Source organism: Phasianus colchicus, chromosome 4, assembly GCF_987193195.1.
Source record: "Phasianus colchicus chromosome 4, bPhaCol1.hap1.1, whole genome shotgun sequence".
NCBI lineage: Eukaryota > Metazoa > Chordata > Aves > Galliformes > Phasianidae > Phasianus > Phasianus colchicus.
Genome location: NC_143439.1, coordinates 32,030,914 through 33,184,346, shown reverse-complemented (window position 1 = coordinate 33,184,346; position 1,153,433 = coordinate 32,030,914). Strand labels below are relative to the sequence as shown.

Sequence of the window (1,153,433 nt, the reverse complement as noted above, 5' to 3'; positions counted from 1 at the left end):
TGGGTTCGTCTTCTCCAAGAAGACCTTTCCCTTTCTGTCACCATACAGAGTTTGAAATACAGTTTCCTTAATCTATATACTTAAAACTTCTGTTCTAGCCTATTACAGCACAGGGAGTGACACAAAGTCTATAAAAGAGACCTTTCAGTTAAATGGACATTGAACCTTGTCTAGAATTATCCATGTTCAAACAGATAACAAATGAACAGCAAGCACAAGGGCATCTAGTCTGCTGCTCTCCAGTCTCTTCCTCTGTTTTCAGCAAACACCTCTACCTTCCAGACTAGCCTTTTTTCCATTAGTTGAACTTTTCTACCATGTAAGACAGTTTCACACTACAATTTAGGTATTGACACTTTTATATCACTCTAGTAGTAATGCAGGTGTCATTTTCACTCTTGTAATTTTATAGCTGAGTCATTGCCCTCTACTTTAGAAAAAAATAACATAGAAAAAAAAATACCACCACCATTTTATTTCTTTCTAATGCTGATCAAGTAGTATAAGATGCTCTATGGGCAACTTTCCTCCTGCTTATTTTGCTTGGATACTATTTGCATTAGATTGACCTTGGAAGATCATTTAACACTTTTAACCCTTTTCCACTTTGTGGGGAAAATACCACAGAGAACTTGCAAGATGTGCCTAAGAATATGTATTTTCCAAATGGGAAGCTATAAAAGAGTTCCCCTCTTCCCCTCAACTCCCACCCCCCTTTTTTTTTCTCCTGCAGATGAATTTCTAAAGACGTTTTGCCTAAAACAGTCTTCCAGAAGCTACATTTTGGGCCATTTTTTCTCTATACATTTCAGCAGAAGTTTTCCCAGTCCCCAGCAAACTCAGCTAAGTGTACCTGTTTGTTTTTTTTTCACTGTAGTCTGAGCAGCCACAGACTACAGTGACATCATTTGAAAAATACAACAGAACTTAGTTAAAAAATTTCTTCTTTCCTGACCTCTGATCATCACTTTGTGATTTAATCTTATGTGGCCATAAGTTTTCTGTGACCGTTTTCTTCCTCCAAATGGCATTTTATTACAAACATAAGTAATTACATTTTTCAGCAGTACAAGAAATGCACAGAAATTAAATGCTTCCCAACTTGCTCATATACATTTATCCCGAAGGTTCAGAATGGTTTTAAACATACTTTTGCTTTGTTCGTGGCAACTTCAGAAGACTGAAGAGGGACAGGACAAGGAATAGCTCTAGATTTGTCCAGGTTTTCTCTTCCTGCCCAGTTTGACAGAATACACTGACTGGGAGTACCAAAATACAAAGGTAGGGCTAGTATTTTGCAATCTACTGCAAACAAGATTATACTCGTGATTGTTGTAAATGCCTTGTACCTTGCCCACAGGAAGGCCCACAACCCTGTGTGAGACGATGGGGAAAGCAGAGATATGGCTAATCAGAACATACTGGGATTTTGAATTTCCTCGCCCTTTCCTGCCCAACTTTGAGTTCGTTGGAGGACTTCACTGCCAGCCTGCAAAGCCACTGCCAAAGGTATTCTGACTTTGTTCTGCCATTGGCTGGTTATCTACAAAATCTATTTTCATCCCTGATAAGCCATGTCATGAGAAAGCTCATTCTCAAAACAGATGTTCTGCTGCTGGTGGGAGCAGGAGGGAGCTATTTAGCAATCTGCCCAGGCTTGTACAAACTGAGGGCTGGGTTTGCAGCTCGCTGTCAAAAGACGATAGGTGAGTCAGCAGGAACAAATATGGGTATTTGTTTTAGGAGAAGCAGGTGTTACCTCAGAGCAGCAAAGTGTAAAATTTAATTCTAAGACACTGAAAGAGAACACTAAAATACCTGATGCAGCAGGACACTTTGACAAGAAACACTCTTTAGACAAAATGGAGCCAAGACTTGCAGGAAGAGAACAGTGCTGCACACTTGTTCTATTGGTGCTTATTTTAAGACATCTTAAAGGGAGTAAAATACTCTGCATTTCCAGGCTGCTATGACTGGCAATTTTCAGGTGGAATTTGAAACTCCTGGATATTGATGATGATGAAGACATAACAAGCTCTGGTCTAGATTATTACCCCTGCAGGAGCCTCTTAGGAGGCAGGATATTTTGCAGTATAAATTGTCTACTGAAAAACAAAAAACAAAAACAAGCTTTCTTGACTTTTAACTGTTACAACTCTTAACTGCTACAAGGGTTGAGTTGAGAGAGAGGTATAGCCATTCCCTTTTGGATACTATTACTTCATTTCACATGACACTACCTAAAAGAAGGAACAGGAAGATCATAGAATCATAGAATGGCAGGGTTTAAGTCTGGTTATACTACAGAAATGCAGAACTGGCTAACAAAGTGACAGCAGTGACTTGACTACTCAGGATGCTGCAATAAGCTGTCAGTTTTCAGCAATGTATCCCCCTGAAGGTCTGCATATCATGACAAACTATGCCAGGGAGGATGCCTGAGTAGCCTTCTCACTCCAGTGCCAGGATCCATTCCTGCTGGTCATGCTCTGAAAGAAATGTTTCCTGAAACTTCCTGACTTGCATTCAAAGAGATTAGGCTTCTTCTGCTTGTCTTGCTCTTTCTCAGGGAGAAGCTGCCTGTTCTGCCAAGGGCAATGTGTATCTTTGTAATAGCCTTCTGTCAGCAGAGGTGCTTTTAACACCACGATCATCTTCTTGATAAACTAAATAAATTATACTCTCTCTTCATATAATCTGTGTAATATGCATTGTATGATTACTGTTAGTATGCCTTCTATCTCCTAGGAAATTGAAGAATTTGTTCAGAGTTCAGGGGAACATGGCATTGTGGTATTTTCTCTCGGGTCAATGGTCTACAACCTAACCGATGAAAGAAGTAATGTGATTGCCAAAGCACTCAGCCAGCTTCCACAAAACGTGAGTTTACTTTCAAGTATAAAACAACCTGCCTTATTTTTTGTCACTAACGCTTCCTTTAGCAAACCTACCTTTGATTGGCCTGATTTTTATCTGCATCTCTGCTGGATATCCCATGGCTAGAAGCTGGGCTTTGCAGAGGCAGAGCGCTGAGCCATCCCAGGTAGAATTAAAGTATTTTTCTTCCCCATTCCCAACCCAAATGGTATGGGGACGTGTCATAGGCCAAAATAACTAACCAAAGATCTAATCTAGAGCCAAAGCTGTTTGAATTACTGACAAAGGATATGTGAGTTTGAGATAATGCTCAGTTTTACGTGTAATAACACAGAAGATAATTCTGCAATCATAGTGTTTATCTCGGTGTTCCTTTGTTCAAGGTCCTCTGGCGATACAAAGGTAAAAAACCAGAAACTCTGGGCTCCAACACCAGGATTTATGACTGGATACCCCAAAATGACCTGCTCGGTGAGACTGATTCTATCTGGGATGAATTATACCCTTGGAAAACCTATTTCCTTTATTTTTCTGCTAAAATGGCTTATTTGGGTAAAGAACCCCAACACTTAATGGCTACAGTTACTTTTGTACCTCAAGCAGCAGAGGTTAGCTCTTGAAGCCATAATTTCATAGTTTGTTTTTGACTTTATGGTGAGTGGGCTATACAAGAACTATGGAAGATACAGCCATACCCTAAAGGGAGTAGAGATCAGTGGCTCAGAAAGAGCAATTTGAGCTTAGCTATACAGATGGATCTCTTAAGGAAAAGTCTTAGTCTTACGGAGTCTGGTGGCATCAGTCTGCAAGGACTAAGAACCACGTGTCAGTAAGAAAGAAGGTATGTGCTCTGGACTTCACCCCTGCAGTTCATTTCCGGGGCACATCCTTCAAAATACATCAAGCATCTTAGATCAACAAGAAGGCTGCAGAAGAGGCTATTATGAACCTGAGCCAGTGTGAAAACTAGAACAGCATGACTGAGGTAACTTTACGGTAGTCTGGAGGAATATACCGGTTCATATACTGCATTCAAACATGAACGTGTGGAAGTTGTGGAAGTTAAGCTAAGAGTGCATGCTCTGGTGCCAATCCAGAAGTCAGGGTGCATTTGCTCTAGTAGTTGACAGCTCTGATACTCCTGTGAACGTGGCCTGCTGCTGCTACATGTGTCTCACCTTCCCTGTTGCAGGCCATCCCTTGACGAAGGCCTTCATTACTCATGGTGGGACCAATGGGATCTATGAAGCTATTTACCATGGAATCCCAATCGTTGGGATTCCCATGTTTGCTGACCAGCATGACAACGTTGCTCACATGAGGGCAAAAGGAGCTGCAGTTGAGCTGGATTTCAGCACACTGACAACGCAGGATCTAGTTGATGCAGTGAATACAGTCATTAACAATTCTACGTGAGTTTTATTCTTCCATCAGAGTGATGTTATTTAAACTTTGGGCTGCTGATGCGAGACAGCTGGCTTTTCTGGGAACTCAGAATATTGTGTAGCTGGCACTTGGGTCTTAGAGAAAAAAACTAACCTTTACTAAGAATCAGCATCTTCACAGAAAAGAGAGTCCAGCAATCCTATTTTGTATTGCATTTTAAGATTCCTTTGAGAAAGATAGCTCTGGAGCAATCCTGAATCATCCTGAGATGATTCTCTGTTCACTGCTAGCATAAATTTTTTGGATACATTGCATGAGAATGCAAAGTTGTTTTATCTGTTCTCTGTATGGAGCTGTCACAGTCCTCTTATCTGAGTCTCCAGTATCCTTAGGTTATTGTAGGAACATACCTGAACAGATGTAATAAAGTTTACGTTGCTTTTTTACAGAGTAACTGGAATCATTTCACATAATTTTTCTTTGCAAAAGACTGACTTTCTCTATTAAAGTTCGTATCTCAAGTTCTGTGCAGATAGGAATAAACTGGGCTGGTTTCAAATATTTTTATATAATGTTGATGAAAGTAAAAGCAGAACTTTCTACCTTCCTCAAGACAACAGCCAGTGGTGGAATGGGTTGTTTCAGAAATGAGTAACAAACCTCTTTTCTTTTTTCAGCTACAAGGAAAGTGCTTTAAAGTTATCCAAGATACATCATGACCAGCCAATTAAGCCTCTGGACAGAGCTGTCTTCTGGATTGAATTTGTCATGCGTCACAAAGGAGCAAAGCACTTGAGACCAGCTGCTCACCATCTTACCTGGTACCAGTACCACTGCCTGGATGTTCTGGCATTCTTGTTCACCTGTGCAGCCGTTGCTGGCTTCATTCTTGTCAAGTGCTGCATGTTTTGCTGTAGAAAATGTAGTAGGGTCACAAAAAAAAAGAAAGAATAGATATGTTGATCCCATCAGCAGTCTTTCTTCTCATACACTGCTTCAGTAAAACGTTTCTGCATACTCCTTGGTAAATACAATTATAAGGATATGCTTTAAGTTATGCATATCATGAAGCACCTCATTCAACTGGGTTGTACTAAAAAAGCAGTTAGAGAGCTGCTTGCTAAGCCAGCAAATTACTGTTGGCCTCTATAACATTGAATTATAGCTGTCTAATCCCTTGGGAAGCTGCAAGCTGATCACACAGTATTCCTAAAATGATAATTGCTGCTCTAACTTTTCAAATTTAGTTTGGCGATCTTTTTTAAATTCAGCCCTTCTGTGTGTCATGCAGTGGTCCTGCAATTGGTTTTCTTAGCCTAGCTCCGTCCTCCCCCATAAAGTCACCTATGCTTGGTGATTCAAAACCAAAACACCTTTCCTGCCTGTATACCTCTTTCCAGATTGAACAGTGAAGCTCTTAAAAAACACCCAACTGAAGGGCTAACATCATGAAAGACAGGGAGCTGCCGAAGTCTGGTTAAGCTTCTGTCACCTCTTTCTACAAATGCACTACTTAGTGGTATATGAAAGATCAGAGCTTATCTGAGTCTGAAACCAGTAGAGAAACTGCTTCCTTTCCTCAGGGAACCATTCCCTTCTCCCATCCAGTATGCTTGGATTCCTACTGCACACATTATCATTCCAATTACACCACCACAAGTATGTGAAAATAACCTATATGTAACATGCTTGCGTTAACCCCCAAATCCTCTGAGCCATAGTAACTGATAAATCCAGAAAAACCTTGAGGTAGAACTTACAAAGTAATCGTGTCACACACGGGAACACCACAATACTTACTTGTCTTGCCTGAAGTATTGGTGGGAAAATAATGCTGTCCATGGCTCAGACAGCGATGTTAAATGTTGCACTACTGAAACTATTTAAAGAGACCTTACTGATGAAAACTGATGCTAGTTCAGGCCTCCTGCTCAAGGTAAGGCTATTCGACTATTATGCCAGCATACTTAAAGAATCTGCCTTGATTTTAACTAATTTGTTGTATTCTGGATGTTGCATATTTGTTTTCAAGCAGATTAAGAAAACATTATCTTTGTTTACATAATAAAATTCCCCTCAATATGTTAACTTTTTAATTGACTCCTTTGTTAGCAGCTTCAGTTCCACTGAAATATCTTCATACAAAAACCTCCACAAAAGTGTAAGTGAATGGTTTCCAATCTAGAGTGATTAGAACAAGCTTACTAGTGTTTCACATGGTAACTAGGAATCCAGCATGGTCGTGACCGCATGTGCAGAAACATGTTAACAATGAACACACAACAATCGGGTCCTAGAGCAGAAAGATTTCACAAAACCTCTTCATACAGCTGACTCCTGAAACTCAGCTTCACCATACTTCATCACGGAGTCCTCATCATCCAGCTTTGAAAGTAGAAAACTGGCTAAGGATTCTAGTTCTGTTGACGGTAAGGTCAGTAAGATTTCTAACATATATTTGGTACATTTTGGCATTGGTGAGACAGAGCTAACAAAGGATACAGGAAATACAGTGTTCTGCACTTTGAAGATTTGAGAAGGTAGTTCAATCACAAGGGTTGGAAGGGACCTCAAGAGATCGAGTCCAACCACCCTGCTAAAGCATGTTCCCTACAGTAAGTCACACAGGCACACATCTAGATGTGTCTTGAGTATCTTCATAGAAGGAGATTCTGCAACCCTCTCTGGGCAACCTGTACAGGAAGCTGACAGAGCACTGGGAAAGTTCTTCTGCATGTTTGTATGGAACTCCCTACATTCAAATTTTAAGCCATTGCTCCTTGTACTATCGCTACACAACACTGAGAATAGCCTGACCTCATCAGTTTGCTTCTCCCCTCCCTTTAGATATTTATAAACACTAATCAGATCCCACTTCAGTTTTCCCCAGGCTGAGCAGATTACTCAGCCTTTCCTCATATGGGAGATGCTCCAGGCCCTTTATTATCTTTGCGGCCCTTCGCCAGACTCCTACTTACTCAGAGCAATTTGGCTTATCAAGCACTGAATTAAAGTCAAGCTTAAAAACAAAGCAATACAAAAAAAAAAAAAAACAAACAACAAACCTGCAACAGCTATTATTTCCAAATGAAGCAGTGAAATATCTCAGAGAATGTAGGTGGTCTGTGGTGCACATCTCAAACTGGCCACAATAAGCATGCTCAATTTGACAGACCAATCTAATCCTGCTTCACACCTCTCAGTTCATAGTTTTGAGGGAGCTTAACCTGTTAAACTTCTTGAGGCATTTAAAGAACATTTCTACATGAAGGTCACGCTTTTTGCTCATGTTTACTATACAAGCATAAACTGAAATACACAAAGCCTAAAAGACTGTCAGTTCCAAAAAAATCATGTTTCCACAATTGCGATACTGGCAAATCCTATATTGCAGTTTGTTAATACAGCTAAAGCATACAGTGCTGCAGAGCTGAAAGACTACAAAGAATGTGCTATAACTTGACTTAATTAAATCAGAAGACAAAAAATAAAGGTTATTAATAAGTCCACAAAGGCAGTGCTACAAATGCAGGTTTTGAGAACTAGGAAACTGCAGAAACTGAGAAATGTCCTCTACAACTTTTATCTTTCTTCACAGTTCTATACCATTAGCATTTAGTTTGAAATAGTTTCTATTTACAAGAAATAACAAGTACAGATTACTGCATCACAAGGAAGATATGAGAGAGGTACGATTGTGGCTGAGAACAGCCTATTAATAGCATGAAGATCATTTTAAGTTAAAAGTGTCGAACCTTAACTTTGATTAGCTGCATGAGCCGTGTTAGTCAACTATTTCATTGAGGAAACAGAAAAATCAGTTACCTTTTTGTTTCATGTTTCTTGATCAATTTCACCAATTGCAATTACCTTTAAACAATTTTCTCAATACTTTCTCAATACTTTCCTAGAACAGCCCTAAGAAAGCAGGCAAGCTTAGAAGATCAAGAAACTCAGTCTGGAGCATCAACCATTTCAACAGTTACCAATTTATTTTTATATAAAAAAAAGAAATGGTAGCAATGTAGAATACAGCAATATTTCCTGTTCCACACACGCAGGTTGTGAACATTCCAAGCAATGTGTACATTTTGGAAGGAGACTAGACAAGATAATTGACCAAAACGTTACTGAACACGGGAAGATTTTTTTTCTTTAAAAAGGTTAAAAATTAGGTATCAATATTGTCTTTTTAATATTGCTTTCATTACTGAAGACTGAAAAAACACTTGACTTTACAGACAGTTAAAAACAAGAAGAAAAGAAGAAAGCTGCTATGGCACCGCCAGTCAGTCAAAAATCATACTTAATATTTGCATACTTGATAGCAGCATTCTCCCACAGAACCATGTGAAACTACAGGAGGAAAACATCAAAGCAAAAAAAATGTATATATATGGCAGTTTTCCATCAGTATTCAAAAACCTAGAATGAAGTTACTAAGTAGATGAACACTCACTGAGAATCAGTATGTACATTCTTGACTGTTTTCCATTCTGCTCCAATAGAATTGTCAAGTGTCAGCTCTGTGTATTCTATTTTTGGCCAAACTCAGTTTTTCCAGTTCACAGTTCACTGCATGCTTGGAATAAAGAGGGTCATTATAAATCCTTCTACACAACGAACTTTAAGTAGACAGCTGAAAATAAAATGTACTACTTGTAAACACACAAAAAAATACAAGCTCTTTTTGTTTCAAGTGAGCACTGGTTCTAAACAGATTATCTTCGGTATCTACCTCTTTCTCCTCTGTCTCTGTCCCGGTCACAAATTCTCTCTCTCTCCCTTTCCCTATCACGGCCTCTGTCACGTTCTCTGTCTCTTCTATTATCTCTAGGCCGGTCCCGTTCCCGCTCTCGATCCCTCTCTCGAGGCCTGCTTCTCCGACCGCTGACAACTGCTTGTGTGCGGCGAAGAAAGTCGTCTACCCTCATGTCATAGTCGTGCTGTGATGAAAGGACAGCTGTTTATTTTCTTTGCCAGATGAAAATTCCCTCCCTGTCCTTATCCACAGGACTGGCTGTAACTCTTGGGAAAGCCCAATATAAAAGTAATAATTAAAAACAAAACAACAACCAAAAAAAATCAACTGAAAACATGCATCCAACAGTACAAGTTTCTTCTCTCATCCTCAGGGCAGCACCATACGTCTGTATTTCTAGTGTGCATGGAGTAAGATGAGGTTCAGATGTCAGATATCAGCAAGAGACCTGAAAGCTAAACAACTTTTGAGGACAGCTGAAAATTTTTCAACAATCTACTCTAGTTTTTGATGTGCCTTTAAGAGTTATAGAGCTCTTCATTAACAGAAACATTTCTTTTTGTGCATGGCTGCATGCAATTATAGAAGGCCACATCCTTATTCAAACTGAGCCTCAACAAGGAAGTTCACAACTTGACAACTGTATGCCAATTTTAAGCAGACAGGTCAGTTTAAGACCACATTCTGATAATGTTTCACTTCTACATGACCTGGAAGAGAAGCTTTTCAACAGTACTGAAAATAACTCATAGTTTGACTAGATATCTTTCAAAGGAAAACTGTATTGTTAAGATCTGTATGGCCCAAGTCAACATGTTTCAGGTTAGGCTACCTACATCTGTACCCCAAATTCCTCCCATTTCTAATCTAGCCTGCAGACTTGCCTTCCCTTGTCTTTTTGGACACTTACTACTCGTTTGTCTCTATATCTTGCTTCATGTGGTACAGGATGATGTCCTGAGTATGGAGGGTGAGCTTGAGGTGGAGGTGCATGGTGCTGATAGTAAGGATGGTGTGGTGGCTGCTCCATACCTGGATACGGTGGCTACAAGAAAGTTAAAGGCAGTCTGTTTAATGTTCCAAAACAAAGGTATGTACATATAATGTAGCGCAGGGAATACACAGCAGAGGTTACTTTCATTCCAGTGGAAATACAAACACCCAAATACACAATTACTAGGCTGTGATCAGATATAAAAGGTTATTTCTCATAAAGCACGCATGCTTTATTGCTGCTCTACCACTTATTTTTCAGAAGTTCAGGGAATATCCTGCCTAGACCCAACCTCTTCCCATATCTACCTTAAGATGATACTGTAAGTAAACTTTTGTTACTTGATTCTGTTAACTATAATTTTTTTTTTTTTATAACAATCCATAAAATTTTTGTCCAAACTAGTAAATTCTCAGATTCTTTTCAGAGCCATGGCTACCCATACATACTGTTTTACATGAATAAGCTTACTCCGCAAGGAAAACTATTCAACAAAATGCTAGTTGATTATATTATATTATTATTAATATTTAAAACAAGGCACCTATTTGCTGTTCTACTCCACTTTAAATGATCAAGCCATTTCTTTCATATATTACTGAAGCATCTTGGCTTGCATTCCTGTTCACAAAAGAAATAGGTGGAAGCACTGGCTTTTAGGATATTTATGCAAGCATGCTTAATGGAGAGGAAAAAATGACAGGAAAATCTGGAGGTTTAGCTGTGCTTGATAAACCACTCCCAGTCTAACAACTTTGAACTTGTTCATTTCCTTCAGTTATAAGAAGTCAGAGCTCTGTCTCAACTGAGCAAAAATGAGACATGTCTCCACATCCCGCAAATCCTTTTGCTTTCACAATACACGCAAGAGCCAGAAGACTTGTTACAGCTACCCAAATCATGACCCTCACTCTAGATCATAACAAAGTAACTTGTTACAATGACTTTTCCCTCACTGGATGAAGAAGCTGAAGCTGAATTTAAGTACTTAAGTAATTAATTTCAATGTACATAACTGCAAGTACATGAATTCACATATATGCTCACCTGGACAGGGAAAGAAATGCATTTCAGTGAAGAATGCTATATAGCATGTCTTATTTTCATCATGCCATTCAGTATGCTCGGCTATTTTTCCACATGCTTCACTGCCCTACCCAAAAGCAAGCCACTGCGTAACACCTCAACATGCCATGATCCTATGCAGCAAGTCCAGTTCTGAAACATCTACTGTCTGAAAGAAAGCCCATTACTACAAATCTTTAGTTGAAGACAAAATTTTGTCACATCCTCTTGTGTGGTTTAAAAGTGAGGACCTATAGTCTCCTCTGAGCTCCCTGCAGGTTCAAGATTAGTCATATTCTCACTGCTGTACTACTAACTAGAATGACAGACTATTACTGAGAGTAAAGTAAAAATACAAATAGCTGATATAAATTACAGCAATTACAGCAGAGATACATTTTAGGAAAAGGGAAGGGTTGAGCACAGATCAGATGCACTAGGCTTCTATAGCAGGGTACAGAAAAGCCATGCTTTGCAGAAAAAGGCAAAGTTGAATAAGACACAAACCATTCCTTGCCATGGTGGTGGTGGTCCCATGTTGTGGAATTCCCTCACGTAATCATTGTAGGACTAAAATGAAAGACAGGGATATTAATATTCGACAGGAGTTCTTCAGAAGAGCTGAAAGCTGAATATAGGAAGTTCCCCCGAAATCAGCATGCACAAACTTACCCCATTTAAAAATACATCTCGTCGAACTCCTGAAAATCGTCTGTTGGGAATAAAAATTTGCAGAACTAAATACACGTTATCCATTTGGACAGGTTACCAGGACATAAAAAGAACAGCATGAACACACCTTACCTGTCTACTTCAGGATACCTGGGATCCTTTATATACCCTGTTCAAACATCAAGCAGTATTAATTTACCATTTCATGACAATCATCTTTAAATACATACTAATTAGAATCTATTCTCCAGCTATCAAATTCTAACATATTATAGGGTAACACCCATTGTATTCAGTTTCGACATAACTATAGAGAACTTACAATTTCTCATAGACAATACAAAGTAGTATAATATAGTAACAAAAATTATATTTTACATATATAATATATACACACTCATAGGAACTTGCACACAGTACAACTACGTAAAGGAATGCCTATGCAAACAAAGACTTGGAATTTTATTCAAATAAATTGGGAATGCCCACAAGCTTGAGGAATACTGTCCCCAGACAGTCACCACATGGCCATAGCTACTTAACAACTAGTAGCACTCAGTAGAATCCTACTATTCCCAGCAATTCTTAAGACCAATTTCCTAATAGGTCTTGAACAAACAGTTATACAGAACATTAAAACAAACAAGGTAAAATCACCTGGAAAAGCCTCACAGGATAAAGAACTATTACAAGTTTAGAATGTAAACTTTTTACAGCTATGCAAAATAGTGCAAAACACCAGGCATGCTTATATTACTAATAAAATAATGCCTTTGAGTTTTATTAGATTTTACATTTTTGTTCTGTACTCTAAATAAAAATAATGGTCTTGAAAAGCCAGGAAGCAGCAACACTTTTTTTTTTTTTTTCTTCAAAGAACACTAAATTTGCAGTCAAACTGGACAGATAAAAGCAGATTCTTAAGGAAGATTTAGATATCTACTACTGAAATAGTGGGATATATATTCCCAGTAACAGTAAAGCAAGATTATGCAATTACAACTGACCATTTTTTTAATATTTGCTTTCTGAAAAATAAAATCTGCAATATTACCAATGCATATATAATATATTATTGTTCTACTACCACTGCAACCACTTTCCTGGAAAGTAACAAAGTTGTTTTCCCACATTCATGATTAGACCCTCTCATAAAAGGCAGTAAAAGTTTATTTTCCCTTCCTCATGTCAAGCTTGTAAAAAATAATAATAATAGTAATAATAATAATTCTATCTGAAAATACAATTGAACATGCAACCTAAATAAACCTGATACTCAGGCAACCTCAGCTCATTTTTTCAGCTGGAAATTTCTCAAAGATTTTAATTTGACAATTACTGCATTGACAAGTAGCTTAAACTAATTCTAATGATGGATAGGCATTTCAACTAACCATATTTAAAAGTTTAAGAGAATCATGCATAAAAATTTACACAATTGTGAGATTCTTAAAAGGGCACAGTACAGAACAACTTATTTTTCACTCAAACCAGTAAAGTTAGTGCCACAGGAATTCTGCAAGAGGTGGGTTAAACCCCAAAAGCACTTAGGACAAATCCTTAGTTGTTTTTTTGTTTTGTTTTGTTTTTAAAAAGTTTTTTTTTTTTTTTTCTTTTTTATCCCAGCCACATTAGAAGGTCACATTTAGAATTTATAAGGATGCACTAGGAAACACTCGTGAACTGGCGCACAGAAATCTTCACAGTAAGATATTAACCTGGTCTTTGGTGAAACTCAGGGGGATAGTCAATCCTTGGTTTCTTCCTGCTGTTATGAATATCATAATCTTCTGGTCGACGCCTACACAAATTAGATATCAGAGATTAAACAAGGCTGTTTGGAGCACTCAGAACAGCAGAATACCTCAAAGGAATATCTTGAGCTGCCCAGAATCTCCATTTAACCATTCTGAATTCCATCTGATTCAAAACATTCCACAGCTTTAAGTATGAACTCAAGTAATACAGAACAACAATCAAATTAAATACCCCTTCCTATTTTACTTTCTGGCTACAGGTGCTTCAGTAGTTAGGAAAGGAACTCTACCCACTGGTACCTTTGTAACAAACAAAAGGTAACAATTTCATCTAAAAACAGAACTTAAGACTCATGCCTGAGCATACCTTCCACTCTACATTCTCAACTAGTCTGTTGAACAACAGAATTTACACTTCTAAGTCTAGTTAAAATAAATGGTAAAGCATATAATTACAGTCAAAAGGCACAAATGTTACTGTATTTACCAGCTATGGGGTGAAAAGGCTTATTTTTGTACATTTTAAATAAAACTGTACATTATTTATGAAATGGCTTCTTTCACTAGAGCTTGTTTAGCTAGGTAGGCCAATAATATTTCTAACAACTTATGACCTAAGCAGTTTACCAGTAACGCATTAGTGCCATTAGAACAGGAAGCTCAAGAACACTTAAGCTCCCTAATTAAAATAATTAGGGCTCTCTTCTACACAAGCCACCTTTTCTGAATGAGAACTGTTATCTGGGAATCTTATTCTCAGGGAAGAAGTTTGTTTATGAAACAGTTAAATTCCAGTCACTGTTTAATACAGAACCAAAAAACTGCCTGCTAAGGCTGCTTTGTCAAGGAACATAAACGCTAATGGGAGACTCCAATGCTAACACAGAAGTGTTTCTAAACACAAATCAGCTACACACCCGTCTCTCCCCTCCCCCAATGAACAATAAAATCACTTATGACAAAGACAAGAAATTGATATTTTCTTGTAATGCTTAACTACTGTGCAACTTGCTTGCTGGGTAACAAGCCTTCCTTTTATGAAGAGCCATTTTTCCTCCCCCTTCCCAATTTCAGTTCTTAAAGCCCACGATACCCAGTTACTAAGCTCTTTAAAATGAAAGCAGATTCTTTTCTACGAGCAAAAAACCCAAAAACCAAAACAGTTGCATCTACAGTAAAATCAGATCAAGAAAAACAAAAGCTGGTGTAAAGAATAAACATACCGCTTTCTTGTAGTTTTGAGAGTGCATTTACGACCGGTATAAAATATGATAGAAACAGTTCATATAGTAGTCCAACTACTGACTTTTAGCTGTAAGCCACATACATAAATGGAGGCCCTGGCAGGCATGAGAAGGTGTGGTGCTGTTATATGTATAGTTTGCAGTCCATTGCAAAACCTTCACTTGTATATACTTTATTGCACTGGAAACCTCTTAGCTTAACTTCACAAGCCATCTTGGTGTTCAGTCCTTTAAAGCCAAAAATAAGGGGACGCTGCCAGGTTTCCTCCTACCTACTCGTTACAGTGTCCTTTTTTTTTTTTTGTTTTGTTTGTTTTTAAGATCAAGGAAATGGGGACTCTTGTTGGGTATCTGTACCTACCACAGGATGTTTCCACAAACAGGAAACTTAACCAAAGGTTTCAGCCCAAATCATACATCAGTCTGTATGCAAAGTGGCTACACAGGGAAAAGGTGTTTGGCAGAAGGGCTAATATCAGTTCTTTGCAAAGACTTCTCCAATTCTGTAACAAGTTACACCCCCTTTTATCCTGGAAAATGATGTTAAGTTCATATAGCAGTGATCAATAACCATGTCGATCCTCTAAAAATACTTTAAGTCCACAGGTACTGCCAGCATCTGGAAAGGTTGTATATACAGACACAGCAACAGCCTGTTGGTTTGTTGCCGGGTCTCCAAGGGCCACTCGATCCCTTTTGGAAAGAACCTATTGTTTTCAGAAGCTCAGCAAGATGTGTGAATTCAGTGGTTACATGTTAGAGAATATCTGGCAATGGGGTTAACACAGCACGGTGACACAATTTGAAACAGTCCCAATAATGCTCCTCCTCTTGAATATCAAAATAAATTAAATATTTTATCCTCAAAATGAGGCGGCATCTTCTGAAAAATTATCAGTGATCCTTATAAAAGTCCCATATTTGATAAGGCTTATCCAGAGACATACCTGAAAGAAAAGGCTTTTACAAGATATTAACACATTTTTGGCATATAAATATATCCTTCTCTCCATCTAGCCTCCTCATAATAAAGCCAAGCTTACCTACAGCTAGTGTTACACATTGCATTATCTCAGTAAATTATCTAGTCTAAACTAGATGGCACTTTAAGAGCTTTTTTTTTTTTTCTGCAAAAGCAAAGATCCCCATTTTCCTCTTGAATAATGACAGACCGGGAAATCATGTGAAATCCTCAATGAAGCCACAAACTTGTCCATGCAGCTTGATTTGAGGATTTTCTCTCTTCTTTATCGCAGGGAAAGCTTTGACGAATCACATTCCTCCATCACGTTATTCTGATACATGTGCCTATTATCAGTCCAAAGAACGTTTCTAACCTTCCCACGTCCCGAACGGGGTCTCGACGAGATGGTCGTCCTCTTGATCGGGGCTGTGAGTGCATTCTTCTCTTGTGCCTCATTTTATGAATGAGTTGATACAAGTCAATACTTTCATCAGGAGGGAACAGAAGACAAAGCTGGGTTCCACATTCCGGCTCAATTTCCTACAATTAGTTAGAAGTTCAGTAGCGGTTTATAAACCAAGATAAGAAACTCTCCTCAATTACATTAACAATACATATTTAAACCAAAAAATCCCCTAAAAACAAAACAAACTTAGATCTCAGCATCACCAGAGACAAAGCAACATTCACTTACATTACCTTCCACTCTTTAAAAATGAACTACTTAAAATTTTCATAAAATAGTCCAACTCTCAGGGCAACCATATCTTCCCATAAGGCATCCAGGCCACATCACTGTTTTACTACAATATCAGAGGACTGTATTTCACCATAAAGAAAATGATCACCTATTACAGACAGAAAAGCAACACATGTAGAAGGAAAAAAATCCATCCTAGCTTCACATAAAAATCCACGGCCTGATAAAATTGACTATTACCACTCAAAAAAGAGTTAGTCAGTCAGTGATTGACAGATCCATGAAAGTACTAGATCAACACATGGCAGCAGTCAGAACAAGCAAATCACACATCAGGATTATTAGGGAAGAAAAAGAGAACAAGAAAATCATTAAAATCATTATACCACACTGAAAGTTCTGGTGTAGTTCTGATCCCTTCATCTTTACAAAAAGAAAAATAAAGGCAGGGGTACAGGGACAGTAGAGCTGGGAAAATATCAAAGGATGTGATGTGGATAACTGCACAAGTAGAACAATCCTTATACTGAATGACTGAACAGGTTGTGACTGTTCAGACTAAGAAAAAAGGAGAAATCTTTGGGGTATGGAGGACAATAGCTACAAGAGGAGAGTGACACTGAGTTGCCTGGAGGAGAGGGACAGGAACTTGTTGACCACCTCTTCTGGTACAAAAACCTGGGACTATTAAATGAAGATAGCAGGAAACAGCTGTAAAACAATTGAAGAAAGTGTTTTCTTCAGCCTGGTGACTAGCAGGCCTGAGGAGCGTCCTGGGAAGTATGCTGTAGATATAAAAATCTCACATGAGTTCTAAGGGTAAGAGTACACATCCTCAGAGTAGAGATCCACTGGGGGTTACACAAAACGTAGATGGATAAATGACAATCACTTCAAGAAATAACCCAAGTTGAAAAGCTAGAAAAGCAAACATCAGACAATGCTTGTCCAGTACCTAACAGTATAGCAATATTATGAAAAACTAAAAACTCACATCTAGATTGCAACTCTGTAGCAAAGTGCACAAAACATAAAATAGATATATATTTTACCTTGATCATTTAAGAAAAACAAATACTTTTTTTTGTTGTTTTTTAAAGATCCCACTGAATTTGAACAAGACAGAAGATACTATTTTACTTCTACTACCCCCCAAAGTAAACATGCCTATGAGCAAAAAAAAAAAAACAAAAAAACCACACAACACATGAAGTATACATTTTTCCCTTCAGTATGAGTGACTATGCAACTTCCATCTTGCCTCTGGAAAGCAGAATCCATTATTTTAAATCAAGGTTGGGTTTCTCAATTTCAGCAGCAACATGCCTGCACTCTTATGTCTGACAAGACAAAAAGCCAACCCACTAACCATTTACTAGCATATGTTTTATTACGCTAGAGACTATGCCCTAAGATAAACAGGAGAAAGGAAAAACACAGTGAAGAACACAGCTGGAAATACCAGAACTGGTTCTTAAAAAAACTGATGCTATACAGGTTTGCACACCATACAATCCATGACATATTACATTTCAATCTCAAAATATCAGTTCTGAAGCAAACATTGTTTACCACAAAGAAGAACATGGGCACGCTTTGGTCTTCTTTTTCCTTCTTCCCTAACAGCATCAGAAATAAGATGAATGCCTTTGTCACAGTACTCTAACAATGAGTAAGTGATCTAAAGAGATTCCAGATCTTCTATACGTACAAACTAAGCAAGCACTAGAAGAAGCAAATTATTAAACAAAAAACAAGCCAAAACAAAAAACAGCATTAACAAACCTGTCCATCACGTCCAATCTTGACTGGCTTATGTTCATTCCAAGGATTGGTCAGATGAGCAGACTTAGTGAACGGCAATTCACGCCTAAATATGCAAGTAGTATTATTTGCAGTTTTGCCCTCATATTTTTACTTTTAAATAATAACTCGTACAATACGACACAGCATAATGAATAATTCTGTTAATCTTCATACTGGTAGGTCTCTGAATGAATGTATTAGTACCAGAAGAATTGAAGATTTCACATAGTATAGTCCATCCCATGACAGCCTATTTAATACTGGAATAAGTCCATCTCATTAAATAAATCCTTGTCTTTGTAAAATATTGAGGTTGTGCAATAATAAACAAGTACAATCTGAATATGCTGACCAGTCTCTATGAGACACGGTATCTTCATATAACAATGTCACTGAAATAAAATCCAGGATGCCCCATCCTTGGAGGCATTCAAAGCCAGGCTGGATGTGGCTCTGGGTAGCCTGGGCTGGTGGTTGGCAACCCTGCAGATAGCAGTGGGGGTGAAACCAGAGGATCATTGTGGTCCTTTTCAACACAGGCCATTCTATGATTCTATCATCTTACTGTCAAGCTAAAATATCTTTGACATTAGAGTAGATAACTTCCCAAGGTTCTTTCCAACTTCAATTTTCCTATAATTACAAGTGAAAACTCCTCCACGTTTATTCTTTCTGCCTGTACCAAAGCTCATGCAACTGTGCACTAAAACTTATGGGACCAATACAGCTTGTTTTCTTCAGACTTGTAACTTTTTCAGTTTTACTCAATTATAGAAATGAACATACTGCTCACACCCTATATATAATGCAAGTGTCTCTACTTATATTATTTTAGAACACTAGCATTTCCCTTCTTCAGCCAGATGACGTACATCAGATGAACACAGAAAAAACCATTCTGCAAGGATGGCTGTTTGCCACAGCTGTCTACCAAGCAATCAGTTGCTTCTCATCAAGAACTTCAGAATATACTTTCCTAGTTTCAGGGTTAGAGTTCAGTGAAAGTGAACTCAAGTGTTAAAAATCTCTAAGCTAATTAATGGACAACAAAAAATATTTGTATATCAGGTACAGATCTGAGTACCACACTCAATAACATAGGGCATGGGTACATGAAGGATGAAAAATAGATCTATTTATTATCATAAATAAATGATATAACAACCTATTTGTTAATAAACAGAAACATAAATGAACAATTATTTACCTACAAATCCAGTCAATTTTAAAGACACCTCCCAACATTTTTGCATTCATTCCTGCAGGCAACACCCAGTGTATAGGTGATCCTCCATGATGGGATTCTGAAGACAGTCTTGCAAATCCTAGGGATTTCACATCAGTTGTAACAACAGAAAAGCTATTACACAAAATGTCACTTTCACTTACCTTACTAAAGCTTATCTCCCTTACCTTGGAATTTGCCACTCTCTCTTACAGAAAATATCAAAATGACACTCCTTGCTGATCTAAATGCAGCATTAAGTTTCTTTTCGTTCACTGGAAGGGTTGACCATACTCCCTAAAACAAAACAATTCCCAACCCATCACCAGAAGAGTTAATGTGAAGTAGTTCCGCTGACAGAAGATTTCAAGTACATAGCTTAGGTGAAGAAAACAAGACCAAGCTAGTGTTCAGGGATAAAAGGGTAATCAAAAGAGAACAGTATTTTTAACATTAATTCTTTCGGAAAACACTTTTAGCCTGTCTCATGATAAAACTTTTGGAACAATGTAGATGCATTGACAACTTATAAGGTTTCATTTGTAATTACAACAGATTGATGATTACATCTGTCTTCAGGATTTTTAAGTTGTGTTTTAAGTAATCTTGGGAGTTGATGGGTTTTTTTTTTGGTTTTTTTTTTTTAAGAAAACACATATTAGGGGGAAAAAAAGCAGCATCTATGAAGAATGCTCCAAAAGTAATGCCTCCTATTTTATGATGTTGACCCACAACATCAGAGGCAGCAGAGACTGAACGTTCCCACCAATATCCCATTATATTTTGTTGCTGTGCAACACACAGCAGCAGAGGGACAGTCTGACAAAATGCTGTCTGACAGAACAGCATAGGAAGCTAAGGTTTGTTATAAATTTCTCCATGCACAAAAAATGGTGCTCTTTGACATTCATCAACGCTTGCTGAACATTGATGGAGACCAAACAGTAGCCGTGAGCACACTGAGATGCTGGGTGATGCATTTCAGAAGTGGCAACAGTAGGTCACCTCTGCTGGCACAGATCTGGATGAGAACAGCATGCAGGCTTCTGTTCATTGGTGGCAAAAATGCATAGCTAATGGCTGTGACTGTGTTGAAAAAAAACAGATTTTTCAGCTGAGCATTTGCTCTATTAAATAGTACTATTGTGCTCTGAGGTAGTTTCCATAGAAATAAACAGGAGGCATTAATTTCAGAAAGACCTCTATAAACAAAAGGTGGACAGGCAGACTTGAATGACCCTGTTGGCATGATAGCGTAGCAGAGGCTATCTTGCAGGCTTTGAAGTTCTTTTACCAAACGGACAGATATCAAAGACACCAGATCAACATTTCAAACTAGCAACACGACTCAAAATAGTTTGTTCAGCATCCCACATCTTCACTGGCTAATTCCTACTTTTTACCTTCCACCAGACACGTGTGCAGCCATGTGCAGAAAAACCCTCAACCTGCTTTTAGGCAACTGAGCTGTAAAATAGCCAGTTCGCTGCACTAATTTTTCAGCAACACCAGCTCCCCATTTCATTCCTCAGAACGAGTTCAGAAGAGAAGCTTATGCTTGCTTAATATGCTCAAGCGTCAGCCTCAGAATATTTTCTAGTAGATAAAGAAACTGGTCTTCAACAAAAACAAAGGACAGGAAGTAATACATTTTTAGGTACTACACTGTGCTCAATTACTGCTCATCTGACCTTATGACAAGCCAATTCATTGGAATAGTCACCAGAAAACTATTTGTTTTCTTAATCACTTTTAGTCAGATGCTCATTGTTTCTTCTTACATTGGCTACACAAAAGTCAACTTAAAAATACTGTGAATCACACAACATTAAATACTTACGCATCCTTTCTGTTCTGCTTCTGTAACACAACTAAGCATTGCCTTTACGGCAACTGATGGATACAGACAGAACAGCAGGTAATATCACACTGCCAAGATTTCACAGAGGAAATCCAGAGAAACAAGAAACCCTACACTCCAATAAGGAACACATGTACAATTCCACTCAATGAACTTCTGCCCTTAAGAAAGCAGCAGCCAGGGTGGCAGATCACCCATCCAAACTATTTCTACTAGCAGCTTCTCAACAGTGCTGTGCCCAGGCAAAAAAAAAAAAAAAAAAAATCTGCACACTACAGATTCCAAAAGCCCAGCATCACCAAAGATCCCACGTTCTCACGAATTATCCTGTACCATGTATAAGACTTATCTGATCACAGAGAAAGATCTAACACAAAGTGAAAATCGCAAAGTAGCATAACAGCAAAAATGGAAAGCTCCCTCAAAATTAACAGAACCAGGAGACCCACAGTGCTGGATTTATTCCAGAACCACTTGCCCTAAACCATATTCTAGTAACAGCTACTACAATAACTTTATTTTTTTTAAATAAAAACAGCTTTTCAAAAAAGACAAAATCATTTTCCAGAACATCCGAAACAAATTCAATGTACTGATTACAAGGACTGTTCTAAATTCTTTTCAATAACTAGAACTTAGCATCTAGTATGGAAAAATAACAACACCGTATATATTCACTGTATTTCACAATTGGTCACCTTAAAGTGATCAGACTTACAGAAGAATATTGTAGATTCACTCAGAACATACCATAAGGCTAAAGTACCTCAGCGAGGCATCGAGCAAAGGAGACTAGCTTTCAAAACTTTCTCGAACCAGCTATCCACTGGTTACCATTCCCTCAACATTTTCAGAGTCAGATTAAACTCCAGTCTTCATTCACTCATGGCTTAAGGCCCCTTTTTAATTTTATCAAGAACAGTGACAGATGGCCTAGAAACTTCTCTGGGTTACCGTGGAAGCAAAGTTTGCTAACCCTAAAGAATCAGGGAGCAATACATTTCATCATCACCTCTACCAAGATCTGAGTAATTAAAAAAAGCATGCAGATACCAGTATGTTTTTTTTTTTTCTTTTTTATCAGTAAGCTCTATCTGAATATACTCAACGTGATCAGTTTCAAGAAAAATTAACATACCTTAGCTTTAGCAAGTGAAACGTTTTCATGGTTATTACTCTTGATGAGAAAAAATCTTGCATCTTGGAGAATGTATTTAAGTTTACTTGTTTGGTCTGAAAAAAAAAGTGTAAAGTAAGTTCAACTGTAAAAATTCAGTTTTCAAAAATGTTGCTGTAAGTGTAGATAGTTATTTGCCTCCTTTGAAATAGACTGTATCCCACCCAATTCCTACCTACGTATCAAAACAGTCAACCACCCAACTTCAAATTTGAAATCTAAGCTGTATAGTACAAAACGCCAAGGGAAATCAAACTAAATCTTAAGATATTCAAATAAAGAAAAAACTAAAATTAGCAGGATTCAGTGATGTTCCGATATATAGAACTTATTTCCTTCCTTGAGACTCCAAGAATGAATATCAGGAAACATACATATCAACATTAATCTTCCAACAAATATTACTGATACAGTCCTCTTTTTACATGGAAGCACTTTCTTGCTTTGATGCTTCTGTGAGGAGGAAAAAAGGCTGAAATTTTTGCATTACATTCTCAACACATGCAAAATTAGCTCAAGATTTGCTCGCTATGCTCACCGTTATGGGCTCAAAATGCTTTATATCGGAACATTACTATTTACACATAATTTAATGAACAGAGACAATGGCTTGCTGTGGGGCATGCATTAAAAAATTCAAATTTAAATGATACCTTTTTGGACAGCACGAACGGAAGATGATAATTTCTCATGCTTCTTTTCTGAACCTGTGTTTAGCCAAAGTACATTTTGTTCAGATTGAGCCTTAATAGAGATAATATACAATTTCTACAGCCTTGTCACATACAATTTTCATTCATGACAAATTATGCTTTCTGGCGCGCACCCACACACACAAAAAGATACTGTTCCATGTGCACGAGTGTTTGTTTGTTTGTTTTAATTGTTTGGTTGGTTTTGGGTTGTTTGGTTTGGGTTTGTTTTTTAAAATAGTATTTGAACAGTTTCCTACTCAGAAAACTAGTCACTGAATCATCATCTTCCAAGTTTTAAAAAAAAGTGAAAATTCCACTTAAGCAACAGAATAGCATTAAAGTAACAAGAAAGCCCACATTCCCCCCCCCACCTCCCTGAAAGGTACCCACACACAACATGCCAGAAGTCAATATTAAATTATACAAAGCTACATACCCCATAAATCTCTACAGCCAGTTATATTTATTTCAGACTACTCATTAAGATTTGATGCAAGTCAGGACAACAAGCAATAAAAGGAAAGAATACCTGCATAGGATTCGGACGCAGAACTTCCACTTCTATCAAAAACAATTGGAGAGATACCTCTAGCTCTCTTCCTTTCCTTCTTTTTCTCATCTGAAGAAAAAGATACCAAATAATAGCAACATTTTAATCATTATGCAACAGGCAAAGTTCAGATGCAAAGTACTGAAATAAGCAAACCACTCATAACGGTGAAGTTAGCACTTAGCTTACACATTAAAATCCTAATTGCTGCATCCAAAGCAGCATTTGCTTCTTTTGCACATGCAAAAGCTTTTAATTCACAAAAAAGACAAATGCCACAAACCTAAAAATTGCATACAAAGTTGAAAGACAGAATTGATCTCCTAGGTGTTCTAGTAAGGGTGGTTTAATTCTTCTCTTCAGCCTTCAGCAAAACTTACAGAGCACAAACTCTGACAGTGACATGGGCTTGCTTGCTCAAAGCTTAACAAAATGTCAAGTATGAAAACAAAACACTGTAGCACTCTAGAAAAAGGTTATACTACAAACCTTTTCAGAACAACTATTACATATTTACTTGTCTTTAGGTTACACACTTCTGTTCAATAATTCCAAATAACAAAGCTGAATCAAAACACAGATGTTAAGCAGGAAGACTGCCTATGAAGACTTTAGATCAGGAAGCTAAACAAGAGGAAACTCAACAATACAGTAAGCTTCTTTCTTCTAAGAAAAATTTAAACTGTACTGAAGTTTCTCCACTCTACAGCAATTACAATAGAGATAACCTTTCTCAAGGCTTACTCGATAAAAATCCTTGATGTCTGCAAATATAAAATCAACTAAGGGAAAGAATGTTCAGAGAATACTCAGAAAGTAAGTTTGCTCCTGCTTCCCAGGACGTAAATCCTCCAAACAATGCAGGATTTATGTCATTAACATTTCCTATCTGTAACTCAGCACCAGTTACACTAAACAACTGAGAAGCATTTGTTTCTAGTTTTTGCTCAAAACTTCTCTTATTCTAAGTTTGTCTTAATAGCTAATAATTTCAACTCACATTCAAACTTGCTGTACAGAAGGCAGACATTGCTCAACTACCTAACATCATACCTTCTCTGGTGAAGACAGTGCTTCAACTGCACCAGTTTACCTGGTACTCATCTACATGAATATATAACAGCTTATCTCCAGTAAGACGAATTGCATGGGAAATTAAGCCATAACGAAGATATTAACTAAGAAACTACTAACTATGAAAAAACACTAACATCTCAAAGCACTAAACAACAAGGTCCAAGCAATCAAGAATATGAATCTTCAGCATGAAAATCCTGGTATCTGCAAGTACTAGTATAATGAGAAATCACTTCCTAGTAGGATTCTTCTTTCCCTACAATATTTCAATATTAAGATCTTATTGACTCATGTTGCTGAAGATTACTTTACACACATTCATTAAACTGTATCCTACAGTTAGCTACACTCTCAATGGCGAGGTGTTTCAGATCAGGATGTTAAATGTCACCTACCTGATTCATCTGAACCAGAAGCAGATCTGACTGACCCGTCTGTGAAAGAGGCAGATTCAGAATCAGAATCGCTGGCTTCACTTCGCGTGTCATAGTCATTTCCTTCCTTCTGATCTCTCTCATCCTGTTCATACTCTTCTTCATCCTCTTCCCCATCTTCTTCCACTTCTTCATCCTCCTCCCCTTCATCATCATCTTCTTCTTCCATTCCTTCCTCCTCGTTTTCTGTATTGCCTTGTTCAGAAGAGCCACTGCTACCAGTCTCATGGTCTGAACAATATTCCTCAGAGTTAACCTCTTCTTTAGAAGAATGGCTGGATCTGCTTGGTCTTCTATCCACATCATGTCTGATTCTCTGATGTTTAAAGAAAAAGCGAATCAGTGGTCACATAACATTGTTAGGATGCACACACAGTCCTAAGAGAACGTGCCTTATAAAAGTCTCAGTCGCTTTATTTATAAGGCAGCAAGAACATTTAATACCTCTGAACCATCTGGTGTGGAAGACTTTGCCCTTCTGTCAATATCCCTCTTCCTCAGACAAGTCTTTTCTGGTTGTCCTTTATAAGGATCCCTGGAACTGCTTGACACGCGTGTTTTTCGATCACCATCTGGGCGTCTGTTTCTATCAGACCTCTGGTACTCCTCATTCTTGTATTCTGATACTGGCTTTCCTTTTGTAGTCACTATTCTCTTGTTATTGCTAACTGATGAACTAGGAGGCTTTGGCATCATCTGCCTCGATGAATGCACAGAAGGTTTTTGTCTCTTGCTTTCAACGTTTTCCAACCTGTCACTTTTCCTTTTTGATCCTTAAATAAGAAGAGATAACAAGCTCACTGTTATTTTGTATAACAAACGTGAACCTCTACAGATACTCCTGCTTTCTCTACTTTTGGAAAATGCCCTGTTGTAAGGGCACGCACTCAGTTGTAAGTTCAGTAACAACATTCAGAAAGGTTTGTTCAGAACAGCTGATGCTGTAAAACTTGAATAACACTTTAAAAGAGCAACTAATCCCTTAGGTTTTGGTAGGTGTTTTCTAAACATCATATATAGGAACATTAAGCAAATGCTTATGACATTGCCCTAAAGCCGTATTAACAACTGAGCTAGAACAAGACTTGTGGACCCTTGCTCCATTTCACTTCATTAAAGCAAATAGTACAGACTTTTCTAACTGCAAATACACTCACGACACTGCAGATTCCACAATTACTTCTGAGGCAAAAGGTAACAGAGTTAAATCTTGTTTGGAAGGCCAAGTGAAAGAGCAAATCCCCTCGGAAGACTTTTTGGACTCCTTAGCTCTTTGAATCAGGTTCTAACCTGTTACTCAAAGACTTCATCCTAGTAAGACAGACAATTTTTTTTCTTTTTACATCTTTTACGTAAGACATCCACTACAAAAGTCACCTACCCTTTTTCTCACTTTTATCTTGCTCACTGTCTGGGTTATATAACTCATCATCTTGGTCAGGAGCATCAGTTAAAATGTCATCCAGAACATTTAGTTCACCATCTGAAAACAAAAAAGTTAAGAACAACTATAAAAAGTCTGAAGACACAAACTACAGTAAAACTACTATTTAGAAAACAGAACATTTCCTTTACAGATCTGCCACATAGCAAAAATTAAAGTTCTCTCGATTTTGTTCTTTCCAAAATTTTGCTTAGATTGAGTAAAACCAATAGAAGAATTAAAGCATGCCACGGGATGCATTTAGGTCTCTGAATAAGGTCCAGCTTGGCTCCTCACACCACACTTTGCAGGAAAGCTGACCTATAAATGGAAGCTTAATAAATAAGCCTGTACAAAATTTGAAAAATAAAACAAAAAACAGCAAGAGACTGGAATATAGTCTGAGTGCCATCAGCAAAGTGGAGGGACCTTTCTACTCCAAATTCTGAAGATCTTGCACCTTAAATTATTCCCACTGTTCTGTACTAATATTTTTGTTCTCACTGCTGTGTTAGGAAGGGAATTTTGTGATATACCTCCAAGGAAGAAGCCAAAAAAGGACAAGATAATTTAACAGAAAGAGCGTAAGCTAGGTCATCCCACTGAAGAAGTGGAAAGACAAATTTGCTGCAAAATTAATTCTGAATTGCTCTAAAAAAACTCTATAACTAATTCACTTTCAGGGCAAAAAAAAAAAAAAAAAAAAAAAGGAAAGTCCATGCTAGAAGCAGCAGATGACCACACTTTTCACACAACTTTTAAAACTTGTCACTGCTTCCAGCTGTTTCACTTTGAGTGAAACTAGAGGGATATGTGGTGATTCTGGTAAAAGGATTCATGGGATGTGAGACAGCAAATCAGTATTCTAATAACATTCGAAATAAGGCTGGACTAAGCCTTAGCACAAAAAAGGAAAATAATAGAGAAAGTATTAACTTTACTGTCTCATATTATTTCTCCTAATTTCTAAAATTTTGAGCTCTTTAACTCTTCGTTACTATCAGTGATTTTATTTTCTGCTTTAGAAAACAAAAGCAGACAAATGGCCAGGATTCTTGTGCAGGACTAAACTGGGATAAAGCAGTAAAGAAAGTCACTCCAAGTTGGACAACTTCCTTATACCAAAACCTTGAGCTGTAACACAAGATAACTTTTACAGCTCGGTATTAGAAAAAGATAACCCACATCAGAAAGAAAATTGACTTTTGTAAGCTCCTCTCTTCTATATACAACGGAATCACCATATGCTAGCTTCCCTCCTAGCACTTCTGTGCCAAGGGAATGTAGAAGTGGTCATTGAACTGCACAGCTGCTGTTGATGTTGCAAAGGAAGTGGTGCACAGAGAAGGTTACGTTTTTCAGCAGCAGCAGCATGCAAAGGACATTCAAAGGTAATGCAAAGTTACATCATAATTCTCTCAGGAGCAGACCTTTATGCTTGCAGATACTATACATCCACATACAATATTCTTGCTGTTAACAGTCAGAAATTTAAGGGACAGACTGATGGCTGTGCATGTGCTAAACAAGGGTTGCAATTTCCTGGATTGCATCATGTTCCTCCACAAAAGGCTAGGCATGTTCACAATATAAGATTTTATTACTAGAGACTGGTGAAAAATAGGTGTACTAGAATTAAACGTATCACCCATCGCAGATCACAAATACTGAAACTCAGCCTCATTTCTGTTTTAGGGAGGCAATAGCATACCTGCGTAAAAGATATTTAACCTCACTACTGAAGTTGCATTCAAAAATGTTAAAAAATTTGCCTATCAGCTGCTTCCAAAACAAATGAAAAAATAACAAAAATGTACGCAAGTCTGATGCAGACTCTCTGATAAATGCTTTCAGGATTAGGTAGGCCTGATTTACAGTCAGAACTGTAAAAAAGTACCCCAAGGAGAGAAGGAAAGGTTTCCCCACCCTTTCTGTGATGCATTTGACTCCTAAGAAATTTCCAGATGTATTTAGCAGCCTGCTGATGCAAAAAGGGCAGTGCGACCACACAGCTCCTACCCGCCACCTACGTCAGGTATACTGCCCAAATGCCTTTCATAACACAATTCCACTCACTCCACTGTCACTGTCAGCGTTCAATCAGATCAGCTAAATTATCTCAGAGAGATCAAGATAAGCATCAGGAAAAGCACAAAAAAAGAAACAGAAAAACAATAGAGGGACAGATTTCTTACAGTTCATCTCTGCTGAAGGGGGAAGGTCCACATGGGTCCATTTCACTACAGACACTCCCAACTGGGCTCTCCTGCAACTCATCTTATGTTGACTCCGGGATGTGTTGGATCCCTCCATGAACAAATTTAACTCACCTGAAACAGCAGGAAAGTAACCTGGGGAGAGTGTTTTTCCTCTGCTGGCCAAAAGAGTTAGATCTATTCAAGGAAGGGTCCAAACAAGAATCTGAATCGGCAAACAGAGGGGATAAGACCAGGCAATTTAAAACTGAAAGGGTCAGTGATGTTTATTTCCACTTTCCCTAAGCAGTGAAACAGCATTTTTCTCTTGAAAAGAGTATAAAAATAATATCACATTTATAGAAGAAACAAATTCAGTTACAAACAAATGTGCATTAACATCCACTATTAAGTTAGAATCAGCCCTTTCAGAGGGCAGAAAACTGAAAAGCAAATTAAAACACAAAACAAAAAAGCTTCTTGTCTGTTACTCATGATTTTATCACTATCAGTGATTTAAAAAAATAAAGAAAGAAAGAAAAAACATCCTAACAACAGCAACAGAAAAAGGGCAAGCCTGGCTGGAAAACATGGTTATAGGAGTTGAAATTTAGAAAGTCAATAGTAAATACTTCAATTTCACTGCTTTACTACAATGACAGCTCAAGTCTGTTTCAAAATGGATCAATTGTATCTAACCTCACTAGTTTTACAATAACAAAGGTAAGAATCAAATATCAGAAATACTTTTAGTCGTCAGCTCTAACAAAATCTAGTAGGAATTTTAAATATGATCTGTTTCATAGTAAAAGTTAAATGTAGCAAACTTTTGCCATACTGAGATATGGCCAAAGACATTTGACAGCCTGCAAGAAGGTTTATGGGAAATGTATATTCCACAGAAATCCAAAATGATGCAAACCACCCCATACCCACCAGTGATCCTTTTTCAGAAAACTGCTATAATCTGTGCTAGCCACCAGCCAGCAATCTCCTACATCTGAATTATGCTTTAATTTCTTTAAGGCCAATTTAGTGAGGAACGATGTATGTAACAGATAACATCTCAGGCACCATGCAGGTCACTTAAGTTTCCGCACAGTAAGTTTAAGACGTTCAGAATATACATTGCCCTGGAAAAAAACGCTGATTTCAAGCGTATTTACCCACAGGGCCTAGTAACCTTCAGCAGCTCCATAAAGCAGTAAAACCATTGGAAAGCACCAAAGGAATGCAATGAAAAGCACCTAATATCAATTTCTGCTTGTTGAAACGACCACAGCCCTCGACAGAAACCCCCCCAGAAAAGAACCGTGGATGTAGTTCCCAGTATAACTGCAGCAAACCAGATGCCTCCAGCTCGGAAGCGCCCACCCTAACGAGCAAGGCTCAGCTCTCTGCCCTACGCCCCACTCCCTCCCCCCACTCCCCAGTCACCTTGCCCCGGTTGGGCCCCGTCACCTCCAGCGCCTCGGTGCCCCCCGAAGCGCCCGCCCGCATGGAGGGGCCGCGCCACGTCCTCAAGTCGCCCCCAACGAGCACCTCCTGCCCCCTCCCCGCTCTTCACACGGACGCTCCCAGGGCGAAGGCCCAACACCACCAACCGAGCAGGCCCAGCGAAGGGCGGACGGCTCGGGCAGAGGACAAGCTCCCGAACCGCCCCCCGAACCCGGCGCCTAGCCGCCACCCGCAGCCCCAGGCACCTTTCTCCTCCCGGCTGTCCGCCGCCATCCCGCTCCCGCTGCTGCCGCCGCCGCGACGCGCTCAGCGCTTAAGATGGAGGCGCCCTCTCCCAGCGCGTAACAATTCCCGCTCCCCAGCATGCACCGCTTTGTTTACGCACTGAGCGGCGGCCGCCGCAGGGGGGCGGGAAGAAAGCAGCGCTCGGTTGCGCATGCGCTGTGGGAGGAAGACAGCGAGCGCGGCGCGTGCGTGCGTAGGGCCTTCCTGCGCAGAGCGTGTGCGCATGCGTAGTTCTGGCATTTAAGGGGAGTTCGATGGAGTGGTTGGGTGTGCCTTAGTTGTGTTTGTGGCTTTAGTGCTTTTTTTTTCTGTTGGTAAGCGAGCTGTAGAGAAGGAAAAAAAGAGTAGAAAAGGGGTATAGGTGTGGAAGAGAGGGCCTTGCTTTTTCAGTCTGAGGGGAAGCCCACGTGTGGTGTTTCTGCGGCGGCTGCCTGTGGTGGTGGAGCTCCGGTGGCTCCTTAGTGGGGCACGGCAGCTGTGGCTTTCCTTACTGCTGGGAATTGGGCTTCCCCAGATTTCTCTCAGATGTGTGAATGGTTTGTGGGTCTGAAGGAAGTCTGTCTGTGGTTTTGTTGTTTCTTTTCTCAAGCTGGACTAGTTGTTTTTTGGCGCTTTTTTTTTTTCTTATAGTAGCGTTCAGCTTGTTTTGTAATAACTATGACACAAACTGAGTGATGGAGTTAATACATTGGAAAGAAGGGAAAACAGTCAGAGGGACCTGGACAGGCTGGAGAAGTGGGCCCATGAAAATCCAGTGAGGTTCAATAAGGCTAAAGGCAAGCTGTTGCACTTGGGTCAGAGCAATCCCAGGTATTGATACAAACTGAGGGAAGATCTCATTGAGAGCAGCCCTGCAGAGTTGGCCTTGAGGGTTCTGGTGGATGAGAATCTGGATATGAGCCAGCAGCATGTGTAGTTGCAGCCCAGAAGGCCAACTATGTTCTGGCCTGTATTAAAAAGCAGGTGGCCAGCAGGGAGAGGGAGGTGATTGTCCCCCTCTACTCAGCTCTTGTGAGGCCCCATTTGGAGTACTATGACCAGGCCTGGGGCCCCCAGTACAAGAAGGATGTGGAGGTGTTGGAGCAGGTTCAGAAGAGAGCCACTAAGATAATCAGAGGGCTGGAGCACCTCTCCTGTGAGGAAAGGCTGAAGGAACTGGGATTGTTTAGCTTGGAGAAGGGAAGGCTCCAGGGAGACCTCATAATGGTCTTCCAGTACTTGAAGGGAGTCTATAAACAGAAGGCAGTATGGCTGTTTGCAAGAGTGGATGTTTATAGGATAAGGGGGAATGGTTTTAAACTGAAACAGGAGAGGTTCTGGTTAGGTATTAGGAGCAAGTTTTTCACACAGGGTGATGACATACTGGTAAAGGTTGCCCAAGGAAGTTGTGGATGCCCCATCCCTGGAGACTTTAAAGGCCAGGCTGGATGCGGCTCTGAGCCGTTTGGTCTGGTGGTTGGTGACCCTGCACATAGCAGGGGGGTTGAAACCAGATGACCATTATCATTGTGGTCTTTTTCAACCCAGGCCATTCTATGATTCTATGTATAAAATAAGCATGTGTTATCAAGCCATGTTGTCTTTTAAAGAAACTTAGAATTGGCATGTGTTTTCCTGACATAACCTGGGTGAAAACAGTTAGTGCCTAAATTTCAATTACCTTTCTAGGTAGCTTGTGAGGTGATGAAGGCACCTGAGTATTTTATTAGGGTTATATGTAACTCTCAATTATCCGAGAGCTCATCTTGTGCACTGTGGTATTGTAAATCCTATTAGCTATCTTGTTCCTGTTACAAAAGTTCTACCAGACTATTCTGCTCCTTGGGAGAGGTTGTACTACATGGTGACAGCTGCTATAGACTGAGTGGTAATTCTTATTCTCAGACTGTAGGTCTTTGCTAGTGTCATCTGATGCACACAGCAGTCATCTTGGTGCCATGACTTCCTCCTACAAGAGCAGTATAGTTTCAGGGTGCTTTGCTTGGGATCTCTGATGTGCGTGCTTGCCCTCACAGAGTGGCTGGTTTAGTAAGAACATCTGGTCAGCCCAGCACCATTTGGTTAGCTGACATAGAATGTTGTGAGGGAGCACATTTCCATTCTAGTGATGAAGCTTAGAGTACAAAATGTGCAATGACGTTGGTCAGTATTGTCCAACTTGTTTCAAAGGTATCAAAGCAAAGCCCAAAAGGAGGATAAAAACATCACTGTAAAGGTATAATACTTCTTCAGTGAGATGTTATAAACTAGAATGAGGTGAAGAAGAAAAAAGAAAAAACAACTGGGATAACCTGATTCTTAAAGGAGATAGGAAGGTAAGCGTTCTTCAACTTTGTAGTGGCTTCCTTATCTGAATAAAGACTGTTAGTGCTTTGGTGATCTAACTGGTTCAACATTTTCTCATCTGTGAGTCTTTATCCTTCCTGTGAAATTACACTTCCTGATATATTCAGGATTTACCCTAGCATGTTTTTTTGACACTAAACTCTCGATTCTTCAATCATAGACTGAAAAGCAATTTTGGTAGGCACATGTTCCTATCACCTCAGTTGGGTAAGCAGCTTTTGGAGTACCTTTCAGCAGCTGGAATGCACACAACAGGTTTACTTGGCCTGTGTTATTCCTGAGCAATGCTTGCCTTCTCATTTACCAGTAGTTACCTTGCGTTATTGATTTATTGCTTCCTTTAGGTTAGATTTATGGAAAGAAGTTTGGGAGAACCAACCAAAAAACCTGTCAAACTTTGTGCCTTCCACTAGATGGTACCATTGATGTGAGTTAACTGGAAGCTTAGTCAGAAAGCTGCAGTTTGTGACAGTGTACTTTTCTTTGAATCTTGCAGATGCTCTGAGGCAACCTTGGAGAAGGCCATGCTTGACAGCCAGGTGTAGCCTCTTGCTGGGTTTCATCCCTTTAGTGTGGCACAAAGTTCAATTACAGTTAGTGAGTGTCTACCACCTTCACTACTTTGTAAGTAGTATGTTTAGAAAAAAAGTAAAAATCTACAGATGAGGACAGCTGCTGAAACCTTACTTGAGGTTGAAATCATTTCTTCTGAGTCTCACTTTTGAGTGGGAGGGCAAGATCAAACCATCTCCAGATATTCCTTCCAGCCTTAGCCATTTTGCAGTTCTATTATTGGTAGGCATTTCTGCAAGAATTGTATGGTAAGAACTGCTCCTTGATGCAGTGAAGCAGTTTGTAACCTGTGTGGAAAGCCACAGCTACAATATACCAAATCCAGAAGGAGATGGGAGGAAAAAAGGGATACTAAGCTTGGTAGTGGGATTCTTTTAGTTCTCACTGTGCCAGAGATTTGGTGCACAGCCTTTTAGTTTAAGGGGCAGTTAATTGCTTTGCCCAAACCTGTTCTAGAAGGAATGTAGATTTCCCTTAGTGTCTGCACAGAGTGCTTCAGAATTGAATTAAGAGAGAGACATTCATTAGGAAGGGCATTTAAAGGGAGAACTTCTAAAACCTCTGTATTAGTCTGTTCTTGTCTTTTTGCAAGTAATGGTTGATGGGCATTCTCTTAAAATTGTTCATTAAAGATGGGCTGCTTGTGAGGAGTGTCAGTGGTGACTGAGAATAGTCTATGTTCTAGCTCAGATGTGAGATCTCGGTGTGCTTTTGTGTGCAGGCCTTTTGCTGCCTGTGAGGAGCTTGAGTAGAGATTGTTGCTGACTGTTCAATAAGTAGATTTTGGAAAATGACTTGGTTGTAGGCTTGTTGTAGCCTGTGTAACTTGAAACATCTCCATTTATATATGAAACAGTGTGCTATATCAAGCTAAATTGTCTTTTAAAGAAATTTAGGATTGGTACATGCTTTCCTAGCATAATCTAGGTGAAAATAGTGCCTGTGCTTTGATTACCTTTCCGGGCTGCTTGTGAGGTGATCTGGGCAATGTACAGAACTGAGATGATGGAATACCACCTTTTTAAGGTAAGTTAATTGATCTGAGTTGGATTAAGATGAAAAAGCCATTGATTCAGAATTTCTCTTCCAAATTACAGGACAAGATTTAACTCTGTTGCTCTTCTCAAAAGGCACGTTTGTACAGGTGTGAGGCAGATCAGCAGAGAGCTATTCATGTAGCTGAATTATGGTATTTGTGTGTTCTGCTGATCTGCCTGTGCATTTGGAATTTGGATAATGTCACTATGTGTATCATTCTCGTAAAGGCTCACAAACTTTCAAATTGTGTGATTGTTAATCCTTGTCCTTTACCTAGAGTCCTGCAGAAGTCAGGTGTAGGTTATAACCACTTTTCTCTACTGTACTCTAATCTGGTTATGCCAGAAGTCCTTTCTAGGTTTACTTTGTGATGCTTGACATAATTTTGGCTACGTCAGTCCGTGGAATATGTTTTCTATTGAAAGGAAGATGTAAATTTTCTGGAAGAAAACAAGAGTTCTGGAAAACACTTGTTGGCATGGATAGAGAAGTGTTGTTCGTATTTGGTTTGATTTCTGGTTTGAACCTTAAGTAGACTGCAGGAACTGCAGAAATGTGGTTTGTGTGCCTTTTGTTCCTTGGCCTGAGTGCACTGACAGTAGCGTGCTTCCTGTTTATGAGATAATTGCTGTACTCTGGACTGAGTGTATGCCAAGTCCAAGTACTTCAGATCACTGAGTTTATTGGCTCACTGTGTTATTGCAGTGTAAACAGGAAACTCCCTGAAAATATTATTCCAAAAATGTATTTAATTAGTAAGCTAATGATAGAAGACTGGGGGGAGGCATGGGGGACAGAGAGAGGGGGCAGGGTGGGGGGGTGACAGCACGGTATTGGAATTATAAGGGGTAGAGAAATTAGAGTTCTTGGAAGCCAACAAGTTGTTTTCCTATCTCCCAAGATCTGTTTGGCTGCTTTTCCCAATTGTTGTTTATATTTGTGTGTTTGTTGCTTGTTCTGTGCTGTTTTCTTCACCTCCTCTTCCATTCTCTTCTTTGCCTTTTACCTCTGCCCTCTGATAATAAAGTTTCAGGCCTGTCGTGGTGAAAGTGATACTTGCACTGGATTTAAAGGAAGGTTAACTTCTTTCTAAGTAAATTCACTCAATAAATGCTTTTGTAAGTGCTTTGTTGCAAGGCAGTGACACTAGAGAATTGAATAGTTAGTTTCCATGACATGCAAGTCATAGGTGAAAGCTGATTGTGTTGGGTGTTCTCCTCTGTGTTTTTGTTTTGTTGTTATTTGAAAAACCTCCATTTCATTGGCTTTGCTGCAATTTTCCCTTCTTTGAGCACTTCCACTTGAAATATCAGACCTTGCGTATGGCTGAGGACATCCAGTGCTTTTCTGTTGTGGGGTGATCCTTTTTTTTTTATCTCTCCCATTCCTTTTGTTCAGTTGTGCTGTCCTCAGTTCTTACAGAGTCTTTTCTGAACTGATACAAGTCGCTGATCTGAAAGGAAACTATGTTTTTCAGGATGACTTGTCAAGGAGCTGAATAGTCACAAAGAGAACTGTCCTGTTGCAGCAGCAGTAAGTGTATCCTGCCCTGAGTCCAGCTGTCACCTGGTATGTCTCTGCGAATTTTTAGGTCAATCTCCTACTGAGTCAGGAGGTGGCAGCATGTCGCATTTGGTGCACACTTTGATACGAGACTATTTTGAATTACATTGTTGCTGAAATGTGATCCATAGTGATTATGCTCAGAGGGAAGAAAACCCAGGGCTTGCTCTAGATCACTAGTATGCAAGTGCTTCTCGACCTAGCTAGACCGTGTCTGGAGATAGCAGGGTTTGTTGTGGGTGGTATTTGTAAGTGGTAAGTTTCTTCTTCTTTTGCTGTTTCCCCAAGGAACAGGAGAAGGGTGTAAGACTGCAGTTAAGGTCATCACTGAGATGTCATAATCACATCTGAGAAATATATTTGCATTGACCTGAATTCAGCAGAGTATTTACAGAATTATTAGAGCTCTTGAACAAATATTATGGAAGCTGTGAGTTCCTAATCAGAGACTTGAAATTAAACATGTCCTTTTGCTCCTTGCTGAATCATGTTACAGTTAGCTTTTTTTTACTGCCCATAAGCTCTGTAGCAGGAGCCCAGTGTACATACTATGCTGCACCAAAGAGGTGAAGAGTGTTTTTTGGTATTCCTTTCTTGCTCCCCTCTGTCTGCAGTGGTTTATAGTTGTTGAAAAATACAGAAGTACAGCTCTCTTCTCAATTGTTAACTCACTGGAAGTGTATGAACAATTATTTTGTGTGGTACAAACTGTCTAGCCCATTTAGACAAAGGATTAAAGAACAGGCTTGACAAGTCCAGATGTCTTCATGGTACTGTGATAACCCTATCATTAGTTAGATAGCCCTACCTTAACTTAGACTGAAATAGATAAATGGCATCTTCGTGGTAACCAAGGAATTTTTTTGGTCGCAAAAATAGTATCCAGTGCTCTACAAAAGTATTCACACCCATTGGCAGCTGTACAATTCAAAATTGTGCATGACAGACAGAAATCTTTCAGTAACATATAATGGGGAGAACATATGTCAAGCTTAATTGTCTTGTGCCTGTTTTATTTTTCCACTCTTCTCTCCTGTCTAAGGGAAAAAAGAGTTCTCCTTTATGGACAGATTTTCAGACTAGATTTTAAAGGAAGATAGCACTGTGTGCTGATTAGGTGAAGACTGTAAATGTCACCTTCTCCAGAAAGCTGAGCGCATGCTGTTGCAGCTGAATGCGGTGAGGGCTTTTCATGCTGATGTTTCTGGCTCTGAAGAGCTGTTCAGAGTTGGAAGTCTGATTTAAGGCTGTGTATATTCATTGTGATAATGTTGCTGAAAAGTCACATTTAGAGAATGAAGTTTATGTGTGGCAAGGTTGTAGAGATTTTTCTATTAAGTAGGTCTCTGGCAAGCCTAACCAAAATGAAACCCAGTTTTCCATCTGTTTAGTGGAACTTCAGGTGTTGAACAAGGTGTGTACATAAAGGTCTTCCTTCCTCTCAACAGAAGCAGTAGCCTCTTTTCTTCTATGTCTCTTCCTCTTCTGCCCTGGACTGCAAGAGACAGTATCTGGGAGAAATTGAAGGGCACGAAGTAAGATATTTTGTGCATATGTTTAGGCTTAAAAGTTATAATGCATTCAGTTTTTGGCCACTATAACATGAACCCCAGCAGAATGGAACAAAGTGCTGTGTTGTTGGTGAAAGAGGGGCACTACTTAAAAAGCTAATAGACAGCAGTTACGTAAACGTTAAATATCTCGTTCTGTGCATATAGGCATGTGGATAACAGACAAAGTTGAGACATTCTACAGTGGCAGGATATTGCTTTGTTACCAATACTGTTCCTCCATACCTCTCAGTGGTCCAGCTCTGGTGAGAATAAATGTGTCAGTTCAAATTATTAAAGCTGTTTTGATTTACACTGTCTTACTGTATTTGTTTGTGAATGGCTGTAACGTGCATCATCAGTAGATTAACTGGTAATGGCTATTTGGTGGTTTCTTTGATGGATATAGTTTTTCCCATGAGTTGTTCCGATGAAAACCACATTGCCCTGTTCTTAACCTTTCCTTCCAGCATGAGAGGAGTTGTTAAGGCTATGACGCCATTTATTCTCATTGCAGTGCAGGTTTTAGCTCGTCTCTAGCTTTTGTATTCCTTGTCTTCCAGGTGAATCACTGCTGTTATCTCATGTCACACCCTCTTTTTAAGCCATAGTACTTTTCATTTTTGAGGGCCAATTAAATATTGATGTTTAATTAAAAAATGTGCTGTGTCCTATTTCAATTACTGTACATTTTTCTTCTGTGCAAGTTTGCTTATCAAGGTCTTAACAGTGTAATCTTCAGTAGATAGTTAAAATCTTAAGTTAGCAGTGAAGCTGTGGGGTTTTGTGGATGAATAGTGGAGCTCTACACATCAGGGCTGAAAGGATGGTTCATCTGATTAGTTCCCCACCACAGCTGTGATCAGCATGTTTGACTACTCCTGATTATTTATAGAAGCTCTAGAATATCAGCAATTAAAACTTGAAAGAACAGGCTGGACTATTTTAAGTGCTTAAATAACATGATGGTATTTCATTGCTTTCAAGTTTTAGAATGTTCAGAGTTGATATTTAATGTTTTACCTTGCAATATGTGTTAAAGAAATAAAGCTAAACTTACCAGACAGTAATTCCACTTCAATAGTTGAAGTGGTAGAAGATGTTGATCTCTGGATTTGATATCAGAATTAAAGTATTAGCAGATCTGTGTTTGAAATGTTGATCTCATGGAAACTCCATGTAGTGTTGGCAGAGGTGAAACTAAGAAATTGTTTACCATTCTTGGGAAACTGTCCATGAATTGGTATCAAGAAGGTCTCTCTTATTTGAGAGAACACATCAACCTGTGGATGTATTTCTCTAGAATATTAAAACTAATACTTTAAATAATGTGTCCAACCAGAGTACCATGGTCATCATCTCCTCTCCTCATGTGGTGTGTAGCTGAGAGAGTCTGAGCTGGACAGTGTGAGCTAATGCTTAGTGTCTGAGTCCTGATAATGGAAACCATGGTGGACAGTTGTGTGGCAAGGCTTCCTATGGGAAGCCTTGTTTTCAGAGTGAGGGCACAACACCTCCCAGGGGGAAGAGCCTAATGGGACTACTTGGGCCCTAACAAAGCTCATACCAGAAAAGGAGGTATTGTGGAGGTGGTACTGAAGTGCAGTAAAAAGATATGAAATTGAGGCAATGGTGATTCACTCCAAGAAAGCTTTAAAAACCTGTCTCAGTAGCTTTTTGGGAGCTCCCACCAGTCAAACATCTTAATACAGCTCTCTATTGATGCAGTTTAAAAAGTGCTGGTCTTTTTCTCTCAGCCTCACTTTTTGGACTAAGCTGCTTTGTCAACTCATTCCAGTTGTACTGTGAACTGTAACTTGTCCCTTTTGCTCTTCCTTTGCCACCTTGGCTTTGCAAAGCACTGACAAGGTCTGCAGCAAAGTAAATCAGTGAAATACAGCTCACCTTCTCTGACCTGGGTGTAGAAATTCTTGCATGCTGAGGTGTTTTTTTTCCAGGCACAGCTTGCTAGGCAATTATTTAGATGAGTCATAATACATAGGTCTAATTTAATCTGCAGTGTGTTCTTTGAATTTGTTAGCACCACTGGGAGATGAGCTCCATTAGTCTACTTGTTTCTGACAGGATTTAATGTTTCTTGTTTTAGGATATATCTGCAGGTCTTGGGTACCTCAGATACGTGCTATGGGACCTGCATGAGTTTGGGCTTTTTTTTTTTTTGTGGCACTTTTGAGTTTTGGCTTCTTTCTTCAGGAGTACTTTGCGTTTTTCTAGAAACAATTAATACAATCCTGAGGATCTTCTGTTCTTAATGTCGTAAAGTCTGAGCGGATGCAAAGATTTGTAAGCTTGCTGCAATGGGTTTATTTGCTTTATATTTGTCCTGGTAGTTTAGGAAGCTTTCAGCTAGCTGGTTTTTGATGTGGTAGAGCTAACTGCTCTTTATGTTCTTTGTTTGAAATCCCTATTATAAGAAATTTTCAATTCACTGTAGTTATTCCTGTACTGTAAATACTCCTAAACTTATTTCTAAATTGGCCTGAATGATCACCAGTACCTTGCTTTGTCAGGGGTAACATTTGTCTTGCAGGGGGGGATGAATCTGTCGAGCAGCTAAGCTCACATCAGGTGCTTGCTTGCTCCATCCACAGCGGTATGACTGAGAGGATCAGAGGAGAAATGAGCAAAACTTGTGGGTCATGATAAAACTCTCCCCCTGCAGCAGCAGGAGAGAATAACAGAGAGCAAAAGCACGAAAAACTCATGGATAGAGACAGTATAAATGTAGGAAAGGAGAAAATGAGGGCAAGCAATACAAAGGTTATCACTTTACCACCTTCTACAAGCAGGGGGATTCCTGGCCAGTCTCTGAGCAACAAACATTTCAATAAAGCCATAGCCTTTTATATCAAGCATATTGTGTGGCATGCAATGTCCCTTTGATCAGTTTGGGTCTGCTATCCTGGCTGTGATTCCTCCCTACCTTTTGCCCACCCTTAGCCTACTTACTGTTTTAGGGAGTGGAAGAGCAGAACGAGACACAGAAAGCCTTGATGCTGTTCAAGCACAGCTCAGCAATAGCTAAAACATTGGTGTGATATCAATACTGTTGATATTGGTGTGGTACTGTTTTGATAGCACATCCAAAACATGGCACTGTATGAAGAAAATAAATCTCATCCCAACCAAGCCAAGTACTCTTCTATGGTAATCATCAATTACCATAGAAAGTATCATCAATGAGTTAAATTGTTTTAATTGCCTCATTTTATTTTATAGCCTACTAACTGCTGTTTTTGAGGTTCTCTTTAAACTTGCATCATGTAACAACACGTTAGTTTTAGGCTCTTCCTCAGAGTATTGAAGTTGATATATTAATTATATGTATTTGATAGGTTAATTACTTTAATTATGGCCTCCTTAAATGTTAAAGCTTCTTTGTATGTAGGTATATTAGATAAAATCTTGGCAGTGTATCTTAATAAAAACTGCAAAAAGCAACTGGGAGAAAAATGTATTTGCTTGAGGTCTTTCTGACAATGCTAGATTACTTTAATATTAAAGCTTCTTTACTTAAATGATTTTCTTGTCAAGCTCTTAAAGGCAGAAACATTACAAAAGAATTCACAAGTGCTCAAGCTGTGCAGTTCAACTATCAGTTCCACCTGTTATGCTTCTAATGGTTGTATTTTTGAGATGTGCCCACAATAAGTTGTGTTTGGCTTAAGTAGCTATATCATGGTCTTGAGTTTTATGAGGAGTGTGACATTGAGGTGGCTAAAAACGATCAGGGTTGCTTGCTGAGCGGTGTTGTCACCTCATCTTGGAAGGCTGGGTGATGGCTGTCCCTCCCCAAGAGGCATTCCTAGCTTTTGGTGACTCCTTGGTTTTCAGCCCTCCTTTTGTGAGGGAGAGCATGGGCGTTATTCTATGTCTCAGTCATCTAGCATTGCTTATGGGACTGTTCGTAAGAGTTAGTGATCTCAATTCCTCCATTACCAAGCAGATAATATCACAACTAGTTACATTAATTTGAACGCTTAATTAAAAAACTCCTAACTAGATGGCACTGAATTATATGTGTAAGGGTTGAATGTTACTGAGGTAACCTAGGGAACATTGAGTTTGGTTTCCCTAAAAGAAAGGGGAACAGTAGAAGATCATGATCTAATGCTCGGATCACACTCTCTACTTCACTGATAAGTAGCAAAAGATTCCTGAGTCCTGGGAGCCTGCCAGTGAAGAACAGAGGCTATGGAATTGGGCAGCAGGTGGCCAGACTGCTCATGACAGAAAGAGCAATGGAAAGTGTAACTTTCCTAGGAAGAGACTATAAAGGATTGCTGTAATCCAGAACCCTATTAGAATGACATGAATAAAATCTGGAAAAGAGGTGATCTCACTTAGAAGAGACCAGTCAGTAAATATGTTGTATTGGTACATTGCTTTGCACAGATTTTTTTTTTCTGCTGAAAAAGTGAATTTAGATTCTAGTAGAAACTGATTTTTTTTTTTTATTGTTGTTTAAAAGCCTGGTCAGTTTTTGGAGAGCTCAGGGTGTCTAGACAGATGTAGTTAGGGAAGCCATCTCTCCAGGTGGAACCTGTCACTGATGGCAGCAGGCAGCACACGGGTGTGGTGCTTGGCTTCCTCAGCCTGGGGTGCTGGCTAGACACTGGCTTCTTGAGAATAGTGCACTGTGGTGGTCTTCCTCTCTGCTGTTCTATGGGAGAGTCAGACTTGGCTTTTATCCTAATTATAAGCTAGGTGTTACTAGTGGATTAACAGTTTGAGGACTTCAGATTAATTCTTGAATCAGAGACTTTAGCAGTTGGTAAGGAATACCTCACCTGCCATCCCTGTCCTAGCTCATACTCTGCATGGTCAGACAGCTAGCACTGCTTACGGGCAGTCAAGGTTGGTGTTTTTTGCTTGTTTTGCAAAATATCATCTGTGCACAATGAGACTGAGGCAGTTGAGTGTGGATTTTCATCTAGGTGGCTTTTGGTTTGGGCTGTTGGTCATGCTGTTGATCAACTCACTCGAGTGAGTATTCCCTGGTGTCTAGAAAAGTTGATTTCAAACTCCAGCTTTCTGGAAGGATGTAAATATCATCTCCCTTTCATTAATGTTTTGTGGTGAGATCAACCTATTGAAGATACCTATAGGAAAAAGTATGGTTGCCTAAGTCTCCTGCCCATAAGAAACCATTCTGTGATTTATTTTTTTTTTCCCACTATCCCATGTGGGATATTATGGTGCAGAGCCATAAACAGATCTGCTACCTTCTAATTGAAAACTGAAAGGGAAATACTAGAAACGCGTACAGTTCAGTGATCAAATCACTTCTGAAATAATGCTGCAGGAAAAACTATAAGGATATACTTGTTGCTTGTTTTTTTACTTCTCTGCAACTCATAATGGTCATTTGAGTGCAAGCTGGGTAGAACGGAATGGTTGTACAATCCAAATTTGTCTTGCATGGTAGCTTGTCTTTTAGTGACCTATTCTGTTGTGTAGGGGGCTGTGTCATTCCTTGGGAGATTCTTTCATGTTTTGCTTGCTGATCCATTTGGAACATCTTAAATGAGAGTTTCTGCAATGTAATTGCAGCCTGAATCAAATTCTCTCCTGTTAGCCCAGGATGTCAGCCCAGAACTGTCCTGTTATTTAAAGCTGGATAGTCAACTGCCTTATATCTCCAACACTAAGAAGTTGTTTGTCTTCATATCCTATATGGTGGTAGAAATTGTATAGTACAGTCAAGTCCACTGTAAACTCGTTACTTCTAAATTCAATAAAATCCTGTTAGTGTGGGCATAATTCTATACCCTTCCAAATGCTGGAACTTAAACCACTTTAAGTAATATTTCTTACTCATTCATGGATACAAAGGAGAAAGCTTTATATTTTAAATAAAAGTATTTTACGATTTTGTGTTGTAAATGTCTACATTCAGTTGCTTGCTATCTGGATCTTTGTGACTTATTTTCTTGTCTGTTCTTTTATCTAAAAAGGGATATGTGTGAAGTACATTTATCTAAGCAGTTCCATCATTTAAAGCCAGAGAAAGTGCTTCTGTCACACTGCAGCTCTGTAATTGCCCTCTAGAAAAGATTGAAGTACATTAACAGGAAATCTGGTTTTACTTTTTCAACACAGCTAGTGTTACAGTGAGGTTTTTATATTGTCTCTGTTCTTTTGGGGGCACAAATTGAAAATACAAATGATGAGAATAATCCTTTAGTCATTACTAGCTCTTCTGAATGATGCTAGGGATAAGATTTTTGACCGCATTTAAAATTAGAACTTTTCTTAAGCTGACCATATTCTGACTCAGTGTCCAGATGGGAATCCCAGCCCTACTCTGGATGTAGCCGGTCTGTAGCTGCATAAGCTGAACCAGCTCATCAGTGGTCTGGGGAAAAGCCAGATACCATAGAGTTATCTAGATCCAACCTAGTAGAATGAGTGTGGTTTTCCTCCCAGATTCTCCCCAGTGTGATAACTGCATGTATGTCACTTCCATCTTAAGGAAGAAAATTTGTGAAAAGTTGCTTCTATTTTTCTTGAGGAAGAAGGAAGAGTAAGGTCCAGCTTGTTCTGTGGCTGCTTAAAAACATAGTTGACAGATAATACAAAACGATTAAAACTATCACCCTCCTTGATCCCTGGCTTGTTTGGAGGCATGTTTGGTCACTTACTAACTTGGTAGGTGGATTCGTGAGGTTTCCAGGCCTTTGGTTTTTTCATCTCCTTCCTCTGAGTTTAGCCAAGAACCCTGGCAGGAATTTTGATGCTTGTCCCATTCCCGCTCCTGAGTTTATTACCATGTCTAATCATCTGTTTAATTTACTGGCTATCTTATAAGCATAGAAATAGCTGAAGTTTTAATCTAGCAATTTTTCCTCCTAGCTGCCTTCTTAAGCTTCAGTCTTCAGGAGAGGAAGCTTCTGTTCTCTCCTCCCTGTTGATCCCCTTTGAAGAAATTCTCTTTGTGTGTGAATGTTGTCTGACAGTAATGAATGTTGCAGAGTATGAACTTCTCCAAGCTGGCATGAAAAACTTCCTTAAGTTTTTGTTCTGCTTGCATTTCAGTAGTCTTATTTGTAGATCCAGTTGGCTTTCTGTTCTGACATGTTGGTAGAAGGTGCATTGTTTTGTCTTGATTTTATTTTTTTTTCTTTGGCACTTTACCTCAGCCTCTGTTGTTTCTATTTGATAGACCGGAGTTTGTTCTTTATCGTCTGTAGATGGATACATCTCTAGCTTCTTGAAGGGTATTGTCTTAATAGTCTTCCTTCCCATGTTCTTTCTCCTTTGTTTCTGAAGTCTGTTTTTTGTTAAGAAGAATAAACTCATTCCAATCCTCTGGCATGGGAACCTGAAAACAAATTTGTGTTTTGTTCTAAATGTTTAACTCATTTAACAGTTAGCCTGCTGGGAGATGCTAGGAATTCATCCAGTGTGCTCACCTTAATGCATTTCACAGAATCTGATGTGTGGAACACAACATGCAGGTAGCATTAAATTTGCTAAGCTGCATCCTGGAAGATCTCTGATCTACTTAAGCTTAGTAGAGGCTGTCAGAACTGCCTGAGAGGTGAGGGGAATAAAACGAGCTATTAACTTGAAGTGCTACAAGTATCTACTTGTCTTCTTAGGCAGCTTGAACTGATGTAATGTGTTGTAGGCTTGTGTTTAGTTTAGACTGAAGTAACTGCTTAGAGGAAAGTTCAGCGTGCTGTGAGTACGAGGTGCATCTGTACAGTCACAGTCTCATGTTTGGTGAAGTGTTCATATGGATAAGGGGAGCTGCTTCCAACACTATTTTTGTTGCTTCTTTTTTGTTTTTCTTTTCCAGAAGGAATCGAAGGTTGACTTATGTTTCAAAACTGTTTGAAAGTCTCCTTGTTACAGAAGGCCAGTGCAAAAGGTGGTTGTGGACATCCTTGGTTACTTCATAAAGGTGTGGTGGGAATTACTGGTGGTAACGCATGTGTGAGACAAGGGTGGCTCTTGAAGGAAATAGGAAGACTGTATGGCTAGTTAAGCACTAGAGAATTTGGACATTATCTAATCCAACCAATCATTCCATCCCCACCATGCCCACTAATTGCATCCCTTGGTGCCATATCTCCATGTTTCTTGAACACTTTCAGGGACAGTGACTCCCCTGGGCAGCATGTTCCAATGAATGTGTCACCACTCTTTAGGAAAAATTTATTCTCCAAATATCCAACTTGAACTTCCCCTGGCACAACTTGAGGCCTCTTGTCACTGTTACCTGGAAGAAGAGACTGACTCTTACCTTGCTCCAGTTTCCTTTCAGCAGAATGTAGAGAGTGATAAGGTCTCCCCTGAGCCTCTTCCAGACTGAACAAACCCAGTTCCCTCTGCTGCTCACTATATTTCTTGTGCTCCACACTCTTAAAAGCCTTGTTGCCCTTCTCTGGACACACTCCAGGGCCTCACTGTCTTTCTTGTAGTGAGGAACGCAAAACTGAGCATGGTACTTGAGGTGTGGCATCACCAGTGCTGAGTGCAGGGCTATGATCACTTCCTTCTTCAGGAAATGAAGATATGGGTGGGTGCCTTTGAATTTCCTGATGTACTAAATCTCCAAGCTTTGTGAAAACAAAAAGGGAAAAAAAATAAGTTAAAACCTAGTGGTTTTTTTTTTTGGGGGGGGGGGGGGAGGGGGAGGTAGGTTTTTTGGTGGGGGCTTTTTTATTTTTTGCATGGTTAAATGGTATTTTTGGAGCTCTTAAATATTGTAATGCTGAAGTAGAAAATTTTCTACTGTAATAAAACACTACAAAATTTCTTCTCTTGAAGTGCTATAAATGTCCTCATTCTGCAAACAGAAATGTTTTCCATGTTATTGGCAGTTGTCACAGTTAGAGACCCCCACCTGGAATACATGTCTGGTTCTGAAGCTCCCAGCACAAGTAGGACATGGAGTTGTTAAGTAGGTCTGGAGGAGGGCCTTGCAGATGATCAGAAGGCTGGAGCATCTCCCTTTCAAGGACAGGCTGAGGGATCTGGGGCTCTTCAGTCTGGAGAAGAGAAGGCTCAAAGAAGAGCTTATAGCAGCTATCTAGGACCTGAACAGGGCCTACAAGAAAGTTGGGGAAGGGCTTTTATAAGAGCATGTATTGACAAGACAAGGGGAAATGGTTTTAAACTAGAAGAGTAGATTCCAAGTGTAGATTTTAGGATGAAATTCTTAACTGGGAGAGTGGTGAGGCACTAGAACAGGTTGTCCAGATAGGTTCTTAATGCCCCCTACTTGGAAGCATTCAAGGCAAGACTAGATGTGGCTTTGAGCAACCTGGTCTAGATGTAGAGGGGTTGGAACTACATAATTTTAAGGGTCCCTTCCAACCCAAACTATTTTATGATTAGTGTATGGTTCTGTTAACTGGTTGTACTTAGGTTTTTGTCAGAATTTTGTAGTTTGTGTGGGAAAATTCTACCTGTTAGGTTTTTATCTCAAGTCTTGTGGCTAGTGACTGACAGCCTCTTGCTGTTACAACAGCTGCTCCACCTCTTTCCAACATCAATTAAGGGAAGTTGCATACAATTTAGGAAAACTAGTCCTGGGGCTATTGATGAGGATGTCCATTAAGATAAAGGCCATGGAGGTGAGCAGGGGAGAGGAAAATGTGCATGGTTAACATGTTTCCTAGGTTACTTTCTGATTTTTGTGTGCTTTTTTTTTTCCAAGAGGGAGGGAGGGTAAGAGTGAAATACTGATAATGCTACAAAGGTGCCACACCCTAGTGCTACAGCAAGAATTATTGAGTGTGCTGGGAAAAGAGATCACCTTTGGATCCTTTTTGCTCAATACAGTACAGTTCAACTGAGTCATGTTGACTATATGCCTGCTGATATTCCATCACAGCTCAAAGCAAAAATTATATTTGCTTAACATGTTATTACAAATCAACTGGAAGTAAGTTCAAATTATTCTGCAGTTGGCTAGCTAATACAGTGTAGTACATAACTGGTAGCTCGCTAATGTGTGTTGACTGTTTGCCATCCTTTCACCCTAGCCTCAGTTTCTTTTAGGATCACTTTGTAACAGTGTATAGGGTGAAGATGAGCAGTCTTTGAAAGATTAGCTGGCATGTTCAAATGTAGGACTCTCAAAGTTACTTGATACAGGGCTGGCTTGGCTGTTTCTTTCAAAGACCACTGGAATTTTTCATGCAGATAAATAGAAATGTGTACTTAAATGCTAGGCAAAAGCTTTTGAGTATACTTCTGATAATTTTTACCATGATCATGTCACTGTTTTAAGTGTGGCTAACAGAGGGTTTCTGCCTCCCTTCCTGGCTAGAGATGTTGGAAATTCCATTTTGCCTTTTCAAGATCATTAGGATTTGCGCTGATCTTGCTGGTGGCAGATACAATTTGAGCTAAGACATCTTTGAAGTCATACTTATAATTGGTGGCTAATTTTATTTCATGACTTATTTTCTCTAGAAGCCACATCTTGCTCATTCCTGTAGAAATGTCATGGATGACTGAGAATCTTTAACATATTCTTAAATTCCAGAGCAAAGGCTTAGGGTTGCCAAACCCTTCCCAAGGGTTTGTCTTGGGAAAGTTCTTGAATATATGGACTAAACACTGACTACAGTGAACGAGGACTGGTACATGTCAAGCCAAACCCTTGTAAGAGGCAATCACAGTTGTTGCAGAGTGTTTCTGTGGACTGTGTCAGTTTGCATGTCCTATGGACTTCTTGCATAAAAAAAATCATGTAGATTTCTAGACTCTTGTATTCTGCAAGGGCTAACACCTGTTAGATGAACTCTGGATTGAGTACTTTAAAGCTGTAACTATCTTTTAGTTTTTCTAAGAATCATCCAGTGTGAAGGGAGAAATTTTTCATTTGTTTGCAAGTCACAAATGTGTATGGCTTGAGCCTGTCTTGTAACACTTGTTCTTCCAACTTTCCTCTTCTATAATGGGTTCAAAAATACTTTTGAGGGAATTGAGCACTGACCCTGGTAAATCCTTTATTTACTTTGAGACTGTAGCTCTGTGTCTAAAATATTGCTGTTGATCAGTTGACCGTGAGACAATGGGCTGGACTGAGCCTGTGTTGCAGCCAATCTGACTTGTTCTGTGTGCATTCCTGCAGGGAAGCCAGCTGTTTGGAGAGGTACCCTATTAACAGAAGGTAAAAAAAAGTCACCCTTTGTATCTGCTGTTGTCTCTGAGATCATACTGGTTAGACTACCAAAGCTCAGAGACCATACTCTGTGGCCCAGCAATTAAAGCTGCAGCATGAGTTGAGATGAGCTTGTGTGATGTGATTTCTTTCTGTCCTGTGTCTTCAAGCTACTAGCCGCGTGCTGGAAGATTGTCTATGTAATTAGAAGCTGACTGCCTAAGGATGAGCTCTCATCCATGTGAATCAGTAAGAAACTTTCTTCTTTCTAATACCCTTATACCAGTGGGTTTTTTTCCCTGCCATGGAAGACTTGCATCTTTCAGAGTTCCACAAGTAAGTAATGCCACACAAAAGAGGACTTAATGGTTACAGAAATAGGGGTTGTAGAGGGATTTTTGGAGATCATCTAGTTCAGCCCCTCAGCTACAGCAGGTACCTTGCAGTAGGTTGCACAAGGAAGTGTCCCAGTGGGTTTTGAATATCTCTAGAGAAGGAAACTTCACAGCCTCCCTACTCCAACAGGGTAGCCTGTTTCAATGCTCAATAACCTTCAAAGCTATGATTTTTTTTCTCATATTCAGATGGGATTTGTATTCCCATTTATGCCTTATCTCCTTGTCCTGTCACTGGGCACCACTGAAAAGAGCCTGGCACCATCCATCTACCTTTTAGGTATTTATAGGCATTGATAAGATTCCCCCCTCATCCTTCTGTTCTCCAAGCCGAACAGCCCCAGGTCTCTCAGCCTCTCTTTATTTATAAAGGCAATGCTCCAGGCCTCTGTCCTCTCTGTGGCCCTCCACTGACCTCTTTCTAGAAGTCCCCTATATTTTTTGAACTGGAAAGCCCAACAGTGAACATGGAACTCGAGATGTGGTCTCACCAGAGCAGAGGGATTACTTCCCTTGACCTGCTGGCCACACTTTTTTTTTTTTTAATGCATCCCAGTACCTCACTGGCCTTCTCATGGCTGTTCCACTGCATAGCTTAGAATTTTACAACACTGCAGGAGCTGCTAATTTTTGTCAAGCCTTGTATCAGGAAAGCAGGTAAAGATTTTGATTCTGTCTAGCTCTTATCTGCATGTGCTTTTAAAGTGGACTCCAAGTGGACTATCCTGCCTTTTTTGTTAATCTCCATCCTTCCTGTTGTAAGAATAGCTTTCCATTGTTTTAATTCTTTTGGCAGCCCTCTTTCTGTCTGATCTAGGTGTAGTTCTGTAGTTCATCTGTGACAGTAGAATTTTATGTTCCAGGTGAGTCCATTGCTGTGCATAGTGTATCACTTCAACTTTCAGAAGATCATTTGTAGTACTTACTAGGTTTGCATTTTCCATTTTTGATGGTTGAATCAGTCCTGGCTTCAAGCCGTTTCTGCGTTGTCTGTGGGATGGTTAAGTATTTCTCATTTTCCAGTGAATGATCATTCAGCGTTTGTTATGAATTCTTGTTGAACCAACAAGTATTTGATCTCATGCTTCATCACACTGAATACTACTGTATTTATTTGATTTCTTAACAATTTAAATTTTGATTTGTTTTTTTTTCAGTGTCCACGTACTGTGCATGCTGGTTTTGCTTAATGATCCATGAGAGAATGTGGATTAATGACTGCAGCAACAGACCTTGCAGCAAGCCTTCAACTGTCCACTGGGTCTAGCTCTTCACCCTTGGAGTGAGCAAGTGAGAGGTGATTTATGCCCACTTGACTCAGAGCTTATGCCCCTGCATCCTTTGCAAATATCAGAGTACTGTTTCACTGAGGCCCCAAACCTTTCCTAGGCATACTCAAATGATCTTGCTGACTTATCTTTGCTCAGGTGCGATACAAGAGTTGGTTTATCACTGTCAAGCTTCTCCTCTTGTAGTGCACTGACCAGAGTCATTAGGCTCATGCCATGTGGCAGTATCTGTGCTTAGCAGATCTGATTCAGAGAGACTGAGACTCTTTCCACCTAAGTCTTTTCTCCACAAATGAGGGAGGTACCCAAACTGTTTATAGTTATGCAGACAGCCTGAGAAACTCAGCTGTCACCAGCAGTGTTTGATCCTGTCTCCCCACCCAAATGCAGTGTAAGCCTGGTTCCCTGAGCCAGCCTTTTTATGTTTTTAGCAACCCAAATCAGGGTCTGGCCTACCCAGTTTTAGCAAGCAGGAAGGGTGGAACATCCTGAGATCACTTGCCTGCTCAGCGCAAAGAGATCTTCCATGCATTTACTGCAGCTCTTTTATAGCTCAGCATTCCATGTTTGTGTTCTATTTGTGTAAATATGTGAAAGTACTGGCACCAGGGTGACACTGGTCTTTCTATTTTATAAGAAGTCCTTAAAATGCTGTGTTATGGCTAATAAAAATTCTGAAGCACAGTGACTCAAAGTTTGCAGTAAAAAATTGCTTGTTATAGAAAGATAGTCTGCCCTTTCATGGGGAGCAGTCTGTCTTACAGTGGTCAGTGTAACAAAGCACCCTGAGCATGATCTGTTTCCTGCAGGGGATGAGACTCAGGCTTACTGGAAAAGTCTTTCATAGTTGTTGGTAGTCTTCACTGCTCGGACACTTTGGTTTTCAAGAATAAGTCCTTTTTGAATATATGAGCTGTGAAATACCAGAGGTGGAACTGAGTTGTGCATGCATTTGTACGCAGCCCTGTGTTCTTACAAGTGGCAGTCTAGTGCAGCTCTCTGCAGGATGGACAAGAGTGAGAAAATGCACCATGATCTCTTTGCTCTGTATTTCCTGAAAATGGTATTTATCTAGTGGCACTGTGACATTCTCCTTGGTGTGGCAGGAAGGGTTCTGGATGCACGAGGCTGCAGGGTCTGCTGGTCTTGTATTGCATGTCCAGCAGTTCAAGTAGTGACATAATTCTATTTGTTGCTCTGAGCCCCGAATTTATCTGACATCAACTTCTGGACACTAAAACTGGGTGTGAAAATGACACTAATTTCTTATATTTTTTTTATAAGAAACTTATACTTTTCTGAATTTAAATGCTTCCTATTCATGGCAAACATAATAAATAAATGTTCCAAGTTCTGCTTTACCATATCTCTAGATTCTCATCTGCTCTATTCTCTGCCATCACCTTTACTTTCCTTTTTAAAAAACTTGAGCTGTGCTCAAGATCATGACCCCTTCATGATATTTCTTTCAATCTCTTTTTTTCATACAGACTCACAGTAACACATAGGTACTTTGTTATGATATGCATGTTCTTGATTTCATCCTTCCCAATACGAATAAGTTAATTACATTTGTCTTCTAGTAGAAAAATTATGTTAAACAGAGAACAATATATTTTTAAGTCCTGTTTTCATCACTAGAGATGAACTTGAATCCAGAAGTTATAAGGAGAGATTTTTTTCTTAATCCCTCTGCTCTCCTTTTCCACTCTTGTTACTTTGCCTTTAACAAACCTTGTGTTTTAGTCTTCCAAGCATGTGCATCATTTCATGTTCCTCAATTGCCCTCCTACAGTTATGGGCAGCAATCTTCAGCTAGTGGGCGTTAACAAAATTATGATGACTTGAATCAGCTGTAGACTGCCTGCATATCTGTTTCTAATTCTGCACTAATTTCTACCTGGACAACTCATTATGAGGATGATTGTTTCTGCTTTTCTGCTGCTAAAGATTTGCCCAAGGAGAGGCTAAACACTATAGCAATAGGCATGTATATGTCTCAATCTTATTTAAAGAAGAAAATGGGAACAGTCATGGCAAACGCGATGGGGAAAAGCTTCAACAACCCTTGTGACAATTACGATGACACATTAGTATAGCAAGATCTTGTTAATGGCTTAGTGTTTAAGACAATTCTTCAGCTTTCTGCAAGTCGGGGCAGTTCATGATAATGTGTGTTTCTCAATTAGGGAAGAGATTGACAAGGCAGAAGGAGTCTCCAACCAGAAAATTACTTCATGATAATGCAGAAGAATTTTTTTTTTTAAATGGCTTAAGTGAGAGATTGAGTAAATGCAGCTTGACTCAGTCCTAGGTGAATCTATACAATTTGTTTTTAAAAGAGCAGGAAGTAAAACTAGATTTGGGGAAAATAAAAGGTTGAGTCACCAGTCTTAAAATAAATAAATAAAAATTTATGTGCCTTTGTCTTTGGATCTCTCCCCCATTTGCTTTTAATATGTGTGAGTTGAGTTTTGTTGGTAGCACAGCAATTTACAGGTAATACTGAGGATTTCTAAAAACCCATTGGTTCAGTTTGCTTGTTCAGTAATCTCTGCTGTAAGCAATCTGCAGCTTGTACACAAGCTATTTAGGCTGTTCATGTTGAACAGGGCATATCCAGTGGCTTGTGCTGATACCACTGTAGCAGAGTGGCCTAATCCTGCTAGTATTATTACTGACCAATCAAAAAACTGCTAAGAGGAGTTATATCTAATGAACACCTTTCAAAAGGTTGATACAGGATTTAGCTTTGGTCATAGCTTTCTTCTTGTCTCCTCTGTGCAAAGAATGAAATTGAAGTTGTGGGATGTTTGGTTTTTTTGAGTTATGGTAAGGATACCAGAGCACTTATGAAACAGGCAGAGTACTGAGACCTTTCTGGGAAACTTGGCTCTGTGTGAATCATATAGAAAAGAATCACATAGAAAACTTTGGTGCTTATGGAAGCTATCTCTACATGAGGGCTGAAGCTGTGAACCATTCTGGGAGTCAGCTGCATATTTACCCCTTCAAGAATTTTAATCCTCAGTAGCAGAATTAGGTTTAAGTAATACATATGTTTTACTGTTGTAGAGTCTCTGTTTAGAGACTTTTTAAGAAAAAAAATCTAGCTTTTTGTAATGTTTCTTCCACCTTCTGTTCTCAGAGTTACTGTGGTTGAGCATTACTTTGATTCTCATGTTCAGAGTTTGCCTTTTTTGGAGACCTGACATGAGCAAGATGATCTGATTTGAATGATCTGTGGCTGGGTGAGGCTAGAGAAAGCTGTAGTGTTGGACCTTGACTTCTTGAAGAGGGAACTGGGATCCAAATCAAAGTAGTGGAATCTTTGTAAATGCAGATATCTTCTCAGGAATTTTCTGTCCTATTATGAATTTATGATTGTTGTGAATGAAGTGGTCCGTGTCTTCTTGGCAGGTGATTATTACCTCACTTATTTCTTTTTTTCCATACTACTTATGAATACAATGAGTAGAAGAGATTCCAATGAGATGTGACTTGGCTTCACTAAAAATCATTATCGTTTTCCTCTCTTTCCTCTATTTTAATTTGTTTTTCTATCTTTAGCCTTTGTATCTCGTGGCAGCTCAGGCCTTTTAAGAAGCCCTTTGTAAGACATCTTGTTTAAGTCAGATTTGCCTTATTCACTGGCTTGCTCAGGAATTGATGTAGGTTTTCAAAGCAGAACTTGGATTCACAAAATCTATTATGGTTCTACCCCATATAACATATTGATGGGAATACTTGTTATTTTTATTACTTAGTTGCTTGTGCTAATTTAGCTCTTTTTGTGGATCTTAACTAAACTGTCAGAAGTGTTTGGGTTTTTTTGTGGATTTTTTTTTCCAATTTTCCCCAGTCATCTGGCAGTAAAGTGGTATTGGGTGAGAGGCTGCGTACCATCAGCAAGTCTAGTTTTTTCATCCTTTAACAGATTGAATGTTGTCTGTTCTCAAGGGCTATCTTCTTGCTGTTAGCTTTTCACTCCACTCTCTTCTAGTGATAATTTGTTTCTAAGACAAATCATCTAGTTGGTTCTGACATGCCTCTCCCTGGCTGTATTTATGCAATTTATGTGCCTAAATGTATAACCGTTTCCATTTATCACCTGTTCTGGGATATGCTTTTTTTGTTCCCCAGTATTAGTTTTGTTTTTTCCTTATGTGTATCTTTGAGATTTCTGAAGGCTTTTTTATTTGACAAGCAGGATGTGTTTATTCTAACATGATGTCTTCAAATAGTCTGTATGTCTCCAGAGAACATGCAGATTCTCCCTTTAGGTGCATTGATTTTTCTGTATGTATATGGTTGCTATCTTTAAAATTGAACATGGCAGTAGCTGGTCTTCTGGCTTTGGTCTCCCTGTAGAAGTGTTGACTTAGATGCTGATACTGTTCAGGTACAGGGTAGAAATATTACAAAGCAACTCTTGATTCAGACCTGACTGGTACATAAAATTGCTTCCCATCTTGTGAGTTTCCTCACAGCATGCAGAAATCTAGTATTACCTGACTGCTCAGAGTAAGGATTTCAGATTTTATTTGAAAGTAATTGAAATAATTGTTCCCTGGCATTTTCCTTGTCTTCTCGTTACCACATTTCCTTTAGGCCACCTATGTAACTGTGTTTATGTCCTTGTTTAAGGTAAAGTATTCAGGGCCTGTGATACCACTGTTTTCTCAGATAATTCTGTTAAACATGGGAAGCATTGCTTTGGCTTTCTGTCTCTGCATCCTCTTCACAATGGACTTTTTTTTTTAACTTCTTTTTTTTTTGTCAACATGATGTATTTTTTACTTGAGGATGCAGCGTCTACCATAGCATTCAGAACAATGTATCCTCTGTGCATCAAAATGCTTTCTGCTAGTCAATTTGTAATGCTTGTATGCTATTCCTGTTAGGATGTACAGGTGTTGTTTTCCTAATCATCCTTTGCTAGGCTCCATCTATCCCCTAAGCTTCCCCAGTCCCTGATGATTCTGCACCTCTCTTTCTTTTTCTGTTGCTTTAGCCATGCACTGAGACTGCTTTCCTACTGGCTGTTAGGGGCATTCTGGTCTTTGGCTTCCCACTTGGCATCCTACATTCTGCGTGCAGACTCTCTCTCCTTCCTTTACTTGTAGTAGTACCTATGCAGATCACAATCTCAGCTAATTCCTCAGCATTTCCCAGTTTGTCAAGGCTTCTCTTCGCACCAACAGGCACAATCTCTCTGCAGTCATGCACTAAACCTGTTAGGTACTTGGTGATGGTGGCTATTTATCTGAGTTGGAAGGGACACTTAAAGGTGTCATAATCCAACTCCCCTCTATTGAACAGGGACATCTGCAACTAGGTTGCATAGAGCCCTTCCAGCCTGACCTTGAATGTCTTTAGGAATGGGGCATTCACCACCTCTCTGAACAATCTGTCCCAGTGCCTTACCACCCTTACTGTAAAAAAAAAAAAAAAAAAAAAAAAAAAAAAACCTTCTTCCTTGTATCAAATCTAAATCTCCCCTCCTTTAGTTTGAAACTATTTCCTTTTGTCCTGCCATAGCAGACTCTGCCAAAGAATTTGTTTCCTTCCTACTTATAGCCTCCCTTTAGATACTAGAAGGCTACTATCGGATCTCCCCAAAACCTTCTCTTCTCCAGGTTGAACAGCCCCAATTTTCTCTGCCTGTCCTCAAAGGGTATATTCTATCTATTAAGTCACTTTTGTGGCCTTCTTCTGGACATGCTGTAACAGGTGGACATCCCTCCTGTACTGAGGACTTCACAAGACTTTACTGTCCTTTTATTCTGGCTGGAGTTTCTGCTGCAAAGAAGTATGGTCTATACAAGAGTGTACAGGAGATAGGGGGCCATTAGTCAGGGTTACTACATCCTTTACCAGTTTTGGTTCCTTCTTGACATTAAACTAGACCTGAAAAAAGCTTTTCCAATGGGTTGTTTTGCCTGCAGGTGAGAGTGTTCAGAGATCGCTGTGACACCTCCATGTCATGCATTCTTCCATCTGTGCCATAATAGCCATCAGAAGGAGCTCTGTCTCTGAGTACTTGGGAGTGCCAGAAATATTCACACCACCTGGGTCAGGTAATCATATGACATTTGATTCTTTACCCTCAGAAATTCTCACCCTCTAGCTAGGCTTTTGTCTACACTTCTCTTGCATATCTAGACTGACTCAATAAAAGTTTGCCAGTATGGAATGGAAATGCAGCTTGCAGTTAAAGTATTGAGAAACAATAACATGATGTATTATTAGTAACTGTACTTATTGAATTTCATAATAAATTAGATTCAGTCAGGGTATCTTCATAAATTATGAGAAGCTAAAGCCTGTTGTTAGACTTTGTTTCGTACAAAAGAAGCTGACCTTCCTAAGAAGGCAGTACTGCAGTTATTTGCCTATGGACTTGGTGTAAGGTGGAAGCGAAAGCTCCAGCCATGTAAGAAGTACTTGGAGCAGCATGTTTCTTAGCTGGTGATTCCTGAGTTAGAGGAGTCAAATGAAGGCCATTCAGGAGTAGGGAAAGAATCCTTAGATGTTACAAAATCTATTGCAGCGAAGCAAAGAAAGTATCTGCCACATACATAAACCTCTTAGCCTGATGTTCTGTCCTCTAAATTGGCTTTCTGGAACAAATCTGTGTATAAGGTTGTGTAGGCATATATGTTTTTGAGTAAATTTAGTAAAGTTAAAATTGAGTGCAGATTGAGAAATGCTACCTTAGGTTAGTTTGTGCTTGTGATAATTGACTTCCCAATTAATTTGCCATTATAGCACAAGTAGAAATGCCTATGTAGACACAAATACCACATGTAACCTAGAAGATTTTTTCCAGGATGGACATGTCTGTGGCTAGGAGGTCTCAATCAAAATCAGCATCTAAGAAGCTAGGGAAGAATCACAGACTTGTCCTCATAATAACAACTACACACAAGTTCTTATCTGGCTAAACAGTACCTTTCAAGGCAGCTGGGGCAAATGCAACTGAGACTTCATCGGTACTCATCAGCTCTTTATCCGACTTCAGATTAAACACTGTCTCTCTAACACAAGCAATTTTTTCATACTGGTTCTGACTATAATTTCTGTTTTTGGTGTGTTTTTTTTAATTATACCAAAAAAGGGAATAAGCTTTGTATCCTCACAAAATTTTCATGTCTCTTCTGATTTGGGGTGTTGCAGGGCGTGTAGTTAATGCTCTGAAAAGGCTTTGGGATTCCTGGATGAAAGGTGTGATGAAAGAAGTGTACTGTTATTGTTTTAGGGGAGGAATCATGCTACGGGGTAAGCCTCTGTCACTGAGACTTGCTGGACTCGTTTGTTCTGACTTGCCTATGACTCCTTTCTTTCCTAATTCAAGCGATAAAGCCTCAAGTCTATGCTGAGATGCTGCACAGTGTGTTCTGGAGTTCAGGACGGTACATCTCTCAGACAAAAGACCCTCTTCCTGACCTCTCATTGGTACTCAAAGGTGAGTGCTACAGCCATCTAACTTGCTACTTGGTGGTTTGTGCAGCATGGCTTTATAGCATATGGATTTTTGGGGCAATTTCTGGGCTTTGACCAAGGTGGGGGTTGGAGAATGAATGGCTCTAGTTCTGAGCTAATGTCTGATTTGGGCTGCCTTCTATGCATCAGTAATCCTTATACTTCCCCCTTTCTCCTCACCCAAAAAGCATTTGTTTTCCAAGAACTCCTTCGCTCCTCTACAATGTGGTACTGTGATAAGGCAAGGTGGTCCATGGCCACAGGGGGCTGTGGGGGCAAGTGAGAATTCTCTCACTACACTCTAACTCTGATCTACACTTATTGCTGCTGCAGTTAATGTGTTGAAGTCACAATTGCTGGCAGCATGGTATGAGATGGTAAGTAGGTTGAAGTCGTAAAAGTAGCTTCTTGTGTTTCTGTTTACTTTAGTGGACTTTTTTGCAGTCAGTGAAGTGTTAATATGTGCAGAATCCTCTTGGAAGTGTACCAAATCTTGTACCACACTTTTTCACCACCCCATCTTGGAATGAAAGTCGAGCAGAAAAAAAATATGGATACTATAACTACTTGTCTAGTATTTCACTACCGAAGAAATGTGAAAAGGGGAGGAATGGCAGACAGAGTTCTTTCAAAAGCTGAAAACCGGAGGCCTACTGCTATATTCTGAAACTGATGAACTAATAGAATAAGGTAGTAGCCTATGGCCAAAGTATAAAATGATGTAGAAGTTGTAGAACCATATTGTAAACTGATTGTGTAGCCAAGTACTTAGTTTCCCTTACACTATAGTGACCTCTTATACCTTCATGCAAGCTGTAAAGTCCTTAAGGATGTACCTTCTTAATTCTCCTAAAACTTGTTACAGAATAGGGGAGTATTTCCCAAGATGTTGGCTGTGACAGTCAATTACAGAAAAATGTGTTATTAATGAAGTTCATTTCAGTTAGCCTTGTAATCCGTAGTCCCACGGATTGCTGTACAAGTATGGTAGGCAGGCTCTATCCCAACAATTGAAGAACTTACAATCTCCTAAAAGCTATGCACAAAATGGATGAGAGAAAGAAACAACAGAAATGTTTTGTGCTGATTGCAAAGTTGATTGAATAATCGGGGAAGACTGTATGAGCAGCATTTTTTGTTGTCTTAGATTTTTTTGCCAGAGGCTAACTGCTGCTCTTGAATCTTGCTGCAAGGACAAGCTGTTGTCTTTGCCTAGCTGTAAAGAGTTCCTGAGAAGCAACAAGACCTTAGCAGAGTTGTGCTGTTAAGGGGAGAAATAGAAGAAAAGCACTAGATTGATGTGATTGCTTATGGCAGAGGTGGGAGTAGAATTAGTATTGTTAGCGTGGCCATGTGCTTGTGCTACTGGTCTCCTGGGGTTAACCAGACATACTCCAATTGCTGCTGTTCTCAATCATCCTGCCAGAGAAGATTGCTTCAGGGATATAGTTTAATGTTGCACTTACTGAGCCAGCAGCTAAGTTTGTTCAGTTGTCTTTTGAAACGCCCCCATTTCTATGAAGACTTATTGGAGTGGTTGTGGGACTGTGCCTGAATCCTAGAATGAAAAACTGGGCGTGACTTAAGTATGAAGAGACCCTCATCAGCATGTTTGCAGACCACATTCTTTTCTGAGAGTACTCCAATATCATTGAGCAGGGATTGAACTAAACATGTTACAGGAAGACAATAGCAGATCGGATGGCATCTATTCTATGCCAAACTTGGCAGAACATTTTGAATAAATAGATGTTGCTTAAAAAAATTAAAAATATTGGACCCATTTGAAAGCAAATATAGGTAAGAAGTGCTATGAAGGCTTAGGTTAAGAGTTGAGGAAAAAATCAAGGGCAGATTCCTAAAACATAGTAAGGCAACCTTCCCTGTTTACCCAGTACTTAGACCCTTTTCCAAGGACATACATGGCAGTTTGACTTCCTTTCTTTGTCTGAACTGTTTTCCATTTAACAATGATCAGTTTTTTGAAATTGATGTCATTAAGGCTTTCGGTAAAACATAGTAGTTCAACAAGAAGAGATGGCAACTTGAAGTCCTATCCATTCTCTCATTTACTTTGCAAGGAAGATCAGACTTGTACTCCAGTAAAATTTCAGTACAAGTGTTTTATGATGTGTCAGTAACTATTAATGTAGCTTTTTCTTGCTACATTTCACTTATTTTTAAAATATCCTATATTAAAGCTTGTTATATACGTACAAACACCTGTGTTTATATAGAACTAAGTTATTTCTGAAGTTCATTTGGATGGCTTTTTTTCCATATGTAATAACTTTTTAGCCATCAAAATGCTTTCTTTGGTGCAGAACAAAGATGTGTAAAGTGTGAGAATAATAGTTCACATTTCCAGACCTAAATGAACCATGACAAGAGCTTGTCAGATGCTACAGTCACTGGATTATTGTGGTCTTCTTGGAAATGAAGTGGTTTTTAAATGAACACTGACTGCTAGAGGAGGTCTGGTGTTTGTTCATAGTCTCACTAAGAGTTTTGATCTGAAATTTTCTACTGTATAGTACAGACCAAAAGCCTCCTGATATAGACTGTGAAGAGGTAATTTTCAGAGCAGGGAGGACTCAGTCTTCCAAGTGGAGATCTCTTAAGGATTTCTTTTGGGGAATTAAGGTTATTTTCATGCTCTCACTAAAGTGGCTGCTGTGCTGGAGAACAAGTATATTGGTGTTTCCTAAATTCTCTTGAATTTCTCTCCTGAGAAGGAAATGGCAGGTTGCTGTAGTTTGGACAGTAAAATAATAACATACATCAATATATATTTTTATTATTATAAGGATAAGATGCACCTGTAAGTGAAGGTGATCAGATCATCTTTGCCTCTGCATTCTTCAGCACCACAGAAGAGTCACTGTTTCTTTAGCCATGGGTGTGTAGTAGGGTGGAGCAGAGTTTTCTTGGTGACTGAAGCATAGAGAAGATCATGCAGAATTTTGATCCCTGAACATAGGGGTCCACCTGCCACTGAATTATTTAACTGTAGTGACAGCAATCTAAGGCACAGGAATCCCTGCCAGGTGGTTATTCTTGTAAAGCATGAGAATCCTGCACTTCATGATATAATAGCAAAAAGGCTCGAGGAGTGAAGGAGCTAGTTGGTGATGTAATACATGATTACTGACTGAATGTGCGGAGTGGACGTAATCTGAACAAGAACTGGCTCTTCCTAACATCATAGTCAGCCTTGGCATGTGCTGCTCCAGTGCAAGCAGTACATACTTAGTGCTGCCTGTACTCAAGCTTTTCTTCAAAGACTATAGCTGCTTTTGGGTCAAATAAGTCTTTCCTCTGCTGTCTGATTCCTGGAATGGGTGGCTAAAGATTAAGTATTTTTTATAAAGCTCTAAACAGAGAGCTTTTTCTTCCCAGTGCCTTTGCACAGCTGGTGACTAGCAGGTCTGCTGCTGGAGTGAACAGAACTGATAGATGCTGCTTACTTATCTAGGTCCTGCACTTGAGCAGCACAGCTGAAGGATGTATACTGGCAGCTGTAAACATGAGGAGGTGGTGGGAAAACTCACAAGTGATTTTTCTTGTCCCAGTTCTTTCTTTAGCAAGGTGGAGATGAGGGCATCCTTCTAAAGAGAGGAAACTGGGATTTGGGAAGGTGTTTCTGCTTTAGTTTGTATGTAACAAACAAAGTAACAACCTATATGAATATAGAAATATATTAAGTGCTTCCTTTAAATTATTTTCTTAGGACTGAATACTATGTGCCTCTGCAACTCAGAGATTCCATGGAAAGCAATCTTGACTAGCTCAGACTTTGAGGCAGCTCTCACGTGCTGTACAATCTGCTTTGCACAGACCTTCCTACAGAAACTAAGTCTGTCTAGTGAAAAGAAAGGTAGATTTGCAGAAAACTTTTGCAACAAAACTTAGCAGTGAACACCACCTGTTTGAGAGCATAAAAATTTTTCTGCTTCCCTTCTTAAGAAACACTCTGGGATATGTACCAACACTCTCTAGCTAAAACCAAACTTTTGGGTGAGGAGATTACTGTGTGAGTTGTTTTCAGCTACCCCTGCTCTTGCTGAACACCTCTGTGTGTAGACATCTCAGCTTCTTTTGTGGCTCTACCTTTTTTTTTCTTTTCCCACCTTGCCTTCCTCATAGCTTTGCTCAACTTTCTCATCCTTAAGGCGGAACGTAGAACTCCATTCACACTCCCCTGACTTCACTATTCTTTGCTGTCATAGGTTTGTGTGTTGTGCCTTTTCCTTCACTGCTGATCTGTTCTCTGAGCGCACATCTTAAGCTACTGGCAGGTTTTGCTGTTATCCTGTTCTGCTGGCTCATTTTCGCTTTCACTGTGCTGCCTTGTTACCCCATGGTGAGAAAACGTGAACCTTCCATCTCTCTGCCTGTCTGCTCATTACTGCTCCTTTCTTTTCGGGTGTTATTCAGAAATGACTATGCCAAACGCCTGAAAAGGGGGACTATAACATCAAGTGTGTCTGACCCACAGCAAATGCAAACCCGGTTTAGTGGTAATAAAACAGTATGGTGACTAGTCAGCTAAGTGCCTCCTCAGAGCTTGCTATTGCTGTGTTTCACTTCAGTCATTTTGAGGAATTATTTCACATGTTCTTCTAACAACTTGTACTAATGCCAACCACAATGTAGAGACTCAATGCATGGCTTGACAACAAGTACATAGCACACTGTAGAATTACTAGGGTTCTGAAATAATTGCAGTTAAGGCTTTGCATCATTATACAGCAACATGTGCAAAGATGCAGTTTTCCTAGTGTTCTCTTGCCTAGTGCAGCACAAGAGGAAATAAATGGAAGAAAAAGGCTCATTCTTCCTTTATCCACATGTGAGTCGGGTTCCCAACCTTTTCACAGGTCTCTTGTTGACTTTTAGTGCGTCACTAAGACTGGGTCTTGTTGCCATGTGTTGACACGTTAGTAGATATTTCTCTCTTTTCTGTCAGATTGTCTAGCAGGAGCCACAACACTGTCTCTTGCAATGTATGCATGCTTTTGGTGAGAAGAAACCCAAACCTGGTAGGAGACCAATACATGTTACTACTCATAGCAGAGGAAAATAACTAAAAACTGTTTTATGGCATCTCTTATATTTCAGAGTGCAGAAGTTATCACATCAGTCTGGAATTATTACAGTCAAGTTCAGTTTAAGCACCTGTCTGGACAGCCAACTGCACTTGAAATCTGTGTAATATTTCTTGATGGGAAATAGGTATCTCTAGAGACTGTACTATACTTGAGGCTTTTCTCAGATGTGGATTAGAGGTAATGAAGGCAAGTTGGAACACAGGAAATTCTTACTAAATATAAGGAAAAAAGCTTTTGCTGTGGGGAGGGTGATCACAGGCTGAAAGAGGATCCTGAGAGGCTATGGGATCTCTGTCCTTGGAGATACTAAAAACCTGATAAAGCTTGGAGAAACCTGCTCTAACGGGAGTTTGTTTGAGAAGTTCAGACCCCTAGCATTCAGGAGCCTTTTCAACCTACTTGCTTTTGTGAGTCTGTCAGTGAGCTGAGTTAAATTGGGCCAGGTACAGTTTTGCTCAAGGTGTGCTATTGTGTTACTAACAGAGTTGAATTTTTACATATTTTCTTTTCCAATGCAGATATTGCCTGAGATGGACTCAGGAGGGAGGAATGTGAAGCCATGGAAGATAGCTGTCATCGTTGTGTCAGTGATAACCGGTCTGGCCATCATCATTGGCTTGATTTCTTATTTTTTGTGCCATTGTAAGTGCATTGTTTTGTTGTCTTGAGTATCTACTGTGTTTTGCTTGCTGTTGTAGTCCTGCCCAGTAATTTAATTATGAAATCCACTGCAGGTTTATAATCTGCATGAGAATTTATTAGATCCTGTTAAAGTCCTGTATTGACTGGAAATTCTTCAAGAATACTTAAAATGTCACTTACTTGAATGAGGATTTAAAGTTTGTCCATTCTTCAGTTTGTCTTGCCCTGCTACCTCTACTGTTATCCATGGTTAGGCAATAACTGTGTTGTGTGGAAGCCCAGAAGTATGTCTTAACACTCAGGTAATGTATGCATAGTAATTTTGGTCCTGAACAAGGTTTTTGCAGAAAAAATCTGGTACACTATTACAAAAATAGAGAGGTTTGGGTCTTCTGGAGTCCTGATTGCCAAGGACTCTGTTTTAGTAGTAATTGAGTGATGCCACTCTGTTCCTAGTCTACTGCTGGGAGGTGAGGGGTTTTGAAATTAATTCCTGCCATGAGAGAACTAGCTGTATTGCTGTCTTTGCTCACCAAGATTCAGTGAGGCCATGGATAATCAGAGGATGTTAGACAATAGAGTGGCAAAGCTGTAGCTTATTTTTGCAAATAGCTTTTTGCTAATTCTGTATTGTAAGTGCCATCAGCCTTCCCCTGAGAGACAGATTTTAAACTTAACCCAGCTGCTGAATGAATGTGAACAGCTCTGGGAAGGCCACCTGCCTCTGAGGGGCAGGAATGTGCCAGAAGGAATCTAGTCTGGTCCTCAGAAAAGATTTGTAGTGAATGTAATTCAGAGCTGCTTGGGATGGTTGGAAGGGTGGAAGTAAGTCCTTAGCTGTGTGGTGTGGCAAGATGTCTCAGATTCCCCTTGTCTCACTGTACTGTCCAGAGCTTGGCCACAGCTGATAATGTTGCAACCAGAGCCTGGGAATCTTGTGCCATGCCCTGCACAGAAACTATGCATGTCTGATTTGTACTGAAGGAATGAAGCAACTTGTCCTCTTCCTCTCTTATGTAGATCAGGACCGATATTACAATGCAACTTTCCTTATCACCAATGTCCCATATGACCTTCAGTATGGAAGGCAAACGACAGAGGAGTTCAGATACCTGAGCCAAGAGATTGAAACTATGGTAAACTAAGTTGTTTCTCTGTCTCTATCTGGTCTATGGTGAAGAGTCCTATGATTGTGTGGTTGGAAATAAGAGTCAGGGGTGATTGTGCTTCATGCTCATGTATCTAGATTAAATAGACTATATTAGGCTATTCCAAGGGCAAAAGGTAGGAGAAAGTAAGTGCTGTCTCTTCTCTGGCTCTGCCATTCATCTGTGCTTAGTGGTTTAGACTACTCAGTTTGCTACTGCCAACAGAGAAACTGTCAATGACAAGGTTAAATTTTAAATGCTTGGGAAACAGGGGAGATTGCTGGGGTGGAAGAACTCTGTTGAAAGTCTGTCATGCATATGGCTCTCAGCATCATGATGTCTGCATGCCTTGCAATTTTTCTATGGTACCTATCTTTCCAAATCTTGTAGAGGTAGCTTGGTGGTGGTTTTGCTGCTTAGGGTGGATGGGAAAAACAGCACAATATGATCAAGGCTGAGCTTATTGGTATAAAATGTTTAGTTCTCTTAGAAATAAGCTTAGGGGTTTTGCCACAGTTGCACAGGACTTGCACAGAGAGCAGTGAATGATCCTGTACACCCTTACACCAAGTCAAGGAGGACTTTGAAGCAGTCATGGACATAATCAGTGCAGGAATAGCACTGATTGGTGGAGGATGTTCTTTGCTGGCTGGTGATGTGGATTGTACCCAGCAATTTCAGTGCTATTACTTATTGTACTTAGAGATCTGGGCACTAAAATTGCAGGTAACCCCTATTAAATAAGGACTATACTGTGGAAATCAGTAACTAAAAGCTCAACTGTCCAGCAGAGGAAGAGTTTCAACTCTGTGATGCAATGTTCCAGTTGAGCCTATATAGGATATAGAACTAGAGCTGTAAGAGGTTGTTTGCCCTGCACATGCATACTGGCAGCTGTACTGTTGCTTAGCATAGCTTTCTTTTCCTTTCAGCAGAGACACCAGAAAACTAGGGTGGTACAGAAAAGAGACAAAAATTACTTCTAGGGTGCACAAAGTATAGTAAGAAAGGCATATACGGACAAAATAGCAAAAGAAGTCCTGGTAACTTATTTAAAGCAGAAAGTTGGGACGGCATGTCTTTCTGGGAGCTGTTATGTGATTTGGCTCAGGACAAATTCACCCTAGATTGTAGAATCATAGCCTCAGACAGTTCATCCCCATTGCTTCTTGTCCTGCCACTGGACATTACTGAAAAGAATCTGACTCAGTCTTCTATACAACCTTCTTAGTCATCTTCCAGTCATCTTTATATCCTCCCCAGTCATCTTCTGACTCTAGCTTTCAACAGGGAGTATTAAATTCCTTGTTGCTGTCTCTGCACTCAGGAAGGAGGAATTATACAAGCAGTTCTTCTCTGCTCCACTGTAAATTTGTCAGCTTTGTCTTTTAAATATTACTATAGTGGTAGAGACCTTGCTGTGTGCAAGCAGATAGTAAGCATGTGTGCTGTCTGTTCCAGAAGCCCTGTAATTGAAAAGATACCCAGAGAGTAGAACAGAGAGCAGAATTTGCTAATTCAACTGTTTATTTTGATTCTGCAATTTCCAATGGAAGTTCAGCAGTAGCTCTGATGTAGAAATAGGGCTCTAAAGGCAGTTTTTGTGTATTAGGGGTTAACAAGACTGTTCCAGTTTGAGAGGATGCATGTATTACGGGTGTATTTTATATACTCTTTTCCTTTAACAGATGTCTAAAGTATTTAAGGGGTCCTTTCTGAGCCGCAAGTACATTAGATCCCATGTCATCACTCTAAGGTAAGTAACATGAAGGTCAGGAACAAGCAGAAATGTGATAAATATAATTCCTTTCTACCCCTTGACCACAGGGAATGTACATGGTTGCTTATGCTTGGATCATGCTAGCTGGATATCTCAAGTCTAGGCTTGTTGTCACTTTCCTTCAGAACTTTCAACATTTTTGAGGACTTAGGCTACTTCAGAAATGAGCAAGGAAGAGAAAATTGTCCATATACTTCTGCAGATTGATTACATGAACACTAGTTCTTTGTGGCTGTGATGCAGTAAATTAATTGTTAGGTGATCCCAGCCTTCGCTGCTAATTAAGCGCCTGAGTGATCCAGTCTGCTCTTTATTCCACATTGTATTTTCTGTAGAAACTCAAGCTGGTATTTACCACCCTGTGTGGTGTATAGCAGGAGGTGACTATTCTCCCCCCTGAAGAGGGGAGAAGGAATAAATTCCAGTGTGAGATAATTGCAGACCGAGGAAAGCAGGCAAGTGATACATACGGATATGGAGGTTTCTGTGAGACTTTTTAAGTCTCCATTCTCCACGCATGTATTTCTGTCAGTAAGACAGATGGTAAGAACCATCACTTCTCTCTTTGTCACGTGATTTGGGTTTGGAGTAGTTGCATTTCTGTAAGATGCAAATCTGCTGTGGAATATTTTTCCCTGGACAGCAAAGAATGCCATGCTTCCTGCGAATGTCCTTTTCCACAGCACTCTGGGACTCTTTTACAATCATAGAAAGGCTTGGATTAGAAGGTACCTTAAAGACCATTCAGTCCCAGCCTCCTAATGTGGGCAGATTTACCACCCACTGGAGCAGGCTGTCCATTGTCCCATCCAACCTGGCTTTGAACACCTCTGGGATGGGACATCCACAGCTTCTCTGGGCAACATGTTCCATTGCCTCAACACCCTCTGTGTAGAGAATTTCCTCTTGTTATCTAGCCTAAGTCTCTCTTCATTTTTTTTAAAAACTGTTCCTCCTTGTCCTATCACTAGTAAATCATATAGAAAGTCTCTCTTGCTTTGACCTGTGTCTATGTGGTTATTTCTTTAAGCTGTTTGACATTCTTTTTTCCACTGCTGGTTTCTTCTGTAAGCCTTCCATACTCCGTATTAACTGGAATTATAAAATTTCAGTAGACTTCAAGCAACCTCTTTACTTTTTAGGCTGACTGAACAGTGCACTGCCTCTAAACTTTCACTAGAGACACCTTATCTCATGCAACTGAGCACTGAGTCAGCTCACCTGCATCTCTGCTGTTTTTGCCTCTAGGTTTCTTTTGGTTTTCTTTTGGACTGTTTGTCTAAAGTATTGGGCTTCATATTTTATACTGATATTAAGTGATCATGCCTTGTTTTGTTAAAACAAACTATTAAGATTTTTCTCTGGATCCAAAGGAACTTTCTCATAAACTGACAAGTAATTTAAATGTAAAGAAATATCAGAAGACATTTTTAATTTCTGTAGGACTAGACTAAGCTGCATAGATGCTAAAGGGAGTGATCTTCCCTCTCCTCCCAGAAGATTACATCTGATCACTGTTATAGTATAAACCAGGCCTTTTGCTGCCTGCTGACATATGTCATCCTACCTTGCTTGTGTACTGCTATGCTATTCATTCTGTACATCAGTGCAGACCAGACTTGTTCCCATATAAGGAAGGCAGACATCACGAAGCAGGACACAGAGGCTTAGTGGGCAAAGAGATGACACCACTTTGTTTATGTTGGTTTGCAGCCCAGATCCTGGTGGAGTGCTTGTATCTGTTGCTCTGGTATTTAAATTTCCCTCAGCTGACAGTAAGGCAACAAGCTGGAGTCATGTCAACAGTGTGTTGCGTAGAAGGCTTGAAACAAGCTCAACGTTCTTGAATGTTGACCAGTCTACTATTAAACTCACAGGCAAGTGGCTTAGGTTTTTGTTTATAGCTTGGAATTTGTTCCTCATACTTTCCTAGTTCAGCATAATGAGTTTCACTTAACTGTGCAAATATGTGCAATTTGTTTTGTTTTCTTTTTTCAGACCTGTGGTATGGGCAAGCCGTATTGCCTTACTGGATGGCAGCCCAGGAACCTGAAAGAAGTAGTAGCCTTAAGAGAGCTAAAGCATACTGATACCTAGTTTATATACATGAGAACTCCGCTCTGTGCATCAGAAGTTCTGTGTTTAACCTGGCTTTGATACAACAGGCCAATATAATTCATTGAAAAAAAAAACCCAACTTTGTAACCCAGGTTCACAGATTACTTTGCTAAGGCAGACAGTGAATTGGAGAGGAAGCTGTATCACCAGGTTCTTAAATGTGAAGTCCTCAAGCTGTTTAAAAAATGCAAGGCTGAGATGGTTCCTTTCTCCATCATCTGTCATTTCCTTTGCATATTTGCCAGATTGCTGTAGCAAGTATGAATAACTAAACATTCCTTGTACACTAATCTTCTCACAAGAGTCTGCCATTGTTTACCACCAGAATCTGTCAGCAGGTTATTTTGTAGGGAAGAAATCAATGACATTACAGTTTAGCTCCAGTCAAGCCCAGTACTGAGGATCTGTGACCACCTTGCCATAATGAATGTCAACATATGCATACAGGCTTAGTATTGCATAGTCTCCAGCACATGCAGATGTTGTTTGAGCCTTTTTAGTCAACTACTGCTTTTTTTTTAGCTTTGAGTTAAAGACAAGAAAAATGCATCCTTTGGCCTTGCACTTTGAGTGAGGAACAGAAGCATAGCAGAACTTATTCAGTAGAGCAAATTACTCTTTTTACCATACTGTTAATACAAGCAGCAATAAAGTAATTTCATTTGTTTGCTGCATACAAGGAGTCTGTCTTAAATCTCATATAGATTTCATATAGCATTTTGAAATATCATCAGTGTATTTTTTGTTTTTCATTTCAGAATTGAATAAGGAGAATGGAGATAACCTTATAAACAACTGTAAGTACAAATGTTTTATAGAAATCAAAGGACTTAGTACCATCAGCAGTGTTTATAAGATTTTTACGCTTGAGATGCAAGTTGAAAAGGTTTTTTTAAGCTACTAGAACAATAGGTAATTCATGAGCCAGAGAAGATTTTAGCTTTTTTTTTTCTCTTTGGAGTTTTACTTGCTCTGCAGTGTTTACAGTTAGGCATTCCAATTTGATGGTGGTGAGCTTTAGTTTTCGCTATGGTAAGTAGACAAGTTGCTCTCAGTGAGCTTTGCATGAAGACTGCAGCTGTTGTGAGCTGAAAATCTTTTTGGATCAGAGCCTGTTACCCAATAAAACTAGCAAGACTGAAAAATCAGAGCATTAAAATGTTGTCCAAGTTGTGTCTTTCAAACATTCCGTACATGTAGTGCTAAGGAAAGTCCTAGCTTTCTCTGAAGATGGTCATGCCAGATCTTTTTTTCTACAAGACAATCTGCTGTCTGCAAAGCCCTTGTTTAGAACTTTGCTTTGTTGTATATGCATCCATTCCTGCCTGTGCCCTAAGCTGGTAAGCCATTTTCTCTACAGCCTTCCATTGCCATGGAAGTTCACTGCTTTGTGTATCTGACAACTAGTAATGTTTTTACCAATCTTCATTTACATCATATCTATTCTGAAACCCTTGTGACCACAGCACCTAATTTCTCTGCTCTTGAAGGCACTGTTTTAGGTGGAGGCTGTCTCTTGGCAGCTCTGCCCTGTTGTGCTTTTATCAGTAGCCATATGGGTCTGCCCAATAGGCAGACCCTGGGTTTCCTCAATCAGCTAACACAGCTGCCTTTGTTTTGTTTGTTTTGTGTTTTTTGACAGTCTGTGGAATACGAAAGGAGGCATTCTCCTTCTCAGGAGTGGAAAGAATAACTGATGGACAACGTGCACGGGATGGAGAATGGCCATGGCAAGCTAGTATTCAGCTTGATGGGACACATTACTGTGGTGCATCAGTGATCAGTAATACATGGCTAGTGACTGCAGCCCATTGTTTTAAGGCGTAAGTTATCAGCACCTTTCTGATCTTGTAAGCCGTACAACTTATGGGTGCTCTGATAAATCTACTCTGACTTTTCATGAACCACTAATGTCTTTATCTGATGGAAGAGGATGAAGTTTTGCTCTTTTCTGTTCTGTAGACCAAGCTGACCATGTTGTATTTTTCTTAAATAGAAAGCTGTTTTTCTATGGAAATCTTTTTTTGTGACATAATTGCCTATGTTTTTCAGAGGAAGAGAACCTCGGAGATGGACTGCCAGTTTTGGAATTCTGTTGAGGCCTCCAAAACAGAGAAAATATGTCCGAAGAATTATCATTCATGAAAAATACAATGGCCTTTTCCCTGATCATGAGTATGATATAGCTCTTGTGGAACTTGCCTCATCTATTGAGTTCACAAGTGATGTGCACAGTGTCTGTCTTCCTGAAGCATCTTACATATTACGAGATAATACTTCCTGTTTTGTCACAGGTTGGGGAGCTTTGAAGAATGATGGTGAGTGTCTCTTTACTCCCTGTGGAGGCTTCCTTGCCTCTCAGACATGTCTAAGAAGACTGTTGTTGATTTTATGATTTTGATTTATTTTGCTCTGGTGGACTTAGTTTGTTGGTGTTGTTTTAATCAATGGCTTGGAATATAGGAAAAAAAAAAACTCCTGCAGGATAGCTTTATAGGATTAAGAGCAGCTTTTTTGTTGCTGCATGCATTGAAGTGGTCAAATGCATTCCGTTGTCCATTCTCACTGGTCTAGTCCTCTGACATGAGCTAAGACAAACCTTTCAGTTATGTCTGTCACAGATCTATCAAATTTTTGTCAGTTAATCTTCCTTTGATCCTAATTCAGGCTTCAGTTCATCAAATAGCTCAAATGAGCTTCATTCAAATTGGCCAATGTCACTGAGATTAGAGATGATGAGACTAATTGTGTTAGTAGAAGAGCAATTTGAGCTATAAGCTGTATTTCATGATAGACTCTTGAGATGTACAATAATGGTCTAAAGTTGCTTTGCAGTTAATCAAACTGTTGGGTCTTTCTGTTGGCATCAAAGATACACAATAAAGCCAATGGTTGAACTGCACGCTGAAATGTACAAAAATCCCTTTGCCTTTTATGTTAAAGACCAGCTATTGAGAGTGAAAGATGGGGAAAAGTTGTGTTTGGAATGAGCGGGTGAAAGATTTCAGGCAAAAATAACTTTCTTTAGACATTCTTCGGGCAATGGCAGGAAGGCTGTAGGAAAGCCTGGCTACTCCTAATCCTCGCATATCTTAGATTGTGTACGCTGCAAAGTCTAATGCCACTTTTTCTTCTAGGCCCTAGTGTTAATCAGCTTCGACAAGCAGAAGTAAAAATTATTAGCACTGCAGTTTGTAATAGACCACAAGTGTATGCTGGAGTGATAACACCGGGAATGTTGTGTGCTGGATACTTAGAGGGACGGGTGGATGCCTGCCAGGTAAGTTTCATCTTAAGAAAGAAGTAGTAGGTGGGATGGAAAGTTCCTTTTCCTAGAAATAGGAAATAATTAAGACTCTCCCGAGGTATCTTTTGTTTATGGGGTTCAAGATCTTCAGAAATGTAAATTGAGAGCTTCATTGCTTCTAGATTGTGATCTGCACTTAGGTGCTTATTGGTTTTTTTATGGCATACTTCTGAGAGTAGACAGATGTAATGGTCTAGAATAGGAGAGACTGTATTAGATACAGGCTGTCAGCCTCTGTCCTCTCAATAAACCATGCAGAGGTAAACTTTAAAGCTGTGATCTAGAGAAAAGTTTCTGTCTGTTGTAACACAACAATATGATGCTCCCTGCATTGGCGAAGTGAATGTTATTTGCTTTTTGTTCTTGTCTGCTGACATTTTTTCTCCTTAGGGTGACTCTGGTGGGCCACTGGTGAAGGCAAACTCCAGAGGAATCTGGTATCTCGTGGGAATAGTGAGCTGGGGTGATGAATGTGGCAAGGCAGATAAACCAGGAGTGTACACGCGAGTGACTTCTTATCGAGACTGGATCGCTTCCAAAACAGGCATCTGAAACCTTCAGTTGTTTAAGTTTTGTGGGCTGTGTGAAGGGCTATTCCTTTAACACGTTCTGCTCTGTGGTTACCCTCTGAACAGCTGCTGCCTTGGCACGTGATGATGTATCAAGTGCTGGCAAGCTTGGAGTAGTCTAGGACTTGAAATTGGTTTGGCCTACAACCAGAAAGGAATGAACTCAATCATGTGACACAGCAGTTTGTTCAGGAAGTACTCTATCAAAGGGACAAAGACTTTGGTTTCTGTGCAACATAGAGACCCTCTTCTCTGTGTCCAAATTTTCTGGCTGCTACTCTGTGGGCCAAGCATGAGCCCACAGATCCGTTTATCAGGATCTAAAAACAGTTGTAACTAAAATGTGACCCATCCATTTGCTGTGTGCTTCTAAGGCCCTGCCTGTCTGTAGACCAGCCACCATTGAGGCCCTGACTCTAAGACTGCTGCACTTCTGAATTCTCCTCGAGTTTTTTTTCCTGCATTGTTCCATGGAGCATGTGCTGATAATGAACAGAAGTTTGCTTAGAGAAATTTCATTTCCTAGAATCATGTCATACAATTACCTAAGTGAACTCAGAAGTATTTTTTGCTGTGTTGTCCTGAAAAAGTGATTGCTGAAAAAAGCCAGTTTCTATCCACCGCCTTTGAATGTGTCTACTTCCTGCTTCTTATGAACAGCCCCTACCACAGCATTTGCCATGAAAGTGATTTCTGGACTTGAGATCAAGTAGTACTTTGTGTTCACACTAGTCTATTTGCTATACATAAATATCTGGTTGAATGAAATTCCATTTTAAAACTTTCCAGATTGTATTGTTTTTAATAAAAGTCCTAAGCTCTTTTGTGCAGGTTTGTAACAACCTCAGTATGAACATTGCCAAAAACTATCTCCAAACCTGCTTATTCTCATGAATGGTGTTCTCAAATCTTATTAATATAGAAAAGTTCGTCTGTATCTCTTCAGTTACGTTAAAAAAAAAAAAAAAAGAGTTGTGGTGGAAATATCTATCTGCATGTCTACTTCAGAACAAAGAATGAGCCATAAGTCAAAGTAAAGATCTTTTTCCTGTCAGGAATTAATGACTGTGTTTTATTGATAGACCATAGATAACTCATCTGGTCTCACAAACTTCATAGTCTCTCTACCTTCATTTTCAGGAGATGATGTTTCTCAAACTTTCTATACCCTAGAAGTGGAATGTGCCTACTCTTGATGAAGATGCCTTCCTTAATGTATCTGCAGAGTATCTCCAATGTTTTATTCTGGTTGCTAATATGGACAACAGTGAGTGATCTTAACTGCTAGATACAGGAGTTACTCACTTGCTTCTGATAGTCAGAAGAGGAAGAACTCAGCAAAGGAAATACTAGCCACACTGCCAACAACCAAAGCTGATGCAGTGTGGCAGACAAGCTAGGCCAGAAAAGACAAGCAAAGAAACATCTTCATAGTTAAAAGTTTTTGGCATCTTCATAGTTAAAAGATCTGAGAATAAAGGGCCCTCACTAATTTTACTCTTAGGATTTAAGTGTTGTCCAAATTCAGTACAGGTCAGTTAACATCATCAATGTTAATACTAGGGATCTTTGCAGCTTGCTTTAAGCCCTGCCCAACAGAGCTGCAACCCCTCAACTTTGTGGAATTACTTTTACACATCCCGTGATTTAGGTGCCTGGAAGCACAGTGAACCATGCTTTGTCTTTACTGGAGGTGTGGGGTGTTTGGACTCTCAAAAAAGATTTGCATGAAGGAGAAGGGTCTGAGGCGGTGGTTCTGTGCTTGTGTATGTTGTGAACACCCAGCATTTAAAATGTCCTCTTAGGGAGCTTTTTGTATGGAATACTGTATGATCCAAAAATAAAATCTGGGTGGCCTAAGTTTTAGGCAGGGAATAAGAAGTACCAAAGTGGTTCCATAGGTTTGAGGCAGAGAAATCTCATTTTAGTGCCTTAAGCAGAACTTGAATTTGAATTATATTGCCTTTATATTATGCATGACAAATGTAAGAATTTTTTTTTTTTGGCTGGTAACTATACCCAGACAGTGAGTCACCCTGAAGAAAAGCATTATTACAAGACTCCAGGACTTTACAGTTCCCAAAGCATTTCAGATTTGGGTTTTCAAAGGACAAACTTCATTGTAATTCAGGAACATAATATTGTTAGACCTGCAAATCTCAGCTATTTCACTGTTTTCCAAAAAACAGGTAAGTAGATGTCCAAAATATTTCTTTTGAATTTTTTTGAACTTTCTAGTTGTGCTTGAACAAAATGAGAAAGTGTTAAGCATTTTTCTCTGTGCAGAGGGCTTCTATGAATGTAATCCTTCCAAGTAGTGCACACAAAGCTGAAAAAGTGAACTTGATGTTTGCTTTGATTTTTCTGGTTCTGGGAATCCAGCTGGAGAGATCTAGTACATGATTCACCTTAATGCTGAGCGCCAGTGCAGGGTAGCCAGGAGGGGGGCTGTAGAGGAACAGACACCTACACAGTGTGTGTTTTGGGAGCCTTTTTTTGGATTCCAGTTTTCATCATGGCAGCTGGAACAAGTTTTCCTGTCTGGTTTCTCCTGGAAGCAGTGTGGTTTGCATGTTCTTGACTATGTTAAGTAGTATAAATGAAAATGCAATAAAGTCACTTCAAAGAATGGCCCTCATCCACAGGAATGTTGGTGCAGATGGACCTGATGGATCCGGATCCTTTTTGTATGGCAAAACCACGATGACATCAGCATTGTCGAGCTTTCCCTGAGAGCAACTGTGGAAACCTGAAATAATATGGGCAGCAAAAATTGTTTGCTTTAGGTCGTCTAGCAGATACGTATTTTTTCTAATCTGAAGTCTTAATTTTTTATGAAATCACAAGATTTATCTGTTTTCCACTATGTTTTTGTTTGGAATTATCATCAAGGTGGAATGAGATGCATCTAACTATATAATCAGACATGACACACTGGAACATGTGTTAATTTAATAAAAACAGTTAAAAATAATGTCTTATCTCCATGTATTTGTTAATTTCTTGTGTCATGGCAAACAACTGTGAGCTAGGGACTGATCTGTTTTACAGCAGTGTGTGTTTGCAGTGATTCTGTACCATGTACTTATGTACTGGCTTTTATGTGGTCCTTGACCATCTGTCTTCATTGGTGTGTTTGAGGAGTGTTGCTGTGCTCATATGTATAGGACTTAACCCACCTGCCTTAAGGTTACCTAGTTTTGCATGCATTCAGGCAAAAGCAAGGTCATGTGTCAGCCACTAGAGGGTGAATCGTCTTGTCTAAGAGCCTTAATCTCTTAGCTACTCGTGTTGCTCTGTTTCAGCTCAGCGGAGGGAATCAGGAGTGCAGGGTACCATGTCAGTGCTGCCTTGATGATGCAGAGATGCTCCATGATTGTCTTGCACAGTTTGAGAAGACTACCGATGTTCAGCTTTTAGAGTAGGCATCTGCAGCACTGGGTGAGTTTTGATCCCTTCCTTTCCCTTCCCTCCTACATAAGGAAGTTGGCATCAAGTGCTCCCCTTTACATATATATAGAGAGAGCATGCTATGGATATGAGCAGAGGGCCAAGTAGATTTCTCCTGCTTCTCTGCTGCACCAGAGCCAAACCATAGTGTTGTGGAAAAACCAACTGGAAATGCACAATGTCGAGTAGCATTGGCATCTTCGGTCAGTTTTCTCAGTTTGTCAGCTTTCCTGCAAAAAGGGTAACAAAGAGCAGCAGCAATTTTGAGTTTGGCATAAAGCAGCTGTTTACTTTGATTTCTCCTTTTTGAAAACTGATGATTCTTGTGCATCAAAGATGTCAGTTTTATTCTTGTCCTTTTTACATAAGGATGGGAAACTTGGTACATTCTCAGCTAGAAAAGCAAGGCTGATATGGATGTGAGGCTGGCTGTTCATTGTGAAGAACAGTAGCCCTTCTGTCACGTATCTCTGGACCAAGTGCAATAAAACAATAAAGGGAGTCTTAAATCAATAGACAAGCTTCTTAAAGGACATCTTTGTAACTAAGCTGTTTTGTGGTAGTGTTTTTTTTTTTAAATGTCTGAATCACATAATTGTAAATGTTGGAAGGGACTTCTTGATGTTGTAGAGTCCAACCTCCCTCCTAAATAGACCTCCACCCTACAGTCAGATGCGTGGGCAGATGCCTAGGTGGGTCTTGAATATTTCCAAAGGAGGAGACTCTACAACTTATCTGGGCAGCCGGTTCCAGTGCTCCATCACTCTCTCACAGTAAAAAAGTTCTTCCTTGTATTAGTATGGAACTTCCCATGTTCCAGTTTTTGCACATTGCCCCTTGTTTTATTGCTTCTTGCCAATGAAAAGAGTGCTTCCATTGACCCATTGACTTGACTCCCATGCTTTAGATATTTATAAACATATATATCTTATAACATAGTTATAAGATCACCTCTCAGCCATCTCCAGGGCTGAACGGTCCCAGGTCTCTCAGCCTTTCCTTACAGGGAAGATGCTCCAGGTCTCTAATCATCGTGGCTTAAAGGAAAACTGCTTTTTGCTGATTTCTGACAGAGCACATGCTGCGTATGTGACGCTTCTTAAATCTAAGCATTTGGTAGATAGCAACAGTACCGTGATCCAAAGATGTGTTCAGCTGATGGCTCCCTGTGCCAGACAGGGCCACATGTGTGCAGAGTTTCTGCTGAAGGAACAGAAATGAAGAACTGAATAGGGGAGCAACTCCTGCTGTTTTGTATGTGTGGTGGAACTAGGCTCTTTATTTAAAATCTATCAGTCAGTATCAGTTTTCTTGGGCTCTTCGATATGTTACTGCTGCAAAGAAAACCTCTCAGAACTCATTTGGTTAGAAGAGTTAGGCAAATATTACAAATGGTTCCTATACTGCTTTACTTTAAAGTTTGCTTTTTAATTGAATGCATTCTTAAATGACACTTCCTTCGAATGTTGTTTGCAAGCCTCGTTCGTTGCTAGTGGTTTTTACTCAGATGCAAATTAGTTTCCCTAAAGACAGAAAAGAGACTTGTGAAACATTTAAATAAAAGTATGATGAATTTGTTTTCTGTAAGCTTGGATAGGTCAAGAAATAATGGATCGTCTCTGATTTACTTGATTACTGGAAAAGGGAAGGAATTAAATAGATATATCTGAAAGGTTGTGCTATGCTGCTTGATGGTTATCCCCTCAGCTCTTGTGTTTTTAACCTTCTGGTTCTGGGCAAGTTCTTGAGGAAGGACGTGCCATCAGCTTGATGTATCCAGAGCTCTTTTAATCACAGATGGTTCTTTGTAAGTCAAAAGCAATCAGCTGCCTGTGATTGTCACACATCTCTGACCTTCCCTAGACTCTCAGGATCATCTTCAGTCTGCAACCTTTGAGTGACCCAGACAGTCTGGCACTCCACACCAGATGACCTGCATACCAAAGGTACCTGTTATTGAGATCATCCTTGCCCAGTGGACAGACCTTCACCCAAATGACAGACTGGTACTAAGAAACCATCCATCCTGCACTAGAGGATAATAGGAAGATAAGAAATATTTTTTTTCACCACTATAATAGATGGCCAGAAGAGGTTATAGACTCTCCATCTTTGAAGATATTGATTAACCTAGTTGGACATAATCCTGAACAACCTGATCTGGCTTGATTTGAGCCAAGGAACTTGGGTTAGCCCAGTTGTAGTACTGTCTCAGGCAAGCTGTCTGTCCCTGATGGTTCCAATGGCAGGTAAGTGCTCTAGCAAACAACCTGTGCACAACTGGCACCTGGCCATCTTCACGCTGATGGCCGGTACTTTCTTTGGATGCAGTAACCAGGGCTGTTGTCTGCAGCTTATCTGGCACTATTACCATTAAAACAGTAACCAATGAAAGTAGTAGAGCATGGAGAGGAAAACAAGCTATCCTGTGCTGAATAGGTAGAGAGAGGGTTACCCAAGTGTGAGCTCTCACTTAAAGGCACCAAACCTACAGTACTCCAAACTGGGACCCAAATTTTGCTACAGAGCAGTCCTGCTTGAAAGCATGCTGAGCTTTTCTTCATAGTTACTCAGTCTGACTGGGAGGGCAGCCAGAATTGAAAAGGCCATAAGATGGAGGTCTTGGGCTTGATGCTCATTATGTCCAGCACAGTATGAAAAGCCTCAAAGACTATTACAGCATACAATACATCAAGTGGCTGTTCACAAGAACCACACTTCAAGTCTTGCATGATGCTGCAAAGTAAATTGGGACAGAAAATAACTGTGACAGAAGGAGATTCAAAAAGGCAAGTTGCAGCTTGGCTTTCAGGGGGCAAGTTAGCTGCTAAGAACTAATATGAAATCGTATCATTATATCATGTCATAGAATGGCTTGGGTTGAAAACGGTCCTCAAAGATCATCTAGTTTCAACTTCTCTGCTACGGACAGGGTCACCAACCACTAGACCGGGCTGCCCAGAGCCGCATCCAGCCACCAAATGAATGCCTCCAGGGATTGAGTATCCACAACCTCTATTGGCAACCTGTTCCAGTGTGTCACCACACTCTGGAAAAATTTCCTTCTAATATCTAACCTAAACCTCCCCTGTCTTATTTTAAGCTCATCCATCTTGTCCTATCACTATCAACCCATGTAAACAGTCATTCCCCCTCCTGTTTATATACTTTCGTCAAGTACTGGAAAGCCATTATGAGGTCTCCCCAGAGCCTTCAAATCTAAGCTAGCCATTTTCTAGAAACATAGAGCCATAAAAAAGTCTTGTTTGGGGCATTTTGTCTCCTGCAGAGAAGACATAAAATAGAATGGGTTAGCCGGAAGGGACCTTCAGAGATCATCTAGTCCAACTGCCTGGCCACTTCAGGGTTAGCCAAAAGTTAAAGCATGTTATTGAGGGCATCATCCAAATGCTTCTTTAATATTGACAGGTATGGGGCATCTGGCTGCATCGGTGGTCCCAGTAAGTCTTTCTGCTGTGTGAAATGATAGTGTTCATTTAATTTGTGCAGTACCTGTAAGGTGATAGTGAATTTATTTTTATCTTAATGTACTGCATTTCTTTTTTGCCCTGATCCAACATATAAAGACCTCACATTTCTTTGGGGATGCTCTGCATCTTGACTATGAGCAAAGGATTTGTGCAGTGACTAGACATTGTGGATTCTTAGCCCAATTGCCACGTAACCCTGGGAACAAAATGTGGGCTGGCCTGTTTCGTTGTACCAAGTAGCAGCTCTGGCTGAGCAGCTGCAGAAGACAGGTAGGCATGTGTTACCTTTTTGTCTTGAACGGGGTGACAGGCTATGAATTCTTTCTTAATGATAATGGAAGTGGGGGACTTCTGTTGTCTAAGGGCGTTGTCGGTATTCTGGGCTGGCCTTTCTGGCTGCAATGCAGACGGGTGTAGCAGTTTCTGTTATAGGGCACGGAAAGAGGGACTATTTGGAAACCAACCAGGGCAGGATCTAGCATACCTGAGAGCTTGAGGCCATTGCTATAACATCTTAGAGCTTCTGCACACTTAGTATCTCAAAGCTGTATGGGCATGTAATAAAATTTGGCCTCAAGTGACTTTTCATGGCTCAAGATAAAGTACTTGGCTTATCTCCCAGCCCTGACACTTGCTCTAGAGAATCATTCCATCCCTCTAATGGAAATTACGTGTTTGTTTTTCTACTTATCAGTTACTAAAAGCCTTGGCTGGGAATTTCAGGTGCCAACAAAAGGATGGGACAATAAGTTGTTTTTATCTGTCAGAACAGGAGAGGAATATAGCATGTCTCTAGCTGAAGTTAAGAAGTATAAAGAAATTTTGAAAGCCAGATGTAAAATGCCTTTGTATTTTCAGGAGAGGGACCTGAAGCTACAGCTGAGCTGTTAAGGTGAGCTGGTGGAAAATGAGTTGACATCTCCTAAGGAAGAATTTTAGTGAAGCAGGTCTGTGTGTTCTTACCAGGTACTTACAAAAAAAATGTAGTAATTTAAGTTGGAAGAGACATTCAAAGGTAATTGTCCAACCCTCTGCTTGAAGCAGGTCTAACTATTTCAAGTTGATCGGTGCCGTGTTCTTTAACAGTGTTTCTTCAGTTCTGTTATTGCTGGCAGGAATATTCACTTCTCATTTTGAGAATAATGCCTGACATAGTCTGTGATCTAAAATTCATGGCCTGAGCTGAATAACTGGTAGACAATTATGTAAAATATCTTTGCTTATGAATTCCAAAGATGTTATTGCTTTGGGACTGGCCAATAGCCTTCTCTTAAGGCGTTTTCCATCTCAGCAGTCATGTAGCCTATGTGAGTATGCAAACATAAACCAAGACAGCTTATTATTAGCATTCTTAGGCAAGCAGACTGTCTGACTGGCTAGGCTGACTTTGCAGGGTTAAATGGAAGGTATTGTTATTACATCTTTTTGCACTTTCATTCACCAAATCCTGTGCGCCCACGTTTTCTCATTCCCACCCTATACTTTGATAGCTAGTTTCTCTATTACTTCCGTAGTATCAACCAAAAAACTACTGCCTGTGTTTGCTGAATAACTCTCTAATACCAAGCACTTTGTAATTTGCTAATTTATTATGAAGAAATTTGTTCCTTAATGATTGTCTTTTCTTGGCCTGTGTCCTGTTGTTCTCGTGGGACAAGTATGTGTAAACAGCTTCTGTATGTTCTGACATAGGCAAGTATATTTCTTTATTTTTCACTGTTTAAGTTTAAAAAAAAAAAAGCCATCTATTTTAATAATTAGGCAGATCACAAAATATTCATTGATCTTAAGGAAACCAAATCACATTTCTGGAATATCTCTGTTCATGCTCTGGAGTAAAAACAGGAAAGTCTGTCCTTTTGAGGTGAGCTTTAAAAAATTAACAGAAGTACGTGTATTTGTTGTCTAAGTCCTTTGCTATAGTTCTACCTCTTGAAACCGTTGTCAACTTGATTCTGATGAATCTTCTAATGAATACTCTCTTTCTCCAAGAAATCTCACTGCAAAATCTAAGATCTCAAGTAACTTTTCAGCTCTAGGTATTTGCTAAAATAAAACTCTGCTGGGATTTGTTTTTTTTTACCTGACCCAGGTAGGTAGAGTTGGCCTTTGCTCTTCTGGAAACATCAAGGAAATTTCTATGCATCATACACTGTCAATACTTCAAGGCTGTGCTTGGCCTAGGTACACAGGGCACATTATTAGTGGTCTTGAAATACTAATTGCCCTGGTTGCAGCTGAAACAGAGGCAATTTTCTTCTAGCATCTGGTATGATGCTATGTTTTGGTTTAGGAGAAAAACAATGTTGATAACACACGGATATTTTAGTTGCTGCTGAGCAGCAATGTACAGAGCCAAAGATGTTTTAACTTCTTGTCTTGCTCTGCCAGCAAGGGGCCTGGGGGGAGCACAAAGAGCTGGTAAGGGAACAGAATCAGGACAACTGGCCCAGACTGGCCAAAGGGATGTTCCACACCATATGACATCATGTGAAAAAACTATAATATTGTGGGAAGTTGGCCAGAGGAGCAGCCAGCTTGGGAACTGTTTGGGCATCAGCTGGTGGGTGGTGTGCATCATGCATCACTTCTTTTGTAAATAAAAATATAAATACACACACATAAAAGTATAATTACTACTATTTCTCTTTCTTTTCCATCTTGGTAAATAGTTTTTATCTGAAACCATGAGTTCTACTTTTTTTTTCTGGTTCTCCTCCTTGTCCCAGTGGGAAAGGGGGGAGTAAGCAAAAGGCTGTGTGATGTTCAGTTGCCTGCCAAGTAAAACCACAACACTAATGAAAAAGTTAATGTTACTAACCCACTAACAGTGCTTCTTTTATCTTTGTGTGCGGACCATTGTGCACAGCCTCAGCTTGACCATTCTGGGAAGCAATAGCTACATGCTTCTTTGGCTTACATCCCAAGCTTAATTAAGCCTTTTATATGTTACAAGGACGTGTTTTGTAAGTATGAAATAATTTGTGATCTTAAGGTTAAAAAAAAAAAATAAGCAAAAGGATTTAAACATATTTTGAATATCCTCTGGATTCAATTGGTTGGTAAGGATGGAATGCTGGAGTTCCTGTGGATGTGCATGTGTGTTCTGGGTGGAGCAAGAAGTTCCTTTAACAAAGGACTTTTCTTCGTAAGCTTTCTTTGGATTTTATTGCTCTTAAAGAAAACTATGGCACTGGGTGGGAAGTAGAAGGGAAGGTCAAGAGGAAAATATTAGTACTTGAGACAGCTGTGTGTTTAGTCACTAAAGTCTGATGTAAGGTAGGTAACTGCAGCAGTGTTTTTTCTACGGGGAACCAAGAAGTCAAAAAAAAAAAAAAAAAAAGCAATTTTGATCCAAGCAATGGAAAAAATCAGAAAAACAGGAGATACTGTGCAGCAGTGTACAGCTTTTACCACTATCCTAGAAGTAGACTGTCTGAACATATGTTCCTCAAATTGCGTTGAAGTTCCTGTGAGTGGATGTTTTTGGGGAGAGAGGGCAGTAGGTAGAGCGAGGTGGAAATTTACTCCTACTGTTTTTTACCCCAGTGTTACTCAGGTTTTTGTAAGATAATAAGCATTCCCACCAAAATGACTGAAATCTTGATAGGTTATTGGAAAGCCAAACACTTCAAACTTTATAGCAAAAAATCCAAGTGCATCAGTGGCTGGAAACAAGGAGTTTGGTCTTTGATCATTTTCCTTTTTAGTCTAGGCGTTTAGATGTAAGAGCAGAATCCCTCAACAGGGGATATCTATTTTTCTCCCTTCCAGCTGGCTCTGAAGAGCCATGTTTGTGCTGGAAGAAGGGAATTCCAAGGAGATTGGTGGCCCTTTTCACAGAGTAAGCATTTTCCACAGGCGGGGTTATGCCAACCATTAAATGACTAATGTATAATTAGGAGGCTGGATACTTATAGTTGTCATGTCCCTGGTGCCAGGGGAGTCCAGGACGACTGTGAAGGAGTGAGCATCAAGGGAGGTTAGGCTTGGTCAACCAAGCCATTTATGTCTGTATTTGTTTTTCTGTTCAGCTTCTGTGTTGGCAATCTCAGGAGGCAAGTGATTTAGCAGTGTAGACAGTGCGTTGGTGGCTCTGTCTTATGGCTTTTACAGTGAGTGTATGGTAGAAGGTGCTGCCAGCCAGAAGGCCTGCTGTAAGGACACAAGTTGGACAGAAAGGGAGTGCTAAGAAAGGGAAATTTAACACACTTCCTGTTCTGCTGTGGTGAAGAACAAGTCTTCTTGCCTGGGCCGGTTTATCTGCTCTGTCCATCTCTGCCTGGGGAATTCTTTGATGCTGAGCTGATCAGAAGGTTAGAGTCTCCTTATCGACTCCATGCTTACCTCTGTTTGTTTTTATTCCGAAGTTTGCTCTCTTATTTTGCAATAACCCACAGGGTGCTGGGTGTTGCGCCAGCCGTGCCTCAATGAAGGATCTTCATTCAACACCTTTCCCTTCTCGTCACACCAGTCAATGCGACTCCTGCATTTTCCAGCAGCATTCACTAAGCAGTCCAGACTTTAGTCAAGCTCTGGTTGGAGGACAGAAAGGCTACCAGACCTACCGGGATCTACCATGGGATCTTCAAAAGTAGGTGATGTGTTTTAACTCAGTAAGTTTGATTTAGAGGTGCAATGGAAGAGGGATGTTGCTTATGGGAAAACTTAAGGAAGTGAAGGACGTAAACAGATCTAAAGAAGACATTGTTTGCTCTCTTGTCTGCTTTTAAACTTCCGTGGATCTCTGCCCAACTTCATTCTTTTAGAAGTAAAGGGCATCATGGATCTATCCAAGATGTACAACCTAGAAAGGTGTGATAGAGGGAGGCTAAACAGTAAGCTGCTGACTGTAGGGAAGACTTTGGAGACTGTTTTGCATGAAAAGAATAATGTATGGCTGGGGTGAGGAATGCAGAGGTAAATCCTTTCTTAGCGTGGCCAGGAGCACAAAGATTTGCTTTCTGTTTAGAAGGGTGATGTGACAGCTTAGGTTGACACTTATTTTTCCCCTCCCTGTAATTGTCTTCTCCTGCCCCCAGCGGGATTTTACTGAATCGATGAATTCAGTAAGCTCTTTTGTGTCAAAATCAAATTTTAATAATATGATTTGGGATAACCATACCTTTTGGTCAGGTCTACTTGCAATATTATTCTCCTGACCATATAAAGGGTCCATGTTAAATCAGCAAAGGCAGCATAGCTACATAAGGAGAGGGTATCTTGAAGGTTTTTGTTCTGCCAGGTTGTCTTTACAGTTTTTAAGGAAGAAGCCATGATTTCTGGATATAGTGACCAGGTGTTTTGTATTTGAAAGGATTTTAAGCAGACATGCTGGATGTTCTTAGTCTTGTTTTACTGTAACTCAAAGACACTTCTGGAAAGTTCTGCGTACTTAAAAAAAAAAAAAAAAAAAAAAAAATTATAGCTGCAATACTATCTTCAAACAGAGAATGCATCCAATCATGTATGTTTACTAGGCCACCTGAAATTTGTTCTTTCTGCTTAATGCTCTGGCTCCTGGATTCAAGCAGCAATAGGAGATACTCAACTTCTCTTGAATTGGCCAGTTCCCCAAGAAAACGTGGTTCTTTTTTCAGCACCCTCATGATTTGTCTGGATAGCTGAATTTTTCTGTATGATTGCTTAAGACCACGATATTCTCTCTGCCTTTATGTTGAGCAAAAGGCTGTGGACAATTGCAAGATACTTTTTATTTTTCCAACCTCAATATTTAAAAAAAAAAAAAACAACACAAAAAAAGACAATTTCTGAATTGAAATAGCAACATTATTTCTGGACTGACAAAAGTTATTCATTCTGTCCATTTAAATGTTTTGGTGTTTTTTGTTTGTTTGGGTTTTTTTCCTATGAACAACAATGTTATAGTGTTGACTTTACTAGGAGGAGGCTGAGTTCAGCTTTTGACTCTGATCCTTAGTGGGACCCTGATGACCCAAAGACCTTGCATCTGGCTCAACATCCATGCCTTTAAAACTGTGCTGCCTGACAGTGAGGAGGAATCCCCATCAGTTGTGAATACCTGTTTGTGCATGTTACCTAAAGAATAAGTGAGAATCCTCTACCTAGCAGAAATGAAAAACTGTTCTTTTTTCTAGTTGGATGGAAGTCTAGTTGCTATATCTTTTCTGTATCAACAGTGGTGTAAATAATTAATACTAGTTTGTTAAAGGATAGTTAAACAAGATTTAAGTCCATTTTGGTTGTTTCTTAGTGAGAAAAGGATTTAGTTGTTTAAATAGTTCTTTAAATTATTGTAAAATCTTAAGTATATGGGGGAAATGTGGTGGATAGCTGTATATTTACATATTTGGAGAAGGAATAAGACTGCCTGGTTTTAATCAGAGACCTAGTGTAGCCTGTTAGATGTCCAGATCTTTGTTGGCCAGGGATATAGATGTGTGTGTACAGTTGTGAAACTTGCTCTTTGAGTGCATCACACTGTATCCTAGTCTCTTACAAGAGACTAGCTTTATCCAATTTCAGGATGCCTCTTTTTACAGCAGTTTGAGCTAAGCTGGAACATGTGCTCTGTAAGATCCTTCAGGAAGCAAAGCTACTAAGGAAACAGGATGGAGTGGACAGCCTTGTCGGTCTTGTCCATCCTCTGCTGTGCTGTGCCCTGTGGTCTGAGGAGCAGTGACCTACCTCAACTTCCTTGTGAAGATCTTGTGGACGGGCAGGATGAGGTGCACAGTAGCTACTGTTGTCTATGTTAGTCTAAAAGTGAATATGTAGGTGGAAATGCAGTGCCACTTGCACCAATTTGTCATTTAGTAGGTGGGCAAAATAAGTATTAAATTACAGACTGCTGAGGTGTAGCAGGAAATGAATACCAGCCTTGGTGCAAGGACAGTCATGGTGCATTGGCATTTATGGGAGTTAAACTTGATTACTGCAGGAGGCAGATATTCCTGCATGGTGTCAAACAGAAACTTCTTCATTTGTCTGCCCCAGTCTAGTTTTGGATTCCAGAAAATCATGGTAAAATTGTGATACGCAGCACCTGATTTGATACCAGTAGAATTATTACTGTTTGTTTTTTCCTTGCCACACACTCATTTTCTGAGCTTTTCAGATAGAAAAACAGAATGACAAAGAAGTTATTCCTGAGTCTTAAAATCTTATCATCTTCATTAACTGAGCAAGCCTCAATGTAGTATCAAATGTGTTTCTGATCTCTGCTGTTCCTACTAGAGAGTGCTGCAAAAGTGCATCACTACTAACTTTTTAATAGTTTATGATGGTGCATTTTGGGTCAGCTGAAACCTTTAAATTAAGGCATTCAATTTCCATCACATACTCTGTCCATTTCTGTATTTCCGATTACAGCGATCTTTGTTCTGAATGAAGTCTTGTTATCACAAAGCTTGGGATGGCTTAGTTTGATATCTTTCTGATACCACAGTCTGACAACTTCATGCGGTCTGTGGACAGATTTGATGATAACAGGAAGAGATTTCATACAGAAATGAATGTAGGAGTTGCTGAATTCCGCTGTCATTGGAGGATTGCCCTTCGCTCATCTGCACCTCTTGGCTATGAAACCTTCTCTGATTTCAGCAGCTGCGAAGAAATTTGTCCATATCTATTCAGTGAAAGAAATGTTGCTAGATCATAACATCTCATTCTTTATCTACTCAGCCCATCAGTTGTTGATAAACTATAAAGTGGACAAATTTATTATTCAGCATGAAATTATTCAGCAAACCATAGGAAAATCTGAATGCTTTGGGCCAAACTCTCAGTGGATATAAGTTGTCACATGCACACAAACTGTCACAAAGGAGGAAGGCTGGTCTGTTATATCAGACTTGCAGAATTCTTCAGGAGCCATGTATGTATAGTTCTTCTACTGTGGTATTCTGTACACCCAGTAAACAGATTAGTATACTGTCACTGTCCTATTATGTGTATATTTATATAGTACCATTATTGCTAATGCTGATGAAATACTTTTTATAAGTTTTTCTCATAGCACCTTAAATAAGAATGAAATACTGCACATTTTAAAACCATGGGGATCTGCTTAAGCTGTCTTTTATAGCATAAAAACCAAAGGACATTTGATAACTCACAAGAAAACATCTCTCATTGGTAACAAGTTCTCCCAAAACTGCCTCACCTATTAAGTGGTTATCTTAAGATGTATTTATCAAACATCTGCTTATCTGAGGAAATTCAGCTTAGAGGTTTCATGAATTAAGTGAAAGTCATGTAGATGAGGAAGATTACGTAGTGAGTAACTGCTGCAGATGAGGATTTCTGTTTGCTAAATGGAACATGGAACTTTGAAAGAAATAAATTAAGAATAAGGGTTTTAAAAAAAACTATTTGCAAAAGAATTCTGAAAGTTTATAATACATTACATGGTGTTGTCTATATAACTGCATCCCAGCCAAGTAACTTCTGGTCTGATACCATTCTTTCACTGATACAATAGGCCGTTACTTCTTTACACTCATCTGCGGTGTGAAGCTGGCATTCAGCCTCTTAAATGGGTTTCTCAAACCCAGCATTTTGGTTTGGGGCTATGCCAGTATGATTATAGCTGAAAGACCTTCTGAGTGCTTTTCCTTCTGTTCAGCTTAAGGAAGAAAATTTCTTTTTTAAATGAAACTGTCTAAGATAAGATAATGAATCTGAGTTGGTTGTGTCAAGTTAGTTGTGGGGTTACAGGTAGGTTTGGGGTTTTTTCAACCTAGTCTCGCTTCAAACATGGCAGAAACATTTGCAAAGCATATTGTTGTAAATGCAGAGGAAGAAATATGTTAGTTTGGACTGCTTGGTGGAGCAACAGGGGAAAAATAAAACACAATAAACTAAAAGTGAACTCACCGCTGACTTAATGATTCAACCTAAGAGCTACTGCTAACCCTACTAGAGCTTTGAGACTTCTCATATAATAAGCTGAGTCCTAATAGATACTGAATTAATGTGACCTATCCATAAAGGTTGCCTTGGTCAATGAATGTGCCCCGTGGAAATCAGACTCCAAGCAGTGAGCAAGCATTAGAAGCTTGGTTAAGTAACTTTGGCATTACATTTTAAATAAGCACGGGTAGTAAAAATAATAGTATTAGAGATGGGAAGATATGGGTCTTAGACTTTTTTTTGATCAATATTCTGACCAAAATGCTTACAAACTCTCTTTTCAAATTATTTAAATTATCCTATTTCCTATTTACTTTCTAATAATCAAGATTATTGTCTGCTAGAAAGGAAAGCCAGTTTATAGGAAACTGCCCCTAACTTCTTCATAATTTCTTGTATCTGAGTCTGAACGCTTGTGAGTTGATCTGTCTAGGAATGTGTGGCTTAATAAAAAAGGTAACATGAGACATGAGGAAAAAATGCCAGAGGAGATTGATCAGCCAAAGCCTCAGTGATTATCAAAGCAAATTAGTATATTGAAATGTTTCTTAAATATTCTTGTTAATGAGCTGAAGCCCTAACCATTTATATGTACATGTTTCTCATATCTGCGGTTGGTGTAAAGGAAGTTTCCTTTTGGTAGGCTCAGAAATAAAATTGGAGCTGCTTATCACCAAATTCTTAATAGAACTGTTTACTTTTGGTCTTTTTTTCTGCTGTGTATTCACAAATGCATTTTAAAGAAAGCCAGACAAGATGAGAGTTTAATTAATAAGCTATCCTAGAGGGTAGGAGGAGTGAAGGGAACGCTAGATAGGAAAGCCAGGGAAAGTCACAAGTGATATGAGCGACAAATGAGAACTTCCATTTTTCACTCAAGCAAATATCACGTTTAGTCTGAATCAGATGTTTTCCAAGCAACATTAAAGTAGTTAGGGCTTTAAAATGAAATTACAATGGAGTGCCAGAACCTACTTCTGATGCACAGTTCACAACATGCCTGCTGACTTAGTCAGGATGCCGCTGCAGCAGATCCTCGCAATGATTTTCAACTTTAGTGCATTTAAACTTAAGGTTCATGGATGTTCCAGAGGCGAGCTGAATTTACTTGGTTATGAATGTGAGAACTTGCTGAAATACCCTCAGGATTGTGTCCCCACAGCCTTGTTTCCCAGATGTACTCTGAGCTGAAGGTATAAACATTATCGCATGAGGTGGCTGGCTCTAGCAGCAATGACTCTTAGCCAAAAACCCTTCCTTCCTGTTCTGTATTTTGTAATGGCTGATAACATCATAGAAAATATGGCTTAAGATGTCTCTGGGTTCATGGCTGTAGGCAAAATTTGCTCTGATAATCTTTTGGGGGCAGTCAGTTTGTCTAAATATCATATTGACCTACTGACTATTGACTTGCTATGTATTAATTTGGATTAACACCTATGTAATTAAGAGCACAGCAGAGAAAAGTACCTGGCAAGGCTTCCTACATGCGTTCCGTTGTCCACTCACCTATCTCTGCCCTTCCCTGTCATTTCATCCATTCAGGTGAATGTACTTGGAACTGTGCTGGTCTTTGCTTTTAGATTTAGCCAGAGTAAAATAGGAAGGACAAGCAATCCCTCCAAAATCTATTTCTTTTTGTTGTTGTTACTGTTGTCCAGTCCTACTTTGCAGGAAAAAAAAATAGACTGAACAGTTTGGATAATGCATATATACATACTATACAAATAATGGGATGCTTTTTACTGACTTTGTTGTATGAAGGACTTCTGGGAGCAAAGGTGCTGTAATAGCCAGCTTGTTTAACTTACCGAAAGCTGCTTACATTGCTCTACAAGTATTCACTTAGCTGAAAAATGAACATAGCAGTTTATTCTTAGAAATTTCCAGTCAGAGATCACATAAGAAGATTCTTACTGGGACTCATATGTAAGTGAGCCCTAAAAAAAGAAAAAGAAAAAGAAAAGTAAAAAATCAAAGTCTACACCAGGATTCTGTGACTGGCAAATCTCAGCATCTACTTCAAAATAGTCTTGAGTGTGGTTTCATTTTTAAAGATGTTGGATAAGAACTCAATACTGCCGGGAAGAATCAACTGATGTTAAGGGAGGAAACTTCATCATCTTTTTTTTTTTTTTTTAATTAAAAATACCTCTTAGAAATCTTTTTTTTTCCTTCTTTCTTTTTTTTTCTTTTTTTTTTTTTTTCAGAATACATCAACCAGCCATCAAAATAAGACATCTCGAACCATGGAAAATTGCTCTAATTGTTATTGGAACAGCATTGGCAGCAGCCATCACCATTGGTCTCCTAGTTTATTTTCTGGCATATGGTAAGTTTTACAGAACTTACCACTGTTCTATTCCTGCCTTTAGTGCATCTCCTTTGTGCTCATGGCACAATGCTGAGATTTTGTTTTTCATCAGTCCACTGGATTCTCTGGAGCTCTTTCCATCCTCATTTAGCATCTTTGCAGATCTCTTTTCAGGAGCATTTCCTGCTATGCAGTGTGCTTAGGGCTGTGGTTTCTGTTGCCTTTCACTTGCTTTCACTCCTTTTACATCTTCCTCTTGATCTACTTCTGGATGAGGTCAACACATGAGCCTTCTGGCCTTTGTTAAGCAAGTGACAGCTGAACCTTCCACTCAATTCTACCTGTGTTGTTTCCCCATTCTCCTGCTTTGATCTCCAGCAACTGCATCCCACTGTTCAGTGTTGTGTGAACATGCTGGCCAGGAAGGAATGTAGCTGACCAGTAGGATGCTACTTGTGATCTTGTGCGCATTGAGCCCAACATGCTGCTCAATGGCCACAAAAGTAACTGCTGGAGAAACTGGTTTTTCTTATTTGTCACTGCTTGGCATAGATCGCCCAGCAGAACTGAGTTCTTGTTCCTGGGTTCCTAGCTTTTAGAAGTTTTATTTGAATGGGTTGAGTACAAGTGAAGGATTATCCACTCCCCAGACATCTACTTAGTCACCCCCAGACCTTCTAAGTTCGTGGCTCTTGGTGCATTGTGAGTATTGCCTGTTCCTCTTCTCTCTACAGATCAGAAGCTCTTCTATTACAGTGGCAACATAAAAATCACCAACATCCAGTACAGTAATGAACTGTCCAGACAGACCTCAGGAAGGTTTAGAGACCTGAGCGAGAGGGTTGAGAGACTGGTAAGTTGGTACTGTCAAGCCTTTCCTTTATTAAGGACTGTGTGATGATAGAAAAGGCTTTAATGTGAACAGCCATCATTTAGACCACAAGTCTCCAGTATGCCCTAAAACCCTGGGTAGCAGACATGAGCAATAAGTAGCATTAAATTTGTGGTCATAGTAGGCAGACTAAACAGTCCCTAAATAACTTGTTTTAGCACATCACCTCTCTTTGTCACTGCAGTGGTGAGGTAGGTATTGATAATATTCTCAGTGTCCTCTTACATCAATGATAATTTGTCTGTGCCTTCTCTCTTCCTGCCTTGAGAATGACTTCTGTATGCCCTTACACATATGTGTACAGCACCAGGCACACAAGAGTCCAACCACTCGTGACAGAATTCACCAGACACCAAATTATTTCCCTTCTCCCTCCTCTTATAGCTAGCTACCTGGCACTGCTTTCTGGCTTTTCTGCTGCCCCACTATCTTGAAGGGAAGCATGCTTTTACACCCTCTCCTTAATTGGGGGTGGGGAACTCTATCTGTCAGACTGCTACTGGTGTTGAGAAAACAATACGCAAGCCTTTCTCCTGCTTCTTTGGTATGTTTTGTTGGGAAACCTTCCTACAAAAAACAGAGGGTGCTCATATGGAAATAAATAGATTGCAATTTCCTTTCTTGTTTTCTCCTTGAGACACTTCCTTACAGATGATAATTACAGAGTTTAGCTCTTTACAGCAATAAACATGTGATTGTGCTTGTATCTTTTTGTATTTCAGTCATTAGAGTCTGATACATATCTCTTACCCCCTGTTTAGCAACCTTGCTCAGATACTCAGTTAATAAGACAATCAATGTTTTGCTCCCCACTATCATTTAATGTAGGGACATATTTGTTCACAACACACTGTGAACACTGTATTGGAGAAGTAGGATTTGACAGTGCTAGCATCTCTTCCTAGCTCTATTGCTGAGAGCCTTGGAGATCTTAGTCAAGTTGTCCTCTTTTTTTTGTACTTATTTCCTTTCTGCCCCTTTTTACTACTAGTTACTATACCATATTTCACAAGATCTGCTTCTGGTGCATGTCTGTATGTACAGTCTTACATAAGCTGCGTTTATGCTTGACAGCTATTACCTAATAATTGCAGGCTTTTAACCTTCTGATAGGACCATGGAGAGGGAATGTTCTCCCTGAGCAAGGAAACATTGTGCATTGCTGAGTTAGGAGGAAGGAAGGGGCTGAGAAGTCTTTGAGGAACAACACTTGAGTGAAGTTGAATCTCTTTCTCCTGCCTCATTGTCACCTTTTTTCCCCTTTTTTTTAATGTGACTCCTTCAGCAAAGAATCACCAATTCTAGATAAGAAGTTCTTTCAGACACTGTTCCATACAGCCAGAATGTCCACTGAACCTGGCTATTAATTCAAGTACTTGAAAGAAGGTCAGTGCTTCAGAAACTGTCTCTTCTGTGTGCACTGGGAACTTCTGACTGTAGTGACGATAAATACCAGTGCTGGTTGAGCAGTGAGAAACATGATTTCAGAGTACATTAATTCTACCAGATAAGCAATATTGTAACTATCATACAGGAGACAGTTGCCTTTCGTTAATTCCTGTGACTTTTTTTTTTTACAAGTTGACTGTAATTCGGGCTTTAACTTTCACCTTGCTCTCTCAAAGTTGGTGAGTTCTTTGCTTGATGAGACTGAGAATTGTCCATAAGGTTTTTTTGTTTGTTTTTTTTTTTTGTTTTTTTTAGCGACTCCACACACTAATCAATAACAGTATGGTCACCATGAGTCTGTCTGTCAAAGGAAAAACTCAGTTAGTAGTGATAAAAATCAAAGCAATCTTCCTAGAAACAGAAATATATTCTTGATTTCTTAGCAGACAGCTGCCTCAAAACATGTATGTCTTCATCATCATTGTTTTCACACCATCTTTCTAATAGGAGTGTAGATAGATGAGTTTGGATTTACCAAAACCCTCTGTAGCCCTACCCCAACTAAGTTCAGAGTTTTAGATGCCCAAGCCTTCCAGTCATCGTTAGTAGTAACGATACTTTAAGCTCATGTTGTGAAATAATGAGTCAATGCAGATAAATGTAGCATCTTTCACAATACTTCGTGTGCAGAGTGAACAGAAGTGAATCATCTCTGATAATCAAAAGCATTCAAATTACCGGAGTTAGTGCAACTCCCTGCTAGTGTTCCCTTCTCTGATCCCTCCCTTATGAAGCCTCCTTTGTTCCCAGAATAACCCTGAAAGGAACTCTTCTGAGTGTTGAAATTTCTCCATGAAAAAGGTTTTTCATCCCATTGATAGGTCATCCCGTGCCTTCCTTGGTACCTGCAGAAAACATCCTGGTGTTTGCTTTGATTTCCACAGCTGAATAGTAACACCCATTGTGTGACATTCCCAACTCTCTTATCTCATTGAAGGCGGGAGGGAGTGCGGGGAGATCATGCCAGAGAGCTGATGAAGCCAGTGTACCAGTCAACATCTCAGGGCTGACTGGAAAGTCTGGAAAATGGATTGTGGGGTGGAGCTGGGGGGGGACTGAGGAACAGATGATGAAAGCTGTCTGCTTCTTGCTTGGCTTCATTTGAGTGGCTGTAAGGGTTCCCTTTGTGCTCTCTTTCAAGAGCAAACCTGACTGAATGCTGCTGTGGAAAGAGATGTTTCAGTCTGCCAGTCTCCTTGTTCTTCTGGCTGGACCAGTCATTCTTCCCTTCCTAGCCTAAAATGCATTGTACCAGACCTTTTGCTCTTGAACTGAACACAAAGGGCATATTTGCAGCCACTGTTTTGTAGTAGGTCCACTTATTGCTTGAATGATCTGTGCACATATTAGATGCCACTGTTTTCCAGCACTGTTGTACCCTCTGGTTTTCTCTAGTCCATGTACCAGCTTGTTTTTTTCTTCTCCCACAAAATCTATTCATTCTCTTTTAGATTTCCCAAGTATTTCATCAGAAGGTCCTAACCACCCTATTAGTAACAGCATCCCAAGGGAGATATCCAAAGCCCTGCTCTAAACTTTGCTGCTTTAATTAAGGATCCCCTGGCACCCCAAATTGCAGCCAGAGCTGAGACAGCCAGCTCTATATGGATCCAAGTGACAGGGATGATTTTGGACAGCAGTGCCAACTGCCTTGTATGCAGGGAGAAAGATAGAGGTTCCTTGTCTTTGTGCAGTGTGGAAAGCTGTCTTTGATACTAATGGAAGGAGTTGTGTGTTGAAGAGAACTTGAAATGAGCACTTCATCAAGACCTTCTTAAAGACAATTGCTTCAGACAAAGGCTGGCAAATGTTTGACTGTGAGAGACTAATGGATACTAAGCAACTATGGCTTGTGTCCCCTTCAATACATGGCTGGTTGCTCAACAGAGTAAATACCAGCCTTTACTCTGCTCACCAATGACTTGCAAATGTACCTATCTGCCCTTCTCGTAACAACAATAACTTTTTGATTCTTCTTCCTAGATATTGTAGGAGAAAGAGAGATGTCTATTTGTCTTTCAGACAGACTTTCCTCTCTGAGTACAGTCTACACCACCTTTTTCATTTCCTGGGCACCTAGTATCCCCCTGCTGCCTACTTTTCTGGCCAACCTTACTGTCCGGCTGCTTCTCTCTCCCCTAATCCATATGTCTGACTCCCTTTGTGGACTCTTGCATTAGGCACTGTACTCTCCCCTGCTTTTGGAGATCTGCCCTGACCACTGTCCCATATTCTCTCCTGCTCTTTTGTAAGCCAGGCTGTGGGCTGGGTGGCTAGATCCTCCTCAGGAAGGAGTGTAGCGTGGCTCCCTCCTTGACTAATTGGACTGCTGGGGGAGAGGCAAGGTGTTTGTTTTCCCTCCATGTGTACCTTAAGCCACAGAGTGGACTAACATGGGCTTCCCTGCCATCTCATCCTCCACAAGGTACCTGGGCTCTCCCTCTTCCCACCATCATCAAAAACCAACATAAAAATTGTCTGGATCTGGGCAGAGGGGTTGGAGCTGAGTAGTCCTTTGCATCCTCAGTGACACAGTGCAGATTCTCAGCTGTTTTGGCGCAAAATCACAGTATTGTAGGGGTTGGAAGGAACCTCCAGAGATCATAGAGTCCTACCCCTCTGCAAAGCAGGCTCCCTACAGCAGTCTGCACAGTAGGCATCCAGACAGGTCTTGAATATCCATGAAGAAAGAGAATCCACAACCTCCCTGGACAGCCTGTTCCAGTGCTCTGCCCCTTTACTGTGAAGAAGCTCCTTGCATATTGATGCAGAACTTCCTGTGTTTATGGCACATTTCAATTACGACTGAAGTACACTTCAGTTTTCCAGTGTCTGTGCTGTACACATGGGGAGCTGGGGAGTTGGAAGGCAAAATCCATAAAGCTGCTTCAAAACCTAAGAAGAGGTCCTATAGGGACAGAAAAGAATTTTTCAAGTGTTTAGAGATGATCAGGAAATGACCCACCTGGTCACTTTTTCCCACTGAGGTTTCACACATTACAATGTGTGAGTTTGTGTGGCCTTCTCTCTCAACTGTCACGTAAATACTTAACACCTCTGTGCTTTAACACCCAATAGCCTTATTTGGCAATTAGATTAGCCTTCAACGGGACAGTTCCCCTAACCAAAAGACTAGCTGTCTGCTTTATATTCAATTATAAACTTGATATAGTCCTGATTTGTGTTGTGAATAGCTTTCTTTCACATCTGCATAGCCAAAGCTAGACATACTAGCTATGCTTTCGATCTGAGAGAAATTCAGATAGAGCCTAACTTAGAAGTCTAGCAGGGGGAGAGGGTATATGAGACTCCTCTTGTACAAGACTTGGCTTTTTTTTTTTTTTAGCAGTCATACATGAGACAGGTCTTCCTGAGGAGTGAAACGTGTCTGAGAGAAAGGTGAAACAGATGCTTCATAGACACGAACTATCTGCAGAGTTGGTTGGAACTGTATACAAGGTGTTTCTGTCACACCTTCCATGTACGTGTTAAGGTACATATAAAAACAAGACTCTACAGACATGCACCAAAAGCAAGTGGTTTGTTTGACCTTGTGTTCCTTGGTTCTTGAGGTCAACTCGCTAAGAGTAGATATCTAAGCCAGCAGGTTTTTGAAACAGTCCTTAAGACTGTATTTGCTCTGGGGGGCCAGGCTGTGATGTCTGTAATGGCTAACATGCTGAACATGCCCTGAGAAGTAGAGTGTGCTCAAGTTCAAGGGAGCCTAACTGGACTTTTCTTTTTAACAGCAAATTGAAGCAGTGGTCACTAAAGGTACCATGTAGCTCCATTTCCTTCTCATACTGTTTCCCTGCTTACTCCCTCTGTCTTTGTAAATCATATGTTTTTCCCTCTCAGCCACTGAAACACAGATGGAAAATGAAGATAGATTAGTTAGATCAGAGAATAAGAAATTATGGTAGCTTCAGCAGCTAAATCTTTCCAAAGATTTTTCAGAGGAAGTGTTCTGTGGCATCAAAGTGAATTAAGTAAGAATGTTACTGTTTGTAATAAGTTTCAAAAGAGATTCGGTAGTGTTTTCAAATATAACCCCAATGTCTTTATTTAAAATGAAGCATTCCTAGCACAGAATATGCTCACTAAAGTATCTGCTTAGTACTGATAAAAAGTGCAAATGTCAGAATTTCAACTGACAGTTTTCCTTGTTATTTAGAAGTATGGCTGTTGTAGTAAAGACAGAAAAATGAAGCTTTCTAATGAGAGTATTATAAGAAAATCTCTAATATTATTCGTTTTTTTCTTTTTCTCCAAAATAATGTATGTTGAAAAAAAAATCATCCTTTTTTTTTCATATGAAATATCTTTAAGGAGTACTGTGAGGAGCAGTCCTAAAATAAATGTAGAATATTTCACAATTTCTGTTTGAAAAGCTCATTTTAAGGGACTGCTTTCTCAAAAACGAAGTATTGTCCTTGGTCTGGCAGGATACAATAAGGGTGCCCTCTATGGGTGACCAAGGTTGGAAACAAAGCAGAAAGCAGCTTTCCTCATTAATTCTGCCAAGTGGGAAACATGGCAGTGTGCCAGTAGGCAAGGTGACAGTTTGACAGCTTGTTTGTTTAGCTCTGGAATTAGAGGTTGAGGCTGAGCGCTGCAGGTGTGGTCTTAAAGACATAAGTGGAATGCTGTTGTGCTGAGAGAGGAAATAAACCTTCTCCTTTGGAAATTCCCATTGAAATCAAAAGAAGATGATGACTGCCAGTAGAAGCATACACTATGTTGCTTTTGAAACTGAGAAGCTTTCTTTTTGTTGACTTGTTTTCAGTTCTTGTTTTCACAGGAAAAGGAAAAAAAAAAAAAAGGAAAATAGGATGTACCTTGAGATGTTAGCGGGAGTTGATGCAGTGTAGTATGTGAAGCTGCAGCTGAATGGTCTTCATCACCAGTAAGATTTCTGTCAGTTTGAAATCTGTCTACCTCGGTGGTAAGAATTTGCAAGATGAAGTGGTTACAGTCATCAACGAACTGCCTAATATTTCTTAAATTTAATGCAGTGATACTTTAACTTCTTCATGCAATGTGATTTTCCTAAGCTATACACATACAAACTAATTTTTCTTTCTTTTGCCCCCTCTCCCTATGTTGGTTAATCAAGGTAGAACATCTAATAAGCATGTAACTGGGTTGCAAAATCATTACACTCTCCACTCTCCCCAAAAGCAACTCAAATTCAGATCCAGTATGTAGCAAGAAAAAAGTTATAAAGTGAGCACAAGGAAAATGAATGTGAACGTGAGCTGGAAAAAAGAATTCAAAATGAAATAAAGGGCAATTATTGATAGTGTGTGTGACTAAGGGTAGAATCTTATCTTAATTATAGACCCGTGATCCAGAATTACTGCATTGTTTGCTGATAATTAAATCAGTGAAGTGATTAAAGATGTGAGCTGATATCACTGAGATCAAAATCTGACTGGTCAAGAAAGAGGTTGTTTAAAACACAGTGTTGTCAAGAGGGAGAATCCAATTTCAGTGCTATACTTGTGTGATCAGTATCATTTGGGCAGTTGTAACTTGACTGCATGGCTATTGAAATACTCTAGATTTTCTAAAAGTTATCTTATCCTAAAATCTGTTTGCTCTTATATTTCTACTTCTTACATATTACTGCAGCTTAAAATACAAAGGGAACAGAGTAATTTTCCTGGGAAAAGCCTACCTTTTGAGGGGCTGAAAAAAAAGCCCTTCTCTATATTTATGCCTAGGTGAATTTCTCTCCAAATTTGGGTTTTTCTGGAAAATCTCTTCTCCTAGTGGACAAAATTTCTGTTGCAGTGTGAAAGTTTTGAGAAGATAATTATGGACAATTGAAAGCTGTGAGTACAGATGGGAATGCTTACATGACCTTAATTCCAGTTGTTGCTATTACATGGCTGTAATGAAACTACTGCCATGGCATTCCTTTTAAATTGGTTACACTAGAGATGAGTATGATCCTTTAAATCCTGATGTTATAGCAGGTATTAGCTCTCTTAATATTAGCTCTCTTAATTTCTTCCATCCCAGTTATTTCTCTGGCACCTGTTGCCCTTAAGAACTGTTCAGCTGAGCTCATTTAAGTGCAAAGTCAGTGCTTGCTTCTTAGCTTTAGCAGCTGGCTAATTTAAACTCTGTGAAGAGTTTATGATGATGTTTCTAGGTGCATGGGATCACACTGTTCTTGCCTGTCATGCTGGGTATGACACACACTGTCTTTGTATATGTGGTTTCTGAGAGGAAAGTTTCAGATCTTCTGGTTTGCCAGAGGCCTGCGGATTAGTACACTCACTCTCCTTCAGGTCTGTTTTCTTCACCTCAGGCAAGCAATGTGGCTGTAGGGTTGCCACTGCTGTGAGTAATAGGTATCTCTGTTTCTAAAGGGATTGTAATGTCTACATCTTGGTTGAGGACAGTGCCAGGTTCACCTTCTCCTGCAATCCCTTTTCATCTTTTTCCTGCACTCTCTTCCTCTCAACTCTGGTTGGGCTCTTCACTAACCACTCAGCTGAAACCTGTGTAGAAGATATGTCAGGCTTCCAAGGAAGCTGCTGCTTCTTGATGGTCAGATGGCTGCTTGGACTCTCAGGGGGCTGGGCTGCACACTGGATGCAAATTGGCCAGTGAGTTAGATGCTAGGTACAGAATTAATACAACTGATAAGTTTAATTTGCACTGTATCATTACTATCAAATACTGAAGAGAGTCACCGAACTTGGCAGCACATTCTAGTTTGAAAAACTGTTAAATCACTGATAATAATTTTTACATCCTAAAGAGCTAGCAAGACAGAGGGTAAAAATGTAGTCTGAAGGTAGGTATAGAAGGACTAAACTGGCAGCATGCAGAAGAATGGTAACACAGAGCAGCAAGAAGATTCACTCCCAAACATCCCAGTAGCACAGTTCAGTCGGTTCAGCAAATATATCAGAAGAAAGTTCTGTCAAACTGATTTTAAGTTAACATTTTTGGGGTCCTTTTGTCTTGTGTGAGGCAACAGGGCATTGTGTGGTGGAAGAAAGCAAGGCTGCCGCACCAATCTTGCTGGGTCAATTCTAGACCCAGCTACACATTTGGACAATCACAGCCCAAGTCAGCCTTATCTCATAGTGAACAATCTGATTGCTGTCACACATGACCTACTTCCAGAGCTTGCTTTTCTTTCGGGTCCCAGGGAGGCAGGGTGTATCTGCTGACTCTGACATCACAGAAAACTCTCTGGGTTCAGAGGGTTGGCCCTGCTGACATGGTGTGACATGGGAAGAAGAGGATGATGAGATCCAGAGTTACTCAAGGTAGAATAGAAGAACAAGGCTTGTTCATCAAGGTGTAAAACAACTTCTGGCTGTACAGAACAAAGAAGAGACTCCTCTGTGGCTGGATTTGTGGAAGAGTGGGAATGTTTTGCCCTTTTCTTCTGTTTTTGTTACTAGCTGCTGTAGTAGCATGGAAAGGTCAAGGTTCAAGAGTGAAGTCCAGTTTGAAAAAATTTGACTGCGTAGAGAAAAGTTTTGATTAAAAAAAAAAAAAAGAGGATTTGAAATTGAATTAGCAAAATACTAGGTTACATTACATTAAACTAATCATCAAACATCTTGTTTGAACAAATGCTAAAATAAAATCTGTCACAAAAATGCTGTTCACTTGAAAGAAGCAGTACTTTGCACTTCAAGAATGATTATAGACTTTGTCTACAACAGTGGCTGTCACCATTCACCAGCTGCTAGACAAGAGCCAGGAAAACAGGCAAGATGCACTAAATCAGAGGTGAAATTAAGGGATCTGAACACAACAGCATCTCCTTTGAATGGCTGCAATCAAAACAAAATGCTTAAAATGACTGTAGATGCTTCACCCATTCAGGCCCGGGTCCTACCTAGTTACTGAATGAAGTTCTAGTTGCTTTTGCTTCCAAAGTTATTACTCAGACTGAAAAGAAAGCTGTAAGCACGCTGCAGAAAAAATGTTTATAGTTGGATATGGGCGTGAAAGGTTTTACTGGGAGATGTATGGTAGAAATATGAGCTTGGCAATTTTCTTTGAGTTATTATTGGCACATATCTTTCTAATTTTTTTCCTCTTATATAAGTTCTACATGAATATAAAGATAACTGCTAATGATTCAGGTTTCCAAAATCACTGTTGAAGGACAGAGTATGTCTGGGATAGATTCATATTTGTCAGAAATCAGTTCATCAGCAGAGTGAGAGTTAGGGGCCACAGCACAGAGATTTGACAAGCATGCCTGCCTGTCTTGGTAAAATATAGCAGCTTACAAAAATGAAAAAAATACCAGATTAGGTTTGAAGATGTTAAAGACTCTGTGAGGATCACTAGAAAAGAAAAAAATAAAAAAAAAAATGGTGATGTAGTACTAAGGCAAATGTGAATATGGGGGAAATTAATGACAGATTTCTTCTAACATAATAATCAGGGAAGCATTTAAATTTGTGATATGAAATATAAGTAAAAATAATATTTTGTCTGAGGGTAAATACTTCCAATAACCAAAGGCCATGGCTGGGGGAAGCTGGCTTTAGAATTGAAGGAAACAAAATACTTTATTCTTTATTTTTAAATATATGTCTCATGGAGGGCAGTGATAGTAGTGAGTAATCAGCACATTGGCAGTATAAATTCCATTTTAATATACAGTAGCTTGTTGCAGTTGATATCTGTCCACTGCATTTTTTTCTATGTAACAGTCCTCCCAAATGCTGAAGTAATTTTAGATAACTGTCAGTAACAGCAAGATTTCAATTCAGTGTATGACTATGAAGTACTTTTATTTTTTTCTGTCTGCTGTATCCTTTTCAACTTAGTATCACTCAAAAATAGGCAGTTTTAATATTGAAATTATTCTGTATGTATCAATGTCTGGCTTCATCTTAGAACGACCAGGGTTGGGAAAAGGGGTTTATGTTCTCTGGAAGGAATCATCCCCAGATTTCTGATTTATTTGCTTTTTTCAGTATCGAGACTTCATCAGAACTTTGAGAACTCTGAAGACTTGGTTCTGAATCAAACTGCCTGAATGGACTCAATTCTACAAAAAATTAAACTTGCATGATTTTGTTAAGCATTCTTAAGTTGTTTTTTTCTGTAACGCATTTGACACTTGTAGGGTGTATACATTTGATTTGCTGGGTCTTCCTGGTACAAGGAACTGCATAACTCAGTTGTGACTTCGTTGTTTCTCAATACTTCAGTGATCCTGAAGTATTCCTGGCAGAATTTCATGCTCTGTTATATCACACTGCATTGTCTCACACCAATCATGCAATCTTGAGACAACATTCAACCTTAAACAGGATGTGGTTAAGCTGGTACCAGCAAAGATGTCATTTGGGGATTCATTCCTTATGCTCAGAAGTTATAAAAACAAGTTCTAAACTTCCTCTTTCTGATGGTAAATCACAACAGTGATTGGAGGTGTGTAGAATTTGATATCACTGGTATTCTTGGTCCTGTAGAAATCTATAGTAGAACTAAACATTCTATCAAAAAAGATGTCTACAAGAGAGGTTTGATGCAGTGCGCAGCACAGCATGCTGTATCCTTTCTGTAAGCAGCATTTTGGATGCTTCATTTGGAAGGATTGCTGTAGTGTGTTTCCAGAATGCTTATAAATATCCCATTGTGCCTAGGAGTAAATGGAAGAGTAATCTAGTGGCATAATAATGTAGTGTGCCTTAGGTTAAATGGGGAACAGCTGAGGGAAGTCTGGCATTGTATTAAGAGGTTGATCTAGATTGTGTTTCTGTGGCTCTGCAATTTGTGAATTTGTAACTGAATGTTTTTTTCTGAATGCTCCTTCCAGCAAAACGTTACCTGTTTGTTTTTTTGTTATTAATTTATATATATTTTTTTTTCAACAGATGGACAAGACATTTCACAATTCCATTTTAAGAAAAAAGTACATCCGCTCACGCTTAGTCAGAGTGAGGTATGTAAGATTCTAAAAAACACATACAGATGAGATGTAACAAAATGCTCACCAGGCGCAGCTAGAGAGCTGTTGATATGATTCAGTGTGGGGAGTCTTATGTATGTCCAGAACACAATCTCTAACTGAGCATAAACTTAATATTTGGATCTTGGTGCAGAAGATATATTTCAGTCTGTCCAAACTCTGTATTAGGTTTGCTTGAATCTTCAATAAGCATTAGCTAATAAAACAGATATAACTTGAGCTATCTTGAGCTATATAACTTGAGGTTTTTTTTTTTTTAAAGCATTTTCAAAACTTTCCTTCACAATAATGCAGATGTCATATTACTTTTACAATTGTTACTCTGCTAATATTGTCAAGTAAAACATCAATATTGCTGTGCTGGTTAGGAAGGACCCTCTTGTCTACTATTGGATCTCTCAGAGCAAGCATAAGCAGGTGCCTAGGGAGCAGCACCAGCACAGGTTAACTACTGCAGAGGACGATTGCTCCTCCATATGATATCTATTTCCAGCTATTTACTACTTGGGATTTCCTGAAGTGGTTGTGGTCTATCTGCTTGACAACCCTCAGTAGAGGTCTTTTCTGAGGACTTGTCCAATCCCAAACTCCTTGCGCCTCCATCCTTTAATAGGAAGTTTCTTGTGAAAGCACCACCTCCTTTGGATCATTTGATGGCCTGTAATTCTCATGCTGAAGGAAGTGGTGAAAGTCAATTTCCATCCCTCCTCTCTGAGCACCTACTGGTATCAGACACTTCCCTTTTTGCTTCTGAATTCCATGAGTTCTGCTCTTTTTTGAAAACTCCAGTATGCTCAGCAGTTCCTTGCAGGAGCTGTTTCTTCTTGCCTTGCTCTGAATCTCTGCTCTGCCGCTTTTTGCGATGAAGAGATTAGGGATTATGGTGGTGAAATGATGTTCTTGTTTTGCTTTATTCTCTTTTCCTTTGCTACTAATACCTAGCGTTTGATTGCTCCTTGTAGTTCTTTTGTCTGTGAAATCCTAGCTTCCACTTTATCTTAGCTTAATTCCCAGCTAAGCATATCACACGAGTCATTATTTGAATACTTCAGTGTAGCTTTGGGAATGTTTTCAGATACTGGCTGCAGTGTTGTAAATGTAGACAAGATGGTTTAAGGATCTGGGAGGCCAATATGCAAGGAGAAGTAATACCTTTCACTACTCTTTGTTCCCAAGGACAGGCTGAGGTGCTTGCTGTGAAGTTTGTGATGCTGGGTGCATGACCAGTGCGCACCAAAGATTATTTGCTTCTTCAAATAATATCACTTGGCCTAATAAAACTATTATTTCTTTCTGCAAACTTCACATCTCTCTAAGAGATGACTGCAAGCTTTCCTAATCAGAGTCATTCTTGTGAACTTGCTTGGAAAGAATGATTTTTGGTTCAGAAGAAGTAGTGCATTAGTAAGACTATCCACCATTTACCAGTGAAGACAGAATATGTTTTGATAGGTGTCTTTGGCTCTGGATCTTTGCTATATAGAGAATGATTCAAGGCAGATTGTACTTACCTGAAGGTTTCAAGAGGTGTGGTGTACTTGCAAGAGTTGATACAGTAATTCCAGTGTGGCAGAGCACAGGAAGAGGAGTGGGGGGGAGAGGTTAAGGAACACCTTAGAAATGCAAAGCAACACCCACATTTGGATCAGATAATATCTGGAAAATAAACAAAGTAGCAGTCATGCTGAAATTGGCACTAAGGGAAAAAAACGCCTGTTAGGAAGTTCACGTATAGCTAGCTAGTAGGTCTCAGTTACAAGATCCTTGAGGCAAGGTGTGTGCTGTCTGCTCAGTTATGAAGCACTCAGTGTACCATGGTGGGCTAATAATACCTGGCCTTTTCATTACCCTTCATTGGCAATAGCAGAACTATCTGTTTTGTTTTGGTGCATGTTCTTTTCTACTATCATAAGCTGATTACATTATTTGTGCATAAGCTACTCACTTTCTGCTAATTTTATTTTTCCTTTATATAATTACAACTGCTCCAAGCAGTGAGATATAACTGGAGGACCTTCTCTTTCACTTCACTGTCTTCACCCAGCAATGTCCATGCAGCTACTCTGACTTTGAGTGAGGCTGCAGTGGTGAAAATTAGGTTGACTACTCTGTCTTCTTTTCTTAGCTACCTTTTTAATGGCAGTTGGAGATTTTTTTCTGTGTACATACAGGGCACTGGAAAGGTCTCTCTAGATAATGATAATTGTCTGTCTGATGTTTCAGAAGTACTGTGTATCCAGCTTTTCATTGCAAGCAAATTCCATTCCCTCCTGTTCTTGCATCGCAAATGTGTGCTCAGTGACTGCTCTCTCGACCCCAAGACTGTAACACTGGTCTGGCCATTTATTCACAGAAAACATCATGCCTTGTATTAGTCTAAGATACATTGGACAATTCAGCACTTCTTAGATTTCTTTTAATAGTCAGCTCTCTAAATTGTACAAAACATTCAAGCATGTATTTAATCCTCTGTTACATTGCTGTTGCTAAGATGAAAACTAACAAATGTAAAATGAGCTGAAGGTAACCAGACTGTGTTTTGTTGGTTTGTAGCCCAGATGCTGATGGTGTGGTGACAGAAGCTTTGCTCACATTCTGGTTCTCTGCCACGGATTGCAAAGAAGCATTGCGCAAAAGAGTTGAAAGGATCTTGTGGAGGGGCCTGAAAAAATATACTGGGCCCCTGCGAATAGATGTCAGATCTTCTACCATCTCAAGTAAGGATATTACTTCTCTCTTAAATCTAGTTATTGTTCTCTTCTGATTGATTTAACTTGATTTTGCCTTCTGATGATGTGTACCCATCAGGGTAAAGAGTGAAAGCCTCACCACAGTGTTTTGGTACACAGCGGTGCAAACAAACATGCTCCTTAGGTCTTTACAGCCCCAGGGAGCCTGAAAGTGCAAAAACTATGCCTGGATGTCAGTCCTTGTGAGGAAACAGCACACGCTTTGGAAAAATTCTTTTTTACTGTGGGGATCAAAATTCCTTTCAGATTCCTAGGTTAAAGGAAAAGACAGGAAGAGTGTTCCTATCAGTGTGACCTCTCAGGTGAGGATCTGGCCCTTTTTTTACTTATGAAATTGGCATCTGACTGATGTGGAGAGTAACAGCACTGTTAATGATTGATTTAGTGATTTACTGAACAGATAGCGACAGGTGAGTTTTCTCCTCCATGCTTCTACAATTCTGATCTGTTAGGGAGTTTTTCTGTAGGCTTAGACTCTTGTCTCTGCACAAGGCTAAGCTTTGTTTATTAGTTAGCATTTTTTCTGTGAGTCAGACTTTTCAAGAATGAGTTGCTGGTCAAAAGGAAGGGGCAGATACTTGCTTCACTCGTTTTTGCAGTTCTTCTGCTTACTCCTAACATAACAGTGACAGTACAGTATATGGATACGTATACTTCCTGATTGCTTGTTCATGCTTGAGTACTTAAGCCAGCAATGGTGCAAGGAGGCCAGACAGCTTTGTTGAATGAACAGGAATCTTGGGCTAAATCCCTTGCTGGATTGATCCAGGCTTCCTCCCACTCAAAAATGATTGAGAGCTACCATTTGTTCTGTCTCTTGGTGCTTGAGGTGGGAAGATGCATTGCAACAATGTAGGGAAATTCAAATATGAGTGTCATATGCCCACTGTTTCTTGATGGGCCAATCAGTCCTCATCACTGGGATGGCTCACGATGGTAAACGTCATCCCTGTGGACAAAGAAGCACCACTTATCTTATTCCTTTCAGGTAGAAACAGTATGTAGCCATAAACCAAAGAGACTGAAAGAGTGCTGTTGTTGTTTTTTTTGTTTGTTTGTTTGTTTGTTTTTTTAAAGGTGGTTGTATCATAAAGGTGGTTACTAAATCTTAAAACTCTAGTTCAGTTTGGCTTGCTTAAGGGATAAAATTGGAAAGAGTGCAAAGGTGATTGTTAGAAAATAAATGTGATCTTCTCATCAAGTTACTAGCTATTTATATTTAATCCGGTAAATGAGAGAAGTGGTTCAAAACTCTGTTTTGTTGACCTTGAACTGCACCAGCGCTACTACAGTAATACATAAGTGGCTAGTTAAAAGAAATTAGCTGGTACAATTTAATCATCGGTGTTTTCATTAAATACTTGGTTTCAGATAAAGATGGCATCTCAATGTTGCTTTGATAAAATTGTATGATAAACCTCCTGTTGCTTTAATTGGCTGTCCCATCTTATCCATAAACTGACTACATAGGTCTGTTACTCAGGACAGGAGTAGCATTGTGCAACTGTTACACATGATACAAAGGTACATAAACAATACCCTGCCATTTCTAGAAGACAAGAATAAACTTTGGATCTTTCTTTGCTTAAGCGTATTTCGACTATATTATGAGTCTTAAGCAAGCTATATTTGGCAGTGCCGTTTAAGAAAATGAGGTTGACTCAAGTGGAGAATACAGGAGCTCTCCTGTACTTTCTGAGGAAATGAATGTCTCAGATACGAACTTCATCCTCCTTTCCCACTCCTGGACGAAGTGACACTTTACAACAGATCCCAGAAGTCCAGAGAGGTTTTGCATTTTCAATTTCTCTCTGTCCAACTCTAGTATTTAAATCAAGGACGGTTGAGAAGCCCTATAAGGGTCCATGCTCTGTATTACTTTTCTAACTTTTGTTTCATTGTAGCTTTGATGGTTTTGCCAGCTGGAATCCGGAATCCTTGCTTATCTTGAGGCAGTTCTAGAACTTTTCCATAACAGTTTCTAAAAAAAATCATTAGACCTTTCAGTGTAATCATCTTATGAAAATATTCTAATTTGGGGGTCATGATATAGCATAGCTTAGGTAAGCATAGCTAACTAGTTGAAGAAATCCAGGTCAGGCACTTATTTAAATGGCATGCTAGGAGGGTCTGATAAGCAGAATGAGTAAGTCTTCCTCCCAGCATCTGATCTAATCTTGTTATTCAACAGTGTCTCAACTTGCACTTCACTCAAAAGTATTTGCTTTTTGGGGATCAGATCCAGCAAACTGCTTGCAGATTGGGTGCAGGTTTCAAATCTTCAGCTGCAGTCTGGGGCAAAAGCACAGAATTAGTCTGCCAGCCAAGGATCTTGCTTTCCCTCTTTATTTCAGTGGATGCGGAATAAATAGCTTTGGGGAGATAAAATCTAAACTGATGATGTTTAGAGGTTTTTTGTTGGTTTTGTTTTGTTTTTGAAAAACACAGAAGATGGATAGCATTGAAAATACAGCAAGTATGTAAAACAAACAAAAAAAAGGCAAAATAATATCATTTCTATTTTGTATCATCAGTAAACAGTTAATGGTCTTTATGTAGGGCTGGAAAAAAAAAAGTTCTTGATGTCTTCACATGTGTTATTACTGGAGTCTTTGTTCTTTTTTCTTGTCCAATTTACAGTTCCTAGACTCCTAGGCAATTATGGTGGTATTTCCAGATATCAGCTATAGGTCTAAGAGGAAATGGGAGGTGACAGAGATTTATGCACTTGCATCCAATGGAGTTGATCTGTCTAAATATTTTTCAGTGAAGAATCAAAGTAAGTCCTAACCTCTCTGAAAGTCCTAACTTCTCTAGAAAGACAGCAGAATGAGATGTCAGATCATGACTGATATAGGAAAAACCCAAATTAGGACTTGCTCTTCCACTGGCACTGAAAAAAGGTGTTACAGTTTGGTGCCAGAACTATATAGAGGACAAATAGATAAGGCTGTTCTGTTTTTTTTTCCCCAGGATTTCCTGGTTAGAAGTAGAGTCACCTCACAGCCTGCATCCCTGTTAGGCAAAGTATAGAGCAGCTTGCCAGCCTATTTCCCTTTGCCAGGTAGGTTGGAAGTCTCTCAAAAAGTGTTTTTGGGAATATACTCTTGACGTCAGAAAGAAACTGGTTGCAAGATCACTGGCACTGTTCAAAGTGAGTAGGAAGTATTCCCATCTATCACTCAGCCAAGGGTTTTGACCATGAACAATGAGTCATTAATTGGTTTTGATCAACAAGTCAACTGTTATTATTTCTATTTATCTGGCATCAGGTATTTACTAAAGCTCCTTGCAGAGTACAGAGCCTAGGAAATAGATTCTTTTTTCTTTATCAAGTCTTATTTGGGAGACATGCAGATAAGTGTCTGACCTGAATTACTGAATAATGTTTAATCAAGTTGTAGCTCAAAGAATATATCTGGCAATCTTTGCTTTTCTTGTACTTGATATCTGTACAACCCACAACAGCATCCTGGGGTAGTAGAACAGGATGTGCATCAACACATTGACTAATACAACAGAGATCCAACATTCCCCCCACTTTGATGATGTTACCTTGGCACAAGGTGGTATATTTCAGTGTTTGCAGCAGTTTACAGAGCCTGACTGAAATGGGAGACACTGAAATGTATTTTAAAATGAGTATTTTTGCAGAAACTGAGCCATGCATTAAAAAGACTTAGGGAATAAAACAGTTCTCAACTTCATGAATGGCAGGTTCTCCTGTATGCCTAAGGGAAGGAGACTGAACTTGAGATAGAGCAGGTAAGTCAGCAGCAGCTGTTAGCCCTTGCTGGATAGTGGCAGTGTAGCTCACAGTCTTGCTCCAGTAATGTGACTTTGCATTGTCTGTTCGTGCCAGGCTTACACCTCACCCTTCACAGTGACAGATAGGACTACAAAGCCATTGCTGACACCAGAATTTGAATTTAAAGTAGAATTTTAAACACTCTGATACTCCTTTCTTTTAACTGGAACTGAAGTTCCTATGGCTTCATGGCTCAATGTAGCTAACTGAAAAACATACAAAAAAATGTATTTTCCTTGGTAGCGATGATGTTGTTACTTTAGTTTGGATGGGATGAAAGGAAAGTGAATATATGCTGTACTGGAGATGCCATAGGGCATGATTGTAAATGAGGATTCCAGCATATGTTATTGGCTAATGAATGCTCTAGTCCAAAAGCACATATGTATTGTCATGCATGTGGCTTCAGTGAATGTCTGACAACACATGGCACGTTATTTTCACACGGGGATGTTTATGAACTAAAGAATCATTCATCCTTTGTAAGGAGAAGGTTATTACCAATTTTGGACCTATAAATGTCAGTGAAAGACGGGCTATTCTCTTCATCAGAAAATGGAGAATAATTAAGATGGAGTTCAAGGCAGCGATGAGGGGAAGTCACAGATATTAGGACAGGCCTTGTGGACAGGAGCAGGGAGGGAAGGGTGACAGGGACAATTAGAGGTACAAAGCTTTTGTCTTGTCCCTACCAGGTTAACTCTCCCCTGCTGAAGGAATGAGAATTGCATCACTTGTCTCTAAATTATGCTTGCTACTTCCACAAAGGGTGCTTAACGCTAAGGAAATTACTCCCTAGTGTCTCAATAGGAATTATAGCAATGCTAGTAGGAGTATGTTTTAGGTTGTCTGCAGTAGGTATCCACAGAAGAGCAAGTTATTACTCATGAGCCCAGAGCGCTCGTGTTTTGATACATGTCAGGAAACTGCTGCCTTTCATTTATGGTTTTTGGAACATGGTTGAATCTGCCAGTCTGAAGGAGTGATCTAATTCCTATCTTATTCCAGTACTGGGACCTTCATGGTCTTTGAAATAATTGAATAGCATTATGGTAGAGATATTAGAATCATAGAATCACCAAGGTTGGAAAAGACCTCTGAGATCATCCAGTCCAACCATTCACCTATCACCAATATTTCCCCACTAAATCATGACTCTTAGTACAATATCTGAACATTTCTTGAATGCCTCCATTGACTCCCCCACCTGCCTGGACAGCCCATTTCCTGCGCCTGACTGCTCTTTCAGAGAAGAAATTTTTCCTAACATCCAGTGTGAATTTTCCCCTGTGCAACTTCTGAAACTAGTGGTTACATTATGGCGCATAGAAAACTGCAGTTGGAAACCTTAATTTAATTCTTGTGGAAATTAGCATTTGTGAAAATTAAGTAATTGTCCTGGTATTGGATTCTTGAAACAGCTTTCTTATCTCTTTAATTTCGCAGGCCTCTCAGACCATTTCCACACTGAAAACACATGATGTCCTCTAGTAATGCATTTGCTTTTCTTGTTTAAACCTCTTCAGTGTAATGTCTCCTCCATTTGGTTCACTCAGTGTTCTGGTTGTTATTTCCCCTTTGATGTAAATGCTGGTCTCCATGACTAAAATTAAGTGAGGCAGTGGACACAAGGTGTACTTTTCTAATGCTATAATGCTAATGTTACTTAAGACATAACAAAGAAAGCACATCTTATTTTCTGAAGGAATCTCTGAATCTCTTTGAGAGGAGTGGTCACATTCACTCTGCAGTTAAGTATGAACCTGTGAACATTTAGATGGTTTTGAAATAGGTCCACAGGCTTTGGACACTGAACTCCTTCAGAAATCCTTGCCTTAAGTGGCTGTTGTTTATAGGCAATTACCAAAATCAAGCTGCTTTCCAACTTCTGCTTACTCCCCTTTCTCTTCCATGCTTGCTCAAATGTGTATTCAGGAGAAAAATAGGATATTAACTGATAATAATCTTAAATAACTGTACCAGATCACTTTTCTTATTCGTATGAAACTGAGACCAATAACTTCCGTGTGTCCAAAGATTGAGTTAACTATATACACAAAATGACTATATTAACTGATCATCCAGTTGGAGAACAGGGCCCTCTTTTGAAAGATGGTTTCTCTAAGCCGTATTTCAGTAGGTTGCTGTGATTTTAATTTAAACATGAGTTTTCTCTTATAAGTTGAGCAAGCTTTAATTTAATAGTGAGTTCCACTTGGCAAGTAAGTAATGCATATTCAAGTTGAACTTGTTCTTGTTTACAGTGGAAACCTGAACACTGTTTTCCTAAATGCAGTACAAATAACTATTTTTTCAGCTGTATGTGGTTGGGATGAGATATGAGGTTTTAATTGTTACTAATTGGTGCTTTTTCTTGGTAGTACAAACAACTAGGGACAACTAGTAAATGAGCAGGGCAGAGAAAATCATCTCGTGCCTCGCAAGGCATGGCTTGCAACATGCTGGCTGGCACAGACTGAACTGGTGTGCTATTGGCTAGGTTTGACAAAAACGTCAAGTAACAAATGAAGGCAAGCCCCCCATGAGGTGAGACAGCAAGCAGCCTGTTTTTTTCAGAAGTGTCATGCAACTCAAAGTGTTTCTGCTTTTGATGGTAACTGCTGTGGGTTCAGCTTATCTGAAAGTTACGACAAAGGTGCTACATATGCTCTGAGCTTGGAATCGTGGTTTTAAGCCTGGAGTCTTTGAGTCTTTAGTTTAATCTCTGTGATGCGTTCCCAGATTTTGTTGTTACCTGCTTTTGCCTCTTAAGGACTCCCTTTATTTTGTGGAGGTTTTTTGGTTTGTTTTTGTTTGTTTTGTTTTTATTTTCTGTGGTGTTTTCTTTGGTACCCCTGTTCCAGCCCCCGGTGTGAAATAGGCAGTCAGGATGCTGTATCTGACAGATCTCTATAGCAAAGCATTGACCCTACACTGATGAACACAACATTAAATTTATGGGCAGATGTCAGTGCACTTTAGTGTTGGGTGGAAAAGAGAATACATGAAGTGTGTAGTCTTGGTAAAATATGCTAAAATTCAGAGCTGTACAGGCATTCTGTTTTAAGATTCACAGTATGTAGAAATGTATTTGTAGAAACAACATCTGGGATAGTCTGTCTAGAAGCAATGGATAGGTCTCAGAGCAGAATTTTGCCCACGTGAGGTTTGTAAGTTTTTTCAGGTGCCTCATAAAAAAAAGCAAATAGAGATGTAGATGGATGCCTTGCCAAACAGCTGTGTGACTCATAGCAAAACTCGGTGTAGTGAGAACATGCCAACTGAATTGCTTTTGGCACTGTGCTTGAACAAGCTCATTGCTTCTTTTGTCTTCTTGATTAGCTTTGCAACATAATATAAGTATTAATAATTGACTTCAGGCTTGATAATCAGGCATTATGAGTTAAATGTCTCTCCACCCAGAGAGGAGTTAGAAAAAATAATAATAATTTTTAAAAGTCAATATTGCACTTGAAGGCAAAAGATGTGCTTTCACTGTTTATTGCACTTGGTTTATTTCCATTTTCCAGCGTTACAATATTAGAATGACCCAAATGCTGAATAGTACTGAAAATAGTATGAATTTCCAGGAAAATACTGGATGCTTATCAGAGTTGAAAGAAATTAATAGGGCCAGATTTTTTTGAAGAACTTCTTGCCAGTATCACCACATAGATTAATCAGCCAGATCTTCAGTGTGGCTCTCCACCCATTTCTTCCTCACTTTTTAGCTTATTAAAATTTGCAACACTGCTAGAGCTCTCTGCTGGTATAACTTTTACTATCAGGTTCTATTATCAGATTTAAGATTTAAGGAATCTTGGCAACAAACAACAATATTATCCAAGGAAATTAATGGACTATAGTGAGCATTTCCAAAGCCCAGAAGTACCTGTACTTGAGTGTTGTCTCCTTTCTCTGTCACAGCACTTGTAAGCACTTGTACTGACAGGAGACCTCACAAGTTTTTGCTTGCTTGCTGGTAAACCTTATCTGGCTTTATTACATGAATGGTGAATAAAACTGTGTCACTATACAAACTTTCAATTACAACTCAACTCCCATTTCTATAAAATAAAGCAGTGGTTGCATGCATATATGTTTGCCCTGCCACTGGCTTTGTTCTGTAATGTTCCCTGTAGTCAAGCTGTATGCTCACTTGCAGTCCTTTGGTTTCCTTTTTGAATCTGCTTAATGTTATGTAAAGATTGAGTAGTGGATTGCAAACATGCATACCAGAAAGACTGTCAAATGCACAAGCAAAATGTGGTAAGAGCGCCGTAGCCAACAGGCAGAGCCCTTTGCATTCAAAAGAAATTCTTTGTCCTGGTTGGCATGGTTTAGGATCAAAGCTAGAATATAATTCTATGTAGCTGCAAACAGAAAATAAAAAAGAAGGAAGTGGATAAGGTCAGAGATCTGCTGAGACTATCTGCAGACTGTGAAGTTGTGGATACTGTACAAGAGCCTCTAGACAATTTAACAATAGTTTTAAAAGTGTGATTATCCTCAAAATTGCCAGCACCTGGAATGGTAGCTCTCATGAAAAAGAGAGCACTGTGTAAGCAGGTGGGCAGACTGATACCTTGAGCCAGTGCTCATTAGTGACAGACAAGGGGTATTGTATTGTCACATACTCAGAGCAGCCCTTTGGCCTGGACCTCCGAGGACATTGACTGCCTGGAATACAGCAAACTGCACTGCAGAGCAGGGGTGTGACAACCAGTGCAAGGACATAACCATATATGAGCTTTGCTGGCTTCTATTGCAGCCTACCTCTGCCTCTTGGGCCATGCAGCACTCAAGTAGCCACAGGAACTGGATGACCATGGAAATGATAAGCCTTGTCTATGCTTTCCTGGCTCTACTCTGACTTTTTTTTTTTTTTTCAGCTGTGGAGAGGAGAAGAGCAGAAGCAATCTTCAATGACAGTAAGTGAGGGCTTTCTAAGCTTGAGAAACTTCTGATTATTGTAATTATCGTTAAGACTTTCCAAGCACTTTTCCTCTCTCTTCAAAGCCTTTTCTCTTCCCTCTTGTCAAATGAATGTGTCCTTGTGCTTTACACATATGAGAAAATCCTGCTTAGATAAGAAGTCTTAGTCATAGAGAAGCCTTTTGTTAGTGCCTTCTGGGATACTTAGGAAAGCTCTAACTACTGACAAAAACAATCAGTATAAATGGGGTGAGACTTCTTTCTAGGAAAAGTCCCCACCCACCCCTGAGTTCCATCAGTTTTTCTGTAACGAGATGATCCTCCTGTTAATATAACAGCAGTTTAGAGAGAGCCTTTAGAAATCCCCAGGTTTGTGCAGAGAGAAGACATGCAGGTCCTGCTGCATCACTCTACGGATGACAGATGGCCATAGCACAATCCTGTCTTCAGCAGCATCAGTGTGGTAGGTGGAAGGTGCAACTTAAATGTAAAACCTGGTATCTAGGAAATGGATGACTTAGCAAAGAAGGGCTGAGCACTATGGTGTTCAGGACACTTGCTTATTTTGTGTCATTGGACATGCAGACAATAAGCCATATTTTTATGTGAAGGCTAAAAAATTTGGATAATTCTAGGCTTACAAAATTTAGGTAACTCCTAAGTGTAGGCAGTAAAAAAAACAAGTGAACAATGAGGACTTCCAATAAAGAAAAACTTAATTGCTTGGTCTAACTGGCTACTTTAACATCAAGCACAGCAGCTATCTGAAAGTTTAAGGAGAATGTGATGAAGGTAAGAGAGTCCTTATCAGGGATTTGAGCAGGTTACATTTAAAAGCAATCTCTATTAAAAATGGATTAAAATGTGTACTTAGTCACATCTAATCATGTGTGCATAGGGCTGACATCCAGTCCTCTCTTCGTCTTGGAGAGACTGCAGACTGTGTTTCATATATGCTTGTCTTTGATGCTGTAGCATAACAATTCATCTCCTATTGTTTTTCCATATATGCACTAAGTGATGAGGTTTACACCTGATGCTTCAAGGAGAGCAACCAGGCAGAGGCTTATAATACATCCTGTGAATGTAAGGTGGCACAAAATCTAGTAGGAATGGGCACTTGCAGAGGAGTTTGAAATAGTCGCTTTCAGTGTGCTCTTAGAAACTGGAAGATTGGAATTTTTTTTGTGTGTATTGGAAGTAAGGGAGGACAATGGGAAAATGTACAAAAGTTTTGTCAGTTATTATGAAAATATTATGACTTTGGAATGGCTGTGTGATCAGTCTTCTAAAGATACGTTTGTAGGGGTCAAGTTGAGGTAGTCTGTTTTAAAGATGTTTAAACTTTCAGGGACGAAGTTTATTTAGTGATTGAAAAGTTGTAAAAAAAAAAAAACCCATCTTCAAATGGGTTCCAAGTAATGGAAGATGAAATTTCTTTTTGGGTTCATTTTAAGTTCCGGCGTTCCTGGGTTTCTGAGGGAACTGTGAGTTTTCCCTTGTGTTTTGAGCACAACAGGTAGTTGATAGCATTGTGCAGATCTAGGTCCAGTAATTGAAGGTTACCAATAGTTTTCAGGAGGACAGGAGGAAATCATGCTAGAATAGACAATCTCATCAGCTATGGTATACTCTCCCATTTTCCTTTCACATGGGAAGTTTTGTACAAATAGCTGTATCTTTACATGCCACTGATTTCCTTCATTGCAGTTTTAAATTTCATCACAGTGCAGACACTACACTGACCCTGTGAGTTTCTGGATATTGTGTGATATTTTCCAAATTTATGAACAGCTTTCAATCTGCTGATTGTTGCTGCTGCTTTTACTATGAGGTACTGTTAACATCACCTTGTGCAGATCCTAGCAGGAAGGGGCAGAGGTTACACTCTGCGTGGCTCCAGTGTTTGCCTTCTGAGGACTTCAAGGGTCTGGGTCTGGCAGCTCTTCAGTGAGGTATTGCGGATTTCCACGTTGTCCCTCCTCTGGGTCACTGTCTGAGGGAGACAGACAGTGCAATAGTTCTTTTGATATTGTCACTATGCAAATAATTCTTAGCTCTGTCTCTTTTTCAAACAATCGGGATAGTTCTATATCTCTACTTTCCTAATCTCTAGCTGAAATCAGGGCCTGGATGAAAGCTAGTGAGTCTTGGTCCAGGTAAGATGAATTTGATGCTGAAACAGTTCCCTCATCTGAGGAAGTTTCTAAAGCTACTGGGGAGCTTCAGCTGTTCCTGAATGTCTGTTTTGTGGCTGAAACCGTAGATATTTTCATTTCTCTTCAAGTTTGGAGGATAATACTTCATGGATGTGCACCATGCTGAAGGTATCCATGTTTATTTTTTGATCTCTGGCTTGGATTGGCATGTTGCTCTTTGCCTGAAGCAACTCTCAAGGTTTGTTTGCAAATTGCCACTTGTGCAGTGTGTACGATTGCCTGGTTCCAACCAGCAACTTATGTTCTCTGCATGCGTGCTTAGTAAAAACCCATGGCTTGGACCACTGCCATCATTCATGTTTTATCCTTGTGACAAATCACCTGAAATGTTTGAGTTGGCGATCCCAGACTTGGGAATTGTCCTGTTTGTATGGTGAAGGGTTTTGATTTTGGATTTGGGCTGTTGGTGCACCTCAGCCTGAATCATTGACCATCGTGGTTTACCATGATAGTCAGTTGTTCATTCAGGCTTCTAACAGAATGGGTTGTGCATGAGGATCTCTGTTCTGGGGACTGGTGGAAGGTATGTTTTCATATGGATGGTATACTGTTGGAGAACCTAGTGGTGTGTGATTTTTTGATGTCTATTTTCCACAGTACCTACAGCCATTGGAAGGCATGTTTACTGAACAGACGAGTAACTAATACATATTTTTTTCTTTTCTGACAGTCTGTGGGTTACGACAGAATAGATCAGTCAAGTCAATAGCAAAAGCAACATCCTTGCGAATAGTTGGAGGTCTGTCTTCTGCAGAGACTGGAGACTGGCCGTGGCAAGCTAGTTTGCAGTACAATAATGTCCATCGCTGTGGTGCAACGCTCATCAGCAATACGTGGCTTGTATCTGCTGCTCACTGCTTCAGAGAGTAAGTTCCCAGCTTAGAGAGAATCTGCAGTAAAATGTGCCCTGTTTGGATCAAGCTGTGGGGCTTTCCAGATTTACAACACACCCCTAAGTCTTTCCAGGAGAACAATTTTCTGCCTTGGAGGAAAAAAAAAATCAGGTTTGGGGCGAGCCCATCGGTTGTTTCTAAAGGTGCTCTTTCACAGTGCAATTAGGTTGCTGCTGCTGCAGGCTGCTCCCAGAAGTTCTAAGCCCAGATTTCTACCTTTTCATTCAACCATGCACACTCAGAACTTTTTGTTTCAAGTGCAGCCATTGTGAAGCTCCAGGACATGTAAGATGAAACAGCTGTTTGAGTGAATTATTAACATCCAGAAAGAGTAAGGACGATTTTTCTAGCAGAAGAGCTTTTTGGGCTGATTACATACACCCTGTGGCTAAACAGTGGCTAGATCAGGAATGACAAGTTGAAGGGAGTAGGAAACCATGGTTGAGAAGGGAGTGCAAGATTGCCCTCTTCTAGCAGCAGCCCACAATTACATGGGGCACAGTGTTATGGGAAGTGATGGATGCCTTAAGAATCGAGTAGGGAACTGGCTTGAAGTGGTTGTAAGATAAAGATTCTTGAGAAGTTTAAACACCTGAGTACTTGTATTTACAGTCAAATATTTATAGCGCTCTTACCTTTTTCAGAATGAGTCACCCTCACAAGTGGACTGCTACTTTTGGAGCTCTTTTGAAGCCACCAACCTTGAAACGATCAATCAAGACTATAATTATTCACGAAATGTACCGCTACCCAGAACATGATTATGACATTGCACTTGTGAAGCTCTCTAAACAAGTTGAGTTTACGAGTAACATACACCGTGTTTGTCTGCCTGAGCCATCTCAGACTTTTCCATATAATATTTATGCTGTCATCACAGGCTGGGGAGCACTTACCAATGACGGTGAGTCCCAAGTCTGCCAGGCAACCCATGTATTGCATGAACCATAGTGCTTATTTACTACTGAGTAGGTATCACTTGTAGCGGTTATGTTATATGGCAGCAAGCCTAATTTTTTGTCTATAAGCAATAGATCTGTTCAACAGTGAGCAGCAGTTTCTTGCTCTAAAATTAGATTTGACAAAGAGAGAGGTACTATCCACTTAAGCAGAAAATAGCATAAATGTCCTCTTTTTTCCAGCCTTTCCATCTTATATTGTAGATACGTGAGACAGGTGGTCATGCCACACATGTGTTAATGGAGGACCTAAGAAAATATTCTCTTAGGTCGAGCCAGAAGCCTACAGAGAGCTGTGCAGGCTTTCAAGAAAATTTCCACACTGAGCTACATATGATCACTTGTCTAGACTCACACATATCAGGCCAAGCTGTGAGTACATTTAGCAATAGAACCAAGATGCCTTGATGCCATACCATGTGCCCAAATGGATAGGTAATTTGTGTTCTATTAGATGGAACTTTGTACAATACAGTGTTACACTTGGGGCACTGTGTATCATGCAATCATTAGTTCTGTCTTAACATTACAGTTTCTAAATGAAACTATGAGTATGTACATTTCCTTAAGGGCCCAGCCTATAGAGAGAGTAAGAAGTAACACCAAATTAATCTGGTGCTTCATAAGAGAGCATTAAATGCAGTTCTGTTAATGCCTGTACTACTCTTTCCCTCAGGTCCCACTCCTAATGCTCTTCAGGAAGCAACAGTGAAACTTATCGACTCAAACACTTGCAACAAAAAAGAAGTGTATGATGGGGACATAACACCCAGAATGTTGTGTGCTGGGTACTTGGAAGGAGGAGTAGATGCTTGTCAGGTAACAAGCTAACTGAAAATTAGAAAGGAAAACTCTTTTAATGCTGATTCCAGTATTTAGCTGACCAAATATTCACTAACAGTATATTAGTCCTTTAAATAGGCTCTGTTCAAACAGGAATTAAGATATGAAGTAGCATTTCTTAAAATTATTTAGCAGATAAAATCCATACTGAAGAAGCTATATATAATAAAATATAATACTCAGAACTTAAACCTTTCATGGCATGAGATGAAATTTTCAATTTGTAACTCAAAATAGCTGCTATAAGCCCAATTGCTTCTCATAATATCTTCTATGAAATCTAACTGTTTTTCAAAAATGTATCCTGTATATTGATGCTTTATTCCTCCTTTGCTGTTGCCATTCTACACCAGACCCTTATTTGCTGGACAGCAATCACTAGCAGGTGCTTATATTTTTGCAGGTGTTCGAACAAAAATATTACCACCTGCAAAAATATTTTCATAGGGATAACTTTTTAAAAGGCAGCCACTATTAATGTTACTTATAAAAAATATATATACTTGTAAGTACTGGTTCAAAACAGACCCCTTCCAGAATCCCAGTCCTATGGATTTAAACAGAACTGCTTGCAGGTAAGTACTGGAGACCTAATTCCTCTGTTCCTGTCCCACTCTGCATTGAAGAGACCTGAACAGAAGGGTGCAGCTGCTGTGTATTTCAGTAATGCATTTTGCTGGATGATGGTGTATTTGTTCTGTTGTGTGACAATTGCCTTTAAGCCTGCAAGATTTCCACTGAACTATTATTACCACGTCATGCTATTAACAGTATCTGAATTCAGCCTTTGAGAGTGACTAATGTCTTAAGGAGATGTTATCTAATTAGAAGACCAATTTTCTGATGAAATCCTTTCTGAAATGTTATTGCTGCAAGTGTCTAAAAGAGTTTGCTGAAAGGATAGTGGTTGCTGTAAAAACAAATAAGAAAACGACTTTGTATGAGGAGAAGACAAAGCAGTATGAGGAATGCTTCACAAAATGAGAAGGGTCACAAAATGAGAAGGGGATTTTTTGTTTGCTTGATTTTTAATGGAAGGATACTGTACAATCACAGGCGGGTCAAGAGACTTCATGGCAAACAGGAAATAGCCACTGACTGCAGACTTAAATTTCATACACAGTCTGGATTCCGCACAAATGGCAGCTCTTAAAATACTGCTTGCTTTTCTGTCTTATTGGATGCACCAGACCTTCTTGTCTATGATAAGACTTACATTTTCCCTTCTGAACAATTAAATCTTTTTTTTTCCCCCTCCTCTTTCTCCAGGGAGACTCTGGGGGACCACTGGTTACTCCAGATTCTAGACTGATGTGGTACCTCGTGGGAATAGTGAGCTGGGGAGATGAATGTGCCAAGCCAAACAAACCTGGAGTTTACACACGAGTGACTTATTTCCGTGACTGGATTACCTCAAAAACTGGCATCTAATTCTAAAATCAAAAATGGATATAATTACATAGGTTACATGTAGCTCATAATGTCTGTACTCGTGAAAGGTTATTTTTTTTTTTAATATATGTATTCCTATTAGTTTTGGTCAAAGCAAGTTTTGCCTGCAGCAAGCACTATCTTTGCTGTCAGAGATCCTAAGCTCTTGTGAATTTATACTAAACATATGAGATTGCCTTCCTCATCTTCAAGCTTTGAAGTGTTCTCATTTTTATCAGAAATTATAAAGAGGTGTTATTAAACTAACATTTAAAAGCTAGCAATTTACCTCCTTAATAAACACAAACATTTTTTTCAGGAAATAAGAAATTTTTTTCAGCTATGGCTGAGGTCTGAAGATGTCCACACTCTAAGCATAGAGGAAGCTGAACCTTCTTCCTCCAGTGAAGCAAATATTGTCACAGTGTGTTTCTAGGAAAGTAAACCCTTGATTATTATTCTTGTTAGAGATCATCATCTGCACAGACTGCATCTGAGACCCTGGATACTCACCCTGCTCAGTGGTCTTCATAGCTAACAGTGTATCCGCCAGGACTGAGGGTAGGTCCAAACTAAGGAAGAGGAGGATTTCTGTGCTTGCAGTTAGTTCAATGGGACAAGACAAGAAGTTTGATGTTCTTGTTATATAAAGCACGCTTTTAAACAGATTTTTTTGGTAGATTTTATGAAGTTCAAGTTACTCAAAAATGCTACTGTAGAAGTGCTTTGTTGCGATGCTGTGCTGCTACTTCTGGAGCAATGCCCTTCTCTACAGACTGTTCAACTCACATCATGCTAATGATGCAGAAACACTAGCTCTACCAAACTTTATTTGTAATGTGTGACCCCACAAACAAGCTCACTGGAATGCAACCCAGCATTTAAATTTATGCTAAAGGAAAAATAAGTACTTGCCACAAATAATCTGGGAACTACCTTTTTACTTCAAGTCAAGAAACAGTGTGCCTTCCAAGGGCATGCCAGCCAGCAGAAGTCATCTCACTGCAAAGAAAATAAATAGTGATAAACCATCTTGTTTCATTGATGATTGTGCCATGGATAAATATGATCTTGTCTTTCGAGTCTGAAGAGCAATTTCATATTGAAGAACAGTCCAAATGGAAACTTCAGAGTAAACGCTATCTTCATATGCAGATTTTCCTACCTCTGTGCATGACATCTACTAGATTTTTGGTGGAAGGGAGTCCAGTGACATGACTATTGCTGTTCCCTACAGCCCAGGCCTTCAATATATGGAACCAAAATGTCAATCCAGTACTGTCTCCTTCTGCTGTCTTTGAATGACCACAGGACTGCTTTTAGGCTGTGAATACAGGACTCACAGGAGTCTGTACGAGACGTGAAAGAAGCTGCAAACCCCACAGCTAAATTTAAAACAACTGAAAATCTCTCCAGAGCATCTCACCTCCTCTTCTGCTCAGGATTGGGTCTCTCCTCAGCCTTTCTACTGTGCAAGCTCTGTAATAATCAGAATCCATGGGAACAGGATGCTTATCATTTCCTGAAAAGTCAAACCCTGAATGAAAATGTACACATGGATGGAAAATCCTATGTTGAAGCCTTAAAGGGGTGGGAGAGAGATCGTCTTATTTTTCAGCTCCTTCCAGTCTTTTTTCCATATCTTTTGAATTTTAGCTTAAAAAAAAAAAAAAAAAACAACAAAACAAGCAACCATCAAAAATGAAGATGCCTTGTCTCAGAAAGAATTGAAGATTTTAGTTCAGCTTTGCTTTTGAAATAATAGTATCTTTCTTCTGATTTTCCATGTTCATTTAAAAATGAAAAGGATCTTGGGACAGTTAGGAGGATAGTTGGATGCAGCAAATCTGTTTCCTTAATTTATTGATGAACTTTGTAATTTATGCACTTTTGAGTTGCTGCTATTTTTAAACTAAGAATTTACTCTGGGCTAAATGCAAACTGTAGAGTTTGGGATTAGGTCACTTGGGAACACTACAAGAATGTAGTGTTCAGGTCCCACTTCTGTAGGAGAATGGGGAAAAGAAATTACACCTAGTTTTTTGTGCCTCTTATTGTTTTAAAGCTGAATGCCCTTCCTTATAATCAGCGGATGAATTGCAATTGAAAGTAAACTGTAGTTCACTTTCAGAGGGATGTAAGGCTTTGTTTTTCACTTAAATCTATCTTTTTGTCTACCAAATGGAGGGGCAGCAATAAGGGATCAAGGCCCAGGTTATCTATAATCCATATAAACTGGTTCCTACCTCACACTGAAAGTAACATGTATGTAATAATACCTTTAAAATGAGAAAGGCAGCCTTTATTTCAGATTTTATTGTGAGAGGCCAAACAGCCGAGAGGCATGTGGGAGAATGTCTACCTTACTCAGGGAGTCCTGAGCCAGCCAGATGCACTTTTCTTCACAAACTTTTAACAAACTGTCTGGCCTGGGTTTGTCTTATACTCCATGTCAGTGTTTTATTTATGAAGACTCTGTTTTCTGCAGTAGAATTAAAAAAAGAGAGAGACTATTGTGTGATTAAGGAAAAAAATTTTTAAAAACCTTTTATTATTGTTAAGATTTAGTAAGGATTTGAATGATATAAAAGTAATATATTTCATAATATTAAATGTATTTAGAAACAATTGCTCTTTTTTTGTCCTTTTTTCTTTAATAGTAACTCTGTTGAAATGTGTGATTGATTCAGAATAGACTAGTCTTTAGTTTGTTATAAGACTATTCTGAAACTTCAGTTCTTTCTGTTCATTCCTGATCCCAGGAATTTTGGTTCTAACAGTGGCTGGAGCTTTACAGACATTTCTGCAGCAACAGAAGTGAGACATTAATTTTCAAAACACTAAAATACTCCAATGGGAATTTCAATACAGATAGTGCTGTGTAAATTTGAGAGTAAATCTGAACTTTCATCCAGGAAACAACCACCATGCTTCTTGCCTTGCGAAATCCTATCCTTGTAACGTGACGTTCTTGGCTCTTGGCAGTAGGGACTTCTATGCAGCTGACATACCAATTCTCCTGAGATTAGCCAGGCAGATTTACAGCTTCCAGAAGCATGTTCCAAACTTCTGGTTATCCAAATCAAGTTGGTTGAGGCTTGCCCAATGCTAACATGCAACCTGAAGCACAAATAGGAAGGAAATAAGAGCCTGATTGCACAAGGCCTAATCGCCTGAGGAGGTCTGGTTGAGTGACATCAAGCAGTCATTGGGATATCTTATGTAAGTAAAGCTTGTAGAAACTCCAATTCCACGTCTAGTGTTCCTGTTAACAAATTAGAAGAACTGAGAGCCAAAAGGTATTATGTACCCCAATTAATACTTATCTGGCAACTTGCAGCTTGTGTTAGAGTTACATGTGCATGGAAAAGCTGGCTTTTGCTTTTGGAAATGCTTTCAAGTGTGTTAGCTTGGAATCACCTTGGGTAATTGGTACCTTTTGTTTATCTGCATCAGGATTTTAAGAACACTGTTAATGTGGTTTCTAGGAAGGTGTCACAGTGTGAGTGAGAAGACTCTTCAGCCCATCACATTGTGAAAGTGGGGGCCTTTTAAATGTGCCAGCAAAGCACTTCCACATTGCATGTCCTGTCAAAAAGAGTAGATAAAAGCCTTACCAGACAGCACCTCATTGCTTTAAGAGCCCATTGCCAGCTATAGCCTATGGCAAGGAGTTTGGAAATCTACTAAAGTAATGCTGCTGATGTGGATTTATGGATATTTATGCACAGGCCTGTGTGCTAAAGAGAATTGTGTAACGCATTTCTAGTGAGAAAATGATACAGAGATTTGTGGCTAATTTATTAATTGAATTGAATTGAACTTGCTCCAAAATCTCCCCTAGGGAGTTCTTATCAAGAATTAGAAATTGCACCTGAAATTCAGAAAATTAAGACTTAAAAAGTGTTAGTGGCTGGGATTTTCATAGCAGATGGAAGGAAGCTTTACAGCTATCTGCTGTAGTTCCTTTTGCAAACATTGGTTTAAAGAAGTATTCAATACCTGTACACAGAATGAATCTACAGTAACGCACTGGCCCAAACACAGAAAGTTTTTTCCAATAGAAAGGTACCAATGATTGGCCTTAGAATGCCAGAAAGCTGAAAGCCTTGTGTTGGTACCTTTTGCCAATCTCAAAAACTATAGCTTACTTTAATCTGGTACAACTACAGAGGATTATTTTGTTTTCCGATTAATTATTTTTATTTTTTATAACTAAGGGCTTAGATTTATATGTATTGATTTATATGTATTTATAATGAGGTTGTGCGTGAAAAGAAAGAAGTGGCTCCAGATGTTTCAACTTTTGCAATGTTGGAAAATAAGCACTAAACCTTTATGCTTTTTATTTGTACCATCAAAAAAAAGAGAGCTCCTGAGTATACTTGCTGTCTGGGAAACAGTTTCTTTGGCTTCTATGGTAAACAGAACCTGTTGGTTTTATTTGGCAGTTGGGTTTAGAATGCCTGTATTTATGGTTTCATTGACAGTGAGTCTTTGCTTTATTCCTGCTGAACTGATGGACAAGAATTAACTGGTTGCTATCTCTCCATTTAGGCAAAGGGCTTTTCAGTGTTCAATGTTACTACACAAAATCTGGTTTGTGTGGAATGACTGCATATTGAGGTGATATGCATCTCAAGAGTGCAATAACCAGGACAGAAACAGGGTATGTAGCAGATTTTTTTTTAAATTTTTCATAACACATTTGATTGATACATTCTTAAAAATAATAAGTGTTAGTTTAACATTAAATATATATGGAGACAGAGAAACATGCTCATTTTTAAGGAAAGAAACCACAAACTAAAGGTAAAAATCACTGAGAAAAAATAACAAAGTGGCAAAACTAAAGCTGATATTTTTTTTGGCATCTTCAAACTTTTCTTCACTCTTTTTTCACTCGGTAGAGCTGGAACTCCATGTAATTCCTTTCATGAGGTATGTGCGTGGCTCTTTAAGTCATTGAAATAATGTAACTGATTTTATGTTTATTTGTATACTTTGATTTCGGGTCTTTTGCAAAAAAGAAAAAAAAAAAAAAAGATGAAAAGCAAATACCAGCCTTAAATATCAGTTGCCTTACTAGTATGAATTGCATTCTTCCTGCATTGCTTTCTTGATTATTCCTGGCTTGCAGTCCACCATTTTAGACTTCTAGTGGCCTCTAGTGGTCCTAGGAAGTTTGTCTATATCTTCTCTCTGTGTTGTAAGAAACCCACATTTAGTGGGCAAGTACTTTCAGTGTGATCCTGTCACAGCAAGGCCTGTGTTTGAATGATGAGTGTTGTCCAGCCACTCTTAGTCTTATTTAATAATTCAGCACAAAAGCTGCTCCCATAATTGGGGAAGACTTGGAAGGATCAAGTCAGTCATATGCCGGTCAGTCATGTAGCAGTTACATGAGATAGAAATTCTAATATAATTGAAAATAATGCAGCAGATGTGAATGCACAAAGAGCGTCAAAACTTGGGATTTGAAGGAAGGGGAACTTGAAGGTAGATATCACCAGCCTGGTAGGAGGGCTCTTAGCACTGAGGTCTTAACCAGAACTGGGAAATGGGAAGAGGAGAGGTAGTGGAAAAAGTGATGTGAATGGAAGGTGATGTGGAATTAGTGGTACCAAAGCTCTGTGGAGACTGCAATAGTTACCACAGCTTGCTTTAGTTATCTGCACTGGCTGAATACCACTATTGTCTCCCTGTACTCAGCCCTGGTGAGGCTGCACCTTGAGTACTGTGTTCAGTTTTGGGCCCCTCGCTACAAAAAAGACACTGAGGCCCTGGACTGTGTCCAGAGAAGGGCAGTAGAACTGTGAGGGGTTTGGAGCACAAGTCTTACGGGGAGTGGTTGGGGGAGCTGGGGTTGTTCAGTCTGGAGAATATGAGGCTCAGGGAAGACCTAATGGTTCTATACAACTGCCTGAAAGGAAGTTGTAGCAAGATGAGGTCAGCCTCTTCTCCCAAGTAACAGCGACAGGATGAGAGGGAATGGCCTGGGGGAAGTTCAGGCTGAGTATTAGGAAATATTTATTCTCAGAAAGAGCGGCAAGGCAGTGGCACAGGATGCCCAGGGGGGTGGTGAGGTGTTTGAGCAGTGGGTAGATGTGGCACAGAGGGACATGGTCAGTGGGCATGGTGAGGATGGGTTGATGGTTGAACTGATGTTCTTAGAGGCCTTTTCCAACTTTAATGACCGTGATTCTATGAAAAACAAAAAACAAAAAACCAACCCACAGAGGTTTCCATGAACTGTTTGGGCTTGCACTGTTGTTTGTATGTTGTATGCATTTGTACCTTTAGATGCCGGGCAGCATACAGTAGGGATGCCGAATTTCTCTACCAACCCCCCTCTTCAATAAATTTGGTCTACATTTGAGATAAGGCCACATCTTGCTGGCTTTGGTCCTACACTGCATGGAGACAGCCTCTGGAGAGCAGCGCTCAGAAATAACCTGTCACTTAAATTGGTAACTCTTGAACATAATGTTTGTTTTTTAATTTCTATTTATTAGCAGCACGGTGCTTGCAGAATTTAAAAAAAAAAAAAAAAAGCAATAAAAAAAAGCTTTCAGTTGCAAATCACCCCGTGAGAGCAGAAGCCGGAGGACAACACAGCAACCCCGTGTCGCGGCCGCCATGTCGCGGCGGGGCGGAGCAGGAGGCGGGCCGACCGGCGCGGCCATAGCCCGGCCCCTCATGCCGGCGCAGGCGGAGCGGCCCCGGCTTCCTGCCTTTCCTCCTCGGCGCGCCGGCAGCACGCAGGCCTGCTCGCAGTGCCAGGCCGCCGCGGTGAGGGCGGGCTGCGGGTCGGGGTGTGTGGGGCCCTGGGGCGGGAAGGCGGGCGGGCGGCCTGAGCCGAGGGAATGTCCCGGCGCCCCGGGGGTTTCGGCAGCGACCCCTCGAGGAGAGGGGCGGCCGCGGGGATGCCCGCAGACCGGAGGGCCGCGGGTGGGACGGGTTTGTTTTAATGCCTTTTGGCTTTGCGTCGGTACCCTTAAGCGGCGGTGTTGCCCCGCGGGGTTGGTAATAGCGGGTGTGAGCGTCCTCTCTCTCCGCTGATCAAACAGGGAGTCTGCCTCCACCGGGATCTGCCTCCGGAAGCCCTGGGTAGGTGGGATGCGGCCAGGCCTCCCTGCTGTCCCGGCCTGCTGAGCGGCGAGTAGTTAGCTGAGCTGTGATAACTTCGAGGTAAGGAGCACCGTGAAACCAAACCAAAAGCCACGACTCGTGAGCTTTTGCCTTTCTTCAGAGCATCTCAATCCTCCTTTCCCAGACGTAGCTTCTTAGTTTGTCCCTGGTCTGTGTTCTGCAAGCAGCTGAGGGTGAGAAGAAATGGAAATATATGTATATAGTGTTGAGCGCTTGGTAAGGACCCGTAAGCAGGACCTTCTTTGAGAGAGGTTCAAATGGGCTGAGATAAAACGAGGAATACGGCTTGGATGCTGAAATACGTGAGCAGAGTTTTGTCCTAGAGCTGCTTGACCAAAGTACTACTAAGTTCTTTTTTGGAATAACTAAGTCTGTTTTGCCAAACGCAGTTGGCATGCAGGTAGCAGCTCTGTGCTGTAACAAAGAATGCAGGAATAGAACTGATGGTAGGTAAATATGTATTGGAAATGCTTTTCTCAGATGTATTTTTGTAATTCAGATGGCAAACCTTGTGTGTTCATCACACATCATTATTTACAAGTGGCTGCTGGGGAGGCAGGCGCAAGCATGCTGCTGCAGCAGAAGCAGCTGGAAGGCTGTGAGGGAGGAAGATGGGTGTTTTACTTTGGGGTGGGTCAGCTTCCCCACCTTCGTACCAAAACCATTTTGTTTTGGGCAGTCCCAAAGTGAAAGTGCTGTGGAGGAGCTGAGCAGCTCAGAGGTGGTTGCATTGGGCCATTTTGAGATGGGGTTGGTGTAACCTGAGGAGACTTTCAGTCTGGATTTCCAGACAGAGAGGAAAAGTTAAGGCTTTTAGCTGAGCAGAGACTCAAGTACTGGACTCTCAGATGTGGTCTGATACTTTCTGTATTGAGAGCTGCTTTCTAAGATAATCTATTAAGATTGGTATTGCTTATATTCAGTGCTTGCTGTGGAAGTGGGTAATGATGGAAAGTGCTACATGCTGATTACCTTCTGTGTTGGCTAATGTGTTAGATCTAGTATCCCCACTGTGGAGCAACTTAACTGGTCAGATTTATGGCCTACTCTCCAACATACCTCTGTCTCCTCTCTTAGGAGAAGAAATTGTAAGCTATGTCTAAAAATCTATTGTTTTCTGGGGCTGTTTGTGGGGATCTTATATATGTTCTTTTTTAACTGTGATAGATGCTGATGCTCTGGGTCAAATTTGGAAGTTGTTTTGCTTTTCCTGTATTTGGTGGCAGATCCTGCCAGATCTAGAGGGGATAAATTCTAGCCTGCATCACAAAAGAATCATAGAATGGCTTGGGTTGGAAGGGACCTCAGAGAACCCACGGGCAGAGTTGCCAGCCACTAAATGAGAAACTAGATCTGATTGCACAGGGCACTGTCCAACCTCATCATAAAAAAAAAAAAAAAGAATGCTTCATGAATTTGCATGTCAACCTGTCCAGTGGCAGAGCTTCTTCATTTTCCCGGTGCCTACTGATTACTTTAAAATGAGAAGGTCTTAATAGCATGTATACTCTGTTCTTATAACTCTTTTGAACTGTTTAATTTGATTTCTTAGTTAAATGCTTTCACATCTTAATGTGACTTTTTTGCTCAGTTTTCCAACAGAATAACTGGAAATGGCAGGAAAGATGGCAAGTTGAAATCTATTTTAACTATATTCTTTATTTTGTAACCAGTTTAGTGCAAATCAATCGCACTGCGTCATGGCAGCAGACTCTATGGAAATCGACGATGCTTTGTATAGGTGAGAGTATCTGATTTGTAAGTGTTGTTCTTGATGTTTCAGCAACTCTTAGCTCTACAGATTAATGTGAAAGACAGGGCTTGAAAGCAGTACCTACTGCCTGTTAGTCAAGGTATGCCTACTTGTGCTGCTCCCTCCTTTGGTTTGAAGGTGGAAGGAAAAAACATCCAGCTTATCAAAATGAATCCACTTCCTGCTAAGCTTCTTAACCAGTTCTTAAAACAAACTATAGTTTGAAAATATAACCCATTTTCCTGTGAAACTGTTCATTTTTCCAGTATCGTAACATCTGTTTTCTGTCCAGATGTCAGGTGGTTGAATTTTGCCTGGATTTTAGGTTTGGCTTTGTTTTCTTTGTTTCTGTTTCTGTTCGTTTTAATTTTTTAATTTGTTAGCTGCGAGTAACTTGAGATCATTTGGCATGACAAAAGTTTACAGTATTTGGAACAAACAGTATCTCTAGAAGAACATGGTGAAATGAGAAGCTGCTTAAAAAAAAAAAAGCAACAAAAAACCCAATCAAGTAAACAAAACCACAAGAATCTTATCTTTTGCGTGCTGAATAAATGAAACACCAACCAAGCTGCTTGCCTTTGACACAAGTTTCACAAAAATCATTTTTCATCAGGAGATGGTGCTTAAAATAGTTTTAATTTAGTTGTGCAGTTGGAAGCAACCAGTGTTTCAGAGTTCTGAGTTTGATCACAAAAGCTGCTGCGCTCCCTGATGTGAAGATTTCTGATAGAGAAGGAATTCTTTAGTTTGCTTGTATCTTTAAGAATTAGTTCTGAAATGATTTTATACTGTCCTTACAGTTTATACTGTCTTTACAAAAAAAATTGCACTGATTTAAAACAAGAAATATTTTTTTCTCTAAAACATGGAATTGAAAAGCACTCTACTAAATGCGTTTTGCTATTTGTATTGTGGGCTCAAATACTGCGTTTGATAAGCATTTATTTCCTAAGCCATTGTACAGTTCAGGCTATGCATGTTGCATTCTTAGTTCTTGTTGATTGGAAAACTGGTAAATATAGCTGTGCACCTGTCACTGCTGATGCATGTTCATCTGCAGAAGGTAGAACTGTGGATTGAAAGCTGATTGGGACACTAGGAGGAAAAGAATAGCTATAGAAACTGAAAGCATTTTAGCTTGCTCTTGATTTTTGTTTGTGTCTTGCTTTAATTTGAATTTATCTTTGATGTAGTCGGCAGAGGTATGTTCTTGGAGACACAGCAATGCAGAAGATGGCTCAGTCTCATGTGTTCCTGAGTGGTGTAGGTGGTCTTGGTGTGGAGATCGGTAAGTTTGGGTATCATTTGTGTAAGCAGACACAAGCATACGTAAACATACTGTCCCAGCTTGCTTCTAAAGCTTATTTTAGATGTAATAAGAATGTCTGAGCTATCTGAGTGAATATATGTTCAACAAGTGTAAGTAGCATAGATGATGGAGAGCTTGAGGGCTTCTACCTGAAAAGCTTCCCAGTAGAACAAAGTTCTAAATTTTACTTGAAAATGTGCTTGTAGTGCAGGTAGCTTTACCCAAAATCTCATGTCTGGCTGAAAATTGAGAGTGTGTAATCTGGATTATTTCTTCAAGTTTCATTGTCAGTAAACCTAATATAGGAACAACTATAGACTGAATTATTGCTTTACAGAAAATGGGGACGTAAGGGGAAGGGGAACAGATAGAATTTGGTTAAAATTGTATAATTGCCGCAGTGCAAGAGGGCCCATAACCATTCATTTACTCTTTAAAAAACAGCCATGACAAGTCTTGTCCATACCTAGATTATTACCCTTTCAGTTGCCTTCAGTGGAACTCTGCACCAAATGCCAGAATGTGTATGTGAGGTTTTGCTGTTTATTATCATTAGCATCTCTGTAATCACATTTGTGGGATGAACAGCTGATGAATGACAAATTTAGAAGAGTCTTTTTAACTTTGCTCTTGTTCTGATTTCAGTGGTGGTATAGAGTGCTTAAACTAAACATGAAAGAAAACAAACCCTTAATCTGTGAAGTTCTTAGGAATGACATACTGTTACTGTCCACCCACGTAACTTTTCACTTAGAGCTTTGTGAGAGATCTGTAACAGCCTCTTTTTTATTTTTTTTACTTTTTTAGCCAAAAATATAATTCTGGCTGGTGTAAAGGTATGTAAAATAGTTCTGTTCTTCAGTGAGCGGGAGGTAACAGGGCAGCACCATGAAGCTAGCTAATCCTAAGTTTCTGAAACTGCCTTTCTGTGGGAAAACTGCAAAACATGAGGATCTGGCTACAAAAACTTCAGAATGTCATAGTAGTATGGTGTGAGTCTTGCATTACTGCGAAATCTGAGTTTTCATGCCTTCTTAGATCCTCAGTAGAAGCATTCTGAAATAGTTCACATGAAATATTTCAGACAACTGCTGATCAGGTATTGAATGGCTTTTTTTAAAGCCATCTCTCATAAATGGCAAGTGGGATAAATGCAAAAGCCAAACTCTTCAAAATGTTACCCTATTCTGTCACTTGTCAGAATCCATTTATATAGAATCTAAAACGATTGCATGTTTTGATCTGACAACTGCTTTTGTGTTGCTGAGATTAATGTTATTAGAAAAGCCTTTTAACATTGTTTTTTTCAGTCACTAAAAAACTGTAATAAGTTTGGGAGCTTGTTCAATTATAGATTGCAGTTTTGCATTTTAATTGCAGTATGGCAGAAATCATCCTCAGTATTTAAATGTTCTCACCTCTGCAAGCTGGGAGGAAAATGTGTAATGAAATTTGTCTTCTGGATCCATTCCTCTCTCTCAAACAGGAAGAGCTCTCTTGGCAAAGAGACTGGAGGAACTCATTCCTCTATACATTATAACCAGACCTTCTGTGATGCTAGTCTTTACAGCAATTTACACGGGGCTTAATCCATTCTTCTGTGTGCTAACGCAATAGATGTGTTGTTTTTTTTTAATTCTTTCTTAGGCTCTTACGGTTCATGACACCAAGCAGTGCACAAAGTGGGATTTAGGGACCAACTTCTTTATCCACGAAGATGACATAATCAGTCAAAGGAACAGGTTGGTCAAGTCTCTGGGGTGAATGTAAATTGCATATCTCACTTCTTAAATTTAGTAGTGAGGGCCAGAGTGCGTTTCTTCCTTAGATTTTCTCATCCATCTTTGCAAGACTAGAAGATGGCCGTGACTTCAGAACATCAGCACGTACTACTGTCTGTTGGATACAGCTTTTTTCCTCAGACCTACTAGGAATTTAAATGTAAAGAAATAAGATTGTCACTAGGAACTCTTGTAGGGCATGTGTAGTATGAAGTCCAGTTTAGAAAATTCATTTTGTTAATGCAGAAAAAAACCTGTTTTTGTTCTTTTAGGGCTGAGGCCACTCTTCATCACATTGCAGAACTTAATCCATATGTGCATGTAGCAGCATCAACTGTGCCACTAGATGAAAGCACAGATCTGTCTTTCCTAAAGCAATATCAGGTATGTCACTCTTCAACAGAGCAAACAACTTGATCTTTTTTATGTAAGTAAGTGAAATTGAAACAAATTTTCAAGTACATTCTGAGATGATTGAAGGAAAGATGTGTTTGGACTAATTAAATGATCCTGCTTGTTTTTTCAAGACTGAAACTGTTTCTGTTCCTAGCAGTTCACATCAATTATGGAATTTTCTGCGACAATAAGTAGTTACTTGAGACTTGAGATAGAATGTTTTTCTTATTTACAAGATAAAACTGTGACTTTTTTTTCAGTTATATTGCAGTATGTTCTGCCTGTATTTTGTACATTGTATTTTGTGCAGCAGAAATTCTTTCTGTTCAATTAGGTTATTTATGTATGTATGTACCTAATTAGCAGAATGTGAGCTACTCTGTAGTGGAATGAGGATTTTTTCAGTTGTTCAGCCAACTGTCTCCTGCCTGTGTGCTTGACTCAGAATGAGTTGGGATCTCATACTTTTTGGCTGTTGATTATACCCAAGCTAAGCAAATTTCTGAGTGTCTCAGCTATGCAAAGGAGTATAGGACTGAATGGGACACAGGGCATACACTTTGTAACCTAAGATTTTCCCAAACTTCAGAAGTGTTTGTCAAAATGGTCTGCAATTTAAAGAACACTGTTAGATGAATCTTATGCAGGCTTCATGGTATGCACTGGTTAGTGTTAGTATATATCAGTGCTATTATTTGCTAATTCTAATCTTAAAAATCAGGAGCTACATTTTTTTCAGAAATGATGTATAATTTTCTAGACTGCTGTAATTAAGTTTTGTTTCACAGCTGCAGTAAAAAAGTGAAAATTTGCTGTTCCTGGCCCTGTTCACCTTATTTCTCCAACTAGTGGAGTGGTAACTCACCTGTTCTAATGAGAAAACTTGATGTGAGACCTCTCTCTCTGCTAAGCAAGAGGAGGAAGAAAGGAGTCTTAGAGGTTCAGAATTCCTGAGTAACATACTGTTACTGTAACTTTTTCCACCCTTAAAGCATCGATTGTTTTTGGTGTTTTAGCTTTATTTGTATTCTTGCTCACAGTGTGTCATATTGACTGAAGTAAGCCTATCACTGCAGAAGAAGATTAATGACTTCTGTCATGCTCAGCAGCCACCCATTAAGGTAATAGAAAAATTAAACAGGTGATTAATCCATACAGTGATCATTCTGCAACATGCTCTTTCCAGAAATGGAGAAAGCATGTTGTGAGGTATATAGTTTTCTGCAGATACTGTGTTGATGGAGCAGTGTGATTTGGGGGAGTTTGCTGCTACTGTTCTGTGCATATGTTTGATTTTATTTGGGTAACCATAGGCTTGTTCCTTAGAAATTAAAAAAGAAAAGAAAAGAAAAAAAAACTTGTAGTAAAGAAATAGTTGTCACCATTAGCTCATAATTCTTGTTGAGAGAGAACAGGGTGAGACTAAATGTGACTGTAGTAAAAATGGCAGTACTTCACTTCTTATCGCTGTGACTCCTGTTTTCTGTGCAGAGGTTCTGAAATGCTAATGAGTATTCCAAGTCTGTCTCTAATGCTGTGATGTGTAGTCAATGACCTGGGTGTTTGTGACAGATTTTCACCAGATTTTCTGCTAGCTTAGGACAAGGCTGGTTGTGAGAATTCATTCCTTTGGCATAAGCTGTTTCTGAGATGCTCACAATATTTGCTTTGTTTTGTAGTTCATCAGTGCAGATGTATATGGCATATGTTCACGTTTGTTTTGTGACTTTGGTGATGAATTTGAAGTGTTGGATACAACAGGAGAGGAGCCAAAGGAGATCTTCATTTCAAATATTACGCAAGTAAGGGATAGATGTAATTGTGCTACCATAACCTTGCTTTATTATAAGTCATTACTGGCTTCCTGGCCAACAGTGTATTCCAATGTGAATATTTTCATTTATTTTTCTTACAATTCCTAATCTGTTATTTGAGCTTAGTTGCACCCTATTTCCACACTCTGGAGTGGAAAAATTGTCATAGATGACCCCCTTGGTACAGCAGAACTGAGGAGCTGGAAGTATTAGTAACTGCATTTTCACTTGTCAAAAAAACTTCTTGATAATGTGTGGCATCTGTAAATGAAACTCTTTTCTCCTTGCTAACTTTGTTGCATTTGCTTTCAGTCAAATCCTGGTATTGTCACTTGCCTTGAAAATCATCCACACAGGCTTGAAACAGGACAGTTCTTAACCTTTCGGGAAGTTAATGGAATGTCGTGTTTAAATGGCTCCACACACCAGATAACAGGTAGAGTGTTGCTGACTGGTTGCAGTGTACATCTTGGGCTTTTTGTGAGCTCATTATGCTGTTATAGCCAGAAGAGTGCTGGACTGTGCAGACTCTACAGTAAGCTCACAAGAAAAATTATCTTCTGATATGGAGGTCCTGTGTTGTCTTAAGTTCTTTTCTATTTAGAAAAGCTTTTCTAAACTTATCTTGCTGTTTAAGGAGCAGTAGAAACTCCCAGCTAGTGGAAGGTAGCTGACAGCTTCTTAGGTTACTGTCACCAGTTTGATGACACTACTGTTCTTTGTTTTGGGAATCGTGTAAAGCCTGTGCTTCTGTCACTGTTTGGACTACATTAATGCTGCTGTGTATGTCACTGTTAGCCTTGTAGTTCCTTGTGTTACAATTTAAGGGTGGAGGGATACATTGTTATCACTCTGTTTCTGAGCATGCCTTTGAATCAATTCTCATGAATTGCATGTACCCTGCTTTTGTTTCTGTCGTGGAGGTCTCTAGGCTTGCTACTGAGTTCTCTTTGGATGCTGGGGAGCCATCTAATTGAGGGGAGTGGGGAGAAGAAGGGAGAACAGACATAGGAGTCTTTCAGTTGTTTTTAATTACTTTGTGGTCTGAAATAAAAGCTGTCTCTTTGAGAGGTGGTTGAGTCTGTTTTCTCTGGACTTATTTGTTTAGCCAATTCTGGTGCTATATTCAGTTCTTTCCTGTTAATTATGACCCAGTTTTTGATTTCAGTCTTCATGTCCCATGAATTACCAAAATGTTTTGGTCAGCTTCCTTTATCTGAATAATGCTCCAGGTGGTCGGAGGGGAAAGATTTAATTTGCTTTACTTGGCAGCTGGAGCTTGTTTCTTTATTATTTGTTGTTCTAGTCTTCTCTAAAATCTTACTCTGAGTAGTATAGTGGATAGTTATAGTTGTACTGAGTAGTATACTGCTGCTGTGCACAGTCCAAATAGAAGTGAGAGTGATTTCTTTTTTGTTACAGAGCTGTGGCCATCAGAATTCTCATTAAAACTACTCTAAAAGGCTTATTTCATAATAGATCATGTGAGACTAATACTTTGGCAGAGAGGGACAATCCCGTTAGTTAAGGAGCCTGTGTAGAATTGTAGCATGTGTTGTCTGTCATTGCCACAGTGTTCTTTCCTCTTTTCAGTGGTGTCACCATACTCCTTCAGCATTGGAAATACGTCAGACATGGAGCCTTACCTGCATGGTGGCATAGCTGTCCAAGTGAAGACACCCAAGATGTTTTACTTTGTAAGTGTGTTTGTCAAAGCCGGTTTCTTTAGTGTTAACAGTGGAAGCATTGGAAGCAGAGTTTAGGAGGTGATTTGGTTACACGTGATTCGTGTTTACATTTAACTTGGGAAGGATGGTGACAATAAATCACAGAGAGTAAGAAATACTTTAAACTCAAAGTTAACTAGTATAGGAGAAAAATACATGGGCAGACCATTTTTATATGGTAGGGAGCCCATAAAAGCCTACAGATATATGGTTTCTTGGCAGCCTTCTGAGAAAAAGCGATGAGTTTGTGTGAAAAGGATTGGAAGCTGTGTGGTGCTGTGTGCCATTTTGGGCCCACAGAAAGTTGAAGCTGGTTGCGCTTAAATGTCCTGCAAGGGAGCTGGAAGTGAGGACCAGCTGCAGCTGATATGAAAATGACCGGCTTAGGGGCTGTATCCTGTCTCTGCAAAGCAGTGGCTTTCTGGTTTTGGTGAATTGCAAAGATATATGTGCACACAACCAGTTCCTTGTAAAATATCCAGTAGGTGACCTCAGAGCAATTGGAGAAATGGATCTTGCCACTGTGATGTGAAACATCCATTATACTTTTGACTGACAAAACTTTAAGTTTTATTTTATGCATCTTTTCTAGTTGTAGTTATGAAGGGAGTATTATAAATGCTAGCAAGAAAAGATAATCACTTCTTACTCTCTTCGGGGAGTGTATTGGTTTTCTCAGGAAGCAGTAACTGTTGTGTTAAGTGACTGTGTTACTTTAATTATGTTTTTCCAGGAACAGTTGGAGAAGCAGCTAACAAATCCAACGTGCCTAGTTGCAGATTTTATCAAGCCTGAGGTAATTAATGTGTGGGGATTTGAGTGTCAGTGTTGTAACCTTGAAACTACATAGAATATAATCTGCAGCTCCATATCTGTAGCAGTAAACATTTCTAACTTCTACAGTTGTTAAATGTGAGTTTAGAGGATGAAATGGGAGTAGGACATCAGATTGTATGCTGACACAACATGCATTGTGAGTTAGGTTTCTGGAGAAACTTATCCATTAATTGCACAAATTATATTGCAAATTCATAGCTCAACCATCTCTCTGTAAATCTGCTGTGTAAAATATCAGTTTTCGATAACTCTTTAATGGATGACAGTATAAATGCTTAAAAGAAACAGTGTTTTTTCTTTAATTAGTTTTGTTTGATTAAAAAAAAAAAATGCTGTGGGTTCAAAGCCAGGGCAGTATAGAAAAAAAATAACTGCAGTTAAGTGTGAGAACAATTTCTTTTTCCTCTGTAAAAAGATTCAGTGGTATTTAAAATCCAAGAGGAAGCTACCTGTGTCTACCTCCAACACAATTTAATTGAAATATTATTAATATTAAAAAAGTCAGCCATGTACTCATTAAGATGAGTAACTAAAAAAAATGTTGATCTAGTGATTTGTTTGTTTGATAATGTAAGATCTAACTTGTCTGCTCAGATTTTCTGATGTTGGCCACTAATGCTGGGTTTTGGTACTGAGACTTGGCATAATGCAGTGCATTCTAGTGTCTAATTAAAAGAAAATGGCTGTTTTTGATGATTTCAGCACTAAATTCTTTTTGGGGACTCTAGTTGGACTTGGGTGAAGTGGGTGTTGAACATATACGAGGGGTATCGCAGTACTCCTGAGTAGTATTTCATAAACAGAAACCCATTTTGTAAATCCAATAGCAGAAGATGTTTCATATTGGCTTCTTAATGCTACTGTAGCATTTTTGGAGCTGAGCAGTTCATATTAACTGTTGGTTTTGTCTCCTTCAGTTTGAGCATGTAATACATCAACAGCTGTTGTTGTCTTAACAGGCACCTTTGCAAATCCATGTTGCCATGCTTGCACTGAACCACTTTGAGGAGAACTTTGGTCGCATGCCAAACATTGGGTAATACAGCAGTGTTGTGTTTCCTAAGCCTTGAAACAGGGAGATCTCTACTGTGGCTTGATGTGCAGTGGGGTTCCTTGTCTATCTGGTACTTAGATGACATAGAAATTAAAAGCTGAAATCTAGGTGAAAAATGTTACCTAATACCCACCTAGTTTTGTAACTGGGCTTTCCCAGTGTAGCAGTGGCAAGTTCTGGGCCTAGGTTTACAGAAAGTGCAAACACTTCCTTCTGAAGGCAGTTCTTCTCTATTACAGTTTCTTCACATTGAGAGGTTAAACAGGAGAGGTTGTTCAACGATTCCTGAATTTTCTGTCAGGTTTCATGGCTTTAAAAAAGCAAAAAAGATCAAAAAATGCAAAACATAGGAAGGCTCTGTTTTTTTCTTTACTAGAAATTTGCTTCAGTTATGTGGATACTTCTGAATCCAATGAAGTGAAACTGCTTACAAAGTGTAAATCACCTGACTTGCACGTGAGCTTCTCCACTGAGACTCTTATTGTTGAGCTATCCTCGACATTTAGAGAGCTTCTTTAATGCTCGATATTGAAGCCAAAGCAAATTTCCAAAATCTTCCTCCTGTATCCAGTGATTCTTTCTCAGTTGATTATATTTTTAGAGGGAGTCAAGAATGCTTAAGTGACCATCATTGTTTTCACCCTCGTGTCTAGATGCCATCAAGATGCTGAGGAAATGCTGAAAATAGCCATGTCAATAAGTGAAACCCTGGAAAACAAAGTGAGTAGCAAATGAGTAATTTCTAATATACTCAGTTGTCTGAAGGTCATGCTTTAGTTCTTGGCCCTTGTTCTGATCTCTGTATGCATCTTTAGATGAATTTGGTGATTTTCTGAAGGCCGTGCAAGAAGTTATTGTGGTATATCAGCACTAGTCCAACCACGTGGTTGTCTAAAATGAAAGATGAATTCATGTGGCTGTGTGTATTTAGTTTTTAGATAGCTGCTTGTTAGAAGATCAGGATATGTAGTGGGTCTGCCTTTGCTGGAAACCATAGTCAGAGTGAGGTAATTTCTTTGTTTTGCTATAGATTAATAGTTTTGACACTGAAGTGGTGACTTGATCAGTTGAAGGGATATGTGTACATTATTGTTTTGTTCTATTTTTAAGCCTCAAGTAAATGGAGATTTAGTGAAATGGCTGTCCAGAACTGCTCAGGGATTTCTGGCTCCTCTGGCGGCAGCAGTGGGTGGTGTTGCTAGCCAGGAGGTTCTGAAAGCAGTAACAGGAAAATTTTCTCCATTGCAGCAATGGGTAAGGCCTTTTTCCTTCGGTACCTTTATTTTACAGTGATGTGACAAACATGGGGTTGTGTTGCGAGTGTTGAACAACTTCTTTAATGGGGGAAAAAGACTTGAGGCTGAACTTAGGATAAATATGGTGGTTTTGTGCATACTATAGAAGAACAGGCAGTTTTAACTAAAACTTTTTTATTTAGGATTCAGACATCATACTCAGTGTGACATTGCCAAATGCCATCTTAAGCTACTGTGTATGAGAGCAGTGCTTTCAGGACTCATAAGGCAAATGGCAGAATAAAGTTAAAAGCATCACGGTCCCATTCAGAGGATCACACAATCCTATGATTACAGAGATCATAGTCCAAGTGAAAAGGCTGTGGTTCAGATTTCAGTGACTTCCAGGCATTCCTGTCTGCAAAAGTTGTGTGGTGAACTATAATAAACTATAACAAAATTTCTAGACTCAACTGTACACTGAAATGCTTACTTCTTAACAAACTAAAGTTTTTCATGGTTCATAATTTATTTTTTGTTTTTACAGTTGTATATAGATATGCTAGACATTGTTACTCCTCTAGAAAAGATGGGCTCTGAAGAATTTCTTCCACGGTAAATATAAATACAGTCTGCTTTTTTTATGTACTGTTCTCAAGTAAACACAGATGTCTTTTAAAGTTAGTTTAGTGCTACTTTATGGAGGGAGAGAAGTTTGGGCTTAAAAGTGTGTCTCTCCTATTTGAGAATGGGAGGAATAAGGATTGTAGGGGACTTCGTCTCTTTATTTGCATCAAAGCAGAATTTCATAATGATGATACTCCATAGAAAAAAATAACTTGCTACTTTTCTGTTTTTGCTTCCTGCCTCTCTTTAGGGGAGATAGGTATGATGCCTTGAGAGCTTGTATTGGAGAATCTCTATGCCAGAAGCTGCATGATTTGAATGTTTTCTTGGTAAGAACAGCTGACACTTTTAAGGGTCTTGCTAATACTCCACTAACACAACTGACATCACCTGTCTTGAAGACAGGAGGTCAGACTTGATTATGTATGTTAAAACAGAGTAAGTGGTCTAAAATTGTCATAAACATTCATGCAATAGACAAGTCCTAAGCTGCATGGCTCATATGTTCAATGTAATGCTTGACTTCTAGAGCTAGCCTCATAGCTGAGAATCCACTTGAGTCTTGAAAATCTGTAAGTACAAAGGTTGTCCATCGTCTCTGGACAAGCAGTTCAATGCCTATTTAGTCTTACAAAGGAAAGTATTTCTTTATGCCAGGTTAGAACTTTGTCTGTCTCAATTTTTGTCCATTATCTATCATTCTACTGCTGTACACCTCTAAAAAGAAACTGGCTTTGCCTTGGCAGGAACCTTTGCCTAGAAATCAGCTACTAATATGTCCTTCTCAAACTTTCTCTGATGAACCTATAGATCCTTATCCTCTTTTTGTAGGGCAGGTGTTCCAGACCCCTAATTAGACATACCTAATCTTTTTTTTTCTTTTTGTGTTGAAGGGCACAGAACTGAATCGTCTATTCTAGATATAGTCTAGTGGCTGCTGAGGAGGGGAGACTAATCACTTCCTCAGTCTAGTGGCTGTACTCTTTTTTTAATATTATTCGGTATGAAGTTTGACTTAATTACTGAGGCTATGCTATTGTCTCGTGTTTACTGTTCATCAAGAGCCCATCTCAACAGCAATACTACCTCCACAGTCCGTGCTGTGCTTACACGTGCTCCAGCTGAGGAGTCTGTGCTTATCTGTGTTGAATTTCATAGAGTTCAAGTCATTCATAATAACCTCCAGAAGATTCCTGAATTGTCTGTGTTACTTTTATTTACCAATCTCACTTACAAAGACTTCTCTGAAAATTTCACTCTCTTCAGGTTGGCTGTGGAGCAATAGGCTGTGAAATGCTAAAAAACTTCGCACTTCTTGGTGTTGGTACTGGGCAAGATAAAGGATTGGTAAGTCACACGCATCTGTTAATTTCACATTGCTTATGTATAAGTAATATAACAAGGAAGAATTAAATACTTTGGCTACTTAAAAAGTGTTAAGTCAAAGCCTTGTTTCAGGTCAATCTCTGGCATGGAGACAAATGGCTTCAGTGTGGAGTGAAATTAGACAATTAGAGGCAGAACACACTTGGAGTGGCTTTGCTGTATTTTGTTTTTAAAAGAAAATGTATGAGAATGGACATTATGAGTATGGACAGAGCTATGGGCCATAGGAGAAGTGTTTTGTTTTTACTTATTTTTTACAGTTTGCTTCAAGAGTATCTCTTAGTGCTACACTTAAATAAACTTCAGCTATTGCTTTTGCCCCTTCTGACTTAGGTTACAATTACAGATCCTGACTTGATAGAGAAATCCAACCTGAACAGACAGTTTCTTTTTCGACCTCATCACATACAGGTAGGCTTTTTTGTTCGATAAACTTCTTGGACTGTTGTTTTGTTTCACTGTTCTGTGTCACCACTGGGAGCTCAACCTCTGAATGTGTGGATCTGTGTCTAGAGAACAGCTGTAATGGAGTCCAGTATATTTTTAAATGATAGCTATGCTATGTTGGCATTATCACTGGTATCAGTTGAGTAAACCTAACTCATCTGACCTTCATTTGTATTGGTGTCTTTGACTGATGAAATCTCTCAAATGTTCAGAGAGAGAACCAGATTACAAATGCTGTGGTGCATCAGAAAGTACCATGAATTAATATGCCAGAAATGCCTATTATACCATTGAAATTCAGGGAGAATAAATGAAATAGACAGCAGTGGTAAAAGTTTTCTTGAGGTACTACTACTAAAATAATCTAATTTGACTTAAGTGTTAGCTAGATGCTATGGTTTGTCTTAATTTAGTCTTTATTAAGCAAGTAAATAGCCTGCAAAAAAAATACGTATGTTCAGTATCAGGCACAAATGTTTTTTACGCCTTAGAAGCAGAGAGAGTATCCCTTTACTTGCAAACATGACACAAAATTAAAAAAGATGGTCAAACCTTGACAGCAGTGGGGAAAAAGGATTCCTCTGCCCAAAACCTAGTGGATGGATTTTTTGCCTCCTGTCTGTTAGGCAAATCTGGGAATGAATTATGTTTTGGATGGTTGGCTAAAAGGAAAGTGAACTCTGCAAGCTTTCAGAAGCCACGCTGTCCTGATTTCTGGTGGTGGTCTTTAGTGGTGATCTGTAGATAATTGAATACAGTATTTTGAAGTCATAGACCTGTCAGGTAGGTTGAGAACTCTATTCCAGTTTGGCTTTTGAAACTGGTTTTGTGTGGGACACCTGACTGTAGTGAGATTGTTCATATATATTTGATATCTGTGCTGCATAGTCAAAGTAGCAGTAACGATTTACCCATTGAAAGTCATGAATTGCACCTTTCTTGCAACGCTTTGAGAGTAAGAAAGACAGTATGCAGCATCTGTTTCAGTTACTGGATACATTTATGCTGTACCATTTATGCACTACTTTAAATTAAAAAAAAAAGCCTAAGAGAAATACTTGCAAAGGAGATACATAAGTAAATAGTTTCTTTTATTGTATATTTTGCATACTAGCATTTTTATTCAAGTGAATTGTCTGATTAGCAAGTGAAAGCGATGTTTTTGTGACCAGGTGTTCTTTATCAGAATATTAATAATATATATGCATGTATGTGTATATATTTCAGAAACCTAAAAGCTATACTGCAGCAGAAGCAACTCTGAACATCAATCCTTGCTTAAAAATTGACTCATACATTAATAAAGTTTGTCCAGCCACTGAAAACACTTACAGTGATGAATTCTACACCAGGCAAGATGTGATTGTGACTGCTTTGGACAATGTGGAAGCGAGGAGATACATTGATAGGTAGGTGAACCTCTGTTTTTATATTTTTAATCTCTCTGGATTGCAACTACTTAAAAGATTTGATAGCATTTCACTCAGATTTATTCTGCTGCTTTGACAAGATTGCTGGCTGGGAGGAGGAAGGGATTTGTATTCAGGATGTAAACAACAGGCTCTGAGCAACCTGATCTAGCTGTAGGTGTCCCTGTTCATTGCAAGTGTAGCTGTCTTCAGATTGAATTACTTATACATGGGAATATGTACTTAAATTTCAATGTAAAAATCCCTACTTATAAAACGAATTGTAGATTGGCTCTGGTTTATGGTGACCTGATGTAACTTGGAGTAGCTCTTATTTAACCTGTTCTTTTCTTGAGTTTAAGCTTTCTGTTGATCTGAAAGGTGCTAGTCACTGTTTGGGTTGTGCTCTGGTAATGTCTGCAAAGCAGGTGTGGAGATAACTCTGTATCCTGATTGTCTGTTTCTTTTCATATCAGTCGTTGTGTGGCAAACCTGCGTCCTCTGATAGACTCTGGAACCATGGGAACAAAAGGACACACAGAAGTTGTTGTGCCTCATCTGACAGAGTCATATAATAGCCACGTAAGTTGTTTATGACATCAACTTCTGCTGTAGTCCAGTGGTACAGTATGATTCTTTAATTGTTTATGTATCTGTCTGAAATAAGTGGCTTATTTGACTTGTTCAGATTCAGTCCTATTAGGAAGTAATTATTTCCTTGGATTCTGAAGAAAAGCTTCATGAGAAATTAAATTTGAGCAGACTGGAGGTACTATGCCCTCTACCTGCCTGGTGATTGATTACATCTAGGCCAATAATTAAAAGCTCTGTGAATGATGAAAGAAACCTTATCCCCTATTTTGAACAGGTATTTGTGTTGGGGGGGAGAAGTTCTGTAATATAACTCACAGTCTTGAAGCAATGCCTTGGACAAATTTGAGTTCATTCCAATAAGGTCTGAATACCACATAAGGCCAAAGAAGGACTTCCTTTTTGCATGACTTAAGTGCTTGACAAGAAATTGACTGTACTTTTTCCCCCAAAGCTCCCTTCAGAGTAAGAATGCAAGCTGTTTTTTTGCTTGTGGTTTTCTTTCTTTGAGCTATTTTCTGACTGTTTGTTTTGTTCTTGGTGATACTATCTCCAAAGGTAGGCAGGAGAAACACAAGTCTCAGTAGTAGACATTAGTCTGCATGTTTGTACAAAGATGCATATCAGTTCTTTGTAAATGGAGAGGGAGGAAGTTACCCTCCAACCCTTGCGGTTTTCCACAACTTAAGTTCCTATGAAAGTGCTACATTTGCCATGTAGCACTGATGTTGATAATCCTTACAGCTTTACTGTAGGTGATGGGGAAAAAAAAATGTTTCAGGCTTTGCGAGACAGGGTGGTTTTTACCTTGCAAGTGTATGTGAACGTGAGCTGCACACCTTGCATAAATTGGCTGGTAATTACTGTTTCTGTATTAGGATTGAGTTTTACTTCCTGTGTTGTTCAGATGCTTCTTCATAAAACAAAATGTGTTTTATCCTTCTTTGTTCGGGCATAAATAAGCTACCATGTATTTTATAATAGTGGTTGGAAACTTGCGTTGTCTTCAAGTTCTTGGTCCTATCATTGGTAATAAATTTTATTAAGCCTTCCCTCACAAACAATTTCCCTTAAATATAGCGGGATCCACCTGAAGAGGAAATACCTTTTTGCACCTTGAAGTCTTTCCCAGCTGCCATTGAACATACAATACAGTGGGCAAGAGATAAGGTAAGGAAATAAGTTCCCAGGCTTTTGAAGTGATTGTGTATTTGAGAAGGTGAGGTATTTGAGGTACTTAGTGTTAAATGCTGTATTGTTCTTTTTTATTTTCTAGTTTGAAAGTTTATTTTCTCACAAGCCTTCATTGTTTAACAAGTTTTGGCAGACCTATCCATCTGCAGAAGAAGTTTTACAGGTAGGAGAATGTTGCCTGAATAAAATCCGGAGTTTGAACTAATGCTTTTAACATTTTGTTTCCATTTGTGTTAAGTACAATTTTTTTTCTGACTTTGTTCAGATTTTCTGAAGACTTATTTGGCCAAGGCGTTTGTTGATGTTTCATAGGATTTTTCTGTTGTCACTAAGAGCTAGAGTCTCGAGTGTGGCCTGTTTCTCTAGCTTGGGGATTCTGTACATAATACAGAAATTAAAAACTGAGGGGTTGTTAGCAAGAACAGTGAGTATCTTACAGGTGTGCAGTCAGCTGGGGAAAAATGAAGGGAAGATGTACTTTTGAATGAACTTGAACTACCTAATAAATCACACTTAAACACTTATCTGTTTTTGTCTGTAATGGCTAATGGTCATTTGGACAAGGTGGAAGCAGAACAAGTAGACAGCAGCTCTGTGGAAAAACCAGAGGGAAGGGATCACATGAAGGTTAATGTTCACAAAGCGACCTTCCTTTCCTTTTATACCCGCGACTCAATAAGACTGTACTTGCTGTTTGACTTTTGTGACTAATCTTTTAAAATATTTATTTCCTTCTGTATCTAGAGAATAAAATCAGGGGAGAGTTTAGAAGGCTGTTTTCATGTTATTAAAACACTCAGTAGAAGACCCCGAAATTGGACTCAGTGTGTGGAACTAGCAAGAGTAAAGTTTGAGAAGTATTTTAGCCACAAGGTAGGTAACTAGGGTGTGGAAATGGGGCACCTGTGGACTGACAGGACGTGGTATCTTTAAATAAATAATTCAAATCTTTGCATGTGTTTCCTTCTCTTCTTCATTAATAACAAGCTTTGCTTGAAATCTAAAACTGCTGCATCCCTACCTCTTTTTACTGTAGAGTTTTTTTGGGGGGGATTTTTTTTTTCTTAGACTTTTCTATTAACTATTTCCTAATCCTATTTAGGATTCTCCATGCAGTTGGCATTTTTCCCAATTGACTAGGTATCTTTTATTAAAGTACAATACCTTTTGTTATCTCCCACTAAACTTTGTGTTACTCAACTCTTTGTATTTGTATACTTGATTTTTCTTAAAGCTATCAAAGAAAGGTTGGCTGAAATATGAGCCAGTTTTTCTTCAAGTGTGATCCACAATTTTGCTTCAAGTGTGTTTGGGGGAGGATGGGGGGAATTCTGTAGTAAAGAAGTGTATATTAATAAACGTACATCTGTGTCGTGATGACAGTTGCTAGATTTTGAAAATGTTGCTTTCCCAGTTATGAATTTGTATGCCAGAATCCTATAGGTGTGATAAGGCTGGGGAAACACCTGGGACTGGTGAGGTGGTAGGTGGGATTTTCCATTGGGTGACATTGTCATCTTCATCCTGTGGATGATTAAGTCATTCTGTCTACATGTACTTGTGTCTCTAAGCTCTCTTGAGAGAGCACTTACCTGTCTCGATACAGGTATCTTAGATTTTCTTAACTCTTTAAATGACTTGTGGTATATATTGGAGAGCCTCAAAAGATGTGTAAAGGTTTCACATTATTACTAAAAAGGAGATTTTGATTTTGTGATGTTGCATCAGCCTGACAAACTGCTAAAGCCACTCTGTCTTTCCTTCTAGGCTCTTCAGCTTCTTCATTCATTTCCCCTTGATACACGATTAAAAGATGGAAGTAAGTACACACACCTCCGTGTGCCTCCTGTGAATTCATGGCACATGTCATGTGTTGCTGTTCTAGGACTTCATCTTAAGTCTGTCTTCTAACCAGGTTTGTTCTGGCAGTCACCAAAGAGGCCGCCTTTTCCAGTGAAGTTTGATTTTAATGATCCTTTGTAAGTATTGCTCTGCATTTTAAAATACCCTGTGAAGCTCACCCCATAGTAGAGCAGTGGCATTATGGCACTGCAAGTTGGACTGATATTTGTTGGGTACTGGTGCAGAGTTTTATATAGTGGCAGACTGAGTGAACCATCTTAACCAGTGCAGGTAATTTAACTCTGACATGAGATCAGAGGGTGCTATGAGAAGTTCTGACAATGTCTATCTAGCATGAAAAGGCTTAGAACAACACATTTTGTTTACTGTGTGACTAAAGAAATACTCCTCATTCTCTGTGTGGGTGAAAATTAAGATCATTCCTAAGTATTTCTGAGGTGAAGATTTTTATTAATGCATTAGTGTTGTGTAAGATTTTGTAGTTGCTCTCTTGACTATAGGGGTTAAGAAAATACAGTTAATCCTAGCGTTAAATAACTTCACACTCATAAAATGTCACTTAATTTTGGGGAAGACTTCTGAGGACCTCAAGATCTTTATTTTAGACAATGTGTTCTGAAGGTTAGAAATTCTTTATGTATATTTTCAAGATCTCCGTGAATATAGTTGCAAATGTGCACATGGGTAATTAAAACTTAAAAAAAAAGAAAATAATAATAATCTTCTGCTTTAGGCACTATGATTTCATTGTGAGCGCAGCAAAACTCTTCGCTACAGTGTACTGTGTTCCTTTCACAGAACAGGTAATCAATACTGCAGTAGTGTTCTTATTTCATAACCTGAGTATATAAACATAGAGTTCTGATCCAGCATCCAGTTACCTGTCCTTTCCAGGAACTAATTAAAGTGATTCTTAATCTGTCCTTCAGCATGGGTTATTCAGCAGCTGTTTTATATACATATTTGTCTTGATTTGAATTACAAACCAGAAAAATGCATGTGTAGTTTAGGTATTTTCAGTAAGCACTGAAGTCGTAAATCCTTATTTTGATGGACCATTTCCTATGTAATATAATAACTGCATTGAAAAATTTTTTTCAGGCATTTTTAAAGTATATTAGGAATCTTGCTGAGGAGTTACTATTTTAGTTATTATTTTTACTACTTACAGCCTCTTTGTTGCTTGCTTATCCTTTGTTTTCCATGTTAGTCTTTGTCTTTCTAACTGGATCTTCTTGCAAGTCATGTGTTTACATTTTGCTTCTTATGCCCTTAACTACTTCAGGTATTGTGCACATGCTCCCTTATGTGCAATTAGGAGACCCTGGACAGAGCTATGCCATGCAGGTGCTGTGCAGTAAGGCTGATGCCAGGCCAGTCAGACTTGCTGTGCATTGCAGAGCAAAATTCCCAGGAAAATTATCCTGCCATCTGTGCTGCAAACAGCAAAAATCAAAATATAACAAGTGTTTATGCTGTCTTGGAGCGTCCCAATTGTTTTCAGTACTGTGTGAACACAGTATATATGTGACATTTTAGCGTCATATAAAATTTATTGTGTTTTTTTAACACTTAGACTTAATTTTTTAATACCTATTTTTACATGCATCTCTATCAGTGCAGCTAACGTGCTGTATTTCATATATATCTTACATTTTGTACAAATAAATTTTGCCTCTTCATATTGATATGGCCATAGGAGTAATCTTATTTCCCAGAGGTATAAATTCAGCTCAGTTTGCTAAGTGCTAGGCACTTCATTCCTCTGCAGGTCTTGTGCATTGTAAACCTCATCTGAAGTTTCAGCAATGATGTTTCAGTGAAACACCACTGTCTGCTTCTGGGATTTTTTTCGTATTTGCTATTCTTTTAAATGATCCTGCATACAAAGTCTCTTTGCAGAGGGCTTTTTCAGTTGATATAAATTGAAATTGTTTTTCTTACAATAATAGGATTTGTCAGAAGAAACTATTTTGAAGATAACTTCATCTGTGAAGGTACCAGAGTTCAGACCTTCAAACAAAGTAAGTATGATTTTAAGTTTCTAGAAAACATAATCCACACACAGCGTTGCTTATCTCCCACTGCTCTGTGCTTTAATGCTGGTTCGAAATAAACATGAATGAAAATGAATTTTGGGGAAACAAGTATGGGACATAAAGGACTGCTTCAGCTTGATAGATCTAGGGTGTCTGTGCGCCAGATGCTAACTGCAGGGTGGATTTTGGGGGGGGGATTGTGCAAATGACTTTCAGCTTTTTCAGTGCACGCGTGATACTAAGTGAATAAGGTTTTTAAGTTTATACAAGGCTATATTTATGTAATAAAAGTAGAAAAATGTGACTCGTGAGCAACTTTCAAGCAATCCTTGGTTAGAGAAAATTTGTAATTTCTCTCTAGGTAGTTCTATGGAAGTATCTTTACTTTTATGTTTGTTTTTTAAGCGTTAACTTCAAAATACCTGAAGTGTTATTGTGCAGTGGCTAGCATTTGTTACCACTCAGAAGTCATAGATAACATTTCCCAAGTAGTTTCATGTTTTCTTGTCCAGTGTAAATACTTGTCTTGTGAATGCCTGCCTCATGAAACAAAAAACTGTTTTGACATAGAACCACAAAGTGGCTAATGTATGGAAAGATCTCTGGCAGCTGTCTATTCCAATGCAAACATTATGCTTCTCGTTGAATTTTGAGTGCTTCAGTTTGTTCCTTTATCCCCATGTCCTGTCGCTGGGCACCAATTAAAAGAGTCTGGCTCTGTACTTCCTTGCTACCAGATACTTATATACTTTGATCCTGCTGAGCCTTCTCTTCTCTAGGCTGAACAGCACCAGTTCTCTCAACTTTTCCTGATATGAGAGATGCTCAACTGTCCTAATGATCTTTATGCCTCTTGGCTGGACTTGCACTAGTAAGTCCATGTCTCTCATACCTGGGAGGGGAAGACTGCAGGGAACATAGAAAATTTAGTAGACTTATTTTGTACAAAGTGCATGTATTTTATTTCTTTAAACACTACACACTTGCAGGTCGTACAGACTGATGAAACTGCAAGAAAACCTGATCATATTCCAGTCAGCAGTGAGGATGAAAGAAATGCTATTTTCCAGCTGGAGAAGTCTATACTGTCCAATGAAGCTCTGCAAAGTGAGTAGTGCATACTAGCTTTCTAGCTTAGTGACATCTTGCAATTGCACTACATTCAGGTCTTTGGATAAAGCATTTGTTTAATTCTGTAAGAAGTAGGTAGCTGATTGCTAAGCTTTCTGAAGTACTGTGCAGGTAATTGTCCTAATTGCTTGACCTGAAAATTTGCAGGTATCTCATAATTCAGTGGTATATGATTCTCTGCTATGTTACCGTGTCAGGACAGCTGTCCTAACTGTGTGCAGGTACTGGCACATTAAACTTGAAGGAAGGGAGAGATCCTGAGTAGATTACAGCTGGATGTTTTAGTCCATCATGAGAAGACTGAGAGTTACTTCTTGCAGGAATCAATCCAAAATTGTCCTAAATTGCAAAGGCTGATAATTTTCATCAGTATCTTTTAGATATATTAAAATGTGAATTTTTGAATCTTGTTGTGTTTGGTAATATGAAGAAGTCATTGGGCAAGAACTGCATTTGTGCATCTGAAGGCCATGAGGGCTAAAATCTCCACAGCGGAGAGATTACTTTTAGCTGTGGCCCATCCCATGGAGAGTCTGCCCTAGCCTCTGTCTACCATGCTACTGAGTTCATACCAGTATGGTTGCAGATAAACAAAGCTCATAGAGGGAATTCGAATAAGAGAAGAGCTATATGAGTAGAGTTTAATAAGAAACATCCACAGGACCACCCAAAATTCATTCATGTTGTTGAAAGAAAAACAGTATTCTGGACCTCTTGGTAATTCTTGTGTTGCTTCTAACAATAGCCATGATAGGTACTGGTATGGGAATTTCCCCTTCTAGCATGGAAAAGCAAGTACAATTATAAGTTGAGTACTAAGTTCCAGAATATGAAAAATATCTGTTGGAAGTTTTAATTGCCTGTAACTTAAGCTTAGGATGCCTTTGTTTTTCTAATAATCATTTTTGCTTTTTGCCCACGTACAGATGACTTAGAAATGAAACCCATTGCCTTTGAAAAAGATGATGATAGTAATGGACATGTAGATTTCATAACAGCAGCATCAAATTTGCGAGCCAAGATGTACAACATTGAACCAGCAGATAGATTCAAAACAAAGCGCATTGCTGGCAAGATTATTCCTGCAATTGCAACAGCTACTGCTGCAGTTTCAGGGCTGGTGAGTATGCTTCTAAAAATAGTGAATGTAGTATTTCTTTCAGTTACTGTTCCTTGCCTAAAACCACTGCAATCTGGATATTCGTTAACGCTGTGCTGACAGAACCTCATTTAAGAAGCAGGCTTAAAAATCAATATGAATACATCATTGCGATCTCTACTCTAATGGTAGTTATTAGTCTAATATGTAATAAATACTTTTATCTCAAACTTGGATTTTGTTGTGATTTAACCTGGCAGAGCAGGCAGCTGAGCATCACACACCCATTTGCACATTCCCCTGCGATAGGATGGCTGAGTGATTTAGGGGAAAAAAGGTAAAACTCTTGGGTTGTGGTAAGGGTTGAATAAGAACGGTTGTACATCACTTCCCTTTTTCTCCCCACGCTCCTAATTACCACCTGCCAACCAGTGCTCAGCCAGTCTCTCAACTCTCCCCAGTATTATTGTTCAGCATGACACCATACAGTATGAAATATCTCTTTGGCCAGTTTGGGTTAGCTGTCCTGGTTCTGTTCCCACCCATCTCCTTGTGCACCCTGGCAGGATGGTACAAGAGGCTGAAATGTCCTTGACTTAGCGTAAGCGCTGCTCAGTAACAACTCAAACTTCAGTGTAGTATCTGCACTATTTTCCTCCTTAATTTAAATAACAGCACTACATCTGCTTCTACCGTAGTCAAAACTGGGACATATTCTTCAATTTTTCTTGTGTAGCAGTACAAAAGGTCAGTCTGGTTTTAGCTGTAGTTAACCCTCATTGCTTTCCTTTCTGATCCTTTCTGATTTCCTTTCTGATTATCCAGAAAGAGGAATTGAATATCAGTGTTTTGGTTTGTTTTCTGCAATTAACTTTCTAACTTCCATCAGAGGAAATTAGAGAGTAGTGTCAAGAGTAGTAAGGATCTGTTCTATAGTCGTTAACATCCAAGCACCTCAACAGAACTACATGCTTTGTTGGGAGTGTCTAGAATTGGAAAAATTTGGAGGAGTTCCTGCATAAGGAGCAATTTCTCAACAGTTTAAGTAATTTCAGCAAAGTTGGTTTCTATGGCATATTTGTGTTGCATCCTCATATATGATTGAATATGTGGGTTGTACAAAGGCTCATCTCAGCAACACATATTGCTGTTTTGTGGTCTGTTAACTGAATTAGTGTTGTTGACCAAACCTGTGTTTGGTCTTAGGAAACACGTGATTCTTATTTACTGCAGGTTGCTCTGGAACTCATCAAAGTTGTGGGTGGCTACCCAGCTGATGCATACAAGAACTGTTTTCTGAACCTAGCCATTCCCATAATGGTTTTTACGGAAACTGCTAAAGTAAGAAGAACTGAAATCAGGTAGGAAGGATGATGGTAGAAGGGTAGTATTCTGGAAACATGCTATTTCTCACTTAAAACAAGTGCAAGATATGTACAGTTATTAAATTCACAATCAGATCAATACTGTATGTGCACATGTAGCAGAAATATGGTGGAATCAAAGTTCACATTCGAATTCTGATCAAATGTTACAGATATTCGAGGTTGAAGATTGGTCACTTAGTGCTTGTTATCAAGCTCCATTAGCCATTTACTACTAACTGTAACTGAAATTCTCAGTACTGCCAAGGATGTCCCATAATGCATCTCTTGAGAACTGCTTGTTTGGAAATGCAGCTGATACACTCTTCTGTCCTAATTTTAAAACTAGTGGTTTTAAAGGTTAGTTTTGTTTTCAGTGGAAGCTGTTGGTAGCTAGGCTCTAAAAATCTAGATGAGATAAATGTGTCACCTGCTTATTAATAAACATCCTGCATGCTCAGACTGGAACATGTGGTCAGTACAAAACCTGTTTTTCAACAGGCCTGAAAACAGTAAATTAATTACCCAGTACTGTGTTCACTTGGAGTTAGGTTTTGTCTTGTGCTTAGGCAGGTGAAAGAGCTGGAGAAGTGGCAGCAGGGAGGGAAGAGATTAAGATAAAACTGCAAATCATGGGAAAAGGTAGCAATTCTTTGATATATATTTAAAGGAAATGCCCAAGTTCTAAAGTAACAAAGAATCATTCTTTTTTTAAAACAGAAATGGGATATCATTTACCATCTGGGACAGGTGGACAATTTATGGAAAGGAGGATTTTACACTTTTGGACTTCATAAATGCTGTCAGAGTAAGATACCTATTGCACTGGGTTAATGCAAGATGAGAAGATAGAGTTTTCTTGTTTGGGTTATTGGCTTTTTTGCATTTGTCAAATTATTATTTAAACCAGAATAACTCTAGAAAAAAATTATGTTAATGGGAGGTTGAGTCTAAGTAAAATATGTCCCAACCTATTTTCAAGTTCTTTGTTAATCCACTTGTTCAATTGTATATTAATAACACATCAGTGTCCATGCATTAGCATATCTTCTGCCTGAGATCTATGGTTGTCAGTAATTAGTTGTAGTATGAGCATCAGTTGAATCTGCTGGTCTGTGCAGTCATCACGGTCCTTTAATGTGTTTTGTGAATTCCAGGAGAAATACGGAATTGAGCCAACTATGGTTGTACAGGGTGTCAAAATGCTGTATGTTCCTGTGATGCCAGGTCACATTAAAAGATTAAAGTTGACGTAAGTATACCTGGAAAATGGATCTAGATATGTGAGTGCACCTACAAATCATGTTGACTGGTATAACACAAGATTGTGGGTCTGACAGCAGTGTTTTCTCCCTAAGCATTTGCTAGTCATTTATATTTGGGAATTGAAAGTGGGGAATTACTTTGGTGTCTGGGGTAGAAGGTAAATTAACTTAGGTGTTGAGGACAGGAGATTTGCAAAATGCTGCTCTAATTGATGGACGCTAGCATGAGAAACCAAAGAAGTCTGACAATTCTGGGGAGAAATAATATGCTTTGGTTTTAACAAAACAAGACAAACTGATCCTTTTTAATCAGGCTTTAGAACTCATGGTGATATTTATCAACTTAGTTCAGAAAGCAGGAGAAGACATTCAGGAAGGAATAAATGTGTTGGTTGCAGATTGAGATTTATGGTAGTCTCTTTAAGTTGGTGATAATTCCTTCAGGTTGTAGCTCACTTTAGCCCTTTTAAAACTGAAAAGTTTGCAAGGCTTTGCAGTGATGTGTCCTGATAGGAAATCAGATATGAGAGCAGGGTATTATTTTTTTATTGCTAGGCCTTAGCAAAAGGGTAGCTAGATCTGACCCAACATGCCTTATATGTTGATTGAACTTTGCTAGCTCAAAATTTGTCCATCATAGCTCTGCTGGAGTGTATGCTGGTCAGTGCTCACAGACATTGCTGCAGTAAATAGTTGCACTGATCAGTTGTCTGCTAGTCATCTACTTGAGAGAAAGTAGTACACAAATGAGCAAAGGGTTGACTTTGAAGGGGAGAAGAGTCCGAAGTTGATGCTATCTTCAGGGTGCCTGGCATACAGCCTACTTCAGAATAAATTGTTTATATTCCTTCTTATATGGCTGTAATTTTGATTGACTGGAGTCTATAATAAAGTCAGAGGCATGGTTTGAAGCTGCCTTTTTTCAGAATATTAAGAATTTCTGTTAACCCCCACACATTATTCAAGCTTTCTGTGTAGTTACAGCTTTTTTGGGATGCTGTTACAAACAGTCCCAAAAACATTGTAAGATGTATGCAGCAAACTCTGGTCTTGTTTATGTGTTGTTTTTTGTTGTTGTTTTTAAGATGCCTAAAATCTTTCTTCTTGGGTGGCTTATCCCTTGACATAAATTTGAAGTCAGGTTGGGTGAGGCTTAGAGCAACTTGATCTAGTGAAATATGTCCTTGCCGTTTGAGGAGTAGTTGGCTTAGATGGTCTTTAAAGGTCCCTTTCAACAAAAATGATCCTCTGATTCTGTAATATGACAGCAGGCATTGCTAGACCATCTCATTTCAGAATTTCAGCTTCCACTGGTAGCATACGCCTCAGAAACAGGTTTTAGAGATGTAGTTATCACCTTGCTCTGTAACCTGAAATTTCCTCGTGCATATGTATGTGACGTTAATATCTCTGCTGAAAAGAGGCTGAGTTTGTGTTCTTACAAGAGAACAAGTACTTCAGGGATAGCAGCTTTCTGTCCTGCATTCTGAACTATAGCAAGAAGTGAATGCTTCTCTCGTATCCTACAAGGAATCAAAATGAATGTGTTCTTCGAGCCTGCTGCCATTTGAGCTGGCCTTGTGAACTAGTGTTCCAAGGTAGCGAGAAAGTAGTTATGAGACATCTAAAGATAGGTAATGAAAGTGAGATTGAAGTATTTATTGTGCAACTTCATAGTGCTAGCTGTATTTTTTGAGGCTTGTGTTGCAATAATAAGACTATAGAGAGCTAAGAGGGGAAGCAGCTCTGAAACATCTCATGCTTACCTTTAATGACCTCACTTTGTGGTCATTAAAGAAGATGCTTTTCCCCCCTCCTACCTCTTCACGTTCAGAATTCAAGGACTTGAAAAGTCTTAATTTCAGCAGAATCACTTTCCATGAGAACAACACATCTGATATTTGCATTGGAGTGGGTCTCCCTAATAAAGTGCTAAAAGCTGCCATTGTGGATGGACCGAGAGTTTGATCTTACTTCCCAACCAGAATTCTGCACAGAAAACTAATTTTGTCTTGTATCTCAGTAGGATGTCATTCAGAAATCATGTGGGTGAGGATCCCATCTGAAACTGCCCATCTTCTGTTGTTATTTGTACTTGGTACATTTGTACTGAGCACTTGTTAGTGAGCAATCTAGCAGCTCACTAGCAGGCTGAAAAGTTTGTCAGAAGTAGTAGAATGCCATTTGCTGTAGCTGAAAGGGAGGAACAACTTTTGTGTCGACATTAAAAGAAGGCTTGTGTTCCGTTATTGTGGTTTCTGGTAATGAAATTAGTCCTTATTTGGCTCTGAATTCACACTGCAATTCCTTCTTTTATCTTAAACTCTGTTATTCATTTCCTTGTAGGATGCAAAAGCTTGTGAAGCCATCAGCTGACAAGAAGTATGTGGACTTAACGGTATCATTTGCTCCAGAGACTGATGGAGATGAAGACTTGCCAGGGCCACCAGTGAGATATTACTTTGTTCAGGAAGACAATTGATGGTAGAGATACAGAAGTCACTCCAGGACCATGTGTTTTGAAAGGAGTGTGCTAGTTTTCAGCTATTAAAGATGGTACTATCTATTCTCTTTTTTTTGTGAAGCCTTAATTAAAACAAATGATGAAAGTCGGTGGCTTTGCGCTGAAGACAAACTGGATTTGTTTCATCTGTTCCCATTATCTTCAAACTAGTTTGCTCAAAGGAGAATTGGTCACACCACAAGATGGAATGTCCAGTACAGTCCTTACCTTAAAGACAAGATTTATGTTCATTAGTGGGGAGCTGAAGAAAGCAAGAACAGTGGTGAACCTAATGAATTGTCCTTGTGTATAAATTGAGCACTGCTCAGAGAAGAATGCAAAGACTGGAGAAACAGCTATCTTATGATACTCCTGGTGTTCTAAGAACATGTCACATCCATTTCATGTGTTACTTCATTCTCAAATGAGAATTCAGTCTTGGCATCCACATGAGAGATAATCCATTCAGAATGTTTAAACATCCACTTAAAAGCAAATGCATTTTTCTGTTTTGTTGGTGGTGCTCTCTTCTGAACTGTAAGTGATGCCGCGTGTCTTAGTGGCTACTCTGTCAGTCTCCACATGGAAACGTAGGGAGGCAGGTCTTTGAATAGGTGTAAATTGTCATAGCTTCCCTGAAGTCAAGACAGCTGGAGTTGTTCATTATCTGCACTAAGACTATTCCTCGGGGAAAACTGCAGTGTGGGGAAAGTGGAACCCTATCGGAGAGCTGAGTTAAAACTTTGGACAATAAAACTTTGTCTTCAAGAAAGAGAAAATAGTCGGTGTGGTTGAGCCTTTCTGCCCTTACCTAATTAAGAGTACTGAGGCAAGAAATGACTTCGAAAGGAGGTAAAGGCAAACAGCCCTGGATGATTGTCACAGCAAATGCTGTTTCCTTGGCTGCTCTTTCTGGTACCATTTCTTTATAGTGAATGGTTATGCTGTACACCTGTCCACAGCATGAGTCTGAGTTGCAGTGCACTGAATTAGCATCATCTCAGTCTGTTACTAGGATATCTCAGTATAAAGAATATGCTTAAATAATTAAAAACTAATTTTACATTGCAGTGAGGCAGAGGTGCATTACAGAAGCATCTGTAACAATACATTATCTTTTAAACATGAGATAATAAAGCTGATAGTTTGGGTGGGATTGAGGATGGCTTTTTTATTATTATTCCCCAGTGATGAGAGTGAAGTGGGGTTAGGATAAAAACTAGAAAACCTTGCGATGTTTTTAAGTTTTAGAGATGGAGAATGCTCATCTCTGATTCCTCCAGATGTTGCAAAAGGGTGTTGACTACTTAGCCATTTATCCTTGAGCATCTCTTATTAAGATTTAGAGGTATTGTCACATTTAACGAACGTTATTGCTTAGGAATTTTACCTGTTTTTCCTTTCACAGACAGTTATAGCCAGAAACAACGGATATTATGCTGGTCACTTGAACAACAAGATATATGGAACTGAATATCTGGAATCAACACAATTATTTGGGATTTAGTCTCACATGTGGAATATACTTTTGAAGGAATATATAGTTTTACAGTCAATAGAGTTTATAGATCTCATTTTCTAGATAAGTAATAGTGTGTTTTAAAGTAGCCTATTTCTTTAAATAAAAAAACTTGGATTTTTTTTTTAAAACAGGACAAAAGATTACTACATCTGGAGCACAAAGAAGGCACATGCAGACAATAAGTTTCCACTTTAAATAACAACTGCAATATGTTTGCCTGTGACAATATTAGAGCCTAAACTAAAATTGCTGATTATTACTAAGGATCACTTACTTAAATGGTCAGGTTAAAACAAAAGCACTGTCACCTCTCACAACTATGAGCTGGGGAAAAAAATGAATTTCTGAGTAGGTACACAGTCTGGTGCATTGTTGTGGTGCTTAATGTGCTCCTACTTTTGAGGTATGCATCAAAGCAAAATAGTATTAGTCTCACTGTTTTGCTTGAAGGCCTCCTTAAGGTCCTCAGATAAAGTTAACAGAATGACTCTTACTGATGACAGTGCATACAGCTTTGTGAGACCCTTGCTGAAAATTCCACGTGTAGGCTGGAGCAGAACTGACAGATACTGCTCTTATTGAGTGTATGTAGGATATGTGTCCATTCTGCAGATGGGTTCTTCGCAATTTAAGATAAAACTGAAAAAGCAAATCTCCAGATACTTCTAGCGGACCTTTAAAATCTTCTGAATGTAAGTTAACTCAGATAACTTCTTAACAAGATATTACCTAAGGGAACTTCATACAGAAGTGTGCACGTCAAGTGGCTCTTAAAAAGGTTTTTCATGTTTCGAACTGAATAGCTTTCTGAATAGCTGATAGCTGTGTTGTAAATGCATTCACTCATGTGAAGTGAGCTGATTCAGTGAGGATTTGTTTGATGCAGCCCATTTCTCAATCAAGTACTACTTTCTGCCTGCATTTCCAGCAAGTGTTCAGTGGGCTCAAACTGGGCAAGTGAGCTGTGGGCTTGGGGGATTTGTTCTTTCCAGATCTGCACTGTTGTCACTACTGGTGTAGTGCTGCCAGTGCAGAGGTGCACTACATCACCTGGATCTCAGAACTGCTTTTTGTCTTTGTAGTGAAGGCTTGTGAGTGTCTAGGACTGATGCTGTATTCTTATGCAGCAGCTGGAACAAGGGATCTCCCTGTTACAGTGAGATAGTAACTACCTTTGTGCTCAAGTACACTGAGTAATCCTTCAAAATATTATTCTTTGCAAGAGCAGTTGATTTACAAAGATTAAATTTAATATCTGCATTAAAGATCTTTCTCATTCAAATGCCTTTTTACGCTGGTTTTCCCATAATAAAGAGCACTGGTTTTCCCCGTAAAGAGCGTATTTTCGTTCTCCCTTTTCCAAATACATGTGGTGAATTTGTGAACATGCTACAGTTCTAGCAAATACAGAGGCACCTGTGACACCATGTCACAATCTCACATCCTGAAATAATACAAGGTTTGTATATAAATCTAAGTTGCATCAAATAGAAGCGAGGGTCTTGGGTAAATTGACATTCATAGTCTTTCCTTCTGTCTTTAGAAATGTTTTGTCTGTATAATAGTCATTTGAAGAAAAGAACTGTATTTCAACCAAATGCAACAGGCTTAATTCTACCTGAAAGGTCTGTCCATCCCTGTTAATTATCACGTTCTATAATTACAGAAAATAGGCTTTGCTTCAGTACAGGACAGCAATCTGAACGTCCATCTAAAGCGTGATTTGACCAGATAGCTTTTGGAAGTTTATTTTAATAAATGTGTCGTCTGATGAAATAGCTAGAGCAGGTGTTTATCCATTGTGTGGAATTCTTATTTAGGTTCAGTGTTAAACCTGTCATGAGTTACAGCAGTGATAACCACACCAGCAAAAATGTCTTCTAAGTAAGTGAATCATCTTGCATGGCAATAGTCAGATACAGTGCGTGGCATGCTTTAGAGGCTTAAAATACTAAATTTTGGTCCTGCTGCTGACTATTTCAGGCACTTGTTTTGAAGGCTGAATCTCCAGTTTCCCAGAGGATGGATAGTGGCTCCTTTTTGTACTTCTGTATTTCATCAGGATTTTTCTTGTGTTTTGCTTTCAGAACTCTGGTCCATTTGCAGAGCCTCGTTGCATGTCTGCGTGATGAAAGGCTTCAGGTTCCCATGGGTTTGGATCACAAAGTAACTGATAACATCCTGAAGGCTTTTAACTGTCACCTGTTTCAAAAACAATAACAACAAAATAAACACCACCAAACAAAACATACTGCATGTGTTACAGTGAGAAGGCATTTTTGAAAACATGCTGGCAGTGTCTAGCAGTGTTTTTCAAACAACAACGCTGAATTTACATCTAGCATTTACATACTGTGAGATCTAGGACAGCTCTCCACAACCAATGGTAACAACTTGAGCTTTGAATACTCAACTCTTTCCATCAAATGATGGAAAGGTATAGATAAAGAGGTTTAGTTCTGTGTGCCCTTCTGCTCTTCAGTGATATGGCTGATGGTGTTTCAGCAGGTAGTTTAATTGCAGATGGATGTTTCTGAGGACATTGGTAAAACAGTCTCAGGGAAAGGGATGGGGAAAAAAACACTTTCATAAACCACACAATGGGGTCCAGGCACCCTTGACTACACCTCAGTTAAGATATACTTTCATCTTTCAGAAAGTTTCAAGAAGTCAGCCATCACAGGAAAGCTGTGCTTTGCCTTTCTCAGAGAGAAAGTGGCAGTTTTATTCAGTGATGCTTTCTGGATCTCTGCATTTTGAACTTCCTCTAGCTGCCACGAGAGCTCTGCTTTTTAGATTTAATATTGAAGACTGAGTTGAGAAAACGTGAAGCAATCTTGTTTTGTGGGTGGTGGTTTGATTTTATTGTTGGTAGAAGGAGGAAGAGGTGTAACATGGGTGTTTTTTTTTTCCTACTATCCTAGTTCTTAAGCTTATTCTTAATGATTAGGTTCGTTACATTAACGAGAGGCAAAATATCTGTATACTTTATTATTTTTTTTTCCAATTATAGTTAGGAGTTGACTGTAGCTTTTTTAATGTTCTGTGAAGAAGCAATTTTTACACCTGCTTAAGAATCTCCAGCAAGGAAATAGTACATTTACCTGTCTTTCCAATTCAATAATGTAACTTCTTTCTCTGGGTATCACTCTGTAGTGCTTTATGCATGGAGCACTGAAAGGAAATGAAATGTAAGTCAACAGTCTGCTAGAAATGAAATACCTTATGATGTACTGTTGTTGTCATTATGAATTCTTCTGCCCCTGCAGTTTGTGTGCTTTGCAATATCCCCAGAGCCTACTGAAGTGTGTGTGTGGCAAGGTGAGGCTTTTGCTCTCCTAGGAGAGGAACACTGGGATTTGCAAATATCATTCCTGGTGTTTCAGAAGACTTGTTCTGAAGCTCTGCAAAGCTGGAATGTGGCAATCCAGTTAAAATAAGGTGATTTTAGATCAAGTTACTGTTAGAAAATATTTGTCTCATTTTCTTTTGCTCATTTTAGAAAGAGATATGGCCTGTTCATTTTTATTCTCCGTGAAGATTTCTTAAATTGAGCAGCCGTTTCAAGGGTAGGCAGCAGGTGGGAACATTGTTCTCCTAAGGAAATAGACTTTTGGTGGCTGATCTGTAGTGCTTTTTTTTTTAATCAAGCTGACTGTGGAGGAGGAGAGGATTAATAGATTGGTCTCAGGCCCGTTCCTGCTCACCCACTATTCTCAAAGTAGTCTGAAGGAGAGGCGCATGCTTCACACGTATTTAGGTGGGTATTATAAGTTCAGCTTTCAATACAGTGCATACTACTTAAGAACGGGGTAACGCGTTATGGAAACAACCTACTTCAGCACATGTCGGACAGTGATTGCATAGTTCTTGCTGTCACTGCCAGGACGTAGGATCAAATTCCCACACAATGGGTTATTTTCTAACATCTCTATTGCTTCTTTCCGAGATACTGCATAGAAGCACCTGCATAGAAAAGGAGAGGAGAAATAGCATGGATGCAAGTTACACCAGCAAGGCCACGTTATTCTCAGCTGTGCAAAGAAATGTTGTCTACCGGGTTAATGCAGTGTCAGGCTTATCCAAGGTAATTAGCCATGGCTGCCAAGGGGCATGACATCTGGAGGATTTTTGGTGATTAATGCTATTACCGGAGAGCAGTGCTTCACTCTTCTCAGAGAGAAAGTGGCACTTTGGTTCAGTGTGATGCTTTCTGGGTCCTTGCAAAGAGTGTGAAGACCTACCTTGAATTTCTCAATGGTAATCAGTATGTTCACAGAAGGGCAGATACACCGGTCCAGCATGTGGCTTTCTAAAAGGTTTATCAAGTGTAGCAATATTCTACATGCAGCCTTTTCAAAACAAAAGGCGTTGTAGAAAAGCTGTAGAAGTAAAATTTCTGTTATGAAATCTCTGTAAAGGCCTTAAGGTAAATTTTGTTCATTGAAAATTTTAAACCTTTGTACAATAGTTGAATTTTGAACCTGTTTATGAAAACAATACTTGGAAAGAAGAAAAGAAGGCTCTCTAGTTGGACTGAGCTTTGCGTATTTCAGTTAGAACTTACGCTGGCATAGTGGTCACTGTACTACTGTAGTCCTTGCTGGGAAGGCTTTCTTTATTCTGGGATGTGCTGGAACAGTCATTAAGCATAATCCTTCTTTTCTTTTCTTTATCTAGCACTTCATGTATTTTTCTAAGTTGTTCAGGTGATAACGACTCATCCAGTGGAACTGACAACTGAAAATGAACAGCATAGTTGAAAATTAAAGACTGGACAAATGTGAGCAACTGTTTTCTGTGTGCAAAACAGAGTGCAGAGTGCAGCTGCCATGTGGTAGTCTTTCTTACCTGCTTGGTTAAAGCAGATACGGTAATTTGGAAGGTTTGTGTATACTTATGTTTTGAGTAAGATGCTGCACATCTGTTTTTGTTAGAATAGCAGAATAGGTACACACCTGTATCCTCATTTACCAGAGATACCCACTAACAAAAGTTGAAACAATTATATTTTGCTGTTGCTACACTGTGAAACTTAACCTGTTTCACTTCAGCTTTTTAAGCGATTCAGCTACACCAATGTAAACTCACCTGTGAACAAACTTTTCTCCTGAACGTTATTAGAGACAGTCTTGCTATTTTTGAAGTGCATTTAATATTTAAGGATGGGTTTACTTGAAATGATTATAATACAGTTATTTCACAGTAATTACTGGTGATCATTTTAAAAACATGGACATGACACCCTGGACTCTCAAGCATTGAGAAAGGGGAGAAAAGTAGTTCAGCAGTCTAAAGAGACTGAGGGGAAATAAATAAAGCCAGAGCTAGAATAATCTAAGTTCTTTATTTCCATTTTTAAACTATTTCAGCTAACGAAACTGCTGCAGGTTTTGACTGCTAGACTAGTAAAAGGTGCCCCAAAGGAAGAACAATGCTAGCTGTTCAGAATAGGGAAACACTGGTTCCATCTCTTCCTAAGTGCCAGCTGGATGCTGATAGGAAATGAAGACTTTTTGTTTTTCCTGGTAGAGTATAAGGTAGGTCTCAGTGGGTTCTCTCAGATGTGCAGTTTAGTCATTCCTTTCTTTATTTCTTCATCCCTTGTTAAGTATTTATAGATGCTGTTTTTCTCAGCACAGGCTCCTTTTCTCACAGGTGCAAGGAGGTGGACTTGTGCAGATGTCTCTCCTTGCTAATAGTGGACTGGGAGCTGTTTGGATACCATGGCAGAGGAGCTGAGGTGAAACAAGCCTGAATTTTGCTGTCTTTGAAGGGAGGGGCAGGCATGTTAGTTTGTGCAAGCACATTGGAAACAAGGCTTTAAGCCAACTTGTTGCATATATGAAGATAAAAAAAAGCCCTTGTGTGCTTTCAGTATTGAGTGAGATACAAAACGGTTCCTTTACCTTTGTTACGGTGAGAATAAAACCTTTCCATTCTTTCCCATATTCACAGTTATCAGCCTAAGGGAACAGAAATTGAATATAAGAATGACTACAGCAAAAAGAAAAACAAATAGTATTTTCATGTAAAAGCTCAGATAACTTTCACGTATTTAGAAATGCTTTGCCTGCAAATAAGCCTCCTGTCAAACTAAATCACACCCTCTGCACTTCTGCTACTCCACATTCAATTATTGAGGGAGGATAGAGGTGGGGAAAATGAAAACTCATGGGCTTTTTGGAGTAAATGGAGTGGGTTGTATTGATCTAATAGGAAGGCCAAGCTAAGGAGATAGATGAGTCTTAGTTGTAAAACCTTGCAGGTAAGTCCCTGAGATCTACAGTCTCTAAGCTTTTGAATGAGGGTGAGGCACTGGTCAGATATATTATTGCCCTTTTTATATTACAGGTGACCTGAGTCTGTCAGAAGGGTACTTTCTGCTTTTTTTTTCTTGCATATTTTCTTGTTCAATTCTTTGCTCACTTTAGGTTTCCAGATGCTCCAGAGAAAACTGTCTAATGCCTGAAGGAGGATTTTCCCTGGTGTTAGGTTCGTTAGTGCTGCCTCCTTCCTTGACTGCCCTTTTGTGCTTGGCTGTGGGCTGTCTCAAGAAGAAAGCTCTACTCCCACCTAGAGCACTGAATATCAAAAGGTGACAAGGTAGAGCACCAAGGGGTTACAAATCACAGGCTTTCTTTTTTTACCTTCACTTCCAGTTTTTCATTCAACAACATCAGGATGAACTGTGCAGAGTCATTTTCATCTGGATAAATATTGGTTACTGAGGTCAAAGCTGATATATCTAGTTTATGTGAGTACTAAGGAAACAAAGAAAAGAAATGGCACAAGTTGAAAAATTCTCCAAAATGTAGCTGTTCTTCAAATAAATTTGTTTAGAAGAAAATACTGGGAGACTCTATTTTTTTGGCAGATGTTGGGTTAAGTTTCATTGAGAGACATTTCAAAGTTCTTTGTTTCTGCTTACAGAAACTTACCACGTACAACATGCTTTCTGGATTTTTTCCTTTCTTCTTAATTACACATTAAAGACAAGAGACCTCCCCAAATACTTGCTTTCTCACTTCAGCAAAACCCGTAGCCACAATCCTCCATTGGTTATACCAAGAACATTTTTCTCTGCTGCACAGAGGACTACACATCAAGATACAGTTTTTACCCTTGTGCACAACAGGAAGGAGTGTGCAATAATGTGCAATAATGGAGCAATATGGATACATTTTTAGCTCAGATATCAAAAAAATCTTCCTTTTTGCTTCGATAAAACAGATTAACAGTATTGTTTGCTTCACTCTGGCTTTAAAAAAAAAAAAATCAGCCTTCCTGTTGCTATGTTGAGTACTGGACTGTGTGGGTGAGGAAGGAAGGGGGGCAGAGAGGTGTCTAGAGTACGTGAGGACTGATTAATGAAAATAACTGAAGTACGTAATCCACTCTACTATTACAAAGACACGTTAGCTACGTGTAGCATGTAGATGTTAAATGCTACTCACCTTTGGTGCCTTCTTATCATTGTAAAAGAAGAGCGTGGTTCCTCTCAGTTCTGTCCAAAATAGTCTAAATTCCTGTTACAGAGGAGGAAGTGTCAGTTCATCAAGACAATCTTTTTCATTTCCATAAAGTGCTGAAAGAACTGCTACGAAAATTGTCATTGTGTGCTTTTAAATCAGTGTTTTAAAGATCATTAAAGAATAAGTAGTTATTTGTTTTCTATGCAGCTTATGCAAAATGAAAAAAAAGTTGACTAGTTTTTTGCAAGGTAGAAAGATGCATATGCTCTATGCTTTGTTGTCTAGTATCCTGGCATCAAACTAGAAAATTTTAATTGTAATGAATTTAAGTGTTTTTAATATTAATCAATTTAAAGATGGTAAGAAAAATATATTCAGTCAAAGTGTCTATTTGTACATAATTTTGATCTCACCAGTTTACTTGCTGGACAAGTAAAGACAAGATAGGGGACAAGATCACGGAGCTTGTGAGTAGTCTGACCTACTAACTACGCTTCCTGTATATGAAGTGATATTTTGCGTGCTTTGTCTTTTGAGTTATGTTCAGTAGCATTCATAAATCAGCATCGTGACCAGGTAAATATAATTGTCTCACTCTTCTTATGGGTTCCGAAATATGTTCATGCTCAAGTGAGGTGAAAGATTTCTGCATTTTTCTCAAATTTTTTGTGACCAGTACCCCAAGAAAAGTAGCTCTTAAGGGACTGGAAACACAAAAGTGTAACACAGTTCTGAATGCTGTTCTAGTGTTCAGTTTCCTTACTTGTCGCTTGTTTGTTTATCTGGGGGATGTTTGGGGATTTTCTTTGGCACAAAGTTGGAGATATTCACAAAAACTGAGAAAGAAATGACTTAGCAGATTTCACAAGTTATAGGAATTACAGTAAACAAATTTCTCCTGGAGTATTCTGCAGGAGATTCTTGCTCCCTGTCCTGCAACACCTAACTAGTCTTTCTGGTGGTTTCTGTCACACTGCTAATGTCAGGTTCTCTACAGCACTCCGCGCACTGCAGTGCACTGCGAAGTTGTGAATGTCCTCATTAAATCATCTGTCCCAAGCAAGTAAGTGAAGTCAGTGAATGCTGTGTCCTGGGGCTGGATGTCATGGCAAGCTTTTGGATTGCGCCTTATAGACTTTGTGCTCTGTGGAGTAGCAGTTGCCCAGGAACATTTCCAATTGTTTCATGCATTCAAAAAAAATGTATTCAGACTTTTATTTTTTCACTTGGATGTCTGGTTTCTCATAAATGATAATACACCTTGCCCATCTCGTGTGAGTTTCCTCAGACTAGTCTGTATTATTGCTATGCCCTGTTACTTTTTGCTATTTCATTATGGTAGTTAACCATATTTCAGAGGGAGGGATTTTTCAGGGAACGAAGAGGTTTTACATAGAAGGATATAAATAAAGGACTGTAACAAGGAGTTTATTTAAACATGAGGGTATTTCCATGCTACACTAAGGCAAGGTATTGAATATTTTTTAGTGCTGCAGAAAAATGAACAGCTTATCAATTGTCTCCTTTTTGTTTCTTGGAGTTTCTGTTTTCTCTGCTACTAGCTTGTTCCTGTATTTGTGAGCCACAGTGTTATTTTGCTTTCTTGATTATAGTGCATAACTAATTTTCTCTACTTTATGCATCTGCTTCCACGGAGGTGTGAGTGTAGGTATGGTCCCTAAATGTTGGAATTGTCATTATCAAGTGCTAAAAAAGGGCAATTAGCTTGATTAAGTCCATGCTCTGAGCATGGTAGCACTGATTAAAAGGATGTGGGCATTTATCAGTTTGGGTTGTAAATAATTATCCTGGCTCAACGAATCACTATTATTATGCTTTGCAGGTAGTCCACCTGTGTGGAATCATCGGTTCATTGCAACAAGAAAAAGGAGGCACAGCAGAGCTAATACATATCATGGTGGTGGGGTGCTGAAGATTTCAGGATGGATACTCTTCTCCAGAAAACAGATCATACGTTGAAGCAATATAACCATCCAAACTGTCTTGGTATTTAAAGTACTACATTAGCTTTTTGCTGTGATGGTAGCTATGAAATTGGTCAAAAGCAATCCATATTTCAGCAAGTATGTGATCATCATAATATTATAATTCAGTAGATAAATTATAATGGGATCCAGGAGATACTAATGGTTACCTTGTGAAACTTGTTTTACTTTTTGTTTCCTCAAGTAATTTGAACAGAGATGAGATGGAAGTGCAAATTAAGCTAGGTATCACTATTTGAGCACAACTATTTGCGTCGGCCAGCACCGAGAAGCATTTCCCACCACTATCAGCAGAGGATTAGCACCTAGCAGTAATTTTTCCGAGGAAATGCCCAAACACGTCAGCTTTGTGGGCTGGTGCAGCTTACCTGGCTCTGTGAGCACCGGACTGACAGGTAACCTTGAAAGTACAAGGGCAGACCTGTGAGCTTCTGTCTCTCCTGGGAGATTCGTCTGGGTGCTGCCTGAGGGGCTTCTGCAGGCTGCTCCATGCTGCTCCTCAGCACCCTCTAGATACCAGTTCTGCTGTTTGGTTGTTGGTTTCTTCTGCCTGTTGTTTGCTTTTAAATTTTTTTTTTAAACCCCCCCCTTCCACTCCTGTGCTTATTTGCTCTGTGTCAGCCTCAGCCAGAGAGCTCATCCTGGTGAGGGGAGGGGGAAAAAGCAACACCTCAAAGAGGAAGTCTCAGTTCTTTGCTTTTAGGTCAGCAGATGTTTCGCTCAGTGCGTAATCCTCAGGGGAACCAGACCAAGTGGATTGAAAGGATCTTTTCTTGGGAGCGTGTTTCTTGGTTTGCTCAAAGGTAAGCATCCAGCTGGTACTGCATAATGGCACAAGCCTGCATCGTTTCTGTCAGCAGTGTCTGCTGGAGGTGGTGGCAGACCAGCCCTGCAGGCAGGGAGACTGGTTTCTAAGTGGCTTTTCAAAGATTTCCTTGGTGAATGTGTTGTAATGTTGAAGATATCAGAGTTGGAATTTCTATAGGATATGGTATGCCAGCAGTAATACTGGTATTAAGCTTACAGTTGTGTATGGCTGCCCAGGATAAATCAACTTTGTAACTTGCATGTGGGAAAAATATTTTTTTCTTTCTGAAAGAGGTGATAAATTAAAGCCTTAAAAAAAAAAAAAAAAAGTGAAAGGAGAGGGTTAGGAGTGAAATGTTGGCCTTGCTGAACTGAGGGGTGATGTTTCCATCATTTTCCCACATTTGTTTCAATTTGTTTCTGACTTTCCCTATAGTATTTAAGAAGGATAGTGATGACTGCACTTGGCATTTCCTGCTTGTTGCTGCTAAAAACAAAGCTTTTCTCCAGCCAAAAGGTCATATGCTGAGTAGGTCAGGTCCCTCATTTGGTTAAAAAAAAAAAAAAATTACAAAAAATCTGCTTTGAAGTTTTTAATTATCTCATCAACCTGTTCTCAACCCTAGCAGGTTTGGTATACCTCCTCACAGCTTGTGGAATGCTGAGACTGCTGTGAGGTTTCAGATGTCCCGGTACAGAGGAATAACAACCTTCTCTAGGCAGAATCTCAGCTGGCTGAAGACTCTGAATTAATTGCCAGGGCTCAAGTGGGGCAGATCAGTGTCTCAGGTTTTGGCTACATGTCAGTGAGCGCATTGCTGTACTCGTGGTTTTGTTTAAAAGGCAGAATGTGATTTAGCCACCGAATGATGCAGGACAAGTAAAGAGGGGCATCCGCACGTTTGAATGCTCGTCGACCAAGAGGAACACCTCGCGCCCCACCCCGTTCCCTCCCCTTAGGGCGCAGAAAGGCGCTGAAGAGGGCAGGAACGCCGCTCTATGGCTTCTGCGCAGGCGCAGCAACGGCCCTCAGGAGGTAGGAGCCGCGCGCGCTCGAAGCAACCGCCCTGGTTGGCGCGAGGCGGACGCCCGCCAATGGGGCGAGGCGGCGGGGCGGGGCGGAGGGCGCCGGCCAATCGAGCGAGGCGGCGGGGCCGCCGAGGTTTGAAAGCGGCAGAGTTGAGGGAGGGGCCGGGGGCGGATGGGTGCCGGGAGCGTTCCGGCGGCGGCGGCGGCCCGGGATGGCGAAGCGCTTGGTGAGAGGGCGGGAGGAGCGCGGCCCGCGCGGCGGCGGCCCCTGGGCTCGTTGGCTGAGGGGAGGGGAGGGCAGCGGGGCCGTCTCTCGGGGCTGGGGTGCACTTTTCTCCTCAGCGCGCTGTCAGGGGCGGGCGGGCCCTTCCGTCCCACCCGCGCGGTGCGGCCGTGGAGCGCAGTGCCACCCCTCAGTGGCAGCGGCCCCGCTCCTCTCGGGCTGCACGCAGCGGGGCCCGCGCTCGGCGCTGAAGCCTTCCGTGGGCGGGTTAGGGTTAGATGGAGGTGCCGGAGCTGCTGCTCCTCTTGCGGCCCTGTCAGAGGAGCGCGGGGGTTACGTTCGGTAAGACCTTTGTAGGTGAACGAGCTGTGAAGAACTCAGTTCTGTGACTGAACAGGAAAGAAGGCGGTTTTGCACTAAGCGTCTCCAAACTGACGGCATCTTGTCGGTTACTAGAGAGACGCAGCGGTTCTGCCTGCTGTGTTAACCGTATGCTGAACGGTGATAGTGGGATATTTCTTACTTTATTAATATTGCTTTGTTTGCTTCTTTGGTTTTTGGTTACCATAAGTAGCATCTAAATCTGCTTGGAAATGTGGCTGGGGGTTTGTCTGATGCTTATAAGATTTGCTGGTACTGACTTCAGGTAAACCAGGAATCTTTGAGACTTGTTTACACATCAACCAGGAGGCTGTCATCGTTTGACAGCAGCATGCTTAGTAACAGCTGATTCTTATTTCTTAACAGGATCACTTAAAACAATACTACCGAGCAAGATTCTGCGGGCAAGAAGGGTAATTTCCCTTTATGATTTTAATCTTGTATACGTTTGATTGGAAAAGTTACATTGGTATCTTTAAGTGTAATACCAAAACTAATGGTGTGTCTTAGGGATGTGGTTAGCAGGAGTGGTGGTGGATGGATGATTGGGCTGAATGGTGGTAGTGTTGGACTGAATGAGCTTAGATGTCTTTTCCAGCCTTAATAATCTGAACTGATTTAATGATGTTTCCCAGCCTTCTTGTATTTCTTAGTGGTGGGAGAGGCAAATTGTTCCAGACTCCAAAGTGCGAAGGATTTCCTTAGTGTTTCTCTGCTGCAGTGGTGGGCTGTGGAGTATGTAAATCTTAAGATACTTCAGCTGAGCTACCTGAGTGCAGCTGCAGCCATCTGCAAGTGCTTTGACTTTCAGGAGGGAGAGAAATGGAGGCCACACAGAATTCCAGCTTGAGGTGTTTGGTCCTCACTGGTAAATGTGGAACGTGAGTTTGAGTATTTGCAGTGCTGCACGGAGCTTTTGAGACATTTCTGAAGTCATCAAGCTTTTTGTTACTGGAATCTATTGCTGGATGTGCATTTCATGAGCTTACCAGATCTACCAAATTACTTGTTTTTATAGATGTTTAATAATTATGAATAATGGAAAATAGCATGTGGTGTTTTTCTTCTTGTTTTAGTTTTGATCTCTGTGGGCCAGCTGTTGGATTGCTTCTGCTATTTTTATTTGTCCTGGGGGGATCTGAAATGGTATCCAAGCATCAAAGCTGTTTTCTAGCTTGCAGATTTGATGCCCTAAGTCAGTTCCTGCTTCCAGAGCTTGTATAGAATGTAGAATAAATGCAGGTAAATGTAGGAGGAGAAGCAAAGGGTGACTCCTTGTCTGAAGGGGTAGACTGCAGACTACACATCTCATTTCTGGGTCTGCTGTGGCTGGATCAGCATGCAGGCAGAATTATGTCAGGATCAGGTGTTTTTTTTAAAATTTATTTATTTTAAGACAGAATCTGTATTCGTAGAATCATTAAGATTGGGAAAGACCTCTCAGCTCACCCAGTCCAACTGTCAGCCCATCCCCACCATGCACTTCCCAGAGCTCTTTTACTTGAAGACTACTGCAATAATTGTATGTTTTATTCTATGGGGGTTATTTCCTCATTCCCAATATGTTTCATGACAGTACTTTTTGTCTCCTGAAATCACAGTGTAAAGTATTAACTAGTAATAAGTTGCTTGCAGGAATTGGTGTATTTAGTATTCTTATTTTAAAAATGTGTTTTGTTTTGTTTTTTTCTTTCTAGAAAGAAGATCAATATACAGCCTGGTGAAAATGTTCTGAAATACATACAGGATTGTTTTGAATGTAAGCTTTTATTTGGTGTTGTGCTTAATCTGCTTGTTCGAGGGTTATTTCTTTCTTATAGTGTATGCAGTGATAAATAAATAGAAATAAAAAAATAAAGTTGATAATACTTCTCTTAGTCTTCAACAGTTCCCCCTTTGCAGCCCCTTGAAACCAGGCCTGAGCTATATGATTCCAAGCATCCCTTATCGCTTTTTCTTTGTAGGTGATGATACTGATGTCATAGTAAGCTCTCCAGATGCAACTTGTTTCTCAACTCCTCATGTCAGAAACCAGGAGAGGACTTCAACACAGAGCCCTAAGGTAAGTTGGACCTACCTTTTACATGATCTAATAGAGACAGGACAAGGGGGAATGGCTTTAAACTAAAAGAGGGGAGATTTAAGTTAGATGTTAGGAAGGAATCTTTGATTCATATAGTGGTGAGGCACTGGAACAGGCTGCTCAGAGAGGTGGTCGATCAAGGCCAGGTTGGATGGGACCTCAGGCAGCCTGATGTAGTGGTTGGCAACCCCTGCCCATGTTGGCAGGGGAAGTTGGAACTGGACAGTCTTTAAGATCCCCTTCCACCTAAGCCATTCTGATTGATTACAGTGCTATCACAGCGTAGTGCTGGGTACAGCTTCACTTGGGTACACATTTGGATCTGTAGGATTGATTTCTGTATGAGTGTTGAGTGAATAAGTTCTGTATGTGAAAAATATTAATGTATAGGCTAAAATGTTCTGTATTATTTGCTGGTAATGCTTTTCCTTAGTTTGTTGTACTGATATAGTAAATAATCTCTTACAAGAATTATTTAATGGCTTTTTTTTCAGATTTTACTAATTTTTTTTCCGACTTTCTGTCTGAGATAGTTACATTTCTTGTGCTCTCATACAGAAGCACACTGTCTTATAATTGATGCTGGGTGTGGTTGTCATGGACTCCGTTGGGGTTGGTTTCAGGCACTTTACCAGATGTATGGACACAGCTCTTTACTGTCAGGTGGAAGGTAATATTGAGAGACAGTTGTCTTATGAAAGGGACTTGTTGGCTCTTGACAAGCTGTCATATCTGAAAAATAACTTTGTAGCTTGATGGAGTGGACAGACTTGTTGATTTATTGTCTAAAAGAATGATGGGAATCTTGTTTTTCTGCAGCCCATTCTACCTAGTTTTGATGCTTTGATTATAGTGTTTATGTGAAAATAGGATATTCTGCAAAAAAAAAATTTTTTGCCCATTGCAAAAAATGGGCAACATTTATACTGGCATTTGTTTATTTCAGTCTGATGTTAGAATACTGAATAATCTCAAGTTTTCCTTGCAAAACTTCAGCCTAAATAATTGTGGGTGAATTAGTTGGTTTAAATTAATTTGTTTTAATGAAAAGAACATAGTTTGCCTGTGGAATAACATCTGTCTATTCAGAACTGTAGATTGATGTTCATGTATGCAGTATTTTAACCTGTTTGAAATATACAGTTAGTTTTAGAAAGTCTTAGTTAACAGAAAACTGAAGTGTTCTATTGAAATAGAACCGAGCTTTAAATTTGTAAGGAAATGATATTGTCTTCTGTAGAAGTTCTTATTCCTGTCAAATATTGTGGCTTTGTGAAACATTTTTCTTCGTCTCATTCTTCATTGAATATGTCAGCCAGATGCAGGGTTAACCAATGTGGTAGGAAATAGAACCTGTCATTCTGCAGTGTCCTTACCTGCAACGCCAGCAGAGACTGTCAGGAGCAAAGGTTGGTAGTGCTATTTTGAATTAAGGCTTACTGGGTAACTTTTCTTTGGGGTTTTATGAACTTCTGAGTACAACTAAGCCTATTTAATATGTGTGGCAGAGGAGCTATATGTGTTCTACCCAGAGCCTGGAAGAAACAGTCGCATAGCTGATTCTGTCAAAACAGACAGTCCTGTGCCTAGAGGAGAAACACAGGTGTTAACATTCAAAGATGTTGAAGTACTGTGTGAAAGTCCTGCCAAGTTATCAGATCCTGAGGATGATCACGGGATCGTGGGATCACCTCTTCTTGTGGAAGAAGCAAAAACTTCTCCTGTGCAAACGTAAGTAGAGGTGAATGTTGTTTTTGACTCTAAGGGTAAATTAGTACAATGGTTTCAGTTGATGTGTTTGTGTTCTGAACAAAAATAATTCCAGATTGGATTAAAAAAAAAAGTCTGTCTGGATTCAGAAGGGAGGCATCATTGTTTTTTATTAAATTTTTATTAAATATTCTGGTGGTAAGGGTTAAGTTCCAGAAATGCAGTACTTAAGACTTCCAGAATGAATTTGAACTCCTTTTTTCCAGGAAAGTTTCTGAGATGGATAATCTGGGCTTTTGCAGTGAATACTATTGGAAGCATTGATCTTAACATAACAAAAACTTTGTTAAAGTAGTGGTGGGCAGTCATCCTTGCCCTTGCTCTGAATATATCATTATTTTATATAAAGTAGGGTAGTTTCAGTTGCAGTCACAATCTCCTTTTCAGAAAATTTCAAGCAGGCTGAGCCTCTGCTGGAGGTCATGAGAGGGAGTGAATGACAGCAGTCTCAGTGACAAGTGATGAAGTGAGACTGGGAAGAGAATGCACCAATGATCTAGGAAATCTGACATGTTGTAAAGCACATTCTCCTAAAATTAGGAATTTGCCTTGTTGAGCTGTACTTGGATCATGAGTCATGGTCTCATCCCATGTTGCATTATTGGTTTGGATGCTTTCTACTACACTACAAAGCAGTACTGCTTACCCACATTCCATTAAACTAATAAATAAAAGTTTATTTGTAAAAACTGAGATGCTGTCAGCAGGAGAAAATGAGAGCATCTGTCCATTCACAAAATGAAATTGAGTGCACATTAAGTGTACCATCATACTTAAATGCTATTTCTCATATCTAGTTTAGATTTTGATAACCAAAATGTGAAGAGCCATATGGAGTGTGAAAATTTGAAAGGACCTCAAATTGTGAGAGAAAATCAGGATATTATACAAAGTACAGAAAGTATTGCTCTATCTCCTGTGTGGAGGGAGAAGCTGTCCATCTCTTCAGTCTTTTTAGCATCTGTAATACAGGAACACTTGAAAAGAGGTTTCTTTTGAGACTTAGCATGGAACAGTCTGCTTGCAAAATAATCCAGTCCTGGGATTCTTTTGGGAAAGGGTTTAACTAGTTAGCGTGTTTTGTGAAGGTAGGTTTTAACAATGCTTTTAGTTTTTAACCTCGCATTTGCATTTGTCTGCAGGTAGAGTTGTATGGAGGCTAAGGAGGCATGCTTCAGATTGATCTTGAGATGTTTTGATAGGTAGATTGGAAGATTCAGGAAAAACTTGTATGGTTCTGAAGCATGGCAGTGATCAAAGGAGACTCTGAGAAAGAGTTAGTGTGAATCAGTGTGTTTTGATAGGAAGCTTACTACTCAGCACCTGAAAATCAATAAGACACACATTTGAGGCCAAAGCAAGAAAACAACAGGGGTGTGATCATTTCAAAAATTAAGGGCAGTGGATAATGGGCTTGTAGAATCATTTGTCTGAGAATGTCCTGTAGAATGTTTTTGTGCTTTATCAGCTGATTTTTCAAGATTGACACTTGAGTTGTTCTCCCAGATAATGTGAGTGCTTTGTCTCTCCTTTCTTTAGGCGTACGGTCTCAATCGCACCATCATCACCTCCTCCTATCAAAGATCAAAATGTAGAAATAGAAAGCGATTGTGAGTTTTTAATTGACGAATCAGATTGTCTGTCTTTTAAGTCTTGGTTTTCAATACCCCGCAAGAACAGAAAGTCAAAAAAAGATGGCTCTGCGACTCCTGTTTTGAAATCTCAGTCCTCTGAAAAGGAAAAGACAGCAGATAAGAAATGCAAGAACATGAAGGTACAGGCTGAAGTACATAGTGAACAGAAAATGAAGAAGGTCGGAGGGCAACATGACTTGAAAAGAATATCAGAATCCCATCCTGTCTCTTCTGACATTGAGGGAAAGGTCTTTAAATCTCAAATGCGAAGCAGTACTCGTGTGGGTAAGTCAGCTAACTCATCTTCAGACTTGCCCTTCCAAGTCATGTTACTGGGTATTTTTCTGGGGGCTGTTTGGAAACTGGGGATTAAGGAGATGAGAGAGATGAATGGAGTCCTAATTGATGTTTCAGGTACAAGTTATGTTTGGGTGTATTTAGGCAGCAAGTCTATATTTTTTTACTTGTGGATTATGTAATGCAAAAGTGCCAGTGCTTCTGTTTAAGGTTTACCAAACTTGAGAAAAGTATGTGGAAGCAAGTTGATATTCACCAGTTTGATAAAGAAGTACTGATGTTATTGGGGTAGCTGACTGGTAGTGTCTCTGCCAAGTCCTTGTTACTGGTGGCGGCTGGCCAGCAAGATGTCCATGCAACTCCCTTAGTACTCTGGTGTGGCCTTTATATATAAAGGCAGGAGACAATAAAGCATGGAATATCTACCCAGAACTTGAGCATTAACAGTTAAACTCCCAGTGCCCCACATGATGTTATGATGTGGAATACCAAAAACCAAAAATCACAAAACCATGACAGTACCCACAAGTTTTTGCTCTTGTATCGCTAGAAAGGATATTAAGATATGTGCTTTAAATGAAGAGGTCAGTTTTTATGAATTATTTGGAAAGAATTTTCTAGCAGGTAGCACTGAAAATTAGAAGCACATACAACGTAACATTTCTGCTCTTTTACTGCTAGGAGATTATATGAATTAGAGAAAGCTTTATTTCAAATGTAAGAGAAAAATAAGTTCTTGTGATATTTAATGTTTGTGTGATTTTTTAACTTATTTTTGTGCTTAGGTGTAAACTTATTTCTTTGGGTTTTTATGGGGAAAAAGTATTCATGTCCACGTGTTTTTTGTATTCCTAGGAAAATCTAAAACAGATCAACTTAAGGGCTCTTCCAAACATAGAAAGATGTCCTATGAATCAGAAGCTGAACAGCTGATGCTGTCTGGATTGGACTCAGAAGCATCTGATGAAGAACAAAAGATAAGAAGGGTGATGGCAAGAGAGGATTTGCCAATGCCCTCAGCTGAGCATCAGCAAGAGCAGATGCTATCTCCAAAAAAGAATCTCACTCCTTGCAAGTACCAGCAGTCTGCTTCAAAAGCTTATCAGCGTTCAGTTCACAAGAAACAAACTAAGCAGAAACTCGCAAATGATAAGGTGTTGAAGAACAAAAGGAAAAAGTTGAAAAAATCTGGAAAGAGAAATGGTAACAAAAATCCTGAGCAACAGAGATGGAAAAGTTCTGACAGTGAACCTGGTGAAGAAGGACTTGAAAGAGAACCCTTAGAATCAAATGAAATGTTTACCTCACCTCCGCATCAGGAATTACAGACTTCTGTGCTTCAGAAGTTGGCTAAGTCTGAAAAAGCTGAGAAAGTATTGCACTCTTTGGAAACAGTTACTGATGTAAATAACAAAACTCCTTTAAAAGCTGCAGAGTTACTGCAGCATCTCATAGGCAGTATGAAGAATTCTGAAAAGAAAAAATCATCAGCTACGTCTTCAGGGAAGACGCTCAAGAAGATTCATCACAGAGCCCATAAAAGAGCTTGCTCAATCACGGGGGACACTGAGCCTCAAAATACAACAGATTCTGACGGCTCTTCTGCACAGGAGGTGACAAGAAAAAAACGCAAGCAATCGGATATGAAAACAAGTAAAAAAAGAAAAAGTAACGGGCACCAGAGACTGCAGTAAGCTATTCATTCAATTCCTTAGAAAATGTAGTGTGACTTGGTATATTCAGTTAAATTTTGAGCATTGATTACAGTGTTGAAATAAGTGACTGTTTCAGGTGGTTAAAATAGCTAATAGAGAAATCAAGTGGTGTAATCACCATTCTGTTATCAATGATGGGTGCCAAGGCTAACGTCTTACACCTAAGGAAACTTGGGGTTTTTGAAGTGTGATTTGGAGATTGAGTAGCAGATCCAGTGTTTGGTGGCTTGGATGTTTGTTTTTGCATTGCTTTTTTTTAAATCTCTCTTAAATGGTTCCCTGCAGTAAGTAAAATTGTTGACTTACAGTAAGCACAGTAATTGTTTCTCTTCTAGACATTCTGCTGCAGCTGAGAAAGCTATGGGTCCTGAAAGGTAATTTCCTGTGTTGTCTGTAAAACTTGCATTTAGTCTTACTCCTTCTGTACTGAGACAGCACAGCTCTTTGGTGCAGTTACTGTGCTCTGTGGTGTTCTAGTATAGCAGCCAGTAGAAATGGATCTCACAGTAACTCACACCTGAGGCATGTAGCTATCCTGCTAACATAGTAAGCTAATCTAAAAGGTGTTGCACTTGGGTTGAGGCAATCCCAGATATGTGTACAAACTGAGGAGGACCCGGGGGTCTTGGGGAATGAAAAGCAGACAAGAAGTGTGCTCTTGCAGCCCAGGAGGTATCCTGGGCTGCCTCAAATGCGGGGAGGCCAGCAGGGTAAGGGAGGTGATTGTCCCCTTCTACTTTAGCCATATAAGGCCTTATTTGGAGTACTTTGTCCAGGCCTGGGGCCATCAGTAGAGGAGGGATGCAGAGCTGTTGAAGTGGGTCAAAAGGAGGGGCATGGAGATGATCAGAGGGCTGCAGCACCTCTCCTACAAAGAAAGATTGAGAGAGCTGGGCTTGTTTATCTTGGAGAAGAGAAGGCTACAGGGAGACCTCGCTGCTGCCTTCCAGTACCTGAAGAGAGCTTTACAAGTGGGAGGGGAACCAACTTTTTACATGATCTGATGGTGACAGGACAAGGGAGAATGGCTTTAAACTGAAAGAGTGGAAGTCTTGGTTAGATGTTAGGAAGAAATTTTTTATTTAGAGGGTGGTGAGGCACTGGAGCAGGTTGTGCAGAAAGGTTGTGGATGTTCCATCTCTGGAAGCATTCAGAGCCAGGTTGCATGGGATCATCGTGGGCAGCCTGATGTGGCTGGCAACCCTGTTCATGGCAGTGGGGGTTGGAACTGGACAGTCTTTAATGTCCTCTCCATCCTAAGCCATTCTATGATTCTAAATTGTACTTTCTGTCATAAGTAAGGAGCCACCAGTAATGTCACACCTGCTGAGTAAGGTATCCAGCATTATCTGCACTCCAAACCCTTGTTTGTGTTTGTAGATATGCAGATACCTTCTCCTTTATGCAATGTGCTCTTTAATGAAATAGAAGAGGTAAATTGTGAATGTAACAAATTTTTACTATAATTCTACTGAAAACTGTAACGCTTTAGTTGAAGTGAGCTTAAGCAGACTTTAGTTTGACAAACTGATACAGCAAAATGTAGACATGAAGATCTAGTACTGAAATGCATCTTTTGGGGATTAGGTGGGACACAGCTGTATTCTTCCCCTGCTGAATTTTATTGGCGTGGTAGTGGAATGCAGTCATGATTACAGAAGGAGGCAAGGTTGGGTCTGTAAAGAACATACTAGGTCTATAAAGAACAGTTTTGTTCTGAGTAATGCTTGGAGAATCTTTCTGGTGGAGGTGCACATGGATGATTATTGTTATTATCAGGCAGATCGTTTTATGACAGGATACATGCAGCTGAAATTCTAAACTTTGTTATTACTCTTTTGCTTATGGCATATAGAACATTTCTTTAAACTACTTCTATAGTGCTGCAGAGGAGAGGAGAATGTCTGTTTCTTCTGGAAAGCAGGAGAAAGGAGAAAGTGTCACCAGAATTTTACGAGGCCTGGTTAGAGAGATGTGAGCACAACTTGTCTGCCTCATAACTCAGTAGAGGAGCAACTGATGAAAAGACCTGTGATTTCTAACAGTGGTCATTTGCTTCAGTGTTGAATCAAGTGCACATAGGTGTTTGGAAGGAAAAAAACCTACACGTTCTCAAAGAAACTTGATTTTGCTGTTTCTGCTATTGCTGTAACATTTCTTTGATATGCAACACATTGAAACAGGTGTATTTTTATTCTTTTCTTTTGAAGCGGGCTTGTTCTAGAACATTCTGAGAAATATACTTCGCCAAGTAAGCATTGTGAAGAGAATAATGAATCTTCAGGTACTATTTGAAGTTGGTATTTTCATGCATTGTATGTACGAGCTACTTAGGCTGTGATTGCGCAGTAATTTCTATTGTATCCTCAGCTCTTGTTCTTCAGAATAAGAAGTGCAGGCTGAATTGGCTGTAATTGCAGTTCTGCCCAAGAACGTGGTACAATACCCACCAGCTTCTTGCTGTGTTAGCTGTGTAAGGACAAGCACTGCATGGTCTGGCATCAAGCCTTTCAGAATACAGTTGTCCTTGCACAATACTCAGAGCAAATTTTGTAGGCTCAGGTTTGTAAGGGAACTATTAGGTCACAGCTTGAACTGGTGATTGAGCACCTGGTGAAGGGGTGTGGCTGGCCTAGGGGGCACAGGCACATTGTTTGCACCTGTGCTCCCCAGATGACCAGAAGGGGTGGACCCAGGGTGGAGCTACACTGGGCTCATGCCCAGCTGCTGAAGGGAGAGCATTTCTTGCACCTAGGCTGCTTTCTCAGAAGGAGTGCTGCATAGCCAGAGAGCCCCTTCAACTCTTCTTTCTGTGTATGACTGCTGGCCTACCTGTGAATGCTTTGCCTGGCATTGCCAAGAACCTCTCAGAAGCAATTTTGCTTCTTTGTGAGCAGAACAAATCTGTACCAGTTTGATGCATTGTCATGTAGAGATGTTGTATTTAATCACTTCAGGCCACTGTGGAGCTAAGTTTCCCACTGTGTGGCCTGTTGACCTAAAAATATCTTTTCTATGTTTTCTATATTAAGTTGCTCTATGCAAGTTAAATGTACTTCTGTAATGCATGTGAACCCTAGAGGTAGAAAGTCCTTTCCTTCCTTTTAAAGCCAGTTACAAGTGTTGTTTAGTTCATGTAATGTTTTTTTTTTTTTTCCAGACCTAGTTTTGTGGCTGTTCTAGTAATAAGTTTGTTTTGAAGTTATACTGGGGGTGTGAAGCTGAATGATCTCACACTTAAGTCAGTAAAATTGTACGTGTAGTTACAGTACTTGATTTTTTTAGAGAGAGATGTCTGAAGAATATTTATTTGAATGCATAGTTTTCCTGTACCTTTCAAGCTTATGCTTTTTAATGCATACATAAATTACATATCGATTTTACTTACATTGGGTTTCATGAATCTTTAAAGAAAAAATGTTAGAGGGAACATTAACGTTGGGAGTTGTGGATCTTGGAGATGGATTGAATAAAAGTCATGAGTAGTAAATAAATGCCTATTGTGATGGCTTTTTAAATGTATTTTCAGATAATTCTGAAGACCTGCATTGTCAAATAAAAAATCTACTGTCAGACGAGATAGGCAGGCAAAAAATAGGTAAGATTATTTTAAAATATCTTAATGTAAATGCATAAATACAAAGACATTTCCAACTTGACGTAAATTTTTGCTGAAGGAAACACAGGGAAACACCTAGAAATCTATGATTTGCTAATCACAAATGAGTGAATTTGTTAATTCACTAAGCATCTTTAATACTTCATGCAATGTAGAGTACTCAAAACCATAATTTTAAGTTGAATGAAATTTGGAAAGCAATCTGGAAAATGCATGGGACATGTTTATAGACAGGACTTGTTAATTCCTCTTTAGAGTACTATGTAGCCCTACTCTATTTTTTTTTAACTTCTGAAAACTTTTTTTTGTATGTTCAACAGTCACCATTTTAATTGTCCCATTTTCAACTTTTTGAGTTAGCACATTGCTTACAGTTCAGTGAGAGGGTTTGAATTAATCTTGCACAGTGTAACTGAGAGTGCAGATAAGCTGCCTTCTGTGGTATGAGTTGGTCCTGCAGGAGAGGATGGCACAGTGGGCATGTGGTGGGTTGTAATCTCACACTAATCTGTTTTTATTATTTCCTCCATTGTAGTTTTTGTAGGTACACAACTATATTGTTGTACACAAAATAATACAGGCAAAGCTTGTTTTTAATTTACCATTTTTATTTTTAGTATTTAAATATTCTTGACTAATTTGTTCTCAACTCTTAAGAGAGCTTTTATTTTTTTTCTTACAAAGTATAAAGTTCTTACTGTATTCATACATTGCAGCTTAGAAAAATTGAAGTTGAGATTCTGTTAAGTCAGAAGATAAACGTCCGAGGGGTCTTGGAAATGCATGGGATTTTCTGTTGGCAAGAGTACTGTTCTTTTTCCAGACCTTGGAGATGGAACTTAACAATTTGGGAGAAGAGAGGTAGCTCAGGCAGCCTCTGTTACTTTTCTCTTGCCATAAGCAAGGTGAAACCTTTTCAGTTTTGCTGATAAAATCCTTTGAATTTGAGGAAGATTCTTAGTCATTGTTGAGGGGTTTGTCTTCATAATTAAAGTATGTTTGCTTCTCTGTATTCCTGAGCTCCTAATGTCTGTATATCAGTGATTGACTAAGGTATAATAGAAAGAAATCCAATGTAAGCTAGCATGGTGACTGCTTAACAAAAAACAGAGTGAAGTAATAATGTATGCGAAAGGAGGCTACTGGCAATACCTCGTTCCCTTTTTTTTTTTGTCATGAAAGCAAAGTGGTATAATTATCAGCTGGGAAGTGCTGACCCCTTGAGATGGAATAACAGCAGATTGCTTAATGCTTCCTAAATATTATTTCTAATAAATTTCTAAGTAATTTTCATACTTACTGTGAACTATTTCATCCTTTAAATTAGTGCTGCCTTCCAACACGCCTAATGTTCGTCGGACAAAAAGGATACGACTTAAACCTCTGGAATATTGGCGAGGAGAGCGAGTAACCTATACATTGAAGCCTTCAGGTACAAGTTTCCAAAATACCCATCTCCTTGTCTCTGACAGAGCTGTAAACGGAAATCTATGGTTTGATCCTGTGCTATCAAAGCCCTGTGATGCTACTATTTGTGAACTTTAAAGAAGTCACTTACTTATGGTCTTCAGCTGATTAGTCTTTCTCCCAGCACTCCTTTTTAAGCTGGAAGTAATTTAAGCAGAACATGTTAAATAAATTTGCATTAACAATTTAGAGAATTTTAAAAAATGATTTATTTGCACTAGTGTGTTTGTTATGTCAGACATTTTGTGATAGCAGGAGCTGCTTATTGGAACATTTTTGGGAGCAATTTTCATTGTGTGGGCATGTGGGCACTGCTTTCTAGAGCAGATACTATAACATTTTATCTAATCTCAGTGTTAAATACCTTGATGATGGAATACATCTTGTACTCAGACTAATTTGGTCTTTTCCTGGTTAATCAGTCTGCTTGGAAATAGTATTTCCTTTTGTGCCTGAAGTCAACACTTTGTCTTAAAACTTAACTCTCATGTTTTGGCTTTCTGAAATGTTCCTTGAACGTATTATGATCATACCCTTTTATTTAAAATCTCAAAAGCATGTTGCACTCTCAGGTACTTGATGTTCTGCAGCTTTTTGATTTCATTCTGGCTTTCTAAAGCTATGTAAAAAGTTGAGCATCAAGAAAATATATACCAAACTGAAATGATTGTAGATTGTGCAAATCTTCGTTTTTGTAAAATAATTAAAATAATTAGTACGTGTTAGAGAGTTTCACTCAACTTTCTTTTCTTTCAGGAAGGCTTTTAATTAGTGGAATAGCAGGTGCAGAAACAGAACCTCACACGAAGAATAAGCTGAAGAGTCATCATAAGCAGAAAAGAACTAGAACAAGTATAAATGCAGACTTTATTCCTCTTCTTTTGACACTTCAGAAACCTTTCTGTAATGAATTTTCTTTTGCTCCAAGTTTTTTCTCCTGTAACAGCTCCAGATTCTCTAACTGAAAATCCTTTTGTAATGGAATGTGTTAGTGATGTGATGCAAAAAAAAAAATGCATTCCTGTTACTGTAGTGCACCAATGTTATATCAACCTGTCTGAAACTTCACTGGGTTGGGAAGGAAGAGAGAAATGACTGATCCTGAGGTGTTGTGGTGCCCTTAAAGCTGAGATGAAAGAAAATAAGCTGTACTTCTGCCCTTAATCAGCTTACTGGTTTATGATGCTCATGTGTTCCATTTTATAATGCATAAATAAGGTATAAAAACTTCTGGTTGTTTTGCTGCTACCAACTGTAATATCACATTTGAATGTGAGTTAAATTCAAACACATTGTGATCTAGGTGAATAGAGATTTACAAACAATCCGTGAAATAGATAAAAGGCAATAAATCGATGCTTAAACATGCAGGAGTGGGAAGCTTTGCTAGACCATTTGCAGTAATAGATGATCAGTGCACAGGTAGTGCTCAGAAGGGAGGCAGGATCAGAGACCAGAAACCTAATTAATTTTTTCTGTGCACGCTCTCTCTCTCTGGTAGAGATTTTGATGCAAAAGAGCCTTTCTGTATGGGGACTCACTGGAGCTTGTTTGTTACTGCTGCATTTCCATGTGAAGTTATAGAGGAAATAAATGCTAACAAGAATGGGGAGGGAGAACACTGTGGTCATCCTGACACAGTTCCAAAACAAAACATGGATGAACAGATCACTGGAGAAAGAATAAGGGAAATAACAGAGAATATTGATGTGAATTTCTGCTGCGTTTTTTTGCTGCACTTGTTTCTTTACCACATAAAGAAAGTTGTAGGAATAGAGGAGGTTCAGAAAAAGCTTTCTGAAGGCATGGAAGAATTTATGTACCAGAAGCAGCTACATAAGTGAAGGCTCCTTGGCCTTGGAAAGCCTGCAGAGGTGTGAGATAAACCTATAAAATCACAAGTGGCATGGAGAAGGGAAATAAACATTTTTTCTTTTATCACAAGAGCTAGAAAGTGTAAAAAGAAGATGGTGCGAGCTGAGTTTTTCACAGAAAATAAGTTCTTTTTGCTGCATCCTTTGTACTCCTTAACACAGAACACTGTGGAGAGAAATATTTTTGTACATTCAATGCAAGAACAGGATAAATTCACAAAAGACTTAACTGTTAATAGCTCTTCAATAAAACCAACTACACGCTAGAGGTGGAGGATATTCTGTGGAAGCTATTGCTCCATTACACTATTCTGGGAGGTAGAAGGTGTGCCTGCTTTTGGCCACCTTTGATCTGAGTACAGCTTTTAAGTTTATTTGCAAGTTCATGGAAGCTTGAGCTGGTAGTGACTATTCATACTGTATGTTACAAAAAATATTGGCTGCTTTATGTTCCTTTGAACTGCCTCTAGAAGTGATGCATTATCTGTTTACCAGATGTTATTCCTGAGTTACTTAAAATTCGAGGGTGTTAACAAAAGAGTAATGTGTACAAGACCCATTAGCTGAATTGAATTTCTAGAATATATTCCTGAATTTTAATGATACAATAAAAATGCTGTGGTTAGGGCTATGGAGTTGCAGCTATCGCTGTCTCTTTTTATAGAAATGTTATTTTGAACAAAACTTTTTCAGTCTCTTAGCCTTGATTGTTTCTGCATAGTGCTCGAGCAGCCACAAGTGCCTATGAAGTGCTACAGCTTGCCTTTGACATCCTTTTTCTGACTACATTTAGAGGGATTTCCTGTGCGCTATGGAATTAAACTTGCCTACTTACAAGAGTTCTCCAAGAGACCTTTGGGATATTTGTTTCATCTTAAAAATTCTCCGGAGTCTCTTTTCCCTTTGAAAACTATATGATTGTCATAAACTCTTAGGCTATTGTCTTCTCTGGAAAAATGCATTATATGATAGAAATTATTCCCTGATTTACAACTTAAGATGAGATTCCTGTAAATAGTGTCTCTCGAGACAAGGAAAAGCGAACATGTACTTGTTCTTTTTGAGCACTTTCTCTCTTTAAGTCTCTTGATGCCCATCAGCAGTTGTAAAAGGAAAAGACTTGCTTTTCTAAGTTAGCATGTATTTTATATCCTTTCTTAATATTCTCTGTTTCCAGAAGAGTTTTTCTCCTAAAATGCAGCTACTTTTGAATACCGTTAATAGCACAAGCAATATCATTGGCATTACTCTGATAATTTCTTTCTGATTTAGACTCCCTTTACCAATTAAAATAATTCTGATGAAAATTGTATCTTCAAAGAACTTTTATGTATTTTTCCTTTTATTTGGAGAAAGTGGGCTTTAATCAAAAGCAAATTTAATAACTTGTCTGAAATCCAAAATTGTGATTAAATTAGTATTTCAGGTGTGGAGTGATAATTCTCCTGTACTTTTTAATTTTGTTTCCTTAGAAAGTGAAGTAGCAAAATGTTTGGATATCCCCCTGGCTGATGCCTCTAAGCCAACCAGCATAGTGGACCCAGTAACAAATCGTGAAGTTCTTCTAGGTAAGATAAAGGGATATAACCAAGGACCTTTCTATATTATGTAGTAAGTTCTTAAGTATGGACTGCAGTAGGAAGAAGACTGCTCATTCATTTTGGGGCATAAAAAGGTGAGCTGTTGAAATAGTCATTGCTTTTCCAGATAACATTTTGAGAGACAGAAAAAGAGGAAATCAAATGTTCTGATTTTTTTTTTCCAGCTGATGATTAAGTGTAACTGGTGGGGTTGTTGCACTGAAACAATACATAGGATATGAAGTTTAAAAAGGGGCAGAACTAAGATGATGTCTGTGTTAATATTAACATTTAATCTTACGACTTTCCTTGCAGAGTGTGTTAACTCTGGAAGCAGTCATTCATGTTTCTTCGAAGATGAATCGATAAAAGTATATAAAAGTTTGAATACATCTGATTTTGCTGCTGGTAAATTGATCTTGAAACCCCTTAAAGAAAAGGGACACCAGTTTGTCCACATGGATACAATAGTAAGTACACTTTTTCCGTACTTTAGTGGTTTATATGTAAACAGAAAATCACAGGATCATTGAATGACTTGGAAGGGACCTCAAAGATCACCTTGTTCCAACCTCCTCCTACTGTGGGCAGGATTGTCAACCACTAAATCAGGCACTAGATTGTGGGGTGCCCAGGATCCCATCCAAACCTGACCTTGAGCATGTACAGGGGAGGAGTGTTCACAGCCTCTCTGGGCATCCTGTGCTAGGGCTTCACCATTCTGACATTTATTCTAAATCCTCCCCCTTTTTAGTTAAAAACCATTTCCCCTTGTCCTATCGCTATCTACCTCTGCAAAAAGTTGATTTCCATCTTGCTTATAAGCTCCCTTTTAAATATTGGATGGCCACTATCAAGTCTCCATGAAGCCTTCTCTTCTCTGGGCTGAACAAGCCTAGTCCCATCAGCCTGTCTTTGTAAGAGATGTGCTCCAGCCCTCTGATTATCTTTGTGACCAAAATATTAGAATAGTTAGAACTATATATATATATATATATTCCTATATATATAGGAAATATAAACAAATTGTAATAGTTGTGAAATTAAACAGTTACAACTAAAGGAAATTACTAGAGGTAATTTTACATGCACATTACTCTTCTTTCTTTCACATTTATCATGCATGTCCATGTGTGCTTACTGAATGGATTGCAAGCAAGATAGAAGTATTAAATAAAAGTTGTCCCCCTGCCATCTTTCAAGTTGTGCATCTTAATTTTCACTGGGGAGGAGGAAAGGAGTTGCACCTTAGCGTATTGTTCTACTTCATTAGAAATTATGAACAAAACATTATTTTTTCTTGGATAACTTTCTTAAATTTTTGCAAAGGAAATGTTGCTGATCTTAGAATCTTTTGGCTTTCTATTAAGGCTTTCTATGTTATCCGTGGCCAGATTATTATCACCTTGCATAAGACATCATATTACCTGACTTCAGGGGATTATTTCTATGTTCCAGCAGGTAAGTGCATGTCTTTAAAAATCAATTTGTTGGGAACGGATTAGACTAAATTACCATGTTAGGAAGGAATACTGAGGAGAATGGTTGGGAGAGTTAAGTTTGAGTAGAGAATGGGGAAGTACCTATTGGGAAGAAGGGAATGTGACCCTACAATGGGCACGGTTGATGAACTAATTTAGGTGTTGTGATACAAACACTGCTTGTTTACCTAAGTTGGCTTCAGGGCAACAGACAGCTTTAAAACTGGTAAAATATACAAAATAAAAATATAATTGTTGAAGTCAGGACAGGATTTCAAAAATTACTGTTGGCTTCTAAAGAAAACCTTTTCTGTTTTTATTTATAGGAAATGGATATAACGTACGTAATCTTCTGAATGAGGAAAGTGTTCTTCATTTCACACAACTCAAAAATGACAGGTGAAGAACTTTCTTCCAAGAAGTTGCTTGAAATATTTTTAAGCTCTTGTATTTTTTGAAATTTTTTTCTTGGCATACAAAGTGTGTTTAAGTGCACCCAGCTTAACTTTACAAACTAAGGGAGAGCTGATGAAATCAACGTAGAGCTACAAAACCAACTCAGACATTTACTCTCAAACTTCAGTGATGCAGCGAAGGGCCTCGCTTTGTGACAGGCAGTCACTTTTCTCATCCAAAGACAGTAAGATATACTTGAAAACTGGTGGGAAAAACATATTTTTCCAAAGTATACTTTTATACCTAATCTCTCAAAAATGCTTAGCACTTAATTTTGACATTGTCAGATAACTCAGCTAACATCTGTTAGATTTATTGTCTGCCTGATATAAATCTCAGAATAATCCCTCTTTGCACGTAGAGCCATACTGTTTGTACTTCAGTAATTGTTGTCTAGGAGATGGACTGATGGAATGCTTGCATGCTAGGGTCCAGCATTCTTCTAATATGTTCATGGCAGCAGTTTCTTCCTTGTCTAGCAGGGTTATGTTTAGTACCTAAAATTTGTATTAGTTCTATTTTTTATATTAAAGCCCTGGATGTTGTGGATAGCTTTATTTGTGTAACTTTGATAGGTCATTGCCAAATGTTATTTTAATATCTTCTTTTGTTTTGATTAACAAATAATAATGATGACCTTTGGGAAAACTGTAATTATACTGCATACTCCAGAAGTCAGGTCTAGACAGCAGATGGTATACATAACATTTGTCTCTGAAGTTCTTCAAGGTTCCTTCTGGCTGAGCATAAGAATAAGCTGCAGCTACTCTGGTGAAGTGTTTTCTAAGTGTGGTCAGTGCAATTCTAGAAGAGGAAGAGAGAAAATTGAATTGGAAACTGTTCAGGGGCTGAATACTTGAGGATTGAGGACTGACCTAGTAAGCGGCCGTGACCATGATCTTGATATTAAATCTAGAGTACCAATTAAAGCAGGAAAGATGAACTGGCTTTAGTGCTTACCATGAAAAAACAAACAAAAACCTTACAGGTGAGAAGTAAACTGTGTGTCTAAAAAGGCTAAGACACTGAGGCTACAATTTCTGTGTGAGAGATGTTTTAGATGGGTGAATTTTCTGCATACGCTTTTTTCATTCTCTTTCAAGCATTCTTTCCAATACTGTATAGAAGGGCTGACTTTGTACATACTTAGAAGTTTGATAGCATCTTTGTAGGTCTCGCTGAATTCCTGAGTAAATGAAACAGGAGTATGGTGATTACCATTTAGTTCATCTTCTTACTAAAAACTATTTGCAGTCAAGGTTAAGTTTGCAGGGAAGCAACTTATTTTTTGCTCAGCCTCAAATTTTATAAGTGATTTACAATAAGGTGTTTTTTTTTCCTTTTAAAGTCAGTTGTAGCTGATGATAACTTGATTTTGGCAGCTCTTCTAACTTATGGACTTGGCTGGCCTCCTCATGGTTAGTGAGATTAAAATGTCTCTTCTGCTTTGGAGCCATGCCAACTACCAAATGGTCACACGCTGTCTCCACTGCTTGAGGGAATCCTATCCGTAAAGCTCTCTGTCTTTATGGCCTTAAACTCTTTAGGTGGGCCCACGGAGATCTGGAAGTTTTCCACTTGGAAAACAGTAGAGGCTAGCACTAGACCTAAAGAACCTCTGCTCCTATCCGAAGCGTGTCTCCCAGCAGTCAGGGTGTAAGTAGAAAAATGGAAAGCAGAAACTTTGTGTTGAAGGCCACCAGGGAGTTCAGAAAGAAGAGAATGCAGAACAAAATTTCCAGAGCATCTGCCTGCTAAGGTTGGATAGCAGAAGGATGTCTTGTGAAGGTGTTGGTGAATGTGTATGGATTGTGGAGGTGGTGGCCTTAAAGGAAAATGTGGGTGTGTATTGTCACAGAACTCAATGTAGCTTGCCACTTTGCAGGAGTGTGCTTTAGTTTTGTAGGTTCTGATGGAGGTGAAGCATTGCCTTGCTGTTGTCTTTTCTCAACTTGGCAGCAAGGTTTTGAGTGGATTTTCTTTGGTTCTTGAGTACGTGATGAGAAATCCATCCTGAATATTTTAAGCAGAAGTGGGTGCAGATGGGTTCTTGCTACAGACTGGAAAGTGGCAGATGTTCAAGTGCAAGTTCAGCATCAGAATGCCACAAGTGCCTGTTTGTTCTTAACTGTGACTGAGAGTGTCAATGGAGTACTGCAGATTTGGAAAAGTAAGTAACTTTTTAGACTAGGTGGTTTGATTGCTTCCTAGCTAGTTGATTTCTTGTGTGAAATGTTCAACATGGTATTTAGAAAACATTTCCGCTGTTGAGCAGCATTGCAAAATGTTTTTTGTTTGAGTAGTAAAATCAGTTATGTCAAGGATGTTGCTTGCAGTTTGCACAGTTTTGAAAAAGTACTTGCTCAAATCAGTTATTTGTTTCATCGGTCCTTTTTCTTCACAGTGTTAGTTTAAATCCCATCTGAAGAAATAGTGACATGTATTTTGCTGCAACTGTTGACTAAGAAGTACCTCTAGGTCTGCAGTGAAAATAGAGCATGATTTCGTAAAGTAGTTTAAGTGGCTTCAATGTTCTATCATTATAGAAAAAAAATATCTTATTTTGGAAAGGGAAGAGAAAATGGAAATTCTCTTTTTTACAAAGTACAACAAGTTTACAAAGTTCTTAATCTTGCCTTTTTTATCTATAGAAACAATTCCACTATTTGCCATTAGATGGTGCTTCAAGCACAGCTGTTTGTCCTTAACTGGTGTCCATACTCGGTAGGGTTTGGCTTTTGTGAATAGGGGAGGAAGAAGAGTGTGTTACAGATATAGGTAAAGTCAGTTGAATTCTGTTGTCAGTTTCCATTAACAATAGAATTTGGCACTGAACCTTGCAAAGTTCATTCTGTTAGCATGCAAGTTGAACTAGTTGCAGACACACCATTGTTTTTAAAAACAGTAGCACACAGCAGGAGCTGAGTTGTGCTAGATTGTTTCCCCATTGTCTGGACTGCATTTTTTTTGTTTTAACTTGACACTTGCTGTCTTGTAGAGCCTGGAAATGCAGGAGAATCTACAGCTTGAGTTGCAAGTTCTGTTTGCATTCCAGGGCTCCTGTGGGTGCTGAGTTGTGCAGTGTGGCAAATGAGAACTGGTCATTGGAAGGAAAAACTTGATGTTTCACCTCTGCTTGTTCTTGCTGTGGCTCCTGCTTCCTACATTGCTGTGTATGTCAGACTACCGGTAACCTTTGGCAGTTCATGTTTTTCCTTTATTGAAAGAGATATTGCAAAGAAATTAGCATGAAAAAACCCTCTGAAATCTGAGAACGTAGCATTTTTCTTTCTGCCAATAAGTGATTCTTTTAATTGGTGTATTTTCTACTTTGTTTAGTAATCCAGTTTCCACAGACTACTGTGATGGTTTCAAACAGATACGTGGCGAAGTCTGGTCTGGGTAAAATGCTAAGGAAATAGCCCATGCAGAGCATGTTGTGGGCTGTAGCTTAAATATATATTTTTAAGGTCTCTCTAATGCTTTTTTTCCATGTTGCAGCTTTTAAAACAGTGCTTAAATTATTTCCTAGGCTTTGCTGGTTTATATATTCAGCTCAGATAGCACAACTTTTTATTTATAGTAGAATACAGAAAATATCTCTAACAGTAGTAGGGATCTGAGTCAGGTTTGTAATTGCTTTGTTATGCTCAAATTGTTAGCTGACATTATGTGCTGTGAACTCAAGTTGGGATGCTCTGCTGCTACTTGGGTACATAGACTGTTTTTTGAGGAAATCTGGTTTAAAATGTTAACTCATTACTTTCTGTCAGCAGTAGTTGAGAGAGCTGAAACTTAGTGTTAGATGGTAAATGTATCCTGTGGTGAGTGTTTTGATAGCAACTAGAAACACATGTTAAGGGAGCTTAACTGGCAATGACTCTCCACAATGGAAAAGTTAGATTTTTCAAGGCTTTGGCTTCCTTTGAGAAAAAAGGACTTGGTAGTTATTAGGTTCTTTTGAACAATCTAATGTTTTCAGGGTTTCATTCTGTTATAAAACTGTTTGTCTTAAAGAACAAAGCTTTACTTTGTAATTTAAAAGAGGATGCAGGAGAACAGTTGCAAAACCATCAGATGTGTGTGCATCCATATTATATTACTTGGTAAACACAAAATAGGAGAATCTGAGCTGAGTAATTACAGAAAAATAAACAGCACTGCATATACAATTCCTTCTATTTTTTCAAGTACGCACCTGAATTAGTTCTCTGTAATTAAATTAACGTCTGAGGAATACAACCTAAAGAGCAATTTCCTCATTTTTGTAATAGCTAAAAATACATTTCATCATGAATGCATTTCTCATAATACATGATGTATATTGTAATACAGCATTTAAGCAGTGGTTGACTCCAGAGAATACATCCATCTGCAGTGTGTGGAACATGGCTCTCTCAGGGCGTTGATGGCTGCAAACGAACACCTTAATATCCTATTGCTTTATGTGGGTGCTCACAGGCTGAGCCAGAAGAGCTCTCAGTGTTGCATTTCTCCAGCCATAGAGGAAAACATTCCTTTAGAATTCACAACCAAACCGATTTCTATGGTCCAGTTTGAAGATCAAAACAAATAGTTGGCACCAGTCAAAACAATTGGCTGCTGAGCATTGCGGAATGAATATGTTATAGAAGTTGCTCAGTGTTCTTGAGCCTGCCGACAAAGCCTATGTTCTTTCTTTTTTCCTTCATTTAAGCTGCTGTACCTAAGCAAAGACACACAAAAGACTGTAAAACTCCATTTGCTTTGCATTTCTGTAGTCTCTTCTTGTTTAGGGCACAAGACAAGCAATAAATGAAATGAGCTGAAGGAAGCCAAGTGTATATTTTCTCAGCCTGTTGAATTGAGATGTAAATCTAAGTGTTCACAGAAAAAGATAAGTAAGATTTTACGCTTCTCTTTGCAGCTTGATAGGTAAGGACTTCTAAATTTGGAAACTGAAGAATTGCAGTGCTCTTGATAGCTGTGTGGGAAGTTTATAAAATGAGTAGGTGCAGTGGGTTGACCTTGGCCAGCAGCCAGCCATGCTCTCTCACTCTCTCTCAGCAGGGCAGGAGGAGAAAGAAAGATGAAAAAGCTCCTGACTTGACATAAGGACAGGGGGATTACTCACCAATTACCATCATAGCCCAGACATACTTAACTTGGGAAGGTTAATTTACTGCAAGTCAAAAATAAGAGTAGGACACTGAAAATTAAAACTAAAAACACCTTTTCCCTTCTCCCCAGAAAGGTGAACTTTGCTCACAATTCCTTCTTCACTCTTACTTGAGTAGAACAGTAGGGTCCATAATGCTTAGTCTCTCCTGTTCCATCCTCTTTGCACCCCCCCCCCCCCTTGCTCCAGTGGGGAGCAGTACCACAGGGTGCAGTCCTTCAGGAATGGACTGCTCCAGCAGAGGTCCCCAAAGACCAAGTTCCTGATGGATCACCTGCTCCATCTTGGGCTCCTCTTCAAGGCCTGCACCTGCAGGAACTCTCCATGGGCTGTGGCCTCTTCCAGGATTTGCCTGCTGCTGCTGCACTGATTGCAGATCTGTTTGTCTCACAGCTTTCTCATTCCTTTCTCAGAGGCTGCTCCTGTAGCACGCTTTCTTTTGTTCCCCCCAAACACTTTCAATTGCCAAAACTTCAAATAAATAATAAACTCATTACAGTAGGATAGCTGATGCACATTGCCTTTTCCTGCATCACTAGCTGAAGTAAGAATGGATCGAGATATCAGAGATAAGGTATAACAATGTGGGTGTTTTTTTGGAATCAACATGGTGTAAAGAGGGAGAGGAGTGGTATGAGAGATGTGAACATAATGAAGAGCTACACTGCTTCTCAAGTAAGTGTTCTAGTGTCCGAAGTTGTTGCAGACTGGCTTGCCTAGGGTTGCACTAAGGGTTTTCCATGAAGTTCAGTAGCAGAACATGACTTTTCTGAAGGGGAGGGAAACCTTTCTGGTGTTTGTGCCATCAGAATGCAGTTGTCTGTGCTGGCAGCTTACACTCTTGGCTTGGGATTCAGTCAGTGCTGTGATCACCTGACTAGAATTGGAAGATTCAACTAGTGAACGTGAAATAGAATCCTCTGGACAAGAGACGTATTAAATGTTAGCCTTTCTTTATCACCACTTTTGTGTTGTATTACAGCAGGGGTAATTACAAGGAAGGAAAGCTAATTATGAAAAAGTTTTTCCACAATCTGAACTTGAAATTTTAATGCTGACAAAGCAGGGGCTCCCATAGGGTACAGCAGGCTATAAGCTGAAGAAACTAAGCACTTCTCTTGTATTTCAGTAAGCGCCAAGTCAGCTCTGAGGCTAATTAATCAAAACAAATTTACAATTAAGTCCAGGAAGGAAGACTAATTAAGTAGCCGGTTAAGAAGAAGTGCTGAAGGAGGGATCAACCTTAAGGGGAAAGTATGAGACTCCCAGTATTGGCCCATGAAGGACAATTAAGTGATAATTGCAGAGGCCTTTCTGCATCCAGCAAATGCTCTCTGATTTTATTATGTCTGATTTTCTTCATATTAGAAGCACACGTTAGCCTCTTAAGCAACTCAGCTTTACTGTGCACTCTTAGGGTAACTTAAAATGCAGAAGTTGGTGCAGGAATTCAAACACAGCTGCCTGACTTGAGCAGAATTCTAGCTGGCAAAAAAAGCCTCAGTATGTTTTGAAGAAAAAGCAGCACTCAACGTTTGATTTTTTTTTTTTTTTTGCCTCTTTGTTCAATAGTGTACCATCTTAGCATCCTATTTAACCTTTCCAAACAAATTACTTTGAGTGGATTATCTCATCAGAATTTAGAACAGCTTCATTTTGTTTGGTTGCTAAGAGCACTTAAGTTCACAGAAGTCATTACCTTGTCATGAAATGGCTTCTGTTGCTTACATCCAACACCCACGCTGCCGCATTGCATGACATACTTGTGTTTCCCACTGGGGGGAAAAAAAGAGAAGGAAGAGGGGCTTATTGCTTATAGTAATACTGTTCTTACTGAAAATAATTTAGCTATTCTTTTGAAGGGTTTTTTAAGCTTGCATTTGTTTTGCTGCAAAGCCCAACTCTCTGGCAAGAAGCTAAGGGCTGCAAATGAGGGCCCAATCTTCCACCTGTCCTTGGCAATTTCCATACAACTATGTGTGCAGACGAAGTACAAATACATTTTTTAATTTATTGAATGTATGCATGGTCTAAGAACTTGCTTAAGTGTCCAGATTTTTCTCTTGACTTTTCTTGAACTCAAATTATTCCTGAAACTGTAATATTAAAAAATATTACGTATATTATGAAAGTGTTGATCGCAACTTCCTTTTCTTTGTGGAAATCTATACATACATGCTGCCATGTGATGTGCTATATCCTGCTATGCAATATCCTGCTATGCAAGCTGGCAGTTGTTACCTTGCCTTATCTGTCCAAGGTATGTCTTTGTGTCTCCTTTTGCTCCTTGTAGTGGCTGTGTAAGGAGGTTTTCATTTGCCACCGTTTCAATTCTCTCACATCCTGTATCAAGTTAGAATATTCTCTTCTTGCATCTTTTGTTTTGCAGCCTAAAGTAACTTGGGGGAGGGGGAGTATTCCAGTGCCCTCTTCAAAGGCCTTTTTTTTTTGTTAGTGCTGTTTGCAGTGACTATTATTTTTCTAATTCAGTTCCAGGTATTTGAATTAATTCAGAGGTGATCCTCTGTCTCCTCTCCTTCAAGTTTTGTTCAAGGCCTGGCAACACTCCCAGTTCTCCTGCTGAGTGAAGTGATGCAGTGCTTCCTTTGGCCTCTGTCCTCTTAAAGACTTGATAGTTTTAATCCCAAGAAGGTTGGCTTAGGACATCACTGGAAAGGTGTTTATCATTGTCATCTGCCTTTTTTCAGACTGCAGAAGCAGAACTGACACCTCTCCAGGCACACATGGTTGTCCTTGAGCCACATCCCTCAAGCATGAGGCTGGCTCTGCACTGCTAAAAGAATCTTTTTCATTGCCATTTCACCTGGCCAAACATAACACAGAGCATCAACATGTGCTTCCTGCACCTCTTGTAGCACTAATTCAGCATGCTGGTGATATCCTTTGCCTTGGCACAATTTTTCTGTGGCTCTGCCATCACTTAGGCACCACACCATGTCCTGATTTTTATATTGGCAGCCTAGACCAGGCATTCACCTGCTCTTACATCTTCATTCCTGTTGCCTGTGGGAATGCTTTTGGCACAGAGGTCTAGCATGAAAGTATGTGCCCACTGCTGCAGATTTGCATGTGCACAAATATCATAGAATCATAGAATTGTTTGAGTTGGAAGGGACCCTTAAAGGTCATCTAGTCCAACTCCCCTGCAATGAACAGGGGTGCCTACAGCTACACCCAGTGCTTAGAGCCCTGTCCAGCCTGACCTTGAATGTCTTCAGAGATGGGGCATCCGCCATCTCTGGGCAACCTGTCCCACTGTTTCACTACCCTTATTGTGAAAAAATTCTTAAATCCAGTCTAACTATTCCCTCTTATAGTTTGAAGCAATTTGCCCTTGTCTTGTCACAGCAGAACCTGCTAAAGAATCTGTCCCCTTCTTTTTTTATAGCCCCACTTTAGGTATTGAAAGGCTGCTATCAGGTCACCTCAAAGCCTTCTCCAGGCTGAACAGGCACAGCTCTCTCAGCCTGTCTTCGTAGGAGAGGTGTTCCATCTCTTGGATCATTTTTGTGGTCCTCCTCTGGAAGTGCTTCAACAGGTCCATGTATTGAGGACTCCACATCTGGATACAGCACTCCAGGTGAGGTCTCACCAGTGCAGAGGAGAGGGGCAAGATCACCTCCTTTGACCTGCTGGCCATGCTTCTTTTGGTGCAGGCCTGGGTACATTTGGCTCTCTGGGCTGTGAGGGCACACTAGTGGCTTGTGTTCAGCTTCCAGTGCACCAGTACCACCACCAGGTTTCTTTTCAGTAGGGCTGTGCTCTATCCTTACAATCCCCAGTTTGTACTGATAGTGGGGGGTTTCATGCTCAGGTGCAAGACTTGCACTTGGATTTGTTGAACTTCTTAAGGTTCACCTGAATCCACTGTTCAAGCCTGTCTAGGTCTCTCTGGATGACATCCTGTCCCTTTGGGCATGTCAACCACACTACATGGGTTGGTTTCATCCGCAGATATTGAGGGTGCGCTCAACTCCACTGTCATTGTCATTGGTGAAGATATACAAATATTGACCCCTGGGGAACACCACTCATCACTGATCTTCATCCAGGCATTGAGCCACTGACCTTCACTCTCTATACAATCTTGCAACAAGTTCCTCGTTCATTGAACAGAGAAGAATGTTATGAGAGACCGTGTCAAAGGCCTTACCGAAGTCCAAATAGATGACATCAGTGGCTCCTGTCCACTGATGCAGTTAAGCCGTCATAAAAAGCAACAAGGTTGGTTAGGCAGAACCTGCCCTTGGGTGAAACCATGCTGGTCCTCCCACATCACTTCCCTCTTCTTCATGTGCCTTAGCATAGCTTCCAGGAGGATCTGCATCATGATCTTCCCTAGCACAGAAGTGCGGCTGACAGGTTGGTAATTCCCTGGTCATCCTTTCCACTGTTCTTAAAAACGTGTGCTATATAATCTTTTTTCCAGTCACCAGGGACCTTCATCTGACTGCCATGACTTTTCAGATATCACTGAGACTGGCTTGGCATCTATATCAACCAGTTCCCTCAGAACTCTGGGGTGCATCTCATCAGGATCCATAGACTTATGGATGTTCAGGTTCCTCAGGTGGTTGTGAACCTGATCACCACTTACAGCAGGAGGAGGGGCATTGCTGCCTCAGCTTCTGCTTTCTGAACTATCTGCTTGAGGGCTGCGTGTCCCCTTCTTGAGAGCAACCGCTAGTGAAGAGTGAGGCAAAAATATTGGTACCTCAGCCTTCTCCTCCTTTTCTGTTGTTACTAGCCTAATTATGTTGCTCATTAAGGGGTGATATGCTGTCTTGGTCTTTCCTTTTCTGGTTGATGTACCTATTGAAGACTTTCTTACCCTTCTTTCCACCCCTTGCCTAGGCCAGTTCTAGTTGGGCCTTGACTTTCCTGAGCCCATCCCTACACAGCCTAGCAGATTCCCTATATCTTCCCGGTACCTGTCACTGCTTCTACTGCCTGTGCATTTTCTTATTGCTCTGCAGTTTGACTAGCAGGTCCTGATTCAGACATGCTGGCCTCTTGCTTTTCTTTCCTGACTTCCTCCACTCGGGGATGAAGAGCTAGTGTGCCCAAAGGAAAACTTTCTTAAAGCTCTGCTGTGCTCCCTTGTCCTTGAGGACCGATTCCTAAGGGGTTTTGTTGACTGACTCCCTGAAGAGCTGAAATTTGGCTTTCCTAAAATTAAGCTTCCTGATTTTACTCTTTGTCTGTGTGATATTCCTCAAGAACATGAACTCCACAATTGTATGGTCAGTACAGCTCAGCAGCCTCCTGTTCTTGTGTCATCAATCAGTTCACTCACACTAATGTGCAAAAGGTCCAGCACTGTTTTATCCCCTGGTAGAGCTACTACATATCTCATGAAGTTATCCTCAGTACAGTCCAGGAGCCTCCTGGATCACCTTTAGCTCGCTGTGCTACTTTTCCAGCAGATATCTGGGTGCTTGAAGTCCCCCAACAAGCTGAGGGCCGGTGAATGTGAACTCTCCTGTAGCTGGAGGAAGGTTTAATTAACAGGCTCTGCTTGATCAGGTGGCCTGTAGTAGATCCCAATCTCAAGGCTCCCTTTGTTGCCACAGTCTCTAACTCTGACTCTTAGGCTTTTGACTTGCCATTCTTCAGGGTCAAGTTCTTCATGTTTTATTCTTTCCTTGATGCACAGGCTGATGCCACCTCCTCCTCTTCCTTGCCTGTCCCTTCTGAAAAAGCTTGTAACCATTAACAGCCACGTTCTGGTCATGGGAATCATGCCACCGGATTTCTGTGATGGCAACTTGCATCATGGTTTTCCAGTAGCACAGTGGCTTCCAACTCCATGTGTTTCCCAATCTGTGTATGTTGGTGTAGAGGGCACTTCAGCTGGGCAGCTGTACTTGTATCCTTCTTGGAGGATAACTCCTTAATTCCTTTGTAGTGTTTACCTTTAGTCTCCCTGTTCCCTTCATCATCAAACCACCTTGTCCTTTTAATTTAGCTATGGTATCCCGTGTTGTGAGCAGGCATGCTATCATCTCCCACCCCCTTCAAACCTAGTTTAAAGCTCTGTCAGTGAGGTCTGACAGCTTCTGGGCCAGAATTCTTTTCCCCCTTTTATCCAAGCAGACCTTCTCAGCAGCCATCAGGCTGATACAGAGTAAGCTGCCCCATGATTGAAAAAGCCAAAATTCCTGTGGTGGCATCTGCTTCTGAACCGGGTATTTATCACAAGGGTTTTCCTGCTCCTCTCAGTATCCCTCACTGCCACATGAAGGGATAGATGAAAACACCACCTGTACTTCTGCACTGTCCCTTAACTGCTCCAGACCCATGAAGTCCTTTTTTGATAGCCCTCAGGCTTCTTTCAGTGATTTCATTTCTGCCAGCCTGAACTATCAGTAAAGGATAATGATCAGAGGGGCAAACCAGACTAGAGAGTCTCTTAGTAATGTCCTTGACCTGGACCCCAGGGAGGCAGTGCACTTCACTACGGGTGGTATCTGGCTGACATGGGGTCATATGCCCTTTCACATCTTGTTGCTGCTTGACTTTTCTGACCAAGAATTCTTCTGTTGTGATTTCTCTGGTGTCTGAAGATGAACCTGGACTGAGTAGGCTGTGAGCTGTGTGTGGCCTTTCAGGATCGCTGGCTGTATGCCCTTACTCACATTGCCAGTGTGTTTTTCTCAATCCCTCTGGCAGCAGAGTGCAAGCCACAGTTGGCTTTCACTTGAAGGAGCATCCAGTACACCTGGAATCAACTACCCCCAGAGGAGGAAACAGCCCTGCCATTTACCATGGGCTGATCCAGGCTACCTGGGAAAAGGGGGAAGCTCCTATATACCTGCAATACATTGATGATATCATCATGTGGGACAGTGAAGCAGAGGAAGTTTTTGAGGAAGGGAAGAAAAGAATCCAAATCCTTCTGGAAGCCAGCTTTGCCATAAAACAAAGGAAAGTCAAGGGAACTACATGGAAATGTGATCCAGTTCTTAGGAATAAAATGGCAGAACAGACATCATCAGATCCTTGTGGATATGATCAACAAAATAACTGCTCTGTCCACAGCAACTAGCAAAAAAATTTCCATGCTTCCTTCGATGTTGTGGGCTCTTGGAGAATGTGTATTCTAGATTACAGTCTGATTGTAAACTCTCTATATCAAGTGACCTTTGGCTTTGAAAAGCAAGTCTTGTGGTGACATGGCACCCCAGTTAGAATTGAGTCAGATAATGGGACTTATTTCTGAAACAACCTTGTAGACACCTGGGCCAAGGAGCATGGTATTGAGTGAGTATATTGTGTCCCTTATCATGCACCAGCCTCTGGAAAATGATAGAATGTTAAGATTACACTGAGAGCAGTGGATGCTTGGATGTTCAAACTTTGGGGCACACAATTAGCAAAAATCCACCTGCTAAGTCAACACTCAGGGGTCTGCCAGTCAAAGCTAATACATACTGTAGAAGTAGATAATGTCCCCATAGTGCACGTGAAAAACATCGTGGTCATGGAAAAACTGTTCCAGCCATGTGTAGCTTTGACAGCTCCAAACTTCGTACAGAGGAACATGTTTTTGTTAGAGACTGTGTTTAATTGAATTAGACTGATGTGCTTTTTTTAAAGTCATAATTGATTTGACACTAATATTCTTATTGATTTGCCACTGGAATATGTGGATGCTCTAAAATCTTTGCTGCTGTGAATAGAATAGAAAGTTGTTACTGACTAGTAAGTAACGCTATGGCACAGAGGTGTTTCACTGTTGTTTTTTAACTGAAGATTGTGTTAATTTGGATGAGCTTATTTCTATTCTTTTTGTTTTTTAGACCAATTGCAGGGAGCATGTTGTCGGAGCCCTCTTCCCCATAGGTTCACCTTCAGACTGAAGATCGTCTAATGGGAGAGAGTTCTAAAGAACACTGTTAACTACCATCCAGGTAGAAATATATCCCAGTACTGGGAGCGTGTACTTTCATTGGTCTTAAGAGATTTTCCTCCTCTGTAAATTGTAAATATATGATTTGTTACAAATTAGTTTTTCTTTCTTGTCAATAAATGTTAAATAATACAAACCCATTTTGATTTCTTTGCCTTTCTAAATCATTTAAAAGTGAATTTTCTGGTAGTTGATGAAAGATTGAAATTGCAAGTAATTGCGTGAAAATGAAGAGCTTGACTTGTAAATATATGTATAATGCATAACACTGAGTGGTTACAAGGACATCACCAGTGAATCTGTTAACTGTTCCAGTGGAGTTGCTCAAACTTTTAGAAGTTTGAAAGTTAAATATGCTAATACAGATTGTCTTTGAAAAACAGTGTTACTGACTGTGTGACTTTGGTTCCAGTGTTACTGCCATAGGTATACAGGAACTCCAGCTTATAATGTTGTAGGATCTTTTAGTTTAGAGGTAAATCATGAACAGAGCTGAACTGCTGCGTTGTCATAATCTTTTAGTGCTCTTGAAATCTGATGTTTGACAATTTGTCCATTAGTTTTTTATTTACCAGGAGTGTCAGATTTTAGTATTTTTTTTCTTTTTTTTTTTTAATCTCCTGGGAATTTCTATCTGCATAGATCTACTATTAATTCTACAGTAACTCACACATTTTCTCAAAAATCTTAATGTCAGTAGCAAAAGTAGGTCTCTCTAGGAAAAGATTTAAAATCCAGATTGGGCTCAAGTATACAGTGCATAATATTGGCAGTTAGTGTGGGGTTTTGTGTTTGTTTGTTTATAATGCACTTTTGCCACAGCTCAACTCACTGTTTTTATTGTAAACTAAGTGTTGTAGGGTTGTCTGACATTTAAAACTTTGGGGTTTGGAACAGTATTAAAACCATTCTGGCATTATAGAAAAAAATTTTGAGGATGGGAGAGTGAATAAATGTTCTCCTGAGCAACAGTGACCTATGCTAAAAATGGTAGCATACTGAAGTATTTAAATGCTACAGAAAAAAAAAAAAAAGAGCAAGAGGGATTTTCCACTCTTGGAATGTTCTGTTAACTCCCATCAACCATGCCCTTACAACACTGGTTAGCATTTTGCCCAGAAGGGCCTCATTGAAGGCCAGACTTTGTACCTGCAGTTCTTGAAGCCCTGTCTCAATTCCAGATAATATTTACAATTAAAGTGATGGAGAATCAGGCTTTAGATTAAGACCCCCAGCCTACATAAAACTCATTCTGTATTCTGCCGCTTTTGCCTGTCTGGAAAGCGTGTGCATGTAGCCACTAGTGTGGGATGTGGGAAGGGGATGCTGTATTTGCACAAAGAGCCTAAAACTGATTCAAGTGCTGCTTTGTTCTTTCGAGCTGCTGATTAGGTTGCTTTGTTGAGTCCCTTGAGCAGGAAATGAATCTCAGGACTCTTCCCTTCCCTCAGATATTCAGTCAGGGTCATGCTCTCCTGTACTTGTGGTCTAACAGGAGGAATCGTTACTGCTTTTCTTTTTCCCAGTGTTGTAAGTAGGGGCGGAGATGCCTCCATCTGAAACAATCCATAACATTGGGTTTTTCTAATTGGGTCAAATCAATGCATCGGACAGAAACAAAGCAGTAACCACGTATAACATTTTGCAAAGCAGGAAGTAATGCACCTTTTTCTTTGACTTGCCTTAAACTTGATGAATCAATCAGAACGTGTCCTTCCTATACCTGTTAGACTCAGTCATAACTACCTAGAAGTTCTAGTGAAATCTGTAAATTGACTCAGCTTTAATTTTTAGGTAGCAACAAGTCTTTGTCTTGTATCTTTGTACTGATTATCTTTTTGGGGGAAGGAAGGATTGTGGGGTGTCTTTTCAGTTTTTCCAGTGACCATAAATGAGATCCATGTCAGTAGAAGGTCCAAAATGTTTCATAAGTTTTAAGGTACGATAAACAGGTAAAGTAGACAATTTGTAGGGTATGAGAGAAGGTGACAGGGTATATTTCTTCTGCATGTAGTAAAATTCAACTTTTTATCTTAGTGCATGGAAACCAAAGTACAAGCTACTTGGAATGCATTTATGGACATAAAGGGAAATCGTTCTTCAATCAGTAACGCATCTTCTTGAGCAACAGTGTACAGATACTAAGGTAACAGTTTAGCTGATGCTAAATATTAAGACTAATTTGTGCCTCAAAGGAGCAACCAACTGTCTCGATTGTTTACACTAAACCCTTTTCATCTACAAGGTTGCAGCACATGAGGCAGGTAAATACTAGATGTGAGAATATTAGGAATTCAGGAATATCCAGAATTTAGCGCTCCCCTGTCACAACAGAAGTGACCTGAGACTGCAGAAAAGCTCAGGGTCACTGTGGCAGTACCATTGTCCAAAATTATCCCAATCTGCTGGCACGCAGAGGAAGGAGACAGGTTATCCAGTGGTCTAGAGTAGTTACGCTGTAGCTCAGTTACAAGGACAGTATATAACTCATTGGTGTCAAACGTGCCACGAGTTATAGAACTGTTGCTCTGTTATTAATGATTCTGAACATTTGTGCCTTGAGATGTGGTGGATATAAAAGCAAATGCTTATATCCAGAGCTCAAGAGTTGCCTCAGAAGTTCTGCATTGTCTGGTGGTGATAGAAGAGGTTATTATAAGTTACACTTATTGCATACTTTTGGCAGCTCAGGGTTGGTTTTGTCATGTTAGTCTTTTGGTATTTTCAGTACCTGGAGGGGTACAAAGATCCTTTTCTCCTGTGGGAAGCAAATTGGTTATGCTGGTATGTGGTCTGCTGGTGTAGAACTAACTGCTTTCTCATGTTATTCAGCTGTTACTAAAATAAGACTCGCTCCTCTGCAGATAAGCAGTTTAAACTCATCTGTTAAGGCTTGTGCAATTTTTTTCTCTTTTCTGTTCCAAGCTGGATATTATCCACACACATATGCTTCAAGATATACATCAGACCAGGGCCAAATGATTTGCAGCCTAAGAAATTAACTGCAGATTGAGTTGCTTTGTAGATTGAGGTACATTGTGCAAGGAAACCCAAAGGACAAGGTATGGAAAGCTGTCTACTTGCCTCTCTGGACACCAGGGAAAACTTTCCTATGTTGCTTTGCTTTGCTTCTGGTGCTACCTCATCCTTGTGAAGCTCCATCACCCACTGGTCCTGCTGCCAGCGTACCTGTTTTGTGGTGCCCTGAGATCCCACTCTGTGGAGCAGGTGGAGAACAGCTCTTTCATTTTAGCTCAGATTAAATGCATTTCTCCTGACTTTTTTCCCCCTCATAAAAGAAACAAACAATTTATAGAGAGTTCATACAGCTCTGAGGATTCAGAGGCTTGAAGTCCTATGTTTGATTATTTTAAACTTGCAACATAAAATTTAGGCTGCTTTAGGTTGCTCTCTACTAAACCTGGGGAGAAAAGGCACTTGAGTCCTCAGTGCAGAGCCAAGGGAACTTGAGCAAAATGGAGCCTGGTACTGCTTTGAGTTTCCCTGCTGCTGGTTACATTTCAGTCTCTCCCTCACATTCATACAAGGTGAGTGTTGGAACTGGCAAAAATATTAACAGGATAGTGGTTGGTATCCATTCCCTTCTCTCCTTGAAGGTAAATGGGGAATGCAAATGATTTGACCAGAATAAACAAGTCAGATATTTCTTTGGATTTGTTCAGTAGCCAGTGACAGATCCTGTTCTGGAAGCACATCTCACTGTACTGCCCTGGGCTCCGGAAGACAGGCACCAGAGGGGAACACCACACCAAGCTGTTGGCAGCGTGCACACAGGTTTGTACTCTGCCAAAGGAGGCCAGCATGTACCAGCAACCTGCCTTCCTTTCCCATGCAGGAGGTATCTGTTCATTTTTTGTTTGCACAGTTCTGCTGGGGGCAGTGTTGGCCTTATAGCTGGTTCTGGTTTTGGAAGCTCCTTGCTCCGTCCAACAGATTATTTGCTCTTTTACATTATTCAGATCTTTGTACTGAGCCTTCTGCTTTCCACTGACTTGCTTGTTCAGAGGTTTGTTCCTGTGATCGTGCTTAGTGCTTTCTTTTGATTATTATTTGTATTTTGAATGGATTGAGGAGACTTGTCTTCTTGTTTATATCCATAGAAACTGGAGCAAAGGGATTTTAGTCACTAAATTTACACCTAGGCAGCGCTGCTTATCACAGTTGCTGTCTTTCATACAGGCATATATTGTGAGCCTGTGTTTACCAATGATAGTGACTAAACTCCTCATTTTAGACTACTTTATAGCCAAGCTGCTGTGCTCATAGTGCTAAAAGGGTTATGTTTCAGTGGAGCACATTCAATGGCTCCAGAACAAATACTGCAAAAGGTAGTGCCTCTGCAAGTGAGATTGTATTTGAATGTATTATGGCAGACAGTTAAAAGGTACACCTAAATGGGAACGGTCACATATATAGAAAAGAGCTAACATTTAACTCAGCATCCTTCCTGAACGTTAGCAATATCAATCTTGTGTATGTAGCTAAGTCGTCCCTTCTTGTTGCCTGCACTGCTTCCTTAATCAAGCATAAATATGAACTCTGTGTGGAGAGTGGTATTTTTTTCCCCTGTGCTCTGTAAATGAAGTTCTGTGATCTCAGGACATAGCTTCTGTTTTCCACTAGAGGCCAATAAAGTGTAAGACAAGACAGCTGCAAGGCTTTAAGCAGAAAATTCCATCATTTTTTTCCCTTCCAGACCTGTTGCTCAGCTGTTGTATTTATCTTAATAATTTCTTCTTTCAAAAATGATTTGCCGTCTAATAAAGAGGAATTCAATTGCTAATTCCTCCTTTCAGTTTTTTGTTCCCAAAACCTTCAAGGCATTGAGTTGTCCTCTTGACTGGTGTTTTCATTCACGTTTTCAGTTCATAGTTAACCCTGGAACAGCCTCCACAGAATAAGTGGGTCATGAAAAAGGCCCTGGAAACAGAATGGCAATGTCAGTGCTTTGGTCTTTTAAGAGTTGCAGGAAATGTTATGACTTTAGCTACTCCATTTTTCTGGGGATCATCCCACACAAGCTGCATCCAAACCAGCAGCATCCATTGCAGCTGAAGGGCAGGGGCCCATCTGTGCTTTGTCATCAGTCAGTCTGGGTGCTGCAGCCTCCTGGCTCCTTGGGTCTTCTCTCAGTCCCTGGTAACAGAAGCACTCTGCTGTTAGGAGGTTCAGGACAGCCAGAAGTCCTCAAACACGAAGAAAGTTGTGCCAGCTCTGATGCAGAAAAGAAGCAGTTTGGGACAGCTCTTGTTGGCCTGGGAACTATCCCATCTTTCCTAAATGGAATAGCTGCCTAACATCAGAAACATTTACAGCATGACAAAAGCACTTATTTGCCCAAAGAAGCCAAGGTTGAAAGGCCTCAGCCTAATTTAGTGGGTGACAACCCTGCTGTAGCAGGGGTTTGGAACTAGGTAATCCTTATTGTTCCTTCCAACCTAAGACGCTGAAATGCTCTGCCCAAGGAGGTGGTGGAATCACTGTCCCTGGACGTGTTCAAGAAACATTTAGATGTTGAACTGAGGGACATGGTTTAGTGGGGAAATATTAGTGGTAGGTGGACAGTTGAACTGGATGATCTTGGAGATCTTTTCCAACCTTGGAGATTCTGTGATTCTTGATACTGAAACGTTTAGGATTTGATTGCTGCTTAGCAAGAATCTCATGTACATGTAACCCCTGTTGTCTTGCTCCTGGGCCTGGTCATAGTACTGTGGATTGGTTGCCTCTCCTAAACCTGTGAAATTGCTCTGAAAATCGTGGTGAAATTGCCTTTAGAAGTAGCTAGGCTTCTCCCTTTTTTTTTTTTTCTTTTTTTCTTTTATTTTTTTCAGGGGATGCTGCCGTGGTAGGATTGCAGCTCAGAAGAACATTACCCTGCCAGCTTTAATCCGAATGTGAACTGCAGGGCACGTATGGTGGCTTGGCTTAACACGTCACTTTTAGCCAGAGCACCCACAAACTCTGGCACACAGCAGGATGGGTGCTGCGAGGCACATACCTCACACTTGTTCTTCAAGAATATGGAGTTTGCAGTATTGGAGCATTTGCCAGGTAAATGCCTCTGCAAACCTACCCTGTGCTGCCAGTGGCTGCAGTGAATGTTGTATGCCTTACCATAAGCTGAAAAAAGTGGATACGTTATTATTGTTTACTCTTCACTAACACTGGTGTAGCATAGCAGGGAGCCTGAAGCAGCAGCAGCAGCTTCCTGGCCATTATCTGCTGCTGCCAGTGGCTGTGTGTGTGCAGTGTGATGGTGTTACACTCATGAAGGACCTGCTATCAGAGAGTGGTACCAGCTGGTAAAAACAGTGAGAAAAATGAAGCAGAGAAAATCTGGCTCAGCTTTATTTATTTCCTCATGTGAGCTGTGTCACAAACACTCCTGTGGTAAATAGCAGAAAATGAAGAAGTAAGAAGTGTGACTGACATCAGCTTTTAATCGAGGAGTATACAGCTATTTTTGCAAAATGAGCAATTTTGTCTATTGCTGGTCACACATGCTGTTTAATTTCTCTCACTTTCCTGCTGTGCATCTTCTTTTTCTCTTGTACGTGGAAATCAAATGAAGTGTCATCAGGAGCCAATTTTTAACATTAAATGTTCCCCTGTATGTGTGTGCATTCGGATTTGCCTGAAAGATTAGGACCTTTTGGTACAAGATGCCGAAGAAGCAAAATGAAATAATATCTGCTCTACAGTGATTATGTTCTAATTGACAAAGGGAAAGTGCCTGTGTGTAATTTTTCTGGTGTTTCTATGATGCTTGAAACAGTGGGGCCAGGGCTTGAAGTGCTGTTATAACTCAAGTCAGTGTTTATAGTTCTCCATTTTCTGGAAGAAGGGTGTTGCAGAGTGACTTTCTTGCTGTAATTTGAGCAGGCTGAAGCAGACTTGTGGCCTGAAATGTGAGCTCCAAGTTCCTTGGCAGAGTTTCAAGAAGAGCACATCTCTCTCTGTGGAGGTTTGCCACGTCGGAAAGGCTCAAATGAGAGAAGGGACTTGGGGTCTTCTCGCTTTAACCCCGAGGGGCTGTTTCACTTGGCAAGTGACAGTCCCTTCCTGCACAGCTGCTTTGCCCACCTGTTTTCTCAGGGCAGGCGTTAATTCTGGAAGTTGATTAGGTCTGGAGAGAATGTTGCCCGTCCTGGTGATGAGATGTTGGAGCAGAGCTGGCAGCCCTGTGGCTGTGCTCAAGTTATGGCTCTGCACTGGGCCCTCAGCTGCCACTCTTCTGCGAACAATTGCATCAGGGCTCATTGCGAGCTGCTCTGCCAGGGGAAACCCGCTCAGCTGGCACCTGTAGTGTTCTGTGCTGAGCCTTTCATGCCATCCCGGTAGTGCAAGGCAGTGGGATGCTCGCAAATGAGCAGGAATGTTTGATCTGGTCCTGTAATTTTGTTAACTGTTTCTCCTTATATTAATTTACATTTGGATGATTCAGTAAGAAATTACAGCAGAATTTAATAACACTAATATTAAAAAATCAATATCAGGTCTGCATAGTTCCATCTGATTAGCAGTTTTTCCTCTTGATTAAATTATGCATTTTTAATACAAGCCCTTCGTTTGTCTGTGATAATGTGGCACTGTAGCCCTCTGTGCAAAGTGAGCATATTTCAGTGCCCCCTTTGCTGCTGCCGGATGCAAATTTCCTTGTTTCTCAGGATTTTTTTCTGTACCTATCACACTGCTTGCCTAGAATAAAAGGTCATTGTAAATCTTGATTATTCTTGGAAATAACAAGCTTATTTCCTAGGCTTGATATGTTTCATCCTTGAGTGCATCAAAAATAGATATAATCAAAAATGAAAATTTGTCTGGGAGAAATTGTTGGTAGTTCTTTCCAATACTTTTTTCCATATAAAGTGGATTTTTTTTTTTTTTTGAGAAACATACAAACTGAATTTAAACTGTTTTTCATTTTGGTTTGGAGACCCGAAGTGGAATAAAGTTATTTTAGGACTTTTTGTGATAATTTTTACCAGGGTGAGAATTGAGAATTAATTCACCCAACTGTAATCTAAGTAAATCATTCTTCAAGACTGCTAGCAGCAAAATGTGGTCAAAATGATGGTAGCAAGATTCAGGATCTCACTGAAGTGCATAGTACGATGTATGTTGAGTTCAGCGTTGCCCCATCCCTGGAGGTGCCCAAGGTCAGGTTGGCTGGGGGCCCTCAGCAGCCTGATCTGGTGGAGCAACCAGTCCATAGCAGCAACCCACTTGGTGGGCCCGTTTTGAAGCCATAAATCCTCCATGGGCAGATGCTGTATTTGTATGATTTCAGAGGAAGAGTTTATTTTGAACATTTTTAATGAAGGAGTTAGTTGAAGATGGGAATAATACTCTGGCCATGATTCTGAGTGCATGCAAGCATTTCTATTGAAGTCCCTTACAACACCGGTACTATACTAAGGCAACTGAAATGATGATAGTGGAGGTGAGCTGACATTGCTGTCTTAGTGCTTCTCCCCTTTTGGGGAGTGTTATGTAATGTGAACGCTGGGCACTGTTCTTCTATGGGCTATCCTTGCTGATGTGTTTCAAAATCCACCTGTGTGGGATGTCTGATAAATTAGCCAATATTAATTACCTTCTTGTCAGACAGAGTTGTGTTTTATTCCTAACTAATGGTGATTTCTGCCTTTTAACTGTGATGGAGCAGCTACAAGGGGGATAAAGTTTAGTTTTGAGGGAGGAAGTGGAGTGGCAGTTAATTTTTGGAAGATGATTCAAAAGCAGAATTCCTGCTATTTAGAACAAGAGTGCTGAGTTATGAATCCTTCCTGTAAATAATGCCATGCATTGAGCACATTGCCCTTCCCATCTCCCTTTCAGTGCTGTGCACACAGAAGCAAGTGTTGCACAATTGCTTGCTGGGATTTTGCAAAAACACACACAGGACATGGTGTCCCAAACCTGAAAAAGAATACTCATGTAGAAAAATTTCCTGAGAGTTCTGATTTGGGTATTTGTTCCCTAAAAGCCATTTTAGTTCTATGCTTGATGCTGATCCTTCTCATGGTCAGAGTCAGAGGCCTGAGGACACACCAGCTAAATACAGACATAACTGAGGTGAGGTGCTCTTGGCACGTGTTCAGGGGCTGGAAGAGCACAACAGGACATATGCAGATTCAAAATGCTGCTGGAAAAGGATTTTGCATCTTGCTGCATCCGCCTCTGTCCTCAAGTAGGCATCACATGGGAAATGCTGGTGTTTTTCTCCAAAACATCAGCCTTTTTTCATCTCAGAACTGTGTAGCTCTGAAGCCACATGGCACTTGCAGTGTTTCTTTGGTATTCAACCCTGGTAGAATGGTGGAGAAAAGATAGGAAAGCACAACATCCTGAGGAGTTCAGTTGAGACAGTATGGCTCTCAGTCGACAAACTCCCATCGCTTTTCAGAGCACATGCTGTGTCTATGTAATATAAGCTTGAAAAATCCTTTAATCTAAAAAAAAAAAAATCCTTATAGGACAAGATTGAAAAGAAGGTATGAAAGCAATGTGCTGGGACAGAAATAAACAAGATATCTGTGAAAGAAATCTTAAGTGCTTTGGAAGGAAGGGTTGATCTCTAGTGGTAAATGTGATCCTGCCCAAAGAGACAGTGCTGGAGGACTCACCTGGGACTCGTACAAAAGTCCTCAGATCATCAGCACCCTTTGTGACAGCAAGCATGAATTGGAGCCATGCAGTAATCAAGAGCTTAGATAAAGAGCATGTTTCTCCACTAGGGAATCTGTGTTGTATAAATCTGTACTTTAACGGGTTCAAGTCTCAGGGGCTGGCATGCTCCCATTGAAATGCTTTTCCTAGGGGTAGATAAAAGCCTCCCATAAATAAAGCTTTGAAATCTTCCAGGAGAGGTTAGCAATACAAATATGGGTGCACAAAGCTCAGTGCAAGCAATCATTCCACAGATTTTTATTAGAAAGTAGATATATAGAAGCAGCTATGCATGATAAATCAACTTATCTGCCTCTTTACTGGGTTTTATGATAGGCATTAGTAGTAGTGACTGTTACAAAGATCATAACTGCTTTATTTCAACTGTCTTTATAAGGCATAGTCAAATACAAGCAGTTGTTGTTATTCTTAAGTATAAACTCTTTTTCCCTACGTTGAATGGATTATATAGTGTTCCTGGTAAACTTCACACTTGCAGGGCCAAAGGAGGGAAGGAAGAAATTCTCATTCTTATATTTTAATTGTTTGCTTGAAGGTGGTTCCAAGCAACACATCTCTGCCAATGGGGCAGTCTGGGGAATCTATGGGAGCATGGGGGTGACCCCGCCTCTCCTTCAGGGTGCTGGAGCAAGTTTTGCTATTGCAGTGCTGATGCCAATGGAAAAACGCAATGTTTAATCATTCTCAAATGTCTCCTTGAATAAATCAGCTTATACGTAATCTGATTATACATATAATATAGACATATAAATTAAGTAGATAATCTGTAAATAATAGCATTGCCAACAAAATTGTTTTAATAAAGGGCTAGTAAGGCAGTTCTGCATTAAAAAAAATGTTTCTGTTGTTCAAGAGTAGGGCTTTCAAAGACATTTAAAGGAGTTTTGTGCCCAATTTTAGACATGTAAATGTCCATACCTGCTGCTGACTTAAATACCTGTAGGGGAGCTTGGCACTCAGCTTGGATTGGGAACTCCCTGGAGATCCTGATAAGCCTTGGGAAGAGAAAGCTTTTATGTTGGTATTGAAGAAATATGTCCATGCACTTTTCTTAAATTCTCACTCAATGCATCCTGTATGGTGCACAACTTGGTGAGTTCTGTACCAAATAGATGTGAAATATGTTGCTTTGGAGTGGCTCTTTGTGGATACCTGTTGTACACAAGACGTCAAACAGTATCACATAAGACAGTAGCAGTATAGAAGAAGGCATCATTAAGGTTGGAAAAGATCTCTAAGATCATCTAGTTCAACCACCAACCCATGCCTACTAACCATGCACAACTCAGTGCCACATCTCTTCTTGGACACCTTCAGGAACAGTGAATCTACGACCTGCCTGGGCAGCCTGTGCCACTGCTTCACCACTTTTTGTGAGAAGAAGATTTTCCTGATCCCAACCTGAACCTCTTCCGTTGCGATGTGAGGCCAATCCCTCTCGTCCTATTACTGTTATGTGGGAAGAGGCCAATTCCATCTCACCACAGCCTCCTCTCAGTTGCAGAGAGCTACAAGGTCTCCCCTGAGCCTTCTCCTCTCCAGACTGAACAATCCCAGTTCCCTCAGCCACTCTCAATAAGACTTGTGCTCCACACCCTTGACAGCTTCATCGCCCTTCTCTGGACACACTCGAGGGCCTCAGTATCCTTCTTGTAGTGAGGGGCCCAAAACACAGTACTCAAGGTGCAGCCTTACCAGTGTTGAGAAGAGAGGAACGATCACCTCCTGCACCTGCTGCTGCACAATTTCTGGTGCAGGTCAGGATGTCGCTGGCCTTCTTTGCCACCTAGGCACACTGCTGGCTCATGTTCAGCCAGATGTTGACACACTCCCGGATCCTTTTCCTATGTGTGGCTTTCCTGCCCCTCTGCTCCCAGCCTGCGGCATTGCTGTAGATGTGAGGTAGGCTTATCCAGCTGCCTTGTCTTTGGTTGGTCATCCTTCTTGGCCACGTTTGTTGCAAATCCACTCCTTTCCAACTCTCCTATCTTCAATAAAATGACTCATAGCTTCCCTAGAGAATAATCAGGGACGTAATTGCAACCTTCCTCCTCTATGGTTAGTCCTGCAAAATAGTGCTTAGTCCATATGGTGCTGCTGACACTATAGAAATGATGCTATGGATTAATTACAGCTGGGGACATTATGAAGGGGGAGCTTTGTGTGCGTTGTTCTCCCATGAGCTGCGCAGTTGCGAAGCAACCTGACACGTCTGCCAGGGCTGTCTAAGAAACTATTAGCCAGTTGCTACCTCCTGTGCTCAAGAGCTGCAGGCAATTTCACAGTAATAGTTTCTCGGTTTCTTTCACGCAGGCAACCGTGGTGCTGAGATACTGACTTAAATATGTATCACAGAATGGCATCCTTAATAGAGGCTTTACAGGAACAAAATGTATAGGGGTAATCCACAAAGGCTGGTTGCAGCTGACAGCTTTGTTATTGCTCTGAGGATGCGTGTCGGGCACTGCAGACCCAGAGCAGGGCAAATCCATAGGAGCGGACAGCTTTGATTCAGGTCCCGGGGATGATTCCTCATCCCACCTGCATGGGCTCAGGTATAAAATCAGAAGCCACTACCCAGGAAGTCCCAAAAAATGTAGTGTTATTGGCACTATAGAGAAGAGCAGGTGAGTCACTGTGAGTCTGGAATGCTCCCCGGCTTGCAGGTAGGCCCATAAGCTGACTTGTCACAGAATCATTTCAATTGGAAGGGACTTTTAAAGGCTATCTGATCCAACTTCTCTGCAAGGAACAGGGACACCTACAGCTACCTCAGGTGTTCAGAGCCCTGTCAAGCCTGATCTTCAGTGCCTCCAGCAATGGTGCATCCACCACCTCTCTTGACAACCTATTCCAGTGCTTCACACACTTACTGTAAAAAGCCTTTTCCTTATATCCAATCTAAGAAAAAAAAAATCTGCAAATCTAAAGAGAAGGAAGGCTTTTATGCAACTGGCCTGAGAGTAGAAGTCACCTAGTGTGGTCTGACATCTAAATGAGTAATTTGCCTTTTCATTTTTTTAGTAAGAGGGAAGCTGAATTTGAAAGCAAAGGCAGTTTGGGCACGTGCGTGTGTAGAAGTAGATTTAAAACTCAAGGTGGGTGAATAAGGTAGGAGATCACTGTGGTAACTGGATTGATAGCATCGTTTAACTCCTTTAGAAAACTACCCAAATCTGCAGAGCTAGGGCAAGATCTCAGTTTTGGCAGTGTCATCAGGTTGAGCACATAGTACCCAGAGACATCTCCTGCTGCACCACTTCCCCTTAGCAGTATTCCCTGCACAAATGAAGAAAAAAATCCACTAAAGGGCTCGGTCCCTCGGAGGGACGCATTAGCTGGCATCATTTTCTCAGTCGTCAAGTTTCAGCAATTCAGAACAAGTAGTGATGTCTCTCCGTATGGCTTTAATGACATTTGCTGTCAGAGACATGAGCTACTGGAAAGGACGGGGCTGTAACTTTATTTTAAGCTGGGTAGGCTGTAGCTAAATCTCCTGAATCCCTTTCAGCTTTGGAAATGGCTTTCCCCTATCTCTACCTTCTACCTGGTGCTTTCACATCGTGCTGAAAGGGGAATGGTAGTTTTAATCTCAAAAATGCCTTTAGGGCTTTGGAGTGGATCATTTTAAAGTTAACAGCGTTTAAAGCACATTAATGAGAGTATTCACCATAAAACAGTTTTATTTCTGTGCGTAACTGATAAACACGAATGTGACAGAACATAAGGAAAAATAGGTGGGGAAACAGTTGTGCTTGGAAAAGCAAACAAATTGTGAATCTGCAGTGAAAAAAGGTAACCTATTTATTTTAACACTAAAACCAGCTGTGAATTTTCCAGTGAAACTTTTTTTTTTCTTTGGGAAAATGCTTGTTTGTCTTGAGTGAAATCACGTGTCTCCATTTTAATTACATTCTGCTGGAAAACAGGTGAGCGTTTTGCTAGAGCAGGACTGAGGGAAAACAAGTTTCTACCAGGAGCTTTGTAGTAACCATTTAGTGGTGAACAACACGTGCTTTCCCCCACCCCAGTATATTTGCCTATCAATTTTAGGTGCTAGTTTCAAACTCAGCATGTTGCCTAGTGTTTGGAAAATGATGAACAGCCAAACTGCACGAGGAGAATAGTGCTAGCTTACTGGATAAGCTCTTAGAACTAAAATGGGAGCTGATGCTCATTCTGATTTTCACTTGTGCAGACACAAGGTAATGCAAAATGGGTGAAGGTAGAAGCAGATGGAACTCTTGCCTGCTATCAGATAGGAAAAAAATAAATAAATAGAAAATGAAACAATTTAAATACTAAGAAAGAAGGAGACGAGGTGGATTCTCAGGCATTGTCCCCTTTGCTTTGCCATCTGCCTCTTTCAGAGCTGAAGACTGAAAGCCGAAACGTGAACTGCATATGTGTTAATGGTTATAGCACTTGTTAAAATTAACTGGGGAAAAAAATCAAGCCAATCATTCAAATGAGGCACTTGTTCAGCTCTTGAGGATGTACAATGTGATGATAAAACAAATCAATAAGCTCTCAGACTCTCTGAATATTGTCACATGTAATTAGGTTGCATGGACGGAGCTAAGCTCACCCCCCTGCCCCAACAAGCCCTATGTATCCTATCTGGAGCCAGCTGGGTGAATCTAGCTCAAAAATTTAGATTGTTGTTACACTCCTGTCCCCCAAGGATGCTTATTAAGTGAAAAAGGGGCTAGAGTTCTAATAGCAATGCAACTATAGTGATACTCTTTTTTTAACATGAGTGGAAATCAGCTTGTAAAAGCTGTTAGGACCCAAAGGAAAATATTAGCTTTACTAGATACCCCAGTGGCTCTGGGGCTCGTGTAAATGGCATTTCCTAACAGGCATGCTGCAAGAGGGGCCATACTGACTTTTTGTAGGTGCTCATCATTCTCACACAGATACTGAGGTTTTGAAGGCAGTAGAGAGTTGCATGACCTGCTGAAAATCAGTCTTCTTGTACATCTGGCATTTCTCATCCCCGTTGCCATTGCCCAGGTCTCCTATCATTATTCAGACTTGTGCAAGGCCAAACAGGACAGGTTTTAGGGAGGAGAAATCCTCCTCACCCTGTCCCACTGTGCTGCAATGCTGAGGGGCTTAAACAGATTGAAATGCAAAGCAGAAAATAATAATAAAAAAAGTCATGTAATAATGCATTTACATTACCACTGTGCTCTGGGCTCCACAACAATTTTAACTTAGTTCCCAAGAGGCCATAGAGTAGTTTTTATTGTGGACGTGTTTACTTTAATATTGTAACAGCTGTGTGTAAAGTAATTGATTTGTAGTCACCATGGCAACTATAACCTTGTATTTTCTAATGCCAGGGCTCAAAATGTTAACCTGTGTTTATTGTGGGTTTGGTTGTTGTTGTTTTGTTTTGTTTTTTTTTGCCACAGAATTCACATTCCATTTCCTTTATTTCTGGTGGGTGTTCTTTGTTTTCTTTAGCAATGTTTTTAAGATAAGAAGTTTTAAAACAACTAGTGCTTCCTGCTATAATGCTGTGTTCCCCAGCACCGGTGGCAGGTTAAATGCATTTCTAATCACAGTAAACCATAATAAATGTTAAATTACAAATAGAGCCAATGTCATTTTTGTCTGATACTTTAGCCCAATCTGCCACAGCTTCAATGTTGAAAAATAGTATCCAAAACAGAAGTAGCTGGCTTAAGAACTACACCCAGTTCATGACAGCTGTATTTTGTTAGCACTAATTTCAGCGGGGCTGGAGCCAGCCTCTAAATCCAGCAGCTTTGGTCTTGGAAGGATTTGGTGTCCAGCAGCCTTGCTACTGATATAAATGGCAGGAGCTGGCTTTTGCTGTTGATTAACTTGCTCTGTGGGTAGCCCTGCTAGGTAAACCCCTAAGAGGTGTGTAATTGTACCTTTTAAAAAAGGGGATTTTTGTTCTCTATCCTCTTCATGATGTTAATCCTCCCTTTCTGCTCTTACTGGACAATAGAATTATTATTTGTTCTTTGCATTTCTTTTGGGGGCTTTCTGAAATGGCCACTTTGTTCTTTGCCGTGTGTTCTCTTTAGCTTTTTCCTCTTCTGTGGACCTGGTATTGAACTGAGAGGTACAATCCACTTCATAGCTTCATGAAATCATTGGAAAAAAAACACGTTGTTTACTAGGGAACTTCTGAAAATAGAAAACAGACCCCTGCCCTCCCCAGCCTTTCCATAGAGTGTAGATTTTGAACTAATTTTCATGTTCTGAGTATGGAAGCTTTGCTCCCTTTTCTTCCTACTAAATACTTTGTTACCAAATTTACTTTAACTCCAACAATGGGGATCTTCAAAACTAATAAGAAATAGTTGAGTGCTCAACAATTGCAATGAAACAAATGAGGCTTGAGGTGGTTAAATGTTTTAATGTGAAGAAAACAGAATCTTCCTCAGTCCTGTAGCAAAGTTGCTTGTGGTGTGGGTTAATGATTGGACTAAATGATCTTAGTGGTCTTCTCCAACCTTAATGGTTTTCTGATTAGCCATGTGAGTAGAAAAGGCAATATGTTTGTTTGCTGCAAAAGTGAGCTTTGGGCTTGTGGTTTATTTGCAAATGTGTGTCTGAACCTTGGAAGCAGTTTAATGTATTTAAGCAATTGAATAGTTCTGGTAAAGTTTAGGCATTTAGATGTTTAGTCCGTGGTTGATGAGAGCTCAAAAGCATTCACTGAGGCATTTGCTGAAGCCCATGTTAGTGTGTTGAGCCAGGGGCTAGGAATTTGTAATCTGTACTGCTTCATCTCTGTGTCACAATGCCTGGCATACAGCAGGATCAGTAGCATGAATATTTTCACATGGATAGTTGATAAGCTGATGCTCTGTTGGTGGATGTAAGACCATTCTGCCTTTATGTCTGTATCTGCCACTGATATGGTTGGTATGTTTGTTCAGATAGCCCAAAGCACTTTTTGCTGATGTTCATAGAATCACAGAATGGTTTTGGTTGGGAGATCGCCTAGTTCCAGCCTTGCTCTAGACCAGGTTGCTCAAAGTCCCATCCAGCCTGGCCTTGAATGCTTCCAGGGAAGAGCATTCACAACCTCACTGGGCAACCTGCTCCGGCGTCTCACCACTTCACAGTAAAGAATTTCTTCCTAATATCTAGTCTAAGTTCCAGTTTAAAGCCATTTCCTTTTGCTATCTGCCCTTATAAAAAGCCCCTCCCCAGCTTTCCTGTAGGCTCCCTTCAGATCCTGAAAGGCTGCTATCTTAACGTCCCCTTGGAGTCTTTTCTTTTCCAAGGCTGAAGAGCCCCAGCTCTCTTAGTCGGTCCCTATAGCAGAGGTAATCTTCTGCATTACCTTCCCTGTGGAGCCAATGACTGAGCTGTTATGGCCCTATCAGCGTTAAGGCTAGCAGGTTCATGGCACAAATAAATCCTTGTTTGTACAGTCTTCCCCGGGGGTTGCAGGTGAGCTGGAGATGCCTGGAAGAAAAGATCCAGGTAAAGGAGAGATCAAGGAACAAAATAAATAAATAGGAAATATTGCTAAGAGTATTTAGTAGGAAGAAATGTACGTGAGTCCTGGAGTGTTGGTAAAAGATCAGTGGGGAAAGATTTACTTTTCTTTTGCTAATTCTTGTCCTTTGCATGACGGTACTGCGGCCAAACTGCAGCTGAGCAGTTCTTCACGTGCTGGAGATGAGGAAGGCTGCTTCCATGGGTCTAATGGGGCCACAGAAAAGCCTTTAGATGCCTTGGCTGAGATGGTATTTCATTTAAAGGAAAAGTCATTCTGGTCAGAAAGGATACGTTCCTCCCTTTGGGCCAGGGTTCAGTGATGGTATCAGGTGCTGTTTAAGAGGTGTGGATGTAAAAGCCATCTGCAGTCCCAGATACATGACCCAGTGGTTAAGTAGTGGAATAACATGCCAACACAGCCGGCTGCTCCCTAAATGTGTAGCCAGTAAGTGTTTGATTCCATTTTCAAATTGCTTTGCGGGTGCTAAGTGGAGCTATTGCATTACTGGCAATTAAGGCGCTTCTCTCCCAGAGGCTGCTCGGGTGCTGCTTGGCCCCAACATGTCAAATGATGCAGGCTCATGTAGCGGGTAGGCTGCCCTGTTACAGAGGATGAAGATAATGGAAAGGTATTCTTTTCCTGCTGAAAAATGAGCCTTTTCAGACCAAGTTGCCATAGAGTCTCTGCACTCTGGGGGCCAGACCCTTTCCAGGCAGCTTTACACAGAGGGTAAGAAGGCGGCCACCTGCATCCACATCTTAGTCTGCCACCCTGGCTGGCTTCAGCTCAGCTTCAGCTACAAGTAGACTTAATTCTGCCAGTTCATAGCAGCTGTAACTCTAATTTTAGTGATGTTTATCATTCTCTTTTTACAGCACTGCCTTTACTCTGGGTGGAGATGGAGATAGAAATAACTTGGGACTCCTGGACCTAGGTGTAATGAATGTGATATTTCATATATGCTCTGGAGGGACTTGGGGGGAGGGAGGGGGGGCTGAGTTGAGAAACCTGGGTGTAAGCAGCTTCTAATAAGGCATATTCATGTGCCAAAATGAATCATTCTGGTTCATTGGGTAAATATGTATTAAAGTAATTTTCAAAATACTTCCATGCAGCCAATGAGCTGGAAAGGGTCAGTCCAACCATGCATTATTTTTTTAATGCATACACTTATTTATTGAAGAGAAGGAGGAACACAAGATCTTTCCGGTTATTTGCCCGGCCAAAGGCATCTTTAATTTCTTCTGGCTCTGCATCTGTTTGGAAGGAGAGTCAGAACTGCTCATGCTGGCCTTGGGAGCGCCCAGTGAAGGGGTCCAGATCCACAACAACAAGGACTATAACTGCATCTTGCCCTCTTACCACATTTTGCCTGAAATCCTGTGAGACAAAGGCCTTGGAACAAGCCCATGAAAAATGGGTAAGACACTCTGCTGTTTTGAAGAATTTTTGAGAATGTTTCTAGGATTAAGCATGAGCAGAAACCCAGTGGTCTAGATTTTTTTTTTATTTTTTTTTTTACAGTATGCAGAGCAGGACTAGAGCAACTGGAAACTTTCTAGCAATGTAGCAGGGAACTCTGTGCTGTGGGTAGGCAGCAGCTGTGAGATGGTTTTTCAGGATCATGGTAGAACTTCCTTGTTTAAATTCCAGCTAGTTATATCTTTAAGAGCCTACATTCAGTTTTGGATGAGGATATGGAAGCCTTGGATGGAAGCCTTATTTTTTGAAGGTTCACTGCAGGAAATTTGGTGTCAGTAGCAGAAATATGATTAAAGTTGGATCATTCATGTGTTTTTAGGTCAGCTTTTTTTTTTTTAATTATTTTCCAGTAAATCATAAAAAACAAAGTCTGTGACATTTTGACAGAGGCATGCAGCTGGCTGCTAGTCCTGCTATCATGTCGCCTGGGGGCTAATGGCAGGGAGAACTTTGGGCCAAGCCCCTGACCATTTATGGGACATTTTATCTTTGAGTGGTCTTAGCATCTAAGAGTAAAGGCAGAACAGCAGAAATGCCCACTTCACACACCTAAACAACAGAAGCAATCAGTAATTAGCTTCCTTTGTAGGAAAAGAGCATTTTAAAAACAAGCAGGAATTTGCATGTGCCATGTTCCATCACTAATACTGCAGCTAGAGTACTTCTTAGGCATACACGGATGATTCATGATCCCGAGTAGAGTTTGCACTTTGCTGGTTTGTATTTTTAAATAAAACTTCAAGTGCTAAATAAAGACAATGTCAGAGCTCTTTAACCATGGAGAAAAGGTCCAGTGCAAAGGCGCAGCTGTAGGACATCATGGGAGCAGAATGTAACAGGAGGCCTTTTAAACCACTATTTTTGCCTTAATAAAGAAAAGTTTCTGTGCCTGATGGTCAGAGGGGCTGCCCGGGCACAGTGGAATACATCACAACAGCTTCCTCCAGTGTGTGCTGGAGGAACAACAGCGGACAGAAGCTGTCATAGAGAGTTGGGACCATGGTGCTGTGGTTTGCAGAGCAGAGATGCTCTATCCTGACAAATCTGCTGATGGTTATTATATCCAGGGATATGTGTGCGTGTGTATATTTACATATACATAGGAAAAATATACTCATCTCCTACAGACGATAATAGATGTTGTTAATGGTTAGAACAATTATGCATCATCTTTTTATCTGCATTTTTCCCCATTTATTGCAGTGGTATTCCAGCCTGTTACTCTTTTTATACCCACAGCTACAAGGGATGCTTCTGTTTTAGTGGTCTTTGAAGCAAAATATTAGGGAATTAGATATTTAAGATAAAGGGTTAAAAACAGAGCTGAAATGAAGCAGTACTTTCAAGTGAATTGAACTTTTTGTATTATGAATGTTAATATTTTTATTAGTACTGGTCTCTTCATAGTGCTGCTATCCATTTGCCTACAGTACAGCAGAACGGAATGTCGTGGGTGCCCTGAGCATGCCAGCAAGTCCTTGCTTACTCTATCACCAAAACACACTCCAGCAGCCTTTAACAATTCTTGTTTTTCTCAGCACCAGTAAAAACAGTGCAAACTAATACTTGACTGTGGAAAATTGCTGCAAGCAAGCACCTGAGAACATTTTTTTTTCTTTAGTGTTGATGTGCTAGTTTTATGTTTTCCTCCCCTCCCCCCCACTGATATAATGTTCCTTCTTTTCTTCCCCATCTTCAACATTTTTTCTCTTTTACACATACTGGGACAGATACACTGATAACAATTCAAGTTTTTTGGTCTGTGTTAATCTCTTTCTTGTGACTGTGTGAGCTACCCTGAATTTGCAGGATGCAAGGAGCAGAGCTGGGGCATAACTGGCATTTTGTGGAGATGGGAGAATGCCTACCTTCTTGCTTTTAGCATGATTATTCATCGAGAAGAATACAGTGCTTTGTAAATATGACAGCCTTTCTAAAGAGGGAGGGCCAGGAGGATAAAGTCTGTATCAAGCCCCATGAAGCTGCCCCTGGAACAACATCTTGCATTTTCTGTTATTGCCCTTCAAAATGAAAGATGTGGAAGCTGCCCAGAAGCTCTGCCTGTTTAGCTTGATAAAGAGCAAACTGAAAAGTGATTTGATCAAAGACTGAACATAGCCATGTTTTCTTTAGCTAAAGAGCTCTTCGGCTGAGCACATAAGGATGCAACAAGATTTGAAGGCAGAAAGCTACAAAACAAAGGGCAGATTTTAACAAGGGAATTAACTGTTGAAACAGTTCACCAGGAGTTGTGGTGCATCTCCTTTTGCCTCAAGTCTTTACAACAAAACTCTCTTGAAAATGTGTTATGAGTCAGACTCAAAGCTTCTAGCCCAGCTGCAGGATAGCTGGGTAGTAAATTCACTGTTCACTGTTTATAGCATTCTGACCCTTAAATGTTTTCTAGATAAGCTTTAGTTTGGGATAAATATGAGGAGAAAATGCAAAATGTCCTTTTTGAACAGGTATCACAAAATAGCTTCAGAAGTCCTTTGAAATCTGCTGCTATTTATTCTAATGTTGTTTCTGGTGGCTTCTCAGAGATCTGAGCAGTCTGGTGCCCCTTTTTTTAGGGGATACCAGAGCTGAAACTCAGATATGCCGGAGTAAGAAACTCCTATTCTGTCTCTGGATTTGCCTCTCTTTAATCTTCTTAATTGGCAGTTGAAAGCAGATACTCAGAATATTCTTGTTCTATTCACTTACATAAATTAACCCTCCAGTTTTTTAACCATGCTCATCAAATGTACTTAAAATCTAAGTTCAAATTCATTTTTGATGTTGAAAATGCTGAGCAATAATTTTCAGGTCACTTAGGTTTTCTTAGTCATAAATAATCTTGTATTTCATGACTCTCAAATATATTTGCTGATTAATTTAAGTAAGCTTTTAAATTATTTGGAGGCTTGAGAATAGAAATGCTGTGGGACAGCAGAGACAGTCCAGTGAGGAATAGCAGCCAGGGTGAAACTAACAATGGAGAGCTTGGTGGGGAGAAGAGAGGACTGGCTGAGTCTTTGTGATGATGTTCAGGAAGGGAGTGAGCAACAAAATAATCTTCCTTCCATCTGCAACTGCATGACCACTGAGGAGGAAGCACCAAAATGAGAGGGAACTGTGCGTGAAGTGCAATTAAAGTAGCAGAACAGTTGACTGCATATGGATAAGGTGAAACTGCAAGGCATAGCGCATGTCACATTATTAAAAGATGTATTTGAGTGCTTCCTGGGATGCCTATTGCACCTTCAAGGGCCTACTCACCTTTTATAACCTTTTAGAGCCAACATGATCAAAGAAGAAAACTTCACGTGTTCCCGTAGGAATTATGCTTGGCTTCTTGCAAAGGACAGGAGGGCTGAAATTTCTGCTAAAGCAACAAAGGAAGTATTGCAGGCCACCCTTGACAAAACCAGCACCAACAGTTGCCTCTGAGCAATATGAGCGAAGAGGTGAGCCTGAGGGATCATAGTTTTGTGAGAAAGTTATTTGTAACTGTGATATATAACACTACTTGCCACAGAGGTCATAATGATGTTTCCTCTCACTCAGCACTGGACTTGCAAGTCAGGGGTATCACCCAGGGAGATGCTGGTGATTGGCAAAAGATTTAATGCTTCTGTTTGGTAGAAAGAGAGATTAAAATCTCGTGCTGCTGCAAGCTGACATACAAGTCCAGAAAACATGTCTCTTCTTTCTATGCTTTTGGCTGCCCAGCAATAAATCTGTTGGCCTGAGATACCCATCCAATAACAAAAATATATTCTTTGTCATCCGAACTATTCATTGCATTTATAGATCATAGAGCTGGGTAGCGTCACGTTTGATTGAGCAATTCTCCATCTCCCCTGATTGCCCGGGACTTGCAGACTAAACAAGGTCACTGACCTGACCCCAATTACAGTGGATCAAAATAAAAAGAGAGGGCGAGTGCTGTCTCTTCTTCCTCAGCCACTGCTCCTCTCAGGTTGGAGGAGAAACAACTCCTGAGCTGCTGAGAGGAATAATGATTTGTATGGTGACTCCTATCTAGCATCATGCAGTGGGATGCTGAGCTGCCAGCTGGTGTAAATCACAGGGAGCCCTTTGGGAGCCATTGAACTTCTGGGGCTACTTCCAGTTTGTGCCCGTGGAGGCACTGGTATCACACGTTTCCTTCTTCCATGGGAGCTTACTCCATGGAGGAGATTAAATGTGGTCCTAGCAGAAGTTGAGCTTCTCCTCCACGCTGCCCGCTTTCAGTGCAGCCCTGTGTGCAGCCGTAGCATGAAGTGCAGTGTGAGGCGGTGGCTGGCTGCGGCAGAGACCCAGCGTTCGCTGATATCTCACTGAAGTCAGATGTCAGGCTGTAAGTTATTCTAATTTATTTCTTTTGTTAAAAACACCAAAATCAAACCAAAAGGATCCCAGCCTTTGGTTTATTTGAAAATAATCTCTTTTTCCTGTGCTTAAATGGATGATTTATAAAAAAGTAATACAAAACAAAATGGCGCCCAGCGCCCAATCCCTGAGGGCAGCCTGGCACTTCTGAAGGCCTGTTGTGCTGGTGTTACCTGTCCCTACAGCTCTGCTTACTCATTCTATTCAGCAACCCCCTACAGAAAGTACCTCTAGAATGCAGTTAGATTTTAATTTTTTTTTTTTTTAATATCTCTAGTAAGTTGGAATTTTTTCCTCATGGAAGAATTCAGTGCCACTCCTTTGCTGCATGTGCACATCAGACGCCATTGTGTCAGACTGCCCTTCTGCTGCCATTTGTCACACAGCAACAGCGTGAAATGGAAGACTGGTGTGAACGTTCAACCTCTGCTGCCACACAGTTTCTCCTCATGCCAGGAAGGCCATGTTCTGTCTTTACCAGTGAGTGGCTCTTTTTTTTTTTTTTTTTTTTTTCCTTCCCTCTGGACACTTCTTGCCAGGTGTAACTTCGGGCTTTCCTTTCCGTGTGCCTATGTTTTACCCGTATTTCTATGAAGTCTGGGAATAATCTTTCTAGACAAAGGGGAGTGATTCTACCCTGTAAAACTATTTGCTCAATTAGAGGTTTTAAATAATAGCCCTACTGTTATGCGTGGCAAAAGGAAGGGAAGCTGCCTTGCGGGCACATTGAATGGGCCATCAGAGCTGAGGCGTGCTCCCTGATGTCAGAATAGCCATCTGAATAACAACCAAACACAGTAATTGTCTGGCCCTGCCTCTCTTTATCCAGTCAACGAGCGGCAGCCACTGGAACAAATACTCAATAGAAGCGCAGTGGGTGACTCATTTTTCTGATCCACATTGCAAGGGGCCCAGGAATCGAGAGTTTTGCTGCAAACGGGATTTCCACTGAATAAAAGCAAGTTGCAGAGAAAGTAGGGCGGTGAAGAGCGCTTTGTTGTTTTGTTTTGCCACCTGATGAACATTGTCTGTTTGTAGGAAGTTGTTGTTAACCATCCACCTAAGCTTTTGCGTGTCTAACATTTATCATGGTTCGTGCGTATGTGTTGAAAACCTTCCCCAACCGTGCCTGGTTTGCATAGTAGCAATATGGCTTTGATTTCCCCCAGGAATCCCCATCTCTCATTTGTCTGTGCTTTTACATTTCATAGTAAGCATTTGTGCTGTGGCTTTACAGTAAGTTAAGTCCATATGTCTATGTTCTGTGCTTGTGTGGCATCCAGTGTGACAAGGCTATGTGTAAGTCATCAATTTAAAAATTCTGGTTCTTAGTTTTGTGGGTTTTGATGAAGATTTTCAGCACCAAGAATCTCCAAACTTTACCTTAAGTTTTGAACAAAATTCTTACTGAAATCTGGGTGGTTATTTATGTACCCGAGTATGAAGTCAGCTTTAAGTACTGAGATGCATTAGTACTTGCTCTCATGCACAGTGCACTGAGCTGCACCCTCTGCTTAATTGCATAATAAATCAGTGCAAATTGCAGTGTTGTGGTGCTTCAAAATGGCCTTAGCAAACCTGTGTCCTCTGCTTGGAAAGCAGCAGCTGCCCTGTGTGAACCCACCATTCTGCTGCTCTTGGGTGCCTCAGCTCAAGTCAGTTACAAGCAGATACGAAGAAACCAACGGAAAAAGTGTATGTGCTGTTTGATTGTTTAATCAAGGATCCCTGGGATTTAAGAGCATGCATTCTTTTGATTCCCCATAACAAGGAAGCATTTTAATTGCTTGAATAATCTTTAAAATGTCCCCCTGAAGAAAGAGCTTGTTTTACCCTTTATGAGGTTTGCTGTCTCGCTTCTTATAAAAGGGATGCTCTGAAAGTAGTGCCTCCTATTTTATGATGTGGGCTGATGATATCAGAGATGGATGGTGGTGATATGGCAGGAGAGGTTGAACCTTCTCATCAATATTCTATTACATTTTGTTGCTATGTAGCAGAGGGGCAGTATGACAAAATGGTGTCTGATGTGGAAGTGCATATGGAGCAAAGATATGTGATTGAATTTCTCCATGCAGAAACAGTGACACCCATTGTCACATTGATGGGGACCAACTAGCGGATGGAGCACAGGTGAGGCACTGGATGGGGCATTTCAGCAGTACTGACAACAACATGGTAGACAAAGCATATTCCAGATGGCACTTGTGTACAAGTGTAGCATGCAGGCTCTTTCTTGTTCATTGCTGGCAAAAATGAAACAGCCAATGGTAGTGACCATGTTGAAAAGTTGCATTTTGTAGCTGAGAATTTACTCTATCAAATAGTGTTATTGTGCTTTTTTGCATCTGTTGTAGTTTCTATGGAAATAAATAGGAGGCATTGCCTTCAGATCAACCTACATATATGGAGCTCTTGGAACTGAGAGGTAAGGAGTGGACTGGACTCTGAGTATAATTGTCCCACATATTACACATACCTCTACCTCTTTCTGTAGTTGGAAAAACCTCTAGCAAATGGTGAAGTACGTTCATACAAACAGAGGCTGCAGTTGTCTAATAGCTTCAGGGCAATGTGTGCCAACCTTATCCTGTACCAGGAGCTGTTGCTATGATGGGGGTGATGGTGTGTTGCAGTGCGCTTGCAATAAGGTTTCATTTGCAAATAATGAAAGCTTTTTTGATTTTCCCAATTTGTTCTTGAAGGGTAATCTGCCCTGCTGGGTTGTCAATCATTGGGCATCTAGGGATGTTTCCATGCTTTGGTGATCATCAGATGAAAAAAAAGGAAAAGGAGGATTGCAGCAATGGTTGTGTGCTGGTCCATGGGAATACTGTTGTTGGTGCGTAAAGTATAGAGGGGTTTTTATGTGGTAAGTCACTGCAGGGACTAAGCATGTCCATCTGAGTCAATGCACATTCCATGAGATGCTGAACAAACAGAAGGCAAACTCCTACCTTCTGTAACTTAAATATTGTCAGTATATCAAGGACTTGAAGTTACTGAAGTGCTCAGATTGTTGTGGGCTTTCTTGATTCAAAATGAAGAAAAATCCCCAAACTGTAAAAACTGCACCAGATCCTGCCTTGCTTGTTCATTCAGTAGTTGAATATTTTTGTGTGCGTCTTATATGTGGACAGGAAAAGTATTTCAGAGGGCAAATTATAAGCAAGCATGATGGAGAGATACTTTTTCTCCATGAGTTTCAAAGTGAAGCATAACTTGATTTATTAGAGTTTTTCCTTATTTGTTACAAATGTTTTCTATTGCCCCTATTAGTTGGTGACACTGTTTTTGCAGTAAATGAACTGACATGTGAAGGTAATGATGACAAGGGGCTGATATTGGAAGGTGAGGGGGAAGGGGGGCTCGTTGCAACAACGTGCCCTACTGAGGTTGATCCAAGGACACCCATCAATCAAAATAGTGACAGCAGCCAGGGAAATTTAATTGGAGATTCATTGAACCTTTAATGATGTGACAAAGAAAAATAAGGAGGCTAAAAAAGGCTTCTGGGCTTTTTTTCCCCCTCATTCTGCCAGTTTTCAGAAGGAGAAGGGGACCGTGGGATTGCCAAAGGCGCCTCTTGTCATTGCATCTGTAAGAGGTAATCGTCGTGCTTTGAAAGGGAGCAAAGTGTTTGGAGATGTATATATATATTTCATTGCTTCACTACAGAAAGGGATTTGACAAAGACCTTTTCTTTAACTCATGTGATGGGCCTACCTGCCTCTTGATCGTAATTGGAAGTATTAAAAGAAATGCTAACAAGGTACACGTGCCCCGCATGAAAATGGGGCAAAACCATATAGTTGCTTGGGCAGTGTTCCCCACAGAAAGCTTTATTCAAACCTTTCTTTCTCCTAATGTTGTTTTATCACCCACAAACGCGTCAAATTACGTTTGGGAGCTTGCAATCTGTTGTAACTCAAGTGCTGAGTTACAGGGCTTGTAAATGACAGGATAGATAAAATGCTACCTTTTTTTTCTGAGCTGCCATTTAAAATTAGCATGGGTGCTTAGTGCAGATGGATAGCTTCTGTTGTTTAGTTTTTGCATACATTTCCATAAATAATACGTTAATATTATTTTTGTGGCAATGCCCACTGTTTGGAGGGGACTCTGCAGATGCAGAGAATCTGTTAATTTTTTTCTACCTGGCAATTCTCTCTTCCTCTGAATATGGCATGTGAGAGCTCGCTCTTTGGTTTCGGAGGGCTCTGTTGGGGAAAAATATTTACTGTGCTTGTGATCTTAATCATCTTTTCCACTGATTAGAAAAGCCACTGTTCCCACTTTCCCCCTCTATTTTGCTTATTTCACTGTTCAGACCAGATTAAAGCGCAGCAAACACTGAGTTTTATCAGGGAATGTTGGAGGCCTACTTTGTCTACATCTTTTAAATTCCCTTTAGAGTCTGGTCCCACCAGAGGGGACTGGGCCATTTTTAAGTGACCTGTCTCTGTCAAAGTCCTGAGATACAACAGCTCCTGCAGACACACAAATATTGATGTATCTGAAGGGTTAAATACTTGTATATGTAGCAATCTAAAGGGCTAAATATTGTTGTAGCCACAACCCTTGCATATACAGGCTTTGGGGTGATGATAAGGTCAAATGCATGAGGATGGGGGCAAAATGAAATATAAAGGGGAATCCTCCTCCTCATTGCAGTGAGCTGAGAAAGGCTGATAGGAACTGATCTGGAGGTAGCATGTATGATAACAGGCACTGTGAGATGGGATTCAATAATCCTCATCTTATCTCTTCTTTTTTCTCAAGCTGGTGATGTGCATCAATAATTAAAGTGAATGGCAAGCTGCAGTGCCACCCTGACCTCTGGGGTACCAGTTGCCATTAATAATAATGCAGACAGACAATACAAGGTTTTAGCACCACATTGATACAGGCAGGGTGAAAAAAGAGGATAAAGCCAAAGGAATAAGGCAAACTCCTCTGTGTCATCTGGGTATCCTTTCATGCTGATCTCTCCCTTCATGCTCTTTGATTCCAATTATTCTCTTTACAAGCAGGAATATTTGTTTAATTATACTGTGGGGCGGGAGGGGGGTAGGAAGAACAGGTTTGAATCTAGCAGCTCTTTTTTGAATCTTCTGTAGCTGTATTTGCTTAAATTTGTATTTGTATCAGTTCTCACCTCGGGAACTCAGAGGTCTGTGACGTGTAATACTAGACAAGTCTGCATTAAGCCCTAGATATTATTCCTAGGTATGAAAATGACGAATGGAGAGACTTCCAAGGACCTTTTCTGCTGCCCAGGCTCTGTTCTTTTTCAAATCAAATGAATCTTTGCCACCAATTTTGGTGACTTGCTGGCCTTAGTGAGAGTCCAAAGTCCCACCCATGCCAACATCCTCTATTGTCCTCCAATTCAACAAGATGCCACAAACCTACTACTACATTTCTACTGCATGAGTAGAAATGAAAAGATTCTGTTGGGTAATAATGAAAGTGCACCAGAAATTATTATTGTCAGATTATAGAGATTTTTGCCTTGCCCTGGAAAAAAAGGGTTTCACAGCTCACACTTCATAAGCACAGCCCACTTTGAGAGGCATTCCTTGGGGTTATGCTTTGCTAGGATATCCTGTGCACCAATGAGACTGCGCAAGCTGTCACCTGTTGGCTGTTCCAATAGCCTTACCATTTGTGCATTGTCTAATGTATCTCTGGAAAACGTGTTCATAGTCAATACAACCTTTGTAAAGGTTGTAAAGATTTAGTCACACTCCCCTTCTCCAAACTGTCATGAATTACAGCAGTGTCTCTTTCATTTGACTTGCAGCCTATCCACGCCCTTCTTGAAATTGTTTTTCCCCTCTCATTCCATTTCCAGTTTGGCAGTGCTTCCTATAGCCAGCACATTCTTTTCCATTTAACAGTTGCCCTTGAAATGGGATTAGGCTTTTATATGCATCTGCCTTCAGATTTGTGAGTGGAGATTTTGGGTATTACAGGGTGTTTTGGGCCACCCAGGTTTGTGCCATGTGTGTGGGAGTCTCTTAGCAAGCAGCTAATGTTAATCTGTTTCTATCAGTTATGTGCACTTCATCTGCTTTTACCACCTTGATTATCTTTCAGAAACTCAGATTATCACTAATCTTAAAACTGTCTTTTCTGTTGTTTTTGAAATGTCATTTGCTCAAGCTCCTTCAGCATCTCTGCAGCTTTGCAGTTGGGTCAGCACAGTCCATTTTTGCTCATGGTTGGTTTTAGGACTACAATGTAGCCATTACAGCTGACACTACAGCCAGCCTCATGTATTACTTGCCCCCTGTATTCATGTTGCAAGAATGTGCACAAAGGAGGAGTGATTTCTGAAGATCACCCCAAACACACTTTTTCCAGAAATGACTTTGCCTCAAAGCTCCATGTCCCACAAGTCCTGCAAATTCTGGAGGAACGAGGATCATCATACCTTCTTTGCCATTTTGCTCAATCTCTAGTTAATTTGATCTCTATCTGAGTGCACCAGGGAGAGAACATCTATTAAACAATAAAATAGACTGATTGTGATGTATTTTCAACCGCTTTGGGGGAATTCTACAAAATTAAGTATCAGAATTGTTTTTCTTATTGGCAACTATTGATCTCTGACTGTGCCAGTTTCTCTCATTAACACTTTTATTACCTTGTCAATCACAGCACAACCTGTGCTAACCAGAGGCTAAAAGGATTTACCGTTATTAACAAAACTGTCTGGTGCCTCAGAGCAATAAAAGCAGCTGAAACCACTTGGGGGAGGGAGAAGTCTGCTGAGATTTCAGTAGCATTTTAGTCTGGAGACTGATTCGGAGGAAAAAAAAATCCATAAAATAGGAGCCAGTTTTTCAGCTGATGCAAATGATTGAAGCATCAGAGACACAGGGACATCTGTCTGCAAGTAAATGTCCAGCCAGAAATTCAGACTTGTATCTAAAAATACAGAGTCTGTGGGACAGAAGCGTGGTAAACGAGGCAGCTTGCAAACACTGAGTCAATGCCTGCTCAAGCAAACATGCAGTCCAAGGGCTACAAGTAGTTTCCATGACCCTGAGGTCCAATTTAGGGTACTGGTAACTTAGTAAATCAGACCCTGTGGGTGAGCATCTCCTTACGGATTGAAAAAGAATCTTTTAAGCTCTTGCAATTCACAAAAATGGGTTGCTGTGAGTAACTGGGGCAGTGGCTGTTGACAGGGATTGGCTGGGCACTGTAATGAAGTCAGGGGCATCTGGTGTGCACATGATAGCATAGAGACAGCAAGCAAGATAGCAAGCTTGCTGCTTGTGCTTTCCAACAGTAAGAATAAAAAGTGCATTTCTTCTCAAAAGCATCCTGAGGTTGGTGTTTTCATGACTTGGTCCTCGGTGTGACAGAAACAGAAATATGCATCTTCAAGGCACACTGAAAGTTGACCTTAAAAAATGCAATGGAACATAGTGACCCTGTCAGGTCTGACCTTCATCATGAGTGCAGGAAACAAACCTGAACAAACACTCTCATGATAACCTCTGGGGGAGGGCTCTCACTAACAGCTTCTTGTAAGAAAGGACATGTTCTTTTCCTAGGTCTTCTTTTACTCTTGAACAGCTTCAAAGTTGTTCTTGTTAAAAATCTCTATTTGTAGTCAGCTATGCTGTAACATTTATAAATAGAAGTCTGCATCCTTATTCTCAGTTTCCAGGTAACAAAATAGAAGTCTTGAGCTCTGGCATGGCTTGTCATCAGGCTTGAGCCTGATGCAGGAAGATGCTCTTTCGTACTGGCGGTGGGAGAGCTCTATATCGCAGAAGAGTGAAAGTGATAGGAATGGAGAGTCCCAAAATGAGAATTTAGCAGCCTTCAATAAGGATGAGGGCACTGCTGGCTTACTTCCTTAGAGTGATATTTCCAATGTCATTTGTGTTAAAGAACCAAAGCACCAGTACAGTTGCAGTGATCCTGGTGTCAATGTTGAAATCTGCAGTGTTGCTACAAGCATTTGATTTACCAGGGCCCATTCTCTCTCCTTGCTGTTGCTTCTAGATAGTCAGAGGTTCAAAGTTTTTGTTGTTGTTGTTGTTGTTTTTAAATGGCAGTTAAGGCCCTCTGTCACTATTTCCTTTTGGCACTGTCATTGGAACCTGTTTTTTTTTTAAAACCATGGTCTAGAATTTTTATCATTTCTTCTCACCTTCAAGGTCACCTAGATGCTTCAGGGATGCAAGGCTGCTCACCAGAGTAAGGAAGCAATTGACAAAAGGCACAAGATGGGTGAAGACAGCCATTAAAATCCAGCTCTCGGTCTAAATATAGCAACTTTTCCATGCCAATCTCCTGTAATTTGCATGTTGAATTAGCATCTCATTAATATCTTATTAGGGACACTGGAAACCTAATGACAAAAACAAACGCAGCATGTGCAAAGAAGAATAATAGGAGGAATGAGCTGAATAAAAGACCTTTTTCTTTTTTTTCTTCCCCTTGTGAGTATTCAAATGAAGACTCAGCTGCACTCTATCAGCTCTGTTGTGGTTTCCGATTGCCTTGGTGGCAGGAGGGAGGCTGGAGGTGCCCTCATCACACAGACAAAGCTAAGGGATAAAACCCCAAAGGATGTCAGCAGACTCTTGATGGCTGGCACACCTGTGCAGCTGCAAAATTCACCTGCAAAGTTCTTTGTAGTGGAAGTTCCTCAGCCCATGCCAGCTTCCCAGGATTTTGAGGTGTAAGGCATTGGGACTACAGGTCTTGAGCTGTGGCTTTCAAGAGTACATCCCTCCCCAAAAGGTGAGGAAAAAAGGTGGAAATGAAGCTGTTCTGGGATCTAAGCTTTATTCAGTAATTTCTTTCTTTCTGAGTTTACGTAATTGTCTCAGAGTTCAGAGCAATGAGCACAGCTACCACAGCTCATATAAACTCTCCCCGAGTGACCAAGTGCTTCAGTGCTCACCACGTTCCTGTCACTGATTTTGCTGTTAAAGTGCTCCAATAATGAGGTACCAATTAGATTACCTCCCCCTAGAAGCATACTGCAGCTGCAAAACGGATATCGTATCATTAGCACCTTTCCTTCGCATCGTCCCAGGGGATGGAAACACCAGACTGTGGGAGCAGCTTACTGCTGACAGCTCCTCAGGGTTTTGTGGGTGAAAAATGTCTTTCTGGATAACAGAAGAGAAGTGGGTATAAAGGATGCTGCCTGTGTTTTCTGCCAACTGCAGCAGGGGATTGCTGCTACTACCTGTAAGGCCAGCACTGGTAAGACTGAAGTCAGAGACTTCCTATTTCTCAAAGGAAAAAAGTCTCTGGAAAATGTGAAACTCAAAAGCAGAAGTTAAGAAAGAGAGACGTGGTAGGAAAACAGAATGTGCATCAGTAAAACACAGTGATCTGTATACCGCAGGTGGGTTATGCTCTAAGGGCAGGATCAGGCCTCACAGCACATGAGGGAGGGGCTACGAGTCCCTGCTGATCAGCAACCAAGTGCCTGGCATATGGGCTGGAACTTGGATTTTGAAAGGTTGCAGTCAGAAATTCAGCGTGTGAAAGAGAACTTAAATACTTATAAATCAGGAAAACACGTGAAAATGATCCTTTGGGGACTTGAGTGAGCTGTTTCCTCATCAGATTTAGCTGTAGCATATTGAATTACATAAAAAACCAAACACAAACCACCGGTAATACAAACCGTGCAGAGCATGGAAATGCTCTTCAGTTCCTCTTTATAAGCATGTTACAAAAAGTAATTTGGGTCTCCATTTATCTGGACTGTTCAGTTCTTGGCTGTTGGCACTGCACAACCAGAAATGAGTTAGTTTAAAACTGTTTTGAATCCCTTTCCTTTGCTGAAAGAAGATCAAGGAAACTGTGGGCTGCATAGCTCCCAGCCTGGTGTCACATGAATGGAGGCCCCCTTGGTACTTATGCTCTGTATCCCCAAGCCATCAGGTAGGTCCAGCTCCAACCGTTACTCTTACCCTAGAAAACTCTCTAGTTCTTTGATAGAGAAGAATTGACAAAAGATGTGTGGTAGTGTGCACAGAAGCTTGTTACCCTGCTATGTTGTGCTGCTTGGTATCTTACTTTGCCCATGTGCTGGTGAATCTTGCCATTGTCTCTTGACTTCACCTCATGCTTCCAAAGCCTTCGAGCTAGACAAGGAATTGTTTGATAATGGGTGATGTCCTGGTGCTCTGGAGCAGTTTTCACCTTCTCTGCTCATTTCCATCGCCTTGATAAGACTCCAGTGGGGTGGGTGGCCACTGCCTTTCTGTGCTGAGCAACCTTGCCCTAACAGGAGTGCTCTTAATTTTCAATTGCCTGACCTTTGGAAAAAAGCCCTCCCTGGCCTCTCCTACAAAGACGACACAATCTAATTATGCTACTCTAAACGTCTTTTTAATTTTTCCCTACCGTGGCCTCTAGCTGTTGGGTCTTTAAGATAGGGCACTCACAACCCATTCTGCTTCCTAGCTGTGGCGATATAATGATGTACAAGGTTGAAATAACAGGAAGTTCCACTTCATTACATCAATATTTTTCACCATTAATACTCAGCAGGGAAAAAAATATATATGTTGCATAACTTTCCAATTGAGTATAAACACAGTAGAGAAATGGAAAGACTTTGCTAAATGAAATGCCCTGACTGGGGCACTACCAGAGTATGCATTTCTCACCTGCATCTTTCACTCTGCTTTGTATTCCTGGAGCACAGAGTTATTTAATGGGAGTTGAATGGCGAGAGCTGCAAGCTTGTGTCTGTCCTGTTCATGGCTTGGCCTCCAGCAACTTGCACAGCACTTGTGAGTGTTTACCCTTGCTCTGTGGCTTGCTCTCTCCCTTGCTGTGTCTTTGAGCAGTATCAGTCAAAGACCACCCTGTCTCCAAATACGCAACACAGTGTGTTTAACTACCAGATATGCCTGGGTGAAAAGAGTTTGGGGGAATATGGGAGACTGCAAGGTGCAGTGTGTCTCTGCTTGAAGCTGTGGGTCTGGGTTTGTGGGGACAGCACAGAGCCAGGCACCATGTATAGGAATGTGAGTGTGTTCTTTTAGCTCCCTGCCTCCTGCTGGGCAAAATGCTTGATCTTCTTTTCTTCAAGCACTTGAACCTTGGTGAGCAGATGTGTGCTGAGGAGTCATTCCCAGCATCAATATCATGCCCTTTAAATATGGAATGGTAGCCGAGGCATTGGCATAGGCTCCTGTCTGGCACTTAACTCCCACCAGCATTAAATCGACCGCTGAGTGAAAATGATTGCTCGATTCCAAAGTAAATGTCAGTAAATCTTAGAAATGAAAAGGAGCATCACGGTGGGAATAATTCTTTTTTTCTTCCAAAAGCCTATGCATGAGAGGGAAAAAGGAATAAAGAGATTGCTCTAGCCACGCTTGCTGCAGTTAATAGCAATGCCATCTTGCCAGGAACATCAAGTGGAGGAACAAAACTACTGGAATTTTGACAGCAAGAGAAAGCACGTGGGCAGCTCTGGGCTTGTCCTAGGGCCAGGAGTCTAGGGAGAACACAGCACTGCATTTTTGGCACTCTTCTGCTAGTTCAGCAGCTGCTAGAGACAGAAACAGGCATGTGTCTCCATGAAAAGAGGATTCCTGACAAAGAAAAAAGAGATCTTGCCTGCCCCCAAGGTTTCTGACCATGACTGTTGCCTCTATGGGTGCTGGCAGTGGAGGAGGACAGGCAAATGGAGAGGAGATGCTCTTCTTTTTCTTTAAATGAGTCTCTACACACAACTAATCAGAGGCTGGAAGAAGAGGTTTCAAATGTAGATACTAAATTTTCATTCATCACGATTCAGACTTATGTTGAGGGATGAAGACTGATGCTTTTGGGGAAGGGATACTCCTGCTTAGTAAAAGTACAGTATGTATTTCCCTGCAATTTATGAGAGGTTGCATCAAATTTAGGTTCCCCAATAAGAAACCTTACATGACTTGTGTCCTGGAGAGAGAGAAAAGTAATGTAACCATGACAGTTCTTTCACAGTTCTGACACACAAGTGGGTGCTATAGTGGGAAACCTCTGCAGTAAGTGTAGTGTATTGCAGGAGGGAGGATGGCAAGGCAAAAATACAGGGTCCAGAATAGACTTGCAATGCTCCCTTGAGGTTAACATGTACTTATATCTCCTGAGATGTTTAAAAAATGTGATGAGAGGTGACGATATTTGTCTTCGGCAAGGGAGTCAGTTTAAGAAATTCTCTTCTCTGCTGCTGTTTGCCAGCCCTTTGACTAAGGGGATACAACTGATACTGCTTTTGAAGCCAGTCATGTAGCTACTTCCTTACAGACTAGAAAAGACAGCTAAACTCAGTGGAAGTACTTAAAGTTCCTGGTATAATTGCAACAATGCATTAGTAATGCGTGATCACCTATCCTTTTATCCTGAAAGGTGTTGCTTGGCAAGTAGTGAATCCAAGGGGCAGCTTTTCTTAAGAGCCTTGCACTTTTCATCCTGATACAAACAAACAAACAAGCAAAAAAGCATGTCCAATACTCATCTCTGAGATTCCTGGAGAACTTTAAGAAAATTTAGGTACTTTTAGGTTCAAAACAAGGAGCAGGACTACCTTGTCTGTAGCCTTTTCTATAAGAAGTATACCATGGATGGCATGCACTGCTTTCATATGGTATGTTGTGGAATGCCTGGATTTGGGGAACAAGGCAGCCAGCCTTAGCCACAGCACCCAAGAGTGCCTCTGAGGCAGGGGATACTTCGGCTTCTTGCTCTAAACACCTTGTAGGCGAGGTCTTCTCTCTGTAAAGACTATAAAACCTAGAGAGACAAGGTTCTTGCACCAAAGGCTCACCTCTATATACACAGACAAGCATTGGAAAGTTGCTTGCTTAAAACTGTGACCTCTATGCAGTAGAAAAAATGGAACACTGGAGGATGTTAGTGACCCTTTGCTGTTCTTGGGCTGAGCTGCTATATTTTTTCATTTGATCAGTAATCCAGCTATAAATCTTGATCTTTTCTGCCCACGTTTTTGAGGCAGCATGACCCACACCTCAACAAGGTCCTGCTGTCACTCACAGCCCTACCTTCCCCCATGCTGACAAATTCCAAAACACATCAACACGTTGGCTGTTGGCATATGTCTCTCCAGGACTCCTGTTTCCAAAGGCAAAGTAATTGATCCTTTAAGCAGGGGTTCACTAATCAAATTCATTTATTCAGGCTCTGCCTTGCTGCATTCTCTGAAAGAGCAGAGCTGCCTTTCCAAACGTATTTTTCAAAGCTCTTTAACAACTTAAGAGCAGAAGAGAGAAGGAGAACAGATCATTCACAAACATGGAGGGAAGAGGAGGGGGTGCAGTTAATTCTGTTGCTGAAGGGGCATCATATGAGTTAAGGGCAAGATGGATGGACTCCAAGCACTATCTTGTATCATGCAGCCGCTTTGCCAGAGGTGGCATAATGTTGGACATTTGGTCTCGGTCCAAAGTGATACTGATATCCCATATTGACAGACAACTGGCCAAATGTCTTCAACAACAAGGGAGGTTATGTCTTTCCAATGTGCAGGGCATTTATTGAGGAAAAATAGTCCAAACCAATGTACACCTCTGCTCCACTGAAATTTTCCATAAGGTCAACATTGCTTGTAGCAAGATGGATGAGCTTGTGGTGCACTCTGAGCTCCCTTCTTTACCAAAAAACGAAGGCAGCCTATCATTTATGGTCCGTAGATTTCTGTCATTGTTGAATCAGTCTTCCCAATTTAGAGGCACCCCTACTAAGGTGCTAGTTACTGATCTCAGCCCTGCTGAAAACCCTTTGGGCTGGCTTTTGCTATCACCTGACCTTGGATGGTGACTAGCATTTAGTCTTTGAGGCTGTCGTTTCCTGCATGATAAGATAATCATAACAGAGCCAGAGCTGACAAGTGGTGTTTTGATGTAAGCAATGAGCAAACAGACAGATCAATAAGTGCTGAGCCAGGCACGCTTCACCTCATATCGTATCGACTTACTGAAAAAATAATGGGACAACAAAATGAAAATGTGTTGTGTTCTATCTGAGTTATGGTCAGTGGTTATATATAATATAACACAATATATTAACTCAGATGGGACTCGCTGTTGAAAAAAATACAAATAGGCAGACACAAAATGTACTGTCTCTAAACGTACATAGCAAGACATCGAGATTAATTACTCTGAATATGGGAGGAAACGAAAGCAACAATAAATTTCTATTATTATGGCCATAGAAAGAACGTGAGAAAGATTTATGGCACTAAGGGCAAAATTTCTGTGTCCTGTTAGGCTGACTGTCTAATGTGTGAAAGATTTATGAGGCCAGTGAGATCAAAAGTATTTATGAAAGTTTACCGTTTGTTAGCTTTTATTTTTGCTCTCATTGAGGCTGTTTACAAGCGGAGGAAGAATGACACTGGCTGACTGGTTTGTGGGACATGTGTTACAGGTTGGTTATAAACATTTCGATCTTAAAAGCTCTGATCTCCAAAAGCCAGGTGACAGTCAGAGTAGAAAGAGGTGCAAGACTCCTGAGGCAGATGTGATGTGTTCAGATAAGCTAGTCTCATGGTGGGGTAAGTTTAGGTGCCTTGAGGTGGAGAGGCACTCTCTTGTGCTAGGGTTGCTTTTTATGCACCAGAGACTTTAGCTCTGCCTTCTCTTGCCTCTGCTGATTAATCATGACGGGCACCCATGGGGGATTGCATCGCTAAGTTGGTGCATGATGCTCACACTTACAAAAATTATGGACAGAAGTATAAATGGGGCTGCTGCCAGAAGGAAGGCAGAATTCCTGTGATAATCAGGTTATGAAGAGAGAAAGGTTATAGGCAACAGTAGACTAGCACACTGTTGGCCATTTGTTGCCTTTGAAGTGGATTGGGTATATATAGAAAATAGAACATTTCTCAGAGCTGTGTGGGCATCTATCTCATCTCGCAGCAGCAGATAACAAACTGCCTACTCAGGGACTTAGCCAGACAGGAGATGATTATGACTGCTTGGTTAATTGAGATATGATATGACAGAGAATATAATTTACTTTGATAATAATTATCATTGACCCAGGTAGTTTTGCAAAGCTCAGACAGAGTTCAGAGGGCTGCTCTGATGGATCAGCTCCTTCCAGGAAAGCTCCTCTCTAGCTTTATGAGTGCTCTATGGGTGTGCTGGAGAATTTTTCCTACGTTCATTGTAGGAATCCACACATTAAAAACAAGAAAAAAACAAAAAACAGGATAATGTTCTCAAAAAAAAAAATCCTTGAAAAGTAAGTCTGTAAATCTGGGATGCATTTGCAGTGGGTCCTGGAGTCGGTATATCCCATAGGTACAGAATCAAGTAGCCACTGGGGACCCAATATTGAATCACAGTGTTCTCTGCTTCAGGACTTCCAGGGGTTTCTGTTCCCTTCTTTTCTTTTTATTGTAAAGCTGGGAAAATCTCAAGTTTTGTCTTGATGAAATGCTGCAGTCATAAGTAACATGTAATAAGGCTTCTAAACACAGACTGGGAAGGGGAGATGTTTTAATTTAGAGTGTGGCATTTTATATAATTAAATAGGTTGTCTCTGGTTGTTGCTTGAGTTCATTAGAAATTTGTGAGATTTTGAATTTTTTGTTGTTGTTGATAACTTTACTCAAATGAAGGGCTTATCTTGAGCAGCTAAAAGCCCAAGGTACAACAAATATGGTAGTAGTGTTGCAGGCCATTAAAAAGAAGTCTGTAATGTGTATATTTAATTGCTTACAAAAAATCCTGGTTTAGAGAAAATACTCCAGCTAGCTCCACTAGCTCTTATTCAAAAGATTAGCCAGTAGCTCTAAACTTACTGAGATAAATGAGGTGACTCCATTATTTCAAGTAGAAATAAGAGCAGAATTTTGTATAGAGAATAGATTCTGAGTATAAAAATGAGCATATTCAAGCAATCTATCATGATGGGTGAATTAAAAAAAAATGACAGAGCTCCTGGCAGTGACTAGTGAAAGGAAGGCCTTTTATTTAGATTTGAGACTTCTATTGCTAAAACCTTTTGTCTTAAAAAGTGTTAAGTATTATGTACTTCAGTGAACTCTGATTGAATTTTCAGACATTTCCATTGCTGTTTGGGGAACTTTGGGAGGAACTTTGTTTTGCAGGCAGTAGAAATCATGTGATTGGTTGCAGTCCTTAACCTGCCTCTGACACATCATGGTACTGTGGCCACAGCTCTGCCTTTTCCTGATGGCTTTTCCTCATGCAGTGCAGTGGCACAGTGCTTGAGACAAATCAGAGACCTTTGTTTGGCCTGAAAACCTTTGGTGTGTTTGTGGGGTCAGTGTATCTTGGGCTTCATTTTGCCTCAAACGGGAGTCTTTTAGCTCATGGAAATTGAATGATGCTTATGGATTTCAGCAGAGTCTGGCAATTTGCACTTTTCAGGATCAGGCATTTTGGCTGCAAAGGTGCTGTGGTTCTTTGTACCTCCTGCAATTCGTCCCAAATCCACGGGTCACAGCACTGGCCAGCAGAGCTCTGTTGCTGTGTCCTCTTCCTGTGGGTTCTTGGTGGGAGCCAACTAGGTTTACAGTTTGTGCCTGCAGTGTTGGCTGCACTCTGATGCTTTTGCTGAGCCCCACCTTTTCTTGGGGATCAAGCTCTCTGCTGCTCTTTCATCTCCACTCCTTTCATCTTGTGCCGCATTTTTGGATGGTGAGGGAAGTACGTGGCAAGAGGAGGCTGCAAGGATCAAAGATGCCTTGGAGACCTTGAAGTTGAGGAACGCCAACTAATGCATGAGACCAGAGGGGTGACAGTAGGAGGTCATGGCCCAAAGGGGAAAAGAGACAAGGCTTTGTTTTTCAGAGGGAGGAGCAATGTTGGAGGGATGCGTTTTCCTTTTGCTGGGGTTCAAGGATGTGAACCCTTTGACCTTCAGCATACCAAGTGCTTGCCCTGCTCTAAAAGTGCTGGAAACAAAAGAGAAACAGAGTGCAAGAGAAGTGAATGGGAATAATTTGAAACATGGAATATCTACATCCTCGTTATTAAAAGAAAAATAAAAGAAATCCTTAAAAAGTCAAAAGAGGTTCATGGGGGAGCATTGCTAGGAGTGCTAGGCAGGCATCTCCAAGCAGAGATTTATTTTTCCTGGTTTCTTGTCAGCCCTCCTGGGCTGGAATCTCAGTCTACAGCCAGCTGAGCCCTGGCTGAAGCCTCACCCATACTTTTTGTCGATTGGGGCACTGCTGGAAAGGAGAAAGAGCTCTGGTGATGATTAAGAGGTAGAATAACCACTTGTATAAATATTAGCACCTGCTAAGGGTAGAATACATCTGATATCTGGGTTTTTTTCTCAGAACTCTGATAAAAATGTTAGGTATTTGGGGAATGGGGCATGGCTTGACTCCCCCAGTTGTGCACAAACCTAATACAATCTTATATATATGTATATCAAATTCCTTCTTAAAACTCATGAGCTACTCCTGGTCTTGCACAAAGCTTAGAGGCACCCAACTTTGTCAGCACCATCTGGCAGTATTGCTGCACCTGCTGTCAAGGCTCAAATGTGAGCTATCTCCCTCATGCTTGGCCTAAAAACACCAGAAGTTTTTGTCCTCGTATCAAATCCAGACCTGATTAGAGATGGAATTTTCTAGAGGATCCATTGATTTTTGCCTCACTGACCGTATCCAACAATTTGCAAGTCACACAGCCATCATTTATTTCTGGTGTTTGGCAGCAAGATATCAGTCTCTGTAGGAAGACTGATGTATTAACTATTGGCTTGGTGATGGATCACATTAATAAGAGCCTTAGATTCACCACAGCCAGATCCTGACCTTCTGTCCCAGCTGTTGTATTTTAGCTCTAAGATGGCAAAGCATATGTCTAGCAAGTTGCTAGAACCTTCTTTGTTTGAAATTTGAAAGCTTTCTGAGATAAGAGATCTTGATTTCTTCTCCAGGATTAAAAACAAGGAAGGCTGTGTTTTTTTTCTGAAGGATCATCTTTCCCAGAGTTCTTTGCCAGTCCTACACAAAGACCATGAGTTTAATAGCGTCAGGAAGATGCATGTGTTCTCCTACCTGATGGTCTACATCATCCATTTGAAGAGAGATCATCTTGCCTTAGGAGGAAAAGGTAGATGTGTTGGGCTTGCAGTGTTCCATCTAGCTCTTTCCTTGTGGTTTTGTGACCTTGTTGAGCTTTTATAAAAACCTAGTCACACTGTTTGAGACATCTACCTGGGTGCTGTCGCTTCTTAAAAACAGAGCTCCCATTCTGGATGTGGGAAGCAGCTGACTGGAAAAATGTGTTCTTGAAGAAGCAGCATCACTGCAACTGAGTAGCTAAAAACCCAGCTGGCACTTCTGTTCCAGTCTGTGGAGACAAAAAGTAGAAGTGAGTAGGAGCTGTGATCTTGACCAATGGCTGAACAGCTTTCACGTCCCCCATGAGAGTTTTGTAGCTTTGTCCTAGAGCTACCCTATGAGGCTGAAGGTTCAAGTGCTGTGCGTGGGAGATTGAGAAGCACTCCAAAGTATAAAATTTGCAAAAATGACAGGAAAAATGTGCTCTGTCTTTCTCTGAGACTTGTGCAAGTGGTCTCTGCCAAATTACTGATCTGATGGTCTTGGGGGCTGACTGGTAATAGTAGCAACAAACATATCAGATCTCCTTTTCTGTATTAAAAGTGTTGTTCCAAAAACACAAAGCCTGTGCAAGTCAAAACCAGCTCAGTGTCGGAGGTTTGAAATGGTGCCTGCTGCATTTGGGTGAAAGCAGCCAATACTAAGGTACATCCCTGCTGTGTGCAGGGCTCTTGCAGGACAAGAGGACAACAAATAGACAAATCCTGCCTGCCCAGCGATGTGGAGAGGTCCAGACAGACTGTTTATTTCACAGCACACAGGGAAGGAGAGAAGCATCTGGCACTTGCCTTAAAGCCCCACTCCAGGCAGCTCAGCACAAGGTTTTTCCCACAGTCTTCCAGCTCTGTCGACTGTACCGTCCTCCCGGCGTCCTGTGGAGAAACGCTGCAACCCTCTTTGCATGCAAATTGTTAATGCATTGTGCATGAGAGCCCTAATTAATACTCTGCTGCAGATAACGATTTTACATTATAGCTATTAACCTTGGCATATTTGCAACTAAATGCTGGCGCATTGGGGAGGATTTTGCGTACGTTGCGTAGTGAAATAATGAGTTAAGGTTTTGCATACTTAATATATAGCTTTTCTTTATTAATTGTATGACTAATGTTAGCGAAAAGAGGCTTGCAGTAGCCTATAGGCTACTCAAGTGGTTAGAGTGTTAGCCAGGGATTTTGGAGCCTCAGGTTGTTCTTGCTTTACCCCAGCTGCCTGCAGGTCATCTGTTCATGTGTGTGCAATGGAGATAGGAGCGCTGCTATCATCACAAGGATGGAGTTGTAAGACCAGATTACATGGAGTGATGATGTTGAAAGCCTGGCCTTGGTAGGGTTTGTCCAAATAACATGACTGTGGGGAGGAGACCTTGCTCATTTGGGAACAGCGAGACTTGGAGCCCAGGTGCCACTCACTGATGGGTGTGAGTAGAGGAGTGCATCTACTTCTGTGGAGGGAATGTCCAAGGGCTTTCCAGTCCCTTTCAGCTCATCCATCATCGCACATTTGGTCCTTCAGCAATTTTTAAATGCAGAGTATCCTGGAGTCCTCAGTTCTGGAAACCTGGCCCTCGCTTATCCAGCAGTTGCTGTGATGTGCAGTGGAAAAAGAATGCTTACAAGGCTGCTTTCTTGAGGAAGAGTTTTGTTTCTGATCCAACTGGCAATAACTCTAACTCTGTGTAAACTATTTTATGGATCTGTATAGTCAACAGATCAATTTTATTATACTTGGCCACTGCAGAAAAACTGTAAACTCCTGCTGTTAGTTGATGTCTGGGAAATATGTTTACAACTTTATTCCTTTCTTTTGGTGGCACCAATTTATTTATTTATTTTTTATCTGATAAAAACTGTGCTGTGCTCTCTCCCATGCTATTCTATCGTGCAGAACTTTTCCACATGGCCAGTTCCAGCACAACATATTGCACTAATGAGAAAGCATTCGCAATTCTAATTAATGACAGCTCTCTTGATTTTCCTGAGCTGGGAAAGGCTCAATTCTCCTTTGTCTTTCCACCGTTAGGTTTTACTGATTTTAAAGGTATTTTATGTAGTGTTCTTGCAAATATCCATTTCCAGTGAAGCCTCCAGAGTGACTAAGAAAGCAAGATTTGCTTCAAAATGAGTTAACACCTTTTAAAATTATATGGGGTGAATTGGAAGGGATAGGAGCAGGTTGCTGTTATTTGCAACTATGGTGGCTGATACTCTGGAGTGATTCCCTTTGCTGTCTGAGCTTCACCTTGTGATAGAATTAGTGTTGGTAGCTTCCCAAAACACGTCCCTCCTGCTATTTAACTGTGTGAGTATTGGATTAGCGACAGTTTTGGATTATTATGCAGGGGGTTGGGCTGTGGCAATGAGCTGCCCAGGACCTGAATGCTACTTGGCTGGGAGCAAGAGCTTCTCTATGGGACATCAAGCTGTTATCCTTTTGCAAGCTGGCACTGACTCTCTGATAGGATATGTTTGAAGGGAATGCTGAATCAATTCACTTTAAAAGTCCTTTTAAAAATAAGCAAGTTTGAAAACATGGTTTGCGTGATCTAAGCTTCATGTCCTGTCTTTGACAAGGATCAGTGCTAGACGTTTCTAAACCAGATATGAAACTTCCACAGTAATAGATAAGGAATAATTTGCCCAAAACAAAAGTCTCACCCCAGACTGGCATACAAAGCAGTGTCGAGGCAGATGTTTTACTGTGAGTACCTGGTGGACAGGGAATGCTCTGGAAACACTCATTATTTACTGGATTATATTAAAATATACAGCTTCGTGACACATGTCAGCTCTTCCATCTTTTAAGGCTTGCTGAACTGACATTTTCTTTCCCAAAAAAACCCAACTGCAGAGTCACAGGCTAGATGAGGTGGAAAGGGATCTCTCGAGTGAGCTTTGGACATGAGCTGCATTTGGGAGCCTTCAAATTGGCAGTGGAGGAAAAATGCAAATCTCCTTTACCTGAGCAGGAATCAGTAAGGAGCACCCCAGTGGGCCTTGGAGTCTCAAAGTCGCTTTTTGGTGTGGATTCGCACCTCAGCTATTGCTGTGACATGTAGGTAACTCTATTATTTCCTAGTTTCTCTTGGTTCCTATGCAATTTGCACATTCAGGGTCAAGCCTTTGCTAATGACAGCTCCTTGCATTTCAAGGTGGCCGAATCAGCAGGATGTATGGCACGTATCCACAGAGCTTTAAAAATATCTCTCTGCGTGACATATGCTGTTTGTCCCTGAACACTGGGTAGGTTAATTGTTAAAGAAACATTAATAACGTTAACTGATGGTATGGCTTCCCACTGTCTCTGCCCTGGCAATCTCACACTGGCAAATGGATTAATAATCCTATCGGAAATGAATGTCATTGCTATGCAAGTAACTCCAAACTAGATAATTTAAGAATAGTTTGGATGATTACTAATTAGATCCACTGACACGGGGGAATTTGAATTATTCATGACTGGCTGAAAACAGCGGGTAATTCATTTGTGCACTTCTCTGCAACTAATGTGAAAGTTGTTTATTCCCCCTCCCCCCAACACACACCCAGATGATCTGCTGAAGATGATCCCTCCTTTCAGTGTTGATCATTTCACCACAGAGGAACACCATGGCTGCAAAGTTAGGAGAAAAAGACTTGAAAAGTTAGTTAGAGAATGAGTTGGTGGACAAGCTGCACTTTGAGATGTGAGCTTTATTCTTTATTCACTGATTTTCTGATGTCTGTCTCATAGCTTCTTCTGGCCCAGTGCTGAGCTAAGAGCCACAGCCAGCAACAATGCCTGAGCAAGCCAATTTTAGGACTCCTTCTTTTTACCTCATTCCCTGAAAGGACTCTAATTAGTTTAAATAGGGGGAAAAAAAAAAAAAAAGTGACGCTAGAAATGGAGGATAAATAGTCTTACACATAAAATTAGCCAGCTCGTTCAATACTGGGCTCTGCAGACACTATTGCTTTTATTCATTTATGAGTTTTATTATCTTGATTTTTCATTAAAATACAATAAGTCAGTCTAACTCATAAAACAGATAAAGCTAAGCATAATAGTTCATTTACTATTGATCCATATATGTAACTCACGTAAGAAGGCAGCTACTGCTGGCACACGTGAAGCCATACTTGATTAAAAAATACCCCACAACCATAAATAGTTAAAGCAGGGAGCTGTGCTCAGTCTTTTCACCCTGGCTCACCAGTGCATTTCTTGCTCTCATATCTACCAGTTTCCAGCACAGGTCATGTTGGTGTCTTGGATGTGTCTGAGACTTTGCCAAATGGGCAGCAAAGAAACAACTTGCCTAACACCACAGACTGGAGCAGTTATTGAACTTGGTCTTGGAAAAAAAACAAGGAAAGTAAAGGACTTGAAAGCCGTTTTTGAGGAGATTAGTATGCAAAAAGTAGAACACATGACATGTGCCATGTGACAGTATACATATTAGAGGCGTGCATCTTGTTTCTGGTCAAATACCAGATTCAGGCATTTCTTCCATCTCAACAAGCCAGGGAGGACCTTTGTTCCTCCACTCTTATGGTGTGTGTGCACTATTTTATATCCATGGCTGGACAGAATGAGGAAAACACCACGGGCCCAACTGTGCCTGCACACCAGTTCACAGACAGATGAATTTCTTAGTGTTTTCCTCTTACACAGTCAAAAATGCATTAGAAATGTGAGATGCTTCAATAGCATGTAGTCCCAAAAGGAGCAACGTTAGTGATGTAACAAAGTCGTGTCTGAAATGGTGCTGGTTTTACACCTGTTGCTGTGGTTGTAGCCAGCTTCCCACTCCTCTGCTGGCTCCATGGCCCTTTCAGCTTTGCCCATCTCATGCCACAGCTTAACCCTGGCAGCCAGCAGCTTGGATCGTCATGAGAGGTGATGCACTGGTGGTAAAAGACAGCGTGAAAACACAAGGAAAAATTCACAAGGAAAAAATTGCTACATGGGTTGTGCTTAATGCACGTTTCTATTTCCTCCTCCTGGCAAGGGGGAAGGCTTAATTGGCTATTTCATGCTTCTGTCCCTTTCTCCTTGACCCCAGACCTTGACTGCTGGCATCTCCCCCGCATCATTCCACAAATGACAGTAAAAACACCTGATGTGGCAAGTGGGTGCTTTATGAAGAGTGATATGGCATCAATCATAATTAACCCCCATGTCCCTGTAATGGGCTAGGGCAGGCCCCATAGCATCTGGTTTCCTGCTTGAAAATACTTTGGTTTATGTAGGTTTAGCAGAAAACAAGCAAAAGACTGATCTCTAGGCAATGGGAGCTGGAAAAAGATGAATTGTCTGTCACTCAGAGAGATGCCCTGGCTGCGGAAACCATCAAGCTCATTCTTAGGGTTTGATTAGTCCTGTTTTCCCCCACCCCACGCTTGTGTGTTTGGTTTTCAAATCATTTAACAGCCTAGCATCTGCTCTCTCAGCCTTTTGGAGAAAACTCTAGAGATGGGAAGCACCTGAGTCCTGCAACCATACGATTTTACAGCTATTCGTAAAAGTGGGGTTGTTCTTTTTGTTTCTCAAATTAAATACTACACATTGAGCATTTCTGACTTGGCGTCTGTATATATATATCTTTGTACATCTGTGAGCACAAATAAATAATTGCAAAATCAGTGCCAAGTGCATTGACACACCACACTAGCACAAGAGGTGCAGTGATTTTATATCACTGGGCTGTAAAGAGCTGGAGATTTGATGCTGTTTATTGGTCCTGGAGGCAGAAAGTGGCTTCCTGAGGCACTGGGGAGCTGGGATTGGGTTCTTCATCCTGCCTGGATAGTGCTGAGTGCTGTTGGTTTCCTTTGCTCCCTGTTTTCCAGCTACACAGCTGTGGTCATGGCGTGGTGGGGGCCACACCATCAAATATGACTCTTCTGGTTAACACTTTTGATGTTAACAGCTGGTGCCTGGTGTGTGCCATGTACACCTGGGCCTGTTTGTGCTGTATTTTTTTCCTTTTGTTCCTTGAGCATTAAATCAACCCCTCCACCTCCTAATTTTCAGCTATAGTCTGTTGTTTAATGATTTTTTTAGCCAGCCTTGTCCCTTACAGAATCCCAGCGTTACTATGGCGATGTGAGGACCTGTCAAAGCACTCACTGGTGCTGTAAGGTGTTTCCAAAAAATGTGCTACAGTACTCTGCTTAATAACTTGCGGAAACAGCAAGGAAACCCTTTGTTTCCTCTTCCCTAGCTCTTGAGATGGACATGGAGACAAGCTGTGGCGGTGAGCAGACCATGCTTCTGGGTGTTACATGATATTTCATAAATTATTAGTGTGAAATTCATGGAAATGGTGGAGTGAGTTATTGCCCAGCAAGAGTTACACATCTTGGACTCTGGACCTTATTTAAACATAACCAGACAGAGCACAGATAAGGGAATGCAGTGCACTTAGGAATTTAGTTCATATTAAATTCAGAGCCTGAGCAACCTTTGAAAACAGCATACATCTCCAAATCACTTAGGGACCTAAACAGTTTTGCTTGCTTTTAAGTCAGAAGCGGGATCTGTAGCCTTATTCTGTTCTCTGGATAGTAACCTTGCTGTGCATAACATATGCAGGTCTCTAAACTGGAATGGTATTTTCTAACCTTGCATCTCCCTCCAAACTATCGAGATAATTGTGTTCTTCTAATGTGCTGTACTGGCTCATTGCAGTCGGAATTGTTCAGGCATTTTATCAAAATTTCTGCCCGCTACAATTGTACGCTTTCTCTCTTCCTCCTTCCAAATTGCACTTTGGCTGTATTAAGAGTTAAACTGGTAGCTCTCTTGGACTTGCCATGATAATAAATCTAATAACGTTCTGCTAACAGAGCTAAATACCTCATTTGAGGAAAAATGAAGCAATGTTTTTCCCTGAGCTGTAAAATATGTTGAGTGATTTCATTTCCTTTGTACGGAACATTAGGGCTTGGCATAATCCTTGCTCGCTCCGAAAGAGCATGAAAGTTGTCTCCTGTGTGAGAGCTCCAGTTGCCTTGCTGCCAGTTACCTGCTGCACACTTGGCGCTGCTTGGCCTGTTTCCAGCAATAGCATGTGTAGTTTTCCCTCTTACTAAGGAGAAAAGAAAACAGGTCTGTTCTGGCATTCAGTTCAGGCTGTAAAATTGAAATTAGCATTCAAGACACAGCCGTCTCTACCTACAAAGGCCACCTGCACCATTGATGCTTTGCTTTTCAGCTGTGTCCCCCAGTCTGCCAAATGGGAGACACGTTATCTGGCCAGGTTCTAAAATGAGGGATGAATGGAATTTGAGTAGAGACTATGAGGTGCCAAAAGATCAATTTTCAAAAATCTGAATGACTGTCCTTATGTCTCTCTCTGGGAGTCTTTACTTTTGATGTAGATAAGCTTTCAGCATGGCAGTGTGGAGAAGAGAGAACTTATTTGGGAAGATTCTCAGTTATTTCATGACTACCATGTCTGAAGTCTCGTAAAAGGAAAATTTGGGGGTTTTTTTGTGAGCTGATGGGGAAGGATGCAAGCAGCATTTTGCACTCCTCAGATATCTTTTTCACCTCCACGATTTCATTCGTCTTAAAAAAAAAAAAAAAAGCAATAAGAAGTTTTTTAGGATTCATCTTCTAGGATTCACTGTGTAGAACACCCCAAATTGAATGTTGGCTCTCATTTGTGCTGCATACAACTCTGTTAGATGGAGCAAACAACTGACCATGACCGTGAGTTTTTACATTGTTTATATAAATATACAGATTAAAAAATAGTGAATATTATATAATATTTATCATAGACATAAATATATCTGTATTATTTCATCCTTCTGCTCATGATTTGCAAATCTGTTATTTGTATAACAAATCTTCTTTATCTCTTTGTTGGATGCTTTGCAATCTTAAATGGATACCTGTTTATATATGGATGCCTGTTTATGTTTTCTAGTCCTTACTTTGGTAGCTTACATCTGATTCCTGCAAAATCAATTCCAGTTTCATGCACTGGACTGCATTCTTTCACTTCTATTGCAAATTGTTACAAGCACAAATATATCCAGACCTCCATATTTGTGGGTACTCATGCATCTGTTAAAGTTCTCCTAGACTGCTATTTTCACTTCATCCTTCACATTTCAAATACAGCTACATCTTTGAGTCAAACAACTTCTGTTCTTCCTGGTTATAATTTACTTTGTCGTTTCCTACACATCATGAACGTTTTTTATTTCTCCAAGATGCATAGAACTTTTTGTATCTCTAAGTCTTTTATACTGGTTATATATGGATTGCTTAAATCTGGAGGACGTAAAATAACAATCTTTAAGCACTGCTAGGCTTTAGCACAGAATGCCTGTAACATGTCCACGGGCAGATGAGCACTAAGGTGTGCCAAAGGAATTGAGAGGTTGAGGTTTTACTGTGTGAGGTACTATGTGTTGCATGTTTCCTTAGAAAAGGCTGAGTGGCAGGAAGGAAAGCTTCCAATTTGTGATGATGATAGCAATTGATGATAATAATAAATTGATTCTAATTAGTGTGGATGCAATCGTTTCCCACATGTAATGAGAGAAGATGCCTAGTTACTTGGATAAACATACTAGAAGCCAAGTTGCTTTGCATGTTCACGTCTTGCTGCCTGAAGCAAGGAGATCTGGAAGATGCTGGCAGGTGACTGAATATGTTACAAGCGTTTTGCGCTTATTCTTTACCCAAAAGCCTATGGAAAAATGTATCTCACTTTAAAATACAGAGTATTTGAAATTCATGATTCCCTTAAAAAGAAAAAATGATAACGTGCTTTTGAAAAATTTGAATAGTTTCCATAATCAGGAAAGAAATCCACTGCATTTTCCCTTGTCTCTTAGCATTGTTTACAACTCTGTGATACCGTTTTTATCACCTTACCATGATCAAACCATTTAATTCTGAATAATTCCATACAAAGCACTGCAGCAAATATAAAAGCGAGGAGATATAAAATTTTTGTAAGAAAAAGCACATACATCTCAAAAAGATTTTTTTTTAATTTTCCCAAGGCACAGGATAAGTAATGATGCTGTTGATAGTTTTTTTTTTCAGAAGATGGATCTCAATAATAACCTCCCCCCAATGTTTATTATTGCAAGAGATGTTATTATTTGCAAGAAATGCATGTATTGGTTCAATTATCACAAATTCTCAGGATGCCTTATTTTCAACATCAATTGCAGTAAGAGAAATATATAGGTTGCTTCAAAAGTAATACCTCCAGGTACAAAGAGCACAATAACACTATTTGATATATCCAATTCTCAGTTACACAACACAGTTTTTCAACACAGTTACCACCATTAGCTCCACATTTTTGCCAGCCTGCATACTGCACTCACAATAATCTGCACCAGGGGAGATGGCCCACTGTTTCACAGATGCTATGATGGCATAATTGCTAGGAAAATGTTGCTCACACAGCCCATCTTTCTTCAGCTCAGACAGAAATCAGAAGGTGCCAAATGCAGACTATACAGTGGGTGTGATAGAACAGTTCAGCTAAGATTGTCAGTGTGCTTCACAGTCTTCAAACTGGTATGGGGCCTGGCATTATCATGTTGCAAGAGAAAAGTTGCCTTTTCTCTGTTGTGACTCTGGAAGTTTGAGCCTTCAGCTTAGCATCATAATGTAGTGGTCAGAATTAATGATTTGTCTAAGTTCCAGGAAATCCAAAAAGTTAACTCCTTTCCTATCCCAAAAAGCAGAGAACATCACTTTAACCACTGAGGGCTGCTTTGTGAACATATTCTTCAGTGGAGAATTCATGTCACCACTCCATGGATTACTATTCTGACTCCAGCCCTTAGCTGTCACACCACATTTCGTCACTGATAATGATGTAATCCGGGGAACTGTCTCTTTCGGCCTCGTATTGGTTCTACAAGTGCCGATAAACTTATATAAGGTGTGCTTTCTGTTCCTGCGTGAGCATTCGTGGGACCCACTTGGCACAAACTGCAATATTCCAACACTGCCAGCATAATTTCTAACGCACTAATGTCACTATTCAGCTCTGTACAGTTTCCTGGTTGTAATCTGCTGGTTGTTGTGGATGAGCTGATGAAGATGCTCTTTATTTCATGGTGACAGCTGTGCATGGCCATCTGGAGCATGACTTCTCTTTTAGATTGCTGTCATCAGCTGAAATACACCACCCACTGCCTCACTGTGCTCACATCCACTGGTTGGTCTCCATCAATGTTCAGCAGGCATCAGTGAAAATCAGTGGGTGCCACTGTTTCTGTTTCCACATTGAGGAAGTCAATGCCACCCCTTTGCTCCATGTACATTTCCATGTCAGATTGCCCCTCTGTTGCCATCAGTCATTCAGCAAGAACATGTAACAGAATACTCATGGGAAGGTTCAACTTCTATGCCATACCAGCAACATCCACCTGGCATTGTGAGCCAGCACATCGGAACAGGAGGCATTACTTTTGGAGCAGCCCTTGCATATATTGAAATTTATGAATTTGCACAAAGCTTATCTCTGTAAGAGCTCTCCAACTTCCTACTTCTTATGCTGGTCCTCTTTAGAGAGCAGGTTCTCTACTGTCCCCCGTGGGACACTATATTTTTTCTTCCCCTGCTACCTGATTGCCTTGCAGTGCCGTTCTGTGGCATCTCAGCACTGACTGTCTCAGATGCAGTTTGTTCTAGTGCAAAAGACAGTGCCAAACTCCAGCTCCCTGCTTTTCTCTATGATACTTTTGAAGTGCCCTGGCCTACCAGGCAATGTGGCAATGGATACAAGAGGGACAAATCTGTTCTGAGGTATTCCTGCAGCTCCCTGTTTCACTTCGTATTTGTCATCCTGATGAGAGCCTGTTTCATAGAGATGGGAAAACACTAATCTACACAACATTTAGGGGTCTCTGATTCCCATTTGAAGTCACTTGGGAGTTAGCTCAGTTCAAGGCCAAAGCAATTTTCCCCCAAAATATGTGGCAAACCAGGGAGCTGTTAATTTCTCTACATCTTTTAAAGGGTACTCTGACCTTGCATGAATATCACCTCTTGCTCCTCAGCTGCAGGTTTAAAGAACAGGGGTTTGCAGGTCGGAAGAGATGGGATGTTGCTCATGTACAGACTGAGAGTTCTGCTGAAGGGAATAGGCTCCAATTGACAGTGAATTTTCACACTATGCAAAAAAACAAAAACAAACAAACAAAAAAAAAAAACAAAAAAAAAACCCATCTGAGATTATTTCCCTTAAAATGTGAAGATGAGGAAGCATAGAAAATCACCAAACCCATTTTTTTTTTTCCTGGAAAAAAATATTTTCCCCTATTTCTTAACTCTCAGGTGTTATTCATTTAACATTTTAAGTATTACTTTGCCGTAATAAGCACTGGCAATTTAAAAGCAAACTGGCTCTGCTGAGTATCAGTATTTTTATACAACTGCATGAACAAAGAGTTCAAGGCTTGTCTTGTGGTATTGTATGCTCCTGTTTCCCTTGTATGCCCTCCAAGGGCTGCAAAGCTCTGCTGTACTGAATGTGTCTAAGTCCTGCAGTGATGTTACCAGCATTCATCAGAAACCACAGTGCTGATATACATTGCCATTTATGTTCTTTCTGGGTAGATCACTAAACTTCAGGCCCATTGATTTTGTCTGGAAGGGTACAGCACGCCACCTACGTTCCCAAATTAAACCATCTTGGCTCCGTCCCACTGCTGTACATTGCTACAATGTCTTTTCTTGTCTTAGGGCTTTTGCTTCTGTTGACAAGCTGTAATTTAAGTTGACATGCCATAATTCTGTGAGTCCTTTGGTGATGAAGTTATTTTTAAAAGTAGTAAGAATCCTTACAAAATATTACAAAAAAGGGCTTTACAGAATTTTTATTACCATGTTCTCAAAATCTTGCCCATTCCTGTCTATTCTGCTCAGTTTGTTTGGACTTCAGCTTCTTGATCACGCGATGAACTTGAAAGGTACTGAGTCTCCTTCCTCATGATGTTCTTTCACTGCAGACCTCAGATGCTCAGAAGCAGACTGAAAAATGATAGATTTGTCAAAACAACCTTTGTTTGTTTTTCAAAATAATGGTTATCTTTGGACCTACTTTTAGTTGTTGCTGTTATTGTTGTGCTTCTATTTGAATTTTGATATTTTGTTCCAGAATCCTAAGAATCTTTAAAAAAAAAAAACAAAACAGCTGAAAAGTTGAGATTCTGATGTCTGTTTTCAGGGCCATAAAAAAGTACCTGTAACGTTTACTTCTGGGAAAATTAAAGGTTGACAGCATATCCTTTCCACTGATGTTTCCATGACTCATATTCCTCTTTTACCAACGCTTTTCTTTAATACAGTCTGTGGATGATACATTGCTTTAAATTATTTATACCGCACACTTCATTCCCCAACACTTGTTAGTTCACTTTGAGGTAGAGCCCAGTGAAAGGTCTGGTAAGCCTTTGTGAAAAATCAATAGCTCTGCCATCCAAACTGTAATAATTAAACAAGGGTAATTAAATGATCAAGCAGCTGCTAACACTCCGTCTTGACAAAGTGCCCTTTTGTCTTGTGGAGGTGAGGTCGTTAACGCGTGCAGTGATTAAAAGTTGTAGCAAGGTGGCTCTTCCTGGAAAGTGCCCTTTGTGGCTGCCGGTGGCTGTGGCCATCTCTGCACATCACATGGCCTTGCTTTATCTGGATTTGGGCCATTTGGCTTGTGTGTGCTCTCCTTTGCTGAGCTGATGCAAATTTGTCTGGTTTGAATGAAAATTATTTCTATGTATCTGCTGTGGCATATAACTGCTTACCATATGAAGACCCTGCTGTGTGCAGGGCCGTGCCCCTTTCCTACAGGCTGCTTTTCTCCATGCGACACCACCGTCACATCCTTCCCACCTGTGGCTGTGACACAGGACACACTACTGACCAAATAGCACACATGGACAGGCAGTGGGCAAGTGTGGGAGCCACATTACCAGTTGGAATGGCAGTGGTACTGAGAAGTGTATTTCTGGGCTGTTGTGCAGGATCCAACCCTCACCAGGGGCTTGTTGCTGGCTTCAGCTGCTCTCCCTAATTGGGATCACACTGATGGATTGCTAAAATGATGCTCCCAATAGGCCAGAAGGAGTTTTCCTAAGAAAAGCCGGAATCACATCTCTCAGCATGGTAGTCAGGCTGATGCAAAATAAAAGGTATGTTTGTCAGTTTGTGTCACGCTTCCTTCCTCACCTCCTGCTGGGGAGCAGGGCTGATATGATTAGAAGCAGCTCAGGCATGCCCTTTGGATTGCCCGCAGCACTATTCGCAGCTTTTTGGTTTCCATTTTTAAAGCTGGGCTTGGTTCCTTCCAGTCCTCCCCTACCGTCACTCTTCTGAAGATTGCTCAGGCTGCCGAATGCATACGGCTCATGGAGAAATGCTTAAAATAACCCCTGATTTCTGGTTTAGGCCACAAATTGTGGAGTGAAAATGTTTAGTGAGAAGCATCTCAGATGTTTAAGCTGCAGATAGCAGTGTTTGCAAATAATTCTTAAAAAAAAAAAAAAAAAGATTTATCTGGAAAGTCAAAATTGAAGGTTTCTGAGGGGTTGGGAACCTGGGAGTCGATGAATAGTTGTGATTGCACTGATGGCCAGGAGAGGTGTGAGTCAGAGAGACAAGCACCACAGTGATGTTTGCAAATGTGATGCAGTGCCTTAGGCCTGCACATGCTGCTTATGCTGCTCACACCTTCGGTATATGGCATGGCAGGTGGGTAACATGATGCAATACTTCCTAGACAGATAATGTCGCTGTCTGTGCGATATGTATAAATGCCAGGGCAGGCAAAAGCCTCAGTATCTTGGGGCTCAATGGAAATGGTGCTCAAGCGCCCTGCTTCTCTGCTTTCATGTTGGGAATGTGTTTTCCATGAAACATTATGCTCTTTTTTTTCTGTTTTGAAGATTAGAAATTGAAGTTTTTTGCTGAAAACAGACCTTTATGTGTGTGGATGTGAACCTGTGGTTAGTTCAATTTGCCTCAAGGAATATCTTATAAGGACATTTTCAACTACCTCCCTTGCCTAATTTGGGAAACACAAGCTCTTAGCTCAAGATTTTTGTTATTTTGTGAGCACTGAACATATTCTGTTACAAAGGCTTGGCTGGGAAAAACATTTCAGATCCAATTTAGTGTGTGTGATCAACAGTCATTCTGGATTGTGCCACAAGCACTTTGCCAGGTGGAAACCCTTTGAGGTATCCCTATGTTTTACCACCAGTGCTGCATCGAAACGTACTCTGCATTAGTTCAAATGCCTTTCTTAAGGCTTTGTGCAGACTGCTCTGGAAATCTCTGCAGTGTCTGGACCACCATTAACTTTCTTTAGTAGAGTCTGTGGCAAAGAGGTAGAATTTGGTTGCCCTATTTCCCTTCACAAGTACACTGCTTTTGCTGGCAAAGTCCCTGGCTGTGCAGCATGCCAACTTTCTTTGGCCCACAATAAACTGCTGCGAGCTCACGGTGCAGTGGGCATCTAGTTTAATGCTATTGGGATTATGATAAATGTTGTGTGATACTAAATTAGGTCTGCCAAGGATTGATATGACTTTTATCCCGTTTTTTAAATACATATAAAAGTGTCTTTGCTGTAGAGCTGCTTTCTTTGACAGATTTATGGGTGCATTTGGGAATAATGGTGCCATATGATGATTATAAAACTATATAAAGCATTCTTTATTGTTCATTACCATTTCTCTTTATTAACTCACGATTATCTCCTGATGCATTGCAGTTGCAAAATCCCAGCCATACCATATGAGAGCCTGAACAATCTGATCTCATTTGAACACCAGACAGTTTGGGGAGCAATAGGCTGTCACTTGTTTTCATGCAGAGACAATGGACTATCTTCTTCCAGCAACTTCCTCACATACTAGAAATGAGTGGTAGGAGGTTTTTCTATTGTAGGTTAGTTGTATGCAATCCATGTTGCAGATATACTGAGGTACTGTCAGACCATTCAGCAGGGCAGTGGATAGCCTGTTGTGCCCAAACTCCCTCAGGGCTCTGAGCATAAGCCAAAAAAATACCCATCCTGCAAATAGGCTGCATTGGTGGCTCGTGTAAACCTAGCATGCTTCAATAACAAACACGGCTGCCGAGTCTTCTTAGCATGTTGCATTTTGACATAAATGCAAATCTGTCAGAATTGCATTAGGTGGAGCTGAGCTTTTTTGGATACCTAGCCTCAGTGGTGAGAATTAAACTGATATAAAATCCAGCATCTTCATTTTTTTTTACACGAGCAAATCCTGGAGATGCACAAATAGGTTTTGTTGCCTTCAGGAGTCTTGGGATACGGTATAAAGCCACTAGTAGCCTAGTCTTCCTCATATTGCTAAGCACATATGTGGAAAACTCACTGAACAATCCAGCACTCATCAGTTAAATATGATGGTGTACTGGGATTACTCTTTTGCTGCTCCTGCCTTTTGTTTGCCTGTCAGACATCTGGCTCTGAATGCAGTATCAATTTGATTTTTTAGCTGCTTATTTCTCTTTGAGTGACATGACCCCCATCTCAAATGCCTTTCCCCAAAGTGCACATTTGAGCCTGTAGCCCTCTATGCAATGGCAGTCCGATTGCATTGTGCGTGGCTAGTCGATGATAACATTTTATTGAATTGGTGCATAGATTAAATCCCTCAGCCATGACAATTAAATAGGAAAAAAATGTGTATGCCATTTATAGGGATAATATTTAATCAGAAATAGACAAGAACATGAGTCACCGGCTCAGTAACAAACCCAGTCTTGATATAAATTCAATTGAACTTGTTCCAGCTGTTTGCAGCAAAAAAGTAGCATTTTTCACAGATGCGACAACAGCAAATGAGCCTAGTTTAATTTGTCCAAAAGCTGAGCCCTCAGGGCATTTTAAGGACCCTATGTCACCATTTATTGAAGGCTGCTGGGGAAAATGAATTGGCAGCAAAGGCCTGTTACTGACTGGGGAGGTGCTGAGCAATGTAGGGCTGGTAAATAGGCACACAGCAGTCACATCTCTCTGAGACTTGGGCTTACAGGTGTGCCTGAAGGACAGCAGTAGCTGCCACACGCTGGTCCTGCAGTCTTGGCCGCAGCCCTGCTCCCCACCATGTGGAGCTGGAACCACTGCAGGGGTCTGGTTCTTCAGGTGGAAGCAAAGCTGGAGCTTGTTGCAACAAATCCATTTTCATACAGCACATTTCCATTAGGGACAGCAGAGAGAGCACTGGGCACTCAGCTGCATTTTTGACAGTCAATTAGTATTAATCAAAGCCAAGATAAATTATTAAGAATGGCCAGGACTGAATATCGGAAGGATGTCTGCTGGGACACCAGGAGTCTGGAGATGTTCCAGTTGTTTTGAAGTTTGCCATAACCTCTTTGGCAGGGGAAACAAGCTGGATGTTTCATGCTGACAGGTTTAGTTGCACAGTACGACACTCCATCCTAGCTGGAGACAAAAGCAGGAGGAAGTTTCTCATTGAATTTTTGCTTTTCTCTTCAAGAATTGCAAATGAGCAAGTGCTGGGACCCAATTAGCAGCATCCTTCAGTCCCCAAGATTTTCCAAAAAAATCAAGGTACATAAATTAATTACTTTTAGATCTCTGTGCTCTGTTGCTTCCAAACTTTTGTGATTAAAGTGCCTTGTGGTCCCAAGAACAAAAGTTTAAGTAGGAGGCAATCCTTGTGGTAGCAACCGTAGGACTTTTCCAGAATTAGTATTACGTTAACTTGACAGGGTCATTTGCCCTCATAATCCCATGTTAAGTGAGGTTAATTATCCCATCCTTTCATTCTTTACTAACCTATTTCCTCTCACCTGCCCAAACTGATTTTGGCTGACAGGCCTGTACGTGCTATTGCATTTCACCATTTTAAGACTTGAGTACTATATTCATCTTATTCTGGCCCTGTGAGACCTGGCTATATTCCAGGCAGTGCTGAAAAAATCAATGCTGATTTTGCTGAGTGCCCCTTGGCCACCTCTTTTTAAAATTCTTGTCTATAAAGTAAGTAGGCTACTGTTCTTAATATGTCTGACTTGAGTAGATGAACTGGTTCATCCTGGCAGGGAAAGAGAAACATTAGTTTCACCTGCCTAGACATTTACCTCAATGAATGGCTCAAGGAAGTTCTAGTGTGGATCAGCTAATGACACCAAAATCAACCACCCTGTTAGAATGATGGGAAAATGAATTTACGTCCTCAAGGAGACCTTGTGCATTCATGTATGGCTCAGTAAAGAAGATACTTACACATTTACTTAGAGGAAATACTCAATCACTGTGTTATACAAGCCAAAGCATGAATGACAATGAACAAACAAGTGATGTGTGTGAGTGTATTGAATACAGCAGCACCGTTCCTGGGGCAGCGACAAAAATGTGCTATTATTTACCAAGCCTTTCAGTCTTCTACTTTGTTGAGATGCTTTTTCAAAAAGTGCAAGAGGAATAAATCTAGGGCAATTTAATTGTTTTGCATCAAAAATTTGGGGCTGGGGAAGAAAAAAAACCTAAGCATTCTTTTAGGAGAGGAAAAAAGAAAAATAATCATCTATCACATGGAGAAGGACCTCAGCTGATGATCTCTCTGAAGGTAAATCTGCACCCCAAGATGGGAATGTAGTCTGGGTGAACGTGCCTGAGATCCTTCTGCAGGTGTAGTTCAGGTTCTGATGGTAACAATGCTGCCGCAGCATAGAGTGAAGTGCTAAATAATCTGTTAGATAACAGTATTTAAGGTCATGGGATTTCTTAGTCTTACTGCCAGTGTTATATTTTGAAAGAGTAAAATCTGAACGTATGATTTATTTGTAATGTTTAGCATGTGCATCAAAATAGAAATGGTCCTTTTTCAGCTTGGACTATTTGCATGCCAGCTAGACTTGCGTCCTGACCTTGAAACCCAGGGAAAATGGGTTTCTATTGTTATCAATCATTCTTCTGCAAATGAACAGGCCCTCCTGAGTGCTAGGACAACAGCCGAAGGGGCAATATTCTCCAGGCTATAGGAGTGACCTGACTTGGCAAGCTAGCATGTCTATTGGGTGGAGACAAAATAAAGGACAGATCAGCAGCTGAATAATGCCTCCAATAAGCAGAATAAGCTACAGACCTACTTTGAGTGCTGGCTCTGGTGAAGATGAAGTTACAAAGTAACCTGGTAACCTAACGTGCAGCAACAAGCTGCCAGTGCTGTTATTGCGAGGACGTGCAGAGCACTAAGTAGGGAGCTGTCTCTTTACCTCAGCCTCATAGGTTGCAGCTTATGGTAAATTTTTCAGTGATGAGATCTGCCTGGCATCATGTTGCCTTCTCTACATTCCTACCATTGGAATCCCTTGGCCCATAACATGCTCAAAGTGGCAACAGTCTGGAAGGTGACACACAGGGGAAAGCAAATTGTGCACTTTTTATTTTGGCCAAGAGGGCCATAAGGGTGTGCCTTTTCTTAATGACTTTTCTTGATGGCTGGCACGTTTTGTTGTTAACCCAAAACTCGGTGAAGTCTCATCTAAAAGTAACGCTGGAAAACTGCCAAATCAGATCCCTTCTACGAAAGAAGTTTCATTACAGGCTCAATCTTAGCCCAGCTAGAGCTTTTCTGCAGCTACTCAAACTATCATAGGCGTAGCTGTAGTAAAAAAGCAGCTCTGATATCAGGCCTTGTTTCAGGGTGAACAATTAATTATTTTCTTCCATAATGCTAGCAGCAGATTTCAGGGAGTGGAGCTGCTTTCTCTAGAAAAAAGGAGAAAAAGCAACACAGAGCAAAGTAGCAGACAGAGCAACGTAGCTTCCCGACTGAGGGCAGATAGGTCACTGTTAAGACGTCAAGGGAACTTGAGAGATTTATGATCAAGCCTTTCTACAAGCAACTCTGCGTGTGTCCATGAACAGGTCCTTTAACCTTCCTGTGTTTCAGTGACCTGTTTGTAAACTGTGGATATGTTTACTTAATTTGGGCTTGCTAGTGGATTTCTTTGATGCGACCTCAGTAGGCATTGCTCACACCCTCAGGCTGTGGATTCTTCAGGAAGTATTAGAGATATATATCTTTGACTTGCATGTATCCTATGAGTATTTGTGCAGCACCTTGGACAACGCAGTCCCAGTGCTACCGTGTGGGCTCTTTAAGTGCTACTGGAGCACACATCTCAGTGAGTAAAAGTGAGAATTAAATAAAAGGTGATAACACCATTCTTTTTATCCTGTACCTCTTTTTTTTTTACTAGTGCTGGAAAGCTGAAGTGTGAATTGGTAGCATGTGTGTCTGCATGCATGTGTGCATGCATATGGAGCATCATGGTGAATAAGCTGGGAGCTGTTAAATTTCTCATGTTAGCTGGACAGCCATTACAAGCCACAGAAATGTTTGTGTTGGGAAGTACCCAGGCATTCCCTAAGAGGCTGTGCTAAATTCCCAAGCAGGGGAATAAAAAAATGTATACTTGCTTGAAAAGTCCATGCATGCTTATGAAATGAACTGTTAGAATAGTATTTTATCCCTACGTGGAAGATAAAAGCTCTGTTCTTGTTGTTGGAGAAGGCCTGGCTGAAAATGAGGTAAGAGCTTTTCTTTTTTTCTCTTTTTCTGCCTCTGTCTGTGTGTGTGAGTGTTGCTATGGTGAACACAAAGGGTAGGAAGAACTCTGATTTTTTCCCACAAAATTGTAATCTCTTTCCTCCTGATAATGCCTGTTTTCTGAGATTTATATATGTATGTATATATATTTAACTGAAATATGTCTATGCATGCTGACACTCACATGCAAGGCTGCTTTGGGAAGAAGGATTTGTAACATTAAGTGACAGTCTTCTAAAGCCATGAAGTTATCTTTTTGTGAATGGCTCAGCCGGTGACATGGCTATGTTTCCAATTTAAGCAAAGCAATCACAGGAGGAATGAATGAATCAAAAAAAGACTTCTGGCTTGTTAGCATTTTAATAGCAAAACAGAAGCTTATTGTCCCCCTCACCCAGCAAGATTCATATGGAGATGCAGGAGAAATGTGTCTGAGGTGCAGGAGCTGTCGTATTAAATAACTTCATCCACTGCAGACGTAAAAAAAAGGGATGCCTCTTCTGTTTAAGATTCTTCATTTTTTGGCTTGTTGTTAAAACATATACAACGAGAACAGTATGATCTCAGTACAGGATATGTCAGTAAGTAAAAAGCAGGTTTTGCCTCATCTAAATACTATCATAACCAAATTTCAAAATTTCCTTTTGAACTGACTTTGTGTATCTTTTCAAACAGTACCATTTGACTAGATACAGTCAGAACTATCTTTGTTTTCTTAGAATAAATTGCCACCAGATATATCAGATAAATTTGGTTACTGTACGGAATTCCTACACACTTTTCTTCAGTGCATGGATTATTCCCTTTATAGATGGGATATAGGTCCAATTTTCCAATTTCTTTTCTGGTCTGATGTCAAGACTCCAGGAAGCATGCTAAAAAAATTTTGGAGTGCTTGGCACTTTTGAACAAAGTATTCAGACATGGATATATCTGATTCTAAATATGTCAGGTGTTTGCTAAAAAAAAAAAAAAAATCACATTCTTCAGAACTTTCAGACCTAGGTATCACTGTTCTGTGTGGAGAACGAGATTGACAAAGTCTCTTGGTCCGTATTATCTTAGTGTGTCTTAATATTCAGTTCAGCAAGGGTAAGTGCTCCCAGTGAGAGTTAAACATTACTGCTGAGATCTTTGTTCTATGGCTTTGTGGCCTTATTATTTTACAAAGATCAGCATTAGTTCAGTAATTTTCTGGCCTTTATGCTCATAAAAACGTGACCATACCTGTTTGTTCCTTGCAGTTTATTGTTTGGAGTCAGTTGTTTGCTATTGGAAGCTTAACGGAGATCTTGAGAAATATGATATCCCTTTGATCTGAGTTTACTCCTTAAAATAGTTTTCTTAGCCTACTTTGCCCATAATTAGAGCTGTGCCATAGCATAACTTGTAGTCAAGGTAAAGCCTTAGGACTTCTGTTTGTATCCTGCTTCCTTTTACAGTTAAGAACAACAGCAGCATGCGTCTCTCTTGCTTCTGCAACATCTCAAATTATATTTCCTCAAATTGCATGTTGTCCATTCAGCCTGGGTCTTTGGACAGGCGCTGGCACTAATCTTGTCTCAGTCTACCTGAGCATACTGGGAACAAATCACTGACTGCCAGATGCTGAGGTGTCCACATGGCAAGGACAGAACCCTTTGGTAAGGTCTGCTGTGGGATAAATGCAGCAGACAGAAAACTGTGATGACAAAGTCCATAGAAGTGCTCAGATAGTGAGGCAGCTTTCTCATCCTCTCTTGGTATGCCAGGCTTTGCTTTGCCACCCTGAGTCTTAGCAGTCTTTTGGAAATTAGCTTTGACCTTCTAGGTGGCTTGCTTCAATCTAATGAGCATGGCAGCTTCTTTAACGAACATCAGAGCCGATTGCCGACTCAGCTAATTTGATTGTGTTTTATGCATTAATCAAAACCCTCACAGTAGTCTGACCTTGACTAGGACATAATGAAGTTGAACACTGGTCTCTGCTTCCATTTGATGATATGGTGGGATGCTGCAGGGAAGAAGGTCCTCTGGGCTGCAGTTCTACCTTCTCTGTGGCCCTGCTTATAACTTGTACTCCTTGTGACCTGTTTGTCCTCCACACTGTTCACAAAGGTACAGTGGCTCTTTCTTCTTCAGTTACTTCATTTCTCATCCCTTTTAGGTAATCAGGTGAAATTCAAACTCTGTGGAATGCAAACATCCCTTGGAAACTGAAAGAGTACATTTATTCAAAGGGAGGGTTGCTTCTTCATTTGTGAAATTAAAAATGGACAAAAATGGGATGAAACTTGCCTATGTACCAGCAAGGCAGCTGGATAACTTTCGTAACGTACAAACTCAAGCAAGTACTTTGGAAGATGATGACAGACAGCAATTAATTTAACAATTAGTGAGGTATCGACTCACAACATCTTAAAATTTTTTGTTGCCGTTAAACCAACCAATTACTTATCTTGACAGAAGTAATGTTTGGTTCAACATTTCCATTAAGCATACAGCCTCTCCCTTCATCTATTGATTATCCAGGCCTGGCCCTCAACCATCTCTCACCTGACAAGAAGTGTACAAGTGCAGGCCTTCAGCCTTCCCACATCCATCCATCCATATGCTGTACATGGATGCCTTTGGTAGCTTTATCATGGTAGCAGTCAATGCGGACAGAGGTGGAAAGCACAGCAGTTTTTTTTACAAGACCTCACCAAGGACAGAGACCACCAGAAATGTAAGGATGCCACATGGACAGCTATGTGTTATTCACATTAAAAGATCCATAAAAAAAGGCCACCATAAAACATGATATTGGGAATGAAGTTTCATATTCAGGTCTGTATCCACATCCATCTAGAAAATACTTTTCTTCTGGTTATATCTGTATGATCTCGCCTTAATCTAAGTGTCTAAAATAGATCAGATGCATTACATCCTGTAAGCAGCTGGTTTTGCTTTCTTGGCTATGAAAGGTTCCCTTAGCCCATCTGTGGCTGTTGGCAATGTGGATCTCTGAAGTTAATTGAAATTCTGTCAGTATCTGTCCTTCTGTCTTGTATGTTTTCATCCATGATACCCAACAGTAGATTTTGGACTTCCAACACTCCTGTAATCATCCATTCTGTAATTCCTAGCTGAGAGGACGAGAGTAAGTTCAGTGACCTGCCTAAGACCTCTCTATGGCTGAAACCTGAACCGCATCCACCTTCCCAGACTGAATAAATAAGGCTGGGCTCAAAAAAGGCTCAGGAAACCTCAAGCTTTGACCTTGGGCAGCTGGATTTGGAGCCCCAAAAGCTCCCCTCCTGAGCCAGGGACCTGGGCTTTATTGGCAGGTTTGTCCTGGAACTGATGAATCACCCTTTGTAAACCATTTCTGTAACCTGTTTGTATTTCCCTCTCCTCGGTCTTTGACTTTCCTGTCTGATACTAGAGGGGAACAGTTCTTTTTCGTGTAGGGCCTTCAGTGTCTGCTGGAGCTGCTAGCTGCTACTGAAATGTAAATATTAATTATGTAAAGCATACATTAAAAATGGGACTAAAGCTGCAGATGGGGCAGACTGAAGGACAAACAAAATGGCTTTGGAATGTCTCTGGGATGGAGACAAAACTTTTAAATACCTTTGAGAAAAGAGATCGTATCAGAAAGTCCATTTTCCTTTTTAAACAAAACAGTTTCTGCTTTAATTCTCTTTGCCCTTTGTTTCTATTTCTGGAGTAGGCAGGTGACTGCCCTGAGACAATTTCACCAAAAAGGAACATTGTGTGTTATGTTTCCCTAGGTGGATAGCTTCTGATACATTTCCAACTGGGGAGCTCTTTTAAATGTTTGTTTGTTTGTGTGTTTGTTTAGTGATGCAGAGCGAATCCTGGTAGTTTTTCCTCAATCTTTTCCAACATGGAAATTGTAAAAGCAGTCCCAGATACCAGATCCCTCCTTCAGACAACATTGCTGTGCTTTCTGTGATCTATGCAAGCTGTTGCAGCTTGTCTTACTGCGGCCATCCCATCATTTCATCTGCTGCTTCTGTCCATCCTGGCTTCTGCCAAGCCCTCCAGCAGCCCCTGTGCCTCTCTCCCTGCTGCCCCCTTCTATCCATTGCTATGCCCTGAATTTTGCAGATGCTCAGGACTCACAGCTGTCAGTACTGCATAATACTGTAGGTTCATGCTGTCTGGCTCCTTTTATGCAAGCAAGGTCCCCACAGTTTGCCTCTGGCCTTGTTTTCTACCCCATTTTCTTCTCATCCTGTAGTTGGAAGCTTTTGCTCCCTTTCTGCTCCCAAACGGCTTTTAACAGCTCAGAAACTACAGCTGCAAAGCAGAAGGGCAGCAGTGATCCTATAGCATGCAATGACACGGCTGGCTTCATAGACTGAGGACAGCTATTGATCTTCGAGCACTCACTGGGTAGCACCACCGAGATCATCAGCACTTCTGCAATTAGCTGATGATCAGGGTGAGCAAAGATTGGCAGAATGAAACCCGTGACTACTTCTGTGCAGATACACAGTTGTTTTTTTTTTCTCCTTCCAGTGCCATGATCTTCTTTCCAGCAGTATAATTCTCTGCTGCCTTTGAAGGTCTGTGTGTTTTTTCTTTTCCGGTTCCTAGTTGGTATTTTGCAGTTGAGCAGTATTCCCAGGGGACAAATTTTGAGGAGGTTTGTGAGAGGAGAAATAGAGATGTCTGAAAACTGACAGAATCCTGGCACACATGGAATTAAAACATTTCGCTTTTGTGGCGGTGCTCTTGTCAACGCAAGACTGACATCCGAGCATAACCTGGAAATTGAGACCTCATTAGGCTTCTCTGAATAGGTGTGATGGGATGTATCTCTTTCAAGCAGAGACGCATATTTCTCTGTTGTGGCTGTACGTGGTTTCTGTGTGCCACTGACTGGTTCATCTACAGGTCTCTCTCTCTATACTTACACACAGGACTGCAGGTGATGTCATGCTGTCATTGCTACTTCACCACGGAGCATTTTCCCCATTGTTCTCACTTTCCTGCTTGAATTAAATTTCAGAATGAATTCCTATTTCAGCCCTGGACCTCTTCAAGAAAGAAGTGAGATTTCTGCACAATAATGACAGCAAAAGACTCTGGTCTGTTTGTTCACAGAATTTTTTTTTTTTTTTAATTTCCCCTTTCAATTTTGAATTTGTTTATTTTCTGATGATTCTGTATGCTTCTCTGACTTAAAAAACAAACAAACAAACAAAAACAGTTTCACGCTCTTGAGATCTTGACCCTCATACTATCTGGACTTAGGCCAAGATGGGGAAAAGCTAAGCTGCAGTGCTATAAGCAGAGAGCAATCAGTGACATTTCTCAAGGTAATAAGGAAAAATAAGCTCAATATTGCACACAGACAAGGTGTGGAAATTAATTTGAGGTTCCTCACATGAAAAGTGTTGCAAGGGAGTGACGCATGCCACATCAGAGGCAGGATGCCCATACATTGCAGAATCTGATAGTTTGTGCAGTTGGGATCCTGCTTGCTTGCTCACATCTGCCTTGAACTTCCTCCACCGCTGGCCATCTTGCTGGGCACAAAGCAGTTCCACTGTGTGCCCTTCAGAAAAAGGTGGATCCTCGTCTGAGGAATTTAGCATCTTAAATCAGCAGAAACTTAGAGGAGAAGAGGTACAGGAAGCGCTGCCATGTCAGCCAGCAGGTCAGCAATGCCACCAGGCATGCAGTTCAGGTCTCATCTCCCCTCCCCTGCTGTCTTCACAGGGCAACAAGGCCACCGATAAAACCAATTTGGAAAATTAAGCTGTTAAATATAAATGTGATTTGGCTTTAACAGCAGTGGAAAGCCAGAGAACAGGTCAGGTCTGAGAGGGCTATGTACAGCTATGTCTGGAAATAAACTGTTTTTCCGTAACGGAAATGATGGGAGATTGCAAATAGCGGGAAAAATATCCTTAAATCTTCCAAAATATTGCAGCAAAATCTTGCATGAGCATACACAAAGCCTGCTGGCTTGTCTTTTCATGCAGGCTGTGCTTTATGCAAATAAAACTAAAAAAAAGAAAATCACCTCAGAGAGAATGGGCAACTAATGCACACTGAATATAAAAATCCACATGAGTTTTTTTCTGTTTTGGAAGTTAGCAAAGGTCGTTGAATCCTTTGAAGATTAATTCCCTTTTTAAAAATCCCAATTCTCTCAGATGCCATCAAACTGGGTCTTCCCAATGACCACAGATACAATCTCAGAGCCAAATGCGGTATTGTACATCTGTCAGAGCTGCAAATCACAGGCCTAGCACCGTGTTTCCAAAGCACAAGCACCTCCTCGCAGCTTGTTCTTGCTCACTGTCTGCACTTGCTGCTTGTGTTTGATGGGGTTGGCTCCTTCCCTCTTATATTTAGTAAGAACGGCTCCGACTGAATAACAGTTTTATTTCCCCTCCAAATAAATGATTGTAAATCCTCCCTCTCTTGCCCCAGCACTTTCTCAGGACCAGGTGGTTCGTTTGTCTGCAGGAGTCCCTGTTCTACAGAATGAACCCCTTTCTGCAGAAACCATAGTGAGGGTCTCTTGCTGCTGGATGGGCACGCAAACTATCTCCCCCCACACATCTTCTCTTTGCCAGGCAAAACTGCCTCACAGTATTTCTTGCAACTCGGACAAATGGTGATTACAAGAAGAGGGTATATCTGGGGGTTAAAAAGTACTCCCCTCAAACCCCAAATCAGATGGTTTCTTTTCTGCTGACTTTTGTTCCCTTTGAGTACGCTGATTTTCAAGCTTTTCTGCATAGGCCAGAGGGCTGATTGCATTAGAGATTCTTGTGTGATCACCTGAGTCCAGGAGCTGGTGTTTTAAGAAAGACAACAAATACTGTGAGAATCATGAGAGCAAGGGCAGACATTGGCTTAGATCTTTTTCCAGTGAAATTGATATAAATTTCCATATGAACAAAGACAAGCTATTACTCAGAGCTTTCTGGGGTGTACGAGATACTGGATTATGCATCTTGTTTCATTGAGCATTGTCACTTACAGAGTAAGTAGATTCTGGTTCTTACCAGGTCTCAATAAACCTAAGTTTCTTCATTTATGTCTCTCTCACTCAGTGACAAGAAAGGATTCCCATGGAGCAAAATCAAAGGCCAAAAGAATGGAAAGGTGTACATGTCAAAAAAAACCACCATTCACTTGAAAGAAGGTGAAGCTACTATCTGTGTCTGCAGGTATGCTACAAAGAAGAGCCACCTCTGTGTTAAATGCTGCATCTCTTATTTTATTCTGAATTTGCCCAGCTTCAGCTAACTCGACCTCAACTTAGGGCACTTTACAAAGGCTTAGCCTGCTTATAAGTCCCTCAAGTTCACTCCGCAAAGATTAAAGACCTAAACATGCCAGTCACTTTGAAATATTATGCCAATATATATAGTCGGGAACTTAACAGTAAAATGAGGGAGTGTCTGCTCACTTTGTTTCTCTTCCTGCTGAATTTTATTTCTACTTGGTTGTGACTTCTAAAAATAATTCCATCACCCCTGTAAATTTTATTCATTCTGTGTCCTTAGCCGTGTTCCCTAGCATTTTTTCATGCTTAGATACCAGGCTGATGATGTGACCTGCATATTTGACATAACATCAATGAAGAAATAATGAATTGAGACCTTCTTTGGTGATAAAGCCCATTTTTTAGGATGGACAATTGGAATGTGTCGGCTCTGATTGCTACATCAGGCGACAGCAGGTGCTTTGTCATTTCTCACTTTTATTTTCAGTAACATTCTCTTCTGCTTTATATGATCGTTTGTCTTATGTTGGTAAATTCCCATCTGCAGCCAAAATGAGTTTTCATTGCTGTATCGATGGATGGATATAGTCAGTCTCTGTCCATTTAGTCTTTGTCTACGTCTGCTCTCATGTTTTTTTGTGTTGCAAATTTAGGAAACGGTCTGTTTACAAAAAATGCCTCTGGCATCATTTTTTACGTATGCCGATTTGTCAATATTTTTTGCTTCTAGAGTGATGTTACATTTGACAAAAGTGAAAGTGTTTTCATCAGAATAAGAAAGGTGTTCATATGTAATCTCTGGATCTCTAGAGAGTTATGGGTTTCTTCAGCCCATTTAAAAAATCTTAAGAAAGAAAATGTTAGTAAGAACATTTTGATGCAAAATCAATTGGATTTTTCTGAAAGTCAATATTTTCAAGTTGTTGAGTTACAATTATGTACCATCATTGGGTCTGATTCTTCAGGTATAGAAGCAAGGAAAACTTAATAAGCTTCTTGGATGCTTTTGGTCCCTGAGTCCAAATCCATATAGCTACCTACAGTAGTATGCAGTGTTTCATGATACTGAGCTCACTGTGAAGAGATGGAATCAGCAGTTACCCATGACTTTCCATTGCTTTTTCAGGTAGAAAGAGCCAGTAAGAGTACTTAGCAGGGAAGAGCGCTTGTGCGCTCAAATGACTGTGTGAGTATGCAATTGCCAGAGGATTTCTGGCACAGCTCCCAGGGTTGTGGATGATTACATAGCAGTTCATGGTGAGCCCAAGAGATCCCTACCTGATATTGGGGTGTTCCATTCCTAAGTTTTATCCCTATAACTTCTTCCAAAATGGCTTTCATCTCGAAGAAATTGCAAAGAACAGGGCTGATGTGCAAGAAAGGGATATGAGAAAGAAAAATACAAGATCTATATTTCCCCTGGAACAGCATAGTAGTTTAACTTTTAGTCTATATCACGTCACAAGTAAATGCCATTTCAGTGTATCAGAGTCAGACTTCTCTTTTGCTTGTTTTTATCACTTTTTGAAAACTTTGCTTTCCATTATGCTTTTAAAACATGGTGTTTTAACAGCATTCCTGTAGACAGCACTACCAGTTGCAGAACTTGAGTGTGTTGCTTGTGCATGCCTCTTACCTCTGTGCCACAAATGCAGACCCTACATCTGCAAGATACGTTAAGCCTCTATCGGGACTAACTCCCAAAACCATTTTCAAGTGCTTTGGTTTTCCTGTGGGTAGGTCTCCTCTGTGAACTCTGCTCCCCTAATACTATTCATGTCCATGCAACTTCTCTTTGCAAGGATCCAATCCAGGCTATGGCTCTCATTCAGTTCTAAGGTATGAAACTTCAGAGTTATCTTCTTTTCTCGCGTATTGATAGTAAACCATGGATAGGGTATCTGGTTACTAACTCTCTAGTAACTGTCTAAGTGCTGTGATATTAAGTGACCATTCTTTAGGATATTTAATTATCCCCTCCAAGGCTCCAGAGTGTTCCTAATGGATCCTCTGGCTCATGATACATATTACTATTACTCCCTTTTGCTTCTGATTCTCATTCCACTAGCATCACAAAATGGCACAGGTCCTGCTAACAAGGGAGTTTTTACAGCATGATCTCAGTCTGTTTCTGTTCCCATATTTCTGTATTTCACTGATCACAAGTTATTCTTAATAGGTCTCTTCTGGGGCTCCCTTTGCAGTTCACCGAAACCACATGTGCCTTTCCATTCTCCTGTGTCATGGCAAATTGGGTTATTGTTTCAAAGCCCTTTTCTCATGTCTGTTTTAGGTGGTTTGACTATTTATCCCAGTGCTTATGCATATTACCACCCTGCTTCCCTCTGTAGGAAGAGAGAAAATTTGTGCCAATGACACGGTACTGATAAAGACTTCTCTCCTTGGAGTGGCCTGTCTCTTAAGCAAGCATGTCCTTAGGCTTTATAAAAAGAAAATACAGAGAAAAGGCTGATTTTAATGGCAGCAGACAGGTGTCAGGAAAAGCTGCTGATGAAAACCACGTGCCTTTTCTGAATGACCTTGGGTGAAGACAGCCACTTGTCTTAAAGCTGTTTGATTTTTATTTCATTTTTACATCTGTATGAATTTTAATTGCTGTAGCTTGAAATACATCTATTCTGATTCCTGGTTACACATTGTGTCTGCTGAAAAATGGGGAAGATAACTTCCTAGGGAATGGACAGTGTTTCAGACCAACTGCTCTGTTAAAGTCTTGGCTGCCAGCTGTATTTCAGAGCTGCACTGTTGCTTTTTATAAGCCGTGGAATACAGTTTGTAAGAGCAATCATCTTCCCAAATTGGTCATTACCAAAGTTAATGACCTGTTTATTAGAACATCAACCTTGGCTTTGCCTCATGCTGTTAATTAACAAATCTGTCATTAACTGCTGCTAGCCATGAAGTTGTGCATGTGTGGGTTTCAGGGGAAGGGGATAGGGTTCCTTTACTAGCTCAGGCACATTTAAGGTGGTATCTCCACATATTGGCAAGATCACATTCTTAGACAGTTCTCACGTGCTGTGTCATTCCCATAGAGTTGTCTGTGAATTTGAAGGATCCCTTTTGGGACCTGCTTTGTTTTCTGTTTTAAACAGATTCTGTACCAGTTTATGCAGGTTTTCATATATTCCCTAGTCTCCATGCAGTGATCTCAGCAAATGGCAGTGTTGTGCTGACTTCATTCGTGGCACCAGGGGGCTGGAGCACCTTTCCTACGAAGACAGGCTGAGGGAGCTGGGCTTGTTCAGCCTGGAGAAAAGAAGGCTGTGGGGTGACCTCATTGCAGCCTTTCAGTACCTAAAGGGAGCCTACAAGCACAAGGGGAGTCAACTCTTTGAAAGGGTAGATAACAGCAGGACAAAGGTAAAATGGTTTTAAATTGAGGGAGGGAAGATTTAGGTTGGCTCTCAGGGGGAAGTTCTTTACAGAGAGAGTGGTGAGGTGCTGGAACAGGCTGCCCAGAGAGGTTGTGGATGCCCTGTCCCTAGAGGTGTTCAAGGCCAGATTGGATGGGGCCCTGGGCAGCCTGGTCTAGTATTAAATGGGAAGGTGGCCTTGCATGTGGCAGGGGGGTTGGAGATTCATGATTCTTGAGGTTCCCATCTGTGATTCTGTGATTCTGTGACATGGGATTTTAACACCTTTCCTCATATCTCTCTCAGGGTTTTAGTTCCTCCAGCTAAAATCCTGCTCCAGTCACACTCCATCCTATTCATTCCCTTATCATCCTTACCTTGCATCCCTCCATTGCTTGTTCTGCCCCTCTTTAGTAGTGGCTGAGCACTAACTCATGTGTCAGTTCTACTCTCACTATTGCTCCACCTGAACCCTACCCAAACTTGAGCCCTAATGCTGTGGTCACACCCAGAGAGGAGGGATGGAGAAACTCCAAGGGAAGATGAGTGCATCTAGAAACTGCACAGGGGCCTCTGCGGCTGTCCAGCATATGCAGGTGCAAACCTGCACAGTGTCTCTTTCCTGTAAAAACTAAGCTTTCATGGAGCATGTCTTAATATTACATTACTAAGAAAAAAACAAATGTTTTTGATACTTTCAAAGTGTGATTTGCAGTTACCATGTATTGGGAAGAACACTCAGAAGGCAGAAGAGCAAACCTCAGATGAAAGAAATTGTTTATGATCAAAACATTGCCCTGCAACAAAATTATCTGTTTTGCAGAAGGTGCCCATAACTAATTAGCTATTTGTTATTTTCAAGAAAAAATGCAATCTATAATGGCAAGGTCTGGCATAACATCTGTCTCCTTAGATAGGTTTTGAAAACCATAATTCAGGTGAGAATTACAGGTTTTATCTGCCTTTGTTGGGGATAAATGTATTTTGCCACTCCTCTCAGCCTTGAGTGCTAATTACACTGTCATAAAATGCCCTGGATTGATGAGGTTTAAAAACACCTACACCCATTTTGGGCCCATCCTCGGCTCTGCAGTAGCTATTCCTGTTTGTTTCACCATGTAGGTGGAAGCACCAACTACGAATAACTTAACTGCAAATAGGCCTTTGGGTAATATTTGGCATAAGCCAAGTGAGTCAGAAACTGTTCTAAGGTGTTTACAGTTCAGGGGCATGTTTTGTTAGGTGACTGAACTGGTCTCATAATCACTTGCCCTACAGAAAGATCACCTCTTTTCCTTAGCCCACTCCAGCTCCTGTCCATACAATTCCCTACTCATCCTAGCATTTATTGCAGGCCCTTCTGATCCAGTGGTCGGTTCACCTCACTGACACACCATGAAAACAGCTGTATTTTCCACTGTTGTTTTTTTGTGTGTAAAGATTAAACAGCACTGATTTGAGGAGAGTCTAGCAAGTGCCCACCCTGAACGCAGAGGATGGAGCAAGTGTGGGTGAGTGCATGGCACAGGAAAGACAGATGGACATGATGGGGATCTGGTGGTGGTGGTGAATTATTGAGGTGGCTTGAGTGCATGATTGACTCCACTTTTCCCCCCAAGAAGGCAGTTTGTGCATTAACAGGAGCTTGTAGCAAAGCCCCCAGTAACAGTGAACTTTCAGAAAAAAATAATGAACTCATAACTTATTAAGCAGATAGATAGCCAATTTTAAACCTGAGAGGAATCTGGTTAACTCTTAACAGGGCTAATTAATGTATCTCAGACAATGAGCCATGCTGGTATCCAAATACATCTGAATTCATATGAAAATGGAGTGCTTCTGAGTACAATTAAAAATCCCCACCTTGGAGCTCTTTTGGCTGAGGGTAGATAGCCTTTTCAAGGTCAGAGAGAAAGGCAAGAGGTAAACCTTCCCCAGTGCTGCTCTGAGCAGGGCATTTCACCTCTCTGTCAGAGATGAAGGGAGGTGACACAGAGGTTACCATACAAGTTGCTGCTATTTACAGATTCTGCCTGTAAGGATCGTCAGTGCTTGGAGCATAATGTTTTCTATATAGAATCACTGAGCAGTTATTTTCCTTCATTAGGTGTTTTCACCTTGCACTGTACTAGCCAGGAATTGAACAGTTTGCTCCCTCACACCAATCCTCTCCTTGGGATCTGCAGACTTTCATTTTCTTTTTTTTTTTTTCCTAGGGGCTTTACTGTTTTAAAATATGCCTATATTTGATCAGTCGACAAAGAAGGGAGAAGAGGAAATGCCTGCTGAGACCAGGGTGTTTCATCCTACTTGGAGGAATATAAGGCACAATAAAATGTAAAGTTTAAGAGTCACACAGGTGAAACCTTGGCTCACTCAGCTGGCAAAAGATAGGCCCTTTGCTCTCCATCAGCTCATGCTCCACTCTCAGTTTATATCTAGAAAAGCAAAATAAATAGGACATTTTGGAACAAATGCTTCAAAGCTATTTTACCTTTGAAATGTACCACTGAACGTACATATTTTAAATAAAAACAACAAAGCACAAAATACCCTATTTGCCAAGTCATCAAAGGAAGAATGTAGTGAAAGACTCAAATTTTGTTCCCATGCCTGACCAACCTCTGGAAAAGAACCTTCTGCTATTATTCAACCTGACGCTCCCCTGACAGTTCCATGCTGTTCTCTTGGGTCCTGTAATTGTCAGAGTCAATCTCAGCTCTGTCCCTCTTCTCTCTATGAGGAGCTGTAGGCTGCCATGAGGTCTTCCCTCAGTTTCCTCTTCTCTGGGCTGAACAAACTGAGGGACCTCAGACACTCCTCGTACATCTTGCCCTCTAGATCCTTCATTGTAGCCCTCCTTTGGAGCTCTCTGGTAGTTTTACGTCCTTTTTATATTCTAATGTCCAAAATCACATACATTGCTCAAGGTGAGGCTGCAGCAGCACAGAAAGGAGTGGGACACCCCTCCCCTCACCCTGTGTGTGTGCTGGGTGTGATACACCCCGGGGTACAGTTGGCTCTTTTGGCTCCAGAGCACAGTGCTGATTCAGCCAGAACCCTCAGATCCCTTTCCATGTGGCTGCTCTCCAGTCTCTCATACGCTAGGTAGTACCTATAGCCAGTGTTACCCAGACTTGGCTCTGGGACTGAGCCAGGATTCTAGCTCCTCTTGCTTGTTCTTCTTAATGCATTGGTATGGAAGCATTTAAAATGTGCTTTGTTGTACCCAGCATCTTGTAGAGCAGACAGAAGGGTCTCACTAGCACACAGTCCCTTGAAGTTTGGTATGCTGTCCCATAGCCTATCACTGGTGAGCTTAGTTTTATCCCTTTTCCCCTTCAAATGCAGTTTAAAGCTCAATCAATCAGCTCTGCTAGCTCCAGTGCAAAACACCTTTTCCTCCTCCTCCGGTGCATCTCATTAGGTGCCAGCAGGCCAGGTGTTATGTAGATGTCTTTGAGAGCGTGAAGTCAGAGATACTTTGTACATTCTTGGTACTCTACTACCTAATCAGAGTCATGGTTTCTTCGGTGTCCCACTGTGATATCTCATATAAATAGCTAAATTAGAGAAACTGTCAAAACTACTTGCAGCTTTGGCTGGCCACTGGAGTCTCTGCATAAATGGGAGGAAAATAATTAGTAAATAAGCAAGTGATTCTTCAATTTGTGGGAAAAACTCCTGCCTTTCATATTCAGTGTTCAATGTGTTGGTTATAATGAGGCTGCTTTCTGAACATGCTCAGAGCAAGAAGGGGCGCAGAATGGAGCTGGAAGTTTTGTGTTTTCGCTAAATCGTTTCTTTAAAACAGCAGTCTCCTTACCAGCTAAAGGCCTTCTCATCTTAAGTGCATCTGGCATTGTCAACAAATTCTGCATCTTTTCACTTGATTGATCATGGACTTTAAAGAAGTGGTTATTTCCTTGATAAATGAGATATCATATGCATTCATCTATTACAGAACTTCTGTGGATAATTAATCACTGCCATCAGCTCATTACAGCTCTTAAGGGTATGTGTGAATATTCTCTAAGTTAACGGAACAAAAACTCCAGGTGAAGGTTAATTGTACTTTTAAGATCAAACTGACATTGCAGAAGAGGTCAGCCACTAGCTTTTAGATTTGGTATCTGTATCATGGGATTTCTTGTGAGATCCTTGCCTGTACTGACAGGCCAAGGTTGCGACCACAGGGAACAGCTGTGCTGAAATCAGAGGAACTATCTCCACCAGAGATGCAAATGTCTGTGGGTACAACCAGCTGAAAAAATGTCCTGGTTTGTCCGTGCAGAACATAGCCCAAGGCTCAGAGCAGATCACACAGTGTGTCAAACACACTGGAACCCACAGGTGAAGTGGCACTGGACCTCAGCAGTCAACAATACAAATCATCATCCTATGCTTCTCTTCATCCCTCCTAGCAGCAGATGACAGCAGACCTGATTGATCATGATAATAAATGCTCACTTTTAGGAGAGGCTGGCATCATTCTACTAGATGCCAGCCAGAGCCCATGTGTTTGCGTTGTTTCCTTCCAAAGGGTGTTTTAAAGTGTAAGATCAGCTTTGGCTTACAGAACTGTTGGTGAAGATTATCAAGAAATTTTCTCTCTCTGCCAGCAGCAGACACATCAGATAGGCTAAAACCTCTCACCTGTGTGTGTAGGTCTCTGGGAAGTCACGGACCTCCCACCTTGCTAACTGATGCTGTTCATCTTGATGTATTACCTCCTACTGAATCTCTCTCTTTCAAAGCCTTTGAGGGAAAAAAAAAAGCAGATAAGTGGTGAAAGATCTGTTTTCTTTTCTCACACAGTTCACTCATTGGTTTGTACAAATACCTGCAGGGTGTCTTGAGTCGTGTTAGGCTTCTGTTTCCCCAGAAGAAAAAGTCTTGGAGGGGCCAATAGAAACAACCAAACATGTTTACAAAGAGAATTTTTCATAATCAACTTTAAGAGGCTTTGCTTGCAGGGTCTGTTTGAGATGTGGTAGTAATAAATGCAAGAGAAAAAGAAGCAACAACATAAAACATTCAGGATAGCATTCCAAGAGGATTGTTTTCAAAAAAGAAACACTCTTGGTTTTGCTGATTCTCTGGATTTCTGAGCTGGATTAGCACAGTATGTGTGGTAGCAGGGCTCTCTGGAGGGTAACAGTCCTGGGGGTGATGTATATTTTTAGAATCATATTCCCAAGTTGAACGAAGATCAAAGCCATCTTATTTTGAAGACAGTGTGTTCAAGTTTTTGGTTTCAGATTATCTCAGCAGAAGGAACAAAAATGTTCTAGACTGGAGGAAAACACCATTGCTCCCCCAGTCTTTTCAGCAAAGACTGTTGAAATTTATGGTTTAAGGCATAGGCAAAGTAAATGACTGAAGAGCAGGACATTCAGGATAACTAGTCGTTGTCCTGTCAATAGTGATAACTCTTACACCAGTGAAACAAGGAAGAGCTCTGAAAGAACTTTGGCTTGTAGCTGCTTCTCAGGAGAGCCCAGTACAGACAGTTTGTCTTGATCAAGTGAAGTATCTCATTCTTAATTTGAAGCTAATGAATAATCACATCTTCAAACAGGAAGCCTGTCCTGCAAGATAGACTTAAAGCACCGAATACTCTTTCTTTGAACTTGTTAAAAAATTCAGACCCATGTATTTTCATAGGGAGCCCATTCATAGAACAAAAAGGGCACCTGGAAGTCTTGAGAGAAAAAGGAAGATTTTGGCATCACTGCAGACAAAGCCAGCAGAGCAAAGCTCAGAGCTGCAAGAAAGAAGAAACAATGCAGGCAGCTCTGTTGGCCAATGGTATACTGAAAGCCCCATAGACTTGGATTTGTCTGAAGGCTGCAAGGGAATATGAACCCCTACACTTGAAAGAAGCTGCCTTTCAAACACAAAACAAAACCCAGGCAGCCCTGTGAAAGGAAGGAATAAAAGCAGCTTGATGTGTTCTGGTGGTGAAATTAAAAAGCAGAAATATATAAAAGCCAATAAGCAAACTGTGCAAGTCAAGAAATATGATGTGCCCTGTATTCTTTTATTAGTTTATTACTTGCAGATTACACAATATTTGACATTGATGCTTGAAAAGCCTCCTGCCGTTTAACAGTACTCTGCAATAAAATGCTATAATCTGTTAGTGCACCACACTGCCACTACAACCCAGAATTTGTAGGGGAATATTTCCCTCCCCTTCAGTCTGTCTGTCACTTTGTTTAAAGAAAGAGAAGAAACCACAATTTCTCTCTGGCCTCTTTTTCTTGATTACAGTCCCCCAGCTCTGATTGCTGCTCCCTGAGAGCTTTCTGGCTGAGTTTTCCTCGTGCTTAGCCTTTCCCAGTGTTCCTCAGAGACTGCAGAGGGGATAGGAAGAATACGCAGGAAACTGCAGCAGAGGAATTCAGGCAGCAGTAGGTGGAGGAAACATTAATATTTTCCACTGTTGGGAAAGCAGTGCTGCAGTAGAGGACAAAGGGCCTCATAGGCAAGAGAAAAGGCTCTGCTGTATGGGACTGGGGTCCAGCTGAAAGGTGCCAAGGGAAAGCAAAGTACTTCAAGCAACAGGCTAGAAAAGGTGATCCCTTGGCAATGTTTTGAGTTAGCAAAAGACAAATGGAACAGATCTAGATCTTAGAAGTGTTACCTAGTGAAAGTCTTGACATAGCTTACTCTGGAGAGAAGGCTACATTCAAAAACAAGAGTCAAATGAAGAAGAAAACTTTCTTGTCTTTTGCTAAATACATGACCTGGATGCAGAACTGCAAGGAATCCTGGATTATGTCAGCTCGTATACAGTGTCAGAGGTAATGGACGACAGCAACTGAACGAGCCACCATGGCAGCAGAGGAACTCTGGCCCCAGTTCTCAGAGTAGCACACTTGTTTTTCTACCACAGCATTGCTATAGGCAAACCCCGACACTGCATTTATTTAATACTTCAATAGTTATAGCAGTAGCTGTTGGAATTAATTATGATTAGTTTAATTATAGGTATAAACCAGGTCTTTTTCAAAGTGAATTATAGTTTCCTTCAACAGTATGTGGTGGTTAAGCACTAGTAATTAAGGGTTTGAATGAGGGCTTGACAGTGCATTTTCCCATAATTGAAATTCCTCTGCAAATACCATAGTGTTTGCAATCCAGCACACATAGCTTTGTCTGTGTTTTTTTCTTTTGTTTGTTTGTTTTTTGTTTTTGTTTTTTGTTTTTTTGGATAGCAATATATATAATGTAGGTTACCATGAAGGGCTGCCTTGTATCAACCTCCTGCTGAATCCCTAAAATTCTAATAACTCATTACTCTGTTCATCTGTATGGTTCAGTATTAATAAGGTAGTTTGAGAGATAACTTGCTGTGGGTTTGACACCCAAACGTTGATTTCGTTTGCAAGAGAAGGGCAGAGGATTCCCATTTAGCTCTAAGTCTCTGGCTCTGACACTCCTGTGGGCTGTGTGCAGAACTTTTGTGAGAGAAACACAATTTTTTTAAACAGAAGGTACATCTATGAGCTGGGCACTGCCTGAATGTGGCTCTTAGGAGCTCCTGCTGGCTTAGCACCTCAAAAGCCCTACATCAGTGTGAAAGTATTCAAAAGCATTTACAGTGGTGGGAGGGGTGATTCTTTTATATATCTCGGCTTTCTTGTGATCTACATTACTTCCCAATGGTTAAAAAGACAAATTTTAAAATACCAGATATTAAAAATACTGGGGAAGCACTAATACTTTCACACTTCTAGCTGAAGTAAACCTCATCTTTCACAACTTCAGAGAGGCCAGCTACCAAAATAAGATCTCATCCACGTCTTCAGAGCAAGAGTGGTGACCCATGAATGCTGCTGCTTTGAGCTGAGCCCAGCCAGGCTGCTCTGGCACTTTTGTCTGGCTGCACAATGGTTTTAATGAGATATTAGCTATTTAATCCCACTAAAAAGAAAATACTGTAGCCAATCACTAGCTCTCCCTGTGGTTTCCATTTGGAGAAATAATAATTTGTTGAAATGCTTTTAGAGTAAACAGAAATAATTTGTCCTGCACTACAGCAGTTCTAAAGCACAGACCCATCTCAGCAGGCAGTGGTGGGAGACTGCCAAGGGCTGGTGGTCACAGATAGCATCAGCTTCTGGGGAATACATCTCCTTCTGGGACTAGCTGTAATTATGTCCATCCATCCAGATGGCTTTCAGTGGCTTTTAAATCCTATGGGAAAACAAGCTGTTTAAGGAGTCAGTAGTTTGCTCAGAGTGAGTCCACATACAATTTCCAGGTATCTCCTGTTACAGGTTTAAGGGTAATCCTCCATGCTAGACCATTTAGGGTATCGCAATGGGAGCTGGGTATCAGTGATAGGACAAGGGGGGAATGGTTTTAAACTGAGACAGGAGAGGTTTAGGTTAGATATCAGAAGGAAGTTTTTCACACAGAGGGTGGTGATGCACTGGAACAGGTTGCCCAAGGAGGCTGTGGATGCCCCATCCCTGAAGGCATTCAAGGCCAGGCTGGATGTGACTCTGGGCAGCCTGGTCTGGTGGTTGGCTACCATGCACATAGCACGGGAGTTGAAACCAGATGATCACTGTGGTTTTTCCAACCCAGGACACTCTATGATCAGTGGGAGCCTCACAGTCAGGGCCTCTGGTTTCTCCTGCTTCCATGCAACTGGATAAGCACACCACAAGCTCAGTGACCCACAAGATGTAGGGGTTTCACACACCCCACTTCTTTGGCTTCATACCAGGCTAAGCAATCTGTTGTGTCAAAATAGGAATTTATTTCCTACCATGGTGTATGAGAACTGTTGAGTCACAGCCTGAACCACTGATTGATCACCTGAGGAAAGAACTGAGTCAGTCCTGGGAGCACAGGTGAAGGCAATTCAGCTGTGTGACCAGAAGGGGTAGAGCCTGGCTGTGCCTCCCTCAGACCTCATTTAAGGGCTGACTGCCACTGGAGAAAGTTCTCTTTCTGGAGATCCCTCCTCTGTGGAGTCCTTCCTGTGAACCTAAATCTTCAGATACAGGTGAGTATTCCTTCCCTGTTTGTTTCTTTTTTTTTCATTTTCATCATGATAATGTTTCCTGCTGTAACACCAACTGTAACACATAGGCTAAAAGGGTACTAGTATAGATGACTGAGCAAGGAAGAGGGATGCTATTCAGCTCCATGAAAAATGTGATGCCATCTAGGTGGAAACAGAAAGGTGTGGTATGATCACAGGTGAAACAGAAAATGCTGGTCTCTTCACATGTTTTTTCCAGGCTTTCCTTTCCTCCACAGAGAAAGGCAAAGTTTTCACATTGGATTTGCAGTCCTTTGTCAGGTTGTCGCAACCTTAACGTTATTTAAATGTAATTTTTTAGTCTATGAATTTGAATTATCCATGGATTCGATTCATTACCAACACATGCCTAGTAGCCAGTTTCTAAATTATGTTGCTGCTGACTTGAATTATTATAAATAAGACTGTGCCAAATGTCGATTGATTATTCAGGAGTAATCAATAAAGAGAAAGAAAAGACAGCTTTGGTTGACTAACAGCAAATGATTTTTATTCCATAGTCCTGAAACTTAGACTAAGGCAATAAGTCAGGCTATACTCCAATCCCCCCTAAAAACAGATGCAAAAGCAGAGCTGGCCTCCTTGCAATTAACAACCAGCAAGCCTGCAGCTAGTGGTGGCACAAGCACAGCTGTCCCTCGTAAAGCACTGCAGCTTGTGAGCCTCTAGGTTTCACCTTGTTCCTATACTAATCCAGAGGAGAGACTGTCCCAGGCTTTGCTCTCCTCACAGACTCTTTCCAAACCCCCACTTCCTTGCTACCTTTAGAACAAGCAATGAGTGAAAATGCAGTCATTGTGTAACTTCCTGGATTTTATACAGTCGGGGAAAGATGTGATATTGCTGTGACAGATCTGTGGTGTTGCTATCTCTCAGTCTTGTGGCATTTACTGCTTTCCTGAAAATCTACTGGAGTCTTGCAGCTGCAGGATTCCCTGTAATTGTGCAGGAATTCAGTACTCAAAACAAGCAAATAAGTAAAATACTTGGTTTTAGATACTGTAGCTTCAAAGGGAATCTTTAAAAAAAGAAAGCTAGAAGGCAAATTTAAAAGAATCCTTGACGAACTCTTTAAAAAAGTAAAATACCTGGCCAGTGTAGTTTTTAAAGGAAGCCTCCCTATGGGGAAATACTAGAGGTTTTTTTAAATTCTTAAAAGGCAAGCACAAAAGTCAGGGTCTGAAGAAGCACTGCCAGTCTCCTGAGACTTTTAACACCATGTATTTTGCCTGTCCTAAATCATATCATTGCCTTGAAGTCAGAGCTAGAAATGTTTTTTGTTTTTTTAAATAAGTCTTGAAAGGTGGTTTGTAAGTTTTTTGGGTTGGATCCACTTGGGGTTGCTGCATGTGGCATTGTCTGCAGGTGCTGTAAATCCCAGTGTCAGGTGGGAGAGGCACTGGGGTGATCAGTGGCAGTGAGTACAGCTGTGTAGCTAAGGCTGTAGTGCTCAGCTCTACAGGAAGCTGGGACAGGGGCTGTGCAGTGGGAGAAGAGATGTTGGCTCTGCTTGAATGTCTGGTGGGGTTGTTCTGGGTGAGGGTGGGAAGGGTGGATGTAATCCTCTTTAATTACTGCAGTTTAGCTGGGGAGGCTGATCTGTTGTTTGGTGTGAAATAGGGCAAGCAGCTGATGTAGTAGCCCATCTTCCCCCTGCTTTGCTCTGCAGAGGGATGTGAGAGGTGGCTCTATGAGTAAGTCTAGAACTGGGTTTTGTTGCTGTGAAGGCCGCCTTAAGATGTGTGAGGCACAGGGAGGTGCAGAGCTGGGATGGGCGTGAAGAAGTTGAAGTTTTACAGGATTGTTTTTCTTTCTGTACCACGGCTCCTATGTTGTGTGGAGTTGTTCTCCCCATGCCCTGAGTGCCAACCTCATTAGAAAGGCTGGCTGGTGTGCTGCCACAACTTTAGGCTGTGCCTCTAAGCACAAAACTGTCATATAAGCATTCCTGGGGAAGTGGGATGTCTAAGCCACAGTCTGACCCAGCAGAAAGAGCCTTTGCACAGCAGAGCTGGGGCAGATGGCATGGCCAGGCTGAATTCCCATAAGAAAGTAATACTTTCTTATGACAGGCTAATCTGGGCTACTTCTGCATTTTCACAAGCTGATATGTTTTCTTTTTTATTCAGTGATGATCATATAATGATGTTCAAGTAACCGACTACTTAGTGAATCCTGTGCAAATGCTGATGAATGTATTAATAGCTGTGCTGATACCAAGACATACATGCAGCCATTGTCACTTTGAGCACTGGGTGTGGTTTTGGGTGCCATAGTTTAAAAAAAAAAAAGACATAAAACTATTAGCATCTAAAGGAGGTTTACAAAGGTGGCATGAATAGCAGCTGAGGTCCCTGGATTTGTTCAACCCAGAGCAGAGGGAGCTGAGGGGAGACCTCATGGTGGCTGCAGCTCCTCACAGGGAACAGGTGGGCAGTGCTGAGCTCAGCTCTCTGTGACTGACAGGGCCTAAGGGAACCACGTGGAGCTCTTTGTCAGGGAAGGATTAGGAAAGGGTTTTTCAACAGAAGGCAGCGGGCATGGAGCAGACTCCCCATGGCAGTGGGCACAGCCCTGAGCTGCTGGAGTTCTGGGAGCATTTGGGCAAGGCACTCAGACATAGGGTTTGGATTCTGGGTGGTCTTATGTGGTTTGTGGTAGGGTTTAGATTCAGTAGTCCTTGTGGATCCCTCCCAATGCCGGATATTTTATGATCCCACAGCAGTGAGGCCTTTGCGCTAGTGAAACCAGGCTGAATGGAGGAAGACTCATTTTTTTTTTTAATGTGCTGTTGTTAATTAGGCATCCAGAGCATGGTATGCGGCCTCAGGAAAAGACTGCGTCTTCAGTACTGCCAGCTCCTTTGGGTGGCTAGCACTGTGTTCTCTGGGTGGTGCTGCACTTACTGCAGGTGTGCTAAAGGTGCTGACCCCCAGAGCAGCTCCTGTTCTTGGCTCAAGGCACCAATCAGTGCTGTAAAGGACTCTTTGCACTTCATATCTTGTGGGAGGAGATGCTGGCTGATGCACCTTTTATTTTGGCAGCAGTCTGAACTCATGTTAACATGGAGGAATTCAGTGACTCCTTTGCTTCATAAACAGTTCCATGTCAGATGCCATTTTGTTAGGCTGCCCATCTGCTGCTGTCACACAGCAACAACATGGAATGGGATATTGGTGGGAAGGTTCAGCTTTTGCTTCCATACTACCAACATCCACCTCTGACATTGTGGGCCAACATAGTAAAATAGGAGGCACTACTTTTGGAGCATTCAAAAAAAATTTATAATATAGTTAATGTATGTAAGTAGCAAAATGTTTTAAATTTTAGGGTTTTTCCTCAAAACATAAAAAGGGGGTCAACAAAACCATAAAAATAGTGGAATATTTGATCAGAGTTTTGTGAAGCTAATGCCTGAGGCTGGTAAATGGCAGTGGCTGCAGTTCTCTGTGAGCTCTGGAGGTATTTGTTAGAGACTCTTTTCATGCAGTTCTACTCTTCCTGTGCTTCATCTTTGAAGACAGTTGTTCACAAATGTCCATGCTGCCAATGGTGTGTGATGTGTGTGATGTGTGATGCCAATGGTGAGTGATGACATGAATAAGGTGTGACTGTGAAGTGAGGGATACTTCTCTCTGGTAAGAGAGGACTTATAAGTCTGTTAGAGAGACATGCTCAGATGTTTCTTTGAGTTGAATGTCTGGTTGCAACTCTGTATGCTCCATTTGAAAGTATACAGATCATGTATTTATGTTGACTGAAAATGGAGTCACAAATATACTGAAATTGATTTTTTTGGCAATCTTGAAACCTGTTCTCAAATTTCTTTATCAAAATGGAAAGCATGGCTACACATTTTTTGTTCACAGGCTGGTGTTTACCCAGTGCATTGAAATGCATGAACTTGTTTGCCATAACTCGAGTTATCACTGCATGGCATCCTCCCTGTGCCCTGGTTCCAGCCCACATGTTTGGTTGTTGCTGAGTGGTGGCTGCTGGAGGGGCAGAGCCACCTCCATGATGGTACAGAGCAGGGCTGCAGTGCAAGTTTTTCTGGGCTGCATGCAGGCTGTGGGTTGGAGGTGCCTGGTCCAACCTTTGTGTTTGTTTAACAGGGAAGAACCTTGCAGGTGGTAAGACTGGCAGGTGTATGGTTGTAGAGAGCTGCAGGTTGCTACTGGGCTAGGAATGTGTGCAGGTTCAGTATTTTAGCTGCTAGAATACATTACCTTGAATTTTTTTTCTGATAAAATTTTAACTAATGGAAAGAATAACACTTCTGTATCCATTTGGCCTTAAAGATGATCTTAGGGCTGGAGCACCTCCCCTATGAAGACAGGCTGAGTTCAGCCTAGAGAAGGAAAGGCTGCAGGGTGACCTCATTGCAGCCTTCCAATATCTAAAGGGAGCCTATAAACAGAGGGGAGCCAACTGTTTGAAAGGGTAGATAACAAGCAGGACAATGGGAAATGGTTTTAAGTTGGAGGGAAGATTTAGGTTGGATGTCAGGGGGGAATTCTCTACAGAGAGAGTGGTGGGGTGCTGGAACAGGCTGCCCAGAGAGGTTGTGGATGCCCTGGAGGTGTTCAAGGCCAGATTGGATGGGGCCCTGGGCAGCCTGGTCTAGTATTAAATGGGGAGGTTGGTGGCCCTGCATGTGGCAGGGGGGTTGGAAATTCATGATCCTTGAGGTCCCTTCCAACCCTGGCCATTCTGTGATTCTATGATCCATGTGGTCAATTAATTAACCTGTTGTTTAATGTGTTATCTCCACATACAAAGAGCTTATATGATGGGTGAATAGGATGTGTTTTATACAGAATGCTGACAGGTGTCTCATGCTAGACACCCCCAGAGTGACAAAACATTCCAGACGTGCTGCACGCGAACGTGTGGTCCAAAGGTTTGCCAACATTGCAGCAGTTCAATCTGTGAAATAAGGTGGAACAGGCATGCTTAGCACTTAAGAGATTCTTTTCTATAGTGTTGTGTACAGCTCCAGAAACTTTCTATGCAGGAGGTAAGTTATTCAAAAAAAAAAAAAAAAAACAACCACAAGAATTAATTGCTTTGCTTGAAGTATGGTGGAATAACTCAAGAGAACCAGGCTTTTAAATGTGACATAAATCAATGGGAGCCCTAAGTTGGGATTTTCTGCAAGCAAGAAACAATCAATGAGCTTGGAAGCCTTGTCTTCAATAAGCACCTTACCTCAAATTCTTAGAATAGCATCTATGGAAAATCTAATGGTTTGGTGTTTTTTAATTATTTATTGTCTCTCTCTCTCTCCCATGCTTTCATTGAGGGCCCTGTGATGTGAATGTTTCCAGAATGACTACCTAGTGATTATTCTGTATTGATGCTTCATGGAGTGTTGGTTTAAAGCAAAAAGATGATGAAATCAACTCTGGCTTGCAGGGAAAACCTGCAGCTCTTTGTTTTATGCTTGCCAGTCCCACAGTGTAAGCAGTGACTTCATTTCAAATGAGTTAGGTGACTGAGAATATGGTCCTAGTGCAGAGTGGGCACCTCTCACAGCAGCATTCTGGGTCCTGCACAAGGTAGTGTCTGGGAATGCACTGATTCCATGGAGAGGATCATTTTGAGACGTATCTGGATGCAACCTGGCAGTGCAAATGTCCTTGTGCTCCTTCGTGGCTGCTTGGGAGGCTCTGGAATACAGAGGCCCCTCTAAAGACTGCAGATTCTGTCTTAAATCTTACATAGAGGCCTCTGCCTACTCCACTTCTTGGCCACAGCTTTTACCTTAAGTAGTGCTTTGCCCATTAAAGCATTTTGGTGTTGGTGGAGAGGGCTGTATGTAAGCCAGACTTGCTGACCCCACTTCCTGTGCTAAGGTGCAGATTGGTGGAATGTTTTCTCTGGGAAGGAACTGCAGCTCTCCAGTACTAGTTTCTTTCCTTTGTTTCTAGTGAACACAAGTAGTGCTGGCAGTCAAAATATATATCCTCTGCTTTGAGCAGCAGAGGAAAATCCTATGTACAAAGGATAAAACTAAAACTGTGCCATCATGGCTATTTGCTGGACACTAACAATGGAGAATTCACCACATCATCCTTGTGCAATCTGACAATGTTTACAGGTAGTCATTACCCATATCGGGAAGCTGGGCTGCCCGGTATTACGGCAATTTGTTAATGGCTTCGTTTGGTTGTCACTGGTGAACTAATTTATGGAGGCTGTAATTAGTGATGATGGATCTGCAGGTGGAAAACAGTAAGTGGTGACATTACTTAGTGACTTCAGGAGGGATTTGGAGTGTCCAGCATCCAGCTGCTACATAAAAGGGAAGAATGAAAACAAACAAGGGGCAAAAAACCCACAAACAAAAATAATGTACAGGTGCACACAGCCTTCTGCTTGTAAGAAAACAAATAATATAGGAAGATGAGTAGAAAATGAGGGCCTTCTGAGCAATGGATGACTGGATTTAGAATATTATTTTCCAAGCAGAGAGATGTGATGTAGATCAAATAACTTCCCAGGGGTGCCTGTATTTGTTTTTCCCTAGGGGCTGCTGCTTGATTTCCACAAAAGCAAGCTCTGCCAGAAAGTGTGTGCCTTGCCAGGCTGAGCCAAAACATCCTGCTGCTATGACCTGGTTTGTATGCCCCAATGAAGAAATGTGTGAGAGCAGAGTCAGAGATTAGTCTGGCTGAAAGTGGGCCTTAATAAAATGATTGCTTGTTTCAGGATTTGGACTTGATGATCCTTATGGATCCTTTCCAACTTGGAGTACTCTATGATTCTGAGGGTCACCATTTTCATTTGATGTGTGCCTGTGCTGTTGTAGCTGTTTTTCTGTATGCTGTGGCTTTTTCATCACAAAATGGCATTCTGGGGGGAGAGGAGGAAATACTCAGCTATTGGCAAAAATAGGGGAAGATGGCCCTGTGCTTGTTGATCTCCACAGAATGCTCCTCATAAGGACAAGTTTACTCCTGTGTGCTGAGTTAGGTCTGTGTGACCCAATGTACAATGGCCACTGCACAGGTCCTGTTATGGGCTATTGGTTATGGCCCTTGCTTGTGCTGCTGTGCAACTGGGAAAAAGCTCAAAGGAAGAAACAGAATGGAAGGAACTGTGATTGCAGCCATTGCCCTCCGGTGCGGAGCTTTTCAGCTTAAAGAAAGCCACTAGGTTGGTCAGGCAGTGAGGCTGTGCTGCTGTCCTGGGGCAGAAAAAGCAAAACAAACATTGAGGTATCTCTATTGGAACTCTAAAGCTTGAGAGGCACATCTATTACCTCCCACTACTGAGCTGGGCTGGAGGATGGTGATGCCTAAGTTGGCCCTGCACTCAACTTGGTGACTTTCCTTTCCCTGCATTTTCTTCCACAAAGCTCCGTTCCCTGGACTAGCATCATTAAGACTGAAATTGCTTTTCTGTTCAATTAAAGAAATACCTTTCAAGTAAAAGCAGTAGAAAGAATAGAATGAAATAACTATGTCAGTCTTTTCAGATTAATCAGGTGGAATTTCTGAGCTACCCCCAAAGTTCAAAATCAATTGAATATGGGAAGTTATCTTTCAACACCTCTTTTGTCCTAGTTGCAGGGTGACACTAATTAAATATTTTTCAATTAAATATTGAAATGAAACTCTCTGATTCCTTAAATCGAATTTCATACTAAGTTTTCTTTCAGAAGTATGAAAAGCCATGTCTTTGATCAGCCACTGTCTATAATGCTGTTCACCACACAAGTCAAACCAAGGAAACTCATTTGTCTGCAGATTTTTCTATGTACAAGTCTTTTTACTTCTATCTTGCAGAAATAATTCAATCTTAAGAAAAGTCCTCAGCTGGTACTATTGTTGTCAGGGTCTGGGATTCAAGTATAAGCGTGGGAATCTAATACTGTCAGTGGACCCAAAACCTGATTTAAACCATGGAAATCATGCTTAGCAAGAACTTGATACATTTAACCATGCATTCACTAATATCACAATTGTGTGTGTGGCTGCCCTGGCTGAGAGCTGCCAGTTCTTGTAAGTCAAGCAATGCATGGAGTAGCCACAAAATGGAGCAAAATCCAAAGTGCTAAGCAAATGTGTGACACTGATCGCTTGCAAAAAGCCACCTGAAGAGGGTGGCTTACACACTGGCATTGCAGCATCTGCTTCCTGTCAGGGAGTGAAAGCGAGCACAGCACAGGCATAATCGGTTTAGTATTCCCCTTGGGTTGTTATAAACAAAATCAATATGTACTAATGACTGCAGCAATAAATTTCATCATACTTCATACAGTAGCATTCTGCACTTACCCAGTTGTTGGTGTGACAGAGTAATAGAGTTTACCATTTTAAAGTTGTAAATTACTATGAAAATGCTGAGGCCTCATGGTAAAATACATTTGTGGATGATTTTAAGCTCAGGAAATATTGGTAATACTTTCACTAAGCATACTATTAAAATAAATAAATAGTATTTATTGCTTGGTTTCCCGGCTGCAGCTGGGTGAAGAAACCTAGCATGCACGTTTATCATGCTACTTGTGGTTTCATAATATTTATCTAAAATTGATTCTCAAAGAAGCTGTCTGAGAAGCTTATTTTTTCACATATCTGTTCAAAAACAATCTTCCTCCAGAATAGATTTCTGAGTAAAATCTTGATTTATTTTTTTTTTTAGTGCTGGTTAGTTTAGGAGCCCCTCTTCTGTTGAGAGGTTTCTTATGTCCTTGCCTCTCCCTGTATTTTTTTCCCCCCTGGTATGCTGGTAGATAAACATTTTGAAGTTGGATTAAACATTTCAGTCCCAAATAAACCACTTGAGATTCTTTGCTCATATTATATTCTAAACTTGAACACTCAGTACTTCTATCTGAATTGAAATGAAACACTGAAATTACAAGTGTCTCTCACAAGTATAAATGAAGATTTTTTTGTTTGCTATGCAGATTTCTTTTCTCTCTTAATCTTCCGAACCCGTGAAGAAACAGAAAATGCAGGTTGTTTGAATTATACCCTTATTATTACAGTTCCTCTACCTAAGAGAACCCCCTGAGGAGTCAATTTTGGATAACTCTTAATTGCATTACAATCACTTTCACAAGTTCTACTAAGCTTTGTGTCATGTGGGTCATCCAAAGGGGCTCTCAATCTGCAGGTGTGGGTAATGGCTCTAGCTAGGTTCTTCATGGCACACAGAAGAAAAGAAAGAATCCTTATTTTTCAAAGCTCAAGATGCATTTTTTTTTTTTCAAAAACACTACAGGCTGTGATCCAGTTACATCTTCGTAGCCATGTTTCACCACTTGACATTCATAGGGCCAGTGGATCCCTCTGGTTGGAGGAATCTTCCTGGAACCTGTTGATTTCCTCATGCAGCACAGTGAGTTGACTGCATGTAAATAGTGGGGGTTTTCTATGCCTGGGAGTAAATAAGAACTGTTCCCCAGGCTTGCTTTTCCATAATAATAATTTCTCATTGATCTGGAAATAAAGCAAGTTGCCAGAAGCCACAGTCTGAGTGTGTATTATAGCTGAAAATAAATCAAACCTGTCATGGTATTGGCAAAGATCAAACCTGCCCTGCTGACTTGATTTCTGTGCAGTATGGCAGCGCAGTGCTTGGTTGAAGAAGGCAGGAATGAGCGCAGATTAATTCTTCAGCAGCTCCATCTTTGTGTAGCAAAGGGTGGGAAAATCTGGCTTGTTGCAGTGCTTCTTGGCCAATCCTGTGTTGGAGTTGGTCTCTGCAAAACCAGGCTTGTGCTACCCAGCTGCTGCTGGCTTGTTCCTGCAGAGAGGTCCTTTGTGCATTTCCTCTGTGCATAATAAAAGGAGAGCTCCTGATGTCCCATGCAGCAAGGACCCCTTTGGTGCCCAGTGATGGTACCTTTTGGGTTGGAGTTCAGTCTGTGCTGGAGATGGGCGGTTATGAGGTTACCAGTGAGCAAAGCTGGCAGCATCATGTTTAGTGGGTCACTGAATGCCATGAGCAGCTGTGCCAGAAGGGCTGGCATCTGGGTTGCAAGACCCAGTTGTGAGGTTTTCAAATTAAGTTCACCCCTGTCTGTAGGGGAGCATCCTGTGGCTGAGCTGCACAACTCAACTGTGTGTCTCATGAAGAAGTACCTCTTTTGGTCTGTTCTTGAACCTTGTGCTTTTTGCTTGCCTTTGCTTGATGTTCTTGAGGTGTTTTTTTTTTTTTTTTTTTTGCATTAGAAAATGCTCAGCTGTTGCTCTTACTCTCTTTTCCATGCTGCTCTTGATTTTATGGATCTCTACAATAACATATTTTCCAGGCTGGAGCCATTTGGTGTTTGTCCCCCTATGCAAAAGCAGTTTCACTCCTTCGGTCATTCTTGCTGTTATTTATACCTTTCCAGCTCTGCTTCAATTTTTTGGTATGTGAGGCCAGTGAGGCTCTGCTTGCAGTATTCAAGGCACCGTGGATTTGTATGGTGATACCAGGATGTTTCCTCCTTTGTTCTCCAGCGCAGCCAAACAGGGAGGACTGTGGGATAAAATAAGATGGTGCTCCTCTGCATTCCAATCTTTTTCCCTTCCAAAATTGCTTGACGAGGTGCGGGTGTTACTGTTGATTGTCTCAAGGCTGTCTGCAAAAACTAGTGTAATATCATAACTCATCTATATATGTGTATAGCATTACATCCTGCAAAACAATAAATTGCATTTGCATTAGGGTATGAAGCTGCTAGCAATGCCTGTGTTAATTTTCCACGGCTTATTAAGGAAATCATAACAATGCATGCTATTTATGCAGGATGTATTCAGAGATTTATCTCCTTAGTAATGTATTAAATTAGAATGGTGACATTAGAGACATAGATTAATGTATTAGCATTTCTACTGTAGCTTAGGATCAGGATTATATCACAAAAGGAATTAGTTCTGTGGTCTCTTCATAGATCCATTTTCAGTGCTGTCCTTCACCGGCTCAGTGTCAATCACAGTCACCCAATAGATTCATGTTTGTGTCGCTTTTCTTCTTGTTATGCTCTTCACTGTAAAAAATGAGATACTGGGAATTCAAATGCTTTGTAGGGTCTCAAAAAAAAAAAACTTGTTTACCGCTTTAGTCTTTGTTTCAAGGAGTTGCATGGGCAGTGGTTCATATTTCTTCCACATCTGTTGCATTAATCCCAGTGGTGACTTTGTAGGATATTGCAAAGGCTGCATCCTCTGTCTGTGACTGTGGTTCACTGAGTACATGTGGGAAGAAAAAATCTTACTATTGGAGCAACTGGCTCGTCATATTTGATCCTTATCTGTGATATCAATAAGTCAGACAATGAACAACTGAACTTTCAAAGAGTGTCCCCTGGTGTTGTAAAATAAAGCTGGGAGGAACTTACCCTGTGTGCTTTTTGGACTAGTTGGAAGATTCTCTGCAGCATAAATACTTTGAGGTTACCTCTTTTCTGACTCGCTGCTAGAAAACCAGGAGACGTTTCCCCCAGCAAAGGTCCTGATAGACATTTTTGCAGTTTTGATGTAAGGAGTGCTTTGGAATGTACTGTGTGAGTGCTGTTTCTGGTGAGAACTGCAGTTTTCATTGTATGTGCCAGGGCTACAGGTGAATTCAGTACTCTTGTGAGAAGCAGCAAGAGAAACTCAGATGTCTCTCTCCAGTCCCCCCTTTGAGGACAGCATCCTCCAAAAATTAGTCTGAGATCAGAAAAATCTCTACAGCTGCTGTTCACTTGGTTACCACATGGGTAAAGTTGTCTGTTTACCGTTGTTGCAAGAAAAACTGAACTTGCTGATTTCCATCACTGAAGTGCTGCTCCTGAGAGAACTGGCTTTTCTTCAGTACCAGCTGAACTCTGCCAAGCGCCCTTCTCCTCTCCTTTGAACGCTCCCCAGAGAGACTGAGTGAGTCTGGTGGGCTGACCTGAGGGCCAGAAAGCTCTCCTAGGCTTTTCTGTCATTTTCTGGATGCTCTGGCTGTCCTGCATACAAAACTATTGAGACAGTGACTGTCCTTTGCAGTGTTTGCCCCATGCTGATACCAGTGCTGCCCACCTGCTACCCACGGAGCCCCCCATAGCAAAGATAGTTCACGTATGTGTGAGATTATAGCTTTTTTCTTCACACAATAAAATGGTGGTAGTGTGGAAGGACCTGATGGGAGCAGGAGATGAATGATTTGGCTTTAAAGCTCTGTGGCATTTTCTGTGCTTTGTAATCCCAAAGCAATTTTTGAATGCTTAAATTACAGGAGCAATGAATGAATATCTGGGGTTTGAGTAGGATTTTTTTCCCCTCTGTCTATTTTCCTGTAGCCAAGTGTGATTAAACTGGATTGATAGTATGGAAAATTTCAGAACCCCTTCTTCATAAGCAGAAATATCTACTAGGAAAAGGTTCTTGATCATCCAGTGTATTATTATACATCATTTAATATTCAAGTGGTGTTTCACTCGCAACAAATTTTTGCTTTCAGTGGAAATCTATAGGGATATGAAAAATGAGTAAGTAATCAGCAAATATTGTTGTGTGTGCTGAAAATTATTAGTATCTATTTCAGATTTCAAGATGGAGCTCCTCCCTGCTTTGTTGCTTTTTAAGAAGGAAAACTGCAAGTTAAAAATGTTAATTCCTGGGCTGACATTCTTCAGTTGTGAATGTACATGTACAGCTTTTTGCTGTCTTTCGAATTTCAGCATCTGTCATTTCTAAAACTGCCATGTCTAAAAAAAAAAAAATCAACAAAGTCCTCCAACACCTCAAGGTTTCCTGGAATTTTTCAGTCCTGCAGAGATGCCAGCCTCATTTCCATAGTAATGCAGTTTAGAGGTTGTGAAATAACAACTCGGTGAGCAAGCTGTGTGTTTGCTTGTGCTAAACTCTTGTTTCTAGGTCTTGATGAAAGCAGTCACTGCACTGCAGACTGTGCTCCAGCACATCCACAAACTTACTGCTGGTGAGGTTGTTGACTGTGTCAGGTACCACGGTTTGGTCTGCCTGGGGAAACCTATTTGTCACTTCCCCAACAGGGGAAGTTGGGCTTGAAGTAAGCAAAATAGCGGCGAATGCTCATTTGTAGAGTTTTAGAGTTCATCTGCCTTGAGCACTCTGCCCTTGTGGTGCCTACAGAAACTTTCAGGAGTCCTTGGGGCTTCTTTGTGCTGCTTTCTTCTCTGCTGTTGTGGAGCAGTGCCATTTTTCGATGTGAATGGGTATCAGTGGCACACAAAGAGATGAAGAGAAGGAAATGAAGCTATCAGACCTTCAGAGGGCTTGCCCCAGGTACTGGGACCTTGATGAGAGAGGGTATACATTGCTGCAGTAATTTTGGCAATGCTGTGAAGCGTTGCTTTTAATATTATTTGGTGTTGCAGGAGACTTTAAACTGGGAGCAGATATTCAGAGCTTTCCCATGGTGCTGCAGTGTTCAGTCTTTGCTCTCTGCCTCAGGCTAATTCTTTGGAAAAGTTAGAGATGAAAATTATTCAACCATTTCTAGAAGCAAAGCTAAGGAAAATAGGTCTGTTTTTTTTCCCCTTTATTTTTCTCCTTTTTGGTGAACCCAAATATATCATGGGAATTTTCTTTTTTTTTTTTTAAATCAGTGAAAACTTTGAACTGTCACTTGTGCCTGTCATTTCATCTCTCTTTGGTAAGATGAGATGGCCTTAAGGTGAGCGTGGATGTTTCTTGTAGTCATTCTGTGTTTCTTCTCACAGGAAGCACTGCCGGTCTCTGTGCAAAGGGATTTTGGACTCAGGGTCTACCGTTTAGAAAAGATGCTGAAAATGAACAAGTAGAAACATGAAAGGGCATTTCTGTGTTAAATGTCCCTGGTGCAGTGATGAACATTGTGTGGCAGTATGTGCTCATCACATTGTAGCTTAGTGTAAGCTATGTTCTTGTCCTCACATGTTACTGTTGTGGGACCCTGTCTCACGTGGTCATCGATATTTGATATAATTCTCACTCGTTTCTAAGTTATGTGATGTGTTTCTGAACACTCAGCAACTACTCAGGTGCTTTCTCCAGCCCCAAGAGGCAGTGAAGGTGCTGCAGGCAACATTGCAAAGCCACGTTTCATCACCCAGAGTGAGCCCAGCATTCTGCCAACTGCAAGAGCAGTTTGTAGGTTGAGTTGTGGCTTCATAGGATCATTTCAGCTTGTGTTTGTAATCACCCAACTTGCAAAGGAGCTGCCTGCTGCTGCCCTGTGAGTTGGGGTATTGCTAGGGGTGGTCAGGCTGCACGCTGACTGACAGCCTGGGACTCTGCAAGCATCCTGCCATGGCTGTGCCCTTTTCTGTTTTCTGTGACTGTGCCCTAGTCAGTTGAGATGACAGTCAGAAGCCAAGCAGCATGTGATTATCTTTTTTCCTTTTTTTTCTTTTTCCTCATGCTTTTTCTGCTTGCCTTGAAAAATATGTGGCTCTGTTCCCGTATGCCTCAAAGTGTTCAAACATGATCGAGACACTCTTCTGGAAGATTTGTCAATCTTACATCTACATACATTACTGCTGGTTTCACTGCTTATCTATTTTGGTTAAATTTCTCAGATTTTTTTAAAAGTATATAATTGACTTGAGTCAGTTTGCAATTTAAATGATACTTGCTCTAATTTGAATATCAGTGCACTCACGTGGATTTATTTAGCACGTGTGAAATGATGATCAAGCCAACATGTGAAGCAGTTCAGCCACTCCCTGCCGAAGGTTTATCTGATCTGCACTCGTTCAAGTTTGTATTTTATTTCTTTTGCATCTGAAAAGTTTGTTGATAAAAAAATGCCAATTCATACTTGTCTGTATTTTTCCTATATTCCAGGAAGACTTCTGGTTCAGTGTAAAGGGTTGGGTTTTTTTGCTTAAATGGAGAGAACTAGGAAAACCTATGCACTTATTTACCGCTGTATTTGATAGTGCAAATAAAGCAAGCTCAGGTTTTTAATGTTAACTCCTGGTTTTTGGATGCCTAACTCAAGATGCCAGAGAAAGGCCTGATCTTTACAACATGAGTCCCTAAATTAGAGTCCTCTGGGTCAGTGTCTGTTTTTGAGGATTCTGCTTTGTTGATTAATTATCATATTTCAGCACTTCATATTCACATATTTCAGGTCTTTCTCAGGTCCCAAGTCCATCTCACAGTGACTGCCTTGGCACTAAACCATATGTTTTGTTGGTTTTGTTTTGTTTTTTCTTTTTGTTTGCCTTGTATAGTTGCATGTATTTCACATGAAGGACCTGCCTTTTGTTTGGAAGCTTCATGAAGTTTCCTTCTGATTTTCCAGCCCACGGAGATCTCTCTGGTAGTTCTGTGTGTTGGCTTACTCACCTCTTCCCCGACTTGATCTTGTCTAAGAGGTTGTTGAGAATTACTTCTGTTCAGAAGGCCAGGTTCAGCATGTGTGCTAAATAGAAGATGCTGGGAGAAGAAGTATTTCCACCGGGAGGAGGACTATAAAATCCTAATGCCTGATGACATAATGTCTCATTGTTGGATTATATGTTGTCTGAGAAGCTGCCAACTCAGCCCATGATTGGGGTGAATACAGAATGAGTCTCTCCATCTACTCTGTTGAAGGTGAATTCAGGCTGTAGCCCTTCCTCTGGAGGGACCGTTCACGGTGTATTATACTAATTTCATGTCCAAAACCTTTAGAAAAAAGCATGCTGGCTGAATTTGATGCACACAAAAAGATGGGAAAAATTAAAATGTAGTTTTACTACTAAAAAGTAGTTTGGACAGTAGCACATGTGAATTAGGAATTTGTGCTTCCAGTTGGGCATCAGTAGAAGCAATGGTTTTTGTTACTTTGAGCAGAGGATGCTTGCAGGCAGGGTAACTCAGTAATACTGGTGAAGGCAGCACAGAAAGATGGTCAAGAATGACAGGAGCACAACAGGCTGAACTGTAATCAAGTTTATGAAGAAATCTTTGTTTTTTTTGCCTATTCAGAAATGGACTGATCTTCCTATGCAGCTTGCATCTTTATTTCATTTCATGTAACAAATGCTGACCTTTGGTGCCACAAAAGGGCACAAACATGGGTCTTGCTCATGAGGCAGGGCAAGCAAGCAAAGCAGATTGATTGACTCCTTAGGCTGCCTGTGTGATCTTCTGAATGGGAAGTTGTTGTCTATTTGAACCCTTGGATAGTGTAAGATCATAAAAACCTCACGCTCAGAGTTTATTTAGGATGGTTTCTGATACAGACATAAACAACATGTGGATCACGCAAGTCAAATCCGTGCAGGCTTGTCTTCCTGAAGAGACTGATGATGAGCTCAGATAATGTCAGGGCTCTTGTGTGTCATGTGCACGAGGGGAGTGATTAAAACCACAGAAAAGCCTGGGAAAGCTTTGATCTAAGGCAGTGTTTCTGTAGCAGCAGGCAGAGAATGCAGTGCGAAGTTTTCATGCCTTGCAGCTTCAAGATACACAAGGAGTTTGCCATGCCTAAGGGACCTCTGAGCATAATGTTTATTTCTGAGGCCTCAGCAGTGCCTGACGCTCATCAGTAGGCAAACTTCCTTGTTAAAGCAAGGAAACTCAGGCTACTGGTTCTGACCTTTTGAATAAGGATGAATAAAAGCCAGTTTAATGGAATGCAGTGCTCCACTAGCAATTCAGGAAACAACTTGTTTGCTGCTCAGAAAAACAATAAATGCCATCAAGATTTATGGAGGACTCTGGTGCAACTCCAGTTGTGTGAGTCCTCTATACATAAGACACCGTGTTTCTGTGGGGAAGACACTGCTTAGCTTTAGTGAAACCCACAACTCCTTCTGTCTCCTGGTAGCAGACAGCATCAGTCATAAAGACTGTGATTTGCTTACTAAGAGATACGGTCCGTTTAGCGTTTCTTCCTAAAGTGTAGCCAGGAAAACTGTATCTGATACGGCATGCTGAAGAACAGCATAAATCTGCAGTGTGAAGCAATGAGACAGTCATCCGTCCACAGAAGAGCACCCAGAAGAGTTGGTTATCTAATGGAAACACCTTGGAGCTGGCATCGAACCCATAATGCACTTGGGGCCCTGTTTGAATTTCCTGGGTTCGTGCAAGTGTTTGTGCTTTAAACCAAACTCTTGCAAGCAGTGATTTTTTTTTTTTTAAAGCTCAGAGTATTCATGTAAAGTGGATATAAAATTGGCAAGGCACTTTAAAGGTAATACTGTACTAAAGATCCAATTTGTTGTTAAGAACGGTTGTTATTTATGGGATTAATTGTTCTGTGCCAGTACTCAGGAACTGGGTCTGCAGCGCTGCAAGGAGCTGCTCTTTGCTCCAGCAGTTACCTATCCCACAGCTGATGGCAGGCCTGTGCTAACCTGAGGGTTTTGGAGTGCTTTCTTGGCCACTTATAGCTCTCTGTTGCTTGTGGGATGAAATCTCCTTAGAGCCATGAAAACTGTCTTACTGGGTTGTGACACCAGTTATTTTCAAGGTGGAATGGAAGGCTCCTGCTTACCAGAGTGTCCCAGTACTTTAGGTTCAGATGGTTTGTGGCTGAGACCAGGAAGTTAACTTCCTTGTCAAGCTTGTGCTCCAGAGAGGCTCTCTCTAATCCAGATAATAAAACTGGCTTCTACTTTTGTAACTCTATGGGATGGTAGGAAGAATTCACGGGTGGAATGTCAGTCTTATTTCACTGTGTGATGTACCATTGCCCTCCTAAATGCAGGGAAAAGAAATGCTAAGGCAAGACTCTCTTTAAAAGCAAATCTGGTAATTTTCTTGCTAATTTCACTTTCTCTGGCCATGTTCAGTTTAAAATAGGCCTCTGGTCCCATTAGAGATGCCTTGGGACTTTCCTTCTGGCTTCTAGTCGCCATCAAGAAAAGCAGCGTTATCCCACAGCTTCTTTGTTGCTTCTGTTGGCCCCAGATGAAAGTTTCATCCCTGCTGCAGCATCTTTAGTGATATGCCTGGACAGCTGCACTGAATCCAACCCTGTGTCTCCCTCCAGCCCCAGCTACTTGGAGAAATCCTGGTGATGAATAAAGCACTGGAGATAAAATTTCATAGTGGATGACTCCTTCTCAGGGCCATTAGTGAGCATGAAAAATCAGACTTTATAATACAAAGCAATCTTCCACCTGAACTGCAGGACAGCTACTCTAGCTCCACAATATGTTATTTAAAGCCTGTTTTATAATAGAATTTGGTATGGCAGTATGTATAATTTATAATATATTAAAACCCATTTCATAATGTATTTTAATCTCCAGTGATGAATAGCTGGGACAGTTTTGCAGGTTCTGTAATATCACTATGGCAACATCCTTTTTAAAAAAAGTAGGACAATTGAGAGATATCAAGGACTGGTCAAGAAAAGAATAATGGCACTTGTCAATTTGCATTCTTTCTGATAGTTTATTTTCTTCTTGGAAATGGTATCTATTCTGATACTTTTGCATGTGTTTTCAGGAAATCACCTGAGACATTACCGAAATGTTGCATCTCCTTTAACCTTTGGGGGCTCAACTTTGAAAAGATTTGGTTTCCATTGCAGAGCTAAATGACTTAGCCTATCTACAAAGATGATTAGAACTCAGCAGCTATTGGTGGACTGGAAAAATAGCTTCCATAAGGTTTCCAATGTCTTTGAAAATCAAAGTATTACTTTGAGTATAACCTTAATTTAGAAAAATGGAGTTTGCATGGTAGGCCATTTTTAAAAATCAGGCTGTTTGCTTCAAAGCCTATAGATTGAGACTAAGCCTCTAAATTACAATTATTCTTTTCCTTAGTGGTAGTCAGTTAAGCTTATCATCACTCACTAAGAAAGAAGCTTCATCTTGCTATCTATTCCAAGTGCTGGTGGGGTCTCTAAAGTGTCAGTACAGTAACTCAGATCAAAAAGCCTTACAACTTGTTGATCACCATTTGCTTATCAGGTGATGTGCAAATGATCTATGGAAAACTTATTTTGGGGCATATTCCCAAACTCGGGAAAACTTCTTCCAGAAGAGCAGACTTTTTGAAGGCTCTATATCTGAAGACCAAACACTGGCAGTACATCAGGTTGCTTGTTGAAATAGATTTCTGTTTTCTGTTATTCCTAGTCTTGTTCTTTCAAGTATGGAGAGAACAGTTTTCAAGGATTAAAGTTTATGACTGTAAATGGTTTATTTTCTGATTTATATTGTTCAGCCACTGAGGGGCTCTTCTGTCAAATACGTATAGCTGCAGGCATGAGTTGCTGGTCAATGAGGGAGACAGTGCTGAACACTGAGCTGTTCAGAAGTTCACTTGCCTCTGTGCTTCCTGCTTGGTTCTCCCAAATACCTCAAGCCTCTGCCATTCTAGTCAATTCAACAAATAATTCCTCGCTCTCTTAAGACACAGCTTCTCTTTTGTGATCCCCGGTGCAACTGATTTCTTTCAGTCTCTGAATTCTTCCTTTCCAACTGGGCCTACCCCTTGCCATTAAAGGTCTAACACTCAGTGCCAACCTCTCCTTTCTATGGGGCAGCTCACTGTTTGACTTTTTCCGCTGAGAGCTAAAGCTCCTCCAGTGAATCCAGCCGTGCTTCAGCTGGTGGCAGATCACACAAAACAAGGTTGCAGAAACCATGGCAGCTGATAAGAGGTGGGACTGAAGGTAAAACTCACCTAAAACATCTATAGGCTGGGGACATCTGGGCATTCATTTTCTTTCCTGTTTGTCCCAAAGCAGAGCACAGGTGTTGACCTTTATCTTATGAAACCATCTGCTTACTCAGGGTTTTGCTTGAGGGGTGACAGCAAATTAATTTCTGCCTATAGGGCAAATTTCAGGATGTATCCATTACTGTGCCATTGACATTTGCCAGCTGATTCTTGTGTTTTCAAAGTAATTTTGTTCATGTGCCCAGGGAAATTAACAGTGAACTGTTAACAGGATTTTAAAAGCATTTCTGGAATAAAATTTCTTTTAACTCATCCTATTTAAGTCATTGCTTGCATGGAACCACTGATTATGGAAGAGCAGGAATCCTCCTGAGAAAGAATAGTAGTGAACTTGATGAATTCCTGTTGTGATTTTTTTTTTAATGTTTTCCTGCTATAGGAAGCTTAGTGCTGTGGGCACCTTATCCGTAACATTGGATCACAGTCTACTAATAAGGGTAGGATTTCATTTTTCGAAGATACATTGCTCTTGCAACATAGTTGTTACATGTGTAGCCCAAATCCATTTAACTGTGAAGATATATATACAGCAAGAATACAGACTTACTCATTTTCTAGTGATGGAAAAGCTTCGGTAGCAGTGGGAGTGGTGGCACATATATCCAGCTTTACATTGGGTCTGGTGCTCATACTGCAGCTACATGTCATTATCTGTAAGATAAGACATTTATTATGAAAGTGCTTGAAAATTGACATATCAGGTCTCTTAATGAGCAAGCTGATGCAGGCATCTCTCCCTTCAGATCCCAAAGTGTTGGTGTTGATGGGCTTTCTTAAATAGGTTTGTTCTCTTCTCACACATACTTATGTTTGAGAATTAAAACCAGCTGAGAGCAGCATCATGTATAGCTGTTTCCTTGTTCAATGTGGAAGATGAGTACTTTTGCATCCCAGGACCACTGGACCCGTTCAAAACTGCAACCTTTAAAGTTTATGAACTGTGAAATTAGGTGACTAATAGACAGGTGAATCATTAGGCAGAATGCCACAAAGGCTGCCTTCAGAGGCCTCCTTCTTCCTGCTTCTTGCATCTCCCTGTAGATAAACACATTAATTTCAGCATAGAGGAAGAAAAACAACTTCAAAAACTGCATGGTACTGAGATCCCACTTAATTGCAGAGGAATGGGATTTTAATATTTCCCAGGATGTAGTGGATACCTACTGTATCTGTCTAGTTACCTTCTCTGCACATCATCCCTTGTGCCACACTGAGGCACAGTAGGAATTTTTACTGTTTTCTTCATTTTTATAATTATTTTTTTACGTGGGAGGAAACCTTTGCAGCCTCTGCCTCTATCTGCTGGAGAATTTTATTTATTTTTTTTGCTATTCCAGATTATGTCCTGTGCAAAGCGGTCAAAGCAAGCAGTGAGCAAGGAACTGATTATTTTTAAATCCTCCTGCTACAGGAATACTATGATAATAAAATCCACCCAGGTGTTTTGAAAAGGTTCAGCATTCTCTTTCAGGGAGATTAACTACCAATCATATGAATAGCACTGTTGCCTGACTTGTTTATGTTGCAGCAATTCCATCAAAACATTGACTTGCTCCACCCATTTGTAGGTAGAAAAGTCTTTAAACAGTTCTGGGAAAAAGAAAAGAGGACAGAAGTGAAACTTGCCCAATTGATGGCACTTAGCTTTCGTTGCAGTAAGAAACTCCATGAGTGTTTTTGGAGTGAAGGCTCAGGGGAATTTGCATTTCAGTTCTGCACGTGTCCTTGCTTTTAGATTTTACATGAGTTAAGATCCAGGAGCACTGAAGTGCTCTCCAACTTTATCAGATCTCCTCTCCAACTTACGTTTTCACTGGTTATATGTTGTCACATGTACAATAGGAGCTATGGCCAAGCTGTACGTCTTGGTTAATTAAAAGGAACACCTATTTAATTTAATATAAAGCATAGTATAAAGGATATTTCCTTTGTACAGTAGGCTGAATGAAATAATATATAGTCTATTGACCTAAGTTCCTATGTGACTATTGAATAACCATCAAAGAGCAGCTTCCTTGATGTTGTACTCATCCTCTTGAGACAACATAAAAAATAAATACTGTAAGCTTGTATGGAAGCAGGTGAATCCAAAAGAGCAGAAGGGGATCTATACGTTCCCAGAGTACAAGCTGTAAGTGGTAACAGATAAATCCAGGCAGTGATTATAAAGCCCAGAGCTGGTTCGTAAGCTACTTAGTCTTAGGATTTGGGTGTAAAACTGTGTCCGATAGGCTTGGTTTCCTGTGCTCACAATAAGAATAACTTCATTTCTTCATAGATTTAGGGAAGATGGATGAAAAAGTACTGATGTTGTCAAGTTGTCTGAATGCCTAATAGGAGTGAAATCAAAATAACACACTTGAATGGTGAAACCATGAGTGAATTAAGTAGATCCTTTTAGCTTCATGCAGTCAAAGCATTCTCATCAGGCTGTCATATATTCTGTTAATTTTCTTTGCATAGCAAATATTTCAGTACTTTTTTTTTTTCCTTATAGAGCCTAAAATCTCATGTAGGCAGCAGTGAGGAAGGTTGGATCCCCTGCTGATACTTCAGGGTTTCCTTGAGCTCCCATGCAATGTCCGGTGGTCTTGAAACATTTTATTCCAGATTCTGAGGCAATCTGTGGCTATCTGAAACAGGGAAGGGAACCTGACAGTTGTTATTATACTAAAAATAAGGATCAGAGGCTTAGCAGCAAAGCGGAGATCAGCTTGAGCAAGACACACAGACTAAAAGCTTTTGGAGTGGACAGCAGAAGTCAGGACTACAGAGAAGTTTATTTGCAAGCCTCTCTGTCGAGATGCTTAATATAATTATTTTCTGTGCTTTTCCTGCTGTACTCAGTGTACAGCTGAGAAGAGTACCTGAGCCATTTTAGACAACACAAGGGAATGCAGGACGCTACGTTGGTAGTCTGCAGTATTTTCTCTTCTGAAGCTGGAAACCATCATCTTTGCTCTTGAAACAAAATGTTTCCAACTGCCTGGCTTTGGGGTTCCACTTTAATCTTACGTGCTAATGTGCTAGTTTATCATATTAAGGCAGATTAGCTGAAAATAACTTGGCGCATCAGGATTTTCCACTCTTCTTAGGCTTTATAATCTCTTTGCTTTGGATGATGTTTATTACATACTGAGATAATAGGTTTAGTGCTTTTATGACCTCTGTAACATGTTCTTTTTGTGCTTCTACTCAGAACTACTCTTGCTTAGCTAACCTTTCAGCCAGTAATCAGTACAGCACAATTACCCTGGGCATACTGGCAGCCATTTCGAGGACTCTCTTGGGCTGAGTCCTGCTTCAAATCTGCTGCAAACAAAACAGGCAGTTGAGCTTATTAATTTTGGCTATTATTTTCTTCCCTTGCAATTGCAACCAGTTGAGAGCCTTGCCCCTGGGTTCCCTCCTAGCTGGGTGCTGCATGTCATGCTTGGGGGCTTTCCAGCTGATGCTGACAGAGAGCCTGCTTGGCTGCTGAGGTGCTTAGGGAATGTGATGCTCTCATAGAAGGCTGTTGAAGGATCTCAACTGAAGTGGGCTGTGCAGGGATTTGTCTTTATTTTGGTTGCTAACGCACTGGATTCTTCAATGCATGTGGCTAAGTTTTGCATAGCTCAGTAATCTCTTAAATTGGCTGGCCAGATGTCCCCAGGGCTCTTGGAAGCTGGAGGTGGTAAACTTCAGAGGTCTGCACACAGTCTGCTCATTTAAATGCTGTGTGTTCACAGATTCCTGGGGCCTTTCTTCTGCTTACGTCTATAGCCTTTCCAGCTCTTTGAGTCTGTTAATGCTGCTGGTGGCTTTGTTGGTTGTTTTTCCTCACTTTTCTCTGTGCCTTCCCCAGGATGTTTCTCACAGCCGGCCTTATCTCCTCCTCCTCTGCATAGGAGACCTGAAGTCAGGCAGTCATAGCCAGCGCTTTTGTTGTTTTTGACAGAGTTTTGCTTGCCCTGTGGGATGGCATTCAGTGGGATCCTAGAGAGACAGCTGTGGATGGTGAGCAGTGCTGCTGTGCCCTGCACTGGGGCTGGCTATGGTTTAGGCCCCATTTCCCTCAATACCTCTTGTGCTAGCCTAGCTAGGGACGATTCCCTCTTGTGAAAGCACTTTTGGAGAGGAAGCTTGACTTTTGTCTTTGATAGAGTGCAGGAGTGAAGAGGAGAGAATCAGTCTTACTCGGGGCAATTAATTCTCCAACTGACAGCGAGTCTGTATGCTTTTTATTCTAACTTTCTCTCCTCTGAAGATGACTTCTGCAAATAGATGGAGATCATCAAAGCCTGTAGCTCCAGATCCAATGCCACCTTTAGCAGTGCAATGAGAGGAGTCTCCACCATCTGTCATCAATGAAAAAACAAACATTACCAATGCCTCTGTCTTCACAGAATTAAAACATGACATCAGAGACAGTCTACATCTTCTCTCTGGTGTTTATGCAAGGATTTTTTCCCCTCTTTTGCAGTTTGCTTCTATGGGAAATAATGAGGCCTTCTGCCTTCCATGTGTCTTTTATCAGGGAACAGTGCTCTTCAGCAGACTCATTAAAATAATGGATTGCCTCAGATGGCTAATTACATCCAAAAATTTCTTGCTGTCCAGCAGGAGGAGAGCTTTCTGACATGTGACATGGATAAGAGATGTAATGGTACAATAATAGTTCTTGTACTGCACCCTTTAGGAAATGAACAGAAATGCTGCTTTGGTGCCACCAAACCAGATGAATATCTATTTTGGTTAGCTGAATGGTACAGCCAGTTTGGCTGTTGGAAGGGGGTGAGTTTTGGATTGGAAGGATGCCAGCAGTTCATTGGTTTTGCAGGAGTCACTGCAGAGCTTGTAAGGCACGTTGCCAGTGGGCTGGATGTAAATGTGGATAAGGGAGGAAAAAAGAAATCTTTCACATAAGTCAGCATGATTGAGGGGGAAAAGAACTTGGGCTCACCAAGCCCTTCAAGCTATGCTGTCAAAGAAATGTATGTTCTGGTTAATCCATCGCTTCTGATGACAGGTTGCATATGGTGAACTGCTTGAAATGTGCTTCCTTTGTCCAAATTCTCACTTCTTAAAGACTGGTTTTGAAAACTGTTTTAGCAACAGGAGACGCTGCTTCTGTTGTTGAAAAATGTATAAAGCACAAGTGTATGAAACACGTGTCTAGCTTAATAGAATTCAGCTTTCTTTTTATAGTCTGGGTCAGAATTGAGAACAAATTTGATGGTTCTGGTTGAGTCTGGCCTTTTGGGAGCTTAGAGCTCAGGCATAGACCAGATACTGGGAACTACTGTACACTCAATCCTATGGACATCCTTGGGGCTGGCGATACTGCTGAGCAGTGTTAGCATGGCTATTTAGTCACCTTACCGAACAAGTATCTTTTGGGCCATGATGTATGCTGTGGATGGCACCCAGCTAAATTATATGATATCCAGTCTAATTAAAATCGAGTCTTGTTTTCAGATAGGAATTAGTAGTAGAGAACCACAGCCAGATGACACAATAAGATGTGCATGAACCAAGTGCTTTGAAAAATTCTATGTGGAGGTTTGAAGGTGTTTTTGAAGGATTTTCAATTTACGTGACTGCTTCAAGTAGCATTGGAGACAAGGTCTTTTGAACTTGCGGAGGTTGGATGATCCTGTGATATATGAGACAAAGTACATTTTGCTACAGGATCTGCAGAGAAAAACCTGTAGCTTGTGGCTCTTGGAGACCTATCCATTCGTCTGTGTATATGTGTAGGTGCCTTATTATGTACCTTCAGCTGAACCACAATCCCTATCTGGAATCTGTGTCTGCTACTTGAATGCAAATAAAAACAGGTGTCCCTTTATAGGTTTTATTTTAAGTTGCTGAAATTACTCACCTGGGTAACATTAGAGATCAAAGCTGTGAGCAAGTGCGTGTATGACCAGGGACCTAGCGTTTGATGGGAGCTTATAAGCTGTAAGGAACATCTGCTCTTGGTAGTAGGCAATTTTTTTTTCTATATTGAATATTGAGTTGGGTTAGCATAGTATGGAATGGTTTTCCTTCTTCCTTTCATCTCCTTGGTATTTTTTCCTGCCTGTTCAGGTTTTGTGTGGATTGAACAGTCATAATGAAAGAATAGTAGGCAAATGTGTACAGAAGCAATTTAGCTTTGTATGGTGGCAGATGCCATTAAGAGAAATTCTGTAGCTTTCTTCCTAAAATATAACCAAAATGCTCTGATGTGCCAAGTCTGGGCAAGTACATAAGGTGCTCTGTCAGAATGCCATTCAGCTGCCCTACCATACACAGCCTGATTGACCTGCTGAATGTGAAAAATGAGTTTTTCTCAGAAATGAGCCTTTGATGTTTCGATAGTGTTAACATGAGTAAGTTCCTGGACTTCAGGGCTGCAAGGTACACCTGTCAGGCATGGACTGAGAGTAGGGGGTGTTTCTCACAGCAAACTCCCTCCTCTGCTCACTGCAGAGCCCAGTGATTATATTTTTAAAATCAGCAAGTTTTGTATACATGATTTTAGCCACCCTCCTGCATTACTTGTAACCTTCCATTTCATCTCCGCTTCACTTGACCCATTCTTCATCCTTGGTGAGCACCACCTGATGCTTGAGTGCCTCAGCCCTGCCAGATATTCCTCTGCACTACACCTGCTCCACATCTTCTTGGGACATTAAGAACTGAGGAGTTGTGGGACAGGTTGCAAAAAAAACATTGAAAGAAGATGAGGCAGGAGAAAGCTGCTTTGAGTTGGTGGATGACGTGCTTCTGCACAGATTATTTCACTGTCTAGTAAGTAAGGATCGAGTATAGCCACAGCTTCCTAATGTGGCCCCAGTGAAAGTGACTGCAGAACAGGAGAGGTATCTAGGTGGCTGTTGGAAGAATTTACTGGGAAATAACCCAACTGCTGCCAGAAGATAAGGTGTGTAAAAAATTCTTCTCCTATGAAGGAAAGCTGAGGAAGCTGGTATTGTTTGGCTTAGAGAAGAGAAGGCTCCGGGAAGACCTCATTGCAGCCTTCTAGTACTTAAAGGGGGGTTATGAACAGGACAGAGACTGATACTTTTTTAATTATTTTTACATGGTCTGATAGTGACAGAACATGGGGGGAATGGCTTTAAACTAAAAAAGGGGAGATTTTAGGTTAGATGTTAAAAGGAAACTCTTAGAGAGCGGTGAGGCTCTGACACAGTCTGCCCAGAACGCTGTGGATGCCCCATCCCTGGAGGCACTCAAGTCCAGGTTGGATGGGGCCCTGGGCAGCCTGAGCTGATGGGTGGCAGCCAGTCACTGGATGGGCTTTTAGGTCCTTCCCAAACTAAGCTATTCTGTGCAAGGAGTAAGAAGCACTTACTCTGACAACTGCATTTAGTTCCCATCCTGCACAGTCCCGTGTGCAAAGATAAGAACCCACTGCTCCACTGTTTTTCAAGACATTGCTGACAGTCCTTGCCAGGAAGAGCTAGATTGATTTGTTACTGGCACCTTAGTATTTTTGATCAATAGCTTCATAAATGGGAGTTAATATTCTGCCAGCTGCTGCTATTTTTTTTCACTTTATTTTAATCAATTATTTTTGTTGTATAAAAAACGATAGTATAAATACTTGAGGATTAAAGTAACTTTCTCAGCCTAGTAATTTGGATTTATGTCACTTCAAAAGCAGTTTGCTTTGAGAAATAGGAACACCAGATTAAAGCTTTATTCCAGACAGGTAATTAAAAGGCTAAATCCCATGTACAGCATTACAACTCTAATATGGATAGAAGAGGATTGCTCATTAGAGTCCATAGGGATTTCTATTATGACTGGGAACAGATAGCCACCCGTCTTGTGAATCCTATTATGGCAAAGACTGAACTGCAAGGCACCATGTCACAGTTCTCACTTGCGTGACTTTGAGCAAATGTTGCTTTGAGCAGAGGAACTGGATTCAGATTTTTCCCTTGCTAGGCAAATGGTTGTATGAATACGTGTGCATAAGCACAAAAGACATTCCTCTCTGCTGCAGGGCCTTTCCTCCTACTTGATCTACAAGTTCGTCACATAGATTTAGCGGAGGAAGGCTATATTACTGTTTGTTATGGCTAATGGAGCAGGGTTGCAATTACCTGATTCCTTATTTTCCAGTATGAGCCAGCAAGGAAAGCTAACTACTGGTGGGCTCTTGCTTGTGGCTAATGCTTTGGAGGTGAGGAGGAGCTGTTCTTCCTCTTTTTGTTTGCTTCATCTTGGGGGGCCTCACTGAATCTGCTTTATAGAATCACCACCATGCCTAGCAAATCATGTCCCTATAAGGCAATGTCTCTTCTGACTTGAGAAATATGGTTTCATCTTTGTTTTGATGGCATGCTGGGTTTTGAAGGTGAAACTAAGTTAGAAGCAGCTTTTTGTTCTCAAGGGAGCTTTTAAAAATGATCTTTTCCTGCTTAGGATAGAGAGCCCTGAAGCTCTGAGCTAACCAAAATACTGGATCAGATCTAATAAAGATGTCATCCCTAAACACTTAGACAATCTTTGGTGTTTTTTTGTTTGTTTAACAATTTAAATAAAACAAAGTTTAAAAGAAAAGACATTAAATATTAGAAAACTAACTTTTGGATATTTATGAAGAAGTCTCTTTTCTCAGAAAGGATTTTGTTCCCAATAAACAGTCCGAAAAGATAAGCAGACTTTTATGTAAAATTTCCAGCGCAAAGGAGTTTTTGACAGTAGCAGCCAGTAGGTACCAGAGGCCTCCCCACCTCTAGTTTGTAATATTCAAACTGTAGTGATATAAGGCCTAAGCACTTATTGTTCTTGCTTTGGTACTGATGAGCCCACCAGCAATAACTTTTTATCGTACAAAGCCCAATTCTGGGGTGTAAATAGAAATTAGCCTGAAGTCCAGGACAAGTTAGGATGCTTTATTATATGTTCACCTAAACTGGAAATGCACCTTTGCGCTTAGGGGAAAAAAAAAATCAGAGAACACAGAAAAACAATAAAAACAGTGCTCAGAGTAAATGCGTTCTGCCCTCATATCATCATCCCTTTGAGCACAACAAACTCTTCTTAATCTTTTCCCTTCTGAAAGGATTCAAGTCCCAGCCTTTCCCACCTAGTCTTGCCAGATCAATTGCAGCTGATCTGCCCCTGCGTACTAATAGTAAGGAAAGACCTGCTGGCTTTCCCCCCAGTGGCAACAGGGGCAGACTGTCTATAATAAATTCTTATAAGAATTAATTTGTTGCATAAAGCACAAGATCATATCATCTATTTATCCAAAGCAACTTTTTAAAAATCAAAACTTGTTTTGACCCATGAGGTTGGTGCTACACATCACTGCAGTATGTGAGTATGGCGGTTCTTACATGGTTTGTTCAAGTTTTGTCAGTCTTGGTGTTGAGAGCTCTGTGGTTTGGGTCTGTCCATAGACATTGGATTTCAAGGCAGGTAAACTTCAGTAATTGTATTTGACCATGTTCTTAAAGACTGTAAATAATGCTTTACAAGTAGTCTCTTTTTTGGAAAAGCTGATTTGATTTATAATTTGAGAAAATCTCACAAGTTTTCTTATTTTCCCCAGTTCTTGGACCAATTAGGCATCCAGACCTTTCTGTAAGTCTCTTTAGACTCCGATCAATAGAAAAGCTACTCTGCATCAGCTTGAACCGATTCAGATTGGACTCTGTCTTGCAGGAGAACAGAGGGTTTCAGTCTGACAAGGCTGGGACAGGATGGCATTGGGTGCCAGTATGTCTGAAGTATATTAGTGCAGGTTATGGATGGCATCAGGATGCAGCTATTTGAGGCTATTGCTGTCTGCTTTTTGTGTTTTTAGGGTGGCTAGTCAGAGAGCTTGTAATAAAAGCCAAATCTGAGCACTCTCAAGCTCTGTTCTCATATATAAAAATCCATCATATATGAAAAAAAAAGCCCAATCTCCTCTCTATTTCTGTGTTATTTATTGCTCCTTGTGCCCTCAATTCCCTGAGAAACCAAGTACAGCTCATGCACAAAATGATAGCACTCCATAAACTTATAAAAATGGAAACATACTGTGTTCCAAGCAAGCATGTTGCAGTAGCAGGTGAAGAGAAAGCTTAAGGAGTGACATTCTGAGTCAAAGCTGCCTTAATGTTCTGAGTTTTTTGTTAATTTGATATTTTACGGAGTAAATTGCTGAATTTTCAAAGTCACAAAGATCTGAAGAGTTTGAAATACTTGCAGCAATGAGGGCTGCTTCTGTCCTGAATAATTACAGCTACAGTTATTGTGGCTTGCATCTGTTGTGCAGCAAAGGTGTCTTGGGTGTAGGTCTGCATTTCAGCAGGAGCAAGGCCTTTGGACGTGCTGTGTATTGCCCACACCTGAGCAACTTGGCTTTGAACACAGAAAGCAACTTTTCAATGCTGATCATCTCAGGTCTGAAAAGGTCCTTAGGAACTCACCATGTGAAATGACTGTAGGAAAAGGTCACGTCAGAATAACCAAGTGACTCTCTAGCTTCCCCTTGTCTTCCTCCTGTGTTTATCAGGTCATTTGAAGCCATCTGTCTACTTAGTTGTCAGTGTATCGACTCATTGCTATTAAGGACCATTAATATTGTAAGAGCCATACGCTGCCTCTGTAGCCTAGGTAATTATAAGAGACAAAACTAGTGCCTTGCATAAGTACTGCACTTTGGGGGGAATAAGCCCCAATGGCTTGCACTGATACTGTAACTTAAAAGTCAAGCAGTGGGAACTGAAATAGTAAAGCATTGGCATGGCTATTGTGGACACAGTCAATTAAATTACCCCCAGAAGAGCTTTGAATTAAAAAACGAGAATAATATATGGTCAAATTTGATTCTGATTCTCTTAGAAACCCCTCTGTGCCCTTTTGGAAGTAGAGGTGGTCCTGCAGATGAGGTCTGGTTGCAGTTACATCCCTTCTTGTTCTCTCCAAGAATTAAAGAGGACTGGGGCCTGCTGGCAGGGGCACTTGCCAGATGCCAGTCCCCGCTGGATGCACAGCCTAAGCCTGAGGAGGTACTCTGAAGACAAAGCGACTGCACTGTTCCAGAGGTGGGCAGGTTGAGTCCCCACAGTCCACTTGTCTTCCAAGAAGCTGGGTCTGCCCTTCAGGCAGGAAGTCAAGGACTGCAGGAAGTGTTGACTGTTTGGTCTGTAATTAAAAGAAAGGTACTTACAAGAACCTATTCATATCCTTTATGATCTCCCCTGGGATCGTTTAACTGACTAATTTGGACAGCCCAGACAACAAATGAGGACTTGGTCTCCTCTCTTTCTACATCTCTGTAAACATAATCCCTGATTGATTGGCCTCTAATACATCAGACCTAAATGAAAAATTAATTAGATTGGCTACAACCCTGAAGTGAGCACTTTACCACTTTGTTGTTTTGTCCATTTGATCCTTTCTTCTTTGATTTATGGGCAAAGGAGAAAGGGGAGAGGAAAAAAAAGGAGGAAAAAGAGGTTTGTACTGGATGTCACGTGGAGTCAGATGGCTTTATTGAAAGCTGAGCTCTGCTCAGCCAAGGAGCACGATGAGCAGCAGCTCTGCAGCATGTGCCATAAAGGTGGAAAGTTCAGAGAGAGCATATGCTTTCCCCCAAATCATGTCTTAAGCAAAGATATAGATCTTAACAATCTAAATGTTCACTGCTCTTGAGATGGGATGGCGTGGGATTTTTCTGCCCTGCTTGCAGGGAGGCCCTGAGGATGTGAGAGGAAGGCTTCCTCTTGTCTGCCCTCCGCTAAAAGAACCAGGTGGGGCCTGAGAAAGCGGGAAATGGGACCAAGATTTGTTCTGAGCTGCCCACTTCTCCTGAGAATGGGTAAATCCATTTATTTCCGGGAGGCTCTCCTCATCCCCCTGTGTTGACTCTTCTGTTGCAGCCAAAGCTCTACTCAGGGAGCAGAGTGCTCTGGGAGATGCCCATGGCTCCAGTCTTTTGGCTTGTACATCAATTCCTTTGGATTCTTTTTTCTTTCTGAAATTACAAGGCTAGTGATAGTGATCTGCTTTTGTAAAGACCAATAAAAGTGTGTGGCAGGGGTCAGGATTGCTGGTTTTCACAAGGAGTGCTGGAGGCTGTGAGAGCTGGCTGATGTGATTTCAGGTTGCTTTGGAAAAATCTTATGAGTTTGTTGAATAGTGCATCATCTGAACAGTAGCCAAAAATGCAATAGCCACCATGCTTAATAATCTCAAAGGGTGAAGTATATACCTCAAGGTGAAAAATAAATAAACTGCTTCCTAGGTTTGTAAAGCATTGTAGCATTCAGAGCAGAGTTGGATGACTTGCTTAAAATAAAAGCCAATGCAGTGAAGACCAGAAATAAAAAAAAAAAATCTGAGCTTCAAGTCCAAGGGTGGAGAGCAAGTGAACAGCTTATTGTTAATCACAGGCGAATTTTGTCAAAGCCCAAGGCCCAGAAAGGCAGTCAAAAAGTAGAAGTATATTAAAAACAAAACAGTCTTTTGGCCTAGAGGAAATAATGGCACGCTAAAGGGAGGCACAGCTGAAATGAGAAACTACTTCTGCAATCTAAAGAGTTATTAAAAGCAAGGGCAGAAATTAAACTGAATTCCAGAGAGCAGTTATATGGTTGTGTATATAAATGGATGCCTTAGTCTGGTTTTATCTTGAAACAGAAAACGCTCAATCCAAGTTTGAAAAATGGATCTTTTCTTTTCTTTTGTAAATAGTTTAGGAAATCCAAGAGAAAATCCTCCTTTGAAAAAGTGTTTTGATAGAGGCAATGATGGCTGATTTTAGGAAAGCTTTTAATCACAAAATTAAGATGCGTATGATGTTTTAAGGCTCTACTACTTCCAGAAAGTACTTCTGACACAGGAGGCTCTTAGCACACTTGGGCTGGATTTTTGGTTTTCTGCTCAGAAGCTGTTTTCTTTACGTGCCACCCCTCCCTCAGTCTTCCTCTCTCCCTACTTGATTTTGCAGGATTCAGCCCTCATGTCAGCACCAAAGCACTGAAAACTCTTGTGCGTGATTTGGAGGCAGAATGCTGTGTGTGTGCGTAGTTTGTGCACAGGTTTTTTGAAATACATTTCAAACAAGGCTTGGTTGTTCTGAGTGCACCTGACTTCATGGGGAGGCGAGGGTGGGGAAATTCAGATTTTTTTCCATTTCCAGGTCAAAACCTCCAGGGGCAGGCCAGGCAGAACAGGACTTCTGCCAGTATTTCCTTAGAATGATTAATTAAGAGGCTGCTGCCAGCCCAGGAGGCTCTGCCTTGCAACCTGTAGCAAAAGCTTTCAAAATGGCTCTTTTTTCATGCTGTAAGAGCGCATTTCGGAAGCGCGGTGTTTTTCACCAAGTGAAGCTGCAGGTTTCTTTGCCAGCTGGAGTGAGCGAATGCCAGCCTCACTCATGAGACAAGCTGGTAAATCCTTAGCAAACTTCAAGTGGCGCTAATGTGTGTGGGGCAGGTCTGTGCATGTGGATTAGGGGTCTGTTTTAACATGCACAAACTGAGTGCAAGTATATCCAGTAGTTTGCTTTAAACATTTTCCTACAAATTCCTAATTTGACAGCTAGATTTGAATGGGAATTGTTTATGGTTTGGTGCAAAGTTAAAGCCTGAGGTTTCCAGTCCTAATAGTTGATTTCCTGACTTCAGCGCAGTCACACAGTGCTGTGTTGAATGGCTCTGCAGTAATCGCACAGGACGTAGCCTTACTTGTATTTCTGCCACTGTTCCTCTTATCCTAGTGAGCTTCTTCCTTCTGCTTGTAGTGAGAACAACTTGCTACAGTCAGGCACTTCAGCTGATTCATTGGAAAGCTTCTCACCTGGGAATTTGTGCCTTACGATGCTGTGGTGAATTTTACTGGGACAATTGCAGGTTTTCTCCCCCACTTTGTTATCCTAATGGCAATCTTCAAGAGTTATAAATCAGACTGGAGTGGGGAAAAAAAAAAGGTGTTTGGCAGAACTTATTTTCACGTTAAACAAAGATGACACCTTACTACATGGTACGTTATCAATGTTGTCCAGGTAGTCACAAGAACACAAGGACAATAGATGGGCATTCCTTTGTTATTTCCTTATTACAGGTTTCAGATTCATATCCATTTGATTTTCTCAAAAGGCCTCCTTTCCCCAGTTCACGTATTCCAGGGAAGACGTACCTGGACAGAACAGTTCTGTGACAGAACTAAGTGATGGCTTCTCTCTTCTTCAAACTGGAAAAGGGTATAAACTATTCAGTTTTTCCTTCCTCTGCATTTCTAATCAGTTTTCTTCTTAAAACTCTCATCAGCTGCTGGCCCAACTATTCATGTCATTTTATGATTAATTCAGCACAGTTGGTCTTTTTCTACCGAAATAACATGGGTGATGCTATTTGGGAGCAGTGCAGAAAGCCCAGCTAGCAGTAGTTGTGATTCCTGCACAGATGGTGCAAGCTCTTAACAACTGTGTGTTGGCTGAGACAATGCAAGCTACTGTGTGAAACTTAAAAAGTGAATAGCTGAGCACCTTTAATTTTCATAGAATCACAGACTATCCTGAGTTGGAAGCCACCAACATTTTAATCTTCCTCAAATTCTTATTTTCTTTAAGTATTCATTTTCTGTGGATTATTTTTGGTGAAAAATATTTTTCCATCATCTTTTTGCTTAGTTTTGAGTGCTTGATCCTATTTCTGGAACCAAGTACAGGTAGGGAGGAGAAACTGTGCTGCAGTATTTAAATAACCTTAAGGGTCTATCACTGAGACCTCTTTATTAGTTTTTGGACAATGTCAAATGAAGCCATTAGCTTCTGAAATAGATTAAAATCAAAAATCTTTGAAGTTAGAAAATTGTCTTGGAGAGCTATCTTCATGAAAATGGAATGGCTTGGGTTCTTTTCTGCCTTTTTACAAACAGCAAAATGATATGTTGAAACTTTAGCCTGTTCAGATCAATGTCTGAGAACACAGGCTGAAATATTATCCCTCTTATTCTCAGTGGCAAAGTCCCCACTGATTTCAGCAGTTATGATAAATCCTTGTGAATTTTTTTTTTTTTTTTTTTTTGTTATATAGCTCCTGTGCCACATAAGCTGTGCTTTCTACCATCTCACAAAATCACTTTTCTTGAGAAGAGCAGGTCTGGTAATCCTTTGTGTTATGTAGTTGTAGTTAAGCTTTTTGAGGTACTTCACTGGGACCAATAGGTCTAGTCAGATGCTGGGAATGAGCAATTTTGGGGTAAGTTAAGGTGTTCCTGGGATGACAGTCAATTATATGAACCCCTCCATCTTGTAAATACTTTTATGACTTTTAGTGCATCTACTAGGCAATACAAGATGCATTAACAATTTCTTCACTGCTGTCTTGGAAATATGTTGGCGTCTGGAGTCTGTGTTCAAATAATAATAATAAAAGGACTGGTTATTCAGCTGGTATTCCTGTTAATGTTATTAAATCCATTTTTGAGCTGATGGTGTGTTGCTTGCTGAATGGAGCGGCTGCTTAGGAAGCCCATACATTTTGGTTAGGGGCATAAACGAAGATAGGATTGCATTAGCAGTGACAACCTTCAGCAGGAATGTTTTTCTTTCCTATTAGCCCCAACACAGCCAAATATATCTGGATGCCTGCCTGTTGCGTAAGTCAGTACTATACCTAAAGAATGGAGGGGTGCTTTTGTAGGGGAGAATGTCTGCAGCCTGCCGATTTGGGCTACTTTGAGTCTTCAGAAGTGCTCAGCAGCCAAGCACTAGAGGCTGTGGGGGCACAGTACCAAAATCCTGCAGTATCCTCTGATGGAAATGAAGCTCATTTAGGAATTCCTCTCTGACTGGTGTGGAGCTGGTTCTAAGATCTGTGCCTTTAACTGCAGAACTTTCTGACTTGCACGTTGATCAGATTATTTCAAGGCTGTAAATAGCTTTTATGGTGCAGCTCGGTCACTTTACTGATTCCAGGTTTCCATCTCACTTCTATCTTAGTTTATTTTATTAAGGAGAATGATACAGCCCAGAGGGTTTTCCTTCATATCAAAGAGGCCAATACTTTGCTCGTAAAATGTAGTCTATATCAGATGGAAATGCATTCAGCCTACAAGAAAAATATTCCAAAAGCAGTATCAACATTGCAGATCTGTCATTGGCCTGGAATTGGGTAGGATCCAATCCGGCAAATATCCTCATGAGCAGTTTACTTCAGGTTACAAAAATCCTTTCAGTATCAATGAAGCTGCTTTAATGTAACACACTTAAGAGTTTTCAGTATGGGATTTTAGGCTTTCATTCATCATAGCACTTGAGCGTATGCTTAAAATTAAGAATGGGCTCATGTTTAAAGTGAAGCACATGGTTTGGCAATGAAAAACGGGATCCCCTTCAGTCACTGTCCTGTATCAGAGGCCTTGTTTCCAGCTCATGCCTTGTGCCTGGGCTCTGCTGCCTGCCTGGAGCATGCCTGCATTTAATGAGGCTGCTGGCAAGTGAGTGCTCCAGCTTGAGTCACAAAAATCAGAATCACAGCTTGTAATTTGCAATTAACAACTGCTGACAGTTACGACAAGGGAACAAATAATAAGTGCTTATTAATAACTTATTAATGTTCGTTTCATGAGTTTCAGTCACTTTGTGCAGTAATGATGGGCTGGCTTTGTGCTGTGTTTCTGGTCAGTGCCTGATCTGCTGCTTTGAAATGGATTAGAGTCTTGTGTCCTGGCTCCCTTACCCTGCTAGGGGGTGGGCAGTCCTGTCTCATATTGCTGAGGATAATTTCTTAATATGAAGAGTTGAATTATGTTGATAAGCCAGTCAGACATTCTGTACTCTCAGGCTAGTGCCCTCTTAGCTCTTTTTTTATTTTTTTTACTTTACTTGAAAAGAAGAAATTGGGGGTACCAGTTTTGTAAAATGAAGTTTTGCTTTCTGCAGAAGCTGACTGTGGGGGGAGAGAAAATAATCAATGAGGGTCTGTGAAGATTTAATCTACACAATGTTCTACTTCATTTTGATATTTTTGCCTGTTCTAAAAATGCTTATGTAATATCCTATCACTTTCAGACAAGACTTTAAGTTTTAAAGAAGTCAATGATCTTAACCTGTTGTTCACTGCTTGCAATTCTCACATGGAAAATTGAATGAATCTCACATGGATAATTTTTGAAATTGTTGCCAAGGTGCCCAAAATGAATACTCTTAATGCTTGCCCTGTTTTGGTGACTTTTGTTCCTGGCTCAGAGTTGCTATTGCACGATTTTCCATTTCTAGGCAGGAAACTCTTTTGGAGTGTAAATGTGTTGTTTAGGGTCTGCTGGAGAAGCAGGGCAGAAATGGGAAGCTGTTCCTCATAGGTTGGCTCATGGATGGTTTATCTTCATTTTTGGTTTTATGCAGGAAAATATACCTCAAATCTGAGAGTACATGATGTCATCAGTAACACTAGCCTCAAACTGCCACCTGTTTTGACTCCAGCACGTCACAGGCTGCCATCAGATGATGCTCAACATCTCGCCATTCTTGATCCTGTTTTTTGGCGTGTGAATTGAAGTAGCACAGCCATCTTACTGATCCTGGTCCCAGATCCTAGTCCCAGACGAGCTGATGCAGCAAGGGGAGATGTGCAATAGTTTGAGTCCACAGCTCAGGATGCTCAAAATGTGGGCAAGGGAAAGAGCAGCCTGTGTGAGCTGGTTGTCAGCTTACTGGCTTACCTGGAAGAACTATCATCCAAACAAATGCAAATCCTGATCACTGATCTGAGATGTCATGCTTGCTCAGTGTCTAGGAAGAAGAGAAGATAGCACTAGCAACAACTGTGATATAGTCATTGAGTACTTCAGCTTGAGAGATTTTTCCAGTGGTAATTAACATATTTAACTTATTTCTAAAGATTTACAAACATGAAATGCCACTAAGCATTCCATTCCATGAATGTCAAAGAGGCTGATATAACTTTGGAAGCATATATTTCATCCATCATAACACTCTTGTCACTTAAATGGCACTCAATCCACTTAAAATTACAGCGATTATGGAAGGAACATCAAGTTTCATCAGCAGTGATTACACTGTGATTATCGCACGCGCGCTTCTCAAGGCATCTTTTGCTCTTACGCAACTGCCAGTTTGCAAATATGTGTTGGGGAATAGCATTTGGGGCTTAGAAGATAAACCTGCCGTTTCCATCCCATCAGAGTCAGTCCTTTCAGCATGTTAATTTGTACTTTGGCAGAGAAAGTTTAACTCTTAAGAGTGATTTGGAGTGGGAAGGAAATGAAAGTGTCAGTGAAGACCTACTCCACCTGCAGGGGGCCACAGTAGTTAAACTAAGTGGAAGGAGGGTTTGGTAGTTGCCTTGAGGTCTTTTCCTGACTTTCTCTTGTCAATTCACTGAGACCAGCCAGAGGTAGCCGACTACCTTCAGCAGGCAAAGGGATGGGGATCTACCAGAGTGTGCAGGTGGCAGAAAACAGGAGGATCAAATCTGTTCTTTTCCATGATAACACCCTTGTTTCTATGCCTGACTTAAATGAGAATGCAGGACTCTATGTTTCCCTGGGATGATAGTAGGAGAGAGAGCTGAAAATAGAAAGCTCCATCCAACTCATTTAGCCATCAGGGGAAAAATTCCTGCTGGTGCCACAGACCATTAGATAATAAGAGAAAGTGGCGGAATTGAAAACAAAAAGATCCAATCTGGTCTAAATGCATTTCCCATGAAATCAGTAATAAAAATAAAGCACACAAAATATGCAGGGATTTGGTTTGTTTATTTCTGTAGCATTAGGAGCAAAATTTCCAAGAGGACTCAGCTCCCTGCAGTTCTTACTGTGCAGAGCAGCTGAGCTCTTTCAAAAATGAGAATTTCAAACAGTATCCTCATTGGACAAATACTATCTTGCCTTCTATTCTCAGACCAATTGAGTTTTCCTTTAGTACTTAGCAAGCACTTGAAGAAGTAGGAATTTTCTCTGAAGAAGGGGGAAAAGAGCACAAAGTATTGGCTTGGCAGCAGCGCTGGTGGAAGACACTGAGGCAGGTAGTAAGTCCCTCTTAGTATTGATCAAGGTTGAACATGGCTGAGCCATTCTAGTGTGGTGAAACAGCATACTCAGGAACAGCATGTCACAAAATCCCAAGTTGTGCCATGAAGAAAAGCCAGTTTCTGCTGGCCATCCTCAAGAATCAGCACCAGCAGTATCTCTGCCCTGTGTATGGCAATGTCATACATTGTCATGAGCCACAAAGCGTGCATGTGTTTTGAATTAGCCCGGGGTGCAACAATTCTGTTGGAATTCAGCATTTATGTCTTCCATTGTACTCTTAGGTGCGTCACAGCTGCTTGCTAAGTGTGTTTGCAGACAGGAAAGGAGAAATGGAGGAAGTGGCGTTTCCCCTCTACCCAGGCATCCCCTTCTTGTTATCTTCTGTGTCCTTTCATTGTAGAGAAGCTCACACTCCAATTTTTTCTGTGCTGTTAATGAAATATATAAACATTTGTATGTGTCTTTGCTTTGTTGCTTACCTTTTTACATGACTTACCAATACTTACCCATTTTTTGAAAATGGATAGCATAGTAAGTAGGATGCATTTAATTCTGTACCTTCGTAGTAGTTAATAGTGGAAATTTCAGTGTTACAAGTTACCAATAATTAATTTTCTTCCTCTAGCTTCTGTCAAGATTTGCATGAAACCCATTGTGAGAGGGGGAGGGGAGTCAGTCAGTGCTTTCCCTTCTCCTCTTGGCCTTCCTTGATTCTGTCCAGATACAAACATATAAAAGGCAAGCAACCCAATTTTCTATTCTTCAGTCTTTTGAAAGCAGAAAGTCCTTAGAATTTATTTAGGAGTATTTTGAGTTAATAGAAATAGCTGTGATCCTGTCAAAAGTGACATTTTCTTGGATGGAAATTTATTTATTTATTTTCTTTAAAACTTCACATTTCCTGAGGATGACTTTTTGAGTCAGAACGTTTTTACCAACTTCTCTGAAGATTTGTTCATGAGGAAACCATCAAAATGTATGGGGGAAGATTTCATAAATGGGAAGAAATGAAGCAACGCCTATGCAATGAAGCAGGAAATGAGTGCTGACATCTGAAGTTTCTGCTGTGCCTTATACATCCAAGGAGGATTATTGCACTGTTTTACTACTGCAAGTTTGAAAGTAGCCCAAACCTTTCCTAAGAGATGAAGTTCAAAACACTAGATTTTTTTCTTGTTGACTGCCTCAGTTCTTTTTGGCTTATCTTAAATTCTGTGTCTGTGTACAGCGTTAGAGGAGTTCACATTCTCTGCAATGGGGAAAAAACCACTTTTTACTGTGAAAGCCTGTCTGAACTACTGAAAATCTGGTAACTGGAACTTCAAAGCTTTTCCTCTGAGTGGTTGTGTGTGTATATGAGGGAATTCCAGCCATATTCTGGATCTTTGTCTGGATAACCATGCAGCTTCTTCAACTTGCATGCCTCTAGAGATAACCTTCTGCAGCCTGAAATCTTGTTGGCAATACTGTCTGATGGTCAAAATGTGCTGGCAGCTAAGCACATCTTTTGTTAAACTGGTTACTGTATTTGAAAAAAAAGTAGAATGTTTTTGGGTGTAAATGCCCTTTATGAAGATAGATTTTGAAGCTAAGAACATTTGCTGAAAGTTCAACTGGATGTATACGAGTATCTTTGAAAGAAAAAAAAAAATATACTAAAAGCAGGTGCCTATAGCATAGTGGAAATGCCTGCAAAGGGACAGGCATTGATAAGCGTCTTATCTGTTGGAGGAAAACGAGAGCCAATTGCTCTGTGGCCCATGAAACCTGGAAAGATTAGCAAGGGGTAGAGATCATATTGTTCCATCAGACTAATATCCTTATTGAGTTTTCTGTTTTCCAGTTCCCAGTAGAGCTATCAGTCTTGTTTTCATGCTCACCGTTGGGCAGAGTTTTGCAGGGCTTGCAGAGTAGCTCAGGACTGAGGGATCAGTGGGGGAGCAATGGCTTCATGAGAGGTTTTCCCCCTCAGATTTGAGCAGTTGTGTGAATAACTGCTGGTGCAGTTTGCCTCAGCCTTAACTGTACATGTTTGTACAGAAAACGGAGTGTCTTTATGCTGATATGTTTCTTCTCTTGGCTTAAATATCCATATGTAATTACAACTGAAAGGCTTTCTCTATCAGCGGGAGCACAAGTTTAAAACAATTGATAATATCTGTGTTTAAATGTGTTAGGAGAAAGTCATGTCACGACTGGACTGTATTTCAGAAATCAGAGGCATTGCTTCTTGTTCCACGGTTTAAGAGAAATGACATACTGCAATGGAGAAGACAGGTGCAATCGTTGCTTTCCCAATCTGCATTTATTATATCCCTATTTATCTCTACTACAGGAGTCTGCTAGAAGTCAGCATCTTTCCTGTTAGAAGCCATCCCGCTTTCTGACTTAACTTACGTATAATGGAGACAGAGCCAGCAATCTTTAAGTTAACACATATTTGAAAAACCATCTTTGGAATTTTCTGTGAGCTGAGGAGAAGTCGTGGACACTCAATTTCTGTTTTTGCTACATATAACATAGGAAGTTAGTTTCTTCTCCTAAACTGAGCTGGCCACAAGCTTTGTCATTCATGTAGCCCTAGTTCGTACCTGTCCCCCTCTCCTGTCTGTTTGTTTTTACCTTCCGTACTGGTTCATCTGTCTCCAGTGGAATCTGTTGCCTTCTGTCTTAGTTCATTTCTTAGCTGCTTTCAGTCCCTCTGGTAGTCCTCATTTGCTGAATTTTGTGTATTTCCCTTGTGGCGTTACAACCAGTGTTTTATTGAAGTTTGAATAGACTCCATTCCTGAATGCCCTTTATCTAAAAAATGACTTTTTAGAGAAAGCTGCCAACTAATTCTTGTATGATCTCTCTTTGGTAAGCTCGTGCTATGGTTCTTATTCTTTTTGTGTTTGTCACCCTTATATTGTTATTCCCTTAAAAAGTTGTTCCTTTGCTGACAAATTAACATTTTGTAATTGCTTCCAATTCACCCTTCTTCCTTACTTTCATACTCTGTCGATTAATATTTTTCACTCTTATGACACTACTGTGACTTACTAGATCTAATAAAAATCCTTTCTGTTAGCACAGTGATCTCATGAGATTTGCGTAAAAAATAAAAGGGTTCCCAAGCTCAGAAACAAATCTCTTGTTTTCCATCTGCTACTGGATGATATCCTTCTTGCTCTTTGGCACTTGAAGTCCATAGGTGAGGATCAGTTAATTCATGCTCATTTCCTTCTTGGGTCTGGAAGGACTTATATTCACTGAGACCATAGAGGACCATTCACTGAGATAGAGGATACATGCTTTGGGGAAGAAAAAAGGATTTCCCTGAGAAAGACCAAGGTGTCTTTGCACCATACTGGGCTCTGCTCCCCAAGTAGGGGAACAAGTTCTTTCTTGCTGCCAGCATGGCCATCATTGGCAAGGTTCACAAGGATGCAGACTTCTAAGTCGGCATGTATTTGTTGGCCTTGAGGAGTGCTCTGTGCTGAAAATTAAAGCTTTTCTGAGTAGGCCTGAGATCTTTGCATTTGATGATGCTTTTGGGAGGAGTTGTGGAACATCACACTGGGTTTTCACTGTTGTTTATAATTATGTTCCACTGTTGTCTAAAGTGGACAAGATACTATTATATTTGGTGCTGTACAATCATACTGGCATGACTACTACTCTGGGGAATTTTTGGTCTGAGAGGAGTTAGTGGAAGATAGGATTTATGACTATTGCACAGTAATGGGGAGCAGAAGGTATCTTGCCAAAGGTAGGCCTGCAATCCTATAAAGGACTTAAATTAAAACAGAGCCCAGTAACCACAACTTTCTGTTCACTACTCAGCTACAGCAAAACTTCAATTTAATTCTGCATTCTTTTATCCTTTTTCACATTCATGATTTTAAATCTCCATAAATTAGCTCATGTCAGTAAAAATTAATGTGACTTAATTTTCTTCCCTGCTTTTGCAAATTGAGTTTGGCCACTGTGAGCATTTTTAAATGATCACATACTGTCTCTCTGACTTGTTCTGTTGGAAACTGAAGTCCAGTGATGCGGGGTCATGTCCAGAAGTGATAATAGGCTTCTAATGTGGAGAAAAGTTTTGAAAATCCATCCTGCAGAAAATGAGTGCACAGGAAGCAGCACAGTTTGAATGTGTCTTAGTTAGTGGCTTGCTTATTCCAGTGTGGGCGTGAGAAGAAAGTTTCAGAAGGTGAATCTGGGATACAGTGATAGGGATTTCAAAGCAGGCAATATTTCATAAGGATTGATCCTAGTACTTGGCTTCTTTATGTTTAGGAAATCATCAGGTCATGTGAGCACAGAAAAATTGCAATTGGATTGATAATATTTACTGGGAATAGGAAATGTAATTTGGTTAAGATGTAAGGCTGAGAGCACAAAAGGTGTAGATGAAGGAGGACTGGGTGCAAAACAATGTTGTGCAGAAACATCAAGCTTAGTGATGGTAGAGGTGCTCATCAAGTAAATGTGCTGTTTTGTTTTTGTTTCTTGCAGGATTCCGGAACGTGATGTGGATTTTGAGACTGGAGTTTGCAGAAGAGGTGAGTATTATAAAGCTCCCAAATTCACAACTGGGCACCTAAATATGTGGCATCCTGCACCACCCCTGAGGGCTTTGATAATACTTGCAGGCATCACCGCCCACCCATTAAAGCCTGCAAAACAGATTACTGCAGACTGGAAAGCACAGAGATGCTTAATTCTTCAGGCTGTTTGGTTTTGTCTTTCTTTTTCGGACATTGCATAGTGTTCTGTTAGCTTTGTGATGATCACTGGAAAACCACATAACATCTTCTCCATCAGTTGATGAGCCATGCCCCTCAGACAACCCAAGAAAACAGCATTATTTTGGCAATAAATAATTTAATAATTTTACCGTATTTTCTTCATCCTCCTTTTAAAAATAACGGAATATTTTTGCCTTGGCAAATGTGGATTTTGTGCTAATTTATGTAAAGGAATGTTTTTGCCAGGTTTGGTTGGAACAAAAAAAGTGTGATATCAAACTTTTTTAAAAACTGAGTAGCTGGCTTTTGCTAATTGTGCTTGGATAGGAGCCTTTTGAGAATTTTTCTTTCACCGCAAAGTAGTGATTTGTCAAAACAACTTTTTTTGCTGAAATGTATTGGTTTGATGCAATGTTTACAGCAAAGGTTCCTCTGGAGGAGGGTGGGTGTCAGATAAAATGAAAACCTGTGACCCCCGTTACCTTCCAGAGCAATCAACAGCCCTGCTTTTGGGGTGTGTGTAGTTCAGACTGCCTGACTGTGGGTACCAAAAAAAGTTTCCTAGATTTAGTGTGCCTCTCTTTTTCTTATCTACACTGTCACTTTTTTAGTTTTCTCTTGTTTTATCTCTTCCTCAAGCCTTGTCTTCTACCCTAGGACACTGGCCTGGGCTCTTCTCCAGAAAAATCCCTTTTCCAAATCCTCCTTTGACCTGTTATTTTTTTAAGCGGATACAAAACTTTAAGACAGGCCATTACTCTTGGTGGAGAAAGAAAGTAGTTGGTTTCTGGTCATTCTTAATGAAAAGTCCTATTCTTGGCAAAAGTCAGTAAGGCTCTTCATAAATTGCCTTTGGTGAGATGCTCAGCAAGTTCTGGGGATTGAACCCACTCAAGAGAAAGCTAAAAGACGTGATCCTGAGGTGTACATACTTCATATTCACTTCATTGGAGAAGGAGCTACCAGATACTAATAGTTTCTGTTGTTTTTCTTTTTTTTTTCTTTCAGTTTTCAGAAACTCTATAACAAAGGCTACAAGCTACAAGCTGAATTTAGAGGAGTTCAACATGAAGACAAGGTATGCTTTTCTTGCATTTTTATTTTTTTTATAGGCATACATTAGTCATTGGAACAGTTTTCCAGAGGATGCAGTGGATCTTTATGGACTTCAAATCTTTAAATGCAGACAAATTATTACTTTGAAAATAGCTGGGCTATGTACGTGCAAGTTTTAAGGCAAAATGAGGGAACTGCTGGATGAGCTCTCCTGTCTGGGATAGAGATGAAATGAGGAGTTAATTTCTAAGTGTCACAGTAGCCCTAAACTGTGAGTCTCTCAGTCTGCTGTTAGATTTAAGTACTACTAATGAAATTTTATGGATGCCTTTTGTACTTGATTGAGTGCTATTTATTTTGTGTGCTGTGCTGAAGAGTCTAAGCTGGCCTTTCTTAAAGTCTACTCATAACCATAAAAACTGTAAAATGAATTCCTACAAGTTAATGCATTTTGCATGGTTAGTTTGCCTTAATTTATCTGATTGATTTTTTTGTTTGTTTCTTTGCTTTTGTTTTGCCTGGATCTGGTTTAAGTGCCAGGTGTTACACTTGTAATTGAAACATTTTGTTCTCATATTTAGACAAGTGCATTGTAGCACAATTATTCTCTGGCCTTGCCTGTATCCTTGTTTACACCGATGTAGTGCTGCTTTCTTGTGTTATTCCATACAATACAAAATGCACCCCGACTGCTCTGACTATAGGGAGAGAGCACCCAGGTGCACTGTCCTATCTTTGCAAAACATGCCGCTGATTTTTGACTGTCATGCTGATGCTCAAGTGAAAATGCTATGAGCAGCATGTGAACTGGTGAAACAAGAATTCATGCCATCCAGTTGAAGTGGATGAGTGTGGGCTTCCCTTACCTGTGGTGGAGCTGTAAGTTGGCACAGTGGTGCCAGCAGTCCAGTCTCTTGCACTCTCTTTGTTGCATAGGAGATCATGATTTGGTGAAAGTAGAAATCAGATTGTTGCTCTCTAAAAGGGTGTCTTTTTTTATTAGCTTTACTTACCTAGAGGTCAGCCTCTAGCAAAACATCTTTCCCATGTGTCTGCTGTTCCCTGTGAAGCTGCCTGTTCCTGTTATCCACCTGAGTCATACAGTGGGGCTATTTCTGACCAATCCCTGCCTGGACTCAACTGCTGCATATAAATCCTGAATGGTTAGCTTTTCTCATCAAGGCTTTGCTCGATTCCCAGTGTGTTACTGTTCACATTCCTCCACTACCCCGAGCACACGAACCATCTTGCTAATCTTGATTTGTGCAGACGGTAGGTGGGCTTTAAAGATGAAGTGAAGCATAATTACTGGAGATATCTGCTTGGAGGGAAGGAGGGCTTGCAAATGGAGGAGCTTTTATGTAAGCTCATCCTAAAATAGGAGCTTTGTGTTAGCAGCAGAAGAGTCCTTTTTGTATCTAGTGGGAAGCCATCCATGCCACAGATAAGGAGAAAAAGTAACTTTAAGAGATGGAACTAAAACCAGCATCTTTAAGTTGCTTCTTAAAGGAAAGTAATTTCTTGTGTCATGCACTTTTTTGTTTTCCTGTCAAAATGTAAGATAAAAGCATAGTAATGCAGTCAGCTTCATGGAGGACTTGGAAGCATCCATCCCCTTCCTCCCCCCACCGTTTGCCTCCAGAGTCAAGAACAACTTTTATTTCTGTCCTCTACTTAATGAGCAAACTAGCACCAGGGAGGTGCAAAAACACAGCAGCTCTTTGCCAATAACTTTTGTCACCGCACCAACTAACAGGATTTGAGCTCTGGCTTACCCCTGAGTCTGGACTTCGTGTTGCATTCATTTGCTGCATGCCTCCTGTTCGCTCAGGGCAACACAGTTGCCCAGGACGATGAGCTACTTGGCCTACTCATGATTTATAGGTTGCAAATCTCAGAAGAAGAAGAGGCAGTTTGATTCAGCCCCACAGGCGTTACAAAAGCTGGTAGTGAATGTTCTGCTCTCATGGGATAATAGCGCCCCTGCTTCTTGGCACTCATACAGCCTCCCTCTCTATCCCTGACTTGCAATCCTGGCCTTGACCCAAATCCAACAAATGCACATCTCCAGCTGCTTTTTAGCTGCCTCATGAGTGGCAGCTCCCATGACAGTCATCCAACAGGAAGGAGTTGCAGGGAGCTGACTTTTCTGGGGTCTTTCAGGCATGTGGCTGAGTTGTGAGCCAGGCTGCTCTCTTGCTTACCAGTCACATGCTGAAAGCAAGGAATAGTATTTTGAAGATCCTCAAGGTCATAGGAAATCACAGCTACTAGGCTGTGATAGTGAAAGGCAGCAAATGGGAGCAATAAAAGAAAAGGAAAGCAAGTATCTCAAATAGGATCAGTGATGACCACAAAGTAGTCTGTGTAGCAAGTTCTCATAAATCTCAAACTCTGATTTTCTCAAAAGGTCATATCTTTGGAAGAAGCAGCTTTACGTAATTACTGAGTGATAATGAAGGTCACAAAGTGTATGAATTCCCCTCTGCAGAGAGGAAATACTAAGTTTCATTTGTTTGTATCCAAAATTAATTGCTTATGTCTTTTTAAATGGAGTTACCCACAAGTAACTTAACCGCTCTGCTGTAAGGACTGCAACTGAATTCAGGGAGAGCAATCTGATAATCTGCACCTCTGAATGTTAAACCAAGTCACTAAAACAAGACAAATTAGGGATTAGGTGTGTAATTTTGGTAAACTGACTTGAATAGTTTGTCCTGTCTGCATGATGTATGACTTGTTTATTTTAATCACACAATTTATAAGAATCTATTATACGGTGATGCAGCATGACTTGATACCATGGCTCAGATTAAATGTTCAGTTGAGCTGTGAAGTATGTAAGATAGGGTAGAAACAAGGTTTTTCACTAGTATATTTCTAGTACATTTTTATTAATAACTTCTGATGAAAGGATAAGTTCAGACAGAGCAGTTAAAGAGGGAAAGAAAAGCAATGATATTGTTTACGCTAGCTATTGCAATGCATATAGAATCAGAAAAGCTAGGATAGCAAGGAACTGGTTGGTGCTGGGTCAGTGTCCCTTTAGTTTCTCATGTATATAACCAGTCAGAAGTTTTTAATAGTTATATGGGATCAAAAGTTACATTTATGTAGCTCCAGCTGGTTCTTTTGTTGCTTTTGATGCTGCTGACAGTTTGCTTCTTGGAATAATGTTTCTATCTACATTTCATTTTGGTCTAAAAATACTCCAAGTTCTGAAGACAAGCCAACTTTTCACATTGCAAGGAACCCTGATGGCAAACTTCTCACTTTTCCAATTTTTGCATTTTGTGCTTTTACCACATACCACAAGCTTTGCTTCAGCTTGTCTGCCTAGTGTCCACTTCCTTGAATTTTGTCCAGAATTTCTTTTGGGTGCAACTAAGTGATTGGATGAGAAGTGCTTTGGAGGCCACTGAATTACCAGAAACATTAACTGGTTCAGGAAATCCCTTTGACTGAAAGCAGGTAGAGACACAGTGTGTGCTTTGGAAGAGATTGTTCAGTACTCATCCTGTTCATCGTGTGTTCTGAGTGTTTGCTTATGGATACCATTGGAGACAAGGTGCAGGGTCAGGTGGGACCCTTGATCGATGTTATGTTCCTACAGTAATAAGCATATACACCAGAAGATTTAGGTCTGTGTAGGGCTGTTCTGCTGGCCACTCCACTCATAGGCATCTGTTGCAGAGTAGTAACATTCCCTTGACGTAATGAGCCTGCTGGATGGCAAGGAGGAGGCATACACCCCCTGAGCATGGGTTTTACCTCATCCCCAGGGCCCTTGGGGTAGATCACTGAAGCGGGATGGAGTAGGCAAGGTACAGCCCTAAAGGGAGAGCCATCATCAGCTGGAGCACTGGTGGCTGAGAGTTCTAGTTTCTGTTCAAAATGTTCTGTTCTGAAACTGTGTTTTCTGCACACCGAGAAAAAGAGGGATGTTTAAATATTCAGATGGTGCAATTTGCTGTATAAAGCAGTTGGCAAATGTGTGTGCTAAACACCATTTTGATTTGATTTTAATTTTAAAATGTCTGTTAAGTAGTCACTGCTATTGTACAAAGAAGATAGTTTTTGTTAACTACAAATTGTCTGTGCTCAGAAAACCAGTTAACTGTCCAGAAAATCTGGATTTAGAGTACGTATCTGTCACTTCTGTGCTGCGACAGATTACTGGTCTGTTGCATTCTTTCTGATTATCTAAGCCACCCTCAAGTACTTTAAAATAAGTAAGAGTTCAGGATTTGCTGACTCCCTCAGAAAAGTTGGCCATTTTCAGTTTTATCCATCAAATAAAAACCTTAATCTAAAATGGCATCTAAGCTGCAGTTGTTTTGAGGCCAATAGTATGATTAAAATAATCATTGTAATTTATGCTGTCACTACAGTTAATGCTATTTCTTCTTGTATTTGCACTTTGCACACTTGGTTTGAATGAAGCTCCGCAAGCTTCTGCACAGGCTTGGTTTTGTGGGTAACCCAACATCTTCGCAATGGAAGCTGTTTTCTTGTCAAATATACTTGGTCTCATGTCATTCTTTTCGTATTATGTGAAAACTCATCTTGTAGGGAGGTTTTAAATTAGAACCAGTTGCTACTAATTTTTATCAGGAAATAGGAGAGAAATCACATCAGAATGGCTGCTGTGAACAGGTCGTAGACAGAAATGTCCATGGCATTTCTCTGTTAATAACATCACTATGGTGCTCTACACTGGCTGGTTTGCTTTTTTTTGCGTGTGCTTGTGTGGTTATTCATATTAATACCTTTTTTTGTATTCCTTTATAATATCATTATTACTTTCCTTGCTATAAATCTTAGAAGAACTTTTGGATTTTGAGAGAGAAGTGAGATTTTCACAAGGTACCTGACTTCCTCTGATCATGTGGACCTAGTGCCATACCATAATTTATCCTTCCCAATCTATCAATGGCAAACATTGATTCCAACTGTGAGGGCATGTGCTACTTATACAAATGTCTGACACTGGATACAAGCCACTTTGTTCCATGTTAATTGAAGACAGATAGCGATGACTTGAGCTCAACAAATGGGTATGTTTGTCATGTTGTTAAAACTCAATCTGTCTGACACTAGAAATGTTTTTCAGCTCCTTAAAATGAAAGGGAAACTGTCAGCTTGAAAATCACATGTCTAACAGAGCTGTCGCCTTTTACTTTTCACAATCCTTCCCAAAACAGAGCTCAAAGACTGTAGCTGGGAGGAAAAAAAAAAAAGTCTAGAAAATGCAGTATCACTTCTTATTGAGGTGTGGTAAGTGTCCAGGTTGAAACAATGGCGGGACATGTTCCTGAGCCATGACCCAGCTCTGCTGTGCAGCATCCCTACGCAGGCAGGTACATTCTCATGTGGTAGCAGTGCCTGCCCATGGCAATCCTTTGGGGAAGGACAAAGGCTGGATTTTCAGGAGCATTGGGAGGAAAGAGAGGCAAGCATGGGCAGGGCTGCTTTCTCTAACCACGGACATGATACATTCATTTGTCTGAGAAAAACAACTCCGCTTTCATTAGTTCCGTGGCTCAGCGCCATTTTGGGACTTTGTTAGCGGTGCTCCCAGGCACTGACATTTCTCAGTCTGAAATTTTTTTTGTGCTACCTGGTATATAAATGTCTATAAAGAGAGAGGATCTACAGGGGAGATACTGCATTCACTGGTGAATTAAGACATGGTCTCAAGGTTGTTTCTCTCTTGTTTACCTGCTATGATAAGCAGCCATTTATTTGTGTGGCCCGGAATGTTAGTAAGTCGTTTCTGGGTTGCTTCTCCTTGCAGTACTATAGAGAAATTCTCTACGACCCGAAGAGGTGCAGGCTCAACATTCACTAGTAACCACCAGTGAGCTATGAAGAGTCAGCAGTTATTTTGAAAATAATTTGTAAAACATTGATCTGTATTTTCCCCGCCTCCTATCTCCATTGGTGCTGATAGAGGAAAATCCCCTGTGCAATCAATGTCAAGCAATAGATTTATGCACAACGTCTGTCTGCTCTTGACTACTTTTGGCCATATCTTCCTTTAGAGGGCACATGAGCCCTTTACAGGCACAACAATTTATGCACTCTGCGCATCCTGATGTATGGGTTCATTTATAGCTTGATAGGAAAAAAACAGCATTATTTCTCTTAAGCTTATCCATCCCTTCCAAGCAGAATGTTTCTTTAAATCAAGTGAACGCATTTAGAAATACCTTAAGGTGTGATATTTTAACGTCCGTATTCATTACTTGTAACGCCATTCAGTAAACGGCGAAGGTGTTCCCAATTCACACCGGAGCTACCCTCTGTCTGTGTTAGGTGAGATGTGAAGTCTGCGGGAGGAGATGCCAAGAGACGTGTCTGAGCCGGTGTGAGTTGCTGTAAGCCTGCTGACTTTGAGAAGGTGCTCTGATTTATGCCAGGCATGGCTCTGCCCTCACTTCCCATTTAGGTTAATGGTATTTGTGCATCCGGCTTCCCAAATGTACCATGAGGAAAATTGGCTGTATGAAGATTAACACTAGCACGATGATAATATCCACTGGTTGTTACAATAGATCTGTTTATCAATACACTCTAGACACATTCAATATCTTTGTGTTTCATAAAGAATTACTGTAAGCTGCCGTTGTTTATCCCCTTATTGCATTTTCACAGTGCATTATAGGAATGATAAAATTCCATGGGCCATAACTCCTAATGGCATAGATGATCAATTTGACTTCTAATTTGGAAGTAAAAGCACATACATGGCATACTCTTTGCCCTAGTTTAGAATAATAGTCCCGCTTATCTTTGTGGTAACGGTGGGACATTAGTGGTAATGATTAGAAGTAATGGCTTTTAACAGTAATTTATTTCTAGGCATGTAAATATCTGATTCATTGGTCTCACAGCTGATGCCAACAATATCATATAGGCACGTAAGAATGTACATCTTTCAAGGCATCTATAATTCAGAGCATCACTGAGATGCTCTTTTTAAAGCATGGAAGTTGTAGACAAAGAGGTGAATTTGCTGTGTTCTGGTCTGCTGTTTGCAAGTGAACTATGGCCGTCTATGGCAGTGATGACTACCTGCACATCTCCCACAGAGAATTTAAGAAATTAACATTCTAAGTTGAGCTTCACTTTCTGTGAGGCCTCCTGCACTGCTCATGACGTTGTCACAGTCCTGGAGTGATAGGAAGTGGATTTTTTTCCATCTTAAAATTTTCATGGAAAAGCTGTTGGGAGGCTGATGGCCTGCTTGGGTGCTGAAATCTCTCTGGAACGAAAGAAGTAGGGTTTGACTTCTCCCTGATAAACTGAGGCAGATGGCACAAGTCGTGCTCAGGCCTTCCAGCAACTCTTTGATAGCACTTAGAAGTAAATCTACCATTTGAAATCTATTGTCTATTTAAATCTATTTAATTTACAATTAACAAGACACCTCTTGCTCTCTCAACTTAATTAAAGAGCTACTGACTTAGTGAGATTGAAATGCAATAAGTAAGATAACCTAGTTAGAGTATAATTAAGAGAATTTACATACGTAATAAACATGATATTGCTGCCTTCTAACATAAAAGTACCCTGAACTGATGCTCATTAAAAAAAAAAAAAAGCCAACCTATATTAAAATTAGTATTCAGAGATTTAATTAGCATAATGTAAAATAACTATGGTGAATTAATTGTATGTAATATCCTTTAAGTAACCATTGAAAGCATAACACACCAAATGGCTTTTGTGTGATCTGTCAGCAAGCCAGGTTTTAACCTCTGCATCTTGGATTAACCCCTTCAGGGCTGCTGCTGCTTTTGTTATAAGGTGATTAAACTCATAAAATAAAAAGAATCTCTGTGTTTAAACATTTGCTTGACCTTGGGTCAAAATCAAAGTGTTAATTTTCCCAGATTCTGGCTGGTTCAGGAAATAGGGGGAAAAAAATTGCTCTTCACTGGTAACAGATACTAATTTCATCCAGAATATTAGAAAACTGGCAAATTTAGCTGTCTTGGTTTATACTAAAATACCTTATTTTTCTTAATTAATAGGGTTTTGATGCTAGTTTTAGCAGGTGTACCTTCCACTTGTGTTACGACATGAGCTATGCATCACTTTGAATTCATTTACTTATTTTTGAGAGAGGAAAACAACATTGATAGAATACTTGATACGGAGGTGAGTCTGCAAGGTGTCTGCTTGTGCCATAGGACAGCATGGTAACTCTGTACGGGCTTTTGGTCTTGCCTCAGGCTGCAGAAATCCCTAAAGCACCATAGCTGGATTTCTTGTAGCTCAGCTTCTCTTCATGCTAGTGATTTCTACCTGGCTGCTTGGTCAGTAGTGTATGAAAGTATGCTCCTGGAGCTCCTTCACCATCTCGAGTGGTAATTCACTCCTAAATAGTATATGTGCTTTCCTAGAGGTAAAGCGCACTCCATTTATTGTGCATAGGAACAACCAACAGAAAGATATTTTGCAGTAAATAAAGTGCTTCTGAAGGCCAGACTTTCAGGATACATTGCAGCTATGAAGGAGAGGATCATATTGTCTGAGCTTAGAATGTTTGCCTTTCTTTGTGTGTACCTAAAAGGTGTATCTTGGAGATGTGTTCCTTTCTGAAAATGGGATTGCTGTTAATAGAAGTATCTGAAATTTGTTTGTATACAACATGGCTATCAGGTCTGTCTAGTGCCACCAATCCAGACATTCTTTGAACGCTTGGTATAACTCTGCTTTTGAGAATTTCCCAAATCTGTTGTCTTTTCAATTTCCCGTCTTCAACACAAAAATTGTTCTGTCATGTATTCTTTTTCAAAGGAATGAGCTTCCTCATGTATAGCTTAAGGTGATGGGTTTGAAACAGGGGTGAGGGTATCCTACAGCCTCTGCTCTTCTTCTATTATTAAGTCAGGGCCAAAGGTAGCACAGCTACACATGCTTGTGACAGTGGCAGCCAGGGCTGTAGCATTGGTAACAGAAAGGCAGACACTTTCTGATGGAAAACAAAAAAGCCTCCTCCGCAAATCATATTAAGCCCTTCTTTGCATTTTGAGAGGCAATATGTGCTTTTTCACCTGCCACGGCTGTCATCTGGTGTGTGCCATCTCTAAGGAAGACAGCGTCTGCAAATTCATCATCTGTGCCTGCTCCCACACAGAGCGTTGCAGCCTGCAGATCCATCTCCATTCTCCAGAAAGCTCCCACCTTGCTTGCTGGCCACATGGCACACGGGCCTAGCCTGCAGGGTTTATGAACTCCTTCCCAAGAAGGTTCTCAGTACGCATCTGCTGGTAGGGATTTCAGAGATGTCCAGTTTTAAAGTTCTTTTTTTTTTTTTTTTGCAGGGGAGCTATTATTTTTACTTAATTTTGAACTAAGTGCATAACATTTCTATTCTAAGCTCTGGTCAGATGGTAATTCATATGTTTCTGTGCATTATCACCTAAAAAAACCTGAAGAACACATGCTTCATTGTTGTATTCAAGCTAATAATCTTGGCTGGCCATTTTATTTTAATTGGAGGTTGAAGTGCCTTTGAATTGAAGCGGGTATTTAGAAACTATCAAGACCAAAGTGCCAGGGCTTCTGCCAAAGCTGTGACACTGCTTCACTGGATGTGGGACTTGGAATGTGTTCGCATGCCTCATAGCGATGTAACGCAAGATGACAGATTAATTAAATATTGGAGTTGGGCCAAGCAGAAGACATGGTGGCCCAGCAGGTGCCCTATTCCCCGTGTGATAAATCATGTTTGTTCATGCACTCACAAACTCATTAGGCTCAACCTGAGTTATTTGGTAGAAAGCAGTATTTGGGTGAGCTCGTGTACAGTAGGCTCTTGCAGGAGGTGGCACTGCAGCCTGGCAGGTCAGGGGCTGCAAAAATGGAAAGGGTTAATCCAACCAGGAGCTTAATAGTGACAAAAACCAGCAAGAGGTGTCCTTGGCTTGCTTGCTTCTGCAAAGCTGTGCCTGTTTGGTTCATGGATGCCACCCAGAAGGAGACATGGGAACTTTTCTTCCATGGTGCTTTTTTCAGAAATGTTTCCATATTTTCAGAAAAGGACTGGAGGTGCTGCTTGAATGCCCTTTCCCCTCTCTGCCATACTGCTGGAGGATTTTGGTATTCCATACTCAAGCTTGGAGTTTGGGCTTGCTTTTCTGCCTCCTCCACTTTTGTCATGGAGACTGCAATGAGCAGTGTCAACAGAAGACACATTACTAGAGGGAGAAGAATAATTTATACATCTAGGAGAAAAAAAGAAAAAGAAAAGAAGAAAGAACATTGTTCCTCCAGTCTTTGATGTTTATTTAGTGACTGAGTATCAATTATCTGTTTGAACAGGTTTCATTACAGAAAGTGCAAAACCCCTGAGCTTGTTTTAAAATATGCTAATCCTTACTCAGGCAGGAAATGGAAAAGACTCATTTACAGTTTAATTTCTAATCCATGTGGCTTGACATGTTGTATGCTGGAACATAAATAGAGAAGCTGGAGAGGACAGCTCTCTCAATAAACAGGTGCTGCAGCTTTGTGTTTGCTGCTTACCCACTCTGATCGTATGTCAAAGCACGAGCTGCAAAATGTCGAGCACAAACTCTGTCGAAATCGTTCATTCTGGGCTTCTCCTTTTGATGGATAACATACGGCCCAGAGCTTGTAAATCAACACTGATGAGGAGGAAATGAGGAAACCAATAAGGAGCTGATGTGGTGAGCACCCACACAAAGAGCTCTTGGAGCCCATGTTTTTGGCTGCAGATAGCACTGGAAGGAGTGGCTGCCCTTGGGCAGCTCCTGCGAGGGGGCTCTCCCCATTTTGATGTGCACAGAAATTTTGAGACATCTGAGACACTGAAGAGCTTAACTCCAGAGAAAAGGTGATACATTGCTCTTGTACAAGGGCAACTTTAATCAAACTGGACCAGCAGGCAGGTCCAGAAACACCTGAAAAATGCACATTTCCCATGCAGCTCCCTCTGGCAGCTGCAAATGTTTGGGATAAAAGAATTCTTCCTTTTTCTTGTTTTTGTTTTCCTTTCTCCACAAAGAGTTGCACACAAGCGTTCCCATCCAACTTTTCCCTTTTAGTAGCAATTTGTGACATTCGTAACTTTAATGGGGCCAACTGATCCCTCTAATGAAATATTTATTGGTGAGAGATAACCAGGGCTCCCATCACAATGTGCAATCCGTTGCAAGATGCTGTTGTTTTCTGGATGAAACAAATTATAATCCTAATACCTTCAGACCTGGGTTGTGGGCTCTTCCCCTTTGAGGCAGCTGGAAGGAAGGTGGAGTTGACAAACCTGAAAAACTTTACAAAAGTGCAAGTGTGGCTCCCTCCTGAAATACCTAGCTCTGAAAACACTTGAAAACCTGGAGGGGAAGCTGTGTTGGAGCCCAGTGAGGAAGACTAGCTGTGGTCCTGGGTCCAAATGGTGCTTAAAAAGGGGCATCATTATTTGAAGGGCTGGTGCCAGCACATCTCCCATGAGGGAACGAGGATATGTGAGGGAATGGGACATGGTATATTTGATGTAGAGCAGCAGAGTTTAATTATGGACAAGAACCAAATTGATATTCATAGGGTGATAAATAAATAATGTGTATGCACTTGCAGGGAAGGACAAGAACATTTTTCTGAAGCGGAAGAAATAAAATCAGCAAAACAGAAATTAAAAACAGATCTATTTAGTAGAGCTCCTGGTTACATGACAAATACATCAGTCTGTGGGCTTAATACTTCTGTTTCTCAAGGAGTCATTTGTGTCTGGCCTGAAAAGGTGTGAGATGGACGGGGTCATGTTTCTCATCCTCTGATCTCTGCTCTGAGATTTCCAGCTAATGTTTTCTCTAGGGAGTGAATTGAGCCTTGGGAGGCTCAGCAGCCACCGAGAGTTAAAAGGACAAGAGGATACCCAAGAAGTTGATTTCATGGTGATGGAGGCAGAGAGAAAAGTGAGGTGGGATTTTTCCTGGTTGGCTGAGCTAGACAGGCAAGCCAGTACACAGCTGTTCAGCAGGAGACAGTTTACATATGAGGATCACTGTAACAGCGCCATAGCTGCTACTGCACATCTCCTAAATAGTTGGTGCTTCTGACAAAGCTCCCCTCTGAAGTGTGCATCTTTCTTTAAGAGAAGTCTCACTTGCATGTACAGCTGGATATTTCTTGTGCATGCTGCTGCAGACGTAAGCTTGAAAATGAGAAGGAAATCATCCCAAATGAGAAAATGAACAGCAGCAGCATGTTGTACACTCAATACAGTTCTTTAAGCTTTACTTTTGGATTTAGGGAGTAGATTTGGGGGGTTGCCTTGTAATAATACATGGTGCTACCAGTGTCGCATTAAATATTGAGAGAACTGGCAAAGACTGACAGAAAAGAGCAGGTGGGATGCAATCAGGGACTCAGGTGACATGTATTTGTCCTCTGAGCGCCTTCCTGTGTTTGAAAACTGCTTATTCACAGCAGTGCCTTAGACAGCATTTTGCTATGAAGCAGAATGCATGTACATAGCAACATGTATTTCTAGAAATAAAATGAGGGAGATCATCCTTGCCCAAATCTGATTATTTTATATATATATGTAAATATAAATGTATATCTGTAAGAGTCTTAGGATAGTGATGCTACATGGAGGTGACAGCAGCAATGAGCTTGGTGTAACTGAAGCCCAACGGGCAGCTCCTTTTGCTTTTCTTGAGCTTTCCTTGGCCGCTGCGCAAAGCCACTGCTGTCCCAGCAACTGTGTGAGGCCGGAAAATGCTGTCTTGGCAGAGAAGGGTTTGACGAGTATGAAAAAATTCACTTTTAATTAATTTTCTTCTTGTTTAGAGAAAGCACAGACAATGTAGCGTGGAAGAACAAAATCCGAAACAAATTGCTAACGGTAGTAATAATTTTTCTCTTGCTTATACACTTTTTTTTTAACCTTGGCTTCTGTATCTACACAAATGTCCTTTAGCAAGAATTAAAAGAATAGGCAAAAGCATGCTACATGCGTTGTTTGAATTTCAAGGGATCTAGGAGGTTTTCTAGTTTTCCAGGAGATGTCACCAGTACTTTAAATCCTTCATTTTCTGTTATGGAGATTTCTGCAAAAACCGTTCTTCAGGAATACGTAAAAGGAAGACTACAATGCTGAGGAGATGAGAAATGTCAAGTTCTGTCCGCCTCTGTTGTGGGTTTGTAACTGGCTAGGTTTGCAAGCCTTTAGGCACTGTGTATTTTGGCAGTCTCCTGCTGCTGGGCTTTTGACTGATGTGTGCTGCACTGTGGTGTTTCCCTTTCTTTGCTGGTGCTAAGTGTTAGGCTCATAGCTGGCTCTGGAGGTCTTGCACGTCATGGGAATTAGCAGCCTCCAAATCCTTGCCCAGTCCTCAGAGAAGCCTTCAAATATGATGCAGCACAAATCAATCAAAAGACAATTTAAAATATTTGAAATATGGTTTTCTTTGTTTTTTTTTTTAAATTAAAAACTTTATGGGGTTGTGTTTTTAGGATTAGAAAAGCTGTTTTTCTGGTTAAGGGGAGAAAAATTGTATTCATACTTCTGTTTCATCATCCATACTTGATTTCTATAGGAGAGGTGGGAAAAATGTGGTCTGGGGCATAAACTGGCAGAGCTCAGTTGGCTTTGCAGTGGCTGTGCCAAGGTACTTGGCTGCAGAAGCCAGGAAAATAATCACAACCACAGATAGAGCACTTTCCACCTGAGGATCAAAACACAAACAGGGAAGCCCATTGAATGATTGTGGCATGTGTCTGCAAGGGAGAGCATCACTGGAGGTGTCAGTTAGTTTTGCTATTGTGCATCTCTTTGTGGTAATAAAGGTAAAAAGAGGGATGTGCAGCCCTCATATGGCACAATTGTGAGAATAGAACGCTGTCCTTTGCATCCTGCTGCTGGTGAAGGCAACAGCATTACTGAAAGATACAGGTGGTAATATGGGGGTGTTGCCAGCCTGGATGTTTTCAGTCTGTTTTTATATGGCTAATTGGTAAAGATAAAGGATAATGAGTGGAGTAAAAGCCTGAAAGCATTTCATTTTGGAGCTCACTGTGAGGAAGCCACAAAAGCAGGCACAGGCACTTTGAAGAGATGGAGCTTCTGTCTTCCAAAATCCAGCAGAGTCCTATAAAAAAAACAGTCAGACAGATTAGCAGAACGAATTAAAGTCAGTTTACTTTTGAAAATGAGTACTGTTGGCTTAGAAGTGGGCGGATCCACTCACAAAGGTCTGCTTTGGGGCTGTCTGATCTAACTCTTCTACGTGGTTGTAGATAACATCATAAAGTATTGAAAGTGCTGGTGCATGATTTTTCACCTTGCAATAATTGAATGCTGGGACACTTGGTAAGTGCTAGGGAGAACTCGGAGCGGTGCACAGCAAGTACTCAGCTAAGAAAGCTGTGATGGTGTAACATGTTTTCACTATCTTTTGTAGTGGCTTCTGGCAGGGCATTTTATTAAATGATCTTTTAAAATAGGTCGGTTGAATAAATACAATCGAAAAGTCTTCTGGTGAGTTAGATCAGCTTAAAAAAAGAACACTGCTAAGTAATGGCTGCGTTGGGCTTGGAGGTGGAAAAGAAGAAAAATCTATTACGTAGGATTGTGTGGGATGGAAGGATCTCCAGAGATTTGCTTATGTCTTTCCCTGTGCTAGCAGGTTACTTGGCTGTGGTTTAGAAGTCTGATCTTAACTGTTTCTTCCCTTGTTTAATTTTAACCATTACAGCACAGATGTTGATGTAGTTGTGTCTAAGTAGATAGGAAGCTGCTCTCGGGAGAGACTTGATCTTCTTTCCTGTCAGTGTAAGATCAGGCAGTGTCATTTTCTAGACCCACTTGTGCTACTAAACTTAAGAAACCTTGTGCTGGAGAGCAAGCTTGTTGCTTGAGATGGTCCCTGGATCTGGTATGAGACTGGAGACTTGATCTTTCCCCTGGAGAGATGATCACTACTCTGTACTGAGGCTCCATCTTGAGTACTGTAATCAGTTGTGGGCCCCTCACTTCAAGAAAGACGTTGAAGACCTGGAGCATGTCCAGAGAAGGGCAATGAAACTGAGTGGTCTGGAACACAAGACTGATGGGGAGCGGCTGAGGGAACTGGGGTTGTTCAGTCTGGAGAAGAAGAGGCTCAGGTGAGACCTTATGACTCTATACAACTGCCTGAAAGGAGGCTGTGGTGAGGTGGGGGTCAGCCTCTACTCCCAGGGAGCAGTGATAGGCCAAGAGGGAATGGCCCCAAGTTGCAGCAGCAGAGGTTCAGGCTGGGTGTTAGAAAACATTTCTTCTCAGAAAGAGTGGTGATGCTTTGGCACAGGCTGCCCAGGGAGGTAGTACAGCCATCATCCGTAGAGGTGTTGAAGAAGAGGGAAGATGTGGCACTGAGGGACATGGTCAGTGGGCATGGTGGGGGGATGGGTTGATGATTGGACTGGATGACCTTAGAGGTGTTTTCTAATCTTTATGATTCTAAATAGGCAGTGGATTTGGAAAAGCTGATTGCATTGGCACAGCGCTAGTAGGAGCCTAGCAAAATCAGATCCAGCTCTCTCCCATGTGGGTTTTGTGGTGTTGTATAAGGAGTGAATGCTTTCTTTCAGCAAGATGTTGGTAAGAACTCTCTTTCCTCCCAGCACTAGTTTACAAAAAGCTTGCAAGATTAGCAGAACAGAAAGGACAAACTGCTTGAAATTAGGCAATGGGCTTAAAACTTTATCATTGTATATGTATAAGCTCACTTTCCCTAAAAACTCATATTCATGAGGCAGCAGCCTCTCTGCTGAGATGGAACCTGAAAGAAGGAAGAGGAAAAGGCAAATAAAACTTAGTGTTAAAACATATGTTGAAGAGTTCATAAGGGCAAGCAGAATAACTGTGAAGGCAGGGGAGCAGCAGGGTTTGAGGAACATGGCAAGAGAGAGCTGAACCAGGTTTCTTGCTGCAGCTGGTGCCCATCTCTTATCCTGGCAGCCTTTAATCCTGCTTGGCCCTGCCACTTGTCTGCGGAATTATAGAAGAGAGAAGGGGCTTCTTTTCTTTTTTTTTCTACTTCTTCTTTTTTTTTTTTTTTTTTTTCCTGTTCTGAGTGTCCTTTCTGGCTGCTGGGCTCCAGCACGCCTGCGTGCTACGCTCCCTGAGCCATGCTTAATGTGTCCCCGGGAAACCCAGCCCTCCGTCCGCTGGGACTGAATTTCAAGGCATATCCCTATTAGCTTATTTTGATGTTTTTATCTTTCCGTGATTGGGAACCATTCTCTGCAGCCAAAACAGACACTTTCCCGACGGCATTGAGTGAATTTTTAGCTCTCCTCTGAGGAGTGGGCTTCAATAAAAGATGAGGCTGCTCACTGCGCTGACTGGCTGCAGCGCTGGAGCATCTCCGGCGGCTTCTGCCTCTTGCTGTAAGTTTACACTCGTATGAACATCAGCTTGGCTGCCCTGTGTTGCTGTAAGTGGAGGTTTGCACGCAAACATGGCCTCCACAAAAGCCACCTCAGGCAAAAGCACTTCCCACGCCAGCAAAAGGCCATGCTCTGCAGGGTCTCCAGTGGGTAACGCTGCTGGCAGTGCGGCCATGCTTCATGTTTTAGTCATGAGGTCTGGGAGTCTCTTCCCTTCCAGCAGGGCTTCTCCATTGCACAGGCAGCAGATCGCTGGTTACTCACAGTTTGCACCAAGGGGCACATTGCACACCCAAGTTTGGTTCAAGTGTGAGTGAGAGTTTGTTGGGGGTGAAGGTGCAAGCCCTGCTCTCTGTGGGAATGCCCAGAAGCCTGGCCAGGCTCCCCAGTGGGCTTAGGTAGAGATAGGTGTGAAAAGGGCATAGCAGAAAAGTGGAGATGAAAAAGCTCACGGCAGCAAAATCAGATGAAGTTAGTGGAAGTACACTCCCAAGTCATTTCAGTACTGATGCACTCAAAATAAGGAGTAATTAAATCTGTGCCTCTCTTACTTTTTCTTATGCATTCTATATCTGCTTTCTGGGAATTTAAAAAAAGAGTTGAGATTCTGACATGCTGGAGCAGGACCAAAGGAGAAATGCAGCAAATTCTGGTGGAGTTGAGACTTGGGAGTTTTAGGAGGATACAGGAGAGAAAAGTGATGCCCGTGGCAAAGAGGATGAAGCCAGTAACTAAGGAGAGATGATTAGTTTTGCACTATATTTGCAGGAGGACTGACTTCGAAAGGCATTTTCTCAGCTGAATATTTCATTTTCCTTCAGCAGCTTATCCTTTCGCGGCTGTCTGCACTGCATCAAAGCATGTGGGGAAATGTTGTTGCTGGAAATGGAAGTTGGTAGAGGGGAAAGTTTTCAAAAGGAACCAGCTTCTTGGGGTCCCAGGACCCACCGAGTTTCAGGGAAGCTGATTCAGATACTTTTGAAACACGTACGAAATTGTCTCCCCCCGTCATTATCGCAGAGTCCCCAGCAAGTAGCTCAGACTTCTGTAATTTATAGATCAAAGATGACAGCTTCTTTTCAGCGTGGGGTTCATTTTCACACTGGTTTCAGGGTTGATATTTCTTTACCCTTGTGTTACCATAGGATTGTTGATAATCGTGTCAGAAGAAATGGCAGATATCACCCGTTGTTGTGCATTGGCGTGCTGCTTAACGCCGCTCACTGCAACCGTGGGTAATTCTGTAGATTAAAACCATGGTGCTTTGTAGGGAAAAGCCAGAGCAGCAGTGAACAGAGCAGTGTTATTTATGACCATGTTTGTTTCTGTTTTCAAAGCTGGCATTAAAAACCATCTAAAGATATCAGAGTGAAGTGTGTAGGAAAAAAACAATAACTTCCAGCAGCACATTTTCATTAACTTGGAACTAAAAAAGCATATTGCAAAATAGTGGAATGTTTCTTTGAAGCTTTTTTTTTTTTTTTTTTTTTTTTTTTAACCTTTCTATCAGTGTTTTCTCAAGCAATTTAATCAGGCAAAAGCTTACTTTATCATTTGTCTTTTTTTGACTCCTACTGTGGTTTCTGACATTTTGGAAAATAGTTCATTTAAAGTGTTGGAAAGAAAGTGGTGTCAGTTATTTATCAAGTTTTATGCCATGGCTTGGGAAAAGTGATCTTGATTCACTTATGCCAGTAGAGACTTCATCACAGGAATGAACGAGCATTTTTCTACAGTGCTTTTAAGTGAAAAGAGCAAAACCTTCCCGTCACTTTTTCCACTTAGCATACTTAAAAAATATTAATTGGATTGTTAATGATATTGGTAAATCCAGAGCTATTTCAAATGCCATAGCCCGGTTAGTTAATATTTGCTCGTAACAGCAGTATTTAAAAAGCACTCCATTATTTTTCATACAGTGCTCTCCAAACTCCGTAACTGCAACAGGAGCCGAGAGCTCCTCAGAGCCCAGTGTTCTGATGGGAAGCGTGGAGGGCAAAGCCACCAAAGAGCAATTATTTCGTTTTGAATGCTTTGCTGAATGAAACCGTCCTGACGGGAAGCTCAGTGGGATGCGAGAAGGATCGACGTTTGGGGTCCGGGAGGACGAGCGCCGCCGCCAAATATTTCTGTGCACCGTTAATCCTTCTGGGAATGCTCATGGGCTTAAAACGAGGTGCCCGCTTGAGTACCTTCCCCTGTCAGAGCCAGAGCCCAGGCGTAATGATGATGTTGGTAGCAAATGCAGCAGGAAATAAGCAGATCAGGAGGGTTTCGGCACCCCGTCGCTCTTGTGTTACCGATATAGGCATGTAATTTTTAAGACTCTTCCTGTTCCCCGCATCCCCCTCTATCAAAGCCTGGGATTTTTTCATTCTGGTGTATGGGGCGATTCTTAAATGCAGGAAGAAATACATCCAGCATCCACTTCTCCTCCATGCTCGCTGATTAGAACTGGAGAGACTTGAGAAGTGCTCACAAAGGGCTGATTAAAAAGTCGGGGAAATGAGTGGTCCTTCAAACAGTGCTCCTCATCTGCTGCTGCCCGCACTGCGCCATTCTCTTCACGCTCTTTTCTGGGGGGTTCACTGAACCCGCTGCTTGTTGTGGGGAGATCCTTGGAGAGAGTAGAGGCATTTTTTCAAGACTCAGTCCGGTCTCTGTGTGTTTAACGTGAACAAATACTTTACAGCTCCGCTTTGACAGCTCTGAATAAATACAGCTCTGGTGTCACCACACAGAACGAGTCAGTGGTGTTTCAGCAGAATAAAAGAAGTGGGCTTTTTTTTTTTTTTTGGTAGATCTTTATAACCAATAACCTCTTTGGGTTTTGTATTTTAAATGGTTTATGTCTTGTATTGTGTGTGGACTGAGGTAAAATGTACACTCACTGTGTTCTGTGGGCATTTCAAATGTAATTTTTTTCTGAGCAGAACAAAACCAGCAAACACTTAAAGTTCACATACTTCCAACTTTCCCAGAGTTTCCACTTCAGAATGAAAACAGCATTATGGGCAGACAACGGGACTGTTTTTTGCAATGGGAAAAGAGAACGAGGAATGTTTTTGTTCGGGCAAAAAGAGGTTAAAAAGTACCAGATTGTGGCGTAATTACCAAATTACGGCATCTAATTTGTAGGTTTAACTTGCTAATTATGTGTGATACATGGGTGGCTAAGGGTGAATACCAAGCGCTAGAAGCCTTCCTTTTGTCTTTGTAAATTTGTTTTGATTAGGGGGAGGAAAAGGGAGAAATCTGGCTTCACCACATGTGGCTGCGCCTCGTTCTCCCATGCCAGGCAGAATGAATGGCAAATGCTCAGCGTTGCGGTGATTTGTTCTTATTAATAGTAACAGAGGGCACGGCAGTCTTGTGCACTTAGGGGGCTGTAGCTGCCTCTAACCTACATACATGCACTTTTTCAAGAAATACTCTGGCAGTGAGGACCGGCACCCTGAAGCTTTCGTTTCCCAGGGCTGTCAGGAGCGCTAGCGCTGATATTTAGGACACGTTCGTGTGTATGCGCCAGCCCTGTCTGCTCGCAGCCACTACACATTTTATTCTCCCCTTTATAAATAACTGTCAGTGTTTGCTAGTCAGTATTAAGCAAGATTATTTTCCTAGTCAAAAATGGATGCTGTTACATTCATCTTAAAATGGGGAGTACACTGTTCTCCTCTGCACAGGATCAGCAGCCTTAATATTCTTGCTGCTGAAATCTGAGGACTGGAGAAAAATGCAAATGGCCACAGAGGAGATGGCTGCTTGTGAACCTGACAGCGAGAAGGAGCGAAATGACCTACATTTTGCTAGAGCAAACCTGGTCACTAATGAACGACAAGAGCACATGGTAATTCCTGCCTCTGTAGGTGTGCATTCATTGTGCCCATGCCTGTAGCCAAACCATCATCTGTCTTGAAATCACCCTGAGGTATTAAACAGCTTTCTAGAAAAGCTGCTTCACCCGTACAGCAGATGTATTGAAGCTGAATCTTCTCGGATTGCAGCAGTGGACTTGCAAAATTCAGCCAATATTGGCAGAAACCAATGAGGCAAATGTAAACATTTCAGTTGTTAAAGGAGATGTTTCTCTGCAGCTCGTAGCTGCGTTTTAGTTTCAAACAAAACCAAAGCAAAACACAAACCAAAACCAACCCAAACCTGGTAACTGTTTTCATTTGAATTTCAGTTTTAAGAACTTGCAGCCATTTGAGGGGGGTTGCAGCTTATGCTGATTAATCATTAGCAGCAGCACAATGCACTCAAATAAAACCTCTTCAAATCAATAGCAATCCTGATGCGACAGATTTAAAGGGCTGTACATTTCACCAGAGAACCATATTTTGCTGTGCAGATAAGGGAAACTGTTATACTAAGCTTAGCTGTATTAATGATAATAATTAAATATGGAATTAAATACATTCTGCCGCGCATAAGTGATACTGCAGCAGCAACACCTTCATTAATATGAGATGTAGGAATGTGTTGCCAGGAGGTTGTGAAGTCAGTATTTCATTTGCTGGGCTGATTCCACTCTTATTCTCCCTCCCATAAATTCATACTCTTAAAGGAAACTGGTTATGACGGTATTTATTGTTGCTACAAACAGGAGCCGCAGGCCATATTGTTGTACCTTGGAAATTAGAGAAGCTTATAGTTTAGAGTACACGTGGGAGGACTGATACTGCAATTATGGGACATTTCAGTCATTCAGAGCAATCTTTATTTCAGGGAACTGTATCTGTCCTCAAAAGCTAGATAAATAAATATGTATCATTTTGGAGAATGTGCGTTCTGAAGCAGAGGAAGAACTGAAATTAAAATGTCATAACTAGACAGGCAAATGCAGGGTTTTTAGCCTTCTCTTGTAATTGCAGATCTGTTCTTATAACAGCAGATGCACTTTTTCAGTTCCGTTTACTTTCTGCATGTGCTGGTAGTTGGAGTTAGAAATCCTTGGGTCATTGATAGCTTCACTGTCATGAAAGCCTGTGGCTGGTGTCCTGTCACAGCAGGCAGATGGGACAAGTATTTAAGAGAAAGGGGATGCATAGAGCCCCAGAAGCAGATAAGCTGCAGTGACCCAATGGAGCAGTCGGGCTCCCTGGGCAATGCAGCTTTCCTTGGCCAGCTGATTTACGCCTGCAAGTGGCATTTGCACGAAGGGGGTGCACCCTTCAGGGACACCTCTCATGTCTTACACAGAGAAATGACAACCATCTCCCAAACATTGTTACTGAAGTGAGGGGAAAAGCTGCACTTCCAACGTACATCGTAATTTATTTTTCCTCACTTTTACCTTGTGTGGCTCAGCGTGAGTGGGACATGTTTGATTCAATCCTAATTATTTTTTTCTATATTTTAAATCTCAGATGTTGAAGCAATTTACATTAATTAAACTTCAGTTGGCTTTAAAATTGTCATGTATCAATTTCAGCAGCATTTATAGAGAACAAGATAGATGATTTAAATTACACGCCATATGGGGCAATGCTAGGGACATTTGCTATCGTGTTAATTGCTTAAAGCTACGTTTTCTATCCCCCTTCTGAGTGAAAGACATTTGCTCTCATGCTTACTGAATTAGGTGAAAGGGTTTCCTGCTCAAATGGAGTATGTACAGATTTCTGCCATTGTTGCTTTTTGGAGGTGCCCCAGTCTGCTGCTGCAAGTACGTTCATTTTTGCAAGCTGCAGATAGCAATGTGCAGATCTGTGACAAGCTTTGCTGAACTGGCACAGACGTGCTGTTGGGGAAGGGATGTGATAGCAACCAATGTGCCCTTAGGTTGACTGTGCAAGTACAGGTGATGGGTACCACACCTTCTCTGGGCTTTCCAGGGTGAGCTGCAAGGCAGCATAAAGTCACCAGTTTCCTAAAGTTTGTGAGCGATATTTTTGAACGGGGCTGCTTATTCTGAGTGCTTTTATTTGGGGAAAACCAGTTTTAAATGCATTCCCTTCACAAGGAGCATGGACTGAATAGCATCTTCCAGAGAAATTTTGGACTGCAGACCCTCTTCAGGTGAAACATCACGCTTTTCCCCGGTTCTCCAAAAACATTCACATCCTTCTAAGGTGCAGAGGAGTGCTTGGTGAGAGGGCAGGTATTCAACCCACTGAGCAGAGCTTTTCTGCTTGGAGATCTCCCCAGGTGAGCGCTCAAAGGCTGAAGGGGCTGAAAGCAGAGCTCTTGGTCTCATTCTCAATCTGTGCTGGGCAGAAGCTGCTGCAAAAAGCCCTCCAAATATCAGCACAAATCAATTTCTCTTGCCAGACCAAAAAGCACTTGAAGGTTCTCCCTCAGCCAGCTTCCAAAAAGTGGGGAAGTAAGACCTCGAAAGATGCCAGGGATGTGCTGCACAGCCACGTATTGTGCTTGGCAATAAATTTCTGCTTCTGTCTGGTGCTTCCCATTTGGCAATATTGCGATGGGATTCTCCCATATTAATATTTTAAATGAATAAATAAATATCTGATGAGGTACTGTGCATCTCTGCTATCTTTCCATAAATCCTGCGGAAGGTAAAAAGAGAATTAAAGAGAAGATTAAAACTGCCTGTGTGATGTATGTCTGCGGTGTGCGGTAAACTCTCGAGGCATTTATGCTGCACCATGTACGTTCCAAGTTATATCCATTTAAAAGAGAGCATGTGTGTGTGTGTATCTTCGTAAATGTAGACGTATCCCTAAAGACCGTGCAAGGAGGGTCCTGATTTTTTACTGTATTTCTAATGGGACACTAACAATGATAGACTATGGCAGCAAGCTGTTTGTAAAGCATTCGTGTTTCATAAAAGATATAGAACCATGTTTTCTCTTGGTTTTGCTCTGAATCTGCATTAGGAAATAAGCCAGGTGTATAGGGGTTGGGAATCTTCTGTTACCTTTCAGGGAAATGTAATGCATTTTTTTTCCCTCTGGCTCTGCATTGCAGAGCCTGGTTCTGGCAGGGGAGGATTCTGAGCCCTTTGGTCACTGCTAGTAAGGAGTGCTGGGCATTGAAAGGCTGTGGAGAGAAGCTGCCTGATCTCCATTAATATAAGTGGAATTCCCAAGAGCTGTGCTGTGCTTCAGTGCGAATATTAATATTATTTGCAGCATTATAACTACCTCATCCTGCTCTTAGCACAGATCACACCTGCCTTGCTAAGTTTGTTCCTACAATCAAGTCCCTGGTTTCTGTGGACTGCACAGGAATATTCCACATTGGCACAAGTCCCCCTAAACCAGGAATGAGGCTTGCACGGGCCGTGCCAGTGCACCTTTCCTTCCCGTTGGGGCATGCTGGAAACAGGGTTTGAGGGCCAGTTCTGCACCATCCAAATTGTTAATTTCTCTGGAGTCCTATGACACTATTTCCACTTCCTAGGGAGGGTCAGGACTTTTGTGGGACAACCTCTGCATGTCAAGACCTTTCCTGATTTAAATTGGCTGCAAAGTAATGAAACTGTGTTTCATCTGAAAATGAAATGCATGGAGAAAAGCCATCTGTCTTTCCCAGTTGTAGAGCACCCCATGAGTTTGGTAAGGAATGATGGCCGATGAAGATCTCTTAAAGGCATAACATTCTTGCATTTGTATACTAATAGGGAAGTGAACACCCCTCTGTACTCAGCATGCTGAGGTTGCATCTTGAGTTCTCTCTTCAGCTGAGGGCCCCTTGCTACAAGAAAAACGTTGAGGCCCTGGAGTGTGTCCAGAGAAGGGCAACAGAACTATGAGGGGTTTGGAGCACAAGTCTTATGGGGAGCGGCTGAGGGAACTGGGGTTGTTCAGTCTGGAGAAGAAGAGGCTCAGGTGAGACCTTATGACTCTATACAACTGCCTGAAAGGAGGCTGTGTTGAGATGGGGGTCTACCTCTGCTTCCAGGTAACAGTGATAGGCCAAGAGGGAATCGTCCCAAGTTGCAGCAGGGGAGGTTCAGGCTGGGTGTTAGAAAACATTTTTTCTCAAAAAGAGTGGTGATGCATTGGCATGGGCTGTTGCCATCCCTGCAGGTGTTGAAGAAGAGGAAAGATGTGGCACTGAGGGACATGGTCAGTGGGCATGGTGGGGATGGGTTGATGATTGAACTGGGTGACCTTAGTGATCATTTCTGGCCTTAACGATGCCACGATTTTATGATTACTGTCACATCAGCTGTGCACACAGCATACCTGAAGTTTCTTCTAGGAAATTCTGTATTTACACATGTTACTTTTTGCATACACCCAATGTGGAACTTTGATCAGTATTTCTGAATAGCAAAGGTTTTTACTGATGGAAAACGTACAGTTGACAAACAAATTGCAGTTGGGAACAGCAGCATTATTTTTACCAGGAAAACTCTTATTAGTGATAAACTGTGACACTGGCTCATTTTTCAAAGTGTTTCTCTCTGAAACTTTATTAACTCCCTGCTGCGTGCTTCAGTCATTTCTCAGCACAAGCTGAGAAGCTTTTCGTCAGACAGGTAGAGGAGCGTGGCCACATTTTGGCCATGTCTTTTCTGTGCCCTTCAGGTTCCAGCTCATAGATTGCTCCTGGCTGAGCCACACAGTCCTGAAGCCAGCAGCTCCCACGCAGACATTGCGAGGAGCTGCAGGAGGAGGTCGTTGCCTTGCAGCTCCCCAAACATTTTTCTTCCCTCTGGTTCCATGTTTAGGTGCTGCATTCCTGGTACCTGCATTCATCAGCTGTGCTGCTTTAATAGGCTATTGCCTGCACGCTAATAACCTCCTGTTCTTTAATGCTCTCTTTCTATTTAATTAATCTATTTATGATAATAGTACGTCTTGTTTTGTGCTTTCACTCTAGAGGGTGTGTTTGTATTATCCCGCTGTATAGCGTTGACTGGCCCTATTATCAATTATCATCAAAGGCAGCGGCCTGGCCTGCCAATAATTTTTCAATTAATTGCTTAGTGGTTGCTTTTTCTCTGCTTCCTTTTTTTTTTTTTTTTTTGCCAGTGAGTATGAGATCTCTAAGCTCTCTGTCTGAAGTTATTTATTTTTTTAACACAGCAGCTGTGTTTGCTGTACACCAGGGGATCACAGCTCACGGTGCAAGGGGTGCAGGGCACCCCAGGTGCTGGCTGTGCTTAGCCCCTTGCAGGCCCTTGTAGAGCACACACTGGTCTACATTATGGGAAACATAAATACTGATAGGATGTCAGCATTTAAAACTGTCACATGTAGTGTCTGAGAAAGGGACTGCCACATTCAGGTCCCTGGAATGAATGTGTAAGCTGCCAATACCCAAATGACAAAAGTCACAGCGTTGTATTAGAAAGGATCTTTTGCTAGGCTCCTGAGTTGAGGTCTCTACAAGACCTCTGAATAGCAGAATAGCAAGCTGTTTTGCATCTCCTTTTGGTGCTCAGCCAGCAGGGCATGACCTGAAGTTGTGTCAGGGGATGTTCAGGTTGGGTGTTAGGAAACATTTCTTCTCAGACAGAGTGGTGATGCGCTGGCACAGGCTGCCCAGGGAGGTGGTGCAGTCGCTGTTCCTGAAGGTGTTCAACAAGCATGAGATGTGGCACTGAGGGACGTGGTCAGTGGGGATGGGTTGATGGTTGGACTGGACGATCTTAGAGATCTTTTCCAGCCTTAATGATTCTATAGGTCCACTCTGTACAGTACGGCAACCCAAAGCCAGGTCAGCTTGTGGGAACCTCACCAGCACCTGAGATTGTTATCCCACTGACTGTGCTGGCTGCCACTGTGCTCTTTAGGACTCCTTGTTAGAACTCTCCTTGCCAGAGGATAGCTGTTTGTACATAGGTTTCCTATAAACACTGGCACCACGGAACAGCAATAGACCACCTAGTATGGATATTGGGAAGGCTTTTGTGAAATAACGAGGTGATGCATAGCAGAAACGTTCAGATGTTTTTACTGCTGTTTATAAGCACTTCATTATAGCTTCACCTGCTTACCTTGAATCATTTTTTCCAGCCGCATGGCTACTTATTTCCTTCCTGATTCTCCCAAGTTTTATTTTTAAGCAGATGCTCTTCGGAATTGTATTCATGCCAAGTTTTGTCTTATGCTCTTTATCAGTACAACAACATGAAATATTTAATAAGAAGTTATCACTGTGGCCAATATGAAAGATTAAATAGGTCTGTCGGCCTCAGTTCCTGAGGAGGAAACCTAGTATTCTGAGTCAAAAGAAACAGCATCAAATACACAGATATAAAGTCAGATGCCAAAGGCAGGGCAGAAGGAACAGAGGTATTTTTGATTCTAAATTTTCTGTGTTTGAATCTAAGTCAGTCTTCCTCTGCAGAAGAGGGGACGCAATAGTGAGCCCTTGGGTGCACGAGCCCTGCAAACTGGTGGTCACCCAGTTGGCATTGCTCTGCTTTTATCCCAGCTCCTTGTATCTCTGCCTTTACCTCTGCCCGTATAACCAGCTGGCTTTTACCCCACACTCCCCTGGGGCTCTGCCCAAGTGATTTAAATCTTTTTGGGTTTTGCCATGATGCAAGGAGTTGCTGAAACCGCCTCCTCCAAAGAGTTTTATCGGGGAAAGCCGCTTCCCGGCATGTCTGCTGGAAGCCCGCAGGGGATGACGGCAGGAGATGGCTCACGTGGTGATGGTACGTCTAGACAGGGGAAAGTTGAGGCTTCCTTCCTGGCAGCCCTGTTGGGGCCAGGTGCCAATGCTTGTCCCTTTTCCTGGGAGTTGTGCTCTCTGGCACAGACACCAGTATTTCCTGGTGGTTTGTGGGGTTTCTGTGCTGGCTGCCCCACTAGAAATGCTGCTGCTTCCCTGAGAAGCTAATGCTGATGCACTCAGTGTGTACTGGGTATTGGTGCTTGTTTCCCTCGTGTGATGGCTCTTAGGAAGCTACAAAACAGTATCTGTGCTATATGGCTGTAATAGTGTTTTAATTCTTGTAAAAATGTGTACGTGACAGGCAGAGGTGATCTCAGAGGGGACAGATAATCCTTGCAGTGTGATAAGACGCATGTAATTTTTTTTTTTCTTCTCATTTTGCTCTCCATGAGAGTCATATAAAGGCTGGAAAAAAAAAAAAAGTTATTTCATTTCTTACACACGTGCTCCAATGTACAGCTTGTACTGGGAAGACCCTTTGATCACCTGCTTAGCTGCTGCCTGTCAGCATCTTTGATATTCTCCTCTGGTGCCAGCAGACCCACAGAGATGGTGGAGTCACTGTCCCTGGAGGTGTTAAAGAACTGTGGAGATGTACTGAAGGACAAGGTCAGTGGGCATGTTGAGCATGAGTTAGAGTTTGGACTGGATGATCTGAGAGATCATTTTCCAACTGTAATGATTCTGTGATTCTATGAACCTATGAAGCATTGTTGCCAACGTGACTTTCTGCAACAAGAAACGAAGGCTGAAGTAAGGCTGATCCAAGTCTGCACAGGAAAGGTGTAGGTTTGGGTTTCTTCTGGTTGCAGTCCCTGCCAGGGAAGAAAGGCCCTGGCACTAATCAGCCCTACACAGCCCAGCCTGACGCACAGCCATCGGCCTGAGATACTGCGAGCAATAGAGACCCTGCAATTATGTCTTCTGCTTTCCAGAGCTGCGAAGTCTCTGAGCAGATAAGAAGCTAAATTCATTGAGTAAATTATTCCACTGTAAATTATTCTCTCAACTCTACTGATTAGTTCTTACCTTGGAGCATACTTCCTGCCTGCCTGCCTGAAGGAAAGATAAAATATTGAATTATACAGTTCACTTCACAGCACTATGCATTCCTAATCTTATAGGGATATAGGGGTAGATCTTCAGATGATGCAAATCAATATGAATAGACAAAATCAAGTTCTCTCTTGAGCACAGCTTTGCTTCTGAACTCCTCAGACCGAAGTCGCTTTATGCCAGCACAGAGGTTAGGCCCTTATCCTCACAGCAGAGATTTGTTATTTTTTTTGCTGTTGTAGGATTTTCAGTAATTACGTTGATTTTACAAAGGAAAACGTCACTGTCCTCTCTAGTGACCTCCAAGTGGAGTTTGGTTTTTGTTTTCAAAGGGTGAACAAACATTAGCTCCTTACAGAAAGTTTTGACTGTCCCCAGGAATATCAGATCTGCTAAAGGTGAGACTCTGCCAGTTTTGATCTGATTTAATAATGCAAAACTTGAATAGTAGCAACAGATGTTATTAGATCCAACCTCATGTTATCTGTCCGTCAAAACATTATGAAGTCCTGAAATGATTAATAATGTCTCTGTAATAGCCAGGAAGCCGTGGCAGTGAGTAGCTGCTACTTCTGGAGCGCTACTGTGGCCACGTGCTGGCAGCGAGCTGCCTGTGTGCAATGGGCAGAGGATGTGTACAGGTCAGCGTGCCATGCTGGTGCTTCTCAGGCTGCAGAACCACTTCCCTGTTGGTTTTTCTTTTGCCACTGGTGTTTGTGTCCCACAAACTCCCTGTGCATCCTCTGACCACAGCTATTCTTGTCTTGGTCTCAATGAATGACTCTGTCTATCTGAAATGCACACATACCCTCCCCACTTCCTTAAATACATGGAGGGGTTTTATTCTCAGATGTGAAGTGACAGCCCCAAAGGAAGCCCACCCCCACAGAGAACATGGGTGCTCCAGCTTTTACTCTGATGAAGCATCAGAGTGGAACAGCAGCACTGAAATGCTGCTGTTTTGGGCTGAACCATTTTTGCTTGATGAGTAGATGTTTCCATTAGGAATATGTTGTGAACCACATTTCAGGTGCTGCCACAGTCAGGATGATACATGCAGTCATATTCAGTGGAAGGAGAGCATCTGTAGCAGTTGTAGTATATGATTACCTGATCCCTCTGCATGGTTTACCCTCTCTGCTTTCCTCAGTGCAGAAAGATAGGTGCCCCAAACTTGCTGCCAGAAGTGATGTTTTATGTATTATTGTGGAGCAAGAGCTGCAGGCTGGAATCAGCTCAGCAGGTGACAGCTGTCTGATGGCAGTGGTCAGTATCTTATGGTGGTGGGCAAATCCAAGATGCTGCTGGTGGGATGCGAAAAGGTATCTGGAATCAATCCCCACGCTGCACTTCTTCAGAGCTCAGTATTTGCTTCAGTCTGCAGAGATCCTTGAGCTCATTCAGTACAAGGTCTCATTCCTCCCACACTAATGGTAATAGAGTTCTCTTGGACTAAAATACAGGGGAAATTGGAAGGTATTTTGGAATCAGTCCCAGCTTTTTTCTCCTGTACGATGAGTGTCTGATTCAGTGGCGGCCAGATGAGACAAATCCTGCTGCTGCTACTGTCCTGGCAATGATTCTGTGTGCAGTGTGCTGAAGCTTCTTATCTACTGGTGGTTAGTGTGAAGCACCTTGAAGGATCATATGTAACTTCAGCAACATGAACAATAGTGAGCTGTAAATAGATAAGCATTTTCCATTACATAAAAACTATGCTTCCTGGGACCGCAACTTTTAGCCTGTGGAGAAAAGCACTGGTTTGGGTTTTGATTTCAGGTGTTCTCAGGTCAGAGATCATTACTCCAGGACAGAGTGTGAGGCTTTATTTTTTTGCTTTTTTTTTTTTTTTTTTTTTTTCCAGTGCATATGTACAGGCATTGCAGGCTCAGAAACTGCTTTCAGCATCTGCACACCTCTCAGGACATTGCACTGCTTGGGCCTGGCACACACGGGGCTTTGCAGCCACACAATCCCTCTGCACTTAGCATGTTGCTGGTCTTCTAGCAGGCTGTTTTTCCTGAAATAAGGAATGCTTTTTATCATCTGCCTTCCTTCAACACACACAGCTGCAGTGTTTGGTATTTGTATTGGCCAGGGAGGCTGCAGTCATGCCATGATGTCCCACCCATGACTCAGACCCCGAGCATTCAGTAATCCTCTTACCAAAGGTAATATCCCCTGTGCTTCCATGATAAGCAAGAGTGAATAGAAATTCTCAGTCTGCTCTATATCTTAAAGTTCAGGAGAGAAATTAACATACATGTATAATAAGCTATATTTAAATAATAACAGCATTGTTTTTAACTAGAAAAACTTCTGTGCTTTTTTTCTGCTATAATGGTATCTCCATTTACCTCTGCTGTACAAACTTTCCATGGAGTCTGACATCCTTTGATGCTAATTCACAAACGCTCCGTAAATTCCCATCAATTCTAATCCCTTAGCCTCCCATTCTCTGTAAATGTCTTAATGCCTTCATCCAGACCTATTAGCACTGGAAACATGGGTCTCTTTGGCCCCTGGCTCTATTAAAAGGAAGCAAGCTGAGGCCTATTTATAGGATAATCTTGCCAGCCACCTAATCCTCTTTCAGTGGGGTTTATTTCCTGTTGGCTTTGTTTTACCTCTTAAATCAGTGCGCTGTGGCACTAGCCATTCAGAGTGCATTTCCCTGCCTTGGCCCTGACACCTGTGCTGCTGACCCCATCACACAGCTCAGGCTTTCTGATCAGACAGGCATCCATCTCGGCAGGGCAGAAGCAGTGCATCTCGGTTGCAGGGGAAAGTGCTCACTCTCCAACACAAATGCAGCCTTTCTTTCTGCTCCCTTCTGTAGTTTCTGTACAGATACTGGCTTTAAGCTTGTGCAGAGGATGCCTAAGTGTTAGGGTTCACACTACAGTTTGTAAGCAGCTCTTGTTTTAGAAGTGGAAAGAAAATGATGCAATGTTAATGTTTTTCATTTGAACAAATGGAAGATCAGCTTTGACACCAATTTAGATGCTGCTGGTTGAAAACAAGTAGTTTCAAATTAACTTTAAGAAGTCAAAGCTGTTCTGTACAAATCAGCCTTCCCTTCTGGATGTAAAGCAAACAAACAGAAAAACCAGGCTGTTGCACTGTGTGCTAAAGAAAATAGCTTTTATTTTGTAAAATATCATTATGCTCAGTCAAGACAGCAATTTGTAAGTGCTTACAGGTTGCAGTGGTGGACTCTTTAACGCCTGGTGCTGATTAGTCAGCACTGATTGCCTCTACTTTTAAGGAAGTAAGTCCTCTCCTACACACGCATTTGGGATAACTCCTTGATTTCAGGGGTGAAAGGGAGAATTGACTTGCTTTTCCTGTCCTTTTAATCACGGACCGTTGTATTTTTCTTATTTGTTACTTTCCTTCACTGTTTTGTGAAATGGTTAATTTTTCTTAACTGAAGAAGCCCTATGTTCTAAGCAGGTATTCTCTGGCTTCAGCATCTAGATATTTCCTATTTCTTTGCTGGTACTCAGTTCTCTTAGAGGTTCTTATGAAACAGTGTCAGACGACTGTATAACAGCCATTGTACCACAATAACGTGGCACTCATTATAAGCACAGTTCGTACCATGTAATTTTTATTGGGTTTCTCTGTTGTTAGGAAAGCTTTGCTTTAGCACAAGTTAGTCAAGATAAACACAGTAGTGCTGACTGTTTAAAGGACACATTGTGGTTAAAGCCACACTGGCTGGTCACTGCCAAATCCCAGTGTATCGAGCTGTAGGTAGCAGTCCGGTTAAACCAAAATGTAGGGAAGAAGCAAGGAAAGGGTGTTATCTGTCCACTCCTTATTTTGCTGGTGATCATCTTGTGTTTACATTGTGTATGGTGGCTTTGGGAATGGGTATGAATTTGGTAACACAACAGCATTTTCTATCTATCAGTCTCCAATGCAGCCTACCCAGATCCCTGCAAAGGCAGAGCTCTCTCTCCCTTCCCTTCATCTAAATCCTTGACCTCTAAAGTTGGTAGAAGAAACCTTAATCCGCAGGCTGTGTCCTGCAACAGTGAGACTTATGATCCAGCAGGATCTGCAATCCCCACATCTAATTCATGGGTTTTGAGTTGATCATGAAGTCAGGTGCCAGGCTTGCTGAAACTGCGGAGTGCTCTGGTTTGATGTATTTGGATGGAACATGGACAGGTTTGGGAATTAAATTTTTCCTGAATTTCAGTGGGGTTTGTGTACTGAATTCTCTGTGGGTCACTGGAAGCATGGCAGTTTGCTGCAAATGAATACATGTGTATCATAAGCAAATCTCTCTTAGGGAATAAGAAGTTGCTGTGATGGGAGTGTTTAACCCTCTGATAAATCAAGCAAGTTTCAAACTTCAGCACTTTACTAGATTGACGTTCATTAACAAATGCACGTTGCCAATGGTTTGTGCTTAATCACTATCAATCATTATCTCTGCAAACAAGTAGTCTTAATCTTTCTCAAAAATTAGTGATGCTCATAGAATGCCATGAGGCTGAAGCTGCTGCTTTTGGAGGTCTGCAGGGCTTGGGTCCTAGTGGTGGGGAGGGAAGATGGAACAGCAGCACGCAGCATTTTTCTGCATTCACCCGTTGGGGCTTTTTTGCTCTTGCCCCTAAAATGAAGGAAAGGGAATCTCACCTCCTCCCAGAAGTAGTTTGTTATTGTTATAATCCAAGTCTCCAGTCTTCTCTTTTGCAGTTCCATATAATTTAATATAATAACTCCTGCTCAGCTGCGTTGCAAAGTCTTACCACATTGCTGGGTGTTACTGGCAGTGGTGATATGGTACAAACTGCAAGCACACAGCCTGGGTTAGACTGTTTCGCTATGTTTATGTTTGGGTTTAAGGCAAACAGATATTGATTGCACTCTCCTTCTTGTATCTGTACTTTGTATATATATATATGTATATGTGTGTATATATATATATCTCCTCGTATACTATACTGCCTTGGCTGCCTTTAGGTGGAATTTGCATGAACAGCCTTTTGTTGACATGTCAGAGTGCGTTCTGCAGTAGATGCATGTTTCCTGTTGGTTACCAAGGGTGGGGAAGTTGACACCTCCCAAAGAAAGGGCAATTCAGCCTACTTGTGTAAAATGATTAGGGCAGGATGTGCCCTGTGCTGAATTCCTCTGCAAATCTAAAGATCTTGTTGATAGAGCCATGTTTCATGCATAAGCATGGCTCAGCGAGATGGGGAGCCTGCACCGCCCTTTGCAGAGCTCAGGCTGCCTGCAGGATGCAATGAAGCTGTCACTGCAGAGCCCACCAAGTTAGGTGAACACACAGCTGCTCTCCTGAAGCGTGACACAATTTTAAATCAAAGCTGATACTTTTGAAGGGTCTTGAATTTTGCCAACTCTGTCAGGCTGCAAACAGCTAACATTTTCACCTTTGTCAAACTAGATTTAATGTATCTGGGAAAATAGGCAATCTGATAATGCATTGCTACTATTGACTTAGAGGAAGGAGAGGGAGGCTCACTCTGCTCACATAGATCTCCCGGGGAACTCAATATTTGACTACAGAAGCCGTGAGTCCTTTTATCCAGGCACACTTGATTTTAGAGGTGATATGCAGAGCACCGGCCTTGCTAACAGTTCGACTTCAGAGAATTTCCCATGGCTGTCACGCCTTGCTTTGCTCTGCCATGTGAGACTGAAGTAAGGCCTGGGTAGCCGGGGACTAAACTGCCCTACCATCCAGCTTCTGTCCCCTCCTTGGAAGTGTCCACTCTGCGGTATTGCAGAGGTACCGGGCTCCTGCCAGCACCTCACACAGTAGTAGTAGCACTTCCTCTGGGGCTCAGACTTCACCAATAAGATTCAAAAAATAAAGAGAGGGCTGACGTGAAATTTAGTGACAAAAATTATTAATCTAGAACTGAAATGATCAGAGCCTGCAATTATTCTCCAGGTATCTTTTTTTACTAGAATACAACACTGATGCTCTTTGTCACGAAGCAGAAACATGCAGCAAGGGCTCTGTCAGTACATTGGATAGGCCTTTGTGAAGTGTTCCCCAGAGAGCTGTTTTCTGAGGAAAAAGTCTGAGCCTGCATGAATAAATGATGTGCTGATAAGTTTGTCCAGCAATACTTGCTCTGCAGTAAAGCAACCTTAGGTGGTTACGGTCCCTCAAGAGTCTGTTGATGCTCAGGGCAGAGCAACAAGTGTTTCTTCCAATCTGCCAGCAGAAGTACACAGTGCTGAAAGCCACAGTGAGAATGAAGTGTGGGCAAGACAGCACACAGATGTCAGGAGGAGTGCATGTTCTTCTTTCAGATGCTACCAGCAGCTGCACTGTGGCACTGCTCCAGTGCAGAGCACTGATGGGGAGATGGCTGCCGGCTGTAGCGTGTCCTCTGCGTACCAAAGCAGAATTGCTTTCCCACAAATGAACTGTGAGTCGTTCAACAGCCTTCTGTGGCACATAGGCCTTGTTAGGCAAAGTTCTGACAAATCATGTCCTCCACCCTGGGCTCTTGAGGAGCTTTTCGCCCATCACTTCAGGGCAATTTGGCTGATCCCAGCACTGTCACTCATTGTGTGGTAGTCTCTGGTGTAATGAGGAGATGCAGTAACCGGGACCTTGAGGCCTGTAGCAAAGCTATTAAGAAAAGCTCAGGCCATCAAACTGCTCTGGACGTGGGCTTTGCCACTATCCTTTCTGAAGTGCAGTCAGATGATCCCATTGGCTGATTCTTCCAAATTGCTACTGCAATACAGTAGTTGAGCACATTTCCCATTAAATGCAGCTACTTTATAGAACAATGTTTAAGTTGCTGGCCTAAATTATCCCTTAATTAGGTCATTTTTCTTAATTGATTAAAAATAGGATTTCAAATTAAAACAGAAAGATTGAGTAACATCACACAAATGATATTATTCAAATGTGAAAGGGAAAAAAAAATCATCAAAAAGAAAGGATCATTATATTGAATTGCAGATCAGCTGTAGATAAGACGTTTGGGATTGTTCTCCAGAAAATCTATTCTTTTCCATCTTTGAAATTAGGGCAAAGATGCAATCAAATGAAAAAAGTTTAAAGCCCAGAAGAAAAAAAAAGCCATTACGACGCAGCTGATCAAATACAAAATTATTATTACACATCATTCATAGTATGATGGCACCTAGAGACCTAGGCTAAGCCCAGCAGGCACTGTGCAGAGACAAATGAGCCCTGCCCCAGAGGACTTGCAACTGAAGTCAACAAGCCAGGTGATGAGACAAAAATTAGAGAGCAGGAGTTAGTTAACTTCCAAAGTCTGCAAGCTGAGTGGAAGGTAGCTCTAGAAATATGGCCAGCACAGGTCTGTGGGCTACCAGAGACAGCTCCAGCACAGACATTTGGTGATGGGAACACAGTAAAATGCAATGCTTAAATATGTATTCTACTCTCATCTTCAGTAATGTCATTCCTGCCAGCATCATAAATAACTAGAGCAACAAAGCTCAGATTTCTGCTGAGGACGTTTGTAGACAGTTTTCAGGGTAGGCTGTTTTTTGTGTGGTTGTTCAATTGTTGGTTTTGTTTTGGATTTGCTTTTTATTTTGGTGAAAGAGAATAAACCCAGACAGACTGTGCACAGTTGGTAAAACCTAACACAGGTATACTGATTTTTTTATTTTATTTATTTATTTATTTATTTTTACAGTAGGCAATTTAGGGATGTCAGCACTAAAGGATATTGACTTCAGTGAAGGTCTGTCAGACACCTGATTCTCTGGCTTCACTCCCACCATTCTGATCTGAATTGAGAAGCTAGTCCCCACTTCAAGTCCATTTCTGACAGTTTCGATAATGTTTCACTGAATAATTTCCTTAGGAGAGCAGAAGCGTAGACTGTGCTCCCATTTTCCATCTCCTCTAAGCAGCTCTCTTCCAGCTCTGTTTTCTGTTCGTACCCAGCAGGGAACCCATGTAGGCGTTTGTTTTCATGTCTGGATGAGCACTCCATCTCTGCCACACTTGTGATTTGGCTTCAGTCTCAAACTGTGTATCAAAATTGGTTGTCCATCTGCTCCCATCCCCTTAAACTTGCTGTCTTCTTTTAGATCTGGATGTTTAATCTCTGTTTTCACCCTAAATGCTGTATGGCACCCTACTGGATGGCTTTCTGCCATCATTTGTGCTTTAACCACAAATACACCCAGTAACACCCCTGAATTTGGCTTGAATTTACCACCCTCAATCTCACATGGGAGCAGTCAGTACCCAGGCAGGGAAGAGGATAAAGACAGAACAAGAGTACGATGACATCATTGCAGCTTCTAGTGAAGCCTCATCTTGGAGGTTTTCCAAGCTGGTCAGAGCATCTTTCTTTACTATCCTAGCCCTTCATCTTTTGTCCCGAATGAGTTGTACAACTACATGTTGCATCCATACAGATTTTTGGTATACACAGCACAGAGTGCCTGTGTGTATACAGCATGTATTCTTGGTCTGTTGTTCCAGTTCTCATGCTGAACATTTAACATGATAGTTTCTGGTTCCTGTATTCTGAGGGTCAGCAAGTTGGAACCGGTTTATTCCTCTACTCTGTGCCATCTGAGAACTTCTTCCATGTAACCCTTTCTGTCATTCCTTTACCACAGTACAGAAGATCTGTCTATAACTTCTCCTGAACAGAAAGCAGTTGTTTCCTTCATTGATAATGAGATCAAGTGGATCTCATTATCCACTTCTGAACCCTTTCAAGTCATTCTTGGATCCTTTCTGAGACCAGGACAGCAGCAGGTATTTAGGGTGCGCTGGCATGTTACATTTTTGCAGTGGCACAGCAATATATCCTGTTCTGCTTTCTTTTTAGCTTTAATTTGTTGACTTTTTAGATCAACTCTGACATGCCTCTTTCTTAGGAAAGTTTATCTGATTACTGTACCACTGAGCATGCACAATTACTGCAATTTTTATCTATGATTTGTTTGGCACTTATTGACCTTGAACATTATCTTCCATTTTATCTGGCAGTTTCTGGCAGATCTTTCTGCAGCTATTTACAGTGAACTTCCAGCTTTAAAACCTTGAGTAACATGGGAATGTAGACAAACTGTTACCTTGTTATGCATGACACCTTATCAGTAAATTTATCTCAACAGGTTGCCCCAAATCTGCTTTGGAGGAACACTAGCAGTAACTGCCCCATTCCTGCTTTTTTTTTTTCTATTATTTATTTTAATCAGTGGTCTATTTTGTTTATTTGCATGATTGCTCAGTTTTTTGAACTGGCTGCTTTGACTCCCCAGGGAGGCCACTTCTACCCACCAATTCTTTCACACTGTGGGGCGTAAGAGTCCTTTTCCAGGTCTGGACTGACAGACCACTTTCACCCAAGACTGAAAACAAGGTATTCCCATAACCAGGCAGGAGCTCAGCTCGGTGCCAGCTTAATGTGGGCTACTGTCTATACCAGGCTTAGCCCTACAGGTGGGAAACAGCTCCATCTGTCTGTGAGTCCTGAATTCCTCTCAGCTCATGTCACTGCTTCCTTCTTGCTGTGCTCTAGCCATCAATCACTTCAGTTCTTTAGGTATTAACAGCTATCTCTAAGTTTGCAAGTCTTAAATGTTCCCTGTATCTCCCAAGCAGCAACCAAGCACTAATCAGAAAAAGGGAGTAAAAGTTCTTGAGGTTCTGTAAGTTGTTCTGTAATCCTTAAGCAATGTTGACATCTTAATAAGATCTTTATTGCAAGTGTCTCTGTTAATTTGGATATTCTTGCGTATTTAACTTTCACTGTGAGCATTATTTGCTGGAAAATTTTTAGTCCAGCTATGAAAGGGGGAGGTTCAGGTTGGGTATTAGGAAAAACTTCTCAGCCAGATGGTGAGGCAGTGGCACAGGCTGCCCAGGGAGGTGGTGGAGTCACTGTCCCTGGGGGTGTTCGAGAACAGTGTGGATGCGGCATTGAGGAGCACGGTGGGGATGGGCTGGTGTTTGGACTGTATGATCTTAGAGTCTTTTCTAACCTTAGTGATGCTACGAAATGTGAGGAAGAAAGTTGTTAAATTGTAGTGCCTTGTAGAAGTAAAGATGGAAAATACAACTGTCAGTTTGCTTGCTGTTGGAGGAGTTAAAAATAGTTTAATTCAGAAACACAGAGAATTACTCAATTCTTGTCGTCTTTTCAGTTTTTCTCTGTGGCAGTTGTACAAAGTTTTGGACTTCTGGGAGTGCAATCAGAGCAGACTTGGAAGTATGACAGTTTCTCATGCAGAAATTTGCTAGAACAATAATTCAGTGATTGTAGTATCTGGGAAGGAGAAAAGCACATGTATCATTCTGCATTTTTGAACAGAAATTCCCAAATGCTGAGTTTTGCAAACTTTGTTACGTGTTTACAGTACTGCCTTCCCAGTATTTGCTGTAAATCAGTTATGAAAACTGTTCATAATGGGATGATACTCCCTTCTTAGTCATTTACGTGTTCAGTATGACTCACACTCTTGTACCAGCAACTGGTTCTCCTTTTCTTTTGCTGCCCAGGCTGTTCTTTCCTGACGCCTTCTATTTAATTCCAATACTCCAACCTATGGTAAAATGTACGTTTTTGCTTTATCACCTGTGGCTTTCTGTTTTGGTAGATGGGTATCAGACACCAGCACACTGATCCTTTTCCTGGCAAAAGTCTGCTTTCTGCCCAGCTGGCTGATCCCACCCACAACAGACTGAAAAAGCCAAGCACTTGGGGGTGCATTGGATCTTTTCTGCCTCTTTTCCCAGAGATAAAATTAATTCTGTAGACATTTTGACTGGCCCGAAATCATGCCACTTAGAAAACTGTTTGAATAAGACTTGTCTGTCACGATTTAATTTTTCAAGCCACTCCAAAAATAATTGATTTATATTTATAGAATTCCTTTCATCACAAAGGACTCCATATGCTTTTCAGAAAGATATTTCCATTCAAGCTATTGCTGAAACGCAACCTCTGCTTAACTGCAATATTAGTTTACAGCATGAGGCAGGAAAAAAAGGTTACCTGAAATACAGCCATTTTCACTCAAAATTATCCCTTTTAGGAGTCAAAAACTATGAAAATCCGCATGATTCTGGTGCATGAAATTGGGCCAATTATATGACATTTAGGAGGAATATTAACATTTCTCATTCTGAGAGCTATAAGTACTTTTCAAATGTCTCCCATGACATCTTTAATTCATTCTCATGCCCTGAGATTTCTGTCACCTGAAATGTATTTTTACTCTATTTGTTGCAGCTATTCAGGAAGTTTTACACTGACTTAAAAGCAGTTTTCTTTATAGCATCAGAAGCCTCTGGGCTGTGGGTAAATGTGAACTTGGTAGGACAGGTTAGGATTTGTTAAATTCTGCACTGGTGAATACTGTGTCTGAACCTACCTATCTTAAAAAGAAAACTGAGTTTTAGTAGGGTTTTTTCAGTATTCATTTTTCACTGTCATTTTCTTAGAATGGATTGGAAATAATAGACTATTAGTGATTGCCAAGATTATTCATTTTAGTTATAGGTTTTTATGTCCATTTACACTGAAAGTAAGCTCAAAGTATGCACAGTGTTAGTTGCTAGTGCAAAATATCATCATGAGATCATTTTTGACAGTGATTCTGTGGGTGCTGACTTACATGATGTCCTCATTTCTGTTTTAACAACCTGATTGGACTGCAAATGAGGGTGGAATCTGGTCTACTGAATCATGTACATTTGCTTTTATTTAGTGCTATCTCTCCAAATCTTTTCCTACCTGCTTGATAATTGGATTGAAATTATCTTTAATTACATTGTCTGGGGCTTTGTTAATATCAGCCCCTAACCAACTGTACTGCATTTTTGGGTGCCCTCTTAAGATTCTATGAGGTGAGCAGGGCTGAAGGGCAAACTCCAGGAAGCTGCATCACTGCAGTCTCGGAGCCATTAATTTTGTGCAATGATAACTTTGTACTCAGAGAGCAATATTCATTATAGGCAAGAAGGGAAGCATGCGAGTCCTTAATTAACAGTAGGATATAATCAGCATAAAGTAATAGTTTAATGTTCTACAGAATCAGTGTTATAGCCTTTAGACTGTTGGTTTTTCCATTTTAGACAAGGCCAACACAAGATTGTAATTGTCTGGATGCCATTACCCAGCTTTCCTTACTCTCCAGGCACTAGCTCACCACCCTGTTTCCTATGATTGACCCACAGATTCTGTTCAAATATGCAAACTGCCCAGGCTCCCCAGAGACCTCCATTTTCATCATGTACATGAATAGCAGCTGACTTTATTTTTTTCCCATAATCCAACCCAACAGACAGATTGTGACTGGGTTTGTAAAAAGAACATATTTTATTTTCATCTTAGGGTATGCTACACTATGGAAGGATTAGCAGAGAGCTATCTAGAATGCCTGGACTTGCCCCCAGTCCTGCTTTGTCACAGGAAACTGAGCATACAGCAACTCCTCTCCACTGTGCCTGCACAGGTAAGAAGCTGAATTTATGTCCATGTCTATCCATGGGGGAAGGAGGTGAAGCAGCAGCTGCTACTCTAACTCATTTGGGGTACCTAGGTACCAGAGTACTGCTTCAATTCAATGGCTGAGTTCTTTCAGGGGGCAAGGATGGGTTTTGACCTCAGCTATGTTAGTTGGGAACACCACATCCTAGAGAAGGGCACAACTTTCTTCAGAGTGGCCAACCCTGGTGGCAGTCCCCCAGACAAAGTAGACAAGCAATCTCCTTGCCAGTATCACCCTAATAATAGCTAGAAGGATTCACTTTTGAAATCTGGTCTATCTAACAAACTTGAGAGCCTAAAAACGAGCCTTAGAAGCTCCAAGACATTGCCAATGACAATAAGTGAGACCTACTTGCTGAGGGAATACACAGGGCATTTTTGTCCTTGCACAATTCACTTAGACTACAGAGCAAGCGGCCACGCAGAGCCTGCCCAAACACCACTTTTGCCCTTAAAGGCAATGCCTTAGAGCCTCTTCTAAGGGCTTTTAAGGAACTGTCCCTCCCTCTGCTCTGTCATAAATACCCGTGCTGCTGCTTCATTCTTTCTTGTATCCTTCTCCGCTTTCTTATTCCACAGGCCAGAACAGAGGCATCTAGAAAATCTGCTTGTCAGCACGAGGAGGGCTATTCTAGTGGCGCATGCCTGTTAAGAGACAAGAGTTGAACATTTATTATTTTTAAAAAATGGCAATTAATATCATACTTCCCAGAAGAGACTGATGACTCTGGCTGTTCCTGCACAGCTGGAGCCTTGCATTAGCCAGGACTGCTGGAATTACTCTATGAAAGCACGACTGTGCAATTGCTAGTTCCTCAGCCTCACAGATAAGGGCTAGGATTGCAAGGCTTAGTTTCAGAGAGGCTTAGGAAAGACAGAAAGATGTTTCAAGGTTAAAATATCTGTTGTGTGTGTCAGTGAGGAAGGGAGATATATAATTCCCAGAAGACTAATTCTGTGTGAAGGGAAGCACTAATTTTGGAAATGCCATACCTCTGCTCTGTGGGAGCATCTAACACTTGCAGTTCTTCAGGTGAGCTCCAGACTGTATTTCAGGAAGTGAAATGACATTGAATCCCTCCTTTCCCTTTAGTCTCCTGAAAGTAATGCCTTCAATAGAGCACTTCATTTTGACTAATGCAAAAGTTCCTGTGAATATAAGCATTACATTGCACATTTCTTCTATTGCGTTCAGGGAAAATTTACAGTAGGGTAATGAGAGTTTGTGTGTCAGACAAGACTAGCTGTGCCTCTTTGTGCTAAACTGCATCTTTTTTTTTTTTTTAAATTTTCCTAGACTGAGAGGGATCTTCAGAAATCTCTCCAGTGGATTTGGCCAACCCGTGTCCCTTCAATTTTTTCACTGAAGCAGACTTAAGGTATGGCTTTTATTCCCATTAATAACAAAAGCCAGATGCTAAAAAAGTAGAATAAGTAGTCTCTTGGTGCAATTTAGTAGACTAAGCCATAGGGAATTGCTTAAAATGGAGCTTTTGTTTCTTATTTAAGTCAAGACAGTCTATTATGTATCCACTGTAGTTCATATAAGCATTTGTGAATGCTTTGATTCAGAGGGTTGGTTGTTTTTTTTTTTTTTCCTGAGACTACTCTGTCTTAAGTAAATCCTTTTTTTTTTTTCCTGAAATAAACCACTAGAGCATATTGATGTAATGAAGTATTGCTTTCAGTCTCTGAGAATACCATGCAAGTACTATCTACCATGGAGAAAACATATTATGATTAGAAAGCATATTTATTCTTGACTCTGCCCAAACGGTTTCTTCGCACACTTGTATAATGAGGACTAGAGAACTAAACATTCTACCTAGAATTAAAACTGTGGAACAGTTATCCTGGCCCTTAGGAAGGACTGAATGTTTTCAAATAAACTGACAGTTAACAAACAAATGTTAGGACCACCTGCAGTGACTCGCACCTGCAGTCTCAGCAGCTGAGGTTTACCTTGTGGGGAAGGCTCCTCTGAAAATATAGCTACCTGCATCCAGAGCCAAATGTGAGCAAAAAGCAGAACCTACCTGTGTCAGGCTTCCTTGAGATCCATCACAAGTAGCTGGATGTAGTCCCAGTGACAATCATTTGGTGTCCAACAGAAAGCAGTAATTCAGCTCCTGTTTAGTGATGTGCTCCAGGTCAATGGCTTTGTCCTGCAAGTAAAAGGTATAGGAGGTAACTTATGCAGAAAAGACATAACGCAAAAACCTACTGAGATAATAAAAAATTTGCATTTTCTCCAGCAGAGTCTGGTTAGACCTGGGATGAACTCCCATCTCATACAGAGCTTGCACTGCAGGGCACAGTTAGCTTTGTCCAAGATTTCACTGCCAGCTTGGCTCGCTTATTTTTGCTGTGTTTTGTTTTAAATCCAAGCTAGAACTCTTACAAAGCTTTGACTGCATGACTGCTTCTTCAGCTCTTTCACCACCATCCTTTTGGTAAAGCTAATTCTGTTTTCCTGGAATTTTAAAAAATGTTTTACCCATCTAACCCCAAAGTAGCTGGTCAGCACTTTGCCCAAGTTCACTTTAACCTGAAGAGTCGATGACCCATGACTGACTTGGCATTTACACTATGCCCACTGCAGTTTGGTGAGTGCTGAAACTGAAATCAGTGACAATATCCCTGATTTGTGGCTTGATAATTCCTTTGTAAAGGTTCTACTTACATTTACTTTACAGCAGTCCTTATTGCAGACCAATTTCATCACAAACCAAAAAAGCATTGGATTTCTTTTTTCATAGGCTAGACACTTAATGAATACATCTGTTATTTGGAATTCAGATGTTTGCAGATATAGGAGTTACAGCTTCAAGACAGAACAAGTTTTAGAAGATACTGAAACCACCTTGTGCAGATCCTGCCTTTATAAATACCCAAACACACACCACTCACTTGGACAAAGGCAATATATCCAAAAGCAAATTGAATGAATTGCACTGTCTGCTTTTAGGAAAATAATGTATTTATTCTTCATATGAAATTGAGATTTTCTCTCTGTCTTGTTATGAAATATCAATTTAAACTTTATAACATTCACATATTTACATACGCAGACCTGTATTGTTTGAATAAATGTGCACCTTTGCTGACATGACTGTGGGCTGCAATGCAGGCCAGAGGAGCCATGTTTAAATTGCAGGAGGGGAAGGAAAAAAAAAAAAAAAAAAAAAGCAATAGATGAAACACTTGGAAATTTTAGTCCCAAGCTGGAATCTGACAGTTCTATAAACAAAGCTGCATCTGTGTCACACTTGGAGGATGACAGAGCACATATACCATCCTACAGTTATTTATCAGCTTACAGAACATTCATTCATTCAGAAATTAATTGGAGAAGAGTCACAGAGTCTTATCCTTGTGACCACCTCCTACAAAACGCCCTGGATAATAGCAGTATCCCCACAGTCACCCAAACATGGCTACACAGTGTGCCTGCTCACGCGTGTTGAAGTGAAGTGAACACGTGCAGGAGGTGGTAAGCTGTATTCTGAAAGCAATGCACCCATGGGCTTGCATCTATCTAACTCCTGCAAATCACTGGCACAACATTTTCATGTTCAAAATGCTCCAAGACATTAGCGAATGAATGAATCAAAAGATGTTCTCAGGAAAAGCAATAAGTATACTCACACAGTCACAATGGGAATTTGATCATAGCCAGTACAGCAGTGTGTCTGAATCAAAGTGGAGAGATTTTCTTTCTGAAGGGGCTCCATTTCTTAACAAAGCAACACCATCACAGACATTTTGTGAATACTCTTACAATAACCGCGATTAATAAATACTGCTGGATGCTAGTGGGGTACTGGTCTAGAAATCAGGACAAGTGGAATCTTACCTTTGTTCCCCTGACACAGTCATGAGACACATCCAGGATTTTTCAGAGCATTTTTCAGCAATTCTGGATAGCCAGCTTGCAAAGTAGTGCATGATCGTGAGGTCTGGAAGGAACAGAAAACAGCTGTGCATAAAGTGAGACACCAAACCACAAGTACCCTAAACCACTGGTCAGTTTTAGCCTATTTAATGTTTGCCAGCCTATATACTTATTTTTTGAATTGTAACGATTTCTTGTAAAGCATTCTGAGGCTGCAAAATGGAGATAGCTATTAGAGACTTTTTTTTTTTTTTTTTTTTTTGACATTTTCTATTTCTGCTGCTCTGGTGTTTGATTACATTTGAGACACAGGAATATAGAAAAGCACACGCTTATTGTGGTGTGTTGTTTACAAGGTTATTCTTGCACGTGCTCACTTGCTTGCTCACTCCCACATACAGCCACACTCCCATTACTGTTACCATTTCCAGGGCAAGGAGATGCTCTGCTTCATGGGCCATCTGTCAGGCAGTGCTGGGGCACTGTATATTGATGCCATGTTTGTAGCTATCTCTTATTTGAAACAAAGTTCAGTTCAAAGCACTTCCAAGTATAGAAAGGGGAGAAAAAAGATGTTAATGTGTTTAGATTACATTAAAATTTTAAGATTAACTAAAAGAAAGGGAGAAAAAAAGTCTGCTAATGGGTAGAGCTCAGTGGAGAGGCATTATTATATTACTACTAATGCACATAAAGCATCTCCTATTAAAAAGGGATGGCAGTTTTACATCCTATTAAATATATCAAAGCTGTACTTCAATTACAAATCCTTTCATATGCACGTTTTAACAAATATGTCTGATAATAGAGTGCAGCAGTAGCTTTTTAAATGCTAAACAAGATCCCTACAATACAGCTCACAGATAGAAAAGTACTAGAAGAAGGAAGGTCTATTTGACAGGGAAGGGAGAGATGTATTTCAATATTTTCATTGCCTTTATAGCTCACAAGACAGAGTTTATAAACCATTCCAGTGAGCGTAGTAGGACATCGATAAAAGAGCAAAACCTGCAACCAGTATACTGAAGGAGTTTGGCAAGCTGCTGTTGTTTTTCCACACTGTTATCTTGGAAGACAAGCTGTGTCCTAATAATGCTAGTAACAACAAAAATAAAAGCAGGCCACGGTTGGCTGAGCCCTGCCTTGGAAAACGTAAAATCTCAACCAGCCCCAAAAAAATATACCTTCCCTAAAGAGAGGAGAATCCCTATGCCCAGAGGGAGCTATGAGGTGACAACACGTGGTCCCGGCCGCATGGACTTACCTAGCGAGTGTCTCTTCAACAAAACAACAAATAAATCCTGATGCTGCCCTGGAAAACCCAGCAAGTGAAATGGTGTTCTGCATGAGCAATCTGCTACTGTGTGACCTAGGGGGAATAAGCATTAGAAAGGTCAAAGCAACCCAAAGAAGGATCCAGCGTGACCCTGAATTCAAGCTAATAGGTAAGTCCCTTCTACCCCCACAAACAGTTGTGAAGGCTGGGTAGAGCACTGCAGAGAGTTTCCAAGGCCCTGTGGTAAAGGACTCTGCTTATTGCATCGTTTTCCCATATCTGGTCCCACTAACAGAGTATTAGCACAGCAAAACTGAGTGTTTGAGACACGGAGTTCAGCTCTGTGTTTCTAATTGTGCCTAGCCCCTAGCCTTAGAATTCTGCAAAACCCAAGCTCGGTTCCTACTCAGGGTGAACTGGAGTCACAATGTTAATCAGATTGGGCAGCAGTCTGCCACAAGCCAGGCTCTATTTGCATGGATCACGTATTTCTGACATCTGGCAAGGGAGTGAATGAGCCCATGCCTATGGAAATGCATATGAACCCACAATTAGCTTTTTCAGTTTTCTGATGAATCAATTAAATAGAGGTTCATAAATCTTAAAGAAAGAGGAAAAAGATTTGATCATAATAAAGAACAACAGTAAATTCTGCTTAGCCTTTTTTCCTTGTGGATTCTTTTTTTCTTGTGGAGATATAAAAGTTGCAGAGATTTAGTGAAATTTAGTCACTTATCCAGGAAATAATGATGAGCAATAGTACTGTAATGTTGTCACTCTAATGTCCACAGTGTTGGGCAGCAGGGTTGTCCCAGTACTCACAGTGCTGGGCCTTGCCTTGCTTTGCCTGTCCCCAGCTACTCTTTGTGGCTATGAGTTGTACTGCCTTGCTTGGGTCTCTGAAAAGCAAGGAGGGTGGTTTGTGATGTCTGTCTCCTCTTTGGTAAGACAGAAGGGAAAGTTGGAGCTAGGTCATCTCCTCCCTTCTCTCAGATCAGCACAGGGGTCTGCACAGAGGAAGTCAGTACATGCAGAGAAACTATACCAGGACTGCAATAAGATCATAATAGCTCAAAATAGAGGGATAGAGCCAGAGAAAGAGGCTGTGGTCCCTGATTGCTACCCTGCTTGAAAGTCCAGGAAAAACAAAATCTCATAGTACTGTGTGGGCCATACACACCACTTCTAAGACAACCAGGCTTTGTGAGACAGATTCTGTCCACCCTGGCCTTCAGGAAAGTTGTCACCCAAAGGGAATGCAACCTTTCTTTGTCTCTCAGCCAACTCCTTTGGGTAATATAGATCAGTATCACACCATACAAGTCAATATTACAGATTCCAGCTGGCTAAATTGGCTTCAATCCACTGAGTCAATGAATCAGATGCTCAGCAGGTGATATACAGTGTTTGACTTGCCTAAGCAATCATTATGTCCAGAGACTCAGAGATCTATTCTGGAGTCTAAGCAAACAAGATAAAATGTGTTCCTCTCCTGGCCTCATATATATCATTTCACATTTAAAAGATTTCTTGAGTTGGAGGCATCAGCATTTACTTCCAGCAGCTCCTGGTTTTGAAAACTGAGAGTACTTAGTAGTTGTGTTTATTTGTGCTGATTTTTTTTCCTTTTTCCAGCTGCCTCTATTAGCACAAAGGCTAAATGAAAATTCAAATCACTATGGTGATTAGCTGCAAATATTGCTTTTTGCAATGGGTTTGGTGTCCCAAGCAAACAAAGGACCATTCTTCAGTGTGCTGCAGACAGCACAATTGTGTACCTCACAGATGTCTCGGGTGCAATCAGCTTCTCATTACTGGACTAAACAGAACTTTTGATGGAGCTGAGAGAATCGAGTGACCTGGGGCAGGAAGCAAAGGTTCCCTTACCTGGCACTCTGTATTTCCTCCCCCGCAGGCATATTGATTACTCAGAGGCTGTTTGCTGAATGAGATCCTACTCAGCATGAATGTAGCTGGAACAAGTCCTATATAATTAAAGAAAGGAAAGGAATAAATGATCTGTCTAACACCTTGCAGTTATTATCCCACAACTTTGTAATCCATAGCCAGGTTCTCTTTCTGCAGATTTTATCTGCAGAGATTGGGAGGATAAATAAAAAAACAAAACAAAACAAAACAACAACAACAACAAAAAAAAAAACCCACAGCTGAAAGCTTACAAATTATAGATGGAAGGAAGGAGTTGTTTCTTGTCCTAAGGAGGTGCTGAGAAAACAATGCTGTCTCCTGAAGTGGGAGGTAAGGCATCTTGCATCAAATATGAAACCTACCTCTGAGATCATTGCAGCTGAGGTAACCACAAGCTCCTTGAGAACTGAAGCAAACCTGCAGAAGAGGGAAGAATCAAAATCTGTGGTGCTTCAGCACATGCTAGGCTGGAGATGGAATTTTTAAGACATGGAGTTGGAATACTGGAAGAAGAAAGAAAACCTGTGTGGAGAACATGAATATTGCACAGCTTCAAGATAAACCAACATAACTAATGGCAAATTATAAGGCAAGGAAGTATTTTAAAAAGTCAGAGCAATAGTAGGGAAATTTCTAAATACATAGCCATGGACTGCAAACACCATGGCTGTAGATAAACTTCTGCTCTAGCATGCCATGAGTAGCCAGAGAACAAAGTGATAGAGATGAAAGGAAGTACGGCAAGACAAATGCACACAAGTACACCACAGCACCTGCTAGTAATATGCCATGCCACTAAAAGCCTAACCAAAGTAAGAGAAGATGATAGAACTTTTCACAGGGATTCCCAGCTGCTCCCAAGAAAAGGACTTGCAGCAGGTCTCTGTTCCCAGAGAAATAATCAAGAAAGGTGGAGCCTGTTCCCAGCATTGTCAGTAGATCGCTGTGTTGCTCTGCATACTATTACTCCTTTCTTGCCTCAGTTTCCCCACAATCTGTCTGTACTAACTGTGTAAAGAAGAATATGATCAAATCAATAAATAAAAAGGATGGGAACAATCAGACAGGACACAGTACAGGATAGCAGACAAGTCTCTGCCTGTGACGGGGCCCGGAGGAGCATTATGAGGGTCCCACTCATAATAAAATTTCTTAATATTAATGCAAATTCTGGCAACAAAACAGATGCTTCGATATCTGAGAAAATGATGGCTACAATAAAGACCTTCTCAATGCTTCAAGGTCTAAGCAGTCTCCCAGACACCTTTTTCTAACACCCCCTTGTCTCAGCCCCAAACAGTAAGGAAGTTAAAAAGAAAAGACATGATCAATAATTAAAAGGCTGGAAATGAACAAATGGAATGAATTGCTCCAAGAAGGGTGAGGAGAGAAACCTGAGAAATATCATCTATCTTTATCTCTCAATCTGGCAGAGGATTTACAAACCATCTTTAAAAAGAGAGATTCTGAGGTTACATATTCACTGGTTCAGGTTTCTGAACGATGCCAGGTTTTTTATTTTATTTTTTTCTTTTTACATTATGCTTCCTCATTTTATGACACTTCTCAGACTTGAATCATTCACAGCAGATGGCTCCATGAATACTGGATATTTCCATAAATAATGACAGATTTCCCTTCAGTCTCCCCACCCTCCCTCCACTCCACATGCCCAAATCTTTTGTGTGCTAGCTGCAGATACACATTCAAATTCTGGTCAGCAAACAAGCCTATCTAGTGCCATTGTCATTCCTGCAAGCCCAGTAGAATCAGTAAAATAATGAACTTATCATCCCATTTGATTCAAGAGCATTTTTTCCAAGCAATCCTTAGATAGAAGGGAAATGCAACACAGCATTTAATGAAATTGAATACTTTTAACACTGGAGAGCCATTGCAGAAAGCATCTGAGTGCTCTGCAGCAGTAGGAAATGCCGGACATAACTGGTGAGCCAGATTAACCACACAGTGATGGCAAGGCAATGCTCAGGTCCTCTGAGCACCTTTGCAACCAAGGAAGCTCTGAGTAGCTACAGCGGGTGAGGAACTGGCCCCAAATTTAGCTACAGAGATCCTGCTTGCACAAGAAGGACTGCTAACAAAACAAGGAGCATCACAAAAAGAAAGGAGTGCAGAAATCCTTGCTGTTGGGTCATGGTATTTGTTTGATCTACCTGCAATAAATGATATGACACTACTGTCTTACAGAGATAAAAGCAAGGTGGCTTTTAATTCTGGATATTAAGAGAAAATATTAAAAACTTCTTATCAGAGCAATAATTTATGGCTAACTTCAAGTGCTCATAATCTGCTATCTATATACATTTCTATCAAATGACCCTGTAAATAATTAATAGATCTAATTCTGTCAGTGTTGCCAGGGCAGGTTTCCCTGCAGAAGGTTAATGCAATGATTTAATTCTTTATTTATGTGATTAGCAGCCCCAATCAGGCTGTTTTAATGAGGTCGCAGGCAGCGGATTATCTCAGCCGACTTGCCTGGCAGGAGCCCGAAGCGCCCCGTTCTTGTGGGATGAGGTACACTTTCTGTCCAGCTGCCCCAAGGCAAACCATTGGCAGCTACTGGGGACAGAACAGGGGCCCCAGCAGGGCACGGAATGCTGTTTACCCCTTTTCTAGTTGCCCGACCCATAGCTGCATAGTCCAAGTAAAACACAGAAACACAGGGATTCTTAAAGCGCATCAGCCTCAAGATTCATCTGTGCCTGTTCAGAGAAGGGGAATATCATGATGAGGAGACATGGGATAATATGTCACTAGCAGTGCCTCAGGCTCATCTGTAAAACTTAGTGTTTGGATTAAATCCAAATGATGATCCTCCCTATGTCAACAAGAGAACCTGGCAGTTATTAGATTCTTCCAGGGAAGGAGTTGATACAAGTGCTGCTTTCTCAAGATCTCATAAATCTGCATTTCTACATACACAAAAGCTTGACACACACAAATAAAACAGAACCAGAATACATTTCTTTCATTCCTTCAGTCATTTTTCTTTCAGTTTTTCACCAAACCCAGCCCACCAGAGAAAAGAGATCTCTCTGCAGGCTGCTTATGGAATTAAGGGCCCAGTTGCAATACTCAGATTCATTGGGCCACCTGGGATCACTGTAACCCCACATATAGTGAGCAGCCTCACTCCTCGTGACGAGGGCCATCAAGCAACTCCCTGGTGTGGGCCACGCTGATATCAGCGGATTTGATAGCAGTAAGGGAGCACCAGGAAGGCCCCACCTGCCTGGCTGGGAAACAGAGAAGTCTCGGTGTTCCTTCATTCACAGCCTCCATTCACACTGGCTGAGAAGGGCAGAGGAAACAGGTTGGATGTTTCTTTTCCTTTCTCTACTCTTTTTCTGTCAAAGGCATCTTTCCATCTTTCCAGCTCTCTACTGACCTGCTTTTTGTTTGTTTTTCTACCTTTTTTTTTTCTTTTTAGTTATTGAATCTTGTTTCCCCTGCCAAACTGCCTACAGCTCCTGTTCTGTTTATTATACTCAGCACAGAAAGGAATGAAAAGGAACGAATCTTGGAAGAGAAACAAAAGCCTGCAATAAGCCGTATTCTCAATTACCCTGTAGCATGCAGGCTGGGAACAAGAGGAGTTGCCACGCTGACACATACAGCTGAAAATTGGGTTTGCTAGGTACAGCAATGTTAAAGGCAGCCTTTCACTGCCTCCCTCCCAGGCTGCCACTGTGCTGTGCCCTTTGTGAGTGTTCCACCACTTATTGGCACAGGTATAAAAGCATCCCTTGGACAAGAGACAGCTCAGGTAAGCTCTAGAGAAATCAAAGCAGGAAAAGCGGATAAAAGGCAGCGGTATTTTTGTCACTAACTCACAGACGGGTTTATTCTCTCTAACAATTTCCACCTTGGCAAGCTCCAGGTCACTAAAACAACATCCAGAACAATGAATTAAAGATACTGAAAAAGACGATACAGAATGCAGCATTCTCACAGAAATGTAGAAACTCCCCACACTTCCCTGCATTGGTTATCCTCAGGCCTCTGTCAGGCTGAGCACTTTGTGCCTCACTCACACTTGCTGATTTTCAGTGCTAAATCCTGCTGAAAACAGATTGTCAGATCCAGGAATCTCTGCAGTCCAGCAATGTGCTTCAGTTGTTCAGGGATAACTGAACAGGGCTGGATAACGCACAGACACGCTCTGAGCACAACAGTTCTCCTGTTACCCTGCCAGGTAACATTACTGCCTTCTGTCATTTTTAAAACTAACTATGGAAGTAACTGCAATATTTTCCCTGAACGTGCAAACAGAGGGAAGCGCCGAGCCCAACAGCACTGCCTGCTCAAGATGTGCGTTATTGCAGGACTCTGCAGAGAGTCTCCTAAATACCGTACTGTGTCTCACACAGAGCCACATCCTCCTTATTCTCGTGCTGCAGCAGCTGCAGGGACCGGGGGAGTAGAAGGAAGGGAGCAGAGCAGCCAGGCAGTGCTCACACACATCCTCACCTGCAGCAGTGGGCAGTGAGCCAGCCTGCCCTTCGGGGGGGTGGGGGGACAGACAGAAGGGACCTGCTCAGTGTGCAGAGGATGGCTTTCTGGGGGTTGGTTTTCCTTTCTTTTTTTCAGGAAGCATTTATCTTCTCACACTTTTTTTTTTTTTTCTTTTCTTTTTAGTTTATAAACAAAACCCCATGGAAGATCCCTTAACCCCTACAGATCTCTTTGATAGTTTTCGTTTGTTTGCTTGCTTTTGCTAGAAGAACTAATCCAAAAAACAGACTGATGAGACCAGCCTTGTCCCATATCTGCCACTAATTCCTAGGGCACATTCCCCTTACCCTCTTGCATTTTTACAAGCATTGTTTGCAAAGCGCTGTTCTCTCTGATAATGCATCTTAAGACATCTGTATCCCTGAAGTTTCCCTCTTCGATTTTGCATCCTGATTCTCTTAAAAACACATCCTCATCTGCCCTGTATTTTCATTTCTGGATCTCTTTTCAGCAGTGAAATTCTGCTGCCTGTCTTTGTAGAGACACATCTCTGCAGAGCAGTGTAGTGTGGAGGACAAAGCAAACAACTCCCAGATCCCCTCCCAGGCTAAACTGTGGACAGGGGCAGGAAAGGGGCTTTGTATTTGGGAGAAACCCTAATTCTCACCTGGAATTTGATGACCCTGGATCCTATGGCACTACAGACATTTCTCAGAGGAGCCACCACAAAAAAAGAAACACCCTAGAAAGCTCAGTGTACCCATGCTGGGCACACAATCACACCTGGTTCTGTAAGCCACCTGGTGTTCATAGAATCACTCAGGTTGGAAAAGACCTTAAAGATCATCAAGTCCAATCCCAACCAAACCATACTACCCTAACAACCCTCCACTACATCATGTCCCTGAGCAACACATCCAGACGGTTTTTAAACACATCCAGGGACTGTGACTCAACCTCCTCCCTGGGGAGCCTATTCCAATGCTTAACCACCCTTTCTGTAAAGAAGTGTTTCCTGATAGCCAACCTGAACTTACCCTGGTGCAATCTGAGGCCATTTCCCCTTGTCCTGTCACCAGTGAGAAGAGACCAACCCCGCTCTCGCCGTAAGCACCTTTCAGATACTGGAAGAGAGCAATAAAGTCTCCCCTCAGCCTCCTTTTCCCAGACTAATCAGGCCCAGTTCCTTCAGTCTCTCCTCGTAGGGCATATTCTCCAAAGCCCTTCACAAACTAGGCAGCCAGAAGCCAGGGGCTCAAATTCAGTGGTGCAGAGGGCTGACCTTGGCAGAGGCAGAGCAACAAGCACCTTTGGCCCAACAAATTAAAACTTCACACCATTACAACATGGACAACACTGTGCTATTCCACGCTTCAAGGAGAAGGTTGGCAATGCCAAGGCAGGACTCTGGTCACCACTGCCCAAAGGATAGGGCCAGATCAGAAGGAAGCTCTTCAGGCACCTTCTTACCTTCCAGCATGTCATCCTGATGGGATCTCTGTGCAATCCCTCCTTCCACTGGCACAACACACTTTCATTCACTATATCTCAGATTTTAGGGGCTAAGGAGGAGGAAAAAGGCTTACACTGAATGTTATTATCCTATTTTCTTCTCTACCAATCTGATTTACCCATCTTGAAGGCAGTAGTGATGGCCTGGTGTCTTAGGGAATGCACAACTCACATACTTGCCATAAATAATGGATAGCACATTATACAGTACTTAATATTTAAGTACCTGAAGAAGTAAAAGAAAATGGAAACAAAATATCATTGAGGGACTGACCTGTTTAAGTACTGCAGAAGGTAAAGAATATTTCAACTTCATTCTACTTCCCATTTGGTCACAGATCCAAAATGATCCCTGAGATGTTTCTCCAGCCACACTTAACACTACTACTTAAAACAAAGCTGCCTCGCCCAGCACCCTGCATCTCATTGTACAGCAAGCAGCACAGGTGCCTGTAATAGTGCATAAAACCAGGATGAGCTTGTGGAAGAATATTCTTCCAGGCTAATTTTTACCTTGGACACTTAACAGACCTAAAGCTGACATCTTTATATTTTAACCATTCTTGATGTATTCTTTTTCATCCCTGAATTTTCGGAGTGCTTTCTGAAGCTGTGCAACTCCTGCTATAACAGTAACATGCCACACAACTTTTTTTGTGACAAGGAAGTCCCCAACCTTGGCATATTTAATTTCTTTTGAATTCATTTCCATCTACCTTTATTTGACATGATTCCTATCAAATCTTTGCCTGCAAAATAGTCTGCAGAACACGCTTTGTTCAGTCACTTTCTCCAGGCTACGTACAGTTTTATAGACTTGTCAAATCTCTTCCTTTCAGCTATCTCTTTTCCAGGGTGACAAGTCCTAATTACTCAGGTGTCCCCGTCACAAAAGCCACTGTGCATCCAGACTGCTTTGGTCATCCTGCTCCATGCCTCCTTCACATCTGACGTGTTTTCTGAGGGGCAGAGGGCAGGGCACCATGTGCTAGTCACAATGGACATACTGCTTGGACTTAGAAAGTGGCATAATTATGGTTTCCACTTAGTCTATTCTGTTCCTAGCATTCAATTTGATGAGTTTGTGACCACTGCTGAAAGCCCTGAACTGACAATCACTTCAACTTATCTACCAATATAAAAAAAAAACAAAAAAAAACCCCAAAACCAACAACAAAAAACAGAAAAAAAATCACTGTTCCTGAGTGATAAAATAGCGGGACACTTTCTTCCTATTTACATTCCTTTCTGTTTATCTGCACTGAATTTCATCTGCACTTTCCTAACCTGGCTCTCAATTTGAGACGATCATTTTGCAAACTGACTCATTTCCCTGAAAAAATTGAGCTCATCATCCAACTTCACCATCTGACTGCAGCCCCGCTTCACCTTGTTTGTGAGCCTATCAGACACCACAGCACAGATCCCTACAGAACCAGACTTGTGACTTTCCTCCACAGTGACAACTTCAACCTTTTATTTCTACCTCCCACTTCCCAATTTTAATCAATTTTCTGAAGCACCTCACTGTCATTTCATGGCACCTGCATTCCTTAACAGCCCTTTGATGCTTTTTGAAAATCCAAGTAAGTTATATCACCAGTTTGGCCCATCCACTTCTCCAGTCCTACCTGACAGATTTGTATATCATGATTTTCATTGCAAACCTCCAGACAGCTCTTTGTCACTGATATTTACCAATGTTCCCACTCATTCAATTATTATTATTACAGCTTTTGCTAATGTATTTATTGCAAATACTAGGTTTACCACTGTGGAGCTCTGGGAACCTCACAGGAAACACTTAAAAAATGATGTTAAAGTGGTGTTTGTCTCCTGGTACCAGGACATAAGCCAGGAGTGCACACTGGAGGTAATGCCCTATTTCATCAACCTGCCAGTAAAAAAAGACATCCCAAAGTGGGAGCCCCCCACGATCTTCCACAGCAAATACCACAAAACATCTCACTTTTCTAAATACTCCTTCTGCATAGTTATTGCTTACTGGTCCCGCAGACTTCAGCAAACTTCCTGCTTCTCATGTGTTTGAAACAGGATTTACTAGGGATTTTTTGGTGCTTTCTGTAAATTTCTCCAATTCTTTTGGCCCTTCTTATTGCATTTTTCCCTATTATCTGCCTGCCTGGGTTTACAAGCCTTTCTACTTTTCTCATTTGTCAGGCCCAAGCTATCTGAAGGATGCATTCTTGCTTTTAGTAATATACTTTTCCTGCTGTTTAGCCATCTTAGTTTCCTTCTTCTTCTTGTTTTTTTCTTTTTTTTTTCCACAAGTTGATAAATAGGATACATTTGCTCTAGGATTCCATCACTATCTTTAAATTGTCTCTGTGTTACACAGTAGGACTTAACTCTTTTAGCTTTTTCTAGCTTCTCCATTTTAAAATCAGGTGTGACAGCAGTGGATGTTTCAGCTTTCCTTGCATCTGCAGGAACGCTTAATCTACCTGCATTACAGTCCCTGCAGCAGAGTGGACCTTTGACAATGATGTTATAAACTAAGCACAGTCCATTGGCCTGGCTCTTAGAAGCTGCTCTTGTGGCTTCCTTGACTGCTGCTCCATGAAGTGGTCACTGATGGTCTCAAAGAACAGACTTGACATTGGGCCTTGATATGACATTTACCCAAGCTACAAAGGGGTCATGGAAATTGTTTATCTTTATTGTGTTTGCTGCCCTCAGAAGCACTCTGATCTCTCTCAAAATGTCACAGTCACCGTCTCACTGTTACCATCCTGGTCAGTCAATGGATAATTTAGTCCTAATGCAGTATTTTTCCTATTTAAGTGTAAAACTTGAGTTGCTGACAGGACTATTCTATTGATCTGATTTGATTTCAAACTTTAACACTAAGCAACATCTACCACCGCTATTTGACTCCATCTTTCATGAACATTGTGTTGTTTGGTCTTACAGTGCCCCATGACCTCCGTATTCCCTCCTGGAATCTTTCAATAGGTCTGGTAAGTCAATACCATGGCTTACAGCTATTTCTTAGGCATTTTTACAGATTCACATGACCCACTGCTCTTGTTTCTGACTTCTCTGCAGCCTGCTTAAATGGCATGTGGTTGGCGCCAACAGTTGTGTTTTTTTTCTTGATTGACTGCTGCTGATTCCTGCCCTAACCTTGAATTTAAAGACACAGAATTGTTACTGCAAGTGTTTCATCTCAGAAGACACCTGCCTTCTGTAAGAAACTAGTTTTGACTTCGATTCTTATGCTAGCTGAGACTTTTTTTGTCTCCATGCTCAGTCCAGTTTTGAGAAAGGCTGTGCAATAATTCCTGGCGACATCAGAGCAGCTGCATCTTGCACGTACCTTACGAGTACAGATCACATCTTAAAATCTTCGCTCACGTCCTCTTCAACAAGAAAAGGTAAAGAGCAGAACTCTTACTAAACCACTCTGTTCCTGTTGAAGATCTCTATATACTCATACATTCTCAGGTGCCCACTGATAATAAACTTATATCACACAGCCAGAACTAAAAGAGCACTATGAAGTGACATTTGTGCTGTGAAGCCTTAATTTAGGCACCACAATGATTAGAGTGTTTTAATATTATAATAACTGATAAATAGACTATGTGTCAGACATTTCATTCCCTTTTAATCAAAACTCCTAGTCTGCTAAATTAATCACCCCCTTGGGGTACAGTAGCAGATTTCCAATTTAGTCATAGAGCATCATTAATAATGAAAAGTTCTGGAGGCAAATTCTTCTATTCATGTTCTTTTGTATGATCGAGCAGGTTTAAAGAGACAAGACGGAGAACACAGAAGACATCAACACCTTCCAGCAATCCAAATAAATAAACATCATTTTTGATGTCAATCCTTTAATCACTGTCCTCCTCCTTGAATATTAAGAATATCATCACAAAGCCTAAAAAGCCAGCCAGAAGAGTTGTGATTTTACTAAATGGTATTAACAAAACCAACGCTAAAAAAGCATGAGAAATGGAGAGGAATGCTGCATTTTGAATAGCTCTTCTATTGTGGCGTTGTACTTTTGGTTTCATTAAACTGGCTACTTTCAGAATGAAAGTCTTTCTGAACAAACTTTCTTTACATGTAAGCTTTCATTTTTTCTTCACTAAAGTAATTCAATAAGTAAACTCCATAAGTTTGCAGGTGACAATAAGTTGGCAGGAAATGTTGATGTGCCTGGGAGTAGAAGGCGTTTCAGAGGTGATCTGGACAGGCTGGACTGAAGCCAAAGGGATGAAGTTCAACAAGACGAAATTCCGGATCCTGCATTTTGGCCACAGGAACCTCAGGCAACTTTACAGGCTTGGGGCAGAGTAGCCACCTCTTCCACAAGACTGTGTGGAAGAAATGGACCTGGGGGTGTTGGTCTGAGCTCAGCTGAACATGAGCCAGCAGTGTGTCCAGGTGGCCAACAAGGCCAATGGTATCCTGGCTTCTATCAAAAATAGTGTTGCCAGCAGGAGCCAGGGAGGTGATCATCTCCCTGTACTCAGCTCTTTTCCAACTTTAATGATACTGTGATTCTAAATTTTTTAGAAAAACATCTTATGTTCTGCTGAGCTTTAAACATATTTCTGTGTAAAGAATAAACTTATTCTCTACCCAATAAGAAATGTACTTCATTTTCTGCTCAAGAGGTCTCCATCTACAAATACAAGTTCTTGACCTACTTGGTGACGGTGGTATTTGGAAAGAATAAAAGGCTTCGATAACGTGAAGTGGCAACACTCATTTTGCACCATTGTAGGGAAGCATGTTTCCTTTCCATCCCTGTTTGAATTCCTTAATGCAAAAAGAATGGCAGGCTGCCTGAGCCAGTGAAACCTTCAGAGGACACAGGCCAGGCTACATTTTCATCTGTCCATTTGCTTCCCCTTATCTGCTCTGCTATGTGCAGCAGGGGCACAGGTACTTGGGAGTAAGTCAGAGTAGGTCTCCTTTCCCATGCTCACCATTCCCCAATACCTTTACCCTCTGGCACTTCTGCCAGAATCAACAGTGAAGGTAGTTTTAGGTAGCCACCAACTACCTTGGATTTACAAGTTGATAATCTGCAAACACTGTAGTACGCAGTATATAGTGGGCTGCCAGAATGCCAAAAAGTAATGCAGTTTCACCTCACATGCTTGGATGTCAACTGAAGTAAATACATTGCTTATTCAGACATACACAGTTACAAATGTTAACACAGCAATTTGTCTCCATATCTCTGTATCTAAGCTGTCTGTTCAGAGATCATCTCATCCTAATGGTGATCTCTAATGATCTCTTCTCAACGTGCGATAGGCAGGCCTGTTCTCCCTAAGAAGGAGAGCTTCAGCTAGAAACAAAGAGCTTAATAGAGGATTTCCTTCTGTTTCGGGGCTCTGAGGAGTTTCTTTAGGCATGAAGCTATCAAATAAAACCCTTTGGCAAATCACTCTGGTGTGCAGGCAGCCCATCCTGCTCCTGTCCCTCCTCCACTTGAAGAGCCATAAAAGTCCAAGGCCAGAGACTGCTGCTGAACCAACAAGCAGGAAGGATTTACAGCCAACAGTAACTCCTGACCTCATCAAACTCCACTCTGGGCCATTTATCACTCCTCTGTTGGAAAGAAAAAGCATCAAAGTGGAGAGGAATCAGGAAAGAAAGAAGGAAGGGAGACTGAATCACAGACACTTTACTTTCACTAAAAGGTACAGAAAACCCCCCAGCAATACAGACACGTGCCTAAATGCCCTTGAGTGCCAGTGCCTGAGGGAAAATCCCCAGTCATTAAGTGAAATGGATTTTAAACAAATGCTGAAATTCATCAAACAGCTGAGAACCTTTTGTCTCCAAAGCTCTACGATCTCATTGCCACGGCAGAGCGATAACCTACGGACACATAGATGAAAAAATAGCTGGAACTATGGTGCTCCAGCATCTGAGCTGCTAGCAAATAGCACAGTCAGTGCTGCGAGGGTGTCTCAGGGTGGGCAGAAAACAGCTGAGTGTCTGCACTGGACTCACTACAGATCTTGCTGGTGCAATGAAAAATTATAAGGATGATCAGTGAGAGAGTTGGACTGCATCCTATGAGAGACAGAACAGAAAGATCTTGAAACAGGAGCTTGGGGGAATTCGAGTATTCTGATCATCTGGGCTTTTACTCAAACAAACTCCAGAGGAACGTTTCTTAGCATCTGCCCCACCTGATGGTGGGCACACCCTGGTTTGTCTTCTTCTACTCTGTATTTTTGAAAATGATACACAGACACAAAAGGTTCTTTTGGGGCAGTAGCAGGAAGTCCGTGAATACAGGGAGTAAAGAAGGAGAACAAAGGCACAATGCCTTTTTTTCTGCCTGTCCTTCTGAATTTCAGGTCCTCCCCAGGATGCATCTAGGTGCCTCAGAAGCAAAGCAACCCAAACTACTCTGAAAATCCTTCCTTTATGTTTTATCAAAACAATCTGAAGCTGAGATGCACCTGCATTTTGCCTGAAGGGAATGGCACTGAGAAGAGGATCACAGGAGCTTTATCAGCCTTTTGAACCACACAGATCTGCCTAATTAAGACAGCTGGGGAAACAGCAGCCATTTATACATCAGGAGATAGAGAGCTGTTCTGCATCTCAGCCACCCTCTTCAGATCAATAATTTCTGGGGAACCAATGGCTGATGCTAAGGTGGGAACCCCCTGACATTAGCTGTGAAATCACAAGTTCTCAAAAGATTCCAAAAGGTTCAGGGCAGGCAACACAATTTCTGTTACTAAACTGAATCATTCAGTGCCATAAGTGAAATAAAGACCAATGCAATGCTGAGACGGCACAGCAAATTCTTGTGTGGCAGCAACAGGCAAGAAACATAAAGATTACAGCATAGAATAAAGAGCAATGTAAAAGAAAGACAAAAATAAGCCACCAAGAGCAAGGAATACTTCCAAAAACACTAACAGAAAGTTGCTGATTTCAGGAGAAATGTAACTTATGTAAGCACATTAAATGTCAAAGAGATTTCTGACATGTATCTATGGAAACATCTACTAAGCACAGGTTCAGTGATGTGTACAGTACTCAAGGTACTGGAAACCTCTTCTGATAACAATATAAAATTTAAGATAATAGGATTTTTTTTATACAAATATGTTAATAAGGTGAAAGCTCTTTCCGTGGACTTGCAGCCTATGGAAACATAACACATTTATTGCTCTGCTATTCCTGCTTAACTTAACAAACTTACTTGACTCAAACTTTGGCTATCCTTATTCACCAAGATTCTACTTAAGATTTCTGCTCATTCCATCCCTTAGTGGTACCATATGCTACTTCCTATCTTATCCTCAGCATTACTTTTAAGTCTAATAAACAATAATTATTAAATGTTCTACGATAGCCAACACCTCATTTGGCCCTCTCAGTCAAAGAACGTATGTGAGTGGGACAAAAAAGCCTTGTTTTTCTGTGTAAAAAGATTATTTGGGCTATGAAAAGTAAGTAGAAACAAAAAATCAGCCCTAATCCTGAAAGCTGACCTGTTGGAAGGAGCAACTTGGGAAATGCAGTTTGTGCTTCTCAGCTGCTGACTCTCAACCGTGGGTTGGGTGAAACCACATCCTCAGTGCCCTGCACAGCCCCAGCTCTGGAGAGGAGAACCCAGCACCAGGCTGGGGCTGAGGGGCACAGTGGGCACAGCTGGGCTTCTTGAGAACCACTTAGATTGTAAAGAAAAGCAAGACCGAGGCTACAGAGCTACAGCATCCAGAAAGCATCAACATTAACCAAATTATCTGAGGAAAAAAACAAAACAAAAAAAGACAAAAAAAACCCCACGCTCTTTCCCTGAAACGTGTTATTTATTTTAAAAAAGATATTTTCCATCAAAAGTCAGCATTGGCTGGCTGCTCAGTAATTCTAGCAACAGACAAATTACAACATTCCTCACTACAGCTTTCCAACCCAGTAATCCTACAAGGAACTGCACAATCAGAATTTTAAATGCCCTGGGAACTGAGTTAATACCAGATGGTATCCAGCTATATTCATCATTATAATTTCCTAATATTATATTAACATTTACTAGTTTAGCACTTGAATCATCTAGCACGACACTGCTAAAATGTATGTCCTGGATTCAGTTCTGTGTGGAACGGTTTTGACTCTCTCTCCTTGGCTGTCATTTCTTCAAGTTTTTAATAATCTTGATCTTTTAACATTTTATGGCCTTACCAAAAGCGCAGGCTTCTACATATAATATTATTTTGTCTTTTCAGTTACAGTCACAGGATTAGATCAATCTGCAGGCGCTTCTGCCTTTTTAATAGCATCTAGGTTTTTAATAATGTCAAGATGAAAATGTTTCTTTCTTTTAAATTGAGTAAAACATGGCGCATGAATAGACTGCGCATCTTCTGCATGGGCAGATGATCAGAGCCTCAAATTTGCTTATGCTGTTATCCTTCCTGACAATGCAATAGAAAATAATTTTGGATATCTCTTCTTTTCCAACTTCAGGCTGTTTTCTACTACAGATGCTTTAAATTATACTTGGCTGTAAAGATTCACAGTGATTGTTCTTACAGGTTTTTTTGTTGTTGTTTGTTTGTTTGTTTTTAAAGTCCCTTAACACTCTTTCAAACTTTGCTGGTGCACATTTGGAAGAATTCTACATTTTATTCAGTTTTGGCAATAAAAAACAAAGCTGTTCAAAGCTTGAACAGCTCTAACCCAACCGCCACTGTCCCAAGGAATGAGCCCTTTTCCAAAGCAGAAAAATGAAATGAAAATGTTTGCCAAGCAGCACGTCTTGGTTTCCCAGTGACTTTGAACAGTGAATCTGTTTCCCTTTCACTGCAATATGAAATAAATAACTTGCAGATAAACATCCCATATGACAGTTCCTGTGAGGGTATGGGTTTGGCAAAGCTATGAGCTGGTCCTGCCAGCCCCAGTTAGAGCATTATAGGATTTCAGTTCTCATTGGAAACACCTCCTTCAATCATCCTTCTGCCTTTCTTTGCCTTCATCCCCTGCACTAACCACAGAGGCACAAAAATGGCACCATTGGAGAAAAAACTGGCACATAAGGAATCTCTGGTCTCAGTCAGCCTGATAACCCACTGGTCAGGTCTTCAGCTGGGACACAGTGCTGTCCTGTTAGGGATGCTGGCTGACTTAGTGCATGGTGTGCCTCCATCATGCTATCTTAAAGGAGAAGCATAATTTAGATGACACCAAGATGACCTCAGGCTGGAGGATACTCCTGTAGTCACTCACTTTCTGATGTCTTACAAATATAATTTCACTCTGTGATACATAGATCATGAGGAAGCAGTGTCCAGAAGATGGCTTTGAAAGCATGCAGCAGTTTCTAAAACACCATTCTCAAAAACACCACTAAATAAAAAGCAAATTGACAAAAAGCATGACATCAGTTTTTTTTTTTTTGTTTGTTTGTTTGTTTTTTGTTTTTTTTTCCTCTGAAATGGGGTTATCAATAACATATCATTTCTTTTAAGGGAACGGCTGCAGAAGTACACAGGTAAATGGCTATGGTAATTTACTGTGACTCCTTATTTCTAGGTAGGCTAAATATACTTCTCAAAATATTTTTTCTGCACACAAGAGTCCTTGCTGCTGTGCCTGCTGTATATCATACTATGGAGTTTGGCTCCATCTCCCACAACACACACAAGTGACCAGCCTGCAGTAAGTACCCTACAACATTACTTTTGCTGTTCTCTGTTGTAATAGTGAGACATAAATAACCACATTCCCCGCTAAGCTTTGTCACCTTACTACCATTTTCAAAATTGAAGTAGATATTTGGGTGCCTCAGGATCGAAAGGATTAAATTGCAAGAGTGCCACCTAGCACAGTTCCCGCTGAAAACAGCAACATCTAAACATTCAACAAATCCCACAGATTTGTCCTGCCTCAGTGCATCCTGAGTCCCATCGAAGTGAGATGTCTATAAGGATCTAAACCCATGATAGCTCTCAAAGTAGCACAGGTAGGCTCAAAAACTCCTCAGTAACTGCAGAAAATATATTCCAGCAACTGCTGCAATGCAGGTCTTAAGCCACACCAGTCTATAGCCTATCTGCCATGGATGGCAATGGCAATAGCTGGGGTCTGATGGTATGTCAGTATTTCACTTCTTTTTTGCATGCATTACATTTTTGGTGTGTTAAAATAGAGAATTTACCTAAACAAACAGCAGCATCGTGAAGACGAACTGTTTACATATACCATAACAATCATGCTTCAAGTTCGCTTATTCAACATCTTCTGCCATCTACAATTTAACTTCCAAAAGCCCCCTGAGATTCTCTACCTGTACATCAAAGTGAAAGGTGACCACCTCTGCTCAGTCAGACACATGCAGCTTGCTCTTGGGACAACACTTGGCCTTGTTCACCGTTATTCCAGGTCCCCAGATTAAAGCTGGTCAAAGTAAAATGTTACCGTTTGCTAAAAAGCAGCAGAAGAAGGTGGGATCTGGCAGCAGACTTGCCACAACGGGGGCAATAACAAATTTCAAGGTCTCTATGCTATGAATCTGTCCTGAGTTTCCCCTCCGTGTTACTACATGCTTCTACAGAGCAAGTCTCTTTCCATTTCTCTTGCAGTCATCCACTCGCATTAAAAAATAAAAACAACACCGGCACCAAAGTGGCTGGAGGGCAAGAGAAAATCTGGCTGAAACCCACTCTTGATGACATTTATTGCTACCTGAGACCAAGGCTTCAGTCCCTATTCTTTCATGCACCAGGAGAGTAACCTGAAGAGATCAGATGAGAGTAGAGTAGAGGGGTTAATTAAGAAGCAGCAATTTGTGTTATACTACCAGCACGATCCACCATCCACTGAAATCAATGGAAAGGATCCCTGCAGTTAATTCAAATTAATTAACCCAACTAGAACTGGCTCTTGAGTGCAATATGCAGCAAGCTAGAAATCAGCAGCAGAATCACATCGTACATTACTTATGCAAGGGATTAAAAGCCAGTATGGTTAGGACAAACGAAAAAGTATCTTCTATGTGTTCTTAGAGTCACATGTGGCCCTTTGAATGCTACATTTCAGTTGAAAAAAAGCCAAACAATTGAAAACAAAAACATAAACTCCCTTTCTTTTAGACATGAAGAAAAGCATAGATTGTTGGAAACGAAATTCTCATCAAGGAAAACCTGCAGCAACAGGAAGAAGAATGCAAAAATAAAACTTGCCACTCAGAAAAATGTTTTTTCCACACACAGCTTAAAAATGGCTCAGCAGTATCTAAAGGTAAGCAGAAGCAAGCCTGACTACTGTGGATTAAAATGTGCCTTTCCTGCTAAGGCACAGCCACCCTGACCTGCAGCTAAATTGCTAGAGGGACACTTGCATTTCCTAACTTGGTGCTGAGAACTCAGAGCATCAGCTGAGCCCTGTCCTCAGCAATTGCTTCCAGGCTGCTTCAGCCCCAGCCCTGCACAGCACCAGTGCTTCTGGAGCCCAGTGCCAAACTGATGCCCAAGCAACAAACATGTCCTTCCCTCCAAGGCAATCAAAACTTCATTCTCAGCATTGAAAAGATGACAAAACTACACCTTTGTATCTTATGAGACAGCATATGAAATCAAATTGTCTAGGTGAGAACAACTGAGACTTCCTTACCTGTGGGTGCTGGTCAGAATTTCCCACTGGACTATCTGGCTGGTCACAGGCACAACGTGTGCCAGGCTGGGCATGAGCCATGTGTTTGAGTGATGTGACTTCAGGGCTGACAGTCCCACACCCAAATTCTTCCTCTATCCTAAGATTTCCAGATCGGTAAATCGATTTTCCAAAGTATAAAATAGCCAGCTACCTAGAGACTTCTCTTTAAGCATCCAGAATGTGCAACTGAAATTAACTTTTGAGAGAAGAACAGACAACAAACCAAATTATCTGGATATTCCTGAAATCTTTTGTTGTTGCTTTAGTTGAAAAAACAGTTTCCCTGATCTCATCCTAACAAGCAAAATTCCATTGAAACTGGCTTTAAGTCCCATGCTTTATGAGGCTGGCTTCAGAGCAGGATTTCAGGGCATACAGCTCAAGTGTTCCTCTCCCAGGGAGCTCCAAAGCAGAAGGAAATTCAGTCTCTGGGAATTTCCAGAGGGTCACACAAACTAACAGACATCCTACATCTCTAAATGACACCCCATGTCTTTTATAGGAGACCATGGAAACGAGCTCCTTTTTTTTTTTTTTTTTTTTTTCCTTTAACAAATATCACACAGTAGGTAAAACGCCATGGAAGCTTTAAATCCAAATCAATGAGCAGTTATTACCTCCCCAAGGTCACTCTGACAGTTTTATTACCAATGACACAGGAGCAAATGTTGCAAAAGCAATGTGGCAAAAGCACTGTGTATTACAGTTCTGTGCATGGCGGGAAGCTAAATTACCTCAGATATTGTGCTGGTGATAGTTCTGATAATACATTTTAAGACCAGTCCCAGGTCATGTCAAGTCCATGGATTATGTATGGAACTGTCAGATTTTCCAGAAAACCTTCTGCTGCTCTGCGCATCCATCTGTGTGCTGGTAGCCACTCCTGCAGTATCACTTATAAAGTGCCAACACGTATAAACGTGGGAAAGCATTTAGAATTTAGTCTTGCACATACAGTACAGCAACATAGATTGACTTCTAGCTGATCGTTGACAGTCCTAAAAAAAATCTATCTACATTATGTCCCAAAAAGCATTATAAAATGAAGACAGAAATACAAGAATATGAATATGACCCATAGAGGAATGCCACAAGGTTCCTCCTACCTAACAGTGTGCTTTCAGTGAGCAGCCTCATAAAGGCTTGAGCAACATCCTTCCTGCAGATGGGAAGAGGCAGTGCTCCTCAGAGGAATGCAGGCAGCCTCTCCAGCCTCAGCCTGGTGCTCCTTCTGCAGAAGGCATGTGCTTTGCTGTCTGGCTCTGGTGTACACACAGAGACACATGCACACACAGTGCCGGCGCTTGCAAACACACCAACACCAAGCAAAAAAGCTTTACGCAGTTTTCTTTTGAGAGACGTGCTCAAGCCAGATGGAAATATGCCCAAAAGCACTGGAAGGAGCTCAATGGAAACACACTGGTGCAGCTTAGCTGGGTCTGTTCTACGCTGTTAGAGGCAGGGTTGGGCAGGTTTTCTCTCTTAGCAAGTACCAGGGAGGTCTGAATCACAGAAAGGAAACCTGGCCTGGGAGCGACTGAAAAACACAGAATTTCTCCAATCTCTTGCCTCTCCGATTTCTCCAAGGAACTTCTGTTGTGTTTCTACAGCTATTCTCTATTGCCAATGAAGGCAGTAAACAAATAGGAAGGTGCTTTTAGCACACGTAAAAACACAAGCTTTGACAGCCCCGCTCTCGAAAACAATAGCTCCCTTCCTTTGCAAATTAATTTTAATAACTGTGGCTAGTTTGCTGTGAGTAGTTTTGCATGAACACACACAATTAAATTAATATGCAAATGTTCCTGCTCCCCTGAGAATACTAAAAGGCATTCTTTACAGCGTGTGAGACAAGGAGGAGGAAAAGAAAAAAACTCCAGCAGTCCCAAAAAGAGGCTTGTTGAGCAGGGTGGGACTTGTCTTTCTTTGGCTAAGCCACTGAAAAGGGTTTCGAGCCTGACTGAGACAATGCTTGTTCATGAGGCAGAAATAAAGGAGGAAGAGGAGCCTTTGGAGACAAAGGGAAAAGACCAGAGCATCCCAAGTTGTTAAAAACCGACCTCAGCAAGTCTAAATCTTCACAAAGGTGGCATTTACTGTGTCAGGCCTCACAAAGGTTCCCATTCTTCCCTCGCCCACGGGGACCCCCTCTTTCTCCATCCATGTTTGAGCAAGGGCCTCAGACAATTAGCACGGCCTCCGGCCCTTCACCCTTCAGCTGTCAGTCAGCTTCCCAGGCAGATGGGCAGCAGGATGAGAAAAGATGGTTTCCAAGCGGCTTTGCCCTCCTGGCTGGGAAGGTGCCGGGCAGGCACTGCGGCATGCAGGCAGCCTCTTTGTAGGGCCCCAGCATGAGAGCCAGAGAATGGCCAGACTTCCCAGGAGCTTCCACCCTCAGCCACAAAAGACCCTCCATGAGCTGGGAGGCAGGGATGGCTCGACAGTCGCTGGAAGTTGTTATGGAAAAAGAGTAACCCCTTCACTCAGGCCCTTGCGTCCTGGCTTTGTGGGTTTAGACAAAAACGTTAGCTGCACGGGCAGCAGACAGATCTGTGTGCCAGAAAGATGGATTAGGAAAAACTGGGTGCATGGCAGCACAGACACTGATGTGGGTCTCCAGTGAGGGGAGGGGGCACGGTGGGACACAACGGTGTTGCTGTGCTGCTGCTCTCAGCATTGCGCCTTTCTCACCCCCTGCTCAGCGGGTCTCAAAAGATAATTAGGATAACTCTGCTCACCATTCTTGACTGGAACTGACGGAGCTGGGAAGCACCCATTATCAGTTATTTGGCATATGGTCCCAACATCCTTGATTTGCACAGGTTTTGGAAGGTCAGGCGGCCAGAGAAAGAACTGGTGAATCTGTGCACCTTTCATGCACCTGCATGGTGTCACACAGCAAGGATGTTGCGGTGTCACCCAACAAGTTTTCACTCTCTCTGTTTTACACAGTTCTTATCTCAGACATGGAGGTGCTGTAAAGGAAAGGAACTGAAGCCACTCCAAAAGAATCTGACATTCTTATTATTAGTTGCATGAATAAGTGTTATGCTAGACACCAATTCCTTAAAATCTCATAAACATAACCATAGGGAGAGGATGGAAGTTATTAACGCCTTCTTCTGTTGCTCGTGTGAACCTGCCATCTTTCATTCTGAGGAGCCTGGTGCTTCTGAGAATGAAAACAAACAACTTCCCTCTCCCCCTGAAATCCTAGCACTAGTGAAAACCTATATGAGATTTCAATATAAAAAATCCAGTTTGTTTTTATTTACTTTCTGGTTTTAAGTCTTTAGACAGAAAATTGCTATGCAGCTTTGATGGCCAAATGATTCTATAAATCATTAAACAAGTCAATCGATAAGTAAAGTAAACAAAAAATAAACAAATAAATCATATTTAAAATACAAACACCGGGCATTTTCACAGTTTCCCATTCCCAGAAGCGAGCATAGTAAGCAACACGCCAGATTGTGTCATGCTCTGAGAAACAATAGCAAATTTTATTAATAGTTTTATGCATTATTGTTGCCTTCCTGCTGTTATTACTGAGCCTACCCTGCCTTTCTCCTTCCTTTCCCTACACATGCCGTCTGCTACTGAGTCTCTGGAAACTGGAAAATAGGAAAAGGGCATTATTATTTGTGGTCGCAAACTAAGACTGCAGCATGTGGTCTGCTATAGAAGCTGAAAAGGTAAAGGCTGTCTGCGCAATTAAAAGGATCAGACGTCAAATAAGCAGTGGGTGGGAGAGCATGCGGAAGCAGTGAAACCATCTCAGGGCCTCGGGGGTCTAGGCCTTGATGGCAGAGGTGATGCCCTTCATTTTAATCTCCATGAGGAGCACAAGGAGAAGAAGGATTTATGACACAAATAAAGAAATTACTATGAATAAAACGTCTGCCCGGGCTGCAGTGAAAAATGTTTGGCCCAGAGTTTTATTGTGTTTTTGTTTAACCTCCTCACACGAGGCACCAGAAGGAGCTGAAGAGAATTGGCTCTCAGCACAGAGAAAGCCTCAGCCAACACCTCTGCACAGACAGCAGCAAACACAGCCACAGCCCAGAGCTCACTTCTCATTTTGAGTGGGCTTTGGAGTCCCAATGGGATTCGCAGACACAAACACATGTTTTTTAATATGAATTTGCAGGTACTAACAATATTACTTCTCAGGCACCACAGTACCTTATGCTCTAAACCAAATATTCCACCAAACCACTGGATCTGAAGTGAACTACTAGGAAGTACTCTTATTTTCTTCTCAAAGTCTAGTTTCTGAGAAGCTTTAGACCAACAGTTGAAAAACAAGAATCTAATTGAAGCAGAACTCTCCTTTCATGCCTGGCAGAGCATGCAGGGAGCTCCAGGCTCTGCTCCCTGGCTGCCCACCTGTGACAGCACCTCTCTGCTTAACGTGGCTGTGGGCAGCCAGACACCTCGGTGCTGTACCAGCCAAAGCAGGAGCTCCTGCTGTTATTGAAAGGAGTTTTAAATACTTTCCAGCCTGTTCGCTTCCTTTTTTGATAACTGCCTGGTTTGCCCTCTGATTTCAGCTGGCTGTGTCTGCGTATCGAACACCTGCTGAGGAACAGTGAGTCAGTTTTGAAAGTTCAGACCTTTGCAGTTCAGCCTGTTACTGAGCTGTGTTTATTTTTCTACTCTGAAAAAGTGAGTATCTTAGAAATTAAAAGCTGTGACCTGAGCCAGGTAAACTGACAGAGAAATAAACCTATAATAATAGGCTAAGAGATCCCTAAAATGGCTTTCTGAAAGCAAGTTCTTCCTGCGAGGGCACTGGTAACACTTTGTGGCGAATAAAAGCACTTAATCAAGTGCTTTTTTATACAAAGTGTGTCTACTTATGAAAAATGACAAAGAGCAGATGAGGATGAAGTCAATTGATTCAAAATTGTTTGCATTCACACAACTGAGAGTATTGAAATCTTGACTTCCCCCTGGCCTGAGTTGGTTGCTCATCCAACCTTATGAATGAGATGAGCAGTGCGATAGCAATACAATGAGAGGGGACAGAAGGGTAATGCAAACACTGTGTGGTGTGGCAAAGAACATAATAAAAAATACCGTACAGAGAATAATCAAGGTACGTTAATTCAACAATGAGGGAGTTTAGACTTGAAATTTCAGCTCTTCTGGAAATGACAGATTGCCTTGATCTAAACACCACTGTTTTCTAGACACAATAAGTCCTATGCCGAAAGTGTTTAATACTAAAATTGCAGTGAATATTCAGGGCAATGCCATGAGTCATAGCAGAACAATATTTCATGCAAAACACACACAAAAAATCCATGTATACACGCTCTCCTTCCAGACTGTTAAATAAGTTGAAAATTTTACATGCTTGAAAATATCGCACGTAAAATATGTGCATGTGCATGTCTAGACCAGACCTTTCTGTATAGAGTCATACATGTATAAACTGCACATGCATGAACACCTGTCAGGCTATATATTGACCACAGACTTGATATTGAAGGTCTTTTCCAACCTAGATGATCCTCTAAGTGACATCTAATTTGGTTTGAACTGCTACGCCTATTTCAGCTAAATTCATATGCCTGATCTTTAGTGCTGTATTTGGTATAGAATTATAGGGAAACATGAGACAGAAATAATAGCTGTACTAAAATAACTCTTTGTCCATGTGGTGAAGTGCCAGCATTACTGAAGCAGGAATAGGTACATTTCAAGCAATTTAAACAAAGTAGTTCTAAAAACAGGTATTTATATAATAGCAAAATAATGTTTCCATGTTTTTCAATTCAAAGTGTCCCTTATTAGATTTGATTGGCTGCTACATAAGAAATCACCGTGATCAATCTTTTAGTTAATCTCCATTGTCCTTCAAGCATCACTGTGACATGGCTGGGACATGCCAGCAGTCGTAGATGCTTCATTAAGTAGTTAATTGGCAATAGCTGTAGGGGTAACTCAACATTTTCCAAAGAGTTCAAATAGCACTTTAGGGCAAAATGCGTACCTCCATTGATATCTTTCTGGGTTGTTATGATTACACTTAATTAGGGTTCACCATCTCTCTTCTAAATAATAAAAACACATTGGAGACTTGTGAATGCCAGAGGGTATCTGGCACATCAAAGCCATATTTTTAACAATAGATGTATGGGAGTATATAGCCTACACCACTGGAATTTAGCATGACTGCTCTGGTCTTGTATTAGAGAAAATTTTCTGTGCTGAAAAGCTCTATGGTGAATATGTTCTGTGTAAGTAGTTCAGAGGACGGATGTGAAAGCAAACACTGATTTACTGAGTAAACGAAAAGTCACCATGTAGTAATATTCTTGGCTCAGATCAAATGCTTATCTAGGGGAGAATCCCTTTATTAACAGCAGCATAAACTTCCAGCAGCTAGAGAACATTTGGTCAGTTGTGCCCAAAAAAGCATGGTTAAAAGCCACCGGAGACAGAGCAATCTTCCAGCAAACTGCATGTGTACAGCAGTCAGAGTATTTCTAACAGCCCCAGCAGCTATCACACTCTCCCCTCACAGGAGCTGTCAGTGAGGCTGGTCAGCCATCTATCATATGTTCAGCCATGAAACGGCACAGAGTTTGCAAAACAATCCTCATTCCTTGGACCATACTCATTTGGTACAAGCCTGAACTACAAAACCAAGTTTCAGATTATAACATGCTTTCCCACTATTTCACTAAACACAAATATTCAGTAAACTAATTACATGACTAATGTTAGAGAAATGGTGTCCAAGAGCTGTACTCCCATCGTCAGTGCACAGAAAGACATCTTGCATCCCCAAAGACAATAAAACATGCTTAGACTGTTGGAAAGACTCGGGGAAGGAAACAAACAGTTTCAGGTATCTTTAGGTGAAGGACAGAAGTGATGCTTTCTGCTCTCAGCCCAAGGACCTTTTGGCCTTGGTATCTGTTTTCATTAGAGTGGCACACTGGGTATATTCAAATACGAGAGACCTCTGAAGAGATACCCAAACAAATCAAAGACTTCAGTCAAAATAGATTCTGTACCAAAGACGTCCAGCTGGCCAAGCTGAGAGGCACTCAGGGGGCTGCTGGAGACACCAGCACTGATGTGAGCCTTAACAAGCATGCAGAGGAAGGACAATGCTCAACCCTATAGGACCACACAGGTAGGGGAAAATACAGTGCTGTCCCACCACGCCTGTATTCTCCTGCTAAACCATGCTGCTGCCATCACTAGCAGTGCTCTCTTTGCCCCTTTCCCTCCATAGAAAGAACAGCCTGGTACTCAGATATGTCTTTGAAGAAGACAAACTATAAAGAAAGAAAGAAAAAAAAAAGCTATGAAATAGAAACTTCTAGCTTTGACGTATCTGCTCTTTTTCAAGGTAAAAGTATGTTTCAGCTTTCTAATGGCAACAATCACATACAAAAACACAACAGGATGTTTTCTCATCTGCTTGCTGGACAAGTGTACTGCACAGAAATGCAGATATGACAACAGGTATGACAACAGTCAGACCTGTCAGAGCCTCACACCTGAGACATGTATGAATTGTTTATCAGTGCAACTGATGCACAGTTAAGGCCTGCACAGTTTGTCAAGCTAAGACAAATATGATAGGTTTTGGTGACTCCTAGAAATGTAGAAGCAATCTCCAGCAGCCAGAACCACCTTACCAGACTGAACCACCAGCAATGGAAAGAGGGAAATGGAAACAGGGAGTCTGACTGTACCTGGCTGTCCCAAAGAACAAAAGGAGAGAGTAAAGGCCAGTCTGTTACTCTCACTTGGTTTCCTTTCCTCACATTGCTTTCTTAGTGATCTGATGTGCAGGAACAGGGTGCTTTCTTCAGCTGGAGAGTGGCAGTAAGAGTCACGGTGTAGCACAAGAGGAAAAGGCTGCTGCAAAGATCAAGGACTCCACTTTCATCCTTTTCTCCTTCCTCTTTGGTTTGAGGCCAGCAAGCATCACCTATATTCACCACAACTCTAAGCCCGTTGTTACAGACAAGCCTTCATTCAGCTCTCAGTACTAAGGAAAAAAAGGCCAGCATCAAACAGTGGCTGTAGAGGTCTGAGTGCTTGTATAAAAGCAGGATAGTGTCATTTAGAAAAAGTATATGGTGTGTAAAACTATCCAAATATGTTTGAATGCTTTGTGTGAAGAGTCATTTTTCTCATTTCTGTCATCACAACTGGCTTGCTTTTCCAAAAGAGGAGGGAACACCTATGGCTGCTCTTCCCTTGCTGCAGCAATTTGAATGCAAGCAAGCCTAACGCTCGTGGCTGTGTACCAACACTTTCATTTCTAGGCATAAAAGCAGAGGTGCATATGCCTAGAAACGCATAGCAGAGGTTATGAGTATAGGGATGCTCACAACAGAGAAGGCTCAGACCTGCTGCACTTGTACTCCAGAAAGATCTGCTCACATTGTACAATGGGATTCCCCTGCAAAATTTCCTCCTGGATGTACAAAGCATCTGTGCAGTGATTGATAGGCAGTGTACACTCAAAAGTGACTCAGAAATGACTGTAAGCAGGGATACATTCTGTGAATCGTTCAGAAAAGTACAGTAGAATGGTTGAACTGGACTTGGTGTGGACTCCCAAAGCACCTTCCCAAAGCTCCTATTCTCAGCCTACCCGCATTTTCAGTTGTTTGGTTTCTTTTCAGCCTGGTTACAAGACTGTAAGACGAAATAACGAGGTTGTTCACAGAGGAGATTATGTCTGTATATGTACTCTGCTCTGTCCTTTCTGAAAGTACAGGCCATCAATTTCAGTCAGATTTCATGGCTTCTTAAAGCTAAGCATTCACTTAAATATTTGGCGATTCAGATCCTTAGCATACAATTGCCTGTTCTCTGCATGTAAAAAGAACATAAATCTGTTACCGTGGAACAGAAAACACAACTCCTGCTCAGTAACCGCATCTAATAAACATCCTGACCACAATAAAGTTTGTTCATTTGAGTGATCTCTGAATATACATATAAACTGGCTTCCTGATCCAACCAGATGCTTCCAACTTCACGTGCTGTTTTCAGAATACAGACCCTTCCTCCATCCAAGATATTTGGAAGGATTTTACTTAAGCACTGAACACATTCTCTACATTCCATCAAAGCTTGAAGCATCATTTATTATCCAAATAGTAGATTGCGAGAGAGTTTTCATATTTCAGGCAGTCTTTAAAGTTTCCCATATATTTTTTCAAGCACACATGCTCTCCTATTGGCAGAATTATAGAGAACAATTTTTTCCTTACCTTCTTTTACAACGTTTTCCACTCCTACTCTGAGAATATGTTCCATGCTTACTGATGTGTAATTCTAATTCCATATCACATGAACATGATTTTCTATGTTACAGAACACATACACTACATTATTTATAGTAAACAGCTAGTGGAATCAAAATAAAATTAAGATTGGATGGAAATTGCTGTGAAACGATCTTGTCCGTTCAATTTATTGTCAAAGCATTATCCCTGGAAAGATCCTGCTGTCCACCAAAATCCGACACAAGTAGCATCTAATTTCATAAGCAGTTCTGCTATCAGCTTCATCAGCCCCATTATATTTTAGTCTAACATAAGTTACACTTTATGATGCTCAGCTGCAGAAAAGGCCTTAGAACTTGATTCACGTTTTAACTAATGCATGTGTATTCTACCACAAAGCATCAAAGCAATTTGTAGAACAAGACTCAAAAAAAGGAAGACTCCCACTCTAAAATTTGGTAAGTTTCACTGTAACCAATGAATTCTTGCAGATGTAGCCTTTCCCACTAAGGGCCACTGAGAGAGACCAAAAAGGATGAAATAGATCAAAAGGATCCTGACTACACGCCTATTAAATACTGCTAAAAGCATGCAAACCACCTTAATGATCATAAGACAGGGAGGTTTCAGTGAGATTCATCACTCTGAGATGCACTCTAACATTCTTCCCCATGGCAAATGGTGCCTTCCTTCTCTTCCAGTCACATCTTCAGTGATGGAGCAGGTAATCTTCGTGTTGTCCTGAAGGGATACTGGCAATATTAGCCAAATCATGCATGGAAAGCAAGGCTTTCATGTGATCTGCTGGCTTTGCAATCAGACATACTTTCTTAGAGTACTGCAACTGGAAAATCTTACTACAAAACCAAGCGAGACACTACTGAAAATATTTAAGTAACATTGACTGTGCTGCAAACTAACTATAATTACTCCGGAACGTTCTGAAGTGTGCGTGCAGTTTTTCTGGTGTTTTATGCCACCAAAACGCTCTCTGTGCCTGTCCAATTAAGGGGCTTGCACCAAACAAACCACCTTTACCTTCTGCTTCACCCTTCTCAGCCTCTGATTTTGTCTGTCTCGCCTGCAGAGAGCCCATGGAGAGAAAAGCAATGCAAGAGACAGTTTGAAGGGAACTGAACATGTTGCCTCTAAGGAGAGATTTTGAAAACAAGTTTACTTGTGAAGCTAGGAGAGAAAAGCATAAAACTTGATGCAATAATCACAGGGTAAAATTCAATAGTCTGTACCACCCGAGAGGTCAGGCCCAATGATAGTAATGCCTTAAGAGTATGAAAATTGAGAGTTGCTTTAAGATTTGTGGACAGGTCAATAAAATTTACACTGTTTATGAAGTGCTCCTGGTAGACACCAAATTAACTCTCTGTAGCTTCTCCTCATTTCTGCCCTTTGTCATTTCTTTTCCAATCCACTATCCCTCTGCCAGTGGCTTGTTGCCATGTCTGCCAATCACGTTTCCATTTGTGTTGGAGATGTCCTTCACCCTGCTTTGCTCCCTTACTCATTTGTTTACTCTCCCATCACCCCACATAACAGCAAACATAAATCTTGCTCTGACACCCAGCTGTTCCATACATACGCTCCCTCTACATTTTATCACTGTCAGCCTCCTCTTTATTTTCTGCCCCAAGGGAGATGCAGGAGAGTTCTCAGGAGGACTGGCAGGAAGGGATTGACAGGGACTATGACATACAGCCACTGGATGTCAGTGCATTCAGAAGTTGGGCTAAACAGATCCCTAATCTCTGTTTTCGAACTTGGTTACTTGAATATTTCACCATTGGCAAAGATAGACAAGGTATAGGCGTATCCTTATCAGATCTTGAAAGTCACGTTACTCAGCTGAGCATCCTGCATTTGAATTGAAGTTTGTGAAATTAATTTGACAAAAAGTTATGGTATAATTGCAATTTTGGAAGGCAAATTTTGGGAAAAGTACACAAGAGACTTGCTCATCAAACTATCATACCACATTTGGAAGAAATTGTGGAAAGGCTAAATCCAAAAATGCTTCATGCTCCATTTGCCACCTGTACACAACAGCAACCAAAACCACTCCACTAACACATAGCAAACTGAACACTTATAGCACAGGAGACCAAAATCTATAAAATTAAAGACCAAACGAAAGTGAGCACAGCAACATATTCCCAAACTCCAGCTGAGGATCGCATCAGGTGATAACGTGTCACACAGTCTCTCCTCAGGCACATGTATTTCAGTACAGAAAAGCATGGCGTTATTTTCATCAGCCAGAGGTTCCAAGGGATGGAACACAGCCTAATGATTACATTCTTTCTTAGAATTCCAGCCTTTTAAGCTGAACACCCTTAGGTGATGGCTTTTCAATCTAAAGATCCAAGCCATAGCTTCAACTAAAGGACTGCAGAAGACCAGCATGCTCAGGACCTGTAAGACATTTCCAGCCTCATTCAGATGTACCCAGTTTTTAGGCTGGCAGCAGCATGGGGCACAGCTTGGAGGTGGCTTCCCAAAGGTAATGAAGTGTCTCACAAATTCTTAATAGCACGTTGACCACCAGTAGGCAGTGCACACAGAAAGGCAATGTGCATGAAGGCATTCTAAGGGGCTTTGACGCATGGCTTTAAGCAACTTGCTGGACTGAGACTTTTAAGCATTAGCTCATTCATTCTGCCAAGCACTTGCTCATTGCTTCAGTTAGGAACAAAGTGGACTAGAAGATCTTAAAGGTCTTTTCCAAACTTAATGATTCTGTAATTCTATGATTCTGTAACTGAAGGTGTGTGTTCTGAGAGTGTACTGAGAGGCACTTAGAGATGTTCAGCTGCCCAGCAGGTTAGTCCTACTCCAGGAGACTAAAAGGAATTTAAATTCAAGGGGGTAAATCAGCCCCCAGGCTTCCGTTTGCCATGCACATGAACTGTGTACTCCACTGTCCTTCATGACTTTGAGAATTTCTCCCAGTATATTTCAGGTCAGAGAGGAGCTGAACAAGAATCGGAGCAAGACAGGAGGTCACTGATCAATTCAGAGTGACAGATTTTAGTTGGAAGCCATCACTTACTTATTTATTCTTGAACTGTTTGCTTGTGATAAGATTTTTCAAGGTTCCAGACAGAAACTGCATCAAATTACTGTATAATTCAGTGTTTCAAATACTTTTTCTGTGGCTTTCTGTGTCTGGTCCAGTCCTGCAGTAAGTATCGAATTTAGAGACTTAGTTATCTGGCTTACAAAAACAGAACTGAAACATTCATGGTCAAAAGAAACCCATTCCTTCTCTCTCTGGTTCCCCTCCTCTCACTCTGGGAGAAAGCATAATACACGTGATTTGTCCAAACATTTCACTCAGCTGAAAACAAAAACCTGTCCTCTATGTGAGCAGATCTTTCTTCCCTTTAAGAAATAGAAGTTAACTTAAGTGAAAGGTTACTTAGATAAAAGAAACTGAAATATTTCAGGCTTTTCCAATTCTTATCAATCTCATCCTCTTTCAGCTGAATAGATTTGACCCAAATTCATAAATGCTTTTGGCTAACATGAAAAAAAATAAAAGAAGGCAAAAAGAAAAGAAGTTTTGTTTGAATGCTTCCTTATTTCTAGCCAGAGGCAAAACTGGTACTGTGTTCAGTGGGAGGAAGGCTGAGTTCCTTTGTCCTCTAAATCTCCTCTAAGGTTCATAATTCACTCATTTTTTCTTCTCTGCTGGGAAACAAAGTGCTTACTTTAATTTCACTGTTGGTTTTTTCCACAGTAAGGGTGGTGATGGACAATTTAAAACACGTGAAAAGCTTTCTTAATGTAAGTATATTGGATAGGGACGCTGAGAATTCATCAACCTGCAAGTAGGTACACAGACAGGGCCATGCACTTTTATGCATTTGTGTTAAGGCCATAAGAAGTGTTTGGGAGAGAAAGGAAGGGGATAACTCCACTAAAGATAGCACCTGCAGTAAGGACATTCAAGAAGGAAGCTGCTGTATGCAACATTGTATGCTCAAAGCAATAAAGACCTTAAAATCAGTTGATAAAATTGGATGCAAAGCTGCTTCAACATTTCACATGGGAAGAGTGAGAAATCAGGTTTTTTGGATCTGATTTTTCATTTCAGGAACACTGTTGAGGAATGTAAGAAAATAAGAACAGGGTCCTCAGTCACAGCTATGCATTTCCCAGGGACAATATGAGTGGGCTGAGAAAGTCTGGCTCCAAGGGGCTATAAAGCTCCAACTGACGTTGTGGTTGCCCTAAAGGGCAATAAATTTCCCTTCAAGTTCAACAGGCAGACAAGGCCAGAAAGGAGAGCAAGCCTTTTGGGTAACAGCTCTTGGTAGAAACTCACAGGTAAGCTTCTGCAAGCTATTCCTCAGGGGGATGCTGTAAGGATCAACTGCTACAGAGCAATATATGCCCAGGTAAACGTATTTATCTAGGTTCCTTCAAGTGCCATTCACCTCTAATAGGAATATACGAGTTGCTACTTTCTTCCACCCATCAAATCTTGTTTCCATAAAATTCTTTCATTTTCTTCATTTTCTTTGACTACAAATCCAAAAGTGATTAGAATTTCCTATGGGAAATTACAAATGCCCTTCATTTAAGGAAATTTGTAACTTTTATTTAGAAATTATCATTTTGATTTGTACTTTAATAGAATGGAATACTGTAAGTGGATTTGCATATTAGATTATAATTATGAAAGTGAAATTAATTACATTTAATACCGTCTGTGTAGGCACTTAATGAAGGAACTAGAAATTCAAATTTGTCAGTTGGAACCCGGTAATTTTTTTTAAATACAAGCTGTACCTGAAGTGCTGAGTTGGGCACAACTGTATTTTGAAGATCTGGTTCCTCACTGAATTCCGTACCCTGCCTCTGCTTTCTAAAGGACAGCATTTTCTTACCCTGCACCCTGAGATACCTGTCAGAGCTGCAACCGTTTATCCGTTTCTGACAAAAGGAAAGGATCTTTGGAGCACAAAAGACTTGGAAATCCATTTCCAGCTGAAGGAGGAATGGGAGCTCAGTTCCATTTACAATCTGGCCCTATAAATCTTGGCTAGAGTACATGTTGGATTTAGCTTTTGTTTTACTATTGTAACTGAAAACTGCAATACAATTCCCTCTGGGATGCTTAAAACGGGGTAGTATGGGCCCTTCAGAAAATTCAAATGCCTAATTCTCACCCAGGAGTAAACTTTCATGGCAGTTTTTAAAGCTTCTGAAAAACAGTTGGTTGCAACTACTGAAGCTGAAGTGATATTCACATCCATTTCCTAATGCCTTAAAAATAACAACAGGAATAATGGCTCTTGCACAATAGAGTTGTAAAAAAATTAGATGTTTCACCAAAAGAGTTATTTAGATGAGAAAATTATAGCTGCACGTTTGCACATCTGCACCTTGACAATCATATCCATGAGAACGCTGTAATTGCCATGAATTATGCAAAATGCTAATTAAGAAGCCTAATTCACTAATCATCTCACAGGGTCATAACTAGAGCTGAATTTTATTAAGGACATACGATTCTGCAGAGTGAATTTGTGCACTATACCTCTCTTCCCAGCGGAAAGAAGGGAGGCTCAGTTGGAGGGAAGAAACTTGGCAGGAAGCTGTCCAGGCAGCACAGCCACTGCTATCCATGGCTCTTGATGAATGTCTTTGGGCCTCAGTTTCCTCAGAACAAGGTCAGGGGACTGCTTTCTTATCCTTACCAGCAATGTGTGAGGTTTACTATGTTCATATTCGTAACACATCACCGGTGTGATGCTACCTAGCCCTTCGAAAAGCTGCCTGCAATTTTCTAAGCTTGCAGATCACAGAATCATTAAGGTTGGAAAAGACCTCTCAGATCATTCATTCCAACCGACAGTCCATCCCCATCACCCACATCCCTCAGTGCCACATCCACACGGTTCCTGAACGCCTCCAGGGATGGTGACTCCATCACCTCCCTGGGCAGCCTGTGACACTGCATTACCACTCTTTCTGAGAAAAAAAGATTCCTAATATCCAACATGCAAAAAAAGCAGGTGAAAAAGCAATGTGGAAAAGCAATACATAAGGATTTGCTGCTGATATGCAACTGATGCATCTTACAAAAGCTCAAGGCAGAGGAAAAAAAACCACAGCCGTGATTACCTCAACGCCAAGGAAGAAAGAAGAAACACAGGGTAGCTCAGGTTACTATTTTGCTATGAACAGGGATCTTCACATGGAAGACCACTATAATTTGATATGGTGTATTTGCAAAATGTCACTGACCCAGAAATGACAGCACTAACCTTCAGAGGTTCTTCTGAGGAAACATTTAACACTAGACAAGTACATGGCTGCATCAGCTTCAGGAAATTGCACCCATGTGGATGGACATAGCATTTTCCTCAGAGGAAAATGACTTTAGAAGAAATCTGCAGGAATTCTGAAAAAGATCTCAGTGCCCCACTTGTATTACGGTTGCTGGGGATGGAGGCTTTCAGATTCATTAGCTAGAGCTAAAGACCTCAGTTACAGTGGATGGATATGACATCTTGGAAACACTGCAGGCAGGCAGGCAGGCAGATGATGGATACAGACACAGACAATAAAATCAACTGCCCTCTGCAGTCCTTGTACGATCAAGTTTCTCAGCTGTCCTGCAGTTACACACTGTGCACACGTGCTGAGATGCACGGGGCTGCTCATGCAATTATATCAATGTCTGTCTGCACCAATATTTCTAGCAGAGACACAGATCTTTCTCTGCCATGCTGATCAACACACATACATTTGACCTAACAATTCACACCAATGTGTTTTGGCAGAGTACAGAAACAGACTTCAGATTAAAGATGGCATAAAGCACCCTCTGTAAAGCAAGCTGCTTTATGTCATCCGTCTAGTGGATAAAGCAGATGTGGAGATCTACCTTTGCCGAAAGAACATATCAACCCTGTTATACCAGTAACAGAATCTGACATCAACTTCACAGCTACCAGGAGAGATTTCACAACGAGCGACAGTCAAACATTCATTCTCCTTTTCTGGAGGTCTGCCTGTTTTCACACTTTAAGTTCTAAATTAGGACAAATTTACAGCCAGAACACAAGAGGACGAACAAAATCTCAGGCTGGTCACGGTGCTGTCACCCAGGAGCACGCAGGCTCCAAGGTAGACCCTGCTGGAGGAGCTCCTCCCATGCAGGAGCCAAGCAGTGCCCCAGAGACAGCAGCATGGGAAGGGCAGCAAGTAGGGCTGCCTTGCACCTGCGTCTTCCTCCTCCTAACCTGAGAAAAGCAAGAGGGGAAGGGACTCAGACACCAAATGGGCTGTATACTTACAGTCCAAATCTTGAGATGGCGCAAAAGAAAAATCCACTAATAAGAGAGGATGTAGCAAAATATTTTCTGGGATGAATGAATCTACTTTTCAGCAGTGGGCAAAGAGAAAGGATATAAAGATTAAGCAGAAAAGCAGATCCAATTAGAAAAAAAAACCCTAATGTTTTATTTTCATCTTTTCTAATTCACATCTCTTCATTAAATAAATTAAACTAATTTCAAAATATAATCAGGTAGTAAGGGAAGACTTGCAGCATCCCCCAAGAAAATAGCTAGAGGATGAAAAGAGGGCAGAAGGAAGGCAAAGAACAGGTAAATAAACAAAGAGAGGAGAATAAGTAATTATTCTTGAAGTGCCTGCACTGGTTTTACTGTCAATTAAGAGGAAGACAAGCAGGGAACTTGATGGCAGTGTTGCAAATGCGACTCATAACGGTTTGCAGTTCTGCTGGCTCTGCTAAAACTGGTCTTTGCTGCCAAGCTGACAGGAGCAGCCAGGTGAGTCCCTGGGTCATAAGATGGGGCTGACAACCAAGAAACGCAGATTCATAGTGTGGATCTGCCCGTGGACCTGCTGCAGGAGCCAAGGGAAAGTTATTTAAGCATCGGGCTGTGAATCTAGGATATCATCTGCGTTTTTTCCACCCTTGTGCTCCAGTTTGTTGAGCTGCAAGCAGCATGACTGACAGGCTCCCACTGCGTGTCTGTATTCCACCCAGCACAGAGAGCCTCCAGCCTAGGAAAAAGCCTCAAGGATAGCAGGAGCCCCTCAGATGATAAAAACTCATTATCCACCTGGGTTTACATCCAAAACATGAGCTTTTGGCATTCTTGGAAAGGTGGCGTGACTGTCAGTTGCTAAATACCTCTACAGTGTATCCAGTTTAGTTTACGATTGCTGTCAGCCAGATGAGGAGTGTGGATATATGATAACACATAACAGAGAGAAACTGCATAGATGCAAACTGGAAAACAAGCAGTGCAGGCAACGGACAAGGCAGGTGCCGCTTTTGCACAGTGTTCGATTCCAGGGCAACTGCTTTCTAGAAGGCAGAAAGAGGAGAGGAAGTCAAAGTGACCGAAAGGAACCATATCATAAGTGATTTACAACCACTATGCAACAGCTGCCTCATAGCTGGTAGCACGGTGGCTCCTACTCTCCCTCGCCACAGCCCCACGCACACCTCCGGCACAACGCCAAGCACTGACAGCAGGAAGAGAATTCAGAGACAGGACCACAGCTACCTTCATGTGTCCAGCAGTTGAAGAAACACAGTCTTGATCTTCAGGAGTGGGAAGGGCTCTGCCGAGCAGAGGCTTCCCCTGGTGGGTGAATGCAATATTAAAAGCATTATGCTGCTGCAGCATTTGCAGCACAGCCGAATGAAGGAAGCAATCAGTTTGTTCTTTAGGAGGAATAATCACAAAGCAGCAAATGGCTAGAAGTCAATATTTATTAAACTACAAGCCAGTTGCATTTTACGAGCGCCAAAAGTGAGAACATTATTATAAGAACTGATAAATCAAAGCGCTGAGAGTAAACACACTGTGTAAGCTACAATTATATGCTTCTGCAAGATCAATAATTCAAGAGGTTTCATCCACATTATGCATGATGGCCTATGGGAAGTTGGCCTCTTGAGAGTGCTTGCTTGGACTGAGAACAGATGCAGGGGCTTTTGAAGAATTCCTGTCTCCAAATTTCAAGCAGTTGACTATTATTACTTTCAGAGATGCAGGAGCAATACAATTAACTATGGTGGGTGGCAGGGCAGCTACTTCACTTGTGCTAATAGCAGGAGACTACAGGGAACTCTGCACACCTGCAGGCTTACAGAGAGCACCCACCTCCTCAGGGAACACTGCGCAGTTGGGATCTGCTCAATGCTAATTAAAACCCTACCCAGTGTGTTAAGGACCACTATTTGTTACTGAACAGCATCCACTCCAGCAAAAGGAGTTTAGGAGAAGTACTCCATTCACACCTCCTCTGGTCACGTCTCAGCACAGCTTCTGAGGAATGTCAGCTTGAAGCAAATGAGCACACTGGCTTCTCTATCACTGAAAACATGCAGATCCATTATTCTACACAGAGCAGAGGGGAAGGGGAAAAACTACCCTTCTTTCTCTTCCAGTAACACCACCTGTAGAGGTAAAGGCACGTCAAGAAGCTTCCAGGCACCAGCCCTAGAGCAGGGCACAGTGTGCTGTGGGAGAGTGGGATGAATCCCACAAAGATTGCCCTCCAGTTCTCCTGCCATTCAACCAAATTTTCTCCCGTTCCATGCCAGCAGCAAAACTCTCAGGAATTTAAGTGTTCATGAGTATATGGATACTCATAAGTGCTCATACCTTTTTTTACAGTACCTAACAAACCCTACATAATCAATATCACTCCTTCTTGTCCTCCCTGAGATTACACGTGGTTGATCCAAGGAATGGTCTCAAATACAAAGACTGCTTGACCTTTGCTGCAACCCAAAGCCTGTTTATTTCTTAGTCCTCTTGTTTAGGAGGGTACCTGCCTTGCTGAGACTCTCAGACTGCTGGAGCAGCCTCCATGCTGAGTCTACCGATTAGCCAAAGATTCATTTATCTGCAGATGAGGTTATGAGGTTGTCTTAGCTACACTCCCCAGCAACCTGCTTGATACTGATTTCATTTGCAGTAATAGTGCCATAAAGTAAACAGCCTTGCCTTTGTTATTTGCTTTAAAATAATCAATGCAGTGTGCAACTCATTCACTCTGTGGCTTAATCAAATTAACTATATTTGTTCCTCAGTTATTGCTATGGATTTCAGTCCTAATTAAGCTCCTAATCCATGAAGTTGTTTTCTTCTTGGGATACTATGGGAAAGGCTGTTCCCACCTCCCCCTTTCTCCCTCTCACAGGGTTATGTCAATTGGAAAGCTGTTTCCTTAAAGAAGATGCAGTTACTTCTGCTACCATGTTGCCAAAACTCAATGCTATCGAGCTTCTAATTAAAAATCTATATAATTTGAAAAAGGCTACATAAATAACTCCAGAAGGGTAGTCAGTGAGCCGAGCTCATCAAAAGTATGTTGGCATATGCCAACGCAGGATCTCATTTTCTAAGGATGGCTTAGTCTTTAGGCAAACTCCATGCAATGTAGTTAATAAAAACAGATTGCTCTAAGAGGCAGTAATTCTGTCTACTTGGGAATTTCCTAAAGAAACTGGAGACTTTGTTTCCTTCCAGCAACCCTCTACCAAAATTTGGGAACATTCGGCATTGCCTGGAGCTCCAGCCATTAAGGGAACAGGTCTCCTTTGCTGAGGTCTTAATGCTTTCTTCACTGCTGTTGCATAAATAGATTCCAAAATAGAGTTCCAATATTTAAAGAGTCTATATATTTTTCTGTGGTTTCTCTAAATCAAATGATTTGACTCCCTCTAACTTGATCATTTGGGTGGTCAAGGGAAGTGCGTTCTGAGAGAAAACATCTAGGTATACAAGTTTAAGTCTGTGCTTGAGGGCATTAAATGGTGTTCAAAACAAAGACAACTAATGACCATTATCACTGTCATAGAGCAGTGATATCAGCAGCAAAAATGGCTTGTTGTGAACTACTGCTCTTCCTGGGAGACCTTCAACAGCTCACAAATCCCATCATCCCAAAGCTACCCAAGTAAATACAAAAGTCTTTTGCAGGTTAATTTCTCAGGGTTGCTCAGCTAAATGTAACCCTTATTAACGGTGTTTTGGCACTTAGCCTAGAAAAAGTATATTAAGATGCTTTAAATAAAATAGCACAAGACTACGAGGAACACCAACCAGATTGGTTTTTCTCTAATCAGATTTTTTTTCCTTTCTCACTCAGCCATTTTTTTGAAAAGCAAGATAAAAGCATTGCAGTGACATCATTCATTGTCACTTGTGTGAAAAAAAAAAAAAAATCACAAAAATATACAGATATTTTGTTTCCTACCCAGGAAATCCCAGTTAACATATATTACGTGCTTCTACATTGGTCTAAATTTCACATAGCAAATCTGGTCAATTACAAATGCTACAGACAGAAATCTGAATACAGTCAGAATCACTGAAGCAACAACAATCCTACTAAGAACTTGGGTAGCTGTGTTATTCAGAGGCTTTTCTGCTCACAATTTAAGCAGGATTAAAATATAACAAATTGTTGTTCTTCAAAGTCACACAAGCAAACAGATACGCACATGCCTTCACTTTTATGACAACACTGGAGCTGGTGAATGAAACTTGAGTGTGCTCACTGAAGATGTCTGGTTAAGCATACATCTAAAAGCTTTCCTGTACAGTGATCGCAGTGCACACAGTTCCCAGATAGCTAGTGACAGGAAGAGATGTAATGGCCTTAAGCTGTATAGGGAGGTTCAGGTTGGATATTAGGAAACATCTCCTCTCAGAAAGAGTGGTAATGCAGTGGCACAGGCTGCCTGGGATGGTGGTGGAGTCACTGTGTCTGGGGGTGTTCAAGAAGAGGGAAGACGTGGCACCAAGGGACATGGCCAGTGGGCATGGTAGGGATGGGTTGGATGACCTTAAAGGTGTTTTCCAATCTACATACATACATTTAAGAGTAGGACAATGGTTCTTTGATTCAATAATTCAATTTACCATAAAACTAACTGTAACTGCCTTTCCCCAGCAGTAATAGCATGGCAGAGAGGCATTTCTGATTTCCATGTAAAAACACTCCAGTCAAAACAGCCAGCTACACTGCTGTCATAGCTCAAGCTATTGTTATTACCTTCTATTCTGATTAATTTTGATTGCAGCTGAATAACATATGCAGTTTGCACGCAGATGGACAGCATGATCTTCTATCTGGCAGCTACAGTCCTGCCTGCAGTGCAAAGGGATGGATCCTGATTGATTTTTAGTGCTTCTGAGTATTCATACGAAACATTACTACCCCAAGTCTAATGTTTTAAAACTTGGATGCTTTAAATTAAGCCATTAAATCCATACTTACTCAGTGCATAAGTGTCCTGAATTCCTGAACAGCTCTCTAAATCAAATCTTACCCAGATCAATCAATCATACTGAGACCTTTTCTTTCTTTCTTTTTTTTTTTTTTTTTAAACCCCAGCAGGTGACACATCAGGGAAACCTGTGGAGCCAAGAGTTTGTATTGCCATCAGGAAGCCCTGATCTGCTCTCAGACCTGCCATATTTATGGATAATCCCTCCCCAATGAGCTTAGAGTAAATAGTGCTCCTGTGTTTCCACGTGCAGAGTCCCCCCTAACCATTAGAGCAGAGCATGCCCCAGGCATCCCCTGTACCTCTCACTTGGTGGTAGATAGAGCACTCTACTACCCTGGAATGGACTTCATAAAGAAAGAGTTATGATATTTTCCTCGTCTGTGCCCTGATCATCACACACAGCCTGGCAGTATTTCACAGTAGTTCAAGAATGAAATGGAGTGCATTTCTGTGAAATGCTCCATTAAGCATCACCAGAAAATTAGCAGGTGCCACAAAGTGATCAGAAGTGACTCACTGTCTCCCGTTGGCTAGAAAAAAGACTAGATTTGGAGAGAAAAAGAGAAGAGGAACTATGAGGCAGGAACAACAACTGCAGAAGGCACAGAAGAAGAAGGCTGGCATCAGTGTAGCCACGTAGAAGCGGACAGCTCTGGACAGACTCCACATGCTGCAACTGAAGCAGCATGCTAATGCATCAAATAATATTGTCAGAATAAAAAAAAAAAAAAAGCCTCTGCAAGCTACTGCAGCAAAACTTCTCAAATCTGATCAGGGTAAATGTGGTTCAAAAGCTATTCCTCATATCAAGGAGAGAGACAAACATCTACTCCGTAAACCCAAACCCAAAAGAGCTTTCAGACATAAGCATCCCACTAAGCCAGCCCTGCTCTATTGCACTGCTATGTGCACAGGACTGCACAGAGATTTCCAACACTGCTGTGCAGACCCCACAGCAACGCATCAGATATGCACAGCAATCTGAAAGCTGTTGACAAAAGCAGCAATCAGCTTATCGGCAAGGCACAGCCAAAGCACCTGGGCTGCGTCACCATCATCCAAAACACTCTGCGTAAAGATTTTATAGCACCTGTCTGAAAACTATTAATTTCTACCTAGGAAATCCTCTCAGTAATACCAGCTCAGCATGTTCTCAGGCACTCCAGGGATAAAAATTACAAGTTGCATTTTTAGACAATTCCACGTACTAGCAGCCATCACTGTGAAAACGCAGCACAGTCCCTCCGTTACCCTGCTGCAGCACAATGGGGACCTGTCACACCAGCACTCACTCACTTCGACAGACCTGCCGTCATTAAGGCTGTGCCAATCTTGGCCAGCTCCTGGAGCTCATCTCAGCCCTATGGCTCAGTCACAGAGGGAGTGTGGAGCAGGAGCAGGAATGGGTCTGAAGATGCTGCTATGTGTCACCACTCAGCATCTGCATGCACATGGGCTCTGCCTTTCTGCACTTTCTTCCCAGCCTTTTTCATATCCGTCAATAATGTGAGTTTATGGCACTCCCTGAAGGGTCTGAGACCATGAATCAATGAATGGATTATAACGAGACACAAATATAGTACTTTCATCTGTGAGAGGATCCTATTCTGCTGTTCATATAATGTAAAGGCAGACTGCCCATTTTCTCCAGACCAGTAATCTGAAATCTCAAACAGGAAAAGGAAATATAAAGAAAGCCTCTCCAGGCACAAATTAAGTAGGCAAATATGCAGGACAACATATTTAGCAGCAGCTTTGGGAACTCTAAATGAGAAAAATAGGTGCCATCTTTTAATTTTTCTGAAACATTATACTGGAATAGTTGGATCCGAACAGAAGTACCTCAAATTGGGAGAGGAAATGAGGGTGCAGCGTAAACATGATTGCTCATTTTTGTGACCCTTTCTGCTTTAAGGTAACCTCCATTGCAGATTTTATCAATTAGAGCTACTGACAGAAGTCGCTGTCCGTCCAGAAAAGATGAGCCTTTCTTCTGCCATATATCTGAATCACCTCACATTACAGCCAGCTTGCTGGAATCTGGCTTACCTGCTCAGCTACATTCCCACTGCCTGCTTGCCTGCTGCTGCTAGTACTGTCAACTACCCTTACTTGGATAGCGTGCTTAATATAGTGATCTTTTGTATCCAAGTTGGTATGTAACCAGCTTCCAGGCAGTCTGCTGCATTCCGGGTCTGAAAAAAAACCTGTCAATCATCCTCCTTTAAAGCAACATTTGGCTAAACCATATGGACTATCCCTGCTCTGAAATCGCACCCATGGAAGGGATTCATTGCACATGCAAAGTCTGCATGGGTTAAACTGAGTGACAGCAGACTGCCAGTAATTACAAGGGCCATCTTCTTGAGTTGTTTGCTTGAAAGGGGAACGCCTTTTCCATAATTCAGAGTGAGAAAAATTCTGACATGATTGTCCTCACTGTGGCCTTATCCCACTGATAACCCCCAATACCTGCATATCACGCTGATGTTGAAGCAAATAAAGTATTGGGTATCCCATGTTTTCTTGCCACTCCATTTGCAAACTGTTGTTTGTAACAACTCCCCAGAGAGGCCAAAAGACTTATTCCCTGCCAGACCAAGCGCGGGCAGCGTTTGCAATAAAAGCACAAAGACATTCTGGATTAGTTCAGCTCCTCTACAGGAGGGGCAAAGCACAAAGATTTGGGGACTTTGCAGGAGGAGGGTGTAAGTAAAGACATGCAGAGGTCAGCAAGGACTAGCCTTCCTGAACTCTGTATCAGTCCCACAGCATGCACCTCTGGAGACTTTTGCTTAAAATAAAGACAAAACACGTGGCACAAGCACATATCTTAAATCAGTGCACTTTGCCTGCACTGTAAGAGTCCTATTAAGCGTACAGCTCAAGCAGTGTGCTGAGCAGAGATCTGAATGCCAACACGTTTCCAAGGCTGACAAAAAAAAAAAAAAAAAAAATCCTTCTTGATGTTCTTCCCAGCTGTTGCTAAGTTTTGCTGTTTTTTCCCCCTGCATTTACCAAGAGACCTTTCTAGAGAATTTGCATGCAGATATTACTCACTTAAAATGGAAGAGAAATCATGGCTCAAGTGAGACGATTCCCTGGCACTGACAAAACTGAAAGAAAACAAGTGGCACCAATGAAAAGGAGTGGCTGAGTTTTACAAAAGCAGGAACGTACAGTGGCTTCTTTTCTCTTTAATGGATGCTGCTAAGAGAGCTGCTGAAAACCAGTCCCCTTATTTTGATATTTCAGACTGATATAATAGGAATTTACAACAGATACAATTAAGAAAAAAAGTTGTCATATGCACTTAATACCTCAGATTTCCCTCTCCAGATAGAAGTTTCCACTTTCTTATAAAATGTTTACATTCACCTTAGAATAGCAAAAACTGAGTTTATTTCCAGCTATCAGTGTTTTCTTCATTTCCCATTAGTTTCCCTTTCAAAATTAATTGAAAACTCTTCTTCTCCCTTATTTTTAAATAAATGCTTGTCTGTAATTGTAGCCTGTGATTCAACAGTAGTCCCCTGCTATCTCAGCAGGGATTTTCAAGTTAGGAATCCAGCTCCTTGGCATATAACTTTCTAAAGCACCATCAAAAGTTCCAGCCCATATGAAAGCACAGCCAGCTCAGCACAAGCAGACTGGTGACCCATCAGAAAGCCAGTACCAGTTTCCTATGCTTTGTGACTAACTAACCCCACGTGTGAGCAGCCCCACTGACTCCAAGGGAACTGCTCATAGCTTGAAGTTAACAATAATTATGCGGATCTTGCAGCACATTTGCTCTCTCAGTCTCAGAGAATTTTATTAAGGTCGATACTTTTATTCCCACTGTACAGATGAGGAAATGGAGGTGATGTGACTGGCCAACCTGAATGTCAGAGCCAGGACAAATACCATGATGAACAAAGGCTACCAGTTACTACTCCACTTGCAAAGTGTTTAATTACTAGAGTCTCTGAAGGAAATACATGAAATAGAATCCATTTCCCTGTTCTCCCTCTTTCCTGAGCACTGATTCCAGCTAATCATTATTCAGCCTTTGTGCCATCACATGAAAAGATAACTACGGAGAGAATAAAAAGAGTATTTATACGGCTAAGGGAGGATTTACATAGCTCGTTCCTTAGGAGCTTTTACTGTGTACTGGATCAAAAATCAATTTTAAAAAATTGCCTAAATAAATACATATTTGCCTGATAGACTCTAATAGCTCATTCAGAGCCCTGATGGTGCGGTGGGAGAACAAAATTCACTCTCAGACATTAACAGGGAATTCCTACTCATCCTGAGATGTGCAGGACCAATCACCACTACACCACAATGCAGAGCCTTCACTTCTTATACATGACCACCTACTGGCAATCTGAGACCCACCCAGGACACCTTGTCATTTGCTATGTCCTCCCCTCGACAAGACAAAAGTTGGTGCTGGCTTTCTGTTCCAACAACTGGTTTGTACTGCATACAGATCGCTCTGAAAGTAATGCCTCCTATTTATTTCCATGGAAAATACAAGATACAAAGAACACAATAATAGCAATTGATAGAGCAAATTCTCAGCTACGAAACGCTCTTTTTCACTACAGTCACCACCATTAGTTGTACATTTTTGCCAGCAATGAACAAGAGAGCCTGCATGCTGCACTTGTAAACATATGCATCAGTAGAGGTGACCCGCTGTTGCTGTCACCACTGCTGAAATGCACCACCCACTGCCTCAAATACCTTGCTCCGTCTGTACCTAAACCACGAGGAATATGCACTAAGGACCAGACTCTTTGTCAGCACCATAGATTTCTTGCTGCCTGCCCCTAAAAGTGTGTCCAATTTTCAGAATCCAACTTCCTTTTCTGTAGCAGAAGGGCAATATTTATATTTGGCTCATCTTATACTTTCACATGACAAGATTTAGTTTAATGTTAAAGATGACGTTGTTTCAGGCCTTCATGCTTCTGGGCACTGAGAAGCAAGTAGGCAGAGCTGTGAATGTGTAATCTTGGCATCACTTTCACTTTCCATTTCCTTTACTGGCCACTAGTGGGACATTACAAATATTATAATTCTGGCAGAACCAATTCTGTAAGAGATTTCTATCTCCTTTTGCCTAATTATTGTTTGGCCAGGAGTTTTTGCTTATTATCTTTAAATTAATTTGGGGGTGGATTTCTTTGGATCTTTTCATCTCCGAAGTACTGAATTTTTTTTTTTCCATTTCTGCCTCCTGCAGACAAATTCAAAAGGTCTATGAGACATTTTACTAAAGTTTCCAAAAATATTTTTCTCTTCTTTGATGTCCTCTAATCATCCATGTCTTCAGTTCTCCTCCAATTTTCATTCCTGAATCAAGACTTTTTGTCACTCTAAGCAAAGTACAGGATTTCTTCAAGATCCACATCAGACATGCAAACCAGAATAAAAGAACAGTAATTGTGCTCACCTTGTGCTGGTTCAGTTACCAATGCAATACTCAGCACTCCACACTAATACTTCACAGTGTTAGAATTCATGTAACTAAGCTTTTGTGTTCTGCTTTAAGTAAACTACCCTCTACCCTGGGCAACTGTTCTATACAGCCATTCCCCACTGGTTTTCCCTTAAACCAACCATAAATGGAGTTTCTTTTCACTTCTAGATTTTAGTTGCTTGCCTGGGGGCCATGAGAGTGTTTCTTATTGTTGATTTGTTTCATTGAACAGTTTTTTCCATAGGCAGCTTTCTGATACGTTGTCGTCCCCAGTGGATCACGACTGTCAATTGGTAAATGCTGCTTGGGGAGAATTTATACACCCACATAATACGTGTGTAAAAACGACACCAAACATTCAGTTATCTATTACATCAGAGTATTGCACAGCCTCTTTTTGTACTCTGTTGACTACAGATGGTGCTTGATAAACCAAATTAAGGGCTCATACAATCTAAAATAAGAGGCATGCACTAAAACAATCACAATAACAAATACAAAGACCAAATGCAGATAAACAGGTTTTTCTGCAGGTCCTTACTCTTTTGCTGCCCTGTACTTCCTAACTAAAACGTTATTTTTAGTATTGTATCTGTGAGATACAATAAGCCTCACACAAATTTCTACAGAAAGTCATGGAAACGCACATTCAAGCTATAATATGCAGCTACAAAACTGGTGTTTTGGGAACCATCTCATAAAATTGTAGTTAGCACCCTTGGGGCTTAGTTTATAGAGGGATTCAAGCTGAATTTTATCTGTTAGAATCAAGTTTCTGCTATGGTTTTTAAGTTTGCTATTTTGGCTTAGGTCTCTCACTAGGCAGCACTCAGCTCTTGCACTGAGCAATACCTAGTAGTGCGTGTAACAGTTGCAAATCCAAATAGCTTTAAAATGCTTACTAAACAATTAGTGGATTCTAATGTTGTAAAACCACTACTAATCTCTTACACAAGAACATAACCTCACAAACAAGATTCTAAAAACTGATTTAATATGATCTTGATTTCATGTTTTACCATACATTTTTTTCCAAAAGGCATTCAAATTTTTGGAGATGATTCATGACAACACAGATTTCACATCAGTAAGATTCTTCTCTTATGTGAGCCTCAATCTCTCAAAATCAGAACACTTCTCAGTCTAGAAGGGCCTTTAACAGAACGTTGCCTTGTGACAGAGGGAAGGACTAACAGCCTCAATAATATACAGATATGCAGGTAAAGTCTGGTGTGGCTAAGTGGCATGGGCACAGCCATTCACAGGCACAGACATGAGCCATCACTTAATGTCCCCAGGACTTCTACTAACTAGGTAGCCACAAGAAGGGCCTCAATGCCAGGCAATCGCAACCTAAACTTCAAAAGGGAATTTAAGAACAACGTAGGATGCTTCATGTAGAGCATCTAATGTATGGTTCTCTGTTAATTTGCAACAATTTAAAAAGGGGAGGTGAAGAGCAGGCAGCTTTGAGAATTAAGGGTACAGAAACAAGGCAAGACACTTCACCTGACACTGCACATTTCAGAATGCCCTCGTTGTGCTTTTCCTGGACCCAAAACTTGCTGAAGGCATGCCACCCAGCTGCTTATGCCTTTCAACCCTCCACTGGTCTGTGCTACTTGTGAGTTAGCATGCATGTCAGCATTTGCTCAGGTATGAAAAGAGAAGGAAATAAGCTAAGGGTAGCAGGCTGGGCTTGCTATTGATTTAGTTGGCATTCATTCTTGGAAAATGCTTGCATGAAGTTCATTACTTTGCTTCTCTGATAAAGGTTTGTCTATTAAGGAGCAGCACTGCAGTTCCAGGGTGCAGATTATCAAGAAATGCTCTCAGCTCCCTGACACCATCGCTATGGTCCCAGAAATGGCTCCCAATGGACAGCAATTCTCAGCAGTGCTGATCTTCCAGGAAGAAGACTACAACAGGTCACTGGCTCAAGCAGACAAAAGAACACTGAAGAAATCTACCTTCACATTACTTCTGTAAGGTTTACATTTTGTTTAATGCCTCTGTTTTTACCAATGGATAAAAACAACAGTTTCCCTCTATCTTGCCTCCAGGCATCCATGGGGCCTTCACACTCTTACTGCTCACTTTGATTTTTACCTGTACCAGGGACATGGTACCAACACTAGTTGCATAAGTGCCCGCACACCTGCAACCTGAGGCAATGCTCTATAGGTCACATGCAAATTCAGGCAGGACCAGCAGATAAATGTCACATGCCTTACTATTTACACTGCTAGAACTCAATTATCTCCTAAAAGCCTTCATGCTATAGGTATCCATCAACTGAGAAAGAAAGATCAGATGCATCTCCAACCACTTTGCTCCTGATTATATTGAGGATACATATTCACACTGTCTCATTTTAAACATTTAATTGAGGTGCCCAAAACCTATCAGATTTCAGTGTGCCCCAGAACACGTCAGTCAGGTTGCCAGTTCCACCTGACAGAAATGTCCCTTTGGACAGTTATGGTACATCAGCCTTTCAGTTTCCAGATATAAATTCTCTCCACATCGTATCCCAGTCTCTAGACTAATTTTGCTACTAGAGACCTTGCACTTTACTCTCTAAATACTCAGTGAAACTCAAGGAGTTGGAAAAAGAAATTTTTAAGTCTGACCCTGGACCCTGAAATATGCAGGAATCCTGTGTCTCATGTTCCTCAGCGCAGTGCTGCACCCATTCTTGTGCCATCAAGGGGCAAGGCATCCAAGTCCCTCCATTCCCACTGCTCTGTGTCCTACAGATTTACTTGGGAAGAGAGAACCTCTGTTGCAAAGACTTTGCAATCCATAAAGAAAAACTACACAAAAAAAAAAAAAAAGCAGAAAAATCTAAATCGAGGCCAGTAATATACAACAGGGTAAGGCTGGTAATAATGTGGAAAAGAATACCTGCAAGCCTTGATTTGGATATTCACTTGAAACATGTGGGCATCTCAAAAACAAAGCCTCAGAGCCAATTACAGACTGCAGTCAGTTTCTATGCCCATTCAGTGGAATTTTATAATAATTCTACCTATTGAGCACATCATCGGTGCACAGCAGAGGATCATTCCTAAGGTTTAGCATCTGGTATCCTACACGTTAAGTAGTTCTCTATGAGCAAAGCTTTGGAAACCCCAGGCTCAGAGGATCTGTATGACATGAGACAAGTAGCTGGTAGGTAGGCAACTGGTTTAAATGAACATGGCAAGTAATCAAGAACCCTACATCTGAGACCTTTTTCCTCATTTCTTTCCTACCCTTATCCAGCATCACTGATCATATGGCAGGATCACGCAAAACATAACAGTCAAACATATAAACATATCCATTTTTATATCAGTACTCAGCTAAATTTTTCAGCAAATTATTCCATACTCCCTTTCAAAGGTACTTTCTGCAAGCCCTGAAGAATTGAGCTATGCTGTCCTGAACACTTAGGGAAGCGATACCATTTTAAACTCCTGCAGGACAGATCCACGTGACCACATGACCACAGAGAAGTTGTTAGATGATGAAGCACTTTTGAGCAATGGGGTCCCAAACTGAACTTGTCCCCGCTTCAAGAGAAGGGATAGGAGAGAAAGCAAAAGGACAAAGAATCATCAGCAAAAATAATTAGCATATGCATTTGAGTAATTAACCCAAGAGTGGAAATTTTTTGCAAGCAGAAAAAGACTTGATTCTTTGAATAAATTATTAATTGCAAATTATTCAGTCAAGTCCAATGAAGACTAATAGCCTCTCTCTGCCTTTTCTGAACAGAAAGATTTGTAATATTACACAAAAAGAAAAAAAAAAAAAAAGGAAATATTAAAGATATTATTTACACCCCAGCAGAATGGATTATTCACAGCAATCTTTTCAACAAAGTGATGAATTGCACAGTCAAGAAGACAAATTTTCAGAAGTGCTCAGCACTCAGCAACTTCTACAAAGAGCAGTAACCTGGAGGAAACCTGATCGCTTCACAGACATCCCTAAGTAAGAGCCAGCAGTTTTGAAAGCCTTCCCCGGCTTCCCTGCTCACACACTATGCACTGTGTGTTACATACACTGGGCCACACAGTGGTACATTCTCTCTTGAACATTATTAGCTGCAGAGTGACAAACTACAGCACCGTCACATACAGCAGAGAAGTCCCAGCATCCTTTTCCAGTTTTTTTCCCAACTCCCCATATGAGGCAGTGCAGCCCTCTCTATACAGACTGAATGGTGGCAAGTAGTAGCAAGACCAGAAGAACTGACTGTAGTTTTAATAAAGCTGTCAGGGCTGACATATAGTATCTACTGCTTTTCAGTTCTCCTCCATCTCAAGCAGGATGCAGGGATTATGCAGATGAGCCGCTGTATTGTGTCTGGCCCAGAAAAATTGTCCTGTATGCTTGGCATAGCCTGAATTCATTTCTATACCCCTGAATGCCCACAGCTATGAACTGTCTTGGTGGGATAAACACTTTAACAAAGCTGTTTAGCAGATCCACTAAATGGTTCTGGCAGGCAAAAACATTTCTAGTGGATGGTAGAATGCGCTCTCATCCCCTTCCCTCACTCTCAAACCTTTGAAGTTTTATTTATGATGTATGCAAAAAGTAAGACACCTAATCAGGGCTCATAGGCTTTTAAAGCTACACTGCTACTTTCATGCAAAGAAAGAAATGCCATTTCAGCTGTAAAATCTCTTCCACTTCCCAGCCACAGAGTGAACCATCATGTCTTTTGCTGCTAACTCATCTCTTCCTACATTCACACCTCAGGAGGGGCAAAAAAAAAAAAAAACAAAACAAAAACCAAACAAAAACAAAAACAAAAACACCCCACAACAAAAAACGGGATGGAGGCTTTTGACACAGCAGCCCCATTCAGCAACACAGAAGCCAGCTGAGGCCCTTCCACTCCTCTCCTCTCCACAACTCACACATTCAGGAAAGTCAGCTTTGTTCCACTATCATTGTGGCAGGTAAATACACACCCACAGCATTCTAAAGAGGTACAGACTGGAAATCACGGAGATTGCATGGCCTCTGCAGGACTGAGCTCACTGCAGCTGGAAACAAGCTCTACCAAAGTTTGTATCGCTGCTTCCCCTTCTGCAAAACTGCAGGCCCAAGAAAGGATTTTCCTTGGTATGTTTACAAGCAGCCCCAGTCCCTCAGTCACACAGAGCCACTGCAGCTTTCCCAGCCAGCCTTTACATCTGGATTTCACTTCCACAGTCACAACACATGCAGCCAGGACAAACATTTTGCATGGTCTGACCTTACCCAAGGCTTCTCCACACACACACACAATCAACAATAATGCGGAAGACCATAATTACACGTTCTCTAACATTATTTCTTTGCTGATTAGGCTGATATATTCTTCTTAAGCCTCTGAAATTATATGCATAGTAACAAATCCGTAACTAAACTTACTGCCTCTCTGGGGAACAGCTGTACTAAAAAATGATTACGCAGATTAACCCACTACAGCACTACTATGAGACCAAATAACTACGAAATTGCAGCCATGAGAATGCACCCCCAACCTTTATAAAGGGTACATCCTACTGTTATCTGAAGTATTAACGAAGCAGAAGCTTGGGCTAGATCAAGCTTACATACAGTAGACTTAAGTTATCTGGAGTTATTTCAATTCCATTCCTGCACTGGGAGTACCGATGTTGATTACAATGAATCATGACTGCGTACACCGCTAAAAGTAGTCATTGTCACCTGATTGTTGATCTGATATCTATTCTTTATCCTCTGTGTGCCTCACAGGGAGAAGAATAAGGAGTAATAACAAATCAAAACAAAGACAGATTTAAATACCAGGCTAGACACATCACCTTGTCTTCCATGTTTCGTTAGCATTTTAAGAATGAATTGGCAGATTTGACAAGATGGGCATTGAAAGAATTCAAAGAAATGCCGCTGTAGGATCTAAACAAGACAGACTGTACAGCCAGTTCCTGGAGAAGAAAGGGCTGTGTGTAGGTGAGCTGCATACTAAAACTCAGAAGGGCAGGCAGCCACTGGAGGGTTTTTCTCTGATTTTTGGGAGACAGATCAGTGTTGTGGATCTCTACAAATCGAAACAAAAACAAATCTGGAAGAACTCCAGTTCCTGTCCTACTTTCCCTTGTTAGACAATCCATCCGGTATTCTACACCTTGGTTAGCGCCATCTACATTGCATGCCCAAAGGTGCAGGTGATAGCAGGTCTTCATGTGAAGCATAATATGCAGGGAAGGCAAAGACTACAATGTATCTGACAAAATGCTATTTTTTCAGCAGCACTTTGTCTCAAGAGGGTAGGTCTGATCAGAATATCTTCCAAGATCAACTTTAATTTAGCTTCTATTTATGACTACTGGGCATAATAAATTAATCTAGTTTACTGTGCAAACAAAGCCACAAGTCTGTGGAGGTGAACAGATTTATAATCCATAAGATGCTTTCTGAAGAGCATACCTTCAACCGCAAGCCGAACAAGAAAGTAATGATTTGGCCTATGACAATCTCATATAATATCTCATTGCTTCTGCTGAAGTCTAGGCTTATTCTTTAATCATTTATTTGCTGAGTGAGGGAAAGGTGACAAATAAACAGTAAATAGACTTAATAGTAGACACAGATAGCAAATAGAACTAGATTAATGGTAAACAGAGAGAGATTAATAGCAAATAGTGATAAATCCAGTAGTCTCATTCCTTCAAAGCAGCAGTACCCTGATTCAAAAAGGCATTTGGGCATTTGCTGGCATAAGCACACATTTAAGTACTCTTTCTTCATATTTCTGCATTTTACTAGGTGGTGTCCTTACAGGCTCTGTCACAATATAGCCCTCCACATTGCCCATCTGTCTCAGGCTATTTTACCCTCAGCAAGAGAGGTTCAGCACCTCTCTGCTTCCTTGGGACATACTCTCTTCAACAGCTGCTCAGCACACGTTCAGATTCATTTCTTCTTCTGCAGTATCTCTGCCTAGGGCATCCTGCGTGAGGGCAGTGCTTGCTCTGCACCAGTCTTCCTGTTCAGAACCCCTGTCACAGCTTTCTCCCCAGCCTCTACACTGCCAGCTTTTAGAGCCAAGAGAAGAATTCACAGTAGCTCCCTTCACTGGATGCCCAGTGTGCAGAGAAAGCACAAAGGATTGAGGAGGACAAGTAGGGTTCCTGGTTGAAATCACCAGGAGAAGAGAATTAGACAACAGCAAGGTGACGTGCATCAAATATACCCCCTTCAATAACCACACCTGCACAAAGACTAAGATGGAAAAACACCCCCAGAAAGACCCCAGCCGGAGCCCTGTGTGCCTATGACATGCTGAACAGAGGCACGGAAGTGCAGAAGCTAAGTAAAGAAGTAACACTTCTCTGGCCTCCCACCACACACCTGACTATCAGTCAAAAGAGAAGTAGAGTTTTAACTCCTCTCACTTGCTTTCCCATTAACAAAACTATTTTTAACACCCTCACAAATCTCCGGCCAAACCACTGCCCACTCTCTCTTTCCTGGGAGGTAGGAGCAGAATCTTCTTCACTTAGTGCAACAAGACCAGGACCAACTACACATGCATATACACTTTTCCTCTTTTCCTTTTTCTTTTTTTTTTTTTTTTTTTGTTTGATTTAAAAGAATTAAAACAGAAATATGATATGGGTATGGTTAACACTGTTATATTTTCCACATGCTAAACATTTACTACAAGAATTTAGGTGTGGACAATTCAGGGCATGCCACCAATGTTTACACATAAGTTAACCCTAAGAGTACAAGAAATATTTATTCCGGTCAATTTGGTTTTCCAATAACTATGTATTTCAGCAAGATTCACTGCACTCCTCTGAAACTGAAGATCCATTAGCTCAACTAATATATACTTGACTATAACCTCAAAGAGGTGGGAGACTTCATCTCATTGTGTTTGCTGTATGAGGTAGGTACAGAACAGTACCTAAAGCTTTGCAACTCCAACCAAAAACTCCAGAGGCTGGAGAAAGTTGCACCTTTTGGTCTAAAATAGCATTTAAACAGTTCTCAAGCACTTTCAGAAATTTGCATTCCTCTCTGTGAAACAGTACAACCCATCTGACACATGCCACGTTCAGAAGAGCTGCAAGGTTTTCATATTAAAAATTATATATATATATATATACCAAAAAAACACAACAGAACAAAACTGAATGGAGGGATATGGCGAAGCAGAAGAAAACATTACATTTCAAAATTTGTCTATGCAAGAAATCTATAGCAGCAAGTGAGAACTTTCATCTCATTTCTTATTTGAAGAACTGATAAATGTTTGCATGTATTGTAGGCATGTGCTTCATTTTGGCACCATTAGTACTGCTTAGTAGGGACATGTCTATTATAAATTAGCCACAATAAGATCATACATTAGAGATGCAAGCCATAGCTGATGGGATTCTACTCAGTCTAGCAAAATTCAGACATTCAGTGGAGTTTCACAGGCTTGATACTACTATAATCAAAACCTGGTGTGGGAATAATTTCTTACTGTACCCCTGCATTCAGACATAGTATTTTTATGCTACAGTGTTCAACTGCCATGTAGAAATGCAAATACTGATCCTCACTTTATCATTTTACATCTGATATACTAATTTATGCCGGTGCAATGCCAGGTTTATCTCAGTAACAAATCAAAGTAGTTATTTTACTCTGTTTTAAATGAACTGAAGAAGCTTGTGGTGATGAAACATTATGTCATCTGCATTTCAGTGGGAGTGCCCAAGCTGTAACCTCTGACTTCAACTTTACAGCAGCTCAGGAGAGGTGATTTGCACACCTCATATTCCAAAGAAGTCATCTTTTTTAACCAATATAAGAAATTAGGACCACAGGTATTATTCAGAAGTGTCATTTGGAAAGTAGTTTTTTATATTTGATTATTTGTATTATCTGCGCAGTTAACATTTGACTGATTATAGTAATATTTGTTTAAACAGTGGCACTGAAATCTGTGCGAGGTATACAGCCCACCTCTTTTCCGAAATGATTTCTAGATCTGCCCCTGGACGTGATGGATCCTGAGGAAAGCTGGCTGAAATATTTTTTGCTACATCAAACATTTTTCCAGAAACTCATTTCAAAAATCACATTGTGTCCAAGATGCCTCTGCAAAACCTTTTTTTTTTTCTTTCTTCTTTTTTTTTTTGACAAGGAAAGGCCACTCAGGTCCAGGGCATTGTTTTCTCTTCTTATTACAATAAGTTGAAGGAGCAGGTGTTGGTACTATGTAACATAATGAAAACATTCAAAAGTATCTGTTTTCAAAACAAGTGCAAATTCCAAGCCATGTTTTGAAATTTCTAAAGGTGTTGTAGAACCAGCCTGTTCAGCTGCAGGAGTCTTTTCAAAATCTTGAACAAGTCTTCCGTTTTCATCTACATTCACGATTGCAAAGAGGATGGAGAAATGCAAAAGAATGCCTCAATATTCTCTTACCCAAAGCAAAAAACAAACAACAACAACAACAAACAACAATTAATTCTGATTTTTTTTCCTAGCAAAAATATGAAATGCCAGTCCTAGAATATAGGCAGCAAACCTATGTTCTTTAGAACTTTTTTAAAAACTACCACTTCTATAAACCCATATATAAACCCAATATGCCATATTGGGTGATGAATGTAGGAGAGAATCTGAGTACACGTTCCAGGAATATTTTTCAATTAATAAATGAATTCAGTATTTAATGCCTGTTAGATGGCATTAAATGGCCCTCTGAGGTGAATTAAAGAAACTTCCAGCCTTCAACAAAAAGCAGACAGCCCAAAATCAGACTGACATTGATAACTGCACTGTCCCCTGTATACTCTTTTTATTGTCCAACAGTGCTACCAGAACATGTGGTAGTTTAAAAGGCCTACTGTATTTTCCATATTAAACTAGAGCCGGTCTGAAGCTAGTCCAGAAATCTGACAAATGAATCACTTCAGCATTTGCACAATATAAAGCAAATCTGGCAATTGAAGGTGGCGGAGTGAAAGCACAGACCCACTGAAAGCACACGCCAAAGCTCCCACTGGTGAGAGAAGCACATATCCACACTACCTATCAACGCAATGCAGAAAGCAATTTTGTAAGATGGGATTTTTCATGGGATCTAAGGTACCACACACCCTACTACCACTGTAATTTAGCTCGGTGGCAATTTCCAGCTGTTTCCAAACATTCTGGTCCCAAAATTTCCATGATGACTTTATGATTTGTTCCAGCAGAGCTCTCAACTTTCTTTAGCACTAGCTGGAGTTCACACTGCACTGTATAACTGCAGTTGTGCTAACAAATATTTGCTCATACCTGCCAATATTTGTTCCTACTGCTTTGTTAGCCTCCTTACTCTAAGCACCCATTTTTTTTTATTATTATTGCTGCACACTTCCCTGATCCCATTGGGCTGATGATTGAAATTAACAATCTGCCCATCATCACCAGGCTTTACATAGATTTTGCACAAAGCACAGAGGAAAAAGCTAAGGCTCCAGCCTTGGTGTTACCACTTAGTTTGAGGAGATTTGCCAATGCAAAATGCCAGCTAAAAACTTCCACCCTTAACTTCCACATCCTCCTTTTCTGACAAACAGGCAGTTAATTGGGTTTCTTCCACTTGTTTGTTCCTCAAACCAGCAAATAACATTTCTCCTTGCCAGTCAGCATCCTTTTTCCCACTTGGCAAACATGGACTTGTTCCTCACTTCATCGCCTTCTGTGCAAGAAGCTGGCTCTGCAACTGTTTGTTTTTGATTACTTCCTTATTTTTATTAGCATAGCCTGCAGCAGCTCAGCTTTGGGAGCCTGGCTCATGTCCTTCCAATAGCCTTGTCCTCCTGACAGATCACATGTCCAGCAATAGCATAAACCTTTTTTTTTTTTTTTTTGTACACAGGCAATTTTTACAATATCAGTTCATTGGAAGGTGGGTGTAACTGGGCATGGGCCAAACGTTCTGGTGGTACTCCAAGGCAGTAACATTTTGGTTGAGAGGAAGCAACCTAGCAATCAAGAAGTCAATTTTTGGCTAGCATACCACAACACCTCTGCAGCATGGCTGCTCCCTTGTGACACTCTTGCCAAACCTCTCAACAGTACGATGGCTGGACTGCAGCTTCTCTTAGGAATGAGTTGGATAGGGGGAAGTAAATCACCTCTGTTTCAGTACAAGCAGGGACTGACCCTCAGTCCATAGTTTCCAAAAGCTTTTGAAAGCAAAAAAGAACAGAAATAGACTCCAGTCTCATATCTTCTTTAAATCCCAAAGGATTATGTCAGAAACAGCAGGTGATCTGCCTGTCCTGCTCTATCCTGTGCACAGAAAGAAAAGGGCTTAAAAGTAAGAAATTGAAATTTCCCCCTCATGCATTCTTTTTCCTCAGCTTTTCAGTTTTTTTTAAAAAATGTAAATTAATAAGATGGAAGAGTGGATCTGACATCCTTCCAGTTTAAGAAACATGAAAACAGAGGGAGGGTTGGCCTTTAAAAAAAAAAAAAAAAAAAAGCAGAATTTGCAAGCAAGAACTAATCTTTCTGTCTTGGCTATTTTCCGATCACATTTAGGAGATAAAAAAGCACAGGAACAGCTTGCCCATAGCAGCTAGGAATATGTCCTTGTGCTGAAAAAAGCCCTGAGCAACCTGGTCTGAATGTGCTGCGCCTGGGCAGGTGACTGGACTAAATGACCTCCGGAGTACATCTGTTACATCTGTAATATGGCCACATTGTCACTACACATTGCATCATTTATTCTGGCAAGATACAAGTCATTACTTTTTTCAACCCCTTCTAGGCAGGCATCTCGCTAATGGAATGTGAGACCTCAAAGAAAATTCTGAACATCTCCACCTCATTCACTGGTGATAAGGGACATCTATACGGAGCTGTGTTACAGATATACCCATACTAGTTTACCCCCAGAATCCAGTCTAGGTTGGACAACTCTTAATTCCTTGAATTGCAAATCACTCACCAAGCTAACAAGCTAGACACATTATAGAGGGTTATTACCTTGCAGACTGTAAGATACTACCCTTTAAGATATCTAAGCAACAAAAGCTTTTGATTTACCTATTCAGAAACTGATTGCACAAATACTTAGCTAAAAGAAATGTTTACGCATATGAGTTTCAGGCTTCACATTTCCTCCAGGGAGGAAAAAACACTGAGCTGCCCTGCAAAGAAGTCAATATATCACTCCAGACAACAAGCAAATGTAGACCACAGTCTCTCCATTTCTCTGCCTTATATTCATTGAGTAAGACGACCAGACACTGCAGATTGGCCAAGACAATAAAACAGCTGACAAATCTGCCAAAAGCCATACAGATTTCCTTTGTTCAGCCAGCACATTACACTGATAGCAAACCCAGTATCAGAAAGGGTGTTCTGACCCCTCCCCCTTGCAGATGAGTCTCAACACCTTTGGATTTGGAAAAACATCACTCTTTCTGTTGGCCAGGTCACCAGGTGTATGTCCATCTCACTTCAGATCAGGGGCAATTTCCTTTCTACCTTTCCCTGAACTCCTCCTTAATTCCAAGAGCATTCCCATCCATCATCTCGTCATCTACAGCCTCTTGTCCTTTTTTTCACATGCAGAGAGAAGAGCTCTGTGAACTATCTTTCCCTGATTACCACCAGACTGCTTCCAGGCTTATGAAACACACCACATGACAAAAGCAATTGTGGATTCAGTAAACTGCTGCTTGCCATGAAAGATTCAGTTAGGTCCCCATTACTTTATACTTCACCCCCAATTTATTCCTTCCACTAACTTTCCCAAAACAAAATCAAATTTCTTGGGCATTTTTAGTCCTGGCTTCTGAAAAGCTCTCAGCAACTATGACTCCAGACAGGAATTCAAACAACTGTATTTCTTCTTCAACCACACGTATGAAAAAGTTTTCAGACATGCTCAACACAGCAGAAAGATCTCAGTAGAAGATAATAGAGGCAGAAATATATTTTTGCAACAGTGGCTAACCAGGAACTGTGGGAGCAGATTTCCGAAAAAAATATTCTTTTAGACACCATCCATGCTTAAATGGCAATATTGACACAAGTGTCTCACGCTCCACTGTAATTGAGTGTTCCATTTATGGTCCTTTATTACTAGTTTCAAGAATAATCTTCTGCCTCATGGGGTAGGGGGAAGAGGGCAGGCAGAAATCAACATTTCTATTCAATGGGAAATTCTAGTAATTCAATCTTTTTCCTTCTGTGTAGAAGAAAATAGAAGTGCTTACAAGAAAGCATTAACTTTTTTTTTTTTTTTCCCAGAATGAAAGAGTTTGGGAAAAAAAAGCTGTTTCAATTTTATTAAACAGTTTCTCAATTGAAATGATTTATTCTGCCTTTCTGCCTGAAGAAGTTGCATTCCATTTTGTTGAGCCAAGCTGACAAGTCATGTTAATCCTGCTCCCTGTTCCAACAGTGTCACTATCAGACTGTATAACAAGTCAGCCCCTCTCCTGCCTATAAGCTCCCCTCAAGTACTGGAAGGCCACAGTGAGGTCCTCTGAAGACTTCTTTTTGTCAGGCTAAACAAGCCCAGCTCCCTCATCCTGTCTCACAGGAGAGGTGCTCCAGCCCTTGGATAATCTTTGTGGCCCTCCTCTGGACCCCCTCCAAAAGCTCCACATCCTTCTTGAGCTAGGAGCCCCACTCCTGGATACTCCAGGTGAAGCCGCATGAAGGCAGAGTAGAGTAACAATCACCTCTCTCACACTGCTGGCCACACAGGATATCATTGGCCTTCCAGGATGCAAGCACACACTGCTGGCTTACATTAAGTTTTTCATCTATCAGGACTCTTAAGTCCTTCTCAGCAGGGCTACTCCCAAGGAGTTCTTTCCCAGTCTGCACATGTATCTGAGATTTTCCCAACCCAAGGGCAACACATTGCACTTGGCCCTGTTTAACCTCATTAGGTTCACATGGAGCCACCTTTTGAGCACAGTCAGGTCCCTTTGGATAGCATCCCCTCCTTCTGCCATATTGACTGCATCACTCAGCTTGTTGTCATCAGCAAACTCGCTGAGGGTGCACTTGATACCACTGTCTATGTCACTGATAAACACGTTGAAGAGCATTGGTCTCAAGACAGACCACTGGGAGACACGACTCACGACTGTCCACATGGACATAGAGCTGTTGACCACAATCTTCTGTGACCATCCAACCAATTCTTTATCCACTGTATAGTCTAGCCTTCAAATCCATATTTCTCCAATTTAGAGATAAAGATGCAGTGTGTGGCCATGTCAAAGGCCCTCTGAATTCCAGGTAGACAACATCAGTTGCCATCCTTCGTCAACCAGTGTGCCTACACTCTATTGTAGAAGGCCACTAGATTGGTCTGGCAAGATCTACCCCTCGTGAAGCCATGCTGTCTGTCTTGGATCATGAGGATCTGCTCCATGACCTTCCTAAGCACAGGAGTGAGGCTCACCAGTCTGTAATTCACTGGTCCTCTCTCCTCCCTTATAAATGGCAGCGATGTTTCCCTTTTTCCAGTCACCAGGGACTTCACCTGACAGCTACAATTTTTCAGATATGATAGAGCAGCTTGGCAATCACATCAGTCAGTTCCTTCAGAATCCTGGGATGCAAGTAATCCATCCCTATAGACTTGTATATATTCAGCCTCATGACACAGTCTTGAACTTGCTCTGCTCTTACAATGGGAAGGATTTTGCTTCCCCAACTTCTACCTAGAGGTTCAGGGACACAAGAGGTGTGGGAAGCCCAACTGCCAGTGAAGAAACAATGTAATGCTTCCTACATTCATCCTACTATGCCACAGAGCAGCTCCCAGCATTACCAACCCTATCAGCCTGCAGAGTGGTCGCTTCCCTACCGAGGCGCTCAGAGAGAAAGGTGTTGATTTTTTTCTTCCCAACCCTAGGACCACAGAGTTGATCTGAAAAAGGAGCAATACTTCAAGTCTGGAGAAACCCTTGAGCTCCTGAGAGCAGACATGGGAAATAAGGAAGAAAAGAGGAATATGTTCTTCTCAGTCATTACACCTGCTGAATACTTCTCTGTTTAGGGTTGAAGATAATAGAATTAACAGAGGCCCATGAGAAGGGTGTTCTTCTGTTTTATGTTTCTGTCCCTTAGCTTCTTTATTTAAGACACATGGCAAAAAACTCAGAAAGCTTTTTTTCTTTTCTGAAGAGGTGGAATACACTGTGCCAAAAAATATTCAAGTGTTTCTCAAGAACCATCTTCACCCTGACTTCATAATTAGTAGAATAATGATGCCAAAACACAAAATTTGCTGCACTTGAATCATAAAGATATTATGTTTTGCATCACCTTGCAACATCTATTAAATCTTTTCTAGGATTCATTTCCTTGACTCCAGGTAACCACAAACTACACTATTTAAGTTGCAAATTACAGCCTTTTACAGTATTTGAAAGCCCAAATCCTGCACACTCTACATTATTTCCATCTAATTGCTGAAGAGATTAAGTATTTAAAAATAAATTTTCTCTAGTACCTTTTCCTTTAGGATTAGCTGGAAATTAACTAGCATCAAGTGAGCAGGTTTCCTCTATCATTATAATGTGAAATCAATAAATGAAAATGAGTATTACTAACATTGAGTCACCTTTTTTGTGTCTGCCTGTTAAACTATTCTGAGCACAAAATGCAAATATTTTCATTGCTTGCTATGTCAGCTCCAACAACCGGAAAACTCCCTGAATGTGGTGAAGAAAATTCCTATGAATACAGTACTCCTTCCTTCCTATCTTTGTGAGACAGATTTTGGAACCTTCCTTACCTTAGACAAACTGGCCCAGGAAAGATGAATAAAAACGGGTGAAATGGATAAAGGTGTGACACCAGATAAGACCACGCTTAAGGGTAAGGAAATAAAATTGATTTTCTACTCTCCTTTTTGGCAAACTAAGAATGATTACTGCATTTTTTAAATTAGGAAAAAAACAATACAGGGGACAAGGAACTGACAAATCAAGAAAGATAACGCATTTTTCCCCTTTCATATTCTGAAGCTTGAGGAAACTAAAAAAAAATTTTTTTCCAGCTCCTGCTTTTTAGAAATTAGCCCATTACTTGATTCATGCTCTCTCACAAACACACTAAGAAACTGCTGAACTTTCTATAGCATAACCACAAAAAAATTGATTAGCAGAGCCTTTTTTTTTAAACTGACCAGGCTCTTTTTAATATAAATTTCACATTATTAAAAAGTGCAAAAAGCACTGGAATGGCCATATGTGGTCAGAGCAAAGGCAAGCCTAGCCTCATCAGCAGTCTCAGACAGAAGCCAGCCACCCATCCCTGACCTATGGCATCCGTCAAGAATATATTAACAAAGAGCAGGTATATTATCTTCCTTATGGTCCTCTTCCAGCCCCCAACCATCTGTGGACTCAAGGACTTTTAGCCAAATGTTGTTTTTTATCTATTTAGCATCTCTCACACAATTTATTTTCGCTAAAGCTTCAGACTATTGCTGTAAGAGTGAGAACTTTTATCCACAATAAACAGCAACCACAATATTCTGCATCAAGGGGCTCCACAGATAGACTTCAATGAAGAACCACCTCCTCTCACTTATTTTATGCTTGCAACCTGCCAGCCCTCTTCAATGCCTCCCTGATTCTTTTAATCAATTTACGCAGATCTACTAATTTAAAGAGGTAATTTTGTGAACTACTACACACATTATCACAGGTGAAATTCAGATTGGGTTCTTTCTTTCACAGAAGGTACATTTTTAAAAATAGGCTACAAGGAATCAGCATGGATATAAATTTCTGCAAGCCAACTAACAGGACCATACAAAGACCTATTCATTGCTGAAAATTTCAGGGTAAAAAGTTTACTGGAACCAGACAGGCACTGTAGATATAAGGAGGGGCCACAATCCCATGAAAGAACATGCAGGAGGCAAGCACAACAAGGCATAGTCAAAGGCTCCATTTCAAGACCTTCCCAGCATTTTTGACATCCTGGTTAGATATGAGGTGGTGCAAAGGAAGGAGTTTACTGGTTTTGGCATACACAGGCAAAAGTGTTTTCCCACAGGAAACAAGATCATTATTTCTTCACAAGCCCTGCTCTGCCAACTGCTTGAGACTAGAGAAAGCATAGCTAAGTACTATATGAACTACATCTATTGCATCCATCCAGAGGAAAAGACGCCAGACATTCCGACAAAACCTCAACTGACACAAAGCAAGCAAAGGTCTATGATCTCTTTTCCTATTTTGAAATCATTCATTACTAGAGAGTGGTATGGAAGAAATCAGTGGTTTGACAAATAAAACAGCAGATTGCTTTAGGTTTTGGCAATTTGTGACTTATCAAGAATAAGAAACATAAAGAAACATTTGCTCTCCAAACACCAGTTTTGCACTTCCAAACTGATTTCATGAATCAATCACCTTTTCTTGCTTTTCTCTTCACTCTGATGAGATCACTACTGTGTTTCTGCTGAGATCCAACACATGGTGAATAAACTAAAGGAAATCCATTCAAATAGTTGTAGTTTGTCATAAGGGCCTTCTATTAATGAATTGACTCTCAAAACATAGAGCTTTCATCTACTGCAGGGTCACTGGTAGGAGAAAGTACTTCCATTTTCTCTAAACACATTCCTTTTTGTACAGAGACACAATGTTAACTGAACTGCCAGAACACTTGGAAAACAGATTGCCTAGGAGCTCAAATGTAATGAGCATCAAGTGAATCCTAGTAGCTCAAAACCTAGGCTGGTTGATTCATTCTGCACCATCATCACCCAAGTAAGCAGTAGTGATTAGTGTATTCACCTATGTTGAGATGACAGCTAAACTCAGCAGCCTGTACCATGGATATATTACAATATCTCATACAGCCCTTTTTAGGCAGGAAGATGAGCTTTCTTTCTAGAACAGATTCCACACAAGAAAGCATAATTAGCAAAGAGGAAAACAAGGCACAAAAACAGGTGTACATTATTCATGGAAGGCTTAAAGCTATGAAGAGAAAACACAAGAGGCTCCTCTCTCTCTTTGAACATTGAAAAGAACAGGGTATATCCTCTTGTATTTTCTCCTTGTTGGTCTGTTATTTAGGTCTAACATATTCAGGCTCAAGACAGAAAGTACTTGTAATAAATGTAGAGCCAGTAGAAGTTTTCTCCAGACCACACTTTCCTGTGCATTGATGTTTGCTGCAGAGCTTTAACTACCTGCGGGGAAAATCCACCTTCCTTTGATCTACTAATGTAAACTGGAACCCCAGATATGAGTCAGGCCAGTGCACACCCTCTTTTAGACCAGGACTAAAATAATTGACCACACTCATGCAAATTTATTCTGTCTAATCAAACTGGATAGGTCCAGGATGTGTTAGCCCTGATGTTTGGGTCATTATCTCTTTTACCATGTAATTTAAACTAAATTCTTTGCTGCTGCCATTGGCCATGAAATCAAATGAGACTGCTTTCTATACCCCAGTCCCCCACCTGAAAATAAAAATTTTGCACTCAACTTACTGCCAGCATGATGTGTATCAGTGATTTTGCACTCGCAGAAATCACGTAGTAACAAGCACTATGTCACCCAGCTCTTTATTCTAGGTCTAACTGGTTTTTCACAATGTCAGGAAGCATCTCTGGGAAACCAGAGAGATCTTAGATGAAAACGATTCCCTGTAGCATCAACGTCAGTAACTGGTCATGATAGCCGAACAAATCAAGCGCCCCCAGCTCCAAGCCCTCACGTTAATAATGGTCCTCTGGGAGTTTTCTACTCGCTTTGCTGTGTGGGTTGTTTTGCTTTGCTTTTTTAATAAGTGCAGACAATTGCATCACATGCTCTTGATGCGATAAAACTGTGCAATGAAATTCAGTGCAATGTGCTCCATACCCAGAGTTAACTAGAATATAATGTGTGTTATTTGCACAAGGGACTGCTTTTCATCTCTCTGACTGCCATCTGCCCCAATGTTCTATTGAGGTTTTTCAAAAACATGCTGCTTTCCTTTTTCATAACATTTCATATTTCACTGATTGCACCATCACTCTAAAAACACTGACTTTGGGACAAACACTAACTACATTAGAAATGCAGAGCAGAGGTTCAGCAGGCGTGATTTCTAATTCCAGCCTTGCCAGTGCTTTACAGTAGAAATCTTGAAAAAATGCTTGAAAAAAATTGTTTCCCTACTGAACGCTGAAAAAAATTTAAGGAAGTATTCTCTCTACTCAGCTGGAGGTCTTTGAAAGCATATATATATATATATTTTTTTTCCTCCAGCTGACACTTGGTCCCAGATTTAAAAATATAGTAGCCTAGAAGGTGTGAGGGAACAGGTGCCACATGAAATAAAGCAGGACTACAATTTTAATCCAGAGTTTCCAAATGCAAAAGCACCAAAATGGCATCAAAACTACTCTTGGAGGGAGAGAAAAAAATACTTTTACTTCTAAACTTTTATTTCCACCTAAAAAACATTCTTCAAATGATTTTCACACTCTATGTAGGTGGCTGAGAAGATATGGCCTTGAAAGCAGCTTCTGTCCTGCAATAACTACTATGCTCATGCTGGAACAAGTTTCTGTTAAGCTTATTGATAAATGAAGAGAAAGAGGTAACACTGTGGTTGAACACTTCAAACTGAGCACTTGATATTAAGCTGATAGATTATTATGATCTAAATATATTAAAGTCCCATTACTTTAATACTAATGACAATGTGAGGGCATGTTTGTTAAACAGTCTTTCTGTCTTCTTAGACACCAGTACTTAGCAGATTACAAGAACGACATTTCAGCAATCAGTCATTTTTGCTAGGTTTCAATAACATGCTATACTTACGAAACAAAAAATGGAAATATCAGCTTTGTTCAACCTGGCCTCAATATTCTTCTAACTGAACAGCTGTGCAATAGGCTTATCTGGGTTCACAAAGTGGGCCTTTCTCATGTCTGTTCAATTAGAGATAATAGTTGAAGGCATTAATCATGTATTTTCAAAAAAATTTTCCTCTGTTAAAGACACCATGCAAAGGATGTGGTCCACATCATTTGGCACATCATGCACATCTACCTATTTATGTTGCTATGGCTTTGTTGTCCTTGCTCTGAAAGAAAGATATAATCAAAACTTAAACAATGAGCAGATTTTCACATTTAATGGGGTGGGCTTTCCGCCTAGCACAGCAATTCAGTGGCAATGATCCCCTTCTAACTCTCATTTTTCCCTCCTGTTGTTGGAGGGGTTAGGAGAAATCATCCTACAAAGCTTGGGAGCATGCCCACCACCAAAATTCAAAACACTATGGAGTTGTTCTTCATCACTCTATTCACCGTAAGTTGTGGGAAACGTTTATAAGTGATGTTCTATCCTCCCAGCCTAACAATTTAACCCCAGCACTGCCCAATATCGCTGAGGTCAGAAAAAGTTTTAATCTGCAGGTCTATCTCTGAGCATTGAAACTGAGGCACTAGAACTCAGGTGTCACCTCAAAGGCAGCCTAAGAAATTGAGATAACAGAATTCAAACAGTTTTGAACAAAATCCAACTCCCTTGAGTTTCTTATAAGTAAGGACTGGAAAACAATAGTAGTTGTGTTTCCACTATTGTGATGACAGAAGATCTGGGTGAGAACATTTTCAGGATGGCCCCTGTTATTAATCTTTTCCTCAGTGCCCAGATTTTTAGAACTACCATTGTCAAAAAACAAACAAACAAACCCAAGTGTTCTTCCTGTTGCAGAAGCTTACACTGAAAGCAAACAAATTCAGATATGGGGTTCTCCACTGCTTCCATTTACCTATTCTACAAGGGACGCCTATTTACTTCTTTTCCCTCTAGGAACAGCAAGTCACATGAGAATGAAAACCCATCACATTTCATGAAAATTGCTTGTGTTAGGACAGTTGAAATACAGTCTGAGTTTGCTTATGGCCTCACTGGTCTCCAGCTGTCTGCCTGCACCTGCTTGGGTCTTTATCTCTAGGTCACTGGCCTCTTGCAGGGATTGCTCAAGGGCTGAAAGGCAAGCCTTGTCACCACTTGTGAGGAAGGAGAACAGAAGCCCCAGTGACAGAAGCATCAGTGGCTTTGTGTTTCTTGCCATCTACCTGGGAGTCATCGTACTCGCAGTCCATGGACCATGTCTTAACTGTGACCCAGAGGACCTATGTTTCTGATCTTTATTTCTGGGAAAAAAATATATATATATATATATCGCAAAGCAAAAAACCAAGCATTCAGTTCTCCCCAAGCCTATGCTTTCTTAGTACCATACAAGAAATGAAGTTATTTACTAGTGCAGGAGATACTCAGACTGCATAATGTAGATTCAGTTGGAGGAAGAGGGCACGCAAGGATAGCAGGTTTTTCTCCCCCATTAGTTCTGCACATGCCACACCAAGCTTCAAATCAAGGAGTGGATGTATGCTTCTGCATCCACACCATGTTGCCTGGAGCTCTGCACTGTCAGATTCACTAAGCAGCCAGATGAGAGCTGCATCTGTTGCCAGTACGCTCCACAGAAGGATTTCTGCTAGCAACAGGGGGCTCTCATGGCACTACACATATTAGCCCCCAGCTCTGTCTTGTGAAAAGTTCTCAAAAATGGTTTTCAGCTGCTGTGGAGATAATCAGTTATGTCTCTGGTAATAACATATTTAACAGCTCCATTTACTACAGAGTATAAAGAAAAGGTCTTATACATCAGCTATTTCTTCAGAGGCTAGGGAAAGTCACCGGAATATCTCCTTTGTGCTGTTTCCTCAGGACAAAGCTGTTCTGTTCAGCACTGAACAGCAGCCAAGGTGAGTTCATGCTAAGTGATGAGCAGAAATCATCCTGAAGAAAAAGCAGCAAAGAAAAGGAGGTGAAAGAGAAGTCCATGAAACTAGGGTTGAAAACATTGGGAACATAGTTGAAGTTTCTCTATAGGGAAAAGAGATCTGGCAGAGTCTCAAAGAAATAGCCCTTTATTCCGAAAGAATTCGTCACAGATTGTCACCCATCATATAAGAAGTTATACACATTGTACCAAACTGAAACACTGGCAGGGCTCACAGCAAGTGTACACACGCATAGCAAATTGCTATGTCCTGAATAACATCACTAAGCAAGAGATTTGTGACTTACATGCAAGTTTCCCCTTCCCCTACAGCAGGTCCACACTGAAGTATGTAAATGCAGGAAAAACATTCTTTCATCCTTTATTTTGAAAAATTATTTTAAGTTTGACTGTGATTCTTGTGATGCTTTGCAGTTTTCTTAAGTCCACTACCTCTGGACTCCTATGATTATGTGAAAAAAATAATTGCCATTCTAAAAACTGAACAAAATTACACAAAGATAGTGAAAACATATTCTTTCAATTAATAATAAAAAAAACCCTATGCTCTTGCAACTTCCTCCTGAATATGTATAGACAGGGAACAGCTGAGGTGTGAACACTGCCATGTGGCAAGGGAAAAGAGCCCAGCTCCAAGACAGCACCATCACAAATGGCTTCTGGAGACAAAGGAAGTAAAATCCTCACTGTGGAGCCAGTTTTACAGCAGTACACAAGAAGATAAAAGACCTCTCTCCCCTAGATTACAAGGCACGCACAGAAATCAGCTACGAAATTTTGAAAATCATTACCTCCACATTTGACTGAACAAACCCAAGAGTAAAATCAAGCTCATGTGTATGGCATGCCCATAAAATCTTTCCTAAAGCACTGCATTACTAGCAACTGAACTATTAGTATTTGCTACTATTCTTTCCCCATCCGTTTCCTCATCTTCTGTTGTTTTGCTACGTACTAGTCCTAGTACAACACGGATGGCACAGAAGCAGAACTACATCTTGTCTGAGCAGCAGTTAAGGATGGCTGCAGCCACAGAGAACGCTTCCCAAGCAGGCAGCCAGCATGGGTGCAGAGGGTGAGCTTCTTTGGCAAAAAGGAGCATCCACACCAACTTCCATGAGCATAACAACCTGAAAGCAGGCTTGCCCAGACAGCTAGGCTCTTTCTCTAGGACTAGGCTATTTCTAAACTGATACTTCCTTTTCAGAAGTCTTTCTTGGCAAGAGTGAAATGACAATACCAGTCACTGGATTCAGGTAGAAAAGAGAAGGGTCCCTGGACAGATTTCTGGTATGGTAATTCTCATTTCACCATAGCATGGTGACTTTGTAAGCTCACGATAGGCACAGAAATAGACTCAATTTTGTCTCTGGTACTACTAGCAAGAGATAACTAGAGAGAGCTGAGCTCCACAAATGTTTTACGAACAGCCAGTGTGCTGCAGAGAACAGGCTTTAATTGGCTCCAACTTACGTCAAAGCCATGGAGTGACTTGTATCTTGATAGAGAATAAGAAGAAAAATTCTTCTACTTTACTGCAGCCTTCTATCTGAGCCCTTTTAGTCCTAACTGACTGAGTTTAACATAGACTTTGGCACACTAAGAGACATAGCATAAAGTTGTTAGAAGACAGATCTGTCAGAATGGAGGCAATTTATCTAAGGACTCTTTTGCATATGCAACTGCTAGACAGAAAGCAGAAGTCACAAGTACTATGAACTGAAAAACAGAGCTCGGTTTAAAAAAAAATAATCATTGTTTTCTTCCAGACTTAGGACAAGTGTTGACATTTTTCTCGGGAGAAGTGAACAAAATTTCATTTTGGTGGTATTCATTTTTAAGCCTCCTTGACATTGAATGGTATTTGGCAGTAAATTCAGTCATGTTTTGATCTCAGTCTTTCCTAGACCAGAGTCTCAGGATAAACAACTACTCAGACAAGACACTCATAGAGATGGATCTCCTGAAACACAGCCCACTGTTACTGAAGGCTACGTGGCATTCAGCAGAATAACCAGACTTTTGCAGAAGAGAGAATACATGTGGCACTCAAGGCACCATAACCCCCTTAAACGCATGAACTTACTGAAAAAATAAACCAAGATAACAGCATTAGGTTATGTACTAAAGGCACGCCTGCAGAAATGCATTTCTGCAGAAACACAGAAATGAAGGCAGATGCAGGATGGCAGGTTGCCAGGTTGCCAAACAACACCCTGCCCCACCCATCACAGTAGTAAGCAGCTTTGTGGAGACCCATCTCCAAGCACACAGCCTGAGAGGCACAAAGACAGGCAGGGGACCCAAAGGGGGGAAAGGATGGGCTGTCCCAGGAGAGCTGCCAGCTCCAGGTGCGGTGCAGTCATTGAAGCAAGTAACTGGTGCACCTCTTGGATGGAGTGGGGTTACTGCATCAGCAGGATGCATGGGAAATGCTTCTAGGGATTGCACAGGACTTATGTAGGTGATGTGGGGAGGAAGAACTGTGGGAAAATGCAAGGATAAGGGGATACACATAAAGGACCAATCTCCTGTTAACAGGGCTGATTTCAAAAGGCACCTTAATACTTTCTGAAGACAAATGCTACCATGCATTTCACATTCTTTGGACCAACAGGAGATGCAAGGGAGCTGTAGATTTTCACTTGTGTTTTGTTATATTAGAAGTTTAAAGTATGTGGGAATACAAGAAAAACTGTTCAGAGCAGAAGCTGTGGAGCAAGATAAACAGCATGAGAACCAAGGACACCTCTAGAAGAAGAAAGAACGTCTCACGGCTCTGACTGGATAAGCGCCTGTGTGAACCGTTGAAGAGTGTTTTGCAGAATGACATGTAAAGGCGGATGGGAAAGTTGTAGGGGTGGATGGGAAAGCTAGAAAAAGAAAATTTGTGAAGGTATATAAGTGATGTGAGAACTTGTAATAAACGATTTGGATCATTCACATCTGAGTCCGTGCATCAGACGCTGCAAAAGTACTTCATTATTTTAAAGGAAACAGGATTCAAATCATGAAGGTAGCTTTCTGATCAGTTTTTCTTACAAAGACATACTAAGAATCTCATGAACTCGTAATCAGATGTGTTCAGATGCTCAGCTTGCCTCCCTTGGGAATAATATGCACAGCTTTCAAATCTGACCATTTATGTGGAAAGAAAATATATGTAGCTAATTGACATTATGAAATAGTCCAATCCAATATGAAATATTTAAATTCCTCTATTTTCCTCACTGGAGACAGTTCAGTCTGGGGAGGGGATAGGGGAAATCTCCTGCAGAAAACTTCCTTCACCCCAGATGCACTGACCTCTGAGACACTGACTATAAATGCAAAAGCCATTAACACACCTATGAGAAGAATATCTCAGTTTGTTTTCTTACTTTTATTAAAAACAAAAAACAAACAAACAAAAAAACCCCACCTGAAATGAAATATCTTATTCCCACAAAATAACACTAGTTTTCCATTTGGATAAAGAGGGGAGTGGGGGAGTCTTACATGTGATCCACTCTAAGCCATTTTTTATTATTGTTGTTATTTTTAGTTTGGCAGCTCAACCTAAAAATCAATTATTTGTACAGCGTTGGATGACAGTTGAAAAAGTAGTTTCTAATCTTGTGTCAGCAAAGGCTGTTGCCATGAGCAGCAAGATCCTTTGATTGACATGTAAACCAGCAGCTTTCAGAATAATTTGACAGCTATTTTTCATTATTTTTGTTGGGTTTCTTTCCTTTTTGTTTTTTAAATAGGGAAGTCTCTTATTATCATTTACACACAGCAGTTCTTCTCAGAAGTATATTAGATGAAAATCCACTTGTTTAATTAAGCTTTAGGCTGTAAGCCTTCTGTTCTTTCACTTTAACACACTCAGACATGAAAGAATGCTCTCTGCTGGTTTTACCTTGTGTATCATCAGGTTGCTGACTTCTGAACCAGATTACTAGATACAAGGCTTTGTAGCAAGGCCCTGTTAACTCTAGTGAAAGGAGAGAAGTCCCAGGCAGCCTACTTCTCAATAATACAGATGGCACCACCGTCCTCCTCATAAGCGAAAGAGAGAAAGGCACTGTGTTTTTATACACAGAAGTGCAAACAACACCAGTTTCGCAAACATACAGCAAAAACCAGTCATGACCCCAAGAAGTTGTTGACTAGACAATCAAGTATAGGGCTAAATACAATTGCCTACAGTTTATCCAGCACATCAGTGAGATCGAAGCAGAGTCAACACAGCACTCACTGGCTCACACCACCCTTTGGGAGAATGTGGCTCTTGACCCTGAACTCACCTACAGGAAGATGAGAGAGCTAAGGACTGAAGATCAGTAGTGCTATCAAATAAAGCAAAGAAAGGGGGCAAGAATATTCTTGTGGGAGGCCTGTTTTGCATTTTTTAATTTAATTTTTAATTTTTATTTATTATTATTATTATTTTTAAGGCTACCTCTTCAAAAGAGTCAGGAATCTGCCAGGACAACAGAGGACTTTTCCTTGTTGGCACTGTCCAGTGGTATCACAATGTTGATGCAGTCACATTCCTCTCTCTAAAGCCCCTTCTTCCACCCACTGTGCATGAGCAACTGCATATGAGTGGAAGCAGGAGCATGCAAAACTGTTCTCCATTCAACACCAAATTCTCAAGAGTTTGACTGATATCCGAATCAGCTTTACTGACAAAAGGCAACAAGCCCTATAAATACAGTGCAGCTTGGAGAAAACAGTCCTGAGAGAAACAAGGCAAAACAAAGGAAAATCTTTCCCATCCCTTCATAATCTAAGCCTTTTCTCCTTTTGGCAGTTTTTCTTTCTGAATTCAAATTCTTTGCGTTCTTTTACTAACTCAGATATAAAACAAACGCAATTATTATGAGGGCATTTTCATTCAGTATGCTGCACATTATAAGTGTTCTTCCTTCACCCTCAATAAATCTCACTTAGGATGAGCAGACATGTTAGGAATTTTCATTGAAATTTAAGCTATAACAAAACAAAATTATACTCAACAAATCATAATGGACAAGATAGTCAAACAGAGATAAGAGCACACAGCAGACCAGTCAACATTGATTAGGTTTGCCAAATATATTTGCAGTAGACAGCAAAACAGAGTGCAAAAATAAGTTGTCTTAGAAGCATTTTACAGTTTTTCATAATCTTAAAAACAGGCAATGTAGCAGCAATACGTTAGCATGTCACGCATGCTTGTATCTGAGCATACAAAGTATATATTTAGTGTGCTGGAGACAAAAGCTCTGATATTCCTTAAACATGTAGTCTGGTACGGAGATTGTAGAAATGTAAAGTGTCACTTCTGCAGCACCAGAGCACTGGGAATTTCAATCCCAGTCTGTAAGGAGAAGTGACCTAACAGCATCCATAAATCCAACAAAGGTTGCTGCAGGAGCTTGTTGCAAAGCAATTACCATCTACCCGTCAAGAGAAGCAGCCTTGGAAAACAGCAAGATGCTCACTTGCAATGATCTTCTTGATTCTCCCCTACCTTGCCCTCATTTCTTAGTATTCAATCCGTATTTTTGCACCAGTATGGCCAAAGAACCATTAGATAACTCTGCTTGCAGGATATGGAAATTGGCCACTTCTGCTCTAATGCTTTCTCCAGGCAATTTTCAGAAGCCTGAATTTGAACTGATAAGAAACAGTAAATAAATATTTGGTGGCAATTAAGTGGGATTACCAAACATGTATTCCTTTCAATAATTTCCTAAGTGTTTATATGCTATTAAAAAAGCCAAGAAAGGTAATCAATGGTTACAGAAAGGCTTCCATGCCAGGGACACACAATCAGAATAGAGACTTCAGTCCAGCAAAGGGGATAGGAGTGCAAAGTAAGAAGTTCAGAGAATGCAATCAAAGATAAATATGGAGCCAAAGTTTGCTCACAGTCTCTTCCAATAAAGACACTAGGGGAACATCGGGGAAACCCAGAGGTGCCAAATCAAAAACAAATGAAGAGCTATGCATAACACAGTCATGGAACTCTCCATCACCTTCTGTTTGTGCGTCAAACAGAAGCTGCTACCCACAGTCAGAGACTCAGTGTTAGGCCATGTGAGCTGTCCATCCTTTTGGTCTCAAATAGCCCCACAGAAAAAAACATAGCAAGTGCAAAGTGTAACAAGTCACCCACCACCCCTCCCAGATTTCTCTGCTTCAAAGCCTGGCTAACAAGGGCTTTAGGAAACCCACAAAGGCCATCAAACAAGCTGGTAGCTGAAGCTGGTTTTTACATTACAGAAGTTGGCCAGATGCTTAACAGCAAAAAAGCAATGTCCTATGCTGGCAGATAGAAACTGAAATGACCTCACCTCCAGGTCATACAGAACAGATCTGATAATTAGGAATAAGCAGTTTGATCGTAAAGATCATGTATACCTAACTTGGAAACACGCAGATGCCCTACCACCTACTGCACGTGTAAGGATGTTACTACACGCGTGCATAACAGCACAAGCATATTAGAATGACTGGCCAGATCACACTCCAGCTGCCTCTTTGGCTTTGGTCAAAAAAAACATTTTCTTCAGTATTTCCGTTGCTTAAGGTTTTCCTCTAACTAAGTCTTCATTCGTGACAAACTCACGCTTTTCATGCTCTATCTTTCCCCCTAGACACAGACTAGGTTTTTAAGCTTCATTTTCTCTCCTTGTTTCTAATCCCACTCATTCCTCTCTGCCTTGTATTTGTACTCTAAATGGCATTCTCAGTCCTTCGGAACGGAACAGAGTCTGTGAAACAATCATGTTTTGTTTACTTTCTCTCATGGGTCATTAATGAAAGCTGAGGAACACCTTACCCCTCAGCAACCTCTATTTCTCCTCCCTTCATCAGACATAATGAATACATTGCTTTTTATTATTTATGCTCTTTCTGACAACCTCCAATCCACCTGACCCCAGTTCAAATTTATCTGAATTCATTTTTCTAGAAGCATTAAGGAAGATATCAAAACAAGTACTTCAGTCATATCTAAGTATATGACAGCATAGCTGACGCCATTGCTCAACCAGTAAAAGAGAGATGATCAAAACTATTCCAACAACCTTTTCCTCACCTACTGCCATTTTCCTTTAAAACAAAACAAGCAAGGCACATGCATATTAAAGATTATATTCACCATACTGTCTCTCTTTACAATTTTGTTATAAATAGTTTTTTGGTGTTCTGTTTTGGTGGAGTGTACTTTCTGTTCTTTTTATTTATTTGTGACATCCTTTCACTGGATAGGACGGATTAGATGAACAGGTTCATAAGGAGGAAGACAGGTATTAATACATTTGAGCATATCAGTAGTGCAGATAGCCTGCCTTTATTCAGTAGGTACTAGTAATGCATTCATAAATGCTTTGCACCTCCCCATAAAAATCCAGGCAATATCCTGGCAACTCCTAGGCTGATAAGCTTGACGTTGATTTAAATGTAGAAGAAACTGGTATGAAAAACTCAGTGAGATAAAGATACAGTCATACGGGTGATATTTTTCTGCAGCCAGTAAGGACTTGAAAAAATTTGATTTAGACTCATATGACAATAGAGGAAAATAGATACTTTTGCAACCTGATGTAAGTTGCTAAGTACTTCAGCAGAAGAGCACAGAAAAATTTTAAGTGGGAAACGTTTAACAGTATCATTTCGCTTCAGGTCATCATTAAGTCCTTGCAAGTAGGCTTCACACAGTACTGAAATTGGAAGATTCATTAATAATGACAACGCGTCTGTTCCACAGACAAACCTGATCCTGGTATGAGATGATTTATTTGAGTGGTAGGGATTTTTAAACAAATCAAATACACAACAAATTATCTTGACTGTAAAGCTGTCTTTGTAAGATAGGGGAGGAACATGAAATCTGGGAATACAGTACCACTGAATGAAGGACCATAAAACAGAACAGGGACCACAAATTCCCTCAGTTATGGCTCAGGATCCATCTGACCTTCCTCAGGTCTTCAAGAAGGAGAATGTGAGACAGGATCAAGAAAGCATTCAGAGTTTTACCTTAGCTCAAAACAGAAAACACAGACAGGATGTCCATAACAAGATATACAACCGTAGGCTCCACAAAAGGAAGGTGGACATTTTTTGATCCTTTTTCAGTAAAATTAGGTTTAAAAAGGAAATTACTCTGTTACTCATAAGCCTGAAACTAAGACAATGTATTATTTTAGTTTATATTAATTCATTTCAGTTAAGTCCCAACCCATCCCTGCTGGCAGCATTACACAACAGAACTGTCACCATAGCAATCTATCATGACATTTAAAACAGAGGTCTCTGCTAAGTTGGCACTCGAGAAAAGCTACAGTGTGGGCATTGAAGGCTCTCCAAGTTAGATGCTGGAAGGAAGAATCTACTATAGAAGAAAAAGTCCCGTATATCATTACTGAAGCTAAGTCATCAAGATAAATGGTCAAAAAACTATGAAGATGATCTCACTTTTTATTGTACTCAATTGTAGCTGAGGCAATCCAACCCTGAAAAGCTTAGCAGGGGTATCAAAGATCAGAATTTTAAGTCCCCAGAGGCTTCTCTGAGTCAGCCCATTCTATGATAAAAAACAGAAAAGAAAAATTATTAAGAAGCTTTCCAAATTTCTCAAAAGCATAGTTTTCCCTTTTGACACAAATGAACACAGTGAAACACATCAATTTCATTCCACAAACTTCCTCCATGCTAAGCCCTTGCTGCAGTTTCAGAGCCTTGATTCCTGAGGCTGCTCCTTGCTGCTGCTGGGCCAAGTTCCTCAAGTACTCATTCCTAAACGTGCCAAGGAAGGTGTGTGATAAAAGCTGACTCCCTCAAGGGGGGGGAAAGAAAAGTGACTGAAAAATAAAATACTGTCCTTCTAGATTTACTTCAGCAACTGATTTTAATGTATCAAGTTACATATGTGTTGTTTTGCCTCGTTTAGGCTGTATTCTTGTATGAAGAATGCTAGCTATGGATAACCAAGCTAAAACAATCCCATGCCAAAGCTTTTCACTTGGCATTGTGCATGCTGGGTAGAGTTCTGCATGCATTTTTGAGCATGACCGCTTGAGAAAAATCAGAGTTTGCAGAAAGGGTTTGTAAACTGAAAACCACTTGATGTTTGCTGCTTTTGCAGCCTGTACCAGACATCTCCTTTGGATCAGCTTCCCGTCTAAGGAGGGAATATTCTAACAATCTTCGCAAACATAACAACTACAGAAAAGACTGTTCAGTTATCTCAACTACATTTCAACACCAAATGTTCACTTTGAGTGTTTTATTTTCACCACTGTTACATTACACATTAATGTCTGATATTGAAAAATATGATGAGCAAACTATGCCATGCTGCCAGTTTTTATTTTGCATTCCCATCTTTGAACACAGTTTTTGAACTTTTATCTCCTTACCTCAGCTGAAGATGAATTTGTTAACTTGGAAATGCAAATTCAATCCTAACTTCACTTGAATTAAGGAAAAAACACAACTGTGCATTTCTTAAGCATTCTCAGTCATACAAACGTGAACCATAAGACTGATTTCCTGGCTCAGCTAAAGGCTCTACGCAGCACTGAACAATGATTATACACTGAGGTAAAGAGTAAGTGGCTTTAGCAATCAAGACTCTTTAGGAAAAGGTACAGTGAAGTTTTGAAAAATTTTCACTCAAAGATGGGAAGTCAGACAGATATAAAGCTCAGAGCCTACCCTTTATTTATTAGGTGTACCTCAGAACCTGCAGCAGTCTTATTTAATATTTTGAGTATTTCAGGAATTCGAGGTCTAATTCCCATAGAGCTCCCTTAGGTAATTTTGAAATTGTCAAGCACATCCTAAGGTCCTAAAGCAGAAAGGCATTACTATTTCAGAACAACATCAATTGCATAAGAACATTAACAGTCGTGATAAACCCTGAAACAGCAGTAGCAAATGGGAAACCACACCTGTATTCAGCTCGTTCAAAATGTTGTCCTACAAAAGATGCCAATGCATGTTTGCATAAGCTACCTCTACAGCAAAAGAACTGGTGTAAGTCGTATGGAAAGGCCTTTCGCTCACCTTAAAAGAACTTTTCAGAGGTCAAGAAAGAAAACATTAGGGACATTCACTGTAAGACAGAATGAGCTCAACTAGAGCTTTCAAATAACACTGCTCAGAAATCACAAAAGAAGCATAGCCTTTTTGCACCCAGCCCAAAACTGGTCACTCTTCACATTCAGCTCTGAAAGACTGTCTAATCACAATTACCTTGGCTTGGGACATCTCAATCTAAACAACACAATCCTAGACCACCACCCTGAGCACAAGCAGGGTGGAGTGCAATGTGCCAAAATTGAACGCAAACCAGCACCGCTTTCTTTAGAGCATCAGAAATGCTGACAACTCATTTTTTGTTATCTCCTGTTCAATTTTATATACTATTTCTTAGAAGAAAAGGGAAGTGTTCCCTAGTGAATGAGCAGGCTGGAAAGGCTAGTGCAGCATCTCAGCTGCAAAAGCCAATCTCTCTGCAGCTCTGCAACCCACAGCAGCTACAGTCTTAGGAAAGGCATTAGAGATACCATCTACTAGTGCAGCAACCAAGGTTGGTGACAACAGTATCCTTTTTTAGCCTATATACAGCTGGGAATTGGCAAGTTCTCATGACTTTGTGCACTTAACTAATGCTAAATGGGCTCACCGCAGAACAACACTTCACAAAGCAGACCTGCAGAGTCAGGGCAGAGCTGTGCCACTTTGCCTGAGCTCAGCGTGGGGCTTATAAAGTCCTGTCAGCCGATGCTGGCAGTAATCAGAGTTAGCTCTGGAGCTAAGAGTCACAGTTAGAGTACCACTGCTCTACTTACAGCTGCAATTTAACCTCAGCCTGTCCAAGAGAAATCACACGGTGCCAGGTGTCAACTACAGGCAGTTCTTAAAATGTCTTTCTTATCAGTTCCCATAGATAGTGTCCTGTCCCCCACAATGAAAAGAACTAAACAAATATTTCAGCTCCCTTTAGCTCTGTCAGAGAAAAAAAACAATCTGAGAGTTGGCTTTAACTGAAAAAAAAAAAAAAAAAGAAAAAAAAATTGTTAGGAAGAAGCAAATATCACCTTCCATTTTACAATCAAAGGCCAGTGTTTCAGCTATGGGCATCAGAGCAAATTCCTAGGACAGCTGTACTTGGCTTTCAGAAAAGGGCATATATAAAAATAATGCATGGGAGATCTAACCACACACCTCAAACATGCATAGATATATAGATAAAACATGCAAAACAGGCAGTGGAGTTAGAACATATTTCGGGTAAAACTAAATGCAAGTTTTCTCCCAAAGGGAGACATAGTACAGCAAGGAGTTAAGATTTATCTAACTGTCTAGAGCTTATTTCACTGTAGAAATACTAGAATCATTTACTTCCCTGAAGGCTGTCTCACTCCCTTTTCCAATACAGATTGAAGAGGATCACTTTCCCACCATGCTTCATCCTGCTTTCCTTCTATCTGAACCTCTGCTGTCATCTTCATACAACAAATTGGATTACAGTTTTCCTCCCTCTCTCAGGGATATGCTACTTAATATTTCTTGATTTAGTGAGCACAGCATGGGTCTGTTCCAATCTAGTAGCTGACCCATGCAAACCCATTTAGAAAACAGGTACTGCACCACTCCAGTGCTTTTATTGAAAAAGCTGTGTCAATAAAACAGGTATGTAAGCCTGGGCTGTGACGTGGTCCATTATGCGGTTTGTGAGCTTTACTCACAGTCTTCAGTAGGCCAGCCAGTTCGAGGCAAGTGAACCACTACTGCAGGACAGAAAGCTTCTGTAGTTACGATCAAATCATCTTTGTAGTAAAGAGGAATTACCAGTAAAGAATCAGAACTGAACTGACTGACGCACTCCAACATCTTAGGAGAAAACTGTGATGGAGTTAGCATCCCACTGAACTGAAATAAGAGCATTTCAGGTAAGTTCTTATGAGCGCAATGTCTCTATCATGCTTCTTCATTCACTAGAAGGGGTTGTTTCCAGTCTTCTCCTTCAGCTTGCACCCCATCAGACATTTTAGGAGCTCTTTATTTACTGTACTTAATAGATTATTTTCACTGGAAATGAATTTTTAAGCTCATATGTGATATGAAAGATGAGAAAAGAGAAACATGTCTGCATTTTCAGCAGGAAACAGTGGTAGATAGACAAGTTTAAGGGAAGCATTGCTAACAGTACTATTGGTTAGCGATAAAGCATCAAAGTTTGCAGTCTGCCCTCCAGCTCCAGAGGAGAACATGAATCATAGCATCCCACTGTAACACAGACTTCTGGTGAAGTGCTTTGATGGATGAATTATGTGGGAAGCTGTACAGGACATGAGCACCATGTTTTCTGAAATGGTTTAAACCTCCAGTAGCATCCTCCATATCTTTGGTGGAAACATTTAAGGCAATCATGAAAGAGGGTAACACCTGCCAAGTTCATACTTCCTTCTGTTTTCTGTGCTGAGGTCATGGTTTTGATTTTTAGATTTTGCTTTACAAACATTCTTCTCTGATTTGGACTCATGACAACTACTCCTTTCTCTACTCATAGCAGTTAGCATCGCTATTGCCAGTGGGGCATTGTTGCCTGTAGTATGGTGGAGCCAATTATTTTCAGCTATGAAACAAGTTTGCACAGTCATACTATTGTATGTCCTCTGTCACCTGCCCAAAATTGGAATTCAGTTGCTTTTTAAGACTTTCCAGTCCCTTTTTCTGTGCTATTAAGCACCACATCAATGCATTTTATTTGGCTGAACTCTTTGTTAGTTCTTGTATAGTCAGAAATCTTAGTTTCACACCTTCCCATTCACTGATATCGCTTGAAGTGATGCATCACTAGGGCTTTCATAAAAGAGAGGCAGATCTGTGCTGAAGAGGTTTATTTTAATCGCACAGCAGTGTCATTTATAAATTAAAAAAATACCCACACATTCTAATTTAAACCATTAGCATGGCCTGTGGTTAGATGACATTATATTGCTAATGGATCCACTGTGGAATATGACACCAGTTGTGCTGTCCACTGGGATTTACAGGCATATAATACACATGTTTATTTCAACTCTAAAAGGCTGTACTAATGGCTCCAGCACTTTCGTGTTAAGTAATCGACATTCTCCCCCTTTGGCAGTGAATGCATATGTAATGCAATCCATGTTTTCCCAAGTTAATTGGTCTTTCTTTCCTCAATCAGAGGTACGATGAAATTCCAGACTAGATGTGTCTTAGAGACAAGTTAGGTTTGCCTGTAGGCTGTCCCAAGATTTTGCTGGTTTTCTATCTTTTAAAAGTCTTCTAGGTATTTTCAAAGCATTTGCACTTTCTACAGTTCCTCTTCCATCCTTCCTATCCCTTCATCTCAGGCCTGCACTCAGCAGAACAAAAATGAAAATCAGTATGCTAGGATTTTGGTCAAAATATTGCTGTGCAGTATTGCATTTAATGTGCAGATTGTTTATCTGAAAATCATGGAAATGTTTCCTTCAGATGCAGGCATTCTAGCACACAACTTCATACTTGCATTAATTAACCAAACAGAAGGTTCTCATCACCAATCAACTCCTTTAACCTCCAAAAAAGCTAGAACACAAGGGACAAACTAGAATAGGTGGTTTTCCAGATGCTGCATTCCATCTTTGGTGACCTTGTGAACAGAACACACTACGGTAATTTTGGTTAGAATTTGAATGCACAACAGCTGATCAGTTGAATTACAGTCAACAGATCCATACAAAAAGGTCGGATACTTTCTTTCTGTTCATATATACTGTATTACAAGAATGTAAAGCTATAGTTGCTGGATGTGGCTTCCAGATGGTTTTGACCCTTTTATGTCAGACCAGAACATTCCCATCTCATCTGCCATGTTATCTAAATGAAAAAAAAAAAAAAAAGATGTACCTAGGTCTGAAACAGATCCATGGAGTGTCATGAGCTCCCTCCAAGCGGCTGACTATAACAAACAGGTCTTGTACCAAAGCTCTTAACAGGTAGCAACCAGTTAAAGAGTCAGATTTTGGAGAAGAAAAAAAATAAATCAATCAATCTCCCTCTTGCTCTTCATTTCTTCCTTTGGATCATGGTTCTGTTTGAATCACATAATACTGAGCCAGTAAAGCACTTTGCTTGTGCTGTTTGTTACCCTTTATAAATACTCAAATCTATATGCTCCTGAAATCCACCGATGGATTTGAGCATTGTAGTTGCACTGAAATCCAAGTGCACCAAAGTTAGTCTGTTTGGATGGGGAAGTTCTTTACAAACGCAAAATTCAACAGCCTGTGTTGAAAACAGGCTAGAAGGTCTGAAACTTTGCTAAGGGGCTTAAGTTATCAGAAAAATAAGTCAAATGCCCACCTTCTCATTTCCTTCCCTGAAAGACATGAGTTCAGGTTGATCAGCTGCTTTGGTAGAGAACTTGATAATCAGTGTGCACCACTCCAGGTGTGTGCTAAAATTCTGAGGGAAAGGAATTGAAATTCTAACCTTTAATTGAACAGCTGTTTCATCACAGTTGTTCTCTGGACCTAACTTCCACTGTGTTTCTGTACCAAATCATGAACAGAGCTAAACTGAGAGAGAAAATATATAGCTATAGCTGAGCAATATTAGATGCTCCACTAAGAAAAACAATTCCTTATTCTGCCAAAGGAACTTAAGACAATATAGCAAAGCATAGTCCTATGAACACATGGAACAAGAAATATTTCTCATGAATCTGGAAAAAATGAAAGAAAAAACTAAACCAGCTCTCTCCAGCTTACACACATGCCACACGCTGGGAGTTAAAACAAAGACAAAAAAAGTCTAGAGGAGTATTTCCCAACATCACACAGATATTCCATTAAAAACAAAAACAAGGAAAATGTTATTTTAATCTCCTCTTTGTGGAACAGAAGCTTTCAGGAAAGGGCTCAACATCACATTAAAGTGCATACTGCTGAGTGTTTAGGATTTGCATATTCCTAGATCCGTTGCAGTAGCATGTATGCCTACAAGGCAGCTAGTGTCTGAAAGTCACCAAGTGACTATTAAATTTCACAAAGGAGGTAAGACTGTAATGCTATACTACTATTAATTAGATTTCAACTCAGATAGCGATTACCAGGGATTTGTCAGATTTGTAAAATTCTAACTAGTATAATTTCAGTGTTATCGAGGGACCAGAGATAGATGTCTTATTTCACATTCAAGTTAACTAAACATAATTTATAAAAATGTAAATCCTCAGTAAAAAGTGAAATCATTTCAATCAAAACCACACAATCTGATCAAATACATGGGGAGGCTGCTTCTTCTAGCTTGCATTTAACAAGAGGGTTCTAATTTGCATAGTTTTTTAGCAGGAGATGATGTGTCCAATTTAAAGTTCTCACATTTTAGTTTCTCTCATAAGTATAAAAACACTGCCACCTGCTTTGGAAACGTCCAGCTGGCCAGTCTGTGTGGACAGCATCATTATTAAATTGTCTTTTGCCTCTTGTTGGCAGTGGACCTAACCCACTACAGCACATATTACTCCCTCAAAGGAGCTCAGCAACCGGAGCACCCATGCTGGACAGACAAGTGTAAAATTGCAACACTTCACAGACTTAAGTTCCAGTCATTCATCAGTTAGCCCAACAGCTGTAAATAATATTCCCAGTCCTCTTTGGATCAGGTACACACTGACAAGGTGATGTTATGAAAATGCAACACCTACAATCCACAGACTTGCAACAATAACTATCCTACATCCAAAGTTGTCCAGTACTAATATATGAGAGCAACTAAATAAGAATATAAATGATTCTCAGTTAAGATCTATGAATATATACACATGCTTTTCAAGATTCCACCTGAGTGGCAACAGTGATGCAAGACAAAAAAAAAAAAAAAAACACAACAAAAAAAAAACCAACCACTAACTTGATAGCACAAGTATCATAATGATATAGCTAATGAAAAACTGAAACCTTTTATTTTCTTAATTGTTAGCATAAAAGACAAAAAAAGAAAAAAAAAAAACAAACCAAAACCAGCAACACAATTTGCCCTTACATATCTCTACAAAACCCCCACACCATGCGATTCATTTCTTGGCCATACATATATGCATCTATTCTAAGACATGCCTTTTAGGCCCACACACCCATGCAGCTTTCCTATCACATTTAAGCTGATATTTACAAAAATCGTGGTGAGAAAACACAAGGATTTTCTTATTTTTTAATATTGTTACTATTATTATTTTAGTTCTGAAACCAAGAAAAATAACCAGCATTAGATAAGCCCGTAGCTTTAATCAAAGCCATTCAAAAAAGAGATGAAAGATTCTAATTCTGAGAAATATGCACCAACATCTGGAAACGCATGTGGAAAAAAAAAAAACGGCAGACTACATTCATAATCAGGATGGAGAAAAAAAATCTGTAGAGAGTTACTTTGTTGCATATTCATGCACTAATAAATTGCTCTAATTGGCTAAAAGAATGAAGAGGCAACCAAGAATGAATATGTTGTGCTGAGTATGCACATCCTAAGAATAACAATAATGTTTCAAAAATCTATTTGAGCAGAAATCCCCACCAACCCAAACACTCTTCTTCTCCATTCTGCATATTCAGACAGGGTCACCCCTGACAGGACTGAAGAACTGTGTATGAAAGATAAAATTACTTTGCAACAGTTGCTGCTTAAAATGTCCACGACAATTTTCTTATTTACCTCCTTCTTTACTCTTGTGTATAGCTATACTTAAAGAAACAAACAAACCAGAACTGAAACCTCATGTTCATTTTCTCTTGAAGGCAAATACATATATGCTGCTGTGGAAAGAGGTAAGGTATGTCTGAGTAGCACAGATATCATAAAAAACTCAAGGCAGAGGTTCATTATTGCACAAAGCCCTACCAATGAAGAGGTTTGGACAGCCTCAAAACTTCAGAACCCAAGTACTATATGCACACCTTAGTTTACAGTTTTTCTTAAAGAGATTGCCAGAAAATGTCAACACTCTGCAAATGCATAAAAAGTAAGGTGAAGATCAGGGAGATGGCAAGAACATGAGGTGCCCCTGCCTTAAAGTGTCCAGCTGCTTATGTGATGTAAGAGCTAAGTATCTGGCAAATTTACATTCCTCTAATGGTTTTAGGTTAAAATCTAGCCCTTACCCTTCCACACTGATAGGCAGGAACATCAACTTAAGGGAATATCAACCTTGCTATCTGAGCACACTGCATCTGCATATTACTTTAGAGAATAGTATCTCTGCTTGATTTCAAATTAGCACTAGTTTTCTCAGCCTGATCAGATTATCGTTCTGAATTTATACTTCTTAGGCTGATCAGATTATAGTTCTCATTTTACCTTTCTATTTCATGTGCAAACAATACTTATAATGAGAGCAGCAATCCTGAGTTAAGATTAGACCATGCAGAACATGAAGGGAAGGGACAAGAAACAAGAGAGAAAGCTCACCCTTTATTCAGGTCCTAGTCCAGAGGGTTTCCCTTCCTCCTTTTAATTATAGACTTCATTAACAAGCCACGTGCATCTTTGAGCACTTATTGATGGGTTCAGATTAGATGGGGACATGGCTATTTCCCTTTGGCATTGTAGTGAATAGTGAAGTAACAAGCTAGCCCAAGAATCAATTTTCACCCAAACTTCCTTCTAATTACCATTCTCATTTAAAAACAATAAAAGGTGATTTCCCCTGACAAATGAAACAGTTTGTTGATATCCCTTTGAAGATCAATTTAAATTAAATTCACCGTATAATTCTAAATAACCTATCTACACACATACACATAATTTGTTTAACCATCAGAGATTCAAGAAGCTTGCATTTTGTCTTCTACTCATCACTATTCAAAGTAGTACTTTTATACCCCAGGATGACACACAGCTACTAGTAACCAGAAGTTCTCCCTTCCTATCAATACTTTCACTCTTCCACTACTTGTTCTGTTGTAGATACCTGAAATGCTGTTCTGGTACCACTGGAAGAAAAAAAGAAAAAATCCACCACCACAACCTAGGCATTTTACATCTGAAGCTCTTCACAGGTTGCTACGTATTCTTCTGGAGGGACAAGTTGTGAACAAGAAAGATCATAGTTACAGTGATCAAACAGTCCTATGGGACAGAACGTATCCGGCTTTTCTAAAAACAGATAACCAGCAGCAGGATCTGACAACATAATCTGTAAACATTTGCCTGATTGTCTTCACTACTGTAAAGACTTCAAGCTTCTGGAGCTCCATCAGTTATATCTATTAAAATCTGAAGAATGTTTCTGGAAAGGAGGAGACCAAATTTGCAGGAGCCATTAACTTTCACTGAGTGTAACCATGTCCTGATTTCAGCTGGGGCAGTGGTGATTTTTTTCATAGCATCTGGTACGATACTATGTTTTGGCTTTAGGAGTAATATAATACTGATAACACACCCATGTTCAGTTGTTGCTGAAGTGCTGTAGAGTTCTATTTCTCTTTCCCAGCTTCTCATACTGCTCTGTAAGCAAGGGAGGCTGAGGGGACACAAGGAACTGGGAGGGGACAGAACTATGCACAATGTGGAGATCACTTGGAAGTCACTCATTGTGTCTAAACAATACACACAAATAACACAGCTGCCGAAAGGTTGAGTCAGAACTCCAGGAATGTTTTACAACACAGCTGATGAAGTCCAGAAGTCCTGCCAGAGTCAAGCACAGCTTAGCTGGAGAAAGCAATTCTGATTTCGGGCTTGCTATCGTAGGCATCCAAACTTGAAAAACACTCATACTGACTCCCACTAAAGAATGCAAGAGTATGGGCTTGGACACCTTGGTATCAAGTACCTAACCCTAACTGCATCTGTTATTATCAACAAACACACCCCCAATCCTCCTAGAGATCAAAGAGAAATAAATCAAACCCAAGCTTATGTGGCTGTTTTGAAATAGCAGCTGTTTGAGAACCCTGAGTAGTAGCGGCTCACAGGCAATAGAGCATTGTTATTGTAAAACACATTTAATGTCATATGTATCATTCTCATATTCAGTTGGATTGATATTAATAGTTGATTATCAGACTTGCCTGCTTGCTTTCTGCATGCAGAAGTGTCTACACAGATGTAAGCCACACACTTGTAGGGACAGAAGTCTCTATTGCTGTAAGCCACTACTTTCCTTGAGCAAATCATCTATGGCTGTGATTTCTGAAAGAGCAATCTTCTTATAGATACACACTTCTGCAAAAATCTTGAAAATCCAGTCAATGCAGCAACCAGATCTGCCCCTGCAGTTCTCCATTGCTGTTAATACAGTCCAGTGGTTTGCCTGTAATACCTGTTTCATTTCAGCATTCTTGCCATTGTGCTTGTATCCACATTTCCTTTTAATGGAAGTACCAGCAGGCTCTCATTCCCATAGGGGTTTGGACAGGTTATTATCCTTTGAAATCTAAAATATAAATCCATAGCTTAGATCAGCAAGTCTACATGCACAGAAAGATACACATCCACCAACTTCACTGGAAACAGAAAAAGCAATAGTTCTGAACCCACACAGTTTGGGCCATCGTCTACCAAATGCACTGTGCAGTGCAGTACCTTATGCAAAGAGACTGAGTCTTCCTTGAAATCCGTTACAAGGACCAAGAACACTGTATCTGGAACTATGACCTAAATAGGCAAGCTATATTTAAAGAAACAAAAAGTTACTGTCCCTAGAGTCTCAATATTACATCTGGAAATTATTTCTGTATTTTACAATATAATTAAATTCATTTCTTGCATAGGTTTTAAATGCTGGCCTGGGAAAAAGCGTGAACATGGATAATGAAATGTGTGTAGTTGTTATTGAACTTGGAGGATTTCTGGTCCTAGCCAAATTTGCAGAACCCATAGTCAAATAAAAGGAAATGAAAACAGGCACTCTGAATATTAAAGAGGATATGCACAACGTCCTTGAAAACATGAAAAGTACCAGGAATCTGGCTCTGAACACTACAACATCGATCAGTATTACTCCAGCATAACAGTGCCTATCACATTTTCTTGTACGCTGACTCCTTTGTGCTTTCATTTATGGACAACAGCAGAACTCCAGCAACTGCTATGACTGAATCACCAAAGGGAAAAAAACGTCTTTAATGGAAGCATTAACTGACATTCTATATGCTCACCCCAAAGAAAATGTCCAATAGGATCAAAGAATGAGCAATCAAACTCATTTTCATAGATTTGTCTTCACTTTGCAAGATATTCTTGTGAGTTTTGGCTACCTAAACTTAACAGGTAGGAAGACATAAAAGAGACAGCCCTGTAACACAGCCTCAGCAACAAAACTATGATTTTATATCGTTTATTTTTTTTTATTTCAAACAAGATTTGAAGTTAAAAATCCAATTATCACAGCATATTTTTAACCTGTCCCATAGTTACAGCCTCCTAGAAAAAGTGAGGTTTTCTCCCTTCAGACTTAAATTGGACACACAAATTTGTACAGAATTCTCTCTTCACAGGCCATGACCAGTTTGGGCTACAATGCATGTTTGGACCAGGCAGCCAAAGAAATTAGTGCAGATGAAAGTATACACGTGCTTTCTAGCTGCTTATATTTTTAAACACTGAAATCAACAGTTAGCAGTTTCAAAATCTCCTGAAGGTTATCACAACACTCTGCATTTGTACTGTACACTACCCAGTGAATAGGCTACTGTTAAGTTGGAAATTTCCTCTCACTGGGTATAGTTGTTCCTCAATTCACAGTCCAGGTTCTCAAGAAAGCCATTAATATGCCCAAAGATTTGTTCACAGTCAAATTCAAAACGAAACCCAAAAAACAGCTTGAGAACTTAACACAGTACTGTTCAGAAACCTGAAATTTGTCATTAATTCTAGAGGCTTCTCAAAGTGACATTTGATTCTGAGTAGGACATGGAGCTTTGAGCCCAGAAATAATAGAAAGTATGAGTAAATTTACACTTCTTTCTTTCTTCTCACTTGGAAGTGTCTCAAAGGACATTAATTACACTCTCCAAAAACTCACAAGCTTGGAGAGTTTGCTGGCAAGCAGTACTTTCCCAGTACCTCGCTGCTATAGATTAAAGAAAAGCATGAAGAGAAATACAAACACAGGATACTGAATTTCTGATGCCTTACAGTTGGTAATGTATGATGTAACCCTCTTATCCTGCCCGATATACATATGCTGAAAATGCTTAGAAGTGGTACCATGCAGCTGTCACTGTTTCACATACACAAATTCAACATTTCCCACAACATAACATGCAGTTACCATGGATATTTCCCTGTTTTTAAGCACACTGGGAAGAAAGGAGAAGAAGAAAAAAATGCCAAGAGCAAAAATCTCCAATGTCCATTGTACAGTAACCTTGAACAGATGTTGGCTCTGTAGCAACAGCCACCATACTGACTAAAACATCCGCATGTTAGTTTGCCCTGCTCACCACAGATGAATTATCTGTGCTCTGCCTGCACTGTGTGCCATACAAGGACTGGTACAGGATAATCAATACCCAAAGGACATTGTGAACTGCAAACAGGCAGTGCAGAGTGAAAGTTGGTTCATGGCCAAGATCCTTCCTGACATCACAAATTCAAAATAAGTTTTCAATTAAGGATAAATAATCCAACAGAAGAGGTACAAAATAAGACTACTAGTATAAAGGAAGGGGGTATGGGAGCAGGAGTGGTTACGATGAGCAATCTCCCTAAAAAGACAGAATACCAAACATGGCTTCTTTATCCTACTATCCAAGGAGGAGAAAAAAATGCTGGTCCCAAAAAAAGCATCAGACCAACCGTCTATTAAATGGAGGTAATAAGAAGGTTCTCAAAGACAACAGGGAAGATGTGGAGCATTCCAGTTGGACGAAAGCGGGAGCTAAAATTTCTTATGTCACTGGCTGGCAAATTTGCATCTGTGCCTGTATGAAATTGTTTTGATTAAGCAAAGATGCCTCTAGGTACTAATGCCTAATAAACCCAGTTTAACTCATTGGGCTGAAGGTTGATGCAACCACTTGCCATTTCTTTATTTTCCACCTGTCCTTCTTAACATAAGAATTCAAACTGGAGCTCTGAAGCCGCAGAGCACATTTTGCTCCACAAAAGTGAGTGAACTATGGGACAGAAAAAACTTTGAAGCCTGCCCCATCTCAAAGAAATCTACAGTAGAAAAAAATCATCATCTCATCTTCTAAGCATGCACTTTAGCACTGCACAACCCTTGCATCTCCTTTGCAGTTTTCAAAACAGTATTAGAAAAAAAAAATAGAAAAAAAAATTTGAGAGCTCCTATACATATCTTCTGTATCTTTTGCACCCAGCATCAAATAAACAGAACTTTCAAAATTAATCCAAACTGTTGCCTTGACATTGCTTGCAATAATGGCAATTAGACATAAACAAGCCAAATTTCTGAGATGGTGGCATGACAGGATTACATCCTTGTATGGAACAGGACACCCTGCTGCCCCTAGTTTTCTCTCTCAGTGCTTATTAGAGTCTCTGGGGTGCACTGATTGCTACTCATCCACATTCCGCATATTGTATGAGCATGATTATTCCCACTAGACCAAGCTTCTTTCTCAAATACTTAGTACAATATTGCTGCAAGGAAGTTGCATGTTACTATTTCCTTTTTTTGCTCCAGTGAGACATACTGCTAAGGTATATTTACTAGTTGATCACAGTGAAGCATTGTCATGAATTATTTAAAGAACAATTGTCAAAGTAAATGAGCAAGGTACTGCTTATTTGAGAATACACATTTGCTTGCTTGCTAATTTGTAATGAATAGTCTTCCCACAGAAGGCTTCATGGCTATTACTATAAAGCAATGTAGTCCCACAACATGATTTATTGTTTTGCTATACTATACCCCTGATAAATACTATAAACATCAGCTTGCTTGTTTGCTTAAATTTCACATCTATAAGCAAATACTGAGCAGATAATCGCCACATAAAGAAAGACCAGAGTATCTAAAAATGCACAAACTCCATTAAGGAATAAATAAATAAATAGTTCAGAGTTTGGTCAGCAGCCCCTGCCACTATTTGGGAAAAAAAAAAAAAAAAATCAATTAAGTGGAGCTGTGAACAGCTAGTCAAAGCAAGGGCTTTAGTGGACCATTCTAGACGGTGCATTAAAGGTTCTAGTGGTCAGAGTCACCGCTGGAGTTCATGGAAGATTTTTCTTTGTGCAAAACATGCAATATTACATTTAATTGCTCAAATATCATCATTTAATTCTCAATATTAGACAAGCCTATGCTCATCTCCTCAAGGTAATACCATTCAGAAATTGCCAGCTGCTGCAGAATTACTGAAAGCTTCTTACACAGCATTAAATATGAAACGCCTCAGAGAAGACAAGAGTGTTACATTTATCAAGACAGAAGTGTTGGTATGCCCCAACTGTCCCCTAATTTTTTGTTTGTTGTTTTAAGATTAAGCAGTGATGTAAATCCAATTTTCCCAATATCTAAGAGAGGACACGCCAAGACAAGAGGACGTGAGAGAAGGCTCTCATTCATTGTTCCTGAAGTTGTTCCACAACATGCACCCAATTATCAACTAAAAAAAAATAATAATAATATATTTACATTGCTGGAAGCAATTCCTGGAGCAAGGAGCATTACAGATCATAGAATGGCTTGGGTTGGAAGGGATCCTAAAGATCATCTAGTTCCAAACCTCCTTGCTTTGGGCAGGACTGCCACCCACTGGACCAGACTGCCTAGGGCCCCAACCAACCTGGCCTTGAACATCTCTAGGTATGGGAGATCCAAAGCTTCTCTAGGCAGCCTGTTCTAGTGCCTCACCATCAACTCATCCCCCAGGAAAGATTCCATCCCCAAAGAATCCTGAAATATGAAAAAATATATATAATAAACCATGCAGTGCAGCTAAGAAGCCAAGTTTCATTCGGTCTAGGTGGTAGCGTGAGAACCAGTTGTAGTCACCTGCCCTCCATTGAATACTGTATCATTCACAAATGAAAGAGCTTCAACAAAAGCTAGTAAGACTACTCCAGAGCACCACACAGACAGCCAAGTAGTTGAAAGACATGGGAAAAAATTGCTTTCAAAATTCCCTAGATGTGTTTAGGAGTTGAAAGTGTCTGACATGCTGAAGAAATAAAGAAAAAATATATTAATCACTGAGCAAGCAAATTAACAGCCACAGCAACACATAGTGAACCTTAACTATCTAGCAGTCAAAAGGTAGGTAACCCAACAGTCAGTGTCATAATATGTAAACATTCTGTCTATATTCAAACTGAGCTGCTAAAAACAAAACAAAAACAACCAACCAACAATAATAAAACACCATAAATTTGCTTTCAATGAAAAATAAAAATCCAGTTCCTCATGCGTATCTTTAAAGAATCGCCTGGATAACTTAAGTCCCATTTTAAGTAGCATACGGGATAGCTAAAGCCATAAATAGCATAAATGTAATACAGAATTCATCAGGCTTTCTAATGACAACTATGGTGGCCTTTGCAATCATGCTCTACTTTCTTTTGAAATACCTGCCCTCATTCCTCATACCCTGGCCCTTGACTATTTACACTTTAAGTCTTTAGGGCAAGAACTGCATCTGACTAGAATTGTGGAGTCTTGAACTCCGGTGGGCCTGCAGGCATTCCTTTGATACAGATCATACTATGCTTACAGAAAGGAAAAAGACAATATTCTTTAGCAGCTAGATTAAGTTTGGATAAGCAGCCACCTATTTCTGGCAGTTAATACACAAGAGAGCGAGCAATACTGTCTTTGATCTACGCTCACCTAACAAAAAGGGACTGTTTTGACAGGTAATTTCTAATCAAGAGGATAATCCAGACAGTGCATTGCAGCTAACACTGGTGAACAACATTTTATTAAATTCATATACTAGTGAATTGTCAGCACTTATTTCAGCCTGTATGTAGTGCAGCTTTCAGCACTATTGATCATGAAATTTTAATATAATGCTTGGAAACATTCACTGATATTTCAAGAACACCACTGGATTGATTTAGAACTTAGCTGCTCTCCAGGGAGAAGTCCTTGTTGTCTGGTATCCTCCTTTTCCTTTTCAGCTCAGCAGGCTACTGCAAAATAAATAAATAAATAAATAAATAAATATTGCTTGAAATTCAGGTTTACTCAGAATCCACAGGCCATGCCATCGCCCTTATGCTATTGCCCATCACTGAAATTCTGTATTTCTCAAGAGCTTTCCATTGCTCTCTCACTTTTATTTCATTTGATGTTATTCTGGGATCTCTTTTTGCCAGCTCTGTGCAACAGTAAAAACTCACATGTAATCAAGTTTCCTTACAATGCACTCAAACTTTAAATTATGATACCATTTTACCCCACTGCCCTCATAATAGCCCACTTCCATTTGCTTTTCAACAGTCAAGTTTGGATAAAAACCTTGCCTTCAAGATCATTTTAGACTGCAACCCATCCTGTGAATTAAATTCAAAATGTGACAAATACGTGCACAAAAACCTCACACCATTTCTCCCTCACATCCTCTGCCAGCCCGTTCTCCATCTCATGAACATTGCCTGACTTTGCCGACATTTGTTTCCTAAGACTCAAGTTCTGCTTTGCACACTGATTTCCCTCCAGCTACTTCATTATCGCAGTTCCTGTTAGTTTGTCTCCCCATTGCATCAAACCGTAATACAGAGAGAGCCAGTCTGCACTGCCCGGCAGGAGACACCCAGCTGCCTCTGGCACTGCTACCCTGGTGCTGTGCCAACAGCCAGCCTGAAAGTAACCAAAAATAAACACAAGCCTCATTACAGCCACTTGAAATAAGACCTGAGTGTGGATCAGGCTCTGGGGGCCAGTTTCACCATAATAAATTGTAGGCATTTCACTCTTACACCTTAGGAAAGCTGGAGATAGCAGGAAAAGTAGGTGCATTTGCAGGGCAACCTAACCCTGTCAGAGCTACAGTTCTCTGAGGAGCACCAGAGCTTTTAAACTACTAAGTACAGTCATTATTTAATAATACATACTGCCTTTTGACATGGTTTACCTTTAAAAAAAAGGAGCTCTCATTTTGCCACAGGAACTCCAGTCAGCCTGCCCTCCTGTTGCCCCTACACATCTCCTATCCAAACGCAAGCCTCTCAGAAAGCTCCAAGAACTTTTTTCCCTTTACATCTGCAAAGATTACAATGCTCTAACTTCAAGTCCCTGCAGCTACTGCTGGTGTCACCACACAGATGCCCAAGACCACAGCTCACCTCAGCTAAGTGCATGCAACGATCGCACCTGCGCAGTTCCTCACACATGCACTCCAACGGCTGCACCTCAGGCCTGCCAGCTCTTCTAACAGTCCTATCTTGCCCCCGGGAGCTTGCCTTGGTTTTCGGAATCAAAAACCTAAGCATTGAGGTGCCTCTGAGGTTTTTAGCAGGGAGATGGCCACTGCTTTGCTGGCAAACGCTCATTTTCCACCAAAATCTAAGCTGTGCTCTGCTGCAAAATGGCTGCCACGCCACAAACGGTCCCATAGCAGTTTTACATGCATCTTTCCAATGCCCTCCTAAAAAGAAGCAGGCGTCTCGTAAGTGAAATGTTATGAAAGCACTTTTAAAGTAAGAGAAAATACAGGGTAAACTGTTAAAAAAAAGAAAAAAAAACAAAAAAAAACATACCCAGCCCTCCCCCTGCTTGCTGTATTGCAGATGTATTTGCCACAGGTCTGCTGTCAGCATACACCCGCTCGCCAAGGAAAGGCCCAGGTGTTGATGAAAGAGTAATTCATTGCACCTGGCTTAGCCACACCATGCTAATGGAGAACAGGCCCAGAGCTTAGAGTCAAGGCATCACTGCTAGAGGGTGCCTTGATTTCTGATGGGAGAGCTCCTCAGAGGAAGCTTCTGTTCACTCCTTCACTGAAATTTGCTCTTGTGTGGCTGCTGTAGCCGTGAAGAGTTTATCTGCAGTATGCTTTGCTAAAGTAGAAGGTACCCCTGCAAGAGTAACCTCTACATATCAGAGAAGTTAATTATGCCCTACTAAATGAGTTGTAGAAAAAGCTTATATGATACCTAGGCTTGGAACTTGCCCTCACAAAGGTTCTGACTCTACCCTGCAGGACTGGAAGGAAAAGCTGAGAGGAAAGTAGAGACCATTTTCTCAGTAAGGCAAAACTATGCAAGAACAGCCATAATTTGCAGAACACCAGACCTCCTCATTTGTTGCCCCTCTATCTCCTTTCAAAACATTATATTATTCAGCAATGATTTCTCAGCTGTGATAATTATCAGCAATCATGGCCTATTATGGGCTTAAATCTAAGAGTAGCGGTACAAATAAGATCTAAGCATAAGACAGACTATATTCAGAATTAATGGTTATTCTCCTAGCCCTATCATTTCCTGCTGTCCATGTTATCAGAGATTCTGTAGGATCACATAAACAGCTGGAGCCAAAGCAAAAACGTAGGGTCAATGGGGAGCTGCAGAGAGGTAAATATCTTATCTTCACATCTCTTGCTCCTAGGGCTGCTCTGAAAGTAATGCCTATTGTTCTGTTATGTTGGCCCACTATGTCAGAGGTGGATGCTGATGGTATGGCAGTAGAGGTTGAACCTTACTACCAATATTCAGTTCCATTTTGCTGCATGATGGCAGCAGGTGGCAGTCTGACAGAATGGTGTCTGATGTGGAAGGGCGTATGAAGCAAAACTATGTCATTGAATTCCTCCATGCAGAAGCAATGGCACCCAATGACATTCATCTACACTTGCTGAATGTTGATGGAGTCCAGACAGTCAATGTGAGCACAGTGAGGTGATGGGTGGTGCATTTCAGCAGCGGTAACAGCAACATAAGAGACGACACATTTTAGACAGCCATGCACAGCTATTACATCATGAAATGAAGAGTGTCTCTAACAACTCATCCACGCAAAGCAACTAATGGCGGTGACTATGCTGAAAAATAGTGTTTTGTAACTTAGAATTTTCTCTATCGAATAGTACTATTGTTCTCTTTGTATCTGCTGTAGTTTCCATGGAAATAAATAGAAGGTATTACTTTAATGGTGACCTATGTATTTATTCAAAGCCAAACTTCCTGCAGGTGCTGTACTCAGCAATCTCTTTTGTCATAGGGATTTCCAAGTCTGAAAGCACCAGCAGTGCTAACTCTCAGAAGGGCGATTACCTTTCATCTGGTCACTCCATCTAAGGAAATACATCCCTACAGTACCAATAGCTTCAGTTTGGGTCTCTGCAAAATCCTTGGGGGAAACTGACATATACATAAGTCTTAAAGGTAGGCTTGGATTCCACAAACTCATCTTTCACTTAGAAAGCCAGAAAGCACACTAGCAAATGAACTACAATTGCTCTTGCTTCAACAATCACAGAACACAATTACTTTGCACATGAGTGTATCATTTCCTCTACACCAAGACAAGACAAAGGGTTAAGTTAAAATGTAGATTATAAAACAACAAATCCCATCTCCCCTATGTCATCCAAGACAAGCAGAACTGTTTTACACACACACACACACACACACAAAAAAAAAAAAAAAAAAAAAAAAAAAAAGGGAGGGGGAAGAAGGGCCCTTAGCATTTCAATGGAACCGAGTCACTACGAGCTGAGTTACTGGGCTTCAGACCGCAGTATATATATTGTAAGCAGAGGAACATCTGGCCCAAAAGTCTGCTTTTTCATGAAAGGGTTGCAAGTCACCCCTACTGGGAAGATAGCTCTGTGAATGCCAGAAGAGAATGTCAGCCAAAAGTTATGCTATTCTTACAATAACTGGACAATTCAGGATGACCAAGACACAGTCTTATAAGACATAAGACTAGAGGACAACTGGAAAGGTTGCTAGATGTCTCGTTAAACTTCTGTAGAAGTTGGTGAGCACTGGTTTACAACTTCAAGCTGCCAGCACTACTTCTGCAGACAGCATGGGCCAATGTATTAGCCACAATGAACAGAATCAACATAGGACCTGATTTGAATGGTGTGTTTTAAACAAAGTTCCTCTAAAAGTTGTTAGGGATGCTTTGTCATCTTCCTTGCACAGAAGCTTCTCCAGAAGAATTAATTCTGTTGTCTTTCCACTTCCACAAACTCAAATGGTCATTAAGAAAGTGGAATTGAAGTGTCATTCTCAACTATTCTCAGGTGACTAAGCTAGCATGGCTAATGATTTTTTAATATCTTCTTATGCCTTCAAGAAAAGTGATGTAAGTAATGCAGTATTTTGTTTTCCAGTTCTATAAACTCATTTGTTTTTGTCTCATTTCAGAGTCCCTCTGGAGCAGCTCTCCAATTGGGCTTATTTTGTATTTGTTGAAATATATATCCGTTTATTGTCCTAGTAACAGAGTTGAAAGGCAGGAAGCATAATATCTTTCAATTTCTGAGAAGTCATTTCTTTCTGGCTAACCTGGTCTCTCTGACCCAGAAGAAAGAGTATCATCATTGAATTAATTTTCTTCCAAAAAAAGAGCCTAAAATGAAATAAGCTACAGGGAACTGTGTGGAATAGGAATAATAGCAGACTGATATGTTCATTTTATGTAACTACTTCTGCTCTTTTATGCGCCAAGTAAATTATCCTATTCTTCCAGTTCTTGTGGCTTGTTAAACATTAGAGGTGTTATTATAGCTGCAGCTAGAAGAATCTTATTCCAGAACTATTTAAAACTGCTTTTAAAAAAAAAAGTAACGCAATGCATCTGTGCTTAGACAGAGATACTATTAGGTATAAAACAAAACCAGCCAAAGATAAACCAAAAAAGAATTAAATAAATTGCAGGAGGTAAACGCATCTCATAGAAAGTAATGCAAGCAGTATTTTTCCAGCTAGTGACTACTTGAGAGAAATTAGAGACAGATTACTACTCATTAGGATTTTTACTTAGACCTTCATAAACATTTAAGCAAGCTTGTCCACAGCATCCTTCTTAGACTGGTTCAGAAGGTAAATACTAGGACACTCAATTATCTAAAATAACTTTTTTTTTTTTCAAGATTATGTTACAGTTGTCTTGCAACTTACAGAGGAATCAAGCTGAAAATTGTAGTGTATTGGCTAATGTTGACTCCTAAGAATTTAGGAGGCCAGCCAAAGAAGGTATCAAGAAAGGAAATCTGCTTTTATGAAACTAAAAAAAAAAGTTGATATTTCACTTCTTCCTTTTCTGCAGGATACATATACTGATCCTACTTACGGCAATAATAGGTGCTTTTATGTCGGGACTTAGCAACCTATTTTCATAAGACAGTACAATAGGGTATTTTTTGGGACTTTTTTTAGTGTGCAGACTTTGTGTTTCCATATACCAGATCACTTCTCCCTGTCTTTCCAAATGTGAGACTTCATGTTCTTTTGTGAGAGGATTGCTTTTCCGAGTTTAGACTGCAGCTGCTAATCCTCCCTTCTTGTCAAGAACCAGAGGCTAGCCTGGTTCTGTGATGCTCCCATCAAGTGTTGCCATATTGCACATGGCTCCATATGGAGCTAAGGTTGTGCCAGCTGAAGGAAAATAGCTCCCATCTCAGATATGTTTTTCAAGCAGCTTGTTCCGTCCTCTGTGTGAACATGCACTGACAGCCTGTCTCTCTCTTGTCTAAGCTTCAGCATCCCAAAGAAGGTTGTTGGACTGCAAGCAGCGACTGTCTGCTGATAGTTCAGACTTTTTTAGTGATGATGTGGAAGAAGTGGTATTACTGATACCCCAGATAAAGGTTGTTCAAAGCATCTCCTACTCTTCCATCACATTACCATTCCAAAAAAATTTCTTGTCACGCTATGGAGAGCAAATCTCAAAATCCAATTGTCTGCTGCTTAGGCTTTCTATAAACAGAAACAAAATAAATGACCCCCATTTCAACACTAGTCTTGGGAAGTCAGTGCTTCTTCTATGGTTTCTCCGTAGTTATTCACATGAAAAGGAAATGATGGCCTTTCCCTCCTCCTATTGTGCTATCTGGTCCTATCAAGCTGAAAATAGTATGCTAAATGCCATTTCAGAACAGCCAAAGCAGGGTAATCCGGTTCCTCTTTCTGCTTGTGCTATCCGCACTAATGCTGACCTAAAGGGGGCTTAAAGATCTGACTGTAGGAGGTTCATATAGAAATTCCCTCCAGATCTCCCATTCTTTTAAGCTCCTATAAGAGAAACCATGTATTGTAGTTCACAGACTCAACTCCTATTTGCCAGCTTTAGCAAGGGCCAGGATTGGCTCACTTCACCACTGGAAAAAGTTCAGCTTGCATACAGCATTGCTTGCCAGCCATCCTGCCAAAGCAGCTTTATTTTCCACTTCAGGCTTCCCGTACAGCCAAAGCAGCATTTCCATGAATTTGTTGCCTATAGATTTATTATTTTTTTTTATGGTGACAAGTGAGAAAGCTTTATACCAAAGGATTTATAAGGCAGGTGAGCCTTAATTGCCCCTGTATCTTTCTCTGGCCTTAACACTCATGCTAAATGTATGTAAAAGCTGTTGCATCAGCAGTTCTTTGTTATATTCCCTTTGTAAACTATCACACAGGAGACAAATTAAGGCAATGTCAAGTTCATCTTCCAGAACTTGCACTTCCCATTGTAAAGTTGGAAGGCAATGGAACCCATGATTGTTGTAGAAAATAATGTCAAATGTAAGCAAAATTAAATTGTTTTGCATTTAAAACATTTCAATTCAAGCACGCTGAAGATAGCTCTATTTGCCTCAATGAATTTTCTGAATAAGTACCCACACTGTGGTTGTGCCCATTTGACTCCAGACCTTGTTTTTATGATGTGGTTGGGTCCTAAGTACACTTATCCTTAAACATATTATAGAAAGATCGATACAAATTAGATCATTCTGTATTAAGATAACCCCTCCCCAAACAATCCCATAATTCTGATTTTGTGATTTAGTGTAATTATGTAATGCTTGTTCAAGGCCGAATACACTGATAGGTTGACATTCAAGGCAACTTTGAGCTATTCTAGTCAGTAATGATCATATATCCAAGTAATAAAATTAATCAGACCTCTTGGCGCTCTACTTTTGTGCTTTGAGAGCTCCTCAGATCACCATGCTCAAGAAATGCCTCCAGAGGAGAAGAGGCTGTAGAATTCCCACCAAAGTTGTGTTTTGCTGTTGTACGCCCTTTCTTCTTTTAAAATACTTCCATCTGCCTCCTGCAGAGCTTGATACAGCATCTCTGTGTGCAAATAGCATGCTCCTCTATAATTAGCTTCCTCCTCTGTGACTTAATCAGTGATATTGTAAACCAGACACTGTGATAATTTGATCAGCTCAGTGGTGGTGAATTGTAGCATGACTAAAAAGTCCGGGCTGGTTGTAACTATAGGAGAAGCATCTGCTTGAGGGGAAGCGCAATTCAGTAGTTAGGGTCAGAGCATATGATTGCATTTAAATCCTATAGCTAATTCCCGTTCCTACTCTCCAGGCAGTGTCCCACTCCCTAAAGCCAGGAGGCATGTTTCCAGTAGGCACATGAACTTTCTCTGCTCCTCTGATACCCAATGAATCTGAGCTATTTCATACACTGCTTACACAGAGGGGGAAGGATAGCTCCATCTTCTACAGAAGAGATCACCATCTCACAATCACATGTTTTCTTATTATGTAAAATTTAGGTTTCAGGGCTATTTAAGCAGAGAAGACAAAATGATATACCTCCTCTAGCCATATAAAAGAATGGGAAGGTATCAGGAGAAGCAAGTTTTTCCTTTTTGTGTCCTGGGGGAAAAAAAGAAAAAAAAATACCAGTAGTATCACAGGTTTTTTTGCAGCACACTCAATACAAGCTGCACCTCACATGTGGCACTGAGGCCAAGGTAGGCAAAGGGGTGGCATACCTGTAGGTCCCAGTGGTGCTAGCTTGCAAGGAAATCTCTTCCCAGCTTTTTTTTTTTTCTTCTGGTGCTTGGTAACCTGCCGGATGAGTGGGCGTATAGAAGAAAACCTCTGCATTTCATCTGTTTTAGTGGAGAGCCATGCCCCCTGAAAAAGAAGATATGCCATTGCTTCAACAAGCTCTTCACTGATTCTGTCATTACTAGTTGCAGGCAGTACACTGTATCTCCATATTACCTTGAAGAATTTCAAACATGTATGAATAAGTAGATTTGTTTAGTCCTCTTCCCTACCCTTTCAAAACCGCAGCAGGTTTCTATATTAGGCAGCTGTACATATTCTGGCTTCAAGCCATCCATAGTAAGATATCATTGAACCAAGAAGTTTCCTTTTGCAGTGTCATTCTCTCTAGGTTTCTTGGGTAACTCCTGGCTGTGTTAGTACATGCAAATTGCACTCTATGATCTGCTAATGAGTTCTCAAGCTGGAATGCACACTCAAATAGCTGAAAGTCACTTACATTATTCATCTTTTTCAGTAAGCCTGGTTTCAGACATACAGATTGCGCATACCATTTGAAGCAATTTGCTCTGCATCGATAAGGAGCCATTGTTTCTATGTGTGTCAGCTCTGGATTTACAGGTATATGCTTGCATGGAGGTAGCATTAGCAAGCTTCCTTGCCTCATGCTGGTAATTACTTCACAGCAGTCAGTGCCAAAGCTCTCACTCCATGCTCTCACTCAATAGCAGATTTCTCTCTTCCCAGTATATCAGCCAGGTGTGAATTTCAGAACATATGATACAATGAAGAAGAAAAAGCAGTGCATTTCTTCCCAAGGAATTCTGCAGAGAATATTTATTGTTAGAGTACTAGGGCAGATCTGGGAGTAGCAAACAATGACCTGCACAAAAGAAAATGACCACACACTGTGAAGAAAATCCATGAACAGGTGAGAAGTCAGGCTATGAGGGGAAGGTGGATTCATGTTACATCTGGGAATTCAGTGCAGAAATTCTTTGGATGCAATCAGAAGAAACAGGTATCAACATCTAACATAAGTGACTGCTTTCTCAGCACACAGGAGAAACGTACTCGGGCTGTGTTTGCACAACACCAAGAGGGAAAAAAATTCATGAATGGAATACCACCTACTCCAGGTCAAATTCTACCCTTTGTGAGCCTAAATGATACATGCCCAGTTTTTTGCCCCATCGGCTACCTAAACTGAAAACACGTCATGCTGCAAACAGAGGGATCATTCTGTTCAAAGATCTATCCTTTTCCTCATGGCAACAAAAAAAAAAATAAGTGGAGACTGTGCAAGCTCTTGGAGATGCCATTGATTAATGGGATAAACATACTGCATCAGTCCCTCTACTGGGACAGGTGAAGGTATTCACAATCCACTTTATTGTAAAGGCCAGAAAGAACTAAATGAACTGTAATAAATACCACCTTAACATCGAAGTCCCTGGAGACTTTCAAGAAACACATGGATATGGCATCAAGGGACATGGCTTAGTGCGCATGGTGGGGATGAGCTAACAGTTTGACTGCACTATCTTAGTGGTCTTTCTAACCTTATCAATTCTAACCTTAATATTCAGATGATCCAGAGATTTAAAATGTTTTATGTAAGAAAAGCTGCAGGGGTGGATTGTGTTTCTTCTCCCCAAAAGGACTGTTCCCAGGGACCCCATTCCGTAACTTTAAGGCGCAACCCAAACCTCACTCCCAAAGACAATGTCAAGCAGAAGTGGAGAGCAGTAGAGACTCTGCAAGCAGTGCTGCAGCATGACTGTGTTGTTCCCTGTGGCTCGCGTAACAGGCCAAAAAAAAAAAAAACACCTTGCCCACTGTGACAAGTCTTTTTCTTTATTTGGGATCATTCAAAAATCCTCAAATTTCTGTGTTTGTTTTGCACAAAGACAAGAGGCTAGATTCTGTCTTGCTTTCAGTGGATTGCTCCTGTGCCATGATGGGAGTGTGCTGTTGCAGAACTCTGAAAAAGCACTCAAAGAAGTTAGCAGCACAAGTGCCGTTGAAAAATTGTTTCCCTGGCACTTCTAAATCCTTTGGCAGCCACTGGGAAAACTGCCCAGTGTTAATACAGACCCTAAATACTCAAAAGACTTTGTCACTGGAAGCAGCATAGTAATGGGAAGTCACATTGGTGCATCTCTGTTATATAAATCACTAGCCAAAGTGACAACAGCCCAATCCACTAAGGGAAAGAAGTAAAGTCTTGCCAAACTTCAAAAAAGAACTAAATTAGTCCTGAAAGCTAAAATAAAGTTAAGTGATGGATACCAGGATGAATTCTGGAAAGATAAAAAAGCAAGAAGGCACCTTCAAAAAAAACTATTTTTCCTGATAAATTCCCTCAGAATACATTCTTAGATCTCACCTTAGCATCCCTTGCTTTTCTGAAACATCCACTTTCTAAGAAAGCTCTCCAAGGCATCCATGTTTTAGTGCTTTTCACAACATATAAAACTCAACCAGAACAAAGTTGTCTTTTCCTGGCCTCTCACTTTGGTTAATACATTAGGAGCCTACAGAGCACTCTCTGCACATTGCAATTTTTGGAAAGGGTAAGGCTTATCCTTGCAGAAAGCCAGTCACAACAACAGCACCCATACAGCAAGTCTGCATATGGGCCACGTGCTGTTGCAAAGCAAGTACTTGAAGGATCCAATTTTGGGTTTTCAAAGGATTCTTGAAATGTGTTTTACATATGCCGTGCCTGAAATTATTTGCCATAAAACTGTTGCATAGTTCTATATCTTGGTATTTGAGAAGAATGTTCACTAGGATGCCTGACATCACTGCTAAAATAGCACACGCAACAAGTTTTTCCTTTTCTGAAAAGGGGCTGGAAAGTTAGAGAGGAAGCAGAATTTCACCATGACCATAGTTTGAGGAAGGAGAAGAAACCCCTGCCTCACAAAACTTAAGTTTGTGCACTCCAATTAAGTTACTAAAGAAAGTTAAGAATGGAGCACAATAGCTTAACATAAAGTTCTGGATTTTGAAGGTACTTTTCCCTATTTTACTAATGGAGAATGATGTAATGAAGTAGCAGCTGAGTGTGGAAGACAGAAAGAAGGTGCAGATTTTAATAGTACTTAACAGGAGCTTAACTATTGCAACAAAATATTGAGGCAGAGGTCAAGTCTCATTAACTACAGAAGTTCTAATCAAAACTCCATGTCTTTATGAGGAGATGCTTCTGTTACCTAGAGACTACTTTCTCAGTAAGAGAAGACACTACCTACTATTTCAACATCTTGTGACATCAGGGGTCACGTGTTCTAATACCAAAATGCCTGCATTGGGGACCATTGCTACACTCAATCAGATCTCATGACATAAAACCAAATATTTTAGGCATATTAAGTCCATAAGTATCCTGTGCTCAAGTTGAATAGCAGCTCATCTCTTTCCTTCCATCTCATAGCCAACTTAAGTGGCACTTCAAAATGGGATCCTTAGAGAGTTTTCCTCTGAGGAATCTTTCAAGCTGACAAACAAAAATCTGATTTTGGCAATCCTGTAGTGACATCTCTACAAGAAGGAAGGTTGGTTTTCTTGTTTGTTTTTATGTAAATGACTACTTCATTTCTCTTGGGGCAAAACCATGTATAATGACTTCACTAAAGGCATTAAGAACAACAATGTAGACATTCATTGAATTTAGAGACATATTTTGTTACCTCACTGCTTCCATTTCCTACAACTCCAACAGATACTAGCCAGAACAAGAGCCCACTGACCAGGCAAATCCTACAGCAAGACACACCCCTAAATTATGCTCTTCCACCAGCAGATTACCCTTCAACATAGCCTCATTTTGCAGTGAGAAACATCTGCTGCAAAGAAGGGGGCTGGTTCCTTACACGGAGATAGTTAAATCTGGCAGGTATCCACTGCTGTTATACATATTCTTTTCCTAAATTTCAGCGTGGAATGACTTTGGAATGACTTAAATACAAGATGAACATACCTAACAGATTCATGCCCTGTTTAGCAGCTATTGCACTGCTTTATGAATTCACCATACTCAGTTAAGTAATATATGCACATGCACTGTGGGATGCCAGTACTTAATGTATCACAACATGTTTTTTAATCACATGCCCCTCACTCTAATCCAGTATCAGCAAAACAAACCTTTTGCAATGCTTTCCCTTGTATTCAACATTTGGATATTGAATTTGGACAAATGGAAGGGATTCCATAAAGACAATCTCTAAATGATAGCAGCAGAAAGCATAATTAGATTCCTCTTTTGGATTAGCATAAAATCATCTGCATGTAGTTAAGAGTTCAGCAAGGCTTAAATACTTTGCTGCTTGAAGATTGATGAATGTGTCAGATCTGCAATGATTTGGAGGCTTTTTTTTATTGCTGCATTCCCAGCACACCAACGTTCTGATTCCAGTCTGAGCATTACTAGCTGCATTCAAGCCCTAGATTTTTTTCCACTGCCTGGATGAATTTTAGTAACACAGAAGCTGCTGAGTAGCTTTACCACAAACTGAAACGCTTGAAGGGAGTTTGGCACCAAAGTTTCCTAAAAAATTCTCCTTACGGCTGTTCTGAAGCATTCTGATAGGTATCCAAGATGCTTCCCAGTAACAAGTAGCATAAGACAAATACACATCAGTCCAATTAATGGTATATACAGATGTGAATCAAGTTTGCCTATAGTAGACATGTCAAGGAAAACAGCCACCCACAGCCAAGTTACCTTAAAAATATAAAATCTTATTTGGTGGTGCTTGCTATTAAAAAATAAAGCAAATGCATCCTATTTCATTTTTTACTCTAAAGGCTTACTACAGAAAAGCAAAGCAAACCTTATCCACTGATTGGGTGAAAATTCAACACCAGATGAGACCTGAGGTGATCATTTACTGCTCTAATTTTCTTGCTCAAATACAATTTTCCTGTAACTACAATTTCACTGTAGTAGCATGGACGTACATCTATTTGCATGAACAAACCTGAGCCCAAATCTTCATTTTACTAAGACCTAGCAGAACAGCCTTGACTTGAGGATCAGTAGACTGCTGCTTCAGGATTCACCACTGCAACTGTGAAGCTTTGAGCAAACCTAACTTCTTATCCTTTTTGCTGCTTAATTGCACAGGAAGTTCTTAGAGAAAGTGGCTCCTCACTCCAGGCCATTTGTACTGTGTGTAGCATGATGCAACTCTGATTTCAGTTAGAGTTTGTATGCAGAACTTAGTATGATAGTGATACAACCATTACACAGTCTGTAACAGATACTGAAATCTGAAACCTGATTCCCTTGAGCTTAGACTCCACTTAATCCCATCACATCCTGTGAAATTTGTCCCTTCTATCAAAATACCAGGAATCCCACAGGAGTTCATTCATTACTCAAGCTTCCCTTATAAGACTTCATAGCACTCACAGCAGGGTGTCTGAGGTGACTGAATTATTTGAACAACTTGGTTATTCTTTGTAATTCTTCATTTCTTCTCAGATTCCTCACGAAGTTCAAAGGCATCAGTTTAAGTCTCTGCAATGAACCACTTCAAATTATTTCTCCATCTCACAATGGGACTCAACTATGAGTTTTTTCATATCTATGTTTTTTTTTTGTTATTTTTAAGATGCTGCAACAGATGAATGACAGATATTTAGCAAAACTCCTGTTGCTTTAATATGGTAGTCAGCTCTCCAGCCAATGCTTATACTGATTTGTCTACTACCTAGTGTTAACAGAACATTTAAAGCTGCGAGTCAGATCCAGAGTCTGTGAATTGGAATGTGTCCTCTGACACCCTGGGCCAGATATTCACCTGCTTCACACCATGATGGGTCACCTTTGAGACATGCAGAAGGTAATTCCACCCAAAGAACAGCTTTGAGGAGAGCACGATTAGGGATCTTGTAGAAAAAACAACAGCTTTTTATTGTGGCAGTGGTCAACCTGTCTCATCCTAGGGAAAACACTGGTATTTACCCTGACATTGGTTTCTTCTCTGGGCTACGAAAACAGTGTTGTGCTTTCTGGCTTCAGTTAAAAGATTTCCTGGGACATATGATTTCTTGGATTTTTTTTTTTTTTAATTTTTACATGTTACATGGACACAAGCCAGGACTCTCCTCAAGCAAAGGAGATTTAGACTACTATATTTGATATAATTTAGTAACTTACATGGCTTTGTATTTTTTCACCTCAGCTATTAGATGAAGTAGTATTCAGGACAGGTATGAGGGAAGACAACTAAGTACAATAATAATGTTATTATTCCAAAAGCAACTGCATTTTTTTTTTTTCCACTAAACTTAAATGTTGAACTTGAAAAAAGTTGTTTCAGTTGACAGTAAGCTTCAGAACTACGGCCCCAAGTTGTCACAGTCTTTATATCATACATTTCTGCTAACCATCTGGCTGCTGTCAGTGCTTTTGCTGCTCAGGGAGAATGTAATTTACAAACAACCTCAACAAATACCACATGCATTAAAGTAGGAAACAAATGATATTCCAGCATTGTAGAGGAGCTTCAAGATCACAAGATTTTTATTTTATTTTTTTTGCCTTTTTTATTGCCTTTTTTGTCTACAGCCCAGCAAGCTCAGAGACTGAGGGCCTGGTCAATAACCCTGCAGGCACCTGCTTGGCTGCACAGGATGAGATGTGCAGAGACTGTAAAGCCACTCTGTGAGCAGTTCAAAGGGACCAACTCCAGAGCACAAGCCACATCCTGCAGCCAAGAACCCAAGCTCCCTTATTCAGACAAGAGTTAGGACTTGAAAGACACATCAACCAACACTAGGGCTTATGGCCTTGGATTCAAGAGTTCTTTTCCACCTACTACAGGTTCACTGACAAAGCACAGGATCTCTTAATACTGAACACATGACAGTTCACTGTAAGTATTCAGAGATTCAGGTGTGAGGGGAGGTTCTTTATAGCCACTCAGGATGTTAAGGAACAAGTACTAAAATATTTATAGTTGTCAGTTAGCAAAGTAGAGACTTCCTTTAAGGAAATCTGAAGGAAAAAAATAAACAAAGTAGAATTCATTAATCTTTTCATGTGCTTGAAAGAGTTCAGATAGTAAATATTTTACCAGTGCTTCTAATTAGTGAACATATAGTCATCTAGTCTTGAAAATAGAATGTATGGAAAATTTCTAATCAAGTTGAATGGTAACAGATGGAACTTTACAAGCAGTCAGCAATAATGTAATCCTTCTTCTATTTAAAGAAATTGGAATTTTACCACTTGCTTCAGGAGAAACAGGTCTGGGCCAGCTTTAAAAATTCCTGTGCTATTAAATACATAATAACTACCAGATTGAGACAAACTTATTCTCATTTCAAGACAGCTAGATAACCAGCTGATAAGAACTGATCATTTTGAACACCAATTGCATCAATTCCATCCTACTATTTTATAAACAGATATTAATCAGGACTGAATTGCTATTCAAGACAGTACAAGGTCTTACAATTGTATCTTTTGAACTCCAGCTCAACAGCAATGTGAATGACACAAAAGGAAGACACAGAATGAGTTCTTCTAGATATAAATTCAACACTTAGGCTCATCCACGTGGCATTATGAGTTGGACCCATAGATCCCTTCCAACTCTGGATATTCTATGATTCCACTTGATCTGAAGGCTCATCTTTAGGTTACAAATGCAGATTCCCTTGTAAGGGTATACTACCTTTGCAAGTGAACAGCAAAATATTATCCTAACTTTAAGTGCTAGTAATTCTATTCCTTTCACATACATGGAGCCTCTTAGCAAAGTGTCTTAGCAACTGAAAAAGCATTTCATACAAGTCGCTTCCATAATCAAAAGATCTTGTGCACAGGACTCACATAACCTGATATTCCTCAACATTCTGAAAAAAAAGAAGATGTATGTCTTTGGATTAATGAGGGAATTGATTCCCCTGCACTACTCATGAGCAATGTAGTTGGCAAGTTACAAATGACACATTATCTGTGGATTTAATTTTTCATGTAAGGCTGTAATCAGTACTCTTATTACAGTGCTGTTATTTCAATGGAAGTGCTGTAGTACAGTTAGGCACTTTGTTCCTGAATATCACTATACATGGGATACACCTGATTTTGTTCCTACAGTGTAGCTTCTAGAATCATCATTGGTTTCAGACATCTCAGAAGTAGGTTCTACAGAATAGATGAATACAAGCATGCAGAGGAAACACTGCACCATTATAGTTAATCTTTAGACACTGGAGTCTGAACTGAGTGCAGCTGCCAGCATTCTTGTCTGTATTACATAGTTTTAATATAGTGTCTTTTTCAAGTATTCATACCAAACTCCAACAAAACTCCAGAGAGATACTGTAAATATAAGTTTCAGAAAATACACCAAAGAATAAAAAATGTTTTTTGTTATAAGAATATTTTAACTATACAGAAGTGTGGTATTCATACAACAGCTACCTCAAGAATAACTGTATGAACTAGCTCCAAGAGTTATTGTTCATGCTGTGAGTAAGACTGGTGGCCTGTGTGAAAATGAAAAATGCCAGATGCAGTGTAGATAAAACTATTTCTCCACTGCTAATCTGCAGAATTCTACCACAAGATTCCAATAGAAGATACCTCAGAAGCATTTGAAAACAGCAGCATTTGTTTCAATATATAGAATACTAGCAGCAGTAAGGAAAAAGATGAAATAAAGTTACTTTCAGAGTTGAATCAACTTTTACTATTTAGACATGGAAGAAAGCTTTCTTTATAGAAAATATACTGCAATGTAGAATGCTTACAGCTCCCCCTGAAACACCTGGTATGATCATCACTGCAGACAGACTTTGCTGGGCTGTGAGGTTGACCCAGTCAGATTGATTCACAGCAGATAATCCAAGAGCCTTATTCAAATATTTAGATTAAACATCTTAGATTCACTTTTATCAACATTAGCTTTGTTTTACGCATCTGTGCCTGTCCTCGATTTATACCTACACACACAAAGCACTCAAGAGTAGACATCTTATTTTTCCTGCCCTCCTTCACAAAAGCAGCCAGTAGTAACTAACCTACTCTCATACTGAAAATGCATTGAGTCAGCTTTAATTAAAATTCACTCTTTGTGCAAAACAAACATTGTGTGAAAAATCAGGTGCCAAACTGCTTATTCTGTTTTTAGTCCAGAGCAATTTAGGCAAGTACTTAACTATACAAACAGCATTTCCCAGCCCACAGAGTGCATGTACAGTTGCTGATCAGCAGTCCATGGAAGGAGTAGAGTACCCCAGTAGCGATGCTTCTGAGGATGACAACAATGGGAGAAGCTGGTAAAGTGAGTAGAAAAATAGTTGGTGAAAGATGTGGAAAAGCAGCACTGAGAAAATGTTGTTATATCTACAGAAATAACTGAAGCAATTCACAGCCCCCATGGGGGTAGCCAAGAGATTGAGATCCTTTCTTTTGTGAGCCTCATCTTTCCAGAGATTCCATCTTACATGTCAGAGCAAGGCATGAAATTAACTCATCCAGAGCACAAGAACCAGATCACTCTCCACAGTTGCTATGTGACAGACTGTGCCAGGGCTACACCAGAGCTTGCAGAACCCAAGCAAGACTCTCCACTGTTCTACAACAGAGCACGGAGCAGGAAGCATGGACTGGCCACTCCACTGTGTGCCTTATAGCTGTGACCATTTTGCATTTTGGTTTACAGCTGTCTCAAGATGGGAGGCATATGCTTGCACTATTCAAAAACATGCTGCGGATGCACTGGGTTTTGCAGAGGAGCAAAACCCACCCTAACTCAAGAACCCAAGTGCCTGGGAAAACAGGGACCTTACAGTACTCACAGGCTCAAGCTAAGTGAAGGATTTCCCCAGAAAAATTTTTCATTTAATTGCCCCTAAAGATGACACAAAAAAAGCCAGAGTTTTGAGTGAGGAACAGGAGTTGAACAATTTAGCAGTTGAACAACAGGAGTTGCTGAATATACATCACACTTTAAATCCAGAAAGCTTCCTGCTTCTGTGCTTCCAGCTGTAAAAGCCCTGGCAGAGAGATCCAGCTAGAGCTGAGCTTCAAGCAACTTGGCAGGGGATGCTGGACACATTGAACAGCACAGACAGAAGGCAAGCAAGCAGGTGGCCCTGGCCTTAAACCCAGTTACCAAGACCCACACAAAGCTGCAAGAATTGTCTTCTACTCCTTCAATGAGACACCAAGGGCAAGCTCTGCCTTCTCTTGGGGTACCACTGTGACAATCAAAACAGTACAGTCCACACGTTCCTGACTTAATCTGATGCTGCTTATCCTCTAATCCATTCTTCCTCAATAAAAGGAAGGAATGCAGAGTCACCCTGAATATTTAGAAGCAATGGGATGAAGGCAAACCATTTTGTCATTTTGGCCAAAATCTATATTCCTGACTCTGAAGAAGGTTCCACCTCCCACCATGCTTCAGCCTCAGAAACAAATCAAACAGATCAAGTTTTTGTTTCAGCTGCTGAAACAACTATCATTTCTTCTCTCACCCCATCCCAGCACTTCTGCTTTGCTCAATGTATTGCAATGACAAAAGCAAATAGTAAAAATCATGGATCTGTATAAGCAAAATGCAGTTTTAGCAACAGCTTGTTTTCCATTTGTTTTTGTCACTACACATTTTTTCCTCCTGTCTCAGGTAAGAGATCAGATCATGAGGACCTAGCTCACCATTCTACTGGTAATCTCTGAACGACTGGAAAAGCAGAGTGGCCTCTGAAGGATAAATTGTTGCAGAAGTGGTCCAGCCCACAACACTGCCCGTTATTTGAGAACTGTTCTTGTGCCTGATGTGTCACACCAGATGCTCAGTGAATTAGAATGGCAAAGTCTTTCTCCTCAATCCTTCTGCATTGTACCTAGAAGTTAGCAGATTCCTTTGCCTTCTCTTAATACTTCACCAGAAAAGCAGCATTTCCGTAGCCCTTAGAAAAGATGAAATATTTCATGCAACCCCAATTCAACAAGCTGAAGAATTTCAGTAAGGAAAGACAAAACCATTAAGAGGAAGTTATGCCAAAAAAATTAAAATTCCTCTCCCACATTTACAGAGTAGAAGGATATCACTGACCAGTGTTTGCTAATGAGTAAATAAAAGAGGAGGAAAAAGCTGGACAAAGTAAAAAGGACCTTCTGTAGGATTTAATGGTCAAGTGTCTAGCCTGCCACTGTCATCTTCCCTGTTCTTTACAAGATCTTGGCTCAGAATCAAGCTAAGCAGTTTGCAAATCTAATTTGAATTCTTAAGCAAGTCTAATTTATCATGCTCCTTTCTAAGGTCAAATCTATTCTGTATTCTTTTTCGAAGTTTTCCAGTGCAAGTACTGTAGCAGCATAATAAAAATGAACTCATTTTATCGAAAACTTCCTTCAAAAAGAAAATAGTTATGAATTTCAGCTTTTATAGTGCACTTTGGTACACTCATTGGCTTTCACAGGAGCTTGTACACCTTGCAACTGCCATTTTTGAAATGTTTATATACATATATTTGTAGTGCTCAGAGAAGATGAGTTAAATCAAAAGACACCTGAGTGCAGCAAACTTGGGAATTGTATCCTCTTAATACAAGTGCTTTGCTAAACCTTAGAGATAAGTAGAACAGTAATTGACAGACTTGACAGGACCAAAGGATAGCTTAGGAATATTAATTGCTAAATATCAGGATAAGTTTTGAGTATGGCTCCTACTCTAATAAATGACAAACTGGAAGGCTTGAAAACGCACCAGAAACAATGGAAGATGAGTTTAGCACATTTGGCTACGCAGTGGAAGCACAAATTTTAGAGTACAAATCTGATTCTCCTCTCTACCAATGATCCAAGCTCACAAGGGATACAAAATTACCTGCAAAAACTTCATATCCTGGGAAACACTGTCAGGTCTCAGACTTTGGCTGCAATTTTCTGAAGAGCCTGAGTGAGCCAGCGCTAAATACCTCTGAAATTAAATGCATACAGAATCTGATTTTCTTGAATAAGCACTTGTGCAGAGCTACTAATAATTCAGGTACCAGCTCAGTACTGCTTGATTCCATCTTGCACCACAGTAGAATAAACAGTTTTATTAAGATGTTACTTATATCCTTTTTCATTGCCCCTTTATTTTTGTTTTGTTTTATTTTTTAAAACTTTTGACATAACACAGGGCTCTCAGGACAATCAATCCAAACCTGAAAAAGGGAGAAAAGAAAAATTTCAGAGTAATTCTCTGAAAATACCAAGCTGCAGTAGCACTGCAGGATGCTGGAGGAGTAAGGACCACAGTTTGTTTTAGTGGGACATGACAGATGTTGCCTCCCAGTGGCAGAGGAATTCTGCTGCTATTTCTGAGAATATCATATTCTGCTTATCCTTTCACCAGGACTCTACACAGCCCAAATCTTAGAGCAGACTATTTTCAAGTGAAATTACAAATTTGAGCTTGGTGACTGGAAGAAGCATAGCCTGACATATGAAGAGCAACACTTTGCCCAATATTGCTTTTATTTTGCAGTATTTAAAGCTGTTTGCAATGTAAGGCTGAATCCTGAGGGAGGTAAGCTAACAAGGAGAGGAGAGATGTTTAAATGCGTACAACATAGAGGTTCACAGCATAAAGTCTCAGCTATAATAAACATGCACACACTACCAGAGCAGCTAGGTGCATGACAAATACTCATTTCACAACGGGCATCAAGTATGCATGTGTAGGTATGTTTCTTTGGCACCTAGTTTAAAAATCAGGGTGTAAGCACAGATCTGATAGGCACAGATGAGGAGGTCTGCAAACATACATAAAAGCATACAGCATTTCAAAGATCTGAGCACAAAAGCTCCAATTTGACAGACTGACTACTGACTTGGAAATTCCCATCTCTAGGTGTTTTTCAAGATCTGAAGTTGGTTTATTCTCTGAGAGTCTGGGTAGCTACAAGTCAGGCAAAAATGTCTTTGTGTCAAAGGCGCAGGACTTCTGCTTTTAGTGGTGAACCATGGCAAACTCAGTCCAGAGGTTAACAGATGAAGCTCAACTTTAATGAAGCCTGTACCAGTTTCTATATCAGCTCTCAAGTTCTTAAATCCATTAAATCTTGAAAGTTATCATTTTTCCCACCTTTAAAAGTTGGGATTGCTTCAGAATTTTTCAGTACTAAAATGTAGTGCTCAAAGAAAAATCCAGCCTCAACTCTTCAATATGCAAGAGACATACTGAAAGCCCTCCAGGCATTGTTTCTACACTAAGTTCCAGTGGTCAACAGCTAAAATTCAGGCAAGCTCACAAGGACAGGTTGCCCAGGTGGCAAACAAAAAAAAAAAACAAGCAAAGGGGAAGAGTTTACTAACCAACAGTGTTCATTAAGCCAACATTTACCCAGCTGTTTAGGGCAGTGTCATATACTCTGCTCCAAATGCAATCAAGCTCTTTGAAAGATTTTCCTCAACTTATTATATCCAAGCTATACAACATGATGAAAACAGGCTCCAATCTCACCCACCCCAGATAAATTACCACAGAGGCTTTTCCTTAATAAAGCATTTGTTAGCACTTACATTGCTCTTTGCTTGGAAGCACATTCACAAGCTTTCCTGAAGAGAGATGATTCCTTTGAATCAGGGAGTCTCATCCTGTTTTCTTTCTTTAGTCACATATCACTTCTGTTATTCTTTTCACAACATTTGACTGTTGTAACATCAGGATGGATATTTTCCCCCACACTGGATAAAGACATGGTTTCCCACAACAGGGCTCCAACCTCACTGTAAAAAAGGTGTACAACAAATGACTGAAATCCAAAATACTCTGAGACCACTTTGGAGATGACATTGAACAAGAGAATTTATCCCTTTCCCTGATATCAAGACTAGTTATTTATCTGAGCAAATTATGAATCACTCATCTTTGCACTGTACCAGTATATAATTTCTCAAAGCAGCTCCCTGCATCTGTTCTTGGACACCTGGACACATTTTGACACTTCTGTCATCTCTTTCTGTCTATTTGCCTTGAGAAGCCTGTTCAATAACATACTGCCTTTCACAATAGTCACGACAAGGGAATTATAGGTTGTTATTCTATTCTTGTCGGCTGGAATGTCTTTTAACTACTTATTGTTTATTTAAAAACAATAATCCTCCATTTTAAAGATTCACAGAGCAAATAAGATGACTTGTTTTTCTGAAAAGAAAATTGCCCCGCAGACATAGATGGTCATGCAACCAGTCTAGGGTGACAGCTGGTATTTAAATGGAAAATTAATTCTTCTCAGTCTGTCAAAGCAGGGACATCATCTTCCAGAAGAAGTGTGAGATTGCTTGAGCCCCTGCATATCATAAAGCCACCGACAGCAAGAAATGAGTAAGAAGAAATTAGAAATCAGAAATCATCCTTTCCCCATGAAATCTGCAGCTCTCTTCCAAACTTTGCTTCCAGATCCCATGGAGTGAGGGGGATTAAGTAGGGTAGCAGAGGCTAGCTTTCATCTAACAATAGTGGCAACCCAACAAATCCTAGGGAGACTGCGCAACTAGAATAAAGGCACACAGGTTTTTTTTGTTGTTGTTTTTTAAGTCTGCTTTTAAGTGCTTGAGACATCAGGAAAGATGAGAGAATAGGGCTGCTCAGAGCCACAATTGCTCCTCACTGTGGGATGCCACCAGTAACTTATTTCACTCTATGGAACAGCTTATCCTCTGCCATATCCCTCCAACCTGCTTTCAGGAGGAGCTGCCCCAATGAGTGTTCCCTGTTGGGTGCCTAGGAAAATCTTTGTGTGCACTGTGCTGTGCAAACTATTTTCAGCTCTACCGCCTTTTCCTTGTCTGCACCCTCTCTGCAAAGACTTTCTCATACATAACCACTGTGTAGCACAGCAGTAGAACCCAAGAATAAAATCCTCAGCAGCAGCTTTTCAGGAGGTCCTTTACGCTGTACATACCAGAGAAAGAAATTCTCAACTGAATTTTCAACCTATGTGTATTTCTGATACTACGTTCAGCTCTCTCACTAAAGAGACTCACTACTTGAGTAGTGTCTTAATGGCTGACAAAAGACCATTAATGCAGACCATTTCTTCTCACAAAAATGACCTCAAAGCTGAAATATTCTAAAAGATGTATTGAAACAACCTTCAGACAAAACATATCCATTTAGTTTCTGATATTTCCAAACAGCGACTCCCACTTAAAGATATGTCTGAATATGCTCATTATCATCTTCAAGTCACAGCCTTTTAATTTCTATTATACAGATAAACCTTTGCTGCTGAAGTACTTTCAATTGTCCCTATCCTCCCACAGCACAATAGTACAGCACAACCAAACCAGAGATGAACATAAGGGAAAGTTGGGGCAAGCCCACAGGCTCACCTTCAGGCAACCTGACTGAAGCAACACAAAACACTTCACAGAGCTAGGAAGTGAGCAAACAGTAGGCACGTATAAGCTGAGGTTTATGTATGCTAGCTCATACTAGCCTTTACTTCAGTAAAACACTTAGTTTAGTTCATCTTAAAGCCATAAGCTTTGCCATTGTGGGTTTTTCAAACAGGAGATAATAAGCATAGAAACACATGTAGGTTGTAAGTGAACACCTGTGATATTACAAACACCATGAGTAGCACATAGCTTTAGCTTGTGAAAGACCTGCCATATACTACACTGCATGCTTCTGCCAAACTGATGATCTGGATGCAGATCATTGGTTCTGACTGCAGATGTTAGGAGTGCACCATTCCTAACAAATGCATAATCTGATTAAATATGAAATGCACTGATATTGTCAAAACCCATTAATCACTTTCAAGACACATTAATGTAGGCTTTACTGACAGCTGTGATGATTGCACCATCTCTGCAGGTAACATCGCTCAAAGTTAGCCCATGGGATCTCAAAAAGGAAAAGATAAAGAGTATGCAGGATATACGTAAGTGCACTTACATATATTTATATCATGGAAAACTTGAGTTACATATATTCATACAGCTTCCTCTGCTATTAAATATCTGTTTAGCCTTCCACATAAGCTGCCTTCTGCAAAAACAGCAATAACCTGCCCAGAATACATGGAGTCAGAAAAAACTGCAAGTATAGCAGGACTGAGTTAAAACAGGCCCATGGCAACACTGTGATTTCCCTGCAGAACTAGGGGGAAACCTATAGATATTTCAAACAAAAACATGCATTGCAAACTGACCCAGCAAACCAGAACCACACACTTACTGAGTACACTGCACAGGAAGGCTTCTATGTGATTAGGGAATAAATATTACAGGTGAAGAATTCCAGAAATAATTGCACATCTAAGGCAATGCTTAGGCAATCTCCTACTCCTATCTTCCATTCACTATATCACATGATTATGGAACTGCATATCACCACAGTCATTTTTCTATAGTTATTTAGTTATTACTCAAATGGCCTCACTTTCTTTTCCATCTCCACTGTTTTAATCCTTCCTTCCACCTCAACCATCTTGCCAATCTAGCTACTTCATTCTGCAATTTACAGGATCAAATAGAGGATAAATGAGAAACCTTACAGCTTCAGAAGTAACAAAGATTAGCACAGCAGACCAGTGTGGATTGCTGATCAAAAGAACAGGATTTATACTGTAAACTTGTCAAAGCAGAGACTTCTACTACACAGTGGCACAGTATTTGTCTCAGCGGGGCCTCATCTTATCTGAGACTCATGGGTGTTACTTAATAAATTGCAAAACAATGTTAGATAGAGACAATTAAGAAAAATAAGGAATACTGAGTTGCAGGCCTACAAGGGTGCTGAAACATGCATTAAGTAGGCATTACACAAGTATATTAGCATATAACAGTAAATGAAAAGTGGTGCTTTCTGCCACATAGGTGGGAGAAAATTACTATAAGGAAGCCATGTTTCTGCTCTGCCTCCTAATGCAGTACCTTGAAAGCCTGAAAAATGCAGTACTGCACAGTAGTGCCAGAAGCAGAATGGAAGACCCTTAAGTAGACACTGATGTAAGTTAAATGGTACAAATGCCAGTCTCATTATCCCTATGAATTTATGAGATAATCACTAGTTTGTGAAACTTGAACATCACTAATTTTTTTTTTTACAAGTACATGTTGTACTGAACTCATTTTTTAACCTCCAATTGCCTTAGCAATCAGAAGAAATATTGGGGACTGTGGTTCAAAAATCACTATAGTAACTGTTACCTGACACTACGGCTGAGGAATTCCTATCATGACCCCCTCAGTAAATGCCTATAATGGTGCTCCATAAGAGCAGACAAATCCACAATCAGAGCAACTCAAAGTATAATAGAATCTTCAACCATAAAGAAATTCTAACAGAAACACAGCACATTAGAAGAACAGAGATCTGTTATTTCAGATAGGACTTATTTTTCTCCTTTGGGAAATACTGGTATCTTCTATCCCAGGCCAGAATCTGAGCTATGACCATATTATCATGAGAACTGTATTTGTAGGTTTTTCATGGTTCCTTCCCTATCTTGCTTCCTTGACAGACATCTCTCCTATTAGGTTTGCTTCTGTATCACCTACACACTCTGCTATTAATAATGCAAAGAAAGCAGGTGAAGCCAAGTCCTAGTGCCTATATCAAATACATTATGTGAAATGCACAACATGCCACATCACTGGCAAGGGAACCTCATTTTCCCAGCACCATACAAAATAAAATGGGCTCTAGTGCCTAGAAGTTTGTTCTGGAAATAATTATATGCCAAAAAAATCGCAAAGGTAAAGCCTACAGCAAAAAAAAAAAAAAAATCAAAGCTCACAATAAAAGACAACTGGTCCACAGAAGAGAATACAGCTTCAGAATCAATACAAGCACACACTCAATGCTGAAATACCTCAAAAGAAAAAGTCAAACTCTGTAATAACTACTTTCCACCAAGATTCTTAGCTGGTTGGGGATTTAAGCAAGGGTTTTTATCACCTTGCTACGAAATAGTAATGATAGAGAATGGTGCAGTTCTTTATAGATAATACATAGAGTTTACCAACAGTGTATACAGTTAGTACAGGCATTCAGCAGCAAGCAGCAGCTATCCCCTTCGGAACTCACATGTTCCTGTTCACTGAGGGCTGGAAAGGATTTCTAATCCTTTCCACAAAGGATTTCTACTTCTTCCTACTACATCTGAATATGCTGCCTTTCTTTTCTTAAATACCTCCTGCTGTAGGTTTGTGTTACTCTGGAACAACGCTGGCAGCTCACAGCATCACTCACAATAGAGCTCAACCTGAAGGTCCCCTAAAGGTGTTCACTGAAAACCACCTATGGAGTGCTAGTCCAGAACTTACCTACTCTTCAGACCATTCCCCCATTAATCTTAGGGTACTGTGAAAAGAAAAGCATGTATTCCTGGAACTACTGGAAGCAATTGAACTACTGGAAAATAACTTCTACTTTTCATAAACATGACATTCATCAATAAATGAAACTCCACTTGTACAGTACAAAGCATGTATTTGACCTGTAAGGCAACAACCTGAAATAAACTTAAGTAATCATTAGTACAGTTCATTGAATATGTTAAAAATTTCAGACAAAATCTGCATTTACACTAATGCTGCAACAGTGCTAAACGACAGCCTAAGCCAGCCTCTCCCATCATAGCATCTAGGAGTCAGTGACTTAATGCAGCACAGAGTCATGCTTGTTTTTACATCCACATCTTTAATAAAAATATCAATTTCCTAAGACCTTATTGCAACAGCACTGAAAATACAAGCTTCTCTGCCAGCTGTCACTCACCCAGTCTACCTCCAAATCACCTCTGCTCCTATCAGCTGACAGTCACTCCTAAACTGTGCTGTAGAGACAGTTTGGACCCTCTCATTTGAGGAATACTGGCTCTCAGAATTCACATGCAGGGCTGGTTAGGCAAGCAATGGGCTCCCCCCGCCTCTCCAGGGCAGAGAGAGGGAACAGCAGAGAATTGCAACACTGGAACCTGCAGCACTGAAAACCAAGACTGATTCACACCACACTGAATGAGCCAATAATTCTCAGCGATAGGATTATCACAACCATACATTTATCTTTGGTTTTCTCCTTTCCAAGTTTATTGCTGTTGCCACCATCAGTAGCAGCCACAGAATACCTCACCCTGGAGTGCTGAAAGCACCACCCTCTAAGCATGGGACAGGTCTCTCCTAATGCTGCTCTGATGCCTCTGCAATTCAGCCACAGGAGCACTGCTGGGGGCAGTGAAAACCAGGCTTAAAATTACAATGAGTCTGCCTGGATTCATCTGACCCAACAAACCACTACAGAGAAACACACATACCCCAAGACAATGCAGGACATTACATGGGAAATCACCTGCCCAGCATGGGGAAAAAGGGAATGACACCCAGATATAAGGTAAATCAGTCTTGGAAGGCAAAGGGATACAACTCCCTCACAGGTCCCAAACTGCAAAGCAAGCATCAGCAGCTGCATCCAGATCAAATACATTTCAAGTTTGTTTGTGGTTTGTTTGTTTTTTTTAAGAAAAACAGCCTGGAGCACACCTCATCATTTCTCATGAAAATATCTAGTTCTTATGTTAAAACAGAAACCTGATGGAGGTGAGAACTTCTACGCACTAAAATTCATTGTGTCATAGTTCAGGATTAAAGGCTGCCACAGGAACTGGAAAAATATTACAGTTTTCAGATCTATTCTGACTTGCACCCCTGCATAAAGCCTTCTCCACAGTAGGAGAGTGCTGCAACCTTCAGCAAGATCAGAGAGCTCCAAGAACAAGGTGATATTTTCTTCCCACCTAGAAAAAATGATGACAGGATCAAGCAAAATATTCTGCAAATCCCTGCATCTCAGAGCAGGGAACAAGAAAATCCAGAAATAGTTTCAGCTACCCTGCTTACATGGCAGATCCCACCGGAAACATTTTATCTCATCATTTTAAATAAAATCTACCCCTGGTATCAACTTGCAACAAGCTGAGGAGAAAGAAAGGTGCAGCCCTAGTTGCCTGGGTACAGAAGACCACAGAACCATTATTTCTCCAACACACCTTACTGAGCCATGGATAGAATCCCACTTTCAGACTGCCTGTCAAATCCTAGGATTTAGTGTAGCTTTTATGAAAACATTTTACTGGCTGGATATGAACTATTTAAATAAAACATATCAGGGAGCCTGTGTAAACCATACTGATGAACAGCATTAGAAAAGCATTCCATTATTATTCACCCCATATCAAGATGAATGCAAGTGAGGTTTATAACAAGAGCTCTATCAAATATCAAAGTCAACACAGAATTGTCACAGAAAAACAAATATCCCACACACCATGATCTCCCATGTGTGATAGTTAAAATGTGCTTAAAAGAGGGGCAAGAGTTGGAGCAAGATCTGTGCCAAGTGTTGGCATTGGCAGAGCACAGTTCCTGGAATAACACAGCATAAGCAGGAGAATTAGTCATAGAAGATAACATGGTCTGAATTTTTATTATTCTGGAGTTTGCTGAAATGCAGCTTGGAGAGAAGAAGCCAAGCTGCTGATGTGTGTGACAATAGTTGAGAATGTTGTCTGTATTTCACAGACAACACACTGTCCCTTTTAATAGCATTAGCTCTATGTCTTCATGTAATCAGTTTAGTTTAAAATTAGAACTGGAGCCTTTGGCCAGAAAGCCTTAACACTTCTGCAGCACTTAAACAGTCAACATTTTGGGGAAAAAATGATCAGGTGATCCACAGTGCATGCACTTTGCTAGCTGTCAGAAGGTTAATGGTGTGCCTCAAGCAGAAGGCTAAATTAGGATGTGAACACCTTAATCTACAGTTGCAAATGCTGACAGCAATGGCACTTCATCAACTATTTTTGCAGTCTTATTTGCTACATATCTCCCTGATTTCTCAAGCCTGTGCAACCAGCCCTCCCTCATCTCCACATAAATTAGCTAAATGACCTCTTGTAGCCTGCTTGAAATGAAAATTGTCATCTGAAAGAGAAAATAGCTGTTCTAAATGTTTGCAGGGAATGGAGAGGGTGTTAAGGATTGCAAGCTTCTCTGCAATACAAAAACTTCAAATTCATGTGTGAGAAATTAGTCTTACCTAATATTTAAAGCCAAGAAATCAATAATCTTCTCTATAAAAAGCAGATTTTTCTCATATTTGCATTTAGTATTTAACATTAACAGGCTACGGATCTTGTTTAAGAAAAATATTGCTGTAGCAGAGCTGAAATTGGTCTATATTCGTTATATGCATTGTATAACAGATTCTGTGCCATGCTTCTAAAGAAAAGTGATGGATAGAGATGTCTGAGTGGTCACCAGATTCAATGACACTATGCTCTTAAAAGCTTTATTGCAAGTACAGATTAAAACCAAAGGCAGAGACAGCTTTAACTTTACACTGGCAGTGTTTGAGAAGAGATACCCAAATTAGAAAACAGAAATTCAAATACTGGCCACAAGTGCAATAAAATACCAGTTCCCCAGTTTGTTGTATGCACCCCAGAAAGGATTAATTTAAGGTCTGCAGCAGAAACAAGTCAGAGGACTGACCTGGGGGTAATTTCCTCCAGGGTTGAGTGCCTCTGGAGCACATATTCATCACAGCAAAATATCAAGTAGTTTTCAAAAAAGAGGGAAGCCCCTAATAACCTCCTCCCAGGAGGTTCCACAGCTCATCAGGCAGGGAGGAGAGGAGGCTGTCAGCTCTTCCCACTTGCTGCCAGTGCTCTTAAACAGCCCAGGATGTCAGCAGCCTCTTTCCACTGCCAGAGCACAAGACTGGATAACACCTAGAACCCTGAGGCCCTTTCTGGCTGCTCCCTTAGAGGTCATGCACTGCTCTTATTATTGCCCTATGAATTTGAGATAATTACTATGAACAACTTGAAACCTTGCTGTACAAAAATCTAGCCATGCTCACATTGTACTGACTCATGCTCTGCTAGACAGGACTTGGCATTCATGCTTGCTGAATTACATAAGGTCCCCAGCAACCAATCCAAAGTGCCTTGGGCCCACTGCATGGCAGCCTTGCGCTTGGGCTTTATTATTCATCCCACCAACTTGAGGTCAAATCTGCTGCCAGCATGTTCCACCCCCTTTTCCAAAGGATAGATAGAGGAGTTCAGCAGCACACGTTCCTGTACAGATTCCCTTGTAGTCCTCTTGTCACCAGTCTCTGGGAAGATTATGACTCACGAACCACAACACATCTCAGCTTTAAGAGTTCAAGAGCAATGTCCAAGGCACAATACACTAACCTTCAAATTTTTCTAGCTGTTTGGAAACAAAAAGCCACTTCTCCCACCACCAACTGTTCAGTGTTTGTCAGAGATTCTAAGAATCCCATTATTCATCAGCTGAGTAGGCAGCCATTTCACCCTCAACAGTGTGGACCAAAGCTCAGTAAGCATGTCTTGTGATCTTGTACCAACACTGCATGTCCATATGTGTAGAAAGCTAAATAGGATGGGACAGAAACAAAGGACAGCAGTGATATGTTCAGTTATGTCTTCATCTCAACTAAGATACTCACCATCCACACATCACACCTGTGACCAAGTCTAAAATGCTATCCCCAGATAAGACTGAAACTCAAAAGAAAATCTAAAATGCTTTAGCTTATGAATCTCTTAAGAGGGGATTTTCTCCAGAAAAACATCCTCAAGAAGAATAGAGACAAGTTATAGAGAATATTATATATCCACTACTGCAGGGCAAACTATTTCTTTTTGTTCTGGGAACTAAACAGGTCTCCAAATTTGACTCTTAAATGAGTGAATGACACTTACGGCAGAATAGCAAGACTACAGTTCACTCATTTGTTAAAAAGCCTAATATAAGACCAAGGTAACAGAGCATTTGCACATCTCCATACAAAATGGCACTTCAAGCACACAATATACACTACCTGAACAGTATGATAGAGGTCCCAGCTGCCCCACCTCTACCTCTGATGCTCAATTGGTCAATTCAGATGCAGGCAAGACTATGATTGGCACACATGACTGCAGCAAGTGGAGCTCAGATACCTGAGGAAAGCCCTGAATTTCTTTCCATGTTACTTGCATAAGCAGAATACTCACAGAAGGTGAAACAATCTGAATCAGAGACAAGAAAATACCCACAGATTCCTAAATAATGACCAAGTATTTGGAAATCAATTACACTGCAAAAACCACTTGCAAGTCACAGCTTTGCCTGCCTATTATTTCTGCTGCATGAACACAGTTTCTCTCCATCCAAAAGATGGATATTTTCTCTGGAGAAAGATAAATAGACACAATCATCCTGAAAACTGTGGGAGAACACACCATACATACCAGAAACACATGCAAATTGTCCAAGCTGATTCTAGAGCCTATTCACCTTCCTCTTTGACAGAGACGCCTGCAGCCATTACACAGAGATAAACACAGCTTCAAAACTGCCAGACAAGTAAATCTTGAAGAAAGGAGTCACAGCATCTATGAGACTCAAAATTCTGTGCTATATTACACATCACATATAACCATACAATTTTGTGTGTATTCTGTCAAGTGCTCCTGAATTCCTTTATGCAGTATTACTAAACTGTATTATAATTTGTCACTGGCTGAGAATCAGACACTGAGGAAAATACATGATGTATTTGGGGGTCATCTCTCTTCATAATGACTATTAACACAATGCTGTTAAGTACTTAAAATTATGCCTGAAAGTTTTTCTTCAAGTAGCAATGCTTTTCAAATAGCAAATGAAAGTAAAGCAGTATTCTTGTTTTGAGATCTTAAGATTAGCATTGCTCTAAGATTAAAATGCTTAGAAGGAAAGGCTTCTAGTGCAAATTTAAAGTACTTACACCCCCAAATAATTCAGTGCTAAAATGCTTTTCCTCTGCACACACTTGCCATAGGGCTATTGCTAAATGACTTCCGCAGCACCTCTGACTTACAAGAACTCTTCTCAGATGGCCCAAGCCTCAGCCTTTATTTGTTTGCAGCAGGGGTTCCTGAGTCCTAAATCCCATGGGGGCTTCTGAAGCAACTACTCTACACACCCAATTGTTCCCCAATTGCAGCCCATGCTTCAGAGAGACCTGTGAAAGAGTACAGACAGACAATTCAGCAACTCCATCGCAGCCCCAGAGTGCCTCAAAGACTGACCAAAACCTCATTAGTTTCATACAGCTACAGTAAAAGGGTAAAGTTCCAGAGAGGCAAAAGATTGAAGTCTGACTAAGCAGCAAGGTGTTATAGCCATTATTTCCCAATGCAATAGCAAAGTGCTTATTTACATTTGTTATCCAGAGTGAAAACTACTGGCAAACACCCCACAGCAGGTTTACTGAGTGTTTTATCTGCAGGAGAAATTCTCATCTCTTTGGTGATTCAAGTCCAGCAAGCACAAGATGTAAAAAGATAACTTTCATTATTACAACAGAATGTTTTTTCATAGCAGTTGTTACCCCATTTGGAAAATATTGCTTGATATCCTGTAATCCCTCTGCATCTGTCATTTCAGTTTATTAGTTCCCTGAGTATATTCAAAGCTGTAAATGGAGAAACTGAGCTGTCTGGATTTCAAATTGAAGATGGGAGCCAACTGACAAAATACCACGTAGCTGTTTCAGTTTAATAATCCCGCGTGGACAGATGATGCATCTACTATTCCCTCCAAAGCTTATTTCCCAAATTCAGTTATTATGCAGATGGTAAAATCTATTCTTTGAGGGTCAGGATTAAAGCCAATGGAAAGTGCCATCTAATTCATTGAGGGAAAAAATAGCTATTACTGCTACCTGGAAGGTAATACCCATCTCCAATACAAAACACTGCATTTTATGACAGCTAATGTTTTCCAAAACCTTCCTAAACACCCAAACCTTAAAAATCACTTAATGCCACACTCTGCAGAGAAGCAAGCAGTTTAATATAACAATGGATGCTTTCCAGACCACATACTCCAAGCCAGCAAATGGCCCACAGGAAGAGCATTCTCTCTCCTTCAAAACTGAGTGCCCTGGTACGCACAGCAGGGCACAGGTGCCCACTCCAACAAAACTCTGGAAGTGACTGAAGAGCTTCTGCACATACCAAAGCTTCCCTGGCAGAAAGTCTTTCCCCTCTCAGCCTTACTTACCAAGGACTCAGTAGAAGTGGAGCAATGCCTTGGTCCTGTGAAGAGTCTTGGCATCCTCACACAGCCTGAGACATAGATGTACCCCTCCTGGGCACAATGAGGTGTAGTATAGATTGAGTGACAGTCCAACAGCTGTAGGCACCTCCATGCCATCTCTGCAGCATAACAAATACATGTAAAAATCATCTAAAGGTCCAAAAGCAGAAAAATATTATGCAAGTGTCTTAGAATAAGTTAATATTTATTACTTTGGAAGTTATTAATTCATATAGCTAGAGCACTTTATTTTTTACTAGAAAGAAAAATAGTTTAATTTAATCCTGGTATTTAAATATACTTGCTGAATGTAGTAGGGCATTGTTGAAGACAAATTAATTTAAACATGAGGCTGACTCTATAAAACATCAGAATTGTCCTTCCAAGACAAAAATACTTGAAGAACATTTAGATCTTTTTTAAAAAAATTAGTCAGTGACTTAAAACAACTCTCAGTCACAACAAATTGCAGTTCTCTGGCTCAGTTGCATTTCCACATTTGGTATACCTGCAAAACAGGCACTGACCAGAGCTCCATTTTTGTATTCTAGGTCCTTCTTCTCATCTACAGAATTGGCTAACATTCAGTTTTACCTGGAGGCATTTGCAGTCTTATTAAGGGGCATAGTGAGCTAAAAAAGGTATGACCTACTCATGGAGGCAAACTGTGATTATCAAAGAGAAAGCCACAGGGTATTCATCATTAAAAACTGAATTAACAAGGCATTCTGCATTTCCTCTATAGAGTTTCCTTTGACAGAGAATTTAAAGGATGCTCTGGATTCAGGAACTTGATGAATACATTAAATGTCATAGCAAGCCTTCCAGTGCACGTCCTGACCCATACTGGCACAGTACCACGCCAACTACAAGGCAAGATCAGGCTTGGAAGTCTTCCTTTAAAAATCTGGACCTTTGTCAGTGAATTCAAGTAGACTAAATGCTGCTTTTAGCACCAAGCATAAGAGCTTCCCCATACTGGCTACCAGATGTACTTCTTTTGGCATCACCCCCAAGGAGCTCTGGTTAGCCAGTACTCTGCCAGTTTCAGAAGGAAGAGGTGGAAAGCATTTATGTTTCAGCACCCATCTGAACATTCATTTTTCTCTAGTTGGTTGTTTAGAGTCTGCCCACTTGTGAGAGTATGTGTGTGTGTAAGATCAATAAGCATACAGACATTGTATAGTATTGTATGATCAATAAGTACACAGAGAAGTTAGGCTGGTAAGATTATCACATTGGAAAAGATAATCAGAGATACATGAGAAGTGCTCACCAGTGATGTAAGCTCACAAAACACTCCATGAGGAGCGATCTCCTGATAGAGATCCTTCCTCAGTGGCAGTCAGCCCTTAAATGGGGTCTAGGAGAGGTGCAGTCAGGCTCCACCCCTTCCGGTCACACAGCTGAATTGCCTTCACCTGTGCTCCCAGGGCTGACTCAGTGCTCACATCAGATGATCAAACAGAGATTCAGGCCATGATTCAACAATTCCCATACAGTGTATGTGTATTTTTATACAATCCTGTTCTTTTCCTCAAGCTAATGCACTCCACACAGATCTTTTTTACTAAAAGGTATTGTGTTTTTAATTTAAGTCCTCTATAGAGGGACAGGAACACACACTACCAATATCTTTGAGCAACTCCCTACTGCAGTCAGCAGGGAATTCTTCTCAGAAAGAATCAATGACACAACGAACGCTATGGTTGTTGGGGCTCTTTTATATATTGTGTTATAGCTTTTAAATGAATCCTGGTGTTGATTCTTATAAAAATAATGAAAAAATAAATGAAAAGAGGGAAAAATATGACAAAATACTTGCCACAGTCAAATGGCTGGTAAGAACAAAGACAGTACCATTGTGCTGCTAGAATATTAGATGTAGAATCCTGATAGTCATAAAATACCTTTGCTGTAAGCCCAGCAGGTATCTGTGGGGATCTGTCTGCATCATTTGATTATTTATTCTAGAAGCAGCTGGAAAAAAGCAAAGCAGAACTATCACTACCATAAGAGCAGGACTGCAAAAACAATGATGTTCAACAACATGCAAAAGTCAAGCACAACTTCACCATTAAGAGCAAAAGGACTAGCTCTCCTATACCATTAGGCACTTGGACAACCTTAACTATTAGACATAAAGTTAGCTAACTGGAGAAGCTCTGCCAGTCCCACTAACTACAAGATTTTTTTATTTTTTTTTTTTTTTTTACTAATTCTCCTCCATCCCTCAGAGTTTTAATGGAGTTGTGATTAATTGCACCAAAGTGGATTTGGCCCAGTCTTTCCAATGCAACACTATTGATTTACTCCCATAGCACAAATAGCCCACCAGATTTTGACATTGAAATATGATCTTATTTAATGACACCCTCTTAGTAATATCTTCCAGATTTCTCTGTTATTCATTCTGGGATTTAGATTTAATTTCGGTGCTGTTATGTTGCATATACTTTTATTGTGCTGTTTACAAAATGATTCTTGCAATTAATTATAGTAATGAGATTATGGCTAAAATACTTAGAGAATGCTGATTAGATAATTAATGATTGGATGTTGATTGTAGCATTTTATTGAACATACACTGTGGGTTGGCCTCCTCTTTCCTTTTTTGGTCTTTCTTGCTCAAGTTCTAATAGGTAATTGAATAAATGATTAGTGAGAAAGTAGATTACATGAATCATATTTAACCCCTTGGCACTTAGACAGAAATCCAGAGTAATATAATGTGAGGAATATAAGGAATCAATTTCTTCGGTATTTTCATTGTAGTAATTACAGGCTGAAAATAGTTTCAAGTCACAGTGCAAAACTGGCAGATCAGCTGGACTTGAACTAAGGAACCTCCATGCAGCAGCACATGATGTTAGAGTAGCTGCCTGTCAGCAAGGACAGGACCAACCAGCAAGCAAAAGGGCTGGCAAGGACACACAAGAGCTTGGCCATGTCATCTGGTGTGACCACACCAGGAGTCAAACAGCGGACCACAGGAAAAATATATCCTTTTAGGGTCTGGGTCTGAAACAAGATATCAGGTCACCCTTTCCCCGCTGTCAAATAAGCTCCTCTGCAAGCCTTCAGCCAAGCCAAAGCTCCATCTCTCCCAAGGTGAAGCCATAACATGGACAACATATTTCCAAGCAGGAGCTGGATGAGCAGCTGGTACAGCCACAAGGAAGTTCAGCTTGACCAAAAGCCACACATCAAAATAATGCAATTGAGGCCATCTGGTGTGCTTTCAGAAAACTAGCAAGATGTATAGAATCACAAAAGCAAGCACTGTGTATGCATATTACGATATAGTCTAATTAAGAGAGCTCCCATTGACTTCAGCCTCAGCTTTGAAAATTCATCACTTCTGAGGGTCAGATCCTCATGTCTCCAGCAGACATATGTCAGGTGGGTAATCTGTATTCAGGCCACTGAAACAAAGGTCCTTGCAGCTGTCTACCCTTGACAAAGGCACAGAGAAAGTTCATTCTGTATCATAACAGAAGTAGGGGCTTATGGCAGAAATCAGATAGTATTTGGATATCTGTTGATGCTTCATATACAAAATTGGCCAAATTAAAGTTGCCAGGCAGCCTTAACTGCAGTCTTCCTGGAAAAGCAAAGCACATCTCCCCAGGTATTTGGCTTCCTTCCCTACTACTTTCAGCTTCTGATGTTGCTCAAAGAGCACTGATGTCTTATCTCTGATGACTGCAATAGGACCCAAGAGAACAGTATGGAGCTGTGACAGCTGGAAGGTCAGGATTTCGATTTCAGGAAAAGGTTCTTCAGAGGATGACTGGGCACTGGAATAGGCTGCCCACATCAGCGGTCACAGCCCCAAGCTGTGAGAGTTCAAGCAGCACTTGAACAACACTCTCAGACATAGGGTTTGAATTTTGGGTGATCTCAGTGACCTTCATGGGTTCCTTTCAACTCAGGTTATTCTATGAAGTTGAGAATAGGACATCATGATTAACTTTTAAGTTACAGGTACTCAAAGATATCAACCCACATCAGAGGATGAGTTATGGTCATTTTCTACCATTCTATAGAAAAAAAACAAGTGATAAAACCTCAAACTTTGCAGGAATTACTCCATGTGATTTCAGCCAATAAGATTATCTATGACCCCAGTAAAATGGAACATGCAGGAACAGATGGAACATTTGAGTCTGGTCAAGACATTTCAGGCAGTTTCAACACTGCTGTGAATCCTGTAGAAGATGCATCTTGACCTGTGAAAAGATGTCATTTTCCTGTCCCTAAGCCTCATATAGGCCCATCTCATGCCTGAAGATGCAACTTTTTAAGCAAAATCCTTAGGAAGGAAAGTCACTATACTGCAAAAGAAAAGATCATCCAGACATCACCTTGTGACCCTTGTTTCCAACTTTCAGCAGTCCTTGAACTTATCATCACTTAGCTTATCATAGAAAAACAGATTTAAGTACTTATAGGATTATTTACCCTCCTTAGGTGCTGCACAGTTTGGTCCAGAAGTGTAGGCTTCCCTAAAATCCCTCTGTAAAGGACAAAACATTTTTGTACTCAGTCTTCTGGTAAAGCCCAGGCTTCCATATACCTGCCTAGCAGGTGAAAGCTTCTGGAAAACCTCAGCCACAGGTGCTGTGTTGTTGCTCACAATTGTTCTGATGTCAGTCTCCACAGGTGAAGTAGAAGCATAAGCTTCACGAGGATGCAAAATTTCTCTGGTGTGCCTTTGACACAGGTCTCTATCTTACCACTTATGTGACAAATTGCTAAATTCACTGAGATAAGTTGCATGCATTAACATCAGAGCCCAGCTGTACTATGATCAACATTATTCCACTACGAGTCAAACCACCCTGAGTACAACAGATGACATGCCAGCCTATTCTGAATACATTCTCACATTGATTTAATGAATGAAGATGAATTATCTTGCCTCAATCTACTACCAAAGATAGTAGATAAATATACATTCCTGCAAGACAGACCTATTCACTCATGAAAGAGCAAATTAAGCTATCATTTGCCTGAGGCACGTAACTTTCACATCCACCTGTATTTCTTCAACTGTCAGTTCAGTAGTTTTTTCCAATGAAGCAGATATGTCAAGATCCAATTTTAGCAGACAAAGGAAACTAGCAGGGAGACAAGTAGGCAAGATTTTTCTCCACCTACAATTAAAAACCCACATTACCAGCTGACGATGATATAGTCATACATTTGAAGGAAATTACGTATTGGGCACAATTTTCCTCTACACAGCATGATCATGGATAATTAATGTGATTGCTAAGAACACTATTACAAGCACCTAGCTAGAACCTGACTTTGCAAGAATTCCATTCAAATTGAGAGGGTCACAATCTGTTCTATCATGTTATCGATACCTCCAATATGTTTAAGACAAGGCACAGGATTGCTACTAATACAACACAAGCTTTCTTATAAGTTTTAGAACCCTGCTGTCTTGCATTAAAACCGGGGTACAGCAGTGCTGCTGGGTTGTATGATCACAGTTAACAAGGAATTCACTTCAAGTGCATCTCATTCTACCTATGTACAGCATCTAACACCTGATTGGTCAGTAACATTTCAAGGGATTAGCATCTATCTTTAAAAGAGGAAGAGCATAGGAAGCATTTCATTTACTTAACAATTATGTCCTGCAGTTGCACTTGCACACCAGCCTGTGGCAGCCACCAGGCTATTGGCAGCTTGCCTGTGCTGTGCAAGCCATTATCCTTGACAACCCACGACACAGCCTTTTAACATACATTTGCAAGGTTTAACTGCCTTCTGCAGTGCTCCACCAAGGGCTAGATCCCTGCACCTTAAATCACCTTCTATGACCAAAGTCTGTACGAACAGCACAGCAAGACAAGATGTTCATTCATATTTTACTTTGGAGTTCCTAAGTTCATTGTATGCAGTATCTGCTTGCAGGCTACTGCTGCTCTGCAAAACAGAGCACAAGATTGAATATTAAGAGCACACTATCTCTAGCCCCTCATCCATATAACCAAGAGGGCCATTGTCAAAAATTCCACATGTTCCTTAATTCATGGCATGGACATCAAAATCAAATACAGTGGAGTCACAAAGCATACTCTGAGCCACGGGTAGTCCAAGTGCTACTGTACCCTCACAACAGGACCAAGAGGTCAGCATCTCCAAAACAGGAGCACTTTCAATTTACACTCCTTCCCTATCACCACACAGGTCAACTCAGCATGTATCACCAGTTATCATCCATCAAGTCAATTCACTAAATAAATTTCAAGCACTTGATTCAAATGCCAATACATTTGACACAACCATTAGAATTTACTACATTAATAATGAACAGACAGTAAGTTGTCTATTTTAAGCATACGATGCTTCATAATAGCAAGAAAAGTTACTAATTTCCCCTGTATTAAAAAACTTTGCAAAAAGAGGCAAGTCCTTCATTGCTTCAAGCAGCAAACAAGATACATCAGAAAAGAAACTGGCAGCTAAACTCTTGCTGAAGATTTCAGAAGAACGAGTACTATTCAAGAAGGCCCTGCATTTGACTCCTTTTCCAGCCTTAACTTTGCACAGCAAACACTTGGAAAATCTAGAACTGTTCTCCAAACAGAAGTATAGACAGGTCAGGAATACAAAACAGCATAATCAAGAGAAACATACGAAATACTTTCATCTTCTCTATCCACCTTCAGTCATCTTCTACTTTTTGGAGTCAAGAACCCCAGATACGTTTGTTTAATTAGTTGCCTTTGCCTTACTAAGTCAAATTTCTCATACTATTTTGCAGTTCAATATTAATGAGATTATCTAAACTTCAGCTCTGAGCTGCAACTTATTTTTCTGTACACTATGGGAGGCCAGCAACCCTTGAATGGTATTGATGGTGCCTCATTTAAATGCTGTCAAGTTTGCATTGAGTTCTTAGCCACATGTTGCTTTTGGGACAAGTATAAGCTATCTTATTTATGCAATAATCGCTAGACAGAAGTTACCTCTTGTTCAAATAGCTCAGAGAAATGAGAATGAAATATTAAAGTTCTAGCCTCTTCTGCAACAGATTAGAGGTGCAAAAATTTCAGTATGGAAGATTGGAAGGGAATGAATTACCAAAGCAACATCTCCCTCAGGCAAACCTCTTAAACCAAGGCCAACAGCTTCTTACTCCACCAAGAAGCATGTTGTGCAGCTACCAGTTTTCCCCAAGATGGAGAATAGTTTGAGGAAAACCCATGAGCATTCACACTATCTGAAATGCAGCGTAATGAATATTTTGCCCTGAGGCCAGACTGCAAAGTGCTATGAAAACAAGAGGAAATCAGAAGCTTAACAGGAGGAAATACTTGCAACTAATTATTTAAGAAAGACCCAATACAGCACAAACACAATGAAGGCAACTTGTATTTCATCTACAAAGCAAACTTGTATCTCATCTGCAAAGCAAAGAACTGAATACCAGCCACATAACAACCCCACTTCCAGAAAGTGGGAACAGCTCTGTCATATGTCACACACACCAACACAACTACCTGATCACTTCTGCCTTGGACTTATGCTACTCTGGTCCCTTGATGGACAGTTAAATATAATATTGGCAGGTAGAGCCAGGCAGGCCTTGAAGTGAGAAGCAGAATCTTGGCTAAAAAAATAACTTTACCATCCCCATATACATATTGCATAGTTTACTTGACAAGTATTACCTGATTTTTTTTTACTAGTCATCTAAAGAGACAGAAATCATACTCTTTTCTAATGGCTTTAATATGCCCAATTCTAAATAGAAGGAGAGAGTTGGTGGTGATCTGCAGCAAGCCTCAGACTTTATGCTCATAAGACACGAGCCATTTTCCAAGGTTTTTACAATATCTGGCATATCATGAGCCAACTCCATTATCTGTATTTCTTAAGAAAAACACAAGTGCAATCTTAACAGTTTGCTATCAGAAGTTAATTCTTAATAATGTCGTTGATAGACAACATTTACTATCAGATACAGCGCAAGTATGAATAAGAAAAACATACAAAATAGAGAAGCCATCGAAATCAACTGGCCATGGCAGTTGTATGTTGAAAGAAAACTATCCCACCAATTACTTTTCCCACTACAGTAGCTTCTACAAATTAGCATAGGACATAGTCCTTTGGAAATAAAAACCATGGAAATATCACCAGCAAGAAAAGTGAAATTGTCAAAGATGAGGTCAGGAATTACATCAAGTTAAACCTGCCAAGGGGAACAAGCATTTCTAGTGAAGATTGTCATACATACTGCACATTACACGGGTTAAAGGCACCAAAAATCACCCATGTAGATCTTACATATTACCTTCAGGTATACACCAATACTACAGCTTTTTGTAAGCATTCCCCAATTTTCTATTGGGACAACTTATACTCTAAACTCAACAGTAAAGGAATTAGCTTTTCAAAAGGGTCTTAGGGGTATTTCCTGTGCCCATCCTCTCCATTGAACATTGACATACAGTTGGGGAGGCAAGTCCATCACTACTGCAATACTACCATATATCCTATTATAGCAATGGAAAGGCTGTCAACCAACTTTGCAAACCCTGGATTTTGCCAAAGACAACTTTTTCCTGCTGAGGTATCACAAACACTCAAAAATTGGAAGGCAGGGATGGCTGCCTGGGCTCTTCAGGCTGGGCTGTCCCATTCTTCCCATGTACATACCACTTGCCCCTCCCCTAGGAATATACAACTCACGAAGGAGGGCATCTTACAGTTACTGTTAACACAGTAAAAGCCCTTAGGGAGCCCAGTAAGAAAGTTCCTGCATAGAAAGAGTAGGATATGAATCTATAGAGGCTTCACAAAGCCAAATATCACAATGCATATTCTAGACTGTGAACCAGGTTAACAGAACAAAGCAAAGTGAAAGAGTTAAACACTATTAACAGACTTCAAAAAGCATACTAGCAGCAAGAGTAAAGCTGTTTAGTACTGTGCAATTGTAAGAGAAGCATCTGCATTCTTATTTAGTAAAGACCATATTTGAAGTCTCATTGGCAGTCCTTGTTTAATACACAAGAATCTTAACCAGGAGAGGAAGTGTTAACATATCATCAAGGATTTAAATAGCCCATTTAGCCTATTAAGTACAAGCACCTACATCTCAGAAGGACTCCTTTAGTAATGCACTCAAACACCAGTTCACAGGTAGAGCACAATTGAAATCCTTAGATCCCAGGGAGGGGGGGAGGAGGTTGGGTGGGGAAAACAGAAAAGAACACACATCATACACAGTTATCACAGCATTAGAGAAACCATCCATTTTCTATTATAGGACCAAGTCATTTTTCCATAGTTCCTTGCGTATGCCTAGTTTTGTGCATCTGAAATTTCTTTACATACATTAGCAAAATTAGCCACAATATTAAGTTCAGCATTTACTTCAGCAGAGAAGCAAAACTAGATCAATGCATGCACAGCTGTGCATGGTGCACTGAATCACACAGAATTTTCACCTGTACCCAGCAGGCAAAGCTTAACTAACCCAGCTGAAACAATCAGGCATTATACTCCCTAGGAAAAGCTTAAAGCTTTAATTTATTTTGGCCCCTCTTCTCAAATAGTTACAAAAGGGAAAAACAGCCGAAGCTCATCTCTCAACAGCTCATTTTTTATGTACCAGAAGCTGAGACCAGCATCTTATAGGAAGAAAATTACAATTCATATGAAACATAGAAGTGAAGGAGAAACTCAAAGAAAAAATTAGTAAATTATTTCTCTGAGAAAACAGAAGAGGTTATTTGTTACCATATTGAAGAAAAGCTTCCTCTACCTCCTAAAGCCTAGACACTCCTTAATAGTTAACATTAAACGTACACGTAACTGAAAACCAGAGTTCACCAACACACCTGAGTAGCTCCAACCTACACTTTGCAGCAACTGCTTAAGAAAAAACACAAAGCGTTACTTACAAGAAAATAAGCTGACGAGCTTAGCAAGCGAAAATGCTTTATAGAAGTCTCTAAACACCCTAAAGCCTACATTTCAATAACAAAAGGCACAACTTGGAAGTTTTCAAGGCGTGTAGCTTGCTACACCTGAAGTCCCTCACAAGAAGCTGAATAACAGCAACCTTACTTACCAAATCAAACAAGCAATCCAAAATAGCCTCTTAAGTTAACAAAGTAAGCACCCCAATTTTCCCAAAGCACACAATGACTCCCCGAGAGCACAGCCCCCTCTTACCACGCTCACAGACGGAATAGTGGGAGCGCTTCCACGTGCCGCCTTTAGAACTCTAATGACTAACTGCAGATTGGACACAGGTGGGGAAGTCTCAAACTATTTATTGCTTCGGTGCAGCCCTAAGGTCTGTGCTTTGTAAAAAAGGGTATTAGTTGTGTTTTACTTTATTGCTATATATTTTTTCTGTTGTTGGTTTGATTGGGATGTGTTTGTTTGTTGTTTTAATGTACTACAAAAGGGTTTCGTTGTTTTTTTGTTTTTTTTGTTGTTTTTTTTTGAGGCCCTGAGGCTTATTAAATTTGCATATGGTGGTTCTTCTCATTTTCCTTTTTTTAAATTTGTTAATTATAGGCTTATTCAAAACGTGGAAGAGTGATTCTGTGGTAGAATAGAAATGTACTATAGAAATGATACTGTAACTTTTGTAGATATGTTATAGAAAAGTATTTGTAACCAATTAAAAAGTAGTTCTCTATTATAGAGTATAACTAGTTAATTTTAGTTATGTTTATAGCATTCTTAATAACTAAACTGTTTTAACTAATAACCCACTGTGTGTGCCTGTAAAAAGATCACAGGTGTTATTGATAATCTATTAGCATCTATGAAGTACAAATAAATGTATTTTCTGACCTTAATAACAAACCTGATGTTTTTGTGCTTAGACTGATCTTTGAGTTTTATCACTTTCTTTACCACTTTATTCTCTTTTTCTTGGTGTTTTTTTTTGTTGTTTAGAATGCTGTAAAAGCTCTTAATTAAGGTTTTCTTTAGAGAGGGCTCATATTTCTTAACAGAGGGAAATAAAGAAAAGGGCAGGCAAATAGACTTCTAAACTTTGCTTAGTTGGTGCAATGTAAGGTTGTTGCTCTGACTATAATTGGAGTTATATTTAAAAATAAAATCTTGATTTTTTTAAAAAAAGTTTTCAGTCGATTTACACTAGATACTGGTACTAACATTTCTTTACATATTGTTATGAATAACACTCTGAGTTGTTCAGATTTTCTAATTATAATTAATGAGGCAGAATTTCAGTGTTCTCCTGACCTTCTGGAAGAGCCTTTCTGAATATCCTTGTATCTTTATAGGTAAGCTGTAAACAGCAACTTGCGTTAAAATCAACCTTAGTTACATTTCTGATGGGAAAAAGTAATGGCAATGCTTTGAGTAACAGCTTCCTGCTCTATAAAAACTTTAGCTTTGTCAGGACAATAGAATAAAAAAAGGATTTAAGTAGCTAATAACAAATAGCTTTTTAGTTAGAGTACTTTTGGTTCTTTATTTTTTCAGTAGCCCTTTGTTTTAGCTCTGAACAGAATCATTTTGGAAGGTAAAAACAAGAAGGACTGAGGCAGTTCTTCTGTTGGCAGTTGGGCAGTTCTTGGTCGACTCTTTTTTACTTGAATGAGTTTCCCACTTATGATCTGGAAGTTATGATCCTTTGCCAAATGCTGCATCTCTAATCTGGCATGCTAGTGTGATGTAATTTCCAGTTTGCTGGCAGCCCATCTTGCTCAGAGTAATTGTAAACAGTGATGCTGGTATTTTTATTGGCTAATTTTACAAGCTTGCATCTGCTGTCAGCAGCTTCATGTAAACACACTCCTGCTACAGCATCTGTTCTGCTGTATATTGCCCTTCCCCTAGAACTTGCATGTGCTGGGGAAAGAGTCATAAAGCTTTCCTCTGAAAGAAGGTGTATTGGAAACTGGGAGCAGAGTAAGACATTCATACCTTTTCCTGGGACTGGATCTCTAGGAATTGAATGTTTGAGTCTATCTGAGAACAGATTTCTAAATGGCCTTCAGATCTCTCTGTAGTGTCCATCCCTGCTCACTGGTTGAGCAAACTGACTTTTTCTTAATGAAAAGTTTGGGAATGTGTGGAGGCGATCAGAACAATGGACTTCTGTGTAAATAAAAGATGAATTTTCTGTGTGAACAAAATTTGACAGACAGCTGACTGGCTGGCTAGCAGGAAAGTTAAAGTTGATCTTGTGGAACCCATATGTAATAGATGAATATGGACATCAGAAAAGATCAGTCTCCAGCCAAGTGGAGACTGGATAAAGAGGTAAGTACACATTTGAAGTTAAACCTTTCTTCTCAATGGAGAAGATGAGAGCTAATCAGTGGCAATACCACAAAGTCTAGCTGCTCTTTTTTTAAAGTCAGATTTGTGAAACAACAGATTTATGCAAAAAAACTTTATTGTATTTTAATAAGTATCTAGTAAACTAGTATTATAAAGTTTCCCTGTGCTCCTTGGTTCATGTCTATCGTACTCATACTTGCTTTGAGTGCCTTACGTATGCAGTATATGTCACCATTACATTTCCTCGAAAAAAAGAGATGACAAAGAAAGCACTGACAGAAATTTGCTTTTTACTGGGAAGTGTAAGTTTTTGGTTTTAGAAGTTCATACAAGGTCTTGAATTTGTGCTTTAAAAAAAAAAAAAGTGAGTTGCAGACTGGAGAGAACTGCATTACTTCATAAATATGGGCTAAGAAGTAGGAGCCTTTACTCCTGTGTTGCACCATGCCCAAGTGAGATTTCATGGCTGTTGCTGCTATCCTGTGAAAATTAGGATTTCTTTCCTACTCGGTATGTTTCTCTGCCTCCAGTGGGAGGAAAAAGTACTGAGAAAGTTGCTGATATAAAAACTGAGCATATTCTGCTTTCCCAGAGGTGTGGGCAGACTGGCAACAGCCTCTTCTCCATGGGTGTGAAGATGTTCCCTTCTTCCAGACCAGGGGCTAACTTAGACCCAGAGGAGCTATCTGATTTGTAGGTATCCGGATCCAGGAGTAGCAACTGTGAAGAGTGTTAATAGGCCCAAGTTTCTTGTCAACTAAATAAAGAGTTTGGTGTGGAGGAAATGGCTTTACAATATCTACCACCAACAAAGCATACTCTGGGTGATGATTACAGTACTTACTGGAATGCTTATCCTTGGTGCAGATAGTTTTCCTGGCCAGGTAATAATATTATGTGTCTTGTGGATGCTGGTCTGCATCTCTGAGATGAGCTCTGCTTATCTTATTTCTAATCCCTTTTGCTTAGGGGACTTCAGAGAGAAGGGATTGTGAATTCTATGCTTCCCTTGAAACACAGAGCTTGCCTTGGAATAATTGCATCTTATTTGGGTGAGAAGGAACAAACGTGAATTCCTGATGAGCTGGCTAGGTGATTGCCAGCAAGACAGAGGTAGATTTGTATCTCCTGATATGATTATTCCCTCCCTTGTAAATGTGTTTTTTTAATCTTTTATTACTTAATCTTTTATTACTATGTGGGAAGAGTTGTATTTGTTGCTTTAAATATGACAAGTGAATTTGCTTGTTTGTGTTGAAGTGGTTATAAGCGTGTGCAGAAACAGTGCAGCCCTACAAAACTGTTTGATATTTAAGGGGCTTGGGTACTGTGAAATATGAAGTGGGAGAGTGTGAAGGCTGTTTGATTTAGCTACACTTATCACTGTATGATGCATTGCTAAGATGGAATACATCTTGTGATGCTTTTTGTTCGGTTTGCTCTGAACTGCAATGATGCATTGACCAGAAGTTGTAGTAAGGATGAGCATTTACAGAGTTTATGTAAAAGGTTTGATAATGACTTCTGTTCAGCCTGCTCATTTAATTATTTGCTGCTGTATGTAGTTTCGCTGTATAAAGGAACTATGCAATCAGTGCATATGTAATGGTTTTATTAAAGTTTAAATGTTTATAACAGGCTCAGTATTTCCTGAAGTTAATGTCTTTGGGTGACTATTGTGCTCTGGGTAAAATGTCTATTTTGTGCCCTGGACCAGAGACCAATTACAAGTTCACATTATGAAATATTCTGCTCTAGGCTACAGCTGTAATCTGATTGCCACTCCTTTTTCTACTTTCTCTGCATGTGCCCCCATGTCTTCCACCTCCTGATTGAATGGAATTGTAATCACTGACTCTTGTGTTTAGCTGTGGGCAGAATTAAAGACAGAAAACAGAAGCCAGGAGTGTCTGGGAGTTTGCATGTAGGAAGGTAGAGTCTACAAGAGGATGAATTGAATGGGGATTAAGCAAAGGTGCCAAAGCCCAGGTGATCTCAGAGACAGAAAGGGGAATGAAATTGAGAGAAGGAGCTATAAAAGGAGAAATAATTTGTAATGAGAAGCCAATTCTTATTTATAGCCATCTCATGATGCAGATGGTGTTTATGCTGCAGTACTGTCCAGTACACTGGGCAATACTTCAGAGAACTGGAAGAAATGCAGAGAAACTGACTCAGGGTTGAGGATAGGAAGCAAAAGTCCAGCTGGAATTGGGTCTCACAAAGGATGTCAAAGATGAAAAGAAGCATTTTATGAAGGAAATGGTCACAAGAGGAAGACCAGGAGAAAATGTGGACCTGCAGCTGAATGAGTCAGGGCATTTGGTGACACAGGACAGAGGCAAGGCTGAGGTACTGAATGCCTCCTCGGGCTCACTCTTTGTTGGTAAGAACGGGCTTCAGGAATCCCAGACCCTAGAGACTAAATGGAAGTGTAGAGCAAGGAGGAAGTGCCCTTGATACAAGAGGATCAGGTCAGGAAGTAGTTAAGAAAACTGAATTTGCATTTAAGTCCATGGGCCAGGATAGGATGCATATATGATTGGTGAGGCTGCTCTGTCTTTTAATGATGATGGTGATCAGCAGTGCCCAAGAACTGGAGAGAAGTGTATGTTACTCTGTCCATCATATCTACAAGGTGGGAATCCAGAAAACTACAGGCTGGTTAGCTTCATCTTGATCTCTGGAAAAGTGATTGAGCAATTAATTCTGAGAATGCTTCCAAGCATGTGAAGGTCATCAGGAGTAGTCAGCATGGACTCACCAAGGGGAAATTATGCTTGACCAACTTGATAAACTTAGGATGAAATGACTGGCTGGGTAGACAAGAAGAGAGGAGTGGATGTTGTCTACTCAGATTTTCAGTGAGACTTTTGTTACTTATTCCCATTAGATCCTCCTAAGAAGCTGTTAGAAGTATGGGCTTTATGAGTTGACAGTGAGATGGATTAAAAGCCAGCTGAATGGTCAGTCCCATAATGTGGGGATCAGCAGCACAAAGTTTTGCTAAGGTGTTCCTGGAGGGTTGTTACTGAGGCTGATTCTGTTTAGTGTCTTCATTAATGAAGGTTTTTCTAGCTGTAAACAGAATGCTGGCTGGAAGGCTTGCCTCTTTATTGCAACTGGACCCTGAAGCTGGGAAGCTTTGTATAAAAGGCTGCTGCTTAAGGCTTTTTGCTTTTTTTTTTCCCCCAAATCTAACACAGATAAGCTGTTTAGTAATATTTTGTTTACAGCTTTCAGATTTTCTCTTTTTCATTCTTAAAGTTGAATGACAATGTATACACATACATTATGTCATTATTTCTGCCAGAATTCCTTGAGAGAGTTTGTCACAGAAAACTGGTCCTAGTCCTACTTTGTCCCTCTGTTATCTAAAACTATTAAAAAATGCACATGTAAATATATTTACACTTGCTAAAGGACTTCTCCATGAGGCGACACTATAGTTTTGCAAGCAAAATATTTCTGAGTTTTTTGGAACACAAGGCTTACTTAATGGCCCAACTTGAACACTGCATAGAAACAAGAGGAAATAAATATGTTCCTGCATTTTAAAAACAGTTGCAATTAGCTGATGGAAGGGACTCAAAGACTATAGCTGTGATCCAGATGCCGTCTCATAAGAACTTAAATGAATGTGTTGGCAGCTGAAATTGCTGAGCATTTGCAAATATTTGAGATATGAAGTGACTGACAATGATGTGATTTATTTGAGAAATCATTAGGGGTAGGTTGAAATAGAGAAGTGAGTATCAAACAGCTCTGCTGAGGAGTGATGCATGATGGAATGGATTTGCTTTCTTCAAATGATCAAAGGATAGATGCAGTTGGCCTTAGTGTGGAATACAGGGCAGTAGCTTGAGCTAACAAAACTGGTCTGCCCATGATCAAAGAAATTCAGAGTAGCCATCCAGATTACCCTTAGAGATTAAAGAAGGTGGCACTGACCTTATGAAATACAGTTCAGGAAGAAACAGAGTTCTGGATAGTGCTGTATGTAGCAGATTAATGTACTTCACTATTAAATGATACATTAATACAGTGATTTTCATCATTATATCCATTATTGTGTTTGTACCTTGAACAAATGTGCATTTAATGAGTGAAGTGCTGAATGTGAACCCTTGAACTATAGTAATGTCTATACCTGCTAGCATAGATCCTGATCCAAAATGACATGCTGGAAAAGGAGAAGTGAGAATGAAGAGCAAATGGATGCTTTAATGGCTTTTGAGCTCAGTTCAGGTCTGTCACACACCTTCTGTATGACCTTGGGTATGTTATTCAAGGGCTAGGTTTTCACAAAACACTCTGGTGCCTGCAAATGTATCCAAGTCACTTGCCCAAGTTTGTGCAGTGACTACTGAAGCTCCTGACCGAGTGTCTCAAGGAGATTAGCCAGTTCTACTTCAGATCTGATGATTCTTATTGATACAAGAAAAAGATCATTTCATTAATATTGTAAGGATGTTGTCCTTGATCTAGAAGAGCAGTAATCAATTCAGTAATCTTTATCTGCATCTTTAACATCTCTTCTGCTTCTACCTATCTGTATAGGAGTGAGTGGTAACACTGCTCTCCCTAACAGGGGTAGGTTGGGAAGATGGATTCAAGAGTGTGAGGTGCTGAGCTATTGCTGTTAGTGAATGCGAATAGCTTATGATGAGAAATGTGGAAGCGAGTCTGTTATTAAATTTATACAGGTCTAACAATGTAATCAAATTAGCCTTTGCACTTTCTCCTGTGCTCCACTCTCTACATTAGAGTATCTTCATAAATCTCTTCAAAGCTATTTCATTTGTTCTTTTTAATGCTCTCCTGGTGTGATGCAAAGAAACACCTAAATACTTGGTAAGTAGTGAGTGGGCTGCAAGCGCTAACAGCTGTATCTGCTGCTGTGCTTGGTGCTCAGGAGTGCAACTTGGATCATTTTGCTGATCAGTCTAATCGAGATTAGCACATGTGATGATACATGCTGAGCCCTCTGGGCCTTTGCTCACAGATGGACGGTATGATTTTAACACCCAGGATCTGGCTCCATGGGGGGTCATTACAGTGCAGTGATAGAAGGGAGCGGTGACACAGCATTTGCAAATGAGTACTGCCAGGTTGAGGGTGTTTTACCAGGACCAAAGGCTGGTGATGAAGCACTCCAAAATAAAATGCCAGGCTGAAATGTCAGGCTTTCTCTAAGCCTCTTCTGTCTGAAGCCAATATTCACATAGTTTTCCCATGGATTTTCACAGCTTTGGATCTAATTTCAGGCTGTAAATGAAATGAACAGATTTTAGGTGCTCAGTTTCCAGTAGCTCCGGTTTGGTTTTTTTTATTTTTTTTTGTGGGGGTGGGAAGAAATTTGGTGTTGGGACCATACAAATGTTGGGGTTTTGAACTTGCATGGGCAATGCTTTATTTACCACTTGCTCATTTTTCTTCATGCAAATACTGGTTTGTTGGTTAACACCTTTCTCGGTGCTGAAATATGAAGATTTCAGCAGTGCCTGAGGGGCACAATCACTGACATACCTCATTTGGCCAAGGGGTGGCCCACCTGCACTTATCCAACATTCCTGTCCCTGCTGATTCCCGGTACTGATCTTTCTATTGTCTGCTGGTGCTAGCTATTGCTTTCTGCATTCCTACACAGGCTGCTGTGGAGTTTCTTGAATACAGCCATTTTGTGTTAAAACTGTACTTGCAGTCGTGTTACAGATCAGAATGCATCTATCTGCGGTGCAAAGCTGCCTACTGCTCCCAGATTCCTTTTGCTTTTAATATGTATGTGTCTGTTTTTTTTTTTTTTTTAATATAAGGCAGACCTTCTATTTCAGGGGGTGGGGGGTTGAACACTAAATACTAAGTTTTGTGAGGGTATTCCTTAAAGGTGTAATCTTCTCTAGCTCATTTGGGGGGGAAAAAGATCTTTCAAAGAAAAGTGGAAATGCTTATATGCCTAATTAAACTATTTATTGTATTACAGTGGGGCTTCTATTCCTTTAATGTAATGAAGACATGGCTTCAGTGGGACTGTTTACATTTATAGTATGAAATTGGACCTATTCTCAGACAGTGGTCCTATTGAATATGGGGATGCACTAAATATGATCCCCCTATGCTTTAGCAAAGATAAAGATACACAGAATGTATTAATTGGCAGCTTTGGGTTCCTGAAATAATCTGAAGGATAAACTCTGCTATTGTTTCAGTGTGTTGTATTGATGATGGGAGAAACAGTACAACAATGAAATGGCAATGCAGAATCAGAAGATGGTCAGAACACGGAAATGATGCACAAGAAATTACATATACAGGAGAGAAATGAAACTGAACTTGTAAAACTGAGCTTTGCATATCTATGGGAAATAATCAGAAATGCACTAACTCAAAAGATGTCTGGTTTAAAAAAATAATTGGTATTACATCTAATAGCTGATGCAAATTAGATACAAAGTGGCAAGGTATGTGGAGCAAAGCTGTCATTTTCTGATACCATAAGCAAAAGCATTTTAGAGTTAGTTCCTTATTACAGCTTTAGTATGATTACATTTCTGGACAAACTATTATGAGATGTTGGGAAAACTGGAGGGGGTTTGGAGTATAACAGTATTACTAACACTAGAAATGACTCATAAGAAAAATTTAAAGGAAATACAAGACCTTAGCTAAGCGGTGATTGAGAGGGTATGCCGTTTGCAGAAGTGAAAAGGCTTAAATGTCAGGGGCAGAAAGGAATTAGCGAGATGCAAAAAGAATAACTTGAACAGATTACAGAATATAGTTGGGGGGGAGGGAGCAAATGGCATGAGCCTGAGATGGCTGAATAGTTTGAGACCCCCTAGATTTTTTAAATAAGAATTCTATTCAAATCCATGATGTACTCTTTGGGAGATGGGAAAGGATCCCAGAAGAATATCCAGCTTCTTTCTGATTACTCACCTTTTCTGATGCATGAGTGCTGGTGAATGCTGGACAACTTCCTACTGATCAGGCACTGCTGAGGAAGATGCTTCTGATCAAGAGATGAGCAGCATTTCAGCGTCTCTCTGCTTGGCTGCTGTGGCTGAGCTAGGCGGATGGGGCATGTGTTCAGTGTGGGATGCCTTTGCTGTTGAGAGAAGCCTACGAGGAATGCTGCAGCACTGTGCTAATTTTTGTCTTCTCTTGAAGGGCCAACTGCATGCATGCAAGATGCAAAAGGCAGGAGAGGGTTGTCTGCTGCAGGTAACAAAAAAGATGTGTAGCAAAACCAGGAGCTGTAGAAGACTGAGCCCCAGTAAACAGAATCCATAAGTACATGTAGTTGCAGAAGGGAGTGAGACGATCATTTTATAATGCTGAATTTATTAATTTTTTAAATGGTACTTAATGACAACTTGGGATATGAGATTGGGACTCTGTTCCTTGCCATGGGAAGAATAGAGAACAAACCAAATTTCTTGGAATTAGAGCTGGTTGTCTCCAAGGGGGGGGGGGGGGGGGGGGGGCAGCTGTGATGCAACCTAGAGCATGGTGGCTGCTGTTAAATAGGTTATGAATCATATGAAGCTCATCTCAGTGTTTCCCAGAAAATTAAGTTGTTGCTAACTTATCATTTGAAATGCCCCTAAATTACAAGCCTGCCAGTCCAAACAGTGGTTTGTCGAATAGCAGCTGAAAAAGGGGAGCAAATGAGTTTGTGACATGATCTTGTGATAACAGACCTGTCTTGCCCCTCAGCTGGCAGAAGCTCCCATAGAGCTTAGCATTTTATTTGTTCTTTGTCATGCTATCCCTCTCAATATGTCAGCAAGGTGCTGTTTCTGGGATCGTTTTTGTGCTTTGCCTTGATTTCTGGAGGACAAAACCTATGGTGCTTAGTGGAAAAGCGTTGGCATGAGTATACCACATGGGGCTATTTCCACTATAAATCTGAAGCAGGGCTGCATCGTAACTGATGTTCTCAGTCACGACAATTTATCTGTTCAAGCAGCTATATGATGGGGATGGTTCTGATGGCAAACCTCATCTCCTTTTGAGCTACAGATGAGTAGGTGATTTGAGTAGTGAAGATCTGACCCACTGCCGTAAACAGATGCGTGTCATGCCTTTCATTTACTTGTGACTTAAGTTATATACTTCGTGCTGTAAAGCAAAGCCCCTTCCTTGTCCTCCTGGTGGCAGTAAAAATGTTGGATTGCTTGTGAGGTATGGCATCCTCTTGCATCGTGAGCAAGTGCTTCTGGAAATGATACAGTTCGGGAGGATGTATATGTTTTGGTGATAGCCCAAATGGTTCATATATGGTACAAGGGTGCAGAGAAACACATTGACTAGCTGGTGTTCGAGTAAACAATCAGTGATGCCACTGTAAAGAGCTCTGTGTAATTAGAAGTTCCTGGTTAAAGACTGAATGAATAGAAAACTGGCCATTTGGGTCTCCTCTTAATAACGGGACTTTATGATGTAACTTGCAGTTTGCTTGAAGCCCGGAACCTGAAACTTGTCCTGTGAAGAGACAGCCTTTCTCTTAATGCATTTGCAATACTCAGTCTTCAGTACTTTTTCTAACATGAACAAATAGGCCAAAATCTTGGCAGTGGGTAAACACAAGGTAAAACTGATAGGGTCAGAATGACCTTTCACAGTGTCATGATTTAGACAATCCTGCAATGTGGCTGTCAGCCTCATCCGGCGCTGAGGAGGCTGAAAGGCCTCCCCACAAAGCAGTAGCATGGAGAGGCACCGCAAGGTCACCCTTCATCTCTGCTGCTGGTGCAACTACATGGCTCAGTTTTGTTATTTAGTCTCCTGAGGCAGACTCCTCCAGGGCTCCGGGCTGCAGGTGAAGAAGAAACCTCCAAAAAGTAAGTTTTGGTATATTTGGGGGTTGTGTATTGTGGTGTTTTTTTTTCCTGTTTGTTTGTTTTCCAGGAAGAAGTACCAATTAGGGCCCTGTCTTGTCCAAAAGTCAGAACTTTCACCAGAGGCTTCAAAACTGTGCCTTGCCCGCAGAAAGGTGGAATATACATGAAAAACAGTATTCTACCTGCCAGAAACGGACCTAATTGTACACCGGTGCTGTTCTAGTGGTATTTTTGTTTTAGTGGATGGCGACCACCCTTTCTCTGAGGTGTGCTGTGAAATCGCGGCTCCGTCAGATGAGGGGCGAGTGAAACCGTGGCTGGGGGCGCGCGCACGGCGCGAGGCTGAGGGCAAACGCGGGACCCTCAGCCCCCGAGGGACCCACAGCCACCCCGCGGGGCCGCCATTTTGGGGCCAGCTGCCGAGGCGCCCCCCGTCGCGGAAAGCTCCGTTCCCGCACGGGGCGGCAGCGGCGGGTCCGCCCCGTCAGGGGCGTCTCCTCGGCGGCGGCACGGGGCCGCCTCCCCCGTCCCCGCCTCCCGGCTCCCCAGTCGCGCCGGCGGCTGGACGGGAGCGGAGCGGAGCCGCGGCGCGCTGCCTTGCCCGCCCCGTCCCGACCCGACCCATGCGCTGAGGGGCGGCGGGATGGGGCTGCGGGGCGGTGGCGGCCGAGCCGGGGGGCCGGCTCCCGGCTGGACGTGCCTGCTGCTATGCGCCGCGCTCCGGAGCCTGCTGGCCAGCCCGGGCAGCGAGGGTGAGCGGAGACGGGGCGGCCGGGGCAGAGCCGCGCGTCGGGCTGGTTTTATTCGATGTCGTAGCGTTTTACGGGGGCGAGCGGGGAAAGCGAGCGAACGCGTTCTGCCGGGCGCGGGCGGCTTGCACAGGTGCGCCTGCAGCCGGGGAGTTGCACAGGTGCGCGGGCTGCGCGCGAGGTGCTCACGCAGCTCGGGGTGCCCGCGGGGCTCCCGCTCCCCGCAGCGCGCTGACTCCGTGCCGCGGAACGCAGCCCCGCTCAGCCCGCAGCGCCGCATCGCCGAGCTGCGCTGCTTTGGGGCGTCTGAAATCGCCGGCAGCCGTAAATACACGTTCAGCTCTGCTGTCCAGCGGAGTACTTCCATGCGCTTTTTCTTATATATATATATATGTATTTTTTTCCCCTCTTTATTATTTTTTGACATCCGTACGCACGCCGTGGTGGGAAAGCAGGGGATGGGGAACTTGAGCATCCCGGAGGGGGTTGCCGGCTGCTTTTGTGATGCGCAGTAACTGCGATTCGCAGTCATTTGCGAAAGTCCTTTAGAGGGAGGAGGGATGCGGGGGGCGGCGGGGAGAGCAATCGCCAGGATGTCAGAGACGCGGCCCGAGGTGACCGGCGAGCTGTAATTTGCTGTGGCAGAGTGCAAATAATGCCAGTCGCGGCTCGAACGAGAAGTACTGAGGGAGGGGGAAACGCTGCTGTTCTAAGTGCAAGGATGTTTCACGTTAAATATTAGGGAAAATCTCAAAGGGCTGCCCAGGGAGGTGGTACAGTCACCGTCCCCGGAGGTGTACAAGAACTGTAGAGATGTGGCACTGACGGACGTGGTCAGTGGGCACGGTGGGATGGGTCGGTGGTTGAGCTGGATGATCTTAGAGATTTTTTCCAGCCTTAGCGGTTCTGTGTTTAGCATCCACGGTACGCGTTGCTTCGGGCATTCTGGAAATGGCTTTGGCTCTCTCCGAATGGGACAGCAGTGGGCCCCATCCTTCAGCCCCACGCTGCTCTGGCCGCTGTCGGCCGGCCGCTGCCGACCAGCCCCGCTCCTAGGAAAGGCTCACCTGCCTGTCCGGATGCGCTCGCACTTGACGTCGATTTGGGTTTGAAAAGTTGGGTTTGGCTGTTACAGGTTCTGCAGAGAGCCCCTCCCTGGGATTGGCTGACCTGCCCAGCTGGCAGAAAGCTTTGCCTTTGCTGGGGTGGAGGTGGCTGTCTCAGAGCCGAGAATGTTTTCTGAAGTTGTGTGCATTGGTTTTTGTGGGTCTTGCTGTTATCCCTCGTTCTGCTCAGCATGGTTAAATAACAACTAGCAGTATTGGTATGTAACATGTATGAGCATTTGCCATCCTTTGTGCAGCTATGTATTTGCTATTTTCACGATTTTTGTTTCTCAAAAGCTTACTGTAATACACAGTGGCACTGTAAGACAAGATACGTGCAGTTGGCAATTCCTTGTGCCCGAGTTCCTGTCTTACCCCATAGCAGACAGAGACTATGGGGAAAGCGCTTTAATAATCTATGCTCAAATTTAGAGGGAGAAAAGAATGAGTTGTTTGGGATCCATAGGCTGAAAATAGCTTTTGGAAAGTGCAGCTGAGTTTCAGTAGCTCCTGACATTTTTTTTTTTTTTTTTGTGTGTGTGTGTGTGGAAGTATTGTAAATGTCCATTAGGTATTTCCAGTTACAGGTTACAGAGTAAACACTGGGGAAACTGAATTAAATTTCTGCCCTGTTTTCCTCTGAAAAGGAAATAAAACCAACTTTGATTTTGATTGTTTTTTTCTCAAACTGTGTATTAAAAGCCAGACGTGCTGGGCTCAATGCTATTTCACATCCCAGGTATTGTTTAGCTGTTAACAGAGTTCATTCATTAGAATTAGAGGTTTCCCTCCTCCTTTTGACTGCTTTTACAAATTCAAAAACCTGTCACAATGCAAATATTCCAAAGAGTTCTGTGAAAATATTACATATAATTTGGGAACTCTGGTATTTCACAAGTAGCTGACTGCTTTCAGATGCGTTGCCTATGAAAATGTGTAGGGAGCTGCTGCCCTCAAGTTACCATTGTGCTTGAATGAACGTAACGCTTTCCACAGAAATAAAATACGTTTGCTATTGTGATAGCAATCAGAAACACATTGCTTCAGCCCGGGAGGGGGGGACACGTTGTTGATACTGTAATTACTTGGTTTATATATTTACGGTAGCCTTGCAGTTTTGAAGCAACAGTGTGTGTGAACCTGAATAGATTTGCTGTGTGGACTGAGTCTTTTTGTTTTTTTTTTTTTCCCCCACTGGCAGCAATTTGTGACCAGTCCCAGGCACCAGAGGCAGCCCTGCAACGGACAGATGGGTTCCCTGCACCTCCTTTAGTTTAGAAATGCGTGTTTTAAATGGTTCTGTTGTTGATACTAGGGTTTGGGAAGTGGCTTTTGTGAATTATTTATGTGAAATATAAAATGAACAAAGGAATTGTCTGGAGATGTGCACCTCACGCCTCCCGTCACCCCAAACTTCAGCGTGGTTTGTTACACATAGTCTATGAGTTTGCATTGGTTTGTGGGTCTTTACCCAGATGACCTCAAAAAGTGCCACGTGGGCAAAGTCCCGAAAGAATGGAGTACCTGGGATCTTTTAAGTGCTTGAAACAAAGTAACTCAACAACTTGCAAGCATTATTGTTGTTAAATAGAAGGTGTATTTCACTTCAAGGGCTTTTCTGCATTATTGAGTGCTGAGGAGGAGGTGCTATCCAACCGGTTGCCTTAAAGGGGATGAGAAGAAACGCAGTCTCAAGTAATGCCACTGACTTAGAGAGAAGGTGAGAAAGGCAGAGTGTCTGTGACTTTGTGGTATGTGTTGCACCAGTTTTAGGGATTTAAGCTAAAGAACAGCCTTTTAGTCCTAAACTCCTGCATTTGATCCTCCTCCTCTGAATTCTTGTGGGGATTTTTGAAGCACAGTTTCTCTTGATGTATCATTTTTAATCTGAATGAATGAATAAGTGAGTGCAATTAAAGGGGCAGGTCTGGTAGAGGCAAAAATAGCGGAAGGTGGTAATTTGCAGATTATTCATGACAGAGCCTGGAATGAGCCTACCTGTTCTAAATGTGTTGCCTTGAGAGTGTTTTGTTCCATGCTGACGTATAATTTCTGTCATGGAGCACTGGATAAATGAATGTTTAGGTATAACATCACAGTGTTTATCATTAACCGTTGAATGCAGTTCTTTTTCAATGAGTTTGTCATGCGTTTTGTAAAAGCAGGTGTGAAAATCCCCTCGCTTTTCTGATCCATCTATTTCTATTAGTTGAATGCTTTGGGTAAAAATAGATACGAGAACTTTTTGTTTTGCTTGTATTGCTCTTAATAACTCAGCTTCATCTGTTGCACATTCACACGGCTGTTGCATTTTTTGCAGTTCTGTAGGTGCAGGTAGCGCATGCACAAGTTGTGTGTGCAGAATGGGCAATCCAGGGCACGTGGCACTCTGCTCTGCAGAGTTCTGAGAGGAATTTATTCTGTTTGTGTATTGGAGCAGTTCCTTATATGCTTTCTGTAACAGCGCTGCGTAGCCTCCATGCTGTACATTTATTTTAGTTATAGGAGCGATCCCATTAACTTTAAAATTTACTGCGGTGGAATTACTGGAATGAGGAGGGACAACTCATGTCTAATGGTCTTTTTGGGATCAGTCTGATGTGATGTATGGCTTTTCAAGAGGTTTAGAATGACTCAGTCATGATTTTATAATGGAAACTGCTATCCTTTTGACAGTAAAATGGCATTTGAAACGCAGCACTTTCAAGTATATGACTAAAAGCATTGCTGCCTAATGACACATGTTTTATTTAATAAAAAAAAAAAAAGAAATAAGCAATAAGTAAAATTGACTACAGTACAATACTTGTTTGCTTTTGAGGTATATTTTAAAAATCGTAATAAATAGTGGAAAACTGGCAAACTATCTTAAACAGAACCGCTGACAGACCGTCAGCTTACCGCGTCATAAATGTTGACACCATAATTTGAAGCATAAAGCAGCTATTTGCAGATCAATTTACAGGTGGGTAAACTGACAGGTGGGGGAGCAGGGACAGTCAGTGGGCTCATCTGGCAGTTTCTGCCTCCTCCCTTCCCACTCCCATGGTTGCCTCGTGTTTTGGCTGCACCACAATGTTCCTCATCCATCTCCTTATCTGCTCTTCTGTTGCTGTGAAATGAGGAAACCAAATCTCACCAAGAAATGTGTGTTTATCCATTGTAGTAAATACAGAAATAAACACTTTGTAGCAAACAATGGGAGGGAAAGTGGGATCAGGATTTCATTGAGTTGTTTCAGAAATCGGAAGGCCAGGACAGTTTATTACATGTTGGCTTATTCTCCAATATCACTGGGTTTATGCTTTATTGTTCTGAGGATTTCTGTGTTGTTCCTGCAGAACACGTTGTTCCTTGTTCCCACCATGCAGAGTTCTCAACCTGAGGAAGAGCAGCTGAGCGATGGTGCTGGGTCCTGCTGTGTTTTGGGTCTCACATAGAAGTGGGCTGGTAGACTCCTAGTATTTCTGACCTGGGCTTGAAAGTAAGTTTTTAGCAGTCCAGTAAGTCCTGCTACGGGTGTATCTTTCTCACTGCCATATGGCTTAGTGAGCTATGGGGCCCGATTTCAACCAGTGTAGTCTTGCAATAGGTATTTTTCCTTACTCAGACAAGGCTAGAAAAATGCATAGAAATACTGTGTTAATGATTGCATCGGAATGAACCATTTTTTAAAAAGCTTAGTCCTTACTAAAGTCATTTTCTTTGATCTGTTCTGTAAAGTTGCTATGTATTTTAAATCAGAAGTCTTTTTTCTTTGAAAATACGTTTTGTATTTGACATGTCTGTGTATTTTTTGGGACAAATGGAACGGAGAGATGAATAGTCCTCTATTCATATGGTGCTTGTTCCTTCACCTTGCTCTCTGGCTGGATGTGGAGATGACAGATTTTGAGTATTTGGTGCCCCAACTGCTCTCGTGGCTGGCTGTATTGACAGACTTGAGCACTGACTCTCAGTAGCTTAGGTCTCTGTAGGGATTTATTACCCTTTTAGTGGTCTTTTTGACCTATTATTATCACTTTCAGTCTCAGTTCTGGTATTTGCTCTGGCTTTGGTCAGTGCAGTATCTGAGTCTCTCCAAAGGTTTAAGGCGCTTATCCTCCTGAGGTAGAAAGCAATTATCCCTATCTTCTGTGGGGAGGCTGATGGGGAAGGGACAGGAGCACTGCCACTCACAGCCTTGCAGCACGTGGCTTCTGGGTTCAGGAGATGTGGGCAGGCTGCCCTGAGCTGTGCATATGGGCACAGCCTTCCTCTCCATACAAATAGCAGTATGATGCTTTGGGCCAGAAGTATCGCAGCATTCAGCATGTACTGTGACAGTCCTGCTTGGGATGTGACAGTGGTGGGAAATGCTACCTTTTTTTCCCTCCCTCTCGGTATTTGAACTGTGCACGAGATATATAAGGAGTCTTTGGCCAGTTTGAGCTTCTCAGGTGGCCATTAGTTGGCTGGATGAGTTGGCAAGATCTCTTGAAGAAGGTGATATAGCATGTACTGTCATGGCAGGTTGGGGAATACTTTTGTGAGAAGGTCTGGCGGCCTGAGGGATGGGGCAGTTCCTGTCCTTTTTCTTTCCCCTGGCAAGCTCCCAGGTAGGGTGTATGTGGAGAGGAAATGGTTTTCCTTCTGGACATTAAAAGCTACCTGCAAGCAGGTATTTTCAGATGTGCTATTTGGAATTCAGGTATGTAAATCCCTTGGGGTTTACTCCGAGTCACCCAGAGAGCATGTAGAAGAGAGAGTAGGACCTTGGAACTCAGGCTTCTATGCCAACTGCTTCATTGTAGCATAGAGGGAAGTGTTTTGAAAATGCATCTGTTCCTTGGTTCTCTAATTTGAATCACTTGTTGTAAGGAAGCACTTGGAGCAACTAGTTTGGACTGTAATTCTCTGAGGGGACAGAGAAACTTCTGGGAGTAGATTAATTATCCAGAATTGATAAGGTGTATTTCATGATGTTTCTGGGTGGATTTGTATCAGTTTCTGTTTCGTTGTCAAAACAGTGAAATTAATTGAAATTAGCTTCTTATGAGCCTTTATGCTAGTTTCTCCAAAATCCAGTCATTCCATTATCCATCTAATGTTCATACACAGTGTCTTCCTAAAATGTGTTGGCAGTCTGCTCTTCCCACCAGTAACTTCCACTTTCTACCTTCTGAAGTAGAAGGGATAAGCTGTCAACCCCCTGAAAAGCCAGTAGATCATCTTAAACACTTTTTTGCTCCCAAATGCTATCTAAGCATTATGTCAGTTCCTTTTTTTCTACTTGAGTGAACTCTGTGGCAGCAGAGTAGTCATTATTGTCAACAGGAAGGCTTTATTGGTGCTGGACAGTGAGGTCTTGCAAGTCCACTGGTAGTGAAAGCTGACAGCCTTGACAGCTCTGGATGTGTCTGGTGAGTTTCTTTCCTCTTGTTGCATCTAGTTATGTGCACAACAGAATTTGATGCCAATGTCTTTGAGGACCTGTTTTCAGAACAGAGATCAAGTTGCTTGTAGTTGGCAATGTTCTGAATTAGGGCAAAATGGGAGATTTCATTTCAACACTGCCAGCAGGTGGTTTGATTGCATTGGGAATCTGTTGGGATTTTAGGGCTTCGCTTTGTGTGTGCTTAATGAGGTGCTTGATTTAAGTAGCATCTCAAAGAAATTGGCTCTGTCCTTCAGCCACTTGCAGAGACCTTGGTAGTGGTTGGAGGCACTGGGTCTGCAGGCAGTGCTGGTGTTTTCTTGCTCTGCTCAGACCTCTGTGATGCTCGCTGGCTGTTCTACCTTCTCAGTGGAAGCTTCTTTCTGGTCGCCAATAGCAGGGTGTTAATAATTTCCCCCAGTCCTGTTTGCCACAACCAGTCTCATTCAGGAGAGATGCTGTTGTGTTGATATGGTATTGTTTCCAGTCAGTCTTACGAGTGGGGCTAGGGAACATTTTACTGACTTTTTCTCCTCCTTTACCCTAAATATGTATATTTTTAAATTAAATAGTGGTTTCAGTGGGAGCAAAAGTTTGCCATAAAAAAAAAAAAAAAAAAAAAGTAAACCATACTGGAAATTAAGTTTCCAGGTGCTTTGATGTCAAGTTAATAAATGTGCAAATGATTGCCTCTTGCCTTGAGTGCAAATCCTTGTAAAGGGAAAAACATGTGGTTTCCTATTTGTTTTTTTCCTATTTGTTTAGTAAAACAGAAGTGAGCTTATTGTCCCAACCCCAAGCGCTGTGGCCAGTGCCTGTAAATAACTTTGACAAAGTATCACACCCCTTGCAAACAGTATGTTCAAACAGCAATTATATGGTATTTTTTGCATTATGTCTGTAACATTTTCTGGCCATTGTTATGACTGCGATTGTCCACCTGCCTTCAAAACTATGAATCCGTGATATAGATTCTAGCTTTTTGGCACTTGCTGTAAAAGGGAATCATTAGAAAGCTAAGAGCAGAACAAAGCCAACGTAATAAAATATGAATCTGTAGTTAATATTAGTTTGCAAGTTCATTAAGTAGTGTATTTTTTTCTTCCTCCAGTGGGCTATAAATAATAGGTACTGCTACAGCTTGCACTCTGCTGTAGCTGGTTTCCACTGCTGGAAATATTTCTGAGGTTCTTTCCTGCTTGTTTTTGTCCAAATTCAGTGTAGCTAATTAATACAGAACATCTGCTCCCCGGTGACTTTGATTTCTTACAGGAGTTTATTTTTTTCATTTGTTTTTGCTATCTTGGATTATTTTTGACTGTCAGTCATTGGAGCGCCTTGGATTTATACTTTTTGAGGAAATATTTGGCAGAACTGGGAAAACAGTTGGAAAACGAATGGCAACAATACTGCAATAAAACAAGCAAAGATTTATGAAGCAGAAAAACTTTGACTCATGATGATGAAGAGTCCTCTGCAGTCAGTGTATCCTGGTGGTTGCTGTGAACTTCAGGCGTGCGGGAGGAAGAACAGGGAGGTATGCAGTGTAAGGGTACACTGCATACATCACCATAAGCTCTACTAATGGTGTTGAGTTTGGCAGCTCTACCCCTGCCTTGGGCTGGGGGGAGGAGGAGGAGAGTGGAGGTGCAAGGTTTGGTGGAGGGCTTGAGATGCTATTCAGGAGACCTCCTGATGAGGTCTTGTCACGCACCTTGACCCCCATCCAACAGAGCATTTCACCTCATGTTTAATTTATGGCGTGTGAATATTCCCATGAGAAGTTTCTCACGATTTTTAAATGGAGTTGCTCCCACAAGCTCAGAGTGTTGGGTCAGAGCTGGGGCTACCTTGATTTAGCTCTGACCTTTCTGTGGATGGCTACATCCCATGGAGTGCAGTGCAGAGGAAGCCAGGAGTTGCTGGAGGAGCCTTGAGGATGTAGGAGCACTTACTAGATTTGCACCTTTTTTCATATGGGAGTTCAGACTTGGGTTACTGAAAACAGTGCTCAGATTCCTGTGGAATTCGTAACGAATGTACTAAAGCAGTGTTTTGTTTCGTTTTTTTTTTAAATCAAAACACTTTCTTTCAAATGCTTTTCTTTTAAAATGTCCTACTTATAAAATTGTGGTGTTTTGAAATATTCATGCAGGCTTTAAGGGGAGGTTTCTTTGCTCTTGCTCATGTTGTGATGGGATATTGATTTGGTCAAAGAGGATATTTTTATTCTCCTGCTTTAGTTATATTTCAGTGAAATAATAAAAGCAGATTGATATGGCTTTACATCTTCATGGTATGAACTGTCACTTCCTGATATCCTGACTGTTTTGCCTGTTCCAGAGTGATTTCTCATTAATAAATTCATTAGGCTGCGCCATATGGTAAGTCTTTTGCCTTCAAGTGGTATGAGTTTGTGGTACCTTGAACACCTCCAAGCAATAACAGGCAATAGGCTCAAAGACTATTGCAGCCCAGAAGAGTCAGGTCTTTCATAGTCTTGTGTGAGCCATGAATGTTCTTCTGGTAGCTCATTGGATTCTAAAATGGCAGGAGGAGATGTGGCTCTCAAGTCGAGAAGCACTCAGTGTTTTATCTTGCTGGTGGGGGATTTTTGTTTTTCAGGTTGCCTTTTCCCTTTTGAAGCTGGAGCAGAGCAATTGAAACTGCTTCAGCTGATCTTGCTCCAGACTAGAGCTAGAGAAGCTATCTCACTTAGGCGGTGTGACTATAGTCGTGACTTGGTGGCTTCAACCCCAGACCTTGTGCTATTGTGGTAGCACTGCCTGCTTTCAGTTGTGCCATCTGATGCTGCCGCACAGCACTGTGTACTAGGTGGCTGCATCAGATGGGATGCTCTGCTGTGTGGGCAGGTGCATTGGCTTAGGTCAGCACTGAATGCTATCAGCTTTGGCATTTCTATGCTTCCTTCTAGCCACAGTCCCAGCGTATTCACGGTGAAGCTGCTAAATGCCTATTGGATGAACATGATGAGGACATCTGAATGAAAAGTCAGATCCGGTCTCCCATTAGAGATTCATGAGTGAAAGGACAGCAGTAATTCACCAGCTAGAGTTCAGGGCAGAGGTTTAGTTCACTTCTGGTTTTGTTCCAACTTGATTGCTCACCCGTAGTAAGCAGTCTATCTGAGAACAAGAGTGTATGCAAATTCCCTCAGCCATTATTCTGTATTAGAAAAAATAGGAAAAAAAGGCTGTGGTATGACTTTAGACTTAATCATCATTTATCCTACCCTGAAGGCATGGAAGTTAATGATGATATAGATCTGTGCGGTTTTGTGTTCCCCTTGACTGAGCATTAGAAATAATTAGGGCTTGTGGGATGGATGCACTGCTGGTGGAGATGAGCAAAACACATTTTTGAATCAATGTATGTGGCTCTTCCAAGTTCTCTGGCAAAGATACAGGTGCTAAGTGTGTACTTATTGGCTCTGAGGTTTCTTGCTTGTTGAGACACATCTAGCTGATGCTGAAAGGAAAGGAAGTGGGAATAAATGAGTTCTGTTCCTTTGGAAGTTTTTAAGGTGATGGGGTAAGCAGAGTTGCTAGCAATTTCTGGAGAGCCTTCTTCAGTGGGATGAGCCCCCCTGCATCCCAAGGGCTGCAGAGTCTGGGTCTGGGTTATGCCCAGGACTCCCAAGCTGTACAGGAGTTGACATTGACCCTCCTGAAGGATGTGAGCCTTCAGCACATCGTTGCAGATTTTCTTGAATTACCACCTCCTGTCAACAGAACATTTGGTAATTAGACAGCAGTGGCCAAATGTCTGCTGCTGGTTGTCACAGGTTTGATGGGGAGGAACTGTTTCCGCTGCTCTGGAGATCTGTAGTCTTTTTTCTTTTTTTAATCCTGTTGTGGGTCAAACCAGAGGGACTTTTGGCTATTTTTATTCAGGTGGAGAAAAGCTTCACATGATGAGTGGTGAAAGCATCTCATTAGGATGGCATCAGCTCTTCGGGGAAAAAACTGTTTTAGCAGAGGATTTACACTCCGTAGCTATGTACTTTACCTGCCATTTGCCCACTGTTTTTCTCCTAGCCTGGCCAATCTGCTTAAAAGCCGTTTCAGCAATCTGCAGTTTCTTAACAAAAGCCATTTCAGCAAAAGAACATTGCTGCCAGGGTTGGGAAGGAGGGGAGGCTGACACCGTCACCCTGTGCGGGATCCTCCCTGGGATGTGGCCGCGGGGCTCTGGCCCGCTCTGGGGCAGGATCAGGGTGCATTTGGGTGCTGGCAGTGGTACAAGTACGTAATGCGTTTCCTGGAAATGACTGGGTGGGTGCTGATGGGGAAAATGCAGAAGCCTTGTGTCTAGGTGGAGCGGTGTAATTTCTCTTTACGTAGGAATTTCTGGGATTCTGAAAGCAAAACATTTCCGTCTTTGCAGGCAATTTAGCGCAACTACTGGCTGAATACATTCCTCAGCAAATCGATACGGTGCAGTATTTTAGAAGATATACTGTGAAGGCAGTTCTGTGCAGAAGCCCATGGGGCACGCTGTGACCGAGAAGGCCCCCTCATGCAGGGAGCTTTTCAAGTCTCTATCCAGAGCAGCCTAGAGCTTAACGTCACTGGTGGCTTTTGTTCTCTTGGCATGAATTTCAGGTTACTGCACTGTGCCTGTCAAAAGGTGCATCTCATCCCTTCCTATTTATTTTGCTCCGTTTAGAATCCTATTGAAAAAAGAGAGGAAATGTCTCTTTTCTAACTGGAGATTTAGTATTCAGCTCTGCTGGCTGATTCACCGATAGAAAAATTCCCACTGACTTGAGTTAGAGTTGAATGGATTGTATTATCTTTTCATATGCAGAAAATTATTTTGAAATTGAAGTTAATAACAGCAATTTAAAAATTGTCATTGTTGGATAATACAATATTTATTTTTATCATGTTCTTTTTATGATCTGATGTTTGAATAAAAGCACTTTTCCTGCTTTTTGCTTAATTAGCATGTCATGAAGAACTTTGTGGCATCAAACACGCCATCTAATTACATTCATTAGTAGCATCTTTGGGACAAGTTTTAATTAAGTTGTATAGTGTAGATCAATACTTGTTTTGCATCTATTGCATTTTACGACAGGAATATACTCTTATGCACAGTTTAATTACAGTGATTGTAATAGGAGGAATTTGGGTAACCTGCCATTTTGTTGGCAGATTTCTCCTCCTTTTTGAAATGGTTTACAGCTATAATATAGGACATGTTTGTTACGTGTCCTATTTTGAGGAATATTTTAAGGTCACCTTTGTGATCTCAGTGAGAAAATGCAGTAGGATTAGGAGCACTTGGGTACTGATCTTTGACTTCAGCTGAAGCAGGGATACAAGATAACCTGTAGACACATCAGGAGGGCAAAAGCTGATCATTACTGGATGGCATCTGTAAAGGTGGATGAAAGCAATACATTTATTTTCCTTAGGCTGTGGTGTGAAAAGCCACCTAATTTTGCTTCCTTATTATGAACGTATTTCAGTAAAATCCCTCAATTTTGTTTCTGATGAATGTCATAGCATTCTGAGTACCCAAGCACGGTTTCTGTTCTAGAAACAATACCCAGACGAGGCAGAAAATCTCTGTGTTCTGTGATAGCATGCTGGATTAATGATTGCATACACTGCAGATATCCACGTAGACAAATCTTTAAGCGTCTGGCACCAGGGCTGAGGACGAATTTCCCTACCTGTTGTATTTTGGCTGTTTTTGTGTACAATGAGCTGCAGTTGTCAGCTTTCAGTGTAATACAATGATTACGAGAAAAATTTGTCACAATACAATGATCAAGACAAAATTGATGCTGAAAATGTTGTTTTTCAAGCTAGATCTGTTGTGTAGCCTTCTTTTTTTTTTTTTTTTAAATATTCCTTAAAATTTCAAAGGAAGATGACTTCTATTTTAGTAAATGTATGTCTAGTTTTATTGTTTGTGCCTCTGTGTACGTAATATGGTTTGCTATTAAGTTCTTGTGCTTCTATACATTTAGGTCATTGACTCTTTAGGGAAAAATAGACACTCTGAAGTGGAATGCCAATTACAGGAACTTGATGAGTCTATTTCTTGTCACAGTGAGCAGGTACTCTCTAAATACCATATTTATGATGTCCGAGGTACTCAGTTGGCAATGTCCTAATTTTGTTGATGGTGCATTGCAGTAGGGTGGCCTGTGCTGATGTGGAGGCCTGCATGCTTTGGCTTTGCACTGGTATTTGTCTGTGCAGAGATGGAAAATGGACTCAGATAAGTACCAGAGTTGAGAATTGATATTCCCATTCTTTCTGCTTGTATGTATATGCTATTTCTTTTCTCTACCAATTTTTAAGTACCTAAATTGCTTGTTTCCAAAGGACTGAGCATGTATCCTCCTTCTCCAGCTTGTTCTTGGGATAGCTCATCTTCAGTTTGAAAGTCTTGAAGTTTGACTTCCTGTGGGATTTCTAAACAATGCATACATTGGAGACCATGAATTGAAGACTTGGAGAAATTGGTTCCTTATTAGGCTGAACGTGGGTGCAAAAATGAGGCTGTGCTATGCAGATAAATATACTGTGGAAAGCAAGAATTACTGTTTGAAGGATTTTTGTGCTTTGCAAAGTAGACTCCTCTTAGACTGAGTTTCTGTCTAACAGCTATTGATTCAGAGGCTAGTTCTTAATTTGGGAGACTGGAAGTCCCGAGTACAGGACATGACGCTGGAAAGCTCAGCACCAAAAGCTACTGTAATTTTTGTCAGCTAAATTAACTCTGTGTAGATATATTTTTTTAATTATTTCATGCTTTGTACTCAATATTTCAGGAAATATGAGGGGAAATATTATAAGCTTGAGGATAATTTTTATTGCTCTTTAATGTTAATTGTTTGTTAATTGCTTCTGACTTAACAAAACCGCTGTATTTTTGGGTGAAGGGGCTGGGGAAGACAATCCCTTGGATGTGTTACAGTGAAGTTGCCGAGTCTTGGAACAACATGCAAGGGAGAAAAAAGAATAGATTCCTGATAACTGTAATACTGTCATACTTAAATGTAAAGTACTTCAAAACTTGAATGCATGATAACCAGGGTACTCTGCATGTTGTTTCTTTTGTTGTGTTTGTCTAAAAGGCTTATTTATGCTAAAGACTGTACCACCATAGAAGAAATACATGTGTATCTGCTGTATGTTTTATATAGAGTTTATGTAGTTACTTCCCTCCCAGAAAGACCAGTCCCAAAGAACTTAACGCAAGAGTCTGGATCTTGCAGAAATTTAGAACATGTGCAACTTCCAGTTGCAGATCTCAAAGGGTATGATCTCATTGTTAGAGGAGTTACTGCATTGTTGTTTTGTCTTACAAAAACCCAGCTTCCTTGGTTAATTATAGACAGCCTATTTGCATAGCCACCCAAATCATGAAGTGTTTACTGAAATTTATAAGACATACACCTTACCAATTTTTTTCTTTCTTTCAGTGAATTTACTGGACTCACGCACAGTAATGGGGGATCTAGGATGGATAGCCTACCCAAAGAATGGGGTAAGTCTCTGTTGTTGTTTGCTTTTTCACTCACAAATTACACTAATTGTTTCCATTCGGAAAGTAGACTACTGGGTTTAAAAACTCCCTGGAGTGATTTGTCTGCAATGGAAGGAAAAATACATAAAACAACGTGCTGGGTCTAGAAAAATGGAGCTGTGTAGCTGGGGGATTGATTTATTTATGCAGTAGATCCAGCCACAGATATTTTAATAAAAAGAAAAAAAAGAAAAAAGTGAGTTTATCCCCTCACTTGTCTCCTCACCAACAAAACCATGAGATTATATAAATTTAAGCCATGAATTCTGGTTCTTTACTTGAGCATGTGGGATAAACGTACAACAGTTTTCTGCAAATTTTCTTTTGAAACATAGGGTTTGGAACATTACTGTTAGCTTTAAATGAAGAGGGCTGTACAGGCTCCAGATAAAATTTTGGCAGCTGATAACTCTGGAACAGGAGGTGAGTTTTAAGCATCTTGAAGGGTCTACGTTTCTTCCATTAACTGTTCTGAGGGCTGAAGGCTTCCTAATTTGATACCAGAAATAGTCATGGAGTCCAGGTACATTAATACTCAGCAATGTGTCCACCTGGCCTGACTGAATCATATGACCAAAATTCACAGGAGTTGGTGTGTCTGGAGCAGCCTTGGTGCTGTACTGTAACAGAGAACTTTGATAGTCTTGCACGCTGTTGAGTATTCCTGTCAATTCCTGTCATACAGAAGCAATGTCTGATGTATCCTGAGATAGAAATGCTGCATAGCTGTGCTCTCCGATAAAGCAGACTTCAAGAATGTGGTATTCCAGAGTTTTAGATACCAGGTGAAATGGGCTCCAGAATTGTCTTGCACTCCACTTCGACTGCCATAAAACATGGTGGCAATGTTTGTACAATGTAGCCAACCCTGTGCATAAATACTATAGACTGAATTACAGTCTGGCTTTCCGTATTTTGTGCAGATAAAAGGTAGCAGTAATGGCAGCCTCACTAAGACAAGGTGGGTGCTTGCAGGCCCTAGTTATGGCAGAAATGTAAAAGCACGTGGGGAGCTTAGTTCATCCTGGAACTAGTTCAACATCACGTTGTTGTCCAAGTCGATAGCAATATATTTTTCCTCTTGATTTAAAGATGAGAACTGAACTTGCTCCCCTTGCTTATGTGGGCATCAGAATAACTAGTTCCAGATGTGCAGGCAGAGTCTTACGTTGGTGCTATGTCAAACTACAAAGATTCTGTTGTCTACTTCTTAATGTCCACTTTTTTCCTTTTGCACGTCTGTCAGTATTCTCCCTAGGCTATAAAGCAGTGGCTGTATAATCTCCTGTCCTTGCAGGAATGTCAGCAGAGAAATATCTAGGCCTGAAGTGTTCAGAATACATCCAGATCTGTATGTGCAGATGAGTAAATGAAAAGCTAAATATTCAATGTATAAGACTCAGTTGCTTTTTCGTTATTTAGAGATTTTTTTTTATATTTAAAAGTTGAGGTTTTGTCCAGCACCTGGAAGTGCACTCATGAATGCCAAGTTAATGGTTACTGACTCAATTGGGATATTTTTTTTTCTTGATTTAACTAATGCAAATAATAAATGAATCAGACAGTCGGTTTTTGAATTTCCAGAAATCTCTTGTTAATCTTCTTTGTTTTCATGGGACCATAAAAATCCATGAGCTTAGCCCAGTTGTCTCCTTTGGCCTAATATATTTGCAATGTTTTATAAATACTGGGGAAAAATAAGGCTTTCCAGACCTAATTCTTTAACCACTTTATCTGCTCTCAGTCAGCTGTTCTGCAGTCATACTCTTATAGGCTTGATTTAGAAACATATAATGTGTATATATATATTTAAGGTCTACCATGTGTAAATATTTTAAGTCTTACTTCACTATTTGAATTTGCAAAGAGGTAGGTAGTTTAGAGATAATGTAGGCAAGTTTGTTTGTTTGTTTGAGATATTCTCATCCTAATTTTTTTCAGGACATCTAAAAATATTTGAAATATCTGCAAAGCTTCCAAGCAAGGAAAGGAGCAGAAATCTGAGAGTATGTAACTCTGTGTTGTACATACTTAAGTCTAGTAACTGTTTGGTTTCAGTGATGATGTAGTTCCAACTACATCTCCTTTTGAAGCAACTTTCAATTTTGTTCTGATAGTTCTTCACTTGATCTTTATTATTAATCTTAAGGAAATTAGGGTTTTTCTTAGAACCACATCTGCTAGAAGTAGAAGATCACTGACAGCAGAGTTCTTCGTGCAAAGAAATTAAGCAACTTAGACTTTGTAGCTTTGTAGGAGTGCCCGGGAGAAGTCATAAGTGCATCACAAGGGATTAAGGGGAGAAGTTTTGAGAACTTCTGCGTTTATTCTTGGGAAAAAAAAAAAAAAAAAAAGACAGCAAAAGATTACAGTGGGGTAAGAGGTTTAGTCATATGAAAAGAACATGCTTCTGGCACACCCTTTATGGTAAGTGTCATATTCTAGATTTGTTTCAGATGTATACCATGGTGGTTTTTGTGTATTGAAGCTGTAAGTCTTTCCTTCCATGCTCCAGAGAGATCAAGCTGGACTCATTTAGCCTGCTGCTCACCTCATTTTTTGCTGAACACAATGGAAAAATGCACTCTGCCTTGGGAAATGAAGGGAGCAATGGGGGCAGGAAGCTGATTGGCCAATTTGGAGACAAATTAGGCTTAGAACTACTTCTGTTTCATAGCTGTAATTCCAAATAAAGCACCTCAGCTGCTTTAGTCCCTGTATGATCAGGGACTGCAAAAAGCTGCAAAATACTGCTGCAAAATTGCATGCACCAGGTAATCTTCGGAATAACAGGCTTTAGGGGAGAGAAGCACTTCAGGGCTGTCTCTGCAGAGCTTTGTCTAGCTAGGTGCTTATTTGGTACAGGTTTTGGCAGTGTCTGGAATTCTTTCATGCTTGCTGGATTTTATTTTGCCTGTGGTTATGGAAGGCAAGAAAAATCTCTATTTATATACATACACACACACACAGGTGTATTTGCAGTGAAAATGCTAAGTCATGCCTTGAAACAGTGATTGGGCACCTGGTGGGAAGGCAGGGCCAACCCAGGGAGCTCAGGTGCATGCAATGTACCTGAGTGACAAGAAGGGGTGGTGCTAGAATCCACCCCTTCCCAGACCTCATTTAAGGGTTGGCAATGGAGGCAAGGCTATATTGTTGGAGGTCCCTGCGTACCTGATGCCTTTTGAAGGTAAGCACCTTCTTTTCTTTATTTCTGTACCCTCAGCTGTTGAATTTGAGCAACCATTGCATTACAATTTGTATATTTATGTATGTGAAGCGTTGAGAAACCAGCAAAAATGAAATGTGATGTGGCCAAATGTACTCAGTGTAAGGAACCAGATGTTGTACAGGAGGAGATGCTTTTTTCTGCTGCTTTGCCCTAAATTAATGAATCCTGATAGCATGGCTTTCTTGCTACCCCAGGAGGGCTTCCCTGGCAGTGTGGTGTTCGGCAACTTGCAGCAGTCATATGTGGTTCTTAAGCCTGTTGTTCTATTTGTTGAAGCATGAGCGAAGCCCTCATGGGGTCTGTATGGTGATGGAGCTCAGAAAGGGGGCCTTCTCACTGCCAGTGGTGCATGATCAGTGTGGAAATGCTATTCTTTTTGTAGCTCATGAGTAGAGAATGTATCATGTTAACTATAGGCCAGAGGGTCAATTTCCACTTTGTTCTGCAGTGTAAGTTTACCTTAATCAGAAGAATGTTGTTGGAATTACTAGAGGTGATATCAGAAATATCACAAGTGTTTGGCTCCCTCTTTATTAAAATATATGCTTCTGTAGCAAGCATCCAGAGCCTCTTTTACCTCCAGACTAACTTGGAGGATTACCAAAACTGGGCATGTCAAGGATTCGTGTGCATTATAGGGGGCTGTGATGCTGACCTACTCTGACCTCCACAAACTGTCTGTATTTGACCATGCTAAGTATACTTTTTTTGTCAAATGGAGACTCCCAGAAGAAGGAACAACAGGAAGTACTGTGAGAAACAGCTGGCTCAGATCAGACAGTGTTTGTAGGCTGTATTGCTGCCTTTCCTCGTTTGACTTAGCAGCAGGCTCTGCAGGATGCATTTTGGCTCCCAACAATGCTGTAGCTGGGGTAGAGGCTACAAAGAGCTCCAGGTAAATCTGTGCTGTTCAGCCTTGGTCTGACTGTGTAAAAACACAACCAGTTTTAACAGTAAGCGTGTAATTGTAAAAGTTACTGATTAAAATCAGTGCTTTTTAGATGGCTTGATTTATTCACCAGTTATGTCTGATTTGTTTCAGTGGCTGTGATAGTGCTGATTTACTTCCTTCAGGTCATCCCTCCCTTCAGGATTTATTTTTAGAAGTTATTTTTTTCTTGCCAAGTTGGAGCACACCTGCTTTACTTATGTGCCTTCCACCTCCCGTTGATTTCCTTGAACTTCCTGTAGCTCGGAACAGGAAGGCGCTGTGGTCCTTGGAGTATTGGCTATGTGTTGTGGATCATTGCACAGCTCTACGTTCTGGGTTTTTTTAGGCTCAGAGAGGAAAATAAACATGCACTAAGGAATCTTATCCTGTGGAGATGTTAGAGGATGCTGGGATCACTCAATTCTTTATTCACTGCAGAAAATGAGAGCGATAGCTGAGTTACTGCAAGAGGAAAAGCAGTTGCCCTGCTTTTGGTGGTCAGTAAGGACAAATACTGAAAGCAGGGGGAGTAAATTCAGCCACACTGATTCTGTGAGTTGCTTGTCGCTTATGTAGGATTTCAGTAGGCTTTATTTTATTATTATATTTATTTTGGAGGGGTGGTGAGCAGCATTTCTGGCTCGTTCTTTTGAGGACAGGTACCCTAGGGTGCCTCTTTGAAGTTAAAAATAACAGCGGTTTAGATTAGTCAGCATGGTTTGTGAATACATTCATGTTTTTCTCTGTCGATCTCAGTTCAGATAGAGATTTTATACGGGAATCCTAGATTGGAAGCAGCGTTTGCCCTTGGGGTTAGAAATAAAATAAAGGGGAGGAATAGGGGGAATGAGAGGAGGAGGAGGATTCTTGGCACCATTGAGCTGTGTCATGTAGCTATGATTACAACTGGCATTTTCAGGGCAGTACTTTTTGGCAGCTCATGTTTTCTCTTGCAAATGCTGCTGCTTGGCTGTGACCAGTACAAAAGAGGAAGCAGAGGGATATGTACTACGGCACATTTCTTACTGCAACAGGGGGTGTGCTGAAGATTGAAGTAATACCTGAGCAGGTGAAAAAATATATTAATGATTCCTGAAAAACCTGGTGTTTGGCTGTTTGTTTGCACATACATGTGCTCATGTAAATGTTAGAAAGAAATATAAACCACATCTGCAAATTATTTGAAGCAAGCTCAAGTAGTCTAAACCAAAGCTGTACTGGACATTTTTCATTATATACAAGATAAACAATTTTTACATGAGGAATTTCTGGGATGATATTGAGAGATAAAATACATGTGAGGGCATTGTTTTCCCCCAAGATTCCTTATGGTAAAATGTAAAATCTATCTATATAGATATCTTAGATTCTGTCCTCTTTCAAAGTTCCCCTTGTTTCTTATGTTTTTATTATAGTCATCTCAAATCCCATAGTAATGTTTTCTTCTTCTTTTAGTGTATCAGTGTGATAGATGTATGTTTGTGTTGTATAGCGTAATTCTAACAAAAGAACTTGAGCTTTGAGTCAGAAAAGACAGCAAGTTAACAATGCAGAACGTTTGTGATAATCAAACTAAATTACGTTTGAGGTCATGTTTCTAACACTGAAAGCTCCCAAGGTTGTTAAAGGGGAGAGGGGACTCTGAGAGCTGAGTTCAGCCAGCTGACTGCTGATTGAATCTGTAGGTTTGCCTGTTGTGTAAGTAGCACTGCCAGTGCTTCTAGAGCTATATTTGTTTCACAGAGCTTGAACCAATCAAAATCTAAAAGATTTGGTAGGAGAAATAAGAGGTTCATATTGTTTGGAGAGGCTGACAGAGGTGGGTGGAGCAGTGAGTGTTGGACTGGCTCATAACAGTCTTGAGGGATGCAGAAAAGAGAATATGCCATTGCTCAGGTTTGCAATGGGAAGGACAAGAAAAGCAGGATTTATTTCAGCTAAGCTGGTTCAGGTGAAATTTGATGGAAAGTACTTTGTCCTGCTCCAGCTTTGAAGCAGATAAGGCATTTCCTTCCCAGGAGGTCTCTGATAGCAGATCAGGCTGCTGTCTGTTACTGTGGATGAGCAGTATTCATCCCTTCTGGAGGAACAGATGGATGATCTGTTTTGACCTCTTCCAGCTCTACATACAAATGGCAGTGGATTGAAAGCATGTGTCTAGAGTGAGATCTGTCTTTCTGATGTTTTTTTCCCCCTTGCCCTGCTTATAAAGCACCTTTACTCATCCAACACCCTGTATTTAAGACCAGCTTTTCTAATGTTTGCAACATCTTGCCAACGGTATGCAACTTCTTTTAGATCAGAGCACCTCTTGCCATAGAACAGCTTTCATTGAACCTCTTTGCTGTTCAATGCATGTCCTTTCCCATGTCTCCTTTCCTATCTGAAGTTAAATCTCCACTTGTGCATGCTCTTAATTTTTTGCTTTGGACTCTTGTCTACCTGCTGTTTGGTTTATATGCTGTTGGCATGAATCAAGCCTTTACTGGATAGCAGCATCTGGCAAGGCATAGGTCTTATTAAAAGAGATCAAAAATGCCTGGAATACCCTGAAATACTGTAAAAATAAATTAATACAAGCAAGATTAAGAATAAAGCAAATCTTTATCTCTGCTAGAGCTGTATTACTAGAATTACACACTATACTCTTTGTCTTGAAAATCCACCACAGAAGAATTGAAGGTTGATCCTTCAGTATATCTTTTTGTAAATACAGTTGTCAGCATTAGGTTCCTCCACACAGGCTCATTGGGCAAACAATAATCTCCTTTCATGCTAAAAAGTCTTTTTTCTCCAGTGTCTAAGAATTACGTTTGGGGATAAAAGAGCTTTGAAGAGCTTTATCTTCTAAAACCATTGTTTTCTCTGTTACTTTTGTGCTGGTTCCAGAAATATTGGTATCCAACAGTTAGGAACTGTACAATTAAAATGTATAAACATAGTGCTGTCATGAAGAGTCTGAAATTTTGCAGAATAAAATATTATCATTATAGTACGTGTGTGCCACAGCCCAGGGTTAATAAAATACGCATTAGGTTTTTACAGTTTATGTTGATGGATTTGTACTACGTTACTTATGCTACTTACTACTTCATATCCTAATATATATATAAATATATATATATAAATCACTGGAGTACTTACAGTATAATCACATAATCCGTTTATATGACTGAAAATGCGTTGGCCTTGGTCTTGCCCCCTTTGACGGCGTATATTTTTATTTGGATTAATAGCTTTTGGGGGTAAATAAATTCAAGGCTGCAGTCTTGTGTTTATTAAGGTTCTTTTTATAATGAGGACAATTGGTTGTCTTTTCATGGTACTCATTCAGGAAAGCCAGATTAGAAAGCATGAAAGAAAGGGAAAAAACAAACAAATGCGGTAAGTTTTAGTCTAGAAGGTGAATATTTTAAAATGTAGAATGCCTGAAAATAGTGTATAAAAACGGAAGCTACTATTTTGTTGTTGCTTTATGTATTGGACAGCAAAATTTGACAGTAAAAAGCTAGGAGGATCTTTTGAAGACCCATTAGCTACCTTACAGCTAATAAAGAAAGCTTTTTGACTGACTTCTGCTCAGTGCAAACTCCTGTTATGTGGCTATACAAGAAATAGTTCAGCATCTATTGTCTAAGGCTGTTCAAGGAAACCTCGATTTATTTTCAAGCTATTTAATGGAAATGATCAGAATTCTCAGAGGTGGAGACAGGTAGCTGTCCTGAGCCCTGCTTTTGCTGGTCCATGTTGCAGAAACAGGGTGTCTTTTCAGTTACTGAAGCGTATGCACACACATACAAAATAGGAGGGTGGGGACTGGGTTTTTAGGCAGCCAAAGAAAATGCTTGTATTTTAGTTAGAATCTTTTTACCTCAAAATATTTTGGTTTCCTATGGTCTAATTTATCTTAGATGTTTTGATAGCGGGGGAACAAGCATGTTGTGGTCTATTATTTAGAGTGATTCGCTAAAGCAGTCAGTATTCATGAGATCTGTCAGTTTTAATGTTGACAGTACTGTGGCAAAACAGATGTGAGATTAAGTACCAGGGTACACGTGGATGTAAGTACATACTTCCAGGGATTGTGTCCTAGCTCTTTTCCAAAGAAAAGTGGTGGATTTCTAACCACCTTTTAGACTCTTCTCAACACAAACGATGAAATGCTGTTAAAGGGAATGTGGGTGACACCCAGCTATCAGTCATCTCTGTTCTACCCCTGTGATGTTGTGCATTGCCTCACTGACATGATCGATGGCTTGCATCCCACAGGCTGAACAGTAAGTATAAAAGAATTGCAGAACACGATCGGATTCTGGAGTTCATTTCACTGCTGCTTCACCTGCCTTGACAGAGGGTTTGGAGAAAAAAGAGGCTTAGTTATCCTATGAGACATTGTGAATGTTTAGGAGAGAGAACAGTTATTTCTCCCATGCATAAGGGGGAACTAATGTTACTGATTTTTATTTTACTTTATCACTGAAATCGCATCAGTGATGTAGTGAAGATTTAGAGTTGGGAATGAGACTTGTATAATATTGGGCTCCATCATTGCCTGTTCAGACCTACCTCTGGACACTGTGCAGGAATTGTAAGGAACAATCTATGAACAAGTTCCCAGATAGCTGCAGGCAGGATCAGGCCTCAGGGTTGCTCAGAAGCCGGCCCTGCGCAAGAGTAGTGGCAGGTGCTCCCTGTGGTTTCAGTGCCCCAGCGGGCAGCCCACTGAGCAGGAATACCTCTGGAGCAGCATTGGTGAGAAGCACACACTATTCATGTTTTTTTTTTTTTGAAAACTGAATATATCAGACTAAGCTGAAAATGGCTCGGTGCAGCTCTGGATTTACCTTCTGATGATTTTCAAGAAGTGAAGTGATAATAGATACCTGGTTCTTGCCAAAACTCTCCTCTCTGATGAGCATTTGACTTGTACTTTCTTGCTTATTTATCTTCTGTGTTGATTATTCCAGCAAATGCCAGGCCACTGCTTTGATTATATTGAGTTCTGATTTAATAAAATGACTCGTAGAGAAAATCAAATTGTCCTCTGTATTATGAGAAGAGATGTTTAATTTGTAAGAGAAACTATCCATTTTTAAAGCTAGTTTCACTTCAGGAGAGTGCATTTTATTGACTTTTGGGGTAAATGAACTACCTATGTGTCGAAACACATCACATAGTGTCCTGTAGATTTGTTACTGTGCTGAAGTAAGATGAACCAGAAGCTTGTGAAGTTGTGTGCTTCCTGAGGATAATTACCCTCCTCGGGATGCTCTTTCACAGCATCAAAGGTAGAACTCTTGGCTTTGAAGCAGGGAAAGGACTGAACCCTTGTGCTGCACAAGTTCTCATCTTACTGCAGCAAAAATTTTGGGGGGTCAGTGACCTGTCCCTCATCTTCCAAGATCTTCCAGTAGTATTATTTACCTGTAGTATTGACAGTCCCATAACACTGTGCAGAAGATCCAGTTGGCAGAAGATAATGCGGTATTTCTTAATATGGTTTGAGACACTGGTGTACACTGTTTATCTGTTTGCAGTCCTGTTCCAGTGGTGAGGAATAGCTGCAGGCTTGGCTGCTCTCCTGCCTTGCCTTTGGCTGTGAGCTAGATGAAGAGTACATGAGTGAGCACCTCATAACAGAAGAGCAGGCGATAACAGAATTTTGTTGTAACTTAAATATCTGTTTATTGAAAGTGATCTTACTGAGTTTATTAATTTTAGGTGTTTGGATTTCTCTAATACATGACAAGGATGAACTGTTCTTAGGGGATGACCCAGCTAAAATGGTGAAGTCCCAGCATCCCAAATATGCCTGTTACTGGAAAAGAAAAGCTGGTCTCACTGTCGTCTTCTAGCTTCCAAAGGCCTAGCACCTCTTTGGTGCTGGCAGCCTTTTTCAGCGGGGCTTTGCTTTTTTTGTTAGCTTTGTGAGTTACCCTTGCATGTTCAGTCTGCGAAGTCTGACACTGTGATTGTCCTGGCTTCTTGCTGGAGCCTTGGAGGTGTTTCCAAAGTTAACCATTGGAATTTTAGAGAGCCATCAAAATAATATGGCTGTGTATGACATCCATTTGGCATCACTTCTTCTTGTTCAATCAAAAGAAATGGACAGCAAAAATGAGGCTCTTGGTGTTCTGTTCAGAAACCTTGGGGTGTTCAGTTTTGTTTCGTTAGCTTTATTTTCCTCCAGAAGTAGAAAGCTGCATGCTTCAGTGTGCTTTGCCTTGGTTTCAAACCTCCCAGCTGTTTATGATTGGGTAGCTGTTGGAACTCTATGCAAGACATAATTTTAAGTGCTGTTAGGTGTTGTGGGGCATGCACTGACTGTTCCAGTTGATTGCAATGCAAATGTATAGTAAGCCTGTAAATCATAGCAAGTGTGATTAAAAATATTACAATAACATAAAATTATTTAGTTTATTGCAAATCCTTCTAGACTACACAATTAAAATCATAACCACAAGTATAATCCTGTGAGATAGTCACTTCATTACAGTCTCCTCCTGGATTACTGTTTGTGTTGTTTTGATGCCAGATTGAATAACCAAATGTTCCTCTGTACTTAACTTTACTGGCAGCCTATTCTGTTTTCTTTTGTATCCCTGCTAATTGTCAAGTATTTTTTTTTTTTTAACATGGTGATTTCAGTTCTAGTGCTGGAAAGATCAACCTGGAATAATAAAAGTTTTAGAAAAGAGTTGCTGGGTTTCATGTCCATCACAATAGATGTTTTGTCAGATGATGAGAAAATAAATGACTTGCAGCCATTGATATCTGGTGTTAGGTGCTCAGGTAGGTGGCTGGGAGCAGGTCAGTGGCTACAGTCATTTTGCTGCAGAATTACAGCATGACTGATTTGAGCTACTGAACAGGAGTGGAACAAATAGGTCACTTGGAAACAGATTTCAGACCAGATCAAGCCTTCTCGTGCACTTTCAGATATTAATCTCCTTTCTGGTGTGCTGCCTTCTATTTTTTCTCCCAGCACGTTACACATCCTGTTTCCTGTGCAAAGAAAGTGTAAATGGGATGAAGAGTAGCTTGAGCCAGTTGAGCGGAGCACGGCTCTGAGTGTTGGAGTGATTCTGATAAATGCCCAGATTGAGATAATCAAAGCCTACCAGGGGATTTGGTTGTTTCCCTACTTATTAATTTTAATGATAATTGAATATCGGTGCGCATTACACAGGCTGTACAGCTCAGCTTCAAGCTTCCCAAGGCCTGTATATTCAATTTCAAAATGCTACTTATTCAGAGCCTGGTCTACTTAATGTAGAGGGGTGGTCTTGGTGCAGCCAGGCTGTACGGATAGGTGGGAGGTACCGTGTCCCTTGGAGTCGCAATAATTCAGTCTGGCAGAGCCTGTTTTTTCAGAGCTGTGCAAGTGTATTGAACTGGCAAATGTCTTTAGCCTCGAGGGGATTTGGTTATGATGCTGCCTGTATAATGTTTGTAAAAGGCTTCTGCTGTGAAGAGTTGGAGAGAAAGTAGGGAATCCTAAGCAGCCCTTGCTTGGTGTTTGCAAAGTTGTTCTGTTGCCTATCCAAGCCCTTTGGGCTTCTCTCATGTCTGCTCCTTTTGAGCTCTCTCCCACTTGTGGGCCCAGCTCTTCCTCTGCTAGCCTGGGACATCTTTCCTCACAGCTCTGCAAGGACAGGGCTCTCTGACGCACAGGGCTCGAGTCCCTGTGCATCTCTGTAGGCATCACATAGTCTTCAGCAGAGACAAGAATCTCCAAGCTGAGCTTTTTGGGTGAGAAGCTTTTCCCTTATGAATTCTGTGGTAGTACACTGCAGTAATACATTTAGTGTCCCTGTTGAGCAACCACGGAGAGAATAACTGAAGGCCCAAGCTGGGTGCTTGTTTCCTGGGTTTTCTTCTTGAGGGGGGGCTTAGGTTGGCAGAGCCTAGAGGGTTTTTTTAAAAAAAGAAAAAAAAAAAAAGCAAGCAAAATGCATGGTCTGCTTCCCGCTTCATAATCTTTGTTTTGCCTGTTCAAAAATAAAGCAGTGAGCAGAAAATAATGAAAACAAATCTTTTTCCACAGACAACGCTGTGACCAAAAAAACTATTGCTTGGCAAATTTCCTTTCTATGTTCTGAACGCAGATTTAAATCAGAGAACTGCACTACTATTCTCCTATCTTACAATCTAAGTACATAAGTAATCAAAATGAAAATAGGAAAGAAAGTTAGGTGACTCCCCGCTGTTCAAGTATGTTAATTGCAAACTATTGACATTCTAGTCATGCTGTTTCTTACTGACTTATAGTTTCCTTGCTTGTGAAGTAAAATGATCAATTAAAAACACTATCATAGTATTAGCTAGTTTTCATTTAGGAATAAGAGATGCATGAATGAGTGAGCTGAAGATAATGGTGGCTTCATTGGATTTAAGGCCACTGGGGTTACTGCAGTTATGTAGGTTGATCTCCTGCGGCATGCACTGTATGGAAACTTGTACAGGGGTCCTTGCAACAGGTCTGCAACTTTGCTTTGACCTACATCGTATCTTTTGGAGATTGATTTCTGCTTTGATTAAAGACTTCTTGTGGGGATTATGCCCTGTGCCTTTGTATCCTGTGCCAACAGCAAGCTGTTCTTGTTGCAAAACAAATATTTTTATTTCTGAGTTAGTAAAATTTCAGTTCTCACTGCCTTCTGCTAATAATTACAAATGCCTACTTGTTGTTTTTCTTCTTCTCTTCCCCTTGCCCTTTTCAGGCAATTAGGGGCCACAAGCAGATCTCTTGTTTGCTTTACAGATTTCTTCAGCTGTAAAAGCAGGTTTTTGATCTCTAGAGTAGTTGTGGACTTTCTTTTCTGGGCCCTTTACAATCTATGGACATCCTTTTTGAAGTGTTGCCATTTGAAGTGAGAGCAGCTTTCCAACAGTGGCCTTAGAAAAGCATTGCATTATCTCCTTGTTTGCTCTGTAAGGCAAATGAATCAAGTGCTGGGGAAAATCAGTCCTGAGCTGGGAGCCAAGTAGAAAGCAAGCAGCATTTCAGTGGTTGTTCAGATGGATGCTGCGACAGAGGAGCTGGAGTATGGTACCATATGTGTCTATGACCAGGAGACACGGGCAGGAGCTGTGCTAAAGCTTCTACTATCAGCTGGACACTTGTTATTTTGGAAGAGGGGTGTAAGGGGGATTGTGCATTGATCCCTGTGTGTCTTGCTTGCACTGTTTCTGGTAAGGTGAGAGGTTCCTGTTACTGGGAAAAATGTAATCCTGCAACCTCCTGAATTTCTAGGAAAGGTAAGGTTTAGCTCATGGCTCAGCACAGCCTTAGTGCTGGTAAAGGCTTTGCTCTTAAAGCCAAACCCTGTGCAGTCTCTTGGGGTGCCACGTTCCTGAACAAAACAACTTTTTGCAGCCCATGCCTATGGTTGGGTGTGAACGTGTACATGGCACTTGCTGTAGAGGGACAGGTGATAGCTTTAAAGTGTGTGTGATAAGGAGACAGTACGGGAGAAGATAGGGAGAAGCTGTAAAGATGGAACAGTAGTTTTTTTGTTTCTTCTAGATTGTGGCAAGGGTGCTTGTTATAAAAAGCTTTAGACATTGTGCAGTATGGGGGCAACTTCTTTACATCTGAGTGCTATTTCTTTAGTGTTATAACTTTCTGTGGAAAGTAAGAATAGTGTCAGTTAACATGTAACCTGGATAAGTGCTGTATCCTATGCTAATTAGTTCTTCCCATGAGAACTGAATTTTTTATTTTTAGAGTGCATTCATTCATCTCTTCCCTTTCAAATTTCAGTGCGTTGTGAAATGCATCCAGCTCTAATCAGAGGAACAAGTCTGAAGCTGAAGAGACAAAGATTGTAAGGGGATTGATTTCATGGTTTAAATAATAATGAAACTGAGTTTATAATTTCATGTTTATGTGAAGTGGTCAATCTGTTCATTCTGTAGTGACAGCAAGCTGTAGAATAGGAATAAATAATCATCTTGTTTGTGTGCTGAGTAGCGCCTTTCCTCCAGGGGACTCCTGAATTTCTGGTGAAACAAACTGTTTTAAATAATCTTCAGGCTACAGATGAGGATTATCTTGCCTGGCAGTAAAATGATGTTGCTGTAGTTCAGCTGTGTTACATCTGCACAGTGCACAAATCTGAGAGCTGCTTGCTTTCAGCAATGTGCTGGCTGCCCAGGTGTCTCTTGCATGTATCCAAGGGAGTCCTTGCTTGCAGTTTTGAGTGGCCCTTGGTGACTCCAAGAGAAGAAGCACTGAAATACAGCTTATCCAGATCCCCCTTTGAAGGTTTCAAGTAAGGATTCAGCTCCTATGGCAAGTTCTCCATGTGGTTGTTTATCCTTGGCACATAAAATGGCTAAGTTCTCCCTTCCCTTCTTCAGAAGTTTTTAACTTCTTGTAAAACAGTTTTCCCTGATTTTGTAATATTGCAGCTGTTTGCTGAAGCAGCATTTATGTTTGAACTGCAGACTTCTCAGCTCAGTATTTAGCAAGTTATTGTATTTGTGTTCCTGGCCGTGGCATGATGATACTCAATTGTTTTCAGTTTCAGAGGATGTCAGAGACCCAGGAAGAGCAGACAGAGTGGTGTCAGGTTGTGGGTCAGGAAAAATAACTGATGAAATATAGAACCTCTTTGGAAATGTATCTCCTCTGAGATGGTTTGGGCATAGAACATCCATCATTTAACAACCCCTTGCCCCCTAAAAACAAACACAGAAACCACCACTACGTCCATTCCTTCTCAGCAACAATGGTGATGCGGTGACACAGGCTGCCCAGGAAAGTGGTGGAGGTGTTCAAGAAATGTGCGGATACGGCACTGAGGGATGTGGTCAGTGGGCATGGTGGGGATGGGTTGGGAGTTGGACTGGATGGTCTTAGAGGCCTTTTTCAACCTTAATGATGCTATGAATTTGTTTCTTCAGTTCTGTGTTTAAGGACACGCTGAAGGCCAGATTGCGTCTCAGTCTTGTATGTTAACATCCCAGTAATTCCAGTTCTGTATTTAAGAAGTAAGAAGTCTGTTGCAGTGGGAATTAAATCCGGTGGAATAAAAAGTAACTAAAAGTTACATTATGTTGTAAAATAAGCATGGCAAGCAACCACATGTATAATTTATTGCCTATAGTGGGTAAGTACTTAACAGTCATAACAAACGCATTCTGTTCATTCATTTTTAGATCTTAGCATGCTGATTCAAACCATAACTAAAAGTGAATATACAATCAATCTGAGGCTTTTTTATGCTGGTTTAATAACATAGAACTGCTGAGGGTCTTTTAATTAAATAATTATTCTTTGTTCAATCAGAATAGATTGCCTCACTATAGGGATTGTAAGGAGGAACGTGCAGAATCCACCCTGAACTGATCATGTTTTAGCTACTTACTGTAATCTGTTGATAGTCTTTGTTGTGCATGTAAGTGAGACCAGCGCAAAAACCTGGAAAAATTATAGTCAGATACTAAAAATACAATGCCTAATTTTGCAGCTGATCAAAGAAAAGCGTGTTAAGACCCAATTTGATGGCGTGGTGAACAAAGTTTAGCTGTCTGACAAATGGGAAAAGCGGATTTTCTACAGGGTTCAGCTTCCAGCAGCTTTCTTTGTTTTTGGTGACAGTTGTAAGGTGCTCGGCACTTAGAGCTGAGCTGCCTTTCTAGGAAACAGCTCTTCAGAAAATCTGGCTTTCAGTTTTCTTACGAGTAGCCTCATGTATTAAGGAGCTGGCAAATGGAGTTGTTAGGAGGAGTTACAATAAATTGCATGGTGTGTTTGCCTGCTGTGCAGGGCAATTCCCATAAGAGGATCTGCACAGACGGACCAGCCTTCACATTTCTTCGGTCTGGGTGTGTTGGAAACACAAAATCTGCTTGGTGTCAGGGATGACTTCAGATGGCCCTGCCACCACGGCACGTCATTAATGCTGCTCACGGTGACCGGACTGAGAGGGCTTCACTGTTTATTAGGGGAATATAATCATTTAAGCCTGAATAAGCTTTAAAGCTCTAATGTGGCTGTTTGGCCAACATAAATGAGATGTAAATTTGTGCTGAATAGCCACTGATGACAGAAAGATGATTAATGCAAAATTTGACATTGATTTATGGGTGCAGTTGTCAGGACCTGAGCCATGAATGTAATATTATCTCTATGAAAAGCTCTGGGTGGATGAGAGACCAGGGAGCAGGGCTAAAACAGTGCATTTGCTGGAGGGCGTGATACGGTGTGAGAGCAGTCTGTAATGTAGACAAATTTGGTGTATGCCTGAGAGGTTGGGCTTTTCCTGCTTAGTGCATGCATAATTGTATCACTTTGAAACACTTCAGAAAAAAATGTTTTACTTCCATTAAATGTACTTCAGTTTTTATTTTACTTGAAAATATTAAAAAAATCCCACTCCTAGGAAATTTTAGGTAGCTGATGGCAATGATAAAGATGAATGATTTAGTAGTATTTTTGCAGAAAGTATTTGTTCCTTCTCTTCCCCCACCGTGTTGCATGCATTAAAAACAGGCCAAATATCTTGCTATGCCAGTTGCAGGCAATGAGAAGCTCCAAGTCAGTTTTTGTTTTTCTAAATGTTAGGACGAAACAGTAAGAGAAGAGAGAAGGCTTCCTGTCTCATCTAATCCTTTTGAAAGTTGTTCCACAAGCCTCTTGGTATTGTCAGATGAGAAGCACTATCCCGAAAGCTTTGAAAATCCAAGCATTTGGCGATAAATCTAAAATGTATGTCATAACTGTGCTGAGCCCTTCTGAAAATCTGCCTCCGTCAGTCTTCCGGTGTTAAACTGTGCTGCCGCTGCTCTTTGCTGCAGCTCTTGTTAAATTGTTCTGCAATGACTGTTACATTAAGCAGTGAAAAATGATTTAATGGTATTGTGTTTCTCCACTGCCACTTTCATGCTCATCTCCATTGTCTTAACGTCAGATGCTGGACAGCAGTGTGAAATGTGCGTCTGATTCAGATGCATGAAGAATTTAAAACCTTAATTAAAAAAAAAAATCAAAAAGGAAAAAGAAGGGGGGGGTTGGTGAGGAGCACAGTGCTTTGTTCTGGGAACAGGTCAGAGCAGCTGCTGATTAGGCATGCTGGAGTGGGGTTGATGCTCCTTTTTATTTCAGCTGCTGTAACCTCCAGCTGGGTTCTCCTTCCATTTGGATTTCAGTCCTGACATCTTTCATTGATCATGCAAATGATCAAAGTCTGAGCAAAACTTCTGTCCCATTTTCATTTTTCTATTACACGTTACAGTGCAGCACTGAAGTGTAGGTGACTTTGTCCTGGTGTTGCGTTAAACAACTTCAGTTGTGCTGGTCTTGAAATAGATAATCTATTTAATCATAAGCATGTCCTGCAGAAAATTTTCTAACATTTTGATTACTCTCCTTCGTTACAGGCTTTTAGGATGGGATTTGCTTTAGCAAATTACCATGTATATTTTGAGATATTATCTCAACTTTTCAAATATCTGCATTGTTATTCATCTTGTAAGCAGTGTGGACCAACCGAAGAGTTACCAAAACCTTAGCACTGTATTACAGTAAGAAGTCTCCTCCAGTACGGGAATTAAAAAAAAAAAAAAGGCGTGGCAGCAGACTGTGTGTGCTACAGATGCAAGGAAACATGGCACGATCATTCAGGTAGCAAGATGAAAGATTTAAACCATAGAGGATGGTGAGACCTGGCATGGGCTGCCCACTGAGGCTGTAGATGCCCCATCCCTGGAGGTGTTCAAGGCTGGGTTGGATGAGGCCCTGGACAGCTTTATCTGGTGGGTGGCAACTGGATAAGCTTTGAGTTCCCTTTCAACCCAAGCTGTTCTATGATATGAAGTTCTCCGCACAACTTCAGGTCACTTGCGCTGTGTCTTCATGTTAAACACTTCCTGTTAGAAACAGTCTTGCTTAATTTCACAGTTTCAGCATGAGTCTTTCCTATTTCTTGCATTTCCTTATTTCTCTGAGCAGCCTGTGTGGAAACTCTTCTTTGTATTACTTTGGGAAGAAGGGGAGCATCTTCATCATTGGAAAAATCTGGGAAAACTGGCTTATCACTTCTAGCATCCATGATTGCACATGGGACCTTAAAATCTTTACCCTGGTTGAGTTAAAAAGATTCGAAATGCCATAAGAGATCAAAGTATCCACCTGGTTACTTAAATCCCAAAATGTGTATTGTTTTTTTTGTTTGCTTAGCAGCAACGGAGTTGGGATGGGCATGATGGTGCTTAACTTTCACCAAAGTCATTTCCAGTCTAGTTCTATTTTATTATGGAACTTTGACATTAATAATTGCCCTGTCTTCATTCTTCTCCTGACCTTGACTATGGTGCAAGCAGTACATAAAACCTATTGAAATTGAGACTTGGCAAATCTGGATGCAATGGTAAATAGCCTGTAGCATGGATTAGGACCTTCTTTTTTTTCCTGTTCTTAACACCTTTGCTGACATGTTAGAAATAATCTGTCAAAAGCTTAGCCTGGCTGTTCCTTTAAAGTGGCTGTAGTGAGAATTTGCCTTTGAGTTTTGTGGGGCAGTGGAAACATGAATTATAGAAGTCTGGTCTCTGCTAGGCAGCTATCACCTGTGGAATAGGGAATATGTGAGTGCTCACTGATTTAAAAAAAAAAAAAAAAAAAAAAAAAGAGGAGAAAGTTTGCTAGTCAAATGGAGCGTGTCTCAAAGACATTTTAGATTTCCAGTTCATAACTTTCCACTTTGCAGTTAGCATCTTCTTCCCAGCTTCTGTTTATGAAAAATGATTCCATAGCTTCTGGCTAGAAAACTGACTGTAGTAAGTGAGGAAACTTGCATTTACTTTGGGTAATATAGATGTACAGAAGTTACCCAGACTGTTCAGTTTAGGGGCCAAAGAAGAGTGGTGCTGAGAGAATGAGAAAACTGCAGTCCAGTAGGTAAGTGTGAAAAATGTAGCTTAAAAGTTTTGGTATTGTTATTTATGCATTTTCTGAGTTGACAAACTGAGGAAAATGTTCCAAATCACTAGAAAATACTCAGTCCCTTCTTTGAGAACTTTGCTTTTTAAATCAATTTACTAGGACAGACTTTTGCTCAAGCAGGGAGATAAATCAGATTTTTTTTTCTATCCTCTGTTCTCTATCAAAATTTTTGCTTGACAAGGAGCTGTTGTCAGTAGAAATAGATATCTGTATATATGTATAAATGCTTTAGTTTAAAAATGCCATCCGAATGAAGTTTGAGGGAATATCGTACTTACGGAAATGCCAGGATTCCTGCTGGTTAGGATTGCTCTTGATATTTAAAAGTTTTAATAAACATTAGGCCAAATATCATTTTCATTGATCTCACTGAAGTCTCCCTTTGATACTGGCTCCTGCCGCTGAAATGAGCTCCAAGCAGCAGAGGCTGTGTAGCAGTCTCTTCATCCTTCATGGTAGGAGGGGATGTTGATGTAAATCAGAAGTCTGTCTGTACAAATAATCTCTCTTTTGTTTTGGAGGATGAAATTTAAAAAGTATATTTGAGGTGAAAGAAATAATTTGGGTTACTCTACAGTAGTCTCTACAACTACTCTACAATTCTACAGTATTCTTTCTGTCTACCATCTACTTTTCTTCTTTTAAACTCAGGCTGAGAAGATGCCAAATACCTGCCAAGTGAGGTTGTCAAATCACTTGTTTTACTGTTTTTTTTTCCCCTCATTTCTCAATTTGCTTTGTGTTCATGAGTGGTTTTGGTCTTCTGATTTTATGTTGTTGTTTGGTATTTATAATTGCCTGGAAAGTCACCTGGCTGTGGTTGGTGTCCTTCCACTGTCTGGCTGGTGGGAGGGATCAGCAGGGTGAGCAGAGACCCTAATTGAGGGCAGTGCCCCAAAGCAGCACTTGGACTTTAAGCCTGAGTCCTCACATTGGCATAAATGCACCAAAATTTTCATCTGACCACTACTTAAAGTGGGACCCAGTGATCCAAAAGTGGTGGAGGGGAGTTGGCAAAGCCATTTAGCTGTGTATATGGAGGTGGTATGCAGTGGCACGCTTGTTCTCTAAGTCTTCAGCTGCTTGCTGCATCTTTGCTTTTCTTTCATTGAAAACTGAAACGCCCTCAGTGAAAACCAGCCTGTCCTTAAATCCTACGGCTCCAAAAAGCTGAAAATCTGCACAGTGGCAATAGATCATAGGACATGAGATAAAACTGGCAATATTGGTGGTAGGCTTTGAAGTGGTTAAAATTTGGGCCAATGTGTCAAAGTGGTGTTTTGTAGCAGGAAGGATGGTGTCATGGTCATTTATAGCTAGCACAATGCTGCTAAACTTCCAGCCTTGCAGAAAATGGTGTGCAGAACTCTGCCTGGCTTTCACTAGAGATTTAGCCTTACTCAACCTTGCTGAAGTCAATAAAGCCATGAGGAGGAGAGCCTGCTCAGGTGCACTTATTTGCTTTAATGCTGGAAAATGATAGCATGGGAAAAGCTGGTAGGCAGATTTAAAAAAAAAAAAAAAAAAAAAAAAGCCCAAACTGTGGGGCTCTGGGATGAGGGAGAGCAACAAATTGATGGCAGGAGCTGGTTCTGGTTGGGAGAAGAAAAAACGCATGTGGGAACTGAGCTGGGGACTGTTGATTGGCAGCCAGGTCTGAACATCAGACTTGTATATAGTCTGTATATAAGTACAGTATATATAGTATATATAGTCTATAGTTTTATAGCATAAAAGGTAATTGAAGAGCCTGCCCAGATATTGCTGGGATGGAAGGCAGAGGGAATGGTACAGAGCTGAGCACTGTGCTGGCCTGCCCTTCTGGCAGGGCTTCCTTGGATAATGCTGTGCTCAAGTTCTTTGCCCAATGTAGGAAGGAGCAGTCAAAGAAAAGGGTAGGAAAAGCAAAGTTACATAACAACAGTGTGGAACTGGTGGCCAAGTGCAGGTGAAAGAGACCAGGGCTGCTATAGAGATGCTGAGAGACAAGAGGCAGAGAGTTGGTTATGTTGGGGAGTGTGAAGGGGAAAAAGAAGATATTGGAGAGGATGACATGCAATAGGAAACTTAATCATTTTTCTCGAGAGGAAAAAGGATGAAAATGTTTAAAACCTCTTTGAATTTTACATCTTTGATTCAGCAGCTTGCAAAGTTATCCTGCATAAGTTGCACAATTCTGTATGGAAGAATGAGAGAGGACTAATGGGGAAGGAAGTAAGGCTTCTTGCACCCAGAAACCTGTGAAGTAGGCAGTGGCAGCAGAAGTAGCTTGCATAGTCCTTGTACAGAATGAAGGAAGTGCTGCTTGGGTTTCTGGGTAGTCCTGGGAACCCCTTTGCTTAATGCTCTTAAGCTTCCCTTCCCTCTTTTGACTCCTAGGATTTGGTTAAATGCCTAATTGCTTTTAGCAGCCCTGAAATGTGTGGAATTGGGCTTGAAATGTGCCTGCCAACTTTGGTGGCTGCTTCAGATGGAGACAAGTAATAAAAATTTCCCTAAAAAAAAAAAAAAAAGCAGAAAAACCCATTAAAGGCCAAATAAAAGCTTTGAAATCTTCATTTCCTATGTCAGTATTTGTTTTTGGGGCAGCAGCTTTTGCTGTGCTGCGGTAGCACATTGCAGTCCTGGAATCCCAGTGATTAGAAACATGCCTGACCAGCAGACAGATAGTGAATGTTTTAGAATTGTCCATTTAACCTAAGGCTGCCCCACTGAATGCTTTTTAGCTCTTATATGTGTATTATTTGAATGTGTGATATCTTTGGCCTTTCCATAGGCAGACGGTGTGCATGAATTACTTGCTTCCTATTGATGAAGCCGAGTGCATCTCGAGAGCCTGTTAACTTGCCTGCAGTGGCGTACTGGAAATTTCTGATTCAGAAATAGGTCTTCTATAAATGATTTAACATCAGGCCATTGAAATGCATTTGTGTTTTCCTTCTTACAGCTATTAAAGACTTAGAGAGAACATTTAGCACCAAATTAATGTTGCATTTTTGTTTTAATCCTGCAGATGGGGTTGATTTATATTTCAAAAATATGTGCTGCAGAGAGGAATTAAAATGTTACACATTTTGTTCAGTTGTACTTAATATTTTTTTGTGCAAATATTTTCAGCTAGATGCTGTCATTTTAATGTGTTGTGTTTTCTTTTTCATTAACCATTACAGTGCAACATTTCATCCTGCACAGTTTGTAGCTAGTTTGTATTCCTTTATTATTTGAAGGAGTTGTCTGAGGTCTGCGATAATTGGGAAGCTGCAACCAGGCGGAAGGTGCCAAGGCTCTCTTCTCTGTCTCCTCCTCAAGGAGGGATGGAAAAGCAGAGCTGTGGCAGGCTGCCTGCAGTCTCCTGGGTGAGGCAGACCCAGCTGTGCTAATTGGAAGAGAAAGAAATGGTGCACTCTCAAATGCAGATAGGAAAGAGTGAGATGGGATTAGATGGCAGAGCAGAGATTTTATACAATAGTGATGGCTCTGATACAATCTACTTGGTTCTCCCTTGAGGATTATGCAGAGGTGAGCAGCCTTAACTCATTGGTAATCCTCTTTTCTCTTGCTCTTTGGTTGCTTGAGATTTGATGGCAGGATTGCCTGGATTTGGGGTTCCCTGCTGGAGGGGCAGCATAGCCAGAAGTCTGAGATGTTAGGTGATGTGGCTTTTGTTGCAACTGAGATGTGACCTCAGCTCAGTACTTGATTCTTCCTCCTCACTGTTAATTGCTCTCAGGAAATGAAAGCAACCATTAGAATCACTGGATTTCATTGTTGAACAAAGGAGCTTTCTTCTACTTTCACTAACAACAATTGGAACTGAGCTTAACTCTTGGAAATATGCTTAATTTTGTGAGTGAAGAGCATAATGGTTGCCTTTGAAAATTGATCTGAATTAAAGAAGTGTTTTTCTGAGGGTATTTGGTATGCTTTCAAGCTAAATCATTAACAAAATGATTGTAACATCACAGTCTCTGCAAACATCAGCTTTCTGGAAGAAATGTCCATTAGATACCCTCTAAATGTTATATAGAGTTGCACTGTATTCTGTGGCCTTCCACATACATCTCCACTTACTGAAACGGTTTGACCTCAGCAGTTTTCATTGCAAACTTTTTTCACTGAGCACTTCCCATACCTGCTGGTTGGCGTACTTGGCGGAGGATCATTCAAACTTTCAGTTGCAAGGAGCAAAAGTTACTGAGGTCATTGCAGCAGGGACCTACACCTCAGGTAGGAGAAGTGGAAAAATGAAACGCTCTTCCTCCTCAAAGGGAATCTCCAGCTAGATAAAAAAGACCTTGCATTTCTATGGTTTCATGTCAAAAGAAACTGCTTCTCCCCAAAGTTAGGCATGAATCCTGCTCAGGTCTGCCTTGCTTTAGCCATAGGCATCTCCCCAGTTTCATCTGTGGTACTGCCAGAGGGATAAATTGACAGCAGGATAGGTCACAGCCTGTTTAAGCACAGAGATGTGTGGAGCATTTTGAAATAAAGATGAGAAAAATTTCCTTAGGTGAGGCTCCTTGCTTAGGAGATGGGTGGTACCTGTGAGCTTTGCACATCACAGCAGGTGCATCTTTGGGTAAAACTGCTCAAGTCCATGCTCTTATCTCTCAGGTCAGGGAGGAAGGGTACATGTGGGAGAAAAAAATATATATTTCTTCTGGTACTTAATTTATTTGGGACTGTAGCATTGCATGAAGCTTTCATGCTACTTGTTGCTGTCATATTCATATAAAATTTAAGAAAAGCATTTCCCTGAAAAAAATGTCATCGTTATGTTCACTCTGAGGGTGTTCTCTGTCAGCTCTGCAGTAATGGGATCTGGATTGAGAAGGCCCTTGACTCCATCTCAGGCACTGTTCCCAATAAAATCTTGGCCTTTGTCCTTGGAAAATGTTCAGCTTGGAATATAGCTATTATCTTGTATCGAAGCACCTTTAAATTACCTTCTGTGTTCACAGCTGTAATTAGAAGCAGGCAGCAGCACTGAGCAGAGGCTTTGGGAATTAAGCCCCTATAGATGAGCAGGTCAGAAGTAGGTGAGAGGAACAGAACTGATATCACTAGTTCTCCTGACTTCTCTACTGCATGTGGGTTAATCTAATCTCTTAATGTGATACTGCACTTGTCAAAAAGCAGAAAGGAAATGTTAATGTTGCATGTTCCTATTGTAGGCATTGTTGCAGTGCTGGACCAGGAAAAAGCATTCTTTCCAAGTGATTCAGTCTAGTGTGTGACCAAAATTAAAACAACAAAGTAGCTGTTACAATTGCCGTAAACAGCTGGGAGAAGTTATATTAAAAACCTGCCTAGCGTGTTCAAAACAGTTCGAGCTTTTCACGTTCCTGTCACCTTTTCTGTTGAAATTATTCTGTTCTTTCCATGAGCAGAAACTCCAGTGACTAGCGCTCTTGGGGAGCAGGGGCACGTTTACTTTGTACACCACTGCTGATTTTTATGACAAATGGTTCAGTGGGAGAGATCAGCTAGAGAAATGTGCTTGTCTTCATTGTGCAGGGCAATGATTCGAGGACATGATAGAAAGGAACCTGGGGAAGCAGGGACAGACGAACTGTAAATGGCTTTTCACCTGTGTGTATGATAGGAAAAGGCCAACCCATGGCCCCATCTGCTTTTGTTTTGTCATTTGGAGTGCTAGTGGGAAGACCTGGTGGTATGTTTTCTCACTTCAAAAAAGTCTGAACTAGAAGGTTTTAATTAGCATCTTTTTATATTTCTAACAGGTGTTTTAACTACACATTTATTATCGAGTATGTATCAAGCTTCCAGTATGGAAAACACTGCCATATAAATCATTTTTTTTTCTCCATTAAGTTTCCTGCATTAAGTATTTCTTCTAGTATAAACTTCTGAATTCCAAAGTGATCTTCCATGGGAAAACTAAGATTTGGGGAAGTTGTAACTTTTAAAAAAGTAATACTTTTTCTCTTTACACAGTGGGAAGAAATTGGTGAGGTGGATGAAAACTATGCTCCGATACACACATACCAAGTATGCAAGGTAATGGAACAGAATCAGAACAACTGGCTTCTGACCAGCTGGATCTCTAATGAAGGGGCATCCCGCATCTTCATTGAACTCAAATTCACCCTGAGGGACTGCAACAGCCTTCCAGGAGGACTTGGGACTTGCAAAGAGACTTTTAACATGTACTACTTTGAGTCAGATGATGAAGATGGGAGGAACATCAGAGAGAATCAGTACATCAAAATAGACACCATTGCTGCTGATGAGAGCTTCACGGAGTTAGACCTCGGCGACAGAGTTATGAAGCTGAACACAGAAGTGAGAGATGTTGGGCCTCTAACAAAAAAAGGATTTTACCTTGCTTTCCAGGATGTGGGTGCCTGCATCGCTCTGGTCTCTGTGCGCGTGTACTACAAGAAATGCCCATCGGTGATCCGCAACCTGGCACGCTTTCCAGATACCATCACAGGAGCAGATTCCTCACAGCTGCTAGAAGTGTCAGGCGTCTGTGTCAACCACTCAGTGACTGATGAGGCACCAAAGATGCACTGCAGCGCTGAGGGAGAATGGCTGGTGCCCATCGGAAAGTGCTTGTGCAAGGCAGGGTATGAGGAGAAGAACAACACCTGCCAAGGTAAGGGTTTGCAGGGGGTCATTGTGCTGAAAGTGGCCAGGATGATGTGCAGACTTGGCTTTTTTCTCTTTCATATCCTTTCATCAGGTTGAGGTGACTGTGGCAGGTTGGGTTTCCTCTTCCACTGAGCTTCTTTGAATGGCTGTGGCAGGTGATGAGGCCTTGGATGGATGTAGTGGGACTTCACACCTATGTACATGTTTCTCCAGTGCTTTGAAATTTATTTCCCATTTTGAAATGTGTTTTGTGTTTGTATTTAAGGGACCTTTTTTTTCCTATTGCTCTTTGAGGTGGGGACAGAGATGGTGGAGTGTGGAAGGTTTGATATTTTCTTCTCTGGTAAATAGTTTAATAAAAAGATGCTTAGAATTATATGTGAAGCCCCACTGGTAAGAATGCTTCCATATATGCTCAATGACATATGCATATTTGCACAGAAGCAGCTGGCTGAGGTTTCTGAGTTTCTGTTCAGTATAGATCTCCTGAATCAGGGGCCTTGAGGAAGTGATCTAGGGTGTCTGAAGTTTAAAACTTGAATACTTTTTGGAAAGTGCAACATACAATGAGGTGGTACAGCAAGTATGGTGTTTTGTATCGAATATTTGTTTGTAGAATTTGTCCTGTTGTAGATGTGTAACTGTTTAAAAGAAAATCTATTTTGGTGAGAAAGAGAAAAGTTTGGCGCAGACTTGCTTTTGCAAAACTTACTACTTCATCATCAGTTGCATCTCCCATCTTCTTACCTTCTTCTGCTTATGGCCATTTAAAGGGAACCTGTGGAGAAGGCAGAAAGATTCTCTTCCAGCTGAAGACAGTGTTGTGTTTTCTGTTCACCTTGGTTCAGAAAGCTATCTTTGGCATTTAGTGTTGGTGCATAGGATGGATCTGTGCCTATCTGAAGTGACCTGTGGCCACGATCCTGTAGTCCCCAGCCTAGTATAAGTCTGTTGTACTTCAAGTCTTCTCAAGAGTTAACTCATTGGTAAACTTTTTTTTTTTGCTAGGGGAGTCTCTTTTTTTCTGCTGTCAGTATTGCAAAATAAGGAATTTTTTTTGCTTTCATGTGCTAATAGAGGTATTTCTCCCATGTGTGGGTGAAGACGTCTGACTTGCTGTTTAACACTGCACAGGGGACCGGAGATGAACACTGGCCAAAGCTGAGGAAACATAGACTGTTGCAGATGAAAGAGATGTGCCAGATATTTCAGCAAGAATCTGCCTCATTATGGCTAAAACTACATGTCTTGAAATAACATGCACTGATTGGGTCTGATGGCTAGACACTGACTTGAGTCACCTGTAAGAATTTTTCTGGAGTAAGAGAGTACATTCATTAATTGCCATTCAAATCCTGGCCTCTCACAGTGTATAAGCAGCATGAGATATTCTGAACTGATCTTAAAGGACTTAAAAGCCAAAAAAAAAAAAAAAAAAAGCCTTGCTATGGTAAGACATACCCACATAAACTACTCTTATACTTCACCCACAGTCTGCATCCTCAGCAAAGATCTCTTATTTTAATTACTTTGGACTGTTAGTCTATAGTTCTTATTTGTAGGAAAGCTTAAATTCCACCACCAGATTAATGAGATATTGGGATCCCTCATCCTTATGGGTGATCTCCATCACCCAGATATCTGTTGTGAAAACAACATGACAAGCTGCAAGTGATCCAGGAGACTCCTACAGTCCATTGACAACGACTTCTTGGTTCAGGTGTTGGGTAGACTGACCAGAGGTGAAGTGCTGTTGGACCTGGTATTCTCCAGTGCGGAGGAGATTGTTAAAGGCATTAAGATTGGAGGCAGTCTGGGCTGCAGTGACCGTGCCCTAGTTGAGTTTGTGCTCTTAAGGAATGTAGGACTGGCAAAGAGTAGAGTTGAGACCCTGAACTTCAGGATAGTGAAGTTCAGGCTGTTTAAGGAATGGTTGGATACGATCTCCTGGGAAGCTGTCCTTAGAGACGAAGAAGCGGAGCAAAGCTACCTACTCCTTAAGTATGCCTATCTGAAGGTGTAAGGGCTCCCCATCCTTCAGAATAAGAAAGCAGGATGAGGAGGCAGGAAACCGGCATGGTTTGGCAAGGACCTGCAGGTCAAACTGAGAGAGAAGGGCATATACAGGCAGTGGAAATAAGGACACATCACCTGGGAAGAATATAGGGATGCTATCTGAACATGCAGGCATGGGATTGGAAAAGCTAAAGCACAGATGGAACAGAACTTGACAAGGGATGTTAAAAACAAGAAGAAGGGCTTCTATAGGTACATTGGTCAGAAGAGACAGGCAAAAGAGAGAGTACTTCCTCTGATAAATGAGAAAGGAAAACTGGCTGCAATAGATATGGAGAGGTTGAGCACTCAATGAGTGCTTTGCCTCAGTCTTCACTGGCAGCCAGGATTTTCATATTTCTCATGTCCCTGAACTTCTTGGTGGGAACTAGGAGGGCAAACTCTTCCTCCACTGCAATGTTAGAGCCAGTCTAAGACCACTTTATGAGACTGAATGTGTACATGCCTATGGGACCAGATGACTTGCATCCTAAGGAATCTGGCTGATGTAATTGTCAAGCTGTTCTCCATCATATTTGAAAACTTATGGCTGTCAGATGAAGCTCCCAGTGACTGGCAAAGTCAGTTTGAGGGCCCCATTTGGATGTCCTTTGTTTAACCTAGGTCATGGTGCCAAATTTCTCCTGCTGGTTGGCACACAAAGGTGTTCAGATGATAGAAGACATCAGCCTTAGGCTGTCCAGAATGTCTACATTCAGTGCATTCAGACTACATGCTGATGTTGTTTGTGAGTAAAATGCTTTCTGGTTGGCGTGTTGCTATATTCACAAGGATGAGCTTTTTTATAGGAGAGTAAAGGAAATTTGCAGCCTGTTAGTAGGGTAAGTCACACTGAGGAAGATGCTATGTAAGTTTTGCTTTGATACTAGTGATTCTTTCACAGCCTGGCTCACATTTAGGCAATGCACACTATGCTGCTGGCTGACATCATGATAGTCTGGGCAGTGTGTTTTGTACATCTGACAAACATCTAAGGAACTGCTTACCTTTGGTATCAATCGCAAGTAGTCTCCCCGTTTGCTTTCTTTTACCATTAAGAAGGTTATTACTGACTATAGGAAACATTTTCAACCTGAAGAGCCTGGCTTTGTTTACTAAAATTTCTCATGCAAAGATGACATTTTCCAAGCGCTAGTGTCATGTCTGGACAAAGCAGACTACAGTGTAATAAGAGTCGATGTAAATCCCAGTCACCCTCACAGACATATGGGAACTATTGAAATCCCTTCTGCCTACAAATCATTAATTGGCAACGATGTTCTGAATTCATCATCTTGTCAGCAGGGTTCCTGTTTGAAGAAGGCACTGACAGTAACAGCTGAGCAATTTCTCTCGCTGGGGACACTGAGGTTGTAAATATGACATGGTCTAATCTTCTTATATAATGTGCTTGCTCTCTCAATTAATAATGGCAACTAGGCAGTATTTACTGTAAAGAACCCAAACTACTTGTATTTTACACCTCCTCTGGCAACTATCAACAACTATGAGACAACTAGAGGTAAATTGTGACTGTTTTGGGACATGTTTATAAAGAACCCAGTTCTAAGGTTCATTATTCACAAGAATAAATGGTGGTACTAGTTAACAATAAAAACTGAAAGCAATTGTTCTGAATTTCTATGCAGTCTTACAGAGCAGTGATTTGGTGCAACTGAAGGACTCGTGGTGATTGGCTTTACCTCAGTTCACCTGGTACTGTCTGAACGGATCCTTTATCAATGCTCCTGAGCATTTTTGCTAGCTTGAAAAAGCCTGGTGGTGATCTCCCCATTAGCAGGCAGTACATTCCCAAAGGCCAGATCCTAAAATGCTGTAAAACCAGTGTGGTGCTACTGAAGTCTGTGAAGTCTTCACCCATTTAGGGTTTTGGACAAAGAAATGTATCAGTCCCACCTTTCGCTCTCCTTCTTTCTGCTTTGTCTGGGGCAAATTTGGTTGTAAATTCAGGTTTAGTTGCTTACCATTTGGGGTTTGTGTTTTCATCCTCACTGAATACCCACAGCCCAGTGTGTTCTTACTGAAAACCAAGAAGTGCTTATTTATATCCCTTTAAAGGCTCTGTAGCCCATCCTCCTGGAAAGAAAGGGATGCTGACCTATTGATCAGGTGAGGCCCAAATACACAGTGTTTGGCGCAGCGGTGAGGTCCCAGTTGTGACATGGAGCCACAGAGTTGTAACTGCAGATGTAATTAGTTAGCAGAGCCTGATATTTTTTCAGCTGCCTTTCAGAGCTGAATCACAAATGAATAAAATATTTGAGTTAAAAACAAACAAAAACACCAGAATACCATGAACAACTGCATTGAAAGAGCCATGCTGAAAAGGCAAGTAATGAGTTCAGGTGATCACCAGGCTATCCTTTCCAAGGATCAGTGCATACTGTTGCTTAAGGAGATGTCAAAGGAGTGCAGCCAGTTTTAGCCAGCTGCAAAATGTGGACGATACTCTACAGATGTTGCAGAGATGGACAAAATAATAAAGAAAAACTTCACCTAAAATTTTCTTAACTGCTTTCTGAGGGAAGAGCTTTGAAACTGTGGAGTGGATAGCGATGGGTCACGGTGTATGGCTTTCTTTTTCTAGAAAGGATCTGCTGCCAGAGGAAATACTTGGATTATTTTTGTAAACGGCTCTAGAAGATTCAAATTCTTCTTTCTTCAGTGTTAATATTTGTTGTTTGATTATTCTTTCTTTAATCAACTTTGCTGAATATCACTATGCTTTTACAACCAATATTTAATTTGATGATTGTTCATTAATTGTGTTGAAGTTCAGCCCAGCTCTTGCCAAGACAAATAAGAATTTCCTACAGGAAACAAAGACTGCAGAAATGAATGCTGCTGGCAGAAATGTTTTACTCTGGATGTAATTAAAATCAGTTGACAGGGATTGCTAACTTATGCAGATCAGAAGTTTCCCTGCCAAATTGATGCGCGAGTCATTTTGTTGGTAACTGGTCAGGAGTGAAACGGAGTTACTCATCTTCCTATTTTGGAGAAAAAACAAACAGTGTTCAGTGTGTGTGTTTTTCCCAGGAGGCACAGTTGCTGCAGTTGACTTTCTCCATCCCCTTACTTCTAGTAGATGGAAATGTGTTGCTGCACAGATAACTTTGTTTTGGAGTCAGGGTTTGGCTCTGAAGCAGCCAGGGTTTCTGGTTTCAAATGATGTAAATGTGGAACATGGGTAACTTTTCTTCTGCCCCCTCCAGTTTTCTTCTCTACCTAGGGTTGGCTGAATTCTCACTCCAGACTCCTTGTTATGGATACCAGAAAGGCAGCGCGTTACTAAATCCTGCCTGTCTTCTCGGGGCCTTTCCCACTGGGACTCAGTGAGCAAGGCGAGCACACTTTCACTCTCATGGTAGAGTAGAATGCAAGCCAAGTCCAGGAATAAAAAAATCTCTTCTTAATTGTCCTACTGGGAGGTGATTACATGGCAAGAAAAACATTGATGGAAATGTTCAGTACATGGAAAATACTGAATTTGGAAATGCTGTTGCCCCTCCAGGGAGTTCTTTGCCCATCATTCATCCTTCTTGTGCGTTTTTCTGATTAAAACAAAATTGGCTGGGAGTTTAGTGTAGTAGGTGTTTATATAATTATGAGCTGAAGCGCCTAGTTAATTTTAATTAGGCACAAAACCAACCAGCATCAGAATAACTGAATTTTTGGCTACACAGCCTGTATTATCTTTTCAAATTTAAAGAAAATCACTTGAATGCTACATTGCAGTAAAAGGTAGTTCTCACTGGAGGGTGAATGGTTTTATTCTGCGGAGGCGTATGCATGTATATATTTAGGTGGTTTTCTTCTACAGCTGACATATTAGAGAGCAAGGGGATGTTTGCCAGAGATCAAAACTTTTGCAACAAGACTGTTTGTATAATATTACTTGTTTTATTTTACATGTTTCTTTGCCTTCATTATAGGAGGCATGGTTTGTAGTTTGAGGCAATATGTTATACCTTGATAATGAGTTTTCACCTTCTGCACTGTCTTGTATGCTTGGAACCCCTTGTGACTCTGAAGATCTTTCTTCATTCTACAGCAGTGCTTTTAGGTTGTTACTTTACTTAGCTTAACCTTCCTATTCCTTCCACTGTGTCTGCTATGCAATAACAGGACAATAAGGAGTGCTTCTCTCCCCATGTAAACTATAGATTGAGCAGTATAAGTAAAATTGAGTTTGGAATTAGGTCGTAAAAACTTCAGATCTAAAGGTCATTCTTGCTTCTTAGCTAAAGGAGATTTTGGGGCATACTTTTGCCTCTGATTCAAAATAATTAACTGGTATTTAGACAAATACTGTTTGTTTGTTTTCTTGTAAATTATTATCGCTTTTTAGCATTCTTGAATGCAAAGCATCCATTGGTAGCTTAAGGAATTTCTTAAAGTATGGCAGGGATGTTGCAGGAGAAAAGACGTAGTGTGCTGTTTGATTTATTTGGTTATCACTTTCAACTTCTGAATAATTTGGATTTAGCTTGCTTATTAATTGTAGTGATCAGAAGCAGAGACTCTGGGGAAATACTAAGCATTAAGTACAAAAGTAATGATTGGCAATGCAGAGGATTTCATTGATAGAAAGCTGCTGGTAGCCTTTAGCAGAAGGGTGGCTGCAGACTCTGATTGTCATAGATCCACCAGTGCTGGTCTGTCAGAACCCTCATACTACAAAATTTCTATTGAGTATTAAAATGAAGATGTACTATTGCAGATTTTCTTCACAGACCAGGTTTTCACTTTTGTTCTATTCATTTTCAATCACTTAGCAGTAGTTAATGATGTGTTGACATTTCAATTATAAGCTTTCTCGATACATGCTTTATTTCTTGACCATTTTAACTTGCTTTGAGTTGACACTGAGGTTGAAATCTAGGTTTCAGAAAAGAAGGGTGCAATTTTGTCTTGTTTGACTGTAGTTGCAATTTACCTTTTTTTATATTTTAAAGCTTCATAGATGTCTCTTGTATAAGGTAAGTGTTTAGTAGAATGCAGCGACAGCAAAGAGACTGCGACGCAGATATCTGCACAAAGAGGTGACTGGTTTTCATCTAAACAGGGATGGTTGTGTATTATTCTGGAAGCTTGCTCCCTTTTATTGTAGGATTTAATCTAGTGTGGATGCTATGGTGTCCACAGACAACGCATGGTTAATGTTGCATTGAGCTCGGTACTGATGTGCCTCCATTTTTTATTTCCCTCAGGATGGTAACACAGTTTTTAATGCTGGAATGAACTCAAAGAACAAGGCTAGGTGTTTTATAAACCCCAAACTGTATATCCAAAACAGATTAAAGAAAGAAAAGGCAAAAGAGAAGATGCTGAGTCTGTGGATGTCCCTTCTTGTTTTCATATACTTATCCTACCTTTACAAATGTAGGCCTTAAACTGTTGTAGTTTGAAGAATTGGGCTTTCAGATGACAACTTTCTTCTCACTGTAAATGACAGCAAATGAGGTTAAGGCCAAGAAAGATGTTTTCCTTGTGAAGTCTAAGCTCTAAAAGCTGCAGCTCACATCCACTGGCTGGGGAGGAAACAAGCTGTCGCTGCTCTTTTCTGCTTCAGATTATATTCCTGAAAGAGACTGATGGGAGAGGATATGTACCTGCTGCTCTGCTGCCTTACTTTCTGGCTTGACATCTTTATGCAGCCCGCATGGTGGAGATGGACTCAAGCTCTGCTCCTGTGCTGGATTCAGCAGCCAAAGCCCCAGTAGCCATGGGGGCACAGGAGGCAACACTGGCTTGGGAGCTGGCCCCTGTCCTAGTGAGGCTCGGTGCTGTGTCCACAGTTTTCACGGTAGCTTCTGAGGAGATTCACAGGCACAGGTTTCTTTACAAGGAAAGTAGTAGTTGATACAGACTGTGGCGATATTTCCAGCTTATACAAAAGGCTTTTTCTCAAGATCTACTTTACAAAGGAGATTGCAGTCACTGTTTCCCCATTTAACAAATGTCTGCTTTGGGGTTGAGGCTGAGGCACTCACTGACAGCCAGAAGTCCCTGGCTTTCTGTGCTGTACTTGATCCCATGTGCTGTTTTTGTGATCCTGGAGAAATGTAACCCTTATAGGATCGCTTGTTTCCAGGTGAATTTGTTGGGAAGTGCTGGACAACAGCATAGAAACTCTGAAGCTGGTATTGGAACAGATGTTGCTCTTTGCAAAATATTTTCGAAGCCTTGGATTTTTTTTGTTTAAATACGTGATGTTGTGTAAGGGCTTTTTTTTTTTTATTGAAAGCTTCTGCTTAAAATTAAGATATTAATAGTGTTACTTTGGGGCCTTAGAAACTTTGTTATCAAAAGCATCAGGCACTTATTAGCATTTGCTGAAGTCAGTGGATGCTCAGCAGTTCTGAACACTAACCAGACTGTTTGCTTTCATACCTCAAAATTAGATACTTCCCTTCGAAAAATGTTTGGCCTGAAGGTACATATTCAGAAGGAGGATCTTGTAGTAACTCAAGCTTCTTCCTAGGATGCAAGCTGTGCCAGGGAGTCCACGTCAGCCTGAAAGTCCATTTTGCTGCCAAAGTTGCGTGGCAACTGGGCACCAGACCCCCCATGTCTAAAGCATCCCTTGCATCAGCAGTTTCATCTGTCTCTCCACATGTGTGACTGGTATCACTTGGACAAAGTGAGCCCGCCTGAGGAGCCAGCATCATCTATATTGAACTCCAAAGTCATGGTTGCTGCCTGCCAAGTGAAACGGCTGCCTCCTGTGTGGTTCGTAAGGGTCATCTTGCTGCAGCACTAATTCCCCAAATCATGCATTAGATGTCTTGCACGTGGTTGGACAGTCTGTCATCCCATTCCAGCAGTGATGGAGGTCACAGCTCTGCCTTGGAAAGCTGTCTGAGAAGGAAGCTTTTTTAATTACTGCAGAGCAAGAGGAGAAGCAGCTCCCTATGAGCATGGGGAATGTGCTAATTTGGTATTCGGTAGAAGCAGCCTGTGGGTTGCAGCTTCCCAGCTCCGAGCTGCTTTGCAGACAGTCTGCTGCCCAGGCAGCAGCACAGCCAGCACCATGGGCTTCATTGCTTCATTGCTATGTCAGTTCAAGAAATGCCAGCAGTGCTGGCATCCTGGGACAGGGCTGTGCTACTACAAATCCAAGACCATTGTTTGTGTTAATTACCAGGATGCTCAGATAAAAGGCTTTCTCCATTTTCTATGGATGAAGCCAGCCAGCATTATCCATTTATTTTTAAAGACATTTTTTAGAAGAGCTTTTACATTATTTTGCTTTGCTCTCACAGTTCAAGCATGATTTAATATGTCAAAACTGGTTTGCTTAGCTCGCCTTGATTGTCTTGCATACTTCCACTAAAGCAAGGCAGTCATTTTTCCAGGCATGCTGCTGCCCAGACAAATGAAGTGTCACAGCATTTAGGACTTGCTCTTGTGTTGTGACAGCAGTTTCTTCCTCTAACATAGCTGGCAATAGGGAATTTAGCCAACAGTAATGCCTATATATGCTTCTTGGGTCAGAGTAGCATGGGCACGCGCGCACACACACGCACGCACACACACACACACACACACACACACACACGCACACACACGCACGCACGCACGCTTATGCTTGAGAGATTTAATCGATCGTTCATGTGAAAATGAATTTTGGTCCAGATTGAGATTCTAGCTAGTACATGAGGAAGAAAGAAAAACTGTTCAGTTGATGCCCATGCTTGTGGAGCCTCAGAAATAGCACAGAGTTCTTCAGAGTAGTGATCATCACTGAACTGATTAATGTGGGTGCAGTTTGCCTGACAGAAGTGAATTGCCATGTGGTGTACTTTCTGTGGGTACTGGGAATTTTATCACTGATTTTGTTGGGAAGGAGATGATAATCCCTTACAATACATTCTTAACAATTAAAATGATTTCCTGGCTTAGATCTTGAGTTCTGCGCTGACTGCCAGAAGAGCACAGCCTACAAAGTAGTAATTAAGCTTGTAATAATAGACATATCAGGATCCCATCATTATTTGATCTCAGCTATCTTCTGAACCTCCTGAGTATTAGAGACATGCTGTCTCTTCCTGATCATCTTCTCATCTCATACAGAGGGACACAGGCTTAAGTTCATCCATAAGCTTGTCTCCGGTGCACTCTAGGTAAGAAGTTTTGAGTCATTCCTCATTCTATTATGCCTTAAGATAACACATCAGCCTTTCAGGTCTAACTGCAGGACTTGGTGCATGGCAGAAAGCCTTCCCTAAGCTGCTGTTGCAATGCTGTGAGCTTATCTCACTTCTGCTCTCTACATGGCATCCTCAATACTGCCAGCTTTGGGCTCCTGCCTCCTGGATGCATTGATGGTAAATCCTCAGCATTCAGGTCAGGCATTTCCTGGTGCTTTTTTACTGGTGTGTTCTGGGTCAGAAGGTTCACTTTCTGATGTATGGGATGGCTGCCAGATGGAAATCTGGTGCTTTAGGACAGGCAAAATGATTGCATGTTACAGTTATCGACTGAACTCTGAGGATGGCTAATGGCATTGACAAGAGCTGTGTCATCCTGGTGGTGAGGGCAGCCAGTCATGCGCTGACTCTGAAATGCAGCGTGTTAAATGCACTGGTGGAAGGGGTGCCAGTGGCCCCTGCCTGGCCTTGTCCTTGAACAATGTTGTGGGATGCTGTTTGCTCTGGTGATCTGAGAAGTGCTTGGAGAAAGCTGAAAAGTCTGTTTTGCTGGTCTCTTGCCAAGGAGAAAAGATGGAGCCAGATCTGACCTTGGCACACGTAGCAGTTGGCCAGTGCTACCTGAAAATCTGATCCTCTGGCTGAAAACTTGAGGTTGAATGTGTGCTGTTAGGTAAGATGTTTACCAGGATTTCCATGTGTGATGCCTTCCATGCGTGTCCTCACTGAAAACTTGGCTTGGTCATGGCTGGGCAAGTCCTTGGCTGTGCAAGCCCTTGTCTGCACTGTGCGTGGTTGGGAACATGCTGGTTCTTACAGCCACCCGTGTCCTTAATGCTTCACTTAGCTCTGGGCTAACAGGAACATCACAGAGAACACAAGGTCAGACAAAACTAACTTGGTGTTTTCAGATGGAGACATTTGCTTTGAGGTCAGAAGTAAAAATGTCTCAGCTTGAAGCTAGTGTTCATTTTCAGTGAGCAGCTGGAAGCTTTTTTTCACTCTGATCGGGAGAAGCCAAGGCCATGCCAGCAGTGCTGCAGGTATGTTGAGTCCTTTGTATTTTGTATGATGTACGCTCATGCAAGCAACATGGGCTACGAGTACATAGAAACAAAAACAATCTCTCTGTTTATTTATTGAGCAAAGGCTTTTGGTTCAACAAATTCATATTTTACATGTTCCAAAGGCTGATTTCCAGATGCCACTGGGAAAAGTGTCGGGCCACATTCAAATTAGCCTTATTGTTCCGTAATATCTTACTGGAGTACAAGGTTAATTAGTACTATAGGCAATATGCATTATTCATCACAGCAATCAGGCTTTTCTTCTGGTGGGCTGTAGTGTGCAGCAAATTGTTTCCCTTCCAATAACTAATCCATGATATATTATTTTCATATTTAATCCTGCCAAATGATTTTTGTGATATATAAATTATGTGGGCATTCTGATGCTGATGGAAAATATTTCAGATGTCAAAAAAGACTATAATTTTTTATGTTTAACTCTGGGCTTGCTTAGCTGGTTTGGGCAACCTCCAGGACAATAGGAAACAGAAGATGATTTTGTTAATGCCTATTATCAGTCTGGCCTGAACTGGAGATAGTGATGTCAGTAGCTCTATGTTGGTTTAAATCAGTAGTGTTTTTGCTGCTGCTGATCAACCATATCTCACTGTAGGCTTGAGCTGCTGAAATTGTTTCTCCTGCACATGGCTGCCTGTAGTACCCCTAGCACAGACTTCTGCTGTGTCTCCCTTTCCTCCCAAGGGTTATACCTGGGAAAAGTGCAGGAAGGAGGATCCTCCAAGTGCAGGGACTGAATATAAGGTGTCTTTGGCTACCAGCCTGTGCCAGGGGTTCTGCCAGCTCCAGCATCCCATATAGGTTGCAGCTATCAGCAAAGGAAATGCTGGCCAACATGCTTGTAGGAAAGCTGTGGCTTTCCTGCACAGCCTGCTTGTTGCTTAGTGGATTTGTCTGCCTGCCCTTCTCGGTCAGGGACAAAAAAAAATTCACCATTACTTCATCCACAGCCAGTAACAAGTCCATCTGAGTTCAAGGCATACAGTAGGAGGAGTCAGTGCTGTGATTAATATGATTCTTCCTTTCCCTAAAGGTAAGATGCTTTCACCTGTGCAATCCTGCTGCCTTCACTTGTCCTGTGGAGGCTGAATCAATCCTACAGCCCGAGACTGTGGTGGTGCAGGTGCCAGGTGCCTACGCTTCCTGGGTCAGCACCTGGAAAACGTGGTGAGCTACACTGGTCCCTCTCTGCTGTAGTGTTTACTCAAAGAATAATGTTGTTTTTAAGTATCTTTGGGAGGCCTTTCAGGTGACTTTTAGGGGTGCACAAGCCCTCCTGACTGCATAGTCAGTAGGCTTTTCCAGCTTATACCACTCTTGCTTCAACAGGTCTCTCAATTCTTCCCATCTCTTGCTTTTGAGAAGGATGTAAGCAGGCACACTCTTGCTTTCCTATATAGTATGGCGCAGCCTCCTTCACAGGCCAGTGTGCCTTGCAGAGCAATGTGGTGCTATTTGTGCCCCTGGGAGGAACTTGCACTGATGTCACTGAAGGATACAAATGGCAGAGTTTGACCTTAAGTAGCCCATGGCAACGAATCCACCTCGTTATGCCAGCCTTGATGATGTGCTGGTGATGAATGCTCAAGATTCCTTTGTATTAGAAATGCAAGTAAATATTTTCCAGCAAATCTGACTCATTTCCTTTCTACCTCTCTTGTTTTGCATGTGCTTTATTTTCTCTTCCTGAGTTTTCCTTGAAAAGAAATAGAGCAGTCGGCTTCAGTGGCTGCTTTCCTGCCTGCCTCCTCTTGGCTAGGAAAGAGGAATTTCAGGGGTGTGATTTTTGCAGTTGGGTGCAGAACATGCATTTTAAAAGTGAGTAGCCTGATGTGTCTGAGGGTTTTCTGGTGCACTTGGGGAAGAGATTCTCAGCAACAGTCTATGGGTGGATAAACTGCCGTATTGCACTTCTGTATGAAACAATGAGCAAATATCTCTGGGCCTTTGATTTAGGTGCTGCCATGGTAGAAACAATCATAGAAATGAAGAGGTGATGATCAGTAATAGTCTTCCCCTGATTATTACACAGCACTTAAAACAATTATTGAGATGCCTTTTAGCTGATCACTGCCTCCAGGATTGCACAAAACTGCATTTGTGAATTAATTTGAATTGCTTCAGGTTAGAATATAAGGATGAGAACGGAGTGTTTGCTTAAAAGTTGATTATAGGCAGCAGAATAATAAGTAAATTATGCTTAAATTATAATTATGTAAATCACCAAAAGTAGAATGGCTTTGTCAGCTTAGTCCTTAAGAGTTTCATCAATAACTTATGAGCTTCAGTAAATGCACAGTGCTTGTATGCTACTTTGTTGCATGGTATTATGACATAAAGGGAAAAAAAAAATAATTTTTCTTAAGTATTCTTAGGGACAAAATAAAAAAAAACTCATAGCAATCAGTGGCATGTAAATTTAGTGTTGTAGATCAGCATGGTTGAAAGCATTAATGAGAGAATCTTCTGCAGATGCTGTGTCCATACATCTCTGAAATAGCTCTTGGGGGCAAAACTAGACTGTGTGGCTAATAAATAATAGAATAGCTTCACTCTCTCTCCTCTTCCTTTTCTTAGTTTTATGTGACATATGAAGCACTACTTGGAAAAAGTAGTGCGTTTTTGTCTATGCCAGAATATAACAACCACCACTGTTATTTTAAAGGAAAGTTGTATTTCTGTTATCATAAGGTTTGGTTTTGAAGTAGTAAGCCTGTGGATCTGTTGAGTCTAAAGGAGAGAAACCACTGGGTCTGGTGAGGCTTTGTCGTTCCTTTTCTGGGAAGACTTTCTCTGTGCCTTTGTGTGCCTGAAGCTGAAACAGCCCAAGGAGAAGTTGTGTGGTACTGGGCTGAGTGGAGAGCAGGCTCCTGCACTCAACACTCTGGATGAGCCTGGCTGGCATCAGGAATGGAGAAAGAGCAATGAAATCAGAGGGGGTATGTGTGTAGGAACAAACTGTGCGGATACAACCAGCAACTTGGGAAACTGTCAGACATGGCCTACAAGTACAAGCACTGCGTGCATCTGATGGCAGCGCTCAAGCAGCGGGAAGTATTCTCCGTTGCCTGGGGCAAAGGAAAGCATGCTGAGGGTGTGTGCTTCTGACTGGCAGGTCTGTCTTAAGAAGAGGCCGCTCAACATAGAGACAGGACTGAGCACAGCAAAGGGAGCAAAATGCTTGGGGAACTCTGTGTTTGGCTTTCTTGATACTTCTATGAAAGTTTTATGTACGCTTACTTAAGAAGGATATGGTGCTAGCTCTGTATGGGGCTGACCTGTGGTTTCCTGGAGAATGATCCCTTAAACTCTGGTTTATTCTTTTTTTTTTCCAGTGCTAAATTTTAGACTATGCTTTGACTTTATCAAAGTGCTAGGAGATCAAAATCACATAGATAGTTAAAAAATCACCGTATTTCTACATATCCCAGATCTTGATTTCTTAGAGAAGAAGAATCAGCTTCTATTTAAATAGCTTGTTTAGGTATATTAAAAAATATGTAATTTCCTGGGCTTTGACACAGCAACAACGAAAAGTCAGAAGGACTAGCAGGTGCCTGATGTGGCCTTTTCAAAGTCATGAAGGTTCTGCAGTGAGAACAAAAAGTTGAGCACTCAGCTACTTTGGTATACTTTGGACTGGAATTCTCAGTATTTTTTTTTTTCATATCATGACTTCTGTAAAATATTCTATCTCCTTACCCTCATTTTAGTGATAAGGAAGCAGTGAAGAAAGGAGTTGCCAAGATCACATACCATCCAGTGGAAACAGACTTCTCAGCCTTGGACGCAAGCTTACTAGGCTGCATGTCCGTGGAGGTACAGTGACTGTTACTGTTCCTGTTAGTGTGCATAGACATGTATCTTCTGCATTTTACAGAATTGCAGAATTTGAAGGGCCTGGAAAGGACCTCAAAAGATCATCAAGTGCCTGCTAAAGCAGGTACACTACAATAGGTGATGCAGGTAGGCATCCAGATGGGTCTTGAATATCTCCACAGAAGGAGATTCAACAACCTCTCTGGGCAACCTGTTCCAGTGCTCTGTCACTTTTACCGTTAGTTCCATACAAGCATGTAGAAGAACTTTCCTCTGTTGAAGTTTTAGGCCATTATTCCTTGCCCTATTGCTATGCACCACAGAGAAGAGCCTGGCCTCATCTATTGCCTCCCACCTCCCTTTACGTATTCATAAACATTAATCATATCCCCCCCTCAGTCTTCCTCCAGGCCCATAATAATTTTTGTGGCTCAATGCTGGACTCCTTCCAGGAGATCCCTGTGTTTTTTAAACTGGGGAGCCCAGAATTGGAAACAATAGTCTGAACTTGGTCTCACCTTGTCAGAATAGAGGGGAGAATCACCCTCCTCAACCTGCTGGCCACACTCTTTTTAATGCATCCCAGGATGCCAGTGGCCTTCTTGGCCACAAGGGCACACAGCTGGCTCATGGCCAACCTGTCCATCAGAACACCCAGGTCTTTCTCTGCAGAGCTCCTCTCCAGCAAGACATCCCCAAACCTGTACTGATGTATGCGATAAATTTTAGCTGCTCTTCAAGTGCAGTGTATAGTGGAGGATTTTGTTTGTTTGTTTTTGCTATTTACCTCGGCCTGGATTTCCACTGTAGCTCAGTCCAAGATATTTTCAATGAGGTTGGGAAAGCTTGAGACGAGAAGAATCTGCATTTATTTTGAGTATTTAATTTCTAATATTTTAAGCTGTGGAGAAATAGGAGTTGTTTAACATTTCATGTAAGTTCCTCTAAAGAGATGTGGTATTACTAAACTATCTGTATCTTCAAGTTTAAGAAGAGGACGGATTAAGTATTTCACTCTATGCTGACTTATAAGAATGATTTGCAGCCTCCTCCCTTTTGCTGAAGCACCAGACTCTAGATATGCTGCAACATTTGCTTTAAAATAGCATTTCACTGAGAATGGTGTTTCCACATATTTAATTATCTCTTTAAAGAGAGTGAAAGCAGATCAGTGCTTTACAAAGCAATATGCTTCTGTTTTACATCCCGTGGCAACGCAAGTAGAACTTTTCTCCTCACATGGAAATGAAAACAATGTCTTTGTTTCCAAGTGGCTTCACACAAAGCTGGCTATCTGCTGTTGAGATGAAATCCCTCAGACTTGCAGCTTTTGCAGTCGAAAGATTAGTGAGCCAAAATATACCACAAGTGCAAAGTTACCAATAAATGATGATTAAATAGTGTTTAGAGGAAAGCCTGCTGTGAGCTTTCAGTACCTTCAGCTGAACCATTTTATAACGCAGTGTTACCAGGATATTTCATTGTACGTGGAAAGGCAGGGGAATAATAAAACGTATGTGCCAGAATTCCCATGCGCTGGTGAATTCCTTGAATTTATCAAGCTTGTTGGTGTGCCTCCAGATATTTTCCTCAAAATGATGACTAGTTCTTTAATTACACTTAAAGCCATGTTGTTGTTGTTTGAAACTACAGATTGAATTTAGCAATGTAAGTGACATTAATCTGGTGAAATAAAAATGTCTAGTTTTTTAATAAGGTCTCAATTTAATGTTTTTAAATACTCTGAAGAGATTTAATGCTAAAACAGCTGATATAAATCTGCTCTACTCCTCTGTAATTCTCTCTCAAGCATGTGCCTCTTTCCAAGGGAACTTGGCTCACACTAATTTCAAAGCTGTTTACTGCCTCCATGAACTTGATAGTCTATAACTTTTATTGTTAAAAGTTGTTAACAGTAGAAGTGACCAGGAAGCTGAAGTGAGGGAGTCTATATATAGTATTAATTGTCCTATATTTTTTTTTTGTGAAGTACTGCAGAAAGGTCCGGTCAGGAGTTATGTTCCAGATACCATACTGAAGTCAAGTCTCTTTGAAAGAGTTTACAGGCTTATATTGTACTGTATCCTTAGCTTGACAGGTGAGTTGCTTGCTCTGGCCTCCATTCTGCTTTTGGTGCTGCAAACTGAGACACATCAGTACCACTATGTTGGTGTTGCTGGTTGCATGAGGGTGGGAGCTAGAGCTCTCTCGAGCCATGTAGCTGCCTCAGCCTGGCACATGAAGGTCTTGAGCAGTGCTAAATGGAGTAGAAATATGCTATTGTTTTCATGATTACACTTGCAATGCTTTATTCCTAAATAAGCTCCTTTTTCTTATTTTCCTTTGGCATTTAACTTTCCCCATTGCTAACTAAACAAATCATCAGATTGGTGCATTTCACATGAGGAATGGAGCGTATTATTTGGATTGTGTTTTTGTTTAGAGACTAAAAAAAACAAAACAGGCACAGGATTGGTATTCCTTCCTATGCAAATCTTTATGGCCTTTTCATTAAGCTTTTGTTCATTCAAGAAAACCTCTTCTGAAGACCTTGTCATCATTTACGCCAGCAAAAAGTGAGTTCAGATTAACTCCCTTCTGCACTGCTTCCTTGTATGAGGCAAGGAATAGCTGAGAAAGTCTTGCTCTGTAGGTTAAAATGGAACTGCCTGCATAGCACTCAGGGTATTTAACTATCCTATTAGTAAGTATTGTAGTTGAGACGTGATAGAGAGTGGGGAGCTGAATCACTGCAGTCACTTCAGAGCAACAATGAGCGGAAACTGTACCAGCCTTAAAGATGAATCGGTGCTGTGGTGATTAAAAGGATATTTGTTTCCCATGCTCCACGTAAGAGTCAGCATTGTTTTCCCTGGGGATTTTGTCAGTCTGTAAATAAAGATGCCTCTGGTTTCCTTGGGGAGCAGCTTAAGGTCTGAGAACATCATTTGCCATCAGATATTCCTCATTAGGCAGCAGCTGGCACAGTGCAAGGAGAGTTTGGTGCTGAGCTTTGGCTCTTCTCCTTCCCTGGCTGAGTCAGCCCTTCCCCTTTTAGGGCTCGGTGTCTCACTGTTTGGCAAGGGGGTTCAGCAGGTATCTCCTCATTTACGGAGTGGGGAAAAGAGGGTTTCTATGGGGTCTGAATGTTGTGTGAGGTTAAGAGAAGGTTGAGAACATACTCTGCCCCTCACTGTGGGGGACAGGGAGGCTGCGTATTTGCTAGCCCAGGGCTGGCAGGGCACAGGGGCTCCTGGGTACTGACATGTGGTTAATGAGCGCTGCTTTTCTCCATCTACATGTGAGCTACTTAGCAAGCAAGCTGGGGAAGGCAAGGGGCACCTCGTGAGCCCAGTATCTGTCCTGCTCTTTAATTATTACTGTTTCCAAATCCCTCTTAGTATTCACAGCTCAATTTATGTGCTAATTGATCCTTTTAATAATCAAAAGATAGAGACTACAAAGGTAGCACGGGGTGTTCTGCTGGCACTGCCACTACACAGCTCTGATAAATTATCTGTGGCAAATGTCTCACTGCCTCATGGCACTTGGCTTCTATCAACTGGGACATCTTCTGCTCATAGCCTCTGTGGTCGAAGCTGCTATAGGAAAGAAGGGCAGGGGGAGAGCAGCTGCAGTGTGCTGTGGTTTTGTTGGAGTTGGGGATGCAGAGGCACAGGGGTGGATGGAGCTGGGGGCTGCAGCACAGAGGATTTCTGCTGCTAGTGACTGTGATGGAGGGAGTGGACGCTGTGCAGCTCCACTGTGGTGTTTGCTGCTTCCCTTGACTTCTCTGTCAGCCTCTTGCTTTGTCCCCAGTGATATCCAAGGCAGAGCAAAATCTCGCTTCCTCAGAGTGTTTGGCTCTTCTCTCTGCCATAGCATACGCCAAGACATTTAGCTGGAGCTGTCTGAAATGCAGCTATAATTATCGAGTACACATCTACTCTCATCCCCTCCCACTCACCCTCTGGTATCTTGTGCTGGATGTTGCTTTCCCTGAAAACCACTCTGCTTGTTGCTGGTGCTTCCTGCCCTCCTCTCTCTCCCATTGCTCCGCAGTGTGGGAGAGCTCACTCCCTCATCCTGCAGACCTGCTCATGCTTTCCCAAGACCGGTTTTAAACTGGTAATCAAGAGAAATGGTTTCTAAACCACTGACTTATTATTTTGGGCCATTTGCACTCAGAGCCTGTAAGTGCTTTTCCATGGAGGTTGTCTATATTATTTAACCTCCTTATCTGGAGCTGAATATCTGTATCTTTGGAAAAGTCCTTGTAATTTTGGAGGAAACTATTTTTGGTGCCTTAGCTTTAGGCAAGATGACTGCGTTACTTGTGAGATGCTAAGAGAAACTTATTCCCTCCAGGGTATTTTGCTGCCTGCTGATACGCGGTCAGTGAGGACAGCCTTTGTAGAGAGAAAGCAGGCTTGCTGTGTGTGTTCTCTTCTTTTTAATCGGTTCTTTCACAGCATTGGCAAGAGACGCTCACCATGGAAGAAATACGCAAATATTTTCTCTCTGTACTATAATAGAATTGGTAAGAGCCTTGAAGTAGAAACTGCTTTCTTAATTTCTTGTTAAGGTTGTGGAAAGCGTAGAGAAGATTATTTGATTTGCTAACAGGGCTTGGAAAGCTCACCTGGGAGATTATGCTATCCATAATGGTTGCATGTCTGTGCAGAAATAAGAGTCGAGCAAAAATAACCAGGTGTGCTTAGTACACTGAAAACAGTCATGATACTGTTTTGAATAATACACAACTGACGGATCTTGCTGGAGGTGAGATAAGATGTAAACATAGGAGAATCAAGATTGAGTCATGAGTGATGCAAACCGGGAGAATCAGCTAGGTGTGACACAATTGTTTACAAATATCTCAATTTATCTTCAGAAGCTGCTGAGAATCAGAATTTTCTGTTCTGGCCTTTTTTGAAAAGGAGCGATTTTCTTTTCCCTTTGTTTTCACGGGAAGTAATGAACTGAGTGCAAGCTGATTTGTTTCAGAAAAGCTTTTACTCTGTTAACTAGGGACATAAAGAATTTATGCGGAAGATGTTATGAGCCAGAGTTGCTTATAGCTCACAGCTTTCCTGTTAACCCATCCTTGGACTCTATCATTTCTGATGGAATGGATGTTGGTGGGAGGGGAAGATGTTGGCATTCCTACAAGTGCTTAATGTGCTGAGTATAACAAAAATAGTTCATTATTTGGAAACGGAATTTGTCAAAAGCAGTTTGTATATGTTTAGTGAGTTCTCCCTGCTCTCTCTGCTGAAGGTTGATGGTATTTGTGGGTGGCTGGATAAGGGCTGGTGTATGGATTGAGCAGCCTGAAGGGGGAGGTGTTCTAGCAACATCCAAGCTTTGGAGAAATGTAACTCAAGCGTACTGCTATCATACAAGCTCATTGGCATAGGCCATATGTTAGTACAGGCACGTTTTGGAATAAAGTGGCTTCATACTACGATATTGCTTAGTTTATTGGAAAAGAAAAAAAAAAAGAAGCTCTGAGATTTAGGAACTTGTGTGGTTTTGTCTCATCTAACCTTTTTGTTTGCTTCACAGAATGGTGTTTATGGAACTGGTTGGTTTTAGGCGATTGAATATTCATTTCCAATTAATAGGTCCCAGTTTGTCTCAAGCCAAGAGTGACCAGATGTAATTACCGTATGGTGACTATAAAAAAGGAAAAATAGTTAAGTGTGGGAAAAGAGGGAGAGGAGAGGAAATGGGTATTGACAGTGTTTTTGCTTCTTGCAGTTGTCAGTATCACAGTATTACAAATGTACGCATGCAGAAATTGTGTGGTTTGCTTAACAGTCATTAATTCTAAATCCAACTTACATGATGAATTTTTTGATTTGCCTCACAGATTTTTGTAAAGACTGCAAACGTAACTGGAAAAAGAATGAAGGTTGTGATTCTAATGGATCATTTAATTAAAAATACCAAATATAATGAAAATAAGAGATCTGGCAAGAGTGGCAACAAAACATAAACGTCTTGCAGCTGACAACCAGTAGCACAACTCTCCAATGGGGAGGTGTACTCCAAGAATAACTGGGATGTTTTTTCTGGCCTGAATTTGCTCATAGGTAAGACTAGATTTGCATAATAAAACCTACTTGGCTTTAACATTTCAGTGCTTGCAGCTAATGTCTTTTTCATGAGAGGCAAACAACTGTACGCATACGAAGATCAACCTTGCTATCCATATCAGTAATAGTCTCTAAGAGGACTTGAAATAATAGAGGTGAGTTTTGGGAATATATGCTGCTATTACCTGAGCTATACGAATTCTTCGTTGAGAAGAATGTTAGTTCTCAGAGCTGCCATTCTGTCACTTTTCTTTCCCAGCAAATTAAGATATTATCTGTGCTCTAGTAAATTATTTAAGATCAATACGCTTGGCAAGTTCTTATCTTGTCCAGCATGTTTAAGATGAAATATTATACAGTGTGTTCCCAAATGAAGTGTTGCATGCATGATAAATAGTCATTATATTGTGCCTCACAGGTGACATCATACCTAGTAATACATTAGTGGGTAGTTGTAGCTGTGCAGCTCCTAGAGTCAATTATTTTGTCAGCCAGTGCTGCCTCATGAAAGCAGCATTTTTTTCACTGGGGCTGGGCAACTAGCCATGAAAGATAAACTGAAGAGGATGTTTTAGTGTGAAATGTGGGATTGCAAAGGATGGTGTAGGCACAGTTGCGCATAAGATGTAGAGAGCTGTGAGAGTGGTGCTTTTTTCTCTTGTCCAGCTTGCTTACAGTAGCAGAAGGCCAAAGTGCAGAAGCAAGTGTTCAGCTTTAAACACAACGGGGAGAAACAGAAGTGTTCTGAACAGGGGCTTGTGCCTCCTTCAGGATGAGTACATGCTTAACGTGTTGTTGAGGAGGAGGTGATATGTTGACTTGCCTAGAAGGAAAATTTTAGCTATTATGATTTATATTTATTAGCTACCAGTTGCTGTGTCTACATGAGATGCAAACTTGGTCCAGGATAGAAGCTTTTTATGAAAAATTGAAGGCTACCTCCTAGTTGTATTATTATATATACATACTGAGTTAGATTTCATATATTTTGAAGATACTGTTGATGTTAATCTGTGAACAGTCAATGTACCTATTTAAATTATAACGTGGCATACATCATTTACACCTTAGCTGGTTTAGCCTTGTTTTAAATGTTCACAGCACTATCATTTTTAGGAAATGGAAAAACATTTCATGAATTTAGGGAAACAATGGACATGTGCACATGATAATGATATTGTATGGCCTTTCTTAGCAACAGTACCAGTAAGCCTTGAGATTGCAAAGAGAAAGTTTGGCAGCTCTGCCACCTGTAGCTATAATGTTTTCTAAAAGTTTAAGCACTTTTCCTCCCTTTTTAAAGAAAAGTTCAGCTTTAAGTTACTGTACTGAGACATTTTATTGGGGTTAAGACAGTCTCTGTTCCCCCTTGTGAAAGGGAATGGCCAACCATAGCTCACTTAGCATATATTTCAAATTGCAGATTGTGCAGGATGTCTGCAGCACAGTCTCTTCCCGCACCATCAGCAGTGCCACTTCTACTGCCGATGAACTGCAGGTACCACATTAGCTTGAAATCTGTCCTTTACCACAGTGTTTTCTTTTGTGATAGTTGTTTGCAAATTTTGCTCAAAAAATTGCACATAAGGTAGTCTTTCATTTATCCTGATCACAAGCGTAAGGCAGTTGTATCTACTGTATCTGTCGAGAAGCTTACTTGAAGTCCGGAAGATGCTGATGCCCAATGGATTTAGTATTAAATTGGAACTGATGAAGATGGGAGGAATAAGAACTTGAAGCAAAGGTTTTGACATTCTTAAGTACTGGTGAATCCTCATTTGCTGCTGTAACACTGTTCATACAAGTCTAAAAGCTTTTGAGGTAGGCAAAATTACTCCAGAGTAGATTATGGCTGGAAAATGTCCGTGTAAGGAACACTTTAAAAAAGAGTTCCCTGTGACAAAGAAACACTTGTCTTGATTAAAGCAAGAATGCTTGTTGGAAATGTTTATGACTTGAGTAACCTTCTTCTATGGACTCTGTTTACCACACAGCACATGCGTTTCAGATGACTAAACTCTTGATGTCATTCTCTAAGGTGGATGTTGGGCCTCCTTTGGCGGCTATCCACATCAGGCTGACCATTTTGAGACTTGGTGCAATGCATACTAGTGAGGTGCCATGTGGTTAAGTTATGTTTCTGATAAAAATCCAGCAGGTTTTGTTTAAGTATCCCACTGGAATGAAGGAGGTGAAATGAGAAGCATGCAGGGTTTGCGGATGTGTGGAAGCAGCCTGAGGCCTGGCATGCTGGTTATTGGCATCAGTCAGTCTGCAGTCGCCTTGCAGATGGCGGTGGGGAAGCCCTGCTCGTGGCATGGGCCATGTGGGGGCTGCAGAACTTGAAGGAATGGGCATGGTCAACCAGCAGATGCTTCTAACTGCTTCTGTGCCATGGGCTTTCCTTCGTCTTCCTTCACTGCTGTGAATTAATTTGGAGCAGTGCTGTACTGTCTGTCGTGATTTTGCTCAAAAGGAGGAGCTGGTAATTGCATTAAATCGATCTTGCAAACAGCAGCGAACTATGGCCATTGTTTTCTACTTTCCCACCCTCACAGTCTTAATCTCCTCCTCAGTGTGGGGACTTCCTAAAAATTAGGCCACCTTTCTGGTACTTGTGTTGACTTCTAAAATATGTAGTTACAAGCTCTTGCAAATCTATCTTTTCTACCAATTACCCCATAAAGTGTTTTTTCATAGATTATCTTCTGTCTAGAAAATTGCCTATGCAGATTCAACAGCGAGAATTATTCCCTCTCCCTGCATCCAAAAGAGCAGGAAGGGAATGTGTTTTCCCCATCAGAAGCCAGGTTTTAGAAACTGTCAGTGGCCTTTAATGCTTATGGAGATGGAGAGCTTTTTTTGGCAGGTGTTGCTCATCCCTTTGAACACCGGCCAGTGGAACATCTTGACCCCCATGATGCTGGGGTGATTGGAGAGCCTTGTCTCATCTGCCACATTGAGTAAAAGTGAGGGTGCTTTCCCCCCTTCAGAAAAGGGGACTTAACCCACCTTGTTCCCTGCCAAGTGATTGGAGCAAGACTTGGTTAATATAGAAAGAAGAGCTTTTTCCTTCTTCTCCCATGGTTCCTTGCACAGTGTTTCCATGTGCTGAAATACAGCCGGTATTCAAAGAAAAACAAAGCAGTACTGCTTCCAGAAAGTAAAAATTCTGTTTTCTCAACATCATGATGAGGAACTGGAGAAATAGTTCAAGTATTCAGGAGGAACTTACATGCAAAACGAGAACAAACTATGAAAAAATAGGTCCTCTGAGTCACCTAACTCTATGCTTGGGCTCCTGTGCAATTATGCTGGCAATCAGGCTTTGAATCAGAGTAGGTAAAAGTTGCCAGAGTACTGAGGTCTTTTTCTAATTAGGTGGTTTCTGTAGGTGTCCAAGTAAGAGTTAAGAATAGTAGTTTTAAGTGAGCCTTTTTAAAAAGGCAGTTTTGGAGGCAGGATTTTATTCTCCCTCTGAAAGTTCAGATGTTTGAGACTTGATGTGTTACTGCAAGTGCATTTTTAGGAAGAAGTACAGCCTGATTTCTGAAAGCTAAATAGGAAATTCAGGGAATTTATCGAAATCTGGGGAAGGCACTGCAGCATGCTGTGAGCATCTCCATCTCTCCATAAATAAAGAGTGGAGCCTAGGATATTTAAAGTACTGCTTCTGACCTTGTGCAAGTCTCTCCTTCTGGCTGTTTTCCGCTTTTTTTTTTTTTTTTTTTCAGATCAGCCTGGTTATACTGTCTTTTGGGGCAACGTACATCGAATGGCACAGATTTTCTAACCTTATATGGGTCATAATTGGTACTACTTCATCACACCTAACTTGAGTGCTTGGCACTTGATTTTTGTGTACCCATCTGTTTGCCCTCAATAATGCTAGGTATCATCTGAGAGTCCAAGAGCCTTCTGCCTTAGCCATTTACATTCACCAAGGAATTAATGCTAAGAAATGGTAAGCAGTAGGAAAATGAGATATTTGTTATTAGCAGTGGGTCAGGTCTATGGGTTCATCTACCAAGCCTGGAATTTGCTGAAGCTCTTGGGGCCAGGCAGATCTGCTTTTGCTGTCACGCGTGTGTTTGCCACACAGCAACACGCAAGCACCAGGGTGCAGCATCGGCAGCCGGATGGCTAATATTTATTGAAAATGAACAGCCTGTGAAATCGCTGTGAAAACACTGCATTGTGGAAAGGCTGCGGAGAGACCTGGGGGCAGCTGTTGGGATGAGACATCATAGAGCTTCTTTGGAAATGAGCGATGTGCTGCTAAAGAGCAGTCAGCTCGTTTGTGGAGTGTGCCCTCGGCGCTACCCAAACAGAAGAATCCACTGTGCTTGTTGCTTGTGTTACAGCAGGATTGAGCTGACAAGTTAAGTGCTTCCCTTGGAGTTTTTACAATAGGACTTTCAAATGCTTCCTAACAATGCTGAACTGGTGAGTTGATAGCTTACTGCATTATAGAAAGTCACGTTTCTGTGCATTAATTCACTGCCTGTCTGGTCTCGATCCTCAATTTTGCTACTGGTTTCAGATTAATGCAGTCCAGAAATTAACACTGGTTCAATAATGTAAAAGTTAAAGATAGACATGGACACAAAAATATTACTTTACAGTGGGGCATATTAACTCTAATAGGACTTGAGCTGGGAATCTAAGGCTTTTTGTAGTAAAAGCAGTTATCCCCTTGAGAGATGCTCAAGTCTGAGATGGCTGACAAGTCCAGCCATCAACTACCATATTTTGAAAGGCACCCACATTCTATTGGGCTCCCTGGAGGCAGCATCTGAAAAGCAGTTCAGGTGGTCTTCTGGAGCTGAAATCCCAGTTGCCTTCCCCACGGACTCTGTGCAGCAGTGTCACACCCAAGTTGGTGCCTCCAACTCAGACAGAAAAAATCCAGTGTCGCTAGAGTTATTCCTGCTTGGAGAAATCTATGTTACATACCAGGGTGCTGCTTTGGGGTACAGTTGAGAGAATTTGCCTTCTCTAATTGTATTTCTCACCTTAATATCCTGGGGTTTCTTACCTCTTTAAACTGGATTGGTAGTGTTAGGTTTGTTCCTTAGATCTTCTCTCTCCTGTGCTGTTGTTGCATTTGAACTAAATGGCAAGTCACCCAAATCATGAGTGTGTGGGAAATGTCAGAACTGTGGATAGTTTTACTATCTTTTAAAGCAAGTCTGCTTTACCAATCTGAACTTTTTTCCTTTGTAATTTTGACATGAGAGAGATTTTTTGGGGGAGAAATTTGTTCAGCTTTTTTACCCTCCGGCAACTCTTCAGGAGGTGTTGAGTGTGTTTCCTTTGATTTTTGCCTGTCCTTGTAAAAAGGCTGTATCAATAAAACAGATTCCAGGTAACTAATACCTTTTGGATATTTGCAGCTCAGTAGCATTAGGATGGAAGAACACTTTTGTTTTGTTCAAGGCATTTTTTACCTTTTTCAAAACTCTCCCTGTTTCTCATTTATTTAGGTCATCTGTTTGGGGGGGGGGGGGGGTGAGGCTCCACGCTATCTTAATTTCAGCTTTATCTTATATATATTAAATATCATGCTGGCATCACACAGGACATTCTCAGTTCTGAATCTGAGATGCTTTGCTCGCTGTTGAGTGGTAATGCCCTATCAACTCCAAATGGCAATTAATGCTGTTTCCCCAAAATGACTTCTGTAAAAATGAAGTGTAATTGGAAAGTAGTTGCCTATTAGAGTGATTTATCTTGTCGCCGACTGATTTGTTATTTAACTCTAAAACATTTTATCGATGTCTTTGGAAAGTAACTGCGTGACCTAAGTAAAAATGTTAAACTTATTAATCATGGTAAGTTTTCTCTGCTGGGTTTATCATATACATGAATTATGTAGCTTGTAAAACAGTTGTTTATTATTCTAAGAAAATACAGTGCTGTGCTACAGGCAGCACATAATTTTCTTTCTAATTTTATTAACGTTAAGTTTAAATTCTTCAATAGATAAAAAGGTTAAATGTAACTTGGTTCATTTTTTAGAGTCCCTTTGAAGATAAAGATGCTGTGTCCGCAGTGAATACGTTTGTTGTTATTAATTTGCAAAATGTTCTTATTAAGTTGCTCCTGAGAAGAGAATCACCTCTTTCCCCTGAGACCCCCCTACTCCCTGGGTGATGGATTGCAATAATTTAGACCTTTCTAAGCCTTATAGATTCCAAAATTTTTACAAATGTGTAATCTTTATTATTAGAAAATAGCCTTTATTATCTATTGGATTCCTTTATGTTTCTGCTGGAAAGCTGTATGACTAATAACACTACTGTCCCTGTTTTCTGTAAGAGTAATAGCTGTGAAGGTGGGTTTTGAAAGCACAACTGCCAGGCTTTGGCAGAGCTCTGGAATTTCTCATGGGAGCAGGAAGAGTTGAAGATGATCTGCAACACTTCTGTAGAAAACAATTTAAAATAACAACAACAACAAATGGAGGGCAGCTCTGGTTGTGATGAATTGCTGACTTGTGTGAGGTTCCAGAAATGAGCCAAACAACACTGCAGATCTCAGGAGAAACAGTGGCCTTGCTGTAGAAGAGGAGTTGAAGGGCATGGCCTTCCCTGTCTCTGCTTGCCAGGGTGGTGTGTGATTCCCAGAAGAAGGTGCTGCACTATGTGCAAACAAGAATATAAATAAATCAGTTTTCCTTTCAGTTGGTGAAGTTTCTGGTACTAACCAGGAAAGATGAGCTCAAACAAATTCATTTTGTACATAGCGATGCTTAGTTTGATTCAGTCCTTTGAGATCTGTCGTCCTCATGAGGACTAAGTCTGTGTTGCAAGTGCACAGCCTGCTTCAAGTGCATCATGTGCTGTCCTGTGAGGGAGATGAACCTCCGTATGGTAGGATATATGGTATCTTACCATACTAGAGTGACATTTCTTTGATTTCCAGGTCTGATAGTTACATTTGAAAACTTTCCTGATTGGTTTTCAGGATCCTTTGGAGTAAGATTGCTCCAGTTTTGTGGGTTTTTGCAGTTTTTGTTTCACACTACCATAGGACAGCGGTAGCTGTGTGTCAGTACCAGAGCCTCTTCTGCTTTCCATCTTTGTGTCTATCAGTCACCTGGTTTTGTGCTCCATCATTGGAGGATCTGAGCGGTTTATTTACAGGATCAGCTGCATCTTCCTTTTTCCTGCCAGTCCTTGTGTCATTGCAAGCGATAAGGTGATGCTTTGATTTGGGATTTGAAGACATATGTGTGTTAATATCCTGTTGAATAAAAAATGCAGCTCTATAGATCTTTTTCTAATTTCCTTCTATCTGTAATGTTCAAGATATTCATTATATGATCTCATTTTATTTTATTACCTTACTCTTTTTAATTTTTATTTTATTCATAACAAAAAACATAGGATAAGCAGAAAAGATGAGGATCAAATACAAGACCAGCAACAGATAAAGAACTTGTGACATGAAAAAGGAAATTTCAGACATTAATATTCAATCACAGTGATAGCGGGAAGGGGAGGTTTTTTATAGGGGGGCAAGGATGGGAGGGAAAAGATGTGGGAAGAGCACTGGGTTTAGAGGAACTATTCTGCCTGAGTAGCCTGGATCATGTGGTTTTTCTCAAAGCAGCAACACAGCTGAGAGTGAGGAACTTGACCAACATTCATCTTCACAATGAAAGTCATTTATCCTATTTCTTAAGTGGGATAACAGATGAATGAGCCTTTTTCTTTTTAAGAAACATGCTTGAAGAATGTGGCCTCTTGGCCTCCTGTCCTGCTGCAGCTCAAAGGGAGCAGGGTTATCTCCAGACAAGGTTCACAGAGGTCTGCGTCTCATCCCTCACCCATAAATACTATCCCAGATGGGTTGCGCTCTGTGCGGCTTGTGTGTGAGGTACAGCTCTTGCATGGTCCAAACAGCTGCTAATTTGTGATACAGCTGTATCAGCTACTACATCCCAGCTTGAATGCCAACACTAGGGTAGGTTTTGGTGCCTCTGAGCAGGGCGTGGCTGCTTCTATGTTCACAAATGCAGGATGAAAGAAGGCAAAACCATTGGGTTTTACAGGTGAATACCCAGCATATTGCGATTTATGAGTTGAATGCTGACGATGTGAAGTAAGAGGCACTGTGGCTGCTGTGGTTTCTGGCCTTTAACATTGGTCAGACTATGGCTGAAGCAGCCTCACTGTGTTTGTCTGTCTATTATGTATCTGAGGGGTTTCCCCCTCGGGCTTACGGGGACTGCTGCTGAGTGCAGTCCCAATGCCAGCAGTGCGTGACCCTGTCCTGGCCAGGCGACCTGCACGGAGCAGAAGGCTGACTGACATTCAGACAGCTGTTCGTCACAGACCGTCTCCCCATGTTACTTGACATGCTGTAATCCACTTTTGTACTTTCCTAGTTCATTTCATTAGCTTGGCACTCCCTGTCTAAATATAAAAATGCACGCTGAAAAATCGATTACTGTCACTTGTCTGTGTGCTTCATTTACCCTGCCTCATAAATGCCTGGGGATAATTGGCAACAATGGAAAAGTTAGCAGCCTGCCTGTGTCAGCAAGGTCGTGAAAGCACAAAATGGGCTCCTACCATCACACTGCAGGCCAGCTTTGAACAGAGGTAGGGTTCTGAGGATCATTTTTGCTGGGAAAAGCCTCTTTTCCATTAACTGATCTCTGACCATCCCTTTTTCACAGCTCTGCAGATGGCTTTCTGTTCAGAGAGCTGGCAGGGAGCAAGTCTTCTTGGGTTTATAGCAGTGAAATAAGTCCAGGAGTGTACATTTTGAATGTTGTTCCTTAGTTTGTATCTGTGTTGAAACTTACAGTCCTGTGAAGAGCCATTGCATAAAGCTTTCCAAAGGGAAATAAGCCTTGGGCTATATTTGCTGTACTGCTGCCTTTTCTAGCCAGAGATATGGCTTCAAGTATAATGTCAGGCAGATTATAAACTCTCTAGGGTGCCTTGTATTGTAGTCTTCCTAATCTGTAATATTCTCAGGCTCTTTTCGTATTGATTGATTTCTTTTTTCATTCTTGATGTTTAAAGTGAGGAAAAATATAATTACTGAAATGCAAACCTTAGTGCTGGACATTTCAGCTGCTTTGATCTGTTTTGTATTTCTGGTTAATCAACTGTGAGTCCCAGGGTGTCAGCGGGTGGTCCTGTATCGCCACTTAATATGGCTCCATGGGCCAAGCCTTGACATCTTGCAATTTAAACTGTATTACTTAATGGGGCAGCTGAGGTTTTGCCCTGTCATCTTGAATAATATCCTACTATATTATTTAATGTGGTGTTAACTTTCAACAAGAGCATGACTAAACATAAAAAATTAATTTTTTTTGACATTTGTCTGTCGTTCATTATGGCTGGTGAGCAGTTTGGCGTCCTTTCTAAGTAACACTGCATCCAGCATGGATAACATGCTTGGAACATAATGAGCTGTTGAAAGATTATAGCAATGAAAGGTCAAATAATCACTTGAACATGGATAAAAATTATTCTTGAAAACTATGTTTGGCTGCTTCATTATTGGATGCTGCTAAAATGTTTTTAAACAGAACAAACAAAAACTCCCATCGTTCTGTTTTCCTAAGATAAGCATCACAGAAAAAGATAACAAAAGAGGAAGAGGAAAAACTTATGTCTTAGAGTTGTTTTAGAGAAATAAAAGGCTCTTACTTTCCAGGGAGACTTTGTGAATGTTTTGTTGAGTGTGTTTTTCTCTCAGTACAAATTAATTACTAATTGCCTGTTATGTGGTGTGTTGAAATTAGTTCTTTCTTTCTCGTCGTATCTTGAGACATCTTTGCCTCCCACTCCTTAAGGAGGTCAGGGCTTCGGCCTCCACTGGAATCCCAAATGAGGTTTGTCAGTCAAGCGTAGCAAAATCTAATCTCATCCAGAGAAAAAGAAGAAAACAGACCAGAAAATGATCTGATTTTCCGATTTCATGGCCAAGGTTACCCTGGGAAGTGCTGAAAGTGGCATTTAAAGCCCGTAACTAAGGTGGCATGCCAAACTAAGCACTAATAACAGAGCAACCGTGCGGAAAGATATCGCTTTAACAATTTTACAGTTGCTAAGTGTGAAAATTGTAGTGTGGGCAAGCTCCTGGAATCTGTGGCAGTTGGTTCAAAGAGCAGGAATTGTTCAGTGCAAAAATGCTCTCGGCCCCTGTAACTCTTAAACACCAATGAGGTCGGCTCCTGCTTTTGGTGTTCAAACATAAGGCTGAACAGCTTCATTAAAGACACGTGTGTTTTTTTCTCTGAAAATAAAAAAAAAGAAAAAAGCAACAGCATTGCATAGAATGGCAGTTGGTGGCTTGATAGGATGATGTTATCAGTGTCAGCCTGTGCTGTACGAGCCTGAAAGAAGAAAATAAATAAGTAGCAATAAGTAGCTGCATTTAAAAGTTGGTGTATTTTTTTGAGCCCCGTCCTATTTCTTGCTTCTCAGACCTATCTGCTCCTTCTGCATCCATGAGCACACTAAAAGTGCCTCCCTAGTGCAAAACGTCAGGCACAGTGCAGACATTTGAGTACATGGGCTGCTAGACAATGCATATCGGGAAGGTGCTCAAGAAGCAGATTTAAAGCAAGCGTGCATTCGTGTTTCAAACTCATCTGCAGGGTGAATTTTGCTAGAAGTAGCAAACTACTTGGGAGAATCATCTATCAAATGAGCTCCATGGTGAGTTTGTATATCAAAGGGTGCCTACTGCAGAAGGTACTTGGTGAGAAGTTGAAATTTGTGTTAGGTAGATAGCTAGAACTAATGTCTGTACTAGCTCCTTCTGTGAGCGCACAGAACCTCAGAATAAGTGTCCTCATGGCTGATCCAGTGTCAGTGCCCTCGCAGCTGAGGTCATTTGTGTGCCCAAATGAGGCTGCTGGGATCAAGCTGTAGGTGGCTGTTAGTTAAGGTCGTAGCATTTGATCAGCTGGTATTACAATGAAGCTGGGGAAATTACCCCCGCTGCTCTTGGACTCGGGGAGGGAATAAAGCCTTATCGATTTGTCAGCATATTTATAACCTTCTGCTGAAAAGTCTGTCCTGGCCTATGTGAAGCACAGATAGGGAACTCCTCAAGGGCAGTGTAATTTTTACGTGGAGATTTTGTTGTCAAGAAATTTTTTTGTGCTGTGTTTCTACCACTGAAAACCTTGCAGGCTTTGTGTATTTTTTCTCCCTGGTAAGTTTTAACTCTCATCTTTTAAAAATGAAGGTTCTTGTGTGATAGCACTAGAGAGGCAAAATGTGTCAGTTGTTGGTTGGACTGCAAAGAGCTATTTCTGCAGAGATTTCTTCTCTCGCCTCATGCTGATGTCAGCGTCATGCCTTCTGAGCCACAACAAGTCTAAAGCAGCTTATATTTAACACTGCCTCCTGGAGCCCAGGGAGGAACAAGCTCTTTTGTTTGAAGGATGATGCAAGCAGATGTCTGTGCCCTGCACTGACTTGTGCTGTGGGCTGCCTGATGTAGGTGAGGAGTATTTGGGTAAGCAAAACCCTTGCTTAGGTGGCTGGGAAGCAAGTGGACGCTTCTGTAATTGCTGCTTAGCTTGGCAGCAAGGACTCAGAGCTGGCTCACTTAGACTAAAGATCAGAGTTGTTCCTTCTGTTTTGCTTTCTGGAGGGAGAAGCTTAGAATGCATCATAAGACAGAGCAAAGTGGACTTTGCTATTCTTGTGCTAGTTCTTATCAACTATAAACACTGACTGTTAACTCATTCATTTACATCTTACTGTGCCACCTGCTCCAAATGAGGTAGAGGTCAGGTTTATCCTCCCACAGCAGAAAAGAAACTAACCCTTATCTTCTTCCATATGGAGGATTCTGGATGGAATGAAAGCAAGCAAGCACAGTGCTGACTTAGCTTCCCCTGTCAATCAGCCTTTCCATTTTGGAAATTATGAACCAGGTATTGCCTCTGCCTGCATGTCAAAAAGCCAAAGAGTTTTACAGAGGAATTCTGCAGGCAGTGCTTACACCTCTGTTCTTAGGGCTTGTGCTACCTGCGTGAAACAGGAAAATAAAGCGGTCCTCCGGGATTTTTTTTGTGTGGTCCATTCCTACTGGCTCCTCCAGACATGCAGAGGATCTGGGAGGGCTGGGACTGACTGCAGAAAGCTACCTTTTTTGGGGAGCTGCCTAAGCAGCTTCTGAATGTGAGAGCAGTAGCATCCTGCTGCCACCAGCTCTGGTGTGGCATGGCATCAGGCCCTGGTTGGGTTGTTTTTTTGTTTTTATTTTATCTTTAGCACCACAAGAAGAATGAATCTATTTGTAATCAGGCAGCATTGTAGTTGTAATCTGTGGCAATTGCAGACATATATTTGTCAGATGTCCACATTTATCTTCTTAAATGAGGAATTTGTCTAGGTCTGGCTCAGTCTAAGGATAGGAGAAAGGCTGTTGTTTCAGCGGGTTTGGCTTCAAAAATATGATGGGCTTGTATGAGTACTTAAAACCACATCCACTGGCATGTACTGCAAGTGTTTTCTGATGCCCAGAGCGTATAATAAGTATTTACCTACATAATTATTTTTAGAATGCATTTTACATACTTTAACCCTTTTATCACTCATTTCACTGCATCGTCTGTGTTTCTTTCTGGGACTCTTTCTGCCTCCTAAATGAGCTGGTGTGACCTCATCAGTTCTCAGTGACATGCGGCAGATGTTTTGGGGTTTATCAGTAACGGAGAGCAAGGATTGCTTCCTTTATATCTAACTTTTTTGAGTGGTGGGGAAGAGGTGAGGCTGTCATCAGGCTGTCTCCACGCTCAGTGACTCAGTCTGTCACATGGCTGAGTCAGAGATGCCACTGCTGGCTGACCGCTGGTATCTCTGCGGGTGGCAGAGACAGCTGTTGGAGGCTAATGTGTGTTAACCTGTGTTTTTGTATCACAGTCCGCTTTCCGAACCCTAGGGAAGGGTGGAACTGGAGCAGACCTTGGGATCAGGAAGAGAGCTGGCTGGGAAGCCTCAGAAGAAAGCATAGTGCTTTGAGTTCAGACCCTGCCTATGCTCACGCAGGATGGAAAAAATAAGCTTATTTTCGTAAGACATGATTTTGCTGCTTTTGTTTTTCTGATAGATGCTTTGAAAAAAGGAAGGAGCCCAGACTGACTGCTTCCTGCTTTTACCTTCTGTTGTGTTCCCTGGCAGCTGTGTGTTGAAGTGGTGAATCTGTGCACCCCTTCTCCCTCAGGGAAGAGCAGTAACCCTTGAATAATGTGCCAGGTTTGCTCTCCACAGTGTAACTGTGCCTTGCATGCCCTGAGTACGTTTCATTGAATTAAGATACTTGGAGCACAGCTGTTTTATATTATTTGACACACACACACAAAAAGGTGTGATTGAGGTGGGGATGACAAGGCTGTTTGTTCTTCCTGGTTGGATAGAGACCCATGTGGTTTCTCTTCTGCTTTGAGTTTCCCATTGCAAACTTGTGATTCATCCCTTTAGCAACAGGGAGCTTATGCTACCAAGTGCCCAGCACTGCTGTATCTTTGCCCTGCAGCAGCCTAGCTACCAGTGCTATACCACTGCATCTCCATGCCACCATTACTAGAGAGAGTTCCTGTAGGAAAGGGTGCAGACACAGGCACAAGGCAAAAGAGGAATTCATAAGTCTGCAAGAAGCACTTAGGGGTGATCTCTCTATCTTGAAGTCTATCTTTCTTTGCATGATGCTGGTGGACAGAGAATTGGAGGCTGTCGATAACAAGGAGAGCCCTTGTGCTGCCTGGACTGACAGTTTTAGCAGATTGCCCAAAATGCAGTAAAGGACAAATTGTATTCCATTGCTACCTGCTGCCTGCCTTCCGTTTTGCATTAAGCACAGCTCCTCCAGAGTCTCTGGACTTTGGTTTACAGCCAGGCAAGTCAGTTCCTCCAGGTTGTCTCTGCTTCTGAACAGGTGGTTAATCCACTAAATAATGAGCCTCTTTAAAAGACAAACAAACAAAAAAAAAACACCACACACACAAAAAAAACCCCTTCAAATGATGAAGCATTAGCTCCTAAACCACCTAGGGAAGCAGCATCTGGTGTATCTATTAAGCCATATGCACTCAAATTCAATATAGCAACAGAAAAAGACAGGGTGAACATTAATTAAGAAGTCCACTGATGATAAAAACTGACTCCTCTGTAAAAATAATCTGTACTTGAAATAGTGTGATTTAAGGGGAAAAAGAGAGAGAGAGAGAGAGAGAGAGAGAGAGCCCCAACTGGCAAAAGCTGAAATTCGAGTATTCTAAAACAAAGGGTATTTTAAGGAGAAAAATTGTATGGTGGGTCCTTTCAAGTGTCCTTTACTGCGCATCCAGTTATTCTTTCCTGGAGATTTTGTTCTGGAAGCAGTTAATCTTACGTTGAGAACAGTACCTGAGCAGTCTGTGCAGGTTAGCTGCGTTGTCTCTTCTCAAATGGATGCAGTGTCTGGGCAAGGGACTGTTTGTTTTTTTTTTAAAAAAAAAACAAAATAAAAATAAACCATTGTATAAAAGACACCTTTTTGGGTTGCAGATGGGTGTGCATTTAGGAGTGTGTGTGTCTGATACACATTTAAGAGATGGCGTTTGAGTAATCTTTCATAAGTAAGGAGGTGAAGGTTAAGTATGTGTATTGGGCTGATAAAGCAGGTCCTGCACACCAGTGGTCTGTTTGCAGAGGCAGGTCAATACTGTGTTCATGGGGGCTTCAGACCTGAGGTCGTGATGTGGTGGATACCTGTACTGCATATGTTCTGATCTCTTGGCTGTGTCTGTAAGCCCATCTGACAGAAAACTTCCCCAGACTAAAACAAAATCTAGCAAGCATAGTTTAGATCACCTTTGTTGCTGCAATTGGATGTCTGATTGTGCCGGAGTTAACTGGAGGATGCTGTGTTGTTTGTGATTTAAAGAGGAAAAAAAAAAGGCTATAATGTAAGCTGTGCTTTTGGTTTGGCTTTGTTTCAGTCTTTACCCTGCTCACCCTTCTGATCTGTTCCTGTGGGGGTTTTTGACTCTAGAGGCTGCTATAAATTAAGTGAAATGAGCAGCAATGGTACTGTGAGAAAAGAATGCAGCTGAACATTTTGAGGGTGTATGAAGTAAGTGAGTCATCAAGAAAGCTCACTGCTATGGACATCATTATGATAGTGGGAACCAAGTGTTTAGCATGAATGCTTGTGAATATAAAAAAAAAAAAAGCTTTATAAAAAAATTCTTCCTGTAACTTTGGCTATGATAATCTCTTTGTGGAGTGAAAGCATTTTGGTTACAGAGAACCGATGGGAATTATTTAAATGCATTAATTATCTAGCAATTCTTAGAGGAAAGATCATTTAGAAAAAGTTTCCAATGAGAAGTTTTGAGCGACCATAATTATAGGTGTGCCTCAGTACTTTGCTCTGACAGAATCCAGATGATGAGTAGCAGGAATGTGTCCGAGTTCCCCCCAGTGCTCAGCACTCTTCCTTCCAACTGAAACTCGCAGATTGTAGTAACTTTTTAATAAAAGCCTCACCATTTTACAGACATACAGACCTTTTATACCCATCTTTTCCCTACCGGGAGATCCCTTCTGTGTTAAGTGGGTCCTTTTTTTTTTTCTTTAGACATATTTCCTTATGAGTAGTTGTGTGTTTGCTGTCCTGCCAAACTGATGTTAGAGAGAAAGCCTTCTTTTCTTAGTGGTGTGACCAGACACCCAAAACTGTGACTAAGACCTTGACAGGAAGGAATGACAGTAAATATATTTTTACATGTGCTCATGTTCTTGTATGTACTCATGCTTATAGGTGTTCTCATACAGGAGTCCTGAGGGTGAACTGAACACTAAAGATAAACAAAACTGTGATTTCTGTGCCTGAGTCCTATACTCCAGAACTCAAGAAATAAAACAATCAAGTATCTTCCATAATCTCCAAATGGAAATGTTTCAGCAGCTCTCCCACAGATCCTGAATATACATGATGCACATTTCTGGTGTTATAAAGGAAGCACTTTTTCTAGTCTGCAGCAGAAAATGATAACTGCTTTCATTCCTTATTCGCATTCATTGGGGCAATCACTAACCTCTTCCCAGATATGAACAGCATCAAAAGAGCCTTGGGGTTATGACAGTAAATGGAGTTTTAGTCCTGAGGCTCAGAGAGACACAGGACATTCATAAGCTCCAGCTTGCCTTGAGACTTGGGCTTGTTTGCTAGCTGTTGAATGGTAAATGTGCTTATCTTGAAGGCAGAGATTTGTTTTAGAATGTTGTGCTGTAATGGCTGGTAGGCCCGGCATTCTCAGTTCAGTTTATATGTGGTACAGAAGGGTCTGCAGAATGATTTTCAAAGTGCAGCTGAGCTATAGAGGCTCTCTCCAGGGTTAAGCCATATAGTGAACACACACTGGCTTGTGGTCAGCTGTCATCAGCAGTGTCTTCTGGCTCGCCCAAGGTTGTTCTGACTCATCCCTCAGATTCCTGTTCGCCTGACTGTCCCCTTCCATTCCACTTGCCAGAAATGAGCAAAAAGGAAAGTTTTGAAGAGTTTTTGTTTCCAGTGCTAAGCTTGGACGATGCACAGTGTAAAACTGAACTTCCTGTGCTGTAGAGAAACATGCAGCCATGTGCCAGAGTCACCAGAGGTAGTTCACTGCACAGCTTGAAGTGGATTTGCATTGAAAACATCTAGCAAATTCAGCTGTTGGTGGTCTTAAAATCCGCCAAGCAAATCTGTGAATCTACAGGAGGACTTTGCTACTTAACTCACCTAGAAGCAAGGTTGGCAGTTATTAAAAAGGGTCAGATACAGATTTGACATTTCTTGGGCAAACACACGCAAATCTCCCCCTTAAGGGAGGCAGGGCCTTCTCTTAATGGGATTTAGGAAGTTTCTCTCCTCTTTAAGACCTTGTTAGGTGATATGATTGCTTTGCCACCTAGAAACAGGCCAATACGAGGGACTTTTGATGGCTGTCAGTCGGCCAGGAAAGTGAATGAAGTTAGATGATGGTGATAAATTGCTTGCCATGTTGGCTGCAGAAGGGGTTAGGACAGGGCAATTGTCTGCCTGGAGCGATGTGGAGCAGGTGCACCTGTGCCTTCACACGGTAATGGGAAGTGCATTATATTACACTTAATCTGTGCACGCATGTGTGAGTGAGTGCTGCAAGGTATTGTGGGTTTATTATTGTACCATAAAATCTTTAGCAGGATTTAAGCAGGAAAAAAAAAACCAGGTAGCAAGGAAAAAAAGTTAATTTCTCTGGCAAGGTCAGTACAACCCCACAGAGAGCAGCACTGTTGTATTAATTCGTGCCAGCAAGTTTCATTTCTTTTCCCTTTAAGTCTTTTTCTCTGGCTTTTTCCATGCAACCTCTGTTTTATGTACCCTTTCCGTCTCAGCCTTCGTTCTCTCAAATGAATTTTGTGCTTTCCTTCTTTGCCTTGCATGTGAGGTGGCACCAAAGCTGACTTTTGCCCTGTCATACCAATGGAGGTGGTGCTGGGCCATGTTACTGTGGCCAGAGTGATGCTGCAGGGAAAAAAAAAAAACAACCACCATCCGAGAAAGACTATGTCTGCAGGGATGCTAAGAGCATGTTAAGCAAAGCTCAGTAGGGGAAAGTCCAGAGCAACACTGCAACACTGTAAGGGAAATAATACCATCTGGAAAGGCCCTCATCGTTGGGGTTGGAGCTGCAGGTTCAACTGAATTTTTGCTGGTTGCATCTTTTTGGTAATTTATTTGCTTCTCTGCTTTTGCTGTTGGTCAAGGCCAAGAAAAAACACTTCCTTTGGTTCCTGATTGCCAAGGTGCATCAGGTGAGTTCACTGGGCTGAATCTATACCAAGCTCTATACGAGCTAAGCAAACACTCTCCCTGCTTAGGGTGGTGTCTGTAATGCTAAGAATGTGAATGCTTTCTTGTTTTTGATGCAGTTTTGAATAATCATTGGTCTAACAAAATTATAGTTCAAAACCTAAACCAGCAAATCCTCTTCCAGTCTTTCATGCTGACTTCTTAGAAATACCCATTCAACTGCGTGTATTGGCATGTAGTTACACAAATCCAGCTAATTTTGGTTTCCTAACTTAAGTCCTTGTTGGTAGTTTCAAATTTTTAGCGTGAGATTTCCGAGAGAAGCAATCTAAACCTGTATGTAGACTTATAAGTGAAATGCATGGATTGAAAGCTCAGTCCTATTGTAGTTAATGGTTGCTCCTGTTTTTCTGTGAGGGTTTAAGTCACTAGGAGAACCTGAGCACTGACATTTATTTTATAAAAATAATTATCTAATTTCTTGTGCAATTATAGAGCTTTTTCAAAGCAACCAATATTGGTGCAAGTGATTTTATCTTACCTTGTCAAATCAATCAAGGTTGGGTTTCTAAATGCATTTATGTGTTTCATGATCAGATATGCAGGATTTCTGAAAGTCTAATTCTACTTTGAAAGTTTTCACCCAAAAGTTGTTGTAAATGAGTGTCTGTAGAGAGTGCTAAGTATGCTAAGCCTTTGTTAAATTGGTGCTTTTCAGTTATTAGAGGCCAAAAGGGAGCATGGTCTGGTAGCGACTCAGAAGCATATTTTTTGCAGAATCCAAAGTCAACTAGAAAAATATGCTGGACTCACTTACGGAAAAAATAAAAGCCTGCTTAAGCGGTATCCTTATTAAATTAGAATTTGTAGCACGGGATGAAAAATGTCTCTTTGCAAGGGGATATGCTTGTAATTATCAATTCTCGGCAGTAGTGGTTGATAAAGGTTTTAGATGGAGTGTATGTCTGGAAATTTAGCTTAGGCACAGATGCTGCAATCAGTCCCGTGGCCAGCAGCAGCAATTTTCCCCACGTCTCTCTTGTAAAATCCTCACAGCAGCATTTACCTGCATTCATATGTCAGCGGCAAGTGCTTGCACAGAAAGGAGATGGCAGAAACAATTCTCCCTTCAGGTTACTCTTCTCTTAAGAAATACTAGTTGCTTGTAAAGCTAAGTAATGGAGACAATGAGAACAGGGGGAGGAGGTCAGTAGGAAGTCTCCTGATCCAAATGCTTGCACAGTATGGGGTTCAGCTGTAGGCACTCTCAGATCAAAACTAATCACACTTTGATGAAATCCAAGTGTAAACACCCTATGTCCCAGTAACAAACAACACTGCATTCACCCTGAAAATGGGTTTTTGTAGGTGTATGCCTGGGAGCCTTGCTTGGATCCTCACTCTGAGTGCCTGTGGATCTTATCCGGGAGCTGGAATGCAGAGACCAAGGCACTGCTGGTGGCTGGGAGTGCGTGTGCCTGTTCAGCTCTCCTTACGTGCTTCAAGATATACCTTGCCAAGAATCAAGTTGCTAAAGTAACGCAATCCAGTAGTCAAGGTTTTAAAAACACTTTGTTTCTGAATTACAAATTGTGGTGCTGTTATAATGTGAGAATAGGTGGCTGAAGTGACAGTGCAAATTCTTCTGGTGCATGTAGACCAGCACAATTTCCCATGCATATGGATGAAAAGAGAGCAACTATTTGTATTTTCCCCAATAGGTTCTACCAGTGTCTGACATATTACCGTACGTCTTCCAGCAGAATAACAAAGAAAACAATAGTTTTCCTCCGTGGTCTCATCGGCTCTCACTAAGAGTTCTGGCTCAGTATTAACAAGTAAACAATGTTTGCTTCTCCTAGATTGCCTTATGCTACAGAGACAAAATAAAATTACCGGGAAGAAGTTTTATAAACGAGTTACTGCTTTTTTCCTTTCTGAAAACAAACCAAACGCTGCCAGCTGAAAGGAACAAGAGAAGAAGTCACTGAAGGAGGAGGTGATTGGATATACATTTATTACATTTGTAAGAGTACATTATTGCTGATTCAATGAAATAAGAAAATTGTTTAGGCTTGCCTGAATGAGCATTACTTTATCTAATCAACCTTTTCTAAATTGGTCTTAATGTACTTCTATAAATACATTAGATCCAAACTCCAGGTTGTGTGGGCAGCATCAATTCTGCTCCTCTGTGGCACCAAATATGCCAAGCCTTTATTGTGTGCTTCAAAACACTATACTTTTTTTTTCCCCTTCTGAAATTAATGGGAATTAGTTGACAAACAAATGTTTTGTGAGAGCTGTTCTTTGATTCTATGTAGTGGGATGCTAGCTTCTCTGAATGCAAGCTTGAGCTGTCATGTGGGTAGGGTTTGTGTTGCTGACCCTCTGGTAGCCATGTTGCATCCTTCAGACCTAAGGATTTGGCTTCCTTACCTCTGTGTGGAGGATGCTGAAGGTACAGAAGCCAAACTGCTTTGGCATTTAAATACTGAGAACACTCTGTGGTTTTGGATGCTACATGCTGCTACCTGTCTTGATTTTGTGGCTGTTATTAAGAGCAATCCACAGTTTCAAAGACAAAATCTGAGATGCACGTGAAGGGGAAAGATGCTAGGAGACACACGTGCTAGCTTTTGTCGGGGCTCTAACAGCAGCATGTGTGAGCTGTGGTTTATGGAGAAGAATTTGTAGCTCTTGGAAGATAACTCCTAGCATGTGACCCAGAGGGCTGGTTTCACTTCACTGGGAAAAGAAGCTCAGTACTTTTGGGAACCTCTGCTGTGGTGGCATTGATCCAGTTGTGGGTAAGGGAGGAACCACAGCTGAACTTGAAAAGAAGCCCTGTGGGCTTTGCCTTGAGAAGCTTGAGTAGGGGCTAACTCTCCTGCTTTGCTGGTGTGCAGGGAAATTTCTGCATAAGCAGATAAATGAGGGACTGAGTGTCTAGGCTGATTGTTTACGCCTTGCTAGCACAGTATGCAACTTCTTGCTTCTTCTGGAAATAAAGCTAGGGCTGTCCCCTTAAACCCATTAAGTGCTTGTAATTGTGTTGTTATTAAGTTGAAATGATATATCTAGAGGTCTTCATGCATGGATCATGAAAAAGTTAAGTAGCATTACAGGGCTGGGAAGCAGTAAGCCATGGATTCATGCAAAAATAAAAACCAAACCAAAACAAAAAAACCCTAAAAAACCCACAGAAACCTTGTCAGTTTTGCCTTTGATAAGCAGTTAATTTAGCTCAGAATTGGCAGAATTCCCTGTAGTTTGTGTAGGGAATTTCTAGGTTATGCTGCGAACATCAGAGTAATATACGTTTATCTGAGACAACTGACAAGTGTTCAAGCATGACAGCTATTGGGAAAGCAAATTCCAGAGACAGGTTGAATCTGAATATATTATCATGTATAGGCTGCTGTATATGTGTGTTATGACAGAACAAAAAGCAGTAGCAGAATAGTTTTAGTTCAGTTAATGACAGTGGAGGCTCTATCAGCATTAGCAAGTGAGATGATGCGTTGGGAATAGGTCTATAGAGTAAAGAAACTGCAGCAGTAGTCTCATGCTTCTTGCAGGGCTCCTGCTTTGGCTCTGGCCTAACACTTTGGAAAACCCTGGAGTTGTTGAACATGGAAGGTGCACTCCCAGGCTACACCCTTGGGTTGCTTCTTCTCCCCCCAAGACTGTTTTGTACAGTATTGTATACTGAAGCATGGTAAAATGAAATAATCAAGAGATTCCATTCAGAAACACACTCCTGAGCCAAACGTGCAATGTAAAATACAGTGCAAATGTGCTCAGGTTTTCCTTTTTTTCAACCCTGTACCTGTAAACAAGGTGTCTTTTGTCTGGCAAGCCATGTCTGACTTCATTTTGCTCTTCTCTGAAATACATCAGTGTTGCAGGAGTGGGCTTTCAAAATAACACTGTTAGTTTACCATTCAGGTAATGGGTCAGTCAAAGGTGACACCTTTAGCAAACAAAAGTATGGACACTGCAAAGAGGCAATAAAAGCAAATGGTGTTTGTCAGGGATTGGTATTGGTACTATTTAACAGCTTTGTTGGCTGCATTTACAGTGGGCTTGAATGCACTCTCAGCATGTCTCTGGACAACACCAAGTTGAGTGGAGCGGTCAGCATTCTGAAGGGAAACAATACCATCCAGGGAGCCTGCATAGGTTTGAGAGGTGGGCCTGTACAAAAGTCATGCCAAACAGCATGTCCAAGCGTAAGGTCCTATATCTGGCTTACGACAACCGCAAGTACAGATGCTGAACAGGCAAAGAATGGGTTGAGAGCAGCCATGAAAAGAAGCACTTGGGGATACTGGTTGATCTGGAACTCATCATAAGCCAGTAAGGTGTGTTTGCAGCTCAGAAAGCCGACCGTATCCTGGACTGCATAGGAAGAAGTGCCACCAACAGGTCCAGGGATGTGTTGGAACAGAACCAGAGGATGCCACAGTGATGATCAGAGGGCTGGAGCACCTCTGCTATGAAGACAGGTTGAGAGAGTTGGAGTTGTTCAGCCTGGACACTCCAGGAAAAACTCATTGTGTTCTTCTAGTACCTCTAGTACGGGAAAACTGGAAAGGGACTCTTTATCAAGGAGCGTAGTGACAGGATAAGGAGTAATGGCTTTAAACTAAAAGAAGGTAAATTTAGATGAGATGCAAGGAAGAAGTTCTTCATTGTGAACATGGAGAGGCACTGGTTCATGCTGCCCAGAGAAGCTGTGGATGTCCCATCCCTGGAGATGTTTAAGGCCAGGCTGGATGGGGCCCTGGCAGCCTGATCCAGTGAAAGATGTCCCTGCCCATGGCAGTGGATCTATAACTAGGTGATCTTTTAGGTCCTTCTAACCTAAGCCATTATCTGATTTCATTTCTCTCATCTGAAAAGGATTTAGGAAGCCTTTATTTTTCCTCTTGATATGGAGGCATTATAATGATGCCAATATGAAGAAGATAAATTGTTTTACATAAATTCAAGTGTTGTTTGAAATGAAGTTTTCTGTGGGAAAGGAGGACTGAAAACAAGTGATGAGGCTAGGCGTGCTGCTTTTTGCTCAGAGCTACGGGGAAAGCTTTATGGACTAACATTCTATTTTTCTGATGATACCTCGGATTTTGGTTCATAACCACCATTCTGACAGGGTGTTTCGCACTTCACTGTAAGACCTCAACAGGTTGTGTCCTAGGGGTGTGCAAGCTGTCATATTTAATACACAGGAGTTAGGGAGCAGACCCAGGTGTGGCTGTAGTTGACAACAAATCTTTCCACACAAAGTCACACCAACTGGGAAACTGAACCACAAGAAACTCAAAGTTAATGCAAAATTAAATAACTTAGAAACTGCAGCAGAGGATCTCATGACTATTCATTTTTGGTGTTAAAATGTCTGTGGGGTTGGGGATTAGAAGGCGAGATGCTTGCAAGGTAAGGTCTCTTGGGGCCAAACCACCATGTAGGGAAGTAGTAGCTACTACATTTGGAGGCTTTGCAGATGAACAGGTTCAAGAAATCTGACAACAAACAGATTATATTTGATCCCTACAAGGAGATATGAGAAGTTTAATGCATAGCCTTCTGCAAAAGCAAAAACGTCACCGTTTATAACCTTTTAAGCGGCAATCTCATTGAAGGGAAATAACAGATAGCAATCTGGTTATTTATTTATTTGACATACTTTAAAAAAGATGAGAGCTAGTTTCTACATTTGTTCATCTTCAGAATGACATACAGCTCTCAGAGTAAGCCACACATAAGTTTCATAGACCGTGGCGGTATATTTTGGCTTTTAAGAGCTATCGGGTAAATCCAGAGACTAGCAGATAATATACTCAGCTTGAAAATGATAAGCATGGAGATATGAAAGCCATTCCTTTTCCTGCTGTTGAAATGGAAAGATTAGTGGAAATGTCATGGCTTAGAATTCATGAAGCAATGTTTCCCTAATCAGCCATCACGCTAAATTGCCTGAATACAGTATACTTGTTTTTATTTCTTTTATATAAGTAGACTATGTCTGTGTGAAGGTAGGCTGTAAAAGGTGTTAAATATAGAAAGAGACTCTTTCATATTGTATTCTGCATTATCAGGCTTAAATACTAATTGTTGTTATGTCTGTGATCATCTAGTGTAAAACAGAATTAAAGAATGTCCTGAGTTAGAAGGGACCTTTACAGTCATTTAATTCCAACCCATCTGCTATAGGCAGGGACACCTCCTGGTAGACCAGGCTGCTCAAAGCCCCATCCAGCCTGGCCTTGAATACCACCAGAGAAGGGTTATCCACAACCTTGGTGGGCAACCTGTTCCAGTGTCTCACCACCTCATGGGAAAGAATTTCTCCCTAATTTCTTGTCTAAATCTACCTTTTTCCAGTTTAAAGCCATTTCCCCTCATCTTGTTGCTGCCTGCCCTTATAAAAAAAATCCCTCCCCAGCTTTTCTGTAGGCCCCCTTCAGGTACTGGAAGACACCTATCAGGCTCTTCTCAAGCCTTCTCTTCTCTTGGCTGAAGTGCCTCAACTCTTTCAGCCTATCCCCGTAAAGGAGTGCTCCAGCCCTCTGATTATCTTTGTGACCCTCCTCTGTACCTGCTCCAATAGCTCGATGTCCTCCTTGTGTTGGGGGCTCCAGAACTGGACACAGTATTGCAGTTGGGGTCTCACGAGAGCAGAGTAGAGGGGCAGAATCACCTCCCTCAGTCTGTTGGTCACACTCCTCTTGATGCAACCCAGGACACAACTGACCTTCTGAGCTGCAGGAGCACACTGCCAGCTCACGTTGAGTCAATCAACATCACCAAATCCTTCTCTTCAGGGTGGAGAACTGCTTGAGAGCAGCCCAACCTGACACTGGAAAACAAGTCATTGTACAATTTGAAAATAGGTTATTGTAAAATTTGTAATCTAAAGGTTATGAAGAGTTGCATATGGGTTCAGCTTTTTAGAAATTGTGAGCCAAACTCTCATGTGCTTATCAAAATGCAGCACTGCTTTCCGTCTATTTCCCTTTGTCCAGGACATGGCCCATGTGTCTGGTTGCTGCCTGCTTTAGCTCCAGAGCAAGTAGGATGTGAAGGTCTGCTTTGCTTTCAAAGAGATTTTGGCAACATGCAAGTAACTTGCTGCTTTCAGACACAAGTGGTGACAGCTGGGAGGACGTGTTCGTAATATTGCTTCTGTTGTTCTCAGGAGATGCGTGTGCATTAGAAAATGCCTGATTTCCAGAAATAGAATTTGCATGATCATGTACTATATATATAAATTTAATTATATACACATCAATCATGTACCCAGATACTTATCTGTGATGCTTTGAATATCATGGTGGTGATGTTTATATAGGATGAGCATTCATATGGCTTTCTTGCTTCAGCATGTTTTTTGAGGCTCTTCTCCAGTGATGTCATGCTGGTCTGTGGATGCTACTGCACAACAAATGCTACTGCATAACAGTGGGTTATTTAATCTTCAGGATTCTAGCTTACAGTAGGCTGTTTTTTGGGTAATTTGCAAACTGATACGTGAAGGATCATGGTGGATTGCTCCCTTCACTTTGCTTTGGGGTCAGTATCTCTCCTGTCCTGCTGCAAGCTGCCACCAGGTCTACTGGGCACTGAGCAAGTGAGCAGAGCTGAGGATGAAAATAACAGGTGAGGAGGGTCAGTACTCTTTGTCGTGTGCACATTAGAGCTAGACATGGAAAAGAAAACATGTACTCTTGACTCTTCCTGGGACTTGAAAGTGATTCCTCTTCCCTATTTGTTAAAGGAAGTAAGCTGAAAAGTAATTCTGCTTACTCCTAAAGGTATGGTGGGAACAGAGAGAGGAATATTACCTGGTAAAGAGAGCTTACAGGCTAAGTAGGTGATGAGGGACATAAAGTGGAAAAGCACAAAAAACTATGAAATGATATGGGATACCTTCCTAGCTAGTGACTTTGTAATGGGAAACCCATGGGCCCAATAAAGTTGCCAAAAAATACAGCATGCTATTTTGAGGTAATATTACCTCTTTTTAATCCAGCGCAGAGAAAATTCATGTTCTCTGGTCTGTGCTGAGATTTATGGCAGAGCAGGATATTAGTACTTTTCCGATTACAGCTCTGTGGCAGTAGGAGACTTAGATGCATGCCTCTTACTGCTAGAAAGCTGACAGCGTATGCTTATGTCTGCATGTGTATTAGCAAGGGTTATTAATTTCTTTTGGATGCAAAACTAAAATTAGTGTCCCTTGGCTTTTTCCTAACTGAAAATGGCTTTTTAAATATGTAAGAATCAGAAATCATTTTCTTGATACCTGGGTCCTTTTCTGAGCCTATCATTCACATGATCATTTGTCATTAGGCACAGTGGGCAGGAGGTTAATTGTAATTGTGCAGTCACCTGGACTATTGTGTGATTTGAAGCAGTGTTTCTCTGCTGTGTCAGGTCCAACAGTATATTATTTGAATGCGTTAGTGCCAGGCTGCTCTTTAAATCTGCCAGGGAACTGAGGAAGAAGTGATTTAAGCGTTCGATTTAGTGCTCTCTTCTTGCTGTCCGCTTCAGGCCACTTTACTACTGATAGCAGAATGTGAGCAGAATTAAAATACAGATGTGTCAGTTTTGAAAAAAATCAAATCAAAAGTAGCGACCAAGAACACAGAGCCCTTCATCTTGGTAACTTAATACTGTGCATCTTTGTTGACAACTCTATATGTAAATCACTAATTATTCTAAACTACTCAGTTTCCCTCCAGGAAATCCAGACTTCAACATTAAAGGCTAGCTATAATGAATGAAAGCCTTACACTGATTCCCCACAGGTTTTATTAAGCTGCAGAGAAAACCCAAGGTTTTTTGCATCATGAATAACAGTGATAGAGGGGTCAGCAATTTACCTACATCAGAGGAGATTACTGGGTTTGGGGCAGTAATTCTAAGCATTTGAAGGCTTAGGCAGTGCATACTTTCTATGGTGCAGTGGTGAAGGAAAGAGGGCATAACTGCCTCTGTTAGGCTGAGGTTCCCTTTCATTGCTTTATGTCAGAGCTGGAGTCTAGAAATATGATGCAGGTGTGCAACTGATCCAGGATGTCCCATCGTCAATCTTTTCTGCACACTTTACCCCAGTTTTCCCAATCTTCCCTTTTTCAGGCCAGCAGCTCATTTGCAAGGCTACCAGGTAGCTAGAATTTGGTTTGGTGACTTAGCTAATGTCTGGTCCTACTCTTGGGCTTGCAGAAAATGTTTCTGGAACCACAGGTCCTCTCTCTCAGGTGGTCCTCAATGTGCTGTACACCAGAGTTGTGGGCTGCAGTATATGAATGGTGGATGAATGGGAGGAATGTCACTCAAGACAGTATAGCTTATTTGGTTATGGAAGAAGTGTCATGACATGGGAGAGCTCAATCTTGGTTCTCAGCTTTGGCAGAGCTCCCACTTGGAGCTGTAGGGTTTCCTGGTCTGCGACTGTACCAGTGTGCGACTGACTCTGTGTGGCCGTGGGAGGGCTGACCCTTGTCCTTCAGCGTGCTGAATGACATCTCAATGGTCCCATGTGAGCTGCAGGGCTGCAGCATGTGAGGAAAGAACTGTGATCTCTCCTCTTGTGTGGTTTGGCCTGCAAAAACTTCATACTGGTCTGTAGGATCTTTGAAAGTAGATGGCAAGAAGAAGATTCAGAGTGGAGTGGTTGTGTGAGCAATAGGAAGGCATGAGCAAGCAACGGGGAGGCATGATTAAACATCATGTGGCCCAGAGAAGGTGAACTTAAGCCTTTGTTTTTCCTGGCCACGTTGCCTGGAGGCAATACTGAGTGACTGATCCTGCATGGAGGCCCCGTAGTGACTTTGCGTATCCTGAAAGGTGAGGTCAGGTTAAAACCCTATTGTTCAACACCTTGCTTCATTTTAAAGTGAGTTATATATTTACTCTTGTTCTTAAATCTATCACACTCTTGCAGAGATGCAGGAATTATTCGGCTATTGGAATTCATTTGATACCTTTATTCACCATCTGGTTATCATAAATCACTAAACTCTTATTACTGTCTTAAATGCTTTATTCATTTTATATTGTTCCATTTTTGCTCATTCTTACTGTATTTTATTATAGCCCAAGTGCTTCTGATACAAAGCAAGCTCTTTGTAGAAGGGAGACAAGCTGAAGGTTTCTAAATTTGGGACTGTAAGTAGAGCAAATTCCTACATTATTTCTTGAGAGGACAGTTTCATTGCCCTCTGAATCCTTTCTGCAGGCTGGAGAAGGGCAGCCCTGGAAAGCAAAATTCCTATTTAGATTTCATTTTAAATCCAATTTCACGGAAGCAAAGGAGAGCTTTCTTTTCTTTTCTTTTTTTCTTCCCTCCTACTCTTTAAAAAGAAAAGAAGTAAGATCAGCCAAAAAATCTTCCTGTGAATGAACGTACAGTGCTCTTGATGTCTTCTCCATTGCTGACCTTTTGTCTTCTCTCCCCTCCACTTTATATTATCCTTGGCCACCTTTCTTGAAGGAGCTATTGATTAAAGAATGCAAACTGCTTCAGATCCTGCATATCAAGCTGCTCTTTTTTTCAAGTTGTTCAGTATGTGAAGAGCATCCATTTCTGCACTGCAGTGCAGTTTTACCCAGAGATACCTGGTCTCTCCAGCAATCATATTTTTTTCCCTTTGCCCTCCCATCCTGCTAAATGGACATCCTGTCAAATACTGTTTGCACAGACTGACAGCTATAGAGGTCTTGGAGTAAAAGCCAGATCCGTGCACATATTCTAACAAACAGAAACAAAATGTCAAAGCACATGTGAGATATATCACTATGCTTCCCTGTCAGATTTTGCTAATATCACCTGGATAAATTGACAGAGGAACACCTGCAGCAAGTTAACCTATTTTTATTAGTGCTTGTTTCACATATTTATATCTGGATAAAAATACAAGGACTGCTGTGGAGAAAGCTTTCAATTATTTGATGACAGGACGGAATGCCCCCTGTTCTTCACGCAGAAAGACAATCAGGTCAGTGAAGTCACTTTCAAATAGCACAGCAATTACTAAAGAAAAAATAATTTCACAGTCTATTGTTAAATTAGCAATTCTTCAGAGTGGCTGTAGTTCCTGGCAGAATTAATATGCACTCTGAAGCCTTGGGCAGTCTTGGTGCATATTATTTACCCAGCAGCTATAGGAGCAAAATGCAGAGGAGAGGTCCTCTATTGCGAGGGAAATAGTGGAATTATCTATCTAGTAATCATTCAGCAGTCTAATTGCTTATAATCAATATGGAAAGAAACAGTTGGATTTGGATTGCATCTCTCTTTCTTTCAAGGCAGAAGTAGCAAAAACAGTGGTTGGAAAACGATGTGTTAAGTAACACAGAGGAAAAAAAATAGGTAGGGAGCAACATACATTTGAGCAGGGAGCAGAAAGTATACAATAAGAGAGCAATATATTTCCCTTGTGTTGAAGGGGAATATTTTATAGCAGCTTTTTGCAAATTAAATGCATCTACATAAATAATGTAGCAGCACATTTAATTGCAACTATTTATTTTTAAATTTGCCTGGTTGACAGGAGAATTTCTTTGCAGAATAATGAACCCTGGGTTTCTGCCACTCTCACAGCTTCTATTAAAAAAAAAAAAAGTGAATACTATTTCAGCAAATTGTCAGAGCCACAGAAATACCTAGCTCCTCTTTAGAGCTTCTGGGGGAAAAAAAAAAAAAATAAAAATCCTACCAACAGCAAAAATAACCACCATATCCAGAAGTACATCTGTATGTAATCATTGTTGGGTGGAGCTCAACAGAAGACAGGAAAACAAAATCTTACCAGTCCTTACTTAGGTCAAGAAATGCCTTCCAGTGCAAAGAGTACCATTTCAATTAAAGGATACATACTGGGCTCCCACTTTTGGTGTTGGTTTTCCAGCTTTCTTCTCAAAAAGCCAAGAAGCCTATTCTCTCTTTTGCACAAGAATGATTCTTCAGATTCTCATGCATTCTCTATGTCTCAGGGCTTCCGAGAGGAGAAGAGACAGTGTCTTCCTATGCCACTCTCACCCACTGACTGATAGGTATCTCAGTATTTGACAAGTCTTGGCAAAAAGATATGGAAGATGACCTGTGGGATGGAAAACTGTTAGGAGTGGTCTTGTATGAAACAAGTTGCAGTCTTCTCTTGCAAGGTATAGGTTTGCGAAGACTCCCAGCTGGCCTCCAGCATGCTGAATCCAGGGCAAAATGTGTGCCAACACTGTCTGCTTGCTTTTCTCCCCTCTTGTTGTCTTCCACTCTTTCCTTGAACAAATCAACTGTAGATGTCTTCTGCAATGCAGACTCCTTGCTTTTTTTTCTTAAGCAGTCTTAGGAAGACTGTTTCAGTTGATAGAATGCAAGACTGAAGGGACAGCACAGGAGTTTCAAATACAGTGATGATTTGCAGAGTAAACAGACTCACACAGGTAGTGCTTATTTCTCTGGTTGTAGCTAGAGAGCCAATTAAGGAACAGTATTTCCTTACAATAATTTAAGAATAAAATCTCCATAAATCAAGCTGTGGAAGCTCAAATTCAGACTGTGAGAATGACCGGTATCACAGCTGCATATTTTACTTCAAGCTAGTGTGTTCGTGTTATGTTGTAATCTGTCAGGGAGAAGTGGGTTTATTGAGGAGAAATTTGAGTAAAGGTACACGTAGCATGCAGGCAGGTAGCATTTGCTTTGATATACTTTTACTTCATATTTAATTTTTGTTGCAGCCATGTATGTCCAACAGCTATCTGGGAGGAAAGAACCAAGACTGTGGGACTGTCAACAGGGACATCCCTTTCCCGAGAGCAAAATGCCTTTATGTGGATGCTTTTTATCAGAATAGTACTGTTTATAGTCTGGAAAAGAAAATACTTTATAAATGCATATTATTTGTCTCGGGAGTTTGGGTCTTTTTCTCTCTGGGCAATGTTCACAGCAGCTCTAGCTAGTTCATGTCAAGAATGATCCAGCTCCAGCATCCAAAAGCCATGAGGCAGCCCATCCAAAGAGTATTACAATTGGCTGCAAAACCAAGAGGTTTGAAGTGTCAAGTTATATTGATTGAACTTGATTCTGAGCCGTTGTGTTCATATGCAGCAAGTTCTCCTCCCGAATGGGAGAGTTCTTAATAAAGTTGGAAATTCTCTTGTTGCTGCAGGACTGGAGCTCAAAGAATTGCTCCAAATATGGATGTGGCCAGAGCTGGCTACGCTTCAGATTGCGCTTCTCAGTGCTTGTTTCTAAGGAGGAGCTTTCCAGCAGAGGTATTTGGCTGGGCAGATGAACTGGGCAGATGAATATTTTTTTCATCTGACCCAGAAGAATACTTTAGTCAACTTAACAAATAGTTTCAGTATTTTGGTGTCCAGTCAATTAAAATGAAGTCACAAAGTGCTGTTTTTTCATGCGATGAGGTTAATGGTTAATGTCTCAGTACTGACTTTGTTGCATATTTAGAATGAAGTGCTTTGTTCAGCTTTCCTATTAAATTTCTCTAAATGTTAATCATAATCACAGAATGGCTTGGGTTGGAAGGGACCATGAAGACCTCCAGCTTTTAAGCTTTCTTTATCTACTGAAAGGCCTCAGTGAGTCTTCCTGGAGCTTTCCCTTCTCCAGGGTGAACAAGCCCAGCAGCCTTGGCCTTTCTTTGTAGGAAAAGCGCTTAAGCCCTCTGATCATCTTGTTGCCCTCTTTTGAACTCACTGCAGGAGCTCCATGCCTTTCCTGTACCTGTGGTTGCAGGCTTGGATGCAATGCTCCGGATGGAGTCTCTTGAGGGCAGAGTAGAGGGGGACAATCACCTCCCTCACCCTACTGCCACCCCTCTATTGATGCAGCTCAGGATACAGTTGGCCTGTCAGGCTGCAAGCACGCACTGCTGGCTCATGTCCAGCTTTTTGCCTACCGATCCCCAAGTTCCATATGGTTGCTCTCAGTGACTCCTTTTCCCAGTTTGTATACGCATACCTGGGACTGCTCCAAATCAAGTGCAACATATTGAACTTTACTTTGTTGAATCTCATTAGATTCTTGTGGGCCCACTTTTCAACCTTGTCCATGTCTCCTTAGATGGCATCCCTTCCTTCTTTTTATATCAGCTGTACTACTCAGCTTGGTGTCATTGGCAAACATGCTGAGAGTGCACTTGATCCCACTGCCTATGTCATTTATAAATGCTAAAGAACATTGGTCTCAAGAGAGGTTAATACTTCTATCCTCCTTACGCATCTCCTTCAATTTGTTGCAGCCTAACCAAAGCATCAGACTTTAGCTTGGTGACACCTCCATCTCTTTAACTCTGTTTTGCATGCTCTAATCCAAAAAACCACCAGCTTCTGAGGTAAGAGAGACAAGTGAGAGGAAACATTCCCCAGGAGACACATCTGCATTTCCTGTGTGACTTTCAGCCTACTGTTCCTCTGACAGCTCTGCTTAGCATCGACTTTGTTTTAGATTTGTAAATACACTTCCCAAGAGCCACTTTTATGTGCATGAACCGATTTAACACACTTAGTTCAGGCAACTCTGGATAAACCCTTCCTGCATTTTGTCATAAGGACTGTAAAAGATCCATCTACCTCGCCCTCTGATGGAATTTGAATAGATGTGTCTGGAGTGACATATGCCCAGACATAAATTTTAGAGAAACAATTTTAAAATAAATCGTCTACAGCCAATCCTACCAAATTTACCTCCTGAGACAGATGATCATAAAGCTAGAAGCAAACAAGCCCTTAAACTTTTGTGACAGGCTCTGAAAAGAGCCTTTATTGAGGTATCGGCATCTCCGTAGATTGGATGCACTGCCCAGTTTAGACTGAAGTGTTAAATGAAGTCACTGGAAGAAAAGGTGACTTTTATACCACCTAAAATTCTTGTCTATGCAAGTGAAGTTGTGCAAGATAGTCATCCGGAAAGAAATACTTAAAGGACTTTAGTTCTTCCTACTGTTTTCACATGTTCAGCTTACTAGTTGAAGCTAAATCCTTTAAATGTTGGTAAATGCAGATGACATAAATCATCAAAATAAATCCTCCCAAATGTCATATTTCTTAACCACAATTGGTTGCAATTGTCCAAACCACAGCATAATTAGAGAATCTTTCTTTCGTTGGCCAGGCTCCAATTCTGTATGGCCAAATGAATCAGAACACTAAAATCCTTTTTGCAGCGTTATGCCAGCAAACATGTGGCTTTGAAGAACCCTATTTTCCGGGAGATTTTACTGATTGGTCTTTGCATTGCTGTCTGTAATACGTGTATACGGATGTACACAGGGAGATTTGGGCTGGATCATTTTCAAGTTTGATCCTGTCCCACTGTTGCCATTAGAGATGATGGTTGTTATTGCTATTCAGTCAGCACTGCTGTTGAACTCAGGGGAGTCCTGCGGCCTGTCCATCAATCCTCCCCTTGCTTAGCACACAATGCAGCTTGCATGTTTAAGTTACCATTCACATAACAAAGGATGCACTAGGCTGTGTCTGTTTGTGTGCAGAGCCCTCAAAACAGACTTGTTCCTCTCGGATTACTCAAGAGCTAGGCGTCTCAAGTTATGTTTACAAGCACGAAGAAACAAATCTGTCTGCCTTCCTCTGTATCTTAAACTGTGTTTTTCCCCTTGGTGCAGCATTGTAAATCATTGCTTCTGTTTAAGTTAGCAAAATGATTTCAGTTTGTCATCATTAAGAAAGAGAGACAGTAATTTAAGCATAATTTAAGTGTATCTTAGTCTCACACCTCAGATAAAAAGAAAAGACGTACAGATTTTATACATGTATAGATTCACGGAGATGGATATTTTATAGCTGTTATAAGCAGGCAGCCTATAGCAAGAGGATGCAGACTGCCTTTCCTTTTTATGAGATAGATAGATGGGGCTTTCTGAGGATGTCCTGGATCGCACTTCCTCACCGGAGGTTTAAGAGCTGCAGACACACCCTGGGCTGCCCAGAGGGCACTGGCACAGCTTAAGGAAGGAGCACGGTGTCTGCAAAGCTGTGATCCAGTTCATACACTGATATGAGAGTATCTGGGGTGAGCCAGTTGGCAGTACCAGCCTGCAGGCCAAAGAGGTGAAGCCACCTGGGGAAACAAGGTAAAGTTGCATATGTTGGAGAGTCCATGTTTTTAAATATTTGTGTCATCATCTGGACCTGCTGTCACCCTTCCAGCCCCATCAAAAATGTAAATAGAGGACAGAAGTGATGTAAAAAGGTGCCTTGCATCAAATCCGCTTGTGCTTCTTATGAGAGTGACAGAGTCCTTGTGTGTGTGGATGGCTTGCAAGAGTGTGTACTTGTTGGTCATAGAAATTCCATTTCTGATTTCTGCCAGGAAACAGTGCTTTCACTTGGAATATACAATTTCTCCTAGTTTATTTTGAACATAAATGGTTTTTGGTGAAAAAAAAAATAATAAAGCATGTAGCATTCCTCTGTTAAGAAGACTTGGGAGCACATGTCCCTGTAGTATAAGGAAAGATGAACATAATTTCAGGGTTTTTTTGGGCAAAACCTGTGTTTGCAGTGAGTGTCAGAAAGTCAAATTGCAAAAAAAGCATTGAATCATAGAATGGCTTGGGTTGGAAGGAACCTAAAGAATCACCAACTTCCAACTTCCCTGCCATGGACAGGGTTACCAACCACTAGATGAAGCACCAGATCAGGCTGCCCGGAACCCCATCCAACCTGGTCTTGAACACCTCCATAGACATCTGCAGTCTATAGTAGGATCCAGTCTCTGGGCAGCCTGTGCCAGTGCCTCACTGCTCTCTCAGTGAAAAACTTCCCCCTTGACATCCAATCAAAATCTTTCCTCCTTTATTTTAAATCCATTCCTTGTTGTCCTATCACTGTCTAACCTGAGTAAAAGTTGCATTTGGATTGCAGAAGTGAGAAGTTTGCAAATTACATGATATTAGCCCAGCTGCCAGCAAAGCCAGGAGGAACACATTCATATAATGCTGAGTGCTTCTGAAAAATACTGTTTCCCCTCAGAGCACTTATTTTCCATAGCTTGCTTTCCTTCTGTGAAATCAAACCCAAATGATAGCATTGTTTTTGTATGTACATGAGGATAAATCTCCTTCCCTGCTCCTTTATCACACTGCTGAGAGTTTAGGCTTGACTCAGGTTTTGTCTTACTAATCATTCCAAAATCTGCTTTGGAGCGAAGTCAAAACATACAGAAATATAGTCCATTAAGGCCTTAACGTAATCACAAACGTTTTCAAATATATTGTGTTCAAGTTATCTTTATGGCTTGCAAATGTAGCTGGCTTGGGAATTTGATGAATTTTTCAGAGTGCTGCCATGTGATGAAGTTTTATACCATTTAGAAGAAGCACATTAATGTCATTAGTGGCAGTTAATTCTTAGTTTTCCAGCAACTATGCTCATGTCATAAATTTCTGTGTGACAATTTAGTGAGTCAAGTGGGGGAAAAAGTGGTGTTTGCTAGGGGAAGAAGTGAAAGTACTAATTTATTTATATTCTAGTTTTTGAGGTTGTTTTGGTATTGAGAGCTGGAGTTCATTTCAATGCATAGTGGCAGCAATGGAGCCTGATTTAGCATAAACTTGGTCAGAACAGTAGCAAAAGATGCAATATATTCATAGAATCGTAGATTCCTTTGAGTTGGAAGGAACCTTTAAAGGTCATCTGGTCTAATTCTCCTGCAAGGAATGGGGACACCTACAGCTACATCAGGTGTTCAGAGCCCAGTCCAGCCTGACCTTGAGCGTCTCCAGGGATGGGGCTTCTGCCACCTCGACGGGCAACCCATGCCAGTCCTTCGCTATCCTGGAACAGATTGCCCACATATGTGGTGATTTTCTTTGAACAAAAAAGTTCAAGACTTTTTCCTGCTTGGGATGTGTGAATCAGCTTTCCTTCAAGGTAAGGTCTTGAGTCTGTCTTCAAGATGTGAAGCCCTCAGAAAACCCGTTTATTCATCCAGCTCCAGAAACCTCTTTTAAAAGACTTTTAGCAAGTCTCATTGTTGCAGCATCGGGTGATGGAGTTGCCGAAGGATGCTGGCAAGTCTGCAGGATTTGGGCAAACTGGCAGCTTTGAATTATGGTGTTTTATTAGTGGATATTTATTTAATTTCCTTCAAATCCCCAAGGCATGCTGCAGGAAGCAACAGAGCGCTATTGCAGATAGAACGACTGACCCTAAAGGAGATATAATCAGGGCATTTTACACATTTTCTATAGCTTTATAGCTTTGGCAGCAATTTCAGCGTCTGCCTGCAGCTCAAGGAGAGCTGTTAGGATGGGCAGGATTAGCTCTTGGGAGCCTGCTTGGAAATTCTGCGGGAAGAAACTCAATTGTGGGCTGTTTCTTTCTTTCTTTCTTTCTTTTTTTTTTTATTTTTTCCCCCCAGCATAATTCCTGATTGCTTTCAAAAAAGCACAGAGATCATCTGTTTATATTCGTTGGGAGACATGAAGATAGTCTGCTGTGTTTTTGTTTTGTTTTGTCTTGTAAGTAAAAGTGCATGTTAGGAGCACAAGCTGAGGGTTGGAGCCTCTCAGCAGTTTAATTGATTCCATATTGTAAAGATTGTACCTCCCTAAACCTTTTTTCTTTAGGTTTTGGGCGCATCTAAGAGGCAGCAGCTCTCTCTTCTTGGTGCAAGCGCTTCAAGGCACGGCAACTCCAGAGACCAGAACAGGGGTTGGTTTATTTGTAGCTTGTTTTTGCTCAAATCCTTCAACTCACAAGGCATATTCCCTGCACTGGAGTGATGTGCTAATGAGGGCAGAGTTGATGAGCTACAGAGCCGCTCTGCTTTCTGCTGAATACACATAACACATCCTACTTGGGTTTCATCCGAGATTCAGCATGGTGTGGATTACAGAGCTCGGATATATCCATGGGGCAGAGTTTTTTGCGTGTTTATGCTGTGGTTGCTCCTAAAAGCTGTGGTAATTTGACAGTCCCTGCCTGAAGAAGTTTGCAGTTTGAAAAGGCTAATCAGTCTAAAGCATGGGAAGGAGAAACAAAAAGAGTTTGTGGTTTGCTCCTGGGCAAGATGTAGTCTGGGAAGGAAACAGGTTTCAGTTGGATAACCTGTGTTCTGTCTAGACTAGATGTTCTTATCCTTGTTAATCTTTGTTAGATTTCATTCTTTAGCTTTATAGATAAGCAACACTGCCTTATGAGTGATATTTGTAATTTCTGATTACTGTGGAGACTAATTTAGTACTCTGCAAGGAAGATGGTATAACTCCTATTTGAGCTTTATTTTCTGGGGTATACAAAAGGTTGCTTTGCTGATACTAAGCATTTAAGTACTCCAGGCTTATCCTCCCGGAATTACAAGAGTTCAAAGGATTGGACCTTTCTCATCTCCCCTGGGCTTTCAAGGCTTTATAAGGTCATGCTTCCTGGCTCTTCTCTCTACAGGGACAAGGCCTAGACTCAGACCAATATTAATTTGATGTCATGATAGCTGAGTGCTTCCTGTGTTGCAGATGATGGATGCTTTTACTGTTGTGGCCATGTATGTGGGTTTGGTTCTTGATCAGGTATGAAGGCTGAGAGGAGGTCCTATTCCCAGCATGTGTGCCTGAGCAGCTTGTTTGGTGCTGCTTGGGCCAGTGTATATCATAGCAAGGGAGGAAAGGAGGTCTGTGCAGTGGATACAGCATTCAGCTGAAGTTCAGGAATGGTTACAGAGCTGTGGCTGCACATCATTTGATGATGAGGCTTGTAGAAAATAACCTCTGTCAAATAGTCCCAGCTGTTTGATGTTATTGGCTTGTTCTGCCTACTTTGTCCTCTCACTGGTGCTCTCTGTCTCTTGTACTGATAGAGCACATGAAAGTTCAGTGTGGCATTTGAAGAGGCCAATTTACATTGTAAGAGTCCCAGTGATTCCTCCTCTGTTTACATGCATTATAAGACCTAATGTCTAGTAGCGTGGCTCTTGGGGGATCCCATCTATAAGATATGAAGCCAGGTTCTAATCTGACTGCCAGCTGGAGGAATCAGCTTGTGCTGGTGTTGTCCCGAGAAGCTCTGGCTGCCATCACTCATCGCAGTGATCTTGTGCCGGCCTGGCCCAAAGCACTGGCATCAAGAGACTGCATGGCTGCTAAAGCTCTGTGCCTGTGACTTTTTGTGGTTGCTACTGAAAATGAAAAAATGAAACTAATTTGCGAGTAATGGATGTGCTGCTAACAGAAACACATCCCCCCCTAACACCACCAGGTTGCTTATGGCATATTTTGTGCAGCTAAAAATATTCCTTTTTTTTCAGCAAGCTAATTTCGTTTAAAGACTGTTTTCACACATCAGTGGCTGTTAATCAGTTAAGGAGTTATCAGTTTTAATATTAGAAAGAAAGAAGTAGGTGTCATTGACAACTTAAAACCATTTCTATTCAGCTGGCTTGCAGCAGATTATGAGGAATCTTAGGCTCATCTTATTTCTCCTCCTTTTCCCACCCTCTTTAAAAAAGAGATAATACCATTAAATGAATGGCTGTACCGTGCTAATTCTACATATCCTTTGAAGAACCATTGAATTAGAATTACTGAGATAAAAATATAAGACTAAAATAAGATTTAATTAGAAATTAAACTCCAGACTCCCATGTAATTTTAAATAAAATCATGTATACTTCATAAGAAGATTTTAAGGTTGACAGTCAGAAGAGGAAAGGTAAGACAACAAACCAAAACCCAAGATATATGCTTATTAGGCACAAGCTGCTTATGGCTCTGTTTTACTGCAAATCCAGATCACAAAATCATAGAATCCTTAAGGGTTGGAAGGGACCTCTGAAGGCCACCTAGTCCAACTCCCCTTCAGTGAACACAAATACCCAACTCTTTGCCAGCAAAGGCAGAAAAATAATATACTAGCCCTTGCTTTTTGGCTGTTGAACTTGTCCAGGACTGTGCTCATCATGCTACCATTATACCTGCTCTGCAGGTGGAGGGTAAGATGTACCTGAGACAGCTCTTATGTCCAAATCAAACCAGGTAAGGGTGCAGAGAAAAATCGTGCAATAGGTACTTGTTGCTCTCCCAAGCTGCCGTTCACCTACGGCTGGGGAACTGCGCTGGGGTAGCTGAGCAAATGCCCTGCTGTCCTCCCCAAAGCATCTGCTGCTGGGCTTTTGACTCTGCACACCTTTCATCTGATTTGTTGTGGCAGTTCTGACATGTTGTATTTTATTTGTTGTCCTTCTGCTTTTTTTTTTTTTTCTTTAATTTGCATAGCTCATCTCCTTTTCCTGAATTCTTTCTTTCTAACTGATATGAAAGTCTTTCACTTAGATTTGACAGCCCACTGTGCTGGGTGTTTGTTGTGAGGATTGATGTTGCAACTTTCAGTATAATGTAATGCCCTTGAATATGCCTTCTTATACTGTTTGGGCAGAGGAGGGACCTGTCTTACCCAGGGGAGTTCAGATTACACAAAAACTGGTCCAGTTTAGTTTCATTTCACATCCCTCATTTAAAAAAAAAAAAAAAAAAAAAAAGGATTATTGGTGTTGTGAATCTGTTGGCAGTGCACTTACTCATGAAAACAAAACATTCCCTTCAAGCTGAGCTATGTATCATACCGTCATTAACAAACTGCACCTTGTTGAAAATATGTTGAGGAAAACTGATTTATGTTGCATTTGCTGCTTTGCACACAATAGAAGCACAGTAAACTCTCATGCCATAATGATTTAATGATTTTCTGTCTGTCTTGATGGGTCATAATGAGATACATTCAAGTCCTTTTCTGAGGGCTAATTACTTCGAGTACACACTAGACGTGGGTTGCACTCTTTATACTTCACATGTGTCTGTGTTTTCATTCTCCCATCTCTTTTGTCTGCATACGCAAGTGAGTTTTGATCTGTCTTTGAAATACAAATTAAAGGCTAGAGCCATGTCATGGTCTCCTCTACCTGAAGACTCTCCAGAGCATTTGTAACTATTCCTGCTGTACAGATAGGGCAGCATCTGAAGATAGCTGTGAGGTAAATAAAGTAAAGAAACTCTGAGTTAGAAACTGAGGAATGTGCCATAAGACATCAGGGCAGCTTGTGGCAAGTCTGTTAGCAATTATCTAGAATAAGCTTGGCTGTAGGTATGTTCACTGCGCCCCGTGCATGGCTACAAGATAAGGACTGTGTGCTCCAGAACTCACATCCTAAATATGGAAAAATAATTGAATGCTGAGCAATTTTGGTAATTGCTTGCATGGTCCAGGCAAAACTGGAGGTGGAGCCTGGGGAGGTGTATGGTTTGCTCCTGGATTGCCATCCCTTTTGCTGCATGGGTGATTTCCATCAGCAAAGACTTGCTTGTTGATTCCAAGGGATTTTCTCCCTGTATTGTAGAGAGGTGATACCAGAATAGCTGCCATACCAAATAAAACACCATGTGTTTTTGATTAGTGTTGATGTGCAACTGTTTCACCTTTGGTGAAAAAGTTTGTGATGAAAGGGGAAGACGTCAAGAGAGTTTCTCTGGTACTACTGGGAGCAGAGTCAACTTTACAGCCAGTTATCCTACTTGGTCCTTCAGAGGAAAAGGGATTAATAACAAAAATTTACACATTATTTGCAGGAAAGTTGAACTCAGTCGTCACATCTTCCGGTTGAATTTTAGCACATGGCCTTTGTGCTGTGTTTGTCTGGGACATTGATGGGGGGGATAGTATGAATGCTTCTGCTGTGAGCTCATTTGCTATTCAACTGGGGACATTTGAGTGCAGATGGAAAGGTTCTGGGATTTCCAGGTAACTCCTGTAAATCTTAATGGCAAGGCCTGTCCATCATTGATACCATACTGGACATAAGAGCATCTTTGAAGGGAAAAATGTGGCAGCTTTTTGAAGTCAGGCAATGTGTTTTTATATCTTTGCTTTTTGAGGTGACCAACGAATCAGATTTTATCTGTGCTTTGTTTTTCTTCATGGTAACTGTGGCCTTGTGATTCTGTATACCAACTATATGATTACAGGTCCACTTGGCTTTTTTCTAAAGACAAGGTGGAAACACACAAACCTATGACTGTCACTGCTTGTGCTGCATGCACACAGAGGTGAATGAATGCAGAGATCATTGCTTAGGTGAAACAGCACTTGTTCCTTGAGCTCAGAAACAAAGTATTACTGTACTGAGTTCAAATTCTGATAAAAGAAAGAAAATTAAAAAAACCCAAGCTATGCTTAGCCAATATATTACATTTGTGAGAACACAAAAATTTCTTATATAGAGGCTTTGTGCTTTATCGTGCATATATATTGGAGCCAGAAGGAGCACCCTGCATGGCAAGCATGCTTGATTCAGGCTATACCCAGAGCAATCTGTCTTATATAGAGTACTTTAAAATTCATCATAGGTTTTCAGAGTAAGAAGCCCTAGGGAAGTAGCCTTATCACAATGTCTTAAAGCTTTCGATCTCAAGATCCCCTCCACCACTGTATTGTTATTGTTTGCCGAGACATTGATTTCTGGGTATAGAACATCTTAAACAAAAACCACGAGATGTATTTTACGTGCTTTTCTAAAACTGAATGAAAAAAAATCCCAAACTCAATAATGTTTTCTAAAGCAGAGAGAAAAGATGTTACCTCATGCATTCAACACAGAAAATAAATACTCAGCAAAGGGAGATGCTAGGGGGGAAATATAGTCAACAGATTCTCATTTTCTTTTCATGCAGATATTTAAGTGTTCGTTGTACACTGGTGGAGTAGACTTGTTTTGAAATATACAAACCGAATAGCTTGCGAGTGTTTGTCTGTTTTCTTTGTAGCTGAAGACATGTTTTTAAAAGGAAATGTGAAGACACTAATTTTATGATGGGAGACCTTAGTCTGTGGTTCTTCTTTTTACAGTATGCAGACCTGGGTTCTTCAAAGCTTCACCCCACAGTCCATCCTGCAGCAAATGTCCCCCTCACAGCTACACGCTTGATGAAGCATCCACATCTTGCCTGTGTGAAGAGCACTATTTTAGGAGGGAATCAGACCCACCTACAATGGCCTGTACAAGTAAGCATGTGCCTATAGGGTTGTTTTTAATCCTTTTGAGCTGTTCCTGTACTGTGACTAGACATTATGATCCTAATGTACTTTTACAGGCTCTGGGCTTCAGTCTGAGCTAGTCTGACACAGTCTTAATGCCACTAGCTTTGTCCACCATACCCCCAGTTACGTGAGGAGACTCAGCCCTTTGGAAAGCACTTTTGGAAAGATGCTGTGAAGCTTGAGGAGCATTTAAGTAACAAACAGATGCTCCATTTCTTGTAGTTTACTCTTCAAGCATCCAGAGATGTTCTCAGCCAGCAGCACTGCACTCGAGTGTGTGCATAGGTACCTGGGTCAGGCACATATGTGGAGGGAACTATGGATAGTGATTATCTGCTCTAGATATAAGTAGAGTATACATGGTCCTGCTTAGCATCATCTCTCAACTCATTTTCAGTAGATAGTGAGGTAGAGAATCTTGCCTTTCCAAGCCACCTGGAGATTGTTATTCTTTAAGGTAGTCTCAAAACTTGCAAGGAGAAAATGCATCTCCAAACTGGTATCAAAAATGTAGAGCTTATGTCCTGGTGTGGGGAAGGGTGGTATAACAAGCGAATTGGGGTTTTAAGAGTTGAATTGGTAAAATCAGAATCACTGGTTTTACCCTTGTCCTGTTATTCTTTTGTCTGTAGCTTGAAGGCTGGTTGTTCTGTTTGTTTTATATTTCAAGTACATAGGCCTCAGTTTCTATACCTTCAGCTAGTATCCCTGTGTGTAGCACAGGCCATGGGTTTTTGTGGGGCCAGATCTGTCAGGGTCCAAATGTAATTTTGCAGGCAAAAGTGATTAAAAGGGACTGAAGAGGAGCTGAACTACGGGGGCAGGAGCAGGCAGAACTTCCAGGGGACGTCAGCAATGGAGAAAAAGCAGGTGTGTAAGTTCAGTCCATATGCTTGCTCAGAGCCACTTGGGAGTGATATAGAGATGACTTCCATCCTGTTTCCTTTCCATAATCCTTTCCAGGAATGGGAAGTTCACAGTTGCTAGATCCCTTTAAAGTTGTGTCAGTGGCATATTAATGTGCATCATGTCACAGGGCTCTTCTCCCGGCTGTCCTCCCTGCAGGGATGAGGAGGAGAGATTTGTAAGCAGAATGGAAAAGAGCAGAGAGCAAAGGACTGCAGGGACAGGCATGAAAACTGGGGTTGGATGTGGCACTTCCTGTGCCTTCATCCTGGTGAATAAAGCTGTCTTTTCTAGTTTCTCAAGTTGGCACTTCAAAAAAGAGAAGGAAAAAGGCTGTTCCAGTTGGAGAGTCTCTTCACATAGGAGGACTACCTGCTCTCAGCAGATCTCCTCCCACCTAGAATAGTCACTTGGCACAGGAAACACAGGAGAAACAAGGCCCTTGATCTCAATATTTACCTTTTACGTCTAGGAATGTGAAGCACATGCTGTTGAAGTTGTGCTACAGGGAAGAATAAGACAGCCTCAGGCAGTGTGACAGTGGCAGTACTATGGCATCAAAGTGATGGCTAGGATGGGCTACAGCATGGGAAGCTATGACAACAGGACTCCCTGATGTCTATTTTACCCTGGGACATGTCTTTAAAAACTTTGATAAATGAGAAAAAGGATGAGTATTGGTGGTATTGGGAAATGGGAAGAGGAGAACTCTGAAAAGGCACACAAAATCAGCTTCTTTTGAGCAGACAAAGCCAAAGCAGAGTAATACCAAACAGTCCTGCTGGTGAGTTAGCACAGAGAAGAAGCAACCAGCTCTGAAGAAGAGATTTATGCAAGCCCATGACCTGAGCATAGGGTTTCTGGCACAGTCTGAATCCTGTAGGTAAAGACCGTAATTTATGATGCCCTGAATAGTGTAGGGTTGGTATTCCTTTTATATACTTTTTTTACTTGGGTTTTATTTTGTTGTTGGTGGTGGTTTGTTTTTTGTTGTAGTTGATGATAATTAGTTAGTTTGGGATTTCTTTGTTTGTTTGTTGCTGTTTGGGAGTTTTAATGTTTGATTTTTGTTTGATTGTTTTGAAAGCTTACTATAAGCTTGTTTAAAGTCCAGACAGTGCACACACCAGTGGTGTGTGAAGCTGTATTTGGATGTGGCTTGGCAGAGTACCGAGTGCTTCTGAGGCAAATGAGAGTTTTAATGTCGACTCAGGCACTGCTTACTTCTCTAGCCCACTGTTTCGGAGGATGCTGCTATATACAGAGCAAATACAGAGCAAACTGGTACAGTAATATAGGGTATTGAAGCATCTCTGGTGAGATTTATACTTACTACTCCCAAAAGCTGAGTGCATCATCTGAGTCCTCTCTGTGCGCTTCAGTGTGCTAAGTCATCCTCCCTTGTCCTACACATCCTTTCTTGGGATTTTGTGCTAATCCAGCTGTGTCTGTGTTAGCGGTGGTAAGGAGAGCCTGTGCTCTCTCCCCAGCTCAGTTGCAGGCAAAGTAAATTTTGGCAGGGATAGTAAAGAGTAGGTGACAACACTAACATTTTGAACTGTAAGATCTGCAGGAGAACATCTTGTCATGAACGAAAACACAAGCTAGACAGACTTGAGTCATGACGGATAGGAAAACACTGTTAAGTTTTGTGAATGTTTCTGTTATTTATTACAGCAGAAGTTAATAATATTCATAGAATTTCCTCAACTTGAAATCTAGTTAATTTTAGAGAATACATCAATGTTTGTTTTCAGCTCTACACCTGTAAGGTCCCTATGCCAGTTGGTGTAGCTATAAAATCACATTTTCCTAATTTAAAGATAATGCCTTTTGCTCTCAAGCTGCCATGAGTCTCCCCACCAGCACCACCATTGCTAAAGAAAACTGCTAAACCACTATCAACTGTTCAGACAAGCATGAGGCAGGGGACACAGCACAAATACATTTTTATTTAATTTTCTCAGTTCCTTAAGCATGTTTTATAAGTAATGCTTGGCAGTTTTTAAATTTATAGTGCTGTGATGCAGTCCAAAAGAGCTATTACCATCAAACAAAAAATATTTGGTTCTGACCGGCAGTTGAGAATTCTTAGTACTGTTACATGCATCTCCCAGGAAGTTTTTGAGCTTGATTTCTTGATTAGTAGTCCTAACTTCAGTTCTTGCAGAACATCAATTTTGAATGAAAACATACTGTTTTGCACTCATTTTTCCCTCTCCCATCTCTGATGATTAATCCTGTTGTAGTTCAAAGTATACAGAGAAAGTATGAGTGAAGGTGAATGGCACAAAAACATAGAAGAAAGAGTGTGATTTATGGGATGCACTGATGTTTTTGTAGTGTTTGGTGTAACATTCTGTTCTCAAAGGATATGGTTACCTCTGTGTACTCACACATTTATATTGTGTCTCAGGGGAAATTTCTCTTTCAATTTATTTTTTAAAAATATGCATATCAGCAAACAACAGGTTAGCTGTCCATGAAGGAAAACATCGATACCTTTATCTTCAGAAATGACTACCCTCTGGTCAGTGAATCATTCTGCAGAAATGGTGAATCTTAGCTTCACTGCCTGCTTAGGGCACAAAGTAACAAATTAAAAAAAAAAAAAAAAAGCAGAAAATGAATATGTTCATCCTTGATGAAGGGAAGCTGTAAATTAAAACAGAGCTGCTTAGCAGTTCTGGAGGTCCCACCTTTTCTGAAGCGAAAACACTGGTTTGTTCTCCCAGCTGAGATTTTTCAAAGCTTTACTCATGTGCAGTGTACTCAGGATTCTTCAAGCAGGTCCTGTTAGATATGTGCAGACAGCTGAAGACCTTTCTCAGAGCCCCTCTGAGAATGCTAATTTTATAGGTTACCCATTCCCACTAGCTTCAAAGCATGTTTTTAAGCCTTCAAGAAGAGCAGCTGACTCTTCTGTGCAAAGCGAGTACAAACCTCTGCTGCCTTTACAAAAGTGATAATTTATCCCCTGTTAAAGGCATGTTGTCCAGTAAATGTTTTTTGTGGGTTGTTTTTTGTGCCTGAGTTCTTTTATTTTTCTCTTAGAATACTGGTAGCAGTGAAAGTGCATTCATCCAGCGGAAGGAAAAATCGGACAATTTAACCAGTAAAACAAAAACCCTGAGTGCAGTAGATGTAATCCCACACAGCTCTTGAGATGGATTTCGTAGCCCCCATTATATCAGTATGAGGATGAGAGGCCAGAAAATAGTTCTGACTGCTGCTGTCCTGTGGTGTCATTAGCTAACCAGCACTGTCCCCCCGTGGTGCTGCTGGTGCTGCTGGCGAGAGGCGGCCTGTAGGAATGCTCAGCCTGGGCACGGTCTGCTCTGCCACCACTATGCATCAGCTCCCTCAGCTGCCTTCTGCCCAGAGAGGGGGTACTTATTCCCATTTATACCAATGTGAAGCTGTTATTGTTGTGGTCCTCTTACAGAGGAACATCCTGGCTTCCCTGGGAGTTGCTGGATGGCTGCTGTACCTCTGACAAAGCTGAGCTGCCGTTTCCTAAACTGACCTAGCTTTTGTCTTTGACTGTTTTTCTCTGAAGAAAAAAAGAATATCAGGAATATTTATTTCCCTCTGGTGTTGAGTTTCTTGTTGAATCAGAATAGCTTGAGTTGAGATCATTGCAATGTTTCATAAGCATTACCAATTTATAGACTTAAAAAGGGGAGTAGGGAGGGAAAATAGTGAAAAACTAAAGGTAGATTCAGTTTTGCAACATTGCCCATTTTAAATAACAAATTGAGTTCAATCATCACAACAGAACTAAAAGACAACAAGCTAAGACAGGCTGTTAAATTTGTACGGGTTTCTAGTTGATAAAGCCAGCTGACAGGCTCTTTTCAAAGAGCTGCTCATGGGTTTTGACAACTTCATTCAAACTGTGTGGAAGTCTGTTGCCTTCTTGGAAAAATCTCAGTCTTTGCTTTATAGCTTCTGGTAATGCTGCCACTAAAATCCATCCCACCTTTCTTTGATCAGTTTCCCCATGTGAGTCTCTTGCATGAGATTCTTGCTGTCCTTTCACATCATCTTCAGCACGTATCGTCAGCTTGCCCTTCATCTCCAAGACAAGTCTATTAAAATGAAAAGTTTCTCAAAGTATCTTCTGGGCACTGTATCCCTTTTCCTCACCAGATGGTTGGATTTTTGTAACTCAAAGCCGTTGAGTGAAGTGTGAGCATTTCAAGTTGGCTGTGGCCTCTGTGCTCAGAGACCTGCCTGGGCTGCCCTGCTTGTCTCACTGGGAGACATCTACAGAGCACTGCCAGGGATTGCAGGAGTTAAGTGGTGATAATGCACACTGTCAGTTGCCTCTGACTTTTGGAAAGGTGCATGCCAGGACCTTCAGCATGTAAATGGTCTTGAGGGTGTCTTCAGATAGGCAGCACAGCCACCTGCTGAATTGGGAGTTGCTTTTGTAAATCGCCACCTGAGCAGCTTTCTTTGCCCAGCCACAGCTTCTCCCAGCAGGATGAAGGAAAACAGACCACATCTGCAGGAACTCTGATAGTTCCACAGCAGCTGTTCCTCCTTAGATAGCATTGCCAGTGCCATACTGACATACCAAGTGCAGAGGCTTGGCAAAATAAGCAAGCACAGTGTGACTAACCAACCATGCTAGTACTGAGAGCTTGGCAGGGACCACGAAGGCTGCTGTTGAGTAGCCAGATATGGCTGTGTTTCCAGTGGCCTATGTAGATTACCATCTGCTTTGGGGTACATAGAGTGTCTCGCTTAGGTATGATTTGGATGCCCAAACTTAGATTTTACTGTTGTCAAAGAGCTAATTGGCAGAGATGGGTGGATGAATAGAATTCAGTGTCTGAATTGGCAGAGTAGTGGAATACACCAGTATGTATCTTTTTTAAGGATCCAAAGCTAGCAATATAGGGGCACTGGGGCAAGAAGGGGAATCTTGCCTCCCAGGTAAGCCAACGTTGGCTGGGACAGAGCAAAGATTTGCAGATCCCTTAGCAGGCAGAACAAAGAGAATACCAGATGCAACATCCCAGTATGAAATGTGCTGCCCTTTTTATTTTTGAGCCAGACCTGTGTCTTGCCCTCACTTAGAGATGGCCGTGTCCCAACACAAACCCCTTAAGGTAAGGTGGGAAGGCTTGAATCCCCATCTTCTGTCTTCTTTGGCTGCTGCTGCAAATTGTCTGTGTGCTTTTTGGCACAAGAGCGACACTTTTCAGCATCTCTTTTCAACCAAAGAGTAGTAGAGAGCAGGATGACTGATAATACTGTTTTTACCATGTGTTTTTCTCACTTTGCAAACCAGGACCCCCCTCTGCTCCTCGGAGTGCCATCTCAAATGTTAACGAGACTAGTGTCTTTCTGGAATGGATTCCCCCTGCTGATACTGGTGGAAGGAAAGATGTGTCTTATTATATTGCATGCAAGAAGTGCAACTCACACTCAGGTCTGTGCGAGGCATGTGGCAGTCATGTCAGGTACCTCCCCCAGCAAACCGGCCTGAAAAACACCTCTGTCATGATGGTGGATCTGCTTGCTCATACAAACTATACCTTTGAAATTGAGGCAGTGAATGGAGTGTCCGACCAGAACCCTGGAGCCCGGCAGTTTGTGTCTGTAAATGTAACCACAAACCAGGCAGGTAAGTGGATCTTCAAGCTGGGAAAATGTCTGGGGTGGGAGCCTGAGCCAGTCAGACCCATTGAAGGCCTCCCTTTGAAATGGGTGGAAATATCTCCCACATGTAGGGCTGGACTGTGGATTTTTTGAATATGTTGGGTGGTGGGGTGGTCGTGTCTCACAGGCTATAATTACTGCAATCTTCAACATGTTTCCTTCCAGCAGGACACACTTAGAATCTGTGGCTTTTTCTTTTGTCTGTTATATTAAATAAGCTACTTGGAGTTCCCCCCACTTCTTTGCAGTTCTGTGTATCTGCTCACTAAAACAGAGGGAATATAATTGCCTCTCCTGTTGGGAAAGGGCGATCCCTGAGAGTTCATTTTGATTCCACGTGTCAGTGGTCTAAAACATCCAAACTTTACAGTTACCCTAAGAAAATAGTCTTGAGCGACTTCAGGAAAATCTGTTCCTCTCCTACGTTGTGACATACAGTGCAGTGTCACTGCATCTCCAACAAGGTAGGACTGAGATGTCATTGCATACTGTGTCATTGGCTTTGTACTGTGCAGACAGATCTCGTATATTGGTTTGTTCCTTTGTTTGGAGCTCAGATTTGTCTGCCAACCCTTTGGAAGCCTAGAGAGAGAAAAAACAACTGTTGTGTTTGGGGCAAGCTGCTTTGGCTCTTCAGAGCCCTGTGCCTTGAACACAGGCAGGTGTGGAGTTGACATTGTCTCTTGTCATTTGGAGGTGTGATGGGAGAGAAAAGCACGATTACTCTTTCTGTGCACATCAACATACCGGGCACATCACGCAACTTCTCTAAGACCCAGAGAACCCACCCACACACACATATTTCCATTCTCTTCTAGTCTCTTGTATGCTCTGTGTTTTAAGTTTTTTCCTATTGCCTACTTAGCTTGCTTTCTGCTGCTTAATTTAAGGCCCCCAGTGGTACCTGTCTGCTGTGGACCCCATCCAGGAACATGAATTAGTGGAATTTGAGACCTTGCAGATTGTGCTGCCTGATCAGAGGAGCCAATGCTTGCCTTCTCCTTACAAAGATTTAGCAGGAAATGTGGTGCGATATGCAGAGTAACAGCTAGATGGAGATTGTCAGATCCTCACTGTGAAGCAGAAACGAGTTAGCTGGAGCAGGACTGCATTTCATTCCTGCTGCCCAGGTGTACATGTGTGGGCTTGGCTGCCAGCAGTGAGAATGTAATTGTATTGGACTTTATCAGATACCTGCCCAGATAATTAGACTGAATTGTCAAAGTGTTGGACAAATTGCTCAGGTATATTTCAAGGAGAGCAAACAAAGGCATGCTGGGGTTACTGCTAATGGATGTAGCAAGGAATCTTCCAGAGGAGCATCAGTGGATGGCAGTATGACACCTGTTGGAGGCACCTGTTCAGTGCAGATCAGTGGGTGTCTTGGTCCTAATGCTGTTTACTGTTGTCTTCCTACTGGGAAGGTTGCTGCCAGTAACTACTGCTGGAAAAAAATGTATTTTCCTGTTAGTGAGCTTGTATTAGCATTTCATTGCTGGCATTACTTTTTCCCTGATATGTAGAATTAAATCCACATAACCCTCTGTAAATGTAGCTTTATGAGAGAAGATGATACATCGCTGATCACTTCTGTCTGTGAGGAAATGGCTCTGTTCTGTGAGTTATGTGCCAAATAGTTGCAGCTGGATTTATCTGCATAGCTGGCTTCTTGTGACTCAAGCCAAGAACACCTCCCTTGCACAGTTATTGCCCACAGCTTTGTGCTGGGAGATCCACTGTAGGAAATTGTAGACCTGTTGGTTTCACATGACAAATACAGCTCCTGTTAAAGACAGTGGGTAAGTTTAGCTTCTGGTTCAGTTTCTGTGTTACCCTGGCAGATGCAATGCAGCCAGGGGAGACATAGGCAAGAGTAGTACTAATGGATCAAGCCACAAGTGTTTAATGCGCTGCGTAGCATTCAAATAGTATCTGTATGCTCTTGTGTTTGAATCAGTTGGAGACGCTTGCAGAGTCCACTCATCATCCAGAGGGATTGTGCAGGGGATTTTGTTGTTGCTGGAGCTGGTCCCACCCAGTTCGTTGAATAAAGAGAGCCAGGCCTGTTTGCTTGAGCTGTACAATTCGTGCATCAAATGTGTTTCTCAGTAATGTTCCTCGCCCTCTGCTCTCTGGGATGACAGTCCCTGGGATGACAATCACTTTGTCCATGACAGAAACAAAGCGACTATAGACAAGGACTGAACAAATTGTATGCAAGCATGGAAAGTGGCTATCTGTTTTATTTAGGTTCCTCTGAAAAATGTCCTTTTGGGTTAGTAATGGAGGTGTGCAGGCAGTGGTCTATGGTTGGCCATACCCAGAGATGCTAGATATCATTGAAAGAGCCTCACCTTCACCTGTTCTCTCAGATCAAAGCAAGCAAAGCACATGGGGCTTCAGCACGGTCTCAGCAGCCTCATCTCCCCAGAAAACCAGCACCAAGAGATGCTGCCCTGGGGACCCATCCTTTCTCTTACACAGATTTTCTGCCTGTGTGATTACATTTCTATGAAGGCTGGTATAATTAAGTAGAGAGTCACTAAAGGCCTGGTAGCATTACAAGGCCAACTGCAGCAATAGGAGAACAAGAACTGTGTGCTGTGGAAAATGAAAAAAAAAACGTGCCATGGATTAGGTCTAGCTGTTTGAGGCCTGCTAGCTGGTAGTCACTAACTCAGTACTGGAGGGAAATGCCAGGATTTATTTTGCTGTTTTGGCTTTGTCTGTCCCCACCAAGAAAAAACATGCTAATTTCAGGACTGCAGAGAATGTGCAAGCAGCAGGATGTTGGCTGTGCCATGTCTTCTATGTATGGGAGCTTTTGGCAGTAGAAACTGTGTCTGGTTTGGGTTCTTGAAAGGATTGCTTCCTGAGGAAAATGTGTTCCTCTCCAAACTAATTTGTTCCCCTTCCTTCTCTCCCCAATTTGAAATAACGATAAAAAGAACTGGCTGGCAATCAGTCTGGCATTCTCAGTCTGATGTAATTTTCCTCTGAACTTTTGAAATGAAGTTTGGAAGTACAGCAAGAGAGAAATAATCTTTATGCACAAATTGAGGCAGATCAGCTCATTTCAGCTGGTGACCCCAGCACACTTCCCCAGGGATGTGATGGTACCTGGAATGGGACCAATCTATGTTGGACACAGTGTCTTCAGACTGAGTACTGATTCCTCTGTCACAACCTACTCTTCCTCAGTGATCCCTAAGCCTCTGTTCTTTCTCTGTGATTTTGCAGGTGTTTTTTACTAGATACTTTCATGGATCTGGAATGGTTGAACGATGCAGCCAGCCAGGAAAGGTGGAAGTTGCACTGACCTCCACCGTGACACCTCAAAGCTGCAGGAGGCAAACAGAGGACCTTACTCTCTCTTATCTTCCCACACCTCTTAAATATCTGGTGCAGCTCCCTCCTCAGGTCCAAGTACTTTGTCCCTATCCACCGTGCAGTTAGACCATCTATTTCTGATAGGGCAAGCAGAGGGCAGTTCTTGGATTCAAGGGTCAAGAAACCTTGTGTTGACTGGCCAAAGCATGGTTGTCCCCATTGGGACAGCTGTAAAATAAGCACACATGGGAATTCTCAGCACAGATGGCAGGGAGCCATCTGTAATGTGGTCTGAATGCATTAGAAAGTGTGCCTCATGCACATGGGGTGGAGCCCAGTGAATAATTCATAACTGGCAACAGTAGGATTAAGTTAGCCATCCTTTTCATGTTGGTGGTTTTACTCAAATTCTTATCTTTTTGAAACTGCCACCTAATGACCATTTCTACACTATTTCCAGAGAGCAGTCTGCTGGTGCTGCTAATACTGAAGTTGGCTTTTCACGTGACAATGTGTGATGATTTTTCTTAGAGATTCCACCAAGCTGGGTGATTAAGTAATGCTATCATTCTAGACAAAGATGTGCATCTCCCCTGAGGTCTTTCATCTTATCTGCCCCATGCACAGAAGGCACCTACCATGAATTCTCGCTCAGGGATGTGTATCTTGTAATGGGCCTGTAGGGAGCAAGTGGTTGTGATTCATGATTGCCTGTTTGCCCATTGTATCATCATCCACACACACAGTGGGAATGCATAGCATTTAAAACCCTTCTGGGCTTAAAACCTGCAAAAGTAATTCAGTTGTAGCCAGCCTAAACAGCTGTGCAGTTTTCCTTGCCTTTCATTTCCAGTGTAGTCCGTGCTGGACACGGGCTAGAGGTGGGGGGTCTAGGAGTGGGGCAGTTCTTTTGCTGATTGCTCACATGCCATGGACTCTCTTTACATTTGAAGACCTTCTTCTCTGTGTGTGTTTTCAAATAAGCCCCTTGCCTGTTTTCTACTTGAAAAGCTGGAAATCAGCATTCGGTCCAACTCTGTGACCTGTATGGTATTTTCACGCCTTATGGGGAAAAGGAGGAAGAAAGGTCTGGATGTGCTTGCTAGCAGAGGAGGAGTTAGTGTGTCTAATGCTTCAAGAAACCTGCATGCCTGAGGCCAAAACAGAGATACAAGTTGTGTCCTGTGGTGCAGCAGTGATCTTTAAGCAAAGATGTTGGAGGACAGGACCTGGCAACCCACGCTGCTGCCTGGGAAGCAGGGCCAGATTCTTTCTTGACCAAAAGAAAACGCTAAATGCTTGAGCAGTTAAGAAGCTGTCAGGAGCAGAGAGGTGCGCTGAGAGCCATGACCCTCACTCTGACTGTGCAGACTGTGACACCATACTTGCAAGGAGCAAAAGAGAAGAGATTTTCCTTAACACTCAGGATGCACCAGTCTTTGAAAAGCAGTCAGGAGCAGTTTGGAAAAGGAAAACTACAGTGTAGGGCTTGTTACAATCTTAGGTCAATAACTGTGTGTTCTTAAAACAGAAAGACTGCAGCTCCACACAGCCTGGGAAGAGCATACCAGAAAATGAGGCAAGAAGGTGGCAGTACTCACTGCACTGGGAAGCTGTGTTCTCTGAGATTGCCTTTGGGAAAGGTTCAGTTCAAGACCTGTAAGGTTCAGGTCTGACAGATCACAAGTCTCACCAGCTTGTTTGGTTTGTCCTGCAGAGGGGAGCAGCTTGCTTATCTTCTTTAGGAAAAACAAAACATTTGCAAGAGGATTTTCCAGTAAGTGCAGCATGTTGCATGTGACTGTCTCACACAGGAAGCAAGACTCATTTTGCAACTCTGCTTTGTAACCAGAACTGCAAACCTAGGGCCTGCAAAAGCTTGAACACATGCTTATTTTTGTGAAAGTTCTTTTCCACAACCAGGCTGCTGAGTAGAGCTTGGCTGTAAATGTCAGTTGTAGCAGTACTCGATCCATTGAGCTACATCATCTTCTGGACAGTGGACACCATAGAAAAGGTGTGAGCATGAGGTACACTGACGTTTCCGTAGTGTGCTCCCAAGCCTCCTGGGAGAACCTCTTTGTACTTTATAGCCCTTAATGGATTTCTCTTCCATGAATTTGTCTAATCATTTTATGAACTCCAAGAAAATCTTAGCAGCTGCAGGCAATTCAATATGAATTTGGTATGTCTGATAGTTTAAGCTATGCTTTAAATTCATGTTGGTCAAAGAGGAGCTATTAGCGGCATAAATAGAGGGTTTAAGACTTGCAATTACACATCTATTTGGAAAGCGCTGTCATTTAGAGATGCTGCAACTAGCTTCCAGTGTATTAACACAGGTATCAAGAACTCACCATTTAACTTAAATTACATACTCCTGAAAGCAAAGCGTTGTCTTACAAACCACTATGGACTGAGACAGGGATATTTTAATAAATAGAAGTATACTGGTACTGCCTTGGAGACCACCTTGTGCCTCGTTGTGAGGGCTTCTGCATTGGAAAACAGGTGTTCAGGCTTTATTCTCTGGGAGGAAGGATCTTCCATCCTTTCATACAGCAGTTAATGGAGAAATTTTGAGTAGTTCTTATTCCAAGCCTTGCTGCATCTCTTGAAATTGCTGGGGTTTTTCCTACTGATAGCAGTGGGATAAAAATGCCCACTATGGCATCAAAGGCTGGGTGTTCTTGAGAAGTCACCTTTAACTTTTATGCTGACTTTTTATCTCCAGCTGAATCTCAAGCCCACTGGAGAGCTTTGCTGTTTTGCTATGTATCAAGATTACAGCAAGTGTTGAATCAATGAGAAGAATTTCATTTGTGGAATCCTATCCTGTATGCTATCCATCAAATATTTTATGTAGGTGGAAACCTAAATAGTGTAACAAGATATGTGCATATAGCACTAGCAGAGACAGACAGTGGCAGTTCTGTCACAATCAGGCTGTCCTTCATTGAATTTATTTTTGAAGTGTGGTTGCTTGTAGTTATAACAATTGTAGGTAGTTAGAGCAAAGTAAGGCTTGAAAAACAGTGATGCACAAAAGGCTCCTGGGTTGTTTTTTGTGTTTTTTGTTTTTGTTTTTTAGTAGCTGCATTTATTCTGAATGCAGAATCTTTTTCAGTCACTATCCTATTCCAGAGTTGCAAGTTCACCCCAGCCCAGATGGTTGGGTGTCTGCTACCAAATGAATTATGGATCAATTGAATATTTTATAGTTTTATGTGTAACTCCCCAGGTGGTAATTGCCACTTTCTCATAGTTTGGTATAAGCATTTTTATTATACTTAGAATATCAGAAATACATACTTGAACATTGAAGGAATTAATGGAAATTAAAAAAAAACAAAACAAAAAACAACCTAATTCTGAGTAATTTCAAAGGTCATTTTTATTCCTAAAGTATATCAACCCTGTTGATATATTAGGACATTAAAAGAGGAAATGAAAACACTTTCTTGCATCTGCAGACAGACATTTCAATTTTGACACTGAACTACGTATAGCTGAAAATAAAAATAGTAAGTAATAGCTGTCCACCTTCTCCCTTAATGAAGGGCAGAAATGCACTGAAGTTCTCAGTCCCCAAATTTGACACTGCTGATAAACTTCAGCCAGTGTCACTTATTGCATGTTGTGTGGTATGTTTTTCATTCATCTCACTGCATATCTTCATAGGAAAACAGGTAGGGTTTCCTTCAAAGCATGCCACTTGTGAGACAGTCACATGAGCTACAAAAAACAAATGCCTGGTTACACATGAGGAAATTTAAACAGTGGGATGCACCCAAATAGTGCCACACAGCTGAGTATAAGGGAAGGAGAGCTGCCCAAAATCATAGAATGGCCTGGGTTGAAAAGGACCACAGCGATCATCTAGTCTCAACCCCCCTGCTATGTGCAGGGTTGCCAACCGTTAGACCAGGTTGCCCAGAGCCACATACCCAACTGGAGGCTCTGCAGCCAGCAGGGCTGACACTATTTCCCACCTAACACTCCAGAGCCATCAGCAGTGTAGCCTTAGACCTGGGCTGCCATAGCAGAGATTGGGCGTCCCCAGTCCGGTTTGTTAGCAGTGTGTCAGGTGCAAATACTGGGATTTTTGAAAGAGCACAGAGCAGTCTGTGCTGAAATTAGATATTCTTTTCCCACACTAAAAGCTGGGCATGAAAGCTTCACAAGGTCAGAGATATATGAAGCTCATGTTTTTGTAGAGCACCCTTGATGTTATATTGCATGAGTGATAAAGCTGTTTTAAAATTTTATTTCCCATTTTGCTGGCACTCTTTTAAAGAATTGCCAAGTAATCTTATATTAATCTAATTCTAATCACCTTAAAAAGCAGTCTTTGGGGCCAAGGAGTTCTTTGTGTTGCGCTGAGCACAGTACTTGGCAGAGAGCAAAAGTAAAGCATCCAAAATGATTTTGCTGCCCAGATGACATCAATGTATAGATTTTTTTTTGAATGCAGCTTCTGAATTTTACTGCTAATAAAATTCTATTCAGCTCTTTAGTCTCCATCTGCATGCTGATAATTCCTTTGTGTGATACTTTAATTCTCTGATTTAGCATTAAAGTAATTTCACAATTTTAGCAGCCTGCATAGACGACATTTGTGAAAGTGCTCTTGTGATACCAAGACTCAAAAATAGCCAAAAAAAAAGACTGTAAAAATATTTTCAGAGCAGCTAAATAAATAGCAGGGGACTAGTAGGCATTTAATAGATGTCCCATTTGCTCTCTGGCTGCAGCTTCTTTAATGTACCACGTAAGCTCTTTATAGTAATCTTCCTCAAAAGTTAAATATGACAGTTCAAAAGTCAGGGTAGTTGGAAGCATATGAGTTTCAGTCATTATGCACTGAGTGAGCTGTGGTACAGGAATGCCATTCAGGGTATAGCAGCTGCACAGTGTGTTTCTTCTTTCCTGTGAAACTGTAGTGCTGATAAGAATGTGAATGAATGTGAAATGTAAGAAAATGCACAGCAGCATGCTAGCAGGTCCTGCATCCAGAGAGGGCTTCCAGTCCTGCATCATGTCTTATCAAGGTGGGTCACTTTAATATGCAGGTTGTAATTTATCTATTTATTTGTTCACGTGACTGGATTTTTCCTCTTGGTTGCTTCCTCTTCTTGCTGATTCATTTAGCATCTGCACTCCCGGAGCAGGCTGGCTTATGTATCTTAGGAAGGATCTCTCTGTATCCAGCCTGAGCTCCAGCTCACAACGTGAATGAATTACAGCTTCCTGCTTAGGATTTTACAGTGTTGCATAGGTCGAAATGCTTTTCTCTCCTGGATTGCTTGTTATTGGAGAAGTGTGATTCAGCAAGGGTGGAAAGATTTTTCCAGATCTTCTTTTGTGGTTGTTAGTACAGTACACTTCAAAAGCTACTGCCCCTTGCTTATTGCTGGGAAGACATCTGAAATGCTACTTCTGGCACTGAAATTTCTTGCAAAGAGTTAATGTAATAGCAGAGCCTAGGCTGGTTGTGCTTTATCCCAACCTGCACTCTCTTCTCTCCTCCTTTGAGGCTGCAGTGCTCTATCAGGAGAGCTGAGAGCAGTGCCAAGGTGACAGGCATCTGAACAATAAACTGTATTTCCCTGAGAGCAGCTGGGCCAAAGTTCAGATACATGCAAATACTGCAAAAAAGCTCAGGGTTTGAAGGCTTTAATTAAAGCAAGCTTCAGATGTACTCATTTGCTGGCATGGTGGAATGCTTTCTGCATCTCCTCATCCTGGAGGAATAGTCCTGATCAAAGCAAGTAACTAATGGGATTTCTGGTTAGATCAGTACAATAGAAATCACAGGAAGGAAAGCAGCATTATTTATTTACTTGCCTTCTTCTTCAGGATTGATAATTTTATAAATAAGGGGTCTGATCAAAAGGCCCTGTCCAAACTGCTGTACGACACCCAATGCTGCAGTGTTACTGGCCCAGTCCTGTAGTGAGCAAGCACCAGGTGAGGGATTTTTGTGCTGCAATGCAGCAAGCCAGGCCGATGTGCTTCTCTGTGAGATGCACAGAGCACACTGGCCCCATAGAGTAAGTGCTTCAGCTTGAACAAGCCTTTTAGAGAGAGCTGCCTCATGACAGTGGATGGGAAGAAAAACACAAAATGTCAAGCATCTGGTAAAATCTACCCTGTGTATTTGCGGTCTGAGGGCAGGTCAAGTGGTTGGAAAGGGCCGTCTGCTCAGGAGCTGAGCTCATACGTGGCCATATTTCCAAGAGCAAACCTGCAAATCCATTGAGTTTGGAGGCATCCCTGGGATGGCAGCCACAGGGTGGACAAGGGCAGAAGCGGTGCTGGGGCTCTGTGTCAGCCATCCTGGAGGGCAGCCAGTGGCTCAGTGCTCCTCTGCTGCCTGCTCTGCCTGCACATCCAAAGCTAAGCAGCTCCATTGTGAGCCTCAAGGACTATGCACCAAGCAGGCTGTGTTTGAATTTCTGCACAGTGTTGAGCACTGCAGGGTGTTTGGCAGAGAGAGCCAAAGGTGCCTCAAATGCAACCTGGCAGAATTAGGTGGAAAATGCCTGCACCTGCTCGCTGCCTTCTAGAGGGCATGCATAGAATTTGCCCACCATGATTCTGCACCCTGCTGTATAAAACTTGGGGTTTTTTTGTGCTTTCTTTGTTGGTTTGTTTCTGCTAGGTTTGTTTGACATGCAGTTACTTAAGTCCTTGTGACTGTACCCTTAAAAAAAAAAAAACATTGGAATTATGACTCCTCCTAAACTGGCATTAGTGGCTGAGGCAAGGTGTGCTTCTTTGCTTTGTGCCCTAAATGAGATGAAAGGAAACAAGGTTGAATCAGATAATAGCAATAACAGTGTGTTTCCCTTCTCTCCTTCACTTTGGAAAGGTTTACGGGACTCTCCGTGCAGCTCGTGGTCTTCAAAGCTTCTTCCCAACTTTTCTGCAGCCTGCCTCCAACTGCAGAAACCATTGCTCAGCCAAGTAGATTATTAATTGCAATATTCCCTGAGTTGACTTTCATACAGCTCTGCGTTAGTGCAGCCTGTTGCTGAATACAGGCCTCTGTGACCATTGTCCTGTCACACCAGGGTTCTGCCCTCCTTGCAGTGGGTTCCTGCCATGAATCATTAAAACACGCACCTCCACGGTTCTGCCTCATTCCAGCAAGAGGTGACACTAAGCATGAAATCACTCACTGACCTTGCCAGAGACTTACAGTGTGAGTCTCTAAATGCCTGGCCATGCAAGGGCAGTTTCCAGAGAGGTGCTCTCACCCAGTTCAGTAAGCTGGAGGGCCATTGCTTCAGAAATTACCAGGTTATTTAATTTACTGTATATCTCTTGGTACCAGGTATGACTCAGTCACTGAAAGGAGGTTGAGAGGAGCTGGAGGATTTCTGGGCAGGATGCACATGAGGGCACAGCCCCATCTTCACCATTTCCAGAATTGCACACAACAACTAGCAGAGCTGGATGTGCGTGAAGGACAAAATGCTCTGTGCTGTCTGTGAAGGTGATGCACTAAGCCCTCTGCTATGTGTTGGCTGAGGCTTCAAGGGGAACTTCTGCCAGTCAGATAGCTTTGTAAGGCCCAAGGTCTATGTGCAACCTCTTCAGAGCACCTCTGAAAACAAAACAAGCTCTGAGAAGTGGTCGAGTAGTTGATAAGTATTTCTTGTGTTCAAATGATGATTGTGCATCTATACTGGCCTCGCGCTGTTTCTGCAGCCTCTGATAGTTGTGATCGACTGATGACTGGTATTTTAAATTCTGCTTGTGCAGTTTCTACTTCTTTATTTGGGACAAAATATGGAAGGAAAATACATGGTCATTATGCAAATGAGTGTAGTAAATAAATTCCATTTGGCTCAGCTTTCTTGTATCCAGACCTGATCCACACAGCACATGCCATTTCTAGCAAAGGCCAGGGGAGGTTTAACACAGCAGGTCTGGCCCAGTGACAGAGTTTGTAGTGGCAGATTCAGATACATTTTTGGGGGATGTCTGTATGTGCCGTGTGCTCATTATGTGTGGGAAGGGATGTCTCTTGTCAGTACACTGCTCTTGTGGTTTTCATTGCCTGCCACTTGCGCATCAGGGAGGCTTGTTGGGCATCATTTTTGCAGATGGAGAAACAGAGGCACAAGGTGTGGTGTGAACAGAAGGCACACGTGGGCTGGAAGCCTGCTGGAGCCCTGAGCTGCACTGAAGGTGCTTCCTGACCAGTTTGCCAGACCAACTTCAAGAGCAGATAAGAGATGCCAGTCACACTTGACTGGAGTTGAGCCGAGGAGCAGTTCAACTGAAAATGGACTCAGTGGTGTTTGCTTGTTTGTTTGTTTTCTGAATTGTTTTCAAGATGATGTGGTTTCAAGATTGCTGCAGCATTTAAAGTGAAAACTTCGTGCAGTTGTAGCAAGAAGCTGATTCCTGGGGAGTGAGGTGAAGGGGGCTGATTCCCAGCTGGCCACTGCCACTGCTTTTCCTCAGCCAAGTTTCTTCTCCCTGCAGCACCATGCGCAGAAGGCTTGAAACATGATTGGAGCTTGGTCTGCCTTTGCAAAAAGATACACAAAGTACCAGTTTTTTCACCTGGAGTGTTTAGTGAGCTAATAGTGCTGAAGAACATGGAGGGAAGAGTGTGGTGTGGCGTGCATTTGCTTCCAAATATTTTCTGCAATAGTGACAGTTCCGTTTTTCCTTCTTGTAGACTGTTGACCAGGAAAGACAATCTTTGATCCAAGTCCAGCTGCCCTTCCTGGCTGAGTGCAGGATATTGACTGGAATATGTTTGGATGGTGAACTGTGCTTTGTCTGCTAAAAACAGAGCCATTTATAATACCTCTGTTCATTGCAAGTGCTTGCAAATTCCTGTACCGTTGCAATTCAGTGTAACTAAAATCCTGATCCATTTGACTTTTTATCCAGGGGGAGAGCAATTGCTACCTCTTCAGTAAATAGGTTCGGTTTTATTTGGCCTTTAGCAGTAATAGTATTTAGAGTATCTTGGCAACTATTCATTGACGAGGGTCCAAAAAAAGCATTTAACAAAATAAAGTGATAGCAGTAATGAAGTGCTAAAGACACTGACACTTTGTTTATCCTCTTGAGATCTTAGAGAAGGTTTCAGCGGCTCCTCCTGTTTTCTCTGCCTCTTTTAACTTTTGAACCCGGCTCCTGGGACAGTCTCTGCGGGGGGCTGGAGATGAGGCTGCCTCCTGCATCTCACACAGGACTGTCGGGATGTCCTCCACTGGGATGCTGCAGCCAGGGGAGCTCACGCCGTTATTGTTCCCCGGCCCCACGTTTGAGGTCAGGCATGTGCTCGAGGGGCTCAGCCAGTGATTTAACAGGAGAGTATCCAAATATCTGAACTGTGAGGCTGTCACATCTGCTCATGTCTGCTGCTACAGCTGCTCTGCTTCATATGAGTAGAGCTGTTCTCATAAGGATGGGATGCACAATGTCACTCCTAAAACATCGGCTCTGTTAGGTCAGTTGCACAGTTGTCACCTTTCTCCTCTGACAAGGGAGAGATTTGGGGCTGTGTCTCCTGTTGCAGTGCTCAGGCTACACACAGCAGCTGCCTTTTCAGTTTGCCGGATGGGTGCTTGAAAACCTCAGAGGTGCCTCAAGTCAGATGTTTTTATGGCAGCCATGCAGCCCAGTTGGGAGTGTTTTCCTTTCCGAGAGAAGCAGCGACTATTTTTCACGGACCAAATGAAGCCACCTGTTCGGTTAACTGGGCTTCATTCGGTCCCTGGGCAGCCCTTCACAACCTTTAGGGCCCAAAGGAGTCTTTGAAGTACCATTGAATTTCATTGTTAATGTCTCAGTCATTTACCCTGAATAGAAGAGGGTATTTTTTCACTGCAGGCATGAATAAACTCTCTGGATTGCAGGAAATAATCCCCCTTAGAGGAGAGTTAAAAGCACCTTCTTTTAATATATAATGTGAGGAGGCAAGAAAAAGGAAGCCTCGTGCCAAGCTCTGCCTAGGACCGCATCAGCTTTTTGTAAAAGCGCTGGATTTTGCTCAGTGATTAGAAACTGAATAAATCAGATGAAAGGAAGGAGCCGATGACAGGGTGATACATGTGTTGGAGAAGGGGAGGGAGTGGCAAAGGAAAAGCATAATGTGGGTGACTTTAATTATGTGGAAGGTGGGAAGATTGGCTTCCCAATCCTGAATGGCGTGTGCAAAGATATGTTAGTCTATATTCTATGAGGGGTTGATGAGGTCTTCTAGAAGATGTTGATAGTTACTTGGAAGAAAAAGGTGCGCTTGCTGGCAGTATTTATGAGAGCTTTAATTACATTTCACAGACTGAGTTCCAATTAGAAGGGAAGAGAAAAAATAGGAAAGAAAAGATGTACAGCTTAAGAGCAAGGTGATAAATCTCTGGCTAAGGATAATGGTAAACAAGGTAGCTGTACATCATAGCATCACTCACGCACTTCTATTTTTAGGTGTTTATTCCTCCTCCCTTCCTCCTCCCACCACAAGCAAAATGCTCATAAAGGGGTCAAACGCAGGCTTCCGTTATTCATCTTCAAAGAAGCAAGGGAAAGATCATTTGCAATTGCTGCACTACAAGGCTATTACTTTTTGCCAAATCATTAACTGTGTCATAAAACAGCACTCCAGAAAGGCAGACAGAGACAGATCGCAACATTTGTCTCTGTGCTTGCATGAACAGTGTGAAAATATTGCTATCATTAGTGCATCCTTTCACATTGTGTTTAATGCTGCAAATTTCCACACTTTGGGATTACCCAGGTTGTAATCTTACCCAGTTGGCTTCTTACTCAGGTGACTGTAATATCTGATTATGTATTTTAATGTCAGGAGGGAGCACTGAAAGAGGATCTCTAAAACTTGCTCAACACTGGCTTAATTCTCTTCCTATTGTAGGTAGCTAGGGATTTTGCTGTTTAGTTGTCTGGAAAGGTAATACCTCTGAGTTTTGATGGCTTTGACATGTCTGTCTTGTGATAGCCCTCTCTTATGCCTCTTTATGTACTTTTTATTTATGGGTGTAAGGTGTTTGCCAGTAACGTGCCAACAGCTAATGTAGGTAGGAGGTTTATTTTATCTGATGAGGTCGTGTTAGATATGGGGAATACCTTGAATCTTGTTAAGTAAAAGTAAGACTGCAAACAGTTCATGCCAAACACTGAAACTCTAGCAGCAGGAGTCAGCTAGTGAGATTGCTTTCACTTCAGATAGCATCAGTCCTCCCACTGATTAATAAGAGGACTAACAATGTTCTTAAGAGTAGTGAAATGGGTGCAATGAATCCCTGTCACTACTTCCCAGTGAATGGGAATTTTTGCTCTTCTGTAATTCCACGATCACACTCGAAGTTAAGCAGATCAAAGGAGAAACTCCATTTTCTCTGGTGCTGTCAAACCATAATCCTTGTTTATTTAAAAGAAACTATGTCAGGAGTAAGGTATGATGGAGTATAATTGCAAAGTTCTTATTTGGTAATTAGTATCTTGGAGCCATCTTAATGCTATTAAGAAACAGGCATAATTGCATGTAGGAGGTGTATATTTATCATGGGAGCTGGCACTTCAAACCATTAGGAAACATCTATAGCTTTGCTGCATTCTGCTCAGAGATTAATCTAGTTTAGAATACTTAAGGACCTGTCAGAGAGACACTCTTGTCATCCAAGCAGTTGTACAGTCAAGTGATAGGAGAGAGCTCAGAAAGGCAACAGATGCTTCCCATAATTCTGGTACAATCATGTTGCAGACCTCTGATATTTATGCCTTTCGGGAAGCTTCCCCATTGCTGGCAGCAGTATTCACCACTGTGTGTTTTGTACAACAGAAGAAAAAAGTGAGGGACAGGAGGGAATAGGTTCATTTCAGCATGAGCTCTGTCATGCAGGTATTTCTGAGTGCCAGCATCGGAGGAGAGATGCTTGGGCTCTGGGGAACAACCTGCAAGAGAAATGCCTAGGAAATAATTCAAGGCACAGGGCTGTGCTGCGTTCAGTGAGAAAAATTGTTGTTAGGATATAAGCATGTTTTCTTGTCAGGCCACCAATGTGTAGTTAGAAGCAGCTTGTTATGGAAATAAGGCTGGAAATCATGGCTAGGAATAAGACGGAAACAGCTTGCCAGAAAGGGAGGCTTTTCAATAAAAGATCGTCATTAGCAGTTCAGCAGCACTGTGGGCTTTTAATTAAATGTTTTTGGGAAGGAATGGACAATGAGAGTCTCAGAGGTGAGATTTTTTCAGTCACAGGCCTAAAGCTACCACCACAGAGGAGGCTGAATGAACTGTGAACGTCACCATACTTGGCGAAGAATGTGAATGCCCTTCCCACAAGTTTTACAGGTGATGAGAGAGAAAGAGAAGGATTTGCCAAGATCTCACAGCAGGACTAGGAAGAAACCAAAAGCCAGCGGAGTCTGGTGGCAGTGCATGCCACTGGAGTCAGGGTTATGCCATGAATTTAACAGTTACTTTGTGTCTTCTTCTTCTTCCCTCTATGTTTCTTGTCTACTTTTTAGTGCTCGGCACACGAATACAGAGTTAGCTGAGTCCTTCCTGACGAAGGCTGCTGAACAGTTCAAGACCATACACAGAATCACAGAATGACCAGGGTTGGAAGGGACCTCAAGGATCATGAATCTCCAAACCCCCTGCCACATGCAGGGCCACCAACCTCCACATTTAATACCAGACCAGTATACATATACAACACATAATCATATACATATACAATACTAGACCAACATACAAGCTATCGCTTCCAAAATAGAATGACTGTACTTTTCTGTGTTAATTTGCAGCTGACCATAGGTTCAAGCAGTTTTCTGGGGCATGTTTCATTCATTACTTTGGCTAGTTCAGTGCCTAGTGGACTATATTATACTATGTTTCCCCATTCCTTGGTGGATCGAATTCAAGCACAGAAGCTACTTCTGAAGACGTTGATGAGAGTAACTTTTTATGTAAAGGAAAGTAAAGTTTGACTGATGACTTGTGTAGGTTTGAGTCTTTTTATTTATTCTTCTGAATGTGTATGCAGCCACAGCTTGCATTTCTGTTTGAGGTCATCCTTGGAATTTCAGCTCTAAAAGTCTTTTTTTGGTTTTCCTTCTTCCAGGATGCTGAGAACATAAGATCTTCAGTGCATGAAAGTGTAATAATTTTGATATTCATTCTTTTAATGTAATGTCTTGCTGACCTTTGCCACAATTTTCTGAGAATCTTTTTGCCAAGTCATTTAGTATGTAGACATAGTATATGATCTGATGTACCTTACTGAGGAAAAGATGAAGTGGAGAGGATCGGGTTTATTATTGGGTCAGTGAGTGAGATATTTTTGGGTTCCTAGAGCTTATCATAGTGACCATCCTGGCTCTTGCCAGTAAGGAGATTATCTTAAGAATTAGATCACTGAGATAATAATATACTGCTGCGTTAGACAAGATTTATGATTAAGAGAAGATATGGGCATTTAATGGCCCTTTTAAATGTCACATCCAAACTTTAAAGGCTATAATCCAAATAAACAAAATAGACAGCAGCTATCTCCAGAAGCTTCTAAATGAAAGCAGCACCCAAATGATGCAGGTAGGAACTTCCAGTCCATATTTATACAGCAGATGCAATCCTTAAGTGGCCACTGGAAACCATGAAAGGTCAATAGCAATATCTTTCTTGAGATACAAGGTAAGATGTGCCTATGCGGTCAGAGAGCCTTTCATTTAGCAGGAGAAAGAGGTAAGCAATATGAAGCTCTTATCAGAGCAGTACACAAGCAGTCTGACAGCCATTAACAGCTTGAGTAATTTTGGTTGGTGTACAATAAATAAAATGATTGCGTACTATATGAGGTAATACATGGCCTTGCAGTCAGATGTTCAGCAGCTGTATGACTGGATGGGATTTTTTTTTGCTGGCTATGTAGCATTTTAAATGAAGGTTAACACTGAAAAAAAAAATACATTTCTAGTTTTCTTTAATAAATTAATCACTAGTAGAAGCAGGCCCATGAGAGGGTAGTCCATAGAGCCTAAGCAGACACCACTATTAGGTATAATTTTTTATTTATTTTTTTTAATTAACAACATAGAGCAAGATGGGCAATACTCACAGTGTGGTGATGTCTGATAATATACCCCAGGGATGAATTGTTATTGATTGAAAGGAAAATGAAAACTCAGTGATGTTTTGTGGAAGGGCTAAATTATTTCTTCTGGCCTTAATATTTAGAGATGTTGATTTAAAATTGATTATCTTCCTTTACCTGCTGCCTATAAGCTTGCTAATTCATTATAAATGAACATAAAACAAGTTCTGGTTGAGAGCAGTTTATCTGTACTGTTTTAACTGAACTGTTTTAAATATTACTCTTTGATAAGCCTGCATAACTATCTTTAGCTCTCTTACGGTAAGGATACTTCTCAGTTTTAAGGGGAAGTTTAACAACATTTGAATATTTCACTGTAATTGAATCCTGATTTAAACCCAAGTCTTTTTATTCTTGCATTCACTGCAGAGACTTTAGTAACTTGAATGTTTTACCCTTGCTACTGCTTGGAAAGCAGTCCTGTAAAAATGGGATCAATTACCTGCATTGTTAGGATCCAATTTTCAATACTGCTGAATTAAGAACAGATAGGACTAGTTAATGATTGTTTTCCCTGTATAAAAGGAGGAGTAAATAAAGGAGAATAGAAGCTGAATTGTGAGAGAAGGTAATCTCTGTTTTGTTTCTGCCATAGCTTAGTGTTAATCAATTATCATATCAGAAGGCAAAGAATTGAATATATCCCAGTATCTACACTTTGTTATTTAATCATCCTGCTGGATGCATAGCATTCATCATTCACATTTTTAATGCCATTTACTGTTACCTCACATTTATAAAGGGCATATTTAAGGAGAAGAAAGTCATACTGATTGGCAGTGTCCTGTGCAATAGAATAGCAATCAAACCAGTAGGGTTCAGTTTCTGGCTCTTCAGTCCGAGTATCTTGAGCTCTGGCCCCATGAAGATAAACTGTTGATGAGTGAATCTTGTGGGTCCCTTCCAACTTGCAATATTCTGTGAACTGGGATGCAGGGAGACTTGACTCTCCTTCGTCTTTTCATACTGAGTTTGTGGCAGTTTTGGAATAACAGAGGTCATCAGAGCCAAAGGTATATTTGGTAGTGCAGCTTCACAAATCATTACTCTGGAGCATTAGATTGCATGTTTCGTGCAAGCTCCTATCTAGCCGTATCTGCAAGTAGTAAGCCAGTACTTGGCATTTCGTAGCTGGGAAGTGAACCAGAATGTGAATTTATGGCATATTTTTTCCCTAATGCTTTTGAGAGCAGCACTATCTGAAATGCAAACCAAAGCAGGCATAAAATCCTTGCTGTGCTATTCCATGTGCAGATATCTTGCTTAATATTTGATCTGCTATATCCAGCAAAGCAGAGAAAAATACTGCAGCAGGAGGACACCAGTTCAAGCCAACAACTAATATAGATCGCATTAAGTGTGTTGCAGGTGGAAACCTGTTTGTTGACCACAGTTTTGCTGACACTGGAGGAAAGTTAAAGATATGTCCATTTATTTTTCACACGCACAGCTACAATTTAAAGCATTTGAAATCTGTTGGGACCGTTTAGCTTGACCACGAGAATCCCATAGTCAGGTGCTTAGACTGTTTTCCTGTTCCTGGAGCATTGCTCTGAACTGCAGAGTCTGTGGTGACTTGGCTGAGTACAGGTATTTAGGACATAACCTGTCAGCAAAAGTGGGAAAAATCCAAGCAGAGATTCCCTGTGCAGTCAGCAACTGGATTTTTACATCAACTGCGTTTTGATTTAAAGCTGTTTCTGGAGCATTCTTGAGTTTGTCTTTAAATCCTTTTCAACGCCTTCAGAAACCAATTGGACTGAAAAAGCCTGCCGTGTTTTGTCAGAAGAAAGCTTGTGTTTGTAACATGCACGGAGCTAATGTCTCTGCATAGTGGTAGAGTCAAGAGCCCTGCTTTCATACACAGCTGCACCTATCCCATTCACAACACTGATGTTCATCCTGTGCTTTGTGTTGCCTGATTGTGATCTCTGCGGTTTCACCTCAGCAAAGCAATTTACACAGCGCTCATCTTTAAGCACACAACTAGTGCTTCTGCTTGGAGACAGAAGTTGGAGAGTTATTAAATTAAGAAAATTAAGCCTTTAACACAAACTGCTCTGTAATTTTACTTTTTGTCACTCATGTAGGGCTTTTGTTCCACGTTTGAGCTCAGCATGGTGTCGCCAAGTTGCTTGTGATTTAAATAGAAGAAGCTGGCTGCCAGGAGTAATGCTTGCAGGTATTCCTTCTTTTCTTTATTTGCCTTAGAGCAGAGCCTGCAGGACAAAGCAAAGATAGTGCTGGCAGCATCTGAATAGTTAGTTCCTGCCCCTCAAGTCAAAATAGATAAAGGAATTATCATTATCTTCATCGCACAGGTAACCGCAGCAAAAGATGAAATGACTTACCCATGGTCATTCTACAAGTCTCTGGCAGTGCCAAAAAGCAGGGTATTATCTGCTCTGGTCTGATGCTTTATCATGGTGCCATCCTTTTGCATGGCTAGCCACTTGCAGCAATTCAGAGTTTTCCCTTATGTCTCCTGGCACAAACATGGAGGCTGGTAAATGACATGAAATGCATGCTTCCCAAATTTCTGCCTTTCAGTATCTGTGCTATTTTTGTCACTCACCTTATGATGTCTATCAATTTGCTTGGAAGGATCTCAGGATATGTTCATCTAATCTACTTTAAAACCTCCAAAGGATGATGCCACAGGTTCATGGAGTGATATTTTTTTTTCTGGTTCTTCATTATTTTTGTCCTTTGAAACTTTTCTTAAATTTAATTCTGTGCTGTCTTGCTCTAGAGAGAGCTGCCTTTTACTTACTTGAGACTAATGTTCTCTTTCAATCCTTTTTCTTTTGGTCTGAGCAGCTTTGCTTCTTTGTCTCTTATCATAGCTCATGCTTTCTCTTCTTGTGCTTGTCCTCTAGTTCCCCCTTGGATTCCCTAAAAATGAAGCATGCTTTTCCTGATGTGGAGCATTCAGAAGGTGGCACAGGAGGGAGCTGCCAAATTCATTGAGCACTTTCCATTTCTCCCTAAGAACCTGATAAATCAATTCTTTCCTCTTGGAAAGCCATAGGTTCAAACTAGAGGTATTGGTCCTTCATTCAAAAGGAGAATTGCAAAATCCCCCATTCTGTGCCCACTGTTCTCAAGCAGCTGTTTCAGTCAGGTCCTTCACATTGGTTGCATTTGAGCATTTTACACATCTGCAATGTGAGGAAATGCCTGCACATGGGTAGCAAGAACCTAGCTAGGTAGCTCTTGCAGAACTCTCACTGGGGATTCATGCCATGGCTATGGCTGCTTATGTGGTGGGGTTGAAGATTGGACACACCTAAGTATAAAGACCTGGGGTGGGTTTCATTCCTTTCATTTTCTTGCAGGCACTGTTAGCTCTTGGGAAGTTGGAGGCACCAAAATTTCCCTTGGTAGTATCGAGGATTGTTTCCCCAGCACCTGTAATGCATTATGATACGCACTGAATTTGGTAGTTAGCTTCATTTCAGTGCTAGGAACATGAGATTTTATGGCAAACAGGTACCCCTGGTCATGTTGACGTGCCAGACATGTGGGCAGCGTGTCAAGGTTGGCAGGAAGAATGAGATGTCAGATTTTGTTCCTTTAAAAAGAGTGATAGACTGGGCAGCTCTTGACCTGACCCAGAAAGCCACCATCAGTCTGAAGCCAAGGCTGGACACAGAGACCTGCTGGGCAAGGGTGGGATGGTTGTGAATTTGTACATCAGAGGTATATAAACCTTCTAACTTCAGCTCTTCAGTCACTTTGGTGCTTTACTATTTAATTACTCTAGTTTTTTGTTCTTACATAACCTATTAATTTCAAGCCTTCTATTCTTCTTTATGGAACTTGTTTATGGAAAATATCTGGTTCATAGCTGTGCAAAGCTGTGGCCAGCTCAGGGTCCTATTGAAGATGTGGAGCTTATGCTTTTTTTGCATTTATATGCAAGACAATAGAAGAAGGATGGTGATAGCAGAGAAAGAGTACTACAGGAAATCCAAAACTATGTTGCTACGGGAGTTAAGGACTTACTCTATTCTTGCCTCTGACCTGCTGCACCTCATCAGTAGCTGTTCTTCAAGTGGAAACACAAGGAATTTATTTGGCTGCCCCTGATTCCACTGGAGTGCTCAGTAATTTGGCTTTAATATTAGAATTCATCAGTAAGACTGATTGGTGTATCATACAGAGTGGCAGGCTTGGCAGAGAAGGAAATTTCCCACGGAGTTTAAAAATGGTCCTTGCCTTTGGTGAATTTACTGCGTTTAGAGTTTCATAGCAGCAGAGAGAAGGATGCAGCAAGACTGTATGAAAAAAGGAGCCAATCTAGGAATTAAGAAGGTGAGTGATGGTAGCAAGCAGGAACATGTACATTTTATGCATTTTATTTAGTAGCTATGGTTTTGTTTTGTTTTTAATGGCCCATGATTTTTAAAAGGAAGCTTTTGCTTAAATGCAAATAAGATATTAGGCTACTAATGATAGGAGAGGGGCTGTTCTGTGTGCGGTAAGCAAACCTGATAAATGCACTCAGTAAATGAGGATTCTGCTGCAAAATGCTGAGCCCTGTGGCTATGATCCAGCGAAGTGCTGACAGCAGTGTTAGTACTCATGCGCTTAAAGTTAAGTGTTTTCCCAAAACACTTTGATGGATCAGAGCTAAAGTCCTTATCACCTTGCTGGGAGTGAATTTATAATAAGTGTTGTGAATCAATAGTATTTATTCTTAGGCTTCACAACTAAACCACTAATGGAATATAGGGAAATTACAGCTATTCTGTGACAGAATAGGGAATCTGATGTTGGTCTTAACCATAAACTGTTCCCCAGCTTTGAGAAGGGCTTAACATCTTGATTTCCAGAGGCTCTAGGGAAAAAAAATAAAAATAAAAAAATAGAGGTATTGCAATTCCCTGTGGATCTGTGCCCTATGGGTAGAGGTTCCCCATGGGATACTCCAGTCCAACATTAGTGTTTCAGCATGGTTTCATTGCAACCTTTCTCTGGGCTAAGTCACTCCACATCGTCATACCAGGCACAAGGTGCTCCACTGGCCTTATGGGGTAACCAGGCCAGTCATGAGCCAGAAATGATCATCACAGTAGGCTTGGCACAGGAAAAGAGGCAAATTACAGTCTGTTTGGAACTGTCTTTGCAGGACTTGACATATATTCATTTGTACTTAGACCAGCATCAGTCCTGAGCCTAGCAGTTGGTAATAAGTTCTCCAAATGGTGAATTCTGGCCTGACTCTGGCTTTGGAAACCCTGCAAAATGTGGATGTTTGCAACCAGTCAGGTTTCAGGGGCAAAAAAAGCCCAACAAACAACTTGGACAGTTGTAGAACATTGTGCTCTTTGTAGCCTTCATTACATAGCCACTCAGTCCTTAAGATTCTCATAAGCTGACATTCCCGATAAGGCCTTGAATGTACTTGTTGAGTGAACAAGCCTGAGTTAATACTTTCCCTCCCTTGAGGTCAGTGTATTCAGTGTTCTAAAACTGTCTATGATATGTCATCTTGGAAGTGACAAAGAAACTGAAAATAACAACAGAATGGAGAATTTCCCATGACAAGTGAAGTGCCAGCAGAGTTCTAACTTCTGAATACTCCAACAATTTCCGGTGCATTTCCGGTGGTGACCGTGCTCCTTAGCTTGTGCTGTCTGGAGATATACTGCTAATACAGCAAGAAAGCTTGTACATTTTTAACTTAAACAAAGTTTGTAAATCAGAGTTTTGTTTTACAGCTTTCACTTTTTGTGTAAGAGTATCTGTGATAGTAAGGGACTGAAAGCATGTGTATTCCGCTCAGTAAACAGATGGCAAAGGGCAAGAATCCAATTCATTTTTTGAACTCTTGTGCTTTCTTAACAGTCTTACCCAAGGTAATTTAGTGTTTGGAGGTGGCAGTGATATATGATAGATTCCATTAAAAATTCTGACTGGTGTGTACATAAGTCTGACCCCAAGAGATCTGTAATTTAGTGTCCAGATCCTGTGATGTCTTAGGCATTGCTAGTAATCCTGTCACAATCGCAGCGTGTTGTAGCTGTGTAGTGATTTAGTTTCATTAAGATAAATGCTTTAGAAATTATTTGCTTCTTTTTTTTCTAGGCAAAAATGATGATTTTGGAAAAATGCATGCAGGCAGCAAAGAGGGTTGGTGTGTGCCCTGGATAAGGAGCCATCTTTGGGCTCTCTAAGGGAGAAGTCAGACTGCCCTCTGTATTGCTGAAAGGGCTTGGTAGGGGTGAGCCTGCTCCCTTGAAGATAGGCTGTTCAGGCACTGTTGTGTCTTCAGTTCTGAAATCAGAGGAGCCCTTGGTCTGTGGGATGTGTGTGTTGTCTCCGGGCGTAAACTTAACCAAGGATGCTAGAGCAGGAAAGCTGTTTTGTTCTGCGTGGGTGCCATGCCCATTACCACTGAGCCGTGAGCCCAGAACGGGTCCCTGAGTGCTCCTTTCATGCCAATCAGTGTAGTAAAATGTTAGCATGGAAAAAGCAGCTGGGCTGTGAGCTCTGCCCTGAATCTGTTCTGCTCCCTCTGACGATAAGGAAAGCTGAACAGCCTGTTACGCTGATGTGAACAGCAAAGCTTGCATTGACTGCAGCCACTGTCCTTTAAAGGGTACCTGTTTGAGCGCTGCTTTTTTATGTTTAGTGCCATATTTTGATTAATAGGAGAAAGCTGCATGCAAATGTTTTGAAGCTGTGTGTTTTACTGTCTTTGCAATCTAAGCACCAATAATCACTAATTAATTTTAATAGCAATACATATTTTATGGATATATTTTTATTACCCAAGTGAATACAATGAGTATTTGAGTAGTGGTTTTGTACATGCAGTATTGCTACTGTCTTGCTGTCTGTTCTTTTAACACAGTTTACTTGCCTGGCTAAATGTCATGGCTAAATGTCCTACACAGATTTGTAGCAAGAAACAAATAGCTCTTTATGAGTAGATAAGTTGATCATAGAATTACAGAATGGCTTGGGATGGAAGACTGTCTAGTTCCAAACCCCTGCTGTGGGCAGAGTTGCCACCCACTAGAGCAGGTTTCTGATCAACTGATGGTTGGGCTTGATGATCTTGAAAGCCTTTACCAAACTAGATTATTCTATGATTCTATAAAGTATATATATATATTTCTGTTTTATTCTAGTCTGTTTTGCTTACTCTCTTAAGAACTTGCATATGCATGTACAAGTTGTTCTAGTGCAAGGGAATTAAAACAAGAAATAAGATATTTGGGCACAAAAAATCTAAAAACCTTAGATAACACTGGCTCATTGCAGTCTCAGTCTCAACTGGGTGTATCTAGTAGGTGTTACACAGATCAGAAGCAAGAGATTAATCTTTATCCCTGTGCTAATGCAAATTGCAGGCAGATTACTTCTGTTATCTCTCTGATGTGATCATGACCTGGAGAATTTTTTTCTGTTCTCTATCATCCAACTATGGACACTTCTCTGTAGTGGGGCTGCTGACAATTAAAGGCATCGAGTTAGTAGTGCCTCCAAAACTATGGTATCCATCCTGCTCTCTTTGCCTGTAATCTTTTGTATACTTTTGTAATACAGGTATTTTTGTAATATCTTAGGTACAAGGACTAGCAGCATAGAGTGAAATCATTTGAGAAAAGCTTTGTCAAAGAGACAACATGATCCCCAAAAAGAGAACTGAGCAGCAATTTGGTTATCACATTGCACAAAGCCAACATTGCATCTAATTGGGAGGCATAGAGGTCTGGGAGCACCTCTGCTCCATGACCAGCTCAGGCTTTAAGTCATGTCTTTCTGTCAAGCCCAAGGAGCTGCATTTAATCTTTTGAGAGCTGGATTGATTTCCACCCCAAAAATTGCCCCTTTTTGTGTAAGGTAAATCTGGTTGCAGGTTACTGTGGAATCACATTACAAAAATGGGGCACTGCCTTTTCCTATGGCCATCCAGGGCTTGAATAGGGTTCACTCCTCCACGTGACACAGTGTGACCTCTGTGATTTCATGGCACACATCAAGGCATCTCAGGTTTTGGTGTTCAGAATGGATTTGGGTAACAGAAAGCTGGCATTTACCTCAGGTGGTGTTCTTGGGAGGCAGAAAATGTGAATAAACACTATATGTTTGTTGCCAAGGAAATCTGAAGGTTGTGAAGGAAATTTGAAGGTTGTGTTCTTGTTTTGATATTTGAAGTGTGAAAAGAAGTTGCATGAATTCCCTATTTAGTCAAGCGGTACCTTGAAAAATCGTTCAGGAGGAAGATTTCCATATTTGAATTGTGTTTCAGGACTGCCTTTGTGTTTTGCAAGGTGTTTGGATTAAACCTATGGCAAAAATGCAGCCCTTGGATGTAGGACCTGTGAAATCCCATGTAAAATCTCTGGTAGGATTATTCAAGGATACAAAGACCTTTCATTTTCTTTACCCTGTTTGCAAAAGTACTTAGAACCAATTGCAAATTGGGATCTGTGCTGTTTGTAAAAGTAGCCACGTGAGTGTTGTTACTGTTTTTCTTCACATGGAAAACTGCGGTTCAGTTTGGATATTAAAAGTTTCAACGTAAAAGGGAAGTTGTGACTTAAATGCCAACTTCTGACCCAAGTCTAATATCCACAGTAAAAGTTCCCCTGGGGAGCCGTTGAGTTTTCAGCTTTTCCAAAAGCATATTGTTTCTATACAGAAATGCAACGAGATGGTACAGTGAAGTCCTCCTTTTTCCCACTTCTTTTCAAAAGAGTATTTGTGTTTTTACAGGTGTGTGTATCTTGAAGCCTTCTGCAATTTCACATGCCTGTAGTGTGGTTCATCGATTAATGCAGGTGTTGCTCCAATCTCCAAAGTCACCAAACGCCTGAGAAAAAATTGAATAATGTCACTAATTATAAACTGAGTGAAAAATTGCAGTAAACCAGGCTTTTGAAGGGAAACCTGAATTACTCTTCTTGTGGTTGCTTTTCTGCTGCATACAGCTTTCATTTTCTTCAATCGAACCGAGCCTTACGTGTGCATTAATGGTAGCATAAATATTTGTTTCTGTGATGACAGATGAAGGTATTGATTTAATCACAGATGTAAATTTGACTTCTACATCTTCTGGCAGAAGAAACGTGGCATCAGATGGAGAAACACCAGGGCTTATTGAGAGGTCTGAAGTGCTAGATCCCAAATGTTTGCATGTAAGGAACTGTAATCAGGTTAAAAGAAACTACAAATGCATGTAAAACAGACGTGAAAAATCCATAGCGTAGCGAGGGTGCTGTGAGCGAGTGGGTTTTGCTTGGTTTTACCCACAAGTTAATGGAAAAGCATGCTCTCTGTGGAGGTAAGGGTGAGATGGGGAGCCATTAGCTGTTGTTTCTGCCAGAGTGAAAAATACCAAGACAAAATAATTGGGCTGGAGAGAGCATTAGATAGACCATGAGATGTAGAAACTGGATTATTTGTTTTATCTTGCTGCAGTGGTCATTCACCTGATAACATTAGTTTCCCTCAAAATATAATTAACATTTTATTCCCATAAGCATCGTTGTATATTAGATGTTAGCAGGACACAGAACAGTATTTTGTAAATACTGAGTTTGGTGCATAGATAGCTAATTCAGTGCTAATGTCATTATCAAAGGTTGTGGAGGAAGAAAGTCCTAAAGGGCCTATTCCTCTTGAAATCATCTCCTGTGATGTGACTACTGGTGCATCTTCTGCAGAGACTTGCATTTATTATTCTCCTTTAGAAATGTTAGAAAAGGAATTTTTAAAAAATGTCAAATCAGTTCTGTGATTTTATTTGCTTCCTGATTAATCCTGGTCTCTGGAAAGCAAAACGTACATTCCCAATTTCACACCTAGTTACATCTTCTGTTTGCTTTCATCACACGCATGGCTGTTCTCAGGAATGGTGAACATAAGCATAAATGATGCAGTATCCCTCTTTGATTTTGAGTGTTTTGCTTTGAAATTAATGGAAATGTGCAGATTATTTGTAATGCAACATGTAAACAATTGCTATGTACATCCACTCTTTGTAGTGTCAAGGCAGAGTTTTGAACAAGACTTCTGTCTGTTTGCATAAAAACATAAGAGAGTACAGCTTTATATATCCTGACTCTTACGTCAGCATGGTTTTTTTTACATGCTATACTCAAATGGAACTACTCTGTGGCTTGCCTTCTTTCTATTAAAAGGAAGCTGCCCTTGCAGAAGCAGTGACCTTTAAAAAGCAAGTTTCGAGTAATCCCTTTATTTTCCTGAGATCATATAGCACAGTATCCAGTTGCAGGCTTTTAAGATGGAATGATTGCAGGCTTTGTCTGCTCACCCAGATTGCATTACGTTTTGTTTGACAAAGAAAACCCTAAAATACTTATACCTTCCTTCCTAGGTTCAGAGCATTGTGCTCTCTCTGTGTTGAGGATGCAGAGTAGTTGCCATATCATCCCAGCACCGCTGGGATTTATTGAATTTACTTAATTGGCCTTTATCTCACAGTTACACTTTAACGCTTCTTTTGAAGGAGATTCAAAAAGGATACAGTTACTCCTTTTCTAATTCACTTTGAGAATTCGGTTACTCATTTCGTTATCTTCCCTTCTTTTCCTGGTAGAATATTCTGCATAGCCACAGCTGAACATTTGAGACTTCTGTAGCGAGAGATTTCAGTCCATGGAGCTGCTAACTAGAAAGGCAAAGGCCTGTGGCAAAGCAGACTGCATTTTAAAGTGGAAGCTGTGTTTTAGGGCAGTATGGAGTCTACCAGCAGCTATAGAAGCCTGTGTGTAGGTGTTACAGATATTCAGGGCATTGGAAAACAGACCTGGAATGGGCAAGCCCATTTCCCTAAGTCCTCTTGTGCCTCCATCACCCACAGCATCCAAGTGACTCATGATAGAAAGCTCTCAGTGTCTTCTGTTGAAGTCGAATGTAGAATTGCCTGTTACTTGGTATCCCCACCCCGAAACAGGACTTTTGATGTGTGTGAAAACCATGTTGCTTCCTTTGCATGAAGTGGGAAGATCATCCTGTTTAACAAGCTCATTGCTTGCTGTGTCTTCAGGGCTAACACATCTGACAGTGCACAGATGCACAACTCAGCTGTTTTTGCACAACACTCATTTAGACACCTGGACTAATTTTTGGAAGGTCCTATATCAGATTAGTGGATTAATTCTAGGTTGATTTTAGCTTTCATATAGTACAAGAAATTGTGGAGGACATTAGCTTGAGGATAAGGTGACTTTCGTGGATGAAAGCACCATGTGGTGCTTACCTAAATAACATGATCATCATTCAAATCAAGGTGGTTTTTACTTGCTCAGTGGAGCAGTTGTCAGCACAGTGGTGTATGCACAGCTAAGAAACTAGCGTGTCGGAGCAGCTGATGCCAGCTCTCCAGCAGAAAACAATATGGAAATGACCAACACCTCTCAGGATCCTCTGAGAGCCAAGTGAGTGAGAGATTAGTAAACAGGAGTGAGAAAAACTGGGATTGAAAAGAGGCTGAGATGCAAGAACTTGCTTAAAACAAGAAAGCTCACTGCTAACCTTCAGGGTTTCCAGGGATAATTGCCTGGAGCTGTTCCCCTACTCTTTTTGGCTGAAGATCAGACTTGGCAAACTTAATTCATTTGTTGTCTTTATTTTACTTAATTGGTTTCGGGCTTTTTTTTTTTTTTTTCCTTGTCTATTTTCTTTCTTTCTTTTTTTTTCCCCCTTATTTATTTATTTATTTATTTTTGAGTATTATGAAAATCAGTCAGTCCAGTCTTCAGGAGAAGTAATTTCCAGATAACTTCTAGGAGATTAAATGTTTTCTTTGCTGCTTATCTCTGCACTCAGTTCTCAGTATTGCCCCAAGGGACTTAGCCATCGGTCCCTGCAGTCCCTGCGCAATCCTTGCTGAGATCTGGCCTGTCCAAAGGGTGATTCAAAGACTCTTGGCCAGGCATGGGCTGATCTTGCTTTGGGGAAGCTGCTTTTTCTTCCTCCCTGAATTTTTCCCAACCCTTTTTTTTTTTTTCTCACTTGACGTTATTTTCCTCATCTCTGGCATGAAGTAATTGGGGTTTTGTGGTTACATTTCCCACAGCTACTTTCACCTACATGGCTGGCAGGGATGATTTAAAAAAAAAAAAAAAAATCCCAAACAGCACAACATGAAAAGTCTCTGCAGTATCAGACTGAAAACAAAGAAGCAAGTCTGTTTCCCATGCACATGTGTGCTGCAAAGGGCAGATAACCTTCCAGGGCTGCATCTTACAATAATAAGCAGAGCTGTATAGCTGTTTGCATTCCTCGGCTTCCCCAAGCTCACTGTGAACTTCTGAACTGTAAGCAGGGATTGCAGCTCGGTGATCACTGTTTAAATACTTATGGTTGCCAATTGCAAGGAATTAGCATCACTATGCAAGCTGCAACACCTCAGTGATATTTATGGAGAGCAATTGAATTCTAAAGATCAGAATGGCCTGCTGTCCTGTTCAGCGCTTCCAGAAGCAGGCGCTGGAAGGTGCCTTGGCTTCAGCGAGTGCACAAGGCAAAGTTAAGGAGCATAACTGAAAGTGTTCTGTGTGTGCTGAAATGCATACCTGCAAAGCAGCTGAAGGATGGCAATGTGTAATCAATATGTAATTCAGTTGTGGTAATATAGGCCCATGACACATTGGAAAAGTGCTTGAATAGACAAGGTGTGGGGTTGATGAATTTACAAATGCTTGAAAAGACAAGGTTGAGGTATAAGCCACTAATATTAGTTCCTGCTTTTATTTTGCTCAAGTGGGCAATGCTGGTCAGATCCTCAGCTGCTGAAAATCTGTGCTAGTCTACTGCTTTTTTGGGATCATGCTGATTTGATTTGCTCAGAACAAGCTCATCCTCTTGAATCTCATTTCTCCTTGCATTTTGCCAGCTGCTGGTTTATCTGAATCAACACGTAGTGGAATCCAAACTTTTCCAGAAATGCCAGCAGTGGCACAAGTTGGTTGCTCAGCATTCATTACGAGCTCTTCATGCGGACTTAGCCCTAACCTGGGGTAAATCATTACTGCTCTAATTGAGGCAGTAGGCAGCATGATTCCCAGCTGTTAAAAATGGCCAAATACCACCAAAGTGAAAACAGGCCCCACTGATTTGCAGTAGCTAAGGATAACATGCTGATGAGTCTTGAGTTCAGAAAGGGCAGACCGTCTTACTAACCATGGTTTTGTCTGTTCTGTTTTTTCTCCTGTCTTGCAGCACCTTCTCCAGTCAGTAGTGTGAAAAAAGGGAAGATAACTAAAAATAGCATCTCCCTTTCCTGGCAGGAGCCAGATCGACCCAACGGCATCATCCTGGAATACGAAATCAAATATTTTGAAAAGGTGTGACGGACTGATTGCCGAGCATCCCAAGTACCTTCTCTTTCCTGTCCTCTTCTTCTGGTTATAATTATCTGAGTCATGGGAAGGAATGGAGCAGTTTTATGCATAAATCAATGTCACATTGATTTTGCAGTAAATGATTAGGAAGATTTGAAATGAGGGTGTTGTTTTCCATTAGCGTGCCGCTTCTCTTGAACAAATACATTAAATCTGTGTCAGATTCCTCCTCAGCCTTATCACATTAAGGTACAACCTGTCCAGTTGTTAAAAATAGGAGGGTTTGGGGATCAAGCTTCTATATCCTCTTGGAAATATCAGGCTATCCTTTGCACTTGGTATTTCAATTCCTCACTTGATTTTGTATCCAGGATATAAGGAAGGGAGGGAGGGTTAAAATGAGACAGTTTCTGTTCTGATGTGAAGAAGGGCATCATGGCTTTTAAAAGCTTGCCTTTTTTTTTATTTTCCCTACTCTAGATCTCTGTGTAACGAGAAACACTTTTCCTACAGAGGTTGACCATCTCTGCCCCTGTTTCAAATGGTGACATCTTTTCTTATTGAAAAATTAGTGAAGTTTAAAACAAAATGCCAATAAATGAAGGCTCCGAGGTGACCTGATAGAGATCTTTTGGTATCTAAAGGGGAGCTACAGGAAAGAAGTGGACAGACTCTTCATCAGGGTCTGTGGTGATAGAATAAGGGGAAATGTTTTCAAACTCAAAGGAGGTAGATTTAGCTTAGATATAAGTAAAAAATCTTCTACAGTGAGGGTGTTGAGGCACTCTCTAAAAAATGGAAGAAAATAGTGAAATTGAGTCACAGTTCTCTCTCTCTCTTTTTTTTTTTTTTGTGTGTGTGTCAAATTTCTGTTTTATAGAAGATCTTTAATTAGTTTTATTGCATAGGTGAGGTCACTCAGCAGCACTGGACCACCTTTCTCTTCATCCTCTTTTTTCTTTCTTTCTGGGAGAGATTCAGTTCAGCAGCCCAAGCAAACCTGGGAAAGATTAAAAAATTTTCAGCATCAGGATAAAATGTTTGTTTTTTTCTTTTCTAACTGAGAGAGCTTGGACAGGGTATGAGTGGCTTAAATAGCGTTGAGCCCCCAGCTTTCTTCCCAGAAACCACCAGTGGTGGAGAACCAGCTGGATTTGTCAGCAGTCCAAATTTTGGGCAAGAAGGTGCTAACCAGCCCAGTGTTTTCTGACCTGTTGTAAGTCCCATGGGGAGCTTTAAGGAGAGGTGATCTGCATTTTGCAACTGAGGAGGAGGAGTGAAACCAGATCCCAGAGCAAAAGTTAGAGAAAGCGTGCAAGGTTTGTGTGCAGAGTGTCTGACGTGTTCATTAGGATGTGTGGGAATGGCACAGAACTGCACCAGGGGATGTTCAGACTGGGCATTAGGAAAAATTTCTTTACCATGAAGGTGATCAAACACTGAACAAACTTCCTGGTGAAGTGGCTGATGTGCTCCGTGCCTATCAGTGTTCAAGAGGCATTTGGATAATGCATTCAATAACATGCTTGAATTTTTGGTTAGCTCTGAAGTGGCCAAGAAGTTGGACTCCCTGATCTTTGATGGTTCCTTCCAGCTGAATTATGATATTTTGAAAAAATCAATTGGATGTCATTTACTGGGGTACTGGAAGCACTGCTATAGCAAAATGGTGGGATTCCAACAAAGCACAAAGAATCAGGATATGACTTTACTGGAACTGGTGAATTTCAGATTTTTAATTGACTTTGAATGAATGCTGTGGTGTTCTGTCTCCTTACCTTGGAGTGGCCAGGGAAGATTAGACTCTAAACTTTAATGATGAGCAAATAAGTAAGGCTGGAAAAGTATATGTTTGTTCTGTTTAGTTTCTTTTCAAACAAATTATAGGGTTTTAGAATCTTGTATTTGTGATCCAGAATTTATTCACAAGTAGCTTCAGTAAATAGTTCTTAAAGTGCAAGTCATTCATGGGAAGGTTGCTACAGTCAGTCTGAGTCTATGCTGTCTTGATTTATTTGTTTCAGGCTAGTAGCAAAGCTTAGTGTCTTCTGTAGGAAAGCTCAAGTGTTTAAATGTTTGCAGAGCCAGCAGTGTATTGAAAATCTAATTGGGCTGACATACAAGCAAATATATGAACTAATATTCACTTAGTGCTTTTTAACTATTCATTCAGTTGTATTTGGGATGTCATCCTTAATCCTTCTTGTTTGCTGTTACTGTCATTTATATTCTCTTGGGTTTGAGCCCTTTATAACAGTGAATTCACACTGTTCATTTCCAGTGGATGAGAATGATCAATTTTAAATGTTTCAGAAAACTGAGATTCATCAAATCACATTCCTTTAAGAGAATTCATTCCTTAACAAGAAAAAAAGGGCAGGTAGATACAAATACCTCCAATACAGTCCTGCTTAGCTATAGGCTTCAGTGAGGAAAAATATGTGATTCTACATTTGGAGATTCACAGGGCCTCAGACAGATGTGTTACTCTCTGTGGAAAGTTGCCTGTTAAGTGGGAAAGAAAAAGAACAATCAGTTCAGGTCCTAATAGAGATGCAGAAATCTTGGTGGAAAATTGTCCCAGACTGCTGTTTACTTCATAATAATTTAGATTTGAGAGGGTATGGTGAATAAAAAGCAGTTTCCTAGTTTGTAGTCCTTAATTTATGAGCTCTTGTCAAGATTATGTGTTACGGTAAATAATTCTAAGAGTAATTACTAAGCATTTGAGTGAAATTTTAATCAAAGAACTGAAACTCTTTCACATTAGAAACTGATTTAAATTAAGATTTATTTCAAGCGAATTTTCTTCAAGTTCATTTCTTCAGAAAAACACTGCAAAATTAGTTATCTTCCTGTAGCTTTAGTTGGCTGTTCCTGGCCAAGATCTAATTCGTGGCTCTAGAAATGCCAGCATAAAGTTGTACAATGTATAATATATTATTCTCTTTTAGACCTAATTACATTACTGTGAAGTAGTTTTTGCTATAAATCAAAATCCCTCTTTAAGGCAAAGGAACTGTTTTCCGCTTTCCAGTGCCTTGGGACTGATTTTTGTTTGTAGTCTGAACCTTTCAGTTGCTCAGGCATCTCTATGCCAACTGCACTGCCTTTTAAGACTTGCACATCCAGTGTGACAGAAAGCTGCCCCCACTACAGTGCCAGTTCTGGTCCTGTGTGTTGTTATTTATGGGTGAAAAATACCTCGCAAACTTCCTGGAGTCAATGCCTATAAAAGCTGCAAGGCAAGGGAAAAACAGATCTATCCTTTTGAGAGTAAGGGCCTTCAGAGGGTTATTTCAAGGGGAAGAGATCCTTAAAAGTGCATATTTCATCAATTCTCTGTAACACTGTTATGGGAGTTGTTAAGAGTCTGTTCCATGAGACCCAGTATTTGTGTGTTTGAACTCGTGTTTTTTGTTGGGGTTGGGAAAAGGATCAGGAGACAAGCTACACCATCATCAAATCCAAAGAGACCACGATTACGGCAGATGGCTTGAAACCAGGCTCAGCATACGTCTTCCAGATCCGTGCCCGGACAGCTGCTGGCTACGGTGGCTTCAGTCGAAGATTTGAGTTTGAAACCAGCCCAGTGTGTAAGTCCTTTTAATTACTGTCAGTTCATGACCCTGAAATGGCTACCAGCAAGAAGTCAGTTGATACCTTTACAGAGAGTTCTGCTGGTCTTGTGCTTTTCTCCTTTCTGGTCTCATCCCTTGAGTTATTATGCATCAGACACACTATGGCTGTACACTGGGTGGGTTAACACATCTGTCCTTGCCTCCTTGTTTCACATGTTGGGGCAAGAGTTGAGGCACCAGGAGATTGTTAGGCTCCAAAAATGCCTTAGAAAAGCTTAGAACTGGCTTAGAAAAGCCCTGTATTTGGGAGAGATATCAGTGTTGAATGGTTGCTATTGGCTTGCCAGTGAGTAAGAGAGGGTGAGCATACTCTCAGCCCCACGCTTGTACTCCTCATAGGCAGAGGGGAACATGCAACACCAGTGTGAGGGAGGACAAGGCCAGGGTGGCAGGAGGAGAGGGGCTGAAACCTTCTCCACACCCTTCGTGGCCATCTGTTCAGAATCTGAGCTCTCTATTCAGAATCTGTTGATTACATCTGGGGAAAAGGATTCTTCTCCTGAAGTGGGGCATCTCTGTGAGGGGAAAAATTTAGCCAGCATTTGCATCTTTTGATGCAAGTTACTGTCAAGTTGAAAGATGGCTTCTGATGGTTGTCAATGCCACAGCCTTGGGGCAAGGAATTTGACTTATAATCAGAAGTAATGAAAATGTGCACTGCAGGATTAGGACTTCGCTTGGCCTGTAAAAAACTTGTGGAGCTTGAATTTATTTGTGTTTTCTTTCAGTGTAATAATCACTCAGGTCTGTGTTCTGGAGCAGATTTGGGGCTGAGAGCATGATGACCCAGCTGCTGAGGGTTGTGTTCAGATGCCCAGCTGTTCTTTCGCATGGGTTCAGGCATGGCTGAACTCTTTTTGTCCCTACTGCCAGATTTTTGCTGAGGTGCCAAAGATGCACTTCCAAAATATGTAGTTTTTATGCCTATTCCAGTTTGTACAACTGTCATCTAATAATCTTTTATACTAATTGTGTAGAAGAGGAAGATATACAGTGAAAATGCTCAATTTATTCCTGTGGAAAAGAACCACTGGTTCTGTGTTTTCCATACAAATTGAAATTCATCAATACTTCAATTGCTGGTATTCCAGTTCATTTAAAATTCTTCAACAGCTCTTTGAGAAAAAAATAGCAAGTTGTCATTTCAATGTATGCCACCTTTGAAGTCATAATAGATGTTTAAAGGAATCACAGTATTTGTACAGATACAGCTGTGGATCCGGTGCTTGAACTAATATAGTGCAAATAGCACCATGATGCAAGTTGTAATGCAATACAAATGGTCCATTTAATGTATTTCCTATTGTGTTAAGCATTAATCCTATAAGTAGCAACAGAATCATGTTAGACTGAAGATTACTCGTGTTTATACTAGGAAAGTTTTGCTAGCAGTTGGAAAGTTCCTAAGTTAGAATAATTCAACCAATAGTATTCCAGAATATTAGTGAAATAACTTATTAAATGCATGCACATTTTATCCAGTGCCATAATCACCTGCAATTCTAGTCCTAAAATAGTGATAGTTCTTCAAAGCTTATTGTGAAATGTAAAATAAGCCTCAGTACCTAGCACAAATGAAGCTCCATTTGACATTTTAGACCTCTCAAAAAGAGTGTTTTTTTCCTCCCCCAAAGCCCTATACAAAGTCAGCCTTGGTGCCAGAAGAGTGAGCAGACTCCCCACTGCTTTCCTGTGTTCCAGCATCCCAGAGAAACAGATGCTTTGAAAGCAAGTGAAGTCTGAAGTCCTAGTGTGATGTCGAAGTTCAGAACTGAACATTTTGGAGAACCCAAGCAATTAATTTTGATTCAGGCGCAAACACAAGCCTTGCGGAGACTGTTGGGGGAATGAAGCATCTGCTCACCTTCCAAAATTGTTTGGACCAAGCAATATATTTTGTTTCCAGTTCACAGTGTTTCTGTAAATTTGTTTGTATACATTTGGAGGAACTATCACAACAGTTGCTAACAGCTGAGTGATCTAAGCATTGAGAAGTGGAGGGGATGAAAAAACCTGTAACTTCATCAGGATTTGTCTCTTTTTCCAATCTTTGGCTTTGTTTTACATACTCTTGCCTGAATGTGCAGTTCTGCAAAGAACTGCGTTGGAGCCAGATCTGCAGTTTTCAGCGGAAGTTCATGTTTAGGTGGATGCTGTAGCTGGGTGTGCCCACTTGATGCTTCCCCCTTTCTGAATGCCACAGAGCTCATTCCTGACCTGGCCACAGACTAAATTGCCCAACGCTATTTTTCTGCTGTATTGGTGAATTAGTCCAGCTGATCACTCAGGAGGGAGCAAGATGTTGTCACAGAGACAAGGTAATGCAAATCCCCTCCTTCACGTGGCAGCAAGGTCCCAGACTGGTTTACAAATTCACGCTCCCCTTCTACCATATATCACAACAGAGTCCACCTTACTTTGCCATCCCTTGAGCTGTGCAAAAAACCTCCAGAGTAATAGCTTAATGTTCTCCTTTAAATGTTTTTCTTTTTAATTATTTTGTCAAGAAAGCAATAAAGCATCATCTTAAGGAGCTTCTATAAATTCGTGAGGCTAATAAAATCTCTGGATGATGGCACAGGTTTGGAGCAGTTAACATTAAATTTTAATGTATTGGGCCAGTCATTCTGAAATCATTTACTGTTCCTGAGCCCACCACTTGCAGTCAAGCACTGGAGAGCTCCCATATGAAGAGCTACTTGAAACCCGTTGCATGCTCAGTGCCTCACCTTTTCTTCTTTCTTTTCTTTTAACAATTAATATGGGGCACTATTCAGTTATTTTATAGCCTCCATAAAATTAATCCTGTGCTAAGGACCCCCTTTATTTCAGTCATTCGGTTAAAGGTCTTCTGCAGCTCAGAAATCAATTTCTGCTTCTCCCTGGAGTGGCTGGAGTTGCATCTGGGACTAAGGCCAGGGAGGCACTTCCTCTCCCCGTCAGCAGCTATAGCGAGGTTTGTCCCGTAAAACAGCCAAATGTGTTCATGGAGGAGGAGGCCAGATCTGTACCCCAGAGCAGGGATGTACAGCTGAGTAGCTGGTGGTGGAGAGAGGAAAGTGAGAAGGCTTAGGTTTCTGCTTGGGAATCACTGTGTGCAAATCTCTGGGGAGAGGTGGAGCCCTTCCCCTGCAGTATTAAACAGATAAGCACAGCATGGGTGTTGTTAGCATTTCCATTTGTCAGGCCTCAAGAATCTACTCACCTGCTTAACATAGTTAACATATGGCAAAACCTAGTTCTTGAACACTGATTTTCTGACCTTTCTGCTTGTGTCTTTATCATGGGACTCATCTACTGCATTTTGTCAGGAGGGAATTTTACAAGGATGGGCTGACACAGTTACACTTTCCTTAGCAGATAAAACGACCAGGCAGTGTGTGTGTCTTAGCAGATTCCTATGTTACAGTAACCACCTTCTGGCTGTATGATATAGATGCTACAAGGAATTGGGGTTTAATTGTTTATAGCTTCTTGAGGCACAGATAATGCTAATTGTCGCAGATCTTGTTCACATCGCCTATTTAGAAACTGCAGCAATATTATTCCATGAATGTTTTCCCTGCCTGTTTTGTTTTTTATCTGTGTGACTTCCAATGCAGCTGACCTGGGAAGGGCGAACTCCAGCTTGCTCTCTCAAAAGCTGAGTTGTTTTAACACTTAATTTCTGAATTCAGTGATGAGATACAATTTAGTTTGGGTTTTGGCTTGGTTTTTTATGTGTTTTGGTTCCTTTCCACCCACTTCCCTTCCAAAGTAGAAACAGACAGCAAAGGGAGAAAGCACAAACCATAAAAGAAGAAATGAACTGGTAAGACTGAAACCTCATTGACAGCCTCACAAGAAAGACCCATGCAAGTGCTGACTATAATTTTAACCTTAATCTCCATTTTCTGTTTTTCATCTCAGCAGTAGCTGCATCCAGTGACCAGAGCCAGATTCCTATAATTGTTGTGTCTGTAACAGTGGGAGTCATTCTGCTGGCTGTTGTTATCGGTTTCCTTCTCAGTGGAAGGTAAGAGAAGAAGCTGTGTATTTACACTTCTCCAAGTTTTGCAATAACTTTTATCTGACCAGCTGATTAGCGCAATTTAGGCGAGAGCAGCATGTGAACAGAGCTGTCAAGCAGTAGTGTTGTAAAGCAGCGTGAGGGTGGGCTGATTGATCTGTTTGGACAGACAGGAATCGCGAATGTGTGCTCACAGATGTAGTTCACTTCCCAATGATTTTCATCTCTGCGTAGACTGGCCCTGATTATTAGATTTGATTTGATTTGATTCTTACTGGAGTGTTTTCCTATTACTTTAAAAATAAGCAGAACTTGTTGTAATAGGTTAAATATTCTAAAGCCCATATGTTTGCACTCAGACCTTGCAGTGGGCTTTTCTCGCAGAGGAAATGTGACTTCAGGAAAACACTTGTGAAGAAAAAGAGAAGAATTCCATCCAAATGGCTAAATGCCCTAAGTTTGGTCAGGTCTGGATTTCATTTTTCATGTGTAGGATGCTAATATTTTCCCCATGCACTAATAAATTATGCAGAGAGATCCTCACGTGGAGGGAATTGCTCAGCTTTAAGCCATCAAACAATCCCATAGACTTCTCATGTGCTTAAACATAGGCAAGTGATAAAAGGCTGGACTATACAATCTTTGACAACTGTAATGGGAGTTGATGGAACTTGTTGGTGAACAAGGAATTGTGGTTATTGGGGGAAAATCTGGCTTATGTCAGGATCAGTTTGTACTGCGTCACTAAACTTATGTAGCAGCCAACACACAAGACAATTTTTCATATACTACACATGTATTCTTTGCAGTCAGTGCAGTACCTATCAAAACATAGTGCGTTTATTTTAATGGCAGCAGTCAAACAGTGCAGCGACATTCATGCATAGCAGTCTGAGGTGCCATGCCAGCATAGCATCTATTGGTGATGCTGAATTTGTTTTCAAAGCAACATAAACACTTTGGCTTAGAAAGTACCTCACAGTCTTGCTTTCTTGAGCTTGGGTCTAGCAAGGTGACTATGCGTTGCAAGACATTGTGTTAGATAGTTAAAAGATACTGGCAGAGGAACTGCACTGATGCTGAACGTATCAGCTGAGAGTCTTGTTTCAAAGAGGAATTGAAAATGTTTGTCAGTGAGCACACCGCAGTGAAATCCAGCCAGGCTGAACAGCTTTGTCCCCAGTCATACAGCATCTGTAGAAAAGCACAGTTATTTCCTGTCCTGACAGGTATGTGGTTGCCAGACTCCTCTCCAGTAAAGGTCAGAAACTGACAAACACTTCCAACTCAGCTATTCAGGCTCCTGTCATCTGCTTTGAGAGACTTGTTGGGCTTAAAAATAGGAAAAATAAATGCTCTGGTTTGCATGAGAAGCAAGCAGCAGCATGGGGCAGAGTATAAGCGGTTATACTAGTGGCTCCAGAAAAGCTGTGGGCAAAAAGACATGACTCTAAACTCTGTGAGCTGGTGTTCAAATCCCTCTTTAAAGGCTGGAGGGTTTGGGTCAGATCCTTGTTCCAGTCAGACAGACAGAGGGATGTGGACTTGACCTCCGTCAGCCTCAATGCATGTTTTTATCAACACAGACAGGAGGGATATTTAGGCATGAATCTCAGGTGGAGGGACACGTGTCCCTTCGTAGCCGTATCCTGTGGCAGCTAGTGGCTGCAGCTCTTCCCACAGGCATTGGACATGATAAGGATCCCTTTGTTGAGGACATACACTTGCACTTGGCCTTTTTTGTTCCTACCCTGCTCAGATCTGAGCAAGCGAGCCATTTATCAGCAGTTTTAGTTAGCTACGGCCTTCTGTCCTTTGCCCTGATGGGCTTTCCAGGATGTGCTTCCTCTTGGCTCTTTATCCCTCGACATATTTATAAAGCCCTTGACTGCTGGAGTTTTATCCTCTCCTCTCCTGCTGCCTTAATCTTCCTGTCCTGTACTCTCACCAATCTACATGAAACTCCAGGCAGCTGTAGGCTCTTGGGAGCTTCTCCATGGTACCACGCTGAGTGTAGAAGCAGCAAGTGCAGGGATTGGAGGAATCTGCTGTTTCACATTCATTCTCTTTGCTATCTGGATGGAGAACCAAGCAAAGCAGGCCTGCCTAGGAACGAGCTGTGAGGAAATGGTTAAGGAAGATAAACTTAAAATTGAAGCAGCTGCCATCCCACTTTGACATGGGCCTTGGCCTGAGACTGCTGTTGCAGACCTACAGGTACTATATCTCCATGGGTTGTATTGTCTCTGGGGAACAAAAGAGGAACTACATCCATTTTCAGATTTTTAATCTTCCTTCTAGACTGGTAAGAACCCAGTCTCTCTGCTGGAGGTGCTAGAGGAGCCTCTAGCGCCAAAGTTTCGTCTGTCATTAGAAAATTATTTTCAACGCTGCAGGAGTTCTTGGCCACTTTGAGTTCCTGTGTATTTTAAAGCCTGTCTACTGTGTGGAGTAACTCTTCAAAGCAGAAAAATAAACCCCAGAAACCGAAAAAGCTGACAGCCGAATTGAAATTAAAGCAAAACAAAAAAATGTCTCCTGTTTGGAAGAAGCAGAAATGCCAATGAAATGTGTCAGTCATGCAGCTTTGCCTTGGATACAGTTTCAAGACAATTCGTGGAGTCACTCTCATGCTGTGACATTGCAGAGATGATAAATGCATTCCAAGTCATAGGATAATCCCTTTCTGAAGCTGTAACCTGCTTCCGTTTCTGGAAGACTTTCCTTTATCTTTAGAGAGGTTATGTGTTCCAGCGCTTAGTACTAGGGAGTTAAATTTTCTTTTCTATTTCTTTCTTATAATTACTTTCAGACATTTTGAACTCCAGGATTTGCTTCAGCTCAAATCACGCTGCTTTCTATGCCGAGCAAGCTGTGCAGAGTCCAAGCACTTTCTCCTCTCTGCATAATGTAGGAGGGCAGGTACTGTCCAACAGCAAAGCTACAAGAAAAACCTCTCAGTCTGCTGCAGTGAGGACAGAGCCCGGCACTGCTGCAAATGAGCATCTCATCTCTGGCTCCGTGCTGTTCCCGGGCACCATGGGAGTTCCTAGGCACCTCAGAATTAGGATATTGCTCTATGAGATGCTCTATAGCATATCTCTTTGTGCTAGCCCTCCCACGTGCTGAGCAAAAGCAAGCATCTCAGGAGGCAGGGCACTGAGAGCACTTGGTGGAACTGGCAGAAGAGTGCAGGGACTTGAGAGCAGCCCTCCTCATGCTCGCAGTTCAGAAAGTAATTTCCTAGCAGTATGCCTCAGAAGTTTGTTGCTCCACAGGCTTTTTATTTTCTGTTGGGGCCCTGGAGGCAGAAGTTTCCACACCTCTTCCCTTTTTGCTTTCAAATATCTCTACAGCTTCTCGCTTCTTTTGAACAAATGTAAATAACAGCTTGGCATTTCCCGTTGGCTGCTGGCCCTAAACCAAAGGTCAACTGAACGTTAGTCACAGTGGCATTTCCACAAGCCAGCGTCCATCTGTGGAAATGAGCTTTGTTTCTGAAGCTGGAGGTTCCTGGGAATTTGAAACTGAATGCGCTTTGCCCTAAACAATTAAACTGCATTTCTGAGCTGATGTACTTGCAGATGCTCAAGAAAACGCTTCCTGTAAATAATGTGTCCTCTGACCAAGGTCATAAATACCGCTAAGCAAAATAGCTGGGAACTGTTGAAGTCTCCTGCTCTGTGCATCAAGGGCGTATTAATTATATAACAATCAGGGTTACAAATCAAAGAGATTCACTAAATCAGACTGTACTTGTCTGGGCAAAAAAAGAAAAGTGGAATGAAAATCTATTATTAAACCAGAAACAAGCATTAAATTAAAGAACATAGAGTTATTATCTTTGTTTTCTTAGGACTGTGTTATTCTCAACAGCAGAATACGTTTTACAGATACAGGAGGGCTAAATTTTGCTTTCTTAGCAATGCTTGAATCAGTTAGCATTTGCATTGTTGTACCTTATTGAAGTATATAGTAATTTAAAATTGTTAGACTTTTGCTTCAGTTGTCAGAAAATGCCAGTAGCCAGGATGTGTGCTACACATTGCAAAGGGAATGAGGTGCTGCATCTGTTGTTGTGGTATCAGCCCTCAAATCCTACAAACCCAGACAGGAGGTGAGGGTACAGCCCAGCCAAAGCAGGTTTCCATCAGCCTGCGAGGGAGATCCACAGCTCCAGAGCAGTTTTCCCTGCATTGTCCCTCGGGCGCTGTTTACAAAACTGAAGGGATATTGGGGTCAGTCTTAAGAACCTGCAGCTCCCTGCAGTCCTCCAGGCAGTAGAGCTTTGCAGTATTAAACAAAGGAATGGACTTTTACAGAGTAAAATGGGAATGCTATTAGGTCAGTGCTAAGCATGTTTGCGAAAGCTGCTCAGAAAAACTAAGAAGTGTACTGTATGTCTGCATTTATAGCCAGCTACCCATATTGACTTTTCAATTTAAAGTGATCTCTTAAAGAACTGGACAGAGATTTTTATAGAACTTAAGAAAAATAAATTTGAGGCAGCAAAAATTGCGCCTCTCCCTATGCTGTGCATACATAGAAAGACACTTCTGGCAGGAAACTAGCTTTGGAAAGACAAAGCAAAGACAAATCTTCCCACCTGGGTGTTGGCAATTAGAAGCTTCTGCACCGGAGTATCCATCCTTGACCTTAGCTGATTTAGACTTTTAAATATCAGCCCCTGTGGTGGCAGAGGGCTAGTTTCTGGACACAAATATGTGCATCTTGTTAAAAAGTGACTTTCATAGAGTAGAGAGGTTGAGAGGACTGTAGTGTGTATCCCAGGTCCCAAGCCAGCATGTGCAGCCTTCTGTGATGTGGAAGGTCAAAATGAATTTTTCCACAGCCCCCTCCTGACCCGCCACATCTTTTTCCAAGATGTGTCAGGGCTTAAAATAGTTCACTTCTTCAATATTTCCATAGGAAACAGGAGGCAGGTCATACATAACATTTTTCATAGAGAGAATTTTTCCGGCATGAGTCACAGTATTTGTTCGTTGTGACTTTAAAGAGGATTTTTATCTCTACATTCCTGCCTATTCTTCCTTCTTCCTACAGGACATTGTCTCCCATGATTTGTAGCCATTTTATTGATAGTGCCTGTTGCCAAATATCGCCTGTAATCCATATGGCAACAGGAAGGATTTTGCTGGAGAAACTATTGCTCTTGCCAATTCAAGATTCCCATCTACCAAGAGGAGGCAGGGTGTAGTGCCACCTGCTTTTGGGTGAGCATTTTTACTATCTCCATCACATTAAGAGCCTCTTTGCTCTTTATTCCTACCTTTTGCAGGAGAGGAGTGTTAACAGTATTGTTGCTCAGGATCCCTTTCCAAAAAAGAAGCACTCTGGTACTCCCCTTTCTCCACAGGTCCGCCATCCCAGAGCTGGTGTGGAAATCTGCTGCCCATAATCTTTACATCTAATGTTTTGCCTGTAGGCCTACATAGATCAGTTTTGCCACTTTGCCTGCTCCAGTACCTCATTTCTTTTTCCTTCTGAACACCTGTGGGCTTAGTACTTCCATACAAACACACAGCAAGCCAGTCTAAGTCACTGCAGTTTAGAGAAGGACTTAGGGACCCAGGCTAATCTGCTTTCTGATGACCTTGGCTTGATCAGAAATTAAGCCCCAAGAATGTATGAATTATTCCAGTAATAGCTGAGGGAATGGACAGAAGAACCACCACAAACAGAAAAGTGATTGGCATAAGCTCCATCTGACTGGGGAAATGTGGGACAGTACAGCAAAAGCTCCTCATCCAGATGATGCATTTGATGGCATTGTGGAAGTACTTTTTCCCCTTGGTCAAGAGAACTGGGATGCCTTTCAAGCTAAAAATGCAATTTGACTTCTGTGGTAGCAGCTCCAAGTTGCTGCCAAGCGCTGATGAAAGCCCCGTATGTACTTGTTTTGAAGTAGAGTTTTACAGTGTCTCTCTTGGCTGCGGAGTGGGTAGAGGACGAAGAAGAAAATCAGGCTGTTGTCCCGCTGCTCCTCTGAATATGTGAATATTCCATTCTTCTTTGGACACTAGATGTAGGAAGTGTGATCTCTCTTGGAGGCGCACCATGTTGCAGCACTTGGGCTCTTATCTGCAGAAAAGGTTATCTGCACTTTCAGTGGCTTCAGAGTGTAATGCAAGGGATGTTTCCAAGTGTGCTTCCTTTCCTTGGAAGTGTCTCTCTTCCCATAATGACTGTGTATATGTTGCCTGCTTGGGCTTCTCATTCTCAGTTACTGTCTGTCACTAAGAGACATGCCTTAACATGTGAACTACACACAGCTCAGTAGGAAGAGGAGGTGACTCCTTAAACATTATATAGGTCTGGGCTGAGTATAAAATATTCCCTGCAGTTGGCAGCGAATAATGGTGCTTCTCTGGTGACTGAAGCAAGCACGTTGAGTCTGGAGGTGCTTGGTGCAGAGCTGACATTCTGACCTGGAGATGCAGGGAGCAATCACGGGCATTGCTCAAGGCTGCAGGAAGGATTACAAAAATCTTCCCAGAAATCCTCAAATATTGCGGTTTCTAATCACAAACCTCTAAAGAACATCCCATTAGAGCAACTCATTAAAAGCAGCGGATGAGGCTTTCATTTATCATGACTCCAAGTCTTCAACTTATAACTTTTATAAGCCTCAGCTCAGTATGGCAGTCTCACTGAGATGCATCTCGCCACTAGAAATTTAGTTTAATTCCAAATGCTGTCTGGGTCATCTGCAGACCTGTGGTAAATTAATTACATTCATTGAAGGCGCAGTCGTGAGGCCTATCTGATATATTTCATTAACAAAACATATAGTTCAGGGTTTGAAACAGTGCCAGGGGTGTTCAGTACTCCTAGCACAAGTTTATTAAAAGTTCACTCTCTGGACACTTGTGTTTGCAAACCACATGAGCGTGAGTGGGGTCACCTTTGCTGGAGCTGGAGAACTGTTAGCTTTGCCTGTCCAAGATCGCTGAAAATGGTAGCTGGGTCGAGCCAAGAAGCTGGGCCATGCTGGCAGACCCAGCTCTCCCAGCGGTGATCTCAGAGGCCATGCTGCAGGCCCCGGTTTCCCAGCCTGGTCTCTGACCATCTGCAGCCATTCCCCAGGACACAAGGCTCCAAGCATTCAAAGCCAGCCTGTCTCCTGTAAACGCTGCTGGTTCTTTCACAGAAAAGGGGTTTTAACTCTGCAGATGTTCTCTCAATAATGTTCCTTGTTATGCAGAAACATCATCTGTTAACCTTCAGCAAATCTGAGGGACTCCAACCATCTGCTGGAGCTGAGGAACAACCCCCACAAGCTCCCCTTGTGGTTTGCTGGCTGGTTCAGTAAGGCTGGAGGAGACAGTGCGTGTGCACAGGTAGTTTTGAGGTCCTCAAGTCCGATCGCTTCCCAGTAAAGGTCTGCTTGCTGGCTAAAGATGTTAAAACCTTGAAGAAGTCCAGACGTGTTTCACTGCATGGTGATCTCTTACCTCGTCACAGTATTTGATCTTGTCTGGAAAACATTTATTTTCAAATCTTCAGTTTCTAAACTAAAAAAATCCTCATGTGGTGTGAGGAGACCAGAAAACTCTGCTCCTCCTGGGGTGACCATCGGGGCATGGTGGATGAGGGGTTTGCTGCAGTTTAATGTGCAGTTCTGTTGCCCTCAGAATTTTCATATCTTTATCTTTGCCAAATCAAGATGTCCTTCTAACATGAGCAATAATGAATACTTTGTGCTCTCAGGTTTAAGTACTCCATTGACTTACCTCTGCAGGTACTCCTGGGACTGGAAAGTGAATTTTGTTGTTCAGTGAACCAGTTTAGTTTGTTTCTAATAGCTTTAGATTTTTCCTCATGCTGTACTTTTGAGTATTTTGACCCAAAGTGACACAGCACAGCACTGTGTGACTGGAGTGCAGGAGTAAGGCTCTATCAAGGCATACCTCCCTTGCACTTGAGCGTTTTTTCTACCTCAAAAGAGCACGGGATTTGAAGTACTCTGGCTTCAGTGCTGGGAGCAGGTTTTATTTCAGAGCAGCTCAGTTTCTGATGAGGTGCTTGAGTAGTTTTCTTTGTTTCAGAAACTATTGAGCTCTTTTAACTGTATGGAAGTCATTGCTTTTAGGTTAATTGAACTGTTGTTTCAAAAACCTTAACTTTCATGCTGAGCAGTGTGGGAACGACTGGTGACAGCAACTGTTAGAAAATGCCTGAGGGGGGAAAAGGACTCTTTGCTAAAATGTAAGCTAACTGGGGAGTGGTTATAGTTACAGCTGCAGTGATCTTTTAGAGATGTGTCTGCCCTCAGATCTTGTGAGGTTGAACCCGCTGAAAAGCAGAGTCAACACAAAACAAATTAATCATTGGTTCCTTTTGGCCTTTTTGGGGCTTTTGAGTCGTGGACATCCAGGGTTAAATTGGATCAAGAGATTTAATGAAAGCTGAGCTTCTCCCGTATTAATGACTCCACAATCTGGGGCATCATGAAAATACCAAATATTGTCAATTATAGCAAATTTTTTTTTTAAAAAAAAGACATTGCTGCTTATAAAATGCTGGTGAGTTGTTGTGTTGATGTGAAAGGAGCTTAGAGAGCCATTCTTCACCAGTTCTAATTTAAGTAAGCACATAATCCAGTATATAATTCTGTAAATCATTGCATGCCTGAAGTTATTTTGCATCATAATTTAGGATGGTGCAGTTGCAGAATGTTAATTTTGTCTAAATAGGTTATTTTAATGTGTTTAGGCATGGTAGGGTGTACTTTAAAACTCAGAATGGCACAATTTTTATTTTTCCAAGAACACACAATGATTTTAGGAGAAATAATGAGAGATCATCATCTGACTTTTGCTGTGGTCTACACTGCTGAGCCTGTGCGTGTGTGTGCTATTCAAGATCTTCCTGTTGTTTCTTCTGCCCTATGTTCTTTTTTTGGATGTATCACTTTAATAGTCTTGCTAACAGAAAATTGTCCATGGCACGTTCTCTGACAAGGCTGAAGGGCAATTGCTGAGGTACAGGCTGATGCCAGGCAAGTACATATTCTGATAAATGTAATGGCTTGGCAGCCTCTGAAAGTGAGCTGTGAGCACATGGTGCCTTTCAGCTCATCACGCTTTGACTTGATGTGGGATGAATGCTCTCACACAACTCATAAGGCTCTGCTCCTGCAGATTCATAACGCACGTGCAAAACACAAGGACTGAGTGAGTACGTGCATAACGGTCTGTAAAAGCAGGGCTTGCAGTCATCCACTGCTTTGTATCTTAAAGGTGATTGTACAAGTACTGCACACATGCTTGTGGAAATAGTCACTTTGCCTGCTCCAAGGTTTAAGTTTAAGCACATGGGTGACCCCATTAACCCTAATGGTGGTTCTTAGGTATGGGAAGCGCATGGTTAATTGTTTTGCAGGACTAGGATCTAACTGATTTTTCTAAGGCATTTTTATCACCAGTAGCCCGTGCCATGAAATCCTTGCAGCCCAGAGTGTTAAGAGCCAAATAATAATTAAAACAGAAGGGAAGAAGGGCGTATAATAATGTTGCTAATGTGTTTGGTCATTGCCAGGACAGTGGGATTATTCCTTATCCTGGGCCTTTTTGTTTGCTTTTCAGTTGCTGCGATCATGGCTGTGGGTGGGCTTCTTCTCTGCGTGCTGTTGCCTATCCGAGCCTAATATGGTCAGTGTTCCCTCCTGCGCTGGCTCCTATTTTGTGTCCCACCTCCATGTTTCTGTGCACAGTCTGCCTCTCCTTTCCTTTCTTGTATTGCCCTGGAAATCACTTTCTCATCTGCCCTCTGCATCCAGCTTGTCTATCTCAACAACTGGAAATAGCATGACCCAAGGCAGAGTGTTCCCCCAGCAAGAGCAGGGTTCCCAGAGGAAAAATCTGATACATTACACCATGATCGATCCAGACAACACACTGGAGATGTTATGTGTCATAACAGAGCTTAACATCATGCGTGCTGGACAATTCATCAAATTCTGCTTTCTGTCACCAAAAGTGGGGTATTGGTCCCCTATAAGGGGTGGAGGGCAGGTGGGTATGTACAGGTTCTGGCTTTTAATGGCGTGTAATGTGCATGTCAGTGGAACGAGCTGTATGTCATTGGTCTGATGACATGGTGCTGTTTGCAGCGATATGTCCTGGCAGCTTTGGGCATATCTCTGCGGGCACTGGGAGCTGGGTGTGTGTGCTGCATGCTGCCATGTTCTGCCACCACCTCTTGCCAGGCTGACTCACCAGTTTCTGCTCTTCTATACTCTCCCCTCTTTTCCGACTCATCAAAGGAAGTGTGTGTTTAATTTCTCTTGGTTTGACTGGACGTGGGTTGAGTTGTTCCCTGGATGGAAAAGTGTTTTAGATCTCTGAATCAGCTGTAACCTCAGCCTGCTAGGAGTCTTGCAAAATCTTCCCTGTTGAATCCCTCCTTGAGATCATAGAAGTGCTGAGATTCCCTTACTTGCTTGTTAAGCTCTGAAGGTTTTGCATAGCTGAGTGAGACATGTGAATCTGCTCTGCTGTGTTTCCTGGGGGATGCTGAGGCTCTGCATGATGTCAGCGGGCTTATGGTCTCTGGTAGTGGAGCACAGCTGTCATGGACCATTTCTGTGTCCTTTAGTGCAATGTTTTGGGGTATCTTTAAATTAGTTTTCATAACTTCTGAGTGCTTAAGAGCAGTATTAGCAAGCTCAACTGCTCAGCTTGAAGTGTTTGACTGCAAAATGCTGTTCTGGTGTGTATTTCTGCTGTACACCTCCTGGTATTTCTGTTTTCTGTCATGCCTGTACCACCAACACACAAGCAATCCCTGTTTGGGATTTGTGCTTCAGATTTCCTCAGCTAGGACCACAAGAAGAGAGGGGCAGCAATGGAAGTATTGGAAATGTCTCCAAGGAACAGAGCATGAACAGAACAGGAATGAAATGAACAATTTTGAAGAGAGAGATGTGCAAGGAGCTGTTGGCCAACTTGGAAAACACTCTCCACAAGTTTCCTCCAAAGCTGCAGAGAGAATGATGTGCAACAAGCTGCTGTTTTGGGAGGGGAAATGGGAGAAGTGACTTCAAGGCACGGTTGTCATCAACTGTGCCATAGGAAGGCATGACAACATTTCTAAAGAGATTTATGGAGATCACTTCCTGCAAGAGAAGGAAACAGTATCTTGTTTATTTTTAATTGTTTCTGTGGTGATTTAGGAAAGCAAAGAGTCAATCAGTGCAAAATCAGTGCAGGGAAAGACTAAAGGCAAAAAATACTGAAATGGAATTTCAAAACTTCCTTTGTAAGGCATCCAAGTTAGTCAGAGTTCAGCTGCAGGACTGCACAGTGGAGGGGGGAGAGCAATTGAAAAGCAGCCCTTAGGAAGGGAACCTGCCCTGGTTCCTCTTGGGCCACTCATCTGGAGTGTCTTTGACCTGAACTGAAGGTCATAGCTTGCTGTCTCACAGTCTTTTACTGCTCTTTCAATCTTGTTCTCTAAATTATAGGTCTTTGAGAGTAGGTAGAGGAGGAGCTGAGCTATTCCCAGCTACATGTCTTGCTGCAAATTACTCATGGTAAAAGCTTGATCCAGTGTAATGGAAGTAACTCATTACAGATACCTCCCTCATCAAAAAAAAAGCAGGAGGAAAGTGGATAGAAAAATAGGAGACAACTCTCAGTATGAAAAAATGTTCATTTTACAGTAGTCCCTTGAACATTCCATGTTTTTATGGTACTAAATACATTTTAGGTTTGCAGGCAACAAAGGTGAATTATGGGCGTGGACCAACATCACTGTAGGAAGGCTTTTTGCCTTTAGCTCTCAATATCAGCATCATTTAATCAGCATAAAACTATCTGTCCTACTAGCTATTGTCTTCACACAAGCAGAGGAGACAGGATCTTGGCCAGATGGACAGAGCCCTGTTTGTTTGTTCCTCTGGATGGAACATTGTCCTGCCCTGCAACACGTATGCAGCCTTATTGCTTTAACATCTTAGAAAAAATTGCCTGAACTGAGCACTAACCCCTTGTAAACAGCAACTTTGTCCTTGCAAAACTCTTGTGAAATGACAGCGTAAGGTGGGTTGGGCGCACTCTTTAAAGTAGACTTACAGTAAAAGAAATGCTTCTGAGTGAAGGTCTGACCCCTGAAAAGCAAGTGGGGGTTCATCTCTGTTTCAGATAAGTGCAGCGCGTTCATTTGTCTCGTCTGTAAGAGACAGAATATGTGTATGAATCTCTGCAGGAACGGGACAGCAGTTTGCATGCCGCTTCAAGACACGGACTGTTTTATGGTATTGGCTGCACCTAACAAAGTGAGGTCCCTCTCCACAATGAAGATTTCTAAATGTTATCCCCATGTTACAGTAATGCTTTGGCCATGTGCTGAAATGCTTTGGCATTTTACTGTAAAATGAAAAAAAAAAAAAAGTCACAAAGACTGTCATATCACCACCCAGGGCTTGAATGTCTGAGATCCAGATGCTTTTAGAGACAGTCTCCTGGCTTTGTGCATGGATTTTGACCAGAGTAGTGGCCTGAGACAGGGACATGGAAACTCCTTCCCTTTGGCATTCTGTGGCTTTTGGGGGTGTACCAGGCAGCTGAGGAGCCACAAACCACCCAGCAAAGGTATTCTGAAGTACTGGGCCAGATGCAAGCATCCCAGTCTGTCCAGGGACAGCAAGCATTCTCCTGCCTTAACACTGGAAGGATTCTTCTCCATTAGTTGGCATCATGCAAGGCAGAGGGCATTGGTTTCCCAGCTGGATTCTTCATCTTTCTACCTGTCCGTTTTATATTTTATAAACCTATATAGGGATCATTTTACAACTTCACTCTAATAATCTGCTCCATAAATATTTTATGAGCTGCCTGCCAATCTGCAAGTAGTTTTTAAATAAGACATGATGCTTGAAGAATATTTGAAGTCTCACTTTTTTCCTCTGATACTTTTATTGAAAAACAGAGCTGTGCAAAGAGGACATCTGTTTTCTAGATACAGAAACTGGGACAAATCCACAACAGGAGTAAATGAGCTGAGATCCAGGTGTGCTGCTCAATTTCGTTAACTCTTTGGCTGAGCGTCTCCAGCACAGTGGGAGGCAGTGTCAGAGTCTTTCTGCTTTCATTGTATGTGATACAGAAAAGATGAAGGAAATCTGTTTTGTATAATGACAGTAAATTGGAGAATGAATCTTCATCAAGAGATTTCAGACTTGCAGTTTTTCCAATAAAAATTACGCATGCAGAAATTGATTATTTTCCCAATCAAATGGGAGCTTTTTCTATCAAAGAAACATATTGCAAAACCAGAATATTTATGTAATTTCATTTACTAGTTAGATTCACTTACTGAATCAGGACTTTTAATATGGAATAGCAGGTTTTTGTGGGATTTAGGTAGAGAAGAAAGTCAGAAAACTTATTTCTGAAGGTCCAGAATGGAAGAAATGAGGTTTAGCCTCAGATAGGATGTGCATAGCCTGGTTCTCTGGGTAGTTCTGTGGAGGGTACAGCCAAAGCCAACTTGTTTACATGGGTCCTTTAAGTGTATCCCTGTGGGGCAGAACAGTGCTTTGCATTATGGTGTGCTTAGAACCCTGTACGTCAAGTGGTCACACATTCCCTGTCTCTCTCTCCTCCTTCTTGATGAGCGAGATACATTTAGTAAAAAGAGTAGTGGTAGAAAAGTATGTTTTAAATGAAGCACTCTAAATCTGAGGAAGAAATAGGACATTTGTTTGAAAAGATGAACAAAATAAACTTTTGCATTTCATATAAGCCAATGTTGGCATATGTGCTTTAGGTGAATAGAACAAGGATGAATTGAGGAATTTTGAGTTTTTGAATATACGCCTCTCCTTTATGTGCACACCCCAGTGCAGAAAGGTAGTTCTGCAGAAAGCTGATTCTGATAGTTGTGGCAACCTGCAGAACTGAAACATTGGGATTGCCAGAAGTGGGAACTGATACCGAGACTTCTGTCTTTAGTTGTTTGGCTTTCAGGGGAAGACAGCATGATAAAGTAGGAGAACCCATTTTCACCCAGGGATCATAAGAACAAAAATACCCTTTAAAATGGCCTTTACTGTGAGGGTTTCGGCATGGGAAATGGCACTGCTGCTGCTAGCGCCAGGAGAAGAGCAGTGCCAAGAGCAAAGTGGGGGTAACCCACAAGCTGTGTTTCTGGGCTGTTCTTTGCCTCTATCATTGGTTTTGCATTTGGAGCACAATGGTCTCTGCTTGGCCGTGGTTCTGTCGCTGCTGCTGAAATTGCACCCTGCATGGATAGCCTGCTTACTCATTACTCTCTGTGTATAGGCCTTGTCATCTTTGTGCCTGTGCCCCCCTGCTTTGCTAGTCACTCCCCCCTTGTTTTTGCACCTTGTAGCAATCCATTGCCCTCTACTCGCCTCTACTGTTTTCCTGTCTCGCCTTGGCACATCTTCCCTTTTGTAGAGGTAAGCCCACATCCCTGCTGTCCTCCTGGCAGTAACCACGTAGCTCGTATTTCTTTGCCCTTCTCAACCCTCTGGGGCCCAGTGCTGCCAGACCGAGCCCAGCAGCCCTGCCTGCATCCCCTTACCAGGCTTTTGTTTTTAATCGTTTCACAGATCTGGTGCCAAAATCCTATAGCCGAAAGGCTGCTTGGCCCCTTGCAACCAGGCAGACAGCAGTTCACAGTAATAGGACTTCACGCTGAGGGCATGTTTCATGCAGATGCCTATTACTGCCTCCTCCTAATTGCAGTTTTGTTTCTGCTAATCATACACTCTTCCTTGCTGTGAGTTATGCTGGAGCGTGTGCATGCCCTGTCCCAAAATCCTGGGTGATGAAAGAGAAGTCTCCCAAGTTTCTCAGTTTCAAGTGGCAAATCGAGGCTTTCTATTGGAGGTATAACACCAGCTGTCCAGCTGTGTGCTGGCTGGCTTGCGAGCGTTGCTTGTAGGTTTTTCACTCTTACAAGGAATGTTCCTATGTCTCATGTCCATGTGGTTTGCTTTCAGGATGATTCAGTTCCTGTATCCAGTTATTATATTGGGTCCTTGAAAACAATGACAGATATATGTGCATCCTACACAGCTCATCCCATACTTTAAAATACATATGTGTGTGTATACAGTGGCTGTCCTTGCCTATGCGGTTACCCTGTAGCTTCCAGAGTGGTTATTGATGTGAAGCAGGTCTCAGAAATGCCACCGAAGCAGCCACTTACTGCTGGTGTGGTGGCATCCACTAGAGAACCAGTGCAAAGGTTGAGTCAGGGCAGGGCAGCCACAGACGGGTAGGGAGGTTCCCTGGGGGAGACGTGACTCCCATATGGTGGTGTTCACAGCTCTGTTGTGGGATCCAGCAGCATCCTTGCACTGCCTGGTGTAATGCAGATGTAAGATAGGTCAGGCAGTGACTGTGTGCCTTCCACCTGTCTTGCTGCTGGTCAGAAGGGATTGCATGAATGGTAGCTCCCCTGGATATAAGGTAGGAGGTGTGTAGGAAACCCAGTCAGAGCCGGGAGTATATAGCAGACCCTGGAAGGCAGTGAACCAACAGACAGTTATTTGTTTTAGCCCTATCATTTTGCATGTTATGTTAGCATAAGGCTATTTTTACAATACCAAAAAACGTTTAGTTCTGTGCAAATGCAGTGGGTAAAGGGACAGTGCAGTACATACAGGATGGTACCTGCAAAAGCTGGGGTTTGAGCTCTGTTGACTAGGAGATCCCATTTCTGCAATTCTAATGTTTCATCCCATTCCCCTTCCATTGTCCTTCCTGCTCTTGCTTTTTTCTTCATAATAATAGCTAAATTAGATGTATGGCAGAATGGAGTTTTCAGAGGCATCTGTGGGATTTAGAAGCACAAGTCCAATTGAAAGTCAGTGGGCCTTGGGCCCTGAATCCCATTAGGGAAATTGCAAGTAGTTTGATGAGCTAAAACTGGGACAGCAGCAGAACGGCCACTTGAGAGGTTGGATTTGTCACTGCTCTGGGTTTTTGTGCTTTGCCCAACTGAGGTAACGAGGGGGGTTCTGCTATTCCAGAGACAAAAGCACTCTTTTTTATTGTTGTTCTTGTTTTTTTTTCCAGGCGGTGCGGCTACAGCAAGGCTAAACAAGACCCAGAAGAAGAAAAGATGCATTTTCATAATGGCCACAGTGAGTAAAGCTCCAACATGGATATATGTGTTTTTTTGCTCTGCCTGGTAATGAGAAATACAACTGAGAGGTTTTTTTCAGAAGTCATTTTGCTGTTAATTCACAAAAGAATCCAGATAATTCTGTTGTTCAGTAAGTCCCCATCTGCCCCTGCTCCAAGCCACACAAAGAACAGAGTGCAGACGTGAGAGTTGGAACAATTCTTATTTGTGCCCACCTATTCAAGCCTGCACATTCTTTTTCCAGGATGGAGCAAACAGAATGCTGTTTGCAGTGGATCAGCCTAGCCAGCCATTTTGTTTTGTTTCATGGTGCTGGGATACGCAGTGTGACTCAAGATGCTTTTAATTTTGCCTGGCCTGGCATGTAACAGCTCTCAGTCTGTGCACTGGGTGCATCTGTACAGATTACCTGTTGTAAACATTTGCTCCACTCCAGCCAGCCCACAGCTGGCTGTGAGGACTGAGCCCACAGCTACCTTTTGCTTTGGATACCTCTGCAAGACATGAGGAATTAATGTTCACTTCTTACTCTTAGGAAGCTTCCAGAAATGCCATATTAATGACTGTAAGGTGGTCTGAATAAAAGAGCCTCTATGGTGATGCTGAAAAGTACATATTACAATTACTGTCAGTCCTTTGGTACCTCCAAAGCCAGCATCTAAAAAGCCTTCCTTAATAAAATGTTGTGGGATCTGTGGATGTGTAACAGTAAAGTGCCTTTTGGGGTGGAAAAGGCAAACGTATCGTGAGCAAAAGTCAGATTTCCATTAGTGCTATGTAATGAAGGCAGCAGGAAGCAAATCAATTAAGAGCCACTGTGTAATGTAGCTGTCTTATTAGACTGATGAGCATTTCTTCATGTGAGTAGCCTTAATGATTGTCAAAACAAACTTATAATAAAGATAATGAAAATACTTTTTTTCCTCTCGAGTCCTGTAGAGAAAGCCTGGTATTGATTACATTTACACTGGTACAACCCACAGGCTTTGTACTGCAAATATTCTGTTCATTTAAATTTCAGTAACTCCATCTGAAATAATGTGGCTGATTGATTAGTTAATATATGAGTGGTAGGGCATAACTTATTGCAGCTCTCCATCAACTGCCATCCATCTGACTTGCTTTGCAAGTTGTTGCTCAGCATTCCTCATTTTGTACTCCTCTTCCTGGAGTCCCCTTCCTGCAGGAGGGCTGCTTGTTTGGGCTATAACCAGCTTACAGGGCTTGTTCCAGTGCTGTCAAACACCTCAAAGCCTTTATTAACCTTTGTGGTGGGGAGAATTACAGATGAGGCACTGCAGTGTGCAAAGGCAGAGCTGCCTGCCCAAGGTCACCCAGGCATTCTCTAACAGTTGCTCGGCATGAAGCTAGGTCTCCCGATGGCACAGGTTTGCACCAAGCCCTGGACCAGCCCATTGCTCAGCACCAAGAGGAACTTTAAGCTGCTTGTCTTCCCAGCTGACCACTGTCATGGGTTTTCCTAAATATGATGAAGATGCACGTGTGTCACATATAAACTAAATGTCATTTTCTGAAAGCTTTCACTTGCACAGTGTTTCAAAGCATGGGGCATCCTCAGAGAGCATTCAAAAAGCATTATCTGTTCATTTTTGCAGTAGAAATAGATTTCCCTGCTGCCGTGTTTTTTGGCAAAGCAGACAGTGCAAGGGATAGGAATGAGCATTATCCTCATCTGCTGTGTCACGTGCTGTTAACACTGTAATTTGTGTTTGCAGTTAAACTGCCTGGTGTAAGAACCTACATTGATCCCCACACCTACGAGGACCCTAATCAAGCTGTCCACGAGTTTGCCAAGGAAATAGAAGCTTCATGCATAACCATTGAAAGAGTTATTGGAGCTGGTATGGAAATGTGTTTTGTGACCCCTAGCAGCATGGAGGGCTGGTGTTTATAACATTAAAAACCAGAAAAGGGCTGTGAAATATTTGTGCAGTTAGGCACTCTGCAAGATATGTGGAGCATACCCTTGTTTCAGTAGAAGCCGGGGACAAACCTGCCATTGTCTGCAATTTTTAATTTCAGTGACTGAGTTAAAAATGGCAGAAAACACACAAGTTTGGACCTAGCTGAGCTACTTCTATGAATGCTAAGGGAAATTAATCACTTAATGTTCAGATTCTTTTGCACTACTTTCATCTTTTTTTCCTTGTTGATTAAAGTCAGTCTTGAAGCAAAAATTAAGACTGAAAGTTCATCTGAGATTTTTTAAAAAGGGAGAAGGGCAAAAACAAGCACAAACCAAAGTCCAAAGCATTTAATTTCCATGGTTAAAAGACTAAGTTTCCATTTCTGCTCAAATTAAGCTGTTTGGATTCACATCCAACAGCAGGAGTATCTGGCATCCTCTGATACTGTGTTTTTAAAGATAATTTACTGTTCACCAGGAAAAATAACCACTTAGGCTACCTCTAGAAAAAGGTAGTTGTAAAATTGGAAAGAGTGCATAGTCCATAAAAATATGTGTTGCTGTAAGAGGGTAACAGCATTCCATCTATTCAACTTAGCAAAGGAAGGTTAAGAAGCAACTGGTTTGTGTTTTACAGCTATCTACACAAAGCATCGATACAGGATATGACAGGAGTCTTTCATCTAGTAGGCAAAAATATCATGAAATGAGAAAAAGCCCAATGGAATTTGGAGCATCGCTCTTTAAATTTAGGAAAATTATGTACTGGAAGAGCTCACATTTAGAGTGGGATCAAATCTGTCATTGGGAATGTTACATTCAGCTCTGGTTATCTTTCTAAAAGACTGAGATTTGCAGCTTCCTAGTTTTCTTGTGTTTATGGCTTGTGCTATGCTGGCTGTTTGTGACGTTTATCGCTGTGATGTTCTACTTTTTATATGCACAAATGTGGGACAGCCCTGGGTATTTTTGATTAGCTTTCTATAGAAGACAGGCAGTATCCTAAACAGATATGTGCTCTGCATTCCTTAGGCATACTGTGATACTTTCTGATATTTTTCTGAAGGTGAATTCGGAGAAGTCTGCAGTGGACGGCTGAAACTGCAGGGAAAACGTGAGTTTCCAGTGGCTATCAAAACCCTGAAGGTGGGCTACACAGAGAAGCAAAGGCGAGATTTCCTGGGAGAAGCGAGCATCATGGGGCAGTTCGACCACCCCAACATCATCCACCTGGAAGGTGTTGTCACAAAAAGTAGGTGCAGACTGCTGCAGACTGCTGTCATTGAACACTGACTGATGGGAGAGATAGGGGACGAAGCACTGGGTAACTCAAGTTGTCAGTGTGCACTTCATCATTTCTCTAAAAGCAGCAAACTCCCCTTGCCTGAAATTTCACATTTGGTAGGTCTGGAAACAGAGATGATGGAAAATATTAACTCCTCAGGTGTAATACACATGAGCTAAGAGAAAATTCCCATTCAAAGATCTAAAGTTAATGAAATGGGAGATTATGTGCCTGGCCATGTGCAGTTGGAGTAGATGGTGAATACAGGAGTAAGGTTAGGATGCCTGAGGGCCAGCGGAGCGTGCTGACTGACTTTTGCCTTCCAAATAATTTGGTTGCATCCTCTGCTTGAAATGAGTCCACATGGGACCATTTTGAATGCTGGGACACTGAGGCTTCCTCGCAGTGCTTACAGCAGATTCACTTCCTAGTCCTGCCCTTTTTTCTTTACTTTTGAAACCATATGAGCTCCAATGAGAGTAAAGAAATGCTGAGACGTAGGAAGTGATTTTCTTGACAGGGAAAGGTAGAGAATTTTGCTGCCAAAAGACTGGGTAGCCAAACCAAATGATTTCCAGCCATCATATTTTGAGAAGCCACCGAAGCAAAGTGCTGGCAGAGGGTCATGGTGGGACCTCGTGATTGCTCACAGGGGATGTGAGCAAGAATGGAAGTTAGCTGAGATGAGAGTGCAGGAAGGGTGCAGAGGTGTCGTTGCTCTTCTGACTGGAAGCTTTAGAGGATCTGGAGGAGTGAGAGTGTGCATGCATGTCCTCCCACAAACAGACCTATGGGTTCTCTCTAGCATTTCACAGTGTGATTTATTTCAGCCCGATATTTGCAAGATAGAAATAAGTGTGGCTGTTATTTGCATCAAAGGTTTTTTTGTGTGTAACAGCTCCTTCGTTTAAAAATATTTTTCAAGTGTTCGGGAAGGTTTTTAGCAAGCCTGAGAGACGCTGGCCTCACAAGTGTGAATGGTGGAAACCCCTTTTGCCTTTATGACTGGTAATGTTGGAACGTAACCACTGCCATTGAAATGCTGATATCTGAGGCACGTGGCTGCTGTTAGTACCAACCATCATTCACTAAGGGCGCCTCCTCCAGATTCAGTTCTTTCTCAGAGCTACAATGAAGAAGATGCAGACACTGGCTGTCCGTGCTGTTAATATCATCATATCGTCCTCTGAATTGATTCTAGTTTGCAGTCAACAGCCTTGTCTTGCTTTTTTCTTTGAAATTGTATTTTCCAAAACTTCTAAGAAAAAAAATTAACAAAAAAAAATTTCTCTTACGAATAAATTTTATAAAGGCAGGGGAGAAAAAGTAGAGGATGAATTTGGCAACAATGTTTGTGCTTTCTCAGAGCCACAGCCTGTGTGACAGTTCTATCCCAGGAGTATGTCCTTATTGTGTGTCCTGATCTGAGGGGCATGTCCACTTGTGAGCCCCCCGGAGCCAAATTAATGGAGAGGTTTGTGTATGGGATGAGGGGTGCTCATCTTAAGGTCTGAAGCTTTTGATGTGTTAGGAGAATATGAAAGGGCAAATGGCTGAGCCTTCACCACATCAGTCTTTTCTGGACAGAAAGTGCTCATTTCTAGCCCTGTAGGGATGAGGGCTATTGGGCAGGAAATGAGTGATGTTCATACAGCCATAAAAGCTGCTGCTGACATGGGTATGAGTCTTTCTGGCTGCCAGGGCCTCTGAAGATGGGTGGGATTCTCACTTAGAGAGAGGATGTGGCTCCCCAGCAAGCAGGTTTTGCTTAAAGCAGCCGTCGTATTCAAAGGCTGTGGTAGTGCTGGGGGCTTTACAGCTTAAGAGCTCCGGATTTGTCCTGGAAACTGAGCTGGGAATAAATGGCAAAGGGGAGCTGAGGAGGGCAGTGAGTGCAACCGTATGATCTGACTGTTGTGTTGAACAACTGGGGCTCTGGATTTCAGATGCTTTTCTCAAAGATGAGGCAAAAAACAGTGCAGAGAAGGAAGGAGTGCTTCGCTTTCCCAGGTTTCCAGAGGTTGAGGTATCCAAGGTAGGGTAGATCCAGTTGTTGGCTCCCTGCAGGGGTCTGAACCCTAGAAACTGAGGGGATGGCTCTGCCAACTCAGTGCCCTGAGTTCTTCTGGCCAGTGCCCTCTCATGTCTGTGCCTATAGGTGTTTTCTTTGCAAAGATATAATCCCAGAACCAGGATGGCTGTTTGGGAGTGCTGTCTCCCTCCTGAGGTCCTAAGCCCTCAGCTTGTATCTCAAGTAGCTCTTCCTCCATTTGTGCTGCTGGAGCTGTTCTCCTTTACACATCACATTTGCTTATTTAATTCAGTCTTTATTGAGCCTGAGGAGAGGAGACTCAGCAGTTACTCAGCCCACCTCTTCTCCAGTCCATCTTCCAAAGTAGACTGAAGTTTTCCATATGAACTGTGGCAGCTTTTCAGGGAGGGGTCACTGGAGCAGAGCAACTTCTAAATTGGACTTGGAACAAATGGAGTTTGATTGTACCAAAACAACTTTATAAATCCCAGACTATGATGCTATCTCTGAGTACTTTTTAACTTCTCTTCCCATTTAGTGATTGAGTCGCTGCCCTATCGTAGATTCAGAATTTTAGTGTAAAACATCTTTGATGCATCATGATTTACTTTGGAAGTAAATTAAGTGAAACTGAATTAGACCGTTCTTAATTCTGAATGAGAATATTCATGCAGAGCCTCAATGCCATTTAACTAATTACTTCAAATGCCCACCTTTAGTTAATTTGGATTAATTGTCTTCATTGTGCCCATGCAGACAAGCCCTTAGCTATTTCTGCTTTACAGAGGCAACAGTCCCGTTTTCATCAGCATTCCATTTCATTGCTCTGACAATGTGTACATGGGTAGGAATGACATCTGCACGCATTTTATGGCCCCGAACCACCAGCGGGAGGGAGCCCTGCTGACAGAGAATCAGACCAGCACATTAAAAGGGCCGGTGTTTACTTTTAATTTACTTTGGTTGAAAGTTATTCTGTTTGTGTCCTTATTTCCACGCTCTTGGATATGGGACTAATTTATTTCACAATTAGTGTCAACCTGCGGCTGTCAGGTAATGAAACATAAGTGCAGAAATCTTCTTTTATTTCCTCAGATGGAAACCCAAGGTGGGATCCTGCAGGAGGTCCCTTGGGGCGGTGGGGTGATGAGATGCCAGTCTCACTGCAGTGCTGCCTTTATGTGTCAGAGATAAGGGCCCCATCCCGCAGTCGCTTTGCAGCAACTCGTTAGACTGGGCACATCAGAAATGGCAGCATGCTCTCAGTGGAGATTGTATGACAGGAGGCTTAAAGAACCCAGGTTTTACCTTAAATCACTCATCAGTGATGCAGAGAAACACCTTGCCAACGCACATACAGTCAAACAGCAGCAGCTTCACTTCACTGCTTTTCTGTTTTTCCCCACTGAAAACCAAACAAATAAAAGAACCCCAGTGACTTTTGAAGACTAACTTAAAGGGTATCTGCACTTTTGAGAGCAGGGGCAAACTTTTTTGGAAGAAGCAGGCGTGCATTTCAAGGTTCACATCCTTGTGGCTTGCTACAACTGTTCTCCTGGCACCAGTGCCAGCGCTTCCCTCTCTGGCTCTGCTATCTGTACACATCACCATGCTGTGTTCATGCGATCCCAGAATGCTTTTTTAGTGTAAAAAGAGAGTATGTACGTGGGATTTTCCTCCACAATCACAGGGTCCATTCTGTGCATTGAGCTCTGCACAGACTCAAGTCTGCCATCCTTGAAGACAAGGCTTGCAGTGTTTGGGACACATGATATTATTATTCCTGGCCCCAGGGTGCAGCTCTCATTTCAAAAATAATACTTCTGGCAAGCTCTGAGCTCAGACAATAGCTGCGATAAGAGCTGAAAGAATGGAAGCAGTGCAAGTCCCTTTTGCTGCATAGGTAGGATTTGCACAACGGCAAGACTTCTGATTGACAAGTTCACAATTATCTTTATTATGTAGATAATTAAACAGTAAATTAGGCAAATGGTTAACATAGTGGGAAAGTGGGAAGATTAAGATCAGTCTTAATGGTAGAATATGAACTGATTTTAAGAGCATTTACCTCCGTGTGTGTGTTATGACATGTGGCAGCTCTCGTTGATCGTTTCAACAAAAGACACTTATAATGCACTTTACAAATAACTGACAGCTCCTCTTTTGTCTGTGCTTCATAGTAGCTAATGCAAATTGATTTAAATAAAAAATAATTTACATGTTCTTATAAGATTTCATTGAATTTACAAGGGCTGGAGCACACCACATTAATTATTGCTATGCTACTGTGGCAAGCTAGCGAGAAATTAGATATAAAAACTGAGCAAAAACTATATATATAATTACCATTAAAATGACTCGGGCATGAAAATTAATCAAATGGATTTCGAAAAACATTATTATTCCTGTCAACAATGGGAGGCCAGGTCTTTTGTTAAGAACTTTTGTTTTGATCCTTTTTTTTTTTTTCTAACCACTTCACTGAATCAATACAGTACACATCTTGGGAAGAGATCTTGTTATTATTTAGGGAAGGCAAAAAGGAATCGGCACAGCAAAGAGTTTCCTGAAATTGTAATTGCAGTCGGGCTGCTGGTGCCTCCCTGCATGCAGACCCGGCACTGGTGTTAACCCAACATCTGCCCCATGGCAGGCTGTGCCCTCCGCTCTGGGCTGTAGCCAAAGGAGGGAGTACGAGCTCCGTGCCGGCGCCAGGGAGCAGTGGGTGTCCCAGCACATCCACCAGGAGTGGGGTGCACAGAGGTCAGTGTGGAGCTGGAGAAAGGGCATCTGATCCCGTGCTGGGGGGCTGATTGCTTTGTTCTTCTTGTACACAGAAACCTCCTAATTTCCACTGCCACTTGCTCTATGCTTATTTGCTTTTGTCCTGCAGCATTAATATTCCTTTTCATATTTCGGATGTACTTACACGGATGGTCACGTGGGATTTCTTGAATTACACAGGATGTAATCCCATCCTTTCCTGGCCTTGATGGTTATCACACTCAGATAGATACGTTAGATCATTCTGGTTGCTCCTGTTGGGAGCAGTGTAGTTACTTCTGAGTGGGGAGGCCATTGCCATGTGCATTTTCGCTCTGCTGGGGGAGCTGTCAGGACTATCAGAGTTCAGCTTGTAACCTCTTTCATAAAAGCCATCTTAACACTCTAGGATTTGCTCCCCATCCATGATTTGGGGTTATCTTTTCTTCCCTTCCTTAATTCCCCTGTCTCTATGTATATGTGGGCAAGAAGTGTGATTATCCTGCGGATCCAGTGGCTGCTCAGTTTAGATTTACTATTGTGTGGCTACATATTCACATTCAGAATCATTATGAAATGACTTTATTTTTGTTGTTGTTGTTGTTGTTTTTAATAAATTGCTACTAATCTTGCACACTTGTTTGTTTTTTTTTTCCAGGCAAACCTGTAATGATAGTAACAGAATACATGGAAAATGGTTCTCTGGATACATTTTTAAAGGTAAGGCTTAGAGACTTGCTCCAGGAGGGCAAGTTTGTATTCTTTGCAGAAGGTTAATATCAACAAAAATGTTTGCTGGGTGCTGGTCCAGCCATTACTGCGGTCTGGAGGCAAAATTAGCTCCGTTATCTGCTTGGTCTGTATTTATGCAGCCTTGTGAAGGACATGGTTCATGCACTGATACAAGCAGATAACAGTAAACTGTAGAATGTTGTGTTTGTTCTAAAGAGCAGAGTGCTGTGTAGAAAGAACTCATTCATCCTGCCAAACTTCTTGACACATCGATACTGCATCATGGCAAAAACCAGGCAATGTCAAAGCTTTTCATGAGACCTCCTTAAGAAGACAGAAGAAATGGCTAGAAATGCAGTGTAGTAGCATGGGGAGAGCTCCTGTCCCAAATATTGACACGTGGACTTTTGCAGGTAGGATTTATAAGCAACTTGGCGCCTCTCCGTCGGCTGATTCAGAGATAGTCCGTCCTGGTGTTTTTATACATGTTCTCTCCCTGAAGCAATCTTTTCATCAGTCACCATTGGAAATAGCTTGCTGCTTGATCTCCAGTTAAAAGAACTACATTTCCTTAGCTTTGTCTCTAGAGATGCTTATCCAAACAATGAAACTTTGAAAAGCTTCATGGTCAGAGCATGAGAGTAATGAATTATTAATTTCCCTGTTTTTCTTCCCTAGAGACTCGCCTTTGCATTTTTATTTGTGCACATGCAATGCTGAGGGTGCAGAGACTTTCATCTGATCAAATGTCTCCTTCCCTTTGCAGAAGAACGATGGGCAGTTCACGGTCATTCAGCTGGTCGGGATGCTGCGAGGCATCGCATCAGGGATGAAGTACCTGTCTGACATGGGTTACGTACACAGAGACCTTGCTGCCAGGAATATCCTCATCAACAGCAACTTAGTCTGCAAGGTGTCCGACTTTGGCCTCTCCAGAGTCCTAGAAGATGATCCGGAAGCAGCGTACACTACCAGGGTGAGTTATATCATAGAATCAGCACAGAACTGAGCAGTGGATGTAGTCTACCTTGATTTCAGCAAGGCATTTGATACTGTCTCCCACGACATCCTTATAACAAAGCTGAGGAAGTGTAGGATAGACAGTGAGGTGGGTTGAGAACTGGCTGACTGGCAGAGCACAGAGGGTCGTCATTGGTGGTGCAGAGTCTGGTTGGAGACCTGTAACCAGCGGTGTTCCTCAGGAGTTGCTGCTGGGTCCAGTCTTGTTCAACATCTTCATCAATGACCTTGATGAGGGGATAGTGGCCACACTCAGCAAGTTTGCTGGTGATACAAAGCTGGGAGGATTGGCTGACACACCTGAAGGCTGTGCTGCCATTCAGCGAGACCTGGACAGGCTGGAGAGCTGAGCAGTAAGAAACCAGATGAAGTTTAACAAAAGCAAGTGTAGAGTCTTGCATCTAGGGAGGAGTAATTGCATGCATTGGTACAGGTTGGGGAATGACCTGCTGGAGAGGAGCTCTGCAGAGAGGGACTTGGGTGTCATGGTGGACAACAGGTTGTCCAGGAGCCAGCAGTGTGGCCTTGTGGCCAAAAAGGCCAATGGCATTCTGGGGTGCATTAAAAAGAGCATGGCCAGCAGGTCAAGGAAGGTGATTTTCCCCCTCTACTCTGCCCTGGTAAGGCCTCATCTGGAGTACTGTGTCCAGTTCTGGGCTCCCCAGTACAAAAAAGACAGGGATCTCTCGGAAAGAGTCCAGCGGAGGGCCACAAAGATGGTGAAGGGCCTGGAGCATCTCCCCTGTGAAGAAAGGCTGAGTGATCTGGGTCTGTTTAGCCTTGAGAAAAGAAGACTGAGAGGGGACCTGATCCAGGTCTATAAATATCTAAGGTGTGGGGGGCAGAGTGGTGAGGCCAGACTCTTTTCAGCAATGTGTGGAGACAGGACAAGGGGAAACAGCCAGAAAGTGCAGCATAGGAAGTTTTGCACAAATGTGTGCAAGAACTTCTTTACAGTGAGGGTGATGGAGCACTGGAACAGGCTGCCCAGGGAAGTTGTGGAGTCTCCTTCTCTGGAGATATTCAAGACCCACCTGGACACCTACTTGTGAGAATGAGTGTAGGGAACTTGATTTGGCAGGGGGGTTGGACTCGATGATCTCTGGAGGTCCCTTCCAACCCCTACAATTCTGTGATTCTGTAATCATAGAATTGCTCAGGTTGGAAAAGACCCTCAAGATCATCAAGTCCAACCACAACCTAACCATACTACCCTAACTCTAAGAACCCCCTGCTAGATCATGTCCCTGAGCACCACATATGGGAATACTGAACAGACTGAGTCCAAGAAAAATGTGCTTCCTGACACATTTTGGTAGTCAGGCTGTTCGGCAAAGAGGTGTCTACAAATCCACCGCCCCTAAACTAGACACGAGTGTTTGACCAGATGTTATCAGCTAATCAGTATTGGATCAGTCTGCACCTTAGAAGTGAGAATCGCCAAATAAAGCAGAACTTAATGGCAGTCTTGTAACTTAGAGGTTTTGTGTTGGGCACCAGAGTCAGATAACGAACTTTGTAAAGCTGCTGCACTCCCAGCTGTATTTTGCCATCTTTGAGTGAATATCTATGGTCAAAAGGACCAAGAGTGGCACTCATGGTGGTCTCCTGGACAGTTTAACTCTTAAAACTGACAAGCACATCATGTCTGTTGCTAATGAGATATGTTTACCACCTTCCTCATCAACTGTAATTTTCCCAAACTTGAGAAAGGACTTCTCCAGCCTGTGGCAGGAACCATCCCTTCTGGGCATCAGTTCACCTGTGTGAGGCCCACGTGGCCCCAGTGCCACAGATAGGGATGGGCAGCACCCATCCCCAGCATCACAGGCCCCGGAGAAAGCCTCCAATGGTGTGTCAGGTTGGCACGCTCCAACATTACCTATTAACACATTTTTCCATGGGTATTGTGATGGGAGTTCCCTGGGTCACATTCCCCGGTCTTGCAAAGATTTTGCTATTTGGGAGAGGCTTTTCAGTCCTTGGCAGTCACAACCCCATGATAGGGCTCGCAGCACTGCTGGACCAGAGCTTCCCTGTGGGCTGAAGGGCTCTCATCCAGCTCTGCTGTGACTGCAACGTGCTGCTGTGTGCTAATTGGCACTGCTGAGAATCTGGCCCTTCACTTAAGGCATGCACTGATAAGCCTGTGAATAAATAATTATTGGAAGAAGGAACTTTTCTAATTTGCTTTTTAAATGTGTTCCAAATTCTACCTTTTTCTAATAACAAACAGCATTAGGGGACATTCAGGGAGATTTTCCAACATGCAGCTCAGCACAGAGAGGAAAGGACTTCACAGTAAGATATATTTTGATATATATCAAGGGAGACAAGTCTTTAAACCCAATGAGAAAAGTATTTCTTAATCCAAACTCCCCTTCCCCCCTTCCTTCTCTCAGAGCTGGTCTGAAGTTTGATTCCTAAAATCAAAAAGGGGAAAAGGAAATACCAAAGCGCATTTGACAGCTCTCCCTATGCTAGAGTAATAGTATTTGTAAAATAAATGCAATAAAAGATAAACCACAGTGATCTGTAGGAGGTGACATCGTTTTCAGTCCTGCTGCCAAGGCCAGGCAGGCAGGTCTTTGCACGCACAGATTTCTGTGCCCACTGTGCAGATCTCTCTGCAGGATTGGGACTGCATTGAGGGGAAAAAAAAGGCATTACTTCCGCAGCAATTTGCATGAAGCTCTCATTAGATCAAAGTCTTCCCCGGCTTCAGAGCTGTCTGTTCCTCCCCCGCTCGCTCTTAGAAATGGAGGAACAGTATTCCCCTACCAACCAGTGCAACATAATTGAGATGTTGATCCTATACATGTCCCAGCATTCAAACAGCATTCAAACAACAAACCTTCAGGACAGCCAATTAGTAGGCAGCCTACAAATGCTTATGGGCTGAGATAATGTGGAAAGGGGCCCCATGCTGTCAAACAGATTTACTTTAAAATTCGATGTCTCTTTCCAGAGAGAAAATAACATCCCTCAGTGCTCTAAGGAGTGCTGTTTTGTCCTCTTTTGCATGCTGTCTGCCCTCTTCTGCAATCTGTATTTTTTTTCTCCCTTCTCATTGCAGGGAGGGAAGATCCCCATCCGATGGACGGCACCTGAAGCAATCGCCTTCCGCAAATTCACATCAGCCAGCGATGTGTGGAGCTACGGCATTGTGATGTGGGAAGTGATGTCCTATGGCGAGAGACCTTACTGGGAAATGACCAACCAAGATGTAAGCATGTGTGGGAGCTGCTGGGTGGGAGGACTTGAGGGCTTAGTCTTCATTCTGCAATCAGAGAGGCGGGATGGGGACAGAGGAGGACAGCCACTGTAAAAATGTCTTTCTCCCCATGGTAGACCTAAGCATTTGATGGGATGCTCTGTTTTTGCAGCAGCCCAGAGCAGGCTGTGTGCAGAGGGAAATGTGTCTGCACAGAGGCAAGCCTGGTTCCCCTGGAAGTCTGCTGGAGCTTCACTAATGCTGTTAGAGCTGGAGCCTGTCCCTGCTCTGCTTAATGACAAAGGTCTGCCAGGGGATAGATGCTGATAACTGGCAGCATTTCAATTGTGCGTTCAAACCCCTGCTGCCATGTAAAGCACAAACTCAGGAGAATCGTGGTCAGGGCTTGTTTTGCTGCACAAAAGCTGTGTGATTTGATCAAGTGATAGCAGTCCAAAATGGCAGCATGGAGAGCTGCATCTCAGTCACCCTTGCAATGCTGATCTAGAGAACATGGTTCTGCACCTTTTTTTTTTTTTTTTTCCCCTCTCATCCTTTGCTTTCTCTAATTGTGAAAGTCTGTAAGTTTGTGTAAATGCAAGCTCTCGTTTTCTTGTGCTCATTTGCTTGTGCTTAAGGTGTGTGACTTTGCTCCTGGGCCCCAGTGCCTCCTCAAGGCTTTGACTTCAGGGTCACTCTCAGATGCACCCCCAAACATTCCTGGGGACACTGCCACCCTCTTTACTCTAGTTCTTGTCTCACACTGTGTAAGGATCTAGTGTTCTTACTGCAAGACTTCTTTGTATCCTGAGTTCACCAAACACATCTGTCTAAAGCTAAATAAATAAATAAATAAATAAAGCCTGAATTTGCAAGATTTTCCTGGGCTGCTTCTTCCTATTCACATCTCTGAGAAGTATGAGATCTGGAAGTCTCTCAGGATGCCATCTAGTGCATGAGGAAGGGGGCACCATGCAGCAGCACACCAGGCCCCAAAGCAACTCCATGATGGAGGAAAATGCAGCCATTCTGCATATGGCAAAGAGCCCTTCCTCATCACTCCTGCTTTGATTTTGCGTCCCAGCCACCTGGGGAAGTGCTGCCACTGGCTGAGTGGACAAATGACCTTGCTCTGCCATGAGCTTCCTCAGTCACAAGTGCAACACCTCATGCTTCATCCTTTTTTTCCTACATATATGTATTTTAATTCATTTTGATCAGTGTCTCTGTCCCTTTGACATTCTGCGGTTTTGCTGGCAGCAGAGGCTCTGGCTGAGCTGTCTGTGTCTCTTCCTCCTCTGTTTTGTCTGTGTGCCTCTGTGTGCCTCTGCCATGGGTGAATGTGACTGCCTGTCATGCTGTCTTGTCTTGACTGCTCACCTCCAGCCCAGGCAAGAAAACAAGTGGTGCCTTTGAGATGGTCACACCACGCTGCTTGCCAGGGGGACAAGTGTTGTTTGGCACAAATGCCCCACCACTTCTACACCACTGAGGTTGTCATGTTTGTAGGGAGTTTGGTAAAGCAACATGTATCTACACAGGGATTTATCTCAATCAAATACAGGGGCTTTCTTCTGTACCCTGGATGGAGAATGCAGCAATTTAGAGCTGAGCTTTTTCAGTCACATTAAGCACTTTAACTATCTAATGCTGATGCACCAGTGTAGTACAGATGTTCAGTAAATGTCAGCTTGAGATTCGGGCTGGTGCCAGATAACGCTCTGTGGCCAGAGGAATCCCTTGTCAGGTTAGTAACACTGTCAGCACCAACAATTTGCAGAACTGTTGAATTAAAATAAATACCACCTTGTCCATCCTCTGGGCATAAGGTGAATTTCGCACCTGGGGAGACTCAACTGGGGAAGTGCTTTCTTTGACAGTAGAAAGCAGAACACTGGTGAGATGTTCACGAGCGTCAGTTCCTGATCAGGCTTTGCTTAGGTTTTCTTTCTCCCTGTAGTATGTGTGGACAGTAAATGCCTCAACAGTGGCAGTCTATTTAATCTATTAATCTAATTTAACTCAGTGCTGTGGCAGAAAAATATTTCTCCTTGTATTTATTCCTCCTTCTTTCATCCCCTAAAGGCCCACTGTCTTTCTTTTTTCCTCCCTGCTTGTGTTGGCAGAAGAATCATCAGTGTTATATGTAGCATTGGTGGAAGTCTGGTGAGCTCTGCTCACGTGAATTTCAGGCTCCATTGCACAAGTTTTTTGTGTGGTTTGTAATTAAAGCATATTACATGCAGGCCCAGTCAGCAATGAGCAAAACGGTTCTCACCATGTTTCAGCTAGGCTGGTTTCCCCTGTGGTAGAGGGGGTGCAGTGCCACAAAGCAGGCAGTGTTGTTACTTCATTGCTACAAACCACGTTTTAAAGTCGTGCTGATGACTGCATGGATTTCTAAAAATAAGTTTTGAACCACAAGAGAAAGCTCAATACAGGAATTGAGAATTTTGTGACCTGTTTTAGGATGGTGAGTTAAATGATCGTAGTGGTTGCTTTTTAGTCTTCCCAGTAGCAATTTTGTGAAAACAGGGAACTATGAATGCTACTTGGTTTACTGGGATAGACTATCTCAGGTTTTCACCTTCCAGAAATCCCTAGTGTCATCACCACATCCTTAAATGCATGCTTCTCCAGAAAAGGTAAAGGACAAACATGTCTCCTCACGTATGCAAGTTTTAGCTCTTCAAGTCTTAAAAAGCAGTACTTACCCATGAACAAAATGGCAAATCTGCCTTTTTTTTTTTTTTTCCTAAGTATTGCAGTTGCTACAAATGACTTAGTCTTTATTGCATCATTCTTTTACTTCTGTTACAGCCAGAGCCTGAAGGCACCTTCAGATGCAAGAGCAGAGTTCAGCTCCTAGCCCTTGCAGTATTTTGATACCATTTACATTGTATCACCAGAATGAATGACATCCTGTAAATTGAGTTAATGCTATTGATTGTGATGTTACTGCCCGGAATATAAAGCATGCATAACCCCATTGCAGATGTAGTTCAGATATTCTGAGCTGGTGCCAGATGGTCTGCTACCTGTCCTGCTACTATTTTCTTTCTGCTACAGCTGGAGGATAATTCATTATTGTTATAAATACAGCAAATAATGTTCTCATGGCTGTGCCACACAGAGATTTTTTATAAGGCAGTTGTAAATCCGTGGCCAGGGACCAGCTGAAATACATGATGTGAAGAATAGACAATGCAGATAGTGCAGTATGGTGGGCCTGGTGTTTGATGCTGTGAGCAAAAGCCAATATAATAGTCCAGCAGTAGACAAGATCACTTTATAGACAAAGGTTGGGTGGAGAGTGGTGCAACTGCTCCACCCACAGATGAAATCTCAGATAAGCCTCTGTCAGAGCACAGAAGGATTGCAGGTGTTGTGGACCAGATATTCAGACTGCTCGGTATCCTTTGAGAAGACTACAAAGCCTCAAAACATTTCTTCTCTGCTACATATGTCCTTAGAGGGTTCCAGGTTTCTGCTAAAGCTGCTCAGCCAGCCCCACTCATGCCTGGGACTATTCCACTTGGCAAAAAGCTCTGTGGTGAAGGATGATTTGAAAATGATGCATGCGGTCCTAAATTTTGGAGCCTCCAGAAGTGCAGTGCTAACCATAGAGCATTTTTTTTTAATCACGAGATGTTTTCAAATTGTGAGAGAGTGCCTAGAATGAATGGTATTTGAGGCAGTCCTTGGAGTCAAGCAGTGAAGCGTTGTGGTTTTCCACACAGTATTCACCATCAGCTGTAGCTGCTTCCAACTTCTGTTGGGCAGTAAGTCCTGGGAGTAGAGGGTGTGAAGATGGGCTGCTAGGACTCTGCTGAATGGTCGCAGACCCTTGTGGCCTGAAATGAGAGCTGTATTCTGAATGCTGTTAAGAGTTCAAAATGGGAACTGTTGGGCTAGGAGCCCTGCTATAAGTCTATCCAGAATGAAGGAAAACAAGTTGCTTTATTCAGTTCTGCCCTCATTTGTTCATTTCTGCCTTTCCAGAGTGCAGGCAGCACACGTGCTTACCACTTGTTTTGAATATAGAACCATAGATGGTTTGTATTTGAAATCAGTGCAACAAACTTCCCCTGTTTTTAATTTACATACTCTTAGGCTGACATTTTAAATTCCTGGCAGAAACATGGACACAGTAAGAAACGACTAAACCCAGACAGTATTGAATGATATATGAGATGGTTCTGCCTCTGCCTCGAATCCATCCATCAATTAGCATTCAAAGTCTCTTTTGAAATACAGTCAGACTTTTATTACTGTAATACAAATCTGTGGTTGAGCACATGCCTTTTCATTTAAAAAGAAGCCAACATCTGAATAAACAAAATCACTGTACTCCAAGACAATGCCAGAAAGCCCCATAGGCTGCTGTTGGCAGACAAGAACAGTCTCTAGTTTTCTGGTGTGACCTACAGACCTCAGCTGAGCTTTGAACAAGTGCAACCTGAGATCTGACCTTCTGGTTACATTGGATTTCTAGACTCAGTTTGCAGTGACTAAAAATCAATTATTCAACCTATGCCATAAAAGCAGTGAAAGATAATGGAGTTTACTTGATTTGTCTCCTATATGCAGAGAGTGGGGGGGGATTGCTTGTATGTGAGCGTATTGCTGGACCCAGAGTTCTCTTATTCGGGGAAAAAGGTAAGAGGAAGAAAAGCAACCCATCAGCCTTGTGTTTTACTTCCCATAGGTGATTAAAGCCGTGGAGGAAGGCTATCGCCTGCCAAGTCCCATGGACTGCCCTGCTGCTCTCTACCAGCTGATGCTTGACTGCTGGCAGAAGGACCGCAACAGCAGGCCCAAGTTTGATGAAATTGTCAGCATGTTGGACAAGCTCATCCGTAACCCAAGCAGCTTGAAGACGTTGGTTAATGCATCGAGCAGGTACAAAATCAGGCCAGAGCAATTTCTCAAAGAAAGATTCTTGTCTGAATACCGATTCCTGGTGTTGAATTTCTCTTTAGCCCACATGCATCTGCAGGTGGATGTTCCTCCAGTTTCATTATGTCCAGGAGAGTTTTCCCAAACCCAACTTCCTCTGTTTAAATTGGCAGGCCAGTCAGCAATTCAGTAACTCTATAAATGTAGCGCTATTGCAGCAAAGAAAATTACTATGGCCTGCCTTTCAGAAACTGCAGTTTCAGCAGTATTTATAGGTCTATGATAAAGCTACCTGCTCTCTACCCCAAGGTGAGTGAGAGCAAGACTGAGTCTGTGAAGTAGATAGTAAACACTGCTCAAATTATCTGCCTGTTGACTTTATCTTTGTAATACGAATGATAAAGTCTCTTGGGAAAACGTTGGATGTGCAAAGCTCATGGATGTCTAAGTGCCTCTTCAAGAAGCATTCCCAGGTGTGTTAGCTGCCACCTCCAGTTCCAACAGTTTTTGTAATTGTGAGGGGATTTCTGTGGTTCCCAAAGAGTTGTACACAAGCAGTTTGCTAAAACCATGTTAAGTGAATGAGGCAGCCAGTCTGCAATTCAGTGTGAATTTCAGCATCTACACAGCTACAAATAAGGGAAGTATGTGTCAAGAAATAAAACTCCACTTTAGAAAAAAAAGTGGAGAGATTTTTTTAGTGAGCTTTAGTAGCCGTCTCTCCACCATACTGGAGTCTTGGAGAGGCTTTTGTAATTTCAGTGTAAGCACACAGGTATTACTTCTGAGCCATCTGTGTTACTAATCACTCAGTCTCTCGCATATTCATGAAGGAGTAATGTATATAAATCATTGCTGCTTCACATGTCCCAGTGCATGACATCTCCATCTCATGCACTGGAAGAGAAGAAACATGAAAACTTTACATAGTTTCATTTTTAAATACAAAATAGATCTGATTGTTCAGGCTGTTTCACGTGCATCATTAGCCATATGAAGACGAAATTGAAGAAAGACTCTTATTAGCAATTAGTTGTAATGTTAGCCCCAGCAAAGTTCCTGCAGGAACATGTTTATGATAGCACAAAATGTGATGGTTTTCTTTAATTTTCAGTTCAGAACAGTCATTTTCAAGGCCTGTTACATGGCAATATGTACTGTTATATCAACCTGTTACGCTAGAAAAGATTAAAATAGGCAGTATACCATCTCCTTGGGCTGTTAAACACTTTGCTGATATTTTATTCCACTGACAGGCCCTTGCAATTCTGAACTTCTCCTTTTTAAAGGTACTGTGGGTATACTCTGTGTGGATGGAGTATGTGAACAGCCAGGCTGTGGGGCTGTGTTTCTATAATCATAGATTTCCATGCCCAGACCATAGTAATTCCAAATGAATCATAATTTCGAAGTGCAGCAGCTGTAAAGGATTTTTTTAATATATGTAATGTATTCTTTATGGAAATTCTCATTAATGCAAATAAGGGAGGAAGTCACTCTCTACATTACAGTGCATGCATATCAGTAGGTGCCTCCTGACATTAGTGTTGAAAATCCACTTCTCATTATGATTACTTAGGAGTTTTGAATTCCTCATGTGTATAAAATGTTATGGGAAGCCATTATGCTCTTGGTACTGCAAGTATTCACATTTTATTGGACCCTTCAGCATTGCTATTAAATAAACAAATAATACTAATGTGATCATAAAATATATGAAGATTCCTGAAGTGTTATAACAATATAAAATCTTAGCTCTCCTTTGAGTTGAAAATCTTTCAAGCGTAATTCTCACAGTCAGAGGCTGACCCAGCAAATGTTTTTACCTGTGGGTAATAATCTTTATGCAAGGCTTATGTTAATTGTGCGTCTTGGTTTACAAAATGGGAGAAATCTGGTTGCTTTCCTGGCTGACCTTGAAGAAGTCTCTTTGTGCTCTGCGCATCATCAGTAACGTGGTGGGCCTGCTCACAACACAGGTTACTTGTGCCAGGTTTTAGAGTGGGGAAGGGTTGTTTTTTGCCTGAATTGCTTCTTCTGTGCATGACATAACCGTTGCTGCACAGAGGTCCGAGCGAGGCTGCAGGAGCCAGGATTCTCACTCTGGTTTCAGGACTAAACGTGAGCCTCGCCAGGAGGCTGAGGCATGGTTGGAGCATTGCTGCTCTCTGCAGGGCTTCCTGGATGCTGCCTGCATACAAAATCCCGGCTTGACTCTGCGGGAGCAGCCCTTGAAGTGTTAACAACAGCCTGCCGCTGATGGCTGCTGCTGGGAAATGTAATTTGGGTTTCGGTTTCCAGTCTCTGGGTTGTTTTAAGTTAATTATGAGCTTTAAAGAAAGAGGAGAAAAACAGAGCAGGAAGAGTGAAACTGAAGACCTTGAAGTAAGAGTGACAGGGAGAGGAAAAGGAGCCTGCTTGTGTGTGAGAGGTAACGGGGATGGACACTAATCTGCTCCTCTGTTGAAGCAGATACTTCCCACTTGCAGCATGCAGCAGCAATGGCAGCAACACAAAAGCAGGTGAGGTTAGAGGTGAAACTGTGTGGTCGATATGTGTGAAGTCTTGCCTAACTAATTCTTCATGATCTTTTCATTCCGCTGACTAAGATGGTTGGTAGTTTTGAAAGCTTTTACGCTACTCTCTCTGAAAACTGAGATAAAACTGAAAACTTCGGTAAACCCCACACAGAGCTCAAAAAGCGTGTGGTTCTCTCCTCCTCATTTAAGTTGCACTGCACTTCCAGGGTAAAGTCAACAACTTCCAATGAGTCAGAAAAATTACAGCTCCACAGGAGGAATTGGGATTCAGCAATTACTCAAAATGCCACAGAAGAGCAATTGTGTCATGTTGGGTACATCTTGATACTGATTCTTTTTGCCTCTCTGTCTTTCCTTTTGTCTTTAGAGTATCAAATTTGTTGGTAGAACACAGTCCAGTGGGGAGCGGTGCCTACAGGTCAGTGGGTGAGTGGCTGGAAGCCATCAAAATGGGCCGATACACCGAGATTTTCATGGAGAATGGATACAGCTCGATGGATTCCGTGGCTCAGGTGACCCTGGAGTGAGTAGTTTCCAGATCATTTTCAGCTCTTGTATTGCAGATGGGGAGGGAAACAAACTTCAAAAACATGTAGAGAGGAGACTGAAGAAAGGAAGCTGTTTCCCTTTGTTTGCAGTCATCAGTTTCTCTTTTAGCATCTGTATTGATGATAATAAGTGCAGACGAGACTAAAACTTACTGTCACTATGCTGGCAAGCCAGTACTTTGGCATCTTTACTCACAGAAATTAATGCTTGAGTTTGAATAATTGACAAGCTGTCCTCTCATCATAGCAGCGGTTTATTACTCAGGGTTATCAACAAATAAAAAAAACTAAGCATACTAGTAAATGTATAGGAGATAGAGGCCCCTCTGAGGGATACTGGCTTTACACTGCATTAGCTGCTTGAAGAGTTGATCCAGATGTGGCTAAATACACAATCACAGTAAAGCATGGAAATAGTTCTCAACATTACTGCAATAGAAATAAGTGTAGGTACAGCCAATGCCAACTGAATACCATCGACAAACTAGTGGCTCTAGGGGACAGGTCCCTGGCCAAGACTCTTCCTCCTGTGTGCGCTGCTGGTTTTTGCACCTGGATATATCTGCAGTCAGGGTGACAGCACTGAAATGATTTGATAAATGCCTCGAGGCTGTTGGTTTGCTGTGCTCCACCTTTAATTGCTGGTCTTCTGTAATTGTCTGTAGTTTCTTCCTGACACTTAATCAAACTTGCCTCAAAGCCTGCTTTTGCAGCTGGATTAACTTGAGTTTAGGTTGTTGCAGACATTGGGGCAGAATGGCAAGGATTATGCTCCATCCTTGGTGCTTCTTTGGAAGAGGTAGTGAGTCTTCTGACCACATGCAGATAGCCAGTGCACTGGCAGAATCAGTGCAGAGGATTAGGAACAACAGGAAAAATCCCAGTGCCCTACAGAACCACAGCATTTTTCCTGTCTGCCACAGGGCTTGCTGTGGAGCTCACCCTTCAGGGTGAGAGTTCCTTTGCACATGTTGCAGGTTGGTACCACCCCCATACAGTTCAGTTTCAGTTTAATCGGACAAGTCACGTATGGATGGAGTGCAAAAACATCTCTCCTCTCCCTGATTTTATTTACTTCCTCCACTTGACCAGTATTTGTCCCTTACTCCTGGGCTAATCCAGCCTAATTTCAGATATTCGCATGAACCCCCAAGTGAGAAACTAAGTCTTTTCTAGTGACTAAGGAACCAGGATCCTTAGATTTCTTTTTAGTTCCTTTTTCGGATTCCTGAGACTGTTACATGCATTTGGTACTCCATTTGGACTCATCTGCACACTTTGACTGAGGAAGAGGTCCATCGCCAAGGCAGACAGGAAGATCTAGCCAGAGGATGGGTGATGAGGATAGGAAGAGGCAGTAACGTAAGAAAAAAGCAAAAGGGGAACATTCCCCTCTTACGTGACACCTTAATCTTAGAATCAAAGGAAGTCCTAGTAGAATCTGCAGAATGTCTGAAATACATCATAGGCTTCTTGCTGTTTGGCTGTATTAGTCATACCAAAGAACAAAATTAAGTTTCACAAAAATTTCCCGTTTGTTCCTTTTTAAAACTTTATGTAATTTCAAGTGTTCTGAAAGAAATGCTTAGATCAAAAGTGAAAGGCTTGGTTTGATCAGAGAAAATGTTGAGTTTTGAAAGCTTTTACGCTACTCTCTCTGAAAACTGAGATAAAACTGAAAACTTCGGTAAACCCCACACAGAGCTCAAAAAGCGTGTGGTTCTCTCCTCCTCATACAACTCCAAATACCACCTATGTAGCTTTATACGGTCTTAGCATCCCTCTTCTTAGCACACTGACAAAACTATTGCTAAGCTCACCTTTCGGAGGAATGACTGCATCTCCCCCAAATTACTCAAAGTGCAGTGCATTGTGATATGACATAAATAAGTATTTCCCGGTTTGCACATCTGTGATTCATAAATAATAGAAGGGAATATTACAGCTGTGCCAGATTTCTACCTTTTTCTTGGATGTAGTAGTTCAGATTGTGAAACGATCTGTTTAATTTGACTGTAAATGTGAACATTCCTCTATATTTACTGTTTGGTGTTTCAAAAATTTCAAAAGTAACCCTCCCCTTAAGTCTTTTCAGGCTGCCCCAAAGGTATTTCAAAATGGTTTTTCAGATTGACAGTGAGTCAAGAAAATAATTTTCTGTATAGTTCTAGCCAAAAAAGGCAAGTTGTTTTAAGTATCATTATAGCTCTCAAAGATGCTGGAATCCTCACCAGCTGCAGACCGTATCTAAACCCCTTCCACAGGATCCCAGGATTTTCTCTGTAGCACAAACGTTATTCTACTCTGGTCCTTTACTGGTCCTCAGTGAAGATGACATGTTCTGAGCTTCAGCTTTATTCCAGCTTTTACAGTAGAGTAGAGTAATACAGAAGAGTTGATGTCTGGGAGCCTTGGGGGATTTTTTTTGAAGATGAAAGTAGACATCTTATTAATCCATCTTGCATTTCACTGACTCACTTCTCTTGAAAATGAAAAAGGCAAGAAGTTGAAAAGCTCCAACCTCATGTATTAGGCGAGGTGCTGCGTGAAGCAGTCTTGTGGGAAACAAAACTGTCCATGAAGGTGTATCCCACAGGTAGCTCTGTTGGCTGTATTCTGGCTAGTTTAATGCTAGGTAATACAAGAAATTATGGGTCCCCAGTGCTTAGCCTGGATTTGTTCATTCTCATAAGGCTGAAAACAAACCCTGAGACTGTTGGTGTGGTCATCGCCAGCTTATCTGATCATACTGTGAAGAACATGCATAAACTACTATTTTGCCTCCTAAAATGGCCTGTGAAGCTCCTTTCATGTGCAGCTGCACCACACTTTATATAAAAAAGCATCACTGCACCACATAACTCCATCAGATTCCTACCTGGCAAATGCAGATAAGTTCTGCTGATTTCAAGGTAATTATATCAACTTTTCAAAATTGGCTCCAGCTAGCTAGTTATCCATGCTAGTGAGTAATACCCCACCCCCAGCTGCCTTGAGATGCATAAGCCAGGCTTGGTACTTGAACACCTCATGCACCTTTGCATTGCAATTATGGCTTAGTGAAGATATCTTGACCCCATTTGACTCTATTTAGGGGAAAACTGTGGAAGGTACATTAAAAGCTAACAAGCCATCCAAATCAAGACCTCTGTGATTACTCACAGACATTTAAAAAAACAAAAGACAGAAGACCTGACTCTCAGCCATTAAAAAAGGAGAAACCACCTTAGACTTCAGGGACATCAGAGGAATGCTATCCTATACTTAAGAGCTGAACTGTGTGCTCTGATGTAAACTGGCAGATTGCCTTTGAAATCAACAAAGAAAGGGAGAGAAATGTTGGTTTCTGTGGGGGCTCAAATGAAAGCTTCACGTGTTCTCCAGAGGTGCTATGGGGAAGAAATAAACATTGGAACAAGCAAAGTTCTTTAAAGGTTAATATATTTGGGGTTTTGTTGTTTCTGGAGGTTTTAATTTTTCTCCCCGTAAGAGGAAACAACAAAACATTTTGTACTCTGCAAATGAGAATTCAGTCTAAATGTTCCTTGCTTGTTTGTTGGTTTTTTTTGTTTTTTTTTTTTTTGTTGTTTTTTTTTTGTTTTAATAGAGGCAACTGTTCAATATATTCCAGAGCTGGGACTTGGGGGGATCAGGTGAAAAGAACATGTGAACATTTGCAACTAGCTTTCTTTCCCCAAATGACATGAGTAAAAGATTCTTTACAATTTAAGAGGTTGCCTTCAAATACCATCCAAAGTGATATTCCCCAAATTGAAACTGCTTAGGAAATACATGGAAATTAGGTGAAGAAGGGAGAACTGGTTAATCACCACCAGAAAACACTGAAAAAATACGATGAATGTAAAGAATTTCTAAAGTCTCCTGGGCAAAGCTACTAGTACTGTAAGAGAGGGGATGGCCATGGCATTCTGACAGAACTGGCGTCTGTAGGCGATCAGCTTGTGTCCTCCTTAGGGGACCTGGTTGAGATGGTAGATGCTCAGCACTCTTTGAAAATCCCACCTAGCATGCAAATCAAAATCCCAGTTACCACCTTGCTTCATTCAAAGTCATGCTTAATGCATTTATTCCAGAAAAGAGTAGTGCTAGTGACAAATTATTGAAGATGAAACTTTTAAAAGCTATAAATTGTGAATAATATCGCCCCAAGTCCTGAGCTCTGCTTGCTTAAGCAAAGACCTGAAAATGTATGTTTTCAAACAAAGAGTGATTTCTACATTTAGCTCTAATTCTTGCAAAGGGATGAATCACCTTGTGAAAAGTGGAGCCTCACCCTCCACCCCCTCTTTCCAACTGGATATCAGACTTGAAGGAAACCTTTCCAGTGGACCAGACCTGCTCTTTAAACTTGTGGACCACCTAGTGACTTTGAGTGTGTCTGGAGCTCTTTCAATCCACTGCAAGATTAACTTTACCAGGACAATACTCAAGAATAGATAGATCCATGACATGAGTTTCAGTCTGATACTTGACTGGACCAATTACTAACAAAATGTGGACTGCATACTTACACCTTTTGAAAGATCTGTGCTCACCGAATCTCAGGACACCCTGTTGTTTGTTATTAGATGAAGAACTCTGAATATTTGTAATAATATGTGATGTGTTGCTTTGCATTGTATTTTTTTCTTATAAAATAAAATAATTTATTTATTAAAAGTTATACTGGATGAAGAACATTTAAGAGTTCACCTGCTCTAGATACTTATTCTTAACCTAAAATCTCAGTTCTGGATAGTGGTACCGCATACACTTGTGAACAAACCCATTCTCATGTCTTAATCAAATAGGATGGGAGTAACAAGTAAGAGCAGATGAACTCTTAAAAGAAAAAAGATCCTAATCTCGTGCAGAGGTCCCTTGCAAGTGGATTCCTCTCTCCCTAGTATCTTCTAAAGGTCTTTGAGGTTATTCTTTCCCCTCTTTCAAACTGGCAGCTAACTCTGTGAGTAGTGTCAGTCTGCATGGGCCAGTGTAGAACTGCACTGTGTGAAGGAGAGTGCTGCGATATGGCTGGGGTGGGAGATGAAATGCAAAGTAATCTCTGGTAGGCTGATGGCTTCCAGCCATGGAGATATTTCAGGAACCTGGCCCTTTTGGTTGCATGAGTAATGGAGTGGTGAGGAGTGTTGTATTTTATGTGGCAATCCAGTCCTAGTCTACACTGTGTTTGACAAATTGGTCCATGGTGTATAAGTAGTTCTATTTGTAAATAAAATGTTTTAAATATATTTCTTACAACGTGGAGACCATGAATTCAACTATTTCAAATGGAGAGTATTGCATTTAAGAGAGTACTGTATTGTCACTGGCACATTGCAGCTGGACTTTCAAGTAAGGCCATGGTAAGAGCATGGCAAGTGTGCAGCAGTTTATAGGCTGTTTGGAATGGGCCGACACCTATTTTCCCCTTTATTTCCTTGGCTTTCTGGTTAACTTAAGTTGCCCTTGTAGTACTGTGTCAGCACGTGATTTGAATTCCTGTGTATTTCCATTTTCCACATTACATGAAAGAAAGAAATGAGAAGGGGGAACTTATTCCTGCAGCAGGACTGAAAGTTGTCTTGTTGCTGCAAGTCAAGTATTTGGAAGCAGGGAGACCTGCTTCATATGACACATGGGACTCCTATCTTCACAGCCTCAAGAAATGCTCATGCAGCTGCCACATCAGCACACACAAACCCAGCACCTGGGGTAGAGTCACTTGCATGGCAAGGTGTAGCCTGGATGCTGACTGCAAGTGCCATTTGCAAGGTCTCAGATGTGCCTTTTCTTGCAGGGAATTGCACTTCTCCTGTCATCCACCAGATATTTGCAGAGCCCATGAAGATATGCTTCCATACATCTCTGGGAAGCTGAGCCCAGTGAAATTGCCAGTTAACTGTGGTAAAATGGAACAACGAGCTCTGGACTGAATTTTTAGGACAGTTGTGTTGCAGCCCTTCAGCAAAGCAATCTTTTTTGTCCCCAAACTGGCTGTTATGTTCCCCCAATTTTGTTTAAAATTGGCTTCTGTCTTCTGCTGCTTTTAGTCCAGTGCTTTGACACTGGATGTTTGGGAGGCTGCAACAGGGTGCAAGTCACACTTGAAAAAGGGAATTAAAGCTCCTGCATTCTAGAAGCTTTCCCCCCCCCACCCCCAAAAAAAAAGTTTTATTGCTGGCTTTGCAAAGTGCAAGGTAGCTTTTGAATAAAGCTGACAATTCTATATTTGGTGAGCATCTGGCTCAGGAGCTGTTTTCTGGATTAGGCTTTTGGTCAGTCTTTGCAGAGCTAAAAGACCATACAGCACTTTTTCCCCTCTCTGAGGAGTCCCCACACTTTTGGCCAGTGGCTCTGCATTCAGGAGTATTCAATAGTCAAAAAAATAGATTAGATCCCCTGGTGAGCAACTAATGGATTGAAACTAGAAACTCGTTTTTCTTCTCTCTGTCTGTGCCTCTCTTAAATCAATGAGGCACTGCTCAAGGATATTGGGTTATGCAGGATGCTATGAGGAAAAAAGACTCTGTAGTGAGTACCCTGAAAACCTGACGGTGGTGCTTGGATCTTTTTGATGAGGAAGCCTGCTACTGCGCCAGAGAGCACAGACCTTTTCTTACTAGCCTGACTGAGCTGTGTATGAAATGCAAATACATACATGCCTTGCTGATAGTTTCAGGCTAGCTTTTCTGCATAACATGCAAGAGCAGAGAGATATTACCAGAAACAGTACATATGTGAAATATGTGTTGCTGGATTTTCAAAAGAGCTCAGTTTGCACTTTTAGATACCTGAAAAAAATAGCTGAACTTTCAAAGAGCACCAGCAGAGCAGCATTCAGCAGGGGGGGAAGATGGATGTTGGCTCTTCTAAAATTCTGGTCCTATACTGTTTTTTTTTTATCTTTGGTGTGAACTTCCAACTGTGCTGTGTACATAAAATAAATTGCATGGAACAATAGTATTACTACATTTTCCTTCATTATTAAGATTGCTTGCTGAACTAGTTTCACAATTCAGTGGAGGTAGAAATGAAAGCATGTCCCCCCGAGAAGTTAGATACCTTTGCCGATGCTGCAGCCTTTTCTTCCAGGTAAGGAGTGTGCTGATGTGTCTCATGGACCTCTGTTACTCCGCACCCATTGCGTTGTGATTTCCAGTATGCATCGGAGAGATGCTTCACTGAAAAAGGGTATGATGATGGAATGTAGTGTTTAGCCTCGAGCAGAAAATCTGGGATTTTCCAAATAAAAAGGCTGAAAAGTGTGACAATCCTATGGAGAACAGATCTAGCTTTTGGCTTCAACTGGTTTTTGTGTTAACACATCAACCTTCACTTGGGATTGCTTTTTATTAGAAACAATGTTTTTCTGAAGTGTTCATCTGTGTAATTTTTGGATGTGGATGGTTGTATTTACACAGGAGTTTCTGTCCAGAATATAAATGTGCTGAGAGACACCTTGATGGGTAGCTCACATGCATTATGTAATAGCATTCTGGTGCTCATTGCACGCGTGCACCTGCAGTCATCTGTGTACCGTAGGCCAGGTTTGCCAGTGTGTCTCAGGTGGCAGCTGGGCTCCTGGGAACAGCAGGAGGGGCCAGGGAGCTGCAATTCTGAGTGTCTGGTGATCTTACATCCCGCTAGTTTTCAATGGAGTGCCTTCTCCTAAATGGCTTGTGTGTTTCTGCATACTCTCCACAAACTAGTGTCAGCAGCACTGGGATTCACACCTTTATTGGCAAAGCAGTAGAGCCCTTCTTTGAAAGCATCTTATATGCAGTCCAGCTGGAAGGTAAAAAACAAGGAGCTCATAATTCTGTGTTGTAAGTCTTCAGATGAAGCATTGTGTCCCCTCTAAGTCAAGTTGCTTCCCTAACAATCTATGTTTCATATTGGAAACACATAGGCACCTGTCTTGATCCTTCTTCCAAATGTCATTCCTACAATTTCTTTGTTATCAATTTTCATTCTTTAATGAAATCAGTATAATTGCACTGCTATAACCCACTGTGTGGGAGGCACCCCACCTGGCTTTTAGCTGTCATTAAAAGTAATCACCCAAGGTCCTACTGTAATATCTCCAGGGAGCATCATCCCACACTTTGAATGGGATAAATCATCTCATGGAGTGCTTCTCTCACAGTTCCCACAGAAACTTGGCGATTAGCTTAATCTAGATACCTACATTTTAGAGGACTAAATTTCTGAGAAGACAACTGTTCTTCCCAGTCATACGTTACACCTTCTTGTAATGGCACCCCTACTAGACAGACTCAACACAAATGCTTTTATCTTTTAGAATTCTCACACGCTAAATAGTCCAGCCTGGGTTTAAAGCAAGATTTGCAAAGGCCCAGAGGGGAGCTGTGTTATGAATTCATATTGACTTTAGGAGGCCGTAATGGTGGTAGCTGTGCTTGAGGCTTTTGCCGTTCAGCTCTCTCTAGGAACAGGCTATAGGATTGTGGTTTGTGTATCTTTGGCTTTGCCTCATCTGAAGAGGAAGGAAGCATGGATTGATCTTACTCCTCGCTGCTCATATCCAAGATCAAATACCAGTCTCTCCCAGGAGAAGAGGAAACTGCAACACACATTTTCTTACGCAGGTTTTCTCTTGGAATAGGACTTCGTACATGCAGTGGAGTCTCTTGCTGAAGCCAGTGCTAACACTTTGCTGTCAAGCTTTTCTCCTTAGTCACCAAGATGAGCTTGGTCAAGCCATGTCACCTCTCTGAGACGTTGTCAGCCATTTAAAAAAACTGGGAAAATTAAATGTGCCTCCTTATTTAAAGGGCTTTGGGAACCACAGGTGGTAAGAGGTAGGCGCTGGCAGCAGCATCGACGCGTGCGGTGCGTAGTGTGTGTGGCAGCATGTGCCTGAACAATCTCTGGAACCAACATCTGCTTTCTCCCACAGGGATTTGAGGCGGCTGGGAGTGACACTTGTTGGTCACCAGAAGAAGATAATGAACAGCCTTCAAGAGATGAAGGTCCAGTTGGTGAATGGGATGGTGCCATTGTAACTCGGTTTTTAAGTCACTTCCTCGAGTGGTCGGTCCTGCACTTTCTATATTAGCTCTGAGATTTATTTTGACTAAAGAAGAAAAAAAGGGAAATTCAGTGGTTTCTGTAACTGAAGGACGCTGGCTTCTGCCACAGCATTTATAAAGCAGTGTTTGACTGAAGTTTTCATTTTCTTCCTATTTGTGTCCTCATTTTCATGAAGTAAATGTAACATGCATGGAACATGGAAATGGATCTACTGTACATGAGGTTAACCAATTTCTTGCGCTTCAGCGATGACAACAGCAAGCCTTCCCACCACGTTGTCTATACATGGGATATATATATATAAAGGTGATATATAGATATATATATATATCTATATATATATATATCACCTTTAAATACTGAGTTACAGCAGCAGCACATGTTAATACTTCCAAGGACTTACTTGACTAGAGAAGTTTTGCAGCCATTTGTGGGCTCACACAAGCTGCGGTTTACTGAAGTTTACTTCAAGTCTTACTTGTCTACAGAAGTGTATTGAAGAGCAATATGATTAGATTATTTCTGGATAGATATTTTGTTTTGTAAATTTAAAAAATGCTGTTACACAGCATTAAGTTATAGAGACTAGTGTATAAACATGTTGCTTGCTCAATGGCAAATACAATACAGGGTGTATATTTTTTCTCTCTGTGTTACAAAGTTCTTTTAGTTTGCTCTTCTGTGAGGATAATACTTTATGATGTATATACTGTACAGTTTGCTAGACATCAGGTACAAGATTGGGGCTTTCTCAATGTTTTGTTCTTTTTCCCTCTTTTGCTTCATTTTGTGTTCTTTTTGTGTTAACCATTATGCTTTGTATTTTTGCTGCTGTTTGGTTTGAGCAACGTATAAAGCTTTCAGGTGTTTTGATTATATATATGAGCTGGAAGGAGTCTGCTTAAATAAAGAACACCTCTGTTGTGGGCTGGGGATGTCCCGAAGAGGAAAAGTAAAATGGGAGTTAAAACATCCAGTTCTCATCATCCCTCAGCAGCATTGCGGCATCTGTTTTCTTTTGTGTTTGATAATTTGCTCCTGGTGTGCCCCTTCCTGGAAAGAGAAGATGCGTGTGGAATCCATCTGCACCAGTGTTTAAACCCAGTACTGTCTCAAGGTAGCCTTTGAGCTGCTCCCTTGCTTTTCTTGCTGTGAACACGCACCCTTCAAGGCCAGGAGAGAAATCACCATGTGTTGTTAGCTAAAGAAAGGGATTTTGCTGTTCTTCTTCTCCTTATGAGAGTCAAGTCCTGAAGGTGCAATGTGGATGCATCTCCATTATCATCCAGCATGGAGATTTCACAGCATTTTCCAAAACTGTGGCCAGGAAAGTGAGGGAGGAAATTATTTTGGGAACTGCACTTTTCCACATTGTTCTGTGGGTATTTTCAGCTTAGACACCCTTCATGTCCCTTGGGAAAGTTGGACAAGTCAGCTGCAAAACACTGATTCATCTTACAAAAATGGGTACAGACCTGGCCGCTGTGGGGCAGAGCACAGAGAGGAGCATAAAAGAGAGCAGCCCAACATGGTCATGGCACTGGCGTTCCATGGTGAAGATGATCTGTCTGAATCTGACGCTGCTTACTTCAGTACTTGGTTGTAAATCTGGGCCAATGTGTACACTGCAATTTGAAGATGATATTTACAGGGGGACCTGAAGGCAGCAGTGAGATGCTGAGTCCTCAAAATCTCACCAAGAAACAACTTGGGGCTGTCCTCCTTTAGCTGTAGATGGGAGTTATCAGCGCAGTTAATTCGGTATTCATAGGTTGTTTTGTGAAGCTTTGGTAAAGATAAGGATTAAAGAATTGCTCGGCAGATGGCAAGTGTTTACTGTAGATATATTGCTTCCTTAGAGGTGTTGGATAGCATCTTCCTTGATAATAACATCGACGTATTGACTTACTGTGTTTCCCCTTGTCCCCTGGCACTGCAGAGTAGAGCCTGAGCACCTCCTCTAATGCCAAAAGGCAGCCATTTTCCTTCTCCCCTGCACAACCATGTTTTGAACACCACTCCAGCTGGTTTTAAAAGTCTTTCTTCAATTTCCTCAAAGCCCTTTGATGAGATTTAATCCAAATAACAGTTTCTAAAGAAAGGGGGTGGGGGAAGGTGTAGGAAGAGAGGGTTTGCTGTGTTTTTCTTTTTCTTTCTCAGCAGCAGGGCTCGCTTTCTTTCAGTGGGGCTTCTTGAAGCAAAATTTGTCCATTTTGAAACAGCCTGCATGCTTAGTGATGTCCAGTTCTCCTCGGAGAACTGCTCTTTTTCTGAGGCACAGGCAAGGTCTAAAAGAGCAGAAGTAGGTATGTGGGAGGGCAGAGCACATGCTTGCCACTCTCACTCTGCTGCCTCGGCACTTGCTGCTCATGGGAACATTGAGCTCGCCTAGCAGCACAAGAAACGGGACGGAGCTGAGTTGCACACAGCCAGGCATTAGGGGAAGGTCTGACAAACCTTGATTGTGTGATTTCTCATCCTGTTGCTTCATTTTGTCAGCCACCAGGCCACAAAAGGTGGGGGAGAGGGAATCAAGACATAACAATTTCGGCACATAGCAGAGATTTGTCAAATAATAAATAACATTATTAGGGCTGTCAGCAGAGCTGTCTTGGGATTATTTGTGCCTCTCTGCCTGTAGCACTTTGTAAAATAACCTGTAGGAAGACAGAAACAACAACTCATTTCTTTGGGAAGTATCGTTCAGTTTCCACACGCATCCATCAGCTGCACCGAGAGAGATTTTAGTAGCAAATTTCAGCACTTAGCCTTTCTGCTCATTTTCTTTGGTCGTTCATTAATTGCTGGCTCTGTGTAAGGATTTGGTTTGTTCTTTTTTCCATATTTCTACAAGAAAATCCCATCGCCGTTTGTGGGGTTTTAAAGGCATACACTGTGCTGCTGGGGTGCACCGCATGGAGGTGAGAATGATGTTCCTGATACACTGTAGTAACTGCCAGATACTGGAGCAGTCTTCAGAATACTCTTCAGAGGGACCTGTGGAAAATGAACTGTTCTTAAAGCAGACTGCATCTGTAATTAGGGTACCTACTCTCAGTTCCCTGAATAAATAAATAAATGGTCTTTTATATTTATTTCAAGAGCTGTTCATGCTACAGATCTCTTTACTATAGGCTCTGAACTGAAAATAAAGACATTTTAACAAATACGGGCCAAAAGTTACAGCTTCTACTTTCACACTCAAATTCCAGAGTTCCAACGACGGAGCTACCAGTGAAGAGAGAACTGCAAGTACTCAGTCTCTGGGGCAACTGGAACATTTGTTCGGGCCTCTTACGCAGATCTAGGGTTATAAAGTAAAGCTCCCTTTTTACCATGGCGTTTTCGAAGGACTCAGGGGGATCTGGCAGCACCTCTTTGAAACTTTCTGCCTGCGAGCTTGGCCAGGCTGCTGCTGTTTTCACCTGCTGAGCCGGGGCACCACGAAGCACAACTAGAAAGAACTTGCCTTCAAAAGGAGTGGCAAATGAAAAATGTATAGCCCGAAATCAGACATTGTGAATGGATGAATGTATATATTGGTGTGCAGTAGGAGATCACAGTAATACTTTTTTGGTTATGCTCTTTGTAAGCACAGGGGGAGATAAGGACAGTAGTTAGCTGACCTTGCCGGTTGTGTGCTGGACTTGGAAACCACGACGAGGCAGTGGTTTTCATTAATCAGTAAAATTGGAGCTGTAGGTGGATTTCCTGCCTACTGTAAGTCAAAGCAGTTTGCTTTTTCAACTCGCCAGTGCTGCTGTTGATACATTGCATACTTTTTTCCAGTACGTTTTGCTGCTAATTGCGGGGAAGTATTTCAAAGGGCTTGCGAGGTGAAGAGGCTCTTTTCAAAACAGTTTTTCATCTTGGGAGAAGGAAGTCTCCCCAAGCATGGCTTGTTTAGACTGACCTCCATTCATTGTTTATTTATCATTTGGCTAAATTACCTAACCTTAAAAAGGAAGATGATTTTTTAAAAGTAATTTTTTTTAAGTTTTTCTTTTTTTTTTTAATTTTCTTCTACATATTAACAGCAAGAAGAACAAAAAGCAAAGGTTAAAGAAAAAAAAAAGTTGTCTATTCAGTATTGAATATAAAAATGTAGAATTCCCAGTTGTCAAGAAATTGTGACTCCTTGGACTGCTGCAGTCTTCAAATTAGTCATTAAGGCGTGTGTGATACATCAGTAGCAGTCTAAGAGTAGCACTTAGTTTCTGATCCTTTATTAATGTTTGTTGCAATTCCTTAGGCCGTGTAGGTCAGGAGTCTGTATATCCAGTGCTGTTGATGCTGCAGCATTTGTCTCAGCTCTTTCAACCGTTTCAACTTATAGGAGACCGTAGTGTTGCTGTATTTATCCCTTCCTTTTTCCCCTCCCTGGATGCTCTCTGTGCATTTTGTTTGTGTACATGTTTTTAGTAGTGTAAGATATGAAAATTTATATATTTTTTCATAAAAATAAAAAATCTTTGAATAATGGCTCCATCCAGTTGTGGATCACACATGCCATTTTGAGCCTCCCATGAAGCGTCGGGTTCTCCTTCCTCTTGCAGCAGTGAAGAATGGCTTGGAAAAGATGTAATGGAGGCAGTGGTGGGCTTGAAGAGGGCCTGGAGAATTGTTGGCTTCAGGCTTCTGCAAGGAAACTGCTGATGTAGGACAAGAGCTGCGTGCTGATTCTCCTGGCCTCATGGGAAATCGCAGCAGACAGTGGATGATGTGGGTGATGCTTTTGTAGCCTGGTGTTCATGGCGAAGAATGGCACAGTAGGCTGGGATGGTAGAGGAGCAACACTTTGTGTACTAAAAGGGGCACAAGGTCAGTTGTGTTAACAAACTGATGCTGTCAGCAACTCAGATAAAATGCCAGTATCGACATGACAGTCCTAATGCAGTATTTTCTTAAGAAGTCCAGCCCACCCAGGCCTTAGCTAAGGGACTGCTAAGAGGAAAGCACAGGAATGGGGGAACTTCTTTAAAGAGGCTGAAAGCAAAATAGCTTTGCAGGTGATGGGGAGGCTTCAAGCAGCCGAGGCTGGGCACTCTTGGGGAAAATAAAACTGCTCATCACCTCTAGCAATTTAAATTTAAAAAGGAAATAAGGCAGGCAGAGATCTTGAGGAACAAGTGTGTTTAACGTGGCTTTGTTTTGATAGGTACCTGATTTCAGCTGCTGTAGAAATAGGGATGGTTCCCTCATGGAGATGCATCCATGCAAACAACTTCCTCTTGTTCCCCCTTCTCAGCCAACATGAGCAGGTGGGAGAAGAAGATTCTCCTAAACAAATGGTGAATGGACAAAACTCACTACTGCTACCAAGCCTTGCTTGTAAGGATGAAAGCTGTCTGCAAAGTCACAGAATCACTAAGGTTGGAAAAGACCTCTAAGATCATCCAGTCTGTCAACCACCTCCACCATGCCCACTAACCATGTCTGTCAGTGCCACATCTCCATGTTTCTTGAACACTTCCAGGGACAGTGATTTCACCACCTTCCTGGGCAGCCCACTCCAGCACTTGACTACTCTTTCACAGAATAAATTTTTCTTAGTACCCAACCTGAACCTCCCATGGCTCAACTTGAGACCATTATCTCTTGTCTTGGAAGAAGCAGCTGACTCTTACCTCACTACAGCCTCTATTCAGGTAGGTTTAGAGCTATAGGGTCCTGGAATGCTCAATTTTCAATGACAGTTAAGGAATTAAGCAATTTCTGCAAGACTTACTTTCTCAGATTTTCTATCCAATAGCCTAAAAGTGGGGCCAGAGGGTTCTCTGCAGGGAGGGTTCCCTCCCTGCAGGCCCAGTAAGATCTGAACCTATAGCACTGGCATGCCCAGAGGGTGCCCCAGCCCCAGGGCAGAGCAGCAGGGAGGCTGCTCCCCATTACCCCGTGAAGCCAAGCCATTGTGCAGAAAGCAATGCAAGATTTATGAGGCCATGGGGAGAGTGAGTGAGGGACTCTTCATGTATTTTTCATGGGCTGAAATGCATAAATAGCATGCAATGCATAAACTGTGACCAGATACTTAAACAAAAAAAAGGGAATAGAGAGCAGGCTGGAATAGGGGAAAAAGTGATGAAGGAATGAGGGAGATTTATTCAAGTCAACAGGGCCTGATGAAAGTCACCCCTGAGTACATTAAGAAGCAGCCAAACAGCACAGCCTGAACTCAAGGTGATTCATCTTCACCGACATGAGGATGAAGCTGGACCCTGAGGACTGGAGAAGGGCACACGTAGTACCTGCTTGTAAAAATGGATGGGTAGGAGGGAAGAGGCTGGCTCATCTGCAATTCCTCAGGTGCAGCATGGTATCTGGGGAGATGCTAGGACAAACTATTGCACAACCGGTTTATCATGCCACTGACAGGCCATGCAGAAAACAAAATAGCATCAAGGGCTCACAGAAATGAAATGGCACACAAATGAGGGGAAACTGGGAGAGCAGGGCTATGCAGGGATGCAGGGTGACTGTCGCAGAGGTGTCAGCTGGCCCCACACTGGGCAACATGAGTTGCAAATGCTGAGTTTTGAATGGTAAATTGAACTGAGGAGGCAGAAAAGGATCCCCACCAGGGCAAGGAAGCTGTCCCCATCTCAACCGCTGCCTGAAAACAGCCTCTGCCGAGGAAGGTGACAGAAGGGCAGGGGCCTACAAAAATAAGGGATGAGAGGTGGCCTCTCAGGTGCATGAATGGCAATTTCTCATGATGGTGGCAAAGAAGAAAGGAATTTACATTGTTTTTCTGTAAGCTGAGGAGGTCATTTTTTGGTGGAGAGGGCACAGTACCTTCCTGCAAGTAGGGAAGAGCAGCAATAGCTCAGTAAACCCAAAGCCATTTCAATAGCATTTCTGTGGTGCATGCCACCCTTCCTGGTGCTTCACACTATGTTGGCATCTGTGACATTCTGCTAATTAGGTGCACGTGTGTTTCCAAGCGTGCATTTTTAATAACACATCCCCAGCCAGAGGTCATATCTCATCTATGTGAAAATGGGAGAGCAATCTGACACCAATATCGGGGAGGAAGCAGGAGCCAGAGCACACAGCTAGAAAAAGTCTTTGCCCTCTCTTGGTGAAAGCTGCTGGTCACTCATTTTGCACCACTGTGAGCAAACCTGAATTGCATCACAGCAGTAAAATGCTGCTTAAAACCTAAGGGAGCTGCTGCATTCAGAGCATGCAAAGGCTCAACGGTGCTTGCTCACGCTGCTAGATCCCAGGAGGCAGCCTGGGCTCCTCTTTGGGTTCAGCTTCATGTAGGAGGCCACCTGGAGGTCTCTTGTTATGAATTGAGATTCTTGGTATGGAAAGGAGCTTTTTTAGTACAAAGACAGAATTTTTTTTGGTGCTTTTTTTCTCCCATTTAAGCCATCACTGTATGTGTATTTCATCCTGTAGTGGCTCTGAGGGAAGCCGTGGGGAAATTAGTGGCATAATGCTCCCCAAAGACACCAATTAGCTCTGTGACAGGACTTGCTGTCGGAGTATTTTGGTCATGTCCCTCACGACCCACGGATTTTGGTGGCTGCAGGCTCAAAGATGTTTCTCTGCAGTTTGAACAGACAGCATGTGAAAGAGTGACCAGCCTGCTCAGTGCAAGCCTCACCTTATGAGTTTCACTCCTACCAGCTTGCCAGGAACCTAGCACCGCACTGATTGATATTCTATTGTTTCTTAAATACAGAAGTGCAATATTTAGAAATAATGAAATCTAAACAGAGATAGCCCTTGAAAGTTTCCACTCTTGAAAACCTGACTCCCCTACCAGCCAAGGTTGGACTACAAGAAGGTTTTTTGGCAGAAGTGGGACTCCGATTCTGTCTGAACAGCATTTCTCTTCTTTGTCCCCCTGATTTTTGTTTTTTCCTCTTCCTCCTTTCAGAAATTCTTTCCCTCGTCCAGCTTGAACTTTCATGATTGCTGAAATAAAATGAAAAAGATGCTTTACTACACTGATGTGACCCTTTTGTAATCTATCCCTACAGAGCTGGCAGGGAATTTGACCACAAAATTCCTTCAGCTTCCCCATAAGTAGGTGCCAGATGCATTTGTGTCCCTGAAGATGACTTATTTCTCTTAGTGACTGTTGTTTAACTATAAAAAGAAGATAGAAAGGGGAACGTTTTTGGGGTAAACCGGGGTGGTTGTATTCAAAGTTGGAAATTTACGTCAGCTGACAATGGGGCTGTTATAGAGATTTTCAGGAGAGGATATAGAAGGCAAAAGCCTGCTTTGTGCCTGCTGAAGGAGCCCACACACCGTTAATGTGACAATCAGGCCGAGAGCAGGTGGGAAGTAACTTTCTAATAAGAGCTTGGCTGCTTTCCTGCCCAGAATAACGGCAGGCGGAGACTGAGATTTGTGACTGAAAATCACTTCTCTGATATATCTGTTGCAAAAGGGAGGGGGAACAAAACTGTGAGATGGGATGCCAGACGTTTTCTTGTTTTGCTACCAATAAAGGCCACATTTATTACAAGAAAATTGAAATCCTATTGATTTTTCTTCTGAGATGATGTGTTCCAAGCTTGACATTTAAACATGAAACTCTGAGCTCCAAAGTTTAATCATTTACTCCTTGAGAAATACAGTGTATGGAGCTGCTGAATGAAAGGGCATGCAAGGTAAAAATGATCCTTCCTTAAAAAAAAAGAAGAAGAAGAAGAAGAAGAAGAAAGGGAACAACCTCTCCCATACATCGGCAGTGAAAAATGATCCTGGTGCCAAAGGGAGGCAGGGGAGGGTAAGGAAACCTGAGAGAGCAAGCAGAAATAGTGGGGAAGACAGGAAAGAAGAAAAAAAAAAAAAGGTTATTCTGAAGAATGTCACAAGACATACCCAAATAAAACCGGTAACATTTGCAGTCTTTGGCTTTAGGGCTAATGGAAAGAACTTCTCCAACAAATTCAGAGCTCACCAACACCATGATGAGAAAGCAGCCACAATGGCAGTAGTGTTCATTAAGGAGCAAAGCCCTCAGGCACTGTTCATGCCTCCCTAATATGCATTGAAATCAGATGGTTTCTTTGTCACTCAGAGGCAAAACGTAGGGATAGCAAATTAGCATTCAGGTGCTGTTGTTAGCATAATTATAGGGGCAAAAGGCTGACAGTTATAGTTGCAAAGCTGGGGCCCGGGTCAGAAATGTAATGGAGAAATAAATTACGGCAAGAGCGTGCATTTAAGAGCCAGAATTTAGACACGGCAGGCACCAGGATGCAAAAGAGCCCTTCCTCCTGCCGGTTCATCATTTGTGCTCTGGTGATCTCCATGGAAATAACCAATGAGCCAGGCTGGATGTGGGCTGGGACCGACATTTCATGCACACCCAGGGTTGGGCCCCACAACTGGCAAGGGCATGGCCACTTTCCCTCACCTTTTGACTAGGCATTTCTTACAGCAAATCTTCAGCTCCAAACCCAAAGGGTACATCCAAAAATATCAGTCCTACATGTAAGAGACTGAGAAGCAGAGGAGTTAATGTCCCAAACACTCAGTAGAAGAGTAAAGGGAGATCACCACAGTAAGGAGGTGAGGAGCAGATGGAAGAGGGAGCCTTGAGAAGTAGCATTCCTCTGAACTAAACTCTTTATCTTGTGAAGACCATGCAGACATGTTGAACAACAGCAGGTGAACTTAGTGGGGCAGGAGGGAGCAAGACCCCCTGACACTGCTCCTACCCACTGACCCATTTCCAGAGTTCTATCTTTATCCATGCTTTATGTCCGCTTGCGTTTATCGAGCTTCTCAGGAAGGTCGGTCATTTTCCCCACTCTAAGTGCCTATGTCTTCACCAGTTGAGTGGTTCCCCCTTTGAGGTATCTACATTTTGCCTGTGAGTGCTGGCACCACAAGCAGCATCCTGGCTTCTCTAGCAACATTACCATCTCTAGGATGAGCTGCCAAGACCATAAGGTACACCCCCAGGGGCCGTGCCAGCATCACAGGGCGTTGCAAGCTGCTGACTGGAAGTGCGCACACCCCTAAGCTGCTAAAAAAGAGAAAGACAAAAAAAAGAGAGATAGAATCCAATGGCTTGCAATGGATTTGCATGTTAAAATAAGATTGAAAAATGTAGATAATCGTCCTGGTGACCTCTCCATTCCTGTAAATTTGAGAGACCTGAGAATAGCTGGGTTTTGGAAGTGTGAGGTCGTGGTCCTTTTCTCACAGCGATGGTGCTGTAGTGGGAGGTGTTGCAAAGTGATGTGGCTCCCTTTGAAACCAGGAGGCAGGACTCTGGCTCCTCTTGAGAGAAAAAAAAAAAAAAAAGGCAAAAAAAAGAAAGCAAGAAGGGCAGAAGTCCAATTTTTTTGCAGACAAAACGCCAGGTGCCCTGGCTGCTTTGGCTGGCAGAGGGGAGCGGTGCTGCCACCCGGTGCCCCCCCTGCGTGGTGTCACAGCTGGCTCTCCAGCTTCATGTGTTGAAAGCAAGTGTGTGCCAAGCCAGAGTTGAATTGAAATGTGTCCATCAGCAGCAGCATTGTATGGGCATCTGCTCTCTGGAGATGGCAGAGGATTGTTATCCCAGTGTAAGCTCATTTTGTGCTGACATTATTTGCCTATTCAAGGGGGGGAAGGAGTCAGTTTTTCTACAAGAAATACGGAAAGGATGGATACAGTAGCTGTGCTATGAGCAGAGCAGTTCCAGGAGGTTATTTTTATGCTGTTCAAACATCCCACTGATCAAGTGGCTGCTCTGTACGAGCCAACAAATCCAGAATTGCATCACAGTTTTGTGGTTACCCTCAGCTTCTGCAGACTGGTAGGTTTGATTTTAGCCCTGTCTGCAACTGACCCTTGGCAAAATCCTAAAGCAATGTGATTATTTTGTGGATGGCTCAAAGCCTTGGGCAGAATGGAAAGAAGCACACCAACTCCTGTACATGGCCAGGCTGGAAGAATGCCTAGGAATGCCTGAGGATGCTTTCTGATATTCAGCATGTCTCACAGGGCTCCCTGGGATTCTACATCATTCCCATGGGTGCTGTGAGCCCAAGCAGCAAGGTGTCCCACACAGCACCCAGCAAAAGGGCGCAGCATGCCCCAGGCTGGAGGGTTTCCCAGCTAACCCCCCCAGCAGCATGTGGGAAACAAATCGCCCCTGCTATGGGGGACACTGGCCCGTGGGAGTCAGTGCAGAGAGAAATCAATCTTAGGGATACAGCGTGGTTTCGTTTGCTCACTGTGGCGTGACGAGTGAAATAAATTCTTTGCAAAGAAAACTCATTTCAGGAAACCTCAGGGCATCTGGCTTTGTTCGTCAGTGCAATGGCCCTATGAATCAACTGTAACCGATCTGATATTTAAAAGACAAGGCAGTAAATATTATATATTGAAACATTATTTTTATAGGGCTGAATTTGTTCCCTTTTTAAATTCCCTGGCAATGTTTACAGTACAGCACCAAAACCTCCCCCCGCAGTGGGGAGGAACAACTGGCAGCGTCGGGAGTGGCTGTAAAAGCACACAACAGAACTGAGATCCTGCACTGAATCAAAGCTGGAACTTCAGAAACACGATCTTGGTCTTCCCTGAGTAACAGAAAGCAACATAATCTTTCCAGGCCTGCCACGCTGAGGACTCTTATCTGTGTAGACTTTTGAGTTTATATATATGTCTGTGTTTGTATATGTATATATGTTTATATGCATATATGTGTGTGTATGCATACTTACACGTATACATGTCAGGGAGTGAGCATGACAGGAGGGTGGTGCACGTGGGCCTTGCTGCAGAGGATTTCAGGAAAGCTGGCACTACTGCTTGCTCATTTCCTTATTGCCTTTTGTCATGGTGTGGGTCAGAGGGCTGCTGGACAGCCACATCCAAATACATTTCAGTTAACTGCCTGCATGGCCATCAGAAAGAAGCGTGATGAAAAATGGATGAATTTTTGCCTTTTTTTAAAAGGGGGAAGGGGAGAAGGGAAATTAATCCCTTCTCCATTTGAACTGGCAGGCCTCATAAGGCTTGGAACACATCTGAGAAAAGCAGAAAGGGATCTGAACTTGCAGTAATAAGCAGATACTCAATATGCCTTGATGAGTGAATGCATTTGCTGTGCAAAGAGCCTATAGAGAGCTAAGTGTTTGCAGCAATGAGAATGGGAGATGATTCCCCTTCTGTGAATTTGCCTAAGTACAGAATAAACATCTATTTTGTTTCTACTTGCCTCTTTTTCTAAAGACCAGCTGTCTGGTAATGCATATAATGATGGTCTCACCAGGGATGAAAGCCTGAATTCCTATTCATATGCAAAATAATAAGTGACAAACTTCAGATTTGGCCCAAATGCTGTTGTTCACTTTTCCAAATGAAGGAAATTCCAGTTTGCCTTATGTCTGCTGCCCAAATGCACGACAGGTGTCTTAAAATTGGATGTTTGTTGTCATTGATTATTCCTCTTGGAGGATATAATCTGGCCATCAGGGAATATTGATATACAGAAAAAATGGAGCAGTGTCCCCCACACCAGCATCACAGGGCAAGGGACAAGCAAGCACTAGCACATGCAGAAATGCTGGCGGGGTAACAGCTGTGCTTCCTCTGGCATCTTACTGAGACTGAGAGAAAAGAGGAAAACAGGATTGAATATGAGAGTAAAGGGCTTGAGGCAACTGGGAAAAAATCAGGTGTTTGTGCAAAACTAGATCCTGCAAAAGTAACTATGCATTTTCAGGCAGACTTCTCAGTGCTTGAAAGCCAGTTACCATTAGCTCTCTGAAGCCCTGCCAAATTCTACAGAAAGTTCATACTAAATAAAATGGAGAATTTTTTGATTGGTTTTGGTTTGTTTATTTTGAGGTGTTACCTATCTGTGAGCTTCTGGTCTTCACAAATCCCTTTCACTTCTAAAGGAGGCCATTGGATTTGGTAGGAGAGCAGGGGCCTGCTCTGAGCAGGAAAGGCTACACTGGCAGTGTGTGCTGGGAGCAGGGCAATAGGGACCTGCTTAAGGAAATGCAACAGCTAATGCAACTGCTGGGGCTCACCCCTGGATGATGGAAGATCTCATTCTACAGAGAAATAGCTATAAACAGTCAAATTTGCTTCTGGATGACCCAGGTTGTTCCTCCTCTGGGGTACAAGCTCACTCAAAAACCACCACAGGGCTGTTTGGAGGAAAGCATGGGTTATGTACCCAGGTGCTGGATAAGTCTTTTTTTCAGATTGGGTACTTGCCTTGGGACTGCATCCTTCAGAGGGAGGAAGTTATTTAAGAGGAAATAAGGAAAATTTGGTGATTTTTTTTTTAATTACATTTTTTCCCAAGGAAGAAGAAGTGCTGGGACAATATTTCTTTCCTGTCATCTCGAGATGAATGTGGGCTTCATGGCAATGAGGCATCTGCGGTCTGTTAAGAGACTTGGGGATTTGGGCTGGCATGGGCTTTATGCTTAGCCTCACAGCTTGTGCAGGTGCATTTCCAGCCATAAGAAGCAATAACATTCCCAGTGGAAACATTCAGCTGTGGTAAAACAGACAGAAATCTATTATCCATGTGAATGCAATGTCAATGTTTACAGAGAGAGGTCAAAGAAGAGAGCTCTGCTCGGTAAATGTCAGCTCTGGAGGAGGAGGAAGCATTACTGGCATTTGCATTCACGTCAAAGCAGTCCCTGCAATGCTCCTGAATATTAAGGAGCCTGTGCAATCTCGAGCCCTCTTTGCCCCCTCTTCTTGCATCACTGCAATGCTTACTGCACAGGCTTCAGTCACCTCTCAATAACCTGGCAGTGACTGTGGCTGTTTCCCCATTCTCTCTTCACTGGGGATGCAGGTGACAGGTAGTTGTGCAGCCACAGCAGCTGGGGGCAGCTCCAACCCAAGAGGTGCCTCAGATCTCTTCCTGCGTATGGGAGGGCAGCCAGGACAGCAGCCTCGACCAATCAGTGCCCTCATTCTACTTGCAACACAAGATGCATCTGACTATTTTGTATGCATCACAGTGTCATGCCAAATTAATTGTTGCATGATTTTCAGCAGAGATTAGGGCATATTGCACACTAATGCATGGAGCATGGGAAGAAGCAAGAAGAGTTACAGGCATGCACATGCCTGAGTGTTTACAGCAGCCAAACAGCTCTGCCAGAGTCCTGCACCTTTTTGTGGGTTTGCAGATAAATTCTTGGGGCTCTTACGCTGGAAACTGTGAGGCTAGGGTCCTGAAGATGGAGGAAGATGCTGACTCACATCTCCCTTACTTCTCTGCTGAAGAACATGGTCATCCCTTTGGCAGAGGCAGCCAGGGCAAGCCAAGAAGTGAAGCTCCTCTTGCTTCTGCAACCTAGAAAAGCTGTCTGTTCGCTGTGTCATGAGGACACCTCCTACCAGCTTCTCTGCAACAGCCAAGCACTGCAGAGAATGGCCACCCAGAAGAACGGCTCTCCTCTGCACATTCTGTGCCTTCAGACACCAGCAATTCAGAATATAAAACAGTGATTGACAAATCAGTGCCCTGCCTGCCATTACCTTGCCCTGCCCTGGGCCAGTGGCACAGATGCAAGCTCCCTTTACCTTGTGGTGCACTGCAGCAGCAATGGCACAAAGTTTGTCTTTGGGGATGAGCATCTGAAGTCTCCCCAAGGTCCCTAGGAGGTAACAGAGGCTCTACAAGAGAAGGAAGAGGATGAACAGGCTAAAGCCACCTAAAGCCACATGGAAAGGAAGGAGCCAATAATGACTGAGCCACGGGAGCCCCTAACTCAAGCTGCCAGTGAGAAGTCCAAACCATCTGCACAGGGCTTCCTCATCACCCTCTCCTTGGGGAAACATAACGAGGGTCTCTCTCCCCTGAACAGATTTCCATTGTGTGGATGCCACAGTCATGCCAGACCCCACACAGTGCCTCACCTCTGTCACCTAGAAGCTATCTCGGACTTCCTGGCATTGCTGAAGGAGCCACAAGAGCTGTTTCCAGGCGCTCCCTTGGTGTTGTGCATTATGCATCATAGCAGCCATTGCTGTGAGGACAGCTTGCTTGTCTTGCAGGGAGAGGGGAAAGGAGAAGCTCTGAGGGCTGAAGAGGCTGTCTGGAGCTCAGTATTCCCCAGTCTGCCCTTCCACAGAGAGGGGTTTCCTTTTTACTTCTGCCCAGTAGGAGAAGGGCTCTCTACAGAGGACAACAAGCATTTCCCTGCACAAGGGGTCTGGCCACTTGTTGGCAAGGAGTCCACAGCCCCTGAGCAGCTGGGAGAGAAGAGTGAGAAAGCTGCAAGAGAAACAGCCCCAGTGCAGAAGGTGCACCCAGCTCTGGGAATAAAGCAGTGCAGATGTGAACTCTCAGGGAGAGCATCTTTAGACCAATGGAGAAATCATCCCATTTTGTGTTATTTCATTTTGTTTAAAAAACAAACCATGCTGTTAAGCTGATCCCCTTAGGATGTAAGGTACTCTGCACAAACTGATGGTTGGGATCCATAGCCCTTGTTTATCAGCAAAGCTCCATTCACACCAAAAGGACTGCACTGCTTTCCATCTGCCGAGGCCCTTATTCAGTATCACATTTCAGTGTTGACCCTGAGGAGCTTCGAATTACAGCTTTGAGCACAGAAATACTGGGAAATGCCAGAGTTTTTGAGTTGTTTTAGGCTTTGGGAGCATGACAAATCTAAGGTAGACCTGGCATGCATAGGCAGAAAGAAATGGGCACATGTTGCTCTTTCTGCCACAAAAAAAAAAAAAAGAAAAAAGGAAAGAAGGGAAGGGAAGGGAAGGGAAGGGAAGGGAAGGGAAGGGAAGGGAAGGGAAGGGAAGGGAAGGGAAGGGAAGGGAAGGGAAGGGAAGGGAAGGGAAGGGAAGGGAAGGGAAGGGAAGGGAAGGGAAGGGAAGGGAAGGGAAGGGAAGGGAAGGGAAGGGAAGGGAAGGGAAGGGAAGGGAAAAAAAAAAGAAAAAGAAAAAGAAAAAGAAAAAGAAAAAGAAAAAGAAAAAGAAAAAGAAAAAGAAAAAGAAAAAGAAAAAGAAAAAGAAAAAGAAAAAGAAAGGAGAACTTTGCTGGCCCCCATCAGCCAGAGGAGTGGAGGAATGGGGACCCTCTACCACTGCAGAACTAAATCCTATTTATCACAGAAAATGTTACCTCTGCTTGCACTGAATCGCTTAATGCTATTTTTTCATGGATCATACACAGTCCATTTGCTATCTAAAAAGCCATTCAATCAATTACGTGTTTTTACATGTTTTCTGGAGCAAGATACCCTCTTGTTTTGGAGTTGCTAGAGCCAACTTCACACAAGGACTAACTTTAGTTTCTTGGCACGCGGCTGACATAGACCTAAAGTAACAGTTGTTTAGCACTACATTCAGAAGCATATATTGCTGTGAACTACAGAGCCAAACAAGGGAAGACTGACCTAAAATTCCCCATGGGTACAAATACCCTTCAGCTCTGATATATATATTAAAAAAAAAAAAAAAAAAAAAAAAAAGACTTCAAACTACAAGTGAATCCATCCTACCAGAGTGCCCATTTCCTAATGTTATTGGAATCTAAGCTCAGCACAGAAAACATTTCATACTTCCCACTGTATGGAGCTTCAATGTTCTCAGTATTCAAGTTCCATTATTTAGTGCAATGTTACACTACTAGAGAGGGCATTACTCCTGCCTTTAACATGAGTCATTGCTATTCAGATGGAGTGTTTTTCCTAATCTGCAAACAGTACAGATTCCTTGTCCAAAAGCCTTTCTTGTTCTCTGGAAAATCAAAGGGATGAAAATGGCTTATACAGTAAAGTGGGAGCCTAGTAAAAGTAATTGTTACATTGGTATGGGGGATCCCAAGACTGGGCGCAGAGAAAAATACTGGTCTTGTGTTGAAGGTAGTGGAGAAGGCTTCAGAAGGCAGAAATGCACTGTATCTGACTTCACATTTAATCCTGCTTGTTACTTCATTGTCATGCTTCTGTACCACGTCTGGGAAAAAAAATCAGCTTATAAGCCTCCCAAGCTCAGAATAGGCTTGCAGTGAAAAAAGTCCTCTTGGCTCTGAAGGTCTCAGACAGTATAGTGATAGAGGTAGATGAAAGGACATACTCAGCCAAATTTTCAAGCTGGTAGCAAAGGGAATGCTCATTGTGGTACCCAAGTGGAGGAGCCAGATGTCAAGTTTAGACAAGTCAATTCATCTAATTCCTGGAATTGTTTTTCAGGAAAATTATTTCTGGGAAATAGTTCTTCAGTACTGTGCAGAACAATATATCTTATTTCTATCTTCTAATTCTTCTAATTCTTTTCTTCTAATTCTTATTGAATATGATTATGTGTTAAAATAACTTTTTATCTTCAGGTTTCACTCTGTTTTGAGGCACCTTCCTTCTCCATTGTCTAGTTACAGAGTTACAATAGAAGGAATCTTTAGAATACATTGAAGTGAAAAACATTCCTTCCCAAATATATTAATGAGGGCTAAAGGGTGTAAGATATTATCACAGAGCTGACCTACAGGAAACATTTACTATAGCTGCAAAGACTGGCAGAAAACAGCTCCTGAGGCTACAATAACTCATGCTCAATACACAGAGACTGAAATGTCATCCCACTGGCATTAAGAGATCTTAATGAATTAATAATAAGAAGTGATAAAAGAAGCTTTGTCCTTGTTTCACCCTAAGGATGGTTCAAAGGAATGCTAGGAATTTACGGGTTATGGTTTTTTTTAATCAAGTTCTCAAGACTATATGTATCACTGCACTGCACAGAAGTGTCTGCAGTGAAATTTCTCTTCAGTCCACAATTGCAAAGCAATATTTAGTGAAACATTCAACACTTATCACCTAGGTCTAGGTATATAAACTGCTCACTTGGATGGGATCAGGAAAGCCAAGGGGCAGATGGAACTAAACTTTGCAAGGGATATGAAAAATAACAAGAAGGCATTTTACAGGCTCATTCTTCAGAAGAGAAAAGCCAAGGAAAACATAACTCCTCTGAAACTTCCCCTCCAATAAATGAGAAGGGAGAAATAGCTACAATGGACATGGAGAAGGCTGGCGTACTCAGCAAGTTCTTTGCCAGAGTCTCAAATGGACTCTGTTAGAAAAGCTAGTCCTGTGATAGATATCTGATTGCAAAAAAAAAGTCAAAATCATTTCCTGATGGCGAGTTTGTTAAGCAGTGTATGGAAAACATGACATTTACAATGTGTCTAGATAAAAAAGATGGACTTTTCTTAAGTCAGTTTGTCTCACCAGTCTACAGCCAGGTGAACTGCAGAAACAGGAACATCTATCAAAAGAAATTTGGAGGGTAAAGCTGCTAATTTGTAATTTTGTGCTTTGGCGATAGATGAAAGTACTGACGTTACAGATACGGCTCAATTTGCCATTTTCGTAGAGGTACTGATAACAAATATAACGTCACTGAAGAAACGGCTTATTTGGTGCCATTGAAAGACACAACTAAATCTCATGATTTGTATGAAGCAGTGAAAAAATGCATTAAAGGGATTTTCTTTAACCTTTTTTTAACATATCTGGTATAGCTACTGACGGTGCCCCAAGTGATGGTTGGCAAAAAAGAAGTACTTAGAAAATTAATAGAAGATGATGCGGTAACCACTGGTGACTCACGCTTGATGAGATATCACCGCATCAGGCAGCAAGAACATTTGTGTGCAAAAGCTTTAAACATGGATAATGTCATGCAAATCATCATCAAAGCTGTGAATTTCATGAAGTCGAAGAGACTGAATCATCACCAATTCCAGGAGCTCCTTAAAAGTATGGATGCTGATGGGGTCATCATTTACTTTTTGGAAGGAAGGTAGATAAGTTGGGGTAAAATCCTGAAAATACTTAATGATTTGTAAAGTGATATCAAGTTCTTTATGGAATCAAAAGGAAAAACTGTGCCAGAATATGAAGATTAAAAATAACTCACAGATTTAGCACTTCTGGTGGATTTGTCTGTTCATTTAAATGAGTTAAACGTGCATCTTCAGGTGAAAATCTGAAGCTATCTGTGCTATGTTTCAGACTGTAACAGTGTTTGAAATGAAACAAATTATGGCAAGCACAAGTTGTGGCAAATAATTTCATGTATTTTGATACGCTGTCTCAATACAGTCCTGTCAACAGTGAAAAATATGCAGTTGTACTTTCCATTTTGATAAATAAATTTGAGAATAGGTTTCAAGATTTAAAAAAAAAAAAAAACGTTTTTTTTTTTTTTGTGTGTACTTGTGACTCTGTTTTCAGTCAGCATAGATATATTACTTGAACATTTTCCCATGGAATTTATAGAATTGCAATCAGACCTTCAATTCAAAGAAAGATTTTGCCATGTCTCTGTACCAGACTCCCTCTTACCAGAGAAAAATATGCCTCACTTCACAGCCACACCTTATTCACATCATCAGTTTTTGGCAGTATGTACATTTGTGAACAATTATTGTCAAGAATGAAGCACGGGAGGAGTAATATTTCATCAAAAATCTCTGATGAACACCTTGAGAACTCACTAAGAATGGCAACCGCTGCTATCGAATCAGACTGATGCATCAGTTTCATAAAAACAAGGTAAAAAAGCCCACTACATTTATGGGTTTTTTTGTTGGTTTTTTTTTGTTTGTTTGCTTTAATTAAAAAATTACATAAAAAATAAACTTCTTACTTAAATACATTAAATTTATTATAGATTTTGTAAGTGACCCAAGGCAATTCCTGTTCACTCAGTGTGGCTCAGGCAAGCCAAAAGGTTGGACAGACATGGATTAGATATTAGGAGGAAGTTCTTTACTCAGAAGGTGGTAAAGCACTAGGATGAGTTGCCCAGAGATGGTGTGGATGTCCCATCCCTAGAGGTGTTCACAGTAAGACTGCATGGGGCCCTGGGCAGCCTGATCCAGTGAGTGGCAACCCTGTGCAAAGCAGGGGTTTGAAACTGGATGAGCTTTAATGTTTCTTCCAACCCAAGCCATTTTATGGCTTTATGACTCTCAAGATTCTTAGTTTCCATAGAAAGCAAGACTAATGAATGCTTGAATCTCACTGGAAATAATGAGTGTAATGAAGAAATGAAACTGCTGAAGAACTCAAGGAGAAATTTTCATTTCATATCCTAACTAGATTCTAGCGATCTACTGAAGATGCCAATTACTGATTTTCCTAATGACTTGGAAGAGTAGTCAGTTTTTGATTGAGCCTTACAATGGCATGCGAGCCTCAGAAAACAAAAGGGTTAATTTCTCTGCAATCCTTTTCTCCAAGTAAACAAAGCACATTTTCCTACGTTCTCCATAGATCAATTGCATCTTCCGCACAGTAGTGCAGGTTAAAAAGGTCAGCCACCTTTAAATAAGCCCTAATTGACATTTACTTCCCAGAATGAGGGTTATCAAAGGTTAAGGTACATTTCCCTAGGCAGTTAGTGACCTAATTCTAAACATCATTAATCCAATTCACTCTGAAAAATAACACTGGCCTTTTGAAAAGCCTACTATGCTGAGGTACATGGCTGCTGCTTTTCTGGAGGTGAACCGTGTTGGATTCCTTTGCCAAGAGCTGAGGTCATCTCTCATTACCACTCTTCAAACAATGCTGATGTTTAGCACCTGTTCTACTGTGCTCTTCTGGTTTTGGTTTCCTGAGTGCTGGGAGCACCTGTATGCTACTGTCACTCTACTTGCAGGTCAGTGACAGCTTATCCAGTTCCCAGTTGCATTCCTCCACCTGTTCTCCACCTCGACCATGGTTAGCAATTACTCACTCAGAGTATACACTAGAGCAGTTCCTGGTTTACCTGTGCTGGAAATGCTTAAGTACAGGTAAGGGTGTCATGGTTTTGTCTAGGGTAGAATTAAGTTTCCTTACTGAAGATTTTGGATCTTTGATGAAAATAATGGTGATAACACACCACACACCAGTGTTTTAGTTGTTACAGAGCAGTGCTTACACACAGCCAAGGGCTTTTCTACTTCTTGTGCTGTCCTGCCAGCAAGGAGCTGGGGGTACACAAGAAGCTGGGAGGGGACAGAGGTGACCCAGACAGACCAAAAAGATGTTACATACCATATGGCACTGGTTATAAAAGCTGGGGTAAAGAAAAAGGAAGAGAGGGATGTTCAGAGTGATGACATTTGTCATTCCAAGAAACTCATGCATGACGTTCCCTGCTTTCCTGGAAGGGGCTGAGCATCTGTCTTTTTAAGGGAAGCAGTGAATTAATTCATAGTTTCACTTTGCTTGTGCGCAATGGCTTTTGCTTTATCTAGTAAACTGTCTTCATCTCAACCCTCGAGTTCTCACACTTTTACCTTTCCAGTTCCCTCCCACATCCCACCTGGGGAGAGTGAACAAGCAGCTGGGTGGTACTGAGCAGCCAGCTAGAGCTAAACCATAATAAAGGGCTATAGGCAATGATCCACTTGACTGTCTAACTGCACAAATTCCACTGTTAAGTAGCTATTTATGAGTTTTCTTGGCAAGCTGACAGAGCAAAAACTCAGCTTCTAGCATAGGTGAGAAATGATCAGAGAACAACCTACAAGTATTTTATTCTTCACTTAATTATGGACATGAGCACCCTACTCAGTTGTGTCTTGAAACTCCATCAAGACAGTATGTGCTACAGAAGGGACTCAGAATCTGCCCACTTGCAGATTGTCCAAAGCTTCCTGTCTGGCAGCATATCATCCCTTCTCACTCTGCTTAAAGGGTGGGTGCTAACTAGCAGTCCAATTGACAGGCACTAAGCAAAGTGGTCCAAAGACAAGTCACAATAAAACAGTGAATCTTTATCTCCTCCTGGTGGTGGAACTATCTGTAGCTATCTGTAAGCACACTGTTGCCTTCTAGCTGGTAAAAAATCCATCCAGCTCTGCTGATGGAAATCCCCTTGGTACAGTATAGAATCATATGACTGATTGAATTGGAAGAGACCCTTAAAGATCATTTAGTCCAACTCTCCTGCAAGTCACAGGGACACCTACAACTACATCAAGTTGATCAGTGCCCCATCCAGCCTTGAGTTTCTCCGGAGATGGGGCTTCTGCCACTTCTTGGGCAATCCATTCCAGTGCTTCACTATCCTTATTGTAAAAATTTTATATCCAAACTAAATCTCCCCTCTTTTAGTGTGAAACTATTTCCCCTTGTGCTATCACAAAAGACCCTGCTGAAGAGTCTGTCTCTTTCTTTCTTATAGCCCGCCCTTTAGACAGTGGAAGGTGCTCTCAAGTCTCCCCAGAGCCATCTCTTCTCGAGTCTGAACTGCCCCAGCTTTCTCAGCCTGTCCTTGTAGGGCAGGTGTTCCATCCCTTGGATCGTTTTTGTGGCCCTCCTCTGGATGTACTCCAACAAGTCCATGTCTCTTCTGCACTGAGGACTCCAGGTGAGGTTTCACCTGCACAAACTAGAGGGGCAGGATCACCTGCTTTGATCTGCTGGCCATACTTCTTTTGAGGCAGCCCAGAAGTAATGTTCAGGGTGAAACTGTGGGGATGGAAAGAGTGAGAACTGTGTCTTTCAGAGCCAGCACCTCATCTGCTGGAGCTGAGCACTTCTTGAGTGCAGGCAGGATCGTGAGGCCGCAGGCTGTAAGTAGGAATAGAATGCAGTGTCCTGGAGGCTCTCCTGCCTGCTTACTGCAGTATAGTCAGACACCACTGAGAACCTAAAAGAACAAGAGGTGGATGACAAGGTGAGCCAAAGAGAAGTCAGGATAATCAGCTTGAAGTAGAAAGCAGCAAAGATGGGAAAGAGAATAGAGTGCTGGGACCTCCCAGAAAGGTACATACACTCCCATCAGTCCTGTAGTACTCCTCCTATTTGCAGCTACAGAGGAGACTTTGAAAGAGCTTTTCCTTTTCTTTTTAAACAAGATTTTAGTAGCACCAATATGATGAGTACCATCTCTCAAGGCAACTCACATCAATTCAGTTCCCGTGGCTTTGAAAAAGAAAGCAGGTCACATTTCTCTCAGGATTACTTTGATCTGGACAGGTGCAAAAATAGATTAAGAGTAAAAATAACCCATACTGCAGACACAATGTATTGAAATAGTCTCCCCAGCAAAGAGTTCAACACTCTGCTTGAAATGCCTGGTTAAATCACAAAATCCATAAAGGACAGCTTGGTATTGAGAGGTTCAAAGGCAAGACAGAGTGTTTATTAGGCAAAGTAATAAGGCATGGCTAGTATCACTGCTCCATAATCTTTTCTAGATGGCATTTATATGTGGCTACTGATAGCCTGGAGCTCAGCAGTGTTTGCAGAAGCTAGTTCTTTATTTTCACCCAACTGATTGTGCGCCATTATGGCTCAACAACAGGGATGTCTGGATGGTGTCTGATCTCAATCATTTCAGTTGATCTGAATAATCAGCATAAAAATTAGTGAAGTCAGAGAGAGAGAACAAGAGAGAGAAGAAGAAGAGGAAAGGAGAAAAGTACTTTTCATTGTATTCTTAATATTCAGCCAAGATCATGTTCTTTTTGGGTTTCTGTCCTGCTCAAGAGAGAAAGAAACTTTTGATGGAAAGAAGGATATGGGTGTCTTAAAAAGCTGAAGAAATAAAATAAACTTCACAAAGTGATTTACCAAAATTGCTTTTTGTCCCAGTTACAAAATTAATTCTCAGGAAAAGGAAATTCCTTGGGCATTAAGTCCATCATGACTAGCTCAGACCAAAGATCTCTTCTCCGACAGGGGTCCCAAGCCCATAGTTAGGGAAAAAACAGAAGTAAGGAAGGTTTAACTGTTTTTTCCCTTTGCATCACTTTTCTCAGGTGACATAAGTTTATCAACTTTCTGAACTGTTGGTTATGTCTGTTCCATCCTATTTAACAGCTACTAAAGCATCCTCTGCTGTCTTTCTAAAGTACCTTTGCACTTCCCATAGCATCCTAAAACAAGAACTTACACTGTACAACAGTGTCTGCATTGCAGCTGACAGGAAAGGTCTGGGTCCTATCAGCCTGATTTTTGCCCTCCCTGGGAAAACACCCAAGGTTACACTTGAGTTTCATGAAGTATTTCAAGCCACAACAATTCCATCAAGAAAATAAGCTACGTGAAAATTTCCAAAGACCTGCATCAACCAGGCTCGTGAAACAGAGATCACAATCTCTATCTCTCGCCACCTACTTGTGTATTAGTGTTTCACAGAACATTGTTGCTTTGGAGAAGGAAGTGTGCACTTTTCTTTGAAACTGAAGAATTGTGTGCTGCCTTAGCAAAGAAAATGAGGTTCACTGCAAAAACTGTAAGGATGGACAAGACGCTGGTTATCAGATGTGATCACAGCACACTGTGTATCAGTGTAAGTCTGGTAAAAATAAGCAGAGGACCCACAAAGATTTTTTTCTAAAGCTGTTAAAACTCTTTATCAATCAGCTTAGTAACAGGCTATAGAATGAGATCCCAGCTGTTTTAGGTTCCTTTTAACTTCTAGTTCAGCCATCAGTTCTGTAATAAACAGAACAGTGGTCACTGTTGAGAAATACAACAGTCCTACTCCTGTGTAAGAAGTAAAGCATCACTGAGGTGCACAAAGGTTCCAAATTTCAATTCAAACGTCTTGTAAATAAGCCTTGGCCTTCTACTGTAAATCAGGGTGATAAAAAAGCAAGTGTTGCAGCTTGATTCCCATGATGGCTATTTCTTTTTTCTTTTAACTTCGGGAAATGCCATCCTACTCTTTACACATTTGAAATATTAGCACTGTAGCCTATAGGACATGTTTCAGGACTTACTAAAAGATAGATGTCGTTTTTCTTTCCCTTTTTTTTCTTAGTCTTTTGTAAACTGTTTGCTAATGACTTTCTATTAATGTTTCAGATTGTATTTTACAAAGCAATGCTATGAGTCATATAACTGAACAGCCAAATAAAAACTGCCTTTCATTCGTATTAGCAATATTTTATCTAAATGAGAAAAAAAATAATTCAAGAAAGATCCTCTTCCCAAGTCTCCCACTATTATTTCACTTCATTCTACTCCATTTTTCTTTGTCACAGTTCACTTCTAAAATAAAAAGCAAGCTTTGGTTATGGCTGAGAAGCCATATTGAGAAGTTTCTCACTTTCTGACCCTTACATTTTTTTTACTGGAATAACTTGGAATAAATCAATTTATGCAGAGAAAGCAAGAATCTCAAATTTAGTTCATTAATATCTTCCTTCCTGCATGTCAAGGCTAGGGAGACCGTAGCAGATCTTTTCATTTAAATGTATTTTATACCAGGGAACTCAATGCCAACACGGAATTTAGGTGGGGAAAGAGCGTGTTGTTGCATTTGCATTGATAAAATTGAGTCAGGTGAATTGACACCTTGCTGCATGTATTACAAAGTAGTAATATTATTCTAGAATTGCTGGAATAATATTTCAACACTTTCAGAGCTACCCCTCTTTTAACTCCAACCATTTGAACCAAATTAGAAGACTGGTTTTCCCCCCAAAGTCTTTTTTTTTAACAGAACTTGCTGAACAGACTGTTGAGGAACTGTTAGGTCATGGCTTGAACCAGTGATTGTGCACCTGGTGAAGAGATGCAGCTATCCTAGGGAACACAGACAAATTGCTTGCACCTGTACACAGGCACAGCTTGTACCAATAGACCATAAGTGGTAAACCCCAGGGTGGAGCTACCCTGGACTCATATAAGGGCCAGCTACAGAAGGGAGAACATCTCTTGAACCTATGGTTTCCTGAGGAGCACTGTATTAACAGAAATCTCCTTCACTGTTTTGGTGAGTTTGGCTCTTCTTTCTATATTATTGACATATCTGTGAAATATTTTGCCTGGTATTGTTGTGAACCTGATAGTAGCAATTTCACTTCTTTGTGAGCAGAACACAGCTGTAGTCTACCTTTAGTTACAGTACATAGTCTCTGTACTTTGCTCTTTCTGGACTTTATGTCTAGTAAAAAAGAATGTTTTATAGAGCTCAAAATAGCATTATACATTACAAGAAGAATGGATATGTTCTATCTCTGGCTGAATAGGCTATATGCATTATTTGAAGAAGGAGGATCTCTCTTAGTACTACTAAGAAAATGCATTAGTTTAATAACCATGTGGCACATTTGTGAGGTGCCAATCATGCTTCCTTTCTGATGTACACAATTGCTCCAAAACTAGATGGAGTAAAAAGAGGCAAGTGTTTTTCTAAATTTGTCTTAGTTCTAATTGTTTCAGGATTTGTCTTTGTTGACCCAGGCTTTAAAAAAGTTGTTACTATTACTGTCAACACCTTGAGCAGCCCTGCTGATTTCACTGAGTCTTCTTCCAGCAGGAAGATACTACCAAACAGAAGTAACAAGCAGAGTCTGGCTCCTAACAAATTCCTTTGCTAGCAGAAGTGTGAGGTGATTTTCAATGGACTGAGCTTAATGTTAGTTCTGCAGCATGAGGCACCAATTCATTGGTACAGGAGGCAGAATCAAAGCCAAACAGCAGCTCATCTTTATATAGGTGCTGGTTATAGCCACGTAGTTCCCTTATCTGTAAATCACTCATGGAGGCTATTGAGCCATCCTAGTGATCCAGGATCACTTACACATCAGGAGATGCATTGGCTCTCTTCTACATCTTCTTAAATTCACAGGGCGTATGTAAAAATTCCAGGTGTTAATTGTTATTAGAATAGAGATGCTCTATTCCTGTAAACCTAAATTACAGTGTATGAATAGAAACATTAAAAATGATTGATCAGCCAAGTCTAGTGCAACTCTAAAATATCTGTCCTTACATTGTCTTTCTCCAGAACTGCTCTTACAAATCTGGATTACATTGTTCATTTTCCTTCCTTTACCTCTCCTTTCTGTGGTTGGACAATATCAGAAAGAACAGGACTGATTACCAAGAACTGCAGTAGTTCACTTCATCCATATTTCAGAAAGAAGAATGCAAGTGAGGATCTAATTTTATAGTGTAAACTACATCCCCAGCTGATGCTGAGAGTATTAATGAAATCTATCCCAGCCATTAACCAAGAGGTTGATGTGGACTACTGACAACAAAAGGAAAAATATATAATGAGAAGGAAACATACTAACAGACTGTCTCTTAATGGTCCTCCAACATCTCCTCAGCTAACAAATACCAACCTATATTATGTCATCTTTAGATGCTGTACTCCTGGAAATCATAGATGTCAGTCAAAACAAAGACTATATCACCTAGCAGAATGTCTTTCAGAAAACCTCTAGAAATTATTTGAAACTATTGGGGAAAAAAAAAAAAAAACATGGTGATGCTTACCGGGAAGACTTCTCTAAGTCTTCCAGAAATTGGCGTGGCTAGAAGATATCCAGCTTAGCACTGAATTGTTTTCTCTCAAGCTTCTAGCAGGTACAGAAAATATAATTTTCTGTTGCCTTTAAAACTTATGGACCTTGCTCTGAACTACACTTTTGTTCTAAGTATTGTACAGACAAATGACAAGTCGAAGCTCTAAATAATGTGAAACTGTATAAGGAGATTTCATCCTGCCTTTTTTTCCCATACCACTTCTTCTATAGGGTAGTGGCAAGCTAATTCCCTTCTAGCTATATTCTGTTCCTAGCTGGAGTGCCATGGTCACTCACCACCTCCTCCTCCAACGAGCTGTCAACTCTTTAATTTGTGATCACTCTCAAAAGTGTCATGCAGCTCATTCTGCAAACTGTGCTGAGCTACTGATGCTTTTAATTGTTGCTTTTGTTCTGCGTCTAGTCAGAGCCTGACCTCAGGGCAGTAACTCCCCTGCATCTGCACACTGAGGAATTCCAGAACATTTGGGAGCCTTTGGTGAGGCTCTCTGGTGGTTGTGCATCTCCTCCCCAGTAAGTTTCTATAAAAGAACATGGGTAGAACAGCTGGCTGCCCTGCTCCCACAGGGCCTGGCCTGCCTCCCCACTTTCTCTCTTGGACCCCAGGTGATGAGTCAAGTTCCCTTGGTCCCTTACACATCTGTGTGTCTGTCTATTTATTTGTCTTCATAAAACACCAACCTTCCAAATGTGGAAGCAGTCAGTAGATTTATTTGCCTCAGCTAAGAATTGTGACATGAGTGATCTTCTCACATTGTCTGCAACATCTCGTGTCCTCTGACCTTCAAGAACAGGAAGACTGTATCTGGAGAGAGCTTATTTCCTACTGTAATTTTCTCAATTGCTTTTTTCTGTTTTCAGACTCAGAATATTTTTCAGTCTTATCTAGTACTACTAATGTCTTCTACAAGATGATACTGACTATAGCAGATAAGGATGACTAGCAATTATTTTCCCTTTCTTTTAGTTAGAGGCATATAATTCCCTGCTGTCTAGTCCTGCAGAGCAGATATATAAGAAGGTAAGGTAAATACAAAATAAATGTGGCTGCTCCAGGGAATGTGCGTATCTTCATCTGTGAACAAGCATCTTCCTATCTCCTTTATGTGCCAGTCAGGGAAAAAAAAGCACAATCCTGTTCCTCACACAACAGTTTATTTTCCTCATCATCCCTATTACAGTTTTGCAAACTGAATTCATTATTTGGCTTTTTTTTTTTAATAGCTCTAACTGCCTTGATCATTCTTTGTTCTGCAGGAAATAACAGAATCAGAGAATCATTTGAGTTGGATCCTTAAAGGCCATCTAGTCCAGCTCCCCTGCAATGAACAGGTACATTGTTGTGGTTTAACCTGGCAGATGGGGGAGAGGAGAGGGGAGTAGAACTTGTGAGTTGAGATAACTCTTATCCTTTTCTCTTAGTTTTATGATGTATGTATGTAACAAGTGATTCACAAGCAATTACTCACCACTCAGCAACCAATGCCCAGCTATTGTCCCCCACCCCAAACAGCAGAAAGGAAGAGATGAACCAGTACCCCTTTCAAGATTCCTTCTGCATGATATGGTATGGAATGTGTTGGCCAATTTAAGTCAGCTGTCCCAGTTTTGTTCCCTCCCACTCCTTGGGTCCTTCACTGCATATAGACTTGGCTTTATACAATGTGCTTAACAAAAACTATAAACATCAGTGTTATCAACACTGCTTTTCTCCTAGAACCAAAGCATAACATCATACTAGACATTCTGAAGAAAACAGTTCCATCCCAACTGAAACTAAGACACAGCTACATCATATTGCTTGGAGCCCTGTTCAGTTTGACATTGAGTGTCTCCAGGGATGGGGCTTCAACTACTTCTTGGGCAACCCATTGCTGTGCTTCACTATCCTGATTGTTAAAAAAAAAAAAAATCCTTATATCCAATCTAAACATCCCCTCCTTTAGTTTGAAACCATTTCCCTTTGTCCTGTCACCACAAAGCCTGTTAAAGAGTCTGTCCCCTTTTTTATTACTTTCTTGTAGTCTTTCTCCTTTAGATAATGGAGGTAGTCCTATGATTTCACTGTACAGAGACAAAGGTCTTGTTGCCCAATTCTAAAAGCCTACAGGTATGCAAAATATTTCCAAAGACAGAGCTTACAGAAGGGGGGGCAGAAATGAAGCTGTTGCATGAGACAGCTTCCTATTAGTCTCCAGGGAAATGAACCTGTATCTCCTTATTTAATATACACAGATGGCAGAACTTGAGCCTAGTCACTGTTTGTTTGGTTTTTTAAGACTTCATAGCAAGATATTGATAACTCAAGCTGCTTGAAGTTTACTTTGGAGTGTGTAACTGTCCTGATAAGATGTGGCCATACCTTGTTTCTACAGGATGCAGCCTGAAAGAAGGGATGTAATTCTTCAGAACTTGACTTAATTCTCACTTAAGCCTAGTTACCTCATTCTCCACAGCTACCACAACGCAGACAGCATATATTGCTTGTTTTATAAATAAACCAGAAATACTACTCTGTAATCCATATTCACCCTGTTTGCCAGTGCTGGGTTGCTCTGAAACGAAAGTGAAATGTTGCTTACAGGTGGTTGGCCTTTCTTTACAAGCTTGAGCATGGACCCATCAAGGAGACAATAACCAGCCCTTCAGTACTAATGCTAGTAAAAATCTGAAACATGGAGATGCCACAGAAGATCTTGCTCAAGTCTGGCACGTGGTGCATGGCACATTGGTGTGAATATCACGCTCCTGCATTGCAAGAATCTTTTAAGCTAAAGGAGATAAATGCTGACTATGACATGAGGGCATAGGAAAAAGGGAAGGTAGTACAAGTGGAGAAAAATCAACAGAATTATGCAGTTGCTTTGAAACTACATTTATAATTTAATAGTACTTTCTGCTTTGGAAAAAAAAGTTATCTCAACAGCCTAGAAAATTTCCTTTTCTGAAACTCAACATTCAGGATTCCCGTCTCAGTTTCACTACTGTGTTTAACACTGGAAGGCAGATACAGTGCTATGACAGATCTCTTGTTTAATATTTCTTTTTGTACCAGTGAATTGCCAAAGGCAGTTTAAAATCAACTAAAAATTGGAGGTCAGATTCTGGTGTAAATAAGTCTAGCATTAAAAATTGCTGAATCTCAGTGATTTACATGAGTTAAGACCATAGCCTGAGATTTTTCTTTGTTTCTTGTCATGAAATAGGCTATGTTTCCAAATGGAGGGCTGGTTTCTGGCAGCGTACAAAATAAATCCTTATGCTGCTAAAACCGATACCAGTGACAGCAGCGTGAGGTATTATATCTTGTGAGTAAAGGAATCAGCACAATGTAAGCTCTAGGCTTAGTTGGTGAATGGCAGAATAGAAGGATGTGATTCTCACTGAGTAATATTATTCTACCATACACATGCTCAAACTAAAAAAAAAAAAAAAAAGTATAAAGGCTACTGCTGGCAGCTGTGACAACAAAGGGTAACTAGTACAGTTGGATTTCTCTAACTTTTCTAGAAACAAACAAAACTTAGACTAGATACTTGAAAGACATGTGGAGGAAAGAACAAGTAAACTAAAACTTTATCCCTTATTATTATGTTATGTTAGGACTAAGAAGAAAAAAAGCATCTGGAAAGTGTATTATTTAAAAATGTCCTGGTCCCTCCTGTTTTTACTCACCTTTGGGTGCACAAGACACAATATTGCTTAAAGCTGATGGGAATTTGATTATAGTTCACAATTATGTCTATATATAATCTCTTTGCTTTAGCTATTATTCTATTAAGTAGCCTCCTAAGGTAGATTACTTCTTCCTGCCTTCTTCTATTCATCTCCACTGTATCCCAACAAGAAGATGAATTGGTTAATCCTAAGGTCCTGACATCATTTGCAGTGTTTTTCTCCCCTACTTTCATGCACCATCTTCATTCCCTTATTGTCATTTACACTTCTATAGTGCTTTCCCTCAAAGGTTGTCCCAAGCCAACCAATGAGCAAAGGAATCTGATGCTTCTGACATGGAGTTTCCTATTCTGATGCATTTTTCTATTTGCTGTTAATGCATTGGAAGCTGTTATTTCTAACCATCCATTTGTTTTCTCTGCTTGTAGAGTGGAGAAACAGGCTCTTGTATCACATTCTTATGGGATACAAATCACACAAAATTCAAACCTTTATTGTGAAGCTGGATGTTTAGGTGGTCTTTGTTTTATTTTCTGATTAAAGAAAGTATGTGGTTTTAGTCTTTTCATTTGTTTTGAAAACTTCAGCTGAAGGAACAAAACAAAGTCTAAGGGTTCCAAATTTTCTTTTATGTATCCAAACTTAACTTACATTTTGAAATAATCCTGCCACATAAAAAGTTGGGATTTCCATTCTGGAAAACATTTTTAAATGTTAAAAAGCTATTTTGAATTAGTTTGAAATATAGAAACTATTCTTGGAACAAAAATTAGAAATCAAAATTATTGTTTTGTCAATGTTTTATCATTTAGAAGTTCACATAATATAATGAATTAAAAAGAAAATAGCAGTTATGTAATTTCATTCCCAAATCTTACTAGAATATATTCCTTCTTAATAACACTTTTTTTTTTTTAGTATATCAGCACTTTCTAAAGACATCTGCCTTCTTAGAAAACCTGTAACACATTTTATTTACTGTTCCATGATTTTCACAAACCTGAAGTAAGATTTTGCATTAGCATCTGCCTTTCTCCTTTAGAGGGGTGGGAAGGGCAAGCAAGAGAAATAAAGTGTACTATGTCCTGAATTGTAAATACATGCAAAATCCGGTCTCTCTAATGTGCCTTGTGGTAACTCTTGCAGGATTTTTTGGCTAAATATGCTACAATCTGTTTCTTTTGTGTATGAGACATCAGCTGAGGTGACAGGAGAACAAAACCTTGCTCTGAGTTTCTAAGTACTAAATATCAAAATAACTTCACCTACAGGAACAAGTGAAAGTGATGTGGGATGAAAGAGGGTTAAACCAGGTGTAAGGGTGAATATTAGGCCTAGAGAAAGGAAGGGTTCTTTCAAATCCACTGACCTCATGGATAATCTATCATATGCATGTCACATACCATCATACTTACCATAGGAGAACAATCTGGAAGGTGTACCATGCAGGTATCTAGTATGTCCCACTACTCCACTGCAAATGAGAGACCTGTCTTGGAATTTTCCACCAAAGGCTGAGTTTCAAACTCCTCTGTGCAAAACAGCTGTAAAATTACTTCTAGACTCAAACTCCAAGTTCTGAATTTCTCTTTTATCTGAGATAATTCCTTCTTTCAGACACACTGTCATAACAATTACGACAATTTGCATTGGAACAGCCAAAGAAAGGCAAATGATGGATCACCAGAGCACAGTAAAAGTGCTGTGGTAATTAGCTCCTTCCATGAAAAATGTGCAATTCCAGGATCAACCTAGAAGCAGCAAATGGAAACATCAGACAGATGGGAATTAGAGGAACCCAAAGAAACAAGAAGACAACTATTGATAAGCAGTAAGTAAGTACACCCTCTAGTGGAATATCATTTGAACAAGATAGTAGTTTGATTTCCTTGCTACCTTGCAGGCTACATAACTAGCACATTGCAGCAACCGTAAACTCAATTTAAAAGTCTTTATGACCTGCTTTATATTTGCTTTGTGCCACTGGGACAATGCTAGTCAGACAGTGCCTGCCTGTGAATCTAACTCTAAGATTTTGGGCCAGGTGGGAAATAAGCTGGAAACGCAGCTGATTCTTAAGAAAGATATGTGAGATTCATTGCTATGCAGGATGAAATCAAAGCAGTCCAAGTCAGGGTCTGGGGTCCCTGGCTGAGTTTTTGTTTCAGAAAGCTGCCACTTCCCCTGGTAAGTGCCACAGCAGTAGATAACCCCACCATGTCTTCAGACATTTTCTCTTTTTTCCGGGATAGAATGAGGAGACCTGAACCCTCATAGAGTCCTCCAGAAGCCAATTAGCTGCTCTCTAAGTTTCCCTGAAATTCCATTCTTTTTTCCTACCAACAACTCACCCATTTCTAAATCACTGTTGTCCCTCTCCTCCATCCCCTGAGCAATAACTGAGAAGAATCATAGAATTACTCAGGTTGGAAGGGACCTCAAGGATTATCAAGTCCAACCGCAGCCTAACCATAGTACCCTAACTCTAACAACCCTCTGCTAAATTATATCTCTGAGCACCACATCCAAACAGCTCTTAAACACATCCAGGGACAGTGACTCAACCACCTCTCTGGGGAGCCTATTCCAATGCTTATCCATCCTTTCTGTAAAGAAATGTTTCCTAATGCCCAACCTAAGCTTACCTTGGCGCAACTTGAGGCCATTTCCCCTTGTCTTGCCACCTGTCACCAGTGAGGAGAGACCTACCTTGCTCTCACTGTGAGCACCTTTCAGGTACTGGAAGAGAGCAATAAGGTCTCCCCTCAGCTGCCTCTTCCCCAGACTAAACAGCCCCAGCTTCCTCAGCCTCTCCTCATAGGGCTGATTTTCCAAGCCCTTCACTAGCCTCGTTGCCCTTCTCTGGACCTGCTCCAGTACCTCCACGTCTTTTTTGTACTGAGGTGCCCGAAACTGAACACAGTACTCAAGGTGAGGCCTCACCAATGCCGAGTACGGGGGCAGGATGACTTCCTTAGTCCTGCTCGCCACACCATTCCTGATACAAGCCAGGATGCCATTGGCCTTCTTGGCCACCAGGGTACGCTGCTGGCTCATGTTCAGCCGACTGTCCAGAACGTGTCCAGAACATCAAGGTCCCTTTCCATCAGGCAGCTTTCCAGCTAAGCCTGTAGGGTTGTTTCAAGCCGTTCCTGGTTTAAGGTGAAGAAAATGTGTTTCCAGACTTTAAGTTCCATATGTGTATCTCTGGGCAGATCCTACAGAAGAAGGTGAAGATGGTCTAAAAGTTACTTTAATAGAGGAAAGTACTCTTCCATGCACAAGACCACGAAGTCCTACAAACGTTCATAAAAGACCAAACTTTCCTCCATTGTGTAGAGAAAACCAACATCACACCGTTCTGACTTTCTTTCTTTTCCCCTGTCTCTGCTTGTGGCTGTGAGGCTCAGGCTGTGGAATGCAAACCCCAGACATCTTTCAGCCTCTTCCAGTGCTGGGTGTCCTTGCATGAATTCCTCAAGACAGAATGCTTCATCTCTTTTGCTGGTATAAAACAAAATAAAACAAACAAACAAAACAAAACAAAAAAAAAAAAAAAAAAAAAGAGGAGGGCGGATGAGGATAGAAGCTAATTTCCCTGTCAGCAGCCTCCCATTAACTGGATGTTTGTGCATGGGTGATTGAGGAGAACACTCTTAGGAAAAAACAGATTTCAGTGTCAGAATTGCAAAGGTTTATTAATATAAACAGATGAGATAAACTATAATGATTGCTGAAAATGATGAAAAATATCTCACCAGAGTCATTTTCATGTTGTTTGCTCACAATTTGAGAGTTTAAAGGACAAAATCATCATGCAGATCAAAGAGGTTTCCTGGAAAGACTCTACCTTCAAGCATACTTCTTATTTTCTTTTCCTCTCCTCAATGTGATACATAATTGGCTTGCTCTGTTTAGCACCTGTGATTATTAAAACAACTTCCTTCTAGTTAGGGAACGTAAGAAATAGTTACCTCAGTCCTGTTCCCACTGAAATTAGGAGTGAGACCTCTGACTTTAGGGAAGGCAAGGTGAAAAACTGAAGAATAATGAATACACAGCCTCCTATATAAAAACTATGGTTGTTCCATTGATCCAAGCATAATTACAGAATGAGATGAAATAAATCCAAGAAAGTTCATTCAGTATGCTGCTGGTGCAAGAAGCGTTACAGAGAAGGTATGGTAGTCCTGTGAATGACCTAATCAGCACTCATCTCTATGCAGAAATGAAATAAATGTCTTGTGCCTGTGTGTGCACATCAACTCCTTGCTCAACAAGCTAGAGAGGCCAGTCTTTGGGACAACAGTAGAACATTACTAGAGACTGGGTTGGCAGCACGAACACAGCATTTCCATTTGTTATCCTGTGGGGTGCTGTAAAAGCAAATAATTCTGAATTGGCTACCCCATTAAAAGAGGGCATAGATTCATTATGCCTTAATTTTATGTTAAGTGGCACTACTATTCAGTTAAGAAGGCTACAAGATTTAGTTAAAAATCGTAACTACAGCATCAATAGATGTTAATTTGACCATCACAGGCTGGTAATGTCAGATACTCTATTCTTAGCAGGTGAAGAACTGAAATATGGGTTGTAAAATATTCATTTAATTCTTTCTTGTTTTGCTCAGTTTTGCACTTTCTTACACAAAGAATGTGAGCCATTATCATTTTAGATATAATCAAGACTAGTTTGATTTGAGAACCAAAGCAATAACCCTTGGCTGTATTTTGCCCATCAGCTTTCTGACATATAGTCCTTTTATCAAGTTAAAGAGTACTTTCACTCCTGTGAGGATGTATAAATATCTCCCAGATGATTTAAATAGTACCATGTAATCAACATGCTATGTAGACCATAAAGCTTTCCCTTCATTGATATGTAGAGTTGGTGGGTTAGCAAGGTTGTCTGTTCACAATTTCAACCTACATTGGAGCTGCTGGTACATCCTCAGTGTGTGTGAGGCAGGGGGAGGATTGTGGGGGGTGGACAAGGGGCTGTGCCTCAATAGATCACAATAAGAGAGCTGCTTTGCTATGTATGAAGCACTGACTCAGAATCGGATAATCTACAAATGATTTAGTACCCCACAATTATGTGGTAAGCAGCACTCAGAACATACTTCAGTTTACATAGTTTGGCAATTTCTGTTACGTAGGCATACAGTTTTATAACTCTTTTTCTGTAACTTCTGAGGGGGAAATCAGTCCCCTTTAGGATTGTTTCTAGTAAATTCAAGAGCCCTCTAGTTTGCACAGTCTGTCCCTGATGAATTTTCTCAACTTGCTTAACTGCTTGGACTACAGATGGCTGACGATTCCCATTCAGAATATCATTGCTCTGTTTCTTTAAATGCAAGTCAGACATACGTAGCCACACTACTGCCTCTGCTTTCCTTACCCTTTTAGGGGGATGTTCCTTCAATAAGGCTATTTTATGTCAGTGCAATTTTACACCTTTAGAGAGTGAAGCTGTTTGTAAAAGTTTATCATGTGCAGCATACACAATTGTGGGTGAGAGAGAGAATTCATTGTTTTCCAAATTCACTATAACTTCAAGAATTCCATCCCTGCCACAGCAGAAATTGGGTATTATGGCACACTGGTAATTTTTGCACTAGAAGAGTTTAATGGCTGTGAAAAGACACATTATAGCTTTTCCATTTGCTTTTTTGCCTCTCATTTGCTTTTTAGATACAATGAGTACATACCTGAAACACCAACTACTAGGAGGCTATTTGGATTTGGGAACTTCTGACAGAATCTATTGCCAAGACAATTCCTCATATCCTTACAGCATTTATACAACAGGTGCATTTCTCATATATATACATTACAGTCTGGTGCTCTCTCAATGCTATACTGTAAGCAAATTCTGCGGCCAGGGCTTATGCGGAAGTTATGCTCTGAGTAGATGCTTAAACAATTCAAACATGAGGCGGATCGAGGATCAGGAACATGACACAAAAACATGGGGATTTGACTCAGTGTGGCTTTTAGGTCTTAGCAAAAACAAGAAACTAGTTTGATTCTTCTGAAGTCCCACAGAGCACCTAGGTCCTAAACAAAGCAGATGGTGACAATGGATTTATTTTACTTCTGGGAGCCAAATCTTTATCTCAATGGCAAACCTGTAAGGTTCCACCTCCAAGGAAGAGAAAAGAAGTCTGATGCTACAGATGAGTGCCTAGGGAAACCAGCTTGATTCAAAGGTCTAGGGAGGCTGCTGTTAGAAAAACAGATATCTATAAACAATATTTTGCCAGCAGATGTGCGCTTGGTGCTGACAGCATGGTATTAAGCTAATAAAACCCGATGAGAGGAAGAGCACACAAGGTAGTCAACAAGAACCCACTGAGGCCATGTTAACATTGTTCATATAGCTTACTTTAAGCCTGGAGCTGGAGACAGTGACTTGCCTACAGCGCACTTCATAAACAGACCCCTGGACAGCTAGGGATGGCGGCTTTAACTGAGATCATAGCAACACAATTTCAAGAACAGTTCCACTATGAAAGGCTGACTCCAGGTTTGTCAGTAAGCAAGTTCCAGCAGCAATACCTGTGACTGACATGGCTAGATTTTCAAAGAAAACCACCATGAGAAAATAAACCCAAATCTGACCTATTTTGGACCATGGTTTCAAAATCCATTGCATTTAGCCACACTTCCCAAAACTACTACATGATGATCTTTGCAAATCTGCCTGTTAATGCCATTAATAAAAAGCAAATTATTCTGGAAATTCTGAGTTCAAAGTGCATTTCTGAAAATCTGGATTTATGTACACACTAATTAAAAAATCAATCTTCCTTTAATTTGCTTCCAAAAGCAGGGCTCCCCAAAACCTGCTGAATTATGTTCTCCCACAAAATAGTAATTCTTCCGTAAAATAGCCCAGGCTCTTATGAATGGGAGAAATACAAATGGAATCATTCACTACACTGTTGATTCTCTCCTTATTTTACTGTTTCGCCAATTAACCAAAGGCTTGAGAGCCTTTTAAGTATCAGCTGTGATGAGCTGTTTGACACTGCTGCCAGCCTTCATCATTCTCAATGTAAAGTGACAGTCCTGAGATTAAAATATTATTTCCTTACAAAGATGAGGAGTCACATTTACTTACAATTAGTATGCAGGCTTTGACAGGCCAGGCATTTGTAACACAATTTCAAATCACCAACACCACAAAAAAAAATGAAAACAAGAAGAAAAAAAAACAACAAAAAAAACCTAGTAGCTATGAATTAATATTTATGTAGTAGATGAATGGCTAAATTTGACTGTCTTCAGTGAGAGATCATTCCTTAAAGGAATAGTGATCTCCTTCTCAGGAAAAGTATTCAAAACAAAACTTCTGCTGACATCTATACACTCTGTTCTAAGTATCTGTTATGCTTTAGCAAATGCAGGGAGAACTTGCATACTGTTGGAAGAATGCTTTGGAAGCTGTTTTCCACAAACTTGTCTCCTATTGTAGTTAATAAACAGAGCACAGAAAAATCTCAAGCAAGCACTAGAGTGAGCAAGTCTGAGAGCACGATTCACTCTTCTATAACAGACTGGAGCTGTTGACAGTAACCACAAGAGGGAGAGCTAATTCCTGAAATAGCTGCATGGGAGTGAGGTCAGTAAATTGCCAATAGTTTATTTAAATTACAGAAATGATATCCAGGTTGTAATAATATTTGCAGAAGCAAGCTTCAAAAATGTACATGTGGCAATAATTAATTCTAGCTCCCTCCTTTGTGCAGACTGACCCAGACAAAGAAAGACTGTTTAAAACATACTATTTTTTCAAAAGTACCACTGATGAGGTAAGCTATATTAGAAGGCACAAATGTTTCTGCTCATTCAGCCCACATATAAGAAACTGGTAATCTCCTCTTCATTACTCTGAACCACATCCAGCATGGTCAGTACTGAATCAGCATTTACAGGAGGAAGGCTGCAATATATGCACATAATTCTTTCAAGGAAAAAACAGGAATTAACGAATTAACAACTGAAAGCAAAGAGATCTTTGCTGAGGTGATGTGAATGTGCATTGAGAAGACAGCAAGATTTAGCAAGCTATGTGTCATTATCACCCATTTTTATTTGTTCATTTATGCAACTGGAATGGTGATATTTCATTAATCAAATGTTTCTACCTCACACAAGTGATTTCCATAGTGGCAGGCAATTCTTTCTATGCTGGATCACATTGTCACCAAGATTCACCTCAAGTTACATTATTCCTTCTTTTCTTCTCTAGAAAGTGCCTCAAAGTTCAGCAGTGAAAAGAAAAGCAGAATATTAGGGAGAGGCCAATTTGAGAGCTATTTGGTCAACCCTTACTTGCTGAGAGCCAGCAGGAGGTTTCCTGCACGTGACTCTGCACATGCAGTGAAGCTCCTCATGTCCCTTGGAGGTGGTAAGATAACTTGCTATGTGCTTAAAAGGCCATGAATGATCCAATGCAAATACTTTGGGACAGGGACATATGTTCTTCTGTGCTTAAGGAGGCAATGATCAAGGCCTCCAACTCTTACCACAACCCACAGAACACTAACAGCAGCAGTAAGTGATAAAGAACAGATGAAGGGCCATAAAATCTCACTTTCCACCATATAACAGCATCTCTTGAAAACACTATAATTGAAAAAGCAGTGGTCAGTAAGCAAGTAGTAAACAGGCATAAGCTACTGAACATTCATTTTATTTAGGAACCTTGTGCCGCTCCCCTTCCTTTAAATTAATTTAATGTAGAAGCCCCATCAATAACCATGCCAGCATCAAAACACCTATAGGCTGAGACTCTGCAAACAGCCATTCCATCATGTCACAGTTTCTTCTCTCTGGAAACTTTAGCTGCTAATTAGCTGCAACGTTTCTGACAGTGGACTATAATTCACCAAAGTCCTTTACAAGCTCCTGTTTTCTCAAAGCTAGTGTATTTTCAAGGCTTAAAATAAACTCGACTCCTTTAGCTGGTTTTCCATCTTGTCAGTAGTTCTACTTATCTTGCAATAGCTACATAGTGCATTTAATATGATACAGTAAAAATGGTAATAAAGAGATGATGGTGTTGATGGAACTGTTTAGGTCAGTATTTCATCTAGGAAACATTTATAACTATAGAAATAAATGAATATCCTAGTATTGATTCTCAGCTGGACTAAAGAAAAGTTAGAGTACTTCCCTTACTTCCCATAAGTTGATTACGCTTCACTAATTTCTGCAACTGTGGCCATGGATTTCAGCAAGAGTAGCCTGATTTGCACTAGCAAAGAATTGGACTTGTTTCACAAAAAGTTGCTGTTGTGCTCCTGGTTTCTTCTGAGTGCCTGATACCTCTTGGACCAACTGAAACTAAAACAACAATTTGCATCAACTTCTGTAGAGCATATATGCTGAAAGGAGAACTGCCATGCTGAATCTGGCAAAACCTAATATTTTATTTTATAAATTAGGGTCCATTTCCCCTTCACCAGTGGAATATCATCTTTTACTAGCACCTGTTCCATCAGTTCCCAAAGGTATCTGGGTGCTATGCAACTCTGATGCTTTTAGAAGTCCTGTTGCTAGAAATTTTACTGACCTCATGGCAGAAATTTAAAATTACTCAAATATGAAGAGTTATGCCACTATAGCAAACCATGATAATCTTCTCCCACAGCACTCCTAAAATGGACCTCACACTTTCAAGCACTCGTAACACTTCAAAATGCTGCCTTTAACCAAGGTAATGAGACGTCCGTTTTGAAATCTTACTCCCTTCAGGATTACTCTAGTAGAAGTTATATGTGCCAGAGAGCAAAAAAAGTTGGGTCACTTCACACAGGAAGGCAAGCTGGGAGCTGAGAGTGATTATGTGAGCAGGAGCAGCGAGCTTACCACAGCCCTGCAGTGTCTGAACTGGGCAGCCCAGGCAGAGCAGTGGCAGCAGGAGCTTCTATCATCTGGCACATTAACAAGTCAGGTCTATGGCCAGCCCAAAAAACCTGAAAAACGATCTGTTAGAAAGATTAGAGCAAGAATACCCTCAACACTGCTCAGGCCAAGACTGAAGGCTCATGAGATTAAACAGGGCTCTTGGCCCACGAGCAGCACGTATGAGTCAAAGGTCTCAGTGAGGTCTGTTAGGGTAATTTTGAGTCCGTTAGTGTACCCTGCACTCTGACTAAATGTGAAGGACTACGTATTTTATTTATAGCGTGACATAGCATGACACAGTATGAACAGCATAAATTGAGTCATGAATTATTTCCTATAGGCTAAAATATAGCTGCAGAAAATACTTGCTTAATAATTTATTATGATGGAAAAAATTCACTGTTGTTTGGAAACAATGCAGTACAAAAGTTTAGAGCCCCTAAATTAATCAAATACATTATTAATTACATTTAACTTATCCACTAATTTTATCATAGTGCCAGGCAACATAGAATCGTAGAAACACCAAGGTTGGAAAACCTCTGAGATCATCCAGTCCAACTGTCCACCTTTCACCAGTAATTCCCACTACACCATGTCCCTCAGTACAACATCTCTCCATGGTTCTTGAACACCTCCAGGGACAGTGACTCCACCACCTGCCTGAGCAACCCATTCCAGCACCTGACCATCAGTGCCTGAATATCACGGTTCTTTGCATAAGTTCCCAAAAGGGCATCCACAAAGTATGAAGGCAGTCCCTGAGGGACAAGGAGACAGAACCTTCTCCAATTGGAAGTCCCACCACTGGTTTGTCAAGGTCAAAATTCCCTTCTTACCTGGCCCTGTAAAAGCATATTTTCTGTATGAGAACATTCATTCAGGAAAAGTGGCTATGAACATTGCTCAGCAAGACACTGCAACCATGAGGTTAGGCGAGTTCTGGAAAGTGGAGTGGGGAGGCAAGGGGAAGAACATCTGGGGCAAGATCTGAACTGAGCCTGTTCATTTCTTCTGTAAAGATCTGAACCACTGAATTGGAGCAGTAAATGGGGGGTAGTGATGCTTTCTCCCCAGAACATGCAGAAAATAACAACAGCATGGAGCTGAATCTGGGGAGATTCAGATTGGATATTAGAAAACGATTCTTTACCAGAGTGTGGTTGGGCATGGTAACAGGCTCCTCGGGGCACTGGTCACAGCCCCATGTTGGCAGAGTTCAAGAAGTATTTGGACAGTGCTCCCAGCCATAGAGTTTGAATTTTGGGTGGTCCTGAGCCAGGAGCTGGACTCAATGATCCTCTTGGGTCCCTTCCAGCTTGGGATATTCTATGATCCTATCAAATCCCTTTCAGAAGAGAGGGAACAAGTGTTTCTCTTCTGAATGGTGAATATAGAGGGTGAGGAGATGTCCCTTGAAAGCAGTAAGTCACCCAAGATGTATGAAAGCTGGATTCACATGTTATTTTGAATTTTGACATCCTTGGCTTTACATAACCAATACATGTAGGCAAGTGATGGGATACTGGATTGTGCCCATGGAAAAAAGGAACACACATCTCAAAGTCAGCACTAGAGGATTCAGCCAGCAGGCACTTATATAGGCAGCTTGGAGTTTCAATGACAGAGCAAAGAGTGTGCAGGCCCCACAAGTCACAGTCTGCTGCCTGATTCACTGGACCACAAACCGGATTGCTTAAAAAAGCCTTAAAACATATACAGCATGAAGCTTTTACCTATTACTCTATCAAGATCAATAGGACAATTCCATTCTGCAGAACTATGTTCTACTAAAACTCAAAAGACTGATTAGAACAAAAGTTTCAATAGTATATTTTTGTGATACCATTTATTATCCCACATCGTTTGACACAGTGTAGTATATTGCACCTATAAATCAGTTGCAGCAAATTATTTAATGATGCATTAACTGTGGAGTTTCACATATATTACAGTTCTTTAGCCAATGTTGAATGGTTTTTCAATAGCGTAATCCATCCCAGAAGTACCAAAACAGGCATATTCATCCATCATCAGAGTGCAGAGTCTTCTCTTTGCTCTTTTTATTTTATTAAAGCCCTCGATCTACAGGCATAGCATTAAATAATTCCCTGGAGTTTTTTTCTGCATCATATTACCACCACCATCCTCACTTTTCTCTCACAAAAGCCTTTTCATACTCTATTATATTTTTGCCATCCTTGCACAACTTAAGCCTGGTTTGGCACTGACTTGGGCACCACTCCTGAGAATTCATAGATGACATTGTATTATCTCTACCATACCATGTATGTGACAGCATTATACTTTCAGATTACATAAATGATGCATTAAAAAGCTTGAAAATAGAAGCAGTAACTCTACCTGGAACAGGACAGATAGTAGAAGGAAAAGATCTAATAGGCATGATTACAGAAGAAAGGTGTTTGTTTTGTTTTTTATTTCAGTGTACACTTTGCTGGAGATTCCTCTGAGGTCTTTGATGGACCCAGATTTGGACCAAAACAGGTTTTTGGAATTGATCTTTAAGAATTTCAGACATCAAAACAAACTTATTATTTTATTCCAGTTATGGTGCTGAATTCAAATAGCATTTTCACAGTGAGAAAATCAGAAGTTTTGCTCTTCAGCACAACATTAGGCAGCTGTGTAAGAGGCAGAGCACACTGGACTTTCATGGAGTTCTAGTTTTGTACCTCAGCAAGGTACTCCATCTGGGGAAAATCAAAGTTCTAGATGTTCCTGAGCTGACTGTTCCCTCAATGTACTCAGTTTGCTGAATTTGCCGAGATTATTATTGGAAACTTAACCATTTGAGTCATCTCTCACTCCGAAAAAAAATGGCTTTAGTTCTGCAAAGGAAGATTTATTTTCCCCTCAAGATAAATATTGATACTTTAGTCAATATTTACTATTTGGTCTTGGAAAGGAGCAAAAAAGCCTATCCTAAAAGTTTAATAGAGTTTTAGAACTGCTTTTTGTCTACTCTACAAACTATATCATACTTCTGTCTTGGCAGACAAAGGGAAGTTAGTTTTTATTCATATTAATGAAACACTATGGAGCTCTTTATGGCAGAAGAGGGATGGGAACCTGTGTTTGGTGCACCAAATAGAGCCACGTTGCCTACAGCCAGCAAAATTCTGTTGTTTTTGTTTTTTGGGGGGGGCATCTACTGAGGTTCAGTCATATCTCCGCAACATGGAGGTTCTCCTCTCACTCTTAAAAAGATAGCTGCTTTACAAGCACCCTAAACACAGCAGTGCTTGCTTAGGTATCCCTTCACTGTGCTGTGTGAAAACGTGCATTAATTTGGCCTGGCATGAATTCGTAGTTCTTGACACTTAGAAAATTAACATATTACCTTATTAAATACTGCTCACTCACAAATGCGCAGACCAGCTGTTGCCTTCCTCCACTACTGAACTGTAGCAAGCACTTTCTAGAAGAAAATTAAAAGTAATGATTACAATCCATTAAAAAAAAATCAATTTAAATTATTCTGCTACAGAGGGTGCCACAGAATATTTCAATAACTTTGCATTTCACTTTGTTAAAAAGTTCCTATTTGTTATGTAGGGCCTCCTGTAGATAAAATATCCTTATTCAAAATCACTGATTTGCTTACTTTGGAGACTATGCATACACCAAGCAGAAAAAGAAAATCAGACCAGAGAAATATGAGACAGTCTTCATCCTAAAACAATTTGAAATTGTGGTGAAATAGAAACACAGACATTTTCTCAGACAGGTAGGTGGATGACAACTAAATTCACTAAAATATGTCTGTAATTCAGGCATCCCCTACACCTGAGGGCTCTGATCAAGTCATAAGGAAAATTCAAGCCATTACAACCAATAGCTGGCAGTCTTTTGCCAATTCCAGTAATTTTGTATGCATTAACATGGAATAATATAAATTTCCCTGCACATAAAGTGCTCTTAAATACTGCTTACACTGAACTGCACTCAAAGAATATTTTCAGTGGAGGCAAGGGATGACTCTCTACTAGGATTATTGATGTAGACAAGCAGCAGGTACCACCTCCCTCCTATTTTATCTGCAATGTAAAGTACTGGTTTTTATTGGTTACCTTTTTCTCGTGTATTTTAGCAGCATTGATTATCAAAAGCAGAAACTGAGCCTTGATCAACATGCATTCTGTAAGAGTGTTTTACACGGTAGAACAAATCGCTGACATTGGAGTGAGCATGCAAATCTTGATTTATAATCACCAGCAATGCTTTTCAAGTGAAGACACTGATGGAGCCAAAACAACCTTTGTTTGCTGTGCTTAGACAAAGCCTTCCTTCATGATGCAACTTTTCATTCACGTGTATGCATAGGAGCAAATGTGCATTCTCTTTGATAGGTGTTCCAATTATTTATTGGGTTTGTATTACATAGTTACTGCTGCTGATCCAAACTGCTGACACTTTCTTCTGGGTGCTATCTTACTACACCATTGACATTAGGTGATCTCAGCTGCAGAGGTATTCAGTCAGTGTCAGAGATGTGCTTGCTTCAGCTGCTTGGGCCTGGCTAAGGAGGTGAGGGAATGACCAATTGAAAAAGAGTTGTTAAGACCACCACAGCAAAACATTTGAAGCAATTATTTTTTCATTATGTACAGTATTGTAATCAGCTTGGATTCTTCTTCCTCTGAGGCACAAATAAAATGCAAATGTTTTTTGAAGGAAAAGCGACGTTCTTTATGAGATACTGTGCTATTCAGAGCAGCGAAACGGCTTGAAGTAAATGGGGATTATGAGGAATGTTTTATGAATCCACCCAGAAGAAATTAATATAAGCTTCACGCAGGGAAAACCACAGGTGAGTTTTCCATCAGATGAACATATTACTGCTCAAGCAAGTGGAAACAAGGAAGAGCTGAAGGCTTTAGGTCTTATTTAATAATACTAATACCTAGCTTTTTTCATGAGATTTCAGTGCTCTTTACAGAGAAGGCTTATTTTACTTTCGGTAAGATGAGTTTAAATTAAGTATCTTCTCCAAGGCTCCAGTTCCTATCTACAGCAAAGTCTGGGAGGTACATCTGCTGTGGCCTTTTTTACCCCATGGCAATACGCTGGATCAGAGTAGCAGCCAGACCCATTCTGAACAAGCTTATTCACACTGCAAAGCATTCAGCCAGACAAAACAGCTGCACTGTACAGTTCTTTCAGAAGCTCGGCCATACAGTCAGTGGGCAAATGTTTTTACTAACAGGAGCACAGCATCTAGAGACTGAGTTACACCTACCCATCAAAGTCAAGTCTCCTGCCTCACAGAGCAGACCAGCTTGGGAATAGGGCAATTATGCCAGTAGCTGATGGTCCCACACCCCAGGTTAGGTGAACTATTTCTTAGCTAGGCCTGCACGTACAAGACTCAGCCCACTAACAACTTTCCAATTCAAGGAGAGAGGAATTTAACTGTGGGAAAAAGTCCCTTTGTTTTTAGCAACAACCCTGAAGGCCCATGCATCTCCTGGTGGTTGCCTAGTACTAATCAGAGGAGGAGTTATGGAGTATGGTGATAGATCTGAAAGCAAAACAAAAACTGCATGTTTCTTCCAAAAGAGAGGGAGATCCTCATCTAAGAAACAGCTTCCCTGTGTTTAACTGCATGTGAATGCAAGCTGATGAGAAAAGAAATGACAAGGAATGCAGTAATGTTGTATTGCTTGCAAAACATAAAACACAAATAAATTTGCTATTGAATGACTTCAGGCTTCTTAGAGACATAAAGTCCAGTGGATGGGATATATGCAGCATTAAAGCCCCTTTACAGAAGAGCTGATCAGAGCTGCAGTTGATCCAAACTTAAGATTAGAAGGCACTCAGCATGTTATGACCAGTCTAACATTAGACTGCTCCTTTTATGTAAGAGGGCACATTATGGGAGTATCTTCATTCAAAAAGCTACTTCGTTGTCAGGCTTCAAATCCTCTTTTCAGGTTTTTTTCCATTACATGAGATAGAGCCCTCAAAGAGGTAACCACAAGAACAAAGGATGCCTTGCTGTCCACACCTGGCTATTGCATCGACTCTTTTCTTGCAGAACACAATACTATACAGTCACTGGTGCCAAGACAAGGGTTTTGCTTTGTTTCATGCAGTCAGTTCACTGTCACATTACCAACACCTTGGCACTGGAACCCTTAACAAATGCTGTCATTGTGTCTCAAGAAGTATGAAATAACTGGCTCCTGTAAACCTTAAGCCAACACGCGTGCTTAATGGAACCCCACTGATTATAGTGAGCCATGTAGCAGGCTAGGGACCATCTTCTCCTTCAGCATTCTAAAAAATAAGTTAGATTATCAGGCTATTAGTTAAAGACTGACAGCTATATGGACCAACAACTCCTGCTGGAGGACCCCGAGCTGTTCAGCTCACATGTAACTTGCAGTGGGTATTCAAGTGTGCAGAACAGCACAAATCAAGAGGTCTGTTCCACTGAAGTCAGTGTTAACTTCATTGTCATAACTCACAGAAGGGCCACACCAAAGTTGACTAGTTTAGAAAATCTCAGCCCAAGGTACAGAACAGTTCCATGAACAATTCCATGCTTTACATTTTAAGGATATGCTCTTTGTTTTTTTCTGTGATGGGGGTTTGTTGTTGTTGTTGTTTTTACAGCGTGCATCAGGTTAAATCTGAGTATTTCACTTTAGGATGATTATGACAAAAGTCAGTTGTTTATCTGAAATCTGATGTTTATGTTTCACAACAGAAAAGGAAACATTTAAATGCATGAATATATATGCTTTGCTTTCCTTGTTGGCATTCTCAGGCCCCGGCAAAAATCTCTGGGTATCAACTGACACCAGTAGCCCCATTTTCCTGAACCTTAATGCTTATTATCAAAATTATAGAATGTTAGAATGACCTGGGTTGAAAAGGACCTCTAAGATCATCTAGTTTCAACCCCCCTGATGTAGGCAGGGTTACCAACCACCAGACCAGGCTGACCAGAGCCACATCCAGCCTGATTACACTTATCATTTGGGATCAGTGTTAGTCCCACACAACTCTTGCTAAAGTTTAAATAACATTTATGAACTGAAATGTATCAAGGACATTTCAGCACAATGCAGCCCTCTTCTGGCTCAGAACTTCAGTCTCCACAGCATAACATATAAAAAAATGTAATTATCTAAGCACAGTATTTCCAAGTTGCTTTTGGCTTACACAGTACACATTTTCTAGCATACTGAAGATGCAACACGTTGAATATTTCAAAACTATTTCACATCCTGTGAAGGATGTATATGGTAAAGTCAGGTCGCTGTTAAAAAAAGATGCATCTATTGCAAAGATCATTGAAAGAAAGAAAATGGACAGTAAGAATCTGGATTGCTTTGTGTTTTCTGCTGCAAGTGAAATCAGTACATGTTCTTCACTATACCCTTGCAGAACATACAGCACTTTGCTAACTGTAAAGAAATTAATGTCCAGGAGAGGATAAAAGATGGTATGAGCCAAATTAAACCATTAATAGTTTAGAAATTGGAAAGACAGACTGTCAGTCAACGTAGGCCAGGTCAGGGCTGTTAAGTGTGACAAAGCTCTACCTCTGCTCTGACAAACCATCAGCCTTTCAGCAAGGCCACTGCCTGTTTCTCCATGGTGTGGTTTCTAATGTGCTGGCTCAATTTTTATTTTTTCTAATCATGTGAACTTTTTCTTCCCTTCACTCTGTCCTCTCCTCCACTTTCCTTTACGTTCTTCCCTCGCCCTTCAAAACTTCATTTTATTATGTTTCTGATCTTAACTACAGAGAACTCTTAGAACAGCTTTTTCTTGATATACTTGTTCATGAAAGTTGAGGCCATCACGGCAGAGAGGATACACTCTGGATATATGAATAATGAATATATGGAACACTGGAAACATTTAATTTGCATGTGGGTTTGATTTTAAGGGAAACACGATGTTACACTGAAAGAAATCAAAATAAACAGCCTGAGCCTGCCACTTGGTAATATCTGTAGATTATATGAAGAATTCCTAACTGACTACATAAATTGATTTGAAGTGTCATGCATGTTTGTTTAGCTTTTGCTTAAAGACCTACCTGCACAGCAAGCATCTGTGAAACTTCTTGCTCTCTAATGCAATACACTGTGCTAGAGAATTGCTCCTGAGAGTGCCAGGAGAATACTTACCTAAGAGGTTAAGGCCAAAGAGAGCTTAGAGCACTGTTTCCCACATATACTCTTCAGTTTGCACCAAGCCAAGACATAAGGCGCTTTGAAAGGGAAGTGGTGATGGGGATTAGTGCTCTTCAGTCGTTTTCAGTTTGTCCTGAATTTATTCAGTCACTTTTTGAAGCCTTGCAAGCTCCTACCATCACCACCACCCTATGGTGACAAGCTCTACAGATCTAACTCATGTTGTACAAGAAGGCATTTCCTTAGACTTGCTTTGAACATGTCTACCTCCCTGATGGCTCCTCTTTACAGAATCTCTTCCACACCCCTGATGAGAACTCTTCCCACATGCTAGATTTCAGAGACTGATACACTATCTTCAGGGCAAGGCCAAGCTCTTGCTACACGCCTGGGCTCCTGATAGTAACATTTATTAGTAGCATTTCAGGGTGGGGGGTTGGTAGATTTGCTCTCAAAAGACTATACACCTACAGATGTGTATGTGTCTTGATCTGAGAGCGTCGGCAGCATAAAGTGTAAAGAAAAAGGACACTGTCTACATGACAGCCAACTGCTGGCAATTTTAGAAGAGTCTGTTTACATTTCTACTTTATTGCTTTTCATGCATTCGTAGCCCTCCAAACCAATAAGAGAAAAATGTCATTATCCATAAATCAACCTTACTAACAAAGAACAGAAAATGAAGGGTTCAAGAGAAGAATTTCTCTTTCCATTCCTACAAAGCAGCCAAGAAGTACTGCTATGACCTTTCCTTAGCCACTTGCTCCTCTCTGCTTCTCCTTTGGATGTGTTTCTATGTCAGTTTTCAGTTGCATAAATAATGTCAAAAGGCCTCAAGTCATGGAAACCTGCAGTGAGCTGTAAGCCATTCCAGCTTCTATCAGGTACACAAACTGCACTCAGCAGTAATGAATCTGGGGTACTAGGAATATCAGAAACACAAGTCCTTCCTTGGTGAGGGTAAAACATTTCAGGAGGCATGAAGAAAAGCTATTATGAAATAATGAAACAGGTTTTGCTCTCACTGCCTCTGTTTCAGTTGACAGATGCCCCACTTTGCTGATACAGACCTGAAGGTTTTCCTTGCTCCCCCATGCTTTTGCCTACCTGCCAGTACTTAAGGCTGAGTTAAAAAAAAACAAACAACACCTGAGACACAAATACGACACAACTATCTGAGCAGCTCAGGCAGTTCTTCCTACATAAGAAATACTTTGGAAAAGTCTCTGGCTTTCAGAGTAATATAGAGCTGGTCCAGGGTTCTTTGAATCCTGAGGCTATATCAGACTAGACAGTAAAGTGCTGAGCTGGGCCCCACTCTGCTCACAATGAGATAGTAAGCTAAATTCATTCATTCCTTTTTCAGTTAGCACAGATGACAGCTATTTTTAAAAACATGACTTTGTAGCATAGCTTTTAAAGGACACCTTGAAGAGTTGAGATTGGAGTTACAAAGTAACTTTGGGTCAGTTGCCCTTCCTGCCAACTGCCTGCTAGGTTGCTAGCCAAAGTGTTTCGGAGACACTCTCTCAAAAAGCAAAAGAAGGTGGCAAAAAGTAGGCTACTGAATCCATTCTCCCCAGCTTCCAGTTTCAACAAGATCAAGATGACCAAACTGCGAAGTCAATACATCTCTCCAGGCTAGCTTGTGGTTTGTCTGCACTTCCAATGAACTCTTCAGATATTCATTCATATGAAACAGGCTCTTTGTTTTGAAAAATCAGTAGCAGCTTAATCAAATTAATTTGGCATCTTGCTGATGATATGCTGCTCCTTAAAGCCTCAAAAGGGTGAGCAGATCAGGTTACCTTCATCTCTTCAGTACATGCAGCCAAGTGTGCTGTTGCTCAGCTTCATTTTTTCCTACCTCAGCATTTATCCATTGTGTTTTACCTTACTGAAGACTGTTATCACGTCTTTGGTACTGGCTTATAATAAGATGCATTAGAGCAAAAAATGTAAATGCTCGAGTGTATTTTCACAAAATAATTTTGAGCTTCTGTAATACTTCCTGTTATTGGACAAACTAAAAGAAAAATGGACTTTTTCAAAGTTGCAGGTGTTTTTCCAGTCCAGAGAAAGAGCACCCATGGAGAGACAGCCTGAACTTCCATGAGATAATTTGAAGCTGGACTCATCTGTAGTAGGAGGGACTGAGAATACAAATGTGTGTTTGTTTCCCAAAAAGTTTATCATCTCAGTGGTTTTAGGATGGAATCAATTTTCATTACGCTTTTGCAGAAGTTGTTTTTTCAAACCTAGGTCTTAATGAAGTCTGACTTTTCTGGTTTTGTTTCTGTTTTCATTAAGAATGTTGATGACAAGAAATCTCTACTATGTAAGTGATGATGTTAGTGAGGGCAATTCAAACACTTTTGTGAAATACTTACTTCTTGAAGTCTACTGATAGCAAAATTGTTTGACAGGTGTGGCCAATACTGACACAACCTAGGTGGCCTCAGCAGAAGCAGCTGAAAAAAATATCCAGAATAATCCTCACCGGCACTTTCATAATTATTAGACAAAATTCACAAGCTGCACATTTTAGAACTCATTAAAGACACAAGGTTTATAGTTTCTACAAAAGCCATAGGCTGATTTTTTAAATCAAAATCTGAAATATGAAAGGAAAAAACTTTTTTCACTGTTCACACAGGCTTAGGTGAAATTAACTGAAACCTCACAACTCACCACAGATGAACTAATGTTTCTTATCCATCAGCCTCACTTCACATTTTGCTTCTGTCGTTTGGCCAGCTGTTCATTCCTGCAGTTGAGAAACACAGGTAATCTTAGATTTTTTTTCCTCTTCATTTTCCTGGTCAGTTTTACTCTCAGTTGTGTGGAATAAAACTTGCTTGTGTACTAAGCTGACTTTTCTGACTAGGTCTGCTCCCCTGAAATTTGTCATGAGTATACAATGATGCATAAAGTAGATGTAAGAAGTGGAATGGGAGTGTAGGTGCACAAAGTAGGAAGGACACTCTATAATTCTTGCTATGCTGTGGATCAGGCCAAAGGAGGCCAGGTTATGGTTTGTTGTTTTTCTTTACAGAGGGGGAATTTTACCACCATGGCATGTAGCATATATTCAGTAATGCGCTGAAGAATACAGTTGCCCAAAAAAGAAGGTTTCACTGAAATGTTGGCTTTGGAAAGATATTCCTGGTGAAACTGCTTGTATAAGAGCAAAAGGAACTAAAGATGTTTTGTTTTGTTTTAAACAAAAGACAAAAAGCTACATGAATTGATTACTTGGAAACACACACAAGTAACATATTTGTTTAGAAGCAACTGTCCCTTCATTAATGCATAAGAATTAAAGGACATCTTGTTTTCCCTTGTAGAAAGGTCACATTTCTCTGAGCTCACTGAGGAGATACACAGTATACCAACTCAGTTTTCTGTATTAAAGGATTGATATTACTAATTGTTCAGTGAAGTCTCAAAGGCAGACCATTTCTTACCTGATCTGGACATATTTCCTGCCAATTCCAACCAGTTTTATATTAAAGGAAATTCTGATTCAACAAGGTAAGTAAAACATTAACTACTAAATAGATGGCAAACATTAACCATTTGTCTAGTTCCAATATGACCAATGCTAAATTAGGGCTTCAGAGTACAACTACTTCCTGTGATCAGCAGGCCTTCTTATTCTTTAGTAGTAGTTCAGCTCAAAAACTGAATATGCATTTGTGCAGAATCAAATATCAGAGCTCATGTTCTAATCTCAGTGAGACAACACACTGACATTAATAAAAAGCATTAGGAGAGAATTTGATTCAGCATTGGCCATGGAAGAGGTGCACTCTAGTGGCACTGAAGCTGAAACACACATTATGGGCTAACTGCTCCACTTCTTAACATCTCTGCCCACAGCTCTGCAGGGATATTTCAGGTGCCTAACAGATTTTGCAGGCCTGTAGGTCACTTAGCATATGCTCCGATCTGAGGTCATCCAAAATGACATTCCTACATGTGATTAAGGGGGAAGTTTGCACAGAAGTTTTACTGTACAGCACTTACCTCACTGGATCAGAAAGTAAAGGCATGTACAAGCTGCACTGCATCCCCACATCTCCATGGAGTGCAACACCATTAAGCCACCAGAAAATTTGGGGCTGTAAAGATTACAGACAGCTTATTTTCATAAAACCATAGAACAGAATTCCCTGACACAGCTCCATGCCGTTCTCTCAGTCCCTGTTGCTGCCACAGAGAGCAGAGCTCAGCACTGTCCCTCCCTCCCTGCGAGGAGCTGTAGCCGCCATGAGGTCTTCCCTCAGCTCCTCTGCTCTGAGCTGAACAGACCAAGGGACCTCAGCCACTCCTCATATGTCTTGCACTCTATACCTTTACCATCTTTGCAGTCCTCCTTCGGAGGTTCTCCAAAAGTTTAATTCCTTCATATATTGTGATGCCCAAACCTATGCCCAGTGTTTGAGATGAGGCTGCACAGCAGAAAGGACAATCCTTCCCTTTGCCTGCTGGCAGTGCTGAACCTGAGGTACCCCAGAATATGGTTGGGCCTTTTGGCTCCAGAACACACTGCTGGCTCAGATTCAACTTGCCGACAGCCAGAGCCCCCAGACTACCCTCCATGAGGCTGTCCTCCAGTTCGTTGTCTTGCAGTCTATACATATCACCAGGGTTGCCCCATCCCAGCTACAGAATCCAGCACTTGCTGTTGTCAAACTTCATGCAGTTGGTGACTGTCCAGCCCTCACATCTGTCAGGACATCCCTGCTCTGCAGGCTCCACATTTTAGTTCTGTATGAAGTGACCACTGGTGACTACTATTATCTAAAATGTTCATAGATACTAACTAGCTAAATCGAAGCTGAGCTCTTCATAATTGCTGTCCAAAAAGCACCTAAACTTCAAGCTAGATAAATCAGCACTGATACACAGAAGTAAAGCAGCAGAGCCACAGTTGCAATTACTGCAATACCTGAGTTAAAAAGGGTGAAGATTAGTCCCTGTATGTGAAAAAACACAAAAAAGTACCTTCGATAAAGCCCAAATCTCCTGATAGAAAAATAATCCAGAAATGAAGGGCTTCTGCTTGCCAAATAGACTAGCCACCAGAACTACTGGTGTATAGTACTACTACAGCTGTATAATAATAGGAACTCATTCATGTTAGCTCACCTTGCTTGTGTCAACTGTATGTTCTGAACCAATGGCAAAGGTGAACTGAGAGCATTGATTCAGAACCAACATATCTGTACAGATAACATAGCAGTTAGCACAGAGCTTTTGAAAAATAAATAAGGGAGCAGATTTGAGGGCTGAACATTATTTAGACTGAAATCTACTTAGCTTTACAAGTACAGGCACTGCTCTAAGTCCTGCTGTCAGAGGACATGATGCCACTGAGGAAGTCTGATCATTTGGATTGCCGTGCCACAGAGCACAGCAAATAATAGGTTAGGAGGCCTGAGGAGCCTTTTCTTCTCAGATTGAGGAAAGGAAATTTTTTGCGCAAATTTCTAAAATGAATGCCAAATTGTATTTGAATTTGGCAAATATTCTTAGCCTGACTGGTTAGTCAGGTCACGCTTGCCTCTCAGATTTACCCTTCGTCTGTGCAGTGCAGAAGGCTTGTTTGAAGCATCAAGCACTGTGGGACTGTGACCTTGCTTGGCTGATCTAGGAATCACATTAGTACTGCTAATAAATAAAGAAACATTTACTGTCTATAACAAGATCACATTTTATGTATAACATTTTAACCTGCACACTGAATTAAAGATTTCATGGAACAAGCAACACTTCAAGATACTTGCTTCAAAAAAGTTTAAAAGCTGTTCACAAATTATTTTCATCAGTCAGTGTGATTCTGTCACTAGCTTTCTTTGCAAAACATCAGAATAACTCTCTTAACAAGGGAAGCATTAGTAATCTTTTAGAAATTGCATCAAGAGAATGCATTCTTCTAAATGCAGTTACCACAGTGAGAAACTGAAGTCAAATTTTTCTGCTCACATTCAAGAACCAAAGTGACCTAATTTATCCTGTTTCAGAGAGGGCTCTCATTTTGCACTTAATATTGTCTTGATCATTAACCTTATTTTTTAAAAAAGTAAATACATACAGACATCTCTTTTTCCTATTACTATACAGCTGTAGATCATACGTGATCAGTCAGGTGCATGAATAAAACATTCTGAAACAAGTCTCCCATGTGCCTTGTCCTGTTTGTGACTGTTGAAGCTGTTGGCTTCAGGCAATAATTTGTTTATGCAGGTGCATCATGTTTTCTTAGGATGGCACAGGCTGGAAAAGTGACTTTGAATAAAGAAGAGCTGAAATTTAAGGATTGTAATGGAAGTGGGCCAAAGATGGAGCTGCAGGCTGATAGGAGACTATCACCTTCCAGCCATGCCTGTAGATTTTGCCTTCAGATAAGTGAGGAGAGTTATCATTTCAGTAATTAATTAATACATAGTAATGTATTCAGTAAAGGCAAAGGTGATAAAATGCAGAGCCTATAGTTTTTTTTGCTGCTTTACTAATCTAAACACAGGCATCTTCCTCTTGCAGGAAGGAAAACTGCTAAAATAAAACAGGAGGATAAAGAGAGGAAGAATAAAAATAAATAAATTCACATTTAAATAAAGCGTATTTTGCAGATGCTAGGGTTACAATGCACAACAATCCATACAATTGACGTGTTTTCCTCTAATTGTTATCCTTGTTGTTCTTTTATATCAAGCCCACATGCTATGAGAAGTAGTGAAGAGAATTTTATATCTGCTAATTATTATCATGATGTTATTAATTTAGACTAAGGATAATAAGATAGGGTGTATGTAGAAAGAATTCATTATGAAATTAATTGCTCTGATTAGGGTCAACACATAAGATAAGGTTTATAAAGCATTTCAAAAACAATTAGTTTTGAGGGCTATTTGGCTTCCTAAGACATGTAAATCTGGCGCTTGTATTTTACATTTCTCCCCCCTTCCCATTCATATGCTAAGTCCTCAGATAAATGCCGCTTGTACAAAAGAAAATTGAAATCAGTGGATTGAAGCAAAGCTGGATAATGAGGTATTATTGATATATTCTGTGAATGCTTCAATTATTCCTGCCTTCGGTTTTGAAATTATTTCACAGAAGCAAAAAATAAAAAATGGCTTTTTACAAAGTCAATTTTAATCTCTCCATTGCATTTGTGGTTGTTATCTTTTCCCCTTAATAGCCATGGAAAGGGCTTGATTATAGTTATCTTTCTGAATATACTGTTGTCTTTGTAATTTCTTTCTCTTGACTCTCAAGGGCTCTCTCAGAATGGTGCCCCTCAGATACGTGAAACACCTGTTTCTAATTCATCTCCATAAATGAAACTTAACATGGCTTTGCAGCCTTTCATCTCAAATGCACTTTGCTTTCTCTCCTATGAAACCTTAAAGGAAAATAACTGACAGAAAGAGCTAGCAAAAACACAATAGAATGTACATTCAGGATGCTCTTTATCGCAAAGGTTTGTAGTGTCTGACTTCATTTCCTAATGCAGTTGAGTTTTGGCCCTTGATTTCCAGGTGATCATATTCAGTCAATCCTGACAGCTTTCATGGAGCTATCCCAAATATGTGCTGCTTACAGCTTAGCTGTAGCGACTGGTTCTGGCCAAGAGCAGCCTGATATTTGTCTGCCACAACACATGGGTTATCAAGGCAGCAGCAGTGTAGTTGCCCATTTGTCACACACTTCCCAACCATCGTCTTTATCCAGTGGCCTGCCTTCCAGCACTATATTAACAGCCTCAAGGAATCAACACTGTGAAGCACACTTGCCACTGCATTTTACCATTTCAGGCCGCAGTTTCTCCCTTTGGGTTTGTCATCTGATGCCACATCCCAGAACCTGGAGTACTCACTTATTCCAGCACTTTGCAACATAAACTGGAGGGGACGAAGCCGCAGTGCCTGGACAGAAAGAAAAAATCACCTTTAATTATGGATTAGCACAGGAGCTGTTGACATTTCCAATGACAAAGCTTTCCAAGTCACTACTTTGCCCTTTGAATTTTGAAGAGCTGCAGTAATGCAGTGCACTGCAGCAGGGGATATACCACTCAAACAATGCCCCATATCACAGCAGACTAGGCTCTTTCACATGACTGGTACAATGACTCAGAAAATATGGCTTGTGCAAGAGCAGGTAGTCCTGCTGCTCAATAGCAAGCAATAAAAATCAACTGAATGATCAATAAGCTTTTCTGTCCGCTGAGGCTTTGAAGATTCTGCTATCATGCTTTCTGCTATAATTAGCACTTGACAAACTTAAAATGTTTAATCACTGTGAAATTGTCTCCTATAGAGACAATGCACATCTGGAATAACAGCATGCAATATGGAAGTCTATGGAGTACCATGCCATTAAGCACAAACTTCAAATCAAGTTTTCTCTGCAAAAATGGAGCTGGCTCTTTGACATGCTTACATCAGTTCAAAGCACTGACAGCAGACAAAATTCAGACTGCTCACAATATGCTTTTAAGCATCTACAGTGTTTGCTTGTTTAGATGTGAACATACTCTTCTGGTGGTAGACAGAGTGCTGGACCACCCTTATCCCAGCTTCATCTTCATACTCAGAATGAAGGCAGACTGAGGTAAATGAGAGACAGAGAAGAAGAACTCAGTGACCAACCAACCACTGAAGGCTACAAGGGCTCTAGTGAAAAGCTGCTTTGTGATATCACATGGAAAAGAGGAAGAAAAGGAAGAAATTCATTGCAAACATAACTATCTCCAACTGACAGCTTTTCAAAGCTGAGAATGAAATGGAGATGTACAGGAAAGTAAATGCTTTCTTCAATATCAGTGTTTTCCACTGGACATATTTCAGCCTTGATAGCTAAATGAAAGCAGAGCTCTTGTCTGAGGTGGGACCACAAACCTAGAAAGGAAAGCTGAAATGGCAAACCAAGACAAAAGGGCAAAGAGAGACTAATGTTTTCTCTCCCAGGCTCAGCATAAGCTTGGCCACGAGTTCAGGTTAGAACTAATACCTTCATAGGGCCAGGAAAACCTGGACTAATGCTTCTATATGAGCTACTTATGACTCATCTTGGCTATCACAAACCCCAGAAATAACCTCTTCTATCAGGCAGCTCTTTCCAAAGAACATACACACAAGATGGATAAGATACCATAATCTTGCTTTAAAGGCTAATGCCAAAAGAAGTTGTACCTGACTTTCAGAAAACATTCACTTTGAGAAACTGGCCATCTCAGAATGAGGACCCGTGATTGCTGAGTGGCAGATGTAACTTGCCTAAGCAGCCTTGCACTCTCTACAAGAGTCTAACAAAGAAAGACCTACAAATAGATTATGTCAGTGCCTAAAATAAGACCCTTTCTAATGGGCATGATATCATACTGGGCAGATATTAAAAGAAACTAAGGCTGAGACCCAACCAGAACCCTCTTTGCCAGCTGTCTCCTCAATCCTTCAATAAAATTCCCTTATCCCCTATTCCACTAGCTCCAGAGTCAAAGGTCACAAAAATAAGCCCAAGTATTTGTAAATATCATTATTTTGCTCTGAAACATGTTTTGGCACAGAAATTCAAAACGGATCATTGTTTTAAATTATGCTCTCTTCATTTTTTGGTAGACTGCTACTGAATACTTGTCATGAATTTATGAAAAAAGAAAAGTGGATGTTAGAACTATATTATCTTTTATTACACGGGCAAGAATGGTAAGCTCTGAGCACTGGACTTAGATCCATATTTCATGTTCTCAATGTTGAAGCAGGCTTGCTTAATGCTAAGTCTGTGCTGATGGTACTAGAATAAGCCAAATCACTCTTGCTTTCTGTCTGTAAGGTCTAGAAGTTAACAGTTCTCTGCCACACACAAACACAATAAAAATAATCTGCTGCTGAAACAAAACTACATGTCATATTTAAAAAAACCTGCAAAACTATGCATGAATGCAGATTGAAAACAAACAAACAAACAAAAAAAAAAAGAGAGAGAGAAAGAGAAGTACCAGTGTGTATTTTCTGTCTGCTTTTGTGAAGTGCATACAGAACATGGTAAAGCTAGGGGTTAAACATTCAACCTTTACTCTGAGCTTTTCCATCTCTGAACTGTTTCTGCAGACTCTTAATATCTAAGACAACCTGACCTTTGAAGAGTATGCTATTGAGTCTTCAAATATTATCTGACTGTAACACTTCATCCCTAACCTGCTCTTGGCTTCTGTTTCTTATTACTATGATGAATCCCAAGTTTTGTCTTTGTTCTGGCAAGATCTTTTTCTGCAAACTTCAGGAGAATAGCACTAAGCCAGGCTTTGCTTTCACCAAACAGAACTATAGTAGCTTTTCCAACCAAGTCTCTACTGCTCTTTGCTCTCATTCCTTTATTTTATTTTTTGTAGAAAAATTGGAGGTGTAATTAGCTTGTTTTCTATTTCAGCTGTGACAGGCAGCAAGATAACCTGAAAATACAGCACAGCTTTGCTTAGTTACCTTTCAATCTTGTTAGTAGGTAGCTGTTTGGGAACTGTTGAGTCACAGCCTGAACCACTGATTGATCACCTGAAGAAAGAAGTGAGTTGTGGGAGCACAGGTGAAGAGATAGCTAGAGCCCGGCTCCACCCCTCATATACCCCATTTCAGGGCTGACTGCCATTAGGGGAAGATCTCTTTCTGAAGATCCCTCCTCTGTGGAGTCTTTTGTGAAAATCTAGATCTTTAGATACAGGTGAGCAAGCATTCCTTCCCTGTTTGTTTCTTTTCCCCTTTTCACCACAATGATCTTTCTAGCTGTAATACCAACTGTAGCAGTGGCAAAGGCTATGCTAAATTCTTAACCTAAGAGCATATCCCAGCTTAAAGATCAGGACCTCAGCTCTAATGGGGCATTAGATCTACTGCATCTGGTTTGTAATATCCATTTAAAGTGTCTGGATTATAGTTTATATTTTAGGGAAACATCCTAAGTTACAAGAGTAGGAAGTGCTGGGCCATTGATCTCAAATGAAGATGCGATAATTTACATCAGCTAGAGCAGCAGGTTGGTACAATGTTACTGATTTAAACCAGTGGAGGATTTTGCCCGTTATCCCTGGAAGTGTTCCACAAAAATACAATGTTCCCTTTAGTCATCATCATCTCAAGCAATTACTGCACTCAATTCCCAAGAATGGATTTAGCAATATATATTTTAATTTTTTATCTCAAGGTGACTTAATGCCTGTTTTTTTTTTTGTTTTTTTTTTTTTTTATAACCAGTGGTGAGTGCTTGACTTCAATAGTTTTTATTATTGATGAAAAAGAGGCAGTGATCAGATGTTGTAATTGAATAGAGGAGGTAATTCACACTGGTAATTCACACATCTTGGAAATGAGACTTTACACTAGAAAAAGGAGCAGGTCTGGAAGTAATAACTAGCTTCTGTGCATTGTGATATATAAGGAAATATAGAGAACAGTGTGGGCTGTCCCTTCCCCATCTGTTTTGTTTGTTTTTGAGTGAAAAACTGAGATATCCCAGCCATACCTCTCTTAGTTGCCTCATTTTCCAGAACATTTGGTTTTTTAGAAGCACTGGTAACTCTAGCAATAGCTCAGGTGCCTGTCTGAAGTAGAAAGTCTCAGTTTTAAATAAAAAGTTTTGTTTTAAATATAGCATCAGGGATTTCATGTATGAGATGAAGTCAGTGGCCCAGAAAGCTATGCTTCTGCATTTGAGAGTGGAACTGTTGATTGCTGGTAGTGTACCCTCAGCAAATTTGCTGATGATACGAAGCTGGGAGGAGTGACTGAGACACCAGAAGGCTGTGCTGCTATTCAGTGACACCAGGATGGGCTGGGGATTTGGGCAGGGAGGAACCTGATGAGATTCATCAAGGGCAAATGCAGAGTCCTACATATGGGGAGGAATAATTGCATGCACCAGCGAAGGGGCTGAACTGCTGGATAGGAACTCTGCAGAGAAGGATCTGGGGGTTCTGGTGGACCACAAGGTGACCATGAGTCAGCAGCATGCTCCTGTGGCCAAGAAGGCAAATGGAGAAAAAGCCAAATTGCAGAAGCAGCTGAAAATAAAGAATCCTTCACAATCAGAAAAAGAGTACTGCTTATCTTCTGATCAATGGTCTGAAGTGATATCTTTCATAGCCTTTAAAAGAACTGAAGTCCTGTTTTCTGACTGTATTTTACTCAATGAGCTGATTTTCTCACTGGTCTTCATGCCACATTTGCAAAAAGAGATTTCACATCAATGGATGAACAACTGAAGAGAGCTCACTGGAACATGAAGATGTGAATGGCTGATCCATTCTTGACAGGAGCTCAAAAGAAAATGACTTCAGTGTGCTTATGTTAAAAGCAAGACTGCAGATTCAATCTTGATTTCAGATTTGAATCTGTCGCAAATGTGGAAGGGTCAGAAGCTGTAGTACTGCAGCAGAAGAAAAAACTTCTTGAGCAACAATTTCACACACAGAACTCTTGGGTCACATCCTCCACTGAGACAGAGTCAGCTTTCTGAGATGAACACAGCCCAGGATGGGGCCATCTGGACTTTGTATTCATATTTTTATAACATGGGAAATTCAATATCAGCATTCCTTGGGTGCATTGGAACAAGAACATCTTAAGCATCATTTCTGAACATATGAAGTTCTACACTTTGAAGTCATCTGAGGGGATCTTCAAGGCAGAAAAGTGTACTGTATATTTTCATAAACTGGTGCATGTTTGGTTTCTTTTTCTACTTTATCTGGCTGCTAAGTTTGACAGGAATAAATGAAGATAGATAACCCAAGGGGAAAATAACTGCATTGCAAAAACACTTAAGCCAACTGAAAAATAAGTTTGGCTGAATAAGAAGTTTCTAAGCTTAATATAACCTAGAATATATATAACCTGCACATTCCCCAGTAATCTCAGAAGCTTAATTAGTGAAAGAAACTGATCATTTTACTACATAACCTTCAAGTCACCTCTCTGAATGCACTTTCTGTCTCTACATCTCACCAGTTTCCCAAGTGTTTCCTTGTCTCATTTTATACAGTTAATGAAACAACTCAATCAAGCAGCAGGTTTTCATATATGTGCAGGTTTTGCCTGAATTCTAAAGAGCTAAAATTTGCAATAAATTACTATCCTTTGCTTTGTTCCTTGAAATAAAATAAATGCCAGTGCTATATTTTCTTTTTGACCCATGAATATTTTAACAGATACTACCTCTTTACTGTAAAGAGTACTTTTGCATCTCAAGAGAAGAGTTTGGGCACGAGAATACAAGATACTATACTAATACTTTTTTATTTTATTTGTACAATTAACTAATCTGTTGTTTGACAAAAATAACTTAGCATTATAGCTTTCCTAAAAATATTCAGGAAAAGCACTAAAACTAAGGTTAAAACACATTAAAAATATATATATTCCTGAAAAAGTTGTGGGTTTTTTTTTGTTGTTTGTTTGTTTGTTTTAAGCTAAAGAACACTGTGCAAAGTTTTGATGAAATGTTTTGATCACCCCCAGCAGACTGATCAAATGAAAGCAAAAAAGAAGAAATAAAAAATGCATAGAAATCTCACTTTAAGTGCCACATGGGTAACTTGCACCAGGACAATTAATCTATGGAAGCCAGCTTCCATAAACATCCAAATTGCATTTTTATAGTGAATGTTTCAGATCCATGTTGAAGTGAATTGCTATCAAGTTACCTGACTTTGTCAACTTCAGGCACATACATGATCTTCGTATTATCCTATGCATTATTATTTCATTTAAAACCTGTTTTTGTCAAAAGCCATTTAGTGATTCATCCAAGCAGGTCAGAAAATTTACGCTGTATTTCAGGAGATGCCTAAATACCTTTGCAGATGGCAATGCACCTTACATTTGTATAAGGCAGCATGAAGGTTCATTACAAATTCATGTTTCTTTGGTTCAAAAGTATATCTGTTGACTCCTTCCAAGAATGTAGAGGTTATTTTTGAGAGCCCAAAGTATATCTGGCAGTTTCCTACTGTAATGTGTCTGCTTGGGATTCAGAAGTTTTCAACATTTTCAAATGCTATGTCAGGACAAAGACATATGCTCGATGACTGAAACATCCCTTAGAAGGAAAAAAAATGTCCAGATTTTGCTTACCCGTACCCTTATTTTGATTTTCCTATGTAAGCTTTTTTTTTTTTTTTGACAAATACCCATCAAATAGAAGGAGACCCAATGGTTCAGAACCAACTGCAATGTCATTCAGCTCACAGCTTGGACAGCTTTTGCTTTCCTCAGTGTTCTTGGAGGAATGTTATTCAGAGAAAGTATAAAGAGTAAATTTACTCCAGGTTGTATTCATCACCTTTTCATATTAACTGTGGACAAACTGAAACTGACACCATCAACAACCTATCCTTGTTGTTCTGTACCATGTCATCTTATTTGCATATCTAAAACCTAAATTGTCTTGAAAAACTAGCTGTATGATGCCGAGCTGACATACCAGATGGTTCATTAATAGACCACATGGTATTTCTGCAGGCCAATAAGCTGTTTAAGGAACTAAGCAACATCTTTCTTCAACATTATTTCAACAAGAGAAAGCTTGTCCTACGGAAATGCTTTCTTATCCCCCAAAATGTAGTACTAAGCATGACCAGTTTGAGGGTGCACAACAACGCAGCTCTGCTTCTTGCTCGTTCTAACTCAAACCAGTTTGGCATTGACCACCTGGCTCACCTCATGCCACCCTGCCCAGGGCTGGAAGCTAGGAGCTGGGCATGCACCCCGGCAGGAAAAGCAGGTCTCAGGATGGTAAGCGGTGTGCACCATCTAGTGATGGCTGCTGGCTGGAACAGCTTCTCTTTCCTGGAGAATCATCAGGGAATCCTGGCTATGGAAGCCATGGTGGGAAAAAGGAAACCAAATAAACCACTTCACATAAATACTGTGACACAGGCTAGTGTTCTCAGTGTTCTCACCTCACTTTTCAACAGACTTTTCCTCTGATGCACTACATAACACCAGGTTAAAGGCATCTGCATCATGTCTGTATGGGTAACAGAATTGTAAGACACTGGTGCTGGCCTGATCTGGAGAAAGCAGGATGCAATAATGCAATAGGGAAGGCCAAGAACAATTCCACATGAAATTTCCAATAGCCTACGAGCTGTTTTTAGGGAAATGGCTTCCCTGCTCCCCATGGCACAAATAGAGAAATGTTAATTTACACAAAACTGCTTTATCTTCCTTCTTTCTCATTTAAATTCTAGTATATTGATTTTTTCTTACAGAACTTAGACTCAAAGATTTCTATGATAAAGCTTTCTCTGAGGAGCAACAGAAGGAATTGGGGCTGTTCAGTCTGGGGAAGAGGAGGCTGAGGAGAGACCTCACTGTTCTCTTTCAATACCTGAAAGGTATTGCAGCAAGAGTGGAGTTGGTCTCTTCTCACTGGTGACAGGTGACAGGACAAGGGGAAATGGCCTCAAGTTGTGCCAGGAGAGGTTTAGGTTGGATATCAGAAAAAACTTCTTTATAGAAAGGGCAGTAAAGCACTGCAGTAGGGTCCCCAGAGAAGTGGTTGAGTCATCATCCCTGGATGTGTTTAAAACCATTTGGATGTGGTGCTCAGGAACATGATTTAGCTGAGGGTTGTTAGAGTAGTGTGGTTAGGTCGTGGTTGGACTCGATCTTTAAGGTCTTTTCCAACCTGAGGAATTCTATGATTCTATGACTCTCTGCCTGTTGCAACATTAGCCAGCACATCACTCCTGTTTTACCCAGCAGAGCCAGACAGTGCAATTCAAGTTAAGTATTAGGTAACTTCTAGCACAGACCCTGAGGCTTGTGGCTACTGTGTCCCACAACTTATTAAAAAGAAGTTACCATCTTATTTAACATACTACTGTTCCTATCAAAGATGCTGGACCAAATTAAGTCTTCTGAAATCTTTTGGAATTTGCTTAAATGGGGACAATATTATCTTCTGGATTCCATACTTTCCCATACATTCCCATGAATTACTATCATCTTTCCTACTTTTTGATACACAGAAATCATTCCCATAGTCTAGAAGCCATCCCTCTGAAGTGACCATGGAGCTCATTTAGTCCATGACTCTGGGCTCCATCTGTCCTAACAGTCCTTTAGGGTTGGCAGGATGATGCATAGTCCTGGACTGTTGCATGCTGAATTCAATTCTGGTTCTATAATAATTAAATCTCCTTTCACCTAGCTCATTTTTACTATAACATAATTGATAAGGCATATAGCAATCATAGTAGCGATCATATGCACTGTTATATAACAACAAGCATAATACAATTCAGATTATTGGCTGTTCTCACCCCAAATCAAATCTTGACGTACACACTGGACTTCCCAATCCTCTCACCCACCAACTGCATCCAAGTCCTTCAGCAAAAGCAACCCCACGGATGGGCTTACTTTGCTCTAGGCAGAAATAATCCAGACTGTCTTGCCCAAGATGCTTTTCACGTGTACTCCAGGGACTTTATCTCCTTCTACAGTACAGTAAGAGATTCAAGTGGGCAGGGCCAGCTAAATTGGCAGATCCCTGAGTGTTGACTAACCAGGTAGCTTCTGCTAAAGGTATGCCAGGGTTCAAATGTCCCAGCACCTATTGTTCTCAGTGTAGTTTTGAATTGTATTAGTCTATTTTCCTGAGCCTGGTGCATGACAAGGGATGTGATATACCTACTTAGTACCATGCTCTTTGGCACAGGTGGTTATGAGATTGTTTTGGAAATGAGTCCCACTGTCTGACTCAGTTCTTTCTGGGGCACAGTGTTGTCATAAAACCTGCTGTTCAAGGTCCAAGACAGTGTTTCAGGCATGGGACACGATATGTTTAAAGCCATCTAGTGGTTGCTTCCACATAGTGCTTGCCACAATGGGTTTGTGGGAGTGTAAGAAGCAAAAAGTCATTTACAGTGGGGGAAGATGAAGCTAATATTATATAAAAATACTAGGAAAGAATCCAGGAACCAAAACAAACAAACAAAATTAGAAACAGATAAAGGAGGAAAAGACAGCAAGGAGTACAATCAGGAAGGAACAGATTTAAGCATAACAGAGCTGGAATGTCTAAATCCTAACCAATGACTGCCTGCTCAAGTGCTGCCTACCACAGGAAGATTCCAGACTCCAGGAAGCCTTACATTTTGAAAGCAAGGTTTTCCAAGAACTGCTTCTGCCCATACAATTGAATTGAATAATGTATCTCAGTATATTTGTACATACAGAGAAACTTTTAAAAATAGAAGCCTGAGGAGAAAGGCAAGGGGGAAAATTAGGGAGAAAATTCTCTCTCACACACACTACGTAGCCGGGAGGTGCTGCAATTAGGATGCTCCCCAGCACTTGGATGTTTCTGAAGATAGCATAGAGCAAATCTGACCAGCCTAACTGAAAGTAAGTTATAAAGAATAAAAACCCAGCTTTAAATTAATGCTCTGGTGAACTCCAAATACAAGAGACTAAATTGGTGCCATGTTAGTTTATGCATGCAGAAGAAAACAAACAAAATTATACTTCTGTGTGAAGGCATGGTTTGGTCCTACTGTCTGTGAGATATTCTTTTTCGACGTTACAATACTGAGACTTGGAAGATGTAAAACAATGTATCAACTCTAAGAATAGGTCTATTTTTCATGTTACTAACCTTAAGGTGCTTGGGAACGTGCTACTAAAGTCTGCATACATTTACAGTGCACAGCTAGGAAAATGAGTCCAGGTCTCAAAAGAGAATCCGACTGAAAATTAAGTACAACGAAAAGAAATACTAGACTGAAACACTCAGTCTGTGCTTTGAAGATGGACCACGAACCACAGAGCAAGTGAGATCACTGAATAAATGGAATGAGAAAGCTCAGCTTCTTAAAGAGCTGCAGATAAAAAGCTTATGAAGTAACAGATATGTCGTTCTCTCCTGAAATAAAACAGAACACGAAGGATTTAAAATTATTTTAAATTATTACCCTAACAGCATACGGAAGAAATGTACAGTGGTGAGCTCTGACAGAACTTCTTTCCTCACGACCCAAGAAGCACCCCAAGAAGCAAGCTACCCGGCGTGCAGGGCGGTTACACTGCTGTCAGAGGAGCTGCTGCAGCTGCAACCGTCGAAGGGCGCGAGACCCCCCACCATCTCCTCGGCCGCGCCAAGCCCGCGCGCCACGCTGAGGGGATCGGAGGGCGCCGCCATCTTGGTCGAGCCGCGAAGAGAGGAGGCGGTGCTCGCTGTGACAGGCCGGAGAGCCCGAGGGGCGGGGCTGCCGGTAAAATTGAAAAACAGAAAGGCTGTGCCTCTGGAGAAGGCGTGTTGGAGCTTGGCGGACTTTACAACCACGTGCTCGGTCGCTGGCTGCCTGCAGTGTTCTGGGGCTGTGCAGTGCTTTTGTGTCAGTGAGCCCGACCATCCGCCTGACGGCCAAATCCACTCCTAAACCGTGTCTCTTAGCGCTGTACGCACGTTTCCTAAACGCTTGCGGGGATGGTGGCTCCCCTGCTTTCCTAGGGAGCCCGTCCCAATGCCTGCTCGTTCTTTCTGTGAAGTTCTTTGTGATCCCCACGTTGCACCTCACCTGGCACTGCCTGATACCGTTTTCCCGAGTCCTATGGCTTGTCGCCTGGGAGAAGAGCCAGCTCCCTGCCATCTCCTCTGAGGGAGACGTACGGCACCTATGCAAATCTCAGGTACGCGGGTGTGGTGGGAAAAGAAAATACAAATGGTTCTGAACAGCAAGTAAGTTATTCAAAGGATGTGTGTATATATATATATGCGTGTGTGTATATGTATATCAAAAAGAGGACATAAGGTGTTAAAGGAAAGTTGAAGGAGAGCAAACTTGATGAAGAACTAAAGGGAAAACAGAACAAAACATACAGTAGTCCTAAAAACTAGTATTGCAAAAAAGGGAATTCTGACAAAAGGTTTTTCTTTTTTTCTTTTTTTCTTTTTTCTTTTTTTTTTTTTTTCCCCCTCAGGCAAGGTGCATGCATATCTGCAAAACTTGGAATTGCTGCTTAGTGTACTAGAAAAGTGATTGTATTATAAGTGTTGATAAAATATATGCCAGTTGTGATTGAAGTACTGCTTTAGTTGAAAAATGCATCTGTTACAAATTGTTTCACAAATATAGTTGAGCACATTCTTATTCATATTCAGTGATGCTAAGCACAACACACAAAACCCAAACACAAGCAAAGTTATCCTTTATATTTTCTACCAATTCATCTTTTAAATCACTTGATCTCCTGCTGTTCACACTCATCATTACAGATGAGGGGAAAAAAAGATGTTCGGCATCCATTAACATGAGATTGAAATCCTTTTTTTTCCTGTCCAGAGTTAACTAGATAGATCCTAGATCCTTTTCATAGAATCACAAGGTTGGAAACGACCTACGAGATCATCTAGTCCAAACGTTTTCACATTACCACTGCTACCACAAGCTACTAAACCAGATCTTGCAGCTCCTCATCCAGACTTTTCAAGTTTAGATAAAAAATATCACAACTTAAAAAAACAAACAAACAAAAAAAAACTTTTGAACCAAACTGCTCATCTCAGCTTTGGCCTTGTTAATCTAATAGTTCATCTTTTACTAACACAGACGTAAGAAAATGCATTGGTTTACACCAAATTAATATGCTGCCTTTGCTTATCATCAACAAAAGAATGTAAAGGTGCACTACTGCTGTAACAACAACATACAGAATTAAGCTTGCAGATCACAGCCTGCAAAAAGAGGCCTCGTTGCTATTGCTCAAGATGTGCTGAATACATTACATAGAATATCTTGTGAAAATACCATGGCAATAAATAGTATGCATATTATTCACACAAATGAACTGATGAAATTGGTACAAAGGATAAAGCTGAAAATGCATAAATTCTAATGGCTAAAGCAAAGCTAGGTGGGGACAGCTGTGGAATAGATGGGTACTCTTAAGAGATAGAACATACCCTGAAACTATTGCATTTCTATGTGTGTGTGATATATGGAGTTTTTAAATACTGCTTTGGACATTAACAGTTCCATCAGCTGTCAATTGTGTGTGGAGTGGAAGTCAAACTTACTTTTGCTAAGAAGCCATATCACTCTTCTCTCATCCGTTATCAGGAAATATTGCTTTACAAAAAAACTGTGAGTCATTTTTTGTTATACCCTGGGGCAATACGTTATCTTTCTGTTCAGGTACTTCACTTTCTTCTTCCCTGTTTCTTTCTTAACAGCTGCTGGGATACATGCATTTGTACGGGGCAAAGGGGCTGAGAAAGGAGGCGTTAACCACCTCACATTTCACATTTTAGTTTGAGAAAAAAGTGAGGATTAGCTTATTTAAAAAAAAAAAAAAAAAAAAAAAAAAAAAAAAAAAGCTACATTATTCCTCTCGGCTAATTTTGCATTTTAAGGATATTTATTTACTTTTAAATTTTATTTCTAATCGCCTTTCCTATCTCCTCTCCTCGCTTCTATTTTTTTTAAATGCCAGTCTTCTGGATGTACCTAGCGCTTTATTTATACAAAGGGATGTTTTCTCCCCTGGTTTTCCCGGTCATTCTGTGAACTAGCCACCAGGAGGCGGTGATATCACGCGTTGGTAGCGCTTCGTACTGTTCCTTCGTGCCGTTGCCTTCATAAATGCAGATTTGGGGCACTGAAAATCATTAGTAGTACTGTTTAATGCGTCTTTTGCGGTGGTCGTTATTCTGAAACGTAAAATCAGAGCGTCTTGTCACTTCGATATTTTAATTTCCCTATGAGCTTGCTCCTAGATGATAGTGGCTGAGAAATGTAGCCATGCAGGAGAAGAGTGGAGGTAATAGTGTTCTACGTAGCTATCTCAGCTGGGTTTAGAAGACACGTAGTAAATTATTCTTTAGCAAATTAAAGATAGTTAGACTCAAAACGGAAGTTCCTATTTAGGATCTGAAAGAGAAATACTGACCTCAAAGCACAGGCAGTCTTTCATAACCCCTTTTCCTACGCTTTTCATGAACCTGCTGGGAGCCTTCAGACTACCAGTCCACTCTGCATGTTTAGAAAAATCTTGGCTCAAGTACACGGTCTTAAGGCATGAACTGAATAAACAAACACATTGTCAAGTCTGATTTAATGAGAATTTTTATCATTTGTTATTTTGGCATACCTTTCTACAGATGCCAAAGCAGTAAGTAAATGCTCTCAGAGGACTCAAATTTATGTACAGATTGACTAATAAACGGCATTTATTTTCTGGCATGGCCTGACACTGAAATGTTCTTTTAAGTGAAAACAGTATTGGAAGCAGTAATGTGAGTTAGATTGTGTTCAGTTACAGTGCATTGTTTCCCAGGAAGGTTGTGGATGTCCCATCCCTGGAGGCATTCAAGGCCAGGTTGGATGTGGCTCTGGGCAGCCAGATCTGGTGGCTGGCAACCCTGCACACAGCAGGGAGGTTGAAACCAGATGATCACTGTGGTCCTTTTCAGCCCAGGCCATTCTATGATTCTGTGGTTCTATGATTGTATTTCTATGGAGGTTCTAAATCTTGAACAGGTTTTTTTTCTCTGCTATGCCAATCTTTCTCTGACATGACTAAAATGAATTATGGTTTTTTTCTTTCCCTTCCTATGCACCCTGTCTTAGTACAGCACTTTAAATAACCTTATATTGGAAACAATACGAAGTATGTTTTTATCTGAAAAGCAAAATTCTATTGTTTAGTGTGGGATCAAATTTTGAGCTGAGGTTCTGCTATTATTTTTTTAAAGTAAACAGAATAGGAATAATTAACCACAACAATGTACATTTATAATGTCTCGGCATCTTTGCATGGAGAAACGAGGAAATTATTTTCATTTGAATTTAAATCATACGTTAGTCTGTCTTACTACAAAATCATTAGTGTTTAGTAATGACTATTATTAATAATAGGTATTTCTAAATACCCCAGATTCATAATGTATTTGCAAAAATATGTGATATTTTGTCTTTTCCATTGTTTTTCCTTATTAGCCAAGGAAACCAAGTAGCCTATTTGAATTGCAAAGAACGTAAAATATGCTATAAATTCAAGCAGATTCTATTTAAACTGTACACCTTCCCAGTGAAGTTTAGATTGGTTAAATTCGTGGCATAGTTGTTCTGCCACATTTTTTTTAGAATATTTTGTCTCTGTCTGTAGAATTCTGTACAAATGAAAACAAGGTGACCAGTTGGTGCTTGGGCTGAGAACAAAGCAGGGAACGTGGATTTTCAAACTTAGGAAACTTCTCTTAAGCTTGATTGGCATATCTTAATTGCATGCGTATTCTTTTAAGTTATTTCCAGATGATCATTGAGAACTATAAACATTGTCAAGACTTAGCAGGTTGTTTAACTACACATTACAGATTGCATCTCATAAGTGTCTTCTCATGGATCTTATGTTACAGGTTATTATCAGTAAAAAATGCACGTGGAAATACATACATCATCAAAACAAGATCAGCATTAAATGTTGATTTTTACTTCAGTATACAGATACAGTTAGCACTGTCACTGAAGTGAACAAATGCTGTTACAAGTTTAAATCAAAGTAAGTTTGCAATAAAGTCCACGGCAAACCGACACTGATTGTCATCATTCTTGTGACTTGCCAAACTGTTATTCACCTGTCTTTGTTTTTGGAGCCATTAGAACTCATCCGGTTTCCAGACAACCAGGAGTTTTTGGTAGAATGCTCCTTTGTCTACAGTCTCAGAAATTAGCTTTATCTCAAGTTTATTCACATCAGTAAAAAAAACAAACAAATTGGAAATCCCAAAGTCAAGTCACAGATTTCAATATGTTTTTCATGTTGAAAAATCAGAAAAATAAGTTAGCATAACTACAGTTACCTGCATGAGATCTCTAAGATCAGGACATTCTCTTTATGGAAATGTATATTGTCCCAAACCTTCCTGAAAAACTGTCATCTACATTTTACAGTTACTATTGCTTTATATACCTCCATAGTTTCACCGTCTTTTATGTGAGGAAGTTAGAGATATGGCAGCAATAATGTGCTAGTTGTGCAAAGTTCCCATCGCTTCTACTTTGTTACTGTTGCTAAGGCACAAAATTTCTGTCTAGATCAGAACTGAAATTTCTTTTTGTTTCACTTTTTTCAAGCAAGAGCAGCTGGTCCCTTCTTAAGTTTTGTCTCTGGGAGCTCAAGAGTTTTTTTGAGTGCGCTGTGGAATATCTGTTGTTCCTGGAAAGCAGGAGATGATGCTCAACATGAAAATGCAATTAAAAGTTAGAAAGATCTGGTATGCTATGTGAATGTAGTTCAACAGGCACTGGAAAAGCAAGCCTATATTCAGTGAGTTTCTTGGAATCTGCATTAATTTGTTTTCTCTGTAGTGTTATGAAACTTCATTGACAGGACTCTCTTATATTTTAATTTGGATTTAATTATAGGCATAAGTTAAATGATGAGGAGAGGACTAGCAAGCTTATTTAAATAAGAAAAAATTGATATGGATTATATTTATTGTCTGGATACTACAAAAGCAATGTTTTTTTGGAAACTGACAGGAGCAGCATGTTATTGAAAGGACACTAAAATAATAGAAGTTATAGAAGAATATATGCAAAGCATCCTAGAAATAGATAATGGAGATGTTGAAGAGGAGCACCAAATGTAGGTATCAAGTCTAGGATCTCAACTGAGATTACATGCTGAGGCTAGATATCAGTAGCGAAGCTGTGCTGCTAGCAGATAAGAGAGTAATGAGGAAATGCAGGGATGGGGTGGAAAAGTCAGATTTAGGCCAACGCACAAGTCAGGAATGATAAGGACAAATTTATTCTTAGTGTAGTTTCTTATATATGTATCCCTAGTATAGTATAGTCAGTAGATGAGCTTTGGTTAAGATGCTGTTTTACATACCAAATGGAGTTATTACATCTTCTCTGTGCAAAGCCATTTCTGCATAGGGCACAAGAACCTGCTTTTTATTTAGCCTGACTCTGGAAAAACCTTTAACTCCAGGGCCAGCACTGAGTACGTGTTCAGCTACTTTAGTGAAATAGTACTGGCAAAACAAAAAACAACAAAACAAAGCCTTTAATAATTGTTGTTAGCTTCTCAATTGAATATCTGAGTGCTATTCAGTTCATCTGGGGAGATGTTTTCTGTGTGGGAGAAGACAGTGAACTGGTATCCATTTAAGATGTTTCACTGTGTCTTTGCTGAAGTAGGTTTTCACAGAATCACAGAAGCACCAAGGTTGGAAAAGACCTACAAGATCATCCAGTTCAACTATCCACTATTAGTTCTCACTAAACCATGTCCCTCAGCATAACATCCAAACGTTCCTTGAATACCTCCAGGGTCAGTGACTCTACCACCTCTCTGGGCAGCCCATTCCAGTGCCTGACCACTCTTTCAGAGTAGTAGTATTTCCTAACGTCCAGCCTGAATCTCCCCTGGCGCAGCTTGAAGCCATTCCTTCTGTTCCTATCATTAGTTACATGAGAGAAGCTGATCCCCAGCTCACTACAACCTCCCTTCAGGTAGTTACAGAGAGCAATAAGGTCTCCCCTGAGCCTCTTCTTCTCCAGACTGAACAATCCAGCTCCTTCAGCTGCTCCTCATAAGGCCTGTGCTCCAGACCCCTCACCAGCTTTGTTGCCCTTCTTTGAACCCAGTCCAGGGTCTCAATGTCTTTCTTGCAGTGAGGGGCCCAAAACTGGACACAGTACTCGAGGGGCAGCCTCATCAGAGCTGAGTACAGGGGGACAATCGCTTCCCTGTCCCTGCTGGCAACACTGTTTCTGATGCAGTGATGATATTTTCAGTCCTGAGATTATATTCTGCACTATATACCTTTCCTGAAGCATTTATTATTCCATGAAAATACTCTTGCTGTTTTCTTTAAAAGTCAGTACAGTACTTCTGAAAATAATCATAATAATTTTCCTCTGCTTTTAAGGCTAAATAGAGCAATCTTTTCAAGAAAATGTCCTGGCTTCCTACACAGAGGGGTCATTGCGAAGAACTGACAAGTTATGACACAGACTTCCTGTTGAGGAAAGAGGGGAAAGTTTCCGAAGAAGTATGGAAGAACAGTTAGGAATTAATTTCATAGCTTAAAAAGGAAAATAAGTTAATTCAAACCACGTGATAGATCTAGCATGCCAAATTCCTCTGAGGCATCTCTAGGGTTGTGACTGAACATCCCATTTTCAGGAAATGAGGCTTAGTTGAGGAACACAGTAGCAAAGACCAACCTCTTACCCCAGCCAAAGCAGTATATAAATGCTATATAGTTGATTTTAATAGAGAGACTAGCAGTGTGCTTAGGTGACCAAGAAGGCCAATGTCATCTTGGCCTGCATGAGAAATAGTGATCAGAACCAAGAAAGTGATTGTCCTCTTGTATGCAGCACTGATGAGACTGCTCTGTGAATATTGTATTCAGTTTTGGGCTCCTCACTGCAAGAAGGATACTGAGTTGCTCAAGTGTGCATAGAAAAGAGCAGCAGCGCTGGTGAAGGGACTGGAAGGCAAGACATATAAGGAGTTGTTGAGAGAAGGAGGCTGAATGGGTACCTCATCAGTCTCTACAGCCACCTGGAAGGAGACAGCAGCAAGATGGATATCGATCCCTTTTACTCAAATGAGAAGTAATAGGCCATGAGGAAATGTGTTGCACCAGGAGATGTTTAGATTGGATATCAAGAAGAATTTATTTTTGGTGAGGGTGGTCAAATACTGGAGCAAGCTACCTAGGGCAGTGGTAGAGGTCCCCAGCCCTGGAGGTGTTTAAGAGATGACAAGCATAGCACCAAGGGGCATGGTTTGGTGGTTGGACTTGGTAGGTCTGATTGAAGTTGATGATCTTGGTGATCTTCAAGGTGTTTTCCAACTTAAACGATTCTAAAATTCTGTGATTTAGATGGTAGTAGTAACCATCTTTGATTATTTCTGTTAAATCCAGTATTAATTTGCAACATTAGGCTTAACGTGACTGTATATTTGACTATCTATAGAAATATGTATGAAGCTTGGAGAGTCAATCTTATCTTTTTCATGCTTAGTGCTTTTAGAATTGCATAGAAAGTCCTAAATACCAAGGAGACTTAAAATTAAAAAAAAAAAAAAAAAGAAAAAAAGGCTTTTGATGCCTATGTCTTTTTATACTGGCATTTATTGTTGTGCAATATGTTCATGTTGAAAATTGGGTGGAAGACAAAAATCCAGAATTGCACAAGAAGATACTTCCATTGCTGTTTTAGTTGATTAACTTGTATATGAAGAAAACATATGACAAAGGATAGACAGGAAGAATTTCAGCAGTCTTGTGCCACAATTAAATGTTATTTATATATCTGTTCCAAAAAGTAAATTATTTCTTTCAGGTCTTCAGGGAAGAAGATTGTTGTTGGTGTTTTATCCCAACTCTTTTATGTATACCAGGCATAGAAAAGTGAACATTTTGGCGTGGAGACTTTGGATTTTGCAGGCATCTGTGGTTCAGGTTGAGTGAAGCCAGTCATAGCTCTATCTGGAATTCCTGTTCTTTCAAAGACAGAAATGCTGCTGCCAGGACAACATGCCAATAGTGATTTCTGATATACACTGTTTTCTCAAGGAAAGCTGTTCCGCATTTACATGCATTTAAGCCTGTTCAGTGGTGGCCAATGTGGGCAGGACTTTCTCAAAGATGTGGAGAGGGAGTGGAAATCTTAGGTCACTTGTGAGTTGCAGAAAGGGAATGGTGTGGTAGAAAGGAGATCATGTTTCATACTATTCATAGGTGTGGATCAGCACTGCCAAGGTTGAGGACAGAGGCTGCTTATCTATGGTAATTCCCCCGTGCCAGTGAAGGAGACTGGGTTTTTTTGTTTGGTTGTTTTTTTTTATATGTAACTTGGTTACTCTCTTCTGGTTTATCAAAAGGCAGAGTGCTCTCTCTGCTCTGCAGAGTTGCAATGCAGTAAGACCTATCCACATGCCCATTTTCCAAAAGAGAGATGAGAAAGGTTGGGAATTAATTCAACTTCTGACTGTGGCAGACTGCAGAGTGAAACACACATTACTTTCCTAAGAATAGCTGCTTTGCATGGGACTGAAGATTCCTCTAGCCCAGCTTTCTCTTCTGGGCGGTAGCTAAAATTTATTTCTAGGAAAGAACATACCAGGCACATGGCAAGGATTTCCCAGAATTGCCCTTGTACTGCCAGCAATTTGTGTTTTACAGACTTCCTGAGCTAGACAAAAGTCTTTAGACTTTTTGGCCATGTCTGCACATTATCCATAGGAGGTAAGTTCCTAATATTTACAATATCCTTGGCTATGACATAGCTACGTGTTATGCAATTAGCCATCTTCCTTTGATTTCCAGCCCATTTGCTGCAATTAGGCAGCTGAACACATCTGTGCAATTCTCAGGCATTAGGACACAAGAGATTAAACGTAGGCTACTTGTTATGGTGGCTTTTCCTAATAAATATCTTCGCATGGTGTTGTTGTAAATAGAGTGCATTTCCTCCTACAGACTCTTGGGAGCATCACAGTGCTCTCTGAGGAGATCCATGTTTGTCTCTATAGCCTGAAATTGCTTTTCTGCCCTTCACACAATAAACCCAGAGGCCCTTCATCCCTCTGGCATGCCCCATAGAGTCCCTAGAAATTCTTTTAACATAATTTATGTTTATTATACCTTAAATATTTCCAAGCAAACTGTTCAAGAGCAGTTGTGAAAATAAATCAAATGAGAACTAATTAAACTGCAGGATACATAAAGAGTAGGAACATGTATCTTATTACATGTTTCTGTATTGCTGTATTTGTCATAACCACATAATACCACATCATGTAAGTGGGACTGATCAAATAATAGTGATGGCACCTATTTTACCCACTGCATAAACTAGTGTATGTGCAGTTGGCCTGACTATGACATCTTCTGAACATTTTGTGCAAGAATCAATCTGCTCTTTAGCAGACAGATGGGACAGAAAATAGAAAACTGAGCTTGTTGATATAATAAAGAAACCCAGCTGCCTCTAATTACTAATCTTTCCAATAATGCTCATATATTCATATGCTGAGGAAACAGGTTCCTCCTTTGTGCTGCTGAAGTGTTTTCGCCTAAGCAGATGCTGTGACAGAAGTAGGCCTAGGTAACTCTTTGTCTGTATATCTCCTCATGCTGATGTGAGGTGTTTGTACTGATGAAGGTCTGATCTTTAATGAACTGTGAAGTAGTTCTGGCTACTCAACATAAGCTTTCCTTAATGCCCATCTCATCCTGTTTTTATCTCCCAAATAGATTCAAAACACAGAGGATCTGTTAAATTTTAAGGAGGGCTTGTCACACCAGCAAAGGTTTGAAATGAGACAGCTGCCTGAATATTAGCTCTCACATTCTTATTCTGGAATTAGCTGATGTGAGCTCATCTCAGTTCTTTGGAAATCACCAGTGTTATTTATACTGATTTTTGTACTGTTGGACTGTACCTCTGTCCTCAGCTTTATGTCCTATCAGCACAGATGGAGTAAAAATGGTAATATGGCTGTGGTTCTGAATATATACCATCACGGTTTCAGCTTAAATTGCTACATAGATCACTCCAAAAGTAATGCTTCCTATTTATTTCCATGGAAACTACAACAGCTATAAATACGAACATAATAACACCATTTGATAGAGTAAATTCTGAGCTACAAAACACAATTTTTCAACACAGCCATCACCATTAGCTGTGCATTTCACTAGCAATGAACAAGAACCTGCATGCCACACTCACAAACATCTGCACTAGCAGAGGTGACCCACTTTCACTGTCAGCACCTCACTGTGCTCACATCCACTGATTGGTCTCCACCAACATTCAGTGAGTGTTGATGAATATTAGTGGGAGCCACTGTTTCTGCATGGAGGAATTCAATGGCACACCTTTGCTTTATATGCACTTTCATGTCAGGCACCATTCTGTCAGACCGTCCCTCTGCTGCCATCTGTCATATAACAACAACATATAATGGAATATTTGTGGGAAGATTTAACCTCTGCTACCATACTGCCAGCATCCACCTCTGACCTTGTGTGCCCACGTGATAAAACAGGAGGCATTACTTTTGGAGCAGCCCTTGTATTTTTTAGTGAATGACAGCTAGGAATCTGGTGATGTTTTTATCAGTGAGCTGCCCTTTAATAGACAACTCATGTTGAAATATGTGAACTGTGTTGTGCTCTTGACTTAACTGCTGCCTCCAGACAAAGAAAGGCTTTTGAGATGATGCATAAAACTTATGAGAGGATGCTTTGTCCTTGATAGAAACTTAGAAAGTGCCAAGGGTAAAGATGGCTGTCAAGGCAGAAATTAGAAGCATAATTCACATTAGGATGTTATGCTTTATATATGTGTGAATTATGGCTTAAAATAGAAAATAGCTTTTTGGAATCTGAATATTTTTTTAATTGGGAGGAAAATTGTCAATGATTTTACAGTATTTGGATTTAAACAGTTATGTGAATATTTTATTGTTTGTAGCAACTGGCTTGGGTGGGCAAAAATTATTCGCTAAACACAGCAGGAAATTTGCTACAGAGACTGCTGAAACTCCTTAACGTCTTTTCTGGCTGTATAAGGAAAAATTATCTGTAGTATCAAGGTCAATCACCTGATATGGCACCACTTGTAGCCTCAAAGTGCTGGGGTTTTCAGAATGAAGGCCCAACTACACTAAGAAATATAAACTGTAATGTCAGTTTCAGGGCAAAGTTATACATTCGGGTAGATTTACTGAATTCAGTGGAAGTTGTAAGGGTTATTGTATTTGCACGTAACATAGTGAACAAGCACTTTCACAGAGGTATGCATTCTCTGTATGGTTTTAAAACGTTGTGTGTATAAAGAAGTGTTCACTATTATGTGTAGAGAGAATAAGAGCCATTTATTTTAATTTCCCCTTGAGAATGAAGTAAAAACTTTCTGAAACAACTGACCTAATTTATACAATTTAACCACAGTGGATATTTCCCAAAAAGAACAGGTATCAGTCACCTCTACCATGTCCAGCTCCAAGCAAGTGTGCCATAAGATAATTGTTTTAAATCATTTCTTTCAGTCTTTCCAATTTTATGGTATAGCACAGGAGTGGGTAACGTCTGCACTTTCTATCACACCCAGTTACAAAATCCTTTCAGTTTGCTCTTGCGAAGGTGAGGGCGGGCACAGCTGCCCCATAAGGATGCTCTATGAGCATAACTATAGAGGCATAAGCTGTAGTATACAGATAACCTTTTAACAAGAGTGCTTTCAGTAAGCGAGTTAGATGTTCTGACAGAAGAAAAATACTCCTAAAAGATTGTGGTCTTTGCTGTGGCTTCTTGCAGCACAGGTCTTCAGGGTAGTCTTCTAGTGGGACGCAAGCACTACAATGTGGGCTCTCTCATGCTCCACTGCACCCCTTCAGGAAGGATGCAACTTTTCCTGACAGCACAGGGTTTTGTGAACACAAAAAATGTTGTTCAGGGAAAAATAATGCTTTTTCAAATATCTGCTTTCACATTACTATTTCTGTAATATAGCTGAGTCAGAGAGCAAGTGTCTTCGGTGTTCCTACATAAATTATCTTTTTCTTCTTTACCCTTCTGAATAAAAATAAAACTAAACATTTGCTGTCATGGAAAGAGTATATTTCTCTTCTTACACAGTTAAAAGTTTGAAAATTTTTTGCCACTCTTTAATATATGTTTCAGAAGTATGAAGGAAACAAACCAGAATTGTAGCTTCTTGAGGTCATGAATATCAAGCAAAAGGGTATAAGCAGCTATAAAGATACAAAAAACATTGATGTGATTTATCCTACTCTCTACAAATTCAGCCAGAAAGGAAATACATTCCATAAGATATAAGAGATAGCCATAAGATATTTAAAATAGGATTTTGTTTATGAATGTGAAACATATGGGCTCTGAAAAGACATCAGGCTTTGGTAACGTATGCCATCAATGCCTGCAATCCTGTTCTGATCATACCCCAATGCATGTGGTGCCATGGTTTTCTCTGGGAGGGAATAAATAAATAAATTGGTTGCTTTTTTTTGTTTGTTTTGTGTTTGAATTCTGAAAATACAGCTGCAGGTTTTTTAATTCTCTGGTAGATACTTGATGAAAAATGATAACTATTTCTTAAACTGTGAGCTATTACATAGAATTTGAATGAATCAGACTCTCTCTGAATGGATAACCATCAACAGAATTATCTAAAGCTTCAGACAGTGATGTCCAATGCTGAATTAACCTAAGGTTTTCCTGGTGCAGTTAGTAAGTATGCTTAAGTTCTAAATAGATGCTAAACTTTAATGTCTACATCTAATAGCACTAGCATTAAAAAAGTGCTGCTTTTGCTTTTCTAAATAGGGAAGCCAAACTAGAGCAGTATAACTGTGATATTACTAACTGTATTTGGATTACTATAGATTTCAACATTGGCTTGTTCTTGTTTATAGAGTGGTAACGGTGTTCCCAGGGGTATAAGACTGTGTGTGTGGTACTTTTACGTTCAGATACAACTTGTCATTGAAAAGATGTGACTAAAACTGTCAAGATAAAAAAGATTCTCCAGAATGAGCATGTGTACAATTTAATCTCAAAATTTTTGTCTAACAACACTGTGAGCCCTGTGGAATTTCAGGACAAATGGCAGCCAAGCTTTATCAGAATGTCCTACCCAGTTCCTGTCCATCGGAGACTTTATGGTCTGTAATGCCTTCCTGCCATTGCAATTACTACTATTTCTGTGCCATGGAAGGAAAGCATTGCAAATGGAAGATGATGACTAGTAAACAGGGTGTGCCTTTGGAAAAACCCTGAAATGAAAAATCGTTACTGCACAGAATTAGAAGAAAATGGTATTCTCCATAGTTCTGTAAGGTATTGTTAGTATATACTAATGAATTCATTCACAGGACAGATATTTAGGTGTCTCGCAATCATGAGAAAAAAGCATCTGCAGTGTAAGATCACCTGCAGTTTAATTCTATTGGAGCGACTTTTAGGTGAAACTTTTCAGTTTACTATCAGTGTAAACAAGAAATGTGAAACTGTTTTCTAGTGATGCAGCAGTATCTTTTCACACCTTGTGACTGAGATATGAGAGTGAAAACCACCATGCACCATGCCTTGATAACCAATAGACATGTGTGCCCTGCTGGAGTAGAACAAAGCACTGAACAGGAGTGGCCCTTCCAACCCCATGGTGCTGATATTCAAAATATCAAAACAGCTACAGAAATTACATTTCTGTAATTTTTTTCTGTTCTGTTTATTTATTTTCTGATTTCAATTCAGTGTGTGACTGAAGAATTACACATTCATAATGTTAATTTTGTACTAAAAGTAAGCTATTTTTATTTAGTATGCCCCAAGCCTCAAAGGTGAGTTTTTAGGGGTATGCTGTTTTTCTTGTGGTGAATCAGTACTTCCCACATAATTTCCTACATCTGGCATTAGAATAGCACCCTTCCTTCTGATATGATGACGTGGATAATAATTTAGAGCACCAATACTAATGCTCTAATGAGTCAGACCAGTGTAGACAGGAGCAGGAAAATTCCACACCCTCTAAGGAGTCTTTGCTGTTTCATTCTTTTCCAAATTTCCTTTTAGTTCCTCATCCTTCTTTCTCTTCCTTTTAGTTTAAACTCGTCTGGCTACTTTGAATCAGTTGTCTTCATTAATCTCCTGTTTGGCTTTTCTAAGAAACTACTGTACCAGCTCTCTCAATGAAATCTGTATTATCTGAGCTGTAAAGTAACATGTAACTGGGAAGTAGAGCACCCTAGAATTAGAGGCCTCACATGAAGTCCATTGAAGGAGCAATTAACTTTGCTGGGATTTCAATCTAAAAATATACGCAAAGACTTTTCTTCTAAAAAATTTGCTTGCATTCTTGTTAACTGGATCCATTTTGGAATACAGACCTCATTCTTCTGCAGACAATTTACTACCTTTTCAGTGATTATATAAGCCTTTTGAATGCAGAAGTCTTCTAATGACCACCTACCTCCTGTTTTTTCATACAGTAATTTCTCACATAATTCACTGAGAAAGAATCATGAAGCAGCTCGTCTTATTATAGCTTCAAAATATCAAAGATGGCACAGAATGCAACACCAATAAGAATGCAGCATCTTCAAACACAGATTTCCACTAATCTAGTTTGAATATGAGCTCAGCCTGGTCTTATGCACCCCTTGGCGTGCTCCCACAGCAGTGCTGAGCGTGATGCCCAGTCTTACGTAAACTTGGAAATAGGGACAGGAACAAGAATGCTGGGAGAAGTGTGAAATTCAGACTCTGCAACTACCTTTCTGTAAAAAGAATTGCAGCAGACATGAATGGTGCCACAGTTCAGGCTCCTAAATGTCCCTTTTGGTATGTGGTATAATGTTCATTTTTATGTTGGCTCTATTTAGTGTCACCATTTAGTAACTGAGTATCTAGGGAGCTCTGACTAATTGCTTTCATTCACCATGCCGATTTACTCAGGACCAAAATTATCTCATAACTTGGATGTGCTTTTTGGTGGTTTCAGCTAAGCAACAACTTTATTACTGAAAATGTGCACATGGAAAAGATGCACTTGAGATGGTGACAGTCTAAATGCAGACAGTTTGTTACTGGTAGGACTCAGTAGGTTGAAGGCGGGACTTGATGATCTTGAAAGTCTTTTTCAGTATAAGTGATTCTATATTCACCAGTGTTTTTTATAACAATGAATCGACAAAATGCTTCCTGAGAGGTTAACATTGTGCCTATAGTTATGTCAAGATGGGTGAAGCTTCCCAGAGAAGATGAAATGTGGTATTGCTGTACTCAGGAAATCCTCCTCCTCCTCCTCCTCTGCATGTAGACAGAGATGACTCTCCTTAAAATTTGATAAACTTGGTCTTTCCCACAAAGATCAAGTTGAAAATATGCAGTTGAATGCAAGAAGGGAATTACTAGTGTTCTAAGGATGTGCTGTGTTAAGAATCTCGAATGCAGAGGCATTAAGTAAATTTACCTCTGTAAGGCAAGGTATCCTCTTCTTGTATTCTGGATCCAGCTGTTTTTTGCTCATCCAGCTTGGAAGAACATTATTCATGTTCTGCATGAATAGTTACGTAGGAAACAGACTTTGGGAGAGTTTTCTGTGCTACTGAGGGTAACATCTCATTTCCTGTAGTTTCTCCTTCCTGATATTTATTCAGAAGATGGCAGAAAACCTATTCCAGAAAAAAAAAAAAAGGTTAGGTAAGGTGTTTCAGGACTGATAATGTGTCTGTCAATCAGATAAATCACACTGAAGTGCATGCTGTTTTCAGGAACAAGGAAAAATCATTTCTAAAATTATATGTTTTCTGTAGTTTACTTGATTTTTTTGATTAATTCAAGGAGAATGTATGTACCAGTCCCAGCATTGTTCCTGTGAATAATAATGGTACAGTCTCTCAGACTTTAGTTTTTCTTCCTCATCATGCTGTGAAATTTCTAAGTCATCCTTCTGCAGTGGAAATTATAGTTTCCTTTTTTTCATGCTGACATGGCTATTCATATGGTCAGTCTAGGATATAAAATGAGCAGTATGAGGTTCATAGGATTGACTCAGCATACTTGATGAAACAAACTGCTCTAGTTTATTGCCTCCCTCATTTCCTTGGGTGTACAGTGGAGACTCTTTGAGCTCTTCACACGCAAGTCAACCAGTATCCTATAAATGTTGTTATACATTTCATAGCCTCAGGAGAGAAGAGCAGCTGAAGCACTGTCTACTTACAACACCATCTTGAGCAGCATCTTGACACTCATAGTGACCAATGAAGCTTATTAGGAAAAGAATAAGGAAAATATGAAGATATTTCATGCTTTTATTCTTCCTCTGTATTTTTCCAGATGCCAAGAATTTGAGGAACTTCTTGAACCAGAGAGAGCACCTTTCTGTTGAATAGGTCTCATGAGATTTTCCCTCATGAATTTGTCTGATCATTGTTGGAACTACTATTAAAATGCAATATCCACAAATAGATGTAGCAAAGAATCCCACAGGCTAACTACTGTAGGGAGAACATGTTCCTTTAGTTTCTGCTGAACCTGCTACTTGCTACCTTAATTTTTTGTTGTAACTGAACAGCCTGGCACATTCTGGTGGCAGAAAGCCAGAGGTGGGAACTCCTACAGGAATGGGTTGGTTTCAGCCACCGTTTGAGCATTTTCCTTAAGTTCTTAAGTTTGTAAGATGCTATGAAGGCAAAATCGTATGTCCTATGCATTGAGGAATATGTTCAAATTTAAACTTAATACCCTCTGCCAAACACACTCTAATTTTATTGAGGACTTTGTTAGCTGGAAAGCAACTGACCCTAAATATTATTTGAAAGACTGCATAGTATTCCTAGTCCAGCTTGCTGAAAAGGAAGATGTTAAGACTTAAAGTCTGCTGGGGGAACACCTCCGAGTGCAGAGTTGTGTTCAGTGGTGTCACTGCAATCCCACCCTGTCTTCCCAGTATTTGGAGACTGTGTGTTTCCTCATTTCAGTTCTATGGCTCAAGGAGGCACCTATTTGATTGCTAGTGTGCTTTTTGGAACAATGAAGCATGATTGAAAATTTTCCACTACAATCTTTTCTAAGATGTAATAATTATGATAACATTTTTTCCTTAATCCAGGCAACAAAAGAAATAATATGGTGTTAGGCAATGGGCATCTCATTCTTTTCAGCTTGGGCAAGGGAAGATGACAAAGCAGACTGATTTATTACTGTGGTGTCTGAAAGCCTGCAAACCTACTCTCTCCTTAATTGCAAAATATTCTTTTAGGAAGAGGGAAGCTGAGAACAAAAAACATTATAAATAACTCTGGGCTTACAATTCATCTGTCAAGTATTTCCTTGTGCAGTGACCATTTGGACTGTATTGCTGCTAATGAGCTGACTTTTCTTCCTCTTGGAGTTTGTGTGAACTCACTGATTTGGTCATTTCAAATTATTGGATTGAAGAAGCATGAAGATACATTTTTTTACTTGGGCTTCTCTACCAGTTCCTTTCCTTACTGCTGTGCATTACAGCTGATGCTCTGTGGCCCTTGATCTGTCAGACTTGTATGCCTTGGGATGCTGAAATATTTCTTCTTTGGCCCCTCTGCAGGAAGTTAAGGAAGTCCTTAACTAAACTAAGCAGGAGGGACAGATCTCAGGAGTGGGGGAATTCATATTTCCCTCCAGAGTATCTGCCTCTCATCATGTTTGGTCTCCTAGGGAGCAAATATCTGGCTTCTACTAGCCTGTAATTCCTACTGCCTTGCTCAGGAGTTTTCTGTAAGAATGACAGGTTCTGGCGCAAGCACCAGCTATCAAACACTAGCCTAGGTGCTAGCTCTTGTTCCACAACACCAAACCTCAGGTATAACCCTACCTGTTATTGTGGAACTATCTTACAAGATGCCCAGGTAAAGAACGACATCTTCATGCTAAGAATGCAAGTCTCTCCAAAACAAAAGTATTCTGATTAGAAACTGAATTGATATACTGAGTGCGCGAGATGCAAAATGGTAATAGAGACTCAGGCTAGTTTTAAAATGTAAGGGATATAGCCTTTATAAACTGTTTTCTACGTTTTTTTCCCCATGTTTCAGGTATTTGGCCCTCAAAACAATTTAAGCTAACATGTCACATTTATAAACATCCACAAGATGGGAAATGATGTGCTGGCTCTTGTTTATTTGGGGAAATCTTCTCATTGTTCTCGAGAAGATGTTTGTTTTTCTTTTTGCAGCAGTGTTCTGTGCAAACAAGTTTTCTTCTTTAGAAAGTGCCAACCCTGTAGCACCTTGGACCTGAGCACAGTCCTTCTGATGGCATTAAGGGCAAAGGTCTCTCGGGCTTCAGTGGAAACATGCTTGTTGGATGCTGTCCTCACTGCACTGATGTCAGTGATAAGATTTACAGTAACTTAGATGAAGTCAGCTTTTCATCGCTGACTTTAGGTCTGTTTTAAATAGATGAGGATTAGAACAATTAAGGCTGGCCAGCATTTTGCTCTTTGAAGAATTTATGATGGCAGCAGTCTCTGAGGTCTTACAAGATCTCTGTGGATGACACATTAAGGACCTATCTCTTAGAAGAAAATAATTTCTGTTAGATTGTGATCAATGTCTTGTGTCATATTTCATTAGAGTAAATACTTCAGTCTCATTTGAATCTCTTAGCAGGAACTTAAGTCCAGGAATAGGCTGAGATAAATGCAATTTAGAGCAGTGTGAATTACTAGTTTGGTTTGGAGTACTAAATATGTGAATAGTAAGGTAGGAATAACAAACTCCCCATGCAGTGAGAATCTCTTCAGTGTGTTTTTTCAAACTATCAGTTCTAGCAACGTGATTGTATGTAATACTACCTTCCTTTGTCTTCTCAAACATCTGAAAAGCTGCTTTCTAGTCTTATTTGTCTCCAATGGGAGATTTCATAAGAAGTAACTGAGAGGGACTTGAAAGAAACAAGCTACCTTCAAGTTAACCTATGCTACTTATGAACTGGGAAGATTCCCGTTTTTTTTTTTCTAATAGAACAGTCATGTCAAAAATCTAGAGGACCGATGTTGATGGGATGTGGAGCTTAACCCACTCAGGGTTCATAAAATCAACTAGACAATTGGTTCTGCTGCTCCTCACACCTTCTCCCTTGTGCTGGTGCAGCTTTTTAAAGCAAGATCTATTATTACTCCTCAGCTAGGAAAATTTCATTTTCATACATTCATTCACCACTGACTGTTCTGGATGTGAATTATAGCATGATTCAGAATGAATTCAGCACGTAAGCTGTTAAGGTACGTTAGTTTTAAAGGGAAATCTGAATGCTGAGCAGCTTTTAACAGTAAAATAATGTCAGAGATATGTTGAGGAAGAAAACACTCATTGCAGAAAGGGGTGCAGAGATGGGTGAAAGAAGCTCTTAGATTGCTTCACAGTGCCAAAAAGGAAATACTCTTCAATCAGCAACTGTGGCTTGTTGACAAATGGATAACATCTGCATTGCTTATGAAGGAGCTTACTTGCTCAGTCATTTTCCTGTGATGTAATTAACCATTTTGTTTGACGTTCATAAAAACATTTTTGATGGGCTAGAATGTCTTAATTCTCTGACATACCAAACTCCTCAAGAGCTGACCTGACCTTTACCCAGCCTAGAGTTCTGGAAAATCCTAATGCAAAAATCTTCTGTACCAGCAGAGTGAGAGGAAACTTGAGTTATATTAAGGTACAAAAAAAGGCTCACACTCAGGAGTACTGCTTGGCCACTGCCCTTTAAGGTGCGCAAGGCTAACCCTACATTCGAAGTGGTATTATCAGGAACCAGTTTCAGAAAAAAAAGGTTGCAAAAAGTTAGGTGAGCACCATTTTCTTTGTCTGTGTGAAAAAACAACACCTTGTGTCTTTTGCCTTAGGATTCAGAATATCCTGCAACTAGTCCTTTGTATGGGAACCAATAAAATAATCTTCAGTGAAGGCTATGACTAGAAGGCAGCTGAAATTATGAATATGGAATCCATCCACTTTCAGATATGCTCTCAAATAAAATAGTTATGAAGAAAATAATTTAATATCATACTTGAGGGAGTGAACGATTATGCCTACATCACTCTGGGCAACTAGCTGCATTTTGCCAGTGGGATCAGCCCAATATCCTGACCAGTTTTTTTCCAGCTACAGGGAGGTTCCCTTACCTTTTCTAATTGAGACAACCAGGTGTCATACTTGATCATTAGTTATTGGTGAGAGAGAAGAGATGCTGGCTGGTCCATTGCCAGTTTGCATGGTGAGAAGCCATAGCTATGTTCGCCTCGTGCCTTCTATAAGCAGGGACAAGGAAGGGAGTATGAATCAGGAAAGCCCAAGGAGGAGTAACTAGAAAAGAATTTATCTGATGAGGTCAGTATGTCAATACCTCTATTTGATGACACAAAGAGAATAAAATAACATGTTATAACGTGAAAATATGTGATTTGCACAGCTCATCCTTCTGCTTTGCACAGAAAATAGGGAAATTTCTTAGGATATTGAAAGAAGGCTCCATAGCACTAAGCTGTCTTTGGCAAGAGCCCTGACCCTCCACTCAATGATTGAGGATTACTGCAATGGTTAATTAAGTTGCCTTGTGCAAACAAGCAGCAGGAGTGATGATGTCTGGTTTTTAGTGGATTTGAGTTTTGGGATTGGATTCTCTGATGTCTAATTATGCACAGAAGCAATCCTGAAAGTTCATCCAGTTAAGGTCTTTGTAACTTCTCTCTCCTTCCCTGCCAAAATTTCTCTACTATGTCATGAAAGCTTAGTTTACTTAAGTTCTGATGAGAATGTGTACCGCTACCCATAGACTTTCAGAAAACATCTAGAAAATACTGTGGAAGTAGCCAACACTCAAAAATCTCCAGGGGAACAGAGAATAGTCAAGGCAGTTTCATCACATGATTGAGTTTATTTACTAAGGAAACTGGGCTGGATGCTGCCAAACAGATGCAGAACTGGATTTCAGTAACATTCTATTCTCAGGTCATCCAAATAAAGCAATCATATTTTCACAGCAAACTAGCTGCACAGATTGAAGATTCTCCCACTGCCCCTGGCAGCTACAGACCTGTAGCAAAGGCAGTGAGGAAAAGACATTCAGCCAACCAGAACCTATTGAAATGTATTAGCATTAAGGGGATGGAACTAAGGATACTTAAAGAAGAACAGAAATGCAGAAATGCTGCTGCCATTCTCAAAGGGAGTTGAGAATTACAGTTGCTGCTTGTGCTGTCCTTCATTAGTCCTTCACAGTCTCCTCTGGCCACCTGGCAGCAACCCTGTAGACAGAAGATGTCCAGCGGGCATGGAGGGAGTGGTTGAAAGCATGGCTCCTTCCTACTCCCCCAGTGAGCCTTGCAAACCTGTTCACTTTTCTCCTCTGGTGCCAGTTTTCTAATATGACCTTTCCTTCACTGACATGTGAAGAAGACAGTGCATATGCATACCAAACAGGAACAGGAGTCCTAGGCACTGTGCAAATGTAAACCATAGGGGTACACATAGGATGCGTTTAAAAACAAAGTGAGAATAGTGTTCTTCCTTTGCAACCGTTTATCAGCAATAAGTTGTACAGCCTGAATGCTGTAAAAGCCCAGGCCATGCATTTCTCTGCAAATGGGACCAAGGGAAAGAGGCTCAGTCCTTGCGCTCCAGTCTAGGGCTGCCATTAAAGTAAAGGAATGATGAGGACTGTAATTTTGGAGCAGTGAAAGATATCGGTGGCTTATCTAAGCCATTTACCGATGAGATTTGATGTCTCTCATTTACGTTAACACACAGAACAGACACTGGGCATACTTGATGTTTATTTTTGAGAAGCAAAACACTATAATTAACAAAGGAATAGGAAACATATGTAGCAATCAACATATAGAAAAAAAGTTTTCCATTTTATTTTTTTTTTTTTTACACTTGTTCTGTTGTGTGCTGATGTTTCTACACAGTAAGTGCACATAAATAACTACAGGACACATCTCTATAGAAATCATGTGGTGGACCCACCTTGATGACAGTTAATGACCAGTATTTAGAAGTGGATTGGATTCCTCTTGTTAAGTTTTCTGCAGAAATATGAAGAGCGGGGGAACTGCATACATACAGTTCCAAAAGGGAATCTGGACTATAATAAAACACTCATCAGTTCAATGGCTGCTACATACATAGTTTCATATAAGTTATGACATTATGCCATATAAGATAACATAACGTGCCTGAGGAGCCCCACCAGTGGCTTGCCGATGCTGGAGGCCAGGCAAAGCTTTTCCACTGAAAGAATTCAGGATAATCTCCATAAGTCTTCTCCTGCACTACACCCTGAAAGCAAGGCTTTCAAAGCAGAAAAGAGGACAAAACTTGAGGGCCGTGCTTTTCAACGTCCAAACTGCAGGCAGTTCTTCCCTGTTGCAGCAGTCAAACTGCGCGCTCAGACCCCCGGGCACGAAGGTGCTCCGTTAGGATGCTCCACAAGGGCCGGCCGCGTCCCGCCAAGCTCAGGTCCGCTTCGCAGCGCTGCAAGCAGAGAGCGGGTGCTCAGCGCTGCGGCCCCGGCCGCCACGGCTCTGGAAGCAGGCGGGGCCCCGCGTTAGATACCTGCTGAGGAACCTGGCGACGAGCAGCTTCACCCACGGTACCGAAGGGCTGAGGCACAGCGTGTGGCCCTGCTTCGTCGTGGCTCTGCGGGGCGAGCGGAGTCAGGCAGGGTCGGGGGAGAGTGGGTCGAGGATAGGGAGAACTCACATGACTTCTGGTACGGCGCAGTGCGGCCCCTCGGGGATGAGCTCCACCTGGACCAAGTGTCGCGGCGGGATGCGCTCGGCTACGGCCCGCACGCAGCGGCAGCGTAGCTCTCCGGCCGGCGGCGCACCTGCGGCGGGGAGGGCGGCTCAGCCTGGCTGCGGGACCCTGCGCCGCGCCCCCCGCCCGTATCCCCGCCTGTGTCCGCGTCCCATCCCCCCGTGCTCTCACCCCAGCAGGACGCGACGACGGCGGATAAGAGCAGCGGGAGGAGGAGACGTGCGCTCATGGCTGGGGCTGTCGGTTGGTCACTCCGGGCGCTGGCTGTGCCGCTCCGCTGTCCCCATTGCTTTTATTCTCTCGGTACCGTAGCTGTGTGGGGATTTCCCGGGTGCGGAGTGGGGCCGGGGCGGGGGGGTTGCTCTGCATTCTCCACCCGCTTTTGCCGTTCTCGGGCAGGTAGGGGTCGGGAGCGCTCGGCACTCGTTCCACCTCGTAGTGCTACTGGACGCTACGGGGCCACCCGGCCCTTCCCTAGCCCTCACAGCATTTGCTTTGCCTGCAAAGAGGAGATGCTCACCCTTCCGTATCTCAACTGCAAGCTTTCTGCTTCACTTCTGTGTACAGGACTGTCTGTATTTGTAACAGTAAACATTTTCCAGTCAATGCATTTTGTGACAAAAAATAATAAGAGTTTTCTGTGAGTCTTTAAAGAAAATTAGACGGAATCTAGATTTATGTTTACATTGATTTACTTTAGGTATAGTAAAAACACTTTCATTTTTAATTATCCTTGATTTGCAGGGTTTTTTTTGTTTGTTTGTTTTTGCTTTTGGGGTGGGAGTGCAGCCGGTCCTTATTCTTTTTTACAGGTATTTGTTAACATCAGTGCAGTTCAGCAAAACAAAGTGAGGCTGCCATGGGTTTTGTTCCTCACCTTGCAGTATTTTTTATTCCACCTGTTGCTTTCATTTAGAATGCATTAATGGCTGTGCAAGAATAAAAGATTTGGAAGTCTGCTTTTGGATCTCCTTCCCCTTGCAACTTTCTAATTTTTATGTAATAAATATTCATTTGCTGTTGAACATATATCTGAAGCTTTAAGCACTAATGCAAAATCAGGTAGAAACTGATTTCAGTGAGATTTGTGGAAATCTGCTCATAAATCATTATTTGAATGACTTAAGATCAAACTTGCTACAGTGACCATTTTGGACTAGCTTGACTTGATTTTCAGCAGAAAATCGATATTGTTTCCTTATAAGAAGATTGTCAGAAGTGGCACAGAGCACAGAGTTAGCTTCCTGCAATTGAACTACACAGGGTATGTTAAATTTTTTTTATGTCACAAACCAAGCAATTGTTGTATTTCAATGACAGCTATAGGATGGAGTGGGAATTAACTTTGGGTAAAACTGTACTGGCAGGGGGACCAACATGGAAAGCAAAATTAAAATTGCGAGGATCACAGTACAATAATCCTAATAGAAGATGTAATGTCCAAAAATAAAAACTCAGCTCAGGACTCAGACCAGGTAAGATGTTGCAGGGGAACAATCCTAGTGAGAGCTAAATGAGATGAGTACCCAGTGGTACTCATGAGTAGCTGAGAAGCTCTCAGTCCTGAGTTTTGTCCTCTTAATGGATCAGGCAGTTCATCCAGCTCCTTGCTTAGTCTCTCATGGAAAACAAGCAGTTCAGAAAGATGGTGATTATCCCTAGCAGTCAGGAAACCCCCACGGCAGGGATATTTTAACTAGACGATCTTTGAGAACCCTTTCAACCCAAGCCATTCTATGATTCTATGAAGTAGCTTATGACTAATTTGCACCCCTTTTCAGTGGTCATTTAGTAATGTCATCCTTCAAGCTGTTGGCTTGTAGCTGAGTCTTAGAAGGAAATTACACAATCAAGCTGCCTTTCTGTCCTCCTCTGTCTTTTCCCCACTTCCCCAGTCTCATCCCTTCCGTAAAGTTTGTATCATGTCCCCAACTGCAGAAAGATCTGACTAAGAGGTGTAGGTCTAAGGGATATCAATCAAGTTAAGACACGTTTGTGTTGAGTCAGTGATGGATGGAGGAAGAGTAAGCCAAAGCAGCCCTGCCTCAGGAGAGAATCTGCAGCATCAGCTGTGCTCTCCACCTTGGCAGCTGGCCAGTCCAGATGTTCTTACCTGGAGCCAGCTTGTTACTTGGAATTAGCTACCTCCTGCACTGTCTCTTGTCCAGCTGTTCAGGTTGGATTAGAAATTGAAAAGAGTTGGGGAAATGTGGCATGGCTTATTCAGACAAGAGGAGAAACTGAGATGTTACAAGAGCAGCAGTGTGGACATGAAGAGGACCTGTAGTCTTCTAGAGGACTTAAAAGTTGTGTGGGGGTCTAGATGGTAATACATTTGGTAGACTGGAAGAAATGATGGCTTTAAATCCAGACTTCATACCTCCTATGAGTCATAAGATGTCATCTGTTTGTTTTTTTTCATTCAACTTACTAGTTTCAGTGAAAACAAATTCTTCCTTGATGTATATATGAAATTCAGCATAAATCTGATGTATCAGATTTTATCAGGAAACACTACTTCTCTGAAAGAGTGGTCAGGCACTGGAATGGGCTGCTGAGTGAGGTGTTCAAGGAACGTTTGGATTTTGTGTTGAGGGACATGGTTTAGTGAGAACTATTTGTGATAGGTGGATGGTTGGACTGGGTGATCTTTTAGGTCTTTTCCAACCTTGGTATTTCTGTGATTCTGTGAACTATGGCTTCAGGCAAGGTGCTCATCCAGGCTGTTTTTGCCAGCTGACTCATTTAAGTAACAATAGTATCAATTGATCTCAGTAAATAGTGTTGTATAGGATTTTGGTTTTGTTTTAAGCCAGTAGAGTGGCAACTGAGGAGTTTGGAGCCTTGCAAAGGTAAAGATTATTTTCTCATAAACTGGAGAGATTGCTAAAGAAAACAATAAGGAACACAGCTGTTGAGTGTGGACAGTCTTAAATGTATTCATGGGGAATCAATGAGGGGAAAATTTAGAAACCTACTCTGGCATCCCTTGAGATCATAGGGTGGAACCACCATTTCCTCCATACTGCAATGCTATGAGGATTGCACTGTGAGCTTCTGATGTGTCTGCCCCAAGGAAGTGCCATGTTCTCTGTGGGGCGACACTAATGGGTGCAGACTTTATTTGCATATGTGCGTGCATTTAAGCCACCTTCATATACAGGAATCAAGGGCCCTTTTCTACCCTTGTGTACCTGTATGTGTCCATAACTAGTTTTCTTCTAAGCTCAGTCTTTGCAATGAACTGAGGTTTATGCTGTATTACCAGGAAGAAGATTTGCCCGGCTGTAGCACACTGAGGCAATATACAGTTAGGGTGATGCACAGGTTGGCCAGCATAGATCATTGACACTTTCATCAGAAGGTCCAGCTCTGTTGAGTAAGAAATTGTCACAGTTACGTTACGTGTTTTCCTTGGACAGGACACATGAGTAAGGACAATTTACGTGACAGTGCTGAGTTTTATGTTTGGATGACTGTTCACAAAATCTGAGCTATCAAGCTCATTCCACAGTGATTACTGCTGGGGAAATTCCAGAAGTCCCCAGGGGTTCGAAACATGAGGCTATTTTGGATGTAGAACTGCAGTGTGTGAAATTTGGCAGTTGGCGCTCCCGGGGAGTCATGTGCTGAAATGTGCAGTAGTCAGAGGTCACGAACGTGCTGAGATGCAGTAGACAACACAAAGCTTGAATCCTCTGAGTCAGTATTCATGCAAAACACACCCTGTGCTTGTGAAGTGGGTATCTCTAGGAGTATTTCAGAAGCCAAGACCATCTGCATGAGCAGTGCTTTGTACTTTTAGATTTCCAGCTCACATTTAGCTACCTTCCATGTGAACATGGGTAGGCTCTTTTCAGTGCAGATAATAGCAGCAAAAGTACTGAACTGCAGATGACCTTTCTTTGATTCTACTTTTCTGTGCTGTTCCCCTCACTACCTTTGGCATACTTCCTTTTGAAAGTGTGGCAAAGACAGGGAAGAGAATCATGTCAGCCAGTATTCAGAAAGCTGAATTCTTGCCTACCTGGTGCCACATCTCTTTCATATAGATCTGTTAGGCTTTGGCTATAGGTGGTGTGAATGTGCTGCAGTGAAGTTTATCTCCCCTTAAGCACTGCATTCAGCTCTTGGGCCCTCAGCACAAGAAGGATATGGAGCTGTTAGAACAGGTCTAGAGGTGGCAACAAGGATGCTCGAAAGGCTGGAACGCCTCTCCAATCAAGGCAGACTGAGGGAAGTGGGGTCATTCAGTGTGGAGAAGAGGAGGTGCCAGGGAGACTATGGTTGCCTTCCAGTACCTAAAGGGGCCTGTAGGAAAGCTGTGGAAAGACACTTTATCAGGGATTGTAGTGACAGGACAAGAGGTAATGGCTTTAAATGAAAAGAGGGCAACTTTAAATTATATGTTAGGAAGAAATTCTTCACAATGAGGATGGTGAGGTAATGGAACATCTTGCCCAGAGTAGCTGTGGGTGCCCCATTGTCTGACCATGGAAAAACAGATACAAAAACAGCCACTTCTCTCTTATGCTGCCAACTTTCTGATTCTTTGTAGGTAACATTTTGTAGTGGTGAGCATAAAAATGTGAGGATCTCCAAGGAACATGATCAAATGACTGATGGAAAAACAGGGTTTTTTTTTCAGTTTGAAAACTTAAATCAGTATTTTCAGTTCAAGCTGAGCAACATATGCACAGTAAAAGGCATGTTTTGTTTCAGAACATTGCTGCCTAAGATAAAGCTTTTACTTCCCAAATTAAAATATAATGTAATAGAATACAAATTGATATAAATATACTTATTCTGTAAGCCAGATAGCAATGATTTCCCTCAGTTAAGTGAGGTGAGTGGACAGTTTCAAAATAAAGAATGAAAATTGTGACATCTGCAAAAAGTTCTAAGTAAAGCTAATGTGAATTTTATTAAAAAAAAAAATGAACTATTCAAGCTCCTTCCCCCCCACTCCCCCCCAAAAAGAAGAAACAAAAGAAAAAAGAAATAAAAGAAGAAGAGGAAAAAAAAAAACATACCATGACCCCAAACCTAGCTTAAAGCAGTTTTAATCCAATTAAGATGTTGGGTTCAGTGGAGTTGAGTAATTCTTGTGGGTGAGCTTTGGATAGTTGTGGTCTTTTGGTTGAAATGATGATGTCAATTGATGTAAAGCTCATTTGAACATAAAAATGGGAAGAGTTGTCAGAATCATCACACAATCTTTGAAGACTTCACTTGTGACATACACACTTTGATAATAATTTATGTTACTTTCATTGGCTGTGTTGCAATTAAGGTTGTATTTTTGCTACATGCTAGAAGATAATGAAGTTGCCATCTGAGCGACTTTCTTAATACACTTTGAGTGCTACAGCATACCTGCAGTCTGTGGTAAAATCAGCTACATTGTTCCAAGCAACAAGTGATGCCTGCTTCTTAGTTGAAAGGATGGAAAATAAGATTGATGAATTTGCCTAATTCTCAGTAAATTATGTAAAATAAAATACAAAACAGAAAGTAGGAAGGGTATTACTTTCAGCTGGTTAAAGGGGGAAAATTTAGAGAAGATATGTTTAGAGGAAAAGCATAAATAATTTTTTTTTTTTTTTTTTTAGAAGTAAGATTACCACCGAGGTTACTTCCCCATTATCTTATCTATCATATATTCCATTTTTCTTTCAGATTCCAGATCTCCCAGCCTTTTCTTGACTTCAAATAGCCTTGCTAAATATAATGTACAGAAGTATGCAAGGTGTGTGTGCAAAAAATTATGTTATTAAATGTGATTATACCATTTTCTCTTTCTTGAAATAGTGAGTACTGGTGTCTGGAGTACACACAGAGGGCAGAAGCGTAAGCAAGCTGGAGGGAGTCTTTGGAAAATATGCTACTGAAAAAAAAGTAACTTCTGCTTTGCTTGAAGTTCAGCATTTTTACCTTTGGCTTTCTCCTAAATAACCAAATTTCCCCTAAAATTGAATTCATCAGGAGCTTCTTTGAATCCTTCTTCATCTAGTGAACCACTGTTCCATTAGCACGCTTTCCACCTGGAGTGCTCTGGCTGTTTGTGGTGCACATTTTTTGAAGAAAACTCTTCTCAATACTTTTTGCTGAACACACTCTTACGGACTTTAATGATCTAACATGATCCATTTGTTACTTTTTCTGTTTCTTTTAATAGCCACTTAAGCATCAGAAGACACTTGCATGTTCTTCACATGCTTTCCTTCAAGTAGAAATAGTATTGTAAGAATTCTTCAGCGAGGAAATTTTTTCTGTAGGACTGGGGCTGCCAGCAGACCAAGTGTGTACAAACTCTGTCTCACATGTCTTATTCCATGTAGTCCTCTGCTGGTTGCAGTGAAAGATTTGGGTATGTAAAAAACACTGGTTTCTGTGATGTTAATGAGGAGTAGGCGGAATTACAATGTTCAATATGAATCAACTACAGTATCATTTTTCTTTCAGTGAAAATTGTGTTCGTACTGGGCATGCTCATGTAAATTGCTTTTCTTTTGTAGACTGAATGTCTTTGCTGTCAGAGATGAAATAGCAGACAAAGCCTTGAGGAGAGGGAGAAAGAGGGAACAGACTTGAGAACTATACTCCTAAGTGCTAGATAAATGTGGTTAATGCAGTGTCCTGCTCTCTGCTTCTCCCAGTCATTGCCTGAAGACACGGGGACTCAGCCTGTCTTAAAATTCTGGAAGACAAATTAGCAGAAAGTGAAGACTTGATAGAATTTTGACAACAAAAATGTAGCGAGTCAGCATTTATTGGTGTCATTACTGGTTCACTGCTGTCAGTGTCTGACTTAGTCATTCACGCACGAGCCCAGATTGCTGCACATTTATTTCTTATTGATAATTCAAACACAAGGCTTTCAGGGTGACAGACTTCTTGACAAGTCACTCACTCTTTGCTATTTGTGTTGGGTAAGTGCCTTTCACAATAAGATCTGACCTCTGCATAGACAACTTAAGAGCATCTGAACTGCTTTAAAGAAGAGTTAGTGCTTAAGAAAAGCAGGATGTTGGTTCAGAACTTATGGGGGAAGTAGAGGCTATGCTTCACATCTGTATGGAGAAGGTGAAAAACTCCTTAAACTGCTTTTAATTAACTTTGACACAGATTTTAGGCAAATCCTTTCACTTCCCTTTATAGTCTAATGTCTTCGGACTTCTCCCAAATTCCACACAGCACAAATAGGTGGAAATTAAATTTTCACTCAGCTGTTCTGTTTACAAATATACTGAACAGTTGTTCTGATATGGCAGGAGTAAGGAAGTGGAAGTATGCAGGTTTTACTCATGTGCAGCCATTTTATACTGGTTTCATTATGCTGTGGTGCTGGGTGAAGCCCAAACTCCAGCTGTCATTCATATCCTCACTGACTGATGTTCAGTAAGCTTTTAAAAGCAGCGGCATGTGCTAGTCCCTGCACTTGTGTTTCATTCTGCAGAGGAAGATGCTTCACTGTCCCTTAGATCTGCTGAGAGTTTCTAGCAGCCTATCAAAGTTAGACATGCAGATATGAGATGCGTTTTATGAAACTAGAACTCATTAAGTTGCTGAAATACTCTTGACAGTTGTTTAGCCGCCTAGATATCCAGGCATGGTTATGCCAGCAATAGAACCTTTCTGAGAATCAGTGCCAGACTGTTTGGTGAAGCAGTTAGCACAGATGGACCAAGTTGCCATCATTCTCATTATTAAACTTGGATTTGTGAATAATATCAAGATTTACAAACATTGTACTTTGTAAATTTTTGGGAGATTGTCCCTGTTTTTTTGATGCAGAAAGGTAGTATTTACCCTGAACGCACTTTTTTTTCCATGCAAAAAGTAACAATAAGTGTAAGTCAATGCTACAAGCTGGACGAGGTTATTCTGTAGAGGAAATGTTAGATTTGAGCTTTGGTTATTGTGTCAATACTATTCCTAACTTTCAACATCAGCATGTATGCAGAAGAAATTCAGAAACATGGGCAATTCAATTAGAGAACTCTTTTGATTGTTGAAAATGCAGAGTAAACATGGTGCTGACCAGCAAAGTACTTCCGTTTTTCTTTCAGCCACTGTCACGGTTTTGCAATAACAATAGCCCCAAAATAAATCTTGCATAACATGAAGAGAAAGTTATCAAACTTCTCCTCTGGCCTTTCATGGTGATTTGATCTTCAAATATCTACTTGTAGTGGAAATACCCTTCTCATTGATGGTTCTTCTGAGGTAAATTAATTTTTTTTAAGTGTTTTTTCTTTAGGTCTAGTTTCAGGCTTGAAGCTGTAGATTTATTCCTAATTACTAGCCTGTAGTAGCACACCAATGGGGTCAAAGAAAGCAGCAGAACTTCTTCAAGTGGGGTAGGTTCCTTCCACAACCCAGAAGCTCTCAAGGAATTGCCACCAGTTCTATCATGCTGTGAAATCCCTTTTCCTCTGTCTTTTAGACCTATTTGCAACTCAGAGCATGGTGAGAAGAGAGGTGGAGGCTGTCATTGTATCTGTCACTGGAGGTGACAAATAAAAAACCTCTCAGATTGTCAGAATAGGTAGGATGTGCCGTTACCTAACATTTGCAATATGCTTGGTCTTGTCACTTCTGTCCTTGTGCTGATGGTTGGGTAACTGCAGATTATGAGCTGTAATATACAATCAGTGAATAGGCTTCCATAATTCTTTAGCTGACATCTAAACTAGTGGGAATGATCCTTGAGCCCCTCAGCTTTGACCCTTTACTTAGGGGTCTCCATCTTTCCTGAGATGGGAGGAATTTTTTCTTTCTTTTTCATCTGCTTCTTGTCCTGTTTTTGCTTTCTAGACCACTCTTGATATTGGCTTGTTTTGTTAAACCTCATGGGTGAAAACATTTCTTAGAATAGCCTCTTCAGTCACAATGTCAGCCTTAGCACAGAGACCAGCTGTTGTCGTATCATAAATGTCCTTCTTTTTTCTAATCACTATAATATTCCAACTGTTTAACAACATTTTACTGTTCCTTACAGTTTTGAGGAGATCAATTTCCTTTTCTCCCCCTTATGTTCTGCACTGCTCTGGTCTGGGAACTCTGAAGCTAGCCTTCTCCCTCAGAGCAAATGTGTACTGTTTGCTGTTCCAAAAATGTTTTCATGTCTAACCACAGATATGTTTTCTTTGGAAGACTTCCAGTCCCTGTTTTAAAATTTTGTGGCTTATTTTGTGCCTACTCTGTCTCTTGGATATCACAGTCTCACTTTTTTCCCCACTTTAGTTTTGTTTTGTTCAGCAGCTGCTAAAAGCCATCATGGCTGTTTTTCTACTGCACTAATTTCATCTTCACTGGGCTTTTTGTTTATGAATTCATAGAGCAGTTTCCTGTCTGCTATCCCTACCTGTTTCACACACATGCTCCCTTTCCCACACCAATGTGCAGCCAGAAAAGTATTCATGCAAAGCCAGGTACTGAGCTGTGCCAGCCTCTCTAGCATGGGGCATGGTGGAGCAGGGTGACCCACAAGGTCCTTACACACAGCTTTAGCAGAATACTGGCAAGCCTCCTGCAAAGTCACAGGAGGATTGTGTGGGCCTGAAACAGTTTTGGTGGAGTTCTTTTTGCTGTTTTTTTTGTGTGGTTTTTTTTTTTTTTTTTTTTTTTTTTCCTTTGGCTTAGTGTTTTGGCCTTAATCTGAACTACAAAACTTGAAGCCTGATTCCAAGCCTTTCTGATCATGTTTTCTGAGCGTATCTATATTCTCATATCCTATACTTGCATTACAAAATGTGTGGGCTAGTAACCATTTGATTACTTGTATAATTACAGCCTTAATCCACATGTAGCCTGAAGGTATTGGCATCTCCCATGCCAAACATGGGGATGGGACTTTTGAACTCCAATTGGTTTGCCTCTAAGGGAGTATGAGCAGTAGCTTCAAGTCACCACTGAAACCTGGCTTTTGTCTGTGTGTTTTCTTTAACAGGCACGTGTTTCCCACCAGTGGGGAGTAACAATTAAACCTAAGCAAAAACCTGAAACGTCTCCAGCCGAACATTTGTTTATTGAATCCCTGCATTTTCTCAGGCAGTCTCTGGAATTACATCAGTCTCTGCATTACATAAAACACACTGTAACTGCAAAGCTATTGGGGTGCAAAGGGACTGGTAAAGAATCACCAGCAGAGCTTTCAGTGCAAAGGGTGGAGTGGCAGGCTGCTATGTGGAAGGGTTGTGTGCCACTATGGCTGCAGTGCAATATTCTCAATATTCTCAGGTACTTTGCAAGTTTGTTTTCTGCAGTCCATTTTCCATTGTGCACTGAGTGTGGAAATACAAACTGTTTTGTCTGCACAGTGTCCCTTGTATAATTATCTAAATGCTAGTAAAGGGTCTTGTGTTGTTTTTAGTTACTCTTTCTTTATTTCACCTACATTTTACTTGAAAATCACATTCCATATTTTTCTTGGATGGCATAAGAGGTTCTTTAGAAGTTAACTTTCAAATATGCAATGTCTTCCAGATTTCATTTCTTGCAAGCATGCTAATAATAGGTTTCCTGAACATACAGAAAATAAAAAAGCTGCCTGTCTCTGCAAAAGTAAGAGCAAGAGTTGGTCTGCCTCCCTGCTTAGTTGATTCTAGTAGGAGGAATGGCACACAGACGTAAAATTCTTAGCTGCAAAATTTTTCTTAATGCATACTGCTAAATACTGCGTGATCTGTCAAGCTTGCTGCAAATAAAAATACTCTCTCAAATCTGCATCTCTAAGATACTGTCAGCTTTCCATGAACTCTGGCTTGCTAGGAAGAATTCTGCTGTGCTCTTGACTGTGAAGAGCTGAGGTGTGGAAAATGAGGAATGGTACTGAAACAAATTAGGGACACGCACAAACAAGCATGGTTGTCAAATACACACACCGGCGTGACAATTACAACAGTATCCCGTTAAATTGAAATCATATGTGTTTTACAGCTTTTCAGAATGAAAGTGACAACTGCAGCTGATGGCATTTTCTAACATACTGGATGAACATCTGTTTCAGATGTTCCCATCTCAGCACTTAAAAATTAGATGCAGGTGATATTAGGCAGAGGATGAAAGGGCACTATCATGTTATAAAGTACTGAAAAAGTTTGCTCATCTTTCTTTCAGATGCAAAACACAGCTGATTGCACTTGTGAGATCTTACCAACCTCAAATATTCTATTTATATATCAGCAGACTGTTCCTTTATACAGTATTTGTTCACCAACAGTGCTGCAAAGTATATTTCATTTCTCAACTGTTCACCCCATATGATCTCAGAAAAACAGAAGATCCATTTTTAAAGGTTTTCTTTTTTTTTTTTTAATGTTTTCAAAATTTCTTTCTTCTGAAGTTCTAAATGTACATCATTACTTATAAAATTGCTTTAACATCTTGTTATCAAGTAGATGGTCAATGTCTGGGGGATTTCTCAGTGTCAGATTCCTAAGTAGTATTTTCATAATATGCCAGATTCTAGGACTTATTCTGAGGTGCGCAGCTCTCCCCTTTCACTGACACTGAGTCTGTGCACTCAGGTTTCTGCTTCCCAGGGCCATATGCACAAGTTAGTTTTTGGATTATCCCACGGAATTTCCCTCCATGGTTCACTGCAGAAATTGTAGTTTACTTACTGGGGGCTGAAAATACCATCACCTTTTTTTGAGATGAATGGCAGACTTAAATTCTGGTTTGGTGTGTAAATTCAGGAAACAAGAGAAAGTCACAGGGAACTCAGGTAATGGTTTGATGAGATAGTACAGTGTTGTTTTTAACAGGGTGCCAAAACTTTGCTTTCACTATTCTTTGCAGACAGTAATTAGCCCAGAGTGACACTAGGATTTCTAAGGACCGTATTTCCAGTGTTTTTCTAGTCTGAATGCCTCTCTTTGGTTATATCCAGCTTTGTCTCGTTTCTGGGAAGGTGATGTTTTTCAGCATGGTGCCTGATTTTGCTTCCTGTGTGTCCAGGTTCATTTTCCATGGAGATCAGAATGTGGCAGGGGATGATGGAAACCCAGATGTCATACTGATAGGGAGGCAGGGTGCAGCTGGATCGTTTACACAGCCTCAGGAGTTGGGAAATGATCTGAAAATATCATTTTAGATGGAGCTGCTGGAAGTGGATATTACTCATCCAAGCTTTCATCAATTAGATGGCCCTTTAGTTGCATATGTTTGTCATATGTCTTTGTTCTGCATGGTGAAATGTGCTTTCAATTCTAACTTGTTCATCTGGAAAATATTTTACTTGTTCATAAATTTATTACTAATGAAGAACAGCAATTATTTCTATTAGTTTCAGTATGATTTCACCTTAACACATGACATTCTGTGTAGTGTTTACTCACTGTCCTTTGACTTCTAACCTAGTATCTCAGAAGCCACACATGTCTATAAATGCATTTAATCCAGAAAAATGCAAATTAAGAATGGACAATTCAGAAAGTAAACATGTTCATATTTTTTGTATGTTTCATATTACTGTAGGAAAATTTTGCAAATTGCTGGAAGGAAGAAGGTTAGATCAGATGCTCAATAGACACATTACCTGCAATATATTTTAGCAGTTGAACAAAATAAGCACGTATGAGCCTGCCTCGTTTTGTTAAGAAAAACTAATGATGCTCCCTTAAAGCAGTGGAAATTAGCAAATTTTAGGAAGATTTCTCCATAGAATGTCTCTATATTTTCTTTTCAATGTTAAAAAAGCTTGTCAATGCATGTACTGTAGAATATAAAATTTTATGGTGATCATCCATATGTAATCCCTATTACTGGAGAATAAATATAAATGGTTGAGCATTATGAAAATGTAAGTTAGTTTGGTAACATAGTATTTTAAATGGCAAATAAAAGGAATTTTGTAAAGGCACTAAAAAGGTTTTCTTACTTGTAAGTGAGGTCTGCTGTGGATCCACCTTGCTGTCTGAATGCCCTCATGAGGAATGGGCTTGGAAGTTCTTTTTCTCTGACACCAGAGCTCACAGCCAAGTCATGCCAAGTCTGACCCGTGAAAGAGAAATGGAATATAAGCCATTACCCAAAGCATCTCTCCAGCTGGACATGGTAAGGCGTGTAGCTGTCAAAATTTTTCTCATGTTGATCAAAGTATTGCCTCTGATCCTTGTTGTAAACGGCATCAATATTTAAAAATGGAAAGGTTTATTTTCAAGAATTGGAACCTGTTATAACCAGTCTGTGTTAAGTTGTGTAGTATTAGATCTTCATTAATGCTTTTGCAGATATCAATCTTTTATTGCTTCAAAGCATGTCTATACATGCTTCATTCATTTGTATAATTCTCTTTTATATGGAATAATTGCTACAGTGGAAAAACAAACATAAACCAAACTGGCTGTCATACTTCTTTCCTTTCCTGAATAAGAATCATATCTTGTCAGCCCAGGTGATTTGCATGAGTACAAGCGTCCCATACATCTCTGTTTGCAAATGGATTCTGGCTGCTCTTCTGAAAATTACCTAAGCATTTAGATACCTTAGTCTCCCCAGTGAATTTTTGTTTTAGTTTTGATTCACCTACAGTTTATGTGGTTTTGATTAGTAGAAAAACCTAAGCTTAACATCAATGGAGGCTGAAATCTCAAGTGCCTAGTCTGAGAATGATTTCACATTGAATCTCTCTTTGTGGGAAGAAGTATAGCAACCTTTGTTAGTTTGCTATATTTGGTGCATGTGCGTATGACTTCTCTTTTAAATCTCTCTGAAGTGGGAAAGATAAGGTACTCATTTAATGCCTATGTAATTAATTACCTCCTAACCCACAGCAGGTAGCTGTGAATTCCCAAATAATCAGCAACAGGTACTGGCTTCCAATTAAAGATCTCCTTTTTGACTGTGACATTTGTTGTTTTCTTGATGCTTCCACTTTGCTTCAAGTCAGTCACTCATTCTCTTGCCATCTCATTCTCTCTAGAAGGTCTGCATCAAGTAAAAAGAAACAGCTATGACCCAACCTTTCACAGGTATGTGCAATCTTATCATCAATCTGTCACTAAATGCTTTAGAATTCAGTTCATGGAACAAGAATGTTTTCTCTTAGTGCTTTGGTGTTGTTAATACTTCTTTGCTACAAAGAGAGGTTTCTGTAAGTGCATTGAAGAGGGCAGTTTGTTTTCACAAAATGCATGTGTTTCTTCTTACTTGGATTCTAAATCATTTACAAGTTTTAATTTCAAAAAGGTGAATTAAGTGAGCAGGCTTATTCATGTAACTCTTGTACATACTATGGTACTTTTATTGGTCCAGAAAATGTTTGCAAGATAAAGCTGGAAATCAGCAGTAGTTCAGTGCAAGTGTTGCTTCAGCTCGTAAAATTTGGTTTTCACATTTTTATGTGTTGCTTTAGCTTGGTCAGAAAATCTGCTTACTTCTCTTCTTTCAATTGCTTTCTCCAAAAACTGAAGGAACTTTGCAGGAATGGCAATTCATTGGGTCCAAATGTGTTTTCAAAACAAGTTGCTTGTCTAATGATCTTCTGCTTTCACAAATTTTCAAGTGTGCATTTATGAAAAATAATGACCTTCAAAGGAAGTGCGTATTAGAGTTTTTCTCGTTTTCCTGTCTTCCAGAAGAGAATAGAATATAATCATAGACTGATACTGGAGATGCCAGTGTGCCTCACAGGAGAGAAAGTCTCATTTTCTCTAGAGTTCTTGTCTGAGTCACTGGAGATACAGGCAAGTGGGACCTGGTCAATCTAGTAGACTTTTCTTACAAAAATAAAATTGATAACTTTCTTAGTGGATTTTAATTCTTAAGCAGTAAGATAGTTGAACCTGTTATAAGTTGATAACTGGTTAAAATGAATATTTATGAACAGAAGAACATGATTGAGCTATACTGAAATCTTCCTCCAAAAAGTTGTAGAAAGAAGTCAGCAGGCTGCCTTTTTCTTTAGAGGGCCGCCGTAACCATATCTGTAAGCCTATTTATGAAGCCTATTTATGCTTATAGTCTAACTGTACCTGTATGCATAGAGAAATTTTATTTTGCCATTGCTGCTGAGGAAATAGATCTGAGTGTCATACATCTGATGTTTCTAGACAACTGTGTATAATGTCTTATGCCAGTCAGAAAAGCCATCTTGAGTTCTGGGAAACATTTAAAAAGAGATTATGAAGAAAAAAAAGAGAAAATAAGAGAAAAATCATACATGTAATGTTGAGGGCAACCAGATGTGTGCAGTTCTACAAGGATTGATTAAATAGTAGGAACTTCAAAATCACAGAATGGCGAGGAAGCAAAAATGATGATGAATTTGAAGAAAAGTCATTGTAAAGATATCATAAGTATTGTAAATATGCGCTTGTATTAGGACAGAGTCTGGACTTGAACTTTGCTAGGCATTTGGCCAGATTAAAGGAAAAGATTATTCCTTTTGTGATTCTCAAGTTACATTTAGATTCTCAGCCTGCATTCTAGAATCTTCTGCTCATAGTATCTTCCTCTCTAGAGTTTCACAGAAATGGTGAAGGTATCTATATGCTCACTGCAACTAAGTAATAGTATTAAAGGTAACTTTATTTAATATTTAAAAAAGAAATATTCGCGATTTTTAACAACAGATGACTTGGGCTTAATTTTACAGGTGACAAAATTCTTATTCCAATTTTGCACGCAGAAATAAAAAAAAAGTCTATTTGCTGACTGAAAAGTCCGTGGAAGATTGATTTCAAACAGAAACTTTTCCAGTGGCATCAGTCATAATTTTTTTCTTACAAAGAAGAATAAATGCAAAATTTGTAACAAGTGTGCAATATCAAGCAGCACTATGTGTAAATTTCCTGGGATTTTCCCTTGTTAAGTGATAACAACATAAAAATGGAAAAAATTCCCAGAATGGGAAGCAATACATTTAAAAAAAAAAAAGTAAAAACAGGGAGAAAGTATCAGTCGCCTGATACATAACCAGGATGTTTGTATTAGGCAATATGCAGCACAGACAGGAAAGAGGAGGCCAGCATGCCAGTATTTGTATTCTCTATTCTTTTAAGGAAGAATTCAGAGTGTGTGTTCAGGGATTTCCCAGTATTTCTTTCAATGACTTCCTCGATGGTTTGCAACATTTAAACATTAGAGAGTAATATGCTTCTGGTATTTTAACAAAATACGTGTGAAATGAAACATGAAACCTGAGAGAGCAAATCCGCTTCATGATGGAGGTATGATACAGAATTGAAAATACAGCAGCCAGCTATGTGAGGGAAGAGTAGGAAGAAAAGGGGAATGATGCAATGTTGTTGTTTGGTTGTTAATGTGGTACTATTGTCACCAGAATGAAATTGTTGGTGAAAGTAGGAAATGAGAGTTGCTATGAAGGAACACGAAGTAATGGAACAGGAAAACAGCTGATGACAGAAAGGACACAAAATTAACTCTGTTGTGTTAAGGATGGAAGGAGAGAAACATTGGAGGGTGATGAATGCAGACAGCTGCTGTAACATTGAATAGCCTTCTGTCAGGGCTGTAGAAGTACAATTTAGATTCAAATTAAGTGGCCAAGGGGAGCTGAAGCTTGCATGCAATTAGCAAAAGGAGAAGATGGACAAAAACGTATTTCTGAGTGCACGGAAATTCCAGGGTCTTTACTTTCATTGCGATGCAAATGTTCTGAATCTTCCTTACCACCTGTTCAGGTTTGCAGTGTATTATATAGATGCACATGCAAATATACACACAAGTGCATACACATACTTAAATAGTCAGCAGATGTTCAAGGGGTGCTGTTTTCTCTCATGGCTGCTGCATGCTGTAATAACTGTAGGGCACACAGTGCATTGCTCAGAGCTGAAGCGGCTGAACAACTCAAAAAGGTGCCAAACTCATACTGATAATATAGGACAGTCAAGCAGGAAACTCAAGCTGGAGTGTTAGAAAGCAGATATTCTTTAATATCAGCTCTGCATGCATGGGGGTAATCCTCCTATTGTGCATAGCTTACGCAAAAGGTCTTCAGTTTATATACATTACTTGTGTTGCACATGCAGAAGTTTTCCAAGAGGTATGTTACCTACGCAGAAATTATTTACTGTGAGGGTGGTGAGACACTGGAACAGGTCACCTAGCAAAGATGTGATTGTGAATGCCTCCTCCCCAGAAGCATTCAAGGCTGGGCTGGATGGGGCTTTGAGCAATCTGATCTAGAGGGAAGTGACCCCCCCAACCCATAGATGGGCTGGAACTAGATGATCTTAAAGGTCCCTTTCAACCCACACCATTCTATGATTCTGTGACATACGAGTTTCCCTTAAGTACATCACACATTCAGTGACCGATTCCAAGCAAGACCTCCTCCTTCCTTGATAAAAATCTCCTTGGTTCAGAGACAGCTCTTTCTGTTATCTGAACAAATTGCAGGGCAGGGATATCCATCAGTGAACAATCATGAGCTTAATAATATTGTTACAACTTGTATCAATATGGGTTGTGTAGAGGACAGAAATCTATCTCACTGAGCAACATCTTCAGGAAGCAAGACAAAGACAATTCTGCTTTATGTTCACAAAGTTACTGGGCAAAATTTTGGGTATTTTTAAAAATATCCAGACCACAGGAAAAGGTGAAGTAAAACGTTGTATTCCTCAAGTGAACAGATAAACACTACTTTAAAATTACAAGGACTGTCATACCACAGTTTTCTCTCTTGCCCATTACTCGAACAGGCAGTTTAATCCAATTTAGACATACTGCAGTTTCGTCATGCTGCTGCTTACTTTCAACCAAAACTGCAAGCTCTTTCAAAGCTATTTCAGCCACAGAGAGTATATAATTTGATAAGGAAAGTGATTTTTGACTACTTCAGAAGGAGCACATACATGATTTGATGAGTAAGGATTCTTTCAACTATTTGTGTGCGTCTTATACCACAGAAATCTAACCATTTTTTGCTGTATCCAGAGGAAAAACTATGTACCTGGATTTACAGCATAGTCAGTCTCTGTTGTATATTCTGTTTCATCTTAGGAAGTTTTAATTTTTTTCTTGCAAATGCTTGAAGAAGTATGTGCAGAGTAGCCTATTAGATCTCCTTCCTAAATAGATCAAATTCCTGTCCCAAATTAAACAGGACCAGACCTTGAATCTTCATGTGATCTCGAGGAACATGAGCCTGTCAAGGAGTGGGATCAGGTCTCTGAACTTTGAGAGTGTGAACTCTATACTGTTTAAAGAATTGTTGGATGAGGTCTACTGGAAAGCTGTCCTGAGAGGTAAAGAAGCGGAGAAAGCTGACTACTCTTTAAGGATGCCTTTAAGGATACTCTTTAAGGATGCGAGTACAAGGGCTCTCCATCCCTCTAAACAAGAAAATGGGCAGAGGAGGCAGGAAACAAGCATGGCTTGTCAAGGACTTGCTGGTCAGACTGAGGGAAAAGAAGGGATTGTACTGGCTGTGAAAACAAGGGCTGTCACCTGGGGAGAATATATGGATGTTCTCCAGATTGCAGAGAGGGAATTAGGGAAGCCAAGGTGCAGATGGAACTGAACTTGGCAAGGGATGTTAAAAACAATGAGAAGAGATTCTATTAACCAGAAGAGGCAGGACAAAGAGAGCATGCTTCCTTTGGTGAATGAGAAAGGAGATCTTGCTACAACACATATGGAGAGAGATGAGGTACTCAATGAGTTTTTTTGGCACAGTTTTCACTGGTTTCCAGGATTCTTGTATTTCTCACGTCCCCTAAGTGAGACCCTCCCACCCCCCCAAGTTGTAAGGACAGAGCAAGTTCATATCGTCTCATGGGTTTGAATGTAAACAAGTCTATGGGGCAGATGACATGCATCCCAGGGTCCTGAAGGAGCTGACTGATGTGGTTGCTGAACTTCTCTCCATTGTATTAGAAAAGTTGTGGCTGTTGGACAAAGTTCCTAGGGACTGGAAAAAACAGAAACATCACTGCCAGTTAGAAGAAGGGGAGGAAGGAGGACCCAGGAACAGGCTGCCAGAGAGGCTGTGGATTCTCCATCCCTGGAGGTGTCTTCAGACCAGGTTGGATGGGGCCCTGGGCAATCTGGTCTAGTGCCAGATCTAGAGTTTGGGCCCTGCCTGTGTCAGGGGGGGTTGAAACTTGATGATCCTTGGGGTCCCTTCCAACCCAAGCCATTCTATAATACTAGATTAAAATTTGCAAAACATCCAATAGCTCTCTTGTAATTTTTCATATCTAGGTAAAATCTCTTGAAATCTTAACACTTTTCCTAACTGAAGAGACAAAACTTAACATCTTTTGGCCCTTTGTTGTGGGATGTGAGAAGTGCAACATTTGCTTTTCCTTTTAGTATCTGAACCTGTGTACCTCCTGCCAGCAGGTCACTATATGCTGTATAAAAATGTACTCTTCTTTCCTGTTTTACACTGACCTGCAAGATTCATCAAGTACCTTAAAAAGTAGGATTCGATGAATCACAGTCATGTCTTCAGTTGCCTATTCTATTTTGTAAACTTTGTTCAAATTCTCACTAGCCTTCTCTCTTAACTGAAACACATTCTGAGTTTTTCCTGCTCCATTCTTTTCACCATTACCAATACTTTTCCAACTCAGGTACCGACTTCTCAACCTGCAGAAATCTCAGCTGCACAGTGAGCACACAGAAATTATATGTACAACAGCAAACCAATGACATCTTTCAGTCATCCTTGGTCCCTTCTTTGATGATGTCCAACATTTTGCTGGTTTTTATTTGTGTATTATTGCACACTGAGGTGATGATTTCAGAGAATTGTAAAGGACTAGGCATCTAAGCTTACTTATAGCAAGGAACCTACAGCCCAGCAGTGCCCAGTGCCTGGGTACAGCCTTAAGAGAGAAGAGTGAGCATTTTATGCTGCTATCTTCCCAGATCTAGGAGCTTGATATTGCATTCAGTAATGTTATGTTACCGTAACAGAGAGTTACAGTACAACAGTTGCCATTTTAGCTCCAGAAATCATGTTGGAATAGCAAAAATGAAGAAAACTATTTCTAAATAAAGCAAATGAAAATAGATTTTTTAAAATAAAATATTTATTAATATATTGTAACAGATAATTACATTCTCACAAGCAAATTCTGTGTATGCATGCTGCAATTTTTTTCCATTAGCTGAATAACTCATGAATTAGACGTAGAACCAAGTCCTTCTGCAGAGTAATGAGTGTGTGAATGTTTCTTGAGTATTCATCATTAAGAATAGCAATTCCCATAGAAATTACAAAAGTTGTCATCTCTTTCTATCTTGTATAGAAACTAGTGAATAAATATATCTATAAATACCATGGAAATCATAATAAATACCAAACCCACAGTCTTACAGATTCTGCAGGATAGATTTTTGAAGTCTTAAATCACAGTCTGCAGTCGGTATGAGCTGACTGTGACTAGGAAACTGTTGTTGACACAACATACTAGAGCACTCCAGGGGAGCAGGAGGAATTACCAGTTTGTTGCTGTAATAGCAAAACAGTAGGTCTTAGTACAAACAAGCTGTGCTGTAAGTGCATTGCACTCAACTGATTGTGTCTGACTGAAGTGGCTTCCAAGGGAGCTTCATTTCCCCTAGTAAGCCACTTTTCCTAATCAGTGTCTTCAGTTTCTATGGACAGTGAGTCCCACAGCACTGACCAATATGAAAGGTTTCCTTAAATAGATGCAGTTAAATAAATAAATAAATAGATACAAGGATCTACAATTAACATGAGACACCGATGTGGAAGGTGGAAGATGGAATGCTGCATGATGCTTTCTCTGGATGTTTCTCCCAGTGGAAATCAGGAGCAGTTCTGAGGTTTTTTCCTGTCTCGAATTTCCTCACAGTGGTGCATCAGAATTGAGCTGAGCCCTGTTATGAGGTGAGGAAAAAGGTGATTTAGAAGGTGGTTCCAAGGACAATTGTTGTGGCTTAGCATTGCATAAACAGTTAAAAGCAAATGATCTGTTTCCAACTCCATCTGCTGTCTCAAGGCACAGAGAGCATAATGTTTCAAAAGCAGTTACTGGAGTGCCAGTGTTTGTATATCCGGTGCTCAGCTAGGAAACTTTTGCACCATTCAGTCATACCAAAGAATTAATTAACTTGGAAATTACTTGGAATTATTTATATAGGATACTGAAAGTAAGGGGAAGATCATTTTTTAAAAGCCCCATTTTTCGTGAGGTGTTCCTTTTCCTTCAAATGGTGTTGCTGGTTATCAAAGGTTTAGCTATGGCATAGTCATTGAACAAGAATGTTGCAGAAGAGCCCACACAAGAGCCCATTTCTATAATTAAGCAACGTTTCTCCATTCTTTACTTCTGAGTAAGAGAAAATGGAAGCTTACACTATGAAACCCGACAAGTTGGCTTTTTTGGGAGGTTTGCAACTTAACTGCCCGATCTGAGAGTGAATGGGACTTACTTGGCCATAAGTGCCTTAACGATCAGCTGCACCCAGGGAGCAGTGGGGTCCAAGCACACCTCTCTTCCATCCTTTAGAGTAGCTCTGCAAAACAAGGAAGAAAGAGAAGTCAGGAAAATAGTACATGGGTTTGTTTTATGCACAGAATATGGTACTGCATGTTTAGAGCTTGTGTGCCTACGCTCACAACACTCACACATTCCTCAAAATTTTCCTCAGTAAATGTAAGCAAGTTCTAAACAAATGCCTATAACAGTAAGGATTCTCAAAACAAGCATGAAACATCCAATGACAAAAGACATTTTGATAGTACATGGATGGCAGCATTTTACTCCCACCTCTGTGCTACTCTAGACCAGACTACTTTCAGTGTTTCCCTACATCTGACTGAGATAACTTACTTTTTCTCTCTGAGATGGGCCATGGATATATTTTACTGGGAGTTTTGCCTGCCTAGTAAATGTAGGATTTAAACTAAATTATTACCTCATGCATTAAGAACTGACTAGTCTTAGTAATCATGTTCTACCATCATAGAACAAATACTGAAAAGATCCAATGGCTTGGATTGGAAGGCATCTTTAAGATCATCAAGTTCTTGATGATCACTTCAGGCATATACAGGCTCAGAGACTATGCGAAAAGCCCACAGCCACAGCATAATGTAGGTTGGGAAGAGAGAGGCCCTTGCAGATGATTTACTTACATGATTTCAACATTCTTGCAGTGGGGGCCACTTGGTGTCAGCTTCACATCTTGAATGGACTTAGGGTGGATGAACTTAGAATGAGTGCTAATGCACTGGCACCGCAGCTCGTTCCCCATCTTTACCAGGGTCCTGCCTATGAGCACAAAAGGAAGATTGCACTTTGAGAGCCAGTTACCATTACTGTATCAGCCAGTGAGCATGGCTGCTCTATTTTAACAACATGCTGAAGTCCTACATTTGTTCTAGGTGCCTAAATCCTCACAGTATAAAAATCTGTTTCTTATTTTTTTCAGAGGAGCTGATGCCCAAGTACATTTAAAATTACATCAACATGTCTTTTTAAAGTAAAACCGTATTTTGTGTTTACTTGTACTGACTGACAACACTGTGCAATTAATTGCATCATTTAGTATCTGGATTGACATACTGGCATGTATAAAGGAGAGCCCTGTTATTTTTCCCTAATTTGAGGCCTGTCTTTGCTATGTTTATATTGTTTGTACTTCACTTGCAGCTGTAGATTGCTTGCCTGAAACAGTATGATCATTAAGTAACAAATAGGAAATACTGAGTGGGAAAATACTGCCCTTTGTAGGAAGGTAGAGCAACTTTCAAACATTTTTAAAGAAGATCCTGTCTCTAGCCACCTTATGCTTTAAATGAAATACATAGACAAAGTTAATTTCATTAGCATCCTTAAAATATTTCCCACAAGATGTCAGTAACTCTTCAGTACAAGAGCTACAGTAGTAAACTTCTGTCTGAAGCAAAACTGTTGAAAACATTTCAAAAGAAATGAACTTGCAGAAACTAGCAGAAAGCCGCCTCTCTGAGGACACACATCTCAGCAAGTGCCAAGATAGTGCTGCAGTCCTTTGGGTACAGGGAGGGATTCACTTACCTTGCGACAGAGCTGCTGAAAGCAGGAGGAGAGCCAGGACTGCTCCAAGCTTGCCGTTCATGGTTAGGAGTGTTTGGCTTGTCTTCTGAGCTGAGGTTTTGTGGAGCTGTGATCTCTCCTGTCAGAAGAGTGCTGATGTCTGAACAGGGAGACCCATTCTGCTTTTATACAGTTTTGTGCCTGTGTGCAGGGCTCTGCTAGCATGTAGATTGCGTTAGAGGAATTTCCCAGATGTAGTAAAAATGAGTCACATGACTGTTGTGAAATAGCCTAGCTGATGATGAATTATTCTGCTGCAAATAATATAACGTATTAATTTATTAAAGCATGTAAATGATACCCATGCAGTCTAATTTCTTCTGTAGGATTTTGTAAATTTTGCTATTTCTGTAATGTACATACTTATTTCACAATATAACTTTATGATGGCTTCGGTTATATTTATGTTGTAATTCTGTTATGTTTTGTTTCTTCATGGTAATAACTGGTTTTGTGTTGCTAATTTTAATTTTTTTATTATTATTATTATTATTATTTTTGGTATTTATATCCATTTAAGTGGAATTGTACAAATTCATCTCCAGTTTTTTTCTGTTCAGTAAAGGAACTGAGGGTGCAGTATTCAAAGCATCCTGATGGATATTTAGTTCTAAAGAACCTTGAAAACCATTCCTGCATTTTTCTTGTCACACATGTTAGAGTTTGAGGAAATTTTATATGCAAATGCAACAGTGAGACTTGCTGAATATATCTGCTTTTGTTTGCTTTATAAATGTCAGTATTGTTAGTAACATGTTTCTCTTTCAGTTACGGTAACCCTAGGTCTTACACAGGGAAATCATAGTAAATTTTATGATACTATTGTAAACATTCTTGTTAAAGAACTTCATTGCATGAAATATTGAGTACTTGCTTGTTCTGGCTGGTAGAAATAATGCTATACAGTGGAGACATTTTAAGGGAAAGCTTGGGTTCAAATGCTCTGTCATATAAATGAAGATTTGTTATTTTTACCCATTTGGAGTGTGTGTGTTAAGGTGAAGACATTCCGTCTGATTCTGTAAAAATACTGCCCTTTTGACCATGATGACTTTTGCTGTTTGTCATCCATATCCTCAAAGTTTCATGTTCTGTGGTCTGTGGACTTACAGAGGCACTTCTCCCCAGCTCCAAAGAGTTAAGAAAAACTCATCTTCAGTGTGTTTACTAGTTTATAATTTCTTATACTTCACTGTTTACTACTGGCCATGAACTCATTTGATAAAAGGAAAATCCATCTGTTTCCCATCGCTATCTCAGCTGACCCAGGAAAAATTATAGCCAAATTTGACTATACAGCCACTTACTGAGTCAACAAAAAATACCACTTCTGGCTGAAAATGGTGCTTCTCCTTAGCTGTATATCTTACAGAGCTTTCCTGAAAAATACATTTTGTTTTCTGAAGGCATGAAAAGGGAAGGAATCATACCAGATACCAAATGTTTGTTTTATTGTTTATGTCAAACTTCTAACAAGCTTATTCTGAACAAAGTTTGGCTGATTCTTTTCTTTAGGGATGTCTTTCTTTGTCTCCACATATGTATGCATACACACACAGAGTAATTAAAACTTGATTTGGGGATACCAATTTCTTTGCAATTATTTGCTGCTTTATCTTAGTGTGCACTGAAATGCCATTCATCCAAGGTGAAAAAAATCCCCCTTGAATTCCCAATTAGATTCAGTGACTTTTTGCCCTCCTTAGTGCTAGAGTAAACTATTTCCTGAGTGTGGCAGTAACAGAACCGCAAAAAATCCCCAGGACAAAAACGGAGCCAAGAGCCTGCTCCACCTATATGATTAACCCTGCCCCGGGGCTAAAAACAAGTATCAGTCTAAAAGAGCAGGATGTTTGTAATGAAATAAAAGCCCACTACATTTTCTAAGAGCTAAAGCATCTCTTCTCACTACAATTTTTTTTCCAGTATGACACAGTTTCATAAAAAATACAAGAGGATACATAATAAAAATGTTGTGGCATAGAAAGTTTGAGATGTGAAATCAAGCCAAATTCCTGGCACACCTAACCTGTGTACCTGGGAGCACTTCACCCAAGTTCTCACTGTATTCCTTCAACACTTTGCCCAGTATTTGATCCCAGTCTCTGCCTCCATGTGGGAACTCCAAATTCTTTATTTGATTTTGTCTGTGTGTGTTTTCCCAAGAACAATCTGAGATGACTTATGCAAATGGAATTGCTTTATCTTTTCAAAGGTAATGTCACTGACTGAGCTGATACTGCCATGAGCAGAGACCTTCCATGCTTAACCATGTTAAAAACATGCCACTATATTGAAGAAGTTAGAAGTTAGGCAATAAGCCAATTACTGAAAGACTACTGAAAAGGGAAGGAAATGCTTCCTTTGCTTGTGTTTAAGGCAGCGTATAGGATGTGTTCTCCGTGCTGCAGGATGTCAAAAACTACTTCTTTTTTTTTACATGACTCAAAGCATTGTGTAATGAACACAAGAGTCAGAAGTCAATTTTTTAGGGTCTTGGCTGGCATCACTTGGAATCTTTGCATGTAGCAGAGGACACACAAACAGAAGGGATGTGGTTGGTGTGGTAGGGATTCCTGAGTACTCTAGTGACCAAGAAAGACCATCATGAGGGATGGGACAGACGTGGACTTCAGTACCTTGCAGTTTCTGGTTGCCTCAATTCAAGGTAGATGCTCTAACCACTGGGCTGATAAAGTTCCTCTCTCTGGTAAAATTAAGAATACATCTTTTTTAATCTTCTGAAGTTGCCTTCATTTCCCTGCAAATGGCTTGCTGGCAGCAGCAATTTCAGTTGACCTGTGGTGCCTTGAAGGGACAAATAGTCACTTCTGTTCAAATACTGGGCACAGTATTGTGCAAACCCTCATGGAACTTTGCTGTGAGGCAACCCGTTGGGAGCAGATACGTAGAGAGCAGACTGTCTCCTGAACATGTTTTTTACTTAGTGTATTGAGGAAGTCATAACAAGGAAAGGGAAAAAGCTTAGGGCAACTTGTGGGGTTTTTTTCACTTATGTGTCTAAATATAAATGATTATGTACCCTTAGTCTGATCACCATTAGTCTTGGACTTTGCTGAATCCCTCTGGAATCACAAGACAACAGGATAGCTTTTTTAAATTGATTTACCTTTTAATTCATAGATTTATAAATGCAGTGGTACACGTATGTATTTATGTGTCTGTGTATAAGTTACAGCTCTGCTTCAAAACAGTCAGTTCTTCATTGTAGTTTCCATTTAAAAGATTGTTGTAGGCTATACAAAATATTTCATTTGGTACAATTCAATATGAAGTCGTTGGCAATGTTATGTATCTAGTAATTAATGATACAACAATATGCATGATAATATTAATGTAGAATATTAACAACTATTAATATATATATATTTGATCTGCCTAATATTAACAGAGGAGATGCTAAATCCTACTAGAGATTGTGCAGGGACCAGCAACTAGAGTTTTATCTTCTGGATGAAAGCTGCATTTATTCCTTCAGTCACATTTTCCTATCATGACTGTGGCAAGAAGCATTTTCTTCCTGCCAAGCAGAATATGGAAGTAAGATAAGGAAGTGATGGGAGGAAACATAAGAAGTTTGAAGAAGTTTGTCCTGGGAATTTTTGATTAAATTAGAAGCGATCAGTAGGCAATATACATCATATATTAATCTCTGGTTCTTGAAATGTCACACTGTTATTTTTCTTTCCCCCTAAACTACAGCCAAAAAGGTTTGCAGATGTCAGCATGAATACTTTCAGGTAGTGCAGGTTGTTTCAGTCTGAGCCTCTCATCAGACAGCACACACAGAAGTGGTATGCTGTGCTTTATCATGCTTCAGCCATGCAGCTCTTCATCCCTCATCTTGCTGTATCTGTCAGTGTCTTATCTCTAATCAGAAACTAAAGCATAATGCATACCACTTTAAAAATAACACAGGCAGTTTAGTAATTTAGTATCACTAATTTAATCTGCTTCTTTCTGAAAACCACTAGTTGGTTGTCATTAGGTTACCCTGAGGCTGACTATGGCTGGCTTAGAACTTCTGATGAGACATAATGAAGCACCTCACAGAACATAGTTTAGTTGCTAGTTTTCTGGCAGTAGTAAAGAATCCACACCTATCCATTGTTTGCAGCTGTGCTGCAAGTGTACTCTGTCAAATATCATTCAGCTGAAGCCACTTCTAAACATACTTCCATCTTCTTTGGTCACTTTTTGACTAGTATCCCCCATTTCAGTGAATGGCATCTCTCAGACATCTAAATCTTTTGTTAAAAGATCAGTTTTAAAGATACATTTCCAAAAATTTATTTTCTTGGCACACATAGAAAATGAAGCCAGCTTTGGTCTTTGTACTACCTATTATTATAACTGTCAGAAACAGCTGTCATAAGGATCTCTGCCTCTTTCTCGAGGACAGATCTTTCTTGGAGAAATGGATATGGATTTACTTCTATCACATTCACCCGGGGATGCCTTGCTTTTTAAAGAAAACTCCTAACATTATATTTATGTGGGTTGGGTTTCTTTTTCTGTTTTAGTTTGGTTCTGAAGTCCTATTCACTGCTGAGCCCTGATCTGCCACTTCTAACACGCAGCTTCATACAATTGTGTGTCCTAATGACCAGACTGGAATGTCTCATTTTTATAGGAGTTTTGGAATTTCTCCTCCTTTCTGAACTGCTTTTGTTATTTCCTGCACTGCCCTTCATCTGGTATTTTACTGCCTAATCTGAATATCCTAAGGTCCTTCAGCAGTTCATCACAGTCGATCTTAGTCTTTCCTACTCTTCAATTAGTGTCATCAGAATACCATATCTCGTAGCTAATTAGCTTCCCAGACCGAAAATGGAAATGCCAAACCAAATTGGACTCCTCACAAGCTGGTGTAGGAATCCCTGGGTCACTTCCCTGTTCCATAAAAAGATGACTTTTTTTTTCTTTTCTTCATTTCTACGTATTCTCCCATTATTTGTCTATATCCAAGTCTTCTTAACACCAGTGGCTCATCTCCACCAGGGCTGTGAAACCCTTTCAAAAAGGCAACTTGACTAGAACTATGGGATTTTCCAATCCACAGGCTAGTTGTCACCTTTTAAGAACTTGTAGTACATGAAAGACTTCCTGCACCAAAATTTCATCACTTGAACAAATTAGATTAATATTATTATGTCCACATGTTCTTTACTACTTTCTGCTCTGATCATCTATTTATCGTTTATTCTCTTCTGTACACCACGTAAATCTTACATCAAGGAAGTATTATCATTACTATCATTACATAACCTACCAACCGAGAATAAAAGTACAAATAGGAGAAAGATGTACAGAAAAGAAAAAATACATGGACACATTAAGAAAAAAAGATCTTGTTCTTGTGCAAACATTTCTTAAAATTTAGGGTTGGGGATACATAAAACATGGCATGAAAGTATAAATATACTAACTTACTGGCAGAGGCATATTTCCCTCCCAGAAACTGGCACACACTGACTTTTAAAAAACTTTTTAATTTTGAAAGATAACGAATTGAAGACTCACATCTCTTGCAAAAAAATCAACATTCACAGTTTTAACGAGCAGTATTACTCTTGCAAAACAGCGTAGCACTACCAACACCTCCCTATGGCCAACCCAAAATAAAATGGCTTTTACTCCTCTCTCTGAATTGAGGACTTCTGTCAAGCTTTCTCCACTTAGTTTAAATGCCTTGCACAAAAACTTGTGCCCAACAGAGTTACTTTGACAATGTTGTGGACTATATTTTGATAGTTATTATTGTGCTCTCTATTTTGATAGTGTCTTATGCAGGCAACTAGTTTCTGCTGTTCTGTGAAAGGACCTTGGCTATCATTTTTAGTTTGGCTGAAGGGTTTTAGATACTTAGTTCTGTACCAGAAGTTTTTCTACTCATTGAGCAAAAAACGGCAAGCTTAAAATGTCTGGTGGATTGTCAGTTAAGTCACTTCAGCTATTCTGAATATTTAATTTGTCTATCTATGATAGGAGGATGTATTTAACAATGTCATAATAAAATTTGGTTCAGATAAGCACAGAGCAAATTCGGTTTTCTCTGTAACATTCTGCAGCTAAAATAATCATAGGTGTTTAAACCAGAAGATGAATAAATGTCCTGAGTGAAATATTTCTTGAGCACAAAGTATGTATTTTTTTGCTCACTGGGATATTAAGATATTCTTATTTTTGTGAGGAGAGAAGGGTGATCTCAAGAAAAGAAACTGGGCCAAAATGTGATCTGATAAAATACAGCATCCATATGAAGTAATTTCAGTAGTTTTATAAAATTAGGAAAAGAATTGGTTTTGAAAAGGGTTCTGCTAAATGAGAGCCTTGATGCTGTGTGGAGGAGAAATTATCATATTTCTTGGACATACATAGTGTCTACCTTTTTGTCATCAGGGAGCAGGACTACACTTGGGATGTTAGCTGAGATCAGTAGCTAACAAGAACCCGGTTCAGTATGTCAACATGAGTTGCTTTGCCTGCGGTGGAGACACGTCACATCACCTGCTTTATTTATAACATAAGCTTGTAAACAGCTCCTTGAGAAATTACTGTATCTTGGCAACATAACATTTTCTTTATGTCCTGTGGTTATTTTCTATTCCTTTATATAGTGTTAATTTACAGAAATTGTGATCAGCCAGAGAAAAGGCATTTTTTGATAGAAAATTCTATGACCTCCAAGAGTTAAACAGTTATCCCCACAGCTTCCTAGGGTGCGGTCATACTGGAGACTGATATGCATTGTCTGCCCAGAGCTTTGTGGAAAGAACACTGGACAGTCACTGTCAGGGCAGAAGAGATCACACACCTCTGCTATTGGAAGAGAACTTTTCAGAGTTATGGATGAAACTGTCATGGTTAGCTGCCCTTCAGATCTTACTTTAGGCCTTTAACCCGATTCCCCATAGCATTTTCATTTATAACTCTATCTTCGTAATAACTTTGTTTCATAAATTTTGAGGGGAATTTACTATATGTAATGAATGCTATGGTTCATTTGCAATACATGCATCCATAATGAAACAAAACAACATTGTCTTTCTACACAATCTTCTTTCAGGATGACTGTAGAAGTCAAACTTCTTTGATGAACAAATTGCTATTTCCATGGGATGTGAAGGAAGGTTCTATTCTTGAACTTGTTAACATCATTTCTAAGGCTTTCAGTCACATGGAAATGTTGCCAATGATTTGACATTTTAAAATCCTGCAATAGCCCTAGGGAAGAAAACTGTATTTTGAATGATAACTAATGCCAGGGAGCAGTGCTGGACACCTTCTCCTTGAAGGATAAGGAGACAAAAGGGTCTCCACAACCAGCAGGGCAGGCTGCCACCAGCCAGGGTTAAACCAGGAAGCGAGCACCCCAGCAGGTGTCTCAGTGATGATGCAGGTCCAAGTCCAAGCCAGAAATGAGGCCTTGAGTCACTGGCTGGATAAGCATGGTCCGCAATTAAGAACAGGCATGACAGTGGCTAAGCTGGAGAGCAATACTCCTAGAACATAGAGAGAGAATGAAAGTCCCATGCCAAGTTTAAATGAGGTTCTTAGGCCTGTGGGCAGGTGAATGGGTGGAGGACCTAGATGAGTGCATTAGGGCTTACAGGTGCCCTCTGGACACTGACAACTCCCAGCTTAACGAACGAATGTCCCGATCTCTGGGACAGTATATTTTCTCTAATTCTTACCATGATAGCACACTAATAAGATTTCTGCATGTCATCTTGCATGCATTTGAAGAAGACCTTAGGATTCAGATATTTAGCAGAAGCCAAGTAAAGAATTTCAGTGTACTCAGGCTGCAGCAATAAAAAGAGAAAAAATGCAAGTGAAATTTAGTAGGATGGAAGCTGGCTGAACAGCAGCATGGTGCATGCACTAGATTTTATCATCCAGTACAGATACTGTTCTGTGTCCCTAACAACATTCTGATTTGAAATGGACTGTGCATGTTTCATGTTTATTTATTTATTTTTTTTATCCTGATAGGCAAAAGGATATAGTTAAAGGAAATTGGCTGAATTTTTAAGTGTCTCAAAAATATTTTGCTAGGAGAATTAGTCCTTTCGTGGCTTCAGAGTTAATATTGGCAAAGCAGAAACAACAAACACAGAAGTACAGGCCAGGTTTGACAAAGGTAATCATCAACTCAGAAGAGCTGTGGTGCTTCTTTTGGTTTGTGGTGGGGATCTGAGAACTGGAACCATGTTTCTAGTGAGAATTGTTATTTATTCCTAAGAAAGGCCTTTTGTAATTGCATGCTGAACAGAAATACATTTCTGTAATATCATTTCTAGCTAGCTTCTGAATCACTTTTCACCTATGGAGAAAGGAAGGATATGGTTCAGCCTGTGCAAATGCTCTACTTGAGGTCCTAAGAGTAAGCTACTGCTGAAATTTTAGACAGAAGTGTTAAGAGAACAGATTCCTTGACCATGATTCAGCTGACAGTAACTTGACTGGAATTTTACTCGCAACAAAGGCTGCGCACATACTGCTTTACCAATGTTTCCAGTAAAACTGGTCCTAAACCCTTAAGATACACACATGCTTTCATGACTGTGTATTTGGAGTCTTTCTTCCTCACCTCTTCTTGCTTCACACTAAGTAATTGAGGGAGGCCAGCTTGTGAAAATCATCCAGAAACCAGAAGTGTTACTGTTGTAAGACAAATTTGCACAGAGCCTCGCCCCATGCGGCGTTCTGTCCTCTTTATATCTTGAAGATGAAGTCTAGAAGTCTGTAATGCACTGGGACAGGGGCGCAGATCTGAACAGAGGCAAAGTATGGTGGGGACAGTTATCACATTGTGCAAGAAGTTGCTCAAACTGTAATAGAAACTCCCTTTTTATCTTCTTGCTCCATGAGCAAACATACATTGTTTGTGCAGAATATGGAGTGGTTCCTTTTAGGAAAGGTCAAAGAAAAATAGATATCTAAACAGTTGCTCAACTTTCCCATTTTCTCTAGCATTTGCTTCTGGTATTCTAGCTTTTTCATTGTAAATCACTGTGTCACAGGGATTCAGTGTAAATCACTGTGTCACAGTATCATGTAGCCTTACAATCGGAGCTCATTCCTTATGATTTCTCCCGGTATAATCCTCCCTTTTCCCTGAAATTTCAGAGAGTGCTCACTGACTCCACTGCAGTTTATCAGATATGCCTGATTACGGTAAGTTAATGAGAAACCTGGTTCTGTGCCAGATCCACTGCTGACATGCTGTTTTACTCTGCTGCTGTAACTGTGACTCATCATTGTTTGCTCGTTTCTTTCTGCCCATGGGTTTTATCACCCAGTTCTCTGAAAAAAATTAAGTCTAGCAAGAAAAGAAGGAAGTTGACCACTTTTGTATTTTTTTCCTACTGAAAATCATCTGCACGTACTGCAAGCAAGAATTCACAGAATCACAGAATTGTAGGGGTTGGAAGGGACCTCCAGAGATCATCGAGTCCAACCCCCCTGCCAAAGTAGGTTCCCTACACCAGATCACACAAGTAGGCATCCAGGCGGGTCTTGAATATCTCCAGAGAAGGAGACTCCACAACCTCCCTGGGCAGCCTGTTCCAGTGCTCCGTCACCCTCACTGTAAAGAAGTTCTTGCGCACATTGGTGTGGAACTTCCTATGCTCCAGCTTCTGGCCATTTCCCCTTGTCCTGTCTCTGCACACTGCTGAAAAGAGTCTGGCCTCGCCACTTTGCCCCCCACACCTTAGATATTTATAGACCTGGATCAGGTCCCCTAATTCCCTGATGTACTTTCAGTCCCCACAACTCAGCCTCCACTTGACTTTGTGAGACACCTTTATGTGATGCTGAAGGAAAATAAACATATCCTCTTAGATCAATAAGGAAATTAATAGCACACAATACTGAAATAAAAACATTTAAATAAGCATTTATTAGGTACCTAAACTAAGACGTTTTCCACAAATAAATAAGTAATAAAAGCATGAACACTTCAATGTTTTCCATAATAAATAAATAATGAAAGCATAAAAACTTCAATGTTTTCCATAAATAAATAAATAATGAAAGCATGAAGACCATCTACATTCTTATGACAAAGTATAAGCTAATTAATATTAGAGATGCAATAAATATTTAATAGAATTCAAGTGAATAAATAAAGTGCCCTTTTTGTAACCAAAAGATGGCATTAAAACATATGTTTATAGCTTCACAGCAATAATTCACAGTAAACAATACCTTGAAAATGATGGCTCCAAAACTGATGGCTCAGACTTGTGGGTTACTGACTCTGAAAGCCCCCTTTTTCTGGTTTGCAGCCTACACAAGAAGCAGTGACCTAGGTACAGCTGATGCTACCTGTCAGCATGTTCCTGAAGAAAAGGAGTTGTTGGGCAGTTTCTAAATTATTAGCAGTAAGGGAAGACATTATTTAAAGAAAGACCTGCATAGAGTGCACCACATTGATCCTGCTGTGGCTAGAGTAATCTCCATCTCCTTTCACAAGCCTTTTTTTTTTTTCCCCCCTACTTTTTCTAATTTCAGTGGTTTTTCTCCTGTATGACACCTCTTTAAAAGACTTAAACTACAGTTGTCAATTAACTACAAAAAGAGGGAGGATGTATCCTCTAGACGATGGTGAAAGTATGAATGTAAGAGGCAGGAGGAAATGAGCTGCCAGAAGCTGAATGGCGGTGTCTCCCACTTTTGTCTTCCTGGAGGAGGTAGGACATCTCTGTTCTTTGCTTTAGGATGCAGTCTTATTCTTGGTGTCTGCCCTATAAAAAAATAAAAAAAGATTAAAACTAATGGAACAACATCACATGCTGGAATTGCATGAAACTGGCCTCAAAGGATTTGTGCTTTGTCCAAGTCCTTTAAAAGCCATTACATAAAAATAAAAAGAGACATTAGTATGCAGTCACCTTTTCATGAGTATTTAGTAACTCAGCGGACCTCAGTAGTTTGATCCTTCGCTTAACCCCCCTTGGGCCTGATTTTCACCCACTCACCTAAATGCTATTCTTTTTGAAAAAGTTATAGTTGTTTTTAACCATTGCAAGAAAGAAAAAAACAGTCACTTAACGCCTGAATTTCCGAAGGACCGAACACTTGAGTTTAAGTTTGCAATATACTTGTGCCTTATGAGAGTTGTAGCTAGCATTCACGTGGGATGTGTGGCACACTAAGGGACTGAACCAAATGATATAATTAAAGTACAAAGCAAACACAGTATTTGCTCCAGTCATTAAACTTCCTGATAGCAACTTCCTTATGAGACAGTATTTTGAACAACTTGTGCAGTGGCTGTTTGCTAGCTTATTCAAAATACTGCTCTTCAATAATTTGTACCCACAGAGAAGAAAATACTCACTTGTCCAGAATTGCCTTGATGATCAGCTTCACCCAGGGAGCAGTGGGATCCAGACACACTTCTCTGCCATCTTTCAGAGTAGCTCTACATCAGAGAAAAAAAAAGGAAGTCAAAAGGTCTATTTAGTGAAACTCCCTTCCGTAGGCAATTCTGTTTTTTTTTTGCAACATCAGAGTTCTCTAGATATACACTGAGATGTTCTCCCTTAATTTAAGCTGCTATCAGTTGAGGCTGTAGCCTAATACATGCTTTCTTTTTTTTTTCATACATTCCTGTATCTTTGTAGATGGATTAACTTATCTGCAGGACTCACTGTTTTCAAAATTGCTTCTTTTTCCGATAGCTTTGTTTGCATTTGTGATGGTGTTTAATTGAGGAGCTAAATGTTTCCGTCTTGATTCAGAAACTCTACTGGCTAGTCCATAAAAATGTCTTCACAGTAAGATTTCTGTGACTTATATGGCAATACTCATTTTTCCATTGACTGCAGTAGAAGTGGGATCATAAAATGCATGTCTTGATAAACTGCTCAGTGCAGCTCAGTGGCTTTAATTCTCTTTCTTTATGTCAGAGGAATTCAGAGTTTTAGATTTATTTGCATGTTTGACGAGTGCAGGTTTATGCTGAAAAATTCCATGTAGTATTTAAGTACAGATTTACAGAAATTATGCATCATATGACATGTATTATGTCATTTGTAGGGGCATCACGCACTGCATTCTGATTAACCTGGCCTGCTGTCTTGTTGCATCTTTTAGAGAACGCTTACATCATCCCTAATGCAAAATCTGTTTCCCTTTTGTTAAGTAGCAGGGAGGATTTTGCAACAGTACTTACATGACTTCCACGTCCTTGCAGTGAGGTCCACTAGGGGTGAGGTTCACATTTTGAATGAACTTGGGATGGATGAACTTGGAATGAGTCTCTATGCACTGGCATCGGAGTTCAATCGCTGAACGTGCCTGAGCCATACCTGTAAAACGAGGAGAAAAAAAAACACAGGTAGTGTATGGACTATTTCACTATTTGCCCGGGAAACATGTTGTTTTTTCTCAGAGTATTAGAAATAATTTTTCTTTTTAGGAGTCAGAAGACTTGAAAAATTTGCCTTCACCCATTCTCTTGGGCTGCCCAATCGCTGTCACTATACAAAAACTGTTTGTATAGCAGGCAGTGCCATAAGGAAACGCAAAATGATAATGACTGAGCACCAGCAGTTTTATCACTCTGCTTTTATTTGGCTAATCTTTGTACCTGGCTACATCAGATGTATTTACATGGATTTACTCTTTTCACCGGGGAGTAAAATCTAGCCCCACACAGAGTTATTTGCTGCACTTTAAGACAGAATAATATCTTCCCCCATCAGCATTCACATTGGCAATTAGTTATAAGGGTTTTAGGAAGGATTTCTTTACCTTTTGCTCCAGCCATTGAGATCAGGAGAAGAGCCATCACAGCAGCCACAGCCTTGCCCATCATCTTTCAAGAGTGTTTCTTCTGTGTGTCACCTGGGTTTGGTTCTGTGGTGAGGGGTTTGCTCCTTCAGCCTCGAAGGTGGTCAGTGGCTGTGCTCAGTATCTGCCTTGATTATATACTGTCCTGAACCCCCTGCATCATGTGTGGGTCACACCACTGGAAACTCCTGAACCTGTAGTGTGCTATTGGAGAATGAGTCATGGTGGTATGGGCAAACCCCTTTCCCTCAACTACCATGAACCTGCTTTTCATAAGCAGGAAGCACTTTATTAATTGAAGAATGATAAAAACATAGAACGTGTACAAAGTAGCCCTTTATTTAGCACTGTGTACTCTGTATTTTCCTGTGTAGCATTCTTGTGACTGTTCTTTTCCATACTTTTAAACTTCTGCAGTTATTATTCTGCTACTCTTTGCAACTTTCCCTTTGCAACTTTTTTGCATATGATCTGTGATTTTCCATGTGTGTCCTTGAACTTTGGGGTGGTTGTTTTTTTGTTTTTTGTTTGTTTGTTTTTTTTCTGTGCACATGAGTTCTTGTTTGTTTGTTTATTTTACATTATTATTGTTGGGAGAACTGTTAGAACTAGGAACTACAGTTTTTAGAAATGGCAGATACTAGAACTGGGTTTTAATAAGCTCTCCTACTCCTTACATACAATGACATTTAAAAAATGTTTATTTTCTGAGATGATTTATGTTACTTTTTAGTATAATGAAGTCTAGCATCACTGAAATAAGCAACAAAATACAGATTGTCTTTGGAGTACTACTGAGCATTTTGAATTTTGAATTTGATTAGAGGAGAATTCCAGAAGGTTCTGTAGGATTCTCACTCTGACATTATTGAGACATTTTTGCAAATCTAAATTTGGCCTGGTAAAAAAGAATGTTCTTGTGGTAAAATTACAGGAAAGATGAAAATGTGGAGGAGAGTTATTCAGATAAAGTCAGGTATGTACAAACATTTGTATTAATGATAGAAAATAATACTGTAACATAAACATAAGATTGTGGGGTTTTAATACATAAAGGAACCCTGTTATTGTTTTTCTGCCTGCTAGTGGAGACAGTTAAAGGAATAAGACATAGGATGAAATAGGAATGAATATATGTTTATTGTTCTCCAACTCATTGTGAATTACACAGAGATTTAAGTATGCAAAGTTGAATTCTGCTTAATATTTTCGTATGTATCGGTGTCTGTATTTATACAAAAATATACAGATAGTGGATGTGTTCTGAATAGTAGCCAAATAACATGTGTTGACATCAAATTAAGCATCTTTTCTTTGTAAACTTTCATCTTACAGTGAACATAGCTGGATTAGGTAACGTAAGCACCTAAGCACTTAATAACAGCCCTTCTTTTACAAACCCGAGTTCCGCCTATTGACTGTCCTCTCTTCGACTTCAACCATGGCCATAGGCATATGTCTGGGACTGTGAAAGAAAAGATCTAGCGTACTTGAGACTTATCCCTATTACACTCCCATGCTATGCCTGGTTTGATGCCTTCTGACTCTTTTCTTAGAAAACAGGAGTTAGCAATTGATCCTTATCACTAATTTCAAACTCTGTAATTCTATAGTCCTATATCTTATTTCCTGCAGATGATCTCTTGTTAAAAAATGCTGTTCTGTTGCCTGTTGCAGCATAGTTTGGGTTATTCTTTCCTATATCTGTTTTTTTTGTTTTTTGGGGTTTTTTTGGTTTTTTTTTTTTGTTTTTTTGACACACTATTTCCGTGAATAGCCAACAGTCTACAGAAATGTAAACTAGGATATCAGTGGAAACATCTTCTGGCCTACAGGTAGAAAGCGGAAGTATGAGCCTGCAGGGTGTAGACCTCTTCTAAATAAACCCAATAAACTGTTCTTTGTCTATCATTTCAGCAAAGCTTTTAATTAACTTAGAGATAAACACCAGATAGTAAGAAAGCAGAAATAATGTTTCCATAAAGCAAAACAAGCAGTAAGTTTTACATAAAGGGCACAAGGTATATCACCTTCATTGCATATGCAGTACAGAAACAGTAAGTTTATCTTCAAGTTAATGAAAAACTTAGATGTCTTACATCTTCCCTGTATAATACTGTGATTACAGTGTAACAACTCTTGAAATGCAGCCATGAGAACAACCAAGAGGAGGATTCTGCAGACTGTGTTTTGAATAATAATTTAAAAATCAAAGACAGAAAAGCAAGAGGTAGTGAGTAAAGACTTGGCTTCAGAAAGTCCTCAGCCAACAAATGGAAAACTTCTTTTGTGGTTACAAGGAGAAGTCAGAAAAGATGAACCATAAATGAAAAGATCACGTGTTTTATTGTAAACTCTTGTGATAAGGGTAAGAAAAAAAAGGTTTTTTTGTGATTAGGGTTAAAAAAAAAAAAGGAGTTATTTCTTCAGTTCATTTCTAACCTTCTACTTTTGGAACTGTGACGCAGCTGAAGACATGACATAAAAGCTACTGAATTTTCAATACATAATGTCTCTGATGGAAAAGAGTAATTCCCAACCCTTACATGTGAGTATTATAAATAAAGTTTACAGTCTCTGGCTGAATAAATGTTTTTTTCTGCCATAGGTTTTATCACTTGTTGGTGATAAAGTTTCTGAGAAGTGTCAGCCCACTGTATGACATGTGCAAATGCAGTCTAGAGACTAATATCCTGCAGCTGACTTCTAACCATGATGTGTGGTGCTGTAGCCCCTGCCCAAATGATGTGACAAAGTGGCATGTTAGATTATTTTGAATCATTCTGCAGGTACTGCTTAAGGTCTAAATTTAGCTAATTTCATTAGTGAAGGCTTCCTTATCTGTTTTGCTATGTCATAGCAAAAGGTAGGAAAGTGCTTGAGTGAAAAAAAATGAGTTCCTCAGATTATTTCCTAGCTTGTTCTCCCCAGCTTTTCTCAACCGCTGAGTGACATGGGACTTCACATTTCCTTATATAACTGTGATCAATGGGGGATTTCTTTCCTGTGATGTTCCTCCAACTCTGCTTTGACCTCATTCCCCTCAGCAGTTCCTCACCACTGTCTTTAGAAATCCTACCTATATGCCTGAAGTTTTAGATCCAGACATCTAAGTATTCTAAGTAGCTGAATAGCTGTGTCAGTGAACATGCTAACTCCTTCCTTCAGAGAATAGTCAGTTCAGCAAGAAAGGCTAGTGCTGCTTCAGCTGTACATTTCCTTCTGGCAAATTCTTCCTCTTATTTTCTCACACTTTTGTAACCCCATATGTAAAATCTATGCATATGTGTGACCTGCAAAGGGAAAATGTGTCAGCTTCTTTGCATCTTTGTCTGTCAGTCCACATTTTTTTTTCTTTTGACTGTGAAACACGCTCTGCTGTGAACCTTCCTTAGGCAATTTGACTGATTTGTGAGGGCCAAATAGAGAATTTCCCTTTAGTTACATATACCAGAGGTATGTGTCTTGTTCCCCTAACTATTTCTTAATTAGGTAGTGACAAAAAAAAAAACAACAAAGAACACCCAACCAAGATGTAAAGTTTGCCAGCTGTCACAAGAATTATTTTTATATGAAAGGTATAGAATAATTGAATGTAAATAGAAATGTACCCATAAGTTATGTGTTGAGTATTCATCTTTCTAATGAGCTTCAGTAGTATCTGAATCAGCACCCTGCAAAAATATTTGCTCATCTTTGATTAGTTAATGTGGAATTCTACAAGCCTAACTCATTTGGCTGAGTCCTCCTTCTCAGAAAAGGCTTGCTGAAATTCTGTTGGTTGGCTGCACACCTCTTCCTGCAGCTGCTTATGCACAATATTTAACACCACAAACAGAACAGAAGTTGCATTCATTTGTTTCTGGGAGGGCTACACATGGAAAAAAGTGTGTTTCCTAAAACAGTCTTCTACTGGGCAGGTGTTACAAAGGTCACTGTGTGAGTGATTTAACAAATAAATATCATTTGGGCATGAAGTTGCACAAAGCCCTATGAGAAGGATGAGAGGCAAAGCTCTGCTGTCCCAAAGTGCTACTTCCTCACTGCACAGGAGGTGATGATCCCTATTCCTGTATTTTCCGTGCAGTCCCGTGATGCTTTCTGCAGAAAAGTACAATTGCAACACCTATTGGTGAATAGTTTTTTCCACCTCCACTGATGATGAAAGCTCTGTTTTGGAGGCAGAGGAAAGCTTTCAAGTTCCATCTTGACAGGGCTTGGCACGTGGATCTCCCTGCAGTACAAAAGAGTGCTCCAACAGTAGACAACACATCTGAAACTACCACTACAGCTTCTTGCTCTGCAATTAAAAATCATCTCTCTTTCTCCCCTTCTAATTTTCTGTTGTTTCTCTTTGTTCATCTTGCTAGCTGTCCTGGATCCTAACGCATTTATTACTCCACCATTCTAAAATCCACTGATGCCAATGTTGAACATTCATTCAGCAAAGTTCCTGAGCCTCAGTCAGAACCTTTATTGTTGACTCGGAACTTTGTTTGTAGTTTTCAAAAGTCTGAAATTGCAGTCCTTTCTGTGCCCTATGGCCTATTCACGATATAATCAAAAGCCATAATCAGGTCAGTTTTGATGGAAAATGTGTCTTTGTATATTCCTGGGGTTTCCCCATGTCTGTAGTAACTGCATAGGAAATGAAGTCACCTCAATAAAGGGAAGCAGAATTGAAACAAAATAAAACAAAACCCACAAAAAATGAACAACAAAACAAAAACTAGCAGACAGAATGCTGCTTAATGAATGATCAGAATATTCACACTACTCAATTTACAGCTACATTTTAGAAAAAAATCACACTAGTTACATTACTTAAAAAAATAAAATTCAGTGGTAGTATTACTCACAGGCTTTCCAGAATGTCAGCCAGTATCACCATATGTTGTATTTCTTATTAGGAATTATTTTTCACAAATATGTTTAAGTAAATGAACACTAATAACAATACATGAGTCAAAGAATTTTTCAAAAAAATATTTTATTTAGTGTAGCAAATTATGACTTCTAGACAGAAGCAGTTCTTGAAAACAAAGATAGAGACTGTAAAATATGTATGAGTGCCATTTGCTTCTATTCTCATGCACACTCACTTACTTCTTTACCTCCCTTTTGAAAGTTTCTATTCTACCAGTTGTGCCAAAACTAGAATTTTTTTTCTAGGTAGCTCTGATCTACTTGAGTGGAAAGGATGAAATAATGATAGTTTTTATCAACTTACTATGTTTTCAAGTCTATTGCTATTCAGACTTGCAAGCAAGGCAGAATTATTAACCTGGCGCCACATGTGTATTGCTGTTCTAATTGTTTGTCTACTGGTATAAATCAGGAATAAGTGAATATCACTGAAGTCATACTTTTGTATTGGATCTAATTACAAAGAGAACAAGGTCCTGAACTCAGATGCAGAAAGATGATGTGAGACAAGACAGCTACTAGACAGACAAAGGTGTGTTGGCCTCAAATTCCAGTGTGTGAATCATTCTGGCATTGTTTATTTCCAAAGTTTCAGCTATGTGGAGAAAAAATTAGTATGAGCAAGAGAAAGAAAGAGCTTATACATATTCTTCTGGCCTGCACCTGAGAGAACAAAGAGTGAAGACAAAGAAATACGAAGAAGAAGGGAATCATATCCTGCATTTTACTCATGAGGGCCCATCCCCATGGTGTGAGAAGCTGGCTCCTTGTGGTTCTGATCTTCATTAAGTGAACTGTATGTATGTTTACATAACGTGAAACCAAAACAGAGGTTTTAGTTCCTCAAACAGGTATCTCTGACACTGGAGCTGAGGGAAAGTGCTCCTGAATAAGAGCCAAATTGGAGACCAGAACAGATAAAGCACATCCTAAGGAATCTGCTCTTTATTTGTATCAGAAATAGCATTGCCATCAGGAGCATGGAAGTGATCATCCCCCTGTACTCAGCCCAGGTGAGGCTGCACCTTGAGTACTGTGTTGAGTTTTGAGTCCTTCACTACAAGAAAGACACTGAGGTCCTGGAGCATGTTCAGAGAAGGACAATGAGGCTGGTGAGGGGTCTGAAGCACAGGCACTATGAGGAACAGCTGAGGGAGCTGTGATTGTCCAGTCTAGAGAAGAGGAGGCTCATGGGTGACCTTATCTCTCTCTACAACTACCTGAAGGGAGGCTGTGGTGAGGTGGGAGTTATCCTCCCATGTAACTAGCAACAGGACTAGAGGAAATTGCCTCAGGTTGCACCAGGGGATATTCAGGTTGGATGTTAGGAAATATTTCTGAGAGAGTGGTCAGGCACTGGAATGGGCTTCCCGGGGAGATGGTGGAGTCACTGTCCCTGGAGGTGTTCAAGAACCATGGAGAGATGACTCTAGCACAGCCCCTGCAGAAACTTTAGCTGAGTCAGGCAGGTAACTCTGCCCCAGGAATCAATTTCTGCTGCTTTAGTTATATGTTCTGCTTAAATATTTGCCTTACTGAGTGCATACAATCCATTTTGGTAGATTAACAATTTATGTTTGTTCTGTTCCATGGTATGTTGATTTCCAGTATTTGCTGAGGAAGAGATTGCTTTCTCCTGTTAACATGTAAAAATAAGAATTTGCATTGCTGTTGCACTTGGGTATTCTAATTGCTTCTGCAGTTGGTACAGACACTGGGCAGGACTCAGGAAAGTCAGCTGGGATGGGAACAGAACCTGGGTCCTGTCTCTTCCCATCCAGTCCTGCTCCTCAAGCAAAAGGAGCAAAGCATGTTCTCTTTTTGTATTTAGTGCAGCTAAAACAGTGCTGGAAGGCTATGTTTTTTCAAGGAAACCAAATTCATTTTCCTTGCCACTGGCTTTACTTCTTTTCTTCATTTTGAGTTGCAATCTTATGCCTACATCAAATTGAAAATTTACATTATTCTGACTTCTTGGCAACTTCTGCTGTAGAGAACTTCTTTTAATGCCAATGAATTCTGTAATACTGATTGAAAATCAGCGATTTTACTGTCTATTATCTCAAAATCAATGATAGATGAGTAACAGTTGAGTATTCCCAATGGCAGACTGAAATAGTGAAACTAGATAGAAAAAGTAAATTTCAGTAGCAGGTTGATCATATGCTTTAGTTATAACCTGTTTTATCTTCTTCCATTGCTCATAGACATGTAATAACAAATTAGAATATTTGTGTGATTTGTGAATTTGTTTCTTTTTTTTTTTCCAAGCACTGACAAATAGTTTTTTAAAGGCCCAATGATATAAAGACAGAATTCACATTTTTAAGCCTCTGTAGGTTGGCTGCAGTATCATAGTGCTTTTGAAAACATCTCTGTTTGCACATAAGACTTTTCAGATTTAGTGAATTTGACATTAAAAAGATAATCGTTTATCAATAAATATATATATCTAACCATCTTGGCTTAGTTATACTTTGAATCATATCTTCTCACATCCTATGAATCTTGTGCACTTACAATTCACCTTTGGGGAAAGTGATGAAATGAAGTGATGTTCTCTAATTCTTCAAGAGAAAGTGACTTAACAATTGCAAGTAGTCATTTTGTATTCTGATCTAAACCCTGCCAACTCAGATCACTTTTAACCTGAGATCCTACTTCTGCATGACTGATTTGTGCAAAGTATGACTGTGGGTTTATTGTTCATCAAACCAGCATCGGCCAAGATCTGACCTACCTTGAACTGTTAGAATGACAACTGTTAGAATGACAACAGAGATTTTATGCCATTTCCTAACCATAAGGTTCATCCTGAACTTCTGAAAGCCATCATCTCCCTCTGCTAGTCTCACCCTGTTCTCTTTCATATTATTCTTCAGTGTTTGTGTGGACTTGGATTCTCGTGCATCTGAGCACAGGATTCCACAGAGCCATAATACTTTGCCACTGAAATAGCAGTAAAATTCAAATACTTCCTTGAGTTACACAGTAATCATATAATCACCTGAGGTGGAGAAGACCTATGAGATCATCCAGCCCAACCTTCTTTAACTGCAATAGTATGAGCAAAGAGCTCTTTGCCAAAGATAGCTACAGCTGTTTTTACTGGTAGAATCAAGTGTCCAGCCTTCATAATGGCTATTTATGAACAAGTAGTTTGAATCAAAGACATTTTTGCCTATTCATTTCAGGAAAAATATGAGATGTGAAAACACTTTTATGTATCATTGTTTCTCTTACTTCTAGCCCAGACCTAATTTACTCACACATAAACTATTTTAACAGGAATGTAAAAATCTGCTGATTTCCAACTAAGGATAAATTGTGTGTCGATGTGGACCATTAGTGGTGTGTGCCAAACTCAAACCAGGAAGAGACTGAATCTTTTGTAAGAGATACAAATGTACAGCCAGGAGTTTCATTTTGCCCAGCACTTCCTTCCTGAAGGTCTACTATTCCTGTTTGTTAAGTCCAACCTGTTGAGATCTTCAGTGCTGGTGCAGTTAACCAGGAAATCATTATGAGTGCAAGGCATGCAATGGAGGTAGTTACTGAGTGGAATGTTTTAACCACCCACACAAAACCATATCTCTTCCACATTTTTCTTAACTGTAATAATAGCTAGAGGGCCTGAAAAGTTTTATGAGTTATTACAAGGTTTTATTCCAACTTTTATCATTTCATTTCTGAAGTGGTATCCATGACTGCACACTCACTGTATCTTCCCTAAGTTTTATTCTTCTAATCACATGTATTCTTCAGAAAACATTTCCATTGCTTCTGCAAAATCTCCATGATTTCTACCATTTTGGAGGACAAAACCTCATTGGATAGAAAGATGACCTCAGGACGAGTTTCTCATAGACTGCCAGAGAGTAAATGGGAAATGCAAGTGATCTAGGGTTAGGGTTAGGGTTAGGAGAAGGCAGATCTACCTGCTGTAAGAAAAGATGAGGTTCGAAATCATCTAAAGAACCTGAAGGTGTACAAGTCCATGGGACCCAATGAGAGCCATCTATGGATTCTGAGGGAATTGGCAGATGAAGATGCTATCCACCATATTTGAAAGGTCATGGCAGTCTGGTGAAGTTCCTACTGATTGGAAAAGGGCACATATAACCTCCATTATCAAGAAGATCCAGGGAACTGCAGACCAATCAGTCTCACCTCTGTGCCTGGCAAGATTGTGGAGCAGATCCTCCTGATGGCCCGACTAAGGCACATGGAAAATAAAGATGAGGTGATTGATGGTAGCCAACATGTCTTCACCAAAGGTAAGTCATGCCTGGCAAACTTGGTGGCCTTATATGATGGAGTTACAGCATCAGTAGGTTAAAGAAGAGCAACTGACTTCATTTACCTGGACTTGTTCAAAGTGTTTGATACTGTCCCACATGACATCCTGGTCACCAAGTTGGAGAAAAATGAATTTGATGGATGAACCACTTGCTGGATAAGGAATTGGCTGCATGGTCACACTCAGAGAGTTGCAGTCAATGGCTCAATGTCCAAGTGGAGACCGGTGATGAGTGGCATTACTCATGGATCAGTGCTGGGACAGATGTTATTTAACATCTATGTAGGTGACACAGACTGTGGGATTGAGTGCACCTTCAGCAAGTTTGCAGATGATATCAAGCGGAGTGGTGCAGTTGACACCAGAGCGAAGAGGGACCTGGACAGGCTTGAGAGGTGGCATGCCAACATCATGAAGTTCAACTCATGATGAGGCCCATGCCAACATCATGAAGTTCAACAAGGCCAAGTGCAAGGTCCTGCATCTGAGCTGGGGCAATCTCAAGCACAGATATGGGTTGGGTAGAGAATAGCTTGAGAATAGCCCTGAAGAGAAGGATTTGAGAATATTTATTGAAGAGAGATTCAGCACGAGCTGGCAATGTGTGCTTGCAGCCGAGAAGGCCAACCATATCCTTGGTTGCATCAAGAGAAGTGTCCTTGAGCAGCAGGTCAAGGGAGGTGATTCTGCCCCTCTACTTTGCTCTTGTGAGATGCCACCTGGAGTATTGTGTCCAGTTCTGGAGCCCTCAACACAAAAAGGACATGGAGTTGTTGGAGTGGGTTCAGAGGAGTGCCACGAACATGGTCAGAGGGCTGGATCGTCTCCCCTGCAAGGACAAGCTGAGATAGCTGGGGCTCTTCAGCCTGAAGAACACTTTATAGTGGCTTTCCAATACCTAAAGGAGATCTACAGAAAAGCTCGGCAGGGACTTTTTATAAAGGCAGGTAGTGACAGGATGAGGGGAAATGGGATAAAACTGGAAGAGGGTAAATTAGACTAGATATCAGGAAGAAATTCTTTACTGTGAGGGTGTTGAGACATTGGAAGAGTTTGCCAAGTGAGGATGTGGATGCCCACTCCCTGGAAGCATTCAAGGCCAGGCTGGATGGGGCTTTGAGCAACCCGGTCTAGAGGGAGGTGTCCCTGCCTATAGCAGGGAATTGGAACAGATCTTAGAGGTCCCTTCCAACCCAAACCATTCTATGATTCTATGATTTGCTGTCCATCATCTCAAAATGTAGTCCAGTTCTGGTCTCCTGAAGTCCATAGCTGTGATTCTGGTTTTTGTCATGCTCTCTACTCTCAGAATCCTGACCTCTACCACTTAGGAAGCTGCAGCCACAATTAGCTGCAGTATGACACGTGATGATAACCCGATCATTTTGACGTGGCAACAGAGTGGTGATAGAGTGACATTTCCCAGATCTATGAGGAGCACCATTACATCTAGTCAAGCTTTTGCCAGAACCTGTCTTCATGATTAGGTTTCATCTGTAACAATGGGTGATTCATTGCTTCTGTCAAAGCAGTTAGGTGACAATGGTTACTTTAACACATATGAAATCTTATGTTACAAGATCAGGATCTTACAGCACATCAGCATGGCTGCTCTAACACACCTCCTGCTGCACAATGGCTTTGGTTTTGAACTCGAGTTTGGTACTGATGTCAGATGAAGCATAGTGAGTGTTTAAAGAGTGACAGAACTCTACATGAGCGTTGAAAGCCTAGCACAATAGCACAGTCAAGAAATAAATATTTTTCAGGTAGTAGCACACTGAAGAGTAATTACTCAGTACAGCACTAAAATCCCTTTCATTATTCCAACTGGAATAAACATGTACATACTAATGTTAAGTTGGAGCCTTCTTTGGTGAAGGCTTTAACTTACATTTCGAGAGCTGCAGAGGTCTGTTAACCACTCTGCAACATCTCAGCTCAATTTCTGCAATTCTGAAATACTCTGTGAAATGAGAGCTGCTTTGGAAAGCATCACACACAGTAAAATCATCCAGTTCCATGTACAGGATCAATGAAAGTGGTTCAAGTGCTTCATCTCTTTTTCTACAATTAGTGGTTAGAAGTAAAACACTACGCAATTAATAATCCATTAGCATTTGTTTGAAATCTAACAATTGAGCTGTATTTTTGACTAGGGTATGGTTACTAAACTTCAGTTTGAAAACAATTTCCTTCCAGCTAACGTTACAAAATGAGCAGGATGTGCACTTGAACGTCATTCTGTTCACCTTTCATCTGACTTTTTAAACCACAATATAGAAGTGTTTGAAAAGGGTTGACTATAGATTATACTTACACTCGTAATCTTTGTTACTATAATGTTTTAATAATAAGGCTTGAACTTCAAGTGATGGAATTGGAGAGGAAGGGAAAAATGACTTCTAGAGCACACTTGTGCAGACTCATACAAATTTTTAGACTTCATGCTGAACATTCCAAGATAAGGATGAATTTATTACAAAGCTTTGAATCATGATGCACCAAAATACACATTCAAAATGAAAAAGCTGATGTATTCTTTGTTGCCCTGACATAAATACTCCTGCAGTGATAGATGAGAAGATACTGTCCAATGAACTTTAGTTCTTATTTTTTAAATTAGTGTTTTGGAAACTTGTTTAGGAAGTTAATAATTAAAAACTGCGTGTCATCTCTTAAATTCAACATAGTGCATTCTGAAAGGAATATTAGTTTTCCGTACCAATCAGTTCACATCCTACTCTTTACTTAACACAATTAGGAAGGAAGTGCCAAACATTATTGCAGTCATTCAACAAAATAAATCTAAAATGAAGTGCATTTATCTGTTGAAGTATGACTAAAAGCAGATATGTTTCTCTATTCGTTTTTTGAGCATATGATCACAGAATCACAGAATATCAGGGATTGGAAGGGACCAGAAAGATCATCTAGTTCAGTCCCCCTGCCAGAGCAGAAGCACCTAGATCAGGTCACACAGGAACACGTCTAGGGGTGTTTTGAATGTCTCCAGAGAAGGAGACCCCACAACCTCTCTGGGCAGCCTGTTCCAGTGTTCTGACCTTTGTGGTGATCCTCACCATAAAGAAGTTTTTTCCCATGTTTGTATGGATCCTCCTGTTGCACCCACTGCCCCTTGTCCTATCATTGGATCATTGGTCACTGAGAAAAGCCAGGCTCTATCTTCCTGATACTCACCCTTTACACATTTATAGACATTAATGAGATACCCCTCAGCCTCCTCTTCCCCAAACTGAAGAGACACAGCTCCCTCAGCCTCTACTCATAAGGGAGATGCTTCACTCCCTAAATCATTTTTGTGGCTCTACTCTCTTTTGTATGATTAAGTGGTGGGAACAAGAAATCTGGGCTGAGGAAGGCATGGTAACAGTTCGGCTTCCCTGAAGGTGCATACCTCAAACTACTATGAGCAGTAGCAACATAGCCTAGAAAATTACTTACTGTAATCTATTGTATGAAGCATTAGACATGCCGTATGGACTGGCAGATAATATCTGAAGGATTAGCAAGGATTGTTCTGAAACTTTAAAGAACTGAAGTGTCATCAAATAAGCTGTGGAATAATAAGACATAATGACATTTATATTGCAGAAGAAAAGGTATCTCTATTAAGCCTTGTAGAATAACATTTAGCTCACCTCATTTCTTGGCAAGTTTAGTCACAATGGCTTGTTCTACTAGCTGCAATGGTCATGAAGTAAGGAAGTGCTGGACATCTCCACAAATATGCCGACTCACTTAACCCCGACACTGACACAAAACAATGCAGATAGCAGGTACTCAATTGCACTCAGCTACTAGATCACACTGTTATTATTTCTAGTTTACAGTGACTGTCGTAACTATTGCATTACAGCTGGAACATTGTGCTGCGTAGTATAAAGAGAAAACAAGCAGGCTGGAGGCAGAAGAGCAGTAAGGCAACAGATGCCTCATGTCTTTCAGGCTGTGAATATGTCTCCCAGCGATGCTTATCTGCAAAAGTTAGAGCTCCAATATTTTACTTCTGCAATTTTGCTGGGCCCTAACTTCAAGCAGACGTGTTAGCATCATTCACGTACAAGTGAATCATGCATTGTGGAAACATCCAGAGGCAATTACCATGTCACTTTTCTTGGAGAGAGGAACTTTGTAATGAGTTCCAGAAAGACAATAAAGCCCTACCACATTATGTTGCAATCTCTTTGTGTTGCACAGTGTCATCCCAGCCATCCTGTGTAAGAAGTCACTTCTGCACTACTGGCACGCAAGCACAATGCTGTCATTTTGAAACAATGGTGGTGGTCCCTCCTTAAGAGCAGCAGGGCAGCTTCCTGCCTAGGAGCCACAAATGCCATTTCAGCATTTCCACTAAGTGAGTGCTATTGCTCTGAGTAGATGGTGTTTTCCACCTAAGAGCCTGGCCCAGTTCATTAGTGAGTTCAGAATAATCATCCAAGAGGTTGCATTAGATCCTCTCTCTAAGCGTAAAGCCAGCAAATACAGAAGCCAGAAATAGCAGAGAATGGACGTATGCAGGGTTTCTGACAGCACTTGCAGTCTTACTAGATGACATCTCAGAGCGTGCAGTGCAGGGCTTACATCAGGTTGTAAAACTCCAACACCTGAGAGCAAATATCTTGTTTTCCTAACTCTTCAAGAGTATTTAGAATAACTGTCACTTAACAAAACAGGGCTTTTTGCACACTGCCACAGCAGAAATGAATACAGCTGACAGTGACTCAGTATGCTCTGCACACTGTCCACTGCTGAGCTGCAGCTATTCCAAGTCTGTGGAACCTCTTGCACAACCAGCAGATAATCACTCTTGTCTTAAGCATCAAAAAGGCCCAAATTGCAAGTCTGAGATCAGAACCTGGACTTAAAGCTCCCATTCCTGTGTGTGTTTGATTGGAAACCCTCCAACGATTTGAAAGCCTTTGTGAAAAGAAAACATAGACTTGTGTATTTTCTGTTTAGAGTGAATGAGATGTTAATGTTCTGCAGGCAAGATAACCCTTGGATGTTTGAAATTTTACACTTGAATCTGTATGTGGATACTTCACATCTGATTTTCACATCCTCTGTGTATTTCTAACTGCTGGTGAGGTTGCTGGATATTTGTAAGAGCAGTACGTAAGACAGTGTAAGTACCTTGCTCGAGGAGTGCCCGTATGAATGCATGGACTATTAGGAATTTCACCTTAATGGTAGTCCTTTAAAAAAGAAAATATAAGAACCACCCAGGACAAAATCAGCACATAAATTAGTTTTATTGGATTTATATTATATGATATATTGGTAATGTCAGCCAAAAGATAATCACGTGCCTGGAGTGTTAACCTGGAATTCAGGGGGTTTCAGTACAGCTCTTGGCTTTGTTGCAGAGTTTTGAGATATGGGATTGTCAGGTCAACTGCAAAGATGCCAAAAATGAGATTGTCATTGTCTGAGGTGATTCCAGAGCAAATTAACTATGTTTAAAATGTTGAATTTATTTTCTTGTGCCTGACTTCCCCACTATAAAATGACCTAACTACAGAGCTAGAAGCCACCTGTCTTCCAGGAGATTAATTTGATGTTACCACAGCTCTTTTCCAGAAGTTCAGAAAAAGATACATTCTGATGATTATAGTACAAAGAAATGTTAGTTTAAGAGCTGTAAGAAATTAGTGAAAAATATTAAAAATATTTTTCTTTTAGTAAAATGTGTATTTGCAAAAAAAAAAAAAAAACCATGGGATTGCAGTGTGTTACGTCATTCAATAAATCATTAACGCAGTTCTTAGACATAACAATACAGACCTCAGACAATGCAAGTTAATCTGAGTTTTGTGAGATTGTCAAGTAGAATTTAAAATGTGGATTTAGAAGACATTTGAAAGACATTATTGATTCTGCCCATTGTGCTTGAACATTTGCAATTAAACAGTACGAGCTTCTCTTTAACACTGTAAGACTTCAAAACATTTTAAAACAGATTCAGAATCCATAATGTAGAAATGCAATAACTTTTTTTCTTCCATTCTAAAATATATTTACTTTCTCATCCTCTAGGAAGGATTCCAGCGCTACATTTTACCCTTGTTGCATTTCACAAACAAGCCAAAACAGCAAAATCAAATATTTATGTTGTATTTTGGCTTTGTCCCACACCTTAGGGCCACTAAATTTAGCTACAGCTAACAGCCTTTTTTGTTGCAAACTGCTCTGTTTTCACAGTAATGCTAGTTACAGACACTAGCTGGAAGCTGAATTTCCTGCCAGAAATCAGTGCAGGTAACACTTCCCCTGAAGGATTTTGATGATTTATATCTCTTCTGCAGTATTTGACCTGATACACTACTGGGGATTACAAGGGTCTTATTCATTCCGCTGAAGTCACTGGAGTGGTTTCCCTGACATACCTTTCACTTGTGAAATCGGAGATTTTTTCCCTGTCTCACATGCCTTAAACAATATTGCTTAAACTAAAACCACCTATTAAGACTTTCTTTAGCTAAGTGACGCAGTGCACATTTCAAGAACTTAAGCATCAAAGACTTTTTATGACTACCCTGTAACTTTTACACAAATGCAATTCAGCGGTCTTCCTGAATTCAGCAGTTTAACTGTTCTGCCTTGGAAGGTCTAAGATAAGCAAACATAACAGAGATCTGATCATTACATGACTACTACACTTCACTGAAATCTTTTACTTCAAAAAGCCTGAGATCAAGCTCTACAGTAGTAGGCACAAGAAAAAAGGTGATGCTTCAGAAAGGTACTGACTGAGGGAAATTATTAGTAACATTGAAATAAATAAACAGAACCCACTTGAGTGCTTCTTTATGGAAACATGGATTGCAAAGAAAAGAATCTTCTCCTTTATGACTTGAATCCCACTATATAAACATCTTTAAGTGCTGATTTCAGTTAATCTCAACCTAATTTATGACATCTAGAGTGAGAGAGCAACCAGAAAATGAACACATTTGTGTAAACAGTCCTTTACTAGTTCCTCTATGAGGATACCTGCCCATGAGGATACCTGCCCAGTAAGATGCCCCATTCAGCAAGATACCGAAGGGATTTTGAATCACATGTACCTGCTATTGGGTTGGTCTTGTGTCTCTCATCTCCAGTGGCAAAATTGCCTCGTGCTGTGTTGCATGGTTCTGTTGTTTGTTGCCTTTGGCTTTTCTTGAAAGCTCAAAAGATTTGTGATTTTCAGAGTGCACCCTCAGTTCTTTCTCTAAGCCAGGTTTATTTAAATTTCAAAGGAGGTACTCAAAACAGTGTCATCATTCAGAAACAAACAAACAAACAAGCAAAAAATTCACCCTCATGGATTTCATCATTCCCTAGGTTTTTACTATAAATATTTTGCCACTGGTGATGAGATTTTACACTAAATTTATTCACATTGCCAAGTGACAGGTGTTATCTTGGGGCAGCTTGCTACTGCTAACAGCCTTTTCTTGATTTTTTTGCCTTTGGCAATTGTTCCTACAGTTGTACCAGGAAAAAAAAAAAAAAAAAAAAAAGAAAGGAAGGAAGAGAGGAAGAAAGAATGCAAAAATATGCCCTCCATGATGTCACACACAGTGAAATCATTTTCCTACACATTTTGGCATTTATTTTTTAATAAGACACAATACATTAGCAAGACATTTTAGTAGCACCAGAAATAGTATCAATGAAATGAATGTGTAAAATGTAGAATAATACTTAATTTATAATCCTACTTCTCCTGTAGATTTTGAACTGCATGTTCAGAAGCCTTGCAGTGTATTTTAGGGTTCTGCTCCAATACATGGACTAAACTGTGTTTTCGAGGATTGCTTTGAAAGGAGTAGAATATTCTGATGCCCATGTGATTTTCAGAACTGTTGGCAAAGAAGTGCTCATATTCTGTTTTACGAGCAATAGCATCATTTATGATACCAGATTGAAAGTAATAAACACTGACAAGTTACTGCATGCATAGATAAACCACTCAGGAAAGCTGTTGGCTGACTCATTGAGAGTTCTCTTTTCCACACAGCTGCTCCATTGTATTGTAAAGCCTGTTCTGGAGTTTGTACTTGCCCTGTTTTGCTGTGGCAGTTTCAGGCACATCCACCTGATTCTGGAAGTTGTCACATTATCCATGAGGGTCATAACTGGTAAGAAGCTTATGTTTTACAAGAAATACATGTCACAAAGCAAACACAAGTGACAAATGTATAATAGGCAGTGATAATCTTATCTCAGGACTCTCAACATCATTCTCTTCTACCACTTGCTCCTGCATCAATCCCTGTATTTCACATAATGGCTTTATTTGCTGCCCCCTCATTGCAAACAGCAGACAAAATGAAAAATAACATCCATGCTTCTCATAGGTGATCCCATGCTGTTGAGCCTCCTGAGGACTGCAGCACACCAATGTCTCAATTATTGCAGGTACTGATAGATCCAGCAGATAAGAGCTCAGAGTTACTTATGTGATTGCAGTGTCTGATGGGAAGAGGATGTTTAACTCTTTGTGGTCCAGCCATTAATTCACTTGACAGCTAAAAGAAAGAATATTTGCCTATTCACAACAATGGCAGAAGCAACTTCTTGCATTTGAGACAGAATAGGCTAGAGTGGACATGTATTTCTTATTTTGTTCAGGGCTCTGCATTTTCAGTCCAGAAATTTTTGCTTTTAATAATACTTGGCCATGCTAGGACTAATGGGATTTCTTTTTCCAAATGTTTCATAGGCTGTGGGTGTCATTTCACCTTTTTTGTCCAGGACCAGTTACCCTTTTAATCACTGAACTGTTGTAAAGCTTGTAACTACAGCTAAACATTGCATGGTATTTCCCTCCTATTATTTCTTGCCTTGGAAGATCTCCCAGTAATCCACATTATGGCTTCATTCTCTCTTTCACGTCTGCTCCCATAGCCTCAGCAGTCACTCCTTTGACAGGGAAGTACTAGGTCTAGTTGCTCAGGTGCAGCTCACTGCCTACTGGTGTACTGTGGAGAGCTATGAAAGTTTCATCCATCTGTCTATCCCATCTCCATCTTTTCTGTCCCAGACACCACAGTAAAATGCAGAAAAATGTAACATTATTACAGCACTTCCTAATGCAACCTAATTAAGAAATCAAGTTTTTCTCCTTGGATTTTTTAGCCAGGAAGTATATGAAAGGTAAGGCAGCAATACTATGAATGAAACCTCTGCTCCCATAAACACTGAGTTTTGTCCATCAATGTTTCTTTGCTCGAATAAAAACAGTGTTAGCAATTTTCAGAGCAGATGGTGTAGTGCAGGCTCTTACACAGGCTCTTTCACAGGCTCGTACAGGAGATTTGTGAGCAGCCCTCTCCGGGATTGCCTCACCCTACCCGTGGGTCCAGATGAGCCTACAGTTCCACCTTGAGGCTGACGCAGAAACTTTTTGTCAGAAACATGAAGAGCTTCCCCTTAATGGTGAGAAATAAAACACCACCACCTCTAAGAACTGTGTGTCAAGGTCTGCACTTCTTATTGAGTTCATTCCATTTGACCATTATTTGTGTGTAAGATTGTTTTGCTCTCACCCTGGAAGCTACAGCTGTGTTATGACATAAGTTGTGCCCTACCATCATCTCTAGTTGTTCACATATTGGTGTTATTAGATACAATCACATATGCCCAAAAAGGTTGGGAGACTTAATTGATACTTACATGTAACTTAGCTTCTGGAACTGGGAATTTTCACTTTCTCAGTTGGCTTCATGCCAAACAGCACAGATTTAAAGTAAATCTGTGGGACTCAAACCACCTCTATTATAAGAAAAGTGTTCTGCCTTTGTTTCCAAACTTTTATTCTTCTACATCACCCATTTTTTCTGTCCTTTATAGAGTAATCCTTGTTGCTGAACATAGATTCCCTCTGGGAGCCCCTATCACTTGAGGCCTCTACCTGCCAACTCACTGATTTGCACAGGCGCCTGAGCAGGTCCTGAGCCACAGCTTCCCCAAGCGAAAGCTGGCTTAACCCTTCCCCAGTATTTTATATTTAGTCTTGAGTGCACTGTCCATTCTTTGTTTGTTTGTTTATTTTTCTCCTAATTTGCCTAATATTCTGGTCTGTAATTTCCCAAACTCTAAGATCTACTCTTCTAAACTGGGCTTCTTGTCGCCAATTTCAAGTCTGGTACCAAGGCATGTTTACATGAGAGTTCTGACTGTGTTGTGTCTACACATTCATCTTTCTTTTATTTTTTCAGTATTTGATGACTCTTCAGACTTCAAAAACTATCTTTAAAAAGGCTTAATAGCCTCCTTGACACTGTTTAATTACAGATTTTTAAAACAACTTTCCAACATAAACATAACTGTTATTTCCCTGCCCACCAAAGAGTCAATAAAACATTCTCAGCAGGCTTTTAACTCTAATACATAGGTGCTGATAGCTCTGACACCCCTTCAACCAGCGGGAGAGTAATTTTATTCCAGCTTTGCAAAATGAAATATAAGATTTTGTCAAGATGAGCTCTCTCAGCAAAAAGCATCCTTCGGGCTACCCCACCTAGTGGTACTTCTACTCTACTGCATCTTTATTATCCTAGGGTTATGGAACAGACACTGCTCTGGAGTTCATAGGTGTTTCCCTGTGTAACTTTGTTTTGACATAAATAAGATAAAATTATTCATATTGATGCTTATATTAGATTTGTGGAGTTTTGTTTCTTTAGAGATCAGGCAAAAGCCTCAAATGCCTAATCAGAAATGTGTATAAAGTCTGAAGAACTAAGAAACAAGCTCAGTGTAATAAGTGGTTAGCATGTCAAATTACTTTCATTAGTGCATACACATCTTTTGAATACAGCATTGTTTTTCTGAGTTAATGTACCAAAGAAGGGTTGCAATAAGATTTTAAGTTTCTTAAAATGGACTTGATGGAAAATAGAGATAAACAAAATCAGAAGACATTGGGGTAGACAACATAAGGGCTGACATAAATAATTTTTACATTCACAAAAATCTCTGACCAAAAAAAAAAAAAAAAAAAAGCATTTTGCTTGTCTTTGGGTTTCTAAATTTAAAATGTATACATTTTACAAGATAAATTTAAAATAAAAGATTCTACTTCCAACATGAATGTTTGAATGTATTCTGCATTCAGTCAAAAAAGGTTTCTCTTCTGAGAACATTTTCACAGCAAACGATCCAAGATATTATAATACTGTAGTGCAGAGGCCTCAGCAGCTTATGAAAGTTAATTGTTGCAGTGGTATGTACAACGTGACCACAGATTTAAGTTCCGGGATACAAAGAACTGGAAACACCAGGATTTTAGTGCTTTACCTCAATTATTTTTAATTACATTGGACTCTATACTTGCATTACTGTGATGAGAAGGTCAAAATCAGTTAAAATAAAGCTCTTTGAGTAAATAAATTGTAGATGTAGTGTCCAGCGCAGCAGCTCCTGGGAGATGGAGCAGAGCATGAGCAATGACCTGTGTAAATCTGTGCACATTTTGCTGCCACAAGATGTCAGTGCAAGCTCACCATATGAAGTTGCCTGCAGCACAAGCCTGGCCAGCAGTAGGAGACTTCCCTGCTCAGCTACTTCCTTGCAGCATTTTGGCCATTCAGCACACCCCTTTCAGCACACCATAAGAGATTATACTTTTTATTTTGCAGCATCGAGTCATGCATGTGTCTGCAGCATGGAATCCATTACACAGGGAAAAAAAACACGTCCTGCTGGTGTGGAATGGGCAAAGCGAAGGATCCAGCCCCAGGAAAAATATCACCTCTGATGACATTTCAGGTAACATAGGTGTCTGACTGTGAACAGCAGAGTCCTATCTCTTTCTTAAAACACTGTTGTTCGTAAAATCATAGAGTCAAAGAATCACAGATTGTCAATATTTGAAGGGACCTTAAAACCCATTCAGACCCAACCCCCCACCAGATCAGGCTGCCTGGGACCCAGTTCAACCTGATCTTAAATGCCTCTAGGGATGGGGCACCCACAGCTTCTCTGGAATCTAATTTAAGAGCAAATTGATTATGTTATATGTCAAGGGAATGATACCAGGTTGAACACTCAGGTCACTTTTGTAGAAAGAGGTAGTGGCCTGAGAATCCTCAATTTCAGGTTATTTTACTAGATATTCCTTAATTTTTCATAAGGGTATCTGAAATTTATTGCTGTAAATCAAAGTATAAAAATTCAGTGCCTGCTCCTGTAGCACTACCAAACTGACTGCTACAGAAGCATGCAGGGATCGTGTAGATACAGGGTGCTTTGGGTGAGGAACATTTGGCTCCCCAACTAAATTCCTCCAGTAATAGCCGGACATTTACTGTTCAGGCTCAGTTCCTGTTTCTGCAATACCTTTAGAATAAAATGTCACACCTGAAATTACTTCCATTCTTTCACCTGTTCAAACCTGTGCTTTCTGCACAAACCTGGGTTGAGCATAACAGGCAACTTACGGTCCTAAAGACACTCTTATTTCTCTACAGCTTTTAAGCTGATTGCACTTCCTTTTCTTGGAGACAGCCTCTGTCACCCAGCAGGCCACGGTTACCTGATGTGAGAGCTGCCTTCTGTAAGTGTGGTATGGTTCCCTAGTGTGGACTGCATAGTGGCATATGGGACAACACCATCTCAGAGGATGAATTCGCATTTCTAGAGAGTTCAGATTCTTCACTTGCAGGAACATGTGTACTGGCTGGAAGCAAGGCATTGCCGGCAGGGCTGAGTGACATTTTCAGGTGGATCAAGTTCCAGACTCAAAGGCACACCCTGTGAACAACTAAATAGGGAAGAATCTTTCCGGAATTTCAATATCTCCTAAACAGCTATTAACTTGTTTATGTTACTTTACACAAGGTGTGTAGTTCACAGTCCTAATCAGGGAGTGATTTTACATACTGCTGTGTTCCATCTGCCTCTGTTCTCATCTAGCTTCATTATTCCAAAGTACTTATCAACTAGAAAGAAATTCAGACATCTTCATCAAGGAGATCAAATTTTAAATTAATTTCCATGAAACCTATCATTTGTAAATGTGTTAAGTAAACACCAAGAGAAGATTTATCACTTCAGATTTCAAGACATTCTGTTCCATGCAATACTACTGAAATGCTACCGCCTCTGCCACAGAGGTGGCACATAATTGCCACCCGTAGCACAGAGCATTCACTGTGCTCTAGGACGCTGCTCAGAAGAATTTGAGTCTTGGATAGCTGAATGAAAAGAAAAAATGTGATCTATAACGTCAAACACAGAGAGAAGAATATGAGATGACAGTAAGTATGTGAATGTATTTACTTTTTGTAATGGGTGCTAGATAGCTGACCTCCTCCTGAAAGGGTTATTTGGTATTGTAATAGAAAAGCAGTGTTATGCAAGGATAGAAGGGATTTGGAACAAGCCATTACAGTGTCTAGTAGGTGATTTTCAGAAAGAAGAGCAAATTGAGCTAAGAAATATCTTTTTGTCAGAGGGAAGACAGAGAAAACCGAGGAGGTCTCCTTAGACTGCCACACAAGGCAGAACATCATACAGTCAATCCCATCTGTTCTGCTTTGTACTTTCTCCTTCATAGTGCTCTCCATGTTCATGTGATATTTTAAAAAGCAAAATAATACCTAAGTGCTACATATCATTTCCTACTGTCTGTTTAGATATTTAATGCAGTACAAAAGGTAAAAAGTTCTCTCTCCAAGCAATTTTGGTGTACTTCAGGGTGTTACTTGCTTACCCAGTCAATATTCAGCATAGAAATGAAAGTTTTCAAGTCTCAGATTTCACAGTTTCTCTGCAAGCTTCCCAGCAGCTTGATGTATCACTCAAGTTAGCTGTGCTTAGCAGCATACAATGAAGAAGTGTCTGCTGTGCAGGGACACCAGAACACAATGTGAAAAATGTCTGCATGGCACAGCAGCATTGAGCAAAGGTGAGTGGGCAGCTCAGACAGAGGCAAGCTGCAATTGCTATACATTCCTTCCATGTCACCCTGCCTCTGATTCTTCACTTCATAACTGCATAGCAAAAACTCATGAATGCTATTTCTCATGCTATTCTTTTTCAACCTCAATGCTTTCATTACTCTAAAGGCTACATACAAGGGCTGCTCTAAAAGTAATGCCTCCTATTTTGTAATGCTATCCAACAATGTCAGAGGTGGATGTTGGTGGTATGGCAGTAAAAGTAGAACCATCCTGCAAATACTGTTCTATTTTGTTGCCATGTGACAGATGGCAGCAGAATGGCATCTGATATATGGAACAAAGGTGTGTCATTGAATTCCTCCATGCAGAAACAGTGGCATCCCTTGACATTCATTGATGCTTGTTCAATGTTGAGGGAGAGCAACTAGTTGATTTAAGCACAGAGAGGCTGTGCGTGGTGCATCAGCAGTGGTGACAGCAACATAAAAGACAAGCCACTTCCTAGACAGCCATGCACAGCTGTCACCTCCAGTGGCTTGCAGGCTCTTGTTCATCATTAGTGAAAGTGCATAGTTAATGGTGGTGTCTGTGTTGAAAAATAGTGTTTGTAGCTGTGAATTTGCTCTATCAAATATTACTGTTATGATCTTTTTATCTGTTATACTTTCTGTGGAAATTTATAGGAAGCTTTCAAAGCAATCATAATGGTATCTGAAGCCTCAGTGTGCTTTGCTGCAACAGACTGTCTTCTTCTGTTACTGAGGATTCTATACAAGTCTAGTTTTAGTGGCAGTTCAAGTTTTATTAATATTTTGCTGGTAAATTAAAAATTTTGAGTGTATAATTCTTAGTAGCACTTACTCAGCACTTAATCATTATTAATTTAACACCATGATTTAATGGAAAGTATTGCAATCAAATACGGAAACTTAATGGTTCAAGACTGGCAAGATGGACCTGGAACATGAAGGGCAATTCAAGCAGAAATTTCTAAACTTCATTGCACAGACAAGGACCTTTTTCCCTTGGTAAATTAGTCCCTTCCTGTTCATTGGCTCTCAGCAAACAATGGAATCCATCCCAGAAGGGCCTCTTTTTCTTTAACACTTACCTCAAAAAAAAAAAAAAAAAAAAGCCTACCCTGAGTGGTGTCTCAGGTCAGTGGGAGATCAAGGGTCACAGCCCGCTGTGGTCCACAGGAGCTCAAAGGGCTCTTTGCATAGGACCCTTGTTTATAGGACCTTGAGAGAATTGATTTTAGTAAAAACGTTGTCTACTCTGGCCAGAAGCAGATGAAGCAATTATTGGATAAGATAATAATTTGGTGAGTTCTGGAATGTTCTCCACAAACTGTGCTGTTCTAATACTTCTCCAGCTTGTACTGTTTTGGTACTCCTTAGTTCAAGCTGTGGCTCAAGGAGCAGGAATTCTTGTCACCAACAGGGAGCATCTGGTCGCCCCAACTCACTGTACTTTATGCAAGATCAAAGTACAATGGTAGTTTATCTGGAGATCACAGAGTGACCTGGGAGGCTGCACCACCACATCTGTTCACTAGAAGCTCTGGTTTGTAATGGCTGTTAAAGAAAATCTGACTTTCTTCTGGAAAGAGGCTGGAATAAATGAAGCGGAAGAAGTGTCAGTGTGCTCTTCAGACTACTTATCTGGGTACCTAACCACGAAAAAACAATACAATGGCTGATCTCTTTCCAGGTGACTTCCTAGGTCTCCTAGTGATGATATATTTGTTAAGAGGTTATTTTCCTTCAGTAATGACGGAGTTTCATCAATTTGTGCCATCAAGAAATTTGATCAAGTTACCATCATGTAAAATATGGAGATGACAAATAGCTTTGTATCACACATTTTTAATTAAGATTAATTTATATTCTCAGTCTCAGTAGAATATCCACTAAATGCAGTTTCTCCCTCCTTCCTTATCCTTCCCATTTTCTTGCAGTTTCTAAGTTCTAGTAATGCTGGGTAGCAAGGTTGTCAACCTTTGTTAAAGTTGTTTACATTTGGTGCTCCAATACAGAGTATTATCTGAAAAAAGAGTACTTTCTGTTAGCAAGTATGAATACAGTGATATCTAGAAATTTTTAACCACTTAAACATATGTGTAAACAGTGACAAGGTGTTTATGTGAATACTCTTCCACCCATATCCAACCCTAGCATTAAACCATATAATATTAGGAAGTTTTTGCTTCATAGGGATTATTCAGTTTCAATTGCTACAAAGGAATATTTTTTTAAATATATCTTCCATTTTATACATTAAAAAACTGTGAGTTCTGGTCTGATATTTGCCAGAGATCTGAGTGTGGTGCTCAGGAACATGATTTAGCAGAGGGTTGTTAGAGTTAGGGTAGTATGGTTAGGTTGGGGTTGGACTTGATGATCTTTAAGGTCTTTTCCAACCTGAGCAATTCAATGATTCTGTGTGATCAGGATATTTTTAAAACAAGAAGAAAATAGGTGAACAATCCATGTTATGACTTAGCTTCTTTTAGAAGGAAGTAATTAAAGAAAAATAATTAGCATGCTGGAAATGGGAGTCAGGTGCGATAGTCACATGACCCTCAATGACCATTACAGAGAACTGACCAGAGCATAAGGGCATTCTATACGGTGGGTGTGAGGAAGGCTGGGGGGAGGTAGTTGTGTGTATGTGTGTGCACACAAAAGAAAAAAAGTATGCCAGGAGGTTTTTTGGTCTGAAAATCTTTAGAACAAGGAGCAAGGGCTTAGAAGAGCTGTGAAGGCTGGCTGGGTGTGATAGCAGGTTTTTTGTGCAGGGTGTTTCTTTCTGGTTCTGCCCTTAACAATATTTATCAGCTCCAAGCAATGAAAATGCATGTATGCTTTTATGAAGGTCTGGACTATTAGAAGCGTGGCTTAATGGGACATATGATCAACACTAAGCTATGATGCATGACTAATGCTGGTTCAGTCTGTTAAGTAAGACCTGCCCATCTAACAATTTGCTTATGAGGTTAAAGGCAGTGCTGCTTGCAGGCATATTTCTACTCAGGCCTGTAACACATCAGTTCTTTCAACTGTGTGAAATACCATAGCTGTTGGCACATGGACTGCCACAAACAGCAGGTTCTGCTCCTCCTGTTTTCTGAAGAGCTTGAAACTCACAAAGTGGTGTGTGAGGAATTATGGTCCCCAAGAGACTGCCTTGTAAAGGCTGTATGTTTTGCATGTTTAGTGATCGGAGCTAATCGTTAATCATCGTTTCTTAATTTCTACTGGCAATGCTTATCAGCTGTGTCTGTGAAACACCATGCAACACAAATATTACTGTTGATGCTTGAGTACATGGACAGAAGATAGTCTTGTTAAAGAATGGGTAATCCTTTGCAGGATAAACCCAGTTGTTCTGAATTCCCTCATTTCTTGCTGTTAATGATGCCTCCTGGCAACTTCCATAATGTAAAGCAAAGAATTTGACTGTGAAATTCAGATCCTGTCATTTGAGACTCAGAATTCTGTCTCAGAAGGTCCAAGAAGCCATTTCCACATTTGGAAATGCTGAGCTGAAGTTGTCTACGAACAGCTGTTTTTGCAAACAATATTGAAGACTTTTTTTCTGCTTTACAATGGAAAATATCTCTTGTGAGCTTGTGTGTACTTATGTTTCTCAAAACATTGCCACTAGAATACAGCATGACTGTATGATTGTGCCATGGCCAAACTCTTTACTGGAACTGCATACTGTGAAAGTGGAAACTTTTGCTTTGTTTTGTTTGTTGTGTTGTTTTTTGGGTTTTTTTGTGGGGCTCTTGTTGTCTTTTACTGTTGGAGATGTTATTCTATGCTCAGCAATCTGTCAGTTAATAATTTGAGGCCAGGTTATTAAACAACTGGACTTCAACTTCCAATTATTTATTAACCTAAAATAATTTGCATTAATCGTGTAAGAAGCCAAAAAGAACTGTAGCCTTTAAGGACACAAGGATCACAGTATTCCCTGCCTGTTCAGGGGAAAAAAAAAAAAAAAAAAAAAAAGCAAAACCTTTTTTATCCTTTTATGTAACCATTTCATAAATATATAGTGATGTTTTTAGACTTCCAGTATACATGAGCTACAATCATTGAGAAAGGTGAATAACAATACTCACTCTGCATGTGAGGTTTTATTATCCTATGAAAGGAATAGGAATATTTATTCCTGTAATTTACAGCAAACTAATCACTGCTTTGTGGTCCTAAAGTAATTTTTTTCCTATGTAATTTTTACTCTCAGACTGCATCAATCAGCTTCCACTAGGTGCCTATCAGTTAATTATGTGTGACCTTAATGAGATCAGATCTGGGTCAGTGGTACAAGTAGTTCAAGTGTGATAATGAAAATGAGAAACAAAGCTGAGCCATATTCCCCTACTGTAAAAATCAGTCCACCTGGTTTAATTGAAAGTGAGGTTTATCGTCCATTATTACCATGTTTTTTTATTGCTTTGGTATCTTAATTTGAGATGTTTGCATGAATCTAACTAGTAAGCACATAGGGTTTTCAAAGCCTTACTAGTAAGTGTAAAGGTATCTGTAACACCTGAATCTAAAAAAATCCACCATTCCCACCACACACACACCTGCGCACTCTAAACAATAGCAGCAGCCAAACACCTTTAAAGGTTGGTTGTTAGCATGAACACTGAAGGGTTGAACTTCACTTTATATTTTAGAATACTTGGATACCTCCTGATACCAAATAGCTTCATGGTGTCAGTGTCTAGCAGGTGGCCCAACTGTCAAACATAGATGGATTTGATTTTATCTTGGTTTAGGAATTTGAAGGTACTTCTTTCTCTCTACTTTAATCCAGAGCTCTTAGGAGAGTGCTCAGGTATCTGAAGGTACAATGGGAAAAATCAATTGAAATAAGTTGAAATTGTATGGATTTGTGTTAAACCTCTGCAGGAGTGGTGGAGCTTGATGTGAAGCTCCAAGTTCACCACAGTGTGGAGCTTCTATGCTGTGGTGAATTGAGCAAAACTCCTGCATGCATGCTTCTTCGTGTGTTTTGAGAGACTTCTCAGTATCGTACCAACCAATAAAATCTGTATTTATGTATTTTTGAGGTATAGGACTAGAAGTTCTGCAGTGTGGACTGTAATCTCAAATATCAGATATGTTGTATTGCATATATGTCTGTCTAGCTCTTGAGAGGAGCACACCAGAGGATAATGACAGTGGCAGAAAGCAAATATTAACGGGTCTGCTGGTCCTTGGCATGAGGTGATATAAACCAGAGGCAACTTGATATTAATCATAGCACCTTAAGACTGTCATGAAGACAAATTCAGGTCCAGTATTTTTGATACTCTTCTCTCTTTGGCCCAACAAGTCTCAGTCTTAAGCTTGATCCTGTCAATAAATGGCTAAAACTGGATGGATAAATAGCAGGAGCTTGGAAGGCTTGTGTTAGTGTGATTTTTTTATTTTTATTTTTTACAGCTTAAACATCTGCTTATATGATTAGCTGCTTAGCAATTAAGTTAAGTAATGGTTCTTTCTCTTGCCCAGTGAATAACATTCATAAGAAGATTAAGTGGATAAGCAAGAAACTGAGTTTAGAGCTGTTTGTGATGAAATGATCAAGATGTGTTGTCCCAGTTTTTTGTCATAATGTTATAAATCCATATATTTGTACTTAGACATCACCTGTTTGTATGCACTCTTTATTTCACTAAACACTAGAGATTTAGGTATATCCAAAGAAAGAACAACCACATTAACCAGTGGAATAGAAAACAAACATGAGAAGAGTTTAAAGCCTAACAGTGCTTTCAGCACAGGATGTTTCAGGGTGTGCCCTGTCAGCAAATAATTACCGAGCGCCAGCAGGTTGCCTCTCGTTATGGGGTTAGTGATTAAAGCGTTAACCGGAGCCTCCCGTAGGTGCAGCCGTGACTCAGGGAGCGCTCTCTCAGCTGCAGGGAGGAAGGAAAGTGGGAAGGTGAATGCTCCCAACATGCACCGAGGTGTGGGGAGTGTCCTGGCTTTCCAGCACTCCCAGGTTGGTGAGCAAAACAGTAATTAGCAGCTCCATGAGTTCCGTAGAGAAGCAGAGGTAGCTGTCAGCTCGTGCCATACTGTCATGCTTCTTCCAAGGTATGTGGTATTCCTTTGCTTCTCTTCTGCTCGTGTGCACAGGTAAGTGAAACATAAAAGCTGGAGCTGTTCTGCTAGCTGCGTGACCTGCAGAGTCAGGGGAAAGCAAGGTCCTTTGCAGTCATCCAGAACTTGAGTCAGATTATTTTCAGGTAATTAGGGTGCCAGAGGGAAGAAGAAATGTTCAGTCAGTTGGAAATTCTTGGAAAAAGTTCCTGAATCTTAAGGCGACTTGCGTTAGTCCCTTGTGATAAAGGAGGCAGACCCATGCTGCCCGTCGCTCAGTCACCAGTAAGGCTGTAAAGACTGTGCAGTGACCTTGGTTACTTTGTGTGGGGAGCGGAGGCTATCTTTCTGGAGAGACCTGAAATAGAAAGGAACTTCATAGCAATGGGTGAGTCATGTTTGAAGTACACTTGGTGAAGCCCTGCTGTGCAGTCGCTGTTCATGCAAAGGAAGGGAGACTCTGGGTGCTGAGGGGCCATGTTCACTGATTAACAACAACTTGCTTTTGGTTTCAGTACTCAAAGCTGGTCTGGAGCTGCATGAGTGGAGGGGTTGTACTGTTTTGCGTATTTGAGTAGTGCAGTGTGCTGTACTGTAACAGTGAATTTTAAAATGAAATGTAAGAGTAACTGGAAGATTTAAAGCAAACAAGCAGAATCACCTTGTTTTCAGTGGGGGGAAAAATGTTCAAACTTATTTCAAAATAAGTAATTTCTTGTGATTAGATCTTTGCTTTGGTGGTGAGGGCATGTAATTTAAAATATATATAGAGAGAGAGAGGCTCATAGAATTAAAATATATGGCTAGATGAAGACTGATCAGCAATATAGCAATATTCTGCTGATACTGGATTTCCTATGAATATGAACGGATCATAACTCTTTTAGAAAAAGATAGTGGTTCAAGAATGGGCTAAACACCAGACTGCTGAGTTTATTGCATTGCTGATACTCTTACAGTGCAAAGCTCCTTGTGCTGTACAAAATGTTATATGTATGGTTTGCTGATAGCCAAGTAAATATGGTTCTGTGATAAATAGATAGCTGGACTTTGGGGATTTTATACAAGAAAATGAGAACACTCACACAATCCTGACTTCCAATATTTTTGGAATAGCTTTAGAAAGTACAGGTTCAAAATACACAGAAATCCTTAGGGGTTTTCATGTTTCCAGTTCTTCTTAACACTGGTAGGAGCTCTGCGTAGCACACTGCTTGCTGTGCAGTTCCCATCTTAATCTATGAATGTGTCAAGAACCATTTCTAGGCTGTTGTGCACAGCATCTTCCATAGGCTATTAATTATGAACTAAAATGCTGCTTTGCTGCTCAGTTGGACTTGTGGGTCAGGTGCCCTCTCCTGCAGCTGCGTCCTTTTATCCTGGTACAAAAATCTGTGAGGACTTTTGCTCTTACTTCGCTTTGTCATTTCTCCATCCCTGTCTTTGTGCTGTTTTCCTGAAGCCAAAAACTTAAAAATTGTGGCATGTTATGAAATTAGATTAGTTATCTTATCTCTACAAACACTTTGACTTTTTTCTGTAAGACATAAATATTATAAAAAAGGAAAATCTATTTTCTCATTAGGTTGTCATGTACCCTCAGGGACTGCATTGTAGGTTTTTTTCCCCATTTTTGTGGACTTCTCTGATAGTTGTTGTCTTCCTCTGGAGGTTTTCATTTTGCACCTGCTTCATTTCTTATTTACTCCTATTTTTCCCCTCTCCACCTTTTTTTTCCTGACAGCAAATTTTAGGCTTTGGTCAGCCTTCTCCCAATAATTAAGTTTCTTCTTTATTAGGTCTCAGGCCTCGAGGTCAGTCCTTCCAAGGTCCAGTTTCAAAATCTTGCCTCTCTGAGGGAATTTTCAGGTTCTGTCTGATGGGAAGTGATTCAGGAGATATCATTGGATAGGTGCCATGTATAGCAATAGATATACATTGTTAAGGAAGGTGGACAATTAACACACTTTGATCATGCTCTAATGATATTTATTCACTTAAATGTTGCTACTGGCATGCATAAAGAACAAATTATAGAAATACAGCTTGCAGACATGTGCAGATCCTGAAGGGAACTCCTGCTCTGTGAAAGGATTGGATGGCAGCTCATGAGTTTGCTCAGCTGTTGAGGAGCCCATGGGCATGGGCTGCCTCATCACTTACACTGCTCTGGGATGAGCAGATAGAGGTGTGTGGTGTGATCCTGGTGAGCAGAAGATGGGGTTGACTGGGGGAGGCAGTAAGCATCTGCACCAGCAGCAGGTAACAGCTCATTGGACTGTGAGACAGGAAAAGGGGAGATGTTTGTTATTTCCATCACTGAATGATCTCGTTTGGTCTCATTGTCAGTGCTTTAGGGGCAACCAGCAGATTTAAGGTATGCTTAAAGTTTTTAAGGCAAATACTTCAGTAAGAGCCTGTCACTACCTAGCAGAACGGGTAGTTCTGCAATAATCTCCTTTTTGTGTAAAAATCACTCCTGTCAGTCTGTTGAGGTCACTTTTTTTCATTCATATGAGTCACTTTACAGTCAAATTATACTGGGAGGTCTTCAGCACTGAGCAAGAAGTAGTGCCAAAGCTCACTGGAGTAGCTGCTCTGGCTAATGGTGCCTGAGCTCCCTGCTATTCTTCACAAGTTTTTTTGTGTCCTGTGGAAAGACACTCAAGTGTATGCCCAGATATTCAGGTGCCAGTGTATATGAACGCCTCTGCATCTTTCAAAACTGTTTTGAAATTAGTTTAGAGTGGGAAGCTGATTCAATTAAAGGTATTAGTAAATTGCATAAAAGCAGATTTCAAGGTGTGGCTGATGGTTACTGGACTCATCTGAGAGGCCAGGAAACAGCAACATCGGACTAGAGTGCAGAAGTCTCTTCCTTATATATAAACTTGTCCCTGGGCCCTTTCAGTAAGTGGATAAATTTCACCTTCACCTGGATGTCACCCAAGACACAGTGGATTTATAAAATGCTTTCTCTTGCTGCTCATGTAAAGTTCATCTCAGTAGCGACCTCATTTGATTTCAGAGGTTATAACTTATGACAGCCCTCTCCTATATGTTCTGTGGGTGAAAAATAATATTAAAAACTTCTTTTGCCCTCATTTCTTACGAGTCATGCATCTTAGACTATGATGACCTTGACATCTAACTTTAAAGTAGAAGCTTGCTAGTGTGGAATCACTTGCTCAGAAACGAGTCTCTTTTACTTAGCTAGTTATGATATCTACAAGCTTTAATTTCCTTTCTAACTTGATTTCCTGGATGCTATTTGCCTTTACTGTAGATAAACTGATTTTCAGACATCTTTTACAAGGCTGCTTCGGGAGTCTGACATCAGGCTGAAGACATTCTCCTGGCATAAGTGCTAATGGACAATGAGCGATAATAGGCAGATTCCTCTGTCACCATGGTTTAGTTAGAGAGAAATTAAAGTAAAAATTAATGCAGTCTATGGAGATAGTACTTCTTGCATTGTGATTCCTTTTTTTCCCCCTTTTACTATTTCTTGGGCTGAGATTAAGATTTTTTTTTTCAGTGTATTATCAGTTGTCAATCCTGATTTTCTGAGTCTTTTTTGTTACTTTCCTCAGTTACCTTTTATTCTAACACCTGAGGGTGAAAGAACTCCGTAATTATGTTATTGAAGAATGCATTGTTGAAGTATCATGAGTCTGGCTTTTTGCCTGCACAGTGTGCTGAAATCAGTACATGGGGATCTGTAAATTGTATTGCTACATCACTTTAATTATAGCCTTGTTCTTGCTTTAATACTTCATACTTCAGCTGTTTTCTTTGTGTGATGCGGGATTCTACCTATGATCAATGCTTTTTCTCTTGTCTGGTCTCACAAACCTAGTTAAGGATGATTGCTGAGTCACTTTTTTTTTTTTTTTTAATGACCTTGGGCAATGCTCTATCCATAATTAGCAAATGAATCCTTAGCAGTAAATGGGTTTCAGTCTACTGAGTAATAGTCATGGAATTCTGGAGTATTAGTAAAACTACTGGAAAAAGTAATGGCATATGTTGTACCTAGGATTTAAACTACTGTGATATACCTGGTGGGAATGACCTATGGCTTTTTTTTTTCTAGGAGTGGAAAATATTTAGTATTAAGGCTATGCACAAAGTAGCTGAAGTATGATTTATTTAGCCTCTTGCTTTAGTGTCTGACTTGCTTTTGCTTTGCAAAACTAAGGCTTTGTTGCTGTGCTTACCATTCAGAGCTTTATTAGAACTAGTGAAAATATTTTTTTTCCTTTTGTTTAGTTTCATCTCTTCTGAATAAATGAAGAAAGTGACTATGAAAGCACAGCATCTTCCTTCTGTTGCCATTAATGAGGAGAAGTTTATAACCAGGTAAATTTTTAAAAACAGAATTTAAAAATACAATAAGTTTGCTTTACTCATTGCTCTGTACTTATTCACTAATGGGGTCCTGTAGCAGCAGCAGTTCCTACAGCTTGCTTTCTATGAAGCATTGATAGAACGAAGAGGTCTTTTATTTGGATTTCAAAAATTGAAGCACAAAACCTTTGGTCTGTGGATTTTTTTTTATTAGTTAGAACAGTACTTTTACAGGTTACTGAAATAACATTTAAAATTAGGGAAGAAGATCCTTCTGTCCTGAAAAACTGTTGAAATGGAGTGTGGATTCCAGTGTTTAACATGACTTCCATGTGCTTGAAACATGTAATTTGGTTTCTAGCCCCAGGTAATGAAGTTTCTGTACAGAACAAGATGTATTAGGCTGTCAACTTCGTTCTGTTGTGAATAGAAGTTCTCTAACTTAGTTAGAAAAGGTTTGGAACTGCACATGAACTGTTTTACATGAGATGCTTTTCTACAGTTGAATGTTTGTTAGTAATTTTCCTAATGTTGCCATAAACCCTGAGTCCCCCCAGTGCATGGTTCCATCACCTTCTTTGGGGATGGCTTTTCCCCATGTTGTCAAGAGCACAAGAACTGGAATATATGGCAGCTTATGCATATCATTTCCGTCCCTTCTGACATTCCTTTCAAAGAAGAAGCTAGCTAAATGTTTCTAAGGATGGAGTTTGTGGTAGAATTTCTGATACTTCTCTAAGTATTAACATCTGAACCTTAATATATAAACAGTGGTGTTGATTTCTCCCTTTTTAAGGAAGATCATTAGAGCTCTGTCCAAAGTGTGGAGGCAGTAAATGCATCCCTCCCTTTTTTTCTAAACAGCTGCTCTCTTTATGCTGCTACTACTTCTAATAAATAATGGCTTTGTGTCAGAGGTAATTAGTCTGTGTTAATTTCCATGTAGTTGGTACACAAAAACGTTTGGAAATTGGAAATGGGATTGTTCAGTCTTGGGAAGAGAAGTCTGAGAGGGGATCTTATGCTTATAAATTTCTAATGGGTGAGTGTCAAGTGAATGAGGCTAGGCTCTTTTTTCTGATGGCCAGTGACAGGACAAGGAGCAGTGGACACAAACTGGTACACAGGAAATTCTATACAAACATGAGGAAGAACTTTTCCTGTGACGGTGATTGAGCACTGGAAAAGGCTACTCAGAGAGGCTGTGGAGTTTCTTTCTCTGGAGGTATCTAAAACCTTCTGGACATTTTTGTGTGCAACCTATTCCAGGGATCTTGCTTTAGCAAGGACTAGATGGACTCTAAAAGGCCCTTCTACCCCCTATGATTCTGCATTTCTATGAAACGCTCCAGATGAACCAGGTCAATACCCTTCAGTGTTAGTCATGGTTGCAACTACTGTTCAAGTTTCTTTGCCTTGGACTGTGGGGAAGAAAGTGTTTCAGGATTCTCTAGTAGACTTAATGTGCACTCAGACTTGCTTCCAATGGAATTTGCAGGCTATTGTCCTCCTCCTGCACCTTGAATTGGCAGTTGTGCAGATCTTCTTCCAGTCATACCGTGTAAATCTTGCTGATGTGGCAAGTCTGATTCTTGAGAACTGCAGAATGGAATTTGCATTTACCTGGCTGAAGAAAAATCATGTCTTTAGGCATAACTGCTATAAAAATCTATGGATAAATGTATAGGTCTCAGGTGAGAGGAGGATACAAGCAAACCTTCCAGGATTAGTGAACATACAGTGTGCTCTTTGTGGTTTACCATGAGGGCACTTGACATAACTGCTCCCTTGTATCCTGCCTTCATTACTGAAGAAACTAGTGAAAGTGCACTATATGTTAATCTCTTCTTGATTTGTCACCACATAGTTCTTCCAGTTACTTAGTGCTGGCTTTCATTAGTTGCTGTGTTTGACTGTTGTCACAAAGGCACACTATAAGGGACACCGTGGCAATGCCATGGAGTTGCTGGCTTTACTGGCAGCAGAACTGCGAGGAGACTCTAACAACAACCCCATGCAGCCCTACAGGCTTGGAGAGAAGTGGCTGGAACCTGATGGAACAGGATCTTGGTATACTGTTAGACAGTTGGCTGAATGTGAGCCAGCGGTTTTCCAAGGTGGCCAAGAAGGCCAATGGCATCCTGGCTTGTATCAGGAATGGTGTGGTGAGCAGGAGTAGGAAAGTAATCCTACCCCTGTACTCAGCATTGGTGAGGCCCCACCTTGAGTACTGTGTTCAGTTTGGGCACCTCAGTGCAAAAAGGACATTGAGGTGCTGGAGCAGGTCCAAAGGCAACAAGCCTTGGAGAATAAGCCCTGTGAGGAGAGACTGAAGGAATTGGGGCTGTTTAGTCTGGGGAAGAGGAAGCTGAGGGGAGACCTCATTGTTCTCTTCCAATATCTGAAAGGTGCTTACAGCGAGAGCAGGGTTGATCTCTTCTCACTGGTGACAGAACAGGGGGAAATGTCCTCAAGTTGCTTCAGGGGAGTTTTAGGTTGGATAACAGGAAAAACATCTTTACAGGCAGGGTTGTTAAGTGCTGCAGTAGGTTCCCCATAGAAGTGGTTGAGTCACCATCCCTGGATGTGCTTGAAAACCATTTGGATGTGGTTCTCAGGGACATGCTTTAGTGGAGGGTTGTTAGAGTTAGGGTAATATGGTTAGGTTGGGGTTGGACTTGATGATCTTTAAGGTCTTTTCCATCCTGAGCAATTCTGTGATTCTATCTGCCTCTTTGTTAGGGCAGTTTTGGAGCCCTCTCAGCCAAGATGTGCTACGCTGACTCAATCTGGAGCTAGTAGGCTAGTGCATGTATTACTCCTTTTTTTGGACTAAAAGAAGTAAAAACTTTATGTTTCTCCACTACACAAGAAGAAAGTCCACGTCAGCTATTGTTTTGTCTCTCTTAGGGTTTTTTCTAATAACTTGCATGGTTCATCACTGTTTGTTGCACTAATATAAGACTGAAGCCTGAAAGATTGATTTATGCAAACTTCTGTGGAAATTAATGGCAAGTTTACTTAGTTTCTTGCCTTTTCCAGAAGAAAAATCTTCAGAGCATGCTCTACTAAAGGTTGAACAGAATCCATCTCACAGACTTCTGGGTTGCAGTTACCCTATCTATCAGAACAAATTCTGGGATGTAAGGATAGAGTATACCCCTGCCAAGAAGGATTTGAGGACAGAGATGTTTGGTAAGCTGGACGCGAGCAACCAATGTGCCCTCACAGCCCAGAAAGCCATACGTATTTGGAACTGCATCAAAAGAAGCATGGCCAGCAGGTCAAGGGAAGTGATCCTCCCCTCTACTCTGCACTGATGATTCCTCACCTGGAGTACTGTGTCCATATTTGGAGTCCTCAGTACAGGAGAAACATAGACCTGTTAGATTGGGTCCAGAGGAGGGCACAAAAATGATCCAAGGGATAATATGCCTTCCCTGCGTGGGTAGGCTGAGAGAGCTGGGGAGCTGGGTCTGTTCAGCCTGGAGAAGAGAAGACTCTAGGAAGACCTGAGACCAGCCTTTCATTATCTAAAACATGTCTATCAGAAGGAAGGAGACAGACTCTTTAGCAGGGTCTGTTGTGATAGGACAAGGGGAAATGCTCTCAAATTAAGAGAGGGGAGGTTTAGGCAGCTGTAAGAAAGAAGTTTTTTATAATCAGGGTGGTGAGGCACTGGAACAGGTTACCCAGAGAGGTGGTGGGTGCCCCATCCCTGGAGATATTCAGGGTCAGGCTGGACAGGGCTCTGAGCTACCTGGTATATCCTTAGATGTTTCTGTTCACTGCAGGAGAGTTGGACCAGATGAACTTTAAAGAACCCTTCCAACTCATAAAATTCTATCATTTTACAATCCTTCCTAGATCACTTTGCTTTTAGCCTGTGATTTCAATTGCCTTTGCAACCAACGTGGCCTAAAAGACAGGCCTCGCAGGAAGACACAAGTCCTTAAGTATTCTTAATTTGTTCTCAGGGAACTGACCTCCACAGCTTTCCACCTTCCAAAAGCCCACAAAGTAACAGCTGTCAGTGGAATGATTGCTTGAGATATTAGGTTGTGAAGTGAAGAAGACTTAAGTATTCAGTGTCTTAAAAGCAAGATCAGCAGGTCTATCACAACATATGTCAGTCAAAAATGTGGATCTCTTACTTGCACCTTAATCTTGTGTTGCATCTGGATTCTGCCCATCTGAGGCCAAAACATGCTTAATCTTGCTTCCCTTTAGCCAGTGTGATGAGAGTTTTTCATGTGCCTGATTCATATCTAAGTGTGTTATTACTTTCACTTTTGGTGGAACGACCTGACTATAATCCCTCATAGCTGAGAAGACTCAGAACCAGGAATGAGTTATTCCAACATAGTGGTGGGGAAAAAGGGCTTTCACCACCTGTATTTCTAGGATTTAAGATCAGAGTGACTTAAAGTGGATGCTGAAAATGTGATTTTGGAGCCCAACAGGCTTGATAAAGCCACTCAAAATATATTTTGGGAATGGCAGCAAGTTAATGAAGTAAATAATTTACATCCAGAGCCTTAGAGGGGAATGCAGTTTGAGTTCAGCAGTGCAGACCTTGCCCTAGTGTTAGCTATTGAATAAAAGCCCTGCTTCTCTTTGCCCTTCTTGCTCCCTCTCACAGAGAGGGACAGAGATCACCAAGCAGCAGGGCACTACCAAGTTCAGTTAGTGTCACTCAGAAATGCCTTTGCCCAAATGCTCTGGATGCATAGAAATGGAAAGAAGGGGCAGGCACAAGACTGTAAGGTATCTGCTTAGAGCAGTCATGGAGACTGGACAGCAGAGAGATACTATGAAATAATGTTCATTTCATCCCAAAAATCTTTTTTCTAACTGCTTTGCAATGGCTGATGGGCTGGTTTATACTTCTAGGAGATGTCACTCTTCAGCTCATCATGTCTGATAAAGGTGCCACTGTCACCAGTGATAGTGCCCTTGTGTATTCTAGGGTGTGGGTGTATTGTGACTGATACAGGGAAACAAAAAGTGAAAAATTCTCCAAAAATGTTTCATCTAGTGTTTCCTATTCCCTAATACTATGCTGTTAATTCCCTCTCTAAATGTATGTCTTATAGAAGTGTTTAATTTTTGCATATGGTCTCATTCAGAATGCTGCTACACCTGGAATTTTCTTGGTGAACTCTATGACTTTTGCAGTATATAAAACTTAATTTCCACTGTGCGTGGTTGCTGTGTGTGATTTGATTCAGTGATGCTGCTGTAAGTCAGTTTTTGTAGTTTTTCTATTTATGCTTGAAATTGATGGAGAAGCTGTAGTAGCACTTCTGGTAGTATTTGGGTCTTGAATGATTTCTTTAAGTCTCTGTAACTTTGCTGTGAGACAAGCTTTTATGTGCTGTTTGTTTTACTATTTCTGTTATAATATTTTATACTAGACAGTATGGAAAAGCAATGCTATTTGGAAGTAAGCTTCGTGTTTTCACTCACCGCTGCATGTCAGACCACAAGACAATTTTGATTGTTAGTCATCTCAGTTAATTCTTAATCATCATCAGTGAGGCAGAACTCATGCCTCTCTGGCCAGTTTTATCCATACAGGTAGAAATTACCTTCTTGAATTGTACTTTAAATAACTTCTGTTGTTTAACTGATCTGGGAAGAATGTTTCCTGATACTGAAAATGCTCACCTGGTTTTCTGTTCAGCCTTTTCTAGCTTGAGCTGCAACTTGCTTTTTTTCTTCGTGGCTCATAGCACTTCTTGCTTCCTTCACTCTCCTTTGGGCTCTGTCAATGTGGTGTGTGTTGTTCTTCAAAAGCAATACTAAAAAGCGGAGCACTTTAACCAAACTCAGCCTTCAGCTGTAATTCAAGCAGGCTGTTTCTGAGGAGGGTGCTCCCCTGGGTACCTCCTTGTGTGGTACAGCACAGCACTGTCTGCTGGAACAGAACAGTGACCAGAAGTCACTTTTGCAGAGTGCTGGTACCTGAGTGTTCACCATTTCATATTTGTGCAGCACAGTATTTACTGCTTCTTCCCTATCTGCAAGGCCCATGTGAGCTGCAGTGTCAGCACTGTGGGTTTCTGTAGCACTACAGCTGTTGGATGTGTGATCTAACTGGGATGTTGTAGAAGCACAGTGTGTGTGCCCACAGACTGCTTGGGGTTTGTTCTGTGAAGCATTTTCACAGTAGAAGGTTATGCTGTGCTTTTTTAAACTGTAGAGCAGCTTTCTGTTTGAAATCTGATACAATCTGGCTTGTAGACGGATGTTCTCTTCATGTCCATCCTTTCTCCTCTCAGTAAAGACTTAAAGCTATAATGTTGCAAGCAGAAGGAAACTGAATTATTTTGTCTAGGCACATTGTAGTCACTTTGAAAAATAAATGTAAAAACAAAAAATGTATTGAAAACTATCATGTGGAGAAAAGAAATTGTAACCTAACTAAAATCTTCTGCAACATTTTGTATGGGAGCATTGTTCCTGTTTGCTTCCCCCTCACTCTAGCAGAATTCCAAAGTACCAATTATTCCATGGCAGTGCATTAATGTCACTTAAGACCAACTAATTCATTTCCTCTGTGTATCAGGTCTTTAAAAAGGTAACTTATGGGCAACCCAGTATCCTGACAAAATTTTACTCCTGGAAGACTTACTAACTATTAACAAACCTATTCAAATGTTTGGTGGATAACAGAGATTTAAAAAAAAAAAAAAAAAACAAAAAAAAAAACAAACATTACTCTGCCACATAAGCCTTGCATTTTTCAGTAGTAGGAATGTTTAAAAATGATTAATTTTATTGTGGTCTTTTATCCTAGAGAGCAGCTCCATTCTCTTCTGAAGGTCTATAACTCTTACTATTCTGATCAAGAAAATCTGCAATTGTCATATGATCAGGTAAGGATCTGTGTGAAAATGATACAAAAAGTATAAAGTAATAGAAAAGTATTGATGGGTGCTGGTGCTTAACAGAGTTAGACTGAACAATGTAGGATACACATTGCGCCTTATGTTAGGTGAAATATATCACTATAATCAAAACACCCCAGCAAATGCTATTGTCTGAGCTTACCTTTTTCACCTCTCTTCTCACATACTCTTGACAAGTGGGAATCTGACATCACTGAGTGGGATTTCCTTGCAATCCCAGTCACAGAAGATCATTCTTTGGGTCGACCTCTCAAGTTCATTAGCTGTGAGGGAACTGAACTGCAAAGCTTTCTGCAACATGTAGCTCCTCCCATACCCCTTCAGCTGGAACAGGCAGTTTGTAATGGCAGGGCTGCCATCACTTGAATTGATTTGCAGATTATCAATCTCTCCTCAAATGCGGACCTTCAGCACAGAGAATGCAACCATAGCAGGAATGTCCCTTCTGTGGAGACCAGAAGAGTCTGTGTAGCTGAAGGACTGATGAAAGCATGAGTTGTGCCTCTGATACCACAGTCCCTGGCTTAGCAGTCTGAATATCCTTCAGCATCACAAGATGTTTCTGTTTTACCTGCATTAGAACCAGAAGGACTCTTAGAGAAATTCTAGGCAAATATTGTCTGAAAACTGGAAGTGTTCAGCTGTCTGACACAGTTCATTCTACTCAGAGACCTAGTGACCAAATTTGTTGTCAGCAAGAAGGAGCATCAATAACACTGTTGCATTGCCCTACCTCAGTGGCGGTGACTTCATTAACATTGTCTTCTTCCTTTGACAGCAATTATTCTCCCCCTTTGTTCCAAAAGAACTACTCACCCAAGCAGAACAAATAAGATTTGATTTCTAATTGCCTATGACTGTGGAAATGTTGATTGGAAAGAGCCTCTGGAAGAGTTATCTAATCCAGCCTCCTGTTCAGAGTAATGCTGACACTAGGTCAGGTCAGCTCTGACTTTAGTGAGCTGAGTTTTGGAAATCTCTAAGGACAGAGATTTCACAACCTCTCTGTGTGACCTGTTTCCAGGTCTGTGTCAGCATGAGTGATTTCAGTGTATTCCTGTTTAATTGAAGGGAATTTTTATGGCTGTACTATGATGCAGTGCTCCTTTTTTATTCTTTTTTCTCCCCCAACAGCGAGAAGGAAGTAAACCATTTATTGAAGGAATCTTATCAATATTTTGGGGAGTTCGACATCCTATCCGCTTAAAAATTCAGGATGAGAAGCAGATACCCTCTTTTGTAACATTGAAGTCAACAGAGAAAGTGGGCTTGTTCCCCAGTAAAAGGTAACATATTAAGATGGGATGACTGATGTTTCAAGGCAGCTCATGAAGGTGGCTTCAAAGGCTATGGCTTATCTGGAATATAGTTGCATATCCTAGATTTCCCAAAGGCTGCAACATCAGGTTGACTATGCAGCGATGCTCTTCACCAGGTGTAAATGAACTGGCCTTTCACCTTTGGGCAGAAAGATGCATCTTGCTCTGGCTTTCTGCTTGAGAATTGTCAAGAAGGTGAAGGAGGAAAGCTGCTCTTGTTTATACTGATTGTTCACATGCAAGCACTGGGAAATTTATGTAGACAAAAATGTTTTTTAAAATAGGAATCTGTACATCCAATAACATGCAGCACCTGAAAAAAATGCCTAGTGGTACACATTCTATACCATGAAGCAGAAAGCTGGTAGATTAGTACTAAATTATTGCCTGTGCTAGGTTACTTTCTCAGATGTTTCAGGCATGACACCATTGCTTCTCAGGGCAAAGTTGAAGCCAGGAAATGAATATTTAGTCTATGCAAAATCTGATGTTAAAAACCATTAGAGATGTAAACAGATGAGCTGTTCCTTCAGACAGCTGCCTATGAGTGTTCTATGTTGATCTGAATCCTGCTAGATTTCCCAGATCTTTAAATAAATAAATGGTGTAAGTGCTTAGAATGTTTCCTTTTTCTGTTTTTAATACTGTTTCCCAAGCCTCGATTGGTGAATTATATCTGACAAGCAGAAGCTGAATAATGTGCAATATGGAGGCTGAGCCAATATTTACCCTGAATGATTCCCTGGTAAATTCTGTACTGAAGAGCTCCCTTTCTTAATTATTTGTTATCTTAGATTGCACATGGTATATGTTTGAATTGTGGGTTTAATTCTATCATAATTACAGCTGCTTAGCTCCAGTAAAACCAGGGACAGTCTTCTTGCTCTTGAAATTAGCGGGAAATCTCGCAGGGAGTAACCAGCAATGAACTTGAGTCTGAGGCAAATCTGGTTCTCTTTGTTTACCTTTTGGTCTCTTAATACTGGTTACATTTGTCCTGTATGACACAGTCCAGTCAAGCAGTTAAATTTTTCTTTGCCTTTTATTCTTTCAAGAGTGTATGACTGGTAGCAGATGCGAATCTTAAAGTAAATATTAATTCATGATCATAGAAATGTGAAACTGCCCTGACATGCTTTAAGGTATGCAGAACAGCTTGATTGTTTGATCTTAATTGAACATTTTAAATGCATGGAACAAAACTGAGATAGTTGTTTGGCATGCTCATTGGAGTTAGTTGAATATTGTTTTGACTACTTATAGGAAATATTTTTTTAAACTATTTTCTTACAAACTGGTGAGAGCAGTAACTGGCCAAAGATTTTTTGCTATAGACTTTATTCAATGAATTATGAAAATAATGACATAGATAAAGTTAGTCTTCAAAACAGGCATTCTTCTCAAGAGATGGCTTGAAATCCCTGCTGTCCTACAGAAATGGTTTGGAAAGCTCTACAATATTAGTCCAGAATAAAAAGCCCTGTGACTATTTGAATGTCCAAGTATTTTTTTTTTTTTTCCTGTGTCTGCATGTCATCCTACCTGTGGTTGATCTATAACATTGCTATGAAATACACAAAGAATTACTGCAAATAACTTAAGGGCTGTCATGTTCAACTTTCAACAGGCTCTAAATAGGATTTTGTTATGTTTGGGATCCCTAATTGCGCCTTTTTTTTAATGAACAGAAATTTGATTATGACATGAACTAAAATGACTTGCTTTGTATGCCACATTGAAGGCTGTTATTGTGTTCCATGAAGTTTTGAACAGGAATAGGAATGTGTTATCTGAAGCCTGGATACAGGCTAAATTAAATTCACTAAGTTAATATAGTTTTGTTATTTCAGGGGAATGACACGATGGGGAGAATTTGATGATCTGCATCATATTAGTGGAGAGACATTGAAATCTACTGAAGAGAAGCTGAACTCTGAGAAAAGTTAGTGTCTGTGCACTTGTGTTCACTAAGATCTTTGTTCTGTGACTGCAAAAATAATTTTGCATATTAGATCTCAGTAAAAGGTAATTTTTCTCAGTCTGTTTACCATCTTTTATATGTTGCTGAAATAGTGACATATGACTGGTTGGTTGGTGAAAATATGGCTGTACTGATAACTTTTCAAATTATATGTACTAAATAGGCTGTGTTTTTACCAAAAAAACATTCCCAAGAAGTAGGAAAAGTGGCAATTGTTGCCTGTGGCCACTGCAAGCAGCCTATTGCTCTTCACTGTGCGCCCATGTCCAACTCCCTCCCAAAAATGTAAAATAAAATAAGTCCCTCCACCAGGAACCTTCTCTCTGTGTTGGTATTGGCAAGGAGCAAGGTGCAGCTGTACAATATGCTGATGCAGTTTCATTCTGTCTAGGTTATTCATATTACGAAAGCAACACTCTGAAGTCCAAGAGCGAGCAGGAACATGACTGTGCTACTCTGCCCAGGGCGGTCAGCAGTGCTGCAGCTGTAAGGAAGAGGACCAAGTTCCCCATGATTGCAAGAACAGAAGTGGAAACTCACAGATTTTCTATTAATGGCCACTTCTACAACTATGAGGTACTGATGTAGACAGCTTTTGTTCACTTGAGGTTTGGGTACTGGAGCAGAATAAAACCCCTCACAAGCTTCTGGACCTACCCTGCATCACCTTAGCCAGGGGGGACATTCCCACTTGGTTTCTCTGTACGGCCATGCCTGTGTCCTTGGTCTTTGCCCTCCAGCCCCAGGGAGGTAGGTTTCAAGTGCACGCAGCAACAATGTGGTTTAGTCAGGGCTACAAAGAGTCCACAGTGGCCCTTGCTTCCTGGGGGGATGCATTCCCTTCTCCTGAGCACACCATGTGCCTTCACAGCAACAGTGACAATGTACTTGACAGTTTGCTTCATCCCAGAGCTGCATCGGTTTAGATTCTTTTGAGTTATCAACTGTTGAGTGCAGAAGTCCTCATATTCACAGCCTTTTGCTGCTGTTTTTGTTTCTTAGACATCAGTTTTCACTCCAGCTTCTGGATCAGAAACCAAGATAAGAGTTAACAGCCATATGAGAACAAGAGAAGTAATAGAACAATTGCTTCGAAAGTTCAAGGTAACTGCGTGCTTACAGAAGCCAGTGCAACTATTTTCTAGAAATGCTAACTTGATCAGTGTCCCACCAGTCCCGTGTGAAAAGCAGGAAATAACTGGAATCATAATACATGAAATAGAGCATATATACATGAAAGTAAGCCATAAGTAAGGGGAGTGTCGCTTTTACTTTACAAATGCTTAATGACTAGATATATCCAGAAAAGATATGTAATTTGCAGTGAAGTAAGAACTAGTGAATGGCTTCTTTATGCCTTCGTGCACTGGAGGGGAAATTGCACCCTCAGCATTATTCAGTGCAAAAAAAGGATGTTTGACTGTGCTTCCCCCTAGTGACAGGCCCTAGTAATTGTATCTTTCTGAAAGCAAAAAGGAACCGTTTTTTAGTGTGAGTGCCTGGTATGCATACTGTATTGGATCCAGGCATACAGAGAGATCCAGAAAGCTAAATTTAAAAACGGCAGTCTGTGCTCTGTTCTGTGTGGTTTGACTTCTATACATTTGTAAAGCGTATACTGAAAAATAATTTTTGAAACAGACTCCTTTTTTCTGAACCTGGTGGTGCAGGTAAGTGGAAGAGATCACAGGTTTCTGTGTTAGTGATGATAATCTTGGAAAATCTGATTATCATCTGAAAAGAAAGCTGTATGAAATAGTTACGGATACTGAAAGGAAACTCTGGAAAGATTGCTTTTTGTCTAAGATGGTGTGTGTTGCTCCTTTAGGTAGCATTGGCAATCATAAGGCAGTGGAGTAGAAGGACAAAGGTAATGGCAGCACAGCTTTGGATCTTATTCAAACAAAAAGTATCTTCTAACTTCTAACAAAGTCCTACTTCGTGGGTTTTGATTTAACACTGAGTTGAGAAGCATGTAGCTTATCTGCTGCTGATAAAATGCTCAGGAAACATGTCAGTCAGTCTGAATAGTTTTTTGGTTTTGTGTTTACAGATAGAAAACAGTCCCCATGAATTTGCACTTTATATTATCCATGTGTCTGGAGGTAAGCCAGATATCACTACGGGGTCATTTCATTTCTATTTATCTTCTGTGTACATGGGGGGACTGCTTACCTTGGAGTGACAGGATTCATCACAGGCATCTGTCCTTGCTCTCAGTGTCTAAGTACAGTGCAGCATTTTGCTTTTCTGGGACCCCTTAGATATGTGCGCTTCTCTGATGGAGAGGAAAACCTGAATAATTGTTCTCAGTGCTTTGAGCACTGTGAATTTGGCTGCTTCCATTAAACAAGTCTCAGCTTTTCCTGTAATTATCATCTACTTGAAATGCTCTTTTGCTGTGACTTCTGTTCTAAATGACCGCATGGCAGTCTTGGGATGCCAGTTTCCATCTGGCAGTTATGGAATATTTTAATTGGAAAAGGGATATAAGGGCTTTAAGGAGTGCTAGAAGATACCCAGCTTGCTTTGAAATGCTAACCTGGTGAAAACCAGACTAAACACACTTCATTTGGACTTCACAATTTTGAGACATAGTCTTGGATCCCCCAGATGTCTAGTTCAAAGTATTCAATTTTAATAGAAAATGCCCACTTTCACAATGCATTATGACTCTATTTCTTCTTGAATTTTTGTTACAAATAAAACTTGAGAGAATGGGAGAACTGAGGGAAATATGAGTTTAAAAAGATGTTTGAAAATTATGAAGTAAATTTTGTTTCAGTGAGTTACAGCCACATTGTCGGGCCTAGAACTAATCTCTTAAACACGTACTTGATTACCTAAACTGCAACTCCTTTGTGTTGCATTTTGAAAGACACTGGCATATGGTAGTATAAATGTAGGTGCCACATCTTCCTGAGAATATGCATTAGAGACTTACTATACCCATAATAATTGCACATCAGGCAAAGATAGAAACTTTGTCAAGAAACAAGACTTCCAAATGCATCTAGTACTTAGAAGAACTACTGTATATTCTATGTATCAGCGCATTGCTTTTAAATCTCAGAAAAGAAGCAGCTGAGAAGTGGAGACATTCCCTTGCTGCACAGACTCCTGCAGGGGCCATCAGAGAACGTTGCCAAGTTTTTTCTCATGGACAGGGATGTGGAAGAGGTCAGCAGCGATGTATGTATAATCATTATTCTAACAGTTCACAGTATTTTTCCCAGTTAACGCAGTCACTAATGAGCATTTCTCTTCATTTTCTTGGTAGGTTGCTCAATATATTCAATTTCATCTCCCCTTTTTGGAATCAATTCTGCACAGAATAAACAAAGAAGAAGAACAGGAGATTCAACAGACAATTGCAAAGTAAATAGAAGTGAAATTAGGGGGGATCACTTTCAGTTCATTAGAATTCTTACAGTTATAGTTTGGCTCAATAGATTAATGCATTTATGTATCAGGATGCAGTTACTGCTTACACTGAACTTTGTGGGAATCACAATTGTTTCTGTATCCTGCATCCCTAAATGAGTTGCTGCTGTGGAAGATACCAGAGTAAATTCCAGACCACTTATACAAGGTTGGAGCTTTTCCATAAAATTGGGAGCTGTGCTGTGGATGTCTTCCGAGCCTTAGACTGGTACTTCAGTTTCTACTTGCTGCTGTGTATTTCCCTGGAATGTGTAAATGCAGTAAATATTGTGGTACTATTTGAGTGTCACTGCATTTAATTTAGATAGATGCAGAACTCCAGATGCAGAAGAATATCCTTTAGAACTTAATTTCTGAAAAATGGCATGAGTGGTTTTGATGGTAGCTCAGTATTCACAACAGCTGGAGATTAGAGCCACACCAGTGGCTCTGAAACTATGAGGTCAAAACCAGTGTGAATCTAAACTAGCTGTGGATCTGCTAACTAATGTCCATCAAATCATTCTGAATAAAAATAGCCAGGAATGGAAAGAAAAAAAAAAATACAAGCTATTGCCATTTTCAGTCAGAATGGCTTTCACTGCAACTGTTTTTACCCATTCAACTAGAATGTTAAAATTCAGGTTAAAAATGTTTTCTAAAGGATTCTGTGTGATTAAACACATTATTTCTCTTTCTCTCTCTCCTCCTTTCCCTCTCTTTCTCTCTCTCAGATACCTTAAAGAGAAGCGTGTGATATGCCAGCACCTTCAAAATCGAACTTTTAAAAAAACAGAGACTACTGTTTGATGTGATTTGGCATATTGCAACTACCACCCACTGCCTTTGGCAAAGGAAAGTCTGTGTTTTCTTGCGTGTGCCATCATTGAGGAGCACTTAGGGCACAAGGGTGTGCAAAGTGCTTCTTTTGACAATTATGCAACTGAAACTGTACACTCCACTATGGCTCTGGAATACAAGTTGGGGACCACCTAAGAAGATGGACTAAATCATCCAAAAGACAAAGTCTGAATCTAACTTGAAACTTCAGATTGGGAAAAATCCTGTGCTGAAAAGCACAAGGCTTTAAAATCTTCTAATTTCCAAACAATTACCAAGAGTCTGGTATACAGGAAAATGTTGCAATAACCAGTGTGCTAATTGTGCCAAAAATAAGAAAAGAAAGTATGAGACTTTCCTTCTATTAGAAAAAATGATAAATTTTATTAGGAGGAAGCTTTTCTGTAGAGTTAAGTGGCAAAAGGTATTTATTTATCTAAGATTGCAGTTAGGCATTTCACATAGCTTACAAAAATATCTACACAAGTGAGACCTGAAAGCCCAGTGGCTTCCAATTGGTAGGTACCTAACTCATATAACCTTTGAGTCAAAGTTTGAAGAATATAAATTGAAGTCTACCATCTTCATGGCTACTCAGCTCTTAAATGTATGAGCAAAGGTATCTCTGATATATATTTTAAGCTGCAGAGAATTCTCACGAAGTACTGTAGCATTTGCTTGACTGGGTGCTAGAAGGCATCCCGTGTCTTTTTGTGTCTTTTTTTCATTGAGACAGATTATTCCATGTTACTTCCTGTGTTTTCCTATTTGGAGAAGGAAAGGAGAAGTGTTTAGTGAGAGGCTGACACCACAACTCTTATCGGATGGGGTTCGCATCCTTCTGCACATGCAGTTTTTGGACAGTCTGACAGTTGCACAGTGTACAGCATTCCTCTATCAGATCCTGCGTGGTTCAATCATGCTGAATAGTAAAGTTCAAATTGTAGAGATGTAAATAAAATGTGCACAAGTAAGTGCCCTCCTGTAGTACCTTCTTTTTAATGTATGTCTGTATTTTGTACCAGTTGTGTTTGGTTTCTGTAGATAACAGGATCTATGTGCTGAGAGGGAGGGAATTGGTATACAGAAAATGATATCTAGAAATTATGTGGAATAAATCAAGTGTGAAAAGCTGTACTCCCTGTGAGGTGACATTATTTGAATGGTAACTCAAAAATGAGAAGTCATTGTGCTAATTAAACTATTGTGCTTGGGGCAGGTGCTTACTTTAATATGCAATCTATTATAATTTTACAGAGGAAATTATTATGGGCATGGGAGCACAGAGGGGAGAAATAAAAACAATTCAGTAGTCAAGCAAGGTGCATGGCATTTGTAACAGTTGCCTTGGGTGCGCCAATGTCAGTTCATTGAAACAACAGAGTTATACATGCAAATGTCACTGAAATTCCACAGGTGAACCATTCAAATATTGATTAGCCAAGTGGTTAGGAGATAGGAAACTCACCATAAAACATCACAGGCTGGGCTTGTAAGGTCAAATTTCAGTGAAGTTTAAGTAGTTAGTCTATGGTCATATCTTGTTCTTGTCCAAAACCAAGAAGATGTTGTCAACTTCAACCAAATTATGCACTGTCACTTTTTGTTCAGCTGCAGACAGGTATGTTTTGGCACCAGCTGGCTGTACTGAGACACTAGAAATTATGCTGAAGTATGGGAACAGCCCCCCATGGACTCAATTTCTTGCTTTGTTCTGCCTAAATTACTCTAAGGAGCATATCGGAACTGAAACACAGAACAATATGCAGATAGCTCAAACTTATGAGCGGGAAGAAAATCTAGCCTGCAGTCAAAAAACTGCAGGTGCTCCAGGGCTGTCTGCTGCCTTGCTGCATCTTCTCATTGCTTTAATCAGAAAATGTATTTCAGGTTTTTTTAGTGTAGCTAGCCTATTTCTGTTGTGCTCTACTTGGTAAATGCTTGTGGTTGTATGAATGTGCAGTGTGAAAGTAATGGAGCGTGGTATAGTCATAATTCTTTGGTCTGAGATTTGAAAAACTGAAGATAGTGCCAGTGCACTGACCATGTGGAAAAGTGTTTGCAAAGCAGATTGTCCAATCCTGTGTGTTCCTAAATTGAGCCATTTTTTGCCATCATCTGGTGTTAAATACTTGGATCCCATTGAGTTCACTTGTCTTGCTGAATTGGAACTAAATGGTACTGCAGAACTAACAATGGAGCCTAGCACAAAAACAAATGTAGGTTGCTGGCTTTAAAGCACTAATGAAATAAAGCTGCTCTGTTACAGTGGTGTGAGTTGTGTGAATATTGCGGTCGCTTAAATGAACAGTTTCTGACAAATGCTGACAAGAACTTAGGAAGATTTTATTCCAAAGTGTTATTCCATACTCAAGGTAGCAGTAATGAAAAAATTCGAAGATGAAAAAAAATTCAAGTCCTAAGTCATATTGAAGAAGACACTAGAGTAAAAAATACTATATAATTTTGCTGCTACTAAACAACCCAGTGAGAAAAACCCCAAGTCATCACTGGACTTTGAGGAAGAAAGATAATTTTTTTTTTTTTTTCAAAAACACCACCAAAACCCAACCCCCAGATTCCAGAAGAGTAATGTGCATCAGAACATTAAATTCTGAGCAAACTGTGCTGAAAGAAGCCTCAGATGATCTCTTTATTTATTTTTCTGTCTGAAAACATCACTGGCACTTGGGTAGTGTGTGCTCTCTCTTTTGAAGCTCCCTGCTGTTCCTAGACTGTTGATTCCAGTGCTTTGTTTTTCCTGCTAGGTGCTGACTGGCTATCTTTGTCCTGCAGCCTGCCTTTTTTGACAGGTGAAGACTCACATGTTCTTAAAACTTTTCTTACTAAACCACACAACCCCAATCTAGTCTCGTTTTCCCTTTTTTTTTTTTTTAATGGAACTTTGACTGTTAATTGTTGCTTTCTTTTCAGTGAGATTCTGTTTGCAACTGAGACCCCAGATTTGTTCAAATACTTCAGCAAAGTCCTGATGAAAGGTGAGAAAAACAAAACCGCGGTGCATATTTGCTATATCTCATTTTTCTGTTTTATCAATTAATATTGTGTTTGTAGCACCAGCATGCAAGCATGATGTTAGGCTTCAATCAGCAGCAAAATATCAGTGACTCTTGATCAGTTTGTGATCTGTTGTAACTGCAGTGTTATTCATTCAACACTGTAATGAATATTTTTCCTGTACCGTACTATTGCAGTTGCTTAATTATACCTATGTCAAATGTTTAATTTGTTTTGACAGAACACAGCTGGTGCTTTCTTAGGCTATTTCTGTAATATACCAAGATGATTTTGACATCAGAAATGCTGCAATGAGATCTGCAACGGTCTCTGTCCACCTCACTGTCTGTCACAGATATAATGAATAGTTTTTCCTTTCACTATATCATTAATGAAAATGTTGCCTAGTATTTGGTCAACCTCTTCAATCTGACTCTGAAAAATTATCTCTTATTATATACTTTAAATTCAGCAGCTTTCTCTAAATGTTTGTCTGCTGATCAGAAGTGTCACGTTTCATCTTAATGACATTTTGCTCATCTGTCTTCTTCCTTGCTCTGCTTGGGATGACCAAGATAATCTTTCTGTGCCTAAAGGCAATTTTACAGTTCCCTACAGCAGGCCTTGTTAGTGAATGAACGTGTTGTATTTCAAAAACAGTCCTATTAAAATACCCAAAAATATTTGGTGATTCAGAAATATTTTTAAAGTTGTCGTGGTCAGATTTTTTTCAATCTTGTTTTTCTTTATGCTTCGTAAGAAGCCAATGTTTAGATTACTTTTTTTTTTCTATGACCATTTCATACAAGAAAAATAATATTCTGTAGCATTTAAAACCTCGTTTTCCATCCAGTTACCTTTTATGTTGCACCTTATTTTTTGATTCAAATGGGTTTAAGTTATTTGCTTTGTTTTAAATTTTACGTGTTCATGATCGTTTTGAATCAAGGGCATATGAGCTACACGTTAAGTTATCACAGAAATTTCTCCCACATCTGAATAAAATTCATACACTTATGCAAATTTCTCTTAGGCTCAGATCTGAAGGCAAACTGCATTTACAGTTTCATAGCTTGTCAGATTTTTCTCAGAAAGTGATGTATTACTGGAGGCACCCCTTTACCTTGTTGATGGTGGAAAATCAGGCATTGGCAGAACTATAGCTGGTGAAAATTGTACTGACTTTGTTAGGTTTGTAGATAAAGAACCACAGCACAGTATTCTCCACTATGATAACTCATATTCTCCTGTTTATACTTCATGACTATTTAGAAAAGGTATGCTTAGTATTTAATCTGTGCAACTATATAGCATTCAGCCAATATCTTCCAGTATGCTAAATGAGCTCTTTAGGCTGACAGCAGTTTTTCACTTCTTTTTATAAGTTCTGGACCCTGAAAGAAACAAAACAACTATAAGCAATCAAATCAGAAGGATTGTGGAATCACAGAATCACCAAGGTTGGAAAAGACCTCTAAGATAATCCAGTCCAACTGTCCACCAATATTTCCCACTAAACCATGTCCCTCAGTACAACATTCAAACGTTTCTTGAACACCTCCAGGGATGGTGACTCCACTGTCATGCAGCTTGTGCCAGCACCTGACCACTCTCTAAGATAACATACTTGCAAAAAAAATTGTGTGTGTACATCAGTAAGTCAATTCCTTAATTTCTTTGTGGATTGTGTACAAACACATGTATATGTGATACTTCCTCTGTTCAGCTCAGATTGTCTTAGCTGGTTTTATTACAAAGAGCTAGTAGTGTGGTTCTTTGTAGATAGGCTGGGTAAAGCAGAGCTGAACATTTCTCAAGGGTCATGGAAAGCTTCTTAAACTTCAGTTAAGGAATACATTGGAGAGAGATGAGAAATAAGGAAAATCAAGTTTACTTGAAGGTAGAGAAAAATCTAAGTAGCTCTGTAGTATGAAGTTCAAAAAGCTAAAATGACACAGGAAGGATGAGAGAAAAGCAGATGAAGCAGATGTAGGGAAATAAATACAGGAAATGCCTTGACAAAATTTTTAATATTCTTTCCCTCCCTATTTCAAAGGAACTTGTTTTAAAAGGAAATTCAGTCAAGTACTGCTAGCTAGAGAAAGATCTTTGGAAAAGTAACCAAAGGAATTGTGGCTAGCCAGACTTTGTTTTCGTTGCTTAATGGAGAAATTTACACTTAAGTGCTTTCATTTTGATTAAGAACGTATAGTTGAAAGCGGAACAAATACCTCTTTCACAAAACATGCCTCACGATTCTCTTCTTTGCAGCACTGTTCCCTCATGGCAGTAAAAGCCACAGTGATGGAAGTCAACTGCTCCTGTGTGATCTGGGGCTTGTATTTGATGAGGTTGATGAGCATTCTGCAAGGAAAGCAAAGTCCTGTGAAGCTGGAAGGTGAGCGCACAGCTTAAGAAGCACTTCTCAACCACTAGTCCAGTAAGAGCTTTGTTTTCTTATTATCCACTTGCTTTCTATAGCTTTTTTTCATATTTATGAAACAACCAGGCAGGTATTTGCACTGGGAAGCATCTCCCTGTTCTGTGAAGTAAAATAGTAGTGCTTGTTTTTGAAGTTTTTCCACCAGTAATATCCCTGAACAAATCATACAGATTTGTGTTGTTACCGCTCGAGAACGTCCTAGACAATATAAGTTTAATATAGCATAAGTTATCCAAGGTAACTTGTTTTTCCTTGTAGTGGGAGGTCCAGCATGACAGTTCTCTCTGACAAAGGCAAACAAGCATTCAGAGATTGAAGGAGTGCTTGGACTGTGGATAAATACATAGGCTGTCTCACTGAGAGATAAGCTTCAGTTAAACCATAAAGGTCATGCATTAGCTTCCTTGTTCTTCTGGTATGTTTTTAGGATATGACTTTCACAGTTACTGTAGAGGACAGTGTGAGGAACTAACTTCAGGCACTTACTGCTTCATATCTGGTGCTGTATATACCAGTACAGCTACCCACCTCTGAAAAATGACTTTCTTCTAATTAAAGGCAGATAAATACAGGTTCAACCAGACTGCAAAAGAAACTAGGACAAAGATAAGAAGAAAGAAAAGCAGTTAGGTAGGTGTGCTGCTGAGGCTGGACATGGCTGCTTTCCAAGGCATTTTATAGAAGGCAGGCAAGTACAGTGGACAAGGGAAAGGTAAGCATTGCCAGGGTAAAAATAAGGAACACGGGTAAGAGAGTGAAAGAGGTATGCCTTACTCCTGCTTCTTGTGCTGTAACTTTTCTTCTTCAGTTGTACACAAGTCTTCATGGAAAGTGAATAGATCAGGTGTTAATGATAATGGCACATAATTCTCATCAATTTCTAGCTTCCCCATGCACGGCCTCCTGAGAGCATAGGAGCTACTACAGCAGTGGCAAACAGCAGGGTTTATCGGATTGGTCAGGTGTCTTCTACATATTTCTCCAAGCACAAGATCCAGCTTTACAGGAAGAGGTGAAAAACATGATTTCATGTTATTTCCTTATTTTAAAAGATCCTTGATATAGATGCTGCTTTTAGTAAAGTTATAAATAATAACTGAGAATTTAAATTAAGCTTTGTCTGTAAGATAAAAGGGATTTTTTCTGCTGAATGTTTTTCCTGAATTCTTTCTGCTAAATGGATTGCTTGCAGTGCATACTCACAGAGAGTAATTTAAGCATTGACTTCAGTGACACTGTTACGCTTACTGCAGATGTGTATCTGGAAGTACCTTTTCAGGGCAGCTTAATACCTCAGTGAGCATTTTGCTCATTTGCTGGTACTCCAAACTCTTGGACTTTGCTTGTAGTAGGAATTGACACAGAGCTTCAGAAAAAAAAATAGGACTAAGACAAGTAAGAAAACAAAACAAAAAACAAAAAAAAAAACAACAACAAACTTACATTTTCCTCAGCACAAGGCAATAGCTTGTCCTGGCTCAACTGGCAGCATTTGGAGCCAATTGTAGTCATTTGCTTGGTGAATTTTATCAGCTCTGCAGATGTTAGCTGAGGCATCTTCTTGGTGAAGCTCAGGAGAAGCCTGAAATGATAATTTCTTTGATATTGGTGCTTACATTCAAGCAGCCAGCAGTGAGCAAGCCACAGCCTTCAACTGTGTAAGGCTCCAGCCAAATCCCACAGCAGAACACTCATTCCTACTAGGGCAGAACTCAGCCTGGTGTTTATAGACTCGTAGGCAGGTATAAGCATGTTCCCTGTGAGATCTCTCCTTTTTCTGACCAGTCTCCTACCAGGCTAAATGAAATTAATGCTAACGTTGCTGTTTATATTTTGGTAGGCTCTCTTATGAAATGGCATATTATGAAATATTTTCCCTGCATTGTTCACTTTCCTGGGAGTGCAGGGAGCTTGTTTAGAGGCAAAACTGAACTCAGGTGACTTCTTGGCAGAGCTGATCTCAGCAGGAGATAAGCTAAAAAAAATTGATTTTCCCACTTAAAAATTGTGCTTATTAGCCATGGTGGCCAGGGGAGCCATAAAAACTGGTACACTAGGCAGAAGTAGCATACTGGGTTTGTTGGAAACCTCTAGTTCCGTAAGTCTTTTAAAGATTGAACATGCCCAAGAGTACAAAAAACTCTCTCTATCTTTCTCCCCAGACAAAGACAGCAGAAGCCTCACTTCATGCAAGCTGTTTATAGATTTGAAATTACTTACATACTTTGTTAGGCACGTATTCATTAACATTGCAAATCAAGGCCAGAATTCCTGCAGGAGGCTTGTGCCTGCATGTTGCATTGAAGCACACAGCACGCAGCTAAGCTAGTCAGGTTTTCCTCTGTCTACTGCAGTTAATTTTTTGTTACAGTTGTTAGTATTTACATTTGCTGCTGCAATTAGAGAAAGGTCTTTTGCAAAAGATGCAGAAATGGCCTTTTAGCCAAATTTATGACTCTTAAGTTACATCTCACAGCTCAAAATGCAGTTATAAAGCAAAACAAAAACAAAAAGCACCAATCCATAGCAAAAGTGAATGAGAGATTGAAGAATTTCTCATTTCACTGCCTCAGGAGCCGGGTGAGGACAGAACTTTGTCTTGGAAGTTAGAAGGAAAGAAAATCTTAAAACTTATTGGACCAAACATTCAGTCTTTTAGCCCAGCCTTTTTCTCATCTATGAATTAATTCCAGCCTACATTGTGTCCTTCTGGTACAGGCATTAGGTAAGCAGATACATATTTTAAAAACAAAAGATAAATACTCGTTTTGGAAATAGTAATCTCCTTTCTCCTTGTAAATGTCACAGCTTGTCTTCATCACACTTTCAGTTTCATAAATGTGTTTCTTCAGTTCTTCTTCCTGAGGAAACAAAATTAATTTAGGAATCACTTTATCAGTGGGAATGCAGAATGTCCTATTGCCTTATGATGAGGCCTTGATCTCCATAGCTGCCTCTCACCTGAAATGCACCACTAACCACTAAGTTTTAATTTCATTAGAAACCTGTCTAAAACCTCTAAAAACTGCCTGAATGTGATAGAAGTCCACTTCAATCATCTTTAAATATTAGTTCTATAAGTAATGGAAGGCTAGGTTTGAGACAGAGTTGCTCCGAACTTCAGACGTATACAGTGCAGGTGTCTATATCTGAGACTGGCTTGGAAGGGGTGTTAAAGCCCACCCAGTTCCAATCCCCTGCCATGGGCTGGTTGCTACCCACGAGACCAGGCTGCCCAGGGCCCTATCCAACCTGGCCTTGAACACCTCCAGGGATGGGGCACCCACAGGTCTCTGGGCAGCCTGTGCCAGTGCCTCACCACCCTCTGTGTAAGGGTCTTTTCAATTTGCAAGTTGGCAAGTGGTGCTGCAGGGGAGCCTAACAGAGAGTAGGGGCTCACAGAAATGCTATCTCCATCCCCCTCACTGGCATCTCTATCTATCCATGTTAAGTTGTTATAGCAGCAGCAGCAGCTTCTTGCAAAATATCCACAGAGAGAGGAGGAGGCTGGATACCTGAAATCAGACATGCACACCAAGAGAAGGTTTTTTCCCGTCCCATCCCCAGTAGCTCTAGTACCCACACAAGCACTGCTTAGGCAGAACTAGCTGTGTATTGTGTAAGGCACTTACCCCTCTGCTGCAGCAGTTGTCTGGAGAGCCGGTTTTGCAGCACTCATCCAGTAGGTCCTCATATCCTTTACCTATTCTTAAAAGCATTTGAGCAGAAAATTCAGGGTGTCTTCTGGAATATTCATAGAGAAACCTGCAATATGTATGCATTGGGAATTAGCAGTAAGACAAAACCATGGCTTTCAGGAGACTGGGGATGGTAAGGACAATAGCGATAGGGATGCTTTTGGGTTGCTTTCATCTGACCTTCCATGTAATGGGGAGAATTTCACAGAATCACAGCCCAGAATTCAACTTGACCAGAACATGGCTTGTTAAGCTCTTCCTATCTAAATGAAGTAATTTCCAGTAACAGAGCCATTTTTCAAAACATCTTGAAAAGATTAGTTGTCCTGAAAGCAGTCACTCTACATAGCATTGTGCTCAATCTCTTAGCTGCACTGTTCATAAATGGAAGTGATAGATGTTATTTGAAGTAAATTAATTATCTTTATTTGTGACTTGATACAGTTTCTGTTGCAGCTTGTGGCTTTTTTTTTTTTTTTTTTTTTTTTCCCCTAGATTTGCTACAGGTAGGGTCAAGGCTTCGTCAGACAAAGAAACATGTCTAGAAAAGAAATGGATCAAACCTGTTGAACCAAGACATGAGCATCATTTAGGTTTGTGTTTTTATTCCCGTGTAAGAGTGGATCAAAGCTAGATTTTGAGCCTAAGATCAGAACTGATAGTATCTAAATTTCACATGCATTTCTTCAGTTTTCTCTGAAATAATTGAGTCTTGTTCAGCATTTGTTCTCATTCCATACCCTCCTAAGGTTGTTTTTTTTATGAAGATAACTTGTGCAGTTCCTACATGACCATATGCTCACAGTGCAGACAAATCTGAGGCTAAATGAGCTGATCTTTATCTTTCAAACTGCCATCTGTAACTCAAGTAGTAGAACAGCAAAATTGAAGACTGGAGGAAGATGCATGTTACCTGGCTAAGTGGGTATCTTTTTCCTGAGCAAAGCGTTCACATATTCCTTTGTCTTCTATAAACTCCCTGACCTGGGGAGACAAGTTTGCAGGTTTGTCATCATTTTCTGCATTAACAATGCATTCACTTCTCTGGAGCAGTGGCTTTTCACAGCACTTTTTAATTTTACTTGATATGATGTCTTGGTTGGTGCAGACATAGTGTAGAATTTCTTCCTGAAAAGCAAACAAAGGAAGTTTAATCAGATTTTAGTCTTTTTTTATTTTTTATTTTTTTATTAGCATTGTTATCCCCATTTTACAGGCAGAGAAGGCGACACTCAAAGGGGAGAAGAAGCTGACCAAAGCTTCATCTGGCAGAACAGGACAGAAGTCCTGTTACTCTAGCTGCTGAAGCCTTTTGCTTTCCAGATAACCACCTAAACAGAGAAGTTAGTTATCTAGCTAGGCATCACAGTCAAGTAGTGAGATAGATGGGTTTGGTATGTTGGAAAAGCAGAGAGAACAGAGGAAAGGCCGATACATGTTCTGCTGAAAACTGCACAGAAAATATATGGCACAGCTAGGAGCTGCAACAGGATTCACTAAAACAGAATTAAGCCGTTTTAGTCACAAAGTTGATTTGCTGACTTTTTTTAAGACTTCATGACAGAAAAAAGTAAACTGGGATAATCAACCGTGTTTTTAGTCTGAAGAATTAAGCTCCGGAGAAAACAGTACAATGCAGAAGGAAAAAAATCTGAAAACAAGAAAAAGAGGCGTGTAATTTCTGCAAACTACATAAATATTAAATGTTTTACCCTATCACGCATACACTCCAGCATATCTCCACGACAGCAGTCTTTGTGCATGTTAGCAATATCCGACACAAGTTTGGTAACAGTAAAAAAATCAGCTTTAGGGAATTTCTGGCTTATCTGCACAAGTTTCCTAAAACGAAGAAAAATAGTTATTGCTAATATTCACAATGTGAGACTGTGATAGCTTCCATTACTTGTCTTTAGAGGGCTGTATGCAAACTGGTCAGAAATGGCCTGTTACTGCCGTCACTGATACTGATTAAAAAATGCCACTTGAAGTCAAAGGCTGAGATATTCAGAGTTATCGAAGGATCTCCAGTGAAATTTAGTGTGAGAAAACAAAGAAATGTGGTAGGTGAACATGAAATTATAATAACAATCTTGTGTCTTAAGTGAGCTGAACTATATTTGGCTCATAAACATTAAATCACCAAGAGAAAACAGTGACTACTGTCATGCATCAATTTGTACTAGTCCATTTGCCTTGTTAGGTGCAACTGGTGGCCTGCACAGAAAGACAATGTTGCAATATTCACATCCATTGTATTGTGTGCAGGTGCAGATCTGCTTTCGGCCAACATATGATATCCACACTGTATTTCAAAATGCGTGTGCCTAAGGGACTCTCGTGAAGCAGCCAGGAAGCTCTGGAACAAGCAACATGTTACATCTTAACAATGAGTGTGGCCAGTCTACAGCCGAAGCAAACAAGACAAAGCTTTGTTTGGTGAGCGTCAGGAAGACTCACAAAGCCCTTATGGTCCGTTCTCCAAACTTCTTCAGGATTCCACATGTGTGTTCCTGCCTCAGGCCATCTTCTCTGATGGGCTTCACCACCTTTGGGGCCTAGTAGAAAGATGATACAGACTGTGAAAATGGAAGAGAGCCAAGAAAATGCTTTGTGGTAAAACTACTGATTTAAGTAGTTAAGTAGCATTCAAGTCATATTTCACCCTGTCCTTAGCAGGGTGGATTCTAACATCAGATGCAGAGGCTGAAAAAGAAATAATCAATAGCTCTGCTTCAGCATTTGTTTCGTTATGGGAAAGCCACTGGTCACATGCTACAAAACCAAACCTTGCTTTGTAATACCTGTCTCCGAAAGCATTCCTCCAGGTTATGAGTGGAGTCTTCAGTACTTCTGCAGCAGTCCTTCATCATCTCATCATAATGGATAGCAACAGAAAGAATTGTTGGGGCATAGAGGAAAGGATGTCTTCTGGAAACCTCATAGATAAAACTAAAACAGAGATAAATGTCTTCACTATCAGATTAAGCCCCGAAACGTAGGGAGCTGCAGTGGTATTGTAGTATCTGCTGAATTATAGCTACTAAAAGCATCTGTTTTTTTTTGTCAAAACAACAAGCTGTATGATGTAGTGTGTCTTGGAAGAATTCTGATGAGGCTGGCACTTTTCTGGAAATTAAAGGCTGAGATCCTTCCAGTTCTTGTCTAGAGGCAGCAGAACATCTGCTTGGCTTTTAAGGACTAAAGACAAATCCCTAGTATCTCAGATGAATGCTTTATTTAAACTACAGTGAGATAGATCAGATTGTTTTATGTTTGGACCTATATTCAAAGTAGGCTTTGGTAGAACAGGTTTCACATGATGACAAATAGACCTGGATGAATTATTCAAATATTTATCATTAGGAAGAAAAAAGAGGATGGCTCTACAGCAAGTCTCATTGAACTTTTTGGTTGATACTGCATTTGTGATCTCAAGGCTCATAACAATCATATGCAAGCAACAAATCTATGAGTTATTTACTTACTATCCTGGTAATGAATGGCGATGCTCTGAATAATTTTTGCAGGCAGCTTCAGCATTTGGCCTTTCAAAAGGTGAAATGAATCCTCTTGATGAATTTTTAAGGGACAGGAAGCAATCATTTCTTTCAGGGTCCTTTTTAGCACAGCAGTCAGTAAATCTAGGAAGATTGTCCTCCTGGCATATTGTATTGAGGAAGATCCTGTCCTGTGAAAAATTAGTAAAAAAGCTAATGTGTGTGAGGATTCTATTTCACCCCTGTGAGGTTTCTGAGGAGACTTTTTAACCCAAAAAGCCCTAATTTGCGTAAATGTATAGTTTCTCTTTATTACTGCTGCTTTGCCTGCAGTGTCAGAGTGATTTCTAAAACACATATGTCAATTTCTGATACCTACTATTATGCCAAGATAGACTTTATAATGAGATAGTTTTCAAACATACTGTTCAGCTTCCACTGAACTTAAAACATTCATACCCTCATTTCTTGATTAGAGTCAAGATGTTTGTTTGATTTGTATATCTCAACGGGATCCATATTCTTTTCTAATTAAAATCAGTTTGTATAGTGACAACTCTCAGGTTTGTGTAACAACAGTTCTCAGGTTCCTTTTTCATCAAGTAGCAGTGCTCAGGTTTGCTGTCAGTCATGCTTCAGCTGGGAATTGTTTTAATTCAGGATTTGCTTTAGCCCCGTGTTTAACAAATAGAATAGTTGTAACAGACTAATATCCATCTTCCATGATTCAATCTGCTGATCACTGACAGTGCATTGAAGTAGACTCCACTAAATACTAGCAATGTGAGTTAATGGAGTGGAGAAAGCTCCTATGAGCATCATAATTGCTACAAATATCTAATCTGGCTTCTACTGAGTTTTGTTATAATAGCCATAAAAGCACAAGTTTACTAACATTTTAAGAGGTCAAGGATTTCAAAAGCTACTGTGTTATTTTCTGTGAAGGACTTTGTTATCCTTTGCTCATCTTGAGATGTCTTTTAGGTGGGAGTATGGAGAAAGAAAGAGTCAATAAGAGCAAGCATTCACACACAAGTAAACCATGTCTCCTAATATCTTACTCCTGCCTGCAAAAATGTATACCAGTACCCTGAAATTATGTCACTTCTGAAAATCTGTGCTGCATTAAAAGTACAAGCTTGCTTACCAAAGGCTTCTGACAGTTTGGATTGTCTCTGTCTACATCAGTGCACCTTTTGGCAAAGTCTGTTACAGCTTCAGCCATTTTAACCACTTGGCCAAATGTGCTTCCTTGCACATACTGCGCAAACATGATCATGGCACTATAAGAAGAATGGAGATCATTAAGAATGCTTCTGTCTATCTAAAAAATAAAAATAACTGTATTACTTTTTGCATGAGACAGTAAGAGGGCTTCTATCACCAATTCGCTCAGGCTGGTGGAACAGGGAGTGTGCAACTTGCAGTGCATGCTCATCTCCAAATGACACAAAATGCCATAGGGTTGTTCACAGGCAGCAAATTTGCAAGTAGATTCTTTACCCAGACAACTTACATGGCTTTAAAATTGTTCTCTTGCAGCTGAGAAAACCGCTGGCTAATGCTGTTTTTTTCCTCTGAAAAACAAGATAATTATTGTTTGAATAAAATATGTTTCAAATGCTTCATCAAATACTTTCCTTTTTTTTTTTTTTTAATATGCTGGAGTTTCAGAAAAACAGAATTCAGTGCCAGAAGTATTATTACTAAGGTGGAAGGCATGAGGCAATGCTACCTATTTGACTTAAAGGTGGGAAACAATTTGTTTTTGAGCTGCAGTGTAATTTCCCTGCCTATTTCATGTTTTACAGAAGGGAGATACAGTCAAACCTAGAAAGTGTTCAGCTATGATAGTACACATCACATGATTAAATAAACACCTTGGAAAACATTTTTTGACTTGTCTTAGCTATTTAAAAATGTACTTGATGATCATTTGGCTGCCGGTGAAAGCTTCCCTGTGTAGAAAATATGCAGTAAATTGAAGACTACCTTGGTAAACAGAGCTCCACAAAAAATCACAGAACTTCATCCTTCTCTATTAACTGGCCCTGTGGAACACAAATGTGTCCAATTTACCTGAAGATTATATGCAGATATTTTCCTTTGCCAGTGGATCTTTTATTAATGGCCAAGCCTAAATCCTATTGTTTCTTGAGTTTCTTGTTTCTTAGAGAATACTTTCAGAGACTAATTTTGAAATTAGGAGCATGTTCTCTAATCAAGATGGTTCTATCTCACACTCATGTCAGTAGTTCTGAGAGCAGTATAAAAGAATCAGGCAAAATAAAGAGTTAACCCAGTTTCCCTAAGTAATGAGGAAATGTCATTTGGGATGATGATTGAAGATAAATAAAAAAAACAGCAGTTGTTAGTGCATTTGAAAGTTCTAAAGATGAGAACATTTGACCAATGATAAAAATATATAATGTGAAAGACTCGTCAGACCTGTGGGAGGATTTCAGTTTTCTCTTTTTTGGGACTTAAAACTTAGTGCCAAATGCAGTCATCATAGCCTCCTTCAGTGGTTAGTGGAGAGTAAGACTTCTCCAAAGAATAATAAAGAGCAATTTCCTGACACAGCTACACTGAATAACTAGCTGGATGTTGCATCCTTTTCTTTACTTCAATGTCTTTCTCCCATGGACTATGCGTGGATGCTAGAACAACTGCAGGCTTTGCTTCAATAGGTTTTGGAGTACCTGAAATTTAGTGGAATAACCACCCTCTTATAGGTTAAATTACCCTTCAGTGCGCATCCTCTCTGCATGGACCAGGCTGCATCATGCAGCTCATGGACTCTCAAGACATTAGGAAGTGATATGTCTAAGGGTGATCACAAGACTGGAATTATACAGCTACAGTTCTGTTGTGTATCTTTCACTTACAAGAAGACTCTAGTGTAAAACCAGCAGTGATAAAACAATACTAAATAACCATGCATGCTAAGATGCAGTCATCAGTATTATATGAAAGAACAGAATAAAAACACGAGATACGTTCTTACCTGTGTCCCGATAACTTCTAGGCAGAGCTCTGACTATAGTAAAGCTTACTAATAAAATAATATAAATTACCCTTCTCCAGTTCATAATGTCAGCCTTTGGCAGGGACAGAGATAGGTTTAGTTTATCTCTGAAAATCAGAAAGACTTAAGGCAAACGACATATATACTCTACCAAACAATTTCTGGTTAATCAAAACCCTTTTAGTGTCACATATAACATTAGCCCTTCTAGAATATTCCCACAATAATTAAACATACCATTATTTGCTCAGTGTGATGAACTGATCAACTTGTTGCAAAGAAATGACTTTGTAGATTCTTTTTTCCCTGAAATTTAGGTAGACATTTTTAACTTATCACACTTCAAACAAGAAGTTCAAACATTCTCTGTGCTTTTTATCATAAATGTAGATCTCTTCTACTTACAGATTTGTTCAAAGGTGATTGCTGTGCACAAGGCTCCTTCCTAACACGTTGCTGACCAAAGGATCCCAAGTTCATCTGTTACCCTGAGATTTTTGCACTCTTTCTTGCTGAAAAAGCCATCTTGTGCTTCCTTAGTCCAAGGTGTCATGGTGAAAAAGCTGAACTAAGTACCCTATAGAATATATTTGAAACATTAACAATTAGCATAAAAATGCATCTGAAATCTTCAAACAAAATCAACTTGAAAACTGAAGAAGAAAGGGGAAAAAAGATGTTTGACTTATTTAATGTCTTTTTTTAAAAGTATGCTACAGCATAATTGCGACCAAAATGGTCAATTTTTTGAGACAGAATGGCTTAAGAGAGCCATGGATATTTGTAACTAAGAGATGATGGACAAGAATATGTATACTCAGTTTGAGGGAGAAAAAAAAAAAAAAAAAAAAAGAGATGGAACTTTTTATTTCTTTAGTGAGAAACTGGCAATATTCTTTATTTCATTCTGAAGAAGGATGATGAGGCTTTTTTGATCTCACATGAGACAGTATCAAAAGGAAAAAGGATTCTGATTGAAGGTGTAAGCATGGAGGCAGTGTGGAGACTTCCTGATGCAGTTCCAGATCAGTTTCCTCAGAAGCAGCAGAGAGAGATACAGATTAATCCCCTCATTTTTATGATAATATTCAAGTGCAATCATGTTACAGAAAGCTATAAAAATAAGAGCAGGGGAGGTGTATTTTCTTGAAGAAAGGATTCAGAAGCAGATGAGACACTGATGCTAGAAGCTTTTTATAGCAGGTTTATAGAGTGTGAGAGTTTATTGATGTGTAATGTGCCATCCTAATTATTTCAGGAAGCTGTACTTGGCTGCTGAAGTGCTTAAACTCAGTGTCTCCTCTGCCCTTCACCATGCTTAGTAAGACAGTCAAATGCTTTTCACTTGTATTTGAAAATATTTGCTACTATGAGGATGGCAATCTACCTATTTGCAGTGAACATTCTCTTATCTGCAGAAGGGAAATGTACATATAGTATTTAACTAGAACAAATGAAAGAATTATGAGTTCTTGTTTTTCAAACCTTGCTGACTGAATCAGTCTTAGACCTGTGGAGACCACAGCTGTTTCCAGGCCTTCTTACAAACTGTCTTGCAATTTCAAGGGAGAGCTAAAAGCAGCTGATTGCTGCTAGGGTGTGTGGAGTTGTTAATTCCTATCAGCTGGTTGTGGCTGTGTGGCTGGGAGAAGCATTCTCAATAGACTGCTGAAATTCCTAAGTATTTGTTATTCTGTCAAGTCTTTATGTTGTCACAACCAAAGAGGGGAGCTGGTTCTTCCTCATTGTTCCTCTTTGGTTTTTGTTAGCTTTAGAGGAAGGCTCCTGTGTTTTTGGTTGGTTCCTATTCGTAATACAATTGAGTCATTGATTAGCAATCCCTAATTAAGCCACTGAAAAGCAAGTATGTCTCCCCAAAGTTCAGAAGCTTTAGTTTTTGTTTTTACTAGTGAGACCAGAATTTGTGAATTTAACTTTCACTTGTGTTAGCTACTTCATGATTGTATCAATTCTCTTTTTTGGAAGTCAACCTTGGTGCTTTCTGTTAATGTAAGTAATGCGTGTGAAGGATTCAATTATATTGCATTATGCACTTGGAGAGTAGTAGTCTTACAAAATCCTGAAAACTCATTCTAAAATGAATGATATTCATAGGAAGCTCGTATAGCTGGAAGAATTGAGCTTCTCAAGTAGTGAGATAGTTTGTCTTTACAAAATCCTAAACTGCTTTGATATTTGGAATTCTTTTCCTTGTAAATAATTTCCAGTAGTGAAATGTACTGTCTAGTGTTCATACTGAAACTTTCTAAATTCTTTTGTAAAGAAGAGATCATTCATATTTTTAAAATGTAATGTTAAAAAAAGGGAGCTGACTAGGTTTTATCTGATTAAATTTTCTGAAATGGGTCTTGTTTGGATATTGAGTTTTACTGCCTGCAGCAAATAAGCTAAAGCAACAGTTATGAAATGGAATTTTTTTTATTCCCCCTTACCACTTCATTTTTAGTGCTTGTGTCTGTTGTACATCCAAAGCTGGAGAGGCCTTGTCTATTCCTTAGGTAATTAGTTTCTTGGCCCAGGGATCCTAGGTCTGTGTTTCAACCATGAAGTGTCCCCTACTCAGACTTACTGCTCCACTGAGTGGTAAGACTGCCATGTCCTGTGTTCAGTGAGGTTTCATATATTCTTTGTCTCATGTGCTATTTTATTCATTTCAAGAAAAGGGAAGAAAATATTAAAAACAATAATTAGAGAATGGAACTTGCCCACTCAAGTGGTCAACACCTTGCTGTTGTAATACTTCATTGTCTTCCTGTCAATGGCTACATCAAACAAGATGAACAAATAAATACACGTGAGTTCATGTGCGTGTATGTGCATATACATTAAAATAAATGTATCTATTTCTTCTAACTCTTCATCAAAGTTGAAAAAGTGAAGTGATGACAATTTCCCTTGGTAAACCTCATTGGTGGGGAGTTTAATTCTCTATTTTTAAATAAAAAGAATCTAGCTGGTGTAGACATTGGGTAATGCGTGAGGAAACAGCCTGTGTAGTCTACAGGGCATGTGATACTGTAAATGTTTTGATTGCTCTGTCTGTAATGACTTGAGTTGTGGGCCCTTGTTGATCAAGAGATACACATGATATGATGCAGCTTGGGCTTATTTATCTGCTGGGCATGTCTGTACACAACAGTAGCACAGTTGCTTTTAGGATAGTTAGTTGCAGCTGTTTTGCCCTACCAACAGTACATGACGACTTTTTGGAAACAGAGGATAATTCCTTGCTTTGAAGGGCAAGTATTTGTAATGGTTGGATTTAAAAAGGGTGAAAATATAGTTTTATACATAGAGAACTGCAAGCAAAGAAAAATGGGTTCACTTCTGTAGTTTTTTGTTGTTGTTGTTGTTGTTTTTTTAATTGAAAACCCTAATCCTTTTCCCTCCTTATCTTCTAGTAATGAGTTCGTGGTTGAACATATAGAATTTTCAGTTGAAAGTCAAAACCAATTCAGCTTTTAATCCATACTATTCTGTTAGTTAGCTGCAGATTCACTAAGAAAATGTGATTCCTAAAACTTTTGAGTTTTTCCTGCAAATATTTAGCTCAAAACTTCACAGCAATTTTCTGTCCTTTCACTGTTTTGATGCACATGCATGAACAGCATTCTAAGTGGTCTGAACTGGCATTGTGCTCAGCTCTTCTTGCTAAAGCATACTGAATTTACTTTGAATACCAGGACAGTATTGGCCAAACCCAGACTAATTCACGTGAGAAAGCATGTTGCCACTTGAGGAATGCCAAAGGAGACAGGTTTCATAATTGGTTTTTAGGGTCTACTTTAAAGCTTACTGAAGAGGGTGAAAAGTTTTCCTGCAAGATGACTCGTGATGGCGTGACAGCTAACACTCACTGCTGTATCTGTGCCTCGAGCGTTAAGGCATTCATGGGACACTTGGAACATGGAACTTTTGTACTTGTATATTCATACATCTTTTCTGTTGCACATGGCAAACCTGGAAGCAGAACAGGGAGGAAACCCAAGTTACTAACTTCATTGTTGCAAATGATTTAATAGATTATTTGGCAGTGCGAAGAATTCTTATGGTAAAGAATTACATTTTTCAGTCCGTGAATGTGGCTAATTGTATCAATCATTTTTGAACTTGTTTCACCTGAATGACTTCCTGAATTGATATGTTTTGGCAAAAGTACATGTCATTTGCCTAGTTAAGAGGATTCTGTTCAAATTCCCTTAATTTAGGGAATGAAAAGATTCATATTCATTATCTGGCTTCTCCATGTTTTTAGTCACGCTTAGGTATTTTGTGTGGTCCCTTGTCTAGATATGGTTTGGCAGTTTCCCCTTGAGAAGCATTCACCCTCTGGGTGTATCAGCATGTCAGCACAGGAGACAGGATAACCTTGCAGTATGGGTGTAAGCATGCCCAAGCCATGCACACCTACTTCCTGCCATAAGTTGGCAAAGATCTTTTCTGTCCTTTGGTTCTTTTGAGTCACTTGGCTGGGAATGAAACAACTTTCCTCACTGCTTTTCTTGGCAGTGCTTCTCTCTATGCCCTTTGTCTCTGAGCTTGTGTGGACATATTTTGCTGTGTGTTGTCTGAGTGGTGTGTTGGTGGAAAGTGCACTGGGTGCTTTAATGGTCCCGACGTTTAGAATCAATTGACACGTTTCAGGAGCACTTGTTTATGTGTGGGTCTGTACTGAAGCTTCTTAGCATGTCTACACATGAGGAGGCTTACCTTTTCTTCGGTTTCTTTGACCCCAGTAAAATTTTGTGGTGTACTTGAAAGCAAAATAAGAAGGAACAAAGTCTGTAAACAAGAAGACAAATGAATACATTCACAAGTATTATATATTCATCAGCTTCAACTTTTTCCATTTTTGCTGCAACGCTGACAGGATATTTAAGGAAGACTTGTTGCCTTCCAGTATAACTCTAAGCTATCCGATATCATGTGACTCCCAGAGTGATAGAACCACCTAGTTTTCTTAAAGAGGTTTAGTCAGTAGCAGTCATGGTCACCTCATTGTCCAAACACTTGTGATATTATTTTTACATGGTCAAGTATTTATCAGCAACCTATACTTGAGGGAATTATTTAATGAGCTTCTGAGGAGAGGTCTGGGTTTCATCCATACTGGGGGCGGTTCCCTGAGCTTCAGTTCTGTGAAGCTGTGCTGTTCTCCAAGGGATGCTGCAAGCAGCAAGAGGAAAAAACAACCATGTTATCATTGCTGTCTGCACTGTTCCTACTTTCTCCACACAGCAGATTATCAACCTTTTACTTGAATATTTCAAGGTATAGAATTTCAATTTTCCGTCTAAAATGACTTTGATCAGCTCTGTGATATAATGACTGAGTAGTGCTCTGCCAATTTTACTATTCCCTTAATTCTTCCCTTCCATGTCATTCTAGGACCATGTCAACAATAAAATACACATTTTCCAGAGAATGCAAAAGAAATAATCAAGTAAATACATGATTTAACAATCACCTCAGAGAGCATCTCTTTAATAGCAATATTTTTTGATAGCAAAAAGAGGATAGAGAATTGATGCATATATTGAACTATGTTGATTTGTTTATTCAGGAGTTCAAGTTACGATTCTACTTCATGGGGTAGTGTTGGTGTCAGTTTAGATTTATCAGTATAACCAAATGCTTGCTTTTCACTGCAGGACGATTCCTTCCACACTATAAAAAGATGATCTTACTGGATCTAACCTTGTTTTGCTATAGGATCAGGTTGAGGAGAGGCTCTTTCACTTTTTCATGCTGCAGCAAAGGTTTGGGGCTCAATTTGTTATTACACTAAGGAGGAGAGGAGAAACAATCATTGCTAATGGGTGGATTATGGTTGTCAGTATAGGGAACTGCAGCCCAGTGTTTAGTGTGAAAGATTTAGATGTGTGCTGTTTCTGTTGAGATTGCTGACTATCTTTTTGTTAGCAGCACAAATGCTTTGTACTGGAAAGCAAAGCCTATGTGCTAGCCAAGTATGAGAGCATAAGACAAACCTCCAACATCTGGAAGGGAAGAGGTGATGGTTTGATGGCTGGGCTAGGTGATCCTAGTGGTCTTTTCCAACCTTCATGATTCCATGAATCTGAGTAACATATTCTTCAAGTTAATGTCCTGTTCTTTCACCACCTCCCCCCCAGCCTGTTCTTTCCCTGATTTCCTAAGCTCCTACTTTTAACTGTTTTCCACATTCCACAGAGACTGACTACAGCTGAACACAACAGAGTACAAAGGGTGACATTTACAACTTGTCCTTGTCTTTATCTGGCACCTGTAGGCGTGATGGTCTAGCCAAGTGAAACACCGATGCTTAATGTCAAAACACGCTATCTTAACAACACACAGTCTCTGTTATCTTAATACAACACAAACTTTGGTTGCAGTGACCTGCTTACACAGCATTTTTGTCTATAGTGGGGAACTTGCTTGCAGGTAACAAAGGCAAAAATGCAGTTTAGAGAAGGCAACAACTAATTATTGTAGGCCCTTCTGCAAAAGACACTGCTCCCCAGATATTGAGTCTTGTGCATCTCATTCTAGACCTACTAAAGTTTTAAGTTTTGGAGTATAAATTCTCTATCAACTCCTTCTGAGTATCTGACTTTGCCTATCTGAGGTTTTTCTTCTGGTTGAGTCATCTTACTGCTGTTTTTTTTTGTTTGTTTGTTTTTGGTTTTTGTTTTTTTTTTTTTGCTTTTGTTTTTAATATGGCATTGCCATATGCTTATGTTTTTAATATGGCAGTTAGCTAACATAGCACTTTGCCAGAGAAGACCCATTAGTATCTGGTATAGTAGATGAAGGCCAAGCAGGATGTTCAAGGTATCTCAACTAGCATTAGATGCCACCTTCTTTAAATCACAGCTGTAGGTGCTGCAGGTCTGAAGGATGAGACAAACAGATCAGTATAGAATGCCCTAGACTTCTAGAGACTTCATATATTTGCATCTGCTAATGGCCCAAATTAATTGTGGAAGTCATTGTTCGAGTCTGTATGGTTTTTCAGCCCCAAATGAGAATCAGCATTCTGCATTTAATAAGATATTTTTAAACATATAAAGAAACATATAATACAAATGAAGATTGCCAAAGATTTCAAGTTTACAGTGGGGAAATCCTTGCTCATTTTTCTCCTCTCTGTGCCTTCTTAAATGCAAGGATTCCAGAGGGTTAATTTTCCTGAGAAAATAAAGGAAGGTAGAGAAAGGAAAAACCTAAGAAAATAAAGGTGTTTTTACTAAAATATTGCAAGCTGTTTCTGAAGATGTAATTCTAAATTTTTCTGAATGAAAAATTAATCTTATTTGACAAAGGTGGGTAAAAGACTCCAAGGTCTGAAATGTCTAGGTAGCTTTTCCTAAGCAAGTACCAATATTTCTTCAAAATATTCTATTCTGACTGACTAAATAGTACTTGTGTTCAGTGCAACACAAACAATGTTCTTACTCTTCTGGGCATAAGGTTTTGTTGTTCTGGTCTTCCTCTATCGGTACACTGAGCTCTGGACTCCAGTACTGTCAATTGAAAATTTCCCTGGGATTTTGAAAATCGCAAAAAACTGGTTTCAGGGTCAGCCCTACTACTGCAGTCAGTCACTGTACTGTATGGTACGATTTATGACATTTTCTTATTGATACTACTTGTGCAAGAAAATGGTGGGATACAAAAACAGATGTTATGAGAAGGAAGAACATTGGAATGATGGGGCCATGTAGGAAGACTTATGCACAATTCTGTGAATTCAGTTTCTTGTCAAGTGTGTGTGTATACAAATCCACAGCTTGTTTAACGTCAGGGAGGGACAGTTTTTCAGTGACTGCTATTTGTCAGTCTGGGTAGGCTGAAAATATAAACTTAATTTTGTATTCAGTTCATACCAGTGGCTTAGAACACTCTCATGTCTCCTACTGTTCTTTTGGGGTTATGCTGCACATGCTGGCTTTCAGTTTATGAACATGCCAGCGTAGCTCCATATCCCTAAGGCCTTCCCTGGGTCTACTGAGCTCTCTGGTGACCCCCACTGTGTGTGTATTTGTCTGGGAATATTCAAGCCCACCCTCAATATTTTTCTAATTCAGCTGTAGAAAATAACTGGGTAAGGTCAGCAAGTACTATCTGTGAACATTGACTTTTCTATATACACATCACCCACACACCTGTTTCAGCCACTAGTGTCAAGTAAACTGACACATCCACTGTCTATTAGGAAAACTTGGACTTTTCATTTTGTAGGTCTTGAAAATGAAGCAACTAGATTAGATTCTAGTTCCATTTAATAGCAATTAACAACATAAGACTTCAGTAAGAGAAAGGATTCATTGGAAGCTTTCAATTTGTCCCTCTCGGAAATCAGTGTGTTCTAAAAGACAGATCTTTGTTTGCAGGGATGTGTCTAGATGTAAATTTGAACTCCTTTATCTAGCAGTCATATAAAAACATATGATACATAAAATGGCATTACTAGAAATTCTTAGCTGAGGAGTTTCAGAGAAAAATGATTAGTAGAATGATACTTGGTGATTTTGTTGATTTCTCTAACCTGTTAATTTTTTACTTTACTTCAGAGGCCATTTTGGCTTAGAAACAGTGAATGTTACACTCAAAATAAACATTCTTACATTTCACTGTGATCTGTTTCATTCTGTTTCATTTTTGAAGAGATATCAGACTCTTTAAAGTAGTACTGTTTCCTCCTGTTAAGAAATAGATAAAAAGCTAAAATAGATAAAGCATTTAGTTCATATAGTATATTGTATATATTTAGGTTGAAAATAATGCTATTTTACTTCATATTCATTATAAAATTATCCAAAAAAAAAAAAACACCAACCAGTTATTGGCACATTTGCAAATCTTGTAAGGTCAAAAAGGAGAAATGACAATTCATGATTTTGTGTAGACCATGACGGGGAGCTTGGAAATAAAGAAGATGAGAAGCAATAACATATTTTACATGTTGTTGTTATCAGCGATCAATAGAATTATAGAATCATTAAGATTGGAAAAGACCTCTGAGATAATCCTGTCCAATCCCAACCCATCCCCACCACGACCACTGACCATGTCTCAGTGCCTCATCTCCATGTGTCTTGAACACCTCTAGGGATGGTGACCGCTCCCCCAGGCAGCCCGTGCCAATAATTCAGTTAACCACACAAACATAAATTTCCATTAGGCATGAATGACGCTTCTAAACTGCAGTCAGCTTTGCGGAAAGGAAATGTGACGAAGTTACGTACTGGGTTTATGATTTTGACCAGACTACTTTGAAAGCAACCTGCAAATTCAGATTTTTGCTTTGCCCTGGTACCTGGGTCCATTAAGATCAGGCTTGCAAGTCTGCCTTTAAAATATAACTTGGTATGACCTTTGAACTGTGTGTATTTTCATACTAGTACTACTGTCACGTAGTTTTATGCTGGTTGAAATCCAGTTTACTAGTCCTGGTTGCAGAAAAACCATTTTCAGATATTTTGGATAAAGACAAAGCATGAGTTAGTAATTATCAAAGAAAATAAATAAAGCCACTTAGCATTGATTATCTATATACTTATTCATAGTTGACCCCAAAAGTACATTCAAAGTAGAAAAGTCAAGCACTATCCTTAGTAAGAGTTAACAGAGAACAACCCTAGGGCAAAAAGATTATAAAGATTTGTATCAAAGATATTAGTGGGCCTGAAGATGTTAGTGGAATTTCTTGTGTACCATAAAGAGCACCTACACTTTGTACATTTTTGGTGTAATGCTGTCATAAATGTTTTCTGATATGTATATGAGAGCATGAAAACAGTAGGGTGACCAAGAGAAATTTTTTGAAAACTTAGAAATGTGCACTGGTCCAAAGTTACTGCCCATTGCAAAGCCTTGGATACACTCTACTGCATTTTTAATAGGGCTGAGTGCTGCAAGATCAGCATCATAAGCTGCTGTGGAGGGTCAGAAGAACATTCTTGCTGCTTAATCATTTTTCTGTTTTCTTTGTCATGACCTTGATAAAAGTTTTCTCAAAAATCAGTATGATCTAGAATGCTCAAGTGAAAGTTGAAGCATGCATTAAAGGACTTTCCAAATATTAAGGCTGGAGCCCATGGTCTTCCAAGAAACACTCCAGAATCACTATACTAATACTAATTCTCAAACGCCGAGACTGAATGCAGAGCAGCTGGGGCTAAGAGGAGGAGGCGTTCCATCAACCTCAGGTGGACTGTGAGAAATCAAGCCCTAACAGGGAAATGCCTTGGCCAAGAGATGACAACATCTTATAGGGGTGCATTTAAAAGGCAAGTGCCAGTATGCAGTGTTATAAAAGACAACTGTCAATTTATGATTTAGAGGGTGGTATAGGGATGGACAGGAGGAAATGGCTGAATAATTCAGAGATGAAGAAAATGAGGAGCTTTGAGCAGCTGGGAACCTGTTGAATGCAAGTGACATGCCGTCAGCTGAAGGAATTAAAGACAGATGGAGAAGGCAGAAGGAAATGGATATAGTCTCTTATCCTAGAACAGAAGATGAAAGGCCTTGTTTCTTAACCACTGGAAGAGTATAGTTTCCAACTTCTGGATCTTGTTACTCTGAAATCCTTGGAAAACTTCTTGAAGATCTTCTTTGCACTGCAATGGTAGGTTGCCGTAGCATGTGAAATTTAAACATTGTAAATGATTCAGAGGAGGTTTCTGTTAATTATTGTTGATGGATGATGATCTCCAAACAGTTTTCCATGTAAAGGATGCATGTTTTTGCTATCAGGTTTTCTTGAAAGAAAATTTGATTTGAAGGAATAGTCGTCATGAGTATTAGAGGCTGAATGGTCATGGCTTTACTAACCTTTATAGATGGTGTATGAAAAAGAGAGATGGGCTATAAAAAAGTGAAAATGGTGAAAGTAAGAATTAGCCTGTTTTACTGAGGGTTTACAATACATCACGAACTACAACTATGTATCACTTTACTGTACTGTGCTATAATAGGAAGATTAAGCAAATAGGGCATAGGAACAGGAGCAGACTGCAAGCTACTTAATTCCCTAAGTCCCTGTATTACTTGCTTCTGCAGTGGTCACATTCTTTTAGATTCTTGTGTATTACCACAGTATCGTGTTCTTTCTTTGTACACCATTTCCTTGGGCGGGCTTTTTTTTTTTTTTTTTTTTTTTTTTTTTAAATCTAGTCAGACATAACAGACATTAGCCTCTCCAGGGCACATCAAGTGCGCATCAGTCCAGAAGAATTACTATATAAACTCAGTTTCATTATATTCCATGAATAAAGGAAAATTACTCAGCATGGGAGCAAAAGCTGTTAAGAAATAATTTTTAAGCCACATCAATACATCTGTGTTACTGTCTCTCTATAAACTGAAAGATACTTTAACATACAAAAGAGAAATTGATGAATTCCCATAACTTGTGGAAACTACAGGCAGAGGTTATCCTTTCATATATATTTTTTTATATATTTAACTTTGTTAGCTTGATACATAGCTCTTTTCAGCATTGAAAAACGCATCTGGGAAATCACATATACAAATGCTGTTTCTCTCTGGAGCCAGCAAAATTGCCAAACCATTAACTAAAAAAACATTTTTCATTACTAAATCTTATACATTTATTAAGTTGCTTTGTTTTTGAAATGATGGTAGTAGCTGAAAAGACCTACTAGATATAGCTGTGAGCTAACCAGCACATATAAAAACAGGGTGTGATATGGTCAGAGTTCTGGCAAAGACTAGAAATCTATTGAGAAATCTCTTGATAGGCTCATGGAGTTAGAGCTGATTTCTTTGCTTCAGAATTCTAGCTGGATTCTTTTTTGAACAGGCTTAACTTGTTCTAATTAACTACATCTATGCTGTCCTAGAGCAGGTTCCTCTCAATTGCAGTGAGAGACTCCGATTTTTGGATGGTGAATTAGGTAACATGAATGGCCTTTATAATGACTATGCTCCCTTACACAAGCAGGGAATGATGAAGGGAAAAAGTGCTTAACTGCAGTTGGTGAATGATTCTTGCTCAGACTTGCTAACCGTTCCATCTGTTGAGATGTTTGTGATTACCCTGAGGTCATAGAAATTATTCAAAAACAATGCGTAACTATGACTGATTAATTGAAAGTCCAAGCCTTTCAGTCATATGTAGATTCATGGATTCTTCCCTGTACATTTTCAACTCCATATCTCTGTTTCATTCTGAGTGTTCTTCTGTGGTTCTGGAGAAGACTGCCGGTTCATTAACTAAAGTCAAGAAATTTCAAGGCCAGTGCAACTGTCTGTAGGCAATGCATTATTATCTGAGGAATCAAAGCAAAAACAATCCCACCATCCCACATTTAAGTGTAGAAGATTTGAGTCTTTTTGGGTGTTTGTGGACTGAAACTAAGCATGTGATAGAAAATCATGGTGCTTTAGTGACATGGAACCCCAACATTTCTCTGTTAGGAACTTCCTGCAGTGAAGGACGTTATTTTGATTGTTGGCTTCTCAAAAGGCATTTCTGAAGTCATAATCTATTTTTAAAAGAATTGAAGGCATAAATAGAAGTGTCTAAAAGTAGCTCACTCTGCAGATTTTTGCAAGCAAAGAGATGCCTGGTGTATGTATGCATCATTTTTTTTTTTTTTTTTCCCCAAGTGAACACTTCTAACCATCTTAGAGTGAACTGTTCTTTTGAACATTCTCTTACTGTGCAATAACCACTGAAGTGAAAAGTAAAATGTTCCTATAATTGAGTCAGAGAATTAAGGTCTAGTAAATATCACACCAGCTTTCATATTATTGGATTTGTGTCATGTGAGTACTTTACAAGAGAAAACAATAGAATGCCTGTCCATATACACAGCTGTAGCAACCATCTTGTGTAAGGAGTGCTGTCATTCTTTGCCTTTGAGCAGTTATCAGCAGACCAAGACAAATGCAGATTTAAAAGGCTTTTATTTATTATTCTATTTTTTTTTTTTTTTTGCAAGTAATAGAATTGAAAAGTTTCTGGAAAAGCATATTGTTTGACAAAACACTGAAGATTTATGAAACCACGATTCAATAACAAGGGAGAAAAGGTAATGGGCAGGAGAAGCACTTTATCTTTGTATTTTTCTCACTGGCAACCTAGATGGGATTTGGGGAGGAGAGAAGGGAAGAAAAGGAAGAAAAAAAAAAAGGGTTATTTTGTAAACCAATAGCATTCTAGTAATATTTCAACTCTTTGTATGCTCTGTAACAATAGGTTATTATTTTTTTTTAAATTTGAAGCAGTTAAATAGGTGAAAGTATGGGGAGAAAGAGAGAGTGTTACTTACCATGTCTTAAACACCAATTCCTAATGTGGCTCTGCTCTGGACTATTAGGTTGGCACCCTAGAAAAAGGAGGACCAACAGTTGTGAAAGAGAAACAAAGCAGCATCATTGGTAGCATTTGAGTGGAAACTTCTATAAATTTCAACCCAAGTCTGAGCTGTAGGTCAAAGGATAATTCTAATGATATTTTCTAACGTCAGGCGCTGTGCACTCTTGTATGATGGATGTCTTTCAATCTTGCAAAGGTAGAAAATACTCTTTTAGAGTGAATTACAAAGTAGTTTCTTTCAAGGTCTAATATATTTGCCTATCCAATACTTTGGTTATAGGTGAAAAATAGTTGGTTCAATGAGTAGTTTAAGATACCAGTAGTACAGATCTGTTAATGCTTCCAATGACAAGGATTGCTCTTTGGAAACTAACATTTATACTTCCTGCAAATGCTTTGAGCTTACTCAGCAATATGGCTACAGATAGGCTTCTCCTGTGGTTACTACAAGGAAGCCTAAACAATGAATGAATGTCTGTGTTTGTGGTTCATGTAGCAGAAAAAAATGGAGTCATTGTTCATAGAACATAAACAGCTGGATTCCCCCTACCACTATGTCTGTTTTTTCTAGATATCTCTTATAATTGACCCAGATGCACTCTTCTCTGGCAATCATTAGTGTTCCATCAGTGTCTGTTGCTCAAAAGGCAGTTTACATATGCTAGAGATATGGCTTAAATTCTACACAAACATAATTTTCAACTGTGGCTTGGAGGTAACATGCTCTGTCAAAGAAGTCTCTCAACAACCTTATCTAATCCAGAAGTTTGCTCTGCTTTAGGTGGAGGATTGGACTAAATTACTTGCAAACAACATTTCCAAATGAAATTGTTCAAGGACTATAACCTGTGACCGTTATCTGTACTGTTAAGATGTATTCTAAGTTCTGCAGGCAAACTTATTGTGAGAGCATTCAGACAACCAACCACTGTAGGCTGCAGAATCCTGTAGTGCATGGTTTCCTAGTGAGTTTTCAGTTCCCTGCATACTTTTTTAACTTTTAGTTTTTAAAAGGACATAGGAAATACCTCTTCTCCAAAGCACGTATTGATGTCTGACTGCTTGCAGCACTTGTCAACCATGGCAGTGAAACCATCAGCAATTGTCTTTATTTGTTCTTCTGTCATCTGGGGCTTGCGTTTAATGAGGTTGATAAGCAATCTGAAAACAAAACCAAAATACACAGTTAATGCTACCTGTTGTCATTTTTTTTTTTTTTTCTCCAGTTTAAAAAATGTCATTCCATGCAGGTATATCTCATTTAAGGGGCTTCTTGTCATGTCTAGGGTAGCAGCTTGTGTCTGTTTTTTGTGTCCAAACTCTCAGTCTACCACCACCATCTGCTGGTTTTTTTTCTTTTTTTTTTTTTTTTTTTTTTTCCAAATGCAGATGGGAAAGAACTTACTGGAATGATCTGTATACTGCCTTAACTAAGTACATCCTAAGACTTGTGCTGGTACTGGACTTACACAGAACGGGTGATCTAAGACCCTAATTTCATTTGAAGAAAATACCTTATTTTGCCTCTTCTCAACTACACGATGTTATACACTGACAGTCAATACAAATGCACGGTTTCATCTGGTTTTCTTTACCACCAGTGAAGTCCCAGTTAGGCAAGAACTGAGTGTTTTTGCAGCATATTTCTTCCCCTGCTAACATGTTACTCCTTCGAATATCTTCTACAAGGTATTTCTGTTAGCTTACTTCATCTGGCCTACTTCTCGTTCTTCAGCAGGAGCACTGCACAATTTTTCATCAAAGCTGAACATATCAGGATTAAATGGTGGAGGAACATATTTGGTATCTACTCCCATGGCAGTGAAACATGGTCTCCTGTTAGCGTAGGAGTCGCTGCAGCAGTGTGAAACGTTGTCATTTATAGGTGTGGTCTCCTGTCTCCTGCACATATCATGAATTACAATGCTCAGCTGAAAAGGAAAGAAGTGAAAATAAGTTAAGCCTTTTATAATAACAGAAGAAATGTGTGATGCTTGTTTGTATCAAAACAGGATACCTAGAAGTGGAAGCTCTCCAAACTAAACTCCCGCTCAGAAATGGCATGGTCTTAAAGTTTGAAATGAAATGTGTGTTTCTTGAGGCAGGGACTTCTTAATCTGCAGTCTGACCGTTTGGTTACAACTGTTAAGCAGTTTTCTTTTAAGAGACTCTTCAGCTTTTCCGAACATGAGTTCCTATGGACCCAATCACTGAATTTTGCTTTCCAAGTTCAGCTAAAATTTTCAAAGCTTCCAATCTGAGGGAGCCATTTAGGTTCTCACGTTCATTAAAAATGAGTGAGTTTTCAGTTCTGTTACGTAGATAATTAGCTTTGGGGCTATGAAAATTCAGTGTAAGCTTACTACCTCACCAGAATTTAATGTTTCTGAGAACAGAAGAAATCTCAGAGAGAAATAAGGAAAATAAACAAGTATACTCACATAACCCTCAGAACAAGCCATGCGTCTGTCTTCAGAAAGCTGGCAGCACTTAGTACCAATACCTGTCATTTTCTTTCCAATTTCAAGCAAGGTTTCAGTGGATACTTGAGGCATTTTCTTAGTGTAGCGGATCAGGATGCTGAAAAAGCACAACAAAATGACTATTCACTCACATCTGAAGAATGCTCTACTGAACTAGACCTGAAAAGTCTGAATACATACTCCCAGTGCAGCCAGAATAATAATTGTTTACACGGAAGAAGTACTTATCAGAAAGTACTTACGACTTGAGGAAGTCTGGCTCGCCATGGGCAGTGAGAAGATCACAGTTTGTCTTCACAACATCCTGCGTTTCTTTGACGTGTTGGTTCAGTTGATCTTTCTGTAAACAAGTATAAGTTTATCAGTAACAGTAGAGAACATCCTGGTAACAATTATACAGATAGAGATTCTGGTCTCTTCTAAAGCTTACTAGCTCTAATGTACCCATTATGGAAGGCCGACCACATGTTTTGAGTTCCTCTGAAGTAAGGGGGCTTGATTCACATAGGAGAATTCAGTTCTAACAGAAATGTAATTAAAATGGCAGGAAGATTTTTGAAATTTAATTGTCCATTGGATTTGCTTCTTAGAGAATATTTATCTGATCTCTTCTGTTAGGGATTTGTCGTCTTTATTCTTAAAATCAGGGGACTATTTCTAAAATATAGGTTAATCAGCTGTGAGAGGGAACATCCTCTTTCTGTAGCTGGGCCAAAGTTGCCAGTGAATCAACTTCTGCTGTGATTTGTAGATGATTAAATTCAAGGTCAGGAGACCAAAGCTTAGGATTTTCTATGTGAGCTGGCCATGCAAGTTTCTATCATAATCAGTGACTAGCTGCTCAGTATAAACAGGAGAACAGAGTAATTTGGCTAACTAGCTATTAATTAACTTATTTAGGACAAGCGGTACCACTTTTGAGAGTCAGAGGCATCAGGAAATTGAGTGAAGCTAGTCTGAAGTTTTGAGGGTGACCAGTGGAGTTCCTCTGTAAGCTGAGATCACTTTATAATGTTGTCATTGGATCTGGACTACTTTGTGTCCCATCAGAATACTAACTTTTCCTGGGATTAGTCTCTCAAAATGTTTTCTGTCTGCTCTTTTATTAAATTGCTTCATGATAGGTATCATGCAAGCATTTTAATTACATGCAGACAAAACATTGCACCTACAGCATTTGCGTAGCACTCTGCAGGGTTATCAGTTTTGCAGCACTTTTCCAGGAGTGATTCATATCCTTTGGCAATTCTCAGAATCAGCTGCGTGGAGAACTCAGGGTGTCTTCGTGAGTATTCATAAACAAATCTGAAAGATACATGAGCTGACAGTATTAGAGCTCCTGAATATCATGCTGCTTTCCACAAGTACAACATAGTAATCAACAATGACAGTCCCTCAGATGAGATCGTGTAAGGTGAACACTTCCTTTTCATAGAATTTTTGGGACCATTCTGTTGACTGCCAACAGGACAAATGTAAGAGGAATAGAATAGCTTCCCTAGGACAGAATGCTTCTTAAGCAGATAATGCATGTGGACCTGAGCAGAAACTCTGAATAAAGGAAAAGCAATGATCAACTCAGCTTTGATAAGTAGTACAGTGCTGAAGAGGAACAGTCACAAAGCATGAATGAGAAACTATGATTGAAGTTGCATCTGTCCCATTGGATTTCCACGGGGTAATCCTAACCTCTTTTCTCCATCCGCAATTGAAACACCCAAGAGGACAGGTTTTTGTTGTGTTTTTTTTTTTCCCCTCGTGGTGCAAAAGGTCCAGAAATGAGAACAGGTAATTTAGAAGAGTGTTTAGATACAAGCATGTGTAAAGTTGGGACTACTTACTCTGACATGAACTCATCATGGCCTGCTTCAAAACTTTTACACACTTCCTTATCTTCTATGTATTTCTCAACTAATGAAGGAAGGTCTGCAGGTTTCTCATCAAATTCTGCCTCCATAATACACTGGCTTCGTTCCATAATAGGCTTCTCACAGCAGCCTTTGATTTTACTTGAGAAAACATCTTGTTTAGAGCACAAATTGTTAATGATCTCTGCCTGTAAAATTAAAACATAGGCTCAGACAAGCTATGAAATAATAATTTAAAGACAGATTAATTCAACTCTCCTCTCTTTCAGACTCCTCTCTTTTCATTCAGGTTACTTATTTACTGAGCAGTTTCCCAAACAAATGCTGTCTCCATAGGAAAAGAAATAATTGGAGGGCTGACATTTCCTGTCTATGTAGAACGTGTTGTTCTCAGGCACGAGGGACGATAAGGTTCCCTCTCTGATCTTAGAACCTTTGAGAAGACAAGCTCTGGAAAGGCAGTAAAAGCCACTGAGACTGTCACAAGGGTGACTGACTGATCTCTTCAATCCTGTTACATGGCCAGAAGACAAAACATTAAAAGCTCTAGGATTTCATGAAGCCAGCTCAGGGCACAAACTGGTTATAGGTTTAAGAAGTATGTCTAATTTCCAGCTTGGCTGGCAATATTTAGTTAACGTTACTACTGTAGTTTTGCAAATCCTCCTGATTGAGCTGTCCTGCAGAATTTGTTGGCAATAAAGGAAAGCTGGATTAATGGCGGTATACACATCAGAGCTGCAAAGAATTTCTGGCCTTTTTGCCTCTGATTTCTTTTGCTCTGTTTACAACAGAATTGGAGTAAATGTCATCAAACAAGTCCCATAGTAAATGTTTTGATTTTAACCAAATACTTATGCTACCTTGCCTGCAACCAGTCCTTGTCCTTGTGATCACAAAGAGCTAGACTTAGAAGTGGTACAGAATCTATTTCCATTAATAGCCATCCGAGCTGTTTTCTAGTGGCTGAGGAACCTTTTGCAGGTTGAATACAAGCTGCTTGGACTCTGAATAGATGCTGAAATTTTCTTCCTCCTGTTTTTCATATATGTAAGTACTTTCTGAAGAATATTTAGCTTACCATGTCATCCATGCACTCCACCATGTCCCCTGCACAGCACTCTTTGTGGATCTCCGTAGACCCACGTACAAGTTTAGCAACCTCTGGGAATGAAGCCTTGGGATATTTTTGGCTTAGGCGAGCAAGTTTTCTAGATAGAAAAGAAGAATACACTTGACTCAAAGCTCCATATTGAACAGGAAGTTGCAAGTCGCAAATGATATAATACTGTAGATCAGCAGTGTTGTCACCTAGATTCAATTGTCTAGAAAACAAGGCTATGTAATTTGTACTTCTGATCTGAGCTGTCTATGTAAGAATCACTCTCTACTGTTTCCTGTCTATTTTGAGTGACTGTAAAACATCTCTATATTACTAAGCAGAGACTTATAATCAATTGAACGTTTAAATAAAAGTTGGCTACATCTAGTCAGGTAGTCCTAGAAAATTTTATCACAAAATTGAAGAAGTTGGAAGGGACCTCAAGAGGTGATTGAGTCCAACCTCCATGCTAAAGCAGGTACTGTATAATAGGTCAAACAGGTAGGCATCCAGCTGGGTCTTGAATATCTCCACAGAAGGAGATTTCACAACCTCTGGGCAACCTGTTCCTGTGCTCTGTCACCTCTACTGTATAGGGGTTCTTCTCCATGTTATTCATGTAGAACTTCCTATGTTCAAGTTTTAGGTTATTACTCCTTGTTCTATTGCTACACACCACTGAGAAGAGCCTGGCCTCATCAGTTTTCTTCCCACCTCCCTTTAGATAATTATAAACATTTTACTTATCAGATTTTAGTAAGTTGTCCACAGATTTAAAGAAGTTCTCTGTGGTAAAGCAGGTGATTCATTTTTAACTGCAAAAGTCTTTCTTAATCTTAAAAATGTGCTTTAGCCAAGAACTGTGATTCTGCCAAATTTGACTGCTCTCTGCTTAGTTTGTTGTTTACTTAAGTACCTATTGGTAAAAGCTACAGACATTAGAACGGATTGTAACTTTGGCAAAAAATGTAGGTTAAACACACTGGAATCTCTGGTTCTGAGTGATACTTTCTCAGATAACTTCACATCTCTTGTATTGATTCTAGGGACGATTTCATTCTTTGTAATTTGTGTGGCTGGCCTTTTTTTTTTACTATTGCTCACCATCCACCTGGAATACACAGGTTCTACTCTGCATCAACTCTTTATGCAGAAACCTTATCTGAACTAGATTTTACACCTAAAAATTGAAAAACAAATCACTGTAGATGTAGACTGGAAAGACTGACTTGCTAATCTCAACAGTTCTCAGCCAAAGTATGCAAGAAAGTACCATGACTACAATTTTCAAAGTCAGTATATAGAATTAAAATATATATGCTGGTATTTTACTTATGAGTCATTGAAGATTTAAGTCAACAAGCCCTCTTTTTGTAAAACACTGATTTGGAACTTACTCTGCTTGGAAAATTCTATCTCCAAACTTCTTGAGGATTCCACAAGAATATTGCTGCTTCATACTTATTTTCTTGGCTTTTTCTCTCATGGCAGTTTCCTGTAGTAACAGGAGGCACAGTGTCACATTAGGCTGACATTTAATGGAATGAGAAAAAAGGCAAATCTAAAAATTCCACTTCAGAAACACAGAAGATTCTTGTCTGGTTAGCTCTTACAGAAAGCCAAGCAAATTGGGGATTCTTCAGGCAACTCTAACTACTTTGCAGTCCAGCATCTAGCTTCATAGACTATATACTATGTCTTAAGACATAGTGCAGTTCACATAATCATAGAATCATAGAATGGTTTGAGTTGGAAGGGACCTTTAAGGTCACCTTGTTCCACCCCACAACCCACCATTGATCATGTGGAAGTCACTGGGGTGGAGTTTTGGGACAGACAAGGGAAAATTTGACTCATGCTAAATATGAAATCTTGTCTACAGTTCTCTAAAAAGCAAAGCTATGTGGAAGTAATCTGATCATAATCATAGGGTTAACGTATGATTAATCCTTCTCTACAAGTACTTCATACAAAAATTTGCATAAGCAGGAACGTTCCACCCATTTCTCACTCTTTCTTTTTCAATTGCTTGTGCAAGGAATAGGGGAGGAATCTCTCATACAACTTTCTGTTGAGAGTAGAAATTGTGTGTTGAGAGATCTGTTTTTCTCTAGAGCCTCTTTGGTTAGCACACCTTCTGTCTACAGTTCACCTTTATGTAGCAGCTACTTTGCTTTCACACACAGTGAAAAATATGACCTACCTTGGTGTCCAGGCAAGCACCAACATCACTCTCTTGGCAGCAGCTTTGAAGTGCATGTTCATAATCAGCAGCCAAACTAAGGATTGTAGGGGCATACATGTAGGGGTTTCTTCTTGCAACAGAATAGATGAAACTATAAGAAAAAGGAAAACATAAGTTATGTATTTCAGTGGCAACAGCAAATGGATTTGAATCTTTTATGGCTTCTATGACTTTTGTTTCTACCTTAGAAATTTAATGTACTTTTCTATTGTACTCTTCTAATATGCATAATGTCTAATGGTATATGCTGAGCTAAATCTCAGCATCTCCAAAGCAGGACTCCGTAACAGTGATGGAATTATGAACTTCTTGTATCTTTAGCCACTTTGTTTGATGTACGTATGCTTGTTTTAAATGCATTGTCAAATATTTGAGAATTTTAATTTTGAGCATGAAAAATTAGTATGTAGCCATTTTCCCAGGATTTCATTGCTTATCTTTATTCTCTTTACTCTTACCTTTCTTCATACTCTTTCCAGTTAGAATAAAGGTAGTGGGAAACTGGAGCAAGTAAATTGTAAAGTAATTGTAAATTGATATTGGAAAAACAGAAGGTGTTTTTTTTATTTTTTTTTTTTTTCAAAATATCCTCAAGGATTTATAAAATGTGACCCTTAAAGCTCATTTTGAATGCAAAAACCTGCTCCAGCACAGACTGAAAAAAGTGTGATCAGAACTTTAGATATTTAATGACTGAGCAGCTGTTTTGTGCATGTGGATATTCAATTGCGTGTTTACAACTTTTTCATGCCCACATGCTCACTAGATCTTGGGGATCCCTTAGCTAAATACTTAAACAATGCAACATCAGCATTTTTCTTACTGTCCCAGAAATGGCAATCTGTTGTCCTGGTATTCCTTGCATATCACATCAGAAGCTGGTCTTTGGTATGGCTGAATGAAGTCTGGTTGGGAAACTTTAAATGACAGGAAACACTCATTTCTTTCAGGATCAGTTTTGCTACAGCAGTCGGCCATTGCACCATATGAGTCACGAAGCTTTTCCACTTGGCAGATTTCATCAAGGATAATGGAAGGCTATAAGGGAGATGGCGAGAGTCAGAATTATTGATAGAAAGACATTATGTAGAAAGTGTAAGGAACTGTCTATCTATCTGTAAGAGAAAGCCCAGATAAAAAAGTTTTTACCAGACAATATTTAAACTATAAACCAGAATAATCCATTGCTTTCAGTACAATTTCACAAAGTTTTGTTTTATGTAGTCCAGTATAAAAACAGTTAGAATGGTTTACTGAAAATATATTTATATTATTTATAATTAAATAGTGCATACAAGACAGTGGTCTATTTTTTTCTAGTAATCTGACTAATGAGTTCAGATTAATTGAAGCAGAGTTTGATGTTCTACTTGACAATCACCTTGGGAAGCCTTTAGGGAGAATTAATGTAGTCATGATGTTTGGTTTGAACATAGGAGTTGGGAAGAGCACTAGCACCTGACTTTCTTCAGGGCCTGGCTGAACCCCCTAGGTATCTAGGGATCTGTACCTGGTATCTAGGTACCTATCTGTACCTAGGTATCTAGGGATCTAGGTACCTGTAGATATCTTTTGATACCTGATCTTAGCAGTTTTTTTTTCAAAAAGTTTTACCAGAGTATGTTAAATTATCACAGATATCTTTTCAAGATATCTCATGTGAAAAACCACATGCTTTGGTTGCTATAATTCTTAGCATTACATGTTTAGTAGTCAGCAAATAAATAACATTTATTTGTGGACAATGCTAAACATAATAAACTGAAATCTGCTTTTTGGACTTCAAAGTATTGCTCCACTGATTATTGTGGCACTTCTGAAGGATAGAACTTCATAACCCAGGAAAAACAAGTTCTTTGCTTCAGCACAAAAATCTGATTGGCATTAGCTGATGACAACACCCAAAAGGACAAAGTATATGTACCAGGGTGAGGATGACTCTGGTAGCTGCATAGAATGAGGTGAAACACAGTACCAAACAAGTACCAAACAGTACCAAAGGATTCACTGCCTACCAGTGATTTTGAGCATTCAGGAGCATCTTCATTGGCTGCACATTTTTGTGCCAGATCAACAACATCCTTCACAAGCTTAGACAGTCCATCATAAGAACACCTCTGGAGATACTGGGCAAATGTGATCATGGTACTGAAACAGAAAGCATATTTTGCAATATGGAGATAAGAAATAGAAATAACAAAATTATTTCTTCAAACAATTTGCATATATACTTAAACAGAGCAGCAAGAAGATCATAGTAATTGATCTTTTACTCTTGGTCTTCTCCTTTCTGAAAAATGTTTTTGACCTTTACTCCCCAGTAATGAATGTTTTGAATCATAGATTAGTATCATCAAGGAAAAGATCGTGATTTTAATTTTCTGCCGATTTCATACCAGTATACTTATACTGCTCTTTTTGCCATTGTTACAAGTGATGATCTGCAGACTGTTGTCTTTTAAAAATGGTTATGTTCCTGTAAGAACTAGTTTGTCATTCATAACTTTTTGCCAGAACATACCTATTTTGCCATTCCCAAAATCTGTTTCAGAAGAAAATGATTGAATTGTTCCAGAATACCTGCCAGAAGTTTTGGGTTTGAGGTTTTTGTTTGTTTCTTTGTTTGTGTTTTTGATTTTTTTGGTAATATAGCAGCCCAGAGAACTTTCTCTCCATCCAAAGGTTACCAAAACTATCTTATTCACATCTATTTTCTTTACACATGAGGAACGCAAGTTTCCTAATAAGGTTTGCATGGGATGGTGTTCTCAGAGAACAAGAAAGTCATGATGACTTTTGCAGATCATAAAACATCTGTAGGCTTTGTATGAGAAGACATTTAGTGTGTTTTAGTTTCCCTTTTTTATCCATGTCCAATATTAATAGAGACGGAAAACAATCAGAAAATGTAAGCTGAGCATTCACTTACACTGCCTTAAATGTCTCTTCCTTCAAATCATTGTAGCGATGGGCAATTTCACTCTTGTGCTCTAGGGAAAAACAAAACCAAACCAATAAGCAGTGATGCTTACTGTCACAAGCAAGACCCCCTTTAAAGACTACATTCTGTCCACTTCAGGCCATGTTTTCACAATTGTGCAGCATGAACACAGCTCTTGCGTTTAAGAGAGTAAGATCATTATTTTGGAACAAACCAAACTAATGCTGAGCACTAGTGAAGTTCCCATCTTTGAGTACAGTGTCCCATGTAAGCTGTACAACTTTTCAAGGAATGTCAATCTAAAGGTTTCTTCAGGCCATCTCAAATTCTTTGCTGTCTCAGATGACCATTTATCTGAAGATATCTGCAGACTCTCAAGAGTAGTGCAAGTGTATAATTTTGGGGGTTTTAATACAATATTCACTTCTGTAATCATATTCATAATTCAAATATTCAAAATGGCTGCTGCAACTTACAGGTTAGCAAATATGCTTTTCATAACCAACAATATGATCATGCCTACTCTACAAATAAAGAAATACAGCATCAGTTGGATTAGAGTAAGCATTAATAGATTTTTCTTTCTTAAACAGAAAATTATTAACTGGGCAGATTCATACTCTTGTTTCACTTAAGGCATACCATCTGTGCTCATTTAAAAAGGAAAAGAGGTGAGACCTTTCATTGGGTCCTGATGGTAATAAATATATGTTGTGGTTATACCTTGCTCATAGTAAGAAGATTCCTCTAAGGCTTTCCAAAAAGAAATTGAGGCAGATAGCCACAGTAATGAATGAGCTACTAGAACAGGACAGTCATTTATTCTAGAAATGCCATTCAGGAGCACTTAACATGAGGAAGAATTCCTTTACCTGAACTAAAGGAAAATGTTTCCAAAAATGAAGAATCATCAGTAGACCTGATTTGATAATAAGGATTTCAGTGCTAAAAATTGCAGTTTACATCAGTTGCTGTTGTTCACTGGTATTTTTAGCCAGTTCCTGAAAACTCAGTTTTGTTAAATTTGTGTATTTTCATGTTTCAAACTTAAATTAAAAACACTAGTGAAAAATTTTCTAGGTTTGCCTACAGAAATTCTTGTTTGAGCCATAAAATTTAATAACATGGGGGGAAAAACAACACAGTAGGTTTTTAGCTAGGCTTTCTTTCAGCTGAGACAGAGATCTAGGTTTTTAAATTTTTGACCTATTTGCGTGAAAACCATTAACTGACGTTGCAAGGAGCTCAGTTATACTGTCATTCAAAAAGATCTACTTGTTCAGTGATGGAAAGTAACAGAATGTGAATGACCACCGTCTGATCATATAATTCGCTTTGTGGTACAAAGAGACACATCACAAAACTTACTCTATTATGTAATGGTCCGGAGTGTTCCACCTACCCCTCAAGATTTCCTCATTCAGTTTGTTTTCAAACCAATCTTTTCATCAAATTGCATCAAAGTCATTAAGTCAGTATAACAAAGAAAATAAGAGCAATTAATTAGTATTTTCTTACCTGCGTCACGAGCAACTCTTTGCAGATTCCTGGATGTTGCTGAACTGAAGAGGAAAATGAATGAAATTAACGTTACCCACTTCATGGCTGCAGATTATGATGTAGGCTAAATTATTCAAAAATGCTAGGACGATTGAAGGGAAATCATTTTCTTATATACCTTTTACTGACTGCTTCTGTAAAATATTAACCGTAGAGCTGGCAACTGTAGATTTCCATTTGGTCTGAAGATTACAAAACTTGGAGTGTCCTTGCCAAAAATGAATTTGATATTATTTGTTTATTATGTTTTCCTCTGGACCTTTTTGTCCTGAAAGGTTGAACCTTCCAGCATCCAAACAGATAAAGTTTTGCGTAAATTTCCTTATCAAATTACAAACAAGGAGTTCAAGGCATCGCACTAAGATGTCATCGTCTAACCCTATAGCTGTGCTGCTTTTTTTGCTACTATTTGTTCAAAAGCACAGCAGGTTTGCATTGTACAGTAATAATTCACCCAGTTAGGGCTGAGTTTGCATACTCACTCAAATTAGAGAATTTTAGTTTTAAATCCCCTTACAAAGATGAGATAGCAGCTTACTTAGGATAGTCTGCATGTTGTCAATCCTTCAGGGACAGAGATAAATGTTTAAGAAGGGTATACTGTGCTTCTCACCTTGGAATGGCATAAGGAACACAAGTGAATCTGGTCTTTAATTTTATATAAAAAAATTATATATTGGTGAAATATAATGATCAGCACAAAGATACAGAAAAACAGCATCTCCAATTTTAATTGACCTCTGAATTCTTAGAGAAGGTAAGAGTGTGAAAGCAACGTATCTGAATCTCACAATACATGTAGGGCCAGGGTGGAACAATTTCATTCAGACAATAAAGCAGTATCAAGTAAACTGAAAAAGACACTTTTATATTATGTAAGACCTCATCTCATCCCAAGTTTCTCAACAGAGACTTAAGGTAACATCCAAAAGGAAAGCTGCTCAAGCACCAAAAAGGATGATTTGAGCATTTGATTTCATAGCTTTCATTCTGGTTTTCTAGGGAAACCAGAATGCTATTCATCAGGACACAAAAAAAACTGCCAAATAGATATGCAAACATTTGCATGTTGCTCTTATTTTTTTTTGCAATGAAGTCTCATTTACTCTGACATAATTCCAAGAGTATTCTCTTTGTTATGCTCTGGTCTCCTTGTTGTGAGGTTTATATTGATTAGTCAGTAATTTAGAAGATCAGACACAGGTAGAATTGTGAAGTTTGCACTAAGTCCCTGGGCATGGTATAAAATGGAAAGTATTTTTGCAGAATATTTAATGAAAGGCTTCAAAGAAATATTAAGTGTAAGACTGGATCCTTACTGAGTGCAAAGTGATACATTCCGCAGGAGAAAATAATATAATCTAAAACAGCCCATTTCAATACTTTTTGTTTCTTAATAGGGAGCTGGGGAAGAGCATAGAACAGAGCTGAACTCTATATAATTTACAATGAATAGTTTGAGCAGGCAGAAACAAATAGCTGCCTGCTAACATTTCAGTCAGTCTCTCAGTTTTTTTGTTAGACCATCTTTAATACAGAATGTAGAGAAGTATTTTTAGCTGTTGCAGGTAATTATTTAAGAGCTGGATAAATTTCCTCTGGAGGATCAACTCCATGATCTTCCCAGGCATGGTGAGGCTCACCGGCCAGTAGTTCCTGGAATCTTCCTTTCAGCCTTTCTTAAAAGTGGGAGTGATGCTTCCCTTTTTCCAGTCAGTGGGGACTTATCCTGACAGCCATGATTTTTCAAATATGATGGAAACTGGCCTGGTGACTACATCAACCAGTTCCTTCAGGGCCCTGGGATGCACGTTGTCCAGCCCATAGATTTTTACACATACGGCCACATGAGGCTGTTTTGAACTTGCTCTCCTCTTACAGTGGGAGGGATTTTGCTTTCCTGACCTCTACCTAGAGGTCTGGGGACACAAGAGGCGTGGGAAGCCCAACTGTTAGTGAAGACTGAGGCAAAGAACTGACTGATTACTGCAGCCTTCTCCATGTCTATGTCTGTTGAAGCCAGTTCTCCCTTCTCTTTTATGAGAGGAGGTACTCTCTCCTTTGCCTGTCTCTTCTGTTCAGTATACTGATAGAACCCCTTCTTGTTATTTTTCACATCTCATCAAGTTTAGTTTCATCTGTGCCTTGGCTTTCCTGATCCCTTCTATGCATGCCCAGATGGCATCCTTATTTTCTTCCCAGGCTACCCAACCACACTTCCACTGCTCGTACTTTTCCTTTTTTTCCCTCTGTCTGACTTGCTCAGCCATACTGGTATCCTTAATCCTCTGCTTGATTTCTTCTGCTGGGAAATGGAGAGTGCTTGTGCTCTCGAAAGAGTGTTCTAGAAAAGTTACCAGCTCTGTTCTATTCCTATGTCCCGAAGAACAGCTTCCCAGGAGATCTCATCCAATAACTCCTTTAACAGATTAAGTTCACTCTCCTGAAGTTCAGGGTAAACTGTGTTCTTCTATTTTATTCGTTTTAGTCATATTTAGATAGAAAGTTCAATGAGACTAGATAATATCATGCTATATGCTGAAGTACCTTATTTTTGTCACTATCAAATGCAGCAAAGATACGATCTACAACTAGTTACCTTGTCCATACATATGCTACAAATGCTCTGGTTAAGTAGTATTCCCTTCTGTGAACTTAAAATTTAAACACTTAGTAACTTCACATCAAATACAGTGTTGAAATGAATTGGCTTTTTTAGTTTCTGGCAACAACTAATTGTTGTCCTTCCTTCTTTCCAAATTTTCTTTCCATCATCTCCTCTCATTTTTCTGATTTTACTGCTCCTGTCCCATACAACTAATTGCATTAGTTCAGTAAAATGCTTTTCAAAATATATGTGAATATGAATATATACCTCCAGTGCAGACAGTGTTTGGTCAGGTGCATTAAGATGGAGAAGAGACTGCAGAGCTTTAAACTGTGTTTCAGAAGTGGAAACAAAACCCTACAAGATGTTTTAGTAATTATAAATCTTAATCTTCAGGATTCCCCAGATGGGGACTACTGGAGGTTGAGGGGAAGGGGGAATTGCAGAACTTGAGTAGCTTCTCTCTAAGAGACTGCAAAATGAATGGATTTCCAGACTGGCTATTCCAGGAGCTCTCTGCCCTCTGCTCTAGCTTGCAAAGTGTCAGTGAAAAGAAGGGTGTTGCTTTTAATAAGTTTCTCTCCTTGGTGGCTAAGTTTCAATGCACATGCTTATTCTCAGCGTGTAGTTAGAGGTCATCATCTGCCTCACAACTTGCTGCTTCTGGTAGCAAGTAACCTGCTACCTCAGGGCGAGGTCTTCTTGTACTTCCTACTCAAGTCTTTTACTCCTCTTTTTTTTTTTTCCAAATGCTATATTATTCCTGCTGGGAGTTATGTGAATAATTTAATTTTCAGTTTTCTGGAAGTTTTACAAAAGCAAAAAAATTACTTTGTTTCTGATCTTGAATTTTTAAATCAAATAATGTGCCTAGGCATAAAATATTTTCAAGTAATTTTAATAAGAAAAATGTCAATACAATGCATTTTACCCTTAAAAAGACCAGTCCGTTCTCCATGAATAACCACATAAAAATTGGATGACTCTACTTTTCTCTTTTCCAACTCTGCAACAAGGAATTAAAGGTGATGTTGAAGAGGATAGTAGTGGGAAACCAGGTTAGCAGAAAAGCAGCCCAGGCTTGTCAGCATGTCAGAAATAGGGATTATTTTCAGGTGGTTATAGCAAAAATCCCAGCCTCCTGGAAGATAATGGGAATTTTGTCAGTCGTGACCTTTTGGAACTATGATGCTTTACTCTATTAAAATCCAAGGAAAGAGCTAATTAAACACTTCAGTCTGTAATTGGTTTTACTGACTGTATTTTCTTGTAAAAGAACAAGACCTTGCTAAAATGTGCATCTTCTTTGTTAACCTGTAACCTTCAGACTGGCTGAAAACTACTAGTGAAAACTAATAGTGAGAGACTGAATGATGAATAAACAAGGTTAACCACACCTATCCAAGAGCTGAAGTAAAATGAATGGAAGGAGCTGCCTCAGTAATCCAGCAAGTTTTTTCTAATCCAACAAAAGCTAGTGTAGAAATAGAAAATAACTGTTACATTACAAACATGAGCCTGATCAACCTGAAACTTGAACCTGTCTTTCCTTTCAAATCCCAAGAGAACATTCAGTGAGATATAAACAAATAATTAGGTATATTGTTAATAACCATAAAGTAAATGTAAAATGCATCCAGACTGGAACACTGCTCAGGTCATAGCGATGAAAAATATGGTAGTGACAAATCATGCTCTTGAAATGTTCTAAGGCTGTATCAAAGCAGTCTGAAGAAAATGACAGCTGAAGACTGGAGACTAAAGTTTTTTCTGTTACGATGAAATTTAGCACATAAAGAATCACAGAATCACAGAATGGCCAGGGTTGGAAGGGACCTCAAGGATCATGAATCTCCAACCCCCCTGCCACATGCAGGGACACCAACCTCCTCATTTAATGCTAGACCAGGCTGCCCAGGGCCCCATCCAATCTGGCCTTGAACACCTCCAGGGACGGGGCATCCACAACCTCTCTGGGCAGCCTGTTCCAGCACCTCATCACTCTCTCTGTAAAGAATTTCCCCCTGACATCCAACCTAAATCTCCCTTCCCTCAACTTCAAACCATTTCCCCTCGTCCTGCTGTTATCTACCCTTTCAAAGAGCCTCCTGTTCGTAGGCTCCCTTTAGGTACTGAAAGGCTGCAATGAGGTCACCCCGCAGCCTTCTTTTCTCCAGGCTGAACAAGCCCAGCTCCCTCAGCCTGTCTTCATAGGGGAAGTGCTCCAGTCCCCTGATCATCTTCCTGGCTCTCCTCTGGACCCTCTCCAACAGCTCCCTGTCTTTTTTGTACTGGGGGCTCCACACTTGGACGCAGTACTCCAGATGGGGCCTCACAAGAGCAGAATAGAGGGGGACAATCACCTCCCTGTCCCTACTGGCCACCCCTCTTTTGATGGAGCCCAGGATACCATTTGCTTTCTGAGCTGCAAGGGCACACTGCTGGCTCATGTTAAGCTTTTCATCTATCAAGACCCCCAGATCCTTCTTCGCAGGGCTGCTTTCAAGGACCGCTCCTTCCAATTTGTATGGATGCCTGGGATTCCTCCGGCCCAAGTGCAAAACTTTGCACTTTGCCAGACAAAGGTCTGTTGCATCTTGAAAGCTACCTGGAATTTTCCCCTGCAGCATTGTGCAGCGTTAGCAAGAACACTACTGTTCCCCTGGAGTTAATATGTAAGTTTGTAATACAGGGTCCATGTTTATTTCTAGATATCTTCTGTTGTCTGTCCTGTACTTCATGCCAACATTTCATATTACTGCTGAAAAAGAGATTTGAACACCCATGCTGATGTTTGTTTAGCAGTATTAAGTATTATACTGAGCTTTCTGTTGCTCAATTCTTCTAGTACTGCTCTGAGTAAACTTCCAACAAAGCTGTCCTAGTATTACAGAAAGGAACATATAAATTGCATTTTAAGATGGATGCATTTGCACATACATTAAGAGAACATGCACATTTTAATGTAAACTACAGCTAGCAACAGGTGTTACTATGTGGGGGACTATGTGTTAGTGGTGTTCAGTGTGGGGGACATAGGAACAATTATTTGAAGTTTAATTGACCTGGAACAGGCGATGCATCACTTTACACTACATAGTATCATAGAAATATTTAAAGCGAATGACTAGATACAAAGTAGGTAACGTCAGTAGGTGGGGAAATGGTTCAGGGATACCTACTTAAGCAGCTCATGTCTGAATATGGACAGGCTTCGTTTTGTGCTATCAGCTATTTTATGCTGAATACAACATGATCAAGTAAGGATGAAGAGATGCCATGAAAATCAGTAGTTCTTTTGGACATTCTGAACCACAAAGTTTAAAATAAAATCTTCATTCGGACTAATATTACTGGTAAAAACTATGTATATCTAGACCATAATGTGCTAAAATTTTTTTTTTTGAGTAACAAATCTGATATATCATTATAAGAACAACTGCTGGAGCACTTCTAGGACATAAGTCCTTAGCAAATTGATTTTTCAAACCTCCTAATTCCCTCAGCTTTATTTAGTTTTCATTTGTTGGTTTTCATTTGTTGTTCAAGATCAGAAGTTTTCTTTGTTTGAATGAACTTTCAGCTATAAGCCAAATCTCGAGATGTCCATGTGCCAGAACTACATCTACTGTCAATAACCACAGCTGTTTCAGGCTTGGTTTTCTTCCTTGCTTCTGTCTTTTAACCTCCATAGTATCAATACAAAGGTGAGTAGCCAATTAGCATTTATTTTTCTTCTTTCTCAAAATGAAGAATAGCTTTTTGCCAAAGTGCGTAGTATCACTTCAATCTATCAGCATGCTGTGGTGTGGTTATCTCAGAGGAAGAGGATCTGCGGATGTTAGTTGACAGCTGGCTGAACGTGAGCCAGCAGTGTGCCCAGGTGGCCAAGAAGGCCCAAAGCATCGTGGTTGTATCAAAAATAGTGTAGTCAGCAGGAGCAGGGAGGTGATCATCCCTCGGCACTGGGCCCTGGTGCAGCTGCACCTCGAGTATTGCATTCAGTTTTGGGCCCCTCACTACAAGAAAAACACTGAGGCTCTGGAGCCTCCAGAGCCAGTGTCCAGTGAGGGAGCTGTGAAGGATCTGAGAATAAGTCATATGAGGAGCGGCTGAGGGAGCTGGGGTTGTTCAGTCTGGATAAGAGGAGGCTTGGGGAGACCCTATGGCTCTTTACAACTCCCGAAAGGAGATCGTTGCAAGGTGGAGGTCAGCCTCTTTTCCCAGGTAACAGTGATGGGATGAAAAGGAATGCCCTCAAATTGCACCAGGGGAAATTCATGTTGGATGTTAGGAAAAATTTCTTCTCTGAGTGGTGATGCACTGGAATGGGCTGCTCAAGGAGGTGGTGGTGTCACCATCCCTGGAGGTGTCAAGAAACATGGAGATGTGGCACTGAGGGACGTGGTCAGCGGGCATAGAGGGGATGGGTCGACGATTGGACTGGATGATCATGGAAGTCTTCTTCACTTTTAATGATTCTGTGATAATGCTGAAAAAGGTGTTGCTGTCTCCTTCTACCATTGCTGTGCTGATGGACGTGTAGCTTAGCAAGTTTTTTGGTTTTTTTTTTTTTTTATTTTCCATTGGGCAGTAACTCATTTTTAAAATAACTTTAATTATCAGTAAATTTCTCAATAAGTGTCTGTAGTCTGGGACATGGGATCAGCTACCAGTCTTTTCCTGCTCTGGTGCATTATGTTTGCTATTCTTATCACTGATGTTTGGCTCCCATGTAAAACAAATCTAACAGCTGAAACAGATATATACCTTTTATTTGAACAGAGATGGACTCATAGATATAAAGTGAGCAAGAATGCCTGTCCAGTGAGCAAACATAAACACTGTAAGGATTTGATTACTGTAGCAGAATAGGCAAAGACCTGCTAACAGTATTCTACAACAGGGCCTATATTTTAGGCACATTCTTAGTTTTCACATTAGGCCATTCATTCTGGGTAATAAGTCACTCACCTTCAGCTTTCCAGAGTTATCTCTCATTAAAATAAGCATGCTTGAATCAACAAGAATTACTATCCATAGACTAACTACACCTTAATAAGTAAAACACCTAATTCCAATAAGTTTAGTTTGCAATTGTGACTTATTAATGGCTTATATTTGTAGTCCTCTGCTGAAACAGATTCAAGAGCACAAATCTGCCAGCACAAATCAACACCAGACCAGTTTTTACAAAACTGAACTTCATGCCAAAATTCAGGACACGGAAAAGAATAGCCAGAATATTCAATATTCAGTGCTTTCTTCAAAATGACAGAGATAAGATACAGACCTCATTATTCCCACCTACATTCTCTAATATCAAGCACATCTCTAAAGCAGAAACTTCTTAGTTATGCTGAAAAGCATACCAACATTTTTTTTCATGTGTGTTTGAAAATATTTTGTGTGAGCACTGTTAGAAATGGTGTATGTTTTTCATATTACAATCTTATGCTTAAATTGAATAACCTGATGGCATAATGTCATCCAAAGTCCATCTCAAGACAGGGAGACATGCATGTATATTAATGCCTCCTCTTTCAAAGTAAGCCCTTACTTTTTGTTTACGTGGTTTCCTAATTGCCTGTTAACAACACATTTACCATTGCAAAGCTGGAAAAATGTTCTTTCACACCATGCCAGCCCTAAAGGTCTTGAGAAGCCCTGCAAACAGGTTTGGGAGAAGTCAGTGCAAGCCTGTTTTCTGTCTTGTTGATCAGGTCTGAGTAGGCTCTAATCATTCCAACATATATTTTCAAGAATGTATCTTCTCAATAATACATTTTTAATAGTATATTGCTTTTCTATATGATAGTATATTGTTACCCAGTCATCAGAGCAGGTTCTTATTCTTTCAAGTTCCTGGTGTATAGTTGCTTTAAATGATGCTTTCCCATAGAAAGAAAAACACATTTTTCTCAGCTTTCTCTTTATGAGAAATCAGCTCTGTGCAATTCTTAATATCTCAGTTTTAGCACTGTTATTTCATGCACATCATGAAATTATGTGTGTGAGGTGCTTCAAAAAACCATTTTTTGATAATTTATAGTAATTCTTGAAAAGCTTCTTTCCTGATTATACCAGTGGAGCTCATTACACACATGTAATTGCAAGATACTTTGGTTGTGTGTTCACTGCTCTATGGGTGTTAGTAAGATGAATGTGCAAGCTCCTGGTTGCCTTACATCTATAAGCAGTGACCCAATCCCCACCTCTATGACGTGTCTCATAGTTGTTTACTCTGTCATATTGCTGAATATCATGGAATTTCAGAATGGGGAAGTTAGTTCCTTCCTCTTTGCTTATTTTTTAGATGACCTGTGTCTCTTCTACAGCTCTGTTCTCAACTTCTGCAAGAAGAAGCTGTGTGATTTATTTTTTTAACTGAGGTTTTATTACTTCAATGTCTTTTAGATGGGATATCTTCTTTATTGGTTTTACTTGCCGAGAGAAAACTGCAGGCAAGTTAGCAAGTATATCAAATGTGGTGAAGCAGTCAGTCAGAAGTCACCATTTTCTTCTGTTTTGCATAGTTCTACTGAGCAGAATTAAAGACTGACTTCATAAATTGCTGCAATGCTTTGCTGTTCTTTTTTTTCATCCAAAATAGTCTCAGTTTTAACATTAATCTCTAAGCGCTGGAGTCCTGTTAGTGAATCTTATTGACTACCCTGCTTTTAAACCACTCTACATTTGATCCCTAGGGCATTCCACCATCCCTATCAATTTGTCTCATGAAATTCAGAGATGAGTGACACAGCTGTTTTCCTTATCAAATAAATAAATAGATGCCAGTATCAGCCTTTGCATCAAATATGGGAATGGTTGTTTTGCTTTTTGAGGTAAGACCTTATTGACGTTTGGTATTTTTTATTGGTTTCTTTATAATGCATTAAATTGCCTGAATTTACCCAAATGAGTCAGCAGTATGCCCTAGCAGATGTGAGGACAAACTAGATTTTGGGGTACTTTGACAGGCAGTAAAAAAAAAAAAAAAAGTGATTCTCCTATTATACATTGCATTACCTTGAGTACTGTGTGAAGTTCTGGGCTCTATGATATAAAAAGGATGTTAAGATACTTCAGTGCATCCAGAGGAGGGCACCAACATTGGTAGAAGGATAGGATATGAGGGAATGGCCTCAAGTTGTGCCAGGAGAGGTTCAGATTAGATACTGAAAAGAATTTCTTCTCAGAAAGAGTGGTGAGGCATTGGAACAGGTTGTGTAGTCACCATCCCTGTCAGTCTTTAAAGAGAGGGTAGGTATAGTATTTAGAGACATGATTTAGTAGGCAATGTTGGTGGTAGGTGGATGGTTGGACTGGGTGATCTTAGAGGTCTTTTCCAACCTTAATGATTTTATGACTCTATAGAAGGGTTGGATGGTATATGGACATGTTGGTTAACAAGTCTGGACAAGAGAAGGCTCGCAGGTGACGTTATTCTCTACAATTCCCTAATAAGAGGACGTAGTGACAGAGGTCCTGCTCTCTTCACCCTGGTATCCACTGACAGGATACACAAGAACAGCACAAAACTGTGCTGGGAGAAGTTCACACTGCACTTTAAGAAAAAATTCTGTACTGTGAGAGTGGCCAAACACTGAAACAGGCTTCCTAGAAAGGTGACTGATGTTCCATGCCTGTCAATGTTCCAGAAGCATTTCAATAATCTCCTTAATATTCTGCTTTAATTAAGCAGTCATGATATCAGACTTGAACTTTGTAAGGTTCCTTCCAAATGAACTGTTCTAATTTCTAAATATGTAGCCTTCAGTGTTTTGTGAGAGCCATCAGTTAGAAGTTCTGTGAATTTTAACAATTAAGTCTTTCTTCCCTGTCTTCCTGACTTTTTTTTTTTTTTTGTGAATATTAGTAGGTAGTCTGCAGTATAGATGAAGTAAGGACTTGATCAATTTATCAATTTCTATATATGAAGTCCCTCAAAAATATATAGTGATATATTTATATGAGTAAAAGTGCATATCTATTTACAAAATAAATACAGAAAAAAAAAATTATTCTCGGTACAGTGGTTTATGGTACTGAAAAACAGAAAAACTTTTTGCTTCAGGATTTTTTATAAATTTCTTAGATGCACTATCTATAATTGTTGCAGTGGCATGATTGTTGTTTGTTTCAGTGGCAATCTTTTTTTCTTCCTCTTACATAATTCACTGGAGGCCTTTGGAATTCAGCACATTCACTTCTGCCCTAGAAACTACTTGGCACTCGGTTTCCAATTTCTGTGCTGCTGCCTGAGCTCTTCAGCCTCTGTCATTCCAAATTTTATGATCCATCTATTTTTGCTCTTTTGTATCCCATCGATATAATATACCAGCAGAATCTCATATTCTCATTGTCTGCTTGCATTCTTTAAGGTGCCATTTGAAAACAGTCAGCAGAGCTGATGTATGTGGAAGTGCCAGTAGCATACAGAGCATTGATTTTTTTTTTTTCCAACTATATTTTCATTTATGTACTTAATTTCCTAGTGATGTTAATATATTTTTAGTATGTTTTCATTTTTTATAAAGTGTGAATCTGTTCCACTTATGCTTACTTTTAGTTGTGAGCTACTTCACATATTTCTAATGATCATAACAGATGTGCTCTACTTACTCTGAAAGTTCTTACTTGAGCCTCTGTGGTTCATCCTTTTCAGCAGTCTGTCTCTGTTGTGGCTATTCTTGTTTCCAGTAGTGAAAAAATGCCATTCCATCTCAAGGAAGTTGTTGATGGCACTGTGCCTGGAAAAGTCCAAATGCAGTTAACTGCAGTGAGCGATGGTCTTTCGTGGTATAGAACCATACAGTGAATGCAGTTCAGTAGAGAGCCAAAGCTGAAAGCTTTTGTTTGGCAAGAGATTGTTAGTATTTCTTCTCTACACTTGGCGTATTTCAGGTTTAGCAATGAAAGTGATACTGAAAACCTCTGAGAAATGGCAGGAAATGTTTGGGGTGTTTTTGTTTAGAATTCATTTGAAGTGTTTATCTGTGACTTCCAATTTATAAAATCTGTAGCTACACAGATTTTTTTTTTGAAGTTTAAGCAGATGTATTTTATAAAATCAGAAGAAAAGCATTTTCAAAATGAACTAATGATTCTGGAAGCCACTGTCTTTTCTCCCAACTTTAAACTCTTGAAGACTTGAAAAAAAATACTTCATGTCTAAGGAGCTGTTGAACTGCAAAATTTCTGTGCTGGTATATGGACTGCCCAAGTCTGTAGCTGACAAACCCAAATGTTACTGCAACACTGAGTGCCTTTGTCCTTCAGCAGCGCAAAACTGACTTCTTCCTTTTTTTTTTTCCTTTTCTTTTTTTTTTTTTTTTTTAATTTAATTTAATTTCACAGTAAACTTACAGCTTTCTCATTTTGGCCTTAAAAACTGCAGAGCTGATAAACATTTTCTCTTTTGTGTCCATTTCCATAGAAACAGATTTTGTCTTAGTGCTGCAATTGTTCTCTGAACTTGTGCTGTTTATTTTTCTGTTAGGGGCTCCGGAATTTAAGCGTTTACTTGTTCCTTGGAAAGTCATAATTTTATCTATTTGAGATGAATTGTAAGTGTTCTTATTCTCTCTTCCATTTCTTAGTAAGCAATTCCTAAATGCAACAACATTGAAAACTGAAAAAAAAAAAAATTAAAAGAAGTCTTGGAGGAGTAATGGCAATTTCCTTCTCAGGTACCTCCTATTGCCTTAGCAATATCTTCAGCTAAGAGTCAGGGCCTGAACAAGTACTTTAACAGGATAATAGAAGTTTACAGAACCCTTTGTAGGCTCTCCATTGGAGGAATGATTACTGCTCTCAGGAGGCAAATGGATGTGCAGAGAAGGATCCTTTCTGTCCCATATGTACTAAACCAAGCTCTATGACTGTTGTAACTGAAGATATCGCTTTTTTCAGCACTCATCAGAATGCAAGTTTTCAATTTCCTCAAAGCCAGTATCTGCATAGAGGTAGGACTCACTCCCTGACATATCAGCAGGGAACTTTGAAGTTCTGAGAACAAAAGGTAAGATGAACAGGAAGAAACATGGTCCGGAGCTCTGCAGCCTGCTAAGCAAGCCTGCTACAGCTAGGACTGGGGTTGTTCTATTTTTTCAAGTAGTGTGGTTAAAACATTTTGAAAGCTGATGTTTTCATCTATTCAGTGACATAAGAAGATAATCTGTTCCTGAATATGAATTACTCTGTTATAAGAAATTCCTCCATTGTCACAAACTTGACATGAAGCTTTGTGTCCCCGCAGGTTAATCCAAAAACAGCAAAATATTTCAACATTTTTGTCTTAGCCCTAGGAGCAAGGTTCAATTAGCCAAACCTGAGCATGTGTATTTCTGTATTTCGAAAAATCAATCACTTTTAACAGCTAAAAGCTTTTGAAGCAGCATTCAAACAGACCACACTTATTAGGTGATCTCCAGCTTGCAGTTCCAGGTCCAGTACTCTATTAAATGTGAATTAAACCCTCACAGATATCACCAGCACATAATGATCTCTTAGAAGAGAATGGTTCTTTTTTGTTTGTTTGTTTTCTCTACAGTAATGCTTGCAAACTCTGGCTAAAAGTTTTCAAAACAGACAGATGATGATATGGAATACTTAATTTGAGAGACTTTAGGAAGGCATGATTTTAAAAGAGAGGAGCATCAGTACATTCCAACAGTCAAAGAATGTCATCTGAGATTAAAAAAAAACATGATTAAGCTGAACACAGATCTGTATGGTTCACATGGTTCTCTTAAAAAAGTAACAGATGGATCGGTCCAGATAGTGATGTGGAAGAATTAAAAAGAAGTATCAGATATATCTGCTTTGCAAAGGCTGAACAGCTGGCTGGTTTTGTTTGTCAAATTTGAATGCTAACCTGAGAATCCTTCTCAAGTTCTGATAAGAAATATTAACAAACTCTTTGCACATGAAGCTTTTAGTGTTGTCTTTTGGATCAATTAGCCAGCGGCTATACTCGCTAGGCCATTCCTCTACGCTGCCCTCCAGCCCCATGCTGAGTCCTTGACATTTGCTTTCTGTCCAAATGGCTATTATCAACAGTAGTTCAATATTGCTGATCAAGCATATATATAATCAATCTACAGGTCTCAAAATATTTCGTGAGATTAAATTATAAGGATTAATTTATAATCAAATTATCTGGCTTCTAAGCCAGACAAAGTGAACTTATGTTTCTGACTTATGTTTCTGACTTATCTCTGTGAGTATGAGAACTGCAAACAAAATAAGATTCATCTTGCCAAGCTTTGGGTGTCTCAAGGCACCTTAGCTAATCTAACTACAAAGAGACTTGTGACTTTTTATCCAAAAGAATCCTGTCTTGTGTTCCTGATGGCAATGAGGTGATTCCCTGGCCCGTGCTTATACACAGTTAGTCAAATTGCCTAATTTATGTGTTATATCGCCTCCTATGTCTAAAAAAGTATTTTTCATGCCAGCCTTAGCTGCCAGATTCCTGGCTCCCCAGGTTAAGAACTTGGAAGCTTTGCAAATTCTGTGCTGAAACAAATTTCTCATACATCCTATTGGCAGAGTGGAGAGCCAAGTGATGAGACAAGGCCTAGGACTCAGCTCCTGGGGTAAGAACAGCAAGTCTGAGAATGTTGAGAGCATAACAGAAACTTGAGTTTTATAACCTCCAATGTCCTGCTGCAGGATCAAGCACTGTATGCTCATTGTTGTCAGCATGGTAAGAGCTTCGGTGTTCCCAGCCTTCTTCAAGGGAGCCTGCATACTTTGATGTGGCTGTTCATTCCAGAACATTGATGCTCATGGCTCACTTGGCTGGATGCTCCATAGCTAGAAATCCTACAAGCCTGGGGCCTGCCTTCCTGCATGCCCCTCTTCTTTGTTCAGCCCAGAGAAGAGGACACCAGGTGAGACCTCATGGATGCCTACAGCACCTCACAAAAGGAAGTAGAGGGGCAGACACTTAATTTAACCTGTCAAATATATGAAACAAACTTAAATCTAGAAACTTGAAAAGATAGAAAGTGTCACCCAAAAGATGGCTAATCATTCCTTACATTACTGCAAAATGTCCAGAGTTCATTGTGTGTTAAAAAGACCAACCCTTGTGTTCCTTGCATTGTCTGTGAGAAAATGTGTGAAAAGAGGAAAACAGTATGAATAGAAGGTAGATACACATGAGGAAGCAGAGCTTAGGTGAAAATCCTGCATGTGGAAAATACAGGATCCATCATTGTCAGTGGTGCTTTTGCTTCTAGTCAGCATGAATATTTAGGATGTTCAATGCTATTCCCATTAATGCAAAATTAAGTCAAGTTTCTGATTCTGCTAGTCCTATTTTGTCTAACAGTGACAAACACATGGAATGGAGTCAATCCAGACTAATGTTAATGTGAATCAGACCTGCAAGACTGAACTACTTTGATGGGCACCTGATTTCATGCAGTAGTTAGATGTGAACTAGAAGATTTTTTGAAAAAGAGCCTCCATTAAAAATGTGACTACTTGAACTCAGTATAAAATCAAGAGAACAAAAAGATACCAGCTTGTCAATACATTTGCCTCAAAAAGTAAGGTATTGTTTTCAAGGAAATTTAAGAATGACCTTTTCTTCTTTAAGATCTACAGACACAGACTCTAAAAAAGATTTGTAGTTGCCATGGTTTTAGAATAATAAATTTGGAAGCTGCTGGCTAGTAACCTTCAGTGTTTTACTGATGTGTTTTTATCAGCTTTCATGGCATTTATTCATGAAACTTTGAACTGAATTTTCTGTTCTTTGGAAAAAACACAAAGTTTTTGTACCATGTGGTGACAAACCGAAATTCCACTGACATTGACTCAAGTCATTTTAACTTACCACCCACAAAGAAAAAACTTCATAATCAAGCTGGTCATAGAATTCAACACAAAACAATATAACAGTGGAACTAAAATTGTGTGGAGAAGCTGAAATTTAGAATAGGCTTCCAACTGAATTTCTATGTAATGCATTGCTTTTAATCTTTCTTTTTTTTCTTTTTTTCTTTTTTTTTCTCCAAAGGAAAGGAAACTCATTTTATTTCATTTGTAGGCAATCTGTCCGCTTTGACTTCTGAAAGGAAAATCATTTGGGCAAGGACAGACTTAAATGAGAGAAATCAGAAAATATTGTCTGTTGGGCACAGCTATTGCCTAAGTAGCTACCTGAGAACTCAGTAATGTTACCAGGTCCTCAGCTGGATTTTGGAATATACTCAGCATTAACTTAATTTTGGTTATGCTGAAGTCAGTGCTAAAATTCACCTCCCATCACTGGAAACAAAGTTAGATAAAACAGTACATTTCTGAAAAGTGCTCTGCTTGTTTATTCCAGACCAAAGAAACAGATTGCTGAAAAGACAAGGTGAAGATCTGCTGAATAATGAAACAATAAGCAATCTTTTTTTTTTTTTCCTTTTTTCTTTTTTTTCCTGAGAAAACTAACACCTAAAATCACAGTTTTCAGGTCAAAACTGGAATCTTTATCCTGCCAACAGGTCTGTGCAGTTACAATTTTGTAGCAGTGAATTTTCAAAGACTGGAATTGCAGATATGCTTAACTGTGTGCTCTGTGTACAGCTCCATTGAAGACAACAATATATTCAAGGTTAAGTTCCAGTAGAGACCTTGGTTAACACGGGTTTCTTAGAAACTGTTTATTTTATTGCAAATGAGATGCTGTTCTTCATGCCAAAATGTTTAATTTACAAAAGTGCTGTGAGATATATAACCTGGATATTTCTATATGGACTTTGGTAAGTCTCTGCAGCACCTTGAGGACGTTATTCCACACTCTTTGTTAAGTTAGCAGAAGAGCAGGAAATGTCCAAGTCACACATCAGAAAACTAATTAATTACCTCCTGCATATAAGGCCAAGCAACCTATCTGAAACTGCAGTGGAAGACTTGCACAAATGGATCAACAGTAGTGGATGAAAAGCTCTGGCAAAAATGGGGAAAGCACAAATATGGACAGTAATAATCAAGTCTGTCTCAGATTATATTGAGCTTATTCTAAAACTGGATTGAGCCTAATCACATCATAAAAGAGCGCTCTAACAGAGAAAGACACTGTGTGCTGAACTGAACGGCTGCCAGCATTTGATAAGCGCTAGTTCAGACGTGCTGCAAGCCTTTTCAGCCCACACAGTCAGGAGAAGTGTGCCACCTATTGGCAACAGAACTTTTGCACAGAAGTTGTGAACCCTCAAAAAATGTTATGTTCGTGCACCCAAACAAAGCATCCTGCACCTCGGTAGTGATGTGGAGGGGCAACTTAGCAGGGATAGAAGGTCTGCAGAGAGAAGTGAAGCACTCCTGGTAGTCCGTGGCTACAGAAAGCATGTGTTACCTACATCTCTGACCTTAATCACAGCCTTTGAAGTTGCAGGGGTGAATGTTTTTCCATACTAGTGGCAGATTGCACTTCATGGACCATGAGACTTAGTTCTGTTGCAGATAAATGTGGCACAGGACACCCTGCTCAGGCTGCCTGTTTTCACCTAATTTTCTTCTTAATTATCTAATTAGGCAACACCTGTGAGAATGAGCCCCAACAAAGATGCTGGTGCTGGGGAAAGTGCTGTGAGTTGTGGATGGTGCAGGGCTTAGTTGCTGAGACTGATGGTCCCAGTGTAAGTGGTAAATGGGGCACCAGAGAGATCCCTGGCTCTCCGCATGGCAGAATTCCTGCTTTTCTGGTTAAGATTCAAAGCAAACAGTAAACTAAACCCTGCAAAGACTGTCGAGGAGGGAACAGGCAATGTTTTACTAAATCACATCTGCTTTGAGGCCATCTGGCTCTTTATCACAAATAGGTCATTTTGAGAAAATTTAGCTCCCTGCTCCCTAAGAGTAGTGCTTAGGGAAATGCAGAGGTATCCAATGGCAGTCTGAAGTAGTCTTTCTGCTGTAAGCTAAGGTTACTTTTCCATTTAGATTACTGCAGGGTGTGCTAACATGAGTCCACAACATGATGAGTTTTCTCACAAAAGCTGCCTTCACGTCATCCTAACACTAGTTTTGCTCCTTTTTTTTTTTTTTTTTTTTTTTAAGAATTCTGATATTTTTGAACTAATTCCTTCTGCTGGGAATGGAGGCAGTTTCAGGCAGCTTTCTGTCTTACACTTACACTCATCTCCCATGGAAAAGGCTGGGAGTCAATTCGTTCTGTAATAAATGCAGTTCAGAGAAAGAAAGACATCAAATATTCAATTAATTTGCTTAAACTGCATTGTTTTTGTAACATCGTATCTTCTCTCCTGTTCACTTCCAGGGTGCTAGGGCAATGCTCTCTGGAAACCAGCTCATCACATAACATGCCAGGAGCTTCTCCAGCAAAGCCAGGGTGTATGAGATCAAACTGTAAGTGCTGTTACTGCTGTGATTGAAAGCTATCCTAGAAAGGAGTTTGTTACGGAGTTGTCTTTTTCCACCCCAAAACTAATTCTGAAATAGAGATGCAGTGCAGAGCTTGGAAGTTGAGGAGACTGCAGCTGACCAGTCATCAGAGCAACTGAGATGCATGAATACCTCTCAAAAAACAGTCTGACAAGTGCTTATTGGTATAAAACTAAGCAAATAACATCCTTGGTTTGTTCAGCAAATAATGAGTTCTTTGAATTGATGATTTGGACCTCCTCAGTGATGTGTTCATAATTTCTGAGATCGTACACATTTCACTGAGGTGATTTCGTACCATATTAATGATCTGAGAGGGACATTTGGGAAGGTTTATGGAAGCCTTTTCCAATACAACATCTTCTGAGAAGTAGCTGCAATATAAAGAAACTTAAATTAATTCCTTCTGTGAATTGACATGAAAAGCAGGTAAAGCTCCTGAAAGCATTCCTACTTCTTATTTATCTTCCCTCTCTGTGGAGATAACTATTTTGAGACATTTAAGTTCAGCATATATGAAGTACTTATCCAAATTTTCTTGCCTCTCCTCACACTTGTAAATGAAAAATTTTAATTTTCTTGACAGTTTAAAGCTTTTCATTTTTGCAAACCCAAGCACTTAAAGTAAGTTTTTACAGACCTACATATGTGCAGCTCTGAGAAAGATCCTTCCAGAGGTGAAGCACAAAAATACGAGGTACCACTCTCAAATGATGAAATAAGAGATTTCAATGCAAGACTGTACTATTAAGGCAAGCTTTCTGAAAAAAAAACACACCAAACAAACAAAAAGAAAACCACAGAAGCTGGTATTTTTGGACAATTACTCAGCATGCTGACTTTTACGCTTGTAGCTGCAAGCACGTTCTTCTTATGCAAATTTGCGATGACCTTATCTTTACTAAGAGTAATGCTACTGAATATTAAATCGTAATAGTCACAAGTTCAGATATTAATTTGGGGTACAAAATCTGCAGTGTAAACTGCTGTGTCAGGACAGGGAAAAGGCCAAGGATTCAGCTATGAAGTTATGGTCTATCTCTGAATTTGATTTCTCAAAGTGTCTTTCTTCCAGCCATGAGGAGAAATTTTCTTTTTAAAGAGTTGCAATTTTGGGCTCAGGCTTCTTTCTTCTGCTTAGAGTTCTCTGAACTTGAAGATGTCAAAACAACTTTAAAAAAAAATAATACCCCACGCACATAATATCTGCCCTGACAATTTTAGAGAATTGCTATATGAGTAGTTTAACAAAGAGACCAGTGATTGCTGCTTTAACAGTAGTAAACTCGACTTGCTGATTAATAAGAATGTGCCATTTATTTGGTGTTCTTGCTGGAAAGTATTTGTGTAACACTTTTGAAAGTAGTTCTATCAGAAAAATTTTTCATTGATCTTACACAGATCTTTTTAAATTAAAGAAAGGCACTTTAAATAAAGAATGTGAAAAGCTCTTTAAGATAGTAGGTAACACTGATAAGGTGCAGCTCTTTAAAAATCATGAATAGATTTTTCCAGCTAGTAAAAATCACCTGCCATCAAAGCGGTGTGCAGGATTTGGAACTGGGATGCATAGAAGTGATTTGCTGAACGCAAAGAGGCTGAAGCAGATGTTTCAAACCTTACTGAACTTAAATGCAATTTAGGAGCTTTGCTAAATGTAGGTAGACTGTAGCAATGCTTGAAGTTAAGTTTACGAATTTGTGTTCAAACACACTTCTGGAATGCAATGTTATTTACTAAAAAATAATATCTTGTGCATAGTTGAAAATCACACAACTGAGAAAACAAACCAGATACTTGAGGCTGAGTTTGTGTATCCAAATGAATGACTGAAAATTAACAATCCAGATCTACCTTTCAGCACACAAGTCTGCTTGTGACATCAATAGGTGAATGTCTATCATAATTTGCTGCAGACCCTTTTCAAGTATTTTCAAGTCCTTCATTTCTAGTGATACGTCCTCAGTTAGCAACATAACTGAATTAATGTAGCTGAGTAAGAAAACAATAGAATTACAGGCAACAGAATGAAAATTTACCTCATTAGTATTTTTCCTCCCATGAACGTGAAATAATAAGGTGCAGCTCTTTAACGTGAAATCCTCATTAAAATGAATGCTAATTCAGGAACACAAAGCTATTCAAGGTAACACTTACTCTTGTAACTAGCTTGCAATAAAGGTAATGGCATTGTAAATGTGTTTCTCACACACACACACACACACACACACAATCTCTGTTTATTACCTGCTGGAAATAAATGAAACAAACAAACCATCTGCTTTGTATACCCTGACGGATAAAGAAAAAAAATTAAAATATTTATGCTACAGAATGAAATGCTTAAATAAATCTTCTTTTCTCAGCTGGTGGAAACAGTAAGAATTTGTCAATAGTAGCCCTCAAGTCCAACTAGTTTCATGTGTAGATGAATAGCCATCTTCTAGCTCCACCTACTGTGGCAAACTAAAATGTCAGAAGCTTGATTTTTCCTCTTTTTTAAAAAACAATCTTTTTAAAACCTGTATCCAAATCTCTTTCTACAGAAATAAATTGTTGAAAGGAAATGAGCTGATACAAATACCAAATGGCAGATAGCAGGAGACAACAGTGCAAAAAAAGCAAGGTATGGAAAAAATTGTTTTGGAAAAAGAGAAAGGAAGCTCCACAATATCCTAGGTAGCTGGACTCTCTGGGACAACTAGGAGCTTTTAGACTATTTTTCTGGTTATCACTAGAACTCTGCAGGAAAAAAAAATAGTTTTTATTCCATCTAAAGTAACTTTATGAGGTAGCGAAGAGGTTTCTTATACTGCCTTCATTGAAACAAAGATCTACTAAAGCTTTCACAGAAACTCAGGCACAGAGGTTGTTACCTCCTTTCTTGCCCAGAGATAAGCTAGCCTAGTAGTACAAATATTTTATATGAAGATAGAAAAGTAACAGCTTGAACCTTGTTGTTCTGCATTCCAGCTGAAGGCTGTTTCCATTAAGATTTCCTGAGCTGCACAAAGAGAAGCCATTTCAAGGACTAATTTCAGAACTAATCAATTGTTTACTTAAAAAGTGGTTACTGTAGAAATTATCATTAAGGACTGGCAAGACTCAAAGTAAAACACAAAATATAAGAAGAAATATTTAACCTCCTTGCTAATTCTTGTGTAGTCCATATGCTGCATTACCTAAAATGACTGTAATAATAAAAAAGAAATCACATTACTTGTTCACTACAGCTGGCTTTGGCTTGAAAGCTCTCACTGAGAGCCACTGAATGGCAATGACCTACTCGTGCAATCCTAGTAAATATTCTGTCTGTTCAGTTACTGCTTGTGAAAAAAACAGCATGCTATTATTTGGCAGTTTTTGGTGACTGTACAAAAAGCTCCCAAATTGATTTGAACATTCATCTATACACAACTCTCTCTTTTGCCCCAACAACTAAAGCACATGGTAGCATTAGGTGAATTCCTGTTAGATTTCAATCACTAGAAAAAAACAAAAAACAAGGACTAGTTCAGAAAAAGAACAAAGGAAAGAAGCTATAAATGAGTTATGATGCAGAAAAGGTGTTCTGGTGGCTAAGAGGAACATAGATAGTAGGGTTATATTTATACTGTGGGTAGATCTCATGTTCTATCGCTTCAGTTCAGAACCCTTTTCAATTCAAATATTTGGGGAAATTTATACCACTCTATATCATATGTTTAATACAGAAAAGCATATTAGAAGTTGATCTACCTAAACATTCCCCCTCATAAAAGCCTTTCTCTGCACTGACCACATAGAGGTTAGGCTTCTAGGTTAAGCGCTAGTAGCCCAACCTGTTGGTTTTTATTTTTTAAAGCACTCGAAGGGAATCCAAAAGCTCATCAGATAAAATTTGCCCAAATTTGCCATGGGATTTTTGCATTTTATACTCACAAAGTGTATACTCACATTTGAAAATGTGTGAAGCAAATCAGAAACCTGAAATCTACTTTCAAAAATGATTTGTCTTTTTAACAAACATTAAGTTTCACAAGCTACTAATAAATTTTGGGGTCCCAACAGGTTAAGCAATTTCTTAAATAAGATAAAGACTCAGAAATTACTAAATATATTACATAATTAATGTCCTTGCTTAATACTTCAGATCAATTACTACCTGATCAACCCTTTAAAGTTTAACACATTGTTACAGACTAGTAGTACTGGGACAGTACATAGCAGGGTATGAATTGGTGATGAGTCTGTAAAACTCAGTGTGAAAAACAGTGAAGTTCAAGCATTAAGTAAAAGATTGATTTACTGGAGGTTTTGCTCTCTGGGCTTGTTTTAAATTTCTCAATTAGAAACAAGTGGAAAGAGACAAAACTAGCATAATGTTGCACTAAGTGTTAATGGCAATAATCAGAATGTGTAGTATCAGGATCTGAGATGGAAGATGAATAACTTTCAAGACACCAAAGCAGGATATATATATATGTGTATACTTAGAATGGACACTGATGTGGATAAGCACAGCAAATGGCAAAATCATCTGGCTTACCATGACAAGCATAGGCAGAAGTCACTACTGAATGGGCCTTTGTATTGGGTGCATTTGAGTGTTAGTATTGATGTTAGTGCTTTACCTTCTGCATGTAGAGAGGTGCAGACCCTTGATGAACAGTGCTGTTGTGACTCACAGCAGTTCTTCCATGCTAACGCTGAACTTGTTCAAGTCAGAATCTGTCTAGACTTTCTTTATCACAAAGTCACACCAGCTGAGATGCTCACAGGATGTGTTCTGGAATGGAGAAACACAGATATTGAAAAAAGTAATTGCTGTGGCTGCATAAAAATAATTCATAACCTTTCTTTTCCACGAATAACATACTACTATTAAAGCTGAGTTTTAAACAATCTGAAAATATATATCACAGAAAAAGTAATTATCTCAATCTGGAGACATCTGTCATCTTCTTCTTCCTTTCTCCCTCTGACTTGAATAGCAGTAATTGCATCATTGCTGAACAAACTCAATTTTGAAGTTAAAAATAATTAAGCATGGTCTAATCTTTTTTTTTTTTTTTTTTTTTTCTTTTCTTTTTTGAGACAATGCTGTGCACCAAGGAGGTACAGCAACCTGGTCTTTTTGGTACATACATTGAAGGAATACAGCAGTTTGGGGTTTGCAGGTCCCAGAAAGGCATGAATAAAAATGCTGCAACACACACAGAAGATACAACAGTTGCATCCCATTAAAGCTGTGAGCATTCGAGGCATCCAATCATACGAATTCACCAATTCTATAACTAATGAGAATGGCATGATTTTTTTAATATCTCATTTGAATAATCATCTCATCTGGAGATGTATAACTTATGTACTCCTCCCATGTTCCTCCTACTCTCACAAATATTAAAACTAGAGGTAGTTGAGATGAAGTGATAAAAATGAGGAGGAGGGTTGGTGTTAGGCTGACTGCATTCAGTTTCTTTAAAAGGTTGTTGTCCTTTAGCACTTACAGAAAATCAACCAAAACAGTTGTATTCACAAGAATAGAAAAGCTGCTACTGAAACTGGCTGGAGAGAGACAAGAGGAAAGTGTAGCTTTGTGGCAGCTGCAGTAGCTCTGAGTGGGGGCTAAACATTTGGAAAGTCTTTACAAGACTAGAGAAAAAATAAATTTAACCTCTGCCAGAAAGAAAAGCATTTCAGCAACTCAGAAGTGTCAATTCAGTGCATTATCAAAAAATCTATCAAAGTTGAAGACAATATTCATTTTTTAATTGGAGTACATTAAGAATGAGACTCTTTCTTTCACCTTCTTTCCCGTCATCTGATTTCATTTCAGACATTCTGATCACCATTTAAACTTCCCTGGGCTGAAAAAATACATAAGAAGTGTGAGATGAGTGTGTACAGAGCGTGTTTAGCAGTGCTGGAATGCACGGCACAGAGCGTAGGTGGGCTGAATTAGGAGACCCAGGTATGAACCAGGAAGGAAAGGGTGCGTACTTAAAATCAGTGCAGAAGGGGAGGTAGAGGCAAAAACCAAATGTACAGACTGAAGCTACACATATTATGTACTTGCACGTGTCGTCAGGGTTACCAAGACTCTAAAACCAGTACTAACTTTGTCCAGTTCTTGCATCAGTTATAGTTGCAAAGCAGTATCTCTGCTTCCTGATTTTAACGGTAGTACATCTTCCCGTAGTTATAAACAAAACCGAAAGCACCTCCATGCAGATGCTTACACCACACAGTAGGTTTAAACACATGAGTTGTCCCATGGAACTTTTTACAGAATCTCCCCCACACAAGACAGTCCTTGAAAGCATCCACGGAATGCAAACCTTGGGTTTTCCTACTATTGACATGTGGTATAGAGGCCAATAACTGAAAGAGATTTGAATAAATACTGAAGTAGAGGTCACAGATGAAAGGGATAACAAAGGATGATTATTTTTCCAAAGATTTTCTGCAGCTCTATGCTAAAAACAAAAACAAATGTCTGAAGATACTCAAACTCACAATCTCACAAAAGGAAAAAGGTGTTGGTTGGGCATTACTTTCCTGATTAGATCCTGTTAGATCTATCGTGATGTAAGCCATTGCCTCAGAGCCCAGTGAATGGCAAACACAGTTGGGTTATGCACTGGCATGGAAACTGGGATACAAGAAAAAATACCTTAATTATTTTGTCCTTCCTCATAAACAAGTCTTGATGATTATTATGGTATCTAAAAGAATGTTTTATTTGGGGGTTCTGAAATATAAAATGCTATTATGTAACTGATTGAAATTTCATGCCTTCCCAAAATGTTCTCTTGTTTAATCCACTATGATTCATGCCTGACTTTTGTGAGCAGCTTTTCCCCATGACAAAAAAAAAAAAAAAAAAAAAACAACAAACCAACAGGTTACCAGCATGATGAATCTAACACTAGGCTTCTCCAAAGGCTACAAGTGCTTTTACTGCTGCTGCACTCATACAAGGCTCAAACTAGCAGGGAGAGGAGGTAGAAACTCTGTGTTATAAAAATGGAGGAAAACAATTTGTTCTACTCTGCAAGATTAGAAGGAGCAACTCTTTGATCAGAGCAGAGGTCGCTATCATAAAAGAAACTGAACAAATAGCCTCAGATAGGCCATGCTGTTTGTGCCAGGAAGAGCAGTGCTTTGTAATTATTCAACCTTATCCAGGGCTCGATAATACAACACTGACTGATAAAATTACATGGTTGCTTTCATTAGCAAGAAACTAGGCTTGAGCCATCAAGCTTACCAATTTAAATGATTACTTTGAAGTAATACGTGAATGAAAATGCAGAACCAAACCGAGCACTGCTGCAGCCCTGTTTGGCCGAGACCAGCTCAGCAGAGGACAGATCCCTCAGTGCCACTTCCTGACCTCACGCTGCAGTGCTGAGAGACAGGGGGGGCAGCTCCCTGCTAACAGCTCAGATCTTGTGCACTTGGACCATCTGCCAGGTGCTCAGACAGCCAAAGAGATTTAAGATGCGCTTTTCTTGTGTTAAATCTTCTGTTAAAGAAGTTGCTTCTTAGATCAAACTATAAAGACCCAGTCACGTCTCTTAAAAATAAGCGTTTTTCACACGTACGACAATAACCTCAGGAGATAGGACTGAGCTTACTTGTGTTAGCCTACAGTTCTGTCTGTTGTGACTACGACAAAACAGAATCCTCAACTTGTGTCTGTATTCCACGATACAACAGTAAAAATCCACGGGTTCCACACGAGAGGACAGAACCGTTATTCTGACAGATCTGCCAACGTGTATCATGTGCTGTTCTGTTTTTGTGATTTTTGTACAGTCACAGCAGGAGGTAGGAGTGAGGTGGCTACATCATTCTGCTTATTCCTCCTGGATCACCCCCAAACTGCCATCTACAGGGCTATTTATAAACCTACTTTAACTCTTAGTCTCACACCTGAAAGTTAGAGGTTAGGAGTGACAACTGGAGCAGGGTGACTTGCAGATAACGCCATAACTTCATAGTGCTGCTAAATGCATGAATGCAGTCTTGTTATTAAGAGCATAGATATTGGTGGGATGTGACCTGGGGGAAGCTCTGCAGGTGTGCTTTTATGCTAAACGTCAGTTATTTGAGAATTCTGCAGAACAAATGCTCGTTTCAGAGGTGCTGCAGACACAGCTGGCTCCTTCTAACTTTATCCAAGTAAGACAAAAGACAGCGCTTTTGATGAAGGAAACGAAATACAAGCCCCTGTAAAGCGTTGGCCTCTTCCCCCAGATGACAGGGCGGGCACAAAAGGGAGCGGCCGTAAGTTGTGCCAGAGGAGGTTCAGGCTGGGCGTTAGGAAAATAGAACCAACCCCCAAACTTCACAGGCTTACCAGCCATTGTCGGTCCATACGCTCACGTGCTCCTGTGGTTAAAAAACACTTTCCTTGCTGATTTCCAGCAAGTCTTAAAAAACACCGAGTAGCAAATCCCCGTTCTTTTAAGGACCAGCGGCCCGCATTCGGGGGCCGGAAGCCTCGTTAGTTCTGGGATTAACCCTCAGCACGCAGTGGAAGCTACCACGTTTCCCAGAGGAAAAAAGGAAGCACAGCGCTCGAATTCGCGTCCCACGTGCACGCCGGGGCCGGGCCGGGGCCTGGCAGCAGGGCGCGGTGACACAGCCGAAGGTATTCGGCCCCAAGCGCACGGCAACAGCGGCACCGCGGCGCTGCCTGTTTTGTCGGTGACACCGCGGGCTTCGCCGCACAGCAGAACTGAGGAGGCCGCCTCGGAACGCACGGCGTCCGGCTCGCGCGTACCGCGCGCTGCAGCTCGCCTGTCGTTTGAAGTACGCGCGGGGAAACGGCCGAGGGCAAAAGGCGACGGGGACGCGAGCGGGACCGCCCCGCCGACGGCCGCCTCGCGCAGCAACGGCGGCAGCCAACGGACGGGCCGAGCAGCGAGGCCGCCGCGCGGCAGGGAGGGAGGGGCGAGCGCGGCCGCGAGCCGAGGCGAAAGGGCGGAAACGGCCGGCCGGCGCCGCCGATGACGTTTGAAGCGCTTCCGGAGCCGGGGCGGTGAGCGCGGCGCGCACGGAAGGGGTCGCGGCCAGGAGGGTTCCGCGACGGGGCGGGCGCGGGGGGGCGGGCGGCGCGGCGCGAGGCCGCGCGAGCCGGGCGGCGGCCGAGGCTGAAGCGGCGGCCGAGGGGGGGGCGGGCGGGCGGACGGACGCGGACGTTGCGGCGCCGGGAGCGGGCGGGCGGCCGGCGGCGACGACAAGTATCGCGAGAGGTGGCGCGGCGCCGGCGCTAGAGGTGACCGAGGCGGCGGCGGCCCCGGGTGCCTCCTCCTTCCTCACCGGGGCGGATCGGCCGTGGGCAGCCATGGAGAAGGCGGCGGAGGGAGGCGGCGGCGGCGGCGACGCCGGGAGCGCCACGGCGGGGCCCGGTCCCCCGGAGGGGCCGAGCGGCGGGGCCGGCTCCTCGCCGCCGTCGTGCTCGGCCGGGGCGGCGGCGGCGGCGGCGGCGCCGCGGGGGCTGGTGCGGGTGTGCGACCTGCTGCTGAAGAAGAAGGCGCCGGGCAAGGCGAAGCGCGGCGGGCGGGCCGGCCGGCCGGCCAGCAGCAGCGAGAGCGGCGGCGGCGGCAGCGAGAGCAGCAACAACGGCAGCGAGGAGGAGGAGGAGGAGGAGGATGAAGAGGAAGAGGAGGAAGAAGAGGTCTCCGAGGTACGGCGGGCGGGGAGAGGGGCGCGCGGCCGGCCCCGGCGCTCCGCTTTCATAACGGCTCCCGCGGGGCCCCGCCGCGAGGGCAGGAAGGGGGCAGCACCGCGCCGGCCTCGTGGCGGGCGGGAGCGGCGGCACGGCTCCGCTCGCGCCGGGGGAAGGCGCGGGGGCGGCCCCGGGGTCTGCGGGGCGGGGGGGGGGGAGCGGGAGCCCCGCGGCGCTCCGCTTTGTGTCCGCGCCGTCCGAGTGGACCGGGGGGAACCGAGGCGCGGGGGGGCGGCGGCGAGGGCGCCCGGGGACGGATCGGCCCGAAGGCGTGCGGGTGGGTTCGCGGCCGGGGCGAAGGCTGCTCGAGAGCCCTGGGCGTTTCGCTCCTGTCCGGAGAATTCTCCGAAGCCGTCGGCGGCCGCCGTGTAAATGTAACGCTGAAAGGAGCTCGAGGAAGCGCTGACGACTCGCTGTCGCTGAACTTGGTCGTTTCAGGTAGGTATCGCTGGAGGAGGCGAATGAGGACCTGAGCCCCTCTGCCATTTGCATCGGTGGTCACGCAGAGCCGCTGTGCTGAGCAGCTTCGATTCTGTAACGTTTCAACTGAACGGTCGCTTTGGTGGTGCTGTTCTTTTGTTAACATCCTTCTTTTGTTAGCATCCTCCAAGCAGCCCCCGTTTTTCAAGTTTTTCTTTGAACGTTTATTTCTAAGGCTTTTCTTTTTTTTTTTTTTAATGGCGTTTTCTTCCTTTGACTTAGGAGTTAAAATGAGCAAGAAGAAAGGGAAGTAAGCGTCTGATAGGACTAAGAAAGGGCCTGGCTATGCTAGTGATGGCTTTGTCTAGGGGAAAAAAAGTACTTTTTTCCCTTAGAAGTTGATAGGAGAAACTTTTCATCCACTTGGTAGCAGAAGGCTCCCACTACATGCAGTTCAGGCTCCGTTAACAACTGATGATGTTCAGTGTCAGTTTGGGTTGCTTTTTTTTTTTTTTTTTTTTTTTTTGCAATATCTGTTTTTAGAAAAGTGAGCATCAAGTTGGTCGAAGCTTTTGAAATGGGAGATAGGCAGCCATAATCCTGTACAGAAGTATTACACCTGAGATCCAGCAATCCTACAGATGTTTGGCTGCTCTTTGACAGGGTCTGTTGGATTTTGCTTGGGGTGTGGTGAATGGGAGGAGTATCTGGTGCCACAGGAGATGTGTTGGCTGATAGCTCAGCATTGAGATCAACTCTATGGGACAGCAGCGTTCAGCAGAGTTTGTGTAAAAGGAAACTTACTGGCAAAACCATAGGTTTGACTTGTATCTGTAGCCATTCACTTAAGTGGCTTCTTATACAGATGGCTTTCCAGAGGTGTTGTGGATGGCATGGCAAGAAAGGTGAAAATAGCAGAAGTATGTGTAATCGTAGCCAATGTGAGCATTTTTTTGCATGCTGTGCCTTATGTAGCCAGAGATACTTATTTGATAAAGGGAAAGGTGGTGTACAGAGATGAAAAAGCAAATGATCATTAAAATATCATGAGGCAGCAGAACAATACTTTTTTTTTTTTTTTTTTACGTAACTTCCAGATTTTGTAGGTACCAATGGCTGGGAAGTAGCTTTGGCATCTGGAAGCTTCCCTGATTGTTTCATCTCAGTCATGGTATGTAAGTAAATGAAGGCTTTCCCAGGCTGAGTGGCCTGGCTTTAAATACTAAGCAAAGGCTAGTAAACAAGCAGAGCATTTAAGTCCAGGTCCTGTGAGGAGCTGTATGGCATCTGCTTAATTAATATTAATTCTTGGTCATTCAGGTTTAAAAAAAAAAACAAAAAACAACCAGAACAGGTTTTTGGTTGTTGTTGTTTTGGCTTTTTTTTCCTCCACTGCCTTCAGGATGGAGTGAGGTAGCATAGAATATGCACAGCTGAAAACACAGTTTTTAGGTATGTGAACACAAAGATGGCCTGGGTAACGGAGCAGAGGATCTAGATTCAAAGTACTTCCCAGCAGCTCCTGGGGAGGAAATGTGTTTTCAGCAAAAGGGAGTTTTCCTAATCTGAAAGCACCTTGATGTTTAATTTTAACTTTAAAAAGCTTTTTTTTTTTTTTCGTGCTTAGAATTTTTTTTGTAGGAGGCTTTTCACTTTATGTGTTTATTCCAGTTCAGGCTTAAATTGGTGCATGTAGCTTGCGTGGCTTTCAGCAGTAAGACTGCAAGACTGCTGTCTTCTGACTGCTGGCAGTCTGGAAGGCACATGAAATGAAACCAAATCAGAGTTTATGGTTTTGCTGTAAATGGAAACTATTGTGGAAGCACTGCATTTGTTGGTGTTCCCTCCCAACCATTCTGTCGTTAACTGTGTGAACTTAGGGCAGTTTCTTAGGCTTTTTTTTTTTTTTTTTTTTTTTTTGCTGTTCCCATTGGTAATACATTAAGGCTTCTCTAATCTCTGAGCTGAAGTACTTGTAGGTTTCACTGTTAATGAGATGGGTTTTAAAAATGGGGAGTACAGTAGCAACAAGTCAAAGGAGGTATAATTGGAAACCTGGCAGACTCTAAATCACAAAAACCCCATGAGTGGAAAGACATTGTTTTGGCTCAGTTGTTGCTGAGCTAATGGGATGGAATAAAAAGTTATAATCAGATGTTTTCATCTCAGTCTGTTTCTAAACTCAGATCTCAGTGTGGAAGCATAGGGGCTGGATGTAGCTCTGGGAAAAGTTAAATTGAGATTTCATACCACCAACTTAATGAACTCCTATTACAGTGATGGTGGCAACCTCTAAGCTTGCTTTCTGAAATTGCAGCAAAGCGCTGTTTGTCAAAAAAAAAAAAAAAAACTTTATGTAGCACGGTCCAGTATTGTCTGTAAGTGGCAAATTGCCTTTTCCCTATCTTCTGGTTTATAAAGAATGTCAACTCTTTTCAGCGTGCAGGAAGAGAAGTCTTAAGATGAGAGGAAAGTAACAGGAGAAGTGACGCAGCAGAGGAGGTCAACTTGCATGCTTCCTGGCAGAGTTCTGCCCTCACTCGATGAGTGATCACGTGTACAGCAAGCAAAATGATTCTATCTTCAGAGAGGTAGCCTCACAGGCTTGGGTAGGGAGCTGTAATGTTAAATAGGACTGCAGTGACTCCTTGATTGGGTGAAAACTCGCAACAGGTCTGTGCAGTTGGGCAAAATTTGCACAGATGCAGTTACATGTGGAAAATGTCATGGCTGGATGCTTTTAAGTGTTTAAGAGTGAGATGAAGGAACGTCTCTGGAGTCAGAATTATGTGAGGAGTGTCACAGAAGACTGTAGTCTTAAGCCAAACATTACATCCTGACTTGGCTCTGTACAGTTTCCTCTTTACTATTTAATGTGATCTGTTGCTGATATGTAAATATATGAAACACACGTAGAAAAATGCGCATCACGTTTCATGTGCTTTGGACCAAGTCCAAGGTCTGTCTTCTGAGCTGTTGTTAGATTTTAAGGCTATGAGTCCAAAAATAATGGGGGAGGGGACAAACCAGGTGAGTGAAGGCTGACATGTGGTAAGGAGTTTGAATATTCAGACTTGTTGAGAACTTCTGTATTAGTTATCTTTTTAAATAAGAACACAGTTCAGCAGTTCCTCTGAACGGGTTCGGGTAAAATGGGTGCATATACAGACATCATCAAAGTGTTCACTTGTGTACCAGTTTTGCTAAACGTTTGCCTTCAGTAAATAGTAAAATGCATTAGAACATCACTTACTAAACAAAAGTTTAATGGTGTGACATATAATTTTTGTATATAGGTTGATTTTTGCCTTTGAACTTATACAGATGTTTGCTGCTGCTGACACTGAAGTTCATAGAATGATAGAATGGTCTGGGTTGAAAAGGATCTCAAAGATCATCTGGTTTCAACCCCCCTGCTATGTGCAGGGTCGTCGACCACTAGACCAGGCTGCCCAGAGCCACATCCAGCCTGGCTTTGGTCATTTCTTTCTTTAATATCATACCCATTTTACAAGGGTGTCAGTTCAGCCTTCCCCTTGATCAAAGAGTCTCATGATAAGCAGATGCAGATCGATTTTGGAGTTGAGTGTGGTTATCTCCTTCTCTCTTCCACCCCGCAGCAATAGGTCTAGTTTGATACAGCATTCTTGGATGGCTTTTACAAATCTACTTTATTAAACACCACCTTCAGTAATGTTGGGTATGCCTGAAAGCACTGCCCTATACAAAGAATATTTTTTAGAATTCTCAGCTGTGTATGGAGCATTCTTGTTTTTACTGTGGCCTTGTAGCTTCTGTAAACATAAGCTCACTCTTGTTTTTTCAGCTGCAATTGAATTAGTAATTGAACTAGTAAGAAGTAAATAAAGCAGCAAAACACCCCCAGTTTGCTGCAGTCCCTTCATGCAGAGGAAGTTTCTCCAAACTGTTTATTTTAGCTTCAGATACAAAGTGCTAATCTGAAAATTTGAGCTTACTGGTGTGCCTTCAAGACTGTCACAGACATGCAATTATAGCACATCGACGTGTCAGAGTAAGCTGTTCAGCTGTTTATTTCAAGCATAACGTTTATTTTCTTAATCTTTTTTATCCTGACTGTCTTAATACGACTCCTGGAATGAGAAACTTTTGGCTTCTGCAGGGATGCAGAAGAGCCAGTATGTCTTGCTTGACTGCTGTTGGTTGTATTCTCTCTACCACTGTTACTCTGAAGGTGAGTAGAATGAGGGATTCCCAGGAGTAGAAGACTTTTCTCAAAAATCCCTGAAGTATCAGGGCTGGTAGAGCTGTCGGTGGCTGAATCCTGCAGTAGAGTGTCGGGGTAGTGCAATCTGCTGTAAGTAATCCCAGGAAGGAGTATTTAACCATCCCTTCCGTACTGTGTGACAGTATAGGTTCCACTAAAATCAGTCTGAAAAATGGGAATTGTGTTTTGGTTGGTGTTGCCATTCCTTGCTAAGCAACCTTCAGCTGTTACTCACCTCACTGTGCAGAAGGTATTTGGGATATGCTCCCTTATCGAAGGAGTAAAGCTGGTAGATCTCATGTGCTTGTGAAGGGAATGAGAGTTACAGGCTAAGATCACAAGCAAGGTTTAGTGGTGCTTGGGAAAGGTTCTAGGTGTGCTGAGTTAATAAATGATGTCTGGTTAGGGGTTGTGCATATTTAAATAAATCTTAGGGGACCTCTGTCTAAATCGTTAGTGACTGTCTGAGTCTAAAAAAATAAATGACGTGTATAAAATGGCCACTGCAGGAAGTGGTGTTAGATATTGGTGGCACCAGGTGAGTTTGTTTATTCCCTCCAGTACTTCTATGGAAAACAGAACTCCTGTCTGCAGACTGGAGCTGAATGTTTTAACAGTTCTGTTCTTCTTAGAGAATGGTTTGTGTGGAAGAGATGCAGATGAGATGTGAGCGGATCTCCTCCTTATCTGTCAACTCTGAAGTCCAACTGTACTACATACGTTCATTTTCTTCATCTCTGTTTTGGAAATAAAACTGTCAGTACCTATTTAAAATGAAGTTTATTTGGAAGCTTTATTTTGGTATTGGAAAGTTAATGCTGCGGATCCTAGGTAGGTAAGGAGGTTCTCTTTTCCAATGTTAAGGAAATCAGCCCTCACAACTTCAAGTGAAGTAGAAAAAAGTCCACAGTTCGCCTAGTTTTTTGTTTTAAGGCGCTTGAGGCGGGACCCATGACTGCATTGGTAGGCAGCTTGTTTGTTGTAAAGTGATGTGCTTCTGGTTCTGGGATGCTACGGCACTTCAGGTGACTATGCTGACACATCTTCTTGAAGGCGTGCTGCATCTGTAGAGCTTTTGCAACTCTTTCTTGGCAATACTGTTATCCTAAAAAAAAAGCTTTGATGCTTTAAAAGAAAAATGAATGTTTGGGTAGGGAAAGATGTAATGCTAGCAGATGGTTTGGGTAAGGATGCTTAACGCGGCCTCACTGATGAATGTATAGGTGTTGGTGTTCAGGTGTGACTTCTTGTGACCCTTGTATAGTCTTTGTGTTATATTGACAGAAATATGTGAAGGGAATGTGTATATGATTTACCATCATAAGGCAGCATTTCTATTCAGTTTTCACTAAGCAGTCAGATGGAGAGTTTGTCTTGCTACTCCGAATGTTTGTCAGCCACGTATTTCTACCCTGTATGTAATCAAATACTCATAGTTTTCTGAAGACTGGAGCCATGTACAGGTGTTTAACTGTCCCGGCACCTTATTTTCATATTAAGCAACCACTGTATACCAGACTGAAAATCAGGCATGAGACCAAGCATGCCCTAAATATATCTTAGTTGGTGCTTGCACTGATTTCTTCTAGGTCAAGTCTTGTAAGCATGATGATTATGTATGCATTACCCAAAGGTACTTTTGACAAATATAAATTACTCATTTATGCACAGGTTCTTCTCCTCTACAGTATTTTAACTAGACCCTCAAGTCCTAAAAGTAGATTGGCATATTCTAGAAAATAAGCTGAAATTAGCCTTGGCTTTTTTTTTTCCTGCTTCATTCCAGTATCTTAGCTTGAGTTGGTTGTAGTGTTAATCATCAGAGTGGGTAGCGTGTCCAAGTATGCAGCTGTTAAGATGCTAAAACACAGAGCTTGGAAAGACATTTGGAGTGTTTAGTATGATGAAATGTTTGTAGTTTTGGCGTCCGTTCTCCTTGAGTTCAACTTGTAAGAGTCAAAAAGTTAAGTGTCTATGTGTTAAGTTAACATCCTGATTATTTTGCTTTGGTTCAAATGAAAGGCATTTTACACAGTAACAAAACTTTATGTTCCAGAGAGGTTGCCTTGGATTTGGGCTCATGTTCCCCCCCTCCCCCAAATCCCAAAGCTCCTAAGCCTTTGCAAGGACTGCTTTGTGGAATACAGCTTCAGCAGGCGGAGGACATCTGAATCCTCTCTGTGGCAGGGAGTGACTCAGAGATAAGAGGAGGAAGGTCATTCCTACCCTCCTAGTTTTTCCCATACGAAAGAATAGAACAAAACAATTCATTTAGTGAGAAGCTGGAGGTCCTCAGTACCTCTGGTGTCTGTAAGGTATTCAGTGAGTCACATGTTTTCCCATGCCTGAGCTTTGCCATATATGAACTTCAGGCAGTTTTTTCCTTTTGTTCATCTTGTCCTGAAGTGTTTTGCCAGCAGAATATTCCTCCTTAGCTGGTTCTGCAGGTGTGAACTGTTCTCCTCCACGGAATGGTGAACAATGCTTTAATGAAGTTGAAAATGAGAACTCACGGCATGACTTAGCTTCTTTCTGAAGTGCTGGGTGTCAGCGTGGGCACTCATCCCACTGAAGTCAGGGGTGTCAGGTTTGTGGGAAGACTGCAGTGAGCCAGCTGTTGAGAAAGAAACAAAAGCAGCCATTGCTTCTCACAGCAGCTTGGGAAACGATCTCATTTATAAACCTGAGCAGCAGAAAAAGCACGCTCGCAGCTGATGGGTCCTCGATCCAGTTTGTCAGGCAGGGGCATGGGAGCTTGTGCTGACACAGCGAGGAGCCCGAAAGGAAGAGCCAGGAGCTTGGATGGGGAGGAGGGCTGAGGACTGCCTCTTCTGGCTAAACTATTCATTTAAATGCCTGTCAAAGAAACACTTGCATTGTCCTTGAGGAGCGGGGTTGCTGAGAATGCTACAGATCTGTGAGAATTCTGGTATTAAAGGGCAAAGCAATCCTCTTCACGGTTCCTTTGGATTTGGTTTGAAAGTGGCTGGTGGAGTCCTGGAAAGATAAATGGCATCAAATCTTTTTTTTTCCTTCCAGCTTTGAAACTTAAAAGCTTGAGATAAAATCAGCACTGACATTTTTATTCTCTGGTGTTCCTTACAGTTCTTTAAAGCAGCCTGTTAAGGGTAGATCAAAAGAGAGGATTGAAGCAGTGTTGTGTTAAAACATTGCTGCATGTTTTAAGTGTAACCATCGCTGCTTTTGTATCGCTCAGCGGAATGCAGGAAGGAGGCGCTTCGTACGCCAACCAGCGTTAAGATGGACATGAAGCAAGACTGGGATGAGTACGGTAGCTGTGCTACAAATAACCAACCTAATTTTAAGAGAAAGAGCGCTTACTTTTAACTTAGCAGTATGTTAGATAGATGAACATACGTCTCCTGTCCATCTCAGTCACCAACAGAAGTGAAAGTTAGCATAGCAGCACGCTGGTAATTTTGTGAAGCATCAACTCGATAGAAGATCTCCTCAGTGATAAATATAGTAGCAAAGTTCAGCGCATAAACATCCCAAAGAGCTTTTCTGAGCCCTGCACGTGTGGAAAGTAGCTGTGCTTCTCAACTTATGTATAAAATCACTCTAAATCTACTTGTGCCTTTGAGATGGTCTTTTTCAGTATGTGTATCTATTTAAAGTTGAGTTCTCCGAACACCTTTATGACACAATACGGCATAATAGGATGAGCTGATCTAATATCTTATCTCTGCCACGAGTGGGGAATTTTTCTCTGACCTATAACCAACCATACACTTAAATGGCTTCCGTTTTGCCAACTCTCATTGCAGCAGATCACTGGCCTGCAGTCTGTCCAAAAGGCGGTATTGTGGGTATGAAGGGAAAAGGGGAAATAGCTGTGAGGAGTTCTGGTTGCTTTTCCTTTGGAGTCTGGAACCAAGCTGCTCTGTCAGCTCAGGACCTGCCTTGCTGGTGTTTGTGGGGTTGGATTTATCCTTTCCAGCTGCATGTTGTTGCAACAGCTCTGCTGAATGACAAGTGTGTTCTGCAAGTTAATAGAGATGCTAATTCCTTCTGTGTTCTGGGATGCTGCATGCTGCTCTGTCCCAGCATTGCTTAGTTAAGTGAGCTTATGACCTAAACCTCAGTTTACTTACTTTGCCTTCCCTAACTTCATCAGTTACTGGCTTTGAAGACACATACGGAGCAGTAGGCACTTCCTTGAGTGAGTTAGGTGTGAAATATGAGTAGTAATACTCTCAAAGAATTGTATTTAAACTATTCCTACACGTGAAACAAAAACATTTAGCAGGTGTTCTTAGTGGTGGTTTTCATTGTAATCCAGAGATGGGTATGCAGACTTTCCAAACCATAGGAATATGTTACTAGTAGAAATAACTTGAGAAATGTGTGGTGCAACGGAAGCACAGTCTAGTAAGTATTTAAAGTGTTTTCTTTAACATTTGCGAGGGCAGGCAGTGGATGTTCTGTTTAACTTCCAATAACTTGTAAAGCACTTGATTCAGTGATGTCCTAGTAAGACATTTCCATTAGGCTCTGTGTGAATGATTCAATTTGAATGCGGGGGGAGAGAGAGATCTCTGTGCAAGAGGGCGTGTTTCTGATGGGTTGAAAGGGTTCTTCACTGTCAGTGCAGTGAATGTTTCTAGCCGAGTTAAAACCTGAAGATTTTTCATTTTTTGTACTCTTAAAAACCTTCAGAGTTAGTCTTCAGCTAAAATCAGGCTCTTAATTGTCAGTTCACCTTGTTTTGAGAAAGGCAGATGTTTGTGACTTCATTGTCGTGCATTTCTTTCAGTAATCTGAGATAAACTGAATGTTTTTTTGTATTCTGAAGATTTGAAAAATGGTTGTCAGGAGGTCCTGAAGTCCAGTGAGCAAGCAACATTCAGCTAGAAGGATTTTAACCTGGCAGCCGGTTTGACTGTGCTGATGGCAAATGCACTGAGGTTCTGCTGTGAGGTTCTCAGTATTTCTTGACCTTTTGAGCAGCTTCAGATGAAATAAGTGAGCAGCTGCATTATAATCAACATAGGAGTTTCTCATTGTTTTTATCCTGTTTTCGTACTCCTTCAGCTTTTTTTTTTTCTTAACCAGTCTGCTGTCTGTTAAATTTCAGGCTTGATGTTGATAAATGGAGTAGTTCTAATACTCAGTTCAGTATCTGAACTTGAAGATACCAGTCAAGCAAATGCCCTTCGGGAGCTTTCCGAAAGAAAGAAACTAAGTACAATATTATTGTTTCTGCTCATTTTCCTAAGTTAAGTGGAGTGTGGGAATACGATAAAGGAAGTTGAACCTTGTTTAAATGTAGAACAGTTAGAAAATCTCTTTGGTTTACAGCTGAGCAAATGGAGACAGGAAGATTCTGATCCAGCAGATCTTGAATTTGAATTTTTCGGTGAAGCATATCAGTGTTGAGTTACTTAGGTGATTATACTCATGAGAAAATCATGGGCTTGCCTGCTTAGAAAGGAGGGGGAAACTGACATTGAAAGTAGATTCTTTTGTGTGAAGGTTTGCTAACTGTCTGTATTGGCGCTTTGAACTCTTAAGGAAATTCCAGTGGCTGAGCACTGCTTTATATTTGTGTGTCATTTTTTTGGTGATGGTGTTGGGGGGAATGAGACAAGACTAATTGAAAACATCAACCAAGTACTAATGTGTTTTCATAGAGTTTAATGATTAAAGAACTGGAAATAAGGAACTAGTCTGCTACATGTTGTGTTTGGTCCTGTTTATGATTACCTAGTTCTACATTATAGTTCGTCAAGGTCAAAATGTATCATGTCACAGCAATTATAAGAGAGCCTCTGTGTTTGGGGGCTTGTCCTAGTATGAACCAAGTGGGACAAAGGACCAGCTTCTAAAGCAGACATTCTCCTACATGCATAGCGAATGGATTGCACAGACATGGGGTATGTTAAAAGAGGATCATTTCAACCTTATGCTCTGATCTCTCACGTACTGATGTTAAGATATCTGGAGTTAGTACTTATCTTAGCATTCAGGAGGCACTAGTATTAATGTTGTTAGATTGTACTTCTTTCCATTATGTGAGAAATTTTCTTTGCTTAGAGGCTCTACAAATGCCATTGAAACTGTGCATAGCTTCCCTGCTGCCTGTGTATCATTACAAATGGGAAAGGAAATATAATTTGAAGAATCTGTCCTGTTGCAAATTGGTGTCGTCTTTGAACGTCTTAGTCGTGTTTAGCCCAAAAGCAGGCTTCTTATGGGAGTCGAAAGTTCTTGGACTAAAGACATAGTATTATTACCTGGTAAAAACTTCGACTGCTTGAAGGGGAGAACTTGAGAGGAGGTTCTCCTATAAAAGACTCCCATTAGACAAACTTTTCTGTGAGTAATGTTGCACTACTGATGGAAAACACTTACAAAAGGCACTTTTAAATACGTAATTTTCTCTTGCTTTCATAGCTTTGTGTCAATGCAATTTTAACTTGTATTGGGCGTTTCCTCTGTAGCAAAATTGCAGGCTCAGTTCTTAGGAGAGGAAAAGCTCACTGGACAAATATAAAGGAAGATAAAGTTGCGATAATATGTCTTGACACAATTGCTTTTTAAGTTCTGACTTGGTTTGTCAAGGCAATACTATGTATTAATAGAGGGTTTTTTATCCTCCTTCTTCCGTGCTTAGATTTGCATTGCAGAATTGAAATCCAAAGTAGTAGGGCTGATGTAAGCACTTACTGGGGAAGAAGGTTCTCAACTGGTCAGAAGGATTTGCATCACTGTCTGCAGTGCAGTATGCCACTTGCTTACTAGAATGTAAAACTCCATCCAGATATGAATTTGATTTAAGCGGGGACAAAGGCTGCTTTCAGAAATATTTTTTTACGTGGTACTAACGCGACTACTTTCTTTCAGAAGCTGCTGATAGAATTTGAAAGTATTAACTTATGTGCCTTGACTTGAGCACTGCAATTTTACTTTAGGCGGAGCTAGCTGCTGGCATCCCTTGTCTTAAAGTTCCTGGAAAAAGTGCTGTGAGCTTTTGCTTGGAGCTTGTATGTGCTGTTGGTCAATCCTGATAGCGAAGACAATGCCAGGAGTGCAAGGAAAACTAACTTTTTTCGATGGTGGCAGTGATTGCCACTGACTCTTGAATGAGATCTTATATCTTATATGTAATTGTACTGCAATATGAATACTGAAATCCCTCAACAGTTCCTTAGAGGAGACAGTAATACCTATTTCAAAAAGGTTCTCTGGATATGGGGTCATCATGGTCCCTGATCACATCAGATCCTATAGTTTATGCTAGCTGCCAAGTATATTTTGGTAGCTTGCTGCTGCTTCTAAAGGAGATGAGATCTGAGAAGGAGTGCCTGAAGGAAGTGGAGCAGCTTTACTCCATCAGGCACGTCATAAACATCTTAATTTATTGTCATTGATCAAACTTGTAAAGATTTTTTCTTGTATGCAGTCTTTTAATTTGACGTAAGAAGGGGATGTTTATCTTTACTCCAAAAGGTAGTTGAGTACAGGCATTTTTCAAAGATACTAGTTTCTGTGGAGGTGTGGGAAAGTTAGGTCTCAGGAGTACCACGTTAAGACCTTTAAAGAATAGGAGTTGGTCTTTTCTAGCTCTATATGCTTACCAAAAAGAGTAAAGCTAAATGTGCAGAAAACGTGAGGTTTGGAATTAAGGCCTTGGATGTCTTGTCATCCTAGATGAAGTAAAGAATACGCTGCACAGAAAATAAAGGTCTGTCTGGGGAGAAAGCTTAGTGTTTAAGCCCTAAAGAATATTGGATAGTCAAAAAAGGTGGTTGTGTGGTTGTTCCAGAAGCCAAAATAAGTGGTTCTGCTGTGAGAATTAGCAGGGCTGAGTTATGGCAGATGAGGATGAGCAGTAAAGATCATCTTGTGATAGTAAAACTAAATGAATGTTTTGCCAGAACATTCCAGAGTGTTTTTGTCTAGAGGGACTGAAATTCCTAGAGAGAAACACTGAATTATAACAATGGGGAATAAATAGAAAACAAAAATGTAGATTATATCAAGTGAAGTCCTCCTTCCTCCCCAATAAAAAAGGAAGGTTGATGTTACATTGAAATTGCTAAAGCACTCACCTGAGGGATGTTGGTGAAGGGGAGAAAGGCAACAATATACTATGAAAAAAGAGTAAAAGCAGGTGAGAGGCCTCACTTCAGAAGGTTCCTGAAGTTTGGGTTTGAACTGACGTAACTTCATATAATTGCTAAGCCCTGAGGATCAAGAGTAGGAGTTTGGTGAATCCATCTAGAGAGGCAAATGTATAAAGTGGGTTTAATTTTTTGTGCAGGAGTGAGAGGCCTTAAAAATGCACCAAGGGATTACCAATGCAAACTACTGTAAAGTGTAAGTCATGTTTCTGTGGCACACTCAGAAGTAGCAGCTGTGAAGAACATGGTTAGTGTCTTTGTGGTTATCTAACTTAATAATGTGAAGGAGTAATGAAAGGTATGTGCACGGGTGGGGATTGATTTGCTGAAGGTGGATAAATATTAATGCAAGTTCATCAGGTAGTGAACTTGTGTGGTGTATACACTTATGAGGGTCTGTTTGGGAAAGGTTTCTTTCTCATTTACTTGTAGAGGGTTTTGAAAAAGTATTTCTCCTATTAGAACAGCTTGGCACAATCCAGCAAAGGGAACAGGATAGGAATAGCATCACTCAACCAAAAGTAAGAAATGGATAAAACTGGAAGATGGTGTTTGCAAGAGGAGGAGATTGTACATTAGGTGGTGGATAATTGTAGTGTCTCGAACTAGTTTATTCGTTAGGAGGTTTTCCAATTAAGGTAGGCTACTTAATTTTGAGCAGAGGGGGAAAGACGTGATTTTTTTGTTTGTTTGTTTGTTCCCAATAATGAATGCAACTTGTGTTTCTAATGAATAAGATGTAAGCGTCTGTGTGAGATGCAGTTTACACAACCAACTTTGAGCTGTGAGTCTGAAAATGCACAAAAATGGTGTTTATATGCTTTGGGACAGTTGGTGACCAGTACCGCTTGATCAGCTGTAAAGAGATAACAATGTGCTTTTGTGATATAAGAGTGGGAATTGTCTGATCGATTGTTTAAATGCTTACATTTCTGTGTGCCGGAATCTGTCTCGGATCAATTGTTCAAATGCTTGTGTTTCAGTGTGACATAATTTGACTGGTGCCAGTTAAGAATTAGTGGTGGCATGCGTGATAGGAGGGAGACAAATTTTTCTTCTTGAAGGTTGTACATCAGCTCTTTAGTATTTGTAGTTTCACTCTGTACTTCACTGCATGTGAACTTGGTGTTTCTTCAAATGCTTCTACTCTCCTCTAGGTCAAACTATGTGCTTTACCCTTAGTTTTAGTTACCAGTGCTGTAGGGGGAACATAGCATATAGAGTAAGCCAACATTGTTTTGTACTTGTCCCAGCCTTTGGCTTTCACTGTGTACTGCTATCTCAAGATTCATTTCGATCTTCTGCACTTGAGCACAGCTTGAAATAGGATTTCTTTCCCAATTTTTTTTTTTTTTTTTTTTTAAGCAGTGCTATGATAAACTTGTCTCCTCAAGCTGTGCTTCCAGTGTTTACTCTTCCACCGTCTGCGTAGGGGAACATAAGGACTTTTCTCTGGTATAGACTTACAGAATGGGAGGAACTGCAATAAGACAGCATGATAAATGTGTGCGACTTGGACAGCTGCTCTAAGGTACCACTTCTGGGGAAGAAATATTTCTTTTTAGCAATAGATGGGAATAGGCGAGGGTACTGACTTGATCATTCCCTTTCTAGCAGAAGAAAGTAAAGATGTTACATTTTTAACAGAAGCTCAGATGTTTTACGCTCTCCTTTCCTGAAAACACCAGGCTGGAGTGATTGATAGAGCTGGATTTGAAAGTGAAGAAGAAATGGATCTGTGTTCACCTTTGCGTAACTTGAAGATCTGTTTCCTGACCTGTGAATTATGTGACTTTTGATTTTTTCAACAGGGGAAAAAAATAATTCGGACATGTAAATAACTTCCTCACCTCCACCTCTCGTATCTTCCTTTCCTGCAAGAACAGAATGGAAGGCTGTATCAAAGCCTTGGTTTTACTGGGGATCTCTTCATGCTGCAATGTTTCAAGTATTGAGAATATGCAGTTTTATGTGTGTGCATACATATATCCATACAGTACATAGTATTACATAGTATTGGGAATATATAGTTTTCTGCAATTTGGTATTCCACATTGTAAACAAGTTTGATGTACCATGTGATGTGGAGGTTGTCATTTAATAAATGCAGGCTTCTTGCAGGTGATGGGTACAGTGCTTGGCCTGGAGAGAGGAGAGGGTGTGGGAGATGAAGTACTTTCCAGTATTGGCATTCAGAGTGTGAAAGCAAATAAATGATGAACATAACTTGCTTTCAGTGGAATGTCTGCTGGTGAGTTTGCTGTCTTTGTTGTTCCCTGTAGTGCTGATGCTGTTTTGTTTCTTCTCCCTAACAACTTGGGAGGCTTCTTCTGCTTAGGTTTTGTAAATTAAGTTCTGTTGTTGCAGGTGACTGTTGTCTCCAAGTGGGCTGGAAATGGCTCATCTCTTGAGGTGAACTTGTTTCTCTTGGAAAATCTTGCACTCATTCTATAAAAAGTGGGGAAAGTACTGCTTTTCCATCTCTTGCATAGAACGGGCACCTTTTTTTATTCTCTGCTGCTCTCTTTCCATTTGAAAATGTTTTCACTGTTGTGATACGCATAATATCTTAATTTTAGCACTATGCTGTTCTGTGTTTTTTTTCTGCGTGTGATATAAGGTGTCTGTTCGCTCTTTCCAGTGCTTGGAAAATGACTAACTGTTCTTTTGAGACATGACTGTTGTTATGTGGGAGGTCTGTGGGGTTCTTGTTTTAGTTTTGCAAAGGAATACTTCAAGTTGGAGGGGCTAGCTTGGTGACCCATCTAATGTTATGCGCAACTGATGGGATGCCTGTACTCAGGACTGGTTGCAGGGGCTGCAGAGGCTCTCAGGACTGCTGACTGAAGAGCACTACTTGAGAGGAGCCGTGGAATTTCGTGCCATGATTCTCGGTGTGGACAGGAGTTTCCTGTGGAAAGGAGAGTGGGACAGGTGCATGTCTGTATGATCCATATCTCTGAAGGCAGCCCACTTATATTAATCTTCTTGGCTATCTAAGCTGAGCTTTTGCTGTTACACGTGCTTGTGCCCAGCCACGTTTAGGAGGTTGGCATGAAGGATGGTATTGGCTGCAAAATTAATTGTGCTGGAGTTTACAGAAAATGTTGGTAAACTTGTTTTCCTCAGAGTGAGATTCCTAAGGGTGGTTGTCATTTAATGTGACTACATTTTTTGTGTTGGCAGCTGGCTGAACAGCAGGCTGAAGACTAATGAACTGGACTTGTGGCTTACCTCTTCTAGCATAGTACTTGTGAATGGAATTTTGGCTGAATAGGCCAAGTGCGAGCAAGCGTTCAGTAAGGTACCGGATAGAATCATAGAGCCGTAGAGTGGCTTGGGTTGGAGGGGACCTCAGAGCCCACCCACCCCAACCCCGTGCCGTGGGCTGGCTGTCCCCACCAGCACGGCTGTCCAGGGCCCCATCCAGCCTGGCCTCGGGCCCTCCAGGGATGAGGCACCACAGCTCGGGCAGCCGTGCCGGCGCCTCACCGCCCTCTGAGCGAGGAGGACGATCGTAACGCGTAACCATGCTCGGTGCAGCGGGAGCAGAGCTGCTGCCGCCCATCGCTTGGGCTGGGCCTGTCGGTCGAGGCCTTGGGAGCGCTGGGAAGGTCAGATAAGTGTATTTTACGACTTTTATGGGCCCATTGTGCTTGTCCCGAGGGTTGCAGAGCCGATGGGAGGAACGCGAGCCACCCTGCTCCGTCCCAGGACGTCGAGATTCGTCAGAAAGCTCGAGGACAGCAGCCGTTTCGGCGCGGATTTCTCCTCCGAGCCCTCCTGGCGCGCTCGTGCGCCCGTTGAGGAGCCGGGGTGAGCGGGGGAGCCCCGTGCCGCCCTCTCCCCCCCGCGCTCGGGTGGTAGGCGCCCGCCCCGCGCCGGGTGGAACGGTCCATTTCCTGTTCCGCGCTGACAGCGGGGGGGGAGGGGGAAAGCGAGCGTGCTGCTGCCGGGCGGCCGGCGGCCCCTCCGTGTCCGTCAGCGCGGGGGGTGGCGGCGGCGGGCGGCGAGGCATGGCCGGGCTCTGAGGGCGGACGGAGGCGGCGGGTCGCGCGATGGAGGCCTACGTGCTGGAGGACATCCTGGAGGTAGGGCCGGGAGAGGGCCGCAGAACAAAGGGGTGGCGGCGGGCGAGCCCCGGGGAAGCACCCGGCGGTGGCGGGGCGGGCCGGCGGCGGGGGCCGGGACTGGGCGCGGAGCCCCGCGGCCTAACGTGGCACCACCTCGGTCCTCGGGGCGGGCGGCGCGGGCGCTGCAGCCGGGCCTCCTGCACAGCCACGCTGCCATCCGCGGGGCTCGCCGGCTCCCTGCGGTGCTGCGGCTCCGGGACCCGCAGGTGTCGCGTCCCCACCTGCAGCCCGCGTCGCTCCTCTCGTGTCGTCTGTACGCCAGGCCTGTGCGCTTCCCGCATTTCCAATCTTCTTGAGAGCGTATGGGCTGCTTTTAATGTCCCCTGCAGGTGTTGTGCTGTGAAATGAATGACATGTCCGCTTCTTGGGACTGAAACTTCAAAATGTGATTTCAGTCTCAGGAACGGAGCCTGGCCCAGGTGACCTAAAGCAACGTGGCTGTTCCGAGTGACACGGCTCCTTGTTCCGCCTCGTATCAGCAAGGAGCTGTCACAGTTCAAGGAAGCTTCTTTTTCGTTGTCGTGGTGTTCCTGGTTTTGCCGACAAAGGCACGATTTCATTGCCAGCTGACTTCCCAAAATATATGCATGTAGTCTTTACTGTCATGAGAAGCTCTTCGCTTGTTTTAGCTGCTGCCAAAATTTCAACAAAGCAGTGCTATCAGCAGTGCTTGTCTGGTAGGTTTATCCTGAATGGCCGCATGTGCGTTGCTCTTTGACCTACAATTTTATGGCAGTAGAAACGCCTAGTGCAGTGTTAACAGTCTTAATGCTCATGTGGAAGTTAAACACAATTATATTCAGAATGTTAACACAAATGCTCGGCGCGTGCTTAAGAAATTGTTAGCAATGCCTGAATGAGACACTTGTACCACTATCTGTCTGTGTGGCTGGGTTTCTGTGGTGAGACCAAAAGTGAACTGGGCTCTCTGCCATCAGACAAACATGTCAGTATTTCGTTTGCCTTAATGGATGTGGAAAGCTTTTTCCTTTTTCTTTTGAACTCTAAATTGTCATGTGCGGCTCCATCGTATGTCAAGTTAATAAAAACACTTGGGTTTCTTCCTTTTCTTTTTCTGGAAAAGCAGTTAGCAAATTAATTGTGTATAGTTGTAGCTTAGGTTTATGTGTGTGAATCAAACGCATGCTTCTTGGATTAAGATGGATTTGGTGACTTTTGGTAATTGCATCACACATTCATTTCACACATTCATTTGTTGGTCAACTCAGGCCGTTCTGTGATACGATTTTATTATTCATTTCCACGTCGTGAGGCAAACTGTATTTTGGGAAAATATCCTTAAGAATCAAGTCACTATTCAGCTTGTGTGACTCCAGATGAGCATTAACTCTGACTGCATGGCTGTTCATGAATCTCAGTAATGCCATAGAGGCCATTTCTTTTCTTAATTTCTTAGTGCATCAGCGGATGAAATGCAGTTATTGACAATTATTAGGGATCTGGAAGTCAAATTTGGTTGTCCCCAAACTTAATACTGTTGAAACTTCTAAAAGCATGTTTAGGCTGTTTGCTTTATTTTTCTTTTTAGTGCTTTATTTTCTCCTGTGGAGCAATTACTGATACTCATTCAAAGACTACAGCGTGAAGGTGGAGAGAACTGCTGTTGCTTAGCAAAATCTAAGTCGCATCTCATTTACTGGACAGAGTTTGTACTTAGTTAAATTTGAAGGGAGCTTTCCTTACCTTTTTACAAAATCTTCAAGAATTTTTTCACTTCTAGATTGGTTATAGCTTAAAACAAGAAAAAAAGGCATTTCTGTAGCACGGTAGCTTGATGAGTTTGCGTGGTGACTGAGGCTCTAATGGCGTTAGAGATCCTTACAGCATGGAGTGGGTGGGTGCTTCTGAGGCAGAAATCATTTGGAATTTGAAAAATAGTAATCAGGTAATTCCCAGTTAAAATGCTCAGGGCTTTACCTAGTATGAAAGCTACTGTTGTGGGGTAAGGGAGGAATAAGATGACGCGATAGCTTGGATTCTTCTGACTTGTTTCATTGCTGCGATTGCAAGACTTCTTAGCAATGATTTTTGCTCGGGCTCCTTTATGTGTGAGGGTAAAACTAAAACTGTTCTTCAGTGCATCTGGTGGCAGAAATGATCTTTAGCCCAGAGGATGTCATTTAGTGTCTTGGCTGCCGCACTCATGCCACCTTCAGTGAAGGCTGCTTTCACTGCAGACCTTGGGCAAGCTTTCCTGCTCTGCTGAAGATGAACAGTGTCCTGACTGCATTACTTGTGTTTGGTATTGAAAGTACTGTAAAGGAATGCAGCTGAATAAAATTTAAATGCCATGGGGTTCATCTGCAGTTGGTTTTGTTTCTTTGGTTCTTCTGATATGTGTATCTTGGCAATACTTCCCTGTTAACGTGTGACTTAGCTGATGACAAAGCTTTTTTGTGTGCGTGTATGTGTCAGTATAACATTTCAGGTTTTGGCTTGTTTGTTCTAGTGGAGGAATAACTATGCTACAGGAGACCTAAATGTGGAATTCAAATAGAAGCATAAAGCAAGAATTGCTCTTTTGTCACTTTGAGTTATTCAACAGAAACATTTTCTTTGCTGGGTGAAAAGAAGATAAGTTTCCTTCTGACAGATGAGGATACAGTCTGCATTGTAGTGTAAGGAAAGCACGCTGGAAGCTTATGAAAGTGGAGGGGTGAATTTATATTCCCTGTGATATTTTAATACTTGTCAAGGGAAGGTGCCATATATTCTGACCTTCAGGTTGTTTAAAAGTTTCTGCACTTGACTTAACGGAAACGGATGGATGTGCAGTTCCAGCCCACTTGACAGTTCGTTATTAATGTCTTTAGTTAAGTGTATTTAGAATAACAACAAAAAAATCCTTTAACTTTTTTGTGTAAGGTAAATATTTATCACCTTTGTTGCTTTGAAACTAAAAACGATTACGATCAAAATGTAATTTCTTAGTGTAATATGGGGAGTCTTTCCTACCTGCAGAAGACTCTTACCTTTGTACTAGAGCAGTGGTGAAGGGTATTTTGTTTTTGTTTTTCCAGCTCTGAAGATCCTACTTTGGTTGCTTTACATGTGGCTGATATGGTAGTGATGTTGGTGAATGGCAGGATAATGCAAAGCAATCATCCCCATCACAGCTAGTACAGCTGTAGTGCAGGTAGTGGAACCATGGCTTCAGTAGTGAGCAGAAGCTTTACGTAAGCGGAGGCAACTCTGCTTGAGTACATAGGTGCTCGGTGGAGTAGTGATAGGAGGAAATGCAAATGGTTAACCGTTAAATACAAGAATAATGTCTCATGCACATCCAGAGATCAGGGGGCTCTGCAATGCAATTTTTAACAGATCTAGGCTTTTGATATTTATAAACTTTGCAGTCTTCTGTCTGAAAATTAGGGTGGAATTATACTCCAGTGCTGTTGTTTGGGGCGTTAACTGAAATCTTTTTAGCTCTTAGGCTAGTATTTTTCTTGTTCTGTTTCTTTTAGTTTCTGTCATCTTGCCTGTTTGATTTCATTTAAGTCCTCCCTTTCTTTTAAAAAGTTCTCCTATATGAAGTCAACCTTGGCTACTAATAACTACAGTATTTCCTAGCTATTCATTGCAATTTTTCATGCATTTTCTGTCAGAGCAACTATTCTGTTGTGTTTTCAAGAAAGTTGTAACACTTCTGTAGTCTTGTTTTGCTTTTTAAAGCAACATAACTAAGTTTGGGCCACAGGCAATGAATGTTGAAAGATTATGTTCCTGCCTGGATCCAAGGTGATGGTTCTTCTAAGGGTCAGTCTTTGAAAATCTTTGAACCTGCTTAAATGCTGTGATGTCCCAGTCTCTCTCGCACACATGTACACACATGTAGGTTTATAAGTTGAGTGGAATATCATGGCAAGGCACCAAGAATGTAGTTATGCAGCATTAAGCATTGGAAGAGCTGGACTTTTGCCTGCTGTAATGCAGTGAAGATGTGATGTTGTGTCATGCCCTGAGGTAGGGTTGAACTTAGTGTTGGGATGCATCTACTGCAGCTTTATGACCTTGGTTTGTTAGTCACCTTTTGTCAATCAGGAATTAGTTGTTCGTGCTGTAACTCTAGTTCACTTACAGTTTAAGAAAAGCAGGTTGGTTGCTGTTTCAGGATATGGCACTGCCTTGTTCCCAGGAGAAATCGTGCCAAGTGAGCGAGTTCAGAAGGAAACTAAAAATGGCTCATTTGAGATATTTTTCATGGAGGAGGATTAGCCTGAAGTCAAGCTGAACCTGGTAACAGCGAGGCTGAATTGATCGACCATCTTATAATCAGGTGGTATTAATTCCCCCAAATGACCTGTAGGGCAAGATGAGTAGGAAGGATCTTAATATGAGAATCATGCAGCAGGGTGCTAGAACTTGCACCATGCCCTTGTTTAGCTAGCAGAGTCGCACAAGATTAGGGAAATATTAATGGAAGAATACATTTATTGCCCTTTTCTTGAACCAGCTGGAAAAGAGTGGTCCTGGAGTCTTTGTGGGCTTGCTGGCCAAACTGCTTATAGAAATAGGTACATAGTAGATCAGTGAGTTGTGTAGTGAAAAACCCCTTGTGCTGCTGCCTTCTCATGTTTCCACGGAGCTGACAGAATAGTGTCAGTCTGACAGAACAGAAGTGATGGCAACCACCTAGGCCCTGCTAGCCCTTGTGTTTGCAGCTTCATGGAGGTGAGTGCAAACTGCAGTGATGTTGCCTAGCTGATTCCCTTGGGGCTCCATCTGTAGTGTTGTCTTGTGCTTTCAAGCAAAACAGGAATCTTTTCCCTTGGAACTACTTTCTCCCAAATGCAGCCTCATCTGAGCATTTGTCTATTGTTTAAGCCTCAAAACAGCTGTGTTTTGGAAGTCTTGCCTTGTGTTACTTTTCCCTATACTATTAATTTAGTAAGACTGGGTAACAGGGCAAGGTGCTCATTTTCAGTGGCTTGCGCTGGACTGTTTTTATTGGAAGAAAGAAAGAAAAGCTGGTGGATGTGTTTTCGTTGAATTCTCAGCTGTTTCTGCTCAGCTTGTAGGAAGAGATTACAAGCCTGATGGTGCAACTGAAAGCGATTGTTTCTCTGTTCTGTTGGTTTATCATCTTCCAGTAACGGCTCGTTCTTTGTACAGTAATATGAAAACACAGTTCTTATGTGAGAAGCTTTAAGGCAGTAAATGACTTTGTACCTGGACAGCTGCTGTTGAAAAGGTCAGTGTTGTTAAATGGCTGTGTCTGCCAGTGAGCAGGCTGCTAATTGAGAGCTTCACTGAAGGCCTCAACTTGACTATCAGGTGGAATTGGTCTGCAAAAGTCTCTTTTAAACCCAGCTGTTTTTTGCTAATCACTTAGTTGAAACTAGACATTTGATCCAAAACAAAAAGAAAACTGAGGTGTTCTAGGTGAATTTATTTCTGTGTTGTTGTTTTTTTTTTTTCTTGTGTCCCTCCTTTAAACCTTTGTAGAAACACATCAGTTTTTCTCCTGACTAAGGTACTTTTGCCTTTTTTTTTCCTGCACACATATAGAGTCTCTTCAGTTCTTTGCTGTGCTGGAATTTGCTAGCTCTGTTGGCTGACAGGAAGTCACATGCACCAAAGCTGTAACTCATACTCAAAACAACCTGTTACAGTGCCTCAGCATCAAAATCCTTTGAGAAGTGTGACTTGTATAAACATTGATTTCTATCAGTTAGTGGATATTACTTTCTGTGCTGTGCAGTTCTTGCAGAGTTTTGTCTGTTAATTCACTTAATAGCAACATTCATGTTACTAGGTGACAGACTTAAACATCTGAAATGCTGTTTTAGGAATAAAGATGTTTTTCCTGACCCCCACTGTGGACAAGTTTGTAATCTGAAAAGCAGCTTTGTACTGGCATTTTTATTTGTGATATGAATGTAGCTGAAAGTGATGAAAAGAAGGAGCAAAAACTTGATTCATGCTGCAGCATGTCCTACCGAGAAGCTGTTGTTGGAACTGTATTCATATTAACATATAAGAATAAGCTAAAATGCCTTCAGGTGCAATTAGAACAGATGTGGTCAGAAGCAGAAAGAGTAGAAATCAAAACGGCAGTAGGGACTTGAGGGAATTTCACGTGTGACTTTTCTGTCTGGGGTGCTGGAGGAAACGGTGGGAAGAAAGAGCTTCCCTTAAAGTTACTGTCTTCGTTCTACTCGGAAGCCTCAATTTTTAGACCACCTCTTTTCAGAAAAAAACTGATATATTTGGATTTGGTCAAGTAGTTATGCTTCCTCTGTGCTCCTTTGCAAGTTGATTAATTTACCATATGTGGAAAAAAAAAACACACCAAAAACAAAGAACAACCCTGTTCAGATATGTTCAGTGTGGCGAGGCTTTCAGTTGAATGTGCTAAACACAGCAAACCAAGCTGTCCTCTATTTGTTAGGTATGCTTAATAATGCCTTGTACTGTGGGGGAGAAAATCAGTGGCTATCAAGCCTGTGAGAGAGAATTTGAACCAAATGAGTTGAAGTTACTCAAAATGATTTCCGCTGTGCTCAGTTCCCCAGGTGGTAACTATGAAAATTCTGATCAGACACTGGACTCAGTGGTTTCCTACTGTAACTTTATCCTCTCACCTCTCTCCAGAAGAGAAGGGTGGCAAACAAGGCCATACCAACTCCCTTTTTGAACAAAAGACTCAATTGTAAATGCAGAAAAGTGGCGCTTTTTTTTTTTTAACCAATGGGAAGTAAAGGAAATCAGTATTACATTTGATGCTTTGGGGGGTTCTTTTTGGCCTTCATTTCTGTTTTCCAGTGCAGTCAGTTGTTTCAGGACAGCTGCACTGCTTTTGCTCTGTTTGTAAGACAAAAATGAATACCAACTAACAAAACTGGAGCAACCTGAAGTAATGTCAAAGCTCTTGATATCACGAGTCCTATCTTCCCAAAATATATTTGGTTATTTTCATAAAATTCTTCATGTGATAGTTTGATGTGGCTGTCCTTCCTCATATGGGATGTAGAATGGAGTCTTCAGCAGGTTAACTACGGGCAGAAAAGTAGATGTCTTCAAAGGAACTCTGCTATCTAGTTTCCTATCCCTGAAGACAGTGTATTAAATAGGGTGCAGACCACACAATTTCTTGAGGCAGTGCACACCAGCAAGTTTGTTATCGTCATTTTTACAGGAAAAAAAATGGTGTAACTTGTTTATACATCATTTAAATTGTTTAGGATGAGCCCTTTTCACTAATCTCAGCTGAAATAAAGCCTGTTTCTTAAGGGGCCATTCTGTAGAACCGTTTTCAGCATTGCTGTGATGGTGCAGTGTTTAAGCAATAGCAGCCTGGTTTATCTCATGACTGTTCTCTAGCGTTGAAGTTGATGGAAGGAAATGGTACCTGAGCCTGCAGGTGCACATGGAATAGCATTTGTGCTTTAACATTAAGATGCTGGAAATAAAATGCAACTATTGGTTATGCCATAATCTTTTTATGAATAGGGATATGTTTGAGAAATTTGTCCTTCTTGTAAGTATCTCCTTCCGGTGCGCTTTTTTCTTATTTCTATGTATGTGTTGTCTTGTATTACTAATTCAGCATCAGGCAGCTTTCATTTAAGAGGCTGCCATCTATCATGAGGAAACGTGAATTGTGGAGCATATATGCAATTCGTTCTTGTTTTTACTTCAAGGGACAGCATATTGCTACATCCTAAAATTGCAAGAAGTTTTGTAGGTGTCTTGTACTTATGCAGTGCACCATACTGCTTTAATCAATCACTTTGATCAAGCTAAAGAAAAACTGGCTAAGCTAGGCTACACATTACATTGCTTGAAGAAAATTGTTCTAGTGTTCTTGTACTCTTTTAGATCCATGCCTTTCAGTATTGAAGGAAGCATATAAATGGGAGGGCTGTTTACATGGGTGGATAGTGATAGGACAATGGGGAATGGTTTTAACTGAGACGGGAGGTTTAGGTTAGATACTAGGAGGAAGTTTTTCACACAGAGGGTGGTGAAGCACTGGAACAGTTTGCCCGAGGAGGTTGTGGATGCCCCATCCCTGGAGGCATTCAAGGCCAGGCTGGATGTGACTCTGGGCAGCCTGGTCTGGTGGTTGCCGACCCTGCACACAGCAGGAGGGTTGAAACTAGATGATCATTGTGATCCTTTTCAACCCAGGACATTCTGTTGCTGTGGGTGAGTACATGCACGCATGAGTTTCATTCATGCCAAAGGGAATTCTGAGTTGGACTGAGACAGAAGAGCTGTTTATGCACTTCTGTCCCTCTTCCACGTATTCTTGTTCCCTGCTGCTGCTTCATCTTTGCAGAGTGCTATTCTAAAGAATAACCAATAGAAAGTACTTCTGTATGGCAATGATTTCTTGCCAATTTTGTTTAAGCAAACACATCGGCAGTTTAAAACTTTTCTGAAACAGAAACAACTGGTGTTAGGCAGTGCAGTTCACTTGTTCACTGTTTTATGTTCAGTAGCCACAGTGAGGGATAGAATCAACTTCTGCGACCTTCTTGTGTCTGTGGGCCCGGTGCCTGATGTGCAGTTGTTGGAATATGCACTCTGATAGATTTCTGCTTTCCCAAAACAGGTTCTTTTTTCCCGTGAGAGGAACGTATTGTATCTATCCATTGTCATTGTAGCAGGGAGCCCAAGTGTGTGGATGTGTACAGCTTCGGCCACGCATTTCTGCAGCAGTCAGCAGCTCTCATTGCACGACATGGAGTAGCTGCATGGGATGCTTAATGTTGGGAGGGAGTTTTATAGGGATGTAGTGTTTAGTAGAGCAGTACGTTAGACAACAGGAGTTCTGAGATCTAGTCTTGAGGGTAACTAGGACATGCTGAGACATAGTAAGAGCTGTTTAATTTCTGCTCTTATAATTTCTCTTGTTCTGTGATCTGATCAATCTATATGTCTCTGTATCTTTGTGTGCGTGGAGAGGAAAATACATGGACAAGCACAGGTCACTTACCTTCTTGTTTTGTCGAGGCAAAATGCTGTTGCCTTAATGGCTTATCTGTGCATCAGGAATTTCAGGGAATGGAGGTCTTTCTGCGTTGTACACTTTGGCCCACACCACAGAGTTGTGTTGTGTTTGGAGGTATTGTGGCCTAAATGATCATGTGAACTGTCATCTGTTTTGCATTACGATCGGAATCAAGAAATAAGCAGGAAGCAAGTCACTTGACAACAGTTAAGGAACAGAAGGAATAGCTCCTGGAGGGAATTGTACAACACCCGTGTAGTCGCTCTCCCATGCAGGGAGGAGAGAAGCTAAGCTGACGAGGCTAATTGTTGAAAGTTGGGCCAACCGAGAAACGCTTTCTGGCAGATTTAGCACAGCAGATCTACAGCATTTCATCGTGGAGGCTGAGGAAGTCAGTGTTCTCCTCTCTTCTGAACCTTGTGAGTGCGGTGTGCTGGCAGTGTAAACTCACCAGGTAGATGTGTTAGTGGAGGCTTGCTTTCTAGAAGCTATGTTTGGAATGGATGTAAGATTATGTTGTTAAAATTGTGTATATCGAGAGTGGTCTCGTCTTTGATTGGTATGAATAAATGCCTGCCCTCTTTCTCCTCTGAATCTGGATAATTTGGTAAGTTCAGCAGCTTCCTTGGCATAGACTACAGAGGAGCTGTTTTGGGTCATTTGAGGCCTCGTTGCAAGAAATGAGTCTGTGCTCAAATCTGAGGGAAGTGCTCTTGGCATTTAACTATGCTGTTAGGAAATCTGGGTGAAGGCGAGGCCTGCAGTGCTGTTCCTACATACAGCTTCATTTCTGCTGGCTTTGTCTATGTAAAAGTTATGATGTCGTGCTTCCATTGTTCAGCTGTGCTGATCTAAAATCCTTAGGAAAACAACTTCTTCAGTTGGAAACAAATGGGTGTGTGCAGTTCTGGACTGAAACCGCAGCAGAGTGCTTTGGGCCAGTAAAAGCACTTGTGAAAAGCTGGGCCACCTTTAGTTGTGGTAAGCTGCGATAAACTCCCTTCTCAGAGGATTAGTTAAAGGTCTCGATCTGTTCTAACAAAGCCTTAGAGAGTGGCAGAGAAATGGCTGCATACCGGGCTGTGAAAAGAAAGCTCAAGATGCTTCTCCTTGAAGACTCTGCAGGTGACAAACATGCAGGTGAGCCCCTGAAGTTAACTGGTGATAACAATAAATGGCGATTGGGATTTCAAGCTTGGCTCTGACAGAGGTAACAGAACCGAAACAATGCATTTATGCTTCTGGTATCTCACATTTTCTCCTCTTCCTCAGTCTTCCTCAGGTGTCGTTTTAAAAAATGTGTGAAGGTTATAAACGAGTGGTTGTGTGATCTGTGTAGCAGGGAGATTTGTTTTGGGGTTGGAAATGCTTGTGTTGAAAAGGCGTCCATTAAATCTAGCCTTGTGGTGTGCAATTAAGGCAAAAGGTGAGTCCAGTGGAGAAGAAATGACCAGCCTTTCCCACGGGATTTTCTGTTTCTTGCCAGCTCCCCTTCCTTAAGCAAGGCTTAAGAAAATAATTAGTGCCTCGAAAATCAGGTGGCAAGCACTGGGATGTAGCAGCACACTGCAGAGCTGCCTAGGCCTTTGCCAGTAAGGCAGCTGTTTGGAGATGTGTCACTATGAATTGAGGTACTCTTCAGGTAGACATCCAAAATCTCTTCAGAGCAGAGCCATGCTTAATGTACTGGCAATTTTTATATAATGAGTGACAAAACTGAAAGCTCTTTCATGCAACTAAGTTGTTCTCTGCTACTTACGTTCTCTGTGTGTGTTTGGCTGACCGATAGATCAGAGCTTGCTGTGTCAGGATTGTGGGTCAGTCTGAGTCCATGGTGGTGAGGGCGTGCTGGAAGCGCAGGCTGATCTCTGGAGGTGGAGACCTTGAGCTGTCCTTTGGCACAGTGAGAGCTCCAGCAGACTGATTATTGCTGCAGAAGGCTTCTTTTACACTGCCTGTGACACAGCCTGCCTGCCTGCAGAAATGGCTGGGTGGTCAGAGGCAGTGTAACACGTCCTCTGAGCTTTTTACAGCTGTAATGGGTAGACTTGGGGTTGTGCAGCCCTATAAGTAATTTGTTAAGTAGCTTTAGTGATGCTTACATCAGGTATTTGAGAGAGAGTCTTAGGGGGCTGCAGTTGTCGAACCATGGCATCGGGCTTTGGAGCAACAATGGGAGAGAGTTGCTACTATAAACCCAGGATACCATTTGCTCGGAAAGCAAATGGTATCCTGGGCTCGATCAGAAGAGGAGTGGCCAGCAGGGACAGGGAGGTGATTGGTCCCCCTCTACTCTGCTCTTGTGAGACCCCATCTTGGAGTACTGTGTCCAGGTCTGCAGCCCCCAGTACAAGAAAGACAGGGAGCTGTTGGAGAGGATCCAGAGGAGAGCCAGGAAGATGATCAGGGGACTGGAGCACCTCCCCTACAAAGACAGGCTGAGGGAGCTGGGCTTCTTCAGCCTGGAGAAAAGAAGGCTGCAGGGTGATCTCATTGCGGCCTTTCAGAACCTAAAGGGAGCCTACAGAGAGGAGGGGAATCAACTCTTTGAAAGGGTAGATAACAGCAGGACCGAGGGGAAATGGTTTGAAGTTGAGAGAGGGGAGATTTAGGTTGGATGTCAGGGGGAAGTTCTTTACAGAGAGAGTGGTGAGGTGCTGGAACAGGCTGCCCAGGGAGGTTGTGGATGCCCCGTCCCTGGAGGTGTTCAAGGCCAGATTGGATGGGGCCCTGGGCAGCCTGGTCTAGCATTAAATGAGGAGGTTGGTGTCCCTGCATGTGGCAGGGGGTTGGAGATTCATGATCCTTGAGGTCCCTTCCAACCCTGGCCATTCTGTGATTCTGTGTGATAGGTTTGGTTGTTTATCTTCTCACTTTGTGGTTACGTGCACCCCTTCTTTGTTTCTGATTGATAGTTTATAGTCTGGGGAGATGTGACAGGTTACTTGCTTTGGGCCAGAAAAACTGACTCTGGTCAAGAGCTCTGCTGTAGTATTTCTCTGTAGACAGGGATATTTTTCTTTCAGAAAACAGGTTCTATGGTGATTCTGCAACAGTATGGGAACAGCCTTTGTTGAAGATATGTTTATGTCAGTGCTTCTGTTTTAGGCTACGATATTTCTGGTTTGGTCTGCAGATATGAACAGTCTGTTAAGTGAATTTTGCTCGTATACTGTCAAGGAAGTTTGACTTGCTGAGTTCTTCACCAGCACAGGCCAAAAGAGGTGATTGATAATAAATGTTTATATTCAGTTTTGTGGGGTTCGGGGCAGGAGGAGGGATTGGATGTGTATACCTGTGTTCAAGTGGAGAAGGAACTCATCAGCTTTGTATTGCATCTAGGTGAGTTTTGTTTGAAGCTAGGTTTCCAGAAGCATAATGGCAGGGTAGTTTTAGAGGAAATTTTTTGCAGATGTTTTCTAATGCTGTGACATCATGCCAGAGGCTTAACTTGCAGTTCTTGTGGCTTTTCCCCTCTCCTCACCCCCAAATAATGTGATACTGGAGCAGTGAATTTGAGATGATGAGTTGAGGTGATGGTGTTTTTCTGTTGGCATGAATTCTTTCTTGTGTGCACAATTGCAGCTGAGCAGCAGTTAACACATAAATTTGCTTAATGTGGAAGTATGCCAAATGTTTGGAAAGGACTGACATGGAAAATAAAATATTAAACGAAAGGTCTCTTTTTCTTGGTAGTTCCACAGTAACAGCTTTCTTGTAGCTGTGCGTTTCACTCTGCATCTCTCTCTTTTTATTGTTGTTTGTCTGAGGATCAGCTACAGAGGAGGGGAGGGAATTCTGCAAATACATCAGCACCTGTCTCGTCATCAGAAACACTGCAGTAATAATGCAGGTGTCCCTGCAGCAGAAACTCTGTTGGTGCCAGTCATGAGGACAATGTTATGCCATTTCAGCAGCACGGGCTGTTAATCTTGTCATTCCCTCCCCCTGCTTCTATACAACAGCAGTGAGAGGACTGGAGTGTGCAGTTGATGGAAATATAAAAGAAGACAATGAAGAGATATTCCAGCTGCTAGACTTCAGATTTCTGCTGAACAAGGCGTTTTGATTTCGGGAGGATTGTGGCATGTTAGACAGGAGATCTAATCATCCATCCCAAGATAAAGGGAAGCAGTCCTCATTTCACAGGAAAGAAACACTGCTCTAAGGCTTTGTGTACACTGGCAGTACTGCTGTAGTAGCGGGGTAGGATAAGGAAGGATCATACAATGACATGCTTCTGGTTCAGAATAGATACGACGAAAAACACAAAAACCCTGAGATGGAAATCAAGTGGTCAGGGTAGTCTGATTCACTTGGCCTTTTCAGTAACAAGCACTTTGATTTTTATCTAAGAAAAATAGTATCTCTTGTAAATACCCAGATCATCACTTCTACCTCAGAGCTGTGTCGTGTTAAGTGATGGTGATTTGCTTTGACCCCGGAAAAATGACAGCCTCTGTCAAATGATTGTTCTCAAGTTTTAATTGGAGCTTTTTTAGTATGATGCAGTATTGATAGCATAAGAGTATTTTATTTTCAAATGGCTTCAGGCCTAAGCAGTAATTACACCTGAAAACATTGCCTTAGCTGAAAAGGTAAAACAATGCAATTTTTTTTTCCTTAATGTTTAGTTTTATCAAGTCAAAATCGATGGCCACAGTTTCATTTTGGGGGGTATGCTAAGTAGAGTGCTTTGCCTTAGGATTTCAAACCAACATAGGTTTTTTTCAGTAAGTTGCCTTTCAGTTGGGATGGGTTAATGTATGTTGAAAGTGTAAGCCATGTTCTGAGGGCTGAAAGGCAGCGGGGTGAGGGGTGGGAGGTGTGTGCAGTTACTACTTTGCCATGGGCCACGAGGATCTGAAGAAAACTTCTAAGCTTTCACTGAGTTTACAACTAAGACGCATAAAAAGTGCAGTGTGGACAGTGTGTGGGCATTGTGGAGTACATTAGGAATAATGAGTTTCTACTGATAAAACTCCAGGGTATTTCTTCACATGCTTAATTGAAAGCTGGGTGTAAAGGCTTGGGTAGCCCATTGAAATTAAAAAGAGGATGGAATTCTGAATCATATCTAGCAGAGTTCTTGAATTGTTTGTTTGTGTGTTAGATTTTGGATGCCTAAGTAAGAAATGAATGCCACAAATAGATGATAGGATTTTGCCAGGTCATAGCTGTATATTGCTATGCAATATGTGTATATTCATTCACCTTTTTCCCTTATGAATCCTTTGACCATTGAATGACTAAGATGCAAAACATGTCAAAAATATCTAGGAGTAACGTGCAAATAAAACTTCATGAATTATTAATCAAAATTGGTCTTCATTGTTGCATTAAGATATTGTTTCAATTCCTCTGATATCAGTTGCAAGGTCTGCATAAGATTTGTAGGGCATATTCATAAGTGAGTGATAGAAAGTATTTCTAATTTTAAAGGGATGCTTGCTAAAGTTGTATGAAGGACATGTGTGGATGTGTGTGAATGTGTTTATTTTTTTTTTTTCCTGTGCAGTAACTTTGAATGATTTGACAGTAATCCCCAAGGCTGTGGGAAGTGATCAACAGATGCTCAGTGGAGCTGTTCAGCAGCTAAAAATACTTAGGAGCCGTTTTTGATAAAAGCACAGGCACGTGAAGATCCTGGCAGGGCTCCTGATCCTGGACTGCAGAATTGTGTAAGCTTGTCATCTTGAGGAAACTATTTGTCTTTACACTAGCTGTGTGTGCCCCCCTTTCTGCTTGGCCAGCCCTGCTTGTCGGGCTTGCAGGAGGGAAAGGCTCTGGGTCCAGCCCTGAATCAGTAAATGTCAGTGGCTGTAAAAAACAATCTGTGGTCTTAAAAAGGTGAATGACAGGGATAGAAATAATTAGCTCGCCACTGTTGGAGGTGTGGGAGCTAAAACTGTTCTGTAGCGAAAGCTGAGATTAACTTGGATCTGAGTTGCTAGAGTGCAGCAGGAAGCTGGTGGGTCAAGCTCTGCTGTTTTGCTGGGCGTTCCTCGTGTGAATCGGATCCATTCATTGAAGGAGCATCGCTTTAGCTGAGAGCATAAAGAATCTGAAATTTCCTTGCTGGTGACTTCTGAAAGTGGGACAAAATTCTATTGACAGAGCTGCTAATGATTGTAGTTTCAGTCTGAAGGTGGCGTTGCAATACCTTGTGGGCCTGCAAATCTGTGTTAAATGTCATGTTCTCTCTAAAACCTTAATACTGCCCTCCAAAAATTTTACAGCCGTGAGATCAATTTTTGCAACTCTTGGAAATTGGCAGTTAGCCCTTAGGTAACTAACTAAGAAATAATAAAAAAGCCTCTCAATTCAGGTCAGTTTCAGGTGCTGAGGTTTGCTGCATGGCAGTAGCAGCTGGCTGTTCTTTGTGTGCTGCGCTCTTCAGAGAGCTTTCATACTCCTTGTTCTCTGAGGAGCCCTTGGCAGCCTCTGCGTGTCAAACACCAAAGGCTCCACTGCCAAGGCAAAGATTTAGCAAATACCAAATCAGGAATCCATGCCTAATAGAAGACAAAAAGCATAGGAGTGATCTGTCAGCAGTGGCAAAGTAAGTTGGCTTTTAAATTGTAAGGCCCTAAAAATCAGGGGCCACCTTCCACCCCCAAGGAGAAGTAAAATGCCCACAAAGAAAATATTTTGTCAGACAAGGTGTTTTGAGGCCTCTTGAAATACTTGTCTGGGCTTGTTGGGTTCATCCAAAACAGGTTTCAGATGATGTTATTTATGAAGCTTGAATACTGAAGCTTAAAAACGTTTCATCCTATTATGTTAATGACTGCAGCTTGCTCGTTCACAGCTTTCTAAGTCTGTTGCTAGCACCCTGACTGCTAGACAGTGAAACTGGATTTCACTTTGCTACTTGAAACATGTTTTTGTATAAAATGTTTGCTACTATTTTGGGCATGTCTGCATGTAAGATCGGGGAATATTGTATTGTGTGGTTTCAGACTGCAAGTGCTGTCTGAAAAAACATCTAGGAATGTGCATTTTTTCCAAGACGATGATGCTGATGTTTGGCCTAAGCACGGCTTTGTGCTTTTTAGTATTTTGACTGGGTTGACGCCTGTGTACCTAAATGCACACAGACTGTAGCAACTGCTTGCTGCCTTCTATTTCTGCATCAGCTTTTGGATAGCATATGTTACAGTAGTGTGATGTTGGTTTTTGTAATTTATGTGGAGAATGGTGTTTTAAATGCTTGTTGTGTTAATTTCTTTCAAAGTGCTGGAAAGCAGTAAGTACAGAGTACTTACAGGGTGTCCTTAGGGAGAAGGGCAGTGGAATGGAATCTGCAAAATGCACTTCTTGGGCCCATAAAGTCTCATAGCTGTGTAACATAACGTAGGGCTGAGAAAATGACTGGTTAGAACTTTTTTTTTTTTTTTTAATTCCTCCGGGTTGTCCTTGAGACAGCCAGATCGAGGGGAAAGTCTTTAAACCAGTGAAAAATGCCAGAGATGCTCTGTAGGCTAATGAGCAGAGCTATTCATGGCAGCCATGTAGTGATTAGATGGATAAATAATAGTCTTTTGATATTCAGTGCTAAGGACTTTAGTAGGTGGTGCTTATTGAACTGTTTTCTACCACTGTTAATAAACAAAATTTCAAGTGTCTCTTTTGATGTCTACTGTTATGAGCTCACCGTAGAGCATCACAGCTTACAGGTAGTGGCATTGGAAGTTAGAATACTGCAAGTATTAGAGGTGCATGAAGACAGACATGTAAGAAACACTTTAAATGTACCACTAGTGTAACAGAAAGGCTTAGCTCTGATCTTGCGGGTCTTTCATTGCACTGCATCAAGCAATATCAAAATTTCTTGGCAGTGAAGTTGTACAGTCTGATCAGATTTCAACGGTGCTGTACTTGGATGTGTGATACTGGTTCCTTTGTGTTTATTTACATGAAGAATTCTCATACCAAGTTAGCCATGTGTGGCAGGCACTTCTGCTGAAAGTAAGTTTGAAGTTGCTGTCACTTTAGGCTTATGATGTTAGTTTGGATATAATGTATTGACTTTGGTAGTAAAATGAGACCATGAGCTTTATATTTAGTTGATGTAGTTTTTGAGGACTTGGTTTGTTGTTGAGTACTGGATTTCTATCTCGGCAGCGTGGGCAATGAGTGACGTAGTTGAGATTGGTATTCCATCTTCCTTTCTACCTGGCTTGACATGAAATTAGGAAGGTGTTAAAATGAATCTGGGCTCCTGGTCAATTTTTGTGTAAAAAGCTCTACTTGGAGGAAAGCTGCAGGATAAGTTTGGCACTTTGTTGCAGCTGTGTGAGGCCATATGGAGGCATGTCTTGACTGTGAAGATACTCATATAGGGGAAACAAGGTGGGATATCAACACTGTGTATCCACGGCAGGCTCTACATACATATGATTTGCACAGGAGAGATGGTGAGGAACTGAATCCTGTCTCCAGGGGGTCTGCTATTGCACAGTGAAATCCACGTTCAGCATCTGGCAGTTTGCAGTCAAAATATGGAATTGCTGAAATACTTCACAACTTTCTTGAGCATACAGGCACAAGAGTCCTGTAGATCTGCTTTTCTCTAGTTGAGATATCTGTGTGTGTTAGATGGTAGAACAGTACTAAAAGTGCTGTTTTTTATGAAAGCAAAGCTGTTTCCCTGCTCATAAAATACACTTCCTGTAGAAATGTACACCTCTTGATTCTAGACCAGTAACAAAGAAATCTTGTGCTATCTTTCCTACTTAGCTCCTTTTGTTTTCCTTGCTAACGGTCATTCCAAAACGAGAGGATGAATGAGTAGATAGGATTTTGAGTCTGTGTTTTGGAAAACAGAAGCGCCCATCTGTATACAGAGATGAGAGCTTGTGAAGGAGGCTTGGGAGTGTGTGGGCAGCCCTCAGCTTTGATATTGTGAAGCTTTGTCACCTCTATGTGGAGATGATAAAAGTGCAGTGTTGAAAGTTGCAGTTGAATCTAGTATCTCAATACTTGGAATACTTAGAAGGATTGCTTTCTGCTTACAAAAATAATAGCTGTGACTGGTGCTGGGGTACTTGCAGTGTGAAACTTCTTTGAGGTTTGGATTAATACACCTACTAACCGCAGTTCTTGGGCCCTTTTAAAATTTCTTTTTGTATTTAATGCATCAAAACAAGTCTGTTTAGTTAAGAAGCAGTCAAAACTTGGAATTTCCATTGCTTGCCTCCCCCTCCCCCCCCCGCCCTTTTGATCGGTATTAGCATCAGCTTCCCTAGAAATCATTCTGGGCAAAGCAAAGATAAACAAGTACAGAACATGAGGTTTTATTGCCGGGTGAGAGAGAAGGAGAAATCTTGTAAAAGACTTTGTGCTGGGGGCTGTCCGAACAATTGGATTATGTCACAGTATTGTGTGATCAGAGAAGTGCCGACTGAGAACCTAGACTGATTGTTCTGATATGTGAGGTGGAGCATGCATGTACTCTTCCACACGTTTTTAGTTAAGGAAAATAATATACATCTGGAGACTGTTAAAGGAAGTGTCTGTTTACTCGGGCTAGCAAATGGAAATGCTTTCTTTAGTCTCTTGCATCTGCAGAGAATGTGGTATTTTCTGAAAAAAAAGAAAACAGAAATTTCACCTACCAAAATGCAGATTTATTCACCACTATTAGAAAAACTTTTACCACTGTTGTCATGCATTGGATGCGGTGTCATGCTGAACAGGCTGAGAAACAAAACTGTAGAGCTAATGAAACACCCTTAAGAGAAAGGGCAATTAGAGAGAGAGGTGTAACTGCTAGCCTGCTGGAAAGTTCTGCAACCCATAGGTTGAAGATGAATCTCTTAGGAAAGGAATCCAGCTATATTTAATGTTGTGAAATAGTCTAAAATAAGCTGTTAATACATTTCATTTCTTGAGGCATTACTCTGAAACAGTGTTTAAGTGAGAGCGCATTATATGACTCTTATCCAAAATGTTCTACAGAATACATTTTCTCCTGATGACTTGTGGTTTTAATGGTACTGTGTTGTTAGTACGTAGATTGCTTTTTCTCACCTTTTTCCTAGTATGCTGTAGGTGAGGCTACTTGCTTTTATCACACAGTGCTCACGTTATTAGGGAGAAGGAAAATGGGAAGATGTTTCTGTTTGAAACAGACTGCACAAAAAACCCAATGTCAGGGGAAGAGATCTGAGTTTCATGAGAATGTTTTTGTATTTTGAATTATTGCTTAGCAAGTACTTGTATCATGTTGGGAAGAACCATGACCCATTAAATACTTTGCTCAGGTGAGTTTTATTAGTTAGTTGATGCAGGGTTGATCTTGATTTCCATTTCTGATGTTGAGAGAGCCAAGAAGCCTTTCAGCTTCTCAGTAATCTGCATTTCCAGCAATGCAATCTGTCTCTTTCTTCCTGAATGGTGGAGTAGTTCCTTTCATTTGCTGCAGCAGGCTTGGTCTCTAGGAAGAAGACAAATAGCAGGTCTGCAGATGAACTGGTCTAAAAATGGTCAAGTAGGTGTGTGGAGCGGAGCTGGCAGTGACCAGGTAGAGGCCCTGGCAAGACTGACATAGGCTGAGGAGAAAACTAGAGGCTGTCTTCAGTTTACAAGTTGGAATGCTGTAGCATGTGTGAGTATTTATTAATGGAATACATTAGGTGATAATGTAATTTTTGCAAGTAGTTCTCAGCCTAGCTTCCTGAACAAACAAGGTGTCTGTCCTCAAGCTAAATTCTAATAGCATTCCTACAAAGTTTTGATTGTGCTGGGGAAGTGAAGACAAGTTTTAGAAGGAAAAGCTGTGATGTAAGCTCTCTGCTTGTATGCAGGAAGAGATGGGAAGAGGAGGAGACCTTTCAGGAGTCCTAAGATGAGTTGGTTGTTCTTTTTGTCTGCCCTTATGTTCTTAGGGCATTTATCTGCAGGAATCTGAACTTGTGATGCTCATGAGACTGCTTGTAAACTTTAGGGACAGACATAAATCATTCTTAAGAATAAAATAATTTTTACTTTATCTTGATAAACTGTACTCTGTATGGAAATATATTACTGCTGTGTTACAGACAGTAGCTGCTTTTACTGTAAGTTTGGAGTCTTTAATGAAGCATGGATAGTTGATGTGTGGTTTATTTGCCGGACAGTCTTATCTCTGGGTAGGTTTTTTGATTGTGGAAGAAGTGGATTTTTGATACTGAGCTTTGGAGAGGAATGGTGTTTCAACATGAGCTTGGGAATCTAATAAATGGTTCAGTTGTTAGTTTATAAACATCATAGTTTATGGATCTCCTAGAGGAATGTTCCTTGTATATGATTTTCAAAAACCTCATTGCTTCAAATGGAGAAATAATATCATTTTGAGTCAGCTGAGGGTGGTTTGGTAAATTAAGTATTAAAAAAAAACAACAAAAAACAAGTAAACAAAAAAAAACCCTGCTGCATTGCAGTTACATTTTTTGATGCATTAATTGGAAGTTGGTCAGTTACATTCTTCTGAGATTAGACCTGTTATTTTTCAGGTGGAATCATTTATCCTGGATCAGGATGATCTTGAAAACCCTATGTTGGAAACAGCTTCCAAATTGCTTTTGTCAAGTACTGCTGATGGTGCTGACCTGAGGACAGTAGATCCAGAAACCCAGGCAAGATTAGAAGCTTTACTTGAAGCTGCAGGTAAGTACTCGTGTCCCATCCAGGTTTAATCCCAATGCACTAACACATGAGCCTACACTGGAACGGCTTTCATAAGTCTAATCCGTATGAGGATGATACAGATGCAGAATGCAAAGCAGTGTGAATGTGGTAATGTTGTGCAAGTCAGGGATGACTGAGGAACTCATTAAAACGGTCTGAATTTTTGAAAATTAATTTCACATGAACATTGTGCTTCTAATAGGATTCTTCTAAATTTGGATTTATAGAAACTTCAGAAAAAAATTAACACCCAGTCTTAGACTTGCAGCCTTGTCTCAAAAACTACACTGTTCAGTGAGGCTTTGTTTTGTAATACGGATGTATGAAAAACATGAGTTGCATATAATGACTAGTTGAAAAACAGTGTTTTAGATGGTTAGAGGGTTTAATTCATGTGCATCATGTCTGAGTGCAGCTTATAAATGAATGTTTTAAACAGCTAATCCCTTCAGTTTTGGAAGCTGTAATTCATTATGTTTGGAATGCTTCTGTCAAGGAATCTTGTAGGCTCAGTTTCAACTTTTTTGTTTCCTCCTTTCCTGGCACGCTTACCAACTTGTTGCACATTGGCATCATGGAAGGAATAGGTAAACTATCGACTGCTGATGGTAAAGCATTCGCAGATCCTGAGGTGCTTCGCAGACTGACTTCTTCGGTCAGTTGCGCGTTGGATGAAGCTGCTGCTGCACTTACCCGGATGAGAGCAGAAAGCACAGCAAATGCAGGGCAGACGGACAAGTAAGCCATGCTTTATACTGTAGTTGTGTGCTACTTAATGGTGGGGCTTTTCCTTGTGTATTTCTGGCTGCAAAATGATGAAACTCCAAGTGGAACTTGTGCCAAGTTGTCATCTGGGTAGGACCTTAAACAGAGGGGTGGCCAAGCCTTTCTGCTTTTTGGGAGGCTCTGTGGCACTCAGTGGATTCTGGATTGCTGAATATTGGAGGGAGGAGTAAAAGATGACTCTTTCCTAGGCTCTATTTGTGTTTCGGTACAAAAGAATCAAACTGTTAGTAGGAACTACTGGATTCCCCTTTTCTAGTTGACGGTTTATTCTTTGTATACCAAGTGACTCAGAACAGTTACAGTACGCTGATGAGGGCATTTAAAGAAGAGCAGAATAATTTGCTGTTGTGTCTGATGCTCTTCTTTGCATGCTCTTGTTACCAAAGTTGCTAAGACAGGGAATATGGGAAGTAGAAGAAAATGTGGAAAATATGTTGAGCAGTTTACATTTAAGAAATATTTTTCCATATATAAAAACTCGGTCTGGTAGCACAGATGATAGAGGAGTCCTGGTTATGAGAAGCACTTATAATTTGATCCATGCTAAACGAGTAACTATTTCAGATCTCATGTGTTTTAAGAATTATTAATGTTGAATAGTGAGGCTTGCAAAAAATTTCAGTAAAATATCTTATTTTTGCATTCCATTTATGGTTAATTTTGTTTTGATAGGACTTGTTAAATGGATAGGAGGTGAAAGGGTGGTGGGTGAAATGAAGTCACCCAAATTAAAAAGATTTGAATTTTTTATTACTGATACAGTTACATGGAGAAGAGAGAGAAAATTTGTCAGGCTTGAATTTCTACTGTAAAAGTTTCTGCTTTGTAAGAGTGAATGCATTGTATACATTGTTTCAGAGTAATTGAGAATATGCATTCAGTAAACCCTTTTTTGACTGAAACAGAATTAGTGATAGAAACGAAGAAGTGATGTGAGAACCAGAAGTTCTCTTAGGGTTTACCAAACCAGGAGAACATTGCCCATCTTGTTGGGTGGAGTTAGGGCCACAATGAAACCATTGAATTGTTATAAAATTCCATAACTTCTGTCCTATGCTACGTGGCAGAAGTGAAGCCATTTTCTTAAGGGTGTTGTTTTAGTTTAATAGTTACAGTGCTGGGGAAAAGTGTGATAAGGCTGGTGATTTCCTTGTCCTCAAGCACCTGGAATAAAAGAAGATGCGACTTTGAGTGCTTGTAGATTTGGAATGGAATACTAAAAAATAGTACTCAGTTGGGTATTATTTCATTGAACTTTTGTTCAAATCATGTCTTTTCTTTGTACCTTACATTAGAAAATGAGTAGAACATAACCTTTTCAAACTGGTGCTACGAAACAGGAATATATGGAGACTGTATGCTATTAGTGATTAATAATATAAATGAGCAGTGATTTGTTTCTAGTACTGTAGGAATAGCCTTTCAAAACGAAAAGTGATTGTAAAAAAGGCTTCGTACTCTGATATAATGTCACACAGTGCATGTGCTGAGGGTAAATCAGGCCCACGATCGTGTCCTCTCTGAGCATGTTCCCTGCTTTTCCTGTATATGTTGCAGAACTTGGTAAGCAAAGCGGTCATTCTGCACTGCACGTTTAAGTTATAACCTTGGATTGGAAAATAATAACATGATTAATGCCACCATCAAATTAACAGTTGACGCTTTTTAGATTGTCCTTTCTTTTTAGTTAACTGCATCCTGTTGGCATGTTGGACTTGTTATTCTACATGTAGAGAAAGCGTTTCAAGTGAGGTCTGTTTTCACTTCCCAATGCTTTCTATCTTACTAGCCGCAGCTTGGCAGAGGCTTGTTCAGAAGGAGATGTAAATGCTGTGCGGAAGTTGCTAATTGAAGGACGAAGTGTGAACGAGCACACAGAAGAAGGGGAAAGCCTCCTTTGTTTAGCCTGCTCAGCAGGATATTATGAGCTTGCACAGGTTGGTTCTTTTTTAACTGTTTTGTGCATCTTATACAAAAATAGGTAGGTGTTGAATTAACACTTATGTACTTGAAGGTGGTGTTAAGATAGAAGAAAACATCAGTAAACTGACAGGTGAAGACTTGCACGCAGCTGCATGTGGCTGGTGCATTTTGTGCTTATTTTTCAAAGTTTCTAGCATAAACCTCTTTGTGAAGGTGTGGGGGTTGTGTAACTTTTTGACCGTGTTGACGCTCAGCCTTGTCACTTCCCAAGGCTGTTGATCTTCCTTCTGTTCACAGGTTCTTCTGGCAATGCATGCTAATGTAGAGGACCGAGGTATTAAAGGAGACATAACACCTTTAATGGCTGCTGCTAATGGTGGACATGTCAAAATTGTCAAGCTGCTGCTAGCTCATGGTGCTGATGTGAATGCGCAGTCATCAACAGGTAAATAGGTGTTGGAACTTGTTGAAAACAACTGGAAAGCTGAGATTTGCTGCATACTAGCACTTGATCTGAAAAAATTGTAAGACACACTCAGTTGAGAATCAACTTTTATAAACAGAATTCTTCCTTAATGTTTTACAACTTACTTTACTTATCCTTTTTAGGTAGTTTTAAAATATAAGTTGGTTTTGGACATAAGTAATTGGATTAAGTTAGAGACTTCTAGATATGTGGGATTTGTGAATTGTTGTGGCACAGTATGTTAAGCACAGTTTGGAAGTTGATATACTCAAAATTATCTGACGGAAGGTCTACTTAACTGAGAATACAAAAAAACTTGAGAAGAGGGCCTTTTTTAGTGCCACCTTGGCGGGTTGTGTTTTAGTAGCTTGTAGTCTTTTGGAAATCTTTGTTGTGCAGCCTTGAATAACTGATTATTAACCCTAAATAATGAGAAAAATTGGGGTATAAGACAGGTGTGTGGAGGTTTTTTTTAATTAAGCAGTTCCAAGTTAGTAATACTGCTCTGGCATTTTATTTTTTTTTAAAGCCTTTCATAATTGTGGATTCATTGACTGTTTTGTTCATATGGATTTTTTTGTGAGTTTTTTTTCATGGGGATTCTTTTCATCTCTTAGTGAAGCCTGTGGACCTTGTGAACTAGCCCTTCACAGGTGTTTTAGATCTGATTTAGAAGCAGTAGTTCATGTTGCTCCTTGCTTTGAGCTTTTCTTTTAGCCATCTAGTACATCCCTGCTGATTTAACAAGAAAGGTGATGAGGTTTTGTCGTGCAAGTTGGGATTAACCAAGAGAGAGAAATGGGAAGAGAATTTTCAGTCACCAGATACATTTAGATCTTCAGTTTGTCAACACTGAATTACTTCGTGTAGTTACCTGCTTGTTTTCCCTTCGTCCTTTCAAGCAGTTTCTTGGTTTGAAACTTCAAATTAAAATAAAAAAAGAACTTGTTCTGGAAGGTAGTTAGCCCAACAAATGTGATCAGATGAATGAAATATAAGGTTTCCGTTGTAGGAATTCTGTCAGATTTAGAGTTCTGTCTTTAAAATCTTTCTCCTCTGGTTCTAGGCAATACAGCTCTTACATATGCCTGTGCTGGAGGCTACGTTGATGTTGTGAAAGTACTGCTGGAATCGGGCGCTAGTATTGAGGACCATAATGAAAATGGTCACACTCCTCTCATGGAAGCAGGAAGTGCTGGTCATGTGGAAGTGGCCAGAGTGCTGTTAGAAAATGGCGCTGGCATAAATACACATTCCAATGAGTTTAAGGAGAGCGCGCTTACCCTGGCTTGTTACAAAGGTATGGTACCAAGGCTTTTACTTAAGTGTGGAATGTTTCTTGAAACATGTATTTACTGTGCCTTGCTGTGTATTATGAAATTTATTTTAGCACTATAAATACACGCTTTCATATGTTTTTATATTGGCTGGGATGCTGCACAGCATGTACGTACTGTAAGATGATGGTTAATATGTAGAATAAACGTTAAGATAGAAAACTTTTTCTGAGTCCTTATGGTAAGTTTTTTTTTTTCTCAATTAAATTAATTGTGAAGCAAGAGGATGTATACTTTATACAGAATGAGTACAATAAACTTTCTGTAATGTAACTTATTTTGCAGGTTACTCTGCGTAGGTGTAGAAATGTCAGATAGTTTAAAGGACTTTGCACTTCAAAATTGTAATTGTTCATTTACATTTGTTTTCTTCTGCTTTGATAAAATCGTGATTAAAATCCTTGTGCATTATTACTGAGCATCTTCATAAGCCATGGTAGTTTATTTCTGTGGTGATTATCAGAACAGAGGCTTTGTTTGAAAGAGAGGAGTGGGACTTTAAACCATCTCCTCCCTGAAAAAAGTGTGCCTGAGCTCTGAATCACAAGCTTTCTTGGAGAGCAGGTTTTTTTGTTTTTTTTGTTTTTTTAAAAAGTGTTCAAGTCAGTTTTGTGTTATACCAAGCAGAATAGAAGTGAAGACGTTCAAGGTTTTATGTTCTTCTCATCCATACCTCTTGTCTGTATCCCATGAATTTCTGTGTTGCTCTAAATGTCATTTTTAGGAAGTGGTGATATTATCCTGATTTTTCTCATGTTGCTTGCTTCTTGTAGTAGGATGACACGATGCTTAGAACCAAGGATGTCACAAGCTTCTCCCAAGTAAAGGGGGAAGGGTGAAAAGTCAGTGTAGCCTCGTAGTGGTCAGTATCCTATGTTCATGTTCAGTCTTAAAGCAGCTTTTTTTTTTTTTTTTCCCCTGACTTGATTTTATGTGCTTGCTTCTTGAGTCAGTCATGACTGTGTAGCAGAGTTGAGTGGGCTTGACATACCTACAGGACTTGGAAAGTGATAGTTGTGAATTAATGGAGTGGTAGGTTGTAAATACTTGCAAACTGCATTAAGTTTTTTTATGGTGGAAATATTCAGATGGATTCTACAAATGCTATGTGTGAAGGTCCATCTGTCTTATATATTTTATTCCATAAGTCTTGGTGTGATCTCAGGGACTGTTCACAATGCAATTTATAAGCACAGTAACCCTAAATTCTTAGTGTTGACTGGGAAGAGGAAGAAAAATCCCTCCAAGCTAAACAAAACATCCTGATGTTCTTTAGTTGAAGAAATTGGAAACTGTTAAGACATAATGAACTACCCTTGTCAATCTGATGTTTGCACTGCTCAGCTCTATCAGTTCAAGGAATGCATGTTGTAGATGCATCACTTTAGTCATGAAGTGAATCAGATGATATTTATAAAAATTGTTACTAGGTTTATGTGGACTTTGAATGTATAGATATGGACATGCTGGACTTCTAGTGTTGTAACGTGGCCTTTTGTTGCCTTACTTATATTATGCTAATACATTTTTATGGTAGTTGCAAAATGTACTTGATGAAAGTCGTTTCTATCTGTTAAGTAACTTCTCTGTACAGGTCATCTAGAAATGGTGAGATTCTTGCTGGAAGCTGGTGCAGACCAGGAGCACAAGACAGATGAAATGCACACTGCTCTCATGGAGGCTTGCATGGTAAGAGATGCATGGATTTATTGGTGAGGCAAATCTGTTGGTTTTTTTACTACCAGGAGATGAACAAAGTGATTCTTTGTGGCCTTTTTGAGGTACTAACTGAACCTAACTTCATGTTCTGGTTCTCTGGGCATGTTAATCTTTCAGCAGATGATGAAGGGGGGAAGTAACTGGTTGAAATGTGGTACTTACTAAGATAGTGAAATGAAATTTCTTATTTTGATAACCAACCACATAGTTACATTTCTGAGACAGTAGGAGATGGTTATGAACTCATCGTTTGAATAATGAAGTTTACGTTATGTCCAACTGCAGTCTAATTTTTTCAGAAGTAACAGAAGTCAACAAGTAAGGCTGTTCTGTGCTCACTGTCCTAGAGCAGCTTCATATAAACTACATTTTCTGTTGTTACATCATTTACTTTTGGCTTTTCTGGTAATTATGGAAGCCTGATTGGATGAAGAGAGTTTTATGAAGCTTGTTTTAGAAAAACTCATGAATTCAAATGTGGCTGTATGTAAATACTAGTTATTTAAACAAAACCTTTTTTTTTTTTTTTTATAATTCTGTTATGGAGAGCAACTTCCAGTTTATAATGGGATAGTCCTTTCTACAGTGATCTCCAAAAGAAATAAAGAAATAAAGCAGATTTGTAGTGGCTGTTCAAATGTTGTTACAATAGGCATTAAATATAAGAAATTAATATAGTTGTAACCTGGCTATTTGGAAGCATTTAACATAACTATGCCATGTTAAAGGAGTTTGCAAGCAAAGTTCTTGTCTTCCCATGCTGATGGTTAAGTTTAGGTGTGTGACTCAATTCTGTATGGTTCACCTAGCCCCTGGCTCCCTGAAAACAGAATCAGAGGCTTTTTGGGGATCAGCTAGTAAAACGGGAAAGGGACTTGATTAATAAGAGTATTTCAGTGTATATCCCATATTTTATAATTGTCTTTTTATTAATCTTGAAGACATTGAGAGAAAATCTGATTTTTAGCTAATCTGTTGTAGTACAACACACGTGCTTGTGAAATTATCACCATTAGAGGTTATGCATGTGTACATTTAGGTGCTGAAATGTCATAAATGATGCCCAGTTTAAGATGATTCCAAGCTTTTGTGGTAAAGAAAAAAATTCTATATCAGTGTCTTAATGTGTGTTTGTGTGAGCTACAAGTAAGCTGAATAACTGGATTTCTAACATGTTTTTCTTGTTGTAAACTTTGTGTACTGTTGTGACTGTGGCTATGGAAGAGTGCCAGAAATGCTTCTTTAAACTTTACTTAGTTTTCCTTTTCCTGAAATTACAGCACTTATGACTCTAAATTCACCCACAGCTATGCCTGTTTCAGGAAGATAATGGCTTCAAATAGGGTGAGCATTAACTAACAGTGATAGTTCTCTAGAGGTCATTAGAAAGAAAGGCACACAGATTACCAAGTCTGTTTCTTCTTACCCGAAGATATTAATAGGCTTGCCTTTTAGTTATGGTAGTGGGGAAAAAGCCTTGGTCTCCCTTATTTCTGCAGAAAACACTTCTCATAATTGACTGAGAGGTGATTGATGTTATCAGTACCTTCACTTATGTTTAAGAGAGGGAGCGACTTTCTGCGGCAGTTCTTAAGAAGGTGGCAGTCTGAAGTACAGCAGACGTTTCTCATACAGGAGGCAGAAACAGTCACTGCTTTTCAATAACAGAAGAAAGCCACCCTCTCTAGGATAACGTTGAAGTTCAGTATGTGTTAGAGAATTACCTGTGGCATAGTCCTTATGATACAAGCCATGAGACTGCATGGACCTTGTCATACAAGGCATTCAGGAAGGCTTTTGTTCAACAGCTTTTTTTTTTGCAGACACCAGTAATTGTTTAATGCAAATGAGTTGCTGAGCAATATGAGTTGTCTCGAGGGAGCAAAAAGCAGGTTTGTCTACTTGGCACTTACTTAGTAATACAGCATTTTCCAGTGAGTGCTGAGTACTGATTGCCCGCATTGGTTGGTCTTTAGAACATGCCTGGTGTACTTGTGCAGATAGATCAGACAACCTTTTGTGATCAAATAGCAGTTACTAGGGTATTTTTCAGATATTTCAGAAGAACTGAACAGCACCTTCCCATTGCCAGGTTTGGTAGAACACAGATAAAATTTCCTTGAGTGATTAATCACCAGTAGTTATTTTTAAGGCTGCCTGGCCTACATAAGAAACTTTGAAGCGTATCCTTATGCTGCTGTTAGCTGTACTTTAGCTAAATCAGTTGGGAATGATTAGTGAGCTGTTTTGCCTGAGCCTGATGGTTAAGGCACATCTCAGCATTTCCCTGAGGAAAGATTCTTTACGGAGTCTTGGAGTTTTTCCCTAAAATAGTGTTGTCATTTCATGTAGAAAAGCAAGTACGTCCTAGTTTATGTCCTAGATCTTCTTCTGGGAGAAAATCCTACTGTGCTCCCCGGAAATCGTGAGGTTCAGACAGTGAAGTCTGAAAATGTCAGATGCAGTGATGTATTTAGTCTGAGAAAGAGCGCTTAAGGTTGTGGTTTGCAGCTTGGTGAGGACGATACTGGCTGTGATTTGCTATCCCTTGGTGCAGACAGCAGTGGCTTCAATTTGCTGTCTCTTATTAATTAATCTGAGATCAAGACGTACTTAACGTGTTGAGCAAGAATCTTGAGAGAGCTTTGTGTTCTTGGTAAGCTGCTGCTTTTCCGATGTTGCCTCCTGTTGTTTGTCAGACTTTTCCCTCCATAGCTACTCCAAGTTTGAATGATCCCCATTTCCTCATGAAGAAAGCCAGCTTGGAGAGTTTCTGTCGCTGTTGGTAACAAAGTTCAGTGACCAAGCTGATCTTGCTCTGTTATCAAACTGCCATTTGATTCTATTTTTGTTGATATGCCACTGTCAGGACTCCAGAGCAAACATACAGCTGAAAAGCTTTTTCAGCAGGTTCCTCAGTCTACAGTGTACGGAAAACATGGCAAAGACTGTATGCTCAAATGGTTTGCAAAGTAAAAAAAAAAAAAAAAAAAAAAAAAAAAAAAAAAAAAAAAAAAAGCAAATGTGAGAGTACATTTTGGGAGTTTGACAGCATAGCAGCACCTAGAAATCTCTGCCAGTGGATAGTTACAGTTGAGGTCACTATTGTGATTTATGGGGAGCCTCTGACAAATTGATCTGTTTTCACTTGGAGGGAGAAAGCAAGTCCTGACTGGGCTGTAAAACAGAGCAGCAAATGCAGTAGTTCTATGGGAGCCAGGAGACAAGCAATATAGTTCTGCACAGCTATTTAAGACAGTAAGGAAGCAGAATTGTTTAATTGTTTAATAGTTTCCCCATCCTAAAGCGGGAACCCGTAAAATAAATACTCTGAGAAGCTAATAGTCCTCATGGAGGTGAAGGCAAACTACTCCTGACATACACTGATTTTTTTTTTTTGTACTGTAAATATGCTGTATATAACAAATAATGTAAATGCATGTTGAATCTAAGAATTCGCTTCTTTACTAATTGTGGAACCTTGACATGGAGTGACTTCTTGGCAATGTTAAGGCTTTGTAGTCTTTCAGAAGAGCTTTGCAACTTGTTCTCATGTCCAAGTAAAAAGATTTTTGATTGGAATTCTTTCAGTATTCCTTTATCACAGAATCACAGAATGGCCAGGGTTGGAAGGGACCTCAGGGATCATGAATCTCCAACCCCACCCACCACCACATGCAGGGCCACCAACCTTCACATCTAATACTAGACAGGCTGCCCAGGGCCCCATCCAACCTGGCCTTGAACACCTCCAGGGACAGGGCATCCACAACCTGTTCCAGTCCCTCACCACTCTCTCTGTAAAGAACTTCCTCCTGACATCCAACCTAAATCTTCCCTCCTTTATCTAACATAGTAATTGTGTTGTTGGTAATAAATTTATTGAAAGAACATAAAAGCCTTTGTTTGCTTTTTTGCTAAGATTTTTCATCCTTAAATAAGTTTGACAGTCCTCAGTTCTGTCTGAATTGTTCAATAAAGATGAATACTGAGTATTTCAGGATTTCAGTTGTAGGATTCCAACTTGTGGAGGAGGCAAGCTTTCAAAATACCATCAAGCTCTGTCTCAGCTTGTGTTTTTTTGTTGCTGTTTTTTTTTGTTGCTGTTTTTTTCTCCAACGAAACTGATAAGCAACTGAATTTGAGTCTTCTATGAAGTTCACAAGTTTGCTGTACCACAGGCAGAGAAGTTTGTGGTTCACAATATTGCTGGGTTTTTTTTGTTTGTTTTTGTTTTTTTTTTTTTGGAAAGGGCATATTCATTAAAACCAAGTTCTTCTAGTGCCTTTTAGTGTTTATCCAAATATTTGAGAAAACTCAAAGTTTTGTTATATTTTTTGGACATCCTTGCTTGTTCCTTTTCTCTTACCTCTGATGGAATTTGAGTTGGTGAGTTCTTTAACGTTTGGAAAAGAGCAGCTTGTTGGGTTTTTGTTTTTTTCTTTTTTTTTGGTCTCGATTTCTTGACCTCTGATTTTTTTTTTTTTTTTTTTTTTTAATTCCTAGGATGGCCATGTGGAAGTGGCGAGATTGCTGCTTGACAGTGGTGCTCAGGTGAACATGCCTGCTGACTCCTTCGAGTCTCCATTGACTTTGGCAGCTTGTGGAGGGCACGTTGAACTGGCAGCTTTGTTGATTGAACGTGGAGCTAACTTGGAAGAGGTAAACGATGAAGGATACACACCGCTAATGGAAGCAGCTAGAGAAGGCCACGAAGAGATGGTGGCACTACTACTTGGCCAAGGTAAGTATTGGGATGCTTTCCATGGTCTGCAATTCAACAAGCATCTGTGTATCTCTTTTTCTTCAAATTATTACTAATCTTTGGTTATTTTTGTTCCTTGACCAACTTCTGAACAAGCCAACACCCCCATTTAAATAAATCCACGGTTTAGCAAAATGGTCTGTTATCTTGTTAAGTGGTCATTCTGAATTGGTCTTCACAACAGCTTTGAATTTTTCAAACAGATATGCTGTACTGAACAGTTGGTATGAATAACTTGCACTCTGCAAGATGTTCTTGATGCATCTTCACAGCTTTTCCGTACCAAAACAAGCTGAAGTGCTTTGAAGTTCTCAGAGGAATTCCCCAAGTAGTTAAAAAAAAAAAAAAAAAAAAAAACAACAGTTTTTATATACCATGATTTTAGAGGAATTCTTTGGCTGTTGTAAAAACAAGATGCAATAAGCAAATGTCTTGTACATCAAGAAATGTATTAGTCTGCTGATACTGTTTGCAGTAATTAGTGTTGGTGTTTTTTGTTTTGTTTTTGAAGGAGCAAACATCAATGCTCAGACAGAAGAGACACAAGAAACTGCTCTAACTCTAGCTTGCTGTGGAGGTTTTTTGGAGGTTGCTGATTTTCTTATTAAAGCAGGAGCAGATATAGAGCTTGGTTGTTCAACACCTTTGATGGAGGCTGCTCAAGAGGGTCACTTGGAGTTGGTTAAATATTTATTAGCTGCAGGTATGGAATAATTCTGTTAATTATTTTTTTATAGACTCAGAGTATCTTTACAGGAAATAATCTGTTCTCACGTTCATAACACTTTTGATTAGCAGCTTCATTAAGTTGGTTGCAAAGGCTTGTGGAATCTTAAATAATGTACTGGTTGGAACCTAATTTAGTTTTTAAAGACTCAGTTGGTGTACTTTTCCTTGGAACTGAAGTCCTAGAGTTTTTTTTCTTTTAATTCCCCTAGTGTATGGCTAAGTTATTAAATAATTTCAAAGCTGTTGTAATTCAGGGGAAGAAGTTAGGTTTGCCACCTGATCTTGTAAAAGATTATAAAGAGAATTGCATATCCTCTGTAACGAGCTCCACAAAGCTTACATGCTTGTTAATACTGCTTTAGGGGCTAATGTGCATGCAACAACAGCAACAGGTGATACAGCACTGACATATGCGTGTGAAAATGGCCATACTGATGTAGCAGATGTCTTACTTCAGGCAGGTGCAGATCTGGTAAGTAATTTCCTTCTTAAAAATTACAAAAAGGAAATACAGTGGTTAATATGTTTATTTTCATGTTCACTGCTGAAAATTTTTAAACCTTCTTTTAACTAAGTAAAAACTAGTGATGGCATTCTGATAGCTGTTAGGCTGTTCTGTTATCTGGGAATGTTTAGGTCACAAGGAAAACTTTGGAGTTGTCAAAGCATTTTCAAACCCTGGCAGTTGCATGTGCAGGAAATCGGAAGACACTTTTCTTTTTGTCATGTGCAGTGTAGCTTAGAGTTGCTGAGCTGTTTATGGTTTAATACTTACATTTGAAATTTATTCTGTTCCCTAAGCAGTAGACAGTTGACAGTTTTCTTCATCTCGTGAGATCTATTTGGTGTACTGTCAGTTTATTTTTTGCACTTGGGCCAGCTTGTACACCAGTAGGTTATCAAAAAGTGAAATTAAGCATGACAGAACACATTTTCTTGATTTATAGTAACCATTCTGTGCTTGAAAGCTTCTTATCCAGGAGTTTTAGACCTGTGCAGTTGTGGTAGATATTCTCCTCTGTCTGCAAGATATAGCATGTTGCAGTATTGTTAAAAATTTAGTGCTGGTAGGCTGTCAAATACAAAACAGAAATCTTCCATACCTAGTGTTTTCCAATTCAAAAAGCAAAATTTAATTATGTACTTCTGTGTGTGATGCTTCTGAATTTTGAATACCAAGTGTTTGTTAATTTGCTCTAGGAGCATGAATCAGAAGGTGGAAGAACTCCTCTCATGAAAGCTGCAAGGGCAGGTCATGTTTGCACTGTTCAGTTCTTGATTAGCAAAGGTAAGTATTGTGTGAAGGTTAACAGAGCTGCCCTAACTTAAGGGCATATGTCAGTGCTAGTACCATGGATTTGATTCAAATACTGTACATATTTCAGTGATTCTGAACACATAATTATCTCCTCTGGTTTCTGATGAGATGAGTGGAAATTCAGCGAACTCTTAAGAATAGTTGCATTCCATTCTCTAATTCCTAATAACACAGCAGTGGTTACTCAGTGTCTCTGCTCCTGGTGCAGCTTTTGAGCACTGTATTTTTTCAGAAGTTAAATTTCAAGTCCTTGCTTGTTTCAGCGTTTCAGTTATCACTTGCTCTATGTTGTCACAACTGTCAGCTGCAGCCTTATGTTACTGTTGAATGCATAGAATTGGTACAGACCTCAGAACTGCTGTCTTCTTTCTTAGCAACAGTTTTTCCTCATACCTGGTGTTGGAGGCCTAAGGCTTCCAGTACGGAAAGAAGCAGAGCTGCATCTAGTCTCTTTCTGATGACTAGTTAAAGTAATGCATCAAGTCATTTGTAAAAAGAGGCATCACTGGAAAAGAACTGCTAACAGACTTAAAAGCCAGTAGGTTCTCCTAGTGTGTAAAGTTTAATACATATAAATGTATCAGAACAATGAGTCTGAATGCTAGTTGCGGGTAGTTTTGCTGTTCTTGGAAGTACCTGTAGTAAGGGTCAAATTCTGAAGTTGTTACCTAACGAGGCATGTTAATTCAGTGACTGTCAATTTAAATGACTTCTGATCATAGTCTGGTTCAGTTTTAATGTATTAGTTGCAAAACTGCAGCCAAAGAGAAAGCGTTTTTCATTTTGTATTTTTTTTTATTTTCCTGCATTCCTTAAATAATCTTTGCGTTCTCTTTTTCAAGGAGCAAATGTGAACAGGACTACTGCTAACAATGATCATACAGTGTTATCACTGGCCTGTGCTGGAGGTCATCTGGCGGTTGTGGAGTTACTGCTAGCTCATGGTGCTGATCCTACACATAGATTGAAGGTTTGTCACTCCACTGCTTTATTTTCTTCTGAGTGAGTGAACAGCTGTGTGATGCTTAACTGTCTGCTGCTTTAAAGCACAACACAGTTGTGAGGCCATAGTTGAATGAAAACTAAAATATTGATTTTTAAAAAAAATATTATTATTGGGTATTTTTTGTAGAGTTCTTAAGTTTAGTTGTGGATTTGCTGCAGTTGGAATATTTAAGTTTTTATATATTTTGTTGGGTCTGTCAAAATATTTCAACACTGTCATGTTCTGTTTGTACTCTTTTCTAATACTGTGATCTTTGCCTCTTCAGGATGGATCAACTATGTTAATAGAGGCAGCAAAGGGTGGTCATACCAGTGTGGTTTGTTACCTTCTAGACTACCCAAACAACTTACTTTCTGCTCCTCCACCTGATGCTACTCAGCTGACCCCGCCATCCCATGATTTAAATAGGGTAAGAATTAAGGACTGGTAGTTTGATCTGTGGGACTTTGTATTTCTTCTTGCAGCTTAGTCAAAGTTGAAACATTTGAAAGAGTCAGGTGTGTCATTTATACACTACTGAACTGTAGGGAATGCATTGAAAATCTGAGCTGTTGTAAAGATGAAGGTTCTCTGAGCATTGCTGTGTGGTCCTTCTGTTCATCTACAAAAATTACTTTTTTAAAAAAAAAAAAAGCAGCCAGCAACTGAAGTCATCTTTAGTGAGGCTGTTCTGCAAAATTACATTTGTAGTCTGCTGTGGCTTGTATTTGCTTTATCAGAGTGTAGCATACAGAGATGAGTATGCTTACCCAAGCTATTTCTTAGGTTACGAATTTGAAGCACGTAGAAGCTAGATGATTTTGTTAACTGTTGAACTCAGCATATTTAAACTGTCTTAAATGTTGTTAGTTACCACAAACGTCTGCTTTTCTAACAGGTTTTGTTTACCTTCTATTGAACTATCACTAGATTGGAGTATGAGAAAAATAATCTATTAGTATCCAACATTTTAGGCTCCTCGTGTACCAGTGCAGGCGCTGCCCATGGTCGTCCCACCCCAGGAGCCTGACAAACCCCCTGCTAATGTCGCCACAACCCTTCCCATCAGAAATAAAGGTCAGTTTTAGTTCTGGAGCTGATTTTCTGAATAGAAGATTTAGGGTTGCACTTATAGCGAGTAGTTCCTATGAAAAGTGTTAATGGATTCAGTCAAGGAGATACTGTAAATTTTTTTTTAGGATTGCTTATATACTAAATATGAACTCAGTCATCTAACCCTTTTACCACAAAGTGTCAAGAAATCTGCCTAAGTAAAAACATTAAAGTATATATTAGTCTGGCATACCGGACTGAAACAACAGAATGTCACCCAGAAAGCTCTGTAAATTTTCTAGTCTAACTTGTAGAAATTGTTAAGCTCCATATTGTAGTTGATTGGGTAACTTGTGTTTTCTTAAGATAGTAGTCTTGGAGTGGGGTGGACTAATGTGACTGAAGGCGGAATTTCTTGTGCTATAAAATATTTAGTCTCATGTGGCTCAGGTCCTTCTAGGACTAAATTTGCATCTATTTTGAGGATCACCATTTTGAGAATTTACACTTTCTGTACCTCAGAAGTCTCTTCCAAAATATTTTTTTTTTTTAATCAAGGATCAGCAATAGCGCAAATACAGGCGTGCATGTTATAAAATTAATACTGTGTGTACACTTGTATTGTTCTGGAAATACAGCAAGGATCTCTGGAAGAAACTGGGCACCACCACTGGCTCAAATCCTGAGTTTTCATTTGCCTTTCACCCTTCAAAATTAACAGATTGTTCTTTCTCCAACTGGTATGGCAGACCATGTCAGCTGTATTACCGTGGACTTCTTCATAAAAGATGTATTGGATTAGTCCATCGCTTGTTCTTACAGGAAGGCTGAATTATTTGCCTTGCCTGGGCGGAGAGCTGAGTTTTGACACGTGCAAAATCGTGTCTGCTATGGATAACATGTAGTTACTAAACATACCCTGTTAGATCATGTTAAATATAAATGACTATCCTAGGTTCTAGCACTGTTTGTCAACTGGGCAAAGCTGGATACCTGTAGCGAAAGGATTCAGTGTTCCTAGAAAGTATAATACTTCCTAAAATGTACCACACTGCTCAAAAAACTGGTGGCCTAGAAAAAGATGTTTTTTGCATCACTTTTGCTGTGCTTCAGGGATGTAACGGTACATTTGTCTTAACACGATACCAATTCCAAAAGATCAAGTGAAGAGACAGCATGTTCTACCCTTTTGTTTTCATTTATCTCATAGCACCACTTGATAACAGCGGCTCTTGAGACAATCACTTCATTTGGCAAAAATATAACAGTAGTTGGATTAAATATTTCAGCATAGCGTAGGGGTTATTTGGAATGTATGTGCAGTAATCTGTACTTTTAACTTGCGATCTGACTGCTGTGTTAAAGTTGATAGTGAAAGATACAGTTTCCGTTGAGGGCAGTACAAGTACTTTCTGACCTTCTGTGGGTGCTGTGTCTCAGTGCATTTAGCATCCCAACAGTAGCTCTATAATGAGGATGCCATTCATATGCACTTCCATTGGTTCTGAGGGGGTTTCTTTTTCACACAGCTGCTTCTAAACAAAAGTCCAGCAGTCATTTGCCAGCAAACAACCAGGATGTACAGGGTTACATCACCAATCAGTCTCCAGAGAGCATTGTAGAAGAGGCTCAGGGCAAGTTGACAGAGCTGGAGCAGAGGATAAAAGAAGCCATAGAGAAGAATGCTCAGCTGCAGTCCTTGGAATTGGCACACGCTGACCAGCTCACCAAAGAGAAGATTGAGGAGCTGAACAAAACGAGAGAGGAACAAATTCAGAAGAAACAAAAGATTTTGGAGGAACTGCAGAAAGTGGAACGAGAGTTACAGCTGAAAACTCAGCAGCAGCTGAAAAAGCAATATCTAGAGGTAAAAGCGCAAAGAATTCAGCTCCAGCAGCAGCAGCAGCAACAGTCTTGCCAGCACCTGGGACTTCTGACTCCTGTTGGGGTAGGAGAACAACTCTCAGAGGGAGACTATGCACGATTACAGCAAGTGGACCCCGTCTTGCTTAAAGATGATCCTCAGCAAGCTGCTGCACAGACGGGTTTTGCACCAATTCAGCCTCTGGCGATGCCACAAGCTTTGCCTCTGGCAGCAGGTTCCTTACCTCCAGGGTCCATCGCAAATCTTACAGAACTGCAAGGTGTTATAGTTGGACAGCCAGTATTGGGCCAAGCACAACTAGCAGGGCTGGGGCAAGGAATACTGACAGAAACACAGCAAGGGTTAATGGTAGCCAGCCCTGCTCAGACGCTCAATGACACGCTGGATGACATCATGGCAGGTGGGTTTATATTGTTATGAGCAGGTATAATATTTGCTTAACCAGTTGAGGGTATGTCGGCTTTTTTTGTGTGTGCGTGTGTGTTTATGTATTCCTGCTAGCTCTACAGCAAAACCACTAGCCTGTTTCCTGTGTTTAGGATCTCAGAGTTAGTTTTAACTTCTCAATTTGCAGCCTTGTCTTTCTTTTTGTTGTGCTATACTGGTGCTCTTTTGTCAGGTTGGTATGTCAGAAGTTGCATTTTTAACATTTTGTAGTTTGGGAGGGGTGTGCTAGAGATTAACAGCTGTATTTCAGTCTGTAGCTTAGGAACAGCATCAGGACAACACTGTTTGTTTGCACTCTAAGCTAGTTAAATGAGAACTGTCGTGGAGTACTCCAGCAGGCTTTTTAGCTACAGCATTCCATCAAGCCTACAACTTGTAATGAATGTAGGCCTGTCTGCTGAATGAAAGGTGCTTGATTGGCCCTGGATAGTGAACCATTAGGAAACGTTTACATTTACTTGGAAGAGAAAAGAAAAAAAAGCAATTGTAATTTGTTTACTGTTGGTGTTTTTTTTTTTTTAAGTACACTCCTGAAAATTGCTGTTTCTCCAATTAAAAACAAATTCAGCCCTACCAGGTTTTTCTGAATTACTTTGGAGATTAGTTGGATGTGTTGAGTCAGTGCTTTAAGGCCTTAAAAAGTAATTGTTTAAAATAATAGGCTTTCAGTACCATAGGGAACATGAGCTTCTAGTGTTGATTCTCTTTATGCATGCTTTAGTTGCATGTCCCTGTTCATGTTAAAGTAATAGCTGAAATACTCATTTTGAGTACCTACCTAAATACAGATCAACTGTTAAGGAATATTTAAAAAATAATAAATACATCAACATTTCCCTTGATTAAAAACTTGTTGATGTTTTTGTGAAACAGATGAATGTTTATTTTTAGAAGTGCTGTCTATCTTGACAGTAGTTCTTCGTAAGGAGACTGTAGGACTAATGCACTGTGCTGGGATATGAACTGGAGCATAGACAGGTCTCTAAGAACATGTTAGTCCAAAGGTTCAGAGGAGTGGATATTTTCCTGCATGTACTGCAGGAGGAATGGGGGGAGTGTGGTGCACAGTGAATAGTGGATTTGGTAATTATGTAAAAGACTGAATGGTGATTGTTTGGTATAATTGGAATGATGCTTTTCAAGTTGTGACTAAAAATAGACTTCTAATGAGTAACCTGATGTTCAGGCAAAGCCTCCTGAAAGATTACTGAAACTTATGGGAGCTATGAGATTCTCTTCGGAAAATCTAGTGTTAGAGTTTAAGCCTAGGTACAAAGATTGAAAGCTGTCAGTGAATAAATATCTGACAAGAGACATGAGAAGATAGATAAAGCTACTTGCATTGTGATAATGTGCACTGATGGTATTGGGATACCTACCAGCACCAGCTACTTGATTCCACAGAGAGAACAAATACCGTTTGTGTTTGTGTGAAGAATGTGAGCAATACACTTTCTTTTAAGTGTAACATAGAATTTCATTTAGAATACACTTGCTGTGTGTTTAACTGCATATAACATTTTGAGGAACTCTGATTTTAGGTCAGGTGGTGCATACCCAAATGCTTGTTCATGCCTTTTTGTGAAAGTCAGATATTTCCAATGTACATATGAATGAATGAATGTTTTTGTATTCCTTAGTTCCAGTTCTTACTACATGTGCATGTACACGTGCAGTTGGGGATCAGATCTAAATTGTGTTCTGACAGGTATTTGTGGTAAGTCTGTTAGAAGTTGTACATGTGCAGTTTCACCTTAAGCCTGTCAAATGGCTTATTTTAAAGTGAGCAGATACAGCCCTGGCTGTACAACTCTAGCAGCTCGATTTCACACATCTTGATTTTAGTGTGGAGGTGAAATGGGCTCAGTGTAACACAAAATGTTTAGGGAGCAGCTACATATTTTTTCTGTAGCCTTCTAAAATGCTTCACTGGGAGCCCTGTGGAGTATTCCTGTAGGTACAAAGCCGTGTTTGCAGCACTGGGTGAATTCTGGAATAGGAATAGCATTGGAATAGGCTCCCCAGGGAGGTGGTTGAGTCACTGTCCCTGGATGTGGTGCCCAAGGACATGATTTAGCTGAGGGTTGTTAGACTTAGGGTTAGGTTGTGGTTGGACTCGATGATTTTTAAGGTCTCTTCCAACCTGAGCAATTCAGTGATTCTATGAATTCACACTGGTTACAAAAACAAGGCTGTCTTCTGATTGTAAACTTGATCTAGTGTTCATCTTTGTGCTTAATTGTTTGCAAATTATTATTTAATTCTCCAATTCTAAGTGCTTGTTTAAACCAAGTCAGGTGTGCAAATGCTGGTATTAGAGACTGGGATAAGATAGTCTTGCTGTAAGTCAAGTGCTTAGTTGTTAGATCACCTCTGGAATGTTGAAGTGTGATTCCTTGTTGCTAGAGAAGCTCATTGATGTTGTCAGGGCCCTACAGTATTAGCCTAGGAACACAGAATATACTGACTTAAGAGTTCTAGGGTGGTGGTTTTATGTTTTTAGTGTTTTTGTTGTTGTTTGTGGGTTGTTGTTTTGTTCTGTTATTGTTTTATTCTATGTTTTATTTGGAAAGAAACAGGACAAGTTGAAAAAGTGAATATTCAATTACAACTCCTGCTGGAACTGATGACAAGCAAAGGGTTTGCTCTTTGACTTCAGATGTCAGTTCAAGTCATTTGCTTGCAGCGAGTCTGGCAAATAGAAGTATTTATTGACCATGGAAAAGGGTTAGTTAGGAAACTCTTTGGCAGGGTCTTCTGTGATAGGACAAGAAGTGGTTTCAAACTAAAAGAGGGGAGATTTAGATTGGATATAAGGAAAAAGAGGTAGCTGAAGCACAGGAATGGGTTGCCCAGAGAGATGGAAGAAGCCCTGTCCCTGGAGACATTCAGGGCCAGGCTGGATGGAGTTCTGAGCAACCTGATGTAGCTGTAGGCATCTTTGTCTTCGCAGGGGTGTTGGACTAGATGGTCTTTACAGAGGTCCCTTCCAACTCAAACAATCCTGTATTCTATGGGATCCAGTAGCAAAACCTCACAAAAAAAAAAAAAAAAAACAGGAGCCTTGAAACACTTGATATTTTACTTACTGGAAGCTGCCTTCTGAGTTGAGTCAGCTATAACTACCAAAATTAATGCAAAGGAATCACATCAACTATAAGTTGTGTGTTGGTGTTAATAAGATTAGTAGCTGGTACTGAACTAAAGCACAGATACTCTTGAAATACTGTAATTGTGACCTAGTTGTGAAGATGTGCTGTCCTAGCCATACAGTAACTAGGGCGTAACTTTGAAGTGTGGTGTTTCAGGTGATCTGGTTTAGAGGTTTATTAACTGCAGATTGTGCTTGTTGGCTACTGTGTTTTGTTGCTAAAGACTAGTATGAAAACCTTTTGGCTTACTGTGTCCAAACAAATACTAGAAGCTGTCAGTAAAGATTTTGTTCGTTGTCATTGGCACACTGATGAAAAATTTGAACTCTGCATAGATGATCTAAGAAGCACAATCCAAATTGTTAGCCGTAAAAAGTAGTATCTTGTCTCAGTGAGTACTTCAGGGTTATGGATGGTGTTATTCGTGTTATTGCTGAAGCACATTCGAGATGGATTTAACATGAGAACTGAAGTCAACAGGCATATTGATGCATTCTTCTGTTATCATTCATAAAACCATTTATATATGATTTGTATGATTTGTGGAAGGAGATGTCTTTTCCCTATGCCTTCTTTCCGAGACTTTCCCAGTTAGCTTGATTTTTATTTTATTTATGTTTTTATTTTTAAACATGAACGTTTAATAGTAACTTCTGTAATAAAGCGTGTGTTCCCCAGTCTCAGGGCTCCAGCAGGAATCTTAGCAAATACCATGTGCTTCTGTAACGGGATAAACTTCTTCCATGTGTGGATTATTTGATGATCATGCTTTTATGTTATACGATTTAAGTTAATATAGTTAGTTTCCAGTTGATTTTATCATCTTTCTCTGGTCAGTTTGATGGGAGATGGGAGTTCTGAGGATCATGATTTTTTTTTTAATTGTTCCATGTTTTACCATGATTGAGCTTTCTCCTTGAAGTTGGAGAAAGAAAGTAAACTTTCTATTTTTTTTCCTAAATTATTCATCATGACTGTGTGTGTGAAGATGGGAGCAGGAGTTCAAACGCATTCTTATCATTCTCTATGAAACAAATTGGTTGCTACATTATTAGGTTATATCTCTACAGCAAGAATAAGGAGTGAGATGAGGTCAAAATAAACCTTCACTGGAAGTTATTAGATTACAGTCCCTTGTTCTGTAAGATGTGGAGCTCCTTTAGGCTGCAGTTTTTGACCTTCAATATCATGAGTATTTTGACTCAGCATCAGCATATTCCTTTTAGTTCATACCTAGTGTGACTTTTTTGGTAAGATGAGAGCAGCTTTCAAAAGATGCTCTGATATAAAGATCAGCACAGCTTGTGACATGATTAAGTCTTAAGTAGTAGGTGAAGTATATTTCTTATGCTCTAAGTTGATATTTTTGTTTCGTTTCAATGGCATTTATTGGCTTCTTTAATGATATTTGTTATAGGAAGTCCAGAAATAAAAGCAAAAATGTACTAAAACCACAGCTGCATTACAGAGAAGTAGTGCTCAGATTGGCATGTTGCGGTAAAATTTGCATGGCATCTGTTGAAAAAGTTACCCCTTCCAACTAAACACAGGAGCTAAATAAGTATGGTTGGTAACGTGGGATGTGGCCGATTACTAAATCTATTTGAACAATAAGTGTGACATCAGAAGTTGGGGAGAAAGGGATGTTATCTCAGTATTCCTTAAGATTACTCGGTGTAGTGTATTCAGTGAATGCTGACAATGTGGAAACCATATTTCTTTCATTTTGCAGCTAAAGGTCCTTTTGTGAACTTGATGAGAGAAACATATAACCCTTCACTTCCTGCTTTGCTGTTCACACTTGATAAAGACTTGTAAAAAAGGAAGAAAAATTGTGGAGGAAAAGCATTAGATTCCTTTAAAGAATAACAAATAGAAAAACTGGAGTTTCTTTCCCCCAAATGCTGTTGTAGCATCAAGTTCACATGGTAGTCGTAACTATTATGCTGTTGAAATGAATTTCAGGGACGTGTGACTTTGTGTCATGTCAATATACTGTCATCAACTGTAAGATGATATTACCTTCTACTGCTTATCCTAACGTCTTTGACCAAAGTCTCTGCAAAATAGCTGTTAAGCTGCTTCTTCACTGATTTCAACAAATTCTTCTATGTGAGCAACCTGATGCTAGCTCTGCTGCTTCTTTGTGATGTTTGTGGGGGGGCTAGGGGAAAGTAGATGGACTTCTACATGAGAATCCTTAAGCTGTTTTAAGGAAAATATGTAGATAATTGTTGCTTCAACTTGTTCTGCACTCGCTTCTGAAGGTATGGAATTCCTGGTACAAATAATGCCTGACTTGCAGGAAAGTCTTTGATATTAAAAATATATATATATATATTGTGCTTTTTTTTTTTTGTGGTGGGCATTTAGAGAACATGACAATCTGATATGTACGTATTTATTTGGCAATCTAATACAGTTATGAGGGTTCAAAAGGTGGATTAAATGCGTGGAAAAATGCACATTTCTGAATGTTTGAAATATTTGAGGAGTTCTTACCCACTGTTGCTTTTACTAATTGTAATTATTCTGTTCAACAGCAGTGAGCGGAAGAGCATCTGCAATGTCAAACACTCCTACCCACAGCATTGCAACTTCTGTCTCCCAGCCTCAGACACCAACTCCAAGTCCTATCATTTCTCCTTCAGCCATGCTACCGATTTACCCTGCTATAGATATTGATGCCCAGGTAAGCCTTCCACTGTCACTACAGTACAGCCACTGTATTGTGAATAATTCATTTATAGGGAGCAGCTGTTGTATAATGAGACTTGATTAGCTGATTTTAGAAAGCCTGTACAACTATTGGGAAAGTTGCAGTTCAGTTTCTTCTGTGTTCTAGCTCAATAAAAGAGAAGAGCCTTGCATTACTAAATATTTGTATTTCTCATTTCTTCAATGAGTGAATATGAGAAACAGGGTAGAAAGAATTAAATATTTTGGTGGCTGACTTCTGAAAATGAAAACTAGGCTAAAAACCTCTTGCACACTTTTCACAGTTGTGCTTTGAGTTGCTGGCCAGTGCCTCCCCTGCCTCCCCCAGGTCTGACAGAAGTATGAAAGTATTGCAAAAACATCTTCAGAAATGATGTACTTCAAGAGTTCTCCCTCTCAATAATGAAAAGGCATATCTATATTGAAAATCATTTTAAAAGCAACTGCTTTTTGTTGATTTGGGGCTATTAAGCCATCAAAGAAAAAAAAAAGTGTACTGCTTTTTTCTATTCTCTATGTATTTCTATTTGCATGTTTCTAGACTACAAAAAGTGACCAAGATGATAGGGCTAAGATGCAAGCAGTGTGGAGATGAGTAAGTGTGCACTGCTGTAGACTGCAGCAGGAGGTTATTGTGGACTGGGGAGAGAGATCTCTGGGAAACCAGTTCTAGTTAGTTCAGCTGCTTATGGCAGTTGACTTGGTTTCTGCTTTGACTGCGAATCAAACTCTTCCCATAACCTGATGTGTCTCATTGCTAACTGGTAGACAGCAGTGCATGTCAGTACTGAGTTTGGTTGCCAGCTACCTTCAATCATAACATAATAAAGCAAAACTAAAACTATGCTCACATGGAGATCTGCTCTTGAGGAATCTTTTTTTAAAATATCCCAGCAGAGCAAACTAAAGATAGAATTCTGTTTCTAACTTGAACATGAAAAAAAAAATGAGGTGATCAGTGAACAGGTCGTAAGTTTTGTGTAGTTCGTATTTCATTATAGATGCAGTTGTGTTTGTGCTACAGTGCAACATGACAGAAGTTGTACTTGAAAAAGGAAGAATTTATATTTCTACCGATTTCTTTTTCAGACTGAGAGTAATCATGACACAGCGTTGACGCTTGCTTGTGCTGGTGGCCATGAAGAGCTAGTACAAACACTGCTAGAGAGAGGAGCCAATATCGAACACAGGGACAAGAAAGGTAGGTATCTCACTGTGCCAATATAGATCCACTCTTGTCTTCCACTACATTCCATTAATGTAGTAAATAAGTATGTAGTGAATATAGTTTTTGTGTGAAGCTTTTAGGCTTGCTTTCTTGATAGTTTAACGTAAGTTGCTTAATTTGAAGTTATGAATGTGGATTCTTCAAAAACATCCTTTTTCATTCTAGGATTTACTCCACTTATTTTGGCTGCTACAGCTGGCCATGTGGGTGTTGTTGAAATCTTACTTGATAATGGAGCTGATATCGAAGCCCAGTCGGAGAGAACAAAGGACACTCCTTTGTCCTTGGCTTGTTCAGGAGGGAGACAAGAGGTGATGTAAAACTATAAGTCTTCAAGAGCGGGTTGTAGATCGTATATTGTCTTTATTTTATGGAACAGTTAGAGTAACTTGATACACAGTGCTGTTTCAGATGATGTTTTTTAAAAAAACACACTAAGACGTTAACATTTTTGAGGTTACATATTGCAGTGTTTGATTAAAAAATCCTTTTCCTATTTTGGTAAGTTGGACCAGAGCTGTGAAACAGATCTCCTAACTCCTGGCTAGTTATGGGGTTTTTATATGCTTAAATGGATGTTAATATGGAAGTGAATGGGATCAATGTTCCTGTTGAGAAGCAAGAGTTTGCCATGAGTTAGCTCCATATATGAGCCAAGAGAATGTTATAGTCAGTTCTGCATAGAACGTACCGTAGATGATTCTGGTGTCTTCTGTTTTGTTGGATTTTTTAGTCTGAGGTATTTTTCAAATGACTGATCAGAAGTAAAGGTAAAAGAAGTCTTGTTAAATGCTATGTGAGATACTGTGTTCTGTGACTTAAGAAAAAGTCATATGATAATGGTCTTAACAAGTTTGAAGTGCATAGTAAGTGCTTCTGTTTGGGTTGCAAAGGCCGCAGTGGAAATTATATAATCTGGTATTGTGGCATTTGAAGATGATGATTTCACATCTTCCTAGACAGAAATCTTATTGAGAACTTGTAACTCTTCTGGCCTGTTTTTCAGCCCCATTCAGAAGATGTTGAATGGGCCAGAGGAATGTCAGCACGTACAAAGGAGTAGCTGCAAATCACAATTCTGTGTTCTTGGTTCAGGGGAGACGACCTTGTAGCTAGCAACCTCATGCAGGGAAGATGAATTTACAGTCATCTTTTTACAGATTTGAGATATTTGTCTCTCAAGCAGTGTTTCTTGGGGAAATACATCCTGTTTTCTTGAATGGCTTTTGAAACAGGATTGGAAAACACTAGGCCTTAGGCAGTTGTGAAGATACTAGGGTGTACCTCCCTGCTCTAGTTTAGTTCTGGCAGCTTGTTTGTCCTGTGGTTTCAAGGCAGAATGTTGTAATTGAAAAGCTCTTGGCTTCAGCTGTGTAGGACCAATCTAAATATGTTTTATGCTTGGAAGCCTGAAATTGAGCCAGTGAGACATCACTGTTCTGGAGATAACTCAGTGAGCGTTCGTTTTGGCACAAAGTTCAGTTTCCCAACAAGTCTTCTGCATTAACTTCCTTGCAGAAAATAAACTTCATGTACAATATAGAATGCTGGGTATTGCTTGAATTGTAAATAAATCTGTAAGGAAGACATCATGTAAAAATTACTTTTTGTTGTTAATGTGATGCAAATTTAATTTCTCTGGCTCCTGGGAGAGATTTGTGTACAGTCTACAACAGTCTGATGCTGTGTTGTAAACAGCGAATGAAAGATAAAAGCATGAAACTTCTTCGTTGCTCCTCAGCTTTGGTTTGAAGATGAGTTTTTAACTTGATAACAAACTGAATGAGACAGTGGGAAGACAAAAAGCAAGACTATCTTGTATGCTTCTTTTGAACTAAATCTATTTTTTGTAGTCTTAAAAATGGCTGAAATAACCAGAAAACTGGGATAAATTTGTTTGTAATGCAGTTTGGTGTAAATCTTTTAGACGTATAATGAGTGGTTGTAATTTATATTAAGTGACTTCCACGCAGGTTTTGGGGTCATAATTTTAGTCTCAGCTTTCACAGAGGCCAAGAGTAGAGTGAAGGAAGTGAACAAAATCGCTGTCTTTACATTGGAAGATGTTAACAGTACATTTAGGATTCTGAAAGCATTGAATAGATTTATATCAGATAGACTTGCAAGTTTAAGACAAAAACAGATTTTATTTCTTAAAATACTGCAGGTGGTGGAGCTGCTTCTAGCTCGAGGGGCAAACAAAGAGCACAGGAATGTTTCGGATTATACACCTTTAAGCCTCGCTGCTTCTGGTGGCTATGTGAATATTATCAAGATTCTGCTAAATGCTGGGGCAGAAATCAATTCCAGGCAAGTTCCGTTCTCACTACTTCTTTGTGATCTTCACCCTTTCTGAAAGGCTTTCTTGGCAACTAAATTGAACAAGTTAGCTTGTGTTTACATGATAAATAAATATCCATGTAATTTTCTTGTTTGTTGTAGATTTCAGGTAGGAAGGAAAGATTTTTGACTATACTTTTTCAGTGCTCATTTAACTTCCAGCTCCTTCTGTATGTTTTAATAACTTCTGCCATGCATCATATTATCAGTCCTCTTTGATTAAAACAAAGAGGTTTGAAAAACAAAGAGGTTTGAAAAACAAAAAGTATTTCTTTTTTTTCCGATTGGCCTGCTAGTTTGAAATTACTTCTGGGATAAATAATAAAAAGCGCACACGTTTGTTTCTTGCCTGTAATTTAAAGAAAGATTTCACTTTGTGTTTGCATCTATGTAACGCCTCTTGCATACATTGAGTAGTTCAAACGTGCATTGCACAAGTCAAATAAAAAGTTAAAGCAGAAATTCCTCGTAAGAGATGCCTTTAAATTTACAGCAATTAAAATCTAACATGCCTGCAATGCTTTGAAATAGAAATACTTGCCAGCAACCTTGGACAAGAGCTTTCTGTGGTTTCGTATGTAGTTGCTGTGTTGCTGACTTCCATTCTTGTTAAAAACTCTATTTTCTCTGTTTTTGTTGAAGTCATCTTAGAAACGTGATTGCGATTTAAACTCCTTTATTGTTTCTTCTTTCAGAACTGGTAGCAAATTGGGCATTTCTCCCTTAATGTTGGCAGCCATGAATGGCCACACTGCTGCTGTGAAGTTATTACTGGACATGGGCTCTGATATAAATGCCCAGATAGAGACCAACAGGAATACAGCACTAACTCTGGCTTGTTTCCAAGGGAGAACTGAAGTGGTTAGCCTGCTCCTTGATAGAAAAGCAAATGTGGAACATAGAGCTAAGGTAAGAAGCAAATTGCTCTCCAAAAAAAGAGATGCTTGCAAGTTGTGACTTGTCATCATTTGATGGCTTTATTGTCCTTCTGTTACATGCCCCTTGGAAGTTAATTGGATGACCAAAGGTGATGTGTTCTACAGAGCAATTTCAAGTTTCTGATACTGTCTAGAAAAAGAGAACGTAAAAACAGTGGTTGTACTTCAGGAGCTAGCATTTATACAGATATACGAATCATTGAAAGAAAAGCAATTCTTCTGAAGCTTTACTTAATTTTCAGGTGTTTACAAGAACAGTGATCCATTAACTTGAAAAAATGCAAGTATTTAATGAATTTAGAAAGTCACATTCTTGATCTAGGTTGTACTTAAGGTCTGATCTCCTTGTCTAACTGCTTCTATCCATGGTGGTAACATAGAGCTGAAAGGAAATGTGGAATTTTGAATGTCTGTCAGAAGTTAATGTGTCCCCCTTCACTTAGCTGGGCACTTTCCGGATGTTGCTGTGTAGCATCTCTTAATGAAGATTAAAAACAAAAGTGTGTTGTTTTTTTTTTTTTAACCAATACTTACGCTGATCATCAACTGTATAAGGTTAACTGCTATTTCTGAGATGCTGTGACATCAGCAGGCAAAGAACCTTCCTGAACACTGCACAGCAGTAGGACACCTATGCATTGTTGTGCCTCCTTTTCTGTACAAGTGTACATTTTCTCTCCTTTGAAATATTGGTAGTTTATTGCAAAACTGGTCAGGTAGGAGGGGCTGTATAGCAGAACTTGAAATATGCTGCTGGACGTAGAAATCAGTCCTGGCTCTTAAGTGAACCCACCTTCCAGTTCTTTCACACAAGTTGCTTGATTTTCTTGCATGTTTATCGTAGACTGGTCTCACGCCATTAATGGAAGCTGCTTCTGGTGGATATGCAGAAGTAGGCAGAGTTCTGCTGGACAAAGGTGCGGATGTAAATGCTCCTCCGGTACCTTCCTCAAGAGACACAGCTTTAACCATTGCAGCAGACAAAGGGCACTACAAATTCTGTGAACTTCTTATTAGCAGGTACTGTATTTTTCTAAGTGCGCTGCTTAAAGGAAACAATCTCTATTCTCTGTGTTGCAGTGTACACTATGTGATAGGGAATGGAAAGATTTCTGTTAGTACTAAACATTAATAATTATGTTTTCTGTTTAGTGAGAGTGTAAGTTGTGTTTGGTGTTCAAGTACTTGCTTTTACGTGTGTGGACTGACAGAACTTTTCTTGTATTATGAACTTGTGAACGTTGGAAATGTTTTGTGTGAAGGTGATATTTCTTGTAGTTGCATCCCTGAAGCCTTCAGTTTAACTGTCAGTGTTAAGTCATTGAAAAGCAGAAGATGCACATACAGTGCAAGTCTTAACAATTTTATCCGTTTGAGATTGATCACCAAATGTGCTCAGCATAATTGTTTCTTGAACAGCTTTTGGATAAGTCTCTTTCCAAGTAGTGGCACTTGGCTTGCACTTGCAACTTTACAAGTTGTTCTCAGTAAGCTATTGAGGAATACAGTGTACTAATGGGTGGAAGTTAATGAGGTAATTAGCAATGCTTCAAACCCAACTGACAAACAGTATGAGTCAGAGTATTAAAAATACGTTTAGTCTGAGTGTAGGCTTTTCACAGCATCAGAGAATCTAAAAATATTTCTGAAATTAAAGCTCTCTGTGAATGCATGTTTTATGTAAAAATGAGTGCTGAATTAGCCTATTTTTTCTTAGGCATTGCATGAACCTTTGCAAGTCCTGTTGACATAAGTAACTACAATCTTCTCCATTGTTTTGACTGAACGTTTGTTTTTGTAGAGGAGCCCACATTGATGTGCGTAATAAGAAGGGGAATACTCCACTGTGGCTGGCAGCAAATGGAGGACATCTAGATGTTGTCCAATTGCTAGTTCAGGCTGGAGCAGATGTTGATGCTGCTGATAACAGGAAAATAACTCCTCTTATGGCAGCCTTCCGAAAGGTAGAATATGAAGTTTATCTTTGGTTTTGATTAATGTTGTCTCAATCATCCATACGTAGTAGGAATAAACGGAAAATAACTGATAAGCTGCGTCTTTAAAGATGTGACCTACTTGTAGTACTTGGTGTTGAATCTTCAAAAATAGGTGTGCATGTCACCTGCATGATGTGTTAAATTCTAGTAGAAATTCTCTTTATGGTTTTACTGAGTCTGATTTTCATGGATCTGAGAACAGAAAATTAATGTATTTGTATGGAGATGCGGAATATGCAATGGAAGTAAAAAACAATTTAAAAAACGAATTCTTATGCAAAAGAGGATGAGCATTTTAAAAATCAACTTTGAATTAGCCCAGCTTGACTTGAGATAATTGAGTGTAGTTCAAGTTCAGTAGTAATTAAAAATTGCTAATGACTGTTCTTACAACTGTAAGTAGCCAGAGCCAGATGTTTGAAAACTGACAAAAGGAAAATATGGAAGTATATGAAAATAAGGCTATAAAGCCAGCTTGATAACAGGTACTTGAAATGCTTGTCTATTCCTTCTTACAGGGTCATGTAAAAGTGGTTCGCTACCTAGTAAAAGAAGTAAACCAGTTTCCATCGGATTCGGAATGTATGAGATACATAGCAACCATTACTGATAAGGTAAGATTGGAAGAGAACGTTTCAGAAGAAACAGTACTGTGACTCAACTTTAGAGTAGATGTTTCAAATACTATTTTGTTGACACGCTGGATTTCAGCCAAATGATGAGTCCATTTGGAAGTTTTCAGAAAAAAAAAAGTGGAATGGGAGCACACAGCCTGTGTAACTTCATAAACCTTCGTGGTATGACAACACTACTTATTATGCATGTCTGTTTTCAAGTGTTCTCCCTGTCATTGGTATGTATGTTATTGCCAGTGGCTGTGACCACTGGTCACTTGCATGATGCTGACACCCAGTAAAAGTAATTGCTGTTGTGCAATTAGTACAGGTCTATAATTATTATCATAATAGAATGTTAAAATATTTCCCAGCTGTTTCAGGGAGAGAGTGGGGAGCTAAGCATTGTTTTGTGATGGCCTTTTAATTTGTGCAGTTCTTTCACTTCTCACACTATTTCTCCTTTGGTTTCATAAACACTTTGTCTTTAACAGGCATAGGTTATGAACTGTCTTTGTACCACTTTAAGCATGCTGAGATAGTAATTATTGACTTCATGTTCTACTTGTTAATTGGACATCAGTTTGCAAAGTTGGGCATGAAAAGGAAATTTCAAGCTGCAGTGAAGGGTTGCATTGATAACAATTTGCACTTGGGATCAGGAATGGAAGGAGAATTTCATCTGTGATGGTGCCATGTCACTTACTACTCATGACTCAAAATCAGTAAATAAAATTTTTGCAGCTTATTTGCCAATGAGAGATTAACTTGGTATAATTATGGATGTTTTGTAATAATATTGCACTGGAAGTAATGGAAAATATTCTTTTTTTTCCTCCATTAAATCTTCTTTCCAAGTAAGAAAATCAGTAAATTAGTACTGTAAGCTTGAGAGTGTAGTTTCTAAACATGCACTTTTACTTTTTAAAATGGAATGTTGATGTACTTTGTTATTTTAGGAGATGCTGAAGAAGTGCCACTTATGTATGGAATCAATTGTTCAAGCCAAAGATAGACAGGCTGCTGAAGCCAACAAAAATGCAAGCATTCTTTTAGAGGAATTGGACTTGGAGAAGGCAAGTTAAGGGTTTGGAGCTGGGAATATTTATTTGATAAGATTACAGCTTCACATTCCTTCATGACCAGAAGATCTGTGAATGTCCGTACTGGAGTATGTGAAATCAATATAGTTGGAGCATCTAGAGCTAAACATCTGGTGGTTCAAGTTACCTTTGTACCTTCAGTTCTGACTTTTACTAAGAGAAACTGGGTTAAGATACTCTGATATAACTATATTTCCTCTTTGTAAAATCCATAAAAGGATTTTGAAGTACTTTTTTTTTCTTGTTCAGTACACAATAGGTGAGCATTTTGCAGTCATCTTGGTATGGATTGGAGGTCTGAATCCCATTTTGTGTCTTAAATAAAACAAAATATGTGGATAATATTCCTTGAAACCATAGTGTTGTAGAAGAGATGTTATTTAAAAAAAAAACACTAAGAAGTGTAGCATCAAATGAGTGCACATTTTATATCCAACCTAGCTAAAAATGTGGCACATCCTTTGAAAGGGAAATGAGTGTGTTGGGGCAGTACAGCTAAGACAAACATGGTAGTCTTAGAATCCTGAAGACACGTTCTGGAAAATTCATTTAAGATGGTGTCCTCTATTTCTACATCAACTTTCTGTTAACATGGGTAAACAGTCTGTTTGGAAGAAGTAAATGTGAAAATATAGCTCACAGAATTTAGCTCACTTCGTGAATGTGTTAGTCTAAAATGCAAGTTCTGCTTCTCAGGAAATGGAAAGCATTTGCTTTTTTTGAAATGCATGGAACACATATTGTAATGTGCTTTAATTTTAGCTACGGGAAGAAAGTAGGAGATTGGCTTTGGCTGCTAAAAGAGAGAAAAGAAAGGAAAAACGGAGGAAGAAAAAAGAAGAACAAAGAAGAAAATTAGAAGAAATTGAAGCAAAAAGTAAAGAGAATTTTGAACTTCAAGCTGCTCAAGAGAAAGAGAAGCTAAAAGCTGAAGGTGATTTCAACCACTTGCCTTATTTGTGAAGCATACTGATGAGTTTTTATTTCCAGTCTTCCAGTGGCTTTTCTTGTCAAAACTTGAGTACAGTCATCTTTTCTGACCTGCTGAGCTTTCAGTGGTTTACCTTTATTACTGTCACTTCTGCATCTTTTTATGGCTCAGGATTGCTGACAGCAGGTTCAGTGAGAGTTCAGGTTAACTTGACATAGGAAATGTTTTCACATGTTTTTACTTCCAGGTCCTACAAAACTGAAAACCTGGCCAATTTTTTTTGGCTCACAAACAGAATTATAATCTTGATCCAGTAAAAAAAAAAAAAAACCCCAACACTGGCAACCACAAAATACTAAATATGTTGTCCTGTTGTTGTCCTGTCTATCCAAATATTGTGTGGTGTTGAGCTGCATCTTCTGTGGTGCGCTAAGAAATGGTCTTCACTGACTGTTGGGTTGTGCTGATAAGCTTCATATACTTGTTATTCCAGTAATTGCTTTTGTTTCTGTCTTTTCATGCTTGAATTTAGTTTCACACTTAATGAATTTCTGCTGTGTTTATTCCAAGATTGGAATGAAATGCTAGATAAGTTACAATAAACAAGGCAAGAAGCTCAATGATGTGACATGTTTAGTAGTTGTACAGATACCAGCTTTGTTAGAGATTCTGCTTGATTCTTGGAGTCTTTTGAAGTTGTTTGTATAACATTTAACTTGAAAAGTGTTATTTGGAGCACAAAACCATACAAGGTTTCTTGAACTAGCTAAATTCATACTGTTTTTTATTCTTCCACCAGATGATCCAGAGGTCCCAATGGAGCCTCCTAGTGCTACCACTACAACCACCATAGGTATATCTGCAACTTGGACAACTTTAGCAGGTTCTCATGGGAAAAGGAATAATACCATCACCACAACAAGCTCCAAAAGGAAAAACAGGAAAAACAAAGTATCCCCTGATAATGTTCAGATCATATTTGATGACCAGCTCCCAATTTCTTATAACCAACCAGAAAAAGTAAATGGTGAATCTAAGAGCAGCAGTACTAGTGAAAGTGGTGATAGTGACAACATGAGGATTTCTAGCTGTAGTGACGAAAGCAGCAATAGCAACAGCAGCCACAAAAGTGACAATCATTCTTCCACAGCCATTACTAACACACAGAGCAACAAAAAGCAGCCATCGGTTCTTGTTACTTGTCCGAAGGATGAGAGGAAAACAGTTACTGGCAAATCATCCATAAAGTAAGTGACACCATATGCCTATATAAAGCAGTTGTTGCACTACATTTGGGAACTATTATCTGCATAGACCTGTGTCTTTAAATCAGTTGTTAGGAAGTGGGTGAAGCCGTAGTGGTGTGTGAGGAGTAATAAAGGCGTGTATAATAATTACTGAAATTTAACATGAACTGAGTAGTAGATTCTGAATCAAGACTCATTGTCATGGATCTGAAATGCAGAGAATTGTTAGGTTATTCAAAAATGCAGACATTTCAATTCATGCCAACTCTCAGTGTAGTGCTTCTGAGCTTTGTTGGTAGTTATTTTGCTTTGTGCTGTCTTGCCCAAGGCTGCTCAGGGTTTCACTTAAAAAGATTTGAGCTGAAGACAGACTGGAAATACTCTCCTGCCTTTTTAAGAGCTGCAACTTTATTAGTAAAATTAACAGAACTAAGTAGAGAGCTTTGCTAGCTCTGGAACACAAACCGGTTTGGATATACAAATTAGATATGCTCAAGATTTTTAACTGCTAGTGAGAAGTACTTATTCCCGGCCACGGTGTACCATTTCATTCTCTGTATGGGTACTGTGAGAACGCAAGGTCTTAACATGGAGAACTTGCAGTTCACTGCACCATGCTGTTTTGATGGAAGGTATCTTGAGTAGTAGGAATTTCTTCCTTGTCAATTCCAGCTCTTGGAATACAAATACCGTTTTAGCCTTCATAAGCAGTTGCTGTTTTGTAGTGGGTGATCTGCTAACACCACAGGTGACATTTTACTGAAAGGTTTTTGGGGACCAGAGGTGTGATAATAACTTAATTTTAACTCCATGTTGTTATTAACGTGTCTTGTATGTTTTGATTTTTTGTTTGTTTGATGTGCTAGAAGAGAAAATAGTTTGACAGGCTTCAGACTGGGCCTAGTGGAAGTCATTCTTCAGGTTTTCATTGTTAGTCTGCATTTTAATAGAAACTAATTTCTTTTAAAGGTTGTCTGAAGTCATCAGTGAAGTGACAAGTAATTCCTTGTCTACTTGCACAAAATCTGGTCCTTCCCCCCTTTCTTCTCCAAATGGAAAGCTTACCATTGCTAGCCCTAAACGTGGTCAAAAAAGGGAAGAAGGATGGAAGGAAGTTGTAAGAAGGTAAGCTAAACTTTTCCCTAATTTCTTCCTTGCCTTCTTTTTGGCTAATCTGCCCATTACTTCATGCCATTTGAAGCATTTCTCAGCTAAGGTGGTTTCTTTTTTTCTATAGATCCAAGAAGGTTTCTGTTCCATCAACTGTCATTTCCAGAGTCATTGGCAGAGGAGGATGTAATATCAATGCTATACGTGAATGCACGGGAGCACACATAGACATTGACAAACAGAAGGACAAAACTGGAGATAGAATAATAACAATAAGGTAAGCTGACCATTCTATTTGGTCATTCCTGTGAGGAATTTTTTTGTTGCAAAACATGCTTATCTGTTTAGATGAATCTGTTCAACATGGATTGTTCCTTGAAAGATGCAGATGCTGCTTCTGGACAGGGGAGACAAATGAGGTAGCAGAAACAGAGATTAACTGCAAATCTTGTACCTTTGCATTTGTACAAGAGACTTTGAAGGCAAGATAGGGAACATGTAAATCCATTTGATTTTACATCTCTAAATCCACCCATTATTTGGACAGTTAAGTCTTCTAACTAGACAGTGTTCTTTGGGTTAGAGTACTCAATTTTAGTTTCTTAAATAACCATCAGCAACAAAAAAGAAAGGCAGCCTCTCTCCTCTTTTTTTTTCTTTTTTGCTATCTGTTAGCATGACAAAAAGGTTGGCTGGATCCTGTTCTTGAGGTACTTCATTGTGTATAGATGTTCAAAATTCACTTTCCTTTTCCTCTCCTCTTGTTTTTCAGGGGTGGCACAGAATCAACAAGACAGGCCACACAGTTGATTAATGCTCTGATTAAAGATCCAGATAAAGAAATTGATGAGCTTATTCCAAAGAACCGCTTGAAAAGTTCATCTGCAAACTCCAAAATAGGGTCATCAACACCTGCCACCACTACAGCTGCTAACAGTTCTCTTGTGGGAATCAAAGTGACCACAGTAGCTGCTTCATCAACATCTCAAACTGCCTCTGCACTCACTGTGCCTGCAATTTCTTCAGCATCTAATCACAAAACCATTAAGAATCCAGTGAATAATGTGCGACCTGGTTTCCAAGTCTCTCTTCCATTAGCATATCCTCCTCCGCAGTTTGCACATGCTTTACTCGCTGCTCAGACTTTCCAGCAAATCCGTCCGCCTCGGTTGCCCATGACGCACTTTGGAGGTACTTTCCCACCAGCTCAGTCCACATGGGGTCCGTTTCCTGTTAGGCCATTGAGCCCTGCAAGAGCTACCAATTCGCCTAAACCTCACATGGTGCCTCGCCATAACAGTCAGAACAGCAGTGGTTCTCAGGTGAATTCAGCAAGTTCTTTGACAACTAGTCCAACAGCTACAACAAGTTCAGTGGCTTCTACTGTGCCTGGTTCTTCTGCAAATGGCAGTCCAAGTTCACCTTCAGTCAGAAGGCAGCTTTTTGTTACTGTTGTGAAGACGTCAAATGCCACGACAACCACGGTGACGACCACAGCAAGTAACACCAGCACAGCGGCTACGAATGCCACATATCCAATTTCTACTGCCAAAGAACACTACCCTGCATCTTCCCCATCATCGCCTTCTCCTCCGGCACAGCCAGCAGGAGTTTCTAGAAGCAGTCCTTCAGACTGTGCAGCAACCTCTCCAAATAAAGGTGCACCTTCATCTGATCAGGAAGTGGGTAGTCCGCCAGCAGTAGAAACGAGCAGCTCGACCAGCACTAGGCAGCCCAGTACAGGTTCTGGGAGTTCTTCTGTGCACCCTGCTCATCAGCAGCCTCCGGGAGCTCCTCTGCAAGAGGCAAGACCCCCTCTTCAGCAACCTCAGGTTCCTGCACCAGATCCTCGAATGGTTGTGCCTCCAAATTTAGCAGTGACAAGCTCATCTGCTCCTGTGGCGGGTCCAACAAATGCCCCAATGACCTATCCCATGTCTCAGACATCAATGGGGTCTTCTCAGCCTGCAGCTAAGATGGAAACCCCTGCCATCAGACCGCCTGTCCACGGAACTGGCAGCGTCCATAAGAATCCAGCTCCTGTGCAAAATTCTTCCGTTGCAGTCCTCAATGTTAATCATATCAAAAGGCCCCCCAGCGTTCCTTCTTCAGTGCAGCTTCCTTCTACCTTAAGTACACAAAGTGCTTCTCAGAATTCAGCCCATCCTGCAAACAAGTCCATGGGTAACAATTTCAGTGCTACTTTACCATTTGGGCCCTTCAGCACACTGTTTGAAAACAATCCTACGTCTGCTCATGCCTTCTGGGGTGGTTCTGTCGTTTCATCTCAGACAACACCAGAGTCTATGCTATCAGGAAAGTCTTCATTTTTGCCAAATTCAGAGCCTTTACACCAGTCTGATACTTCCAAAGCCCCAGGTTTTAGGCCCCCGTTACAGAGGCCAGCTCCAAGTCCCTCAGGTAAGTCTGACTTGCTATACATGGTAATTTTCTGCTAATAAATACTGCATGTTCTTGTTTTGAAGGCTTAACTATCTTCTCCCTCAGCTTTTGTGATCAGTCATAGTAATGTCTGCCCTGCAATGAAAGCGTGCTCTAACAGTATTTATCATTCTTGTTTCTGTAAGTTCATCTTTAAGTGACCCCTGTCAAATCCATACCTATTAGCAGCTGATGAGCTTGATAGAAGTGAAGCTGTATTCTTTTTGCCATTCCACTGTATTGCTATAGCTGAGGTAACAAAGCATTGTACTACTGTTTCCACTTCTGTACCACAAGCTAATACCTATTCCAGTTTTTGATAACTACTTCTTAGACTGCAGAAAAATGTATACCCTCTTCAAAGTGTTAGGATAAAAATATCTGAGTTTTAATGTGGACTTAATGAGAGGTGTATCTTAAATACTAAATTCAATTAAAACAAGAAAACTAATTATATGGACTTGCTGAATAGTGTACAAAGATTTTTAGCCTTCTGCACAAATAGAAGCAGAGGTTGTCACAAATTTGTTCTGTAGCTCCCAGAAAGTACATATCATGCAGTTCTTACCATCTGTGCTTGTTTTACTAGAATTCTCTGTTGGCAATGCAGCTTAATTCATGAATCGAGAAATTTAACAGCTAGTTTTCCAGACTTTGTAAATATCATGTTGTTAAATAGTTCCTGAGGTGTGTTCTAACCACAGTTATACCATAATCTGTGCAGTTTCTGAAGCCTGCAGATGCAGTAGGTGAAGCTGGAAGTGTCTATAGTGTCAGGAAGTGTCATGTTAGTTAATAAGAAAATAGCCCCTCAAAGCCTAAAGAACCTGTCTGAAAAAAGAAATTGGGCCTTCATAAAGGATGGTGCAAAGGAGGCTGATACTGAACTATTCTGTGTTTCTGCCATTAGCTAGAGGAAGTCATTCACTGTATGACTAAAAATAATTTTTAAATAGTTTTGTAAATAAGAATAATATTGAGGTACCACAGCAGTTGAGCATTAATCTTTCTTAATGCTGTTTGAATCCTAAAATTTTAGATTGATTTTGCATGTCTTCTTTGAGGAGAATATCAAGGGGTAAATAATATCTATAATCTGGATACCTCAGTGAGAAAGGGCTCTTGTAGAATTGCTGCCACTTGGTCATCTTGTCGTTCTTTTCCAAGTGAAAACGTATTCCTGAGTTTGAAAAACAGCACTTCAGTCTTAATGTATTTAAAAGATGTGTATATATACGTATTTTTGTTTTCTAGCAAGATAGAATGTGTATGATAAACCTTCAAATTTTCAGTATTTTTTCAGTTTTCCCCTGTATAAAATCCTGGTTTCTAAACGTACAAAATTGAAGTTGCAGTAAAATGATTAGTTATCTTTCTGATGTCGTCTATACCAGGACATGCATTCTGTTCCTTAATTTATATTTATTCCCTTTTAAAGTATTTGTATGATAACATGAATAATTTGTGATGCATGTCCTGCAGAATTGCTGGTTGCTTATTGTCAGGACTTACAAAGCACGGAGCTTAAGACTTCCGATTATCTTGAAAATAATATGAGAAAATCATGACTGGTTGGATATAAGTTTTCCTTTTTCCCTTAAATATGAGATCGTTTTATCTGACAATAATGGAAGTTGCTTCTGCTAATTTCTCTTTTAGGTATTGTCAGTATGGATTCACCCTATGCTCCTGTAACACCTTCGTCTACACACCTGGGTAACTTTGCCTCAAACCTTTCGGGAGGTCAGATATATGCACCTGGGGCACCTCTTGGTGGAGCACCTGCAGCTGCTAATTTTAACAGACAGCATTTTTCCCCACTTAGTTTATTGCCTCCTTGTTCATCAGCATCGAATGGTGAGTTCTACTCAGTTGGAAGCAGTTGAGAAGCTATTGTATTTAAAACAAACAAAAAAAAAGGCAGCCTTGTGTTACCTGTTACTACTACCTATTAATACTTCTATTTTAGGAAGGCTTTTTTTAGCAGCTGTGATTTTTCTCATGCTATTGAAGTTACTTATTCTTGTTGCCAATAACCCTGGAATGCTAATGTATGTGATAATGTCGTGAGGGTATTATTTGAAGTGTAAGTAGTGTAAATCCTGTAATGTTATTTTACTAAAGCCAGTTCTGCAGATAAGCGGATATTTTTGATGTTGCTAAAACAAAACTGTATAATGTATTTCAAGGGAGGCTGCTTATGGCAAGGTCTGGTACCTTCTTCCACATCTGCTTATGCAGCAGAGTTCTTGGGCAGAAAAAAATTCTATTGAATGCTGACTTATTTGGGGAACAAGTTAATCTGTTTTAGTAGAGAATATAAAAGTAAAAAAAAACACAACAATCAGCATCTCAAGATTAAAAACAAACAAATAGAAACACAGCAAATTGCAGCTATGCTTTTGAATATAATCCTCAAATCCTCTTTTGTTGATGTACAATAATGGTTAGTTTAAATTTTGAACAGTCTGTTGCACTGCATGTCTACTCTCTGATAGGGCTAATAGGATAGGATAGTAGTCATTTTGTGTAAGAGTTGGATGATGAAAGTCTCTGTGATACGTTGGTAAAACTGTTAAAATTATGTTGAACTATCTGCTGTATGAACATAGTGCTGATAAGCTATCCATTTGCATTTTTGATGTGTACTTTGCCATTAAAGGATAGGTGTGTAGTGATGGGGGTGAGGGTCTGGCTGTTATTAAATATACTTACTGCTTTTCTGTAGAATCTCCTGCTCAGTCGGTGTCTTCTGGAGTAAGAACACAGTCTCCCACCCCCTCAGCAGTGTCCTTGGGATCAGAAAAATCCAGTAATGTTTCTCAGGACAGAAAAGTTCCTGTTCCGATTGGGACTGAACGGTCTGCACGTATTAGACAAACTGGAACTTCTACTCCATCTGTTATTGGGAGCAACTTAGCTGCTCCAGTGGGACATAGTGGTATCTGGTCCTTTGAAGGTATAGGTGGCAATCAAGGTATGTAATGTAAACAAAAATCCATGCACTTCCAGTTTATGCCAATGCTGTCTTTTTTTATGCTTCTTTTGGAGCTGAAAAATGATGCAGAAGTGTCTCAAGGATGGGAGTTGAGTAAGAATTTGTATTTGCTATACAATCCATTTGCTCTGTCAAGGTCACAGTAAATGTTCTTGTTTTGAAACACCCTGGCTGTGAAGGCTTTTTACTCAAAGATAGACATAACAAAAGAGGTAAGACTGTGTTGTACAGGGATGAGCTGATAGGAGGATTCAGTTGTTTAAGGAAGAGGGGCAGATGAAAGTATGTGTTCCTTATTTTGTCTAATCACACCATTTGCCTTTTACTGACATAAGATTGTACTGCAAGCTCATGGAATTCAGTATTTCAGAATTAATGCAAATTTTGAATAACAGTTGGGACAGGTTTTCTCCGCAAATAGGACTCTTAGATGTGATTTATGAGATTGTTCTGTTTTTCGGTTGGTTTTTTTTTTTTTTTTTTTTTGGATTATTTTTTCCCCTCATTATTCCTTTTCCCTCATTTGGGATAAGATCATGCCGATGGAACCTCTGGAATTCATCTCAAACATCTGCACTAAACTGGATTTGCTGTGAGGTCATACTGGGTTATTCAGGCCTTTATTCAGTCTCATCTTGGAAACCTCCTAGGGTTAAAAAAAAAAAAAAAAAAAAAACCTCTGAACAACCTGTTCCACTGTTTAACTGAGCAGTCAAAACATCTCTTAGTGTTTTGGTAGGGTGACAATGAACGTTCCTCTTGTTTTTTCCTTAAGTGCATAATAGGGCTTATCCAGAGCTTTATTTCTTTAATATTTGCCTCATCTCTGTAGTGATATGCTAGCCATCATTAAGACTTCTGGAATTGAACATTTTTACTTGCATCCTCAAATTGCAGCAGTTTCCCTTTGTCTCTTTGCTTTGCTTTTGTAATGTTACTTTATTTTTACTTCGTAAGGTAACTTCAGTGTTTGGTTTTCAGCTTAGAATGGAACTGACTCTTACTGAGAATTAGTTTCAGAAATATTGCTATGGTTTTGAAAAATACTGACTTGCTAGATGTCTGAGACATGTACTAATAGTACTAAGTTGCCTCTAATGAATTCAAGTGGTTAGAACATTAGCAGACATTTATAGGTGGTCATTCTATGCTTTTGCTTATCATAAGAACTTCTGCCTGAGTTCATGGTGGGAAAAAAAGTTGTGAAAGAATGATAACAAAGTTCTATGTTCTAAGTTGGAATGAAGTTCTATGCAGGGGGGTGCATGGGAACTGTAAACTGAGCAAATGTCACTTCTATCAATGTTACAGTGTGCGAACATTAGTACTGGTAAACATTATCAGTGGATGTTATAATGTTGTTTCTGTGTTGGTCTATTGTTAGATAAAGTGGACTGGTGTCATAGTGGAATGGGGAGCCACATGATCCACAGGCCCATGTCTGATCCAGGTGTGTTTTCACACCAAGCCATGGAAAGAGACAGCACGGGAATCATAACGCCTTCTGGTACATTCCATCAGCCCGTTCCTGCAGGATACATGGACTTCCCAAAAGTTGGGGTAATGATCCTCTTGTACTTTATATGTGCTGTACCGCTTGATTTTTCTACGTCTGTGTGTCTTGCAGATAGAGAACATGAGATACTGCTTGCTGTGCAGCTCAGCATCTGTGAGCAGTACTGCAGAAGCCTAGAACTAGCAAAATATCATGCCCATGATTTAATGAAGATTATTCCTAAATTAAAGCTGCTTCTTACTACTTCAAGACAGAATGTCTTTTAATATTGAGTCCCATTTTGTATGTTTAATAGGAGTAGTGTTCATGAATACATATACTGATGCTTGTTTTTTTTCCTCTTTCATAAGGGTATGCCTTTCTCTGTGTATGGGAATGCAATGATTCCTCCAGTAGCCCCCATCACAGATGGTACTGGGGGCCCAATATTTAATGGGCCTCATGCTGCTGACCCATCTTGGAACTCTCTAATAAAGATGGTTTCAAATTCCACAGAAAATAACGGGCCTCAGACGGTAATGTCTTTTATTCTTATGTTTGCAGTTTTGTTCTAGCTTAAGAAACCATGTGGTGAAGATACAAGATCCTAGCTGGTAGAAAGTTTAAAAAAAAAGTCTCTTCTTTTTGCTTGTTTCTTAAGGTTTTTTTCTTATTCCTTTCTACTTCTCCCCACAGTACAGACATACAGACAATCTATAAACATTAGTTGTCTATCCAAAATTAATATAAAAAACAGCATCAGTAAGTTAATGCAGTTTAAAGAAGTGTACTTGAGAATTAGGATGTTTGGTTCCAGCTGAGTCTATTCAGTTGGAGTAGGCTCCTGATTAATTACAGCAGATAAGTTTCTTTGTGTTGTAGGCAAGACCTTATTGTTGGTCATTTATATGCTGAATTCCATGTTTATTCTTAATTATACATTGATTTCTATCATACTGACAGATACATGGGCAAAATACAGCCAACTGTTGGTCCTCAAGAAATGGCTCTACTTTGTTACACTTGAGTTTTCCTGGAGTTTAGCTTATTGGTATATTTTGGGAGAAAACATTTGAAGGTGACAGATTCAATTTCTCAGTCTTCTGAACTTTTATGAGGTAAAGAGGAAGGATAGCCTTTCACTCTGAAAGCTAGAGGTCTCATCTGAGCTGCAGCAGTGAAAAACATGATGAAAATAAATCCGTGTAGCTTATTGGTGACTGATTGCTATGTTTTCTGATGTTGTAATTCACTTCAGTGTGGTGGAAAATAAGCACTGCAATGTAGTTTTGATTTCCGAAATACTTTGTGTTGAAACTCTTCATACGTGGTACTAAGTTAAGCTATCTCTTTCAGGTGTGGACTGGAACTTGGACACCTCACATGAACAGTGTGCATATGAACCAACTTGGCTGAGTGGGATCAACGTGCTAGACTTGAGATTCCTTTTTCCAGAGGAAAATAAAAATGGCAGAAACAGTTTATGTGCTCCCAGATCATTCTACTGATGTGCTTGACTGAAGTGTGTAGGCTTTTTGCAGAAGAACTTACTAACTGACCTTTTTCTGTGAACATTGTGACTGCCCATTCCCCACCATCATACGTTTCAACTTAGTTAGCCTTTATTCTTTCCTTTTTTTTTTTTTTTTGACATAACTTTCTGTTGAAGCTGTTCTTTGGCTGGTTGGTTTTAGTACTGTAAACTGCTTCTGAGCAAACACAGAAATTTAGCAAAATTATGTAAACTTGATCCTGAAGTTTTAGAATGGCAAATAAATGTACAATTGTTTACATAACAAATGGCTAAGCAGAAAGTAAATTTCAATATGTCAGTATAGAGGCTCTACTTTATGTAGACTTAAATTAATGTGAGATATGTACCTTCATATTCAGAAATCTGGATGTTTCCTTCATACATTAAACTATTAATAAGCATAACTTTTCTACTTGTGTAATTTAAGTACAGTGTAAAAAAACTGGGCATTATCAGAGGGTTTTTTCCAAATGTGTGTTGGATTTTTTTTGAGAAGGTGTACATCAGTTGTAACCAGATATTAAGAGTTAACAAATTTCTTATGTGGAAAGCTTTTCAGACTAAAGTGCTTGAGAAAACAGAAGTTCGGCACATTAAGAGTTGCCCGGTAAAGAAGGTGAATGTGTCACACTGCACCGTCTCTTGAAAACTTATCGTTGGGTTCATGCAGCTAGGTCTCTACTTCTGTTCCTTGAGTGTTCTCAGAGTTTCTGTTCCTCCAGTTCCTTCTTTTGCCTGCAAAAGTCATTTCAAGAGATACATACTCTGTATGTGTTACTTCAAGAGCAAGAATATTAACTTGCTGTTACAGTAGAGCTTCACTGATGAAAACTGGCTCCAAGTGAAGGCTTATTTCAGAATAAGTGGCTTTGTTGTAGTATAGTGTCTTGTTCTGAACTGGATTGTTGACCAGTTAAGGTTTGTCTTGAGAAGTCCAATGAATAATTCCTTATTTCTTCACTTACAGAACGAACATTAATACCAGGAAACAAATTCTTGGGTCCTGTACAGCAAGGCAGTGATATGCAAAGCTTGAGTCAAATTCCCGTATGGTTTGTGTATGTGTGGCTTAAAGTATATTTACAAGTTGAGTGTGGTTTTGTGCCAGATGGTGTGGTCCACCATGATCTGTTACTAGTTATTCTGTGTGGGTGATGGCTGAATGGAAACTTGTTCTCTCTCTTGCTCTGCGTCACTTGAATTCAACTCCCTGGAAGAAACACCGACTTAGTTATATGGCCTGCTTCTCAGGCAGGACTTTTTGAAGTGTTATTTTGTATTTGTTATGGTAATTGTTAGTTAGTCAGAGGGAAGAAGAATACTTTTCCAAAGAAACCTGCTGCCTTTTAAAAATTCTGCAATTTCTGAGAAAAGAAAACCCAAGTTTTGCATGTACTGATGTCCCTATATGCGCCCTTATGTGATGTGCTAAGTAAGCAAGTTCATTTTTCCAGCTAATTACCTGGCATACGGTGTCTAAAGAACAGGTTATATCAAAATGGGTACCAAACTGTAGAACTGCTATGAAAGATGGTTACAATTCCATTTTAGCACCTTATTATGAGTGAAGAATAGTGCCATTCAGGTCTTCTCTGTGGCCTCAAGCCCTCTTTTAGTATCTTGTTTAATGCTTCAGTGCTAACTAGGATTCTTTGCATTCTTATTCTGAAATAATCCTTCTAACCAGTACCACTCGCCACTTATTACAGCAGTGTATTCCATGGGTCGAAAGAACAGAGTTTTAGGATGTGGTTTCTTAACGTGTTATTTTGTTGACTTGAAAATTCCAACTGTTGGCCAGGGGAGCTCAGGCTCGATGCTACACCTGTGGCAAGGGGCTTGCTAAACAAAATTCTGGGGTCTGTGGAAGTCTGTACTAGGAGCATTTTCTTTCAAATACATTTTTTTTTATATTTCAACTGTACTGCATTTTATTTGACCAATAAAAAAAGGAACGTACTCTTTTGAGACCTGGCAGGTCTTTATTATTTTTTTAAAGAACAAAACCACTGTTAACTAGTGGAACTGTGTAAACAGGGCTCAGGAAAGAGGTAAGTTGATGGAGTTGGCTACCCAGTGCGCTTTCCAGCTGCTCGCAGGGACGTAGGGCCGGCCGTCGCCCAGCCATCTGCCCTTCCCTTGCCCGCACCCAACATGGCGCCGGCGAAGCGCTGCCTGCGTCCTCTGGCGCATGTGCGAAGGCGGGAGCTGCGCGGCGGGAGCTGCGCGTGCCGTGACCGTGAGGCATGTGGCGGCTCGCGCGGTCGCTGAGGCGGAGCGGCTCGAGCTGGCAGTTGGGCGGCGCGGCCGTCGCTCGGTTGACGGTCGCCGCGGGGTCTCCGGCACCGAGCGGGAGCCCCGGCGGTTGGTACGAGTGGCTGGCGCAGTCGGTCCCCGTGCACTGGGCGGAAGATGGGCTGGTGGCACTGCAGGCGGCCGCGGGGCTGCCGTGGTGGGCCGCCATTGTGTGCGGCGGCGCCCTGCTCCGCAGCGCCGTCACCTTGCCGCTGGCCGCGCACCAGGGCCGCCTCCTGGCCAAGGTGGGTCCGCGCGCTCAGGGAACGGGGCTGCGGCGGCGGCGGCGCCTCGCTGCGCGTTTCTGCTTTTCTGTGCTCTTTCTTCGCTAGGCCTTAGGGGCTATGGGGCGTGGATCACTGCTGCCAGAGCTCGAGTGTCATTTGGGGTCATTGAGCTGTTTATTTGCAGGGTCGCGTAATCGCAGGGCGGTTTAGGTTGGAAGGACCTTAAAGCCCGCCCGGTTCCAGCCTCCTGCTGCGGATCAGGCTGCCCTCAGCACCTCCGGGGACGGGGCACCCGCATCCTCTCTGGGCAGCCTGTGCCGGGACCTCGCTGTCCTCTCAGCAAAGCATTGCTCCCTAACGTCTAACCTAATCTCCGCTCTCTTACTTTAAAGCCCTTCCCGTGAGACAATGGTGGGAAAGGTCTGGCTGGTAGGCAGGCGTGTTTCTCAGACGGTTCTTCAGTGGCTAACTCAAAAGTGCTGCAGTTTAACTTTTTATGCACATTTAACTGTTACATTTAACTGTTTTGTCAGGTCATAAACGTTATTTCCTTTTCTTTAGCTAGTTGGAAAACTTGCAGCCCGAGATTAAAAAACTAGCTGAGCAGCTTCGCTATGAAGTTTCTGTTCGTGGAAAGCAACTGGGTTGGTCTGAAAAGGTTGCCAGGTAAGATGATGATGATTGAGTATGCCTTACAAATTCATTCCAGGTGGAAGGTCCTCCTAACAGACTCTGCTTTTGCTGGAGACTTAGGTTGTGTTAGTGCTTTTATGACTTGTTTGCACTGGATGTATCTTAACAGGCAGTATCACAGTTTCAAAGCTCTGAATTTCTGATAGGTTTATGATTTCAGGGCCAAATCTAGGCATTTTTGTCTTTATGTCAGCAGTTTTCTTTAACTATCTAAAAGCATCAGAACATTGCTAGGGACTTACAGCTTGAAAGGCTACGGTCCTGACCCTTAGTGTGTGGCACAGTAAACTCATGAAGCAGCAGTGGATATTAGCTGGGCTACTGAAGGCTGTTTAGCTGGCCAGTGATGTCTGTGTTGGGAAAGCAATAGCCTTGATCAGGCAAAAATCACCAAAAAACATCAGACAAGTCACTGCTAGCAGCTAACAATGATGTGAAAAGTTGCTCAGATGAGTGAATGGGGCTATGAGTTGAAAAGAAAGGGGGCTGGCAAAGGAGAGAGAAGAGGAGGCACCTGAGTTGTGTTGATATGCTTCAGTTGATACTTTAGAATTTGAGAAGCCATTGTATTGTAATATGGTGTTTGTTTGTTTGTTTTGTATTGTTTTCTGCCCTTTCTAAAAGATTCCATTTTAAGAAGAACCTGCGGAGGATCATTACAGAACTGTACATTCGAGACAACTGCCATCCATTCAAAGCCACTTTATTGGTGTGGGTACAGATTCCAATGTGGGTCTGCGTGTCTCTTGCATTGCGCAACTGCAGTGTTGGTGCTTTGGACTCAGAAGGTGATCTGTTTGAATATATGCTCAAAACAGTCATTTGTCCCTTCATTTCTGTTGATACATGTCCTTATTTAGTTAAAGAATGTGGTCTCCTGAGTCTGATGTATAAGCTACTCTACTATTAAGTTTTTAAATGTAGCCTAGTTTAATCATAGATAAATATATACTAATATATAAAAGTTTATATAATATTTAATAATATATAATAAATTATAATAATGTAAGATATACAATATCTTAAAGGTTTTGATTAGGTACCATGTATGTGTTGTTGATCTAGAGTAGACCACAGTTTGTTTAAACAAGGAGCTTGCTTCCAGGCCACACCTTTGCCTTTCTTTGATCAGCTCGTGATCACTGGATCCAGATCTGTGTAAATGCTTTGCTGATCTCAGCTTATATGCACTCAGTATTTATAATGGAGTTGTAAGCTGTAGGATGCCTGTTTAAAAGCAGCGTTAGGATCTGAACTCTGGGAACAATGTGAAACATTTTGTTACATCATACAGGCATTTAATTGTGTTGTGGTCTACTGGAGACAGTTATTAGAAAAAAAAGACTCTGGATTTTTCTGCTCACAACATAGATTAGGAAGTAATGCTACTTCCTAATATGTTCACTGCTAATTGTATTTATTTCTTCTTAGTTTCATTAAAAAAAAAATACAAGGTGAAAGTTTGGGGCTTTTAAGTAACAATCCTGATATTCTGATATTTTAGAGGACAGGTTACAATTCGGTATTCTAAAAAACATGATGTTAAGCAAAATGTAGTTGCTTCAGATCCACAAATAGTCACCGTATGTTCCTACACTGCGTGTTCTCCTTTTGGGTCCTGAAAAGGTTGTTCAGATCTGCTTGATTTTGATCACTGGCTGACTTGAATCGGTGGCTGTCACAAGCCAACCTGTGTTTTGGTTGTCTTCTACCATTTTTTCTTGGTGTTCCTAGCAGAATCTTCCACGTGGGTGTTCACATAGAAGATTTTTGTTTTACTAAAATCTATTATGTAGATTAGATGCTTCTAGGAACTTGGATAATTTCACTGCAATACTTGGCACAATTCTGATGAACTTGAGTAGAAGATAGCCTTAATTCCTTTTCTTCTTTATGTTGTTGTTTCAGTTCAAGAACAGTTTTTGACAGGTGGAGCACTGTGGTTTACAGACCTCACAGCACCAGATTCCACATGGATTATGCCAGTTTCACTTGGACTCTTGAATTTGCTGATAGTGGAGGTATGTTGGTGGAATAAACAGGACAATTCCAAAAGGATACATATACATATTGTAGAATTCTAAGGCAGTGTTACTCACTTATAAAACACAGTAATGTCCTTGATATTGTGACTGCTTTAAATGCATTGATCAGAAACGAAGAATAGCCTAATGATGCTGTGTGCATGTGTTGTTTGGAGATTATTAATTCTAATGTGACATGTCTGAGAAACTTTATTTGCTTTGCTTGAACCTCCATGATGTTTAGTCTTAACTCTGAAGTTGCTCCTAAAAATTGCTGCTTTAATGAGCTCCTTGCTTTTAAAGCATGAAAATGCATCCCAGAAATACTTTGTTAGCGCGTTGTAGTCAAATTTAATATTATTCTTAATATATTGTAAAATCCAGAACTTCAGAAGATAGTTGGGGAGATGAGTAAACAAACACATTTTAAATAATAATTTTACTTTCCCACGTTTTTTTAATGGAAAAATTTTTAGTTATCTTTGCCTTTATTTATCTTTTTTTTTTAGTTTTTGTTATCTTTGACTAATCATTAATATAATCATTTATCATCTGGATTTCATTATTTCTTCATTGCCGACTGTGACGCGTGGACTAAAACTGCCTTATGAGAATAAAAGTCATTGGTGACTGCACACTTGATTCTGTTATCTTTCAGTTATCCAGCCACTGTTTCTTCTTCCTGTTGGTAGCCCCTTCTGGAAGGGCTGTGCTCAGGGACTCACTGTTGGCAATTTTGAATGTGCCATAGTAGCTTTTTTAATACATTGCTTTGAAATTATTTGGAAGAGTGCTTTGCTAGCTTGATATGAATTTTTTGCTACAGAGGATTAATAATATCAAATGTGAAACAAGGGAAAGGTGTTACCGGTGTGCTAACTGAAATGGATAACGAGAAAATGAACATAATGTGTGACCAGGAATACAGGCTTACAGAAGTTCTGCTGTTGCCTTTTTTTCTCATTTTAGTTGTTTCAAAAAGAACTTTCTTTTGTAACTGTGAGCTTCTCCCTTCTTCCCTTCAGATCTTTGCTTCACAAAAACTGGAAGCTTCCAGGTTCCAGAAGCTTGCTACAAATTTCTTTAGAGCGTTGTCAGTAGTAATGATCCCTATTGCTGCAACAGTCCCCTCGGTATGTATGGAGTCTTAATACTGTGTCCTTTCACCTCTGACCGTTGTGCCCCAATTTCATAAATTCATAGCACTTAAAGGATGGCCCAGATGCCTGATCTGTTTAATAGATCTCTTATAATTTATATGTGTATAAAATAGTCTCTGCCAAAAAAAAGAATCTAATAGTGTCCATTACATTCTGCCTTTTGTCTGAGTTTGTGCTTTAATTGTTAATGCACTGGACTATTTTTGTTCAGTGGTAAAGAATCTGCAGTTACTGTTTCTAAACATTATTTTCTCAAACAAGAATTTGGAAAGAAATTCAGAGGGCTAGCATCCTTCTTGTGATTTCAGAAATGAGAGGCAGTGTTTGTCTAAGGAAATATAGCTGAAGCTTTGGTATGTACATATTTGCTTCCTGTAAGAAGAGAACGCCTTATTTTTGTAGATTGGGAAATTTTCCACATCCTTCTTAAATCAGTTCTCATTTTTATCCAGTGTTTTACTTGGAATGCTTTTGCAGTGGTATAGAAAACAGTGCATACAGTTGTCTCATCAGGTTTATTTAGTCTGAAACGTAGGTGTTTAAGCATGTTTAGTATGAATTAATTTATGAACTGTTGTCGAGCTGCAGTATAGATGACATTTTTCTCCCAGAATTGTTGAGAGCGGAAAATCATATATTTGAAATGGAACGTAGTGTATATTTAGCATAGGTTTGTTGTTTTTCTTATAACTGGGAATGTGGTTGTGGTTTGTGAAGAGCTGCCTAAATTACACCTAGGGAGGCTGAAATCGGTGTTTGTCTTGTTGCAGTCCATGGCGTTGTACTGGTTGTCCTCAAGCTTCATGGGACTCTCTCACAACCTGTTGCTCCGTTCTCCGACTGTTCGCCGACTGTGTTGCATACCGAGGACCAAATCTGACTCAGATACTCCTTACAGGGATATTGTGGCTGCCTTGACTACCAAATACAGTTTTAAGAAATAACACGCTTTGAACTGTTGGAAGAGCTATCCCACGTAATTCATATGTGCCGTTGAGAAGTGATATTTTGTTGAGATGCTCCCTGTAAAGCACTACAGCTGAAATTATATTTATTTTCCAAATAAAACATTGATCATCTGGCTAAAAAGAATGATTCGTCAACACAAATATATGTTTTGGGAAGTTTGGTTCCAAGGATGTTAGTTTTGCAGTTTGAACGGTCCAGGAATGCAAGTTTGTCCCCTAAATTGTAAAGAGTTACGAAGATAAATCTGTGACTCATCTAGGCTACTTTCTTGTAGCAAAGCTGGTTTGATCTATGGACTAGTGAACAAAATTTTGGGACTGGGGAGAGGGTGGATGGACTCTGTAGTTACTGGCTTATTTCTTAATTGAGATGTCATCAGTTGATATTCACGTGGTTCATTTTGCAGTCTTTGTAACAGTTCTCATACATGATTTCCTCAAACTGCGAAGTAAACTGGATCATTATTCATCTTTCTGCGTTAGATTTGGAATTATGAGGACAAGTTTATTGTTTCTGGTGAATCTCTGTTGAGTGACAGCATTACGTTGGTTTTTTTTGTCAGTGTAGTTGTATGTAGGCACTTCTGTAGGATTAAACTGTGTTTATGTATAGCCTTGCTCTGCATACGTTTTAAGTCAGCAGATGTGCATTGTGACGAAGCCTATGTCCCGTTGCACAAAAGTTTGTGCAAGTCCAGTCTCATTAAAGGTAATTTGTCATCTTAGAGAAGCAGAAATTGGGGTAGAAATGCCATATCATTCTCATACCGCAAAAACAAGATGATTCATGATGTAACTGTTTAAGCCAGTGCTCAGTAATCTTTGGTAAGTGGAAGTTAATTTTAAAATAACTGTGGTTGTTTATCTGTGTTTGTGGGGTTTTTTTGTTGGTTTTGTTTACTGTTTTGTGTTGTGTTGGTTGGTTGGTTAGTTGATCGATTGTTTTAAGAAAAAATTGTTCATCATTGAGGAAAGAGAAAAGGCAAACAGAGTACCAGGCTGGCAGCAGCCAACAGTAAGAAATCAGTGGTCACGTGCCTTCATCAAGGCTCCCTGCTCCTTTGTTTTATTCCTTCTGTTGGTTTGTTTCTTGCGTCTTTGTTTCCCTCGTGGAGCAAAAGATGGGGTTGAAGGATTCATCAAGACTTTGCCCTATAGACATGCAGGCACGGCTCTTCAAAATGTTTGTTCGAACTTAAATGTCAGTAGCTTTCAGTCCTGGTGTTGCACTACAACATGCAGGTGTATTTTCGCTAGGGACATTTGTGATGTTCCCTCCCGTATTTGCTTCAGGAGCATAAAAAAAAAAAATTATATAAGTGTTATTTTCTAATTACGTTTTATTTAACTTTACTGCTCATCAGTTTTACTGTTTCTTTAAGAATAACGGTAATGTAATCCTCTGTAATAAGCTGATTTTCTCAAGAAGATATTTCTTTCCCTTTTGAGGTTTCAGTCAGAGGTTGTGCTGTTGCTTGCAAACATGTATGCAATTCTTGTATACTGGAAAATGGATTTGTTTTGACAGTGAGGAAGTGCCTTTGCAAGATTTTGGCATTTTGTGTCATTTTAAATGTTGGAGAATGATTCATTTAACAGCGTTGCTGTCAGATCTGGCTGGATGCAAAAACAAAGACAGTGAAGGTTGCTGTTGATTTTTGCTCATAGATTTGTAGAAAGGGTGACTGTATTCTTCATGACCTCAAATAGCATAGCAGGATTTAGAGATTGTATTTATGGCTCCTGCTAAAGCCAGAGGGTTACCCTGAAATGGTAACAGGGTAAGACTTGATGGGCACAGCTGATAGTTTTTTGTGCTGGGTGCCATTTAACTAAGGGTAGTGTGAGTAGGCCTTTCTTATTTCATAATAGTTTTATAGTTGTTTCACCTCAGATCTCTGCTAAGGTAGTGACGAGTGTGTGATTTCTCTCAGCGATAGAGTGAGGTCAAGTGGTAGGTTTAACAGTTGATAAATAAACAAGAAAAAAATAAACCTTACTACTGATTTGAAAGAGCAAGCAGATGGTCTACAAGGTGTTTGATTAAAAGGGGACTGGTTGCAGACAAATATATTTAAGGATAAGAAGGGTCTTAAGTGTTTTTGAGGAAGAAGATAAGAATGTGTTGGGGTTTTTTGTTCTGCTTTTTCAGCATCACACCTCAAGTTTACAAGATGCTGTGAGAGGAATTATCTTCCTTCTGGGATGCGTATCAGAGAAAGTGCTAGTTTATTCAAGTGGAGCCTGAAGATAATTTCACAGTGCCCTGAGTGTTGTATATTTTGCAGACATGTACTTTTTCTGGGAGCAAATGAACTCTCCCATGTGCCTTTTTTGGCAGCTAGGGACTGAGGTGGCAAAACTTAATCTCCCAATGTAGCTCTATTTAGTAAAGTTCCTAACTGTAGTTGCAGTTTACATCTGCCTTCTGTATATGTAAATTGAGAGTAAGCTTCTGTATTTGGGGTGAAGAAAAAGCAAAAATGCTGTGATTTTTTTTCAGAACATTGACAAAATATAAAGACAAAGTATGGTTACAGGTTGATAACTCACAGAGGCAGCATCTTCCAGGAAAAAACAGTAAGATTAAGGAAATCTTGTTTATTTCATAGTCAAACACAGAGGAACTGTTCTTCTTTGCCTGTTCCAGGCATCCAGAAATTTCATATTTCTGCGTTACCACCTTTCTGTCTCTGTCAGAAATGCTAGCAGTTTTGGGTGAGGAGTATTTTGTTCTCTCTCTCCTATAGAAAGGAATACAGTGAGTAGAAGAAACAGTTGGGGGTTTTTTGGTTGTTCTTTTTTGCTTGGTTTTAAAGTATTTTCATTCAATTTGGTCCTTGAATGCACAGGTACGTACACAGTACCACAATATGTGAACACTGTGAAGAACTGCTTGAGGGTATCATGCACAGTAGTTTTCCTTTCATTGCTCAGCAGGGCAGCTGGTTGGGGGAAATAAGAATGGTTTTATTTGTGAAGCAGACAGATGTGGTGATAACTACAGAATAGGAATTGTATTTCTCCCAGTAGAGAAAGCACTGACAACTCTGACTGGTATTTTTATTTCTGAATTACATAGCATTAGTTCAGGCATAAAGGAAGTTGGTGTGGTGCTTCAGCCCTAATTACAGACTGGTTGCTCATGTCTGGCCACACCCTTGCATTATGGCTGCTGTTGTACTTCATTTACATTGTGCTCATTAAAGAAGTGTCTTAGCCTTTCAGTTGATCACTGGAGCAAACAGTGACTGAGATCTCAAATTTCGACATTTCAGCCAGTAACAGTGTCTGTCAAAGTAGTTCCTAACAATAAGGGACAACAGTGTTTGTATTCCTGTGCAATACAAACACTGCTTCTAATTTACATATAGTGTCTTGATATTACTAGATCCTGTTCCACAAATTCTTTAAATTCTTTCAAGACAATCAAAAGCACTGGAATTTCTAAATTGTTTTTCCTAGTGTTGCCAAAAAAAACCCCCACCCCTCTGAAAAGCAGAAGCAAGTTCCATGAATCCCAGGAATCTCTTAACATGAAGCTGACCTTTAAACAGTAGCACAAATAAATAAAATTCAGTCGCTGTTTCCACTTCAACACAACGGATGAAAATCTTTAAAAAGGGATTATTAAATAGCATCCGAGATTTGTGCACTTCAGCCACAAAACTGTCTGAAAGCTGTTGAATAGAAAAGACAGGACTAATTATAAAATCAACTCTAAGGCAGGAAGTGGTGTTCCACTCTGTGCTGAAGAAAGTCTGTGTGCCTCAGACATCAGTCGTGTGAGTGCTGATACTGACAAGCACGTGGTAAGCAAGAGGCAAGGTGGGAAAAGGGGAAGACTATTTTTTGTTTAGAGTATGTATACCTTTATATGCACATTTGTCTACACACACAACTTTCTTTTACCCTTTCTTTGAAACTCCATGATTTTTAGAGAGCAGCTTTGTTCTCTGTGACTTCCCAGATTAAAAGCAGGGGCAGTTCAGCAACCTGAATTTGAATTAGAAACTACATCAGCTGTCGGAGAGCTCTTTTTTCAAGTGTTTTTTTTTTTTTACTTTTATTTAATACGCTGTGTGCTGAGCAATCATGCTTAGACCCTTAGAGGAAGCCATGATTTTTGTTCCAATATCATTAGACAGACCAAATACTCTTAAGGCTGTGTTTTGTATAAGTGGTTTGAATTTCATAGAATCATAGAATGGCCTGGGTTGAAAAGGACTACAATGATCATCTAGTTTCAACCACCCTGCTATGTGCAGGGTCGCCAACCAGCAGACCAGGCTGCCCAGAGCCACATCCAGCCTGGCCTTGAATGCCTGCAGGGATGGGGCATCCACAGCCTCTCTAGGCAACCTGTTCCAGTGTGTCACCACCCTTTGTATGAGAAACTTCCTCCTAATATCTAACCTAAACCTCCCCTGCCTCAGTTTAAAACCATTCCCCCTTTTCCTATCATGATCCACCCTCGTAAACAGCTGTTCGCCCTCCTATTTATACGCTCCCTTCAAGTACTGGAAGGCTGCAATGAGGTCTCCCCAGAGGGAGGTGCTCAAGCCCTCTGATCATCTTAGTGGCCCTTCTCTGGACCTGCTCTAAGAGCTCTGCATCTTTCTCTGTAGCTGTAAGGACTGTATACTGACCAGCCTAAAACAGAAAGTTGAGATTGTCTTGTAAATTACTAAATTGCAAGTACGTAATCTTGCTTTGCAGGCACCAGACTAGCACCAGACAACAGGCTGAAAGGTGTGAGCTTGGTATTAATTATACATTGGTGGTCGTGTCTTTGATACTCCTTTTCCTCTGATTTATCAATACCTGTTTTTCTTAATTTGCTTACCGAGTGGAAGAGCTTACTCCAATACACATGTCCTATGTTAATCTAAACAATTTTATGTGGTGTTTTGGTACAACCATATGCCTGTGTTGAAATTAAGCATGGTTAGCAACCTGTTTTAACAGGGGATTTGGATTAGTCCTTGTGACCCTTCCTTTTCACCGTAAAAGCTGCTGTGTTAGCATGCAAAGCACCAGGACTGTAAAGCAATTGAAGATCTGTGCTTTGTATCAATATTTGGGTTTGAATTTTTGTTTGTTTCAGTAAAAGGTAAGAAACTATTCATATAAACTTAAATTTTTTAAAATGAAAAATTCCTTAAGTTTTAAAGGATTTTCTCCTTTAAGAATTAAGATTATTGCTTAAGATTATACGATATGGTGATAACTTGGTAATATAAGGATTTGGATGTCTCAGGCGTGGGACATTTACTTGCTGTAAATGTGCACATGTCCATACTTGGCAATTAAAATGCTGTTTTTTTGAGTTTAGGATGCTGTGCATTATGTCTGGATTTGGGGGTATTAATATTTCTTGTGGGCACACTGGTTTTCAGTACGTGTTCCACGTATGCACCTTCAGGTAATTCTTGACCTGCACTAAAAAGATTCTGCTACTTGGAAAGTTCCACCTTACTTTGTTGATGTAAACAGGTGGGAGCAAACATTTTAGCACAAAATCTGAAGCACTTACCTGAATTACAATGTGCTTAGCATGCTGCCATGATTTTAGCATTGGAAAACTAATGGCACTATATACTTACAAATCCTATTCATTGTGTGGTTTAATCTTGCCACTATTTTCCTCGGTCACTCATTTAACCATTGGCTGCATAATGGAATTGTAGAGCCCTGTTCCTACTACAGTTGCATTTTGGCACCTTGTTAAATATATTTAAGCTTTCTAAAGTGTATCAAAAATCAATTTCCATATGGGGGAAATTAGTTTTCTGGTTGGTATCTCTAACACTGTATTGCAGTAGCTGAGGATGTCCTACTTTATAGATTAATGTTTACAAGATTGCAAGTACAGAGAGAGACGGTTCTGGCTGACAGAAGCAATTTTGAAGAAAGAGCCAAGTTAGATGCCATCGTATTGATTGTACTGTGCTTGTACAGATTGGACTCTTGGAGTTGCATTTAATATCTAGTTGTGAATTACAGCACATAATTGATATAACTGCATCCATATGTGACCAGGATGTTCTCCAAGAACTTGTGGGGAAACTGAAAGTCAAACAAGGCAATGAAGGCATTGTGTCTGATCAGGAAACAGCTTAAATGCATCTGTAATGCAGGCGTTTTGTGCTGTTCTGGAAACTGGGATTTGCTAACAAGACTGATACATTCTTACATATTCCAGAGTCTAACGCTAAGTTCATGTGCTCATTCTTACAGCAACATAAGCTGAAAGCAGCTTGGTGCTGCCGGTGTATGTCATTTCTTGTCCAAAAGACCCACATTAAAAGAAGGAAGGGATGGTTGTGGCTCAAAAATAGAAGAGAGAGAGTTTCTTCAGGGTAGAAAAGCAACTCTTAGTAAGTTTAGGAATGTGGCAAACAGCTCAAAAGCCACATTTAAGGGACCATGTTATGGGGTCAGAATTGATATAATAAAGCCTTTTCCAGGATTGCATTAGATGTGAGAAATCGTTTCTAGGTATTTAGAAAGTGTTATAGAGCTTCCCGAATGCTGTCTTGTGATTTTGTCTCTGCTGAAGTTACCACTGCCAAATGTGAATTTTGGGAGGTAAACAGGCAGTAGGGGGAGCTGCTATGCTGTGAAGCTCAAGAAGAGCAATTCCCTTCCTGCCCCATTGCCATCCCTTCAGCTTCCTTAGCGTGGGTTTATCTGAAACGGGATCCTTGTTTCCAGCTTGGGAACAGAGCCTGCTGAAGCTTCTGGGTAGAACTTTAAACCAGGTACGGTGTTTTCTTTGAAAAATAAAATGGGATCTCTTGGGAAGCATAGAGAGAGCCTTGAAACAGATTGCTGAAAAATATCGTGCAGATTAACACCTCTGTGGGGACACCAAAAGTTTACTAAGTAATAATACAGACTGTGCAAAGTTCTTTAACGTGTTTTTGAAAGTCTGCTGCTTTCTAAGATTTGTGTCACTCTAGGGTTTGGTGAAGAAATATTTATATTTTTTCCTTGGGATTATATCTGTGTTGAAGTAAGAGATATGTGGCACATATATATAAATGAAGAGAAAAAGCATATTTAATATAGTTATATTTAGATTTATAGGTACGTATACACCATGCATTTTCATAAATATTTAGTTTTAAATATTTGAGTATAATCATATTCTGAAGAGCCAGCAGATCCTTGTCACGGGTAAAACACACGTAATGTCAGCTAAAATTTGTCAGGAACTGATTAAAATGTGACACTTCCCTGTCAATAAGAGAAACATTTCTATTAAATGCTATGTAACAGTTAATATTAGCTACAATTTAACTAACCCATGCTTTTTTTCTGAAATCCCTAGGAATCCATTTGCAGCATAAAGATTGCTATCCTGAATTCATGTCAGTTATTTGCGGCCTTTAAGACTCTCTTCTATATCATAGATTGTTCCAGGTCTGAGCAAACTGTGCACCAAAGATAAAAGTGAGACTACACATAAGACAGATATTTTCACCTGCATAAAACTTTAGCATGAGTTTTGCCATTCTACCACACGTGCAAATTTTTTGTGCTGTTTTGTGAAAAACAACATGGTGCAGTAGCTTGATAACCTGGATGCTCAGTTCTCCATTTATTTGTATATTATTCACACCATTTAAATTCTGCTTCTATTAGAGAATCACACCCAAGATCCTTCTCTGCAAATCAAAAGAGAATCAAGTCCCTCTGAATGTATGTGGTGGTGAATTTCTTATAGTATTATTTTAGATGAAACTTGAATCTGGAAGAAGATTGTTGAAATAATGCAGCTATGCAGGGAAGAGGCTAGAATTGTGGAACTGAAACCAGTCCAGTCAAATTCAGCAAAATTTAAGTTCCTTGGATGAGTTCTTCTCTGATAGAGCTTAGAATTTCTGAAAGGTTCTGGTGCAGGTTGTGTTTGGAGTTTAAGTTGGAGCCTTCATTGTACATATTGAGTCTCTATTCCAAAGCCCCAAGAGTGTGCATGGAAACTTTCCAAGCTGCTGTAAAAATTAATCTATTAATACACAGAAGTTGTTTCAGCGAAGACAAGCTGAGAGAACACAAGGTGAAAATGAGAAGTACTAGAAAATCTTATTTGGCTGTTGATAATATTCTAAAAGTATGATCTCCAAAAAAGGCCTCTCTTTAAATGCATGTTGACTGCTCCTACCTATCCTGTGAAATCAGGGTTTCTTTTATGTGCATGTGACCAGGCAAACCTCCTCATGCACACGCTACATATGCATCTCAATTTAAGATTTATGGTACTTAAAAACATAAGTTTTTTACAGGTCATATGTTCTCCATTGTCTAGGAAATAATAGCCTGAATTCTGAAGACAGGGCTGGGATGGATACTTGTTAGCTTTAATAGTTTTGTCCTGATAAAAACTGTGTGCCTAAAGTTTATTTCCATTTTCAGCTGTTGTTATTACTCTATTAAAATACATTTTCTGCACTAAAATACTTTGATATTTATGCTGTTTCTTGAAGAGAATTAGGACTTTACCATCGTCTTTCCTACAATGCATATCCATTGTAAAAATATTCTTTTGTTTTCAGTCCACATGAATGAGATGACACAGACAACATTCTATCTTGGGCAGAAAGAGCTTATCAGCTGTAGAAGTTTAGTGTCTATAAGACTTTCTTTTATGCTACAGTATGGGTAGCATAAAGTGGCCTTGCAAGTGGTCGTGTAACATTAGACAGAGTGCTTTCTGCCAGTAAGTGAGCAGAGGTTGATCTCTGGAGAAAAAAGCAGAAAACGTTTCTCAGAAAACATAGGAACATAATGGAATTGAAGTGGCTTGAAAAAGTGTGTGTTATTCTTCCTGGATGATATCACACTATTAAAATAATATGTACTTATCGTTCTAATTGGCCTAACTTATTCTGCATGCTTCCTATCTTGACTTTACTAAAAACAGTGCAGAGTTAATAGCCAAGCCCCATAACTTGGAATAGACAGAGAGAATACTACTTTAGGTTTCTTAGTAATAGTAGGAATGATACTTTGAGAACGGATGGATTTTCCTTTGTAGCAACTCTTATTATCTTGAAATATTGCAAAGAAGATGAGGTTGTGAGTGTCACATTCAAGATGCAAACATAAGTAAAATGTAATACCTTTTACAAAGCACTGGAGAAAAGTGCTGTTGCCTGCCAGAGAATTTGAAACTGTTTGCCAGGCCATCTTGGTGGATGCTTTAATAGCAAGTCCAAATTCTTAATTCAAAATTGAGTTTCTAGGGTGGATTCTTTGAAGTGCAGAGAATGTTTTGAAAGGCAGGCTGTCGATTATTGGCACTTCAGTTTCCAAGATTTCAGAAAATCAAAACATGCCTGAGCATTTTTTAACTTGCTATTGTACACACGGGGGTGCTCTAACTATAGTTAATGCTGTTGGTCGTTGGGCTGCCAGAGCTGTAAAATCTGGGACAAGCAGGCAGGCCTCAGATTTTTCAAACATTTTTCTTCTCTCTTTCATCTTGATGCTGCTTCAGAACTTAATCAGCCCATCCCTTTGCAGCATTCACTGCTTTTCCACCTGCTTGCTGTGTCCCTTTGAAGTAACCCAGTGTTTAACACTGCTAATCTTTAAAATAATGGAACAAACTTGCTAGCTGGTCTCTCTGAACTAAGGATGCCAAATGGAAATTGGCAGGTGTTAGAACAATCCCTCTTACTGCCTAGTTGTCTTAGCAAAGCCATCTGTATTTGCAGCCATGTGGCCAGCTAGGAGGAGAACCTCTTTGTTTTTTCACATGATAATGTTGGACTACCTGTATTTAATTGACCTGACTTATTTCTAATGGTAAATAAAGTACTGTTTGTTCCTTTGAAGCTCAGCATAGCACAAAGAGTAACAGCAGCTGCTGTTCTTATAAGTGAGGCTTGTTCCTCTTTTTTAAAGTCTGAGGGATCACAAGTTTGTATTTTAGTAAAACAAAAGAGAAGGGAGCAGGCCAATGGGGAATTGCACCACATAAAAGCAGTCTGAGGGAATGTGCTTAATTCCATATTTTTTTTATTCTTTTTTTCCTTTCTACTTTGTATTTAGCACTAGTTTTGGCCATGATTTCATAATATTAGAACTAGATATTGCTGGATCTCTCAGCAATGAAAGCGTGGTCTAGATTAAGCTGGACTGTGCGATTGCAATTGTTTCACATTAGAGGACACAATTACAGAGTTCATGCTGACATCGGGCTTTTTCTTACCAGTGCTATACCAACTGCAGCAGGATGGAGCATACTAGATCTAGCAAAAGGTTAGGCACAGAAAGAGAGGAGGTGCTATGAGCCTGAAGCTACAAAGTTAGCCTGCCAAAATGTTCTAAACGTATATAAATTGGCAAAATGAAATAACTGTTTCTGCAGTTATCCATGTGGATTCTTTTGTCAGTTTAAATGTGTATGTTCCTAGAGAGTTGATTTAAGGTTGGATCTGAGTACTCTGATTCAGTTTAACTGTATCTGTATGTAAATATAATGAAGATAGGCATGCATTATTTTTCTTCCACCAGGATTGTGTGATTAGTGTTGTGGGAAAAGTTCAAGCACAGTACAGTAGCAACTTGAAAAGAAGGGGTAGAATCCACTGACAGACCAGCATTTTTGCTCATCTGAAATGGTAGGGTATTGTACTCGCATATTTTCTGTGCTGAAGATTGTATCTCTCCTTCTTTGGTGTTCTGCACTCATAAGATACAGTGCTGGAATGGCATTTTCTTGTGTCAGCATTTCTGGAAATGTGAGACATGTTCCTCTCATCCCAGCTTCCAGGGAAACAAAAATAAAATGTTCTCTCTTGAATGGCATTGTATTTCATCTGAAATGGGAGAAAAGTAACCTCTACTTCCCTCTGCTCAGAAACTAAGGACCCTGAGCTGGAGTGCACATCAGCTTACTTGGCTATTACCTAGTATATCTGAAGTCAAGAATTGCTATTGCCTTGATAAGCAGTGAGGGAAACTGGATTGTTACTCAGCTGATAAGCTTTCTCACCTTTCCTCAGTTTATGTCCTACCAAGCCTACTGCAGCTGCTTCCTCAGGGTCTGGCAAATTCCAATCAGACTTAGCAGAGAATTTCTGCAGCCCAGTAATTGATCTTTAATAGAACTGCCATTACTGTTGCTGATTTGTATCAGGCCTTCTGTCAGTAGATGCCAGGTTGACATAGGAAAATTGAAAGTCCCTAGCAGGGGCAAAACTGTTTCACCATTCTGATGAATTACTACAATTGGTTTAAAAGGTATCAGTTTTGCATCCACACATCAACAGTAAAAAAGATGTTTTTGAAACTTGTTATTAGAGTACAGCTGGGAAATTGTGATACGATTATAAGCTTGATTTTTGCTTTGTAAGTCCAAGTCTTAAATGTGTTAAATGGAAGGGCCAGAAAGATGGAAAAGCGGCTTGGAATGTTGATGTGTACCACGCGTTTTGCAACAGGAATATGTTGTTAATTAGAAACAAATGCCAGCCTTTGCATCAGCCAGTTTTGAGTAAAAGGCCTTGTCAGATGGGCCTCGTTTTGTTTATCTTGTATTTGCCTGGGGACTCTTTCTCGATGTTGATCAAAAGTGGTGTGTAATTGTTCCATAGAAGGAAGAATGCAAAACTATGGCAAATGATTGATCCTTGAAAGTTCAAGAGGCTGAGGTCTTTGAATTGTAGACCAAATACATCTTGCAGTTAGAACAAGCCAAGAAGTTGTTCCTCCAATCTGATCTATAAAGATGAATTCTTTTACTTTAAACTGAGATGGGCTAGGAGTCTTCAGACTGAGACATGGTAACTTTAGAACCACTAGAACTTGTGTGGTAGAGCTCATTGGACTTATTTCAATCTTCATTCCTAGTTGAGTACTAGAATGGATAGCCATCATAACTACATTTTTTGGTTTGGGATTTGTTTTGTTTTTCTTTGGCAACTTCAAGAAATGCTGAAATATAACTTTTTTTTTCTGAGAGAAAATTTTAAATAAAAATTTGTCTCAAAGTTTTTGAAAAGCTGAATTGAATTTAAAGGGTCTGTTTGAGGTATCACCACGCCTAAGTCCATTGATTTTTCTACAGCACTTCAGTTTGAACAGGTAACTAAATACTCTTATGACCGATGCTGCTGTTGGAGGTTTTTCAAATATGAGTAGTGTATGTAAGGACAAGAGGCCTTCTGAATCTGAAGCATTATTGTTCAAAACAGTAATTGCAGAGTAGGTTTGTTTGGGCAGACTGTTAGAAGGATTCAGAGGTCCTTTTCTTTCCATGCAAGTTCCTTTCACCGTTTTAGTTTCTCTTAGTTGTAAGAACAGAGACTTCTCTTTGTAACTCAGCTCCTCACTGTTGATGAAAAGCCTTACTTTTGGGGGGAGGGAGGAGTTGTCTTGACATTCTTGGTTAATGTGTATGCCACAGAGAAACAAATTTTGAATTTGTTTTTTTGAGCTCAAGGTGGTGAATTGTTACTTACTGTCAGTCAGGCTAATTAGTAGTGTGTTAGTAGTTATAACAGACAAACCTTTTTCTTCTCTTCACTTGCTAACATGGAAAAGGAGTTTGCCCGTGAAGCATTCTGAAGAGGTTTTCCACCTCTTGCTCACATTTTATGTCACTGGTGAGCATGATGTAGGTAAGGAATGTTGGCTTGAGCTTCATAAGACAAATGGATCAGGAGAGGGCTAAGAATTCCTCTGAAAAGACTCTGCCTCTTCTACTCCTGTTCTAAACTGATAATCATTTGGGGGGTGGGAATATTCCCAAAGCTATAGAAGGACACATCTCTGAGTTGAGTACAGAGCTGTGCTGTTGTCTAAATTAGGTAGATTTGTGTCGGTTATGCAAGTGGAGGCTTATAGGATGTGAACACAGTGTTCTCTCCTTCCTGGTTGAAGTGTCCTGCTACATGGCAATTATAAGAAAGAGTATTATTTTTCAGTGCTTGGGAGAGATGGATAGCAGTGTCTTGCTGTAGGCTCTTTTGAGTATCATTTCTTAACTCAAGATCTGTTAGAGCTGTTACCTTCAGTGCATTAAGACAAGACCTTATCTAGTAGATGGGGCGAAGAGATATTTGAGTGTGCATGAAAATGGTAATGTGGACATCTGTGGTTAAAAGTTGAAAATGTGCTTTTATTGATGTTTTCCTAAGTTTTCAGCATATGATGTAGCATCATTATTAGTTTATAATTTATTATACTTAGGATCGTTTTCATTAATTCTCATTATTTTAATAGTGAAGGCAGCGAGGAAAAACTCAGATGCAAATACAGTCTTGTCCTTAGTGGTGGATTTCTAACTCCAGATCCCAAGGTGTGTTGCCACTTTGCAGGATAAGTTTGTTGTTGGTTTATACAATTTGCTTTGATTGGTTGAGTTTCTTAAATCTGCCTCTAAGAATACAGTATCTGAAAAGTGAGTGCATGGAGGTGGTTTGGGTTCTCATCCTAATGATTAATATCCCCCTTTTTGGGAGAAGGGATGCATTCCCTCATAGGATAGTGGATTGTGAATTGTGGTCAAGGACATGCGTGCCTAAAGAGATCTAGTTTGCTATCTGCACACCTGGCTTTCTCTGCTAGTAGCTTTTCATTTTGGTTTCTTTTTCTGAAGCTTGCCAGCTACCACCTCTTTTACTGTTTCTCACCGTGATTCTTGGTCATATAAGTTGCTTTCTTTTCTAGACTCAAGGAAATAAGGTAGGGGAAAGAGGAGACGGTTGTATGCATTCCAGCATAAGCATGGATTTGATGATACTGGATGGGTATAAATGTCTTGCTGGTTTTAAAACAAAGCATGTCGCTAGAAGTGTCTGGTTGATAAAATATAAGAAAGAGAAAATAATTCCTTTAATGCCAAGGAACTTTTCTTGTGGCTTAAAGCATTGCACTGGAAAAGGTTAGGTCCAGGACAGGAGACCAGATAATGAAGAAGAATGTGTGCTATCAGTCTGGAAGTGTAGGAGTCTCTTGCTTGAAAAAGCTTTTGTGTATTTCTCATTCCTACAAAGGTGTTGCCCATTTAATAAAATGACTTCAGATTAGGTTAAAAAATAGAAATAAAAATTGACAAACTAGGTAACTTTCTAGAGCAGAAGTGGGCACATTCCCTGGCATTGGTTGTCATAAGCTTTTCTTGGAGGGGAGAGGTTGTCTTAGTAGCAAGCTTTACCACAACAGCCAGTCTTGCCAGCCTGTTCCTTCCTGGACAAATCTGATGACCACTATTTGAGCTCCAAGCCTATTGTCATGCTGTTTATTTGTGTGAAAAGAAAGGAGTCATAAAAAGAGATCTTCCTGAAAGGGAGAAAACTTTTTCACATCTTTAGTAAGGATGCATAGCCTTGAATAGCCAGGAGAGAATTGTGGATTAAGAAACTCAAGTCTTCACTGAAGGAATATGGAATGAAATTTGGTGAATCCTGAGGATGGCAGGACATTTCATTCTGGGACAGTGTTGAGTTAAAATTATTCTCTTCACAATTGCTGAGTGCAAATGTGCTCGTTTTCCCTTTTATCCTTGACCCCAGTTCAACTTCCAGTGAAAGGTGGGTGTTGTTTTTTTTTAAACAACTTTGTGCAGTATTATTTTCATCATTAAATGAGGCAGAGAGATTAAAATCAGGTTTTTAACAGGTGCAGCACCACTGTATGTGTCAGTACTCCTTTCAAAATTCAAGCTGCAGTGATTCACGCTGTAATGTAAAATGCAGAAGCTATCGGAAGTCAACTACGGCAGTGTTTACAGGTAGTCATACCCTAATTTTTTCCTGTTTGTGTTTGTTGTTTCAACACTAAAAGAACTTCCTTTAATTTGGGCATCGAAGCCTGAAGTGTTCGGAGAAACAAAAGAAATGTTGAGTTCTCAGTTGTAGGTTGGACATCAAAAAGGGAGCATCTGTATATTGATTATAAATGGTAAGAAGGGCTGAAAGGAGGTATTTGGCAAAAATAGGAGAGGAAATGAGTTTTTTCCACATTTGGATTGTAACAATCCAAACAAGTATCTTATGTGATGCACATCCGTATCTTTTATACTGCCTTCAGTTTCCCTTTTTCATTATGAAGTAGTTGTGTGTTCGGACAGTACCCTGGAAAATACAACTATGTGTGCTTTCACTTAAGTGCTGCATAAACTGAACAAAGATGTTTTCCAAACAGAATTAGGATTTACAGATATGCAGGTTTAGTTTTGAAATAGCTGAGCCTTTTTTCAGTAATCATAGGATGCTTTTAGAATTGTGAGGCAAAAGATCTGTTCCCGTGGTTTGATTCTCAAGAGTCTTTTTATTGCCAGTAGTACCTCTGTTAAACAATATCTTACATCTTGCAGATGATTACATGATTTTAACTTTGATAAAGCTGGGTAAAGTTGAAATATATGTAAGTTAATTATTTCCAAAGTTTCTTTGCAAAGGCAGACAGCTGCCTCTTGGATATTTTCTTGAAATGGAGTATGGGTGGAACAGGGAAAGTAGGAGGAACAATGCTGTTGTAGTTTTACATGCAGTTTGGAAAATTCTCAGTATTTTGCTGTTCATACAGTCACTCTCACTACTATGTGATGTGTCTAGCAAATAGACCTTTCAGTACGATAAACAATATTGTTCCTTAAGTTCATCTCCAAATCCTTGTGGACCTACTGCCTAGCAAATGGATGCAGGCTATTTTTTTCCACCTGACACTGTACTATACTAATATCTCAGGTGAAGTGCAGTTATTTGCCCTAGGTTGTGTATCACCAGAAGCTGTGAACTCTGCTGCTGTACTAAAAGAGTATAGCAGTGGCCATGGGTGGTGGGTGTGACACACAGAGCTAATGGCTTGTGTAGCTAGATATGTTGGAATGAAGCAGAGTGGCTAGTGAGTTGTGAGTATAAAGTATAAGTATATGGGCAAGTATAAATTATGGGCATTAGTTTGAATTAGGAGCTCAGGCACAGGCAGGAATTGCAGAAGCAGGAGTGGGTTTGTCACTTTAAAGGCTCAGAAAGTATTGCAGACAACCAATAGCAGCCAGCACCATTTAAAGTGAGTGTCTAGGAAACATTTGCAGATAGTGCAATCCACTGTCCCATGCTATAATTCAGGAAAAATTGTTCTCTTGAGTGTGAATGTATATCTTGGTAGAGTGTGCCATTCAAGTTAAGACTCAAATGGCTTAATTGAGCAAACCTAGCAGGAAGGTAACACATGATCTAAGATGATAAATGCTGTTTAAGTGTTTGAAATCATGAGGATAGGACTATGATGGATTCTGTGACATTTTCAGCAGCCACATTCATGGCAGAGTTATGCGGACTCTGTTTGTAGCAGAGCATCTTGCTTGAGGCTGAACGTACATTTTATGTTACAGGAACAGTGCAGTAATTTGACTCTTGCGTTTTGTGGCTTTTAACATTTGGGTTCTGAATAGGTTCTGTGAAGCCGGAGACTGACCGGCTTCATGAACTGTTTGGAATTTCTGTGCTTGTAACAAAAAGAGATGCTAAGGTGTGATTTCCAGCCTGCTGTTACAGAGAAAGGAAAGGACCACTTGCTGCTTTATGGGTCCCCTTATCTTCAACACCTGTGGAAATCACAACTGGACTTTAAAAAAAAAAAAAAAAAACATCTGTATTCAAATGGGAACCCAGTTGGAAGGAAGCTGAGATGCAGGAATTCAGTTTTGAATAATAGACATAATTGCCCTTAAGGGTTCAAATTAAACCTTTTTGGTTTGCATGCTTGACATAAGCTGATGGAAATCATATGGAGTATAACTACAGATTAATGTAAGTCAGGAAACATACTTTTGTAAGGAAGTGAGAGTCAGAGAGACTGCACTGTAAAAATGCAATGTGGTCTAACCTTGGTCGGCTAATAATGTATTTTAATAGGAGTTGCTGCAGGCAGATAAAATTCTCTTCTGCATGAATTTCTGAACAGTTAGGCTGGGAAGGGAAAGGAGAAACATGGAACTTGAACTCTCTTTATGGCTTAGAACTTGAGCCCCTTTTGTCTAGAAATAATTAAAGGAGAAAATCTTTTACTAGGACCAAGTCAGTTGCTTATAAATGTATCTAATAAAAGTCAAATAGTGGCAGTACTCTCTAGGCACATTATTTCTATTTTGAAAATTGGCAAAGAAGAATTTTAATTTAGAGAATTTGTATTGAAGTAGTCTAAAACTTGTGGGTACAGCTGAAGGGATTTACAGTTTTGAGTGCTCAAGTTTTGTGCATTTTTTTCTTATTTTTTTTAGCCTAGCTGACCAGTCTGCATAATGAAAGAAGATTTTTTAAGGCCCTGTAAATCAGAAGAATTTAAAACTACACAGACTGCTTCTGAAAATGTTTTCATCCCTAAACATGATGATATTATTCAAACTTAAGAACCATTCAGAGTCAAAATAAATATACCTACACTATCTTCCTCATGAGTGCCTTCTTATACTTTTTTTTTTTTTTTTTTTTTTTTACAGAAAGCCAGCAAGCCTTGGCACACCTTTCTAATCTGAAACACAACAAAATCTGTCACTGACTTTTGCTGTTGAGTGTTCAAGCCCCAGGAATTGTTTTTAATCTATTCTGTACATATTCCTGCGGTTCACATTTTTTTGCTAATTAAAATACTGCATACTTCTTTCACTCATCTGATGAGAAACATTTGTACTCCGTATTTCCAGGAATTTTTTTGATACTTTCTAGAATTACAGCTGAGACACCACGTCCTTATCAGCTTTTGTAAATGGAAGAGATCTGTGGGAGCAGATGGCTAAGTTAGAAGGAAATTAGTGAGTGACTATAACCAGGTCCATTGATTCCAAAGCTGTAATATTTGCAAAGCAGCACTGTTCTTCATCTGTAAATCTTCTGCAGTTCATGTTTTTTATTTAGTTACTGCCTGTATAATTCTCTTTTTCATGCTTTTACTGGAAGACTGAGATATAAGCTTTATTTGTTTGGAGATATCTAGAGTAATAGCTTCAACAATAAGCCCCCAAAGATGAAGTATGTATGTCCGCATTTTTTTTTTTATGTAATGTATGATCTTTCTCCCTTCAGATCCAGATTATCTAGGATGACATAATTGTGGAAATCAGGAGATGATAGAAGCAGTGATGCTTTAGAACACATTAATACAACGTATACTTGCTTTTTAATAGGTACCTTCCGGTATTTCTGCTTCTCTTTGCTGCAGCATACTGATGGTGATATGAATGGGTCAAAATAGAACAGAATGCAGCTGACAGACTAGCAAGAGCTTGAAGCTTTTGCATATTTACTTTTCCATTGCAGTCAATGAATTCCCTTAAGGAATGGAATTGAAATAAGAACAGTCTGGCTCTGAAGAAACTATATATCACGTTGTTGCTGTCATAAGCTATTTGCTGTTGTGACAGTTCAAAGTTTGAATTGAAGGCCTATGTGGAAAATCAGCCCAAAGTCTGGAGGGTATTGAAATGCAAAAGTGAGGACTGAACCACAATATAGTCTTTTAAAAATCCCCGTGGTAGTTTTTAAGAACATGGGGAAAACTACTTCTGATGGTCTAGCTAAGCTCAAATTTGATGCTTTCGGCTTTTGTAATATTCCAAATTCTACAATACAAGGTTTTATTCCTACTGTCTTAATGCAGAGTACAGATTTATCATGCAGATCTAAGCAAAGGAGTTCTTGTGTTACTGTGTTGTCCTTACAATGGCTGTCAGCATCTCTGGGTTTGTAATGGTTTCTTATTTTTCTCGATTGCCATTTGGCTACATACCACTGTGACCTACTTTACAGGGTCATAGTCAAACAGGATTTCTAGTCTCTGTGATTAAACCTTTGTGGTCTCTTCTTAATAAATTAGTTGCTTGTGCTCTCTTCTTGCTCTTCATTTGTTTTCTGACCTGAAAAGTGAAAGCAAATTTCCACATTTTTATCTTCCATTGGAAATTGAATATATTCAACCAGTCTGAAATCCCTGCGAAAAGAAGCCTCTGGCTAAAGGGTAAGAGTTCCTCAGTCTCATTATTACTGTGAAGTAAGTAGAGTTTGGTGCAACCTATAGTTTAGGGGCCTAATCATGGACTTAGCTGTCTAGCTGAGAGTCAGAGACTCCCTCTGTGATTATGTAAGAGGAGCTTTGCTGGCACTTGCTTAGGGGCAGTATCCTGGCCAAGAAACTAATAAAGCCACTTGAGATTTTCAGTCATTTGGAAACTGATCCTTTGTGTTGCTGAATGATTTTGGTTGTGTAATCTTTTTGAGTGTTAAAGATGCGTGCATGGTGTGAAGTGCAGATTCAAAACGTGAAGGCCCAGTTGTGCAAATTAATTCTGTCTTGCCCAGCTTATAGCTATATTCATTTCTCTCACAGATGGCTCCTGAATATCTTATCTTAAAAAGTTTCTTGAGATAGTTATGTGTACCATGCTGAACTGTAGTGTTGCTTTGGGACTCTGCAGGCTTCTCTCTTGCTAGATTAAAACTGGGGAAAAAAGACCTTGAAAATAATTGTTCTGTGAATGATACCCTTTGCTGGCCACTGTACCATCGAGTGAGTTCAGGAGCAGGCCTGGTAGGTTTTGGATGTGTTTTTTCCTATCTCAGCATGTAACTTTAATGTAGGACAGAGTGACTGTAACGTGTTACTGACAGTACTGTATTGTGGCCATCCAGTGTTCAAGTCTAAAGCCATCTCTTCTGTAAATCATCTACTGAATTTACTGATAGTCTGCTTTCAGTAGCTATGCAAGCACACAAGTTTGGTAGGGTATTACCTGTTAAAACTGAATAAATACAAAGTACAGTGTACATAGACACATACACAGGCAGAAGTACAAACACATATGCAGTATCGCATTAGGAAATTGTCTTAAATTTGCAAAAGCAGGATTCTGTAGTGCTTTTGTGTTGTGTGGACTAGCTTAGCTGTGGTTTACAAAGTTACCATCTTAAATGTCAACAATGAAAGGCAACACAGGCTTCAAGTTTGAAATATAGGTTAAGGGTAAGCAGAATAACTGTTGCAGATGAGCAGCTTCTGTGTCCAGCGGGACAGTATCTGCAGACAGATTTGGACAAACATAAAAATAGAACAACCATTTAACCTTGACATGAACATTTCCCGCAGTCCCCATTTCTGCAGACAACATCTCAAGAATAGACATTCCCAAATGATGTGAAAGATCTGCCTAAAATTAGTTATGGGTTTTTAATGTTAGATAAGCTTCATGTGATGTAGCTAATATTTTGGCCTTGTAGAGTCTATTTTCTGTAGCTTGAAGGGTATTTTAAACTGAGGGAGAACTATTGTGATGGGCAGTTTATTTGCTTAACTTCCTTTCATAAAACAGGAATATGTAGAGTGAACCTGCAAGACAGGATTCTAGCAAAAATGCTGGTGTGCTTAGCCAGAAATCTTTCATAATGGAGAAAAAGAAGTGTTTGTTGCTACATTGTTTCAACACTTTTGGCAGTCACTATGCAGATACAAAATGAGTTATGTTTCTTTTCTTTCTTTTCCATATGATTTTTTTTGCCATCATCTTTTGATCAAAACAAAAAAGTAACAATCTTTGTATTATTCTAGAGCTTAACATTCTGCATCCTTCCTGCTTGCCTAACATTAGTTCTGCTTCTGCGTGGTGAACTTCATAGTACCAATAAGGATTTAAAATATATATATGTGTATTGTAAGGTTAATAGTCATCTCCAGAGAAAACAGTTCATGTGCTTTATTATGAGCTTATCTTAACTAGTGATTACGTGCTATCTCCTAGCCAGTATTATCATTTCAAATATCAATCTTCAGTCCTAGATAATGCTATCCAGATAATTTTCTTTTCCCTTTACATTTAACTGAATTATACTGACAGTTGTTGTAATATTATTCCTCACCATGTTATTACTGGCTACAGAGATCTAAAGCTTAAAGAATGACACAAGAGGTTAGGTCCTTGTTTTTAAGTTTTCTTGATAAAGCAAGTGATGATCCAATTAATAGGTTCACTCAGAAACAGGTATGTTCACGTATCTGTTAAACAGCCTCTCTAAATACAATGAGACTACACACTGGAGTGACCATTGGACACTGTGGGATGTGTATTCTGCAATTACTGATTATCTTTCAAGTATTGCACCTCATGTTTGCTAGATTTTTATGTAAGGGAAGGGCTTCATGCCAGATTCTCCAAGTTAACAGCTGTACTTAGTCTCCAGACCTTTCTCCATTCAGCAGCTGCTGTTACAGCAGAACTCTGCTCTTTGTTCATTCACATCACCACATGGCCAAGTTGTGGAAAAGTGAGTATTTTTTGACCTTCACTTGATCAAGTTTATAGAGGCTTTGTTTTCTGGAGGCGGTAAAGGGAAGTGAGTTAACATGATACACAAACTCAGGGTCAAAATATCAAACTGCTCAATTGCATAAAAGATGAGTTCATAGACGGCTTTTGCATACCTTAGCATTTCCCAACACTTGACTACTCTTTTGTGTAAGGGTAAGTTCTATCTTTCTTCAGCTGAATGGTATTATTGGTAGTAACCACCAGCCAGGCACAGCAATGCTGCCCTCTGTTTGTAAACAACTGTCTCGTGTGCGTATGGTCTTTGTCCAAGTTAGTGTGAAAGCAGATGCATTTCTGGTTAGTTCAGAGCTATAACAAAATACTATTAATCGGCAGATTTTAGTTAAAAAGTCTCAGCTTTTAATTAAGTAAGGAGGGCTCAATTACCACAGTAGATCAGTAGATTCTGTGAGGCTCTAAGTACTGTCTGTCCATTGATTTTTCTTGGCAAATGACAAAAATCTTGAAAAATTGTATCCTGTATTTTTAATAAAAGTTGATGTTGGAAATAGAATAAAAGTAGTCCGGAATGATAAACTTTATTTTGAGGCTGCTAGAGTATCTCTGACACACCAGCAGAAGGGTCTGAACGTTTTAGTTGTCAGCATTGCACCCTGAAGTGCTTCTTAGCTTATGTGAAGGACCGAATGGTGTATGTATGCAGCTTCTTGTTGCTGTGTACCTCTACTTGTCGGCTCTTTGCAATTTTCGCCTCCCTTTTCAAGTCAAACCTGTCCTGACAGTTTCTTTTCCTCCCCTTCATTTCTTTCTGGCAGTCACCCCAGCTGAATCCTTTATCTTCCAAAGCACTGATGCAAGCCTGTTTTTTGTTCGTATCCTCCCTTATCCTGCTTGAAGTGATAACAGTGTCAATGTTTTCAAACAAGTAGGTTGAGTGTGGCATAGTCTGGAGCCCTAAGGCAACAACAGCATCTGCTGTAGGTAAGAAAGCAGCAGGACACCCAGATTGTATGGAAACACCAGGAAGTTGCTAATGCAAATTTGGTTGCTCCTGGGCTTGACAGGGCCAAGCATAAGTGTTGCATGAAGTTCAAGAAAATGAAGGACATATCCTGGCTCCCTCTTTTACATTCATGTCCTGTGTTTCAGTTGTCAAATGGGAGAGTCTTCGCAAGAGAGAAGTTCATGCCATCAGTTTGCAATCCCCATCCCTGAACACTACAGAAGAGCTTTGGGAAGAGAGTATATACATCTAGGAGCAACTTTTCTCCTGGTATCAGTGACCCCTTAATTCAGGTACAGGTAAGAATGCTGCTTTCTATACATTTCCTTTCAGTGTGGGATATGTGTGCATGAGTGTTTCTGGTGAAATGAGGGCATTGGTCTTAATTCTGAGAAGAGGCAGCGAGTAATTGCTAGTCTGCTTTCAAGAACTGTATTCCTCTAAAAGCAATTCCCTGTGAATGTGAGAGAAATCTTCCATGTGCTAACTACTCAAAGCAGTGCTCAGTGGCTGCCTTGCCAACGTGCTTAGCTTTGTGCTTATGGCAAGGACACCAAACATGCTCTGTGCTTTGTTAATCCACATTTCTGTGATTTCTGTGTAAGAAGAAAGAGAAGTGGCTCTTCTCTTTGCCAAAAGCAGTAGTTGATATAGCACATGAGACTAATGGCACCAGACACCAAAACACTTTGAATCCTGTCCCACAGATAACATGCTTATGTAGAACTTAGAGAGATTGCCAATACTTGGTTGTAAGAAAGCAGCAAATGTAGCAATTGGTCACGGTCATTTTCTTCCCCTAATACTGTCAAAGTTCAGGCAAACAGGAGAACTCTGGCCCTGAGGTTAAGAGTCTGTGGAGTAGAAGCTAAGAAAGCAAAGCTTATTCTTCCTCTATTTATTTTCTTATTGATTATTTTAACTCGCATCTTAGAGTTTACATCACATTTTAAGCTTTTCATGGTGGACATCACCTTCCATTGTATATAAGTTCCATTATACTTCATTTACTGTGAAGTTTCTCTGACCTGTGCTACACTTCTAAGGCAGATGCTAGAATATGAACAACAATTCAAGTTGTTCTTCTGTGCTGAGATAAACTTCAAAATTTATTGTAGGTGATGGCATGCATGTGAGCTATTGTGTTCTGTGTTTCAATTTAGATATAGAAATGATTTTGGAACTGAGTCATGTAAAAGCAGGTAAAATTAAATAAGTGTATGCTATCAGTAGGAAAAAGAAGTCCTTTCCACATTTCCAGATATTATCTGAATGTTGTGCTTATGCACTGTGAACCATATATATAGAAATGTCCTCAAGAAAGTGTAGTATATCTTTTTATAAATCAGTTTAAAATAAGAGGTGCATAGAAATTTTGAGATTTTTACTGCTTAGCATTTGTTGAAGTTCTCTGAGAGTTCAAGTAAGAAGAGCCAAGCCTAGTTGTAATTTGTTGTGTTCAAGAGAAAAATAAAAATAATCATGTCTGAAAAAGTTGTCCTTTTGTCCTATTTACATTAAAGAAGGCAAAATTAGGCAACCTCTTAGGCATGGTGCCTCTTTGAAACAGACTGTATCCTTAGGTGCATCTTGGTTTAGAAGTAGAGTGAAAGTGTTGGGAATTAAAGTAGAGAGCAACTTGATAATTTTAAATGAAAAGGTTGAGACTTGAGTCTAGTGGTTCTGGAAAAATAAGAAGAGCGGTGTGAAAGTGCTGCTAAACCTTTGGTGTGGGTAGAAGGTGTTAATGTATACTGAAGAATATAATTCTCTGTAACTGTAGGTTTGTTAGAATAAAATGTGGCTGAAAGACTGCAAAATTTCATGTTTGTATCCAAACGTGGTATTTTTAAATAGATGTGTGTTAAAAAGACACAGTAATGTGCAGTCGTCCCTAAAGTGAAAGGAAAGAAATGTGAAAAATGTTCAGCATTTCAGATTGATAAGTTAATAATGTGTGCATTTTGAATATGAATTTCTGCAAGTTTATGTATTGAACAAGAAATAACAAAGGTGTGGGAGAAGTAACATAACTGCACATACTTGTAGTTGGGAGACCTTCACTCTGTAGCTTCCTGTTGTGTGACCTGCAGCAGTCAGTTCACTAAGTTCAACAGTCACTCTTTTTTGGGATTTATGCTTTCCTTCTTTTCCTTTCTCTGTTCTACTTAGCTTGTAAAGTTTCCTAACTAGGGACTTGTCTGCACCTATGCTTTGCTTTGACCACGTAACACATATTAAATGTAAAATTTAATTGTTCATAGTGGGATTTCAATACAGCTTGGTTAATAGCTTGAAATACTCCATCTTTCCGGATATTAACACTTCTGTTATACACTTCCAGATGTATAATCCTAACAGATTTAGTCAAACAGTGAATAAAAGATTTTGCTTGATAGGAGCTCACAAATCAGCAGTTCTGCATTGTTCCTGTCCCACTTTGCTATGATCTTATATACAGTTCTCAGAAATAAAGGCAGTTCAAGGTTCCTAACTTGCAGGTCACAGTGTAATATGAAATGTTGTCTTGTGAAAAGGTATATGCGCCATGGCACAGTAGTTGTGTGCATATAGTCAGCATTTCCTTTGGAATATTTCTTGAAGTATCTGACATGCAGTTCATATTCCTGCAAAAGACGGGACAGATAAGCTGATGACTTCTAAGTGGAAACTATGTAGTCCAGTTCACATGAGCCATGTGTGTAATATTTCTGTTACTGCTTTCTAATATATGTCTTCAAATTGGCTGCATGCATTCAGTCATTTCAACCCTCCAGTTATTTGGTTCTATCGATGCTTAAGCTTTCCTCGTGACCCACTGCGGTAACTGTTCAAATGAATGAAAAGACCAGTAAATTGGTTTTTACATTTGCTATTAAAATGGCAGTATCAAAGGCCTGATTCTGATGCCATGAAAGCTCTGTGTAGGAAGTATAAGTAAAGATACTCAAAGGATTCAGCAGTGCAAATTTCATTCATGTGATTCTTCAGACTGAGGGCAGCCATGAGGCAAGTTTTTCCATTTAGTGTCATAGGAGCCCTCTGAACACTGGCAACGAAATATAGCTCTAAAGAACTGGTGGCTGGCTTTTTTTGTTTTTTATGTTTTAAGTACAAAGGACAGCTTTGTTCTAAGGAATTGAGTCAGGGGACTTTGTTAATGTTGTATGCAGCATGAATTTGCCTCCTGGAACATACAGCTATCACTCCGGATGGGCTTAATTTTGCAATCATACAGATAATTATAATGTATAAATGTACCTACCTTAATTTTGCCACAAAAAATAATGGGAGACAAAAGAATGAGGTTTAGGTTTAATGCCAATGAGTTTTGTTCATTGGACTGAAGCAAGCATTAGGACTTGCATCATTCAAATCGCTGTTAATATGATTCTTCCCTTTTCTGTCACATTTCTTATGAATATAGTTAAGACAGATTACACCCCAGGTTAAGTCAAGATTATAATATTTTCTGTACTAATGAGATAGCATTTACGATTAATTATTGGGTTATGCTCATCCACACTTGTGTGAGGTGCTTTTGTGAAAGTACTCAAGATCCAAACAATAAGTTGGCTTTTTCTCATGACTGAAGATTAAGCTTCATCCGTAAATTTACCCAGAGTAAGAGATCTCACAGTAGAAATAGAAGAATACTGCCACAGTAATTTCAGTGTAATCTTACTAAAACATATATGCAGAAATGAGACTTAAAATAATTATATACCAGATATTTATGCCAGAAGTAGAACATCTCTCATCCACTCCTATAAATTATTTCCCTGGCCTATGAAACTGTCTTGTATGGGAAATATCTGGTGAAGTGCCAGTGAGATCACATTTACCTGTGAACATTATTTGCATATATTTAATGATTTTCTGACTGTCGTGACAGTAAAACAGTAAGTTTATGAATGCAGGCCTGGAGTCTCATCATCACGTATTTAGTCTATTCTGCTTTTCCTCCAGAAAAAAGAATGTTGTCCTCCAGATCTGAATGATTTGATGCGTATACTGTTACAATACTCTTGTACGCTTTAGTGCCTACAAGACACTAAAAGAAATGGTCTGATTCAAATTGTGTAAGAATAATTGCACCAGAATTCTTGTAGATTATGGTCGTCTTAATGGTAGATAATCAACTGATAGTGTTCTCCCAGAAGAGAAATGTAAAGAAATGCTTTACCAAAACTCATCTTTAAACTTCCTCAGCTGTGTAAAGCAATACATCTGACTTCAGTATGCCCCAGACAGCAGATGAGAAAGAACAAGTGAAGCTATTTGAATTATACTGCTGAACAGTCTTTTGACACCAAGCCCTTTTCTGGTCGTAACCATGAACAGGCTTCCATGCTTGTCAGTGATGATGGCTGCCTGGCTCACTGAAGCGTTTTGATCTGTGGGCAAATTTGCGCTCACATAAACTTCCTGTTGCTGCTTAGCTAAACCATGAAACATTGTTGCTGTCTCTGATGGGATATCCTCCAACAATTCTTCACCTTCTTCAAATCCCCTAGTGAATAAAACTTGTTTTGATGCAGTTTTTTATTTCAAAAAAGTCAGGAGGACGACGAACTGGTAATAAAAATCTGATTTGGCAATTATTTTTGCTGTAGTAGCTGGAACCTGTTTTTGTCTTGAAAATCCATGTCGATGTCAACGTGAGGTTTGGCTCTCGTTCAGGTTTTGTGTGAGTCTTCCAGGTACAGGTTGTTGGTGTTTTTGTATTATCATTTTCTAAACAGAAGTATAGTATTCACTGGAGACAATATGAAATTGGTTATAAAGCTTCCTTAGCTTCTTATAGCTTTTTCCTGTTCCCAAACTCTCTCAAGATATTTTGGCAAAAGTTCAGTATTGTATTATTGCCTCTGTCCTCATTCTGTCTGACTGGAGGTTTGCTGATAGAATTGCAGCATGTGTTAAATGGTGAGCTTCTGCATCTAAGCAATGACTGAGGCTGTCAATCTGGTATGTCTTAAAAGAAACCTAAGTGATTCTGGTTACATAAAAATTCCCTTCTCAGTATAACCGACTCTTGTTTTGCTAGCACTGTACTATTTAAGGAAAAGGAAGAGGTGATCTTTTTGTCTAATAGACTACATGATAAATTTGTCCTTATTCAGGACCTGAAGAGGGAATGCAATGTAACAATAGGCATGTATTAGCCAAAAGCAGTTAAACAAAAAAACCACACACACACATAAAAGAACCCCACACCTAATTGATTTGCAAAGTTTAGTGCTAAAATTACAAAATTAAAGATGTCTCCATTTTCTTTATCCTTGTGTATACTTCTGTTATCATACAGTGTTAAACAACCACAAGCTGTTTTACTTTTGGTAGATCTGCCTCAGTGCACCAGATAAATTTATGTTCTGCATGAGGGTCTTGGACAGACTGTAGTGAACAAAGTTGGAATGAACATGATGAGTAGTTCAGGAAGTTAGAAACAGAAAGTATGGTGTCTGAATGTTGCCCTGACTTGGCTATTATTTTTCTGTGGGCCATTCAGAGGATACTTAGGACAGGAATCACTCTAGGAAGATTGGTACCTGTGTAGCACACTAGTAATACGTGTTGGAGGGCATGCTAGCTCCAAGGGAAGAGGTATCACATATGCTCATGTTAAAAAGGTCATCTAAAGTGTTCTCATTCCTGTTCCTGATTCGTTTGTGTATTCAGTTTGTGTTGTGTAAAATGTCCTTCCTTATGCTCTCTGACTTGCTAGAGGAGTGGTAGGCTATGTTCCATACCTGTCTTAAACTGCTCGTGCAGCTGTAGCTAAGCCTCGACCATACGTTATACTTTCCAGTTAAATTTGTGGACTTGATAGCAGTTAAGTGTGTGATTGGAGTCATATAAATCATACATGAGGTCACAGTATTTAGACCATGATCTTGAGCATGTGTGTCTGTTGTTGCTGCTAATATGTGAGCGAGGCTCAGCTGAAGACAGTACAGATTGCTCTTGTTGTGGACAGAGTTCTGCTGTTCCTTTTTCTTGTCTTGTCTATCTCTGTTTAGAATCCATTAGGCTACAATATATGCCAGCATCTTTGTCAAGATGAAGAAAGACTATCCATCCTTATTGCTAGGCGAATAGTACTATGTTTTGTTTCCCAAGCAGTGAAAGAACTCAGGACTCGGTATAGTGTTATTCCAATTCTAATACATAGATTCTGGTGTCTACTCATCCCAAGTCTATTGGACTCATTTAAATTAAACAGGAAATGCTAACTTGCCATTCTTGGTCTTGGAGTTTCCTTTGTGCTATAGAGAGAAAAAAATCTGATCCACTGAGCTAAATGTTTTATTTGCAATGGGAATTTGCTTAATGCAGTTTTTAAGACCTGTTGGTTCATCTAGAGGTCAAGGAACATTTATGCAAGAGTCTTCAATAGCATTCCTTTAACTTGGCAAGTTGAAAAAGCCCTGTGCCTCTTTTGAGTATTAAAACTGCATGGATCCTTGTGACTTCCAGTGGGAAAATTTCTTGTAAAAGCCGGCATCATGTAAAGGCAGGGTCATGCGTTATGAATTAGCTTCCATTGATTTCCCCCTACCTGCCTATTAATGAGAGCTAGCCCAAAACCCAGCACTCTGCATAAACTGAAATGGTACACAAAGGTAAGACTTATCTAACATAGCTGTGTAGTCCAGCTATCTTCTGATTTTTCACACATCCAGATATTCTGGAGATATCAGATGAGAGAGAGGGCACTGTATTCTATTTGTATAGCTGCTTCTCTTTACCGAAGAATGCCTAATATATATATTTTTTTTCTATGGGAAGCTCACAGTTGTCATCTGTACAAATGCTCAAAGAATTTCCCTCCTTTTAAACCAAAAAACAAACAAACAAACAAAAAAACCCACCAACAACCAAACAAAAAACGCCACTCCTCGATACATTCCAGATCAAAAGCATCAGGTTAGGAAAGATTTGAACCGAATTCTTCCTTAGACTGACAGACAGTTCCAGCACATGTAGGAAAGTGGTTTGAGCAGTGATTTACCTTAGTTGCCTTATGTGACCTCAAGCAATAGAAAAAGTAAATATCACTTCACAGAATCTTTTACATATCAGATGTTCTTCCTCATTCTTCTGCATGCAGTCACTCATATTTCTTTGCACATAATTTTTTTGTATTTTTAAAAACTGAATGACAAGGAAAATTCAGCACATGTTGCTGAGAAGCAGAATGAGATTCTTAGCTTCCTCATTTGCTGCTACTTACCAGAAGAATTTCAGATGTTGGAAGCACGTGAAAGAAATCTACTTGAAATTTTCTTTCACCTTTTTGTTTTTTCCCTTGAGACAGAATTCTGTTAGTGCTTTTGTTATTCCACTGACTTGATGGATCCTATGCTTTCCAAATATGAGTTGTGAGTTTAAAAAACAAACAAAAACAACAGAAAAGGAAAATATTTCTCATTTTAGAATGGTATGCCTGCATAATTTCTTTTATATATATATAATTTGACTAGGGTTTAAAATAGTAGTAATCCAGTTTCAATATGCAAGCATCTGTTTACACTTCTAGGCCATAGGGTAAATAACACTTGAAAATTTAGCAGATTTGCAATATCTTACCAGGACTGAAACTCAGAAAGCCAGCTCTGACACAAGCTTCAATTTCAGCTGGAAATGTAACACCCTTTGTCTGATTCTTGATGGTTAAATAAAATGAGCCTGGTACTTTTCTCTCACTCAGAGGCTACGTGTCACAACTTAGTTTGCATCTGTCTAGCTTGTAGCTAAAGTCTTCTTCCCCTTTTCATCAAAACTGTTCTGATAGGTTTGATTTCCTGGACCTTGCTGTGACATTTTTCAGGAGAATGGTAGTTCACGTGGGCAAAAATTGTGCTAGGAAATAAAGAAAACAAAAATGGATGGTCACATGTTCATATTTGTGTCAGAGCCTTGTCTCTATTTTATTTGTAGGTGCAGTGGAAATTATAAAGAACTGAATTTCTTCTATCTGCTTATTTGTCTCCTTCCTCAGTTGACATTACTAAACAGAATGCTCGGGCATGAGAGCAAAGCCTGCTGGTACCTTGTTTTGGAAGGTGCTATTATGCAAACAGTGCACCACCAACCTCAGAGGCGACTCAGAGAAGACTGGAAATAAAAAAAAGCGTGCTCTTTGTTTTCTTGCCAAAGTTTGCAAGTGCATGGGCACCACTGTGTGACTGACTCTATCAAAGAGTCTGTGTCTGTGCATCCTGTTGTATTCATGAGTCAAAAGCCAAAATGGTGGAGTAGGAGGGAATCTGATTTTTTAAAAAATGAGATACCTAGATTTAAGAGATTAATTCTTGAACTTTGTTATGAGTTTCTTCAGTCCCTTGATTTTGCTACATCTTCCTAATGGGAGAGAGTTTTTAGTCGTGTATTTTTGGTGATCTAGAGTAGTGAGAATCAACCTCCTGAGTATTTAAGGTGTTAGTAACTTAGCCATTTCCTCTTCTGAAAATTGAAGCAGCTGTGAGGACTGCTTAACTTAGCCACTAATTGAAAAAACTGCTGGCTCCATCTTTATCCTAGTAGAATTAACTTGTGAAATGGGAAAAATTCATGCTTACTTGAAGATGCAATCTAATCCTCTAAGGAAAAAAAGCCATGAAGTCAGACTTGAGTGGCCACAGCCATCTGTATGCAGGAGTACAAAGTTCAAAGACATCTGACATTTATTTCTCATTGAGTCCATCTTAGGGTTTCACTCCTCTGAGTCAGTACTAACAATTTACCAGCTTTCAGTTATTTTTCTAGAAAATCTTTTCTGACCCGCTTGCTAGGAGTGTTTCCTTTGTTACCCCTGGTGCTTATGTAGTATAGTGTGCTGTTTTTGTTTTTTTGTTTTTTTTTTTTTGCAGACATTTATCCCAGCTATCTTCTCTTTTTGCATGTCATTTAGCAGTGTACATGGTACCTTGTAGCTGTAACGGTTCTTGCTGCTAGACCTAGTGTAAATTATAATCTCATGATTAGTTGCATCTGACTGCTCAGGCAAATGAGCATCATTCAGTTGATTGAACATTCTAATATTCTTTTTATGCAAAGAGATGTAACCATTTTTAATAGTACTTCCTAAGAGGTGGCTAATTTTTTTCCTTGCTGAGAAAGACATATTTTGGCTTTAAATGAAATGTAAAAATACCAGAGTACTAAGAGCATATTCTAGTGCCCAAATACGTTCATGTTGGTAGACACTCTTTTGGCTTCCTTTGCTCTCTACCTTCTTTTGGAATTACGAAAGCATTCATTCATAGTTTGTCTTTCCAGACCTATTGATGACTGTTTGTTATTCATGTACCTTACACACAAAAATGACAATGTATCTTCCACTGTGTTCTGATAAAACCTGAGCATTTCCATTTTTAAGAAAGGTACTGTCTCCTGCAGCAGTAGTGCATTGTTGTCGGAAAGAGCAAGCTCTGGAGAAACTAATATTTGGTAAACTTTTTTTTGAAATGCTTTACAGTTTCACATACATAATTAGAATATGTGAATTGTATGTCATTGTAGTCTAAACCCACAAGCATGAACCTCAAGCTGGTATGAACTGGGAGAACCCTCTTTAAATCTCTGCATGCTTGCTGCGCCTTCTCTGTGCAGTGCATACATGCCAGATGGAAGAGGAGGTGCTGTGGCTAGTATGCTTGAGATGCACAGAAGAACTGGGTAACCATGGTGTGTACATGTGTTATGCTTGTATTTTAGTTATTCTACCATGCCTGTTCTCCATTTCCCTCCGTGTTTACACTGATCTCTATGCTGCCAATAGGGAATTTAGCAGATCTATTTCAAGGTATATCAAGGCAAAATCAAAGAGAACCAAAATCATCTACTGTAAGACTTTCCAAATGAGGATAATTTTCAAGTGGACCTACAAGTGGAAGGGATGTAGTTTATTCCAAGTCTTCCATACATTGTATTGTCTTTCTCTAGGATGGAAAAGCTCGTCAAATCTATTGAATGCTCTAGCTTGAGGCAATGTGAACACTTGCCCACTTGACCCTCAGAGCCTTATTTTTCTTATGCATGGAAGCTTTATTCTGATTTTCAGCATGAATTTTATTCTCTCTGGCTTATATCCCTTCATTCTTTTGTTGTCATCATCCTGCTAACACTTCTTCTTCCTTCTTTGATACTTCCTTCATGTTGTTTTTAAAGAAATGGTGCTCCAAAAGGATGTCTAAATCCACATGTGGATTATGCAGATGGCATCTTAGTGATCTATTAAAATAAGTCTTCCAAATTATCAATTTGTTGTATTTGAGTGTAGCAGTGATTAAAATTAAATGCTGATAGAAGTGATTGAAAAATATTATTAGAGTATTAAGTGCCTTTGTCATGGAAGGAGAGAGAATGAAAGGCATTTAACTATAAAGAGACCACAACAGAATATTGAATGCACAGCATGTACAGAAGTCAGTAAACTGCTGGGCTGTTCTCCCTTCTGTCATCTGAAGGATTGTTATGAAATGTGTTAGTTCTTATGGAGAAAGATTCTAGCTCTTGTTGGTTGTCTTATGTATGTGGTATCTTTAAGAAAATCTGTGGTTGTGATGCTGATCTGGTAGTGAATTCCAGCAGTGATAGTGGTAGTGAATTCCTAACAGAAAAAAAATATTACTTTTAATTGTACTGTAGTAGGAATTCGTGTTGATATTGGATGGGGCATTTGTTTGCAAATACAGCATTATCCTGTAGAAGTTTAGCAGTGAGCATTAACAACCAAAATACCTGCCAGCTGTCTCTCCCAGAAGATCACTTCTGTGGTTTAGCTATGAGACTTTGAACACATCTTCCTTTACTGAGTTCGCTTTTCAGTTCACTGTTCAGCTTAGCCAGATTTTTACTTTATTAGTGACTGCCAATTTCATGCAATAGAAACACCCTGTGATATCACCTTTCACTAATTTCCAGATCATTTGTTGGATGCCGTAGATAGTTTATCTGTTTATATAATGTGTTTTGAGTAAAACAGGCAAGCTTCTTTCATTTATACCAAGATAAATCTGGAGCAAGTAAAATAAAATTACAGTGTAGCTCCATTGAGTTTGTGTTTAGCAAATTTCCCCTAGATGTAAGCCAATGAAATCAGTAGCAGTCAAGTGTGTTGCTGCAGTTCATCTGAACTTTCCTACTGTATGGAGGGCATGCTCGCTATCCTGAACGTTGAGGTAAAGTTGTTTCTGCAAAAGGTAAATTACAATTTCAATTTTTTTTTCATTCTCAGAACAATTTTTATAATGATGTTTGTATTTAACCTTTTTCATAGTCAGTGCTTTTTTTCTAACGACTTTGAAATGTCTTCTCAGATTTCTTTTTGAGACACTTACCTGGTAAACAAGATATTAAATTTCTAATTGACTCGAGCGTTTCACTCTCTAGGATAAATAAATTTAGATTTTTAAAAACCAATTAATATTGCTGTTGTTTTTTCCAAGTTTTTCATTTTAATTCATTTTTTAATTTTCATTAAAATGCAGTTTTCATAAGCCTTTCAATTTTATGTTCAAATATAATACTCTAATAAAATCTGTAAGGTTTATTTCTTGATAAGACATTACATGCTTGGTCTATACATTTCAGACCATTCTTTGCTGAAATTGAAACCAACCTGCAAAAAGTGTATTTTGATAAATAATTGGAAATAATGGGTTGCAATAAAGTACTCATTCATTGTGCTTGCTGATTCCTGCTGTGTAGTGATTAGTTGGCCTCCTAAGATTATTACTGGTGTGGAGAAATTAATCTTGAAGGAATCAAGCTATCTTGCACAGTTCACTGGGCTTGAAAGGAAGTTGAAAAAGTGTTGCAAGTTAACATTTCTCTATAAATGAAATAAATTGCACCTTTTCTTATTTTCCAAGCACTTAATTGAATATCAAATACAAACAAGTAACGCTTTCTGTGTAAATTCAGCATCATACTCCAACCTCACTGGAGTCTCCTTGTGTTTTGGGTTAGCTTTAATGTTTGTAACTGGTTCCCAAAACAGGCTTGCTTTTGTTCATTCCAGTGGCTTGTACAACTCTCTCTCCAAAATTTAAGGGGAAAAAAAGCCATGAGGGGGACTCTTCCATGGCAGCTTGCTGAGGACAACCTACCTGTGTATATTTTAGCAAATCACAGAAGAAAAGGTTGCTTCTCTTTTCCTGGGTGAGTTCTGGCTTTCTTGCAGTTTTGGTGAGGGAATTTTGGCCATTGCAGGAAAAAAAAAAAAGAATTTAAGACTAAGTAAAGTACATGAACTTTCTAAACATCTTGCCTATAACCTTCATTGTCTGAGCAAATTGAAATTGCTACTGCTTGGTTTTCACTGCTGGTTTCACCCACTTCAACTGATGGAACTTCTAGTGCAGGTATCTTTGCAGATATAAATGTGCACTCAACTACTCAACTGCCACCATAAAGTTACATCTGTGGAGTTCAGTCAAGCATACAGTATTTTTCAAACTTAAGCAGCTTTCAAAATATTTTGTGGCACCCCAGTGAACTTTTTCTCAGAAATGCTGATAGTAAAGTATATTCAGGCTCTTGTGAGCCAGCTGCAAACTAAGTGTTTTTTTCCTGAAATCCAATTTGGGGAAAGTTTTGCAGTAGAGCGGAGTTTCAGTTTGAAGTCTAGAGCCAGTGCCCAGAAGAGGGCACCCCTGCCCAAGGGAGCGTGAGGATAGGTGTTCAGCCAGTAATTTAGAATCTGTTGATCTGGGGACGGTGTTCTTGATAACCCTGGGGAGGAATTAAAAAATATCAACAATTATTTTTCTGAAGAGGCATTTAAAAGACTTATTCTTTTTTCCATTATGTATGTATGTAATGCATATTTCTATTTATAGATAAATGAAGTTAATTTAGAATTAAATATAAAATTGACTACTTCTATGAGGGCCTCACCTTTCCTTGGTGTATTCAAACAGTAAAACAATGAAATTTGAGTAGAAGTACTTGTAATATTTGTGTGATACATCTTTGCTGCCAAATTTTCAAGAAATTCAAACTGCAGAATTTATGCAGGCCTCTGGTTTATCACCCAAAATAGATACTTGCTAGTGGTATACTAGCTTTTAGATGATATTAATCTCCTTTGCAAGAGCAGGGAGAATACTTCTTTCATTTCAGTTATTCTGTTTATTTACTTTAGTGCGAAAATTGGTTCATTCACAATTAAGAAAACCAAGAGGGACCTTGCAAGATCTCTTTTTTTTTTCCTAAGAATAAAAACAAGCTTGAAGTATCCATGTACTAATACAACAATAAAAAACATTTAGTTCACTGACTGCAGACAGCAGTTTAATAGATCATTGTTTTCCACTGCAAAACATAACTAAGAACATACTTTTTCAAATATATCACCTTATTTTAACTAACACATTTAATTTAACTGCTTTTCCACTGTTTAATTTTCATTCTAGTATTCACTGAGGAGGAACAGATTGGATTGGCAGCTGTAAGTTTAAAGACTACTTCATTAAAAAAAAAAAATCACGGTTAACTGAAAATATATTTAGAACCTTATTAACTGATATGAAAAAAAAAAAAGGATATGTAACTCATTTTGGTAATTGAAAAATTCAGTTCAGAGGTTTTGTTTGCATGTCTTACTGGCTATATAAGATAAGTAAAATGATGATAAATAAAATTTGCAAATACAAACCAAGATTTAAATCCCCACCTGAAAGAAAGATTCCTTGTTTCTGAATAAAATTGAATGCTTAATCTGTGATGATTTACCCTACATCCTCTTGTAAATCACCGAGTTCTGGTCACGTGTTGGGAGTTAACTACTCGGGGAGCACCTCTTTTTGTAAGACTCAGATCTGATTCAGTACTGTCTTTGCGTATCTCCTCCTTATACTTTTAGATTTCCTGCTTTTTACTACAGGGATTCATTGTACAATGAAAAGGTAATAACTTACTGTTTTTGTAAATGATTTTTTAATCTCTCTTCTTTTAACTAATTTCTGTCTGTCTGTCTTAGCATCTAGATAGTAATTCCTGCTAGTCAGTTCAGACTACACAGGATTTCATTTCTCAGTTTTAGGATGGATGGACATCTTAGGAAAGCAGGAGTCCTTTTTCTATTGTCTAAGTTTGCCAAAGTTAGCCAGATTTTCATCTAAGTCCCCACACCTCCATGCTCAAGTCCTGAACTGAGAACCTGAAAGCAGGAAGACTTTACTAGCTGTGTTCATAAGCTTTCTGCAAATACCATCACCAAGGGTGTTGCTAAATTGAGTGAAGTAAGAAGAAACAGAGCTGAAGTATCAGAATTAAGTGTTTCATTTAAGTAAGCTTAGAACTACTGCCAATATTGAGCTAATTTACATCTGATCTGTTGTGTTACTGTTAAAATATTTCACCTCTTAATGTTTAGCATTCTCACTGTATCTTGATATATATATCCATGAAAGATATGATCCATGTTAAGTTAATGGGATTCAAGAATGAGGTTCATGACTGACCATTTTAACGTTTTGAAAGAGCAAAACTATTTGTTAGAAAGAAATGTCCTCTGGTTTTACTAAAGTAGTTGCAAACATAGGAGCTTCTTGCCTGCCTGGAGGTTTTTTTTTTTGTTTTTTTCTTTTTTACTGATTCTTTTTTGAATATATTTTGTTAGGCCTTTTAGTAGAAATGCAAATTGGAATGATGCTATTGTGATGCTTACATAGAGTATACAGGTCAGTAATAGTGCTGGTAGCAACATGCTGTTGACACATGTAGCATCCAGCAAGCCTGACTGCAGCTGTTGCTTCTACTGTGAAGCACTATTGTATCTCACTTTCTCTATGATCTTTTAGATGTGCTGCATTGAAATAGGATCTTCATGTTGTGCATGTGATTCTCCGTTATTACTCAGAACAACCTAGTAATAATATTCTAGTATTTCCTTACTATGGGAAATTAAATGCCAACTCATGGAAATTATCTGACTTCAAAACTACTATCATGGTTCTGAGAATGCTCTCTGTAGATGTAAAAAAAAAAAATTGTGTTGAAAAAAAATTTTTACTAGATAAATATCTACTTTTTCTTTGTTCGTGTAGAAAACATACATCACCCATGAATAAGCAACAAGCAAATCTCAGAAGATTTTTGTTGTCACCACTTCCACCACAGATGGAATTGGAGTTTCAGGTACTTAGCAAGTTATCCACATTATAACCCAGATATCTTTAACCTTTATGTTGAGGTGAGAACATGAGAACTGGCTCACTCCAGAAAAATTCAGTAGTATCAGTGCTTTAGCTGTGAGTACAGCACTGTGATTGATGGTCAATATTCTGAGCTATTTTGGTGTGTCCAAGATTGACATCCTGTCTGAGTCACTTTGGAAAAGTGGATAATTCAGTATATGTTCTGACTATCTCTAAAATGAAAATAAACTGTGCTGGCAGATGTTTGTTCAAGTGCGAAAAGGATGGCCTAGAAGATGCAGGAATAGGAGGTAACAAAGGGAGTAGTTGTGTCCAGTAGAAGGGAGTTAGGAGGTCAACAACCAGGCAAAAAATGAGCAGTGTGATATAAAATACATTTAAAATATAAAATATATAAGCTAGCTAAATGTCTTACCCCTTGTCTGTGTGATCAGACAGTTGGCTGGAAGTGTCGATCTGCCTGGAGGTAGTGAGGCTCTACAGAGGGATCTGGATAGGCTGGATAGTTGGGCTGAAGCCGATGGGATGAGGTTCAACAAGGCCAAATGTCGGGTCCTGCACTTTGGCCACAACAACCCCAGGCAACGCTACAGGCTTGGGCCAGAGTGGCTGGAATACTGCATAGAGGAAATGGACCTGGGGGTATTGATTGATGCTCGGCTGAACATGAGCCAGCAGTGTGCCCGGGTGGCCAAGAAGGCCAATGGCATCCTGGCTTGTATCAGAAATGGTGTTGCCAGGACCAGGGAAGTGCTTGTCCCCCTGTATTCAGCTCTGGTGAGGCCACACTTCAAGGACTGTGTCCAGTTTTGGGCCCCTTGCTTCAAGAAAGACATTGAGACCCTGGAGCAGGTTCAAAGAAGGGCAACAAAGCTGGTGAGGGGTCTGGAGCACAGGCCTTATGAGGAGCGGCTGAAGGAGCTGGGGTTGTTCAGTCTCGAGAAGAAGAGGCTCAAGGGAGACCTTATTGCTCTCTATAACTACCTGAAGGGAGGTTGTAGTGAGCTGGGGGTCAGCCTCTTTTCTTGTGTATCTAGTGATAGGACTAGAGGGAATGGCTTCAAGCTGTGCCAGGGGAAATTCAGGCTGGACATTAGGAAATACTACTTCTCTGAAAGAGCGGTCAGGAATGGGCTGCCCAGGGAGGTGGTGGAGTTACTGACCCTGGAGGTGTTCAAGGAACGTTTAGATTTTGTGTTGAGGGACATGGTTTAGTGAGAACTATTTGTGATAGGTGGATGGTTGTACTGGATGATCCTGTGGGTCTTTTCCAACCTTGGTGCTTCTGTGCTTCTGTGGTCAGTAATAGTATGAAAGGAAATGATAGGAAAAGGGGAAGCTTTACTCTGATTAATTTGCTCCACAGGACTTAGCCATGCTAAACTCTATCTTGACTGGCGCACTGACTAACAGAACAGCTGTGAGTCACTATGAAGAGTGATTTTGTTTCCACGTGGCTGAGATAGCAAGCAGATCTTACTCAGGCCTGAAGAAGGGGAACCTCTATGGAACTCAGTATATCTGTAGACTAACTCAGTGCTGAGCTTACTCTGTTGAGTACACCATTCGTAGGTATATGGGAAACCTTCTGCCAGGCTGTATTTTAGCTGGGGGCTAGATTTGGACTGGTGGTTTCTCGATTTACTGTTACCATCATGAGAGTGGAGTTCAAGTGACAGGTTACACTAGAGCCAACAGTGAGTGTGCTTTTGGAGAGGTGGGGTGAATGATTTGTATTTTACTGCAAAGCTAGTGCAGGTAATGTATGTGCAAGGTTTGCAAACATGAGGAAGAGTTAGTTTCAATGTGGCTGTCATCATCTCAATATCGTGTTTGAGAACCAACTACAAAGGAAGGGAACTTGGAAGATCCCTATAGTGGATCATGATGTCAGTAAAGCAGGGATAAAATAATACTGGTATTTAATTCCTCCCTATTGCCTGGGTTTCTAGATGTTTCAGAATCCATGTACTCATATTCTTTGGAGTACGGAAAAATCCATGTAACTTTTCTGTCAAGATTTCTCTTCTGCCGGTGAATATGTATTGATACATACTTGATAAGGCATATCTGGCTATGAATGATTCAATAAAATATGCTTCCTCTTTCCTCTGTTTTGTGAGTTAGTAAACTTAAGTGCCCGTAATTCTGAATTGTAGGTTTTATTTCTAAATGTTTCATATTTGTTCATATTTTTCTGACTGTCCTGATCTGATTTGCTTTTACCTAATGTCTCGAACTTAGAGCAAAACTTTCAGGCCATTCCAAGCCATTTTCTAACTTCTGTTAGAACATTTAGCAAATGTAGTCTACAGAAGCAGTTAGCTGAGCCAGAAAAGATATTTTCATCCTTCCACAGCATAGTGTTTTTACCACTCCAGAAGGAGCACAGCGACTAAATTGCGTTGCAAAGAAGCAGAAGTATCATGATCTAATAGACAGCCAAAATGTTACCATTTTAACAAGTCTTTCATCGGTAACGGTCACTTACAGCACCTCTATTTTACTGTGAAGTGCTGTAATTCACTGGTCTCTATAAAATAAATTAATATATTTTAAAGAAGAGCATGTCAGTTAATAAGGAAAGAGAAACTTGGCGATGGACTTCAGTCAGCATATTTCTCTGACTTCAGTTCATCAGGACAAAGCATCTGCCTGAGGGTTAGACCTATAGGTTATATGAGAAAATCTGTTGCCAAAGGAAGAAAAAAAATAAAGTAGGAGAAAGAAATGAAAGCTAGAAATAAGAGCAGTGCTTTCACGTGAATTGAAAAGGAAGGGAACAGATCATGAGTGGATACAAGGTGCTTTGTATTTCTTCTTATATATGCTGATTTCTACAACTGAAAATGAGTGGTGTACAGTTTGAGACTTAAAATTTTCATCAAAAATCAGTATCTATTTCAGCCTTTTATTAGTCTGCAGTTAGAATTTAAGTTTGCTCTGATAGGATAATAGCTAACAAGCTGTTCTGAAGTGAAGATTTCAGGGAAAGATTTGTTTATTTTTTTTAATACCATTAAGTTTTTGTATCTTCTGTAACTTCTTATCTGGTTAGATGGGACTTCTTGGTCTAGAAAAGAGAAGGCTTGAAGGGGCATCTTACTAATGTACGAGGGCTGCTTTGAAAGTAGTACTTTCTATTTCATGATGTTGGCCCATAGCATCAGAGGTTGTAGATATTGGAGGTACTGCAGCACAGGTTGAACCTTCCCTCCAGTATTCTGTTACATGTTGCTGTGTTACAGATGGCAGCAGAGGGACGTTCTGACAGAATGGTAACTGACATGGAAGTGCATATGAAGCAAAGAGTGGTATTGAATTCCTTCATGCAGAAATAATGGAACCCCCTAACATCCATTGATGCTTGCTGAACGTTGATGGAAACCAACCAAGCGGATGTGAGCACAATGTGGCAGTGGGTGGTGCGTGTCAGCAGTGGTGGCTGTGTGTCGGATGCACAGGTTTTGATTTGTACAAGTGCAGCATACAGGCTCTTGTTCATTGGTGGTGAAAATGCACAGTTAATGGTGGTTACTGTGTTGGAAAAAGTAGTGTTTTATAATTGAGAATTTGCTCTATCCAACAGTATTATTGTGCTTTTAGTATCTGATGTAGTTTTTGTTGAAATAAATAGGAGGCATTACTTTCAGAGCAACCTTCATATATAAATGATGGAGCCAGACTCTTTTCTGTGGTAACAGTGTGACAGAGCACAAACTGTGACCCAAAGGGGTAGTAGAACTTCTATACTGGGCAGGTGAGAGAGTACTGGCATAGGCTGCCTGGAGGCTGTGGAGTCTCACTGGAGATGTTCAAAAGCTGCCTGGACATGGTTCTGAGCAGCCTGCTCTGGGCATCCCTCCTTGAACAGTGATAGGACCTGGTAGACTCAGAGGTCACTTCAAATTCAAACCGTTCTTTTGTTCATTTTTAAGATCTACCATTACATATGCAACATATCAACTAGTGAATGCCAGATACCAGTGAAAAGTCAGGAATTTCCCCTTGCTATAGATGAGAGAGATGATGTAGCAGAGAAAAGACTTGCCTTCAGAAATACAGGTGGTATGAAGTGCAGTTAAACACAGACAGATCTAGTATATAACCTGAACATGAAGACTTAAGAGGGAACAGCCACTGATTTCCAGGCTAAAATTAGAACTAAATTAAGTCCTGCCAGCTTGGAATATAAGTGCATGCTTTCTATCTCTGTCCATGAGCAATTTCATACTTACATACAGCAACCAGAAGACTGAGTACTGCTTACTGTCAGCTGAGTTGGCATATGTGTGAGGGTAGCTTTTCATATTTTGTGAAACATGTGTCTGGATAATACTTCTCCGAAGATGAGCAATGAACCGGTAGGTAGTTATGTCTGAAGTGCAACAGAGAGGGATTTGTCAGATGACCTTTTCTTATATTTATACTTTTTTACTGTTTGACTGCATCCTCTGTTAGATTACATGAGATTTCTTCTGTCGTATCAACTTACTACCTGATCATAGGTAAAGGCTTTTATCCTAGAATGTCTCCTTTCTGATTTAATTTTTTTTTTTTTCCAGACTTAGGTCTTTCTATTGCAAATCTTTCTGTTTTGGTGGGAATTTTACCTCTGAAGGATTTGACCATTTGTCCATACCTTTCCCTGCCCACCCGCCCCAACCTGCTGAGTTAATTGAAGGTAGTTATTTAACCTTGTGTATGAGACCACACATAAAAATTTGATTGCAGCCCTGGGAGGAAATTTTCGAAGCCTAACGCAGATTAAGTGACTACTGAGTTTTGGAAGGATTTGTGCGCCTAAGTTTTGAAAAATTCAGTTTAAGCCTTTAAATTGACTATTGTAGCTCAAAAAAAAAAACAAAAAAAAACCCTTCAGTTTCTGAGAGAAAAGGTCCTTTGTATTGAAAATGCTTCCAGTCCAAACCTGTGTTTCCTTAGCACTAGTAACTGATCTGGGCCTGGCTAAATCCACCCAATGATGGGTTTAAAGTCAGGAACTTAAGTCAGGTTCACAGTGATGCATATAAAAGAAAAGTCTACATGGGTTATTTCACAGTAAGCAAAATAGCCAGCATGCTTCTGCTGATCACATAGATCATTCTTTTTTAAGCAAAATGATTGACAAATACGTATTAAAGAGGACTAGTGTGTCAGAATGACCATGATGATAAAGAGGAGAGCTTGCTCTTTCCATGAATTATCATGGCCCAGAGATGCTAGTCTTGTGTTGTGACATTTTGAAGTAGGAACTATACTGACTGACACTGATGATTCTGTCAGCAGCTACAGGACCTAGAGCTTTATCTCTGTGCTAACAAATGGTGGTATTGTTGAGTGAGCCCTCTGCGCTGCTGTTTTGGTAGCTTTGTGGAAACCTTTTGTTTCAAGTGATGTCAAACACTGAAGTAGACGTGTGGAAAGGCACCACAGAGGAGCATTCTGAAGTAATTGCTGTCCTTGCTCCGTGCAGTCAGTCATTGAAGGTGAGAGAACCAAAGATGACGTACATCCCTGTGGCTGTATCATGAATGGAACAATACAAGTAAACATCAACCAGGGACTTAGGGCAGTATCTGTAATAACCTGGGAAGTGGATAAGAAGGAGAATTCTTCTTTCCACACTGGGGACTTTGATTGCTGGAGTCGGCATTCCACACTCTTGCCAAAGATAGCAGATGATTTTTAATGGCCACACCTACTCAGGATTGTTATTCTGTGTCTCATCCAAAAAAAAAAAAAGAGGATGGTGTAAATGTTCTGTTTCAGAAAAATACAACAGACATGATAAATGTTTCCAAAACTAACAAGTCTTTAGAAAAATAAGCATGTTCTGAGTAATAGCAGCCTCGAGCTCTTCACTGGTCTAACGCTAGCATAATGCTACTATTGTTAATGTCATTAGTACTTACTGTCCTGACTCTGATCGTAAGATGTGTACCATCTTCTTGTATTGTTGTGTTTTTTTAACTGTTTTTTTGTATGGCGTTGTTTTTCATAAGAACCAGATAGTGTTACTTCAAGGTAACTCTCAGGGGGAACCCTCATTAGTGCTTGTGGCTGAGAACAGGATGTGTGCTAGCCTTAGCTCTGCTCTCATGTGTTATAAGGCAATGTGGTTATCATGTGATAAGTGTGATAATGGGGATATATTGCCAAGCTCAGCAGTGTGACGACAGTTTCTTGTCTGTTTTTGTAGCTTGTAGCTCGTGCTGCCTCTTTGCAAACTCCCCCTACTTTTTCATGTTGCACACTTGTGCAGGCTCAGTTTAAGCAAAGTCTATCCCATCCCTACTCTGTAAAATGTTATTGGAGGTCATTATGTTCCAGTGCCCTAGTAGTGCTATCCTAGATCAAGAGCCAGTGGACTTGGTAGTATTTCTTGATTCTTTTTATTCATTTACGTGTTTGCCAAAATAGCAACATAAAAGGAAATGCAAACAGTAGAGTTGAAGTGACTGTTCTGCTTCCCTCAAACAGAAAGTTTCATTTTTGGACAGGAGTAGTAGAAGCCTAAGAAGTAAAAAATGCAATTCCTGGAAAAGGTGGTGCTTATGCTGCTTCTGCTGTACATCCAAGTAGATATTAACTGGGCTGTTCTTTAAGAGGAGTGAGAATGGGGGCTAAGTCTTTTCTCAGTTACTTACACTTACTAGCCTTTTCTGTGGTTTACAAACTGCAGAACTAGCAAGCATATTTTCTGAAGCACGCAGGTATATCTTTACAAAAAATAATCAGAAAGTGTCTGTTTGCTTAGAGTCTTATGTGATTTTGACTGAAGAGCCCCTGCTCATCAATGAAAAATACAGTATGTAAATGAACAGTAAGTTTTATGCCGTATCTTTCAAGAATTTATATTGCTGCATACTTTAAGCAGTTTAATATGTGATATATTTTCAAGTTACCATGTTAACTTGTGACACTGAGTCTTCTAGAGTGCTTTCCATCTATTGCTACATAACTGTACTGGCATTCCTGATAGAGCATGAATTCAAACTGGTACATATGGTGTTACTAAAAGCATTTTTCATCTTTGAGGCATTTTTTAAAAAAAGTTTCTGGTTTGCAATAGCCATCTTTATTTGCTAGGCATCTATGGTCAGCGGCTTTTCAGAGCCTTCTCAAGAACAACCTCAAAATGGGCCAACTTACTGATTTAGATTCTACAGTATTATTACTGTCCCCAGACTCCAGCCAGCATCATAAAACCACAAGATTCAAGCAAACAATAGGATTTGTTTGGTAAAAAAAGAATTTTTCCTACCCCTGAAAGATGTCATTTGTTGTATTTACGTGATTAATTGGAGGGGGTTGGGGTGGAGAATTCCACTGCTTTGAGCCTAGTCTCAGCAAAACATGCCTTTTGTCCTGTGAAGGGAGATGGGATGGCCAACAGTTAACATGTTAACAGTTAACATGTTAACATGACGCCTTTCCTTGTACTATATACATTTCTTAGTCTACTATAGACAATATAGAACCCAGGACTATTTGGAGGTTTCCAAAATGACTAGGATCTCTTAATAAAAGCTCTAGGTTACATGACATTGTCTGAATATTTAATAAGCAGTTTTCTGGTAACATTTTATTTTTAAATAGATAGCATGAAGCAGGTATTTGTTTTGTGCAAAGTAGTTTGCATAAAATTTTATTCAGTTTATTTTGTGCAAGTGCAGTTTGAAGACTCCTGTTCCATTTCATACAGACTCAAAGGCAAAATCCGATGAGTATTTTAATAAACTGTAATGTTAGGAATGTTCAAAAAAACCTATCAAATATAATTTTCATTGCAACTGAATGTCCAAGAAGAATTTAAGCAGTCAAAAGCAAACATAAATTTGAATGATTAGTTTTACTTTGTCTTTTTAAAAATATGTAATCGATACTTTTAGTTGTCTAAAGTTTATGCAACATGATGGAAATAAGTGACTATTAGCAGCAACTTATGAAATGATGCTTGGAAGAATCAACCATGCAAGAGCTTTTATCTGTCTTAAAAATATAGTACTGACATTTTAAAGACATTTCTGTTGTGTGATTGGATGGCTGCAGTTGGTTTCCTTGTTATCCAGTGCAGATGAGTAATTTAAGACTGTCAGCTCTATGTCTGTCTTTTCCACCAAGGTGACCTCTGTCTGTGCTCTTCCTTGGCAGTCTCTCTGTAGCCAGTTGAACCGTTGACATTCACTGCTGTATTGGGCCTTTAATAGAGACTTGCAACTTAAGTCATACAAGGTCTGAAGATCTTATGCCCTAAACTACTCTACAATAATGGGAAAGCAGTAACAACAAATATTTCAGAGTTGTAGACAAAATATCAATGGTAAGATGTACCCTCTATTTTATAAAAACTCTAAAATTTAAAAGTACCAGCAAAATCTTTAGAAGATAAAAAGAAAGGAAAGAAAGAAGAAATTGGCATAGGAGTCTGGTGTGGAACCAACATTTCTTGGCTATGTACAAATTCTTTCAAAGAAACATTTGGAAAAGTTCTTTGTAGCATTTTTATTGTGTTTTTCTTCATCAGTTTTGTTGCCAAAATAATTTAATGTGGGCTGAGCTGAATGCTTGCTCTCTCATTTTCTTTAAGTTCTTTGACTTCATGAACTTCTCATTTCAAAAAACAAAGACAACAACAAAAAAGGTAACATTTCTGTTAGACAATTCAAACTCTTTCTTTGGAGCATTGGAACATAAAGGCTGCAACTTTATTGTGCTGTAATCTAAACAGAATTTTCATACCAAGGGTAAATATCCTATGGCTCAGCAGCTTTTTACTACCTTGCTGTGGCAGACAGAGATAGTTATTCCCTAATTAGGCAATGGGATTGTTAAGGGTGACAGAAGAGATCCTGGCTTTGAAATATCCTGGAAGTTAGAGAATATAATAAAATCACTTAAATATCAGTGGCTAAGGTGGTTAGTGATTCATATGGCATCGAGTCCAGTAAAATTTCAGAATTTCTGTTGAACGCTGCTGTTTTTTAAAGAGTAGGAGACGTACCTTAGTAGAACTGACAGTTGTCCATCTGGCCTAATAATTAATTTCTGATGGAAGCCATCACTGGATGCTTTAAAACAAGGTGTTGATCTTCTTCCCTTTAGTGTATACTTTTGTATACACTATACATGTATACATGTAATACTGTATCCAAGGCAAGGTTGGAACAGAGTGGATTTCTTTCTGATCTCAGCTGGTAATCAGCTTATGCCTTGATAATACGAACTGATAGCCTGAATTATTTTTATATTAACTAACAACAGTTGTTTTTTATTACTTTCCATGACGAAAGTTGTTGTGCAGATGGGAAGGAATGTTACAAATATTCCAACAGCTCTTTGAAATTTTCTAATCTGCAAGAGCACAGAACAGTTGTGATAGCACTTTGTTGGTCCACAGAGACTCAGGTGTCTCCTGATAGATGTCTTCCATGAGTCTAGAAGCATCACTGGTAGTTAGGATTAAACGTTTTGGATTTCAGGGCTGGAATTTAGAGAAACAAATTCTTGATCTCCCCTTCTAATTTACTTACACTCTTACTTTCTCCTGTTTATTGGGATAAATTTCAGAGTAGTCCTAGTGGACAGCTGTAATCAAACATGCATCTTCATTAAGCACATTTTGTAAAACATTTGTGTTGTCTCTTTTAAGTATTCAAATGATCATAATAAACTGTTCCAGACTAATAGCCAGTATGTCTGGACGAGGAATTTTCACGTGTTACGATACAAATGAACAAATGGAACCTGTGCTTTTCTCTTAACAGTGCCTTTGGCTGAAGCACTTTTGCAACTCCATCTGTATATTTTGAAAGTCAAAGTCAATGCCTTTCTTATCTCCAAGGGAATGTAGAGTTTGACAGGGCCAAATTTCACTGAAATCTAGTATTGCCTTGACAGTGCAAGGGAAAAACAAGGTCAAAATGTTGTTTGGGTAGCTTTGACAGCACCCACTTCAAACTTCTTTAAGGATTTCAAGATCAAAAGAAGAAACTGTCAGTGATAACCATATCTTAAGCATTGTTATGCTTCACAGGAATCTTCCACTGTCTAAAAGTGGATCAAAGATACAAGAGAGAAATCTGGTAGTCCACATCTTGTAAACTCAACACAACTGAGATCATATGGTTACAATGTCGGTGAGCCAGACATGTGGCACTTCTGTGCCTGGTCTTATGAGTAAATTTAGTTTAATGTTAATTATGCTGAATAAATGGAATCAAATTCATTTTAATGTTAGTGAAGCTACAAACATGCTTAGAAATGAACTGCATTGTCTTGCATCTTTTAATGTGATGTTTATTTCCAAATCTGGATGACTGAATGGAGGAGGCATACGTGGAATGCTGATACAGAGCTATCACTGAGAAAAAACAAATGCCAGAATTCACAGCGTGAGTCCTTGCTCATCATAAGTATGAAGTAGAGCGAGTTTGCTTAAATCGTGCTCTGGGTAATGAAGTGATTTAAACAATGAGGGTGAATTTTTAGTTTTAGCTTACTCATTTTTTTTCTTCTAAAGTTTACTTTTGTAGCAGTATGAGAATGTCCATATTAAGAATCATCATGTTTCCCCTGAGGGCAATATTTTGTTACTATGTCCTCATACCATTTCTTGTAAATATTAGTAGTTAATTTTCATATATTGCAAATTCAATCACAACTTGATTGAACTGTAAGTGGATTTCCATCAGAACCCAAGTCTGTATCACGTTTTTTTCTTTTTGTGCTTCTGGTGAAACCAATGTTCAAGCTGCACTGTAAAATCAACTGTGAATTTGTACCATTCTTGTATGCAGATGCCTCTAATACTTCATCCATACAGCTGGCCAGGAAGTACTGGGCATGTTTTTCTTTTAGTATTTCACCCACTCTGCTACAAAATGGTATCAAACTGTCAGGCTTAAAGTCATTGCCAGTATGATGCCAGTGAAATAATGTAAATTAGATGTTTGGTAGCCTAGTGATATATTTTTAAACTCTACAGGATACTAAATCTGTTATCCATCTATTATCAAAACGGGGGCTAGTATTGTTTGTATTTTTTTCAGTTCTTTGCCTTCTCTTCTATCTCTTCAAGCAAGAATAACATGGAAGACCTTTTGTTTTCTGTGTCAGAATTTGAGAAGGGATAAAACATGAAGTTGTTTGTCTTTCTCCAACACATGTTACATCCACAGACCATGAAGGAATCTGTGTTCTGCCAAAGCCTTGATAACCATTGCCAGATTTTCAGTTGATGGACAAATTTGCATTTTCACTGTGGTGCTATTATCAGACTGAAAAACAATCCTCCTATATGCCAGACGTGGTCCTCACTCTGATTGCTACTAGAATTGGTAAACATTACAGGAATCTCATGTTCTGATTTAATTCCAGCATTCCTCAGTGATTCAGTTACTTCTCAGAAAAATACGTTCCATTTGAAATTAACCACTGGCTGTGGGTAGTGAGCTTTTGTATAACAAAGTTTAACCTGAAAGATCCCAACTTTTAAGTTCCCCACAGTAGATCCTGGATCACATCCTCATTGGCACTGCTGTTAAGGTGTGATCTGTAGTGCCCACGCTCAGCAACCAGTTTCTCAATGCAGGTATTAGGGCTGGACCACAGCAGGAAAACGAGATTACACAGCACTTTGGGACAGGATGTAGAAATCTGCAGACAGATGGGGAAGTTGAAGGATGAAGTCTCCCTCCCCTTCTGTTTGATGACTGCAAGATGTTTCTCAGCAGTTAGGCATGATGAAAACTGCTGTTTTATCTCATCCGAAGTCAGCAGTTTTCTACTCCCTTTAATAGGATGCATAGCAGTTTTAAGTGCTTTTAAAATAAAAACCTACATTTTCTGAACTTAGTGTCCTTCAAAAAGTGGAGTCAACCAGAAGTTCAAACTTTATTGGAAATGTGACCTTTGAAGGATTGCTATAAAGGAATAAGACATTCTTCTTTTACAGTGAGTGGAGCCATGATTCTCAGTGTGCTTTTTTAAAAACTCAGTTGCTCATTATCCCACTTAATACTGTAGAAAGTCTGTGCTAGATTGTAAGAATTTTCAGGGAACATTTCTCATATTTACAACAACATTCTATGCTGCCTTTGAATAGCAGTATGTACTGATACAGGCCACTGATAAGTGACTCTGGGATCAAGAGATATTGGGGTTGTTACTTGTTTTAACTGTTCTGTGGGTTATTTTCTTGATCAGAATTTTACCCTAATGAATTTAGATTTTTTAATACTTTGTGGAAGTTTTATAGATACAGCCAGAGTAAGTGCTGTAGGAAAAGTGTTTAAAAGTAAAATAAAAAACAAAACACAATTCTCATGTGGATCTGATGGGAAAGTTTCTTCCCTTCTTTTTTTTTTTTTTATCATTCAGTGTGTATTTCCATTTTATTTGCTGATATATCTCAGCATGTTCATTTGACTTAGGTGCATGGAATAAGTTATGAAAGGCAGCTTAAAGGCACAAACTCATATGAATAATACATCTGTGTTTATTTTTTAGTCAGTGTTCATATAGGTTGGTAACATAAATAGTATGTGTTACAGGATTGATTTTTATATCTGTATTGATTTTTCTGAGGTATACAGGAAGAGCGTCTCACGTCATTTTATGAAATGCAAATTCCTTGCCAGTCTTCAGTTTTTAAAACTACAAGTTTATGCAAATTACTTGTATGTTTAAGCATATTGATGCATACACTCATCCTGTGACTGGCTCCAATCTTAGGTAAATAATTAAAAATTTTAGAGCAAATAATGCCTTTCTTAGTTATTTAAACAGACATGCTCTCAATTGTATAATTTGCAAGGACTGGCAATATAAAACCAAAGCATAATTTGTTTTATGTGGAAACTTAGCTGCTCTTAAAATCAGCTATAGTAAAACTGGAAAATATGATAATGATATTTTCGTAGCATAGCTTATACAGGGCCAGCCCAGGTGGCACTTTCATACACAGTGCCCAGTACCTGTTGCCAAACAGTACAGGGCTTGATCTTGTAGGAGGAAATTCAGGGCAGAGCTAATTCCTGATACTTCTGTATTCTATCCATAAACGCTGGCACTGAGTCAAAGACCACCTTTTAGTTGTAATCAGTTATGGAGCTAGATGAAAGCTGTGAACTGGTGAGGATCTTCAAAAATGTTTCAAGACCAAAGGGGGATGATGTTGGTTGCTTTTTAGCATGCACACTCAGGTTATATCTTGAAGCAGCTAACTGAGTTTGTTTACAAGTTAAAATATACAGTCTGTTTTTCTGCTGCTTAAGAAATTCAACGTGTTCACAAAGGAATAAATAATTTTCCTTAGAGCCATGGAGTGATATTTAGAGACCTTGCACATTACTTCCACAAAGTAAAGTCCCAGCAAATGTGGTGGGAATTTTGTTAGAGGACTAGAGAATCAAGTCTTTGTGCACTCAAGTCCAAAGCAACTAGTGGATGGATGCTAGTGGACAAAGTCTCATAGGAGCTGGTATAGCACACTCAGTAACAGCAGGAAGCTTGACCCATGTTGTCATTGTCTTTGCTGGAGTATGAAGCCTACGAATAATGTAGTCTTAATCTCATATCCCTGTAACCAAAACTTCAGGCTTTTTTTTTTTTTTTTTTTTTTTTGGCTACACTTGAGAAAGACTTCTACTCAGCAGTCTATTGATTTGTATTTTATTTGGACTGGGTAACTGGGAGGAGGCTTGCTTCTGAATATGGAGAACCATGTTATAGAGATGTGTTAGCTTCCAGGATCTTTGCTTTCTTTGCTAAATCACATTCCCAGATGAAAGGCTTTTTTATTGGAAGTATTGCAAACATATAAGCTGTCAGTAATCCTGCTCCTGCTTTTCTCTAACCTTCTTCCTATTCATTCAGGAGAATCAGGAGCTTGAATGGCAGATCAAATATGGTCTGCAATAGTTAAAACTGTCATCTACTTCTCTCTTTTGTGTGCTGCTCAGACCCAATACTTTCTCGTAGCCTTAAATGTTTCTCAAAGATGCTTCTTGAAATGTAGATATCATATGGCCTATATAGTAAACTATATGGTGTTGAGTAAACTAAGGCACAGCCAAAAAGGTTTGCAAGTTTCTACAGGTCTGAAGATTTTTATATTCTTTTCAGTTTATTGTTGTTATTGCTATTTTAGGTGAACTATGAAGAAAATAGTACTGATCTTTAAAACTTTCTACTATGGAGCAGTACAGTTAGAGCTTTCAGTCCTTCTCCGTTTTTCTTTTGTGGGATGTTGAAAAGTGTTTACCTGTATTGTAGAAGACTAAAAGTCCTTTAAAGTTTGTCTCCTTGCCTTCATGTTGTGCAAGATCATCAATTAGACATTACTTTTCAATAGAACATGATTATGAAGAAAGAATCCCAGAGAGGGGTTTGAACTGTTCAGTGCACTCGTGCCAGAGGCCATGGACAAGTAATACAGTTGTAGTTGAGTGCACAGCATTTTTCTTTTTCATGCATCTTTAAAACTACTGTATTTTTGTCACATAAGCCTTGTCATTGAATTTAAATTGATCAGAGATCTCTGAAAACTTGAGCATTTGAAAGGACTGAGAGAAAGAATCTTGTGCTAGAGAGATGCTGAGAGTACAGTTTTCAAGTGGGATGCAAATTGCAGGCTTTTTGGATCATCTCCTTTGAGGGCAGCACTTAGTTAAGACCCAGCTGGCATCATCTCAGGGGCTGTTGAGGCTAAGTTGAAAGGATATGAAGGGACGTGTGATTTGTATCCATAGCTGCTGGGTTGGAGTGCAGCAGCTCTGCACTTTTGGCATAAAAGACCTCATTTAACAAACTGAAAGAGTTGCAGATTCTGCCATCTAGAATACAGACTACTGGCAGCATCTATCTAAAGATGAAGACCTCCAAATGATATTAATAAAAGGAAAATCATGGTAATAATGTATAGTTAACAAGGCTCCCAGGGATACTTTCTCAGGTATGAAATGGTAACTATTAGTGGATGCTCTTGCTCCAGTGTCAAAGTTGACCATGATAGCCCTTCCATATCTCTGGTTCTTAATACAGCAGTTTCTGTAGTAATTTTATGATGTCATCCTTCCCGTGAAGTAACATTACCTCTGCTTGTAGCATGCTTCCTTATGGATTATCACTTGAGAAGCTTTTTAGCATCCAGAGAAACTGGTAACCTTCCCTGCACATATTTGTTGCTGGAGCAAATTTAGTAGGATGTTGTCAAGGTGAGTTGAAAAGTTTACAGGTCATTTAGTGTAACTCCCCTGCAAGGAACAGGGTCACCTACAGTTTTACCAGATGCTCAGAGCTCCATCCAGCCTGACCTTGAGAGTCTCCAGGAATGGGGCTTCTGCCACCTCTCTGGGCAACCTGTGCCAGAGTTTAGATCCTTAGGATCTGATTAGCTCCTTTGGATAACGTTTTGTAGAGTGGCATTAAAACCTGGTAGAATCTTATTCATTATTTGATTTGTCAAGGTTTTCTAGTTTATACAGAGCTTTATTGAATACCATTAACACCACATTGCTTTCATTCCTCTTACACTACATAGATCTGTTGAAACAGTCTCTGGTCCTTCTGTGCATTTTTAATAATGATAAAATGAATTGATCTGTTAGGACCACTGTACCTAAGAAATAATTTACATTGTTTTTTTCATTTAAAACCAGGGCAGAATTTGACAAATTCTGATGCTTCACAATTTAAACAGCTAGTTTTCAGGTTTCTAGTCTGATTTTCACGTTTTTATTTACATCATCTATGTTTTTCTATTAATGAGGAACAAGTTTCAATAAAAAGTTTATTTTAAATAATTGTGTGAAAGAACTTAAGCAATTTTGATTAACCAGCTGTAAACATTTCTGAAAAACTCAGATCCAAGATTCTTCCAAAAATGGAAGACTAATCTTTTTGATTCTGGAAGATAGAATAAACTGCATGTCAAAAGTGGTGTCTTTACATTATGTGCTTCCTGACTGCAACCATCTCTGAGGCTAATCCCATGGAGCATAGCGACCACATACAGTCAGAATACTGCAATACATGGGCAGAGAAAAGGTTTTGTTTGTGGCTGGTGGGCTATGTGCTGCCTGTGAACTATTTTCTAGCACAGAAGATTAAAAAGTCTCATAATCACTTATGAGCCTGACAGGGCCAGCAAGAAAGATCTCAGACTTCTGAAAAGAGACATTGCCTGTTTATTATTTTTTTCTACTCATTGTTGCATCCTCTGTCAAATACATGGCAGCTACAGCAGTAGCATGCATGCTTTAGTCATCAATTCAGCACTGTCTTAGAACAAAAAGCTGCTTCTTCGTTATCTGCACTGTTTGCATGCATATTTTCTTAGTATTTACTCATAAGCGGTGCTAGGTAGAGCATAAATCTCTAATATCAGATGCCTGAGAGCACTGTTTCCATCCCAGTGCGTTTATGTGTTTTGGTGATGGGTGAACCTAAAATCATGTGGGCTGACTTGGTCTTTGTGCTCCCTGAAGTTTAGCTCCCTGAGCCACATGACCTGAATGGAAATACCTAAGGATCTGCCTTCAGTGTATTTGTGACAAGTCACTGAATGCTCTGCTGAGGTGTTTATGCAGTTCTCTGAATCTTAATGGCGTACTCAGGAAGCACTTTTAACATGATATCTGACATTGCTGACCAAGGGAGGGCTCAGGAAGAGAAAATTCTCCTTGCTAAAAGCTCAACTTCTTAGCAAGTTTATATTGAATGAATGTTCGTGTTGTAACCCATTTAATATTTGGTTTCTTTGCTGCTGGGAAGTTCTGCTATAGGCAATTTAGGTAGAACTCTATTACTGCCAGATTAGAGTGTGCACAGAAGACTTTAGGTTTTTAGGTGATTTCATCAAAAACAGTGCAGAGCTATAGTTTTTGAGTTCTTTTTAAAATGCATTAGAGCTATCTGCATCCTCCCCTGCAATGACAGTGGAACATTCCGTTAGCTATTACATGAGGCAGAATTTCCTTTCAAATGTGTTAGAATGTGTAGTCATTCCAGACATCTGAACTGCTGCAGGAAAAAAAAGTAGAAGGAATATGCTTTTTTTTTTTTCTTTTTAATCTAAATGCTCTCAGTTTGGACTCTTTGCAATAGGCAGATATATTGTACTTAATGAAAGATATTAGTGCAGATACTAGTAGAATGAAAATAGCTACACAAATGTTTTGACATAGATGGCAAGAACACTTTACAGCCAATACTAAACTCCTGTGAAATATTGCAGTAAAAATCCTTTCTGTTGTGCCATTGTCAGGTTGATACAATAGAATATGTTAAGACAGTCAAGTCTAGTTATTAAAACATTAATTAAACGATACTCTGACTGGAAGATTGAAGCAGTCTGCTTTGTTAGTTGTTTTTTTTATGAGACAGTCCCAGGATTTCAAGGTTAATTTTAAATATTTTGCCGCTATTCATTAATGATTGCAAATAGCTATGTTTAAAAAAAAGAAGAAAAAAAAAAGAAACAAAAGAGGTTTCAGATGTCGCAGTCTGTATTCCAGGAAAGCCTGCCAAGTCTCCAGAAAACTGAACTTAGCAAGTAAAACTATTAAAATCATAAAGTTTTATAGAAATTTTATTTTATGATGCTTTCATCCTAAGTTATTTAATGGAACACATGTTACACATAGCATGTCATACGCTTTTCAGGCTTTATCTGCTTGGTCACTGTATAACCAAGAGCAATTTTTTGCAGTACACCCTATTATCAAGGTGCAGTAGTGTGGCTCACTAAAATATTCAGGCATCTATGATATATGCTAGGTCTACACAATTGTGTTTTCACCCACTTAGATGAGGAAAATACTGTGCTCTCAAAGATGTTCTTCATTCTACTAAGTCTGGAGAGGGCAACAAATAAACTTACTTGTTGTGGGACTGCAGATGGAATGCACCACACATTTTTTTTAAGAGCAGTTAAATAAAAAGAATTAAAGCGCTTTCCAAAGCATCGATCTTGATCTGACTGCTAGGACTTCAATGAATGTTTTCTTTTTGTGGGACAACCAAGGACACTGTCTCCTGGGGTAAATTTCACCTGTTAGCATTTATCTCTAGAAGTTAAATGAACTGTTGTTCTTCCATAGTAAATTCAAAAGCAATGGTGTAACAAAAAGGGATGATAAAATAATAACTAAGGGGCAGAGTCTGGGTGACTAGAGCAATTGGCAGAGACTCCAAATGCTATGAATCGTGACACTGATTAGTAATTTAAACCAAATCCCGTGTCATCTGTATGAAAAGAGCTGGGAGGATACTAAGCTGTATTATAGCACCACCCCTCCCAGGTCTTAGTTTCATTGATACACCTTTTTGTCCTGCTTAATGGAATGTGAGAACTGATTGTTGCTCATTCCCAGTGCAGAAGATTTCTATGACAAACTGTGTAATAAAAACAGAAAGGAGAGAAGCTGATTTTGGGCATGTGGTTCCCTGCAGCACTGTGTTGATATAGCTATATGCCTCCAGAGCCAAAAATGGCATTGCCTGTTAGTTCTGAGCAAGCCCTGTATCGCTAAGGCCACGCAAATATTTGGGAGCGTCCCCCCGTATTGGGATCACTGTGCCTGCTCATTCCTGTCCCTGCAGTCTCCTCCTTTTCCCTCTCAGAAATTCGTGGAAAATACTTTAGCTGGACCAACTTCTTGGTCAGATTTAACTTAAAGTTGCTTAGTAGCTGAATTGACACTGTGAAAAGGCTGAATAAAAAAAAAAAAAAAAAGGATCTGAACCATGGTAATTTAAGTTGCTTAATCTTGTGCTCCTGGAAAACCAAAAGCAGAACCACAATTCATGTTGCACTATTCAGTGCTGTATTCAGCTTCTGCACAAGTGCTTTGGAAGAGATGCTCCTCATTAGCCCTGGCATCGTGGCATGGCATGACTTTTTCCAGTTTCCCAAATACCGCTATCATAAACAGTCTGGTAGACTGCAGCTGTGGCACGCTGTAGCTTTTCCTTGCAGTGATGAGTGCCTCAAGTGAAGGGGTGACTTGCTTCCTACTCTGGACAATCCAGAAAATGTGGAACTCATTCCCTCTGGAGTTATGAAATGTGGACAGATTCCTCTTTTTTACAGTGGAAAAGCATGAAATCATAGCCACATTGGCTAGGGTTATTATTCATTTAACAGTTAAACTTCCATTATGTTTTACTGTTTGCTACATGCCATTTTTATGCGCTTCAGTTTTATGTATTTTGCAGTTAACTGTTTGAAAGGAGAAAAAAGTGATTTGCCAGGACTGTGCCTTTCTCTCTACTAATTTTGTACTTTTCTTGTTACTAGGATGATACTACTTTCACATTGCATGTGAGCGTATGATGAAATATTATTGTATAAATTTTTACTGTCTGATTGTAAGAGACTCCTAAGGGTGGGAAAAAAAAAAAAGATTGTTCATATGTGGTGATACGTCCCTATGTGTGGGTATAACCAGAGCTGCTGAAAGTCTTGTTATTTCTTGATTTGGATCACAGATTACTGAGCCTTGTTGTGCCTCATTGTTCTGTTTAAAAATGTTTAAGAAATAGTGTTTGCTTTTTAAGTTAGTAAACACTTTATATATTAGTTTGAAAAACTAAAAAAGAAAACAAACACAAATGAATAGGCTGACACTTGTCATTATCTAAATAATTATTAGCCTTTCTGTTAACCTGATTAACCTTGGCCTGTGCCCATTATCTTCTACTTATTACTGTTCATTAGAAAAGATTTTCTTAATGATGTTTACTTTGGTTTAACTGGAAAATTTGTGGTTTTTTTTTTCCAGTAGTTTTGTCCTGCTTAGCAAAGTTCTCTGCACAGCCCCTATTCTGAAAAAAACTGCATAAAAAGGTGAAACACCATTGTTTTAAGCATTAGCCTGAGTCCATTGTTTGGTCCAGTTGAATTTAAGTCAATGTGCAGGGAACCTTTGGCTCATCTGAAATTCATTCCAGAAGCTGTGGTAGCAGTAACTTAGTGTTAGGTAAATTAAGACTGCCTGAGGAACAGTACTAAGCAGGAAAAAAGGCATGGGGTATTTCTTCCTTAGCCCACCCATGCAGGTGCCAAATGTGGTGTGGATGGCTTTATTGCCAGAACCCCCCAAACACTTGGAAGGGGAGACAGGTTCATGGTGGCTACTCCCCAAGGGAGGGAGGGAAAATGCCTGGGTGGTGAGTGGTACACATGGCTACGGACTTGCTCCCCCCTTCGCTTTTCAGGCACAAATGTGAAGCTGTTCGCAGAAGAGAGATAGTGTAGACTCTATGTGAGGTGTTGGTGAAAATATATTGCAATATTCCTCCACAGAGACTGGAAATGGTTATTAGAGTTATTTAAGACTGAGCTTTTGCTGGAATAGCACAACTTTAGCAAAGCAAAATTCATGAACATGTGCACACCTCCATAATACATTCACGGCATACAGACCTAATTTCTCTACGCCTACAGAGCTTTATTAAAATAACTGCAACATACCAGAAACTACAGAAGTGACTGTGCAGTTAATTCTAGAATACTGGAATTATTGCTTATACTTATGCAGCTTTTATCTGGTTAGAATGTAACTATATTAATCTCTTCTTTGTTAACATATGCTCCACTGTTATTAGTTTATGTGACTAGAATGATTTTGAACAAGATGATGGAAACCCTGCTTGACTTGGTATCTTACTACTTAGCTTGTTTCAGTACTGTGCTGATTATGTCTGTTAGACTATGACAGTGAAATTAAAGAGTTATCATAAGTTGGTTTTCTTTTGTTTAGAAAGAGCAACTTATTTTTGGATATCTGTTTTTGATATGCTAGTTTGGGTCTTGCCCTGAAGGTCTGAAGCTTTCAGTGGTGTTTCCCCTGAAATAAGGATAATTTCAAGTCAGACTGATAAATTCCATGAGAAAATAAACAGAAGACATTTTAATTGAGCCTGCCTAATATCTTCCATTGATCTCCATGGTTATTTGTAATGAAAACAAGTTGAGCATAAGCTAGCAACGCACACGGCAAAGGAGGGCCAGCAGTATCATTGGCTGCATTAGGAAGAGCTTCAACAAGTTGAGGGACATGTAAATTAAAATACAGAAAATTCTATTGAAAAAAAAAAAGGTTAAAAATGATTGTGAGAGTAGTTGAATGTTCTCACAATGGGTTGCTTAAGGAGTTTGTGGAGTCTCCATCTTTGGAGATAATTCCAAACTGAACTGCACACAGTGGTGAGCTACATGGTTTTGTTGATCCCAGTTTGAACAAAGAGGTCAAACTGGATGGTCTTCACCAATCCCAGTGATTCTGTAGTTCTTTTTGTCAGAATTGGGTTTTGGGTAGTGCTACATTCATCAGATACTAATGGCAATTTTGGGGTTGACTAGCTCTTCAGCAAAGTGTATTGCCAACTGAATATTTTGTGAAGTACAGCATATGCTGTGATGCTCTTCTAATGGGTTTTGTTGTTACTTAATTTTCCATTTGCAAGGTTGTTGGCTTTTTGTTGTTTTTGTTTGTTTGTTTTCTTTGGAGATACCTATTTATATATATGTTTAAGTTAATGTCCTTAGCATAAGTTAAATTGAAATTAGTAGAAACTGGGATTTCAGAAAAGGTGCAACACCTCCTGTTATAAGGCCTCTCCTGAAATTAACTGCCTTTAGTAAAAACTGTGCCTATTAAATGGCTTGGGGTTCAGTTTCTGAGAAGAAAAAAGAGTGATGGTAGAATTCTATTTATTTATTATCAAATGGCTAGCAGAATAATTTTGCTTGGCCAGAAGGCGAGGAACTATTTGGTGCTCCAGTGAAGGTTTCTTCAGACACACCTAAAAGTCCCAATCATTTTTGAGTATTTAGAGAGTGAAAGATTTGGCTAAAAGCTAAGAAGAAATCTGGACAGGTGTGTGCCTGAGCTTAAGCTGTTCATGTATACATGTATTCCAGTTAAGGCCACTTCTGCTGTGAAGATGCATTTCAGTAATAAAAGAACGTGTCAGGATTTGTTTCATCGTTGATGCATGCAGAGCTCAGATGTCTGCATTGTGCTGGTGATGTTTCATCATGAGCATTATCAGGACTCAGTGTTTTATCTGCTCGCATTACATTATCACTGTAGTAATGCTGCTGAAATAGCATTGCCAAGGTATGTATCTGAAACTGAGTGGGTGTATAGAATCCTCTCACCTGATGCTTCTGTGGAGGGTAAGGACCAAGTCTGCAGGAGGAAACGTACAGCACTTTCAGTGCCAATTTTCTCAGTGAAAAGAAAAATTAAAAAAAAAAATTGAAAGGCTTAGGTGTTGGTGGTGTAAAGCAGTGCAACTTAATCTACCTTGTCATTCCTTATGGACCAGAGGAGTGCTGCAGCGTGCCTGTTGTGTTGTGTTGTGTTGGTAACACCCTTCCCTAGCAGAGAACTCTCTGAAGTTGCTGAGCTGGCTTCTAGGTGCCTCATTTTCCTTTAGCTGTGGGGAAAATCACATCTTGAGAAGTCTGCCTTTGAGTTCCAGAATGACAGTTTGTACCATAACTGCATTATTTTAAAATACTCCCTGTCAAGTAGAAGAGCATCACCCACCATTATCACCTTCTCTCTATGCTTCTGGACTCCGTATTTGTGTTTTGCACCAGATAGCTACAGTTTCCAGATCAAGACAATCCTAACTGCAGTGAAAAAATCCAGAGGAGACTGTGTGTCCTGGAGCACCATTAAGTAACATTGTTTGAAGGGCAATCCACCGTTCATGCACTGGGAAGGAAGGGAGGGAGTGGGAAGTTGGGCAGTTTTGATTTAAATGTCAGATTGTTTTGAAACGTAGCCTGTACAGTATGTAGGTCAGTGCTAAAGGGATAGACTGTATCTGCAAAGGTGCTGAGAATGATTAATTTCCCTGGACAGAATTCTGTTTTTATTTTCAGTATGTGCTCAAGTAAAGCTGCACATTCTCATTCATGACGGGCTCAGATTTCAGACTGTCTGCCCAAAGGGGAAATTTATCCTGGCAACTGCTGAAAGGGGAACTCTTGTGGATTGGCACCAGTTTCTGCACAAAAAATAAAATAAAATAATGCTCTGTTTAGGGTAGTTTTTCAAGGATGGTTTATTTACGTTTCCTTCTGCATTCTCTAACTATTTGCATCAGTGAGAGCTGATACCTTTGTGCTTTCTAGCAGCTGTCAGGCACCCAGTAAAGATGTGCATTAGTCTCCTTTCACTGCCATGAGCGAACAGTATCTGTATTTCTGTGGAAAATTGCACCCACAGTGCTGAGTGCTTACTTGTGAGTGGATAGACCTGCTAACAAGTTGATCTAAAGGGCCCCATTGCTTAACAGAGACAATTTTTTACCCGCCAGTCAAATTTATGCTGGTGATTTTGTTACTTTATAGCTGTGAAATCATGTGGGAATGGAAGCTTCCTTTTGGAGTTTGTATGAGTTGTGAAGGCTGGGTCAGATCTTCTCTGAAGCACAAGGGGCAGATTATGTTTAATTGCTGTAGCAGTCCTGACCAGAGAAAAACTCCAGAGCTGTGCCATTGCTTTAGGCAAGGCTTTTTCAGGAGGTTACACAATAAATATTATGCTATTATTGTTATTTTAAAAATAATTAAATCCAGCCTGATGGAGTATTTAGGGAGGATTTAATGTAATCTCATTAGCAGTCCTTTAAATGAGCAGTCACTTTGTTTTCCTTCTCTCGCCTGATCCCAAGCAGTCCAAAGTTTTGCAGTCTTAAACAAAACATATTTAAAATGTGACTGATACGAAAATGTAAATGGCAGTAGAAAAAAAATCTGGAAAAATTATTTCATATTGTAAAAACATTAATTTAAAATGTTAATTTATTACTTTTGCTACTTTGCTCACATTTGCAGGAATAGATTTGATTATTACACAGTCCATCTTCTCATACTTTGCAGAAAAATAGTGGTCCTCAAATGGTAACTCCAGAACGTTTCTTGAGGGCTTAGGTTTTTGATGTGATTGCCAAGATGGCTGAATACAAGGCCTACATTAGCTCCTATTCATTCTTTCCTGTCAAATATGCAAAGAGTCCTCCATAGATGAGAAGCAGGTGGAAGGGTTGCGCACAGGGACGACACTGGAAGTATTCTATGCACTAAGCTGCTAAGATTATTTTAAGATGGCTTTGCTCAGTAGTTATGTCAGCCATAGTTTTTTGTGCCATTTGGCAAGTTCCTCCACATACTTCTCTTGGTACATGCACACATAACTTGTACGTGCTATGTATATTCAAAGAGTATAGCCTCATAATTTAAATGAAGGCTTGCAAAAGGTGCTATTTACTGAGTAAAATGTGTTTTCCCGGAGTTCTGATGGATTGATTTATTGCTTCTGCAGTTTTTTCTGTAAGCTACCACATCATGGAATTGTGCCTTCTGGGTCAGAGATGAAAGGAGCTGGCCAGTAAGTCTGTAGAACTGAAACAATTTTTTCCAAAGGTACAGTGAGATTTTAGCTGTTGTGTTGAAATGGACTGTTTTGCCTGGTCGGTAAAGACTAGTAATTCATATTTCTGCAGAAAAGAGAATATTTGGATCCTGTGTTGCAGGACATCTTTGGTTGCTGCTGGATTTTTGAGGAGTTGGAGACAGAAAGTACTTATTTTCCTATTAACCTCTTTTTCACGGACCATGAAAAAAAGTCTGGGATTCTGTTTATTTCTAAGTGTACCCCAATGCTTAAGTGAATGTGTTTATCCTAAATTTGCTCACTAGCTAGTCAAAACTGAATAAATATTAATCATATTAGGCTCGGCATGTCCTTTTTGGTAGGTGGTTGAAATTGTAAAGGAACAATAATGCAGATATCTTAACATTATGTGACCAATGAACATTATGAACATAATTAGAAATTTCTTTGGTAAGGTGACTATTCTACAAAAAAATAAGCATTTTCAGTGGCTCTCCTTCTGCAGTATAAATTCATTATTATAACGCTCAGGGTTGAAGTCATAACCAAACTTGCAGTCTCTAATAGATGAGAGAAATAGGTGAAGTGAGTGCCCTGACATTAACCTCTCTGTGATATAACTTTAGGAGATGATTTAGCTTCACTATCCAGTGCAATACAGTGTCACCTCTAATTAATTTTTTGTCCTGTCTCAGCAGTGTCAGGCACTGCTCTTGGGTGGAAAAAATGTTGTAGAAGGTTTCATCTGACTTTGTATAGTTTTCTCAAAGTAAGGTCTGCTGGACTTGGCTTAAGCAAAAAGCAGATATTCTTGTAAATGTAAGAGTGTGAGCAGAAAAAGAAGAAAATTTGCCAAGAAAGAGGGCATTATTTACCATCAGCAATTAAATAAAAAAAAAAGTGCCACCTACACATTAATTTATTGATGTACATAAAGATCTGAGACTGTTCTACTCTTGGATTGTAGTATAATCCAACAGAAATGACCACTGGAAAGAGTGTTCAGGAAAGTACAAGAGCTGATAATTCCCTGCTAAGAATTTTATACAGTGGTGGTGTGATCCTCTCCCCCTCCCCTCCTTCCCCCCTGTAGCCAATTCAGTGCTGTCAATTCCTGTAAGTTAATCACCATCTTTGTACTAGGAAAGAATACAAACAAAAATCCCCCAAATCCCCACCTTTTAAAAATGTCTGTCATTCTTTGGTAGCATTTCTGTTGTATGTTGAAAACATGTTTAGTAGAGGCCAAAATGTGATAGTCGATACAGATCAGTATAGAAGATTAAGAAGGTCTTGGTAGAAGATGTGTATTAGGCCTCGAAATACTTTTTACCAATGACCCTGAATCCAGATGTGATTGTAAATAGGTAGCCCAGTAATTGTAAATAGCTGCACAGTAGGTAGGCTTGCATATCTGAAACATAAAAATCTTTGAGCTTGAAGGTAGGCATTTGGTGTCCATAGTATCAATGAATTCTTACTCTCATTGATTTTCTAAAGCCCTATTGTTTTTAAATGACTGCACTAAAAGTGGATGAGATGTGGGCACGGACACTTTGCTAGCTCTAAGTGATGCCATTGCTCTTGGTGGATGGCATTGAACAGGCAAATCAGCCTGGTTGAGCTGTGGGTCGGTGAATCAGTTTTGCTCTATGCACTGACCATTAAAAAATCTTTTATGTCTCCTAATTCACCCACGAATTTAACTTGGTAATTCTAAAAGCAAAGCCAATTATTTTGGAGTTTTTCTTTTCTTTCAAATTTTTTCATTGGTTCATTGTTTTTCATTGACACACATTAGATGAAGCAAAGGTCATTATTTCAAAGAAGTATTATTTCAAGTAAGTACTCAAATCCTTAACAAATCCTTAATTTTGCATATACTATGTGTATAATGCAGAATAATTCCTTCAAAGTCTTCATTGTAGAAATAAACTAGTTAAAAATAATTATTGGTTGATAACCTAATATTCCTTTGTTCTTGCAGTCTCAAAGTATCAACAAAATAAAGTAAAACTAAAATCAAATTGTAGATAAAAACCATAGGAGTTTGCCTACACGGTCTCTACTAGATCTGCTAAAAAGATCTTCACTTTCAGAGATTTAAAACTGTGCTGCTGAGACAGTGGACTCTCTTGGAAGCCAATGCTTTATGTTTGTACAAGATTAAGCTTATCTCTGTAGATGAAGTTTCAAATCCCAGCACTATTCAGTGCCTGCAACCTTCCTGCTAGCTCAGGAGGCAGAGGAAGGAGTTTGTAGGGCCAAAGTAGATATGTGTACACTTTGAAGTTGGAAGGCTCCTTATCATTTGATAAATGGACCTGAGAATATTAAAGAGACAATGTAAGGACAGATTAGTGTCAGCAAGTGTATTTTTCCTTATGATTTGTAGCTTTTGGTGTTCTGGTTTATAATAAAAATAATAATAAAAATACTAACTGTTAGTTTTGAGAAAGTGAAGCAATTGCATGCAGTATGTGATTAGCTAAGGCTCAGCTTTGGGCAGAAAATCATTAATTCCGGAAGAGATTGTGTCCATTGAATCTCAGGTTTTGTGAGAGCTACTGCAGAAACGCCACAGGGGTACTGAGAACTTACAAAACGTGGCAGTTCTGACACTGAAGGGGAATAGTAGAAATGCTTGTTTTAGCAAAATATAGATAATGTGAAAATCTTCATAAAACCAAGTTGAGATATTGAATACATCATTTAAGTGGCAGCATTTGCAGGAAATGAGAGAAAAAAAATTGCTGTTTCTCTTGTCTCCCATGACTGTGCCATTTCTTGGGCATCTTGCCAGATGTCATTTGGTAAAGGAAGGAAAGTAGGCCCTACAGACAACTTGGACAGCAGAAACTGGGCTTAACTTCTGAAAAATTCAAGATCAAAATTCAAATATCCTACACTACATGAAAAAAAGAAGCCTATTGTGTAGTGAACTCCACTTCTATAGAGAAAGAAAGTGCCTAATACCAAAAAGGGCTTACAAGATATATGTAAAGAGCTCCTTCAGTTCATCATATATCTCACATCAGCTTATATACAGTACTTCTGTTGACTAGAAATCACTTCACAAGAAATTCTACATCTAAGCAGAAGTTAAGGACCATGAGGGCTTACAGTTTGACCAGTCTATAGTCTGCAGAGAATGTGCAGCAAGTATATTATTGGAATTAAATATTTTAACATGTTAGCATATTATTTGGAAATCCTTTCTTCTGACCCAGTAGAATCCTATTTTGCAGAGTTCTTATGTTTACAATTAAGGATACCTGAAGAAGTTTGACAGCGAATACTCTCAATTTATATTGGACCTGCATACAAAGAATTCTCATTCTTCTGAAAGATCTTGGGGTCTGATTATTTCCAATATGTTGAAAGTGTTTATGGTAGGAACTAGCAGTGTTAAGATAACAAAATGCTTCAGTCTTGAAGCATAACTTGAGAGGAAAGAGATAGGAACAGGAAAAAATAGTCCATTTTGAGTGTTTCTTGTCTCCACTCAAATCACCCCAAATCCAAATGTTTTATGATTTTAAATCAGTATTTTAAAAAGTCTGCATATGCTTTTAAAATCCCAGATTTCAGCTAAAACTCAGACTATTAAAATAGAATGAAAGAATCTGTGCTGGAGAGATTTCCAGCCAGGTTGAAACAAAACCGGTACTGGAATTTTCACTTTAAAATCTGATCTTGCAAAACTGGTTTGTATATTTCCAGACGATTAAAGGCTGGACAACCCAAGATAAGCAACTAAACTCCACATATTTATTGCAGCTAACTCTTACCTGTAGGGACTCACTCGCCCCACAGACAAATCCTTTGTTTAGAGGCATGTACATACTTGGGCTTTGCAGTGCTTGATCATGTTTCCTGCATGTCACATAATTCACAGAGATGTTTTTTCACGATCTTAAGTGCCCCAAAGATGTTCTTTTAAATTACCATTTTCAGTCTTACAGAGCAGTTTCTGACTCCTGCACAGGCTGATGGCTTGAACTGCAGGGATTATCCTTACGTATAAATGCAAAATGTTGTCAAGAATAAAGCAGAAAAAAAATGAGAGTATGTTTATTTACTTGATTTTCTGCAACTTGATTATAATGAAATTTTTAATCTCTAGGAAACATTACTAATTTAGCTTAAACTGCTCAAGCTTCCAGATCAGGTTACATTGAAAAGGCTGTTATTTTTGCTTTGTTATATGTATTCAGTCTGTAATTAATCTGATCTCCAGCAACAGCAACAAAAAAAGACTGAGTTGTTTTAGAGGACTTAATTTGCTTTTTAAATATTAGGGTTTTTTTTGTTGTTGTTGTTGTTTGTTTGTTTTTGTTTTTCTCAATTAAGGACTGTTTATTTTTTCACTTGAGCAAATATTCTTAATGATATCTATACATTAAATTAACAGCAATAAATGTTTTTTTAATTTATTTTAGAAGTCAAAAACAGATGTTGCTTTGTTAGTTTCAGAACTAGAAATCTGGAATTGGTTCATTTTTTTCTGAACTTGAATATCCTCCTACAAGCTGTAGTGGGAAGAATTCTAACAAAAGTAGAGACGTGCCCATGTGTGAAGGAGAATAGGGAGCTGTAGACTTGCAGTTACAGTCTGACGTGAATGTAGGTTGTGAGGAAATCTTTTTTTTTTCCTTATCACTGTCTAACATACCCAAGAAACTTGTAGGAATACTGTGATCCATTTTTAGGAAAAGAAGATGAAAGGCGATGTTTGGTAATATTTTCTACTCTATTGTTTCATTAGAAGAGAAGTGCTTTGTGGATCCCTGTATTTTGGGAGACAGAAGTTCTTCTGGAACAAGATGCAATGCGATGCACTGGCTGCTTTCTTATGTAATCATCGGGAGAAGCAGAAGAATTGTTTTTAATTGTTATTGTGTGTTTGTATGGATTTATTAAGCCTAGAAACTCTCAACTTCATACAGATAAGTACAGCAACAGTTTAATAAGGCAGATGAGCACATACATGTATGATGTTTTTGTCCACATTGACTCTGTGTTCTTGACTCTTTTTCTCAAAAGCAACAGTAGTCAGGATGGCAGTTCCGCATCTGGATAAGTATTAGCACACACATAACTGCCATGGCTGTTCCTATCAAATGCAAGTATGTAGCGTATTTTCTAGGAATTATGCAATTAAAACGAAGCTTGTTTTATTGCTTTTTGAAATTGGTCAACGTTTTTCCTTCATCTCCTTCCATTGCCATGTGTTGAAGTTCTTGGAAAGGGTAGCAGCGTGGAGGTATGGCTAGCAAACCTGAGCAGAATTGGTTTCATTTGTAAATGTTTCCAATCTGCCTTAGTACTGAAGCTTCAGAATTTTACAATTATGGAATATATTTGTCTGTCTTTTGGGTTTTGAATGGAACATTCAGAATATCTTCTGAATGAACACAATGGCTTGGAAATGTCTCAGTTTTAGGGAGATGAGTGCTTCTGCAGGTACACGCTACTATTTCTGTCTGCCAGTGTTTATAACAGCAAATCAAACAGATTGAACATGATTCTTCTCTTTCTTAAAAATCAGAAGTCCTTCCCCTGAAAGAAATGAAGAGCTGCATAAATAGAGAACAAGTTGTTTTAGTAAGGCTTTGGTTAGTGCTGCTTCATATAGAATTCCTGTGAATTGTAACCTGGTAGGGCATGGTCCCATGCTGAGCAGCTCTATCATATTTGTTAAGTATAACACTTTACAGATAACGCCGGTGCAAATGTAGAGTGAAATGGAGAAGTTCTGATTGTACTTTTTTGTCTCACCATAGTCTAGCATAGTGCTCTCATATTTGGTTGGCAACTGCAATGGCATACATATGAATCCTCTCTGTTTCTTCTTCTTCAACGGTTACACAATTTTGTTTTTTTATTCTTCAGTAATTTGATTGCTGTGCAACGGTGGCTATCTCAAATAATTACACAATTAACCAAATTTACATGGAGAAGCAGACCACAATCATTTTGGTGTTTGGATTTTTTTGTTGTTGTTTTTATGCTTGTTTTGCATAATCTGCTTCAGAAATATTAAAATTGAAAAAAAAAAGAGGTGATGAAAGATAGTCAAGTAAATTTGTTGTAGGCAAGAATCTGCCTTTGAAGCAAACAAGTTAGAAAGCCCAAAGTTGCTATACTTAATAATAATAAATGAAACTCTTCAATAATTTTATTATTAAAATGAAGATCAGCTTTAGAATATGAGATGTGAAATGCATCTGCACCTATCTCAGCTTTCAAGGTATCTCAGGTTCAGACAAAAGTGTTTGTTATATTTATGCTATTTAAGTAGAAACGATATGATCATGTTTGTTAGTTTTGCTATGGGTTAGCCTCTGGAAGCTCCAGACAAGTCTGTCTCTCCAACCCAACAGAAAATTGAGTTGTTATTCTTGTGGGAATATTGTGAAGTAATGGAATCACAGTGCTAATGTGGAGCTGAGAGTTGGACCCAGCATTTGCAGCCAACCCCCTACAATTGATTAAGATGAACCAACCGGTTCAAAAGAAGAATGGGAACAGGAGTGTAGGCAGACAAGGAGCATGGCCACAAGTGCTATTTCTTCTGGAAACAGGTTTAAAAATAATGCATGGTTATGAGTCTCCTGTTAGGTTTAAAAAAAGAAATACTGAACGTTTAACATGTGCTTGACCTCTCTTATGAATAAGGATGGACTGATATTAAAATAGTAGAGGCTAAGCATTGTCAATTAATCTCAGGTTCTTTATTGGAACACAAGAGAATTTAGGGACTCACTATTAGAAGTGACTTGTCTACAGGAACCATTTCTGAGCCATAAATGCATCCAGCACAGATGCCTTTTTTTTTACTTCTTGCATCAAAGGAATAATGAGAATCCTGATTTCATCTCCACTGGCTTGTTGTAAATTAAATCCTTTTCCTGCAGGGAATCCATATGGTAAGCTCACAATGTGTGAAATAAATTTTCAGTCGTTAGGAAACAAAGCATGGCAGGTAGTTCTTGCTCTTTAGCAAGTAATTGGACATGGTCTTCAAGGCTGAAGCAAAAGCACATGAACAAACTGGGTTAGCATTTAGCCAGAGCATGGCAATTTTGCAAGAGCTAGCACTAAGTGATAGACGTAGGTTAAGAAGCTTGATGATGAACACGGGAAATCGTGCCAATAATGAGGTTATTTAGTCCAACAGAGATTAAGTACTTTGCGGTCTTTCCTTTAAATGAAGAAAAATCAGCATGAAAAATCTCATTTTGCACAGTGGATCCCATAGTCCTCAAAAGAATAACCACTTAAGTTTAGAAAGAAAAAAATTAATTTTCCTCCTAAAGGATTAGTTTCTTCAGATGCTCATCAGTGAGTGCAGAATATTATATCATTGGGAATAACTATTTCAATCTTTTCCTGCCTCATTCTGTAAAATGCTCAGGAGAATGAAAGTAGAATGAAATCATATTTTCTCTGGCCTCGTCCATGCTGAAGAACCTCGTAAACACAGAAGAGATTCAAACAAAGCAGAGGAAACAGCTCTACTTTTTTATTAAAAAATATAAAATAAAATCCATGACTTGCTATTTACATGGTGCTCAGAAATCTCATTTCCTATTAGCAGCCAATTTATAGTAAGTGAACTGATATTTCCATAGTGCAAATAATATTAAAAAGTGCTGACAATATTTTCCATTGGCACCCATGACATAAGCAGTTACCCATGCACTGACAAACATAGTGTGTACAGTTGCAAAGCTTTTTTTTTAATGCATCACTACACTGGTCCATAGTAGTTTAAGGCTATTTTGTATGTTGCTTCACTACGTTTATTTATGAAGGAATAGCAGTAGGCTTCTTCATTTGTTTGCTTCACATTTGTCATGGTAGCATCTCAGGCTTCTGCATCTGAGAATGTTTATTACATGGAATCTGGCGCTAATTTTTAGAGGCACCGTATGTCAAGTATCCATATGCATAGCAGATGGTGCTCATCTACAGATGGGAGCTCTATATTTTGATACATTGAATGAGATGCTTGGCTATAGGCTTCCTAGCAGTTTGGCATTTCCACAGCATCAAAGAAAAACAGAAAATCCCACTGGCATAAAGCAAAAGTTATGGGGCCCTTTCTGTCAGGTTTATAGGTAATAATGAAATAGTCTATTTCAGAAGGGAGTGAGTGATTCCTGCTATTTCTTGTGCACCAATAGTTTGCTGTCCTTACTGATCTGTCTTGGTAACTGTTGGAGTAGTTTATCATAAGCGGAGGTGATTTTTCTCTGCCTTAACAGTCTAAAGATTAAGATGTGCTCCATCTCTAGAAAGTCTACTGTGAGGATTCCTCTTGAATGGGTAATAGGCAGCTCTGTTCAGCTGCTAAGATGGCATGGTCAAGATTTGTCTCCTAAATGGAGTAATTATTGTATACTGCAAGTATTAGTCATTTCAATCAGTCATAAATTCAGGGAGATGCAAATATGTGCTTCAAAATACAAAACTGTATATATACTCAAAATAATGATGTTCAGACTTTGCATTTTGCATTCATGTGTATGCACTGCCTTGGTGTACATCACAAGAATCATCAGGAGTCTGCCACCTGCTCAAAATGACCCAGAAACTTCAGCACCTGCTGCAAATACTTGAAATATATTGGGAAAGTTAATGACTATGGGGTATGAGCCTGTCACTGAAAGGAAGTTTGGAATCTGATTCATAGTCGCTGAATTCAGTGGGAAGCCCAAGCCCTTCATTGGCAATGAATATTGTTGTTCTACCTGCAATAGTAGTTAGTGATAGATGCTTGTGGTTTTGTGAATTTTGCTTGAAGCCTTAAGCCATTTTTCCTAATAGCTGAGTGTCTACATCATGGAAATCACCCATTATATTTGGCAGTTGGAAGAGAGAGCCAGAGGCAGATGACTGTGCTTGTAATGTTGGTTGTCCTTCCTCCCCTTATCTCATGGGGAGTGTAGGTAATCTGTAGCAGCAACACTCACCAGCGCTGTCACGGTGGGAGGTGCCAGGTTTCAAAGATGTTTATCTGCCAAGTTTTATGAGCATCAGCTTGAGCTTTAAAGTGCCTTTAAAATGTGAAGGAATAACACTAAGTTCTGTCTTAAAAAGTGCAATAAAGAACTGCATATTCTTTTGTTGGTGGTGAGCATCTCCAGACACAGCTTTTCTTAGGATAGGTATACCGAACTAACTGCACTGTTGATACCAGAGATGTTAATGATGTCAGTGAGGATATCTCTAGAGACATTCTGCATCAAGGTTTTTTGCTGTGATACTGTCTATGTAGAAGTGTCATATTTATTTTAAGTAGCTTCTTAATGTGTCCTCATGAATTAAAAATATTTAGTAGGTATTAAACACATATTGTCTTTTCTCCTGTAGTATCTTTATCATCTTGTGCTAACAGTGGATTTCACAATAATACCAGGAGGAAGCTGCATTAGAAGTCAAATTTTCTGTGTTTTATACAGAAGCAAAGTTTGATCAGCATCATGTCCTGGACTTCCAAATATATACTTAATATGTTGATTAAATCAGTTGGTTGCAGTTGGCACTGTAGAAAGAAAAGCTTTCTGAAATGTACTTAAAGGAAATGTAATGTGATTCAGAGCAGTCATTCCTTCATGCAGCTATCCGTTGGGTGTCACTCTTCCCTCTGTTTAATTTATACCTTATAGAAAACATTAGAAAACCTGTCAGATTGCACCTTGTTCAACTGTTGCAAAAGGTTGTTTCTTCTTGGATGCATGCTGTTCCATAATGTTGATTTTAATTACTAACACTGGAAACTGTACAAGAAATGAGAAATCATGGTGAAAGTAGAGGCAGATTTGATCAGCTATTGCTTTCCAGCAAACAATTCCATTAACCTTTCCAAGGACTGAACTCTCACATAAATTGTTAATGAATTCTGCACTGGAAAATAAGACTAGATGTGCTATTTTGGGAAGCAGTGGTATGCCACTGCTGTGCAATTAGATCTGAATATTTAAACAAGAACTTTCAGTAGTTTAATTATTTGATTCTCAGACTATGGAAATATGGATCCTTTAATGTCACACTGAAGACGCGATTCTCTGTTTAAAAAGCCAGGCTGCTGGAAGTCAGAAATAAAGTGTTTCAAGCACTGGCTTATTTGGACAATTCGGGACTTAATGAAGGTCTTGTAATCAATTTTGAACTAGTAGCAATTTAACTCTGGTTTTCTTTTGTGTAAGAAATTTAAAGTTTTTGAGAATATAAGAAAGGACATAGCATTTTTTTAAACAATGAAAGCTTTCTTGAAGCTTGGAGAAATACCTGGAGAAATATACCATTCTGAAGAATCCTCAGTGGAAAAAAAAACAACCAAACAACAAAAACCAAACTATAGTATAATCCCCATTTTCTTCATTGTTGGCACAAAAAATTACTACTTATAAAGAGCAGATAGCAGTGCTATTAGATGAACATTTTCATTTAGAATTCAGTATGTTCCTAGAGTTATGGTCAGATAATAGTTCTTCATTAGGAAATAATAATCCAAAAACATGAGAAGATCATTAGGTAATTTCTCTATTTCTCCACTGATAAGTCCCAGTGATGTTTCTTACACGTAGCTGATGTATGTGCATACATGCTAAAAGCAGAAAACTGATAGTATGACTTGTCATTCCTTGCATCAGTGCATACATCCACCAGGTCATGAAACCTCACTAAATAATACGTGACCAGTTTCAGTAAATCTTAAATTAAGTTCATAGATGTTCCACAAAAATATCATTTATGTTGCTCTGGATGTTCACAGTGTTCCATGGAAAGTGGAATTCTGAAGTTTATGGTAAGTTTCAAACTATTTTTATTCTAGTTACAGATTTTTTATAAAGCTATAATTTAGGAATTCACTCTGGATTAAATTTGCATATGTCTATTCAGTGAGAAGCCATGCTGGAAATTGCTGGCAAATGGGATTTTGAACAGCTCCTGGTTTTGACAGACTTGGAAGTGTAACAAGAGTAGCCTTTCTGGTTTCTTAAATTCCTTCTGGCTTCAAAAGAGCTTTTTGTCATTTTGGTTTGGCTTTTCAGGATGACATGAATTCCAGCTCTTAATTTATTTAAACTTTTTGTACATCCTCTGAATTGATTCAGTTGTAGAAATTTTGGAGGATTGATATGGAAATTGATCTCCTTTTAACCTTTCAATTCATACAGCACTAATATTAAATGTGATGTTTAAGCAGCAGTCTCACAAAAGTCCCTTTGAGCTTGGTGGTCTCTCTATTCATAGATAGGTGACATACACAAATTTAATTACCTGTCCAAGGTCATCCAGGTAGCCATTACTGAAGACAGTTTTGATTCCCTGCTCCTACTGCAGCAGGCACAAGACTGAGCATGTTGTTGAGAGTGGTCTTTGTGTTTATAAAGATTATCTGAAACTTATTTCTATTATTCATAGAACTATAATGTACAGGATATTCTATGAATGAATACTTGACTATTTTGATAGAGAGCTGTGTTGCCATTATAATGGAAGCTAATGAATGTTTCCCCACAGGAGTAACGTGGATGAAAAACACAGTTTAAAAAGGTGCTTCTGTGCACCTTCATTACCGTACCATTGATGCCAAATATTTTTTTTATGTATGAACTAATTTGCACACAAATTTTAAGGGTGTCTGTATATGCATTTCTAAAATAACTACAGAAAGAGGAATGAACACCCTGGACAAAGAAAGAAGAGGTTATGGAGAAGAAGGGAGGTTGCAGAGCTCCAGGAAAATTCCAGCTGGCCTCAGGCCTCCTCTTCATGGCTTTTCTATCTCTTTCTTGAAAGTGCAGTCTTTTCTGGTAGCCATGTGATGTATAATATCTTCACAGTAAGCAGCATGGAAAGTTGCACAAAGCTGGTTTGCAGAGAAAGTGGTGTAGAAAGTATTTTCATTTTTTTTGTTGCTTGTTTTTTTTTTGTGTGTGTATGGGTTTTTTGTGTTATTTTTGTGTGTGTTTTTTTTTTTTTTTTTTTTGACAGTGTAAGTCATTATATGCTGGTAATGTTATTAGAGGCTTATGACAGACTAGATGTGTGTGGCAAGGTGGGTAGGTGTGAGCAGAGGCCAGGGAATAGTATTAGTCCAAAAAAAAGAAGGCAGAGCCTATCCTGAAAAATACAAAACCTGGTCCATAGAAGCTGTCTGTTCTGGCCCTGGGTAAGTGGATAAGATATAAGTCTAAGCAAATTAAATATTGTTTCCTTAAGAAAGTTTGTTTAACTAATACACTTAATTTGCCAATAGTAATCTTTAACTCAGAGTTGCAGTCCTTTGCTTGATTGCTTCAAGATGTACTTCTATTTTCCAGCAAGGACTCCTAAATCCCAGAAGAATTCCTCAGAACATCTGTTCTGGCTTCACTAGAGATAGTGATGGGTGACTAATGTGATACTCTAATTAGAGATGGCTGCTTAGTTAACTGTGGTTCCTCTGCATCCACCTGGTACCATTTCTTTTTTTTTATATGAGCTGCTATATGCATCCTATAAGCTAAATAAATGGATCCATTCAACATTCTGAAATTGGATTCAGGCTTGTTCTTCCTGCAAATTTTATAATTCATCAGAGTCTAACTTTGAAAAGCTTAGAATGGCATATGAGCGTTAAATGCAAAATAGTCATATTCAGGATGTAAATGTACTTTGAGACAAAGTATATTGAGTCAATACTTTTTATGCTAGATACCCTCACATGTTAAGAAAATGAAATTTAAAAAAAAAAAACAGGATTCCATCAGAAAAATTTACATTGTCTTACCCTAAAACTCTCTGGATGTATAGATTTCACCCATGTATACAGAATAACATGTTGACTACTAAAAAGCTACTGATACCTTAGTTTATGTTGTAACATTTAATTTCTTTTATGGAAAATCTTTGAAAGTCATTATTGATGATACTCACGGTTTTAAGTGCAATGAATTATGTGCATCCAATCAATATGATGTTAATTACCTGGTGAAGAATAAAATTCCAAAAAACTCAGCACTGATCTAACGCTACTCCTATTGAAACTGCCAGCCCACTTACTAGATACTTGAGCAATACTTACTGTTTGTAAAATTGTGTGACATTTTCTATTATTTCTTCTTTTTGTCTTTTTCAGTGAAGTTCTGACCATTGCATTTTATGAAGTGCATAATCTTGCTGATCTGTAAGCCACCAGTCTGGGATTATTTAGCAGATTGGGTCGTTCTTAGAACTTAAAGGAAAATTCATTTCCTGAGTCCTGAGAATGTATAGAGAAGAGTTTGATAGCAGTTCATCTCCAGATATTTTGGCTGGCAGACTCTTCAGTTCTACCAAAGTCCTTTATTTGGAACTAATCCTATATCTCAACCTATAGCCTAAATGTCCGTTCTCTTTTACCAGCCTGGTTGGTTTCAGCGGAAAGGACAAAATGAGCTCCTGTAATACTGTTGTGCTGGGCTTGTTCTCAAATGACTTGTTAGATTTCTGGTGAACATGTAGGCATTTCAGTGGAGACAGTTGGCTTTCTAGAAATCTCCTTGTTCCATACTTCCCACTGGATATCGTTCCAGTATTTAGATAGAACTGAGCACGTCTGAATATCTGGCTGAGAAGTCTTCTGTCTGTGGCTGGCTAGACCAGCACAGGGAAATATTCTTTCTTCCTTTGCATTTTGGATGTGTTTTGAATATGAGTTTTACCAAAAGCTGTGTTTTGAAGCCACTCTTCATTTCTGCCTTCCAGCTGTACTTTCTCTGCCCTCTCTTCTCTTTCAGGTTGTTTTGAATGCTTTTGGAAGAGTCAGCCAGGATGGCTTCATAATAAAAATGCAGGGAATGGATGACAAGATGATCTAATTCTTTATGTTTCTGTTTCTTTCATTCCTTAAGTTTATTTTAAGCATCTGCATTAGCAAGAATTAAGTAGGAGGAATAAGTAAACACTGATGTTTTCTTTTGTGAAAATGTGTTGATGGGCTTCTGCCACAGATTTCGGATTGGACCAGAATCAAACTCTGGACTTTGCAAAGTTTGGTGATTGTTAAGGTGGACTTGGAATCATGTGGGAATGCACTGGAAAACTTGAAGCAGTGTGATACGATTCGAGCAATGTGAGTAAATAAATGCTACCATGAATTCACACGATTGTCACTTTGATTTGCTGGAAGAATGTGCACAGCTCCCTGATTTCAATGGAAGTTTGCTGTTTGTGCCAGATTACCTTTGCTAATGCCAGGGGCCAAATTCTAGTGAACAGAAAGAAATGATACTCCAGCATTATCTCATTCTTGCTGTGGCAGATATCAGGTTAAGGATGGCAACAAAAGAATTCTTCTGTTGAGGAGGATTCTTTCTGTTGAAGAGACTCCACTTATTCATACGTTTGAAAAAGGATGAAATTCTTAACAAGTGGCCGAATCCTTTGCACAGGAAAGCTAGGTTGGTAGATGAAAGCACTGAGTTAATATTCAGAGTATCTTAAGAAGATGTTAAATACCCAGAAGGAGCTGTGACATGTGGGCTATGTTCCACTTTTTTAGAACATATTTCAGAATTAATTGTGCTGACAAAATTGTATAAAGAGCAGCTCCAGACTTTTCATTTTGGCAACAGTTGCTTCTGGCTGCTGTAGAACAGATGAACATGTTTTTCTGGTTTTATTACTTTGAGCTTGGCTCACATGCTTACTGTACAGATGATTATAGGGGAGAATTACCTACACTCATTAACCAGGCTTAAAATGCTTGCAACAGTCAACAGCTTTTTAGCATGTTGCCTAGGGAGGCAGGAGGGAGAACAGCAATATGACTAGATAGGAAGAGCGAAGCCTGGAATAGGATCCAGGCTGTGTTGTCATTTGCAGCCAATATAGATGGCTGTCTGGGATGCAGAGGGCTGAGGTCTAGTCTGTGGAGAATTCCAGCATGGTTTAGTCTAGACTAAACATTTTTGGATGCATTGAGTCTATCAGTCTTGCTCAGAGTCCTTTGCCAAGGACTAATTGGAGGTGATGATCACCTACCCATGAGAATTGTGAATCTCACATTTGGAAGGTGCTTTTCTTTTTTTCATTCTTACTTTATTTTATTTTTTTAAGAGGTTTTGGCAGTAGGATATTTTTGGCTTTAAAATTACAAAAATATTTTCAGCATGGATCCAAGGAGAAATTCTAATAGTCTCCAGATTCTGTCATTTAAGAATGATACCATTTACAAACAAACAGAAATCAAAAATTCCTCCCAACTTGGTTAACCAAATTTATTTTATATTCATTTCTCTTCAGACTTAAAAGGCTTTTTCCTTCAATCACTGTAACATGGAATGTATTCTTTTACTTTTGTTTTGATAAGCTTTTTTTTTGTTTCTCCCACAAAATTTGCATGGGTAAAGCACTAGGGGTGGGATTTCCAAAGCACTCAACCACAGCACAATGTTTCTCTCCTTATGGTAGTGGGATCAGTGTTAGGCTGATGTTTATGTGCTTTTAAAATCTTACTCAGACAGTTTGTGTATTCATTCATTTCTTAAAATGCATTTCACATGTGTATAATCAAAGAATATTAAGATGTTATAATTATGACATAAACAAGAGAGTTAGGCAAAGCAGATTATAATAACACAAAGAGAATAGATAGGACGCTTACTCTTATCCTGGGCTCACTTATGATCCAGCTGAGTGGATCTCCAGAAGAGATCCTTCCCCATTGGTAGTCAGCTCTTCAATGGGTCTAGGAGAGGTGGAGCCAGGCTCCACCCCTTCCTGCAGCACAGGTGAATTGCCTTCACCTGTGCTCCGAGGGCTGACTCATTGCTCACCTCAGGTGATCAATCAGAGGTTCAGACTGTGACTCAGCAGTTCCCATACACACCTGAATTGACCTTGAATGCCTTAACTTCATACAGATTTTTCAGCATATGTCACTGGTCTGTATGAACAAAAGGAAGGAAATATGTAGTGTAATATAATAAATTTTTGTAGATTTGCTCTCAGATTGTTTCAGGAGATCCAAAGCATCTTCTCACCATATATTTTCATCTTATTAAGAAAGATTTAAGGAGAAGTTTGAAGGGTACATATTTTTAGAGCTGCCAAAAAAGCAAATGTTATGCTGGAGAAATCTTCAGATATCAGCAGGCAAGCATTGTGAAAATATGGTTTTGGGTTTTTTTTAGTTATTCTGTATATGTTAATAATGAGAATTTATAAGCAGTTATATATTTTTAAAGCCACATATTTCTTAATAAGACAGTTTTAATCAATGTATATTTCCTATTCTTTTAAAAATGAAAAACAGATTTAGAAGTACTATCTTGGGAGCTGTAGAACTGATCAACCCCCCAAATCAGTAGAAGTCTACATATTCCATAAAAGTCTTCAGGCTGCTCCCTCAGGAGGTGGTATTTATAAGCATAAGCTAGCCTTGCTATGTGGTTAGATATTTGCATTACAGTAGTAGATACTTACTAAAGATAGTACTAAATCACTTACAGTATAAGAGAAGATGATAGATAAATGTGATATGGTGTTTTGGACTTCAGCAGCTTTTGCATCTTATGAAGTCTGATGTTGGTCTTATAAACCTGAATGATTTTCTTTGCCATGATTAACCAGACTTCTCAAAATATAGATCTGTCTGGATGCAAAATTCTTCCTGAAGTTGATAAAAATAAAAATAAAATACCAATAATCATTGTTGTGTGTGTTGCTATAGAAATCAGAAAGTCATCATCTCTTATCTGTTTGGTGTGATTCAATTAAGTGCTGTTCCTACCAGGTGTGGCTCAACTGTTTGTCCGAATGGGAAGAAGCTCAGACTTAAAGAAAATTTGCTATTATACATGGTTCTTAGTTTTCATAGTAAAACCTATTTCGTTTTTAATTGGTTAGTTCTGGATTCCATTTTGCTACAGAAATTTTATGACAGCTTTAAGCACAATTCATTTGTCCTTCTAACAAGATGAGTGTTCCCTGTTAGACTGTCTCTCTTAGAGCACCATGAGCAAGGTCAGCAAATGGAGCAGGGATTTTGTATCAATCTGCCAAGCTTTGCTAGTAAAGACAGTTTTTCATATTCCTGCTCTCTTGTAGTAGGATCTACAGACAAAACCCCTAATGCTGCCAGTCAGTTTCAGAGAAAGAAGCTTACTGCTTCTGAGGAAATTTCAGTATGCTTTTGTAGTCATTTTGAATGAACTTTCAGGAGCAGCTTTAGCAAGGCTTAAAATCACAAGGAGGTGAAACGTCCTAGATTCCTTGTTGGACGTGAAGTCTTTTTATGGAAATTTTTATGTCTCCCACGGTCATTTCAGATCGGAGGGAGAGAGAAATTTCTACAGGACGCTTTGGAGCATTCTAGTTCTTGCACAGAAATCTCCTGGAAATAGTGTTCCTGCTAACTCTTGCCTCAATTGTATCCTCATTTCTTGGAAAGATTTCTGAGAAGGTAGAGCTGACCAACTATATCAGGATTAGTCATCCTACAGTTCTGTAACCATCAGTCAGCCTGGTTTTTTGAAATTATTTGATGAGGGCAGGTAGATGAGGACTTGTGAGCAGTGCAGGATCCATCTTGCAGTACTTTGAGTCCTTGATGCTCCTTTTGTACACAAGATAAATGATTACATGTTAGTATACCCCAAAAAAGCAGTGAGGTACGAGAATCTTTTGAAAATACACATAAACACATATTAGCTCGTGTTTCTGGACTGTCTTGTCTAGACTGCTGTCTATCAGTCCAGACAGCAGTTCCCCTTGTGTCAACACATATCTCAGCCTTGTGGTCTTTTGTCTCACTTTCTGTGGTGAGATTACAAATGCCTGCATTGAACATGGAAGTCCTAGAGATTTCCCTGCAAGATTATCTAAGTCATTTACCTTCCTTTGCCTCTGAAAAATGCTGCTGTCTGCTCTGTGTCTTTCCTATGTCAGCTGAAAGTCAGTTGACATCAGTAAAGAAAAGGTGGATGTTCAGTGTTGTTTGATGGAAGCCTCCTGTTTTGTGCAAAGTTATGAGAATTGTTGTAATGTCATATCTTCACTTCTGTTTAGGAAAACAATTATGTTATGGCCCCACAAATTATTGCAGCTTTCTTTCTCTGGAATTATGGCAACAGAAAAGTTTTGTGTAGCATAAAATTTGGCTGCTTATTGTGAAGGAGAGCACCTGGCTGTGTTTGTCAAATGCTAGATGCAACCTGGAGTAAAAGGCTACTCTTTTCCTTCTATGGGGAGGAAGTTCAAGGCTGGTCTTCATAACATGTGCATTCTCTTTTAAGAGCTTGTGCCACTTGTATGCTCTCTAATTACATTAATCCAGGAACTGAGATGTTAGAAACAGCACCAAATATTACAAGAATTGCCAAGAGTGATTTCTTCCAAGCACTGATGCATAATCTTAGCTTGTGCTGGTCAGGATGCATTTTAGAAGAAATTCTTTCAGTCACAGATACAGTGTTATTTCAGATATGTCCTTTTAACAGAGAAAGTGGAAAACTCTAGAGAAACAGCACATTACAGTACATAACGCTGATTGAAAAATACCAAGTTCTTACATTTTTTTTCTTGAAACGAGAACAAAAGGCAGAACAACAAGCCCACAATAATTTCTTCACAAGTAACCAAATCAATGACTTAAATGATCAGATAACATGTATTAGCATCATTTTGCTGAAGTCCGTGAATTTGAGTTGATTTCTACCATCTATGTCTTAACAGATATACAGATCACTAGTGTATTTACTGTTGTACTGTGTTTTATGAAGAGATGTCTGTCAAGAATACAGTAGTGTCAAGCTCTTTACTCATCTTAACACATGCATAACTCCAGTTGTCATTAACCCTAGTATACCAAATGAAATCCATGACATTAAATATTGGTGAACGACATTAGTGACATTTCTTGTACTGAGACAAGTTGTACTTGGGAGATGTGCAGAATATTTTTTCTTAAATAAGCTCAGAGTTAAAAAAAAAAAAAGTTGCAATACAGTGTAGAAAAGGCTTTTTCACATGGTTTGAATTTCTCAGGCTCAGAGCCAACAACCATGGATTTGATTTGTGTAGCAGCAAGTCACTGGACAAGATAGGATTTATATTACAATGTAGTTAACTTTGTTAAATGTCAGAATATACAAATAGTGTATGAACGATTAACATTTTTAATAGAATTACCCTACCAAAATTTCCAAGAAAACTGACTATTGCGCTGATTTGTTCTGTTTTGTTGTTTCTCCTTTTTTTTTCTTTATTTTTCCTGTTCTTAAACTCATTACTTATTCCTAATTCTTCTGCGGGAATGGAAAAAATAATTTTATATAATCATCATAAAACTGAAGTTCACAGCAACAGAATTAGCCTGTGTATTACAAAAAGGCTTTGGGGAATCAATGTTGATTTTTTTTTTTTTTTTTTTAAAGATAGCATGCTAGAGGTGATTAATAGGCTCATATGTCTGACTTATTTCATTACATTTTGCATGGGAAGAATATACAACTAATTTTAATGGAAAACACACAAGTAAATATTTTTGTTGGAAAGAATTGTAATTTGTAATAGATTATAACAGAAAAAAAATATTTTCTCAATGAAACTTTTAATTCAGTACATTTTCCTTGCTTGTAATAGACAGGCATTTTGAACTTTCATCAGACTGCTTATGAGCAGTGTTTGTGCTGTGAAGTGGTAGGGCAGGCAGTGAAAGGATACAAGGAACAAAATAAAAAATGGAATTACCTGGTGAAGGAATGAGATGGAGTTACTGTAAAGGATTGGGCTTTTTCCCCCTTAAAAAACAACTGCAATGTAGTTTCTTGGCTTAAATATTCCGAGAAGCCAGAATGAGACATCTTGGGTATACCTGTACCTCAGTCCATGCACTGGAGTTTAAGAACATAGATGTTCTCAGGAAACTGAAAACATACTATTACACTTCCAAGACATTAGTGTTTAAAAATTGTGTTAGTTCTAATAAATGGACCATGTTTTTCTTTGTTGCAGGGAAAAATATGAGGAATGTAGCTAGATGGAATTGGAGTGCAAGATCTTCTGCCTCAGGATATTATTCTTACTGGTGGGAAGGGAAGAGTTTGTGGAGAGGGAAGGTGATAATCCTATGTGGTATGCAAGCTCACTATACTTATGCTAGTGGACGACTTCAGAAACAGAAAAGAGAGAGCAAAAAGTCATGCTTATGTGGTTTCCATAGTTCTGTCCTTTCTTTCCTAGCACACAGAGGAGCCCTGGTACTCTTGGATAAACGTCTGGGATGTGATCAAGTTGGATGGTATGGTTTGCATGGGTCATCTCTAGTTTGGCATTTTCTGTGCTCTGCCTTGAAATTTCTTTGTCTTTTTTGTTAGGTTTGTGTGCAGTACAATTATTTCATTTGCAGAAGTACTGAACTCATCTTTTATTTGGGTGATTTCTCCTCTTACTCATGTTCCCTTCTACCTTGCTATACCAAGACTTGATTGCTCTCCTTGAAGCAGTGCTATGAGAACATCAGCCATTGTCTTCTTGGATCAGAGGCTCTGGGAATCCAGAATCCAATGTTCTGTTATTTTCTACTTTGTTCTATCATTTAACATGCTCTGAACATGTACATAATTTCTGTGTACTGCCACTTCCTTTCTCTTGGTTTAATTTACATAATGGAAGGGAAAACAGAGGGAGTTGGCACTACTGAAAGTACTGTCTTATCTGTGCAGAAAGATAATGTTCACTCTGGATTGTCAAAATGTGGAAGTGTTTCTGTCTGGCTTCAAAGTTACTCAGACACCATGCATTTGGAAGTCTGATTTCCAGTTCAGATAGGGTTTCAGCTAAGAATATAACTGGAGCAACACAGGTTGAGAGGGGAATAGTCTTATGGGAGAAGATAGCAAAAGGCAGTAGAAGTGGAGAAGAGAGAAGAAAGAAAAAGCCTGGAAAAGACACATATGTTGTGCAAAAGGAAGAGTTTAGGAACTGACAGAAGAACAATGAGAATCAGATGCTGGAAAAAAAAAAAAAAAGAGGGGAAGGGAGAAGCACAAACGGATAGGCAAATGGTGCATTTACAATAGTAAAAATTCTAGAAATGGTGTTTGTATGAGATCACTCATGGTATTTCTTACTGTCACAGGCATATTCTTAGTTATACCCTTCCGCCTTTCTGTGCCCTTTGTTGTGTTTTTCTAAAGGCAGTATGGTGAAGAACTTTCCAAATCTAACAAGCTTAGTCCCATGTCTTAGAATAAATCAGGAGGAGCAATCTCTTAAAAAACACTGAACACATTGGTTGTTTAGAGGTATCTTTTATTTTGTCTGTGTCTTCATTGCTAGAAAGCTTTTAGAGTTTTGCCCTGGCTTTTCATAGGAGAACAATTGGACCTGTTCAATGAAAAGAACAATATATGTATATTAAAAAAAAAAAAAAAAGTACAGGCAGAAATTAGCCTCTTAGGAAAAGGAATTCCAATTAAAAATGCTAAGCTTCAGAATGTCATACAGCCTTCCTTTAAATTGGAAAGTTCTAATTTTAAATGCTGCAACTGATGAAGAGCCTGGCTGTGCCTAAGATGATCAGCTCCCCAGTGGCTCTTTTTCATCCTTCCTTTCTGTTACCTTATTAAATTGATTCTAAGGGGATGCCTTAGTAAAACACCTCTGATACATTTATAGTTGGACAGCACAATATTTTTCAAGAAAAAAAAAAAGATGATAATAAACAAACAGCAACAGCAGGAGTATGTTCAGGTTTTACAGAGCAGTAACTCATTTCAGGAGCAGTCAAACTCTGAGGCTGATGATTGGATTACTGGGGTGGAAGAATGGAGGTGTCACTTCTGCTTTGCCTGTCAGACTAGGAGTGAAATTCTTTGGTACTAACAGCAATCAGGACAAGAGTCGTTTGTATATTAATAGAGAAATAATATTTTCCTGTCTCCTTGTCCAGCTGTCAATAGCTGGGTTTTGATGCTTAGGACCACCCAGACTCTGAGATGATTATTGCAGCTGAAGTTTGAATTCACTTCCAGAGCATGGCCAAGAGGAGTAGGAGTGACAGAATGAGTTACAAAATGAAAAAAGCAACAAAATCTGTAGAGACTACTACTGTTCTGTATTTCTGGGATAGAGCCAGGAGGGCAGGATTCAGAAACACTAAGGGAGAATGCGTGATGGAGAATTTAAACCTATAATTACCTACCTAGTCTGGAAAGGATAAATCCTAGATGGGATGTGAATGTTATATGTAAAGCAATGCATGCTTATTTTTTATTTCTTTCATCCTCTCCTAGGTGATGAGAACAAAGAGTTACCAAATATAGTAAAGGGGCAATGGGCTTTGAAGAGATGCTGATAAAGATCTGTAGGATGTTAAGGAGCTGACTCAAGTGTCATAGAATAAAAGGAAATGCTGAGGTTAGATCTGCTAGCAGGCTGCACGTTTTGAAGACTACGGTCTGTAACACTGTGATGTTGAGGATAGTTAAATCTCAGCTTTAGGGAATACCTAAATTAATTCTAAGATGTGTAGGCTTAAGAGTGGTTGCCTTCTTTGTCTGGACTATGTAGTGTTCAGTATTACCAGCAGCCAACATTATCAGAGGACTAGGAAAATAGGTTATCTGATTCTACTTGGCAAATTCTGAGTTTGTGTTAATCAAGGACTGGTAGTTAGAAATTGTTAAATACATTTGATTTTGTGTTGGGTTAGGAGTTATGGATGGGATATGTGAAATGTGCCTACAGCTACTGTACAGGAGCTGTAGAGAGATGGGACAGAAAGCCCTTTGCATGTTATGTTGCAAAATGTGTGGGATGGCTAGAAGCTATTAAGCTTTGTCCCTTTAACCTTCTTCAGGCTTCAACCAGTTTCTGCAAAGGGAAACTGCAGTTGGCAGCATCCCGAACTCTGTGCAGGAGTTGTTTTGTGTATTTCCCCAGCAGGAAAAAAAAATCAATTTTCTTGATTATGCCTTTCTTCAGGAAAGAAGAAATGTGGCAGCACTGTCGCTTCTTTCTTTTGTTCTAAATTGATGGAAGAATTAGGGCTTTTCTTTTAAATAATTAACCTAAAAGAAGAAAACGTTGCTGGCCACAGAAACAAGAGGAAATCAATACTGTGCCTTGTGTAAAGAGAGGAGGTACAAACAGCAAAGCTGCCTCAGCAGCTCTACTGAAGGTTGCTCTACAGTGAACTATTGTATTGATTGTGCTATCTGTTTTCTGACTGACTTGGGCTATCTTCCTTTGGTTTACGCTAGTAAATAGGCCACGATATACATAGAGATTCACAAATGCTGTAGAGTGTATGTAGTAATAGTAGAGCTGGAGGAGATCAGTAGGTTTGAGACAAACAAATAATAAGAAAAAAAATCCAGAACTTACTGAAGTTAACATGGATTGAGGCCATATTAAACTATCAGAATATGTCAGGAAACAGGAGGGCCTTGGTGGGAAGAAAAAGGAAGGGAATTGCTCACAGTGTTGTTTCTCTTTCAGTTTTTACCAGCAGTGTCTGATAACAGAAACTGAGACAATATTGTGGATCTTTTTTTTAATCAATATCCAATTAGAATGATAGCAAGTTTTCTTCAAATGTTCTATTCACTTTGCAGAAAGTTGCAGCTAAGTGTAAGAAGACATATGCCTAAGAATAAGTGAACCCTTTCCAGTCTTATGAGAATTAAGGAATTCCATTATTGACAGTTATTGACAGATATAGTGCACTATTTCAGTAGTCCAGTACTACCATAATCAGACTACCCCTTATTTTGAGAAAACTACCCCTTATTTTGGAGTTTTCAGGTGTCACAGTGAGTAGTGCTGAAGGTTGATTTGCCATCTCTAATTTTTCTCGGTCTGAAATTGTTGAGACATTGTCTGTGTTTTAGTGGAATCTGAATGAAGTCAGATGTTCAAGACAGTGAATGAAGTACAGAGAGCGTAGTTGTTCAGTAAACTTGAATATATTCAGTTTTGATATTTCCAGTAGAAAACGTTTTGGAAATATCATTTGTATCTGCGTTCATTTTTGTATTTCTTGGATTTTTTCTTTTTATCTTTTCATTTTGGTTCTTCCTTTCTAATTAAGTATCTCTGCCTTTTCACATTTCACTTCCTGTTTTCGTATATCTGTTCCCTTTGATATTTTCTGCTGTTACACACACTTCAAAGGGAAGAGTGAAAATTCAGATGTTAGTACTGTAATGATTTTTTGTACAGTTGTTTCAGATCTTAAGCTTACAGTTTTGTTTTGCTGTCCTCCTGTCAAAATCTGTATGAGAAGAGCTGCGTTGATTTTCTGGACTGATCACAAGGTAACCAATTATTTAATGTAACAGAGGAATTGAATATTTTTTTCCATTAATCTGGTCATAGCTGAACTGGACAAGGGCACAAGCATCTGACTGTAGTTGATCCTGCTCTGATGAAGAAGCTGGACTAGAGAACTCCACAGATCCCTTCCAGCCTCAACAATGCTGTGATTTTGAGATGATCTAATTTTCCACCCAGCTTTTCAACGTACTAAGATAATTCTCTGTTCTGAAAACTGATATTAAAAAATAGATCTCTCTGCCATGAACCTCCACAAAAGTCAGAATTGAATACTCACTTTTTCTTCCAAACACATCCCACCTTAGCCAAATATTTCATGATATATTGTCAATTAAACCTTTGGTCAAATTCTTCCCCGAATGCTTTTGGTCAGCATGCATTCTTAATGTATTCAGTGTGAAATCCACAGTCTTGTCATTTCAGCACACCTTACAGTCATTGTAATGGAAACACCCAGATGAAACAGATGACACTTTTAACAGGATTAAATATATATATTTTATATAAAATATAAATATATATATATAAAATATATATATTTAATCCTGTTAAGGTGTACATATGTACATATATACATATATACGTATATGTATATATATACACCTTAAATATTCTCTTTTTCAATATATCGATACAAGATTTTCAGATTATTGTTTTAACAATCAATTTTTTTTTTTTTTTTTTACTCTGAAGATTAATAAGCTGTCTGGATGGTGTGTTTGTTTAAAGTATTTTAAGATGTGAGACCCATACAGATCCAACTTGAGCTTCATTAAAAGAACTTAGCCAAAAATGGTAAGCCCACAGAGGCCTATTACAGTGAATTATAGAAATTAAAAGCATGAGTACTGTCTAGCAGCTCAAACTGCTTCAGTTAATCTGGATTTTTTCCCAAAGCCTGCAAAAATTTAAGGGCCAACTTCTGTCCAGATAAAACACACTGTTTTGGCTAAACAATTAACAATGTTAATAAGTACTCTGGTTTCCTGCACAGCACCACTGTCAATAGCAGAAGTATCAGGTTAGTCCAACACTGCCTATGCTTCTATAGACAGTGATCATAAGCACAGACATAAAATTGTTCTGGATATTGCAATGTCTTTCATTAATGCAACAGCTGTTACAGAAGCATCAAAGGACAAAACAGGGATTAAGACCTCACTGCTGACAAAAATTCCTTGCCTGAATTCCTCATGTCTTCTAACCAGGAGAGAGAACAGCAAAGGAGTTGTGGTGCAGTGAAGGCAAGGGATGTATTGGAACTTAAAAAAGAGAAAAACAAAACACCTTCCTTCCTTACAGTGCTGTGCTGTCTCTGCTAGCTGTATATTCAGATAAACATTTAAAACAAAATTCTTAGGGAATAGCAGAAACTATTGTGCCTTTGCTTTAGTTCTGTACACCTAAAGGGATGACTTGAGTTCTAATTATCACTGCTCACTGAAAAGAGCTGGTTAGCCTTGCAAGGAGAAGACAGACTTGACTGGGTGCTTTCCTTTAGAAGCCACATTTTCTGATTTATTTTTTTAGACAGCTCTCTTCTTGGGGACAAATAGGCTAAGGGTTTCTCCAAGAGGAATGGAACAGTACTTTTAGAAAAAAGCTATTTAAGTATTCAAAAACATTAAAAAAGGTCAGTGAAATGCACTAAATGCTTATTTTGTCATGATTAGTTGTTACTCTTCACAAGGATCTAAACGAGATACAGAGGAGTTTTTTTGAAGATACGGGAGATGAAAATAAGCAGGTATAGTAGCTTTGCATCCTGTTTGCAGAAAACATTTGTTTCTTCATCATGTGTATTAGGCAAGCACTCTATTTACGTGCTCTCAGCCTCTCCTACACAGCTTCTTCATCTCCCTCGGGAGCCTATTTTCTCCATTGGCTCCTTCCTGTTTCACTTATATATCTGGGAGATAACTAGCCTGGTCTTCTCTACTCCAGGTAGATCTTAGATTTTATATTGAAATTAATGACATAAATGAATTTAGAATTATATTATGGCAGTTCTTCAGTGCAATAGATCTTTGTCTTCAGCTAGTCCTCCTCCTGCTGTTAGCGGAGGGTTTTTTAACAGTTCCAGAAATATTATGTATTATGTATTACACATCAAAACAATGAAAGATAATGGTGTTGGTGGAATCTCTTCTTTCGGATTCTTAAAATATAAATCAAGGATTATTAACAAAAATTGCCATTGCCTCTGACCGAAACACCTTGTACTTGCTCCTTTTCTTTTCCAGCTTCTCTCTGAGATGATCTTCAGCAAAGAATGCTAAGTAACATTGTGCCATTATCTGTTTTTCTATAGAGTATCTGAGTAAAAATGGAGTATCATGGTGGTCTTCATTTTCACCCATTTTAGGGGTTTTTTTTAATCAGGTCTTAACACGTCTAGTTGTTTAAATTAATTAAGACTCACACTATTTCTAAGTCTGTTTTCTGTGAAAGGACCAAGTTACTTTTGTCTCTAATAGTAAGTATGGCTCAGGAGAAGCCATTTTGTGAGATTAAACCAACATTTGATAGACCTGCAAACACATGGCTAGCTAGATTAATGAATGACATCAGAAAATGTTGTTGTTATTTTATGTGATTCATTTGAGAGGAGAAAGAAAAGGGAAGAATTTCATTTTTCTGCTTGGCTGGTAGCAAATTCAACTTTGTATCATTGGCATAAACAGTGGCATATGGCACATTCAGTCAGATTTTCTAAAGATGTTGTGGCTACATTCTCAGGGACTTACCTGCCACAGTTGGGGCCAGAGTTTTGAAAGTGCTATCTGCAAAGCAGCTTCAATGGCAAGAGTTCAGCTTTGCTTTTCTGACTTCCCTTGGAGGGATGGCCCTTGCTGCGTTGCTGATGTACTCTGAACTTCCAGCTGCAAAATGCAATTATCAGATATGTGAATCATTTTGTCTCCATCAGTAAATCAGCCTCTATGGACACATACTCTCAAAACCTATAGTCTCATTACTATTTCTGAAAAATAATTTTTCTTCCTCTAATAACTTTGTATAGGTGAACAGTGGGAATTTAAAATCATATCTTAGTCTTCCACGAACTGTTCAGGATGATGAAAAGCTCGATAGTGAATGTCCAAAGGAGCATATATTTTAATTTTGAATGTAACCTCCCTAGTATTTCCTGCACAAGTTTTTAGATAAACGTTCACATAGGAAATAGTCACATTGTACAATCTATGTATTGTTCACTTTAATTCAGAGAGATGTATTTTGAGTATTAGGTTGAAGTCATTGGGTCTCCCTGTTTTGACTTAAGCACCACACAGTCATTCACTCAATCTCTTCCTTCCCAGTGGGTAGGGGAAGAGAATCAAGGGGGAAAAAAAAGAAAAAAAAAATAGTAGAACTTGGAGGTTGAAATACAACTATTTACCTAAGATAGAGAAAAGGAGAAGGATAGTAGTTATGACTATATGTATGTATGTATGAATGTATGTAAGTGATGCACAAGCAATTGCTCACCATCTGCAACCGATGCCCAGCCAGCCTCTTGAGCAGCAGAAGAAAGTGAAAACTCCAACCTCCTTCAAAACTCCTTCTGTTTGATGTCATGTGGTATGAAATATCCCTTTGGGCAGTTCAAATCCACTGTCCTAATTTGGTTCCCTTACAACTTCTTGGACCGTTCACTGCAAATGACCTTGGTTCTGTACAATGCTCCTTAGCAGCAACTATAAACATCAGTGTGATATCAACATTGTTTTTCTCCTAGAACCAAAACATGGCATCGCACCAGACACTCTGAAGAAAATAATTCTATCCCAGCTGAAACAAAGACAATATCCACTCCTTATTCCCTACACCTATCATTTATATATATATATATATATATACATATATATATTCACACATTATTTTCACTGTCCATGATATTCATTTGCTTAGGAGGGATGTTATTCATTTAGGAGGGATGATTCACAGTGTTGGGTTACCACATGCAGAAGATAGTACTGGTTCCATCAGAGTTTATTCTTCTTTAACCTGGATAGTTCTTACTCTAATGCTGTTAACAAGACATACAAGAAACTAAGACACCCCCAGTTTAGAAGAAAGACTGTTTAATATCAATAGATAAGCGCATGATCAAACAGCTGAGTGATTAAATCCATTGCAAAGTAGACTCAACCAATCTGTCAAGGAGGTTGGAATATTGAGGCATTCGTTACTTAATGGAACTAGAGGAGTTCTTGTTTCACTGTGGACAGATGAATTCCTTTATCTGGGAGAGATTTAATCTGTATCATTGCATTCCACTGTAGCTTATTTCTTTGTCACAGTCTTCATGCTATGTTCTTCTAATCTGCAAATAATACTGCTATGGTGTTCACTTTGTCTTCATGCAGTAATAAAAATGGTAACTATGTAAAGTTTTTTGTGTGCTAGACAGATATTATTCTGTCTGGATCAGGTAGTAAAGAAAGATAGATAAGACTGTAAGAGCATGAAACCACTCCAGATTTTCTGAAGTTTCAGAAATGATTTCAGTGTATATCCTGTAGGTGGCTTAAATGCTGCCTTGGAGTAAAAAGTACAGCTACAGATGATCTCTGTAACTTTTTCTAACCCTATCTTCTATCATTTCTAGTGCAACTTAGGCAGATGCTCATATGTTTTTGCAGACTGAGTGCCCACTTTCTTGTTGCCTTTGGCTCTTGCTGGGTTTTGCCTCTTTCTAAGACAACTTGTCCCAGCAATGAACCTATCAAAAGACTGAAACTTGAAACTCAAACTTAAAAAGAGTGGGCACAATCTCTTCATACTGATGAAATAACTGTCCTGAATCTAATGCGGTTAAAGCAGTGTAAAATTGCTAGTGAGATCAGAATGCAGTTTTAACCATATCAAGTTAAATGTATTTTAAGTGATTGTCCTAAAATGTTTAAGAACTTTTTTTTTTTTTTTAACTATGCAATTGTGTGACAAAATTTGACATGTTGTGGCTAGCTAGCAAAACCTGTTTGTTGCATTTTCTGTACGTACCGTTTTATACATTAACTATGTATTAGTGAAACCATACTGAGATAATGGAGGGATCTTCAGACTGGAAATACCGTTCTAAAAATGCTGTCTCTTGAAAAGATTAAAACAACTGATGTACAGAAATATGGGAAAGAAGAAAGATACAGGTAGTGTCTTTAAATTACTATGCTTAAATGTAGCTTGCTGCCAAGTAGGTTAAATAGCACAGTCTTTCAGTGAGAAAGCTGCTGAGCTGCTTGAAGCTTATGATTGTAGTGCTGTTGAGAAAGCAATGTTCATGATAAATTCTTTATGAACTATGGATCTCTTTTTATCTCATGCAGAACTAGTTTAGTTTAAGTCCCTTTCCAATCTGTATTGTTCAAATAATTATATTTAGCTGGAATTAGAGTTTGGATAATGCATTCCCAGCCCTTAGGTTTATTAACTGGCTCCACAACTAGACCACAATGTCAAACAGCCCATAGAGGTTTCCTTTTTACCCCGCATTTTGGCTATTTTCAGCTGTGCTGCTCTTTCCTGCTGCAGTCTAATCAATGTAGGCATTTGATAAGTGCTTCTCCATTATGTGACTCAACTCATTTGCTGAAGCTTTTCTTTTCAAACAGAAACATATGCTTAAAATGCAAAGCCTCCATTTAAAACTACATTCTTCAGAGTGAACCACTTCCGAGTTCCAAGGAGTAAACCACAATTAAAACAATAATGGAAAGATGGTGTACTCAGGAAGGATCAAATCTGAGAGCAACATCTGGGTTTGTTAGCATGAGCAGTCAAAGTATGTTGAAGTGTTGCATTTAGTGCAGCTTTTTGTTTGTGTTTGGCATTGTGGTCACCCTGTGTACGTGCTTCATCCCAAAAATTTTAATAGATGGTCCAGACAGAACAGGGTAACAGAACTGAAATCTGCTGTGGGTTAGAATGAACATCTGCAAAATTCAGTTCTTGCTATACCATAATCAGCAACTTGAAGCAGCCTAGTACAGTTGCCTTGTTACTGTAGGCATGCTGCATGAAGTGCCAGATACTTTCAAGTTTGTCTTTGTGAGTCTATGTTTCATTTGAAGATGACTTGTTCAAATAAAATATCTTTTTATGTCCCCTGAAATATATGAAAATTTACAATGAATTTCCTTGAGTCACTTGAGTTGGGAAAAGAGGCTGCCTCTCTCCTAAGTTCTACCATTATTGATATCCATGTCATTGTTTCTCTTGCCATTCCTGATTGTTTCCTTTTAGAAGAAACTAGAATGCCTCAGTGGCTCCTTCACCGTTAGTTTCTGAGGGCATTAAATCACGTAGGCAATTAGTGTGATCTTTTAAGTCTTACTTTCCTTTCAGTGGTGTGATGTTGCATAGATTTGATAAGTTGGTCAGTACTTCTTTTATTGTTGATAGCCTCAGTTCTTCCTGACACCCCTATTGTCAGTCTATTACCAGTAGTTGCAGAGAATGAGCTGCCCACACATTTCTGGAAAATTTACTTGATACAACTTGCTGTTATTCAGCAGCCTGTGCACATGAACTTCCAATGACTGTTCTTTTCCAAGAAGAATAAATAAATAAATAAATAAACCCCCTGCTTATTTTTATTGCTGACAAGACACAAGGAACAGGAATTGGAAAAGCAGACCAACAAGGAGGTCTGCCTCAGACCAATTGAGGAGATCTGGATCCCTATGCCAACTATCAGGCACTGTATGATTTACTTCAATCCTGAGCATCTCTAATTATGTTTTCTTACTTTTTTTTAGTGTATTTCCTAGCTCAGAGTTGTCTCTCATTATATGTTTACACACCTTACCTTGCACAATAGAGCCATAGTTTTGGCTGTGATCTCCAATCATTACGCTAATTCTGGTGAAAAAATCATTTATTGCTTTTCTAAGGTATGCTAAATCTGTATTCATATATCTCTGCAATGTTAAAGTAAGTTCTAATGAACATGTGTTACTTACTGATCAGAACTGGATGCTGTGTTTCCTGATCTTGGAAGGAGTGGTCCTTGGAGCAGCCCTGTGGAGAAGGACCTGAGGGTCTTGATAGATGAAAAACTTAATATGAGCCAGCAGTGTGCACTTCCAGCTCAGAAAGCTAGTGGTATCCTCTGCTCCATCAGAAGAGGGGTGGCCAGCAGGGACAGGGAGGTGATTGTCCCCCTCTACTCTGCTCTTGTGAGGCCCTATCTGGAATACTGCGTCCAGGTCTGGAGCCCCCAGTACAAGAAAGACAGGGAGCTGTTGGAGAGGGTCCAGAGGAGGGCCACGAAGATGATCAGGGGACTGGAGCACCTCCCCTATGAAGACAGGCTGAGGGAGCTGGGCTTGTTCAGCGTGGAGAAAAGAAGGCTGCAGGGTGACCTCATTGCAGCCTTTCAGTACCTAAAGGGAGCCTACAAAGAGGAGGGGAATCAACTCTTTGAAAGGGTGAGTGACAGCAGGACAAGGGGAAATGGTTTTAAGCTGAGGGAAGGGAGATATAGGTTGGACGTCAGGGGGAAATTCTTTACGGAGAGAGTGGTGAGGTACTGGAACAGGCTGCCCAGAGAGATTGTGGATGCCCCGTCCCTGGAGGTGTTCAAGGCCAGATTGGATGGGGCCCTGGGCAGTCTGGTCTAGCATTAGGTGGAATGGTTGGTGGCCCTGCACGTGGCAGGGGGGTTGGAGATTCATGATCCTTGAGGTCCCTTCCAACCCTGGCAATTCTGTGATTCTGTGATTTTCCTCATGTTTAGATTGAGTTTTAAATGTACTTTGTATTGAGCCTACTGGTGTGTTGCATGATTGCAACAGTTAAGTTAATTGGCAGTTTTTTTTTTTGCTATTTGAAAATATTTCTCCCTCGGTCTACAACAGAGACACTAGCAGTGGATCCTTTCCAATTCAGTAACACTGATTTCTTTTTAGAGACTGCCACAAAATTGGTTCAAGTTACAGTAACTGTTTTCATGATAGAAATATAGGTTGCTGAGAACTTGACTGGATCTACCAAATGTCTGTTTGATGATCTGTGTTTCTATAAGGATGTTTCCCCCCACCTCTGATTGACTGCTATTGTTTCTGTGTGGCCCAGTCTGTGTTTTGGTTCTCAAATGAGGTTAGCATTTACACCGATCAGGCAAAGCTAACCCTTAAGGGTCATTTTAAAAGATGGGGGGTTGTTATTGCTGAATTATACCAGCCCAAGGACTAGAGTAAAAACCCAGGAGTTAAATCACTGGCTATGTTATTTTGATACAATTGGAATTTGAATGTCCCCATTAGAGAAGAGAAAGAATAAAACAGCAGGCAATCTTGTCTCAGTAGAAAGCCAAGTTTAATACTTAGTGAGTTTTGCAATCCTCTTCTGCCACAGAATTGAGAAAATGATTTTATTTTTTTTTAATTTAACCCAATGGCTCTTTTGATGATACATTAATGGAGGTTTCAGAGCCACTAAGTCATTAAGTTAAAGGTTGGTGATAACACTGCATGTTCTTTTACATAGTATTTGATTTGCTTACAAGTGAAGAATCCTTATCTCCTGTGGAGAATAATACTAGATTCTGATTTTTAAGAAAAAAAAATCAAGTGTTGCCATCATATATTTATGTTTCATTTTCAGTGAGAACTTGTGAGGTTACTTAACAATAGCAAACCAATCTGGTTACATAAGTCTGCACAGATGTTTGGAGACACAAGTCAATTGTTGTCCCTATGAATTTGGATGTATCCCTTGGTGTAAGACAGAAGACTTCAGTCTTGTGTCAGATGTTCCTGAAGAATCCCTCCTGTGAGTCAACATAAGGGTCTTGCTGTGACAGCAGTGTAAATGGGGAACATTTGTCTTCAAAAAGCAGGCCTACTGAGACTCCCTCATTTGACTGCCTTGCTCTTGCCTGCTTTTGTAAAACAGTGTTTTTGATTTACAATTTTCATAAGACACGTTCTAGGTAACAAACATAATCATGGTAAACTTCATTTCATTGATTGGATTGCACCCAACAAATACTGGAGTATTTGACGCATCTTATTTGAAAATGCAGGGTTTGTTGTAGTGTGTGAAGTGTGTGTTGCATGTATGTGAAGTAACAGCAGGCAGGCCAACTTTGCTCTTAGGTAATGAAAACTAATTCCCTGGAAAGGTAACTGTGAATTTTCTCAGAACGTGAGGCATTAGCACATTACAGTGTCTCACTTATGGATACCGAAACTCCTGGGATAATTTTAAGCGCTAACACACACATTAATATTACTCATCCTGCTTTCCTTCATTTAAGGCACTGAAGGAAAATGTTTTTGCTTATTGTCACAGGCAACTCAGTCTTGAAACACTTACTTGAGAGAAAAACAAAGTCTTTCAGGACTTTGCTGGATCTAGTCCCTTCCTGCCTTCTTTCTGCTGCTTTCTTCATTTCTTCCACCTATCTCAGAGAACACAGGTCAGCTGAAAATTCTGCCTTCCATTCATCACTCTTAAAGTAACCACAATGGATGTGGGAATGAGTAACTTTATCACAGGACCTAAAAAAATGAAAGAAAATGTTTAAAGGCTTATGGTTTGAGAAGAGTTCACAACCAACAGATTTATTGTCAAAAGTCTGTCAGATTCTTGAAGGTACAGGTAGCTTAATACCCTGAGAAGAAGCAAAGAGCATTAACTTGCTGTTATAGGAGGAACTGAGACAAAAGCTAATGCTTTTATACATAGTGCTCTTGATCCCATCCTATAATTTTGAGCTTCTAGTCCAGAATAAACACACACACACACATTCTATATGCAAAAGAATATGTTTTACTTGAGAACCTTTCCAATCCTGTTACTGGCAGCACCATCTGCAAATCAAGTTTTGTCCTTTCAAATCTTGCAAGTGCCAGTCAGTAGGCACAGGTCTGGAATTCTGTTTATTTTTTTGATCTCAGAACCAAAATTATATCCTTTACGAGAGCTTCTTTTTAAGTGGTTAACTTTTGAACTGTTTTCCTTACTTCCTGTTTTTGTACGGAGTGATTCTGTATTTGGCATTGAATTCAGATGGTGTGTACATGAACTAGGTTAGACCTGCCCCCACAAAGCACTTGAGAAGCTGAAAAAAATAAGAGCACTTAGACAGAAGTGGACAAACTTGAGGTTCTTCATGTACTCAAATATTTTTGCTGCAGCATAGGACTTAAGAGATGCCCAAGGAAAATCTCTGACAAGCATTAGATATAATTTTGTTTATCTACCTACATTGAATACATATAGCACTTAATCCAGCTTTCTGCTCAGGCTTTTATTCAACATTTATCTGTGTAGTCAAGACTGAATGTCTGCAGTTTCCTTTTAGGAAGTGTTTTTGTATACGTGATTTGCATGATTGCTTCACTAAAGTATGCTACGTGCTTAGGTTAAACTGTATAATAGACATGTTAAACATCTCTCCCAAGATCATAAAAAGTGACTTCTGATTTTAGATGCCTATTGTGAAATACAGTCTGTGGCAAAGTGCTTGGTTGTAAGCTTTCTTTCTGATGTCCCAGACTGTGATTGTGAATATTCATTTTTCTTCATATCTTCAGAAACAGGGCCTTCCTTTGGGGCATCCCATTAATGCGTTATCCCAGTAACGCATTAGTGAATGCGTTAATATGTCATGATATGATCCTTTGGTTAGGTTCTTCAAGCCAGTGTTCTGAAGAATGGCATTTAATTTCCATTATTGCGTTAGCCTCAAAAATAATGCCAAATCTACAATTCTATTATGCTGTTGAACTGTGAATCACAGCAAAGTCCAGAAAAATATATTTTTTCCTGTACGGAATCTTCTTATTTTTATGGCATCACTGTAAAACACTCTGACTTTCTACCTGTATATCCATCAAGTTTTGACTTGTCCATCAGAAATGATGATTTTAAAAAAGTTAGTCTCTTTAGAAAGGCTATATTCTAATATGGAGCAGGGTAAAATTCTGCATTCCAGCTGCCAGCATTTCAAGTTTCTAGCTCAGTCTTTTTTACAACACTAACCTTCACTGCTGTCTAATAAAATGAAATTAGAGTGAAAAGTTCAAATATTAGACTTTCCTGTGGAGCTGGTTTCATGGTAGCCTGACAGCCAACATCAACAGTATGATAGTAGGGAGTTCATGTTTCTGTCTAGTCTGTGGTGGCCTGCTGAGATGGCATATACCTCAGAGTGAATAAAAACCCTAATGGGAAAACCTAACTTGTACCTCATGTAGACCCCTAGTTCAGTGACTGAAGGAGATTTTTCTTTTCCTCCTCTGTATCATTCTGTAGGTATCATTTATATGTATACATGGGGGAAGAATGGGAAGCACATCGTGGCTCAGAAAAATGTGTTTTAATTGGTTTAAAGAGTGAAGGAAACCTCAGTCTTGGATCCTAAATTCTGTTCTCAGATTCAGGCTTTGCTGTAGAGTTGATGGAGAGAACAGAGAACAGAAGTTCACCCAGACATGTGTGAGTGAGAATCTCTTGTTTTTGCTTATGGCTATTGTTAGGTTTTGTGTATCTGTGTTGGAGCAATAAAAAAAAAAAAAGTCAAATAATTCCATTTCTTAAAACATGTAGATTTCTTCCATGGAAAAGCAACCACACTGGATACACTGGAGCTGACAAAATTGAATGTGGCTTGGCTATGCTATCTGAATGAGAAGTAACTCAAACCAGGACTACAGATTAGAGTGAAAAAGAACAGAAATCTTTATAGCAGCTTTCAATTAGAAAGCCTTCACCAGACCTGCCTCCTACCCCCTTTTTTTTTTCCTGCTTGTGTTGTTTTTTGAAGGAGCTTAGCTGTGTTTTCACTTTGTCTGCTAAAAAAGCTCTGTCATCTTTCAGGGACAAACACGAGGGCTGAACATCAGTAGTAAAGTGAAAGTTTATCTCCTTCTTTGAGCATCTGACTCCCATACTTGATTTGGCATCACTCATCTGCTATGAGTATTGTGTCTGTCTTTTACTGACAGAACCTTATGAAAGTGACAGTAAAGGAGAATGCCTTCTCCTCTATTTTTCTTCTTTTCACAGAAGAAATGTGAAGGAATGCAAATTCATCAGCAGTGTTCTGTGCATCACATACGGTGTGTGAGAGGTAGATTTGTATAGTGGTGTTCCTATTTACCAGCCTTCTCCCCTAGCAGTGATGAGCTACATTAAGTGGACAGTGACTTCTGTTATCTATTATTCAGCTATATAGACGAAACACAGCTGTTCAGGAGAAAAGCAGACAGTTCACTAGGCAGCAGACACCTCTTTTCCAGCTCATTCCTGAGCAAATATGACTGTGGGAGATGGTTCCAGCTTTACGCTGGATTTAGTCTGGAATATAATACTACTCGTTCATGTAGTAGCTACGTAGTAGGGAGGAATTGACTCTTCCTTTTTAACAGCAGTGGAGAATTCTGATTATTGATTATGTTCTTCAGTCAGGATGTTCAGGAAAGCCCAGCACAATCCAAAATATGTTAAGTGTTACTTTTGTATTCCATTCTCTTCTTGTGGTCTCCTGCATCTCCATTTTACAGATATCACAGAAATTCACTGAAATGAAGTCCTTTCCTGCAGCAACTAAAATCCAAATGTTAGGTTGTTTTTTTTGTTTTGTTTTGTTTTTTTTTAAAAGGCAAACAGAAATTAAATACTTTTTTTTTTTTAATAATTCTGAAGAAAAAGCAGACTGGTTATTCTAATTCTTGCAAGAAAGATTAATCAATTTTTATTTAGAAAACTAGTGTTAAGTTTTCTAACTTCCTATTGTAAACTATGCTTTTTAATCAAGGCTTACAGGGAATATTACAGTAATACTTGAATGTGCTCACAATTAGCAGTGAATACAGTCAGAGGTTTCTAAAATCTGCATCTGAATTTACATTAAGCAAGAATACCATTTTTAGTTTTGCATTTTCTTTTCCTTAAAGTAAGTTGTTCTTTTGCTCTGAGAACAGGTTATATTAGGTTATAACTAAGAATGAAAAAGGGAGATTTATGTTTATGTAAGAAGTAGGAATACAGTAGAAGATCATCACATTGATTATCTTGAAGCACTCTTTATGTCAGTGACATGTAACCAAATGCATGAAGATGAATCACAGCCACTGAAATGTTAAGCACAATTTGTTCTGTCTGTGAATTTATCATTAAATAAGCAGTTCTGCAAGAACCACAAGTTCAGTTCTCTAACAGATTTTTGTCTCACTGGTGACTGATTTTTGAGGCTAAGAAGATGTTTGAAGTGAAGCTTTTCCAGTATGCCCCATGAGACTGATGTTAAAGCTTTCCTTATAGGACATTTAGTCTTTCTACTTTACCTTACTGCCTATGTTACAAAATTTGCAAAAACTAGTTGTCTTGGAGATAACTATGCATCTTCCATATTTTATTAAAATTGTAGAGTGTGATAAAAATTTATTAAAAAAGCATATATATATATATATATAGTAATAAAGTAAGTCTTGTTTCTGTAGTAAATTAGGCATAAAATGGGCTTTTCAAGTATTTAGCTTCCATTTGATCAATTTTCAAGAGGTCACAGTAGCATGTATGTTGATTTCCCCTAACACCTGTTGACGGTTGTGAAGATGAAGAACTTTAAAATATGCCCGATAGTAACAGATCTGTAGTGTGCTGTATTTGTGCAGGAGTTGTATAGGAGTTTGCGGTGTCTCAGTGACCTTTGCTAGCTAGCTTCAGGATTCTGTGTGATGTGAGTCTATCCTAATAGCTCAGATTAAAAACAGATAATAAATATTAAAAAAATGTTGTGTGGGCATTTTGTCCACGTTTAATGCCTATGCAAGCACCAACATGAATGTCAAATACAGTGAAAAAGAGAGCCATGAGAAGGAATGAAGAAATAACATTGGCAGTGATGTATGGAAAGAGATTAATAGGAATGCAGTAACACCCACCCTTAATGTGAGACAGAGACCTCTCTAATTCAAAACTGCAAGCAAAAGTAAGTTACAAGATGTTGAAGGCAAAATTCATTAACTAAGACAAATGCTGGAGCTCAGAGGTTTTATTACATATGTTTTGAAGTTTTCCAGTCATTAGGAGGTATTGGAAAATACTGTCCTAGATTTTAATATTGACCTTGTTGTAAAATATATTCCTAGACTGGGTATTCATTCTAGAATCATATCAAGTCTCTATTTTTTTTTCTATTTTTTTTTTTCTATTTTTTTTTAATTAAAAAAAAAAGGGACCTTTTTTCTATTAGTGGCGGATGGTAGGCAATGTAAATCTTCATCAATAGGGAAGACCAGAATCTGCTATTATAGTTTCAGAAAATGGGCTGTCGTCTAACTGGCTACTCACTTTAAAAAGTATGTTGTGTTTTTTTTTTTTAAAGAAGAAGCGAAACTTTGCTCATCTTAGGCCAAGAAGGCCAAGTTGTCTTAATAAGCAGTTGTACCAATCAGCAGAAGGTTTTCCATATATTTGCTTTTTTAAAGGCCTGAGAAGTGTTATTTTCTATCATACTCGTTTTCACTCAATGCCTCTTCTCCTTTTGTTTCCTCTAATAACACGCTTTATTAAGCTGTTTTCTAGGATGTTGAAGATCTATTATATCTTTAGTGTACTCAGTCCTTGAGAAAGTCAGATACTCGCCCAGTAGTAACTCAGTGTTTTCTAAGGAACTACACCAGTTTACACTAACAGTGTTTTAGTCTTTCTATATAATTGTATGAAAATTCTGCATGCTTTGGTAAATATATAATGGAATTAGTCTAAATAACAACATTTATATTTGGAAAAGTAATCTGAAAAAGAGCAGTATGTAACAAACCAGTCAGTTGCTGACTCATCCAGGGTTGGCAGTTGCCATTATGAAGTGCCAGCTGGATGCAAACAGAAGTGCAGATGGGTAACATCTGTGAAAGCTTAGATAAGCAAGAAACGTTTAGATGTTGTACTGAGGGATATGATTTAATGGGAAATGTTGGTGATAGGTGGATGGTTGGGCTGGATGATCTTAGAGGTCTTTTCCAGCCTTGGTGATTCTGTGATTCTATAAAAAAAAAATGCAAGGATGCTGGGCAGGGACAGGAGAAGGACTGTTAACGATGTTACAGCACAAATAGAAATGAGGATCATACAAGCAATCAAGCAATTAAGTTGAAGTCCAGGCAGTTAATGGCCTCCTGTTGTCCTCTGTCGTCCCTGGACTGCTCTCATCAAGTAGATTCAGTTTGGTTTCTGTCAGCTAGGTATAAAAGCAGCTCTTACTCTTCAGCTATTTTAGAGGCTATTTTGGGCAAAAAGGCAAATATTTTATTGGACAGATGTGATTGTCAGTCTAGAATATTTCAGGATATTTTCAATGCTGGTTTCTTTTTTACTATAACTGGTTGAAAGGATACTGTTTCTGCACACTGTCACAGTTTTTTTTAATGTTCACCACTTATCTGGATGCCAAACCATAACTTCATTTCTTTGGGGTTTTGACTGGCGGCCGAGTAATTTGCTGCAGCTGAACAGCGTAACTATGTGAAATGCAGGTGGAGACCAAACATGTCAAAGTAAGTAGTACAGTCAAATCCTCAGTGCAAGGGAAGGAACCACAGGGCTCTCTTCTGAACCATTAAAATATATTTGCCTATGGGACAATTTGAGCAGTGAGAGGAAAATCAGTGCTCCGAGAACTGGAGAGAGAGGTGCTTTTACAGGAAGATTTAAGGTAGAATTTGATTTTGCATGGAGCCTACCATACTTGAGGTATCTCAGAGTGTTTTATAGTGGAGTTAAATATAGAACGGTGACTCGGTAGGCAAAACAGAGCAACCACTAAATCAGTTCACAATGAAGGGCTTTAGTAGTAGCTGTGATTCCTGACCTCTAGCAGCTCCTGATGGGGTGATTTTAAGAGGTTAGGTTTACTGCTTTCCACTCTGCCCCTTATCAGTGAGAGACAGCTCACTTCTAGCAAAAGAGATCGAGAAAGGTAAATTTTAAATCATTCCCACATGCTTTACCAGAGTTTGCAAAGTAGAGTTAGAGCTTCTGACTGTAGGCATGTGGAATGAAAGAACTAAAACATCAAGAGAAGACACCAGCTCCTTTTGGAGATAAAATATAATGCTGGCTGAGTCAGGTTATTCAAAAGTTGCATTTGCATTGTTTTTACAGAGCTAACTCCAGGGGGTATCTCATTAAACATCTTGTATTGCTGCATCCTTAGCAAAACAGCCAAAATGTGAAGATATGGAGTTGGTAAATAAGAGACTGCTTATCATAAAGAGAATGGTTGGCAGAGAGAGATCTTATCAGTGTATATAAACACCTGAAAGATGCTGCATAGAAGATGGAAATAAGCTCTTTTCTGTGGTGACCCGGTGACCCCCTAGAGGCAATGGTCACAAACTAGAACATAAGAGGGTCTGTCTGAACATCAGGAAACACTTTTTCACTGTGCAGATGACATAGCACTGCTTTTGCAGTCTCCCTCCTTGGAGATGTTCAAAAACCGCCTGGATGTGGTCCGAGGCAACTTGCTCTGGGTGCCTCTGCTTGAGCAAGAGAAGTGCACCAGATGACTCCAGAGGTCCTCCTTCAACCATTCAGTGACTCTTCTGATGGCCACATTATGTTAAACTTACAGAAGCCTGTTAAGTAGGGGACTGCTTTTGGTTGAAATTAGGTAATTGGTTTATGGCTTATCACTTATACAAAGCTCACTACTTTCTTTTCTCATCATCTTAATGACGGGTGCTTTCTCTCAGCTCAAGGCATGTACCAGCAATTTTGTAAAAACCTACTGAAATCAATCCAGAGAGAAAAGAAACATGTTCTTTGAGAAGTGTACGAGGAATTTCTTCATTTCCAGATCTATTAAACTGCAGGTTACTGCTGTCTCCGTATTGCAAAGAATGCAAAACTGCTACTTGTGGGAATGCTTAATTTATGCAGGAACAGGAAAAAGTTTGGGGGAGGACACTTTGCCATTATTTTTTCTAAGAAGGTCAATCCCACTGAAATTTACTACTAGGATTCAAAAGATGTGAGAAGTTTTTCCTACTGGTCTTGCTTTATTCGGGTAAGCAGTTGTGCACAAATTTGTCTGCTGGTTCTCTACTCGTTATGTATTTGCAACCCAAAATTTTGTTATCTGATTTTCAGCCAATCCTGAAGACTAGTCTTTGGGCAGTCTATTCAAGAGACACTACATGAAATAACTATGGAAATGTCTACTTCTTGTATTTTCAATGATCAACTGAGCAAGTAGTATGGTTTGTGTAGACATATGCCAAACTTGAATGTACACTTTTTTTTACACTATTTTTATACCAGGCAGACATTCCCTGATTTAATTTGGTACAAAGATTGGCTGAGGAGTCTGTGTTACAATTGCAATCTTGTCTGCTTTTAAGAGAAGTTCTTCGAACATTTGTCTCTTCCTATCTCTACAGAATCTGATTTATGTAAAATGGAATGCTATCCTGCACCATTAGTTGGTAGTAACTAGAACTACACAAAATATTCACAATTAAACCACAAAACCATATATGCTTCGTTCAGATTTCATTATGGTCTCAACTTAGTAAAGCTATTTCATAAACGTGGTCTGATTCTTAAAGACCTTTTGAATGACCTGGGCTGATGAGTGGTTTTGCTGTTTAAATCACATGAAATAGGTAGCTTTGCACACGTGTAAAGAAAAATAGATAAAATCCTGCAGTTTTTATTATATTGTTTTTCAGGTGTTAGGTTCAGTAGAACCTTGAGATTCAAATAAAACTTGAGGTATGCCAACCCACGTGGATCACCACCAAAAGTCATTTTTGCATGACTTTTGCACATTGTAGCAATCTGTAAAACATAAGGGGCTGGTTAGTAGTCTATTTCCCTAAACCACTGTAATAAGAAATTCTTTGTATGTCTAGAAGGGATTGACTATGCTGTGGTCAGAGAGTTGACTGCAAGGTATTGCAAAGATTCCTGAGCTAGTTTTAAGCTGGATAACTGTGATGCTGTGAGTAATCTCGATACCACAGTCTGAACCCCAGCTCAGACTAATTTATCTAGTCTTTAAGTTGCAACAGCTGGGTTTTTAACTGAAGCTGCCTTGGACGCTGTACTGCATTCATTTCAGTGCAATGGAGGAGGCATCTTCCTGTTTTCAGTCAAAGATTGTGTGCTCTCAGGGATATCTGTAAATAAAAACAACTGAAATTATTTCCTTTCAAAAGATATAAGTGTTTGTAGGCATTGGGATTCACTTTCAGGAAAGGTGTAATTTGATGTCTGTTTCTTCAGAACTTGTATATTTTTACAGAAGAGGGAAGAAGAAGTGGGAAGAAATGTTGAATGAAGTGAAGCAAAATGAGAATGACCAAAAATACCAGTCATATTTTAGAAATATTTGCTTGCTTTTTAAGCTTTGCACTCACAGCTCTTAAACATCCAAGCTGTAACATGTAACAGTGAAGTTCAGGAAGTGTTCTGATTTTTATTTAGGAAATTTGAAGTCTATGCACATGTTTAAGACAGTTAGAGACTCCATGTCCTATGAAACTTGCCAGTACTGAAATGACTGATAGGTCTGTTATTTGCTGTTTGGTATATATAATGGAAATGTTACAGCAACTGCTCTCTTCTTATTTCCAGTTAAGACCTCTGTTCTGGTGCAGAATGAAAAGGATGCATCAGTAGCAGTGCTCTTTCACTAAGAAGTGGTGACTCCTCTTGCCTTTCTTGGCTGAGCAAGGGTCTAACCTCACTACTACCAAGCAGAGCATTGAAATACTTATCTTTTGCTTCCTTCTCCACGTACTCGGAGAAGGAAGGAAGATATTTCTTTCAAATACCCAGAATAGTTATCTCAAACCTGCTACAGCAGTTGGAGCTGGACAGTCTAGTTATCCAGGTTTGTTATTACCCTATTACTTTGCAAGAACAAGATTGAAGGGATCAGATATTTGCCTATATCCTACTCTGTGGTTTGTATAAGTAATACAGAGGGAAAGGGAATATCCTATTTTCTGATGCTGTTAAATTTAAGGAACATGTTCTACAGCTAGCTGAAACAGTTGAGGAAACATTGAACATACTTTCTAATCTTTTCTTTTAGGTTTTGTGCTTGAGACTGTAAAGTTCTGAAATCTGTATCTGTTTTGCAAGCTTCTCCCCCCAGCCCCGTCCCATCTTTGAGTTAGTTTTATTTCTGTTTGAATGAATGGGAATGGAACAGAAAGGAAAACTATTCCCTAAACAAAGTAAACTTCAGAGAGACATTTGGCACTTTGTAACTGCTACAGCAGCATTTGTTCTGTTTTGAATGTAGAATCTGTCAGCTGTGAGCTGGCACTTTTACTTCGCCTAGTACATTGAATTCCCTCTTTCTCCTGTGTTGAATTCAAAGTTCTAGTAGTTGAGTTTAGAATGAAACCTATGAAACAACAGTGATAGCAAGTGTCTCTTCCAACAAAGCAACAAGGAACAAATAGAAAATAATAGAAAAGAAAAAGGATCATTGAACATGCTGCAAGCTACATGGCACTCTAGAAGAAGCATTACGCGAGAACTTTCCTAAGGCATTTTATATGCAATATATTGAAAGGGCTAAGCCCTATTTCTTCCTTTGAGATTTTAAATTCACATTTTTCTTCAAGATGAAGTTCTCTGCTAATAAGAATCCAAACATTCAAATTCTGATTATTTAGGTATTATATTAAAGGACATGCTGGTTTAATGGGGGTTTGGCCTCGATGATCTCCAGAGGTCTCTTCCAAGCACTACAATTCTGTGATTCTGTGGTTATATGATTGTTCTGAAAATGCCAAGGGAAAGATAGGTGAATGATGTCAGCAGTGAAATAAATGTGTGGTAACAATTACTGATACTATAAATTTGTCTTTAATTTCCTTAGGTAATGAACTTATCCATACAAGGCTGAATGCTATGCTACAGGAGGAGTTCTGAACCACCTCCTGTAATTGGTCCTGAAGTCAAAACCTACTTCACTGAAAGTGAAGCTGAAGGGAAACCAAAAAACGTAGACTAGGATTTCAGCTTAATGTGGGAAACTATGGTAAGGAATATCCAAGTAAGTGGTTAATTGTAGCAGTGTGATTTTATCATTCTTGCTTCATTATTACTTAAGTCTAGGAAAAACTGCAAAAAGTTTCAGCTCCTTTTGAGCTCACACTTCTTCATCTTCCTCCACAATTTTTTAATTTGTTGGCTGAACTCAGCTGAATCTGATAAACCCATACAGGTCTCAGAGGGAATGATGTTTCAATGTATGACACAGTATAAAGGAAAAACTGCTGTGTGAGTTCACATGTTATTGCACTGAGAGATCTGCCTTAAGATAGAGCCTTTCTACATTTCCAGTGAAAGGAAAAGCTGCAGTCAGTACTCACAAGCAAGCATGTGATGTGAACCTGCAGGAAATCAGGCTTGATTAGTTCCAGTGCTTGGGCAATTGCCTTTCTTCCCATTCTTCTCTCCTATTTCTCTCAGACTCCCTCAGCAGAGGGGAGAAATAATAACATTAGAAGACAGCTTTTGAGACTAGAGCTACATTTAGAAGTGAGATCTCTTGTTTCTAGTCATTGTACTAGCTATTTGAACTTAGGCTGCAATGAAATGGAACTGCAAGGAAGAAATGCAGATAAAGCCTAATAAGTAGTAAGCCTAATGTACAGGCCTTTGGCATTAGGTGAAAGTTGTGCACTGTTTAAAAGTTGCAAAAAGTACTGTGATTTCATTTGTGAAATACTTAAGGTGGAATGGAATTTTATGGCAAATCCAGAAAGGTTTTTGTGTTTTAGCAACAGGTGTTAGCTTTCATCTCCTGGTATTCCTCTGTACAGTAAGTCTCCCAGACTTCGTAATCAATTCCTCCTGTCTGAGTGTTGTTTGGGAAAAAAAAAAAAAAAAAGATGGAAAGAGGAGAGATTGATATCCCTTAGTTATGCTGA

The 1,153,433-nt window shown here is 40.3% G+C and overlaps 17 protein-coding genes and 5 long non-coding RNA genes across 73 annotated transcripts in view; 11 read left to right on the top strand and 11 right to left on the bottom strand.

Annotated features, from left to right (window-relative positions):
- LOC116231206 (UDP-glucuronosyltransferase 2A2-like) overlaps positions 1 to 7,119 on the top strand; it is a 16,678-nt gene extending 9,559 nt beyond the window's left edge. For all 3 annotated transcript variants that reach the window (XM_031596833.2, XM_090139136.1, XM_031596834.2), the window contains 5 exons: positions 1,361 to 1,509; positions 2,749 to 2,880; positions 3,261 to 3,348; positions 4,070 to 4,289; positions 4,941 to 7,119. In XM_031596833.2, coding sequence (XP_031452693.2) covers positions 1,361 to 1,509; positions 2,749 to 2,880; positions 3,261 to 3,348; positions 4,070 to 4,289; positions 4,941 to 5,217 — 866 coding nt within the window. In that variant the 3' untranslated portion in view covers positions 5,218 to 7,119. The remainder of the gene's footprint in view (positions 1 to 1,360; positions 1,510 to 2,748; positions 2,881 to 3,260; positions 3,349 to 4,069; positions 4,290 to 4,940) is intronic.
- A 1,117-nt stretch (positions 7,120 to 8,236) lies between these two features.
- On the bottom strand, positions 8,237 to 30,723 carry YTHDC1 (YTH N6-methyladenosine RNA binding protein C1). Of its 4 annotated transcripts, XM_031596828.2 has the most exons (18): positions 30,568 to 30,723; positions 28,865 to 28,999; positions 26,628 to 26,729; positions 25,691 to 26,019; positions 25,208 to 25,562; positions 23,715 to 23,804; positions 23,144 to 23,197; positions 22,452 to 22,546; positions 19,641 to 19,749; positions 19,435 to 19,552; positions 18,207 to 18,291; positions 16,095 to 16,261; positions 13,475 to 13,557; positions 11,889 to 11,925; positions 11,757 to 11,796; positions 11,592 to 11,654; positions 9,936 to 10,070; positions 8,237 to 9,209 (listed from the first exon to the last, which is right to left on the bottom strand). In XM_031596828.2, the coding sequence occupies exons 1-18, from the start codon at positions 30,593 to 30,595 to the stop codon at positions 8,985 to 8,987; spliced, it is 2,250 nt and encodes a 749-aa protein (XP_031452688.1). In that variant the 5' UTR covers positions 30,596 to 30,723; the 3' UTR covers positions 8,237 to 8,984. The 4 variants fall into 4 exon arrangements, with proteins under 4 accessions (XP_031452688.1, XP_089995261.1, XP_031452689.1 ...); XM_090139135.1 differs by lacking the exon at positions 23,144 to 23,197; XM_031596829.2 differs by lacking the exon at positions 28,865 to 28,999.
- Positions 30,724 to 30,749: 26 nt separating this feature from the next.
- TMPRSS11E (transmembrane serine protease 11E) lies at positions 30,750 to 76,097 on the top strand. Of its 12 annotated transcripts, none has more exons than XM_090139146.1 (17): positions 30,758 to 30,921; positions 32,777 to 32,922; positions 33,450 to 33,577; positions 34,444 to 34,552; positions 36,042 to 36,133; positions 50,376 to 50,515; positions 57,865 to 57,975; positions 63,622 to 63,745; positions 64,766 to 64,881; positions 66,582 to 66,649; positions 68,387 to 68,550; positions 69,550 to 69,588; positions 70,434 to 70,614; positions 70,844 to 71,109; positions 71,929 to 72,071; positions 72,489 to 74,856; positions 75,313 to 75,912. In XM_090139146.1, exons 7-16 carry the CDS (start codon positions 57,883 to 57,885, stop codon positions 72,648 to 72,650), a joined length of 1,356 nt encoding a protein of 451 aa, XP_089995272.1. In that variant the 5' UTR covers positions 30,758 to 30,921; positions 32,777 to 32,922; positions 33,450 to 33,577; positions 34,444 to 34,552; positions 36,042 to 36,133; positions 50,376 to 50,515; positions 57,865 to 57,882; the 3' UTR covers positions 72,651 to 74,856; positions 75,313 to 75,912. The 12 variants fall into 12 exon arrangements, with proteins under 12 accessions (XP_089995275.1, XP_089995272.1, XP_089995267.1 ...); XM_090139141.1 differs by having other exon boundaries at positions 30,758 to 32,922; positions 72,489 to 73,934; positions 74,691 to 74,856; XM_090139139.1 differs by having other exon boundaries at positions 30,758 to 32,922; positions 33,450 to 33,550.
- Positions 76,098 to 83,332: 7,235 nt separating this feature from the next.
- Positions 83,333 to 122,654, top strand: LOC116231202 (transmembrane protease serine 11E-like). The gene is made up of 11 exons (XM_090139134.1): positions 83,333 to 83,452; positions 84,009 to 84,202; positions 90,714 to 90,835; positions 91,552 to 91,670; positions 103,034 to 103,101; positions 105,682 to 105,845; positions 114,579 to 114,617; positions 117,511 to 117,706; positions 118,378 to 118,637; positions 119,369 to 119,511; positions 120,805 to 122,654. Exons 1-11 carry the CDS (start codon positions 83,399 to 83,401, stop codon positions 120,964 to 120,966), a joined length of 1,521 nt encoding a protein of 506 aa, XP_089995260.1. The 5' UTR covers positions 83,333 to 83,398; the 3' UTR covers positions 120,967 to 122,654.
- Positions 122,655 to 127,626: 4,972 nt separating this feature from the next.
- Positions 127,627 to 159,539, top strand: UBA6 (ubiquitin like modifier activating enzyme 6). 3 transcript variants are annotated; one of them, XR_004167408.2, is made up of 35 exons: positions 127,627 to 127,758; positions 128,037 to 128,157; positions 129,792 to 129,859; positions 131,068 to 131,162; positions 131,991 to 132,019; positions 132,831 to 132,925; positions 133,237 to 133,348; positions 134,401 to 134,481; positions 135,040 to 135,162; positions 135,487 to 135,610; positions 136,768 to 136,871; positions 137,635 to 137,697; positions 138,698 to 138,774; positions 139,446 to 139,512; positions 139,903 to 140,046; positions 140,575 to 140,642; positions 140,905 to 140,983; positions 141,921 to 142,001; positions 142,374 to 142,451; positions 143,715 to 143,896; positions 144,373 to 144,478; positions 145,568 to 145,657; positions 145,764 to 145,844; positions 146,426 to 146,554; positions 147,449 to 147,500; positions 147,597 to 147,660; positions 148,278 to 148,347; positions 149,497 to 149,568; positions 150,573 to 150,690; positions 151,641 to 151,834; positions 153,047 to 153,174; positions 153,898 to 153,985; positions 154,335 to 154,429; positions 156,789 to 157,797; positions 158,354 to 159,539. XR_004167408.2 is itself a non-coding variant. In XM_031596821.2 (34 exons), exons 3-34 carry the CDS (start codon positions 129,819 to 129,821, stop codon positions 156,922 to 156,924), a joined length of 3,066 nt encoding a protein of 1,021 aa, XP_031452681.1. In that variant the 5' UTR covers positions 127,627 to 127,758; positions 128,037 to 128,157; positions 129,792 to 129,818; the 3' UTR covers positions 156,925 to 159,539. The 3 variants fall into 3 exon arrangements, 2 of the variants coding, with proteins under 2 accessions (XP_031452681.1, XP_089995257.1); XM_031596821.2 differs by having other exon boundaries at positions 156,789 to 159,539; XM_090139131.1 differs by having other exon boundaries at positions 127,627 to 127,781; positions 156,789 to 159,539.
- A 2-nt stretch (positions 159,540 to 159,541) lies between these two features.
- Positions 159,542 to 168,638, bottom strand: STAP1 (signal transducing adaptor family member 1). Its single transcript, XM_031596825.2, has 8 exons — positions 168,317 to 168,638; positions 165,925 to 165,996; positions 165,118 to 165,231; positions 164,377 to 164,433; positions 163,035 to 163,207; positions 162,305 to 162,433; positions 161,572 to 161,641; positions 159,542 to 160,669 (listed from the first exon to the last, which is right to left on the bottom strand). Exons 1-8 carry the CDS (start codon positions 168,437 to 168,439, stop codon positions 160,526 to 160,528), a joined length of 882 nt encoding a protein of 293 aa, XP_031452685.2. The 5' UTR covers positions 168,440 to 168,638; the 3' UTR covers positions 159,542 to 160,525.
- A 1,214-nt stretch (positions 168,639 to 169,852) lies between these two features.
- On the top strand, positions 169,853 to 201,758 carry CENPC (centromere protein C). 4 transcript variants are annotated; one of them, XM_090139132.1, is made up of 19 exons: positions 169,854 to 170,011; positions 170,755 to 170,801; positions 172,086 to 172,147; positions 172,353 to 172,450; positions 173,787 to 173,880; positions 173,980 to 174,202; positions 175,781 to 176,160; positions 177,028 to 177,862; positions 178,223 to 178,261; positions 180,098 to 180,171; positions 181,417 to 181,485; positions 182,834 to 182,938; positions 183,730 to 183,825; positions 186,320 to 186,415; positions 186,743 to 186,897; positions 187,798 to 187,888; positions 188,235 to 188,307; positions 191,420 to 191,537; positions 201,346 to 201,757. In XM_090139132.1, the coding sequence occupies exons 1-18, from the start codon at positions 169,997 to 169,999 to the stop codon at positions 191,484 to 191,486; spliced, it is 2,619 nt and encodes an 872-aa protein (XP_089995258.1). In that variant the 5' UTR covers positions 169,854 to 169,996; the 3' UTR covers positions 191,487 to 191,537; positions 201,346 to 201,757. The 4 variants fall into 4 exon arrangements, with proteins under 4 accessions (XP_031452684.2, XP_089995258.1, XP_089995259.1 ...); XM_090139133.1 differs by lacking the exon at positions 178,223 to 178,261 and having other exon boundaries at positions 201,346 to 201,758; XM_031596823.2 differs by lacking the exon at positions 191,420 to 191,537 and having other exon boundaries at positions 169,855 to 170,011; positions 201,346 to 201,716.
- A 1,575-nt stretch (positions 201,759 to 203,333) lies between these two features.
- LOC116231198 (uncharacterized) lies at positions 203,334 to 370,110 on the top strand. 2 transcript variants are annotated; one of them, XM_090139128.1, is made up of 8 exons: positions 203,334 to 203,601; positions 204,381 to 205,250; positions 269,310 to 269,426; positions 325,066 to 325,112; positions 326,307 to 326,376; positions 366,773 to 366,893; positions 368,226 to 368,307; positions 369,688 to 370,110. In XM_090139128.1, exons 3-7 carry the CDS (start codon positions 269,368 to 269,370, stop codon positions 368,304 to 368,306), a joined length of 378 nt encoding a protein of 125 aa, XP_089995254.1. In that variant the 5' UTR covers positions 203,334 to 203,601; positions 204,381 to 205,250; positions 269,310 to 269,367; the 3' UTR covers position 368,307; positions 369,688 to 370,110. The 2 variants fall into 2 exon arrangements, with proteins under 2 accessions (XP_089995254.1, XP_089995255.1); XM_090139129.1 differs by lacking the exon at positions 369,688 to 370,110 and having other exon boundaries at positions 204,381 to 205,003; positions 205,139 to 205,250; positions 368,226 to 368,975.
- On the bottom strand, positions 366,740 to 378,302 carry LOC149918163 (uncharacterized). 3 transcript variants are annotated; one of them, XR_016466041.1, is made up of 8 exons: positions 374,391 to 378,302; positions 373,987 to 374,084; positions 372,088 to 372,192; positions 371,246 to 371,366; positions 370,785 to 370,887; positions 368,965 to 369,093; positions 367,922 to 368,077; positions 366,740 to 367,573 (listed from the first exon to the last, which is right to left on the bottom strand). It is a non-coding gene; the product is annotated as an uncharacterized LOC149918163 (long non-coding RNA). The 3 variants fall into 3 exon arrangements; XR_016466040.1 differs by having other exon boundaries at positions 371,246 to 372,192; XR_016466042.1 differs by having other exon boundaries at positions 367,922 to 368,025; positions 371,246 to 372,192.
- Positions 378,303 to 470,981: 92,679 nt separating this feature from the next.
- LOC116231197 (uncharacterized) lies at positions 470,982 to 508,974 on the bottom strand. Of its 2 annotated transcripts, XR_004167406.2 has the most exons (5): positions 508,850 to 508,974; positions 500,551 to 500,620; positions 498,605 to 498,759; positions 473,481 to 473,625; positions 470,982 to 473,361 (listed from the first exon to the last, which is right to left on the bottom strand). It is a non-coding gene; the product is annotated as an uncharacterized LOC116231197 (long non-coding RNA). The 2 variants fall into 2 exon arrangements; XR_004167405.2 differs by lacking the exons at positions 470,982 to 473,361; positions 473,481 to 473,625 and adding an exon at positions 496,675 to 497,561.
- An 11,360-nt stretch (positions 508,975 to 520,334) lies between these two features.
- EPHA5 (EPH receptor A5) lies at positions 520,335 to 717,801 on the top strand. Of its 7 annotated transcripts, none has more exons than XM_090139118.1 (18): positions 520,335 to 520,544; positions 534,532 to 534,596; positions 559,710 to 560,373; positions 623,310 to 623,465; positions 629,710 to 630,045; positions 660,764 to 660,888; positions 664,322 to 664,481; positions 668,439 to 668,541; positions 678,144 to 678,209; positions 684,612 to 684,679; positions 686,418 to 686,543; positions 687,675 to 687,860; positions 693,347 to 693,408; positions 694,187 to 694,396; positions 697,517 to 697,666; positions 702,363 to 702,556; positions 705,461 to 705,616; positions 714,565 to 717,801. In XM_090139118.1, the coding sequence occupies exons 1-18, from the start codon at positions 520,436 to 520,438 to the stop codon at positions 714,668 to 714,670; spliced, it is 3,042 nt and encodes a 1,013-aa protein (XP_089995244.1). In that variant the 5' UTR covers positions 520,335 to 520,435; the 3' UTR covers positions 714,671 to 717,801. The 7 variants fall into 7 exon arrangements, with proteins under 7 accessions (XP_089995244.1, XP_089995243.1, XP_089995246.1 ...); XM_090139117.1 differs by having other exon boundaries at positions 668,436 to 668,541; XM_090139120.1 differs by lacking the exon at positions 714,565 to 717,801 and adding an exon at positions 709,903 to 710,103.
- On the bottom strand, positions 661,563 to 781,867 carry LOC116231192 (uncharacterized). 6 transcript variants are annotated; one of them, XR_016466035.1, is made up of 6 exons: positions 781,728 to 781,867; positions 771,560 to 771,678; positions 766,433 to 766,508; positions 758,926 to 759,003; positions 663,280 to 663,390; positions 661,563 to 661,885 (listed from the first exon to the last, which is right to left on the bottom strand). It is a non-coding gene; the product is annotated as an uncharacterized LOC116231192 (long non-coding RNA). The 6 variants fall into 6 exon arrangements; XR_016466034.1 differs by lacking the exons at positions 661,563 to 661,885; positions 663,280 to 663,390 and adding exons at positions 719,422 to 719,503; positions 719,861 to 719,978; XR_016466036.1 differs by lacking the exons at positions 661,563 to 661,885; positions 663,280 to 663,390 and adding an exon at positions 734,370 to 737,321 and having other exon boundaries at positions 781,728 to 781,861.
- On the top strand, positions 739,869 to 746,324 carry LOC116231194 (uncharacterized). Of its 2 annotated transcripts, XR_004167404.2 has the most exons (4): positions 739,869 to 740,399; positions 742,931 to 742,984; positions 743,221 to 743,295; positions 744,548 to 746,324. It is a non-coding gene; the product is annotated as an uncharacterized LOC116231194 (long non-coding RNA). The 2 variants fall into 2 exon arrangements; XR_016466413.1 differs by lacking the exon at positions 742,931 to 742,984 and having other exon boundaries at positions 739,873 to 740,399.
- Positions 781,868 to 781,960: 93 nt separating the features above from the next.
- On the top strand, positions 781,961 to 894,428 carry RASSF6 (Ras association domain family member 6). Of its 3 annotated transcripts, XR_016466032.1 has the most exons (19): positions 781,961 to 782,445; positions 818,019 to 818,187; positions 819,056 to 819,104; positions 819,711 to 819,818; positions 861,873 to 862,002; positions 862,704 to 863,492; positions 874,541 to 874,630; positions 881,421 to 881,499; positions 882,667 to 882,818; positions 884,702 to 884,793; positions 885,224 to 885,408; positions 885,835 to 885,936; positions 886,661 to 886,702; positions 886,886 to 886,937; positions 887,906 to 888,024; positions 888,113 to 888,210; positions 892,030 to 892,094; positions 893,499 to 893,768; positions 894,385 to 894,428. XR_016466032.1 is itself a non-coding variant. In XM_090139124.1 (17 exons), the coding sequence occupies exons 7-17, from the start codon at positions 874,560 to 874,562 to the stop codon at positions 889,063 to 889,065; spliced, it is 1,068 nt and encodes a 355-aa protein (XP_089995250.1). In that variant the 5' UTR covers positions 781,961 to 782,445; positions 818,019 to 818,187; positions 819,056 to 819,104; positions 819,711 to 819,818; positions 861,873 to 862,002; positions 862,704 to 863,492; positions 874,541 to 874,559; the 3' UTR covers positions 889,066 to 889,802. The 3 variants fall into 3 exon arrangements, 2 of the variants coding, with proteins under 2 accessions (XP_089995250.1, XP_089995251.1); XM_090139124.1 differs by lacking the exons at positions 892,030 to 892,094; positions 893,499 to 893,768; positions 894,385 to 894,428 and adding an exon at positions 888,990 to 889,802; XM_090139125.1 differs by lacking the exons at positions 886,661 to 886,702; positions 892,030 to 892,094; positions 893,499 to 893,768; positions 894,385 to 894,428 and adding an exon at positions 888,990 to 889,802 and having other exon boundaries at positions 782,010 to 782,445.
- LOC116231191 (growth-regulated alpha protein-like) lies at positions 802,768 to 805,716 on the bottom strand. Of its 2 annotated transcripts, XR_016466033.1 has the most exons (5): positions 805,294 to 805,716; positions 805,066 to 805,192; positions 804,919 to 805,002; positions 804,331 to 804,837; positions 802,768 to 803,606 (listed from the first exon to the last, which is right to left on the bottom strand). XR_016466033.1 is itself a non-coding variant. In XM_031596816.2 (4 exons), the coding sequence occupies exons 1-4, from the start codon at positions 805,349 to 805,351 to the stop codon at positions 804,819 to 804,821; spliced, it is 288 nt and encodes a 95-aa protein (XP_031452676.1). In that variant the 5' UTR covers positions 805,352 to 805,716; the 3' UTR covers positions 803,615 to 804,818. The 2 variants fall into 2 exon arrangements, 1 of the variants encoding a protein (XP_031452676.1); XM_031596816.2 differs by lacking the exon at positions 802,768 to 803,606 and having other exon boundaries at positions 803,615 to 804,837.
- LOC116231060 (interleukin-8) lies at positions 825,122 to 828,350 on the bottom strand. Its single transcript, XM_031596611.2, has 4 exons — positions 828,123 to 828,350; positions 827,219 to 827,354; positions 826,513 to 826,596; positions 825,122 to 825,957 (listed from the first exon to the last, which is right to left on the bottom strand). The coding sequence occupies exons 1-4, from the start codon at positions 828,181 to 828,183 to the stop codon at positions 825,927 to 825,929; spliced, it is 312 nt and encodes a 103-aa protein (XP_031452471.1). The 5' UTR covers positions 828,184 to 828,350; the 3' UTR covers positions 825,122 to 825,926.
- On the bottom strand, positions 838,194 to 841,557 carry LOC116231059 (interleukin-8-like). The gene is made up of 4 exons (XM_031596610.2): positions 840,954 to 841,557; positions 840,373 to 840,508; positions 839,536 to 839,619; positions 838,194 to 838,939 (listed from the first exon to the last, which is right to left on the bottom strand). The coding sequence occupies exons 1-4, from the start codon at positions 841,015 to 841,017 to the stop codon at positions 838,909 to 838,911; spliced, it is 315 nt and encodes a 104-aa protein (XP_031452470.1). The 5' UTR covers positions 841,018 to 841,557; the 3' UTR covers positions 838,194 to 838,908.
- On the bottom strand, positions 890,637 to 906,662 carry LOC116231286 (alpha-fetoprotein-like). Its single transcript, XM_090139126.1, has 14 exons — positions 904,762 to 906,662; positions 903,271 to 903,331; positions 902,902 to 903,037; positions 901,743 to 901,945; positions 901,059 to 901,206; positions 900,715 to 900,812; positions 899,967 to 900,096; positions 899,168 to 899,382; positions 898,189 to 898,321; positions 897,320 to 897,417; positions 896,000 to 896,138; positions 895,331 to 895,554; positions 894,345 to 894,477; positions 890,637 to 893,507 (listed from the first exon to the last, which is right to left on the bottom strand). The coding sequence occupies exons 1-14, from the start codon at positions 904,844 to 904,846 to the stop codon at positions 893,463 to 893,465; spliced, it is 1,848 nt and encodes a 615-aa protein (XP_089995252.1). The 5' UTR covers positions 904,847 to 906,662; the 3' UTR covers positions 890,637 to 893,462.
- An 11,100-nt stretch (positions 906,663 to 917,762) lies between these two features.
- Positions 917,763 to 930,437, bottom strand: LOC116231189 (albumin). The gene is made up of 15 exons (XM_031596807.2): positions 930,297 to 930,437; positions 928,767 to 928,827; positions 927,853 to 927,985; positions 926,661 to 926,875; positions 925,796 to 925,928; positions 924,990 to 925,087; positions 923,572 to 923,701; positions 922,464 to 922,678; positions 921,795 to 921,927; positions 920,865 to 920,962; positions 920,581 to 920,719; positions 919,847 to 920,070; positions 919,168 to 919,300; positions 918,093 to 918,149; positions 917,763 to 917,901 (listed from the first exon to the last, which is right to left on the bottom strand). Exons 1-14 carry the CDS (start codon positions 930,379 to 930,381, stop codon positions 918,099 to 918,101), a joined length of 1,848 nt encoding a protein of 615 aa, XP_031452667.1. The 5' UTR covers positions 930,382 to 930,437; the 3' UTR covers positions 917,763 to 917,901; positions 918,093 to 918,098.
- Positions 930,438 to 933,436: 2,999 nt separating this feature from the next.
- On the bottom strand, positions 933,437 to 957,452 carry LOC116231285 (uncharacterized). Of its 2 annotated transcripts, none has more exons than XR_016466038.1 (4): positions 956,708 to 957,452; positions 952,974 to 953,128; positions 941,572 to 941,699; positions 933,437 to 934,087 (listed from the first exon to the last, which is right to left on the bottom strand). It is a non-coding gene; the product is annotated as an uncharacterized LOC116231285 (long non-coding RNA). The 2 variants fall into 2 exon arrangements; XR_016466039.1 differs by having other exon boundaries at positions 941,587 to 941,699.
- A 78-nt stretch (positions 957,453 to 957,530) lies between these two features.
- On the top strand, positions 957,531 to 1,039,344 carry ANKRD17 (ankyrin repeat domain 17). 9 transcript variants are annotated; one of them, XM_090139092.1, is made up of 35 exons: positions 957,909 to 958,039; positions 973,016 to 974,985; positions 995,506 to 995,659; positions 996,262 to 996,418; positions 998,256 to 998,403; positions 998,687 to 998,834; positions 999,922 to 1,000,155; positions 1,001,787 to 1,001,881; positions 1,006,418 to 1,006,655; positions 1,007,188 to 1,007,379; positions 1,007,768 to 1,007,877; positions 1,008,606 to 1,008,693; positions 1,009,566 to 1,009,693; positions 1,009,995 to 1,010,138; positions 1,010,683 to 1,010,785; positions 1,012,291 to 1,013,046; positions 1,018,789 to 1,018,937; positions 1,020,053 to 1,020,164; positions 1,020,357 to 1,020,502; positions 1,022,359 to 1,022,501; positions 1,023,227 to 1,023,440; positions 1,024,314 to 1,024,489; positions 1,025,271 to 1,025,433; positions 1,025,985 to 1,026,080; positions 1,027,040 to 1,027,156; positions 1,027,946 to 1,028,117; positions 1,028,914 to 1,029,361; positions 1,030,331 to 1,030,486; positions 1,030,599 to 1,030,748; positions 1,031,244 to 1,032,892; positions 1,034,573 to 1,034,770; positions 1,035,642 to 1,035,890; positions 1,037,296 to 1,037,471; positions 1,037,778 to 1,037,942; positions 1,038,763 to 1,039,344. In XM_090139092.1, the coding sequence occupies exons 2-35, from the start codon at positions 974,953 to 974,955 to the stop codon at positions 1,038,820 to 1,038,822; spliced, it is 7,467 nt and encodes a 2,488-aa protein (XP_089995218.1). In that variant the 5' UTR covers positions 957,909 to 958,039; positions 973,016 to 974,952; the 3' UTR covers positions 1,038,823 to 1,039,344. The 9 variants fall into 9 exon arrangements, with proteins under 9 accessions (XP_089995217.1, XP_089995216.1, XP_089995220.1 ...); XM_031596798.2 differs by lacking the exon at positions 957,909 to 958,039 and having other exon boundaries at positions 958,243 to 973,145; positions 973,262 to 974,985; XM_090139091.1 differs by lacking the exon at positions 973,016 to 974,985 and having other exon boundaries at positions 957,531 to 958,039; positions 1,018,792 to 1,018,937.
- Positions 1,039,345 to 1,039,449: 105 nt separating this feature from the next.
- On the top strand, positions 1,039,450 to 1,083,740 carry COX18 (cytochrome c oxidase assembly factor COX18). 3 transcript variants are annotated; one of them, XR_016466021.1, is made up of 7 exons: positions 1,039,450 to 1,041,480; positions 1,042,028 to 1,042,128; positions 1,042,780 to 1,042,943; positions 1,044,064 to 1,044,176; positions 1,045,205 to 1,045,312; positions 1,068,737 to 1,068,889; positions 1,083,656 to 1,083,740. XR_016466021.1 is itself a non-coding variant. In XM_031596806.2 (6 exons), the coding sequence occupies exons 1-6, from the start codon at positions 1,041,187 to 1,041,189 to the stop codon at positions 1,068,800 to 1,068,802; spliced, it is 846 nt and encodes a 281-aa protein (XP_031452666.2). In that variant the 5' UTR covers positions 1,039,450 to 1,041,186; the 3' UTR covers positions 1,068,803 to 1,068,979. The 3 variants fall into 3 exon arrangements, 2 of the variants coding, with proteins under 2 accessions (XP_031452666.2, XP_031452664.2); XM_031596806.2 differs by lacking the exon at positions 1,083,656 to 1,083,740 and having other exon boundaries at positions 1,068,737 to 1,068,979; XM_031596804.2 differs by lacking the exons at positions 1,068,737 to 1,068,889; positions 1,083,656 to 1,083,740 and adding an exon at positions 1,046,110 to 1,046,776.
- The last annotated feature ends 69,693 nt before the right edge of the window (positions 1,083,741 to 1,153,433 follow it).

Excerpts from the sequence above, each read along its gene's own strand:
- ANKRD17 (XM_090139090.1), top strand. The coding sequence starts at position 957,698 with ATGGAGAAGGCGGCGGAGGGAGGCGGCGGCGGCGGCGACGCCGGGAGC. Across the intron at positions 1,006,656-1,007,187 it reads GGCACTACTACTTGGCCAAG|GAGCAAACATCAATGCTCAG; the intron begins GTAAGTATTGGG and ends TTGTTTTTGAAG. Across the intron at positions 1,010,139-1,010,682 it reads CATCCCATGATTTAAATAGG|GCTCCTCGTGTACCAGTGCA; the intron begins GTAAGAATTAAG and ends CCAACATTTTAG.
- YTHDC1 (XM_031596828.2), bottom strand. The coding sequence starts at position 30,595 with ATGGCGGCGGACAGCCGGGAGGAGAAAG. Across the intron at positions 29,000-30,567 it reads GGACAGCCGGGAGGAGAAAG|GTGAGTTAAATTTGTTCATG; the intron begins GTGCCTGGGGCT and ends CTGCTGTTTCAG. Across the intron at positions 9,210-9,935 it reads GATATAGAGACAAACGAGTA|CACGACTATGACATGAGGGT; the intron begins GTAAGTGTCCAA and ends CTTTCATCACAG.
- TMPRSS11E (XM_090139146.1), top strand. The coding sequence starts at position 57,883 with ATGCTGAGATGCTGCACAGTGTGTTCTGGAGTTCAGGACGGTACATCT. Across the intron at positions 66,650-68,386 it reads TCCCATGTCATCACTCTAAG|CCCAGATCCTGGTGGAGTGC; the intron begins GTAAGTAACATG and ends GTTGGTTTGCAG. Across the intron at positions 68,551-69,549 it reads GTCTACTATTAAACTCACAG|AATTGAATAAGGAGAATGGA; the intron begins GCAAGTGGCTTA and ends TTTTCATTTCAG.
- STAP1 (XM_031596825.2), bottom strand. The coding sequence starts at position 168,439 with ATGGAGCAGCCTGCAGAAGCCCCTCAGGCAGCACCCAGACGAATCTCC. Across the intron at positions 165,997-168,316 it reads TCCGGTGCTCACAGAGCCAG|GAATTTAGACTATTTTGGAC; the intron begins GTAAGCTGCACC and ends CCTCTGTAACAG. Across the intron at positions 165,232-165,924 it reads ATGATAAGAAGGCACCAAAG|TACTCACATAAACTAGATAT; the intron begins GTGAGTAGCATT and ends TTGTTTCCTTAG.
- LOC116231191 (XM_031596816.2), bottom strand. The coding sequence starts at position 805,351 with ATGAGCGCACGTCTCCTCCTCCCGCTGCTCTTATCCGCCGTCGTCGCG. Across the intron at positions 805,193-805,293 it reads CGTCGTCGCGTCCTGCTGGG|GTGCGCCGCCGGCCGGAGAG; the intron begins GTGAGAGCACGG and ends TCCCCGCCGCAG. Across the intron at positions 805,003-805,065 it reads TGCGCCGTACCAGAAGTCAT|AGCCACGACGAAGCAGGGCC; the intron begins GTGAGTTCTCCC and ends CTCGCCCCGCAG.
- LOC116231198 (XM_090139128.1), top strand. The coding sequence starts at position 269,368 with ATGTCAAAAAAAACCACCATTCACTTGAAAGAAGGTGAAGCTACTATC. Across the intron at positions 325,113-326,306 it reads GACTGGAGTTTGCAGAAGAG|TTTTCAGAAACTCTATAACA; the intron begins GTGAGTATTATA and ends TTTTTCTTTCAG. Across the intron at positions 366,894-368,225 it reads TCTCCACTGTGCCTGCACAG|ACTGAGAGGGATCTTCAGAA; the intron begins GTAAGAAGCTGA and ends AAATTTTCCTAG.
- UBA6 (XM_031596821.2), top strand. The coding sequence starts at position 129,819 with ATGGCAGCAGACTCTATGGAAATCGACGATGCTTTGTATAG. Across the intron at positions 134,482-135,039 it reads CTCAGCAGCCACCCATTAAG|TTCATCAGTGCAGATGTATA; the intron begins GTAATAGAAAAA and ends TTTGTTTTGTAG. Across the intron at positions 148,348-149,496 it reads GTGTTCCTTTCACAGAACAG|GATTTGTCAGAAGAAACTAT; the intron begins GTAATCAATACT and ends TTACAATAATAG.
- EPHA5 (XM_090139117.1), top strand. The coding sequence starts at position 520,436 with ATGGGGCTGCGGGGCGGTGGCGGCCGAGCCGGGGGGCCGGCTCCCGGC. Across the intron at positions 560,374-623,309 it reads GAAGAACAACACCTGCCAAG|TATGCAGACCTGGGTTCTTC; the intron begins GTAAGGGTTTGC and ends TTCTTTTTACAG. Across the intron at positions 684,680-686,417 it reads GCATTTTCATAATGGCCACA|TTAAACTGCCTGGTGTAAGA; the intron begins GTGAGTAAAGCT and ends TTGTGTTTGCAG.
- LOC116231202 (XM_090139134.1), top strand. The coding sequence starts at position 83,399 with ATGTTTGTGCTGGAAGAAGGGAATTCCAAGGAGATTGGTGGCCCTTTT. Across the intron at positions 84,203-90,713 it reads CTACCATGGGATCTTCAAAA|AATACATCAACCAGCCATCA; the intron begins GTAGGTGATGTG and ends TTTTTTTTTCAG. Across the intron at positions 118,638-119,368 it reads GGGAGCACTTACCAATGACG|GTCCCACTCCTAATGCTCTT; the intron begins GTGAGTCCCAAG and ends TCTTTCCCTCAG.
- LOC116231059 (XM_031596610.2), bottom strand. The coding sequence starts at position 841,017 with ATGATGGGCAAGGCTGTGGCTGCTGTGATGGCTCTTCTCCTGATCTCA. Across the intron at positions 840,509-840,953 it reads CTCAATGGCTGGAGCAAAAG|GTATGGCTCAGGCACGTTCA; the intron begins GTAAAGAAATCC and ends CTCGTTTTACAG. Across the intron at positions 838,940-839,535 it reads ATCAAGGCAATTCTGGACAA|GGCAGACACCAAGAATAAGA; the intron begins GTGAGTATTTTC and ends ATTTTTTTATAG.
- COX18 (XM_031596804.2), top strand. The coding sequence starts at position 1,041,187 with ATGTGGCGGCTCGCGCGGTCGCTGAGGCGGAGCGGCTCGAGCTGGCAG. Across the intron at positions 1,044,177-1,045,204 it reads TGAATTTGCTGATAGTGGAG|ATCTTTGCTTCACAAAAACT; the intron begins GTATGTTGGTGG and ends TCTTCCCTTCAG. Across the intron at positions 1,045,313-1,046,109 it reads TTGCTGCAACAGTCCCCTCG|TCCATGGCGTTGTACTGGTT; the intron begins GTATGTATGGAG and ends GTCTTGTTGCAG.
- LOC116231060 (XM_031596611.2), bottom strand. The coding sequence starts at position 828,183 with ATGAACGGCAAGCTTGGAGCAGTCCTGGCTCTCCTCCTGCTTTCAGCA. Across the intron at positions 826,597-827,218 it reads TGCAAGAATGTTGAAATCAT|AGCTACTCTAAAGGATGGAA; the intron begins GTAAGTAAATCA and ends CTTGTTTTGCAG. Across the intron at positions 825,958-826,512 it reads GTTAAGGCACTTATGGCCAA|GGCTCAGCTCAATTCTGATG; the intron begins GTAAGTCCCATT and ends ACCTCATAACAG.
- RASSF6 (XM_090139124.1), top strand. The coding sequence starts at position 874,560 with ATGAAGAAAGTGACTATGAAAGCACAGCATCTTCCTTCTGTTGCCATT. Across the intron at positions 882,819-884,701 it reads GGCTTGTTCCCCAGTAAAAG|GGGAATGACACGATGGGGAG; the intron begins GTAACATATTAA and ends TTGTTATTTCAG. Across the intron at positions 886,703-886,885 it reads AGTGGAGTAGAAGGACAAAG|ATAGAAAACAGTCCCCATGA; the intron begins GTAATGGCAGCA and ends TTGTGTTTACAG.
- CENPC (XM_090139132.1), top strand. Across the intron at positions 176,161-177,027 it reads GCGAAGCAGTACTCGTGTGG|GAAAATCTAAAACAGATCAA; the intron begins GTAAGTCAGCTA and ends TTGTATTCCTAG. Across the intron at positions 183,826-186,319 it reads GCAGAAAAGAACTAGAACAA|AAAGTGAAGTAGCAAAATGT; the intron begins GTATAAATGCAG and ends TTGTTTCCTTAG.
- LOC116231189 (XM_031596807.2), bottom strand. The coding sequence starts at position 930,381 with ATGAAGTGGGTAACGTTAATTTCATTCATTTTCCTCTTCAGTTCAGCA. Across the intron at positions 927,986-928,766 it reads GAAGAGACATTTAAGGCAGT|TACCATGATCACATTTGCCC; the intron begins GTAAGTGAATGC and ends TTTCTGTTTCAG. Across the intron at positions 920,963-921,794 it reads CAGAGTGCTACGCAAATGCT|AAAGATCAACTGAACCAACA; the intron begins GTAGGTGCAATG and ends ACTTGTTTACAG.
- LOC116231286 (XM_090139126.1), bottom strand. The coding sequence starts at position 904,846 with ATGAACTGGAGAAGGGTAATTTATATTATTTTATTAGTAAGCTTTACT. Across the intron at positions 901,207-901,742 it reads CGCCATTCATTACCAGGATA|TTTTATCTATGAGGTTTCCA; the intron begins GTAAGTAAATAA and ends TCTCTGTTTTAG. Across the intron at positions 893,508-894,344 it reads AGGCATGTTTTGTGAAAGAG|GGTCCAGAACTTATAAAAAG; the intron begins GTATTTGTTCCG and ends TGTTTCTTTCAG.